Source organism: Triturus cristatus, chromosome 4_2 (genome assembly GCF_964204655.1).
Source record: "Triturus cristatus chromosome 4_2, aTriCri1.1, whole genome shotgun sequence".
Lineage (NCBI taxonomy): Eukaryota > Metazoa > Chordata > Amphibia > Caudata > Salamandridae > Triturus > Triturus cristatus.
Genome location: NC_140586.1, coordinates 153,626,670 through 154,780,102, shown reverse-complemented (window position 1 = coordinate 154,780,102; position 1,153,433 = coordinate 153,626,670). Strand labels below are relative to the sequence as shown.

Below are 1,153,433 nucleotides of genomic sequence, written 5' to 3'. Positions count from 1 at the left end.
TCCATCTGACCAGTATTCCCGCGGGAGATGGATTAACTCCTTGCATGCTCGATTGTGGCAGCCGCCGTAATCCGAGTCTTAAAAGGTGTCCATGTGTGATCTTCATAGACATTAAGGTGGCTCCAATTAAGGAGGATAAATTGCATATTAACAAAGTGGCACCTAGTGCCCTTTCACCACAGTTTGATTCATTTTTACATTAACTTGAATACAAAATTAAAGAAAGTTAGAATGTTGTGTTCCTCTGAAAAGTTCAGAGCCCCAATCTGTGGGTAGCTTTGAAAGTTAAGAAGACGTCTAAGCAGCTGGGTGTGGTAATGGTAGGTATGGACCAGAACTTCAAGAAAACACAAAGAAGTGTAAGCAACAAATTGGCTGAAGCTCCACCTGGATTCAAGACAGACTATTACCTTCCCTATAGTTCTGAGGTGTCATAGTTTGGAGCATCTTCTGGTGCATAAGTTATCAAAATACAATCCAGAATATGAGTCGGTGAGGGCATCTTGATATATATCCATGTTGTAAAAGTAGTGCTGAGAAGGCGCCAGGAAAATGAACTTGTGGTTCACTGAGACAAGTGCATTCCTAAAGTCCACTGAGACCAGTGCATTCCTAAAGTCCAGACTAGAATTCTTCAAACACAAATTTACAAAGACTTGGTTCAGGGGGGCTCGCGGAAAGGGGATGATATGAAAGTGGGGTTAGTACCTCAGACTATCTTTAAAGTCCTAAGGTTCCTCAACCTGACCAGCTACTGTGAGCAAATAAATTCTCAAGCTGATCACTCTTACAGCCGCCTTTAAGAATGTCTACGCGACAAGGCTGAAGTCAGTGATGCTTTCTTCACTGACTCTATCATGCTATATTTCACCTTCTCACAATTAAGTCTGCGGTGAATACTAGTTCTTTTTGACGCTATTGATTCAGGAACTTGGGTTTGGACAGTGCACACCAATCGCATATGCCAATCAGTCTCCCACACCTGCAGAGTAAAACTACTTACTAATTGAGAAGGAGATATATTGAGTTATCTTCAAGATTCAACATGTTCATTTGTATATTTGAGAACACATTGGTGTCATTATCCATTTCAAGATGCTCATACTGCCAATCTTGAGGGTCTGTGCCTCTTCCTGCATCCAGATTTGTACGATGGATTATCTGGCTTCAGGGGTACCCGTGCACTGTAGAATATAGGTCCGAAACGGACAATCCTGTTGGCTAGCTGTCATTGAAGCAAAGGCCTGTAACCTCCGAAGACGGCGATGAAGCTGAGGAGGCTAACAAGCTTGTGAGACTAGCAGTAAAGGTTTCAATGATCAAAACATTCTACAGTGATTCTTGCACAGCTCACTATGAATCTTTACAGGTAGTGATGGTTGCCTCCCAGAGAGAAAAAAGAGGATAAGTCTTGTAAAGAACAACCAGAATAGCGCGGTAGAGTCCATTAAAAGGCATGTCATTTTACTGAACGTCCGACAGTTGCTCTCTATACCCCTAAAGACGTCTCAATCAAAGGTTTCCTTATTGTGATACCAAAGTCACTTGCACAGAAAGCTTTCCAACTATTTGATATAGGCGACCAAGCATTATAAAATCTAAAAGGAGAATCTGAGGTGGCCTAGTAGTGGTTGCCATGTTGGAAGATTTGACGCTGTTGTGGAACCATTTAAGGAAACAGACCAGTATCCATTATTTCAAATAACAAAGCAGTGAGAGTTGTGAGGAAGCAACTGTCTTACTGGATGACTTCGCCAGGTATTCGGAACTAAGCATAGCAGTCTCCACTGTATCTGAGGTGCATCTTGCTGAGATGGAAAAGATTTGGCCACAGAAGTTTTCCTTCATGAGATAAAAATTAACAGTAGCCATCCTTCCATTGAAGGTAGTTTTATGACTATCAAAGTCCGAGATACTCCAAGTACGGCCCAGGGGGCGCATGGGGCCTTTCTGGCATTTTTATGCAGCCACCTGGTGAACATCTCTAGGATTCTGTTTACTTTACTTTACACTAACATTCAGAAAGCAAAGCTATTAAACGGGCAAGCATTAATTTACAGGTTAACTCTAAAAGTTAGACAGGACGGTAAAGAAGCTGTCCCACACAGCTTATCTTTAGGAACACCTTCATTTTTAAAGATATTTTGCCCTAAACCTGTTAGAGTATGATAAAAACTGTCTTCAAAATTCAAACACGTTTATTCCATTAACATATAGAAGCATTTCACCTTAGTACATGAAATGATATCACTGCACTGAGAGGCATTTATTAGAATTGGACATTTTCAGGGATGAACATAGAAATATTCATGTCTCCCCCTCAACCTGACAACAATGCCATTAGTGAACCATGAGGCAAGTAATTTATAAGGTGCGCCCTCTGTGTGGCCTAGATTGGATCATCACCATGGTTTATTAAATCAAACACAACCGAAGATTTTGCATAGCACACATCATGAACTCGTGTATTTTAAGGAGCTCTCATACGTGGTTTTGAAGGAAAAGGCGGCAAAGTGAAATGCAACAATTGCCAAGGGGCACACAATTTGGTTTGTCTGGAAGCAGAGTTTGAATCCAGGTTTTCTGGGTTTCACGTTGTGCAGTTCAGCCACTAGATGAGTATCTCTTTCCCTTCCATGTTGTTCGCCAAAAGTTAATGCTTTATCTTTAATTCTTGGAGGATGACGTTTGAGTAAGGGTGGAAGGCAGTATTCAGATGAAGGCTCGGTTTGTTGTTCACACTGTGTAGGAAAGTAGGATCTGCTTTTATGGTTACCCCTACTTTTTGCCTGGTGCTCTGTTGTTTCTGACTACTCTGACTGGGATCCTGCTAATCAGAACCCCAGTCTCTGTGTTTTCTCCCCTAAATTGGTATGGTAAGTCCCTAGTATATGATACTGAGGTACCCAGGGCATAGGTACACCAGGGATCCCCCATGGGCTGAACTGAAGCATGGATTATGCCACCCATGGGAGACCACTCAAACTGTAACTATAGGCCTGCCATTGCAGCCTGTGTAAGCTGGTGCTAGCACCACTTATAAAAGATATAGGTTTCCCTATATCTAAAGTCACTGCACTTAAAACCTATAAGTCACCTGTAAGGCAGGCCTTTCAATCCTGACGGCAGGATGCCTGGTTCTAAGTGTGAGGGTGCCCCTGCATGAGCAGGATACCCCTACAGCCTACGGTGTCCATTCTCCCAGGTTGTAAGTGAGACAGCCATATAATATATAGAGTGGCACCCTGTCATGGCGCGATGACCATCTTGAAACTGGCTGTAACAAAGCCCATCATGTTTGGTATCAAACATGTTGGAATCATACCCATGATTCCATGGCACTGTAAAGCTGCTCCGTGCTCCCGGTACCAGTCTTCTAGACCCGGCAGCACAACATGGCTGCTGCCGACCAGAGACACGATTCTGCCCTCCTGCTGCTGAGCCAAGCTTGAGCAAGGGAAGGCAGAAAAATAGGTATCCTGTCACAGGGAGGTGGGACCACCTCCCAGACAGGGTTTAGTTTATTGCTGCCGGGTGGGAACGCTTGCCAGCGCCACTCAATCTGCGTGAAGGGCACATTTGATGACCTCCTGGCATAGTCCAGTTCAAACTAGCTCAGGGAGCCGTTGGCTCCCGCTCTGGTGTGAAACTGGACAAAGTAAATGGGAGTATCCTCCCCACTGTCCGACCCCTCCCCTGGAAAGGAACTCTGAATCGTCCCAACCCTTTCCTTAGGGTACATAAGGGCTTACCTGAGGGTGGGTCCCTAGATTCGTCGTGGGACAAGATTCATTTCAAGACACCACTTGTTCGACCGTCTGGGCACTCTGGACTTCGCTCTGGGCGTCAAGGCTGCAACTGGGAAGACTGCTGCTGCTCCTGATCTCGTTGCTCTGCTCGTCTGCTGCAACGTCCGTGCCTGTGCTCCATACAGGAACCTTCCAAGGCCTGTGGACATCCAAGACACCTGAAGGAATCTCCCTTAAAGTGAAGGAGTCACTTCCCTGTATCTGCAGGCACCACAACTAAGCTAACCGGTCTGCTGATCCTTGGCTTTCACGGACTCTGAAAGGCTCAGCAACACAGGTGTAGTTCTTCACATCCTTCGAGGCCTGCCCTGTCCTCTCACCAAGTTGGAGGCCAGTATCCCTCTTTAGAGCCACAGAAACCGAACTCCTGTGCACCTCGTCGACTTGCAGTTGCAAAGGCTTGTTGGCTTCCTTCCACCAAAATCTTCGGGCTCCAAGTAGCCCTCACCTCAAGCATCTCCTGTGACCAAGATCTTCGTCCTCACTGCATCACTTGCATCGTGGGCCTGCATCTTTGTTGAGCTGCTCTAGGTCCTCTTGCCTCCAGCCTGTGGGTCCTCCTGAGGGTCTCCTTTGATTTCTGCAGGCTCCCCTGATTGCTCAGGGCCTGCCCTGACACTCCTGCTTGTCACTCCAGCACTCACTAGTCGCCTGCACCTTGCTGGTCCCGACACTTTACCTTCTTCACTTTCCACTTTGGTTGCAGTTGACAGTGACCCCTCAACTCTCGACATGGGACAGCTCGTGCTCGGCTCCTAGTCTTCCACAGTGTCGCCTGGTCTGTACAGCTGCAGTTTCAAGGTCACCGTCAGCACTCCTGCAACACTCAACTCTGGTGAGCATTTGTCTTCCGGGCCTCCTGGTCACTTCCAAGTGGCATAGACCCTGTTCCCCTCTGCTTGCAGATACTTCTCATCTTGAATCCACCTTTGGGTTCCACCGGACACTTTGACCTTCTCCAGCCGCGGCACCTTCCTGAAGTCCTCCATGGAGTTCAACAGCGCTTTCCGACGCCAGTTCACACCTATGCACCCGGCTTCCCTAGTTCCTAGGGTATCCATGGGTGGAGTGGCTCTCCAACCTTTTATCATCCACAGGGTTTTTCCAGGATCCACAGGGAAGGGTCCTTCTTCTTTAAAATTGCAACATTGACTTACCCGTTGACTTGTATTGATTCCGTGGTCGTGTTCCATCTTAGCACATTGGCCTCTGTGGGGTTTCTAGTTACTTACCTGGAGCAGTTCCTTGGGTCCTCGGCACTTCTACGACTTCTGGGTATAGTCTTGAATCGAGTCTTGGTTCGCATACCACTATTTTAGTATATGGTTTGGTCTCCCCCCTGGCGACCAATGTGTATTTGTGCTACTTATCTATTTCTATTGCAGAGTAGTGTGTGCATTGTGTATATCCCCGGATAGGAGATATCTGTATGTGTTAGTGAGTGTCTTCTAATAAATACATATTTTTATAAATGCACTGTGCGGTTCTTTTTCACTTCACCTATACCTATAAGATTATGCTCTGGTAAAACAAGCTGCTATACACTTCTGAACTAATCCTTAAGGCTGCTCTCCACTTGGAGAGCTTTCTAAGGTTGTTTAAGACCTCTAAAACCACCTTAAGGCTCGTCTGGATTGGTGCAGGGTGCCCACTTAGACAAGTGTGCACCATATACCAAGCCAGCTTCTCACACACCATGTACGCTCCCTTTACACCACCACGATTTTCAACCTCCCGGCATCAATGCAGCCCTCTGGCATGGCACAGACCCCATTTTTTGACCCCTGAGAAATGTTTGCGAGTACCAGTGATCTCGGGACACTCAGTACCCGCTATTACTGAATATTTGTGACTGATCACAGGCCAGTGGAGTGGTGGAACACTCCAAATTGCAGAAAAGAGATTTGTGGGCTTTGTTTCGGATTGGATATCTAAACAATATAGGTACACCCTGCATTCTTCAACAGGATGTTCAACGGTGACAGTATTATTGCTGTGGAGGTATCACGCCCTATCATCCAACATATGATTTTTATATTCATGAGGCATCGTAAGTGGAGAGGAGTTTGGAAAGGAATTGGAGTGGAGAGGAGAGGAAGAGAAAGAAGCACAATGAAACTCAGTAAAAAGATAACACCCCAAACATTATAAATTTGACCTGATTGTGTGGTACTCATCAGTGATGGAAAGGAAGGGCACCACGGGGATGGCTGCATGGGTTTCCACGATAGCCACTCTAAATATTGCATTTAAAGAGGTTCAGAGGAGGAAAACTACCCGATGATGAAATCCTGATCTTCTCACAAGCTACATATTATGGTGGTGGTTTCCTATTCAGCTTGTCCATTAGAGCTGCACCCCTAAGGGCCACCTCAACTCATTCTTTGGGTGAAAAGGGAGGATGGGGGGTGTTTGGAGAGAAAGTGGGAATTGCAGTGATCCTGAGAGTAGGATAACGATCTGCAGTCGTGCCTTTCAGTGATCCTTAGTATCACTGTCCAGTCCAAGAAGGAATTACCAAATACATTTATTGTGCTTGGCCTGCTTACGGGATGTACAGTTGGAGTGAAGATGGCTGTTGTGAATTAATGTATTAGGAGGCTGCCTGGTTATACTATGACTTGGGTGGAGTTCCAAGACGAGAGTTGGGTCCTGAAGGGGTTATGGAGTGATCAGTGGAAAGTTTCAGTGCTCTTCTGTTTATCTAGATGTCTTTTGTTTTTCAGGGAGCAGCAATGCCGTCTGCGAAACGCCTGGCAGACATTGGGTACAAGGCCTTCTCCGGCTCAATGATGCTACTGACACTCTACGGCGGGTACTTGTGCAGTGTGCGTGCATACCGCTATTTCCAGCGCAGAGAAATGCTCAAGGAGGCTGCTGAGAGCCAGACCAGTGAGATCCTGAAGGATTAGATGTGGCTCTGGCACCAACCATCCGCCTAGAAGGACAATCAAACTCTGATGTAGCCCGGCTCATACCATCATACCTGATGCTGCCTCAGCCCTGACGGAGCCACCTGCCCTCGGCCTTCATGTCTCATGCATGACGGGTGGTCTGTTGGTCCTGTGGAAGGCCTTTCTGGGACAATGGTGGCCTTCTTCCTAATCTTAGACTGTCTTCTGAGAAAATGTTCTTAAAAATCACATGTTGTGGTCATTAATGTGCGCAGATTAGTCGGTATTAATAATAAAGGGAGCTTCTTTGCCCTGATTTAATGGAAATTTGATGAACTTGCCTCTTTAATGAAAATAATACCCACATTCATACAAATATGCGTTACAAATTGTGTGTTAACTGAGCAGGCCCCACGTGAATGTACAGCCCTGAGTATGTTATTAAATGTCTCTTTACAAGCTTCTTCGTGGCCATCGTTGGTATAGATATTGTTTTTTTTCACTGTATGTAGCAAGACACATTAGTGAGTGCCTGCATAATGTCCAACACTTTTATAAAAACAAGGGAACTCAGAAGGTAGATAAGGACCTTGGGTAAAAGTTTAGTATTAGAACAGTGGTCCTTAAACGCAACAGTTGAGTAAATAGGATAATTATATACTTGAATCAGTACTATATTGTGAGTGTCCAGCCGGACAATCAATTTAATAAATCAAAAATGTCAAAGAACAAAAATACAAACGTAGCGATTACGTGGGACACAATCCTGCATCCTACATGAACACATGACAAATACATTTAGAACAAAAACATATCAGGCAAGACGGGGTAGCTTGTGGAATATTGAGCACAATTTCTAACAAGCTTAGAGAAACCGTAACTGCACTTTTTTTTATCATGTACAATTAACCCCTTCCATGCCCATGACGGAACGGTTCCGTCATGAGCATCGGTTGCGCTGTGCTCATGACGGAACCGTTCCGTCATGGCCCCGCCCGCGCTCGAACCCTTCAGCACCGCGGGGGAATTCCCGCCGCGCTGAAGGGGTTAACGTGCAAACTGTTTACATTTAGTCAACGTTTTGATCCTTTCAAAACAATAATAGGACAGTTAAGGTGCAAGCCTGAATGAATGAAAATAGCCTGTGGAAAATGAGGAAAAGGGAAGGAGATTAGGGAACATCTAAAACGGAGCCGTAAAACATTGTGCGAGCCGTGGGGCAGTCAAGGTGTGAAGCAGACGCAACATGCACGTGGTTGAGTGCACTCCGACCATGAAATGGCGAAAGGTTAGACTTAATGAAGTGCCTATATAAAGGATAAAATCACCGGAATGCTTGCAGCAAAGGATATACAACAAGCAAGTGGTACGTCTGCCAAGAATGTACGAGTAGCTGATGGACAGAGGGCTTGGTTGTGAGCGAGTGAACACCGCCCAGCGGGAAGCGTTACCTACCTAAGACGTAGGCAGTATGGAAAAGTGTTAATTTGATGCCTTATTAAAACAAATAGAAAAGAATCTGCTTCAGATTTTTAAATCGAAGTTCCATGAAAATCTATTGCAGACACTTAAGGCAACTGTATTGAAATAAATGGAAAGTTCTTTGTATGCAAATGAGAGTAAAATTGGCACTTTTCTTGAAGGCCCAATGTTCAGGCTCAATTCTGATTTGCTGGTGCAGGCACGTGGTTGGCCTCTAACTTCTTTTTTCTGGTGTGTTTTGGCCATCTTTCGAGGACTTTTAATGTACATATGTTTTTCTATTCATAGCCCTTTAGAGATTTGGCCTGGACTACATTCGTACGGGTGCCACACACTTCATGTCATCATGAACCAAAGAAAAAACAGGGTGCCAGAACCCGTGCTGATAATTAGGTCCAGGGCGGCAGACATTGTGCTTAATTGAAGCACTAATATAAGGGAGAAGGGTAGAAGCTGGTGACTATTCTAAAATATAATATTGGGGAGAAAACCGATGGCTCTGTAGGGTGACACATGAGTACTAGAGAGCTCCTCCCAGTATAAATTTTGTGGAGAATCTATCATGACGCGGTATCTCTGACCCTCATGAGTGTCGCATGTACGACTTGCACATCCCCCGATGCATGAACAGGAAAAAGTGGGTAGAGCTAAGAGACCAGTCCTGGTTGGATCTGGTCAGCTTGTGTTTCTGTTCAGAGGGCACATCGCCGAGCACTTCAAGCTGGACTATTAGTCTCTGTAATGGCCACAGAAGATTGTAAAATAATTGAATGTTCCCAGGGTAAGAAGTGGTTATGATTAATGCACAGTTTTCATTCATTACTTTACTCTTTGTGTGATTCATCTAAGATGCCTGCGAAAGTAGCCGAGCAGAATTGACCTATTTTGGAGACTTAACCTACTTTTGCGTAAGTGTTCTTGGATCTGCTCCTCGGAATTTTTACCACCTGGTCTGGTGATATGTCACCCCTGTTGGGGTCCTGCTGCTCCCATCTGCAGTAATTGTACCACTGTCGTTCTTAATTGGAGAAATCGGTGTCGCTGAATAAAGTAGCCACTTAATCATTAATTGAAAGAAAACACAAATTACCCCAAGAAATCTGTGCCTAAGTACAGATCCTCTGCAAAATACAATGCACCATCAAATAATTCTCGCGTGGAAGCCCAAGATCCTGGTTTTATTAACACTGTCATTTTACCTCCTTATGTAACTGTGGAAGAGACAAGATTAGAAATTTTTGCATAAGGTAATTTCGAGCCTGGTCTCTTCCATACCACTTAAACCAACTATCACATCAGAAAGATCCTCAGATGTCCCTGGCAATTACTAACCAAGCCTCTAAAATCATAAAAATGGGTACTAGATCTGTAGGTCTAGTGACTTTGATAATCTACTAGACCTAATTGTAATGCTCTTGACCTATAAACTGGTTTAAAATTGTGATCCTGGAAAAACGTTTTAATTCACTGAGTCACCATTTTCTTCATTATCACATATGAGAGCACCTCCAAATACGAGAGTTCAGCATGTCTGCTGTACAAAAAACTATTGTTTGATAATAGACTAAACTTTTGCTCCATATTTAATACAAATCTAGCCGCATATATGATACAGATGACCCCTGACTTGCCTCTTAGTTCATTAACAGCATTGTCATCAGGGCAGGGGCAGGAATGTTTCTCAAATCATGTTTAAAAACTATCAAATTTAATAAATACATAACTAAAGCATGAAGTGGTAGCACACTGTCATTTGCAATCAGCAGATTCGTAATTGAAATGCCCACAAAAATTTCCACTGACATGCGGTTTTATTGCACCTCTGTTGTAAAAACAATGTTTGGAAATGGAGCTCTGCAAATATTTGTCATTTGCACATCACCACGCAAAGTGTTCTGATTTGCTTTGCTCCTATTTAAATCTTTGTTTGCATCACACTGCTTAATTACAAAAAAAGCGTTTTCGTAATTCCGGATATATTTTGAAATATTTGTACTATTCATTTACAAGCTGTTTGAATGTTGCATCTTTCGGCCTTTTGTTCCACAACGACTGTCAGACAGCTCACTTGACAAAAACCTATAACAGCAGTAAGAGAAAGAAAAGTAATCATCATTTTTCAGGATAAGATAAGCAGCAATTAGTAAAAAGACAAAATGACATTTTCCGTCTGTCCAGACAGCAAATGTGTTAAGATAAAAACAAAATTTAAAGGCATCATGATTGCTTATTCACTTTCTGAATGAACAGAACACTTGTTCCTTTCAAGCTTAAGTTCACTCTCAGAACTGACAAGTAGGTACTGAAAATAGCTCGACCTGACAAGTTAACACTGACCATAGCTAGCAGATTTTTCCAGGCCTGATAATCCATTCATTAGTGAGACATTGGCACCAAATCCACAAATGGGTTTTCTGGGAACCAAAAATTTCATACAAATACTATGCCAGCTGGAATTTGTTAACTAAAGGACTAATACTTCCTTCAACAACGCTTGAACAAACCTACAGGAGTCTGTACGTGTTATAACTGCTTTATATGTAGGGCTACTGGAATCATGCGACCAGGGAGGACCAAATTATGTGACAGGCTTAACTAAATTTTGTGCCAAGAAAATGAAAATTATGCGGTGTAAGGTGGTACTAATTCTTAGTATTCATTATTTTGACATTTTTACACGTTAACACTTGTAATTTCTGATCCGTTTGAGCTACAAAAACTTTGTTGTTAAAATATGATAAAATAATGGCAAATTGATAATTAAGCAGAAAATGCTGCAGCTGCACAATCATATAATTCTAGTTGCCCAGCCCATATGCAAATTAGAACTAAACAAAGTGAAGCACATGACACTTCCGGCTGGAATCACAACCATCAAACAATGGATGAACTGCAACAGTACCTGGCTGTGCACTACGGGACATTGATGGAAACAACCGCAATAGAATGAAGGAGCCTTACTCTTTCTAACCTGTATCTTCGTATACATTTTCATATCGAAGTCTGAAAAGAAATCGAAGGATTGTGTGTATGTATATACACATATATATCTATATCTCCGGGAAAAATCCAAAGGTTACAGTGATGTTATAGGGAGGAAGTAGAAATTAAAAAAAGCTTAGAAATTCACAGAAAAAAAAGCTAAGGTTCTAAGGATGTTCTAGTTAGGAAATAGCATTTTTTTAAACTTAGACCTTCACTTAAAAACCAAAGGTTAAAGGAATGTTATAGTTGTGTTCAGATATTATGCACACAAAATCATAGAAATTCAGCAGTTATAGTTATCTCAAGCAATTATAACTCGTGCCCTGAGGTAACTATAACTCACGCCCAGGGGTAACTATACCTCGCGTCCCCGCCACGCACAGTTTTCTCCTCAATAATTGTACTGCAAATGCTGCAGTGACTGTTATCAATGATGGGATTGAAGATGTCATGACTGATATAATATGTGGGGTAATTAGCTGTGCAAGGTGAGGGTGCGAGTTATAGTTACCTTAGGCCAAGAGGTATAGACACTTGAGATAACTATAACTCCTGCATTTTTATGTGAAGCGAACTATAATGTCCCTGTAACCTTTGTTTTTTTTCTGTGAATTTCTAAGTTTTTCTAAATGCTTTTTCCCAACTATAACGTCCTTGTAACCTTTGTGTTGTTTTTAGTGAATTTCAAGGTTTTTTTTTAAACATAAAGAAATATTTAATTACCATACATTAATCCAATGTCCTCTGGCCGTATGCGATGGGAGTTGGCTGCAGTGCCTGACCTGCGGCCAACCTCCCACATACAGCCTTTGGCCATGCTCAGTGAGGGGTTGGCCCCAAGGCCTGGCCTGCGGCTAGACCCAAAGGCAAACCCCTTTCCCTGTACCGCTTTTGGCACTGGGGATCCCATCCCCCAGGGCCTTGTGCATTTTAGAGGCAGAGGAGGGCAAGGCCCTCCTGGCTGATTTTAGCAACTTGGACCACATCCCTGGGTGCCGGCAACATATTTCAAGAGAAGGGTCCCATGCCAGTCTTGGCCTTGAGGACCTCACCCCCTGGTGCCTGGCAACATATTTAATGGGGAGTTGTGCACACGCCCCTCTCCCTGGGCTGATTTCGGCCTTGGGGACCACATCCTCCACTGCCTGGACAAATAATGAAGAGGGATGGGGGCTGTGTGGTCCCCCCTCCCCTGGGGCCCAGTCAACAAAGGGTGGATGCCCTGCTGTCCATCCAGGGCATCCAGCACACTTTCGTTGGGGGCTGCAGGGGGAGCCCCTTTTTCATGCTCCCGCACACTGGGAGTGGACTTGACGTTTGCTGATGCTTGGCGGGAGATTTAAAATTGCTCCCACCAAGCGAGAGCAAACACAGGCTTCCCTGCCAGTGCTGGCAGAGAAATCGCTATGTCCCGGTTGTGGGCTTCACGGGACAAAGTGTGAGCCGGTCCTGGGATGCTCAGAGCCATTAATGGCTCGGCAGGGAGGGGGACATGCTACCCCCCACCTGAATGCACGGCCCGGCCCCGGTGGATGGAGTCCTCTGGGCCAAAATCAGTCCAGGGAGGGGGGGCTATGTGCCCCACTCCTTTTTTGGACAATCGGCTGGGCCCTGGCGAATGTGGCCTCTGGAGTGGAAATCGTACCGGAAGTGGGGGCTGCGTGTCCCCCACACATACATACATACATACATACATATATAAAAAAAATTATATTATTTAATTCCCTCCCCCTGGGACGTGGCCCAACGCACATATTTTTTTAAATTTCTTTTGCAGCTGATCCTCTGCGCATTCGCAGGACATTTAAAAAAAAAATGTTTTTGGCCCCAGGTGCGATGCCTGTGGGACCCCACCACCAGGCCTAGGGAGTCAGGGTATTCCTACCCTGTCCACATGTCTTTTTTTTTTTGTTTGTTTTTGTTTAGGACTGCATTCTAAAAAAGTCCAGATCAAGTCCTGAGTTTCAAGATGGCTGCCACCACTTTCTGGTTGAGGTGGTGGCAGCCAATCCGATCTGATTTTGAGATCTGTGAGATCAGCGGAGGACTCGCGTCTCTAGATATACATAAATTGTGTTTCTTTAATAACTCTAAAACTACTGGGGGGGCGTGGCTAGCAGCCGAAGATGGCGGACGTCTGTTAGACGAGCTCCAGGCCGGGGGCACCATTATCCTGCAATCTGCCGATTTTCCATGGGCTGGGGCAGTGTCTAAATCCCGGGCGCTGCTTCTGGAGGCCTGTGAGTTGGTCCGGTGTTCCCGCAACTGCTGCGCGGGTCGCCGCTGCCGGCTGCGGCTCTGTAACCATCTTCGCGCCAATCCAGGCCTGGCAAAGGGGTGGCGAGCTGCGGCCGCGGAGCTGGAGTGCGGCGGAGGCCCCCGGACGTGAGGCGGCGTGCGGCGGCGGCTCGCACTTGACCTCCCAGACTGCGGCCTGGTGAGTGACGGCCGGCGATCGGACCCGGGCGGCCCGGGTCCCCTGTGGAGTGCCTCCTCTGCGCCCGCCTGCTGATCCTCCGGGGTGGTTCTCTGGGTGCCGGCTGGAGTGTCCGGTGTGCCTGCGCCCGCCCTGGGGCCTCAGCCTGCGAGGGCGCACCGTGCAGCCTGTCCTGACCGCCTAGACCGTTATGCCCACGAGCGCACTGAGTGCCCTGACAGCGTGCTGAACCGGGATCCTGCGACGGCCCTGGTGGCGTTCTGGTCCTGGGGGCCTCTTCGCGCCACAGTTCGGTGGCGGTGGGCCGGAGGCCCTGTGGTGGCTGGGGGCTGCCTCCGGAGGACTGCTGTGTCTGGGTGGCCCGCGGGGGGCCCCCCGGACTCCGCTGCTCGCCCGCAGGCGGGTGCGACTGCTGGGTGTCCGCTGGCGGTGGGGGACCCCCCCGGGTGGTAATGGAGGTATCCAGGGTGAGACACCTGCCGGGTGGCGACTGGCTGCGGTGGGGGCTACCGTAGTGGCCCTGGGACCCGTGGGTGGACACCCACTTGGAGGACTATGCTGGTCTGAGTGGTGCTGCTGAGGGAGGAAACGCGTGAAGACGACACCGGCGGCGGCAGGCCTCGGACCAACGGCTTTCTTCGCGCCACGTACCGGTGGTGGGCTGACAGCCCTGTATTGGTGAGCTATGTGCTGGGGCGGTCGTCTGTGGTTGGCGCCTGGAGCCCTGCCTGCGGGAGGGCAGTGACTGGTGCCATAGTGGAGCCCTAATACCTGTACAACTTTGATGACACTTGATGGACTGGCTTTATGCTGAGCGGCTCTTTCCTTACATTTCCCTAAGTGCCAGAATACCGTATCTACTTGTTAGCCTGCTCGCCTTGCGGGGTCTTGTGCCTGATCCGGTGGCGGATACGGAGGTACGCATCGGAGCCCAGAGTGTTGTTCTTCCCTCTGCCTATCGCGAGGCATAGTTCCTGGGGCAGGAATCCTCAAGTATACGCCCGGCCTTTCCAGATTGTTGCTTCCCTCTTCACCTTGGAGACGAAATGGGATGGGTCAGGCCCAGGATACCTGTGCGGCCGACTGGTGAGAGCTCTGTGTCACACCCCCCGGACCGCGCTGACGGACGCCCGGGCCCATCAGCAAGTGTGGGGTCACCTACTCCGTCCCCGGACAAACTGGATGTGATCCTCAAAGAGATCAGAGACACACGTTCGGCGTTGGAAGGCCAGCTGGGAGTGATCTCCGTAGACCTGAACCTCCTGAAAGATGACCACAGGCAGCTGGCCTTTGATATCCCAGGTGGCGACCCATAGCGAACAGCTTACCCTCATGCGCCAGCAGATCGATGCCCTACAGGCGCGGGCTGACGATGCGGAAGGGCGCGCACGCCGCAACATTCTCCGGATAGTGGGATACCCGGAGGGCGTGGAGGGCCCGAACCCCACGACTCACATTGAAAACTGGCTGCAAATGGTGGTGGCCCCTACTGGTCTCTCCCCCCACTTTACTGTAGAAAGGGCGCATCGCGTCCCTGCGAGACGACCTCCGCCGGGAGCCAACCCCCGCCATATTCTAGCACGTATCCTCAATTATAGGGATCATGATCACCTACTACAGGCTGCCCGAGATAGTGGTCCACTACTTGTGGACAACGCCACCGTCCTCATCTTCCCGGACTATACGCAGGCAGTCCAGCGAAAGCGCTTCTCCTTCATGGAGGTGAAGGCACGGATCCGAGCTGCGGGCCTCCCCTTTGCGCTACTCTTCCCGGCCAAATTGAAGGTGGTCCATCAACAGCGGGCTATCTTTTTCGACACGCCAGACAGTGCATGGGACTGGCTGGACAGAAACTTCCCGGAGGTTCTCCCGGCTAGGCGGCTGGATTCTTCACTGCCGCAATCGTAGAGACCCCCACGAAGGCGGAAAAAGACTATGCTAACGCAGAGCACGACCTCCAGCGTTCCGCCGCAGCAACAAATCCGAGAGGGCCAACGCGAGGCACTGTGCTCGGCCTCATCCTTTTGCTTCACCCGGCCACCGATCAGCACTAGTCCGTCCTTAGGAAATTCCTTAGACTCTGACACGGATGGGAGCGTGGCACTATTTCCGTCGGATTCCACTCACATAAGCAAAGACCCACTAGAGTGCCTCCCGGACTGACATTCAGACTTCCTCTCTTTATTGCGGGGTTGTTTCTCCGGAGGCATGCTTTGGGAGTGAACACCCCCTCACTGCTTGTCTGAGGCATCTCCTATGCATTTTGCTCACCTCAGTGGGCCATTGGACCAGATTGTACAATCCGGTCATGTATGGGTAGTTCCCCGGCCTGCCCTGTCTTGGGCACTTCCACGATTTGTACACGCTACAGATAACTCAGTGTGAAGTTAACCTTTTCCCCCACTAGGCGATGGCACTAGTTCTGGTTCTGTAGTTATGATTCGTTTACAGTTTGGTCGGACGCGGTTGGGGCGTTGGACCCAGTATTGGGTAACAAGGTTGTTGTTTATAGGGTTGCCGCACGGTCTGAGAGGAGGGGCGATGGGGGTGGGGTGGGGGGGTGTTGCGGGGGGATGGGGGTGGGGCGGAGGGGTGGGGGGGGGCTGGGGGGAGGGGTGATTTTCTCCTGATACGATGACAGTCCCAAGGTCGTATGTCTTCATCTCCTGGAATGTGAGGGGCATGGGCTCCATTCAGAAATGCCACCGTGTAGTGGCCCAGTTGCACCGCCGTGAGGCTCAAATAGTATGTTTTCAAGAAACTCACCTGATCCAGGCAGAGTCCCTGAAATTGCAAAAACGTTGGAGGGGTCAATTCTATCCCACTGCATACTCCGCCTTTTCTAGAGGGGCTGCAATATGGCTCCGGGTAGGAGTCCCCTTTTCTTTGTTAGAGAGCCGGATTGATGATCTGGGGAGGTATGTGTTGCGGGGCCGATTAGATGGCTCGCCCGTAGTGCTGGGCTCTTTGTACGCCCCTAATGTAGATCATGTACAATTCCTCTCCCGGGTTTCCGTAGCCTTGTCTGATTGGGGTGATTGTCCATGGTTGCTTGGTGGAGATTTGAATGCTGTTTTTGATGTTGAGCTAGATCGATCTCACCCTCCATTGGCTGGTACTGCTGCGTGGACCCGTGCCGCGGCCTTCAGTCAGTGGGCACGGGGTTGGAATTTGCTAGATCTTTGGAGATCGCAACACCCGACTGCTAGGGAGTACTCCTTTTATTCTTACCCCCATCACTTGCATACACGCCTGGATTACTTCTTGGGCTCGCCGACTTTGTCCTGTGCTGTCTCCCACTGCACTTATTTGGGCAAAACCCTATCCGATCACAATCCTATCGAATTGTGCCTTCAGTGGGGCCGATCCACAGCGCCGATACCGACTTGGAGGATGCAACCCCTTCAATTAGAAGACCAGCTCTTCCGTGATACATTACAAAAGGCGATCACTACATACTTTACTGTTAACGAAGGCACTGCCTCGACACGTTCCCTAGAATGGAAGCTTTCAAGGTCTCTATACGGGGGGGTGTCCCTGAGCTCCTTGGTGGGGGCCCGTAGGGAAGTGATCCGGGACCTAACGGAGCTGGAGGCAGCGCTGCAGGAACATGAAGTAGCGGCCCAACTGAACGAGCAGCCCGAGGAATCCTTGCAGACGGCCAGAATTAAGTATGCGGAGGCTCTAGAGCATCTTCGCTTATTAGATTACAGGGCGTACACCCAGCGCACGCACGCGGAGGCTGACAGAGCGGGCACATTATTAGCGCGGCTAATTGCCCCCCCAACCTGCCCTACTCCCATCCTGGTTATTAATACCGCACAACACGGACTAGTCCAGACTCAATTGGGGATAAACTTGGCGTTTCGGACCCATTACGAGACACTCTATGGGGCGCCGATTCTGTGACTGAGCTTCTGGCGCAGGCGAACTTACCAGTGCTGTCTGCAGCAGAAATCCATGACTTAAAAGCGCCGATTACCCCGGCCGAGATCAGAGTAGCTATCAAGTCCTTAGCCCGTGGGATGACCCCTGGCTCTGACGGGCTACCCATCGAATTTTACTCCACTTTCTCTCCTCTATTAATCCCCAAACTACTTCAACTCTATATGACATCACTCTCAGAAGGGAGGTTGCCCCCTGCCACTCGGGAGGCGATCGTCACATCCCTCTTAAAGCCAGATAAAGATCCCTTAGATATGTCATCCTATCGGCCTCTATCGATCCTTAATACAGAATATAAAATTCTTAGTAAACTCCTTGCTAACCGCCTTCTCCCACTTCTTTCTCGGTTGATCCATACACACCAATGCGGCTTTGTCCCACGGCGGAGTACATCGCTGAATCTTCGGCACTTTCGCGTCCTCTTGCATGCCTCCAGGCTCCGACCACCGTGGGCAGGGTGTCTATCCTTGGACATATCGCAGGCCTTCGACACTCTAAGTTGGTCTTATATGCTGGGAGTGTTGGCTAAAATAGGCGTTCCCTCAGAACTATGTGCCTGGATTCAGCTGCTCTACACCGCCCCCACGGCCAGGGCGAAGACAGGTTCGATTATCTCCTCGGCCTACCCTATCTTTCGGGGTACGCGCCAGGGTTGCCCATTATCGCCTATATTGTTTGTTTTGGTGCTTGAGCCTTTGGCCCAGAACCGTAGGCGGGCCATGGTCCCCCATGGCATTCAGATGGAGGGTGTCCTGCATTCAGTCTCGCTTTACGCAGACTACATGCTACTGTACTTTCGTGATCTCCAGGCTGACATGAGGGAAGTGGCGGATCTTTTTCTTTACTTCGGGGAGGTTTCCGGGTTGCACCTCAATGCTTCTAAGTCCGCAGCCTATTCCTTCAGTGGCACGCTCACGGCTCCGGAGCTACGTTTTGAGCCTTTGTCCTTCAGGGTGGCACCAGTCACTTTTAAGTACTTGGGGATTAATATATTTCGGTCCGTGTCAGATGTCATAGCAGGCAACCTGGTACGCACAATCTCTTCCATACGTTCCCAAATTACATTTTGGAATACATTGCCTCTTACCATCGCGGGACGGGTAGCGATATCTAAGATGGTGATGCTGCCTCGCCTGCTTTACCATTTCATCAACATCCCGGTGTTATACCCCGCTTGGATCTTTCGAGAGTTGTATACCCTGCTGGTCTCGCTGATCTGGGGTCCAGGGAGACACAGGGTGGCATTAGCTAAGCTGCGGCTCCCGAGTGGCGCCGGTGGTATGGGAGCACCCGACTTTATGGCATATTGCATTGCTGGTCAGCTGCAGTGGTTGGCCTACTGGCTGGCCGGGAAAAACCTGTTTGAAATCGGCTACACCCCGACCCAACTAGCGTGTGGTACCTTGCAGTCGTTGTGCCCCGGTGCCCCTAGGCCATCGGATCCCCCGGCCCTACTGAAGATAGCGCTTCATTATTGGACAAGGGCATGTAAGTATGCCAAAATCCAAAATCCATATTCTCCCAATATACCGCTGTGTGGCCTCCCCACGAGGCAGGGAATTCTGAGTGCCGGGCGATTACGGAATCGGACGCAACAGCGGGTGGAGACAATAGGAGCCTTTTTTCAGAAAGGCAGTTTGATGCCCCACGTGGACTTTGTGAGGGTGAACGCGGTACCCGATACCCAGTTTCTGCTCCATGCGGCGATCTCCCGGTATATTCGGGCACAGTGGCAGGCGACACCTGTAGAACCCTCAACATTTCACCTCCTGCGCTCCCTCCACATAATGGGCCATGGACGTTTCCTGGTTCGTTGGCTTTACCGGGGCCTCCGGGAACACACACGGATCTCCTTGGCTCCTCTCAGGTTGCGGTGGGAAACAGATTTGTCCTGGGTATTTAGTGATAGAGAGTGGTCCTATATACTGGAATACCCTAAGAAAGTGTCCCGCAATTGTAGGTTGAAAACTATTCAATTGTTTGTCCTCCACAGGGCTTACCTTACACCCCATACACTAAGTAAGATGTACAATACAGCGGTTGCGGCCTGTCCTCGTTGCCCGGCACCGGATGCCGACCTGGTGCATATGCTGTGGCTCTGTCCGGCGCTACGGGGATACTGGGGTAGGATAAGTCTTAATTATAATCACCGAGCGCCCCTCCTGGGACGCATCAGAGGCTTGTTTATTGGGCCTTTTACCGCTCCCCCTTAAAGCGAAACTGTTGCGTCGTTTTGCCAAAGCGCCTGATACCACAGCGTTGGAAGTCTCGAGCCCCACCGCGTGTAGAGGCCTGGGGGGAGGAGGTGTTGCGCTGGTCGGTGGCGGAGCGAGAGGCCCTGCACCGTGAGGAGAGTCGGGGGCTGCGCAAGCGTCCTATATCCCTTGAATGGGCACACTTGACTGAGCTGTTTAAAAGTGAAATGGGGGAGGGGGCTGCAGGGACCAATCCCCAGAGTCCCCCTGTATGAGCCGGGGTACATGTCAGCGGATAAGATTGGTGATTGATGGAATCTGTCCCCTGGCACTGGGTGATGAAGTATCCCGAATGATTGAAGCCACTTCCCGGTGGGTGGTGGTTTACGCCTCCCCTCCTTACTCCACTTATTTTCATTCATCTAGTTCTCCCCTCTTACTGCACTGTTCTGCCTCCTCCCTTCCCCTGCTGCACGCTTAGGGTGTGGTCTCCTTGGGGAATGCTCTACGGCCCTCAGACTAAATTTGTTTGTGGCATGGTTTGGTTATGGTGGGTGGGATTGGGAGTTGGGGGGATGTTGGGTGGGCACCGCTCCCCGTGGGTAAAGTATCTTGAAGGATGGTTACGTAGTACATAGCAATGTGCATGGTTGGTGACCTTTCAGGCCGACCTGATACATTTTATGAATGTATTGATAAATATACTACACTATTTACAGGTTGGCACAAAACACCTGCGATGTCTCCTCTGCCCTATATGTACTTAATGTGATTAATGCAGTTTGTAACTCATTGCTCCTTCTCATGAAAAATCTTAATAAAGTTTGTTTAAAAAAAAAAAAAACTCTAAAACTACTGAACAGCTTTACACCAAATTACAACAAGCATTTGCAATGCAATAGGTCTCGCATTTATAAGAGTTTGAGCTATTGGCATTGTAAAATTACAATGCCTTTTATTTATGTTTTGGTTTTAAAACAAATAAAAGGCATTGTCATTTACAATGTCAGTAGCATAAACTCGCATAAAAGCAGTGTGTGGAGTGCAGCAGTGTGTGGCGTGCAGCAGTGTGTGGCGTGCAGCAGTGTGTGGCGTGCAGCAGTGTGTGGCGTGCAGCAGTGTGAGGCATGCAGCAGTGTTTCGTGCAGCAGTGTGAGGCGTGCAGCAGTGTGTAATGCAGAAGTGTGTAATGCAGCAGTGTGTGGCGTGCGGTAGTGTGCGGTGTGCAGCAGTGTGTGGCGTGCAGCAGTGTGTGGCGTGCAGCAGTGTGTGGCGTGGTTTGTAAACAACAAGAAAAGCGGACATCAAAGGAAGGGTGGGAGGGAACGAGCATATGGGGTGTGAGTTATAACGAAAGTTAATTGTTGTAAGAGGGGATGCAGGAAGTGAGGCCGAGCGCGCGCTGGCGAAAGCAGTCTGCTGCTATCAAGTCCGATGCCAGCTTCGCGCTTGAATGCCTCACATGCACTGGCCATATACCGCATTCATAAACACCTGGCACACTATGCATTTATTCAGATGGTACTCCTTATCCTGATAAAGGTAAGACCCAAAACGACACATCATACCATGAGTGCATGTAATGCAAGTTATATTAGGAAAAAGCACATGAATCACACAAAAAAACAGTTAAACACGAAAACTAGCGGAGAGGGTGGTGAACAAAGTGCGCACAGGTGTACGTTCTGGGATACTTGTTTTCAAGATTCTGATCACGCTCTACCTTATGTGGGCCCAACGCCACTGGGGCACAAACAAAAACTACAATCTATACAAAAGAAGCGTGTGATTCATCAATCCTTCAGTAATCATAAAAGTTCCAAGCAGTATACTCATGTATCGTCTATTCTTTATATTTCGCACAAAGAAAATACCTCGGGAGTCTTATTTATTTGGAAAGCCAATTCCGAATGTATTGTCCAATCCAATTTTTCACAATCGAGTCAATCCAGCCAACGTGTTTCGTCCTATGCGGACATCATCAGGGCTTCAAGTCTCTTGATATCCCAACGACTTTGAATTTCATGTAGTGCGCCCATCCTCCTTCTATTATCAATCTTTATTATTGAAAACGTCTAATGCATGCCATGCCCCCTTCTAGCGTGTCTCCAGCACTGCCATTCCTTCGTTTTCCGTTGTACACACAAAAAACATAGGGGACAGCTCTCTTTGAACGGTATGTTGTAATCTGGCACCAAACGTAGGGCACAGAAGTACCTGCACACCTACTACCTTCAAAATGGTAATCCAGAGACTTCCTAAGTAAGACCAGTTTCTAACGGCGGTTCCACACTGTGCTTAGGACCTCTTTCGAGGTTTAACCCCGCAATGCCAACAGAAGATCAAGTGCCCGTAAGGTATGTCCCACAGAGTAAGGGGGAGGCACAAACTCAAGGGTCATGCGGGGAGACCTCATTCAGTCCTCCGCATTTCGGATATCAAATGCAGCTACTTGCATGTGCGCGGTGCAGCAGCCAAAACACAGCATAGCCCCTTTCAGCACTGACGCAACCGAGGTCGGTTCTGACGGGGCATCAGCCGTGAAAGGGGCTCCTCGGTCATGGAATCTTTCTGTGTAGGAGAGATGATGGCAGGCATGCTGGCAGGCTTTGACTGCGATCTGCTGCTGACACAGTCTTCCCGAGCATGTCTCTCTGTGGCACCATGGCTCTCCATCAGGAGGGGTGTCGCAGGGGAATTCACTCAGGCTGCATGCAGGGAGCGGGTGCCTGGGTACGGCACCTCTCTCGGTCTGACTGCATGTTGTGATTTCCCTCCCAGGAGGGGCCGCATTCAAGCGCAATGCAAGACGCTCTCGCTAGAGGACAAGCGTTCACTGCACACTTCGCTGTAGAACCCACTGACAGGAGCCCATGCCTCATGTTCAAACAGGCAGCCAAAGCGCTCAGCAAGCGCTGCTCCACAGAGTGTGCACTCCAGCTGACCGGCACAGGGATTCTTGGACGCTGCACAGCACCAGTGCAAGTGAGTGAAATAAACACAAGGCTGCAGACAGTCTACTGAGGTTCGTCCTCGGTGAAATAAATCAAGCAGGGTAAGACCTGGAATTAGCGCCAAGAAACCGTTCGGTGCACGCTGCGCTTTATAAATGTTTTAAATTAGAAATTAGAAATTAGCAGAGTCCTGCAGCAAGTGTTATGTGCAATGTTCTATAGCCTTGAGATTGCAGAACAATGGGGCAACCCACCAAGCCCTTGGAGTACACTTGGGGCACAAAGGTCAAGTTGCAGAGTGGCAGACCCTCCAGCAGCCCAGCACAACAAAGCAGGTAGTCCAAATGGCGGTTAGGTCTGGATACACAGAAGTCCTCTGGCAATGTGCAGATTGTAGACCCATCAGTGTCTAGTTGCAAGTCCCACACAGTGTCTAAAAACATGGGGTCAGAGCCCCAGTACTTATACTCAAAAATGTCTTTGAAGGGGTGTCTTCAAAGGAACCATTAGAAGTTGCTCAACAATTCCTTTCAGCCCAGCCCTGGCTCCAGACCAACAGTGGGGGGTAAATCAGCCCTTTGTTTTAGGGCAGGACACAACCTATACAGATGTAAATTGTGAACCACCTTTTCCAGCTCAGGAAGACTATCAGTATGCAGATGTATCCCCTCTCACACCCAGTCCTTCCTGTGTTGTGGCTGTCTACAAAGTATGCACAAAGTGGAGCGGTCATCCAGCCTAGACGTGTATTGGAGTCAGGCTGCAAAGCACAAAGAGCCATTAGCACAGAGAAATGCCCACTTTCTAAAATTGGCATTTCTAAAATACTAATGTAAAATCCAACTACACTTGTAAGTATATATTTTTATTGGGTTTTCCAAAGTTACATTACCTACATTGACAAATTGCATACTAGCACAGTTTCAACATCAAGCGAAACATCTCTTATGGCCCTTCTCACCCCCTCAGGCTCTAACATCATCTCTGTATAATACATACAGACAGTGCAATAGTGATGTTTTCCCGTGGCAGAACAGGGGGCAACAGTTCAAGCATGACCTTTATAAAGCATAAATTAAAGGTCATAATAAAGCTTGTATTATAACCTTATCTAGCCCATTGCCTTAGCCACTCACTTTCCTATGGGGGCAACTCGTCTGGCGGTGTCAGCAGTTCAGACAGCATCGCCGCCCAGGCTTGCAAGTCATCTGGCAGTTTATCATCCTTGCGCATGTAGCTCTGTTCAGCGCTTGTCCACTCAGCCATATCCTTCAACCAATCCGCAACTTTCGGCACAGTCGGCGACAGCCATCCTATAGCATTTCTGCGTTTTGCCATTACCAGCCCCAGAATAAGAAATGTTCTACTTAATTTTTTCTTTGTCCTAATGGTGATGTTTTCCAACAGGCATGGACCTACTTTCCTGGGGAAAGCCCACCCCACGGCCGTGCTTAACTTCGCAAGCACTGTCTGCCAGTATTAGTCTCCAGATTATGTGTAGGAAATCTGCTGCCCGCCCTTTACATGCTGTAAACCCAGCACGCTCCTCTGGATGTCACCGATGCAGTCTACTGGGGCAACAGCAAACCTGATGTATCACACTGTATTGCTGCAGTTTAAACCGCACATTGGTAGATGCGGATTTTATTCCCTCATGTTTCCCCTCCCAATATTTCGTCGATAGGGGCACCTCTAGATTCTCTTGCCAATTATGCTGTACTGAAAGCTCAGACAGAGGAGCATCCTCCCTCAATGACCTGTATATATGAGAGAGCAACCTTCTATCTCAAACCATGATCAACAGGGTTGTCATGGTGTGGGAGGCCCGTGGGGCCTCAGGTAAAGACTGCCAAATCTCGCTTGCAGTAGCCGCAATTTTGGTGGATTGCAGAAATTGTCCTATTCCAATTTGGAACACTACTATGGCTTCCTCAAAGGTGATAAACCTGTTGTTGGGATATAGATCTTGTAGAGCATCACAACCGCACACCTGCCATTTTGGCAGCAACATAGAACCTCCTATAAGTTTAAACGGATGCAGTGCCCAAATGCTGATATCTGACGCAAAGGGAGCCCTCCTCAACACAGTCTTGATCGCCCGCTCTCATGCCCCACACACCTGCCTAACCACATGTGGTAGAGTTGTCGGGGCTCTCTCCATCATAAATTACTCCGGCAATGGAACGTCATTTCAGGTGCCCCTCAACAGTCTATGTTCCCAGTTCTTGTGGTCATCCAACCAGTGGACCGTGTACTATAGTTGTGCAGAAAGATAATATTCCCAACAGGGTAGCTCGATACCGCCCTTATGCCTTGGGTGCTTTGAAGTAGCCTAGCTAACTCTCTTTCTCCCATTGGCCCACAGTAACTCTATGATCAACCTGTCAGGTCCTGAAAGAACTTCTGGGAATGTCGAAAAGGTTCCCTTGGAAAATATAAAAGCAGGGATGAAGCACTATCCTCTTTACCAACGCTACCTTCCCCGTCAAGAAGAAACTAAGTGTATTCCAAAATTGTACTGTAGGTTTCAGCCCTTCAGTCGCTCTGCCTATGTTTGCTGCTTCAAATTCCTTAGCCCCATGCGTAATCCGTGTCCCCAGGGATCTTACAATCTGTTTCCCATCGGAGGTCTAGCTGGGGCAAGTCCTGTACTGGCCTCCCCACCAGCATCCCCAATGGAAATAATTTTGATTTAGTGCGGTTTACATGCAGACTGGTGAGTTCGACATATTCTGCCAGAACAGCTTGCATGATGGGGACTAAATAGGATGGGCTGCGAAGGTATATCAATGCATCATCCGCATATAGGAAGACCACGTGTGGTCTCTTCGATTTGTATTCCCTATCCTTGCAATGCCACCCGCAATCAGCAGGCCAAAGGTTCCATTGCCAAGGTGAAGAGCAGGGGCGATGGGGCACCTCTGACGGGTCCTGCAGCTCAGAGCAAAGCTCCAAGACACCATGCCTCCCACTCGCACCCTCGCCGAGGTTGCACCATATAGCAGCTGCACCCACTTTATATAGGTTCCTCCTATGCCAACCTTGCATAGCACCTCCCATAAAAACTCCCATGGCAGGGATTCAAAGGCTAGTTCAGTGTTCAGCAGCGCCAGCGTAAACTGGACATCCTTCAAAGTTGGTGAATGCATCACCATCTATAGCCTCCGCAGGTTAAAGAGGATGTTTCTGCGTGGGATGAACCCACACTGATCTTTTGCAATCAGTTGGGGCAGGTGTGCTTATATTCTTGTGGCCAATATTTTGCTAAGAATTTTCACATCCACATTAAGCATTAACAAAAGGCGATAGGAGGACACCACTTTGCTATCTCTGTTAGATTTGGGTAGTATAACTATAAGTGCCTCCCTCATGGATGCTGGGAGCATCCCCCTTTCATAGGATTCAGTGTAAACCTTTATTAGACTACCAGCAATTGCTTCCACCCTACTTTGGTAAAGTTCAGCTGGTAGGCCGTCCCCACCAGCAGCTTTGGCTGTCTTCAATCCCCTTATTCCTGCAATAATGTGTTCTTTAGTGAGGGGGTATCTCGACTGTCCCTCTCCTATTGGGACATTGTATAGCGCCAAATAAGTATTCCTATACTGATTGCAGACTGTCTACAGGAGGTGTATACAGTACCTCTAGCTGGGGGCAAACACCTCAGTGATGCCCCGTTTTGAATTCCCCATACGCACCTGCCTGTCCCGTACTCCCACTATTGGCAAGCATCAGGTTTGCCTCTAATAAGCATGGCAAGCATCCTGCTAGTTGTGTCCCCTTCCACCTGGAGATGCTTTCTATAACTGGATCGAACACATTCATTCGGCCTTTGCCAAGTGTCTGGCAGCTCTTGTTTACACTCCTTCAATGCAGGCGATCTAAGGAGTCGTTCAACTATCTCGCGTTCCAGGGTACCAAGCTGTTTTTCAAGCCCATCCAGAGACCTGGTTAGCTGTTGTATTTTTTCCATATGTGACTTTCACCACGCAGCACCACCTTCATTGCGTCCCATACCTAGGTTACCCCAGTTTTTAGCAAAAGAATGATCAATGACCTTCGACACTTCTCCCGCGAACACTTGATTCGACAATGCATCCACACTCATCCTCCATAACGAAACCCCAGGCACCTCTTTATGCATTCGGAAAGAGATTAACAAAGGCAAGGGGTCTGACAAGTAACGCGCTAAATAGGAAGCATTTTCCACACAGTGGAGTAAGGCATGCGATTATAAACAGTAGTCTATGCGGCTGTGAGTGACGGTAGCAGGTACATAGCCTGAATAGATTCTGTTTTGTGGATAATGCACACTGAATGGATCAAGCAGTCTTAGTCCTCCCGTCAGTTCCCAGAGAGCGCTTGTCATTGCAGGCTTAGTATCTACCTTTGGGGGTAGACGATCGATCTCGCCATTTAGGACACAATTTAGGTCGCCAGCTAGAATAATTGCTGGACACACATGCTCCATGGCTGAATGCAGCATTGCCCCCCCAAAATTCTGAATCATCTACATTGGGGGCGTACACATTCACCAGGTATACATTTGGAGCATCCAATACCCCAGAGACTATCACATAGCGACCCTCTGGGTCTAATTTCACCTCCTTTGCCACAAAGGGAATCTTAGGCGCCACCCAAATCAAAGTCCCCTAGCATAACTGGAGTATGATGTGGAGAATAGTTGCCACTCCTACCTGCGACACAGGTGCAGGATACAAGACCCCAATGTGTGGGTCTCTTGAAAGAAGGCTGCAGAGACCCATAGCCGCAGAGGTAGGAATGCACCCTTTGCTGTTTACTAGGTTTGTCCCAGTCCTCTGACATTCTAGGTCACAAATTTCTAGTCAGAAGTCATAGATAACTACAGCCTCCTGCACCAACGTCCCACTGTGCATTCCACACTTGACTTGCACCCCCACTCAAACTTGCACTGTAACCTATATACATAGACAACATCATAAAGCGTGATCCTCCTTATCCCCAAAAACAAGTACCTGAGCCCAGAACAACAGGCAACTCCTACCACCCGCAGGCTGGGAGTCCAGGCTTGAAGGACTACCCTAACACGGGCCACACTCTGGTCCCTCTGCCCCAACCCCCCCTCCCCGTTTACAAAGGTGATCTCTCTTGAACCCCTTATTTCTGCCAGGATCTTCGCCATCGTGGACGCTCCCTGCTCCCCAGGGGGAGCATGTTGTGCACTACCACCCGCCGTACCGTCCGTCTGCAGGGGCTAGGCATAATTATGGATTTTGCTGGTTTGACCTTTCTTTGATGTTATATCCTTGGTCATGCTGGATTTCTAATTTTCTAATGTTGTAACCTCAGTGCAAATTCTATCACCCACCAGTGCAATTGTCCACAGGGGCCTTGGTAGCCCCCAATTCGGATACTACAGGGGCCAAAGGCACAGCAAATGAGATGGCCCAGAGGCCCACACAACAGCCCCTTGTCTCAGAACTTAGGCTTCTCCATGGGGACCCCTCCAGCAGCCACCATGCACTGGGTCCTAGGGCCTGCAATTTGGCTGCAGCGCAGGCCTACTCTGTTCCACAATGAAGGTTTATGTCCCACTAGGCCGACTTAGGCAGTACGCTCTCACTCCCCCAGGCACAGCGCTGCTGTCATATAGATCCCTCATCCAGCCATGCTATCAGCCGCAGCTGTCTGTACTCACAGTTCTGCTGGGTTCAGGAAGCCTCCGACGGCCGCCTGGGGCTTCGTAAGCAGCGTGTCCAACAAGCGGAGCAACGTGACCAGAGGTACTCCTTCCCCAGTGGTCTCCATTCCTGCTAACTGCAAAACCTATCGGCCTCAGGCTCTACTGCTCTTTCCCATGAATTTCATGCAAAGGCCTCCCTCTCTATCAGCAGCCCTGTCCCGTGGAGAGCTCTCCTCTCAGGCCGGCAGGTTCTATGGTGCACACCGGCTCCGCCTCCTCCCTGGAGCCCCTGAGTCACGGGGATCCAGCAACCATTCAGCTACGCTGCCAGGTCGGGGCCGATCCGGGGGCCTTCCCAACCTCAATTCAGCGAACAGTTGAGGCGGCAATAAAGGACAGGGGCGGTGGGTGAGATTTGACAGTGGTGGAGCGCAAACGAATTAGCATACAGCACCGTAGCGATCGAGCGTAGCGAGCGAGCCCGAACCCCAAAAGGGGGGTTTCGGGGGGTTACCCCCCCATGAAAATTTTTAAAAAAGAGAAGAAAAATCGTGCATTTCCATGCAAATTTGAGAAAGCAGGAAAGTTAATAAAGCAATTGTGAAAGTGCAGTTATTACATTAATAGATGGCATAACATAGGTAGCTGCTTATTCAGTATTACCACAGAGCTTCATACATTCTGTCCTATTATGCTCAGGTGCTGAATTCCCTTTCCCTCGCTCGCTCCTCTTTTTGGTCTCCTTCAGTTCCCTTTCATCTCGCTGGGCCCCTGTAGGTCACTCTCAGTTCCTCTCGCTCACTCTTTTATCCTTTCCATCACTCAGATCTTGGCATTCTTATTTTTGTTTGCCTTCCCCGTAGGTGTTACCCGTCATTTCCAGTTCTTGTCTTTTACATGCAGCTCGCAACCTTTCCTTTTAGCCCCTGTCTCACTCTCACCCTCAGTAACTTGTCGTCTTACCCAGATGCCACTCTTGCTCCCCGCCTCCCCACTTTCAGTCCTTGCCTCTATCGGCAGCTACCCTTCACTTTCATCTCTTGCCCCTCACTCTCAGCTCTGTCACTCTCTCCAACTCTTATCTCCCACTTATCCCTCACTCTCACGGTTGTCACTCCTACTCGTGCCCCTCATTCTCTGCTCTGTCACTCTCTTCCGTCTCTTGCCCCTCACACTCAGCTCTGTCGCTCTTCTAACTCTTATCACTCACTCAAGCCTCACTCTCATCGTTGTCACTCTCTCCAACTCTTGCCCCTCATTCTCGGCTTCTGTGTTACTCACTGCCAGCTCTTGCCCCTCACTCTCAGCGCTGTCACTCTCTCTTCCGTCTCTCGCCCCCCTCTCTGCTCTGTCACTCTCTTCCAACTCCATCACTCTCTTGACTTCTATGACCCTCACTCTCAGCTCACGTCCCTCAATCTCAGCTCACGTCCTCGCTCTAGGCTAATGTCCATCACTCTCAGCTCACAGCCCTCACTCTCAGCTCACATCCGTCAGTTTCTGCTCACGTCCCTCACTCAGCTCACGGCCCTCACTCTCAGCTTACATCCTTCAGTTTCGGCTCACGTCCCTCACTCTCAGCCCACGTCCTTCAGTTCCGGCTCACGTTTCTCACTCTCAGCTCACGTCCTTGTAAAACCCTCAATTAGCATACCAATGGTGGCATTACCCGAAATTACACCTACTTGCTTGTTGGAGCAATCATACAGCTTTTGGAGAATGTGTAAATTACACCCCACCAAAGGCGAAACAAGCTGCCAAGAAAAGAAAATGATCCGCAACCTTCAGAATGCATCACAGGGCTTGGGAATGTAAGCAGAATGACCGGGGTTAGTGATTAACAACATCACACCACTTTGATAGGCTTGCGGGTGATTCGTGTCAATGAGATCAGTGTTGGCTCTGTTTTCAAAAGTCAATCTTTTATTCCTGGTAATATCATCTGGTCTAGATGGCCGTACTGATTCAAATTCCTGAGAAGTCATTTTGGGCCTACAATCCCATGGTGTAATTTCGGGTAATGCCACCATTGGTATGCTAATTGAGGGTTTTACAACCTGGAAATCCCACCTCTTTTAGTTAGAGAATATTTACAAGTATTGATAAACAGAAGGCGGGTACCCTCTTCAGAGCTTCGGGGTGACAACAGCTCCTTGTTCTTCGATGAATAAAATTTGCGGGGATGGGAACGGGGCAAGTTAATGAATTGCAATGATATTTTGTTTTTGAAATCAATAAAGTAAACCTAAAAAAAATTTTTTGGGAGCCACACCTCACTTGTAACAAATAGTTAACTTTTCGGAAAAAAATGAAAAAAACAGCACAATTTATTTACTTGATGAAAAAATAAGAGAAAGAAAATTAGCTGGGAATTAGCAATTATGTGTTGAAGTGCCAGGAAACCCTAGGTTTTTTGCGCTGGCGAACTGATGCCAAGTGTTGGGCTCTCACATTGAGGTGGCTGGTACACCCGGATCGGGCGTTCACCTCTGGTTTTTGAGTCTGCTCCAGGGTGCTGTTGGACCCGAGGGGTATATCCGGGAGAGACCTGGAGGAAACTCAGGAAGGGAAACAGGTTAGTAGCTAACCCTTGGGGTCAAGCACACGAGTCAGTCCACTCACTTCATTTGTGTATCTGATCCAAAGCACTCTTACACTAGAGAAATGTAGTTAAAGAAGCTCTAGCCCTAATTGATCAAGGGGTAGTAAAGAAAACATCATTAGCCACAGAGTTCTATTCCATGGTCAAGCCTAGGTTTCTTCTGTGTATTTATTTCAGCAGAAGGCCTCTCATAGGAAATACATGTATGCACAGGGATAGGAATTCAACCCTTCACTCGTAATGAGGGCCTTAGACTTTCCCTCAAATACAGGGTCCTACTTGCATCTGTTTCCTACCGGAAACAGGGCGGTCCTCGGAATTGGGGGCCACAGAGTATGCTAAAAGTGGGGCATTCTTCTAGGGAAATTAAAGAACAGGCAAAAGAGAACAGCAGGTTAAAAATGCTGTGGGCTTTTAGCTCCAAATTGTATTGTCTCAAAAAGCAGATTTGCGCTTATCCCATTTTTGTGAATTTGGATAATCACATTAAATGTTTCATTGTGCTTCACATCACTGCTACATGACCACATGATTCTCATTGACGTCTTCCCCAAAATCTGCAAGTGGCAGAACCAGTGGAAGCAGCGTGTTCTCATGTTGTGACCAGTGAAGGAAATTCAAAGTTTTGAGGACCCTGACACCATGACCACTGCACATACGGCTGGCTCAGCACTGCAATCTCTTTGTCAAAATACTATAAACTTCACAGATGGCTTTGTAATTTTTTAGACATTTTGCACAGCAGCACAAGGTGCTTTGTAACATGCCTAGACGCGGCCAGCACTGACCACGTCATAGCGCTTTGTATTCTCTTTATTTTAGGCCATGTTGCACAGCACCCTGCGCTGCTGTACAACAGGTCTAAAAAACAATAACAAAGCCACTCGATCTTGCATAGGCAACACCTATTGGCTTTGCCAAGGTTTGTCTTTCTTTAACTTTTAGTCATGCTGCACAGCATTTCGCCGATGTACATTGGCCTATACATAGACAAAAGGCACTGGCAAAGCGAATTGGCCCCTGGGGCGAGACATATTGTCTTTGCTAATGCTTGTCTTACATTGAGACAGTTGTTCTCACACAAGTTGATGAAGATTTGTAAAACAAAAAACAAACAAAAAATCTGTGAAAGGATACTTATCCTAGTATCACGGAGGCGGTGACCTCCATACAGATATAGGAACTCTTGGTGCGGGGCTCCTAAGAAGGGGGGCTGGACCTCATCTAAACCACTAGTGTGACGTCAGAGTCAGACCCCCCTGCACTTAACTTCTAAGATGCCACTGGTAGTTGTAGGCTGTTGTAGTATGTCCGCTGCTGTTGTATGTGGAATAGATCAGCGGTCGATATAAATATGTGAATCGCTGCCGGCAACAGTTCTGATGTTATGCATGCAGCGTATGCCCTGAATTACCAACATATGACTTCTTACCCAGTTTCCTCACGTTTGCAGGAAGTGTGCCTCTTACGGCTGGGTTCCATGAGGGGCACTGTTTCTGTAAGAGATCAGTGTTCGTATTTCATCATTGTGTTAGGCGCTTTGGTCCTGCACCGCCCCTTGCTCATGCTGCTTAAGGAGCATTGTAGAGCAGCAAACAGTTTTTAATGTATTCTCCACATTATGGAATTGGGTACCATTTGTGCCTGCTTATCTAGGAATCTAGTTACATATCCATTACATCGTGGACGACGGATATTTTCCACTCATATATTGGAGCAATTTCAGCGCGAGTCGTTTCGAATCACGCAAAATAAAATGGCGTTTGTTCTCGTGTCAAAGTCCCTGTATGTTTTTGTTCATCACACGTTTAATCAGGTTATCACCGACACTACAGAAGCTGACATTTGTTGTAAGACTGACTACTAATTCAATTAATAGAATAACTTACCAGGCGCATCTCCTCCGGTCCCGCGTCGCCTCACGTCCGCTCTGCAACGTGGTGGTGGAGGTAACTTCTCCCCGCTCTTTTCGTTTGCCAATTAGGAGACTGGGGGGCCGGGCAGCTCAACTCGGTCCTGACATTTGATAGGGCATGGGGCGACTTTGCGCAAAACACATCACCGCCCGAGCAGGACCCTATCTTTAAACTCCTACACTACACAGGGCATGCGCAGCAAACCTAATGGTTTGTGAATGTGAGTGAGGGGCAATGCTCCTCACTCACATGCGCAGACCATCTTCGGAACTCCTGCTGTCTCTGCCTGCGTGCGCTGGCTGTGCGTGACATGCGCACTATCACCAATGAAGCGCACAGGCAGGCCCGGAAATGGGAAATGTAAACAAAACATTTATTTTAATTACGGCAGCCGCGCGTCCAGGGCTGGTGGGGCTACGCCCCTACGCCCCAATGGACACACCGCGGCTGATAAAGGATAGTGTAGGATTAGGCGTGTGTCGCCGGGCGCTCCAGGGAAGCACGTCTAGACAGCCATCTTTCCTGGCCATGCCCCAACTACACCAGTTAGTAGGCTTTGTCACCACTGTTCTGAACATACCAAACATGGCAATGCCCCTTTTTTCTGATCAGAAATTACCACTTAAAAATATATGAGGGAATTCCCAATGCTAGCCTATGAGAGGACTAGGCCTCGCAGCAGTAAAACATAAAATATGCTGTTTGTCACTACCAGGACATGCCAAACATAAAGGCACATGTCCTACATTTTACTTACACAGCACACTTCCCATGAGCTACCTACGGCCTACCTTAGTGTGATAAGAGGGGAGTTTAAGGCTTGACAAGTAGTTTTGAATGCGAGGTCAAAGTGGCAGTAAACTGCGCACACCAGCCCTGCAGTGGCAGGCCTGAGACTGGCCGGACAGGCTAATTATGTGGGTGGCGCAAGCAGTGTTGCAGGCCCACTTATAGAATTTAATTTACAGGTCCTGGGTCATGGTATACCACTTTACAAGGGACTTACAAGGAAATCAAATATGCTAAACAGATGTAAACCAATGATACCTTGTTTCGGGGAGAGAGTACATGCACTTTGTGCACTTTACTATTGCTAACCAGTGCTATAGTTCTAAAGCCAACAAAAATGTCAGAAAAATAGGCAGAGGAAGGCAAAAAGTTTGGGGAGAACCCTCTAAAAAGGGCTATATATATATCACGAAGACCTCCTTTAAGGACCACGGACCTGAAAGATGTGGTGCGTTCCACGGCAGGGCGCGATGGTAATTAAATCCAATCACATGCAAACCAAAAAATGCACTCTCAGGACAGGGTAACGTAGCAGCATGTGTAGTTTATGCAACAATCTGACTACACGTTTCGACTGCTTAAACTACACGTACTACATTGTTGCCGTGTTCTGCGAATGCGTTTTTTGGTTCGATTGTGATTGGAAATATATATATTTTAAAAAGTGGGTACAGGGATTTAGCAATGATATATATATATATATATATATATATCATTGCTAAATCCCTGTACCCACTTTTTAGGTCTCGCCTGAGCCAGTGCGCATGCGCTGCTCTGCGAGGCATTAAGTAAGGGCTTTTGAGCTTTGAACACACGCTCGTGCGTGTGCTTTTTTTTCTTAGGCCGCAATTGGCCTGTGCATGTGTCTTTTTTGTAAAACACAGCACGCAATTGGTGCAAGGTGGGTGATTGCCCCGCCTTCTTTGTTCGATGGCCTAGGGTCCTCGGGCGCGAGCTTCAATCCCATCTGTCTCAAATTATCGCGTTTGCGGTAATTAGAAACAGATGGTGCTCGCTTTTTTTTTTGTTTTCCTTAACCTCGTGGTAGCTATAAACAGTGCCTCGGAGGGGGTGGTTTCTCTGCCGCTTCAGTGTGTCTATCACTGCGCTGTTACAAAACAGCCGTCACGCGTCTTTTCATAAACTTACACACAGTCAGGCACCTTGCTTTGCTTCTGGGCTGTGGTGGTAATTTACAAAAGACAAAGAAAGAAATAATGTGAGTTTGTCGTGCTCTTCGCCACCAATAGAGATGTCAGGCGATGGTTGGAGAGTGTTGTTCTTGTGACTCGCGGCACATTGCAGTCACTATCTATGGAGTGGGCTTTGCTCTTCACTGCCCGCGGGATGGGCAGTGCCAAGAGGCTTGCTTGGCACCTCCGTGTGCGCTCCCGCTGTGCCCCAAGTGCTGCTTGTGATCTCGGACAGGGGTGTATGGGGGCTCTCTTGGCTTATTGTTGCGCAGAAGGGGGCCATTGTGCCGGATGGCCCTTATCTCCCCTCTGCCTAAAGTGCCCAGAATGCCCCTTGCTGAGGCATGTGTGCTGCTGGCCTGCTGCTGCCGCTGCTGTAAGAAGCCAAAGTCGCCCCTCCTGGTCTCTGCCGGATGGTGTGACATGCAGAGGCTGCGGTTCCACTGCTTGTTCAGCCATGCTGCTCCTCATCCGCCCCCCTTTACAGAGGGCAGATGATGTTGGCCATTGTTGCGCATCATGCTCTGAGGATACAGGCTCCAACAATCACAGACTGTTCTTGCCTTTGCTGCGTCACCTCGGTGCAGCAGCGATGCGCGCTCCCTCTTAATGATCAGGGCCAATAGTGATGTTCCGCCGTAGCATTGCACTTGGTTTTGGAGCTGGGTGCTATATGGAGCATTGTGTGGGGGTGGTCATCTCCAATAGTGGCACATGTGCTGCAGGACTAGTATTAAAATTGGATTACTTGGTCCTGGATGCCTCCGGAGTGTAAAAAGTGCTGCACCACGCCCTCTCCTTAAATTTCGCTGGAGGTGTAGCGAAAGCGGACCTACCGCGCTGTTCATCCTAACGCTGAGGAGCCAGGCAATAAACACCGAGCAGGAAAGGAACTGGCAGCGTTGCATTTATGAAGCAGCTCTCTGCTGTTGATGGATGTTACTTTTTGCATGATTGTTCTGTTTTCAATACACTCGTGGCTGAGATTACAAGTGCATTGTAACTGCATTAAGATAGCGCTTTGAACTCCAATACAAGCACTGAAGCGCGTTTTGTAATGAGTGCTTAGCTGTACTTGACGTGAATCCACGAGAGAAGCGCTTTTGTGTCATGCGTGAGTGAACAGTGCGCCGTGCTGACCGTGGCTCGAGTCGCAGCGCTAAGCGGTGCGAGGCAGACAGAATAAGGAGACGGGGCGCTCAGTCAAGTTACATGGACTGTCACTATATTCTCTGCAGGCCCCCTACCGATCGCAAGGACACCAAAGGATTTTCAGTTGATCGCTTTGTCCAGCGCTCAAATAAATAATAATTCTCTCTCTTCTATAGATTAAACAATGACTGTCTAATGTTCACGTGCCGTGACTGGCGTTCTAGCACTTCCGGTGTAACATAGTGGTGGGTGGAGGTTCCCAACTGTCCTCTTGCGGGATGCCAGCACATCCCTATTTGGAATCATTTTGGTATCGCGGCGGGTTCCTCAAGCCAGGGCTTGATTTCTCGCTTTATGGGTGCTTCCTAATGAAGTTGCAAGCAACATATATTCCAGACTCCCAAGCAAGCATCCAGTCGTGCAAGACTCTCGGGGTATAGCATGGAGTATTGGATGTTGGCTTTGAGGAGGAGGAGTTTGACTGGCAGGAATTTCCTCCTCGGACAGCCGCAGTGAATTCCAGGTATAGCGAGCCATTATTGTAGTTGAATGTGAGTACACTACACATACCACTAAATACCACATAATTACAAGCCACATGATTACACTATACTCAAACAACTTAAATACACTCCACAAATTACCACTCAGTACCACATAATTACAAGGCACATAATTACAATCTACTCAATGCACCTTCAACACACTGCACATACCACTAAATAATACATAATTACAAGACACATATTTACACTCTAATCAATGCAACTTAAATACACTCCACATATTACCACTCACTGCCACATATTTACACAGCACATAATTACACTCTAATCAACACAACATAAACACACTCAATATAATAACACTCAGTGCCACATAATTACACACCACATATTTACACTCTACTCAATGCAACATACATACACTACACATAATACCACAAAGTACCATATCATTACACGCCACATACTTACACTCTACTCAATGCAAAATGAATACACACCACATAATACCACACACTGCCACATAATTAAATGCTACATAATTAAACTGCACTCAATGCAACATACACTCCAAACACTAAATGCCACATAATTACCCACCACATAATTAAACACTACTAAATACAACATACACCACACAATACTACTCAGTACCACATAATTATATACAACATAATTACACTACACTCAATGCAACATAAAATCCAACCAATACCACTCAGTGACACATAATTACGTGCTACATAAATACACTACATTCAATGCAACATACACTACAAATAATACCACGAAAAGTCACATAATTACACACCACATGGGGGGCGCTAGGTGGCGCACGAGTGGAATGGCCGCCTTTGAGTGAGGTTCCCACAGGCTAGCTGCAAAATCCGTTAATTATCCTGCTCCACCCGGAGATATTTCGCCAAGAAACCGCAGGTTGTGGTGGTGTAAGCCTGCAGCATCACCCGGTGCCTGGCGGGGGTGTCTGATGGTTAGTCTGTACCGGCTGATGCTCGCTTCCCCTTTCAGCGGAGGGCAGCAGTGACTCTTCTGGAGCCGGACGACGGCGGAGTGATTTACGTGAGCAGCGGGCGGCACATGTGGCTGCCAGGCCGTGCTGAGACAACAACTGGGAACCGCACCACGGTGTATACTGGGCCCTCCGCGGACGGCAACGATCGACTGTGGACAAAGTCGAGTCTCCCTGTGCAGATGACACAGGAGACGAGGTACGTGTACTGATCGGGGTGCACAGGGAGCGGCCATAGTGGATGCTGCCCGGCCGGAGACCAGTAGGGCGGGAGAGATCCTGGTGAGCAGCAATCGGAGGCGGGACTGGAGCAGTTTCGGTCTGTGGCGGACATCACGCACAGTGGGCATACCGGCGGTAGCGAGACGAGACGATCGATGGGAGCGCTAAGCTAAGCAGGTATTGACACACTTGGACAGGTCACCAGCACGCTTCTGGGGGAGAGACGCGGCGGCGTGAGCCCGATGTATGTGCGGTGGAAAGCCTGAGAACTGCATGCGGAGAGGCTGAGGGCATTACGGAGCTCCAGAGAGACTGTGGCTCAGTCGCTCCTCGACAGAGGTGAAAAAGTACATCAAAGTTAGCTCCCTGAACGAGTGGCAGTTGGTGGACTGAATTGAGACAACGGGCCTGCGCGTCTGGGGAGGGCGGTGCGCAGATTACATTCTCTTCACGAATTGCAGGGAACATACTGCCCTATGTGCACGACCAGTGATAGATGCTAACACAAGCTACCCTCTCTATAGGACGCTGCGCTGCCTTCCAGTGCTGGATGGTACATCACAAGACTGTGTAAAGGTAGCGCGAGGCCCGGAGACAAACCTACAGAGTCTGTAATATTTCAGCTGTGTGGAACTGGTGGGAAACTCTGTCGAACATTGTGACTAACAGCGGCATAAGTGGTGCGCTTTGAGCTCCTTGAGGAACTAGCATTGTCCTCCCTGGTCACTCCGGCTTGTGAGATCTGAAGGACGGGAGGAGCGCTGGTCCCAAAACTCTACTCATCAATACTACGATGGGGAAAACAGATGCTCGCCAACAGCGGCTAACCTTTGATGCCCGGAAGCCGGTAAAGCAGCCACAGATGGAGGTGGGCTCGGAGGCAGAACCTTCACAGCCGGAGCGGGCGACGGCCCCAGAGGAGGATCTGAAAACTATCTTAACAGAGATGCGGCAGGGGTTTGCGGCCATAGCAGGCAAAATGGATACAATGACCACTCGCATGGACGTGATAGCTCGGAAGCTGGAGGGCCACGAAACGCGCCTAACGGAAGCGGAACAACGCATCTCCACTGCCGAGAACACTACGGCCCAAGTGCAAAAAACCACAGAACAGCTTGAAAAGTTGCTTAAAGTGATCGCAGCAAAGAATGAGGACATTGAAGCGCGCAGCCGAAGAAATAACATACGCGTTTTAGGTATACCAGAAAGCACCAACATGGGTAAATTGGAAGATTATGTCGAAAAATTGCTAACGGCTGTGGTGGGGAAGGAGGTCCTCTCTTCGCAATTTATAGTAGAACGCGCTCACCGGTCCCTTGGGCCACGGCCTCCTCCTGGCGGCGTCCCCAGGCCAATCATTGCCCGCCTACTAAATTATAGAGACAGGGATGTAGCTTTGCGCGTGGCCAGGGAGAAGAAACAGCTGTCATATGACATTTACCATGTACCCGGATTTCACGATGCACGTGCAGGAGGAGCATCGTCGGTTCCTGGGGGTGAAGCAGAAGCTCAGACAGGCTGGGATTGACTATGCGCTAATGTATCCGGCCCGTCTCCGCATAACGCATCAGGGAACGCAAAAATTCTTCACTAACCCACATCAGGTGGAAGAATATCTGAAACAGATACGGCGACAAGATAAAGCGTCGACACCGCTGGACCGGTCAGAGAGATCTCCCTCACCAGAAATGGAGTGATCATTGTTGGAGATGAAGTTGGTAGGATGTGAGGGCATATATTGGGATTAGTATCAACAACAATGCCTGGGATGCTGCGGGGGAGGGATTGGCCAACTGCTGTTGCAGACGGTGGATATGACATTCACTAGATCATGCATCGCAAGAGGAGCTGAATATACTGTGTTAACCAGCCACCCTCGACGTCTGTCATGGGGCTAGCAGATGATGCTGCTGGACCTGGGCTGACCAGAGGTTTTCGTGCGCCACCCAGGCACATAGCCTCACAGGGGAATACCCTATGTTTGTTCATTGTTGTTTTTCTGTTTTCCCATTTGCCCTTCCTTAACTGGGAACGGGGAGAAGTTGTCCTGTTATTTGACATGGGAAAGCGGATGGGGGTTGGGATGGGGGGTGGGATCCTTTGTCCTGGCATGTTTGGGATGCTTCAGTGGGTGGGGGAGGTAAGGGGTGGGGGGTTAATGGGTATGATGGAGTGCGCGCAAAGATTGTTTATTATGTGCAGATAGGCCTTCGAGTGTATATAAATGGCGGCGCAGGTTTACAGAATATAAGGCATCTAGAGACGAAGAACCCTGATGGCACAGGAGGATAGGCATATGATTAGAGTGATGTCCTGGAATGTTAGAGGCCTTGGGCACCCGAGGAAAAGGAGACAGATCTTGGCATATCTGGATAGGCAGCAAATACAAGTGGCACTGCTACAGGAGACTCATTTAGATCCGAGGGCTGCTGCTCATTTTGCATGCAAATGGGCGGGTTGACGCCAGTTCTCATCCTACTTCTCCTATGCCCGAGGGACAGCAATACTCTTCAAAAAACAGGTTTGGTTTGAACAGGCAGGGGTGCTCACAGATACGTAAGGTAGATATGTTATTGTATGGGGCAGGTTAGGTAGGGACTCCGTGACAATAGCAAATTGTTATGGTCCTAATACAGATAGCCCCGACTTTTTCATAGACTTATGGAGCAAAATACTGACCATTGGCTCCACCCACATAATATGGGGGGGGGGGGATTTCAACGTGGCACTGCGGCCGCACCAGGACAGATCGAATGCTACGATGCACCATTATACCAAGTCCAGAGAAGTACTATGTGGCATTCTGGAGGAGGGAGGTCTCATTGACAGCTGGCGGCATCTGCACCCGCAGGAAAGGGAAGGCACACATTTTACCTCCCATAGGGGAACCTGGGCGAGGATAGACTACTGTTTCATGTCCAGAGGGCTGGGGCCCAGCATTCAGCAGGGGTCACATTTGGCCAGAACTTTTTCAGATAACTGTCCGGTAAAGGTATCGTTCATCCCGCTGGGATATACTAGTCCAAGGCTGCGATGGAGGTTACAACCCACGGCGTTGTTAGACACCGTTTTTCATGCAGAGCTGAAGGAGGAGATTCATGACTTTTTTGTTAGAAATAAAGGGTCAGTAGATAGTGTTGAGGTAATTTGGGAAGCCTTCAAGGTGACGGTCAGGGGGATCTGTATATCGAAAAGTTTTGGGGTGCTACGGGATATACGGCGTACACTCAGACGTCTGGAGGGGGAATTGAAGGAGTTGGAGAGGAAGATGGGGCAGGGTGAGGCAGGACAGGCACACAATGTATTTCGGGATATGCTGACGGAATATGAAGTTACAGCACAACGCGAACTGAACTTTCGCGGGCGATACTGAACGGCCCACAGATATGGCGAGGGGGAGCGCCCAGGGAGAGCATTGGCGGAGGTGACGCGACATCCTCGCTTCAGCACATATATACTGGAGGTGCAGGGCTCTGGGGGCACCACTCAAAGGGACACATTAGACATTCTAGAGACGTTTACTACACATTATGGCACACTATACACATCTCAGAGACGGGGGGCGCTTGGGCTGGAGGAATTCCTGGGGGAGGTCGCACTCGGATGGCTGGGGGATGCGCAGCGAGAGTTTTTATGCCATCCATTTGAATTGGACGAAATAAGGGAGGCAATCATGCAGCTAAAAAATGGGAAGGAGCCCGGGTCGGACGGTTTGCCGGCTGAGTTTTATAAAAGTTATATTGATGTTATGGCGCCAGTCCTAAAGGAGGTATATGAGGAATCCTTGGAGATGGGTGTGTTGCCGCCCTCGATGAGGGAGGCAACGGTCACGTCCTTGTTGAAACCGGGGAAACCCCCTGACTCCTGCGATTCATATAGGCCATTGTCACTCATAAATTGCGATGCCAAAATATTGGCCAAAGTACTGGCTAATCGTCTGTCCCTGCTGATGGAAAAACTTGTACTGCCGGATCAGTCAGGGTTTGTATCGGGTAGGTCGACCTCACACAATCTCAGGACACTGTTTTCACTAACACAAACCGTGGACTCTGACTTCCCCCTGGCTGCAGTTTTCCTTGATGCCACAAAGGCATTTGATTGATTCAGTGGAATGGGATTACCTGTTTGGAGTTTTGTGGAGAATGGGATTCCCACGTCTGTACATCTCATGGCTTCAACTATTATACCATCAGCCCAAGGCCCGAATATTGATAAATGGACATTTGTCCCCCCCAATTTCCATTTCCAGAGGCACCCATGAGGGATGCCCGTTGTCGCCCTTATTATTCGCTCTTGCTGTTGAGCCGCTGGCTGCCAGGCTGAGACAGGTCCATAATGATAAGGCATTCCGTTGTTGTAAGCGACAAATATTGATATCACTCTATGCAGACGATATAACATTATACATCAGAGACCCGCAGAACAACATAAATGCCATATTGCGGGAGTTCATACGATTTGGGCAGCTTTCTGGCGTGGGGATTAACTGGGGAAAGTCCCAGGTGTTCCCGCTCACACAGGCGGTGACCCCCTTCCCATTAGACTTCCCACTGGGGTGGTGCCAGGATGAATTGAGATATCTCGGCGTTCGTGTGGCTAGGGGCAGAGACGAAACTATACGGGCAAACTATGGCACAGCCATTGAACTCCTGAAGGGCAATATTACGCGCTGGGTGGCATTGACCTTGTCCATGGCGGGCCGAGTGTCGCTCATTAAAATGGTGATACTCCCACAATTTTTGTACTTCTTTCTCAATATCCCATATCACCCAGGACGTTTTTTTTTCGCCATGTTACGTTCTGAACTAATACGATTGGTGTGGGGGGGCAAACAGCCGCGGCTGAAATGGTCCATATTAACAAAGCCATATGAGCAAGGTGGGTTGGATGTTCCTGACTTTGGGATCTATTTCCTAAGCGCCCAAGCGCACTATGCATATTATTGGGTACACCCTCCACGGTATATGCCGCAGGAAGCAGTAGAAGACTGGCTTGCGGATCCGATACCCCTTAACGGCATCATATATGGTCCGATACATGCGCCGGCACCACCACCCACCACCGTCACAGGCACGGTTGCAGCATGGCACCGGATAAAGACCCTACTAAATATGTCCTTCCTTTACTCTCCTGGACTGCCACTTACATATCACCCGAATTTGACGCTATTGCAGGAGAAGGGGTTCCAGGACCTGTGTAGGAAAGCACAGATTAGTATGTGGGGGGATCTCTTTCAAGAGGGAACCTTCCTCACGTTAGATCAGTTCCTGCCGACAGAGGCACGCACGCCACTAGATGTTTTCTTATATGTGAGATTACGACAAGGTATGAGGTCACTTCTCCCGGATTTCCCTCGGGAACCTGTGAGATTGGAGCCACTGCATCAGATGTTACGAACTGCAGATGGCAAACATTTGGTGTCCGGGTTATACACCACGACACGGTTACTTAGGGTTGGAGCAGATAGTCAGTCCAGACTACGTTGGGGGAAGGATTTGGGAAGGGACATCACCGCTGAACAGTGGCAGTATTGCTGCCTACAGACTGCACAGATATCGGCTAGTAGCCGGCTCCGTGTGATCCAATACAAATTCTTACACCAATTGTATTATACACCGGTTAAGAAGCTGCGTTTTAAGTTAGCTGACAATGATCGCTGTGAGAGATGCAAACGACCGGGAGCAGGGTTCCTGCATCTAGCGTGGGAATGTGTGAAAATAGAAGAGTACTGGGAACAGGTGTTCGTGGCATTGGAAGACATGATAGACAGTCATCTAGCCAGGGGTCCAACATTTGCGCTCCTGGGTTACACGGCGCAGATACCCAAACATTGCAGAAAATTTGTTGCTATATCGCTATTGCTGGCAAAACGTAAAGTGGCCTGTCGATGTGGTAGAGGCAGGGCCCCGAAATTTAAGGAATGGCTGGCAGATTTAATATATTGTCAAGAACAGAATAACACTTACGCTGAGCTGCTACCACGGGTGTCTCAACCCAAAGACATATGGGCACCACTGGTGAGATACCTTCTCTCGAATGGTAGCGGGGAGACAGCAGCAGTGGGGAGTGATGTTGAAGGGGGGGTGGAATGAGATGGTGGTCTTGTCCGACTTAGAAGGTATGATTATGTGTGACCGGATGGATATGGGCGGCAAGCCAAATTGATGAGCTCTCGATGCATACCGACAGACCTGGAAATGTCATGAATGTCTTTATGTCTGTACAGCCTCTTAAAGCAGCATGCAAGATGTGTAGATTTTGTTATTCGCTCCTCAACACCTTGGATATTGCATAGACATTGCTACCGAACCTGTGATAATAACCACAAGATATGTACTGTAATCTGCATGCACTGGCTTGTAATTGATTTGCTGAATGTGTTAACCACGTGATATTGCACTACTATGTACCAGCTTAAAATTATAAATAAAGTCTAAAAACAAAAATTAAAAAAAAGACACACCACATACAAGTACAAAAAAAAAGACATTTTTCATTAAAATCTTTTTTAATAAAGATTTTGTTATGTATGTCATCTTCATTTCTAGAAAAATAAAAAATAAAATTAACACTTCTTATTATAACTTTTCAACATAATGCACAGCAGCAACACTACTTTACAACATAGCCAAAAATTCGGCCGAAACACATAAAGTCCCAAAGGAGAGACCTATTGGCTATGCCAATGCTTGTTTTAATAGTGGCCCCAGGGCAATCAGAGGCTGCTGGGCACCAGTTGTGACAATTTTAGTAGTTTAGCACCGGTGTCCAAGGCCAACCATACTAATGGACCCCAAAATGGCTTTCTAGGCATTACTCTCTAGCGCTTCGCCCTCTTGGGGTAGGAAAACACAAAGACCATAGCTCCCTCGAGGAAATGGAGATGGTTCTAGGCACCAAAATCTCCTAACAGCCCGTACTAAAAATAAATGGATGAGTAACAAAAAATGGAGCTCTCCGTCGCTTTCTAGACCTCAGGAGGAAGCCCAATTGCCTGCAATCCAAGCACTTTACAGTGGCCAGTGCACTTCCATGGACCGAGGACAAGTCCACGTTCACCGTGTACAAGTCACCAGTTGTTCAGTCGAGTGGTTTCCTGCGTGCTCGAAAGCACGGTCCCGGGAGTCAGAGGTACAGGGCCACATGGTATACAAAGGCTGCAGTAAATGTACACTCAGTGGCGGGCTGATAGTATCCACAGAATGCTAGTACATGTATTACCCTGCTGAGATTGCGGCAGCAACAGTTCCAAGGTTCAGCCCCTTGCAACAGAATTAAACGCACTTTGTGGCCGCGGATCAGTGGAGCCTCGCCTAGTGACGTCACTGGCTGCCCAATCATATCAAAGTGAAAGACACAGTTAATGGAGACTGGCAGAACCTTTTACACAGGGAAGTCCAGTAGAGACAACCCCCCGGCAAGAGGCAAGATAAAGAGACTATTGGTGGTGCTGCCAGCACCGTCTGCTCCGAGGGCAGCAGTCACTCTCTGACGGAGGAGGCACTTGGTCCCACCTCGGCTTCAGATCACTGCTCTGGGCGATTGTGGGACTCACTGAGGGAAGAACCACAGACTGCCAGGGAAGACGACAGGGAATGGCAACACGCCCTCCATGGCCAGGGAGGGGCTTTATGTCCCATAAGCAGCGTTTGTCAATTCCTTGTCTTCTTGGCACTTTACATTCTTGTAGGCATAATGAAGACAGCGAGTGGTGGCAGGGGGGGGGTGGGGGCAAGGGGTGTGTGTGTGTCTGTCTGTCTCGGGGGATGCTGGAGAGAGGCAGTAATGTAGCTTTCCTGGCTTCAGCCCTAATTGTGGATGATGTTTTTGTTGAAAGAAGTCGATCACTGCTGTGTTTTATTGATGTGAACGTGGTGGCACTTCCGAAACTACAGCCTAATCCCTACGTACCGATTTTTGCCCGTTGGGTGCTCTGCTGGGAGCGGCAGCGGGGTTGGATTTCACTGCCCTCCACCTAATCTATGCCAGCTACTGCAGTGCTGTCATCGACACTTAAATATCGTCTACTTTATACAGGCCCCTGGTTCCTATTGTGCCCTCTAGTTCTATGTAAAGCCATGACGTGCCTTATACTGTACAGTGTCATGGCTCGAGAGTGGGCGGAGCCCCTGCATACCGTCCGCGCATAGTGTTTTCTGCTCCGTGGGCGTGGTCAAGGAAGCCCTCCCGTGTGGAGATGTCAGGCGAGGTCGCACTCTCTTTTTAGCTGCCGAGCAGAGAGCGCTGACCCGGGCACTGTGCCCGCTATGTGTACAATGTGCTATGTCTTGTCTTGTGCAGGCGAGGTCGCGGCATTTTCGAAGCCACTGCAACAGGTCCTGCACTTAAGGGACTGAGGTAGACCTGCCGTGAAAGGTACCGAGTCTGGCATCTGGCATCGGCACTCACCCACCAAGAGGCTGGCCACTGCTTTTACCCGCAGTCTTTGAACACAAAGGGGCATATGTACAAGCCCCTATCGCCACCACAACGTCACTTTTTCTGACGTTCCTGTGGCAATAAGAGCTTAGTCTTATTTACAAGGCAGTGTTAAGCCACTTAACGTGGCGTAACGCGGCCTTGTAAATAAGGCCCCCTTTCACACTATGCTTAGCATAAAAGGAGTGAGCATTGGGGTTGCGGTGGGCATTCCTCTGCAACACCAATTCATTTTGACGCTGCCCCCTATGTACAAGGGCAGCGTACATAGGAGGCAGAGCCAAAATTAAGACCAGGGAAAACCTGGTCTTCACTTGGCTAAACAAGGAGAAATGCATTATTTCTCCTCGTTTTTGCATTTGCATGGAAAAAGCAAAATGCCATGGATTGTTTATGTACAGGAACGTCCCCCTTCCTGTACAGAAATAATCTTTAATTTAAAAAAAAAAAGGCATTTTGTGACTTTCATGTGTGCTGCGTTAAGCAGCACACATGAAAGTGACAAAATGGCATTTCAGGATTGTTTATGTGCAGGAAGGGTCACACAGAAACCCTTGCACTATGGAGCAAGGGTGCCTGCGTTGGCACTAGGCAACTAAATCTAGTGCCATCGCAGGGGAAAACGCAAGGCTGCACCATATTGTTGTAAATATGGTGCAGCCTCGCTTTTCAGAAGGGGCAGAGTGAGGCGTTAAGCCATGACGGCTAACACCTCACTCCGCCACTTTCTTGTACATATCCCCCAAAGTGTGGGCCCCTCCTCCATCTTGTTCACTATGTTTTCATGAAACGATTCAGTGCCTGTTTTCTTCACATTTTTCACAGTAACCGTTTTCACCATTTTGTGGTGTTTTTATTTCCCTTTATAGTATGTCTGAAGAACAGAATGTCGAACCTGCAGTAAGGAAAGCTCCCAGTATATTATTAATAGCATAAGGACGGCTCGCAGTGATCAGTGGCTCCCATTGCGATGTCACAACATTAATCAGCGGCTCTCATTGTCATGCTGCTGCATTGAGGCTGCTCCCCTCATGATGCTGCTACTGTAGATAAAGCGAAAGAAAGGGAACCCCCTATGAGAATTATTTAAGGTCAGGGAACAGGGGGAAAAAAGAGAACAACTTATAATATATAGTATCCCTCTAGACCTATATTGCTTTAGTTATCGTGGGTTCACATTGGAAAAACACAATACCTTACTACATGTATTATTTTTTTAGCTTTTTTATTTAATTTCTTTTGTTCATTATTTTACGTACATATAAAGTTCATCTTTTGTTTTCAGTAAGACCGTACAAACATTTGTTACTATTTTCATATATAAAACAGAGTTGGTATGAAATACAATTGGATATTATCTTATACAAGTCTACAAATGTTGGCGTTGCTTCAAAGAAGAAGAAGAAATCCCCACACCAAATTACACCTCTACACACTCCACATTCATGTCACTCTCATACATAGCATACACTCTAACTACCCCAGAGCCCGGCAACATGCACAGAAAGACCAAAAACAGGGGTGAGCTGCTCAACCCTCTGTTGTTGTGCTGTGCGCTGGGGTGTGTCATACACACTGGCCGACGCGCGTTTCGATGGCTTATTCTCCTTTGGTTGCCATCTTCTTCAAGACCTGTTACTAATCTGTTGGGTAACGGGCATGGATGGGGGAATAAAATTTCTTTGTACTATGTCAGGCTTGTCTCGGATATTTTTGGATCCTGAAATAGGGCGAGTCGTTTTTCACACTAAGTGTGATTAAAATGTTGTCTAAGGGAATGCGACTAGAAGTACCAGCCTTCCTGCATTCGCTTCATATTCTTATGGACATGACTTTGAGTTTTCCTTTTCGTCTTGTTTCTTTTGTTTTCGCTTTGTCCTTTTTGAAGGTGGGCCACGACGTTGTAAATAACGTTTCGTTAATCCCTGGTTCTCTTCTAACGTCGTGGCCCACCTTCAAAAAGGACAAAGCGAAAACAAAAGAAACAAGACGAAAAGGAAAACTCAAAGTCATGTCCATAAGAATATGAAGCGAATGCAGGAAGGCTGGTACTTCTAGTCGCATTCCCTTAGACAACATTTTAATCACACTTCGTGTGAAAAACGACTCGCCCTATTTCAGGATCCAAAAATATCAGAGACAAGCCTGACATAGTACAAAGAAATTTTATTCCCCCATCCATGCCCGTTACCCAACAGATTAGTAACAGGTCTTGAAGAAGATGGCAACCAAAGGAGAATAAGCCATCGAAACGCGCGTCGGCCAGTGTGTATGACACACCCCAGCGCACAGCACAACAACAGAGGGTTGAGCAGCTCACCCCTGTTTTTGGTCTTTCTGTGCATGTTGCCGGGCTCTGGGGTAGTTAGAGTGTATGCTATGTATGAGAGTGACATGAATGTGGAGTGTGTAGAGGTGTAATTTGGTGTGGGGATTTCTTCTTCTTCTTTGAAGCAACGCCAACATTTGTAGACTTGTATAAGATAATATCCAATTGTATTTCATACCAACTCTGTTTTATATATGAAAATAGTAACAAATGTTTGTACGGTCTTACTGAAAACAAAAGATGAACTTTATATGTACGTAAAATAATGAACAAAAGAAATTAAATAAAAAAGCTAAAAAAATAATACATATAGTAAGGTATTGTGTTTTTCCAATGTGAACCCACGATAACTAAAGCAATATAGGTCTAGAGGGATACTATATATTATAAGCTGCTACTGTAGATGGCAGTTCTAATGTAATACCACTGCACTGAAAGAGGCGTCCATTAAGCTGCCGTTGCATTAAGGCCATACCATTCTACCTGTTTAAGTCTTCAGGGAGGGTGAGATAAAGTGGTTATAGGGGATCCCTTTGAAGTCAATGGACATCACCTTTTTTGCATGGCTATGGTAGGTTCATTCAAGCCAATGGGTATCATTTTTAGGTCGAGCCTAGAACAGCGCGCATGCGCTGCTTGTGAGACTTTTAGTAAGGGGCTTCAGAAAGCTCACCAAGCTCACCACACGCTCGTGCGTGTTTTTTTTTTTTTTCACAGGCTATTGGGTTTTGCGTGCGTCTTTCTAAGAAAGACAGCATGCAATTGGGCAAAGACGGGTACATGTCCCGCCTTTGCGCCGCCCACGGCCTATTGCTTGCGGTTACCCGCACAGGCATCATCTGTTTTGAATTATCGTGTCCAGACGCGTGCGCGATAATTCAAAACAGATGTTTTGCACCACTCGCATGCTTGTCTGCACTTGGAACTGGCTTTCTGCAGTTTTACTGTGTAGGGCGCAGAAGACACAGATCTCTGCAAGCGATGTGTGCTGCTGATGGAGGGACTTCGGGTGTGAACGGAACGGCACTGTAAGGGGTAAATCTCCATTTCCGAAGGGGAATCGACTGTGACTGTTTTCCGCTGAATCAGTGTGTCCTTTTGAACGATGATGCATGCTGCAAGCCGAGCACGGCTCTGAAAGATGAGCCCTGTATCGCTCAGTGGAAACGCTTTTCAGATTCACAATCTGCTTTACATCAAGCCCCGACCTTGGATGTTTCCAGGGAGGTTGAAAGGCCATCCCCAGAAATACCATCTGTTCTCCTCCTGCGCTATTACGAGGGCGGTTATTGGTTGCAGCGAGTTCAGCATGGCACCCCTGAAAGTGTGTGGTTGTTTGTGATTGACATCAAATACTCGTCAATCTGAGGGTTCGCCCCCACTACCGCGCCATTACCGGTCTTAAAATGTGCATTACAACTCGCTTTTATTCCATGCCATCATCTACCTTAAAATGCACATTAAAGCCTCCGCTACACTAACTTGTGTGTCTTAAAAGGTGCATTACAGCTTACTCATGCCCCTCACCACTCAGTTTTAAATATGCCTGCAAACCCCTGGTCTAAGAGCTATCCTGACTTAAAAGGTGCACTAAAGGTCACCCGCACTTCCCAACATCCTGTCTGAAAATGTACATTGCCGCGAACGCCTACAGTGCCATCTTATGTGATTTCAAATATGCATTACAGCTCACCTTTACTTGTATGCCATAAAACGTGTATTACAATTCACCCTTACTTCGCGCATTCATCTGTGTTTTCAAATATGCATTTCAGTTCGCCCTTACTCAGTCCCATCCCCAGTCTTAAAACATGCATTACAGCCCACCCTTACCCAGTGCCGCCTTCTTTATCAAAAAATGTGCATTACCACCCACCCTTGCTCAGTGCATGATCTGTAGCTTAAAATATGCATTACAACTCATTGCTGCGCCACGCTTTCCGGTCTTACGATGTCCATTACAGCTGATTCTTACTATGCTCAATCCTCTGTACAGTACAGCTCACCCTTATCTCAGCCATCCTGTCTTTAAATTGTGCATTTCAACTTATCCTTACTACTCACTTAGGGGCATATTAACAAGGGCCGGCGATAAATATCGCAAAGCGCTTGCATATTTATCGTCGGCTATCTCTGGAATTTATCGCCCGGTTTGCGCGTTATTAACAACACGCATCGCCGAGGCAATAAAAATTCCAGAGATAGTTGGGATATCGCCGTTTTCCATGGTGGAAAACGACGATATCCTAGATGATAGGGCCTGTGGTCTTAGCCACAAAATCCACCCCCCATGTTAAGTATGCCTTAGTCAGGAATGTAACAGACGTTAAATTCCTGCGTTAAGGCACACTTAACGCGATTTTAAAAATCGCTACCCTCCCTTGTTAATATCGCGAAGCTGCCTTCGTGATATTTTCCCAAGGGAGTCTTGTCAGGCACGCCTCCTTTGCATCTCATTAGCGATGCGATCGGAGGCGTGCTGCAAACGGGCGCTAAGTCAGCAAGACACGCGATAGTGTGTCTTTGCTGATAAGGCAATGAAATTATCGCTGCTTTTCGCCCGAAAACGGACGCAAAAGCGGCGATAATTTCATTCCGCGTTTCTTAAAATGTGCATTACATCTCACACTTATTAAATGCCATCATGTGTCTTTCAATATGCATTATAACTCACACCCTTGCTCTTCTGTCATTAAATGCACATTACAGCTCACCCTTACTAAGCGCCTTCATTTCTTAAACCATGCATTACAACTCACCCTTACTAAGAGCCATCATGTGTCTTAAACGATGCTTTACAGCTCACACTTACTAAGTGCCATGTCTTAAACCATGCTTTACAGCTCACCCTTACTAAGTGCCATCATCTATCTTAAATCATGCATTACAGCTCACCCTTACTAAGTGACATCATGTCTGAAACCATGCTTTACAGCTCACCCTTACTAAGCGCCATCATCTGTCTTAAACCATGCTTTACAGCTCACCTTTACTAAGTGCCATCATCTATCTTAAATCATGCATTACAGCTCACCCTTACTAAGTGCCATCATCTATCTTAAATCATGCATTACAGCTCACCCTTACTAAGTGCCATCATGTCTTAAACCATGCTTTACAGCTCACCCTTACTAAGCGCCATCATCTGTCTTAAACCATGCTTTACAGCTCACCCTTACTAAGTGTCATCATCTGTCTTAAACCATGATTTACAGCTCACCCTTACTAAGTGTCATCATCTGTCTTAAACCATGATTTACAGCTCACCCTTACTAAGCGCCATCATCTGTCTTAAACCATGCTTTACAGCTCACCCTTACTAAGCGTCGTCATCTGTCTTAAACCATGCTTTACAGCTCACCCTTGCTAAGCGCCGTCATCTGTCTTAAACCATGCTTTACAGCTCACCCTTACTAAGCGTCATCATCTGTCTTAAACCATGCTTTACAGCTCACCCTTACTAAGCGCTATCATCTGTCTTAAACCATGCTTTACAGCTCACCTTTACTAAGCGCTATCATCTGTCTTAAACCATGCTTTACAGCTCACCCTTACTAAGCGCTATCATCTGTCTTAAACCATGCTTTACAGCTCACCTTTACTAAGCGCTATCATCTGTCTTAAACCATGCTTTACAGCTCACCTTTACTAAGCGCTATCATCTGTCTTAAACCATGCTTTACAGCTCACCCTTACTAAGCGCTATCATCTGTCTTAAACCATGCGTTACAGCTCACCTTTACTAAGCGCTATCATCTGTCTTAAACCATGCTTTACAGCTCACCCTTACTAAGCGCTATCATCTGTCTTAAACCATGCTTTACAGCTCACCTTTACTAAGCGCTATCATCTGTCTTAAACCATGCTTTACAGCTCACCTTTACTAAGCGCTATCATCTGTCTTAAACCATGCTTTACAGCTCACCCTTACTAAGCGCTATCATCTGTCTTAAACCATGCTTTACAGCTCACCTTTACTAAGCGCTATCATCTGTCATAAACCATGCTTTACAGCTCACCTTTACTAAGCGCTATCATCTGTCATAAACCATGCTTTACAGCTCACCCTTACTAAGCGCTATCATCTGTCTTAAACCATGCTTTACAGCTCACCCTTACTAAGCGCTATCATCTGTCTTAAACCATGCTTTACAGCTCACCTTTACTAAGCGCTATCATCTGTCTTAAACCATGCTTTACAGCTCACCCTTACTAAGCGCTATCATCTGTCTTAAACCATGCTTTACAGCTCACCTTTACTAAGCGCTATCATCTGTCTTAAACCATGCTTTACAGCTCACCTTTACTAAGCGCTATCATCTGTCTTAAACCATGCTTTACAGCTCACCCTTACTAAGCGCTATCATCTGTCTTAAACCATGCTTTACAGCTCACCTTTACTAAGCGCTATCATCTGTCATAAACCATGCTTTACAGCTCACCTTTACTAAGCGCTATCATCTGTCATAAACCATACTTTACAGCTCACCTTTACTAAGCGCTATCATCTGTCTTAAACCATGCTTTATAGCTCACCCTTACTAAGCGCCATCATCTGTCTGTGTGCTCTTGTACAATTAGGCATCTTAAAGTTAAACACGCATTGGCATAGCCAATAGGTCTCGCCTTTGGAACCTAATAAGTATTTAATTATGCAGCACAATATCATTGGTGCAACATCAACTGTTGCATGGCTAAACAATAATAAAGTCCCAAAGGCGAGACCTATTGGCCATGCCAATGCTTGTTCTTGTTTGGAGGGTGAAGATGAGTCAAAGGAGGGTGACACCACCAGAAGACAGTGAGTTGAGAGGTGTGTGAGGCCACTAAAGTGATTGCTGCCCCCAAATGATCATGGCACTAGTGAGCGCCGCTCCCACTTCAACATCGCTGCATTACGGGTGGTCCCCTGTGTGAGATAACTGCGGTAAGGCCTGCTACTTTCCAGTGCAAATCAATAGAAAAGGAAAGGAAATCCCATTTAAAGACTTTGTGGCAGTTTGCATCCCTCACTGTGACACTGCACCGGCGCAAACCCTTTAAGATGTGGCACGGTGTCTTTTATCAATGGCTACCTGACTTTTCACTGGCACTTGCCTTGAGGTCTGCAAGTCTGTGATGAGTTAAACATTTAAGTTGAGAATATGTATATTCTCACAGCTTCCAACTTATTATAAGTAATGTATATTTGCTCTAGAGCTCGCTGCCTTGTAAATAACTGGTCCTACTCAAATATCGGAGCTCTGAAGGACGAGAGACTGCGTCACTGGGATTCACGCCTGTCTCTTAACCCGTTGCACTTCTTCATGCTGGTGTTCCCTTGGGCACTCACTGAGCCCCAGAGATGCCCTCCAAGCAGCCTATGACCTTCTTCTCTGGACGGTCTGCAACCTAATTCCAAATGGCAAAGGGGACGGGCGCTTTTTATAGAACTGAGCAGAAAAGTTCTTCAAAGCAACAAGAGCCGGTGACACCTCCAGCCTCGGCGCCCGGGCTCACAGGAACAGCCTCTCCGTCCTCCTCACGCACTTATGTTCCATTTTTGGACAAAAGATGCACTATTTACCTTTTTCAACACATCTAGGTAGAGCTGGCAAAACGATACCAAAAGCGGCCGTGGCTTTACCTCCAGCCGTTCATTTTGTGTTCGCAAGAAAACTGAAACTGTGCCCACCACACATTCTGCGTGTGCATCTGCGATCACATCCCAGTGGTAAAGCATTCTGCTCTGTGTTCAGTTTTCAGGGCTGATGCATGATTGGTGGCCCTTAAAAAAGCACAGGCCTACCTTGGAAGAGAGCAGAAGGAATCATTCAGGGTTGTGTTGCACATATAGAAATAAGAACTTGGTATTTCACATAAGGTCTGACAGATGACGCTATGTTGCCTGTCCGTATAGTGTTTTATGTCACACAAAGGAAACGTCATAAATGTTGACCCCCCTCGGGCTCCGTGAGGCCTTTGTTTTACAAATAGAACATTCCGCCCATAGAGGGCAGATTGTTCCTAATAGCCTTAGAGCCCTCCATAGCGGGCTTTAACCGGCCATTAAAGGCCAGCTCCAGTGTTAAAGGCCCTCACCTTCCACTCGGGCCTTTAACGCTGGAGCGGGCCTTTAATGGTCAGTAGAACCCACTACGTTGGGCTCTAAGGCTATAATAGAACATTGGAATGTTGAGAGCTGCATTGAAGACAATGGAGCAGCAGCGGCCTATATGAACTGGTATAGGCCCGCGGCTCCCAACATTTCAAAGTTCTAATAAACAGCCTCTGCCTTTCTCTTTCCTTGCCTCTCCAAAATACATGAGTGGGCAGGAAAAAGCGAAAGGCAGAGGCCGTGCAGCAGGACACACCAGAGACTCCCCCTTCCCTAGCTCAGTCTCACCGGAGCATCGCAAGGAGGGAGGGGGAATGCTGCTCAGCTCCTAGGTCTCCCTGGTTTGGCTGAACTACAAAAAGCAGTTTAGCCAAGCTGGGGAGAACCAGAGGCTGACTTCAGCCCCTTTTCACGGCTCTTGCTGTGAATGGTCAAAAGCTAACAGCTGTGGCCGTGCGCGCGCTGTTAGCTGTAGAACATTCACACCAACAGCTGTGAACAAAGGCTTCGGAGCGGAGGGCTCCGTGAGGCCTTTGTTTTACTAATTAGAACATTCTGCCCTGATGGGGTGGAATGTTCTAATAGCTTTATAGCCCGCCGAGCTTGGCAATACTGGCCATTAAAGGTCGCCCCTTTGTTGAAGGCCCTCACCTTCCACTCGTGCCTTTAACGCAGGAGCGGGCCTTTATTGGCCAGTATAGCCCGCTACAGTGGGCTATATTATATATTTATATATAAAAACAATCCACAAACTCTCTTTCTCTGTTTTACTTAAAATTAGAGGATTAAAAATGTTTAAAAAAATTAACTTTCCTACAAAGTTAACACCTGCTTAGTGAGGGTCTTAAAACTTACCTCCAATGTCTCCATTCAAAGCCTGCGAAGCAACAGTAACATACCCCACATAACATTACGGCATGGGGCTGGTTCCAGGTGTCTTCTGGATGCAAGACAGGCAGGATATTTGACTAGTTCCTCTTCCTTTCTTTAACTTGTTTTTAATTATTTGCTCCTTGAACAGACGTGCTGTACACGACAATGCGTGGAACATACCACGTGCAGTGGGATAGCTACATAGAGGTAACTGATGTTAAAACAAAGCGGCTGAATGAAAGCACTACTGCTATTGTGTTGTATCAGGAACTGAAAGTTCTTTGATCCACAGCGTGTCACAATAGCCATCGATGAAAAGGGATTGTTAAGAAAAGGTCCTGAAGCCCAGGGAAAGCACCTTCCACAACAAGGGAAGATATATCGAATCATCCTCAGCCCAAAAAAGTATGACGAGTTATTGCCACACCACAGCCACTACAGACAGCCAGATTTTGCCACTGCAACTCAAACATGGTTTGTGAGCACTTGCAATCCTAGCCCTGTCCGTAGCTGCCACCACCCCAACCCAAGTAAGGTCGGCCCTACTGCAACATCCCAACCAAAGGTGAATACGGCAGTTCCCAATACAAAACCCCAAAGCAAGGAGTGAGATCTCATGGCTCGAACCCTCAAAGCAGGGCCTGCTACCTCCAGTCAATCAAGCAGGGATTGTCAGTTCCCATCGCACAAACACAAACGACTTTCTACACCCACCAAACAAACCAGGGACTGCCACCTCTCCGAACCCCAGCAGGAACTATCAGCTCTCACCAACAAAAGAGCGACTGCAGTTCCCACCATCACAGCCTCCTGCATGGATTACCACCCCATGAAGGGCCAGCCCTCAGCAACCCACACTCAAGTAACCCGGCTACATGTTCCAGCTCTCAACACCACTCTTATGTTCACCATCTGATAAGGAAACCTAAGCTTGCTGAAGAACGCCAAGGGTCAGAGGCCTATCTGTCGAAGCAACTAGATAAGATGAGCTCAAGTGGTGAAAGGTCTTGTGGACCATTAACGCGGCCCTAATCTGCACTCCAGCCTGCTCTACGCGGCCATGAGCACAACACCTTGGATCCTTCCCTTGCTGCTGCAGAGGTGGACACATCTGGGGTTGGGTATGTTTTCCGCTGTTTACCCCCACTGGATAACGTTATCTGTTGGCATGTAAGTCCAATACACATTCACTTAATTGTTGGCTGTTATGCTGACATCTCCCCCGCCCACTGCTTGGTTTATCATACCCTGCTCCCTCTTACATCAGACAGACCTAAGATTACCAGATAATTCCAGGTCATCGGGTACGCCACGCCCCCAGCCCTAGCCGTTCGTTTAACAACCTGATGCTTTCTGCTGGGACTTGCAGAGTTTATCGAACTCTATTTAACAAATCAGCTAAAATTCTATGTTACAATGGTTCGTTGATGGTAAAAGCTGCACAGGGAAATAGTGTCCTCAAAGACACCTAGGTGTGTAGTAGCCTTACATGTATCACTCAAAAGGGAATAGTGCTTTAGACATATAAAACTACACTTAAGTCCATATGCACTTAAACTTGCCTTTCTAACGATATACTAGTTGAATATGCAGAAGAGTCTCAATTTTAAACCTTGTGCAAACTCTTCCTCTTGTGAATTCAAGCTGTGCCCCAAGACAAAAAGCAGTGTGGTGGAGGAGAGGTATTTTCCCGATGGAAGGAGCCACCACAGCTAGTCTGTGGCCCGGCTCAAAAGCTGCGTCTACATGGACCGAGTCTCTGGCATCTTCCGAAGAAAAGAATCTTCCAGCTCCCTGGGCCTACTCGAGACTCATGCTAGAAGCTGTCACCTGCACCAGGGTGCCCCATTCATTACCTAGCACTGGTGGAACCCCACCACGCAAGCCCCCCTAGATTCGGTCAACTTTACCAACCCTTTCAGAAGGAAACCAGAGACTGCACTCTTCCCTCTTACTCAAATCTATGTTTCCTCTCCCTGCCAGAAGCAGAGGACCGTACGGCCATCCCTAAACATGCACCATGGCGTATGCTTAGTCTCTGAACCGTCTTCCCAAAGCCTTCCTCAAGTACTGGTGACTGCACCCCTCTATGTCAATACATCGCCTGGCCCTGTCAGATTCCCTTCATGACATTGACAAGCCTAACCCCACCACAAATCCATGGGTACGAGGAGCTGGTCACTGCACTACTCCACACTGAAATGGATTTCAACCTGAAAGCACCGCCTCAACATCTACCTACTCACGAATCGCCTGCCGCCGCCCTCCAGAGCTTCGGCACTTCAACCAGCTAGAACTAGGGCCCACCTGTGCAGTGTTAGAGCCTGTTGGTTAGGCTTGAAGGGAAGATGGAACTACAGACACCAATAAGCCCTCTTACCGTCTTCGTACCCGAGGATCAGACGAGATAGGGAGTGTGTCAAAGGTGGCACTTGTATTGAACAACAGGAGCAAAAACCCATAAACCACGTTGAGATTTGGGTGAGTATGTGGAATAAGCAACAATTTCTCAACTGGTATCATTAGAGAAGACTGTTAGGCAGGCATGTGCAAGACATTACATGAAAGAAGGGGAGACTCTCAGTAGGTTTTTTGAAAAATGTGCACATGGCATCATATATTTAGCAACAAGTTGTGATAAGTTGTGATTCGTTCAGCTACGGGCGGCGTCTGAATTGGCCGTATCCCGCACACGACCGTGGCGGGATACGACTGATTCAGACGCCGCCCGTAGCTGAACGAAGTTCTATTCACTAGACTTTCATCCATCTACTCTCGATCCTCGCCGATGTCCTCCCGGACGCGGCTTCTCCTCTCCATGAATTTCTAGACCTCAGAAGGAATAATTGCCAATTCATACTCTGATTCCCTGGCTACGCCGATGCAAAGACCGACACGGCTTTCTGCGCCCTTCCAGCACCGCCTTCACTATGTCAACCCGGACCTGAAGATGATCCAAAGTCACTGGTTCGAAACGCCGTCGACCTGTCAGCGCAATTGATGGCGCTTACTTCATGTGGTTCTCTAAATAACTGTTTATTGATTACCAAAGATTGCGAACTTTTGATCAGAACCACTGATTTCATTGTATATATTTTCACTTTATTTCACCTTGCGCCGTTCCTTGCTGATTTCACATTGTCACTTGCGTCGCCACACCGTTGTGTCACGAACACACTTGAGCACCAAGTACAATTCGGGTTGTTCACACAAATTTGTTTTGCCTGCAGTGCTGCCACAACTGTAATTTTCTCCTTTTATTTTTATCTTGTCTTTCCTTATCACAACTTGTTGCTAAATGTATGATGCCATGTGCACATTTTTCAAAAAACCTACTGAGAGTCTCATGTAATGTCTTGCACATGCCTGCCTAACTGTCTTCTCTAACTATACCAGATGAGAAATTGTTGCTTATTCCTCAAAGGTGGCACTGCATTGCAAAACTGCCATAAAGAAATAGTTCTCAACCAGCACCTTCCAAAGTCCAGACACTTGACAGATGATCACCCTCGGCTGCTTCAGGGCAGCTCACTTCAGACCTTTAATGCCACAGTTTATTAAACGCAAACATTACATTAGTGAAGGAGAACAACACCACTGTCTTGAGCCATTCTTTATGCTCAGTGTTACCAACACCATAAGAGCAGCAGCACTTCCTGAACCGCCCTCCTGTCCCAGGGTGCCATCTTCACTGGCTTGTAGAAGAGAAGGAAAGCAAGTTAAGAAAAATGAACTAGTTGGGCACAGAATTGCACGATTTTGCACCAGAGATACTCAAGAGGAAGTCGAGAGATGACCTTGGTGCTCAAATGGAGACAGTCAGGCCCAAGAGACAGACACAAATGTATATGAGAACTCTTGGTACCCATATATATTTAGAGAGTCCCCCAGGGAAGTAACTCCGCACAGCCAAACAGCATTGCTCCCATGAGGTGCACTTTGTCAGGTGTACGAACTTGGACAGAGAGGCCAGTCAATCGGGTTGCGAAGCATGTGCTCCAGCCACTGTGGGGCTGAGATATGATTGAGAGACCAGTGAGCTGATGATCCACTCACTTATAAGCCAATAAGTAGCTGCCAGAGGGCATTTAAATGTGCAAGAGAAAACAGGGCCTCTAGCAGAGGCAGGTGGACTAACGTTAGCAACCCTCAGAAGTGGGCATCTCTGGAAAGTGGCGACCCTAACCTTTACCAAGAGGGCCAGGCCGAAGGCTTTGGGCTAGGACGAGTAGAGTTCCCCTCTTTGCAAGCCATTTTGCTTTTGTCCATGAGTGCACCTTGCGGGTCCACTCTTCATCTATATGTGCTCTGGATGGTTCTGGAGGCACTTGATGAACTCTGTGACCGGTCGGCCCTCGTAGCAAATCTGGTGCACGGCGGTGAAGAGCGGGAATCTGCAGATGAACAAAGAGAGAAGTTGACATGAGCATTGGTAGATGTGCTGATCAGGGATCACATTCGTGCATGGCCTGGAGTCCTCTTCCGTAAGCGTAGGGACTTTACGGGCACCCAACAAGGCGAGCCTCATTGTCACTGCATACGTAAGTAAGAAAGCATGAAATTTAGCTGTAGGACATGCACGTAAGCCACGCCCTCCCACTTGCACACTGTGGGTGCGGATTGTTTTCAAGTCTGCCCTACTATCACGTCTTAGCTGTATGCGCCTGCATGTGTCTAATGAAAGTGTAAAATGTCACCACCCAATACATCCTGTGCATTGGTTAGGTATATGGTCTTGGATATAAAGTGTGCATAGAGAAGCCATGTGCTCTCACATGTGGATTCTACCTGGGCAAATTATGTGCCCTAAAAAACATAGTGCGCATGCGCAGGCAATGCGACTATCAAACTACAAAAGCAAGGTAGGTCTCTTCACAGAGTGCAACATTTGCAACCTATACGCTTTCATTTGCAGCCAACATACCTACAGTGTACCTACATGCCCAATGCACATGTGCACGCGGTGTGCCTTCACATGTAGGCTGAATAGTTACGAACTCCACACCCTCACACCAAGCCTGTACACGTGCAACCCAGCTGGCTCAGAAATGCAGCATGAGAATGTCTAAGCTCTGTAATTTGAAACATTAACGACTTGGGTTGCTACCTGATTGATTACAAATACCAGCCTTGTCATTAATACATTAAAGTCAGTTTAAAAATGGGGAAAATTAGCAAAAGTCTATCTAGGTCCCAGCCCACTGCATGTCTAAATCCTACAATCAGTGTGTGACTCCCCACCGCGTGTGCACAATGCCTGTAATAAGCATTTGACCGAATATGGTGTACACAAAGACTGGAGTTTCTGAGTGACAGCAAAGCCATTAATGAGTGTTTGACAACAATGTGTGCCTGCAACGAATGTGTGACTAAACACTATTTGCAAAGCCTGCAATGGGAGTATGTACACAATGCATGCATTGAGACTGTGGCCACACTGTACAAAGCCTGCAGTCAGTATGTGACTTCACAATGTGTGCACAAAGCTTACAATAAACGTTTGCCTACAATGTGTACACAAAGCCTGCAATGATCCTGTGAGTGAACACCCTGTGCACAGAAAGGGCTTCAGAGTTATCTGATAAAACAGTGTGAACACCAATAGCCGAACAGACAGTGAGTACCCAGGCAGCTAACAGGGGGCATAGAGAATGTGTGGTAGGGTGGCTGTGGGCAGGAAGGCGCAGGAAGACGAACACTCACTTGTCCACCAGGTTTTTGGCCTTCAGGATGTGGTTGAGCTCGGCCGATGTCTGCGGTCCCTGCAGCTTCTGCCCGTTCAGCATCTCCCGCTCTAGCTCCTCGATGGACTAGGGAGCACATGATGAGGTTACTCGTGAGCATACGATCATCAGTGGGCATACCACACAACACTACTGCTATAAACATTACTTCTCCCTTATCACAAAATGCATACCGGCCTCTTTGCCACAAAAAAAGGAAGATGTAGATGACCAAGCAATTATATAGGGCCCGGGGGGGGTGGAGGGGAAGATGTAGCGACAGGTGACCCAGGGAGGCAGAGTAGGACCAATCACATGCAGACAACACACAAACAAAGGCACCAATCACAAGGCATATGCTGACAGCCAATAAGGGCAAACAGATTAAGTCTCTGGTAGACAGGCAGACACCTTGGTAGAGCACAGAAAAACAGCCCCGGCGGAACAGTCACCAAATCAGGCAGCCAGAGATAAGAAGGCACAAAGAGTCAAAGTCATTCTCGATTATATATATATATATATATATATATATATATATATATATATATATATATATATATATATATATTCACTGAAAAAACCATAGGTTTCACACACGTTATAGTTAGGAATTAGCATTTAAAAAACCTTGCAAATTCACTTAAAAAACCATAGGTTACAAACATGTTATAGTTAGCTGTACATTTCACTCGTAAAAAACCAATGAAATTCCACGTTATAGTTAGATCAGGTAACTATAACTTGCGCGCCCACAATAAACTGCTGATGACGTCACATATTACATCACTCATGACATGGTCAGTGACATCACTCATCACATCAATGATGACATCTGAAATGACACATTGTGGATTGCGGTCGCGCAAGTTATAGTTACCTGATCTAACTATAACGTGGAATTTCATTGGTTTTTTACCATGTGTCATTTCAGATGTCATCATTGATGTGATGAGTGATGTCACTGACCATGTCATGAGTGATGTAATATGTGACGTCATCAGCAGTTTATTGTGGGCGCGCAAGTTATAGTTACCTGATCTAACTATAACGTGGAATTTCATTGGTTTTTTACGAGTGAAATGTACAGCTAACTATAACATGTTTGTAACCTATGGTTTTTTAAGTGAATTTGCAAGGTTTTTTAAGTGCTAATTCCTAACTATAACGTGTGTGAAACCTATGGTTTTTTCAGTGAATTTGTACGTTTTTTTAAATGCTAAGTTATGTATTTATTTTTTATTTTTTTTTCTGGTTTTTCACCGTGCGCACACCCTGCGCAGTTCATACCGTGCGCGCCTCGCCTTTTTTTACACAGTAACAATTTTTTTTTTCCCCTTGCGGGTCCTTCAATTTATTTAATAAATGTGATTGTTATTTCGTTTTTTTTTTGTTTTTTTTTTGCCGTGCGCGTACTGTAAGCTTACCGTACGCGCACTCCGCGATTTTTTACATTATTAAATGTATTTTTCGTACTTTTTGGTCCTTCGTGGACCCTCTGACAAACGCTAGGGGGTCTGCAACTCTCTCCGTTGCCCCCTTTTCACGTTATCCACCTTTGTTTTTCAGTGCGAGAGACAGAAAATGGCGGCCGACACTTTCTGATTTCGACCGATTCGAATGTTTACAGTCATGTAACCACCAATCAGAATTGAGCTCGCGCACGGCACGGCATCGTACGCGTACGGTAAGCTTACCGTAAGTGCACGGAGCGCGCTTACAGATATATATATTGATTTAAATGCTATTTTCTCAGGACCTACTGAACAGACTTACACCAGACCTGCAAAAGGCACATCTCTGACCTGAGGACTACCTCTCTGCCAAATTTCAAGTAATTCTGTTCAGCCGTTCGGGCTGTAGCTCGGACTAAAGGTCCTATGGGAAAATGCATGGGGAAAACGCGTTTTGGGACCCCCCTTTTTTCTCAGCCCCCGCTTGACGAATCCCCCCGAGACTTTCAGGGTAGGAGCGGAGCGCCCCACCTATTTTGAAAATTTTGCGAGGATTCGTCAACCGGCGCCAAAGTTATTCCAAATAGAATGTTGCGGATTTCCTATGGAAACACGGTCCTAACTATAACTATCTACTGGCGACCGCCAGTAGATAATATATATATATATATATATATATATATATATATACACACTCTCTCACAGTCAGGTACAATTAGATGCACACAGATACACAATCACACATTTAAAAGCAGACAGATGGGCATAAGTACAGAGTCATACGGGTGAGTACTAAGAGACAGGATATAGAGGTACAGCTATCCTTACACACAGGAACATATTGACAGAGACTGATACACGCATGCCTTCTCCAGCAATTATGTGTATAACACAGTGTTCACTGCTCACTTTTCCTGTTTTGGCAAACGCCTCAGCTACTTTACGGTTCCTGCCGCCATAGCACGTGGTAATGAGATCGGCCACTCCGCAGCTCTCCAGGAACGTGGCGGACGTGACGGGGCCCTTGCAGAAGAGCTTGGCAAAGGCGATCATCTCCATCAGGCCAAGCCGAATAACTGCTGCCTTGGTGTTGTCACCAAACCCCAGCCCGTCACAGAAACCGGCACCCACAGCAACAATGTTCTACAGAGGGGAAGATGGAAGACTCAAATGACATGACACATACATGTAGAAGAAACTAGATCGAATGCAAGGGTTATTCATATGTGCAGAATCATGACATGTAAGGAAATCGCAGAGAATTCATGTGACATTTATAAGTACTGGCTATTACGCTTATGGTCAATTTTACAAACTGGGTTCAACACAATCATACATGACCTGCCACCCCCCCCCCAAATTCACAGCATCTTATTTCTGAGGTGTGGCCACCGTGAGTGTTGGTGGCATCGAATGGTCCATGTAACATTCATAGGGTGTCATGAGATTTCTTCTGTTCTCCACAACCAGCCAGTTTCAATCCATTTACTGCATTTGTAACCCAATCATGGCATTCCTTCCTTTGCCCTCTAGTCTTCGTTATGCTGTCCCTCTGTATCTCTAGCCACAGCACAAACTGTATCCCGCTTCAACAACCATCAACCTTGTGGTGTTCGGTTCACTCCTTGAGCCCTGGTGTGAGGTCCTACTCGACTCCCCAGAGTGTGCTGTAAGCTGGTGGATGATACAAATGGATACAGTGAGGATGCATCAAGATACTACGTGGTGCATTAGCCACACTGGTATTGGAGCTGTTAAAACGCACACCGCAGTAACTACTTTATCTGTCTCTGTCCAAGTGGATCTCAGAGGATAATTTTAGGTTCTACCCGTTTTTTTAATTTCAGTTTTATCTTTAATTAAATGTCAGTGGGTCATGCCCACGAGAGACTAAATCCATCAGCACTTTATTGTTAATTAAAGGTTATTGTGGTGTAGAAAGGCAGTTTCAGAAGACAGGTACAATTTTTCTGCCATTGGCTGTCCCAAATAAACATAAGCAGCTTCACAGAAAAAAACAGACGAGTTAAAACAACAGTGTTCGTACTGCCATTGGTATGGCCTTGCAGTGCCAGTCTGATTCACTAACTTTTCCTTCTGATTTCGAGGTTTCCATTGCAGACTTTGGGTTGTGATGGTTAGCGAGCAGCATATCAATATTCGATTGACTGTTGTCGGCCTAACTTTCTACGGTAATAAAATGTGTTACGACGGCTAACTTTCGGAATAAATATGGACATAGAGTGTTTGCTGGAGGGATATATTCAATTAATGACTTACTTGCATTACTCCATGCCTTCAACACAACTGGTCTGAAAATTGGTATTTAAATTCATCACAATTTAATTCTAATTTTATTCTTCTGTTTTTTAAACATCGAAAAGTAAGGTTAAAATATTTCACGTTATATATTAACCAAGTCCTTGTTAATTATTTTTTAGAAAAGTTCCTTCATTTGGTGTTTTTGTCATTCGCGTTTCAAACTGGTTTTGATGAAGGAAAGTTGCTTCTTTTCATTTTTAGGTCTCGTTTAAAACAGAGCATGCACTGTCTGCTGCAATACATTGTTAGCTTATAGTGGGCTTAGAGCCTGCCCATTGCTTACCATTGGTTGGCTTCACTGTCACTCTGCGATTTGCTTGGTTCTTCTTCGTTAGCATTCGTGAGCTTTCCTTCCTCTTTTGTGTTATTCCCTCACCTGAAGCATAGATGCATTACTGTATCCTTTACCTGCTTGCTTCTTCAGGTGATGCTTTTTTCTTTGCGTTTAAGCAGTCTACATGAGTGCAGGTTTTTCAGCTCTGACCGTGTGCTTCTGTCTTTTGCTCCATATTCGTGTCACCCATGTGCTTCTCTCCCACTCCTCACGTAGTCTTCTCGCCCATGTGCTTTCCTTTCTCCCTGCCAGCTACATGTTGCTGTATTTCATTTGATCCCCCCGTGTGTTGCTCCTCCCCCACCTGAGCCCTTAGTTTTGCTTATCCCCCCACCTATGCCTTGGTTTTGCTTCCAGCCCTCACCCAGTGTTGTTCACCCATAATTTTGCTTTTGCATGTTGTTTTCCTTTTCAGTTAGCGATCCAACTCTGGTAACATCATAAAAGTCAGCGTTCAGAATAAAGATAGGCTTGCCTGACGGGATATCTTAATTAATTTTTCGCCTGTAAACAAAGGCAGGCAGATTTAATGATCCAGCAAGAAATTGTATGCTGGACACAGTGCAAACTCAATTATCGCCTGTTTGTAAATACAAGTCAGCACTGGCAGCTGGTCATACAAAAGACTGTCATGGAAACAGCACTACTTTCGTGAGTGCTAAAACCCTACACTTCTGTCTGCTAGCCCTTCATTTGCTAAAATCAGTGTTCGCTGCACAGATCAGTCATCTCTTGATTTTTGTATCCAGGCAGGGACATGAGAGAAAATAACCAGACTAGGCTGTGAGGGGGCATTAGATTGTATCTCACCTTCTACCAAAAAAGATGCATGAGAGATTGAATACTAGTGGTAAAAAACAACTTCTTTGATTCTGGACTGAGCAAAAAGACAGTAGTTAAGTGGTGAATTCCTTATATTCAGTCTTCAACTCACTGTATCTGTTTGTGTCATTGAGATTACAGTAGACACTATAGACCTTTTCTTAAACTTAAGATTTGTTCTATGAATATAGGGGGCCTAAATGATTGGAAAAAAAGAGGAAGATTAGAGGAATTTGTTAAATTTACTCATACAGATATCATATGTATCCAGGAGACCCATCTGCCATGGGGGAAAAGGCATTGGTTAAACATAAAGGGATTCGAGACTTTACACTGCTCCTCCCAAACTTCTACCATTAGGGGGGTTGCTATCATTGGTAAGATCGGTTTGGGGGGAGCTAAACGATTCAAGGCTGACACCATGGGGCGCTGGGCATTATGCGAAATGAATTCTGGTATTACTATCTGTAGCATATATGGGGCCAATAGTGACGACCCCGATATCTTCAATCATATTGAGAAGGAGCTAGCAACCTGGCCAGTACCTATAGTGGTTTGCGGGGATTTTAATATCGCTGCAGATTTCGAAGGGGGAATAGGCTATACCGGGCGTAAACCCCGGGTGTATCGGGAAGTACGCTCAATGATGGATTCACATGGTTTGAGGGATGTTTGGGGCAGCATAGAATCAGGGAACTCAGGTTTTACATATTTTTCCCACCCCTTTAAGAAATACTCCAAGCTGGACTATTTTATGATTACCGCCACTGAGATTAGCTCAGTAGAAATCAGCAAATTACCCAAAATAATCTCAGACCATAATCCACTGTTATTAACAATAGCTTTCAATAGACCAGCTAAACCATTGAGGCCATGGACTTTTGATAAGAAGCTCTTAATTGATAGTACATATATAGCATATATGAAGAATTGGTCACAGGCCTTTTTTGATGCTAACAGATATAGTGCATCGCGAAACTCTGTCTGGGACTGCTATAAAGCTGCCTTAAGGGGAGAAACCAGCAGCTACACCTCTCGTAACTGGAAACGACTTAACTTAGAAAGAGAGCAATTACTGAATAAATTAACAGCAGCGGAGGAACAGCATAGGAAAGATATATTGGATAGAAGGTCGGACATTATAAGCTTAGAAAGAGTGAGTACTATCAAAGCTGAGATACAAAAGCAATTAGCCGAAAAAGCTGCTGCTGAATACCAAACACAGAGAAGGAATATTTATGAGACGGGGGAGCAAGCTGGGAAAGCATTGGCATTACGTATTAGACAAGCGACGTCAAAAAATATTATCCCACGCATAGCAGAGCTCAGCAGGATTTATGAGCAGCCAAAGGACATTATAGATGTCTTCAAGAGATATTATCAAATACTGTATCGGGAAGATGTGGTGAGAGTGGAGCCATTGGTTGAGTGGACAGGATCAGGGATCAAGTGGCCCATAACGATAGAGAAAATCTAGAACAACCCATCACTATGGATGAACTTTCAGATGCCTTACAAGATCTAGCAGCAGGGAAGGCCGCAGGCCCCGATGGTCTACCAATCGAGCTTTACAAAAGCTTTTTTGAAGAAACATCAATACTTTTGCTAGACCTTTTTAATGGGGTTATAAATACAGGTTTAATCCCTGAGTCATGGATGAACACCAATATAGTGGTGTTCCATAAAAAAGGTAAGCCCACGGAAAATCCGGGCTCATACAGACCCATATCCTTAATAAATGCCGATAATAAATGATATGCTAAGATCTTGGCAACCCGCCTAGGACGGATCGTTGGGTCCCTGGTCTCCCCTTGGCAGCACGGTTTTATTCCTGGTAGGGGAACCACAGATCATATCAGACGAGCTATCACGCTGTTTGATATCCATGCTGCCGGGGAAGGAGGGGTCGCAATGATCCTCCTAGATGCGGAGAAAGCTTTCGACCGCGTCAGATGGGAATTCCTGTGGAGTGTGCTCGTCGAATTGGGGTTTGGACCAAGGTTTATGAACGCTATTCAAGCCATGTATGCCACCCCAGTGAAAATTCAAATGATGGGCGAGAGTTCAGATAAGATCTTTATCACGAGGGGGACAAGGCAGGGTTGTCCATGCTCACCCATATTATTCGCACTATACATCGACCCCCTAATACGCCAAATAATCAACAACACAGTAATTAAACCAGTAGTTACGAATGGATTTCAAACAAAAATTTTGGCATATGCCGATGATCTTGCTGTCATTACTACTGATCCCGAAACAGCTATGCGAGAAGTAGTGGGTACCACGAGTAAGTTTGGCGAACAATCTGGCTATCGTCTAAATGTGGGCAAGACACAGGTACTCTGCTCCAAGAACATAAACAAGCTAGACGCCAGATTTGTTGACTCTGTGGTTTACTTGGGGATAACGATCAACGCACAGCCGGAGCTAATAATTAGAGACAACTTCATCCCTCTCATGGAATCCATGAAGGAGAATCTGAAAAGAATGGACACCCTACAACTCTCAATAATCGGTCGCGCCAATGTAATCAAAATGACTATGCTCCCCAAGGTGTTATATAAATTCCGGTCGATCCCCTTTAAAATAGAGGGGAAAATCTTTAAGGAAATAGAATCCATCTTTATGAATTTCCTGTGGCAATATGGTACGGTCAGAAGATCTTTGAAACACATATTACTACCTCAGGAAAGGGGTGGTCTGGGAATGCCAAACGTTAGATACTATCATTGGTCTTGTCTTCTTACGCAGATGGCTATCTTATTTGAACCAGTGGGAAGAAGCTCAAACCTCCCGAGAAGGCAAGACACGATCCCATCTATCTTTGAATTACTACTTGGCAGTAAGGCTACTGGTGTTCTACTAAGGAGAACTGAAAGGAAATATTATAGTAAGTCGAGACTTAAGACACTCGAAGGAATATGGGGGGTCTGGGCAGCAGCTCAGAAAGTATTTTCAATCTCCAAATATAATTACCATACCCCACTCTGGAATTCTTTCCCAATCTAAGCAATGATGGGTCCTGGAGACACTGGGCAGGAAAAGGTATCCTGACACTGGGGCAAGTTATTCTTAGGGATGAGTGTAGAACTCTGGAAGAATTAAGACTAAGGCACTCGCTTCAGGGTATACAAGATTATAAATACGCTCAGGTGGTCAGTACTATCAGATCAATAAGGCCCCGAATCGTCTTAAGGGAGAGATGTAAGTTATTGGATTATCTGAAGGTCGGCAATCCTAGAATTACCGGTGTGTACAGGCTGTTTTTGCAGGAATCCCAGGACGATATCGGTAAAACCGAGGCAGCCTGGGCTGCAAAGTTGGAGGATCCGGATATTGACCTGGATAGAGCCCTTGAAATGGATAGAAGATTCCTACGCTCCTCCAATTTAAGAGCTCAACATTTCAAAACATTATTCAATCTCTATTACACCCCCTCTAAACTTCATGATTGGGGCAAGAGGGAGAATAGCAATTGTCCCAGAAGCTGTAAAGGCCCAGCCGACATTATTCATATGTTCTACAAGTGCGAGAAACTAGAATCAATTAAAATAGAGATCGAATCATTCTGGTCAGGACTGCTGGATGCTCAGATAACCTTGTCTCCGACACTCATGATTATCGGATGTCAAAGTCAATTGAAATTAAATATTGAGACTGAAGCCCTAATTTTTATCTCTACTGCTGTACTCAGAATCTTAATCTCAGCAGCTTGGAAAGATACACAGGTCCCAACCTTTCAAATGTGGCTATCCAGATTACTGGGTATACATAATGTGGAGGCGGCTCTGTATCAACTTAAGGGAAAAAAATTAAGAGAATTGGGGTTGAAGATTTGGGCACCAGTGGCCGTTTGGCGCACTAGTAGATTGTCGTAATCTTACTGATTTTCAGAATATGGCTACGTTTATACTCTAATACTTATACCTTCATTAGCTATACCTTCTTTCTCTCTCTCTTTCTTCCTCTGATTGTGGTAGCCGGCACTATGTTTATTATACGCATCTCAATTTCAATATCAATATTTACGCCACACCATTCCATGATTTACAACCTCCAATCTCAATCAGATACTAGAAATGTAATTCGTCAACCGACCTCTACATGCCTTGTTCTTGCTTTATCCATATTTCATTGCTATTTCTGTAATTTGCTTATATCTCATTTAGTTTTCTTATTTAGTCAAAATGTATTCATATTGTATTGCTATAATGTAACATGAATTCTCAATAAAAGAAAAAAAGAAAAAAAAAGAGACTATAGACCTTTTCGCTCAAACAATATTTGACCCTCCTCTAGGGTATCCCATGTGCCATCATTTTATGAAGCATTCTGTATGCTACAGAAGGATGTGAGAAAATGTGAAGGTTTTTTTTTGCGATCACAATAGTATTTGGAAAACTTTGCTAAAGTTGCAAACAAGTTTGCTTTGCACGATTTATATTGCGAATATCTTATTTCACACTAACACAATGGTTCTGAATAAGGATAAGGTATACTTTGCATTAGTGTTCCTCTCAAGTGCAGTACCATTCCGCGTAGAAACGTTCTTCAAACACAAAACCTGCAGAGAAAACCCCTGCACAGATTTCCCAGTTTGCCTGGGGTCAACTAGAATAAAAATGATCCCACAATCTGTGGAAAATGAACTTGCTATGCACGAAAATCCTTTGCATGGGTGAAGGCAAACCGTCAACTGTTGCAAACTTTTTGAAGGCCAAAAAATGCAAACTTCACAAACCTTCATCTGTGGATTAATGACTTTGCTCAATAAATTACATTCTCCTTTCCTCTCTTGGCGTAAGCACCAAGTTTTACTATAGGCAGGAAAGTTGCAATTTATTAAATCATAGAAGTCTATTTTTAATGCTAATGGAGCACGTTCAGCTTCATGTTTTGAGAATTTTTTTTTTTTTTTTTTAAACTTCTGTTTATTGTTTTTTGATTCAAACAAAGAACATTCCAACCGACATTGCGAGCATAGAGCATCATTACAGTAGCATAGTTATTTCACCACCACTGATAGAAGTAAGATATAGCAATACATCACATTATATTGGCATCACATTATGGAGTAAATAGTTCCCACCAAATTCCATGGACTCATTTCCTTTCCCTGCCAGCCACCCTTTCCCTCCAATGCTGGCAGGGCGGCCTTTTTAAATCCAGCACTCTGTATACCTTCGGTGTGATCTGTGCCTCTCGCACCATATTGAGAGGTATAGCAGAAGGACCTTCATTCAGACCTATGAATTCCGGCCCTACACCTCGTCTCCTCCCTACGCCCCGCAACCCAGCATCGTCTCTATCACATCCGTACACATCGCCAATTAGGAGCTCGCACCACCAATCCCAGGCACTCTCTCGGGAAAAGTCTGTCCGGTTAAGGGATAAGTGTCGCTTCGGGGAGCCCGCCTGTCCTTCCCAAATGTTTTGAGAAATTTTCTTTGTACTTACACACATGACTGAGTTTCTCAACGCAACGAAAAGACTGCTGCAGTCAGAAGTAAGGTGTTAAGTAGTTGATCACTCGACCCACCACACATGCAGCACATGCACAGAAGCAGTCAGAAAGGATCCAGCACTGCTACTATTTACTGGCAGAAGAACTTCATCACTTTTATTACGAAAACTGATTGGCGAAAGCACAGGGATGTAAGCACATAGGAATGAAAAGCGATCACTAGATAGAAGTGAGATTCATGTAAGAGACATAGGGAGAAAATAAGCCTTGAAAAAGCCACAGTGGAATAAAAACGTGTCATAACGATTGTTACTCATAAACCTCTTTAAAAACCTGTTTAGAGTTTAATCCTCAATTTTGAACACAACATCAGTAGGCAAGTTTCATTTGTCTGGCAATTAATTATATCAGCACTCATGTAAGGGGCAAAATACGGTGAAACTGGCTGACTTTAAAACGAAACGAAAAAAAACATATTACTCAGTTGATACAAGGCTGAGCAGGAACATGAGAGAAACCCCTAAACACAACAAAAAATCTGAATGTACTGTATGATGTAAAAACAGAATAAAAGCAAGGCACACTCTCCATCAAGCGAAGCCCAAGGCTCATAAGCACAACCAATAATCCATATTAGAGCTCCAGTTGGCTCGCTCACCTTCAGGGCGCCACATATTTCTACAGTGTCTGCCTCCTCCACTACAGTTATCCGAAAGTTCAGAGTTTGCAGCAGCTCTTTCAGGATTTTCCCATGTTCTTTGTTCTTAGAACCTGACAAAGCAAACAAAAAAGCTGCTCACGCTGCAAAAGGCCAAGCTGACGGCACCAGCCCCATTCTAAGCTGTCATTCATGTACACCAGCCCAAGTGGAATTCCCATACCCAACCACTCGTGTCATTTCCATTACTGTTTATGCCCTTCGGTTGCAACCACTGACCAAGTTTCTCCCCCCTCTGTATCCCTATGACCCTCATGTCAGTCCATAAGCACTCTTCTGGGATCATCGGGCCACCCTGCTTCTTACCAATTGTCGTTTCACAGAATTTCTCGTCTGCCACCTCGTTTGCGATGTTTGCACCCATCAAAACACTCATCTCTATGCCTAGTCGCTCACGAATGATGTCGGAGATCAGCTTCAAGCCTTCTGGACCCTCGTCCACCCCCTGGAAGAAAAGCCCTGCCATGGATTAATATACTACTAACGCCAACATATCCTTCATGCAAGAGCACAAAGCAACACCAAAGCATGCCTGCCTTTCAGATCACACAATAGGGAACAATTCTGACTGCCACACACAGGCGGACAGCATTGAAAGGAGAGTGGCCTGCCCATCTCTGTGTGAAGTATCTGCTTAATCAGGAACTGTGGTCAGTAGGCTTGGAGTAAGACAGCTTTTAGCACTGCTCCAAGCGATCGGCTGATCGGTGCCACATGCGCTACAAGCACAATTTAAATTCCCACCAACCCGAAGAACCTAACTCCAGGAGTACTCGAGCACCAGTCTGGCACACCTTCTGCTCCTATTCAAACCTCTTGACACCTATATCTAAACACAGTACAGCCTTGATGGGCCAGGCCTTCCCACTGAATCAACAGATCAAGAAAGAATCAAATTCTTGGCGGTGGAGGAGTGTGGAATGAGCAAGTAGCCAGCTTAGTGCACCCCAAGTTATAGAAATACTGGGCGAGTGATCTGCCTATTGTAATGGTGAAAACCTCCATGGAATGTCTAGGGAGAAAGCATCAAGCCCTCTTGACTCACTCCTCCATCTCTAACACCCACTGACAATGACTGCCCAGCACTAAGGAGCACTGTAACTTCACCCGGTGACCCACTTAAAAAAGCAGATATTCTATTCTTACGGAATGTCAATGTTAAATCGAGGTAAATGTACTTACTCAAAGGTGTCGCTGTAAAACGAGAGTTAGGTTAGTACGACCAGAGGCTCATTATGTCCCTTCGGTAACGTAGGCTGTCAGTTACATGGTCAAACAATAATATCTCATCTATAAAGCTCAAAACCCTCTGACTCCTGCTTCTAAGGCACCCTGTGACATGCATGATGCATTTAAAGTGGGAGTCCTTTGTTTCTTTTGTGGCCTCCAGGCACCTTTCTTCTTCAGTAAACTCAACAATGGGGAACAGACTCAATTACCCAGTGATTAGTCTCTATCCAGTCCCTCTTGCACTCTTCACTGGGGGAAAGACATGATCAACTCTTACTATATGGCCAGGTTATCCATACCATCCACCCTTATTTTAACTGAGTCGCATCCAGAGCTCTTATAGGGCAGTAGTCACCCATGCGACCGGACAGCAGGTGCCATTGCGCAATCTCTTCAAAGTTGCCCCGCGGCCTCTACCTTAATGAGTGAAACGCCTATGCAGTCCTTCTTCACATGGGCCTTCAGCTGGTCACACAGTTTGCCGATGAATTGATGCGGCACGACAAACACCAGAATATCTGCACCAGCTGCGGCCTCCAGCAGATCAGGAACTGCCATCTGAAAAAAAGGAAATAAATAGAAAACCCATATAAGGGGCTGTGATTGCAAGAACAGAGAGGAAGAGGCCATGTGAAGAGGGGGGATCGCAGAGGATGATGTGACCCTCCATATGAACAGGTATCCTCTCCAAGATTCACACAGGTAATAGGCAAACTCAGCAGTGAGGCATTCACACACCCTCACTAAAGCCCACTACAGGCCCGGCTCCAGGAATTTTTATTTGGTTGGGCCAAGGGTGCATTCGGGTGGGCCACTGTTGGCCTGATTTATCGCTTATATATCTAGCCAGGCCTGCTTCTGGGCCCTCCTTTATCTCTCCTTAGTCTTACAAGGCCCAGTAAAACGCACTCTTTTCCAAGTCTCTTTCTATATGTTATCACTCTCAAAAAGTGTTTTTTTCCATGTAATGTCCCTTTGATGGGAAGAGGAGGTTTCTTAGGTGGGAGTATCAGGCAAGTGACACTACTCGGGCTCCCTCTGTGCGAGCCTTCAGGGAGAAACCCTCTTCATTACTATCTCCACCTGACCCCTGATTCTGTAGCGCGCTCCCTTACAGGCTTGATTATCCACATTTCTACCACCCCTCTCCATTGCACCTTATCTCACAGCTGACCTTGGGCCCCAGCCCAATATCAGCCACCATTCAGTTCCTCTTCCATTATTCCCAGTAGAAAACAATAGTAAAATCACCTTCAAACTTAAAACACTGAATATAGCAGTGAATGTAATTAGCACACACTTTAAAGTATGCTCCCCGTTGTCCTAATCACCTGACTGTTAATTAAATAAACGAAAACAGAAAGGCCATGACAGGGCCAGCTTTAGTACTGGTGTGGAAGTCTTTTTTGGCGCCTCACCAATGACCTCTTTCTCCGTAGATAACTTAACTACCACCCTCCAACATTGCCCTTCATCTCTCCGTAGCCCCTCCCCCTCATGGCCTCCTCCTTAAGACTCCCTAACTACCACCCTCCACTAGTGCCCCTCATCTCTCCGTAGCTCCCCCCACCCCATGACCTCCTCCTCAGATTCCCTCACTGCCACCCTCCACTAGTGCCCTCATCTCTCCGTAGCTCCCCCACCCCATGACCTCTTCCTCAGATTCCCTCACTGCCACCCTCCACTAGTGCCCTCATCTCTCCTGTAGTTTCCCCATCCCATGACCTCCTCCTCAGATTCCCTCACTGCCACCCTCCACTAGTGCCCTCATCTCTCCTGTAGTTTCCCCATCCCATGACCTCCTCCTCAGATTCCCTCACTGCCACCCTCCACTAGTGCCCTCATCTCTCTGTAGTTTCCCCCTGCCCCATGACATCCTCCTCAGCTTCCCTCACTGCCACCCTCCACTGGTGCCCCTCATCTCTCTGTAGTTCCCCCCACCCTGTGACCTCCTGATCAGATTCCCTCACTGCCACCCTCCGCCAGGGCCCCTCATCTCTCTGTAGTTCCCCCACCCTGTGACCTCCTCCTCTGCTTCCCTCACTGCCACCCTCCACTGGTGCCCCTCATCTATCTGTAGTTCCCCCACCCTGTGACCTCTTCTGACTCCCTCACTGTCACCCTCCACTAATGCCCCTCATCTCTGCATAGCTCCACCCCCACCCGTGACCTCCTCCTTGGATTCCCTCACTGTCACCGTCCGACAGCACCCCTCATCTCGCCATAGCTCCACCCCCACCCAGTGACCGCCTCCTCGGATTCCCTCACTGTCACCCTCCACCAGTGCCCCTCATCTCTCTGTAGCTCCCCCCTCCCCTTGACCTCCTCCTCGGATTCCCTCACTACCACCCTCCACCAGTGCCCCGCATCTCTCCGTTGCCCCTCTCTCATATCCATTTCATTTGTTGTATCGCGCTACTCATAAAAGTGTAGGGTGTCACAGTACTTTACATCATGCACACATTATACAGAGACAATAAATCAGTCTACGGGGAATGTCACATAAGGCAATGGGGTTTACAAGGTGTAGAAATCACATGTCATCCATACAAGAGGGCAATATATCGTACAAGGGTTTGGTCTTGAGAAGCACAAACTCCGGATTTAAAGAGTACTCCAGAGGTTGGGGGTTGGCTTTACTGATAAAAATGTATAACTGCCCAAACAAACTCTTTTTAGCAAAATTAGAATAATGAAAGACTGGAGAAGTTCTAACTATATCACAACACAAAAAGTGAAGTTTGCATGCAGCTCTTTGATGACAGTTCATAGATCACTGTCCTGTGTTAGGATAGTAACTTCTGAACTGCAAGTAACACAAGGATATCTGTGACAAAGGCAGTAACCCACCGAGCTATTCCCATAAAATTCTGTTTATCAGCATTTAAAAACTACCAACAGACAAATGGTTGCTCTGCAGCGGATCATAAATCACCAGTTATCTGATTTTTTTTTTAATGTTGTTGTGCATCGGTGGCAGATTTACTGCGAGGGCCAAGGCTCATGTTTGGGTGGGCCAGGCTCATGTTTGGGTGGGCCTGGCCCACCCGGCCCACCCTCTAGAACCGGGCCTGGCCCACTAGTACACTATTGCGTGAGTAGGAGAAGAAAACGTGTTCCATCCAGAAACAAGCACTGGCATAGCCAATAGGTCTCACTTTTGGGACCTTATAAGTGTTTAGCCATGCAACAGTTGCATAACTAAATACTTATAAGGTCCCAAAAGCGAGACCTATTGGCTATGCAAAGCGGCCGTGAAAGTGAAAGTAATCGCGGTAAAGCGCGGCGCGCGCGCCCGCGCTCCTGCACTGTAGCTCTAGGCTGGCCTGGTAGCACTTTTTGGAGCCCTCTCAATAAGTCTCGCCAGACCAGCGCATGCGCTGGGTCAGGCGAGACCTAAAAAATGCTGCTGCAGCTCTGCTCTGGGGCCGTTTGATGTGCACCGAGCTTGTGTGCACTGAACTGTACATGTTCACAGAGTGTGCCTGTGTTATCTAGGAGCATTGCAAGTGTCTGCACTCGGAGTTGTGCATATGCATGGGGCATCTTTGTATTGGAAAATGTGTGAGTTGATGCACTGACTGCGCTGTGCATGTAGTGTATTAGGGTATGTCTGTGCACTATAGCTTTGCACTCGGAGGCACATTTATCTAAAACTCAAGCAGTGCAGCGCACCAAGTTCCCTTGCTCCAATGCCCTGCATGATAGGGCAAGAATGCACCGTATTTTACATTATATAGCGCATTCCTGTATTTTACCTGCGCTGGCGCACAATGTGCTGCCTAGCGCCAACGCAGGCACCCTTGCACCATGGTGTAAGGGTGCCTGTGTTGCAGGCTGGATTATTTTGAGCAAGAAGGGACACCCTTCTGCACAAAAACAATCCTCTATGGCATTTTCCTCTTTCCTTGTGTGTTGCTGAATGCAGCACACACATAGAAAGAGGAAATAACAAGGAGAAATAAAGATATTTCTCCTCCTTGCGCCTCACCTGGGGAGAGGTAGCATTTTGACGCATTCCCAGGTCTACCAGTAATGGTAAATCTTGGAATGTGCCAAAATCCATGGGTGGATGCGTGGGAACACCCACGCTCCACCCAAGGAATGCCTCCCTGGGGCAGAGTAACACAAACATCGATTTGTGCTGTGTTATGTTACTCTAGATGTATCAAGACTAGCAAGGTGGACTTATGTGGCTTGATAAATCTAATTTAGTAGTTGCATTGCCCTTGCACAACAATGCGTTGCACAGCTATTTGATAAATATGCCACAGGGTCTTTAAGCAGTCTATATGCATTGGGGGTGTCTGCAGAGTGAGCTGTGTATTTGCACCAAGTGTACCTGCACTCTGAGCTTTGTATGTACAGTGGGCCTGTTTACTTTGGGAGACAGGAGTGTGTAAGCATGCAATGAGTGTGCAAGTCCCATATGAGGTGCGTGTGCCTGCAGTGGCACTGGGAAGGTGCTGTGGCACCCCCATAAAACTTTAAATAGTTTAGGTTTCTCACTGGCAGCATCTGATGTGTTTTTTTTTTTCCAAAGAAACACTCCCACATATACTCTATGCCTTTTTTTTTGTTGCATATTTATATAGCGCGAATTCAACCCGAAGGTATTGGAGCGCTTTACATAGCACCGTATTTACATTACACATTCAGGCACGGGGAGATTACGTGATTTGCGAAGAATCACAGGGTGTGGACGCGACCTCGAGGCTCGAACCCTGGTTTCCAGCACCAAAGTCGGCATTTTAGCCGACAGACCACATCCTCTCCCCTGCCCTGCGGTGTCGTTACTACCCAGCACTCCATTCCGAAAATGGTTCCAGCGCCACAGGCAGGGTGCGCCTGCAAAGTGAGCTGTGTGAGTCTGGAGTGTGTCTGTGATATGTAAATACGCAGCGATCAGTACTCTATATAGGGCCTTAGCAGTTCAGCACCGTGCGTCTTTTAAGTGCGCCCAGCGCAGCGCGAGCTGTGCGGAAGCAGCACTCCGCTCTGCACCCCGAGCTGCGTCAGAGCGCGCACGCCTGGGTCGCCGCTGTGCACGTGCACTCCGCGTGACGGCTGGCACATGTTGCACACCGAGTTGCAAAGTCCACAGGTGGCCCGCAGGTCACTCCCCCCCCCCCCCCCCCCCCCCGAAGAAGTTAATGAGTGACCGACCTCCACATCTCAGGCGGGGGGGAAACACCGCAGTCCCTCGGGGTAACAAGGATACAGGCCAGGGTAGAGCTCAGGTGACAGCAAAGGCCGAATTGGTAAACAAATGACAGGTTAGCAGAAAATGGTACGGCACGCCTCGTGCTGTAAATCGTTGGCATGCGTTGCTACAGGACGCCTCAAACTTTCGACCAATGCTGCTCAACGGGACGGCCGGCAGGGCCGCGTTTTTGGCAGCCGACTTTGCGGCCAAAGTATGCAAACGTATTGTTAACCGCCTTAGTTACACGGCCCGTGTAACTAAGGCGGTTAACAATACCCAGACCCCGGTTAACAATACCCATACCCCAATTATAATATGAATAAATACCCAATGCACAGTAAACAGATTACCCCCTAACTTCTCCTTGTGAACTGCCAATGGGTAATATTCTTGCATTGCTTCAGACAGCAAGTTGCACTCTGACTGTTCGGTTTGGTTTGCAGAAATGCACATTTTTTTTGTGTTACAAATGTGATGATGATCTGCACCATTGAATATGATGTTGTACGTATTTTATTGAAATGCCAATTAAACACATTTAAAAAAAAAAGATGATACAAATCACCACCATCAAGCTATTATTAGGGAACATTTCACCTTTGTCTGTGGAGGGCGCCTGGACTGAGAAACTTCAATCAACTTCTGTATTCTACAAGATATATGCAGATACCACTGCTCTTCAACCAGAGCTGGAATTTGGAAAAACTTTACTCTAGAATCCCATAAATTGGGGATCAAGATATAGTAACAAAAAGGGGTGGAGTCATGAAAAGCAGTCTGAAAGTCAACTTCTACTTTTGTTTTTTAAAAGCTCTGCCACAAAGAAATTGGCAACAAGGAGAACTGTGACAGTAAATCTTTTCTGGCTTAATTGGTTGTAAAATATCTTATGATGTTAAGGCACCTGCTGAAGAGAGCTTTGTGCAACCAGTAAATATCAGGGAGAAATAATAAAGGTAAGAGAACTTTGGTAGCTAATGCACTTGCTGGAGGGATCTGTTTTGTTTAGTCACAGTCAAGGTCAGACTGAGACAGAAAATAGGCTTGGGCACCAAAATAAAAGTGGTCCTAGTAGAGAATCGGGTAGCAAAAAAAAAAAGTACACTTGCAAATTGGGGCAGTTTTGAACTTGCACAGACATGAAATATAGATGTTTTGCAAGGTATGGGGGAATGCATGAATATGTGCTTCCTGCGGGCAGTGCTTGTGATAATATCAGGGAAATCCACAGTAAAAAAAAACAACCCACCAGAGCACAAAACAGGCCCACATACAGCCAAAAAAACAGTACACACACTTGCCTGTCAGACAAACCCTTCAGGGAATTGCCAGTCTAACCCTGGTCACAGTTTTGACTTATAAAGTAGCATAGAGGGTCATCCTGTAACATGTAGATTACAGATTTTTTTTTTAGGTAGCGAGGTAAGGGGTTACTTTTTTTACACAGAAGCCCTTTTATTACTTGCAGTTCATAAATTACAATCCTTATAGCAGTGAGCTATGAACCGGCATCAAGGGCCTTTATGCAAACTGCAAAGCATGGGTTTAGAAACTTATTGGTTTTTCTCAAATTGTTGTTTTTATAAGGCTGCTAAAAAGGGTTGGTTTCTTTGGGTACAAATAAAGTCTCATTAGTTCAGACAAACCCAAGCACTGTGTTGCTTTTTAATTCCTGACTTTGTTTTTCTCCCAGCCATGCACTCTGTACATATAATACCTACTAGTAAAGATGAGGTGTGCGCCTTCCCAGTACATTGATTTACATACTTGAATTAATTATTGTCAATGTATAATGTGTGCCTTATGAATATGATTTAAACCACTCTGACACGCTACACTGGGAGGAGATGCACTATAAAAGAATTTTAAAAATTGCAAGTGATATTTAAATTGTTATTTGTATAAATCACTCATACACACTGATACAACTGACATTCCCACAGTGCATGCATATCTGTTATTTACAGCGATTAAACAAAGTCAAAAGCTTGCCTCTAAATTACAGTATCTCATAGGTACTTTGGAGGTGATAACAAGCTGTGCGCCTTTGTTTCCCTCCATTGCTTTGGCATCTGTTAGGCTCCAGACAGCTACCCGCCAGGATCACACTCAAAAAGAGGGCCGGTGGCCCTTGTTTTTGGCTCAGCTGGAATCTAAAAATAAGAAAGTCCCTTGCCTGCAGGTTGCTGCTCCGAACAGAAAGTAAACAATGTGTGGGCAGTGCTGAATTGTGTTCCAGTGTTGGCAAATTACGCCAGACAAATTCAGCATATTTTACTATGGTCAGACGAATTCTGGATCTGTGCCAATACTAGCTCCTGATCCAGCTGGATCGCCCTTCATTCCAGCACTGCTTTCAACTGGTTTAAAAAACACAACAAAACACACCGACCAATGCATTAACCCCTTCGGTGCTCATGACGGAACGGTTCCGTCATGAGCCACGGTTGAGCTGTGCTCATGACGGAACCGTTCCGTCATGACCACGCCCGCGCAAGAAACCGTCAGCACAGCGGCGGAATTTGCGCAGCATGGAAGGGGTTAATAAGTCCAACATTTGCATTTTGATGAAGTGCACCAATACCGCTTATTTAATTCTTTAAAGGAGACACTTCACAGAGTCCATATTCTTATCCTCATAACATTTCTTCTATTCAATTTGCATCGAAAAGCAAAGTCTTAAGGTTAAATCCAAAAACAGATTCATGTAAAGTGATAACGAGCTATCCTGTTCTGATTGTGTTTTCTTTCTTTTCAGCTTTCCCACCAGACATGCTACAGGAGCCTCCAGTGGTGGCTGGCATCAACTGAGAGCAGAGGGGCGGGCAAATAAACTAAAACAAAAGAAAAAAACCAATCGTGAGAGATGACATTCTCCTCACTCCAACGTCTTCTGCTTTAACTGCGATGCAGGCCCCATCAAACTCTCTCTACTAATCCAGGTATGCTCATGTGCTGGTAACCAGCATGTGACCAGTGCCCTGATTTTTGGGAGCGTCAACTGTCGCCGCTCCCGAGGGAAATGGGTGCCTGCACCTGCTGTCAACCTAGCTGTCTTAAGCCGGCGGGATTGAGAGGTTTAAAGTGGGCATTTGTGGCTGGCCGTCGCCGGCCAACCAAAGAGACGTGCAATTTAAACAAGTGCAAAGGCAGCCCTCTGCAGACCACTCTTCCCTGCTAACTCGGCAGGCCCCGCCCCGTCCTGGTGCTCGGTTTGGAACAGGACGATAACAAATAAAATGGTAATCAATTACAATTTTATTTGTTATCTCTGGGGCTTTGCGGGGCACGTAAGTGGGGCGACACTCCTCTGCTCCAATGGAGGACCTGCCCCTAGGAGCCTCCTGTCACTGATCCCCTGCCACATGTCTGCAATGATAAAATAAACTTTCTGTCCTGGTTTCTCTACGATTTCTAGTGATTTGAGCCTAACCGAAAAGATGTGTCTGCCTAACGAGTATGCACATGGAGTCCTGATGAAGAGGGTGTGTCCCTCAAAACGTGCTGGCTGTGTTTGGGCCATGGTTTTTTAATTTAACCTTAAGACTTTGCTTTTGGATGCAAATTGAATAAAAGAAATGTTATGAGGATAAGAATATGGACTCTTTGTGAAGTGCCTCCTTTGAAGGATTGAACAATTAGTAAACCAGTGGTGCCGGTTAGAGGTGACGGCGCCGAGCTGCAGATCCCTAACACCAACTTCTTTGCTATTAAAATACTGCTTGTTTACCTAACCTCTGTTTCAATTTAACATTTTGGTCCACGTGTTCCTTTCCTGTTAAGAAATTGCCGTTGTCATCCTATGACTGTGGGCACTCCTACTGGGCGTCCTGATAGGGTCCTGTGGCCTCACACTATAGTCTTTTGATGAGGAGAGGGCATGGCGGTTAAAATTCACAGTCCCTTGAAAGGTCTGGAGGTGTTTCTCTCAGACCCCTTTTGACGAGAGGGTTGAGGAAACAGCTTTCTTGATTCCCGCGGAACAAGTTTCACGTTGGAGAACACTGAGCCAGTTTAGAGGCCGTTGCACACCACTGTAGGTACTCAGGACCAGAGATGCTGCAGCATCTTAGAATCCACTGCTAGCTGCAGCAGAGCATAAGGGTAGGCAGCTTGATTTTTTTTTTGAAAACTCTTTTTATTGGCATTTGTAGTAAAAACATTGCATATATATTCACAGTCGGAGTTACAGTAAATATGAGCCCTTGAACCGGCGTATACATACGCTGCTATTATAGTCAGCGGAGCTTGCAGGCTGAGAGTGCTATGGTCCCTGTAGGCAGCTTGATTACATAAAGATTCTTCGGCAAGTCTTTTCCTTCTCATCTGTACCTTTGATGTAAATTCACCCAAAACAAATTTACAATGCTTTTTCGGGCGAGGCTCAGTGGTCAGATAGGGTGCGTACTAGGCACTCAGTCTGATGTATGCAGAATGTTTCCACAGGTAGAAGATATCACCACACAGTGATAGAACTTGCAGGTCTGAAATCATGCTTCAGTGCGCAAACATCTCATTAAAGAGCAGTAACCTAAGGAACTAGCTAGCTCTGTGTAGCCTCAGAAGTCTCCCTTTTTTGCCAATTATTTAATTGCCATAATTGAGGTGTTCAGCTTCTCCAAAAATCATTCCTTTTATCAAATCAGTCGAACCAGCAGTAACATTAATATGAAATTGCATCTCCTGCCTTTCTTTATTGTGCTGGCTCGCCTGGCTTGACAAACAGAACGATTTAGGAGAGGCTCAAAACATCTGTAGCTGCAATTAAATAATTAACAAAACAAATAGGTCTCAGAGCCTCCATAGTTTGCTCTTCAGCCTACAGTGATTCAAGGAGACAGGTGTTGTGCAGAGTGGCTTCAGCAAAACATGTTGTGTCTGTCACTGTTCTTTGTCCGCTTTAAACTGTTGGTGGGACTAGATAGGGGCAAGGCCAAGATGGCGACTGCAACAGACATCCTGAGCTGACCTGTGAGACCCAGTGGAGCAATCAATCGCCAGAGACATCAGCAGCGGCCCGTGCAGGTAGGAGCTGTGGGGGGGGGGATTTCCACTGACGCCGACGAGGGAAAATTAATTCTTTATTTAATTTTCCCTCGTGATCGTCTGTCAAATCCCCCCCACCAAACCCGGCGCCATCGCCCTTACCTGCAAGGGCCACTGCTGAGAGACGTGCCACCATTGTGGAGAGTCTGGTCATCTTGCCAAAGAATGTGAACTTCAGGAAGATGGTTAGTAGAGTTTAATTTTCCCAGTTGCAACTAAAGGCGTGGCTAGTGATTCAAGCATAACATACAGTCTTAACTGTGAAAGGCTAAACCAAACAGTGCTAATTTGAAGTAGCAGAATATTTATTTATACATATAAATAAAAGGAAAAGTCGGAGTAGGGAATTGGTGCCTGTAGGGCGCGGAGTAGAGGTGGAAGCATAGGGGGCAGTGGCAGATTTATGGGAACGCCAGTTGGGAAGGAGGATAGGTGTAGACTAGGGCCTCTAGTAGACTCGAAATTGTGATCTGAGAAATAAAAGTTAGACCAATTGAGAGGAGGTCTTAAAGGTGTAAAGCTAAATTTTGTGATGGAACCATTTAAATGGTGCAGAGAATCTCGAGAGGATGAGAAAATATTGTTGCAAGTACTAGAAGGAAGTTAGAAATCTGGAGAATGGCTGAAATATTAGACTGAATTTTGTTGGCATTTGAATGAAATTTTCCTACTTCTTACAAGGCCCAATGCACTTTGATTGGTCGAGTAAGATGCACAGTTTGACTTGCCTGGTTGGTCCAGCATGGGTTTGATGTGCTCAGTGGCAAATTATAGTGTTGCATATGAGATTCCCATGATGCTCTAGTCATGTCTCAGGGAACTTGTTGGAGTGCTTAACTTTGACGTGTAGCAAAGGTCTGTGTGATGGACAGAGGTGCTAGTGCAAATGCTTATAGCGGTTTTGAAGGTTTGAGCAGGCCAAGCACTTGGAAATCTAATATGACGGCATAACTAAGGTCACTTAATGTCTGTACTGATGAGGTTAGGAGTATCTAGACATTACTGAATCTGAAATTACGCTACCACTGTAAACAGTAGAGGTAGAACACAAGGAATACAACGCACCACAGTGGTTGGGTCTATAGGATTCCAAGGAGTTGTGAGGCCTGTTCCAAAGTGAATATGTTCACTTATGTCACTGGGAGCTCAATGTGTAGGCGTCAGTCCTTATTTGTAGAAGGGAGGCAGCTAGTTGACAGAGGTAAGCTGGGTGGCAGAATCGTGGGTGCAAGAAATCAGTAAGAAGTTCTGGCAAATGAACCCCTCATAGCCTTAGCATGCCTTAAGCCTGAAAGACACTTCCACAGTCATCTTGGTAGATGGTCTTTTGGGTCCGTCCAGGAGTGGTGAAGGTGCAATCCACTGATGCAAGTGAGATTGGACAAACCAATTAAAAGAGAGCTTTTACTCTAGCAAAGAGTCAACGGGCCAAACAACAAGCGTTATGGTAGTTGTCCCTTTCCATGTCTTAATGGAGCAAATAGGGGAAGGAACAAAGGAAGACACTCTTACCCTCTCCATCCTTTGCCCAGGACTTCTTGAGAGGAGAGGTTAATATGTTAGTGAGCATCAGTCAGCTGGAAGAGGTGAGGTGGGGACATTTGAGAATGCCTGGTGATGTGATCCCGTAAGGCCAATGGAGTCAGGCCAAGAGTTCAGGGTATGTGTAAAGAGCATAAAGAGAAACCTGAAAAAAAGCAGCAAGGGTAAATAAAGTATTTTGTGCACAAATGTTGAATAACTTAAAAAGCACATCAGATCTCTAGTTTTACTGTCCCTTTTCCCTCTCCCCGCTTGGAGAATGGAGTGTTGAGAATTAAATGTTTGCTAGGGAGCTGTTCATCAGAGGATGTGGTATAAAGGAGAGGGTTGCAGTTTTTATACATTTGGTTAAGATTGAAGTATATGGAGTCTGGAGTGACAGGAACTTTAAAATACAGTTCTACTATGGGATGTGACAGGTGGGCTGGTTATGACGTGTACCAGAGTGGCTAGGATGCGGGCTCAATAGTGGGTGTGAAATTTGATAGTGATTTGGAGAGGAGAGAAGTAGGTGGATCAGGAGGTTACCTTACCTAATGAGTGGCTAGAGAGAAGTGCTTATTGTATTTGAGGTCGCGGCACCAAGACTTTAATATAATGAGGCAGGTAAAGGGCTGATTGGAGAGTAGCGCCAAGGTTTGCAAAGAAGTATTTTATTGCACTGCGAGAGAAAAGTTGATAACAATTCTGTGAACTTTGGAAGGGGCAGTGATAATGTGTTCTCTAGTGAATTGTGTGTGGGTGGGGATTGGGTGAATGAGGCTGTTGTATAGGAGGATGCCGATGCTTAGACTATGCTGCAAAGTTTGTAGTGTATGTATGAATATGGCATGGTTGATGTTGGCGGGCATCTTTTGGGACATTGTCACTCTTGTTTATCCAAGTTTCGGATACAGTGATGAAGTAGAGAGGTGAATCAGAGTGAAATAGTCAGGGTAATGAATTTTTGCAGAAGACTGCATTTTGTAAGCAGCAGAAGCTAATCCGAATAGTCTGATATAGGCTTGTTTTTCGTGAAATGAAGTGCTATTTTTTTGTTTAGATGGGAGTGGGCGGGGTTGTGGATGTGTTTGTGGTTAACTGAAAAGGAGGTGGTAGTGTCATTTGTTTTGGGTTTTTGGATTGTCCGAAGAGGAGCCTGTATTGGCCAGTGATAGGTGATGTGTTTTGTAGGTAATGTAATGTGGACCTGGGCACGAGAGCTCCACATTATACAGCAGTGCAAAGTCGGCAAACCAGTATTGCGACTCAAAGATATAATGTTCGACCATCATTCATCCGAGCTAAAAGGTTGGAAGAATTGTTGTCCAAAGATGTTGATAGTAGTTTGTACTTCTTATGGTCTAGTCTCTGTTCATTTCGCTCCCTTTGTGATTTCAACTGCTTTGGGGAGCTATGGATTAGTTTTTCTCGGGAAGCATTCATTATGTCCATACGTCTAGCAACTAATGCCCTCTCTCCTAGGTTCAAACTAAAATCATATCTTGCTAGCTTAGGTACCCGGTAGAGGTCATGGAAATTAGCTAGCTAGCTACAGGGTGGGATAGCCGTAGCTCATAAATGGTCCTTTAACAGTAGACTGTCATTTACTAGCTGGCAAAGTTTGTCTTCTCCAGTATGGATTTCTGTTCCAAGTCGCATGATATCTGCATAACTGACTACATTATGGATAATTAGGCCCTCCGCACTATTTCACAGTCACTTTTTCGCTCATTGATCTTATGCTGACATTCAGTCATCACCGCTTTCTTACTGACCTCTTCAGTACACATCGGCTTTTAAGTCTGCTTTTGTGCTTTGTGCTAAATTTCTGAATGGGAAATGCGGGGTTAGAGGAGTTAAGTGGATTAGCTGAATAGTCAGTGTTTTTGGGGGACAAGACAACCAGATACAGGACAATAAAGTGCTGCAAAAAACACGAATGACCCAAAATGTCCACTTTTGGTGCCATAACATTTACAAATCAATATAGCAATATTCTGATGGGTCTGAATGGTATGGACTGTCATTGTATAGTATGATATGGCCTGTCAATGTATAGTATGGAAGAATAGCCAGTCACTGTATAGTATGGTATAGTATGGTCTGTCATTGTAATGGCATGGTCTGGCATTGTATGGCATGGCACATTATTGCCGGTCACTGTATGGTCTGGCATGTTATTGTATAGTATGGTCTGCCATTGTATGGTTATGGTATGATATGGCCTGTGATTGTACGGTATGGTACCTCTCTCAATATATCCTCTCCCTTCACTCTCTGACTCATCCCAAACCTCATTCTACTACTATGATATCGCCAAAATAACAATTTCTAGACACTTCCCTCCTCTATCCCTCCTTTGACTCACCCCAAAACTCATTTTACTACTATGATCTCCCTAATCCCTTTCTAGAGACTCTTACCTCCTCCATCTCTCCTTTTGATCATCCCAAACCTCATCTTACTACTATGATCTCTCAAATAACACTTCTAGACTCGTCCCTCTTCTATCCCACCATTATCCTATTCAATCCAACTAACAGTCTCACATGTCGGTCACATTAACTAATATTTCCCTATACTAATCCACCACTAATCCTTTTTGGGTTCTGGAGTAGTGTGCTTCTCGCCGAAAGCGCTTCGATGCCTTGTCAGGGGTAATAAGTGCTATATAAATACAATTACAATGGTGTGCGGAGGAGGTACACTGTGGGGGAAAGCATAAGTAGTGCTCATGTGGTCAGAGTGGGCGTGGCTGCAGGTTCTGGTGCACTGGAGTGAGGCGTTGCCTGCGGAATGTGGAACGAGTTTACCCGCGGCTGCCCTTTTTGTCCTGACCGCACTGAGGCTGTGCTGGGGGCCACCCCATGACGGAGAGACAGAGTTGTGGCTGTATAGAGGCACAACCGGCAGGGATGAGAAACGCAGTGTGGTACGCTGCAGCAGGCCTTTGGACTCAGCCGTGCCTGTGGCTCATCGGAGTGAGCGGGACGTGTGCTGCAATCCCAAGGTTTTTCAGCCTGACTGTGCTGGCAGATGAGTGGCAAGGATGCTGAGCACCAGTGAGCACTCCCGGGCTCAGGGATGGCAAAGGGCATATCGGGCGATATGTATCAGCACAACAAAATGGGAGCCCGTGGAGGGGCATGGGCCTTGTAAGTAATAAAGTCCACCAACCACTCTGGACGACACATAGGACCTGTGCATAACGCCCCACACGCCAAGTGGACTAACATGCAGCCCAAAATGGGAGCAGACGGAGTTTAACTTGACAGGCCACAGTGTTTTTGTTTCTTCCCTACTGAGTACTGCCTGCATCAGAGGCCTGGTGTACTGAGGTGACAACTGAGGCTGCCCCCTCACACTGGACAGTGTGAGGGAACCAAGGTGACTAAGACCCTATCCCTCACTAAGGACAGCTTGGAAGGGTCGACAGCACCACAACACTAGCAGGGTCCTCATACCCACCCCGAAGTTAAACTTGCAAAACACTCTGACCAATTTGAACAGATTTTGAAAGCAATACTGGAAACCAAGACCTCGCTGGAAGCCAAGATAGATGCGATGACTATCTGCTCCACGCAGATCAGAGGAAATTAATGGAACGTGTAGATGACACAGAATTGGCAATCACTGAGATGCGCCCAGGCTCATACTCTACAGGAAGGAATGAAACTGCCATAGTGACCCTACAACCTAAAGGAGAAGATGCAGAGATGCACTCTAGGCGCAACAACATAATTTTTTTAGGATTATCTGAGCGCTCCAAGGGCCCCAATACAGAGCTCTTCCTTGAACAATGGCTGATGTCCTCGGTGCTGGAGGGGAAAATGCTGTAATTATTTTCAATCGAACTGGCACATAGGACACCTGGGCACCCGTCCCCGCCGGGGGCCAGCCTATACCAGTGATTGCAAAGCTGATCAATTACAGAGACCCCTACTACAATTATTCCGGATGAAAGGCCTGTGACAGTTGGAGGGCACCATGATCACTGCATAAAAGGCAGAAGTCCAGCAACAATGTAACTCTTATTCAGCAGTTAAACACCATCTGCTCTCCTAGGCCTGAAATCTGCTCTCCTCTTCCCCACCAAACTACAGGTGGTAGAGGACAAAACTACACACTTCTTTCAGACACCTGAGCAAGCGTGTACATGGTTGCGCAGTAAAGGAATAAACAAGCCAGCTGACATGGAAAGCTAATTGTAGGGGCCATGGGAGGCCGCGCACCTGCCTCACATCCAAACAAGCAGCTAAAGAGATGGCACAAGTGAGAGCACAGGTACTACACTACAGCCAAAATCCATTTGCTCTCCTGAGGACAGACTACAAACCAGACACCAAGTCTGGCACTAAGAAGACTGATTCCTCCGGGGACGAGGAGTCCCGGGGACAGGCCCAGATGCCCCAGCTGACTGATGAACTGAGCTGAGCCACGTTGGAACATACAGAGCATGCTCCGAAGGCCCTTGTGGTAACCAGTAGTGGTAGAGGGTACACGCGGGGGAACTGGTTGCCAATTTGACTCACAGGGGGCTCACATGGTTGGAATCACCACACACCGGTCTTCACTTTAAGGGCCCTGAACAACTTGTTTGAGAAACATGCCACACATATTGTAACTTTGCACTTACGTGGCTGTGTACATCATAGGTGCCTAGCAGGGGAGGTGGGCACAATGTTTTAACCTGTTGTTGCACTGTTGGGGGCTTTCACAGTGACACGCCTGGGCTGAACTCGCATGCAGACAAAGGGGCCACTGTGGCTAGGGTTCTTCACGATACTTACCTTGAGGCTCTCACCAGACACTACGCCCTACTACACCTGATTGGAACCCCCGTAGCGGCTTTGACTCCCACTTACAACATCCTGACATGGAACATTAAGGGCATGGCCACTCCTAGCAAAAGACACATGCATACATACCTGAAACACGGCCAGACTCACATAGACTTCTTGCAAAAGATGCACCTATTGCAAGCTGAAGTGCAAAAAGTGTGCACCAGATGGGTAGGGTAGACATATAGCATGATCATCTCGGCCTAAGCCGAAGGGTCACTAATCTGGATTGCCCCGGGAGTATCATTCATACAGACGACACATAGGCTGGAACCTGAGGGTCAATACATGATAGTTGAAGGCCAGCTGGATGGTGCCCCACTGATGCTAATAGTGGTCTATGACCTGAACACTAACAATTCACAGTTCATAGACCAATTGACTCAAGCCCTGGCACGGGACCCATGAGCATCCTGCATCTGGGGGTAGACTTCAACTATGTCCCAGACGAGGCGGTGGATCAGCCCATCCCCCATTTATTGGGAGTGGCATGCCACAGAGTGATACTGTACTTCACACACTGGATGGAGAGGCGAAGAGTACGTGATATGTGGTGTTTGCAGCATCCCGATGGTAGGGAATAGTCATTTTAATCAGCGGTACATGCTATCCACACAAGACTGGATGTATTTCTCTGCAGCGACACTGTAGGCCCATGCATACTTCGGACCTATCTGACCACTGCCTCTTGCAGCTAGTGCTGCGCTGGAGTAGTGAGGTCTCTACCATCCCATCCTGGAGACTCCAAATCAAAGCACTAGACAACACACCTTTCTGGGACGCCATAACGAACATTTATTCACTATTTTGAGTTATATGAGAGCTCAGCCCAATCTAGGGCAGCAGAGTGGGAGGCGCTTAAAGTAGTTATACGTGGGCACTGCATCGTCACATCATGGCGGATCAAACAAACCTTGCGCAGGAAAATACTAAGCAGGAAAAGTGATATGAGATGGCTCGAAACTGAGCTGCCCCTCGTGGAGGGTAGGCAAGAAGAACTGCACACACTCAGGAAAACCCATGCGGAGCTGGAGACATGGCCAGGAAACCATGATTACAATCATTACCTAGAGTGACAGCACAAGGAAGAAGAACACTCGGGTAGATTGTTGGCGTGGCTGTTGCAGGGAGATCAGGCCCGGTCCTCCCATTGGAGCTTTTAAGACTGCTGATGGTACCACTCACAACACCCCATTGAGCATTAATGCTGCCTTTGTGGACTACTTACTATCACATTCTATATGCAGTCGACATTGCCTTCCATGAAACAAGAATATAGGAATACTTAAATGATATCCCCCTGCCCCAATGGAATCCACCGCAGCATGCACAGCTTGACAAATCCCTTCAAATTGAGGAAATTCGTGCAGCAACGGCCAAAATGGCAAGAAATAATACCCCGGGCACTTTTGGTCTCCCCATAGAGTATTACTCAGCTTATAATGCACTATTAACCCAGAAACTGACAGCAGTCTATAAAGAAGCGAGGGAGCAAGCCCCACTCCCAGAATCACTCGTAAAACTCTGATAGTAGTAATACCTAAGCTGGGACATGACCTACTTGATGTGAGCTCATACAGACCACTGTCACTTTTAAATCTTGATTACAAAATATTGGGAAAAAGTAGTGGCCAAAAAGGCTGTTTCCCATTATACACACACCCTGGTTCATGCAGATCAAAATCGCTTAATTCTAGGAAGAAATATGTTCCGAAACATCCGTCTGTAAATGGGCTTGATGCGCAGCTCTGACACCAGCAGCGGAGAAACTATACCAGTAGCGCTTGATATAGAAAAAGTGTTTGAAACGTTGGGGGGCCTTTCCTGCTGGCAATGCTAGATGTGATTGGTATGGGTCCGGGGTGCCTCCGCTGGATCCGCACACTCTACAGCCACCCAGTGGTGGGGGTCAAGACAGGCCGGACGATCTTGACACGCTTTGACATAAAAATAACTGCGGCAACAAATGATGGACGGAATGCTGAATGAATCAAACATTCACCCCCAGTCAAGAAATCTGGGTTAAATCTATCGTTCTTTTGTTCACTTCGCCACCCCAGTTTGGACCCAGCCATATGTAAATCAGTCTTGACCCTGTGCCTCATGGGACCAGCCCAGCCCAAACTGCCAAGCCGGGTCCTTCCTGGACCGGAAACAAGCATCCTGGGACCGGTTTCAGGGTAACACTGAATGGGGAACACTTATGCACGTGGCTCTCGAGGGGGGGAGGATATAGCTACCTCCTTCTGGGACCCACCAAATAAAGATGGCCCACACATGCTGGCATAAATATATATATAGAGGCAGCTCTTCTTTCCCATACTCGCCATTGACCACGCTGAGGTTCCTGCCAAATCTCCTCACAGTCGCCCGATTAAATGATGTGGAACTGATGAAAGACGCTGGTATTACACTGGCGAGAGATCTATACTCGGACTGAGTCTTCTCCACTTTCCAGGGGATCAGGAATACATATAGGATACCTGCAGGACAAATACTTATTTATAATGCTATACAACACGCAGCTACCAGGCAATGGGGCCATGGCCTCTCCGAACCACCAACCTCGGCCCTACTACACACCATACAATTCCACAAGGGTGCACGAAAGAACATCACAGCCTTGTACATTGCCCTCCTCGCACAGCACCACGACATAGGTGCATTGGTCAGAATATGTTGGGGAACAGACATACCAACCGACATCACTGACAAAGAATGGGAGCGCGCCACTCAACAAGTCAAAGGCGTGTCTTGAAATTCCAGATTCAGCTTTACACAACTTAGAAATATCTTACACCAAAACGTATCAAACTTATCTTTCCCGAGGTCATGGCGGATTGCCCCCATTATGATTCTTTCACATGGTGTAGGAATGTCCAGTGGTGTGACGTGCGTGGGAGGAGATTGTGGGTACACTGGTGGCTTTGGTGGAGCTCATAATACCGGCCACTCCGGAATCATGCCTATTAGGCAAGAGACCTGTAGCCAAAAGGGACAAATACTTCCACAGATTCCTGGACCTGGTCTTTGTGTTGTTCAAAAGACAGCGAGGTCTTGGAAGTCCTGTGGTGCCCAGCACGAAGTGGTGGCTTAAAGCATTGCTCAGGTGGGCGAAAGTCGGGTTGGATGCTAAAACAAAGGCACACACCCAGTGAGGCATGGGACAGGGGGAAATCAACTTAGGATATATATATTGAGAAACTGAAGTCAAGGAGCAACATGTACCCCCATTGAATCTGTCGACCTGCACATTCGTAACACAACACTTACTGCAGAACATGGGCCATACACTCTGATGTATGTACCACGAGACACAACCCGGGGACCGTCCAGATCCCCCCCCCCCCCCAGGTAACTCCTACCTGGCAGCTTAGAGACAGACACACACTAGTATGCATCCCGATCATGTGATCCCTGATGAATTGCATCTATACATTCAGTAGGCCCCCTCTTCGAAACGAGAGAGCAGGCGCAGCCAGCATAATGCCACGCTTGCTTGGGTTAATGAGTAGGCTAGGGTGGAAATTGTGGATCAGACCACTCGACTGGCACGCCCAATGGAACGCGGCCTGGAGGTTGCAGGAGCCTGGGGTACGGACCTGCCCATCTCACAATTAAAACTGTTGGTATATAAAGGCGCAGATGCATTAAGGAGCTCAAACTGGAACTCCACAGTATGTTTGTTTGGGCTTGTTTGTTAGCAAGTAACATTCTGCATCCATTATTCTATTTAAATGTTGCAAAACTCAATAAAGAAATTGAATGGAAATTCTTGGGGCGGGGGTTGGGGGCTGGCCTTGTCCAATGCATCCCCTAACTCCAAAATCTGGGGAGAGAGAGAACCTTATTTGTCCCCGGTACCTACTCCCATGTGGCAAGGCATTAAGCCACATTTGGAATAAGACTTCAAAAAGAAGTGTCATGCTACCATGAGCCATTCCTACTTCTCTTGTTTTTCTGATCTACCAACACAGAATGGTGAAAGCCTCTTCCCTGCTTGCATTAACCGGGGGTTTCACCAGCGCCAGAACCCCAGTGCTTGGGCATTACGTTTCCGATAAAGTGTGGAAGCATTGTCGGGACTTCAGCCATAAAAGTCCACTTTAGCTTAGTGTATTTCACATACACAGCTTTTGTTTTCCTACCATATCTTTTAAAAGCTCTATCTCTGTCAGATTGTATTGTGACCATGCACTATAATGCCAAGGTGCTTGGGCCAACTTTGGCACATATTTCAATATCAGCTGTTGCAGAGACTGAGCTCATCTTTGGGCCTCAGCGCTTTGCCATGCATAACTACCAATGGCAACTCCTAGACTGCTGGTATTTCAGTGGGCAAAGTTAACTTTAACGGGGTGCCCCAAAAAATGTCCTGTACATAAATACTAAATGTGTACATATAAACCAAGAACAAATGAAATAAAGTATGCATGCTATACATCAGCCATAATAAATGTGTTCAAACTTGAGTGCAGATTCCAAACAAAGGTGTAGTCAATTTATAGTGAGAGAGAGAGAGAGAGAGCGTGTACCAACTAAATGGCTTTGATGCTGTGCTGGGTGAGTGAGGCTGGCAGATGGTCTTTCTAACACATACTGTTGGGGTAGCGTGAATTATAAATATATCCAAACAGGAATAAATAGGTTGCATAGATGAATAGTCTTTATTTTTTTTTTAGTTTGGTGATTGCCGACCACTTGTCCTATTTTCACAGTGTTAGATTTGTGTGAGAAGGACTGCCAAGGTGTCGGGCAGGGCAAAGTTGCCCAAGCTGCATCAACGCCCAGGTTTGTCAGGCAGGGCAGCCTGAGCCAAGAGGATAGGAATTGAGCCTCTAATGTTAAGTGCAATATCCACACTGTCCGAGGGGGCAAAGGAAGAAAATCATGGAGGAAAAACCCCCCAGAGATATTGATGATACGTCTTGGGTCATAATGACGAAAAATAAATTCACATTATTTACGTGATGGATTTGTTTAAATCCTATTCAAACATTATAGGTTGTTTTTAAGGTGACAATAAGTGTGAGGGTAAGAGTTAGGGTCAGGGTAAGAATTAGATTAGGTTTGGTTTAGGGTAGGTCTTAGTAAAGGAGTTATGATGAATATCAAACTGCCAGAAATGCCCAAAAACTTTAACTCTATCTTAAATGGAAAGTCAAATGTGTTGTTCGTCGTGATAGATTCCTCCATTTGGGCTCCATAAGGTATGCTCCTGTCATGATTGCATCATTCATTTTCACAAAGATTCTTCCCACAGATCTCTGAAGGCTTTTGCTGCTACGTCAGGAAGACCCGTCAGTGGTGTGATGATCCTCACCTAACCTGTGAGCATCACAGGATGGGGCTAAAGATAAAGGGAGAGATGTCACAGATCCACTGTGGACTCTAAAAGCCTGTAGTGCTGGTCAGAGATTGACGCATCTCAATATATGTACAGAAACTCCCATCCTGAAGCTAAACTCTAGTACCACTGAGTTAGCTACGGGTAGCATTTACACTTAAAAGCACTACGAAACTGAAAAATCTGCAGTAGCAAGCACTAGACAAGACACACTTTGTTAACATATTGTCCAGAAATTGTGAGTTTACATACATAGCGCAAAAAACACAGCATCTTTCCCTATGAGTCAAGAATCCGAGCTCTCCGCTGGTTGAACTATGATGCAAATAGGTCCCAGTAGACACAGTAGGGTAGCAGGAGCACTCTATGGGCCCTCAGCCAAGCAAGAAAAAATGGGTCCGCATACCCCGGTAAGGTAGCAAAAGGCAGACATAAATGTGGTGGAGCGGGCCCCTCATACCCTTGGGCCCCAGTACCGCCGCACCTGCTATACCTTTGAGCAAACAATAACCTGGAATAGTGTTTTCACAAAAAGATAATTTGACATAAACTGCTGGTTAAATAAGATTTTAAATTAAACCACGGACTCTACCTTTGATAATTGTCACTAAACGATTTTTGCATTCACTTACTCTTGCAAAAAAGCATGCATTTATCATGAGTTTTGTTACACCTTCCTGAAAAACAGCCTTGCTTTTCCTTCCAACCCAACCTGCAAAATTAATTTTGGGTTAACACAATTTTGTACCAACTCCAGAAGTATCAGCTATGGAAGTTGTGGCGCGTATCGAAATTGCAACTTTGACCCTATACCCCAGTTGTGATGATGGAAGGTTCCAGAGCCCCGTTAGAATACCCCTGCTCACCACGTTGGGAGGCAGCTTGTGCCCTGGAAGGTACTTCACATTTTCATGTTCCGTGTTGATGATTTCTGTGAGTTTCCTTCCGTTCACCATCTCCTCAAACACCCACATCTTCACGGTTTTATCGAACTGGTCTAACTTGGCTGCATTCTCCCCAACGATCTTCGCAATTGCGGAACCCCTGGGAAATCAAAAATACATTTTAAAACTTACTCCAGGGTGGAAGAGGCAAAAACAGCACCACAGCGGTGGATTACAAGAAAGTCTTCAACAGCAAATACCCTTCATTGACCCCATCAGAAACACTCACCCTTCTGAGGGGGTAGGGACAGAAAGCATTTTCCTGCCAAGAAGGCTGTGCCTATAGGTGAAACGTCCCTTTTATCACCACCCTGCAAGGTTAGCTTTCTGGTTGTGAAAGACCTTTTGTGAATAGTACCAAAAATTCACAGTGGGCTTAGAGCCCGCCCATTGCTTCTATTGGTTGACTTATTTTGTCCCACTTATTTCTTTGCTTCCTAATCAATGGTTTTCCTTCCTCTTCTGGTATTTGTCCCTCCCCTGGAGCACAGCCTCTTTACCATCCTTTTGATTGGCTGACTTATACCCTTCCGCTCCTCACATTCAGGCAATTACATTTTCTTTGTCCTTCTCACTTCATTAGAGTGTGTGTTTCTATCTCCCTTGGGGGCTGCTTCTTCTCCCCTCAAACTCCCCCATACGCCGTATTGCTCCCTCCACTTCATCTCTCCTCCATGTGCTGCTTACCCCTCAGATGCCTACAGGTCACGCAGTGCTCTCCCACCCACTCTCCTTCGCTTGCCCGACCTTTCTCCTTCGTTGCCCTCGTAATCCTTAAAATTACTGGATTTTTTTCTGTTTTGGAGGACACGGCATCCAGTCCACTATGCTTTGAGGAATATGCTTTTGAACAACAAAAAATTTAGTTTTTTTGATTTTTAGTTACCACTCCAACAGGTACGCAACTGCGTGGTGGCCCATGCTCACATATACATCATCAAGCATACACACCCCCCTGAATATTATGGCCACATGAAATCATGACAGGGGTGCGCTCATGCATGCGGTTCTTTTGCTGATGCTGCACAACATCAGCAAAAATCATTGACATAACCAATAGGTCTAATAAAAGCGAAACCTACTGGCTTTACTAATGCTTGTTCTTATTATTTTCGAAATGTCAGAGTTACTCTTGCGGAATTCTAATGTGATAATTCATAACTACGAATAACTTGACAATTCTGGACTCATTGACATAGCAATTACGCTCGTAAATCAGGGTAAAATTGCAAATCGCAGGCTGCTAGACATTCAGAAGAGGTGACCCACCAGCCATAATCCATTTATCATTCCCCAAACTACGTAACTATATGCAGGGCCTTTGGAATTATGCAATTGTGCAGCAGCGGAGATTTTCGCATGATTATAGATTTGACGCATTTGCCACATAAACGCATCATCTGCTGCATAATCTGCAAATACTATTAAAAAAAGTTTGTTTCTAACTCAAATGTTTCAAAAGTTACTAAAAATGCAGAGACACGGTTTCCAGTGCAGTGGAAGGTCCTTTTCAAAACTTGACTGGTCAGCTTTCTGTTGCTTATTGCTATATTTGGGTGTTAAGCTGGAACTAATGAGGTGCAACCAATGCCAAGACAGTGTTACCAAGTTTAAAAGTGATAAAATAATGAAGTAATGTTATTAAAAAATTGTTGCATTATGCTGCATAATTTTCGTTTTCTTGCCACATAATTTACTCAACCCTGCCGCATAATTTGGCCCTCTCCTGCCACCTAATTCCAGTGGCCCTGACTATACGCCACAAATACAGACAATTCTGTAGTAGTAACTCCCATGCAAGAGGTGGGCAGGCATCCGCGCAATCTGTGGTTTGCCTTGTAAATTTATGAACACACATAAGCTTGTGAGTTTGCGAGCATTCACAATTTCTTATCAGACTCTTTCCCACCCTGGAAGCTTTTGGAGTTTTATTTCTCAAAAGGCTAGAGTAAATTCCCTTCCATAGTGGGAAGTAAAGGATCATGACCTTTATGGGGAGAAGGGGACAGACAGTGTTTCTTGACCGAATTTTTCTTTCCCCTGGAGGAATAGAAAAAGGAAAAAATGTGCAGTTGTACCTGGGACTGCCTTTCAACCGAGCGGAACTGTGCAATTTGTACAATTCCCTATTGGTGGAATTATCAGCCTTTAAATCAATCACTGGCAAAGCCAACAGGTCGCACCTGCAGCAGATATTGAGTTTGGAATGATGTTTGCCGATGCTGTTCAGCATAAGCAACAGAAGAAAGATAAATGTTTTGCCAAAGCTATGCAGAATCATCAGTATTTTAACTCATTGTTTTAAGATGGCGGATACCAATCTAGGAGGAGTACATTTTTGAAAAGTCCCTAAAAAGGAGGGCACCAGGCAGTAAATTGCGGCATCCGGGCCCTACAAAAAAAAAAGCATTTTCTTCAATGGGATGGTGACCAACAGAGGATAGGGTCAGGAAATCAGGAGCGAGGCAGGAGCAACAGGCAGATGTGAGGCAGACGAGGAACGGAGGAGCTTGAGATGGAGGAGATAAAACATTTAAAAAAGGAAAATCAAAGCTAGGAGTAGCGGGGAAAGCAACAGACGAGATGGGGAGGAGGGAGCAACACAGCTCTCATGGGGGGGGGGGGGGGGTGTTGCCAATATCTTCGTGAAGCTCTCGGCATCAATGATGAGTAATGCAATTGGCCTGTAAGAGGTGCACTCAACCAGATTTTTTCCTGGCGTGTATGTCCACCTTGCACACAGTGGGGGCATTGCCGGATGATTGGTTAGAGGAATTGAAGAGGGCTGCTAAAGTTTTTACTAATTTGAGCAGAAAAAGTTTATAAAAATAAAACTGAAAAACCATCTGGACCCTGTGTTTTGTTAGAATGCATTGACTTAACCACTTCGTAGATTTATGACACCTCCATGGGTCTCTCTATTACCCATCAAAGTAAGACTGGATGTCACTTGTGACTTCTAGCACGGTGTCATACAGGAAAAGAAAAAAGTTATGGAACACCTCTTGTTTACGCCCTCCTTTCACCGCCTACACTCCATTAGCTTTCCTGATCCGTGGTTTGTGTGTTATAGCCTTTTGGAAGCGTAGTCGTCTGGCCAGTAACATTACCCTATTTTGTTTCCTTTCTCATAAAAACTCTGCCCCTGTGTTAATGGAGTACCTTCTGCCCAGTTAGTCCTCAGTACGTTTAGATGCCCGAGGGCCCTTCACAATCTATGCCCAATAAAGGGAGAGGGATTTTGTTTGTCTGTTCACTCAAAAGCTTTTACCTCAGCTGTGAGAGTATTTTCACTGTTCCTTTGTTATCTCAGCTGACATGGCTATGGCCAAACCCCTTACCATCACGTTAAAAGTATCCCAATTAGTAGACGGTGAACTATCCACAATTTTACACTAAAGAACTCCTCAATTTCCCGAGCCATGGTTGCTCTGTTTACTGGGCTGCTAAACATGTCCCCCTCAAACTTCAAACTCAAGTTGCATCTCCCTGTGCTCACTCCCAAGAGACTTGAGAGATGCCAGCTGACTACAGTGTCAATGCAAGAGTAGGTGTTGTGGAATTGTGAAGAAAAAGGAATAGTCTTTCTCCACAGGGTGAATGTGGCGACACATATATCAGCTCAAAATCTGAAATTCTGCTATACAGCCCATTGGACATAGTACCTGTGGAGGAAGTACCAATCGATGTCCTGTCCATGGTATTAACACCTGCTAAATGTAACTCCCAGCCATGACTTCCAAGTCTACCTCACTTGACATAATGAAAAAGGCTTCTTTAGGGAATTACTTATGCAATGTGTTTGGAGTGTAGATGCTTACGAAAAAATAAGGCGTGGGACATGCTGTCAGCTGCACTCTAATTAAGTGACATCTCTTGTCTCTCTATATTTTGCTCCTTTCAGCCACCAAATTGCCTCTTACAAAGATTCACCACCCCTGCTATTTTGTGTTAGCTCAAGCCCAGAACCGATTTGCATACCATTTGTGGCATTTGAAACTGGTTTCTCTGAAGTATATATGTTTCTTGTAAGAACAAAATTTCAGTGTCATGCTTTCTCATGTAACTACACAACGTTTGCCTCTTGCTTCGAAAATGAGGCCTTTTATATTAAGTGAAAGTAACTTGAATGTTACTCAGATCATAAATACTGCAGGCCCCAACCCTAGTATCGTCCTTCCCATGAGTAATATTTCCTACTATGATCCCTGAGCTCAACAAAGAAACAAAGTAAGGTAAACAATGCCTTAAAATTACCCTCAACAAGGAAACCAACTCTATCCCTTCGAAGACTTGACAGAGGTTGCGCTCCCTTTGAGTGAAAAGTGTAATCGTTACCAGTAAACATTTTAACAATTCTGTATCAGTGTACTAGACAATGCGCTTACCAGGTCCACATCACCCGCCAGAGCCCCTGACGGGCCGCCCAGACTACAGCACAAAGTTCTTTATGATGCAAATAACCTGGTCACTTCATCACTAGTTTATCCTCCACTGAGAATACAAGAAGAGAGTGGAAGAACTCCCTGGTCACAAAGTTTCCCATTTAAAGTCCTATTCATAAGGATGAAGGAATCATCTTCCAGACCCTCTCTTTTCTTGCATGATTTGTCTCTTTGTCCCTTTGGAGGTTTCGCCTTTGGTGGTTTCTCAGATTCAACTGCATCGCCCTCTGGGTGCTTATATCTGCCCTTCCTGTCCAGTGAGATGATCTTCTCTACTTTTGAGCTCATCGATTAAACAGGAAGCCGTTGAGAAGAGCCATCTGTACCTTATCTATTTATCTTGTAGTTCCTTTACTCTAGGGCACATCTCTATTGAAAATTGGATTCTCAGAGATTATTATTATTATTTTTTAAATTTATATATAGGCGCAACAGCTACCCAAGAAGGGTTTCCCGGCGCCCGTCAGAGACAGCAGAAAAAGAGAATGGAACCTACTGATTAAAAAGCCAAGTTTTAAGTGACTTTACGAAAGAGTGTGAAGTTGGTCTGTGTGCGAAGAGACAAAGGAAGGGCATTCCACAGTACGGGGCCCAAATACGAGAAAGAACGGCCACCCATGCGGGATAGTCTAACCCTAGGCACCTGAAATTTGGCCTGGGTAATAGACCGAAGGATACGTGAAGGCAGGTAGGGGCGAGCTACGTTTTGCAAATAAAGGAGAGCTCTGTCATGCTCAATTCTGAACATATAGCTCAGAGCTTTAAACTTGACCCGGTTTTCAACCCTTAGCCAATGAAGGTCCCTCAATGTACCGGAGATAGAGGCTGTTTTAGGAACTCGGCAGAGCAATCTGGCAGCTTACGTATCACAGCTTTATTGGCTCCCAGATAAAGGATGTTACCGTAGTCCAGCCTTGACGTAACAAGGGCCTGGACTACGGTTCTCTGGGTAGGGCTGGGTAGCATCGAAACAATTTTCCTCAGCCTTTTCAAAATGGTGAAACATGTTGTAGCAACCTTCATGGCTTGTTGACGCATAGATAGTGAGTCGTCAATAATAAAGCCGAGGTTGCGAACATGATGGGAAGGTTGTGGCAACACACCCATTTCTGTAGGCCAGTGTTGCGGACCCCAGAGATCTTCATTTTTACCCAGTACCAAGACCTCTGTTTTCTCACCATTAAGCTTGAGGAAATTGACGTGCATCCATGATGCCACTTTGCTAAGCCCAGTCCGAAGAGCAGATTGCTCTGAAGTTTTTCCGGCAGAGAGAGAGAAAATAATCTGGGTGTCGTTGGTATATGAAAATAGCAACAACCCAGCCTTCTCAACGATCGTTGCCAGGGGTCTAACGTAAATGTTAAATAGCAGAGGACTAAGAATAGATCCCTGGGGAACTCCATAAGGAGAAGAGTAGGTCTTAGAATTAGCAATGGAAGAAAAGACCTGAAAAGTACGATTGGTGAGGAAGGAAGTTAGCCAGCTGAGTGCAGGGCCAGTAACCCCTATGGACTGTAAGGCCTTTATCAGCACGGCGTGGGACACCGTGTCAAAGGCCGCACTCAAATCTAATAAAACAAGAGCTACCGTGTCACCTGCATCCAAATTCTGGCGAAGCATTTCTGTGATGCCAAGAAGCACGGTCTCAGTGGAATAGCCAGTCCTGAAACCAGATTGAGATGAATGGAGAAACCTATGAGTTTCATTAAACTTGGTCAGTTGGCCGTTGATATGCCTCTCTTGGTCTTGGTAGATAGGCAGCTGACTGTTGCAGAAAGTAAAGGGCTCCAAACTTCCAGCCTGAGTCAGAATTCTTTCTTTCAGTCACGAGTCAGACATCTTGGTCAATGCACCTCTGAGCCCAGAGGGAGTTTTTGGGCTGACGCCCCACTCTCTGCACTCTTTGAAGTCCTACTGCATATTTAGGCTTTTTCTTAAGCACTCCTGTAAAAATCCCAGAAGGCATGCACAGGTATCACTTCCCTCTGAGTTATCTCTTACATTTTTTGAATGTTGATATTATATCTCCGGGAGTTGTTCTGCAAATGTGCACATTTAATCGAGAAGGACTAGATTTGCTACCGTAGTGTGGAGCAGCTGATCAGGGTCTGGGTTACCTTACAGTTGAGATTTAGTCGTATTAATTTTCTGATTTTAAGAGTGCATGTCAGATTTTACTTTGACGATGTATTTAACCAGATCTCCCTCACCACAGGCTAAGCTTTCTGCAAGAGTGTTCAAAGCTGATTTTGAGTTCTGCTAGACATACTTTAATTCAGGTCTTTTTTGGTTAGCGCATTTAGTTGCTTTGCAGCCATCAAGTGTTTTATAGTGTGGTGTCTCATCGTTTCCTCTAGGTTAAAAAAGCATGTGATGTTGCCCACTCGGATCTTTTTGGATGGCTGTGACATAAATCTAGCTCTTACTTACGTTATGCAACTTAGAAGCAGGCATATCTGTAGCCGTCTTGTCATCTCGCCAAATACAGGTTTCAGAGCCAAGGTCATAAAGTCTCTCTTTAACTCCATCCACCTGTGTTCAGCGTGGGCTGAGGCGATACTGTGTGATGACTAATGGACACCAGGCAGAATAACAGATCAGTGGCCAGACAACGTAAATTCCAGGCCGCCGACATGCGCACTAAGCACGCCCACTAAGAGAGTCTTGTTCTGCTTCTTATTCATCGAGTTTCAGGATGGGTAGGAAGCTGAAAGGAAAGTGGAGTTGGGGGGGGGGGGCTTTTTGTCTGTCCAACAATCTGCAGTGACGGGTGTGGGGAGTGCATTCCAAACGTTATTAACTATTGTATGGGCCCACTTTAGTTGCTAAGTGAAACTCAGAGTTCTCAGGTGTTCTATGTCTTTGCTCTTTTCTACACTTCCAGCCCTTAATCAATCGATTCTGCAGATTGGTAACTGAGAAAGGAAATTTAAACATTACCCCTAGCTCCAATTGGATGAGTGGCCCTCGCCAAAATGATAATAGTCCCCAGAATACTATATCACTTTACTAACCCTCCGGTTATGCTCCCGCACCCCTTCTTCCGGGAGCTAGATACGCTGCTCGTTCCGTGATCTGGGGAGTAGGTTGCCATAGGGTAGCCCTGGCTACTCTGTACCTGCCGACGGATCAAGGGGGACTGAGAGCACCATCCTTTGAGGCATACTTTTTGGCAGTGCAGCTGCAATGCTTATCGCACTGGTCAGCAAAGCGCCACATAGGAGAAACATTTGCTGACGAAGGACGGGTGCCTCTCCCATCAATCCGTCATATGTTAATGCCCGGCACCAAACCGATGTGTACTCATCCCATGCAGGTATCAATAGCCCGCACATACATGCTGAAGATACACTGCATGTCAAGAGAGAGGCCCCTATATTCCCCACTACTTCCACTGGTAGGGTTCCCTCGAAAGGACAAATACTATACTACTCGAGCCCTGCAGGTATGAACTGAGCACTCAATGCCCGAGATGGAATCATTATTCGAAGACGGACAGCTGCGGACATATAACCAATTAGTGGAAGAGTTTGACCTCCCTCCGGGTCAATTCCTCCTACATAGACAACTCTTGGACAGCAATCATCAATTCTGGGATTTGACCGAGGGGGAACCACCAACACATCCGGTAATACACACGATCCTGCATATGTGAGCAGGTAGACACCTAATTACTTGGCTTTATAAGGCCAGCTGGGAACTGATTCTTAAGCCTCTACACTCGTTAAGACAGACATGGGAGGACGAAGTGGGAAGGTCGTTCAATGATAAGGAATGGGAAAAAGCCTTGGAATATCCTAAAGAGGTGTCCAGAAACGCACGATTCAAAAACATACAATTCAACATTCTCCACAGAGCATATCTCACGCACAACGCCTCCATCGTTTCTATCCAGACACGCAATTTGCATGTCCCCGATGTCAGGCCCCTGAGGCAGGATTCAAACATATGTTCTGGGATTGCCCCACTATACAGCAGTACTGGGATAACATACACCAGACAATCTGAGCAACGACAAATATTACGGATGTATATACATGGTAGGCATGTGCATTCGGGGTATTCAGAAGGAGAAAGTCCGATAAAGTGCAGAGCCGTTTCACGTCGCTAGCTATTCTCCTGGCAAAGAGAGGTCTGGCTATGTACTGGAAGGCCCAGAAGGGACACCCAGAAGAGGCGATCAAGTGGCGATGAAGAAATGGGGCGCAGCAGCAGAAGAGATACTGAGAGACGAGGAAGTGAGGGGAATACGCAAACACCACATATCTATGGAATGGGCACAGCTACTACACCAATTCAAACAAGAAACCGCACATGCGGAACCACCCGAGACATCCCAGCCCCAGACGCCACATCTATCCCTGACAGGATTGTTAGACGAACACTATAGGATAAGCCAGACACACAGAAATAGACACAACGCAGTAGTCCTACACATCAGTTCCACGCCCCAATCTAGTGATGCCCGATGTGATCCCCCCACATGTACGCAACCAAACTCTGATGTCACAATATAAACAACCGCACGGCAGCCTATTACCGACACAAATCCCCGCCGTCCCCTAATAACTCCCCCAGTTCACCCCCAAAGTTAGCAGTTAGCAATATCAGCCTGCAGTTCCGAAGCCGGTGCTAGTTAAAAGGGAACACACCGACTCAACAAAGCATTGCATTGTTCCTACACACAAATATGGGGACAGCCATAACTCCGTAACCAAGGGAAGGTTAACCCAGCCTGTTACTGAAAGCGTAATGACAAAGTGAATGGACTTAACAAGAAGGTAGCAACCTGAATGTAATAATGACAAATGTTAATTATGCTTTGTATGAAATGCTATCACAAATCTGAAAACCTATAGTTGTTAACAAATACACACGGGTACTCTATATCAGAAATTTGCTAATATGTTTTGTGAAATGCTAAAACCCAATGAACAAATTTAAACAAAAAAAAACCGAGACGGGAAATTTGCTCTATCCTGTTTAGCCTACTCAAGTTGTCACATACCCTGTCGGCTGATCTCCTACTTCAAAAATACAGGGCTTTATTAGTGGGTTTCACAGCCTGTGCAGTGAAGCTGTAAACAGTGTCTGGGTGGTGGCATTTTTATGGTCTGGCCTAACAGGTGTCAACAGAATACCACTGGCCAGGGGCTTTAGCTCTGGCCACATGGTGGGAGGCAGGAGTACATCTTTGATTTAGCAGAAGGTATGTGGTTCCGTGGAAAAAGTGCTTTCCCTCTTCCAGCTTGTGATCACTTTGTTTATTTATACAGTTGGCTGAGCTTGAACTTTCAGAAGCACAGATGACATCGTAAAAGGTGTCTTAGATAACTACTTAATTTACGGTGTTTGACTTTCTCTGGCAGCAGCACAGATGGGAGGAGGGAGTCATTAACCTACAGGGAATTTTGGGTCTGGCTTGACAGTGCAACTGTCACCTGATCTTTTAACATACACCAATATTACTCTACAGTTCCTTGCTTCTATACAAATACACATGCTTTTACTTGTAATACTTTACATTACCATAAAACATTCCCTTTAAACCAGATCTATTGGCATTGCCAGTGCTTGCGGGAATTAGGGTTTGCAAACCTTTTCCTCGCCGTAATGTGCGAGGCTCTAAGGGAACCTAAGCGGAGTCGGATGGAGGCCTAGACAGAATGCAGGACCAGGGGAAGCACAGAGCACAACCATCTTAACCTGACGTCCACTCAAGAGAGTTTTTTTCAGTACAAAGGCTCCTGCAAACCCTTGATTTAAAATTGTAGTTTATTTTATACAGGAGTCATGAGCAATCAGAGGAATCCTTTCCCAAATTCATTATGTCTCTTCTGGTCCTGGAATTAACTAGAGGCGGGTGGCAGCTTCACAGTCCCCTGCATATCGTCCATGTACAGGCTAAGAGTTTTCTTGTTGGCTCCTGTAAGGAAAGGTCCACTCGAAGTGACGGTATGACCCGAAGACTTAGATGTGCTAAGGGTTGCATGGGTACATGTGCGATTGTGCGTAATTTTGCTTGGGGGCCTGTTTATTAATGGTAAGTCGACGCAATGCTTAGCTTTGCACAGTGTTTAATTTGTAAAAGAATGAGTGCAGGTGCCCAAAGCCCTGCTCCGGTGGCGATATAAAATAAATCGGCACACCGACGTCTTCGGTCCACTGCCAGACACTGCTGCCCCGTTATCTCTCTTGCTGGTTCCTGCTTTCTTCCTTCGTGCCGGTTTGCCCGTCTCTCTCTTCCTTCTCTCTCCCCTTTGTGTGTTTTCCTCTCTCTTGCTCTCGAAAACATCTGGTGAGTACAAATAAGCGCTGGACTCTCCAAAACTGAGTGCCAGTGGGCCCCACCGACAACCTCAAATTAAGCACTGGCGCCGCGCCACATAAAGCTTTAACTAATACAGGCTGCCATCCGGTATGTTCCCCATGGCTTGCCGGGATCTGAAATGGCCGCAGCCGGGGTGAGGTCCCCACTGACTCAGAGGCACGCGCCATAACGCGCCATCTGACCCGCACGTGCCATAACACGCCATCTGACCTGCACGTGCCATAACACGCCATCTGACGTGCTGAAAGGTACCATGAGTTTGACTGCTATTGTTTTCAACACGTCACAGCATTACCTTTGTCCGTCGAAGCACATTTGCTTTTTTTGGTGTGATACCTGAATAAAGAAGCTTCCCGTGCTGCTGTTGTGCGCTTTTCAGGACAAAACCTGCCTCTCTGTGCGCTGGGATTAGACGGGTCACTGCCGACCTATACTGGGCAGGGCTCTATCTATTCGGAAGAAGGTACGAAGAAATGCATGCATACATAAATCGCAAGTGATTCATGTTTGCCTCCCACAGTAAAAGTGCCATTATTAAGCCGTTTATTCAGTGAACACATATGTAATGGGTGCATTAAGAAGTAAATTAAAGGACACTAGGAGAGGTTTAGGACAGGTAATGCGCAAGCATTCACCCCTTCTCTCTGTGCGCACACATACAAGCCCTTTGGTGATGGCGACTAAGGCACGAGGTGGAGTAAAGAAGCACTGGAAAGCCAAAGGCCGGAGTTTTATGTGGTAAATGCATGTTGCATCAGCACATTTTAGGGAGTCACACGGGAGGGAGCCAAGAGGGGTGGCAAAGAGCAAGTAAGTGTTTTAAAATAGTTCAAAATCCAGTTCAATGCAAGCGATTGAGTGGTGGCGGAAGGATTACATCTATCAACCAATAGCATTATGTGGAAGACGATTGGTCCATTGGGCTGGGCCAAGACTTGAGAGGCAATGTATTGAGCAGTGGCTGAAAGAAGCTATTGACAGAAAGTCACTGGTTTAAAGGGCAGATCCAAATCCCACTCTATGTATAGTGCTACAAATAAGTCTGCCTGAGAGCTGCACAGTCAAAACACAGAAGAAAACATAGCCCCATGATTGTTATCCATGGAGATGTTTAATGTTGTATGCCACTAATGCTCAAATCCCCTGAAACAAAAACTAAAAATAAATGCAAAGCAGTCGAGCACCCAGCCACATTTCCAAAGTGCTCTTCTGAAACTAAAGAATAAAAATCTCACTTGTGACTATTAAATCTCGGTCTACGTTTTGGCTGATTAGCAAATTTGGACATTGGTTTCATAAATCCTGCAAGCAGATTGCGTCATTTGGGAGACTCAACATGGAATGTACAAACTGGAGAATTCTCAAGCAGCAGAACAAACCCCCACACTTCGGTGCCATCTGCGGCTTTTGCTTTGCATTTCTGAATCCCGACTATTGCGTGAACCTTAATATAAAAATAAATGATTAATACTTTTCTCAAACTGTTGAGAGAAACTTTAGCTTTCTGAGAGTTCATAATGTAAATGTTACTTGTTGTTGGAACAGCACTAATGAGACACCATAGTGCCCTTGTCCAGGCTAACAAACAGGCCGCTTACCTATGATAACTTTGGGTTGTGGTGGGAATCCAAGTTGCCCTTGAGGGAACCCTGAAGTTTTTGCTTTTTTGGTACCTGCATTAACTTCCTTTGAGGACAGAGGCCTCGTGTGTTTCCGATAAGTGCCCTAAACTCCCCAAACCACACAGATCAAGATGCGAGGATGAGGCCAATTGGCTCTAGCCCTATACAGTTGTGATTTAGAACATGATTCGTTAACGTTAAAAAAAGGATCTTCTTAAGCTGAGTAATATTTATACTAATTTTTCTAGCACTGTTATGGAAGGGCCAATAATGGATATGCCATGCTAAATATACTTATGTGGCTCTAAAAACACTTTACTATACAGGTACACTTTTGTTTTGATTAAAAGTGCCCATTAAAAAAGTGGTTGTGGGCATGTGAGCACAACTCCCCTGCCAACCACATTCGTACTCTACAATGGATATAGAGAGGAATGTGAATTTTCCCACAATGAGTACTGCCTGCTCTTCTGCTGCGTCCTGCCATCACTCGCCACATCTTGATGCCTATAATCAACTGTCCCTTAATCCCTACAGAATAAATACCAGTATAAATGCAAACCTTCCTATGCTAGCAGCCAGCTTTACTGAAATGCAAATGTATGTCATTTATGATGAAACTATTAAGGGCCCGATTACGATGCGGTTAGGAAAGCATTCCCACCTAGGGCCCGATTACGATGCGGTTTGGAAGGCCCCTAACGGCATTTTCTCATTCTGAATCGGAAGTGTGTTTTCCTGACCGAGGGCAAGGTTACAATGCGGTTAGGAACATAGGCTCCTATAAAGGTCAATGGGAGTCCAACCAAATCAAATCTGGAAGCATCCGGGTGCATCATACTCGGTCAGTCGGACGCTCCCGATCCGAGTCGGTCGGAAACCATTTCCAAACCGATTCAATCTGGAAAATTTCCTAACTGCATCGTAATCGGGTCCTTAGTTATACATTTCTCTGCAAACATTTTGATTCGGAAATATGCTTTTATGCCAGTTAAAAATTGCTCTCTTAACCTCAGTCCACCAGGAGGTGCCTTTATTAAAATCTTGGGTGTGTCTGAAATGAATAAAGCCAATAAAGTCAGTGAAGCTGCCCAGGAGCTCTGCACGGAATGTCACACGTGGGTTAACCACCATATGGATCACATATATCAGGCAAATTCAACATCAACTGCTAGACTGAACACGGTGTTCGAGGACTGGGTACTCAGACAAAATATTGAGTAAAAAATATCTATCGAGATGCAGAAATATACAATTTTATATATTGTGATCCACAATTATTGTGATGCAGGAATATCGATTTTCTAACATAAGTAAGTAACATTGATGTTAAAAATATCTATGTTATAAATATCATTTACAAAAACATGTATGTTGTTAATATCAATGATAAAAATATCTATGTTGTTAATATCATTTACACAACTATTGTTGTTAATAATATTGTTTAAAAAAAATTACTTTATATATTTTAGTATGTGTTTTAATTGTATGTGTCATAAACTGATAGCATAATTATTGTTAATGTTTGTTAATATAGCTTGTAAATGTTTAGTTGTTTTTAAATTCAATTTAATTGTTTATTGTAGTTTTCAGTGTTGTAGCAGGTTGAGGTTTGATGGGGTACAGGGTGGGAAGTAATTTAATTATAATTAAATATTAATTATTTTTTAATGATTATTAATTATTTAATGATAATTAAGTAAATTGTGTAAGTAGTAGTTAAGTTTTAGGTGCTGGTTGTGGGGTTTGTAGGGGTACAGGGTGGGAAGTAAATTATTGATGATGAATTTTTCATTATTAATTATTTAACTGACAATTAATTATGTAACTTGTGTAATTAGTTTATTTTTTAAGTTATGTTTTAGGTGCAGGTTGTGAGGTTTGTAGGGGTACTGGGTGGGTAGTAAATTGATTAGCATGAGCTAATAATGTTAAATAATAATAATTTAATTGATAAATATGTAAATTGTTTATTTATTTATTTATAAAGTTTTATATAGCGCAGACTAGACCTGATGAGGGTATCAGAGCGTTTAACATAAGTTACATCAACAGAAAAGTTGAGCGCTAATTAAGATATTTTTTAGGTTATATTTCAGTTGCGGCTTGTTGTGTGATTAGGGGTAAAGGATGGAAAGTTAATTAAAATAAATTAAATATGTGTTAATTAGAATTAATTTTTTGATTAATAATTATGTAAATTGTGCAATTATTGTAATTGTTAAGTTATATTTTGGGTGTGGTTTTTTTGGGTGTACAGGGTGGGACGTTAATTAAAAAATACTTTTTGATAATTAATTATTAATTTGTTATTAGTTAGTTGATTGATAATTATGTAAATTGTGAAATTATCATATTTGCTAAGTTATATTTAAGGTGTGTGTTGTTTAGTTGATAGAGGTATAGGGTGGGACCTTATTTAAGTAATAGTACATTTAAAATGATTTATTTATTTATGAAAATTGTGTTGTTTATTATTTAATGTGTTAATTGTGTTATTTTTTTTAATTTCAATTACATTTTAATTGTTGGCTGTTATGATTGTGAGCATATAGTGTGGTATTTTAATTAAATTAATATTATTTGTTTTAACCGATTATAATTATTTAAAAAGTTAATAATTATGTAATTTGTTGAATTTGTGTTAAAATTTAGACACGTAATTATACAACTAAAATATTTATATTTTTTGTTCTTTAATAGAGTTGTTAAAATATGCTATTTCTTAGAAGTGAACTACTTGCTCTCTTCTGTTGCACCGACTGGAGTGGGAATAGTACATTTTACCTCTCCTGAGCCTAACGCTTTCAATACAGTTGCACAGACTGGAGTGGGAACAGTAAATGGAACCCCTCCTGAGTCCAATGCTTTTTCTACTGTTGCACAGACTGGAGTGGGAATAGTAAATTTACCCCTCTTGAGTCCAACGCTTTTCCTACTGTTACACAGACTGGAGTGGGAATATTAAATGTAACCCGGCCTGAGTCCAACGCTTTCCCTACTGTTGCACTGACTGGAGTGGGAATAATACATTTTACCCCTCATGATTTTAATACTTTCGCTACTGTTGTATAAATTGGAGTGGGAATAGTATATTTATTATTTATATAGTTTAATTTTTTTGTAATTAATATTGTTTAAACGTATATTATTATTATGTATTTGGGTATTTAAATGTGTATTATATATAATATGCTTAAATAGAAAATGGAAATTGAGCACTATTGACATTGACGAAGGCCAGGAGGCTGAAACGCGTTTGTCAGCAGATCGTGTACAGATCGTGTTTGCAACGAATTACAATAAATTACTGAATTGCTTATTGACCAGAGTGCGCAGCAATCTTTGAAACTGTGGCTGAAATTAATTCGCGAGTTCCGCCCTCGCGGCTGGAGCACCCGCTGTGCTGAGAGCAGGATAATTGACGGAGTACGTGGAACATAGCAATTGGATTTCCCGCTCCGCTACCGCTTTGAAACACGCGACCAACATTTCTGAGGCTTCGTGAAAACAGCCTCGTTTGGAAGCGCCCAACGGATACCGAGGAACCCCTTCGAAGGACGAGAGAGCCGGAGTCTGGTGGCAGCTTCTCTGGAGTTTTCGTCCTCACGCGAGGGAGGTGTGGACAGAGAGACACGCCGAGACGCGAGAAACGCGCAGACGAGCGCTAACGGCTGTGCGGAGATCGCCCCGGTGAGTCCCTTCTGCCCTTGGCGTTTTGTATTCTTGTGATTGCGGTAGCAACAGCGTTTTGGTCAACAAACGGAAATAACACTGGTTCTTTAATACCTCATGCAAACACGATCATGTTCAGCGACGCTGAACGGCTAGAAGCGGCAGAGACTGTTTTTGAAGGGACAGCACATGGGCAGAGGAGAGAAGGGGAACAACAACCGAATACAACACCTAACAACCTACGAGGCTGGTTCACTAGATTGGAGAGAACCTACGAGAAAGAAATCAGGAAGTGGTGGGAGGCCACTTCCCTACAACGTTACTTGGATGTGGATAGGATCCCGAGGGGCCTGAGAATTTATACAATCCCCTCATATGAAAACCCAGACCCTAACCTCTTAAAGGAATGGTCGGACTACACGAGAGCCTCAGCAAAGGGGATGGTAGAAATCCTCGTTAAGTACGCCAAAAGCGATAGAGCAAAGCTATTGGACGAAATTCAAGAGATTGAAGGCAATATATCTAAAGATACAGATAAGGAACTTATTGACACCTTGAGGGCACGCATGAAAACTCGCCTAGTGGCCTATGAAAACGATATAAAGAGACGCAAACAGAATAAGTTTGCACGGGACCAACGAGACTACGAGAGCGGTAGGGTGCTGACCTTCGCTAAGAAGTACGACGCACCGAGGAAAGTCCTACAACAAGCAAGAGGTGACACAGTGGTAACTCAGAGGGATACATCGGAATCGGAAGCCGATCTCTCAGAAGCAGAAACACCTCGAGGCCCGGGGGAAACATCGTGCAATACGGATCAGCTTTTTCCCGAGGAATACCACCTAATCAAAGAGTCGTGGCGCAAATTTCCACAGAGGAGCCGCCCACCAGAACAGGACGGCGGAAAACAAGGAGAGGAGGGCAGAACAACAAAACAAAATTACGAACCCCGCGTAACGAGGAGCAGACGGGGCGGAAAGAGGAAGTAAACAAGCTCTCCATCATTAACCTTTCCTCTAGAACACTCACTCAAGTGGAGAGAACTGTATTACAGAAAGGGCTTACCTTTTGTCCCACAACACAATGGGACTATACAGCAATGCGAATTGACTTGTATCGATATATACGCAAACTCAAACTGCGTAAAATATTTGCCATGCACCCTGAATCCAAAACAAAACAACTGGACACAGGAGGAAGCACCACAGAGAACCTCGCAGGAAGTGACTTGGAAATCCTAACAGTGATGCGGGACTTACAAGAATCAGAAGAAATAGGAGAAGCTACAAATATTCAAGACACGACTCAACTCTTAATGGAGATAGGGGTTAATCAGAGCAGTGGCAGAAGTAAGTTTAAAACACAATCAAAATTCATACCACGAACCCCCTATGATGCCATTGATTGCTTCCATGAGGCCGTAATCAAAGATCTTGACAAACTAAGAACTGATGACAAGACTCCTGGAGGGAGAAGAAAATATAATCTGACAAAAGCACAATGGGAGGCTGTCAAATCCCTCAGAGATGACCCCTAACTGGTAATCAAACAGTCAGACAAAGGGGGAAATGTCGTAATAATGACAAAGGAGCAATACAAACGGGAGGCCTTACGCTTACTCAGCGACACACAAAGCTATGTGAAAATCAAGAGACAAGATTACAATAGTAGCGTATTGGCCTTCTACAGCCTATTGGAAGAATGGAACAACAAAGGAATTCTAGAAATCAATGAGCTCCAATACATGAAGGTCGAGTGTCCGGTGTTACCTACATTTTACCATCTTCCGAAGGTACACAAGGACATAAAGGAGCCTCCTGGACGTCCGATAGTTTCCTCACTGGGAAGTCTATTGGAAAAGGCTTCTATTTATGTAGACTCCTTTTTGTTCCCCATTGTTAAGGACCTGAGTTCTTTTATCCTGGACACAACAGACTTTGTCCGTCAGATTCAAGGGATCTCCTGGGATGATGAATTATTATTAATAACTCTTGATATAACTAGTTTATATACAAGCATCAGACACTCCCAGGGATTAGAAGCCCTTGAATATTTCCTGAAAAGCCGAGCCCTGAAGTTCCAGGAACATAACAAAATGCTATCACAAATTGTCTCATTTTGTCTGCATAATAACATTTTTTTATTTTCAGGAGAACTCTATTTGCAGACACAGGGTACCGCGATGGGCACGTGCTTCGCCCCCAGCTACGCGAATCTCTTCGTGGGCTGGTGGGAGAAGCACGTGGCCTGGGCGGGTGACAATGAGATCTGGCTTGATAAAATAGCCTTATGGACTAGGTACATTGACGACCTCTTCATAGTTTGGAGGGGCACACACACAGAGGCAGAGGAATATGTGAGGGCTTTAAATGAAAATGACTACAACCTCAAGTTCACGAGTAACATCAGTGGAAAGGAGGTAGCCTTCTTAGATCTCTTGGTCTTTGTGGCAGATAATAAGCTGTGCACAAAACTGTACCGAAAGCCAACAGCGGGCAACACTGTCCTGCACTCTTGGAGCCAGCATCCCCGGAATTTGATCAACAGCATTCCGTATGGGGAGCTTTTAAGGCTCAAGAGGAACTGCTCCCGTTCTGAAGACTTTCAAGAGGCAGCCGATGAGTCTCTATTGAGATTTAAAGATAGAGGGTACAAGAGCAAAGTGCTGCAGGAAGCAGTTGCAAAGGCAGGAGGCAGAAGCAGACAAGAGCTACTCACCAAGAAACAGGTCCATGAGAGCGCATTGGAAGAAGACCAATCTAAGGTCAGATTAATTATGACCTTTTCGGCAGAGGCTCACAAAATCAGGGGCTTAATTCAGAAAAATTGGGGAATCCTCCAAACTGATGGGGTCCTAGGAAAATTGATTTCTCCAAATCCTGACATTACTTTCAGGAAAAGTTCCTCACTGAAAGATATTTTGGTGCGCAGCCACTTTGAAGAAAGACCAAGAACCAAACCAACCATAACCGGGTTCTTTCCTTGCATGAGCTGCAAGGCGTGCAAAAACTGCAAGAAGGTGAAAGACTACGCAGTACCAGGCAAAAAGTGTAAAAGATTCATTGACAAACTTCTTAACTGTAATTCCAGTTTCGTAATATACTGCCTGGTTTGTCCGTGTGGACTGCAATACATTGGAAGCACCATACACCCAGCAAAGAAGCGCATCTTGGAACACAAAAGAGCCATAACTAATAGGGACAAAACGTACCCAGTGGCGAGGCACTTTGCTGGGTTGCATGGTGCTCAAAGTGACAAACTGACATACTATTGCATAGATCAGGTCCCAGCGGGAGAAAGAGGAGGGGACAGAGTCAGGTCACTGAGACAGCTAGAGGCAAAACTCATAGTGGAGCTACGCACCAAAACCCCAGGGGGGTTGAATCAGGAGGAGGAACTCTGGTCCTTTATTGGATAAAGGAACGAAAAACCAAACGCTGTCCCTTTGAAACACCTTGACAATGGGAAGGAATGGCATCTGACCACTCAGATAACTATGATTTAACAATGGAAGAAAGCCCATTCAGGGCGTGATTTTTGTTAAAAACTCGAGTAAAAAATAAACAGTAACAAACAAACAGTGAGATATAGTTACCCCAATTGGGTTATAATTAGCAGGGGACACAAATGAACACGTATATGATTAGTTTACATTGTGTTGTTATAAATTTAAAAGCAATATGCTTAGAATTCTGTTTACTCAATGGTGAATTGAAATGGATGAATTCGTTTATGATTTACAAATAATATGTTGTTATAATGTGAGAGTAACACGTAAAGAATTCTGTTTATTTATTTATGTATTATAACGTGGAACCCCCAGACTTGATGTCTTACTCGAGTACTGAGAATTGTGGCATGACAGTGTTAAAATGGCCGACAATCTTCCCACGTTGAATATCTGTATGCATGAAGTCCGCTTTTCATTTCCATTTTGCTATGATCATGACAACCAATCAAATGCTTAAATAGAAAATGGAAATTGAGCACTATTGACATTGACGAAGGCCAGGAGGCTGAAACGCGTTTGTCAGCAGATCGTGTACAGATCGTGTTTGCAACGAATTACAATAAATTACTGAATTGCTTATTGACCAGAGTGCGCAGCAATCTTTGAAACTGTGGCTGAAATTAATTCGCGAGTTCCGCCCTCGCGGCTGGAGCACCCGCTGTGCTGAGAGCAGGATAATTGACGGAGTACGTGGAACATATATATATATATAAATGTATATAATTTTCAACATATTTTTGGTAAAACTTATTTTTATATATTGTTTACTTTTTATGTATAATTAAAATTGAAATATTTTAAATTTGTTGCAGTTTATTTGCTTTGCTTTTCAATTTTTTATGTGTATGTAAATATCTATATGTATTTACATAATTGTTATATTGGTAAATTTAAAAACAATTATAAAATTATAATATAGATTACAATTAATATTTTTTTAATAGTTATATATTTGATGTATATATAAACATGCACACTTTGATATATATATGTGTTTAACTGAGTGCCAGTGGGCCCCACTGACAACCTCAAATTAAGCACTGGCGCCGCGCCACATAAAGCTTTAACTAATACAGGCTGCCAGCCGGTATGTTCCCCATGGCTTGCCGGGATCTGAAATGGCCGCAGCCGGGGTGAGGTCCTCACTGACTCAGAGGCACGCGCCATAACGCGCCATCTGACCTGCACGTGCCATAACGCGCCATCTGACCTGCACGTGCCATAACACGCCATCTGACGTGCTGAAAGGTACCATGAGTTTGACTGCTATTGTTTTCAACACGTCACAGCATTACCTTTGTCCGTCGAAGCACATTTGCTTTTTTTGGTGTGATACCTGAATAAAGAAGCTTCCCGTGCTGCTGTTGTGCGCTTTTCAGGACAAAACCTGCCTCTCTGTGCGCTGGGATTAGACGGGTCACTGCCGACCTATACTGGGCAGGGCTCTATCTATTCGGAAGAAGGTACGAAGAAATGCATGCATACATAAATCGCAAGTGATTCATGTTTGCCTCCCACAGTAAAAGTGCCATTATTAAGCCGTTTATTCAGTGAACACATATGTAATGGGTGCATTAAGAAGTAAATTAAAGGACACTAGGAGAGGTTTAGGACAGGTAATGCGCAAGCATTCACCCCTTCTCTCTGTGCGCACACATACAAGCCCTTTGGTGATGGCGACTAAGGCACGAGGTGGAGTAAAGAAGCACTGGAAAGCCAAAGGCCGGAGTTTTATGTGGTAAATGCATGTTGCATCAGCACATTTTAGGGAGTCACACGGGAGGGAGCCAAGAGGGGTGGCAAAGAGCAAGTAAGTGTTTTAAAATAGTTCAAAATCCAGTTCAATGCAAGCGATTGAGTGGTGGCGGAAGGATTACATCTATCAACCAATAGCATTATGTGGAAGACGATTGGTCCATTGGGCTGGGCCAAGACTTGAGAGGCAATGTATTGAGCAGTGGCTGAAAGAAGCTATTGACAGAAAGTCACTGGTTTAAAGGGCAGATCCAAATCCCACTCTATGTATAGTGCTACAAATAAGTCTGCCTGAGAGCTGCACAGTCAAAACACAGAAGAAAACATAGCCCCATGATTGTTATCCATGGAGATGTTTAATGTTGTATGCCACTAATGCTCAAATCCCCTGAAACAAAAACTAAAAATAAATGCAAAGCAGTCGAGCACCCAGCCACATTTCCAAAGTGCTCTTCTGAAACTAAAGAATAAAAATCTCACTTGTGACTATTAAATCTCGGTCTACGTTTTGGCTGATTAGCAAATTTGGACATTGGTTTCATAAATCCTGCAAGCAGATTGCGTCATTTGGGAGACTCAACATGGAATGTACAAACTGGAGAATTCTCAAGCAGCAGAACAAACCCCCACACTTCGGTGCCATCTGAGGCTTTTGCTTTGCATTTCTGAATCCCGACTATTGCGTGAACCTTAATATAAAAATAAATGATTAATACTTTTCTCAAACTGTTGAGAGAAACTTTAGCTTTCTGAGAGTTCATAATGTAAATGTTACTTGTTGTTGGAACAGCACTAATGAGACACCATAGTGCCCTTGTCCAGGCTAACAAACAGGCCGCTTACCTATGATAACTTTGGGTTGTGGTGGGAATCCAAGTTGCCCTTGAGGGAACCCTGAAGTTTTTGCTTTTTTGGTACCTGCATTAACTTCCTTTGAGGACAGAGGCCTCGTGTGTTTCCGATAAGTGCCCTAAACTCCCCAAACCACACAGATCAAGATGCGAGGATGAGGCCAATTGGCTCTAGCCCTATACAGTTGTGATTTAGAACATGATTCGTTAACGTTAAAAAAGGATCTTCTTAAGCTGAGTAATATTTATACTAATTTTTCTAGCACTGTTATGGAAGGGCCAATAATGGATATGCCATGCTAAATATACTTATGTGGCTCTAAAAACACTTTACTATACAGGTACACTTTTGTTTTGATTAAAAGTGCCCATTAAAAAAGTGGTTGTGGGCATGTGAGCACAACTCCCCTGCCAACCACATTCGTACTCTACAATGGATATAGAGAGGAATGTGAATTTTCCCACAATGAGTACTGCCTGCTCTTCTGCTGCGTCCTGCCATCACTCGCCACATCTTGATGCCTATAATCAACTGTCCCTTAATCCCTACAGAATAAATACCAGTATAAATGCAAACCTTCCTATGCTAGCAGCCAGCTTTACTGAAATGCAAATGTATGTCATTTATGATGAAACTATTAAGGGCCCGATTACGATGCGGTTAGGAAAGCATTCCCACCTAGGGCCCGATTACGATGCGGTTTGGAAGGCCCCTAACGGCATTTTCTCATTCTGAATCGGAAGTGTGTTTTCCTGACCGAGGGCAAGGTTACAATGCGGTTAGGAACATAGGCTCCTATAAAGGTCAATGGGAGTCCAACCAAATCAAATCTGGAAGCATCCGGGTGCATCATACTCGGTCAGTCGGACGCTCCCGATCCGAGTCGGTCGGAAACCATTTCCAAACCGATTCAATCTGGAAAATTTCCTAACTGCATCGTAATCGGGTCCTTAGTTATACATTTCTCTGCAAACATTTTGATTCGGAAATATGCTTTTATGCCAGTTAAAAATTGCTGTCTTAACCTCAGTCCACCAGGAGGTGCCTTTATTAAAATCTTGGGTGTGTCTGAAATGAATAAAGCCAATAAAGTCAGTGAAGCTGCCCAGGAGCTCTGCACGGAATGTCACACGTGGGTTAACCACCATATGGATCACATATATCAGGCAAATTCAACATCAACTGCTAGACTGAACACGGTGTTCGAGGACTGGGTACTCAGACAAAATATTGAGTAAAAAATATCTATCGAGATGCAGAAATATACAATTTTATATATTGTGATCCACAATTATTGTGATGCAGGAATATCGATTTTCTAACATAAGTAAGTAACATTGATGTTAAAAATATCTATGTTATAAATATCATTTACAAAAACATGTATGTTGTTAATATCAATGATAAAAATATCTATGTTGTTAATATCATTTACACAACTATTGTTGTTAATAATATTGTTTAAAAAAAATTACTTTATATATTTTAGTATGTGTTTTAATTGTATGTGTCATAAACTGATAGCATAATTATTGTTAATGTTTGTTAATATAGCTTGTAAATGTTTAGTTGTTTTTAAATTCAATTTAATTGTTTATTGTAATTTTCAGTGTTGTAGCAGGTTGAGGTTTGATGGGGTACAGGGTGGGAAGTAATTTAATTATAATTAAATATTAATTATTTTTTAATGATTATTAATTATTTAATGATAATTAAGTAAATTGTGTAAGTAGTAGTTAAGTTTTAGGTGCTGGTTGTGGGGTTTGTAGGGGTACAGGGTGGGAAGTAAATTATTGATGATGAATTTTTCATTATTAATTATTTAACTGACAATTAATTATGTAACTTGTGTAATTAGTTTATTTTTTAAGTTATGTTTTAGGTGCAGGTTGTGAGGTTTGTAGGGGTACTGGGTGGGTAGTAAATGGATTAGCATGAGCTAATAATGTTAAATAATAATAATTTAATTGATAAATATGTAAATTGTTTATTTATTTATTTATAAAGTTTTATATAGCGCAGACTAGACCTGATGAGGGTATCAGAGCGTTTAACATAAGTTACATCAACAGAAAAGTTGAGCGCTAATTAAGATATTTTTTAGGTTATATTTCAGTTGCGGCTTGTTGTGTGATTAGGGGTAAAGGATGGAAAGTTAATTAAAATAAATTAAATATGTGTTAATTAGAATTAATTTTTTGATTAATAATTATGTAAATTGTGCAATTATTGTAATTGTTAAGTTATATTTTGGGTGTGGTTTTTTTGGGTGTACAGGGTGGGACGTTAATTAAAAAATACTTTTTGATAATTAATTATTAATTTGTTATTAGTTAGTTGATTGATAATTATGTAAATTGTGAAATTATCATATTTGCTAAGTTATATTTAAGGTGTGTGTTGTTTAGTTGATAGAGGTATAGGGTGGGACCTTATTTAAGTAATAGTACATTTAAAATGATTTATTTATTTATGAAAATTGTGTTGTTTATTATTTAATGTGTTAATTGTGTTATTTTTTTTAATTTCAATTACATTTTAATTGTTGGCTGTTATGATTGTGAGCATATAGTGTGGTATTTTAATTAAATTAATATTATTTGTTTTAACTGATTATAATTATTTAAAAAGTTAATAATTATGTAATTTGTTGAATTTGTGTTAAAATTTAGACACGTAATTATACAACTAAAATATTTATATTTTTTGTTCTTTAATAGAGTTGTTAAAATATGCTATTTCTTAGAAGTGAACTACTTGCTCTCTTCTGTTGCACCGACTGGAGTGGGAATAGTACATTTTACCTCTCCTGAGCCTAACGCTTTCAATACAGTTGCACAGACTGGAGTGGGAACAGTAAATGGAACCCCTCCTGAGTCCAATGCTTTTTCTACTGTTGCACAGACTGGAGTGGGAATAGTAAATTTACCCCTCTTGAGTCCAATGCTTTTCCTACTGTTACACAGACTGGAGTGGGAATATTAAATGTAACCCGGCCTGAGTCCAACGCTTTCCCTACTGTTGCACTGACTGGAGTGGGAATAATACATTTTACCCCTCATGATTTTAATACTTTCGCTACTGTTGTATAAATTGGAGTGGGAATAGTATATTTATTATTTATATAGTTTAATTTTTTTGTAATTAATATTGTTTAAACGTATATTATTATTATGTATTTGGGTATTTAAATGTGTATTATATATAATATGCTTAAATAGAAAATGGAAATTGAGCACTATTGACATTGACGAAGGCCAGGAGGCTGAAACGCGTTTGTCAGCAGATCGTGTACAGATCGTGTTTGCAACGAATTACAATAAATTACTGAATTGCTTATTGACCAGAGTGCGCAGCAATCTTTGAAACTGTGGCTGAAATTAATTCGCGAGTTCCGCCCTCGCGGCTGGAGCACCCGCTGTGCTGAGAGCAGGATAATTGACGGAGTACGTGGAACATATATATATGTATAAATGTATATAATTTTCAACATATTTTTGGTAAAACTTATTTTTATATATTGTTTACTTTTTATGTATAATTAAAACTGAAATATTTTAAATTTGTTGCAGTTTATTTGCTTTGCTTTTCAATTTTTTATGTGTATGTAAATATCTATATGTATTTACATAATTGTTATATTGGTAAATTTAAAAACAATTATAAAATTATAATATAGATTACAATTAATATTTTTTTAATAGTTATATATTTGATGTATATATAAACATGCACACTTTGATATATATATGTTTAAATGAGTAAATATTTATATATATTTTTAAATATTTAAACATTTCATTTACATTATATTAATATTATATATTTAAATAGTTGCGTTTTATTTATTTAAACCACATATATAGTAAAAATGATATTTTTGTGTATATTTCTCAATATTAGTGCAAAATTTTATTTTTTCAATATTTTTGTACTTACCATTATATATGTAGAAAAACTACATTTTTGTGATCGATATTTGTGACACTATATTTTGGTATCACAATATTTATGGTTTCGATATCGAGCCAGTGGATCCGAGAACAGATTGTGACAATCGCCCCCTGCTCTCACTCCTTTCCTTTGGTGTTACAGGCAAGAGGAGGGGCAGAGAGGGTCACTGCTACAAAACACAGCCATCTGCCATCTTGAATTGAGTGGAACTAAAAATGCATTATTTGGGCAGTCCCAAACCAAATATCCCTGAATTTGGTGAAGCCAAAATTCTAATGAATTGGTGATATTACAACACTCTAAAGGAGGATTTAGTACAGCAGAGGAATGCTTATATGATTTGTATTTTTTGGGTTAAAATTTGCCCAAATGTGGTTAGAGCTTTCCTTATTAAAACTGCTGTGGTGGTCTAGCAATCCTTGTCGCAGCAATTTGCATTGAGACGCTATACCCTTATTCCATGCAACTAGAAGCAGGGACCTGCTCTTCCTTGCAACCAGATTGCCTGCTGAAATAGCCCTTCAGAACTGGAAGATCCTGCTTCCAGATTTACGTTGGTGTAGGAAAGTAGGATCTGCTTTCATGGTCACCCGCACTTTTTGCTGGTGTCATTATGTTTTACTGATTAGTCTGACTGGAATCCTGCTAATTAAGACCCCAGTCTCTCTGCATTTTCCCTAATTTGGACATGGTGAGTACTTAGGTACACTCCAGATTGGCTACTGGTGTGCTCTTCTAAGTCCCTAGTATATGGTTCGAAGGTACCCAGGGCTGAAGCATGCAGTATGTCACCCATGAGAAACCACTCAAATTGTGATTACAGGCCTGCCATTGCAGCCTGTGTACGCTGGTGCTAGCACCACTGACAACAGATAGAAGTTTCCTTATATCTGAGGTCACGGCACTTAAAACCTAAAAGTCACCCCTAAGGGAGGCCTTTAATACTTGAAGGCAGGGAGCTCGGTTCTAAGTGTGAGGGTGCCCCTGCATGAGCAGGGCATCCCTATAACCTTCAGAGTCCATTCTCCAAGGTTGAAAGTGCATCAGCCATTAAGATACGTAGAGTGATCATGCCTCATTACGCTATGGCTATCTCTAAACTGGCTGTAACAAACACGGTTGTGTTTGGTATCAAACATCTGGAATCATACCCCCTAAACAGTCTGGGAGATATGATTCCATGCACTGTAAAGCTCCTCCGGGAGGCCCTTAGTGCTCCTGGTACCAGTCTACTAGACACGGACAGCAAACTATAGCTGCTGCCGACCAGAGACATGATTCTGCCCTCCTGCTGCTGAGCCAAGCTTGAGCAGGGGAAGGCTAGACAATAGGTTTCCTGTCACAGGGAGGTGTGACCACCTCCCAGACAAGACTTATTGTATTGAGACAAGGTGGAGGTGCTTGCTAGTGCCACTAGACTGCTTAGAAGGGCACTTTAGGTGCTCTCCTTGTATACTCCAGTTGAAACCAGTTCAGGGAGCCGTTGTCTCCTGCTCTGGCACGAAACTGGACAAAGGATATGAGAGAATCCTCCCCACTGTCCAGCCCCTCGTCTGGGAGGGACCCCTGAATCGTCCCAACCTTTCCTTAGGGTACTTGAGGGCTTACCTGTGGGTGTGTCCCTAGATTTGTTGTGGGAAAAGATACAGATCCGAAACCACTTTTACTTCAACCGTCTGGACACTCCGAACTTCGCTGGACTGCGCTTTTAGAACCAAGACTCCTGCAGCTCCTGGTCTCGTCGTCCAGCGAGTCTGCTGCAAAGTCTGTGCCCGTGCTCCCTACAGGTTCTTCACAGGGCCTGTGGACATCCAAGACACCCACAGGAATCTCTCTTGGAGTGAAGGAGTCACTCCCCTGCATCTGCAGGCACCGCAACACAGCTCACTGGTCTGCTGATCCTGGGCTCCCACGGACTCCGAAAGGCTCAGCAACACAGGTGGTGCTTCTGCAACTCCCTCGAGGCCTGCACTGTCTTCTCTGCATCAACTTGCCGTTGCCAAGGCTCGTTGACTCTCTCCTCCAGAGATCTTCGGACTACAAGAAGCTCCAGCCTCAAGTATCTCCTACAGCCAAGATCTTTGCCTGCACCGCATCTTTTGCACCATGGGCCTGCATCCTTTTGGTGTGCTGCTCCAGGTCCTCTTGCGACTCATGTGTCTCCGGCCCGTGGGTTCTCTCAAAGGTCTTATTTAGCTCGGGCCTGCTCTGACTTACTTGCTCGTGGTGAGTCACTTGGAACTTGCTGGTTCTGACACTGCCTCTTTTTCTACAACTATGTTGGTTGCCGCTGCCAAGGCTTATTGGTGCCCCCGCTGGCAGGGCTTTAAGTGGGCCGGGTCCCACCGGGTCTGTGCATCGGCAGTTTTTTTATGGGGCCTCGAAACGGGTCTCTATAGGGCTCTGTTTTGTGCCCTGGCACAGGCGGTCCGCTTTTTGTTTCCGGACTGCAGTGACAGCAGGCACATCGATGTGTGAGTGGTGAGCTTTGTAGAGGAAGGGAAATCCTTTAAAGAGAGTTATTTTCTCTCTGGGTTTCCCTTCTCTTTTTGAAACTCAGGAGCAGCAACATTGTTGTGGTGTCACCAGGGCTTTAAGTGGAAGTTTTTTCAATATCATATATAGAAGCCATAGTTGCTGCTTATTTATCTTAAGCAACTAGCAACCATTGACAAAGCCAATAGTCCTGATTTGTAGGTATGATGTGACTTGTTGTATCATATATCTGGACGCAATGACAGGAACAGCAAAATACAAGTCGGGTGGCACACTGTGCTAATCACAGACTTTTAGCTTACATGTTTTTAAACCAAGCCCTTAATTACATTGATCAGGCCCCTTTTAGTGACCCCCCAGTTGTTTTATCTCACTTAAAGCCCTGGACACTGACCCCTTTGCTCTTGACATCTGACGTGGGACAGCCCGTGAACGGCTCCTGGTCTTCCCCAGCATTGCCTGGTCTGTACCGCTGCAACTTGAAGGGCACCATCAACTCTCCTGCATCGGTGGGCATTCATCTTCCGTGCCTCCTGGTCACTCCTGAGTGGTATAGCCTCTGTCCCCTCTGCTTGCAGGTACCTCTCATCTTGAATCCACCTTTGGGTTCCACCAGACTCTTTCGCCTTCTTCGCCAGCTGCATCTTCACTGAAGTCCTCCACTGTGGTCTATGGCAGTTTCCAACGTCACTTCATATCTATGCACCCGGCTTCCCTAGTGTAGGTATCCTGGTTCCTGGGGTATCCACTTGTGGGGTGACTATCCAACCTTCCGTCTTCCATGGGGTTTCTTCGGTGTCTGCTGGGAATGGTCCTTTTTCTTTAAAACTGCAACTATGACTTACATTGAGCATGCGGTCATGTTCCCACTCTGCTCACAACCTCCGTGGGGCTCCTAGATACTCATCTTGGGTGGTTCCTTGGGTCCTCGGCTCTTCTACGTTTTCTGGGTCGAATCTCGACTTAGGTCGTGGTTCGCATTCCACTATTTTAGTATATGGTTTGGTCTTCCCCTGGATACCACTGTGTATTTGTGCTAATTACGTATTCTATTTCCAAAGTATTGTATGTATTGTATTTATATATCCTGGTAGGAGATATTGCATGGTGTTAGTGAGTGTTAATAATAAATACATATTTGTATAACTAGACTGTGTGTTTCTTTTTCACTTAACCTACACTATATGATTAAGAACTGGTAAAACAAGGTGCTTTACACTCCTTCTGGGCCAAGCCTGAAGGCTGCTCTCCACAGCTACCACTTAGAGAGCTTTTTAAGTTTTCTGAAACAACTAAAATCACCATAAGGGTCGTCTGGATTAGTGCAGGGTGCTACACTTACATAAATGAGCAACATATACTAGACAGTCTTCTACAGTTGGTAACAGTACAGTACACTGCCTTCTCTTGGTGTCCTTATTGTCTGCCTGCTCTAAGAGTCCCAGAAGCCACAAGTCTGTCAGATGTGGAGTCCAGGACGAGTAGGGGCTCCTGGGACCTGCAATAGACTCTTACTTGAGCAGAGACCTTGCCTATCCTAAAGCCTCATGACAGGTGTGTACAAGAGGAACATGAGAGACTGTCCCCACTTCAGGGTTACTGTGATGGGTCATACGCTGACCAGACTGAAGATAATGCACTGGTTTGGTAACTGATTTTCAAACTCGGCAAAAGTTGTGTTTGTGAAATTCCAGCTCTCTTGAACTTCTTCTTGCATCTGAGCCAAGATTCTTGATCGATTGGTTGAACTTTCATACAATGCGGTGCTACTCAAACCAGGTGTCCTGGAGCTGGAATGCAGAAAGAGCAGCAGTAGAAAGAAAAAGGCAGACACTGAGATGGAAATTATAAGGTAAATAGGTATGCTTGTAGATGCTTCCTCCAAGAGTGCGAAGAAATGAAATCCAACGAGGATGCCAATTTGTTCCAAAGGCTACCATGAGATGGAAGAAATAACGGGCTCCAAACGAAGATTTCTTTACACAGGGGATGCAGACCAGATTCATGGATGCAGATCTGAGCCTTGATCATGTATAGCATTATGGCAGAGACAAGCGGCTTTATGACAAATCTCTTCTCCATGATAAACCAATCAAAGTCACACAGGTAGAGAGAGATAGAGTCCTCGAAAGAAGTATAGCTGCAGAGTTCTGAATAATCTGGAGACAGTGGATCTGCTTTTTGGGGAGTCCTAGAGATCGTATCTAGCTATAATGGGGCTTGAATAATGGTTTTCCAACTGTCTTGCGGAATAAAAGGGAGAACTTTTTTTTAGGACTATGAAGTTTAAAAAGCAGAAGCGTTTTTTGACATATGATCCTAAAAGGATTCAGCTTATGGATGACCCTACTGAAGAGAACTGACCTTAATGATAACCTATAGGTGTGATTGCCACTTTTTCCTATGGCCATAACTCCCATTTCCAGAACAGTCATGTCCTGTCAAAGCCTGGCCCGACTTATAGCCCTGGTTTTGCTAAAAAGACTAATAGTAACAAATTATTTTTCTTACTTAAGGAAAATAGAATAGTTTTTTTTTTATTTGCCACTGCTCCGCAGATTAAAATTTACTTTCTTAAGCATCCATGTTAGCATTTGGCCCTATAACTAATCTTGAAGTGGTTACCTCTATTTTTCTCCATTTTGGCTTTTTTGGTTTTCTCCAGCTGTTTAGTGGCAGTTAACCAGTAGGTTCTCCCATTTTATAAACTAGGTTTCACGCTTGTATTCATTAACCTTTTATCAGCATCTAGCTAGAGGCAGCTGTATGTGTGATGTGGCAAAGTGGATCTTTACCAAACACACAGTGAGCACAGATCAGTCAGCAGCAGAGGCGCCTCTCCAGTTTCTGGCTTGGGGCTTCAAAGTAGAGGCCCTGGGTGGCAGGTGCGGCTGGTGACATTTGAAAGTGGTGAGGCGTAAAATGATTGGCGTACTGCACCGTTGCGAGCGAGCATAGCGAGCGAGTCCAAACCCCCATAAGGGGGTTTGTTGCGATTCTCTTCCCGTGAAAATTTAGAAAAAAGAGAAGAAAAATGATGCATTTTCAAGCAAATTTGAGAAATCAGGAAGGTTAATAAAGCAATTGTGAAAGTGCCTCTATGAACTGTCACTTTTCTCTTTACATATCTCTCTCCCAGAATTCACCACCTTCACCTGTAAGTGGCTGCGAGCTGCTCTATCGGCGTCACTCTCTTCCAGTGACACTCTCACTTTCCCATCATCTAAGTATCCCTTCCTACCTTATCTCTTTCGCTATCTCAGCATCTCCCCATCTCTGTTACAGGCTGGGTGCTGCTGACACTGCTCGGTGACTGTCTCTTGCTGCCCCTTCCATTGTTTCGCAACCCCCCATGCTCTCCTCTCTCCCTATCTTGCTTCCTCTTTCTATCTTGCTATCTCTTCCTATCTTGTTGCTGTCACATCCATCTTGCTTGCTATCCCTACCTACATCTCAGTATCCCTTCCTCCCTCGTCTCTTTCTCTGTCTCCGCACCTCCATTCCCCCGTCATAGCAAATGACAAGTAGTTACGACAGAGCACATCTCACACAAGAATAGGATGAACTATCTCTAGACTCTACTATAGTGCCTAATGTGTACAGGTGATTGCAGGTCGTGGGCGCTTAGCGCTGCCACTCTTTTAAGGTCCGGGGCGTATTTTTCATCATCGGCCTTTACCCCCAGAGCAAGAGAGAAAAGTCAGTTAAACGGGGGAATAGAAAGAGATGGAAACAGTGACACAAGGGAACGAGGGTGCAGAAAGGAACGTGTGAGAGTAACGGAGCTGACCTAATGCCCATTGCTTATATCATTACAAAACGAAAGCAGAATGGTTTAAAAAGGCCACGTTTGTGAATACAGAGCCGCAGTATGCATTTTGTTTTCCAATGCACGCACCCAACAAGCAGGTATTTCAGTACCTCCAGGAATAGTGTGCTTTCCCACCCAGGGAAAACATGGTTGTGCAAAGAGCGAGGAGGCAACAAAAGTAGGGCTTCAATGGCAAACACTGTAATGTGTCGCTAATTTGTTTAGGTGTGAATAAATCAATATGGTCACCTTGCTTCAGTTAGTTAGTTATTTTCCATATTTTGAATGTTTTATTTCTCTATACCCTGAGGCTGCACTTAGAAATTGAAAAATGTCAGCAAAAGACTACGTTTCCAGCAAGTGTTTTTCTTTTTTGGATCCATTTTACAAGGGAGCAAATAAATGAAAGGAGGAAAGAGAAGGTAATACCTGTTTGACGTCTCAGACTGGTTTTTATTAATACATGAGGAGGAGCGAGACAGAGAGGGAAGAGGGGGAACAAAGGAGGGGGGGGGGGGCAGCTGCCAGCAGCGGGAGAACTGGACACTGTCCTTGTCTTCTTTGGGCACACAGAGGTTGTTCCTTCTCTGCCCGTTTCGCCCGTCCCCAAAGGCCGAGCCTTAACCATCGGCCTTGCCCCTTGGCGAATTCCGCCATTGGGGAGGCATGTTTAAGAAAGTAGGGGAACGGACTCAAGCAATGACTTACGACAGAGCACATCTCACACAAGAATCGGTTGAACATCATGAACTATCTATCTATAGCACCTAGTGAGTAACGTAGCTGACTTAATGCCCATTGCTTATATCATTACAAAACGAAAGCAGAATGGGTTAAAAAGACCACGTTTGTGAATACAGAGCCGCGCGCGCAGTATGCATTTTGTTTTCCAATGCATGCAAAAACATTCTTCAAAGAGCGAGGAGGCAGTCGTGAGGAAGGGGGGGTTGCGAGGGGGAGGGGTTGCGAGGGGGAGGGGTTGCGAGGGGGAGGGGTTGCGAGGGGGAAGGGTTGCGAGGGGGAAGGGTTGCGAGGGGGAGGGGTCGCGCGGGGGAGGGGTCGCGCGGGGGAGGGGTCGCGCGGGGGAGGGGTCGCGCGGGGGAGGGGTCGCGCGGGGGAGGGGTCGCGCGGGGGAGGGGTCGCGCGGGGGAATAAAATTAAAATTAAGACAAAAACTTACCTGACCGCCTCTGCTCCGCGTTGGCAATGGCGCCTCTTGAGTTGAAACAGGAACAGCACTGGAGTGGCAACCCCTCAGCCAATCCTGGTGCTGCTGCAGTGCCAGGATGGGCTGAGAGCACAGCTTACTCTTCGCCCGCCGCCTGCCCATTAGGAGACCGAGGGGCTCCTAATGGGCATGCGCAAGTCAGTGAAAACACAAGTGCGCATGACTGGGCGCGGGCGAAAAATGTGCTCACCTTCCCCACTCATGCGCACTTGTGCTGAGGTGCTGCCTGTCCCTGCCTGGTCTGACAATGCATGTCAGTCAACATGACGCCGGATGCTCACGGTCCGACGTCATGCTGACTGACATGCATTGTCAGTTCTCCCTCGGCATCTCTGAACTTAAGTAAACTAAGTTCAGAGACGCCGAGGGAGCTGCGGGCGCGGGCGGGGGGCAATGCCCCAACAGACGCACCGCACCTGCTGGGTGGTTCTCGTCAAAGTTCCTCAAACAGTGCAAACCACTGGCTTTATCAGAGTATATCAGTGTTGATTTGGTATTTTTATATCATTTCACCTCTTAGCATCTCCATAAGAGCAAGGACTCCATTGCACGTGCCCCATTTTCAGGAGGCAACATGACACCCAGTAAATACAGATCCGACAAGGAGGTGTATCTGTAAGCAGTGGTATTACCATTTGCAATTTTACTGCTTGGAATGAGGTATAAAAAGCAGAATCAAAGCTTTATGCACCAATTAGCACGTTTGTCTCTTTCTGAGCAGTTTTCCCTCTCCACATATAGCTAGTTCTTTCAGGCAAAATGCGAACATATAAAGGTACCAGAGGCTGGTCTTTTGCCTCACAACTTTACGGCCAAATTGGGATTACATTGGGACTAAATGCAACCCTAACTTTTAAGCTTGCACTTGTGGTTTTCGGAGGGTAACACAAGGATTCTTCAAGTAGTTATTTGGTTTGCCTCCGTGATATCCATATGGGATGGGTATAGTAGTATGTTTGTCTTAGCACAAACCAAAGACTTTGTTCAAAACGTACCCACCAGGTGTGCCTCTTGCAAGGTGGGTTTCCGAGCCCGCTGAGAAACACATAGCTTATTTCATGGCCCAGTACATGGTCACAGGTTGAGGTGAAGAACTGAGCAACTGTCACTAGCCTCAGAATGAAAGTGAAAACACTTTCTACGGAAGAAGAAGGTAGGAGCAGCTCTGCTCCCCTCACAATGAAAAAGAAAGAGGCACTACTGTGCCCTGACATTACTAAGAGGACAGGAAAAGCACTCTTCTCACTGAGGTAAAGGCACAAGAGCAGCACTGCTCCACAGAAGAGTAGGAAATGTCAGAACTGCTTGCAAAAGGGAAAGACAACAGGCATTGGCAAACCCAATTGGTTTCGCCTATGCAACTGATTTTGGCTTTGCCGTATGAGTTGCTTACCTTCGGTAACGATGTATCTGGTAGAGACGATTCTAGCCGCAGATTCCTTCACGTAGAATTATCCCCAGGCGTGAGACTGGATCCGGAATACCTTTTGCCCAGCATCCCTGGGCGCCGGGGGGACGGCATCACGCAGCTCCGCCCAGGCGTCATCCACGCACGTGACCTCAGCGAGGTCACATAAGTCCCACCCCAGCACACCTACGTCAGTTTCCTTCAGAGAACTTTTCCGCGCCACAACGCGGAGTCAGCAGACAAAACTGTGAGAGTATAGGACAGTGTGCGAAAGAGTAGCAAAAGAGAATGGTGAGGAACAACACCATAAAGAGCAGCACCCTGCACTGCATTACCCAAAGGCAGGAAAAGAATAAAGAACAGGGCAGCAACACTGCCAGTACAGAGACAGCCCCCCCGAGACAAGGGACATATGTAAAAATGTCACAACATGCAACAGGACTACAACCCCAACCAAAGACAAGGAAGGGGAACCAGTCGGGGACACACAGGGAACGATAAAACTCCAAGACATCCCCATCACAGAGTGTGACAACCCTCATCAGGAACAAGGGCAGAGGCACAGCCAAAAGACCCCAACCTCAAGGGTCGCAAAGAGCCAGAAGTCCCAACAACCCGATCCTCCCATGTGACAACGGTGAGGAAAAGGTGAACAGGTGAACAGCCCGACAGAAAGAGGGAAAGAATGTACTCATAGAAGACACAGCCACCCACAGGGAAGCGAGTGCAAAAGACCAAAAAACAAGCCCTCGCAGAACGGGGCGGAAGGGCGGGCCGTGAAGGAATCTGCGGTTTGAATCGTCTCTACCAGATACATCGTTACCGAAGGTAAATAACTCGTACATCTGATAGAGACTACTAGCTGTCAATTCCTTCACGTAGAATAGATACCCTAGCCATACCCAAGGGGAAGAAGGGTCAGCGAGAGGACCTCACCCACCGGGGCAGGACAGAGGACCGCCCGGGGGCCGAGTCCAAACAGGACAGGAGCCCCGCCCCCAGGCAAGGGGAAACAAAGTGAAGAGTATAGTCAGTCCCCACTCAGCAGAGGAAACAAGGCAAGATGCAAAGAGGCCAAACACCCCACGCCCACGTGAAGCAAGAAAACCTCCGCCCAAGGCCAAGGTAAGAAAAGGAGTACCGAAGGAGAAGAGCAACCTAGAGACTCCAAGGAGAAGAGGCAGAGCAAAGGCAATCCCAGACAGGACGGCACCGGCGGCAATGAGCAAGCAGAAGCCGAAAAGGGGAACTCAAGGTCAACCAGGAAGAATCGTCCAACACCCCGCAGGGGCATACTGCGCCTGCAAGAGGGCCCAGAAGTCGGGGACCATCCCGATCCACCGAGAGAAGAGGTAAAGCTGAGTGCAAGGCCCACTGGAAGCGGCAGAGAAGGCAGGATGACAATCCCACTAAAGCCCTAAAAAGGCACAACAGTGCAGAAAGACCAAGAGGGCGGCACTGGCAAGCTCCGGCTGACGCCAGGGACACCACAGAACGAACACTCAATGCAAAAAGGCGAAGAAGAAGGTTGCATTCGCAACATACCATAACGCCACGAAGAGCAGAAGCGCGCAGGCGACCACGACTCCCCAGCACATACCAGGGCTATATAACAGCCAACCCTGCCCTACATGGGGCATGTCAGATCCCAAGACATGGGAGCCTCTTAGGATGAAACTTCTGCAGCAGAGGACAACAAAAATGACCTGCGGCAAAAAAAAACGCAGGAGGCCTTTCAAGCAGCCAGAAGGGAATGCAGAAGGCCCAATCTCACGCCCAGCATGGTGTGAATAACCCAAAGGAAAAACACAGAGTCAAAAAGGGCTGGCCAGCAGCCAACAGAACCACAACCTCAGCCAGACAACCGGGGCAACCCCCCCCAACGGAAGAACAGCTCCAAGAACCAGAGCAACACGCAGGTCACTGAGGAGTAGAAGAAGGAGGGGGAGGAGGAGAAGGACGAAGCCCCGCCAAGAACCTCTGGATGGCAGAGTCCGCAGGGACATGGAACAAAAGAGCACCATCGAGGGGAAGGTCCACCAGCCGTTCACGAACATTCTCCGGGAACACACTGTCCCGAAGCCAGGCATGGCGACAAAGGGCAACCGAAGAAGCCATGGCACGACCCAACACCTCCGAGATGTCCAGAGCGGAGCGAAGGATAAACACCGCCAGCTCCCGACCATCCAAGACGTGATGTCTCAAATCCACACAAGCACCCTCCTGAGAAGCAGCAGACATAAGGGACTCTGCCGAGTCCCACAAGCAAGAAGTGGCCCTAGCCAAAACACACAGTGTGTTAAGGGCCCGCAGAGCTACACTGGTTGAGGCAAACATACTGCGCCCCCAAGAGTCCAGCCAGCGGGCCTCCCGGGATGGGGGAGACAACAGCAGCTGCAAAGCAGGAAAGGCAGACTGTAAAAGGGGGCCTCTGGTCGAAGGGTGAAGAGAAAGGCACACCGGATCACGGGATGCCGGATGGTGGCGATGCAGAAGGTGCTGGGGCACCGGGTCACCCGTGGCGGGACGGCCCCGAGTCCCCAAGAGAGAAGAGTGGAGTGAACCCTCGAAGGGAAGCAACAGTTCCCTACCACCAGAGCCCTGATGGAGAACCATCCATGCGCAAAATTCCCACAGCCGTGGAAACAGCGCGGGCGAAAGCCGCACCCGCCTCCGTAGGACCCTGCGGAGGGTCAAGCAGCTCCTCATTAGGTGACGGCTTCAAGCTAAGGCGGCCATCCCCCAAGCCAACCGGAGGAAGAAATGGCCTAGGCCGAAAGGAAGGAAGAGGAACCGAAGAGTGGGGGACTTGGGGCTCCTCTGGTGAAGACCGCGGTCGTGGAGACGGCGAGGAGCCGCCTTTAGACGATGTCGGGGAAAAAGCCATGACACAGCAGCCCGTCTCCAGCGAGGATGACACCAGCAACCGCCGAACCTCTGGGGAAGAGGAGGCGTCCGAAGACGAGTCAACGACCCGACATCGGCCCGGCGCCGAAGAGTTCGCAACCTGAGGCAGGACACCGTCACCGACCAGCGCAGGAGGAGACGCCAAGGCGACTTCCAACACAGCACACGGCGCAGGAGACCGGAGCCGGCGCCGACCTGACCTCCGACGAGGCAGCCGCCTGCGCAGAGGGAAGAGAAGGCCCCGGGGAAGGACGAGGAGACCCCCGCCAGCCGTGCCTCGTGACAGTGCGAGATGTGCGGTCCGACGACCCCTGTGGTCCCACAGCGCCAGTAGCTGCTGGCGCCGTAGCGGCGTCACCTCGGACAAGGGCGCCGCTTGTCCCGAGGACCCAGAGTGGCTCGGGCGAGAAGGGCCCTCCGCCGATCCCTGCGGCACCGCCAGGGCCAGCAGCCGCCGGCACCGTGGCAGCGTCACCTCGGCCTCGGACAAGGCCGCCGCCTGTCCCGAGGACCGAGAGGGGCTCGGGGGTGCGACCCAAGCCCCGGTGACCTCCCGCGACACCACAGGGACTACCGTAGGAGTTTGTGGCGAAGCAGAGGCGCCAGGGTCCGAAGGAGGGACCCCCGAAGGGCCGCACCCCAACAGCACCACATCCTCCGAGCCTGGATCCGAATCAGTCGGCGCCGGGGCTGGAGCCGCCAGCGATGCCGCGGAGGGCCCCGCACACTGCAAGGGATCCGCCGACGTCCCAGGAGGGGAAGGAGGAGGAGGAGAAGCTAGCGAGGCCTGCAAAGCCGGCGCATATGTCTCCATCTGGGCTCTGGTCGACCCCAAGCCAGGAAACGGCGGATAAGGGAACGACACGCGGGGCCGCACCACCCGCAGAGAGCCCACACCCCCGACAGGCCAGAACCTCACTCTCGGGGACAAACTGCAACACTTATCAAGAGGTGAGCGGCACACTTGCGACCTTGGAGAAGATCGAAGCAGGCAAGGAAAGCTGCGGGTCCGAGAACCCTCCTCAGGGGCCGGCCGAGACGACGACGCCGACCTCGACACCCGAGCTGACAGAAGTTTCATCCGGCGCTCACGCCGGGACTTCGGCTTCATCTGCTGGCACGCCTCACAATCATTGGAGTCGTGGTGCTTCCCCAAACACCACATAGAGATGGTGTGAGGATCCGTCACCAACATGAGGCGGCCACACGACAAACAAGTTTTAAAGCTCAAAGGCATTCGCACACTGTTCCCACACACGCAGCAATAGCAGAGGGGAAAAGCCTAAACAACACAAGCCGGATCCGCGTTGCATGCGGAAAAGGAAAAAACTGACGTAGGCGCGCTGGGCTGGGACTTATGTGACCCCGCTGATGTCACATGCGCGGACGATGCCTGGGCGGAGCCACGTGATGCCTTCCCCCCGGCGCGCAGGGATGCTGGGCAAAAAGTTTTCCGGATCCAGTCTCATGCCTGGGGATAATCCTACGTGAAGGAATCTGCGGCTAGTAGTCTCTATCAGATAATATGTTTTAGCCATGTTGTACACAAGCATGGCTGCTGTTCAGCATTGCTAAAAGTCAGTGGTGTAAAAAAAGTGGTGAGGAGTGTCGAAGAGTGAAATAGTGAAGAGTTGAGCAGAGTGTCGTAGAGTGAAGTGGCACAGAGGGTTGTGTACTGGAATGCTATAGATTGGAATCGATTAGAGTGGCACGGCATACAATAGAAGGACCGTTGTAGAGTGCATTGGCGTAGAGTATTGCCAAGTATTTGGACGTAAAATGCAGTGGCATAGAGCACAGTGGCGTGGAGTGCAGCGATGCAGAATAGAGTGGCACAGAGTACAGTGGCGTAGAGTGGTTTAGGGTAGAATGGGGTATAGTGGCTTAGTGTGGTGTAGAGTATAGTGGCGTAGAGTGCAGTGACAGAGTGCTGCAGAGTGCAGTGGGGTAGAGTGTAGTGATGCAGAGTAGAGTAGCGCAGAGTGCAGCGGCATAGAATGCAGTAGTGCAGAGTAGAGTGGCGTAGAGTGGTGCAGAGTAGAGACCATTGGGAAGTGGAGTAGAGTAGCATGGACTGCAGTAAAGTGCATGCCGTAGAGTGTTGCAGAGTATAGTGACTTAAGTACAGCAGCATAGAATTCAGTTGTGTACAATTCAGTATCATAGAATGCAGTGGTACAGCTCAGAGTGGTGTAGAGTGTAGTGGAGCAGAGTGGAATGGTTCAGAGTAGGTGTGGCATAGAGCGCAGTGGCATAGAATACAGTGGTGTAGAGTGCAGTGCGTAGTAGAGTGGCATAGAGTGCAGTGGCATAGATTGGTGCTAAGTAGAGTGGTGCAGAGTGCAGTGGCATAGAGTGCAGTAATGCAAAGTGGAGTGGTGTACAGTTTAGTGCGGGAGAGTGCTCTGTTGCAGAGTAGAGTGTTGTAGAGTGCACTGGCATATAGTGCATTGGCGTACAGTGCAGTGGCGTAGAGTAGAGTGCTGTAGAGAGCAGTGGCTTAGACTACAGTGGTGCAGAGTAAAGTGCCGTAGTGTATAGTGCATTGGCAAAGAGTTGATTGTTTCAGAGTAAAGTAAAGTGGCATAGAGTGAAGTGGTGCAGTGTAAAGTGAAGTGGAATATAGTAGAGTGGCGTAGAGTAATGATGTAAAGTGGTGAGGAGTGCAGTGGTGCAGAGTAGATTAGAGTGGCATACAGTGGAATGACAGAGTGCAGAAGCGTAATGTGGAGTTGTACAGAGTAGAGTGTATTGGCATAGAGTGTAATGGCATAGAGTGCAGTGTTGCAGAATGGCGTACAGTGGAATGGTGTAAAGTGGAGTTGTGCTGAGTAGCAAGGAGTGGCCTAAACTGGAATGGTGTAGAGTACAGTGGCATAGAGTGCACTGGCATAGAGAAGAGTGGTGCAGAGTAGAGTAGAGAGGCATACAGGGAAGTGGTGTATAGTGGAGTGGTGCAGAGTAGAGTGCAGTAGCATGGAGTGGTGCAAAGTAGAGTGGAGTGGCGTAGAGTGGAGTATGCATAGTGTGGTAGCACACTGCCATTACAGACTACACATTTTCAATTGAGATGACCATTACATTTGCACAGACATATCGTTTTGGTAATAAAACTATACAGCACACAAATGATAATGTGTGGAAATGGCTTCAACTAGTGTAGTGATTTGTTTTGATCATATTAAAGTATTTGTTTCCAACACACTTCAGAAGTAACAAAAAATGTGCTTCATTTGAGAGTTGCTAACTGATATGGAATACTTTAACAGTTCATTTAAATGTTGTGAGCTAGAAACCCCCTTTTCCTTCCCCCAGCATCCAGCAAGATGGTCACATAAATCTTCTCAATTTGAAGCAAGAGAAAGAAAAGTAAACATCAAGCTCACTCAGAAGACAGAGCCTGACATTTGACCTTTGTCTTTGAATGCACAGCAAATGTGACAAGATAAGAACAAGATTTACAAGCCTGTTTACAGAAAGGAGCGCTTGTGAAAGAATACAAGGAGAGGTAGTGTGAAAAGGCTTTGCTCCTTGGGAGGGAGGAGCTGAATCTGGACAGCCTAAAACAAATAAAGACAGCAAATAGAAAGCCAGAACATGTGAGTTACAAATCACAAAGCCAATGGTAAGCAACAAGCAGAATGCATTCCCAGGGAAGGTTTCTGAAAGTCCCAAGATGTCTTTAACAAACCAGACAGCTGCGCTGTCTGGTAGGCTTTGAACTGAAAATTAGCATGGCTCCCCAGATGTAGAGGTCAGAGCAGGACTCGCCTCAGAGTTGGAGGATAGTAGTAGCTCTCGCCAGAGGATTAGTGTTGCACTGGAGTAGCACTAATCTGTTGAGGAAAAGGAACAGGATCAGCACTACTCACCCTCCAGGAGAGGCATAGGAGCAGCACCGTTTCTTATATGGACATGAATAATTAGCAGTGGTTGACTAAGAAAAATACTAAAATCATTACTGCTCCCCCTGCAGACAGGAGCACAATGCCACACCCAAAGACAGAGAATATGACAGAGAGGGAGTCTTTCACTACCTCCAGACATGGCACCCGGTGTAGAAAGATCAGGGGCGTAGCAGGTCCTGTGGTGCAGGGTGGCGGTGCAGGGGCCACCCTTCAGGGAACCCTCAGGCCTTCAGGTCCATTTTTAGCCCCAAACCAATACATATTTATGAGATATGGGAGTGTAAGGGGCCCCTCCTCACATTCGGCAGGGGGGTTCATCATTTTGTGTTAAGCCACTGGGAGAGATATGCTTAGGCATCGGTTCCCGCCATGTGAGCCTGGAATTGGGCTGCCCCGCAGAACTGTCCCAGCCCCGCCATCAGCATCCATTCGTCTCTCCCAGTCAGTGAACAGAGCCTCGCTGTCAGTTCGTTTCCATAGAGACCCAGCACCGTCTTTGCCAAGGCCTATAAATGTGACTAGCAATTAGATTAAAGCTGGGCATTAAGCTGAACTTCACTCTCCTTGTTCGTCTCCACAGCCTGCCCATGCTATTCACCTCTCCCCGCCACTGCCCTGAGCCATGGGCTTTTTTGAGCGTTCCTTCTATAACAAAGAGATGCTGTCATTTTGGGGTACCTCAGATCTCGATCTATCGCGTTCACTTGTGTGCCCCCCTACATATCCAGGTCACCTACGTGTGCCCCGCCCCAGGCCTCCCCAGGAGGCACGACTCGCTGCCTGACCCCACAGGCATCTGAACAACTCCCCAGCATTTTTGGGGCCCTTTATTCACAGTTTGATTAATCTCTGTGAAAAAAAGCTCAGATTCCTATCATTTTCTTAAATTCTTCATAACAGATCTTTATTTTTTTTAAAGTTTTATTTTATTGAGGTTTTCGATGAATGACATAAACATGATTCACAGCATTACAGACATTCAGATATTATTACGCACTATCACATTACAACTTATAACCAGGTCAGAAGAAAGTGCATTTATAGACGCACCTAGAAAAAGCTGCCAGCAAAACCAGGTCATTCTAGGGTGGATATATTCTGTCGAACATGTGGATCGGATGAGGCAACATATGCAGATGTTCATTGTAGATAAGAACTGATGGGGCCCCAAAAATCTCTTGGGTGAGAATTTGGGTGCACTTCTGCGTTATATTGATCCATTACATCAGAACAATAAGCCACATCTTTGAGCCACAGCTCTGTCGCCGGTGACTTCCTCTGCTTACAGACCAATACCACCCTTGTCAAGGACCAGTGCCATTAACACCAAGCGCCAACTCTTGCGGGTGGATCCGAGCAGTGCTATCTGATGAGATAGGGGTACAAACATCTCCAGCGCAGCGCTCAACACTTCAAATAATCTTTGCCGATATATTAATAAACTTGGGCAATTCCAAGACACACACACACATATATATATATATATATATATAATTCATTAGTCCACATCGTTTACATCTTATCGGATCTAAAGCCCAGATTTTAAAATGTATCAGCGTATGATTGTAATTAAATGGCATGTCTTTCACTTGAGAATAACAGTACGCCCAGGCTTTGTATCTAAGTTGGTGTCCCAGGAAGTCCTCCCACCTGCATTTATCTACTTTACCTTTGAATAGAAGAAGGAGATGCAGTAGCTCATGTCGGCTTGCAGAATATAGGCAGACAACAGCGCCATCTTGGACGGCTTGTTAGGCAATCTTGCAATTGCAGCCTTATATACCGATCATAGCCTATAGTAAGTCAGTATTGCCAATGGTAAATCCGTACATATCGCAAAAGGACTGTAAAGACAGAAATAAGTCTTCTACAAAGAGGCTGTAATTCCCAGTGCATGTAACAATTTCTGTACAGGTTTTCTCTTGTTGAGAGCCGAGGGTTCTCTATTAGGGGTAGGGAGGGGTAGTATGGCATGTCAAGTGCCAAGAGCTTTGCAATGTTCCGTCAAGCAAGGCTAGTCGCAGCAACCATGTCCGCATTGTTTCTCGAAATGCACAGTTGGATGCTGACTTACCCCAGCATTGACATAGAGGGGACAATAGCCTGCTCAGCTTTAACATGTATTGCTGTCGTCTGAGGTATGACCCAGAATTGTAGGTGGTAGGCTTGCGCTACTAGATAATAGATACAGAAATCCGTGATGGCGAGCCCCCTCAGTCGTCATAGACTGTGTAAGTACTGCCTACTGAACCCTTGGTTGACCCCATATCAGTCAGAGATGCACCCCGCAAGTGTGTAAAAAATGGCAAAGGTAGACAAAACGTTATATTAGCAAATAAAAAAAGGCATGTTGAAAGCACTACCATCTTAATAAGGGATATCCACCCCAACAGGGAGACTGATAGCTTAATCCATTGTTCAATATTTGTGTTCAGAGGTTCAAGTGCCACAACAAAATTGCCCTTGATGAGCTCGTCGTGGTCTTGAGAGACAGTTGTGCCTAAATATCTAACACCGCCCGGGTTCGAATATGCCTCCTTTTCCTGCTTTCCCTCACCCCACATGTTGTAACATCGCAATACCATTATCCCGCAAGTCGTTACAACGACTTGCGGAGGGGGACGCTGGATGTTGGAATAGTATAATTTACTATTCCAACTCCAGTCTGTGCGGACAGTAGGGAAGGTGTTGGATTTTAAATCCAACGCCTTCTTCCCCCCTCCGCAAGTCGTGGTAACGACTTGCAGGGTAATGGTATTGCGTTGTTACAACGCGGTCGTTGTAACAACATGCGAGGTGACGGATGCGGGGTGACTGATGTTTACCCCCGGGCTCCATTGAAATGGGTAGTCTTCAGTAGGCACAGAGGAAAATTCTGTGAGAGTGAACAGTTCAGATTTAGTCCAATTAATGTTCGATCCTGAATAGCCCCCAAATTGTGTGACTTCCTGGACAATAGGAGACAGGTTAAATTTTGGTCTTTGAACATATAGAATCACTCCTCCACATACAATGAAATTGCTAGGGAGCTTGCCCTGAGCCGCAGACCACGCTGCGAGTGCAGGTCACGAAACAAAGCATGCCAGCGGTTTAATTGATAAAAGATTTGTGGCAATAAGCAACACCCCTGATGGGTCCCACTTCCTGTGCAAAAATGACTGGAGTGTAGTTTATTCACCAGACTCTGGCAGTTGGGGGAGTATACAAGAGATCGATGAGCCTCGGGATGTAGCCCCTAAGTCCTACTGATTGTTAGGACTTCCTGCATGAACGTCCACTTCAGTGAATCAAACACCTTTTGATCGTATAATAATACAAGGGCAACCGAAGGTTCCACCCATTCTGGAATATCACCATCAGCATTCTCAAATTTAAGGCAGTAGATCTCTGGGGTATGAGCCTGCTCCAGCAGCAACAAAAATTGCATAAGCAGTTGGAGGCATAGGCAAGTATTTTGGCCAATAATTTATTGCCAATATTTAAGAGGGAACGGGGGTTTAAGAAGCACATGGAGTGGGGTCTTTATTTGGTTTTAACAAGACCGTTATCAGCATCTCCATCACGGTAGAAGGTGGGCTTCCATTGATTATTGCCGCAATATAAATGTCTAACAGTCATGGCACTAGTAAGTCTATATATTCTTTATAAAACTCTACTGGTAGACCATCTCCCCAACCGGGTCCTTTTCACTGGAAAATTCTCATCAAGGCGTGCTTGATGTCCTCTATCGTAATTGGGGAATTGAATAGTTCTCCGATTTCACACTCTATCCAGACCAGCGCCACTCAGTCCAAATAGGCTGCCACCGCAGCACTCTGCATGGATAGACCAGTGGTGTATAACTGTTTGTACAATTGTCGAAATGCAGGCAATATATCAGCGAGTGCCAAAGAAACAGCTGTGACATCAGACTGAATACTACTTATCTCTGAAGGGGTGTGGTGCGCCTTGGTCACCAAGGTGAGCGCTCTGCCAGGTCGGTCTAACTCACCGTATTGACATGCACGAGTATGCTGTCCAAGGTAGAGGACCTCCTGCTGAGCACCCTCCCTAAATTAAGCAAGTGTCTCCTGAAATCTAGTCAGAGTGATTGTATTTTTGGAATTAGTATAGTCACTTTCTAAAAGTTTTAATTCAGTTTCTAGCTGATCAAGGCAATTGTGGATCGACTTGATAACACTTGTCCTGTTAGCTATGCACATTTCCACATGTATGCTTTGAAAGTTTCCCAAAGCGTTCCTACATCTGTAACTGAATGCTCATTCAGTTTATAATAATGCACTATAGCTTCTCAACAGATCTTTAACTTTACTAATATGTTTTTTTAAGATGTTCTTTTATTTTGGGGGAAAATCGAGATACTGATGATCTTTTCTTAGCCCTTTTTTTTTAAGGAGTTGGGGGAAACCCACCCTTACTACCCTAACCTAACCTTTTCTCCTTCTACTAGCTCACCCTAAAACTATCCCTTAAACCAGCCTCACCCCTCACCATAGCTGCAACTCTTTACTTTGCTCTAAAACTAACCCTAAAGGTAACCCTTGATTAACACTTAGCCTAACTCTATCTCTCACACCAACTATAATTAGAACATTGGAATGTGGAGCACTTCATTGAAGACAATAGAGTGCTCCGTGCTTCTACGGGCCGGAAAAGGCCTGCAAAGCAACATTCCAATGTTGTTTTCACAAAGGCCTCTTGGAGCCCGAGGAAATATAAACCCTCTTGTGCTCGGAGAGGAGTTTGTTTTATTTATTAAAACATTCTGCTCTCTAGTGGCAGGATGTTCTAATAGCCTTATAGCCTTTCGTAGCGGGGCTATACCAGCTATTAAAGTCCCGCTCCCTTGTTAAAGGCCCAATAGAGCAGCAGCTGCCTATTTGAACTGGTATAGGCCCGCTACACTCAACATTTAAAAGTTCTAATAATCAGACTCTTTCCCTGCCTCTCCAAAATGCATGGAGTGGTCAGGGGAAAGCGAAACGAAGAGGCTGTGCTGCAGGACACGCCAGAGACTTCCTTCTACCTCCTCTTTAGCTCACAGTCACCTGAGCATCGGAAGGAGGGATGGGGAATGCTGACTTCAGCCCCTGTTCACAGCTGTTGCTGTGAATGTTCATAAGCTAACAGCTGTGGCTCTGCACGCGCTCTTAGCTGTAGAACGTTCACAGCAAGAGCTGTGAAAAAAAGGCTTCAGAATCGAGGGCTCTGCGAGGCCTTTGTTTTACTAATTAGAACATTCTGCCCTGATGAGGTGGAATGTTTTTATAGCCCATCGTAGCTGGAAAATACCGGCCATTAAAGGCCCGCTTCATTGTTAAAGGTCCTCTCCTTCGGCTCGGGTCCTTAATGCTAGAGCGGGCGATTAATGGTCGGTACAGCGGGCTATAAAGCCATATCATAGCTCAGTCCCAAATGTTACCCTAATAGTCTCACAAATTCTATCACGTGAATCTGTACCTGTCTCCCAAGATTTTTTGTCTCTTGTTTCTGGAGTTCCAGTTTTATTGTCCTCAGATTTTTTGGCATTAGGGATTGTTAATAGACGCGAAAACAAATGCCATCCCTCGAAGATCTCGAGCTGTGTGTCCTTTGCAGTTACAAATGGTAAAGAGTCAGTGCCTCTACTCATCTGCACGAATTCAGAGAGAGAGTAAACGGTCAACGTCCCTGCCACCCCCACAGTACAGTACATGTACCTCCCTACTCCTTCGTGCCTCTCTGCTTCGAAAAAAACAATAGTGTCCTCTTGTCTACCTTGTCCACCTGGATGTGTTCCCTGCTTCTTTTTAAAATATCCTCTGTCAAAACCCTTGACATGCCCAAGCAGGTACCCGTGTTTACATCAGCCGTCCAAATTTTCCCTATATGGCTCCACTGTGAAAAGCAATTCCTTTCCAGGGGCCAATCCTCGCCTCTCTCGTTCTCCTGCAAGGCATCAGGTCTTTTCATGACATTTCCTTCTATCCCACAATCTCTTCCTGAGAATCCGTGACTCTCCATTGCTTGAATTTACCCCAAAAATGCAATGAAGTGACAGATGATATTTCTAAGACTGGATCCGAATAAAAGCAAATAACGGAACTTCCTCAATTATGAGAGCCTGTCTGACGGCTGAATTAACATTTTAATCTGCTGTGGTGTTTGAAGACAAAAAGGAAATCCTGGAATGGATCTGGTGATGGCTGCTCAGGAGGTAGTCAAACTTAGGTACAGATATTAGCGGATCACATGGAGACATTTTTTCTGTCAAGGACAGGACCAATGCGTCACCCAAAAGAGCAAAAACGTTGACAATGGAAGCAGCATAAAAAGTGCTATTTTAAAACAATAAGATGAGTAAAAATACCTGTCTTGGGCTCACCCCATTTAAGAAAAATCATCCCCATTACCTCTGAGCGGAGAGAACAATTGTTAAATCACAGTGTAATCTACTGCGCTTGAGTGCTGAGCCCACTCTCTCTACTGCCTCTAAACAATTTGTGCCTGTTTGCTGCATCACAGGGAGGCATATATCTTTACCCTAAGAATACAACCACAGCCCATTAGCACAGGGGTAGTGTGTACAACATAACCAGCTTTCCCCATATAGATTCATGCCAGGCTTTCAGTGGCCAGAAATAATTAACCTTCTGAGTATTCATCTCAACTTAAATATCCGTGAATCAATAGAATCACATCTGGATAGCAGAGGCAGAATGGGACATGCTATATGCTATGTGATTATGATTATTAAAAATATTATGATGTAAAACACATGTGCAGTCTAGTCCAGACATGACACAAGTCTGGCTCCTCTGATGGCCTCTGATGTAAAGCATCATCAGATGAGACCAAGCTTACGGGTGTTCTTTGGGACCTTCGTGTCGCGGCTGGGCTGCATTCTACGACGTGAGATATATTCTCTGACTGTTTTTACCCACAAGTTTCAGGCAGAAATTATTGAACTACAAACCAGTGCAAATACAAGTGTTCCCAATTATGTGTCTATTCTCAGCTTAAATGATCTGATTAAATAATACACACTTGTAAAAGCAAAACCGGTACGGTGCACCTGTATGTATGTAGTATTTATATAGCATGAACACAGCTGAAAGGCAATGGAGTGCTTTACATGGTCAAGGGCACAGTCAACGCATGACTGGAGGACTAGTTGGTTTCCAAGAGGGAAAGTGTGTATTTAGAGGATTATGATGTGTCACATGAACTCAACATGAGTGCATTATAGGATATAAAAATTGAGACGAAACAGCCAATTGTCAAAGTTTATGTGAAATATTTTGTGACTGTTTTAACAAACGTTGCTCAGGTGTCATACTTGTACTGTAAGGAAGTATGTATGTTTGACATTAAGGGCCTTATTTATGATGCCTTGCGACAGTTTTGCGCCACCGTGGCATCACTTTTTGTGGCGCATCGGCGGCGTAAAACATGTCCCGTGTTGCGCCCTATTTACAAAGTGACGCATCTAAGCAGATACATCACTTTGTAAATATATATTTTTTTTATATATATATATATATATATATTTATATAATCAACAAAACCCCTGCTCCCGAAGAAAAAGAGCAAGCACACGAGGAATGCAAGGAATAAGGCTTCTTTTAATAAGATGGGCCTCCCATGATCCAGCAACCAAGAGAGACATATATATCAACTTTTAAAAGGTATTTGACACTATTGAATACGAATTTTCTGTTCCGTCTCCATAAGAATAGCAACGGCTTTTCCGCACTGATGACGGCAAGAGCCAGAAACGTGTCTGCGAATGTTTTATAGCCGACACACACCCCGCAAGTGCCCCGGACCTTGGGAGTGCCATGAACTCCTTGTTTTTGCTGTTTTATAAGCGGTTTCCACTACCGCTTCCCAGCTGCACCCGCCGCGAGTTCGGCTGGCCCCAGGTGGAATGATGTACTTTGGATATATCAACAAAACCCCTGTTCCCAAAGGAAAAGAGCAAGCACACGAGGAATGCAAGGAATAAGGCTTCTTTTAATAAGATGGGCCTCCCATGACCCAGCAACCGAGAGAGACATATATATCAACTTTTAAAAGGTATTTGACACTATTGAATACGAATTTTCTGTTCCGTCTCCATAAGAATAGCAACTCCTATAGACTCCTAAACACAGACCCACAAAAAAAGTGGAGTGTGAACGGGAGCTTTATTCCCTATTGAATTTGGAACCTGGCAGGAATGCCCACTGCTCCCGCTTTGTTTTGCAGTGGCATGGATCTGATGTGATTGGTTGGTCCAGAGACTGAACTGGGGTAATGGTGCTGACGGCTGTGCCTCCCTTTATGTGGATAACATGTTATTATGTGTCAGACATCCCGATTGGCTGGATCAACATGTATAGGAGATTAGGCAAATCTGGAAAGGTATCCAGCTTAGCGGTTAATTGAGGTAGATCTTCTTTTCCGCTGCAGTGAGGTGGGCGTGATGTCAATTTGCAGACATGCTTCCAAGTTGCCTATAGTAGCTATAAATACTTGGCCCTTTATGTTGCCAAAGACTGCCAAAGATGCTGAGAGCTCAACCGACTGTCATTGCTAGAAAACGTAAATATATACCATAATGTTTGGAATAATCTCTATCTCAATCTAATCTGTAGAGCTACATTATACAAGATGGTGGATCTTCTCCATATGGTATATGTCCATCAAAATCGCCTCTTTGTGATACTCACTCAAACTGCTTCTTTGAGATCTTCAGTTTTCCAGAAGATCCACAAATATTCTTTCTATTTCTTGAGGGTGAATGGGGTGCCAATGGAATCTTTGAGAAATATGCTCATTCTGTATATAAGGGCGGCACCTCTATGACGGGAAACCGTCGGAACAATGTGGGCAGAGCCACGCGTTTTCCGACTATGCAAGCGCTACCACGCTTGCCTTAACCACGCATTTGCGTGGCAGTGCGCGGTCTAGCTGATGGCTGCAGCTCGGCGGAAGCAGGGTGACACCTGGGAGAGAGGACGTGGTGAGGTAAGTGGGGCTGGGGCTTGGGTGGGGTTTGGTGGGTGAGTTTGTATGGGTTGGAGGGGTAGTTTTCAGGGCTGGGGGTATTGGGGTTGTTTTCAGGGCTGGAGAATCAGGGTCGTTTTCAGGGGTCAGGGTTGTTTTCAGTGCTTGGGGGTCGGGGTTGTTTCGAGGGCTGGGGAAGTCGGGTCCTTTTCAGGGCTGGGGGTCGTTTTCAGAGGTAGCAGGGCTGGGGAAGTCGGGTCGTTTTCAGGGCTGGGAGGGGGGGTGGGTCGTTTTCAGGGCTGGGGGTCGGGGGCCTTTTGAGTGCTGAGATCAAAAATTGGATCTTTGGGCACCGTAAAGATGCTGCCTTTAGGTTCGAACTTCAGTAACTCACAAAGTTGGAAGTGTGGGCTTTGTAGTATGGGGAAATCTGCCACGGTCTCTACATAAAGCATCTAAATTGGGAATATTTGGCCCCATGATAACATCAAAACATTTGTTGCCCTCTGTGAGGAATTTCAGATGCACAAATTGCAATTCTACTTATATCTTCAAGTAAGGCAGCCACAAGAGGCTCAAACCAGAAGCTCCTGCCACTTCCCTAATTCAGCCCCCTCGATTCTAAGCTGGTGTTCGACTGGCTGATGGTCAAAGAAATTTCAAACGTTTACTGTACACATGTCATAAACAGCCCACACAGATTACCCGCCCTTAAACTTCGCTTGGAGTAATACATTGAGCAATGAAGAGTGGCAAGAGGCTACGATACCCCCAGGGAATTGGCCATATTGAAAAGCCCACGACTAATTCATAGGTTATACTACTCCCCAGTGACCTTGAGAAGGATGGGTAGGACTGAATATGCACAAAGTCTTAGATTATCTGACCACTGGGGACGTCTGCCATCCATTTTATGTGGCGATGCCAGGACATACAGGGCTACTTGCAGGGGACAGCCAAAAAGTATGGGCAGTGCTGGAGTGGAGGGTGGTTCCTTTCCCCCAAATGGTACTCCTTGGCCTAAAGGAGGGTGAAGGTTATATGAGATGGACTTGATGCTTAGTGGCCTGTGTTCCCCCTCGCAACACAACATGTGGCTAAGTGCTGGCACCCACTGACCCCCATTAACACGAGAATGGCTGAGGGGATCGGCAGGTGTTTCCCGGTTGCGGAAGTTATATACACCAAAAGATCTAGGGCCAATGGGTAGACTATGTTTACATCACCTTTGATGCAAATGGGTACAACGGATACATGTGTCATACCTTCAGGGCCCGATCGTTTGTTTACACTTAGGGAAGACTGTAACCTTGTTTTGATCTGTAAAGTAGCTGTGATTTCTACTAAATCTGAGTTAATGGCAATACAATGTTGTAAATAAAACAAGCATTTAAAATGCAAAAGGTCTAGCATTTGCGAAAGTTTAAGCTATTGGCACTGTAAATTGCAATGTCTTTTATTTATCTGTTTTGATAATTAACACATCAATAAAAGGCATTGTCATTTACAATGCCAATAGCTCAAACTCTTGTAAATGCGAGACCTAGTGCATTTCAAATAAGCAGCTGCCATTGTCCTAGGCTGCTTGGAAAGTGAAAGCGCACATGGCGCGCTGAATTTTGCAGGAAAGCATGTTGTGCCTGCAGTAGGAGAAACTCATTAAAGAAAATAGTGCTTACAGACTAAATACCACATACTGTGTAACAAACAGAAGTAAAAGGGCCTGTCCTCATTGGAGGTTACAAATGAAGACAAGGCGGTACTTAGGGACGAACAAGCCTATTAACGAATCAGAAGCCAGCATTTACAAAGGACAATGACACAAGCCGATGAAAAACATGGGTGTAGAGTGGTTGGAGCTTCAAGTCCATACTCCTATACAGCATGCCTCGCAGAGCTGTGCTGCCCAGACTCGATCTAAAAAGGAAATGATTCCAAACTGTCCAGGAGTTTCAGTGTGATGGAGTCTGGAAGAGGATATGATATTCTGAGCCTTTGCAGAGGACTTTTTGCTGGCACAAGGCACTGATGAAACAGTCTGAAACGCTCAGTAGTAATTGCTACACTGGTCTTTGGAATTATAGTACATTGACTTTGGCAGAGCTTCGGACAGATTTTGACTTGCGACGGCGGAGATGCCGAAAGAAATGCCACCGCAGTAAACAAGCCTTCAGTGCCGCATCTTCACTTGCAGGGACCACAGCAGTGCTTCAGACTGTCACTTTTGGAAGTGAACGCTCAAAAAAATACAGTTGGGAATGAGACACCAGATCCCAGGCATACATGCTGGCATGCTTGCCTATGACCAGTCCAGCGATATGTTTCCTGTTGATTCCGTCAATGTCAATTTAAGGGGAATAAAGACAACCCATAATGTATATGTCTTGATAGAAGCTTGACAGCCTACCAGACCACAGATGTAAGCGCGTCAGCACTTCACCCTCTACAAATGTGTTCAGTCCTACCAACAGGACCAACCTGAATCATGTTCACAAATAATGGAAGTGATTTGTAATGATGATCCCCACACAAACATGTAATAGACATCAACCCTGAGCTCGACAACCACATACATTTGGATACTTTACTCAAGCATGTTCGGCGCCGCAAAAGATGTTTCTGCTGTCTAAATCCCAAATACAAAAATGTAGGTGTGCTGGTGTTACGGATTCCCTCGGTATCCACAATGAATCCCCGGGGGCATAGCGCCTGGTGCCCTTTTAGTCTCCTGGAACATGTGTGGGTAAGACTCTGACAAGGATCTCGGAATGCCTCTTTCACTCAGCGTTCCTCGGCTCGTACCATTGCACAGGCCCAAGGGGCGGTGTCAGTGTAGCGGGAAAGTCAAAGGTTAGGGTTTTATTAGCCCAATAAAACAGGGCAGCCTCTTTCTTTGAGCAAATATGTGCTCACCTGAACAGGCCCGAGCCGTCTCAAGCCAGTGCTAAGAGTATAACGAGCGAACAATACACTTTGAAAGGTCATCTTACCCTTATCCCGCCATCGCTTGGTCTAGGACAAAACACAGCGGGAGGCTGACCCTCAGCGTGACCTTATCTATTCCTCTTGGCAACTACCTGCAAGGAAGAAGCCAGCGTCATTTCCCGCGCCGCTCTCCGTGCTTCTTGTGCGCATAGCATGAGCATGGACGCTGCACAGTCTGGAGGAAAATGCAGGATTATACATTGATTATGGTGTTTCTTAAGTGTTGCATGCTGCTTACCATCCACTGAGCAGAACTGAAGCGACGAGCAAGAAGGACAAGAAAGACCAGGGACATTCCAGTAGTTCCTGTTGATTAGACCAGTGAATGGGCACTCCCCAAGGAGACCCCTCTGTAAGAGTTTGTATAAGCTGGAGACAGTCTCTCTAAAGAAGAACAAAAGCGGTCTACTTGCCCGCTTAGATGCTGAAGTAGAGACCCCCGAGCAGTTAAGGAAAGAGACTGGTGGTTTCTTCATGCAGGGTTAAAGATTCCTGGCATTAAAGCCAAAGTAACGTATCATTCAAGCCCTGCATGATCTCAAAAAGTCATGTTCCACTGCAGAGCAAGAAGGCAAGAGACAGTTTGGCCTTGGACCAGGAACGACCATCTGCCAACCTACTAACATTTCGTCAAGTGAATAGAGAGGAGCTTGAGGGAAGCCAACTATAAACTTTGCGTTGGGTAAAAGGCTGGAAGACTCCGAGGTGGTAATCTGGAAAGCGGCCAAGCAGTGACTTACATACTAAGCAGAGTCAAGAACTGACATCTTTGTTTAAACTGCATCCAAAAGAGGACCCTTATTGCGGGTATGATTTAGTCGAAGTATCGTACACAAATGATATGCCTGTTGGCGTGGTTCTGTGCTCTTTGGATCTTGAAGCGCGTATTCAGACCTGGAGCAGTTTAAACACAGATGGAAATGGAGTAGTTTACACAAGACACTCCGACTGTGAGCAGTAAAAGTAATATTTTGAAGAGTCTGTTGCAAGGGAAGTGCCCAGCATAAAAGGCGTAAAAGACAGAATGCAATATACTGACTATATTTACTTCATTTGTGAAGAAGAGCATGCAGCCAATTTGGAACCTTAACTGTGATACCTTCTTTGCAGGTAAAGGGGCGGGGGAGCCCAGTGTAACTGGATAGTTGAAACAGAGGTTTTGGCTAGCTTGAAGTCTTTACTGAAATTCCGTTTTTGCTCAAAAGAGCAGCAGGTGGTGGTGCAGCTAGTACTGCAGGTAGATTATTACTAGTACCTCATCTGGGTTGAGGTAGTGCTGGTCGTCATCTGGACAGATGCAATAATCTATGCTGTATGTTTCACTGACACAGGCCCCTGGGGCCATGTGACCACTGAAAACGATTAGCAAAAAGGCAGATCCTGGAGGTAGGCTGCCAGAGATCGTAGAAGTGCGAGAAAGGATCTGGTGTGATCTGCACAGCTGCTATAACCTGTGCTGTAGGTCCCAGCAATCTGCGCCAGTGGGGTCAATGTGCCGTTAAAAAATGATCAGTGAGACAGCAGATCGACTGGGACGCTGCAATGCCACAGATATTGCTGACACCATGGAGGGGAACGGATTCATTTTCATTTAGTGTGTGCAGTGTTCCAAGAAGGTCAGTCAACTAATAGCCTCAACCTCCTCCCCCACCGCCGATCTCCTGCAGTCTTTACTGAGGCAAAGCCATGGTCTACTGTGTCAAAATTCACTTAGAAGTCCCATAATTTAAGCATGCACGTGTGGTGACCGGATGTTCTGGTGGGAGGTTTGTTAACAGTGAGGCTGGAAGCCTGACTGCCATCCGTACAGCATGCTGAAGTACTCTAACTGCGATGAAAGATGGGAGGTGGCCACTATTTCTAAAGCATGGTACAGTCAATATTGGCCTGTAGATGGACATGTTACCGTGGTCAATGTTCTGCAGCTTGAGACGGGTGCCAATTTTGTTTTTCAGTACCAAAGTGACTTCATCTCTTGAAAGAGAGCCATCTAATCCATTATGCGGTGATATCTCAAGGAGGTGTGGGGCCCTGGCAAGTTATATTTTTGGGCCCCCTGTTTGGAACAACTTTGAATGCATTGCCTCTTTTCGGCTCACTCAACCCCTGTGATGAAAAGCAATACTAAATTTTATGTTAAACCATATGCAACAGCACGGGCCAGCTAAAGAGAGTAGTAACGAAGAGAGAGAGGTGAAGGGTAGAAAGAGAAATCTAGTAATAGGAAGTTGAGAGAGGGATGTGAAAGAGGTGAGGTTTACACAAGAATAGAGAGTTATGGGAGGAAGAGATGGTGCGGTACAGAGACCTATAAAAAAGATGAGAGATACAGTTGAGATGGAGTGGTTGTGTTGAGAAGGAGGTTCAGCGATAGATATGTTTGTGTGTGTGAGAGAGAGATGGGAGTCGATGATAGAGAAAAGGAAGTAGAGGCACAGAAACAGACTTAGTCAAAAAGGAGTAAGATATTTAGTAAGGTAATGGAATGGAAACAGAGGTTGAACAGAGAAAGGGAAAGTGGAGAGGTGAGTGGTGATCTAATGGCGAGTTAAATTGGGAGTTTAGGTAGTGAGAGAAAGCAGTGGAGTCGAGAGAGGTGATGTAGTGAAGGAGATGTGAGGTAGGGAGAGAAATGAGATAGAAAGGCAAAAGGAGTGGTGAGGTGGAGAAACAATTGAGAGAGAGAGAGAGAGAGAGAGGTATGGTGGTAAAAACCCGGAGAATGGTGAGGTAAAGTTACAGATGTGGTTTTGTGAGAAGTGCAGTAGAAAGGAAGTAGACGGAAGGGAGATATGGGGACAGATAGAAAAAGAGCTAAACGTTAGAGAAGGCATCTCCAACGAGTAGCTTGTGAGATACTGGTAGCTAACCAGCTACTTGTAAGTAGCTCTCCTATGTACAGTCAATCATACTAAATTAGAAGTTATTGCTTGGATGAATTAACATATGTATTCCAGGATTAAAAATTGCTTAGTCAGGATGAAAAGGTGTGTATTTTCCGAGCTCATAAAATGATGTTTGGAGAAAAATGATTGAATTTCCAATTTATGTTTACATTTTAAGTTGATAAAACCTTTGTAGCATTACTACTGGCAATCCTGCCTAATGCACTGAGGAAATCACCAGAAGCAGTCTTCCATTCGGTGCCCACTAATGTAATGTTGTCTATTTAACGCTAATAATATTAGTAGCTCAACAATAATCTTATTAAACATGAGTAGCTCTTGTTGTAGAAAAGGTTGGAGACCCCGTCACCGAGTAGAGAGGTGGATCGAGAGTGATCAATATAGATGTAGACACAAGCAGTGATAAGGAGTGGGGCTAGGTCATGAGAGAGGTACAGAGAGATGGAGTGGAATGAGGTATACTGAGAGAGAGAGGAAGCAACCAAAGGTGACAGAGCTGAGAAAGAAAGACAGGATGAGGGTACATAGAGAAGTATATAGAGAGAGACAGGTTAAGAGAGAGGGTTAAGGTACAACAGGTGAAATAGAGATGGTTAAGGTACAACAGGTGAAGCAAGAAAAGAGAAATCACAAAAAGATCAGTTTTCAATTTTACTATCAACAACTCCCTGAGAGTGTGAGGGTTAAGGCTGGACAGGGCAGGCCAGACATGCAGACAAATGGGTAGATTTATTATTTTTTAGTGCAACGCAGCTGATCAGCCAAAGTTGCTGCACAGCATTGCACAAAGGGGAGAAAGCAGCGCAGAGACATATTTATTAAAAAATGGCCAGCGGCTGGTAAGTACCACTGCGATGGTGTACAAACAGGCTGCCTAGCGCAACACACAACCTTTGCACCATTGTGCAGTGGTGTAAGTGTGCTGTCTAGCATAGGATTGGTACTGGAAGCATACCTTCAAGAACCAAATCCTATGCCTGGACAAATTCTGAAACATTCCACACATTGCATACATGTTGTACAGTGTCACACACACTCGATTTTTTGAATGCTTAGAGAAATTAAAACATTACTTCATGTTAGTGCCTGCTTTAAAAAGGAGTTGTGTTTTAACACAAATTTGCGGGCTGGCTATCTTAGTATATCAGGCTTTGCGTAAAAAACTATGGGAGCTTAAGCTAAACTGCCAGTAACACCCAAGTGCCGTCTTGATGCAAAGTGGCGCAAACCAACGCATAGTGCTTTGTTGCTGAGAAAAAGGCGCCTTTCCAGTGTACAAAACCCTTTGCGCTTTAAAGTAAATACCCTTGCAGATGCCTGCACTGCTTTGTGTGATTTTGCCCCAATGCAAATCCTTAATAAAACTGGTCCTAAATTTCTGTTAAGCATAATAGGGTGCCAAACTAGAAGAAACTGAGGGGCAGATTTACAAGCCCCTTGAGTCACTTTTGCGACGCAGCAGCGACGTAAAAGTCTAGGGAGATGCGTCACGTTGTAAAGCCCTGCGTCACATTATACCTGCGTCATGTATAATGTATGCAGGGTGGGCGTTCCCATGCAAAAAGCCATGTAGAACTGACCCAGTGAAATTTACAACATTTCACTGCGTCACTCTACGCCTTCGCTGCGTCAAAATCCCTACGCCTGCTTAGACCAGGCATAAGGAATGACGCAGGGCTTTTTAAATGGGACTCACCTCTCTGTTGTGACGCATTGCTGGAGTTGCGCCACTTTCATGAGCAACTCCAGCAATGCGTCACTTTTGGGTCAACAGATGCGCCAGAATATCTGGCGCATCTATCAATCCTTGCACCATGGTGCGCCGTATTGTAAATACGGCCCATCCATGGTGACGCTAGGGTTTTGCACGGTGGCGCAGGGAAAGTAACGCATCTCTACAGATGCGTCACTTTCTTGTAAATCTGCCCCTATGTTTTTCTGAAGCAACGTCATGTTGGCAGGAATTTCAACTGTACCACTTACCTAACCAGGGGGAGGGTGGGAGGAGGGCTTTAGAGGGTTCGGGTCCTGGGCAATTGCCCACTTTGCCGTTGCCTTAAAACATATCTGATTACATGCAAGCCGTATGTGCCAACATGTTCTAACAGAGAAGAATAAGAAAAACAGATCCGGGGCAATTAACTCACCCGTACACTTGCATTTAAGTGGAGAAGTTTCTAAAAAAGTAAAAAGATGAAATGAAGCAATTTTCGAAAACTTGGCGTCTTTGGCATGTGTGATATTTTCATGAACTACTGCCAGCCAGCATCCATTAATCCACCTTTACCAGGATCCATAAATGCCCCTCTGCTGGCACCCGTTAACGCACCTTCGAACCAGTCACAATTAATACAATGCTTGAGTAGCAGCGCCCAACAAATCAGATATAGAAGCCACTCAAAGGCCCGGTACTAGCACCTGTCAGTGCAGCTCACGCGCAACCCGTTCAAACAGCCCTTCATTAAATCTCGTCTCCCCACTCACCAGTTTCCAGAGCCCACAATGCAGACTTTTCGGGGTGGTGACATCCTGGCTGTCACTTTCTCTCTGGTTCTCTGGGCAGTCTGTCACCTAGTCGTCTGCTCCAACAGTCCGTCTGCTGTTAGTGTGTACGTCTGTGGTGTCTCTCCCGCCTGTCACTCTGTCCTCCCTCGTCAGGCTGTTTTTCCCGTCTGTCCGCCCTCCCTGTCGCTATTCCCAGAGTTGGTGTGTCCCCCGGAGCTGTCTTCTGAGGACTCTGCCTCCCTAGCCAAAGTCACACGGTTCAGACTCCAGCAAGTGCTTTTCAGGTCTGTCCCGCCCCCTCCCCCCTCCTCTCGCAGGGCCCGCCTTCTGCTACTCCCACAGGGGCCGGTTAACCCCGTGCTGGCCGGCGCCATACAAAAGCGTGGACTATTCGGTCTTCTTGAGGCACGTCAACTCTACAACCAGAAGAGGACGCAACTTACTCGTGTGGCTACCTAGAAGACAACCTTACTAGGTCTCCGCACTCTAGTCGGGTCACAAAACCTTTCAGTCTCGCACACTCTTTCTCCCTCCATTTTAGGAATCCCGTGCGCTCATTACAAATGTCAGACAATAACATCCAGGGGCACCTGGCACGCGCCACCATCAGCTTGAAAAAGTTTATCTGCACCAGGCGACTGCATTGCAGCAAGAGGAACGCCTTTTTGACCTGGATGAAATTGCACGCAGGCTGACCAAGACTTTTCTTTAAAAATTAGAGGAATGCATACCTCATCTCAGGGGTAGGAATCTTCCATAGGAACCTAAATTCGAAGCTAGGGTGGTAAATCCATACATGCCAACATTTTAGAAGAGGAAAGTGGGAGATTCAAAATAAATAATCGGGAGAATGTATTTCTCTCATTGACTTCTGTTGAAGCATAGGCAATTTCAGGCGGGAGACAGCCAATATAAAGAAATGTTTTGCCTAAAAAATCGTGAGTCTCCCGTCTGAAAATGGTAAATTGTACCGCAGTAACATTAAGCCAAGTCTCGATTTAAGCTGGGAGAGCGAATCCTTCTCTAGACCCTCTCAAAAATAGCAAGTACGCATCTCGCCCTGGTGCAGAGGTTCCCTATAAGGGAAACAAAATATTACCAGAGGCCTACAAGGGGTGAAAATCTCACCCGTGTATCTAAGCCTTAACCAAGAGGTCCAAGAAGGGGCGGGCACAGTGGCATCAACCAAGCTGCTTCAACAAGAGCCTTCATAACCGCAGCACACCTTCACTTTTAAAAATGCTGATGTTGCCATGATGGTCCAGTCCAGTGCATTGGTACATTGGAACTGAAAAGATAGCTGCTGATGTGCAGAGAGCCTTGCACCAGTGGTTGATGAGCCGTTTAGACTGGCTGCAAGAGTGGCCTGGAGTGTGCAGCCTGCCTGGAACGAGTGCGGCAGAAGCTGAGGCCTACACTTCTAGAGGAACAGTGGGCTCCAGGCGTGAGGAGACACAGTTAACATCAGCAGACGGCATCCCAAGTGAGGACTGGGCCACTGCCCGAGCTGGAGCTCTGCTGTTGGCCCGAGAGGGTCCCGGTAGGAAACATGTGCAACGCAGAGTAGGTGCCTGGTGGTGGGGCTCCTCAGCGGGTGGAGAAAGACCTTGGGCCCAGTTGAAACCTGAAGTCAGCACTTGTTAGAGGAAGGTCCAGGAGCACAGGGGAGGAAGAATAAACAAAATCTTCTTAGGACTTTCACATAGCTGCCAAGGTTTCAGATTTGCTTATGTGTGACATTTTCATAATTTCAGTGTAATTATGAGTGAGTTTCAACGATTATGAGTGACACTTTCTCATGAGCAAAATCAAGCAATGACGACGAAGGAAACATCTAAATATCAGAAATTACACCCATTCGCGCAACGAGAAACTCTAGGAAGATCTTAAAAGTGCTGCAAAGCACCAGAAATAGAAGGGCACTCTGGGACTCAATTGTACCAAACAGGATGTGAGAGGCCCCAGTGCGGATGACAAACAACTTTTCACTCCGCAGAATGCAGAAACACAGCTAAGGACTTTCTTTGCTGCTACCGTGAAATGCCTGGAGCAACTTTTTTTGTGAGATTACTCAAGTGCATTAGGTGCATGATCTTAACTTCAACAGTGGAGGCACCACACCAGTAATTATGCCAGGGCACATAGTCCCAGTTTGTTCCAAGCGCACTCTGACTCAGCAGTCTGATCAGGACCATGCACCGGATTGCAGCCATTTCCCTCGAGGACCTACTCTTACTTTGCCCATGCACGAAGCAAAAATTTACTCATTTGCATGGCGCTATGCCCTGCAGGATGCCCCTGGCCCATTTTCATAACAAACAACAATGGGGCATTTCTAAATATAAAATGCAATACAGACAACATGTAGGATGAGGAGGGGTGATCTGTCACAAACCCTTACTGGCCGGATTTGATTGAGCAAGTATTAGTGATAGTGCTTGTCCTTGACAGGGGGAGGCCCCTAACCCCCTAATCCAGAAAGAAGTTCCAAGTGAGCGTCCGGACAAGCTTAGACAAATTTTCTTTTTCCATTGAAAAAATTCCAGTGTAAGATTTGCAGAGTAAATATTTTTTAATTATTAGTTTTTGTGTCTTGTTTTCAAGAATCAGAGTCAGTGTATAGGAGAGAAGTGACAGCCAACACGTGTTTCGCCCCCTTTACACAGCCATCCGGCCTGGGGCTTCCTCAGGGCGTGACGGTTTCTTGTCAGGACTTGGGTGGTCCTGTGTAGTCGGCTTAAGATAATAACCTCGGAATAGTATCTGGCATGGTGTCCTCGCCTCGGAAGTGTCAGTCTTACACTGGAATTTTTTCCGTGAAAAAAGAAAATTTGTCTAAGCTTGTCCGGCCGCTCACTTCGAATACAGACAACATGTCGCTGGCTGACAAACAAAAAGCATATTGGACAAGCATCTCACTTGTGCTCACATATTTGCTGAAATCACCTGCTGCCTCCTGTGTGTGAAACAACAGCACATCAGAGATTGGCGCTAAATGTCACATTTCTCCATTAATTGGCATCGGGAGAGCTCCAAAACAGACACACCTGCTTCCCACCCTCATAGAAGGAATTACGATTGTAGTAATAGTGCCTTTTTATTGACCTCTGAAGGATAAATAGCAGAGTAGGTCTTATCAGATTTTGAACCGGACACCTCCAGTTTATGAGCTACTCTGCAGAGCAAGCGATCACACCACTGCTCTAACTTCTTACAATTGGTCTTATGACAGCACACCACTCAATGAGTATACAATCACCCCAACCATCAATCAAGTGGCAAGAGTTACAAATATTCCTTAAACAAACATATTTATTGAGAAGATGAACGTGTGCAGGGTTGAACTACGATGTAAATTGCGTACCAGCCTTTAAAATTAGCTCCGTCTGTTTTTAGAATAATGTGAAATTAAATCTGCTTTTCCTGATCTGCTGCTCCCATGGCCAGAGCAACACCCACCAATCTTGACTTTATGGGCAGTGACACTTAGCATTATGGGTCAGGTCGTTTTACTTGTCCCGTTAACTGTATGTTGTACTTGTCCCAGCATGGAAATTGTTATTGGACTAAAGGGCCCCTATAAAAGTGGGTGTCGCACTTTAAAAATATGGAAATTCTCTTATTGACAAAAAGCGCGCAGCTCTTAGAAACAAAAAAAAAGAGATGTCAGATACTGAACAAGTTACAGGAAATAATACTGAACGTCTGTAACTGCAGACAAATACATATTTGTGCAAGCTAAAAAATGGAAAGGCATCCATTACAAAATGATCTTACCTCTGTGCTGCTTTTCAGTTCGGACCTCCTGACTGCATTTCCCTACTGCTGTGCTCACTGACTCTTATAGGCAGAAGTGCCATTGCTCGCATCATGTGCTGCAGTCAGAGCCATGCTGCGCATTTTAATGCGGTAATGCGGACCACCACATTACAATTCGTAAGTCTAACGCCTGATGTGTGGTAATTGGTAAGACTGCTCATAAACCTCAAAATGCAACTGGACTAATCACTAACCATTCTTTTTGCTGCAGGGTGTGTTTTTGTTTGAAAAACCAAATATTTCTTGAACCGTTCAGTGTGGAGAACAAATTGTTTTGCTACTGTCTGTATGTCAAATGATTTCATCATCGCTTTATATATGTTGCATATGCATGATTCAGTCTTTTGAGGGACATAATTGACCTCAAGAAAGTTTTCAATTGGTGGAGACCAATGAAGTTTCTCTCAGCCTCTAAGAATATACTGGAATAACTAAGATAATATGTTGTAGCTTCTCAACCTATGTAAAAAAAACTCTCTGTTGCAAGCATTTTTTCATAGTTTGTCTACAAATTCTGACTCTAAAGAGCACTTAAACATACTTGTAGTTTGTAATTTACATTTGTAACATGTATAAAACCATAAGGCATCAAAGCACTATAACCGGCAGGGGCATAAGGGAGGGGGCAACAAAGGCAATTATAGTTGTGAGAAAAACCAAGTCTTCACATTCTTGTGAAACACAGAATAATAAGTAATGCTAGTGAAGGGTACAGGGATAGTGTGCCATAAACCAGCAGCTACCTCAGAAAATGCATGCTTACCCCATCTCGCCTTTCTAAAATGGGGAACTGTCACTCTCCTTTGACTAGCCAATCTCAGCTGTGTTCTGGGAAGATACCAGTTGAAAACGGTTCTTAGATAGTAAGATCCCTGGTTGTCAAGCGCCTGTGAAACCTTAAAATCGAAATCTCTCGTTTTCTAATTTAGCTGTGCTTCATTCATGCTCACCTTTGACCTGTTTTCAGCCTGACTCTATCCTTGACACACTTGCATAAACATTAGGTCACGAATCTAAGTTGAGACATTGTAGGCTGCGTAAACATGCAAAGTCAGCACAAAAGAACAGCTGATGTCTACACTGTGGGTTTTGTGTGTATTTTAAACAATGATAAAGCCTTAGACAAAGTTTGTTCAGATAAGCCTATCTTGTTATGCAGCTTCAAGACGCGACAGTTACACAAGGCACCAAGGTTGTTGATTCTTACCGATGGTCTCATTTGTGTGTTCTTCCCAAAGCTCTATTTACCTCTCGGCGTTCCTAGTCTGTGATTTTCCCTATATAAACCCATGTAACCATTGTTCAGTGTGTTCTATCCTTGGGTATCTTGATGGTACTTGTTGGATGGAAACACATTCATGAATGATTGAATAAACTATCCACGGTCTGACTTTGCTCTCCTGTCGATTCCTCCTTACTTGATAAGAACCCGTGGCGAAGTTGTGATCCCTGCACCAGCAGGTTCTTAATTAATCTGCTCCACAGGCCTTAAAAGCGAAACACAGGGCTTTAAAAGCCAGCCTCTTCCTCACTGGAAGCCAGTGAAGAGTCCTCAACCCCTCCCTCATCCATAGATGTTTGGGAACACCCAAAACCAGACAGGTAGGCGCATTTTGGATAACCGGAGGTTTATTAAGGAAATACTGGTTGGTGTTAGCACAATGACCACCAACACTATTAGCTCCTCGGGAAGGAAGGGAAAGATCGTCTTTAGGGTTTTGATGATCCAAAAACAGGAACTCACTGTTCTATTAAGCTGGGGGTCAAATATCAGAGTGTTATTGAAGAGCAACCCCAGGTTTTAGCTGAGGTTATAAGAGCAGGGAGCGAGCCACAAGTCTCTGGCCACCAGTGGTCAGACCAAACAGAATTCTTTGCCCTGAAGACCACAAACCACTTATCGGCATTCATCTTGAGGCAGTTCTCTCGCATACAGGTACTGACATGCACAATGCACAACCTAAACGTGGCAGCTAATCTTGCCCAATCACCTGAAATTATTATTTGTGTATTGTCCGTATAGGACAGTACCTGGAAGCCGAAGGAGTGTACAAGTTTAGCCAGAGGGCCACATAGAGATTGAACAATGTGGGACTGAAGGAGGGCCCCTGTGGGACACCACAGGGTAGTTGAGAAGATGTAGCCCTGCAGTCCCCATAGTTCACTTTTTGGGTCCTATTGGCCATGAAGGATTCTAAAAGATTGAGGGCAGATACCCTCAGCCCACCCTGACACAGTCTTTGCACCAATCGCAGGGGAGAGAAGGTATAGAAGGCTACGGATAAATCTAACATAACTAGAAAGGCCGGAATCTGCTGCTGTGATCAGTGCAGATTCAATGCTGTGGTTCCTCCTAAAGCCATTCTGTGAGGAATGTCGAAGCTCAAACTCTTTTAAAAACTGTGCTAATTCCTGGTTTATGTGCCTCTCATTGATTTTTACCGGTGCGAACAACAGGGAGATAGGTCAAAGATTTTTCAAACCCATGCATCCCCTTTATCAGGGGAATAATGATTGCTTCTTTCCAGCGCTGGAGATACTCTCCTGACTCCAGCACCTGGGCATAAACTTTTTCCAGAAAAGCAACAATTAGATCTGGTGTGATTTGCAGCACCGTGGACGGACAAGGATCGTCAGGGGAACCTGATGTAATTTGTCACAGGAGAGTTTAAATTTTAGCTTCCGGCAAACTCACCATTAATGGGGTCAGCTCAAAGAAGTCATCTTCCATCTGTGTAGGTGTTGAACCATCCTCTGCAACTTGGAATTCAGAGAGAATCTTCATAATCTTATCCTCAAAAAATGAGGCAACCCTATTGGAAACTTCTTGAGAGTTTTCCAGCTCCAATTGAGCTGGCTGCGATGTAAGATCTCGTACCACGTTAAACAGTTCCCTAGATACATTAATCACAAATCTTATTTTAAGGGAAAAGTGTGAGGATTGTGTCTTTTTAATGGCACTCTTGTATTTTTTAATTGCCTCTGTGTTTATCCTTTTCTTCTGAATTACGCAACAATCTCCACCTCTGTTCTTGCTTACAGCATTGCCGTTTGAGGTCTTTCAAACTTTCTGAAAACCATGAGGCAGAAACCTTCCTCCTCCCCTTGATTTTGGTAATAATGGGGGGTACCCCATCAAAAGCTGACTGCACAAATCTGTTAAAATCCTCTGCTGTCTGTCCCTGACCACTAAAACCTTTTGCCTGAGAAGAATCAAGAGCTTCTTTCAGTTCATCTCTTGAGATTTTATTCCACCTTCTATAAGTGGTGCACATGTCCTGTCTAGTCTTTATTCCTTTTCACCCTGCACCACAAACCCTACCACATAATGATCCTTTCAGCTGAGGGACAGGCAGTCTTTAACTGACAGGTCCGTATAGTTGGTTTAAATACCGTCCAGTGTGTGACCAGCTGTATGGGTTGAAGAGGCCACTCGTCGGGAAAAATCAAAGCTATTCATCAAATCTGAAAGGGCCCTAGTGTCATTACAACTTTCTTCCGGATGAAAATTTAAATCCCCCAAGATGCGGAATTTAGCGCAGGAAATGAAGGGTTCTAGCACCTGATTCCAATTCTCAATGAACTATATTCTTGACCGGAGAGGGCAGTATACCAACAACTCTGCAAAAACATGTGTAAGGTTGCTTCTAATTCTAAAATAACCCACCTCACAACCCTCCAAAAATATGGTATTGACTGGTTCAAAGGAGCAACTCTACTGGTCCCTAAGAAAAATAGCTAGGCCCCCTCCTCTCCGTACGGCTCGATCAAATTTCACCATAATGTAGCCTGGAGCAGTGGCTGCTGCCAGGTCAGGCCCTGCATCTTCCCTTGCCCATGTCAAGCTTTGCAACTACGATCAATTCACAGATTTCAGTGCCATGTTTTATCGTGGAGCAGGAATTAACCAATGCGCAGAAGCGGGAGACCTTCTCCTCCATCCCCTTCTCTGCCCCCCTCCATTAGAGATCAGCTCTGTATTTCTCCCCTGGTTCTCCCAGTCCCAGTTACACTGCGAGCAGCACCATTTCATGGTATTCAATGGATCCAATGTGCCGCACACCTCTCTATTCCCCATATGGCAAAATTCCAGGAGCTCAGACCGTGAGTAAGATAAACACTTACCAGCCGTGTTAAAATGGGGCAGCATCCTTGGCCCCTGGTGCCAACCAGGTGTGGACGGGCGCAAATGAGCTTGCCTTCAGCGTGGTCGGCGCACTGCTGCACATTTGTGCATCGTCCTCTTTAATGCTAAGGCGGTGCACATGTGATCAGCCACATGTGATAATACAGTTAACTGAGGCGAGGGTAGCAAATGGCTAATTGCTTGGTATTGAGCACTGGTGAATTGCATGTGTCTCTGTGCCCATTTTGGGGGTTTCAGTCCACATCATCGTTCTCTGCAATAAGACCTCAGTATTTTTTGAAGACAAAACAGTATTCACTCATTGAATTTTAATGTGTATGATTAATGCATTATGCTGTAAGGAAGTCGTCCTCCCTCTAATGTCCCGACTATACCTGAACTGCCAACTGTTACTACTCTTTGAGAGTTAGGGTTTTAAATAATCCATTTCAATAAGCCTTTATAAAACTATTTAATGGTAAAGTTGGACAACTCATGAAAAAGCTCTTCTCAACAAAGGCATGTCCTTTGTTCCTACATATAACACCAACCCATTGGAAACTGAAGTTTCACTCTTTAAATTTATGCGGAAATTAAGATTATGCTGGTTCTTCCACCATATTGCACAAGATACAACTACTGACACCTCCACATCAACAAAAATCTTTAAACCAAAAAGCACGTTTATGTCTCCGGTCTCACATAAGACACTTGACCTTTTTAAACTATTAAGAAAGATCTTGTAGACATGCATCAGAAAAAGCACAAGCAGAGGAACTTGTCTAACAAGGCATTAACAACTTCACACAATTTGGCAAAGAACGAGAACCTAACATTCCAACCAGCTGACAAGGGCGGAGCGTTGGTGGTCATGGGCACTGCATACTATGAATCTAAAGTCGAACAGCATGTACGTGATACTGACACCTATATACTTCTAGAATCAGATCCTACAGTTGCCTTTCAGGCCACTCTACTACAGATTTGAACAAAGCTAAAGATCTTGGATGGATCAATGAAAACACCTATAGATTTTTAATATCAGATCATCCCAAAAGACCACATATTTATATGCTTCCCAAAATGCATTAAGATCCGGCCGACCCTCCATTCCGCCCCATTGTGGCGGGATGCGGGTCACTGTATGAACCTGTTGGGAAATTCCTAGACTATCACTTGCAACCTTGGGTTCAGCATTGGACCACATACGTTCAAGATACAACAGATTTGCTCAACAAATTGCAACATGTCAACATCCCAGAAGATGCAGAAAAATGGTTAAGCACCATTGATGTATCAGCATTGTATACATCGATCCCACATGGGCAAGGAATCGAAGCGGTTGAGTGGTTACTACTAAGACATGATTATGAAGAATCCCTTAATATTTTTTTATTGGAACTATTCCAGTTCAGTCTTTACCACAGTTATTTTTCTGTGAAAACAGCAATTTTATGTACAGAAAACAGGTACTTCAATGGGCTTTACTGGGGCACCAGCGTATGCAAATATTTTTATGGCAAAGTTCGAGGAAACACACATTCTACACAACGAAGCATGGTTGAATCACCTCATATTGTCACTCCCAAATCAAGTTTACCCATTCAATCAATTTCACCACCATTAATTTTCTGGAAGAAGGGCAACCGTTTGGTCATGAGGGTGTACAAAAAACCTACTGATAGAAATAATGCTTTGCATTACAATAGCTTTCACTCATTCACTCTCAAAAAACACTTACCATTATCTCAATTCATCAGGGTCAGAAGGATTTGTTCTGATGACATTCAGGGCAGAACAAGCATTGAGGAATTGGCACAACAATATCTAAAGAGAGTTTATCCGTCTGAAGTTGTAGAGGTGGCCAAACGCAGAGCTGTTAGCTTTGTTCAACTGACCTATTGAGTAAATCTATTAAACCTGAATCAACTAGAGACATTTGTGTTTTAAAATATTCCACAGCAGCCACAGCGATTAAATGCAGCATTCAAAAACGTTGGGAAATCATTGAACAGGAAGATGACTTTAAGGAAGTTTTAAGGGTCGCCCAATCATTGTTTACTCTAGATCTAAAAATATCAAGGAGCTGCTAAAAAAGCATGCACCAACAAGTACTTACACCACGACGTTGGGCATGTGGAAATGCCACAACTGCGGGCACTGTGGCAATGTGATCGTAGGTGACAAGTTTGCACACCCACACACAGGGCAGCAAATCAAACTAAAACATACATCAGAGTGCAACACGGGTATGGTCATATATGCCATTAACTGTCCATGTGATCTTGTATATGTAAAATTAGATTAACTGAACACAAAAGCATGATTCGCACGGCCAATTTCAAGTCAAGCTTAGCAGTACACTGGGCAGATAAAAAACACACCATGCCCCAATTACGCTTTACAGTACTTGAACAGGTGTCAGCCACAATGCATGTTGATGTTGCCAGACTCCTGGCTCAAAGAGAAACGTTTTGGATTCGGTTTTTAAATATCATGAGCCCTTGTGGGTTGAATGACAAAACTGAATTTACTTGTTTTTTATAAATGCAACTTTATTGTTCTATTTTTGTTAATATGTGGCATTAGCAGAATGTACTCAGATATTACGAGATTTTCTTGCACCTTTCCAATCTCTGTGATGATTGACCATTAACATTTAGTTTTCTTTAGGTTTGGAAACACGCAGAATGCTCAGCTGCACAATTTTGTATACAGGATTGTTAAAGGTTTTTGACCTTTATGTGCGGATCACGTTAACGTCCCGTTTCACTTGACCCCATCTACGTTTTATTCTAATTTTCTGGGTTCCGATATGATATATATTCAGTTGATTTATTTGAGACCTATTTTTACGGGACGGTATAATGCATATACACTTGAGTGTATTTAGACCTGGCACGCGTGGGACTAGGGATTTCACGTTGTATATCTATTTTTAGATGTCAACGTGTTATTTGCGCAATCGCATCATAGAGTTATTTATGCATTTTTACTTTTACTATGGTACTTCCTGGTTTCAACGTTGTCAATATTAATCTGTTTTCGATGTTTATTACTTCGTGACGTCATACGCTAAATTTTAAATCCAGACGCATAAGCACTATCGGGCACAGCGCGAATGTGGGAGAGAGGAGCATTTTTTCACTCTGAATTCGAACTTTAAGGTAGGAGTATGGGGGTGAACCAATTTGTAAGACTACCGAGCAATAGTGAGAGCCATTCTAACGAGGTTTCCCCTACGTTGCAGCACACCGCTTCCATTGACGTTTTTGAACCCGTTGCAGTGAGGAGAGCGCACGCACCTAACAATTCGAAGTATGTCAGAGTTTTGTTTGTTGTCGGGTTCTGATTCTCGTTGCACTAAGTCCCAATAATTATCATTATTACGTTTTACTGCTCATTTATATGTTTTTCCTCTGCCATTTTTCTTTAGTATTGGGCGCGCGTACAGTCTTCATACCGTAGTTGTATGGCATTTGAGTAGGTGAGTCCTTTTGGACTTAATTCAGGGGAATTAAAACCGCATGGTTTTCGGCTTCACGCACTGCGCTGAATTACGGACAGGGTTTCACTGGTGCATAGGGTATTGGTACACTGTTTATTCTGCGGGTTTACAAATACTTGAAACCTGTTGATTTTAAACACTCAAAACACAATTATTTGTGTTAGGCCAACCACCAGTTTCTTTCACTGCTTTCACTATTGTCACATACTTATCTACTGGCTTGGCCTGTTCATTCCTAGCATCTTTGTTGGAAAATGACATCACAATTGTTTAGAAGTAATATCGTTATTTAGTTTTTTTGTATATCATAAATACATTATACTGTACATATTGTTTCAGCATTCCCCTGACGACGGTGGTTACACCGAAATGCATTGGGAACTGTGTCTGATGCCATTTGATGCTATCAAGAAATGAGGATATGAAAAGGAAAATAAACAAAAACACAGTGCCTTAAACTGTGATCGTTGTACATTCACATTCATTGCTTTGTCCTTTTGTATATTTGCAGTTCTTCCTGGCAACAATTTTATTTGTATAACATTGTATGCATTACTATTGAATACATAGTTGAGGAACTTTGGATTATGTTGAGATTGGGATATAATATTGTTTACTTGTCATAATTTACCATGTGAATCTGCAAGCACCATTTTTTAGGCATGTGTAAAGTGCGTCCTCAGGTTCAGACAGGTTCTGTTTGACATTGGGAAAGTCGGATTTTAAGTCACAATTCTGCAAATGCTACTTTTAGAAAGTTGGCATTTTTTGTCCTAACCATATGGTGCCTGTGTCCTGGGTCACATGACTGGGTGTAGTTGGCAACTGTCCTTTGTGTATTCCTCCCAGACAGTAAGACAAACGAAGGATTAGGTGTTGGCAGGATGGGAGGAGCGGAGCAGTTCCACGGCCCAATTACATTTCAAAGGGGCTGTCTCAGCACACTCACAAAGAACTTGACATCAGTGTATTGTCACCCCAGACCCCTTGGAGCGTAGCAGGGGAAGGAAGGAAATGCCAGTACCAGATGTGGGGGGGAAGTCTAGAAATTTCTCCCACTTCAAAGGCTGGCACTAGTTATACATATTGGACTGCCTTGTACTTCAGGGTACTGCCCTGATGCGTGAGGCCTGTTTTGTTCTGCAGAAGACTGCCCTGCTTCTTGATGCCTGCTTTGTTACTTGAAAGAGAGAGAAACATCTTTTTGAAACCAGGACTAACAAAGTGACTCCAATGGGCAGGTGGCTCATCTCCTTTTATGAGCCGCAGGATCACAACAAGCTCCAGGGGGTTCACTGCACCTCCCCAGCTGACCTGCTGCAACTAGCCTGCTTGTCCCTGCAACTAGATCTGCCTAAGCCCTGCTGCCCTCTGTTGAAGTGAGTTTCTGATCCCCAAGAGGTGCCCCCATCAGGTCCTGGACCCTTGTCTGACATTAGTCGAGCTTCTCCTGTAAAATACTGAAGCTTTGAACTCTGCATGCAGGACTTTGAGAAGGTGACCTTCTTCAGAAGGACTAGCCTGGTCCCTGTATCCAGCCTGCACTCCATCGTTGTCAACCTAAATGTATGACCTTGCCCTGGTCTAGCGTCCAAATAGCCACTGTTAGAGCTTTCTGCTTCTTTCTGCTATCTTTACTTAACCCTTTATAATTGCATATCTCCAATTCTAGTGATTGGATTGTTGTCATTTTAGTCTCATTTAATTTATTACATTTTACTCTATGTTCTAAATCGGTGTGGGGTTTCTCTTGTGTTGTGTTTTCACTTTACTACAGTTTGATTGCTGCATAAATACTTAACACAGTGCCTATGAGTTACGCCTGACTCCTTTGGTGCCAAGCCACCAAAGGGTTAAGCGCAGGTTAATTTAGTTGCTTTTGCAGTTCACCCTGACCAAGATTGTGGTTGCTGCTTTAGGAGGACTTTAACCCCAGTTAATCAAGAATCCAATTTCTTACAGTGTCCATCATTCAGTAACTACCTACCACCCCACGCCTCTGGAAGAGGCTTAACAATCTGCTTGTCAAAGAATGAAAGTGCTTAGAAACAATGCCATTAAAAAACCCTTGACCAGACCTCCAGTTGGCAATTCACTGGCATTGCCAGACAGCCCCACTCCCCTAAATGTGGTCATGTCTAAGTTTTAGTCAAAGAACTATACTATGTCTAACCCCAGCTTCTCCTTTTTTAATAAAAGTAGGATGTAATAAGCACTGCATTAAAATCTGTAGAAGGCTCCCAACAGCTGCATTCATCCATGAGGGCAGTCTCTGGGCATTTTCACCAGAACCTACGCAAGCATAACTGCAGTGTTGTGGGGAATGTGGAAACAAATGATTATTCCCCGCCTCTCCTTTGAAAAACTGTGTGCTCATGGTCAATCATATTTTCAACATATAACTGTTGCCATTTGCTTTACCATTGCACAGTTAGGGGAGAGGGAGTGAGGGTGCTACCACAGACTGTTGAAGTGTTTTGTTTGCTCTCCGGTGGCTGGAAGGTGAAAGTCAAGGCACTGTATGTACTCAACGCAGCACAAAATATAAAACACAATAACAAAACTTTTAACTTTTGCTGTCTAATCTGCTGGAAGAATTGGTGCAGATGGACGCCATGAGTGTAGAATGCTTACAAACTGAATAGCTGAAGACGCAGACACACGTGACATGAAATATGCTTTCTGTATGAGATGCTCGCAAAATGAGATGCACAGTGTTTGTGTGTATCGGAGATAGATGCTTTACAAATGTGAAAAACCTGATGTGAAAGAAAGATACATAAAGTCTAGTATGTGAGATGCCTTCAAAAACAAGCTGCAGTGTGTGTGTGTGTGTTTACAGACAGAAGCCCCACTGTGTGGGCGATCTGACGCAAAGAAGTTTGTGGTTTAGCCAAAGTGCATTGCAATTTGAGTCTTATTTTTTTAATCTTCTGGGACGGGAGACAGAGTAGAGGTCGAGGAATGGACTGTAAACCCCAAAAATGTCATTGTCTGAGAGGTATCTCGAAGGGATTTCCCCTTGTTTATCATAAACCCTAAACTTTACATGAGGTCTATTGAAGTTTGCAAGTGGAGTGACAGCTGATGAGGCACTGGGTAATTAGGAGCATGTCATCCAGATGAGCAATGAGGCGGATACCGGGCTCTCGAAGGTGCTCCACCACCAGTCTGAGAACCTTTGTGAAGCAAACACAGAGCGCTGAACTTTTCAGACACTCACCTCCAGTCACTATTAGATCTAGGTTGAATCCATTATCATTCTTTAGCTCACTTCGCCACCCCAGTTCAGACTCAGCTCGCTATGGCACCGGTTTCAAGCTAGCCTTACTGATGAGGGGCGAGTCCTCAAAACAGGTCCCAGGATGCTTGGTTTCCGGTCCAGGGAGGACCTGACCTGGTGGTTCGGGCTGGACTGTTCCCATGGGGAACAGGGCCAAGGCTGGTTTGCATATGGCTGGGACCCAACTGGAATGGCGTGGCGAGCAAAATAACGATGGATTAAACCCAGATCTGTGACTGGGGGTGAATGTTTGACAATGTTCAACATTCCGTCCATCATCTTTTTGTGTTGTATTTTCACCCTAAGAGGGAGGGGTATGCCCAGATGTGGGTCCAGTGCTTGCTATGCCACCGGTTTCAAGCTAGCCTGGCTGATGCGGGGTGATGCCCTGAAACGGGTCCCTGGATGCTTGTTTTCCAGTTCAGGGTGGACCTGGCATGGCAGTTTGGGCTGGACTGTTCCCATTGGTAACAGGGTCAAGGCTGATTTGTATATGGCTGGGTCCAACCTAGAATGGCGTGTTGAGCAAAATAACAATGGATTAAAGCCAGATCTGTGACTGGGGGCGAATGTTTGACAATGTTCAACATTCTGTCCATCTTTTTGTGTTGCATGTTCAAGCTTGGTGAAGCACCAAGGAGCAGAGGACAGTCCGAAAAGAAGTCTTGAAAATTGGAACGCTTACTGGCGACAAAGAAACTGAAGGAAACACCGGTGTGGTGGAAATATGGGAATCACCCTATATATGCGTCCTTGAGGTCGAAGCGCACCCTCCAATCTGATGGTCGAAGAACCTCTCGCAGGAGGCAAACACCCTCCATTTTGAAATGTCGATACACCAGCCACTCCCGTAGGTTTATTACGGGGCGTTGATCCCCAATGGCCTTGTCTACTAGAAACACTTTTCTGACAAAACTGTGGGGGTGAATGGCAGCTTGCTGAATCGCTCGCTTATCCAGGAAAGTATGGACCTCTGCATCTATTAATGCTGAATCAGCTGATGAGAATTGGATCAATCATGTCTAGACCCATGGAAGGGAGTCCCATAAAACTTTATTTGGAAGCCTTAAATTGTTTGCAGGACCCAAGCATGCACGAAGAATGCCAGTCTGCATCCCACTGGTACCCTAGAGAAAGGGTGAACACTCACCGGAATTGGTGTTGGCGGTTTGTCCTCTGGGGCCTTTTCCTCGAAACCATTGAACCCTGGTGGGGTAAAAGTTTGCAAAGCGAGATTGGTCCTGATAACCATCGCCACACCTGGAGCCTTGCCCCCTTTAGTAGGGTTGGAAAGCAAAACCGCCGGTCGAGCAGCCCCTACCAAAGCCGGCCCTTGGAAAACCTGGGAGGGGAACACCTTGTTCATTGACGTCTGGGCCTTATCCAGGGAAGTGAACGTACTAACGAACTTCCAGAGTTCTTTGATTAAAGGTTCTCCGAAGAGTCCCCCTTGGGTCACTGCTCCTGCCTCTGAGACGGCCAGGTCCCCAAGCTTTGGGTTCACCTTGATCAGAAGAGACCATCTGCACTCTGTAGACAGGGCCCAGTTGGTGTTACCCAAAAAGATAACAGCCCTCTGCGCCCATCCCAAAATGGCCTCTGGAGAGACATTGGCACCCGAAGCCTTGGCGTCCTCCGCCATGTATCCTCTTTTTGGGATCTTTAATAAACTTGGCCAGGAACGTAGCCATTTTGGGGTCAATTTCAAGCATCTGGGCTACTTTTCCCTCTAAGCTAGGTCTAGGGCTCTCTGCCCTCAGACAACTACGCGCCTCTTTCTCTAATGGTCTGCGGTGGAGGTTAGCCACATATTGCACCACCTTGTCACAGGGAACCCATTCCACCGACCGTGGATAGAGGATCTGGTTGGGGTTCATCATATCGGACTGCAGTGTCCCCGATGGCACTTCACTGGGGGGGGGGGGGGGGGGTTAGGGGGATGGATGCCATGGTCTAGACGACCCTGCCTCTTCATCAGAAGGAGGCCCATCATCCTGGGGGTCTGGGGATGAAGGGGGCGGGATTTCCTGCTGGGGCTAAAGGGGGTCAGGCAGGTATAGTCTTTGCCATAAGGGAGTGTTTTAACCGTTCGCATGTGTCTCAGCCAATGCCCTCCTTTTGGGGACGCTTCACCGGTGTAGTATCAACATCCGGTGGGGCTGAGAGTGCAGGGGAAGGGTCTGGTGCATCCGGCACGGTCTGTGGTCTCTTGGCACACTCACGCGCAATGAGCTGCGCAAGGCGCTCTTTTATGGGGCTCAAGGCCTCCTCAACCGCTCGGTAGATAGAGGCGTCAACAGCGTTTTAGAAGTCATCATCCCAAGGGAGGTATTCTAAAGGGTAATGCATATTTATATATGCCTGTACAGGTGCTACTAACACAGCACACCCTTCTCCAGGGAAGTATGGGCAGACAAATGGGTGCGAACTGGGGACGGAGGGTACAGTCACAGGTTTAAATTGTGGGCAGAGCTGCACCAGAATGGGTCTAAGCCAGAGAAAACTCCCCCTGGTGCCAGTAGTATTTGAGGGGTTGAAGGCCTGGGAGTGTGTTCCCTTAACTGACCTTCATGGTCGCCAACACAATGCAGACCCCAGGGGGCGCCATAACAGCACAATACTGACCCTGAACAGGCGTCAGCCTTTGCAATAGAAGGCAAGGTATTTAGGCCAATACAGACCCCACAAGCGTGGCATCACTATCCAGGCTAGCAGGGCACAAGTCCTAAAAAAATAAGTGGGGGGACGCTGACCCCTTAGATGCGATTGCATCAGAGAAGCCAGCTTGTGAGCAGCATTCTGAATGAGCTCCGATCTCGCCCCAGAGAGGCCAAAGAGTGAATGTCTGGCTCCATTTGCTCCAGTTATCGAGCTCCCGGTAAAATAGGTGGGGGGGACGCCGTCCACCCGCGTGGTACCCAGACTCGAGCCCTGCAGGCTAGGCTCTCGGCAGGCTGTACACCGGATGCACGACTCCAATCCAGTCAGTATCATAACAGGAATTGCGCGTTGCGGGTGAAGAGCCGCCGGAGTCAAAAAGCCACCTTAGACATCGGCCGCGGAGGAGTGGAAAAGACGTGCCCGCGGCCGGGTAATGTTCAGCGGTATGCGCTGCAAGCATACAAAAGGTCACTCATGCAAACACGGTTAAATTACACGCTCGCTAAAATATACGCTCACACTCAAAGCTCATGTAAAGAGGTGAAAAATGACTTAACTTCAAGGCTGCGAGCAGCTAAGAAAGAGGGGGATCGGTCTGTGTCTTGTTTTCGTCTGTCAGATGCCTTCTGACAGTGGTGAGTTTTTGGATACCGAGGTGGTAGCCTCATTACTCCACATTCATTTTGAGTTTTTTAGTCGCTGTGTAGGTTGTCTTATTGATGTGTGACACTTTGTCACAGTTGAGGTTGGATCACAAGGTCAGCACTGTGATAGACCGTGGGTTGAGGTCAATTTGGTTTGCAGAAGTGTCAGCAAGTTTTATCGCAGTCTTGTTTTCGTCTGTCAAATGTCTTCTGACGGTGATGAGCTTTTGATGGCTGCCGCGGCGGGTGCCTTCTGACAATAATGAGTTTTGGGTGCCTGGCGGGGCGGTTTGCCCTCTGGCAGTGATGAGTCTTTGGATGCTGTGTTGCTGTTTCAGTTTCACATAGTCAGCTCTTTAATGGGCTGTCAAGGAAGGAATATTATAGGCACAGGAGGAACCGGATTGGTCACCATTATGGACTACTGCTATTTTATGATTGGTTGTTGTTGAAACACACTCCCAGAAACTCCTGGAACTGTTAGTTCTCCGTTTTTTCTTTTTGAAAAGAAAGTTTAAAGATATTTCTTTGCTTTTCATTTAAAAAAGAAAGTTTAAAGAAAATGTTTTTAAAACGCTGATATGGTAATAAAGCGAAGAGAGTATGGCATTATCCTCGCCTCTGGTCCCGACCTGGAATTTGTCAGCAGCCCGTTTAAACCTCATTCGTTTTTCAGTCCCCATGCTTATAATGCACTGAAAATGTTTGGAATTTAAACAGGGACGGTATCGCGGTCTCTTTTTAAACTTCGGGTTCGTTTGTACCCCTTGTCCCCTCCACTCTTGTCCCCTGTGTCACCCACCTCCAAACTCTGGGGGGGTCGGGGGTGAATTTCCCAGCATCCCCCACTGTTCCTATGCTCATGCAAACACAGGCAGCGGTGAAAATCTATAAAAACTTAAACGATCCCAACAGTAACAAATCCCTAATACCTGACATACAGAATAAATGGGTCTAATCTGGCCAAGCATCCACTTTCCCTATTTTCATGGATAAAACAATGGTCTGAGATATGGGAATCTTCAACCAAAGACAAACTCTCCTCAGTATTAACACAATGCAAATTTGGAAACAGCACAGAACATTCCGAACCCCAGGAAGACTCCAAAATTTGGACCTTATACAGTCTGACAAAAGCTGGAACTGTGGAATACAAACTAGTTCTCTGGATCACATGATCTTTAATTGTACAATGCTTAAATCCTTCTGGTTTCAAATTGACGTTACCATAAATGAGATATTTCAAACACAACTATCACTTATTAACAACACTGTAGAATTAGGCCCCTGGTCTATCATGCCTGCACCGAACATCAGTAGGCACAACTTTGACCTCCTAGACCTTTTTCTAACAATCGGAATCAAAAATATCCAGTGTGAATGGAAATCATTTAAGAACCTTTCTTACCATACATGGAGGGCTCTGGTGTCTTTCATTAGAATCGCTGATAACAATGCACTATAACATCTAAAGCTCGTGCAAGCTATGGAACAAACTAGACCAGTTCATGCAAAAATCCAAACTGCCATTGTTAGACCTGGCATCTTTTTGTGTATTTCCCCCGTCTTTTTGCTTTCGGACCTCCGGGTTTTGATGGTTTAGTATCTCTGCGCACTTTCTCACTGCTGTTCAGTGTTAAAGTGCAGGTGTTCCTATTGCACATTGCATTATGGATTGAAGTTTCCGTTATTGGCATATTTGATTTACTGATCAGTCCATAGTAAAGTGCACTGAGAGTGCCAGGGCCTGTAAATAAAATGGTGCTAGTGGGCCGGCAGCACTGATTGCGCCACTCACACGAGCAGCCTTTCAAAGGGTTCTCAGACCTGCTGTTGCAGTGTTTGCATGCAGTTTTTACTGTCATGTCGACTTGGCAAGTGCACCCACTTGCCAAGCCCTAATCTTCCCTTTTATTACATGTTAGTCAACCCTAAAGTAGGCCCAAGGTACCCCTACGGGCAGGGTGCGATGTATTTGAAAGGTAGGACATGTACTGGTGTGTGTGACATGTCCTGATAGTGAAACACAGTATATTTCATTTTTCACTATTGAAAGGCTATTTGTCTAATAGGATAGAATGGGAAGTACTGGGTAACATTTTACGAGTATATCTTCCCATTGGGACAAGATCGAGAAATTGCATTTAGTATCCCTGAACTAAGAATGTAGAAATGCATCTTTTAGTAAAGATGATTTTTGTTCTGTGTTTGAAACTACCCCTTTTAGAAAGTAGGTATTTTCTTGCTTAGCCATCCTATGTGCCTCTGATGGGTTGGGGATTGACTGTCTAGCCTTGGAGTGACAGGGGTTGGGGATGTGCATTCTCTTCAGACAGCCACTGGGGGGGGGGTTGAGGCGTGTCCTGGCTTTCCTGGATGAGTAAGGGCTGAGCTAAATAGACCTGGGCTGCATTTAGAGTACTGGGAGGAGATTTCCTTGCACCTCATTGGGCATGGTCTGCCTTGGACAATGCTGTCTCCACCTCTTGCCAGAAAGCTGGGCCAGAGAGGCCCAAACGGGTTGGACTTAGCACAGACACTCTCTGCCCAAGAGAACAAAGAGAAACTAAGTACAAATATTGGGGCCCTGACCCCAGAACTTTAGAACTCGCTTGGGTCAAGGAACCTGCCAAGAACAAGAGCTGGAAGAACTGCCAGGAGGAGTACTGCCCCTTTGCTGTGTTGTTGCTTTGCTGGGTTGGCCTGTAGTCGCTGCTTCTGCCTTGGGCAGTGAAAGGCCTGGACTGAACTTTCTTCACTTGTCACGGAGTATCTCCAAGGGCTTGAAATAGAGCTTGCCTCCTGTTCACAAAGTCTGAGGGACAGCAAAGACTTCACTTACCTCTGGGTACCGCCTCTAGAACCGTGGGTTTCAGTTGCCAAAGAAGGGGGAAAGCAGCCGACACCGTCACCGCTGCTGGCTGTGTGTCCTGAAGGCACCGCTGCGCTTCCCACCGCAACCCTGGTCGCACCGCCGCCGCCGACCGATGCTGCCACCGAGCCTCTGCTTGCACCGCGACCTGTGGGCACCACACTCCACACTGCCTCGCTTCACTCCACCGCCTTGGTCTCATTGATGATGTCGCTGTACGCTGACCTCGACACCCATGACTGCACCGTGGTCTGGGTGCACCACTCGTAAGTCACACAACATACCACCCTGTCCGATCGAAGCCAGCTCTTATCAACCAGCGCTGTTGCTTGCAACGAGCATCGCCGCGCTCTGCACCGCAGCCCTGGTCTCACCGACGCCACTGGACAACAGTCAGCGAGCCACTGCACCCCGACTTGATGGCACCGCACCCCGCACCGCTACGCTTCTCATCACAACTGCAACCAGCCCGCATCTATGCGATCGGCCTGAACCAAAGGTACTGTTTAAGAGTCTGCTGACACTGACGCCGGTCCGCACCAACGCGTAGGCTGGAACTGTTAGATTCTGTTGTTTTCAGCACTGCGGTAGCCCCGGACGGAGCTACTGACTTTAAGGAACTGCATTTGAAAGTCATTCTTGCAAAGTGCATATGTCTGATCACTGTATGTTGGTCTTCTGTTGTTTTGGTCTTGTTTGCACAGATAAATATTGTTTATTTTTCTAAAACTGGTGTCTTTTTGTAGTGTTTTCACCGTATTACTGTGTGTTATGTGCAAATACTTTTTACACATTACCTCCGAGATAATCCATGCCATGGTACCAAGGGGGTGAACAGGGGTTATTTTAGAAGTGTATCCCCCTTATCCTGACTAGAAGGAAGCTTCCCTATTTGGAAAAAGGTGCAAACCATTCGCAACTAGAGACCCCCATTCCTAACACTGGTTGTCAGCGCTGAGGATAGGACTTGCATTTGCACTTGACCTACAGTGATTGGTGTACACTACTACCATATCGCCCACCATTATATACCACATACTGTTTCTTTTTTTTATCTAATTTGGATCTTGCCATTTGTTGAGAACTTGAACTTTCTATTGCACCATGCCCGAGTCAAGAACATCATCTGTTACATTCTTGGAAGTGGCCTTTGAGGAGGAGGGGTTAGAAACCTACTACGTGAAGGAGCTGAAGGCTATTTGCAAGAACCTCAACGTCCAAGTCAGGGGCCTCACCAGGAAAGAGCAGCTACAAAAGGCGCTGAGGACCTGGGTGGTAGCCCGACATGCCAGTGGGCAGTCTGGAGATCCCAGTGTGGAGGCAGAGGAGCCTATTCCTAGGGTAGATATGCTTTTGGGAGGGGGAACCCTCCAGACCAGGCAGCAGTGGCTTGTCCCCAGAGGAACTGGAGGGCAGCAGGGAGGCAAGGAAGTTTGAACTAGCAAAACTCCGGCTGGAGAATGAGAGGGAAGACAAAAGAATATCCATGGAAGAAAGGAAGATGATCTTAGATCATGTGTGGTATTGTGGAGCTGGAGCTAAAAAGCAGGTCCAGCACAGATGGTGGCAGCAGTTCCTCAGTGCACGCCAAACTGTACACATCCCCAAGAATGTAGGAAAGGAATTCAAAAAAGGGGGGGGTGACATACAAAGGTGGTTTCAGGGTTATGAGGCATCTATCCACGTGAATGAGGTCCCTAAAAAGAATTGGGGAGAAAGATTGTGGCTTCTTTTCCCTGAAGAGGGAAGGGACACTTTAGTGACTTTGGGTAAGGGACAGAGCCTTACCTACACTGACATGAAGGAGGCCCTTCTCACCAGGTATGGTCTTACCCCTGACAAGTACTGGGATCAGTTTAGGTCCAGTAGGAAAACGGATGCAAACGGTTGAAATGTGTAGATTCTTTTTGTAGGTCACTGGATGGTTGGGTGAAGGGCAGTAATGTGACAGATTTTCAGGGGCTCCTCAATTTGATTGCATGGGAGCACTGGTCTAGTCTGTTTTGCAGAGCTGCGCCAGCACTAGTAAGCTGACTGACGCCAGGAAACTTGCTATGGAGGCGGACCTCTCGGTGAGTACCAGGGTCCACAAGAAGGTGTATGGCGAGACTCCCCAGCAGAAGAGTGGGGGGGGACATGGGTAAAGCACAGGAGTCCTCTAAAGGGCTCCAAACTAATACCCAGGGTAAAGGTTCCCATCCCCCAGGAGATAAGAAACAAGGGGTCTTTTCAGGGAAGCCTGCAGAGACCGTCCCCCGCAAGTGCTATGCCTGTGAGCAGGTGGGTCACTTGAAGGGGGACCCCAGGTGTCCCAAGAGGGCACAGATACCCACTGGTGGGCAGTCCAAGGTGTTGGCTAGTGTAGCGCTTGGGAAGGAGGGGTGCCCACAGGAGGGTGGGGACCCTGCAGAAATGACCCTTGTCTCACTAGGGGATAGTGAGATGCGCCCCGGAAACCAGGTGCCTGTGAAGCGCCTGGGTTACCATCAATGGGAGAAGGGTAGAGGCTCTCAGAGATACTGGAGCCAGTGTGACCTCAGACCGGTGTCATCTGGTCTCTGAGGAGCAAGGAGTCCCCGGGCCATTTCTCCAAGTAGTTGCTGTGGACAACTCAGAGCGCCAGTGTAAGGTGGTGCAGGTTCCCTTTAAATGGGAGGGTGGTCTCAGGTCCCTTGAGGGTGGCTGTGAGCCCTACTAGGCCTTTAGATTGTCCGCTAGGTAACAACCTGGAGCAGTCCTTGTGGAAGGATGTGTGAGTTCAGGTCTCACTTAGAGATTCTTGGGTTGCCAGAGTGGGCATGCATGATAGAGAAGTGGAGTTTAGTATGCCTGAACTCAGAATGTAGAAATGCATCTTTTAGTAAAGATGATTTTTATGTTCTGTGTTTGAAAATACACCTTTTAGAAAGTAGGTATTTTCTTGCTTAACCTTCCAGTGCGCCTCTGCTGGGTTGTTCGACTGACTGTCTGGCTTTGGAGTGACAGGGACTGGGAATGTGCATTCTCTTGAGACAGCCACTGGGGGGGGGGGGGGGGGGCGGGGTTGAGGTGTGTCCTACCTTTCCTGGATGAGTCTGGGCTGAGCTGAATAGACCTGGGCTAAATTTAGAGCAGTGAGAGATTTACTTGCACCTGAATAGGCCTGGTCGGCCTTGGACAATGCGGTCTCCACCTCCTGCCAGGAAGCTGGAACAGAGAGGACCAGACTTTTTTGGCCTGAGCACAGACACTCTCTGCCCAAGAGAACCAAGATAAACTAAGTATAAATATTGGGCCCCCAACCCCAGAACTTTCGCACTCATTTGGATTAAGAAACCTGCTAAGAAGAAAAGCTGGAAGAACTGCCAGGAGGAGTACTGCCCCTTTGCTGTGTTGTTGCTGTGCTGGGTTGGCCTGCAGTCACTGCTTCTGCCTTGGGCAGTGAAAGGACTGGACTGAACTTTCTTCACTTGTCACTGAGTATCTCAAAGGGTTTGAAATAGAGCTTGCCTCCTGTTCACGAAGTCTCAGCAACAGCAAAGACTGCACTTACCTCTGGGCATCACCTCTGGAACCGTGGGTTTCAGTTACCACAGAGGGGAAAAGCAGCCAACACCGTCACCGACATCGCTGCTGGCTTTGTATCCTAAAGGCACCGCTGTGCTTCGCACTTCAACCCTGGTCTCACAGACGACCACCACAACCACCGAGCCTCTACTTGCACAGTGACCTGTGGGCTCTGCCCTCTGCACCGCCTCACATCACTCCGCCGCCCTTGTCACCGACGACAACGCAGCATATGTTGACCTCGACACTCATGACTGCACCGTAGTTTGGGGGCACTACACGCAAGTCACACGACGCACCGCCCCGTCCCACACTGCAGTCTGGGCTGACCAATGCCAGCTCCCATCAACCGGCACTGTCGCTTGCACCGTGACCTGTCAGCACCACAATGAGCACTGCCCCGCAGCTCTGGTCTCACTGATGCCAGTAGACTACCGTCACCGAGCCGCTGCGTGCAACGCGACTTGAGGGCGCAGCACAGCTACGCTTCACATCACAGCCGCGACTGGCTCGCACAAACGCAGTCAGCCGGAACCAAAGGTACTGTTTACGAGTCTGCTGACAGGGACGCCGGACCGCACCAACACTGTCAGCCAGAACTCTTGGATTCCTTTGTTTTCAGCACTGTGGTAGCCCTGGACCGAACTACTGGTTTAAGGAACTGCATTTTAAAGTCATTCTTGCAAAGTGCATATTTTTGATTACTGTATGTTGGTTCTTCCATCGTTTTGGTCTTGTTTGCACAGATAAATATTGGTTATTTTTTTTAAACTGGTTTGGTGTCCTTTTGTAGTGTTTTCACTGTATTACTGTGCCACTGCCAACTAGATGCCCTCATTTCTAACAGCCATGCTTACCACTTTACTCATTACAGATAGTTCCTAGCATGTGTAATGACCAACACTATCGTTCCTGCTCCAAAATCCACACCACTGCTTTGCTAGTCCCCAACAAAATATAACCCAGATCTAGGACTCAAATGCTCATTTCCTCTCCCTTTCTCCCTCCTTATTTCAGAACTAGTCAATGACATGCAATGCATACTTTTCTTAGGGGAAACAAGCTTTACAATGCGGTTGTTACCCCACAATATCTTTGTTACGCATATGCCTTTACTACAAAAATGTAAGTATATGCCAGGAAAATGTGTCTATATTTATATTAAGGTATGGGTGTTTTTAGGGATTGGGGTGGGTGAGGGTATTGGGTAGCAAGGGTATTTTTAGGGTTTAGGGTGGGTGAGGATATTGGGTAACATTTTCGCTTTCACTCATTATAACAAGCATTTTACTTCATGATGCAGTGCATGCAACTTGTTATATTCTGAATGTTTTTATTTCAAACTTCAATAAAACATGTTTTAAACTGAAAAGTGGTAACCCTGGCATTCAGCCTCAGATCATTGCTAGACTTGAAAAGAACAGAAGGACTGCACCTGCTGAACCTGTGGACCCCAAAAAGAGGCTGTACAAAGGAAGACTGCACCTGCTACACCTACTGGACCAAGACAGGACTTCAGAAAGAGAAGGGTTGCTCCTTCTGTTGAAACTGATGGAAAAAGACCCCCAATGGCTGGACCTGCTCTCACTTGTGCCAAGGACCAATGACCAATGAGTGGACTCCAAGGGCTAGTTGGCTAGCCTCCTGGTAAAGTTCAGGAACACACAAGCTAGAGACACCCTGCACCTGCAAACTGCTCAGCTGACCAGTTTGCCCTAGATTCTGCTGGTATAGCTGAGAATTGAGTCTTAGACCCTCACAAAGAGATCCCTTCTCAGGTCCCGGACCCTGACTAGTGCTAAAGTGTACGCACTCGCCACTGAACTATAACTTGTGATCCAGAGAACCAGGAGTCTGAGGCTCAAAGACTACAGCTACATGCCTGTTTGTGGATAGTCTCAAATGGCATCAACAACGAAGGCTTTAACCGGATCCATGGACTCTGCCGATCTGGCAACATCACATCCACCCTGCCACCCCCCCAGTGATCTGATTAAGTCAGCGAGCACACGTGTCATCAGATGGTGCTGAGGACGCACTGGAAGTCATTTGCTTCCAGCGCTTTAGGAGAGTAGATGTTTCTTCTGTAAATCCTTCTCTGGCGATGCAGGAGATTTGTTAGACGAGCAGACGGAGTGCTAAAGGAAAATTTTTAGTTTCCCCCATGGCTATCTGTAGTGGATTCCTGCTCCACGATCACGGGTGAGGCTGCCAGACACCAGGGAAGTATGTTTTGAAGGGAAGCGACCCTTCAGGCAAGGCTCGCTCCCCTTGAGGGCCATACTTTTTGTTGTTGTTATTCTGCCTGCCCCATGGGCAGATTGATTGTTTTGAGGCTGATCTGCCTGGGGTGGGTGGGGGGGGGGGGGGGGGAAGCCCACTAGACACCAGGGGTTGTGTTTTGAAGGAGAGTGAACTTTGGGAACCATGCTTTTCTATCCCCCCCCCCCCCCGGCAGATTGAGCGTTTTTAGGCTGAGCAGTCCTCCGAGGGGTGATGGAAGCCCACTACTATACAGCAGGGATTTTGTATGGGAAAGTGTTGCTCTCCTTGGGGGCATATTACTGCATTCCATCCTACCCTTGAGGGCAGATGTTTATGGTCTTTTTTGAGTGGATTGGGCCTCAGGGTGGGTGGTAACACTTGAGTCACCTGGGAATAAGGTTATGTATGTGGTGGGGGATCTGCTTCTGGGGTAAGGTTTGCTTAGATCTTAGATCTGTAGCCTTTGTTACGCCTCCTTTCGAGGGAATATTGTCTTTTGATTGATATTTTATCATTTTTTGTTTTGATTTTCTTTCTTTTTTTTTTTTTAATTGCGGAACCAATCATTTCCTTTGTCTGGGTGGTGAATCCGGTTCGCAGGTGCAGCCTTGGCAGCTCTGTAGTTTGTAGAATTGGGGTTGGCAAACAACTCCTTTTTAGGTCTCGCCTGAGCCAGCGCATGTGCTGCTCTGCGAGACATTTAGTAGTGTGCTTTTAAAAGTGCTACCCCAGGCTTCTGCTGGCCTAGCGCTTGCAGTCACGCGCCAGCTTTCAAAGCCTGATCGGGCGGCATCTGGCTTTCCTCTCGCTTGCCCTCTCAACGCTCCTCCGCCCTTCCCCAGCCACATCTCGCGTTAATTATAAACATATGTGCAAACGCGCTACTTTCGCTCGCGCGCTCCACTTTTGAAGCCGGGCTTGTTACCATAGTAGCTATGCCGTGGAGTCTACAATTGTTGTGACACACTTTCTCCCCTGCATGAGTTTTGCGTTTACACAAAATACACGGGTGTACCCAAAACACACTTCAGTGAAAGGCACGCCAGATATCGGAACGCGTCGTTTGCTCATAATTCGTGCTCAGAGTCAATGATCTGTAAAATGGTTCGTCCTTCTTGCGGGAAGCCCTACCACAAGGAAAATGTGAGTTTGCGAAAAGCACGTGATTCGGTTTCCTTTTTGCAAACGGCCTATAGATACGCGGTCACACAAACAGACTTCGCCATTGTAATCTCGACGCATTCCAACAAATGGAATTCGCTGCATTGGTCGTTTTAAATGCATCAACGTGACAAACCTCGAGAAAGTTGCCTTATTATCAAGAAACAATCCGATCTTTGTTGTAGAATGAGTGGAAAAAATACTTCGGTGCGGGTTTCTCAGGTTACAGAGTCTCTCGCTCTCAGTTAGCCAGATGTGTTAGTGCGCTCAGAGATAAGCAGCCCTTTGAACAATAAACCTTTGTTTCCTGATAAACTTTGTATATCATGTTGTCAGGAGTGGTCGGGCTCAGGGCTGACTGCTACAGAAGGTGCAGCTCAGAGAGCCGCTTCTGCTTTTGTGCGTCCCACCATAGAGGCTGGAACCTAGCGGGCCTGGTGTGAAAGGAACTCTTTATCACACAACTACACAATCCTTGACAACCTAGCCTTATCTCTTGTGACAAGCACCGTGTAGTAATGGTGAGAGACAAATAACTAAGATCTGCTGTATCCTGGAAGCAGAGGGGACGGGAAATCAAATGGCTGCTGTAGGGTTGAAGGTCTCTTGGCACAGCGTCGCGTGACACCAGCTCCTCCTTTTAACATTCTTTAGGCCTGGTATATGTTCTGATGTGAGGAACCCATGTCCCGAATCTCTTGTTCAGCGCTCAATGTGACTGTGGGGTGCTGCTCTATAGAATGCTAGGCTCTACTGGGGGATGATAGAAGTATTTTGTGAATGAGCTTAAATGTATTACATTATTATTATTACTTTAATTGAGCCCTTTACTAGCCACAAACCACCTGAACCGAGACTCTGGCCAGGAAGTAAGACCAGAGTGCTGTTAAGCCACCCATGTCACGCACACCACAGTTATGACGTCATACAAACGGCAGATGTGCATCATACAAATAAGAGAAGATAATTTAAAGTATCACTGCATGTAAACGTCTCAAGTGACTCAGCGTTGGACACAGGGAGAGCCCTGTGTTAATACGTATTCCTTAACTCTAGCATAGGTTGCTCTAATCGTGGAATCTAACTGGATGAAAAGCAATCTGAAAGTAGGAGAACAAAGTAGGCTGCCATGGTTACAGGCATTACTCAGCACTGGGCTAGGCAGAAGTCACTGGTGGCCCGTGCATCTAGTTCCTTGCCTTATGTCTAAATTGTAACAGTCTCAAGTAAGTTACCGAAAGCTCACTGCTATCACCAGCATAAAAAGTACCTTACATTGGTATCGTGATACCAGAAAAAACCCGAAAACAACAGCACACAAAGGGGAAGAACATACAGGATTGGAAAACAGGAGCCAAACAGACATGAAAAACTTGCCAGCACCCGTTTCTTCTTCAGCAACGCGCTGTAAGAGGGAAAAGGGTCTCCGTGGCCTCAAGTCAGGGGCACTCGTGCCAGAGGTCAGGTACTGATGCTTGGAACAGCTAAAGCTGCGGACTTTGGAACTGGGGAGCCAGGTTCGAGTCTCAGCGTCCGCTCAACATCCGGTTATTCTGGGAAATCACTTCATCTCCTCGTGCCTTCCAAAAATGAATGTGTCCTTATTGAATGTAACTGGTGCTCATGTAAAGCGCTCCAATACCTTTGAGTCGAGTTCGCGCCATATAAAACTGCAAAAAATAAAATAATTTGAGGCATTCCCAAATAGAATAAGCAAACTAATACATGCAGAACCACCAAGCGAAAACCTGGGTGAAATACTCGAAGGCACAGAAGCACCTTTAAATGTAAAGTTTGGCTGTAACACAATCGGAATTCTGCAGCAATCACAGACCAGACACTTTTTTTTTATCTCATGGGGCTGCATATATGCGAGTATATTAATGGGTACTTGCTGGAGCCAACGAAGGCTGTTTATTGACTGGTTCACAGGATTGTCGGGAGGCGAGGAAGGCTTTCTGATTGTCCTCCAGTGCCTCATTGTCTGGGATTGTTAAACCAGGAAACAGCAAATGCTTCTTGTTTTCTACTATGCTGTCTTATCTCCACTCGGAGAGAAGATACTGCCTTTGATCCATCTCAGATTGTTGGCTTTTCAATGGTGGACACAAGCACTGCCCTCCCCAACACTTCAGAGCTGCTAGATGCACAGAGCTGTCTCTTCCCAGCGCTATCTAGGCTCCAACAAATGACCTGGCACAGAAGTATAAAGGACCACCGTACATGTTCATGTATCATTGCCACTACAGTTCTAGACTCTGGATCTGGAGAAGATCTGGACTATTTCCTGTCAACTTTAGCCTTTTTGATCTACCAACAATGCTTTGGTTTGTCCGTGCCATGGAGCTGGTGCAGAGAATTCTGTAAGTCTTCCCGAAGAAACCTCCTGAAAGGCATGCTCTTCCAAGAAGAGATCTCAGACATCTTAAAGAATCTACCCTGGGAAAGCATATTTACACAGACACTTAAACCACTCCAAGTCCTGGAGCTGGGATATTTGCATTCCCAAACATGAGTCTGCAGTTAGTGTCTGTTCCTTCTGAGTAGTTTCTAAGTATGTGGTGAGATAAGAGAAAACAAGCATTGGCATGGCCAATAGGTCTCGCATTTGGGACCGTATAAGTGTTTAGCCATGCAACAGTTGATGTTGTTGCACCAAGGATATTGTGCTGCATAGCTAAATACTTATAAGGTCCCATAAGCGAGACCTATTGGCTATGCCAATGCTTGTTTAATCTTTTCATCTAATGTACATCCTTGGCCTTTTTGTATAGCTTTTCCAACTGTTGGACTGTTTGAATCTTTAGCTTTGTGTGTAATTGTCTTTCAAAGTAAAGTATTGATTTGTGCATATTCTATACTGCCTTGTGAAATGTGTAATGTGTTCTAGTGGGACTTCTTTGGTGCCTGCTGTGTCTATGTAGAGTAGGAACAGTTGATCGTTGGTCTGCTGTCTCTTGCAAGGGAGTGATATCGTTTTTGAGGGTATAGGTCTTTGTGTGCTTTGAATTGATTGGCTTTTCCTTCTAGATTACTATATGCCAGTAGTTTGACTTTCTGTTTGATAGTTTATCACTTATTTAGTAAGAGTTATGGCTACCCGCAGGATTACCACTCAGCAGGTTGTTGGTTTGCTTTTTGTATCTTCCTCTGACCATGGTTCCGTGACTGAATCTGCATCTGAGACGAAGTCCAAGATTCTGGCAGTAATTTTCTTGTCCGAGAGAAGAGGAATCATGTGATGATAAAGCCACTATCAGTGCAGAGGAAGTGCCTCTTTTAGAGGAGGACACGGATATGCAGATAGTGCAGCAAGAGGAATCTGGATTGTAGCCTGGGGCTAAAAGGCTTCCCATTGTAAGTGCAGAACTCTAGGTTACCCCAAACACGGTGCAGCCTGTGTTGCCTACCTTTTGTGCTGTCGCAGGGTGTAGAGTCAATACTGAAAACTTTTTGCCTATAAATTTCTTTCAGTCGATTATGGACAATGTATTTTTTGGATGAGATTGCTGACCAGACTACTATGTATGCTGAACAGTATTTGAGGGACAACTGTGCCAGACTTACGTTTCACTATAGAGCTAGCCATTGGAGTCTCACAAATCTGTATGTGTTGAAGTAGTTCTGGGGTTTCACTTTTTTTGGGATTGATGAGGAAGTTGTTGCTGTCTTCTAGTCCCCTAGATGGCAACTGCTATATTTCAGGCAACCATGAGTTGTGATCAGTATTTGCTTCGGATGCTGAATTTTGTTGATAATGCTTCAGCATTGCCACAGGATTACCCCGATTGTGACCGTCCCAAAAGATTTGGCCTATCTTTGATTATTTTGTAGGTCATTTTTCAGAGATCTATATTCCAGGGCAATAAACAGCAGCGGCTGAATCTTTGGTCCTGTTCAAGGGCTGTTTGGTTTTTAGACAGTACATTCCTAGCAAGAGAGCATGTTATTGAATTAAGATGCATATGCTGTCTGAGAATAGTTCTGGATATGTATACAATTTCAGGGTGTACACTGGTAGGGATTTTTCTATCGACTCCTCTGGTTGTGCGTCCACTTTTGGAGTCAGTGAAAAAATTGTGAGAACTTGGTAGAGGACTTTTTAACAAATGTCACCCTTTATACATAGGTTACTTCAACACAGTTGTGTAATTGTTTAAAGTGGACACTGTTACATGTGGCACAATCCACTCTAACCGTAAAGATTACCATAAAGAGCTTACATTTGTACAAACAAACAAAAAACTGAGTGCTGTGCCATACGAAGTGACGAACTTCTAGATGTGACATTTTCAGACAGGAGAGATGTCCACATGCTGACAACCATTCATGATGAAAGTACTTCACCTGTAACAGTTTGAGTTCAGTTTGCTGAAGTATACAAACCTGTGGGCATTTTAGATGACAATACGCACATGGGTGCTGTAGACAGAGTAGATGAGATGTTGGAGTCTCGCAGTGCTGGTCAGAAGCCATACATTTGGTATAAGAAGTTGGCTGTTCATTTGGCAAACTTCAATGCTTTTGTTGTATTCAAGGAATATCCTCCAGAGTCACAGGTGACCTTTCTTCCGTTTCAGCAGTCTGTAGTAGGAAGCCTTGTAGTAGTGGAGCACGCAAGTGTTGTTGGAGTGGTGGAGGATGTGGCTAGATTGGAAGATCGCAACTTTCCTGATTACATTCCTCCCACACCCAAAAAGGAATATTTTACTTACCCTGTAAGCATCTATTTGTGACATGTAGTGCTGTAGATTCACATACTGTACATACTCCTGCCCTCTATTGTTGGGTCCAGATTTGCGCAAGTTGGTTTTCTTTCAAATCACAAGGTTTACTGACTCCTCTCTGTGATAATGCGCATGGGCTTCGACTCCATTGTTAGATTGTTTTCCCGCAGGCAGGTGAGAAAGGAGTATAAAGTGCGTGTAGGTAATGCAATGACCATGCTAAATGTATAAACAGTAAATGTAAAGAACTGCAACGAGCATGTGTCCAGGGAGAAGGGTCGGCTCATATGTATCTATAGCACTACATGCCACAAACCGATGCGTACAGGATAACATTTTGTTTGATGGCATGTGTGGCTGTAGATACACATGCTCTGCAGAGACTGCAGTCCCTCCAGATAAATGGTGGCTAACCTGTGGGTTTTGCAGCGGTTTGAAAAACAGCGCGTAGCACGGCCTGTCCTAAATTGGCTTGTTGGCATGCAAAACATCCACACAATAATGGTTAGTGAAAGTGTATAGACCATGTAGCTGCTTTACATATGTAAGCTGTGGGAATATTTCCTAAAAAAAGGCCATGGTTGCCCCCCTTTTTAAAGTAGTGTACGCTCTGGGAGGAACAGGTAAAGTTATTTTGGCCTTAGCATACAAAGTCTGAATACGCTGAACTATCCACCTGGCTATGCCCGCTTTGGATATAGGGTTGCCTTTGTGTGGTGGTGAAAAGGCGACAAAAAGTTGTTTAGACTTTCTGAAAGTTTTAGTTCTATCAATGTAGAACATAAGCGCTCTTTCTACATCTAATGAATGGAGAGCTTTTGCGCAACAGAATACTGTTGAGGGAAGAAAACTGGCAATTCGTGGGTTGGTTGATATGAAATTGTGGAACTACCCAAGGTAGGAAATTTAGGGTAAGTTCGAAGAACCACCTTGTCTTTGTGTATTTGGAAGAATGGTTCTTCTATGGTTAATGCCTAAAGCTCACCAACATGTGAGTTATAGCGACTAACATTGCCACCTTCCAAGAATGGAATTGAAGGGTGCATGATTGTAGCGAATCAAAAGGAGGTCTCGTGAGTCTTGTAAGTGTAATATTAAGGTTTCATGAAGGTGCTGGAGGAATCCTGGGTGGAACAACATGTTTAAATCCTTCCATTAATGCTTTAACAACAGGAATTTTGAAGAGGGAAAGGTGTTGTCTATTTTCAAGATAGGCAGCCTTTGCAGCAAGATGTAAGCATATTGAAGTATATGCCAAACCCACCTTTTGTAAGTGAAGTAGATAAAAGGGTCACTTTATTTTGAATGGCAGTAGCAAACAAAACGTTTCCATTTTGCTGCATAGCAGGTCCGAGTGGTAGGTTTACGTAAGCACTTCGGCACGGATTTTATTAGATCTCAGCGCCGCGTTCGACACGGTCTCCCACCAGATCCTGCTGCTACTGTTGAAGGAGGCTGGCATCGAGAGCCCGGCCCTGGAATGGTTAGTCTCTTTTCTGTCTGAGAGAACCTTCTAGGTGACGGCCCCCCCCCCTTTTGCCTCCCGGATACATACCATCAAACAAGGGGTGCCTCAGGGCTCAGCATCGAGCCCTACGCTATTCAACTTGTATGACCAACCATTAGCAGCTGTTGCCAGGAGCAGAGGACTAACGGTAGTATCATGTGCTGATGATACTCAGCTGGTAGTAGCACTCTCAGACTACTCCACTCAGGATGCTCTCAAGTTCCGGAGCAATCTTGCAGCTGTTGCAGAGTGGATGACTGCCGACTGCCTCCAGCTTAACGTCAGTAAACCGGAGGTTCTGCTGGTGGGGAGAGACTCAGATGTGGAGCGAGGCTGGTTGCCTGCAACCCTGGGTGGTGTACCCGCCCCCAAGCAGGTGGTTAAAAATCCAGGTGTCTGAGTAGACTCGGCCCTCAGTTTTCAGGTCCAAACCAAAAAAGTTGCTAGGACCTGCTTCGGCTACTGCGTGGCCTCAAGCCGCTGTTGGGTTTCTTTGGTCCTTCTATTCGCCAAGTTACAAAACTAATAACATAACGTGCTTCTTTAAGAATGTCCATACAATTCTATGACCTCAGGAGCCAGATTGCTAGGTTGAGGGATTTGAGATCGGTCCGTGATTGAGTGAGAAAGTCCACCTTTTATGGAGCATCTCGTGTGGAACCACTGAAAGGTCTAGTAATGTTATGAACCAAGGCTAACGAGCCCAAATGGCAGCTACTAGGATCATTGTTAGAGGCATCTGTCTGCGTTTCTGAACCAGAAATGGCGCAAGAGGTGGAAAAGCATAGGCAAATATTTTTGACCAACTCATCCATAGTGCATTGCCCTTGGATAGCGGGTGTGGGAACCATGGAGGCGAAGTTAAAGCATTTTGAGTTCCCTTCTGTGACAAAAAGGTCTATGAGGGAAACCCCACTTTTGGAAGTAGGGTAGAAGGACTTGTGGATGGAGTTTCCATTTGCGGACTTTATGCATTCTGCTGAGCGGGTCAGAAAAGTCGTCTGTTCCCAGAAGGTATTACAGTAACAGGTGAATGTGGTGATGTTCTGGATGGTCTGAGACAGGTATGAGAGTTGTGTAGACCATGGCCCCTTCCCTGTTTTTGAAGATGGTACATGGCTGTCATATTAGCCGTCCGGAGTAGGACACCCTTGTGGGTAAGGTGCGGTAGGAATGCTTTCAATGCTAGGTGAACAGCTAGAAGATCTAATTAGTTGATGTAGAGAGACTGGTGCTTGGTATCCCAAAGTCCCTGCACTGTTAGGTCTTGTAGGTGAGCACCCCATCCAATGTTTGATGCGTCCATTGTGAGTGTAATGTGGGGAACAAGGTCGAGAAAAGGCAGGCCTTTTAACAGGCTGGTGGTGTTCCATCATTACAGAGAACGGCGAGTGTGGTGGTCTATCAACACTAGAGCATTCAACCTCTGGGGGAGGCACCTTTTCCTCTACCCATGGTGTTATTGCCTCTAAATGAGCCACAGTAGTAGCTCTTGGTATATGAGCCTTGGGAATGCGTTTGCTGCGAGGTGGAAGCTTCTGAAGAGGTAGACTTGTAAGCCCCATGGTGGGTTGGGTGACGAAAATTATACCCTGGGAGCAGGTGTTTGTAATGCTCCCATGGCTAAAGTAGAGTCTACCTGGGGACTGAATATAATGCTCTGTCAAAAGGCATGTTCAAGACAGCCTGCTGAACTTTCGGTTTGAAGCCTGAGATCCTGAGCCAGGCTTGACATCTTCCAAGAATACTGGTGTTTACTCCACTTGCCAGGAAAGTAAAAGTGAACTGACTGGTCTGTATTGTTTTCTATTTTTTTGTCGAGTTTTGCAGTTGTTTGATGTATTTAGTTAGACCTTTTGGGTTTGTAGTCATATTGGTTTGTTTTCTTGTTTAATAATAAAGTAATAACAGTGTGTGGACTGGTGCTTGGCTGGTGGTGTGTGGGGACTGACACTTGGCTGGTGGTATGTGGGGGCTGGCACTTGGTTGGTGATGTGCATCAACTGTCACTTGGCAGGCTGAGCGCGCAGACTGGCACTTTGCTGGCCATGTGTGAGCTGGCGTTTGGCTGCCAGCGTGTGCTGTGACCAGCAGCAAGTCACTACACACACACAGCTCCACCGAGACACCAGTCCATACATTTCACCAGCCGCTAGGTGGTGAGATTGTTGTGTCTGAACTGGCATCTAGCTGGCAGTGTGTGTTGGATTTCCACTGGCGGTGTGAGTGCTGGCATTTGGCTGGTGGTGTGTGTAGTGACCAGCAGCAAGTCACAACACCCCCTCACCACCAACCAAAAGATAGTCCGCACACTCAGTCAACTGCCAGGCTGTGTGATTGTTGTTCCAGTCCTGTGGGCATATGAATGTGATGGGCTCTTGAATGACGCTGTTTGCTGATGTGAGCGTTGTAATGTGCTGGGGCCGTGGTTGTCGGTGTGAATTAATGGGGCGCATGACATGAACGGTGTGTAAAGCAGTTTGTGCCTTGTCGTGGCTTTACAGCTCACGAGCGGAGTCATTAGTTCAGTACTCTGAACTTTCAATTATATTAACAGTGAATTTCATTTATGTGAAACCTCTTGTTAATAAAATGTATATGTAACTTTACACTTACTCTCAAATCCAACCAGTGTGTGTGTACTTGAGCAGTAGATGGTTGTGCAGTAATATTTGTCTTTTCTTTCTCTGCTCGGGTGCACATTGTCTCTAGGAAAAATCTACCAACTCTATATATTTTCTTAAACTAGACACCAGGAGGAACTCCAGGGTGGCTCGCGTGGATCCCTCAAAGTACTGGAATTTGCTGGGAGCCCCAAATTTCCTGCCATTCAGAGATGCAACATATCTCCTGATGAAAATGGTACCTCAGCTGTGTGGGTGGGCTTCGTGCCTGTAAAAGAGCAATGAGGCAACATAAAATAAAAAGTGATAGCTGCAGTTTTTGGGCCTCGGTTTGGCAGCCACCCATTCTTTTACGGATCCCTCGCCGCCTTCTCAGCGTGGATTTTTTCAGGGTCTCCTTGTAGGATCTCGGCATCTGATCCCTTGTGTGTCGACTTCACTGATGCTCCATGTTCTTCCTCGTCGCTAGAGAAACCCAAGTCTCTCAGGGAAGTTTTGTTGTCTGCGACATTGTGGCGTAGTGGGCCTGTCTTTGATTTCGACGTGTCCAGCATCTTTGGCAGGAACGCTGAGCAGGCCTCACAGTCCTTGTCCTGATGATCTTCTGGCAGGCAAAGGTTCCAGACGTCGTGTGGGTCTCGTTGAGCGTAATTGTGGTGGCACTTAGGGCAGAACTTGAAGGGGGTATTCTAAATGACCCATACCTCGCCATTTGTGGATCGGAGTAGTCCTCTGGTGTTAAACCGAAGCAATGTCGATCGATACTTCTCTGCAATCTTCTTTATTTTCAAAGTTTTTGGGAAAAACCAAAACTTTCTTCAGAGCTTCCAGACCCAACAGCGGAAAAAGAATCCGAAGATGGCCACCACGCACGTCGACCTCCAGGATTTTTTTTGAAAATTCTTTTTATTGGCATTTTGAGGTTTAAACGTACATACAGCGTGTGTCGCAGAGAGAGTTGTGGTACATTGGTATTAGAGTAGACCTCCGTCAACATAAGGAGTACATCAATATCTTGTTCAGTGAGGATGTGGTCTGTGTTGTAGCAGAGCATTGCCATAGAGGGGAACTGGGGAAGAACTGAACTGGGGTATGCCATGGGGTGTGTAGTGTTAGAGTGGGCGTACGCGACGGGTCCATTATTGCCTACTCGACAGTGCAGTTGCTGCTCGCTCAGGGGGAGGCGGGTGTGTAGAGTGATGTGGGGGGCCGTTGAGACGTCGACCTCCAGGATACCGTCCTACGTCACACAGGGGACGTACCTGGCACCAAATGGTGGTCGACAGCGACCAAAACAAGAACAAAAAAAATCCGGACCCAACCACTAGATGGCGGAATAATGAACAGCATGTGAATCCACAAAAGGAGTCACGCTGCAAAACTTACCAAAACCAGCCATTTCTAAAAACTAGACACCCGGGGGAGTACAGAGTGGTGTGCATCTAGTGGATCCCACAACGTTTTCTTATCTAACATGCCCTGTAAACCTCAGAATTTTACTAAAATAACACATTTTCCTTGTATTTCTGTGACGTATTCTTACAGAATCAGAAATACGGAAAATTCCTACCACCCAGAGTTTCACCTGTCCCAATAAAACTACTGCCCCAGTAGTGTGGCTGGGCCTAGTGCCCGTGACAGGAACGGATCAAACTAAGATCAATGGGAGTCCTCGCAAAGGGACAGTCATTGACCTCAGTTTGATCTGTTTGTGTCGAAGGCACTAGGCCCAGCCACACAAGCAGGGCCACATTTTTATTGGAATAAGTGGGAGAATGCTGATGAAGGAATTTTGTGGATTCCTGTTAATTCCAGAAGCTTATGTCACAGAAATGTTAGAAAAATTTACAATATTAGTCAAAGTTTGAGGTTTGCAAGGACATCTGGGTGAGAAAACCTGGCGAGAGCCATTTAAGTCACCCCACCCTAGATTTCCCCAGGTGTCTAAAAATATGCAGGTATGCTAGGTTCCCCTAGGTGCAGCTGAGCTAGCCCCCCAAATCCACAGCTAGCCACACTGCAAAAAAGGGCCCGTATTCAGTGGAAAAATGTGATTTGTCCATGTTGCATTTTGGGTCCCTTATCGCGGGCACTAGGTCTACCCACACAATTGTGGTACCATTTTTACCAGGAGACTTGGGGGAACACAATAGTAGAACACGTGTTATTATCAATTGTATTTCTCTGCATTTGTGCCTTGCAAATGCAAGCCAGTGTGTAAAAAAGACATTTCAGAAACGCCCTCTAATTCACACACTAGTATGTATATCCACAAATTCAGAGGTGTGCAAATAACTACTACTTCTAAACTGCACATCTTGTGGCCATTTCAGAAATACACAGATTCCTTGATGCCTATTTTTCACTCTTTATATTTTACCATAGAATTGCTCTATACCCGGTACACAATGAAAAACCATTGAAAGATGAAACTCAGTTATTGGCTCTGGGTATCTCGAGTTCTTGGAAAACTCACGAACGCTATATATTCCGCAACCAGAAGGGTCTTGCCGATGTAATGGTATATTGAGTTGGTAAATCTGTCATTGTGACAAGTTACACATGAAAACGTCACAAATGGACGATTTCTTAATTTGGGAAACCTTGAAGGAGCTAGACAAATGGCTCCTTGCTGAATTCAGGAATGTACAGCTTTCCGCGATTCACCATCGGTTTCACACCATTTTCCACCACAATCTGGAAGGAGGTTGAAAATAAACAAATAGGAAAATTAGGCTATATCCCACAAAAATGCCAAAACTATGGTAAAAAAGGAATATGCTACTTACCAGTATGCATCTGTTCTTGGCATGTAGAGCTGCAGAGCCACACACTTAGGATAGTAGATCGCCATCTGGTGTTGGGCTCGGATGCTTGCAGGTTGTTGTTGTCTTCAGAAGAAGACTGTGGTCACGAGATAGGTGACTCCTCCCTTGGACGACAGTGCGTATGGGCATCAACTCCATTGTTAGATTGTTTTTCGCCATGATGGGAAATGATGGAGTTTGTAGAAAAGAGAGAGATGTCCATGTGTGATGTCTAAGTAAGACAATGCTGGAACAGATACAGGTCCCGGGGAGGTGGGTGGGCGTGTGTGGCTCTGCATCTCTACATGCCAAGAACAGATGCATACTGGTAAGTAGCATATTCCGTTCGAGGCATATGAGCTGCAGATCACACACTTAGGATAGACTATATAGCAGTATCTCCCCTAGCGGTGGTCACCTGTATCAGTTGCAGCAGTTTGAAATAAAGTTTTAAGGACAGCCTGACCCACAGAAGCTGGTTGCTTTGCTTGCACGTCAACACAATAGTGTTTAGTGAAGGTGTGTGTTGTAGACCATGTGGCTGCCTTACAAATATCTTCTAAGGGAATGTTTCCTAAGAATGCCATGGAAGCCCCTATTTTGCGTATGGAATGCGCTCTAGGGGGAACCGTTAGTGTGCGTTTAGCCTTGTGGTAGCATATTTGGATACATTTAACTATCCACCTAGCTACCCCAGACTTGGAAATGGGGTTGCCTTTATGTGGTGGAGAGATAGAAGGTTAGGGTGGGTAGGATGTAGACCAAAAGACATTAGAGGGGACATAGTCATAATAAATTTTAAGGACCGTAGGGCAACCAAACATATTGTTGACTGGTACTCTGAGAAAAGAGGGGAAGAAATTTCTACCCATGATCTTAACTACTTCTATCCACAATCCCTTCTGGCCCACCCCTCAAGATCCAGTGTCCTTTACGGGTGCAGGAGGGAAAACCTTTGTCTAGATGGCCTTGGCTTCGATGTTCCAACATTTAATCATTTCTCCTTGCTCTCAGGGCTGGAAGGAGTTGATTGACTGTCCAAACGAGATATCGGGGAGAATTAGGTTTTAAGATGCACAGAAACTCTACCAACTCTAAAAGTTAATTCAAACCCTGATAAACAGTCCGAAACCCCGAAATCTATCTTAAATAGATCGATTAGCCACAATGAAGTAAAAAAATCAATCTACCTTGGCAGTAAAGCCATTATTGGGCATTAACACGCATGGTTTAGAAGATGTTGTGGAATCAACTGAAGAGTTCTCAACGGAACAACCTTTGGAGTTAGTGGAAACTTCCCCACCCAAGATAGACTCCTCGATCGAATTCCTATTTTGGAATATTTCCGGATTACGCCAGAAATTAGAAAACGATACGGGGATAAGTCTCATGGAGAAAGTTAATATTATATCTCTCCAGGAGACCTGGTTAACAACCGAAATTCATCTGGTAGGTTTTAAAACCTTTTTTCCCCTGCAATACACTCAACTTCAGGTAGAGCAAAAGGTGGGTTGATAGTATTTATTTCAAATACCATAGACAGTTGTATTCCCAATTATCGACTTTGACTAGGGATTTTGCAAAAGGGGCCACTATCTTATGGGGGGGCGATTTTAAACAACATCCCTGTGAATTCTGTCACCACAACTTGTGTGGGCTAATGGACGAGAATGAAGAACCATTGGTCCATTTCTCCCACTCAAGTATTGGAAATTGCCTAAATGAATCCTTGCTCAATCTGGATTTAAAAATTGTAACTAAAACCACGCTCTGACTCAGAGGTTAGATCCAACTTACATTGGAAGAGGCTGCCAAACTACCATAGATTTTATTTTGATTTCTAATTTCTCAGGGAACCGAGCTACCAACTTTCAAACCCTCGTCACCACACAAAGTGACCATTGTGCCCTTACCATTAAAATTCATCTTTTGCGAGAGGATAGCACCCAAACTATACAAAGTGCACTGAGGCAAAATACTTTATACTTAGATAGAATTAATGGTTTCTCACTGAAATGGGGAAAAATTGATCCACAAACAATTATAAGAAAAGTCATTCAAATGGCTCACAGCTCGATCCTTAAATGCTTAGATCTGTCAGTAAACAGTAAAGAAGTAATAAGCAACTTTGAGGAGGTTACAAAAGCAATAAAAGCAGTACTGTTTTGTAAAAATACATAACACCCAAAAGAAGAAAGTGGGATGGTTTAACCACTGTTGTACTGTCGCGCATTCTAAATTGAAAATTGCCTTACAAAACCCAAATAGGGAGCCCCACGAAATAGTAAATTTAAGGCGGGAATATGACAAAGCTTTAAAGGATAGCAAGTTAGAACTCAAACAGGCCCTATGGGACCAATTGCACAAAAGCTGTTTACTCAAAGATAGCTCTGCGTTTTGAGCTGTGGTAAAATCCCCATTTCTGTTAGAACAAAAGAATCAACCATCCATTGAGGTGGCAATCAATGAATTGACCTGGGTAGATCACTTCTCAAAAATATTCGGAGAGGGCCGAGCAGACATAAGTGCAGACTCAACTGCTCTTTCATCCAATACCACCTACCCACTAGAGCCATTAAGACCAGTAAAAACGGCAAAGCCCCAGGCCCCGACTGCTTCCCGATAGACTTATTTAAGTCAAATGAAGATCTTTGGGCACCACTACTTACCAGGGTACTTAGGGCAGCCTGCGAGGTGGGATTACTGGACTCATGGTCAAAATCAATTTGTCCCAATTTTTAAAAAGGGGGATCGCCAGGAGGCATCTTGCTACCGCCCAATCTCCTTGTTGGATTCTCTGGGTAAAGTTGCAGGTATGATCATCTTGGAGCGTCTCCATCAGTGGGCGGAGGATGGTGGGATACTTTCGGATATCCAGTTTGGATTCCGTGAGGGTCGGGGGACAGTTGAACAGGATTCGAAGAAATTCGACTAACGAAAGAAGCCTTTAAACCATCTGTGCAACACTGTGTTGCTGTCCAAACAACCTTATCAATTCAGCCATACTTAACCTATGATCTTACCACTTGAGAGATTTCTCTTAATAAGATTTAGGTTGAATATTTTCCATCGTCTGGTTGCTTTTCCGGAAAGGAAGAAATGGGCTACAGTACCATCAATGTGCCCGTGTGATAAGACCTCAATTCAGACCACTATTCATACCTTTTTCTTTTGTAAATTCTACAGAGAGCATAGAAAGATCTGGCTAATCCCGCTATTAAAACATGTTGGAATAAGACAATGCCGTCCGGCTATGTTATTGTTACAATCATTGGGGGAGGAGTGGATGTCGAAGTGCATAGTTAAATTTCTGAAATGCATCTTCCGACATCGACTAAATTTGTAAATGTGTCCACTCTAGGGTAACCTATCTGAGCAAAGCGATAGTGTTATCTCGCTACTATATTGTACATATTAGTAATGAACTTTAGCTGACACTAGAAATATAACAGTGAAGCAATTAAGCGATTTTTACGGTTTTTTATATGGAAAATTGGAAATAGTACTTTTATATTTGTATTTTTATATAAATTGTCAGTATTTCGTTTTTAAAATTGTTATGAATTGTAACTGTTTTGTTGTGATTGCTTTTATGGTTTTCTATCTGTTAAAAACCGAATAAAGAAATACTTGACTTGACTGGTGGAGAGATCGCTACAAACAATTGTTTTGCGGAATGATTTGTTTCTGTCAATGTAGTAAAGAAGGGCTCTTTTAACGTCTACGGTATGAAGAGCTCTTTCAGCTACCGAACACTGATAACTCTACTGATTGGTTAAGATGGAACGGAGATATGACTTTTGGGAGGAATTTCGGATTTGTTCTAAGAACCACTTTGTTACGGTGTAATTGTAAGAATGGTTCTTGTATGGTTAAAGCCTGGATTTCACTTACCCTTCTGAGGGATGTGATAGCGATAAGGAAAGGTACTTTCCATGTGAGGAACTGTAGTTCGCATTTATGCAGAGGTTCAAATGGGGGTCCCATGAGCCTGGTAAGAACAATGTTCAGATTCCACACTGGAGAGGGTGGTAATCTGGGAGGAATAATCCTTTTAAGTCCTTCTATGAAGGCTTTGATCGCAGGTACTCTAAAGAGTGACAAGTGTTGTCGATTTTGTAAGTAGGCTGCTAATGCTGCTAGGTGGAGACGTATGGATGATTATGCCAAATTACATCTTTTCAAGTGCAGTAAGTAGCAAATGATGTCCTGGATGGATGCATCCAGTGGGTTTATATGACTGATAGTGCAGTAAATGGCAAATCTTTTCCTTTTTGCAGCATAGCAAGCTCTAGTGGTAGGTCTTCTGGCCTCCTTTATAATATTCATGCAGTCTGGTGGCAGGTTGAGGTAACCAAACTCTAGGGCTTCAGGAGCCAAATCGCCAGATTCAGTTGACCTGGATCTGGGTGTCTGATTGCTCCATAGTTCTGGGTTAATAAGGACGGGAAGAGATGTAGTTTTTGGTGTGGAACTAGCGAGAGTTCCAGTAGTGTTGGGAACCACGGCTGGTGTGCCCATGTGGGAGCTACTAGTATCAGTTTGAGAGACTGTTGCCTGAGCTAGCGTACCACTCATGGAATGAGTGGGAGAGGCGGAAAAGTGTACGCAAATCTGCCTGACCAGTTCATCCATATCACATTGCCCTTTGACTCCGGGTGGGGAAGCCTGGCGGCGAAGGTTGGGCATTTTGCGTTTTCGTGTGTGGCGAACAGATATATGTCTGGTTAGCCCCATTGTTGGAAAAAGGGCAGTAGGACTTGGGGATGTAGTTCCCATTCGTGGATCTGTTGAGTTTGTCGACTTAACAGATCGACAATTTGATTGTGAACCCCGGGAAGGTGTTCTGCAAGTAGGTGTGCGCGCTGAGGAATGGCCCATCTCCAAATATTCTGTGCGAGCTGAGACAGCTGGAGAGAATGTGTGCCTCCTTGTTTTTGTATGTAATACATGGCGGTCATGTTGTCTGTCCGGATGAGGACAGTTTTGTTCTGGAGATGTTGTTGGAATGATTTCAGTGCTAGGAACACTGCTAGCAGTTCCAGGTAACTGATATGGAGCACTTGCTGTTGAGTGGTCCATTTGCCCTGAGTGGTGTGTCCGAGAAGATGGGCTCCCCATCCTGTGAGTGATGCGTCCATTGTCAGCACTATCTGTGGAAGAGGCTCTAGGAACGGCTGCCCTTTGGACAGGTTTGTTATGTTCCACCATTTCAGAAAGCGATGTGTGTGGCTGTCCACCAACACCAGATCTGTAAGTTGTCCGTGAGCCTGTTTCCACTGACGTGCTAGACATTCTTGCAAGGGACACATTTGAAGTCTTGCATAAGGCACAATGAAGATACACAACGCCATCATGCCTATGAGTTGCATGAACACTCTTGCTGGAAGAGAGTGTTGGATTTGAAATGTTGTGCTAAGAGCTTGTATATTGGCTATCTTGGCTGGGCTGGGATATGCTAGGACTGTGGAGGTGTTTATGGTGGCTCCTAGATACTGATGTATGTGAGAGGGTTGGAGATGAGATTTGAGATAGTTTATTGTGAATCCCAAGTTGTGTAATATTTGGATGGTTTGGTGAGTAGAACACATTTGTTGAATGACTTGGCTTTTATTAGCCAGTTGTCTAGATACGGGAAGACATGAATTTGTTGTCTTCTGAGATGTGCTGCTACTACTGCCAGACATTTGGTGAATACTCTGCGTGCGGTTGTTACCCCGAATGGAAGGACTGTAAACTGGTAGTGTTGTCCGTCCACCACAAACCTTAGATACTTCCTGTGGGCTGGATGTATGGGAATGTGATAGTAGGCGTCCTTGAGATCTAGTGTGGCAAGGAAATCGTCTTGTTGCAGTAGTGGGAGCACTTGTTGAAGAGTGATCATATGGAAATGATCTGAGTTTATATACAGATTTAGGGGTCTGAGGTAGAGTATTGGTCTTAGAGTCCCGTCCTTCTTGGGGATTAGGAAGTAGAGTGAATATACCCCTGTACCCTGATGTTCTAAGGGAACTAGTTCTATTGAACAAGTTACTTACCTTCGGTAACGATGTATCTGTAAGAAACATTAGTTAGTTAGATTCCTCACCTAAGAATATCCCCAGGCGTCAGACTGGATCCGGAAGATTTTTCATCAGCAATACCCCTTGCGCGTCGCTAGGCGTTGTCTGCGGCTCCGCGTCCGTCGTCGGCGCCGTGCGCCGGAATGACGTCGGAGTACTTAGACGCCGCCCTCACGCGCTGACGTCAGTTCTTGTACATAGCTTTCCGCGCCAGGAGCGCAGAGCCATGCAAAGACCGACACTGGTGCCAAAAATAAAATCTAGGGGCCTGAAAAGGATAACCTTAACCCTAGATGTCAGTTCGCAGAACGGGGAGGATGGGTGGGTCGGTGAGGAATCTAACTAACTAATGTTTCTTACAGATACATCGTTACCGAAGGTAAGTAACTTGTTCATCTGAAAGAAACACGTTAGTTAGATTCCTCCCCTTAGAATAGATACCCAAGCAATACCATCCCCGGTGGTGGGTCTGCGAACAAAGATCACACCAGAAAGTCCTGGAGGACAGAACGGCCAAAGAAGCCATCCCTCCGGACTTGGCTGTCAAGGCAATAATGCCTGGCAAACGTGTGTAGCGAAGCCCACGTCGCCGCCTGACAGATGTCCTGCAAAGGGACACCCCGTCCCAAAGCAGTAGTAGCCGCTGTGGCCCGAGTAGAATGGGCGCGCAGCCCAACAGGAGGGTCCTTTTTCGCCAAGGAATAACAAATTTTGATGCACAAAACGACCCACCGAGAGATGGTCCGTTTGTGCACAGCTTTCCCCTTCTTAGCACCCACGTATCCAACGAAAAGCTGGTCGTCCACCCGGAACTGCTTTGTGCGGTCCAGATAAAAGGAGAGCGCACGTTTTGGGTCCAGACGGTGGAGCCTCTCTTCCTCTTTGGAAGGATGCGGAAAGAAGGTGGGCAAGGTGACAGACTGCCCAAGATGAAAGGGGGTCACCACTTTCGGAAGAAAGGAGGGACGAGGCCGAAGGACAACCTTGTCCGGATGAACAGAGAGAAAAGGAGGCTTTGAGGATAAAGCCTGGAGCTCACTCACCCGTCTAGCCGAGGTGATGGCTACCAGAAAAGCAGTCTTAAGCGTCAGCAGACGAAGAGGACAATTATGAAGAGGCTCAAAGGGAGCGCACATTAGAAATGTGAGAACAAGATTCAAGTCCCACTGAGGCATTACAAAAGGGACAGGAGGGAACGTGTGAGTAATGCCTTTTAGAAAGCGTGTAACTACAGGGGACTTGAAAAGAGAAGGCTGATCAGGAAGCCGCAAGAAGGCAGAGATGGCAGCAAGATAACCTTTCAAGGTGCCCAGGGCAGAGCCCTGCCGGGCCAAAGAAAGAAGAAAGAGCAGAACCTCAGAAAGAGGGGCGGAAAGGGGATCCACAGCCTTTGCTGTGCACCATGCCACAAATTTGTTCGACCGGCAGGCGTATACCGTCTTTGTGGAGGGACGCCTGGCTGCCAGAATGATATCACAGACTTCAGGAGGCAAGTCAAATGGCATCAACTGCCGCCGCTCAATCTCCACGCATGGAGGTGGAGGCTGGACAGGTTCGGGTGGAGGACCGTCCCCTGCTGCTGCGACAGAAGATCCTCCCGAAGGGGCAGACGTATGGGAGGATCGGTCAACAAACTGAGTAGCTCGGGATACCAGTACCTTCGTGCCCAATCCGGAGCCACCAAGATGACTTGGGCCCGGTCGTGCCTGATCTTCTTCAGCACTCTGGGCAGAAGTGGTATAGGCGAAAAGGCGTACAACAGACCGCAACTCCACTCGTGACGAAAAGCGTCGCCGAGCGAGTGCCGCCTTGGAAATTCCAACGCGCAGAACTGCTGACATTGCGCGTTCTCTTCGGTGGCGAATAGATCTAACCAAGGCTCTCCCCACTGCTGAAAGAGACCTTGCGCCACTTCGGAGTTCAGACGCCATTCGTGATCCATCATGCACCGGCGGCTGAGTTAGTCTGCTCTGGCGTTCAGAGAGCCCGCCAGATGTTGAACCACTAGGGTGACGCCCTGGTGTTCCAGCCATGTCCAGAGGCGCAGAGCCTCCTGACAAAGGGTCCACGACCCCACCCCGCCCTGTTTGTTGCAATACCACATGGTGGTGGTGTTGTCCGCGAACACCTGCACGACACTTCCCCTGACAGAGGGAAGGAAGGCTTTCAGTGCAAGTCGGATCGCTCTCAACTCCAACAGGTTGATGTGGAGACGAGACTCCGCCGGAGACCAGAGGCCTCTGATCTCCGCCTCTCCCATATGGCCACCCCATCCCAGGAGGGACGCATCCGTCACTACGACATGTTCCGGTTGGGGAAGGGAGAGGCTCTTGCCCGTGACCCAATCGCGGTCCGTGAGCCACCACTGCAACTGCTGTGCAGTGCCCTCCGAGATCAAGACATGGTCGGACAGGTTGCCGTGATGCTGGGCCCACTGAAACTTCAGGTCCCACTGCAGAGCCCGCATGCGCCGCCTGGCGTGATGCACTAGTAGGATGCAGGAGGCCATCAGCCCCAGAAGCCGCAAGACTAGCCTGACCGAAACCCAGGATAGAGGCCGAAAGATGGGAATCAGGGCCTGAATATCCCGGACCCGCTGTTCCGGCGGATAGACCCGGAACTGCGCCGAATCGAGAACCGCTCCGATGAAGAGGAGCTTCTGAGAGGGACTCCGGTGTGACTTCGGCACGTTGATGGAAAACCCCAGCAAATGCAGGAGATCCGCCGTAGTCTGGAGGTGGGAGACGACTGCCAGGGGCGAGCCCGCCTTCAACAATCAGTCGTCGAGATAGGGGAAGACTGGAACCCCTGATCTGCGCAGATGAGCTGCGACCACCGCCATCACTTTCGTGAACACCCGAGGGGCACTGGTAAGGCCGAAGGGGAGCACGGTAAACTGAAAGTGCTCTTGACCCACCGTGAACCGCAAGTAACGCCGGTGGCCCGGCAGGACGGGGATGTGGAAATATGCGTCCTGCAAGTCCAACGCTACCATCCAGTCTCCAGGGTCTAGGGCAGCTGGAACCTGAGCCAAAGTTAGCATCTTAAACCTCTCCTTCCGGAGGAAGGCATTGACGTCCCGGAGGTCCAAGATAGGGCGTAGGCCCCCTTTGCCCTTCTTGGGAACCAGAAAGTAGTGGGAATAACAACCACGACCTACTTCTGGGCTCGGAACGCGCTCGACGGCCCCCTTGGCCAAGAGGGCCGAAACTTCCTCGTGGAGAAGATTCAAATGATCCCCCGAGATACGGTGGTGCTGCGGTGGCATGGCTGGAGGGGTCGTCTCGAAGGGGAGGGAGTAGCCCCTTCGGACGATTTGCAGCACCCACCTGTCCGATGTGATGGACCGCCAGTGGAGCAGGTGATGGCGAACTCTGCCGCCCACTGGCGTGGAATGGGCCTGAAAGCTCGGACTAGGAAGGCTTTGAGGCGGATGCTGCCGGGGTGGATGTGGGCTGACCGAGTCGTCCTCCAGAATCGCCTCGGCGGAAACCGCGACCGCGCGCAGGTTGGTTCTGCGGCTGGTGGCTAGGCGTACGTGAGGAGGCACCCCTTCCTTGGCCACGAAAGGCGGAAGTTTGCGACCGCGGGGCCGAGAGGCCCAAGGACTTGGCCGTAGCCCGGGAGTCCTTAAAGCGATTCAGCGCACTGTCCGCTTTCTCACCAAAAAGGCGAGTGCCATCAAAGGGCATGTCCATGAGAGTGCTCTGGACATCACCCGAAAAGGACGTGGACCACAGCCAGGCGTGACGTCTAAGCGCCACCGTGATAGAAATCGCCCTACCCAGCGAGTCCGTAGTGTCAAGCCCACATCGGATAGCATGTCGTGCTGCATCCCTCCCATCGGCCAGAGCCTGGGTAAGTCGTGTCTGGACCTCCTGCAGACACGGGGGCAGCACGTCCTCCACCGTATCCCACAGAGAGTGGGAATAACGGTCCAAGAGACAGGCGGTGTTCAAGGACCGCAGGCCCAAACTAAGGGAGGAGAACAGCTTTTTGCCAAACTGTTCCAGTCTCTTGGAATCCCGGTCCGGCGGAGCGGTCGGGAAGGAGGATTGGGAGGTAGAAGCCTGGATAACCAGGCTCTCGGGGGTAGGGTGTTGGGACAGAAAACTGGGGTCGCCCGGAGCAGGGCGGTGGCGCCTGGCAACGTTCCTGTCCACAGGAGGAACTGTGGAGGGCTTGGACCAGGTGCCCTGCAGAACGTCAATGAGGGCCTCATTGAATTTCAGCAGAGGCTCAGTGGAGCTTGCGGCAGACTGAAGCACCTCAGTGAGGACGTTAGTCCTCACAGCCACGGCAGGTAGCTCGAGCCCAAGGGCTGTGGCCGCCTTGCGCAGCACCACAGAGAAAGCAGCACCCTCCTCCGAAGCCACAGTCGGAGGAGAGATGAATCCAGTGTCTGGAGAGGTATCCAGACCACTGGCCTCCCCCAGTTCATCTGCCCAGTCCTGCCTGAACGGCCATAGGCTCCTCGGACCCCTCCCATTCGCCCCCGTCATCCGAGTCCTGGTAAGCAGGAGGAAGGATCGGAGCCGGACGATAGACATAATGTGTCTCCAGCGGCGCCGAACGCGGCGTCCATCGACGCCGTAACGGCGCCGGGCCCGAAGCGGGGCTGAACTGGGGCTCGACGCCGAGCGGAGCTGGCGTCTGAGGTGGTACCGGTGTCGACGCCGGCGGAGGAGGCGTGACGAGGTCGACCGGCATCGGCGGGGACCCGGGAACGGGTCCCTCGGGCACTTGCGGCGTCGAGGCCGGAGCCGTCGACGGCGCCGCCGGCAGGCAAGGTTGCCCAGTCGGGTCCGCGGGGCCCGAAGGCGCGCCAGCGGGCGTCGACGGCGGAGCCAGGTTCCTCATGGCCGAGAGGAAGGCACTGACTTCCGCCGGCGTCGCGTCAGTCCCAGGGACCGGCGGGTATGGAGCCGCGGGGGTGGAACCACCCTGACCCTCGGCCGAGTCGCGCGACCGGCGAGGGGAGTCCGAAGAGCGGTGTCGCCTCTTGGACTTCTTGGAGTGCTTCGACTTACCCGAAGACTTGGAGCCAGACGATCGATGATGACGTCGGCTGCGGCTCCGCGACCGATCCTTGGACCTCCTCCTGGACCGGAATAGAGAGGGGCGCGGAGCCGAGCGGCGAAGCTCGAGAAGCTTACGGGACCGCTCCCGTCTAGCCTTCGAGGTCAGGGCCTTGCAGTCCGAACACGACTCCGCGTCGTGGTCGAGGCCCAAACAGTAAAGGCACCGGCGGTGATGGTCCGTAACCGACATCAAGCGGTTGCAGTCAGCACAGGCTTTAAAACCAGGCATCCTACCGGCACCAGAGTCGAGACAAGATCAAAAAGGATCAAAAAACTTAGTCAAAAAAGACTAAAAGGGGTAGCTCTCCCGGATCTGCGCTTACTGGCGCGGAAAAAAGAAGAACTGACGTCAGCGCGCGAGGGCGGCGTCTAAGTACTCTGACGACGTCATTCCGGCGCACGACGCAGACGACGGACGCGGAGCCGCAGACAACTCCTAGCGACGCGCAAGGGGTATTGCTGACGAAAAATCTTCCGGATCCAGTCTGACGCCTGGGGATATTCTAAGGTGAGGAATCTAACGTGTTTCTTTCAGATGCGTGTTTTTGAAGCAATGAGTTGCTTGGTTCGATGGGATCTGGATGAAAAAGCTTTTGTTCCTCAGGAACAGTCTTTGGTGCCGATTGTTTCGGTTCCGATCGAGGTTTTGGTTGATCGGTGGAGTGTTTGGCTTTAGGAGGTGTATGAGAGTCCTTAGCCGTTGGTTTCGGAGCCAAACTTGTATCTGTAGGCTTGGGAACCTTCGGTGCCAGTTTATCTATTGGCCTTGGTGTTTTCGGGGCCGAAGGCGTTGAAGCCGATTTCGGTGCCGAGTGGTCTTTTGTCTTCGGTACCGAAGGTGCAGGTTGGACAATGACATGCGGTTTGCTTGGTCCCGAGCTACTGGAAGGCTTATATTTCTTTGGAGCCGAGCCTGGAGGCGGGGCTTCTGAAGGATGTTTTCGGTCTCGACTGGGGCCAGCAGGCGAAGTCTTGACCAATGCCTTTGGTTTTGGAGGGGTTGGGGCAGGGGCAGTAGTACTCGCACGTTGCCCAGGAGTGATGGGGTCGTCTGAGTCGTCTGCTTCGGAGATGATTTGTAGATCTTCGGAATCTTCTTCTGGGACATCAGGGCCTTCATCAAAGATGTCCTCTGGTTCCGGAGCGGTTCTCTGTGCAATGAGGAGTCTTCGAGCCCTTCGATCTCGAATGGTCTTTTTGGATCGAAAGGATGCGCAGGCTGGACAGCTGGACTCGTCGTGTTCAGGTGATAGGCACAGGTTGCAGACTTTGTGATGGTCACTGTGCGGAAATTTTGCTCCACTTTGGGGGCATTTTTTGAAAGGCATCCTTTCCATGAGCCGTAGGCCTCACGGCGTGGATAGGCCCAGCGGCCCGCGTCGACGTTCGGAATCGAGCCAATGAAATCGATGTCGAGAATGAAGGTGCTTCGATGTTTTGTGTGAAGTTTTGTGCTTCGAAAAGCTTGGAATTGATGTTTCCAACCGGAGCGGAAAAGTTGCATCCGAACCCAATGGCGGAAAAAAACAATCTAACGATGGAGTTGATGCCCATGCGCACTGTCGTCCAAGGGAGGAGTCACCTATCTCGTGACCACAAAGGCTTCTTCCGAAGACAACAACCTGCAAGCATCCGAGCTCAACACCAGATGGCGATCTACTATCCTAAGTGTGTGATCTGCAGCTCATATGCCTCGAACAGGTTGTTTTCTGAATCAAATCTGCCTGAACCTCAAAGCTGGCGATTTTAGCACCGCAAACCTTTTATTGATGCCATTTTCAGGAAAAGCAAGATAAGGGACAGAAAAGATACATGCACAGCCTTAGTACTTGCAAAAAGTGCTACAAACACACAATTGTACTGACAGAAGATGGCTTGCTTACAGCTGTAGACACACAGACTCCCATTTTTGATACAAAGACTAAAAGTTGCCCCCCGAGGCGGGAAAAAACAACAAAAAGGCTTGATTTAAGATATTTTTATTAAAACGGGTGTGTCTAGCAGGGAAACGTACAAAATAAATTTGGTCCATCAAAAAACGTTAAGTTAATAAAAAACATGAAATCTGCCAGGATCCCACTTTAAATGGAACCGAGGCACAAATGACAGGACAGGCAGGGAGAGCCGATGGGGCGCCAGGTATGCATCCAACCTCAGAAATACCAGCTGTGGGGGCCAGCAGCACACTTACTTTGCCAATGTAGACCAAAGGAATCCATTCACCTGGGTAACTCTACAGCACCATCAAGATCTGAAGCAGGGGTTAGAGAATCTGAGGTATTCCAAGCGAGGAAAAGTAATGGTTGCTTGAATTAAGGCAGGCACCCAGGAATCTCGTGGACAGGGTCCAAGACAGAAAGGAGTGTGCTGGCATCAAAAAGGTCAGCACACTTTCCAATGGGGCTCTTCTATTTCAAAAGTCAGAGGCAGCTTGGTCCAAAAGATCATCACCAGGTGTGGTCTTGCTAGATTGTCTATACTTCCCATGTCTGTGGCAAATTAATTCACTGCGGCCTTCAACCATAAACCTATAGGGAGGTAATTTCAGCAAACGACTGGTGCATGCTTGTGTCCGAGAACTGAAGCCTGGAGTAAAAGCAAATCAAGCCTTGCTCCCAAGGATTATTGTGACTGATAAACCTGTGATGTGTCAAGTTAAAGCATTTGTGTTGTAAATACAAGCAATGAAAAAAATGTAAAGAAAATCTCCCTTACTTTTACAAAAGATAGACCTGGAAATAAGTATTTCTACACAACTCTACCAGCCAACTACTGACTAGTAGGTTGGTCGGGATTTTTTGAGAAATTTAAATTTACTCGTAAACATCATAGAATGGGCATCCATTAGGATAGGATGCTCACTAGCTAGCTCCTAAGAAGATCAAATACATTTGGACCAACATTCACTTACTGCCCCTAGATCCTCCTCACCTTTGTTCCATTTTCAATAGCTTGCAAGGCTTGACTAAGCTCATTCAGATTCAATTCACTATAGATGCAAACATCCAACTTTCTCACTCACTAAACGACGAGTCTCAAAGGAAAATCAACCTAACACGACTAACATGGGTCAAATAATTAAATCTTTGCGGAATGGATAAAATGCAGTTCACACACCCTAACAGCTTCATTTAACTGTGCCCCATCCCCACCACTCAGCCTGCACTACAGACCTTAATGTTGCGTCGAGAAGGATGCCACCACTCTGTTAGGCAAGGTGATAGGCTGACCAGGGAAGTACTCTGAACCAAGTAACGAGGCAGAAGGCAGTTCTAGTGAATATAAGTCGTGCCTGCCTGTCCGCCCTTCTATCTATCCAAATGTGGAAATGTGTCAGGAGAGAAATACAAGGCTTTGTTCCAGAGTGAGCAGTCTAAAGACATGTCTTGGTCAGGGCCCCAAAAAGCAGCGTCCTTCCTGAAACAATCTGAGTGTGAAGAAAATAATAATTAGCTCACAAGAGTGGAAGCCACTCTTGTACTAGGTGAAAGCTTCAAAACGCCAGTAACACCAACTGTCCAGTATGGAGACAAAGTCACAAAATGTGACGGCTTCCGCCAGTGTCCTGGTGAGTCGAGGTATGTATGTCTTGTGATCGCATGTGTGCGCATCCAGTGCTGGAGTCAGGAGGCATCCATGCTGAATCCAAGGCGATAAACTGTAGGCTCTTACAGCCCGGCAGCTCAATGCAGCACTAACAACCTGGCCCTAATTTTAGGTGTTGCGAATCCCCAGTGCTTGCTCAAGCTCCTGTCGCCTCTGTTGCACCTGTGGGGAAAAGATTCATAACAGTTAGCAACGCATGAAACAGTTATTCTGAACATCGTGTTTTCATCAACCCCATGTGCTTTCTCTGCATTCTCTGTGCCATGTGAGACAACCCAGTCAAAAAATACCTCAACATTAGTGCAGCATACTGAAAACAGTTTAAAATCTGTGATAACACCCAGCGAAAGAAATTAAACATGACATATATACTCGCTGCAGTCCAAGATTTATCAGCGTTCTTGCTTCCACAGCTTCAGACACTCCCCCTAACATCAGGCACCCCAACTCTGTCCTTCCAAGACATCAAGTTATGTCCAGACACTGGAGTTTCCACGTATGTCAAGTAATATCAGGGCAGCGTAGTTCTCAGATGCAAGTCCACTTCGCTTTCATCTAAAAATTCACAAAGTTAAGTAGCACACACTTACCAGTTCTACGAGCTGCAGCAACTGCACACATACACAATCCTACATAGGGTGCAAAGATGTTTCACATCTGCTAGCAACATAGAACGTCTGACAACCAACAGAAACGGACGAAAACCTTTCCTCTAAATAGCCTTCCAAATGGTCAATCTAACAAAAACAAATAGGCAAGTTTTCAGATCGTCCTTCATTGTGTGCTAATTTACAAACATCTTTGTTCTTATTATCCTTAACGATACATTAACAGAATTTACACTTTTTTAACCAATGCCAATTTACAAAGTAACATTTGTTATATTTCATGTCCTCTAAAGATATTAAAACCTACATCTCAACCTCTTGGGTGCTATGGACGAGCTCCAGCACCAGTGCTCAGGACAGTTCCAGCACGTCCTGCACCAGAGGAATTTCCTTTAATTTAATTTAGCCTTGGGAGCTGGGTAAGAGCTTCCCCAGCAGCCGTGGCAATTTTCTTCCTCTGAAGAACAAGTTACTTACCTTCGGTAACGATGTATCTGTAAGAAACATTAGTTAGATTCCTCACCTTAGAATATCCCCAGGCGTCAGGCTGGATCCGGAAAGATTTTTCGTCTGCAATACCCCTAGCGTGTCGCTAGGCGTCGTCTGCGGCTCCGCGTCAGTCGTCGTACTTAGACGCCGCCCTCGCGCGCTGACGTCAGTTCTTGTACATAGCTTTCCGCGCCAGGAACGCAGAGCCATGCAAGAGACTGACACTGGTGCCAAAAAAGTCTAGGGCCCTGAAAAGGATAACCTTAACCCTAGATGTCGGTTCGCATAACGGGGAGGATGGGTGGGTCGGTGAGGAATCTAATGTTTCTTACAGATACATCATTACCGAGGGTAAGTAATTTTTTCGTCTGAAAGAAACACGTTAGTTAGATTCCTCACCTTAGAATAGATACCCCAGCAATACCAACCCCGGTGGTGGGCCTGCGAACCAAGATCACACCAGAAAGTCCTGGGGAACAGAACGGCCAAAGAAGCCGTTTCTCCAGACTTGGCTGTCCAGGCAATAATGCTTGGTAAACGTGTGTAGCGAGGCCCACGTTGCTGCCTGACAGATGTCCTGCAAGGGGACTCCCCGACCCAGGGCAGTCGTCGCCGCCATGGCCCGAGTGGAATGGGCCCTCAGCCCAACAGGAGGTTCCTTTTTAGCTAAGGAGTAACAAGCTTTGATGCACAAAACGACTCACTGAGAGATGGTCCGATTGTGCACCGCCCGCCCCTTCTTAGCACCCACGTAGCCAACGAAGAGTTGGTCGTCCACCCGGAACCGTTTTGTGCGGTCCAGATAGAAGGAGAGCGCACGTTTTGGGTCCAGGCGGTGGAGCCTCTCTTCCTCTTTCGAGGGATGTGGAGGCGGAAAGAAGGTGGGCAGCGTAACAGACTGCCCGATGTGAAAGGCAGTCACAACCTTAGGAAGGAAGGGCGCGTGCAGAGCACAACCTTGTCCGGATGGATAGAAAGGAAAGGAGGCTTAGAAGAGAGCCTGGAGCTCACTCACCCTTCTAGCAGAGGTGATGGCTACCAGGAAAGCAGTCTTAAGCGTCAACAGACGAAGAGGACAATTATGAAGTGGCTCAAAGGGAGCGCACATCAGATATGTCAAAACAAGATTCAAATCCCACTGAGGCATTATGAAAGGGACAGGAGGAAACATGTGAGTAATGCCCTTAAGGAATCGAGAAACAGGGGATTTGAAAAGAGAAGGCTGATCAGGAAGCCGGAGGAAGGCAGAGATAGCAGAAAGATAACCTTTAAGAGTGCCCAGGGCAGAGCCCTGCTGGGCCGAAGGAAGAGAAGAACCTCAGAAAGAGGGGCGGAAAGGGGATCCACAGCCTTTGCTGTGCACCATGCCACAAATTTGATCCACCTACAGGCGTATACCATTTTAGTGGAGGGACGCCTGGCTGCCAGAATCACATTGCACACTTCAGGAGGCAAGCCAAATGGCATCAACTGTCGCCGCTCAATCCCCACGCATGGAGGTGGAGACTGGACAGGTTCAGGTGGAGGACCGTCCCCTGCTGCTGGGACAGAAGGTCCTCCTGAAGAGGCAGTCGTATCGGGGGATCGATTGACAGACTGAGTAGCGCGGGATACCAGTACCTTCGTGCCCAATCCGGAGCCACCAAGATGACTTGGGCCCAGTCGCGCCTGATCTTCCTCAGAACTCTGGGCAGAAGTGATATAGGCGGAAAGGCGTACAACAGACTGCAACTCCACTCGCGACGAAAAGCATCCAGAGCGAGTGCCGCCTTGGAAACTCCAACGCGCAGAACTGCTGACATTGCACGTTCTCTTCGGTGGCGAATAGATCTAACCAAGGCTCTCCCCACTGCCAAAAGAGGCCTTGCGCCACGTCCAAGTTGAGACGCCATTCGTGATCCATCATGCACCGGCAGCTGAGTTAGTCTGCTCTGGCGTTCAGAGAGCCCGCCAGATGCTGAACCACCAGGGTGATGCCCTGATGTTCCAGCCATGTCCAGAGGCACAGAGCCTCCTGACAAAGGGTCCACGACCCCACCCCACCCTGTTTGTTGCAATACCACATGGCGGTGGTGTTGTCCGTGAACACCTGCACACACATCCGGACAACGGGAAGGAATGCCTTCAGTGCAAGTCGGATCGCTCTCAGCTCCAAAAGGTCGATATGGAGCCGAGACTCCGCCGGAGACCAGAGTCCTCTGATCTCCGCCTCCCCCACGTGGCACCCCCATCCCAGGAGGGACGCATCCGTCACCACTACGTGCTTCGTGTGGGGTAGGGAGAGGGATCTGCCGCTGACCCAATCGCGGTTCGTGAGCCACCACTGCAACTGTTTTGCAGTGCCCTCCGAGATCAAGACATGGTCGGACAGGTTGCCCCGATGCTGGGCCCACTGAAACTTCAGGTCCCACTGCAGAGCCCGCATTCGCCACCTGGTGTGATGCACTACCAGGATGCAGGAGGCCATCAGACCCAGAAGCCGCAGCACCAACCTGACCGAAACCCAGGATAGAGGCTGAAAGATGTGAATCAGAGCCTGAATATCCCGGACCCGCTGCTCCGGAGGATAAGCCCGGAATTGCGCCGAGTCCAGAACCGCCCCGATGAAAAGGAGCTTCTGGGAGGGACTCAGATGCGACTTCAGCACGTTGATGGAGAACCCAGCAAATGCAGGAGGTCGACCGTAGTCTGGAGGTGGGAGTCGACTTGCTGGGGCGAGCACGCCTTCAACAGCCAGTCGTTGAGATAGGGGAAGACTGGAACCCCTCATCTGCGCAGATGAGCTGCGACCACCGCCATCACTTTCGTGAACACCAGAGGGGCACTGGTGAGGCCGAAGGGGAGCACCGTGAACTGAAAATGCTCCTGACCGACCGTGAACCGCAGGTAACACCGCCAGGACGGGAATGTGAAAATAAGCGTCCTGCAAGTCCAACGCTACCATCCAGTCTCCTGGATCCAGGGCAGCCAGAACCTGAGCTAGGGTAAGCATCTTGAACCTCTCCTTCCGGAGGAAGGCGTTGACGCTCCTGAGGTCCAAGATAGGGCGTAGGCCCCCTTTGCCCTTCTTGGGAACCAGAAAGTAGTGGGAATAGCAACCACAACCTACTTCTGGACCAGGAACGCTCTCGACGGCCCCCTTGGCCAAGAGGGCTGCAACTTCCTCCCGTAGAAGATTCAAGTGATCCCCCGACATGCGGTGGCATGGCTGGAGGGGTCGTCTTGAAGGGGAGGGAGTAGCCCCTTCGGACGATTTGCAGCACCCACTTGTCCGACGTGATGGAACGCCAGTGGAGTAGGTGATGACGAACTGCCTCCCACTGGCGTGGAATGGGCCTGAAAGCACGGACTAGGAGGGCTTTGAGGCGGTTGATGTGGACTGACCGGCACGTTGACCCCCAGTACCGCCTCGGCGGAATCCACGTCCAGGTTGGTTCTGCGGCCGGTGGCTAGGCGGACGTGAGGGGGCGCCCCTTCCTTGGCCACGAAAGGGACGAAAAGAAGTTTGCGGTCGCGGCCCCGAGAGGCCCGAGGACTTGGCCGTAGCCCGGGAGTCTTTGAAGCGCACCAGCCGCCTTTTCGCCAAAAAGGAGAGTGCCATCAGAGGGCATATCCATGAGGGTGCTCTGGACATCCCCTGAGAAAGACGTGGACCGCAGGCAGGCGTGGCGGCGGAGCGCCACTGTGGTTGACATCGCCCTACCCAGCGAGTCCGTAGTGTCCAGTCCACATCGAATAGCATGTCGCGCTGCAACCCGCCAGTCGGCAAGAGCCTCGGCGAGCCGCGTCCGGGCCTCCTCCGGACACTGGGGCAGCACGTCCTCCACCGTATCCCACAGAGAGTGAGAATAACGGTCCAAGAGGCAAGCGGTGTTCAAGGACCGCAGTCCCAAACTAAGGGAAGAGAACAGCTTCTTACCGAACGGTTCCAGCCTCTTGGATTCCCGATCCGGGGGAGCAGATGGGAATGGATAACCAGGCTCTCGGGCGTGGGGTGTTGGGACAGAAAACTGGGGTCGCCCGGAGCAAGGCGGTGGCGCCGGGCCACGTTCCGATCCACAATAGGTACTGTTGAGGGCTTGGACCAGGTGCCCATCAGAACGTCCACTAGTGCCTCATTGAACTGCAGCAGAGGCTCCGAGGAGCTTGCTGATGGTTGAAGCACTTCAGTGAGGAGGTTAGTCCTCAGGGCCACAGCAGGCAGCTCCAGCCCAAGGGCTTTGGCTGCCTTGCGTAGCACCACGGAAAATGCAGCACCTTCCTCCGAAGCCACAGTCGGAGGAGAGATGAAACCAGTGTCTGGGGAGGTGTCCAGACCACTGGCATCCCCCAGCTCATCTGCCCAGTCTTGAGATAAGTCGGCCTGCATGGCCAGAGGGTCCTCAGACCCCTCCCAGTCGCCCCGTCATCCGATTCCTGATAAACAGGGGGAATAATCGGAGCCGGACGGTAAATGAAATTGTCATCCATCGGCTGCGGTGCCGGACCGGGGCGGAACCGGGGAATGGCGTCGCCCGGAGACAGTGCCGGGGGTGGAACTGGTGTTGGCGCTGGCGAAGGAGGCGTCGTGAGGTCGACCGGCACCGACTGAGATTCAGGCCTGGGGACCTGCGGCGTCAGGACCGAAGTCGACGACAGGGCCGGAGCCGCCAGCTCGCTAGGCCGCCCAGTCGAGCCCGCGGGGCCCAGAGGCGCGCCGGCAGGCGCCGACGGCGGAGCCAGGCCCCTCATGGCCGAGAGGAAGGCACTGCTCTCCGCCAGAGTCGCGTCAGTCCCAGGGACCGGAGGGCATGGGGACGGACGCGGCTCTGGTGGAGCCGCAGGGGTGGTACCACCCGGACCCTCGACAGAGTCGCGCGACCGGCGAGGGGAGTCCGAAGAGCGGTGTCGTCTCTTGGACTTCCTACCATGCTGCGACTTACCCGAAGACTTGGAACCAGACGAGCGGTGATGGTGGCTGCGGCTCTGCGACCGGTCCTTCGACCTCCTCCTGGACCGGGACCTTGAATGAGCAGAGTGTGGGAGCTCGAGAAGCTTGCGGGACCGCTCCCGCCTAGCCTTCGAGGTCAAGGCCTGGCAGTCGAGGCACGACTCCGCATCATGGTCGGCCCCCAGGCAGTTAAGGCACCGGCGGTGGTGGTCCGTCACCGACATCAGTCGGTGACAGGAGTCACAGGCTTTAACCAGGCATCCTACCGGCACCAGTTCGAGTCGAGTAGACAAAAGAGTCCAAAAAGTTTTTGTCAAAAAGTGATTAAAAGGGGTAAGCTCTTCCCGGATCGGCGCTGTCTGGGGCAGAAAAAAGAACCGACGTCAGCGCGCGAGGGCGGTGTCTAAGTACTCAGACGACGTCATTCCGGCGCACAACGACGTATGCGGAGCCGCAGACGCCTAGCGACGCGCAAGGGGTATTGCTGATGAAAAATCTTTCCGGATCCAGCCGGACGCCTGGGGATATTCTAAGGTGAGGAATCTAACTAACGTGTTTCTTTCAGATAGGATTATCACCACGCATGTCGTGTTATGACAATTTCAGAGAAAGTGAAATGAGTGGATTGGCTCATTTCACTTTCACTGCATTGGTGCTCAGGAGCAGATCTCAGCCCTCCAAGCAGCAATGCAGACGATTGTCAGAAAGGGGAATATCTCCCCTTTCCAATGGTATCTTTCCCTAGTGGATCCCTGCTTGGGGATCACTGCAAGAGGGTGATCCCTAAGCAGGGATCCAACCACTAGACGCTAGGGACAATTTTTTAAGTGGAGGAGTTTCCCCCTCACAATGAGATTGTGCTCTCCCCCCCCACCCTCAAGCATCTTGCTACCCCCCCCCCCGCGAGTTGATTGGAGGTTTTTATCTTTTACCTCAAGTCTGCCCACCCGGGGGGAATGGGTCGTGGACAGAAAACCCAACAGACACAAGGGATTGTTTTTTGGGTACAAATTGTGGGGGTGGCCCTCCCAGGGTTCAGGCCTAACCCCCACCCAAATAACACCCAGCATTTTGCAGCCACAATTTTGTTTAGCAGCCAAAGAATACGACAAATATGTCTGCGACATCCTGGGGGGTGTGATGGATATATCCGGTGCCCAACACACACCCACACACCTGTTTCCAATTCAAGGCACACAACCCAATCTATTTCACTCGTTTCCCTAGACCCCAGATGAACAAGTTACTTACCTTCGGAAACTATGTATCTGTAAGAAACATTAGTTAGATTCCTCACCTTAGAATATCCCCAGGCGTCAGACTGGATCCGGAAGATTTTTCGTCAGCAATACCCCTTGCGCGTCGCTAGGCGTAGTCTGCGGCTCCGCGTCAGTCGTCGGCGTCGTGCGCCGGGATGACGTCGGAGTACTTAGACGCCGCCCTCGCGCGCTGACGTCAGTTCTTGTACATAGCCTTCCGCGCCAGGAACGCAGAGCCATGCCAAGACCGACACTGGTGCCAAAAAATAAAATCTAGGGGCCTGAAAAGGATAACCTTAACCCTAGATGTCAGTTCGCAGAACGGGGAGGATGGGTGGGTCGGTGAGGAATCTAACTAATGTTTCTTACAGATACATCGTTACCGAAGGTAAGTAACTTGTTCATCTGAAAGAAACACGTTAGTTAGATTCCTCACCTTAGAATAGATACCCAAGCAATACCATCCCCGGTGGTGGGTCTGCGAACAAAGATCACACCAGAAAGTCCTGGAGGACAGAACGGCCAAAGAAGCCATCCCTCCGGACTTGGCTGTCAAGGCAGTAATGCCTGGCAAACGTGTGTAGCGAAGCCCACGTTGCCGCCTGACAGATGTCCTGCAAAGGGACACCCCGTCCCAAAGCAGTAGTAGCCGCTGTGGCCCGAGTAGAATGGGCGCGCAGCCCAACAGGAGGGTCCTTTTTTACCAAGGAGTAACAAATTTTGATGCACAAAACGACCCACCGAGAGATGGTCCGTTTGTGCACAGCTTTCCCCTTCTTAGCACCCACGTATCCAACGAAAAGTTGGTCGTCCACCCGGAACTGCTTTGTGCGGTCCAGATAAAAGGAGAGCGCACGTTTTGGGTCCAGACGGTGGAGCCTCTCTTCCTCTTTGGAAGGATGCGGAGGCGGAAAGAAGGTGGGCAAGGTGACAGACTGCCCAAGATGAAATGGAGTCACCACTTTCGGAAGAAAGGAGGGACGAGGCCGAAGGACAACCTTGTCCGGATGAACAGAGAAAAAAGGAGGTTTTGAAGATAAAGCCTGGAGCTCACTCACCCGTCTAGCCGAGGTGATGGCTACCAGAAAAGCAGTCTTGAGCGTCAGCAGACGAAGAGGACAATTATGAAGAGGCTCAAAGGGAGCACACATTAAAAATGTGAGAACAAGATTCAAGTCCCACTGAGGCATTACAAAAGGGACAGGAGGGAACGTGTGAGTAATGCCCTTTAGAAAGCGTGTAACTACAGGGGACTTGAAAAGAGAAGGCTGATCAGGAAGCCGCAAGAAAGCAGAGATGGCAGCAAGATAACCTTTCAGGGTGCCCAGGGCAGAGCCCTGCCGGGCCAAAGAAAGAAGAAAGAGGAGAACCTCAGAAAGAGGGGCGGAAAGGGGATCCACAGCCTTTGCTGTGCACCATGCCACAAATTTGTTCCACCGGCAGGCGTATACCGTCTTTGTGGAGGGACGCCTGGCTGCCAGAATGATATCACAGACTTCAGGAGGCAAGTCAAATGGCATCAACTGCCGCCGCTCAATCTCCACGCATGGAGGTGGAGGCTGGACAGGTTCGGGTGGAGGACCGTCCCCTGCTGCTGCGACAGAAGATCCTCCCGAAGGGGCAGACGTATCGGAGGATCGGTCAACATACTGAGTAGCTCGGGATACCAGTACCTTCGTGACCAATCCGGAGCCACCAAGATGACTTGGGCCCGGTCGTGCCTGACCTTCTTCAGCACTCTGGGCAGAAGTGGTATAGGCGGAAAGGCGTACAACAGACCGCAACTCCACTCGTGACGAAAAGCGTCGCCGAGCGAGCGCCGCCTTGGAAATTCCAACGTGCAGAACTGCTGACATTGCGCGTTCTCTTCGGTGGCGAATAGATCTAACCAAGGCTCTCCCCACTGCTGAAAGAGACCTTGTGCCACTTCCGAGTTCAGACGCCATTCGTGATCCATCATGCACCAGCGGCTGAGTTAGTCTGCTCTGGCGTTCAGAGAGCCCGCCAGATGTTGAACCACCAGGGTGACGCCCTGGTGTTCCAGCCATGTCCAGAGGCGCAGAGCCTCCTGACAAAGGGTCCACGACCCCACCCCGCCCTGTTTGTTGCAATACCACATGGCGGTGGTGTTGTCCGTGAACACCTGCACGACACTTCCCCGGACAGAAGGAAGGAAGGCTTTCAGTGCAAGTCGGATCGCTCTCAACTCCAACAGGTTGATGTGGAGACGAGACTCCTCCGGAGACCAGAGGCCTCTGATCTCCGCCTCTCCCATATGGCCACCCCATCCCAGGAGGGACGCATCCGTCACTACGACATGCTCCGGTTGGGGAGGGGAGAGGCTTCTGCCCATGACCCAAACGCGGTCCGTGAGCCACCACTGCAACTGCTGTGCAGTGCCCTCCGAGATCAAGACGTGGTCGGACAGGTTGCCGTGATGCTGGGCCCACTGAAACTTCAGGTCCCACTGCAGAGCCCGCATGCGCCACCTGGCGTGATGCACTAGTAGGATGCAGGAGGCCATCAGCCCCAGAAGCCGCAACACTAGCCTGACCGAAACCCAGGATAGAGGCCGAAAGATGGGAATCAGGGCCTGTATATCACGGACCCGCTGTTCCGGTGGATAGACCCGGAACTGCGCCGAATCGAGAACCGCTCCGACGAAAAGGAGCTTCTGAGAGGGACTCAGGTGTGACTTCGGCACGTTGATGGAAAACCCCAGCAAATGCAGGAGATCCGCCGTAGTCTGGAGGTGGGAGACGACTGCCTGGGGCGAGCCCGCCTTCAACAACCAGTCGTCGAGATAGGGGAAGTCTGGAACCCCTGATCTGCGCAGATGAGCTGCGACCACCGCCATCACTTTCGTGAACACCCGAGGGGCACTGGTGAGGCCGAAGGGGAGCACGGTAAACTGAAAGTGCTCTTGGCCCACCGTGAACCGCAGGTAACGCCAGTGGGCCGGCAGGACGGGGATGTGGAAATATGCGTCCTGCAAGTCCAACGCTACCATCCAGTCTCCGGGGTCTAGGGCAGCTAGAACCTGAGCCAAAGTCAACATTTTGAACCTTTCCTTCCGGAGGAAGGCATTGACGTTCCGGAGGTCCAAGATAGGGCGTAGACCTCCTTTGCCCTTCTTGGGAACCAGAAAGTAGTGGGAATAACAACCACGACCTACTTCTGGACTCGGAACGCGCTCATCGGCCAAGAGGGCCGAAACTTCCTCGTGGAGAAGATTCAAATGATCCCCCGAGATACGGTGGTGCTGCGGTGGCATGGCTGGAGGGGTCGCCTCGAAGGGGAGGGAGTAGCCCCTTCGGACGATTTGCAGCACCCACCTGTCCGATGTGACGGACCGCCAGTGGATCAGGTGATGGCGAACTCTGCCGCCCACTGGCGTGGAATGGGCCTGAAAGCTCGGACTAGGAAGGCTTTGAGGCGGATGCTGCCGGGGTGGATGTGGGCTGACCTAGTCGTCCTCCAGAACCGCCTTGGCGGAAACCACGTCCGCGCGCAGGTTGGTTCTGCGGCTGGTGGCTAGGCGCACGTGAGGAGGCACCCCTTCCTTGGCCACGAAAGGAGCGAAAGGCGGAAGATTGCGACCGCGGGGCCGAGAGGCCCAAGGACTTGGCCGTAGCCCGGGAGTCCTTAAAGCGGTTCAGCGCACTGTCCGCCTTCTCGCCAAACAGGCGAGTGCCATCAAACGGCTTGTCCATGAGAGTGCTCTGGACATCGCTCGAAAATGACGTGGACCGCAGCCAGGCGTGACGTCTAAGCGCCACTGTGGTAGAAATCGCCCTACCCAGCGAGTCCGTGGTGTCAAGCCCACAACGTATAGCATGTCGCGCGGCATCCCTCCCATCGGCCAGAGCCTGGGTGAGTCGTGTCCGGACCTCCTCCGGACACAGGGGCAGCGCGTCCTCCACCGCATCCCACAGAGAGTGGGAATAACGGTCCAAGAGACAAGCGGTGTTCAAAGACCGCAGGCCCAAACTAAGGGAAGAGAACAGCTTCTTGCCAAACTGTTCTAGTCTCTTGGAATCCCGGTCCGGCGGGGCGGTCGGGAAAGAGGAGTGGGAGGTGGAGGCCTGGATAACCAGGCTCTCAGGGGTAGGGTGTTGGGACAGAAAACTGGGGTCGCCCGGAGCAGGGCGGTGGCGCCTGGCGACGTTCCTGTCCACAGGTGGAACTGTGGAGGGCTTGGACCAGGTGCCCTGCAGAACGTCAATGAGGGCCTCATTGAATTGCAGCAGAGGCTCAGTGGAGCTTGCTGCAGACTGAAGCACCTCAGTAAGGACGTTAGTCCTCACAGCCACGGCAGGCAGCTCGAGCCCAAGGGCTGTGGCCGCCTTGCGCAGCACCACAGAGAAAGCAGCGCCCTCCTCCGAAGCCACAGTCGGAGGAGAGACAAATCCAGTGTCTGGAGAGGTATCCAGGCCACTGGCCTCCCCCAGTTCATCTGCCCAGTCCTGGGACAGTTGAGCCTGAGCGGCCATAGGATCCTCGGATCCCTCCCAGTTGTCCCCATCATCCGACTCCTGGTATAGAGGAGAAAGTAACGGAGCCGGGCGGTAGACATAATGTGTCTCTAGCGGCGCCGATCTCGGCGTCCATCGACGCCGGACCGATGCCGGGCCCGGAGTGGGACTGAACTGGGGCACGACGTCGAGCGGAGTCGACGTCGGCGGTGGTACCGGTGTCGACGCCGGCGGAGGAGGCGTGACGAGGTTGACCGGCGTCGACGGGGACTCGAGAACGGGTCCCTCGGGCGCTTGCGGCGTCGAGGCCGGAGCCGTCAACGGCGCCGGGGCCGGAGCCACCGGCAGGCAAGGCAGCCCAGTCGGGTCCGGGGGGCCCGAAGGCGCACCAGCGGGCGCCGACGGCGGAGCCAGGTTCCTCATGGCCGAGAGGAAGGCGCTGACTTCCGCCGGCGTCGCGTTAGTCCCAGGGACCGAAGGGTATGGGGACGGGCGCGGTGCCTGCGGCTCCGCCGGAGCCGCGGGGGTGGAACCACCCTGACCCTCGGCCGAGTTGCGCGACCGGCGAGGGGAGTCCGAAGAGCGATGTCGCCTCTTGGACTTCTTGGAATGCTTCGACTTACCCGAAGACTTGGATCCCGACGACCGATGGAGCCGAGTGGCGAATCTCGAGGAGCTTACGGGACCGCTCCCGTCTAGCCTTCGAGGTCAGGGCCTTGCAGTCCGAACATGACTCCGCGTCGTGATCGAGGCCCAAGCAGTAAAGGCACCGGCGGTGATGGTCCGTAACCGACATCAATCGGTTACAGTCCGTACAGGCTTTAAACCCAGGCATCCTACCGGCACCGGTGTCGAGACACGATCAAAAAGGATCAAAAAAGTTAGTAAAAAATTGACTAAAGGGGTAGCTCTCCCGGATCTGCGCTTACAGGCGCGGAAAAAAGAAGAACGGACGTCAGCGGCGTCTAAGTACTCCGACGACGTCATCCCGGGGCACGACGCCGACGACGGACGCGGAGCCGCATACGACGCCTAGCGACGCGCAAGGGGTATTGCTGACGAAAAATCTTCCGGATCCAGTTTGACGCCTGGGGATATTCTAAGGTGAGGAATCGAACTAACGTGTTTCTTTCAGATATGCCAAGCATTAACATGCGAGTGGCATCTAACTCCCCTGAGTGGAAAAAAGGCAACTTCGCACAGCGTGCATCTTGCTCCTGGTTGGACTTCATATACCATTGCTGCTGGCTGACATTGCTTAGCACAGTTTGGATTTTGTTGCTCCTAAGTGGGCTCAGTATAGCATTTACTAGTCTCTATTGTTGCATCAGGTACACTTTTGGCTCACCTGTGTGGAACCATACAATTTTAACTGTCGGCTGAACAGAGCTCCCAGGAGTTTAGCTTCTGTCGCTCCTTGATGGACCCAAAGAAATTTTACTAGTAACTCAACATTGCCTCCGGTTCTTGACTACTATTGCACCATATTGGATTCCACAAAAATTCACAATACACACTGCTGTCCGGATTTGCAAGCCCAGGAACACATTCACAGGAGTTTAATGATCAAAATACACTGCAGAGTACACAACAGCAATTAAGACTTGGCTGCTACCAAAACTCAACTGACTCTCAGACTAGGAGTCCACGTGGGTTGCAAATGCACCCTGTAAACCTACTGTGACATTCCTTTTACAATCTGTTCCACATGTATGATACTACACGCCACTGAACCTAGTCTGTGGTTTATCTTCAGGCTTCACAATACACCAAGATGAACTATTCTAATAAGACGCTGATTCCAACACCCTTGTTTGCCCATGCACAAACGGAGTGGTTACTTACTCAACCAAGCAGAATAGGCTTTTGGTCCTTGTCAAAGGGTAAAAAAGTGCTTTATAAATAATATTCATATCCACTAGCATCCACCTGATGCTTGGGAATAAGTGGTCACCAGAAATGAACATCTGAAATAAACCTTACTTTCAGAGCACCCCAAAAACAGGTCAACTGTAGTGATCACACAATCATTGCAAAGTATCTCCAAAAGCACTTGCAATTATGCTAAATCAAGTACTACCATTTAGAACAGTGAGTCAAGATGTTTAGAATTGCAGTGTCAGTCATGATAAAGTATAGCAATACATAGCACTTGATTCATCACCACTATCTAATCCCTTTGCCAAATTTTGGATTTTTTGATAGAGGCAGACATTAAGGCATACGGCATCACAAGACTGGAATGTAAACATCTAATAAGTAAAATCTTAAAGGAAATACTACTGCCACTTCTATTCTATCCACCCCATAAAAGTGGTCTGCTCATGTTTGTCCGACAGATACATGACCCAAAACTTCTGCACAGTACACTTGGAATAGATGGAATCTTGGTGCAGGTAAACTCTGCTGAATATTTGTCAGTGTTGTGTTGAATGATTGCTCTCAACTGCACTGAGAGGTGTACAATGAAAGCGTATAATATATCTATCTATATATATATATAGAGAGAGAGATAGAGATACACACATACAAGTTACCCTGTAAGCATCTGTTCTTGGCATGTAGTAGTGCTGTAGATTTACATGCTTTGCATAAGTCCGCCATCTAGTGTTGGGCTCGGATGATTACAAGTTGTTTTTGTTCCAAGAAGTTTTCTTCGAGTCACGAGGCTTTCTGTAGATAGGCAAGACTGGAGTCGTAGTATAGATCAGTGATGTATATCCATGTGAGTAATGTGATGTAAGTATGTAAAGTATATAAACTAACTTACCCAGGGTTTTTGGGGAGAAGGGACAGCGCATGTGCATCTACAGCACTACATGCCAAAATCAGATGCTTACAGGGTAAGAAACATAATCCGTTCAAAGCATGTGGGCTGTTGATACACATGCTTAACATAGACTGTAAAGCAGTCGCTCTCCCTAGGTAGTGGTTAACCTGTGGGGGTTTCAGCTGTTTGAAAAAGTTCTTAGAACCGCTTGACCAACACTGGCTTGTTGACGTGCAAAAGCATCCACACAATGTTTTGCGTGTGTGTGCATGGAGTGGACCATGTTGCTGCTGTGTAATTATCATAAATTGGTATGTTCCCTTGAAAAAAAGCCATAGAAGTCCCTGCTTTCCTAGTGGAGTGAGCTTTAGATAGAACTGGTAAAAGCCTTTTAGCTTTAGCATAGCAAGTTTGACTATCCATCTTGAAATTCCAGATTTAGAAATTGCCTTTTCTATGTGAGGAGGTGTAAAGGCAATAAATAATTGCTTAGTCTTTCTGAATGTTTTGGTGCTGTCAATATAATACATTAGAGCTCTTTGAACATCTGAAGTATATAAAGCTCTCTCTGCAACTGAATGTGGTTCCGGAAAGAAATCAGGTAATTCTATTGATTGATTATTATGAAAGTTGGAACTCACTTTTGGAAGGAATTTAGGGTTTGTTATAAGTACTAACTTGTCCTTATGAAGTTGGAAGGGGGGTTCCTCAAGGGTTAGTGCTTGAATTTCACTAAGTTAAGCAATAGCAATTAAAGTACAAGTTACTTACCTTCCGGTAAGAATGTATCTGGTAGAGACGATTCTAGGCGCAGATTCCTCAACGTAGAATCATCCCCAGATGTGAGACTGGACCCGGAACTTTCTTGCCCAGCATCTCTGCGCGCCGGGGGGCGGTACCACTCTACTCCACCCCGACATCCTTCACGGGCGTGACGTCAGCGAGGTCACATAAGCTCCACCCCGGCACGCTGACGTCAGTTTGCTTCGGAGAACTTTTCCGCACCACAACGCGGAGCCATCACAACAAAACTGAGGAGAGCATGGGAACAGTGTGCGAAAAAACCAGAGAAACAAAATAGAGATCAACAGCACCAGAAGGCGACAACAGCAGGAAAATAGCAGAGCACCACTCTGAGGAACAACTGCGCAAGCCAAGGCGAAAGCACCAGGTGGCAGTAAAGCACCAGAAGGCCAGAGCAGCGAAGCCATAGCAAGAAAAGCGCTAAGCACCACTCCGTGGAACCACCATGCAAACCAAGGCAAGAGCCCTCCTGGAGGCACAAGCATGTGAAAGCACCGTGACAGAAAGAGCGAGAGAGAGAGAGCCTGCGACCACAACCACAAGGGGAAGGGCCACAAGCCCGGAACAGAGGAGCAACAGCAATCCATCCCCAGACTACACTGCCAGGGATGGTCATACCTCCTGAAAAGAGTAGGAGGGCAAAGGACAGGTAACCCATCTGCAGACTACAGTGCCAAGGAGGGCCATAACCTCTGAAAGGAGTAGAAGTCAAAGGACAGGTAAAAGAACCCCTAACAAAGAAGACCAGGTGGGGATCAGAAACTCCGACAACAGAGGGAAAGAGCAAAAGTAGGCCCTCAAGCTGGAGAGAAACCAGCTGGAGGGATGCCTGACCGGAAGAAAATAAAGAGGACACCCACAGAAGACAAGTCACCCAGAGGGAGGCGACCGCAGAAACCCAAGCAGAGGGTCCTCGCAGAACGGGGAGGAAGGGTGGGTCGTGAAAGAATCTGCGCTAGAATCGTCTCTACCAGATACATCGTTACCGAAGGTAAGTAACTTGTACATCTGAGAGACAACTAGCCGCAGATTCCTTAACGTAGAATAGATACCCTAGCCATACCCAGAAGGGAGGAGGGCCTGCGAGAGAGCCTCCCCACCAGGAGAGACACAGGGCGCCAGCAGGAGACATGTCACAGGGACAAGAAGGGAAAGGCAAGGAAATCATAAGCCCAACCAAGAGAGAACTGCCCAACAACCCACAGGGGCAGACAGCGCCCAAAAAGCCTCAAGGAACACAAGGACCACCTTAACCCCTAGGGAGAAGAGGTAGAACCGGAGGCAGGGCCCACCTGAAGAAACAGACACAGTGACAGAAAGAGCTGTACACACCCCAGCCGCAAGCAGCGGACAAGGCAGGGACGGTTGCACAGCCAGCAGCAGACGGAAGAAGAAAGGCACAAGAGAATGCACCGAAGGCCACAATGGTGTAGTAGAACACACAGGCCTCCACTGGCATGCACAGCCAGCAGCAGACAACACCATGGAATGGTGCACCCAGGACAAGCTAGGCGCCAGCCAAAGGCAGAGGTCAGAAAGGGCCAGGTCACGCCCCAAGGGAGGGGCCGATACACACTGACCCACGAATGAAGTGGAACCAGGCAGATAGAAAGAGATGGGGACGGACCAAGCCGTCCACCAGAACGCAAAAAGCAGGGAAACCAGTCCCCCCCCGGAACACCAGACCGAGGACCAAGGCGGAGAGAAGCGCAAACCGCTACAACGCAATGCTGCAGACAGCAGGCCAGACTAGGCTAGCGACAGCGATCCAGGAGAAGGACGGACCGGGGCGCAACGCAAGCCACTCCAAAACCATCAGCAAGAAGATCGCACCTGCGACATACCGTGACGCCACGGAGAGCAGAAGCCAGAAGGGCGACTACACCTCCCCATCACATGATAGAGCTACATATTAGCTACTATTACCCCACATAGGGCATGTTACGTCCCAGAACATGGGAACCCTCTTAGTAAAAAGTTTCAGCAGCAAAGGACAAACAGAAAGACCTGCGGAGAAAACCGCAGACGGCTTGCCAATCAGCCAATAAATACACAGAAGGCCTAATCTCAGGGCCTACACGGCTTACCAACAGCCAAAACCTCAAGGCAAAAAAGGGCCGGACCAGCAGCCAACAGCACCAAAGTCCTAACAAAAGGACAAGAAGGCACAGCAACCACACAGAACACACAACCGGGGCTACTTGCTACAAGGCCCCAGGAAAACAACGGAAGAACACCTCCCAAAACACAGACCGACTTACAGGTCACTGAGGGGGAGGGGGAGGACGACGAAGCCCCGCAAGAAACCTCTGAATGGCGGAATCCGCAGGGGTGTGAAACAAAAGAGTGCCATCAAAGGGAAGGTCCACCAGCGTTTCCCTAACGTTCTCCGGGAACACACTATCCCGTAGCCAGACATGTGTCTATGAAGGGCCACTGAAGAAGCCATGGTACGACCAAGCAAATCCAAAATGTCCAGAGCCGAGCGAAGAATAAATGCCGCCAGCTCCCGGCCATCCAAAACATGGTGCCTCAGATCAACACAGGCACCCTCCTGAGAAGCGGTAGACATAAGGGACTCCGCCAAATCCCACAAGCAAGAAGTGGCCCTCGCCAATACACAAAGAGTGTTTAGGGCCCGCAAAGCTGCACTAGTGGAGGCAGAGATATTGCGCCCCCAGGAATCTAACCAGCGGGCCTCCCGTGACGGGGAAGACAACACTGATGGCAGGGAGAGAAAGGCAGTCTGTAAAAGAGGGCCCCTGGTAGAAGGGTGGAGGGAAAGACAGACAGGATCATGCGGCGCAGGACGGTGGCGGTGCAGAAGTTGCTGGGGCACCGGGTCCCCCGTAGAGGGCCGCCCCCAAAAGAGAAGTGTGGAGCGAAGCCTTGAAGGGAAGAAGCAGCTCCCGACCACCAGAACCCTGATGGAGGACCTCCAGAAGATGATCCGTGGGAAATTGAATCGCCCATGCGCAAAATTCCCGCAGCCGCTGAAACAGCCCGAGTGAAGGCAGCACTCGCCTCCGTCGGGCCCCGCGGCGGGGAACGCAGTTCCACTGTGGGCGACGGCTGCAAGCTAACGCGGCCGTCCCCCAGTCCAACCGGAGGAAGGAAAGGCCAAGCCCGGAAAGGGGGAAGGTGGACCGAGGAATGTGGAACCTGAGGTGCCTCCGGCGAAAACTGCGGGCGCGGCGACGAGCAGTCTTTAGAAGACGCCGGGGAAAAAGCCATGACGCTGCGACCAGTCTCCGGAGAAAATGAAACCAACAACCGCCGAACCTCTGGAGAAAAGGGGGCGTCCAAAGACGAATCAATGACCTGACTCTGTAGAGTCCGCAACCGGCATCAGGTCAACGTCTACCAGCGCTGAAGGCGACGCCGGAACCACCAGCACAACGTGCGGCGCAGGAGACAGAGGCTGGGTCGGGGGCTGCTAAAGAACGGTGCCGAAAAGGCGTCGACTCGACCTCCGACGCGGCAGCCGCCGGTGTGGAGGGACGAGGGGGGCCTGGGGACACGCCCTGACCCCTGCGGAGCCGCCAGGGCCAGCAGCCACCAGCGCCTGAGCGGAGTTACCTCGGCCAAGGCAGCCGCCTGCTCAGAGGACCGAGGGGGACTTGAGGACACGCCCGAGCACCGGCAACCTCCCGAAACACCACTGGGAACCCCACGGGTGTTTGCGGCGAGGCAGAGGTGCCATGGTCCGAAGGAGGGACCCCCGAAGGGCCGCACCCCGACAGCACCACCACTTCAGAACCTGGAGCCAGACCTGTCAGAGTCGCTGCATAGGCCTCCACCTGGGCTCTGGTCGCCCCCGTGCCGGGGAACGGCGGATAGGGTGGCGACGCGCGGGGCCGCACCACTCGCGAAGAACCCGCACCCCCAACAGGCCGGGGACCGGGCCTCGGGGACAAACTGCGACACTTACCAACAGGTGAGCGACGCCCTTGCAACCTGGGAGAGGGACGATGTCAGGGACGGAAGCGGTGGGACTTGAAGCCTTCCGCGGGGGACGGGTGTGGCGCTGCCACCGACCGGGACATGCGCACCAAAAGGAGTTTCATCTGGAGCTCCCACCGGGACTTCGGCTTCATTTGCTGACACGCCTCGCAGTACGTGGAGTCGGGGTGCTCCCCCAAACACCACATGCAGACGGGGTGAGGATCCGTCACTGCCATCTGGCGCGCGCAAGACGAGCACGTCTCAAAGCCCGAAGGCATTTGCACACTGTTCTCAAGAAAAGCGCCTAAAAGCGGAAAAAGAAGGCCTGAAACAGGCCAGGGACCCAATTCGGATCTGCGTTGCACGCGGAAAAGAAGAAAAATGGACGTCAGCGCGCCAGGGTGGGGCTTATGTGACCTCGCTGACAACACGCCTGCGGAGGACGTGGGGGCGGAGTCGCGTGGTACCGTCCCCCCGGCGCGCAGAGATGCCGGGCAAGAAAGTTTTCCGGGTCCAGTCTCACGCCTGGGGATAATTCTACGCTAAGGAATCTGCGGCTAGTAGTCTATCAGATAGGCGAGTTTCCAGGATAAATGTTGCAATTGACAAGAGTGGAGTGGTTCAAATAGAGGCCCCATAAGTCTTGTTAGTATGATGTTTAAGTTCCATGCTGGTGCAGGTGGAAGTCTGGGAGGAATGATTCTTTTAAGTCCCTCCATAAAAGCTTTGATAACAGGTATTTTAAATAAATGACAAATGTTGTCTATTTTGCAAATTGGCTGCAATAGCTACGAGGTGTAATCATATTGAAGTATAGGCCAACCCTATGGTTTGCAAATGCAATAAGTAATTATTGTTTGAACTTTTGCATGGAGTGGGTTGATGTTTTGTTTTGGACAGTATAAAACAATTATTTTTCATTTAGCCGCATAACATTGCCTTGTGGTAGGTTTGTGAGCTTCTGTGAGAAAGTGGCTCTGTATATACTGTTCCCAAAAAGGTACAGGGTGTACAGAGTCCACAGTCCCAAGAGGCTTGGCAGAGGCTAAAGTTAGATATAACCTTACTCTCTAAAGTGGTGGGTTGGTCGAGCAGTAAGGCAGTATCAGAGGACAGTGTAAAGCATTTGTTGTACACACTCAGTCAGCAAATGGTCTCACACACTCAATAACTGAACTCTAGGCCAATGGTTTATATATAAAAAAATATATGCTTGTTTTATTTTAGAACCAACAGTTACAAGTGGTTGCAATAGGCAACACTCTTTTAAAACACAATAATGCATTGAGTTCAATGGAAGTTTCATGTTATTTGCCACAGATTACTTTTAGGTTTACCTTTGGAATTCCAGGACTGGATCCTAGATTCAGTCCTGGGTCAGTTCTTGGAATCAAGTGATAAAAGTCAACTTAATTACTGTGATTATTTTTAGACAATATTTTGCCATTTTAAAAGTTGACACTTAGAAAATATTTCATAGAAAACAGTCAATGATTCCCAAAGGCAGAAAATACAAATTGCAGGTATAGTATGTTCTCGTTACTTTTGTAATCCAGTACTGGGTGCCTAGACTCAGTACTGGGACCTTTATCCAAAGCAGGTAAGTAATTACGTTTTCAGATATAATACGATTTTTTTTTTTTTTTTTTGCTTTGATTAAAAAATGACTAAACTTTATTGACAAAACTGGCAGACATTTTGACATAAGTTTAGCTACCTATTTAGGCAGTCTTCACACATTCGTTAAGTAATTATCCTACGCGCACACTGAAAGGACGGTGTACAAACCCACAGGATTGATAACTATGTACAAAAAGGAAGCTTTTCATGGTTTGCTCCTTCCCCTAACTGCAGTGTTTTAAGTACCAATGTGTTGAGATCAGAATGAGAGGAGTGGTCACCTAGTGAACGCAGCGTGGAGCAGCACTCCTAGGGCCATTGCTGTTGGGCAGGAAAGGGTGGTGGTCCCTACTGAACAAGGCCAGATTGGTCCACTGCATTTCCAAGCACTCAAGTTACTCCCGCATCCAGGGGGACGTTGCCTGTTCAGCAAGTTCATGCCCCTCCCACAGAAGGCTACTTAAATCGTATTGAACATATCAGGAATCCGATCAAGAACTACCAGTCTCGAGCCAGAAAAGTAAAGGGAATAAAAGACTACAACTAAAGTACAAAAGGGGGCGGGAAGGATCCAGCTTCCGATAGCATGCAGGCACAGGGCACACAAGACGGTGGCCAATAAATGCCAAACCTACAAGATCAGTTATAGCGTTTCAACCTACCCCACCAATAATGTAGTTACTTAGTTACGAATTCAATTGGTGGGGAAGGGGTGGAGGGGCAGCGTCCCAATTTTATGACCAATATTTCCCTCTGTTATAGTTTTTGTATTAAAACGTGAAACACGATTTATTTGCCAATCTGCTTTTTGACTGCCAATCAGCTAAGATTTTTTTTAAACAATTTACGCATTGCTTTTAAAGCCGAACGGAAAATTAAAAAGGAAAAATATTTTTAAATGTAACCTATGTTTGGAGTTCTGTAGCTACAACTTTTAATATTTGAACGAAAAAGTAAAAAAATAAATACTTTGGTTTCTTGAACCAACTGACTTCACAACAAAGCCGTAATTAGTTTGAAATGAACTTTTGAAACGAACAGCAGAACACCGTTTAGAAAGAACGTCTCGGCTACACTACACATAAAATTAGATGTTTGTACAACTATTTGAACGCCATTAAAATACTCCTTGGTACAAAAGCTGGTATGAAGAAGAGCACGAAAGAATAGTTAGACAATTACTTGTCTGCCTGAAAAGCAACAGGATGAGTCTGGAAACCAGTATCTGGGAACGTGCACAATGCCGTCGTAATAACTGTTTAATAGCGTCCGTAGGGGTGATCCCTGTATGAGCCTTTCACAGGCCGGGTTGGTGGAGCCTTCAATGCACGCGAACTGTTCCAGTCATCTTGCCCTTCCGGCCTACCGTAGCTGTCGTAGGATTCTGGTGTCTCACCGTGAGCGTAGTCATAGTATTCTGCTGTATCTCCTTGACCCTGGCTGTAGTAGCCTTCGTACCCCTCGTAACTCTGCTCAGCATAGGTATCCTCATAGCCATAATCGTTGTAGGGTTCTGCGGCTGGAGGTGGTGGGAGCGGTATCCTCTGGATTCCTGGGGGTCTGGAACGGGTTGAAGGCATGCCTCTTCCAGAAGGCGAAGGAGGGACACCCCGACCCGCACTACCGCCTCTTGGGAGTGGACCTCCTCTACCTGGTGGCGCCCCGCGGGGCCCCATAGCTCCACGCGGTGGTGGCACACCACGGCCCCTCGCAACTGGAGCAGGAGGTGGGGGAGGGAGGGCTCCTCTTCCGCGGGTAGGTGGACCACCACGACCACGCGAAGCCTCTGGTGGGGCTCCATTCAGGTAAGACAACTCCAAAAACTGGTCCTGGCAGATGTCATCCATCATATCCGGCACTAGGAACTTCTTAACCTCTTCCATTGCGTGCGACATGCGCGTGTACGCCTCACATGGGGGTCCGAAGACCTCGATGAACACGTGCAGATCCATGTTCAGATGGGCATATTTTGGATCGCCGCCTTTTCGCAAATCCTCCTCCTTTCCTTTGTCCCTCATGGAACCCTTTCCCAGCACGGAAATTTTGGCTCCCGTCTCTTATTGTAGTCTCTTAATAGTATTGCCCTGTGGCCCCAGGATTTTCCCAACAAAATTAAACTTTGGGTACTGTTTAACTGGAATAAGAATGCGCTCCTTCAGCTTCATATTCTTGTGCGAAAACAAGTCAAGGTATGTGTCTGCCTCATCATCGTCCTTTTTATCTCCCTTTTGGACCTTTTCAATTTCAGTGCTCAGCAGTTTCATAGCGTGTGTGAAGCTCGGATCCAGACTGTCCTTTTCGGCCAGCAGCTGAGGCAGGTACTTGCTTTCGGGCTCTTGGGTTGGGGGGGCGGAAGGCGGCTCAGACCGACCTCCGCGGGAGCCTTTGAAACCACCGCGGCGAGAACCTCGACCGAGCATGCTCCTTGGGGCCTGCATAGTTGCAGCGTGTGAGAAGGAAAGGCCGAAGAAAACGGGCCAGCAGGGATTGCGCAGTCACGAAAGGCGAACTGTGGGTGGAAGACCGAGAAAGCTATAATACGATTTTTAAAGAATATTTAAAGATTGCAGAAATCGACACGTAGAAGAAATTTCACAGAAAAACAGTCAATGATTTCCTATGGAAGAAAATTGGGTTACTGGTAAGTACAGTTAGTTGTAAGTAGTTTTCAAAGTCAGTGCTGGGCACCAAGATCCAGCACCGGGAGCTCACCTAAGAGCAGGTGAGTATTTTTGTTTTCGTTACTCGGCTGATTTTTGGTTAATATTTTAGGTCTTGAAAAGTCCACACTTAGAAGAAATTTTAGAAAAAGCCAGTCAATGTTACCCTATGGAGAAAATTGGGTTATCGGTTTAAAGGGAAGTACTAGACTGGAAGAGTTAAGGTTCTGGGCATAGACTCAGGGGTCTCCCAGGGTCATGTAGGTACAGTTAGTTCACCCCCAGTGGCACATGGGCGACCGGATGCAGAGAGATTTAGGCCCAATGTTATCCTCTGAGAGGTAGGGGGGCCTTGGCTTGGTGGCTGCTGACTAGCAGGCGACGCGGATGTGGGAGCTGGGCTTCTGGTCACTTACTCAGGGCAAGTGGGGAAGTAGATAGGTGTAGAGGTTGCACTGCCAGGGCCACTCGGGCGGCTGGGTGCAGGGTGCTTTTGAGCCTTCGGGCGCTCAATTATTTTCAATGGGAATTCTCAGGTTTAGAAAAAGACTGCAAGCTCGTGGACGAGGATTCTTCAGGTGCCACCACCACTTCGAGAGGTAAGTTGGGTAGTTGGAGGATAGGTAGGTACCCCGGGATTGGGCACAGGGGGCCGCAGGGCGCCGGGTGCAGGGGTGCCTTTTGGTGTCGGGAAATCTTACCCTCTGTTGATTGCGGTTGGGGGCACCTTGTTCTGAGGCTGCAGGCTTCTTCAGGAGTGTCGAGGGAGGTCCTTGGGTGCCGGACTCGGGGTCACAGTTGCCGTGGGGTCGTCCTCGTGGTCTTTGTTCACTCCGGCACAGGCCAGGCTTGGCTGGTGCAGAGTGTGCTGGGTTCGCGGTTCCGGGCTGCTGCCAGGGATTAGAAGTAGATTTTGAGTAGAGCCTCTACTCATGGGAGTCCCAGGGGCTTAGAGTCAAAAGGTAGCCAGGTCCTCCGGGGTTGGTGAGGTTGCTGGCCACAAGAGATGCCGGGTTGGAGCAGGTGGGTAGGGAGCAGGAGCAGGTTCGAGGGTCGACAGGCCGGTAGGGCTGGGGCCAAAGCAGTTTGTATCTACCTCTTCTTAGCAGCTGCAGGGCAGGTCTTCTTTCTTCTAGCTCTTCTTCGGATTTTGGAATCTGGAGAAGGAAGGTTCAGGGTGCCCCTAAATACTAGATTTAGGGGTGTTACAGGTAGGTGAAGGGCAGGGACCAATGGGTCCCTGTCCTGGGGGTGGGTACACCTCCTATCCTGCCTCTCTCCTGTGGGAGGGGGGCAGTAGCCTAGGCCTGATAGGGTAGGGCTCCCCATCTTCAAGATGGCGAGAGCCCGGAGATGTGCTTCACCTCGCCTCCCCCCACCTGAGGGGTGGGGTTGGCAGGCTGGCACATCCCCTGTCCTTATTTGGGGTTTCCGGTCAAGCTTCCCACCAGAGTGGGGGGTTGCAGTGGCCTGGGGAAGCTCACAGAGGCGGCATGCCTTTGAAGCTTCCCCCTGCCCATCCTGGGGGAAGAGATTTAGCACCTCGCCCAGGATGTGCATTGTTGCAGGCCCAGGAGAGCAGGGGCTCTCCTACCCAGGGGTCCAGCAACATGTCTGCTGTGTGGCAGCATAGGCAGCCTCAGAACAGACGTGGATTGTAGGTTAGGTTTTAGGGGGCATCTCTAAGATGCCCTCTGGGGTGCTTGGTACATTAAATCCCACACTGGCATCAGTGTGGGTTTAATGTGCTGAGAAGTTTGATACCAAACTTCTCAGTCTTCAGTGTTGCTATTATGGTGCTGTGGAGTTTGTGTTTGACGAGCTCTCAGCACCATGTACTCTTAAATGGCAGCACTGCACTTACAGTGCCCCGGAATGGACCTGGGTACTGTAGGGGCACAGGGCTCCTGCGCCCACACCATTGGCATAGGGCACCCAGCTAGAGGGGTGGCTGATATATGCCATGGCAGTGTAGGTGATGGGCATGGCACACAGGGATGTGTGCCATGTCGACTCTTTGTTTTGTCTTGCACCCAGACACCCAGCCTGCAAGGGCAGTGTGTGTGTGTGTGTGTGTAAGGGTACAGGGCCTCTAAGGGTGGCACAATGAGTGCTGCAGCCCTTAGAGGCCTTCCCTGGTTACAAGGCCCTGGGTACCTAGGGTACCATTTACCAGGGGCTGACATGTGGCCAGGTTTTGCCAATTTGGGTTTTGTGTGTTTAGGGAAGGAACATAGGCCCTGGGCAACGGATTGGCAGGAGTCCAGGGCACACTTAGTCAAAGTACATTCAGCAAAAAGTGGGGGCATACCATGCAAGAAAGATGGCACTTTCTCACAGCTTCTTTAAGAATGTCCATACAGTACTGTGGTAAGTTTAAGTACCCAAATTCTAAGACTTCAGGAGACATATTTCAAGGTTCACGAGTGCATTGTGGAGTCTTAGTGTTCCTTTGTTCTGTGTGAGAAGGACCGGGTTGAGGTGAAGCTTCCTGTGTGGGACCAGGGAGAGCTCCAACAGTGTTGAAAACCTTGGTTGGCGAGCCCATGTTGGTGCTCCAAGTTTCATTGTAAGAAATGGTTGAGTCTCCTGACCACTAATGGAAGTAGTGGGAGAAGCGGAAAAGCATATGTAAATATCCCCGACCAGTTCATCCATAGAGAGTTGCCCTTGGACTGTTGGTGTGGGTACCTGCTTGCAAAGTTTTGGCATTTTGTATTTTCTGGGGTTGCGAAAAGATTTATTTTTGGAAAGCCCCATCTTTGAAAGTATGGTGGGTGGAGTTCCTATTCGTGGACGTATGGCTGAGTCCTGCTTAGAAAGTATGCAACTTGATTGCTTGTTCCTGGGACATGTTCTGCTAGGAGGTGTTAAATGGCCTGGGGGAATGGTAAGGAAGTCATTGTTTGGTACTACTGTTTGAGGTATGGGTATTATTCCCTTAAAAATTGTTCATTCAAAATGGTTTCCTCTGTAGGAACCCCTGTAGAATGTTTTAGGAGTAGAGGTTTGCCCCTGGCTTTTATATGCGGACCCTGTGTTGTCTGAGGAGGCAGATCTTGCACCTTGCTTATAGTTAGGGCTATGAATTAACCACGTTAAGTGGTTGTTTGGAGAGCCCCCATTGATTTTGCAACCTCTGTGTCCTTTTTAGGCCTCGCCTGACCCAGCGCTTGCGCTGGTCTGGCGAGACTTTTTGAGAGGGCTCCAAAAAGTGCTACCAGGCCAGCCTAGAGCTACAGTGCATGTGCGCGGGCGCGCGCTTTTCCGCGATTACTTTCACGGCCGCTTTGATGTTTGGTCACGATCACTTTCGTGGCCACACGGCCGCTTGTTTTAATATTTTGGAAGAATCATACTTACCTTTTCCATTAGAATTCACACCAAAGTGAAGATATGCAGCTACGACTTAAAATAAATGTATATGTATCTCTTACCGAGCATTTTAACATCTTTCAGAAGCTTGAGAACAGTTGAAGGTACAGTAAGTACAAAACGGATAACAGAAGTTGTGAAAATTACTCCATTTTCTAAGCAACAGATCAAGGTTCAGCAGGGATGCCAGTGGATTAAAATGCATTTCTAGTTAATAACATTTTATGGAAGGTGAGAAACAAACCGGTCTGGATTGGAGACTTGGCAGAAAAGGTTCCTGTTTATCAACATGGTATTCACTGCCCATCATGTAGGAGTCGAGGATAAATAGATATGGTTGCTAAACCAATAATTTCTGTTCCCAGTTAGATTAATTAAAAACTCTGTACCACCAGTAATTTGTGCTGGAGCCAATCTATTTAGATTTTGGCTTAATTTTCCTTTGCTGCAAGATGAGGTAAGGAAACAGACTCTAGAATGTTCTTATTGAGATTCCGAAATTTGTTTTTCAGATTTCCTGAATCTTTTCTTACCTATTGGTGCACACATGTTTTTGTTTTAGGCATTCTTTTTATACAGCGCAGCATTTCCTAATGTTCTCAGCCTTTTGGTATACAAACTGGCATCTACAGGTAGAGACTCTTCTCTTTGTAGAGAACTATGTTCTGTAGTGTACGGGGGCAGAATCGCCTGGTTTTGTTTTATTTCACCTTAGACCTGATTGTTTGAGTCACGTAGTTGATTGTAGTAAATGAGATGTTACTTTTATCATATGTAATGAGCAATTTTATTGTAATGGCTCTTTGCACTTGCACTTTCATAACGTTTTGTTATATCCGATGTTTTCTTTTTAATGATTTCTTTTAACGTATTTGTAATATTGTATTATTTTAATCTTTTTACTATGGCTCTTTTACGTCAGCTAATGTATAATAAAGTGAGTATTTCATGTATTTTGTATGCTGTTGAAATATAGCAGAAATGAATCACTGACTGTTGTAGTAAGCGTGCTAATGTTTCCAGTCTCTGAAATTTAAATTGGTTTGTAAAACTGGAAGTCATATACCACATCTAGCATGGAGTCTCCATTCTAGAAACACTCAGTCTAACTTGTGTTTATGACCAACTGCTACATGGCTAATAAGAGTTCTCAGATAGGGGCTGTCCAAAAGGTGTTCTGACATACCTTATGTAGCTGTGAACACATACTTCCTCTATCAAAAAGATGTAAAAGCGGAGATAACGGGATAAATCGCCCTATCCGTGGCTTAATTAATCATCTACATAGAAATCCAAAGTTTCAAAGGAGTTTTACCCCCATTCTGGCACTACAAGTAAACTCTCAAGCCGGACAAGTAGTGTGCACACAAACTGTTAATCCAAATGAACATCACAAAAGAAAACGCAGAAAAATGCAGTTGTGCCCAAGACTTCTTGGCCAAACATATGGGTTATTACTCCTGGTAGCAAGCTAGCTATCATGATTTTATTGACCTTTCAGATTGATTAGCTGCCATAGGCTATAAAGCTCGATGTGACCAGCATCTCTGAAAACCATGTTACGGAATGAAGAGGCCCTTGATTTCTGCCGAACTCCAGTCCTCTTCATGGACATTGATAGAAGTACATGCCCAATGTGAAATACAGGGAGGCTTGATATCCGATAAAGGACAAGAGGAATATAATGGTAAAAAGTTTCCTAAAATCACTGGCATTGGGAGGCCCTGTGAATCAAATGTTAGTCTGGCTGATTAAAACATGGGCTCTGGAGGGATCAGAGCTTGTGGCCAAAAAGGACTAAAGCAGGCTTCACGTGGAATGGGAAACAACACAAGCTTGTATGATACTTAGAAAAAGTCAACTTCTCATAGATGTTGTGGTTCGCCAAAGTACTCAAAAACATAGTATTTTTTGAGGTAGAGTAATGTTGGAGTTAAAGATCCAGTGTTCGGCAGTTGTAGCCCTGTTCACTCACCAGTCATTTATGGTTTTCAGTTATTAGGTGGCCTTAGGTGGCATTCGCTGCTTGCTCTGCGAGACTTCTGTAGTAGAGTATGGGAGCGAAGCCTCTCCCACTATCCTCCCATATTTTTTTATTGGCTTGTGTCATGTTCTTTTATAAATGCTGCCTTTGGATTTGTTAATAGGCTTGTTTGTCCCTCCGTAGTATGGCCTTGTCTTCATTTGTACCCTCTCATGGAGACTGGCACTTACTTCAGTTGTTACACGGGACCGGGTATTTAGTCTGTAAGCACTATTTACTTTGAGTTTCTCTTACTGCGGGCCGTACATACGCTGCTTCAGCTGAAACAGCTTGTGTTTTTTTAAGCAGCACGACAGCCCACATAACACGGGCGCCTGCTTTCAGTCTCTTGAACTCAGCATTATCTTGTCTGTTTCAACCCCCTGAGTAAAATGAATTTAGAAATGATTAGCGAAGTCATGTGAATTCCAGGTAGCACATAATCCTGTGGGCTGAAGCTGAAAAAAGCACATCTGTGTTACATGTCATCTGCACTAAAGGACGGGTTGTTTTCAAAAGCCTGTTTTATTAACACCACCACCAATACCACCAGTGCCCCAAATACCAACACTACCACTACCACCACCAATACCTCCACCAACGCCACCACCACCAATACCACCACCTCAGCGCCTCTCACTCACTAGTAATAGCAGGGGCACTGTACGAGGCTGGAACTGCACCAGAGACCATCCCTCCCTCCATGCTGCCATAAAGCACAGCCCGCCCTGCACCGGGTAGTGAAGCCAAGGCCCTACTATAGCTGGAGTGTTTATTAGGCCAAAGATAGAAATTATGTTACTCAATGCCACACTGCACACTCAAATCACGGAGAGGGCAGGAAATAGCCCCTCCCTCCTGCTCCTCCTCCTGAGACGCAACAGTGTAATCACCGAGCGAAAGGTGTTGGAACGCTTTGTTAGTGTTTAAAGCTCAGATCATATGTAACTCACTTCACACTTTTTGTCTGTGTAATTTACAAAACTTACACATCTTCACTGCACTATTTATCACTACTTTGAAGATGTTGCATGCCGGTCTCTTCCTCTGATATTTACAATCTAATAAGCGGCCGAGAAGGCCCTTTATTGCAATGCTATAGGTCTCGCATTTGCAAGAGTTTAAGCTATTAGTATTGTAAATGACAAAGCCTTTTATTTATGTTCTAAAACCCAAAACATAAATACAAGACATTGTCATTTAGAATGCCAATAGCTCAAACTAACATGAATGCGAGACCTATTGCATTGCAAATGCTTGTTCATTTTCTCAAGGGCTGTTTCCACTTGAGGGCCAAAAAGATGTTTACCAAATGGGAGGCTTGAAATGGTCTGTTACTCAGGCTTAAATCCTGAGACATGAAGCCAAGCATGCCTATGTAATAGGAGGCTAGTATTTATACCTCTAGCAGCGATGTCAGCTGCGTCAAGTGCACTTTTACTAGAATTGTTGGTAACGAATAGTTTCTTACCTGTCGGTGTAGTTTTGCAGCTTGAAGATCTTTCTTGATTCACTATGCTGTGCATTATTCCGCGGTCTGGTGGTTGGGTCTGGAATCGTAATCTTTCTTTTGTCTTTTTTTTTTGTAGCCCAGGTGGGCGTCGACGTCCCACCATTTGGTGTACTTCTCGTGACGTCGGCATGCTTCCTGCGGAAGTCCCACCTTGGGGCGCCATCTTCGGGTTCTTTTTTCCCTTTTTTTTTTTTAAACCCTAGGCGTTCTTTAGTATTTTCCTTTTTCAATGTATCCACTTTCAGTATTCTTTTGTTCTTTTACTCTGTCCTTCCACCTTCCTCTCCTGCCTCATCTTTCTGGCGGAGGTGGGTGGGTTCGCTAGTGAATCCAGAAAGATCTTCAAGCTGCAAAACTACACCGACAGGTAAGAAACTATTTGTTTTGCAGCGTGAATCTTTCTGGATTCACTATGCTGTGCTTTGACTTTGTAGCGGTTTGTCATCTTTGTGGCGGCTGGGTGGAAGATGAGCGTTGGTCGTTGAATATATGTTGAAGCACCCTTTGCCCTACTTGTGCTTCCTTGTTCATTTGTATATCCACGCAGTAGGGCTTAGTGAACGTATGCATTGAAGCCCATGTTGCCGCCAGGCATATGTCTTGAATGGGTGTGTTTGCCAGAAAGGCAATCGTTGCTCCCTTCTTTCTTGTGGAGTGGGCCCGTGCCCCCTCCGTTAGCTCTTGCCCTGCCTGTTTGTGGCAGAATTGTATCGTTAGTGCGATCCATCGCTAGATGGTGCTTTTCGTTACTGGTCTACCCAGGAAGCTGGTTGCGAAGGACACAAAAAACTGCTTGGTTTTCCTGTGCTCCTTTGTTCTCTCGATGTAGTGCATCACCGCTCTTCTAGCATCTAGAGTGTGTAGTGCCCTCTCTGCGCTTGTGACTGGGTTTTGAAAGAAACTAGGTATTTGTATAGTTTGGTTCATATGGAATGCTGACACGACCTTAGGCACGAAGTGTGGGTCAGTCCTCATTCCGACTCGGTCCTTGTGTATTTGGATGTAGGGCTCTTGCAGCGTTAACGCTTGCAGTTCGCTCACTCTGCGCAGCAAGGTTATTGCAACCAGAAAGGCTGTTTTCATTGTCAGCATTTGTATCCTTTTTGCCCCTTCCAGGAATCTCTTTACTACTCGTGACGTAAAGAAACTTTCTCCCGTCTCACCTCGTGTGTAGGCCACAAATCGCCGCTAGGTGGACTCTTAGCGAAGACTGACATAGTTTGGCTTTTAGTAGATGCGTGAGGTATCTAAGCACCGTTGATTCCCTTGTCAACTTATTTTGTAGTTTATTTTTTCTGCACCACAGTGTGAACCTCTTCCATTTTTCCCCATAGCATTTCCGTGTGGTCGGTCTCCTTGCCTCCCAGAGCACTTGCATGGTGCTTTGAGGTAGCTTAAGGTGTGCGAACTCTATGTCTTCAGGAGCCATGCCGCTAGGCAGAGGCTCTCTGGCTCTGGGTGTAGAACTTCTCCGTTCTGCATGGAGAGTAAGTCTTTTCTTTTGGTGAACTTGTGTGGTGGCCCCTGTGCCATTTCCACTATTTGCAAGTACCATGTCTGTCTTGCCCACAGTGGTGCCACTAGGATCAGCGTCATGTTGCTGGTCCTGCATTTGTTGAGTACCCTGTGTATCAGTGGTATCGGTGGAAAAGCGTAGGCAAATGTTCTTGACCAACTTATCCATAGGGCATTCCCCTGGGATAGTTTTCCTGGTTGTCTGGATGCAAAGTTTTGGCATTTTGCATTCATGTGTGTTGCAAACAGGTCTATTGTCGGTGTGCCCCACCTCTAGAATAGTTTTTGCGTTTCCTGCCCATTGAGTTCCCACTCGTGGGATGCTGAAGTCTGCCTGCTGAGCCAGTCTGCTTCTACATTGTCCTTCCCCGGTAGGTGTATGGCCAGCAGGTCTATTTTGAGCGTGATGGCGCGTCTCCAAATCTCCTGTGCCAGGTTGGACAGGGGGAACGATTGTGTCCCTCCCTGCTTGTTTATGTAGAACATAGTTGTAGTATTGTCCGTTTGTATCAACACCCTTTGGTTGTACAGTTTTTTCTGGAAGGCCTTCAGTGCTAGCAGTACGGTCTTTAATTCCAGATAGTTGATGTATCTGACCGCATCTGCTGGAGTCCACAGACACCTCACTCTGAGCTTGTTCATATGTGCTCCCCATCCTATCTGGGATGCGTCTGTGGTGATGGTCACTGTTGGGCTTGGTGGTGTTAAGGGCTTCCCTATTGTTATGTTCTCCCTGTTCCACCATGCTATCTCTTCTTGCAGTGTGTGCGTTACAACCACTAGATCCTCACAACTTCCGTTTGCTTGTGACCATTGCTGTTGCAGCCATTCCTGGAATGGTCTCATGTGTAGGCGTACATTGGGAACTAGGCGAATGCATGACGCATTCATCCCCATGATCTTGCTCGCTGTTCTCACTGTCAGAGCTCGCCCCTTGTGGTAGAGGCGCGTCTCCTTCAGCAGGGCTAGTGTCCTTTTCTCGCTGGGCATCACCGTTCTCTTTACGGTGTTGATCTGCGCCCCCAGGAAGATCTTCACTTGTTCTGGTTCCATTGATGATTTCCCCCAGTGTATTGAGAACCCCAGCTTTGTTAGTGTTCTTGTGACACGCTGTGCGTGTTCCTCGCATTTTTCACGTGAACTTGCCTTTATTAGCCAGTCGTCGAGGTAAGGATACACATGAATCCCTTCCCTCCGCAGGTACGCTGCTACTGCTGCAAGGCATTTGGTGAAAACCCTTGGTGCGGACTTTAGACCGAATGCCAAGGTTGTGAATTGGTAGTGATCCTTGTTGATGGTGAACCTTAACAGATTCTTGTGCTGCCTGTTCATTGGGATGTGCAGGTAGGCATCTTTGAGATCCACGGTGGACATGAAGTCTCGGTCTCTCATTTGTGGGAGTAATTCTTGTAGGGATGTCATTTTGAATTTTTGCGTCCTTACGTACTTGTTTAGGAATCGTAGATCCAGGATGGGTCTTAGTATCTCGTCCACCTTTGGTACCAGGAAGTAGTTTGAGTACACTCCCTTGTTCCTTTCTTTGAATGGTACTGGTTCTAGTTCTATGGCCTCCTTTTGGAGTAGCTGTAGTGCTTCCTCTACGAGTTGTGCTAGCTCTTGTCCTGAGTGTTCCCTTCTCTTTGGTTTTTTGTTTGGAGGTCTCCTTTCCAGCTCTATGCAGTATCCGTACTGTATGACGTGGAGTATCCATTTGTCTATTATTTTTCTCCATTCTTGGAGGAAAAATCTGAGTCTGCCGCCCACCGGTGTTGCATGCTCGTAGGCGTTTGGTCCGTGTAACCCTCTTTTGTTGGTTCCTTTGTGCTCTACCCTTGGAGGGATGTTGTGGGTGAGCACTCTCCTCCGTGCGAAGTCACTTTGAGGCGGGTTGGTCTCCCCCTCTTCTTCTTTGGCCTCGTCCGTTTCCCCTACTGCGAAAGGACTGGCCCCGTGGCTGGTACTGCCAGTTCTGTTTCTGCTGCCCCTGTTGTCCGTGACCCTCGCCTTGCTGGAATGTTTGATGTGACGTTCCCGACTGGTTTCCTCCCCTTCCGTAAGGTCTCCGTGTCGGGTACCTCATCTCATCCCTCTGAATTGCAGGGCCCCCATGGACCTCGCCGTCTCATTCTCTTTTTTGAGTTGGGTGAGTTTCTCATCGACTGGTGCCCCGAACAGTGTTTCTCCGTTGAAAGGGGTGTTCAGGATGTTGTTGTGTACCTCTTGCTTGAATCCTGAAATTCTGAGCCAGGCCTGTCCCCTTTCAGTGATTCCTATTGCCATCAGTCTGCTTGATGTCTCTGCCCCGTCCAACGCTGTTTTTAAGGCATGAATTTGCTATATTCTTCCCCTCTTCCACTAGATGCGAAGCTCTTTGCTGGTATTGCTCGGGGAGATGCTTGATGAGGTCCTCCATTTCGTCCCAATGTTGGTACTGGTGCCTGTTCAGTAGTGCATTGGAGTTCGCCATGCGCCACTGCTTTGCCGCGTTTCTCTCTATTTTTCTGCCAGTGAGGTCCATCCTGCTCTCCTCGTCAGGAGGTGGTCCAGAGGTTGCCGGAACATTGGCCCTTTTTCTGGCTGTAGATGCGATAATGGAGTCTGCTGTGACAGATCCCTTGATGTATGGAGGGTCCTGAGAGGAATGTTTATATTTTTTTCTCTTCTGGGTGTGATGGATCTGCATGTTAGAGGGTCCTTGAACGCCTCCTTCCCCTGGTTCATGAAACTCTGAAGCATGGGGAGGAACTGGCTCCTAGTTTGGATGGGGAGCAGTGTCTCGAGTAAAAAGTCCGCTTTCGGTTTTTCCTCCTCTAGATTCACGCCAAAAGCTGCAGCCGCGCTTTTTACGACCATGTTGTAAGCCCCAATATCATCTGGCGGCGAAGGCCTCGAAGGATAAGTCTCCACGGGCTCTTCTGGATTTTCGGCGTCGAGGTCCTGCCATTCCAGGTCTTGAGTCGACAGCGCCGAGCCGTAGTTCGATTGCTGTTCCTCCTCTTCTTCTCCCTCACAGTAGAGATCATCTTCCTCTTCTTCGGGAGTTTTCGACTGCTCTTCGACGTCGAACTCGTCCTGCTCTTCGACCTCGACGATAACCGTCGGTGGTTTCGTTGGGATTGTGAATTTCTTCATCTTCTCGTCGAACTCCTTCCTTTGAAGGATGCTCTCCATCTCCGCCTCGAGCCTTCTCTTTTTCTTCTCCATTTCGGAGGCATGTTCGGCTTCGAGCGCTGGCCTTTTCGACGGAGCTTGCGTCGACGCGACCTTGTCCTTCGTCGTCGAACGCCCAACCTCGTGGGACTGTTTTGACGAACTTTGTTATTCGGCGGCCTTCGGCACCTGGGAGTCCTTCTCGAAGGATCCGCTGGACCTTTCGTCCTTGGATCCACTAACGGTCTACGAAATTTTCGGCGCCGGTGTTCCTTTCAAGGACTTAGACTCTGGTTTTCGAGAGTCAGTCTCTAGTTTTCAGGGCCCTTTCGGGGTTTTTGTGCTCGACGTCTCTCCTACCTTGTCAGACATCTTCTTATCGGTCTCTGCGACCTTGAAGTCATCAGGTCCCTCGGTGACGTGGTCTTAATCGTCGGTGGAGAGGCCCAGGTCGTACAGAGACGGGGCCTTACCCTTGCCTTCCATATTGTAGTTGGCTCTCCTCTGCGTCTCTCTCACCCAGAGTGTCTTCGGTGTGAAGACGGAGCAGGCGTTGCAGTCTTTGCTCTCGTGGTCGACTGGCAGGCAAAGGTTGCAGACCTGATGTTGGTCCTTCTGCGCGTATTTGTGGTGGCAGTTACGGCAGAATTTAAAAGCCCTTTTGTCCATTCCTGCGCTCAGTGTCCCTGAGTGCGCATTCTACGTTGAACGTCGAAGATCTCGAGGTTTTCCTCCTTCTTCGTCGTCCCGGCTCGATGTTCTTCCTGTCTGTTGTCTCCTTTAATTTTCCTTCGATGAAACTCGTGCTCTTCTTTCTTCGTTAAAAAACTCTGGAGCTTCTCGGTGACGATCCAGACCCAACGGTGGAAAAAAGAATCTGAAGATGGCGCCCCAAGGTGGCAATTCCGCAGGAAGCATGCCGACGTCACGAGAAGTACACCAAATGGTGGGACGTCGACGCCCACCTGGGCAAAATAAATAAATTAAAGAAAAGGGAGAGAGACTACGATTCCGGACCCAACCACCAGACCGCGGAATAATGCACAGCATAGTGAATCTAGAAAGATTCACGCTGCAAAATGAGATTTCCCTCATTAAAAAGTTCCAACCTCCTTTTTCTGTGTTCCTCTGGGAGGTGTTGGAGGAGCCCCTCCATTTCGTCCCAATGACCTCTATCACATCTAGCTAATAGAGCCTGGCTGTTGGCTATATGCCAGTGGTTAGCAGATTGTGCAGCTACACTTTTTCTGAAACATCTATGCATTTAGATTCTCTCTCTGGGGGTGGTGCATCTTCTGATATTTGGAATTTGTTTTTTATTATTCTTTTTATTAACTTTGTTCATGGTCACAAACAGAATACAGCCATCGGCAGAATGCATAGTGACTAATTCCCGTGCACGATACCCATACAATTCTACATAATAAACCAAGGACATGCTCAGAATGGACCCCCCTCCGCTGATATTTGGAATTTTGAGCTTTTTCTTGCATTAGACACTACTAGAGAGTCTGTGACTAACTGACCTACCTCTAATATATATTGGATCTGAGGATGCAGCTTTATACTTGGTCAATGTTATGATTCTAGCCATGACAATCTTTACAAATGTCCTCTGCGAGGCGTACCATGCCTTTAAGGAGTGGTAGATAATGTGCCCACTTCGAGCATTAGATAAGGTTTCAAATAGGAAATGCTCCTTTGTGTCCTTATGTAAAGGTACTTGCTACTAAATCCTGATACGCAGAGGCATCATCAGGTGGCGAGGGTCGTATAGAGATCAGGGTCTGTATCCCCTTGTGGTTCAATATGATAGTCATACCAAGCATCCCCAGGGTATATGTTCTGTGGTATATCACCATCCTCTACTATGGGTGAATGAGGCAATATGTCACCTGCCTCAGATAGTTCTGGTGAGTGAGGTGGTGGAGTGGATGGTATGGGTGGCGGATGTGGGTTAGGTGAAGGTGGAATATGGATGTGCAAACACTTTCTGGACAGACCCGCGGAGGATTAGTTCCACTCGAAGTGCCAGATCAACATATTAATAATCCTTTTGTTTTCACACATTGTACTGCCCACATTCTTCCCCAATTGCCCAGACCTCAGCCGAATGAAGGCACCCAGTTCTATCACCTCTCATATAATTTTTGATCTCATGTCTGTGTGGCTATAAGGTTTATAAGGTCCCAAAGGCGAGACCTATTGGCTATGCCAATGCTTGTTCTTCTTTGGAAGCTGTAGAGGAATGTCCAAGTCCTCTTGGAAAGTTACCCATTTCTTAGAAGAGTGAGGTTTTGCTGGCTGAACAACTATTTTCTTTGTTCCAGGTTGAATTTGGAGTGATTTCTGCCTTGGATCGAGCCTTTCATGCATTACATCGAGGATTGGCTCTAGTGGAGATTTCCATACAAGACTGAAACACTTCAGTGAAGGAAGTTTCGATTTAGGTGCAGCTGTGTTCGGATCCGAAATAGGTTTTGTTTCGGAGCCGAAACTAATGGTAGAGACATTGCAGATCCAGAGGTCGAGGAGGTGGAGGCCCCTGCTGTAGGCAGGACTTCCAGAGCTGAGCCAATGGTGGGTCTTCAGAGTCAGGCTTTTTTGTAGTGGCAGACCGTAAGCAGTCTTTTCAGATGGAGTCGATGTTTTTGGGCTTTGGATCAGGTACTCACTGTCCGATATTTTAGTGCTGGCTGGAGGGTGGCTAAGTCCTGGTCAGAATCGGACTGGGAATTGTAATCATGTATTGATAAGGATTCCTCTTGATGTGGATGCTTCCCAGTCTTCCTCCTGTTGTCGACTGAAAATGTCTGGTATATCACCCGTTTGTCTACGCTGCATCTCTTGGCATTGAACACATTGATCTCGAAGAGTCTTTTTTGATCTAAATGACTTGCATGCCTCACAGCTTTTCTCTTGATGATCCGGCGAGAAGTATAGGTTGCAAACGGAGTGTTGGTCGGTATGGGGCTACTTCGAGTGAAGTTTCAGACAGAAGCAGAACGGAGTTAGTTCCATTAGCACGTCATTCTCTAAAGGACCGTGGAAATGAAGGAAAGGCCATGCCAGGTGTGGCCCAATGGCCGTGGAAGTAGAAGACCTGCTACGCAGAAGGATACTTGCCCAGAACTCAATAAAACTGCGATCAAGACAATACTGTCGAGTGGCTATCTACTAGAGAACCGAAGGGAGCCCGAAAGAGTCTCGAACTGGAGCCTGAGAGATTACATCCGAAACAGTTGGCAGGAAAAAAAAACAATCTAGAAATGGAGTTGATGACCATGCGCAGTATTATCAAGGAGTCGTCGCCGCCTTTGGACGCAAAGAAAACGTCTTGGAACAAAAACCTAACACTAGATGGTGGACCTATGCAAAGCATGTGCAGCTACAGCACACATGACTTGAACATACATACACACATATCTATCTATATATATAACGACCAAGGCTCCCCTCACGGAAAGACCAGGCACACACAAAGGCTTGCTTGGAACGGCAGTTTTATTGGAACGGCATAATGCATTTCGGAGCGTTCCTTCTTCAGATGCCTTCCCCCAACAAACAGTGCTGTCAGTTTCCAAACTTAAAAGGTGCCTGCTTTGCTATGATAGGCGAAAATCACATGGTGGGCGTGGCAGGAGTATGAGCACCTCTGGTAAGTACCTCCTCCCCTTGTGGGTGGCGCTCACGTTCCAGCCAATAACACTAATGTTCCAAGCACCATACTACCGTTCCCACAAGCCAACATCCGGCCGCTTCTGTACTCTTCGGGAAATCCCGATCTGGCATCTTGGACTGGAGTCAGTCCCAACACTTGTTGCTGGATGTTTCAGGCAGCGGCGGTACGGCAGTTCTCCAAGCACATTGAAAGTCACCACAAGTTGCCACTAAATCCTGCCATACTTCTTGTGGATAGGGTGCCCAAGGTGCTTAGTGGCCACGCACCAAAATACAACGACCAAGGCTCCCCTCACGGAAAGACCGGGCACACACAAAGGCTTGCTTGGAACGGCAATTTTATTGGAACGGCATAATGCATTTCGGAGAGTTCCTTCTTCAGATGCCTACCCCAACAAACAGTGCTGTCAGTTTCCAAACTTAAAAGGTGCCTGCTTTGCTATATATATATATATATATAAAAAATATCTGTGCTGGTCAAACACGGACTTCAGGGTCACGCAGAACCTGTCGGTAAAAGTCAATTTTCTACTCCATGAGTCAGGGCACGCTTATGTGGGAAAGTTAGCAGAGGCAAACATTCCATAGAAGCTCAGAAAAAATGCTCCGATTGCCACTTTATAGTCATCATGATTAATCGATAAAATGGAGTGGAACTTCTAAACTAAAAGCATAATCAATTATACATAGCATATGAAAGGACAGGTGTGTATATTATCGTGGGTTGGGACAGCACACCATGAAACCAAGTAGTTTTCACCACCAAAAGTAAGAAGTCTGTTAACTGTGCAGTTTGTAATGCTAGTGGCCCCTTTGAAAATGTCCTCAGATAGTGGATCCAGTGCAGGACTGCTCTTCCGAAAAAAAACCGATGTACATGAAAATGTGTAGATGCAAAAAAAAAAAAAAAAAAAAAAAAAAAAAAAAAAAGAGGAGAAACAAAGCAACGTTCACCCAGAGGAGTATGCAGCAAAGCGAAAACAGCATCCTAGATGAGAAGACACAATTTTGCCTCACTTTCCCAAAGCAGGTACAAATAAAAAGTGAGCAAAGTGCCCCTGAAAAGGGTTTAAAATCAACCTGCAGAAGAAATTCATCATAGTTGCCGCAGTATCAAACAACAGCAAAGATTCACAACTGAAGTGCTAAGTATAACGGCCATAGAGGATAAAACGGGCACGAATTATCACTCTTACACAAATCTACAACCATTCTTCCATCTTCAAGTACAGTTGTGCTTCTATGGAAAGGGGGTGGGACAGAGTCTCAAGAAGTCATTCCCCCGCCCTGCTGCTCATTCACAAAGCAGGGCGGGGGACATAATGTAAATTCAATAATAAAACAAAACACAACACTAACCACAAGCTCAAAAATGTGGGGGCGGGGAGGACTGCAATCACAGTATTTCCAAAAGCTTTAAATGTTTCACACTTATATTGCCTCACTTAACAGTAAAGCTACCCACAACCAGCAAACTCACCTTTGAATAGAAATATCTACACACGGCTTCTTGGGCCCAAGGCTGAAAGTAAAACTCAGCTCGGCGCTCCTCCTCAGGATTTCCCACCACATCAGTCATTGTCTGAATTTAACAACAAAAAAAAACATTCAGAACTTGGCTCCGAAGGAGATTTTCAACAAACATGTGCTTAGGGGGACAGTCATGGGGACGAAAAAGTTCTGTGTATAACACAATCAAGCAAGGTTATTACCAATGTAAAACATGTTGCAGCTCAAGTGTTTGCTGAAAACTTTTACCTTGAGATCTCGGCACTGGGACTGCAGCCAGTCATTGATGAAGCCCTGTGGGTCTCGAGCAAAGCTCAGCATGAACTCCCTCTGAGTCTTCAGGTGGTTAATTGTTTCTATGGTCTCATGAATCTAGTCAAGGCAGAACAATTGCTTTTTAGGTCTACAGCAGTCAGTGGGTGAAACTGGTACGATTGAAAGGGTCAATTTGGTTAGCATCTCACTGTGAAACAAACAGTAAAACTCATGACTATGTACGACAAGAATAGGCGAATTAAAAGACAACTAACCATTCTGCAAGAAACAAAGAAAATGTCAATAACTAGGAAGGTGGAGCGAGGGAGGGGTGAGAGTGAGGAGACAATTTACTGTGGCTAAACTAGGGCCTAATGGCTAGGGTTACAGTGACCAGATGTCCTGCATCTACCAGAACAGTTCAAATTTTCAGGGATTGTACCGGTAGCTCCACAATTTTTAGAACACCAGTTTAAAATTCATTGTAGCTATACTGAGCGTGAAGCAAGAGGCCTGAATGTTGCTTCCATCTGAAATAAAGTGCAAATGATCAAGATCACAGGTTTAGCTATCCTACTGAGTTTCTCCCTCCCTGATGAACAGATTTCTTCTGCCCTTCGTTTCTATTAAATAGCCTTTGAATTTCACAATGGTTGGCCATTTCAAACCCATGCTGCACCAAAGGCAGTTATAGCAGCAAAGCCATCCACAGAACCCAAATATACCCAATGACAGTACTCCATACCTTGCTTACAATCCAGGTGTGGCTACCACCACTCTTCCCGAATCCTACATTAGTTACATAGTATTCTCAGAGCTCTCAAATTGTTTCATATCAGGCATAACATGGATATAGCTTTTCATGATTTCATGCTATGCATTCAGATACTTCTAAATTTTGATTTTAACATGATAAAGGCTTTACGCTTACAGTGCCCCACTTTACAGTAAAGGCACCCGCATCCAGTAATCACCGTTAAAAAAATGCCTTCAAGTTTCAAATAAACAAAACCTGGACTTAACCCTTTCGATGCGCATGACGGAGCGGTTCCGTCAAGCGCATCGGTCGCGCTGTGCGTATGACGGAACCGCTCCGTCACGGCCCCGCCCGCACAACGAACCTTCAGCACGGCGCGGTAATCCGCGCCGCGCTGAAGGGGTTAACGATAGGGGACAATAAACAACTTGAGATCTTGCAACTAATACACATTGTAGAGCTCTCATGCTTACGTCAGGTGAGTAACTCATCCAACAGTATCTTTACCTGTGTGTTCTTGTAACTATAGGCCAATCACTAGAATATCGTAAAATTAAGCTCCAGAGTCTATGTAGAGTAGGCCTGTGCGGTAAATTCCGTTCCGCTTGCGGAATTTGGGTAATTTCGCGTTCCGCGGAGAACGCGGAATTGCCAAAAATTCCACGATTCGCAGCTTCGTGGAATTTATTGCTCGTTTGCGCTTTCAAAATGAGTGTTTGCGAGATATTTCCCCCCGAGCACGCAAACTGTGTTCGCGAACAGGAAAAAAAGCATCGCAAACGGGCGAAACAAGCAATTCTGCATGTTCGCTGAATTTCTGCGTGCTCACGGAGATTTACTGTTTCGCGGAGCTTTGCATAGCGCGACTACGCAATTCCGTCCACCCCTAATGTAGAGGCATCCACCTTTGCAAGTGATTGTTTACAGCCATCATAAAACACCACAATTCTTAATGCCCTGTACGTAAAATAGGGGACTGGTATCTATTATCTTCCCCCTAACGATATTGCCACATTTTGGAAAAGGGATGGGATTAGGAAACAATATAATTTAGCAAGCGGAATCCTCCATCAATAGTAAATACACAAATGCAATACCCCGTAAGTGCAACTCCTACATCACTTGGGAAACCTTGGTGAATTACACTAGAAACCCCTTAAATATAGGTGAGGTTAAAATGAAAACTGACTGTTGCAGCGCTGTGACAGGTAGAGAGAAAGGTTGATGTGAAAAAAAGGACTGGGAAGGAAGAGGACAAGTGGAGAAAAATATGCACTTAAAGCCAGTAGGTTTAGGTTTATTTAGTATACGCACGGACAAGACATACATGCACATATTCACACCTACGGAGAGACATACACACTTTCAAGAGTAATAACTCCTACCCTACAAGCCAGCTGCGACATCAAGAACACCTCAGAACCTCACGACACCCAGTTTCTATAAATATGGCACATCATAAACTCATACTACCAACCATACATAACAAAAAGAGCAGAAACCTACTTGCCCCTTCAGAAAGCACTTTGTGGACTTACTAGGGTTATGCAGCATTAGACAAATGCTTATAATGCCAGCACATAGACCAATGTTTCAGGACCCGAATGCACTCGGACAGCACAGAGGAATGCATGTGTGGACTGATGAGGTTAACACCTACAGATAAACAGACCTGCCTGCACCCAAAGGCACAATTAACAGACAAAAATGCATACAGACAAAGAAACAAACCTCCATTCATGTATACAGACCAACACTAACAGGGGGTACATATTTGCACACCATTTTTGCTGCTCTAATAATAAAGTCTATTATTCCACTTTGGGCTGCCAAGTTCCCCTACAGCCACATCTACAAAGGACTGAGCATCAAAGCCAAAAGCAGCCTGCCATCTAAATAAAGGAAAGGTGTTACAACAGTCTAATTCGAAAGAGGGTGAGGGGCTTTGGGGGGTGGTTAGGAGTGGAGGGAGTTGGAAAAAATGAGAATTTATGTAATGGCCGTTAATTACTGAGCTGGAAAAGTGAGCCGTAGTTAAACAAAATGGGAATTCTTGGACACTATTGCACGGCGAAATGACTTAATACAGCATGAAATCTAAGGGATGCCAGCACCAAAAGACTGGACTTGGCTCAAGAAGTGGCTGAGTCTTGGAAGATGAGCACCAACGAATGCAGCAGGAAATGAAGCATGGAACACTGCTTTTTTTTTTTAGATCCATCAAATTTTAAAGAAAAGTAAGAAACAAAACATATATTTAGAGCAGGGCTAACAAATATGGAACCAGTTTCTCAGGAAAACCTCTAACTAGGTCTCCATATACGGTTTAAATAGCAGCCACAAAAGGGAAAACATAATTATTGTAAATAGGCTTCCAAAGTTTAAAGGTGCGAGAAGCAACAACTAAGGTGCAGAGAAAGCGGAAGTGCGCATTACCTTATTATCTAAAGCAGCGATTTCCTGCTGGCTGGCCGTAGAGAGAAGGAAAGAATTCATCTGGGTCTTCAGCGTGTCATCCACTTCCACATCAATGTCATAGCAGGCAGTTTTCTTCTGGTCATTGGGGTCAACGCTGGGAAACAGAATATAGAAGACGAGTTATGGCACAACCAGCATAGGGATGTGTGGGAAGGTCTCTGGGACGGGAATACAACGGTGTACGGTAGGTCAGGGTTTGGGTTCCTACCAATGCAATAGCAGAGGGTGCTGCATGTCGCAAATGATGCGCAATGGAGGCATTGGGTGTGTGGCCGAGTATCTGAAATTTCACTTCATTCAAAACAAACCTCTTTTCTCTTGCTCCTTCCACATTGCTGATGCTCTGCTCGTACATAACACAGCAAAGAACAAGCATTTGCAATGCAATAGGTTTCGCATTTATAAGAGTTTGAGCTATTGGCATTGTAAAATTACAATGCCTTTTATTTATGTTTTGGTTTTAAATCAAATAAAAGGCACTGTCATTTACAATGTCAGTAGCATAAACTCGAATAAAAGCAGTGTGCGGCGTGCAGCAGTGTGTGTGGCGTGCAGCAGTGTGTGTGGCGTGCAGCAGTGTGTGTGGCGTGCAGCAGTGTTTCTTGTAGCAGTGTGAGGCATGCAGCACTGTGGCGTGCAGCGGCGTGCAGCAGTGTGCGGCGCGCAGCAGTGAGTAATGCAGCAGTGAGTAATGCAGCAGTGTGCAGCAGTGTGCGGCGTGCAGCAGTGTGCGGCGTGCAGCAGTGTGTGCCGGGCATCATTGTTTCGTGTAGCATTGTGCGGCGTGCAGCAGTGTGCGGCGTGCAGCAGTGTTTCGTGTAGCATTGTGCGGCGTGCAGCAGTGTGGCGTGCAGCAGTGTGTAATGCAGCAGTGTGTGGCGTGCGGTAGTGTGTGTGGCGTGCAGCAGTGTGTGTGGCATGCAGCAGTGTGTGTGGCATGCAGCAGTGTGTGTGGCATGCAGCAGTGTGTGTGGCATGCAGCAGTGTGTGTGGCATGCAGCAGTGTGTGTGGCATGCAGCAGTGTGTGTGGCATGCAGCAGTGTGTGTGGCATGCAGCAGTGTGTGTGGCATGCAGCAGTGTGTGTGGCATGCAGCAGTGTGTGTGGCATGCAGCAGTGTGTGTGGCATGCAGCAGTGTGTGTGGCATGCAGCAGTGTTTCTTGTAGCAGTGTGAGGCATGCAGCACTGTGGCGTGCAGCGGCGTGCAGCAGTGTGCGGCGTGCAGCAGTGAGTAATGCAGCAGTGAGTTGTGCAGCAGTGTGTGGCGTGCAGCAGTGTGCGGCGTGCAGCAGTGTTTCGTGTAGCATTGTGCGGCGTGCAGCAGTGTGCGGCATGCAGCAGTGTGCGGCGTGCAGCAGTGTTTCGTGTAGCATTGTGCGGCGTGCAGCAGTGTGTGGCGTGCAGCAGTGTGTAATGCAGCAGTGTGCGGCGTGCGGTAGTGTGCGGCGTGCAGCAGTGTGTGGCGTGCAGGAGTGTGTGGCGTGGTGTGTAAACAACAAGAAAAGCAGACATCAAAGGAAGGGTGGAAGGGAACGAGCATATGGGGTGTGAGTTATAACGAAAGGTCTGGCGAAAGCTGCTTTCAAGTCCAATGCCAGATGCCAGCTTCGCGCTTGAATGCCTCACATGCACTGGCCATAAACCGCATTCCTAAGGTCTTGTGCCCCTTACTAAATCTCTGAATGCGTGAGGCGGCGCACGCGCAGGAAGTAGCTGGTGGCAAATGGAATGCGCGTGGATGTGCGTGTAACCGCCACCCGATCCGCCTGGGAAGCCTTTGGGAGCATTTTCGGAAGCCCCTACACAAGTCTCGCTGAGCGATCGCTTACGCGATAGCCAGGCGAGACCTAAAAAGGGCTACAAAGATGGAAGGGTAAGTTCTTTACTACCACAGGATACTGCAAAGGTTCATAGTACAGCAATCCACCCATGGAGTGTGGGCAGCCCTCCGATGCATTCAATTTTATGATTAAACACGGGACAGGTTTAGCCCAAAGATATCCAACATTCTGCCCAACCCCAACTTCCATGCCGAGTGTGGTATGTATGTATATACTGGACCCACCTGATTACATGATTTATGATGATCGGCTCCGGAGGCATCAGCAATGCATGCAGGCGCTGAGGAATCTCAGAGAATTTCATTCGCTGAGATTCAAAGATCTGCAAGAGATGGAAATGGAGAACTTACAAAATCAGAAAAGGCATCATCAGAGAACACCACATAAATCATAGGTAGAGTGATGGCTGGCCGAGAACTAAGCAAGTGACAAGAATGAACCAAGGCTTAAGCTATGGAGGAACAAAAAATCTTTACTAAAATAGCTAGTCACATAAGAGACAGGAGAAGAAGTGTAAAATCGAAAAGGATGAGCACCAAACTGAGGAACACCCACTGAGTTCAAGCAATCCTAACCTGCTGCAGGTACTTGTCACAGATCACAAACTCCCTCTCATGGGGGTCCTGAAGCTTGTGGGTTTTGATGTACTGCCAGAGAGCTTGGATAATTACAGGGCGAGTCTGGGTATGGATCCCCAGGAGGCGAGCAAGGCGTGGGTCCAGCTTGAACTGTGGAGGCTGCAAAGAAACAGACAGTAAAGAAAAATTAGACATGGCGAGTCTGTATAACTTGTGGCCACTGCTACCCTGCAATCAATTCCATCATCAGCATTGTGAACATGTTTTGGGATTGTGTGGAGTCAGATTTATAGTTGAATGAGGCATTTGCAAAGAAGGATGCCAGAATTATTTTTTTCCTTCTTGCAGAGAGTTCAGGGTCACACAGAACAGCTACTATAGGATTAAGCACATTTTAGCAATCTGCCTACCTACCTGATAGTCCAGCATTAGAAGCACGGTACATCGCACATTGACGTCACCTGGCCGTTTCACCTGGAAGCCGTCTGTCTCCTGTGTGGTGGCAGTCCTATGCCACTGAAAAACAAGATACACTAATCATAGGGCATCAGGCAGGTAAAGAACAGTCGCAAACAAAAGAGAAACTGAAAATCTGGACATCTGTCGTCTCGCCACTCTTGTTTGGTGTAGGAGAGCTTTGAAAATGCAGTACAACATCAATGCTTATCGACTCATTACAAACGGCAGCGTACTCTCAATGTACCCATTCTGTCCCACATAGGATGCCTACCTCCACAAGATGGTTGTCTGGCCCATACAGATCCTTGTCCAGCTCGATCACTAGAGATTTAAAGAACGATGAAAATTTCCTTTTCTGTTTTGTTGCATCGTATTTGGACAAAGCAGACTGCACAGAAAAACAAAGACATCTGATGACAGAAGGTATTCAGGAAACAACATTGCTCATTCACTTGAAAGTCTTTTGAGTGCTTCCAGGAAAATTAGTCATATAGCAATTTAAAATAAAGATTCACTATGGAGATTAGTGTGTAAAATGCAGATTATTTTCTTTAGGTTAAATGGTCCATTGAGTGAAGATTTTTCCAGGGAGTATGGGGTAAGGCCTCATATCTATTTCGGTGTTGAAATGAGGACCAGTGGTGAATTTTGGAGCAAACTCTGCCCTAGAGCATTGGGGCATGTTCCACGAGCACCAGATTACATTACACATGGCCAGGATAATTTTATTATAAGTACAGGGGAGTAAGTGATTTGTCCAGAATCAAAGGATGTTGAGCTAACTCTGGGACTCAAACCTGGTTCCCGAGATCCAAAGTGGGAACTCTGGCCATATCTTTATTCCTTAATTTACGGTGTGAAGGTCATATAAAAGTGGGATGGTTGTGTATGATCATACAGTGAGAACAACATCTCTGTTGAAATAGCTTTGTGGAGTAAAAAAGATAGCAGCAATAAATGCTGGAAGGTTAACCGGAGTAGTGCTTGAGAATAAGTTGAAGGGTTTGTTTTAGAACTGGATTTAAGGACATTGTGCACCAGTGCAAATGTGCTGAACTAATGGGGCTAATCATTTTAAATATTACATGCATATAGAGCAGGGCTTTCACAACCCACCCAAAATCAGCTTCCGAGCCACAGTTTGGGAAACAGTACTCTACCGCCTCCTAGAATAAGCCCTGACTGCTCACCATCGCTACCACTGGAGAGTAAAGTTTACAAATGAAGTGACATGGATATTTAACTGGAATGCAATGGCATACAAGGTCAGGGTATACCAGTGGTAAAAAAACGAAGCCCCCAAATACAGCAGAGCAACTAACCACCACCCTGGGACTGCAGTCTTTAAGATAAGAATTTCATTAGGGTTATTCATTTGACAGTAATATGCATAGTCTATTATAGCTAACAACTTGTAAGATGCAGATAGCTATACAGCCTTGAACTTGCAAGGTGAACACTTAGGTTAAACAGTTTAGTTTTGTTATGGTGGTATACTCTGTCAAATTTATTGGGAATGGAAGGTATGGTAAAACAGGAATTTATGAATCATTAATAAGACTATAGTCACAGACTTTGCAGTAAGTAAGGTGGTCTTGGTTCCACAAATTAGCTATATGCACAGCACTTTTCCAGAGACAAAAACCTCTTAATGCTGACTTCACTCACAGCTAAAGCCAAGAATGTTCAAATTCCAGCTACCTGAACTTTACTATCACCCCCTATCCATCACTATTTCCTGCTAGAAATCAAAGCTCACAACTCACATCCTCCAAGAGTCGTCCCTCGACGCGCAGCTCCCACGATGCCACAGTGCCTTCGCCATCCTCCACATCAGATTTGGCTGGGTTGAAGGTATTGGAGATAAAAATGCGAAGCTTCCGCTTTTGCTAATGAAAAAGCACAATCCTTATCGAAGAGGTTCATTAGTAATAAAAGCACAATGCTATTATAGTAGCCCAACATGACTTCACACAGCATAAGTCCAAACATTCCCGCCAAGCTTAGTAATGGCAAAAGAGGGGCCAGCAAAGTGTCTCAGGTGTACTTTCTTCAATGCAGATAGGACGAATTTCAACTCCATTCAATTTAGGAATTTTTGCCAAGGTTTTTTAAGCAGACTACCAAAATATTGAACGAGGCTATAAATGTGGATTCTCAAATCAAATTATAGGGATATTCACGTATCCTGCAAAATAATTTGCCATGACTGCCTATTTTTCGAAAAAGGAAATGCAAAGATGGTTCTAACTTAGTGAACTCGTGGAGAGAATTACAGGAAACTTTTTTAATGCTTCTAAAAATAGAGATGTTCCTACGGCACCTTGGTTCTCTGAGTCACTTAGAGTTGAAAAACAACGATGCAGGAACCTAGAGACACGCTGGCGTAGAGACTATAATATGACTGAAAAACACTATTTACAAGGAAGCTCTATCCAAGTACAAACAGCTTTTTATCAGGGAGAAAAGCAAATACTATCTTAGTCAGATAGAATACGCCCAAGACTCCACCAAGCAGCTGCTTCAGGTAGTCACAAAACTATCGGGACGAACTCCCCAATAGCACCCACCCAAGATCTTTGCAATTCACTGGCCAGTTTCTTTCAAGCGAAGGTCAGAAATAAATATGACAAATTCACTGCACTACACAAAGCCAACCCTTTGACTGATGTCCTCAGTAATGAAGAAAGTTCCCCTTCTTTTCCAAAATTCAATCAAGTCTCACCAAAACAGATCTCGGATTTAATCGCTACCATCAAATCAGGCTCCCCACTGACCCCTGCCCCCCTTCAGTTCTAAAACTGATCCCGGAACATATAGCACCCAACCTTACAGAATCTGTAATGCCAAACAGGCATCTACCCCCCTATTTGGAAAAAGGCTATCATCAAGCCGCTGCTGAAGAAGCAGAACCTTGACCCAACAGAAACAAAAAACTATCGTTCTATCGCAAACCTTCCATTTCCAACAAAAATCTTTGAGAAATTAATGAACTCACAGCTGGCCCAATACAATGAGGATAACAACCTTCTGGACGATACGCAATTCGGCTTCAGAAGGGGCCACGGTACAGAAACTGCCCTAATTAAAGCCTCAGACGAAATCAGGACAGTACTAGACCAAGGTGGTGCTGCTGTTCTGGTGCTGTTGGACCCATCGGCAGTCTTCGACACGGTTGATCATGCTACACTGATAGACTGTGTCTCAACCATTGGCATTAAACACAAGGCTAAAGAAATATTAGCCTAGTGTCTCTCTAACCGCACACAATTAGTAAGTCTTGGTGACTGAGTCCTCCCCATTTACCCTCCCGTGCGGTGTGCCACAAGGATCATCCTCGAGTCTGACCTTATTTATTATCTACGTGTCGGACTTGGCTAGGGTCATCAAAACCCATGGGATGGGTGTGACATCTTACGCAGATGACACACAATTGGTGCTCGCAATCCATAACGACGGAGGAGCAATTGCAGCCAGCCTCCAAGACGGAATGTTGGCTATTAGTACTTGGATGGCCAACAACTGCCTAAAGTTGAACTCTGATAAAACGGAGGTATTGATTTTTGGTAAACTTTCCCCTGCATGGTCCCATACTTGGTGGCCAGCCAATCTGGGACCTCCACCCCCTCCTGTCTCGAAAGTCAGAAATCTAGGTGTCTTATTCGACAAGTTATCCTTTTCAGCTCATGCCAATGCAGTGGTCTCCCCTTCTTTCTATACCCTTAGGATGATTACAAATCTTCTACCATTCGTTCCACCCAGTGCCGGAAAAACCCTTATTAGCACACTGGTAATGTCAAAAATAGACTATTGTAATGTCGTCCTCCTCAATGCCCAGAAGAAGGTCATAAACAGATTACAGATGGTGCAGAACTCCGCCACCAGAATGCTAACCAGCACCCCTAAATATCAATCAATCTCAAACGGGATCCGAAAACTCCACTGGCTACCGATAAGAAGCCGAATTAAATTTAAAGCACTCTGAATCGCATTCAAAGCCATTCATAACACTGGACCTGAGTTTCTTAAGAGGGCTCTGTGTGTCTACAGGCCCAACACACCCCTGCGATCAACATGAGCCAACCTCCTTAACGTCCCTCGAACAAAAAAAGTCTCCTGGGGCGACAGAAGATTCACAGTGGCCACAGCCAAGTTGTGGAACACACTTCCCCATCACTTTAAATCCTGCCCCACTTTGCTCGCCTTCAGGAAACTAGTAAAGACTTGGATTTTCAATCAATAACCATCTGCTTCCGGCTCAGTCCTCCACAGAGTCAGCAGCGCCGAGACACCCAAGGGTATTTGTGCGCTCTATAAATCGCTTAAATAAATAAAATAAATAAATTATTGATAACATCTACTTTTGGCGGAATTGTAATCAGTGGGGGCTGAATTAACACCGCATACAGACATTCAACGGCAACTTAAAAGTTGTGCTACATTTTAGGTTTCATGTTCTTTTTAGTATTATTACATATCAACCTTATGTATATATAAACAAAGCACTCAAGCCATGCAGCACAGGGGAAGAAGATCACAGATACGAGACAAAAGCATGTAAAGACACCACACTATTAAACCAACATGAACAAAGCTTCTGAATCCACGGCTCATCTCAATGCACCTTATAGACTGGTGTGTATTTAGCAGACTTGCCACACTGGGCTATAAATAGTGAGAAAGAACGGAAAGTCCTCTCTACTCATTTTATGCTTCAAAGCCTCTTCCCTCGCTTATGTAGCACTTTGAAGAAGAACCCAATAATTCTTATTCACCTTTCAATACATGTGTCTTCATTTCCCACCCATGCAGGGCCCTCAAGCGATGCCTTAGTGATGCACAGACCCTTCCCTCTCATGTTCATTAATGAGCCGCTTCCACGGTGTGCACCCATTTACAATAACTACTAGGGGGATAGTGCTGGCTCATGATGAACTCAAACAAATTAAGGAAGCAAACAGGACCTCAAGATGGCCTCGTAATAGCACGTGTGATTTTTTTTTTTTTTAAATAACTAGGTCCTGGGATAAGATGCGGTCTGGTAGCTATGTTGCAGATTGTGGACCCCCAGAGATTTGAGTTTCAATCTCTGCTTTGACCAGGGACCAAACTCGCTGCTTTTTTGTTTATTTGCATCTGTAAATAAAAACAAAAATGTGATGGACCGAGGGGGGGATTCAAAACTTTTGAGACGCTGCAGGCGGAGTTTCAGCTGCAGGGCAGCGAGTACTTTCGGTACCTACAGGTCCGCCATGCGCTGGGCTCCGTCTTCCCGGATGTTGCATCCATTCCGGAGTCTTCCCCCCTGGAGGACAGAGTGCTAGATGGCCATGTCCCGGACAGCACGATCTCCCTCATATACAAAAAAATTGATTAACGATAGATCGTGTCTGCTGACTAGTCTCCGCGAGGCTTGGGTTGCCGACGGGCTGGAGCTGGACGACGAGGATTGGATCTCCGCGGTGGCCTCTCCGAAAGAGGTGGCCATCCCGGCTCGCCTTCGTTTCGTCCAGCTCAAGATCCTTCACCGGGTCTACGTGACGGGGCCAAGGCTTTTACGTATGGGTTTTGCCGGTGATGGAATGTGTAAGCGTGGCTGTGGTGCGTTGGCGACTTTCATGCATATACTGTGGGAGTGCCCGAAGGTGGAGCGATTCTGGCGTGGTGTGCATGAGGTTCTACGAATGGTTACGCGTGTCGCGCTGCTGCCTGAAGCGAGGAGATGCTTGCTGAATGTCTGGGAACCAAATGACTACTCGGTCCCGCAGGCGCGGTGGGTGACTCTGGGATACATGATAGCCAAGCGTGATATTGCCCAATTGTGGGGATCCCAGAGGCCCCCTGCGGTGTCGGCCTGGAAAGAGCATATGGATTGGTGTATGTTTCGTGAAAAGGTGGTGTATGTGGCGAGGGGTAAGCCTGGGGCGTGGATGAAACTCTGGGGCCCCTGGAACGCCTACCGCGGGGGTATTTGTGAGCCGCCGCTGCTACCGGCGGCCTCGCCGGCTCCGTCTCCCTAGATGGCGCCCCTCCCGTGGCCGCGGGCGCGCGGTCCCCCAGTCCCTGATCTACTCCCGTCCCCCTCTTCAGAATTTTGCTGCTGGTTTGGATCCCCCACTTATGGAGCACGTGTTGTCACTTTGGATCGAGGGTTGCCTTGCGGTTGTGGTTTGTTTACGTTGTTTTGCGTTAAGAAAATGGAACCGTACTGTGGGCATGGAGCTGTGAGGCCTGCACCATTGATCACTCCTGTCTTCCTACTGTGCACCGCTGAGAAAGCTTTTTGCTGTATGTATGTAATATGCTTTTGATGCTCTAGCGGCCGGCCGTGTGGTTGTAGGCCCATACCTGTAACTTCTATAAACTGCAATAAACGGTTTCAAAAAAAAAAAAATAAAAAAAAAAAAAAAAAAAATGTGATGGACAAAAGTTTGCTTTGATTAACCCTAGCGTCTGATGATTACTAGGGGCAGCATTCCAGTCCATACATTTTTTCCCTCTATAACCCACTGGTAATGTGTAACATAATATTAATATAGAAAAGCAAAGCATTCACTGCGCCATCTAATGCTTTCCCAATTAAGTTACCAATGCACTCGCCATCACATTCTAAGTTCGGAAATGTGGTCTCAACTGGGTCACAAACACTTCCTCCGATTTGTACAAGACATCGATTCGATGCCTTTCACAAACATCTTCCCTAAAGCACCTGATCAATATCAGAGATATGCATAAATATATTAAAGACAAATAAATATATCAAAAAGGATCCAGAGTGTTCCCTGAAAAGTCTAAATCCCACCATTCCAGTCTTTCCCTTAGTGGTTCAATCACGTAATCTGTTACTCTCGCCATGTGTATGCTCCTTAACAGGGGATGCTTAAGAGTCTATTATTTCTCCTTTCCTAATGCTAAGCCTAAACAAGCAGATCAAGAATTCCAGACAGTGTGTGGTTCTCAACTGGAGTAATCCTTGCCCGCTCTACAGAGATCAACAGCTCTCAGTGATCCCTCCCATCGCATACACGTTACCTTGATGGGTCGCTTCAAAGCTTCCTGGATATCTAGCCTTTTTCTCATGATTGTCTGGTCCAGCTTCCTTTCAAATGCCAATAAATCCATGTAGGCCTGAGACTCCGGAACCAGCTCCCGGATCTGCAGCCAAGATGAAAATTGGTCAGGCACAGACAGCAACAGCCATCGGCCGTCAGATACATGGTCTTTCTCAAACTGGAAACTGATGAAATAACATGCAATCTGGCCTAACAGCATCACAATCTCATATATGCCACCGTTATCATACTTTCTGCTAAAGCAATGCTGACAAACAATATGTAATTAAATAAGTCTACGTTAAGTTCACCTTTCAATCTTTAGTTGGTTAAAAAACATAAAAGCACAAATATAAAATACATTTCATTCTTAGAAAACCCAATGATGTATAATAGAATCGCCATGCTCAAAATTGCTCCTTATCCCTACATGTTTGCAAGTAATGTTAAAAAGAATCACATATTAAAACCAGTAAAATACATTTCAAATGGGAAATCTTGTCATAGGTCCTTAACATACCATGCTATACACAAAGTGGCTAAGTGCATGTAATGCTAAAAACATACCATAAATAGTGCTAAAAATATAAAGACAGCGGGCAGTAATAAAAGCTAGTACCTAATCGACTTTCCTACTTATGCACATAATACTAGGACCATATCCCCGTTCATTTCCCAACTAGCCTGCGCTTATGAATACAGCAGTTATAAATCTATAAATTGTATGACAGACCACATCAGTTTGAAGCAACTGAAGATATTCCAGTGCCACCTTGCACTCTCTGATGTTGAGATGCCTCAATAAGGGTCGAGTCCATATATAATTTTCAAAAGAAGAACAGGTGCAACTGGAAAGTGATTAAGTTGCATGGTATCAATTCTTGGTATATACACCTGAGGGATAGGATACCACATAGTGGACCATTCAGAGTCTGAATCTTGTCAAATAAAACCTATGAGAGCATGGCACCTTGGCTAGATATGCTTCAATACGGGTGAGTGTGCACAGCGGAAGATATGCTTCAACTGTCTTTTTTCACAGTTCCGTTTTCACCCTTTTCCCAACTACAAAATGTAGTATTTCACTTTTCCGAGAAGTTTGGATTGACTGGTTGATGCTCTGCGTGTTTTCATAGAAATACGTCTCACCGATAGCCCGCAGATCTTCTTTTGCATACATCAGCCATTTAATGTCATGAACTCTTGATATTTTTAAGCAGTCAGCAATCACCATTTGCCTAAGTACGGCTTCAGGCCTGAAACAGACTGAAAGCCACTGCTTATTTGGTGCTAATCCTGTGATCGCTCCTTAATATTGGAGCACAAGTTCCTTATGACTTATGGCTGGGACACTGTTGGGAGCGATAGTCTTCACAGAAAACTGTTTTCGCTAAATTGGAGGAGTCAGTGTACTCCCATACCCCTGTACCATAGGAGGCTATTGATCTAGATCTGGCTTTATACATGTTAATAACATCATGTGGCATGGACTCCAGTTTTCCAGCAAATTTGAACGGTGATGGTATGGTCGCTTTGAATTGCATTGTCCTCACAAAATGCTTACAGGAACTCATATTATCGAAGGGGACCCCCAGGTAAGTTAAGTCCACATTATTTAGCAGAACAGTTAATTGCGCAGGGTACATAGAGTGCTCTTTAAAAAAATTGACTTCATACGTGTACATTAGCAACCTTTCTCTAACAAATAATCAAGACAGTTGTAGGGTGCAGAGAACTGGATGCATAGCCATTCATGACCATTTGCTCAGCTTTAAACATGAATTCATAGCAGGGCAGCTACCACAGAGTGTAGTCAAGAGAGCAACGTTAAAAAAACGATTTTACATTAAGGGAAAGGGTAGTAAAAACACATGTAATTGGTGCATGCAAAAAGGGATTGAGAAGGGTACTTTCCATAAGCAAAACTTTCTGGACCGTGGAGCACTGATGACAGTGCTATATACTGCAGTTGCTAAGCTGGTTTATGTATACATTCAGGCTCACACAAAAGACTTGGATTGTAGGGCATGGATGCTAGGAGGGGGTTCTTGTGAGCTTATAGCTAGATTACATCCAAATATTAGCACTAGTAAATAATTTGCATAAAAATACTGCAGGTCTCTGATCCAGTCTAAAAACAAAGCACAGAGAAGCCAAACGTGTAACAGTTGCTAGATGCAGAATAAAAAGGAGCCCCAGGATCTAATGTTTATTCTACTGAGGTAAAAGGTTCAGTGCAGGGATATCTAGTACTAAATAGCTCTATGATAATCAAAATCTAACCAAGCACTTGAGTTGGTAAACAAAATATATCTAATCTCAAATGGGGGCGAAGCTCTAGGTGGTACTCCGTGCCACATGGCTGAGAAAGAGCGCAGGTGGCAAATATGCAAGTGAAAGAGAACATGGTATGGCTGAACAAGAGGCACCTTAGAGTCAACATTGCAAGTGAAAGGAAGTACAGGGCATACACCCCAGCAAGAGTGTTCAATACACAAACCACTGGTACTCCCCAACATTTTTGCACAAAAATTGGAAATGTCTTTAGAAAAATAGTTCAAACAACCACACCAACCCTTTCGCATAAACTCAATCAAAAGTTACTTGAACATTGAAATCTTTGGCAGTGTCTCACCCTCTGAGGTAGAATCTTGTCTGCCATCTTCTTCTTCTTTGTATTGCTTAAAAAAAATACAATTAAAATCCTTAAACTGCAGGTCAACAGCAGTGCAATTATGTATTCTTTACAATAAATCCTTCCAACACTAACCCAAACTGGAATAAACAGATCTATTTGAAGGAATGTCATTTCTGCCAAACCAGCGAGCAACTATTCTCTGAAACGTTTGTGGTCAACATTTGAGCAATGTCCTGACAGCCTCCAGACTTGGTGCAAATTAGCACCATGACCAAGGCATGCTCATTCACTGGCAGTACTTTCAGAGTTTTCCAACAGACTAAATACGCCTGCATGAGCCTTTACCAAGCACCACTTCAGAGAGGTCCAGCTGGTGAATTTGCTTTAACAGGGACATTTCGGGTGTCCATTTTCAGCTAGAACGTACCCTCTGCAGCTCATAGATCAAGGTGACCCTAAATTTGCAGCGTTCAGCATGTATAACTGTAGGCTGACAGAAAACATGAAAGCCTAGAAAGTGCCCATCACAAGTTTTTTATGCTACGGTCAGGTGATTGCAAAGAATCAAAAGATTTTGCTCTCCTATCACCCCACAGCATTCCAAAGGTGGTAGTTTTCCTCAACTTTCAGACATATGCTTTTATTGCTATTCTTTACTGCCTCAGCCATGAAATATGTGCGTAGAAACCTCTTTCACCCAAATGTGAGGCTCTAAGCTGCCATTCTTGCTATGGTCCTTAGAGCAAAATGACATGTCTGCTATTACCTGTGGTTACGGTTCTGTGCTGCTTGCACCTGCTGCTGTTGCTGCTGCTGCTGAATCTGCTGGGAAGCTGGCCTCTTGCGGGCTGGATCCATCCCGGACTGTGCACCACCAGTCCTTGCCCCTGGACTCCCACCATACCCTGGTGGTCCCATGGGGGGTCCCTGAGGGGTCATTCGGCTTCCAGGAAGCATACCAGGACGCTGTGGAGAAAAACAAATTAACATCAGCAAAACATTTTCAAAGTCGGTACGGCAGGACAAGTATTGCTAAAACCAATGCAACAGAATGTGAGCATTTATGAATCACATTCACCTTCCCAACCACATTTCAACACTTCATTGACAACACACAAAACTCCACGGAGTGTGTCCATGTATGGCACAACATTTTTAGATCGAACCTTACAAGACAGCGCAGCAGTCTGGTTTGCTAAAGACATCTTGGGGACATTCAGAAAGTTTCCCTGGGAATACATTCTGCTTGTTGTATCCCATTGGCTTTGTGGTTTGTAACTCACATTTTCCGGCTTTCTATTTGCTGGCTATGTTTTAGGCTGCTCAGTGTGAGTTTGACCCTCCCAGTGAGTAAAGTCTATTCACTACCTTTCCTTGTATCCTCTCATGAGTGTGCTTTCGGTAAACAGGCCTGTAAATCTTGTTCTTATTTTGTCACATTTGCTGTGTATTCAAAGACACCGGTCACTTGGTCCATGCCCCAGACGAGAGAAGAGGAAGTGAAGCTGGCACATGCTTCCTAATTAAGTAGGAGGCAGCAAATAGGAGTGATAATTAAGCCCAAAATTGGTAAGCAATGGGCAGACTCCAAACCTTTGCTGAGAATATCTATAGCAAGCAGCGCTATCACAGACGAGACCTAATAACAAACATTTCCAATGCAATAGGGCTCGCATTCACGAGAGTTTGAGCTATTGGCATTGTAAATGACAAGGTCTTATTAATGTTTAAAACCAATAAAAGGCAATTTCCTGCCCTCTCCATAATTTGAGTGTGCAGTGTGGCATTGCGTAATGTATTTGCTATTTTTGGCCTAATAAAAAAAACACTCCAGCTGTAGTAGGGCCCTGGTGCAGGGCGGGCTGTGTTTTCTGGCAGGAGGGAGGGATGGTCTCGACTGCAGCTCCGGCCTCGTAAAGTGCCCCTGCTATTATTAGTGAGAGGCGCTGAGGTGGTGGTATTGGTGGTGATGTTGGTGGTGGTATTGGTGGTGGCGGCAGTATTGGTGGTGGTGGCGGTATTGGTAGTGGTATTGGTGGTGGTATTGTTATGGGGGGTATTGGCGATGGTATTGGTGGTGTTTGTATTGGTGGCGGTGGTGGTACTGGTATTATTGGTGGTATTGGTGTTGCTGATAGTGGTGGTGGTACTGGTGGTTGTATTGTTATTGGTGGTATTGGTATTGGCAGTGTTATTGGTGGTGGTGGTGGTGTTTGTATTGGTGGTGGTATTGGAGGTGGTGGTAGTTATTGGTGGTGTTTGTATTGTTGGCGGTATTGATGGTGTATTTACTGGTGGTGGTGGTATTGGTGATGGTATTGTTGGTGGTATTGTTATTGGTGGTGGTTGTATTGGTGGTGGGGATAGTGTTGTGGATGATAAAACAGGCTTTTGAAAACAACCCGTCAGGTGGCTTTAGTACAGATGACATGCAACACAGATGTGCTGTTGTCAGATTCAGCCCATTAGGATTGGTACCTGAAATTCACACGACATAAATCGCTAATCATTTCTAAATCCGTTTTACTTGGGGGAGGGAGACAAGATAATGCTGAGGTTAAGGTGATTGAAAGCAGGCGCCCTTGTTACAGGGCGGCTGTGCTGCTTAACAAAACACATGCGGTTTCAGCTGAAGCAGCGCATTTCAAGCTGCAGTAAGAGAAACTCAAAGTAAATAGTGCTTATAGACTAAATAACAGGTCCCGTGTAAAAACTGAAGTAAAAGGGCCAGTCGCCCTGGGAGGGTACAATTGAAGACAAGGCTGTACTAAGGAGGGACTAACAAGCCTATTAACGAATCCGAAGGCAGCATTTACAAAAGACAATGACGCAAGCCAATGAGCAACTTCTCTCCCATACTCACGCACGCGCGCTGCCACTAGGCTCGACCTAAAAAAGGTTAAGGCAGACGCTTTCTTTTTTATTTTAATTCATGAATGCAGAGCTGGACCGCGGAGCCATAGTGCATTTCTTTGGGTTCAAACAGTTCATTCTACCCTTTAACTGGTAACATTCTACAATTTATTCTGTACATTAAGTGATGTTGTTTCCTTTACTAAGGAAGAGGGACAAACTTTCACACAAATTGAAAAATGCGCTTTACAAGTTTGTTACAAAGGATATTTAACAATCCCTGGTTTCTCAGAATACGCTAATTACCAGGACTGTATTTTGCCTGCGGATGATCTCTGTTGTATGCAGATGAAAATACCAAGAGAAGATACCAGGTGTACGTCAATCTCCAAGTGACTTGATTGCAATTTCCCAAGAGTCAGTCACAATAACCAAGGAGGAAAAGCAATCCCTTAAATCTTTGGGGACACTGAGCAGAGAACACTACATTTGGCTCTGCAAACGAGAGGCAGCCATGTAGCTGAAGGCTCTACTAACAAATAATATGTACATTGTAGATAGGAGTCGATGAGTTTTGGGAATTCACATTATTATAAGGTCCTGTATAGCGCATAGCTACCCAAAAGGGTATCCCAGCGCTTTAGCAGAGGCATAGGAGCTTGCAAAATAAGAATTGATCAGAACAACCAGGTTTTCAGATTTTTGCAGAAGGTGGTCAGTGAGGGACAGTTTCTCAGAGACTCTGGCAGGGTGTTCCACAACTTAGGACCTGTGTGAGTCAGTTCAACCCCAGGAACCATACAGAGATACTGGTTGCTTGATTGATGGGAGCGAGTTGGCTGGTATGGTACCCTTAGTTCTTTTAGGTAACGTGGACCAGAACTCTACCTACCTTGATGAACATGGCATAGGGCTTTCCACTGTATGCGTTTGTCCACCGTTTGCTAGTGAATTTCAAACAGAAGACCCAACACACAGACATGTTTTGGAAGATGATATAGTAGCCTGGCGACAGAGTTCTGAATGACTTGAAGGTGCCCAATAGAAGTCTTGCCTGCTCCTAAGTAGAGGATGTTTCCATAATTCAGTATTGATAGAATCAAGGCCTGGATGACCGTCCTTTGGGCTGAAAGCAGGAGCATTCAGATTATATTTCTCAGCAATTTCAGGACTGCAAAACAGGTAAAGCTATCTTAGCAATTTGAGATTTCTTCTTTAGATTGGCATCTAGCCAAAAAACAAGGTTCTTTACTTTAGAGACCGGGTCTGGGAGAGTGTCTAAGGCCACTTCTGGGGTCATAACAGGGTTCTTAACTATCACCATCACCTCGATCTTATCGCCATTGATCTTTAATGAGTTGGTGTTCATCCAGGTAAGATCCTGCCCAAACAAGAATTCAAGTCATCGGAACTATGGCCCTGAGCAGATGACAAAGAGAGGATGATTTGAGTGTCATCTGCGTAGGAAAACAGGGTAAGGCCACAGCTTTCTACAAAATCTGCCAAGAGCCAAACAGATATTGAATTGCATCAGGCTTAATGCCGACCCATGAGGAACTCCAGAAGTAAGGGTGAGAGTCTGACGTAGAGCCGGAGGAAAAGATTTGGAAGTTGCAGTCTCACAGAAAGGAGGTAATCCAAGATAGAGCTGTCCCTTGGAGACCCAGGTTCGCCATCCTTTCTAATAGAATGGTATGTGACTAAGTATCGAGGGTCGTGCTAAGGTGGGGTAAAATCAGTGCAGCCGTTTCACCATTATCCAGGAGCTTTCGCAGACGTTCCTAACAGAAAAGCAAGCACACACTGATCCATGTAATTAAAAGTCCAACTCTTATTGAGTAAATCGATTGTTTCGTAAAAAATCAATCCAATCCACTGATGTTTTATGCTCTTATTTGACTTCACAATAACAGTCACAGGTATAGAAATCCAAAACACTGCAGCCAACACGTGTTTCGTCTCCCCAGACATTTTCAAGGCTGCAAATGCATATTACATAGGCATTATACATGTTGTTAAGATAGTGAGAGGATACCCAAATGGGTATCTATCAAAAACCCTCACCATGTGATAAAGCCAGCAGCATACTAGTGGAAATTTGTGAAGGGCAATGGAACTCATGAGGCTCCACATTTAAGAAATATAAACTTTGTGAGTGACAATCCAATGCAGACCAAAAGAGTGCAAAGAGAAGGGAAGAAGGCAGTAACCGTGTGAGAATGATGACACCATATTTTATATGCGCAAGAAGATTGGGTCATCCATATTGTTACACGGATCATCAACCACCACCAAAGAAAGATGGAGAACGAGTGACAGACCAAAAGCTGTCCTACCTAGAGGACAATGCAAAAATTCCTGTGAGAAGTGGGCTCGTCTCACAGACTCTGAAATAGTATCCAAATGCATGTAAAAACCTTTCCAAAATGTACCTGTCGAAGACAGTGTAGACAACAATCTAAAATACAAGAAGAGCCAGTATCCACAATTGAGTCAGGCACACAGTCTATTAGCCAGTAGAAAACATTCACCGAATGAGGGATGAGCAATCAGACCAGTACTATAGAAAGAGAGTGCTTACCCTCTACTCCTGTTTCCCTTAGTATCAGGAAACATGATGTCCAGTTGGGACCTTGAGAAGTCCACTAAAGACAAAAAGAATGGCACCATTATAAGACCAGTTGCCCAGTCACAGAAAAGAGAAGTGTGTCAAAAAAGCAGACGACAGACACTTATTGTAAAAAGCCTAGATCCTTTGTTGGCTAGTATACAGAACTCCAAAGTTACCCCTACTGGTTACTGCCAACGTGTTGCACAACCAGATTCATATGCGCTGACCAGAAAGAATAGTATGTAGGGAGATATCACATCCAGGACACCAATAAAGTGTTGTAGGATCCAATATAGAATACGAATCATGAGTATATATAAAACCTCATTAAAAACATGGAAAAACTGGCAGTCAAATTACACCGCCAGTAACCTGTATTGTTGATCACAGAAACCCAATGTATCTAAATACGTATCGGTGAATTTACATTTGTCTGACATGGAGATTTAAATTGTACATTGGAGCAACACAATCCCAAACATACCAATAATCCAGGTGAAAACACAAGTCAGATAAAATATAGCCGTTTCCCACCCGTATCCCAATTGAGGGAAACTGAGAAATACCTACACATAACATTGCAGGCATAAAGCCGAAACACAACCTTACGGTAGGAAACTCAATCTGCAAAAGGCATGTGCACTTTAAAGTAACTGGCCCGAGAGCTCGTACGCAACACACTGAGCTTAAAAGTCAAGAGATTCAGCAAACTCCTGCATCGACTGTGTCAAGGGGCGACTAGGTCCCTTGTTCTCCCAGGTGTAGCTGGGCCTGATGGAGTGCCGATTTCAGACCCATTGGCCATCGCTGAGAGCTTCGCAGATTATTATGCGGACCTCTATGTGCCCCGAGAATGTTTGCCGGCAGAGGTGATTGACCGATTCCTGAATGACCTTCCGCCTAAGACGCTGACTGATGAAGTGAGGGCAGACCTTGATCATCCCTTCACGGTAGATGAACTGAATTCCGCTCTTCAGGAGCTGCGCCGGGTCCCAATGGATTCCCGAACGACTTTAAGCGCTATTCTCAGCAGCTCGGCCCTCACTATTGCAGAGTGGTGGAGGAGGCCAGGGAGGCGGGTAGCCTGCCCAGAGACTGGTATTTCATAAACCCGGCCGGCCCCCTGAGCACCACGCATCCTATCGCCCCATTTCTCTTCTCAACATGGAGGCTAAGGTCTTGGCGAACGCGCTTGCTAATCTCCTCCGTCCCCACATTTCGTCTCTTGTGCATCCCGACCAGGCCGGGTTTATGCCCCAGCGGGCGACCCGCCATAATATACGCAGGGCACATGCGGCAATTGCGGCTGCTGGAAAGCTGGGGGTACATGCGGCGTTATTACTTGCAGATATGGATCGGGCCTTCGATTCCCTGAGCTGGGAATAGCTATTTGCTCTCTTGCGCCGCTTGAATCTCGGACCTCGCTTTCTCTCTTATCTGACCTTGCTTTACACTGACATTACAGCGTCTGTGCGAGTGGCGGGCTTCGTCTCATCGGTCTTCCCCATTGGTCGTGGCACCAGGCAGGGGTGCCCTCTGTCGCCCTACTTGTTCGCCCTGGCAATGGAGCCCCTTGCTGCGTGGGTGCGTGTCGACGCGCAAGTGTCGGGGTTTGAATGGGCCACTGGCCTGTCCGACCGAATTGCCTTATACGCAGACGATGTGCTATTCTTTCTTACGCAACTGGATAGAACTGGCCCGCGGCTGTTGCGCATTATGCAGGTATTTGGGGAGACTACGGGCTTGTATATGAACGAGCGTAAGTCTACCATTTGGGTCCTGGGAAATGGGGCAGATCCTGGTGCTTGGGCCTCTGCGGTGTAGGTGGCAAGTTGAAATATTTGGGGTGTTCCTGTCGGACGCTCGGTCGACCTCGTGGGAAAAGAACCTGGTGCCGGTGTGGAACAGGGTGCGGATGATATTCGGACTTGGTCTCACATGCCCCTATCCATATATGGCTGCTTGGCCATCTTCAAGATGGTTGCCCTTCCTCGAATGCTATATCAGCTGCAAAATCATCCATATCCTATTCCCTCGGGTTGGTTTCGCCAAGTCAATGCAATACTGGGCCAGTTTCTCTGGGACGGAGGGGTGGTGAGGGTGGCTCTTCGTACAGGTTTTAAATCCACGTATTGCGGGGGACTCGCCACCTCCGATATTCTCTCCTACTATATGGCCTCCCACCTGCTGGTCCTGAATGAATGGTGGTACGGCGACAGGGCGGATCCGGCGTATAACCTTGTGCGCCGCTTAATGGGAGATCATTCACTGCATACACTCCTCTATTCTGCGCCTTTGCGGCATTCTTTACCGAGCGTGACACAAGTGGTCTTTCAGATTTGGCGACAGGCACTGCGGAGGATGGGTTGGTGGAATCGCCTAACTGGGGAGACGCCGTTATGGAGAAATGGTGGCCTGCCGCAATTGGCGACCTTGCTAGGCTTCCAGGACTGGGATGCGATAGGGATCTCCACGTTGGGGGATGTCATGAGGGGGGCCTATTTTATAATCCTTCCAGGAGCTACAGGCAGACTTTCACATGTCGCGCACCCAATTCTTTAAATACTTGCAGTTCCGACATGCCCTCTCTCCCAGTCTGGTGGGTCTGGAGGAGCTGGACGATTTTAGTCCAATTGAGGCGAAGGTGTTCATGGGGGACTTACGAGACCATAAAATTTTGCGAATATACCAATCCCTGGTGACTCACTGCTCCCCGTCTCTGCAGCGTCTCCGTAGAGTATGGGAGGAAGATGTAGGTCAGCTGGAGGAGGAGGACTGGACGGAGACCCTGGCCTCTCCGCGTGGGGCGGCTATCGCCGTGAGCCTTCGACTCATCCAGTTTAAATACCTCCACAGAGTTTATTTTACCAGAGTCCGATTGTATAAGGCGGGCCTAGTGGCTTCTCCGAATTGCATCCGCTGCCTGCGTGAAGAAGGGACGCCGCTACACACTGTATGGGACTGCTCTGCATTAACTAGGTTCTGGCGGGGGGTATTGTCATGCCTTTCGGAGGTTCTGGGTTGGGATCTTCCACGGTCCCCTAAATTGGTGCTCCTACATGTGATGGATGATATAGGGGGCAATGTCTATAAGCGCCATCTGATGCTCCTGGGTTTTACTCTTGCCAAGCGGGATGTAGCGAAGGCCTGGAAGGCGACGGCCGCACCCTCAATATCTGTTTGGAAAGCCGGGCTGGATTTCTGTATGGGCCTAGAGGCCCCCATTTATGTGGCGCGGGGATGCCCACGAAAACATAAAATCTGGAAGCGATGGGCAGACTACAGGGGGCTGGAATTGGAACCCATTTCAGTGGAATAATTGCGTGGGTAGCAGACCATCCCCTCCCTGTTGGTGGGGGACATATGACACTTGAGTGCTGGGCGCAGCAGGACTTTGGGGACATGGTGTATAGTAAAGACAGAATTGTAGTTGTGAATAGATTTGCTGCCTTGACTAGATGGGCGGTGCAATGGGTGGGGGTGGGGATGGTTTTATGTTCCGTTAAGTGGGGGGAATGCCTTTGTTATGCATGTCTCCTCTGTATTTTTCATTAGCTATCTCATGAGAAACATGTCAAAGACGGTATGTGGACTCTTGATGCTGCGGAAGTCTCTGGGTCATAGAGCTTCGCTAAATGTGTATTTGACGAATAAAATTTGTTTACAAAAAAAAAGTCCAGAGATTCCTATTAGTTACACCCCGGTCTTTCCACATACCTAGTAACTTGATTCCCGGCACTGTCCTGACGTCGTGTTAACAGACCCGGAAAAAACGCCAGCTTTTAAATAGACAAAACAAGAAACCAAAAGTAAAAACAAAAGACGGTTCGAATAAGAGCCACATCGTAGCCCCTGAATGGGCGCCATATTGGAGTGTTGATTTTAACATAACAAGAAGTCCAAGATGACTGAAATGTTACGAATTGAAGTGCACAAAACCATTACACCGAAAACATATAATCCATTCTGCAACAATAGTTTAAAATGACACAAATGCTGAATGACCAGGTTGTCATTTTAGCTTCTGCAAAAAGTCAATTATGGATAGAACGTTCGACATATCTTGTTCCTGCAAACCTGTACGATCCCAAACATCGTATTGATATATGCGACAGTTTACCGATTCCGCACAGTTGGAAAACTTGAAGGCGACTCATACAAGCGGACAGCTAAGATCATATTACACAATCACATGGCAAAACGTTTGGAACGTGGGCACCACGACAAGCTGGTTCAAAGAACGATTACTGATATTGCAAGTGGTCGGTAGCCAATACCCATGGCCCCTATTAAGGCTAACATCCAAAGTACTACTGCATAATATGTCCATGCACAGGCTCAAGGTCAGATACTTCAAATCTCTCAGATTGACACACTCACGTCATGTACAATGCATAATGGATGTGCTATGTGCAGGCGCTTGCAAGAAGTGTGGATGCTCTACAGATGGCTCGACAAAGCAAATTGTAGCACATCATAACCACATGTTACATATTTAGGTAGATAGTGGAAGCCTGCCGCAGACATTAGTAAATGGAAAGTGTGGCATCATCAGTGCTAAAATATAGTGATGTTAGTGGTTCCAGAGAAAGGCGAGTCAAAGGATAAAGATACAGGATCCCAATGTTTCTCAGAGGCATTCCAATCCATTGACCATTTTACAGCCTTGATACACAAATTGGTCAGTCATGTAGTCCCGTTATAAAAGTTCTTGAACATACGCTTTAAGAAAAACATGCAATTCTTTATCCATATTTAACCCCTGTTCTACTGCACTTAACTTAAAAATCAAATGGCTTTCACGCTGCCTCAATCTGAGTGTTCTGTCCCCCCTCTAGGAAGATGTTTAACTTGTTCAATGCCAGAGAAGTTGATATTTAGCATTTTATTGCCCTTGTGTTCCTCATGAAAATGCTGAGCAATAGGATGGTTCGGAGGGTTATTACGTATTGCTCTAACATGTTCTTGGATTCTCTCTTTCAGAGGCCCGACTGTGCTACCCACATATATGAAGTCACAAATGCATTTTATACAATAAATCACAAATTTGGTGTTGCAATTGATGAAAGAACAGATCTTAAATTCTTGACATGTATTGTACTTAAAACTGGTGATCTTATCAATTGCAGAACACACAACATGATCCACATTTGTGAAAACCCATGGGAGGTGCGGGTAACCAAGAAACCATCCTGGGGGCTGGTAAGAAACTTGGTCACAGATGCGGTCTTAATGTTCTTCCTCTACCATGTGTCAACAGTGGCTTACTATCAATCACCTCTTTCAGTGTGTCATCCTGAGCAAGTAGGTACCGGTGTCACCTGCAAATTTTATAAATCTCTATACTCAATGCAGAGTAGGGAGTGAACAGTGCGATCTTCCTCCTATTCTTGATCTTATTCTCACTCTTTTATAGGGACACTCGTTTGACTTTGTTGACGGAGCCATACTTGTGTCCATACCTTCCTGCTGTATCCTCTAAGAATCTATTTTCAAACTTATCCAGTTCCTGATCCAAGACCTTCGCTTTGCTACAATTTCTTTTGATTCTGAGCATCTCTCCATAAGGGATTGCCTTAATCTTTGACGGTGGATGGGCACTGGTCGCGTGCAAGACTGAATTGCAGGCTGTGGGCTTCCTACAGGGCAACGTGACGAGCTTGTTGTTTCGCACCTCTATACTTAGATCTAAGTAATCAATTTTGGATGCACTCTGTTCCTTGGTGAAAGCGATGTTAATTGTGTTATTGTTGAGGTACTGGTAAAAAGTTTCCAGTGCCTCTGTCATGCCAGACCACAGCAGAATGACATCAATATATCGCCCCCAAAATAGCATATTCCCTAGCCATTCTGAGGCGTTCTCTCTCCAAATGTGTTGAAGTTAAAACCAACCCATGCAGAGATTGGCATTTAGGGTGAGCATTTTGCTCCCATAGCCACACCCTGAATTTGATGGAACCAGATGCCATCTGGAGTAAAAGTTATTGTCAAGAACCAGTAGAATCATCTCTAATACCATATTGGTATATTCATATTATTCCACAGGACGGGAGTCCAAGAAATGTTGTACTGCCCCCATGCCTAAAGTGGTTGGAATACATGTATAGAGAGAACACACATCTAACGTCACAAGTAAATGTCCTGGTACCCATTCTACATATGCTAGTTTGCTCAACAAGTCACGAGTGTCCTGTAAGCATGATGGTATGTTCTTCACTAGCAGTTGGAGAAAAAAAAAAAAATCAATATACTGTGATATTCTCTCAGTGGGAGATCCCATTCTTGAAATAATCAGTCTACCGGGAGGAAACTGCTCCTTCGTATGAACCTTGGGCATGGTGTAAATGCATGGGCAAACCGGGCATCATTGAACAAGTATTTAAATTCCTCATCAGTAATGAGCCCTCTAGAATTTGTGTGTTCTCTTTCAGATTGATGCAAGTCAAGAGATTACCTGACAGCTTGATATATGCATTTGAATCTGATAGTTGTCTGTTGATTTCACCAAGACGTTGCTTTCTCAGATGTTCAATGACTACCGGAAGGGCGTATTCACTACTGTGACCTGCTCTAAAGCCAGACTCTGTAGACTCCCAAAACTTTCTTCAACCCTCAAACACAAAGATGCACATTAACATGTTTCTCCAAGATTTTGGCGAACAGGGGAAGCATCGAAATTGGTCCAAAAGTAGACCAATTGGACAGATCCAAATCGGGCTTTTTTAGGGGGGGCAGGACTGCGGCGTGCTTCCATGCCAGAGGAATGCTCCCTCTTGTAAGGAGAATTTGAGAAGAACTGTCAGTAATTGTATTAGAACTGGCTCCAGTGTACAAAGTTTGCCCAGGGGAAAAGGGTCTCAAGGAGAACCAGGCTTTATGGAATGTAAGAGTATGGAAGAGAGGTATCTAGAGGGGCAAAAGAGTTCAGACTTTGAGTGGCTTGCGAAAAGCTGAAGTCATCTGCTTCGCAGGTTGAGCATTCCATCCGTGAGCTGGTGCTAGACACATTATCATCCCTCCGAGATTCGCTCGCCGAAACAGTGTTGGATATCGGTCCCTGTTTTTTTAAATTTTACAAAAAGTGTGTCCTAGAGCCTCACGTTGTGACTGACAGCAAGGGGAAGGGCGTTACATTACTAGGATCTGAAAGTTCTTTACCTACTTTAAAAAGACTTTTGGAACAGTTTTGAGCACCAGGGATTTTATCGGAGTAAAAAGTCACTCTTGTGGCTCAGCATAGTCTTTGCCAGAAGCTTACACCTATTTTTCTTCTGACAAACAGCCTCACTGAATCAGGGGGCAGGAGGGTGGAGTGTGACTGAGGAGCCCGATTTAGCTGGCAAGATTGCATCCAGGGAATCTGGATCCAATCATCAACCATAGGTTGGTCTAGCTCGACAGCCTTGACTAGATATGGTATCTAGGAGTCAAACGTTTAAGAGAGGCGAGGTCTAGTTTGGACCAATTTCTGGACTTAGCCGGAGGTCTAGCCACAGCTGTTGCGGGCAGTGAAAGAGTCAGAATGGAAAAGAGCACTGCGAAGTGGTCAGAGTAGTAGCTGGGGCAGTAGTAAAACCCTTGATGTTCGAAAAAATAGGATCCAATAGATGTCCAGCCTTGTGTGTAGGTGCAGAATTCATTAAACTGAGGTTCAAGGCACGAAGGTCTTCTATAAGGACAGAGCTAAAGCTACAAGTAAGATCCTCCAGATGCAAGTTTAAATCTCCAAGCAGTGTAAAATTGGCAGAAGAATGTAAGGAGGCAGCAGGCTAGAAACCATAGCGCACCAATTGCCAGCGTAGAAGCGGGCGGTAATCAGAGTGCTGGATACCCTGAGGTTATGGGAGAGGCAAAGAGAACAAAAACATGGCTTCACAGGCAAGGATAAGTATCTCCTGTGTTGTACAATGGTATTTCTCTTTAAAATTATGGCTATCCCACCTCCTGTCTTATTGCGATCTCGCTTAACAATGCAATAGTTCAGGTTAAAGCGGCTACAACATCAGGCAATGAGGCCTAATGGAGCGATGTTTCAATAAGGAACAGGGCATCGCTCATTAAAACAAAATTGTATCGATGCGGTTGGTGTCTTGGCAAGGAGTGATCATTAATGCTGTAAAAGAAAAAAATACCACTCAACACATTACAAGGGCCAGCAGCCTCATTTCTAGATGCCTCAGGAGAGTAATTTTCAACTTTATAAGGAGAGTTAAAGGAATTGCAATCTGAGATGAACCAAAAGTTGCAGTAGGTACAGCTCTTAAACTCACTAGAGGGGTTCAGGAGGCCAAACAGACCTCTGGGCAAGCCTAAGCTGGTCTACAGAGAAGACCATTCTATTTGGGTGGATAGATGCATGGTTTAAAGGCCCCTGGGCCCGCTCGTGCCCAGCCGGGCTTGCCTTTACAGCAGAGTGGGCCTCTGAAAATGGCTACTATGCCTTAATGTGAAAGAGCAGGACACTTAGACACGTGCACCGTGCTGAAAACGCCAAACACAAGTGATAAAGCTAAAACGATTTCAAAAGGCCCCAGTCTCCTCAACAGAATTCCAATCACTCACAAAGCAAGTAGTATTTTTTACAATAAGGAGCGTAGCGGTGCCGCACGACACCCTACCCGAGCCACAGCTGCTCCTAAGTAGAGGCCATACACAGAAACTAAAGCGCTGACCTTTGAAGCAAAGAAGTGTATACAGTAGAAAATTCCGCTTTTCTTCCTCTTCTTTACAGGTACTGTGCCTGGAGAGAGTTTAAGTTGCAATTTTGTATTGTACTGTAATATTTATACATCTCAAATATCCTGGGCCCTAAGAATTATGCCATTCTGAGGCTGCAATGTTTTCAGCATAACCATGGTGCTACCACACTTGCGGCACAATCCACCTTTTGCTGCATCACTTGTGGATTTAAACAAAAAAAATTGTTCCTAGTTCCAACGGATCAAAATGTATCAACAAAAAAAAGCAAAACACGTGGTGCTGCTCATGACAGGCACTTTGTAACGGTGCTACTGAAGTAAAACTTTTGCATAGACAGTATGTGGTTAAAATGATAAATTAGGAAAATATTACTGCCACAGTATGTGCTGCATAATTTAGTTCCCCTCCACAAGCCTTGCATTAACCCTTCAAATACACTACAAAAGGTGCTTTATAAAAGCAGCGTACACAGCGAGCCCCGTTATCTGCTTACAAAGTGAAAAGGCAAAGAGACCTTGCTAAATAATCAAAATAATTCCTGCAAGCACTCCATGGGTGTGGAACTCCTGAAGCCCAACACCCATAACAGTGTTTGGGGTCAAGGGCAAGTTTCATGTTTAGTTTGTCCTTGGGACAAGTAGGCCCAAGCCGCTGCAGCACCAACCCTTTGGCTTCCAGAGTACAGTACCACATTATGGATAAGGGAAGCACATTGTCTGCACTTAAGGTAATATTTGTGTCTGTTAATGCTGTTTGAACTTGTATTTATGGTTCATTAATAGAAAGCCCTGACAGTTAGGGTGAGCGCTCTAAGGAAATATGAGTTCAGACTGCACTGCCGAAAGTGGTTCCAGTATAAAAATGTGTACGCAAGTTGGCAACGTTTAACAATATGAGGCTACATATAATGCTTCTAGGATGCTCTCCGATTGGATGCAAAAGCTTGAAAGCACAATTGGGGATTCTTTGCTTTCAAAATAAAATCTCCATTAAAAAAAAGCAACTAGAAACAAGCATGATGTTATGCTAAACTACTGTGAAATTTTAGGAACAATTTCTTTGAAGCATCATTTGATAAACTATGATGATGCATGCCTGTATTTCCCCAAAAATAGCCATAATAGAAAATCAGCATAATCAGTTTCAACAAAATTATAGGAAACATAACAATAAACAAGCATTGGCAAAGCCAATAAGTATGACATTGATGGTCGGCCTTTTGGTTTTGTCAATGCGTGTCTTGTTTGGACATGATTTTTGTACAACTTTATTGTTGTGGGAGCTGCTGGGCCCTCATCATTATAACAACCATTGGCAAAAGAAAAAAAATCTTGGTCTCAAAAATTGCCACAGTCATTTCTGGCACTGAACAGAACTACTTTGTGTGCCGGTATGCTCCTTGTGAAACAGCAGAATACTGTCACTCACAGTGAGGCTAGTCGGTAGATAGATAGAGACAGAATTGCAATAAAACCAAAAGGTCTTGGTTAACACAAGACCTAAATAGGGGCCCAATTCTTCATGAAAGTCACAAAAGTGCAGCCACAGCATATGTCCTTACATTCGTGCAGATTTATGAATTCTGTTGAGCAGTAACAAGTTCTCTTTCCCACCAACCACTTTTTCGCCCAACCCTGGAAGAAGTTTAACTTTTGCCCTTGTCAGGAGTACATTTTCAGCCTCTCTGTATGGTAAAATATTAGAGATGAGGTGATGAAAATCTATAAAACATGCTAGTAGGTTTGCACAGACTCAAAAGGGCATTCCAGCAATGGGAACTATTGCTTACTGCTACCTCTAGCATGCAGATCAGTAGAAAGCGGGCAAAATAAGTGAATTGCATCACTGAGCCACTCTCAACTTGGAGGAGAAACGCTGCCATCCATCACCTGCCTGCCTACCTGCTATCAGCAAGCGGAGCCCTGCAGTCGTGGTCGCACCCGCCGCCGTGCCTTTACACCGCGCGGTCGCGGAGCGGTGCGGACCACATTTCCCAGCTTGCCCTGCGACTCCGCCCATTGCCTGATTCCCGCGCCGGAGGAGCTGAAAAGAGGGCAGCTCCCACTGGGGAGCGGGGAAGCATCACTGAGCCACTCTCAACTTGGAGGAGAAACGCTGCCATCCATCACCTGCCTGCCTACCTGCTATCAGCAAGCGGAGCCCTGCAGTCGTGGTCGCACCCGCCGCCGTGCCTTTACACCGCGCGGTCGCGGAGCGGTGCGGACCACATTTCCCAGCTTGCCCTGCGACTCCGCCCATTGCCTGATTCCCGCGCCGGAGGAGCTGAAAAGAGGGCAGCTTCCTCCGCCTCGCGGACGCGCGTGGGCGGTGCAGGGCTGAGCCCGGGCAGAGGGCGGGCCGTCTGTGGCCGTCCGGGGCTGGCCGAGGCTGGGCTGGGGCCCCCCTCTAAGCTGTGAGTGCGGGTAAGTGGTTACTTACTGTAGAATGATTGAACACGCGACCTCCCGCCTAGCTCCGATACCATCGTTCCTATACGTGGAAATCTCGTCACACTTACCACCTCATTTGAGCATATGTTGGAGGATGCTGTAAACAGAGTTAATAAGGAAATCGAGATCACTGAGAGGAGGCTCTCTATGGGCTATATACCCCCATATCAACAACAGCAAGAGGGCTCCAGCGAAAACGAAACTGAGACTGCGACTGTGATGTCTGTACCATTAATCCCTACTGTAATTATTAATAAGCCAGCACACTCTGGAACTACCAGCGAGGGCCACATAATGACTGATGCTGTAATCACCATTTCTGATTCCCAGCAAAGTCCTAGAACCACAAGTGATAATAATTCCATCGCAACATCAGTAAAAACCGTGGGAGAGAAAAGGAAGAGGGGCCCTGGTAAAACCACCAAAAGCAAGAGGAAACAGCCCCCTTGCAACAAACTTCAACCGACGCCTATGAGTATGTGGTCACGAAGCTCGGATGACCCTGGTAGGGCCCCTATTGATTCCATCGTGCACCCAGTAATAAGCACCCCTGATCTTACAACTTTGACAGCAGGCCGTACCTCTACTCTTACACAAACCGAGCCCGTGCCAAGGAATTCCCCACTTGTAAACCCGAATGGGAATCTAATTGACACTATAGTGGACTCCACCTTTAACCGATTGAAGGACCTAATGGTAAACCAGTTCAATGTTATTTTTAAAAGACTAGACAGACTGGAAAGCATTATAAAAAATGAGGAAACCAAGAGAAAAGGGTCCATGACCATTGATCTAACCAGAGGCGAAAAGCATCTAAAGGATCTCGACGCTCTCCATAACAGACTTTTAGAGGGCTTGAGCAACAGTGCTCCGCCTGGTCCAACTAGCGTGTGCAACGAATGTACTGGGAGGGTTAATCTAAATCTACCATCAATTAATCCTACACACAAGGCACACACTCTGAACAACCCACCCGGTATCTTGCCCCCCCCCCTATTGTACCAACCGTTATAGCCACATCCGGACCTGTAAATCTAGTCCCTAACACAACCAACAGACCTTTAGCCACCCAACAGGTACATAAAAGTACGGAAGTTACCCTTCAGCTGCCTCCAGAAGCCTGTCCCTATGTAACAATATTAGCTGGCGTACCCCCGCTTAGACCAAACCAGACCGAGTCGTGGGATGAGCTTAAAAACAAATGCCTGGACTGGATACGTAAATACAAGGGCGTCGGGTGGGAGATCGCCAATGACATCCTAATGGTTCGTAGGGTGGCCTGGGTGGGACCTTCCACCAAACACATCATGGGAGACTGTATAGTTATATCCTTAAGGTCTCCTTCATTGGCCAAATGGCTGTTGAACGCCCCATGTGATTCATTTACCAGACCCACTAATATTATTCTTGTACCATTGGGTTTCTTTTACAGACCCCGAGCAACACCATATAATAACACTAATCTGGCACCTCAGTTATTTAATAGGTTTAGCACTTTATCTGACTTGGATAACCAGGATTGACCAATACATAACCCTATTATTACAGAAACATCAATATTGAGCCCCAGGTGTGACAACCCTGATATAGTCGAACATAGTCCCACTGATAATCCGTTGGGATCACGGACGGTCGAACCTGCATTAGTCACTTTCTCTACGACCACTGTTCCCAAACCTTATGATCAAAATCTGAATATACTTAGCTGGAACATTGCAGGCCTGAAAGCGAAGTTGAATACAAATGATTGGGTCAATATGGCCAATCGATTCGATATCCTGATGTTCCAAGAAACCTGGTGCACTAGTAACCTATTACTTGAGGGCTTTTCATGCTATAACAAACTTGCATCTATCCCTAACTCTGGTAGGCCAAGCGGGGGTTTATCGATATGGATAAAAATTACTGAAGGTAATAGTATCAAACTTATAGATACTAACAATGATAATGTCCAGGCCTTGATTTACACGCATGGAATTACGGTCTGTCTAATTAATTTTTATAACAACGACTTTACATCTGTGCCTAACAAAAACTTTATCGGGTTATTTGAATTCATCGATACCCTGACGCAGGATGGAAAATATGGTAAATTAGATGGCATTTGTCTGGGGGGTGACTTCAATGCCCATCTGTATAACAGTACACACACATTTGCTACAATTAGCACTGGGAAAACTCCTTGCAGCAGAGGCAATGAATTGTATAACTATTTATCTACCTATGATTTAGTCGATGTAATGGCAAAAGTCGGCCTCGACCCAGTTTACCCCCCACTGCCGACTTACAGAGGACGTGGCTGCTCATCTACCATCGACTATATCTTTATTTCAGCTTCACTCGAAAAATTTTTAGTTAAGGCCGAAGTTTTAGGTACTAGCTATAGTGATCATAATCCAATTTTTACCACTATCAGATTTTTTAACAAATTCAGAAAACGTAAAGAAATAGGGGCCAAAGACCTGACACTATCCACTGACAAGTTGAAAGTCATGTGGAGAGGGATAGACAATAATGCATTACTGGCCCGTATTATAAAATCCCACCGCCCATCTATAGAGACATGTTTGTCTAGTACTTGCCCCGGTGCAGACATCATTAAGGCTTTTACTACGTTGTGTGCTGGTATAAAATCAGAAATCTCGAAGCCAGTGACGACCCAGAGCATGAGCCCTAGATGGTTCGACGACACTTGCTCTAGTGCAAATAGGTCCTTACGTGACGCTCTAAAAACCGAACCCAGGGACGTGGCATTAGTTAAGCTCCTGAGAGCGCGTTATAAGTCCGCAATTAAAATCCGCGCTGAGATGGTGTTAAAGGAACGGTGGGATTCCCTCGCCCGCGCTGCAGCTCTCAAAGACGTAACGGGGTTCTGGAGAGAGGTGAAAGCATTCAGATCCTCAGGTTCAAACATCACCCCCATAGGCTGCAATATACCTAGCAACGTATGGGAAGAGCACTTCTCAAAAATTTATTTGGCTAATCAAATAAGCTCTGATTATCTCCCCTTACCCCCACACGTATCTATATTATTGTCTGAAGTTGAAGATGCCATACACGATAGCGCAGGGAATAAAGCACCCGGCCCAGACGGGCTGTCTATCGACCTCATTAAATCTCAACCAGATCTCTGGTCCCCTCTTTTATGTAATGTTTTTAATAATCTGATAAACTCTCCCATCCCAGAAACATGGACCACAAGCATAATAGTACCCATTTTTAAGAAAGGGGACAGATCCAACCCTTGCTGCTATCGCCCTATATCCCTGATCGACAACACCCTGAAGATCTTGGGGCGAGTCGTTTTTAATAAAATCCGGAATTGGGCTGAAGAAGAACAAATCCTAAACTGTTGCCAGCTGGGCTTTAGGAGCCACGTTGGCACGGTTGAACAGTGTCTAAATCTAAATCTCATACTGGGGAAATATACAGTAGCAAAAAAAGTACCCTTATATTTGGGTTTCATGGACCTAACTTCAGCGTTCGATTTTGTCAATCGTTCACGCCTATGGGAGATCCTTTTAAACTATGGATTGGACAATGCACTTGTACACTTTCTGGCATATCTTCATAGAGACTTGAAAGCACGGGTGAGGATTAATAACGATGGCGAGGTTTCTAGGGATATTTTAATCGGCAGAGGGGTCAGACAAGGGTGTGTCCTGGCCCCTCTGCTTTTTATTCTTTATATTAACGAATTGAACAACTCTCTGATCAAATTATCTAGCGATGTACCTAAAATTAACGGCGAATTGTACCCTGCACTTTTATATGCAGACGATGCGGTCCTCATGGGCCGCACACCTAAAGTTTTACGTATTTTAATCTCTGGCTTTGTATCTTTCATGGGAGATCTGGGACTATGTACCAATTTTAACAAATCATTTATAATGTCTTGCGGACCTAAAAAATACCGTACAAAGAATATAAGGATCGGAACAGATCTTTTAAAAAGCACGAGCACTTTTCCCTACCTTGGTTTAGTCTTTTCTGACACAGGCTCATGGAAATCGCATGTAGCCAGAGGAAGAAATAAATTAGGTTTGGCAATCAACTCTATAATGAGTCTGGGACAACCAAAAAAGGCCGATGTTGTGACCCCTCTACTGCAGATCTATAGAACCCAATGCCTGCCTACTGCGACTTATGGCTCTGAAGTATGGGGGTTCACGGACTGCAGCGGGATACAATTAGAGGAAAATAGATTCTGCAGAAGGTTACTTGGGGCACAAATCTCATCACCTACCTTTTTGTGTCATAAAGAATTGAATCTACATTATGTAGAAGATTTTATCAAATCCCGCCCCGCCTTATTTTGGCTGAAGATATGGCGTAATCCTGCAGCCATTTTAACACAACGAATTATAATGGACTGCTTGAGTTGCGATAGGGGCAAATATATACCCTGGCTTAATGCCGTTCACAAAAGCTTGTCTAGTATACATCTAGAACATAGCTTTTCCCTCCCCCTTGCTGCCGAAAATATAATCTTAAAATCAGCAAGGGACGCACTATATGCCCTATATCGTACTGACAGAGCAAAGGCAGAGTCTAGTAAACCTTCTATCATTAGATATATGTCCATCCCGAGCATAGTCGACACTAACTATTCAAAACCACAGGAATATTTAAGGAAAAATATTGGGAGATGGAATAGGCGTCTGCTTTTTCGCCTTAGGGACAACAGTGTAAAATATCTTTTATGTTTCCCTATCGGCTTCAACAAAAATCTGGAGGCTACAGCCTGCCCATGTAGCAATGGCTGCAAACAAACCTTACTACATTTTTTGTTTTTCTGCGGATTTTATGTAAGGTATACTAAGCATTACCTCATCCCCCACTTTAAAACTCATGGGACGACTAATTATATCTCTGCATATGAAGAAATACTACAATTGGGCAGTGATGATATGATTTTTCGTGTTAGCTCCTTTTTATTAGCAGCCATAAAATCTAGAGCCTCTATGCTTTCCTGATGATAAATGTTATTAACTATTAAAAGGTGCTGACTATGGCCAACCAAGATACGTTTATTCTGTTTAAACAGGTTATTGTAATTATTCATCTGTACTATAACTATGTCTACATGCTTGCTATTTTGCACAGTAATGATGAGGTTTTCTTTACAACTCATTTTAGATACATTATCGCCTATTTTTTATTCAATAAGACTATAGTATACAGGGTCTACAATGACAAAATTCTGATTCTATCGTTGGATGTTTACAATTTGCTTATTTGCACAGAGTCTAAAAGTTTACATTTTGCGTCTTTGCACAGCCTGATTGATGGACATTGTACATATTACTGGTTAAACCCATTTCTCCCTTTTAAAAAATCGTCTTTTTTCTTTTTCGTTATGTATTTGCTTCATGACATCTATTTTTATTCTTTATGTTTTATTTTTCTCGAGTGAAGAATGTATGTCATATGTTTATAATGATGTTGTACTTTTATGGATCTTTACTGAATCCGAATAAAGTTAAACTGAAAGTGAATTGCTAGTATTTAAACTCTACTATGGTGTGAGCTCTGGCATAATCAGAGAGGCTATTATTAGAGCTCTTCTATAATGAGATTGCTGTCGTACTACATGGCACCAAAGAACAAGTGGATTTTTTTTTTCAGGGCAAATAGATTCATGAAGCAACATGTCCCATGGACAGGTAGATATTTTATTAAATTCCACAACCCTGATAACGATAGCATGTTTGTTTGGACGAATTATAGACAACGGAGAAAGTGTTATGTATCAATGCGAGCATCAGCAGGAAAACGTGTACAAATGTACATAGTGAAGGACCAATACAGGACCAGACTTGCTACAATAGCAGAATGAAAAGCAGCACAAATAGGGTTAAAATTTGGCGGGAAGAAAGCAGATGCATATTTTCATAGAGTAGAGAATTATATTTATGCAACCACTGTAGCAGTAAGGGCCACAGGCCAGCTTTGTAAGAAACTTGTGTTTAATAAAATAGGTTGGTAAGAGTAGAATAGCTGTGCAGGACAGCCAGGATGTTGGGTTTCACAGAACTGTCGGCAGACATGTAGGAGTAGTGCCTTACGCTTCAGAACCAGACAGGCCAAGGACATCAAGCTAGATTAGAAATGTATCAGCCCCCAGGTGTAGACTTTCATAGTCATGTGATTAGTTACTTTTGTAGAATAGTATTGCCTTTTGTTGACAATGATGCCTGCTATAAGTTTCTATCGATAATTATGCATGTGACGTATTCACCTTTGAAAAGGTATATATTTTGCGGCGTGCTTATGTACAATGAGAAGTTTAGTCCACACTTCAGCAGGTGTCTATGCCCCCCCCCCCCCGCCTCGATCGAGGGAATTCTGTGCTTTGCTGGCAAATTAAATTCGTATTTTCTTTTCTTTCATTCAGAGAACAGAAGGTATGGCAAAATGACCTTCGGACAAAACTGCAGTGGTCTGTGACCAAAGGTGATAATATGCAAGTAAAGAGGGGGCCAGAGAAAAGAATTCACGTTTTTAGAGTCTGCCAAAAAATACAGAAAAACATCGGCAGAGAAAGTGGGTGGGTAACAAAATAAGGTCCATGAGCTATAATAAACAAGAATTGGCAAAGCCAATAGGTTACGTCTGTGCGAAATCTATTGGCTTTGTCAATGTTTTTTACATGCTGCATTGCAGTTGAGCTGCTATGAACATATCTTTAAGTAAAAAGGCTTAAGGTGGGAGAACAGCAGCAATGGAAGAAATCAGTTGAAATTCCAGCATAACTGTGATATCTGAAAGCATGAGATAAAATGTAACAAGAGCTCTTCAGCAACACTAGAAATCCAGAGATTCATGAGCAATCTGTTTTAGCGAGTTAATAGACGATTGCAATTACAAGCATCAGCCAGGTCCAGTGTCACTGCTTTTTTACTTTTACAGCATATTAGTTTATATACTCTGAGAGGTTAACACTTGGCCGAGTTTCACATACAACGCGATTTCAGTGCATAACATTTAAAGTAGGTCTTATTACCTCTGTTTTAGAGTGACCATTCTTTCTTTCTAACATTATTCATGTTCACGTCAGCTACAGGCCATGCAGCCCCCTATGAGCAGATTCCCCATCTCTTGAAGGCCAGCAAGTCAAGTACCCTTGAAGCAGGGTTGTGACAAGACAGGTGCCCGAATACCTCACCATGAACAGTTTAAAAGAGAAAGGCGCTATAACTGTAACCTAAAATATGCCCCTTCACCCTTGTATGCTGCAGTGAGGCTGGAACGGCCCCGGATTAAAGAGACAAGGGGGATGGGGAATCTGGGAAACAACCGAACTGAGAGGGTGGGAGGTTAGGAGATAACAGACAGCGCTGGGGGGTGGGCAAAACTTAAAGAGTGGGAGGAGGGCGTAAGTCCAGATGGAATTCTCATCCGTAACATTTTTTTAAAGTGCCTGCTGAGGGAGTAGCCAGTGGCTAGAAGTTGTACTTGGTCCAGGCTACACGGCATGGACAGCAACGCAGAGCAGGAAGTCAAAGCAGACGATTTGCTGACCAATGAGAAGCAGGTAAATTGGAGCGATGTTGGAATCAACAAATGTTAAGTTCAGGTAAGTATTGGGCAGTTTAAGCCCCTTTTCAAGTTTTTTTCTCCTGAATATAAGAGACTTCGCATGCAAAACCTAAAAAGACTGGAACACTGCCTGCCATCTCCTGATTGCATGACAGGAGCGTGCATGCATGTTGCACTCCTCGCTGAACACCAGACTTGTGTACTTCTCTGACTGAACTTTTTGTGTTCGTTTTTAAGTAACTGAAGAGGCAAATGGATGCATCAGTTGTTCTGCTCCTCCTCAACAAGTTTTCTACTGTCTGGTGCTTACAGGCAGGCAGCGGCCACAATTAGTCTTCGCGGTTTTCTGAGCATGCTGTCCCTTCAACACCTGCTGGATATATTTTTATCCAAATTGATCGGCACTTATGAGATGTTCTTTACCCATGCAGCAAACAATACTAAAACGCTACAGTGACTGCTGGGAAGTAGTTTGTTACAGATTAGGTGAAAAAAAGCTAAGAGGTAAACATAACCTTCACCACATACTTGCAATCAGGGACAGGGGGGGAAGCAACACGAACAGGCCAGTGAGTGAAATAAAGCAACACGAACAGAAATAGTACCTGAATCACAGCGCGGTCAGACACTAATTAAACTAAATCACTTACTTGGTCCATGCTCCACACAAAACAACAGAAAGGGACATTGGTAAGCACTGGCCAATTTGACGCTAGCAAATACAAGTGACAATGAAGTCAATGAATAATAAGCAATGGGTGGGCTGCAAGCACGTTATAGTATACAAGACCCTTTCCAGCAGATGGCGCATACGTTTTCAGCAGGCAAGACTTGCACTGCCCGAACCCCTACCTACCAACGTATTCTCCTCCAACGTTCAACCAAACCTACTACCCCAACCATAGGCCCCTTTGATCAACAGACACAGGCAACTTTTTATTATCCTCTACTACTCCTTCACCGAAATCCTCACTGCACCAAAATCCAAGTAAACAAGCTACCTTGTGAAGGGTCTACAACAAAGCACATCCATAATCCCCTTCCTTCCTTAAGTTCAAACCAGTGCAATGCGCAACAAATCACATTCACTGGGTCAGTGCTATCACCCAAAGAGACACAAGCAACACCTGACATTAGCAAGCATTGGCATAGCCAATAGGTCTTGCCTTTGGGACCTTATAAGTGTTTAGCCATGCAACAGTTGATGTTGTTGCACCAAGGATATTGTGCTGCATAACTACAAGGTCCCAAAAGCGAGACCTATTTGCTATGCCAATGCTTGTTTGGCTTGCTGTGATGCAGTTTGCTGGTTGCCTGCCTCAGATGCAGTTTGATTATCATCAAGTAATTAGGTAACTTCAACTCTCCCCAAATTAGGTGAACATAATGTGTACCCTGAAGTGTCTCCTTCATACATGGTAGGAGCATCGCCTCTACGTCATGCTATAGATGCTTTTGATGCATTTGAAATTCCACATTCCGAAGACGTAACTTCCATGGACTAAAATCCTTATTTTGTGAGCATTCGATGAAAATATCACTCGATCTTTACATGCAAAATATATACAGAATCCCTGAAAATATTGCCTTTCCTATGAAATAGAAAATACAGTAAGTAATCCTGCAGAACCTCTAGATACACACTATTATCCAGAGAATGAAAACCCTTTGTTTCAGAACAATAGACAATGGAATGCTGTGGTAAAAGGGTTTTGTTGTGTGTTGAACCATTTGTGGCGTGTTGGATTTCCAGGTGTTATACATAAATCTTCCTATGCAACATTCTGTGAAACCATTGATGAAAAATATTTTCATTCTGATGGTTTGGTTCTGGGACGTAGTTCAAAATCCTTGATCTTAATAATCCATGTTATCAGAAGCAAAGGTCTTCGCAGAACGGAAGCGGAAAGAAACTGCGTGAATGTAAGAACTGTTCTCATGACGATGTTTTAATGTTCAGTAAACGTCTTGTTTATGGGTCACAGTCGACATTGAATCAATTTTCTAGCACATAAGTTACTCGTCTCATGCTTGGTTTATTGCTGTTTGCACTTGATCTGTTCTGTGTACACCTGTGTATGTAGCTATACATGTAATGCACGCTTGTATTTGTAAAAATACATGTAATGTACGCCTGCTTCATCAGAATAGGTCAAGAGGGGACCTGGAAGGGGATGCGTCACTTCCGTTAAACCGGGGGTCTTGGGGGTAACCTGTGTGATTAAAAATGCAATTTATTCCTAAAAATAAGAGGGCGGAGTAGATCACAATGTAAGCTGATGTTTAACTCCCTCCCCCCCTCCTCCGATTGGCAGATGGTACATTCCCTTGGGTCTGCCTGGCCACCTGGGCTGCTTTGATATGACGGGAATCATGTTACTTTACTTCAGAAACCTTTAATAGTGCATCACCCACAGAGCTTCTAGGAGGCTGGGTGAAATGTAAGTCATGTTAAAGTCACACAAGTAATCACTTTAGGGAAGGAAGGGCAGGAGATGTGGTAACATCCTGGGCCCCAGGGGGCAGAGAGTGAACAGGTTCGGCCTCGGAGGTGTAAAACTTGGCACTCCCGGGAGATTCCTCGATCGTGGTTTGCCCTCCAAGCGCAGGGCCTTAAGGTTTGTGCCAGGCCGGGTGAAAGAAACTGCGTGAATGTAAGATAGAGTGACAGCCAGGAACGAGAGAGAGAAATGGTGGAGAAAGAAGCAAGAGCAGCAGTGCGTGGAAGAAAAAGTTTTGTGAGAACGTCGAGGAAAGCAGGACAGCAAAAGAGAATACAAAGCGGAGATAGTGGGGTAGCAAGAAGCAAGTATTGGGGCTGGGGAAGAAAACGAGGGCATGAAAGACTGCGAGAAAGAAGGACAGGGGAGAGTAGACAGAGTGTAAGACATTCGGGAGATAGATGAGCCAGAGTATGGAGGGAGGATCGGCAATGCTGGAAGCCTGAGCCAGACGGGGGAGGCAACCCAGAATAACCGGAGACGGCGAGCTGGCGAGAGGGGAGCCACACGACAGGAGATTCACTAATGTTGATATTTCTTTCACGGGAGTGGTGCGTGCGTGTATGCGCGCGCAGTCTGCTCTTTTTCAAAGCACACACTCGTGCTTGTGGCGTACCGCTGCGCCCTCGCGCAAGCTGTATGCCGCAACGAGTATGTGCTTGGAAAAAGAGCTGTTCGACGGCTAAAGGTCCGCAGCGCATGCGCGCTGCGTAGGCGAGACCTAAAAAGCAACATGTCCTGACCAACAATCAACTACATCCTACCTTTCTAAGAAAAAGAAATAATTGACAAAGCCAACACGTTTTCCCCATCACAGCCACTGGCTTGGCAATGTTTTGTAGTCATGCTGCTTAGCAGAGAGGATGCTTTGTAGTGAGGCTAAATCGAATATATAAAGTGGTAAGAGGCCGTCGGGGCTAATGCACTTTAAAAAAAAAAAAATCTAAGTGCAGTAGCGTTGGATGCATCGTAGTCCTTTTTAGGTCGAGCCTAGAACAGCACATGTGCTGTTGCTCGACTTTTAGTAAGGGGATTTTCAAAGTGCTGCCAGCCGCTGGCCTCAAGCTTATGTGCACGTGAACGCGCGCAGCCGCCATCTGTCTTTTCTCTGTCACGGGTAATGCTTTTCGTTTTTTTTTTTTTACTTCACACATCCTTACTAAAGAACTAACTTGCATTCCCTTTCTATTTGATCGCTTTACCTTTTCAGGCCAGCAGAGAGCGCTATCAGCCCGGCTCCTCAAGAACGCAAGCATGCCTAATGTTTAGAAGCACCACTTGTTTTTGTTTCCATCTTATTTTCAGTTATGAGGACTGGCTGTATTACGCTGTTCTCTGTTATGCTGCAAATACCTCTTTGCGTGTCATTGGTGCCGAAATGGTATTCTTAAACTAATCATTTAGGACAGGCCAAGATCTATGCTAATAGGTTTAAGAAAGTGCGAGCTCTCTGTCATATTGATTGCTTCCTTCTCATTTTTGGCGGCCATAAATAACTGCTTCTATTGCACAATACCCTTATATTACAGTTTATGTTCAGGGTCAGGGGAACGACTCATTGAATACTGAGATACAAAGATTTTTCAACTCCCCAAGTAAAATAATTTGCTGGCAATAAGATACATATTGTAAGAGAAATGTGAAAATTGGCATTTTATTATTCCCATCTAAAAAAAGTGCCCTAATTGTTGCCAGTTTTATAACACTGGCAAAGCTAGCTTTTTAAAATTTGCAAAACACCCGAGGTCACTTTTTGCAGAAGGAAAATAAATGAATGCCCAAAACTGTAACTTCCAGTTCATCTTTGTAATAATTTTGCAAAAAAATCTCTGCAGAAATCTGTATTTTCTGAGCTTTAGCTACTAAACACATCCTGTAGCTCACACTTACAACAAAAAAATATCTGAAATGGTATGTTTTTGCAGGAGTTTATACTACCAAAACAAATACAGAGGGCAACTTCGTCGTTGGAATGATTGACTAATAACTATTACGAATTCGGAACTGCATTTAAAAAGCATATTTCACACCCAAATATAAATTTGGCGGGGGAAAAACGCTCTTTGAAAATGTAAATGTGCAACTGTGGGTCCGAATACAAAAAAAGCGTAGGAAAATTTGAAAACTGCTTCCACTTTTCAAGCAAATTTCTAACTTTCTAATTTTTTTAGGCTTCACAAAAGCACCCAAAAGCTTGTCCTGAAATGTAAGACTGCCACAGGCTTTCTGTAGTATTGCGGAGCATAATTTTAATCCTGGAAAATTGCCACTATGTGTAAATATTTGCATCTGAAAATCTAACGCAAATGCACCTGTGCACATGTCTTTTTTGGGGGGTTTGTTTCTCTCACAGGGAACATATTTGTTTGCTGAACAGAAACTCATTGCATATGTCCACGAGAAATATTTTCTTTTGACAGGAAATTTCTAAGGTGGGAAACAATCAGTAAGATGTGTGTGACTACCCACAAACTCACATCTAGGTACGATTTTTTAACCAACTTTTGAAGTGTAGCCTTCTAAAATGCCCAAAACCCAGCCCTTATCGATTAGCTAGTGATTGTGGCTATACAGTCATTTTGTAGAATTGCATATTCACAATGGTACTTTGTGAATGTAAAGTTCACCATTCTGGATTGTTTGAATCGTGATTTAGAATTTAGAATTTCAAAATATTTCATTTTCTGCCCTGAGGTTATACTTAGGTGCTGCGGGTGCCGAGTGGTCCTGTGTTTGTGTCACACCGTTAGAGTGTTCTGGATTTTTGGCCAATAGCACTGTGCATTATGGAACATGGAGCTGGATTTTTTACTTTATACCTATGGGCTATAAACTCCCAGCTTGCAAAATATAATTGGCTTAAAAATCAGCACTAGCTGAGGGTGTCACACTTGTCATTGTGCCACTTGGCAGCGATGTGATGTGCACAACGCTATGTGAGTTGGTCCTTTTGTGAATTGAACCATTTTTGGTATCTTAAAATGAAAAAGGACTAATTTTACAAAATTCCATCTCTATAAATGAAATTCCTACAAGGTGTACATATTTTGGAAGCATATTTTCTAAAATGTTCCCAAGGAAATTAAAAGACAATGCATGCAAAAGTACAGAGATTATAGAGACAGCTCAACCCACTCACTGTGGTGGTGCCTGTGCTGTGGAGCAAAGTAATCGCACTCCGACACATGCATGAACTTGGGGAGGAGGCAGCGGGTAGGTTTAGGCATCTAAGTGACCCACCTACCAGTATAGTAAAGTACCTTCTGATTGTCCACTATATACATTTCCTTGTGAAGTTTGTGTTTGTCCATCACATGCATTTCCTTATGAAGTTTGTGTTTGTCCACCATATGCATTTCCTTGTGAAGTTCATTGCCGCTGGATTGATAATCTTGAATGTCCAGATGGACATGGACCTTACCTAACGCTCATGGTGCCCATCGGCATGATTATGAGGGAACGTCTTATCACTAATTGCTGTCAAAAACAGGAGGTCAAGGGGATTGGAAAAATATACGCCTAATGATTACTTAAATTGGTAACACATAAGGAGTGAAGAGAAAATGTTCTGTATTGTGTCCTAAACATGTCCAATGATCCCCCCCGCACCTGAAAGAGAGCATGGATTTAACAGAGGGAGCTGCTGACCAGTTTGAGATTTCTCAGTTGACCAGCAAACTCATATGAAGGCTGCGGATGTGTGTTAATTGTGGGGAGCTTTTGGAACGCCTTCCATGTGGATTGGGTTCACCACGATGAGTCTGCATCGATCCACCTTAAAATGTCTTTTAGAAAAACACACTGGAAAAATCCTCCAACATTATCCAGAGAGGAAAATTGCGCATCAATCCAACTGTTGACTTTACCCTACCCCGCCAGCCTCTGTGAGGGCTGATGCTCACCAGTGAATCCACTTGGAGCACTGCTGCCTTTTAATGGCTACTTTTTTACCTGACCATTCTGATTGTTGGCTTTCGACATTTTTTATATTTTTAATTCAAATCTTATTTACGATTTCCATTTTTCTTCATTTGGTCTTATTTCCACAATGAAGATATTAGCGAACCACTTAAACCTGGTTTGGACCTTAAATCATTAATTTCTTTAGCTGTCTTGTTGGTTGGTGAGAAATCAAGGGGCATATTAACAATGCGGCGATAACAAATTATCGCCGCTTTTGCGGCCGTTTTCGGCCGAAAAGCAGCGATAATTTTATCGCCTTATCAGCAAAGACACGCTATCGCGCGTTTTGCTGATTTTGCTCCCGTTTCCAGCACGCCTAACTTTGCATCGCTAATGAGATGCAAAGTAGGCGTGTCTCTGGAAACAACATGGGTAAATATCACGAAGGCAGCTTCGTGATATTTACAATGCGGGGAAGAGATTATTTAAATCGCGCTAAGTATGCCTTAACGCAGGAATTTAACATCTGTTAAATTCCTGACTAAGGCATACTTAACATGGGGGTGGATTGTGTAGCTAAGACCACAGGCCCCTATTATCAAGGGTATCGCCGTTTTCCAAGGAACATCGCTGGAAAACCAGCGATGTTCCATGGAAAACATCGCCATTGCTAGGATAATTATCGCCATTGCGCTGAGCGTTGTTAATACAGCGCTAGCATGGTGATAATTATCTGCGATAGCCGGCGTTAAACATTTTAACGCTAAGAGCGGCCAGCGATAATTATCGCTGGCCGTTGATGATATGCCCCCAAATCTCTCACGTTTTCTGGGGAACACCTTGCAAGTTGGGCTGATGCTCCAATTAGTGAAACTAGCTATGTTGCTCCTTCCATTTATGCAGTACGGGAGCTCAGTCAGAGCTCTTATCTGGACTGTGACCTCTGTCTTGCTAAACTGAAGTTTCATTCTCTACACTTATACTGATTTTTCTTTTATGTACATTAAATAGAACATTTTATTTTCACCCAATAAGCGAGCTCATAACTTTTATTATTGTTTGTCTGAATGAACAGTGTTACCAATATTAGCCTTCTCTAATGGCCTATAATACGGATCGCGGTCCTAACAACATATGAATCCCATTCTTGGCAGAGCTACATCTGCTAGATACGTTCCTAAAAGAATGCATATTTCCATTTACTATTGCCCACAGTGGGTGCCCCCATTATTGCATGTGCAAGGCTTTTAAGACCTGTACCCAAACACAAACACAGCACATAAATGTGACATTCTAGAGTATTTCTGGTTGGCTTGAAATCAAGAATTACTAGTGGAAAGTGTGTTTAAAGATTTAGAAACACTTAACTCATGTCATCCAAAGAATGGTATTTTATAACTAAAAGCTGTGTAATCTTATGGACATGTCATTAGTTAAATTCTAGTAAATGTCGAACTGATGGTTCCAATCATAATGTGTTGAGTTTAGACATCCTGGGCTTTCAAAACATGCAAATAGTACAGAACCTAAAAAGTTTGCCTCACTACAGTGACTTCCAGAAGCTAAAGTTTGTTTTTTGAATTTCATGGCTACCATCAAAAGTATTACAATTATATGGCCACAGAATGTGCACCCCTGTGCCAATGTTAAACAAGCATTGGTATAGCCAATAGGTCTCACCTTTGGGACCTTATAAGTATTTAGTTATGCAGCACAATATCCTTACTGCAACAACATTAACTGTTGCATGGCTAAACACTTATAAGGTCCCAAAGACGAGACCTATTGGCTATGCCAATGCTCGTTTATAAATATTTTTAGACAGCATGGCTACAAATCAATCCTAAAGTTGGCAACACCCATGCTGTACCGCAAGAACAAAAGGCAATGGCAAGGTAAAAATTCTCAAAGTCAAGATATACTGGCGTTGTCAATGCTTTTTAAGAGTTGTCAAAACAACCATGTGATTCTGAGCAAATTCGTTAATCTTCTCATGCTTGAAAAAGATAAATATGACATTTGGCAAAAAAAATCCCATCACACAAAAAATGCAATTGTGCAAATGTCCTTGCCTTAGTGAAGATACATTTAGGAGGGGATACTATCTGTTGTCACAATTAAAATCCATTTAAAGGAGAAAGGACATTTCTAGTGCATGTGGCAGAGTAAAACGGCACCAAATGCCAAAAAGTTGAACAAGGACAACAGTATAGTAAAACATTTAATAAAAGTAGTACCTCAATCACAGCACGCTCAGCGGAAGGACAGCAACGGAAGGACAGCAATCAAGCTTAAACAATCAGTACTTGATCCACATGCTCCAGTGACAATGAAACAATGAATGTTAAGCAATGGATCGGTTACAAGACCCTTGATTACAATATCTTGAGCATGCGTTGTTGCAGGCGAGACCCAATAATGAAAAAGCAAAGCTACAACTGCGCCATTAGCATGCATTTGCCAACAATATTCCGAACAACTCAATTTGATGTTCGTCAGAGTACATAAACTATGCCACTAGCTGTAACGGCCCGCCTAATCTTAATCAGGCCTGCAGAGGGGAACGCAGTTCTCAAACTCAGCCATATTTCATATCAACATTATGCTCCAAACACGCAATGACAGAAAAAGATAGCAAGGGCTGTACTAGATATAGTCAACTCTTCAATGAGTGGTTTCTGAACTTCACCAAACAACGTCCTATTAGGTGCCGTCCTTTTATCCTTTCGACTTGAAGCGATTTAAACTCAACTTTTAGATGATGACCTCTCCAAATAAGTCTCCTCTAGATCACTGGTATATGTCCAAATGCCTCAACTGCGTCCCTAATACCTTCAGAGCACAAAACCAACAACATCATGCTCCTCTCTCTAGTCTTCTCCACTTAAATTCTGTACTCCTATGCAAATCACTTTCTTTTATGTGCTTTTCACAACTTCTCACAAAAACGATACTCAGAAGTAAGCCAAAGAGAAGTATTAGGAGGTATGCAAAGCCTGGACATTTGCTTTTCTTATGTTGGTCACAATAAAAGTCACAGGACCACCCTTCAGGATTTTAACATCTTTGAAAAACCCGAAGGTGCTTCTACTTGACCAACAAAATCTCAAATCACACAGCATAGTACAATCACAATCCCTAATCGGCAAGTCACTACTAATGATCATATGTGAATGACACCTCTAGCCAATATGGCAAGCCCACAGCACATATTACAGTTTGTCTTTAGGTAGGGCTTCATACTGAACTTGTCATTGCTAAGAAATGTAAATAAAAGGTGTCACTATCACCCAAGTGTACTAGTATTATATTTGGTTTACAAAACAATTAAAAATACACAATAGTCATTGCTCCTAAACAGTCCAATTTTTTTTTATTTTACAGATTTGTATAAGGTCTTCAATCATCCTTTAGCTGTACGATAACTAAACTCAGCTAGCTGTACCTTACACTCATTGGAATCAACCTCTTTCTGCATTAAAGTAATGCATAATCTGCAATAACTGCTTGCAGACAAATAAATATGATCCAATGCACTGGTGAAGCAGTAGCAGAGTCTGCATAGGATTCTGAATATTTTCAGTACAAGTATGTTAACATCACAGCCCTAAAGATTAATGGAAACAAACATTGGCAAAGCCAGTAAATCTGGATTTCATTTCTGGGCACATGGGCAGATGTGCATGCACAAACTGCATACATGCATGTCACTATAGTTTTTAGGTCTCGCCTGACCCAGCGCATGCGCTGGTCTGGCGAGACTTATTGAGAGGGCTCCAAAAAGTGCTACCAGGCCAGCCTAGAGCTACAGTGCATGTGCGCACGCGCCGCTTTTACCGTGATTACTTTCACTTTGATGTTTGAGCAGGGCCGCTTGGCATGGCCAATAGGTCTCGCTTTTGGGACCTTATAAGTATTTAGCTACACAACTGTTGCATGGCTAAACACTTATAAGGTCCCAAAGGCGAGACCTATTGGCTATGCCAATGCTTGTTCTAAAGTGTGACTGGATGGTTGGGAGCAGCGTGCAGTTAAGCAATGTCAGGGGGAGCAGCCAGGAAGGGACAGAAAAAATGGAAGGAGAAACAAAGAGCAGGGAAGCAAAGATGTGTGAGAGGACATTTGGGAGGATAGTTGTAGGGAAGCGAGCTCAGAGGTAGAGACAGGGGAGCAATAAATGGCTATGTGGGCAGGAGGAAAGACTAGAGGGAAACAATGCTGGGGAAGATGAAGCAATATAGCAGAAAGGGGGAGTAGGAGAAGCTGAAGAGATAATGGGCAAAGGTGAGTGGACAGTACCAGAGAAGAAGCAATGTCATTGGACAGAGTGCAGAAGGGTCATCTGGAAAGAGAATGGAAACCAAGTAGGGGCAGTCACCCATTGCACTGTTGGAATTCCTTCTGTTTTACCCACTGCTGCTCTGGAATAGAATGCCTATTTCACTGGGAAAAGGAACAGGACAGCTACATTTCAGTGAGTATGTTTTCAGCATGTGGCCATATTAGATGGGTTTAAACAGATTACTTCATAATGGAAATGCACTGTCCTTGGGTGTAGCAGCATGAAGCAATTTCCCAGGGATGATTAGGCAATGGTGGGGATGGTGGAGAACAAAAAAAGGGATGGCACAAGGAATGATAGAGGAGGAAACATCAGGAACCTCCACAATATTTGTGCTGTATGTTAATGGTGCCCCTGACAATTCAGCTGTGCCACAAAAGCACAAATAAATTCTAATTAGACGCAGTGGGTCAGTATGGGGTGCATCTCTGTGCAGCCATGAATATTTTATTAGTGTCCTTGTCACTTTTTTTTTTGTTTTTGCTTCGTCGCAATGCTGGTTTGGTTTTTCCTTTTTATTTTTCTTTCACAGCAAGTGCCCTGGTCCCACCTGGGGTACCCAGCAGCCTTATTTTTCATTGGGAACCGTAAGAACAGCCCCAAGGATCCCGCAACCCCAACTGGTTCCCCAATGCAAACACCTCTTGCCCCCCTCAGACAAGGGGGGGGAGCAACGCACCAGGAAAAAAGTTCTTCTTACAGGTCTCATTCAATAATGACCAACCCTGGAGAGATGGGGGCACCCCGGAGGGACAATAAAAGGTACCGAGAGGGGGTGCCACGTACGCCCCCACCACAAAAGGGACCTACACTTGTGCCAACCCCCGGGCCCTGACCGACGAGGATATATTTTTTTTTTATAGAAATTACAGTGGAGCTCAACACGCTCTTTTTTGTTGTTTAAAGTCAGCATCTTTGAGGATGCATCTCTCAGGCCCTGTTGGGCCAGTTTTCTTCATCTTGGGCTTATTTTGATCCTGGTTGCCAGGCCTAGTCACAGGAGCATTTCCATCAGGCCTCCTTGCCTCTCAAAGGGCGCACTTGCAGGGAGCTGGATTTTATGGCTCTCTGTGCCAGCCTTTTAATTAAACTTTTAACTGATCTGCTATTATTTGATGTGGTGGCTGGTCTCGATTGTTCTTTAGTTTCTTTAAAAATATGTACTTTTTCTTTATGAAATCCATGTATTATGTTTTGCTTTTTATAATTGATGTGTTATGTTTGCAAAACATCAAAGCAACCTTATTTACCACATTGGTGGATTTTCAGCGGCAGGCGTGGAGGCGACTGGCCATGTAAAACTAAAATAAAATACACATACATTCCACATGCCTTTCCATAAAGTTAGATAAATTATAATTTAACCATCATGCTTGCACTCAATAGACTTTCACGGCAGGCCTAATCCTACATATCAATATATACATACACATGCAGTCAACTTGTAAGCTTACATACTTCGTTTGTATAGTATATTCTGCCACAGTTCTGCCCGCAGGTATGTCATCGACCCACCACCCTTGGATGGTCAAGGGGTGGTGGATTTAAGTTGCAAATCAGTCTGTGAGACAAACTGCGAGGGTATGTTAGATATATCCGTCACCCCTAGGCTGAACATGAGCTCCCAGCAAGTACATTTCCAGTCTATCCCGGTCTTATGCCATCTCAATACTGCAGTGTGGAGCTGAAGGTAAGGGTGCAGGTGTTGCCTGCAGGTGGGACTTACATAACTTAGTGCCTAGCAAGTTGGTGGGGTCAGGTAATCCTAATTGGGTAGTTTACGCTTGCCTCTTCACCGATGCACCCTCGCTGGATAAAAGGATCAGTCCCTCACACCACGTCATTGCCTGCCTCCTTGCTCACCAACTGTCTCTACTGCTTCATTACTAGATGTCAGTTAGCCGGTCGGCTAATGCCTAATTTGCTGGCATAGAACGGTACAGAAACCCAATAGATGGGGTTTACGGGAACGCATGTTGGTTTAGTACCTCATTAGCAACATAGGGGGGCTGGGGTGCTTCCACAGTGATGCATGACAGGGGATATCCACCATACATTGCAAGAGTCAGTTAAAGTACATTTAGTTGTTAGTCTGTACCTGAAAGACTGTTCATGCAGGTCTGCTTTGTAACAGAAACATTTAGGGGCATATGTACAAAGTAGTGGTGAGGCGTTAGCAGTCATGGCTTAACGGGTCACTCTGCCACTTCAGGAATGCATGGCTGCACTACATTTACAAGAATATGGTGCAGCCTTGCGTTTCCCCCTGCACAGGAGCTACACTTAGCTGCCTAGCACCAACGCAGGCACCCTTGCACCACTGTACAAGGGTGTCTGTGTGCAGGGGAAGATTGTTCAAGTGTAGGAAGCTGTCCCTAAATGCTGTTTTGTCCCTTCTGTGTGCTGCTTAATGCAGCACACATGGAAGTTACAAAATATCTTTTTTTTTTTTAAAGATTGTTTATGTGCAGGAAGGAACACCTTCCTACACAAACAATCCAAGGCGTTTTGCTTTTTCCATGTGTGCTTCACAAGGCAGCACACATAGAAAAAGCAAAAGTGAGGCGAAAAAGCATTTCTCCTTGTTTCGCCAAGTTAAGATCAGGTTTTCCCTGGTCTTGATTTTGACTTAGTCTCCTATTTATGTCACCCTAGTAAATAAGGGGCAGCGTCAAATTCACAATGGGTGTTGCGGTGGAACACCCACTGCAACACCCATTGCCCTCCCCTTTCATGCTAAGCATAGCGTGAAAGGGGGTCTTTCACACTTTCACCGTGCTAAGCCACATCAAGTGGCTAAACGCTGCCTTGCAATACCAATCACCACAGGAACATCCTAAAATGTGACATTCCCATGGCGATGGGGGCTTGTACATATACCCCTTAGTTTGCTGCATGACACAAAGCCACCAAAGTGAGAACAATTTAATTGTAAGGGATGGTTGTGGAAATTAAATTCAAGTTGGACACAAGCATATATTGCACTGAAAAATGTATGATACACAGGAGGAATTGCTGGAGAGAACATACAAATCCGGTATCAACACTTGAAACCTTATAGCAATACATGTTGGTAGTGTAAGTGAACCACGGTTCTTGAGCGGAGGATGTATGATGAGGCACACCTATTTTTATAGACACAACACAATCACCACCGCTGAGCATCAACCAAGACGAACGCCCTCACACACACCTCTTTTATACAGAAACCCGTTTCCATGACACTGACTCAAAGGCGTCACTTTACACGTGTATTTAAACACGTATTTTATCTATCACATCCACATCTGTGAATGTATCATTCCCTCTCCTCTTCAAAGCCAAACATCCAGCTCACAGCGCCCATTCCACTGCATGCAACGATTTAAATATTCCCCGTCTCTCCACACGACATCGCTTCTATACAATTATGACAAGTGTGTCAGCTTGAGGGTACGAGTGACACCGGCAGCCCTTGGACCTCTCCGTTAGCAGAAGAGAGAACAAAAGTGACTACTTTTTACAAATCCGAAAACTTCCCATGTGTAATGTTTTTTGATTCCTCACCATTTCCCCCATCATTCACACCGAAATTATGGCCCTTGTGCATAACTCCCAACCACCAATGACCACACTCGAAGGACAGCCACCTTTATTTGACTCCTAAGTGGCCTACCCCCTCCCACCAAGCGTTGGCTGCTCTTCGCTCCCCTCCTCACCGGGTAGGCGGTGCCGGGCATGGGGGATCGGTACATGCCCTGTCCTGGAGCGGGGCCCATGCGCACTGGGGCCCCAGCGGTCCCTGACCCCAAGGCCGCGCCAGCACCTCCACTTGGAGGCGCCGCCTGGAAGCCAGCTCGAGCCGCCATCTTCTCGGTCGGCAGCACAATGAAGCGGAACCGGAAGTGACGTGTAGGGCCGCCTTGTCAGGTCGACGGAGAGAGGCAGAAACGAGAGAAGAACCATAGAGAAAGAGACGGAGGCTAATAGAACAGCTGCAGAGTTCCTGGTTCCTAGTTGCCGTCATAGACGTCTTACAGAATAACAATTGGCTGTCGTCTAGAAAAGGCGTTTGCGTGTGGGAAACTATGGAAAAACTAAAAATTGCTTTTTAAAGTCAATATTTTTTATCGCTTAAGCAAGAGAGGTATATTAGGACATATTGAAAAATAATATTTCAAATATATACATATGTTTCATGTGCCTAACATAAAGAGTGATGAAAATCCATTCATTTTTCATTTTTATACCACGAGTGATTTTTCATTTATGAGGACAATTTCATTACAAGATGGGTGCGAATTTCTCAACTCCACTCCTCAGTTATTCGTTGTCTTCACGGGTTAAGATTTGATCTGACGATGGGATTTGGAATACCAGGACTTGAAAGTCATCACTACATATTCTTGTTTAATGTAAAACTTCCTTGCTATTGAGAGGAAAGGTTAAATTCAATCAAGGGCATAGAAGCTAGGATAATTTTTTTTCTAGCTAACGCGGCAAGAATTTTCAATTCTATTAAGGACATGGAGGCGAGGATTATGCTTCTCTTATCTTTACTGACATAAACAGCAGCCAATAAACTTTAAATTAGCATAACCCCAGAAGGACAACTCCCTCCAGTATGCACCAATCCCATAACATCATCTGATGTCATACAACTTCGTCTTTCTTTACGAAAAACCTTCAAACACAGAACTCGCCGATCCGTCATCGACCTGAAACAGAACTTATTCACAGGAAACTCTCCTCTTGGTCCATATTGAAATACCTCTCGACTCCTTATGCCGGTTTATTCTGCTCTCCTGAAAAGAGAATATAGGTCATAATAACCGTTCATTGAATGTAATTCCAACAAGAATACGGGTGGGCAGAAACACAACATCATAAAACATAATGTTTGTATAGAATCACATTTGTCAATCAGAACAAATCAACCCTTAATATATATCAATAGTTTCTAGGGTGGAATATTCCTCACCTTCATGTCCTTAATAGAATTGAAAATTCTTGACGCGTTAGCTAGAAATTTTTTATTCTGATGTCAGTCCACAGAAGCTTTAGATTATGCTAGTTTACAGTTGATCCATCACCATAGTTGCTACATCTACAATTGGTTTATGATAAAACGTCTTGAAAGTAGAATCAGAAGACCAATCCGCTGCAGTCATAATATCTTCCAAACGTGAACCTGTAGCAAAAGCTTTAGAAGCCATAGCTCCTCTTACAGAATGGGCTCCAAAGGCAGACATATCAATACCTGCCAAATTCAACAACCACGTGACCCACCTGGCCAACATTGCGACAGTGACTGGGCGGAAAGGTTTCTGTAAGGAAATCAACAATTGACCTGCAACGTCATTTCTAAACTCTCAAGTATAATCCTCATAGGATTTCAAACATTGTACAACACACAATTTACTGTGATGCGGAAACACAGGGTAAGAAACACATTTAGAATTTGTTTTAGTTCTTTTTGAAATGTTAAATGAAACCCCAGACGGATTGAATACCCTACCTGCTAAGTCCAGTGCTCGTACGTCAGACACTCGTCTACATGAAATTAAAGATAAGAAAATTGTTAGTTTCACAGATAACTGCTTACGGGATAAGCCCTCATTAGCTGGCCAATTCCTGAGAAAACGTAGAACTACATCCACATCCCACAATTGTGAATATTGAAGTTTTGGAGGGTTCACCAATCTGATGCCGCACACCACCTTGCATACCAAGGGATGTTCCCCCACCAGTTTTCCATCCACGTGGGGATGACCTGCCGAAATTGCCGATCGGCAATTCTTAACTGTCCTATAGGCCAAACCTTTACTTGCCATATCCAACAGGAAATTAACTATAGAATGAATTCTGGATCCCACGGGATCCCCTGCCATTCAGCATACCAACTAACCCACTTACGCCAAGCTGACTCATATCACTTATGTGTAGTGGGGGCCCATGATTGAGACATGAAAAACATTGTGTTCTCCGAAACTCCTGGCATTTGCCAACGTCTCAGGAAAGTCTCCATGCCATGAGGGACAACTGCTCCTGAAGAACCAACGGATGCGGTTGACCCCACATGTCTTTCAGTTGAGAGAATACTCTGGGGTGAAGATGCTAATCGCTGGAGTCTCGAAGGAAACATGAGTTCCAATCTGCCACCACATTGGTGCTGCCAGGAATGTACTCCGCTGTCACCGAAATGTGGTGGAGGAGGCAATAATGCCAGAAATCTTTGGCTATTTCCACTAACAGCCAGGATCTCGTGCCGCCCAGACGAGTGATATATCTCACTGCCGAGACATTGTCCATCCTCAGGAGTAAACAACAACTCACTTTCTGTGGCGAAAGTGTCCTGATCGCAAATGAGCCCGCCAGAGGCTCCAGACAATTTATGTGGAGTTTCAGCTCCTCCGGGGACCATCTGCCCCCCATCTCCCCGGATCCGCAACAGTCTCCCCAGCCCCATCTGCTGGCATCCGATTTGATCACTACTTCTGCGACTGACGCAAAAAAGGCCTTGGCATTCCATGCATTCATGTGTTCCAACCACCAACAAATTTCTGTCCTGGCCTCCTGAATTAACAAATTCTGTTCTGTGTAACGCAGACCCTTGCGTAAATGCATAATTTTTAACCTCTGGAGTGCCCTGTAATGATGGGGACCCGGGAAGATGGCTTGAATCGACGAGGCTAACAGGCCCGCTAACCTGGCCAATGTCCGTAAGGATATAGTCTGAGAGGGAAGCTCTCTCCTCAACTCCTTCTTGATGGCAATTCTCTTCTTCAATGGAAGTAATAACTGTGCCGCTACCGAGTTCACTTGGAACCCCGAAAACTCCATAGACTATGCCGGATTCATTATCGACTTGTCCGAATTGATAACAAACCCCAACTCCTGTAAGTTGCGTCTTCCACGTTAGATGTTGAAGAACTGTAGCCGCATTCTGAGCCATTATCAGGATGTCGTCCAAATAGATTATGAGTCTGACCCCTCTCTCCTTCAAAAACTGCACTACCGGTTTGAGGAGTTTGGTGAAACACCAAGGGGTGGACGAGAGTCCGTATGGCATTGCAGAGAATTCATAATTTTTGGTCCCCCATTGGAACTGAAGGAACCTTCGGTGGGGCGGGAAAATAGGTACCACTAGATATGTGTCTTATAAATCAAGCCGCACCATTCAATCCCTTTCTAAGAGCAAGTCTTGTAGTAAGTGTGTGCCCTCCATCTTGAAGTGGTGATACACTACCCAAGAGTTGGACTCCCTGAAATTTAGCACTAGCCGGAAGCCTTGATCCTTTTTCGAAACTAGAAACACTGTGCCGATAAAGCCGTGATTGTGAGGTTCTGTCTCTACAATAGCTCCTTTTTGCAACAGGGATGCCACTTCGTTGTCTATAAAAGACCTCTCTACATGGGAAAAATGTAGTGGTTGTGGTCTGAAAGTTTGTCGTGGTGTTGCGTAAAAATCTATCTGAAAACCTTGTACTGTCTGAAGTACCCAAGGGTCGCTCGTCAGGGTCTCCCACTTGTGTAAAAACCAAGCAATTCGACCCGACCTTTACATCCCCACACTGAATCAGGTTTACTTAACTAGGAGGCATCTCTGTAATTACTCTGTCCAAGATAGCCTCCTTCTGATGTGTGCCTCTACCACCACGATTTCTGGTGGGATAGAAATTGGACCGCTGGGCTCCCCCACGTTCTCTCTTGTCGAAGCCTCTGGTTTAAACCACGGCCGGTCGCTCGACCCCTGAAGCGTCCGGCCCTGGTAAAGAGGCCAGTGTGGAAAACCTTTTTGATATTACTCAGGGCCTTGTCCAGTGCCGAGAATGTCACCACATATTTCCCCAACTCCTTCATAAACTTATCACCGAACAGTAACCCGTTCGCCAGGGTTCCAGCTTCGGTCGTGGCCATGTCTGCCAGTTGCGGGTCAATCAGCATGAGGAACGATCTTCTCCTCTCGGTCGATAATGCACAATTTGCATTGCCCAGGAAACAGAGGGCCTTCTGCACCCATTCCAATATCTCTGTCACGTCTAATGGAGTGTTGGAATCTTTGGCCTGCACAGCCGCATTGAGGATATTCGTGAGAGGACCAGATACGTCAAGTATTTTATCCTGGCACCCTCTCCATGCCCTGTCTAACCCTTTTTTAGGATCTTTTGAAAATTTCTTTAGGAATGTGACCATGTTAGGGTCCAACTCTGGTGTGTCCGCCGCCTTGCCCAGTAAGGCCCGTCTAGGGCATTCAGACCGTAGGGTAGCACGCACATCGCGCTTGAAGCTTTGGCGGAGATTCTCCTCTACGTAGTGTAGAACTTCCACACATGACACCCACTCACTGGACCTCGGGTGCACAATATTTCTGGGGTCAAAGATCAGATTTGTATTAGTGGAGACACTGCTCACGTTATGCGTGTTGCGCTTCTTCTTAGCTGCTTTTTTTATGTTCTTATGGTTCCTGCTCAGAGTCAGAGGTGTCTTTAGCGGCTGGAGAAGACTCCTCCTCCTCCCCTGGATTAAAAAAGGATGAATTCCCAGCAGAGAGAGAGCCGCCGTAACCATGGTCTTTCATGACGTTGGATGCCACCTGAGAAAGGACTTCCGCTGAGGAGCGTAGGGACAACTAACCCAGTGATGCCTTAAATTTGTGCTTTCCATAATTCTGCAGGGGCTTCGTAAATGGCTGTAGAGCCTTGATTAACGCCATGTTCACAGAACCCTGGATGTGGGTATACAGGGCTTCCACCAGCTGCTCCTCCATCTGGTGCTCATAGGGCACCTCTCCAAACTCTGCATAATCATTGTAGTCGGCCCACTGGTCCACCTCCTCGGCGTAATACACCATCGCGCTAAGTATGAAGACGTTGAGGAGCTTCAGGGGGAAGAAACTCAGGGGTGTCACTGATGTCACAGGTATACCCTGGAGGTTGACTGACCAGCCCCAAGGTGCCCTAACTTCCCTGTCCCTACGTGAAGAAGAAATCAGGCACTCATCCTATCACTAACTTGGTTCCAAACTGGGTTCCAAACTTTCCCAAATCAGATATATATACACTGTGGAGGGAGCCATCCCTCAATCTCCCCTCAGGCAGTGCCTTTCAGCGTTTATACGCCCCGTCGGGCGTTCGTAGGGACTGAGGAGATGTGCAGTGAGGCTCGCGTATGCGTGGGAAGCCAATCGGTAAAAAAAACTCAGATTCGGGTGCCCGCGCATGCGTGAGCCGTGTGGCAATAAAAAGAGGACTGCTCCTCAAGCTCGCACAGCGCGTCTGTCCCGCTCCCGCTCCACACACTGAACTGCCACAATGCACGCCGGGGTGCAATCCTTAATTAAAGTAGGCACGAGCCAACGCGGCTATTAAAACCCGATCGCTAAGCAAAATACACCATACGATTATTCATGAAATAATATTAGCGTGTACAAGCGTATTAATTAATTCAAAGCACAAAAACAGTCATCATGCAAGAAATTAAAAGACACTTTACTTGCTGCTGCAGCAGCAGCAAAGAAAGAGGAAGTTGTATGACATCTGAGACATTTATACTGATGGATGTTATGGGATTGGTGCATACTGGAGGGGGTTGTCCTTCGGGGGTTTTGCTAATCTAAAGTTTACTGGCTGCGGTTTATGTCAGTAAAGATAAGAGAGGCATAATCTGAAGCCTCCGTGGACCAACATAGAATTGTGTATGACTTTCTTCACTTCATAACTGGCAAGTGCCCAAGTACGTGCGGGATGTGCTGAGCCAGTCCACGTTTTCTTTTCTTTTAATTGTGTGATTTCTAATCCAGTTTAAAATAAGACTCATCGACCAGCGCTGGGCGAGGCAACAGTGTTTCTTCTGTTGTCTCTTCTCTTCCTGTTCCTGCTAAGGAAACTGGGTCTATATTCAGCAATCCTTTATCAATTAATGCTGAGATTTTACCTGCTGAAAAAGTTGAAATGCTGGCACTATCCTTGTGGGTTGAGTGTTCCATGGACCTGGTAACAGAAACTACCATACTTAACCACAGCAGTGAGGATATGCACAATGGGGCAGTCTACAACACCTCTCTGCTCTCTTTGAAGATGAAAACATGGATTACGCTAATCTGAACCCAAATGTTGACCAACACCCCCTCCTAGGGAATGGAATTAGCACTGTATATATTATGCCCAAGAGATGAACACTCATGACAATAATGGTGTGGCAGCGTTGAAGTTGATTAATTCTGTCATAATGAGCACGAAGGACTGGATAGGTAGAAGTTACAATTGAACATTAATATTTCAGAATTTTCCCTGCCTTCAGATGTTAAGAATGGCATCAATAGTAAGCTGACTGTAGTTCGACCTAAAGAAAACCTGATGTGACAATGGGTCATAATGAAAAAGAAGAAATCCACTGCTACTCATGTGGGGATGCCAGTTAGTGTGGTCAGCAGCTGGTTGCTTGTGATATTCTAAGAGGAATGCTATCCTGTCTAGTACCAATACAGTCATCTCTAACTGTACTGGAATTCACTGTTTCTGAGCTGACATTAATAGCTCTGATGCCTGCAGTGGCCAAGATACTACTGGGTGCCCTACTGCCATTGATCCAAAAAAACAGAGGAACCTTTACAATCTAATACCGATGTCGAGTGGGCTTCCTCAGCTACCAACGCAATTAGTGATACTCCTGGGCCATCACTTGCAACTATTGCTCAACTTATACAGGCACATCTGTCTGAGGCACTGTAGAATTACGCCCAGGTTAGGTCTGATAATATGCAGTTGCTGCGAACAGTTTCAGAAATAACAGGGAAGGCGACGACATTGACTTCTCGGATAATTGGGCTTCAGCGAAAGGTGGTGGACACTAAAGAAGTTGTAATGGTTACATCAAAGGCAATCAGAGAGCATGAAGACAGACGTGGAACAAGTGCAGTCCTAGATTGAGGATTTGGAGAATCTCCAATGTTGCAACAACCTTAGGGTCCTGGGGACCCAGGGGGAAATAATGGGACAATCTTCAACAGTATATTATAGTATTGTTCCAGAGAGCTTTTATTGATCTATCGGTCTGGGATCTGGACTGTCAGATACAACAAGCACATCAGCTTCTGCTTTCTCATGTTGATTGCACTTCTAAAATGAATAGTGCCTGTCCTCGGTCAAGCTTTATATACGTATGAAACTTTCTATTGAGAAAGGCTATATATCTGAAGGCACGACCATCAACATCCTTTACTTGTGTCTCAATTTCTTACAAAGTGCAGTCAGATTTGTGTAACTAAACAATGGAACATCAGTGTAAGTGCTGCAGATCGGCGCATATAAATTCTCCTTGCTTCCACGGACAGAGTAAACCTACAGTCACACGCACAAACACACATCATACGCTAGGGCCCATCACACTAAATTCACACTATTACTCTATCCACACTGAATATAGGAGAACCAATCTGCATCTACAATGAGGTCAATGCGACCTGAATGATATTGCCCTGAGTCATGATTTTAAACATAGGAAATACATTTGAAACTCAATAAATGACAAGAAATGAACACCCAACACCGTAATTCAAACAAATGCTTATTTATCTCAATTAATTCAGAATGAAAATCAATCATCAGCAAAATCATTATTCTCGTAGTTACCTATTCTAGCTAAAAGGGTCAGGACAGGTCTCTCAGTAAAGTCTCTCGAGATGCCGTCCTCAGCATAGGTTCAGGAAGAAGTCCAAAACGCGAAGAACGCACTGAACGCGATGGAACCAAAGAACTCAATGAACGAACACAGACCCTCTCTAGTCTAACATATTTATAGGAAAAATAACAAATAAAAAGTAACAAACAAATGTTGAATATCCGTTGAGCCGCTGAGCAGAGCGAACAGGAAAGGATGCCATTCAGTTACATTTAGGAAACCTCCGCTCAGGAAAAATCACAAAAATAAAAAGACGGAAGAAGGAAACTCGAGTTTGCAAATGTATCTTTCGTAAATGTTCTTCCTTGATATCTTAGCAGAGCCACCGCAGACTAGTCATTGTTCATTGTGGCTTTATCCTTGTCCAAGGGCAGCTGGAAACGTTCCCAGAGCTACTGTCCTCACGGAAAACTTTCTAACCAGGCAAAGGCTGCGGTCAGGTGACTCTCGACCATGTTCAGCAAGGCCTCTCATCAAAATTCAATCACTCGAGTGCAGGCTGTAAAAGGCAGCCATCTTGTTTTAGGCCAAAACGGACCATCTTAATTAAAAGAAACACAAAACAACGTTACCACAGCATAATGATTAAACAGTGTTAATCCCCACTAATACCCATATCTGTATGTAATTATCTAGCCTTCTGCAACACAATAAAGCATTAGTACACGTTATTTTAAAAGCATAAACATGAAACAAATAGCACTTTTACAACACTCATTTAATTAAACCGCACATTATTATTAAGCAACATATATGCGTCCCACGTGTAATCGTTTCTTCTCATTAGTAATGTTGGTTAATTCAGACTTTAACGAAACAAACTAGTAATTAGTATTTTCAAATTAATATTTTTAATCATAACATATAAACAAAACTGGAGCTTAAAACACGATAAATTTTCAACAGAAAACTCTGCCCCAGCAATCCCCCCTTTGATGATATCTTATCACCACAAAAACCACCCCAAAAAAAAATGTAGTCCCAATTTTTAGGAGAAATCGAAAATGTCTTTTATAACACAACATTAAACACCAGACTCCCTCACATCATCTCTCTTTGACTCCAAATAAACACTCTCCCTCAATTCTTCTAATTCTATTTCTTGCTGATCTCTCCTTGATCTCTTTTGTTTCTTGTCAATATTTCCTCTAATTATTCTCTTTTTCCCTCCCCTGTTTTTACAACACAAACACCCCAATCTTAGAATCAGTAAAGCAACAATTACACATGTCAAAGGAAATAATATTTTACCAATAAAGGTACTACCTATCTTAGCAATAAAACTCTTAACAGCAACTATCTTATTAGCTATTTTAGTCCAAATACTTTCAGCTTCCAGGGGTACTAATTCTTCATGCAAATCAGTAATATTTTTGATATAGACCTTTAGGTCTTTGCTTTCGTCAGGAATGTAAGTGCAACAATGTTGAACTTTCAGCATTCCGCAGACCCCACCCTCCTTGGCCAATAGAATATCAAGGGCAAGTCGATTTTGCATAGACAAAACACGTACGGCAATCATCTCCGTATTCACCAAAAGAAACCCTCCAGCGGTACTTGTCGATAAGCGATCCACCACTGTTGACAGTTTCCGAATCCCATATGCATTTAAAGAAATTCCCACTGCTGGAATTAAAGCACCAAAAATATCACCCACTATCTCCGACCAAGTTTCTCTCTTAAAACGTGTTAGTAAATTAATGTGTTCTACATCTTCTATCCTATCTATATAAAAAATCTTTGGAAAGACCAGGCCCACATAACACGTGCCATACCAATGGTCAGGCAACTTGTAATAAGCCTTGTTCCCACAAACATAATACACTCCTGGGAAAACTGGATCTTCTCCACCTTTAAAACCCCATCCTGTTGCAATGAAGTATGTATCATGACACTCACTAGTCCCAACAAAATATGTATCATATTGAGACTTCTTTCTGGTAATGCATAGTTTACCCTTCTGTGGTACATCTAAAGCTAAAGTTGGACTAGCCCCATTCTTCAACTCCTTTCCCATTTCAATGTCCCAAATTGTCTCACTCACTTTATATTTCCCTGCCTTCTCATGCATGCTTATTCTCCTTTCCTCTACCATGTTTAGGAAAGCCTTCTCCTCTTCTTTCAAAATGCAAGTTAAATTGTTTCTAAAGATGTAATCTAATGTTAATTCTTCTTTCTCAATAAAAATCTCACCAAAAATGTTAGCTTCTTTAGCTGGATTCAGCTTTTTATTCATAGGCAATTGCCCAAAAATGTTATCTTTGTTAGACATCTCATAATCTATTTTCCCTAACAAATAAAAAATACTACTTTACACACTACAGGAAATTCCATACGTAGCTGGTAAATGGTGATAAGTAACACCTTCACAAACGGATGCAGGTAATTGCATGCAAACGTAGCAATCCCTAACTTCCATTGTCTTTACGTATTCGTACAATAACTTTGAAAAAACATTACTAGAAAAATCATTAATTGACCTATCTTTATGTATGTAAATGTTACTAATTCTAGTTGGAACTACTTTTTGTGAACTTTTCTCTACATTAGTCACATTCTCGGTATGTATTCCAAAAGTATCTATTGTAACTCTAAAAGTAACTAGTAAAGCTAGTACACCCCATAATAGCATTAATAATCCAGTATAGCAGCAGCACATCCTACACCATCTTTTCAAGAAGGCACATCTACTTTGATTATTTTCTGTGTTAGCCATTTTACTACTTTGGCAGTGTCTTTTGACTTAGCCTCTTCCACTCCACTACTGAAACACTTAGAACTCTAGATTATTTCACACAGCTAATTTCAGATTTTCTCTTTTCACTTTTTCCAAGTGACTCCTTTAGTTTACTCAATTTGGATTTTCATCACTTTTCACTTCTTCTTCAGCAACATCAAATTGTATCAGATCATCAACAACATCCTGTGCATCCGACTCTTCTCCAATGTCAGTCAAGATTACTTTCAGGATTCCAACAGTTTTCTCCTCAACCACTTCTCGTACGGTCCCCTCTGGATTTCCTTGACCTTCAGTCTCTTCACCTTCAGACAGTGCCACATACGTCCATTCCGGTGACCTATACTTCTGGTTAGGTTTTCTTATTCTCTTGATCTCCTCTGGTTCTTTTGTGATCTTTTGTTTTCCACCTTTTGCTTGATTCTGACTCGACACTTCGTTCACCTGTTCAGCTTTTGATGAATTTGCTCGTGTCAGTCTGTATCTCAGCCTCTTTATCCTGTTAGGCCAAAGATCTCCTCTTACAACCCTCTTTGGTCTAACTTCTTTATTATTTCTTTCTCCAATCCAAGTTCTCTTTCTCAGAACTCGACCCTCTGATTTCTCATTCTCACTCTCATCTGATTCTGTCTCATTTGCCTCTTGTTCTTCAGCAGTTTTCTTTTGCTCCACAGTCTTTACCACCACTGATTGAGACTTCCCTATTTCTTTCCCTTCTCGGGTCTCCGACACGCAATCTTCTTGCTGTCTACTTGTCCCTTCACCTAGCTTATCAGGAATGTTCCCTACACCTCCTCGGGGGTCTTCCGCAATCTGTCCCTCTCTATCTTCTTCTGACCCTGCTTCTTCAGGTGTAATCTCAAGTGGATTTTCAACCTCCTCATCTGATTCAGGAGTAGTCTCTGTGAAATTGCTCTTTTCTCTTCTGTTTTCTCCACTGCTTGTTGGAACTTCAGGCACTCTTACAGAATCTGATCTTTCCCCTGAAACTCTCAATGTTCCTCTTGAAGCCTCGCTTGGAAAGAAAAAATCCCCTGACTCTCTTTCTCCTTCAGCTCTTTCAGGATTCTTCCTTCTTCTCACTGACTCAGTTTCTCCATCATCACTCGAATCTGACTCTTCAAAATACTCTTTACCAGTCCCATCCTTTGGATTTGGAACTCTCAGAGTATGACTCGCATGCACCCAGTTTTTCACACCGGCACACTTTACTGCAGTTGTCGTAGTCAGAATGACTTGTCTCGGCCTTCCCCACCTTGGAACCAAGCAATTTCTTCTTCTGTGTACCTTAATCCTCACCCAGTCCCCTGGACTCAGATCATGGGCTTGCTTCTTCTCAAGTGTGGTAGCGTCTCCTCCAACCTGGTGAAACACAGAATGAACTGCGTCAGCCAGGCCTTTACAGTAATCCAAAATCATGTCATCAGTTATTGTCATCAACTTGTTGACAGGCACAAATGCATGTCTCATCGCACGTCCCATTAAAATTTCGTGCGGACTCAAACCTGTGGTTCTATCTGGAGTAGACCTAATGGTCATCAGCACTAGAGGCAAGACATCAGGCCATTTCATTCCAGTGGCTAAGCACATCTTACCAATTCGGTTTTTTATTGTGCCATTCATCTGCTCAACGACGCCAGAAGCCTCTGGCCTGTATGCACAATGTAGCTTCTGCTGTATGCTCAATGCTTCACAAATCAAACCCATGAGCTCATTGTAGAAGTGTCCACCTCTATCAGACTCAATTGTCACTGGGAACCCGTACCTAGGAATCAACTCTCTCAACAGTAATTTTGCAACTGTTATTCCATCATTTCTCCTAGTCGGATAGGCCTCCACCCATCTTGAGAACAAACAGACTACCACTAGAACATACCTCAATTTGTTCACTTGGGGCATTTCAATGAAATCTATTTGCATCCTGGTAAAAGGACCTCCTTCTCTGCCTATTGTTCCTAGACTCACCACTGTCTTATTCCCAGTATTGAACTGTTGACAAATCAAACATCTCTGACAGATGCTCTCTGCAATCAACCTGAACTTTGCATTGTACCAGGTCTGCTTGAATGACCTAATCATCGCGTCCCTTCCCAGATGTCCCTGACCATGATACATTCTTGCCATTGTCGACAGCATGCTATTTGGCATTACTGGTCTACCATCTCTATAGATCCAAACATGATCTGTCTCTCTTGGGGCACAACCTGCCTTGATCCAATCTCTCATTTCCTCATCTCCTGCCTCATCCTGCAACTGTTTCACTTCATCCCACGTTTCTAGGACATTAGTAAACATCACAGAACAAAAAGACATTTCCTTTTCTCGTGCCCTATTAATCGAATTATTATTTTTCGCACAATACTGCGCTATGTCATTGGCAAATCTATTACCAAGAGTAACAAAATCATCTCCTTGTCCATGAGCAGCACACTTCACAACTGCTAATTCTTTAGGCAGCTGTATCGCCTCAAGCAATTTTCCAATCACCTCAGCATTCTTTATTGGAGTCCCACTCGACGTCAAGAAACCTCTCTGTAGCCAAAGCTGGCCAAAGTGATGAACGACTCCAAATCCGTACTGACTATCAGTCATCACAGTCACTCTCAGATTCTTCCCAATCTTGCAAGCTTTCGTCAATGCCACCAATTCCGCCACTTGAGCAGATCTCACTCCTTTCAAAGGCGAAGCTTCCATGACTTCTGAAACCTTGCACACTGCATATGCTGCACTTAGCACACCATCATCAGTCCTCAGACATGATCCATCAACAAACAACACATGATCACTCTCAGGCAATGGTAAATCTCTTATGTCTGGTCTGGGTTTTGTGCAGTAATCAAGCACATCCAAACAATCATGATGAACATCATCTCCCACATTCACATTTTCAGCATCTGGTAGAAGTGTCGCTGGATTCACATTCACACATCTCTCAAGAGTCACATTTGATGCTCCCAGAATGATTTTCTCATATTTAGTCAATCGACTATGTGACATGTACTGAGTCCTGCTTCTTGTCAAAAGAATAGCCACATCATGAGGTACGAATACCCTTACAGGATATCCCATTATTATACCCTCACTCTGTTCCAAGCTCCTGCATGAAGCAGCTACTGCTTTCAGACAACCTGGCAAACCCACAGCTACGGGATCAAGTGTCGATGAGAAGTACGCAATCGGCCTTCTCAGTTGTCCATGCTTCTGAATTAACACTGAAAGTGCACACCCATTTCTCTCACTACAGTACAACTCAAACTCTTTTTCATAGTCTGGCATTCCCAAAGCAGGGGCTTCACACATTCTGCTCTTTAACTCCTCAAATGCTGCCATTTGTTCTCCATCCAGTTCCAATGGGTCTCTCACCTCACTTTTTGTCAGCTTAATCAGTGGCTTTGCTATCAGAGAGAAATTACTTATCCACTGACGACAATAACCCACCACCCCCAGAAACATCCTCACTTCCCTCTGGGTCATTGGGGCTCTCATTCCTCTGATAATTTTGATCCTATCATCAGTCACCTTTCTCAGACCCTTTTCAATATTGTGTCCAAGATAATGCACCTCTTTCTTGCAAAACTGTAATTTGGCTGGAGATACCTTTAACCCTCCATCTGCCAGATGATTCAGTAAAGCTATGGTATCTACTTCACAAGCTTCACGTGTCTTCGATGCCACAAGTAAGTCATCGATATACTGCACCAGTACTGAGCTTTCAGGCATGACCAAACTCTCCAATGATCTCTTCAATAACTGATTGAATATCGAAGGACTCTCTGCATACCCCTGTGGGATACGACACCATGCTAAAATACGCTGGCCAAACCGAAATGCAAAAATTGGCTGGCTGTCATGATGCAATGGAATTGAAAAGAAAGCATGACACAAATCAATCACCGTGTACCACTCAGCATCATGAGGAATCTGATACAAAATCACTGAAGGATTTGGCACAATGGGACAACATGCCACCACAATCTTGTTAACTTTTCTCAAATCTTGTACAATCCTAAACTTTCCATTAGGTTTCTTCAGCCCCATTATCGGTGAATTACACCGGCTACTCAGTATCTCTCTCAAAACACCCTGTTGAATCATCTTGTCAATTATAGGTGTTATTCCCTCAATTATCTCTGGTGTCAATCTGTACTGAGGAATATTAGGATAAACAATCCCCTCTTTCACTGAAATCTTCACTGGATCTACATTATTCATCAATCCCACATCTTCGCCAGTAAAATCCCAAACTGCTGTTTTCACTGTGTGTCTCAACTCCTGAGGCAAATCATCTGGATTAAACACAGCATATGTACCAACAATTTCACTCTCTCTATTATCTAGAGTCATCCGGTACAAAACATCCTCATCTGGTGTCTCAAAAGCTATTCCATCAGGAGTACAGAAAATTGTACAATTCATCTTGCACAATAGGTCCCTACCTAATAAGTTCACTGGACTAGTGTCACAGACAACAAATCTGTGCATGTCTGAAAATTTCCCTATACTCACCCTTACTGGTTCAGTAAGACGAGTCTTAATCTGTGTATTGGCTACACCAACTACTTGGATTGCTTCGTCCGAGAGAGGAAGATTTCTAATATCTGCTGACCTGACAGTTGATCTCGTCGCTCCTGTGTCTACCAAAAAAGTAACACTCTCCCCATTTATTTTCCCATCTACAAATGGTCCTGCCTGGTCTATTTCTAGAGTTGCACCAAGTATGCACTCTTCCTCCTCTCTTCGGCACCGTCAATAGTCCCCTTCAGACTCACTCCCCTCATTCTTTAACCAGTACTGTTGTACCAGATTAGAACGTCTCGGTTTGTTTACCTGCTCATCATTGTAGAATCCTGAGTCCTGGTTATACTTTTGGGACCCTCTATTCTGCGGCAAGGGCGGTTTTGGCTCTTGACTCTGCTGTCTGACAACCTTCTGTTGTTGCTGCTGTTGATTACACCCCTCGTTCTGCACCTGTTGATTTAAGGGTTTATTTTCATTACTCACTAATGGTGGATTGGTACACTCTGATCTCCAATGCCCCAATTGTCCACAGTTGTGACAAGGGAACTTCTTTTTGGCCTCCTCTAAATTCCCTTTTCCTTTCCCTGCATATCTAGGTCTAATTCCTGGATTATTTGCCTATTCCATCAACTGTGCTTCTTGTCTCTCAGCAACTTTCACTTGTGCCCACATTGCCTTTTCTTTCAACTTTCTCTGTTTTGCTTCAATCTCATCACTGAAGTATGTCTCAAGATTTCATCAATCTTTTTACTCTGCCAATCAACTGTGTGTTCACGTATTCTCTCACTTATTTCAGGTCTCAGGCCATATACAAATCTGTATACAAAATGACTCAAATCCTTGTCACCCAGGTGTTCATCTCCACTGAACTGTTTAAAAGCCAGTATCAGCCTTTCGTAAAAAGCATGAACTGATTCTTTCGCTTCTTGATGTGTTCGATCTATCTTAACCCAGTCTGTCTCTTTCGGGGGTACTTTATTTTTCAGGAACACTATAACCTGATCATACTTCTTCATAACCTCTGGATCTGGTGCTCCTGTCTTCGGATCTCTTGGATACTCTTTTGCAGGCCAATCTATAACTATTTTACACTCAGCCCACAAGTCTGCTGGAACAATTATATCAAACAGACTATTCAGGTCAATCCATAGCACTTTTGACAATTTCACAAACCTGTCTACCTGCCTATACCACTCGACGGGCTTCTCTCTCAGTCGAGGGAAATCATTCGTAAATGATAAAATATCCTGTCTAGTCCATGGGACATGTACATATCCTCCTCCAGGAATCTCTCTCATAGGATAAGCATCCACTGTTTTCTCTTTTTCTCTCACAGGAAAAGCTGAATAAGTCCTATCCACTGAATCTTCCCCTTTTCTTGTACCATCTATCCTTCCACTTTCATTTCCTTAATCTGTCCTGTTCTGCCAGCACCATTTAGATTTTCAATATCTTTGTCAGAGAAATTCATCCTGTAAGACTTCTGCAAAGCTTTCACCTTATGCATGTCAACTCCTTGTTCACTCGCTATTGCTCTTAACCTGTCATGTGTACTCTTAGCCCTCCAGGTGATACTTTTACACATGAATAACAACTCTCCATCATGATGGTTTTTGAGTATATCCGTAGGAATTGTCCCTGCAATCAGCTCTTCCAATTCTATGCGTAACCTGGCTACATCAATTGCCTGTGAATCTTTATCCTTCTTTTGAAGAACTTTCAACCAATCATTCAAATCCTCAGCTGTTATTTCAGTAGACTTTTTCACTGCACCCACTTGTCCTGTCACCCTCTGTGGTTCCAGAATTGTTCCTCCCAAACAACCAGTATTCAATCCTGAATTAGGCTGCACATCTAATCCCCCACTACATATGTCATGTCTCGACTGTCTCAAATTATTTCCTCCTGTTCTCGTTCCTGATTCCTCCAAAGTACAAGTACCAACCAAACCATTTCCAACATAGGGAACTGTCAAACCATTTTCACCCATTCTTTGCTTATCAAAAATAGGCACAACCGGACCAATAGTTACAGGCACCGTAACAGCTTCAAGATTTTTCGTTAGCTCTCTAATTTTCTCAGTCAGCTCAGATGTGGTTCTGGCTAATTCTCTTGTTTTCTCGTCACTGACTCGATTCTCTCTCTCTCGCTCTTTCTCTCTTTCCCTTTCCGTGAAAGAGCTATCACTTTTCAGATCAGGTGTCACAACTTCAGTTTTAATAATTCGCAAAGTATCTCTTATTGGAGTAGCAACTGGCGTGCTCTCTTCTGGTTCTGGTCTATACGGAGGTGGTCTCTTGTAAATCATGTCATCCAAGACCTAATCCTCATAATCATTAGCTCCATATCTTCTCACTTCTGCATCAGGCACCTTCGCTGCACCTTTCCTCCCTTCCGCTTCTTCAACTGTCCTCATAGGATATAATCCCTCTGACATACTAGCATCTCGCCATCTCCTCATTCGATCATGATGAGTTTCACGATCATATTTCCTCCCAAAAAAGTACCTATAATTGCCTCCACTCCTCTGCTTTTCTCGCTCATGCACCTCATCTTCCCATTCCACCAATGCCTCGAACTGTGTCGGCCTTGGTCTAGGCTCTAGACACATCATTTTCTCTCGTAAATTTCTCAACACGGCCAAATTAAATGAACCATGTTCCGGGAATGCTAAGACACCATCGTCCTTAGTATACTTAGCCCAGTTATCTAACCAAATACAGGTATGATACCCATATTTCACAACCATGAAGGATGCAGGAGTTCTGGTTGGAGGTAGCAATTCACCCTCTCTAGTTATTATGTTCTTATCCTTGTCAAACCACCTCTTTATTTTACCGAACAAGGATTTCTTCTTCTTCTTTTCCTCTGGTTGGTAATACATTTTAATGTTTACCAATATTCTCTAATCCCTTCCGCAACTGTGCGATCTTTTGTCCAATAACAGCGCGACTCACACCAACGCACCAATCCTGGAGCGACTACGTCACTCTGTACTCCTTCCAATCCCTGCGCGGCTCACACCAACGCACCAATCCTAGCGCGAGCACTGTTCTGATTCACTACCCAATCAGAGCGCGGTCTGTATGACTCCCTGACGTCAATAGTCGCTGCAGTCGCTTCTGCTCTGTCTCCTGTCACTCGTCTACCCCTCCTTTACAAAGCCTTCTTGGTAGACTTCGTTTCAGATTCCACAAAATCTATTAGTTACAACATATAAACATCTCCATTGTCTGTTTCGCTAACCATAGAATAGTAAAGAAAATCTTTTTCACAAGAATCCCGCTTTTCTCTAGAACAGCGCTTACCTCTGCTCCACTACGGAATAATTACTCTCGTTGACACAGTAGCACATCCCTCTACTCTGCCCTTCTAACATGCATCCATTAACTGTTTCCTCTAGGACTGCTCCAAAGAGTCTTACAATCAATTAAATGCTCATACATTCACGCACTTTCACACCAGAAAATATAGCACATGCACACAGAATCCTGCCTTTCCCGAGAACAGCGAACAGTCTGTCCCACTACAGAATTATTACACGCGTTAACCAAGCAGCGCTTACCTCTACCCAGTCCTTCGGACAAGCTCAGTGAATACCTATTACTTCTCCCGCGATAAGCTTTAACGGCGAACCTTAAGGATCCCTGGGACTTATGACCAGAGTTTCACAGATAACCTTCGCTACCATACGCACTCCTTTTATACCGAAATATCTCTAGTAGTAACACACGACGATGTCACTAATTCCGAACCCAGACAATGTGACGCGCAACTTCAATTGTCACACGTTTTTCCTGCATACATACAGGTAATTCCAACAATCCCGTTTTTCCCGAGAGCAGCACACACTTCCCTCTGCCCTACTACGGAACCGTCACCAGCTCCCAAGTTCCAGAAGCACTACATAAAACTCAATACGACGACTTCAACATATAGTATTAGTACATATACCAACATCAATCAATAATTAATAAATCAAATGCCAATGTACAAGCAATCTAATCAGATCAAGACAATAATCAAACCATCATACTGCTACCAGGAAACTGCTGCAGATCGGCGCATATAAATTCTCCTTGCTTCCACGGACAGAGTAAACCTACAGTCACACGCACAAACACACATCATACGCTAGGGCCCATCACACTAAATTCACACTATTACTCTATCCACACTGAATATAGGAGAACCAATCTGCATCTACAATGAGGTCAATGCGACCTGAATGATATTGCCCTGAGTCATGATTTTAAACATAGGAAATACATTTGAAACTCAATAAATGACAAGAAATGAACACCCAACACCGTAATTCAAACAAATGCTTATTTATCTCAATTAATTCAGAATGAAAATCAATCATCAGCAAAATCATTATTCTCATAGTTACCTATTCTAGCTAAAAGGGTCAGGACAGGTCTCTCAGTAAAGTCTCTCGAGATGCCGTCCTCAGCATAGGTTCAGGAAGAAGTCCAAAACGCGAAGAACGCACTGAACGCGATGGAACCAAAGAACTCAATGAACGAACACAGACCCTCTCTAGTCTAACATATTTATAGGAAAAATAACAAATAAAAAGTAACAAACAAATGTTGAATATCCGTTGAGCCGCTGAGCAGAGCGAACAGGAAAGGATGCCATTCAGTTACATTTAGGAAACCTCCGCTCAGGAAAAATCACAAAAATAAAAAGACGGAAGAAGGAAACTCGAGTTTGCAAATGTATCTTTCGTAAATGTTCTTCCTTGATATCTTAGCAGAGCCACCGCAGACTAGTCATTGTTCATTGTGGCTTTATCCTTGTCCAAGGGCAGCTGGAAACGTTCCCAGAGCTACTGTCCTCACGGAAAACTTTCTAACCAGGCAAAGGCTGCGGTCAGGTGACTCTCGACCATGTTCAGCAAGGCCTCTCATCAAAATTCAATCACTCGAGTGCAGGCTGTAAAAGGCAGCCATCTTGTTTTAGGCCAAAACGGACCATCTTAATTAAAAGAAACACAAAACAACGTTACCACAGCATAATGATTAAACAGTGTTAATCCCCACTAATACCCATATGTGTATGTAATTATCTAGCCTTCTGCAACACAATAAAGCATTAGTACACGTTATTTTAAAAGCATAAACATGAAACAAATAGCACTTTTACAACACTCATTTAATTAAACCGCACATTATTATTAAGCAACATATATGCGTCCCACGTGTAATCGTTTCTTCTCATTAGTAATGTTGGTTAATTCAGACTTTAACGAAACAAACTAGTAATTAGTATTTTCAAATTAATATTTTTAATCATAACATATAAACAAAACTGGAGCTTAAAACACGATAAATTTTCAACAGAAAACTCTGCTCCAGCATAAGTTCTGACAAATGATTGACCCACTGAAAGCAGTTTGGGCTCAAGTCTTCCTCCAAGAGCTTGCTCGTTTGAAATTGTACTAGATGGTGAAACACGGATCTGTTTCACAGAAACTGATGTCGCTAGAGTCGTTAAACAGTAGCAAGGGTAGATGTTCAACTTATTAAACAGCTTACTAATGTGACTATTGTGATTACTGTGATTATAAAAAGAAGCCTCTGTAGTGAAATGCTCAGGCCCTTCAATGTTTTGTTGAAAAATAAGAGCAGGGGTGGGGGGTTTTGTGTTACACCAAGGGCTGTCTTTACGGTCTGACATTTGAAGGGTTGGGATGTTTTTTTTCTCTGTGGACCAGGGTGGGCTTTGCATCTGAGAGGGGTTTTTATGTGATACAATTGAGGCACTTTATTTTGGTTTCATTAGGGGATGGGCTTTGGTGGACGTGGAGGGGGCAGCAGGATAAAATGATTTGGAATAGTCACATGTTACATTTTGTGGCTAGATTAATTTTGTGGTTGAAATTTCCTGGAATGTGTCGCGAGGGAAATCATTTATTCTGTTTCAGCTTGAGTTAATGTGTTGCAATGTGGTTCGCCCAAACAGCCCCTTAAAACGCTGCTTGGTTAGAGAGGAAAATCTGTTTGCAAACTACAGATTCTTTGTCTAACAGAGACTGATCTTGCATATTAAGATAGGGCACTGTTTAATCAGCTCGGGTATGACATAATTGTATGTACCAGACAATCGATTTCTGTACGATGAATTACTAAACTTGGCTCCCAGCAGTTTGAATATAAAACCCTTAAAACTGCTACAGACTCTAAGGGGAGATGGGTGATTGCTCAGGTCATGGTTATGTGTAAGATGTATACTATCTGCATGGTGTATGACCCATGTATCGATGACCCAAGCCTTTTTGATTGGTTGAACTTAGAGCTTTTCGATTGGTCTGGGTATTTAACAATCCAGGGTGATTTTAATTATATTATGAACTAGAAAATTGATACGACATATCAAGCTGCTCTTCCTCGTATGGTCAGAACCAGATCATCCATTTTTAGGTCTTAGAAAAACGGATCCAGCGGACGACCGGGAAGAAATGGGGAAAAACACCTTACCAATACCCTCCCTGCGTCGCAGACCTGACGTCACACCAGCTCATTCACACACGCAGTCATTGGTGGGGCCCATAACACCAACACTCACGCTTCTCTTTCATCGAGTCTGCACACACAGGAGGGATGGGTAATTTTAGGCGCTGGATATGTGGGGGAAACACCTTATAACCTAAAGGGAGAGAAAGTTATTTACAAAAATACATTAACATTCGCCGCCTCTAGATCCCTAATCCTAAACATCAAGGCACTCTTCCCACTTGGTCGACGGACTAATTAGTTGGATTGGTTGATGGTGATTTAGAACCAGCTAAAACACATTTATGACTCAGAATCCTTATTTTCCTTAATAAAATAAAACCACAAACTCATTTTTCTTATTAATCAATATTGGTTTATCTAAATTTTCTTAATGATTTATGTTTGCATTTGTCTCGTCAAAAGTTCAGAATTTCTATATCAATTCAAGTAAATCTCAGAACATCATATTTACCTAATCTGGCTATTTAAGATCCTCTAATTCATTGGCTCTGCATAACCGAGTCTGTCGCAAATTGTCCGAATAAAGCAGGCCAAAGTCCCAAGTTCTCTGCTCAGCACGTTACAGTCCCCAATTTCATCAAAGGACCAGAAATTGTGCAAGCATCTATCATAGCCCGTGGATTTTGGAAAGGTTTGCAGTCTTAAAGCGGTCGGGCAGCATCTAGATCATCAGGAAAGGCGTCGCGAACAAACGAACATGCGAGCGAACAAAATGATGATTGCGAATGTCTCTAATGATGACTAAACTCTCTATTCTACCATCTTTTATAATAAAAACCCAGGTTAACATGATACATTTTATGCCAAGAACAGTGGTGATTGGCTGGTTGGGATCGTCTGATTCTTATTTCCAGATTCACAGGGGTGAGGTCACTTGTTGGCCAAAGCGTTGGATTGTTCCGGTTTACTGTAAGGTTGATTGTTCCCCTATCCTGGCGACCCTCCAACTTTATATCCTTGACCGGAACATGATGTAGAGGTCGCTAGGAGATTCAGGATATTGTCTGCACTTGCGCAGTTCACTCCGCGCCTCACGAGGCAGTGACCACTTCTGCATGCGATGTCAGCGGCCATTTTAAATTTAGGCCTAGATGTCAACTGAAGCGAAACAAACACAAAAGAGTAATTAATACATAAAAATGGTAATTCTAATGTTAACCCCTTGCTAATCCCTCTATGTGCTTGTATTTATCTAGCGTATAGCGACATTCAAAAGCCATTATATTCACCTTTTTCGATCCTTCTTGATGATGCAACGTAACAAAGCAACACATATCATGCAATATTCTATTACCACATGTATTACTCATTAATATGCGTACAGATTTTAATTATACAAATTATTTTAGCCATGCAAATAGCAAATCCCATGTGTAGTTTGAGGTTTTTTTTTTCTATAGTTTAAAAAGCATTATTGAAAATGATAATCCAAGTAGAACCTCATTACAAATAGAAAATCAGCAGGCAATAAGATAAGGCAGGAAGAATGAATTCTTGCAAAATTTAAAGAATGCCGAATAGGAAATAGGGAATATACTTAGGGGAAAAGCTTTTAAAGGTATTTATATTTAGTGGGGAGGGAGGAGCAGGAAAAAGAAAAGGAGAAGAGGGGGGGGAGAAAGAGGGGTGAAAGGTAAGCAATATATAGAGGATATATCATATAATAAACAGAAACTTAATAATTTCATTAACATCTAAGTGAATCATGGAACATTTCTAGAAAGAAAATTAGTTAAAGGCAACCATAACAAGTCTTTTTTGATCAAAAGGGGTACTGTGGTAGCAAAAGCACGATCAAGCCTATGATGATGACATAGTAGGTTCCACCAGGCATTATATGAAATCTTTGAAGTATCTTTCCAATTAGATGTGATTGTCCGTAAGGAAATGGCTAAATATAAATCTATAAATTTGCGTACATTACATTGAACATTCCATATAGGAGAAGCACCGCCCAGAAAGATATGAACAATCTCAAGGGAGTGGTCAGTGGCTAATATTTCGTTTAATTTTGACCAAATGCGAGACCACAAAGACTTAACCAATGGGCAGTTATAGAACATATGGAAAAAATCGCTATCAGCATGGGAGCAAGACCAGCATTTTTTGGAGTCAGTTAACTTAAAATTATGTAAATCATGGGGGGTATAAAAAAGTCTGTTATAAAAAAAGTATAAAGTCTGTGTGGTGCTGGCGGAACGGGAAACGGTATGTAACTTGGACCATAAAGAATTCCAAACCTGAAGGGGAAATTGTTGAGCTAAATCTTTTTCCCATGAGAGTTCAAGTTTAGATTTGGGTCTGTCAGTGAAGGGACGGGATAGTAATATATAAATTGCAGAAGCTTTGAGGGGAATAGAAAAGTCTGGTAGAGGGGGGAGGACTGCGTCTGTGGTGGGCTGGGAAGCGTTATGAGAGATAATGGAGGCTAAGGAGTTTTTAAGCAGGGGATACTGGGAAGAATGTGTGTTAGAGAGGTTGAAAGAGGCACGAAGATCTGAAAAGTGTCTCAAGGAATTGTTACTAAGTAAGTGATCATAAGAGATGATTCCTTTGTCAATCCATTCTTTCCAAAAGAGCGCTCTGTGGTTAATCTTTAAAGATTTATTATACCATATTGGAGTTAAAGAGTGAAACTCTGACTGTGAGAGGGAGGAACGAAACAATGAGAGAGCAAGTGCTTTGGAATGTTTAAAGATAGGGGAGAGAAAGCGCTGCGGAGGTTGAGAGAGACGAGTGGCCGTAAGAAATGAGAAAGGCGAAAGTTGCGAAAATTCAATTGAGCTCCAAGCCGTTTGGGGAGGGTCGGACGAAACCGAAAGAAAAGGCTAGATTTGTTTTAAAGTAAAGGCAGAATGGAATCGAGTGAGGTTTGGAAAGTTAACATCACCCAGATCTTTGGGTTGTTGAAGACGAGAGAGAGAGATCCTGGCTTTGCGATTGTTCCACAAGAACGTTGTAAATATGCGATATATTGATTTAAAGAAGTAGAGAGGAAGGGAGATTGGAAGCATTGAGAGATAAAAATTAACAATGGGGAGAAGCATCATCTTAATGGTTGCAAGCCTCCCCCACCAGGAAAGAAAAAGGGGAGACAAACTATCAACAAGAGAGGAAATCTTTTTGAGTATCTCTTTTTGATTAAGATTGATGGTTTCTCTAATAGTATTAGCATAGAGAATACCTAGACATTTAATATTGGAGGAATTCCATTCAAAGCCTGAACCATGAAACATGTGAGGAAGGCAGCATTTGTTAAGGGGTAAAACCTCAGATTTGTCTATATTAAGTTTATAGCCAGAAACCAGGGAATATTCTTGTAACAATGAAAAGAGGGAAGGTAAAAAGGTGGATGGATTAGAAATATAGAGTAAAATATCATCCGCATAAGCAGTAAACTTAATATCAGTATTCTGGAATATAAAGCCAGTATATGTTGGCGAGCGGCTAATTTTTTCTAAGAAGGGTTCTAATGCGAGAATAAAAAGAAGAGGGGAGAGAGGACAAACTTGTCTGGTACCTCTATGTAAGGGAAAATATTGAGATTGAGAGCCATTAACCCAGATAGAGGTAGAGGGGGCAGAATATAGTAATTTAATATATCGGATAATGGGAGGGCTGAAGCCATGCCACCTCAACGCACCAAACATGAAATCCCAACTAACTCTGTTAAATGCCTTCTCAGCGTCTAAAGTAATAGCGGCAATTGGGAAGTCTACCTTTGAGGCAAGGTGAATGATGTTGAGGAGGGTCCTCGAATTATCAGTAATGGACCTACCTTTAACAAACCCAGATTGATAAATATTAACAAGGTTAGGGATGACCTTATTAATACGAGATGCCAAAACTTTTGCAAAAATGTTACAGTCAGTATTGATTAAGGAAATAGGTCGATAATTTTTACAAAGGGAGGGATCTTTATCTTTTTGGGGAATTACACATAGCATGGCCTCTGTGAAAGAACCTTTGGATTCTCCTTGGGCGAGAAAGTGATTAATCAAAGAAAGTAAATGTGGAATTAGAATATCCTTAAAGTGAAGATAGAAGCGAACTGTAAAGCCATCTGGGCCAGGTGCCTTATCTTTCGGTAAAAGAGTGATAGCAATGAGAATCTCCTTATCAGAAATAGGAACATCTAGAGAAGAAAGATCAGTAAAGTTATCAGAAGATTTAGGAATTGATCGAAAGAAAGAGTCGAGTTGTGCGGGAGGGGGGGACAAATTCCGGAGTATAAAGGGAGGAATAATATTGAACAAAACAATCAAGTATTTTATCATCAGTAAAATGATGATTACCTTGCGGATCAATGATGGAAATTATTTTGGATTTTTGCTTTTTAATTTTGAGGTAATTAGCAAGAGTTTTGCCCGCCTTATTACGTCCCCCGTACATTTTAGCATGAAATGTAAGAAGATTATTACATGCAGAGTCCATAGAATGTTTGTTATATTGCATTTTCGCCTTAATGAGAGAGGATAGTATGTCTGAAGAGTTCTTGGTGAAGTAAAGATGCTCTAGGTCTTCAATCTGCTTAAGTATTTGGGAGGACTGTGAGAGGGCTGTTTTCCTCTTATGGGATACAAAGTCAATAATAAATCCTCTGGCAGCAGCCTTGAAAGCATCCCAAATAAAATGAAAATGGGAGATAGAATGAAGAGCGTAAATTGTTCAATGAATTGTGTGTTGAGAAGGAGAGAATTATTAAAACGCCAGCGCCGAGAGGTGGGGTTAGGATAGGGATAATCCAGGTCTAGTATTACAGGGGCATGATCGGATATTAGAATTGAGCCTAATTCTGAGTTAGTCTTAAATTGGAGAGTATGCTGGGTAAGGAAAATATAGTCGATGCGGGAGTGATATGAGTGCACAGGAGAAAAAAAGGAGTATTCTAAAGTGTCAGGGTAGGAAGTCTCCATGAATCAATGAGACCTCTAGAAGAGATGGCCTTTAGAAAGGACTTCTGCATCTTATTGGGGACATATTTTGTGAGTGATTTGCGATCTAGAAAGGGATCCATAAGTTGGTTACAATCACCTCCCACAATTAAATCATCAGTCGCGTGGGAAAAAAGGAGCAAGGAGAAGTCGTTACAGAAGGTTAAATCTACACCATTAGGGCCATAAACATTGCAGAAGGAAAATTTTGTATTGTTAATAGTAACATCTAAAAACAACCATCTACCACAGCTATCATGAAACTCATTATGTAACTGAACAGTCAACGATTTATGAAACAAGATGATAACACCATTTTTGTTGTTCACTGCCGGAGAGCAGAATGCCTCTCCAACCCATTGTTTACGTAGTGAAGACAAATCCTGTGAATTAAGGTGAGTTTCCTGTAACATTGCTACATGGCATTTCAGTCTCGTTAAGTGAGATAAAACACGTTGCTTTTTAACTGGGTTTCGAATACCTTTGACATTCCAAGAAATGACACGCAAACCATTCATCTCTGGAAGAAAAATAGGATTAAGCAAAAGGAAGTAAAGAATTCAAAGCAGAACGGGAGAAGAGAGAGAAAAAGAAAAAAGAAGTTGAATAAAGATGAATGAAAAGGGGGAACTTGATACAAGGTGGCTAGAGCATTTGACCACCACAGAAGTTGAGACGGAGACAGAATAGGAAAACAATAGAATATCTTAAGCGGAAATGTGAAAAAGGAGAATATAGATAAAAATAGATAGTGTAAAGGTTGCCAAAAAAGTAGAGGTGAAGGGGAAAAAAAAGGAAGGGAAAGTGGTATAGGAAAGGAGAGAGAAGGAAGGAAAAAGGAAAATAATGAGGAGGAGGGTGAGGGGGAACAGCTTCCCCCAGAAAACATCCACAAAAAGAGGATGGCAGAAAGCCAAGGGGCTTTAGCCACGAAGGACAATAAATCGAAGGACATTAATGTGGGAGGGGGGCGACGAAAAGCAAGGCAGCCGCACAAGAAGAGACACCGGAGAGAAAGGGTCACCATATATCACAAAAAAAGACGATGAAAAGGAAAATCTAAGACTAAAGGCAACCAAATGGAACAAGTGAAGGGAACTTACCAAACATTAAGAGAAAGAAAACAGCAGCGGGAGGGGAAGCACAAAATGAACACTAAAAGATATGAAAGGTGACCTTTTGACGACACCACTACATGGGGGAGACCTGCGAAACATAAAAGGAGATGAGCGTAAGAAGCAAGAGAGCAATGCTCTGCATATTAGAGTAAAATAAAAACAAGACTCAATAATAGGACATTAATATAACATTAGGGTTTGCTCAGTTCCATAAGTTCTCCTTTGTGAGTATGGATGAATTTCCGTAGGTCTGCAGGATCTTCAAAACTAAATGTTCTTTCTTTATAGGTCACTTTGAAAAAACAAGGATGAAATAAACCATAACGTGCATTCATGGCTCGCAATGCAGGTCTGAGGTCCAAAAATTCCTTCCGACGAGACGCAGTAAGTTTAGAAACGTCTTGAGAAAAAAAGACTTTCTGCCCAGACCAAATCATCTGCTTATGTTGTTTAGCAGCTTGGAGAATCGTCATAAGCTCTGAGTATAGAAGGAAATATGCAATGATACCTCTAGGTTTGAATGCAGGGGATGTGATTTTTGGCCCCAGGCGATAAGCACGCTGTATGTTGAAGTCCGAAGATTTAGAAAGGCCAACAATTTGGAGAACTTGCGTCTTCAGGAATTGAATCATATCGGACCCTTCGGAACCTTCCGGAATGCCGTAAATACGAAGGTTGTTACGCCTATTACGATTTTCTAAATCCTCCGTAACCCTGTGGAGCTGGTTGACTTCCTTGGTTAGTGTGTCAACTCTAGCAACGACATCTTGAGCATCACTGATCCTTTGCTCTACATCTGTCAATCGTGTGTCCAGGCTAGACCATTTGTCATCCAACCGCTGAAGTGTGGCAACAGTGTCTGTCATGAAAGGACGAATAAGACGTAGCTCTTCCATGATGTCCTCGAGCGTAAGAGGTAGCGGTGACTTAGTTGGAGAAGGTGGATCTTTTTTGGTGCGCTTGACAGAAGATGCATTAGTGTCCTTCCTATCACCAGAGGAGCTTCCATGAGGTTTATTTGAGTGAGTGGAGTCCATGTTAAAAATAATATGGCAGGTGAATTGCGAATGAAAGCAAAAGAAGACAGCAAGAGGAACAGTTGTGATGCACGTGGAACAGGGTGAAGGATGATGTGGCGCAAAAACTGGCACTCCGTGAGGTAAAAAGGTGATACTTAAACACAACTCAGCAATGAAGAGCGTTGGATTATGAAGTGGCCGAAGCAGGCGTCAAAAGAAGAGTGAGCTAACAGTGAAAGCGGGAAAAAAAAACAGACCCGCAGCGCCAGTGATACCTGAGTGGCAAAATGATGGGAGGTTAGATCTTACCATCAGAGTATACTGGGAGCATTACGTGAGGACTGTACATGAAACTCTTCTGGCCACCTCAATATGAGAACTTGGTGTCGGAAAAAAAAAACAGCGCGCTGAATGGGGCATAAAATCATCAGTAAAAGTTGAAGGAAAAAGAAGGAAAGCTTCCCCGTGGCATTAAATCATGGCCAAGATTGAACAAAAGGCATCACCACTCCACAAAGAAAGTCAAAAGCAAAAGTATGGGAGAAAAAAACGCTGCATTGAAATATAGAAAAAACAAAATGGCGGCCGTTGTCTGAGGGGGGGCAGAAATCAGCGTATAAAATGATGAAAAGACCAAATTTCGGTTTAGAAACTTGCCATGGTGCACTCTGTCATTTCCGACGTCCAAATCCGCCGAAACCGCCAAGAAGCACAAAGAAATGAAGGTCCCATGATCTTAAAGCCGGCTCGACCGAGCAGAGGTCCTCACTCGGCGGCCATCTTGCGTCGTCGCGCCGCGCGCCTCCGTAGTTTGAGTTTTTAATAATGTTGATTAGTATACATGCAACACTCGTTTAATAATATAGTTAATAGATTATATAATTATTATTTTCATGCAAGAATAGAGGAGGTATACAAAATTTTGCATCACCTGCTCCATCAATCCCCCCTTTGGTGATTTTATCACCACAATACCTAACATTTTGTAAATTTATTATAAAAGAAAATGAATTCATTTTTTATTAGTTCACATTTCTGTTTCCCCAATTTCTTCTTCTCTTGCTTTTCTATATATGCTATCTTTCATTTCTTCTAATTTTACTTCTTCAAATTCTCTTTCTCGTCTTTTATTTTCTCTCTTTTTCAAAGTCTCTCTGTTTAAATTTTTCTGTATTTTCTTTTTTTTGTAACATAAACATGCTAATCTTAAAATTAATACTAGAAAAATCACACAGGTTAATGGAAATAGGATCTTACCTATAAATGTACTACCTAATTTTAATAGGAAATCTTTAATAGAGAATAATTTCTTTCTAATCTTTTCCCAAACACTTTCAACCTCCAGTGGTGCAATTTCCTCATGCAAATCAGTTATATTTTTAATGTATGTCTTTAGATCTTGACTTTTGTCAGGAATATACGTACAACAATGTTGAATTTTCAGCATTCCACAGACTCCACCTTCTTTTGCTAAGATTATATCAAGGGCAAGTTGATTTTGCATTACCATGGCACGCATGGCAACCATTTCTGTATTTACTAATAAAAATCCTCCAGCGGTGCTTGTTGACAAACGATCTACTACAGTTGATAATTTTCTAATATTATGTGCATTCAGAGATATTCCCACTGCTGGTATTAATGCTCCAAAAATATCTCCTACAATTTCTGACCAAGATTCTCTTTTTCTATGTTTTAGTTGACTACCTAACTCATGTACACCATCTCTTCCTATCTTTGGGAAAACCAGGCCTACATAACATGTGCCATACCAATGGTCTGGTAACCGATAATATGCTTTGTTCTCACAAATAAAATATAATCCAGGAAAAACTGGATCATTCCCTCCTTGAAATCCCCATCCACCCATGATTCGATATGTATCATGACAATCACTTGCACCTACAAAATAATTATCATATGCAGTTTGATTCCTTCTCATGCACAACTTTCCTTTCTGGGGCCAATCTAAAGCTATTGTTGGACTAGCTTCTCCTTTTAAATGTTTTTCCTTTTCAACGTCCCAAACTGTCTTTTCTACCTTTTCCTCAGGTACTTTCTTTTGCATTTTCAATCTCCTGTCTTCAACCATATCCAAGAACATTTTCTCCTCCTTCTTTAAGCTGCAGGTTAAATTATTTCTAAATATGGACTCTAATGTTAATTTCTTTGTTTCTAAGAAAAATTCACCTAACACCTTTGCAGGTTTTACTTTATTTAATTTGTTAATTACAGGTACTTGTGAAAACACGTTATCTACATCTGAAAAATAATATTCTAATTTCCCTATTTTATAAAACAAACTTGCTATCACACTACATGTTATTCCATATGTTACTGGGAGGTGATGATAGGTCACTCCCTCAGACACAGATGCAGGTAACTGCATGCAGACGTAGCAGTCCCTCACGTCCATCGTCTTTACATATTCGTGTAGTAATTTTGAAAATACATTGTTAGAAAAATCACTTATAGACCTGTCTATATGTAAGTAATTCCTATCTATTTTAGTCGGATATACTTTCTGAATCTTTTCTACATTAGTTTTATTCTCACTATGTCCTTCTATCGCTTCTAGTGTAACCTTAAATGAAATCATCAAAGCCAAAGCACTCCATAGAAGCATTAGTAATCCTGTACAACAACAACATGTTTTAAACCATCTTCTAAGAAATACACATTTAGTTTTTCTACTTTCTGTGTTTGCCATTTCGGAAAATGATCGGTGTCTTTTGACTTAGCCTCTTCTACTTCACAACTAGTTTTTTCTAACCCAAGGCTCTAAGTACCTACTTGGTTCTATCAGTTATGTCTTTTCCAGTAATTTATTGTCTTTCCATTGGTATCACTTTTGGTCTTTTCAGTTTGGCATTTGATCATCTTTCACTTTTCTTTCATAATCTTGATATAGAATTTCCTGAATATCCGTTTCTTCTCCAATGTCAGACAAGATAACTTTCAGGATTTCCGATTCTTCGTCTTCCTCAACCACTTTTGGTGCAGTCACATCTGGATTTGCATGGCTATTCGCCTCTTCTTTTATTTCAGGCAGTGCCACATATGACCATTCCGGTGACTTATACTTCTGGTTAGGTTTTCTCGTCCTCTTATTTTCTTCTGCTGTCGTTTTTCCCTCGTCTTTCAATTTTTTTTGGCTAGATACTTCATTCACTTGTTCAGCTTTAGATTAATTCACTCGTGTCAATCGGTAGCTCAATCTTTTTATTTTGTTTGGACAAATTTCATCTTTTGCTGATCTTTTCAATTTATTTCCCTTATCATTTTTCTCAGCTCTCCATGCTCTCTTTCTCAGGACTCGACCTTCTGGTACTTCTTCATCACTGCTCTCTGATTCTGTTGCTACTTGACTTTTGCTTTCAACTGTTTTTCTTTCCACCACTTCTTTTATTTTCCCTACTTCTGTCCCTCCTCGTGTTTCTTCCAAAAATCTTCCTGCTGACTAACCGTCCCTTCCTCTAACTGGATGTTTGAATTCCCTACACCTCCTCGGGGGTCTTCCGCAAAAATCTTTCCCTCACTTTCTGTATCTGTCACCTGACCATCTGCTCTTGATATTTCAGGTGGAATTTCTCTCAACTTTCCATCAGGAACATCCCTATCGAAAAATTCCTTTAATTGTCTCTTCTCTGTTTCTCCCTTCTCCAGTATGTACCTGTTTTTGTTTGGTCTCTGAGTCTGAGCTGGTATCAGAAATCTGCAACTTCCTCCTCAAGGGAATGTTTTCTGGGGCAAAGATCAAATTTGGTTCTGACTCCCCCCTTTCAGGATTTTGTCCTGTTCTGGTGTCCTCAGCATCAGATTCAGAACTAGTTTCTGATTCTTCAAAGTACTCTCCTTCCTTGTTATTCACTGGGTTTGGAGTTCGCAGGGTATGACTAGCGTGAATCCAGTTCTTTACTCCTGCACACTTCACAGCGGTTGTCGTGGTTTTCCCCAACGTGGGACCAAACAGTTCCTTCTTCTGTGCACTTTAATTCTCACCCAGTTACCTGGGCTTAGATCATGAGCTGGCTTCTTTTCAAGGGTGGTGGCATCCGATCCAACCTGATGAAACACAGAATGAAGGATTCAGCCAACCCCTTACAGTAATCCAACACCAAGTCATCAGATATAGGCAACAGCTTGTTGACTGGTATGAATACATGTCTCATTGCTCTCCCCATCACAATTTCGTGGGGACTCAGACCTGTGTTCCTATCTGGAATTGATCTAATAGTCATGAGTACCAGAGGCAAGACATCAGGCCATTTCAAACCTGTGGCTAAACACATCTTTCCCAATCTGTTTTTAATGGTGCCATTTACTTGTTCCACCACACCAGAAGCTTCTGGGCGATAGGCACAATGTAACGTTTGTTGTACATTCAATGCTTCACAAATTAGCTTCATGATTTCATTATGGAAATGTTTTCCTCTATCTGACTCAATTGTGACTGGAAACCCAAATCTAGGGATGAATTCTCTCAATAGTAGTTTGGCTACTGTAATTCCATCACTTCTTCTTGTAGGATATGCTTCTACAAGACTCACATTTGTTGCACCTAATATGACCTTCTCATATTTAGTCAGCCGACTATGCGTCATGAATTGAGTGCGGCTCCTTGTTAAAAGGATTGCCACATCATGAGGTACAAACACTCGCACAGGATATCCCATCACAATTCCTTCACTCTGTTCCAGACTCTTACAAGTGGCTGCTACAGCTTTCAGACAACCAGACAATGCTACAGCTACAGGGTTGAGTATAGCTGAGAAATAGGCAATTGGTGTTCTTAGTTTTCCATGTTTCTGTATTAATACAGAAAGTGCACATCCATTCCTTTCGCTGCAGTATAGTTCGAACTCCTTCTCATAGTCAGGCATACCAAGTGCTGGTGCCTCACACAAACCGTCTCTCAATTGTTTAAAGGCTGTTAATTGTTCCCTATTTAATTCAATGGGGTCTTTTCCATCACTTCTTGTCAAGCGTACCAAAGGTTTTGCTATCAGGGAAAAGTTACTTATCCAATGACGACAATATCCAACCATTCCCAGAAACATTCTCACTTCTCTTTGGGTGACTGGGGCTCTCATTCCTTTTATTATCTTGATTCTCTCTGCAGTTATTTTTCTCAGTCCTTTTCCAATTTTGTGACATAGATATTGTGCTTCTTTTTGACAGAATTGTAATTTCGACGGAGATACTTTAAGTCCTCCATCTGCCAAATGATTTAGCAATACTATGGTATCCACCTCACAAGCTTCCCGAGTTTCTGACGCCACCAGTAGGTTGTCAATATATTGCACCAGTACTGAACTCTCGGGCATCTTTAGATCTTCTAAGGACTTTTTCAAAATTTGATTAAATATTGAGGGGCTCTCTATATATCCCTGTGGGATTCGGCACCATGCCAAAATACGTTCGCCAAACTGGAATGCAAACATTTGTTGACTGTCATGATGCAATGGGATGCAAAAGAAAGCATGACACAGGTCAATTACTGTGAACCATTCTGCATCATGAGGAATTTGATACAAAATCACAGATGGATTTGGTACAATAGGACAACATGACACAACAATTTTGTTTATTTTTCTCAAGTCTTGCACTATTCTAAACGTTCCATTAGGCTTTTTCAGGCCCATAATTGGTGAATTACATGGACTACTCATTATTTCTCTCAATATACCTTGTTTAATCATTTTTTCTATTATAGGAGTAATTTCTTCAATTATTTCAGGTGTCAATTTATACTGAGGAATATTTGGGTAACTTATTCCTTCCGTTATAGTCACTTTTACAGGATCTACATTTTTCATTAATCCCACACCTTCTCCTGTGAAATCCCAGAATTCTGTTTTTACTGTCTCTTTCAGTTCTTTTGGTAGTTCTTCAGGGTTGAATACAACAAATGCCTCAGCAATCTCAGGTTCCATATTAGCCATAGTCATTTTATACAGTACATCTTCATCAGGGGTCTCGAATGCTATACCATCGGGAGTGCAAAATATAGTGCAATTCATTTTGCACAGTAAATCTCTTCCTAACAAATTTACAGGGCTGGAATCGCACACAACAAAGCGGTGCATTTCAGAAAATTTCCCTATATTAACTTTTACTGGTTCAGTGAGATACGTTTTAATCTGTTTATTGGATACTCCAACTACTTGGATTGTCTCATCTGAGAGAGGAATATTTTTAACATCAGCTGACCTAAGAGTTGAACGAGTAGCACCAGTATCTACTAGGAAAGTAATATTTTTATCATTTACCTTTCCATCCACAAAACAACCTGTCTGGTCTACTTCTAGAGTTGCGCCAAGTACGCACTCTTCTTCCTCCTTCGGCACCGTCAATAACTTTCTTCTCACTCACTCTCATCGCGTTGTAGCCAATACTGCGAAACAGCAGTAGCACGCGGCAGCTTAGTTACCTGTTCTTCGTTGTAGAATCCTGTTTCATTACTGTATTTCTGAGGATTTACACTCTGTGGAAAAGGCGGTTTTGGCGCCTGATTCTGTTGGGTAACAACCTGCTGCTGTCGCTGTGGTTGACAACTCACCCCTTTCTGCACCTGTGAATTCAATGATGCATTATCACCATTAGTATTCGGGGGAAATTTACACTCGGACTTCCAGTGCCCTATTCTTCCGCAATTATGACATGTACACTTCTTTTTAGCCTCTTCTATATTAAATTGTCCCTTTCCTTTCCCAATATTAAATTTTGGTTTCAAACCTGCACCATTTGCTTGTTCAATCAATTGAGCTTCCTGTCTTTCTGCCACTTTTACCTGTGCCCACATAGCCTTTTCTTTTAATTTACGCTGTTTGGCTTCAATTTCATTACTAAAATATTTTGCATGCCTCAGTACTTCATCTATTTTCTTATTTTGCCAGTCCACTGTATGCTGTTTGATCATTTCGCTTAATTCTGGACGCAGCCCATATACAAATCGGTATACAAAGTGACTTAAATCCTTTTCACTCAAGTTCTCATCACCACTAAACTGTTTAAAGGCGAGAATTAACCTCTCATAATAAGCGTGTACTGATTCCTTAGCTTCCTGATGAGTTCTGTCAATTTTTACCCAATCAGTCTCCTTGGGAGGTACTTTGTTTTTCAGGTAAGTAATTACCTGTTCATATTTTTTCGTAACTTCCGGATCAGGGGCACCCGTTTTTGGGTCTCTTGGGTACTCTTGTGTAGGCCAGTCTATCATAATCTTGCATTCTGTCTATAAATCTGCTGGTACTATTATGTCAAATAGACTATTTAAATCAATCTATAGAACTTTTGATAATTTCACAAACCTATCTACCTGCCTATACCACTCAACTGGCTTTTCGCGTAGTCGGGGAAAATCATTGGTAAATGACAAAATATCTTGTCTAGTTCAAGGGACATGAACATATCCTCCTCCTGGAATTTCTCTCATGGGACATTCTGTTACTACTTTCTCCTTTTCTCTCACTGGGAAAGCTGCAAACGTTTTGTTTGAGACACCGTCTCGTTTTCAAAACCACCTACTTTTCCATTTATCTACATCTCCCTATTTCATTCACAAAATGATTATGTCTTTAATCTGAGTTGTTCTTCCTGTGGTATTCAGATTTTCAATATCCTTTTCAGAAAAATCTACTCGGTATGGTTTTTGTAAAGCCTTTACCTTTTCAAAGTCTATACCCATTTCATTTGCCACTTCTTCTAGTCTTTCGTGTAGATTCCTAGCTCTCAGGGTTATACTTTTACACAAAAATAATAATTCTTCATCCTGATAGGTTTTTAGCTTTTCTGTGGGGATAGTTCCTACTATTAATTCTTCCAAAACAATCTTTAGCTTGGCCACATCTATAGATTGGGATTCTGTATTTTTCTACTGTAAACTTCTCAGCCATTCACTTAATTCTTCTGAAGTAGACCCTACACTACTTTTCTCAATATTTTGTTGTGTTAAACTCTGCGGTGATCCTGAGACTGATTCTGTTGTCATTATTATTCTATCCACTAAATTTTGATTTACTGTCAAATTTTTAGGCGTACTTTGTTCTAAAATACCTGGTGTTTGTCTCCATGGGTTCTTATCTGCAATTTTTTCTGGTCTCTCAATCTGTTTATTACTGTTATAAGGAATCGTCAGACAATACTCACTATCCTTCTGTTTATCAAAAATAGGCATTACAGGTCCTATAGTTACTGGAACGGTTACGGCTTCCAAGTTTTTAGTCAATTCTCTAATCTTTTCAGTTAATTCTAAAGTGGTTTTCGCTAGTTCTGTTGAATTTTCATTACCTATTTTACCACAGGGTTCTTTCTCTATTTCTCTAAAAGGATTATCTCTTCCTACCTCTTGTGATATTGATCCAAATTTTATATTTCGTGGTTTCTCTCTCATTGGGGCACTTGGTGTCAATAAGTTGGTATCTGATTGATATGGGGGTGGATTTTTATAAAACATGTCGTCAAGAACATCATCCTCCGATTCATGCACACCATACCCTCTTGACTCGATATTATTCCTTTTTCCCCTACATTTTCTACTGCTAATTTCTTCAGCATCTCTCACAGGAAACAAACCCTCAGTCATATTTGCGCTTCGCCATCTCCTCATTCTATCATCATGATTCTCCTGTCCATATGACCTACCAAACATATATTTGTACCTTCCGCCACTCCTCTGCCATTCTCTGTCATACATCTCATCTTCCAATTCCGTCAATGCTTCAAACTGTGTTGGTTTAGGTCTCGGCTCTAGATTCATCATTCTCTCGCTCAAATTTCTGAAAACTGCTAAATTAAATGAACCATGTTCCGGAAATACCAACACTCCATCGTCTTTTGTATACTTTGGCCAATTATACAACCAAATACATGTATGATATCCGTATTTCGCAACCATAAAGGATGCAGGCGATTTTGGTGGGGGAAGCAACTGTCCCTCTCTAGTCACAATCGGTTTGTCCTTTTTAAATAAACTCTTAATCTTTCCAAACCAGGACTTTTTCTCTTTTTCTGGTGGATCGTAATACATCATTTTCTCTTCCGTGTATCGCTAGATTTCCCTACGACTATTCTGTTGTTTTAACCAATCGTAGCGCGACTCACATTAATGCACCAATCCGGAGCGTCTACGTCACTTTTGTATTTCTCCACTCCTAGCGCGGCGCACACCCACGCACCAATCAGGAGCGTCTACGCTTCTTACTGACTGGCCAATTCCAGCGCGGTCTTTCTGACGTCAGCTTTTGTCGCTACTCCTGCTGACCCCTCCTTTACAAAATTTATCGGCAAACTTTCTTTCGTTCTTTCTGACTTACTAATCTGTTAGTAATTACATAAAAACGCCACCATTATCTGTTTCGCTAACAAAAGAATAATTAATGACCTTTCTTACAAGAATTCCGTCTTTCCCGAGAGCAGCGCTTACCTCTGCCCTACTACGGAATCGTTACTTCCGTTGATAAAGTAGCACATCCCTCTACCTTACCCTTCTAACAAGCATTAGCTAACCATTTCTCCAGAATTAAGACACCTAGTTGGAGACGCTCTGCTCCTGAGAACTAAAACCAGAGTTTCACAATTAACCTGAATGCTATTTCATTCACTCACTTTCATACGGAAAATGTTGTTCATTCACACAGAATTCTGCCTTTCCTGAGAACAGCGAACAGTCTGTCCTACTATAGAATTATTACATTTGTTAATAAAGTAGCACTTCCCTCTACTTTATCCTTCTAGCAAGCTTAGGGAACACCTATTACCTTTCCAGTGATAAGCGTAATCAGAGTGCCTTTTGGACTCCTGGTACCTAAGACCAAACTTTCACAGGTTACCTTCGCTACCATACATTTCTTTCATACAGAAAATGTCCCTAATGGCAACACACGACGATGTTACCGAATCAAACCCAGACAATGCGTTGTGCAACTCCAATCGTCACACGTTTTCCCCGTGTACTTACAGGGCAACAAAAATTCCGTCTTTCCCGAGAACAGCGCTTACCTCTGCTCTACTAAGGAACCGTTACAAACTTCCGACTTCCTACATCCCAGAAGCCATCAAACAACATAGAACTCGACGCAACTCATCATAGAGTGTTAATACATAAACCAATACTTTCCCACAATCAATAATCATTAAGCAATTTACAAGCAATAATCACCAAAACAATAAAAACCATCATCTTGCTACCAGAAAAACTGATCCAGCGGAAGACCGGGAAGAAATGGGGAAAAACACCTTACCAATACCCTCCCTGCGTCGCAGACCTGACGTCACACCAGCTCATTTACACACGCAGTCAGTGGTGGGGCCCATAACACCAACACTCACGCTTCTCTTTCATCGAGTCTTCACACACAGAAGGGATGGGTAATTTTAAGAGCTGGATATGTGGGGGAAACACCTTATAACCTAAAGGGAGAGAAAGTTATTTACAAATATACATTAATATTCGCCGCCTCTAGATCCCTAATCCTAAACATCAAGGCACTCCTCCCACTTGGTCGACGGACCAATTAGTTGGATTGGTTGATGGTGATTTAGAACCAGCTAAAACACATTTAAGACTCAGAATCCTTATTTTCCTTAATAAAATAAAACCACAAACTAATTTTTCTTATTAATAAATGTTGGTTTATCTAAATTTTCTTAATGATTTATGTTTGCATTTGTCTCGTCAAAAGTTCAGAATTTCTATATCAATTCAAGTAAATCTCAGAACATCATATTTACCTAATCTGGCTTTTTGAGATCCTCTAATTCATTGGCTCTGCATAACCGAGTCTATCGCAAATTGTCCGAATAAAGCAGGCCAAAGTCGCAAGTTCTCTGCTCAGCACGTTACAGTCCCCAATTTCATCAAAGGACCAGAAATCGTGCAAGCATCTATCATAGCCCGTGGATTTTGGAAAGGTTTGCAGTCATCAAGCGGTCGGGCAGCATCTAGATCACCAGGAAAGGCGTCGCGGACAAACGAACAGGCGAGCGAACAAAATGATGATGTTGAATGTCTCTAATGATGACTAAACTCTCCATTCTACCATCTTTTATAATAAAAACCCAGGTTAACATGATACATTTCATGCCAAGAACAGTGGTGATTGGCTGGTTGGGATCGTCCGATTCTTATTTCCAGATTCACATTACAGTTCGAGGGGTGAGGTCACTTGTTGATTGTTCCCCTATCCTGGCGACCCACCAACTTTATATCCTTGACCGGAACATGATGTAGAGGTCGCTAGGAGATTCAGGATATTGTCTGCACTTGCGCAGTTCACTCCGCGCCCCATGAGGCAGTGACCACTTCTGCATGCGATGTCAGCGGCCATTTTAAATTTAGGCCCAGATGTCAACTTAAGCGAAACAAACACAAAAAAGTAATTAATACATAAAAATGGTAATTCTAATGTTAACCCCTTGCTAATCCCTCTATGTGCTTGTATTTATCTAGCGCATAGCGACATTCAAAAGCCATTATATTCACCTTTTTCGATCCTTCTCGATGATGCAACGTCACAATGCAACACATATCATGCAATATTCTATTACCACATGTACTACTCATTAATATGCGTACAGATTTTAATTATACAAATTATTTTAGCCATGCAAATAGCAAATCCCATGTGTAGTTTGAGTTTTTAATAATGTTGATTAGTATACATGCAACACTCGTTTAAGAATATTATAGTTGAGGAGGAGCCTAGCGCGCAACCAAGATGGCCGCGTAGGTGCGAGGCTCCCGAGGACCTCCGCAACCTCCTACGTTTATCCTGACTTCATCCTGCATCGGTTGAGGGAACTGTGTCGGTGAGCCTGAGCCGAGGTGGTACCCGTTTCCCGTTTTCGAATCGGACCTCGGGTGCCGGAGTGAGCACCGATTGAAGTTTGCGGCCTACCTCTCTCCTGACCCCGGATTCGCGTTTGGGGGCGACCCGGTGACAAAGTGAACAACAACGGCGGGCTGGGCCTGGCGAGTCGCGTACCCCACACTTTCACTTTCGCGCCCCCTTGCTGTCTTCGCAAGTGGGATCGCGGCGCTCTTGGTGTTGGGGTGGCCTCGCTGGGAGACCCTGCCTGCCTGCCTACTGTGGCCCGCTCCGCAGTCCTGGGGTGGCCCCCCGGAGCTCGTGGCCTTGATTGCTCGCTTTCTACTGCGTGGCTGGTGAGGGTGTGAGACCCGCGACGAAGGCCACTAAACAAGATGGAGATCGGTTGAAGGCCAAGTCGACCCGGCGTGGCGCCGCACATCAGGCCAACATCATGGACCGCTACACCCTCCCGAAGGGATCTCCCGGTGGACCGCACAAGTCCTCTGAGTGCCCCCCGGATGCCCCGGACTTGCCCACAGATCTGACTCTGCAAGACGTCATGGGCGCCATTGCTGAGATGAAGGCCACGGTGGGCCAGCGGTTTGACACGTTAGCGTATAAAATCGACGCGGTTCTCGTTGATGTCAACCTGGTGAGAGCTGATCTCTCGAAGACCAACGACCGGGTCGATTCTTTGGCCCACACCGCGTCGGGCCTCACGACTGAGGTGGCGGCCCTTCAGACGGAGGTACACCGGCTTCGTCAGGCGAGTGCGCTCATGGATCGGCGCCTGGAGGATTCCGAAAGCCGGGCCCGGAGGAATAATATCCGCATCATCGGACTACCTGAGGGACGGGAGGAGTCGGCGGCGGATCTTTTTGTGGAGGACCTGATCACTACCCATCTCCAGCCTCGGGGACTGAGTACATTTTTTGCTTTGGAGAGGGCTCATAGAGTTACCGGGGGACGGCCGAAGGTCGGAGCCCCTCCGCGGCCTCTTATTGCCCGTATCTTTAATTTTCGGGACAGGGATGCACTTCTGCAAGCCTCCAGACTGCAAGGGCCGATTAAGTTGGAGAACATGGAGGTGAACTTTTATCCTGACTTCACCCAAGCGGTCCAGAAGCAGAGACTGAGCTTCTTGGGCGTCAAGCGGCGGCTTCGGGACATGAACTTAAAATACGCCATGCTCTTCCCAGCCAGGCTGCGGGTGGAGGTGGATGGTCGCACTCACTTTTTTGACCGTCCTGAAGCGGCCGGTGACTGGCTGGACACTTTGTCTGGGGGTCGGGATCGGGATGGCGGGGGGGGGCTGCGGGAGGAGAAGGCCCACTGGACCGGGACTGAGGTGCTGATACTGGGACTCACTCTGGACGCAGATGCTGCCGCTTTCGGCCAAGCTTAGAGTCTCTCGTTTTTTGTATTCGTTCTCCCTCTTTTGTAGGTGGTGCGGGGTCTCGAAGGGGTACTCTTTCCTCCTCTAGGGGGTTTACCTAGTTTCAACTATATAGGGGCGACAGGCACACTGCAAGTTGGGGGGGCTGTTTGGGCTCATGCAGGGGTGCAGGGAGGGGGGAGTTTTGTTGGGGCGGTTGGGTTGGGGTGGGGTGTTGTTCATTTGTACCACAAGGCAAAAGTATTGTTGTGCTATTCCCAAAGTGCCCTCGGGGGGACGAGTGATTGCTTTCGTTTATGATGGGGGGTAGGGGACTGAGTCTTTTGTCCTGGAACGTGAATGGACTGGGGGACAGGATAAAACGAGGTGTGGTCCTGCAGTTCCTGACACGAATTTCACCTGACATAGTTTTTCTGCAGGAGACGCACCTCATTGGCAACTCCTTTCGTGCTATGAACCGGCGGGGCTACCGCCTTCTGGCCCATTCGGGCTTCACGTCGGGTTCCAGGGGTGTGGGCATCATGGCCAAGACCTCGCTCCCGTTGGAAGTTGATGAGTTACTCCATGATGACAGGGGACGTTACACGGTTCTGGTGGGTAGAATGGAGGGCAGAGTGATTATTTTTGTTTCTGTCTATGTCCCGCCAGGGTTGCAGACGACCACCTTTGCGGATCTGGGGCGCCTCCTCCTTGGCCTTCTGGAGGGGATCCTGGTGGTTGGGGGGGATTTTAACGCTGTGGTTTCCGGAATTGAGGACCGTCACCCCCCTAGGGATCTCCCCCGTGCCCAAGCGTGGTTGTCTGGCCTATTGGATGCCTTGGTGCTGGTGGATTGTTGGCGTTTGAAACATCCTACGCAGAAACAGTACACTTTTCATTCCGGGGCCCATGGCAGTCTATCAAGACTAGACTATGTCCTGGTGCCGGCGGCGCATGCGGGGAGGATCGGGGAGGTGCGCCATTTGGCGCGGGGTATTTCAGACCATTCCCCGCTCTTATTGCACTTCGATATTCTCCCGAGGGGAGAGGGTAGGGTGGCCCCGATTAATCCCTGGTACCTGCGTGACCCCACCATTCGCGCAGAGTTGGTTAAGTCCCTTAAGCGATATTTTGATGGGAATGTGGGGTCGGTGTCATCTGCGGTCTCGCTATGGGAGGCATTTAAGACGGTGATTCGGGGGGATGCCCTGTCCCTTATTTCCCATTCCCGGAGGCACGAGCGGGAGGAGGTGATCCGTGTTGAAACTGAAATAACTGAGTTGGAGGGTGACCTCGAATGTGGGGTGACGGATGACAAATTACATGTCCTCCGACTCAAGCAGGCGGCCTATAAGGCCCTCGTCACGGAGGCGGCCAGGGGCCTCAGTAGAGAGCAACAGGGGAGACTGTATGATGTGGGTGATAAGGCTGGGAAATTGATTGCGTGGCTGGATAAAAAGGAGAGGGCGAGTCGAGTTGTCCCGTTGATTGAGAAACTGGATGGTGTGTGTGTCACGGAACCGGAAGAAATAGTCGATTGCTTTGCAGAATATCTCCGTGGGGTCTATTCCCCGGTGTCCTCCCGCTCGGAAGAGGATTCCCATGCCCTGCTCAGGGATATAGCGCTGCCTTCCCTTTCGGAGGAGGATAGAGTGTCGTTGGACGCCGCCCCAACCTCTGAAGAAATTGCTCTCGCCATACGCTCGGTCGCTTCGGGCAAGGCCATGGGTCCCAATGGTCTTCCCATTGAATTGTACAAGCTGCGACCGGACACGCTGGCGCCGCATCTCCGTGCGATGTTCCTCGCGGCCCGTTTGGTGGGTTCCCTCCCGCTAGACCAGCGTCTGGCTACTATCGTGGTCATTCACAAGGAGGGGAGGCCGCGGGACCGGGTCACGTCCTACCGGCCTATTTCGCTGCTGAATGCGGAGCCCAAAATTCTCGCCAAGGTGTTGGCCAATCGGCTGGTTGGCGTGGTGTGCGATTTGATTCACCAGGATCAGTCCGGCTTTATCCCCCATCGCAACACTGCGCTTAACCTGCGGCGCTTGCATGGGGTGCTCGCGCGTGTCCCGTTTATACGGGAACCGGCCATTTTGGCATCCCTGGACGCCACTATGGCGTTTGACACACTTGAGTGGCCATATATTTGGGCGACACTGGCGAAGTTTGGGTTTGGCCCGGGATTCATTGGTTGGGTGAAATTGTTGTACTCGGGACCGCTAGCGCAGGTGGTTGTGAATGGTAGAGTGTCGGCTCCGTTTGAGCTGGGCAGGGGCACGCGGCAGGGCTGCCCATTATCACCGCTCCTCTTCGCGCTTGCCCTGGAGCCCCTGGCGGAGTGGCTGCGGTGGGAACCTTCTATTCGTGGTCTCCGCTGGACCCCCGAGTATGAAGACCGCGTATCTCTTTACGCTGATGATATTCTTCTGTACCTGGCCTCCCCACGTAAATCACTGATAGTACTGGTTGATGTATTGCACTCATTTGGCCTCAACTCCGGCCTGGTCATCAACTGGGCTAAATCGTGTGTATATGTCCTCTCTGGGGAGGATCCTATCCTTCCGCGGGGTTGTCCTATTCAGATCGCCCCGCGGGGATTTAGGTACCTGGGTATCTTCATTACCCTGGACGCGGAGGCCCGATATAGCCAGAACTTGCTTCCCCCCCTCCAGCGCCTGAAGGAGGACGTCGCGCGTTGGAAGCGCTTGCCGCTCTCGCCGCTCGGCCGGGTGGTATTGTTTAAGATGATGTCGCTGCCACGTTTCCTGTATGCTTTGCAGAATACAATGGACGTTGTCCCGGCGCGCTACTTCCGCGAGGTGGAGAGTTTGCAGCGCCGACTGTTTTGGGAGGGTCGGCCGCGTATCGCCCTGGCGAAGCTGACGCTCCCGTGGTACGACGGGGGGGTTGCCCTCCCAGATATCAAGCGATATTACTGGGCCTCCCAGCTGGCTGCGATCAATCACGGCCTTTACGGGCCCGCCCTAAACCCGGCCTTTGAGATGGATAAAATGTTACTGCCGGGCGGTGACTATAATCGGGCGCTTTATTCTAGCTCGCATGACGCGCGGATGACGGGCCCCACGGGGGTCATGGTACGGGTGTGGCACACGGCTAACGTGGCGATGGGGTGGAAGGACCGGTTGACCCGGGCGACGCCACTATACGCATCTGAGCGGCTGGGCTCCCTGTGGACCTCGAAGGGCTTTGAGAAGTGGGACATGATAGGCATCAGCAGGGTGGGCGATCTCTGGACGAGGGGGGGATTTAAAACATTCGACGTGCTGCGGACAGAATTCCAGCTGCAGGACAGGGAGTACTTTCGTTATATGCAGATCCGTCATGCGTTGTGCTCCGTATTTCCGGACGTTGCCTCCATCCCGGAGTGCTCCCCTCTGGAGGATAGAGTTCTAGATGGGCATGTCCCAGACGGCACGATTTCATTGATTTACAAAAAGCTCATCAATGACCGTTCGGGACTGCTGACCGGCCTTCGTGAGGCGTGGGGGGCTGATGGATTGGAGCTGGATGACGAGGACTGGGTGTCTGCAGTGGCCTCCCCGAAAGAGGTGGCCATACCGTCTCGCCTTCGCTTCGTCCAGCTCAAGATACTCCACAGGGTCTATGTTACGGGGCCGAGTCTGATGCGTATGGGCTATGCTGTGGACGGGTTGTGTAAGCGTGGGTGTGGTTCTTTGGGGACCTTTCTCCATATTCTGTGGGAATGCCCAGAGGTGGTGCGATTCTGGCGTGGTGTGCATGAGGTTCTGCAGGTAGTTACGCATGTGCCACTGTTGCCTGAGGCGAGGAGATGTCTTTTGAATGTATGGGAGCCAACCGATTACTCAGTGCCGCAGACGTGGTGGGCGACTCTGGGATATATGGTGGCCAAACGTGATATTGCGCAACTGTGGGGTTCCCAGAGGTCGCCGACTGTCTCGGCGTGGAAGGACAACATGGATTGGTGTATGTTTCGGGAAAAGGTGGTGTATGTTGCGAGAGGTAAGCCTGGGACGTGGGTGAAAGTATGGGGCCCCTGGAACGCTTACCGTGGGGGAATCTGTACCCCGCCGCTACTGCCGGATCCGTCACCGGCTCCGTCTCCTTAGCCTGTTTGTCTTCCCGGTTCTGGGAAATGAGTTTACTTAGTCCCCGTCCTGACCTATTCCCCCCCTCGATATTCCTATGAATCAGTGGGGTCCCCACCTCTAGGGGAGCACATGCTGTTGTTTCCGACTGTGGGTTGCCTTGTGGACTTGTCTTTTTTGTTGTTATTTATATAAAAATGAAACCGTCATGTGGGGTCCGGAAGGTGTGGCTGCCAACGCTTCTTTCAACTCCTGTGAATTCCCTTGTGCCGCAGCGTGCATTCTATTGTCTGTATTACATGCTCCTTCTGTTTGCTAGCGGCCGGCCTAAAGGTTGTAGGCCCATCTTTGTATATTTTTTGGATTCTGTAATAAACGGTTTAAAAAAAAAAAAAAAAAAAAAGAATATTATAGTTAATAGATTATATAATTAGTATTTTCATGCAAGAATAGAGGAGCTATACAAAATTTTGCATCACCTGCTCTATCAGTCTCGCCTAGCAGAGTGTATGGGTTGCTCTGCGAGACTTATTGTAAGGGGGATTCAAAAAGCTCACCAAATGCTTGTGCGTGTATGGCCTATTGCTTGTGGTTACCCGCACGGGCGCCATATGTTTTGAATTATCGTGCACAGACACGGGTGCGATAATTCAAAACATATTGCCTGGCGCTCGCTCTCGTGCGCACTACACGCGGGACGCTGCAGCTGCTTTCACTTTTGCCGCCGCGCGTGCACGCTGCTTTTACTTTTGCCGCCGCTCATGCGCGCACCACTCGCAGGCTTCTTTGTCAAGTTGAAAAAAAAAAGCTTGTTTGAAGTACCTGGCAGCCCGGCCGATTTCAGGACGTCCATCAAGCGAGGGAAGTGAGCTGGGGCCATTTATCAGGCCCGAATTTCACCTTCGTGCAGAACCCTTCCAAATGGAAGCTTTAATTACCTAAATGGCTAAGCTCCTCTGCAAATGCAGGCCGGAATACCACCGAAGACGGATTGTCATTCCGCAGCCGTCCGCCCCCTCTGCGCGCGTGTCAGGCGACGTAATCGCTCTCCTACGTGCCTCAGTTATAGGTTGACCTACCCGGCTGAAAATATTACGGCACTGACGTTTCTCTGACAAAAGGTTAATTGGCTTCAAAATAAATGTATTGTCTAATGACTCCATTCGAATGCGGCGGCGTCTCCGTCTAAAAGGCCCGCTGATGTTATTTGTAAAAACCTGCCAAATCCTCCAGCAGACCAGAGCGAGTTTTAAAATTTAATTTGAAAAACTGAAGCTGATCTTTAAACTCCTCCCGCAATATTATTTTTGCTGTTGTCCAAGGACACGTTCCCTCCCCCGCCTGTGATTTGTCAGTCAGGGACTACATGTTCTGGGAACATACAAATATTGTGATGGATGTAAATACAAATGGTGTGCAGTAATGAAGGCGGCGGATTGAGACCCAGGCAGCAACTGGAATTGCTATCTCTGTGAATGTATGGGTGGTGTGAATTCAGGGTGTGCAGGTGTGCTTGAAAGTTCATAGTTACCCAGTGTATGCTATTTACCAGAGCCACTGGAATTACACAGCATAATGCGGCACTTGTTGTGATGGTATTACTTCCTTTTTTGTAAATTTACACTGGTAAACACTGACTGGGCAAAGTTTTGCTCATCACTACCAATTTAACACCCAAATTGGGCAATAAGGAACAATAAAACAGAAGACTGGGCAACCTTTGCAAAGGGCCTTCTTATACCGTGTGGCAACACTTTTCGCCTTATTTTTAGTAACTTTTCATTCACTTGAACTAGAAACATGTTTTTGTTTAAATCTGGAGATTATGTGGCATATGATGAATTATGTGGCATATGAAGCAAGTCCATAGTTATGAGAACAAGCATTGGCATAGCCAATAGATCTCGCCTTTGGGACCTTATAAGTGTTGAGCCATGCAACAGTTGATGTTGTTACACCAAGGATATTGTGCTGAATAACTAAACACTTATAAGGTCCCAAAGGCGAGACCTATTGGCTATGCCAATGCTTGTTGAGATAGCAAGAGTGCATGGTCTAATCGATGAATGGACGACTTTGAACCCAAAGAGACCAGGAAATATCCTCTTTTCCCCACTGCATAAACATTACTTCTAGAATTGATATGGGTTTCATTGCACAGGACCTGATTTAACATGTAAATATGGAGTTATCCCCTAAGGTTACCTTGGATCACAACCCTGTACTTGTAATATTACAGCTGTCTAATATTAGCAGGGAATGGCACTGTATCACTTTTCCTAGATCAATTCTATCAAAGCAGAGCTAACTATGACTTGCACCCCACAATGCACTGCTTAAGACATCACATATTACGTCTCTCATGACATGATCTATGACATCATCCAATGAGTGTGTTAGTTACATAGTGGCAGGTAACTACCATATTACATCTCTACCTAATTTTGCACAGCCTGTGTCCAACTAATAGATGTGTTTACATAACACATGTGCTCCTAATACATCATAGGTGTATAGAGGTACTGAACACAATGTTTTTGTCGCAATCCCGCAGGATCATGGCCAAATTTGCAGATTTCTTTTTTATTTTACCCTGGGTTGGGGAGGCTGGAGCGTGGCCCTCTGGGTCCCTCGCATAGGGACAAGTGTGCAGGGTATCCCTTCCCTTCCCCCTCATATTATTATTTAGTTTAAACTTCAGGACAGGAGACTAGGGACCTGATTTAGACCTTGGCAGATATCCTGTTCGCCGAAAGATAAATCCCATTATATCCTATGTGATTTATATTTCAGCGGACAGGATATCCATCACCATTGTGACGTACTAATACGTCCGCCAAGATCTAAATCAGTCCCTAAGTCCCTGAGTACTGTAATGGCTGCCAGCAATATTTTTCTCCTGTTGTGGCAGGCAATCAGTGCACTTGCTTGAGCAGGAGTGAATTGGCCTAAAGAAAAAAGAGCTCCCTGAGCCAATCAAAACGCTCTGTTTCTGAATTGGAGCTCTGGCAGGACTCTCACGGGTCTCCCTCAGGGCCAACTATCCAGCTATACAAATCTTTGTAAACCATAATTTCTCAAAAGCTACTGAATGGATTTACACCACATCACAAAGAGCATAATCTGTTAACCAAGATCGAACTTCCTGCCAAATCTGGTGTAATTTCATTTAGCAGTTTTTGCGAAAACGCTTCTAACAAAGTATATGGAGAATGCATGGGGAAATTTGCATTTGAGATCCGCTTTTTCTCGGCCCCCCTTAACGTATCAGCCTGAAACTTTCCAGGAAGGAGAAGAGGTGAATTGGCTTTTTTAGGGTGGGAGAGGGAGTGTGAAGATTCGTCAAACAGCTCCAAAGTTATTAGCCAACCAAAAAATGCCTTGCCTATGGAAAAGTTTACCTAACTATAACTATCCAGTGGCGACCGTCACCTGGTAATATATACATACACATATAAGCAGAATGCTTATTGATATTGATGTACATGGAAAAAATTCCTATGCATCTGCATCCATATTTACATTCATGTAATACTAGTCAAATGTTCAGACCTACCCATATATGTTGTACTTATACGTAGACTGTATATTACATTCATTTTTTAATCAAACTATATTGCAGTTTCTTTTCCCTCCAATCATATCTACATACTGTAGCTTATATGTATTATCCTAGAAGGAGCAGAAGCCTATATGCAAACACTTATCTACCTACATATTGCACATATTTTGCCATATTTTGCAGATATGGAACATTTTCCTTTCTCACTTTGGTGCAAGGCAGCACAGCAACGTTGGTGCAGCCTTGCGTCAAAGAACAGTAAGTCTGGACCACAATGGGGAGAATTTAATTTCCTCTCTCGATTGTTGCACTTTCCCTTTGATGAGTCCTATTTTTCACGAGGACTCTATTGTTGTGCCAGTATCAAAATATAACCCAGTTTGCAGAATAACTATCTCAGCTGGGAACATTGTGGGACAGATTTAGCAAGACTTTGCACCAGTGCAAAGTCACGAAAGTGATGAAAATCAGCACAAAGTCTTATTAAACTATTTACTTTCCAGTGCAAAAATTATTTTGTGCTAGAAAGTGGTCAAAAAGTAACGCTACTATGTGCTAAGGAGGTGTTTTATGCATGGTACATGTATATTCCCAAGCAACCAGGCGCACAACGCCCATTGGGCTCAAAGGGCTTCAGCCCCCCCCACCGTCGTGTGTGTCAGCCCTGGCTGAGACAGCTTCCCAGGCACACACACAGCCGCACCTGAGTACTTCACAGGTCTTTAAAAGACCATTTACTTGTTAATGAGGCTTTGTTGTTTTTCACCACTTCTTAGAGCTCCTGCATCTCCACTCTGCCTTTTAATGGGAGAATCAGCCCCCCCCTCCCCGAAATTCTAAGAAGCCCCCCCCCCCCGGAATTTGGCTCTAGTAGGCGCCCCCGCATGCAATCACCATTGGATTTTGACGCCAAGCGGTATCTACAAAACAAGGTAGACAGGCGCAACTGGTTTTTGTCGGCGTGATGAACGAGGTACCCACCATTCATGGGAAGTGAGAAGAAAAGGGGTGGGAAGGCTTGATCAGCTCAGGAAAATGCTGGCTGTTGCACATTAAAAGGGATTGGACGTTTATTCTTTGGATGGGATTACTGCGGAGACTCGGGTAACGGCTCCCCTCACCCTCAGTGCCGGAGCCAGGGCAAATACATCAGCCTAGGGGTGTGACCTTCTTTCAGGTCTGCTGAGTTTTTCTGCCCTGGGACGCTGATTTCCATGGCTCGGTAGAGTTAACAGAGCACATGAGGACCATAGAAAGCTGCGATGACGGCAGTAAGCAGAGTCATGGTTGGAATAGGTGGCCTCTGTGGGCTAGGTATGGGTGCTAGGATCCCCCCATTATTGTTTATTACTGGTTGAATTTGCGAAGGGCTTGGGAGGAGTCACTGCATGTATGCACTCTTTAGATTTTTGCACTGCACATGTGCCTCATCTTTCATTCTAGACACTGGCTGGTAAACACCTGATGGTGAGCTCTTTGAGCAGAAGGTGAGCACCTCTTATGTGACTGCTGTTTTTTTAGGTCTCGCCTGACCCAGCGCATGCGCTGGTCTGGTGAGAGTTTTTGTGAGGGCTTAAGAAAATGCTACCATGGCCGGCCTAGAGCCACAGTGCATGATGTGGCTTTGATGTTCTCCGTGAGCCAATGCTTGCTTCTGAATGTTGTGTTTCTAAACACACTCAGCTGTAGGCCTTTACTGTTTTCAATCGCATCCCAATACATCCACACAATGGGAGATACGGTGCCCCCACATCCCCCAGCAAGGCTTTCTCGTGTTCATGTCATTTATGTGTTTTGTTCTTTTATAATAATTAACATAGCGTGAACTCCACCTCAAGGTATCAGAGCACTTTACAAGAGCACCACTTGCATTTGTTTACCGCGGTCTAGTGTTTGCATTATTATTGCAGACTAAAACATTCTGCATCATGTAGATTTGTTGTTAAGGTGAACGTAGTCACTGAACAACGATCCAGTGTTTGCTGGTAGAAATAGTTCACTTTATTGTGCAACCCTTTCACCAGGGTGGTGTTGGCCATTCCTCTGTGTCTCAAGCTGAGGGCGGAGAGTTTCTCGTGCATTGTTGTCAAGAGCCGAGCCATAGAGGTTCTGACTGCCATAATTGCCACCATGTGCAGCCCACTGGAGAAGCTGGAGATCATCTGCCACATTCAGAAGTCACTTAAATACACTGTTTTTGAATGCAAGTGGCTACCACGCAGTGCTCGTTTTGTTTGTTTGGGCAACTACCCGTGGGGCACCAGCGTACTACAGATCTACGAAATCCAACATGGAGAGGTGCAGCTGCTAGGTGAGGTCAGAACTATGGGCAGGGGAGGTGGGACACTGTGCAGCACAGCTATTAGCTGACCTACTGTTAAGATGGGGGCTTTAAGCTAGTTTTGTTTTTTGTTGTTCACACCACCTGTCATGCTTGCTGTTAAATGCCTTCACCTGACTTGTTTTCCAGAGCAGTCACCCTCCCTCTGTGCCTGGTCGAGCAAATCCTTCTCAGATCCATGCCCCTCCAGCAGGTCTCCCTTTCCCCACCACTCCTGCTGCAAATATAAACAAGCATTGGCATAGCCAATAGGTCTCGCCTTTGAGACCTTATAAGTGTTTACCATGCAACCAATCAATCAATTAATCATTGGCATTTGTATAGCGCACTACTCACCCGGAGGGTCTCAAGGCGCTGGGGGGGAAGGGGGGGGGGGGGAAACGCTACTGCTCGAACAGCCAGGTCTTGAGTTGCTTCCTGAAGGCGAGATGGTCTTGCGTTGTCCGGAGGTGGATGGGGAGGGAGTTCCATGTCTTGGCTGCCAGGTAGGAGAAGCATCTTCCTCCGGCGGTGGCTCTGCGGATGCGGGGGACGGTGGCAAGAGCGAGGCTGGCGGAGCGGAGCTGGCGGGTGGGCTTGTGGAAGGTCAGGCGGCTGTTGAGGAACTTGGGGCCCAGGTCGTGGAGGGCCTTGTGTGCGTGGGTGAGGAGTCGGAACGTGATTCTTTTGTTGACGGGGAGCCAGTGCAGGTCTCTCAGGTGTCCGGAGATGTGGCTGTGTCGGGGGATGTCCAGGATGAGTCGTGCTGAGGCGTTCTGGATCCGTTGGAGTTTCTTCTGGAGTTTGGCGGCGGTGCCGGCGTTGAGGGCGTTCCCGTAGTCCAGCCGACTGGTGACGAGGGCCTGGGTGACCGTCTTCCTGGTCTCAGTGGGGATCCACCGGAAGATCTTTCGAAGCATGCGCAGGGTGTTGAAGCATGAAGACGAGACGGCGTTGACTTGTCTGGTCATCGAGAGGGAGGAGTCCAGGATGAAGCCTAGGTTGCGTGCGTGGTCCGTTGGCTTGGGGGTGGCTCCCAGGGCGGGTGGCCACCAGGAGTCGTCCCAGGCGGAGGGTGATGATCCCAGGATGAGGACCTCCGTCTTGTCTGAGCTCAGTTTCAGGCGGCTGTTCTTCATCCATTCGGCGACGTCTTTCATCCCTTCGTGTAGGCTGGCTCTGGCGGCGTCCGGGCCGCTGGCGAGGGAGAGGATCAGCTGGGTGTCGTCGGCGTAGGTGATGATCTTGAGGTTGTGTTGACGTGCGATGGTTGCGAGGGGGCTCATGTAGACGTTGAAAAGGGTGGGGCTGAGCGATGACCCTTGTGGAACGCCGCAGATGACTTTGGTGGCCGCTGACCGGAACGGGGGGAGGCGGACTCTCTGGGTTCTTCCGGCGAGGAATGAGGTGATCCACTCCAGGGCCTTCTCCTGGATGCCGGTGTTGTTCAGGCGCTGTACCAGGGTGCGGTGGCAGACAGTGTCGAACGCTGCGGAGAGGTCCAGGAGGATGAGGGCCGCAGTTTCCCCGTTGTCCATTAGGGATCTGATGTCGTCTGTGGCTGCGATGAGGGCGGTCTCCGTGCTGTGGTTGGCTCGGAAGCCGGATTGCGAGTGGTCGAGGGATCCGTTGGTCTTGAGGAAGGCGGCAAGCTGTCTGTTGACGGTCTTCTCGATGACTTTGGCAGGAAACGGGAGGAGCGAGATGGGGTGGTAGTTCTTGAGGTCGGAGGGGTCTGCAGTTGGTTTCTTCAGCAGGGCACTGATCTCGGCGTGTTTCCAGCACTCCGGGAAGGTGGCGGTGTTGAAGGAGGCATTGATGATGTCGCGGAGGTGGGGTGCGATGATGTGGTCGGCCATGTTGAAGATGTGGTGTGGGCAGGGGTCCGTAGGGGATCCGGAGTGGATGGTGTTCATTGTGCGTGTTGTGTCTTCGGTGCTGACTGGGGTCCAGGTGCGGAGGGTGGCGGTGGGGGGCATCGGTTTGGTGGTGGGGTTCGTGGTTGGTGGGCCGAAGCTGTTGTGAATGTTGGCGATCTTGTCGTGGAAGAAGGCTGCGAGGGAGTTGCAGAGGTCGTGCGAGGGAGTGATGTCATTGTTTCCGGCGTCGGGGTTGGAGAGCTCTTTGACGATGCTGAAGAGTTCCTTGCTGTTGTGGGTGTTGTTGTCCAGTCGTTCCTTGAAGGCTGTCTTCTTTGTCGCGCGGATCAGTTGGTGGTGTTTGCGGGTGGCGTGTTTGAGGGCCGTCATGTTGTCTGTGGTCTGGTTGGTGCGTCAGGTGTTCTCCAGGGAATGGCAGTTCTTCTTGGAGGTGATGAGCTCGTCGGTGAACCAGGAGGCTTTCTTGCTGCCGCGTCTGCTGGGGGGGTTCTTCTTCAGTGGTGCGAGGGCGTCTGCGCAGTTGGTGATCCACTGTGTGAGGTTGTTGGCGGCTTCGTTGGGGTCCGTTGAGCTGGTGGGGGGGTTCTGGCTGAGGAAGGTGGTGAGCTGGTCGCCGGTGATCTTGTTCCAGCTCCTGCGGGGGGCTTGTTGAGGGTGGTGGTGGGTCGTCGTTTTACTGAAGCTGAAGTGGACGCAGCTGTGGTCAGTCCACTGGAGATTGGTGGAGTGGCTGAAGGTGACGTATTTGCTGGATGAGAAGACTGGGTCAAGCATGTGGCCGGCGTAGTGGGTGGGGGTGGTTACCAGTTGCTTGAGTCCGAGGTTGGCCAGGTTGTCCAGTAGAGCAGTGGTGTTGCGGTCCTTGTTGTCCTCCAGGTGGAAGTTGAGGTCCCCCAGGAGGATGTAGTCGGTGGAATTGATGGCGTGCGGGCTGACGAAGTCTGTGATGTCTTCGCTGAACTGTGTGCGTGGTCCCGGTGGTCTGTAGACGAGGGTGCCTCTGAGCGTGGTCTTGGGGTGGGTGTGTATCTGGAAGTGGAGGTGTTCGGCGGAGGTGAAGGTGTCATCGGAGTTGGTCGTGATGCGGATGGTGTTCTTGTGGATGATGGCGATGCCTCCTCCTGTATGGTTGACGCGGTCCTTCCTGGTGATTTTGTAGCCTTCCGGGACGGCGATGGCGACGTCGGGCGCTGAGGAGGCGTTCATCCAGGTTTCCGTCAGGAAGGCGATGTCTAGTGCTGTCGAGTCGAGGAGGTTCCAGAGTTCGACGGCATGCCTGTGAACAGAGCGGGTGTTGAGCAGGATGCACATCAGGTGTTTGTTGCTGGGGCTCAGTTTAGCAGGTGCCTTGTTGGGTCGGAGGCCGGTGAAGCGGCAGGTCAGGCAGGTGAAGGGTCCGTGGGTGCGTCTCGGGGTGGCTCGGTAGCAGGCGGTGTTTCGGCCGGCGTTGAGTGCGTGGAGGGTTTTGGCGTTGTAGATGTGCAGGGTGTGCTGGCGAGGGCGAGGACCAGGGGGTCTGGTGCTGGGCGCAGTCCAGGCGCGGACGGGCGCAGACGGGCTTACCTTTGGCGCACCTTCGGCGCTCCCGCTGCGCGCGTCCGCTGCGCCGTCGCTCTGGGGGCGTCATAAGTAAGGAGCCGGGAGGGAGGAGCAGCTGGGTGGCGGGAACGGGGCGGCGAATGGAATCACAGGGGGGCGGGGCCGCAGGGAGGCAGCGGCGGGAAATTCCAAGAAGCAGCCGGAAATTCCCAGGAGCAGCGGGAAATTCCCAGGAGCAGCGGGCAGCGAGCGAAGGAATCTGCAGGCAGGAGGCGGCAGAGGCAGGCAGGAGCGGCAGCAGTGAGTGGGGCGACCAAGCCCTGTGGAGGGCTGAGCGGTGCAGTTGATGTTGTTGCACCAAGGATATTGTGCTGGATAACTAAACACGTATAAGGTACCAAAGGCGAGACCTATTGGCTATGCCAATGCTTGTTTTATCCATGGCATGGGATTTACACAGAAAATTAACAACAGGTTAAAGATAACTACCTGGGCTCTAGGCAAAGGATATCCTTGCCATTCAGCCCTCTATTACTCGGCTGCATGGCAAGGCTTTCTTCCCTTTGACTACAGCACGGCGGGGCACAACACCAGGGTTCACACTGCTGTTGCATACAGTGGTTAAAACACCAGTTCACGCCTGGAGTCTTGCTCTGTGCTGCAGTCAGTTAGGAGAGAAGTGCCTAACTGTGCGAGCGAGTGTGTGTGTAAGTCAGACTCTCCCTGTGTGTATGGCTGTTGATGGGCTGTTTGACCTGAGAAGATGACCTAACTGAAGTGTCACTAAATATATTCAAATGTTACAAAAGGGAAATTACATTCCTACTTCAAAGTAGACCATACTGCAGGACAATCAACTGTAGATTGAATCACCCAGCCCCATATATAACCTCCCCAGAGTTAGCATTAAACAAGCATTTGCAATGCAATTGGTCTTGCATGTGTTAAAGTTAGAGTTTTTGGGTTTGTAAATGATTTTTTTTTAGTTATGTTTAGTTGTTTGTAGTGTAGTGGATGTATGTTGTTTGTAGTGGAATTATGTGGTGTTTGAATTGGAATTATTACTTGTTTGAATTGTGTGGTGTGTAGTGTATTTGATTATTGTAAAGATGTGATGTGATGAACAGTTAGGGGTGATAGATGTATAAAATAAATAGAAAGTAAGAACGTGAGGTATAGAGGGATCGGTAGTTTGTGTATGAAGTGATGAATGAATAGTAGATAAAGTAGTGTAAATAGTGTGTGAGAATAAGAGATAGGAAGGGAGATAGTTATGAAGTGGATTAATATTATAATTGGTGGGTTAGTGTGAGATAGTGAGATAGTGGTATGAATGAGTATGAGGGAGAGAGGGAGTTGTGGGGTATTTTGGGGGGTGAGGTGGAGTTGTACCTAATATGAGGATGTAAAGGTAGGTAGTATGTGTTAGTAGGAAGTTTATATATGTGATAGGGAGTGTGAGGTAGGGATGTGAGAGGGCAGTGTAATTGAGAATGAGAGGGGGAGTGGTTGTATGGTGGATAGATGATAGTGGCAGTGTGTGTGTGTTGGAGAGATGATAGCGTTTTTTGTTGTGTGCTCATTGAAGCTTTTTTCTTCATTCTTAATAAAGCGTGTGAACTGGTGTAAGACTTATTTGATTATTTGCTTTAAATACAGATGTGCAACCTATGTAGAAAATAGTGCAAATGGCACAGCAAAAGTTTAATACTGCACTAATCTGCTGTATAAAGTAATTTAAAAACACGTAAATTGGATAGTTTTTTTAAAAGTCTTCCTCGTCTAAGTTTACACATCCATACTGTTATAATAGAAAAGAACAAGGAAATAATATTAATGAGATGGTGACCAGCCTAAAAAAGCAGATCTTTTGTTTTTTTTTCTTGAAAGCTGACGAATACAAGTATCTACATTTTACACAACTTTCCAATATAGTATCAACACAGTGTGTGTACTAATTTAAAAAGTATCTGCTTTCGGACACAAAAGGGAGACGCAAAGTACATTGAGTGGAAATATTGCTGGTGCCACATTTAAATAAAATTACATTTTAAGCATACTTCAGCTGGTTCTTCCATTGCAGCATAACAGCTGCTTTTCACAATAAAAGTAATAAAAATGCTAGCATCCCAGCACAGTGTTAGAAGCTGTCTGTCTTTTCAGTGGGAAGAGATCTTAACTTTTAGTTCTTTAGTCAATAGTGAATGTGGTTTAAATAGTGTGAATTGCCCACCATCACAATATGGTAGGGTACCGCAAGACTTAAATAACAATGTCATTGAACCCAAAATTCCGGAAATGTGCTTAATGCAATGTTTATGATCTACTATAGTGGCAGCGTGCCCTTTCTAATTAAGGCACTTATAAAGCAAAGCAGACACCTTCAAAAAGAATGGTTCTGTATCACTGCATAGATGACTACATCCTTTTGGCGCCTGGCACCCAAAAATTGTGAGCACTTTGAAACAAAGGCGATTTATTTTGGTGAAAGGAAGTAGAAACATCCTATATTTGGTAGAAAAAACAACTCATGCAACTACTCTGAAACAAAATAAACCCAAACGCCTATTAAATGTATAAGGGCGGGGTGGGTGGATACATGCTGGTATGGTACCGAGGTACTTCCACTGTGCACGGTGGTGAAGGAAGGGTTATTAGTTGTACAAACTCAAATAAATTGTTTACTTATTTAATAAGCCACTGTGCCTCAAATGTAGTGCATATTTGAAAACACACTACTTGTAACACTTTTTTTGCATGCTTTAAACAGAAATTTAGAGACTGGGAACTGCCCATGTTCATATTAATGTTTTAAATATTAACTGTATGCTGCCATTTGATATGAACATTGCACAACAAAAAACCTTAGTGGTGTAGGGGAAGCTGGATTTCTCGGCACTTGGGCGCCAACCAGATTGAAGGCCCTTCTAATACTGTTTAACAACTGTCTCCCACCGGTTCTGGCCCCCACTTTGGGTGGTAGAATCGGTGGGAAAACAAGCTAGGAAGAGAGGTGTGCCCACCTTTGCCAGCCCCACCCCTCAGGTGAGGGAGGCGAGGTAAGGGCACACATTTCAGTCCCCTCCATCTTGAAGATGGGGGGACTCAGCCAATTAGGGAGAGGCTCATGCCACCTCCCACTGGAGGGTGGCATAAAAGGGGTGTACCCACCCGAAGGAAGGGAACCATTGGGCCCAACCTGCATACCCCTTTAGCACCCATAAATGTAGTATTTAGGGGCAACCTTGAACATTGCCTTCTCAGATTCGATGAAGAAAGAAAGACTGAAGAGCCGTACTGACCCAGGAAGAAGAGGACACCTACTGCTTTGGCCCCAGCCCTACCGGCCTGTTCCAGCTCCGACCTGCCTACAGCAAAGCAACCGGTGTGTCAAGCAGCCCCCAAAGCCCGGAGTACCTGCCCTCCCCTGGACCAGGGAAGCTGGTTCGCTAACACCCCCTGAGGACTAGTTAAGGAAAAGACTGGACTTCTGTGTCAAGGAGGAGAGAAGCTCCAGAAGAGACAAAGAAAGGCTGGTGCAGGGAGCCGGTGGAGTCCGCTCCCTGCAAAGTTAGCCACCTGCCAGGAGGCCTGAGGAGAGTGCTCCAGGTGGCTAGGACTTGTCACTGGAAGCAAAAGGAGCCCAAAAGCATGTAAAATGGTACAAAGGTGCCTGAGATATCAGCAGGAGAAAGATTTGACCTTTAACCCCCTGCCAGCGAGGCCCAGTGCGCGTAGGCTCTGCTGCTGGTGTGTTTCATGCCTCCCTGGGTGGGCCAATGCCTGGGGGTTTCCACAAGGAAATTTTGCCAGAATTAGCTCTGGGAGGGGGCGTGTGTGTGCCCCCCTCCTCAGAGATCCAAAGGCCCCATAATGTCCTACGCTACTTTGTTTTGCCCAAAGGATTCTGCAGTATGGTGGCCAGCAGGATGACAGGGCTGCCACCAACGATGCCAGGGGAGTGTGGGGGTGGCTGCAGGAGCGCAAAATCTCTCCCAAGTGAGTTTTACAAAAAATACTGACCCTAAGTTTGCAGGGTCCCAAATTGGAAGGACCAACCCAGGATTCCCTTCAGTTTCTAAGCACTCCCTAAGCTGGAGCTTGAGCTCTACAGCTGGGAGTGCAGCTTCCACTTGGAGCTAAGTTCATGGTTGCTAGGTTTGGGGCCTAAAGATTGTCGAAGAAGATTCAGAGACATGGTGGTTTGAAAAAATGCTTTATTTAAGGATTTGTCACAAGGATTTGAATAATTATTTTTTGACAAGTGCTTTTCATGACAGCTTGACAGTGCTTTCCCTAAATGTATTATTCAACATCAGTTTAAGCAATGCTTTATTCAAAGGGTTGTTAATCCTGACAGTAGCTCATATTCCTGAGAGGATGCAATGTTTCATTATTGATGGTGCAAGTATCTTATTGTAATGTCTAATTACTCATCACTAGTGCAGAAGAGAATGTCCTGCTTTATTACTGATAATGTGGACACGTGATTGCAAGTCTTGACTATTCTTGATAAGGGCAAAGGAATGATGGTTACTAGAGTCAGTGATAGAATGAAGTATTACTGTGACCTGTGATTCTAAGCTTTAACTGTGACAACGTTGACCTAATGCCACTGGAACCCCCTTATATGGTTATGTGTCATATTGTACATGAATGGGGGTGTACTGTGAACTTTGGGGTTTTGACCCTTTAGGAGCCAAACGTAAGGTTGCCACGGGTATTTCCACGAACCTTATGTATATTTGTAAATTATTGTGTAATATTGAATAGTGTGTGTGTAATAAATGTACGTTTCCCTTTTTTAAAGAAAAACACAGACTGGACAATTATTTATCGAGTGTTATTATTGTGTGCCCGCAAATGGTGATTACTAGCCTTCACCATCTCCCTTGAGTAGACTTGGGACTACTTTGCTCCGCTACCCTAAGAGAGTTTGTTTGGTTCCCAGTGGAGGGAGACTGTGGACACATTACTTGTTCAGGCCACACAACTAATGGCCAATTTCTGCACAATGAGGATCACTTCCTATTCCAAAAATCTCATAGGTTGGGGATGGGAGGTCTTAATTGGGTTACCATAATCTTTTGTGTGGAATCCCAGATCTGTTTCCAAAACCCAAAGGTTTTTCATCAATGTCTCCCCCTTGTTGCTGAACCATTTCAACTGCCCCCTAACTCTAGGAGAGAAACATGGCAATCCTTAACCGAGAGCCCCCACGGGGCATTGACTCCTCTGAAGGGCCCTCTTCTTACCCTGCATCTTGAGTAGCCTCGCAAATGGAAGAATGTTTCTTATTGGGAACTACTGTGCCAACCATTATTTCTTTTGCTCTGCCCTCTATAGGAGCCTTGGTTAAATGGGTGGCTGGAGGAGTAGCCTCTGCTTCTTCTGGCCCTGAGAAAACCTGACCCGGGAAAATCTTTTGATAGACAATTGGGTCTTGGTTGTGGCAAACTTCCGCAATTCTCTGTCAAAAGGATCTCCAAAGAGATACCCTTTGCAGACGGACCCAGCCTCAGACGTGGACAGATTGGCAAGTTTAGGAACAGTTTTGATAAGTAGGGATCTACGTCTTTCCACTGACAGTGCACAGTTGGCATTCTCCAGCATGCACACTACCCGCTGGGCCCAGCTAGAAACCACCTCAGCAGGCATAAGAGTATCCAAGGTCTTGGCTTCCTCTGCCAGCTTCACAATCTTGGTGAGAGAACACACATCTAGTAGGTTATCCTGACAGGCACTCCAGGGGCGGCCAATTCCCTTTTTTGGGTCCTTGACATACTTGGAGAAAGAGTGCACATCCTGATATCAGGCTCCTGAGTCTCAGTCACCTTGCCCTCCAAAGGGGCTCTAGAGTTTACCCCCTTGTCCAGTGGCTGTCGGAATTTTTCTAGTGACATAGTCTTCCACTTTTGCGATTGGAATCTATTCTGTCGAGCTAGGGTGATGAATCGGATCGGGTTCAAACAAGTCCAGCATGGTTGGTTGGTTTTCCCACTCACCTCCTTCCCCTTAGGCAGCCGTGGGCACCAGGGTCTGCTACGCCCTGGCCCATCAACTGACTTGTCTATCTTGCCTCCCTCTGCCCTTTTGTATGGGACCCAGTATTGGTGTCAAATTCAGCAGTGAGATCGTCACAATTGTCCCCTGCAAATACGGCTTCCGAGAAGGATGGTGCGTGTGTCGGCAGGCGCTCACTCTCGCGGAAGGGGTCCCTTAGTTTGTTGAATCCTTCCAGGTGCCCCCTGTCATACTTTTCAGCAGCCTTGGCATGTTGTTGAGTGCCACTACATCCAGGTTTCTCCTGTTTATGCCCCCGAGTGTCACTATCACTCCAAAAGGGTTCCCAGAGCCTTGCTGCCTGCAGTAAGAGTTATTAAGCTTCAGAGCCTCTGACACCACTTGAGAGGGTTTTTTTACCAAAATCATCAGGGAAGCCACTCTGCCCCCGATGGGGGTCAATTCTCTCCCCTGTAGTAATCGGAGTACTCATGATCATAATAGGCTTTATGCTCAAAAACTGTTTTGAAAAGCTTAATAACTGTGCACAAATAATTGGATGAGGGAGGTTGCACTTGACAAAATTGACCCTTACAGTTGAATGGGCTGCCCTGCTACTGCTGCAGCCTAGAACCTTTTAAGGAGAAATTGACAGGCGGACATCTCACTCAAGCCTGAGTTCTCCTCGAGAGACTGACTCACGCCCGATGTACCACAAGGCACACACTCTGTCACAGAGGGAATAGGGTGACCACCTGGCATGGAGGCAAATTCAGGACAGGACTATAAAAAATTCAGGACAAATGGTCCAAATTCAGGACAAAAGGTCAATTTTAAGGACACATCCGAGGTGCGGCCATACCCCACTACTTTATCAATGCATTAATTTACTATTTTTATATTGCACTTATTTACTATTTTTATTCACTGTGCTATATGAGATTGCCTCTAGGTATGCTACATTCAGATGGTGCATTATGTCCTTGTTCAACATGTAAATTGATGCTCTTAATCATGGTGTCAAAGGCATCACCCCTACCCAAATCTACCCAATCGTTCCTGGAGAGAAAGCAGCAGCAACATTTTGATTATGTTTTGAAACATTTCAATACCCATGGCAAACAGTTTGGGAAACTTTAAGGTGAGTGACTTTTTCTCGCTCTGCTCACATCTCCCTCCACTAGATGTCAAACCTGGAAAAATTAATGAGGCAGAGCACATGGTGTCAGTGACAGTCTCCCACCTAATGTCAGGATGTGAGGTTCTCACAACTTGTTTGTACTCTCACAGCACCAAGAAGACCCGACTGATGCATTAGAGTGTGCGCCAGGACCTCTACATTTATGATGATTCATTATGATAAGTCAAGATTAGATGGGAGATCCATAGCAACTGATTCAAAGGATCGTTACTAAGAACTGGACGATAAGGGAAAGAAGAACAAAACAGAACAATTGCTAAAATCAGATGGGACCTCCATGAGTATCGGAAAGTAGTGCGTACATAGAGAGTAATTTCAGAAAAGCGTCCAGAAACAGAAGAGGCACTGTCAAGAGGTAGAATAAGCAGCTCCTACCCACCCCTGTAAACACTGCCTGTGCGATGGCCCATTGGTGGTGCTTCTAGAGGACACGCAGGGGCCGGGCCCCTGGAAAAAGTGGGCCCTGAGCAATTGTCCACTCTGTCCATGTCTTAATCTTGCTCATTCCCTAAGTGCCAAAGAACATGAGAATCTTCAGAATATTTAGGATGCAAATTAATCAACACACAAAATATAAGAGCATGATAAAGACTTTAAAATGTATAACGTGTTTCTTTAACACATGGAAGTGTTTCAATTAGACCACAACAATGCATTAATATTTATTTGAAGTGGATGTTTCTAAACATGAAGTTTAAAATATTTATTAACCCTCCCTAATGACAAAGCAATGAGTGAACAAAGTGAACCAAATGCCTGGCGTCCCTTGTATCATGGCGAATAATATTTGTATGGCTGGTGGAACGTTACAGACCATTAAAGTATGTACAAGTGAGATTTTCGTATAGAATCCATCTTGAACTGAATTACTTGAAGGTGCTCTCAAATGTAGTAAGTTGATATGATTAAAATGACACGATTTAGTCATGTGGTTGCGCTGGGATTTGAAACCAGGTTTCCTGGTCACACATAGAGGCATATTCATCATTGTATTGCGTCGCCCTTTTGCCTTGCAAGGGCGATGCAACACTAAACTTTGATTTATCAATCATGCACGGCCACTTTGCGCAGCCTGCATGGCTTGATAAATCTGGAGTAACGCAAGGCAGTGCAAACCGCTGCCTTGCGTTTCTCTGCCTCAGAGAGGCATTCCATGGGTGGAGTTTGGTTGTTCCCACGCATCCACCCATGGATTATGGTGTATTCCCAGATTTACCAGTAGTGTTAGACCAGGGAATGTGTCAAAATGCTATGCCTCGTCTGGGGAAGGGGGAGGGGTTGGGTTGGGGGTGTAATGAAGACAAATATGTTTATTTCTCCTCGTTTTTTCCTCTCATTCTGCTGCACACGTAGAAACAGGAAAAGGCCTCTTAGGATTGTTCCTGTGCAGGAACCTTCTTGCACAAAAACAATTCTGCTTACAATGCTGGCACCCTTGTACCAGAGTGCGAGGGTGCCTGCGCTAGGCAGCCAAAAGTGCACCAGCGCACGGAAATTACAGTATGATGTTAAATACGGCGCATTCCTGCTCTTTCCCTTTCATTCAGCGCGGCAAGGTGGCTTGCCGCGTTGCGCTGCGTGAAACTGTGATGAAGATGCCCCATAGTCTATTTAAACAACTGACTAAATTACTTTCTTTTTCTCAAGCTCCTTTAGCACCCAAGGACAGTGGCTTTGTACAAATCTGTCAGATGAATAGTAGACTGTGCTAAGTAAATACAGATCACAGGTTAATCTGACACAATATCTATAAAAATAAAGGTACATAGTGAAGTTGAGGGACTACAGGAAACCATACACTAACATCACTGTCTTTCTCAGACTTTACATAGCTTGTCGACGCAGCAGACGAAGTGCATTAAAAATAAGTATGGATACAGTGATCCTGAGTGCAATTGGAACGGGGTCAGTGAGTTTGGAGGCGGAATCATAGGTGTGGCTAAAAAGAACAAAATATTTAGTGACTTTTATCAATTTTTCGCCATCAGCTAACTGCATATAAAATAATTCACAACTTAAATGAAAAATAAATGCAAGTTAAACTAATCCCTGACTCTGAAAGGGGCCTCAGTGGCAACTGTGAATCCACTCCCTGTTTCAGGTTTATGTTGGCTCCTGCCTGGCAGAATCCAATTGAAAAGTAACAATTAGCAGACTGAGTGACTAGTTTATGGCTACTAGTACAACTAACATGACACAAAAGGGCCTGCTACTGCTCTGGAAGAAATATACAAACTTTTTTCCACCCTTCGCATATTGATGATGCCAATAATGAAGGCAATGCGGTGGCTGAACTAGAGGCTTGCTGTTACCCCAAACATGGACTACAAATGCTTCATACTGTGGCAGGCACAACAATGAGAAGCAACATCATTAGACGATTACTATACCCACCTCACAGAATTCATCAGCTGGTCAGAAGGATAAGGGCTCAGTTCTTCTAGGGCTGTAGATCCCACATTTTGCATAGACTTGTTATATGGAGTTAGGTAGGTTTTCAGTGTATAGTACAAATGATCCTGCCTTGTACATTAACCCCTCTAGTTTCTGTACAGGAGTGCAGTGACCAATGGATCAATGCCTCTTTTATTGTATGAGTTTATTAATTAATCTGACAATACACAATTTATAAGGTCAGCAAGAACTACCTATGAAACTAAAAGTCATTCTCAGGCTGGGCAGGTTGCATAAATTATCTTGTGCATATGCCAACAGATGACCATGGTCTAATGAAGTTCAGGAATGAGCCGACAGTGGTCTCTATTCCCACATCGCGAATATGAACAAGCACAGTTATTGAGCCATGTGACGCCACATATCCAAAGATGAAGCCAGGTGGAAATGAGGCTCACCCTCCCCACATGCCCCTCCTGAAAGCCAAACTTATTCTGCCAGCAAAAGACTAATCACTTCGCCAAAGCATGCCGGAGCACCTGCAGCAGTTAGACAGGACTCAGGAGTTTTTATCCCAACACAAAAAGCGCACAGTGAAAATTGAAGATGAAGAGATGATCCAAGCAACAGAATCTGTGCATCCACCAGAAAAAAAGAGGACAATGAAGAGATCTTTCTCATCTCATTTATTAATAAAATCACAAGACGCATGAGGTTCCATTTAAAATGCACGTTGAGAATCCAAGCCCTGAACATCATCACCTCGTAGATGCAGCGGTACAAAAGGGGGTGGTGATGGACGGAGCATCAGAACCAATCAAACGCTCACACCCAGTCATCAGATCTGGGTTTGATCCATCACCGTTCTTTAGCCCACTCTGGCACCCCAGTTCAGACATGGCCATATGTAAATCAGTCTGACCCTGTGCCTCATGGGAACAGTCCAGCCCGAACTGCCAAGCCATGCCTACCCTGGACCAGAAACAAGCATCCTGGGACCGGTTTCTGTCATTTCAGCCGTCTTCAGCCAGGCTTGCTTGAATCCAGTGGCAAACTGAGCAAGGGACTCACGTCTGAGCATACCCTGCCAACTTATGGCGAACAAAGCGGTACAAAAGGGGGTGGTGATGGCAGCATCAGTAAATGTGATGGACCAGCAACATTTTCTGCAGCTGAAACCATACCCAGAGTTTATGAACTCTTATGAATAACTGCATCTACACATAAGGGGGGGCATGAGAACAATGTGGCAAGTACAATGATCATAGTGGTGGGCAGTGCCACCGCCTTCTTTATAAGCTGCAGAACTGCTGAGGCTCTTCCCCTAATATAATTTTCACTGAGTATCCATGCAAGCAAACTTGATGCCATCCTTCATGAGTTTTTACACCTCTTCACAGACTTTGGATGCCTCAGCGTTTGCCTAGCATCTCCTCATTGAATGAATCATCAGTGTATCTGGGGCACTCCGACATTGCAGGACTCCACTCCATATTTGCACTCAAGTGGAAGCTGACAGAGCGATTGTAAAAGAAGATGGACTCTCCCCAAAGCTTATCTTGATGGTCATCAGCAACACCCCATGCATGCTGGTGCACTGAGGATTTGTGTGTGTAGTTGACTGTTGACAATGGCCATCAAGTGAGAGCACCATAATATGACCTCTAGTAGACCTCAATGGAGCCAAAAGTATTCCAGATTACACCTAAATGCTGATACATTACTACTTTTTCTAGTGGTGTGTGGTTGAGGTGATTGGACATTGATATGGATTCAGGAACAACCACAATACAGAGACCGCCCTCATAACTGCCACAGACAACATCTGGATGATCATGGGCTGAGGTGCCACCATGGCATTCATTCAACTGGACCTTTGCTAACCTTCAACACTATCTCCCACCCCATCCTTATACAACAACTGCGCAAAGCTGGCATTAGAGAACCCACACTTTGCTGAATTTGCTCCTTGCTAACAGGCCACACCCTGTAAATCAGCCTGGTCTCCTTCTCCTTGAACGGCATCAACTTCATCTGCACATTTTCACAAGGATCCTCATTTAGCCCCACCCTGTTTAATGCCTACATGACGCCACTCGCAACTATCATCTGTGCCCAGAGAATCAACATTAAAAACCTACGCTGATGACACCCAGCTCATCCTCTTCTCTCCAACAAGATGATAAATACCCAAACCAATTTCTTCACTTGCATAACTGAAGTCACTAGATGGATGAAAACAAACTACCTCAAGCTCAACACAGGCAAGATGGAAGTAGTAATTTTTGGCAAAGACTGCTCGCTCTGGGACTCCACCTGGTGGCCTGCTGAACTTGACCCACACCCATCCCTGCAACCTAGGCAGAGAACTTCGGAATAGTAATCGACAACCAACTCACCATGACCGGCCAAGTGAATGCCTTCTCCATTTTTTGCTTCCACACACACAAGATACTTAAGAAGATCTTCAAATGTCTCCCCGCCAACACTCGCAGAACCGTCAACCAAGCCCTGATCACCAGCAAGCTGGACTATGGCAACTCACTCTATGCTGGAACAGGGCCGGCTCTAGGGCGGTGCGATTGGTGCCACCGCACTGTGCATCGACTTGGGGTGGAGGCATCATTTTTGCTAGTATATTAAAATTTTCAAAGCATCTGCTGCTCCGTTGCTGGTCTCCAGCAATTTTCAGGCATCAATTAAAATGTCAAGATAACTCCGGTGATTAATCGTCTTCCTGGAAAGAGACCTTTGTCTAGTGGAAGTTTTGACTCATTTTAAGGTAGCGCAGAGGGTTAAAATGCCTGCTGCTAAAAACGTTTACCATGCAGTTCACAAATTGCATATAATGTAAATAGGTCAGTTGGTTACTGCTTCTGTAAGAGAGATTATTTTGTAACTTGCAGTTTATAAGACAAAATCCTAATATAGAACATTGAACTATTAACTGTCATCAAAGAGCTGCATGCAAACTGCAAGGTATTTGTTAGAGCTGTATGTTTTTTACCCAGTCTTTCATTTTCCTAATCTTCCCAAAAGGGTTCATTTGGGTAGAAAACAATTCTTATTATTAAAGAGAACCCCTAACAGTGGTGTTATGTTTTAAATTCAGAATTTGTGCTTTTCCAGAATAAGGACTCTTAAACTATACTGCCCACCTGTATCGATCACGTCACTCCTACACTACACCTTGTATTCCTGTCTGATGTATCATTTCCTATACACTGATTTACACACATATGATTGTCTCTGAGCAATGTGTGTGTTATGTAAAGTGCTCTGACACCTTACACTGGTATGAGTGGTGCTATAAAACTAAATTAAGACACAGTGGTTGGGGGCGCTAGAGGGCGCCAGACCGACATGGCCGCACATCCGTGAGGCTCTCGCCAGCCGGGCGCTTCGCCGCTTCATCAGCCCATCCTGCATCATGGAACCACGTATTCAACCGGCACCGATCGATGAGCTGCAGCCAGAGAGCACCTGTAGCGAATCTTGAGCCATTCTGCCCGGTGGTTCGGTAGAAACGATAGCCGATACTTCCTGCGGCCGCTGCTGGAGCCCGCCTGGAGCGAGGAGGCTGGCGTGCGGGTGCACGCAACACCGTGGTTTCAACGTGTGTGACGGGCCGCGGGACGCGGCCGCTGTCGGAGGAGTCGGACGGTGCCCGACACTAATGCGGAGACCTCCATTGACCACCGTGGACCATCCGGAGCACCGGTAGGGCGGAAGCGGGCTGCGGCGACGCTGAGGGTCTTGGGCTGTGGAACTGCTGCCGTGTGACTGACTTCGGCCTCTGGGGCCGGAGGGGGGAGAGCTTGTCCCGATCTGAACGGCACTGGAGGAGGCGGGGGTGTGGATTCTTGATTGCTGGTACCCCACCCCCCCCCCGGCTCACACCATTTGTCCCGCATCATATCGGCCCCGGCGGGGAGCCACCGGGAGCGGCGATCTCACGGAGGGCGGGTGCCGCTGCCATTGTTGGGCGCTCTGGGGGGTGCTGCGGGCCCGGGCAGGGCGACGTAGCTGGCCCCCACACGCTGCAATCACTAACCCTGCATACCCCGAGGATTGGGAGGCACGGGACTGACCAGGGTGGAGCTACCACCCGAGCTGGAATGAACATTGCAACTGGGCTCCTGCTAGCCTCGTGGGGTGAACACTGATGTGACTGCTGCCGCGGGTCGAAATCTTTCCCTAGTGGAGGCCATTGCTTGTGGCGCTTTGTGGGGGGCGAATCCCCCCTTCCTGATTGTCTGGGGGCCTTTCGCCTTGCTGATAACAAGTGAGACTCCCGTGGAGGTGGATCCGAGGTGCAGGCCAGTTTCCATATTGTAACACACGTCCAGGCTCTGGCTGTCTCGGTGGGACTGCCCCGGGCTGGTGTTCCTACGTGGTGGTCTGGTCTTTATACGCCATAATGGGGAAGACAGACACTAAGCAGTCCCGGCTCCCCTTCGAATCCCAAAGGAAAAAGCCCCATGCCCCGCCGCCGGGGGACGGCGATTCTGACGGAGGGGACACCGAAGAGGTGGATTGGAAGGCGCTCCTACTTAATATGCAGATTAGCCTCACCTCCATTGACTCCAAGATAGACGGCATGTCTCGCCGCCTGGACTCCGTAGTGCATAGACTGGACCAACAAGAGGAGCGAGTTAAAGAAGCGGAGCAGCGGATTTCTGGACTAGACGATGGGGCGTCGGCTACCACGTCCAAGGTTTCGCAGATGGAGAGATTGCTGAAGGTGATCGCCGACAAGAGCGAAGACTTAGAAGCGAGATCACGTCGCAATAACGTACGCCTTATTGGTCTGGCAGAGACTACTTCGGTGGGCAAAATGGAACTTTTTATTGAAAAGCTCCTGTCTGACCTTTTTGGCGCGGATGCCTTCTCTCCACAGCTGGTGGTGGAGCGGGCGCATCGCACCCTGGGCCCTCGCCCCGTGCCCGGAGCGCCCCCGAGGCCTGTCGTCATCCGCTTCCTGAATTATAGAGATCGTGATACCCTGCTCCGCCTCGCCCGGGAGAAACAACCTGTCCACTTTGAATACACCACGCTCTCCTTCTTTCCGGATTTTACGCAGTCAGTGCAAGATGCGCGCCGGAAATTTGGGCAGGTCAAGAAACGACTGATTCAAAATGAGATTCAATACTCCATGCTGTACCCGGCTCATTTGCGGGTGGTTCACCATGGCAAGCCTCATATATTTCAGGATCCATCCCAGGTTGAACTATTTCTGAAGGACCATAAAAGATCTCCTGAGGCTGCCCGATCCCCGTTGGAGAGGGTGGGCTCCCGATCGCCCACTTCTGCTATTGACTGATTGGGAACTATACGGTTGCTGGTCATACCCCCCTTTTTTTGACTCTCTAATGGTGTGGCCTTGCTCTGCCCCCGCATTCTGCGAGGCTCAAGTGCTTGTTAAGTACTCCGCTCTGTGCTTCAGCCCTATATTGAGGAGCCACCACTAGTTGGGCTCTGCCGCTCTCAGAGGTTCCTTGATGTTGTTTAAATTTGACTTCGCCCTGGCACCTACCTCCCCCTCCCGCGCCTTCCGCTGGCTACTGGTTCCAGGGGATAGCGGGTGCAATATCGGGGGTGTTGGAAGGCGGGTCTGGACCCCTGGTGTCCCCCACTTGGGTGTTCCCCAGTAAGGTAATGATAGGACATTGTGGGTTTGTACGTGGTGGGGGAGATGCCCGACATGTTTGGGATGTCGGAGTGGGTGGGAGGGTTGGTTCTAAAGGGTTTGTTTTTGTTTCGTTCCTATTCAGTATGGACACTGGCGAAATACGTAGTGATGTTGCACAGTCTGACACCTTTGATATACAATTGCACTTGTGGAGACATTGCTTGGTGGACTCCTTGACCTATGATTCCCCTATCTGCAGACCTGAACCACGCCACACACCTTGATCCTGGTGGGGGGGGACTGCTCACCGCTATTACCTGGAATGTCAGAGGACTGGGGGACCCGAGGAAGCGGCGGCAAATCCTAGGTGCATTGGATAGACTAAATATCCAGGTTGTATTCTTGCAGGAGACCCATATGGACCCCCACCGCAGAGGCGCCTTTGCTTCCAGATGGGCAGCGCACTCGATTCTAGCACCATACTCGTCTTATGCGAGAGGCACTGCTATTCTAATAAAAAGAAGTGTTCCCTATACTCCCCTGGGCGACGCCGCAGATCGAGAGGGACGGTATTGTATAGCTTGGGGCAGGATAGGTGTCGAAACCATCACCCTGGCCTGCTCCTATGGCCCTAATTGCGATGACCCGAGCAGCTTCATTGCTCTTTGGAACAAGATCAGGGACGTAGGCTCGACACATCTCATCTGGGGAGGAGACTTTAACGCTGTGCTTGACCCTGCTTTAGACAGATCCAACCCCTCTGCACAACACTACACTAACACTCACAAATACTTGAGGGACATTTGCGACACTCAGGATGTCGAGGATACCTGGCGTCACTTACACCCGACTTTAACGGAAGGCACACACTGGAATAATGCTCATGCCACGTGGGCCAGACTGGACTACATTTTGGTGAATAGGGCAATGGCCCCCTCCCTGGTTGCGGTGCAACATGTGGGCCGCACCTTCTCTGACCATTCCCAGGTGCTGGCCAAGTTCCGCTTACCGGACGTAGTGGGTAGGCCCCCGACATGGCGACTCCAACCCAACATTTTACTCGACGAACTTCTCCGTGCCGAACTATGTCAAGAACTTGAAGACTTCCTCTCCCGTAACAAGGGATCGGTGGACCAGGTGGCCACCCTGTGGGAAGCGCTACAAGTCACAATACGTGGGATCTGTATCTCTAAAAGCTCGGGCGTGCTGAAAGCCTTACGCGCTACAATACATAAATTGGAGAACACATTGCACACACTAGAAACTAGACCAGACTATGCCGTCAACTCAGATGCACAGGCGCAGTACCGCGAGGCGCTGTCTGAATACACTTCCACCGCTGAACGGGAGGTTAACTTCCGGGGCAAACACTTCAGGGCTCGGGCGTACGGGGAGGGAGAACGACCCGGTAGGTTTCTGGCGGGAGTGGTTCGCCCACCACGCGGCTCGAGTTTCGTGTTGGAACTGGAGGGGGACGGCGGGGTTCCTATACGCGACACACACTCGCTCCTGGCTGCCTTCACTACACACTATTCTGCACTCTACTCTACTACTAGAGTGGGTGACCTAAACATAGACGACTACCTGAGGGAGCTCACCCTGGGCTGGCTTTCAGACCATCAGAGGGAGTTTTTGGCGGAACCTATAGGCCTGGATGAAATTCGAGACGCAATCAGTCAGATGGCACCCGGGAAGGCCCCAGGCCTGGACGGTCTTCCCATGGACTTCTACAAGGCTTATGTGGATATTCTGGCACCGGTACTGCGAGAGGTTTTTATGGAGGCACATGAGTCTGGCACACTCCCCCCATCTATGCAGGAGGCGCTGATTAACTCCTTACTAAAACCTGGGAAACCGCCTCAATATTGCGACTCTTACCGTCCTCTCTCATTAATTAACTGTGATGCCAAAATTTTGACCAAAGTGTTGGCCAATCGTTTGCAGTTGTTGCTAGGGGGCTTGGTGCTGTCGGATCAGGCGGGATTCGTCCCTGGCAGGGCTACCTCCCATAATCTTCGGACACTCTTTTCCATATTGCACAATGTAGACCCTGACTTGCCGCTGGTGGCAGTCTTTCTGGACGCCACCAAAGCCTTTGACTCCTTAGAGTGGGACTATCTTCAATGTATTTTGCGAAATATGGGAATGCCACTGGGATTCACGCAGTGGATCGATCTCCTTTATCGTCGGCCGGTCGCTAGGGTGGGGGTGAACAGTCGGATGTCGAGGGGAACTCGTCAGGGATGCCCCCTATCTCCATTGCTGTTTGCCATAGTGATGGAACCGCTGGCTGCCCGGCTCCGACAGCACCACCGGGACAAGGCTCTGCGCTGTCTTCAGCGGGAGGTGCTCATATCCCTGTACGCGGATGACATCACGCTATACATCCGCGACCCCGCTACTAACTTCAACCCCATCCTGAGGGAGTTCATTCGCTTTGCTGGCATGTCTGGTATTCATATTAACTGGGGTAAATCCACTATTTTTCCGCTCACTGCGGCTGCTCAGCCGTTCCACCTGGACTACCCTCTACGATGGGGCGAGGATGAGGTTCGATACCTGGGCATACTTCTCTCTCGTGATCGGGAAGAGTTGTTGCGGATGAACTATGGCCGCACATTTGACCAGGTTCAAACCTGCGTGACTAGATGGATCACGCTGCCCCTCTCTTTTGCGGGCCGCGCATCTCTCATTAAGATGGTGGTTCTTCCTAAGCTCCTCTACCTCTTCCTAAATATCCCATATTATCCAGGCAAGTCTTTTTTTCAACTCCTATGATCTGAGCTTATTCGACTGGTCTGGGGAGGGAAGAGGCCACGTCTGAGTTGGGAAATACTGACCCGTCCTTTCGCGCAGGGTGGCTTTGGCTTACCGGACTTTGAAATGTACTATTACAGCGCTCAGGCCCACTACGTTCATCACTGGATACACCCCACTCCCTTTCTACCGCAGATAGCGGTGGAACACTGGTTGGCAGATCCTATCCCATTGGAAGGGGCAATATTTAGTGCGCCGGAGACACGGGCAGCGCACCATGCCACGATTTCCAGCTCCATTCTCGCATGGCGGCATATCGCAAAAAAAACCCGCACGGCACTGCTGTATTCTCCACTGCTTCCCTTGGCATACCACCCCCTACTATCCCTTCTGCAGGAACAATTGTTTAAGAAATTCATGGCCAAACTCAACATTAAGACATGGGGGATCTCTATCAGGACGGGCGCTTCCGCTCGCAGACACACATGTTCGTCGACCTCACACCTACTCCCAAGGACACATTTCTTTACGTTCGACTTCGTAGTGGTGTTCGGGCATTGACGGGGGAGTTCCCTGACGAACCACCCGCTTTAGAACCCCTACATCAGTTACTCAAGGCTGCTACTCCGGCGCACGCGGTCTCTAACCTATATCACTCACTACGCACTACACCGGACCCAGTACCTTGCAAAGCGCGCGCCAAATGGCAGGTGGAGTTGGGTCTGTCCCTTGACGATGAGCTCTGGAGCTATTGCTGTTCGCAAACCGAACAGATCTCATCCAGCAGTAGATTCAGGGTCATTCATTATAAGTTCCTACATAGGCTCTACTGTACTCCAGCTCACATGTATAGGGTAGGCCTCCGGGAGGATGATCTCTGTTGGCGTTGTCGCGCGCCGGCGGCAGACTTTCTACACATGGCCTGGGGATGCCGGGAGATAACCGAATATTGGCAACAGGTGTACTCTGGCATTTCGGAGATGATAGACGTCCCATTGTCGCCCTCTCCAACGCAGGCACTTCTGGGCTACACGAAGGCCATTAGGAGACCGGTGCGCAGATTTGCCACAGTCGCTTTTCTCATGGCGAAGAGACTAATAGCCTGTAGATGGGGGAGGGGCAGGGCTCCTAAATTCAAGGATTGGATCAGAGACATGGTACAATGTTGTTCTGCTTGGGTTCTCAGATCGGGTGGAACCCGCTCAACAGAGCCCTTCTAACCCAACCCAGAACGTTACCCCCTCCCTAGGGCCTTTTTACACCTAAATAACCACATATATATGTACCACCTAAGGACAGGGAATTCCTATTATATGTATATATCAAGACCTCACAGCCTCGCGGTCTCAGGCAGACCCAGAATCACCTACCCAGACGGCAGCAACACACAGTCTCGCGGTCTCAGGTAGACCCAGAATCTCCTACCCTGACGGCAGCAACACACAGTCTCGCGGTCTCAGGTAGACCCAGAATCTCCTACCCAGACGGCAGCAATACACAGTCTCGCGGTCTCAGGTAGACCCAGAATCTCCTACCCAGACGGCAGCAACACACAGTCTCGCGGTCTCAGGTAGACCCAGAATCTCCTACCCAGACGGCAGCAACACACAGTCTCGCGGTCTCAGGCAGACCCAGAATCTCCTACCCAGACGGCAGCAACACACAGTCTCGCGGTCTCAGGCAGACCCAGAATCTCCTACCCAGACGGCAGCAACACACAGTCTCGCGGTCTCAGGCAGACCCAGAATCTCCTACCCAGACGGCAGCCTTAGCACGAGCTCATCCTATTATTACCGTAGTACACGACAGGGGAATCGGGATTACTATATATTCAGATCACACAAAGACTATTAGTTGAGCACAACCTGTTCTTTAGTTCGAGGGGCTCCTCTCTCCCTCATTCAGTTACCACTTACCTGATCAGGATTAACATCTGTTCACGTCAAGCTATATCTGACTAGAAGAATAGGCTATCCTCCTATACAAGGATACACAACACATGCTAACTCACGACAAGCTAAATACTTTATTTAAATGCCACATGCACATTCACAGAATACATCATATATACAACCTGTAAGGAAAGTAGAAGGTTAGATTACACACTTCAATAGAAAGGGGTCGACATCACCTTAGTCGTATGTAGCCTGTGCTCAATGGTCATCTAGGTTCCCTTCTCGTCTGTGCCTCGGCTTCGCCTGGAAGTCACACCTCCGCAGTCGCGGATCTACTCCCTTCTCCCTCTCCGAGTCACTGGAACCTCTTCCTCATCGGCTACTCTCTCCTCCTCCTTAAATTCAAGTTCGTCATCTGTCTTCCCTGGAATAAGTAGTAGCTTTTCTGCTAACGGCCAGATGCCGCCTATGGTCTAGAAGCAAGTGCCCATATCTAACTCAGACTTTCACTAATATAGAGGTGCATTCTCTCATGGAAATTTCCAGCTCGAAACCTGCCGCCCACCAAATTCCTGTACCTCCCCGTGCCAAGGACACGTTCCCAGCCGGCCGGCCTGATGTAGTGTCTTCAGCAGGGGAAAAAATACACTCCTTCGATAAGGGCCAGCCTGAACCGGTTCTCTCCGAGCGAATAACACCTCATAACTAAAACATCACCCTTCGCCTAGAAATGTCCCAAGCTGCCGGAGCAGAAAGAAAGATGGAGTCTCTCCTGTCTGAGGCCTACCAGGCCTGAATTCAGCACGACTCCATGAAATACCCTCACTATAGGGCAGGTTATCCTTAATGCTAACGAATCTATCCCCTAGGCTATGTATGTAGGCCCTGATCTATGGGTAGGAGCACGGGATCGTGTCAAAGTGTCTAATAAATAGGCCCTATTCACTACTCTAGTCCTTAGACTTGGATGGAAAGAGACTGAAGTCATATTGATCGCTCTACAACACAAGAAGGCCGGGAAAATCAAGCAGTACATTTCACCCTTGACTTCAGTCTATTATACATCCATTAAACAGAACTAACATCGGTGGAAGAATAATATGAAACAAAATTAACTGATCTATGTCTAATGCCAGGTGTGCAGAATTGAAGCAGTGAGGGGATACACTGAATAAAGCAACAAATAGAAATCAAAACAGCGATAGCAATCAAAATGCCACCTAATGTGTGGCGTAACCTATGCACGTCCGGTAACCAATTAAAGAGCCAGTCAAACCAGCCCTGATCAATGTGTTTTCTAACTTCATCAGTTAAGTCATGCAACTTATCTATGTGTGCACGAATGGATTGTGTATGATCAGATAAGTTAAAACAGCAGAGGCCTTCAAAATCCGAGCAACCATGTCCATGTTTAAGCAAAAGATAATCAATGGCTGCTCTATTTTGCAAAATGGCCCTACGTTCACCCTGGGCGTCTAATAGCAAGTCAGACAAGACTGTAGAAGTATGATTAATAGATTTCACCATCCAGCAAGCCATTTTCCCAATGGATTTGGCATTATAAACCGCCAAAGCAGGAACACCAATAATTGAAACAGCTAGGCTAAGATATTCAGACTTGGAATATAAATGCAAAGATGAGTCACAATCCTCTTGTAACATCATAGTATCTCGAAGCACACGAGAGTTGGCATTTGGATGGGATGAAAACATGAGTAAACTCAGTCTAGTGATGGCACACGGGCCTCCGGAAATGTTTGCAGGGACATATGGCCAGGAAGTATTACCACATGAGAAAAGCCATCCGGCAGGTAGCAACATCGCACGATAGTGACTGGGAGTAACTACAAAACTATTGCAAGTCATATTGTTCTGGACTGAGACACATGTGGTCGGTGTCCTCTGAAAACACAAAGTCCGTTCATGAGGTGTGAATGAAGTGGCGCCTCTTAACTTGAGAAGTAGGCATTCAGAAATTGCATTAGGATTACATGTAAGAAAGAAGCATAGATCACCTTGTGTGATATTATACGTAATTATTTGGGACTGGATGGGGAGTTGGTCATTCGGTAGTTCAATACACAAAGGACAATATACATGGGTAGCAAAATCACCCAGGATAATATTCGGACAAGCCTTCGAAATGTTAAAGATACTGATTAAAGTCTCCAGTGAGGCGGGGACAGCAACTAGGCAAGTCGCAAGAATATCATGCACAGATCTCATCGGTGTCAAGCAGAAGTGAGGGGCATCAGTCACTCTCTTGGCCAGTAATGTCCAAAAGTTCGATGACGAATCCCACGCATTGAAGGAGCGCAACACTTGGGTTCTCGGTTCATCCCGGGTTGACGGGATCCCTTCTCTCTCGCCGAACCAGTCCGAAAGGAGTCCAATTCCGACACATCCTGCAGCAACAATCCAAAGAATGATCTGAAAAAGAACCAAATACAGGCATTAATCATTCTCGTAAATAACATTTATCAGCTGGGACAGCTTCCCAGCTATCTTTCCCTGGCCTCATAACCAAAATGGTATTATCCTGACCGGTGGCGATAACCTCTGCTTGTTCAGGGGGATTCTTAGGCGATTGCACCCAAACCCTGGCCCCAGGGTTATCCGTAGAGCCAAAGCCTTTCTGGCCACGTACAGTTAGCAAAGTTGGGGCAGTGCCTTTCATTATTTCACCACTGAAAACAGGCAGAATGAGTAATTGAGCCACTCGGTCAGTGCGGTGTATCAGTAAGTCAACCTCGCTGCTATTTAGCAGGAGTACCTTAATCTCTCCCTGATAGTCACTGTCAATAACCCCTCCAAGTACCTGGATGCCTTTTACAGCCAGCCCCGATCTAGGGGCGATCAATCCAAAATTCCCAGGTGGTATATGAATACCAACACCAGTAGCAATGATGACCCGATTCTTACTTTCTAGAACGGTGTCATCCATGGCGTGCAAGTCTAAACCTGCCGACCCTGGGGTCGCTCTGCATGGAGCCAGAGCTCCGGGGGTAATTTCCCAATACATCACAGTTTCACTGATTACATTAGGCATAGTCTCAACATTTGGGGGAAACAAACGCATAAGTGGAGATTCAGCATTTAAAAAAGGACGATTATTCAGAATCAATAGTGCTTGGGGTAAAAAGTCTCGCCAATTTTTATACTTGTCACCTGTTAACTTACGCAGCTGATCCTTTAGCAGGCCATTCAACCTCTCCACAAGGCCCGAGGCCTGTGGGTAGTAGGGTATATGGAATATCCATTTAATATTGTTTTCCACACAGAATTCCTGTACCAATCTTCCACGAAAATGGGATGCATTATCAGATTGAATTTGGAATGGCACACCATAATACATCATAATCAATTCTAATGTTTTTATGGTATTCAATTGGGTGGCTTGCTTACATGGAAGAGCTACCAGCAAGCCACTATATGTATCGACAATTGTGCAAACATATTGACAATTCCTACTCATGGGAAGGGGTCCGATGTAATCAATCTGCCAAATTTGAGCGGGCAGTCTCCCGCGATGTAAATGGCCTCTAACAATTTGGGGTACCTTACGCTGTCTGATATGTTGACAGACGGGACAATGTAAAATAACATTTTTGATTAGATCCAGGGGAATATAAATTCCTCTATCAGCAGCCCACCTGCTAGTGGCCTTCTCTCCAAAGTGTCCTGCCTTCTGGTGTGCCCATTTCGCCAATCCCGCAATATCAGGATCTTGTCTGTCCACCACTGCCTCAGCAATTTTAGATTTTTCATCTGCAATGTTATGAAAAAATTTGTCAAGGGAGTCTATTGGGGTGTGAGCATCCACATGGAAGATTGTAACAGTACTCTGTGGGAGCATCTCCCAAATCTCTTGCCATAACTCTTTTCCCCACAATTCTTTGGAATGTAACTTCCAATTATGGGAATGCCAAGTCGGCAACCAAACAGCCAGTCCATTGGCAGTTGACCAAGAATCGGTGAAAATATGACATGTACCAGGTAGTTCTTGTTTCAAAACTTGGTAAACAGCGTAAAGCTCGGCAAATTGGCTACTCTTCCCTTCACCAGTTGTGCTCAACAGTTTCTGTGTGACCGGATTATAAGACACCGCCTTCCAGTGCCGTGTCGTCCCAATAAACTTCGCTGACCCATCTGTGAACCAAACATGGTTTCTGTCCTCAGCGGACAAATCATCAAAAGGTCTACCCCACTTGACAGGAGACTCCTGTTCTAAAGGTACGGAACACTCACTCTCAGTCTCAGTCGACGGTGCTTGCGCCACTTGCTCATGTAAAAACGCAACTCCTTTCGGTCCCACACGTGCCCTGTCTTGTATGTACCATTTCCATTTAATCACACTCGCCTCCTGAGCATGCCCAATTCGATGAGTTTTCGGTGAACTCAAAACCCACTGCATAATAGGAATTTCAGGACGCAAGAATATATCATGTCCCAAAGTCAATTGCTCGGTATCCACCAAAGCCCAATAACAAGCAAGTAGCTGTTTCTCAAAGGGTGTATAACGCTCACCAGCATCGGGTAGCTTTTTGGTCCAAAACCCTAACGGTACCTTACTCCTGCCTTGTTTCTGCCATAGACTCCAATTTGCATAAGGGCCTTGCACAGACACATTCAAATCCACATCACCATCACGTACAGGCCATAGATCCATAGCATGTTGAATTGCCTCTTTCGCCAGACTAAATGCATCTTGCTGTTGCTTATCCCATTCAAATGCATTCTTTTTACGTGTAATTCGGTACAAAGGGGCCAATATTTGACTCAAATGAGGAATATGCTGGCGCCAAAAACCAAATAAACCAATGAAGCTCTGGGCTTCCTTCCTATTCCTCGGAACCGAAAAATCAAGAATCTTCTGTTTAACTTGAGGGATCACCTCGCGGTGTCCCTCATGCCAATTAATACCTAAAAATTTTACAGCTTGGGACGGACCTTGTAATTTATCCGGATTGATCTCCCAACCTTTCTCACGCAGACACTCAATGACTCTATCTAATTGTGTCTGAACATCCTCTTGTGTTTCGCCTTGGATCAAAACGTCATCAATATAATGACATATCTGGATTTTGGGAGGAACTGGTACCTCAGCCAAGTGTTCTGCCACCAGCCGGTGACAAATCGTAGGACTATGCACATAGCCCTGAGGAAGACTTCTGAACGTCATCTGACGCCCGTTCCACGTAAAACTGAACTGTTCCTGACACTCAGGGGCAATCGGAATAGAAAAGAAAGCATTAGCAATATCGATGGACGCATACCATGTACCTGGATGTGTTTGGATTCTTTCAATCAGGGTGATAACATCCGGTACTGCAACAGTCAAAGAGGGCGTGTGTTTGTTCAATTCTCGATAATCAACAGTCATGCGCCAAGAATTATCACTCTTACGCACCGGCCAAACAGGATTATTCCAAGCAGAAGTAACTGGAGTTATAACGCCTGCATCAACCAACTCCTGAATGGTGGTACTAATCTCTTCATGACCACCCGGAATACGATACTGCTTCTGACAAACCACTTTGGTCACCTGGGGAACTTGTATGGGGGGCATCCTTAAACGACCAACCCGTATAGGTCTGGACGAGATATAATGCGTCGTTCCAAATTGATAACACCCATCATCAAGATGCAACGTCATTCCCTTCAAAATATCAATTCCAATTATGAATTCTAAGAGTGGCACCACTAATACAGAATATTCCTTTCTAGGGATTCTACCTATTCTCATTTCAAGCAAAGTTTGAACTGCAGGGGTTTCTTTTCCTCCTAATCCGGTAATAGTAAAAGGCTGCCCTGTAAACTTCTTTGATTTTCCATGAATAAGAGTGGCCTCCGCTCCTGTATCAACTAATGCTCGGGCCCTTTGGATATTACGATGTCTCCAATAAATATCAATATCTACATAGGGTCTATTATCTCTATGAGCCCATCTGTGTACCGGAGCTTGACCTATTTCCTAGTCATTCTTACTGCATTCTGTGTACCAAGACAAATCAGGATAAAGACTCTCACGTTTCTTAGGTATCGGTACCTCCTGTTCATATCCATTCCCCGTACGGAACGGATTCAAGTCTTCCGTATTATACCGTGGGTTACGATCAACCAAGCTGTGACGATTCTCTCTCCTCCTCAACTCAGGAGATTGATCCCTATCATCTCTACGCCTGCTGTAAGCATGATCATTTCTCCCCCTTTCCTTTTCCCCCTCTCTCTCCCTGTCCCGCTCTTGACGGGGGGACAGATCACGTACAGGACGCCGATCATCACGACGATCAGAGCGCCCACGGCGATCGTCATCACCGCTACCATCAGAACAACCACGATCACACTCAGTCGTTCGAACACGTCGGGCACCCTCCTTCCGATCCAAGCCCCGTTTGCGAAACAACTCCCACAAACGAGCAGTAGTCTCACCATCAATGTCCTCCCGACGTACACCATCAGCCAAAAGACCAGTAAAGATATCACGTCTAGTAAATTTATATTCACCAGGAGTACGAGTGTCAGACCGGGACTGACGTTCAGGTTTAAACCACTCACCCAACTCACCGAGTTGGCGCACCGATTCCAACACCGTAGATAACACATTACCAGTCTGATTAATCAACAAAGTCATCATGACCTGCTTGTAGGCAACAGGAGAAGAGCGAATGATACGATTCCGCACAGAAGAAGTCAACATCCCATCAAGCAATCTGTCAGCAGTGCCCAGAAAAATAGCCGTTTTCATCACTTCCTCCTTAAGACGTTGCGCAGCATCACGCAAGGTATACCACGGCTTGTCATTGACAGGCCAGTCAGATTCAGTAGGATATTTTAGATTACAACCCTCAGTCGCCAATTGGAGCAAAGAAATTTGACCACCACCATTATAGTTACGAAAATGATCTTGCACAGTAGAATCCAAACTCAAAGAACAAAATTTCAAACAGTCGCCAGTATCCAGCATAATACCAGCAGCGCCTAGTTCATAAAGGCGCACCATCCATGTGAGCAAGGCCTCACCAGTCCGCTGCCGAAAGCGCTGCAAAATATCACTAATTTCTTGTTGAGTAAAATCTTCTAAACAGTCCAAAGAAACACCCTGCGGAGCATTAGGAGATTGCTGCAACTTCCGACGAAAAACCGGATGCGCAGAGACCACGGGACGAGCATCACGAGGAGCCCGAGCAGTACTAGTAGAGGGACAATCAGTGTAAGAAGCATCGATCCCGCCCGAGGAACGAGCATAATCACGGGGTGCACCATCAGAGGTGCGAGAAGCAGACTTACATTCATGACGGGAACGAGAAAACTCGTGCGAACCAGACTCCTCACCTGAGGAACAAGATGTACTCGAGTCCCAGATATTTCCATCCCATTCATCAGGGTTCCAATCTAGTCCAGCTTTCGCCACGACCAGACGCACCTTACGCGTCGAAACTCGACCACGCCTGTTCTTGTACTTATAACGAGCAATCCGCACAGCCGCCCTTTCGGCAACCGTTTGGTAAGTGTCAAGTTTGTCAGAAAGCAATTTATTTTGACACCGAAATAAAGTATTAGAATTCTGAATCTCAACAAAGTGTGCCTCCACATCCTTAAGAGAGATCTGTAATTTCAACAATCTCTCATGCAGAATTCGATACGCAGACAGAATAACCCAACCCCTGCGCCCCAAAGCGGGAACCTCCTCACCCTTCAGTACGGGTGCCGTCTGCAAACAAGTAATCACGTCAGCCGGTTCCGCCGACTCCAAAGAAGAGTTCCAATTTTCACTCAGACCAGTAGAGTCAGCCCACTCACGGGCTAAAGCTCCATAAGGCGTTGAATCCCATCCGGGAATATCAACGGACAATTTAAGAGTAGATTTAGATTTCTTAGAAAACATCGCGAAAAAGAAAGAAAAAGAAACGCAGAGAAAAGAAAGGAAGAGAAAGAGAGAGAGAGAAAAAAAACTATACACGCAAATATATAAAAGAGGATGCAAAGAAAACCACGCACACACCGAAAGCAAACATAAGACAAACAAAATGCACACAGGTTTCGTAAACAGTTCGTGACGCCAAATGTTCTGCTTGGGTTCTCAGATCGGGTGGAACCCGCTCAACAGAGCCCTTCTAACCCAACCCAGAACGTTACCCCCTCCCTAGGGCCTTTTTACACCTAAATAACCACATATATATGTACCACCTAAGGACAGGGAATTCCTATTATATGTATATATCAAGACCTCACAGCCTCGCGGTCTCAGGCAGACCCAGAATCTCCTACCCAGACGGCAGCAACACACAGTCTCGCGGTCTCAGGTAGACCCAGAATCTCCTACCCAGACGGCAGCAACACACAGTCTCGCGGTCTCAGGTAGACCCAGAATCTCCTACCCAGACGGCAGCAATACACAGTCTCGCGGTCTCAGGTAGACCCAGAATCTCCTACCCAGACGGCAGCAACACACAGTCTCGCGGTCTCAGGTAGACCCAGAATCTCCTACCCAGACGGCAGCAACACACAGTCTCGCGGTCTCAGGCAGACCCAGAATCTCCTACCCAGACGGCAGCAACACACAGTCTCGCGGTCTCAGGCAGACCCAGAATCTCCTACCCAGACGGCAGCAACACACAGTCTCGCGGTCTCAGGCAGACCCAGAATCTCCTACCCAGACGGCAGCCTTAGCACGAGCTCATCCTATTATTACCGTAGTACACGACAGGGGAATCGGGATTACTATATATTCAGATCACACAAAGACTATTAGTTGAGCACAACCTGTTCTTTAGTTCGAGGGGCTCCTCTCTCCCTCATTCAGTTACCACTTACCTGATCAGGATTAACATCTGTTCACGTCAAGCTATATCTGACTAGAAGAATAGGCTATCCTCCTATACAAGGATACACAACACATGCTAACTCACGACAAGCTAAATACTTTATTTAAATGCCACATGCACATTCACAGAATACATCATATATACAACCTGTAAGGAAAGTAGAAGGTTAGATTACACACTTCAATAGAAAGGGGTCGACATCACCTTAGTCGTATGTAGCCTGTGCTCAATGGTCATCTAGGTTCCCTTCTCGTCTGTGCCTCGGCTTCGCCTGGAAGTCACACCTCCGCAGTCGCGGATCTACTCCCTTCTCCCTCTCCGAGTCACTGGAACCTCTTCCTCATCGGCTACTCTCTCCTCCTCCTTAAATTCAAGTTCGTCATCTGTCTTCCCTGGAATAAGTAGTAGCTTTTCTGCTAACGGCCAGATGCCGCCTATGGTCTAGAAGCAAGTGCCAGTGTCTGCCTCAGACTTTCAGTAATATAGATGTGCATTTTCTCATGGAAGATTCCAGCTCGAAACCTGCCGCCCACCAAATTCCTGTACCTCCCCGTGCCAAGGACACGTTCCCAGCCGGCCGGCCTGATGTAGTGTCTTCAGCAGGGGAAAAAATACACTCCTTCGATAAGGGCCAGCCTGAACCGGTTCTCTCCGAGCGAATAACACCTCATAACTAAAACATCACCCTTCGCCTAGAAATGTCCCAAGCTGCCGGAGCAGAAAGAAAGATGGAGTCTCTCCTGTCTGAGGCCTACCAGGCCTGAATTCAGCACGACTCCATGAAATACCCTCACTATAGGGCAGGTTATCCTTAATGCTAACGAATCTATCCCCTAGGCTATGTATGTAGGCCCTGATCTATGGGTAGGAGCACGGGATCGTGTCAAAGTGTCTAATAAATAGGCCCTATTCACTACTCTAGTCCTTAGACTTGGATGGAAAGAGACTGAAGTCATATTGATCGCTCTACAACACAAGAAGGCCGGGAAAATCAAGCAGTACAAATGTCAAGACACTTTGCTCAGATATGCAGAACTCCTGCCTATTGCATCCAGGCCAGTTGATATCTGGTGTCCTCTTACGACGTATCTGTTGTCGCATCCGCAGTTATAACAAGCCTTCACTGTCCATCCTTCCCCAGATTCTACAACACTGTTTCCACTGGGGCAACCTGATTGAGAGGGCGAGTGTGGTGATGTTGTCGCCGGGAGGCGGGATTGGGGTCTCCCTTCACTTTTTTCCTCCGACATCGATGGGTTACACAGGGTGCCTCTGATGTACTGTATAGTTGGGATATGGGGTGGGGGTGCCATTGCACATGACTGTGTTCACCTATGTACAACTTGGATATGTTGATATCGAACAATTGTTAAATGCAAGTTACGAAACCCTAGACATGATATGGCCAATTATAATATCATTATACCCATCGGTGATTATTGTGTCGCGGCCGGCCCCTGGTGGGTTGTAGGCGGACAGCTGTGTACAACACTAAATCTACTTTTCACACCACGCTGCCGGCCACTCGGTGGTTGTAGGCATGGGGCCGTGTATTATGTGTTCATGCTGAATAAAGGTTTTTGAAAAAAAAAAATAAAAAAAAATAAAAAAAAAAATAAGACACAGTGGTTATGGAGACTTGAGGGGCACTGTTAAAGGGTGCTAGTGAGGGAATCTGTGGCAGAGGTATTCATGGGGGGGGCACCAACAAACATTGTCGCACAGGGTGCCACCAGTATTAAAGCCGGCCCTGTGCTGGAATCAACAATCTACTGTCCTAAAGACCTCAGACCATAAATAACTCAGTGACCAGGCTCACCCTCAACCTCCTACCCGAAACGCACATCACCCCTCACCTCAAGGAGCTCCACTGCCTCCCATTCCACAAACAGGCTCTCTTCAAACTCCTCATACACATATACAAAGTCTTACACAACATTGGCCCTACGTACCTCAAGGACCTCATAAACTTCAAACCTACCAGACACCCCCATTCAGCCGAATTCCTACTTACACACCCCTCGCAAATGCAGAACCAGTTTGGGCAGTAGTGGCTTTTCCTACCTCGCTCCTAAAGTCTGGAACGAGACCATGTAAATCAGAGCTGCCTCCTCAGATCTTGAATGCTGCAAGAAACTGAAGCCCTAGCACTTCCCCTAGGCCCAGCCCTGGCTCTGCTCATAGAGATCCTGCGTCAGTGCTTTGATATTCTCCTGGATGAGGTGTGCACTATACAAATACACATAACATAAACCTGTACGGGTGCCACACAAATAAGAAGTCTTTGAGCTAGTGTAATTTACTGCCCCAGCTCCTTTCCGGGTGCAATTTGTGCAAGGCCCAATTTGCAAAGGAGCCGAACATCTCAACATATGCACAGGACACAGTGTAACCCATAGGCATGCACTTATCAAAATACATTTCATCCTTAAGCTAGAAACCCCACAAATAGAAACTGCAGGGATGCACAAGTAGGAATCTGAAAGGGGAATCAATATTGCCCACAGCTTTAGTTCTTACATCGTCAAAACCTTCATCAGTGGCTATACAGGACAACAAGCACTAGTACTGGTCCATCCAGTTGTTGATTGAGAGACCCTTAAGGTAAGGGAGATGTTGGTTAAGGCAATACTAGTTCTGCTCATTTATTGGTATCCCACTCAATGGGGAAATAATAGGATTGAGGAATGAGAGTTCTCCGAAGAGGCCCTGAGCTCTCCCTTTCTGCGACTTCGTTAGTCAGGGAACGAGGGGTTCTAACAGGACATCTGACTCCTTTTAAGATGAGTCTCTCTCTGCCACTGACTGGCTGGCTCATCACCATGCTAGGATGCAAACCTAAACTGCCCAATCAGTGGTTGGCATTTTCACAGGCCTGATTGCGTAAATGGGAAATATTGTCTTGTAGGTGGGGGTTTGCGCCCATGAGGGGGGCTAATCTGCCGCTGAATGCCCTCTACTTGTGACAAGTCCCTGGGACAGGCCACAGGCACAGAAATAGCATTCAATGCTCCACCGACTATGAAAACAAAAGGACCACATAGATAGTGACTATGCGCGTAAACAAATGCTACAGTGCATATCCCACAGAGCCATAAGACAGAACAGATGTGCAAAAGCAAACAAATACAAAATTGTGCACTTTGCTTCATTTTAGAACGTTTTAATTTGCCCTTGGAAGACATAAGTCAGATTTCGTGTTGGTCCATGTCACACATGAGTACCTCACTCACACAGCCTGGAGAGATGAAATGAAATGAAATGAAAAATTATATTTATATAGCGCATAGACTACCCGGAGGCCTCGCAGCGCTTTAATTGATCACTGTGGCGGGCCGCAGGGTGAGACTAGCACGTTTTTGCAAACAGGTGGGTTTTCAAAGCCTTCCTAAAAGCCAGCCGGTTATTATTTTCTCTGAGGGCTAAGGGGAGGGAGTTCCAAAGTCTCGCAACAGTATGGGAGAAGGAACGGCCGCCCCAACGTGCTTTGTTGATTTTAGAAGTGGTAACTAGGTGCAATGATCCCGAGCGAAGGGCTCTGGAAGGAGCGTAGGGCACAACTAAGGGGGACAGGATGGCAGGGCCTGTTCGATGGAAAGATTTGTGCACAATGCACATAGCCTTAAACTGTGCTCTAGCAGCCATCGGGAGCCAGTGCAATTCTTTTAGAGCTTTCTTGGCTGACTGCCAGCGGGGGATGTTGAATAATAATCGGGCGGCGCAGTTTTGCGTGACTTGGAGCCTGTTGGTCACTGAAGCCGGGGCACCCAGATATAGCGCGTTTCCATAGTCCAGGCGGGAGAGTATCAGGGCCTGAACCATGATTCTCCTCGCCTGGAAAGGAAGCAGAGGGAGTACTTTGCGGAACATTTTCATTAGGCCGACACACGTGGAGGCAGTTTTGGTAGCCTGGACCGAGAAGTCCAGCGCTTTATCGAGCCAGATTCCCAGACTCTTTATCTGCGGTTTGGGAGGGGGGGGGAGCACCAAGGCAGGTGGGCCAAATTGATGTCAAAATGGTCGGAGACGGGTTACCCAATAGCATAATCTCTGTCTTCTCCCCGTTAAGTTTGAGACAGGACGATTGCATCCACTTAGCAACGGCCTCTAGACAGAGGCCCAGGGTGTTGGACGGCTCCTCAGTGTGGTTCAGAGAGACCACCAACTGGGTGTCGTCCGCGTAGGTGACAATACGCACGCCAAAGGGCTGGACTATCTCCGCTAGAGGTCGCATATAGACATTAAAAAGTGTGGGGCTCATGGAGGAGCCATGAGGAACCCCACATCTAAGTGGTTGCTTAGGGGAGACTGCTTTGCCCTCAAACACCTGGAAGAAGCGCTCGTCCAGGAAGGAGGTCAGCCACTCCAGGGCCGCGCCCGACACGCCCATGCCTTTCAGACGGTGTAGCAGTGTGGCATGGTTGACAGTGTCGAATGCGGCACTGAGGTCGAGTAGTATGATGGCTGCTTTTCCTCCCCGGTCCAGCACCAATCTAGTTTCTTCCGTCACTGCTAGGAGAGCAGTTTAAGTTCCATGATGCGGGCGGAAACCCGTCTGAGAGGCGCATAGCAGACTATTTGATTCTAATTAGTCCACTAAGATATTATTGATGTGCCTTTCAAGCAGTTTGCTCATCCAGGGAAGTAGGGAAATGGGGCGGAAATTGGCCAAGTTGTTCTGGTCCAAGGTGGGTTTTTTCAAAAGGGCCCTAACCATCGCACATTTCCATGGTGCTGGGACGGAGTTAGAGGAGATGGAAGCATTAAGGACATCCAGACTGACAGGGCGGATGATGTCCATCACCTTATTGAGAGTTTGCGGGGGTGCTGGGTCATTGGGGGATCCCGAGATGACTTTAAGAAGTATTCTGTCTAAAGTGTCGGAATCTAGGAGGGGGAATTCATCCAGTGAGCTGGGGGCTAAGAAGTCAGAATCTGTAGTGGTGGTGTGGTCCATGTCATCACTGCCAGTAGAAAATGAAGAATAGATGGCCTGGATCTTCTGGGAGAAGAAAGTGGCTAAATTATTGCAACGGGTTTGTGCGCCGTCAGGTGACAGACGCTCGGGGGGAGGGGGAGAAATTAAAGATTTGGCTATTTTAAAAATTTCTTTGGGGGAGTTTGCAGCTAGATTGATTTTGGCTTCATAAAAATGGGCTTGCGCAGATTTTATTTGATTTTTATAGATCTCTAACTTCGTTTGACATTGATATCACGGATGTGGATCAAGTCATGAAAGGCATTAGGCGTGGTTCTCCTGAGGATTCGGGTCCTCATCATATTATGGCATCCAACTTTACTGTCTGCTGCAATCCCTTGACAGATCTCTTCAACGTGTCCCTCCAATCTGCTGGGTACCCTGCGGCATGGAAACTTTTGAATGCGGTTCCTCTGTTCAAAAAACCTTCTGCAGATCTCACAGTCTAACTTTTGCTCCATTTCCTGGCCTCCCTATATGACAAATATTTTTTTAAAGGCTCTTTAATCTACAGCTATCTGCCTTTTTGGAGGAAAATAAGTCGTATGATCCCTCTCAATTGGGATTCAGGGTGGCACAGAAACCACCTTATTGGCTGCCACTGATTCCATCAGGCTGAAGTTGGATGAGGGGAGACCTGCTACCCTCATCCTCAGCGGCGTTTAATACGATTGCCCATGCGATTATGATCAGAAGCCTGCATGAGACAGGTCTTTTCTCTAAGGCCCTAAGAATGACTCCAGCCTTTCTTCCTAGACAGATCCCCGTCAGTCTTCCTTCCTCCATTTAAATCCAGTTCTGCGGCTGTTCCCTGTGGTGTTCCCCAGGGCTCATCTCTCAGTCCAACAACATTTAACATCTATAGGGATCCCCTTGCGGGAATTGTCTGAGAAAGTAAATTTGAAATCACACCCCGTCCCCTGCAGCCATGGAGCAGTTCACTGGTGTATTTTTGGTTTGATTTCATTAAGCTCAACCTGTGAGGTGTGTCTAGTTGTGTCCGCATTACATATTGTGTTTGCATTATTATTTTTGTCTATTTGTGCTGCCACTCAGAGCAGAGACTGCGCCCACTTAGGCAGGATTGCCAGCACGTGTTACAATAAGACCAATGGTGCCACTGAATGCATATAATAATTTCCTTTGAACGAGATGTGAACTGAATTTGCACAGACTGAGGTATGTACATGGGTGAATGAATTATTTATTATATAGCAATGCAATGCCCGTTTAGGCTCAAATATCACTTGAAGTTTGCTAAATTGTGGTAAAAGTCATGAGAAAATGAAATAATGCTTCCAAATAGTAGGTGTATCTCTTCCCTATTATATTTTTATTGTGAGGCACTCTTTCTAACGGAATGCATAGTATTTCTTTTATATTGAGCACGTCGGTAAGTGGGATCATAAATAATCCAAACAAAATAGTGCTCGCTATGGGGCATATTAACAAGCCAGGCGATAAAATTATCGCCGCTTTAGCGGCAGAAAACTGCAGCTAAAACGGCGATAATGGGCTTGATAATATAATTCCAATTGAAGCCCATGTTAGATGTCCTTCACATCTAACATGGGTTTCAATTGGAATTCCATAGAGCATATTATCAAGCCCATTATCGCCGTTTTAGCGGCAGTTTTCTGCCGCTAAAGCGGCGCTAATTTTATCGCCTGGCTTGTTAATATGCCTCTATGTGAGCAAGGCCGTGTGAACGGCCAAAACGCGTTATGGCAGCTATGCAATACATGAACTGTTGATCACATATACCTCGCTGCGTCTGAGCCCTTTTTTTCGGAAATCGGCATTGGAATATATATATATGTGTGTGTATGTATATATATATATTTATATAGCAATATATAGAAAGATGTACAGATGCACGAAGTATAATATGATATCCATTACCAATGTTAAGTGTGGAGAGGGTACATGGCTGACAAGAGGGTGCACGTTAAAAAATAAATAAAAATGCAAATGTCGACAACAAAAGGTGCACTTGGCATCTTATTGTTCTCCCCAAGCCAGGACCCCCATCTCCCATGCTCTGCAGCCTGAAGCCATCATCTCCACACCCCTGACCCCCTTAAGGCACCAAGCAGTCTTAATGCTCAGAGTCAGGTACCATAGTAACATAACTTTTCGGAAGATCCTGTCCATCGCTGTCTCTGTCTCCCCCCCCACCCCCCCCACCCCTTAGAGGGATTGTCCTCCGTGTACAAAGAAAAATCTATATCATAACGTTAGTAATAAATCGATCAAATCTACGTTTAAACATTCATGTGCACAATTCATTATTTGAAGTTTTTAGATTCAACGTTCTTGATACAAAATGTCATGTTGAATGGCTACCATTGGTGCCAATACAATACCAAACACGTTTTGTGAGACCATTGTGAAACGCTGGGTTCTTGAAGCACTGTTGCGCATTCCATCCTTTTGAAGTCTTTCGAAACATTCATTCCTTTGGAAGGCTGAGCTGCAATTGTAGTTTTCTCCAGTAGATGGAGCTCGTAGTCTCTGCAATGGGGTACTGGCCAGCTGCGGGGTTCAGACAGGAAAGGCAGTATTTCAGCAGCCACTCTATAACTTTATTTCTGGAGTTTTACATTGCGCGAATTCGAGCCTACGGATTGGGACGCTTTACATGTGTACCAGTTACATTACAAAAGGAACCATTATTTTATTCAGGCACGGGGAGATTAAGTGATTTGTACAGAATCAAAGAATGTTGAGCCGACCCCAAGACTCCAACCTGGTTCTCCAGTTCCAAGGTTGGCAGCTCTCACCCGTACGCCACATCCTCTTCTGGTGCGGCAACTGAAGCATTCTGAAAAGAAAGGCTGTATGTAGCAGTACACGGTACATACGTACCTATGCAGTGAGCAGGTTGTGGGAGCAAATCTTAGGTTATGAAATCAATAAGTGGTGGATGTTCAGTTGTTACACTGGTAGATTTATTGTGGAAGTAAGGCCAGGGTCAGGCGCGCAACAACCATTGGACTCAAAGGGCTTCAGCCCCCCCCCCCCCTCGTGTGTGGCAGCCCGGGCTGAGACAGCTTTCCGGGGACACACACAGCCGCACCCGAGCACTTCACAGGTCTTTAAAAGACCACTTGCATGTTAATGAGGCCTCGCTGTTGTTTCACCCCTTCTAAGAGCCCCTGCAGCTCCACTCTGCCTATTGCTTAAAGTTCAGCCCCCCCCCCGAAATTTTTGCTCAGCCCCCCCCCCCCCCCCCCCGAAATTTGGCTCTAGTTGCGCCTCTGGCCAGGGTGAAGGTAAATTAGTCTGTAGAGCAGAGGTCTTCAAACTTCTTTGTTTTGAGCCCCGCTAAGGAACATGTTTTAAAGTTGGGCCCCTTCTGAAACTAAATGGCAAGGATTTTGGGAGTGGACGGGGGATGATTACTGCGGGGGGACGGCTGGGGGGAGGTGGGGGGGATTATGAGATCATTTCAGGGGTGCTTCATTGTAGCTTGCAATCCACACTAAATGTGGGACTTATAAAAAAGGGACAGCATCCAACCAGAAACACTACTGCCCATAATTGGACTGCTGTGGGCCCCAACACATTCCACCTTCTGCACTAATGATGGCTGTAGTGCTGAGAAGCAGGCTACCTCCACTCTTTTACTCTTTCCCCACCATGTCTGACCATCACTTCAATCTCGAAACAAGTCCAGTCTCTTTCTGAAAGAAAATGAGTTGCTGCATGCTGCCCCCCTTTTTTGCACCAAGGACACCATCTGCCAAAATGCTAGCAAGGAAAATGAGATATGTCCAGCAAGACATATGTATGTCTGGCCTTAGTCCACTACATATTTACCCATCAGAAAACAAATGGTACTCCGGGGCCTGTATGCAGGGCCACTGGAATTATGTGATTGTGTGGCCGCAGCAATTTGTCTGCATAATTTAGAATTTGCAGCATTTGCCACAAAGTCCACCATCTGCAGCATAATCTGCAGATTTGAAAAAAAACCGAATTTTCTTTCTAGCATAAACGTTCCAAAAGTTACTAAAAACGCAGTGATGTGTTGCTGTCCCCTTTGAAAAGGTTGACTGGTCAACTTTCTGTAGCTTATTGGTATATTTAGGTGTTAAACTGATACTAATGAAGTGCAACTAATGTCCAGACAGTGTTAAAAAAGTTAAAAACAAAAGACAAAATAATGAAGTGATACTATCACAAAATGTGCCACATAATGCCGCATAATTTGCATTTTCTTGCTGCATAATTTACTTAACCCTGCCATGTAATTTGGCTCTCCCCTGCTACATAATTCCAGTGGCTCTGCCTGTTTGGAAAGAGAACGAAGGAGGAGTGCAGATGCCTTTGGAGATCCGGTCGTCTTTCTACCATATCCATGTATATTTGAATGGGTGTATTGTCGTGATGGTTTTGAGGGGTGCTTGCTCCCTATCTCTTCCTTGTGATCTCAGCCCTTCAGTCCCTCAGCTTTCTCTAGTCTGCTTCTCTCTAAAGAGCCTGCGTTACGCAAGTGGGGTGGAGGAAGTTGCAGCAGGCTGGGAGGGTGGGCAATGGATCAGGTTAGGTCTTATGTGACATTACAGCCTACTGAACTACTGGCCTGATTTACAAACTGCATTTAGTAGGAAGTAAAGTATTACTACTTATTTATTGCAAAATTCAATTTACAAACCAGCATGTGTAAATCTCCACCTCCACCTCTCCTATCTTTTGATGGGGTGATCCACACACATGTAAGTGTACTTATTAGTAGTAAATGTGGGAGGGACCGGGGGTGTGGCTGGAAAAAGATGAATACTTACTACTGGATGGAAGGGATAAGGTCTCATCTATGAGAGCTATTAGCTTTGGCAAGGTTTTGTAGCCAAGCTGTACAGCAGCGCAGATGCTTCGTAGTGTGGCTAAAATGAATTGTAAAAAGTGCTATGATACAGCCAGGACTAATGCGTTGTTTTTTTTAAAGTGCATTAGTGCTAGATGAATTGTAGTCCCTTTTTTATTTTTACTATTTTTAGCCATGCTATACAGCAGCCGCACAGCTATACAGCATAGCTACAAATCATTGCCAAACTTGGCAATGCCCATGATGTACAGCATGAACAAAATGCAGTGGCAGAACCAATATTCTCAAAGGAGAGACCTTTTGACTTTACCAATGCTTGCTATGTCTAGGCACACCATCCGTGTAATGCTGAGCAAATCAGTTAACCTAAAAGAAAAAAATATGACATTTGCAAAACAAAATCCTATCACATAAAGAAAGCATTTGTGCCCATTTCCATGTCTTAGTGAAAATAAATTTGGAAGCTGACAGGAGAAAAGGGCTTCTTTAAAGTGCTTGTGGCATAGTAAAAGATAGCAAAAAATTGCAAGAGGTTCAACAAGGATGACAGGGAAGAAGAAAAAATAAAAGGTACCTCATTCACAGTGCAATCTGTGGCAGGACAAGCCTAAAACTCAGCCACCCCTCGCCCCCCCTCCTCCAAGTGGCCGGTCACTGTTATCGTAGAGCCCTATTTATTACCTGATCAACCATACCGTATGCCCCAGCATTATGTGGACATGTATACACCACCACTCAGGAATTGGCACAATGGCACGAGGTAGGATTACACACCATTGGTGACTTATATGGGGCCGGTTCTCTCCTTCCATTAGACAAATTAATGACCAACACTGTGCTCCCACCTGGCCAGTTCTTATGTTATGCCTCCTTCATCAACACATTAACTCGATCCTGGGGGGGGAGGGGATGCAGCAGTAACCTACAAAACACCTGGTCATACAATAGTTACATATACTATGCAAGGGGAGACATCAAACTTGTTGTTTGGCTAGCATCATGTGCACACATACACACCACTTCTTGCCACACTATAAGGACGCTGGGACGTAGATCTTGGTCGTGCCTGTACGGGCTGAGACTGGCAGACCATCCTACTGTATCCTTCCTTAGTGTCCTGAAATGCCCAATTTAAACTAATTCAGCGACACCTTTTACATCGGTCCTATCTAACTCCTAGTACATTCAGTGGCTATCTCCACTGTACTGATGCGGCTAGTCCCCATTGCCAGACTCTAGACGCAGACATGGTACATATGCTGTGGTTCTGTCCCACACTGTCCATATGTTGGGGAGATGTTACGACACGCCTAGCATTATGTGCAGGGACTGTCCTCTCCTACACTTGGGAAGTATGCATCTTAGGGCTCTACAAGTCGCCAAAAAACGCAGGGCTGCAACGAGATTTGCAGACCTGGCTCTCCTCGCGGCAAAATGAATGACTTCCCAAAGACGGAAGGCAGCGAATCTTCCAGTGGCCTCTGCATGGATGCTTTCCATACAGGCATGAGCACAGATTGAAAGTGCACAACTGCACAGGGAAGAAATAAAAGGTCTCAGCAAATATCCCATTGTGGGTCTTTGGGATATACTGCTAGGTAAATTCCGTGATGGAACCCAAGACGTACAGCATACTTTATGAATGCTTATGTGATCCACAAATCTCCCGCCCCCCCCTTCACTGGTCCACGCACTATCGGATAAAAGCTTTACTACCACCCACAAGCCCTTTCCGATTCAGAGCCACTTATGCTGTAATACCCTTCATTATGAAAGAGTGCACCCACTGTTCTTTACCTAACTCCTTTCCTCTCCCCCTTTCTCTTTCCCAATTTCTTAGATAAGTTGTGATAAGGGTAGTTTTTATTCCTGGTATAGTTTGCTGACATCTTTGTTGGTATATAGCGTCACCAACCTAAATACTTTACACAGGAGTAAACCATCTCCTTCATCGCTGATGTGCCTGAATCTATCTCCTTATCATCCTCCGTATTGTCTGTTACATTCATAATATTGTATCACTGCTACTCTTCTGTCTCTGTTTACTCCTTGTTCCCTAGATCACAGGTATGGTGACACATTGTTTACAATATACTGAACATGTACTTATATTACAAAATGCCAATCAAAATTATGGGGCAAAAAATCAGGGGAAGGACAGCAATCATGCTGAAGCAATACTTGGTCCATGCTCCAGCCAAAGGGAGAGGAAGTGAAGCTGGCACACGCTTGCAATAAGAAGACAGCAAATAAGAGTGACAATGAAGCCAACAAATCTTAAGCAATGGGGAGGCTGCAAGCCCTTTGTTGTAAACAATATCTCTTGTAAGCGAGAGCTCATGTAGCGAATGTGCTGTCACAGGCGAGATCTAAAAAGGACCCAAAATAGTAGCAAATGGTGATTAATTTGAGCCGGTGGTTTCTGGTTAACCACACCGACACTTAATTGTCAACACTGGCACTTATGACGTTCTGCTACATGGTGGCGCTGTTTGTCTAATTTAGAAATGAACCCAACAATAGTAATTTATTGATTCATTATACATTAAAAAGGACTAATACCCCCCCAAGCCGTTCTTCTAGTGTTGGGCACCTGGTAGGGTCTGAATAGTCACACTTGTAAGGGGTGACTTGTGTGATGGTTAGCAGTTGTGTTGGTACTGTCATTAGCAGCACTGACAGCAGCAATGAGTGGTGCAAGCGGCAGTGGCCTCCCGGCACTTATTTTTTCCAAATTATGCACTGGCGGTAAATGTACTCCAGCTCAGAATAGGGGTAAGTTCAGTGCCACACATGGCCAACACTTGTACTGCAAAACTCTCCTAAAAAAAACTAAATGGAGGCTGGGACCCTTGCACGAACATGCACTTTAGATATACACGTTATGTTATGTCAACTGGTGAATTGCAGTATGTTTTAAATGACAATTTCACCTCTCTATAACGGCCCTTAAACCTTTGTTTTTTTCAGTAAATGTATGTGTGTGTGTTTTGGAGAGGTTTGAACAGATCCACATGGATTATTTACTATTAATAAACTTCCAGTCCCATAATCCTTAGCAACGGCGTGTGTATTCTGCCGGCCCACATGGGCGTGACTTCCATTTAAATTTGGGGGATGTACTGGAAGTTGTGTTTGACCCACCAATTGACAGTTTTGCCATGGAAGAAGGGCGAGGATGGCCCGAAACGCATCGCAAGAGACTGTCATATGTTTGAGGCGCTAGCAGCTCCTGAGTGGAACTGCATCTCCAGCGAGTGCTTCCCGCAAAAGGCAAACCCTCTTTTTTCATGTAATTCGGCCCGCCAGGTCGAGGGAGAGCACCACCGCGATACCCTTGCGGGTCCGGTGCTGTTTATTTTTTTGATAAACAAGTTTTTATTGTTTTAGACAATACAACAAAATAAACTTTCGGGCCTGTCGAACCACCTCTGCACAGTAATACAGTAGAAAGTGCACCACACTCCCGCCCTCCCCTGAAAACCTTCCCCCGTCTTCTAAACCACCCTATTACGGTACGTTGCCCAGCCATTTCCCCCAGACTTTTCGGTATTTCTTGGGGCAGCCCCGTGCCCGGTAAAGAGTCCGCTCCTGCGCCGCACACCAGTCCACTCCGGCGCCCCATTTAGCTAAGCTAGGCGACTGCGGTTGCTTCCACGCCGCTGCAATGTCCCGCTTGGCCACCATGAAGGCTGTCATGAGGAATAGCCGCTCTGGGCGTGTGCCATCCAAGCCATCAGTGATACCCAGTAGGGAAAGTCTAGGCTCATGCGCACCTCCCACCCCAGGACCTCCGTGAGTTCGGACTCAATGCCCCTCCAGAACCCCTCCAGCTCCGTGCAAGACCACACCATGTGAAAGAAGTCGGCCGGCTCAGAGCCACAGCGGGAGCATGCCGCGTCAGTGGTGAGGCCCGCGCGGTGGAGGCGCGCCGGTGTGAGATAAGCGGTGTGCAGGTAGTAAATTTGAATAAGCCGCAGTTTGGCAGAGGCCGTCACCAAGCGGGGGGCCATAAGGGCATCCCGCCAGTCGGCCTCATCCAGGGGACCCACCCAACTCTCCCAACGTTCCTTAAGGCCCTCCAGGGATGTAGGGGTGCAGTTGACGAGGGAGCGATAAATCCTGGAAATGCCCCCCTCCCCGCATTGCCCATCATGACATGAGCCTCCGGGGGGCTGTGGTCCGGCAGTCGGACATCCAGTGGGGTATAGGTGCGTATGGCATGGCGCAGCTGAAGGTATCTATAGAATTGGGAGAAGTGGAGGGAGAAGCGCGCCTGCAGCTCAGAATAGGAACACATTCGCCCTCCCCGCCAAACGTCCCCCAGCTGGGAAATGCCTAGTAGATCCCATGACTGAAAGCCCTCCAGTTCCGCGACCTCCCGCAACCACGTCCCATGCCACAGAGGAGTAACACGGGTCAACCACCCAGTCCATCGGGTGTGACGGAGCGCCGCTCGCCAGGCCAGAAATATAGCTTTGGTGATATCCGGGCAGGAGGCGGGGATGGAGGCGCCATACAGGCGGTCCTGGATACCGGCGAAACCCAGAGCTCCAAGTTCCACCCTGTAGGCCGGGTCAGACCATCCCCCCCCCAAACCAGTCATGAATGACCAGGAGGCGGGTGGCCAGATAATAGAGGTAGAGATTAGACATGCCCAGGCCCCCATCAAAGGTGGGCAGGCGGCATGTCGACAGGGCCAACCGGGGCCTCCCACCACCCCAGAGAAATCTCGTCGCCATCCCATCCAGCTCACAAAACCAAGGTCGTGGAAAGGAGAGAGGGGTATTTTGCATCACGTACAAAAATGGGGGGAGAATCATCATTTTGTAGAGGGCCACCCTCCCCAGCAGATTGAGGGGTAGCTGGTGCCATCTTGCCAAGTCTGCCTTGGCTTTCTTGACCAGGGGGGTCATGTTCAGCGCCCAGCTCAGCTCCGGGAGGAGGGATACCCAGATGCCCAAGTATTTAAAGGACAACCGGCGGAGGGGTATGGTCGCTTGCCAATCAAAACATTCCCGGGAGGGGTGTAAAGGAACTAGAACCGACTTCCGCGAGTTTAGGGACAGACCGGATGCCCGGCCAAAGCGGACCAGGATGGATAACGCACGGGGTCCGGATCGCGCCGGGTTTCCAAGATACAGCAGGACGTCGTCCGCGTAGAGGGCGATTTTGTCAGCCTCCAGGCCAGGCCATTCCCAGCCCTGAAGGAGAGGGTCATTTCTAATCAGGGCCGCAAGGGGCTCCATCGCGAGCGCGAAGAGAAGGGGTGACAGTGGGCATCCCTGCCGCATCCCCCAGTCAATCGGAATGGCCTCGACAGCGCTCCATTAACCAATACCCGGGCACGGGGATGGGCATAGAGGACCCGCACCATTCCCATGAACTTAGGGCCAAAACCCATGTGGGCCAGGACGTCGAACAGGTAGGCCCAACCCACCGAGTCGAAAGCCTTCTCGAAATCGGCAAGGAGAAGGGCGAGGTATGGAGTCAGTCTGTGGCGGTCAGCCAGAGCCACATGGAGGCGGCGAAGACAGTGGCGGTTGCCCCGAGCGGGCATGAAGCCACACTGATCCGGGTGGACCAGGGTCGACAAAAAGGGCCGAAGCCGTTGGGCCAAGACCGCCGCATAGAGCTTCACGTCAGTATTAATGAGCGAGATCGGTCGGTAATCCGCTCTGTCGGTGGACGGTGGTGTGGATTTAGGCAAAACCACAATTGTGGCCAAGTCAGCTTTGAGGGGGAAGGAGCCCTTCTCAATCGCCTCCGCGTAGTGGTCCCGCAGCTGCGGGACCAGGCTATCCCTATAGGCGGCATAGAATTCTTGGGGGAAGCCGTCGGGTCCCGGGGTCTTCCCCGCGGACGTACGCCCTATTGCTTCCCCAATTTCCTCAAGGGAAATGGGGGCTTCCAGGCTCTCCCACTTGTCCGGCCGGAGCTGGTCGAGGTGCACGTTACCAGAAGCAAGCAGAGTGGCCAGAGAAAGATCCGGTGCCCGAGCCCGGTAGAGCTGGGAATAGAATTGGGCGAAAGCTGTCGCTATCGCCACGGAGGAGGACTGGAGCACGCCATCGGAGTCGGTAATCGCCGGAATGATGCGTGACGTCCTGGGATAGGTGGCCAGGCGATGTAACAACGCGCCGTTCTTATCACCCCAACCATACACCCTCGCCAGCGAAGACTGCCAGAGGAGCTTGGCCGCCTCGAGGGATCGTTGACGAATCTCTTCATGAAGGAGCCGCAGCTGCCGGTTCACGGCCGGGTCGTCGGACTCAGAGAGAGACTGCTCCAACCGCAGCGCCCTGGCCTCACAGGCAGTGAGCTGCTGCAGCTGCGTCTGGCGGCGCCGCACCACATGCGCCTTAGCCGCGCCTCTAATGGTCACCTTGCAGGCCTCCCAAAGGGTGCCCGCCGAGGAGACCGAACCCTCATTGGTACAGTAGTACTGGGTAAGTTCACCGCCCACCGCCCTACGAAGTGTCCTGTCTTGGAGGAACCAGGCGTTAAAGCGCCACATCGGCCGGGCCGTGTGAGGCGGAGGGCCCAGGCCCAGAAGGACCGGAGAGTGGTCCGAAATCCCCCTGGGGAGGATACGGACATCTTGGATGCCCCCGCAATTGGCGGGGGGGACAAAAATCATGTCAATACGCGCGTGAGAGTGGCGAGCGGCCGAGGTGTGGGTGTACTGACGAGTGTGAGGATGCCAAATCCTCCAGGCATCGCATAGGCCCTGGGGCTCGGCCCAACCCGCCAGCTGCCTCGCCCACGCAGCGCGGGAGGCTGAAATCGGTCCCGATGAGTCCAGTTGAGGGGCCGAGATGGCGTTAAAATCCCCCCCAAGCACAACAGTCCCCAGCGGGAAGGTCTCCAGCAGAGAGGCGGCGAGAGTTAAAGCCTGCGGCAACCCGGAGGGTGGCGCATAAAGCGACAGAAAGCTAATCGGCCTACCGTCGAGTGTGCCACAAACAGCAATCCCGGTTCCTTGAGGGTCGTGGGTCACCTGTGTAAGGACAAAGGGGAGGGAGCGGCTCCAGCAGGACGGCCACCCCGCGGGAGCCACGGGAAAACCCCGAATGCCACACCCGGTCATACCCGTAGCGTGCCAGAAAGGGACATCTTTCACCGAGAAGATGGGTTTCCTGAAGCATGCCGGTGCTGTTTATTGGGACAGCTGATTCCGTGAGCTGGAGATTGCCTGGTAATGGGGAGCTGTGATACACTTGGGCACTGAAAAACTAAAAAAGAACTTATTTTTTACATTTTGGAGAGGTTTGAACAGATCCACATGGATTATTTACTATTAATAAACTTCCAGTCCCATAATCCTTAGCAACGGCGTGTGTATTCTGCCGGCCCACATGGGCGTGACTTCCATTTAAATTTGGGGGATGTACTGGAAGTTGTGTTTGACCCACCAATTGACAGTTTTGCCATGGAAGAAGGGCGAGGATGGCCCGAAACGCGTCGCAAGAGACTGTCATATGTTTGAGGCGCTAGCAGCTCCTGAGTGGAACCGCATCTCCAGCGAGTGCTTCCCGCAAAAGGCACAGGTCAGTTTTAAAGTTGCTCATTTCATTTTTATTTGCTTTTTTCCCCTTTTCTTAAGTTTCAAAATGCAAAGTGTAAAGTGCATCAGGTAACAACAACGACCATATATATATCTCAAATCAAATCAAAAACAACTTTATTCAGTTTCACGTATTGAAAACCATAAAAGTTTCATAACATCCAAATCTCATTTAAAACATGATACAAATAAAATTACATACAGAATACAATTCATATTAATAAAAAAGGAAAAGGACGACCCATTTGTGTCACTCATATACTAAACATTAAAACAGAGAGTGCCTTCTACCAAGTAGGGTTGCTAATTTCCCAGACAGGTCCTGGTTCCCGCCGTAGATTTCAAATAACCCACGATAAAAAAGATACTGTCAGGCTTCATAAGTTGCAAATACAGAAGTGCTGGGCGAACCTGGTTAAAATTAAGCTTCTTTAAAAGGGGGAATAAAAAATATCCCCGGGGTACCTCATAAAATTTACAAAAGAGCATGAAGTATAGCAGATCCTGTGGAGACAAACCGTCGCAGCCACAGGGTGCTAACACCTGTCCTCTACTGCACCCTTTTGGAACAGCGAGTAACAAATGAAAAAGATCCAGACGAAACCTGGCCAATAAAAACTGCTCATATGTAGACAGTGACCCCAGGAGATAAGGCTCCGTGGATGGATTTGTTTTTAGCAACAGGAATTTGCGGACACTAGGTTTTCGCACTTCTAGCTCGTCTCTTTCAAGTTTCCTTAAACTGCTAAAAACTTTCTTGACAAACTCCACATCCTTTTGTACGATAGAATCAGGCTTTAAGAAAAGTTCAGGGCGCCCCAACTCTTCAAAACAACTTTTAATATATTTCAGCCATGGTATACGGGACATGTGGTCAAGGCTCATACATTCGGATATAATCTGCTGGCTGAGGGCTAAATCCTTATTCAGCCAACACTTTAGCCAGAACACTAGGGGGCGCAAAGCCAAGGTGTCACATAGAAAAGGCACCCCCAATGCCTCATGAGCCACCAAGTTCGATAAACCGCTTGGCACGCCCAGCAAGCGCTTTAAAAAAGTGTTCTCAACCACCTGCAACTCGTCTGTGGCGATGTGCCCCCAAATTTCACTACCATAGCAAGCTGTGGCTACACTTTTAGCCTGATAGACTTTCAACATGGCTGCATCTTTGCAGCAAAGTTGAAAATAGCAGCATTTACCCTTGTAAGCGCCCCGTTTTTCTTCTGAATAAGGGGCCCCCACTTCAAACGGTCATCCAATAAGACCCCCAGGTATGCAAAGACAGTCGTCAGAGGGACCTTCTTGGGACCTACTGTGAAGAGAAACTTTTTCTTGGGCTGCATCCCTACCTGCAATATATAGGATTTAGCGTTATTTATTGCTAAATCTCGGGCCCCCATGAAATTTAAGAAAGTGTCAAGCAGGGATTGAAGGCCCCTAGCGGTTCTGGCTATAAGGACCGCATCGAAAGACGGGGAGACCCGTCGCCCTACATACGGAAAATCTGTCCCTGTGTTAGCCAAAACTCTGTCCAGATCGTTTATATAGAGGTTGAACAAAAAAGGGGCCAAAACGCAGCCTTGCCGTACCTTCCTCCCGATGTTAAAATCCCTAGAGACACAAAGATCCTGAGCGTATCTAACGTTGGCCTTAGTGGCCCTGTGCATATCCTCTAGGAAGTTAACGATGTTGCCCTCCACCCCCATGGCCCTCATGGACTACCACAGCTTGTCCCGGTTGACACAGTCCAACGCGGATGAAAGGTCCATGAAGGCCAAGTAGATCGTACCTGGGCGGGCAATCGTGTACTTACCAAGGATCATATAAAGATTGAGGCATTGGGCCACAGTTGACCGCCCTGGGCGAAACCCATATTGAATATCAGAAATGATCTTGTGCTCCTCTGCCCAGGAAGATAATCTTTCCAAGATCACCCCTCCCACGACCTTTACCACTGAGTCAAGAAGGGAGATTGGTCTATAGCAAAAAGTGCTATTGCAGTCCCCCTTCTAAAACACTGGCACGATAGTTGAGGTGGCCCAGGAATCAGGGCAGCCGTCCCTGGCTGCAGCATTAAGCACAGCCACAAGAACCGGTTCCCAAAAAAGTGGATCCGATTTAAAGAGATCCGGTGGGATGCCATCCAGGCCTGGTGCCCTTTTACATGTCAGGCCGGCAATCCCAGCCTCAACCTCTTTCTGGTTGAAAACCACGGCGGCGATGTTAATGACCCTATCTGTCTGAAGAGATTGATCGGTGGGGCCCTTAAACATAGATTGGAAATGGGACACCCATTCTTCCTCAGTGATGTGGGAGCCTAAGTCACCCCCTGTATCTTTCTCAAACAGCGGTCTATTGACAATACCCTAGAACCTCGAACTCTTCCCAAGGGTGCTCATCTCTAACAACTCCCTCCAAGCCTCCTCCTTCAAGGCGCCCTTACGTTTGGCCAGTACCTGTTTATATTAGTTACGACAGGCACGTATCTGTAGTTGGTTTCTCGGGGTAACATTCAAAGCCTCCTTCAGCTTCCGTGCCGCCTGAGAGCAAGATGAATCAAACCATCTGGGAGTTGGAGTGACTGCCTTACGTGCAGTTACACTTAAAAGTTCCCCAACCTTAGTGGTGATAACATTAAAAGCGCTAAGGACGTCCCTCGACGAGGTACCCGGCGAGATACAAAGTGCTAATTCAACAGCACAAGAATCTCTTACCACGCTATAAAAGGCATCAGGGGAGACCTGTGACCACTTAAGACGGTGCCTCCCGTCCGTTGGTCTTAGCGTGCCCGGTAACACCACCCTGGATTTTTTAAATAAAAGTGGGTCATTCAGTTGCACACAAAGAGGATTATGGTCGCTGTAAACACTTTCCTTAATAGTAAACCCACAAAATAAAGACTGAAGGGTAGATGAAATTAAAATGTAATCTATAAAAGATCCGCTACCTCTCCCTTTAAAAGAAGGAACAAGGGCTTTACTATGTGGGGCAGAGAGAGACATTAGTGACATTAAATCAAATTCATTGAGTAAATTATTTAATAATTCCCCCTGAGTAGAGTGCTCGAAATGAAACCCCCGCATTCGGAGGCAACCTAGATCAGCCATGCTTGTGTACCTTGGGTCGCCACAAGGGTGGATATTAAAGTCACCCAAAACCATTAGATTATGTGATATAAAACCACAAGACTGCCTTATGTAGGAACCCAGCTGAGTGATATTATATTCCCCCTGGGTGCTTGTCGTCGCCTTGTACAAGTTGATCAGGCCCAGACTGGAAGTGCCCATCTTCAGTACCATAGCTTGAAGACCCACTCTTGGCGATGGGAGGATCTGGATAGGGCAGTCCACTGCCAAAGATATATAAATAACCAGACCACCCTTAGCTCTGCCACATGCAGACGGGGAAGCTGGGACAAAGAAGGCCTTGAATCCCTCCAAAAATAAATTGCAGTTCACCAACCAAGTCTCCTGGAAACAAATCACAGAGAATTGTTTGACAAACTGCTGCCACATGGGATCCTGGAACTTATCTGCCAGGCCTGCAATGTTCCACAGCAAAACATTGTAGTTGGATACGCGGGGGGCCATCACACTTTGCACAATTGGAGCCTCCTGCTGGAACTTTGTCTCTACAGCGGACTCTGCAGGATTATGCAGTCAGTCGCACTCCTCCAACCTTGATAGTGTGGAATATCTGTTAGATAGCTCTAGGGTAGGGCAGGGTAGTGCCCAACTGACTGGTGTAAACTGCGTGCTGCTTGTGTACACCATTGATCTTTAACCGCAGAAGGTTTTTGAATCCACCTATCTTGGGGAGCATCCATATTGCTAGTCTCTGGAATGTAACTTTGTGTATCAGCTTTATAAAAAACAACTAAATGTAGTGCCTATACTACAGACCCATGATTTAGGAGACCAGAATAAAAGTCCCTGGACAGAATTATTTCAGCTAGATATGATCTGTTAAAATTCACAATAACACAGTCACCCCCTCCGAATTTCCGCGAGCTGCCAATCCAGCTAACTCGGCGCACCATGATAATATTTCGTTCCACCCTTAAACCCACGGTCGTATTGTTAGATAACCAGTGAAGTACTTTGTTTTTAAGCTGGCTAAAGTCCTCATTTGTACCCGGTGGGAGCGGTGGCACGTTCCCCAGGATCACTACACAGGCCGTAGATTCTGGTGGGAGATGAATAACTGGTAAGGGCTGTGCTTCCTCCACTGACTGCCCCTGCAGGCCCGCTAGCCGACCACCGATAAAATGAGGATCCAGCTCATGCGGATGTACGGGCAGATCCCTATTGGTTACATGACTTTCACTTGGTCCGTCTGCCTCCCCATAGTTGCGTGATTCGTCGGACACTGAGTACGTGGCTATTCCCTGTTGGTAATCTGTGGGTGTGTAGATAAACCTGAATCATTTACAGTGCGGGGTCTTAAATTATCACTAGGCACGCCTGAGCTCACCAGTTGATCAGACCGATTACGCACTGCTAAGCATTTCTCGATCATGGTTAACCTCTCAAGGATGGGACCCAGCTTAGTGTCCAACAGGCTAGTCATTATAGCTTGGAAGGCTTTTGATAACACCGAGGGATCTAAATTTGTAGCTGTCAGCACAGATGCCATGGGCTTAGTGTTTGGCTTAGTGGCCAGCTTAGTGACTGGGTTAGGTTTGGGTTTCTTGGCTTTGCCCCCGATAGAATGGAGTTTCCTTTTGGTGCCCACACCAGGCCTAGGAGGCCCCTTTACGGGCAGTTGAAGACTCTCACTGCAAGGAGCTAGATGGGTACCCACCTGTTTTATTGTAAAGTTACCATCTTTCCCTTGTAAAGAATGAGGAACACTACTCTCCCTGTTTTCTATTATGCTAACGGGAGAAAGAGGCCTGTGCATAGCCTTAAGAGGGACTTCATGCAAAGAAAGTAACCCATCATTAACCAGAGATCTGTGTTGCGACCCAGAACAGATGGATAAATTCAGGGGTTCAGTGATAGCCTCCGCTGGGGGCATGCTAGGGCTGACAGATGTTGGATACAAGCTGTTGGATGGCAACCTAGAAAGGCGTCTGTTCACTATCTCAGTCTCATTGACAATTACAGCTGCCGCCCTCAGTAGAAAAGAATCCATAGTCGTAATAGTAGTATTAGAGCTAACCTTTGCCCCTGCAGAGGCCGTTTGTAGCTTCTGCTTCCCCATGACTTTTTTTTTAAACTAATGTGGAGCCAAATCAGTGTCACAAATAAATTTGTGCAACCCCGGATGTGAGGATGCTCGTGGTATTAGTCCAGACGCGATCCCCACAAAGTGTCTGTATGAGGATTATTCTGGCCAAAATAGTATGCTACACAGCAATAATAGTCAATCCTACCTCCTTCAGTGACCACAAGTCCTGAATGTCCGGGTGGCCATGGGCGGTAGATGCTGTGGACCAAGAGGGATGGCCCAGCCCAGCCTTTTCCAGTCACAGACGGGCGCAGACGGGCCAGCCCTTGGTCTGGGCATGCCCCCGCGCGTCCCGCGCAGCAGCAGCCCGCGGCCGCTTTAGAAGCATCTCCTGGTGCTTCGCGGTGATGTCAGTGGCCGGGCGCCGGGAGCCGTGAAGAATCCTGGTTGCTGATGTCCCCCTCAGCGGGTACATGAACTGCGGAGCACAATTGCGGCAAACAAAAGAGTAAGCGAGTCCCATCGACCATCTACATCTTTCTCTTCCTTCTCAAACAATGAAAAAACTGTACACAGTATGGACAACATGGGAAGGTGAGGGGGAGGAAAACATCAAAGGAATGAATCTGTACGGTAAGGAGAGCATCTAATCTAGATCCACTGCCTGACAAGTGTAGATCCACTTTCCAATCTGAAGCTGTGGAGTGTACTATGCCTGCTAGCGCGTAATCGGGTCTCCGCATATATATATATACATAACATTTATAATAAATATTTCAATAATCTTTCTTTAATTGAAAAATAAATGTAACTTTATTTAAAAAAACGAATTGTCATTATTTACTATATTTTTATTACTTAATAAATTAACTCAAAATTAAGGGCCTCAAGCATTTACTAATTTTAGCAACACATTATATAGAGCTCCATTGTTTTTTCCTTTTTTTTAAACATGTATTTATTGTAATAAATGTGTAATTATTGATTGGGGCGCCGCTCGGAGCCACATCTTTGCCCACGGACCTTGGGAGCTGTATTGCGGAGCCATTTGGCGGTGATTGCTGCTTGTTGAAACTACTGGGAGTACTGGGGACGACCTGCAAGGAGCCGGGACTGCGAGTACCAGCGGGCTCTCTCCTCACGGTCATTGGCCGCAGCTGCTGACTCTTCCCGGCCCCTCCCCCATCACTACATAGCGCCTCGCGGCCCCCGCTTTGCGGGGGCCGCTCGGAGCCACATCTTTGCCCACGGACCTTGGGAGCTGTATTGCGGAGCCATTTGGCGGTGATTGCTGCTTGTTGAAACTACTGGGAGTACTGGGGACGACCTGCAAGGAGCCGGGACTGCGAGTACCAGCGGCCTCTCTGCTCACGGTCATTGGCCGCAGCTGCTGACTCTTCCCGGCCCCTCCCCCATCACTACATAGCGCCTCGCGGGAGCCGCTCAGAGCCACATCTTTGGCCACGGACCTTGGGAGCTGTCTTGCGGAGCCATTTGGCGGTGATTGCTGCTTGTTGAAACTACTGGGAGTACTGGGGACGACCTGCAAGGAGCCGGGACTGCGAGTACCAGCGGCCTCTCTGCTCACGGTCATTGGCCGCAGCTGCTGACTCTTCCCAGCCCCTCCCCTCTTTCCCACTATAACTGATTCCACAGCCACGCGTACGCGGGACGCGTCCGGGGCGTGTCCCGGGCGAAGCCCGGGCCAAGGGCGGGCTCGTTTAAGCCCGTTCAAGCACGGACAAGACCGGACCGGGCCACACCTCTGTCATCCCAAATATCCCCTGCCATACCGAGGAGAATTGTAAGTACTGCTATTCTTGTAGCCTGTTTTACATATCATGACTGCATCACAAACCAGAAGCAGGACTGCATTAACGGGAACTCTGGACAACTTTATCACAACAGCAAATTCCGTAATTGACCAGGGGATAACACTAATGGAAAGAAGAGTCTCACAAGACTTAGCGTTTGCGAAAAGATCCTCTATGGGTCATATAGCCAATGCTCGCACTCCGGATCCTATTAGGAGGGAAACGTCAGCTACTGGCCCCCCAAGCAGTGATAATGCACATTGCAGCATAGATCCACTACAGTCTCCTCCACCTGAACAAGTTTTAGATTCCACTGTAGCTTCAACAATGCCAAGTTCACCCGAGAGATTGAGTCTCCCCCAGCTGCGAGGAAAACGAGAGGGAGCTATGCCAAAAAGGAAGAGGAATATGGCCCCTAGAGCTGGGGGCAAAAAAGCTAAACTTGCTAAAGGTCATACTGGTAGTCAGACGACAATCAATCCATCCACAACAGCCCCATCTATTGTTGCCCTAGTTCATGCCCCACCTATATCCTCAGAAATCCATTTAGGAACCTCCATTAGTAGCGACACCCTAGCAGAGACACATTCCACCGTAAGCGCCCTATTGAGTGCTATCATCAAGCCCCTGGAATTGAGATTGTCTCGTATTGAGCAACAGCTTTTGCGGATGGAACAGGTCGCATTGGATATACAGAGTAAACTAAAGGTAGATACTTTAAATCCATGTTCTGCTCCATCTGAAACTAGGCACTCTCAGCCCGAGTTAGCTATAATTAATAATTCCACGCCTGTCCCACCAATAATACCAACTACAACGCCAATCACTCCACTGAGGAGGGGGGTTGCCAACTTAGATAAAGGGAAGGGTGGTCAGATGGAGAACAAGGGTCACCCTCCCAAGGAACGTATTATAGATCTGCCACCCGAATACAGCCCTTATGTGGCAATTTTGGTTGGAGTTCCCGAGCTTCCAAATTCAACTATAGAATCATACCCCTCTCTAAAAAACAAAGCCATAGATTGGCTTAATAAAAATCGACCATTACCCCCCCATATCACTAGTGAAATCCTTATGGCACGTAGAGTTTTGTGGGTGGGCCATGGTCCTAAAACTATTAGGGGTGATTGTATCCTAGTAAATTTCAAAAATCCCCGAACTGTTGAACATATCTGCAACTGGAGGCATTATGACCAGGGAGCAACGATACAAACATACCCTCTGTCTCACTTTTACCCACCGACTCGTTGGAACACTATGGAGAATGGATGGTCTTTAGTACAACATAGAGGAGGAGATAGGTCTCCAAGGGCTCCATATGATCATCTGTTAGCAGCTCCCAAAATACCAATCCAAAATAGATACAGCTGTTTGGACCAAGTGGACTGACTTGGCCAGGCAATGGGTGATACTCTAATCCAGAATAATAATAAGGGCAAGGCTATCGGTGAGGCTGAGTGCTCGCTAAGCATGGGTGGGATATCAATTACTGACATAGAGAATCATACCCCCAATGTCGAACTCCCTCTAGAACTCCACAAGGTCATATCTGTTGGCAGGTGCCCTGAAGCCCCAACGGTCATAGAGCAGCACCTGTGTGAAACTACCATCACCAACAGGAATGATTGCAACTCCAGGGCAACCACGAATATCGAACCTTTGGTGATTGCGTCCTGGAATGTTGCGGGTCTACATAGTAAAACAGTATGTGATGACTGGGGCATTTTTATTGATGGAATGGACATATGTCTATTTCAAGAGACGTGGGCTAGGACAGAGGAAAGGAGAGTGGGATTTGCGGGCTTTCACATACCTGCGCGATGGGGGGGCAAGGGACGACCGTCAGGGGGTCTTACCACATGGGTGGCAACTCATCTGGGTTGCACAGCTGAGTCCGTCTGCACGCACTCGGATGATATACAGTGCGTGATCCTGAAATGGCCTAACAGCTTCAAGCTGGCTGCTGTGAATGTTTACTCAAGACCTGCTAGTTTAGCTAGCGAGTCCACTACGGTTGACGAGTTCTCAAATTTTCTGTATTCTATTCCATCGGACACGTTCCTACTAGTAGCAGGAGATTTGAATTGTCACTATGAACCCTTATCGGGGATGGATTATGGTGCACTTGCAACTGAGGATGACTATTGGTCTATCCCGCAAACCCAATCTCCACATACTAGGTCATGGTCCCCTTTAGCAGTCCAAATAACGGCCCTTACATTAACTCATTCAATTAGGGCCTGTAACGGACGTACCCACTCAGATACACCCTCTAGGTGCACATATAATAAAAAGGGCCATGAATCACATTTAGATTATATCATGGTTGGGACAAAGTTGTGGTCAAAGGTTATTGACCTTGAGGTCATTGCAGGGGACGACAGTGACCACAATCTCTTGAGGCTGGAGCTGGTTTTTCCGGCCCCACATGCGAAGGAACTAGGATGCAGAGATCTTCTAGCAGATAGGGCAGTCCTAACGAATGATCGGCGCAGGGTCAAGTGGGATAAGGTGGAGGCGTCTTCCGAGGACCTGGCAAAATTATATAACTCAATTTTGCCTTGGTTTATTGAACTAGATGCTTTAACATCTCAGCAACCTTTTCCTGACTTCAATATGAAATTGCAGGCTCTGCATATGAATCTAGTTAGTACCCTATTTGATGTGTTTAACCCATTGGTAACCAAGAGAAAGAATAGGACTCCCCTCTCGTCTTGGTTTAACGACGCATGTCGCGTGGCAAAAAAAGAGCTGATTCGGGCAGTAAAACATGGCAATGACAAGATTCTTATCTCCGCCAAGAGAACACATTATAAAGCTACGCTGAAGCTGGCCAAACAGGACTGGGATTATGCAAAATGGACAGATTTGTTCTGTGCCCTAGAACAGAATGACGCCCGTAAATTCTGGGCTATAATTAACACAGGAAGCGGTGATCCCAAACGGGCAACCGAACCTAATATAGAGGCAAACATCTGGGAAGACCATTTTAGAGCCCTGTACGCTGTCAAAGCTGATATGGATTTACATCCGGTTTTACCAACTTCGAATGATTCCTATGATTCTATAGAGTTTTCGGTTGGGGAAGTTGTTAATGCCATTTCCAAAATTGCATCCAGCAAGGCCCCAGGGCTAGACAAACTGCCGGGAGATCTTTTTAAACATCAAACGGGGATTTGGGGACCATATCTATGTATTTTATTCAATGCAATTTTGAGAGGAATGAACGTGCCCTGCACTTGGTTGGGTGCAGAAATCGTTCCTATCTTTAAGAAGGGTTCCCCTCTGTTACCGGTAAATTATAGGCCCATCAGCCTCATAGACGTCCCGCAAAAAATCTTCGAGCGGCTCATCCTTGATCGACTCCAGGACTGGATGGAGGAACACACCATACTGAGCCAATACCAAGCGGCGTTTAGGAGGAACACCTCTACCATGGACCAAATCTTTCGCTTGTTATTACTATTCTGGAAGACAGCAAAGATTGAGGGTGGCAGCCTCTACATGGTATTCGTGGACCTCTGCTCCGCTTTTGATCTAGTACCCCGAGGAAAACTTTGGACTGTGCTGGACAGTTTGGGTGTCCCACCACCAATCCTGGCAATGTTGATGAAGTTGCATGAGGGTAATTTCGCCCAGGTGCGTCATGGGAAGAATGGGGCTTTAACATCTAAGTTCCCCATTGGCAGAGGGGTGAGGCAGGGGTGCGTTTTAGCACCTACCCTGTTTTGCCTATACGTCAATGGTGTGATTTCCCATCTCAATAGTGCCCCCAACAATGACGCCCCAATTCTGGCAGGTAGCAGGGTGCCAGCGATTATGTTCGCGGATGACACTCTGCTACTTTCTAAATCACCAATGGGAATCCAGCGTGTGCTCGACAGCTTTGAGGACTTCTGTAGAGATCGTGGCCTAGAAATCAATGTGAATAAAACAAAGTATATGGTTTTTAATCCCTCACCTTCCACACAGCCGAACCCTAAACTAGATTCATTACATTTGGAAAGGGTAAAAACCTTTGAATACCTAGGAGTAACTCTTAGTGAAAATCTTTCATGGGCTCCACAAATAGCTAAAGCGCAGCTGAAACTATCCCAGTATGCAGGGGGTATCTTCAGGCTTTCCAACACGTCTACATATAAACCTATCAAACCCCCGCTTGAAGTCTATAAGAGCCAGGCTAGGGCAGCAATCTTATATGGAGCGGAACTCTGGGGGCATTCAATAGGGACGGAACTCCCTAAAATAGAAAATAAGTTTATCAGGCAATTACTGTCACTCCCACAAAGTACCCCGCTGCATCCCTTAAGGATGGATCTGGGCCTGAGGGCGATCGATGATGAACTATCCCTGAAACCCCTTAGGTACTGGCATAGGTTGTGGACTACGCCAGAGCTATTGCACTATAGAGCAGAGCTGAAGGAAATTTTGGCTAGTAATGGCTTACCAAAAATCCCTTGGTTTATGTTCTTAAAATCTCAGTTTACCAAACTTGGGTTAGACGACATGTGGTATGAACCTGAAATAAGTTGTAAGGCGATCTCGCGGAAGCTGCTTACTAAGATCTACGTGGCTGAGCAACTTAACAGAGTACAGACTGCCCCCAATAATGGAGTTTTAACCAAATCATTTTTAAGTGTTTAGGATTTTTACCAATTTGAGAATTTTTTGGACATTATTTATCCCATTGCATCAAGAAAATTATATCTTCAATGGAGATATGGCACCTTACCCCTGAGAGCTTTTACCAGTAGATGGGCACATACCTCTACTGAGGCTTGTCCTGGCTGTAGCTGTGATAAAGAGGATGAGCTTCATGTATTGTTTTTTTGCCCTGCATACACCAAAGCAAGGAAACATTGGATAGTGCCTATCTGCAAAAACATGGGTTTTCGGCAATGTAGCTATGCTTTTAGAATCCTTAAGACAGACACATCTGAATGTATAGTTTTCACAGTCTCCAAATTTCTATTATCAATGTGGAACAGAAGAAGGGGTCTGACCATCACCAATGTATTGTTATGACATATTTTATCCTGTGTAAGGTCTGTCTGTGTATATATTTATTTTTGTACTTTTTAAGGCAAATCGCCGAAATAAAGATATCTTGATGATGATGATAATTGTATACATAAGGGTTATGTGTGCTTCAGTTTCTTTTCTTTTCTTTTCTTTTCTTTCTTTCTTCATTTTTGTGATGACTATTAATATGTTATTTGTTTATAAAGTGTAAATGTATTCTATATGTTCTTGAACTATTGTTTGGATTAATTGTAGATTGCCCCTGGTTCAGGAGCTTTTGGGCCACCGCTGTGGACGGTAATATGGTTTTTTAAAGGGGGCCTGAAAACGGGTCTCTATTGGGCTCTGTTTTGTGCCCTGGCACAGGCGGTACAGGTTTCCGCGCAAATTGATGTGCGCGTGCTCACACTGCTTACTAGTGGAGAAGTTACGGCATGAGGTCATGCCAGGTGAGCGTTGTAGGGGGGGGGGAAATCCTTTAAAGAGTCATTGTCTCTCTGGATTTCCCTTCTCCTTTTGAAACTCAGGCGCAGCAACATTGTCCTGGTGTCACCAGGGCTTTAAGTGGAAGCGTTTTCTATTGTATACCATCGTTGCTGCTTATTTATCTTATGCAACTAACAACCATTAACAAAGCCAATAGTCCTGACTTGTTCGAGGTATGATGTTACTTGTTGTATCATAAATCTGGATGCAATGACAGAAACAGCAAAATACAAGTCGGGTGGCACACTACGCTAAGCACAGATTTTTAGCTTATGTGTTTTAAAGCCACGCCCTTAATTACACTGGCCACGCACCTTTGAGAGAAATTACCCCCGCCCAGTTCTTTCATCTCGCTTAAAGCCCTGCCTGCAGCTGGGTGGTGCTCTATAAGTTACATGCCTACACACGTAAATATATTCATACAAACGTAGGTACTTAGGCCTTGCGCTGGGCCTCCTACTCCCAGCAGGCTGGACCCTGAGGTGGAGGCCGCCGCTATGGGTCCAGGCCAGGAATGACGCACCATCTTCCTGCTAATGAATTCCCACCGATCAATCGGCCGAAGTAATGTTAGCAGCTAATGGTGCCGGGAGGAGGGAGGGAGGCTGCAGCCTGCTAATGGAAGCACTCTGCAGCGACTGCAGTTAGTGAGCAGGCCCCAGGGGGGCTCTTGTGCAAATGAAATGATGCCATCCTGGAGATTAGCGCCTGATGTCGTCGCGTGCCGCCATGTTTGGGCCTAAATGTCCGTACAGCTCAATGCAACGATAGTGGGAAGTGGCAGAACTGGTTCTGAAGGCCAGGCAGCGGTGCAGCTTCCCTCACACATGAGACATGTCCCTATTTTACTATCATTGAAACAACACACCCCGTACTGATATGGGCATAACGTCACTGATTGGCGCACATTTGGGTTGGTTCTATCTGTAACCACCTTTACTTTCTTGCTACTGTCCAATGAGATGCATCTTTAAACAATAGGAGAAACGCAACCAATCACATGGCGAGCCGACCACTTAGTACCCCGTACACTGACGGAGAAGGTCACAGCGGTCTCATGCTAGTACTCTTCAACCTCTTATCAGAGAATTGCATGTAAGCACTGGAATCAGCCAACTCAACTAGGTCACACCCCAATAAACAAACAATGTCACAGTTTACGATCAGGGCTGGCACTGCTTTATAGCGTCACCGCTAGAGGCCACAAGAGAGCGGTAGAGTGCACCAAATACATTTAACCCCTTCAGTGCCCATGACGAGCTGGACTCGTCATGGGCTGCGGTGGCGCTGTGCCCATGACGAGTCCAGCTCGTCATGAACTCCGCCCGCTAATGCAAGGCGCGGCACTGGGCGGGGAAAGGGGCGGGCATGCAAGGGGTTAAGGAGGAGGAGGCACAGCCAAGTGGCCAATGGCCGTTTTGCTAGACTCTGAAACAGAGTGTCTGGCAAAACAGAGGGGCATTCTTATCAAGGGCCTATCACCGCTTTAGCGGCACTTTTTCTGCCGCTAAAGTTGCGATAATTTTATCTCACTATTAGCAAGCTGCAGCAAACGGGCCTTAGCGTGAGTTTTTGGGCGATAGCGGGCCGTTTTTTTTAATCTCAGAGCATGTTAGCAATATTTATCGCTAATTACATGCAAAGTAGGTGTTCCAGTGCAAAAAGGCACGCAAACACCACTACTCCATATTATCAAGGGGCTTCTTGAAAATCTGAAGTGCCAAAAAACTGGCTCTAACAGCAGTTAGAGCAAGTTACTTAAGACCGGAAAATAGCTGGTTTTAAACATGGTGATAACATTTGGGCCTATATCTCTGCAGGTTTTGGCTCTGGCCAGCGCTGCAAGTAATGTTGCAGCGCTGCCCTGCGACAAAGCTACAGTGCAGGAATGCGCACAATCAATAAAATAGTGCGCATACCTGTGCCCCAGTCATGAAAAGTGTTGCTGCTCTGCGACAAGACAGCGTTGCAACACTTCTCACTAAGCCCTTCTTGCGCCAGCATGGATGCGCTGTAATCACTGGACAGCGATCCATGGCGCAAGTAATGACAGATACGTCAGGAATCCTGACGTATCTGCTAGCGCTAATGTCAAGCATTTCTGCAGTCGTGTCACAACCATGACTCAACTCCAGCAATGTATGGGGCCAGCCTATCCCTGTGGCACTGCCTCTCCCTCACGCCACCATTAGGCAGGCGGAAGGTACTGACGCAGTGCTGTTCAGGAGGGGTGCCCTGATGTCGATGCTGTTGGAGATCCATCGGTGCTGGTTGCGTGCTGCGGTGTCATCGTTTGGAAGCATTGGAGGAGTGTTGGTGCAGAGGGAGTTGACGAGATGTTCTTCGCTGGCCTTGATCCAGCTGGGAGGGGTTGCGATGATGGCTGTGGCGTCCGGTGAGCTAGGTGAATACGTGATGTTACCAATGATGGTCGGTCCAGGAGAGTCCGGTGTTGTGGCTGTAATTGAAGTACCCGCTGGCAGAGGTGACGTGTTAGACCATGTGTCCTGCTGTGGCCTGTTGAGGTGACTTGCTGCTTGAGGTGACCCTCCCCAAGACGGGGTGGTGTTCTGGTCACTGGGGTTGTCGGTGGATCCGAGTCGGATGTCGTTCGTCGATGGGAGACCCTGGGGTGCAATGAGGTCTACAATGGCATTGGAGAATGAGGGGCCATGGCCTGGGGGGCCTGTGCATGAGGGTGCCACAGAGGATGTTCTTGGGCTTGGTCCGGAACTGGGAGTTGACGTGGTCCATGGTCACCCTTGGTACATTAGAGTGTGTTGTCAGTCGGAGTCTGCCTCTGTAGGTGACGGCAATGACTCCTCCTTGACGGTCGAGGTGCTCCTTGCGGGTGATACAGCAGACGTCAGTGATAGTGAAGGTGATGTCCGGCATGGAGCAGAGGTTGGTCCTGGCATCGTAGCGGTGGAGTATCCAAGAGGAATGCTCCTTGGTGCTGAGTGCGGTCCAGGGGCAGACGGACGCAAACAGCGTAGCCTATGGGTTGCCTTTGGCATGGGAGACGATCATTACAATGCAGGCAGTACATCGTTAACAACGCAACTCCGACAACGCGGGTGCCTTAACATCGCATTTGATCACAACGCATTGTGAGGTCAGTAATGGGGTAAATTAAAGTTTCTCATGTGTGTATGGGTTTTGGGGTAAAATGTGAAAATGTATTTTTTCTTGGTGGTAAAATATAAAAAATGGGGTGAATTTTGGGGTAAAATATGAACAATTGGGTGAATTTTGGGGTAAAATATGAAAAATAGGGTGATTTGGGGGGCAAAATATGAAAAATGGGGTGAAGTTTGGGGTAAAATATGAAGAATCGGGTGTTTTTTGGGGTAAAATATGAAAAATGTGATGAATTTTGGGGTAAAATATGAAAAATGGTGTGTGCATTTGTCTCAAATGTGATTTTGTGTGTGTTTTGGGGACTCAAAAAAGGTTGGGTTTGTGGTGCAAAGGTTAGTTTTGAGTTGCACTCACTGAAGTGGGAACAGTGATCTTCATGTCTCCGCTATGCAACACCCACTCTACTGTTGGAATGTGCCTAGTATCAGTATACATTGGAATGGAATGCGAGGTGATGACATGCGTCACAACAACGTATGTGCCTTTGGCACACAAGTGGTACTCCTGCATGGGGGCACAGCGGCCAACATTGAGAAGTGCGGGGGGCTGGACAGCTGTGAGGTGGGAAACGCCGGAAATAACACTGGTTGGTGCGTGGGCGCAGGGATGTGTGTGTGAGTGCGTGTTGTTAAAAATGTATTGAGGAAAGTCTTACCTCGAAGCTGTGTCCTGTGTCTTTGGAGCTCCTGCTCTCCTGCGTCGGCTTCCAGGAAAAGGAAGTAGGCAGCCAGGCTCCCTCCCCTGAGACAATCACAACGCTGTGATGCGGCGGTGGGATTGGTAATCGGCAGCGGGACAAGTCATGCAGCCAAGGGCCGGAGGGGTGGCCATATTCTCCATGCAGACTGTAATGCAGCCTGCATTGTGAACAGGGAAGTGCACATGACTGCTTTGGGTGGCCTGAGTGGGCCGACCAAACAGTCACTGTGCACTTGAGTGGGCATGCTAATCCGCCCATGCCCTTCTCTGTGTTTGGAGCAGTCCTACCCACCCTCTCACCCCCTGAGGATACATAGCATGATTACATCAGTTAGTTATCCCTTGTTTTTAACTTTTGATGTTTTTTGTTTGGCTTCTCGGAGCCCGCACTTCCCGCTTCCCGCCGCTGCTGCCCCTGTGGCCCCGCACCCCTGTCCTCGCCCATCGCCGCCTCCCATCTGATCGTTCCCCCCCCCCTGCTCAACTAAATGGCGAACACTGAGCGGATGCGCAGCGAACGTGCGCTGCTGGCGCGCAGAAGGCACGCCTAAGCCAAGCCTGTCTGCGCCCATCCGCGACCCGACCGCATACAGCGCCAGGAACCCTGGATCACGGGCCCCCCACTGCTACAGCCCAGCCAACTTCCACGCACTCAACCCCGGAAGTCAGAGACTGCCACCAGGCCTCACCAAACACAACCCACGGCCAGTTCTCCCGCCTCCACTGCTGCCAGACCTTAACCACCACCCGGACTCCAACACAGCTGACACCAGCACCAGTTACACCCTAAGATGCATCCTCCTCAACGTGCGCTCCGTGCACAAACATGCCGTGGAAATCTGTAACCTACTCAAGTCTCTCTCGCCCGACAACAACTTCTTCACAAAGACCTGGATCAACGCCTTCTCTGCCCCCAACATCAACACCACCATCCCGGAACAGATACAAGATCCAGAGGAAGGACTGCCCCAACCACCCGGGAGGGGGCCTCGCCATCTCCCACAAGCGCACCCCCCGCCTCAACACCTCCAGCGAAACCTTACCCTCTGCCGAACACCTGCACTTCCAGATCCAGCCAGCCATAACACCACACTCAGAGGAACCCTCGTCTACAGACCCCCGGCCCCCGGACACCCTTCGCCACCACCATCACCGACTTCATCACACCCCATGCCATCACCTCAATGAACGATATTCTCATTGGAGACCTGAACTGCCACCTCGACAACCCCAGCGACCCCTACTCCAACATCCTTTGTGACAACCTCGCCAACATCTGACTTAAACAACTCGTCACCACACAGACCCACAGAGCAGGCAACACCCTCGACGCCATCTTTGAGGTAGGAAATAGCGTTCACTACAGCCACACAATGCAAACGCCATGGACCGACCTACAATGCGTACACTTCACCGTCGAAGAAGACAAGGTACCCAAACCAGCCCCACGCACACCATGGAGGAACTGGAGCAAGGTTACCAACGAGCAACTCAACTCCACCCTCACCCGAGACAACCACACCTGGGCACCCGACACTTGGATTTCCAACTGCGCATACAAGCTCGCCCGCTGCGGAACCCCGACAAACAGCACCCCAGGAAAGCCGCCTGGTTCACCACCAATCTCCAAGAAGCAAAACGCACCTGCAGATGCCTGGAGAAGAACTTGAGAAACACCAAGGCACCCAAAATCTACACCACCTACAAGGACGCCATGATAGACTACCACAACCAAATCAGGACCACCAAGAAGGATTTCATCCACAACACACTCCTCGAAAACTCCTCCAACTCCAAGCAACTCTTCAGTGTCATTCATGAATTCAGCAACCCATGCAGTAAAGCCACAGACATCACCCCGTCCCAAGACCTCTGTGATAAGCGTGGAACCTTCTTCCTCCTCAAGATCAAAATACTCTAGGACAACTTCGCAGAACATCCAGAAGATGCCACAGCCGGCCTACCGCCCCCCAGACACACCAGCCAGTCCACCATCTCCACCTGGACGCCGGTCACAGCCGAAGACACCGCCTCGACCATGGAAAGGCATCCAATCAGGGACCCTTACGACCCCTACCCTCCTCACATCTACCACAGAGCCGCGTCTGCCATTGCACATGAACTACAATGCACCATCAACACCACCTTCAAAACAGGCACCTACCCAGATGACTGGAAGCGTGCAGAAGTCAGGCCCCCTGCTCAAAAAGCCAACAGCTGACCCTACCGACCTCAAGAACAACCGGTCCATCTGGCTCCTCCCCTTCGCAGCCAAAGTTGCAGAGTAAACAGTCAACAGGGAACTGACACGATTCATTGAAGACAATGCCATCCTTGACCCGTCCCAATCCGGATTGCAAAGCAACCACAGCAACGAGGCCACCCTACTTGCCATCACAGACGACATCCACAACCTCCTGGACCAAGGCCACTCCGCAGCCCTCATCCTACTTGACCTGTCAGCGGCCTCCCAACACACACTAGTCGCCAGACTACATGACGCCGGCATACAAGGAAGAGCCCTAGACTGGATCTGATCATTCCTCACCGGAAGAAGCCAAAGGATCAGACTGCCACCCTTCCTCTCCGATCCCACGTAAATCACCAGCGGAGTCCTACAGGTGTCATCTCTGAGCCCAACCCTCTTCAACATCTACATGGCCCCCTCGCCGCCATCGTCCAACAACACGACCTCAACATCGTATCCTACGCTGAAGACACCCAGCTCATCCTCTCACCACCACCGCCAGACTCAACTTCCAGAAAGGAATGCATGACGTCGAAGTCTGGATGAGCAACAGCTGCCTGAAGCTCAATGCCAAGAAGACAGAAGTCCTCGTCCTTTGAACCACCCCTCCAGCATGGGAGAACACCTGGTGGCCGCCACCCTCGGAAGCCCACCTACATCCTCGGACCACGCCAAAAACCTCAGCATCGTACTCGACTCATCTGTCACCATGAACCGACAGGTCTACGCCGTCACTTCCAGCTGCTTCAACACCCTCCGGATCCTCCGCAGGACCTTCAAATGGATCCCCCCGGAGTCAAGGAAGACACTCCCCCATGCACTTATCACCAGTAGACTGGACTAATGAAACACACTCTATGCCTGCATTTACAAGTCCCTACTCCGCAAACTCCAGACATTACAGAACACAGCCGCCAGACTTGTCCTCTGCACCCCCGGGCAGAAACACATCAGCCAACACCTACGTAGACTCCACTGGCTCCCCGTGGAAAAAAGAGTCACCTTCAAAATCCTCACTCATGCCGACAAATGCCTACACAACAACGTAACCAAATACCTCAACGACATAATCAACTTCCACGTACACAAAAGAACCATCTGATCTTCCAAACTCGCACTGGCCAAAACCCTGCGAATCCACAGAGCCAGAGCAGGCGGAAGATCCTTCTCCCACATTGCATCCAAGACCTGGAACAGATATCAGGGGTGCCCCCTCCCTGAACACCTTTAGGAAGACCCTCAAGACCTGGCTCTTCTGCTAACAGTTCTGCGCCTCTCCCTCAGCGCCTTGATACCCTCACGGGAGAGTAGCGTGCTTACAATTCCCCTGATTGATTCATTGATTGAGTTATCATCATGTAATGATTGTTCCTCTTCTGCACTGCTTGAGGCGGTGGGGCAATGCTCTTCCGCCATAGCGGAACGGCTGCCACTGGGGGTGGGTCATCTACGTGTGTTAGGCCTGAGCGACTCACCCCCGGCCCTCCTGTGCTATGCATCCCACCTTTTCCTTACCTGGACATTGACACCGTGGCGCAATCCACTGCACTCTCTCCAAATCTGTGACTCAGCCAGTAGGAGCCTCAGCCAGGTGTGATTTCACTCGGCTGGGTACAGCAGTCGCCGCCTGGTACACTGGTGGACCTCCCGATGCAGTTAATGCTGCAGGGCCCCCTTAGCCGTGAAGGCGCAGCACTCATGCCACACAAGTTCGCTGCAGCACAGGGGCCTCAGCCTCCACAGCGTACGGCCAGCCCAACATCATCCGGCCTGTGATGCAGGGAGATGGCACACACCGTTGGTAATCCCCTCTGTGCACCCTGGTGTAGTGATGGATCGTAGTATGCGATGTGGACCTCACTACATTGGTGCCCAGGAGCGCCATTAACAGCTCCAAGGGTCGCAAGGCGGTCTTCTCACACAGGTCAGCAACGTGTCTCAATGCAACATGCCAGACTTCACCACCAGGTACGGGCGATCGGCGCGCATCAATGTCTCCCGCCGCGGCTAATCGACTCCACAGCTCCTCCACATCCCACTACAGGCTCCAAACACAGGTCCAACGAGGCATCCAGGTTCCAGACACAAGTCCAGCGAGGCATCCAGGCTCTCATCTGGTCATCTTGGATGTTGGGTGGCTTGAGGGGGTTGTTGATGTGTGCTGCACTTGGCCCTGTCTGCTACAATCTGCATTAAACTTTTATTTGGGCATCTTTTCTACGGGAGGTGGACTGATAGGCTATTTTTTCCAAGTCCTCACTTGCTGTCTAGCGTGCGTTTTTTTATCGCCTATGGGCTTATCGCTAGAATTTGCCGGCTAACGCAGGAATTTTTCTCGCCGTCCCCCTAATTTTATCACCGGACATTTTAGCCGGTGAGGGAAGCGATCGCCTGTTAGCAGCGTGTTGGTAATACACAGATAACACGGCGATAGTTTTCCACGGTAGACGGAGATAAGAAAAGGTGCGCTAACTGCGGTTTGCAATAATTATTGCCTTTTCTTGACAACCTTTAAAGAAAGCTATCCTAGTGGTAGCTGTGGAGAGCAGCCTTCAGGCTAAGTCTTGAAGGAGTGTTAAGCTTATTGTTTTACCATAGATAACCTCTTGAACGAAGAAATAAAAGAGTAGTCCACACAGGTATATATATAAATTATATGTATTTATTCTAAACAGAATCCCACAAGTCTCTTTATGAGGCTAGAGGTAAAGTTACAATTCAAACAAGCATTTATAGATACAATAAATAGCACTGGAATCACAGGGCCCCAGGGGGGGACCAAACCATATATTAAAAAAGTGGTATAAGAACCACGACAATTCTACAGACAATGCCTAGGGCATTTAGGATCGCTGGCCCCTTAAAAACCCACCCCAGGTTATGAGGAAGGGGACCCACGGGAGGCGCGTGCAGTGGAAATAGCTGCTATCGGGATCTCTATTAAAGCCTATGGAGAATGTTGCGCTTTGATTTAAACAGATTAAAGACACTTCTAGCAGGAGTTCAAAGTTAAAAACTTAGAGTTAAACTTTTGAGGAGCCCACTACCACGGGAGTACCGAGGTACCACTGTTACCTGCCCCAGGGAAGCCGGGTGCATAGGTCGTTTTCGATGTCGGGTCGCGGGCTGATTTTCAATGGGAAAATGTACAAAACTGCTGCTAGCCAAAAGCCTCGATGATACCGTGAAGATTGAAGTTGTAGATCTTGTAGAGAAGAACCTGAAAGCAGAGGGGACAGAGTCTGGGTCACGGCACAGTGACCAGGGAGCTCAAGCAAAAGAGCCCTTCAATGTCGGGTGCTTCAAGTGGAAAAGGTGTAGCTTGGATCTGCAGTCACGGGCTCTGGGAGGCTTCAAGGAAGGCTAGCTTCTGGAGGGCAACTGTCCCATGTTGGATGAGGGTTGCTGCAGTGTTAGTTTCTGGATTGGATCCACTAAGCCTTGGCAACCGCAACCCAAGCAAGATGAACAAATCAGCTACTGGTGCAGACCCACGAGATCTGTGACTTCAAGGAGACTGTAGAGCGGGCCTGGAGCAATCAGGGAAACTCTTAAAAGTAAGGATTGTCCTCCGCCAGGGCCCACAAGCCGAGAGACAAGGGACCATGGAAGGCAGCAATTTGGAGTGTGTAAAAGGGTGCCCATGGGCCACCGGAGTGAGCTAGGGCGCTGATCTTTGGCACAGTTACTGCTGAGAGGTTGAGTCACTATTGAGCCAAAGCACAACTTCCCCACTAGTCAGGGTCGTGTGCTACGCAAGAGATGGCTAGTGTCCTGGGGTATCAGGGATCTCGGCACCCACGTGGTCCACGGTGCTCAGACTTGCTGGGCACGCTCACTGGCCTCTGGGATGCTAGGAAACCCACCTCAAGGTTGAGAAGAGTCATCGATGTCCGAAGGAGCAGCAAAGTTCCAACCAGGTCACTTGCAGTGTTTCAGGTGCCTGCCAAGCAGGGGGGTAACTCCTTTACCCCAAGGGAGATTTCTTCAGTCAGCTGGGCAGCAGCTCGTCGAAGGTCAAGTCTGTGAAGTCCAAGATTAATCTGACTCTCCGGGGACACGTTATTCACCTTTATCCATAAGATTAGGGGAGTGTCCAGATCAGTGTCCACCAATGGTAGTTAAGGCGGGAAAGGGTGGCTACACCCTCTCCCCTTTGTGTGTTTCCCGCCTGGGCGAGGGGCAGGATGCCCCTGAACCGGTTCCAGGCGGTGTATGCAGAATGTAGGCGCTGTGGCAGCCTACGTGCAACTCTGAAAGGTATCCTATGGTGCACCCACCCAGTTCCAATCCACATAGCCTGTCTGGGAAGGTGCTGGCACCTCCCTGCAACAGGATCCCTATTGTCCAGCTGTCGAGGATGGGATTTTCCCCAGCAACAGGCAACCAGAGTCGCGTGGGTGGCGAGTAGCATCCATTTTGTGATACGTGTGCACTTTTAAATTGGTGTCTAAATTCTGCCGCTTTTCCCATATCTCCCCTCTAGCAGGGGGGAATCATGCCCTCATGCCCATGACTGGACTGGGGGTATGATTCCTACATGTTTGACACCAAACACGATATGGTTCTGTGTAGCCATTCTCAAGTTATCACGCTATCGCGATATACTTATAATGCGGTTAAGAGTATATGGTATGGCTACACTACAAACAACCCAGCAATGGTTTTACGAGGGTTGCAGAGGGGCCTCACTCAGGTAGGGGTCCCCACTCACACATATCTCAGCACCCTGCCTTGTAGGATTAGCAAGGCCTGCTTGAGGGGTGACCAATGAGAATACATGTGTTGTACATAGGTGGGATACAGGGTACCTGTATCCCTGTAAGTGGGTGCAAGCACCACCTTACCCAGACTAAAGTAGTGGTCTGGTGGTGTCATTTGGTATGGCTGTCCCAGGGTGGCACAATAAGTGCTGCAGCCCTGGTAGGCCTCTGAGGGACCCAGGCCCTGGGTACCTAGGGTACCATCTACAAGGGGCTGGTAGGGTGTCCTCAGTATCCAATTGGAATGTACCTAGGGTACTCACATCAGTTTTAGGGAGGAAGCAGATAGGCTAGGGGTCCTGGATAGCAGGCCCCCAGCCAGACTAGTCAAAAACCATCCAAATACCAAAATAAAAGTTGGGGGCAACCATTAGTCAGGGACCCCTTTGTTTTTGAGAATTGGATACCACCACAACTTGGATTCAGTAGCTTTTCAATGGTTTACGACTGGTATTTCATTCCTAAGCTATTAATACATTGATTGATTGATTGATTGAAGCTTTATTTCGATATAAAAACATATCATAAAAGCAATACATTATATCAATAGAAAAAAAAACAGTTTAACAAAGCACAGTATAAAAGCCTACAGAATCAACAGTGGCATTTAAAAAAAAAAAGTAAAATGGTAGCCAAATTTTAAGAGCCAGTACAGGCCGAAGCACATTACTGTATCAACTGTTTCTTTGCAGTTCTTATCCTCCAAGCCCAGCCCAGAAATTTAGCCATACAGCAGGCAAAAAAGGGACGGGCATCTGAACGCAATATGCGTAAGGCTTCCAAATGTGATCTTGTGCCCAGACTCCTACATAGGGGCTTCAACCATCTCAACCTAGACACAGCATAAGCATGGCACTCAAACAACAGATGAGCTATGGACTCAACCCTTGAGTCACAGAAGGGGCAATAAGGTATAGTTTGAAATGGAGGTTTCCAGGTGGAAGTTAACAATCCTAAGGGAAGTACACCCACCCTAAATTTAAAGTACAATGCTCTGTCGCCCGAGTTATGGATTAAAACCAGATAAGGTTCTCTAAGGGGGAGCTCCTTAACTAGCAGGAACTGGGCAACAGATTTACAATGTTTAGGGTTGCACAATCTCTCGTTATCCACCCAAAACCAATAAGCCTTCTTTAGCATTTGTTTTGAAGGTGTTGTTCTATTGACCCAAGCGTCTCCTAAACCCACCTCATAAAGAAGTCGCTTAACCTCCCTGAGCCAGGTTACCTTATGCCAGCCTGATAGGGATAAAAGTTCGCTTAGGGCATCTGCATAGCTACTCAGTTCAGGGACGTTCCATATCCTGGCCCATAATAAAAGGGGGCGTAGCCTAGCTTGCTTGCAAATTGGGCGTGTACCTGCATCTAGCAAGAGGGGGATTGTAGGGGTACTGTGGGGTAGCTTCATAAGATCTTTATGGAAGTTGTTTTCGAGGTGGGTTAAGATGTCGACTCTCTGTATGCCCCACAATTCCGCGCCATACAATGCTGCACTCACCACCCTTGCCCTGTAAATGTCTAGTAGTGCCCCAATAGGTTTTAAGGATGAGGCACGATGTTCTTTAAGCAGTGCCCCTGCAACCCTCTTATGGGTCAGAAACACCTTTTGGTGGTGCCCCTTCCAACTCATATTGTCACAGAGTCGAATGCCTAGGTAGTCAAATTCTTTGACTTTTTCGAGTGGAACAGAGTCTAAAACAGGAGGGACAACAGATTTCCTGGGGGGGTTAAGAACAAGGAATTTGGTCTTGCTTATATTTATGGACAGGCCCTTGATGTCACAGAAGGCCTTGAAACTAGAAAGCAACTTTTGGATACCTGCTGGTGATTTTGAAATTAGGAGGGTATCATCCGCAAATAGGAGCGTAGGAACTTTCCTGCCAGCCAGGGATGGTGCATCTGACGGATGTTGAAGCAGATGCTCCACCACTCCGTTAACATAGAGAGAAAACAGAGTGGGGGCAAGCACACACCCCTGGCGGACGCCCCTATCTACGGGAATACGAGATGTTTTTTCCCCCTGGGTACCCCATCTAATCTGAGCAAAGTTGCTTTCATGAAACTTTATGAGCAAAGCCAACAAGTAAGGGGGTATGCCCAACCTATCGAGGACATTCCACAATTGGGCTCGTGGGACCAGGTCGAAGGTAGTTCGCAAGTCTATAAAGACTAGATACAAGCTGCCCCCACCCAGCACAACCACTTTCCAATATATCATTAGAAGGCGAAATGTCTGCTCTATGGTGCCTATCCCTGTTCTAAAACCTGCCTGGAAATCTGACAGAACCTGGTTTTCTTCGGCCCACTGCAAGATCCTACCTAGTACCACTTTGCCCTCAACCTTTTGTGTTGAGTCAAGCAGACTAATAGGGCGATAGTTAGCTGGGTCGTCCCGGCAGCCTTTCTTAAAAATAGGGACGACCTCACCGCCCCTCCATGAGTCAGGGAGAGAACCTCCCAGCAGAGCCTCATTCAAGAGTGAGGCAATTAGTCTACTCCACAGTGATGGGTATTTCTTCAACAGGTCACCCGGAATTCCATCAGGACCTGCAGCCTTATTAGATGCAATACAGCTGATTGCCCTTTCAACTTCCTCAGTGCTGAAGGGGCAGTCGTTAAATGAAATCTCGGCTGGAAAACTGGCAAGAAGACCCATGCTAAGTTGGGGAGCCCCCCGTGGAACAGAATACAGTTTGGAAAAGTGGGCAAACCAGACATCACCAGGGATATTACAGGTAAACTGAAGATCAAGAGGTTTGTCCCTGGCTCTCAACAGATCCCAAAACCCCTTGGAATCTTTCCTGGTACTTGCCTCCACTAGATCCCGCCAAAAACTGTATTCATGAGCCTCCTTAGCCTCAGCTACAACTTTTTTGTAAAGTTTCCTCGCAAGTCTGATATTGCCTGGATCCTTGTTTTTCACTGCGGAAATGAGTTCCCCCTTAGCAACCCGACATTTGGAGGAATACCACTTATCTCTTGCCCATGAAGCACCTTTCACAGCAACCCTCGCGCTGGTTTGGGATATAATAAACAGATCGCTTAATGCCACAATGGTTTCTGTGAATATCGGTAAAACAATTTGGCTGGTGACATCTAAGGCATCGAGGCGCGACCCCACCGCTACCATAATGGTCCCTGCCTGAGCCATCCTTTCCTCATCCGCCGCTGCTTTAGCCCACTTTAGGCGCCTGCCACAGTTTGAAGGTACAAGTTCATGGGAGGTTTTCCACTTGTGGGGAAACTTGGCTAGGTTCCCGACCTGCCAAGGCGGAGTCAGGGTTAGAGAGAGAGGATTGTGGTCACTATCACAAGACGCTATAACCTCCATGTCATAGTGGAATGACCACAGATTGTAATTCAGCATGATATAGTCTATTCTGGAGGTATGTCCCATCCTGTTGTAGGTATGCGCACCCATAGGATCCGATTTGGATCGTCCATTAGTTGGTCTTAGGTCGTGTTCCAAGCAGAGTGCATTGATGTCTATCGCACTCTGCGTCCATTTAGGAATCGGGTCTAGGGTCAGGGTGGGGATACCTCTCCTTGTGTCCTCATCCCAAGTGTCCAGAATGTCCTCCCTAGCCAATGGTTCAAAGCAGCAGTTGAAGTCGCCTGCAAGAAGAACGTAAGAATCAATGCTGCAGGCGGCTAGATCACTGTTTAAACCTGTAGAGGATAGAGATGATGCCCCACCCCTGGCCCCCCTTAGATAGAGGTTAAAAACTTCTAACTTCCTTCCCCCTGGGCATAGTATAGTTATCCTCTGAAGGTCAGGAGAATGAGTGGACTTTTGGCTTACACTTAAACCTAGTGCGATATTGACCCATATAAGTAGGCCACCAGACGGGCGACCTTTGCATCCATGTTGTTGGGAAGCTGGGACGAAGTAGGTCGTGAAGCCTACTCTGTGCCTGGGTTCTAGGCACCAGGTTTCCTGCAAGAGACAGATGTTATAAGGGTCCAAAAAGGCGTTCCATTCGGGAATTTCAAAGTTGCGGGCAAGCCCTGCCACATTCCAACTTATGATCTTTAACAAGGGTTCGGCTGGGGTAATCTGCCTTGAAGGGTTAACATGTATAGCCAGATTGAGCACAGGTCCTGCTACCCCCGCAGCTGTTCTATTTAACCTATGCAGTGGCTCAATCTGGTAATGGTAGGGAGCCATTGCTGCATCGGTCAACTTCCTATCTGTTGGGACATTCTGAGAAGGTGGCAAGGGAATCATACGAGGAGAGTCCAGTCGTTCCACTACGACTTGGGAGCCTAAAGTGCATGACGTGTTCAATCCCCCCTCTGTAGGTAAAGCAAATGGCATTCCCTCTGGGCCTAGGGAGCTAACAGCAGAAGGTTCAATCAACACAGGAAAAGATTCTGTGAGCCCTAGGACCTGTGGTGAAGGTGCTTGGAGAGCAGATTGCCTTGGGAGTCAATCTACCTCCTCAAGACCACCAAACCTATTCGAGGTTGGGAGGCCATTCCAGTTTAAGGGGAAATCTTGGTGGATATTAAGATGACTCCTCCAAGTGTGATGGTGTACTAATGACCAGTCCTCTTCCCGTGTATGTCTAGGGCGTGGTGGATAAAAGAAGGACAGTGGCCTAGGTATAACAAGAGAACCTTCACCAATGGGCCAAGAACAGATGTGGTGTGCCATGTGAGGGTCCTCAAAGGTCACCACTATACAGTCCCCGGAACTGGTTTTCCTTGTGGGACCCACCCAGGGGATTCTACGTACCATCAGGACTCTACTTCTCCGGCCATTGGGAATTGGTCTATTCACATTAAGCCAATGCATTATCTTATTCTTCAGAGACCAGTGGTTCTCGTATTGTCCGTTTCCAATCTGGGGGACACCCGTCAACACAACCACATAATCATTGGCCTCTGGAGGGAGATCGATATAGCCCCCTCTAAAATTGTTCTTAACAGGAGGGCCCTGGGTTGGTTGGTACGCCACTTCACTGGGAGGGGGTCTATGTGGGACGCCTACATTAGGTTTGACTGATGGTTGAGGGGTGGGGCGCTTGGGAGCCTTAAGTTTGGGGGTGGTGGTAATATGATCCACACCCACGGTCCGCGGTTTGGGAACCGGCCGTACAAAAGCTGGTACTGGAGGGGGGGGGGTTGCGGGGCTTGTGAAATTAGGACTTGAGGTGGTGGGTCAATTACAGGAAAGCCCTGATTTTCTAGACTTGTCAGGCCGAGAGTGGCCAGGGCAATAATGCTCTTTTCCATCTCAAGCAAGTTATTCTCAATGCGTGAGAGTCTAAGATCAAGGGGGGAGAGAAGTTTCTTGAGAGTTTCCCAAACTAAACCTATAAATTCCCCTTCATTCCTTTCCAGACCCTCTACGTGTAAGCCCTCATCCTCTGCCATGATGGTGGAAGAATCAGTGGCTGTCCCCTCTTTGGCTCCCTCACATTGTGGTTGTTCCCTGGAAACACACCCTCCTATAGCATTGGATACCGGTACACTAATCAATTTCAGCTGTTGTGCAACCGCAATTTTAGCCTTCTTACGACAGTAAGCAGACCAAGAATTGCATTTTCTTTTAGGTTGTTTATCTTTACTAGTGATACACCTAGGTGAAAACATTACAGGGGTGGGGGAATTAAAACTAACATCCTGCTTGAGAGAAATGGTAGGTAGGTTCACTACACTTTCCTGAGTCGGTGGCTCTAAAGTAGGGGGAAATGGGGGAAGAGTCGGGGTGTGGTGAACATCAACCTGCGTGACTACACAATAGGGAATGGCTGGACGCTCCGGGGTAACCGCGGTGGCTATGTGGCCCAGGGAGGATTTTTTTGAGAGTTCGATTACCTGGGACAGTCTTCTGGCAGCTGCCAATTCCAGGGAGACACGAGTCTGAAGTTTAGAAATTTCATGGTCTATGGCTATATTGGTACGGGTGATGAAATCATCCATGGGGCCATTGATTGGAGGGCCACCCTTGGCGGCCTTGCTCCGTGTTAACCTGGTGCACATAACTTAACAACAACAACAAGGGCAACCCCCTGGCTTAACAGTGGGGATGAAATGATAGAATGGTTTGTCAATTTAGGCTCAGACGAGGAAATGTTGGGAAAAGAACGAAAGAGGGTGGCCCAGTCCAGTCCTCGCAGACCTCGAACGGCCTCAAATGGCCCGCTCTTAGCCCGGTCTTCGCCCCGGTCGCTCCCGCTCGCTCCCGCGCAGCGGTGACTCCAGCTGGTTATCTAGGGGTAGGGCAGGGCTGGGGGCGTGGCCGGCAGGGAGAGCGGCCACAGGTGTGACACGCAGGGACTCCTGGGCAATGGAGTCCCTGCTGGGCTGCTCGCAGCCCTGCCGGTTCACGAGGGCTCTGTTCTTTTTCAGCTCGCCTCCCCACAGTGACTCCTAGCGCAGCGGGACCCGCGCAGCGGGTCCGGCAAGATGCAAGTTCCTCCCCTCAGCACGGGGCACAATCCAACGACGGCAGGCAAAGACTCCAGATCGTCCGGGCAGCAACAGCAAGCAGCAAGGTTTCCCGCAGTGTTTCTAACACAGGCTGCTTTTACGGTGTCGGGGGGCGTGGCCGGCAGGGAGAGCGGCCACAGGTGTGACACGCAGGGACTCCTGGGCAATGGAGTCCCTGCTGGGCTGCTCGCAGCCCTGCCGGTTCACGAGGGCTCAGTTCTTTTTCAGCTCGCCTCCCCACAGTGACTCCTAGCGCAGCGGGACCCGCGCAGCGGGTCCGGCAAGATGCAAGTTCCTCCCCTCAGCACGGGGCACAATCCAACGACGGCAGGCAAAGACTCCAGATCGTCCGGGCAGCAACAGCAAGCAGCAAGGTTTTTTTAATACATAAAGATAGGAAGGGCTATTTGGAAAGGACGCCTAAAACATGCCCCTTTCAAATAGTGATTCATTATCCATTTCTAAACCCATGTTAGGAGACAGGAAAAAGTTACAGACTCTTATGATGGGGTTAATACACTTCTAACAGCAGTTTTTCTGTCACAATATCCAAATCTGTGTGTTTGCGACCAAAAAATAGCGTTGTACATCTGGCCCCTAGTGCGGTAAAATTGTGATTACACATATAACTTATATTGTGTGGTATCAGTATTAACCTATTGGTGATGCCTTAGGGAGATGGGTTTGTTCTGCACTCTCCCCCCACCCCCCCACTGCCCTGGCACTTTGAGAGCATGGGGGCATATTTTCAAGGGCGGCATTAAAATTATCGCCGGTAAGCGGCGATAATGGGCTTGATAATATGCCCTGGAGAATTCTAATAGAAGCCCATGTTCACACCAGAACATGGACTTCTATTGGAATTCTCAAGGGCATATTATCAAGCCCATTATCGCCGCTTTAGCGGCAGTTTTCTGCTGCTAAGCCGGCAATAATTTTTAACACCGTCCTTGATAATATGCCCCTTAGTGCGGGCAGCAGAGAGCAACGGAGCCCATTAGCTGTGTAAAGACAATGGGGAGTTAGAGAGGTTTTTGGGTGTGTGCAGCTAAGGGTTCCTCCTCTTGCCATCCCCTGCGCACCCTGTAACTATCGCTGCATTCAGTTAGTATTAGGATTGTTAACTATGCCAGTAGTTTGAAGGTGTGAGGCAAGCGTGCAACACCCCTTGGGCTAAAATGGCAATATCCCCCTCCCCTCCCCCAATCGAGTGTCTTAGCCGGGCTGCTGCAGCTGCAGGGGCACACACAATTCTTCATCTGTTGTGCACTAAGCTATGCAAGAGATAAGGCTCAATGACAGCCCCTCACAAAGTATTCACTGGTCACCCAGCGGCTGAAGTGCATAAAACAATTATGGGAATTGTGGTCCTGGGTGCAAAGGGGACCGGGCCAGAGACGTAGCTAAAAAAAAAAAGAACAAAATACCATAAATATTTTGTTGGCCTTTCACCTTCATGTAAATAATTTTAACGCACACAAACCTTAAATAAAAAATAAATGCAAGTTAAAGTAACCAGTGCGAATGCATTCTTTTATGTTATGAAAACTCAATCAATTGATGTGATCATTGCAAATGTCTATGCCCTGATTCACTAAGGTAAACATATATTTTGTGTAAGTTTACTATTTTTGTGATATTCAAAAACTGTGAGTTTAATTTTACTAATAGTAATTTTACGGCTGCTGTAACTGCACATAAAAAGATAGACCTGCCCTATCCACTGCCTTCAATGTGGAGACAGGAGAGGAAATTAGAATAGCCACGTCATTGGCATAAGCAAGGATTTTCAGGTCTAAGAGATGAATTCGCAAAGGGGAAATTATATCCGAAAGTTGTAAAGCCTGAATATACAGATCGAGATAGACAGCAAAGAGTTAGCGATAAAGAGGACACCCCTGCCGGGTCCCTCTAGTGATGTAACTAGGATCAGATAGGGCCCCGGCACATGAGACTCTAGCCGTTAATCCACAGTACATCAACTTGACCAATGATATGAACCCTGGACCAAAATCTGAAATTCTCATGACAGCCCAGAAAATTGCTAGGAGACACAGTTGAATGCCTTTCAGCATTCAGCAGGATCATCCCAGCAGGGGCCTCTTCCACTGATGCCACATCCAACTTATAGCTGTGCTCACATGCAAGGTCATATTCCGACCCAGGATAAAACCATGGGGATTTGGATCCGAGATGACTGTGGATAACCTATTGGCCAACATCCTAGTAAAAATCTTTGAATTTATACTAATCAAGGATACTGGCCGGTAGTAGCCACAAAGAGAGAAGCCTTTCCCCTTATCCCAGGAACAAGGGACTCTATCCAGAAATTTGGAGGTATTAAACAGGTCATGAAGGACAGGTACAAGCAAACTTGAGAAGGTCTTATAGAATTCCAAGAGGATTTGGTCCAACCCAGAGGCTTTACTTCTCGCCAGTTGCCCAATGGCCATCCCGACCTCTGCAAGTGTAATCGTCTCTTCCAACCGTTCACAGTGTTGATGCCTCAATTTCCGAAAAATTAATGGAGTGTGGAGAGGCTAGACAATTCTCCCACTAGAGATCTTGATAGTATTTCCTGAACTTAGTAGCCAACCCATCGCCTCATTATTTTCAAAGCATGACATATGGCTAGGCCAAAGCTTCTTTTTGACCCTGTCCCAAATTTTTTACTCTTTGTTGCTTGTACAGTCGCCTGGTGTTCAAAGAGCTCAGCAGCTCTTCCCCATTCCTCACTAGATATACTCTGTGATAATCTTCACTTGATTTAACTAAGCGAGACCCACATACACAACATGACTAATTTAGGCAACTTCTGTTGATAAATTGAAAAACCCAGCCTTTGACCTCTGCAGAGAGCATTGAGTGTATCCCAGACAGAGCTTGTTAAAACAGTGTCCATGTTAATGTCTTGATATTCCTTAATCATATCAGTCATTATACAAATATACTCGTCGTCCAGCAACAGCTTCTGATTAAAGGCCCATTGTCATGGCGTAGGAGGTAGCCCAGACCACTCTGAGGGAATGAACAAAGATAATGATTTATGGTCAGATATTACTCTTGTGTTTGAAACAAATTGGTGAAGTAAATGACTAACGAAAAACCATGTCCATCAGGGGGAACATCCTTAACATCGCGGTTAGTACACCGCGATGCAGTTACATCGCAATCGTTACAACGACTGCATGTTACCACGTCATGCCATTACAACGCAAGTCTTTACATCGACTTGCGCTAGATGGCGTGCTAACATTACAAATAGTGTAGTTTACTATCCCAACACCTTCCCTACTGTTAAGTGGACTGGAGTTGGAATAGTAAATTACGCTTTTCTAATGTTAGCACGCTATCTAGTGCAAGTCGATGTAAAGACTTGCGTTGTAAAGGCATGGCGTGGTAACATCGCAGTCATTGTAACGACCGCGATGTAACGGTACGCGTTGTAAAAACTCACGTTGTAACATCGTACATCCGTCAATCAGAGACAGAGATTTGTGAGGTGCCAAATAAAAAGTAAACAAAGGGTTCTGTGTTCTACAACTGTGCCAAACATCCACTAATGCCTAGGAAACCACAATTTAACTCAGGGCATCCCTGAGATTTTTCCCACTTTTTCCCATTTTTCCAACGTCCCCCTGATGCAGAATCCATCCATAAACAGGGTGCAACACTGAAGTCCCCACATAATATTGAGGGCTCTGGCCATTGATGCAGTTCGGCCAATAGATAGTTAAACATAGATGGGTCATCTTGATTAAGCCCAAACACATTAGAGAGTAAATTGAATACCCCCCTTTAGAATCATAGCTTTTAGCCACCGTCCTCCGTATCCAGTTTAGTCTGCAGTACCAGCTAATTTGTCCCCCAGGCTAGTAACACCACCCCTTGTCGGGAGGAATTGTGACCAGAGGCACTAAGAACCCTATTATTCAACTTTCGCAGCCGGGGGTTTACTCTAAAGACAAATGTCTTTCCTGGAGACAAATAAGATGTGGCTTAGGTGTATCAAGCTCCTCATTCATTTTCATTGCTATTCCAAGAAAGAATATGAAGATACTGGCCATGACCCACAATGCTAATATCTGTCATCATCTCCCAGAGCGAAAATTACATCACATGCACCATCTTTTCTGCTTTCGGCGAAGTTCCAACCTTCCATTCACCCAACCTAGACCTTCCAACTTTTCCCCCCATGTTTCCCAAATATACCTCCACACCCTTGTGAAACATGCAACAACTACTAAAAGCTACATCCCAAACCCATCCCTCAGTTCCACCTTTATAAGACCTCCCACAACACTACTACCCCCCAACTTCTGTGCCCAAATGCCAGGCTATCATCCCAACTATCCCTTATGCACTAACCCTTCCCAACGGATTAGACCCCTAAAACCCTCCGAGATTCACCAAGGTCATCACTTCATTATTTTCGCCAAGCTGACTTGACCCATCATTTGGAGGTGAAGAAAAAAAACAGAGAAGGGGAAAAATACAATAGATAGATAGATAAAATCATCCAAGACCAGAGCAGAGCCTACCTCTAATCAGGAGATACAAGAATGTCTACTTCATAGAGGAGAAGAGTTAGAAAGAGGTGAAAAGAGAGGGCAGTTCCAAAACAGGACATGGAAGTATTTTAGTCCCCAGGTCACAATAGGGGTTTCCTGACTAGAAGTTAATTATTTTGCCTATTGCCATTTCTTTAACAGTTTAACAACTTAGAATACAGACTGGCAAAAATATATATGGCCTTCAAATTTGATTCTCAGGTTAGCAGGCTCCATCAGTGAAACAATAACCACAATTTTTTGGATTGCCTGGATTTTCTCGCTGGGCTGCCAACAGCACACAGCTGTCTCATGGCACAATCTGACAGAATGAAAAATTCCACACTACAACCTCACATCCAGAGATCGGGTCGGGCATCCTGGAAAATAAAATGCCGCAGAATAAAGTTCCCAACATAGATTCGAATTGCCTGAGCATATCAAGCAGCTTTCCCCTTACTAGGTGGCCGAAATGAGAAGTGATGTGCCTTCTGAATCATGGAGTTTATATTCCAGTCACTTAATGTTGGAAAAGCCACTCTAAAAGACGAGCAATATAACCCCTTGGATCGTCTCCTTAGCTACCCTCAGGTATCCCCAGGACTTAGATATTGTTCCTTTGAGATCTGTTTTCTGAATCTTCTAGTTTGGAGAGCCTTTCCTGCTCAGTTTAGTGTTGTTGGACAGCCGTTTTGTTCACTCTAACAGTCTCTTGGTGGGCAGCCTGACGTGTCTCTAAGTCTCCCAAGTGGGTGTTCAAAATATACATGTTCCTAGAAAGCTTTCGCAACACCACCTGTGTCTACAAATGCCCCGTTTTTAAAATGAGAGAGTCCATCCTATACTCCCCCCATGAAGCTGCACTAGATCATAAATAGAAAATAATGTGGGGGTAGTTGTAGAGACAGAGGGACAACCATCATCAATTTCTTGAGGGTCGAACATTTTCTGATGAACTATGCCCGGAGTTTTCCTTAGGGTCAGCTGATGCAAGAAGTCTAGTTTAGGGAGAAAATAATGTTGCCTCCAACCCAGGGGATGAAGGGGGGTTTGCTGGTGTAAGCTCCAAACGCTCAGGAGGCCATAGTAGTCCTTCCTCCTGCTTGGATAAAGCAGAGTCCAGGTCTCCCTGAACAAAAACTTTAGATACTAAATTTTCCAACTCTGTTGTTGTTAGTGGTGGGCCCACCATTTCTTTAGGATTACTGCTGGCAAAATCTTTCCCAGCCACGTCATCTACACTGCTATGCAGTGGCTATAATCTGCTTCAACATTGTCAGCTGATCTAGTCTGAATCATCATCATCTGATAGACTATCATCCTCAGAGAGAGATTAAAAAGCCTCTGCAGTTTCCAATAAGTTATGGCCAGGCTGCTGACTTATTCCGGTGCTCGTGTCCTGTCCCCCATCCTCTTTATAGCAGTCCACACCCCACTGAATAGTGTGCCCCTTCCACCCCTCAAATCCTCAAGGGTGGGCCTGGCTGTTTTTGGAGGAAGCAAGATGGTATCACGGGGTTACCAGTGGGAGAGATGCTGGGTGACCTTGGGCTGTATCATTGAAGTCTCTCTTCGACCCTGGGTGTGGGAGGATGTTTCCTCTCGCTATCTGACTCTAGTGTGTCTGGGGCCAACGGTGCAGTGGTACGGAGAGCAGCAGGTGGCTGTTTATGTTCAGGTGGTAGAGGCAGCCACACAATGATCTGGCATGTTACAGCTCTGTGGGAGGATTCATCTACCACTAGGAGCAGAGCAGGTCTCAACGGGCAGACACAGCACAAGTCAGCACATCAGTGCCTGGTGCGTTGGCACTCAGTTACCGGAAGCAAGGAGAAACCTGCACCCATTGTCAGGGTTCATGGCCGGACTGGGAATAGAAACCAACCCTCGCAAATTCGACCGGCTCCGGGGGTGAGGGGTGCCACTGAGAAGCGCCAGACCGGGGGGGGGAGGGATGCTAGTGCCAAGCAGCGATGACGCTTTTGTTCCAGGTTGCCAAAATTGCAGCACTGCTGCTAAATCGACCCCCAGTAACAAAACCACTCCCCATGGGTCAAATACCAGCTCCCACCCTTCCGGCCCATCAGGAACAAGCCAGATTCCCTCTACGGCAAGTCTGGCCCTGTCAGGGTTACGATCTGGGAGTTCTGTACCCTCCAGGTATGAAACCTGCTGGTGGCTCCACTGATGAAGCACCCCTGTTTGGAAAAGCAAGAGCCTCCGGTCCAGTCATTCACTGTTCGGAGCGAGGCTGCCTCAAAACAATGCCTGCCAAGCAATTACCCTCTCAAATGATGGCTGCGCCAAGTGGTCATCACTCATAAGTCTCTCGCAGCATATATGCATGGTGGCAACTAAGAGACCAGCTGTGCCTGCTGGGGGAAATGCTGCTAGTAAAGCAGGGAAAATGGGCAAGGCAAGCAGATTTACACTTCCAGTGAGGCCAGTGAGCCTGGTTCTGGTCCCATCTGCACACCAATTGGAGACAGCGGGAGGAAGGCGGTAAGGCACAATGTGTAAAAATGAAGTCATTGCAGGGGCTTGGAGTACCTGGTGCACTTCTGTTGTCCTAGGTATAAGTGGCAGGTACCCCAGTAGTCATGTCTCGGACAACTATTGATCAGTATATACACCCTAAAAGCTTTCTGCTAGGAGTAAATTTGGATAGGATTGTGAATCAAACAAAATGTGGCTAATCAACCTAACAGGATGGGCAGTAGTGAAAGCATGGTCTCTAATTCCACCTTGGCTCCTATCCCTGTACCAATGGATATACCAGGAGCTAATATTGCGCTCATCTCTGTATCACTGGAGTCGGCGTCCAGTACAGTAGCTTTCGGATTCTAGGGCTTCGAAGATCCCTATGAAGAGTGAGGGAGCCTTAATGATGGAAATAGGCCGGGCCGGTCTTTGGAGGAAGAGGTGCGGGTCGATGGTCCCCACACAGTAGCTGGGCGAGCGACCAGCCCCACCCTGGAGAACAACCATTTGTCACCATAAAGACTTATATGATTCCATCAATTAAATACTGGCTCCTAAGCAGCCTTTTGAGGTTAACCAATTGCACACATTTACATTTATTTCAGGTAGCAGAAACCCTGTTAAAAAGATCTATTTACTTCTATGCTGTCTGTCTCTACCTTGGCTTTAGATGACAGGAGACCACGCCCCTCCCTTTTCAGTCAGAGGCACCTGAAAGCCAGCATTAGACATTTTTTAAGTATGTAAACTGTTATTTCAATAATTAAAAAAGATTGGGAATGTCGTTCTTAATAAATCATGCCCACTTCAATCACTGAGGTCACACAAATTCCATTTACAGGTAGAGGAGGCCTTGTTTTCATTTCATCGTCTCATGTTGTTGTGCTCTCTCTGCCCAATCAGCCCACACATAAAGTGCCCATGGGCTCCCAGTGGGAGCTGTGCAGAGTGAAATTCCTGTATCCAGTTTTCCTGCTTTGGGATTTACTTGCTGCAGAAACAACAAACCAGATTTTACTGTGCAGTAAACTCTGCAGGTAAAATCACTGCAACCTATCTCTCACTTTCTTCAAATTCACAAAGAGGCATAGCAGCAAGAGTATGAAGCACATTATAAATACAAGGAAAATACAATAAAACATACTCAAACCTTACAGCACTGTGAACCCCTAATATTTGCAATACAGAGCTAGGCAAATCACTGTTGAAATGACCTATCCCTGTCTTTAATAAACACACATATTTTTACTTAACCCTGATTTGATGTTGTGTTTTAAATTCTGATCCAGGCACAGATGAATGTTTGTGCAAAGGTCGCAGGTCTGAGTCATGCATCAGATACCACATTCTGCAATCTTCTCCTGACAGATTTCTCCAGAAAAATGCTGAGGAAATATATGAGGATAAAATGTTAAGACATAAATGCAAAACATGCAGACATCGGTGTTGTAAGCACCGATTCTATTTGTTAGGTTTCATTCTGAGATGTTGAACTCAGGAGAACTTAATTATGTTACCCATTACATATCCCACACTAGGTTAGCGGTAATTACCATGTGCACTAATTATAGCCCGAATACTACATAATTTGAATTCATCTCCTTGGGCTCCAAATCTAAGTTTGTGCTTCTATCATAATGATATCCATACAGGTACATAGGATTCAGTATAAGGCACTCTGCTTTGCCCACAGAGCCTTCTCCATGCTGCTTATGTGTTTCCTTCTGAGTCTAAACAATCTCTTCATTGTGACTCTTCCATCCTGTTATCAGTCCTCTGATTAGTGCTCCGTGGGGGCAAAAGGGGGATGTTCCTTCTCTTTTGTCGCTTCCTCTGTTTGGAATGTACTCGATCCTGGTCAGCGTTAAATACTGGACCATTCTATGTTTAGGAAGGCTCTTAAAATGAATCGGTTTCATTGATTATCATCCTATCTCTCTGGATGTTAGTCAGTCCAGTGCCAAGATGCCTTAGGGTGTATGTTCAGCTGCATAGGTAACTTAGGCCCTGAACACAGATCTGGTGGTGACTTCAGATGAAATTGGGCAGAACGGATAGGTTACGGCTCTTGTCCTTTGGTGATGGGCACTGTCACCTGAGGGATAGCTCAGATGTCTGACGCCTGGCTTGTAGGTAGACTGAGAGATAGCTCAACCATGTGATGCTTAAAAAATAGCCAGAGGCATTCCTCTTCCGTCTTAAGCGAACACCTCTATGTTCAGGTCCACAGAGTGCATTGTTAGAATGAGCTAGAATTTGCTTTAACTCGTTCCGTGCTCATGACGGAACCACGCCGTCGTGAGCCACGGTTGCCGTGTGCTCATGACGGAGTGGTTCCGTCATGCTGCGGCCGTTGGCGGCCGCGGCGCCCACGCGGCGCTAATTCCCCGCCTGTGCGGGCGATTAGCGCTGTGGGCGGAGTCATGACGGAACCACTCCGTCATGAGCACAGCCCAACCGTGGCTCATGACGGAGTGGCTCCGTCATGAGCACCGCACCACCGCGCTGCCCCCCCGCACCCCCCAGCGCTGCGGCGGAATTTCCGCCGCAGCGAAGGGGTTAATGTATGGCTTGTGTTTTGTTGTTGTTGCCAAAATGGTGTCTATGCAGATGCAGCACACCCACACTCCCCTTGTGCAGGTATTGTATCCCTGCATTCCTCCTCTTCAAACACATGTAGTTGGTCAGCAAAATACTTGTAAACCCATATTCTGTTGTCAAACTTAGCATATGTCTTAGCATATGTCTATCAAAAGCAGCATAATTCTGATACTGCGTATAATAGGTTCCAATTCAAAGAAAGGCACAATGAAAGCAGTACTTTGTTCACTACTTGTTCCAGTATTACAATGACAAACCGGTGACCATTTTCTCTCCCTGTATGTCTCTTGTGCCCCATTCAAGGTTGTCTTTTCTTTTCTTGCCCCAGGCCAGGCAAAATTGCTATAATTACTATAGATAGTGGCGGCTCCTCTGTTAAGGCGGAGGAGCGTTGCCCAACTGCTCGGACAGCAAGGAGAAGATGAAAAATACAATGATACTAACCGCAGGTTATTATAATTTTATTTTTTTCCGCTTACTTCAGTTGTACCGAGGGCAGGGCGGGGCCATTCTTTCTGATGACACATCGGCACCAGGCAGCTGCAGGAAGGAGGAGGAAGGTGGCGCTGCTGTAAGTGTGCATGATGGTTTAACCGGCCATCCCATCATGCGCACTTAGATCACCCCACCCGAGCTCTGCTGTACAGGTGGGTGGAGACAAGGCAGAGGCTCATAGTCCCTTATTGAGCGCAGAAACAGGGCACTCAAATCAATCCTGGCGCTGCTCTCATGCTGGCTAACACCAGCATGAGAGCAGCGTCTGGATTGGCGTAGGGGAACCTGTGGAATGATGGGAGTCGAGGAGCAGAGATGCAGAAGATCACCGAGGCTCCAGATGGCAGATAAGCACTATTTAAAACAAATTCTCACACACGCTGCCCTTGCGCTGCCACACTACTTTAATAGCACAGCAGCCGCCGCTAACTATAGACATTCATGAAGAACAATTATAGAGCCTATGGTCGTTCTACCCAAATGAATTCTGTAGAAAGCTTTAACAAATGTTTTATTTTATAATGCACATTGTCCCTGCAGTATTTAAAAAAAGACAACATTTATATGTGAGTGCATTTCACCACTGGGGGCTTTAGAACAGAATTGAAAGCATGGTTGTTGTTATTATGCCATATGCTTAAGAGGCACTCTTTCTTTCGAGAACATGTCCATCAGCCACACATTCTACGTGTTTTGGATCTTGGCTGAATATTTATATCCTTTGCTTGCTAGAAACAACATTTGCTGCAGAGTTATTTCAAGGCAACTAGGTTTTCTGCCAGTTCTTTGGGCCTGATGGCTTCCTGAATCGATTTAGCCCAGTCAGCTTCTGTGAAAACTGCTCAATGTGGGGTGCTAGCAACAAAGATTTTATTTTGATTTAGAATAGGGACATTCCTGGCAGAGTAATTAACAGGCAGTAATATTGCAAACTGACTGGTACTCACATATTCAGTCTCAGGAGGAATGGAAATCATGTCTGTTAACCCACTAAGATACATATTCTGGGAACTGCAGATGTGTTTGGCCTCAAATGAGAAGACTGAAAATGCCCCATTGGACAACAGTCACACAGTAAAGTCTTTCTGAAGATGGAATTGAAAATATTTTATGGGCTCATTGTCATTTCACAGAAGGAAGTTTTGGAAAATCAGCAAAAAGGGGCCTCGTTTTGAAATAAGTTTGTGAAACTGATTCTAACGTGCTTTGTATTGATATCTGTAGAAGCTGATTTTTAGCTGTCAAATCACTAATTCCCCCTTTTTAAAGATCTGTCAGTGCCCTATAAATATTGTCACATCCACTGACACATGTTGGTTGTAATCATATAGGATTTAACCAATGTTTAACATAGATAATGTATCACTCTATTTTCTTGACTTGGCTCTAAGGATAGCTCTGCTCCATTTCTTGAAGTGTTAGCACCGCCTCTATTGAGTGACCTATTCGCCCCCTCCCGAAGTTTGGGTCTTGTTGTCTGGTGTGAGGGTAGTTTAGCTGAGGTGGTGTAGTTTTAGGTCGGCTTTGGAAGCTAAATTTATGGCAGCACTGAGGCTGGTGTATGAGCCAGGTAGGGGCCACTTTCCGCCTTAAGAGGTGCAGCCAGTGGTTAGGGAGAAGGAAAGAAGGGGAGGGGTGGAGGGCAGTGAGGAGCCCAAGGTGTTGATAGGAGGGGGAACCCAAGAAAGGAAGCTGTCAAGTTGAAAACTGAGGAAGGTATGAAGTAGAGGTTGGTAGGGAGAGGTGCATTAAAGAAGGGGAAGTGGTAGATGGTGGAGGAGGAGGAGGAGGAGGGTATAGATAGATAAGTGTGGGTGGAACAGGATGTAGAGTGGAGAGAAAAGAGGAATAGTGTGTCTGTAATGGGCCGGGGGGTTTGGGGCACTTGGATCAGGAATGCAAGCGCAGATGAGTTGAAGGAGCAGCAGAGGAAAGCCTGCAGAACCTGGGATGACTTAGTGGTGCCAGCCCACCGGCCAGCGACATTAGGACATCTCCAGGCTTCAGATGGTGGTGGTGTGGCAGGTGAGAGTGTGGTGCTTTCCAGTCTCCAGTGAGTAGTGGGAGCCCAATAGGGCTCTGAAGAGCGACAATTGATTGCACAGACACGGTGACGAATGGGAAGGTAGACCTTCTGGATGGAAGGATGGGTCCCCTTCAGCACGGTAAGAGAGCTTGGTGGAGCACATTGCAGCAGGAGCATGGGAGTGATGGCAAGGCAGTAGGGAGTTTTGGTGTGGGGGGAGGCAATGACAGCAGAGCAGTGAGTGACAAAGTTAAGGTGGACAATGATGTTAAGATGGAGCCAAAATAGGGGAGAGTGGTTCAGACTTGGAAATTGAACGACAACGATGGTCTTGGGGAGCAAAGGGTGCAGCAGAGGCTGGGGAAAGGCTGCTTGTGACAAAGGGTGGAGAAGCAATAAAGGGGGTGGAGAGGAAGTCAATCAGCATAGAGAAATAAACAACGCAAGATGGGCGTCACAAAGCTGTTCAAAGAATACATATTGGCAGTTATAAAGGAAAAACATTAGAAAGAAAAGTAGCTAGATGTTTTCAATCTTCAACATGAGACATTAGAGTGAAGGACAAGGAATGAGAGTTGACAAGGTGGTCCAAATTGTCTGAAAACCCTGTGATTATTTTTGCAGTCAGGGGGTAAGGTGGTGCAGCATTAAAAGGTTTGATGACCATTGCTCTAAAATCACCCACAGCCTGAAATCGGGCGAAGGCCTTAGGGACAAGGACAAATCGAGAATTTCACGAGTTAACTTGGTTCCAGGCTCGTCTGCAAAAGTAGAAAGGCAAATGACCATGCACACAGTAATATTCAGCACATGTTTCCATTTTACCTCGGTCATAAAGATTGCCAGAGACAATGGTCAGAGTCCAGTGCAAAGAAGATAAACATAAACAAAGAAACTGATATTTAGCATCATCATTTAACAAAAATAGGTTTTAGATCTCAAAATCAAAAGTATGGGAGGAAATTGACAGAATTACCTTTCCTCCCTCTGCTGCAGGCTCCCCTCATGAGTGTTGGTGTTATGGGAAAATTGAATGACCTGGAAGAAAATGAGTCCCCTCCCGCACTCTCCAATATTCACATGGTTAGAGTAATCACAGCTACAGGTGGTGTCTATACCTTAGATCCAGAGTACCGCCGTGAGACTCTTTCTGGTGTTGGGACCGTACATGGCCTCCCAGGTGGAATTTGATCGATTGATTGATAGAATTGATACCATTTTTCATACAATTATGTTGGGCCTTTCTGGACCTGTAGCAGGTTCCTAGTGTGAATGTGGTATTGGAAGGATGTTGTCTTCATTGTGAGCCTATGTGGAAAGCATTTTAGTGTGGCACATGAGTAACATGGAATGCGCTCTAACTGGGATGCAGTGCTTAGCGGTGTGATGAGGAGCATGTCAGAGGTAGACACACAGATTTAGACTTGGGTTTTTTGGTGGAACTGATTAGCTCTGCAGATCCCCGGGTTTCCTACTATGCGGGCTACATCATTGGGTGTCTCTTTGTAGTATGGAGGCTAGGAAGGGTGTGTTGAGATTGAAAAGCGGGAGGTTGGAGATCTGCCTGGATGCCGTGTGTTACTGACATCCTACATTTAGGGTAGAACAGGGATTATTTAGCATGTCTCACTATCTGTAGGGATGGGCTGTGATTACAGTCCTTCCTTTCTCCAGCTAGGCAGTGAATCTCGTCTACTATGAATAGCCACCCATCTAGTTCTGTGTGCTAATAAAGAGGACACTTAGTAGACTAGGATGGAAGAGGTATATCTATTTTAGAGTTGGTACAATTGAAATATTCAACCCCTATGGGTGAAATCACCATGAAGCCATAAAGGATTCAAATTAGCTTAGTTGCATGCTACTCTGAGAGCGACAGGGGCTTTTGGACCAGATGGAAAGCCCGTGCTTGTCTTGCTAATGTGGGAAGATGTTTGGTGGAGAGTCGGATTATAATGGGCCATATAGAGGCTGTCAGTAGATAGTTGCTCTCAACTCTGTAGAAGGACCAATATCCTAGGCATTATTTTGAAAACAGCCAGGTTTTCACCTATCTTCTGAATTTCAGATGCTATTGTATACTGTGTATTTTGACTGCCAAGGAGTTCCAGATTTTCACAGATCTAACTTGGAGCGCAGTGTCCTTTTTTGGGAGAACTGGTTAAACTTTAGTTGTAGGTATGAAGGTGCCTTTTCGTGGAAGTCTCTGTGGATGATGCCTAATCCCTTGACTATTGATTGTCTAGCTAAGGTAGTTAGTGAAGAACTTGCAGGATGGATGTAATGTGTTTCTAAGGGTTTAGATGAAGGAGAAGCCTGGCTGCAGCATCTGGATTCATTGGACTTAACATATAAGGAAGCAAGAGGCGTCTAGGTATAGGCTTTTGGCGTAGTCACCCTCAGACATCACAAGAGTGAAGATGACTTGTAGAGTTTAACAAGTTTCTCCCGATGACTTATCAACTGACTTTGTCTCAAGGCTAATGTTTCCTCTGTGCCAATGAAAGGAAGTACACATATTCTGCCCCTCTTCAGATGCTTTTACCTGGTGGTTAGTGTTTTTTAATGTCTAGCAAGGAATCATGTTAAGCGATCCTTTGTACCGTTCAAAACTAAAATCTTAATCTAATACCACACTTGTTTCCATTCATGCCCAAACCAGGCCTCAAGTATAGACCCTGACTGAATAAATCTCAGCATCGTTCTGGACATGTTGACCAAGGCTGGAGGGATGGAGACTGGGTCAGAGGAGCATAAGAGCTACCGTCCCACATGCTCACTCAAATAGCCAATATATTATGAGTGGCCTATTAATTCTGATGTGGCCAATAATAGCCGCTAACGGATCAGAACTATGAATTCTTTACTTTCAGCCGGAGGTTTTGGCTCCTGAAAGCTGCTGAAAACTCAAGTGAAAATATGGCATAAAAAGAGGGATTACTGGGTCATTGGGCCCGAAATGACTGATTCCCCCAGTCATTCTTCATTTCTCAATAGACCCTCACAGTCCAACTAATAATAGGCCGGATTTTCCTCACCCTCGGAGTTACCAGTAACCCTGGAACTGACATCTCTTGGGGAGGGGAAAATCTAGCCCATTTACTGGGCCACCTGTGATGATGGCTAGTAAGATCCACAAAGGGGATTCCACAACTGTTTACTTGGCGTGTTCCTCTTAAACTTAGTGAGTGATGCTGCATGGTTGTTGGTTGCAACATTGGGCAAGCAGCAAGCAATTTCTTCTGATAGTCATGTCGCAAGTAGATGTAAAACAGCAAATTCTGTGTTAGGTTATGAACCCCAAACAAATAAGAGGTGATGAGAGGAATGCTTGCAAGTATTTTAACCACTGTCAATTGCTCAGGGTTAAATTTCAAACCATTAATGTTTTTTGCCACCATGCCTCGCTGCAAATCTTCCTTCTGCTCTGATTGGAACGGTCCAGCGCAACTTCCAAGCCAAGGACGGTGGCTCTTCTGAAGGCACTGAAAGTTTGGTGAAATGTGCCATACTTTAGGTGGCCACTCATCAAGCTTTTCTTGATTTCCAACAATAAACTCCTACTGTGGGAGCTTGTTTAAAAAAAAAACAAATAGTAAATGGCACTGGGACCCTGTGAGTGTTTTCAGGGTGAGGGGTTCATTTTTCTATTTTATCAGTTTGAGATCACCAGGGTTGCACTGGGGGCCCTGAACTGAAAATAATGCATCAGAATATCTGCTCTAAATAGGGCAGAGGGATGGATGCCCCTACAGCCCCAACACCATCTGTGGCACTGCCGTCAAATACATGAAAGTCCACACAACTCTAGAATTGGTTGCCGTCAGTTTCACAGAGAGGGTACTCTGCCATATTTGTTGCAAACTCTTAGCCCTTGGCCAAGGAGACACTGATTTTTGGCACAAAAGGAAATTAGTTTGCGGATCGGCAATCCCATAAAGACATGAGACTCATAAAACCTTATCATATTTATGTGAGTAACAGGTTGTATTTTTCCCCTAAAGGATCACCAGAAGTCTGATTGCATGAATTCAATAGATAAACTTGAATTTATTTCTGGACACTCTGGGACAGATGTATCATTCTTTCACACAGCACAACGCAGCAAGCCACCTTGCTGTACTGCACTGCATTAAAGGGAAAGGGCAGAAATGCACCATATAAACCCTTATACAGCGCATTCCTGTTCTTTCCTAGCACTGGCGTACTTTTGGCTGCCTAGCGCCAATGCAGGCACCCTTGAGTCATGGTACAAGGGTGGCTGAATTTTAGGCAGGATTGTTTTTGTGCAGGAATGGACACCTTCCTGAATGAAAACAATCCTGAGAGGCATTTTCCTCTTTTTACCTGTTTACTGCCTACTCACGTCGCAAGAGGAAAAAACAAAGAGAAATGAATAGGAAAACACAAGGAGAATTAAAGATATTTCTCCTTGTTACACCTCACCAGTAGCATTTTGACACATTTCCAGGTCTACCACTAATGGTAAATCTGGGAATGCACAAAAATCTATGGGGGCATGCGTGGGAAGAACCAAGCTCCACCCACGGAACGCCGAGTAATGCAAGGCAGTGATTTGCGCTGTGTTGCGTTACTCTAGATTTATCAAGCCACAGGTGGCCTTGCGTGGCTTAATAAAACTCACTTAGGTTTTGTAAGTGTCATTTAGGTTTTGCGTCGCCCTTGCGCCCTCTTGCATGGTGCAGGGGCGACATAAAACCTTGATAAATCTGGGCTAAATATACTAAGGTGTGTGTATAATCCAGTAATCCAGAAGGGTTTGTGAGAGATCATTTAGGACTCAGCTTGATGTAGGAATATAGTGGGGCATATTTGCTTTATCTTCATAGGGTGCCCTGGACCCACCTCGTTGCAAACTATACACTAGCTACTACCCTGGGGGTGTATTTTGTGATACCATATCTTCTAAATTGACCCAGTGAAGAAGACACAAACAGGTAGGAGTGAACTAACTCCCCTTAATAGAAATGTTTACAGAAGGGAGTCTTGGAACTCCACCTCCAGTGACCGGATTCATCTTCTCTTCGACAGAGTCTACTCCGCCGTGACACCTTTTCTAACTCCATGCCCCACATTTTGCTGCATACTGTTGTGGTAGCCCATATTCCAACAGTTCCATCAAGGTGCAGTGATGAGGGTACATTCTGCTCCTGTGTAAGTATTCTGGGCCCTGACATTTACAACTACAGCTCTCTGTCGGCTCCTTCTCAAGTGTCCCACTCTAAGGTGCTAACGCTTCATGTGTGAGAGCATTAAGACCAGGTCCTAGCGGCTTTGCCAGTGCCTGTTGTTGTTATCAGAATGTGCAGATATCAGTGCAAAGCAACTCTAGCACTGATTCAGTCTATATTCAGCGGCCTATGGCCTCTTCCAGGGATAAAGGCATAATCCGCTGAGGAGCTCACAAACACCCTCAGTCCTCCTCTCCACATCAACTATATTTAAAGAGCTCACTCATTTTACCTGGAGGAGGGAATTGTAGCTGCCTTGTCCCTGCTTTGACTCTCATTTGGAGGGCATTAGCCTCACTTTAACCTCAATTTCCAGTTAATGATCACCAGCTTTCTGCTTTGACCCTCCATATCATTTTTCCATTCTAATGCATCCCAGTGGAAAATTAGACTTGACACAGATTTTAATTTAAAATGAACCTCATTACAGCTTTGAAAAGTTGGCAGCCATGTTCTCTGTTTTGACCTCTCCATTTCTTGTTTTATTTCCATTATTTATCTCTGCTGGCACCCGAGCACAGTGTAGGTCCTTCCCCTACCTTTCCTGGCTCATTCCAAGCTAGGATGTGAGCTTTCTTTCACAGGATGATTAGATCCAAGGGGCAGCCGGAGCATTCACCAGACTGGAGACTCTGTAATGAGGTGCTGGCACAGCATCCTACATGCTCAGGGACATCCTAAGGAATTTGGGGGACCTGGCCCAAAAGTATTTTGGAGACCCCTGTTCGAAACAGCTTTGAATTTATGATCCAATTTTGAGCTCTTTCATTGCCCTCTTTGGCCAGGTCACTGACATTGCACAGGTTCATTGGTCCAAATTCTAAATTTGTTTATATCTAACAGCAACGTCTGTTTTCAATACTGTAACACAGCAGCAGGTCACTAGTATTGTTGCAAATAATCCTGTTTCTCAGGTCCTGTTTTTATCTAAATTAAACTTTTTTATGGAGGTTGCATGAAACATCAACACAACATTTCTCTGCACAATGTAAATAATCCACTCTCATACATGACCCACATTACAAATAAATAAAAGGAAAATGCTATTTAAAACAATCTGTTTAAGAATTATTCAAGGTCATCAGGGTAAGCCTCTCTGCAGAACAGAGTGGCTCTATCAGGGCCCCCCTGAAAGGCCAGAGCCCACTTTGCCCATGCCTGTCTCTGTGCATGTGATGGAGTGGGTACTGCAACATTTTGTAATACCTCCTCTATTCTGCATGAAAATACAAATTAAATAATCTATTAACTATAATATTATTAAATGAGTTTGCATGTTTATTAACCAACATTATTAATATCGAAATTACACGTGGGATTTGCATTTGCATGGCTAAAATAACCTATATAACTAAAATCTGTACGCATATTAACAGTAGTATATGTAGTAAATAGAATACTGCATGATATATGTTGCTTTTGTAATGTTGCCCAAGAGGAGGACCGAAAGGGTGAATATAATGGCTTCAAATGTTGCTATACGCTAGATAAATACAAGCACATAGAGGGATTAGTAAGGGGTTAACATTAGATTCATTATTTCTATGTATTAATTACTATTTTGTGTTTGTTTTGCTTAAATTAGCATTTGGGCCTAAATCCAAGATGGCCGCTGACACCACACGACGAAGTGGCCACTGTCCCACGAGGCATGGAGTAAGCTGCACATGCGCGAGAAATCTCCTAAACCTCATCACAAGCTTTGTGCACCATGTACCCGAACAAGGACAGAGTGGGACACCAGCCAAAAACCAGAGAACAATCAACCTTACAATAAACCGGAACAAGCCAACTTTTGGAGTTACTCATGACCTCACCCCTCGAACTGTACTGAAAAATTTAAACTGACATCGTACGATCTCAACCAGCCAATCACGACTGTCCTAAATTATTAAATTGTATCATCTTTACTTATTTCTATTATAAAAGGGGGTAGTAGAATAGAGAAAAAACCCACGTTGTCGCATCGCCTTTTGCTTCCTATTTTCCGCGTTTTCCTAAATCCTTGAAGGTCTGCATGCTGCCCGATGATCTGATGACTGCAAACTTTTCCTAAATCTACGGGCAATGATAGATGCTTGCACGTCTCTGGTCCTTTGCTGATATTTGGGACTGTAGCGTGCTGAGCGGAGAACTTTGAGCTCTGGCTTGCTTTCGGACGATTCATGACAAATGTATGCAGAGCCAATGAATTAGAGGACTCCAAATAGCCAGATTAGGTAAATATGATGTTCTGCGACTTACTAAAACTTTGATATAAAACTTTCTAAAACTTTGACGAGACAAATGCGAATTAATAACATTATGAAAATTTTGATAAACAATTATTGATCAACAAGAATTCAGGAGTTGTGAGTTTCATTCAAGAGATAGATTCTGAGGTCTTAAAAATGTGTTTTAGCTGGTTCTAAATCACCATCAACCAATCCAACAAATTTGGTCCATTAGACCGAAGTGGGAGGAGTGCCTTGATGTTTTAGGATTAAGGATCTGTAGGCGAAAGGACGGTAATGTATATTTTGTAAATGACTTTTCCTTCCCTATAGGTTATAAGGTGTTTCCCCACATGTCCGGCGCTTGAATCATTCATCCCTCCTGTGTGTGCAGACCGGTATGGAAGTAACGTGTGAGTGTTGGTGTTATGGGCCCCACCAATGACTGCATGTGTGAATGAGTTAGTGTGATGTCGGGTCTGTGACGCAGGGAGGATATCGGTGCAGGTTGTTTCCCTGTTACTAGGGTTTTTTGCGCTGGATCACATTCTACCTACACTGGAATGTGGCACTCTGTCCCAACAGTACATGCTTTTTTTCCAAAGAAAACAGTTTTGGTCATTTTTATGTGTCAATAGATTTTTTATTGAATTTTCAACAGATATTGCAAACACCAGGTCACTTTTCTTTCAGCCCTTCCTCCCCCTTTCCCACCAGTGTCTCTTCTTATATATGTCTTGGTTGTGAAGTTCAGTCATATTCCCAGAGTCTTAGAGAGTCTTCTTCTCTCATTTACTTCAGTACTGAGCCAACTTTAGGGCCCTTACGATCCTGGGGCTAGTGAGTTCCCTCAGTCCCAAGAAAGACTTGCACGCAACACCACATTTTCTCAAAGCCTCTATGGCAGTCATGAAACACATGTATTAACTTTACTTGCCCTAGGACGAACCCTACTTTCCCATACCAATCGTTGTGCGTGGGTATCAAAGGTATTCTCCATTAGGTAGCCGGAATAGCGATTTTTTCATCTAACAACAAGGCAAATCGTACATTATTAGGATTTGCTAACCAGCCCTAATTCGTCTTTGGCATACACCCTAGTATGCTACTAACCGTGTCTGTCTGAGTGGCAGTGAGAGCTCAGCTTCGGGCAGTCCCAGAGTACATTTGTGATGACAGTCTCTTCAGCAGTGACTGCTTGAAATTGGTTCCTTTGGTGGTGTGTAGGTGGCTTGGTGTGCTGTGCCAGTGGTGTAGTTAGAATCTTACAGGCTGTGTCTCTTCCCTATAAATAACAAATGCCCCTCTATTTGATGCGGACTAACATCGCCCATTGTTCCTTATACAGATTGATGCCTAGTTCCCTTTCCCAGCTAAGCTAAGTTCTTGGTGTCGGTCTTCCCCTCAATGAGATGCTTCTAGATTTGTTTATATCCATTGTGTTTCATACCTCACACTCTGGAGTAGTTTTTCAAAGTCAGAGTGTGTTTGAGTTTCTTATTTGTTTTGCATTACCCAGTGCCAGATTTGAAAGCGTCTAAACCTTTCTAATTCACCCAGGACGTAGTCATCTTTAATTAGCTCAAATTATTTCATGTCCCCATTTGTGAACATGTATCCTGCCTTCATAAAACTTTACTTCTTGCCATAGTCTGAAGACCTCCCTATCTCCCCCGGTCCAAAATCTGGACTCTCAAATAATGGGGTGAAAGGTGATAAGTGTTTGGGCAGGCCTAATGGTTCTCCAATGGCGTCCCGCATTTGGATGGTCGCCCTAGTGCTGGGAGGGGGGCAAGTAGGTGTGGGTGTCTATGTTTCAGTTGCTTCCACAGCGTTTTCCAAAGGGAGCCTCCTGCAAGAAAGTGCTCACTGAAGCTCCAGTGGTACTTTCTCTCAGGTTTTAATCACTATAGGAATTAGCTCAGGTGTGCAGCCTGGTTGTTAGCCCTGAGATTTGGGATTCATTGACTTCCTTTATTTATAAGCTGGGATACTATTTTGAAGATGATTCTGGTTTTCTTCCCTCCCTCTAGGTAGTCATGCCATGTTGTTTGTAACTGTGTCAGGATGTGAGGGTCTATTTGAATCCGTAATGTCTGGAAGAGAAATACAACTTTCAGTAATATTGCCTACTTTGTAAAGGCAATAAGTGTGTGCCATGATAGCAAGTAGTTGTGCCAGCTTTGGAGTTCCTTCTGAACTTCCCCTAGTTGCGGACAAAAATTAGCATCATGTATGCACTTAATGAAAGGTCAAAGGTATAGGCCTAGATATTGTCTAGTTTTTTTGGCTCCAAATAAACTTCAAATTGGCTTTAAGCCACGTTTGCGGGTATGTAACATACAGATATCCCAGCACTCCAAAGTAATATCCTATTCCAACTTGTATATAGCCATTATAAGCAAGCTGTATTTCATTTTGTCAATGTATCACTGGCAACACACAAAGATGGATTTGTACAAAACATATTCTTTTTAATGTAAGGAATGCATTTTATAAAAATCACAGTTTTTCAAAGTAAGACCATAAAGACCCATTGTCTCTAAACAAACATAATAATGATGGAACTGTTTATGAGCGATGTCCGTGGCTTTATGGTCTTGATCCACATGCGCAACAGCCGACACGTGTTTCGTCACTCCAGGTGACTTTCTCAAGGCTTTTAAAAAACAATATTCCTTTCTGTGATTGTATTGTTCCTATTCCTGAGTGATAGTTTATCTTGCACGATCCCAATCCGACCAATAGTTTCCTAGTTTTTCAACAATGTCCATATGCCCATGTATTGGGATATCAGAAATTCACCTAAGATGGTGGTCACGAAATTGTGTCCCATATGACTCTGAAAACCCAACAGCGTAGACTTCACGACGATTGTCGGCGATTATCGTTGTTTTTGGGTAGGTTAATTCCTTGGAGTTCTGATTTTGACAGTCTGTCACCATACTGAGCTACTGTAGTTCCTCCACAAGAACACACCCTGAATAGAGGTGTTGTTCTGTATTTGTTGTGCTAGCGGCTCTAGGTAAAGTGTAAAGAGCAATGGAGATAGGGAGCACCCTTGTCTGGTCCCCTGCTCTATGCAAACCTGTGATGACTCCTGGCCATTTACCAATATTTTGGCAGATGCATGGTGATAGGCTGACAATGGCTTGAAGATAAAATACTCTCTCAGGCCCCTGTATCCCAGGATTATCTCAGGAAGGACCAAGCTACTCGGTTGAATGTTTTTTTGGCATCCAACAAGAGCAGGACAGTCAGCCTCTTTTTTTGTTAGCTCCATTTACCAGCAGGATCACCCTCTAAGTGCTGTCTCCCACTCGACTTTTGGTGATGAATCCCGCTGGGTGGAGATGGATCAGCCCTGACATTTTCTCTTGTAACAGATTTGCAGGCCCGCCCCCAGGACCTACTTAATAGCTGTCACAGCCTGGACATGCATCAAATGTGCTCAGCGTCGCACCACTGATGCGCCAAAGGCAAGCCCATCTGCGCCTGTCTGGGCCTGGCCCACACCTAGACCATGCCCAGCGGCAGAAATCCTGGTCCTCCCACCACTACCATGCTGCGACCCTCCGCACCCTCAATCCCGGTCGCTACTACATACACTGCTGTCTTGCTGGACAACTCAGAGGGAGAATACTCCTGCACTTCCTGCAAGTTTTCATGCACTTACCCACACCAAACACTCTCCACAGCAACAGTACCCAGCACCGCACTCTCTGATACTTACAAAGCCCTGCACCTACCCACACAACAATTCACACTCACATGCATACTGAATACCCACTCACTCACCAAACACGTCATAGAGATCTGGCACCTGCTGCATGACAATGCCCCTGACCTACTTTTTCTCACAGAAACCTGGCTGAACCCATCAACGGCACCTGACATCACCACAGCCATCCCCCAGGCTACAAGATTATCAGGCAAGACAAACTTCACCACATCCAAGGACACGTTATCCTCTAAAATGGAACATCTATCATTCAAGCTCCATGTCACAGCCAACTTCACCCTAAGTGGCACTCTCATCTACAGACCGCCAGGACTGCACACCAATGTTACCAACACCATCACAGACTTCATTGCACTACTTGCCCTCGATACTAGCAATTACATCCAATTCCGAGACCTGAACTTCCACCTGGAAGAACAGGCCGACCCCAACTCAAGAGCATTGATCAAAGGCCTTGGAAGCCTGAGGCTTGCCCTACGAATAAAGGGACCTGGCCACATCACTAGACACCTCCTGGATCCTATTTTCATCAACTTCTGCAACATTTGTGTGAACGAACCCGCACCAGTTCCTTGGACAGACCACACCCTCGTCAAGTTCTGCATACCCGTCCTGGTACAATGCAGGTGCACCATCGCCAGACCAGCCTGCTGAGACTGGATCAGCAAACCTGACAAGGACTGGAACACCACTCTCAACACCCACTGACCCGAACACAGCAACAGCCTCACCAAAGCCATCAAGAAATTCAACAATTGGATCACCTCCTGCACCGACTCTCTGGCCCCCCTCAAACACAACACTACAACAAGATCCAGACCCCAGGCCACTTGGTACACAGAATAACTCAGACTGATCAAAAGCCACTGAAACAAACTAACAAATCTTTGCCATTGCGAAAGATTTTACCTCACCATCATCTGCGTCCAACATGATCTCTCTCTTGCAGGGCCACTGCAACAATCCCTCTTAATTCTTCAGCAACAAAATCTCCACCATTTACAGCAACTTCAGCCCACAACCGGACCCGACAGACCTCGCCAAACTTCTACCGATGTTATCAAAAGACCCATTGCTAACCACATGGGCAGTCATCACGTCAGAAGAAACTGCTGCCACCATGAAGTTCCTCCACTTAGGGGCTACTCAGTCTGGTTTCAGACCAAAGGATAGCATGGAAACTGCCCTCATTGCTGCCACAGATGACATCTGGACAGAGGAGACACAACAGCCCTCATCCTCTTGGACCTCTCCACGGCATTTGACACAGTCTCCCACTCTTTCCTCATCCAACTACTACTCATCATCAGAATCCAAGGACACACACTCCGATGGACCTGCTCCTTTCTGATTGGAAGGATCCCGTCTGTCAGCCTGGCACCGTACACCTCATCTGCAGAGTTCCGCAAGGATCCTACCTGGGCCCGACCCTGTTCACCGCATACATGATCCCTCTAGCCAGGATCATCCACTCTCACAAGATTTATGTCCTCACCTATGCCGACGACACACATCTCATTCTTTCCCTTACCTACAAGACGCTCGGTACCCGCATCAAGTTCAATGCCTGCATGACTGAAATCGCCTAAGAGATGAAGACCAACTGTCTAAAGCTGAACACCAACAAAACCGATCTTCGGGAAGAGCACATCACAGTGGGATTCTACCTGGTGGCCAACAGAGCTAGGACTGACACCCACCCCACCACCCACTCCAAGAAACCAGGGATCCTCATCAACAGTAAGCTTGACGTGACTGCCTAAGTCATTGCTGTCACCGCTTCTGCTTCCAAACCCTGAAGATGCTGAGGAAGATTTTCAAATGGCTCCCAGTCAGCACCAACAAAACAGTCATGCATGCCCTGATCACAAGCAAGATGGATTACGGTAATACCCTCTAGGCAGGGTTCAACAAAAAACTCACCAGAAGGTGGCAGACCATTCAAAACTCGGTGACCAGAATCACTCTGAATCTCCCATGCCGCATTCATATCACACCACACCTGAAGGAGCTCCACTGGCTCCCCATTCCCAAATGAGCACAATTCATACTCCTCACCCACACTTTCAAGGCACTATATAACACTGGAGCAGCATACCTCAACAATCGTATCTGCTTTCACAAACCTTCCAGACACATCCACGCATCCGGACTCCTCCTTGCACAAATCCCATGCACATGGAAAACCAGATATGGAGGTTGAGCCTTCTCCTGCATCGCTCCTGAAGTGTGGAATGACCTGTCGCTACATATGAGCCTCCTCCTCACTTCTTGAATACCATAAGAAGTTGAAGATCTGGCTTTTAGAGTGGTCCCACTAGGCCCTAGGTGTGCCTAAACTCACACCTGCTCAGAGTGAGGTGATATTGCGCTCTACAAATCTGCATAACCTAACTTCACTTTGGTATATATCGTTACATCTACATTTGACAGGAATATCGGCTGGTATGATCACATTCTTCTTCCAGTTTTCCCTTTTGTTTAGAAGAACCAATAACCTTGCTACTCCTATGGTCACACAAACTCTTCGCGTGTCTGCAGCCACGTTATATACCTTTGACGTTATCCTAATCAGTTGTGGCTAGAATGTTTTGAAGAATGCCAAACTTAACACCTCTAGGCGCGGGGCCATCCCAGCCTGAAGACCTCCAATTGCTTTGATGATTTCCTCTTTGGCTATGGGGTGGTTTAGGGAATCTATCTGTTCTGGTATAAGATTAGATGAGCTGACCCCTTTGTGGTATCTGATCGCTTCTGGCCTTATTGCTTGTTCGGCTGTACAGAGGGCTTGATAGTACAGTGTAAAGGCCTCTCTCTGATTTTGTTTCCATTAATCCATCATTCCATCCTCTTTAAATGGACATGATCTGGGACATGAGTTTGGAGGCCAGTAATGTCCCTGCTTAAGGAATTTTTGTAAAATCTTATTCAGGGTGTAGTGTTCGTTGTTTAATTTTAGGAGGCGGCCTGCTTCCTCTGACGTTCACAATCTGTATCCATGTCGTTTGAGGCATTGTTTTCTGGTGAAGACTTCTATTTTTGGGTGTTTCTTCTTCTATTCCAGTAATACGCTTTCTCAGATTTTGTTCAGCCTAGCCCCTTCACCCCCACAGTATGCAGTTGCCTCTGATTATGGATTTTAAGTTTGGCCCATACTATCAGGAGTAGGCATTCACCAATAATATTATTCAATGCAAATTTCTACATTTGGGATTGGATCACCTCTCTGGCAACTGTATCTTTCAATAAATGAGTGTTGAAGTTCCCTTTTCAGGTGTGCCTAAGAGTCCTATGCATGATTGGATAGTGACTTGACTACATTTTCTACCTTGATTACGCCTTGTTTGAGTTATAAACCTAGTATTGATTACTTGTCTATTCTCATATAAGATGTCTGTGAAGCAGAGTAATATGAGAAGTCTAATTCCTGCAATGTCTGGCCCACCAACTGTTCAGTACACCCATCTCTGTTATCCACTCATTCCCTGCATCAAAAAGAACTCCAGTTTCCACATCTCTGTGGATGGATTGGTCATGCTTAACATGTTGTATCAGGTTCCATTCTCCTCCCATTATAAAAGGACCTGTGGCCACAGCAAACATCTCCTGAATGGATTATTTTAGGAATGATTCTTGCCCCTGGTCTGGGTTGTAGACTGACTCCAAAGGCAACATTTTCCCTCTCAAGGTTCCATTAAGACATGTCCATCGTTCCTTCTCGTCTTCATGTAATTTTAAGGCAGCCAACCTCCCATGGTGTCCTCTACGAATTCCTGCCCCTTTATCTTATTCTTTGCTAAAATCAAGTATTTCTGTAGGAATGTCCGTGATCTAATTCTCCACATGTATTTTTCTTCTGTGAAGTGATCTCTTAAGTTAATATTCCCTTTTGATCAATGCAGTGTTTATAATATGTTGATTCTTTGTGCAGGATTGTTTAGCCTCTCAAGTTGACGTATACTATTGTGAGATGTCTCCCCATCTATAAAAAAAATATTTTTGCTAGTTTGGGTTTAAATTCTTTAATATTGGTGCGTACTCTGTACATTTGACCTCCCAGGTCTATTCCTTCCTTATTTTGCTTATCATGGGTGAACACTGGTGTTATCCCTCTCCTCAATAGAATTTGTGGCTAACTGGAACATCTTTTGGACTAACCTTACCTTTGTTGGGAGAATTAAGGGGCATATCAGCAAGGGCCGGCAATAATTATCGCTCAGCGCTCTTAGCGTGAGGATAATTATCGCTGGCTAACTCTGAATTTTATCGCGGAGCAACGCTGTAGGAAGGTGGATATCTGACTATGGTTACCCCCAACTTTTTGCCTAGTGTCTAGCTGGTTTTTCGACTTAGTTGGCCTGAGATCCTGCCATTCAGGGTCTCAGGCTGTCTGCTCTCTCTTTAAAATGGACTCCATGTACCCTAGGTACATTCCCAATTGGTAAGGATCACCTTATTGGACCCTGTACAGTGTACCCTAGGTACCCAGGGCATAGGTGTACCCTAGGCCTCCCAGGGGCTGCAGCATGTATTATGCCACCCCTGGTCTGGCCTTCCAATCAGACACAACTGGCTGATCACTCAGCTGGGGCAAGGTCGTGTAATCACCCCTTGCTTAGATATAGTATGCCTATATCTGCCCTTATATATAGACACATGTGTACCTATCAGTCACTCCTATGGCAGGCCTTAACAATCCTGGAGGCAGAGTGCTTGGTAACATGTGAGATGGTGCTCTAGCATGAGCTGAGCCTGTCTGCAGCTTTCGGAACCATGTCCTTATAGCTGTTCTATGATATAGCCTACCATATACTCTTAAAGTGCCTTATAATCTTAAACGGTTATGGTAACTATGGTTTGGCTTTATCAAAACATATCGTGTAAGGTGTCTAACACTTTGGAATAATACCCCCATACCATTTCTGGTGATGAGGATATTATTCCTCCCTTCTAGAGGGAGAGACATGTTAAAGTCCTACTTCAACTGTTAGCCTCTGACCAAAGCCTCAGCATCACAAAATGGATGCTGCTGCCACGACACCAGTCTGACCTCCTGCAGCTGGGAGTGATCCCAGCCAGGGAGGCCTGGACAATAGGTTTCCTGCTTGGGGAGGTGCTAGCACCTCCCCAGACAGCCTTTAGTGTATTGGGGCAGGGTGGGCTGAAAGGAATGAGACATGCCTGGGGCACACAAGGTGTTCCTTGCATAGTCCAGTTCAAACCGGCGCTGGGGCACTCCAGCCCCAGCTCTGGCGCGAAACTGGACAAAGGGAAGTGGGTGTAACCACCCCCTCCCAGGTCCCACCCATAAGGCGTGACCTAGCAGGTATCCCAGCCCCCCAGATTAGTATAAGAGTGGGAGTTGGGCCTCAAGACTTTAGATTATCCTGAACCTGCAAAACTGAACAGAAACTCTGGACCTTCGACATTCGACGAAAGAAGAAGACTGAAGAATCTCCCTTGTAGCCAAGGAGTGGCTACCCTGTGCAAACAGGCACCATCAAGAGACTACCCTTTGCTTTGCCCACGTTCTACGAGGAACCGACTGCAGAGCCTGACCAGAGCCTTGACTTCCAGACTTCTCCGACCCTGATCCACATCTACAGCAGAGCTGAGATCCGTGGAGGCGACGAGCGACGTGGGACCGGCTACCTGGGAAAAGTGGCTAGTAACTTAAAGCGCAGCTTCTGAGGTACCCTCGAAGTTGTGCACCGGGGATTGAGAAGCCCCAACCCCAAGCACCATCTGCACCGAAGATCAGCCCCCCACACTCCACGAGTCCTGCGTGGGGCCCTTCAGCATTTTCCTGCTTGCCGCGTCTGTCCGGTTGCTTGCCCGCTGGCTAGTGGCCTTTGTGACGACGCACCCTGAAATCTTCTGCGCTGGTTTGGCTCCTCCAGACTGGCTCCCGCTTCTCTGCAAAGAAGAAGCACCCCAGACCTTCCTGGTCTGCACCAGAAGCAAGTCCTTCGTTCTTCGTGGGTTCCGCTTGCCAAGGCTTGGTGAGTCCTAGTCCAACTTCGACGCCGCCGACAGCAAGAGCCTTCGTGGGACAGCTCGCCTCCTGGTCCTGGTCATCCTCGATGCTTCCTGGTCCTCCTGGCTGCAGCGACAAGCTTCACCTTCACCTGCAATCTTCACGACATCGCCTGGTTCCTTCCTGGTTCCACGTGGTCACTGGCTAGTGACCTTGACTCTGTCCCTTCTGCTTGCAGGTTTCTTCTCTTCTTGATCCCAGCCTTGGGATCCACCGGACACTCTTCACTGACTGCCTGTCAGCATCTTTCTTCAGGCATCCATAGGAGTCGACGACGAAAACGACGCATCTTCACCCCTATGCACCCGCAGCCTGTGGGCTAGGTAACTTGGGTACTCCGGTGCTCATCAGGATAGTGACTATCCTAGTGTCTAGTTTTCAAGTCTCAACTTCCTAGCTACTCCGGAAGTGTCCTAAATCTACCGTTTTCTAAACTGTACTATTGCTATTGACTTTTACGCATTACGCGTGAGTGTTTCCACTCTGCACACGAATCCCGTGGGCCTCCCACTTCCTAACTAACGCTAGTGTAGTGTAGCCCCAGCGATTCCCTAGGCCTAGGCCTATTCTATTTCCGTGACAGTGGTTCTTATACCACTTACTTAGTATATGGTTTGCGTGGCCCCTAGGGCCTAACTGTATTACTTACCTGTGTGACTTAATGTATGCTTAAATAAGACTGTGTTGTACTTACCTCTAATCTCATAAAGAGTGCTGAGGGTTTGACTAGAATAAATACACTTTATTTTATATATATATCTGTTGTGGTGTCCTTTCATTTGGTATTCAAGGGATTATATATGGTATCACAGCTGGCTTCACATGCCATTCAGAGTTTAGCCTAAGACTGCTCTTGTCCATGCTACCACTAGGATAGCTGGTCTATAAGGTTGACTTTACAACCAATCACCATAAGGGTATTTGGACTGATATAAGGTGTACACTAGAACTAGTGACATCATACATCAGGCCAACTTCTCACATTGGTGAGCAGCGGTTGGGATCTGAGCTTGCTGTTGTAATACCATTGTAATCTTGAGATACTAAATTGAAAGATCACACAGATATTGTCTAGGTACATATAACATAGATTATAATACTTAAATCCTACTGGACTTTGTAGTTGTAGGTTGAAGGGAGTAACACACCCTGACTACAACTACTAGAGAGGTTTAGTAGATACAACTAGTGTAGGTAGGTGCACACACCACACCCTCACTAGATCATGTCTCTGAGAGGAGATCAAGTAGATGCTCTCTCAGGAGGATCAGGTCTGCAAAAGACCCCCTCTAGATATGATACCTTAACATTCCAGGAGATGAGACACTTGTGTACCTCCAGAGGAATAAAACAGGGTGCAAACCCTACCCTCCTTCAGTTAAGACAACTCCTAGAGGAGTATGACATTATTAGGGCATCTCAGGCAGGTACCCTAGGTACAGAGGAGGGTCTACCCACCACAGAGGAGTCAGAGGAGACTTCAGATGAAGAGGTAGACAGCCAGGGCCAAGTAGGAAGACTTAGCCAGGCTAACCTAAGCTTACATGGGAGTTTGCATGGGGTCCCCCCTTACAGACCCCCAAGTAGGCTTACACAGAGAAGCAGGAGGGACAGATCCCCTTCAAGGGAATCCATCCACTCCCATGTCTCTAACATCTCTAATGCTTCCTCTCACAGGGGAATGACTTCCCATGAGAGAAAGGAGCATGAAGCCAGAATGAGGGAAGCTAATCTGAGGATTCAGAGGGAAGAACTTGCCCTTGCCAAAGAGAAGCTTGCTCTGGCTAGAGAACAAAAGTTAAGTGGGTTAGAACCCACTGGTGGCAGCAACATTCCTAGAGATAGGGATAGGTCCTATGACCATAGAAACCTAAGCAAGATAGTCCCCCCATATCAGAATGGGGATGACATCCACAAATGGATGACTGCTTTGGAGAGGGCCTGCAAAGTACAGCAGGTTCCCCAGAGTCAGTGGGCAGCTATCTTGTGGCTCTCCTTTTCTGACAAAGGTAGAGACAAGCTCCTCACAGTCAGTGATGAGGATGCAAACAATTACAAAGTCCTGAAGAGTGCTCTGATAGATGGGTTTGGCTTAACCACTGAGCAATATAGGTTGTTGTTCAGAGACACCCAGAAGACACAGACACAGGACTGGTCTGATTTTGTGGATTGTGCCACTAAGGCTTTGGAAGGTTGGTTAACTGGCAGCAAGGTGCAGGACTATACAGGATTGTACAACTTGATTATGAGGGAGCAGATCCTTAGTAATTATCAGAACCAGCTTCTCCATCAACACCTGGTAGACTCAGATTTGACCTCTCCCCAAGAATTGGGAAAGAGGGCAGATAAATGGGTCAGGACCAGGATTAGGCCTAAAAATCAGGGTGGTGACCAAAAGAAAGATACCACCAAGCCTCAAGAGAAGGGTGGGGATAAAACAAAAGAGAAATCTTCCTCAGGGCCCTAAAACTCCACACAGGGTGGTGGGTCCCAAGCTCCCTCCTCTACCACAGTTAAAAAGCCTTACTGCCATGTGTGTAAAACACCTGGGCATTGGAAAACTGACAGCAGTTGCCCACAGGCTAAAAACAAAACTGTTCCTCCAACTACTCCTGTCACACCACCTATTACTGTCAGCAGTAATTCCCCAGGTGGTGGGAGTGCCCCCAAAAATTTGGTTGGGTTTTCTTGGGGAACACAGGGGGACTCTGGCTTAGCCAATTCCCCTACAGCAGCTACTCTTGTCTGTGATGGTGGCATGGGGTTTGCCAACTTCACTGCCTGTCCCAACACTTTGGGTAGGTACAGACAGGAACCCTACATCAATGGTAGAAAAGCTGAGGCCTACAGAGACACTGGAGCTAGCATCACTATGGTGGCCCATAGGCTAGTTCCCTCTGAGCAGCTTTTGCCTGGTTTCTCATACCAGGTAACTAACATTGATGGCAAACAGAACAGTCATCCCATGGCAGAGGTATGTCTCAGCTGGGGAGGTGTCACTGGCCCTAAAAGGGTGGCAGTGTCTCCAACCTTGCCTGTGGACTGCTTACTGGGGAATGACTTAGAACTCTCAGCTTGGGCTGGAGTTGAACAAGACACCCATTCTAAAATGGTAGGCCTTTCACAAAAGGGTAGTGGGGTTGTGCCAGTCACAACCCCTGTCCAAGTAGATGTCCTCCCTGAAAAGGTTGGAAGGGCAGTGGTAGCCACAGCCCAGGCAAAGACAGACTTCCCTGTAGAGATTGGCAGAGCTGTGACAGTCACAGCTCAAACCCAAACTGAGTGCCTCCCTGAAAAGGTTGGCAAGGCTGTAATGGTCTCAGCCCATACTCAGACTGACCTAGGTGTAGTGAAGCCTGAAACTATGGATCACTCCACACAAACAGAGAGTAGTGGGGAGGAAGAAAAGTCTCCCTCTCCCCAGACATTAGGAAAAGGTCAGCCTCCTCAGGGATCTGACCTCACCCCTTGTGAAGGAACTGCCCCAGAGGTAGCCAGGCCTGGCCTGGCAGAGCCTCTGATGTCAGTGGCCCCTTCCAAGGTGGGACCCAGTCTGGTGCAGGTAGCCTGCCTCTCTCTACCCTGCCTCAGTCAGCCCAGGGCTGCAGAGGTCAGGGAGGCCAGTGGACCCCAAGAGGGCCCCTGTCCACAAGAACCCCCCCATCAAAAGAATGAGGATTGCCTGGCTAGTAGCCCTAGCCAGGTGATGGGTAAAAACATTCCTGAGGGATCCCCTTTACAGGTAGTTAGGGACCTCCCCCAGAGGGATTCTGTTGGGCACAGGCAAACCTGGGACCTTAGGGCCCCAAACCTGACCTGTCCCTCCAGTAAGCCCACAAAAGGGACCCAGCCTCCAGCTTTAGGTAGCCAGAGGCTGACCCTGAGAGCACAGTGCAACTCAGTGAAAGAAAGAAAGGCATCCATGGTGGAGGATGATTGGAGGAAGCTGAGGCCTCACTTTGAGGACACTCACTTCAGTACTCCATCTCAACACCAGCCTTTTACTTTGCAAAGACACACCAAAGGTAGTGATTCCCTATGGTGGAGACCCTATGATACCTTTAGGGTGAGGGATTGCTTAGTGGACCATGAGACAGGGGGTAACCATGCCAGTGCTGGTTCTTCCTTATATGGCCACTTAGGCAATAGAGGCTTACCTTGTCAAGGCCAGCCTTATCTCTTTTCGTTTGGGGGGGGGGGGTTGTGTAGGAAGGTGGATATCTGACTATGGTTACCCCCAACTTTTTGCCTAGTGTCTAGCTGGTTTTTCGACTTAGTTGGCCTGAGATCCTGCCATTCAGGGTCTCAGGCTGTCTGCTCTCTCTTTAAAATGGACTCCATGTACCCTAGGTACATTCCCAATTGGTAAGGATCACCTTATTGGACCCTGTACAGTGTACCCTAGGTACCCAGGGCATAGGTGTACCCTAGGCCTCCCAGGGGCTGCAGCATGTATTATGCAACCCCTGGTCTGGCCTTCCAATCAGACACAACTGGCTGATCACTCAGCTGGGGAAAGGTCGTGTAATCACCCCTTGCTTAGATATAGTATGCCTATATCTGCCCTTATATATAGACACATGTGTACCTATCAGTCACTCCTATGGCAGGCCTTAACAATCCTGGAAGCAGAGTGCTTGGTAACATGTGAGATGGTGCTCTAGCATGAGCTGAGCCTGTCTGCAGCTTTCGGAACCATGTCCTTATAGCTGTTCTATGATATAGCCTACCATATACTCTTAAAGTGCCTTATAATCTTAAACGGTTATGGTAACTATGGTTTGGCTTTATCAAAACATGTCGTGTAAGGTGTCTAACACTTTGGAATAATACCCCCATACCATTTCTGGTGATGAGGATATTATTCCTCCCTTCTAGAGGGAGAGACATGTTAAAGTCCTACTTCAACTGTTAGCCTCTGACCAAAGCCTCAGCATCACAAAATGGATGCTGCTGCCACGACACCAGTCTGACCTCCTGAAGCTGGGAGTGATCCCAGCCAGGGAGGCCTGGACAATAGGTTTCCTGCTTGGGGAGGTGCTAGCACCTCCCCAGACAGCCTTTAGTGTATTGGGGCAGGGTGGGCTGAAAGGAATGAGACATGCCTGGGGCACACAAGGTGTTCCTTGCATAGTCCAGTTCAAACCGGCGCTGGGGCACTCCAGCCCCAGCTCTGGCGCAAAACTGGACAAAGGGAAGTGGGTGTAACCACCCCCTCCCAGGTCCCACCCATAAGGCGTGACCTAGCAGGTATCCCAGCCCCCCAGATTAGTATAAGAGTGGGAGTTGGGCCTCAAGACTTTAGATTATCCTGAACCTGCAAAACTGAACAGAAACTCTGGACCTTCGACATTCGACGAAAGAAGAAGACTGAAGAATCTCCCTTGTAGCCAAGGAGTGGCTACCCTGTGCAAACAGGCACCATCAAGAGACTACCCTTTGCTTTGCCCACGTTCTACGAGGAACCGACTGCAGAGCCTGACCAGAGCCTTGACTTCCAGACTTCTCCGACCCTGATCCACATCTACAGCAGAGCTGAGATCCGTGGAGGCGACGAGCGACGTGGGACCGGCTACCTGGGAAAAGTGGCTAGTAACTTAAAGCGCAGCTTCTGAGGTACCCTCGAAGTTGTGCACCGGGGATTGAGAAGCCCCAACCCCAAGCACCATCTGCACCGAAGATCAGCCCCCCACACTCCACGAGTCCTGCGTGGGGCCCTTCAGCATTTTCCTGCTTGCCGCGTCTGTCCGGTTGCTTGCCCGCTGGCTAGTGGCCTTTGTGACGACGCACCCTGAAATCTTCTGCGCTGGTTTGGCTCCTCCAGACTGGCTCCCGCTTCTCTGCAAAGAAGAAGCACCCCAGACCTTCCTGGTCTGCACCAGAAGCAAGTCCTTCGTTCTTCGTGGGTTCCGCTTGCCAAGGCTTGGTGAGTCCTAGTCCAACTTCGACGCCGCCGACAGCAAGAGCCTTCGTGGGACAGCTCGCCTCCTGGTCCTGGTCGTCCTCGATGCTTCCTGGTCCTCCTGGCTGCAGCGACAAGCTTCACCTTCACCTGCAATCTTCACGACATCGCCTGGTTCCTTCCTGGTTCCACGTGGTCACTGGCTAGTGACCTTGACTCTGTCCCTTCTGCTTGCAGGTTTCTTCTCTTCTTGATCCCAGCCTTGGGATCCACCGGACACTCTTCACTGACTGCCTGTCAGCATCTTTCTTCAGGCATCCATAGGAGTCGACGACGAAAACGACGCATCTTCACCCCTATGCACCCGCAGCCTGTGGGCTAGGTAACTTGGGTACTCCGGTGCTCATCAGGATAGTGACTATCCTAGTGTCTAGTTTTCAAGTCTCAACTTCCTAGCTACTCCGGAAGTGTCCTAAATCTACCGTTTTCTAAACTGTACTATTGCTATTGACTTTTACGCATTACGCGTGAGTGTTTCCACTCTGCACACGAATCCCGTGGGCCTCCCACTTCCTAACTAACGCTAGTGTAGTGTAGCCCCAGCGATTCCCTAGGCCTAGGCCTATTCTATTTCCGTGACAGTGGTTCTTATACCACTTACTTAGTATATGGTTTGCGTGGCCCCTAGGGCCTAACTGTATTACTTACCTGTGTGACTTAATGTATCCTTAAATAAGACTGTGTTGTACTTACCTCTAATCTCATAAAGAGTGCTGAGGGTTTGACTAGAATAAATACACTTTATTTTATATATATATCTGTTGTGGTGTCCTTTCATTTGGTATTCAAGGGATTATATATGGTATCACAGCTGGCTTCACATGCCATTCAGAGTTTAGCCTAAGACTGCTCTTGTCCATGCTACCACTAGGATAGCTGGTCTATAAGGTTGACTTTACAACCAATCACCATAAGGGTATTTGGACTGATATAAGGTGTACACTAGAACTAGTGACATCATACATCAGGCCAACTTCTCACAAACGCTTATCTCCAAAGCGGTTAAATTCAGAGCGCAAGCTGCCAATTGTGAGATTATCGCTGGAAATACAGTGATAATCCCACAAGGTTTGGCGATAGCTTGCTGATAGGGATAGACATACTTAGCCATGATATCCACCTTACATAGGATATCATGGCTAAGTCAGAAAAATACCAGACGTAAAAAAGCAGTGTTAACCGCGGTTAGCACTGCTTTTTTTTTATCTCTAATAGGGTTAGCGATATCCTTGATAATAGGAGAAATGTCACTTAGCGACATTTGCCCTATTATTTTACTCTGGAACGCCCCCTTTGCATCTCATTAGGGATGCAAGGGGAAGCGTAGAGTAAAAGGGTGCTAACATGCGAATTTGCGTGTTAGCACCCTGTTGCTGATAGGGCGCTAGTTTTATCTCTGCTTTTTGGCTTTTAAAGCCAGAAGAGCAGAGATAAAGCCCTTGTTGCTATGCCCCTAACTCGCTTGGGTCTCCCCTGGCCTGTAGCTTTCACACACACAGGTAGATTGGTCATCTCCTTTCCCCTCCTCTCTCACCCCCATCGCCCCACTGGGCCAATGCCTGGTGTCATCCGCAGCATCTCTGGGTTCTCTTGATGCCTCCTTGATCCCTCACATTATCCGGTTCCTTACTTTGGGTGGCTTACTACTGGGTCATACAATCTGCTGAGACAAGTTTATATCTTGGCAGCAGCCCATCAGCTTGCCAGGCCCCAAATGACCCTAGGAAACCAGTGCTGCTAGGCAGGTAGCGGTATGCTAATGTGAAAGTGGCCCAGGTTCTCATCTTTTTCTGTGATCACTTGCTCAGCGGGGCTGCCAAAGTCTGGCCTGATTGTCGTTTGCGCCCAGACCAGGAGCGGTCTGTGCAGGTAAGAGCGGTGGGGTGGGGGTTGGAAGGGAGTCGACAGAAGAGGAGGAGGGAAAATTAAATATTTATTTAACTTTCCCTCTCTGTCGCCTGTCGAGTTCCCCCATCCCCCCACTCCACCCCACCGCTCTTGCCTGCATGGGCCGCTCCTGGCCCAGCCCCACCTTCTTGGAGCTGGAGACACACCAGCATCAGCCTGGTGCTCCCACTGGACCGGAACAATGTCTCCCAGGCCTGGGGGGCCGCCTCTGTATTCTCTTAATGCAAGCCTCCCCAGAAGGTCAGGGTACCACCATTTGCATTGGAACATCCGGCACCTTGTCAGTCACCATTTCCTACTTCTGGGATCTTCCTTACTGAGTTCTGGTATATGGTACTGCTACTGTTTCGAGACTGTTGGAGCCCTGGGTAGATCCTGGGTGGTCAGGGGAAAGAGGTCCCCCCAGAGCCAGTCTCTTCTAGCAAGTTGGTGATCCACCCTCTCCTCGTTGCCCCACTGGGTCTCACCGTCACCGTACCACGATTTTAGTGCTGCGGGCTCAGTGCTGTGCACAATAATAAATACTTCATTTCCACATGTTCCTTGCCAAAAGTTTGTCTTGCTCTGTTCCTCTGTATTGTGTTTTCAAGGAGAAGTTGTTGAGTGCCTTTTGAAGGCTGTAGGTGCCAGAACTTCTGTAGATTTCATCAGTCCCAGCTGGCAGACAGGGGAGAAGTGTCTTGCCTCTCTGCCATCCTCCATCTTGGTCATGCGGCACTTAGCATATATTTTTCACCACAAATTCCCATCCCAAACATGATTGTGGGGTGACTATAGAAATATATGTATGAGTGGGAGCAGGACCGATCTCTTAAAATTCGGTGTCTACATGAAGCTCAGCTTTCACAATATTGCAAGTTTCAGTTCTGGATTTTGACAGTGCAGTTGTCATACATGCCTATTGCTAACAGCATGCTTAAAGTGGGCTTTGAGTCTGCTCCTTTCAACCATTGGCTTTCTTTGAACAATAGCTTTAAGCCAATAGCTTGAGTCTTCGGCAATCATGTCTTGGCTCAGCCTAATGGAATATTCACCTCTCACCAAATGCAGTTGGTTGTTTGGTGGTATCCTTCCGCCTCTACTTAAGTGCTGGCATTGAACTGCATGAGGCATGTCTTTACAACTATAGGCCTCTCTGTCCGGTTCTGCTGTGTCTTACTCTAATGTGCTAATGCTGCCTGCCTTAGCACATTAAACCCAAACCTATTGGATTTGCAATGCTTTTTTTACATACAGCTTGTTATTTACTTGGTCTTCTTTGTCTAACTACTGAATATGAAATTTTTAGGACAGCCTTTCTTTGCCCGTGAGGTACAATAGGCAGATAATTACAAAACGCCCAGCACGAGATGAAAGTTTAAAGCCACATAGTTTTGATGGTCCAAGTGTTAATGACAAGTAACCAGAATTCAGCCTTTCTAAGGCATGGGCTATGTGCACAAATCCCCCTTTCTATGACAAATTTGCACAATCTATGGCTATTGACATTTAAAGAACATCTGAGCTTAAATAGTGCAAGTAGTGGGCACTGGCATTCATTTTTGGGCACTGGAGCTCATTTTTTTATCATCAAACTCAGAGCAAGAGAGAAAAGTCAGAAAATGATAAAAAGAAGGGGGGAAATATGGGAAAATAGTGACAAAAAATGAAAGCAGCAATTTAAAAGACCCTGAGTGAAATAAAGAGAAAGAAAGTGTTAGGTGGTGTAAGAAAGAGACAAGAGTTGGTATTCAAGACTTGATAGCCTTAGTATATGACAAACCCTGAATTCACTATGCAGTACAGAATGTCATTGCCAGAATATTGTCTGACATAAATATTGTGTCTTAAATATCATCTATTAGAATATTTTCCCACTGGAGTTGATATTACAAAATCCACACACATTGGGGCGTTATTTTTGTATACAATATTATTGTCACACAATAGTTCTGCAAACAACATTTTGACTTACAATCACATTGGCTACTACCGGGCTCCTAAAAAAAGCTTTGGGACCCTACATTTATATTTGATTGTAATTATTTATTAACACGATAAGCACTGCCTTTCACCAGGCCCAGATCATCTCTGGCGCCTCACATTGTGAAGCCTGGCCCACAGCTGGACCTGCGGTTTTCGTGGTCAGCAAGTGTCCTTCAACCAAGGCGATATCATGCAACGTGAGATAGGAGTTTGATGCATATAATGATAGGAATGAACCTCATTCTTTAGGCAGGGCATTCGAACAGTAATGACCTGCACTGTAAGGAACATCAGTTCCTCTCAATGCTGTGGTGCAAGATTTATGTATTTATTTTTTATATTGTAAGTGCCAACCTGTTAATTTCTTTTTTTTGATAAACAGATTTTATTGAGTTTCAGACAAGAGGTAAAGTTTACAAAAAGCAAGAGAGGACAGAAACAATAGTAAAGGTGCTTGGAGCCCACATTTCCAATCACCCCACATCCCACTACCCCTCACCCACCCTCCCTCGAAAATCAGCTGACTGGACTCACCAGTGATCCTAGTGTTGAAGACAAACCATAGTGGTCCCATCATTTACCTCAAATTTTGGAGAATTTAGCAGGGCAACCCCTGGCAATGTAAATAGGTTCTTCTAGTTTAGTACACCAGTCCATGCCAGTGCGCCATTGTTTAAGGGTCGGTGGGGACGGTTGCTTCCAAGTGTGGGCAATGTCCTTCTTCGCTACCAGAGTCGCTAAACCAATCAGTGTTCGGTCTCCGCGGGATCCCTCCAACCCGCCAAGTATCCCCAACAATGCTACTTTATGTGACAGCTGTATGGGAAGGACCAAGTCTATTGGGAGGGTGGTGCTCACACAGGACCAGTATGGGGCAATCTGGGGGCATATCCATGTCATGTGAAAGAAGTCGGCGTCCTGGGAGTGACATAGAGTGCAAGTGGTATCAGTAAGGATTTGAGTGCGGCCCAACCTCTGAGGGGTCATATAGGTGTGGCGGAAATAACGGAATTGAATGAACCTGAGTCAGGAGGATATCGCCCGCTTTCTGGGAGCCATACAAGCCTCACACCACTCAACCGTATCTAACTCTCCAACCCAGCCCTTCCACTTCTAATGCAATCGGTCCAACCACCCAGGTGCATTACCTACTAGGGCACAATACAGTTGGGAAATGCCACTCTTACTCAACCTCCCCAGGAGCAATCTGACCTCGAGGGTATTCTTGCAGATCCTCACTTTAAGGGGCAAGAGCATGCATTATTTGTAGGCAGTGTTGGGTCTGGGTGGTGGAAAGGGAGAACTGTATCTGGAGGTCACTAAAAGTATACATTTGTGACCCGTGCCAAACATCGGCCAGTGTGGTGTTATCGGTCAGGTCCCAAAGGAATAAACCATCAAGTCTTGTTAGGTGTGTTAACCAGCGGCCTCCCCATAGTGGGGCCATCCCTGTCAGATACCCGTTCCACCCAGCAAAATGAAGGGCCACTCTCCACACCAAAAAAAACCCACCATGGTGACCTCTGGATGTGAAAGGGGAAGCAGGCACCCATACATATAGTCCATTACGCCATTGAGGCCCAATTCACTAAGTTTCATCTGATAGACAGGGTCACTTCAACTGCCCCACAGATAATAATTTATGATCAGAAGCTGGGAGGCCCAATAATATAGACGAATGTCTACTGCCCCAATTCCACCCTTGTGGGCCAAGTGACGGCATGTGTCATTGGCTACACGTGGAGACGCCCGGGCCAGAGGAAGGAATGAAACATCGATGACACATCCGTGAACAATGCGTTCGGGATATGAAGCAGAAAGTTTTGGAACATATAGCGAAAGCGGGGTAATATCATCATTTTTATCAGTGCTATTGTGCCTAGGAGGTTCAATGGGAGGTTTTGCCACATATTTAGACTAGCCTGAGTATCGCTCATGAGGGTGTCAAGTTAAGGGCACAAGTGAGTTCTGGCACAGTTGCCACATGCATTCACAGGTACTTAAAGCTAAGCGAGCGTATCGGAATTTCCGCTCTCCAGACAGTCAAAGCTGTATCACCCCTCAGGGGACATGGAGGGATTTCGCCCTGTTAAGGCATAGGCCCGATGCCCCTTCAAAGAGTGAGAGGAGCTCCAGGGTGCGAGGGCCTGCGACCGCTGGGTTTGCAAGGTAAAGCAGAACATCATCCACATATTATGTGATTTTTCACTCGACATTAGACGTCCAGCACTAGCCCTCGATCTGCACATCAGATTAGCCTCGCCAAGGACTCTATGGAGAAGGCGAAGAGCAATGAGGAGAGGGGACACTCCTGTTGAGTTCCCTGTTTGATTGGGAACGCATCGGATAGTGTACTACTAATTCGGACCTGGGCCATTGGATGTGAGTAAAGCACAGACACCATTGTGCCGAAACCGGGTCCGTAGCCCATATGGAGCAACACTGCCACCAAATATGTCCAGTTGATGGTGTTGAAGACTTTTTTGAAATCACCAGACAATTCCTCCCTATGAGCTAGGGCACATTGCAGGCACCGGATGCAGTTCCCGGTGCTGTGATTCAGCATAAAGCCACATCAGTGAGGGTGAATTATGGAAGTAAGGACAGGGCAGCTTCAATGCTGAGATCTTGGTGTATATTTTAATATCCATGTTCATTAAGGAGATGGGGTGATAAGATCCTCGTTTTAGTAATGGCGGGTTGGTTTTAGGAATCACGACAATGGTCGCAAGGTCGAGATCTCTGGGAAATTAACCTTTTTTGACGGCCTTCCTGTAGAGCTGTAGGAAATGTGGGATCATTGTAGCTCGAAATTTAGATAGTACTCCAGAAGAAAGCCATCTGGGCCAGGAGTCCTCCCAGACTTCCGGTCTCGGATTTCGGCTGGTATTTCATCATCAGAGATTGGTTCCTTTAGTGCTCTGCATTTGGTCGGAATCAGAGCGGTAATGGAGATATTGTTAAGCAGTGGCTGAGTGCCTTCTGTTGGGGGGCTGTGGGTTGCAAGCATATAGTCGCGTGTAACACATTGCTCATGCCTCAGCGATCACAGAGGTAGCAGTAACTACAGACCCTGAGTCATCTGCAATCTCAGGGATAAACCAGGAGGCAATATCACAGGTTATTAGACAATATAAAAGCGGCCCATTTTGGTCACAGGGTTTTTTAATCTGAGTGGTTGCCCTCCAGCAACAGCGTGCTTCACATTGGAGCAGTTGCCGTAACGCAGTTGTATCTATGTCAAGCTGTCGGCGGGGCATCTCCGTGGGCTCACGGGTCAACCATGACTCATTGTTGAGTATGCAGGTCTCTAGGTCTGCAGTGTCTTGTTGTCTGTCACTCTCTCGCTGTTTGGGGTAGCTCCTCATTTGTCCCCGAATCATTGGTTTACTGGCTGGCTAGAGCGTACCAGGGCTTTGTACAGACCAGGTATTGGTGTCAAAAGAAGAGGCGAGCTCACCATCTAGGTGTTCCGTCAGTTCCTCATCCATCAAAAACATGCATTGAGATGCCACATCTGGCGAGTAGCGGAGGAAGGCATGGACAAGCGTAGCAACCTGTTAACGTTTAGCACTCTGCTACCAAAATCTCACAAGGTAACTCTGCCCTCCCCATCACATTGTGCATATGACTGTATTCTTAACTTGTTTTTTAAATCAATTAGACTGAAAAATGGGCCTTGCAAACAAAAGAAAAAGTTACTTACCTGCAGTAAAGATCTTCTATCATCTACTGTGGTGCCAAGAAAGGTAAGGCAGTGCAGAATAAAACTCTATCTTGATCGATTATCCTCTGCATCAAGACCTGCTATGCCTTAGCCAAGAAGGAGCCTCCTGAAGGGATCAGAGCCCATTCCACCAGGGGTAAATCAACCACTTCTGCACTTGCTCGAAGTGTCCCAATCGCAGACATCCGTAAGGCGGCAACGTGGGCTTCCTTGCACACCTTTGTGAAGCATTATTGCCTGGATGCTGAGGTGCATTGGGATGGACGCTTTGTCAGGTCTGTTCTGCAAGATTTTGTGGTCCCATCATCCATAAACCCTCATCCTGGTCAGGGTTTTGCTGTGAAATCTATTCTACATGTGAGGAATCTGCAGGAGGAATTATCCACCAGAAGAAAAAGTTACTTACCTGCGGTAACGATCTTTCTGGTGGATACCTGCAGATTTCTCACCGACCCGCCCGCCATGACTCATAGGGAAAGTTAGTAAGATCCCATTGTACATTATTTTGTTACTGCAATCATTCATTGATGCCAATCTGCTTTCTCACCTAGAAGGCTTCTTCCTTGATTTTGTTTTTCATCTTTCATCAAAAAAGGGGTGTGGTGTGTGCTTGATGTTTAGAGGAACTATCTAATGTTGACTTTGCACTGATCAACCTGCAATAAGACAAAGTGTGCTGCACGCACAACCTTATGCATACATGCATGTGCAAGCATGTCCGTCCACACATGAACATACACACAGACAAATATGGTATTTATATAAATGCTCTTGCTAGAAACCGTGAAAATAATGCTAACATTATTATATCACGTTATATTATTATTAGTAGTACTATGTACGCGTACACACATACAAACACACGCAGACACACACACACATATATGCCCACTTGAGCAGCAGTAAACATGCTTGCAAGCAGCACAGGAAATAATATATCAACAAAACTATTATATTACATACCGTATATTATAATATTATGATATATACATACACATACATAACCATGTCGGCAGCGGTGAATATGCTTGCGAAGAGTCCTGAGAATGGCCCAGCGCATACAGATGTCGCAGACAATGCACATCACTTATCCCATATAGATGGCACTGCTTAGAAAGAAACCACTCCAGTACCATGGGACGTTCCCTCTTTATATCAACTTCACCAGCTGCAAATATTGATATACAATGCTTCTGTTTTCTTGTGCTTCAGATGAAACCATATGTACATAGTACAGATACCGGAGAGAGGGCAACACTTGAATATACTCGTCGCTCACGAGAAGGACGATGGCACAGGAACAACGGAACCCTAATATCTATTGGATGCCTATGTACACTGAGGCATGATCCTTGAATATGTATATATTTATATATTTATATATATGTTTATATAAAATGATATGTGGAAATATACAAATGGTTAATGTCGAAACAGAGGTCAACAGTCTAATCCAGTCAAGGGAAACCTCTTCGGTGCAGCCACAGAATGGGTGCACCCCAAGCATGTGGGATAAGGGGTTAAAACTTGCAAGGTTTTTCCTCTGCAAACTTTGTGACTTATTTTTGAAATCTTCCCACCCCTCACAAAAGTTGCAAAGTTTATATCACAAGAAAGAAATACGCAAAAGTAGTTTCTATGGAAGAAATCTTAGTAAAACCTAATCGATTCTCTTTCACAAAAACATTTTTACGAGAAAGTTCTTCTGCAAAAAACAGTTTTAAAAGATGTTTTACACTCAGGGGAACCTTAAGAAACATTGTAATCATCGCATAGTAAATACTGTGGGGTTGATTTTGAATTTGGCAGAGCAAAACTCAAGGTCTGCCTGACCGAGTTAGAGGCAGGCGGACACAGGTATGTCAACGCCAGATCCTACTCCGGCTTCGTCATACTCCTCTGATAACCCCACGGAGTACAGGCCGTTGGAGGGCAACACATAACACCGTCCACCCTATGTAGTTTTATGTGTTTTTTTGCTGTCGATCTCTGCCAAGGGGCAGTAAAAAAAAAATGACTCACACCATTGAAGAAAACTCCTACGATGTGGGGGCCATACGTTTTTCACTTTTTTTAAAAAACCTCCAGCTTTGGGAGTTTGTTTCTGAAAAATTAAAAGTCTTTTAAAAGTTTGATGGGCAGCTGCCATTTTTGACAGAAAGCTTTTACAAGTTTTACAGCACAGACAGGAACTGCCATCACAACGGTTCCTGTCAATGTTTAGAGGTGCCCGCTTCCTGGTGGACAACTCTAGAATTGGCGCGGGGAGGTCCCTCGGGAAGGCGATGCCAATGTCCTATTAATCCCATTGGAATACCATCCACCAGCCAAACTCAAAATCAGCACCTGAGTGAACTTCACAAAACTTAAATTTAACTACCTTTTATTTTGCGAGAAGTACTTCTGCAAAAACTCTTTTGAAAGAAGTTTCGCCAGCAGTGGAAGCTTAAAAACCTTTAATCTTTGCAAAATGCAAAGGTTGTAAACATTGCAAAACTCTGCTGTTGAAATTTAAACTTAACCCTTCTCTGATAAGGGACCCGACAGAGCGGATAGGTGGAGGACACTGGTGGCACTGCCGTATTGTGAATATGTGAAGACCCCAGGCTTCCCACACAGAATTAAAATAGGGTTATTGGCACTGCACTTATTTGGAAAAATCGAAATACTTTTAATGGGACAGTATCAGCACCTCTTTGTAGTATTACAGCACTTTGTTTTGTGTCACAGTCCTACGAATGGGACAGAATTAACCTGGCCCTATAGAACTGCAGTTTAAATGTAAATGTAGTGCATTTATATAGCGCTCCGCACACCCCGGAAAGGGTCTCTCAGGCGCTGTGCACATACCGCTGTGGAACCCTTCCTGGGCTTTCCCTGTGAAGTGCCCACTCCTGGGCACCCCCAAGGTGAAGCCATGCATCCTAGAACTTTTGGGGCCGTTGTGGAGATTAAGCAAGCTATTGCCCAGAGTTGCAGAGTGGGACCCATGATTAGAATAGGCACTGAGGTGAGAATTATCGGGTCCGGGGAAATTGAGCCCAAGACCCGCCGGGGCAGGAATTGAACCCTGATCCAGGCCAGATCTCTGCATCAGGGTCTGCCGCTCTAACCATTGAGCCACACTTCTCCAGTATCTCTCAAGGGAATGCACCTGGCATTCTTTATAGTGCTGCAATAGTTTTAAAGGGACAATATCAGATGTTCTCTGAAGTACAGCTATTCTTGTAATAGTTCCATCACTGTTCTGCAGTACTGCAATACTACTAATTAACTGTATCAGCACTCCTATGTGGTATTTGATTGCCTTTAAAGGGAAAGCACCTGCACTTCTCTATATTGCTGTAATACTTTTAAAGGAATATTAGAACACTGGAATGTTGGGAGCTCCACTGAAAACAATGAAGTGCGCCGGGCTTCTCGTGGTTGGTAGAAGCCCGGAGAGCAACATTCTAATATTTGCTCACAGCTGTTGCTGTTAACAAAAGCCCTCACAGAGCCAGAGGGGATTTCAATCCCCTCGGACTCCGTGAGGCCTTTGTTTAACAAATTAAAACATTCTGCCTTCTAGGAGTGGAATGTTCTAACAGCCTCAGAGCCCTTCGTAGTGGGCTTTACCGGCAATTATAGGCCCTCTCCCTTGTTAAAGGCCCTCGCCTTTGGCTCGAGCCTTGAACGCTGGCTCTAAGGCTATAGTAGTGGTTCTTCTTTGTAGAATGCCCATACCTCTAATTGGACAAAACTATCACGGTTCTGTATTTCTGCAATACTTGAAATTGGACTGTAATTTGCACTCCTCTTTGATACTCGATTGCCTTTATTGGAACAGTACTGACTTCTGTAGTACTGTTATACTATAGGGTATAACCAAAACAGAAGTTACTGCACATATTGCAGTTAACCGTGCCACTGGTAATCAGGCACTGAGTATTAAGTAAGGTAATCTTTTTAACTGGTCCTGTACTTCCCTGAAGAGTACTGCAACATTCATAGTGGCACCATGGTTAGACCTTTTTGTGTAATTCATGTATCTTGAAATTGGGCAGGGCCTGTATTTTTAAGCAGCACTGCACTACTTCTAAATTAACAATACCCTCAGTTATTAGAAGGTTTGGTATCCTTTTAGAGAGCATGTGAGATCACATGACTTGTTCTACACAAGAAACATTTACTCAGATCACCTCATTAGTGTAGATTGTGGGCTTTAAAAATCAATCTTATATGCACTTCTTAAACTCCTGCCTACTTTGTTGATAGAAAAAAAATACCTTTAGGCATACCTGCCATCTTGTAGAACAATCTCACAGTGTGAGGAGGGGGCAGGGCCTTGAAGGGGGCGGGGCCTCGTGCCAAGAATTACCTAGGAGGGACTTTTGAACCTTACCCCTCCCAAAGCCCCCTCCTCCTCCCAAAACAAAAGCTTACAGAGGCTGGTGCTGATGTCTTTGGGTTGTTTCACACCCCTTAATGGATGTCGGCAGTTCAAAGTCTCTTGAAAGCGAGCTAGAAAAACCACTATTTATAGTGGTTTTCAGCTCGTTTTCCCTGCCACAGTGTGATATTGGCTGCTCACCGGGTGACCATGTGATGGGAGCCGATATCGTGTATCACACAGTGGCACCATGTGAGTTGGCAGGTATGCTTTAGGAATTTTAAACATAAAAATGTTTCAGGGGGCCACAGTTTTCTGCATCTCCATTTTCAAAGTGGTAACGTTTTTTGACGCTGTTATGTTATCTGTCTTCTGCCAAGTGATTGTGAATTGTGTATTGGGTTGTAATAACAGCCTATGCTGTTGGTTGTAACATTCATTTTAGATTTTTTAAGGAAAGGCACAAACTTAGCAAATGACAGGCTGCTTACTTCCAGTATTGTAACATTATTTTACTTACTAGGGGCCTTAAAATATGTTATGTAAATTAATTTTGTAATATTAAGATTTTACCTGTTGTTTTATTGAGATGGTTATGAATTTCGTTCAATAAAGACTTTGCAGTTCTTTTATTGAGGATATACTGGCAATTCTGTGCATTAAATATACATTCTATGCAGTGTGTATGGACTGTACTGACAGTAGCTGGCAGGTCTGTGAACTTTCATGGCTCACTGCCTTGGCTCCATAGAGGGCTCTTGCAGTGGTATTTTCCTGGCACCAATACAACTTTCACAATGGATCAGTGATGGCACTTCTCAGAAGGGGGCAGTGCTTCGCACAGGGGAAGGCACTGGTCATTTCTTTTCATCCTTTAATCAATAGCCATGTCTGCACTTGTGTGTACTTTGGCACCACTCCCCTGCAAAGTTGCAGTACCTGTGGGGGCGTGAGCGCCACTACAACCCTTTTAGGTCTGGGTTTTGACAATGTAGCAGTCAAACAGACCTACATGTTACAATGTACATAAAGCGGCTTTAGATATGCCCCTTTTAACCATTGGCTTTCTTCACCCAGCCACTTTCAGCCACTTGCTAATCACTGCTTGGCTCAGCCCAGTGGATTATTCATTTCGCACCTAATGTTATTGTTTTTTGGTTGTAACCTTCAACCTCCACTTTATTGCAAAAGCACTGAACTGCATCAGGGAGTACCTTACTACTATGCCTCACTCTGTCCTGCCTTGCTAGTTCCCGCCTGTACGTCTTGCTCTAAAGTGCTTATGCTGCCTGTGTTAGCACATTCATCTCTGGCTTTTTAGCTTTGCCAATGCTTGTGTATCTCTATAAAGAGCTCAAAACTGTATGGCCATAGCCTTTCTGCAGGTATATTGCTATGGCTTCACTATCTGAGTAACATTTGCTCACAAGTATGGCCCTAAGGTACAGGGCCACAGTATTCTAGTAACCCTCATGCCCTGCCATGCTTGATTACGGCATTGGGAACTACACCAATACTTGTGAAGAAAAAGTGATTGCACAGGCAGGGCTGGGCTGGTGTTATAGGACCATCGATTGGAACAGATACAGGCTAGGTACCTTCTAGGAGATCAATGCTGAGCTACCAAACAAAGCAAAATATCTTGGAGTTTAAGGCTTGTATATTGATCACACACCTGGTCTCACTATATCGGTTTGGTCCTAGGCGCAGTCATCACGGTCCAGGAGAATGAAGGAAAATGTTCATAAAGAGACAGGAAGTGGATATGCCACTACTCTTGTGGGGCCTAAAAAGATTTTTTGGGTCCCTATACACTGGCCCCTACACACTTGTATACGAGTCAAGACACTCAACACACTGTTCAAGACTTCAAACAAACACATTGACCAGATTTCTAACATATTGAACAAGACTCTCGACACACTAACTGAGGCCCTGAAAGGACTGAATCTACGTTGTCTCAGATTCATAACGCATCATCCCGGATTCCTACCAAACTGTCCCTGACATCCAACACTACCACCAACGACTATTACCAACACAGGGATTCAGACTCTCAAAACATTGACCCATATTCCTAACACATTGGCAGATAACCCAAACACATTGACTTGCTCTTACTACATTGATTCACACTCAAAACATTCCACCATACTACCAACACACTAGCAGAGAACACACAATGAGTGACCTACTCTAGTCCCATTGGCCCAACTCATTTCAGACTCACATCATATTGTCCGGGATTCCCAACAATCTAGCTCAGAAGCCCTGCACATTGACCTACTCCCAACACATTGATTTAGACTCACCACCACAATGATCTGGATAGCCAACAAAATAGCCCGAGACTTGACACACTGTCTCGCCCCCAACACATTGATTTAGACCCTCAAAATAAAGACCCGCACTCACCACAGAGTAGCAAAGAACCCAAATAAATGATCCTACTCCCATCAGAGTGACTCATATGCCCACAATATTAACCCTCACTACTGACACATTGACCAAGACTGCTAACACTTTGGCCCAGAACACCAAGTCATTGACCTCCTTAGAACCCATTTAGCATGGCTTTCAATGCTTTGACCGACTTCTGGCAAATTGATTGGAAGTATAAAAAAAAACTGCCCAACCCAAAACACAAAGTACTCAACCATTTGACCCACACCTGTCGAAATGATCCAGATGCTCAGAATATTGGCCCCGGCTTCCAACATAATGGCCTACTCCAAACACATTTACCAAGACTCTCAGCACACTTGTGACAGATTGGCCCAGATTATTAAAACATTAGCCAAGGCTTCCAACACATTGCCCTAGTTTCTGGCCTATCATCTTGGATTTCCAAATTATTGGCACAGACTCTCAACACATTGACCAATACTCCAAAAACATTGGCTCAGTCTCCCATCACACTGACTCAGACCGCTGGCAGATTGACTCAGACTTGCAAAACATTGGCTCCACAACCATCAATATTAATCTTGATAAAGCTACAGCATTTCTTTAGTAGAGGGTGATAACTTTTCAAGATTATTTATGCATGTAATTGGACTACAGGGCTTCTGCTGTAGGTACACAAAGGAAAATGTATCATTATTACCTCATTATTTCTTCTTAAACAAGTGTTTGGTCTCCCCTTCCACTTGTGAATGCATTGTTGCTTGTCAGTAGTGGGCGGCCTCGTCCCTGCTTCCACATCTGTGCAGTGAGACCACACCTGCCTTCCTTCAGCCCTCCAAAACCTTACTAGCCAACGAATAAGAGGTGGCCACAGTGACTACACCTCTACATACTAGGTTCCGCTCATCTTCAGATGTGAGATTTGAGGGGTTTCGACCAAAATAATGATTATACAGAAATAAATATGATTTGGAAGTGACAATTGCCAATGGGTTGACTGTGGTCCCCAATGTGACTTAATGCGACTACCAGCTCTTTCACACTTCACAGGAGCCTCTTGGTCCCAAAACTCCTCTCATCACAGATTGCTGTCACTTTTAAATGCATCCTAAACCTTTTCCGTAATCTCCTCCTGTCTGTGAGTGACACACTTCTGTCTTTCCGCGACCACTTGCAGTCTTCCTGTTAACTCCATCTATCGTTGTGTGACAGGCACTCCTTCCTGTGCCCGTCTTTATGCGGCCTCCTGCTTTCAATGACCCCTCGTTTTTTTGCTAAGACTGCTGGCTGTCTTCATGTTACTTTTGCTTTCTTTCCATACTCTCCTGCTATCTTCTCATGACCTCTTGCAATCTTTCTATGAACTCTTGCTGTATTCTTCTGATGATAATCAATGGCCTTCCTGTACATCTGGTACTTTCTTCTCATGATCTTTTGCTGTCTTTTGTGATCATTTGCCTTTTTTCTGTGTTTCTGCGATTATTTTCTTTTTTTTCTGCCCACTTACCATCTCCATGTGATCTTCTATCGTCTTGTTGGATCTCCTGCTCTCTTCCACTGACCTCTGTTCCTGAGACCACTCACTGACTTCCTGTGACCACTTGTTGTCTTCTTGTGACCACTTATTGTCTTCATATGACCTCATGCCGACTGCCTGAAGCCACTTCTTGACTTTTTGTGGTCTTATAATGTTCTCAAACTATATTCTTTGACTAATGACTATCTTATTGTGACCCCCTGCAGACCTATGACATCCCATAACATCTGTTGTCTTCCCCAGATTTTCTGCAGCCGTTCTGTGATCTGTTTCGAGTCGTCCTGTGATCTCTTTGTTTCTGCTTCTTAATCCTTTCTAAGACCTCCTGCTGTCTTCTCATTACCTCTTGTTGCATTTCCATGATCTCTTCTTGCCTTCCTTTGTTTGCCCTCTTTCCATGGCCACCTGCTATCTCCCAGCACCCTTTTGTTGTTTGTTTGTGACATTTTATTAGCTTGCTCAAAATGTTGTTGTTCTCCTATGGGCTCTTTCCTTTCTTATGAATCCTTGTCTTCTTCATGTGACCCTTTGCTCTCTTGCTTCAACATTCTACTACCGTCAATTGACCCAACTGCTGTCTTCCTATGATCTATTGTTCTTCCAGAGATCTCTAGCCGGCTTCATACCACCAGCTGCTGAGTGTCCATGGCCCAATGCTGTCTTCCAATGTTCTCTTAGGTCTCCCATATCCCCTCACTGTCTTTGTATGATCTGCCGCTGGCCTTCTGTTGTTTCTGGCTGTCATCTTAAGATCTACTGTTGTCTTCCTGTGATCTCTAGCTATCAACTCACAGTCAACATTTGCAGCCTCTCTGCAAGCTTTTGTCATCCTCCCCTATCCTTAGACTGCCTTCCTGAGCTGATCTGCCTTTCTCTGACATCTCTCGATCTTCTCCTGGCCTCCTGCTATTTTTCCTGACTTGTAAATCACTAATTCTGTGGTGTAGTGAGCGAGAGTGTTAAGGGCACTTTTAATCAGGACAGGTTAGAAGGTAGTAAAAGTGTTAATGTTGGGAAAATGAAAGGGTGGTATAAGCTCCTAGAGACCTGGCAGGAGTTTGGAAAGACTTGATTTTGGGGATAAATGCCTACGGTTGTGCTGTCCCTTTTTCTGAAGTCGCTGATCTTTGTTTATAAACACGAGAGGGAGTTATAAGAATACTGAATATGGATTGAAAAATTGAAAGGATTTAGCAAGCAGCTCATATTGCAGGGTATATATTAGCAATGTTGCCACCGTATACCTCTAATAAGAACCATAATCGTAGACAAACATTTGACTGGGAATGATAAGAGGGACAAATGTGTGACAGAAATCTTGTGAGGAGTGGTAAAACTCATAAACATTGAGGGGAATACATTCGAGATGGCGCTATATGGACTCTAGTCATCAGATATAAATTTGGTAGGCTGTTTTAGGAGCACGCATCCCTGAGCATAGACTTGAGATGGTGCATTAAGAGTCCTGAACGTGGAGCGCAGACTTGCTATAGTAGGCTAAAAGCACAGATTCTCGTGCGCAGACTTGATAACGTGTATTTATAAGTCATTTTGCCAGATAGACTTGATATGGTGTGTCAAGAGCGCTCAATCTAGATCCTAGACGTGCGATAAGAGCACTTATCTCAGGCCCAGATTTGGTGAGGTGTGTTAAGAGTACTGACCCTTGAACATAGCCTTGATAGAGTGTGTTAAGAGCACTCATCTGAGAGGATGGGCCTGGGGCATAGACTTAAGAGGCTATAGGAGCAATGTGAATACTATAGCATCCATTTTAGACCGCACAGGAAGAGTGCTGATCATGGGTTGCACGTTTTAGAATATAAGGAAAGAATGCAGTATCTCTTGTATATGTTTCATTGGGTATGGTAAAAGTTCAGATCTTGGTAGGGTGGCATGGAAATAGCGCTGACCATGATGTTCACATTTTTGAGAGAGCCCTAAGGAAGCTAATGCTGGGGTTATGAACTGATGGTGTTTGGAAGGCAATGATCATGGGCTGTATCACAACAAGAGCGTAGAATGAGAGAGCAGTGCAACAAGACCTGCAACAAGCGAGTGTAGACAATGGTGAATGTCTGAAGCTTCTGTACAGCACAGGAGGACCCGAGATTAGAAAAGTCATAAAAAAGGGATATCCAATGAATCCAGCCAGTCTATTGTCTGAGAATGGTCAAATACTGAAGATGGAAGTGATGGCCGCACAAGGGTCCCAGGCCTGTTTCTGGACGGCCCCAACCAGAGACTGGTTCACATTGGACTTTAGTGGTTTGGATGGTATGTAGTCTTCCGGCCGCCATTTAGCAAGTGAAATCCTCAAAGGTTCCCCGGCCAGGGTGGTGAGGTAGGATGTTGGTAGCATACGACATGCCAGCTGGGTGACCTCTGCCACCTTCACATGGATTCTGAGGGAACAAAAGCAGAGAGTCAGTGAAGGGCCTGGACAAGTGTCCCCAGGCATCATCTCTTACAGTCTCCTTTGGGACCTTACTAGAGTTTGATCTTTCCATAAGCATGCAAGTGGAGGCTAAAGACTAAGCCCCGTCTCTAAATGTGCGAGTGCAGATATGGATTGCCTTCAGCTGAATGAGCAAATGGAGACTACAGAGTGTGCATCGTTCCTAAGTGTGCAGGTGGAGAATGAAGAGTACGTCTCAGTTCAGAGTGAGCAAGGGGAAGTTACAATTGTACCCCATCTTCCACCGTGCAAGGCACGACTTATGGCGCGTCCTCTGATGCATGCGCAAAGGCCGATTTAAGATTATACCCATCTCTTAATATGTAAGGATATGACCCATCTGTGAAGCTAAAACAGCGCCTACAGCTTAGTGAGCATGTGACGATCAAAGAGTGCACCTCACCCATGAGTGCAGAAGGAGATGATACAATTGTTGCCCATTATTGAGTGAGCAAGGTAAGAGTAAGGGTGTGCCCATCCCTGATTATGGAAGACCAGACTAATGTTTGTACCTGTTTCAATGTGTGAATCTGGCATGCGAAAGGGCTGTGGCTCTCCCTTGGTGTAGATGTATAATGGAAGACTAAAGAGTGCGGTGATCACTGAATGTGCATGGAGAGACGTGAGACTTTGTCCCCATCCCTTTGCAAGCAAACACTGCTGAAGAGTTGTGCATATCTCAGAGTGCACAGGCGGAGACCAAAGAATGTGCCCATTCCAGACTGCATCCATGTAAGATTTTTCACAGAGGTGTGGGTGTGCTAACTTGTGTGCCCATTACAGAGTGTGCTTGTTTTAGACTAAAAGTGTCATTCACTGCAAAATAGGCGCGATCAGCTTCTGTAGTCTGTCCTTTCTGTGATGACCAAACTGAGTAGGTACCGCATGTGTTATTTGCATGCCTGGCATACACCCACTTTCGCTCCTCATGGCAAGCACTTCTTTGTAGGCAACTGGGTACTTCTAGTCATCGGGTTGCCCTGAGGATAATGAGAGCTGATTTTTGTCCATTATATACCTGAGAAGTCACTAATAATCTGGATTTGATGTGGGCAAAAATAAGGATTGCCATTGCATGACTATGATTTTACTGTCGCGATATACAGGAATGTGGCCTTAATTTTATACCAGTAGGAATCCATATTATTGGCTGCTTAAATGTGAGAAACCTTTGCAAAACTTGTGACTGTAACAGATGTTATGCTGCTATTTCAGATTTCTTTAAGTGCTGTACTTTTATTCTATTTATTGTATACTTTTATGGCTTTTCGGCTAAATAAAGTTATATTTGACTTTGACTAAAAAGTGTCCTCCATTCATGAGTGTTAGGAAAAGTGGACAGACCACCGATGAAAGAGTACCAGGATGCTAAAGAGTGAGCCCAACCATGAGCATGCGAGGTGAGGCTGAGGAGTGTACTCGTCCAAACGAGCAAGAAGAGACCAAAGAGCGTGTCCTCATCCCTCAGCATGCAAGAGGAGATTAGAGATGTTACTCCTTCCAGGGTGTGAAAGGGGAGAGTCCAACATATGACCCATTCTTGAGGATGCAGAAGGCTAAGCGATTGAAACATCCCTGGGTGTGGAGAGGGAGACTGAGTATGCTTTTATCCTGGAGTGTGCAAGAGGAGATTAATGAAGGTGCTCCATTCATCAGTGTTCAAGGTCAGACTGTGCAGAAGGCACCAATGCATGGGTGGACTAAGGAGTTGGCCCATCTATGAGTGTGACTAAAGAGTGTGTACATACCTGGGTGTGCAAGAAGAGACAACGGGGAGTCCATTCATCCCTGAACGTGTAGGAGGAGACTAAAGATTATGACCAATTCTGGGTGTGCAAGGGGAGACTATAGGGTATGCCTTTATTTGTGCTTGTGAAAGAATCTAAAGAGTATGCTCCATCGAGTATTCAAGGTCGAGAGGGACTAAAGAGCAAATTACTTACCTTCAGTAATGCCTTTTAAGGTAGAGCCTCTATCTAATCACAGATAGCAAAGTGATCGAGACAAGGTTCTCCCGATTTGTGGAAAAGACCCTGCACCACTTTCAGAAGTAAACGCGATTCCTGATCCACAAGGCGTCGACAGCTGAGTTTGACTTTCCTGGTGTTCAGAGATCCCACCATATGTTGGATGACCAGGAAGGTGTCATGACCTTCCAGCCATTTCCAGAAGCGCAAATCCTCTTGGCACAGGGTTGACTACCCCACCGCGCCCAGCTTCTTGCAGTACCATATTGCAGTGGTGTTGTCTGTGAACACTTGAATCAGCCTGCCTTTGATGGATAGCAGGAATTCAAACAAGTTGATGTGGGCTTTTACCAGAGGCCAGAGTCCTCTGATCTCTACCTTTCCCAGGTTGCCACTTCACTGTCAAGTGTGGAAGGGTAAAGTAGTGGGGTCTGGCGCTGACCAGTTTGTGGTTCAATAGCCACCACTGTAGATCCCTTCCAGTCTCTTCCAAAATCTGGACCCGGTCAGAGAGAGTCCCCATATGTTGTGCACACTAGAACTTCACATCTCACTGCAGTGACCACATATGCCATCTGGTGTGCTTCACCAGCAGGATGCAGGAGGCCATCAGACCAAGTTGTCTCAGAGTAAGCCTCACTGAAATCAAGAGTTGAGGGTTAAATATCGGAATCCTACCCTAAATGTCCAGGACTCTCTGCGTCTGAGGTTAGGCACAAAAATGTACTGTGTCCAGAATAGCTCTGATAAAAGGGAGCTTTTAGTCAGGAGTCAGGTGCAACTTTGTTATGTTGGTAGTGAACTCCAATGAATAAAAATTGTTCACTGTAGTCTGGAGGTGGGTGACGACTGCCTGGGGCTAGTCCGCCTTCAACAACCAATCATCAAGGTAGGGGAAGAATGAAATCCCCAACTGTTTAAGGTGATCTGCAACCACTGTTATCACTTTTGTGAATACTGGAGAAGCATTGGTGAGGCTGAAAGAGAGCACAGAAAACTGAAAGTGCTTAGAGCCCACTGTAAACCACAGGTAATGTCTGTGGTTCAGCAAGAGGGGTTTTTAAAAATAAGCGTCTTGCAGGTATGAAGCTACCATCCAGTTTCCAGTGCCCAGGGCAGACAGGACCTGGAAAGGGTGAGCAACTTGAATCTGTTCTAAATTAGAAAGGCGATGACAGGTCGAAGATCCAGAATAGGACGAAGAGCTCCATCCTTTTTCTACACCAGAAAGTAGCTTAAGTATAACCATCAACTTCTTCTGGTGTCAGAACCCTCTTGATGGCTCCTTTGGCCAAAAGAGCCAGCACTTCCTTGTGCAACACGGATAGATGATCCTCCAACAAGTGTTGTACAGATGGAGGCACTGGTGGGGATGTCTATAGAACTGAAAGTGTCTACCACAATCTGGAACACCCGCTTGTCTGAGGTGACCGCTTGACATGGTGGTAGAAAGAGCTATATCCTGCCTCCTCCCAGATAGATGTGCCCCATGGAGTGTGCACTAAAGAGGTTTGCTGGGGCCAATAGAGGGAGGGGTGGAGGAGTAGGCAGAACAGTTCCCTTGATGTCAACACAGCCTTTGGGAGGCTCTACGTCAGGCCTGAAGAGGCTGGGGAGCCTGCTGGCCTTGTCGATATGGGTGGTACTGGCAAGGGTGAAATCCCCTACTGTTACCACCGGAGGGACAAAAGGAGAAATGCTGGTGGCACGGGGCTGCAGCCAATCCTAAGGAGTGGGCCATGACCCTACTGTCCTTGAAGTGCTCCAGCACTGCATTTGCTTCATCATCAACCAGGCAGGAGCCATTGAAGGACATGTCCATAAGGCTTGGTTGGCCATCTCCCAAAAAGTCAGTCAACCTCAGTCAAGCATGTCATCTGAGAGTCACTGCAGAACCCAATGCCCTGCCAATGGTGTTAGTGGTGGCCACTCCAAACCATATTGTGAATTTTTCTGCATTCCAGCCATCAGTGATGGCTTGGCTAAGAGTCGCTTGGGCTTTTTCAGGGACTATAAGGGGGCACTTGCGCCAAAGGATACTACAACGTGTGTGAGCAGGGGCCCATAAGACAAATGGCATTGACCGACCAAAGTTGGTGGAGAAAAACATCTTTTTTTTTCAAATGTATCCAGTCTCCTGGACTCTCTGTCCTGTGTGACAGTGTAAAAACCATTGGATTGACCCTCACTGAGGAGGCTTGTACAACTAAACTCTCTGGAGTGGATACTGGGTCAAGAATATGAACTCACCTGGAACTGGGCGATGCAGTAGGTCATTTAACGGTTTACTGGAATCCCTGAACACAGCTTGGATCAGGTCCCCATTAGGACATCTGTAAGGGCCTCATTAAAAGGATGCATGGGTTCTGAGCTTGTGTGTCTCAGCTGAAGGACCTCTATCAATAAGTTAATTTACACTTCCACCACTGGAAGCTGGTGGTCAATGGTGTCATACCCCCGTATGATCACCATCGCAAAAGATGCACGCTCTTCTGTAGTAGACCCAGGAGGAGTAACTAAACCAGTGTGAGGAAAGTCGTCTAGCCCACTGTCATTGCCCAACTCCTCATACCGGTTCCCTTCAAGGAAACCCTGGGCAATATCATTGGCGGGGTCAAAGACCCTGTACTCTTTCTTGGAGCCATTGCCCGACCCAATGGAACAAGAAGGCCAAGTGGGGATCAGTCATGAATATCTGTCTGTGGCATTCCCCACAAGGTTTGAAACCCATAGGTTTCTGAGGGGACATAATTCCATGCACACTGGAACTGGTAGAAAAAGAGTTCGACAAAAGTCGAGAAAACGTTGTCCAAAGAACAACTGAGATATCTCTCCAGATCTGTAACTGTTGGCGCGGAAAGAAAAGAACTGATGTCAGAATGCCTGGGTGGCACCAATATAGGCACTGTGCACTTCACATCTGACATGGATGACGACGACATGGAGCCTACGCACCATTTTCCGGCACAGAGGTACTACTCAAAATTTCTGAATCCGGTCTGATGCCTACGGAATATTCCAAGGTAAGGAATCTGCAGGAAGAAGTCTCTTTCAGAACTGTACACCAGTCCTGAATGTGCAAGGAGAGAGTAGGATGGGTGTCCATCCATAAATGTGGGATGCAAGACTAAAGAGTGCATGGTTCCAGATGAGTGCAAATGAAGACAGAAGAGTGTGTAAAATCCAAAGGTATGTAAGGACATCTAAGGAGAACATCCCATTCCTGACTGTGCAAGAGGAGGCTAAAGAGCCTGCAACAGCAATGGGTGACTAAGGGGAGGCAAAATATTACATAGGTGTGCAAAAGATTTCTAAAGAGAGAATTCATCCACACAATACAGTCTCTAGAATAAGGAGCTACACCCTCCCCCATGGCTGCTATCTCCGCTAAGGGAAATGGGGGTGCCCAAGACTACACTTGTGGATCACCATGTGGATTTGTTTGGAGCACGTGCTGGATGACCTTACGTGGCGTTTCACGTCATCCATGCTGAGAGTCACTCCCTGGTCATTGTTGTTACGTTTCTGGTCCTTTGGACACTTGGTTCTCCGGCACATCTTGTATTTCAACACCTAAAGGGGGCACAAAAGAACATATTTAGGTCTTTGAGATGCCCTAGTGGTCAACCCATCTGCTGCAGCGCAACCCTCAGCGCCCTCGACAAACAGATCCTTGTTGTCTCTACACTACTGATTTTTCCTAGATTTTCATAGCAATATCAAATGGTTTCTACAGGATGTAAATGTGGTATGCAGAGTTTTGGACATTGTAAGTATGCATCCTGTGGAAAAGCAACAGATGTTCTACTTGTTAAATTAAACAGGAACTAAAGCCCCAGATAACATTATATGCCATTAACAGTCATACCTCTTGCTGAGCAGTGTTGGTAGAGGATGATGTCTGGTGTGTAGGAAATGACCATCTTTTGCCCTAACTGTTGTTGCTGGCTTTAGAACTCTGTGCACTTTACCCCTGCTAACCAGTAGAAAAAGAAACTTGGGCTCCTCCTTTAGACATGGTTGAATTGGCATATTTAACTCACTTATACGTCCCAAGTAAATGGTACAATGTATGCCCACACCTGTAAGATAAATGTCACTAGTGGTCTGCAGCACCTATTGTGACATCCACTACAGTGGCAGCGCAAACGTCTTCAGTCCTACCAGTGTAGCCTCACTGTTGCTGTGTGAGGCTACACTGGTAATTCAACCTGTCAAAATAAAACATTTTGACAGGTAAAAATCTTTTAAGTATTAATAAGTCACCCCTAAGTAGGCATTGCAGTCCAGGAGGCAGGGTGCGTGGTATTTAATAGCAGGCCAAGAAGAAATAAAAAATGTACAGGTCCTTACAGTGACTAGTGCCCAAAAGCTATTTGTACTGTGGCAGGCCTAGCTGTCCTGTGTAGAAAACCAAAATATAGATTGAAATCCTAATAGAGAATCAGAATACAGATTAAAATCCTAATACTGTATCTAGGAATGGGACTAGCTAGGAAAATAATTAAACAACAATTGTAATAGTTCTTAAAATCCAATTCAATGGTGAAGTCAGATTTTTAATAAATATTAAGGAAAAGTAACTGTTATAAAGTTACCTTTACCATGCCTGAAGTTCTTTGTGACTAATTTGCATTGGCTCTCTAGCTTCCTCCAGTCAGTAATTAGCTCTCAATAGGTGTGGAATTCCCTCAAGAACCAAACAACAGGTTAACCTGTATCTTGGGACTTGGGCCAGCTAGAAAATAAATTAAACAACTATTATGAATAGTTATTAAAATCCAATTTAATGGTGAAGTCGATTTTTGTAATAAATATCATGGAAATATAACTTTTAAAAAGTTACCTTTTCCCTACCTGAAGTTCCTGGATCCTAATTTGCACTGGCTGTCTAGCTTCTCCAAGTCCGTAATTAGTCTTGAATAGGTGTGAAATGCCCCGAGATGCAGACAATAGGCTGGCCTGAATGGGCAAAGATGACTCTTCTGGATATGCAGGGTGGGGGATGTAGCCATCCTTTTAGACACTACAGTGGCAAATCCTGCTTGTGTGTCAAAACCTGCTTGGCCACACTGTGGGGGCCACATATAACACTTTGGGCAGACTAGAAAGGGGAGAGTACTGGATGCCAGAACAAATCTTGTGGATCCACTCTCTGGTTGCTGAAGGACTCTGTATTTATCCATCCAGCCTACTGTCTCTGGGTTTGTTATGGGTATAGTACCTGCTCCAACCTATATTTTAGTGTCAGATGTGGGAAGGCACTAGGATTACCATAGTACATTCCACACACATAGCCCCAGCCCTAAGAACCCAAGTTTAGTGAGGGACAAAGACTTTAGCCATCTTGAAAATGCCTAAAGTGGATGGGATTAACCCGAAAACATTTACACCACTAGTTAGAGCATGCCAAGGAGTCATTCCCACCCACTAGCTCATGCCAGACAGAGATGTGTCCCCTTAGGACATTCACCTCAGAATAGTTCCTGGGCCTGTGGAAGATCAGAAGTGAACTGGATCTGCTGTCTGTGACCTGAGAGGAGCCCTGAAGGACTGGACCTGCTTCCTCTTGTATACAGGACAAAGAAGTGGACTCTAAAGGTCATAAGGCTGACCTTTGTTTAAGCTACAGGAATACAACATGCAGCAAAATACCTTTTCCTGAAAGCACCCAGCTGACCAATTGCAACAGTAACCAGCCTGGACTCGGCTGTTGGCCTCTGCCTGACAACTTATGAGTCTCTTAGTGTCTCTTCTGAGGTCCGGGGGGGGGGGGGGGGGGGAGAGGGTGGTAGGAAGTGTACTCCTGTGACTTGAAGGACCAAGTTAGAAGGTGAAATCTTTGACCATGATAAATCTCACTGGTGTATCCGACCATGCTCCATCACGATCAGCCTCAAATTGCACCTAAGTCCTGGTTTCCCGCGACCATTGACTATCATTGTGCTTTTTTGCTGCTATTTCTACCTAAAATTGTAGCATTTCATATCTCCAGTTTCCCTGGTGTCATTTTGTTTATAAATTTGTTTTGGATTTTTATTGTTTTGCATTTTGAATTTATTACTGTTTTAGTCCTGCATAATTACTTTACACATTGTGCTAATTTAAGCCTGTCTGCTCCGTGCCATTGCTACCAGAGGGTTGAGCTCAGGTTAATTTATTGACTGTGAATGTTCATTAAGGGAGGTAGTTACCCACGCCAAATAATAATCCAATTTCTGGTGTTTATGGTGTGCAATTCTGTTGAGGTCACTGGAAGGGAACAATTTTTTGCAATGTAGGCAAGGTTTGAGGGTGGCTGAGCAGATTGAAGTGAAAATGTAGCATTTAGCATGCTGCGATGGTGAAAATAATTCCAAGGCAGGTGTTGAGATGTATAAACCAGGTCAAGAGGCCACTGGAATATACTCCATCGGTGTTCATTGGGCGTTCAATGCCCATAAGCATGCAAGTAGACCCAGTAGACACCATTTGTAACCAGTCAATGGAATTTCGAACTGCTTCCTTTCATTGGCACTACAATCTTTCCCTAGGACTCATACCCGAGTGTCCCTCCCCACACCATCCTAAGAGAAGTGGACATTTTTTCATTCGAGTTTTAGCATCAATCCGTAATCCAGCGAAGTGCGCAGGTGATGTTACCTCATACATGTAGTCAAAAAGCTCCAGCACTGTCAGGATACTGGCTCCAATGAACAGCCCCATCTGGCCGCCGATGTCACCTGCAGAAGAAGAGAGGAACCGTTGTAACGGGGATGACTGACCTTTTTACTTTAAACCAGGGGCGGCTCCTCTGTTGGAGTGGAGGAGCGTCGCTCCACTTAAATGTCCCCAAAAGCCCCTCAAGATCAAAATAAAATAGTAATTCATTACCATTTTATTTTTTATCGTTCTGTCCTGAACTGAACATCAAGACGGAGCGGGGCCTGCTGAGTGACAGCAGGGAGGAGTGGTGGTGGGCAGAGGGCACTTTGCGCTGTTTAAAGTGCGCATGTCCGTTTGGCCGTCTGTCTTGGGACGGCCACCCAGACATGCGCAATTTAAACCTCTCAGAGTAAGTGCAGGCCTCTAGTGCGCTGTGGAGCGCCGATTGAGGCTGCTTCCTCCAATCAGGGCGCTGCTATCATGCTGCGTGTGAGCAGCATCAGGACTGGGCAAGGGAGATTGCTCGTGCCCGCAGCCCCGCACTCCTGAAAGAAGAGTTCGGGAGCATAGGACGTGCAATGGAAGTGCTTTTCTTTGTTTTTAAATGTAATTGCTGGTGTCTGCCCACCCCAACCCCCGCTGCCTCCCTGTGCCTCCCTTTCCTCGTAGATGCCAGCTGCCACTGCTACTGAGGCACCTTTTTCTTCAGTTTCTGTGCCCTCCAGTTCTCGATTTATGTTTCCTGGTTGTTGATTTAAAATTTCTTAACACTATGTACTTTTGAACACTGAAAACTATTTTATTTCATGGTACTGTAGGTAAGGGTGCAGTACCAGAATAATGTAGTCAGAATATCATCTGACATAAATATTGTGTTTTTAATATAATCTATAAAATTATTGCCCCATTGGAATTAATAATAGAAAATGTACACCCAAGGGATGTTTTGTAAAAGATATATAGGAAATTAGTGTTGGACATTATTTTTGTACATGATATTCTGACATACAACCGCAGGTAAAAAGAAGACATTTTGATCCTTAGACAGAATCACTTAGCAATTTCCCTGGCTAAATTCTCCTGAATGAAAGTAGAAAACACCTTTCTGTTACAGGGAGGTTAACTGAAACCCCTGGCCAGTGTTCCTTCCAGTCTGACGTGTGTGTGTTGTGATCCAGAAGTGTACTGGAAGGCGCTGCCACACAGGAGTTTCAGGGCGCGTGCTCTGGGAGGGCGATGGTCAGGAATTCTTAAAATAGCTCTGGACTGGAAAGAGTTAACACCTATTTCCCTCTGGGGCGTTATAAATGGGGAAAACAGCAAATGCCACGACCGCCGAACAACGGGTTGCCTTTGCAACGCGGGCGGAACAAGTAATGCGTCTGAACCACGCATTCCATTTACAATACAAGTTGTTACAAAGACTCGCGTTAGGTAGAGCAGCCTTGGACTTTAACCCCTTGGCTGTGGCAGGAATTCCGCCGCAGCGCTGGGGGGGGGGGGTTTGGGGGCAGCGCGGTGGCACTGTGCTCATGACGGAGCCACTCCATCAGGAGTCACGGTTGAGCTGTGCTCATGACGGAGTGGTTCCGTCACGACTCCGCCCACTGCGCTAATCGCCCGCACAGGCGGGGAATTAGCGCCGCGTGGGCGGAGCGGCGGCCAACGGCCGCAGCATGACGGAACCACTCCGTCATGAGCACAGCGCAACCGTGGCTCTTGACGGAGTGGTTCCGTCATGAGCGTGGAAGGGGTTAACGGCCAACGCTTTCCCTACCGTTGCGGGGACTGGAGTTGGTATGGTAAATTATATTATTCCAAAGTCCAGTGTCCCCCTAAGGCAAGCCGTTGTAAGGACCTGCGTTGTAAATGGAATGCGTGGTTCAGACGCATTCATTGTTCCACCCACGTTGTTAAGGAACGCGTGCGTGGCAAAGGAAAGCGTGGTTGTGTCATACAACCTATAAATGGCCACCTTACCTTACTCTGTCATGATTCTGGTGTATCTGGATTACTAGGAGAGCTCAGTGGGGGCTAGCTGTCCATAGTACAGCTGGTGCGGTGCCACCAGGGTCCCATTGTACACGATGACCAGATTTAGAACTCAAAAAGCCAACATGGACTACAGGCCTAAAAGTAAAGCTACAGTTCGGTGAGGAGCCCCATGCACAGAATGACTGAACATCTCGAATCAAGGTAGAAAAGGGATATTAAGAAAATTACAACTTTCACACACAGTATGAGCCCTGTCAAAACACACGGCGCCACCGTGCGCCACACGATATTGGCAATCTTCACACGGTCACCCGGTGGGCAGCTGATTCAGGTGGTGGATCAAAGGTGGGCTGGAAACCCCTGCATATAGAGGGTTTCCAGCTCGTGTTTGGAGCCTCTGCACAGTTGATGTTCATTATGGTTTGTGAAACCAACCCAGGAAATCGGTTGCAGAATGAATAGCTTTTATTTATTATTTATTTTGGAAGGGTTTTGTGTGTGGGGGGTAGCACAAAGCCCTGCTCACTAAGTCCACGCCCCCTCCTCTTACACAATGAACAATGTTTAGAATTTGACTGTTCTGCAGTAGGGTTCACTGGTGTTACTTATATTGCTTTATTATGAGTTCTACTAACCAGGTCTATGTGGCTTAATCTGAAGTATTGTGTCCCCTTGGTATTTGTCGACTCTTTCAAAACCAGGCCATAGCATAGTTAAGTAAATTATACCGGGACGGGCCATGAAAAAAAATGGTCTGTCCCAACAAATCCGGGAGGCCTGGTTACCCTACCTCTGTACCTTAGTTACGGCTTCATTTTAATACTTATCTGGTCTGGAGGGGCATTTTCCTGTTTTTTGCATTAGTGTTCATGGCACCCCTACTACACATCTGGAGCTGCCACTTTTATGAGGGTAAATGGGTGCGTGTTTTACGGTTCTGGAAGTGCTTGGTGTGGTGCCTGAAAAATCATTTTGTAACATCCCTGATATTCTTTTTTACTACATACATACAGCTTCTGTTTGCTTTAAAAATTATTTAGGAATTTAGGGATTTCAAATTATTTTTTGCACTTTTCCAATACGAATTATAATGGTTTCCTGAATTTTTTATACCTGTTGTGGCATGAAAACACAACCCATACCCGTAAACTGCAGGTCAAGTGGCAACCCTGTACTCCTTGGTGAGAGCGTGGGCCCAGCCCTACAAACACTGTGCTTAAAGATGCTTTTTTATGCAGTGCACACCCACCCCAGCCTGGCGGGAGAACTGCCCCATGGATTTATCATTTAAGAGCTTTCAGTTATTTCTCTGCACTGTATTCTGGCCTCCATTTTGGAAGAAAAAGTCCCCCTACTCTTGTACAAAATGGAGGTCAGACTGGCCGTTGGCCTGGGCCAGATCCTTGTGACGCTGTGTTTTTTGTCTTGCTCCCAGGATAGCTGCATATCCTTACCTTTTCCTGCCAACAGGTAGAGCTCCTATGACCAGTCGCGACTGACCTCTTAATTCTAAAATGTTCTGATTTGGAGCCTATGAAAGTCTGCATTGAAGATAGTTTTTGGAGATCTGGGATCTACATCTTTCTTTGTTTCAACTAGATTAGAGTTAGATGAAAATATGGGCATTGTTCCTCTCTCCTTAAAAAATAATAGGATTGTTGAACCCTGTGCAATTCTGTTTAAAAGACTGACGAGCTGTCATTATACTATCCCAATTTAAATTCTGTTTCGTCCTGATGAAGGAGGTAGTTAAATGTGGAGTCTCGCCACCGAAATGTATGTCGATGCTGTTTAACGTGCCCAATGTGGTTGACCATACAAGGAGGAAATAATATGTTGTGTCTCCTTGACACTTGGACTTGGGGTCTACAGCAGAATCCTTGTTTTTAATCCGATGGGACTTTATAGGTGTCTTGAGTAATTTTGTGATGGTGATTGAGGGATTATTTAATTATGTTCAGTTTAAAAAATATTTTTTTTCTGTATTTGATTAAAAAAACAATTTAAATAGTGAGGCGCACGTTCAATAATGAATTGTTTACGAATAAAGGTATACATATAATAACAATGTTTTGAAATGTAATTCTTCTGTAGGGGCTTAGAAGAGGTATGTGTGTCTGACGCAGGCAGGCCGTTGGTGCAGTTACTGGAACGAGAATGCTCAAAGTCAGACGAGACTTTCTGGCCTTGACTATCCACTCTATGCTCTAGCGATGAGAAGTGGGCCCAGGGAGCATCTGTTTTCTTCACCTATGAGACCCCTCTTATATGAGCCCTCTTATCACAAATTTACCCAGCTACCCCCGTGCCTATAATGCAGAAAGTATGGGCAGCACCAGCTGCACCATGGGTTACCTGCTCCTGAGGAAGCTAGTTCTGGAAAGGGGTTGATGATGGGGGGGAGGGGGGGGGGGTGCTGGAGTATATGGGAACATTATTGACTGCGCATGCCAGCTAGCTGGGCATAGCAAGAGAATCATATGCATGCGAATCAGGGTGATGACCCTTCCCTGGCACCCTCTGCTCTCCCATCACTCCCTCCTACAAATAGGGTGTGAGTCATCCGAGCAGCCCCGCCCCAATCAGTCCCACTCTGCTCCCGGCCTTAGGACGCCCTGCAAATGATCAGAGAGCAACTGTAGGTCGAGGGAAAACATCACCACCATTCAAGACGATTAAAAACAAATTTAATTGCATATGCTAATAAAACACATTTGCATTTTCTAATTAGGATATTCAAATTCAGTGGAGTGCTCTTCCTGTCACGTAGAATGGAGATCAGGGGGGACTGGGCTGCCTGCTATGGGAAGCGTCAATTTCTCAAACTGGGGAAAGCAGGCCGGAAAGAACCGGTTGATGGAGAGGCCCGGGGGCCAATGAGGGGACACTGCTGGAGCAGCCACAATGCCATGCTTTCTATAATGCAAGGACTTTATTGGACACCTGACTTAAGATGCAATGTTTTATCTAATGCAACATTTTTATCAGGCTACTAGCCTTTAAAGGGATGTTTCCTGGGGAAACTAACATAAAAAATATTACGTTTTCTAGAACGGCTAACCTACAATGCAGTGTTTTCTGGAGCACCTAGCCATTGGTCCAGTGTGTTCTGGAGCACCAACCCATGTGATATTCGCGGAGGCACTCAACCTAAAATACAGTTTTCTGAAGCACCTAACCATCAGCGGGTTGTTATCAAACGATGCAATATTTTCTGAGACACAGAAGGAAAAATACAATATTTTCTCGATCACCTATCCAAGTGTTTCTGGGGCAAGTATCCCATAATACAACTTTTCTGGCTCACTGACCTACAAGTTCATATTTTCTGGAGCTTCTTCTAACCCATAAAGAAATGTTGTCTGGAAGACCTAACCTCCAACACAACGCTCTTCTGGAGCTTCCACCCTGGAATGCAATATCTGTCTTGAGCACCAGGGGTTCAGAGTTCCTGATTGACCCATAATGCAGTATTGATGATCTGTGCTGGTGTACCGTGTTCCTGTGACCTCGCTTGACCTCTTCGATATAGAATCTCTGGGGCCACTAATTCTTTTTTTTTGTAGTGTCTTGTATTATGAAGCATGTTTGTGCACTCAATGGCACTGTGTCCCCGGAGAAGCTCCTGATGCAGTGTTTCAGTTTTCCCTTGTTTGGAACTGTTTCGACGGGCTCAATGCTACGCGTCTTTTGAGACTTTTACACTGGAACATTTATATCATCTTTTATTATGAAGCGCGTTTGTTGCTTCCTATGCACACTGTCCAAGCTCAACCCTTGGTTAATGCTAGGTGGGAACCAATTGTCTACAGCAATTCACTTACCCAGAAGCCCCGCTACCTCATAGGCCTTCTTCTGCTCGATTGTCTCATAGTTGAGGGCTTCGAAGAAAATATCCAAAACCAGGATGTTCTCACTGTGCGAGAGGCCAGGAAAGAAAAAACAAAACACCCATAAGTGCGCTCTTACTTAAGCCGTCTTCACATACACGCTTCCATTGGCTGCACCACCACACACACAAACACAAACCTCTCCAACTCATCCACTCATGTGTTCTCTCTCTGTCTACACCTACAAGCTCTGTTAAGTCCTCGCTTCCGGTGCAACTGCCCCTAGAGTTTATCTAGATTGTCCTAGGCGGTTTGTTTCTAGTTTAAAGTGAAGATATAACTAGTTTTTATGACTAGTCGCCTCATTTAAGACCCATGGGTTGGTTAATGCACAGTCTTTGCTCCTTGTTCTAAATTTTGAAGGCTGAATGGGGAATGGTATGCACTTCCGGTTTTTACCAGTTGGTAAAGCTTTATCTTTTCACCCTTTCTGGCCCCATGAAAAACCCTCCTGGTAACGTGGAAGAATCTGCACTGAGGATTCCAGATCAAGCACATTTTACAGTGAGTTCCTCAACTGAAATTGGCGCAAACGTAGATTGCATCATTTTGAGGTTTTGTGGGAACACGCACCTCTGTCTTTCATGAAACCCTCAGATTTGTTAGCAGATTATAGGTTTTGTGGAAGGTTCATATTTGTCATGACATATCTGACATCAATACACTAGTCACGCCGCCTCTGTCGATTCATAAAATCCGCCCTCCCGCTCAAGGGCCAAGAGATGATATTATACCAAAATACCATAACCAAAATATCGTCTGGCTGAAATATTGAGTCCTAAAGGTTGTCCACAAAATTATCGCCCCCTTTAGGAGTTATTAATAGGAAATCTACACCCAATGGGGTGATATTTTGTAGATGAAATTGGGACACAAAACTTCTATCAAGTGATATTTTTGCTAATGCTATTCTTACATATCCGTGTAGATGAGGTCTGCCAGTTTTGGGGCTCTTGACGGTTGAGTAGTCGACTTGCATAAGGAACCTATGCTGTGGCTTACATGCTTCTATCTGCCCCGTCTCACCCCCCCATCTTTTCTACACCCTTCTCACTTACATAGATGGCTTTACTGCCACCTTTTCAGGGGCTTACCAAGCCTGTTCTTTGCACTGCGCCTAAGCTCCTTCAACACCCTTCTTCGTTGTTTATACCTCTGCGCGTACGTTCTCCCTGTACCCTGTGCACCACTATGCAGGCTTGTTATCTGCTAGCTCTTCCATCCCTGTGAACTTCTCCAGCGATCTTTTCTCACATGCATAAAGAGTACCTATGGTTTAAGCTTATGGTTTAAAGGCTAGCGTGCTTTGGACTACATACGTCTGGTCCACTACGCCCTTCTCTCTTAGCTGCTACCTCAATGTGAAGTTTGAAAATGGCTGCTGAATTTGGGATTAGAATTAAATCCTGGCTGCACATTCTATACTTCTAAGCACAGCGTAGCTTCTCTTGGGCAGCGCTCTGACACCATTCTGGGCCTGGCCCGTGCTATACAAAACTGTATAAGTTAATAAAATAATGAATCCCGCAAGTAAGGATGTGATGGTCCATGAAGAGAGAGGCTGGACGTCCATCCACTGTGCAGAAGAAACTAGACCGCTTCTAAGAGCCACACTTACGCAATATACTGTTCGGACTTGTTGTATTTTTTGGCCAGGTACTTGGCGGAGGCCTTGCTAGGGATCTTCACCATCGACAGCTCCTTCCCATACCGCGTCATGTTGCAAGGCGTCTCGCACACACAGTACGAGTTGTCCCTTTCCACCAGGAAATCTGTAAAACAAGAAGTATAGGAGCATCCTAATGCATGTGGTCGGGAAAAAGCCTTTACAACTCATCAATTTCAATGCCCTTACCACGCATATGCCTTTACAACGAAATGGTAAGCTAAATACACAGTAAGTGTGTGTCTATCTATCTATCTATCTATCTATCTATCTATCTATCTATCTATCTATCTATCTATCTATCTATCTATCTATCTATCTATCTATCCCTCTATCTATATGATTAAAGTGTGTTTTAGTGGTAAGGGGTGGGTAAGGGTATAGGGTAGTAATGATGATTATGTACTTTAGAGGTAGGTATGGGAATTGAGCCCCCCCCCCCATAAAAAGGTTTATTATAAATATATATATATTTTTTATATATATATTTGTATATATTTTATATATTTATTTTTTTTCACACACATTTATATGGGTTTCACTTACCTTGGATGTATGACGTAACAACGCGAGTCATTACAACGCGTGCAGTTACATCGCGGTCGTTACAACGACTGCGATGTTACTACGCTATGCCATTACAACGCAAGTCTTTACATCGGCTTGCGCTAGATGGCGTGCTAACATTAGAAAAGCGTAATTTACTATTCCAACTCCAGTCTACTTAACAGTAGGGAAGGTGTTGGGATAGTAAACTACACTATTTGTAATGTTAGCACGCCATCTAGCGCAAGTCGATGTAAAGACTTGCGTTGTAATGGCATCGCGTGGTTACATGCGTTCGTTGTAACGACCGCGATGTAACAGCATCGCGTTGTACTGAATGCGATGTAAACGATGTTTCCCCATACATCCTACATGGTTGCGACTAGGCACGGACAGTTGAAGGAAGATCAATGAAGAAAGACTAGGCTTACCCAATGCGGAGTCTGCACATTCCTTGTACTGCTCAGGTGTGCAGTAAGGAGAGTCACCTACAAGAAGGAACAGAACAGACACAGATGACACAATATCACGGAGACAGGTGTAAAAGTAAAGACAGAGACCTACAGCTCCACGTGCATATTATTTTATGTTTTCTTTATTTTCGTAAATATTCCCAGAAGCATGCCTTGGAGAAAACATTTGTTCTCGTGGAGAAAGCCCTTCTTCGACCTCCCCATCCTGGAAATGGTGACTGGTGTCACTTGTCAACCTTTTCCAGGGTGGAAAGAGATCAGATTTTAATTTGTGAATGTTCGCTTGTTTGCTGGTGTTCACAAACTTACAGATGCCACATGCAATGTGATGCCATTTCGCGTCCCTTGAGAAGATTTTCTAGTACAGATTTCTCTCCCATTTGTGGAGGAGAAATCCACAGTAGTAAATGCATTGACATCTGTTAGGAATAATTTTGTGGATTCCTGGCAGGCATAAATACATTATTTTTGTACACAAAGTTATATTTATCGCCCAAGAATCCCTTGTGACAGGGGCCCAAGTCTTCCTGATCCCATTTTTGGGGGTCGCAGACATCTAAACTTTAAATAAAGTGCAGGGTCTCCAGTATAGCCAATGGATAACCTGCCATTGACACCATCTGAAACAATTCTGTACTTGATGAATGACCTGTGGTAACCTCTCCCCTACCATGACAACCTTCTGTGCCAGTTCTTTACCTGGAATGTAAATCATCTGCTCCAATACCCTAACTGGCATCTGAGCCACCTGTGCCAGTGCCATCTATTGCACACACAATCTGTATCAATGCATTACCTGGCATATGAACCATCCGGCAGTTACAGTTTTCCATCAGATATCGTGTCTCGCAGTCGATGCGACACGCAGTGATGCTGTAGGTGTCGAAGAAGTCTGAGTCGATAGGGCTTGATTTGCAGTCCCCCCATGGAGGTGGAAGGTAGATCAGCTGTATTGAGAAAAGGAAGTTTAAGACTGAAACTCCATCAGGACAAACACTGCCAGTACAGTATGGCGCAACCTATATAATTGCGGTGGCACAACTGCCAGCGCACAGATAACATATATCCCCCGTTACACCAATCACTGTGAGTGCCATTCTGCATGTTGTGGGTAGCAACAGCATGTGGTATGGTTAAGGCAGACATTTCTTAGCTCTGGCCCTCTTGCTTCTGGAAGTATCTGTTTTGCGTTCCATAAAACACCAAAGCAACCACATCAATCAATATTTTGTCCTAAATATTGTTTACAAAAATATCATCCAATATTCTGTCATACAACCGTCATTCCAGTCATGGTATTTATCTGCAAAACAGGTCCAGCGCTCCATGATGGGCCTCATCTGTGGCTTCTGGGATTTGGCATCCATGATGGACATGTCATGAATGTCGGCCATGAATGTCAAGGGACAGCCTTTTGCTTTAGAACACAGTTGGGCTAGAATAGGAAATTGGATCCAGACTGCATCAGAGGACATCGCACAGCCGAGACTTCATGGCCTAGTTTGATGCGATCAAGTCATATACCAAGTGAAAGAGTTGAATTCTCAGTCCACAACTGAATTTTAGCAAGTCCTCCTCATATCTCAAGCATAGGGTGTTCCAGAGAGTCAACAGGGGCCCTATTACATATAGGGCGCACTTTCCCTGTTTGGGCCATGGTGCATTTTCAAATAGGTGGGCCGTGTGCAAACAGGGAAAGTGCACCCTATTATGTTGAAAGCGCTGCCCTCAGGGCAGCCGCGAACTTGTGCTTTCAAGCAGCCGCTCCGTGTTTCACTGTGCAGGCGGCACTTTTAAGAGAGGAGAGAGATCCCATTGCAAGAGGGTGCAGTGAGTGACTGCACCTGCCTGCAAGGAGATGTGGGGAGGATCCATAGGACCCCCTTTAGAGGGCTACCATCAGGGGCCGCACTGACAGCATGCCACCTTTTTGTAGCACACTGTCAATGCGCCTCCTGACAGCTTCTTTTCCGTTGCGCCTGCATCCATAATATGGCGTGGGCGCAGAGGCAAAGAGATTTCTTCATTTGCATGGGGCCATGCCCCCATGCAAATGAGATAATGCCCTCTCTCGATAGCACTAGCACTACATGTGTGTCAGTACTATCGGTATTACAAAAAGGGCCGCATAAGCGTCTGCGGCCCCTTCTGTAATAGCAAGTTGCCCCAGGGCCATACAAACTCCTATTGCGCCACCGGGCAACTTCTGTAATATTGGCCCTGGTGTTCCTACAGTGACACATTTACTGACAGACTATCTGGTAGTAGCTTTAGAGAGGCCAGTCTCAGTTGCTCAGGGATATGGTAGACTTGCAAGAAGTTAGTTCGGTAGGATGTGGCACAACTTGTGGACTGTACACAGGCCCTTAAATTGATTTTTTTCCTCTTTGTCACTACCAGTGAAGGACAGGCACGATATGGTATGTCCCAGGCCAAATAATAGTTAAGGGGTGTGATCATTTACAGTTTGTAAATTACTGTACAAAGATGTAACAGCAGCTGAGATTGTGGGACTGCGGAAGTTCCTTCTTCACGGATATGGTTTAAACCAATGCTAGGATGTATGACGTTACAACGCACACTTTTACAACGCATGCACTTACAACGCATTTTTTACAACGCAAAATCCATTACAACGCACTACACTTACAACGCATGACACTACAACGCATTTTTAAAAAACTACCTTTACAACGCATACCATTACAACGCATAATATTAAATTGCATTTAAGGTAAGTATTAGATAGTATATGGGTAAAAATTACTTTTCTAACTCCAGGGGGTGCAACAGTAGGGTAAGTGTTGGATAGTATAGGGGAAAAAATTACTATTCTAACTCCAGGGGGTGCAACAGTAGGGTAAGTGTTGGATAGTATAGGGGTAAAAATTACTATTCTAACTCCAGGGGGTGCAACAGTAGGGTAAGTGTTGGATAGTATAGGGGTACAAATTACTATTCTAACTCCAGGGGGTGCAACAGTAGGGTAAGTGTTGGATAGTATAGGGGTAAAAATTGCTTATCTAACTCCAGGGGCTGCAACAGTAGGGTAAGTGTTGGATAGTATAGGGGTAAAAATTGCTATTCTAACTCCAGGGGGTGCAACAGTAGGGTAAGTGTTGGATAGTATAGGGGTAAAAAGGACTATTCTAACTCCAGGGGGTGCAACAGTAGGGTAAGTGTTGGATAGTGTAGTGTAATATTATGCGTTGTAATGGTAGGCGTTGTAATGGAATGCGTTGTAAAGGTAGTTTTTAAAAATGCGTTGTAGTGTCATGCGTTGTAAGTGTAGTGCGTTGTAATGGATTTTGCGTTGTAAAAAATGCATTGTAAGTGTAGTGCGTTGTAAAAGTTGCGTTGTAAAGGTTGTTCCCCCCAATGCTACATCACATGATCAGGAAGATCATCTTTTTTAAGCAGTCATTCTATCCATTGATACAACATAGAAAATAGCTTTCTGGTATAGTAGGGGTGGAAGGGGTTTGTGTGCCTGAATTTTGATGTTGCTTTTGGTCCTATTGCGCCCTTTCTCCTAAGTCACAAGAGGGCACCAGTGTGGTCTTGAAAACTCACATACTACACCTTCTTTGACATTATTTTGGTGGTCAAGCAAAAGGCATCGCTGCATATAACATGCATAAGTCATTCTTGCAACTACACAGCAACAAACAACCTCGTTAAGCAGGGTGCACATACATTTATCGAGTTTTTTATTTCGACCTACAGAAATATTGAGTTGGAAATATCTAAGGGACAGAATATCGACATCAAGAATATCGATGACCAGAATATCGACCTGAAGGTAAGAAATATTGTTTTTGTTAATATCGAAGTCTGTAATATCATTTGCAAAAATATCGTTGTTAATAATATCGATGTTTATATTAGTGTTATGTATTTTAGTATGTATTTTATATGTATGTGTTCTATATTTTTGTTAAGTAGTGTATTTTTGTTTAAATATATGTATTACATTTTTAGAAGTTAGTAATTTTTTTTAAAGTAAATTTTGCGTTTTAGTACCGTAGTGGGTTGTGGGTTATAGGAGAATAAGGTGAGAAGTAATTTAATTATAGTGAATTTAATACTATTTTTTAGGAATTAATAATTATTTTTAATACATTTTTGCATTTTAGTTCTGTAGCGGGTTGTGGGTTTATAGGGGAATAGGGTGGGAAGTAATTTAATTATATTAAAGTAATTATGAATTTGTATTTATTGGTATTGATAATTAATGTATTGTTAATTAATTATTAATTGGTAAAAAATGTTTATTAATTGATAATTGATAATTATATTAATTGTGTTAATTTATTTTAGGAGCGGGTTGTGGGTTTATAGGGGAATCGGGCGGGAAGTAATTATTAATATGTATTTATTGGTATTCATTATTAATTTATTGTTAATTATTAAATTGTTATTTAATTTAAATAATTCTTTATTTGATAAGCATGTTAATTTTAACCCTCTGCTATCCAACACTTTCCCTACAGTTACCCAACACTTTCCCTACTGTTGCACTCTTTGGAGTCGGAATAGTAATTTTTACCCCTACGCTATCCAACACTTTCCCTACTGTTACACTCTCTGGAGTGGGAATAGTAATTTTAACCCCTTCGCTATCAAACACTTTCCCTACTGCTGAACTCTCTGGCGTGGGAATAGTAATTTTTACCCCTACGCTATCCAACACTTTCCCTACTGTTGCACTCATTGGACTGGGAATAGTAATTTTTACCCCTTCGCTATCCAACACTTTCCCTACTGTTGCACTCTCTGGAGTGGTATTAGTAATTTTAACCCCTCCGCTATCCAACACTTTCCCTACTGTTGCACTCTCTGGAGTGGGAACAGTATTTTTAACCCCTTCGCTATCCAACACTTTCCCGACTGTTGCACTCTCTGGAGTGGGAATAGTAATTTTTACCCCTACGCTATCCAACACTTTCTCTACTGTTTTACTCATTGGAGTGGGAATAGTAATTTTTACCCCTACGCTGTCCAACACTTTCCCTACTGTTTCACTCTCTGGAGTGGGAATAGTAATTTTTACCCCTATGCTATCCAACACTTTCCCAACTGTTGCACTCAGTGGAGGGGTAATAGTAATTTTTACCCCTACGCTATCCAACACTTTCCCTACTATTGTAGTCTCTGGATTGGGGATAGTCATTTTTAACCCTACGCTATCCAACACTTTCCCTACTGTTGCACTGACTGGAGTGGGAGTGGTAATTTTTACCCCTACGCTATCTAACATTTTCCCTACTGTTACCCACTCTGGAGTGAGAATAGTAATTTTATCCCCTCCGCTATCCAATATTTTCTCTAATGTTTTAGTTAATGTAGTGTATAATTTATTTTAAAAAGATTAAAAATATTGAAATTTTTTAATTTGTTATATATATTTTTATTTATATTATTGGTGTATGTGTATATATATATATATGTATTCATAATTTTTTTAAGGTTTTTTAACAATGTATAAGTTATTAAAATATTTTATTTTTACATTATATGTATTAGTTAGAATTGTAAACATTTTAAAATAATTGTAACTATGTTTCTTTTAATTATATGCAATATTTACTTTTTTTACATTATTTTTTAAACATTAAAAAAAAACGATATTTTTAACAACGATATTTTTGACAACGATATTTTTTCCCTCAATATTTTTGTACTTACCATTATGTACATAGAACTTTGATATTCTTGACATTGATATTTTTGTAGCTCGATATTCTGTCTGTCGATATTCTCTCAGTGATTCGTTAAGCAGTGGGTAATTTGTAAAAAAATAAGTGCTGGGGCTCTCGTCAGGATGCAGCATGCACCAGCCATTACTTCTGTTAGTGCCGCCTAAATTAGAACCAACTACTAACCATAAAAGTGGGGAGAGGATGTGGCACAATGGCCAGAGCTGCCGACTTCGGAACTGGGGAACATCCTGTGATTCTAGGCAAATCACTTAAACTCCTTGTGCCTACCATAAATGAATGTGTCCTTAACTGGTGCTCTTGAAAAGCGCCGTTGTTGTTGATTAATTGCTGGTGCTAAGCACTCAAAACAACCAGCTCAAATTAAGCACTGTCGTTAAGTAGGAGAAACCTCAAACACACCAGAGCGATGCAGGACTCTTGACTTGTGTGGACACACTGACAGAGAAGGTTACGGAACATTGGGCAGGGTGGTTACAACTTACTAGTAACAGAAAACTGAAGGCCATAAAGGTGAATGACATAGCAGGACTTGGAAACAAGGTTTTTTTTCTCCCTGCTTGCTTTGGGAGTAGGGATACCCATGCATTTCACACCTAGGCACAGCCCCCTTAGCACCATACCCTCTGCTCCTGGCAGGATACAAAGGTCTGGAATCCTGGCGCCACTCCGAATCCCAGCTGATCAATGAAGGGCGGCTCGTCCTGACTGTGAATCTGAACCTTAATGCCGGCTTCGAAGGAGGTCTCATCTGTAAAACAGCAAAATATATCATGTAAACAGGACCTGCCCACCTCATGAGTTTATAGTCCCAGAAGAAGGCAAAACAGCCAAAGAGTGGCCACATATTCAACCACACTTCAGAAGGGCGGGAGAAGAGAGAGAGAGAGACAGAGAGAGAGAGGGAGGGAGAGAGAGAGAGAGAGAGAGAGAGAGAGGCACAGAGAGGGGAGAGAGGGGGGGAGAGGGGGAGAGAGAGAGAGAGACAATTTCCATAGTGTCATGGCCCAACCTACTGTGTAAGGCGCTGGTACAGATGACAGTGGTATCACACAGGTGCCTGCAACCAGCATTACATGGAAACAGTTTCAGCTTTTACCTGTCTGCAGTTTTGACAAAAGCGGGAGAATGAGGAGCTGTCTGAGCATGAAATTCATGGACATCAATTCATCGAAATGCCAGAGGTAGTGGGAGTGACATCACATGCCCTCTGATCTCCACTTTTACTTCCACACACATACTTACACATACACACAAATTCACACATATACACCCTCTCACTCATAAACACACGCTCACCTGCAATCACACACACACATACATTTAAAAGCATTTTTTACTTACCTCAGTTGCCATGGAAGGGCATATTCCAGCTTATTGTACTCCATTTTTATGACACTAGTAGTGAATAATATATTTTGGGGCAGATTTATGTTTCCTGGCGCATCCCTGCAAATCAGCAAGGATGCGCCAGGAATGATGCGTCACGCAAGTTTACCCTTGCGCCACACATGATGCGCCGCATTTACAATGCGGCGCATCATGGCGCAGGAATAAACAGATGCGTGACGCATCCGATGGCGTAAGGTTGGCGCAGTGCTTCAGTTGCGTCGCAAGCGCGACGCAACTCCAGCACTGTTCCAACCTACCCTATCCCTAACATGGTGCGTCAAGCCTTACGCCTGCTTCAAGCAGGCGCAGGGTTTTGGCGCATTAGCGTTGGGAAAGTGACTCAGTCAAATCTTATAGATTTGACTGAGTCACTTTTCAGGGGCGTTCCTGCGACGGAACGCCCCCCCCTCTGACGACACGCCCACGTGAAACCTGACGCAGGTTTTACGTGGCGCAGGGCTTTACATCGTGACGCATCTCCATAGATGCGTCACGATGTAAATATGGCGCAACGTGGCGCAGGGTTTACACCGCCGCTGCGTCACAAAAGTGACGCAACGGCGGCGTAAAAGTGGCGCATCTCCAATATAGATCTGCCCCTTTATTTATTCACTATTAGTGTAATAAGAAATCGTCAGAAAATAAAGAGAGCAGAGCCCCAGCTGCCCCTGTGTTCCTGGCTCTGAATTTACCACCTCTGAGGCCAGGGGTCGCAAAGTCAGTGCTAGGGGCAGCAAATGGCAAGCCAGGGCTGCGACCTCTGGTGACCCCTAAATGACTTCCATGGTGGAATTCGAGGTTGAAGCAATTCTTAACTTGTTTTGCTTAAGCTTGCCTGTTTGCTATTTTACTTTAGGATGGCGGGAATGGCTGCCACCTGATGGCTTCAGGGGTCACCTCTGGTGATAAAAACGATAGAAAAGTAGGAGCTTGAACATGTGGATGAAGTTCTAGCCGCCACTGAATCCAAGACCAGGACAACAAAAGTCTCCCGCCATTTGGTGTCCATTTTAAAGTAATAATCAAAGATTTCCAATTAGTGTTATCCATCAGCCCACATCCTGAACTCTGATTGGTCATCTTCACCATATTTCCTACCACTACATCATCATGGTGAATACGTTATTATAATTTTGACCTGTACTTTGTCGGCCTATCCCTTTGAACTATTATATTCAAGCCACTATATTTACCCTGATGAATATAAAGAATTAATATAAGCATCACGCATTAGAATGCATGCAATGCAGGAGCAATATACCTCGTGGCAGTGTTTTCCAACCAACATTGATCGGCCGACTCCTGGGCTCTGGTTGACCTCCTCTCCATCATGTCCATGTTTTCCAGTTATCTGAGTTCTAACTGTTCCTGAGCTTTGGGTGGTCTCCCCGCCGTCATGCCCACCTTCTCCATCCAGGCAGGGTCTGACTACTGCTGGAGCCTGGTTGGTCTCCTACCCCTCATGGCCTGCTCTCCCAGCTCTCTAAGCTCTGACCGTTCTTGGGCTCTACATGCTTCTCTTGGTTGGTCATCTTACGACCAGCCAATCCCATGCCTGTCCTCATGCTCTCTATGGCTCTCTGCCTTGATAATGTAAAGGGGGTCCTCAAAGGTCTGAAAGGATCATCGAATGGTACATTTGGGGCATTTAAAAGAAGGCCGACGGTGGCATCTTCTGAAGCGGGGAAGAAGATTGGTCTTTACCTGTCTCTCCCCAAACTGGCATGTATTCGTCCTGCTGGATGTCCAACATTAATTCCAGGCCATTTCCTGTCCCACCCTTCAGGGTGACCAAAGGCGACTTCCCGTTCTGACCCGAATTGAAGGTGTAGCACTTCCCGTATCGTGTGAAAACCTGCATGAAAAGAGAACGAGAGTTAGTTGAGCGCTAGAGTAGACCCATGTGGTCAACCATATGAGATCCATCGGCCAGCACAAGCAAGAACATCTCCATGGAACGCAGCGTGCCACTGCTCTCTTCAGAGGAACGCTCAGCTGCCTGATACGCCTGCTGCTGCTATCACCACACATTGCTAAATGACTGCACTGGAAGTAGATCTTAATAATATTTATATTATATATTTATGCCATGGCAGTGGAGATCAATCTGGTCCAATAACATGTTATCCAGTGCAACTGTACTAATAAATGCTTACCGACTGCATGCGTAAATTACTTTACACAGAGAAACAACTCCTAATAGGCACGAGGTCTCCTCAATATGATTTTACCTTACCGCACAAATTTAACCCTTGCATGCTGGCTTCGGTTAGAACAAGTACACATGAAAAATTAGCATGGAAAAATAAATAAATATATATATATATATACACACACACACACATATATATATATATATATATATATATATATATATATTCACTGAAAAAACCATAGGTTTCAGGGGCGTTATAGTTAGCTGGACATTTCCCTCGTACAAAACCCTAGAAATTCCCCTGTTATAGTTAGTTCAGCTAACTATAACTCGCGCCCCCGCAATGCACTGCTGATGACATAACATATTACATCACTCATGACATGGTCAGTGACATCACTGATGACATCCCTGATGACATCTCAAATGACATCACTATTGACATCACTGATGACGTCATCCATATGATAAATTAGTGCATCTTCTCACACCCTAATATAACCTTTGATACACCGACTCAAAATTTCAGACGGCCATTCTCAAAACCATAGATACTCCAATACCAATAACTACATACCTACTCATTGACTCTTAGGTCTACATACACCTCCACTCACTCACCTGTACAGTCACTCATACTTAGTTACTCTGTACAGGACTATCATATGCATTTATACACCTATATAGACACTCACACACTGCCAATCATCCATTGAGGTACTGACACACCTAGTCAGTTGTGCAAACAATTCAACACAGTCTAATTTACTCACCTATACAGTTAAACACACTCAAGTTCACTTACTCATAAAAATACTAACAAATTCTGACACTCTTATACAATTACTAATACAAGCACACACTCATCCATACAGGCAGTCTCACAATCACACACTCTCACATATACCCACTTATATACTCTTACACACATATATACTGCCTTTCACATATGTAGTTACTGACACATGTGCAACTGAGATGTACATTCAATCACTAACACACTCATACATACACTCACCCAACCATACAGTCCATCACAGTTGCACTCTTAAAACCATGCACCATAGAATCACCCACTCACACATCTATGCACAGAGTCACACACACCCTACCCACACAAAAACTCAGGCACCCGTACAGATACTCAGACAACCAATCAATAACCCATATAGACACTCATATAAATATTCACAAAACCATGCAGCCACTTATACACCAACACAGACACATACAGACATTCACACAGTTTAGTCACTAGTCTGCAGTAAGATACATTTAATGACTCACTTATAGAGTCAGTTACGCACCTAGAAAATCACCCATTCACACACTTATACACCCACTCATTCTTCCATAGGCCTTTCACTATAAATATATAAAACATAATAACTTTTAAGAAAAACACACATTCACTGGATGACGTCATCAGTGATGTCATCAGTGATGTCATCAGTGATGTCACTGACCATGTCATGAGTGATGTAATATGTGATGTCATCAGCAGTGCATTGCGGGGGTGCGAGCTATAGTTAGCTGAACTAACTATAACAGGGGAATTTCTAGGGTTTTGTACGAGGGAAATGTCCAGCTAACTAGAACGCCCCTGAAACCTATGGTTTTTTCAGTGAATATATATATGGACTGAATGCATTACAACATTTCTTGGGCAAAAGCCCTATAAATATGTTTCAGCACACTATGATGATTGTGCATATGGCTGAGATGTGTCTGGATAATAATGTTTTCATCTTTGATGGCTTAACATACAAACAACTGCAAGGCACTGCCATGGGTACTTGTTTCGCCCCCTGCTATGCTAATTTGCATATGGGCTGGTGGGAGGAGCAGGTACTCATGGCAGCGCATAGTGTCACGTTTTCAGAACAAGTAAAGATGTATGTCAGATATATCGACGACATTTTTATAATATGGAAAGGATCCACAGAGAGTGCTAAAATCTTTTCTGAAGTAATTAACAACAACTCTCTAAATCTCAGCTTTACCTGTAACATGAGTAGAACGAGCATACACTTTCTAGACGTAGAGGTATATGTTGAGGGAGAAAAGGTACAGTCCAAAACTTCCAGAAAGCCTACTGCTGGAAACGCTATACTACATGCACATAGTTTCCACCCAACCTTTCTAAAAGAAAGTATACCTTACGCCGAATGCCTCCGCATGAAGCGTAATTGTAGCACCAATAACAGCTGTAATAAAGCAACAGGAGAGCTATGCAACAGATTAGCCCTTAGGGGATACAGCAAAAAAACACTTACAAAAGCTATAACCAAAGCAGCGAGTAAAACCCGTAGAGAGCTTTTGGCCTCTGAGACAGACACCACAACAAAAGTTTCTGAATGTTCTACTATGAATACTCCCCGTCTGATAACAGGCTTTAATGTGTATCACGCTCATTTGAGAAAAATAGTATACAGACACTGGAACTCAGTCAGGAATGACCCTGTTATTGGAACTATCTCAAGAAAAAACCCTCAAATCACCTTCAGGAGAGCCAAATCTATGAGGCAAGAGATAGTAAAAAACGCCCCCTGTAGAACTAAGAAAGAGGGCTCCTGGCTCAAATCACCCAGAGGCTTCTACAAATGCACGAAGTGCAAGGCATGCAGGCACGGCATCAATACTAAGGAGGTCATGTTACCATTTAGGCAATCCCCCTATACTATCAGAGGTCACTATACATGCAAATCTGATTTCGCTGTGTATGTTTTATCTTGCACGTGTGGGAAAATCTACATGGGCAGCACCATCCACCCAGTGCACATACGCATTCTACAACACTTAAGAGCTATTACTAACAATGACCCCGCCTACCCTGTTGCTCGACATATTAACACGGCCCACAGCGGTAAGGCACAAGATCTTTCCTTCTATGTGGTAGACACCATCCCCAAAAATCCCAGGGGAGGCAATAGACAACTTGCCCTCAGAAGACTTGAATCACGCTACATCATCCTTTACAATTCCAAAATCCCCAATGGAATGAATGCGGATGAAGCATTAACTGTACATCTTTATTAGGTCCCTCGCTGCTTGTCCCGTCCTCTTTTCCAATACCCTGTTAGGTTTAGGACACTTCAAGTTTGGCTTAGCCTATATTAGTTCTTTTTGTATTTTTATATTCTCTTAAGCAACCTTTTTTCTTTTTTACTGAATGTCCGTCTCTTACCGTGATGACAACGCCCTCTGAGGCCCCCCCTTTTTTTGAAGCATGTCACATACACTGTCTAGATTTCTAGGTACGGTTATTACACCGTGAGCCCACTTGGGTTTAACTCTCAGTTTGCAGACTTGAAATCCATTGCCATTACTTAAGGATACCTCTGTTCCTCCCCCCCAGTTCCCTTTAAGCTTTACGACCAGCCGACCTTAGTAGCACGTTACCTTTTCACTATTAACATGAGGATTATTTAATCCTTTCATGAGCTACTTTGTTACTATGCTATTCCTCACTCCAAATAGCACTAGCGGTCATAGTTTACACATCTTTGGGTTTGAACTCGGGCGAGAATTACCGTTTCAGTCTATATACCTTTTTCACGGCATTTGCAACTTTATCCTATATACTAGCTTCATCCCTTTACTCAGGTGTCATTACTACATCAGGGTCTTGCAGGTGCGTTCATGTTTTCTTCTATGTCTACGCAAGAGAACAGGACACAATCATATACAGGCATTTGCCTGCTTCTACCTTCAGTTTCCCTATTTTATTTATTCTCTCTATCTTTCTTACATTCTACATGTATGCCATTAATATATGTACATTTTGTCTGTGTTTTAATGTAATTTGTATTCGAGAAAAGTTTTTATTTTGGCACACGCTTTCTCGCCCTCCTCATAGGTTTTTGCATTGTCATGTTGAAACTGAATGAGTGATCTTCTATGTCTATGATCACTTCTGTGAGGTTGCCTTGACGACTAACTAAAGTGTATTTATTTGTCAAATCTTTGTGTACTAGTCGTAGTGACCAAGGCGGTACGCCGCCAAAACGCGTCTAACCTTTGTTGGATGAAATTTTCACTTTTTGCCACAATTTCACGGAGTCTGTGCCTGACTGTTCGCCGCCGCCAGGATTGGAATTCATATATATATATATATTCACTGAAAAAACCATAGGTTTCACACATGTTATAGTTAGCTGGACATTTTACTGATAAAAAACCAATGAAATTCCCCCGTTATAGTTACTGTAGGCAACTATAACTCACGCGACCGCAATCCTCTGCTGATGCTAATACTGTATTTAGACACTTATTTGCCCATATCTTCTTCCATTAAATTTTAGCTATACATATATTACAAATATTTTTTTTTCATAAAGACACATATGTCATCAGCAGAGGATTACGGTCGCGTGAGTTATAGTTGCCTACAGTAACTATAACGGGGGAATTTCATTGGTTTTTTATCAGTAAAATGTCCAGCTAACTATAACATGTGTGAAACCTATGGTTTTTTCAGTGAATTAGCAAGGTTTTTTAAATGCTATTTCCTAACTATAACGTGTGTGAAACCTATGGTTTTTTCAGTGAATTTGTACGGTTTTTTAAATGCTAAGTTACTTTACGCCATTTGTGGCGTGCGCGCCCACTTAACGCAGTTCGTTCCGTGCACGGTTTTTATCAACTTTAATAAGCCCTGTACATTTGGTGGCCTTCGGCCACCAAAAGCACAGGGGGTGAGGTCAATGTGGATAGTGTTTTTTTTATTTCGATTTTATAATTTCATGTTGCCAAAATTACGTTTTTTTTCTCTATTAATAAGCCCTGCACATTTGGTGGCCTGCGGCCACCAAAAGCACAGGGGGTGGGGTAAGTGTGGATAGTGTTTTTTTTATTTTTATTTTTTTACCGTAAGCGTACGGTAAGCTTACGGTAAGCGTACGGTAAGCGTACGGTAAGCGTACCCCGCGAAATTGCCGAAAAAAAAATAAAACCGTTTTTGCTCTTGGGGGATGTTTGGGGACTCCCTCAACATGACTATGTGGGAGGGAGTTGTCAAAACAGCCCCGTAACATGTTTTTGGCCATCATGTTTGATAAACAACACTCAGTGCGAGAGACAAAATGGCGGACGCCGCTTCCTGGTTTCGGCCGATTCGAATGTTTACTAAGATCTAAGAGCCAATCAGAATCGCGCTCGCGCACGCCACCGTAAGCTTACGGTAAGCGTACGGTAAGCGTACCGTAAGCGGGCTCAGATATATATATTGATTTAAAGGCTATTTTCTCAGAATCTACTGAACAGATTTACACCAAACCTACAAAAGGCACTTCCTTGACCTAGGGACTACCTCTCTGCCAAATTTCTAGTAATTCTGTTCAGCCGTTCGGGCTGTAGCTCGTTCTAAAGGTCCTATGGAAAAATGCATGGGAAAAACGCGTTTTGGGACCCCCCTTTTATCTCAGGCCCCGCTTGACGAATCCCCCCGAGACTTTCAGGGTAGGAGCGGAGCGTAGCGCCCCACCTATTTTGAGAAATTCGCGAGGATTCGTCGACCGGCGCCAAAGTTATTCAAAATAGAATGTTGAGGTTTTCCTATGGAAACGTGGTCCTAACTATAACTACCTACTGGCGACCGCCAGTAGGTAATATATATATATATATATATATATATATCACAGTGCTGATACTTTAAGAAGCCCTATGAGCCACCCAAGAGATGGTGATTCAGATATTTTGATGGCTGAGGAAATCGGTGATGATACGCTGCTGGCTTTCTGATGACCCGTTACAAGCCCTGTTCCCGTAGTATATAAACAGTTACTGAGCAGGGTTTTAGGTGGGCCAGGTCTGTTGGGACTTAGATCCAGCAGTAATTGAAAATCAACTTTGAAGTGGGTCCCTATGGGGCTCTATATTCATCTCCTTAACAATGACTATAAAACCCCTTACGGTACTGCTTATCAACGATGCAATCCCTGTTTACATTTCACAATTCATTTTACTTTCCCTAAGTTTATTTTATTCCAAGGAGTTGTGTTTCTGTAGTTTTGTATGCAGCATATGTCTCTTCTATAGAGCATAGTTTGAACTGAGTTGCCTCCAGGTGCCTGAGTGAGTTCAGGTTGAGTGTGGGTGTTTATGAAGGAGCATGATTGAGAGCTGGGTCCTAGAGGTGTGCAGGATATATGCACAGGGGCGTAACACAGGCTCCGCAAGCTCCAGGGGGCCCCCTCAGTACAGCACTTCCGCCGGAGAGCTTCTGATTGAGTCCGGAGGGGACCCATCCGCGTACCTTGCAGGGGGGCCCCCTCAAGTTTCGTTACGCCACTGTATATGCACATCCAATCATTGGCTTCTCTGCAGTGTTCACAATCTCACAAATGTGTCAACTGTAATTGTAGGAAAGTGTGAAATATACAGATGCAGAATTTGAGAAAGGGGTGACGGGAAAGGGCATAAGTGTTTAAGGGAGAGACTGCAGAAGAAGGTGATGTGAAGGGGAGGACGAGAGTGTCTGAGACACTCAGAAGGCCACCACCACTTCCACAGACCTTAGGATTGTCTTTAATTCAGTCTCACATTTTTAGAATTGAAACATTTTAATTTCAACTTATTCACAACAAAATCATTGTTATTCATCTATCCGATATAGCTAACAAGCATTGGTAAGGCACACTGGTCTGGATTGTTTTAGGCATATTTGTTTGTTGTTGTGTGACTTGCCTGGATGCAGAGGCACCCAAATACTGTCCAAGGTGCACACTGTGTGATGCACAGAATTTTAATCCGTGCTCTTAATTACATTGACCACGCCTCTTTAAATGGATTCTGAGTTACCTTCTTTAGTCAAGTTCCTTTCAGAGACCCATCCCACCCTTCCCATCCTATTTATAGCACTGTTGATAAGTATTATGTACAAAACACACACATACAACCAAATGTGCTTTGGATGTATGTGGGCTTACATCACTATCTAAAGATACATGCATAGATATGTATGCAGACATACATACAAACTCGGGTTTAAACATTTTAGAAATACCCACTTTTAAATATGGCTCAATGTGTCCCCCCCCCCCCAAAAAAAATCACTTATTTAAATGTCACTGGATCCAGCCCTGTAAGGTCTACAATGGACCATCAAGTAATCAACATTTGACATGAGTGTGTCTCACAACTGTGGCTCCATAGATTTCTAACAATAAAATGCTGGCATATTTAAAATAAAATGTACTGTAGTAGTACTACTTCATACATTTCAATGACATATTATAGTCTAGTCAGCTGAGTTATGTATATTCACGTTATGAATACCGCTGTGCATATGCGAAGTTGGGGGAATGGCCATTAGGGCACCGCCTCGAATGCCACTCCCACCGGTGTGCGTCCTGTCCAGGACAACCAGGGCAGTCCTGGACAGAAATGGCCCCAGGCTGTGGGAAATAACTCCTAGTGCATCAAGAACATAAATTACATTATTTCCACAGATGTCCATGGCAAAAGCATAAATGACAGTAGGTCCGTGTTATGATGCTACAAATAATTTCAACTTATCAAACTCACCTAAGCATTTTTGAAGTTGTTATCCAGCGCGGCGAAATATCGTGAAGTAACGTGGATGAAATTCTCCTCAGACCCAGGGCGTTCAGTATAGAACGTCGTGACGTCAAGGCAAGCGGAAGTGAGTATGCAAACCACGGTTTAGTTTTCACGCACAGGAAACCGGCGTGCCGCCATTTTAACAAAGAAGTGAAACGCTGGCAACGGGTTGACGAGGAAATTGACTACAATAACAGTACGATCAGCTGTATAGTTGGAATAACAACGTTTTTTTTGTGACTATCTCCAGCGGAAAGCGTACTAAGCACACTAGTTAATGGTGTGCGTGAAAAGAAAGGGCTTTACTCAAAATTTGTTGTAAAAGAAAAAAAAAAAGGTTTAAGCAAGAAAATATATTAAATAAACATAAAGAGAGCTTACCATGGCATCTAGTAATGTATACAATCTACAGCCACCAGAGGCGTTTCTAAAAGGTACAGGTGCACCTAGTATAAAATGGGAGAATTGGAAGGAGTATTTTTGCAACTATATATCCACTTTTGACAAGGAGGATGAACCACTAAAACAGGAAGAGAAGAAAAAAATCTTATTACATTGTTTAGGTGCGGGTGGTTTGACAGTTTATAATAATATCACAAAGAAAACAAGAACTGAGGGTGATAGGAAAGTGTACGATGAGGCAATGGAGGATTTGGATAGTTACTACAAGCCTACAGTGTGTGTTGCTGTACACAGGTACAAATTCTATAGAAGGAAACAAGGGAAAGATGAAAGCATTGATGACTATGTGTCGGCACTTAAGAACTTAGCACTATCTTGCAAATTTGAAAATATGCATGACGATTTAATAAGAGACCAGATTGTCATGTGTGCTGCAAATTCGAACATACAAGACGCACTGTGGGCTAAAGGAGAAAAACCCCTCCTCCAAGTAATTGAAATAGTAAAGAAAGCTGAATTAACAGGTAGATGTGCTAAGGAGGTGATTAATGAAGGTAAGGGTAAGGTAGAAGAAACCAACGTTGTGGCTAAGATAAGTAGTAGAAAAACGTATGCTAAGAGTAAAATGAAGGACATACTCAGATACAGAGGAAATGGTGACCAGTTTGAACGATTGAAGTGTTACCGTTGTGGTAGCGGAAAACATCTAGCCAACGATTGGAAATGCCCAGCAAGAAACAATAAATGTTCCCAATGTGGTATCATAGGCCATTTCCAAAAGTCATGCAATAGGAAAGTGAAAGAGAAGGTGAAATTTGTGGAGGACGTAGAAGAGGAAGAATCCGAGCAAGAATCCTCTGATGAATCTGTGTACAATTTGTGCGTGCTGGAGATTAATGAAGAAACCAATACAGCAGAAGAGGAAATGTGCAAGAAAAAGAAAAAACCAACCTGTTTGGTTGAAATAGGAGGTGTGAGTATTAATATTGTAGCGGATTCTGGGTCACCGTGTACAATAATAAACCGTGAAGTATGGAAAGAGAAGTTTAAGGATAAAGTAGGAAAACAATTAATGGAACCAGATATCAGCCTCAAGACATTCACAGGAGAGCCTATAGATCTTATGGGGTTTAAGGAACTAAAATTTGCATTCAAAGAAAGAGAAACCAAAAGCAAGCTATATGTAGCGATCAATGGTCCTTCAGTTCTTGGATGGAGAGATCAAGGAAAACTGGGAATAACTCTCAATCCGAATTGTGCTGAACCTGTCCTAATAACAATACAGGAAGACTGTGATCTTATTGAAAGGTTTCCTAAAATATTTAATGGAAAAATAGGAAAACTAAAAGGATTCCAACACATAATAAGACTAAAAGAAGGCGCAGAACCTTGTCTACACAAAGTTAGACAAATACCTTTGTCTTTAAGAGAAGAAGTTGAAACAGAATTAAACAAACTGTTAGATGCTGAAATAATTGAGACTACGGAATCATCAGAATGGGTCGCACCATTGGTAGTCGCTAGAAGGGCAAACAAAAAGTTAAGATTATGCATTGATTTGCGTGACTTAAACAAAAACATTCTAATCGACCAGTACCCTTTACCAAAAATAAACGAGTTGTTATCCCTTACCAAGGGAATGACTGTATTTTCAACCGTTGATTTGGCTAATGCATACCATCAGGTGCCTTTACATCCAGAGAGCAGACACCTCACTACGTTTATAACGCCTTTCGGGTGTTATAGATTCAAAAGGGTACCATTTGGGCTAGCGTCTGCAGCTGCGCTATTCCAAAGACTGATGCACGAAATATTCAAAGGCATAAAGAACATACTCATTTTTCAGGATGATATCCTCATAATGGGAAAGGACAAGAAAGAACATGACAAACGTTTGGAACAAGTTCTTAAAATCATAGAGAAGGAAGGTTTAACAGCAGAATACAGGAAGTGTAAGTTTAGTAAGAACTCCGTTACTTACTTAGGTCATGAAATCACCAAGGATGGAGTGAAACCCAAGAAGGAATTGATCAAAGCCATAAAAGATGCTCCTATACCACAAAATAAAGAGGAGTTAAGAGCGTTCCTAGGTCTAGTGGAATACTATTCAAAGTTTGTTGAAAATTTCTCGATGAAAACACATGGTATCAGAAACCTTCTTAAATACAAAGTCAAATTTGAGTGGTCACTAGACTGTGAGAACAGTTTCAAAAACCTAAAAAAAGAAATATGTGATGCTCCACCCCTTCAGGGTTTTGATAACGAATTACAGTGTGTAGTCACTACAGATGCAAGTGGGAAGGGGATAGGAGCAGTATTATCCCAAGTGGAATCTAATGGCAAGGAAGTAACAATTGCCTTCGCATCCCGGGCTCTAACTCAAACGGAAGAGAGGTATTCCGTAATCGAGCGAGAGGCACTGGCGTGTGCTTGGGGATTGGACCATTACAGACAATATATATGGGGGAAAAGAATAATTTTAAGGAGTGACCACAAACCCCTGACGAAAGTGCTCACAGCAAAAGGATTATTCAACGCATCTCCAAGATTGGCTAGGTTGTCAATCAAATTGATGGATTACAATTATGATGTGCAATACTTGCCAGGAACTAAGAATGTAGTAGCAGATTTTCTAAGTCGTTTACCATTGCAAGACATGGAAAAAACTGAGATGGAAGAAGAACTATGTGTTGCCAGCATTAGTGAGGAATTCCCAAGTATAACCAAAGAAACATGGAAGGAAGAATATGAAAAAGACAAAACATTAGAAGAAGTAAAGACACACATTGTGGCAGGATGGCCAAAGAAGCGTTACATGTCAAAGGAAATGCGAGCCTATTGGGAATTAAGGAATGAGCTATCGATAGAAAAAGAAATGGCATTAAGACAAGGTAAAGTGATACCACCCACAGCCTTGAGGGAAAGACTTATTGAGTTATGCCATGAGGGACATCTCGGCATAAGTAAAACAAAACAGAGAGTAAAAAACTGGTATTGGTGGCCAGGGTGTGATATTCAGATTGAGAGAGCCGTGAGGAATTGTGTACCCTGTGAGAATTCGGATAAAACCCAACATGTTTTAAAACCAACGTTACAACCATTAGACTGCCCTAACATGGCATGGGAAAGAGTTGGCGTAGACGTAATGGGTCCAGTTAAATGGCAGGAAGAACAAAAGTATGTTTTGGTATTAATAGATCATTTCTCAAAATGGCCTGAAATTAAGATCTGCAGGAAAGTTGAAGCAACAGATGTTGTTAAGTTTTTGGACAAGATATTCAGTAGAGAAGGCATACCTAAGGTTATTGTCAGTGACAATGGTAGTCAGTTCACTTCTGACATTTTCAAAAAGTTTGTAAAAGGAAAAGGAATGGAACATAAAACCACCAGCATTTACCATCCAGCAGGTAACGGTGCCGTAGAAAGGTTTAACAGAGTGATAAAAGGCATCATCCAGTTAGCCAACAATAACGGGAAATGCTGGAGAAAGGAAGTGGAAAAAATGGTATGGAGTTACAGGATAACACCTGGAGAAAAAACCACGGTAAGCCCTTTTGAGATGCTAAGAGGTAGAACTCCAATTTCCAAAGACAATATTGGTTGGCTAAAAAGTGCAAGGAAATCAGACTGGTCTGTTGAAGGTGTAAGGAGGAAGATACAAGAGTCAAAGGAACAGAGTAAAGTACGTTATGACAAGAAACACAACTGCAAGGAAGTCAACCTGAAAGTTGGGGACGTAGTGAGAGTAAGGAAAAGCGGTATTGTAACCAAAGGCCAAAACAGGTTCTCCAACCCTTTAGAAGTAAAGGAAGTATTTTGCAATTCGGCACGCCTCGGGGACGGAAAAGTATGGCATGCTTCTGCAATATCAGTTTGTAAAAGAGTGGAAAAAGCTCCTAAAGAAGCACAGAGTGAAGTAAACATGGAAAGGATAGAAAAGTGTAAAGAGACTAGTGGAATGGGGCGAGTTGATTTTGATTTTATGGATTCAGAGGAAGATGGTGACGACATGCCACAGCAACAAACGGGAGAAAACGGCACCAAGGGACAGGGAAAAGAGGTTGTTGAGACCATAGGTGCTAGCTGTGATGATACCACGGATGAATCGTGCACTTCAGTTAGTCATGGAAGTGACATGGAGTTAGAAGGCGAACTAGAAGATTGTGGAATAAGTGGTGTTCCTGTTGCCTCCACACCTGGTGGTCGAACTGGTTTAGATGAAACACTAGAATCCATACTGGAACCTGAGTCGGAGACGGAAGATAAGGAAGAGGAAGCAACAACGAGTAGATGTGGTCGCGTTGTGATTAAACCCAGCAAATACAAGGATTTTGTGTGTGAATAGCTGGGTGTCGCCTCACTTCTCCAAGTTGTACCCTTGTTTCCTTCCCACCCACATTCTTTTCCTTGAGGGGGGAGATGTGTTATGATGCTACATAGTATGTGTCACCATGCTTACGTCCCCGCGCGCCCCTCCCTTCTGCGCGTGGCACTTCCCGGCTGGAATGTTGACAGCCGGAGATTCTAGTGACAGTTTACAGTTTAAGTGGACAGTTGGCACCAACGCTTTGTATGTACCAGTCGCACTCTGCCTCCGGCTGAGTGTGTCGTTGTTTTGAGTAATAAACTACTTCTAGTTTAACCTCCAGACTTTGCGTCTTTACAGTCCGCCATGCCACCATGGTATAGTGGACCAGCTGTTAATGTTTTTCCGCCGGAGTGGCTCCCACCCTGAAGGCGGGAGCAGCGTCATGGAAAAAATGCACTTCAGCCGGGTGGAAAGTGCTGGCCCGCCAAACTTAAAATTACGTAATTAAACCGAAGTTTTGAGTTCTGAAGTTTCAGCTCCGATGCACCCACTCAGTGTCGCCTTTAATAGTTCACTCTGCCTCAGTTTCTGCCCTCAGGTAGGAGACAAAATGTCCTCTTTTTCACTTTCTACATGTACAGCTCCAACATCTTCCACATGAGACTCCAGCTGTTTGATGCCTTGAGACATACTCTGACAGGTTAACAATCTCTATTGTCATGTCTAGTGTGAAATCTTTAGTTTCCAACACTTTTTTGAGTCTTTTTGTGTACTGAGGATCATTTTGTAAATACCTGCCCGTGCAGGTTGTAGCCAAGCTTCTCAACACAGCCATACAATCCTCCCATCTATTTCACCACAGATGAGATCCAGATGCAGGTGATAATTTACACAAATAGTCTATCAGAGATACAACGAAGATCCTTCGCAGTAAGAGGACCATTCTACAACTGCTGCTGGACAAACACACCAAACTCTGTTCACAAATGCTGTCCCAGGCAAATAGCCAGAACACTAGACCACAAACCTGCTAGGTTATATGACACAGCACTACAGATCCCTCACTGACTTGGCCTAAATAGACCAAAACTGGTCTGCGGTTTCTTGTGATCCTGTCTGGAGGACACCTGGCCTGGCAGTTTGGGCCGGACTGTTCCTATTGGAGCAGGACCAAAACTAATTTGAATATGGTTGGGCTCTACTAGAGTGGCATGGTGGGCAAAGAAATGATAGACTGATTGGTCCGAGCAATCGCCAGTGGCAGAGATTAATTTGAGCATTCCTTTCATCAACTCGGGCTTAATTTAGAGTTTGGCAGATAGGAAACTCAGTCAAAACATGGATGATATCCTTTCCACCGTATTTCGAGTGTCATGGGCCACAACACACTTGTAATTTAGAGGAAAGGACGCCCGCCATGTTTGTAGTTTGTTTCAGTAGGCCACACAAGCAGAAGCTTCTTTCATTTCACCAGGGTCCTTGATACATAATGTGTGCTTTGCTTACAAGTTTGTTCCTGGGTCGTCAGAATTTCTAATCCTTCTGTTTCAGAACATGGTGAGTTAAGATCTCAGTGTTCTATTTGTGCTGGTTCTCAGCTCCCATTACAGATCTAGTGATATTCTATATCCTGCTGGCTCTAGTAAATTTTATAGATCCTCTCGCACATTTATGCACTCAGATCCACACATGTCGCACCCGTTTAATGATCCCTTCCTTTCTCCCAATTGCCGCCACACTGTAATGGCTCCAAATGGCTTCAATCTCAATGTTTGCATTATCAGTCTAATGAGCAGGCTGTCTTCCCACAGGCCTTTTTCCTTCCTTCTGGCTCAGTTACAAGTACAGCTAATTGAAGATTTTTTCAGACTGTAAGATAAACACTTCCCAGTAGGGCAGATCAATCATTGCTTTCAATAAAACACCCTTCACTTCTGAAGGCTGTAAACCTAGAACAGTTATGGGAAGATTGAGTAGCGGAGGAAAGACGGAAGTTTCAGTGCTAATGAGGGTGGGGTTGCCAGGTCTGAAATGCAAAACAAGCACAATCCCCCTTGAAAAGAAGTTCAAACCAAGTACAAGTCTCACAATAAAGATGCTCAGAACAAGATAAAAGGGAGCAAATACCGGAAGTAAGCTTGAAATGTTCACCTGTAGGAAGCAAATACCGAAAGTAAGCTTGAAATGTTCACCTGTAGGAAGCAGAGTAGACACTCGTAGTAGAGAAGAGCTGCTTCTCCCTCTATAGTGTAAACTGCCTGATAGCGACAAACCGCTGGCTTGCCCCTGCTTCTCTTCAGCAGTGTGACTCTGTCCCCACTGGATTTCATCTTTGCTCATGACTACCTGTCTCCCTTCCTTCAAGGATGTGAGAGCCAGGGACTTTGTGTCCAGCTCACTGCAGGGTAGTAACCATCACTGTGTCGACTTTAAGGCTGTGCTTGTCTTGTGATACCTAGAGGCAATGGGTGTCACTCACCTCAGCCCTTATGCCCCATCTATCTATCTATCTATCTATCTATCTATCTATCTATCTATCTATCTATCTATCTATCTATCTATCTATCTATCTATCTATCTATCTATCTATCTATCTATCCATCATCCATCCATCCATCCATCCATCCATCTAGTATATTTATGCCAGTGAATATAAATATGGCAAATTAAAATGTTATTTGGAACAAATGCTTTAATAAACACAGACTCACGGTGCTGTCAGGTGGCATCACAGGTATCCAGGGCACAGTCATATTCGTCCCTCGGGCACACTCTTCTGAATGGTAACTTCCTAAAATGTATTGGCCCTTTCTATATAGATATACCTTTGAGTAATAGGCAACTCACACCACAGCTTCAAAGCAAACCGCCAGGCAGCACATGCTTGGTGAGCTTCAACTCTGCACTTCTCAGCGGACTCCTGTGGTATGTGCTGTGTCGGTACTGGGTAGCGACAAGGACTATGTCCCCTTATACTCAGAGGTCGAAAGGACACCATCATGTCCATCACACATTCATCTTTCCACCACAATTGAACGCAAAGCACATTGTAAGCCTATCTTTCAATCTACCATCTACAGGCTCCCACGGTGGGTCTCACAGTGCTTCATGCCAGTGTATTTCCGCACACATTTATTAGAAGGTGCAAAGGTCAAATTCTATGTTATTACTTTAGTACATCTTAAATGCCTTGAGAAAACAGTTTATTGTCTCGAAGACTCAATTCTCAGATTAGTTAATAGAACAAATCAACTGGAGATCATGCCCTCGAGGCCTAATTCTTGTGATTCAAAAAATATCACGGTCTAAAGCCTACACGCAGATGCAGTGAGTATAATGCACTTTCTATTAGGTCAAGCATAGGCAGCGCACGCGCTGTCTCTAGACATACTGTATTCACTCAGGGGGCTTACAGCTTGCCTCTAGCTTCTGAATGGTTTTTGTCAGTGTCCTTTAAAAAACATTGCTTCTAATTAGATAATGGTTCCTGCTTGTCATACCTTTTTTCTCAAATGTTGACTGCCATGGATCGTCCCAGGACTTGTCCTCTTCCACTTGTTTCTATATTATTTTCTGTTCAGAGCTCTTTTTTCGAAGCAAGCATTTCCTTGGCTCAGCTCGGCGCCTGCTTCATGGACGTTGTGCAGCGCTTCACGGATGCCGCACCGCGCTTCCTCTGCTTTTCCCCGTGCTCAGAGTGGTTCCTTTTGTGACAAGTGTTTCCCTGGCTCTATGCTTTCTGCTCTATCTACCTTGCTCAGCGCTGTTCCTTTTGTTTTGTGTTTGTTTCTTACTAATCTCCTGGGTTGCAGGCCGCAGCACGGTCCACCGGTGTTAGTTGCCGTGGACTGTTTCAACGTCACTTAACTCCAGCTCCAAACAACACAGCCACCATTCATCGGACACTTAGAGCACCTTCTCCGCACAAACCAACCTCCATTCGGAGCATTGCCTACTTTCCCAGCCCCAGTGGCGCCCTCTACCCCCAAAAGCACTAATCTCCTCCTTTTAAGCATCACAGGGGCCCAGGATGTGATCGTGAAAAAAGATTGTGGCGACTGGGTTTCTAAACCTGTTCTAAGTGTAAATTATATGCAGTGATTAATCATTTTTTATGTAAAATCTTTTGTTGCAAACATATGGCCACCACTTTAAGTTGCCAGCAATAACACGGAAAGTTTGGTCTACCGGTTTTGGTCGCAGTGGACCATTTCAACGTCTGCTAACTCTGGCTCCAAACAGCACAGACGCCATTCATTGGGCACGTAGAGCACCTTCTCCCCACTCCCTACTAGTTCGGCATCTGAGGAGTCCTTGATAAAAGTATTTTGAAGTATTAACGCGGAAGTACTGCAAGTGGTTTTTAAAAGTCACACAAACTCCATGATTAGTTTGCTGACTCTAATACAAGTGTGTGGGTCATTGTTTTTTATATTTCAAGCAGTTTCACTGGAGTGAAAAATCATAATCCTGAGATGCAGGTGGACTGAAGCAAAATCGACTGATGTATTCCAATAAGCAGTGTAAGCGAACACACACACATACGTAAAAGAACGACTAATGAAAGGTTGAACAGTGTGAGCAAAACATGCCTATGACTGGTGGTTGTGTGACTTAGTCACTGATAAAGGTGGTAATCCCTGGTGCTTTCAGTACCAGACTGTTTGGACCAGACAGCACTGTACACAGGTCGATCCGATGGCAATTTTGCATTTCCAGTGCCCCAGCACTCCCACTCCTTGTCCAGCAACAAGGCCGACAACACTGAACTTCGGCTGTATGTGTTTCAGAAGGAAGCCCCAGCCAACAGCAGCGGGTGCAATACTTAATAATAGCTCCTTGCTGCCCGGGTCCGTATTGAAGTTCGGCCAGTTGGTAACTGACGCACATGGGTTGCCTGCGGCACCCAGCAGATTGCTGCACTCATGTACTTAACATACATTATCTATATATACAAAACTGTGGAGTGGGAAGGGTGCAGAGTTGCTCCATTCTCATCCTCAGGCCCTCTTTCTCTTGCAATTGTTAACCTGTCTTCTTGGTGTTGATAATTTGCATGTGTATAAACAGAAGCAATGTTGAAACGCATAAGGAATGCTTATATTTGCTAGTTTACGTATTACAGCAGAGCCCTCACGTTTCTCAACTCAATATGTGAGGCGCTCAACTAGACCAAGATTTTTCTTCACTTTCAGGGACTTGTTTTTCACTGTGGTCTTGTCTCATGCCACATTTCATGTTGCTCAACACTCTGTGTCCTTATTTATCTTCACACTCTAGCACCATCAGTGGCGCACTAGTACCACGGCAACATACTTACTTAAGACGCAGGGATTTGACCCAGAACCAAGACATACTTACACAATGAAGACATGAGTGGATTAGCTATTTTCTGAGCCTTGGGAAAGTCCCAGGCATATCAGCCCTAGGGGGCAAAACACGTGTTGGCTGTCTGCACTCATCGTACTGTACATAAAACGACATATTTCACCCCTACTTGAACATGGAATTACTTAACTCTAAATAAAGAAACAACTGTCAAGCAATGAATGGATGTCATCTTGACTCATTTTGAAAGGGAGGACACCCCTATTCTGGTTTGAAATACTTCATGATTGGGGTAAATAGGGTCCAAGCCCTATTGAAGCGTTCTCCCACAACAAACATTGGGTATTTTGATCAACAGAAAGAGGGTGCAGGACCCTACATATCACCTACATCAATGGTTTCCACCATGACCATTTACATTTGCTTGCTGGGTAAGCATGAGGCTGTTCGGCGGGTGGCTGCATTAGTAGAACATAGCACTATGAAAGTGAAATTCCTCATTAGCTTAGATCCACAAGCAACCAGAGAAAGCTGCACAGCGCTACGGCTGAAGGATCGCAAGATGATGGCTGTCTTCATTGTCTTCCTGGAAGTACCAACTGCAGGCATAGATATGACAAGTACAGAATATATATAGCCCCTCTGACACATACATTTCATTTGTTTTCTAACGCTGAGAAAGCCTGGTTTTACTAATCCACTCAGCTATCATCAAAAATGCAGATCTGTTCTTTGCAGCAGGCATATTCACCCTTTGTGCAACTTTATGCCGAGTCAAAACTGCCATTGGACAAAACTCAATTTCTCTCACTCTAGCAGGAACAATAATCACAAGAGCTAACATGACATTTTTATTACTGCCTGAAAGCCGGGCCGCACATGGAACTCTGCAGCAAGTGCCTTTCAATTGTAAGTTATTGCTCAACACAGTGCCCCCCCAGAGGTCAATGCACCCATCTAGGTCAGCACCCCGAGCAGACACACCAGCCACACTGCCCTAAAGCCAGCCCTGCAGACAGGGGTGTGTTGACATAGGGGTTTGACTCTGTTGTCCCCTGAGCATCGGCTGTGTGTTGTCCACCACTTCACGTCTCCCATTCCGCTCCAGCCAACTCAGGCCTGTCTTACCTATTGGCAACTCAGAGTGGCAGAGCACTGTGAGAAGTGCCTGGCAATGCCCCACTGCCATAGCTTCCAACTTTTGTCAGTACGTAGTTGAGTCAAATAAAATATGCCGAATTTGCAGGACACTGCTGCCTGTTGTCCGTCCATGTTAAAACAAGCATTTACAATGCAATAGGTCTCACAGTCACAAGCCTTTGAGCCATTGGCACTGTAAATGGCAATGCATTTATAACAAATTTAATGGCATTGTAATTTACAATGCCAACAGTCTAAAGCCTTGCAAATGCAATACCCATTGCAGAGCGCGGTGTCCGTGAAGCGGGCACCAAGCTTGTTATTAAAGTGTGGTCCCTGAAGCGCTGGAGCCCGCTCTCAGTAGTAAAGTAAAAATAATAATAATAATCATAAAACCAAGCGCGGTGTCCTAGAAGTGGGTGTCGCGCTCAGTAGTAAAGTTAAAATTAAAAATAAACATCAAACTTTAAAAAATTACATTTAAACTGAGCGTGGTGTCCCTAAAGCGGGCACCACACTCAGCATGCAAATACAACAAAGCAGTCCCCATTGTCCCTATTAGTGTCAATAAATAAAATAGTGCTTACCTACTAGATAAAGCAGACTGTGTAACGAGCCGAGTAAAAGGTCCAGTCCTTATGGGCGGTAACAAACGGCGACAATGAGGTAACCAGGAGGGACTAAAAAGCTTCATAATGAATCGGAAGCCAGCGTTTACGAAAGACAATGACGCAAGCCAAGTAAAAATATGGGAGGAGAGTGGGTGGGGCTCTCACTCCATACTCTATTACAGTATGCCTCGCTGCCGCTAGGCTCGACCTAAAAAAATGCGGCCTAACCCCGTGACCACAAAGCACATCGAAACACTTGCAAGTAAGTATCAAGTTTGCAGATCGAATTTCTGTGCTGTACATTGTAAGCTCGCAGATAAGGTCAGTGCGGCAGGAGTAAGCTTAGTATTGCATTCGAGCTCAAGGAACAAATCAACGAGTGCCTTGCTGTTATTCCACTTAGAATAAAAGGAAAAAAGTAGCTAGAAAATCAGCTTATTTTATAATTTGTTTAGAAGTTGCTTCACACTCCCAGTTCCGCGTGCCCTGCTCTACGTGCCATGTAGGGTGACCAACTGGCATTGGTGCAAATTCAGGACGGTGAGTGTAAAAATTTAGGACAAAGGGTCAAAATTCAGGACACAAATTCAGGACAGGAGGTCAAAATTCAGGACAAAACTTCAGGACAATAGGTAAGTTGTACAGACACATCAGAGGAGGTCGCGCAATAGTATATAAGTAAGCCCAGCCATATCCAAACATATTCAACCATTTGCATCATGTATCCTTCCATCTATCATTTCACTCATCCATCCTTTCACTCATCTATCCATTATCCATCCATCCACCCTTTCACCCTATCCATCTGTACACTCATCCATCCACTCTTCTACACATCCATCCATTCACTCATCCATCCAGCCATTTACCCTTTCACCCATCCAGCCATCCTTTCACTTACTCATCCATCCATCCACCAAGTCACTCACCCTTCCACCCATCCACTCTTTCAGTCATCCATCCATCCTCCCTTTCTCTCTCCATCGACCCTTTCACTTAGCCATCCGTCCTTCCATCCACCCATCCATCCATCTACTCATCCACTCATGAATCCATCCATTGACCCTATCACTCATCCATCCTTTCTCTCATCCATTTATCCTTTCACTCCTTCACTCATCTATTCATCCTTTTGTCCATCTACCCTCCCTTTCACTCACTCATCCATCCTTACATCCACCCTTTCACTCATCCGTCCATCCATTCACCCTTGCACTCATCCGTCCATCCATTCACCCTTGCACTTAACAATTCATCAATCCATCCATTTCACTCATCCATCCACCCACTCACTCACTCATCATCCACCTTTTCACTCATCCATCCACCCTTTTACCCATCCAGCTACACTTCCTCCCATACATCCAGCTATTTACCTTTTCTCTCATCCATCCTTCCACTCACTCATCAATCCATCCATCCTCTCTCATTATCCATCTATTCAATCTTTCATTCATCCATTCACCCTTTCACTAACTCATCCAGCCATCCACCCATCCCTTCACTTACTCACTCACCCACCTTTTCATATTTATTTTGAGCTGAGCCTTTTTGAGAAGAGGCCCATCAAGAACTTCACCCTCGCTGCAGGAGCCATTCCAGGACTGGGACAGAAGCCACCCAGGGCGGAGACAGGATCCACCACAGGGGGGACAGGAGCCATCACAGGCGGGGGGGGGCATGGGGGAACAGGAGCCATCACTGGGGGGGGGGCAGGAGCCATCACAGGAGGGGGAACAGGATCCACCAGGGTGGGCACAGGGGTGGGCATGCAGTATTCTAGTATCATCTTGGTCTCTTCCAGGGTGGGGTAGGGCTCCTCACCCCCTCCTGGACAAGACAACGAGAAGACAGGCTCTCTTTCCAAAATGTTAGTTTTGCCATCCCCCACTGTGATGTACAGTACTTAAAGGTGATACTCCAAGAGAACTGATTTAACTGATTGTCCTCCATACTTTGTTAATCAGTGTGGGTGCGATTGTGCCATTTCTTTATTTTATTACATTATAGACTGCATGTTTGAAGAACCGAGGTTTGCTTACAAAAGCTCTGTGAAGAGAACCACGTGCTGCCTTGGTGTAATCAGGGCCGGTTCTACAATTTTTGGGGCCCTGGGCAGAAAGGGGATGTGTGAGGCCCCTCTAAATTGCAGAGACATGAAGCATTCAGGGCTGTTTGCATCTGAATAGATGCCCCTGTTCCTGAAGCTGCGGCCCCTCCCTCTCAGTCACCTTCAAGCACCTCTTAACAGCTCATCCAGGGCTGAAGGTGTGAGGGTTGCCATCCTGCTGTGCCTCTCCAATGCTGCCAGGTATCTGAGCTTTGGTACTGCATCGGAGTCTGTTGCACCCGACCTCAACAGCATCGGAGTCAAGCAGGGAGGTGGGTGGAAGCTGTGCCAGCTTTAGGGTGGTGCGATCGGTGCCCGGTTAAAATTACGGACAAATGGTGTCCGTTAAAGAATCCTTTACGGACAACGGACACACGGCCGAAATTATGGACTGTCCGTGAAATTTACAGACGGTTGGTCACCCTAGTGCCATGTGTGCCCAACAGTGCGTGCGCAGCTCTGCGTCCAGCGGCGCGTGCCCATGGGCGAACTCTCTAGAGGCGCTCTGTCCCACTGTTCCCAGAGTACTTCAAATACTAATTAGCCGCCCTTGTGATAGTTTTCTGTTGTAGGTAAGAAATGCAGGATACTTCTAGTTGAGTTACATGTAGGTTTATTCAAGACACAGCTGAGCGCACACCTCGCCAGCTGACCAGACCATCAACTGACAAGGATAGAACACTCTGGGACAAGTTAGAACACTAATAGGTATTCTGGGAATCTTAGATGGTAAGTACACTAAAGAAGGGCTAATGACCAGTGTCAGACATATTACATGAAGAATCAATATACAACATATCTTCCTCCTTTACAGAGAAAAATAAATAAATAAATAAATCATAAAAATGAAGCTTAAAACATAGGAGAAAACAACAATAATCATTAAGAAAGATAGGTCTACGACGTCTTGAACTATTTTAGTTCGAAGGCAAAGATTGTAAAAGTGAAGTGTGAAGAGAGACACAACACTCAAACAACTAATGTAGGTTTATACAATACACAGCCGAGCGCAAACCTCGCCAGCTAACCAGACCATCAACTGACAAGGATAGAACACTCTGGGACAAGTTAGAACACTAATAGGTATTCTGGGAATCTTAGATGGTAAGTACACTAAAGAAGGGCTAATGACCAGTGTCAGACATATTACATGAAGAATCAATATACAACATTTTCAAAAGCCCCTCACGCTAATACATTAAAGTAACTGGATGTAATCGCACATGTGGACTTTGATGCTGCAGTTTTGTTGCGTCATTTTACATAAATGTAAGTCTACTTCTCTTAACCTTTCGATGTTCTCTACGGTCAGGACCACTCGCAGTAGCACAGGATCATGAGAGGTGCACTGGGGCAAGAACTGTGAACAGGAGGCAAAGAAAGAAAGTAAGGAAGGCGAGAGAAACGACTGAGAAAAGCGTTCAGAGGGAGGAGGAAGACGCACTCGTTTGGGCGAGATGGGAGGAGAAAGAAAAAGTGATGTGGAAGGAGGGAGGAGAATGAGAGACATATGCAGCATTGTGAGAGGCAAGGAGAGGAAGATTAAGATTGGAGGAAGTGCGTGGGGGGTGCGACAAAGTTAAACGTGCTGCATCATTTATTCACAACACTGATATTTTCTTAAAGGAGCTGACAACAATTCCCTATCTGTCAATTTATTTTCCTGGGAATTCACATAAAGCCTGTGGTTAATTTGTAAACAAATAAGTACCTGGGCTCTCCTCAGGAGGCAGCTTGCACCGCCCAGTTCTCCTGTTACCCCCACCTAAAACAAAACAAAACAGAACCAACTACTAACCATAAAGTGGGGAGAGGATGTGGCGAAATGCCCAGAGCTGCCGACTTTGGAGCTGAGGAACCAGGTTTGAGTCTTGGCATCAGTTCAACATCCTGTGGTTCTGGGCAAATCACTTAATCACCCTGTAAATGAATATGTCCTTAACTGGTGCTTATGAAAAGCGCCGGTGTTGATTATTAAGTGCTGGTGCTAACCACCGGCTCAAATTAAGCGCTGCATAGGCACCTTTACTGTGACTTCCTCCATGCATCAACAGATTTACTGGAGTCTTATATATAGCACCTTTATACTGACCTACAGATGTAGCACTATTAAAGCAAATTGCTTTTTAAGTTTTCAACCTGCAGGTAGATTCTGGCACATTCTACTTCTTGAATTTGGTCTAATTTCTTGTCACTCTTTCTTCCTTTCTATCTCTTCAAATGACTTTTTCTCTTTCTCAGGGTTTATCTGCTCATCGCTCCCTTGTACTACTCTGTCAAATTCAAGCACACCAAACTGGTTCATAGATCTTACTTTCTTTTGTCAACAGATGTCAGAAGCTAGAAGGATTCACCAACATCGTAAGTCAATGCACAGAGACTACTACTCCAGAAGCAGTGTCCTGAAAAAAATCCCTATTAATTGTAAAAATGAAGAGCCACAACACTGGTCCTTGACGGTTATTGTTTACATGCATGATGGGAATAGGGGCTTGGTAACTCTCAGCTGGCTCATGCTATACTTAGAACAAGAAAGGGAACTACAAACCCCAGAATGCAAAGCATTTCCAGTTAAAATCTAGAACTGTTTGAAAGTGTCAGACATTCCTTAGAGTTTCCTGTCACATTTAGATCAGGGCTGGTTTTCCATTTGAAACAAGAAGTTGCTGTTTTTTTTAAATACACTAGACCAGTCAGTAAAACATTTTTTTTTAATTTGTTTTCCTTTTTATGTTTTTTTTTCTTGGAGGTTAATCAGGAAATTGGTGGAGAGGGCAGGGATTTATTTTCCCAAGCAAAAACGTTTAATTCAAATTGCTGATGGGCAACTGCAGGAAAGTAGGATCTGCTTTTATGGTTACCACCACTTTTTGCCAGTGTTATGCTGTTTCTGACTAGTCTGACTGGATCCTGCTAATCAGGGCCCCAGTCTCTGTGCTTTCTCCCCTAAATTGGTATGGGCAGTACTTAGGTACATCCTAGATAGGACACTGGTGTATCCTTATCGGTCCCTAGTATATGGTACTGAAGTACTAAGGGCATAGGTACATCAGGGGACACACATGGGCTGAAACAGGTATTATGCCACACATGAGGGACCACTCAAACTGTAGCTACATACCTGCCATTGTAGCCTGTGTAAGCTGGTGCTAGCACCACTTAAGAAAGATATAGGTTTCTCTATTTCTAAGGTCACTGCATTTAAATCCTATTAGTCACCCCTAAAGCAGGCTTTCAATCCTGAAGGCAGGGTGCTCGTTTTTAAGTGTTAGGGTGTACCTGCATGAGCAGGACACCCCTACAGCCTTCGGAGTCCATTCTTCCGGGCTGTAAGTGCATTAGCCATTACAATACATAGAGTGGCCATGCGTCATTACACGATGACCATCTCTAAACTGGCTGTAACTAACCCTATCATGTTTGGTATCAAACATGTTGGATGATTCCATGCACCGTAAAGCTCCTCCGGGAGGTCCTCAGTGCTCCCGGTACCAGTCTTCTAGACCTGGACAGCACAACATGGCTGCTGCCGACCGGAGACACGATTCTGCCCTCCTGCTGCTGAGCCGAGCTTGAGCAGGGGTAAGCTAGGTATCCTGTCAAAAGGGAGGAGACAGGGTTTAGTGAATTGGGGCCGGGTGGGAGCACTTGCCAGCACCACTCAGTCTGCTTGAGGGACACACTTGGTGCCCTCCTTGCATAGTTCAGTTCAAACCAGCTCAGGGAGCCGTTGGATCCCACTCTGGCGCAAAACTGGACAAAGGACATTGGAGTATCATCCCCACTGTCCGACTCCTCCCCTGGGAGGTAAGCCTGAATCACTGCAGCCCTTTCCTTAGGGTACTTAAGGGTGTACCTGAGGGTGGGTCCCTAGATTAGTCGTGGGACAAGATTCATTTCTAAACACCACGTCTTCTTCGACCGTCTTAGCACTCTGGACTTCACTGAACTTTGCTCTGGGCATCAAGGCTGCAACTGAGAAGACTCCTGCTGCTCCTGATCTTGTCGCCCTGCTCGTCTGCTGCAGCGTCCATACCTGTGCTCCATACAGGAACCTTCTGAGGCCTGTGGGCATCCAAGACACCTGAAGGAATCTCCCTTGAAATGAAGTAGTCACTTCCCTGCATCTGCAGGCACCACAACTAAGCTGCCCGGTCTTCTGATCCTGGGCTCCCATGGACTCCGATAGGCTCAGTAACACAGGTGGTGATTCTTCACATCCTTCGAAGCCTTCCATGTCCTCTCACCAAGTTTGAGGCCAGTATCCCTCGTCGGAGCCGCAGGAACTGAACCTCTGTGCACTTGCAAAGGCTTCTTGGCTTCCTTCCACCAAGATCTCCAGGCTGTAAGTAGCTTTCACCTCAAGCATCTCCTGTGACGAAGATCTTTGTCCTCACCACATCACTTGTATCGTGGGCCTGCATCTTTGGTGAGCTGCTCAAGGTCCTCTTGCGACTCCTGTGCCTCTGGCCTGTGGGTTCCCCTGAGGGTCTCCTTTGATTTCTGTGGCCTCCCCTGATTGCTCGGGCCTGTCCTGACTCCCCTGCTTGTGGTGAGTCACCTAGACCTTGCTGGTCCCGACACTGTACCTTCTTCACTTTCGACGTTGGTTGCAGTTGCTATGGCTTGTTGGTGCTTCCGACAAACACCAACCCCTCAGCTCTCGACATGCGGCGTGGAACAGCTCGTGCATGACTCCTGGTCTTCCACAGCGTTGTCTGGTCCACACAGCTGCAGTTTCAAGGTCACAGTCAGCTCTCCTGCAACACTCGACTTCGGTGGGCTTTCGTCTTCCGGGCCTCCTGTTTACTTCCAAGTGGCATAGACTCTGTCCCCTCTGCTTGCAGGCACTTCTCGACTTGAATCCACCTTTGGGTTCCACCAAACACTTTCAATTTCTCCAGCAGCGGCATCTTCCAGAAGTCCTCCATTGAGTTCGACTTCGGTTTCTGACACCACTTCACACTTATGCACCCGGCTTCCCTGGTGTAGGTATCCTGGTTCCTAGGGTATAAACGGGTAGGGTGGCTTTCCAACCTTCTTTCCTCCACTGGGTTTCTTCGCGGTCCTCTGGAAAGGGTCATTCTTCTTTAAAATTGCAACCGCAACTTACCAGTTGACTTGCATTGACCCCACTCTTCACACGGCCTCCGTGGGGCTCCTGGTTACTTACCTTGGGTGGTTCCTTGGGTCTCTGGCACTTCTATGTCTTTTGGATGTAGTCTTGACTCAAGTCTTGGTTCGCATACCACTATTTTAGTTTAGTTTATGGTTTTCTCTCCCCTTGGTGGCCACTGTGTATTACGTGCTACTTACCTTTTTCTATTGAAAAGTATTGTGTGCATTGTGTATATCTCCGGCTAGGAGATATCTGTATGTGTTAGTGAGTGTCTTATAATAAATACATATTTTTATAAATACAGTGTGTGGTTCTTTTTCACTTAATCTATACTATAGGATTGCATTCTGGTAAAACAAGCTGCTTTACCCTCCTTCTGAACTAAGCCTGGAGGCTGCTCTCCACAGCTACCACTTAGAGAGCGTTCTAAGGTGTCTAAGACCACTAAAATCATCATAAGGGTTGTCTGGATTGGTGCAAGGTGCCCACTTAAGTGTACAGCACATACCGAGCCAGCTTCTCACAGCGAGGATTTCCAGTCACTTTTAAAAAATGGGCATGCTAAAAACCTGTACTGCACAGAACACTGTGTCCCATTCCCCCGCCTCTTAGGCTTTACAGCCACTTCTATAATTTTGCTGTGTAAGGTCTAAGGAAACAACCTGCAGCCACACGCCTCATAAAGTTTTTTTATTATTATTGGAGCACTTTACAATAGCGCCAGCTGCATTACGCAAACTCACATTCCTTTTTTTTCAATCGCTTGGTGAAAGGTTGCACAGAAGACTCCAAGACTCGAACCTAGCTCCCTATTATCAAAACCGGCAGCTCTTGTCATAATGCCTCATGCTGTCACAGAAGATCGGTGTGTCCTGGGGACAAGAGCTGCTGCTCATGCTCTCTTGTACTACTGTAGCCTTCCATCGTGTTTGAGAGGCATGCATGAACCAGTACACAGGGAATGCCGAAAGAGTTGCCGTACGGGTTGATATGTGCAGCACCACCTGCACCAAATCCAGCCCTCTATGAGTACCGGTATTCTTGTCCGAGGAGAAGTTTCGGTACTGAAGGTGAGAAAATTAAAAAGTGCCGGTGCTCGGTACCGGTGGGCACCGGCCCATTTAAAGCATTGACTGTGAGAAGCTGGCCTGGTATATGATGTCCACTAGTGTAAGTGGGCACCTTGCACCAGTCCAGACAACCCTTATGGTGATTTAAGAGGTCTTAGACAATCTTAGAAAGCTCTCTAAGTGGTAGCTGTGGAGAGCAGCTTTCTGGCTCAGTCCAGAAGGAGTGTAAAGCAGCTTGTTTTACCAGAATGCAATCTTATAGTATAGATTAAGTGAAAAAGAACCACACAAAGTATTTATAACAATATGTATTTATTATATAATACTCTCTAACACATACCCGGAGATATGCACAATGTACACAATACTTTGCAAAGAAACACAGTAAATAGCTTGTAATGCACAGTGGACCCCAGGGGGGACCAAACCATATAGTAAGAAAGTGGTATAAGAACCATGACTCTGGTCAAGACAAGGTCGAGAGGACGTAAAAATGCTGGGGACCCAAGGAACCGGCCAAGGTGAATAGATGGGGACCCCATGGATAGTGTGTGCAGTGTGGGAACACGACCAAGTGCTCCGTACAACTCTATGTGTAAGTCGCGGCTGGTCTTTTAAAGATTAAGGACCCTTCCCAGTGGACCCTGAAGAAACCCCATGGAAGACAGCAGGTTGGAGAGCCACCCCATCCGTGGATACCCTAGTACCCCTGTTACCTACACCAGGAAAGCCGGGTGCATACGTGTGAAGTGGTGTCGGAAATAGCCGTCGAACCCAATGGAGGACTTCAGAAAAGTGCCGATGCTGAAGAAGGAGAAAGTGTCCGGTGGTATCCGAAGGTGGATTCTAGATGAGAGGTACTTGCAAGCAGAGGGGACACAGTCTATGTCAAACAGGAGTGACCAGGAGACTTGAAAGAAGAATGTCGTGACTTTGACTCTGCAGCTGTGAGGAACAGGTGACGCTGAGTAATTCCAGGAGCAGTGCACAAGCTGTCCCACGAAGGATGTCGAGTGCTGAGGGGTCGGTGTCCGGCAGGAGCACCAACAAGCCTTGTCAAATGCAACCAATACAGGAGCTGAAGAAGGAGCAACGTTGGGACCAGCAAGGTCCAGGGCACGCCCGAGCAATCAGGGGAGCCCAAAAGAAAGAAAGGTTACCCTCAAATGGACCCACAGACCGGAGGCACCGGAGTCACGAGAGGACCTCAAGCAGCTCACCAAAAGATGCAGGCTACGATGCACACGATGCGGTGTGGCTGAAGATTCTGGTCACTGGAGTTGCTTGAGGTTGGGGCTACTTGGAGCCCGAAGATCTTCTTGGAAGGAGGCCAACAAGCCTTTGCAACTGTAAGTTGACGCGGTGCACAGGGGTTCAGTTATTGCAACCCCCACGAGGGATACTGGCCTCAAACATGGTGAGAGGGCCAGGCAGTCCTCTGGAGCTGTGGAAAACTACCACCTGTGTTGAAGAACCTTACGGAGTCCTGAGGAGCTCAGGATCAGCAGACAGTTTAACTTAGATGTGATGCCTGCGAATGCAGGGGAGTGACTCCTGCGTCATTTAAAAGGTGGCGCCTCCTGAGAGCTGCCCTCTGCAGGAGGTAAAGGGGGTCCCATGGATCCCCCAGACATCCCCTTGCAGGCGGATGCAGTCACTGACTGCACCCACCTGCAAAGGGATCTCTATTACTCTGTAAAAGTGCAGGCGGGTGCCGCCTGCACTGTGAAAACACATGTATCTGCTGCCCTGGGGGCAGTGCGAGTTGCTGCTGCCCTGGGTGCAGCGCATACATCATAATAGGGTGCAATGTGATTGTTTGCGCCCGGCGCACCTTTTAAAAGGTGATCCGGGTGGAAACAATCACAATGCATAATACGGCCCCAGTTGTCTTTGATGCCCACAGGCCTCGGAAGGTTCCTATATGGTGCACAGGCACAGACGATGCAGGAGACTGGAAGGGAGACGAAGTCAAGCCCAAACGAATTCCAGAGTGCCCAAACGGTAGAAGTAGAAGTGGTGTCCGATCTGAATCTTGTCCCACGATGAATCTAGGGACCCGCCCACAGGTAAATCCTTATGTACCCTTAGGTAAGGGTTGGGATGAATAAGGGGACCCTCCCAGAGGAGGGTCTGGACAGGGGGGAGGTTACTCCCATGTCCTTTGTCCAGGTTCACACCAGAGCAGAAGCCAACGGCTCCCACGACTGGTTTGAACTGGACCATGCACAGGGACACCAATTGTGCCCCTCATGCAGACTTAGTGGTGCTGGCAAGCGCACCCACACGGTCTCAATACCCGAAATCCTGTCTGGGAGGTAGTCGCACCTCCCTGTGGCCTATTGTTCTGCCTTCCCCTGCTCAAGCTTGGCTCAGCAGCAGGAGGGCAGAAATGTGTCTCTGGTCGGCAGCCACCATTTTGTGCTGTCCAGGTCTAGAAGGTTGGCCACGGGAACACTAAGAGCCTAACGGAGGGCTCTTCCAGTGCTTGAAATCATACCTCCCACACACCATTTATGGTGTGGAGGTTCGATTCCAACATGTTTGATACCAAACATGATAGGATTAGTTGCAGCCAGTTTCGAGATGGTCATCGAGTAATTACGCGGTGCCCCTCTATATACTATATGGCTGCTTCACTGACAACCCGGGAGAATGGACTCCATAGGCTGTAGGGGTGTCCAGCTCATGCAGGGGCACCCTCTCACTAAGAACCAAGCACCCTACCTTCAGGATTGCAAAGGCCTGCTATAGGGATGACTTATCGGTATTAAGTGCAGTGACCCTAGATATAGGAAACCTATATCTTTAGTAAGTGGTGCTAGAACCAGCTTACACAGGCCTGTAGTGCCATTTTGAATAGTCTCCCATGGGTGGCATAATGCATGCTTCAATCCATGGGGGAACTCTGGGGTACCCATGCCCTGGGTGCCTTAGTACCATATAAGACGACTTATAAGGGTACCTCAGTATCCAATCTGGGATGTACCTAAGTACTAACCACAACAATTTAAGGGAGAAAGAAGATAGACTTGATTAGCAGGATCCCAGTCAGACTAGTCAATAACAGCTTAGCACCAGGCAAAAAGTGGGGGCAACCATGCAGAAGGATCCTACCTTCCCACATTGACTACGTAAGATTGCCAATCCTCCAAGAATTCAACACAAAACACTGCCCTTTGGAGTTAATCGGAAGAGGGAAGGAGACACCCATTCTGTGCCTCAATTTCAGAGTGAGGTAACAGGAAATCTGGGATCAACCCAGCTTTTCTGCTTCACCAAATTATGTGATGGTAGGCAATTATTTTATAATACTCTGCCCCTTTTCCGGAATCATCACTTTGAGAGAACTTTGAAATGGATGGATAACCGCAGCAATATTTTGCTTTGACCGACCCTGTGACCAGAAGTAACTTCTCTATTTGAGTTTAAGACTCAGAATCCTTGCGGCCTGTAAAAGGTCCTGCAGGCTAGATGGATCAGTGAACACACTGGCCCGATTCTTAAGAGATTGACATATTTCAACCTAAGGACTGTTCCATACCCGTCTAACCATTTTCTTATGCCTTGAGAAAGACCAGCCCTGCACGCCGAGAGGCGGTGAAACACGTGTTGGCTGTTTTCTTTGTTTTGCTCTGGAAGAACTACGCTGGGTTATTAGAACAATAATAGCAATAAAGAATATTTTGGTTACCTTGGTCCTACTTATCCATTTCTGAAATATAATAATTAAGACTACTTAGTTACCCAGCTCTGTCCTTCACCAAACTCATGTACTTTGTTTCAATGGTTTAGGGGTTTCTCATTTTGGACATCTGGATCCCATGGGATAGTGCCCTGTGAACTATGACGGACCAATCCTGGGATAGTTTATCCCTCTTTACTGCTCACATACAGTAAATGTAGCTGGAGGCTACAGAGAACATCAGAGATGAAAGGTTAAACATGGAGTCGTGGAGGTGTGGGCTCGATTATAAGAAACCAGAAATGTAAAGATCAAGAGACGCACTCCAGAAACCATGACCAGAGACACTCCGGCCTTTACCTGCAGAAACAAGGAGGAGTAACACCAAAGGAAGCTTGTCGAAATCAGCAGAAACTAAACCAAGGAGCTCACCTACACAAATGAGGACTACTAAGACGAAGGGACTGACCTGCAAAACCAGCAGAGAGGTGCAAAAGGCTCATTGGAAAAGACATGATTTGAGTGAGTAAGTAACCGATACCACCTCGTCTAAGGCAGTGATGGCAAAGATCTGCTTAGTTGGATATGCAGTGGCATTTGGCAATTTCATTGCATCTGTATAGTGAGGGGTCATCTCCTATGGCCTCAGTGCAACTACTCCACTCTGCCCAGGACTACCTCTGCCTCTGTGCTTTACCACCGCCTCGATCTTCCACTGCTTCTTCCCTAGCATTGAGAGTATTACATTACACCTTCATTAAAATTTCAGAAGCTGTCATGACTTCCTCATCGTTTCTGAAAGTGTCCATTACTTACTAGTCAAGAGTTTCAGCAGAGTAGGCACAGTGAGGGAGAGCCAGCACGTGAAATGACTTTGGAGGTGTTACTTGTGCGTAATGTCACCCTGTCTCAAGGAGAATTTCGCCGTACTGTCTCGGTAACCCTCCGCCCTTCATGCCTCCATGAATAACCCCTGAATGCATACATTGCTGCAGCGACTCCATGTGTGTTCATCACTAAATTTCTATGGATACCCAATAGTCAATGTCTCAAAAAGTAATGTGCAGTTCCCAAAAGCTCTTCTGTGTTTATCCAGTACTATCCAAGCCGGCATTGGTGACCCCAAAATGCACCGGACCCAGTAGCATCATATTTCTTACCCATTATCCATGTTCCTATGTAAGATCCCAGTTCCTTGCACATATGTGTAGTTAACTACTTATGCAAGTTGCCTAAGCAGATTAAAGCGGGCCAGGTTCACTCTATGAGGTATTAATGGGGACACTGACTTATACATGCACTTCTACCATTGATGGTTCAACCATTCATTTTTTGCAAAGGCATCAACCATGCTTTTACCACACAGGAATATGTGCACTCACATCATCAACCAGGCTTTTACCACACAGGAATTATGTGCACTCACATCATCAACCATGTTACCACACAGGAATATGTGCACTCACATCATCAACCAGGCTTTTACCACACAGGAATATGTGCACTCTCATCATCAACCATGTTACCACACAGGAATATGTGCACTCACATCATCAACCATGTTACCACACAGGAATGTGTGCACTCTCATCATCAACCATGCGTTTATCACACAGGAATATGTGCACTCTCATCATCAACCATGTTACCACACAGGAATATGTGCCCTCTCATCATCAACCATCCTTTTACCACACAGGAATATGTGCACTCACATCATCAACCATCCTTTTACCACACAGGAATATGTGCACTCACATCATCAACCATGTTACCACACAGGAATATGTGCACTCACATCATCAACCATGTTACCACACAGGAATATGTGCACTCACATCATCAACCAGGCTTTTACCACACAGGAATATGTGCACTCTCATCATCAACCATGTTACCACACAGGAATATGTGCACTCACATCATCAACCATGTTACCACACAGGAATGTGTGCACTCTCATCATCAACCATGCGTTTATCACACAGGAATATGTGCACTCTCATCATCAACCATGTTACCACACAGGAATATGTGCCCTCTCATCATCAACCATCCTTTTACCACACAGGAATATGTGCACTCACATCATCAACCATCCTTTTACCACACAGGAATATGTGCACTCACATCATCAACCATGTTACCACACAGGAATATGTGCACTCTCATCATCAACCATTCTTTTACCACACAGGAATATGTGCACTCACATCATCAACCATGTTACCACACAGGAATATGTGCACTCTCATCATCAACCATCCTTTTACCACACAGGAATATGTGCACTCTCATCATCAACCATGTTACCACACAGGAATATGTGCACTCTCATCATCAACCATCCTTTTACCACACAGGAATGTGTGCACTCTCATCATCAACCATGCGTTTATCACACAGGAATATGTGCACTCTCATCATCAACCATGTTACCACACAGGAATATGTGCACTCTCATCATCAACCATCCTTTTACCACACAGGAATGTGTGCACTCTCATCATCAACCATCCTTTTACCACACAGGAATATGTGCACTCTCATCATCAACCATGTTACCACACAGGAATATGTGCACTCTCATCATCAACCATCCTTTTACCACACAGGAATGTGTGCACTCTCATCATCAACCATGCGTTTATCACACAGGAATATGTGCACTCTCATCATCAACCATGTTACCACACAGGAATATGTGCACTCTCATCATCAACCATCCTTTTACCACACAGGAATGTGTGCACTCTCATCATCAACCATGCGTTTATCACACAGGAATATGTGCACTCACATCATCAACCATGCGTTTATCACACTGGTCAAAGGAGTCAGCGGCATCATGAATTTCGAATGGAAAGCTTTGTAAGTTTACGAAAAGTGCAAAATTTCTGCTTTGCCACTTCAGCATGAATATCTTGAATTTTGTGAAAATCTTTGTTGCATACATCCTAACTCAACACTTACGAAAAGGCTCACCACAACCTATCCTTTGCAGAAAACTATTAGGAACTCATTCCAACTTGTCCGCAACCAGGCTGGTTATTTTGAACCCAGTGAATTCTGATTCTGCCAGGCATGGTATTCTGAGTTTACTCTTCTGATTTGCCTGTATTTTGCCACTTTTCAAGCAATTTTTTTCACTTTAACATTGCACAGGCGCTTTCCTGTTGTAATCTGAAATGGAAGCTTTTCGCATACGTAGTAATTACCTGAAAACTGCACACGGGCTAGCCGTAGTGAAGCACTTAGGCCTCAGTTCCGTCTATACATGTATAACTCCCATTATTCCCCACACCCCGCCTAAATGAACGGCACCCAGTGAGCAACGGGGATTGGGTGCGAGGCGTGCTCCTGCCTTTGTTGGGATATGCCATCCATCCTCTCTGATGTGCAAATTGAACTGAACGAAAGTAAAAATGCGACCAAAAGCAATGATCTAGGCAGAGGGAGATTAGTGAACGGGGAACCCCGGAAGGGATCATTTTGCCTAACAAAAATGAATGTGTTCTTGTGTAAAGCGCTCTGTTACCCGATACCTCCCGGTCAAGTTCGCGCTATATAAATCTCCGGGGGCAAAAAACAGGAAATAACAGGGATTTTTACAGGCTAGGCTGGGCACGGCATAGAATAACTTAGTAAATACGTAACATGTTGAGAAAAAAATGGCAAACATTTGCCTTGGTGCAAGAAAAACCTTCAGAAAAGATGGACTTGCAGAGAAATATCCCGCATAGCTTCTCCAGCTTGGCTGGCTTTGGCTACTGTGAAACCTATCTCCCAATGTAGAAAAAGCTTTGTTTGTAAACAGTTAAACTTGGAACTTTGAATCTTCACGAAGGATGAATATCAGGGTCTTTAAAAAACTTCGCCAGGAAACAAAAAGTATTTGTACACACCCGCATTCTCTCTTTATAAAGAGGAGAGGTTGGGTCCATGGGGATTCAGCAACCCCGCGCCATTCGCGTGCATCCCTCCCTCTTCCCTGCACCCACGAACCCCCTTCTTTCGCCATCTCACATTGGTTCGTTCTCTCTTCTCAATTTAACGATTCCCTCTGTCACACATGAAGGTGAGGATCGCACTCTAACTTCCTATTCTGAGATTCAGTGACATCTTTGGAAGTTAATTTTAACCGGGGCACACACCAAGCCAGTGAGGTCACAGATAAAACTTCTGGGGCGCGCGCGCGGTTTATATGAGTGCTAAAAATGCTTACTCCTGAGTTTGTATGTGACTATATATCTACATCGTTATATATAGATATATATACACACGCATACAAAGTCAAATTTATACTGCTTCACAGTAAAACGTATTTTGACAAAGTAATTTGTGGCACGATGCGGTATTTGTTTGTTTTTCTGTACCCCTTCTTGGTTGGCAGGGCAAACAGCGGTGGGGCATGCACCCCCCCCCCCCCCCTCAAGAAACGGCAGTGCGCAGCCTCCTGATGCTGTGTCCCCTGCAGCCTGACACCTGTACTCGACAATCCCCGCCTGTCGCCCATCAGAACTTGCAGGCAGAGCGCGCGCGCAATCAGCCAGGAGAGCTTAGCATAATTAGCTGACAGGGGGATTCCGCGGCTGCGCAGTAGTGCTCGGGGGCACAGCAGCTGATGCCAGAGTAGAGCCGTTTGAAATCTGTCTATGCTAAGCTGTCGTGCGTGAAGGGATGCTACAATAATAGTATGGCCTCTTGCCAATCAGAAAGAGCACACATCACAAATCCTGTGCGTGAAGAAACGATACTGTTAGGAGGGGCCTGAAGACGCGTTCTAACACTTGGCTGCCGTCTCAAAATCTGTCCTATTGACTTGTATTTGGTAGTACTTTTACGTTTAGTTAAACATTTTGATTTTACTGTAATGATATAGCTAATATACTTGCAACCAGCGCAGCCTGTCCAGGTAAGGGCGATGGGGCCAGGGAGTGGGGGTAGGGGGGGGGGGGGGGGATTTAGGGGGAATTCGACAGATGACAACGAGGGAAAATTAAATAAATAATTAATTTTCACTTGTCGTCTGTCGAAATCCACAGCCCCACCTAGCCCCACTCCCCCATCCCTCTTACCTGCACGGGCCGGGGCTGCTTACAACAGTGTCAGCCAGTCTCTATTTAACCATTGGTCAGTTGGGCCATTTGCATTTTCCCTCCATCTTTGACATACAGCATAGGGCTACAAGTCAGCGAACTTCAACCATTGGCTAACTTCAGGGTCACAGACAACACTCTGCTCTGGCATAAAGAGCACATACACTCAAAGTAGCTCCCCTCATTACCAGAGACTGCTATGACAAAGAGTGTGTTGAGAGGCCCCAAAAATATTTTGCTTGGAGCCAATGTTTTTTGCTTATATTGTCGCGGTCCCACCGCTCCTCAAAAACAAAGTTTTACAAAAACCATAACAAAATAAAACAAGGATTGACAAAGCCAAAAGATTAGCTGCCAGTGCCAATCTATTTACTTTGCAAATGTTTGTTGTTTACTGGGAGAACACAGCAGTAAAAACTGCCATAGACAGCAATGCATTTGCTACATAAGGGTACGTCAAGAGATGATAAAAACTCATGATGGGTAATAAATGGTATCAGAAAGCAAAGGCATCTTATTTTATTGCCTTGTGAAATCTACAACAAACCCTTTCACATAATAAGAAAATGCAGACATTGAACAAAGCTATATTTGGCTTACTTACCCCCCTGAAAAACTGGCTACGCTTGGTATATAACATATCATGTGTATTTTTAAAGCGTACATTCACTGTATAGGGTATGTTGGTGTTGAATAACAGAGGATTATTGTTACTCAACCTCTTGGCAGCCTCAAACACCATATCCCACCACACACTGATCGAAAGACTCCACCACTCCGACATCCAAGGGGACGTGCTCTGATAGATCACCTCCTTCGTCACCAGAAGAGTCCAGAGGATCCACCTCCCACCTATTACCTCTGAACCCAAGGAGATCACCTGCGGTGTCCCCCAGTGCTCATCCCCACACTCTTCAACACATATATGAGCTTGCTAGCCAACATCGTCAAATCCCACGGTCTCAACATAATTTCCTACGCAGATGACACCCAACTCATCCCCTCACTCACCGACAACCCCACAACCACCAGAACCAGCTTCCACAGATGCATGACAAAAGGCACTGACTGGATGAAGAACAACTGCCTGCAGCTGAACACAGACAAGACGGAAGTACTGATCTTCGCCAACAGCAACAACACATGGAATGACTACTGGTGGCCATGAGACCTAGAACCAGCACCCACTCCCTCCAACCATGCCAAAAGCCTCGGAATCATCATTGACAACAAGCTCACCATGAAATCATAGACCAACGCCGTCTCCTCCGCCTGCTTCCTTACTCTGCGCATGCTACATAAGATCTTCAATTGGCTACCCTTACTCACAAGCCCTCAACACCAGCTGACTGGATCACGGCAATACCCTTTACGTAGGGATTGTCACACACCTTCTACAGAGACTTCAGATCATACAGAACAACGCAGCCACACTCATTCTCGGTCCTCCCCGATGAACTCACATCACACCTCACTTCAGGAAACTCCACTGGCTCCCTGCACAGAGAGATGCCAATTTAAGCTGCGGACTCACACATACAAGGCTCGACACAACCCAGGACCCACCTTCATTAACCACTGCCTGAACTTTCACCAACCATCGAGAAGACTACACTCTGCCTCCATTCAGTTGCCCATGCTCTCCATATCTATGGAAGCAGAAGTGGAGGACGCTCTTTCTCCGACATCGCAGCAAAGACCTGGAACAGCCTCCCCACGCACCTCCGGACCATCACTTCACTTCTGGAATTCAGAATGGCCCTCAAGACCTCGCTGTTTGAATAAACCTCTGGGGCCTGCAAGCAACTGGATACCCTATTGGGTGATTAGCCGTGCTTTATAAATCCTGATTGATTGAACTTAATGGCATTCATTACAGCTATATTCTGCACAACTACGTTAATTAAACAGCACCAATTTCTCTTCAATAGAAAAAAACACAAAATACCGAATCCACCAGTCTTGGTCCCCTGAAAGTTCATTGAAACCCCTATGATGGAACGCAGACCGCAACTTGGGAGTGGGATGCAGACCTGCAAACCTACGGTACTAAGTTGTAAAAGCTAGAATCTTTGGATATCAAGGACAGGTCAACGTTAATAAACTTCATGAAGGCTGTTAAAGAGTAGAGTTAAAAAAGCAGTTCTCGTCACCAAGTTCTGCGTCTTTAGCAATCACCAACAATAGTTATTATAAAATGTTGTTTTGTTTAATGATGTGAGCTTTGATTATGACATACATTGTGCCATCAATCACTGGAGGAACCCTCAAAAACCTTTATTTTCAGTTGATTGAGTCTTCCTATGCTGCTACAAGAGGTGCTCTCTTGTTCTGCTGTTTTAAAATGTTGGTCTAATTTTACTTTCGTTTTTATTTTAGGTCCTGGCACTTTGATACAATTTTGTTTGCATTGGGCACCTGACAAACAAATATATAAATAAATAAAATGCTCATGTACATGTTTCTCTTAGTGACACAAAACAGAAGCAAATTCTAACCCTAACATCAGTTCTAACTATCAACCTTATCTTGGCCCCCAACTCAATGCAATTCCTAACCTTAAACTTAACACAATCAAAACACAAATCCTGTCTCTAAATATAACCTTAATTCCAATCCAACCCCTCACTCCAAATTTCATACCTAGCCTAACCTTACCTGTAACTTTAATGTTAACCCCAAACTTAACTACAAACTCTACTTCCCTGATTATGAGTGGGTTGTTCTTTTCTGACCCCTATGCAAACCCCTGTTTGCACACAAGTGGAATTCGGAGTTGGGTGGTATTTAACGCACCCGGTAATTACCCGGTGTGTTGAATAACTCACCCTTTGCTAAATTTCATCAGGTCAAACCTGCCAACATTTAATGGGGAAAACTGTACGGTATTTATTGTATCGTGGAATGTGGTGTAAGTAGAAACTCCATGTTATTGCCCAAAATGTAATAATAGTTGCTATTTATCACACCCTACAAATAACATACCCTTTGGTATTGTTTTTTATCAGGGGCAAAAAAAGCACCTATGATCGTAATGAGGCCTGTATGTATAATCAAAACCGCATTTCACATAGAACACAACTTAATCTAGATCTTTTTCTGTACACATATCTATTGGAATTTAAAATAACATCAGAAAAGAAAAACTGTGCAGAGCCGAAAAAAAAATTCCCAATCTTGGGTACTCACTCCTTGAGCGTGTATATCAACACCCAAATAACATCCATGAGCAGCAGATGCGGTCATTTTAATGATCCAATCATATCTAACAGTGGTCAGCACATATTGCTAAATTTACTAGGAGCACCTGTAAGAACTGCAAAATTGAAAAGGGGTATTTTGTACTTATCACTATGCTAAATAATACATCAGTTCACATTATAGTCCATCTTTGTACGAGGTTTGTTGTCTGGTAGGTACCAGTGGCGGCTACTCCGCTAAGGCGGAGGAGCTTCGCCCCACTGTTCAAAAGGAAAAATAAATGATAATAACGTAACGTTATTATAATTTTATTTTACTTATTGTAGTCAGTGTTGGGGTGGGGTGGGGCGGGGCTGGCCAGAGCAGGGAGAGGAGTGGTTTGCACTCCCTAAGTGCTCATGACTGTTTGGCCAATCCTCTTGGGACGGCCAAACAGTCATGCCCACTTTGAATGTCCCTACCAGGCTGCATTACACAGCCGGGTGGGAAACATGCACAGGCTCCCTATCCCCATCTGAGCGCTGAATCACCGCACTCAGACCAATCATATAGCTGCATTGCAGCGTTGTGATTGGCCCAGGGGAGTCTGTGTGCCCGGGGTGCTTCCTGCTGCTGGCCCAGGACTGGAGACAGGAAGAAGGAAGATGACAGAGGAGAGGCAATGGACGGCCTTTTCAGGGAAGTCCATTTTTTTTCTTTTTCATTCCCTCGATCAACACCCCCCGCCCCACCTCCCCTGTCCGGTAACAGCCGCTACTGGTAGGTACAGTAAGGAAGTCTCATATGTCCAGCTCATGTCTTTCATCATGTGTATGTTGTAGCAAGAGTTCTCACCTCACATTTTTCTTGGGTCCATTTATCAATTCTATAACCCACATATTCAGCAAAGGAACCCTAGCACTTTTCCCACATAATTTACTTTATCTCCTGGCCAGCGCTAGTCCCAATACAGTACATTTCATAGCAGTGGCGGCTTCTGTTTGCTGGAAGTGGGCACGTGTAATCAGCCGCGGCCTGTGGTGGGAGTTCCGTGGGGCAGAAAGGCGGGGCGGGGGAGGGGCAGGGTGAGGGGTACTAAAAACCGGAATATGGATAATTGGAGGTAAGTAAACAATTAAATAAATAAAAACGAATTTCGTAGCGCGCGCTTCATCGCATTTTGAAAGAGATCTTTATCCTGAAGAAGGCCAGCAACCTATAGGGGCAATTTTTTGCAGCTTATACATGTCGATACCAGCAGTTAGGGTAACAGGGATATAAATTAGCTGGTATACCCCATATTTACGATTTTAATCCTGCCAAGGGGTACCCAGAAAAAAATTGAGGGGGTACCCTCCTAGGCAGTTTTAAATATTTGTTTGCTGCTTATTGGATCCCGATAATACCTATATAAAATACAGCCCTCCACCCTGAGAGTTGGTGTGCGCCAGGGTGTGTCAGCGGTCTTATGATGAAGCATTCAACTATCTAGTGGGCGAGGGCAATTAAAAAAAACCAATAGGGTTCCTCAGGGAATAATGGTTGTCCTAGGTGTCTGTTAAAAGTTGTGTAGTCCTTCACTCTTCGTGTGAGTTTAACCCACAAATACACACACTTACTCACTCATGCATGCTTACATTTCCCTCATTCTTACTCACACACTCCTGCTCACTCTCACAGATTCTCACACATGACCCCTCACAATCATTCTTCCTAAATTACGCTCCTTCTCACTCTCACAGTCCCTAACACTAATTCACAACTAATTCACTCTTTCAGTCTCTGTCACACTCAACCTCATTTACACTCACACACACCAATTCGCTCTCACTCACCTTCCCTTACTCTCACACCCTCACACTGATTCTCACTCATTCATTCATTCATTCATGTGCACTCATTTTCACTCATGCTCACTCATGCTCACTCACACTCATTCTCACTTTCATACTCATTCAGGCTTGCTCACACTCACTGCCACTCTCACTCACACTGACGTGCACTTGCCCACTTTCATGGTTTTAGCTTCATTTTCTTATTCTCAGTCTAGTCTCACTTATTGTCACTCATTCTAAGTCACAATTACAATCACTATCACTCACCCTTACGCATTCTCAATCACTCGCCTGCCACTCACTCACTCGCTCGTTCACTCGCTCATTCACTCACTTCTACTCTCACACTGATGCTTACCTGTACACATGTTTAAGTACATGCACACAACTGAGAGATGTAATGTACTTACTTTCAGCTGGATTGATTCAGCATAGACACAGTGCCCTCTCACCTCTATCACTGAAGCAGGAAGGTGAAGGTGAACGTTTGATGCCTCTTGCTAGTCACCTCGCCCTCTCTCAACAAGTGATAGGGTTCGGTCAGGCATCTGATTTTACTCCACCCTGAGGTGAAATGGGAGAGGATGAGATGAGAGCCTGACTGATGAGTAGCCCTGGGCACTACAGGACTGAGGCTACTTTCACAGGTGATGCTGCCGTCACACATGGGGATGCTCTGATGCATGTGAGGCTCCTGAGGCCAGGGCTGACTTCTCCTGCCTTGGAAGATCTGCCTGATGGCTGGTGAATTGCCCTCTATGCGCATGCACCAGCCACTAGAGAGACTCACTGCCTCAGACTGCTGCTTGACTCTCATTTGCAGCAAGGGTCAGCATTTTATTATTTTACTAATAGTGAAAACAAATTTATTATTCACAATTAGCATAGTAAAAAGAAAGGGAAGAAAACAAGGCGGGAGCAGCCTCAATGGCCACTAGGGTGAGCCGCCATAGCTTCATAATCTGTTACCTTTTGCTTTCTAGGTGGAATATCACCTAACAGATAGAGATGAAGTGTCACTGTAGTATCCCAACCTTCAGTATCCCTACACCAGTCCTCTAGAGTTCCAAATACATGCCTTTTTCCATCTTCATATTTCGGACTTTTGTCGCCCTTCCCTTGATCAGTCTTACGATTAATCCACAGGGTGAAGTAAGCGTGGTGTACTCATTTATGGTGCACAAATGTAATACTGACATTAAGTGTCACTGATCAGTAGAAACTATAAATACTGTACTATATCACACAAAAAGAGAGATTGTAGGGCGTTATAGGGCTCATGCCTGCCCTTAATTATATACATAAACAGAAGAATTGGCGCGGTACCCTCAGGGCTCTGCTATCTGCCTACATGGCTAATATGCTAGTCGTTGCGTAGGACCTGGAAAGGTCCCTATCTGTTGCTACCTATACTATAAATACAATATCCCTTTTTTATTCTAACTGGTGTTTTTATAGCTTTTATGACACGAGCTGTCGAAATAAAGTGTATACAGTGCTATATAAATACAGTGCCAGCCCCTGGCATCATGGGTGATCCCCAAACCTCACTACCATTTCTCCTCAGTGGATGCCAGGTACATAGATTCTGATGGCATGCAGGGTCGGTACAGATATGCATTCCCCATCTGCCAGTCTCAAAATCTTTTGGTGAGCATATGTGGGTCAAGTTCCTAGCAGCTCATCTAGTACATACCAGGAACCCGACATCATTCACACCCCAATGATATCTGAGGATTGCACTCATGTCATATTTATTTTCCAGTTAAGGTGCCACACTTCAACAAAACCCCTACTTGAAGGTTTTCCTACTCAGCTCAGGCTAGCAAGCATTGGATCTACCTCATCAGATCCAGAAATGTTAAAACCATTCACATACGCGAAACGAAGATATTGGGTATCAGAGCGCTTTACATAAGCCCAAGTTTCTGTTACACACAGACACATTCATTTTTGGTAGGCACGGGGAGATTAAGTGATTTGCCCAGAACCACAGGATGTTGAGCATCGTTGCCAAGACTCGAACCCCGTTCCCCAGCTTCGAGGTCCACCGCTCTAGCCGTAAGGCTACAGTTTGCCTTCTGAAAGACCAACAAACATGGCCCTTAATGCCCCAGACCTCAGTGTTTCTTAATCTCTCTATAAAATAATACCTGTCATCAGTGTTTTAAATGGAAACATAGATGTGCTGATACTCACTATCCAAAGTACCTGTTTGCTCCTGGGAAGTGCCAGTATCTCCACAGTAAAAAACAGGGTAACACACCCACCATCCAACGGTGCACTGATCAGGTATGTTGAATACATCTTTTTTGCAGCATGCTCTTTATCTTCATGTACATGCACTATACATCGGCACACATGCCAACAGCAGTGCTTAATTTGTAAAAAAAATAAGTGCAGGGGCCCTCATCAGGAGGCCACCGAAGTTTGCACCTCACATTGCCACTGTACTTACACAACTATTAAACATCAAGTCAGACTGTTCGGTGTCGCCACAGCTTTAAGAATGGCTTGGGTGGCAGGTATTAGTTGCCTTTAATGTATATTAAATTATCAAATAACTGTTTCTCTGCTCTTACACAAGCAGCGCAACCATGTGGCAGCTGTCATAATTGCAGGTACCAGCAATTAAGTGCTGGTGCCAGAAATTAAGTGCCGGTGACGAGCACATGAAACCACCGGCTCAAATTAAGCACTGGTCAACAGCAATAAGTTCGCTATGACACGTCCCCATGAAAACCTCATGCACTAACACCCAGTTCTTCACTTGTAGAACTTACTGAAACTGCACACATTTGAAACACAAGTACAAGCCCACCTCTGAAAGTGTCAGGCAGTTTGGGAGCCATGAAGGCACGGTTGTGGTAGTTGCATGCTTTACAAATGCTAGATATCTTAGCATGAACATAATGCTGATTGCGCACTCCTTGAAAACAAAAAATAGAATCAAAATTTAGCATGATCAGTGTGCTGCACTCTTGTAATTATTGCCTAAATAATTCTGAGTTATCAATGAACATCCAGATCCATAGATCGTAAGTGGGTAGTATCACCAAACCGGCACTTTAGAGTGTTACTGCATGAAGTCACAGACCACATTCTGAGTAACCAGATGACAGGCATGCGACTGTCTATTTTCACTCGGGGGGGAAGAGTGTCAGGCGTAATAGTTTGTTTTAACGAAACTAACAGCACCACTTATTCAACCTAGATCACAGGGTTGCGGGACAGTCGTTTGCGAGCGCTTGATGCTCATTTCTAGCAATACATTGATTTCAAATGTATGGTATAATGGGATCACTTGCCCAATCTGCATATCAGCATTTAACACAGATTCTAGTTTGCTCGTATCTTTCATTGGATTTGGTCTATTCTTTTATCTTCACCTTAATTCTCTATTATGTCTGGAATGAATTAAGAACCTGATAGGATTAAGTAAATTTTCCACATCTGTACATTGGAGTTTTATTTTATGTTTTTTCTAGAGGCCCCTGATGAAGGGACAGAGCGTCCCGAACTGCATTAGGCATCCGTCACTGCAGGCGGACTGACCGTGTTTGTTATATAACCTTGATTTTGTTAAGATGCTTAAATTTGATATCGATGTATAATATTGGATATCATGACATCCCAGATCATTCAACTAATTCATATAAATATACTTTGGTATAACTATGTCATATTCATGTGTTGCTAAGCAACTTAATGTGTAACAAAATATTTCACTAGAGTGATGCACACCCTGTCCGAGTCACCTTTGGGACTTTGCCGCTTTCATACATTTCTTAGCATGGCATTACTGTTCTGAAGCTGTCTCTTGAATGTGTGGGCTCATGGAAAAAAACACAAATAAAATCATTATTAGACACAGAAATGTGAAGAGAACATTTAAATGTCTTTTGCACATGAATATGAGCACTATGCTAAATATTGAGTAAAGGGGAAAACATTTTAAAAGAAAGGTAATAAAAGGCGGGGTGCTACAATTAAAAGGGCTCACTTCACAGAGTACTACGTGTATTTTTTAAAGTAATATTGGTTTTGTGCTGATGCTTGGATATAAAAGATTGCTTTCTACTTCGCCCATGTAAGTGCCTCTCCTAGAGGTTTTAGGTTTGAAATGGTTCTTGTTTTTAGTTCTCATCTACTAGACAGCACACGCGATGTCTGTTGCGAGATGTATTGTTAGCTTACAGCCTTCTGCTCATTGACTAATACTGGGTTGCTTCAATGTCATGTTCTTATTGGTTAGTTTGTTTTGGCTTACCTTCCTTTTCTTGTGTTTGTCCCTCCCCTGAAGCATAAGTGCATTACTTGTGTGCTTCCACTGCTCATTTTTCAGGTGCCAATTTTTTTCTTTTTGTTTACGCACTCCACAAGATTGCATGTGGTTTCCAGTTAGTGTGCTTCTCTTATCCCATACAAACCCCAGGTTGAGCTGTCTCTCTTACCTTTGAGCTTCTCCCCTGCCCACTCCCATTGCTCTCTCAACTGTTTACTTTTCCTCCCCCACCCTGCGCTCAACGTCGCTCTCTCTCCCTGCTAGTTTGCTTTCCTTACCTGGGCTCCATCTTGCTGGCAGGGCCGGACTGGCCATAGCGGCACCGGGCAATCCCCTGGTGCGCCGCACGGGTGAGGGCCGGTTTTGGGACCCAGGGGGCCGTTTTTGTTACAGGGCAGTTTCGGCCCTGTAACAAAATCGGAGGAAAACCGGCCCTGGCAGAGAGCTCGGCGGCACCCCCAAGCCCTGGGGGGGAGGGGAGGGGGCGGCAGAGCACTTTGCCAGGGCCGGTTTTGGTTCCCTGTCCAGCCCTGCTTGCTTGCTCTCACCCACATCCCGTGTTGCTGCCACCATGACCCGTGTTTCTTACCCCACCCTTATGTTGTGCGATTCCCCCCCCTGATGTCCATATTGCTTCCACCCCACCCAGCCCCGGACTTCACATTCCTGTCTCTCGCCTGTGTTTCTCTCTTTGCACTTGTCTCCCAGAGAAGCTGATGCCATTTGGATCTGTGTCAGCAGGGAGCAAATGACCTGCACAGCTGCCCTGGATCAACTCTGCTGGGGAGCAAATAACAAAGCTCCAGTTCAAAAAGGCAGCAGTGCCACCAAGAGTCCTGAGACCTACAATCATGGCCTGGGATGTTGCTGTCAGGCCCCCTTGAAGTGGGCAATACCCCTGACGCCCAGCACCAGCCGTGCCCCTGTCCTCCTAGAGATGCTGCTGAATGAGTGTCGCAGAAGAGCAAAGAAGTTGCCCCTTCTTTCTGCTTCGCAAGTTTTAGATTTGACTTCAAGGTCCCCACAGTTTAACATCACAATTTTTAGGTCCCTCCTACGAGACAGCTTTTAGCTGTCTGTAGGCAAAAGCCTACTGTGGGCCACAGTGCTGTCAGTGCGATGAAAAAGGTATGAGGAGTCTCTAAAAGGGGCTTTGCCAAAGTAATTAGGGATGGTTTAGAATATGTAAACTACAATCCTGTGCTTTACACAGCAGAATGCCTGACCAGCATTTAGGTGCCTTGCTGTGAGTTTCCTGTTACTGTATCCAGACATATCACACAACAACAAACATGCCTAAGACAAGCCAGACATATTAGCTTTGTGAGTGCTTGTTAGCAGTTTGATATAAATGAGTACCAACAAAGATTTTAAATAATTAGAATTGGTCATTACAAATGGTACACATATGCTATCATCACTATGTGCACTGGTGAGAGATCAAAGTTTGTATAAACATGCCATTTGATCACTGGTATGGCCCACTAACTCACACTGCCTTCAGCTCCGCTCCAAAGCGTTTAATCACGCTCCATTATGAACACTGTCCCACAACCAGAACTTACCCGGCACCTAAATATGACTTGGCTCACATGTACCATACAAGCATTGGAAAAATCTATTGCCCAGCCTTTCGGAGCTGAGACAGCTTGGCTGTGCCAATACTTAGAGTTTACAAATGTTAGCAAATTAAAGTCTTTACTTCCATAAAATATGCAATGTATATACTGTAAAATATTATTAAAACCATGGGCAAAGCCAATAAGTACCAACGGTGAACAGAAACGGGTTTGCCAATGCTTGTTTCTTCAGCTATCCAATCCTTTACTCTCAGCTCACACAAGAGGGCACCACATGCCCTACCTTTAGTCAGGAACATTTTGTAAAAGAATAGCTCTTATAAATGAAAATGTTCCTTTGCCGTTTGAACACTGGTAACACTACATCTATTGATCAATAAGTTATAGACAGTTCTAAAGTGTTTGTGTTGAGTCAGGGATGTAGGTTGAAGAACATCTGCGTTTTGTCAGCATAACTGTGAAATATGATGCTGTAAGTAAATCCATTGGAGGCTGGTGACATTTGAAAGTGGTGCGGCGTAAAAGGTTGAGATGATTACGTTGCGGTGAGCAGGTGTAGCAAGCAAGCCTGACCGGCATATGGGGGGTATGGGGGTTCTCCCGCCGAGAAAATTTTGAAAAAAGAGTGGGCAAATGATCCATTTTCAAGCAAGTTTGGGCAAGCAAGAAGATTAACAAAGCGATTGTGAAGGTGTAGCTATGACATCAATAAGGAACTTTCTTATGATAATGACGTAGGTAACTGTCTGTTCAGTATAACCACAGAACGTCATAACAGGCTTTGAGATAACAATGCTGTGAGTACCTCACAGATTTATTTATTTATTGATATACCTTTAGAAATGAAATCTACTGACGATATACAAGTTATTGTGATTTGTCAGACTGGATACAGTGAGACAGAAAGGCATAAACATTAAAAGGCAGTAGGGCGCCATACAAGGCACAGTACTTCTCATTCAGGGGATGAATAAATATGATCACATCGCCCCTATCCTGATGTGTCTCGATTAGCTCCCTTTGCTGGTTCACTATTTATTTATGTGTTTTATAGAGCGCGAACTTGACCCGTTAGGGTATCAGAGCGCTTTACCGGAGAGCAAAGCAATATGTAGACAGACTTAAAATCAACCAGTAGCAGCTCAAGTAGTGAGGGGGAAAGAAGAGCACGTATTTACAGTTAACATAATCAGTTACTCAAGACGAGATACCATATTTACAGTTTTCGTTTACAATTATTCAAGACAGGCCTCAAGTTTCCGATGGGGTGACAAGGTAGTCCGAGGGAGGTAGTGGATGGCCATAGGGCGGGCCATAGTGGTGGTTGAGGCAATAATTAGCCGAGAAATTTGCCCATAAGGAAGGTTTTGGCATCCTTTTCACTACATCAGCAAAACCAGCTGCATCATTTACAAACATTGCAAATGATGCAGCGGTTGTTTATGAAGTAGTGGCCCAGCAAAGCCATCATGCCCTGCTGCAGCACCCCCTTATCTTGACAGGCAGAACAATATTACCAATATACTGCAGCTAGAGCCAGCTAGCACTGTATACTGTGTCTTGCTCCCATAATCATGTCTTTGCAGTAGCGCAAACGTTTTAAGGCTGCTTGACACAGTAGCAGTAGTGGATGTAGGGTGGCGCTGTACAGTAAGACACACCTTGAAAGAGCACTTCAGTTTACCCTCAGACTGTTGGGTCTGCTGGGTTTGGCTTGTGACAGGCTTCATTGCTACTACCTGTGAGCTCACAGTACTGTGCAGCTGATGGTTATCCAACACTGGGCTGATATGGATAGAAAGAGGTAGACAGAGCAGCTGAAAGCTCACTGCCCACAATCTTGACCAAAGTTTTCAACCATTTATATGTGGCGCAAAACCTGATTAAAAGATACTATCTCAGAATCCAGAAAAGCAGTTTCAGAATGAATGAAGTGCATGCTGCACTTAGCAGGGCAAATTAATTTGGAATAAGACTATGTGCTGTAAATATGTAAACTGATGGTACCTCTCTTTTCTGAATAGCCTATTGCCCAAGGCGTTGGCTGGTGACAAAAACATCAAATGCAGTGCAAACATATATTGGTGGAGCCTAGATACCTAGGCGCTGTTTACATGCAGTCTGGGAATTGGTGAGGCATTGACCACGCTTAGTGAGAAAGGACTGGGAGTAATAAGTACCTCCTATTGTTAGTTTTCTTCTGGGGAATGAGGGATTGCATGTTAAATGTATGGTTTTTTTCACCCTAAATTCCAAATGTATCAGGTTTTAGCACAGGCTCTCCTTCAATAAATATCAGCGGGTTTGGCCTTCAGAAATTAACAAGGGGAAAATTACGGGGGTGCAGTGTTTAAGACAATACCCAGAATTCCAATACATGCAAGAAGAGAGGTTTGCTTAGGGCCGCCGAGCTCTTTACCAGGGCCGGTTTTCGGCCGATTTTGTTACAGGGCCGATTTTGCAGCAATGCTGCAAAAAAGGCCCTGTAACAAAAACGGCCCCCAGGGGCCCAAGACCGGCCACCGCCCGTGCGGCCCACCGGGGGATTTCCCGGTGCCCGCTCCAGCCAGTCCGGCCCTGATGGTCGGTTTATTTTTAAAAGCCAACTCTTGTATTGTGCCCCAACTACACCCCATTGCACCACCTGCCTGCGTCTCCTGAGCCAACACGGACGCTGCGTCCTTGCTTTTTAAGTTATCAAATCGTATGGGAGCAGCTCCAGGATTGGCAGGAGCAGGTAAACCCAGCGCTCCTCAGAAGACTGAGGGGGTGAAGCTGCAACTCCCCGGCTCACCAACAATGCACATACGAGAAGCCTCAAGTACACATGTCAGGTTGGAAACAGAAACGCACCCATCCAACCCGACATGCGCACTTTAGTTTTAACCAAGCCTGCAGCGAAGCCCCACCCATGTCTGCCCATCCAGCACTCCCACTCATTTTGTTGACAGTGACACCAGCCCTAAAATGAAAATATCGTGGGCGCCCGGCCAGGAAAAACCAACCTCAAATAAATCAATCTTAGATTGATTTACTATTACTACTAGAGCCGAGGGGGCAACTAATGTAGGGGGCGATGCACCAGCGCTCTAATGGGGCAGCCGTCCATGAGTAAATCCGTTTAGCCAGTGGGAGCATACAAGCTGTGAAAATCAGTGGGAGTAAAATAGCTCCCTGGGCTACTTCACAAGTGGGAGTAGGAGAGAAGACTGAAAGGCAGTGATGGCAAAGACCTATGATATGTCTGTCTAACAAGGCTTTATCCAATCGAACACCATCATTCTAAGTACCAGGTCTCAGAATAGCAGATGAGGTCAGCACTCATCGGCAACGGCTGGCCACGCTCTAAGGATATTAGAAGATCAGGAAATGTACATTCAACGGGTCTAAATGGCAATCATTTACATAGCCAATGATTATCCTGAAAATCTGCCATGGAACCTGCTCTTGTGGTCTTTTCTGCTCTAAAGTGAAGAGAATGTAGTGGTCGATGTTGTTGAAAGCTGGCAATAAAATATAGTACCACTTGGACTCTCCCAGGGTTGCTGCTCACCTCAGCGCACGATCGTTCAAGATGGTGGGTATGTATATGACATTTCAATGGGAAAAAACAATCTCGGGTTGTGGCTTGAATGGCAGCAAGGCCTAGCCTAATAACATCAAATACCAAAAATATGCCAATACTGCACTTTTTTCAGAACATAGCTTTTCACAGTGTGTAATGACTTAAACAATAACACTGGTGACTACTTTTTCTGTCAGATTTAATCAAAAAGTTCACTCAAATTACATTGAATATTTTACGAAAATGGTGCCACAAACCTAAAAACTCATCTCATAGTGATGTCCACATTGTTTTAAGAACATATATTTACTTTTATATATTTTGGACACCTCCTAACAAATTACAACAATGGCAAAATACAAAACAAACACTTATTGATCATTCATACCCATTCAACCGATTCTTATCACTTTGGCACATTGAAACAAACACAAATGGCATTACATACAAAAACAGAGACCATCAACATAAATAATATTGGTGATTCTTTTGAAAAACTTGAACTCTGTTTTTTAATTGTGACTGATAGATTGGCCTCGGAAAATAAGGTCTACGGGTTTCGAATCCCTTTTCTTGCTGGGACCCTCGTCAGGACCAGTGTTCACTGCATCTCAATGCAGTGGAAATCAGGGGTGTCAGACATCCAACCTCTACTTGAGGTGCCCGTGAAGGATGCAGACACGAGTAGTATATGGTACCAAAGACCTTATGCTGGATCTTGGTCTGACAGAAAAAGTAGTCACCAGTGTTATTGTTTAAGTCATTACATGCTGTGAAAAGCTATGTTCTGAAAAAAGTGCAGTATTGGCATATTTTTGGTATATTATGACATTTCAATAGCGCAAATCTAGCCACATGGCAGCAGAGCGCTGTACATGTTCAAAGGCAAGTTTAAAATTGGCGAGTAATAGGAGAGGAAGCTGAGTTTTGGACGGTTCAGGCATTGCGATTAATGGCTTACCACCTCCTGCTGGCCTGAAACATGGCTGTACCGGGTGGGTAAAGTGTCGCATCCCTGTGCACTCAAGAAGCCCAGTGGGACCATGGCAGATTCAGACATGCTGTACAAGTGTGACTACAGCCTTTTTGATCATGCAGTGGTTTGCCCCTGGTGCAAGTGAATAATACATATCCTTTCCCAGAGTACCTGAAATGCCCCACCTGGGAGCAAGCCCTTTACAAACACATGTGAGACACACATCATTGAGAGATCCTTAGGGGTCTATTAATGGTCACAAGTCAGAGTTTATGGAAAATAAATTGTTAAAGAGTCATAGTAGGTGTGAATGCTGGCTTTTTGGGGGGATGACTGAATGGTGGTGTATCTTTACTGACCAAGGTATTGAGCATTAGTCTCGTCTGGATTTACCACTAGGTGAAATGGACTGGATGCAATAGTTGAAACAATGGCTCCACCTCCCAGAGACATGCACCAAACACAATAGCTAAGAGGGCTGCTCCAATCCCCCACTGAAATGTATTTTGCACAATGGAAGACAGAACTACTACCTCCTCCATTAAACCAGAGAGGAAACAAAACCAGTAACCAATCAGAGCAAACGTACTGCTTGTCATTGGGAGTTGGAGCACCTCTTTCATCTGCTTTGCCCTTGGCACAGGGAGAGGTATGGCGCAGCGGCCAGAGCGACAGACTCTGGAGCACGGGGCTCATGGTTCGATCACCGGCGGCCACTCAGCTCAGCACCATGTGACTCTGGGCAATAGCTCACTCCACATTGAAACGCATTGCACATATTAGATTAATGGGTACTGCAACTAAAACTCTCAGTGAGCTGCACGGGGTGCAAACGGTAAGAGACCAACAGAGGACAGACCTGGTCCACCCTAGTCACATGTACAGTACACAAGAGACAGTGGACCTACCTTAACTCCCCACTGAAAGCAATAAATAAATCCAGATTTGTTAAGCGTGACTTATCACCCCTAAGGGTATCCAGGCGCCAGGGGCCGTCAGGGAGATGAAATCCGGACCTAAGCCCAGTTCCTAGTTCAAACTAGACTACACTATTGAACTTCCCTTCTTCAGTGCTTAATTTGTAATAGAAGAAGTGGCGAGGCCCACAGTTCTGCACAGAAGACCGCCAGCAGACATTCTCGAATGTTAAGGGTGCTGAATACCAATGCTGCAGAGCCTTGGTTCCATCTCATGCCTCTTTCTTCCACCACCAGACAATTCCTGTGCCTTTATCTCACTCTTTCGGATTCGTTTTCCTCCGTGCTTTCTTTCCTTGTCACTGTTTTCCATCGTTCTCCTTCTTTCTCCCTTATGTGTTTTTCTCTCTCTCTTGCCCTGGGACAAAGTCTAATGAGGAAAAATAAGTGCCAGTCCACAAAAATGAGTGCCCATGGGTCCCCACCAGCTCAAAATAAGCACTCAGGGCCGGCTCTAGGGCGGTGCGATCGGTGCCACCGCACCGGGCGTTGACTTGGGGTGGGGCATCATTTTTGAAAATGTATATGATCATTTTAGAAGCACCTGCTGCTGCGTTCCTGGCTTCTAGCAATTTTCAGACATCAATTAAAATGTCAAGATAACTCTGGTGATTAATCGTCTTTCTGGAAAGAGACCAGAGGTTTATCTTGGGGAAGTTTTGACTCATACTAAGGTAGGGCAGAGTGTTAAAATGCCTGCTGCTAAGAACGTGTCTTATGCAGAAAACAAAGTGCATATCATGTAAATAGATCACTGTGTTACTGCTTCTGTAAGAGAACTCCTTTTGTAACTTGTAGTTTATAAGTAAAAATCCTAATATTGAACACTAAGTTATTAACTGTCATCAAAGAGCTGCATGCAAACTGCAAGGTATATATCAGAGCTACATGTTTTTTGCCCAGTCTTTCATCATCCTAATCTTGTGAAAAGGGTTCATTTGGGTAGAAAACAGTTCTTTTTGTAAAAGAGAACCCCTAACAATGATGTTACGTTTTAAATTCTGCTTTTGTGCTTTTCCAGAATAGAGGATTCAAACTATATTGCCTACCAGTATAGATGACATGTCACTCCTACACTACACCTTGTAGTCCTGACTGATGTAACATTTCTTATACACTAATTTACACATGTATGATTGTCTCTGTGCAATGTGTTGTGTGGTATAAAGTGCTCTGACACCTTACACTGGTATGAGTGGTGCTATAAAAGTAAATAAACCTGAGAGACAGTGGTTATGGAGACTTGAGGGGCACTGTTAAAGGGTGCTAGTGAGAGAATCTGTGGCAGAGGTGGTCATGGGGGGCGCCAAAAGACATTGACGCACCGGGCACCACCAGCACTAAAGCCGGCCCTGTAAGCACTACCCTTCTTGCAGGCTTCACCAAAATCTAGCCATTCTCTCCTAAAGCCAGCCCAAAACACAGCAACAAGTCTGATTTAAAGTTCCTAAGAGCAGAATGCATCTCACCCAGTTCTTAATCACTAAACTGGTTTTGGTTCCTGTTTTTTCACGGTTCTCTTTTTCAGAACTACATGTATCACTTACAACGTCATGCAGGAGAGCTCTCCAACGTTATACGAACTAGGAGAAACAGAACGTCAAGGAGAAAAGTTATGCTTGCTCAAGAAATGTTAAAATTCAAGAGACATCTCAGCCCACCCTGCTCTGGTGCAGCACCAAGACTCAGGAGGGGCCTTCCCAGCAACACTCAGAGCAACTACCTCATGCCTGCAAGACAGGGCTGAAAGGATTTCTGTTAAAAGTCCACTCCATTTAGCAAGAAATAACGCTTGAGCTAAAGTTGAGCCGATTGTAACGTTAGCAACCAAAACAACAGAGAAACGGGAAGTCAAACCCCCTTTCTTCCTCCTGTAATCACAGATATCCAGGAGGCCAAGAACATCCATGAAGAAGCCTGCTGTTCAAAGGCCACTGGTGATGGCTTCCTGTTTACTTGCACATACTGTTGCTTGGAAACTGTTGTCTACAAAACATGATCATGTTTGCAAATGCGTAAAGCGCTCTGATGTCTATTGGAAAAGGTCAATTAAATAAATAAGTAAACAGCCTGGTAATCAATGTGTATCGTGCACATATTAGGCCAGGCTGCATGAAACTACAACAGCCAGACAATCCTACAGAAACCCACTACCCTCAGACCCAGACCAAAAAAAGGCTGCTTGGGTGATTAGCATCCATCAACTGATTATTAACTGATCCTTCTAATGTGAACCTGAGCTGGTTTCTACATTTAATGTAATTTAAATTCGCTAGGCTTTGATTTTTAAGCGCAGGCTCTTAAGTACCCTTAAGAGCCATGTCTGTGTCTGATCTTTACTCAACATGTCTCAGTTTTGTATTGGTAAAAATTATGGGGTTGATTTAAAGCTCCGTGCTCACTGAAAATCCTACTTTTTCTGGAGGAGAATCCAGGGCTAAATTTCCTCCTTTTTAGGGAGGCATTGTCAGGGGGAATTAACCTGCTGGATTCTGCTCCATAGTCAGAATTTGCTCTGGAAACTGGAAGAATGTCAGTTGCCACTAACCCCTGAAAGAGTTCTTGTCCCTTCAATGAAACATTTTAAACTTAAACGTGCACGAGACTCAACGGTTTTATGAGAGGGGACAGTATAAGCATATCATTGCTTAGTTTGTAAAATAATAAATGCCGGTGCGCAAAATTATTCTCAGAAGACCACGGCTGAAGCTGCTGAATGTTGGAGTTGCTGAACACCAAGGTTAGCTAATCCTGATACCACCTCATGCCTCTTCCATCCACTACCATCCACTCTCTGCCCCTTAATCTCACTCTTGTAGGGTTCCTTTTCATCCCTTCTTTCTCCCTTTGTCACTGTTTTTTTCCATCATCCTCTTCTCCCCTTTTTCTGCCTTTGTCTCTTCTTCTCGGTCAAAGTCTAAAGATGGAAAAATAATGACTGGTCCCCACAAAAGAGTGCCTGTCGGCCCCATCTGCAACACACCTGCTCAAATTAAGCTCTGGAGCATACATGACCCAGGGTTTGTATGCAAACAAATCATTTTTTACTGGCATTTGCCAGATATCGAAAATGTAGACATGTGACTCTGTTTCTTAAAGTCACAGGGGCAAATTATCAAGCCAGGCGATAAAATTATCAAGCCAGGCGATAAAATTATCGCCGCTTTAGCGGCGGAAAACTGCCGCTAAAACGGCGATAATGGGCTTGATAATATGCTCTATGGAATTCCAATTGAAGCCCATGGTAGATGTGAAGGACGTCTAACATGGGCTTCAATTGGAATTCCATAGAGCATAATATCAAGCCCATTATCGCCGTTTTAGCGGCAGTTTTCCGCCTGGCTTGATAATATGCCCCACAGTCTGCTCTTGGAGGGCGATGTTTCTAGATTCACTCCAGCAGATTGACGAATTAGTTCTCAATTCTGTTTTAATCTCGGTTTTGTTCATCCCAGGCTGTTTTTATCCAGATTGTTGGTCATTAATATCCCAAACCTGATAACTGTATATATCTTATTTGTGTGTTTTAATAACTTGTATATATCCAAATGCTCTTTTGCACATATTGCATGCTTTTAAGAGAATTCTGTTTCTGATTCTCAACTAGGGTCCCTTTCAAATGCCGAAAGATGGTATTTTACACGAATGGAGGCTCTTTGTAAAACTAGTGGTATGTTGGCTTCAAGTTTCTTCAACGCGCTTTTAGATGTGAGGAGAAGTGGACAAAATACACTGGGGCATATTAACAAGGGCCGGCGATAAATATCGCAAAGCGCACTTAGCGCTTGCATATTTATCGCCGGCTATCTCTGGAATTCATCGCCCGGTTAGCGCATTATCAACAACGGGCATCGCCGAGGCGATAAAATTCCAGAGATAGGTGGGATTTCGCCGTTTTCCATGGTGGAAAACGGCGATATCCTAGATAATAGGGCCTGTGGTCTTAGCCACACAATCCACCCCCCATGTTAGGTATGCCTTAGTCAGGAATTTAACAGACGTTAAATTCCTGAGTAAAGGCATACTTAACGCGATTTTATTTATCGCTAACCCTCCTTGATAATATCGCGAAGCTTCCTTCGCGATATTATCCCATGTTGCTTTTCACAGCCACGCCTCTTTTGCATCTCATTATCGATGCGAGGCGAGGCGTGTGAAAAAGGGGCGATACATCAAGGAATCACGCGCTAGCGTGTTCTTGATGATAATGCGATAATATTATCGCCGCTTTGCGCCTGAAAACAGGCTCTAAAGTGGCGATATTATTATCGTCGCCCCTTGATAATATGCCCCACTGTACCTACAATTCCAGTAAAAGGGACCTTCATGATGTGTGACGCAAACTCTACCCCCCCCCCCCCCCCCCCCCCAAACCCAGGAAGTCTCGGGCCGAGACATTTACTCCTGTGTCACTCGACACCATGGCCTCGTCTCCGGTCTAGCGGCCCTGCCACCTGGGACAGGAAAGGGACGCATTAATTTGTAATACGAGTCCTAGACATCGAACTGAAATGCAGGATTGCCAGTAAGATAGCTCAGTAGACACAAGTGCCAGCTGCAGAGATCTGTGTGAAACCAGCGAGTCATGGGTTCCTATCTCGGCGGGTTCGACGCGGCCGCCTGCTCTGTCGTGAATGAGAAAACAAGCACCGTTGTGACTGGTTAAGACAACGCATCCTATATGAGGAGGTACACAGCGGCAGGAAATACTATATAGAAAACATAATAATATTATTAGTTTTATTATTAATTATTAACTGACCCTTTTCAGTGGAACGTTGTTCCATTTTAGGGGCATATCAACAACAACTGGCGATAATTATCACTGAGCGCACTTAGCGCTCGGATAATTATCGCCGGCTAGCGCCGATTTTTATCGCTGGGATAGCGTGCTATTAGCAACGCTTATCTCATCAGCGATAAAAATCCTAGCGCTAACTGGCTAACGTGATATTATCGCTGGAAAACCAGCGATAATCTCACGTTAGCTAGTTGATAGGGACTCACAAACTTAGCCATGATATCCACCTTCCATAGGATATCATGGCTAAATCAGTCCTGAAGCAGGTGTTAGGAAAGTAGCGATAACAGGTGTTATCGCTACTTTTCCTGACGCTATGCTTCATAGCGTGGGGCTTGATGATAGGAGAAATGTCGCTTAGCGACATTTCTCCTATCATGTCAGGTCAGGAACGCCCACTTTGCATCTCATTATAGATGCAAAGCTGAGCGTTAGAAATCCCCACGCTAAAGCAAGGTTTCACGCGTTAGCGTGGCCTTGCCAATATAGCGATGGAATTATCGCCGCTTTTCGGCCGCTAAAGCGGCGATAATGTTTTATCGCCTCGTTGTAAATATGCCCCTTGGTCCGGAAACTGGTGCTGCGTAGGGGGGTGACGTCACGTGAATCTTTTCAGGAGGATGTTCCATGGCCTCCACGCTGCACCTGATGCAGTACTGCTTGGTGGGTGTCCTTCCGCAAAATCAGCGTTTTCACCAGAGGACAAAGAGTCCCTGGAAGGGGAGTTAGAGGAGCAGGGTCAGTAAAGCTCTCGGCAGTGAACAAGAACCCCTCAACCAATGGTCTATGTGTACCTACCGCCCCAACCACGTTTCCTCAAGGCACCTTTAGTATAAAAAGGGTGTTAATTGAACATCTTCAATTTAACCCCTTCGACGCTCATGACGGAACGGTTCCGTCATGAGCGTCGGTTGAGCTGTGCTCATGACGGAACCGTTCCGTCATGGCCCCGCCCGCGCTCAGAACCTTCAGCGTGGCGCGGAAATCCGCGCCGCGCTGAAGGGGTTAAAAACCATCGGCCCATAACCAGGGTGACCAGGCGTCCCGGATCTGGCAGGACGGTCCCGGGTTTTCACCAGCTGTCCCGGCAGATTTCAGGATATTTAGCTCATGTCCCTGTTTTTAGAGAGCTGAAAACGGCGGGAGGTGCCATTTTATGTTTAACAAGCAGGGAGAGTTAGCAGTTGTTTCAAGAAAACAATTTAATTAACAGGGAAGCTACTGGGTTTAAAAATTGCATTTTATGTACGTTCTAACCGCCTGTTCTGTAGTTCTCTGGTGAGGAGCTCTGTCCTTCGCTTGAAGTAAAATTGTAGTACTTCTATTTTTGTGAAATGTCCCAGTTTTTGGCTTTAAAATTCTGGTCATCCTACCCATAACACACCCCTAGTTCACATAGCACCCCCCAATAAAAAGAAAACCTAATCCAGAAAGAAGATCTGGAAAAAAAATATATTTTATGTACAATTCTATTATTCAATGCAAGCAATCATATAGAATCGCTTTAATTCTAATTTTCGAACAGTGACAATGATTTCATTTGAAAGCCCAAACCCGACTAGCAGAATGTCTCCGAGGAAGGTATGACATCCCATTTTTTGCACCAATCAGTCACTCTTGAATGTACATGTTCAATTTTTGGGTCCAGTGGTGGTGCACGACAGCCTTTTGCGTTGGAGCGAAAGCATTCTGAAATTACTTCTTGATGCCGCCTGGCGCAAGCCCCCTTCAGTACCTGGTACAGGGGTTATTTTTATTCTTGTTCATTTACCTAACCTAACAGTGAACATATTTGATCTTTCGTGCCCTGTAAATCTTCCAATAAGAATAACAGATGGAATCACTTTCTCTGTATCTTCTAAATATTTCACAATGGCTTTTGAATGTCTTGGTAAATCAAATATATATATTTTTTTTAAAAAGCAATAGTACATAGAAATATAGGGTTCACTGATGTCATCTGCCATATTTTGTCCAATGTTACTTCCTCCAACATCCCCAAATTCCCAAATTTGCTTGACATTTTGGCTAGAGAACCTCATTTTTTCACGTGTGCACCGCTGAAAGTAGGTCGGAAATGGTAACATTTTGGAAGGAAAAATGTGCCTATTTTTGTAAAAATTAGTATATCAAATAACCTGTTCCATAGGATGTTGAAAAGGAATCTACACAACTGCCCTATGTCTATCAAAGGTAGACAGGCCAGGGGGAAGTTTGGTGATTACTTTAAAGGGGTTGCCAGTGAAAGGCAAGAGTGACCGGGGCAGGGTCAGTCACAAGCCTCTGACTCTGCCTTGGCACTGTTGCTTTTTTGAGGATCCGGCCTGTCAAGAAATCTCTAAATGTCAACCTCTGATCCACACCTAATGCTATTGGCCCAGCTGACTATGTCAATAATTCATAGTAATATGAATTTTATTGCTACTTATCGTTTATATAGCACACTTCATAAAATGCATTGCCACCTGGAGTGTACAGGGAGGCATCCACCTCTCCCCATCTCAGTGGCATGTATTTTAATGTTCTCAGAAGGATGAACGGCTAAGGCGCCCCTGCCACCATTAGAGTTCATTGCTTCATGTAAAAGAGAGCTCTCTGCATCTGGATGACAACCGTCTAAACTAACTTTGACGTGAGCCAAACTATGATATGGGTCACATCTAGTCTCTTCAATTGGCCATTCTTGTTCCTGCCTCCCAATCCAACCCCTTTACCAAAAACATAACATGCAAAGGTCTTCACACACTCATCCTCTGGGTCGAAAAAAGAACTGAAGGGGCTGCCTCTAGTTTGTTTTTATACAATATTGCCTCGCTACAGTTGGGACTCATGGGTAGGTCCCAGGAGGGACTGGGCGATTCATTTGATCTCAGAGTTTCTGTTGCCCAAGATGGCAGAAAACGCAGCCTCTATGATCAAGAGCCCAAAAGACCTCTAACGTCCCATAACTTTCCGTTTTTCCTGGTTCTTCCTGCTTGCCATACTGCGCACCGTAATGTCTGATGCTCTTTCATGCCTTACCGTAATGAAGTCCTCCTCCATGCTGCATTTCTTGCCCCTGTACTTGCAGTCCAGCAGCATGTCCTCCAGCCGGTGGCCGGTGCGGTTGTACATCGCATATAGATCGTACACTTTGTCAAACTGATCCTGCTTTGTGGCCGGGGAGAAGCCGGTATCTGTGTCGTCCATTGAGTTCTCATTGTAGTCCAAGAGGGGCGCCAGGAAGAGGAGGTCGGCGTAGTCGATCTGGGATACCCGGAAGCGGTTGAAGTTGCAGAAGGTGATGGCAGGGAAGACCATTACAGAGCTGTCCTGCTCGTCCAGCAGAGTGACGTGGTGATATTCTGTGTAGAAGTTCACCCTGTCCCCCACCTGAAAAAGGAACATGGAGAGAGAGAACAGGAAGGCGCAGGCCCACAACCCCTGGCGAACACCAAAGCCCTCTTCTACAAAAATGTGGTTCGCCCCATGCAATGTACAACTGCTAGCAAAGGCAGCAATATCTGCTGCCTCTTCTTCTTCCTCCTCCTCGTCGTCTTCCTCCACCTCACCTCGCTCGTACGGAAACTCATCCATGCTCTCCTCACTCTTCCCAGTTCCAGCCTCATCCAATGAGTCTTCATTGGAGGTGAAGGAAACAGTGCAAAATATCTGAATGGGCATTTCTCACTCGGCGAGCCAGATGGTGTCAGGGAATAACTCCTCACTGCCCCTTTAGTCCTGGCACATTTGTAGCAGCCCAAGATCCCGAACAAAACTTGTCGTCTGCCAGAAGGCTGTTGAAAGTGTTCAGAACTCCCCACAGCTCCAATTTGTTTTTCCACTTCCAGTCCTCCAGATCCCTGGTGGGTTTCTGCGATGCTCAAGCACACGCTGGACTGAACTTTAACCAGGTGAGTGGACAGTGCTGTCTGGATGCCACCCCATTGCTCAGCACAGCGGTGTGCCTGCCTGCACTGAGCCTTTCCCCACAGCCAGAGTCAGGAGAGCACTGGAGGGCCAAGTGAATAATTGATGAAGCCCCGCTGCCTGCCTCCTTGGGCGGGCTCTCTGGGTGGAGCCAGGGCAGGAACATCTGGCCAAATGACGCGTGCACTGCCACAGGCCCAGATGTAGCAGAGACTTCCAGAGTGCTGAGACATGATAAGGCGGTTCCTGAATCTGAGATCTGAGCACTCCTTTTAAACCTTCGATGCAAGAGGGGTCAATGCGTCATTCGGCATCTTCTCCAGTTTCATCCCTTCCTCCTTTGCGTTACCGGTCCTTGGACACATCCGTCCCACTCTCCATCTCAGCTTACTTAACACCTTCCTAATATTTCCTTCCTTTCTCATGTTCCACGCAGCCACTTTCCCGATTTTTTCTCCAATGCTTCTTTGGTCGTTTCCGCTCCCTTTACCGAATTCCCTCCTACATTCCCTACCTCATTGCCCCAACTTTCCTTTTGTTTCTCTTTCTTCACTGCTGTTTTCTGTTTATATTTCTATACATTGCACCTTCCTCCGATTTTCAAACACAATTAAGTACATCAGTGATTTCTACAGGACAGTGAGATGACAAACTGAGAAGGGGAGGGTATTTTTAAAGCTAAAAGGCAGTTATGTGTAGGGAAGGACAACATATATTATTAGACTAACCGGAGGCGGAACAGTAAGCCATTGGTTTCTGCCCTGATTTAGTTCTGAAGCCTTCCTTTCGGCTGGGAATTCTGAGCTTCTAGTTGTGTTGGTGTTTGATACTGGCATTCTGATGCTCGTATTGGTTGGTGCAAGCATTTCTGAAATTTTGCTTCGTTCGTTGGCTGGTGGTTGTTTTCAAAAACAGAATTTTGGCACCTTCCCTGTCTTGTGAGTGTTAGCATTTATTTGGTTTTGTGCCTCTTATATAATGGAGAATGTTGACATTGAAGGTATTTTGAATTTTGAGCCTCGTGAGATTTTGATTGTCTTATTGATTGTCTGGAGTGACTCTTGATTGTGTTTTTGCTGTATTTCCGATTGTGTTTTTGCTGTATTTTCGAGGCTAGTGGGTGTTAGGACTCATGTTGGCTGGTGGGTGTTACTGCTGATTGGATTTTGAGCCTCTCATTGGCTGGTTGGTGTGAGGACTGATTGTATTCCACGACTCCTATTGGCAAGTGTTTCAGTCTGATGGTCATGTGAATATTCTTTTGGGTAGTCATTGGGTGGTGGTGTTAATAGGTATTTGATGCTTCCAGTGACTCCTGGGTGTTAGCACTGATTAAATGTGGAGCATCCTATTCACTATTGAGTCTTATCTCCTATAGAATGTATGCACTTTCATTGGCTGTTGAGTATTAGCAATTGAGTATCGATTTGGCTGTTGGGTTTTAGTGCTGATAAGATTATGAAGTATCTTATTGGCTGGTGATGTTAATGTTGAAGGAGGTTTGAGGCCTTTCATTGGCAGTGAGGGTCATGGGCTCTTACTGCTGGTTCGCTGTAAAAATTATTTTGAATCGAGTCATTGGATTGGTGGGTCTAACAATTTTGAGGCCTCTTGTTATCTCGTGGTTGTTAGCTCTGAAGGGGTTTGTACACCTCTTACTTTCTGGTGGATGTTAATACTGATGGAACGTTGAGGACTCCAATTGAATGGTCGCCGGTGAGGCCAACGTCTACCTCAGGAGGGTTAGCACTGATGGAATCTGTTGTTCTTGCCTAGAGGCCAACACGGCACTGAAAAACTAGCCACCTTAGGTAGCATTAAGTGTTTGCCCATTTTTAGGTCGAGCATTCAAGACCTTTTGTATATACTTTAGTATATACTTATATACTTCAGTATATACTTATATGTGTATGTACTTTGTGGGCTTTGGAGATCAGCCCTAGGACTTGTCTGCTTCCGCTTAGGGACTTTTTTTTTCTGTTCAGCTGCCTCTATTTAACTGTCTTGATAGAAAACGACCAGCAGAGGTCAGTAAAATACCAGAATTGCTTTCTGCTGAGGGACTTTATTTTTAAAATTTTTCTGGCAACTGCCTCTATTTAACTTTCTTGATAGAAAACAACCAGCAGAGGTCAGTAAAATACCAGAATCACTTTAGCATTCTCTAGATCCCAGTCCATAGAAAGTGTCTCCCACGAGCACCTATAGACAACAATAGTTTTCTAAATCTTGTATTTTCGGTAATATGACCACCGAAGGCCCTGATTTTATATTAAAAACAGAGCTTTGGACTATACCATTTTCTGCTGAAAGGCAATATTTCTCTCCATGTGATCCCATACCTGGCGTGTCACGCAGTCTGGTGCTTACTTTCCCCCCATGTTAAAGAACAGTAGATGTTTCAACACCCAGGCTAATGTGCTGCATAGCTAAATACATATAAGGTCCCAAAGGCGAGACCGATTGCATTGCAAATGCTTGTTAAAAACGGCATGCACCGAAACGCTGGGAACATTTCGCTGCAAGCACTTCGTGTGTTTGGTTCATCTTTTACACCATGGGGGCACTGGAGTGCTGCACACGGGTTATCCTGTTAACCACATGGGTGTTAGGATACGTGCACGCACAGTGCATTACCAGAGTGATCTCAGCTGCACTCTGCCGAAGACCTGCTTGCATTAGAGGCTGACCCCTGCTTTCCCAAAGTCTCCCCTGGCTGCACTTCTGCGGTCCCGTCCTCTCCGTCTGGCTCCATCTAAAGAGACATTAGAGGTAGCCACAATGTAACATTTAGCTGGTAAAAATCAGCGTATTCTAACCAGGAGCACTGGCAGATGGGAAATGGGCGGTCTGCCCAGGAAGTGGTCTTGCGACAGGAGATGGGCCTGGCCTAGTACCCGTAGGGGTGTAGGGGGAGGGAGAGCAGTCTCTTCCAGGCACCCCTGAGCACTCTGTCTTCTCAGAGAGGCAGGCATTGTTCATGAGAATCGTGACTGCCCCAGATGCAGTCTCTTGTTTACCTATGAGGAAAGGCGCAGTCACAGTGTGCCCAAAAACAAAAATGCTGGATAGCATAAACAGCGGTGGTTTTTAGAGGGCACAGACATCCCAACCAACGTTTCTAGGCGCTGCCGCTGGTGACCGTTGACAGATGTTTATGGTTACCCAACTCACTGCCACTACTTTATCAAGATCAGAAGGATGAAGGGTTAACGGCTAGAGCACTGACTTTAAAGGTGGGGAACTAGGTTTGATTTTGGCGCTTCGGCTCAAACGTCCTGTGATTCTGGGCAAATCACTTGATCTCCCTGTGCCGGCAAAAGTGAACGTGTCCGTCTGTAATGCAACTGGTGCTCATGTAAAGCACTCTGATAGTTTCGGGTAGACTTTGCTCTATATAAAACTGCAAAAAAAAAAAAAATGGGTTGAACAGATCTGCTGGGATTCGGACCAGTGACCAAGCGGCCAGATACAGAATCCTGGAGAGACACCAGACTGGGGTGTAATAATAAAGGTTGAAACTTTTGTAGGGAGATAGTTAAGAAATGTGGAGTTGTTGCTACTTCCTGTTAGAGTCTGCTTTTTAACAAAAAATGTTCTGAGGTTCATACGGAAAAAGCTAGGAAGGGGGGGTGCAGTAGGGAATGGAGGTGTGTAGCTGGTGCACACATCTACGTCCAAGACTCCAGATGTGCAAATGGCAGGAAATCAAAAGAGTTTGGGCCACGAGTATCATTATTTCAAACAGCGATTACCTAATTGTGATTTTCGGTGATTCGCAATTAGGTAATTCCTAAGCGATTCCTAATGGGTCACAAATCAACCTACCTCATTAATATTAATGAGACAGGTCGGAATTTGCGATCCATTAGGAATGCTAAAATCATAGAGATGGAGGCTTACTGGGGTCAGTAGACCACCATGTCTGTGATCACTTTTAAATAAAGCAATTTTTTTTTATAAATGCAGTTCGTTTTCCTTAAATGAAAACGGGTTGTGTTTAAAAAAGAAAAATGAAAAGCTTTCTTTTCATTTTTCGAGAGCAGGCAGTCCTGATCTTAAAATTTTTATGAACATTCACAAAGAGGATGGGTTACCACCTACTAGAAGTAGGTGGTAAAATTAGAATGTTTTGCGACTGCATTTTGGTCACAAAACATTCCTACATACTGCTGAGATTCGGTATTTGGAAGGGACGCCCTTAACACGCCCTTTCCTAATACCGAATCGGTATGTATTCGCAATTCCAAATTGCGATTCGGTAACATGTTACTGAATTGCAAATTGGAGTTCATACATACCAAAATGCATTTTACAAACGGCCCGTTTGTGACCAGTAAAATGCATGATACATGTGGCCCTTTGTTTGTTTTGAAGGGTAGAAAAACAGGATAATCACACGCCTCCCTTTCGTGTGAGAAGGCAGGGGTGATAAATACATACAGCATGAGGGATATGGAATTGTAGTTGTTGTAGTACTTAAGGGTAGAACTACAAAGTAACAAAATACAAACATCTACTTAATGACCATAGTAGATCAAAAGTGCTTGATTTAATCTCAGCTACTGATAATTACGAATTAGAGTCCATACATTTTAGTTCACTGTTCAATTATATAAATAGGACTCCCCATGCAAATCAGCCTTGGTCCTTCTCAATGAGTGACAGTCCAGCTATAACTGCTAAACCCTATCCCCCCTGGACAGGAGGACAAGCAACACAAGTACAGTCCTGCCTGTATTGAGGTACAGCGTACGTTCTACGGCAGTGTGGGAACCTATGTTTGGGTATACCCTTTGTGCTTCTAAATGAGAAAAGCAAACAAGACCTGGCAAAGGCAATAGGTCCAGCTTGGGAAACATCCATTACAACACGCTGTATCCACGCATCCTATTACAAGAAAGCATTACAACGCATGTGTCATTACAAAGCATAGACTTTACTGCACATTTGTTTACTATGCATAGGCTTTTACCACGCAAGCCCTTACAACAAATTTCACTGTAAAGGTATGTATGTTAAAGGCATATGTGTAGTAAAAAAATGTACGGGACTGTTGGCAACCATGTGTGTGGAAATAGCCATGTTGGTAGGCAATCCACATCATTAGAGGAAATGGAGAGACTCTTCTACACAACGACACGCACTGTAAGGGGGATTGGGCCTGAGGGTTACTATTTTATGCGGGTGAGGGCAGGGGAGGTTGTGTAGGGGTAGTTTTTTAGGGTTTAGGGTAGGGAAAGGGCTGAGGGCCAGGGGGGTTGCACAGGTGTAGTGTTTCAGGGTTTAGGGTAGGGAAAGGTTTGGGGTCCAGGGAGGTGGGGGTTGCACAGGGGTAGTGTTTTAGGTTTTAGGGCAGGGAAAGGGCTGGGGCGGGGGGGGGGGTCGCACAGGGGTAGGCTTTTAGGCTTTAGGGCATGGGATGGGAAGGGCAGGGGCCAGGGGGAGTCGCATTGTGGGAGGGTTTTAGGGTTTAGGGTAGGGGAAAGGTATTTTTAGAAGGTTTGGGGCACGGGGTAGGGTGCGCCAGGGACCGGGATTAGGGTTTATGGCCGGGAAACCTGTACCACGCATGTGCTTTTATCATACATGCTTTTACAATGAACTTCGTTGTAAAGGCATAGTCGTTGAAAAAATATGCGTGGTATAGGTTTGCATTGTAATGGCATTTGCGTTGTAACACATGCGTGGTAAAGGCATGCATTACAACGGAATGTGGTGTAACATCATACAACTGTCCAGCTTTAATGTGCTGACATATCTAAGACTCAGGTATGCAGAAATGTGCACAGACTATTTGTGTCTCTTCTCTGTGCAACCGACCTATTTCTGGGCCTCACATGTTTGTGCCCTATTTTTTATTCCCTAAGTTTGCATTACTATGCAACAGATTACACAGTGACCTGTGCACATTTGTGTATTCATGTGTTTGCATGCATTGGCACATCAACGTTAGACCTGTTGGCTGTACTAGTGCTTGTGGATGATGCATTGAATCTAAAGAAGGAAGTTGCGAAGTTCAAAGAGACCTGAGTCAACGAAATGCTCTATTAGCCACACCCAGCTTATGAATATGGATTATTTATTCACTTGGTGGTAGCACAAAATAGCATGGCCTGGCCGACAAAACAATTTCTAAGACACTCACAGCCAAGAAACCAAAAAGTACACTTACAGGCCTTCTGAGAGCCATGGTAAATCAAAAACCTGGGACAAATAATGTCTGCAACTCAGTCGAGTACAAACATCACATTGGAGCCATTGACTGCCTTCTCTGTTGTTAAGTAGTTTATCGCCTCTTCTGAAAAACACACGGTTGTGACTTTTCTTTTTACACTAAATTATGTGATGCTGTACTTTCCCCATAAAATGACTGGTGAGCTCAAACACCAACAAATATTATTAACTTCTATGTAGACTGGTGACTGCCATGGTTCTAAACACTTGTGAGTGATGTGTAGAATTAATCAAAATAAATGTTATTTTATTGGAATAAAAGTTAATGTTCCATTCATTTATATGTTTTTGAAAGGTATTAAATATTTTATAATTAAATCATTATTGTGCTTTATTTTTAGATTTTTTATATATCCTATGTTTATTTATATATTTTAACTATTTGAAATAATTACATTTAATGTATTGTTATTTCTTATGGGGTTTTATTTTAAGTCCCTAAATCCATTACTTTCTACAGGAGGGTGTTGCAGTACCATTGGTTGGCCATGTGTGTACTACTGTTTCTTTTTCGACAGCAGCAACTTGCACTTGTCTCCACCCCCTTTTTCATGCGATGGACACATGTAAGTCTACACTTTTGAGTAACTTTACACTCGAAGTTTGTAAATAGACAAAAGTAGTAAAGTTAGTCAAATGTGTAAGAGTAAATATATATAGTGTTCTTCCTGAAGAGAGACCAGAGTTTTGTTTAATTGGGGTTTTAACCCACTATAAAGTAGTGCAGAGGGTTAATATGCTTGTTGCAGAAAACAAGTGCAGAGCAGATGATAAAAGTGCACAGAATGTAAATAGGTCAGTGGGTTACTCGTTTTAAAAGAGAAATAATTTTGTTACTTGCAATTTATAGGTTAAAATCCTAATATAGGAAATTAATTTATATATTGCAAGAAACAAAATAATGTCTCTTTTAAAAGCAGTAACCCATTGACCTATTTACATTCTATGCACTTTGTAATTGTACTGAACTATTAACTTTTATCAAAGAACTGCATGCACCCTGCAAAGTAAATATTTGAGCAAAGATTAGTGTTGCAAAAAGGATAACTTTAGGCAGAAATCTATTCTCCTTAATAAAGATAAGCCCCAACTATGTTGTTCCTTTTTAAATTCTGAGTTTGTGCTTCTCCAGACCAAGCACTATTAAACTATTCTGCCTAGCAGTATTGATGACGTGGCTCCTACACCTTGCAGTCCTGTTTTATGTAGCATTTCCTATATGCTGAGTAACACAAGTATGATTGATTGTCTTTGTGTAATGTGTGTGTGATGCAAAGTGCTCTAACACCCTTCACTGGTATGAGTGGCGCTATATATGTATCTGAGAGAGTGTGCTACATATGCATCTGAGAGAGAGTGGTTATAGAGACTTGGGCACTGTTAAAGGGTGGTGCTGCGGGAATCCATGTTGGAGGTTGTCACTATGGGGCACCAACAAACATTGTCGCACCGGGCGCCACCAGCTGTAAAGCCGGCCCTGGTTCCCCCAGAGTAAGTGATTGCTGCTCCCAAACCTAGCCTAAGTGGAAGCTACATAAAATAGCCACGTACAGGTAGCAACCATGTTAAGAAAGAAGATGGATTCTTCCATAGTGCGCAGAAGGGTACGGGGCAAGATCATCTGATGGGATCTTCTACGAAGTGTACAGAGAGGGTGGGGGGGAGTCGTTCGGGGGTTTCCAAGAGGTGCAAAGGTGGGGGAGGGGAGAAGTAAAATCAGCTCTTCCATGAAAAGTAAAGAAGGAGCGCGCAGAAGATGATGAGGAAGGATGTCTGACGGTATCTTCCATGAGGTGATATGAAAGGTCGGGATGAAGTGAGGAGTTATTTTCCATGAGATGCAGGGAGATGGAAGGGGGTGAGATTGGATTGACCATGAAGTAAAAGTGGAAAAGGAAGTGTAAATGGATCTTCAGTGTTAGAGGGCAGAAAGGTACCACAAATTTAGCATTTTCTGGCAGGCTTTGAAACAGGAGACCCACAACCTGATACGGCAAAAATATTTAAGTGAAAGTAGTCCTTCCTTAGTGCCTCCTAGTCTCATCTTGTAACCTCCCATAAGGACTGGCACTCTTACATGTGTTGTTACACGAAAGGTTTTAAATCAGCCTCTGAGCACTGTTTAGTTTAAATTGTTTTCACCTGCCTGCTGTCCACAGTGGTGGCCGTGCCTTTGGTTTATTTGTCCCGCCGAAAGCGTACGCATGTTTTAAAAAAAATATTTATTCACCTTTTTTTGGGTTGTTTCCAAGTGCCCCATGCCACGCTTTTATGCTAATAGAGGCCACGCCTCTTTCTTTAGAGAAGCCACGTCTAAAGAAAGGGGAATAGGCCCCATTAAAATGAAAGCGCTATTAGGGGCGCTTTTACAAAAAAAGCGTTTGTTTTTCAAGCAAATGTTTTTTTGGCCTCTATTAACATGCAAGCTCCGCATGGGGCGCTTGAAAACAAAAAATATTTGCAATGCAATAGGTGTTGCATTTGCGAGAATGTAAGCTATTGTCATTTACAATGCCAATAGCTCAAACTCTCGTAAATGCGAGACCTATTGCATTGCAAATGCTTGTTCAGTCAGAGATGGACCAGCCAGGCCTCCATCCCTCTGGTGCATGTTCTCTCCCTTTGTCCCATCCACTCTCCTCTTCTCCCAGCCTTAGCTGACAGGACAGTCCGGCTCAGGTTCCCCCAGCTGCAGAAGTGCTGAGACTGGAGCCACATCCGATAGCACTGCAGCTCCTCTGGGGGCGCCTTGGAAGGTGACCCTGGGAGAACCTGCCCCCACTCCCCATTCCCCGCCACGATAAAGAGCCCACATTTGCAGTCTGGCAAGTAAGCATTGCTTGTGAAATTCAGCAAATCTGGTCTATGCCAGGAGAAGAGGTGGTAGGGGTGGGAACAGACACCAGCATTATTATCTGTGACCAATAGTGAAAGACAGGTCACAAGCACTGCCACTTTCACAAGGCGAAGCAGTATGTGATGCCCTTTCAGCAGAATTTTCACGCACACTGTATATCTCACAGACAGTAATCTTACCACCACACACTCACTAGAGCTAACTGTGGAGCAATCTCAGAGTCACCCTATGAAATAATCACACCTGGGCTCTCACTGCCGCATATTTGATATGACCTCACTCTGGAAGACTCATGCTGTCACACAGTCAACATATTTCACACTAGAAAACTCTCAAGGCCATAGAATTTATAAATCTCACAATGAAGAAATCACACTGTCACTCTTGCCGTCACGCAGTTAAAATATCTTATACTTCAGTACTCTCACCCAGTTACTGTATCTCACACTGGAGGACTCTCATTGCCACACAATGAGGGGCTTATTTACAAGACCCTTGCGCCGCCGGTGCGTCACGTTGGGTGTCGCTCCACCAGCGCAACCTGCTGTGTTACATTTACAAGCACACGTAAAGCCACCCTGCGTGGCTTTACATGTGCCTGTAAATATCGCCCCTTTTCCCGCCACACTTTTGATATGGGTGTTGCTGTGGGTGTTCCCACACAACACCCATGTCCACTGATGCATTTCCAGATTTACGAGCCATCGTAAACCTGGAAATGCGTCAGAATGCTACGCCACCCCAGGGGTGGCGTAGCGAGGCACAACGTTTTTTTCCTCTTTCAATGCATGCTGCATTCTACCCCATGCATTGGAAGAGGAAATCACCTCAATTGATTGTTTTTGTGCAGGAAGGTGCCCCTTTCTGCACAAAAACAATCTCCCCGCAATGAAAGGGTGTCTGTGCCGGCGCATGGCAGCAGTTTGTGTGCCAGCTCAGGTAAAGGAAGGACCTTCGCAAAGGGAGACTGGTTAACTTTGTGTTACTTATTGGTGTATGTGGGTGTTAAATTAGTGTTAATGAGGTGAAACACTTGCCCATACAGAGTTAACATGCCCTACAATCATTAGCAAAGCCAAAATGTCTCGCCAATGCAAAGGCCATTGGCTTTGTCGATTTCTTTGAGCGGTGTAGCACAGCAATGTGGCTGGTGTGCAGCATGGCTAAATGTTAGGAGGAAAAAAAGTGGTATGAGGCAGCTAGTACTGACCACAAGGGGCAGTGATCCTTTTTTAGGTCTCGCCTGCATTGCAGCGCATGCGCTGCTCGCTTGCGAGATTTATTGTTGTAGGTTTTCTGTCGGGTTTTTTTGGAAGTGGGATTGGTGACCACCCTGTCTCCCTTAGGCCCCGCCCACCCGGACTGGACTCCGCGCTGCATCTCTTCACTTCTCCCAGCTTTTATTTAAAACAGCATCCACTTCCTAAGTATGTATACCTGTCTCTCTCCTAACCGCTAACCCCCTTTCTATATATACAGTGCCTTCACAAGCGAAAGCGCCCATTCACCACTGAAGGCAATAGTGTTCTATTGCAACCTGCTTTCAGAGTACTATTACCAAAAGCTAATATTGTCCTTCTCGCCATACGGCCACACGCGCGAAGCAGAAATGGACAGCCCTGAAGATTGTGTGTGATCGCCTTGTAGCAGAAATGTGAGAGATTTTTAGATCAACCTTGTGATGCATATTTATACAGCGTTGGCATTTCCCGAAGGTGTCAGAGAGCATCGTGCAAGACAAATATTTAGTTACATGGAAGTTACAGATGGTAAGAGATGAAAGTATACAACTATAAATAATTATAAAGGTTGAAAATATAATATGGTAGATCATTACATAAAGCAGAATGTACAAGAGGTATATACAGCCGTAAAAAAGGTTGTGGCAGTGTAGGTTTCTGCGCCAAGAGTTGATTACAGCATCTTGGCTAATATATCATTGGAGGAGAAGAACTTTCAGGTCTGTTTTGTCTGGAAATACTAACTAAATTGCAACTTGGCAGTGCCTAAACTCTGAACTGGTTTTAGGTGCGAAATCGTCACCACCAATGGATGCCTGTTAAACTCTTGTCCGAAAAGTCTGCCAACCAGTGAGGAGTTCCATTTATGTTGCCTATTTACATTACTCTCACAACGGCATTAGTTTCAATAGGAAGGGCTATTCTATGGAAAAGTGTGACATCATGGGGAGTAACCATAGTATTATGCCGAATAATAATCTAATTTCATAGTATGCCATGGTCCGTAATATCGACACATGGGAACAATCATTTGCAATGCAATAGGTCTCGCAATTACGCGAGTTTGAGCTATTGCCATTGTAAATGACATTACCTTTTATTTTTATTTTTGTTTTTGTTTTTAAAACATAAGTAAAAGGCATTGTTATTTACAATGGCAATAGCTTAAACTCGCGTAAATGCGAGACCTATTGCATTGCAAATGCTTGTTTAAGTATGGGATTATTCGGGGCAGTGATCCGTTTTTTTCAGTATGGGATTATTCTCTGCCTTCGCCCAAAAAATAATTTCGAAAATAAATGACAATAACACCTTGTCAGCAAATGTAAACCAACAAGAACCTCAAACACACATTTATGCATCAATCTATTTTAATATCGGCAGGAAATATGGGCCAAAGGCTGAGGGTGCCGGGCGAAACACCATTTAGGCAAATTGTGACATAAATGAGTGATAACCATCATCCATAAATAGCTGGGAGGGCTGCAATTTACATAAGCAGTCTGAAGTTGTCTTGGCTGCGATGTATGGAACTCAGAAATAGATCAAAAGCTGTCAGGGAAAGCAAACACTTCTTTAATTATTGTACCGCCTAGCTGAAGTTTGCTGTGTTGGTCTTGCATGCAGACAGTGGCAAAAAGACCATGTAAACCAGGGGGGACAGTACTGGCTGCATCTTTGTAGCATATTAAAAACCATCAGCACGGCCTTTTGGTGCTTTTTTTCTGGTTGCATGGTGGTGGCCGCAGGGTGAACTGAAAAACCAACATGCAGGAGAGGCATGGGGAAGGCCAGGCAAGCAACAATGCAAGAAGGTGGATGGTGGAAGGGGGTGCAAGAAAAAGGAAAAAAGTACCTCTGAAAGTAATGAGCAGTGGAAGGAAATGGCGCAAGGGAAGCAGTGCTTGGGCCATGCTCCTGAGAAGGGATAAACACACGCAGAGAAAGTGAAGCTGGCACTCGCTGAACAAAGAGAAGTAAGGAAATGAAAATGATGATGAAGCCAACCAATGGTAAGCAGTGGGTGGGCTCTAAGCCCCTTGTAAGTATAAAAAAATGTTTCACAAGCGACAGTGCATGTGCTGTCTCAGTAGAGACCTAAGGTGTAGGGCATGGGCGGGGGGGGTAGAGGGAACGAACTGTAAAAGAGGCAAACGTGTCACCCAACATACAGAAGGGCATAAAACGAACAACAGTGCTCCTTAAACATTTAGCAGTGCTAGGGTGAAGACAGGAGAGTGTTTAAGGAGGGTGCATGGATGTGTCCTGTCACAGGGGGAGCAGCCTTTACCACACAGTCTTTACCACATAGGACCTTTACCACGCAAGTAAGTGCCACGCAGGTACCTATTTGTACCTTTAACATGCAATACTTTACAGCGCAGATAAGTATTTCTTTGTAAATTACATAATTTTTATGCCATTTAAAAAGGGATCTCAGAGTTCAGGGATGGGCAGAGCTAAGGGTGATTTTACTGATAAGAGGTGGGTAGAGGTAAAGGGAGGTAAGGATGATTTTAGGTTTCGCAGGAGGGTAGCGTTAGAGGGGGTGAGGGTGATTTTAGGGTTCACGGGTGAGTAGAGATTAAGAACTCAAAGGTGATTTTAGGGTCAGGGATGGGTAGATGTAAAGGAGGGAAGGGTGATTTTAGGGTTTTGGCATGGGTAGCGGTAAAGAGAGGTAGAGGTAAAACATAAACCTTTTGAAAATACTGTGTTTAATGATGAATAAAACATCCTTTAAATTATAAAACAGGTAACTAACAACAAATAAATAAGTAGATATGCCACAGTGGCAAACATTAATATCTAAAAACACATGCTCTCTTTCAACAGTCTTAAAAGAAGGGAGTATGTTTATAACTTCATATTCAGTATAAAGTGTCAGCGGTACAAAATGTATGTTTCTGGTTTACCTGTTTTATAATTTAGAGGATGTTTTATTATTTTTCATTTAACACAAAGGGGCCGATTCCAATCCAGGTCGGAAGGGCACCGAACGCGATCCGGCCGGAAAAACTACGAGCCGTACGCATGTTTTCTGCCCGACTCGTACAGCTGTACGAGCGAGCAAGTACGATGCGAGCTACATGAAATTCACCGACCGAGTCGTTTCCGGGTCCGGACCGCTCCGTACATCTCAGTCGTAAGCTAACCGTGGCGTGCAATGGATGCGATTCATGACCGAGCCAGTACGATGTACGTGTCGGACAGCCTATGCGAGCGGGAGTGTCCGGCTCGCAAATCGTCCGGGTGGTTGCCTTTAGGGGTCCGCGTCGGACCCCCTGTCACCTGCAGCCCTACGACTCGGACACAGGGGAGACCTAAGGGTCCCCCCAACACAGGCATGTACGGTGCAGATGGCACTGATGCGTACCCACTGTAGGGGCGCCCTTGCGCGAGATGTACCCATTCAGTCAATGGGAGCCCGTGTGCGCGTTGTACGACCGGCTCCCATTGACTTCTATGGGAGTCCGACCGAACCGAGTCCGGCAGCATACGGCCGCATCGCTCGGTCGGACTGCAGGACTCTGGCTCGGTCGGAAAACACTCCGGATCCGGCTTGGTCGGAGTGCTTTCCGACCCGGATCGGAATCGGCACCATAGTGTTTGCAAAAGGTTAATGTTTCCGGACTAACAGCTCAGAGATTACACTGTAGCGCGAAAATTACTTTATATCCCTAAAGTGATTTATTACTTGCTTGCACGCTTTGCAAAAATAGCTTTACAATATAAAGTAATATGCATGCTAAAATGTTCTCAACAACCTGTAATCAAGTTGTCTTGCAGGAAAATATTTTTTTAAAGTACCACAATCCCAGTGCACGCAACACGTAAGAACACTAATGAAGCAATCAATGAGTACTTGGTCCATGCTCCATGAAAGAAACACACATGAAAAGAAACTGAAGCAGACACATATGCACATGCACTCAACAATGAGAAGCAAGAAAATAACAGTGGCAATGAAGCCATCCAATGGTAAGTAATGGGTGAGCCAAAGCCCCTTTTTTTTAAATAACAAAAGATCTTCGCAAGCAACAGTGCACGTGAACTCTCAGAGGCGACCTAAAAATGCTAAAATAATATAATCACAAAATGTGCAGCATTAGGCCACATAATTTGCCTTATAGCTCACACTGAAGCACCCTCACTGCCACACGGTCAATATACCTCACATTGAGCACGCTTGCTGTCAGACAGTCAATATATCTCACACTGGAGTACTTATGCTGTCACTCAGTTCATATATTTCACACTACAGAACTCTCAAGGTTAGGCCGTCAACATATCTCACAATGCGGCACTTCTGCTGTCATACAGTTAATCTCACATTAGAGCACTCTCATTGTCACACGGTTAAAATATCTCACACTGAAACACCCTGACTGTCACACAGTCAATATATCTCACACTGGTGCACTCTCATTGTCACACAATCAACATATCCCACACAAGAGCATAACACAGTCCACGTATCTTGCGGTAGAGAGCTCCCAATGTCACACAGTCAATATATCTCACACTGCGGCACACTCGCTGTCACACAGTCACTATATTTCACACTAGAGGACTCTCAACGTCACGCACTTACGTCACATGGTTAATATAGCTCAGTCTGGAGAACTGTCGCTGTCACCCAGTTAATATATCTCACAATGCAGCATCTTTACTGTTACACAGATATCATATATCACACTGGGCACTCTCACTGTTACCCAGTTCAATTATCTCTTGCTGGAGCACTCACACTCTCACACAGTGAATATATCTCACACTAGAGCAGTGCTTAATTTGAGCTGGTGGTTTCCAACACCCGATACCGGCACTTAATTGTCAGCACTGGCACTTATAACAGTCTGTTACATCGTGCGCTGTTTGTCTAATTAGCAGTTGAGCACAACAACAGCTATTTAATAATTCATCCTACATTTACAAAGGCTAATACCTGCCTCCCGTGCCATTCTCAAAGCTTTGAGGACCTGTCATAGTCTGATTTGTCATGCTTGTAGAAGTGTGATGGTTAGTAGTTGTGTTGGTATCGTCATTGGCAGCACTGGCGAGGGCATTGGGTGGGGCAAGCGGCAGTGGCCTCCCAGCGAGGGCCCTGGCTCTTATGTTTTTTAGAAATTAAGCACTGCACTGGAACACCATCCCCTTCAGTCAGTTTCTAGGTCTAACGTAGGGACGCTGTCAACGCCAGACAGTCAATATCTAAACACACTTGAGAGCTACCGCTGGAGAAATCTCGCTGTTTCCCAGTCAAATGCTCAGACCGGGGCTCTCGCTGCCACGCAGCCGATAGATCCATCACACTGCACTTCTCTCACTGTCGCTGTTCACGATGAATGTTCCTTCCTCCACCGCTACCTTGAGGCGAGTCTAGCGCGCTGCCCATCTCCTTCCTCCATGTTGCTTTCGGCCTCCTAGCTAGCACCATGGCCATCCTTCCAACATTTGTGCTGATTTTGGTTACACTTTCATCCAGCACACCAGTCTCCACTTGTAGTGAATTTTGACATTAAAAGGCCCGCTTTGGTACACATACACGGGTAAGTCTCGTCGCATTGGATAGCCAAGAAGCTCGCCGCCAACCTTTTCAAAGAGTCTGCGGTTTTGCGAATGGAGTGCATCACAAGCCTTCTGAAGAGCCATTTTAGGATTCTCCCTCCCCCTGACAGTGGTGGCAAGGATCCAAGGCTGTGAAAGTAACCAATCATCTTCATTCAAAATAAATAAAGAAACGGTGCAGAGCCGAAACACAGGATCATTAGGAGTTAGAGTGCCTTGTTCTAGGACCAGAGTGACTGACGGAACGAGCCCACGGGCAGAAATCTGATGGGTTTTCGTCGGCCGGGACAGGTCATCGAAGACCTTATCCCACGACACAGATCCCCGCTAAGAAGCAGCTTCATGTCCTGGACTGGAGCCAGCGGGCCTGGGCTTGTGAATAATCCCTGGATTAGGCCCAGATAAAGGCATCCATCCATTAGAGGCATGCATCTGACAGCGGAGGCTACCACCAGTACACGCGGGGGTAGTCGACTGCCGCACTGCCTCGTCAGCAGATATCAGAGTGAGGCGAATGCAGAAGTTCTCAGGCAGCCAATGACAGTGCATTAAAGTACAAAAGACAAAATGAGCGACAAATGGAGCGTCCTGAAGGAGACTCACTGGCTGTCTGCCGAAGAGTTTAGGTCGTTCATGGCTCCAACACTGCTTCTCAAGTCTACAACAAACCTGGGCACCTGATCTCTCCAGAAGAACTGGATTGGAGAACAGCCTGGCTGCTCAGGGGTCACATGTGATCATATGCAGCTTTACGCGCTCATGCGTTCTTCTTGCGAACTTGAAACCTTGTAAGGTGCACATATGACTTTAAAAGCATGGCTTACCAAGATGCAACAGGTTGTATATTTTTTTCCTAAACCGCACGGGTGCACAGACTTCTCCTCTAAAACACTGCGCGGGCAAGTAGATCATAAACCTGGTACTAGATAAATTGCAATCTGATAAATGCTGTAGATGGCACAAAAGAAGACAGATGGAGCAAACAAAATAAAATGTCATAAATGCAGTGTGCAATGAGTGCCATGCAATTAAATGACTGTAGGTGATACAACACACAATAGATATGGTAAACAGCACACAGGCCACACGTGGAGGATGATAAGGCCCATTGGTACACAATGCTTGGACAATCCTTTACATCACAGATGCAGTAAACAACAGAAAAGATCCAGATCATACATGCAGCAGAAAATCAGTTCTATACGTTACAAATTATTGTCGGTGATACAATAGATGGCAGATGCATTAAACAACAAAAAAGATCACAGATGCTCTACACGACCATCAGCAAACAGCAAAAATACTGCAGATGATATAAAAGGAGACACTTGCACGAGAAAATAGGTCATAAAGGCAGTAGATGATACCTGTCATAAACGTTAAATATCACAGGCAAACCTAAAGGATGACAGGTGCAGTAAAACACACAAAGCATCACGAATACGCCGGCGATAAGTGCTACAGGTGGTAAATAGTGTCGTTAAATCTGCAAATAGCAAATATCACACACGGCGAATGACCACAAGGACAACACAGGAGACGGTGAAGGAAATAATGAATACCTTAAATGACAGCGATAACAGTATATACTGCCCGCGACAGTGTGATCGATACACACCGTAGACGATATACACCGAAGGCATTAAAGTAGAAAATAAATAGTGTAGACACAAGTGGCGGCACTAAAACCTGTAGACGATGAGTACCATAAACGACAAATAAAGCTATGTGATTAGCTGGCTAACAGCCAAACTCACTATACACTATAAAAATGTTCAGCTTCATGTGCAGAGGCCATCTAAACAAATATTCTTCTTATATATTATTAGTGGGCATGTGTTCAAGATTTAGGAAGGCGCCTTGGGCTTGTACTGTTGCCAATAACGTGGAAGGATTTTAAAATCTTTTTTATAGGCTGATTTGGGGGTTGTCTTGAGGATATGTCTCAGCATAATAGAACCCAAATGGTGCATTATAAATCCTATTAAGGCGATCGCACGTAGCAGATTTAAAGACTATTTTGTAGAGTGGTAAGGGGCATTTCATAATCAATTTTTGGGACAAGTAGTGACAGGCAGTGCATTTGTAAACACCCATGACCTATTCACAATAACATTTTGGAGAATGTTAATTAGTACTCCTGCAGTACTGTTTTACGTACTCATGTGCCCTTGAAATTGGCTCAAAACATCTAAAATATGAACGTACAGGCAATATTCATATTCAGTTAGGACAAGTAGGACTGTGCCCTTTTTGTAATTTTGCTAATATGGAGTTGGGCGTTTTGGGGCTGATTCACAAAGACGTGTAAAAGAATACACCTGTAATACCACCGACTCATAAATACTTTAGTGAATTGCCCCCATGAGACTCTGACAATAGTAAAAAATTAAAGAATTGTCCATTTGTAAAGCACTACATTATGCCGCAAGGGTATCCTGCTGCTGATCAGGTATGTGTACCTAGCCCTGCCTATGGTAGGTTGGTTAATTGAAAACCCCGTCGGTCTTTAGCTTCTTTCTGAACTCAAGAAGAGAGGAGGGGGCTCAGAGGTGGAGTGGGTGGTCATTCTATGCTTTAGGAGCAATGCAAGAGAGCGCTGGTCCTGCTGATCTGGTTCTGTGTATGCCTGGGATGTGTGCGCGAGTAGGAGTCCTGCGGAGTGGAGGTTTCTGGATGGTTGGTGGAAGGAGAAGCGACTGTTCAGGTAAGTTGGGCCTGAGTTGTGTAGTTCCTTGAATGTGTATGTGAAGAGTTTGAATTCATTGTGTTTGTGTATCAGAAGCCAGTGTAGGTACATGAGGTGTGCTGTGATGTGAGTTCTGTTTGAGAGTTTGAGGATGTGTCTGGCTGCTGAGTTCTAGATAGTTTGTAGTCTTCTAGTGAGTTGCTTGGTGATCCCAGTGTAGATGGTGTTTCTATAATCTAACTTACTGGTGATGGCGGTGTGAATGAAAGTTTTTTTTATGTTGCTTGGGAGCCATTTGAGGATCTTACTCAGCATCTTCAGGGTGTGGAAGCAGGATGAAGTGGCGGAGTTGACTTGAGCAGTCATATCCAATTTGCTGTCGATTATTATTCAGAGGTTCCTGGTGTGGGTTCTGGGTATGGATATGGGTCCATGTTTGGACGACCACCCGTTGGGAGTCTCATGGTGAGGTGTTCTTGTGGAAGATTACTACTTCTGTCTTGTCAGGGTTGAGTTTTGGACAGTTGGCTTTCGTCCAGTTAGTGACTTAGGTCATGCAGGCGGTGAACTTGTTTCTTGTGCTGAGGGTCTTGTCTGAGAGGAAAAGTATGAGTTGCGTATCATCTGTGTGGGAGAGGATGCTGATGTTGTGTGTGTGGATGATGATGGCCAGAGGGATCATGCATACGTTGAAGAGGGTGAGGCTGAGCAGTGAACCTTCAGGCACACCGCAGATGAGTTTGCCGGCGTCCAAGGAGTAAGGTGCCAGGATGACAGCTTGTACTCTATCTGTTAAGAAGGAGCAGATCCAGCAGAGAGATGCTGCTTGGATGCCAATCTCGTGCAGGGGTCTGATGCGGATGGTGTGTGAGACAGTGTCAAATGCTGCAGATGCATCCTGGAGAATAAGGGTTGCTGTGTCTTCTCTGTCAAGGATCATGCGTATGTCATCGGTGGGAGCAATGAATGCTATTTATGTACTGTGGTTGGGCGTGAATCCAGACGGCATGTCTTCGAGGAGCTGATGGTTGCTGAGGTTGAGGCGTTGGTTGATGAGCATGATGGTGGCATGTTTCAAGGTGTTTTGGAATGTGGATGAGTCAATGAGATATTGAGGGTGGGTGTTATTGCTACACTGATGGGTAGAAGCAGTGCTTAATTTGTAAAATATGAAGTGCAGGTGCTCACATTTTTTTAGGAGGCCACACCCACTTCCTGCAGCCCCACCCTCTTCTAGCAGTGGCTTCACCCACTCACTCTAGTTGCTCCACCCACATCCTCAACTGGCACTGCTGATTCTCGTACCATAAAACTAGCACATGGTGGCAAAGGTTAATTTAGTCGACCTTGGACAGTTGCAATGTGGTAGCTTCCATGCAAGATGGTTGCTGAAGTGAAGCAGCATGACAGTAGCAAGTATTGGGTGTTCTACAGTCCCTATCCCAAAGGAATGTAAGAGAGCCAATGTTCAAAAGGAGATGTCTTATTACTTTTTTAGGTCAGGATTGCATGCCATCCCCACTTCGAAGGTCTATCTTATTGTTTCACAGAATGTCAGCACTTCATGTGGATCTCCGTTGAGCAGCTCGCTGCTCAATAAACACTATGGTTCCCCACGGGTTTGCACCTCAATTTAAGACCATTCTAGTCAGCTGGTCTTTTGTCCTATATGATGTGGAAAGTCCAGTATGTTGCAGTTAACTGAATGAAGTCAAGTGGAGTATTGGTGTTCTCAGCTTTGTGGGCAGCATGCGGTCTATAATTGCAAGCACGAGCAGGGTTCAACCAATCAACATGCACATCTGAATTGCTTAGAAAATTAAAGAGATGGAAGAACCAAAAAATTAATTAAATACAGATTTTTAAAGCGTTCGATTAACAAAAAGTGTGCGTCCGTCCACGCGCTAGAGACGGAGGAGGAAGGAAGTGGAAAGTGATTGAACAAGAACATTAGAAAAAGGAATGAGAGCAGTGCAAATCCAAATTCAAATAATTAAACAAACATATGCCATTTAGTTTGACTATTAGTGTTATTATCAGTCTATAATATAGCTTTAAAAAAGAGACATTGCACTTAGTAACATCGTGCTTGGAGGCCCTGAGCTCCCTTACCTCCCCTCTACTGTGAGGCACTCTCTTTTCACAGCGTCTTTCGGTCATCATTTTGAAAGACATATGTGTTGGGGGAGGCAGCCATATAGCATGTGGTTCGGAGCTCTGCATGTGTTCAATGCATGAAGCTGCTGTTCACTGGTCTGCGAGAGGTGCACGTACCTGAGAGCATTTTGCATGTGGGTGAGAGATGTTAATCTGTTTTAGCGACTGTAGCTCAGAGCTTTGACCAGGAACACGCACAGTGCAGGCCTGTGGTGGTTTCACGCTCCCGCTCATAGTGCAGACATGCTCTGCTTCCTGCAGCTGCCGGCGTGACACACACCTCCTGCAGAGCAACAATATAAACTCATCCGGACCACACGCCTGACGGCACTGATGCTGTCGGTCTAGTCAGCTCCCCAGGGCGGAACACGTCTCACAGACACAGCAACTCCTAGTCACAGCCTCGCCCACCGACGCCCCACTACTGGGCGCGCAAAAGTGATACGTGATGCAATTTGCCGCAGTGATTAATTTGTAAAACAGTAATTGCTGGTGCACAAAGTTTCGCTCTAATCCTGTAGGTGGCAGTATACATATTGGGGATGCCGCATAGCAATGTTACGTATTCTTGATTACACATCATGCCTAATTCATCCAGCACCGGTCACCCCTTTCCCTTAACTCATACACGTTCTTTTTTTGTTACTGCTTTCTTCCTGTGTCACTGTTGTTCCATATTTCTCTTCCTCTTTCTTTCCTCTTTTTATGTTTTTGTCTCTCTGCTTTGGGTGAAAGTCCTGATTAAGAAAAATGGGTAACAGTCCCAAAAAATAGGTGCTGGTGGGCCCCACCTGCACCAGCCAGTTCAAATTAAGCGCTGAGAAAGCATATGTAATATACTTTTCCGTCGCGGTCATGGGCACCAACTTCCCAACTAGGTTTAGGCTCCACACTCCCCAATACTTATAGTCATACATACCCAGAATGTGCCAGCGCTCATAGGGTTAGCACATGTAAACTCAGTAACAGTCCGCTTTGGTGAAATGGAGAAGCATATGAAAAGCCAAACATTGCCATACAGTAGATATGGCAGTAATTGTAGGCACTAGAAAGAGTAGCTGCACTGTCTGAAATTAAAGACGGTAGCAATTTCAGGAACTCACTAGTATGGCTGCACTTCCAGGTATATTAGTAGTGGTGCACAAAGGTGCCAGAGCTAAGTGCAGTCTCACTTAACAAACTGGCTGCACTTGTAGGCGCTAGAGCACTTCTCAATCACAAGCGAACGGAACGCACCCAGACACTGCATATGGCAGTGCGTTAATAATTGTTGGAATCCATCCACTAATGTCAGATCACAAACGACAAAAAGACGCTTCGATTTAAAAGCACTATCAGGCTGTGTATTAATCTGCACTTCAGGCAGAGCAGAGAAATGTACTCTCAAGCATTATGAGCTAATCACAAGCCTTGCTAATGTTTTTGTTCTTTTTACAGACTACCTTTCTCCACATAACATCACAGATGCACAGAATATGCCATTCACTAAGGGCGCGATGCCTTGTATTTATGTTTATACGTCACACGCAAACATCGAAACAGTACACAGAAGTAAAGAGAGAACTCGGAGGCCCTGACTCGACTTTTTTTATCAGATGATGGTTAATAAAGGCTATGTCCTGTAGGAGTTGGGAAGGAGGAAAAACGTCTGGACGATGAGTTTCAAATAATTCATACAATTAGCTTACCTTTAGAAACAGCCAAACTAAATGAGACCAGCTAAAATGAGGGGCGAATGTCTGGGTGAAGCGGCGGCATATGGAGCTCATGGGGATGAAGCCCAATCCCCGCAATGGCTCCGGAGATCACCTGCACCAGTCCAGATCAATACCAGCGCCGAAATTCCAAAAGTCCATAGCGAGGGCGAAAAAGGCAAAGCTGCTGGAGCACATGTGGGAGGGAATCAAAAGTGTCCTGTAAACATGCTCTGGTTCAAAACACACTTTTTCAAACGAGTCACAGAAAACTGCAACAGGTTTATTCTGAACAGGACTGAACTTGGTGGGAGACCCAGGCCACGCGCATAGAAAAAAAGGTCGAATTAATTATGTATGGCCGCCGGCTTCACCTGAATTCACTTCAGTGCGTGCAAGCTGTTTAAAAAGTATGGCACGCACTTTTAATTTACTCCGACCTCACATTGACTTTGTGCGGAGATATGGACTTTCCCAGCCTGCCTCACCCCCCAACCCGCCCCTTAACTGAAATTATCCAACCGGAATAACATGCCCCTTAGTAAAAAGCAGGCGTGCACTGCTGACATCATTTGCGTGATGCAGTCATGCCTGGAGATGGGTTGGCCATCCTCTGGAGACATGCCTGGCAGACATCGGAACGGACGGAGATCAAGATCAAGACAGGTGCATTTACTTTTAATAATTACTGCCCCCATTCCCGCCCAAGGGGATAATACAATAGACCCGGCCCTGTTGAAAAAGTGCCGGTGCTAAGCTCCGGAAAGCACCGGCACAAATTAAGCACTGGGTAGAAGTCCCCTGGTGAAGGCATGGTGGGTGCAAGGGTCATATGGAGCCCCCGAGTGGCTGACTTCATGGTAGGAGCGATTTTGACAGTAGTGATGGCAGGCCACAAGGTAAGGGCTTGTTCATTGCCCATGATGGGAAGTTGACTTTTTGACAGAAAAGGTGTCCGGTCGAGGGTCGAAGTTGCTGCATATGGAGGTGATTTTTGTTACAGAAGAGTTCTGAGAACTTGTTGCAAAGGTCTTAGAAGAGGATAATGTTGCTGGAAGCAGCAGGAGGTGCAGTGAAATATTTGATGACAGCAAAGATTTCCTTTCTGCTGCTAGTGCCTGGCGTTGATACGATCTACAAGAGCTGTGTGCTTGGCGCTCCGTGTCTACCCAGGGGGAAGTTGGCTGTGATGTTTATCTTGAACATGAGGTATAGGTGGTGCAGCTGATGGTATATTTGAATATGATGGCGACTCCACCTCTGGGCTTGTGCTGACTGTCTTGTCTAACGATCTTGTAGCCAGTGGGGATGGCTGTAGTGATGTTCAATGTCAAGGTTGGGTTTAGCCATGATTCTGTGGGAAAAAAACGGTCCAGAGCATGGTCATGCTGTAGGTCCCATATCTCTGTTACATATCTGGTGAGCGAGAAGGTTTTGAGTAGCATGAATGCTATTGTGACCTGTTGCTTGGGTGTTTGGTCTGTGTGAGAGTAAACGGGGTGCTGGTTTGTGTGAGTGTGAGTGAGTGGGGTGCTGTGTGTTGTTGGTACAAGAGTGATGGGTATAGGGTGTGGATTGGGTGTGGGGAAGTGCATGAGAACTTGCAGGAGGCGCATGTGAACACTCCTTCAATGTTGTGTGATGCGGTGTGCCAGCAGGGCAGTGGCTGGGGGTAGAGGAGGAAGGAGCACGGTAGGGTATCAGTAGGTATGGGGTGAACAAGGGCTCCTGGTACTGGGCGCGGTACAGGCATGGTCAGGCGCAGACATGCTTGCCTTTGGTGCACCGTTGGCTTATCCGCGCGGCAGCTGCCATTAAATAGATCCTGCAAGGAGGGAGGAGTGCCGTGTACTGGGAGTTGGAAACGAGTGATGTCATTTCTTGAGCAGAATGATGATAGGTAATGCAGTGATGTCACTTCTGTTCAGATGGATAATGGGAAATCCAGTGATGTTACTTCCTTTGCAAATGGGGAATGGGAAAGAAATCTTCACAGGGCTGTTTGGGGTTCCTCTTGCAAAATACTTTAAAAAATAAATAGCACTTCTGAAGCACATCAATGCAAATTTGTAAAACATTAGCATTAATATATCCCAATTCCTATGTGGTTTGAGGTTCTCTCTCAAGGAATTTGGAAAAAATGCAGCCAAACAGTGCATTTTAAAGAACTTTCGGCCAGCAACACGAATAAAACTTTGGTGGAAATTAAAAGCAATGTACATAGGGTATAATGTGCATCCCAAAGAATAGCCGTTTAAAGCAGTTGTAAAATTTGGCATTTTTAAGCACACTGTACAAATAACATAAGAGACAACGGACAAGATGTAAAGATAATTTTACTGGGATGATTGACGAGTATCCCCATTTCTAACGGAGAGCTGATATCGCAAAAGCCCGCAGGCCTCCCAAAATTTATGTCAATCTCCACATGTCCAACATCTCTTCGGCTATTTACCAGCAACGCTTCCCCAATTACACATCATTTCCCCCCAGACCAGCTACTCTGCCCTCCCTTGCACCACTTCCAGAATCTCTCGCCCCTTGGGAGGAAAGGTTCCTTTTACCAGGCAGTCCTAGTGCACAACAGGTGGTGAGGCGGCTCCGCGCGCCCTCGTTGTGCAACTCCTTGGAGAGGAGGCTCGTGGCAGGAGCTCCGTTACAGAGATTGCCCAGCCGCCTGCCTTCCACTCCATCAAATTATTTTCCTCGGTGTGGTTCAGTGGAATCTTGATGAGGGCACTTTTCTACGCCATATGCAATGCAACGTGATGAGATAATCCAGTTTTAGGTGTGTATGTTGCGAAGAAGCTACGGCTCTAGCTTCAGCCGTACCGGACTATTAAAAAGAAATGCAAAATGGTGCACTGTGTGCGATAATGCATGCTATCCTCGGATCCCCGTATGATTAAGGAATAGATTTAGTGAAGGCATCCCAGAATAAATCTCCAAGTCTATTACTCAGCTTGTACAATATGCTACTGCGGTGCTGAGATGTAATTTACATGTTTTAAGTAGGCACTGCAGTCTTTCATGCATATATTAATTTTGTGCATTCTGCCCAAAGAGAAAAAAAGATGCAGTACACGATCCTGTTACTAGAGGGCGCCCGCCTACAACAAAAAAGCAGGCCAAACTGATTCTGAAGTAAAGTATGCTAGGCTTTTGTTTTTCAGCACTAAAATTAGATAGATACTACTTCCAAGTGTTTTGTAGTTCGTGTACTAATGTGTGTATATATTATTCACATCGTTTAAAGCGTGTACGGAAACACAAACCAGTCCAGGTGGGAACAGAGGGACAGTACTCTGAGTCGTTGCCAGACAGGTCTCGATTACAAGCGGGCTGAACGTGGGGAGTTATAGATGGCGCCTGGTACATACATTTACCCCGCGGCAAGTGGCATTTTCCCGGTGGTCTGTAAGTCAGAACCTAACGTACTCCCATGATGCCCTTCTAATTGAGGCCTCCGGTAGTGTTTGGGAAGCATTTCAGCATTTTTGCCTGGGGTTATTATGCTTTGTAATAAATCGCGTCTACTGCAAAAATCTGAAGTGGGATTATAAAATAGATAGATAGATAGATAGATAGATAGATAGATAGATAGATAGATAGATAGATAGATAGATAGATAGATAGATAGATAGGTAGGTAGATAGATAGATAGATAGATAGATAGATAGATAGATAGATAGATAGATAGATAGATAGATAGATAGATAGATAGATAGATAGATAGATAGATAGATAGATAGATAGATAGATAGATAGATAGATAGATAGATAGATAGATAGATAGATAGATAGATAGATAGACAGACAGACAGAGAGACAGAGACAGAGACAGACAGACAGACAGACAGACAGACAGACAGATTTTCATCCAGAAGGGTTTGGCTGTTTGCTCCAGCAGTACAAAAGATTTTTTTTTTTACAAAAGATGACTTGCTCCGATGTTACCTTTAGATGGCACCAGTCACCGGGTTATGACCAGAACTATCTAAAGAATGAAAGTTAAGTCCAAAGATTCAGCAAATTGTTCCAAAAGCGTGAACCTCACAAGCATCAAAACAGTGCCTCACTCAATCACTGTTGTGGAGTCAGGTCCAAAAACAGACATTAAAATGATAATTAGCTTTTCGTGAGGTTTTCCCGTCCCAGTCCATCCCAGAAAAGTGACAGGTAACTCCCCCCAGTCCATTTCTCTAGTTCACACATAGGTATTGCGTGAATTCCTGACTACAGACCACAAAGTCAAGCTGCTGCTTTCACCCAAACTGTTCTTATTTTTATGCCGAGACCAGAAACTCATATTATGCGCAACTCCTTCCATTACTGTACTCAAAGCAGGGACATCTTAAGGATTTTGGGGGCCTTGAGTTAAACATATTTTGGAGGCCCCTGTTCGGAACCGCTGTGAAGGTATGATCCAATTTCATCTGGTTCATGCCCTCTTTGGACAGGTCACTGACCGTGCCGCGGCACAGGCTAAGATTCAGGGATAGTGACTTGAGTTTTCAATATTGTAACACAGCAGCAGCTCACAAATATTACTGCAATAATCTCTGTGACTCCCTCCCATTTCTCATATGTGCAGTCTTGTTTGGATCCAGAAGAAACTTTTTTATGGATGTTGCTTGAAACATATACACAACATTTACTTGTAAAATGTCTGTAATAGGCCCTCACACATCAGCCACATAAAAAATAAATGAAAGGAAAACGGATTTAAAAACAATCGGTTTAAGAATTATTCAAGGTCATGACTCTGCAGAATAGAGCTGGCTCATTCAGGGCCCCCCCCCCCCCGCAGTGGCGTAGCTAGAGCATGTGGCGCCCGGGGCTATCCCTCAGATTGCCGCCCCCCCCCCCCCCTCCCCGAGGCATGCACTTCAAAGAGGTCCGAGAGACACGAAGTATCGCCGCTAATAGTTACCTTGATCATGCAACTTACATGCACATACATGACACGGTCCAAGGCTACACAGTTGAATACAGCGTGACTGGCAGTACAAAAGAGAACACACAGACTGCATGATCTGTCTGGGGACTCACAAAAACCGCATGTGACATCCATCAGAGAGCTGCGTGAACAATTACCTGGTAATCCCCTCAACACAATGCAAACATGCACACACATGACACTGTTCATGTAACCTTCATCTACAGCTGACATTAAATGACCATACATCTTTTCTTAGTCTTATAAGGACCAGTAAAACTCACTCTTTTCCAAATCTCTTTCTAAATATTACCACTTTCCATGTAATGTTCCTTTGATGGGAAGAGGAGGTTTCTGAGGTGGGAGTATAAGGCAAGTGATACTACTCAGGCTCCATCTGTTCGAGCCTTCATGGAGGATCCCTCTTCATTACTACCTCCACCTGACCCCGGACTCTGCAACGCACTCCCTTACAGGCTCCCTCTGTGCGAGCCTTCAGGGAGAATCCCTCTTCATTACTACCTCTACCTGACTCCGGACTCTGCAACGCACTCCCTTACAGGCTCCCTCTGTACGAGCCTTCAGGGAGAATCCCTCTTCATTACTACCTCCACCTGACCCCGGACTCGGCAATGCTCTCCCTTACAGGCTTGATTATCCACTACTCCTCTCTCCAGTGCACCTTATCTCACATCTGACCTTGGGCCCCAGCCCCATATCAGGCACCATCGGGCTCCACTTTGCTTTTTCCCAGTAAAAACATTAGTAAAATCACCTTCAAACTTAAAACATTGAATATAGCAGTAAATATAATTAGCATGCACTTTAAAGTGTGTTCCACAGTAGCCCTTATGACCCGACTGCTAATTAAATAAACAAAAACAGAAAGGCCATGACAGGGCCGGCTTTAGCGCTGATGCGAAAGTCTTTTTTGGCGCCACACTAATAACCTCTTTCTCCGTAAATACCTTTACTACCACCTTCCAACAGTGCCCCTCATCCCTCCATGGCCCCCCTAGTGACCTCCTCCTCAGATTGCCTCACGCCACAAGTGCCCCTCATCACCCCATAGCCCCTCCCCCTCATGACCTCCTCCTTGGACTCCCTCACTGCCACCATCCACCAGTGCCCCTTCTCTCTCTGTAGCCTCTCCCACTCATGACCTCCTCCTCAGACTCCCTCACTACCACCCTCCACCAGTGCTCCTCATCTCACCCTAGCTCCCCCTCCACACCATGACCTCTTCCTCGGATTCCCTCACTGTCACCCAGGGCACAAGTCCTAAAAAAAGAAGTGGGGGGACGCTGACATCACAACGGCAAGTGATGTCACGAAAGGTGGCTTGCACCATCAGACTCATTGCCTCCCCTCGCTCACCCCTTAGATGCCATTGCATCAGGGAAGCCAGCGCGTGAGCAGCGTTCTGAATGAGCTCCGATCTCGCCCCAGAGAGGCCAAAGAGTGAATGTGTGGCTCCATTTGCTCCAGTAATCGAGCTCCCATTAAAATAAGTGAGGGGACGCCATCCACCCGCCTGGTACCCCGACTCGAGCCCTGCAGTCACCCTCCACCAGTGCCCCTCATCGCTCCACAGCCCCTCCAACTACCTCCTCCTCAGATTCCCTCACTGCCACCCTCCACCAGTGCCCCTCATCGCTCAGTAGCCCCTCTCTCATATGCATTTGTTGTTTAGCGCTACTCATATCAGTGTAGTGTGTCAGCACTTTACACCACGAACACATTATACAGAGACAATGAATCATACAAGTATGTAAATCAGTCTACAGGGAATGTCACATAAGCTAATGAGGATTACAAGGTGTAGGAATCACATGTCATCCATACTGGTGGGCAGTATATTTTGAGAGGGTTTGGTCTGAGGAAACAAAAATGTATCTCTGCCCAAACATACTAATTTTAGCAACATTAGAATGATGAAAGACTGAGGAAGTTCTAACTATATCACAAAACAAATCTATACCATTCATGTTTGTATGCAGCTCTTTGGTGACAGTTCATTGGTCACTGCCCTATGTTAGGATTGTAACTTCTGAACTGCAAGTAACACAAGGATATCTGTGGCAAAGGCAGCAACCCACTGAGCTTCCACACAAAATACAGTCCATCTGCATTTAAAAAAGAAACACATTCTCTTACCTACTACTGCACTGAATTATCCACGGACGCAGCAGAGCAGACTACCCCAGGCCAGGTCCTCACGAGAGTGCGTAGTGGTGACGCGCGTGACGCGTCACCGCTACGTTCTCATCGCGAGGGCCGGGCAAAAATGTAGCCCAGGGCCGTCATTGGTAGCGCTGGCGCGCTCTCCAAGATTGACGGCCCTGGAGCGGGATGGGAACAGTATACGCGGGCGGCGCCGCGCGGGCAGATTAACGGTCATCAACGCGCTGCTTGCACTAAAGTGGGCCGCCCGGCCGCGCGTTGCGGCCGCGGCGGACTTTATAATTTATTTAGTGACACTGTGTCCCTAAATAAATTATAAAGACCGCCGCCCTAAATATAGTGCCGCCTGGGGCGGTCCGCCCCCACCGCCCCCCCTAGCTACGCGCCTGCCCCCCTGGAAGGCTGGGGCCCTGGGCTGGAGTCCACTTTGCCCATGCCTTAAAACGTCTATGACTGAAAAGCAAAGAAACAGAGCATTCTTAGAAGCAAAGCAAAGTTAGTCTTCGTTGCCGAACACTAATGACGCCAACACCACTCTCCACCAACCTCCCTCCCGCTCTACATTGAACAAACAGCAAAACCCATCATGTTAAAGGGCTCTTGGCCCATGAATAACTCAATGGACCAAGGATTTGCGTACCTTGGCAGCACCGCTAATTTCCTGTGGGCACGCTTCCTTCCAACTCATTTAAAAAACAAAGTCACAACACTGGTGCTCAAAATCCACTGCTTGACTTCCTCCGACTTCAACCACCATCCTCTAGTGTCCACCCTTTACCTCCTACCAAAAACCTGCAGTAACAAGCCACCCAACAAAACACTCTAAACAAATGGAGGAGGTAGTGTCAACTGAGCACAAGCAGAGCCAATCCAGGGAATTGCAAATCCGTATAAACCAAAATACCCCCTCCCCAAAGATGACATGTAAAATATCACATGCCTCTTTACATTAAAAAAACTTATGGCCAGATTAAGAGTTTTGCTGACATTTTACTCTGTCGCAAATGTGACAAGTACACTGCCAACCAAGCCCTCAGTCTGCCTGATTCATTTAGAGACGGGTGGCACTTAAGTAGAGCATCGTTGGAGCCCCCATGGGCTCCCTTGACGCAATAATTCCTCTGAAAGTCTGATAGAGTAGAGCTCGTTGGAGGAAGGACATTACACTATTTTCCTATTCAATGTTGACAATATATGCCTTTTTTCCTGTCCATCACCACCAGGAAAAACCTGGTTGTTCGGTACAGGAAATAAACAATAATGATCCCCAGACCCAAGCAAAAATCCCCAGGGGGTGGGGGTCATTAGGTTTTGCTTTTCATGTACACACTACCACTTTGGGAGGTTTTTTGTGAAAATCAAAAAAAAAATCAATCGTTTGGTATATGGCGTCAAAGCCAAAGGGGGCCGTACACCAAACGTTTAACACATTAAAAGGAATTACTGTCATAGTGGTCCCTTTCAATGTACAGAGATGGCCACAGGGCCGGCGGTCCCCTCTAAACTTGGTGGGCAGCGTATCCTGGGGATGGCAGAGGTAATGTCCCCTGGCTTCCCCGTGGACGATACTCCGTCTGCGAAACTTTAAATCAGACCCTAAGTAATTCTCTGTTTGTCACTGTGAATATTCGAACTCGTTATATTATAAGTGAGGATTATTTAAGATTGTTTAGAGTTCATAACATCTCAAGATAATCATTTAAGAAAAAAAACCACTGATGTCATTGCCTTGAGTGAGCCAAGTGCTTTTTTATGTGCACTAATTAAAAAGTCAAGTAGTACAGATGGAGAAAAATAATCTTTTTAACTGTTTATAACTTTATTTATTTTGCAAGCACGGCCCTTAAACGAAATCACTTTGATATGGACCAAAGGTTGCTAGGTACGTATAATGACAGTGATTTACTGAGGATCACACGATATGTACATTCAGGGCAGCCGTGCTTTGCGGCTAACATTCCCAATCACACACCACGTGCTATTCGCTAAAACAGACTGGAAAAGTCTTTAATATTGAGTGATAAATAAACCAGATTCTACACAAAAATGTGTTCTAGAAGCAAGTTAAGCAAAAGAGGGAGCTTTAATCACAAAAAGTGCAAGAGCACAAAAGGGACAGAATACCTGCTAAATGAGTTTAAAGGCGGCCAGTAAACTACTGGCCATATTTAGAACCCGGTATGCATCGCTCTTGCACCACACAACACGGTGCAACACAAACCATAAGTCATATTTTTTAACCCACGCAGAGGCATTTGTTTGTGGTTTTGAGTGGTTCCAAAATATGTAGTAACGCAAGGCGGAAGAAATCACTGTGTTGCATTACTCTGCCCTGGGTAGGCATTCCATGGGTGTTGCGTAGGTGTTATCACGCAACTCCCATAGTTTTTGACGTATTCCCAGATTTGCAAGACCTTGTAAACCTGCCAAAAAGATATGCCTACCCATGGGAGGAGTAACAAGAAGAAATATGTTAATTTCTCCTCGTTTTCTCCACTTTCTATGTGTGCTGCATTGTGCAGCACACATAGAAAGAGGAAAACGCCGCTCAGGATTGTTTTTATGCAGGAAGGTACCCCTTCCTGCATTAAAACAATCCTGCCTAAAACACAGGCACCCTTGCTCTGTGGTGCAAGGGTGCCTGCATTGGCGTTAGGCTGCCAAAACGACGTCAGTGCTAGGAAAAAGGACAGAAATGACCCGTATTGGATAAATATTACGCATTCCTGCTCTTTCCCTGCGACACAGGGCAGCACACCAAGATGACTTGCTGTGCTGCCCTGTGCCACTAAAGTTGGAGATATGGCCCTGCATTTTTTTTTAAGTGAATCTGAGTTTTGTCTCCACAAAGTTAAATGAAAGAAGCAGAAAACTATCTTCTCTTAGCAGAGCAGGTTCTCTGACCTGTCACACACATACATTTGTCTTTCCTCCAAGGAAACTATTTCACCACAATTTGATTGCCTTATTACCAGGGTGTCTATTTCACAAAGGCAGGTAATTGTGATTAGCATTGGTATTGAGACGTGCGTGTGTCGCACAGCAGCCTTCAGCCTGCTGCCACTAAGTGATTAAATTGCGCTGCTTGCATTTTTAATGCAAATTGTTTTGTTTATCACCACTTGCGTATAACACACAATAACATTACCTGTAAAAGGAAAAATAAAAAAACAAGCACCACAGTTTATTTAGTCAGGGGCAGAGAAAGTGAAACGTGCATGTTTTAAATGCAGTAACCAAGGTAACATGCCATTTGTGTTTTTCTTTTTTTTTTATGTTAAAGGAAGTTTAAAATTAAATTATTATTTGAAGTTATTTCCAGTAAGTCCCACACAGTAGGATTGCTGAGAGGTCTTCAGAGGCCACGCCCCTTTCTCCACTACTCTGCAAATGCACATTCTGGAGCATTACTTGTTGAGGGATGAAAACCCTTTGCCTCCTGAGAGATCTTGGGGGCCAGAAACCCCTCCTGTTACCTCCAGTAAGTCCGACACAGCAGAATTGCTGAAAGGTGGCCGGAGGCCAGGCCCCCTTTTCCCACCACTCTGCAAACACGCCTTCTGGCGCTCAACTAGTTGGGGGATGGATGAAGTCCCATTGAATGCTGAGGGTCCTTGGGAGCCAACAAGCCCTCCTGTCACATCCAGTAAGTCCCAGACAGCGGGATTCCTGAGAGGTCGTCAGAGGCCACACACCCTTTCTCCACCAGTCTGCAAACACACCTCTTGGCGCACTACTGACTGGGGAGTGACATCTCCTTGGCTGCTGAGGGTCCGTGGGGGCCAACAAGCCCTCCTGTTACCTCAAATAAATCCCACACAGCGGGAGTGCTGAAAGGTCTTCGGAGGCCACGCCCCCTTTCTCTACCACTCTGCAAATGTACCTCCTGGCACACTACTGGTTGAGAGATGAAGTCCTCATGGAAATTGAGGGTCATTGGGGGCCAAGAAGCCCTCCTGTTACCTCTAGTAAGTATGACACAGCTGGATTCACGAGAGCTGGTCTGGGGCCCTGTCTCCTTTCTTCACCACTCTACAAACATGACTACTAGTTTAAAAAACCATTGATATTCATTGAAAAAAACAAAGGTTACATGGACGTTATAGTTAGGCTGACATTTGACTCATACAAAACTAGAGAAATTCAACAGTGATAGTTGGCTGAGCTAACTATAACTTACGCACCTGCAATGCACTGTTTATGACCTCACATATTACATCATTCATGAAATGGTCAGTGACATCACCGATGACATCTCAAATGACATCACTGATGACATCTCAAATGACATCACTGATGACACCATCCACACTCACACTCCTACTCACTGATTCATAGGACCACTCAAACATCAACTCACCCATACAGCCACTAATGCAACCACTAACTCACATATACAGCCACTCATGCATCTACTCTTTGACCAATACACCCACTTGACACATCCAGTCATACAGATATACATACATTTACACACCCACTCATAAACTCATGCAGCCATTCTCATACTCAGTCACCTATACAAATAATCATATACCTACTCACTCAACCATACAGGCACTCATACATCCACTCACTCAGCCATACAGTTACTCACACATCCACTAACTTACTCATATATATGCTAACACATCTACTCACTCATCTATACAGTCACTGAGACAAGTACATACTCTCCCATACAACTTTTTTCACACTCAATTACTCACCAATAAAGCCACTCACACATCCATTCACTCACCAATACAACTACTCACACACCCACTCACTCACCCATACACACCCATCCATGCACCCAGACAGTCAATAATGTACCCTGTCACTAACCCATACAGAAATGTATGTACCTGCTCAGTCACCCATTCAGCCACTCATGCACTCTCTAATACACCATTTACAGCTATTGACACGCCCTCAACCATACAGCCACTTATTCATCCTCTTATTCACCATCACAGTCACTTACACACCAACTCACTCACTCATACAGATACTCACACAGCCACTCACTTACTCACACACCCACTCGCTCACCCACACAAAAATTTGCACACCCACTCACTCATGTATATAGTCTCTCACATACCCACTCCGTTTGTATACACCACTTACACACCCACTCACTCACCTATATAGGAACTCCCTGAGCTACTTTCCTTAGTATATATGTGTAACACTCAGTAACTTTTAGAAAACACTTACAATCACTGGATGATGTCATCAGTGATGTCATTAGTGATGTCATCAGTGATGCCATTAGAGATTACATCAGTGATCTAATTTGAGATTTTGTCAGCGATGTCATCTGTGATGTCACTGACCATGTCATGAGTGATGTAAAATGTGAGGTCATAAGCAGTGCATTGGGGGCGTAAGTTACAGTTAGCTTAGCTAACTATAACTGCTGAATTTCTCTGGTTTTGTACAAGTCAAAAGTCAACCTAACTATAACGTCCCATTAACCTTTGTTTTTTTCAGTAAATTTCTACGTTTTTTTTACATTCTATTTCCTAACTATAACGTTTCTATAACCTTTGGGTTTTTCAGTGAATATATATACATATCTATCCACATACACACTCATACTTGTTCATTTGCATATTGTGTGTGTGTATGTGCACTTGTTCCAGAACATGGAGATATAATATGGCTTCTTTGGGCATTTTTGCCTCCTGTACAAAAACTCCAGGGCTGGTCCTGTTCCTCTGGTCTTTCATCTCTCAGACCAAACTTAAGGTGGTAGCTGCCTCCTACCATCAGCCCCCAGACAGAGTTTAACGTATGGTTGCAAGTTGTGGTGGGTAACCCTATATACAGGTACACATTTTGATAAGGAGCATTTGTCTCAGTGCATATTGCGGTAAGTTGACCTTTTCTGTCAGAGCATTGCGAGTGCATTCAGGCCGCCCTGCCATTTCCGTACATTTGTATTTTACATTTACTGTAATAGTTTGAGAATGCATTTCATAAAAAGGAATATAAAGTATGGTTGCCAAAAGAAAAATGACAGCCATGTGTTGTTTAAGTAGCCTGTCTTGACACTAAATAGGGTTATAAATAAAAAAAAGAATGTATTCATTTGTAATGTGACTTGTATGTCTTTGTTCCCTTTAATTATCAGTCATGGATCATTCAGGCAGCCCTGCAACACAATTAAAAGTGCTTTCTATTTATATTTGCTGTTCAAAGTATGCACAGATAAGTGCTGAAAATAGGCTTTAGGTGACTGTTTATTTTTGTACCATCTGGGACATCAAAATAATGAGCTGGCAACCCTAATCATAAAACTGGAAGTGTGTTGCAGGATCAGCACATTATTTATTTCCTCCCGTCGATCCCTGATTAATGCCATAATAGAAATAGTTTAACTTTTATCTAAAACCCTATGCCACCGTCAATAACATGCTGAGTTACTTCAAGTGTCTGGGAATACACCCTGCATTCAGACAACTCACTCCTCAGTCTTGCCTTTCACTTTCACGCTTATCCTGCACTCACAGCGATCACAATGCACTCACACTGATCACCATGCACTCACACCATTTACCCGCTCACCCTGCACTCACAGTGATCACTCTGCACTCACAATGCACTTGCACTGTTCACCCTGTACTTCACCCTGCAGTCACACGAGCACAATACTCACCCTGCACTCATGTGACACTTCACTCACCTGTCCCCCTCACTGCTCAATCTGCAGTCTCACTCAAACAAGATCATCACTAACCATGCATTCATTTGTCCAACTCTGCACTTACATCTGCACCTGAATTCACATGGTCACCTCACTCACCCTGCAGTCACTCCTCTCACCCTACTATCACAATGTTGCATCGCTCACTGTGCACTCACATGGGCACTCCTGCAACCCACACAGCACAGAGGGTTAATGTGCCTGCTATTAGAATGTGTACCATGCAGATCACAGAACTAAGTGTGAGTAAACTATGAGTAGCGCTATTAAAAAATGAAATGTTTGTCAGAAACGTGCTATAGAGAGATGAGGAGCATTGTTGATGAGTGGTAGTGAGGGAATTCATGGAGGAGGAGCAAATGGGGGAGGGGCGCCTAACAAGACTGTTGCACAGTGTGCGACCAGTGCTAGGGCCAGTCCTGGCTGGGAGTGTTAGCCCCCCCCCCCCCCCCGAAGTTCGGGTCTAGTTGCGCCACCCCTGCCTGTGGTGCACATACTTTGCTCGTCCTATGCCTGGGTACATAGTTAGGTAGGCAGCTCTGACGCAGCTGGCACCGCGTCTCAGTGCACGTTGTGGTAAGGGAGTTCGGTGTTGGCCCCTTCAGCTGCTGCACGCTCCTCGCCGCTCTCCACCTCCCGCTCCCCGTCAGATCCATATCCACCATCTGGAGTCATTTCATTAGTCTGACAAAGCGTTTACCAGAGCAGTGAAATATGCCAATCAAAGCTCGCTCTTCATATCCCAGTCCCGGATCTCTGCTAACCGTCCGTGCTGTAGCAGCAGCATTACTCACACAGCTCCAGCGGCCTCCCCGTGCCTTTATATGCACTTCTCTGGGCTCATGAAAGTCCATGCAGAGCAGCTATGGGACAACAGGCGCGCTGGAGGAGGGTCTCTCAGGACAGGACTTCAGGCCCAGGCGCGTTAAATTGGGGGACCCACTGGCAGTGGCAGCACTGTCATGTTAAGACCTAATTTAAGAAACTAACCTCACAAGCTCCGCTTCTGATCGTTAAATAGCAAAAAAGTGAGCAGAATTTATGAAATCGTTTCACTTAGATCACACATTAGTGTGCACATGTTTACATAAACGTTAAAACAGGGGTCTAAATAAACCTAGCCACAATAGCAACTCGGCAAACCCTTGCCTTGGAACCAGTGCTTAATTTGTAAAATATAAAGTGCCAGGGCCCTGACCAGGAGGCCACTGCAGCTTGTATCACCCATCGCCCCTGTCATTGCTGTCAAAACAGCTACTAACCATCTCTCTTGCATGTAAATGCAACAGTTCAGATTATTCCAGGTCCCCAAAGCTAAAGGAATGGCTGGAAAGGCAGGCATTAGCAATTGTTTTAATGTATATTGTTTTCCTAAACAACTTTTATACTGCCCATCTCTAAATTACATGAGCAGCGCCACCGTGTGGCAGACTGCCCTAAGTGCAGTGTTGACAATTAGGTGCTGGTGCTGAGCACCGGAAACCAATTAAGTGCGGGTGCTCAACACCGGAAAGCACCGGCTCAAATTAAGCACTGCTTGGAACCCACAAGCATGTCTCTCATTGAGTTAGACCACCATAGCAAGATTTAGAGGGATTCACTAGGATGGTGCATTCACCAAGAGACAGCCAAGATGGTCACATGGAGGGTCTGCCACCAAGGAAGTTGGGTAAATGGTCACAAACTTGGTGCCATCGCCCGACCAGGTGGGCAAATGCGCACGTGTGGATCGTCATCTGGGGAGGTACGCAGAAGAGTACACATCTGCAGTTAGAGGCCATGGATCGGTCAATCAGGCAAATGTTTCCTCTCATTAGTACCAGTTTAACACCTGATTATTGCAATGACTTGAAAGTGACAAGTTAACCTTTGCAAAAGTCTGCAACTGCTTTGCACCTCATGTGGCACATTTCTTTAATTAACTTTTTTTCCGTTTGAGCGATAAATAATTTTTATATTGAAATATAAAAAAGTATGCTGCTGACGCAGGAATATGTGAAAAATGTGCTAAATATATAATTACATGGAAAACGCAATGGTTGTACAAGGGTGTTTTGCCAATAGTCCTACGCAGTGGCGTACCTACGGGGGCAGGGTCGGCTGTCTGCCCTGGACGGCACTGTTTTTGGGGGCGGCAGCAAGCACAAGGTAAGTTTTCTTGTTTTTTTATTTGTATTTTACCTCGTCGTCTGCCACCAGCACCCCCCCCCCCCGCCCCCTGCTCATTGTTGCCTGTTGCCAGCAACCCCCACCCAGCTCGTTGTTGTTTGTTGCCAGCACACCCCCCTTTACCTGCTCCAGCCGTCACTGGGCTGTAAACACGGGTATCGCCCTGGGCGGTAAAAGGTCTAGCTATGCCACTGGTCCTGCATATATTACTTAGCCCCCCACTTCCCCAATCCAAAAGACACTACCTATCCTGAGCTAAGTCACAACAAGCCTATTAACATGCCCAATGCCTAAAGCAAGCCTAGGGGTTTGCAGATGAAAATGACATTTGGTGTCCTGTCCCCAATAAACTAAAAGACACTTGTGCCCTGCCCCTAACCCCTTAATGTAAAACATGTCTGATGTCATAAACAAAATGCGTACCTGGTCTTTATATCCAAAGGAAACGTGTTTCCTTCTCTCAGACCAAGACAGGCCAGATGTCCTATCACCCAAATCCAGAACTCGTGTTGTGTTCAGCAAATCTTCAACACGCCTCATGACAGACCCCCAACATAAAATATGCCTATTGGCCTACGCACCCAACTAGAATACCATGGGTGCTGTGCCTACCAGAAATTGCATCTACCACACAAACATAACAATGATGCATATCCCCCAGCCAAAATACCACTGATGGCCCAATCAACAAAACACACTGGTCTGATGTTAGGAGCCCCCGCGTCCAAAACCATACCTGATGGCATGCCTTCAAATTCAAAATGCCCCTTCTATCCTGTCCCCTAAACCAAAACATGCCTGGCGCCATAGCCTACTAGCAACAGCATGCCTGCTTTCCTCCCCCAAACAAAAACATGCAATCAAAACATGCTTGGTACTAGGCGCGGCACTCACAACCACAGGTACCAGGATATAAGGTCTCTTGGAGGATAAGCCCCACTAATAATGTATGATCCCTGACAGGACCTTTCACGTTGTTCTTCCTCAAACAGGCCAACATTTTAGAAAAGGAAAGTGAGAGATTTTAAAAAAAAAATCGGGGTGATGTACTTTCCACATTGGCATATTGAAGTAGCATTCATTTTAGACACGAGACAGCTTAAATAAACCTTTTTTGGCTTCAAAAATTGTGAATCTCTTGCCTGAATTGGGCCTGTTGGCGTGTGCGCATCGTGGCTATACCCAGCGGAGGGGGAAAGGACAGAGAGCAGAGGCAAGAGTGAGGCAGTGGCAAAAGACATGAGAGCTCCAGGTCGATGTATTGCATGGTGTCTGCTTTCTATAGACATGGTGTTAGAGAGTAACATATCTAAAGGATGCTGCGGGGAGCTGGAGAGAAACGAGCAAGCCATCTCTCACTGTAGGGAGCGTGATCACCAAAGTGTTTGCTGTTTCTGGGTAGCACTGGCAGTCAAGAGGCTGCTTCAGTGACCCAATAAAAACATAACAGGATCAAAAACCCGAGATCTGAGTTTGTGAAACTGCACTCATGTCATGTCCCACAGCTTCCTTCCCATAATGTTATCATGCATAAGTGCATTTGACATATGTCATCACTGATAATAACCTGTTGATTTGCACAATTCAACTGAATTATTATCCGCGATGGTCTTAAATAAAACTTTGCATTCCTTCGGGGTTTTTCGCAAAGAAGGCATTATGTGGTCGCTACAGACTTTCCAATGATGAAGTGATGTTACTGCTTGGGTTAGTGCACCACCTATTTTTCTAGAAGTTTCTAGAGCCATTCTAGCCTGCAGCTTGGGTGGCCAGCGCTGGTTGGTTATAGCGATACAAAATGAATAGGCAATTGATCGCCTTGGAGTCTGAGACATACACGCTAAATTAGGGGTCTTTATCATGAGTCATCATGACCGTGGTTAACCTGCAGGCCATGCGCAACATTTCGTGAGGACAGACAGACCCGCCCATTCCGAAGTGAGCTGGGCCTCAACTGTGTGGTGAACCTACCTCTGATACCTCAACATTAGGTGCCTTTGCCATCGCTCAGGTAACCTCTTGTACCCTGCAGGTCCGTGGAATCGCCCGTGTGCCTTCTCAGCATGTGAGTCTAACTAGAGTCCCTGCCGGCTTTGGCGGTGGATGCGAACTTTCCCGCGCTCCTGTCTTAGGGCCAGATAAGCCGCCTCGCGCATCCCATCTTGGCGTGCGCTATGCTGGTGGGAAATTGGGGGGTTGGAGGGGATGGGGTGTGGGGTAGGAGGGAGGAGAAGAGAGCGGCAGAGCAATAGGCGCTGAACGTGGCCTGCCGAGGAGCTCGGCAATTAGAGAGCCTCCCTCCATCGCCGGTGGCCCCGCCGCCCGCTGCGGAGGGTCGGCGCCGCCGCCGGCGCGCGCTCATTATTCACAGCGCGTGCTGCGGGCAGGGACGTCCCACGGGGCCGCGGGAGGGGGCGCGCGAGCCGGGGATTAATGGGACAGAGGAACCGCCGGCCACGGAGCACAGCTCCTACCGGGAGGGGTCAATGGCAGCCGCGGTGAGAAGAGGTGGCGCAACCCGCGTAGCGCTTCTGAGATAGCCGCATTGGCTGAGCCCACATTCTGTCTGTATCAGGACGCGTGTCCTAAAGCAGTAAGAGCAATATGCATATGTAATCAATGTTCATGTGACGCGTAATGCGATGAGGCGACACAACCTTACCACTGACATTAATGGAGCAAAATTCAGCTTTAAAACTATGTAGGCCTCTTCTCAGTTGAATGCAAAATAAGACACAAATGTTTTTTAACCCAGTGTCCCCATTAACAAGATGGGCAACGCCTTTTCGCCATTTTCAGTTGGGCAGTTACCAGCAGGTCAAGTTTGGAGGAAATTGTGAAGGGTAAACTGTAGAGGAAATAATATGAGCAAAATTGGGCTGAGAAACCGCACATTATTTCTCACTGATATTCAGGTGCAAAGAGAGAAACGATGGCAACTTAAATGGTTCGTGTACTGATGTGTTTTTGCACCCATTATTTCAGTCCAGCGTAAGAAGAGGTTTACGCTCGCAACCAGGGAACATTAGGTCTTGCCAACAACAGAAATGAGTTTATTATACATCAAGTAATCTGTTCTATCCCCTTGCTTCTGATAGGCCAAAAATATTTTTTTGTTTTGCTAAACAGATAAATGAAAAAATGCGCAAAATTGCTTTTATCCTCTTCTGCAAAATGCCGGTCACAGTCCTTAATTTGAGCTGGTAGTTTACGGTGCTCCGCATCAGCATTTTAGTGTTAACACCAGCGCTTGTGACAGTCTGCCACAAGGTGGCGCTCGCTGTCTGGCTAATTTAGAGATGAGAACACCATCAGTTAATTATTAAATCAGTACACTTTAAAAATGACTATTCCCTGCCACCCAAGCCATTCTTATATCTTTGGGGGCTTGAAATAGTCTGAATTATCACACTTGTAGAAGTGTGATGGTTAGCATTTGTGTTGTTTTTTTTAAACCAGATTTTATTGGCATTTAAAATTCGGCACAGTACATACAAACCAATCTGTGTGGTACATATATATATCTTAATGCATTGCTGGCACTGTATACTCAAACTTCCAACTAGTGTCCCCTTCCTTCCCCCACCCTCCCTCCCTCTTGAGTTGCTTCCACGTGTTGCCCTCTCTTCTTAGGCTAGCATTTGTGTTGTTACTGTCATTGGCAGGATGGCTGGGCAATGAATGGTGGAAGCTGCAGTGGCATCCTGACAAGAGCCCTGACACTTTTTTATTTTTTACAAATCAAGCACTGGAGGATCCGCGAGTGGCATGAGGTGAGAGTGTAGGGGGAAAGGGTGTGTGTGTGTTTGGGGGGGGGGGTGTTTGGAAAGCCCACAAATTCTTTGAAAAGAGCAACATTGAAAAAAAACAGACAGTGGAATGTTTTCAGGGGAAAAGGGGCATCTTTGTTCTGCTCATGAAATTTCTTTGCATTGCTAGCTACTGATATGCTTAATTCTAGGATCAACCTCACACCCTAAACCAAACCACACCTTCTAGTCCCTTAAGTTACTAGCCTAGATTGGTTTCTTAAAACAAACTCTTGGGCACCAGTTATGAGTCCCACTAATGCGGGTAAGACATTTACCACAATCTGTAAATACTACGAGTGAGGTATGTCTCACATGCAGGAAATATCTCATATTTCGACTTTTCTGTTGAAAAATGGGTAAAACATGCGGAAATCAGTGCTTACAGCTATGAATTCCACGTGTCAGTATTCACACGGCATTTTCTCCTGGTAAATTTTGCAGGTTGGACATGCTGCAGTTTCCTGGCATAAAATAGCGGCGAGAGCTGCAATAGCAGTAAGCCTGGGAACTCCAATACGCTCAGTGACATCAGTTGAAGGCCCACTTGTAATTGGGACTTTAATGGCTGGGCTGGACAGCAGGCAGACCATATCCACAGAGGGATTAATGGGACAGAATACAATGCAACATGACAGTCCAACACTTAAACATCAAAACACAAATGTGCAGCAACAAACTGTTAGAAATAAAATGACCTTTTCATTCTTAAGCACATATACATTTTAATTTAATAATGTATATCTGATATAGTGCTTGTGTGTCTCGAAGAAGCCTAAAGGCGCTTCACGGAGTGAGAGGCGGAGGTCAGGTTGTGAGGATGAGCCACTGTTTCAAGTCTTCATGCATTAAGGTTGTCAGAAAAAGGTGGGCTTTTAGGCCTTTTTGGACAGCTTGAAGTTGTCTTTAGTCTGCTGTGAGAGCGCCTAGAACAGCCTGATGCCTTTCCATGCAGAACTCTATGCATTGGATGCAGGGACTGGAAGTGTTCATTTTCCCTGATGTAGAGTTGTGTGACACAATCAGGACACGAATAACGTGGCTGGCCATTGTAAACCAACGACAGTGAGGCCTCAATGGTCCAAACTCTTTGGAGTTATCCATTTGTGCCAGGCGGATTGTGTAGATGGCACTGTGGCAATCTAAAAGTGAATTTACTCCTGCGAAGATAAGGGGATCATACAGGACGGGGAAAGAATGAGGCAGACCCTCACTCTACCCAGAGAGTCTGCCACAGATTGTGGAAAAAAATGACACATTTGTCGTGGAAAATGAAGCCCACCTAATACTGAAAAATGAATCCAACATTTTATCCGTACTCCATTGGCTAAACATGGGAGTTCAGGATGGAGACTGTATTCATGGAAGGGGGGAGTGTCTGTTGAGACTAGAAAAAAGATGTATGTCTTACATTTGTTAATGTAAATCTTGTTGAATGTAGGACAGTCAGGCTCTGATTTGCTTCCACACTTTCTGTCAACCCTCTAGTAGTTTCAGGTGTAGCTGAGTCATGTCAGCAGACTTGTGACAGCCCGGAGATTTAAACCGAGGTGTTACTATGGAAATGGTGAAACGAGCTGGAGTGATGCAAGATTCTTGAGGTACTCTCCAGAATGCAGATTATCCTAAAAGTTTTGGAAAAAGATAGTGAACATGGAAAATAAAGGGTTATATTTATAGAGACGATCTGGGAATCCCAAAATAAATTTTGGAGGGATACAATCAAGGGCAAGATAGTTTTGGAGGGTTAATTATCCAAACCTGCCAACTTGAAGAGCAATCTCACAGTGTGAGGAGGGGGTGGGGCCTTGAAGGGGCAGGACCTCATGCCGAGAAGTACCTAGGAGGCACTTTTGAACACCACCCCACCCTGCCCCAAGCCCCCTCCTCCCAAAAACGAAAAAAAAAGCTTGCTAAGGATGGTGCCGATGTCCTAGGGTGTTTTCACATCCCTTAATGGACGTTGGCAGGTCAAAGCCTCGGAAAACGAGCTGAAAACCACTGTTTACAGTGGTTTTGTGCTCCTTTTCCCTGCCACCGTGTGATAGCTGTTCCTCATCGGGAGACTGTGTGATGGGAGTCGATATTGTGTGTCACACGGTGGCACCGTGTGAGTTGGCAGGTATGAATTATCCCTTACACAGTCTGGTTACAAACAGGTTAAGTATACAAGAGTACCACAAACCAACCACAAAAAATAAGTCTTGGATAAACCCCTTTACCATATAGTAAGCAGTAAAAAAGTTAAGGAGTGGAAAACTGCACAGAATTTGTGTATAAGCAGAAATGTCTAGTAGCAATTTGGTTCTTCATTTAGGCCCACATTACTGGGACAGAAGTTTGCTACTTTGATAGGATTCACTTGTTTTCTCTGTGATGAGGATCATATATTTTCCTTAATACTCAGCTTTCAATGCCCACCTTAGGCCTGCTGGGGTACATACGTGTGCAGACTTTCAGATCGACACACAAGTACTTTAACCTAAGCACATGGACCTCTGTAACTTTCAAAAAAGAGTTGCGCTCTCTTGCAGTAGAGGTGTTCCTGTGCCCATAAAGCCATAGTGGAAGACAAGACCATGGCCCTGCTTGGGTTGGCTTGGGGGTGAAGGCTCATGGCAGGTACTGGGGGTGAGTGGTTGAAAAGTTTCAGCACTCTGTCCATCATCTTATTGTGTTTGCGAGGTCCTGGAGGTCCAGAGATGGAGCACCCACCATTTGTAATGAGATTCTCATAAGACCATTTGTTATCCTCAGCCTCTCCCTTCAGCACCCACTCACTCTTGCAAGCAGAAAACCTACTCTAATATTTTATTTCATGGAGGCTTCAAGCAGTTGTATCAGGATTAATGCTTTTTTTGTAACTTCAGAATTATTTCTTGTGTCACTATCTGCTTTATATGAGGTATGTGGTAGATGCACACCTTGTTGTAGAATATATAGTCCGTAAACAACTAGTAACAAAATTCTGCATGCAGCCGGGGTTTTGTTGGCTGATCCCCAACGTGAGACAATGACATATAAGGAGTTGTTATCCAAACAGGTAACGTGCTCCAGTTGCACAGCGTGCCTCCAAGTGAGGTGATTGATCCAATAAACCAAAGTAAGATCACTTAGGTATGGGTACATTTTAATTTTCTATGTGACTTCATAGTCGGAGTTTCCGATTCATATCAAAGGAAACGTATCCAAGCTTTATCACACCGCTGCGGCATACCCCACAGACGGATTTGTCCACTCGTTCACAACGATTAAATTCTCCTGATGAAGGGCTTCGGCCGAAATGCATTGGGCTTGTTCCTACTGATGTGCATACATGGAATTTACTCATCTACCATGTTGTAAATGATACGTTTCCTTTGATATGAATTGGAAACTCCGACAATCAAGTCACATTGAAAATTAAAATGTACCCATACCTAAGTGATCTTACTTTGGCTTATTGGGTTAATCACCTCACTTGGAGGCACGCTGTGCAACTGGGGGACGTTACATGTTTGGATAACGACTATCTGCTTTATCCCACCATTGGCACCTGGTAGGAAGATTACTAACACAGGTAAGCTGCTCATGTGCTGTTTACGTGATGCGTATCTCAGCCAAAAGGTGACTATCTAGCCCCCTTCAAACTAGCACATATATGCACAAAAGGGGAATTTTTTAAAAGAAAGCTCTTTGCATGGCTTTGGGGCACCCTTCGCCCTGCTGGTAGCTTTTAGCTTCTTCACCAGTGAGCCTCATTATCATGTAAGCTAACTGTGTGTCCTCCAATTCACTGGGCGGAAATCCCAGAGTTCTGCTCCTACATCAAGGGGGCACCCAAAGTGCACCCCTCCTTAAGAGAATGGCTGCTGCCCCTCTTTACGAAGGCTTTGTGGAACTAGCGGAAGTGGCCGGGTGATCTGTTGTGAAAGGAAATGCCCTTCAGAGCAAGATGCCCACCCACCTCCCTGCCAGTCTTCCTTAATTGTGAACCTGTCCGTCAATATGTGTGGGTTACATGTGAAGGTATTGGCACACCAGGTGTGGAGTGTGACACATAGACATAGTGTGCATGTTTCTCAGTGTGCCTGTTAAAATCCTTTTTGGGTTTCATGTGCAAGTGACAAACTAATATATTCAATGACTTTCCGCACGGCTCCTTAGGTCGCTGCTGACCATGGAACCCGCTCTTTGAGTGTTTATTTCCTTCTGCCCCATGTGGACTAGTACAGAGTCAGTGTGGACTGTGACAGTGTCTGTGCTGACTGGTAGAGTGTCTTCGAGTGAGGAATCAGAGCCCCCTCTCTTTCAAGCTTGTTTCTATGCATCTGCCAGAGCTCCCCATCTCCTCCTCCTCTCTTCCTGCCTGATTTTCAAGAGATGAACCTATAGTCCAGGGCCCAATAAACATTTCACCTGAGCTGGTTGCAATCAGCACAGGGCAGGCTTCTGTCCGTGTCCGTAGCATGAGATGATCATGCAGTGGGAATACAACCTTCGAGTGAAGGAGCCCCCAGAATATGAGCATTGCCGGAGAGCTGTTTGGTGAGGTATGTGGTTCAATAATGTCTCAAGGAATGAACTGTACAGCAGTACAGTTGAAAAGGACTGAGATCTAGGCTAGAGGCTGCATGACTGCTAGCTCCCTAAGGCTAAGGATGGATCAAGAATGCTGACTGAAAGGTTTATAGACTGCTCTGCAAGGAGTGAGCACCACCTGATGTGGATGCCTGGCAGCATCATATAGAGGAGAGCTTGTCTGCTGGGTAAAGTTCTACAGTGCAACTGCATCTGAGGACCTGTGGGAGTCATCGTGAGATCTGCGCTGCTCCAGGACAAGAGGTTCCAAGTCTTTGTGTAGGAAACAAGCCAAATTTCATCAATCTGCTTCATTTGGGGCCGAGGGGAAAGAGTTGTCACCTGCAGCATCTGTTGCTTAACCTGGTTTGTCACCGACCTCGCCCGGTTGTGTTGAACGGAAACTTGTGTGCATCCCCAGTTGTCTCCCGGAGCCTGGAAGATCCCCTCAGATCATTCACCTGTGCCAGGCATTCAGAAAGGAGGATGAGCAAAGCCACCTGGTTCCAGAACTGTTGACTACCAATAAATCCATCAAAGGCTCCCAGAGAGATCAGACTTTGAGCTCTCTGTCCATAGTCTCCAACTTTGTTTTGGCAGGAAGTGGCTGTCGGACTCCATGCGCCCAGACATTTAAAAACTCCTTGCTGCACAAAGCTCCTACCACTAGACATCTCTTCCCTTGCCATTGGGATTTGAATTTCTTGTGTCCTGTTATGGGTATTCCGGTGTGCAGGCACCAGAAACATATGTGGCCCCCAACTTACCTCTTGGATTAAGGAATCCCATGGACTTTGCCGAACATAGGGTATCAATGCACTGGATGTTGCTCTGCAGCCTTCCTCTTGTGATTGTTGTCATGTCAGGCTCTTGGGTGTGCACTACACAGCATTTTGGCATTTTGACCCCTGCATAGTTCCTTTGAGCCTGCTGAGGTTCCTGGCAGGTGCAGTGGAGCCTTGTAAAACACTCAACAGCTGTAATTGAAACACCTACCAGGTTGGTAATCACCAAGAGACACACTACCATCTGTCGAGGCTAGAGGTCACCAGTTGGCTTATTTAAAGAAGAATCACTCACGAACTGCAGAACCGCATTAGTAGCTGAGTGCCGGTGCTGACTGTGAAATTTGATGCTTGTGACCCATCCCCATTGAAGTAAATGGTCATCAATCTACAAACCTTGGTCCAATTGTCACAAAGGTGGGCCGATGTTCAAGAACACCTTCTGTAGGTAAAGGCCCCTTTTTGACAAGGTCACCCCCATTTTGTGCCTGGTATTTGATGCAACTTTAACTGAAGTGCACTGGGTTCCTGCTAACCAGGTCCACACTGCCAGTGTTCTTTCCCAAAAACAAGGTAGCTGTTCAATTGTTCCACAGTTGGCAAGACCATTAGCACCCCTGTACGATCCTAGGTTATGGTGCCCCTGGTAAATAGGGTATGGGCACATGAAAAGGGCCCTTATGGGCTGCAGCATGTATTGTGCCACCCTAAGGGACCCACCACCAAACTCATGCAGACTGCAATTGCAGGCTGCTTGAAATGGCACAGACAAAAATGAAAACACAACATGGCACACACCCTGTGTGCCATGTCCCCAGACACTGCATGATAAAAATGTAGGTAACCCCTACAGCAGGCTGGGTGAATTATATCACATGTGTGGTCAAATCTGCATGAGCAGATATGCCCCTGTGCTTTCTAGCTAAATTCATAGGTAGTGCAAGTGAACAGGGAAACCATCTTAAGTATATGTACTGAGCATTGGTCATTACGAGTTCCCCAGCTACATGATGGCTTCATTGAAACCTGTGGTGTTTGGTATCAAACACCTTGTCTTAATAAATCCATACTGATGCCAGTACTAGATTCACTATAACATGTACCCAGAGGGCACCTTAGAGGTGCCCCCTGAAAACCTACCAATCTCTAGTGTGCTGGCTGACTGGTAGTGACCAGCTTGCCACCACAGGCCTGTTTCTGACCCCCCTGGATGTGAGAGCCCACGCTCTCTGAGGTCAGAAACAATGCCTATTCAGGCCAAAGGTGTTGTCACCTCCTCCAAGCAGGATGGCTAGTAATCAGCATATCAAGGCAGGAAGATTTAAAGGCTTTCCGCCTTTGATATGCAACCGCAGTTTCCCCCAGACAGGGGAAAGGCCACCCCCAGCCAGGGCCCATTTCGGCACAAGGACAGGCGGGAAAATTAGCTAGTCAGGAGGCGTGTTCACTATCAGACTAGTTATTCCCCTAAGGTGGGCTACCAGAAGAGAAGACGAAAAGTAGACTTTCATCATCTTGGTTTTTGGGGAAATTAAATACACTGGGTCAGGGTTTTGCCTACTCACCACAGGAAATTGTCATATAGGGGTGTAGGCACCCCGTTGGCTACTACCTTTCACTCCCCTTATTGCCCCTAAATTTAGGATTTCGGTGGCACCCATGACACCAAGAACTCAGATTCGATGGACACAAGAAGAAGAGGACAAAGAAGAGCGAATAAGCGAGAACTGAGGACCAGCTGCGGACTTTATGACGCCAAAACCTTGCCTACCTCCACCTGCCCCGACAATTGCAATAAACTGATTTGTCCTGCTGCTGTGCATCTGTCAAGAACTCTGGTGGAGTGCCAGCACATCGTCTTGTTGACCTCTGAGGCGGAAGCCGGAGGTGTGTTATCTGTACCCTGTGCCATTTTAAACTGCCATTCTAGACTCTGCATTGTTTTTAAATTGCACTCACCTTCACTGTAACGCTCACTTTTGGCGCCTTGCAGGATCACGGAGTTCCCCCTGACACAGCCGATTGAACGCTGATACAGGGAAACTCCCCTCCACCCGCCGACGCTAGAAGGGCAGACACGCCCACTTCGAGGCCACGCCCCCTCGCCGTATTTAAACGCTGAGCACTAGCGCGGCTTAATCGTCTTGTTGACCTCTGAGGCGGAAGCCGGAGGTGTGTTATCTGTACCCTGTGCCATTTTAAACTGCCATTCTAGACTCTGCATTGTTTTGAAATTGCACTCACCTTCACTGTAACGCTCACTTTTGGCGCCTTGCAGGATCACGGAGTTCCCCCTGACACAGCCGATTGAACGCTGATACAGGGAAACTCCCCTCCACCCGCCGACGCTAGAAGGGCAGACACGCCCACTTCGAGGCCACGCCCCCTCGCCGTATTTAAACGCTGAGCACTAGCGCGGCTTAATCGTCTTGTTGACCTCTGAGGCGGAAGCCGGAGGTGTGTTATCTGTACCCTGTGCCATCTTAAACTGCCATTCTAGACTCTGCATTGTTTTTAAATTGCACTCACCTTCACTGTAACGCTCACTTTTGGCGCCTTGCAGGATCACGGAGTTCCCCCTGACACAGCCGATTGAACGCTGATACAGGGAAACTCCCCTCCACCCGCCGACGCTAGAAGGGCAGACACGCCCACTTCGAGGCCACGCCCCCTCGCCGTATTTAAACGCTGAGCACTAGCGCGGCTTAATCGTCTTGTTGACCTCTGAGGCGGAAGCCGGAGGTGTGTTATCTGTACCCTGTGCCATTTTAAACTGCCATTCTAGACTCTGCATTGTTTTTAAATTGCACTCACCTTCACTGTAACGCTCACTTTTGGCGCCTTGCAGGATCACGGAGTTCCCCCTGACACAGCCGATTGAACGCTGATACAGGGAAACCCCCCTCCACCCGCCGACGCTAGAAGGGCAGACACGCCCACTTCGAGGCCACGCCCCCTCGCCGTATTTAAACGCTGAGCACTAGCGCGGCTTAATCGTCTTGTTGACCTCTGAGGCGGAAGCCGGAGGTGTGTTATCTGTACCCTGTGCCATTTTAAAATGCCATTCTAGACTCTGCATTGTTTTTAAATTGCACTCACCTTCACTGTAACGCTCACTTTTGGCGCCTTGCAGGATCACGGAGTTCCCCCTGACACAGCCGATTGAACGCTGATACAGGGAAACTCCCCTCCACCCGCCGACGCTAGAAGGGCAGACACGCCCACTTCGAGGCCACGCCCATCTCCCTCTTCCTTAAATGTGCCGGCCATACCAGCGCAGCGGACGAGCGCAGCGGGCGCGCCTAAGGCAAGCCCGTCTGCGCCCGTCCGCGCACGACCGGGCCCAGGGCCAGAACCCCTGCCTGTAACACCCTACCCTATCATAAGCTACTCACGTAGAGAACTACTTAGCCTTAGACCCCCCACCCCTTCCTGTGATTACATCCATGACTTTAATGGACCTTTCACTCGCTGCTCTCTATGCAAGCCAGCCCAGCTCACGCTCCACACAAAACCTATCAAACCCGCCACCTTTAAACTTGCCTCACTGAACTGTCGCTCACTTCCGAAACATGCAACACAGATTGCCCATCTCCTAGAAGATCAGGAGATAGATATACTCTTCCTCACGGAAACATGGCTCGGTCCACACTCTCAATCAGACATGGTTCTAGCAACACCACGGGGCTACTGTATTCAGTCCCTACCCCGCCCTCTGGGCAGAGGTGGCGGTGTTGCCATCATCCACCGAGAACATCTCCTCTGCAAAACCCACGATGCGCAGATTATCGACGCAGAAAGTATGCATTTCACCTTTAAACTCAACCCAACCAATTCACTAACAGGACTTCTTGTTTACCGCCCTCCCGGCTTCCCAGGTCCCTTCACCTATTCCCTCCTAGACTTAGTTACAACCCAGGCCCATTCCCTATCAAACTTTATGATAGTCGGGGACCTGAACATCCACCTAGAAGACCCGACAAACCCGGCAGCCATTGATCTGATCCAAGACCTAGCGGCTCTCGACATCCGCCTACTAAACTCCGGAACCACCCACATCAAGGGCCATCTTTTGGACCCGGTGTTTACCAGCTCTCCCTCGATGCTAGCGAAGGAGGCCCTTCCCCTCCCTTGGACAGACCACTTCCTTGTCCCCTTCCAATTACCTGGAATCTTCAGGAAACACCGAATACCCCCCACCTATAGTAAGGACAGGACCTGGTCCAGACTCCCCACGGAAGATTGGGCTAAGACCCTTGAAAGAACCACCCCTGCACACGCAGAAGACCCGGACACGGCAGACAGAAGATTCAGGGACTGGATCACCTCCTCCCTAGACTTAGTACTACCACTTAGAACTAGGGAAGACAAAAACGGCAAACCTGGCTCAGCTCCATGGTATACAGCGGATCTCAGAATACACCGTAAAAATTGTAAAAAAGCCGAACGCCTCTGGAGAAAAAACTGGCAACACGCCAACAAAGAGGCCTACCAGTCTACGGTCAAACTCTATAAAGAGGCCATCAAACTAGCCAAAGCCTCTTACTATGATACGCGGATTCAAGAAGCATCTAACTCAGCCCGAGAATCCTTTTTAATTGTAAAGGAACTGACCAAGGTCCCCATCACTTCCCCCTCTAACACCCCTAAAGTTGATAGAAGCAATGAGCTAGCGAACTTCTTCAACGATAAAATCACCCGCATCCTGGTATCCCTCCCACCCCCTGGACCCCTCAGCCATACGGAAAGCCGTATACTCCTCGACCAGGCTGAAAGTAACCTACGCCCCACTCTACTAACATTCCGACCAGTCACCCCCCTAGAGGTTGAGCGAACCCTAACGAAAATGAAAAGTGGGTCTCCCTTGGACCCAGCACCAATCAGGTTCCTCAAGACCATTGCCTCAGTAATCATACCCACTGTTACCGATCTCATCAACAGCTCGCTCGCCCACGGAACCGTTCCCGACAGCTGGAAGAGTGCTGTGGTTAAAGCACTCTTAAAAAAACCTCAGCTAGACCCATCGGACCTGTCTAACTACAGACCAATATCTCTACTCCCTGGTATCAGCAAAGTCACTGAGAAACTGGTAAATACCCAATTATCCCAGTTCCTTGAAACCAACAACCTGCTTCGACAATCCCAAACCGGATTTCGCCCGGGCCATGGAACAGACACTGCACTCCTCTCAGTCATCGAGGAGGCAAGGGGCATACTGGATTCAGGAGGATCAGTGGCAGTGATCCTCCTGGATCTGAGCGCAGCCTTTGACACGGTCAACCACCGTATCCTTCTGCATAGACTGGCCGATGCAGGACTGACCGGGACAGCAATTAAATGGATTGAGTCCTTCCTTTCAGGACGCACTTTCCAAGTGTGGGATGATAATCATCATTCATCTACCCTCCCACTCACAAGCGGCGTCCCCCAGGGCTCCTCCCTGAGCCCGACGCTTTTTAACGTCTATATGGCCCCACTCGAGGACGTGGTAACACCATTTAACATAAAAATGGTGAGCTACGCTGACGATACCCAACTAGTCGTCTCCTTGTCCCAGCTGACTGACCATCCAGAAAACCTGACTAACTGCCTCATAGGAATTCATAACTGGATGAATAACTCATCACTAAAACTGAATGGGACAAAGACGGAAGTGATGCTACTAGGAAAGCAATGGACGACCATTCCTCCAACACTCTGGCCCGCTGTGTTCGGAGAAATCCCCCCCCCAAAAAGTGAAATCAAGACACTCGGGGTGTGGCTCGAACCACAGCTCACGATGATAACTCAAGCTACTAAAACCTCTGGCACCTGTTTCGGGCTCATGCGCACGACTCGCAAAATCCTGCCCTTACTGCCACCTACTTCAAGGAAGCTAATCATCCAGGGACTAGTGCTGTCCCGCCTGGACTACAGCAACCTGGTTTATCTGGGAGCCCCCGAGTCCACCATCACGAAACTCCAGCGGACACAAAACGCGGCGGCACGCATGCTTACTAACACCCCCTCCAGAACGTCCGCCAAGCCGGCCCTCAAAGCCCTGCACTGGCTCCCGGTGCGCCAAAGGGTGCAATTCAAAGCGATGTGTACAACACACAAGCTGTTCAACGGATCTGGTCCAGCGATCCTTAGCAAAATGATCACTCCCTACACAGCAACCAGATCCCTACGATCGCAGAATGAGAATCTTGTCAGCACCCCCAGATTCAAAAGAACCCGTACAGGAGGTCGACAATTTTCCGTTCAAGCAGCTAAGGGCTGGAACGCACTCCCTCGCTCCCTCAGACTAGAACCCAACTATCTGGTTTTCCGCAAGAAACTAAAGACTCATCTGTTTCCTAAATAAATTCCTTCTGTTGCTCTCCCCTCCCTCTCTTCCCCTCAGCAGGATTTCAGGTCACATAGCGCGGGGATGCCCTTGGGTCACCAGGCGCTCTAGAAATCGCTAAAATAAAAAAATAAAAATAAAATAAAAAAATATTACCAGCAATCTACCTTGGAGTAGAGGAGCTACTCCCTTGCAGCTTTCAGGCACCAAGCAGGAAAGTCTGTTTTACTGTTCTGCTGCCCCCTCGAATTCCACAGATGCACCAGATGCCCAGGAATAGGTGTACGTGCTCCAGAAGGTTAGATCTGTCTCCCCACCAAAAGAGAAGATGGCAGGACAGACCGGAGCCGCACAGCACCAATACCTGGGGTACCGGACCCCTTGTAGCAACCAAAGCCTGTTTGAGTCCAATCCGTACTCCAACAACTCTAAGACCGAACAGCCATCGAGGAATGTCGGCACGGCACCACAGAGACTTACTTTGTGAGTGGCCCAGCCATCTTGGTTTTGTAGCATAACCAGCGAGGCTGACAACTGTGAGTGCCTGCGTCACACAAATCTAGCCGACCTAACCACTCGGCACCGGAGCACTCCAGCCGGTGTTCCCAAGAACTGACAGTGTTTCCTTACTCCCAGGACCCTCACAAACTGATCCCTCCGTTAGAAGCTCTCAGGCTTGTCCCTAAGTCCCCTACTGCAGCCTGTTTCTAGGTGCCCATCTCTTTAGGTATAGCGCTCAAAGCTACCAATCCAACTAGCACCTCTGCACCTGGATGCTCGAGGGCAGGTAAAGCCTAACTGCTTGTGGTTCTTTGGACCTTGGCCCCCTACCACATTAGGTCCTGAAGGGGACCCTCGGAAACCTATTGCAAGTAACTGTGTGCAGTATATGCCTTTTTCCCCTTAGGAAAGCATTAGCAAGTAAAGACGCATTTAAGTGAACATTTTAGTTAACTGTAAAAATCAATACCTTGAAAAGTACTTACGTGATCACGAAGTTCTTGTTGTTGAAATGTATATAAAAATATGTGTTATCGGCTAAATTGGTCTTGGATTTATTTTTGAGTGTGTGTTTCATTTATTGCCTCTGTGAGTGCAACAAATGCTTAACACTACCCACTGATAAGCCTAAACTGCCCGCCCACACTACCATAAAAGAGAGCGTTTGGGATTATTACTTGTGCCTCTGTAAACCAATAAGAGTTCGCCTGGACTCTCTGCACAGTGTACCTCGTTTTCGTGCACTATATAGAGAGAAGAGCTTTCTACACCTCCCATGGACTTGACATCGGCCACAGACTCCAATGTTCTTAGACAGTTTAGAACATTGGGGCACATGCATCAAAGTAAGGAATTGCGAGTCCTTAATAGCGATTACTAAGGAATCGCTATTAAGGAGTCGCAATTCCCTATGCATGTAGGTTTCGCAAAGTCAATTGCGATTCCTACATATTCCTCAATAGTGAATCGCAAATTGTGATTCGCTATTGAGGAATGCCTTCCCATTCATTCCTATGGGTCGAGAGGCCCATAGGAATGAATGGGAAGACATTCACAATTTGCGATTACCAAAGAGGTACTCGCAAATTTCGAATACAATTTCAAGGGTGATAGGGGGCCAAAAGGCCACACTGATGCACCCGCCAAAAAGGTAAGTGTGTACATGTGGTGCACGTACATTCCATAAGGGCTTGTGTGTGCACCACATGGCACTTAGAAAAATGCAAAAACGTGCATTTTTCTAAGGATTTGCAAATTAACACCAACTTAAAGTTGGTGGTAATGGTAATTTGTGATTCCTTAAAGCAGGGTCACAATTTGTCTGTGCTTCCTGCATTGCAACTGCTTGGTAGGTGGTACTGTAGGGTATTGGCGCTCCTGGGCAATACGCAGATAAGTATGTACTAGTAGTGAGTGAGGATTGCGGTGCATTAGCTTAGGGAGAGCCACCCTCCTCCCCAACATGTGGATATCCACTTGTAGAACAAAATAACAATCCCCTACACACGCTAACAGTATACAGATTATATCAATAACAGTGTAAAAAAAGAGAAAACTTGACTCCTTGCTGGAACATTCGCTCAGTTTATTCTCAAAAACCTTAGCCAACACATGTTTCATCGTGCTTTACGGTTGTGCGCAGTGACTTCTTCAGGGCTATACTCTATTCGTGCAGATCCTTAATTTCGGTTGCATTGCCATCCCGAAAGAGATTCAAGAGGTCCAATGTATGACACACAGTTAAGACTAAGGTATCCTGTGTCCAGTATTTAGTCACTTCTATTCAGTGAATGTGTATCCTTGCTGTGATTTCAATTTAAGAGTCCCTTAAGGAAAATTTCATGGTTGTACAAGTCTAATCAGGCGTAAAGAAGTGTGAACCCTGGTGCAGTGCACCTACTCGGTAAGGGTTGTCTAAACCAAATCACCGGAAGCCATATCCCTGTTGGTATCTGTGCAAAACATCCGTAAAGAACAGAGCTCACTCCGGCGTGCGCGCAGGATATGGCTGCCAGTGAACAGCCCATGATAGCTCAGATCTGTTACCACTCAGAGTCAAGTACTTGGGAGTACTTGGTAATCTACTTTTGGGTGAAGCAGTGCTCTGGGCACAGGACAGCAGTTGCACATGACTCCCAAGTGGACCCTATTGACTTCGCCTCGCCCAGGGGCCCCGCGAAACGAGGACGCGGAGCGGACATTTTACCTCTGCGTTGATTACAAGCTCAGATCGTACAACACTTTGGCTCCAAGATACCGGTTTGAGAGCCCCTCAAGAGGAGTAGTTTACCACAGTAGCACCTGGGCGCACATTACAGTAAACCTACTCACCCTGTGTGACAAGGGCTTATGAGGCCGGATCCCACCAATAATAGATGTCAGGAGCCCATGAGTCAGACCTGGACCCTTCACATTGTGTATCATGGCCAGACCCACCGGGGGTCCATGTGCTGCCGGGTGCCTTCTGTCTCAAAGACCAGAAATAAAACAGAGGAATTCACTTATCTACAGGTAGCTGGGTGAATTAGAGACCACAGACAATAGCAATTTCTAGCCATCGCTTACTTATCTCAGTGTAGGCATCAAATCATACAATACTGAACACAGTACGTGTGGTTTAGTCCTTAAAAACGACCTTTTTTTAAAAAGAACTAATCAAGGTCTACTTTAAAAAAAAAAAAGTTGTCACTTTGAGTTATGTAAAAGGTCAAATTACCCGTTAATATTTGGAAAAGATGCAACGGATGTAGAATAACTAATAAACGTTTTACATAATGCGTTTCCCTTTGTTGTAATATCTAGTTTATTGTTGTGTTTGAGTAATGTTCACACAGTCAGAAGACAACTTCCGAGCCCAATAAAAACACACCACGATCACAAGCTTGTGAGACCCCTGCAGGTGAAACTGCACCGCACATATCTCTTGGGGCGCACTTTACATAATAGGTCACACATAATGGCATCTGGCATAATATGTCACCTGTGGTATTAATTTAAGGCGTTCCCAAATACGAAGGACAAAAGCAGTGCCTAGCTTCTTAAATGAACACATTGCATACTTTAGTTTGTGTTTTGTTGAATGTATGGCAGGTATGAATGAATGATTATTGTTGCATGCATTATTTTTTAAATACAGGGTCCAGTATTGTTCAAAGCATTGACTGCTTGGCAGTGACAAACAGATGGGCATGGATGTGTTTTTTATATATGAAAACATGGATACTATATTATATATTATTTTTATGTGTATTTAATATACATTGCAAAACTGGTACCTTAGCTATGGACGCCACCATTTCCTGCCCACGGGCCTGGACAGGAAGTGTGGAGAGGGGCAGGACATTCCAGCGCATGGAAGGATGGGAACAGCATGGGGAGAGGTGAGCTCCCCAGGAATGGAAGAATGAGGGCCACACAGGGCACACTCAAAATAAAGAATGGAATAACACTATACCTGTGTCCACGTGCCTGTTCATACTCCACCGTACCACTACACCATGGTACTGCCACACCTGGGGGCGGTAAATGTATCTGCTTGGTGGCAATGCTTTCCTTCACGTAAGTGCCCAGTGGACCATTTTCCCTTTGTCTGACTGCGGGGAGGTAACATCTGGGGTTACCTCCTTGGAGATGGCTGAGGTCCCGTAAGACTACCACTATAAATTATTGGGTTACCCGCCAGTGCCACCCGTATACATTGTCTATCACGAGGCCAGCAAAAACAGTGCTTAATTTGAGCCGGCACTAAATTGTCAGTGCCGGTGTTTGGGACAGCCTGACACAAGGTGGTGCTGTTTAAGTAAGTTAGAGATGACCAAAACAACAGTTAAGTATTAATGCTATATTCATTTAAAATGACTATTAGGTTTCGCCCAAGCCATTCTTATGGCATTGGGGGCCTGAAATAGTCCGAATTGTCACACTTGTAGGAGTGTAATGGTTAGTAGTTGTGTTGTTACTGTCGTTGGCAGAATAGCAGGACAACGTGTGGTGGAAGCTGCAGTAGCTGCCAGACGAGAGCGCTGGCACTTATTTTTGACAAATTAGGCCCTGAGCAAAAGGTTAGGCTAATCACAGGTGGTGCCTGCTTGCCCACACTCAGTACATAGTCTCAGCCCCACCTTGCAGATTAAGCCCAGCCTGCACGTATTGGTGGTGGTGGCTGGTGTGATTTACCGACTGCAGTCTCCAGACATCAACATTGAGTGTACTGGCAGTGTTTGCTGGCCGGTGTTAGGTAAACACCACAGCAGGGTTGGATTGGGATCAAAAATAGGCTGGGGCACGCAAAAAAAAAGTGGCCCATATTTGCATATTACCTTTCTGCAAAACACTGCTTCCGCAAGCACAGGCATGTTTTCTTAACTTCACTCAGATAAACAAAAAAATGCATGGATTTATTCACACTGGTGAAACACACCTGAATACAAGTGAGGCCACTTCTGTGCAGGCCGCCTCCCCCGCAATCTGCATACATTAATGGGCCGGCCCAGTGAGAGAAAGGGAGTGACTCCTCTGCCACCTTGGTAAAAGGGGGGTAATGGAGGCCCAACTGCCTCCAGAAAGGCCACTCGGGCACCCACTGGATCGCTATCGGCATCTGAACAACACATACACCGCCCAAATCCCCCCCCCCCCCCACTTCGGCTGCCCAAAGAAGCAGCCCACAGCTGTAACTGGGGATACCAGCCCCTCGGCCATTGCCCCAGTGCCAGCCTTACCAATCCGACCCTGCACCACAGCAGTAGGTCTATGTACTGATGGGCTGTACAGGCGACCCATCTGAGATCAAAATTTGGAATATTTAAGATTAGACAAGTCACTTTAGGGTTAGAGTGCTTACCTATGAGGCCGGTAAATGTGCTGTAATGAAGGCCAAGATATCACTGTGAGTAACAGTGCCTCTGCTAGGGTTCTCCAACCCTTCCTCGTGAGTCATTTTTACTTCGCTCTGCGAGTTATAAGCCTCAAATGTAGCCACAACTAAACAATGCACCTTGTCTGAATGTGTGCGGGTCTGACGGGAACCAGCCAGAGAGAAGAGATTAGTCATCTGTTGTGCAGTTGTGGCGCAGTGTAATCTGCTGACTAAGACGCGTCACTCCAATCTAGCTCCCGTGGTGCTTTGGAAAGCAGTTCGGAGCGCCAGACAACATTATATTTTGCTATGTGGGAATTCACATTTCCAGAGGCTATTTTGTACAATCTGGTGCCCTCTTGTGGCTGCATCAAAAGGCCAGAGCATGCAATGGGCTTTATAGACCGCAGGCCCTGTCAGAGTCTTACCCACCCCAAGTCTCAGCGATCCTGCTGTCTGATGTGTGGACGCAGACTTGGCGAGTGCTGTTTAGCAACAGATGCACACTGCAAGGCTAAAAATCTAATACACATATTAAATAGATTTTTGGCTCTAGCTTCCCCTTTTCTATTTCTCATGTGTTTTTGGGATGTTTATCCCCTATTTGGGCGAGTCATTTTCTAATGTCAAGATCATTGATTTGCTTTTGGCAGTTGCCTTTCAACAAATCACCAGAAATTGGAAAGATTCTACCAAAATCTCATATCAAGCATGGTGGTATGCTGTCTGCCATAATCACAGACTGGATACCTCTTTTGTTTATCCCATTCAGTTGGTTACGAAACGTTTAAACCTTTGGTCACCTGTTACGCTATTTATTGATGCTAGCGCTAAAAGGTCTTATACGCTGAGCCCTGACCAACAGGAAGTTCTTCAACCCCCATGACCTCCCTAATTGTTCCTTTGCATTCTTTTGTATGAAGTGTATTTTATCTTTTTTTTTTCCTTTTTTCTTTCCTTTTTCCTGTTTACCAATCCAAGCATTTCTGTTTTTGAGAGTTACTCTGTATTAGCTGACTATTTATTGTTTTACTGTATTATAATTTGACACCTTTTGTTCTTTCAATAAACATACTTCTGAACTTAAAAAAATCTAATACAAATGCTGTGCGGGTGAGGTCAGGAGCTGGTGAGTGCATAGAGAGTGCATTGTAAACAGTGGCATAGCTAGATGTACTGCCACTCGGGCGGTCCCTAAGTTTGCCGCCCAGACTCATGTAAGAGTGGTGGGGCGTGTTCACGGGGGGCTGGCGGCCGGCTTGTTCCAGGGGAGGAAGGAGTGGTTTCGGACAACTTGTTCTCGGGCTGGGAGGATGGTGGTAGTCGACAGACACAACTCCCGCCGCCCCCAAACACAGTGCCGCCTGGGGCAGACCACCCCTCCCTAGCTACATCTCTGATTGTGCGCGCATAGCAAAGAGTGGCTGGTGTGTGCATTGACAATTCAGAGACAGAGGTTTGCAAGTAGCAGGGAGTAAGGGCATGGAGTTTCACCCCATAGTAGTAGGCACATAGGATTTATAAACACCAGGAGTGACCAGGGCCCATATTACAGATCAACTAGTCCTGATCTTCAGAGGGGCTAATAATTAAAAGTGGTGGTGGGCAACAATTTTGCACGCTGGGAACTGGACAAGTTTAGAAGGCCAATAGGTCGGGGTTTAATATACTAATGCATGGAAAAGGCATATGTGCATGCCTGTTCTTTCATGCATTAACACATAAAGCCAGATCTTTTATCCGCACCAATGCATTCCCCTGAGATGCCAAGCACCACTGAAGCTCAGAGTGTGTAAATTTGACCTGCCGGCATCAGATTTCTGCAAGATGGTTGGCACCAAGCGAGTCCTATACATGTCTGAGGAAATAGCATAGCAATGCTGCCATGGACTCTACTGCAAGCTGGGGAAATGGCTACTATGAACACTGGTGTGGTAGTAATTACAGTAATTATCAGGGTTCAACAGGGTTCAAAAGGCCCCTCAGCAATCTGGTGCCACTGCAACAATGATAGCTACGCCCCTGTTCTGATGCAGAGAAAAGAAAAGTGTCTTATCTGATTAAAAGTAGCATGAACTGTATAATAATAAAATGCTTCCAAGGAACAAGATAATGTGTGTGGGAGGAATCTCCCAATGTGCTCAAGAAAATGCTCCCACATACATAGAGTAGCAGACTTGAGGTGAAAAGTATAAGCTAGAATAAAGAAATCTGCGGGGATCTGTAGTATAAGTTCTTTGTTCGATCATGTTTGGAATATTGGAGTGTTCTGTTAGGGGGGTCCAAAATTCCAAAACACAACTCATGTTCTAGGGATTATTGTTATGTTTTGTTTTATTTCAATGTGGGTTCTGGATTCGGGGAGAAATTCTGGGACAGTTACTTCTTGGTGCTGGTTGCGGGTGAATGCTCCAATAAAAGCACTTAATGAGATCTTATTGTAGTGTAATTATTACTGCAGGAGCTTCTATCTGGCTGCCACAAAATGAGGGGGCCTCACCAACAGCTCAAAAGGAAGGAGTATCCACGGAGAATAATAAGCTGGATACCTGTTCACAATGTAAAAGCATGCGCGTGTTGATATTTCTATAGCATAAACCTAGCCCGCGAGCATCAGAGCGTTTCACATTATGGGAGGGGATGGAAAATGATACAAGCGTGTATTCATCAAGTGGTAGCTTACATTTTTTTGTTACACACACTTGCAGTAGTATCTCACACATTTACATGTTAGGTAAATTTTGATTATGTGATTACCCACAACTGCACATTCTTCAGTCAATGCCAAGCTGGATTCCAACCAAGGTCCTTAGATCAGCAGCCTCGCAACCAGACCTCCCCTCCTTCCTTAGTTGATGTATTAGAACTTTCAAAAAAAGCTTCAAATATTTGATTTCACCACTCCTTGTGGAAGCACATGTTCTGCTGATGTTTTAAAATAGCAATTGGGCCGTACTCGTGCTGTCTAGTGAGTCGCGTGAATGCTAATTATTTTGGTATTTATGTGTTATAAATGGGTAACAACTAAATGAGTTGTCTCTTGTTTAAAGTTGAGTTTTATCTGTGTGCATCTACCCAATGTTTAAAGTTGAGTCTATACAGAGGATACTTAACGGGTAACTGTGTAATCCGGTCCAGTATTATCATTGAGGGGTTCCAGTGATATCTTTGGCTCTGTGGTTTATAAATGTCATGGAAAGTCTGAGATGGAAATGACATGGTACAAATTATGTATATTTTATATTACAAGCAGTTTTATTTAAAGTGCAGCTAACAATGGGCACTGACTGGAGTTAAATTGTTGAAGCTTTGTTTGCTTGTCATAAATAGATTCTTGCTAAAACCATGGGCAGTGGTGAGATCAGTGGTTTCACGTGAAGCTGTGACTGCAGAGTTTATAACGTAATTAAGGATTTACTGATTTTGCCACAATTTCCAAAATACCACATTTCACCAAAATAGTTTCTAGTTCAAACTGATGGGAATAATACTACCAGACAATGTGCAACATAATTTGCATATTCTTAGAAGCCTGGACAATGTAAATCATCTACACAGTGGTTTGGGGACTACCATTAAGATGACATTTGTATTTGACATGTAACTGTGAAATATTTTCAATTTTTCACGGTTCCTTGTACTACATGAGTTTTATACCACTGCTTTTTGTGCAAAGCAGGTACCAAAACTTGAAATACATGCATTTTTCTTCGAAGATGTTGTGACTTCTCAATAAACTTAAAATGGCTATGCACTGCTGTGAGAAGAGTGAGGCAATATCGTAAATTACACCTATACAGCCAGTTCCCTTTTTGTTAGCTCTGGGTCCATTTTCCTATACAAACTACACACTTACGCCTAAGTCAAACTTGTTTCTTTCTCTCCAAATGAAATAAGGTTGGACAAAGACGCACGCTGCTACAGAAATTCATAATGGGAATTAATTTTGGCAGCCACCTTAGTGAAGGAGCTGACATCATGGAAAAATTACATTTATTCTTGCTATGGCGAGCACTCCGTCCATCCAGAGCGACCTCTGACCCTGTTTACCAGGCAGGTCGCTCCCCTCACCGCCACGCAGCCCCCTGTGTGACCGCCATCCGCTGCTGTTTTGTTCTGCCTGCATTTGAGTGCCAGTGTCCTCCTTCTCTTCTGTTCCCTCGAGTGAGTGCCTGCATCGCCCCCATTGCACCTGTGCCTTGTTGCTGCCTGGATTTGTTCCCCCTTCTCTTCTGTTCCCACGAGTGAGTGCCTGTAATTGCCCCCATTGTACCCGTGTCCTTGCTGCCTTGTATTACTCCCCTCTCCCGTTTTTGCCCAGATTGTGATCCTTTTTGCCTTCTGTTCCCCTGCACACCGCGTCTCCCCCTCGCCGCCCGTTTCCCGCCACCGCGTCCCGTAGCTCCGCCCCCCTTGCACCCCATTGGCCGCCCCGCTCCCACCTCCCAGCTGCTCCTCCCTCCCTCTCCCACTCATATGGGGGCCGCGCAGCGGTAGAGAAAGCGACCTCTGACCCTGTTTACCAGGCAGGTCGCTCCCCTCACCGCCACGCAGCCCCCTGTGTGACCGCCATCCGCTGCTGCTTTGTTCTGCCTGCATTTGAGTGCCAGTGTCCCCCTTCTCTTCTGTTCCCTCGAGTGAGTGCCTGCATCGCCCCCATTGCACCTGTGCCTTGTTGCTGCCTGGATTTGTTCCCCCTTCTCTTCTGTTCCCACGAGTGAGTGCCTGTAATTGCCCCCATTGTACCCGTGTCCTTGCTGCCTTGTATTGCTCCCCTCTCCCGTTTTTGCCCAGATTGTGATCCTTTTTGCCTCCTGTTCCCCTGCACACCGCGTCTCCCCCTCGCCGCCCGTTTCCCGCCACCGCGTCCCGTAGCTCCGCCCCCCTCGCACCCCATTGGCCGCCCCGCTCCCACCTCCCAGCTGCTCCTCCCTCCCTCTCCCACTCATATGGAGGCCTAAGGCAAGCCCGTCTGCGCCCGTCCGTGCCTGGCCCGCGCCCAGCGCCAGACCCCCTGACCCCCGCAGATGCCAGCCCACCCGCAAGTCCTACAACGCCGCCACTCTCATCGCACTCAACCCCGGCCGGATCCCCGGCTGCTGCAGAGCCACCCCAAGACGCACCCACGGACCATTCAGCTGCCATTCCTGCAAGTTCTCCTGCATCCGGCCCTGTACCGCACCCGCCAAGCCGAGCACCAGCAGCAACCACCTGAAGTGCATCCTGCTCAACACCCGCTCCGTCCACAGACACGCCGTGGAACTGTGGAACCTGCTCGACACCACATCTCCAGACGTCGCCTTCCTCACGGAAACATGGATGAACGCCTCCTCAGCACCCGACATCGCCATCGCCATCCCGGACGGATACAAGATCACCCGGAGGGACCGCGTCAACCAGACAGGAGGAGGCCTCGCCATCGTCCACAAGAACACCATCCGCATCACGACCAACTCCGACGACACCCTCACAGCTGCCGAACACCTTCACTTCCATATACACACCGACCCCAAGACCACACTCAGAGGCACCCTCATCTACAGACCCCCAGGACCCCGCACTCAATTCAGCGAAGACATCGCAGACTTCATCAGCCCACACGCCCTCCCCTCCGCTGACTACATCCTCCTAGGGGACCTCAACTTCCACCTGGAGAACAACAACGACAACAACACCACCACCCTGCTGGACAACCTCGCCAACCTCGGACTCAAGCAACTGGTGAACTCCCCCACCCACTACGCCGGACACACGCTTGATCCAGTCTTCTCCTCCAGCAAGTACATCTCCTTCAGCCACGCCACCGGACTCCATTGGACAGACCACAGCTGCGTCCACTTCAGCTTCAGAAGAACCACGACTCACCACCACCCGCAACAGGCTCCCCGCAGGAACTGGAACAAGATCACCACCGACCAGCTCACCACATCACTGAGCCAGAACCCTCCCGCCAGTTCAACGGACCCCAACCAAGCAGCCAACAACCTCACACAGTGGATCACCAACTGCGTTGACGACCTCGCACCTCTGAAAAACCACCCCAGCAGGCCCGGCAGCAAGAAAGCCTCCTGGTTCAACGACGACCTCAAAAACTCCAAAAAGAACTGCCGTACCCTCGAGAAAGCCTGGCGAAAAAACCCGACTACAGACAACATGACCGCCCTCAAGCACGCCTCCCACAAACACCACCAGCTGATCCACACCACCAAGAGGACAGCATTCAAGGAACGACTAGACAACAACGCACACAACAGCAAGGAACTCTTCAGCATCGTCAAAGAGCTCTCCAACCCCAGCGCCGGAAACAACGACATCACTCCCTCACAAGACCTCTGCGACTCCCTCGCCTCGTTCTTTCACCGCAAGATCGCCGATATACACAACAGCTTCGGCGCACAGACCACGCACCCAACCACCGAAACTACAACCCCCACCACCACCCTCCGCGCCTAGACCCCGGTCAGCACCGAAGACACCATCCACACGATGAACACCATCCACTCCGGATCACCAACCGACCCATGCCCCCACCAAGTCTTCAACAAGGCCTACTCCGTCATCGCACCCCAACTCCGAGACATCATCAACTGCTCCTTCAACACCGCCACCTTCCCGGAGAGCTGGAAGCACGCCGAACTCAGCGCCCTCCTGAAGAAGCCATCAGCAGACCCCTCCGACCTCAAGAACTACCGCCCCATCTCGCTCCTGCCTTTTCCTGCCAAAGTCATCGAGAAGACCATCAACAGACAGCTTGCTGCCTTCCTTCGAGACAACCGATCCCTCGACCACTCGCACTCCGGCTTCCGAGCCAACCACAGCACCGAGACCGCCCTCATCGCAGCCACTGACGACATCCGAGCCCTGCTCGACAACGGGGAAACAGCGGCCCTCATCCTCCTGGACCTTTCCGCAGCGTTTGACACTGTCTGCCACCGCACCCTAGTACAGCGCCTCAGCAACATCGGAATCCAAGAGAGGGCTCTAGATTGGATCATCTCGTTCCTCGCCGGAAGAACCAAGAGAGTCCGCCTCCCCCCGTTCAGATCCGAGGCCACCGAAGTCATCTGCGGCGTCCCGCAAGGATCATCACTCAGCCCCACCCTCTTCAACGTCTACATGAGCCCCCTCGCAGCCATCACACGCCAACACAACCTCAACATCATCTCCTACACCGACGACACTCAGCTGATTCTCTCCCTCACCAACGACCCAGCCACCGCCAGAACCAACCTACACGAAGGGATGAAAGACGTAGCCGAGTGGATGATGAACAGCCGCCTGAAACTGAACTCAGACAAGATGGAAGTCCTCATCCTGGGATCATCACCCTCCGCCTGGGATGACTCCTGGTGACCCCCGCCCTAGGCAGCGCACCCAAACCTACGGACCACGCTGGGCTTCATCCTGGACTTATCCCTCTCGATGACCAGACAAGTCAACGCCGTCTCATCATCATGTTTCAACATCCTACGCATGCTCCGAAAGATCTTCCGATGGATCCCCACCGAAACCAGAAAGACGGTCACCCAGGCTCTCGTCACCAGCCGACTGGACTACGGAAACACCCTCTACACCGGAACCACAGCCAAACTACAGAAAAGACTCCAACGCATCCAGAACGCCTCCACACGACTCATCCTTGACATCCCCCGACACAGCCACATCTCCGGTCACCTGAGAGACCTGCACTGGCTCCCCGTCAGCAAGAGAATCACGTTCCGACTCCTCACCCACGCACACAAGGCCCTCCACGACCTGTGCCCCAGATACCTCAACAACCGCCTGACCTTCTACACTCCCACACGCCAGCTACGATCGACCAGCCACGCCCTCGCCACCGTTCCACGCATACGAAGAGCCATCATGGGAGGAAGATCCTTCTCCTACCTGGCAGCCAAGACTTGGAACTCCCTCCCCATCCACCTCCGCCTGACCCAAGACCACCTCTCCGTCAGGAAGCAACTCAAAACCTGGCTGTTCGAGCAGTAGCTGACCCCCCTCCCCCTAGCGCCTTGAGACCCTCCGGGTGAGTAGCGCGCTTTACAAATGTCTTGATTGATTGATTGATTGATTGATCATCCCCTTTGGTTTTGCTTTGTTCGCCCTAAGTTGGCAGGGTATGCCCAGACGTGGGGCCCTTGCTCACTTTGCCTCTGGAGGCTGATTAGCCAGAAACCGGTCCCAGGATTCTTGTTTCCGGTCCAGGGAAGACATGGCTTGGCAGTTCGGGCTGGACTGTTCCCATGAGGCACAGGGTCAGACTGATGTGCATATGGCCATGTCTGAACTGGGGTGGCGGAGTGAGCTAAAGAATGATGATCGATTAAACCCAGATCAGTTGACTGGGGGTGAGTGCTTGCATTGTTCAACACTCCGTCCATCATCCCCTTTGGTTTTGCTTTGTTCGCCCTAAGTTGGCAGGGTATGCCCAGACGTGGGTCCCTTGCTCACTTTGCCACTTGATTCAAGCTTGCCTGGCTGATGACGGCTGATTAGCCAGAAACTGGTCCCAGGATGCTTGTTTCTGGTCCAGGGAAGACATGGCTTGGCAGTTCGGGCTGGACTGTTCCCATGAGGCACAGGGTCAGACTGATTTGCATATGGCCATGTCTGAACTGGGGTGGCGGAGTGAGCTAAAGAATGATGATGGATTAAATCCAGATCAGTTGACTGGGGGTGAGTGCTTGCATTGTTCAAGACTCCGTCCATCATCCCCTTTGGTTTTGCTTTGTTCGCCCTAAGTTGGCAGGGTATGCCCAGACGTGGGTCCCTTGCTCAATTTGCCACTGGATTCAAGCTAGCCTGGCTGATGATGGCTGATTAGCCAGAAACCGGTCCCAGGATTCTTGTTTCTGGTCCAGTTAAGACATGGCTTGGCAGTTCGGGCTAGACTGTTCCCATGAGGCACAGGGTCAGAATGATTTGCATATGGCCATGTCTGAACTGGGGTGGCAGAGTGAGCTAAAGAATGATGATGGATTAAACCCAGATCAGTTGACTGGGGGTGAGTGCTTGCATTGTTCAACACTCCGTCCATCATCCCCTTTGGTTTTGCTTTGTTCGCCCTAAGTTGGCAGGGTATGCCCAGACGTGGGTCCCTTGCTCACTCTGCCACTGGATTCAAGCTAGCCTGGCTGATGACGGCTGATTAGCCAGAAACCGGTCCCAGGATGATTGTTTCCGGTGCAGGAAAGACATGGCTTGGCAGTTCGGGCTGGACTGTTCCCATGAGGCACAGGGTCAGACTGAGGTGCATATGGCCATGTCTGAACTGGGGTGGCGGAGTGAGCTAAAGAATGATGATGGATTAAACCCAGATCAGTTGACTGGGGGTGAGTGCTTTCATTGTTCAACACTCCGTCCATTATCCCCTTTGGTTTTGCCATGGTGAGCATTGGCAGCATAAGACACTTCTTCATTATTAGACTGGAGAGCTGTGAGTAGGCCCATGCGTGTGGGAAAGTGTGCACATGCCCATAACCCTGCTGCACCCCTTTAAATGGGCTCCAGTAGCTCCGGTCGGTGCACAACACCTGTACCCTCAGCCAGTGCGGAGCTCATGTTCCTTCCTCTGAACAGATGCCTGGTGCTTGCTCGCAGGAAGATGGAAAGTATAGCTAACAGTATAGGGGAGTATGCAGAGCTGTTGTCCACTGAGGGGGCCATGATTTAAGGGCATTATGATAAGAGCTCCTCCCTTTGTTTGTGGTGACACCAAACCATATATTAATGGTTAGCGCACATGCACTAACAGAGGATCCTGCAGAAAATCCCTTCTATTGCACCCTTGAAGATTAGCTGCTCTCTTATGCTTTACTCCTCCTTCCACTCACTTTGGAGTTTGCCTGCTTCAACAAAGCCAGGGCAGTGAATATATAAAACGTCAAACTCCTTCAGTATGTGAAGGGTTTACGTTTGATGTTCCACGTGAAACACAATTTCGAATTGGACTAGATCGCCTTTTACAATTCTAAAACAAGGCTGCCAACTGGATCTGTCACATGTGCAACCACTTCACTCTAACCCAGTGCTTAATTTGCATTTTAAAAAGTGTGCAGGTGACCAAAATGATTCTTTGGAGATTGGTATCGGCACCATCCACACCAGCACTGCCCAGTTACACAGTGAAAGGCAGACGTCTGATGAAGGGTGCAAAAGAATGGGAGAAATGTGCTGTAAAGTTTACTTTAGTCAGTGTAGTCACACCTTCTGCTTCCACACCCTCAAAATACTCAGAGAAGTCTTCAAATGGCTCCCAGTGAACACATGTAGAATGGTCTCCCAGCCCTTCATCACTAGCAAGCTGGACTAGGGCAACACACTCTGTCGGAATCTCTGTCTTACTGCTAGAAGACTTCAGACCATACAAAGTGCAGCCGTCAGACACACACTCAGGCTTTCCCCAGCGTTCACCTCATTTCACACCTCAAAGACCTCCACTGCCTCCCTATTCACTAACCCACACTCTTAAAACTGCACACAAACATACAAAGTCCTGTACAACCCCTACGCCACCTACCTTGATGATCCCATAAACTTCAACACACCCACCAGACACCTCTGCTCAGCCAGACTCCTGCTCGCACACACCTCCTGCATTCACAAAACCAAAATCAGCCTTCTTCTTTCTCCTACCTCGTGCCCAAAGCCTGGAACAACCTTCTCCTACACATTAGAGTTGCCTTTTCATACTTGAGCTCCACAAGAAACTGAAAACTTGGCTGTTCAAGCGTCTCTGTGGTGTCTCCCATTTCCCACTTAGTCTCTGTTCTTTTCCATCTCGGTCACACTCTCCCCTCATTTCTTCCTCTCTTTTCTGTCCATATTCTCACACATGCTTAATTTTCTTTCATTACTGTCTACCTTGTCTCTCTCTTTCTCTCTTCAGTTGCTTCTCTCAATCCCTTCTCTCTCACTGTCATCCTCGCTCACAGCTTCTCCTCCTCACTCCCCATCAGAAACAGGCCATTTGCAAGATTAACCCAGGTGAGAGGCGGGCAATACTCCCACAGAATATTAGTTGGTCCTCGTTTCGCAGTCCCCACAGAACCTTGGGTTTTACAGTATAGGAATGAATGCTGCAAGTGACCGGGCTCACCTCAGTCTATTTCTGCGCAGGGGGCTCAGCACTGTCTGCCTTAAAGCTTAGTTTCATACTCTGAAGAGCTCCGCTCTGTCTGCCCAGGGCTGCAGCATCATGTATGCAGGAACTCATCTCCAGCTCATTTAAAAAGAAATTACCCATGGGTTCACGGTCTCTGCTCTAGCCGTTCATGGGTTCAGCACTATATATGCAGAGACTTGGCTGGAGCTCAGCTCTATCTGCGGAAGAGTGAGTTCAGCTCAACAAGGTGATGAGGTCTGATTGTGGATGAGCGCCACTGTCTCTGTATGCACAAGAACCTCATTTCCTTGAGAGTGAAAGTGAGAATCTGTGTTTGAGAGTGTGTATGAATAAGTGAAAGTGAGTATGAGGGAGTGATTGAAGGGGAATGAGTTTGTTAGAACGAGTGATTGATTGGAGGTGGTGAGAGGGAGGGGAAGCGAGTTGTGGGTGTAGCTATCAGTGGTGGTGCAGTTGCACCAGGGTCCAGAGTGAGGGAGTGTGTGTAAGTGTTGGCAAGTGAGAATGAGAACCAGTGAGTATGAGTACGTTTGCGTATGAGTTACAGTGAGTGGGAATAAATATGAGTGGGAATAAATATGAATGGGAATGGGCAAGTGAGAGCATGTGAGTTAGAGCGAGTGTGGGGAAAGAGACTAAGGCCCAGATTATCAAAACTTTCACACAACGCAGAATGGCACCCTAAGTTGTTGTGTTGCATGAAGAGAGAGAGAGAGACAGGAAGTTACTCATCTACAAAGATATGGTACTATCCTGCCCTCTTCGTATCGCTGACACACAATTAGGCTACCAAGCGCTACACAGACACCTTTGCACCATAGTGCAGAGATGTCTGTTTGAGTCTTAGCATAGGTGTTGTACTGGAAGGGTGTCCTTCCAGCACAAAATACTATGTTTTGTCTTACTTTAAAACATTTCCTACTTCGGATGATGTCTAAAAGTGGCAAAGTGGGAAAGGTTAGGAGGAATAAAAGCATTTCTTCTTTGCAACATCTGTTTTCAAGTGGCGTTTATTTTTTTGGGGGGGCAAAACCCTGTCTACTGTTGTTAGTAGATAGGTTTTGCATCAAAAACCACGGGTGGTTGCATGGGAACGCCCATGTACCACCCATAGACATGGGAACGCCCATGTACCACCCATAGACATGGGAACGCCCATGTACCACCCATAGACACCCCTTGACACAGCGTAAAGCAAAGCAGCACTTTGCACTGCTCTCCATTATTTTCAGGAAACTTCCCAGTTCAAAGCAGGTTTTGCGCTGGAAAATACATTTAAAACACATTTTGCGCAGCACAAAATGTTTGTTAATTTGGACCTAAATGTGAGAGAGGGAGTATGTATGAGTGAGGCAAATTTTGAAAAAAATGGGGTGAACCCCTGGAGGTATTACCCCCATCACTTTCAAAGATCACCAGCAACCACTGATGTCTACACTAATTGACAAAAGGTGGCCTAATAGCCTGAGTGCCAACTTTGGAACTGGGGAGTGTGAATCCCAGCGTCAGCATAATATCCTGTGATTCTGGGCAAATCACTTAATCTCCCTGCGCCTAAAAACACATACACCTGATTTTGTGTTATGTATTCTGGTGCTCGTGTAAAGCGCCCTGATGCCTTCGAGCCCCCCCCCCCCCCTCATGAAAGATGCTATTGGCAGAAAAGTCTGGGCACTTCATTAAAAAAAACAAAATTTCTTTTTTTACCTTTTTAGCATTTATGTAATGCTTATTACCCACCACAAGGGTAGAAAGCGCTTTATAAATGCAATTGCAAATCAAGACAATTTTCTATTTCTGCCTTGTTTTCTTGAAAGCACAGGAAGACTGCAGAGATGACCTTTGGAGTGCAGACGCAGTCTCTTATACCAGCATTGATGGGCACGCATTGTCTCTCTTTTAAACAATGGTGATCAGTGAAGCACACTGCCTTGCACAATTAGAACCCCCACTTTGAAGTATTTGTCCAGGATGTTGTGATTCATCTGTGACTCAGAGTGCTGGATGCTGATGGGGTCAGGGTGCCCCAACACAATGAACAAAAGGAGAAGAACTATGAAAGCAGCGGCTCTCTCCCCTCGGAAAGTGGTGGGTTGCTTGTCACTGCAAGCGCAAGGATCAGAGAAAAAGCATGACAGACTCTAAAGTTGCTGCTGAGACATTCGCAAAGGGAAATACTGACATTGAGGGAAACACTGACATTAAGAGAGGAAGACAACATCTGGTTAAAGGGCCTCCATAGTGCTTAGTTTGTAGAAGATTAGGTGCCGGGGCCCAAACTTTTGCTCAGAAGCCCCAGTCAGCGCTATATATTGTTGGCATGCCGAATACCAAGGCTGTTAGTCTTGGTTTTACCTCATTGCCTCGTTCATCCACCGCCAGACACACTCTGCCTCTTTATCTCGCTTTTGAGGGGCTTTTTAAATCCCTGCTTTCTCCCTTTGTCACACTTTTGAAGTCTGTTTCTTTCACACTTTGTGTTTTTCTCTAGGTCTAAGTCTAGTGACAAAAATAAGTGCAAAAAATGAGTTCAGGTAGGCCACCCGACAACCACCGGCTCAAATTAAGTACTGGCTCAGGAATTCATATCCCCAGAGAAAAAAAACACCTCCCCTCCCTCCCCACACACACAGAAAGTCCACAGTGTAAGCAGCAGCCATTAAACCCATGGCAGAAGTGTTATACACAATGTCATAAGACACAACTTAACATAGCAAAACACAATCCAACGTGACATACCAGAACACAATGTCACATAATGTGACACAACGTAGTATAACAAAACACAGTATAGCAATAGCAAACTACGTAGGACAACATAACATTACATAGCATAAATGACCTTTCCCATCTCCCACTGGGCTGTTTTCCCTCTGAAGTGATTGGTGAGCTGGCTGCCTTGCATGTAAAGCTCTTCACAGGAAAAGCCCTGCCTTTGTGTCTTCGCGAATTCAGGGCTGCACCCCAAATCGCCATCTTAGATCAGCTCAGCTGAATTTACTAACTGTTCCAATAAGTAAAAGGAAGGAGCTAGGAGGGTCAGGGTTTCTGTAAAGGCTCCCAACATCTGGAATACCCTTCCCCCTGACATTAGATCATCAGCCAATGATGTGGGTTTTAGGAAACTCTGAAAAACCTGGCTGTTCAGACAAGCTTACGACTAACCTCGCTGCTGTCGCTGCTTCCACTACCTCAGCGCCAAGAGGCCTTATGATGAATGTGCGCTTTATAAATTCCCGATAACTCAACATGTGACCCGGGTTGTGGTGCTGTCGAGTTGTGGCTGCTTCTGCTGCATGGGGGTGAATACCAATGAATAACCTCCCCTCTCTCGCTGTCATCCACCCACACTCTTGTTCTCCCTTTCATGACTTTTCGTGGCATTTACACAATATCCCTGACCTTTTAAGCATCAAATATATTTGAACTTTTCATGCTTCAGAGGAGAAAGTAATCCTGTCTGCGTTGCCTGACAGTGTGGCAGTTTGGACTGTTTGATGCAATGTACTGTGTGTCTGCGAGCGCCACGCACTGTCAAGCCGTTGTGTCTTGTGAACTGTTGTGACTGCTTCTCTGATGGCTCCCAGCAGTCGCTGGAAAAAGGAACTGGTTGTATTAGGTTATGCTTTTTGTCAGGCAGCGTTTTGTTCACGATTTTCAACAGCCTCCTGGTGCGCTGTGGTGTTTCAAATCATGGGGGCATATTTTCAAGGGGATATCGCCACCCGAGTGTCACTTTTAACGACGTTCTGGTGGTGATATACCCTTCTCCTTATTTATAAAGCGGCATTAAGCCACTTAATGCCGCCTTGAAATAAGGCCCCTTTTCACGCTTCACTTAGCGTGAAAGGGGCGTGCAACGGGTGTTGCAGAATGCAGCACACATAGAAAAAGCAAATCGCCTTTCAAGATTGTTTATGTGCAGGAAGGCGTGCCTGCGCTGGCGCTAGGCAGCGTTATTAGCACCAGCACTAGGGGAAATGCAGGGTGTGCCGTATTTTTGTAAGTATGGTGCAATCCTGTGCTTTAAAAATGTCGGAGCTTGGCGTTATCAATCTTGGGGTAACACAGCACTCCAACATTTTGTTGTTTATATCCCCCATGCTTTGTTATCTGATGACCTTGACAGGCGACACTAACTCTGTAGCCTCCCCCTCTCTGGTGGAATTACAAATGTTTAAGTTACATATTAATAGTTACAAATGGTTTCTACTGAATCCAGGGGTAGGTTATAGGATTTTGGACATCTGTGCTGCTGTGGAAATAATTCAGTTGATTCTAGTTCGATCTTGGAACTGGTTATTGGTGCATGATGGGGTCATTACGTTTTAGTTGTTATTCTTCTATAAAATAACATAGCCCATAAAAGTTCCCTTGTTTATTCAACTTGAAATAAGTTGTCCTCTGCCGCAGCTGGATTCTAAAAAAAGAATTTGAAGCTGGTAAACTGGGATTTCCATCAGTATTGTGTGGGTGCTGTAGGGACCCTAATCTGCTGCAAAAGGGACATATTTCTTCTAAGAGCTGTGCCAACAATCGGTGAAGACCTCACGGGGGCCTCCAACCAGTAGCTCGTGAGCTACTGTAGCTCTCCAGCTACCTCTGAGTAGTTGACCTGTGTGCAGTCCACCCTATCAAATGAAAAAGCTTTTCCTTCATTGAATTATTATACATATAAAAAAATTGAAATTATACAACACTTATAATATTAGCGGCTCTTAATGCGTTTCATTGAACATAAGTAGCTCTCAGTACAGAAAAGGTTGGAGACCCCATTCTGACCAGTGTCATGTGGCCGCAGCTGAATGATTTGAAATCACCTTCAAGCGATCCAACAGGCATGGGACCACAGGTGTGACTGTCCATGTCAATTGACTGGTCAACACAACAGCAAGGAAACAGCACCATCCAGTGGCGTACATGGACAGAACAGCCTGAATAAATCATAACAGGAATTTTCAGACACCTAGCAATTATGGTAACATTGGAATGGCATGAGTGGTACACCAACAACTGACCGTGCTAAGAGGCTACACTAATGTCAGACTGGGCGTTATGCTAAATCCAATAGCGTAGCACATGCTCCTTCTGGCAGTGCCCTGTCTGTTTTGTAGCACATCAGCATGGCAAGGTGTATCCACCCAACAAATAGCGCCAATAGAAGCATAACTTGGTCAGTAAGACTGGGTGGTGGCGAGCTTCAGATTTCTCAACAATCACACTGGTTAAAATACATTATAAGAGAAGCAAGGCAGGAGGGGGGCCTTACGAAGCAGTAGGAAGGGAGAGGTGTGTGGATTGTGAGGGGTACTTATAATTCAATATTTTCTAAAATAAACATTTTTCAAAAATTTAAAAGAGAGAGTGTGACCGTGTGTGTGTCAGTGTGTATGTTTCAATGTGTGTGTGCGTTTCTCTGCAAGTATATGTAAAAATCCCAAGTGAAATCCGACAAAAATCTCACTATACTCGACTTAAAGTTCCTGTACCCAACTATTTACTACAGAATACATTTACTAGGGTGGTGTAACACCCCAAACACCCCCTGAAGCTACGCCCCTGAGCCCCAATGAGACACCGTTTCTAGCAGATCTACTGCCCATCATGAAAACGGTGCCAATAAAAATATGCCTTATCGACAAACTGTAATTGGAGAGGAAATTCTAAGCACACTTGCTGTTCTGCAAGAAATAATGCACATAGTAAAAACTGTACCTGCAGATTGTAGGACCCATCAGACAAAACGGGCCAGAAAAAACAAGGCTCGCGATAAATAATGCGCTAGAAGACACACCACCCTTCATAAATTATGAGCCAGAGAAAATAACATCCATCAAATATACATTGACAGGAGAAATAATGCCCATTATAAATACTGCTCCAGGTGAAAAATGCCTCCATGAGCTGTGAGCTGGCAGGAGCGGCACGTATCACAACTTACTGTGGCTTCAGACTAATGCAATCGTGACTGCAGTGCGAGGAGAAATAATGCCTAACATAGATGTTGTGCAGAAATAGCACCCGCCATTAAAACAGTACCACAAAAATTTGTGTCTCGAGAAACGTGGATTTATTATATGTAAGAAAGCTGCCTAATGCCCGCCGTAAGTACTGTGCCAGGAAAAATAATGAAGACATGTTTGAATCTTGTTCCTCTCTTCTAGTCCCTTAGCCTCTGGGTTCTAACAGCAGTGCTTAATTTGAGATGGTGGTTTCCAGTGCTCAGCACCAGCACTTAATTGTCAACACCACCACTTATTACAGTCTGCCACCTGGTGGCGCTTTTAATCTAATTTAGAGATGAGCATAACAACAGTTGTTTATTAATTCAATATATATTAAAAATGACTAATGCCTTCCTAACAAGCCTTTCTTACAGCTTTAGGGGCCTGGAATTGTCGGAATTGTCACACTTGTAGGAGTGTGATGGTTAGTAGTTGTGTTATTACTATCATTGGCGGCATGGCAGGTGCAATGGATGGTGCAAGCTGCAGTGGCTTCCTGACAAGAGCCTTGGCACTTATTTATTTACAAACTAAGCACTGTCTAACAGGCTTTTTGAACGCTTCATAAGTTGGTGATCCAGCTGCTTCAGTGATACGCCTGCACATCTGTTAAGCCTGAGACCATGTTGCTGTGTCCAGAGAGTTAAAGTACCTACAAATACTGTGCCAGAAAAAAATAATGGTCTTTTGAAATACTATGCGAACAGTGCTGGACAGTAGGGAGAATCTACTGGATCCTGGTTCTGACAGCTATTTCTAGGCCAGATCTGGGTGCAGTCAATTCAGGGAAACATGATAAATTTGTACTGGAGTCATTTTCGGACACCTGGTCATAATTCACCAACGCCCACACGTTGTCGGCATTCCGTTCAGAGCAGCGACCTACAAGCAGAGAGGGGGTTTCTTATTTTAATATCCAGCTGGGCCCTGAACAAAGGTCTGATTTAAAGGGCCATCAGCCCTCATTTTGTTCAGTATCATCCTAGCTGTGAGCTATCTGGAGCCTGACACATAGATGCCAATGCTTCTGAAGGAAACAAAGGCACGCAGCTTATCACTTCACAAGTGTATACGAGAAACTATCGGCAGCATGGTTTTAACTTTATTGAAACTCCCAATGTAAGACATGAGCTTGCACTGTAAGAAAGCGAGATTGATCTGTCTGTATGAGTAATTAAACCAATATTTTGATCTGAATTGCATATATTATTTTTTTTTATTTCATTATTTTACAGCACTACTCATCCCAGTGTAGGGTGTCGGAGCACTTTACATCATACACACAGAGGCACAAAAAATCACACATATGTGTAAATCAATGTTCAAGAAATGTTCCAAGAAGGGTCATAAGGTGTAGGAATCACTATCGCTCGTACTTGTAGACATTATAATTTAGGAGTGAATGGTTGAGAGAAACACAAAGCCGGGATATAAAACATGAAGCAGTGATTGTGGTTGTCTGTACTAACAAGACTTTATTACTTCCCCAAGGAGCCCTTCTTTGCAATCTTAGACTAACAGATTGAGAAAAAAACCATACGGATCAAAATCTCGCTCAGTTTGCATGCCGCACCTCGATGCCGGTAACACTGTGCTGTGTTAGAAAGGTTTGCAGCTTATGAACTGGAAGGGACAAAATGGCCTCAGTGTCAAAAGTAGGAGCTCATTCACTAATATAAATAAATCAGTGGTCTGCATGTTACACGTTGTGCTTTGCAGCTGGCACATTAACCCTCTATGCTTTTTTAAGAATCAAAACTCTGACTTGAGAAAACACAGAACGCTCCCAGAACTATGTTAATCATTAGAGTTATCTTAAGTAGCGGCTGGTGTCTGATAAAAATGGTTCGGCAGCGTGGGGGGCAGTAACAAACAAAGATACCCACCTACCTGACACCCTGCGCTCTTCTCCCCTCTGCTCTTCTGCTCCTTTGGGCACAGGGTCCCAGACTCCCTTGTGGCCAATCCCGACGCTTCTCTCACCATGAGCAGCGTCAGATTGGGCGGAGCGCACTGGTTTTGCGCTCCATCGGGAGCTGGGAGTCAGTGCCTTCTGTTGTCTCCACCCAGCAAGGCAGCTGGGTTGGGGAGAAGTCAGTGCGCATGACGGTTTCACCGTCCTAAGACGGCTGAACAAACCGTCATGCGCACTGACAGCAATGCCCACCACTCCCCTTCGCCCACAGGACTCGGATGGACGAAAAATAAAATGATAATCATTTTATTTTTCGTCTGCCTATGCGCGCAGGGGGGGGCGACGGTCCCCTGCCATATTGGAGGAGCCGCTGCTGGTTATTTCATGCTATTATAATCCTCTCAGAATTGCTGGGCACACAGAGATCTCTGCAGCAAATGTGTTACTCATGTAAAATATTTTAAAATGCAGCCTCTTTGTGACCAATTAAGTAAACTATAACAAATGTGCTGTCACAATTGTCCTTGTTGCCAATTTATTTGCAGCAGGTTTAAAAAAAAATGTATAGGTTGACTGTCAGGTCTGCTTTTCAAGCTCCGCCCCTCGTGACCCCACTCCCATTTCTCTGCATTGCATGACCCCCAATTTATGGGCTCCTGGAGTACATTTTTTCCAATTCCAGCACAGTTGGGGAATCGTAAATCAGCAGGGCTCCTGCTGGGCCAAACCTGCAGTCCACCCACCTCATTTAAAGGCGTAGGAACCGCTGGATTTCTGAAGCCAGAGTTTCAGCGAGCTCTGGCAACCAAAGCTTATGACCTGCGCTCATCCGCCACAAGGCCGCTGGGTCAATTCATCAGTAGCCTGCCCTATTTAGGGCAGGCCTTCTGACACACATTGCCTTCCTCATGATGGCAATGCGCGGCATAAGCATCCTGGGCAGAAAAAAATCCAAAAGCAGGGAGAAAATCCCCTAGGTCAGGGCCACTGATTTTTGCCTTTTGCAGAAATAACCCCGGCTTTGGAGGTTTATTTCTGTGAAACATAAATAGGTAGAATGGTTTGCCATGATAGGATAAGCCTGCCTGGCATTACAGTCTTAAGAACGCTGTGCTGATGGGAACACTTTCACCAGAACTATCCCTGTTGACCTGGCGGGAACCTCTAGTGATGACCAGGGCCGGACGGGGAATGCAAACCGGCCCTAGCAATTGAGTCGGACCTGCCGCTGGGGGGGTGCACGTGGAAAACACTGCAGCTGCTTTTGTTACAGGGGGCCGATATAGCAGCTATGTTTCAAAACTGGCCCTGGTAACAAAAACTTTCCCCCAGGGGTCCAAACCAGCCCCCACTGTGGCGCCCCCCCGGGAAACGCCTAGTGCCCGCTACGACCAGTCCAGCTTTGGTTATGACAGGTAGGCTTCCATAAGGTTGCCAGAACCAAGGCCCTCATAACATTGTTGGGCACCTGCCATGGTGTGAATAATCCGGTATGTCCATCAGAATTGCGGCTCGAGTTTACAGGTTTATCTGCATAATTGTAACCGCTAATGTGTTTGTGCCTCTGAGTGGGCCCAGAGTGCCAAATATGTACCGAGAATACAACTCGAGCAACGGAAGTGCTCAGCACAACCTCTCCTCTGATTTACTTTGGATGTGAGTGCCTATGGCAGAAGCAGGGCTTTAAGTGGGATGAAAAAACTGGGGGGGTCTCTCAAAGCGGCGTGGTCAATGTAACTAATGGCGTGGCTTAAAAACACGTAAGCTAAAAATCTGTGCTTAGCATAGTGTGCCGCCCAACTTGTATTTTGCTGTTCCTGTCATTGCATCCAGATATATGATACCTCAAGTCACATCATACCTACAAGTCAAGACTATTGGCTTTGTCAGTGGTTGCTAGTTGCGTAAGATAAATAAGCAGCAGCTATGGCTTGTATATAATATTGAAAAAACTTCCACTTAAAGCCCTGGTGACACCTCGACAAGTTGCTGCTCCTGAGTTTCAAAAAGAGAAGGGAAATCCAGAGAGAAAATGACTCTCTTCAAAATATTTCCCTTTTCCTACAACGCTTACCACGCGCACATCGATGAACCTGCTGTCACTGCAGTCTGGAAACAAGCATTTACAATGCAACGGTCTCTGCATTGTTAAAGTTGGAGCTATTGGCATTGCTCATGACATTATTTTTGTTTATGTTTTTGTTTTTAAAACATTTAAAGAAACGGCATTGTTATTTACAATGTCAATAGCTTAATCTCTCTCAAATGCGAGACCTATTGCATTTGCACCCACACACAGAGCCACACACAAAGCCACCCACACACATAGAGCCACCTACACACACAGAGCCACTCACATAGAGCAACCTACACACAGTTACCCCCACACAGAGCCACCCACACAGAGCCACCCACACACAGAGCCTCCCACCCACACACACAGAGCCTCCCACCCACACACACACAGAGCCAGTTATGGGGCTCTTTGTGCTATTATTGCAAGCTCTTCAATAAAAAGAATACAAAAAAAAAAGATATCTACTATCATTAGCATACAGGGCAACGATATATGAGGAGGTTTTTGGGGTGCAAGGTAGCTCCACAAGGGGATGTCTCCTTATATGAAATAAGTCCAGAGGGCATCAATTGCAGAAATATGCAGGGCAGCCACCTTGTATACGCCATGTAGCTTTATTAACATGTACAGGATAATACAGGATTTGGAACTTAAAGATGTTTTTGGTCCCAATGTTCTTGCCTCTACCAAGTATTAAGGACAGTCTTATTTTTATTGTGTGGCATCCAATAAGTGTAACGATCTTAAACAACTGAATCAATAAAGTTGTTCACCCAGTCATGCTTTGTAATAAAGAATTTCAACATGCAACCTTAAGCTTCCTGGATTCTTGCTTTCCTCTATCTCATTTTGTCATGGAGGGAAGCACGAGGTGGTAATGCCTTAATTACTTACTGGTAATTTATTTACTCCGAGCCCTGCTTCCTCACTTTCATCCATTTCCCTTCTTCCCACCCAGTCCATTCTGGGGCAACTGGTAAAGTGGCATCTTATGCCTTGGTATTAACAGGACAAGATAAGGGGGTGACTTTATTATGCCAAACTATGCTGGGATTGTGTCTATGGAGGCATACCTGCCTCATTCTGTAATAGATGGGAGCAAGACAGAATAATACATTTAGCCAAGGCTTTAAGTGAGATGAAAAACCTGACTTGTGATGATGCCAGAATGCAAGTGGCGCAGAGATGAGAACAAGTCTTTAAATTCCAATTATTCACATTGGTCACTTGACAACACCCCCAATCAACAACACATAATGCTGACTACGGATCTCTGCAACAGATACAGTTGTTTTGCCCACTAAAAACTGAGCATTCCACTCTAAATAATTACATCTGGGCCTAAAAAAGTCCACCTTCTTTCTAGCTGGTGACAGAACTTTTACATCTGAATAGCCTTTCTGTGAGCAGATTTTTCTCTCACTACTAGGAAAACATGGCCGCCAGTTTTCAGGGTGGCGCCAACGGGACAAGCGTGCTACTCCAAGCATCTTACTCGCAAGAACAACATCGTATGACATGATTGACAAAAACACGAGTTGTGGAAGGCGCCGGTTGTGCCTTTCGGACACTTCAAACCACCTGCGTCATTTGTACAAGAACAATGAAGCTGATGAAATTCAAGCAGGTCACCAGCCTGTAAAGCTGAGCCACCATTGCAGTGCCAGGAAATGATGCATTACGTCTGTGACAGGTCGCAAGGCATTGTCATTTCTATTGGCATTAGCTTTTTTTTGCATATGTGATACCTATTGCATTAGCAGAGAGAGAGTGAGGTAGTGAGATAGAGAGAGAGAGAGTGAGGTATTGAAATAGAGAGTGAGGTAGTGAGAGAGAGTGAGGTAGATAGAGAGTGAGGTAGTGAGATAGAGAGAGTGAGTTAGTGAAAGAGTGAGGTAGTGAGGGAGAGGGATGTTGTGAGGTACTGATATATAAGCATAGAGTGATGTTGTGATGTAGTGAGATAGAGAGAGGTAGTGAAAGAGAGAGTGAAAGTGAGCTAGTGAGATAGAAAGAGTGAGGTAGAGAGATAGAGAGTGAGTGATGTAGTGAGTTAGAGAGAGAGTGAAGTTGTGATCTAGAGAGTGAGGTAGTGAGAGAGTGAGGTAGTGATCTTTTTAGAGAGAGAAGTAGTGAGATAGTGAGGTAGTGATATAGATAGAGGGGAGTAGTGATGTATAGAGAGTTATGTAGTGAGAGAGAGTGAGGTAGAGAGATAGAGAGTGAGTGATGTAGTGAGTTAGAGAGAGAGTGAAGTTGTGATCTAGAGAGTGAGGTAGTGAGAGAGTGAGGTAGTGATCTTTTTAGAGAGAGAAGTAGTGAGATAGTGAGGTAGTGATATAGATAGAGGGGAGTAGTGATGTATAGAGAGTTATGTAGTGAGAGAGAGTGAGGTAGATAGAGAGTGAGGTAGTGAAAGAGTGAGTTAGTGAGTGAGAGGTATTTTCTGACGTAGTGAGATAGAAACAGTGAGTGATGTTGTGAGGTACTGAGGTTGGAGAGTCCCGATCATCATCTTTGAAGCCAAAAATATCTTCATTTGGGTGGTCTCACGCCTGAAATTGCCTTTCTTTCAATATATGTAAATGGGAAAAATATAGAGTCCTGATTACTTTTAAAATTCGCCCACTTGACTATGAGCCCAGACTTGGGTATGCGAGAAACGGTACTAACATATGGGGCTGGATCCGGGTATTTGAGCCTGGACCAGGAATCAAGTCTACGCCTGGCCCTGCACTGTGGAATCTGGCCTAGGACATCTGTACCTGAGCATATGGGCTGTATTTGGATTTGTGAAGGTGTGCCTTGGTATAATAGGCTACATTGGGCTATATGAGACTGAAACTCGTAATTTGAGTCTACCCAGGGACATATATACGTGAGACACTGAGAAATGGTTGCAGAATCACGCTTTATAAGGCTGTACCAGGCAAATGATAGCTGGATCCCTGGCATAAGGAGATTACACAATGGTTGGCACTTAAAACAACATTTATGCAATTCAGTAGTGAGTTTCAGCTATTGATTTGTTTTACGAGTTTCGATATTTTTTCCTTTGAAACAATGCCTTTCCTTGCGATTTCAGCTGTAATGTGGGCAATGTCCATTATACCAATCAATACAAGACACATAAATATCGCCTGCATAATGTGCATTCAGAGTGGAGGTTTATGTTCAGTGCAAGTTTCCGCAACCGGTTTTTAAAAATGTTATCTTTGAAACAGGTTTTGCTCATTTTCCACTTACTTTCCGCTCTCCTGTCTGCAAATATTACTTAAATATTTTAACTATCTTTCTTCACACCGCCTCGACGAAGTGTGGCACTAGTCGTCAGAAAAAAAGGGGTAGGTTGCGCTGTAAATTGTGGGATACATTCATTCCATAAATGTGGAATTTACCAAACTGTTATGTATCTTTTTTGTAATGAGCATTTTCCTACACTAGTAGCTCGTTTGCGAACGCAGTGTGAATCTAAAACATGGCCCCACGTTACCTTCCCACCTGGGAGCATGTATATGAAAAGCTATGTGGTTCCTGCGTCTGCCCTGAGCCCTGGCACGGCGCCCTCGCCCCCAGGAATATCATATGCGCCGAGACATTCTTGTACATATCACCCGCTGTGATGTTCCAAGTCCGTTCTTGCACGAGCCTCTCGTGTTACCAGCGACACACGGGGCGCATGCCTGGGCTGACGTGTGTCCCACGTTTTAGTGCACCATATCAAAGAGTCCGCCCGTGGCTTGTGTAAACATAAGTATAAACGCAGATTAAACAAGTCCTCGGTGTGGTAATTCAATCTAGAGGGGAGACCGGAGGGTGGCGAGAGGACACGAGGAGGAGACAGATGCAGGGAGAGGGGAGAGGATGAGAGAGAGGGGGTGCGAATTGATAGAGGGAGGCGGCAAGAAAGCGAGATAGCAACTCGGGTTAGAGCAGGCAGTCCTTGAAGTCAGTACACAAGACATCTTCACCTCTTGAGCCACAAGTACAGCGCGACTGCCCTACGGAGCCCCTTGATCTTCACCGGACAGAGTCTGTGACCAGCAGGGCTCATTGTTGTTACCGTAAGCGGACCTACTAAGTTCTCCCGGAAGGACAAAACAACCCATGAACCCCTTATTTCAGCAATGCATGCCATCGAAACAGAACTGACCACTGCACTGGCAAAAGAGAAAACAAAAAATCAATATATGCCCGAACCGAACCAAGAACGTGTCTCCCAGGGGTCCATTACTAAGAGCAAGCAACTGAACAGGGCACAACTACAGAGACTTTGTGGAGTGCAACCTAACGCCGCTGCCTTTCTCCGAGGCAGAGCAGAAATGCCTCGGAGAAAGGCAGCGGTATTTTCGGATTCGGGGGCGTGTTTGTCTTTTCTCTCCTCCAGCCATTGGCTGGAGGAGATAATTAGACTTCTTGCAAAAAACACGCCCCCCGATCCGAAAAGGACGGGGCCTAATCGGAATGACTGACCTCTTCTCCAATGGCTGGCCAGCATTCAAGAGGCCAGCCAATGGAGAACAGGGGAGAAGAGGGGCGGGTTCAAGCCCCTCTTCTCCAAGTCATTAAATCTCCGACTTCCGGTTCTGCCTTCGGCAGACCGGCGGTCCTCGACCTAAAAACGGACCTCCTGTGCCAGGGCACAAAACAGAGCCCGATAGAGACCCGTTTCGAGGCCCCTTTTAAAAAACTGCCGGTGCTCAGACCCGGTGAGACCCGGCCCACTTAAAGCCCTGGGCAGAAGCATATTTCTTCACAGTATTCCTGGAGAGTACATGTAATTTGTGAGGAGATAAGACAAAAAAATGAAGGAAAGGGGGTGCAAGATTGAACGAGTAAGGAGAAAGGGTTGAAAGGAGGAGAGGAGAAGAGAACAAGAGAGATGCAAGAGTACTAAGGGAAGGAAAGACGAGTCTATCAAAGACAGAAAAGAGAATGAAATGGACGTTTTCTGCCACCACTCGGTATGCCAGGCTAAATTTGCTCGTTACGTTTTTTCCTATCCTCCAACTTCTTTGCTGTTCTGAAGGAAAATGTTTAGAAATAAAAACACCCCACCATCCAGTTTTGAGAGCAAACACAGCTTCCTATCTAGACTCTTGCTGCACCCGTCATCCCCTTCCTCGGCCAGCCACTCCACACATCCTCCATGTGCTCCCACACAGTCATTCCTTTGACTCTAAAGCTATGCTTAATTTGAGCCGGTAGTTTCCGGTGCTCGGCACTGGCACCTAACTCTCACCCCTGCTGAAATGACAGTTTGCCACATGATAGTGCTGTTGTCTAATTTTCAGATAAGTACAACAGTTGTTCAATCATTCAGAGTACAATAAAAATAATTATTACCTGCTGCCGACACCATTCTTATACCTTTAGGTGACCGGAATAAGCCGAATTGTCACACTTGTAGGCAGTAACGGCCCGTGGTGGGAGTGCTGCCGGGCGCTGACGTGGGGCAGGGTGGGGGGTAGTAAACTACGGATTACGGACGATTAGAGGTAAGTAAACATAAAAATAAATAAAACAAATTTTGTTGCGCGCTGCATCGCCAAATGCGATGCAGCACGCACAACACATTTTTATTTATTTATTTATATGTTTACTTACCTCTAATTGACCGTAATCCGTAGTTTACTACCTCCCCGCCCCACGTCAGCCCCCGGCAGCACTCCCACCACGGTCCGCTACTGCCATATTTACAAGGAAGTAACGCAGTGCTGTGCCGCAACAATATGGCGTATCCTTGAGTGCTCCCCTGCGCTTGCCCACAATTGAATGCCATGCACCAATGCCAACACCAATGCAGACAGCGTGCAAGGTGCCAACGTCGCGGGGATGTTTTTTTTTTCAGGCAGAGACACCTTCCTGCATAAAAACCATCACAAGAGGTGCTTCTGCAGCACGCATAGAAAGAGGAAAAAAACTAGAAATAAAAGTATTTCTCATCGTTGCACCTCCTTACGTCTTCCTTGGGAGGCGTATGATACTGACGCATTCCCAGGTTTCCAAAACGTTAAAAATCTAGGAATGCAGCAGAATCCATGGGTGTTGCGTGGGAACACCCATAGCAACACCCATGGAATGCCCCTTTCATGCAAAGTGCTGCGTGAAAAGGGGCCACCTTTACAAGGACACTAAAAGCCACGCAGGGTTTCTTTACATGTCCTTGTTAATATAGAGCACCACACTGCTCTGCCAGTGCCGCACAAAAAGTGACGCTCCGGCAGCACAAGGGGCTTGTAACTATGCCTCTTGGTGTCCATCTCCTACTATGCTCTCCAAATCACTTTACCTTTACCTTAATACTAGGACAACCCAAATCTGCCTGTTACTTGGTGTGTATGAACAGACTGCTCTGCCCAGTACGCCCAGCTTTATTTGCTGTTTTTCTTCATTCATATGGCCTTATGATTTTCCTGTTCAAGACCACGTCAATATTTCTCCTCCTAGTGTTTTAATTCTGTTTTCTATTATTCCCACAGAAAGACATATGTTGAGAAAGTTTTGGTGCAAGATTCCACGTGACGTCTTTTGACTCTTCTCCTTGGACCGTCGAGACATTGCAATGCCTTGAAAAAGCGATAAGCGTCACCGAAACACGTGTTGGCTGCATCGCTATCTTTAAGTTGACCGTATTGTTACCTTTATTTCTGTTCCTTCTGTGCATTTCTTCTACAAAAACATTTTGATTGCAAAGTTGTTTAGGTATTCTTATTTGTCACTTTGTCCTCATCACTTCATGTAAGTGTTACAGTAACTTTTGAACTGTTTGTGAGCGATTGGTCCATGGCAGTGCAATAATAAAAGCATTTTTCGATCTGTATTGGAATATATAACTGAGTATGAAAATAAACCTGCAACCCTCACTAAGAGCTGCATTCTAGACTGCTTTGGTTTGGGTGCCGTTCCCATTTGCTCATTAATCCTTATTTGGTTCAGTGACAGAGAGGTAACGGACACTTTGGGAAGCTACCAGGATTGGACTCCTAACATCCTAATCAGGGATTTAAGTGGGATGAAAAAACTTGGGTTCTCTCAGAGGGGCGTGGCCTCAGTAATAAGGGGCGTGGCTTAAACCACGGTAGCTAAAAATCTGCTCTTAGTATAGTGTGCCGCCTGACTTGTATTTTGCTGCTTCTGTCATTGCATCCAGATATATAATACAACAAGTAACATCATACCTACAACAAGCCAGGACTATTGGCTTGATCAATGGTTGCTAGTTGGATAAGATAAATAAGCAACAACTATCGCTTTGTTGTATATAATATTGAATATGCTTCAGCTCTGAAATGATGAGACTATGAAACAACTATAACGAGTCTCTTTGAAGTTACATCACAGGCAGTGAAGGGTGGCTCTGCTGCAGAGTTAAGATTTTTTTTCACCCTGAGGATGAGGGCAAAAATGGAGAGCCCAACAGGGGTGGCTCCTCCATCAGGGCGGAGGAGCTTTGCCCCAATGCTTTCTTGTAGTGCGAGAAGCAGAAACATAAAATAGTATTTTAAATACCATTTTATGTTTCTGCTTCTCGTGCTGCGAGAGAGCAGAAGGGTATGCCTGGTTGGGGGTGGGCGAGTCGGGGAGGAGTGGCTTGCCCAATGTTATGGGCCCTGGCTGGTTGGTCGGCCCTCTGGGGCCAACCAAACCAGTCATGCGCATTCTGGATTTTTTTAGCCTACATAGAGAAAATAGAGAGAAAATATCCTCCCTACATGGGCCCGGCTGGGCATCGTCCGCACCAATCACAACACTGCCATTGCAGCATTGTGTTTGGCTTAGGGGAGAGGAGGGAGGCTGCCTGCTTCCTGTTCCTGCAGGAGGCAGGTGAGCAGGAAAGCAGCAGGAAAATGTGGCGGGCGCAGGACCCGGCCAGGAGCGGCAGCGACGCGGGACCCGGTAAGGTACTTTTTTTTTAACCCCCCCATGCGAACCCTTGCGCAACCCCCCACCCGCGAGTCATGCGAGCCACGACTGGAGCCCAATAGGGACCCGGCAGGACCCGGCCCACTTAAAGCCCTGATCCTAAAGTATATTCATCTATTTATTACAAGAGTGCAAAGGGCATATTGCATATTACAATAGTGTAGCTCAGCTAACTTGAGATATTACTGAATAATGCCCAGATTCAAATGTTACCATGACTTTTCACAGGAAAACCACCGGCCAACCCCCACCAGGCCCATTTAATCTGTTTGTACTTAATTGCACGGTTCTAAGTCCTTCCCCTGAGGGTTCTGGTCAAATGAATTTGTTTACCAATAGGACATGTGAAAAAGCAGCATGGCATGAACCACACTGGGCCGATCCACAGATATGTTCTGGTCTTTATTACACGTTTTGATAGAGGGGAGGTGCATCAAGGCCCACTGGAGGCTTTCCCTATCGAGAATTAAGCCCCGCCCACCCTCATCAATGTTAATAAATGGCATACTCTAATCTGCACAGATAGCGCACATCTCTCTCGCTCGCTCCCTTTGGCCCAAACCCCTTCGTCAGCCAGTGCCGCGCTGCCTCCGGCAGTGGGGCTAATGATATTCATTGCAGATTTGATACATGTCTCCAATTTTCCGACTCACACCTGCGGCGGCAGCGCGAGGCTTCTCTTGTGATTGGGGGAAATTACAAACCATTCATCACCGTCCAAAGGGAACTCTCTGGACACGTCACTGGCAGGGAGAGATATGGCAACAGCAAGACAACCGCGACGAGACAATCATAAGGCTGGCACCAGTGGAAAGAGACAGCCTTGGAGGGGCAGCTCCAACAAGAGACCCTTGCAGAGAGACCACCCTAGGAGGCCAGCCACTGAAAAGAGTCACTAGAAGAGGGAGACTGCAAGGAGAGGCCTGCGCCAAGATCCAATCACAGAGAAATAGCTGGAAAGAGGCAGGGAGACCTCACTGCAAGAGGCCTCCCTAGGTTGAGAGCGCAACAAAGAGACCACCTTCAAAGGAAGTAAGTGCAAGAGAGACGTCAGCAAGAGACCATTACAGAGACACCGCACTTAGAGTGAAACCACTGCAAAGACCGTCTGTAGACGGATAGAGCACAGAAGAGACCTTTGCCACCAGACCATCTTGAAGAAGGTCCTGTGAAGAGACCGCTGTAGGAGTGACATCACTGTGGCAAGCTTGCACTCGGATTTAGAGAGCAAAAAGACACCTCTGTAAAGAGGTCATCACAAAGCGACCGCCCTTAGAGTAAAATAACGGAAAATAAACCATCCTCATAGGGTTGGAGTAGCATTGGGAGATCTCTATGAGGCCGTCAGAAATAAGTGTCTCAAGATGAAGAGAACATACAAGAGACTGCTACTGAAAGAACTACTACAAAGCAATTGTTCTGAGAGGGATAAAGCATAGGAGACATCGCTAACAAGTGACCATCACAAAGACATTACCGTTTAGAGACCATTCTAAAAAGAAGTCAGCAGAAGAGAGACTTCTAGCAAGACACCACTGCAAAGATGCTTCTGCAAGAGTGAGACCGCTACAAAGAGACCTGTGCAAGGCAGACCTCTGCAATGAGACCAACACAAATAGACTGCTCTTGGTGGGAAGCTCTTGCGAAGAAGCCGTCCTGAGAGGGAAGGAACCTTGGGGAGACAGCTACCGAAAGATCAACTCAACTTTGATGCTGTATAGGGTTGTATGACGTTACAACGCATGCCGTTACAATCCATACCTTTACCCTGACTTGCTTTTGGGGGTGCGCTGGAAGTTGAAATAGTAACATTTACTATTCCAACTCCAGTGTGTGCAACAGTAGGGAAGGTGTTGGAGTTAACTCCAACACCGTGTACCCCCTGCAATAAGCCTTTCACATTGTAATGACATGCGTTGTAATGGCTTGCGTTGTAACACTTCCATTGTAAAGGCGGTATAGTTACCGTCCTAAGAGGCAGGGGCATAATGCAGGCCCCTGAGGCGCAGGAGGGACCCCAACCCTATAGAGGGTCCCCATCGCTTCAAGGGGGGCCCCATTCAGCCCAAGGCCATATGTCAGATATGGGAAACCCAGGGGCCCCCTCATTACATTCTGCAGGGGGACACCATTCTTTTGCCTTACCTCCCTGCTAAGAGGAAGCGGGTGTGGTAGTAACTTCTTCTGAGAGACTGGTGCAAAGAGATCATCCAATGAGAAAGATAGCACAGGAGAGACTTTTAACAAGTGGCCATCACAGAAAGTTCTCTGTTTACAGCCAGTACTAAGAGGAAGACAGAATAGAAGAGACCTCTACCTAAAGACTAAACCAAGAAGACAATGATACAAACACCGTCCTCAGAGGGAGAGATTAGATGACACAAAGCAATGGAGGGATCTCTGGAGAAAGATCATTCTATGAAGAAGAGAGTGTGCAGAGGTCTATCAAGAGATCACTATAAGGAGGCTGCTGCAGAAAGACCACTGTCATTTGAACACTCCTGCAAAGAGAGTGCTCAAATAGGAGGACACAGAATAGACTTCCAGCAAGAAACAGCTGAAAAGAGACCACCCTCTGATGCAAATGGTGCAGGAAAGATCTCATCTAAGATATGTTTCACAAAAAGGTTACAGTAACAAGACTATTCATGAAGCAAAGGAGCATGGAAAATACCTCTAGCGAGAAGCCAATGCAAAGTGAGCACTGCAAAGAAACTGTCCTAAGAACGAGAGAACATAGGAAAGACATCTACCAATAGACCATCACTAATGGTTGCTGCCAAGATACCACCCTCAACCTGATCTGCAGGTGCCCTCAACTCAACAAGGACTTCTCAAAGAACAACTGTGCCATGAAGAACCACTTGGGATCCGACTCAATGCACTACTCAAAACACTATCCTCCGAAACCAAACTGTGAGCCGCATCATACTCGGGTAACCTCTTGTGAGCAAAAAGTCCATCTGGAAACAAAACAATTCTTCAACCTTTATGTGAAATCCCTCGGAATCCTACTTACCAACTCTGCACCAAGATCCATCAACATGCCAATGATACTAAACACTACTGGAAAATCACAACTTCCATTAACTTAAAACCCTGCCTCTTTCTCGTCCACCACTGGATGTTTACCTGAAACCAGTGGCGTAGCAAAGGGGGTGGTGGGTGATACGAGTTTTGGGGGAGGCGGCCTTCACCCCCGCTCTTACCTGCGACACCACCCCGCTCTTCCATTCTCCTGCCGCGGGTGTCAAACGCAGGCACCGCCACGTGCGCTATAAGGCCTAGCTATGCCACTGCCTGATACTCACCCTGACCAAGACAGAATTCCTTCTGTTCGCCAATAGTTACAAGCTATTACAACTGCTAGCCTGTCTCTCTGAAATGAACTTGGATGGATGCATCTCCAAGCTGAAAAGCGTCCTCCAACAAGGAAAGAACGAACTCAAGTAGCACTCCTTTCGATGAACGTCGCTTCAAAAAATTGTAATCCACTTAATGATTTTCAAATAGATTTATTCATCATGTATACTGAATTTTGTATTTCATCCACTTCATTGTTCATATGATTCTTCTCATATATACATAGCTGTAACAATAATCATCTTGCTTTACAGGAACCCCAATGCATTTCGGGCTCTGCCCTTCATCAGGGGGTAATTCCTGTACCAACACGGTGAAACCGCCGTAGTCACTTTCAAAGAAACTTCTCCAAGCTGACACAGAACACAATATCACTTGGTTTCTGTCTTGACATTGACCTCCCCTTCAAAAAACTCATTGCCAAGAAAACCAAGACAGCACAGTATCAACTTTGCCTTCTAAAGAAAGTGAAATGGTGATGCCAATTCCTTGGAACAAACTCCAGGACAAAAGTCCCGACCACAGCCATCTTGCATCTAGAATGAGGCAATGTGCTGCTGTGCAGCTGTGAGGTAATGTGCTGTTTGAGCATATAACCCCAACCCTGATGGAACTACAATGACTTCAAGCCTGCATCAGCGACAAAATAAGCAGAATGACATACAAGGACGCTAGACCCTTAGGAGGACAGCAGCGCATCAAAGGCCAAGACATTCCCAGAATAAAAACAAAATGGAACAAACAGAAAACTGTAAAACTGAAATCCACCTATGATCTGAAGTCAGAAATCTGGTGAAGACCGGGAAACATCTTTTACCACGATGGCGTTACAATGAGGAACGTTTACCACGCAACACTTACCTCGTAGACGTCTTCACCACGCGTTCTTCTTCAACGAACATCTTTACCACGCAAGTCTTCTTCCGCCTTCTGCTACGTCCTGCGTTAACGTCATTAGTATAGTCCTTTTTTACTGTCTAAGGTGTTGAAGACGCGAGTTAAAGGAAAAAATTAGAAAGAAAAGGGGGCTTGGGGGGTCTCCCCCCAAAAAATAAAAAGTAAAAAATAAGAAAGAAAGGGGGGTGGGGGGGGGCCCAAATAAATAAATAAAAATAACGTGGGGAAGGACAGGAAATCGACGTCGTTTTATGAGAAAGGAAATGACGCGTAACGTAAATCAGGAAGGAAGAACGAAGAGACGACGTGAAGAGGTAAGGGAAATACAAATTTAAAAAACATATATATATATATTGAGGGTAACGGGAAGGGATAATTTAAAAAAGTATTGGGGGAAGGGGGATCACGTAAGGGTACGGGGAGGGGTATAACCTTTACCAAGAGTATTCCATTACCATGCAAGTATGCGTGGTAAAGGAATATTAGTGGTAAAGATTATGCGAGGAAAAATCATTCCGTTGTAACGCATGCGTGGTAAAGGCATGCGTTGCAACGGAATTCGTTGTAACGACATATATTCGTGACGACCACCTAGTGAGAAAACACCACACCCCCAAACATAGGATTTCCACCCACAAAAATCCATCTTCGCTGTAAAGAATCATGAAACATAACTCACTGCTCCTGCCCTTGTTCAGGTCTCACTGCCTCACTAGTCAGACCTGCTCCCTACAGATACCTATCCATACATACACAGGGCAGAGCTATGAAAGAGAACACTTCAGAAGGACTACCCTCATAGAGACAGAGCATATGCAGGCATTCTACAAGAGATAATTGTAGTTAGGGGGCTATAAAGAGACTTCCCAAAAAGAGAGAGGGCATAGATTAGGCATTTACCAAGAGATCACTGCAACTGCAGAGAAGATGTGGTGTAACTGCCCGAACTGCTAACCTTGGAGCTGGGGAACCAGGTTCAAGTCTCGGTGTCGCCTTAACATCCTGTGATTCTGGGCAAATCACTTAATCTCCCTGTGCCTACCAAAAATGAATGTGTCCTTGTGTAATGTAACTGGTGCTCATGTAAAGTGCTCCAATGCCTTTGGGTCGAGTTTGCGTTATATAAGACCATAACTTTTTTTTTTTATTTATTTTTTAAACTGGACCACACTGAGGGACAGCACTGCAACGAGAGCACCTTAAGGAGACAGCACAAATAAGATGAAATACCATCACAAACAATTTGCTGTAAAGAGAGAGAATAAGACCTCTACCAAGAGACCGTCGCAACGAGGGTGCTCTAACAAGGATGACGTAAGAGGGAAAGAGTGTAGTGTAGGGGTCTTCCAAGAGATTGTTTCAAAGAAAGTAATGCAAAGAGACCGCCCTTTAAGAGACAGAGCATAGGATAAACCTCTTCAAAGAGACAATGGTAAAAAGATACTGTAGATGGCCTGCCCTAAGGGTGAAACCACAGCAGCATGAGAGCCCTCGGATGGAAAAAGTGCCAGTGAGGGCTCAGGCAAGAGACTGCTACAGAGAGAATTTTTCACTGCAAAGAAACTGCCCTCAAAGAGAGAGAGGAGGCAAGAGAGATCTCAGCAAAGAGCCCACCACAAAGAGTTCTACATGGAGAACTATTACAGAAGATACTACCACCAAGAAGTTATCGCGAAAACGTCACTCAACAGATAACGACCACAAGAGGAAGGAACGTCGGAGAGATCTCTACCAAAAGACTTCTGCAAAGAGACTGTCCATTATGGAGATCACAGTGAAGAGACCACTCTCAGCGGAAGAGAGCGCAGAAGTATGAGCAAGAGACCTCAGCAACGAGGTCATCTTATGAGGAAGAGAAGGGAAGGTAGGCAAGACCTCTACAAAGGAACTAATGCACAAATACTGCTCCAAAGACTGCTTCCTAGCCGGGAGAAGAATGCAGAGAGACAGTCCTCAGGAGGATAGATCATAGAGTACACCGCTTTCCAGAAACCACCGTCAAGAGACCAACCTCAGACAGGGATGTTGCAGGAGAGACATCTGCAAAGACAGTAGCTCTGCTGCAAAGAGATTGTCCTAAGAGTGAGGAGACCACTGTCCGGTGATCGCTGAGAGGTGCTGTGAGCAAGGGACAGGCCTCTATAGAGCAACCATCACTAAGAGACCACAACAAGACAACTCTGCAAGGAGACATCTGCATGGACACCGCTCTAAAGATACCAGTGTTAGATGAAGAGAGCGCAGGAGAGAAGGGGAAGAAAGAGTGGAGCAGGGAGAGAGATGTGGGAGGGTGGAGATGGGGACAGGGAAGTGGTGGAGACAAGATTAGAAGAAACAATGGCAGAAAAGATGGGGAGAAGGGAAAGTAAGGGAGAGAAAGGAGGAAACAGCGAAGAAGGAATGGGGGGGGTTCCATCAGCACGAGAAACAAGAGGTGGTGAGGGGAAGAGGGAATGAGACGTGATAGGGGCGAAAGAAGGAAGAGGAGACATGGTGTGGAGATGTTAGAGGGACGGAAAAGAGACACTAATGAGAAGAAGGGGTGAGGCAGGGAGAAGGGAGGGATAGAAGGTGGAAGGAGAGCGCCTGGGGAAGGGTAATTTATGGAGGAAAAAAATAAATAAGTGGTAGAGAGGTGGAGAAGAGAGTATGAGGGACTTAGATAAAGAGATAGAAGAGGAGAGGAGAGTAGGGAAGAAAACTGGAGTACGGATCAGCCGACGGAAGAAAAAGAACTACCAGGGGTAGAGGAAGGAAGAGAGATGAAAGTGACTGGAGAGGGATGAAAGTGCGACAAGGTAGCCGGGGAGCAGCGCCGCCAGGCTGAGGGGATTAGGGGAGATGCGCTCCAGTGATGGAGGGAGCACAGACAGCTGTGAATGTCAGAGCCGCAGATACGAGCCCGCTATCTCCGCCGCCATCGGGAGCCATCAAAAGCCCAGGTGTCCTTCTAGTCGAGCCTGGCGCTGGCGGGCACGAGACAGAGTTTAGGGACTCGTGACGGGGCGGAGAGAGGGGGGAAGTGACGGCCATGGAGAGACAGAGGCTGACAGAGGCAAAGATACCCAGACAGAGCCCTAAACTGAAAGAACCAAGAGACAGAGGCAGGCGGAGACAGGAAGGCTGTAACGGAGGAAGACAGAGTCAGAGAGTGACAAACATGCAGAAACGGAGGCAAAGATAGGCAGAGCGGCAAGAGGTGATTTGCAGAGAGATGACGACAGACAGAGGTAAAGAAAGAGCCAGACAAAGACCAACAGAGATGTGCAGTCAGCCAAATGCAACAGAGACAGAAACTAACAGACATCCATAGAAAGACCCCCAACAGCAACAGAGAGTGGCAGGAACAGAGGCCGACAGAGATAGGCAGAGAGCGCCAGGCAGTGGCTAGAGAGGGATACAGAAGCATAGACAGAGACAGGAAGCAACAGATTTGCAGATACAGAGTTGACAGAGACCTACGGAGTCAGACAAAGAAAGAGACAGGCAGGGGCATGGAGGCAGAGTTAGAAGGAGGTAGACAAAAACAGGAACTGATGAACATGCAAAGACAGACACACACAGACATAGGCAAGGAGAGACAGAGGCCGACAGGATAATAGATAATTAGAGTGAGACAGAAATGGCCAGAAAGAGGAAAAATAAGCAAGCAGAAACAGAGCTTTTTTGCAGTTTTATATAGTGCGAACTCAGCTCAAGGGCATTGGAGCACTTTACACGAGCACCAGATTACATTATACATGGGCAGATTCATGTTCGCCTTTTAGGTTGAAGCCTACCACACAGCACAGCTGTCTGGTTTGCTAAAGACATCTTGGGGATGTTCAGAAAGCTGACTAGGGAATGCATTCTGCCAGTTGCTTAGCATTGGCTTTGTGGTTTGTAGCTCACAATTTCTGGCTTTCTATTTGCTGCCTTTATTGTGTGAGGCTGTCCAGCTTGAATTTTTCCCTGTCATCGCCAAAACCTTGTTTACAGTATTCTTCCATAAGCTTGCTTTCTGTAAACTGTCCTTTAAATCTTGTTCTTATCTTGTCACATTTGCTGCACATTCAAAGATAGAGGTCAAATGTCAGGCTTTCTCTTCCAGGTAGCTTGGTGTTTATTTTTCCTTCTCTTACTTCTAAGTGAGAGAATGTATGTGACAATTCTGCAGAGTACCCATGTAAGAGGAGAGGGTGCAAGGTGTTTTATTTTCTAGCACAAAAAAAACTGTGCTAATGTTTCAGAATATATCAGAATTAGTACAAATCATTCACTTTCCCAAAAAATTCTGAAGTGTGGTGGAAACAAATATTTGAATACGATCTAAACACATCAATACACTAGGCGATGACATTTGCATACATTAGCGTTCATGTACAGTAAAACAGTATTTTGGTGCAAATGTAATGGTCATTTCAATTAAAAATATGTTGTCTGTAATGGTAGTGTGCTACCACACCATGCATGCCCCACACTTTGCCACTTCACTCCACTCACTCCATGCCCTTGCACTCTATGCCACACCACTCTATTCTATGACATTCCACTCCACTCTACCACATGCCAATGTACCCTACGACCAGCCGCGCCCTGTGCTGGTAAAAGCAGTGGGGCCGGGTTGGGGGGGAATTCGACAGACGACCACGAGGGGAAATTAAATAAATAATTAATTTGCCCTCGTCATCGTCTGTTGAAATCCCCCCCATCTGGCCCCACCGCTCTTTCAGGAATGTGTCCACTTACTAGGGTTTTTGTACTATGGTCTGTCTGAAGTACCACTCAGTGGTTTAAAAACAGGCACTCTGCTGGTTTTCCAACTGGGTCCTGTCATTACGTCATTGCCAGAGGTATTTATAGCAAGAGACAAGGCACTATTGTAGCTGCCATCAATGGCCTAGGATGGAGACATATTGGCTTTTAAACCAGTGCTTCAAATGGGAAAATAGAAGTGCAGGTACCCTGTACCAGAGTACCTGCTTGTTTCTGAGAAGTGTCAGTACTCTCCAATTAAAAGTATTACATCTCTCTTGAGAAATGCTGGTACTCTCCCTTTCAAAATAAACAAGCATTTACAATGCAATAGGTCTCGCAATGACATTGTTTTGAGCTATTGGCATTGAAAATGTTATTGTTTCCCCCCCCCCCCCTTCGTGAATCATTAATCAAGTAATGGCATTGTAAATGACAATGTCTTCTACCTCCTGTTGAACCCCGCATACAGACATACATAGAAACCGCACTACAAACAGGCACACATGCATACACACGCTGAGAAACATACGCACCCCGTGAGACAGACACACTAATACATAGAGGCACACGGGTGCACCGAAGCACGTGATCACACACACGCAGGCACACTGAGTCACAGGCACACTGAAGCTGTGGGTCTGGCAGACTAGCCGACACACCAGACACTGTCACACTGAGTAGAGGCGCACACATGCTGAGATACGGATCACACGAACACCCGAGGCAGAAGCTCTCTGAGAGACTCGGGCACGCGGGATCAGTAACATGGAGACACAGGGTTCTAATAATCTGCAGAGGGCCACATAATTCCCCATTCCTTGATGCAAAAGTTGGAGCCAGATACAAACTAGTAAGACTTTTGATTCTTGGGATAATCGTACCAAAGGGGCTGTTACTTCTACAATTAGGAAAACATCCAATGCATGTGGCGGACCACTATAAAATAAAATAACCATTGTTGCTTTTCTCAGCAAATTGTACAACAGTCTGTTCGATTTTCAATGTATTTCATAGTTCCTGTGTGTCACTAAACGTTTGAAACTCGTGGTTTTATTCTATAAGGCCACTAGTGTCAAAATAAATATTAAGCCACAAGTGAAGGCAATGTCACCACACGAGGTCCAATGACTAGAACTAAAAATTCAGCACGGTTATGAGCGACACATCAAACGGGACAGGACAGTGAAAATCGGTTCCTCGCTAAATTAGACACCTAAATTCATTGACCATGTCGGCAAATGTGAAACATTTAAGCTGCTGAGTAAGATGTTGAATGTGGCCCTGTTTAGGTAAAGGCATCACGGGCCTTCCTGGACATTAAAAAAAGAGTAAGCTTAACATACATGTGACGCTAAGCATTGTCTGATTTATTGGCTTGGTAATATAAATGTAACGTGAAGTTAGCATGTATTTTGCAGGTCTTCAACAAGTGCCTCCAATTCAAATCATCAATTCAATATGACGGGCACCCCTGAACACTGCAATTAGCGGATACGGGGGAAGTTGTGTAAGCTGAGCTTAAATAGGGCAGATATGCCACACAGAATGTACGAGAAAAGATAAACCAGTAACTATAAAAATATCAGTTGTTTACTCAAGAGTGACGTATTCAGCCTAATGAACAACACAGCGGCGAAAATAACAGAGCTTGTTTGCGCAGTGTTAAATTGTGATTTTTTTTAACTCCTGTTTTTGAATGTCAGTTATTACTTCTGTGCAATACAGTATATAACCAGCACATTAATTACATTTAGCAAATTGCTCCAGTTGCTGTTTAAAAACGTAACAATTTAATTAATACACGTGCGTTCATGCTGCTAATCGCAAACATTCAATTCTGCTACCGGCTGTCTGCCATTACCTACACATCAATACCACAATACAAAACCAGGCGTCACCTACGCTCGACACATTGAGCGTTCACACCACATATTCCACAAACTGCGCTGCTGACTTGCACGCTTCTGTAACAGGTGTGACTATCACCGGACAGTTCCGTGGTCCTCATCTTGCCGACTCCAGAAGGTCGAGAGGCTGGGTCGGCCCCAATGATGTTCATGCCTGTGACGTGCAGCCTTCCCAGAGATGTGTGTGCAGCAGAACGAGCTCTCAATAATCTACAGGAACTCTGCTACGGCTCTCGGGAGGGGCGGGGGCGAGCTTGTCTGTGCTGCTGCTTGCTCCTGTTCACCCTCCCTCCATAAACAAGAGCCGGGAAGTGCTTCGAGCGCGCGTGCGCATTTAAAAAAAAATATTAAATAGCATGAGGCTGCCTAGGAGGTGCGTGTTGACGAAAGTGAAACTGCATGCTGGCTTGCGAGGGAAGGGGGACAGGAGATGTGCACGCCGCGTGGCTGTAGGCGCGTACACCAACTCAAATCCGCCAAAAGCCTGCGCGTGCACATCTCCTGTCCCACTTCCGAGGCAAGTCAGCAACAATAGATCTCGCTTGCTCACAGCGCTTCGCGCTGCGTTCGCAGGCGAGACCTAAAAAGTAACGGTATTCAGTACCGGGCAGTACTGGCCTATTTAAAGCACTGTTTTAAACCATGGCTGATTATGACAAGTACACGCTTCTCTGACTGTGTCCTCTGTGTACCAATAGCTCAGTCTTTGTCAGCTTCCCACTCCATAAAATGAAGCTACCAGCATCTCATGCTCCTCACAGGCAAAAGCAGTAGACTCCGGTTGTCGTAAGTGCACAGTACTGTAAGTACCCTGTAATTTAATTTCTTCTCAAGTCTATATTTTATCACCGTATATTAATTTTAAAACAATACCCACGATTTTCTGAGAATCATTTGCAACAGCAGTAAAGAAATAATGGCATAAATTCCCAATTCCAGACCAAAAATATAGCAGTTTGCATTATCAGCCGCGACCCGTGCAGGTAAGAGCAGTGGGGATTTCAACAGGCAACGACGAGGGAAATTAATTATAAATTTAATTTTCCCTCATAGTCGTCTGTTGAATCCCCCCAACCCGACCCCACCTCTCTTACCTGCACGGGCCGCGGCAGCCTACGACCCTCCATTCTAAGACGCTCTGTTACACGCCATGCTACTAGAACCCATGCCACTCCAATTGACGCCAGTCACTTCAGGACTCAACACGCTACTCCAATCTATGCCCCTCCACTCTACACCACTTACCTAACTCCACTCTATACCTCCTCAATCTACCCCGCTCCACTCCAATCTATCCCACTTCATTCTACACCAATTTACCCCTATAAACCCCTTCCCCACTTCACTTCGCTATAATCTACCCCAATCTACTTCACTCCCCTCTACCCCACTCCACTTCACCCAATCCACCCTACTCCACTCTAATCTACCCCACTCCACTCCAATCTACCCCAACCCAATTTACCCATCCCACTCCAATCTACCCCACACCACCCTAATCTACTCCACACCACTCCAATCTACCCCACTCTAACCCAATCTATCCCACTCCACTCCAATCGACCCAAATCCACTTCACTACAGTCCAATCTACCCCACTCCACTCTAATCTACCCCACTCTACTTAATCTAACCCAATCAACACCACCCCACTCCAATCTACTCCTCTCAACCCCACTCAACACCAAAGTACCACTCTCCACTCAAATCTACCCCACTCTGCTCAAATCTACCCCACTCCAATCTATCCAACTCCGAACAATCCCAACCCAACCCACCCCATTATATTCTAACCCAATACAACCCACTCCACTCTACCCAACTCCACTCCAATCTACCCCACTCCACTCTACTCCACTCCAATCTACCCCAGTCCAATTTATTTAATTCCATTCCAATCTACCCCCTCCACTCCAAACTCCACTGTAATCTATCCAACTCCACTCCACTGTAATCTAACCACTCCAATCTACCCTACTCCACTCCAATCTATCACACTCTGATCCACCCAATCCACTCTGATCCACCCAATCCACTCTATTCTATCCCACTCCACTTCAATTTACCCACATCTACCTCACTCCACTTCACTCTAATCTCCCCCTCTGCAGTCTACCACACTCCTTTCAAATCAACGCCACGCCAATCTAACACACTCCACTCTACCACACTCCACTCTACCCAAATTTACCCCACTTCACTTAACTTCAATCCACCCGCCTCACTGCACTCCAATTTACCCTACTCCAATCTACCCCACTCCAATTTACCACATCTACTCCACTCCAATCTACTCCACTCCAATCTACCAACTCTACCCCAATCTACCCCACATCATACCACTCCACCCCATTACAATCTACCTCACCCCACCCCACCCCACTTCACTCCAATCCACCTTACTCCAGTCATCCCCCTTCAATCTACCACACTCCAATCTAACTCAATCTACCCTACTCCATTCCAATCTACTCTACTCTAATCCACCCAATCTACCTCGTTTCACTCCACCCTAACCTACCCCACTAAACTCCTCTCCAATCTATCCCACCTCACTCTTCCCCAAACTATCTTACTCCACACCAATCTCAACTCAAATATTTCCAACTCCACTCCGCTTAACTCTACTCCACTACAATCTACCTCACTTAAATCTACCTATTCCAATCCACCAATCTAACCCACTCCACTCTTCCCCAATATACCATAATCCATCCAATATATCCCACGCCAATCTACCCCACTCCAGTTTACCCTATTCCACCCTCATCTATCCCACGTCACTCCAATCTAACCCAATATATCCCACTCCAATCTACCCTACCCCATCCCACTCTACCCTAAACCACTCCAATCTACCCCACTCCCCCAATCTACTTGCTCCAATTCACCCCAGTCCAAACGACCTCAATCTATCCCCACTTCATTCCATTCTATCCTACTATAAACCACCCAATCCACCTCACTGTAATCTACCCACTCCACTTCAATCTTTCTGACCCAGCTCCAGTCTGCCCCACTCCACTCCATTCAACCCAAATATCTCCCCCTCCACTCATCTCCCAGTCTACCCCTATCTACCCCATTCCTGTCTGCCCCAAGCTACTAAACTCCAATATACCCCACTCTCCCCCACTCTACTCTATGCCAATCTACGCCACTCCACTCTAGCCCAATCTACCCCATTCCACTGTACCCCAATAAACTCCACTCCACTTTTACCCCAATCCACCCCACTCCACCTCAATCTATCCCACTTCAACCCACTGCATTCTAATCCAGCCCACTCCAATCTACCCCAGACCACTCCAATCTACCCCACTCCCCCAATGGATCTCACTCCACTCTATTCCAATCTACCCCACTCCAAACTACCCTGATCCACCCCACTCCATTCGATTCTACCCTTCTATAATCCAACCAATCTACCTCACTCCAATTTACATGATTCCACTCCAATCTACCCGACTCCACTCCAATCTACCCAATTCCACTCCAAACTACTCAATCCACCTCACTCCACTCTTCCCCAATCTATCCCACACCAATCTACCCTAATATAGCGCACTGCACTCTACCCCAGTCTACCCCAATCTACCCTACTCCTATCTACCCCACTCTAATCTAACCCAATCTACTCTACTCCACCCCAATCTACCCCACTCCTCCCCAATCTACCACACCAATCCACCCAACTCACCCACTCCAATCTTACCCACTCCAATCTACCCCAATCCACCCTACTCCATTCTACACCACTCTATACCACTCTACCTCACTCCACTCTACACTAATCCACCCCACTCCATTCTACCTCAATCTACCCCATTCCACTTTACCCTAATCAACCCCACTACAATCTACACCACCCCACTCCACCTCACTCCACGCCGCGATCAGTTAGCCATGTTGAGCAGCAGCCACACTGGTGTACAACAGGGGTAAAATACATTGCCAAAGCCAATAGCTCTTGCAGAGGCAAGGCCTATTGGATTTGCCAATGCTTGTTTGTTTTAAGGCACAGGAAGATCAAATGATCTGTGCAGAATCACAGGATATTAAACTTGAACCTGGTTCCCCAGTTCCAAAGTCTGCAGCTTGTGCCATTATACCACAGCTCCTCCCACAGGCTATGATAAACAAGCAAAGACAACGTGAGACCTTCACAGATGCGAGAGGACGACAGGAAGCGATAAGCAATCAGAGACAGCGGCAGGCAGACACAGACAGGAGCAATTCAAGATTGATAGTGGCGAGAGAGACAGACAATGAAGCAGGAGAGACAAGAAGAGACAGACATGCAAAGGCTGAGACAAGCAGAGCCACAGAGAGAGAAACACAGGGGCAGATTTATGAGCCCCTTGCGCCACTTTTGCGTCACTTTTAACATGGGAAAAGTGACGCAAAAGTGGCGCAAGGGGCTCATAAATCTGCCCCCACAGAAGGGCAAATACAGACGGACAGGGAAGAGGCTGAACATGGCATAAAGAGGAAGCCAGAGACAGGAAGTGATGTTCATGCAGGGACCGAGGCAGGCAGAGTCAGGCAGAGAAAGAGAGACGACAGAGAGGCAGGGAGAAACCGACGTTATAGACATGCAGAGTCTGAGGCAGAGAGACACCGGCAGAGACAGTGAGAGGCAAACAGCTGTGAGACAGACAGGGCAACAGAGATAACAAGCATTGGCATAGCCAATAGGTCTCGCCTTTGGGACCTTATAAGTGTTTAGGTATCCAGCACAATATTCTTGGTGCAACAACATCAACTGTTGCATGACTAAACACTTATAAGGTCCTTATAGAGACCTATTGGCTATGCCAATGCTTGTTTTAAATGCAGCCTGTTTGTGACCAAATAAGTAATGTATAACATATTTACAGTCACATATTTCCTTGTTGACATTTCCTAGCAGATGTTTTAAAAATAATTATATAAATCGATTGTCAAGACTGTTTCTCAAGCTCTGCCCTTCGTGACTCCACCCAACATCCCCCCTTTTCTCCCCTGCCACACCATGGCCCCCAATTTATGGATTACGGGAATACATTTTTTCCCAAATTCCAGCACTGCCTATCATACAACAGAAATTTGGTGTCTTGCAGTAAACATACCCTCTCGGCTAAATCATATCATTAGTACTAATACAATTAATACATACATGTCTGTATCATATCAAAATATACTGGGCAGTAAAGATAAACAAATTAACATAGCATATATATATATATATTTCAGTTTAATACAGCGCGAATTCGACTTGAAGGTGTTGGATCGCTTTACACGAGCACCAGTTCCATTTCACAAGCACACATACATGTTTTTAAGGCACCAAGAGATTAAGCGATTTGCCTAGAATCACAGACTGTTGAGCTGACGCCGAGACTCAAACCTATTTCCTTAATTCCGAACTCGGCAGATCTGAGTGTTACCTAATTTACACATGGCACGCTGTGTGTTCCAAAAGTTCTTATCTTATGTATTCTTTTTGTTCTGTCTCTTTTTAGGTTGACAGTGTGCAAAAACAAGCAAAGGAATTACCTGATAAAGTTTTCTTTCCCTGGCCTAAAGCGCCACTTCGATTCTGAAACCGAAAGTAAGGAAGCTCATTAAACTAAAAATAAACAAGGTGACTTTAAAACTAGACTTGCACCATGGCAATATTCCGACTAAAACAAGTGTCCTTCCAACTTAAAGCTGTGTATTAACGATCAACCTAACTTCCAACTACTTGATTGCTTTATGATTACCAAAAAGGTATTTGACTTTACTAATCCTAATTTAAGGAGTAAATTGTGGCTAACACCAGCTCTTAAGACGTTTTATGCCTAATGACAACACATTACAGGGTCTACTCCGAGAAGTGAACATTGACTCGGCCGGCCCAAAAATATATAAGCTTCCTGCTTTGGGCACGAGCCGTCCGCTTTCTGAGCCGTAAAGGTCTAGCGGGATTTGCGAAGCACTGGACTTAATGCGGACAGGACTATTTTCGTATCAATCACCGATCTATTAAATTGGGTAATAGAAAAAGGTGAAATGCACAGCTTAGAAATAACAAGTGCGGCAGGGATATATACATTGTTTTAAACTGTAAGCGCTAAACTATGGCAAGAGTGGGGAGACTGAAGAGATGTCAACGGGCTATATAGTAAAAATATAATTAGAACAGAACGCCCCAAACCCCATTTCCTTGTCTCTGCACTACATGAAATATGTATGTGTCCTCGTTACTTAACTTACCTTTTTCAGTACGGGGCTTATTGAGGGGGTCTTTGGTTGGGAGGGCAGTTATGAAGTCAATAAGTGGCCACAGATAGTGGGTGTATGTAAACGCGCTATAGAATTTATGTGTACTTGGGAGACTTTTTCGCTAGCTGCAAGATATATTTTCCTCGTTCTTGCTGTCACGCACATAAATGCACAAACCCGCTTTTCAGAACTGTGTCAATGATTTCAAAGGTTGATTACATCATGCCTGGCACGATGGTTGAGATCTGACAGAAAAGTGCATTGGTGTTTACATGCCATGGCGCTTTAAACCCGTCCTGTTTTCCAAATAAACGTGGAAGATGCTCGCTTGTCTCGTGGCAAGTTTTGGACAGTCATTGCATTCATTTTTCTTGGATTTGTTCTCCAAAATGTTGCAAAACGTGCCAAAGCAAACCAGACACCTCTGTGAGCATTACATGCACGCTTTAAATAGCTTGAGGTTCACATACCAATATTCATGATGTGAATTACTGCATACTGGAAACGTGAGATTAAGTGGTTGGGTTTTTCCCTGTGAGACCTTTTTGGGTGCACATTAAATCCATATGCTGATTTAAATATCATTTGAGAAGTCGCTTGGAGTGCAAGTAAGAGCAGAAAGGAAACGAAACAAGCGTGGCCACAAGGCCGCGAAAGAAATGTGAAGTATGCAGCTGGCACCCGGCCACGCTGCTGCTCGCTGTGCGTCTGGGCATAATAATTTAAAACAGATGGTGCCCATGCGCATAACCGCACGCCTTAGGCCGTGGGCGGTTACATTAGCTGGGAAAGGCGGGACATGCGCCCGCCTTTACCCAATTGCGTGCTGTCTTTTTACAAAGACGCACGCAAACGCCAATTAAAATATTGCAGGAAAAATAGCCACAAGCACGAGCTTGTGAAAAGTGCTAGTCAGCTCCAGGAGGCCCTCTGCTAGAACAGCGCATGCACGCTGCGGTAGGCTCGACCTAAAAAGGGGCGACAAACATGAAGAAAGTGAAACAGGGAAAGCAGGGCTTAGTTTGTAAAAAAAACATAAGAGCCAGAGTCCTCGTCATGAGGCCACTGCAGCTTGCTCCACCCATTACCCCAGCCAAAGCTTCCGATGACAATTCAGACTATTCCAGGCCCCCAAAACTATAAAAATGGCTTGTGAAGCAGCTATTACTAATTTTTAATATATAGCTTATATTAATAATAAACTGTTGCTTATCTCCAAATTAGACAGACAGCACCACCATGTGGCAGCTGTCATAAGTGCCTATGTTAACAATTAAGTGCCAGTGCCGAGCACCGGAAACTACCGGCTCAAATTAAGCCCATAGGGATAGTGACACAGGTAAACAGAGATAGACAGGGATAAACAGAGAGGCAGAGACAGGCAGACCTGACAGGGTCAATTAACACTCTAAAGAACTGAGATTAGTCTGCTACATTCATAGCGCTAAAACCGGCCTGCCATGGGCATAGGTTTCCCAGCTAGACTGCTCACCATAGGAGGGTGAGGGCACAGTGGCATAACACCACCATTGCACATTCACCCTTCTACTGGAGGGTGATCAAATTGTATGGAGTAGTCAAACTACAAAGAAAACCCCGCTAGACCGCCCTGGAACCGCTATGACAGCTCAGAAGCAGTATGTCCTACACTGCTATGGCTTTCATTTTGCAGAACGTTTTGCCTTTCTTGGCTCACCTATTATCTACTGAACACACCCTCTGAGATCCCAGCTCGTGTTTTTAAAGCTGTTCTAAAGTGAATATGTTTCACTTCGCAGGTAGACCTGGGTCTGGCATGGCAGAAGGATGTCTCTTGTCATGCGAAAGTCTTTATCTTTCTAAGGCTGATACAATGACTACCATTGATTCCTAAGAAAAAAAGTGGTGGGACTAACCAAGTTGGACAGTATGCAAGTGACATCATGGCACGTGCCATTCAGAGAGCATCGCATCGCACATGGCATCAGGGATGTGACATTGCAGGAAGTGGCATAACAACCCATGACCTCACAAGAAGTGACATCAGATCTTAAAACCTCACTGTTGGACTTGGCCCTTCTGGCAGGTTCACCCCTGAACTTTTTTGCTTCTATTGGTGACTTGGTGATAGTGGATTTTGGTTTCTGCGCACTTTCCCTGTGTCCCAGGGTAAAGCGCGTGCGCACTCTGAGTGCATGTGGTGAGATAGGCCCGCCCTCCCATAGGAATGCATGGGGAATGTATGTGTCCCTAGTAGTTCCTGATGCATGGGGTGTGCATGGTCGAGCCTGGTATGTGCGGACTCGTGTGATCGAATGCTTCGCAATGATGTATGATGCGTGATTATGTCATGTGCGGAAGTGCCACTTTTAGGAGTTGGCATATTAGTGTAAAAGGTGTCTGGCGTGTGATTGGCTGGAGCTGGCTGGTGAGCCTGGCTCCAGGAGTCTGGTTGGGTCTGCCCCAGTGGTGAGTGTGAGATTAGCATGCTGATGGCTGGGGAGGAGTGCACCTTGGACCTGAATAGGGCAGGGCTTTCCCCACACAATGCTGGCTCCACCCCCTGTGGTGCGACTGACGACCCTAGCCCTGCCAGTGAATAGAGTGAGGGGCTGAGCACATCAAGGGTGCTCCCCAACCAGCTGCGACTGGTTTTCCCCCTCACCCTGAACCCAGAACAAAGGGTTTTACTGTATAAAAATGGGGCTGTGCTGCTGCTGGAGGCCAGGAGGAACCGCCACTTGGGATTGCCTCCCTGCCCTGGAGGGCCCAGTGAGCTGGCCCCTGGCCCAGCCTTGCCCCCTGCCTACCTTCCTCAAGACTTTGGTTCTGGACATTGTTGTACTCCCTAAGCGCCTGGGAGCGCTTTTTGGCTTTATAGCGCTAGGAGCGCTTTGCTTTTGCTGGCGGGTGCCCACCCCGCATTCTGGCGCTCGAGCGGGAGCCTACCCCGCTTTATTGGAAACTTAATATCCCCAGCGGGTGCCCACCCCGCCGGGGACCTTGCTGCTTTCTGTTTCGTCCCCCTAGCGGGTGCCCACCCCGCATCACAGTAATAGAAAATCACCGCCGCAGCCGGGCTTCAGCAGGAAGTCAGGCAGCCCTTGCGGGACGTGGGCGGGACAACGAGCAGGAAGCGACGGGAGCCTACCCCGCGCTCCTATACTGGAAGGAGGAAGCCGGAGTCCGGACGAAGGGCGGGAGCCTACCCCGTGCTCCGTCGGTGAAGAAGTGCCCCACGCGGAACTGAAGCAGGGAGCTGCCAGGAGCCCACCCCGCGCTCCTGGGACCTCAGACCCGGAAAGAAGCCGCCGACCAGGTGAGGAGGGGCCCGGGGGTGGGAGAGAGCCAAAGCACGTTGCCTGTGCCTGCCCCCACCCACGGGGCCCCAGGGAAAGCTGCCGGTGCGCCCCCAGGGAGTGATAAGAGGCTGCATACCCCGCAGTGTTGGTGCCACTCGGGGCACCTCTCCGTTGCTGGTGACGTCTTCCCAGCTGCGCCGCCGAAGCGGGCAGCTGCAACGTGTGGGGGCAAGTCCTTGCTGAGTCCCAGAGGGGACTCCAACATACGGGGGCGTTTCTTTGGTGGTTAGAGCGGCCCCGGAAGGCAGCGGGTCGCTCCAACGTGACTGGGGCAGATTTGAGTCCTAAAGCCCCCGAGGCTCCAACGCTGTTTTGGGGGCATTGTTCTGTAAGAGCCCAGAGAGGCTCCCACGTGATTTCAAAGGCGCAGTGGTGCCTACGCTCAGTCCCCACAGCTGCCCAGCACTTAGTGGGCAGCTGCAACGTTTAGGTTGGGATCTTTACGCTTGTGGCTTGCGCAGCTGGCGCAGCCTTATTGGGACATAGGGCGTCTTGCCCCTTCAAGACCAGTTGGCCTAGGGACTGCCACAGGTGGTGGCGACTGTGAGTTTTGCGCTATAGTGTTTTCCGGCACCTCTGAATGTATTTTATGCATCATGTGTTTTCCTTCCCTACACCTCTGAATGTGATGCATCATGTGTAATGTGCGTTTACCCCTACAGGTATTGTGATACTTAGGTGGTTGTTTTCTCCTAGTACAGGTGGTGCTAGTGAGGTCCTGGTTCCCTGCGCGATATTCTCCTAAGGTGGTTAGGGTTGCGTAGGTGGTACTTACCAGATACCAGTAGTTACTGGTTGTGTGCTACATGTTCTATTTTTGTGCTACAGTAATTTTATTCCTACGTTCTAAGTGCTATTTCTACAAAGTGCTAATTCCTGACAGTGGTCCATGTGGCCCTGTCCCCTGTATATATAATCCTTTGTAAATTCTGCCCGTGCCTGTTGGCACATTGTAGAGTGTGTGTTCTTATCTAATGTGTTTTGGTATAATACAAAGGTTATTTTCATATAATACCTTGTGTGGAGTTTCCTTTGTGGTGGGCCTTGGGTCTTGTTGCTGGGTGCATGCGCAAACGCTTTACACATTGCCTCCGGGATAAGCCTGACTGCTCGTGCCAAGCTACCAAGGGGGTGAACAGGGGTTATCTTTGGCGTGTAACTTCCTGGCCCTGACTAGAGTGGTGGTTTCTGCCTGGCTTTGGCGCAAGCCCTAGCCAACCAGAAATCGCCATTTCTAACACTCACATATATGTTTAGCAGGTCTGTCATGAGTACATTATAATGCATTATGAGATTTAACAAAATCTGTGCCTCAATTTATACATTTTGTTAAAAAAAACTCGCCCGCAAAGAAATTGGCAACAAGGAGAAATGTGTCAGTAAATCTGTTCTGCATTATTGATGGCAAAGGCTGCATTTTAAAATATCTTACGGGGTTAAGGCACCTGCTGCAGAGATCTTTGTGTGCCCAGTAAATCTCAGGCAATATTAATAAGGGTGAGATAACTCTGGAGGTTAATTAATTTAATGAGAGATCTGTGTTTCGTCTAGTCCCAGTTTTAAATCAAAGTAGCATAGAGGGTTAATGTGTCTCCTGCAAAGCACATCATGTAACATGCAATCATGTGTATTTATTTTATGAAGATAGGTAAGTGGGTTACTGCTTTAAACACAGAGATCCTTTTGTTACTTGCAGTTCTTATATTTGAAATCCTTCTAATATAGTGGAGTGAGCTATGACGGACATGCGAATCCTACACCTTGTAACCCTCACTGTCTTATTTAACACATCATGTACATTGATTTATACACTTATATGATTTATTGTCAATGTATAATGTGTACGTGCGATGTAAAGTGCTCTGACACCCTGCATTGGGATGAGTAGCTCTATGTAAGAAATAAAACAAAATAGTGTTTTGTTTTTTTAAAAAACATTTTATTTGTCAAATAACACATATAGCGCAGAGCACTGTACCCCAGCAACTTCTGCATACGAAATGTAGATCCGACTGACTTTGACAATTTTGAGGAGCAACATAGGACAAATTGAAAGCAATACAAATGAAATATCAACAAAAAGGAAAAACAGTAACCCCACGAACCCATCGCACTAGCACCTACCCCAGAACAGCACCACAAAACAAAATAGTGGTATTTAAATAGTTTTTTTTTTTTAAATACTGGGACAGACCAACACATCTGACATTGTTACAGTGCATGCATATCTCTCATATGAAGGGACTGAACAAAGTCAAAGCCATGCCTTTTGTAGGTACTTGGGAAGTAATAACAAGCCCTGTGCCTTTGTTTCCCCTCCATTGCATTTGCATCTAAATGTTAGGGTCCAGATAGCTCCCAACCAGGATACTCCAACAAGAGGAGGCCTGATGGCCCCTCAAATTATACCTTTGTTTTGGGCCCAGCTGGAATTTAAAATACCAAAACGTCTCGCTGCCTGCATGTTGCTGCTGAAATCAGACTGACATGTGCGGGGGCCGCTTGCTGAATGTGTCCAAGTGTCTGAAAATGACACTGGACGAGTTCAGCATAATTCTGTGGGGCCGAACTTCTTAGCAGGATAGATGGTATCCACCCTGTGAAAATAGTGGGCGGACGCTGTCTACCAGTGTGTACCCCCAACTTGTGCCCTGGATGTGGTTCAAATGGACATCAGTTATTTGGCAGTGCTATAAATCTGCAAAAGTTTGGCAGCAGGCCTTGTTTGGAAAGAAAAGGCTAACAAGACTTCTGCAGGCACGGGTTTTCATGCAGAGCCAATGGGCGGTGGGAATGAGTAACAAATGTATGATGTTACAACGCATACATTTACAATGCATACCTTTACAACAATTTTTTTTAAATACATTTACAACGCATTCAATTACATCGCATTATACCTTTTCAACGCATACCATTACAACGCATACCATTACATTGCATTTAAGGTAAGTGTTGGATAGTGTAGGGGTAAACATTACTATTCTAACTCCAGGGGGTGCAACAGTAGGGTAAGTGTTGGATAGTGTAGGGGTGAAAATTACTATTCTAACTCCAGGGGGTGCAACAGTAGGGTAAGTGTTGGATAGTGTTGGGGCCCGGCTCCAAGCAAAAGGCCAAAACAAGCAAGTGCAATTTTCGCACAGACCTTGCAATAATCCTTCCCAACCAAATACACAGGGCAGCTGATATGTAAATAAAGTCGTTGCATAGGAGCCACAAGCCCTGTGTTAACAGATACTGGTCAGAATATGCATGGTGACAAGCGTTCCTGTCACAGGTCGCTCTCCGTGCTTTCATGCCCACTAGGGGTCATGCCTGAGGGACTTTCCAATTGTGGCCCAGGCTCCATGACATTGTGCTAGATACCCATACTGACTTCTAGCTTCTTTGACAATATCCAGGACCGATCTTTAATTTCAGATCCATGTCAGGTTTTGCGACAGTCAGAATGCATTTACTCCAAAAGCTCCCATTTCCAAGAACTCCTGCCATTGTGGAACATCCCAATATTGATTTCCAGCTTCTTGAAAACACTCAAGACATGACTTACATTACAGATCCATTATAGGTTTTGTGGTTTCTTTATATTGCTTTTCATGCCAAAGAATGCATTTCCTACAACCCACTGCTCACGTCTTTGTCTTCACCCTTTCTGGCTAAGCATGGGGGAGGAATCAGCACATCTGTGGCTGGCAGGTGCTAGCTTGATCACATCTGGGGCATGTGCTCCTAAGTGAACTCTCTAAAAGCTTCTATTAGCTTCAATCCAGCATTGGTCCTTCAAGCGGTGTCGCTGTTTGCTGACCCTCTGGCTACAGGGATTTCTGTACAACATCAATCCCTGGTTTCCTGTACTCAGTGCTTTAAATGGGCCGGTACTGTCTGGTACTTAGTACCTGCACTCTTTTATTTTGAGAGGGAGAGTACCTGCAATTCTCAAGAACAATGTAATACTTTTAATTGGAGAGTACTAGCACTTCTCAGAAACAAGCAGGTACCCTGATACAGAGAACCTGCACTTCTATTTTTCCATTTCAAGCACTGTCTGTACTAGCACTGTTTAGCTGGGCATCTTTGCTTCGTCACTCGCACTGTCTTGCAGCGTGTCCATGTTTTCTGACTCACATTTTGTGTAAGGCATCTTTGTTTCCAGGTTTAGTGCTATTCAGCAGGGTTTGTGAGCTGGCGCTATTTTAGTGCAGCTTTATTCTGTCACCTTCCACCACTACTTTTAGTGGCTACCCTTTTCCAGCCATTCCTTTGCTTTCCCTGCTTCCCTAGTTTTCAGTTATCAGGGCACCTGTCCAATCCCTTCTGGCATAGTCCCCAGTATTCTTGTGTGAATTGTTTGTTTGCTCTCTGAACATTGTTATCCATGTCTTCCCTTCTATTCTGTTAATTGTCTGTCATGCCTGTGTATTAAATGTTCTACTCATGCTGTTACCGATTCGCATGTTCCTGTGTGATCGAGGGTTTGTGGGAACAGCTGAAAACCTCAGTAGTATTTATTATGTTCACTTTTATGATATCATTAAAGTTAGCTCCACAGACCCTGTTCTTGCAACTATGACCTACATGTGGACATTCTGCAGACAGTATCTATAACAGAAAGTGTGTTGTGGGTGTTAGCAATTGGGAAACTATGTGGCCAGCATGTAAGTCCTGCACAGTCACTAAATCCACAATTGTCTCCTTGTCGGGAACCAAGTACCCCGTTGTAGTACTTGACCATCTCAGGGTAGTGAAGCAGAGCAGTCCAAGGGCTACTCTGGGGAGATGGTATGGGCTAGTAATCTTCACCCACTGGCACACAACAACAGCGCTCAATAAATGATTGTGCAGTCAGGGGAAAGTTACAATTATTACACACACACACACACACTACTAAACATCATGTATTAATTTACAAATATATTCATCAGGCAGATGGACCTACATTTGAGAGTCAGGGGAAAGTTACAAATATTACACACACACACGCACTACTAAATATCATGTATTAATTTACAAATATATTCATCAGGCAGATGGACCTACATTTGATACATTCTGAAATTACATTAGACCTCTAATGGGTCATGCTGGGGATGTTATCGCTGCCGACAAGTGCCAAGACCTGTGTGCATTTTGACGGCGATCCAGTTTGCCAGAAGGGACCGCTGTGGTATAGACTGCCATACCGAGGAGACTGGCGCCTCGTTTGTAGATAATGTGGCAAATCCATTTGCCAGGAGGGGCTACCGGTACCGTGTGATCTGCGAAGTTCGGGCTGCCCCTCCGAAAATTGAGAAGACGCGACCCGTGGGTTGAAACAAGCTTCCCCTATACCAGATACAACATCACAATATATGAGGGGTATCATTTTAAATAAAACAAGCCTATTGGCTTTTTCAGGAGAGTTACCACATCAGTATATAAGGCAAGCTTATTGGTATTGTCTAGGGGTACCACATTATAGGAACAGATACCACATGTTAAAAAACACAGACAATAAGCATTGCTATGTTTACCAAAAATCATTGTTGGCAATAGACTTTTGTTGAAATGGAAAAGTCCTCTGCATGATAATGGACGTGTACTCCTGCCCCAAGTACCCAACTGTACTGTTGTCTGGACCCTAATGCTGATTTTTCTAGCCCTAGGCAAACCCAGATCATGTGTGTGCGCCATGACATAGGCCTGACTCACGGACTGAGAACAACATACCGTGTAGTGATCAGTGGGAGGTAACAGGTCCTTTTTAACCCATGTCACTGAAGTGAGGTCTATGGCTCACTCACATTTTTAAAATTCCGCTACTGTGTGCCTAACTCACCCTTGGCCTACATCAGTTAGACGTAGAGTGCTGCGCAGCACAGGGGTAGTGACTCTGCGCTGGATGTATGTGTGACTGGAACGGGTACAGTGCAGGTATAGAGCAGTGCTCTGTAGTACATGCATGGTGAATGCGTGTACTGGGAGTATGTAGACCAGAGAGGAATACATTGCATGAGAGATTTAGTGCTGTGCAGCACGTGCACAGGTAAAGCGTGTGCTGTGTTTGTGTGCTTGCAAGAAGTACAATACATGAAGGATGAAGAGTTGTGCAGTGCCCATATGGGGAATGTGTGTACTAGCAGTGGGTGTGTTTGCATGTAGCACACCAAGGCACAATACAAAAAGGATACAGTATTGAGCAGTGCGCACAGAGTGATTGTATGTGGTGAAGATATGTGCACATGGGGTGTCACAATGCATGGAGGTGACAGTACTGAACAGTATGTGTATTGTGTATGTACACTGAGAGCGAGTGTGCCTGCAATGGTACTTTATATGGAGGACACAGAGTTCTATTTTGGGAGACCCTGAACTGCATGGTGAAGACATGAGGAGTGGAAGAATCCCCCCAGACAGATATGTGTATTGCGGCATTACTGTAAACTGGGTGGGACACAGTGCAGAAGGGAGACAGACTCCCCCTGTACACCGTAGGGTGCTCTTTTATTGCAGATCACGAGGAAATGACCTGGACATATCTCAAGAAGTAGATAGTGCTGATAACAGAATGATAAAGAGTAGAGCTGGGAGCCCAGAATTAACCTTTTACTGTGGCTTACATCCAGGTGTAAACCCTGGTCACTCCCATAGCCTGTGTTGTGGGACTATCCGCTTCGGAGTCTCTCCTGCAGTGACAGACAACCTTTCAAGAGGAAGAAGGAGAAGCAGAACCCCAACACAAAACTTCAAAGAGCCAGACCCTAAATCACATTTAGTGTCTAGAAATGAACAACAAACAGGGGAGACCTAAATAAATTTGTCATCTGCCAATGTGGCTGTGTGAGGAGGGGAAGCTCTGCAAGACTTTTGCCTGTGACCAGGACTGGGGCCAATACCTGCTAGTCTCCCTGCTTGGTGAGTGGACATCACCCAGGGAAACCTAGACCACCTGCTAAATTGGAAGCAATTGACAAGCGGCCAGAGGTGGAGGCGAGCTGTGCTGAGCTGAATCGGAGATTGAGTCTGAGCGTCAGAGCATGGTGCTTAGGGGGCGGGGCGGAGTTTCTTGCAGCAGTGACCGTAGCACTGACCTTCTGGTTGGTTGTTCGGCGTTGTTTGGTGAGTAGTGTGCAGTTTGGTGGTTTGGCTGTTTTGGCGGCTGGCGTTGGCAGCGGGGGTCTGTGTGGATCAGCGAGGGTGTGGAGGAGAGGCAGAGGAGAGGCATGGAGACAGTGGAGACAGAGGTTGGATGCGCTGCAGGGTTCCCTGCGAAGCTTGCAGAGGTGAGTCCCTTGCTTTCCGCAATTCTAGCACCCCTTAGCAGTACCCTAGCTCGGGCTGCTCTCTCCCGGTGATCTCCTGGTTACTACCGCCATAGTGACCTACAGTGTTTAAGTCCTCAACTGCCACCCACCCACCACCCACCCATTGTAACACTGGTACAGCAGCGTGTTTGCTACGCTGTGTTTGTTTGTTGCCTTGCTGCCCTGCCCTGCTGCCTCTCCTCCCCCCTGCGACTGCCTAGTACTGTCTAGTACTGCTGCGAGCCACCCTGCAGCCGCAATAAAATCAGCCAAACCTACTTTGTTTGGTTGGTTCCCCCACCCCCACTCCGTGCACTCTCAGTCTCCGCGCCGTCTAGCTCGGCCCAGCGTAGCCTGGTCTGGTTTCGCTCCCCCCAGCCCCATCGCCCATCCGATATCCCAGCCCACATCTATACCTTGGCCCTGCTGGCCTCTTGCTGGGGCCTTTGTTCACCCTGTTTGCCCCTTCGCACCCCCTTGCCCACCCGCCACATATGCAATATACCACACCACCTCAGTTCTATTCCTTGTAGAACTGTTTGAGGGGTGCGGGGGGTGTGCAGGGGCAACAGGGGTCGTAGGGTAGGTTGGTGTGGGCAGGGAGAAGGAGGGGGACGGAAGAAAGGGGGGGTGTCCAAGAGGCAGCGCTCGTACTACCAGTTACGTGAGATCCACGCGAGTTCATCGCAAATTCGGCAGAGGAGGATCCGGCTTCAACTGACTTTATATTGGCAATACAGTTAAATTAAACAAAACAGAGTGATGAGATCCGGGAGAAATAGGAAGGTGGTCTCATCACCGAAACGTAAAAAAACTAAAACAGCTGGCGGTAGAGGGTGCAGCAGTGAACGTCTCCAACCAACTAATGTCTTCGCCCTCACTAGATTCGCCAGCTCCACTCCCCTGTGGGCGAGAGCCAGTTGGCAACAGGGACCATATTTTTTCACCGTGTCACAAGTCTAAACAATCCTTCTCGATTTTGGAGTATTTTAAAAAAACATCTGGAGCGGCTAGATCTTTTCCCCCCCCCCACAAACTTTGGTGGTGCCAAGGACTAGCAATTTCCAACAAACATTTGAGGCAGTTATCCACATGTCTCCGATCAGCAAAACCGCATCATCAACTATCACCCCTACCGCCAACTATAGCGTCAGTACAGTTGAGGATGACTCAAAAATGCCCCCTGCACTTTCTCCGGCCATTCAGCAGTCTTTATCCTGTCACTTCTCTGCATCTCAGGAAAGTTACACGCCACCTGTTTCAAGAAATCCTCCTTGGGCCGAAACAATTGAAATAATTGAACGATTACCTAGCGTCGTGCCACAGCATTCAGGTCTCTTTATGCCCATATCAACTGCACAACTGTTAGCAAGTCCCCTACCTGCACAAAACCACCACTCCCCAAGCTTTGGAGCACCCAGTTCCAATGTAATCCAACTGGAAAGTGTCCCGAAGGAGGATATTATACTGCTACCGTCGCAAACCTTGTCAAGTGTAACAGCTGCCGCGATTACAGCCACGGCCACTACTACAAGTGCAGTCACAGTCCCCATAAATTTTGGACAAGGAACCGATACAAAAGATTTTAAAGATCAGCTATCATTGGATTTATCCTTCTTTCTCAAAGACTCGGATAACGCACCCGTTATGAAACAGGAACCTGACTCACAGGCCGCCTCTTTGTCATCATTGCCCAATATTTGGCCGCAATTGTTGCAGACCTTTCAATCTATAGACACGGCACTAAATTATCACTCTGACAAATTGGATACGCAAGTCGATCTTTTGAATACCTTAGCCGTGTTTACAGCAGGTATCAACAACAAGTTAGATCATTTAAATAACCTAATAATAAGGGCTCAATCGTCTGCATACCTGGTTCAATCAGTCTGCTGCTGCTCTCCCATTATTGACAGTCTTTCAGCACTTCCTGCTTTTTTAACTGGTGTTTTAGATGAAGTCAAACAACTGTCAGGTGGCAGCGTCAGCAAGGGCTAGGTTCAGGAGCCCGTACAGTTCGCAACCTCCGTTAAAATAAATGATAAGATAATAACTGCCGACATCTGCGAGATGAAAGACAGCGAAGAGGGGAAACCTCTTGCGGCACCAAAGCCGTCTCACATAGTTCAAGTGTTGCCAACACCAGCTAAGTTGACTCCATCCTTGTTGTTGAGCCCTCAAACTATGAACAATATCACAAACGTACTTGATCCCCCTATTGTAGTCCTTGACTCTGAGCCACTCATTTTAGTTCCATCTAGCTCCACGTCAATTTCACAATTACTCCATCCTCTCAGCAAAAGAGAGAAAAAACGTCAACGTAAACAAAGAAACAAACTTACAACAAAATCTGCGGCAGCTCCCTCTAAACTGTTTCCATTGTTTAAGACCCTGGCCAACGAACAAGTCTCGAATCCTATTTCCTCAAATCAGGATCATCAGACTGTAACAGCTCCTCTGTCATCAAGTTTACAAGTTTAAGTTTATTATGTTTTGGCTCTCAAAGAGGGCCACATAAAATAAAGACACAATTATACAACAATACTTACAATAAAATCACAGACAAACAGATGAGAAGAAGATACATCATATACACTGGTCTGACAATTGACAGATATTTCTCTATATTTCATTCAATAAATATTTAAAAAACCTTTAAAAAAGTTAAAAACTTTAAAACAGAACATTTCATTTGGAGGACAGTAAAGTGCATGAAAAAAAGTGTTTACATTTAAAATTCCTAATTGTAAACAGATAGGTTTCAACCATTTGTAACGCAATGGGCGTAAAACAGGACAGATAAACAGAACGTGATTACGATCCTGTACAGCATTATGACAAAGATTACATATAGGAGATACACCATACCATTTAGCTAAAAGTGGATTTAGTGGAAGCAAATCTTGTCTTAACAGGTACCAAAACCTACGGACTCTGTGGGGGATATTCCATGTGAGGTATTGTTGTGGCAGCTTTAATGTATATGTGTTTAAAAGAAGTTGCCTTTCCGATTTTCCTTGTTGGGCAATCATATCCAATTTATAACTGAGCTCCCAAGATGCACTTTTTAATTTAGATTTTAGTTCGGAGGGAGTGAGTAGGAACAGAGTACTTACATCCAGCTCTAACAGAATTACTGCTTCTCTAAAGTTTTTTACTAACAGGGAAAACTCATTGAAATTGCCCAGAAGCTCATTTTTTATGGCTTCCCGTAAGGAATCCTTTTTACCTCTAGCTATGCAAGCTACCCACCTTACCAGAGCTATCAGCCCCTGTACCCAACAACTTCTGAGTCCGAACTCCAATCTACATGAGGATACAGAACAAGCTGTATTAATGGAAGTAATTCTTCTTAATATCTTTCCTTCCATTCTATGTAAAAATCCCCAGTGTTTTAACTCTACTAATTCTAACCCATACAATAAAGTTGCAGGGATCTTTGCCCTAAATACCTCCATAAATAGTGTAAGGTGTCTCTTCCCTGTAGCCTTGTACAAGGAGCATAATCCCATACCATGGGCTAATGCTTTACGCGAGTTATGATCTGTATGGAGTTTCTCACTTAAGTTTGCCGATATTATTTTACCCAAAAAGGTGTAGGTTTTTACCACCTCTAGCTTATGTCCGCCTATGGCCCATCCGTAATTTACAGACCTACATTTTTTCTTTCCAAAAATACACATGATTTTACTTTTCGAAGCATTAATCTTCATGAAATTTGCTTCTGCAAATTGATTTAATGCACATAAGCGGTTAGACAAGCCCTTCGGAGTTAAATCTAATATGAGGATATCATCTGCATACATTAGAATTGATACAGGAGATCCTCCAATTATCGGGGCTATCCCACCGCACACTGAAATGGAAGAAGGAAGGTCTGCCGTATAGAGAGAAAACAATATAGGGGCCAATATGCACCCTTGTTTTAGCCCATTAGGTGAGGGGATAGATTGAGACAAACCTCTTTCTCCACCTTGTAATACCTTACACCACGTGTTCGAGTGGAGGGCTTTTACAAGTTCGAGCAAATATAACGGCATCCCTAGAATAGTGAGTTTTCTCCACAGGGTTGGTCGGTCGACCTTATCAAACGCTGTGGAGAAATCAATGAATGCCGCATATATTCCACCACCGCGAACACGTACATATTTATCGACAATCACCTGTAATGCTGTTAAGTTATCAAGTGTACCATGCTCTTTACGAAATCCAGTTTGTTCCAAAGGTAGGATGTCATTCGCTTCCATCCATTCGGAGATTAAAATCAAAAGACATTTTGCAAAAATGTTCCCTATCGAATCTAAAAGAGCAATTAAACGATAGTTCCCAGGGCTATCCCGCTCTCCTTTTTTGAATATCGGGATTAATATACTTCCCCTCCACGAATTAGGGACTGATCTCAGTAAAAAGCACGCACGGAATACTGGAAGGAGAATCCTACTCCAGGATGTAACGTCTTGCTTTATTATAGACATGGGCAGCTCATCCGGGCCCATAGCTCCGGACGCACTCATACTCTTTATCACCGAAGCGATCGTTTTCTCAGATGGGAGCTCTATAATAGGCTGACTATTTAGGGCTAAATCCCAGCTATCCCCCTCTACATTATTAGAAGCATACAAACTGGATATAAATGATATCCAGACATTTTCGGCAATAGAGATAGGGATAGGGGAAGTTCTTACCCCACATCCCTTCCCTATTAGGGTCCAGAATTCTCTAGATTTATTAAAGGCCGATGCCTCTCTTAACCTGATCCAGAGAGAATCTTCTTTTTCTCTTTTTAATTTGATTCTAAGTCTAGCTCGCCTTCTTCTTAATAAGGCTATCTTATACTCATTTTCCTTAGTTCTACTAATGAACTGTTGCCTTACGAGTTTATTTATTTCCTTATTTAGGGGTAATAATAAACTAGGAGGGAGATATGGCTTTTTAGGTTTACTTAATTTCCTAGCTCTCATGGTAAGGGTTTCCTTAAGAGTTTCAAAACATGAAAATTCCCTACCCTGCCAATCATCTAGATCAAGTAAGGTTTGGGCAAGAATATTTTGTACGTCTTTCATAGTTGAAGGGTCCCAGAAACACCTTCCAGACTTGCAATGAATTGAAACACCTTTATTAATTATAGACCATGATTCAGTATCTGGGGTTTGTAATGAAACTATTATATTAATCACATTATGATCGCTCAAACAAGATTGAGAGACCATCATGTCCTGAACATAAGAAAATGAATCATAATCCGTAATTACATAGTCCAAAATAGATTCACCCCTACAGGAATTATGTGTAAACTTAGCCGGAGTGTCAGAGGGCATCCTACCATTTACAATTAACCCCTCTACATAGCTAAGTTCTTCAAGTAATATCTTTCCTCTTTTGTTAGTTTTCATTTTCCTAGGAAAGATTGCTTGGGGTATATTGTATGCTTCTTCCTTAAATTTACTTCTAAACAAGTCTATACTCGAAGTGGACACTTTACTATTTAGGTCACCCGTAAGTAATATATATGGGGGGTGATCGAGCTCCAGTAGTTGTTTGACATAAGAAAACATTCGCTTCAGAACGGTATTAAAAATCTCTTCAGGTGGGATATATGCATTAAGAATTACAAGAGAGGACCGTCTACCTGTGGACACTAAATTATTAATAGTAATTGATTGAAAAAGATTACTAGTGTCCTTATAATGGGAAAATTGCCATTGTAATGAGTTTGATAAAAAACAGGCTATTCCTCCTTTCGCGTGCCCTTTTCTTGAGGGTGTGGCTGGGGCCTCGAATACAAAATAATTTTTCCCCCTATAAAGAGAATCTTTGCACCATGTTTCCTGAATACATAGCACATCTGCATTCAGAGAGAACAGATAATCAAACTTCTGAGGACAATTATGTAATCCTGCAGCATTCCAGGATATGATTTTTAATTGACTGTTAAAGATGTAGAAACGGTCTTAAGTTGTTCGATGTGTTACTGGATAAAACTCCAGGAAGCCAATTCCAGTGTTGATTATCTTCTGTCATGGAAATAAGAAGATTTTCAGGGGGAGAAGGTACCTGAGAGACCATACGCTTTCCTCTAGAAACCCGTATCTTTAGATCTTTATTTTGAATAATTGGGTCTTCTTGCCCAAGTCCCAGCTCAGAAGCTCCTTTTCTAAAGAACATATGATTTCCATTATTAATAAAGGGCAGCACATCAATCCCTCTACGTTGAAATGATTCCGCTTGTTGGAGGACAAGATTCGCAATTATTTTTGAACAGAATTTTACCCTTACGCGCGGACCATTTTCAAACCCCATTATTGAAACCAAATCAATGTCGCTTGACAAAATAAGTTTTAAGCATTCAATGTCCTTGAAGGAATTCAGCAACCATGATCTATTCATATTAAGGTCTAAATCGAATAAGGGGAGAAAATCCAGTGACAAAGTATCCACACATGGGTTGGAAGTTTTTAGTGTTACAGTAGATGAATTAGTGGTCACATGCGCTAAAGGCCAAAAAGTAGATGCCGATGGATTAAGTACTATTTTTTCAATAGGCCTATTACTTGTAACTTCATCCTTTGGTTCAAGAGGTTCTATCCCACCAGCCTCAGAACAAAGGGGTCCTCCATCCAAGGTGCTGACACCGGGGGGGCCTTCAGCTAGAGGATCGGTGAGGCCACCAGCAACCTCAATAGATGAAGTCTCCTGTATTAAACTATCTAGAGTTTCTATAACATCAGTTACTTCTGTATTTACATGCTCTTGAAAGATCATTTTCCTCTGTCTTTTCTTCTTATATTTGCGAACAGGTTTCCTATTTTTCCCTTTAATCTTTCTGCTTTTTTCTATTACTGTCCCAGTAGTCACCACAATACCTTCAGGTTCTTTTTTATCCTGAATAAAAATAGGAAAAAATTTGCTTCCAGCGGTTGGGTTAACCACTGCCGATTGTTCTTCCTTCAAAATCGGTTCTAATTCTTTCCTCAAAGATGCAGAGATTGGTAAAGAAGAGGTTGAGGGCTCATGAATATCTACTTTTAATACCAACCCCGCAGATACATTTTTTCTTAATGCAATGTTACTATCAATAACGTTCTGAGCAATAGGTTCGATAGGAAAAATAGACCTGTTCACAGCATTTTTGGCAGTTAATACTTTCAATATTTCAGTAACTGAATCCATAATACAGTCAGTGCTCCCAACGAATTTATTCAATAAACCTAATATGGAGGTCAGCAGATGCTCAAGTGCTATCAGAGACTCAGAAATTGGTTTTTCATTTTTTATATATTCAGGTGCAGTAAGAGAGCAGATACCTGATAGGTTAAGTTGAGGAGATTTCAAATCGCTCTGCAGTGAAAAAATATCATTAGATGTCATAGAGGGGGTGCTACTATATAGCCGTAATCCTGAAGGCGTTGCTCCGTTTAAGGAAATACAAGGATCAGGCTGTTTCACAACCCTCTCACCCATATAACGACCACACAATTCTAGATCAATACTAGACGGAATAGAGATTTCTTTTATATCCTCCACCTTCTCTTCTGTAACCTTAGGAGTATTATACTGAAAACCTTTCAAATCTGCCTTCAGTAAGACTGAATTATCTCCTTTGGGAGGACATGCTAGGATGTCTACATCTTTAGTCAGGAGTAAGGTGGGAGAAACTTTTTCCGTAGCTGACCTAGAGTTAGTGTCGAAGGCTGCTTCTATCTGCGGTTCCGTCGTAGTTATTGTCTCATTGTCAGTAGTGACTGGAACTTCCATATATTTATTCTCTGGTTTTTCCCATAGTTTAAACAACTGCATCTGTCCCTTCAATTGTAGACTATGTTCAAAATTATTCCTCAGGGGGTTGGACCTAGTTTTAATACATGATCTCCCCCCTAAGACTCTTCCAGAGCGTAGTTTTTTGGCTGTCATTTTGTATCAAGTAAAAGGATAAAAGCAAAAACTAATACACAATAAATTAACCAATGATATACTAAGAATCAACTGTCAATGTATAGTTTATATATGCGACCAGTCAATAGTTGTATAGTTGTATCACCCTCACCGTTTTATCGCCTTCAATAGCTGTAGAGAATGTACATGCTGTGAGCAGCAATATGGAAATAACGGGGCCCTGCCCGGCCAACCTCGGCCACTGAGGGCCACAGAGGGCCCGCCCTTTGCCCGGGCTTAGCCCGGCGTCCGCCCGCGCGCGTCCCGCGACGCGTGCTTGTTTTTATGGGACCTCCGGGCGCGTGATTAGCGTCACCTGCTCCTGGGGCTGGGGATTCTGGGGGCTGAAGTTTTTCTCCTCTCGGCGGCCGCGTAGTCAGCAAAGCGGCGGCGGGAGAAATGAGAGCCAGCAGCAACCACAGGACAAGCAGGGAGAGCAGGTAACTATCTGCAGGGTTCCAATGTTCGTGATCAGCTCAGGGCAACACCCGCTCCCCCGGAGGTGTGCTTGTTTTTATAAGACCTCCGAGCGCGTGATTAGCGTCACCTGCTCCTGGGGCTGGGGATTCTGGGGGCTGAAGTTTTTCTCCTCTCGGCGGCCGCGTAGTCAGCAAAGCGGCGGCGGGAGAAATGAGAGCCAGCAGCAACCACAGGACAAGCAGGGAGAGCAGGTAACTATCTGCAGGGTTCCAATGTTCGTAATCAGCTCAGGGCAACACCCGCTCCCCCGGAGGTGTGCTTGTTTTTATAAGACCTCCGGGCGCGTGATTAGCGTCACCTGCTCCTGGGGCTGGGGATTCTGGGGGCTGAAGTTTTTCTCCTCTCGGCGGCCGCGTAGTCAGCAAAGCGGCGGCGGGAGAAATGAGAGCCAGCAGCAACCACAGGACAAGCAGGGAGAGCAGGTAACTATCTGCAGGGTTCCAATGTTCGTAATCAGCTCAGGGCAACACCCGCTCCCCCGGAGGTGTGCTTGTTTTTATAAGACCTCCGGGCGCGTGATTAGCGTCACCTGCTCCTGGGGCTGGGGATTCTGGGGGCTGAAGTTTTTCTCCTCTCGGCGGCCGCGTAGTCAGCAAAGCGGCGGCGGGAGAAATGAGAGCCAGCAGCAACCACAGGACAAGCAGGGAGAGCAGGTAACTATCTGCAGGGTTCCAATGTTCGTAATCAGCTCAGGGCAACACCCGCTCCCCCGGAGGTGTGCTTGTTTTTATAAGACCTCCGGGCGCGTGATTAGCGTCACCTGCTCCTGGGGCTGGGGATTCTGGGGGCTGAAGTTTTTCTCCTCTCGGCGGCCGCGTAGTCAGCAAAGCGGCGGCGGGAGAAATGAGAGCCAGCAGCAACCACAGGACAAGCAGGGAGAGCAGGTAACTATCTGCAGGGTTCCAATGTTCGTAATCAGCTCAGGGCAACACCTCTGTCATCAAATCTCGAGCAGGCCACCCTTGCATGTCGACAGGTCCAACAGGATCCCATCCCCGGCCGCAGAAGCCCCACTCAAGTCTTCCAGGCTGAAAACCTAAAAGACTCTGTAAATGGCATGGAATTAGCAACAGGTCAAACACAAGCTGTAAATAAAAATTTGCTTATCAAAATAATCACTCATACCCAACCCATTCAATCCTCTGGTACCCAAATTGATCCATTAGGTACTGGAGGTCATCACCCAAAAGTCTTTTTTAAGAACACATTAAAGTCACCAGAGGATTGTCTGACAACTTCAGACGGGTTTCGAGGTGATCTGATATCACTTCTTGGTATAACTACCGACCCTGCAATGGAAAAAAAGACTCTAAATGAAAAGGACCATTTGCAATCAAGCGCCGTCTGTGACCACCGGTGTTCCAAAATTCTTTTTGTACCTAAATATAAATCAAAAGGTCATCATGACGTCCTCAATAGAGCAAATATTATTAAAGTACTGAAAGGAGCCTCGGGTCTCGAAACATGGGTATCAGATGATATTGAATATATAGAATTTCTTCCACCAAGAGGGTCGCAACCCTCTGAAGTAACTTTTGTGACATTTAAATCAGCAGCCCGGGCACAAGCTCTTCTAGCCTGCAAAGATATTCTTCGGTCATGGGGTATTAAAATCTTTCCTTACCTTAACCCAGGCTATCCAATGATATTAGCCAACCAATCTGCAACACAGGCGAGTGTGCGTCAGCCCTTGAACTGCGACAATAATAAATCATATTCAATCTTAAAAAACGCAGTAGGTGATGCATCTCAATCAGGAAGCTTACGGTCTGCACTCTCGAACTGCAATGAAATCTATGACTGGGGGTGGCTACCAGCAGCTTTGTCCCGTAAGAATCTACCTTGACCGCATGGACAAACCTCGTTAGAATCGATCTCCATGCAGGCTGTTAATCACAGCACTCCCCATTCTAAATCAGTAAATTCTACAATTCTTCAGTTACAGACCCGCGTATCCCTGTGCTCATGGAATATTAGCGGCCTTCAACATAAAATGGCCTTATTAGAGACCCGAAATTTCACCTTTGGTCACGACCTAATCGCCCTACAAGAAACATGGACCACCTGCAATTGCCCCATTGATGGATTTATTGAATACTGGAAACCAGCTGTTAGAGCCTGTAAATATGGCCGCCCCAAGGGAGGATTGACAATCTACATTTCATGCAGCCTAAAGGGCCCAATATAGCCACTAAACTTCGAGGAGGACTGGTTGCTTGGAGTTAAAGTCAGCTCGTGGAGACGACAGCGCCCTCTGTTGCTGCTTAATGTTTACATCAATCCAAGCGCACGGACTAAAAGGGCCCATTTAAACCGCCTGCTCAAAATTCTGTGCGACTTAGCAATGGCCTATCCTCATGCCGACTGTTTGCTCACTGGGGATTTTAATACCAACTTGTTTCAGGGAAACTCCTCGGATTTCGGTAAATGTTCCCTATGGTCACTGTCAGCACTGAAGTCTTAGTTTAAACCCCCAAATCAACCATATTGTGCTTTGGGAGAGCTTTGTGTGCTGCAACTGTCTAGCACAGGTTTCATTGTAATGAATGGTAGGTTTACACAGGACATTCCGCCAAACTGGTCATGGACAAACGGCCGAAAGTGCTCTTTTTTAGACTATACCATTTGTAACCTAGCCCTGTTCTCCCATTTGGAAAATTACAGCATTGAGGCCCGACAAGAGAGTGACCACCGTCCACAAGTTGTTATTATCAACACCAATCCAGCCATTCATAACCTAGCTTCAGCAACTCACAAGGGAGTCCATTCTGAAAATCTAAAACGCCTAAGATGGAACGATGAATTTAGCACCAACGTCCTGAAGGAATGCCTCTCCTTCACATTTGGTGATCCACCTCCCACAGCATCTCATATTGGTGAATGGTCACTTCTGTAACCACTTGCTGAATTTGTTTCCAGCTCATTCACACGCTAAGTCGACCATCTGTTGCCCCCAGCTCCCCACCTCGAGTCAAACAGTAAAATTAAAGAAGATTAGAAATGCGACCCTGCGGGCAACCAGGAAGTACCCAGAATCTAATGAACGCCTGAACGATTATAAAATAGCTCAAAAAAATTACAGACAGGCATATCAAAAAGACAAACAACTCCATCTTGATCAATTTTGGTTTAAACTTCTCTGGGAAAGGAACAATCGCAACTCAAGAAAATGTTGGGCATTACTGAACAGACAAATCAACGGAACAACCGACAGGGGAGTGCAAACATCGCGGAGGCAGAATGGGCCTTATTCTTGACTGATCATTTCAAGGCCAATGGAGGTGTAGACCCCTTAACAGTGAACACTCCAGTAGTGATTAAAAATGGGTTCTCTGGGTGTAAGGACAGCCTCTACGAGCCGATGCAGCCCCAATGTGAGACGATTTCTATCACTAAAGTATGGTTGACTAAAATTTTATCAAAAGCAAGACCGGATGGAGCGCCGGGTCCAAATGGCCTGCCGCAGGCCCTATTTAAGGCAAATATTCCCTTCTGGGCGCAACAATTAGCCATCCTTTTCAGTTCCATACTGAGTTGTTCAGCAATACCGGACTCATGGCGAGGTGCAGTAATCCATCCAATATATAAGACTGGTGCTCATTCGTCCCCAAACAACTACAGGCTGATAGCCTTATTGGACAATGAGGCACAGTATTTTGCGAGTGTCCTACTCGAAGAACTAAGCTCTTGGGCTGATCAGAAAGACTTGATTCCAAAAAATCAAACCGGCTTCACAGCAAAGTCGGGCACAACCTCCATTTTATTGGCATTATCTATACTGATTGACAAATCGCTGATCTCATCGAAGGTGTTTTATTGTTTCTTTGTTTATTTTTACGCCGCCTTCGATCGGGTCCCTATGGCAGCACTCTGGGCAAAATTAACAAAATGGGGAATCACGATCAAATTGTTGGAGGCTATTGTCCATCTGTACACCAACACCTGGATACAAGTCAAGCTTAGCACCGGCACACACCTGTCTCGAAAAATCTTAACAACGAGAGGAGTGAAACAGGGGTGTGTGCTTGCCCCATTGCTCTTTAACTTGTTTATTGCAGATCTATCAGCTGAACTGGATGAGATAAATAGCCACCCCCCAAAGATTGGTGGTGTGCAGCTGAGTAATCTTTTGTATGCCGACGATCTCATTCTCTTCAGTCAAACCCGAATAGGGCTGCAACGATTGTTAAATAAACGATATAGCTACACTGTTACAAACAGCCTAGAGGTCAACCTAAAGAAAACACAAGTAGTTATATTTGGTCGAAAATATTATGGAGGTGGCGGCTGGACGTATAATGACTCCACCCTTGCCAATTTTGACTCCAGGGGCACTTTCACCAACCATTGTAGGGACATTTCAATGAAAGCCACAGCCCTCCGACTGAACTTTTCAAAACTTTCCAAAAAATTGATGGGTCCGAGCCTAACCCCAATGATGGAAGTTATGAAAGCCAAAGTCGGCCCCACGTTGTCATACGGCATCGAAATCTTTAGAGGTAAAATTAGTACAATACTAAATCAGCATGTGACCAAGATTTATAAAAGTGTTTTTCGTATGCCAAAGTCTGCCTCTACCGCACAGATTCGATTAGAACTGGGCCTCCTAAATTATGAAATCTCCAGCTCTGGTGCCTATTTAAATCTGTGCCACAAACTAAGGCAGGCTGAAGGTGGGTCCCTCGAGTCAATGTTGTGGTCGGACATCAGTTCTAATAATCCCAGCGGGACCTACAGCAAGCTTTTCCGTGATTGTGTACAGCAACTCTCAGCAGGGGACCTTTGGACCCTAAACCCCAGTCATATGGCTTTTAAAATCAGTATTAAGAAGCGTACTCGCATGCTGTCCTGTTCCACAGACAAAGCTGTCCTTGCTAAATGTAAGCATGCATGGGCAGTAATTAATTCCTACCAGCTGGCTACTCCATCATCATACCTGCCCTGCACATATTTTTTGTATTTAAAATTGCGATTTATGGCAGTACGACTGGGGGAATGGCACTTGCTGAAACACATACCCACCTGGCGTCGTACGTCAGACAATCAACAGTGCAGGGGTTGCGGAGACTCCGTGGAATCTATTGAGCATGTTGGATGCCTCTGCCCTGTACTGCTGACCCAGCGCAGATTAAAACTGAGGCCGGAGTGGAACAGATTAGGAGTTCGGTCTTGCAGACAGGCAATCATCGCGGCTCTGAATCCGGAGAACACAGTACTAAATATAAGTTTTACTAACTTTATTTATTTTGCATACCGTAAATTCAATCAGCAAATTGTAGACCAAACTGTAGGGGCTAAACCAAAACTGTAGATTTATAAAGTCCTACTAAGGCCTTTCTGTGTTCTCCATGCCTGTAACATCAGGGTATGCGAAATCGACATTAACATTTGACTTTTGTTCCAATGAACTGGTTATATTCCCGGCGTCCACTTGTAACTCTCTGGCCTCTTTATTTTTTAATTTCACATGTATTGCCTACTCTTTTTCTGCTTTTTTATATTATTAACTCTCTTAAAAAACAGTTTGTTCCTGCCTAGTTTTAAAATTTTGTATTTTCTCGTTCATTTTAATTATCCTTTTTTATATGTATCGTTTGTATTCTCAACTTTTATGATTATATTTTTAATCAAATAAAGTAATATATATGTAAGACCACCTGCTCTTAAAACTGGAGCACCAGCGCCTGCCTGCCTGCCAAGACCAGTAAGCCCTGTAAGGCAGAGGATAGCGATGGAGGTAGCAAGGTTCAGTGAGGAACCCTGTCGAGAGGACTCCTGATGCGATGTATGTGGAGATGGCTGCTACACCTAACAGTTTGTTGCTCATGTGCAGAATAAAGTTGGTGACCCCGGTATGCCAAGAGAGGGCTGCCGCCAAAATAGCCATGAGCTGTAAGCCATGCTGGGAGAGCGAAACCCGTACCCATCGTTGCTGTATGCCAGGAGGGGCCGCTGTGGCAGTTATAGCTGTTGACAAGTGCCAAGACCTGTGTGAGTCTAAGAGGCGAACCCGTGTGCCAGAAGAGACCACCATGGTATAGACCCCCATACTGAGGAGACCGGCAAACCCGTATGTCAGGGGTGAAATTCAGGCTGCAGCTCGGAGAACCGAGAAGCCACGACCCATGGGTTGGAAGAAGCATCAAGGACTGGCCTCACCTGCCCTGAGGACTGAGGTGGACACCAAGTGTGCATTGCCACAATGCTGCGACCAGATCGGGAGAACCAAAATCAACCCCTCTCCCCTGTTGAGGAGTGCTGAACTTACCTTGCCGTCGGAAGCTCAGACACACCTCTAATCGTTGCCAGAGTCGGCAGCGCAAGCTCAGGGAGATCCTGTGCCTGCCGGGTGCTGCTTGCGTCCTACAGGCAGCTCAACGTGACTGAACAGGACTGGAGAATTGTGGGTGCCCCGACCAGGGGCTCCTGCTGAGACGCTGAACGCTTCCTCGCTATGGAGCAGGTAGACTCATTACAGGCCTACCAGGCCCCAGGGACTCCCTACTAGAGGCGCTGTGGCACCAAAGAAACTTTGACTACTTACCAGGAGTCGGATTGGACTCTTGAGTAAGGCCTATTAGTGAGCATTCCATGGATGCGGCCACCAGTGAATGGTGAATAAGCCCAAACACATTACATGAAGTGGGTGGGACAGGGATTTGGCAATGAAACGCTAGAACCCTGACCGTAAGGGGATTGTGTTATTGCTTATGAATGCCCTGATACTTCTTCGAATGTGTAGAGTAAGAAGTAAAATACTTATTTTTGATATAAGAAAGGTATTTGACTGGACATTGATTTACTGACTTTGATGTGCGCTTTTTAAGTAATGAGTCATGTTCACTAAACTGTATCTACACTTCAGCCCTCAAGGGAGCCATGGACTGCTCAACCATAGTTACTGCTGAGAGATTGCAGTCAAGTGAAGAAGGGGTACTTCGCCCAACTGCTCAGGATCCATAGTAGATCAGGCCCTACAATCACCTCCGTTGGGCACAGTAACCCCTCCGTGCTCCTTGTCACTCTCAAAGGGGTTCTGACATCTTTAAATAAAGCATTCGAGATCATTATAATGTGTGCTTGAGTCTTTCATTTAAGCACTCGCACCACATAAAAAGCAACCATAGAACCAAACACTAGAGGTACATGCACTCCTAAACGATCAAGCAAACGTTCCTGTTCTAGAGTGTTTTGGAAGCCATGAAAAACTCTCCTGGGGTCATGAATTCAATGACCCAGGAGTCTTAGGGGTAGTTCTTGGATTGCTTCTAGGGCACAGCTGAATTCACCACAACCCCAAAACACTGTAAATTATGATGGGGCACCACAAGACCAAAAAAACCTTCAAGTTAGGCCTGCGGGACATTAAGGGATGTTCCGAGCTGGGAGCGGTGAATATATATATTAGTGGCTGTGCTTCCCTTTTCTTTACCTTTTTGTCCTTTCAGTTCAGGTGCCCTGGTCTCACCTAAGGCACCTGCAGCCTCCAATAACATTGGGGAGCGCAGGGCCAGCCCCAGGGCCCGAGCACTCCCACCGGCTCCCAGTACCTTAGTCTGGTGCAGTGCAAGAGCTGGCAACAGTTGTCCTGCTTCCCTGCCTGCTCTGGCTTCCATCGGGCAGGGAGAGCACAAGAGTATTTCTGCCCTCAGCCCGAGAGCTGCATGGCTGGGAGGTGGTATAGTACCTCCTAGTCCCCTCTGCTCATTGAGATTCTGTACCTTGGGTCCCAGTGATGGTCCCGGGACCTCTTACTACCGTGCTGGCACGGGGGATGGGCCAGGCTAGAATGAGTCTGGAAGGGGGCCCCATGCATGCCTCCTCCTGGGTAAATGAAATAATTCACCCTGCGTCGACCCTCGAGCACTGGTCCACCCCCAGGGGTATAACTTTAAAAGTATAGCTGAACCCTATGTGCTCCATGTATTGAGCAGGTGTCAAAGGTCAAATCCTTTAGAGTGGCAAAACTCAAGCCCGAAGGTCAGATTTCAATTACTGTGCAATCATTTTGCTCCTGGTGGTGAGCTCTAGCTTCAAGGAGCAGTTTCCACAGGTCTTTTGATTGGTCCCTAAAGGGTGCCCCCTGCCGGGAGCTGGATCCATTGGCTTCCTGCACCAGCCTTCTCCTCTGCTGTTCCCTCCACAGCCCCATGGCTTCCTGGTCATCTTGCAGGGCATCTGGGGGAGGCTGTGGGGTTAAAGCCTTCCCCTTACAGGTCCTCAGGAGGTGTTAGAGGGCCAGTGCCACTGGCCCTGAAGAGACTAATCTAGTCCTGGGGTCAGCTGCAGGCCAAGTCCTCAGCCCAATAGGGCATCAGGGGGATTCTCCTTCCATGGTGTTCCTGCCATTGCATCCATGTCCAGGGTCTTACTCTACCCGTCTCGCCATCATGCAGAGGTTTATGAGTGTGGGTAGAAGGTTCTAGATGCCAGGGACCCTGACTAATCTTAGCATGCCACATCACCCATCCACCCGTGTCCCAACCCTCCTGCACAGCATTCTGGGACAATCCAATATGGCAGAACCTTTCTGACCCTGGTCAGAGCTCTGTGACCACCCAGAGGTGTAGCTATGATAATGCCAAACCATCCCTTGTGGTTACTCCAATCCTGTTCTGTGGCAGCCCCCACCGCTTTTCTACAGTGAAAACGTTTTGGGGGGATATTTCACTGTAAGGACATGTTCAACTTTAATTTCTACAGACTCTTCTTTTAAATATTATGCATCCTGTCTTTATGAGTAATGAGGCCTACCTATGGATGATTTATTGATATTTAAATGGAAACATTAGGCCTGTCAAAATTTTGACAGGTCGAATTTGAAGTTTAAAACTACCACAGGCATGTAACCTGAGTGTAGGTACCAGGCTGTGTACAACAGTAGTCTCTCATGTGAAGCCCGCACATGTATGCACACGCATGTACACACATGTTCACGTGTAACCAGTCCAGTGGCCCTTATCCGAGTTGTGTCACAGTGGCCTCATCTCAAAAGGCAGACACTGGCAGAAAACCTTGCAGTCCAATTACCATGAATTTGCAGTGAATGAGACACACCCACAGTACAAGTCCAAAAACCAGCTGATCAAAAAGCAAAAAAATCCTGATGTACTAAATGGGCAGAACTCATCTGCAACAGCAGGTGAAGAACCTACTGAATTTCACTCTTACTATGTGGTGCTCTATATGCTTTACCATGCATCCACTTCAGAATTACTGCTGCTATCTTTCTGTGTGGTATGCCATGGATATTAGTTATTCTGAAAGCTGAATTGCCTGAGTGCCTGTTGTTTGTGAACTTCAGTTTTCTTTGATACCTTGTGCAGGGCTTTCTCGGTGGATCCCTTCTTCCCCTGGCTCCAAGTGGGATTTTAGGCAGTTCTGCTACCAATATTATTTTCCTTTTGTCTTCCTTGTCACAAGTTCATGACCAGTCCCTCACACCAGTCTGTTCAGAAGATACAAGTTGACATACCTTGATGATTCAAAGTGTAAAATGTGACCCGGCGCTCGGATCCCCGGGTACTTTGTGGGTTATTAGACTCTAGTAGTAACAGTCATTCTTGGGTCCCTTTACTGTAGGACCCAAACTGAACACCATGTACACCCTTTCAGCACCGACTCTCAGAATGGTGAAACAAGTAGTGGAGGGCTTACTCGAGTTGGTGGTGTCAGCTAGAAAGGTAGAACTCAGCAGCCACAGCAAAAGCATTCAATAATCACTACCACTTCACTCAGTGCTGTACTTTTAAAAATAAAAGTTATTTCACTCACACAAAAATAAATACCAGATATAAAATATTGATGCACTCATCCAACTGAAAACCAGAGCCTCCTGGGGGCATGTGTAGAACGTCTGTATCAATATTAGATATAATGTCAATAGGCTAGACTTCTGCATGGTTCTAAACACAGAGCTAGATACCTAATGCTTGTGAATCTGAGCTCCAGTCCCCAGACTGATCAGCCATGTGCTTGTGTGTGCACAGTGCTCTGTAGTTGTGCCTCAGCAGCCACATAGAGCAGCCAACTCTCAGTAGAAGGGCGACTTTCTCTGTGCGCTGCAGTTAGCAGGGCTATCACTCACCACTGTGAAGCTTCGGGATGATTTCATGTCAAGACAGGAGGCTAGTATTATGTAATTAACTTTTAATAACTCCTTCTGAACAGCAAACCACTAAAAGCTTTCAGATAGAACTTTAAAAACATCACAATGAAAATGAGAATGCTCAGACCTATATACTGCTTGACCTCCATCTTCCTCCTCTTTTGTTTGCTGCTTCTGAGCAGATATGTATATTTGGATTTTTTTCCTAATATTAATTTGGTTTATGAAATGTTTATTGTTATGATTTGTATTAGGTGGTTTGTTCAAATTACCCAATTTATGGGTAGAGGTATTTCTGTCAGATTTAGTATATTTAAAGATAGATATTTCTAATTAGAAAGGAGGAAACATAAGTTAATTTAATATGTTGATTTTAATATCTGTATGCCCGTTTGTAATAGTAGAACGTCTTCTGCCTTTGGGGTGAGTATCGTCAATAAGAATTAAAATGGGAAGTTTTCCTTGTGTAGTGAATGCGCGGAATGGTTGAATTTTATTACAGGACCGAAGGCTTCGTATTATGCTTCTCTTTCTATTTATTGCCACTCACAGCAGCCAATGAAAAACTTGTATCATGTAAATAAAACTACATTTCCCATGATGCACATGTTACATTACATCCTGTAATGCCCCATAAGAGCCACCATCACCGGAACACGCCCTTTTTCTTTGCTGCTCACGCAGGCAGTTAAGTGTAATTTACGTTTCTTTGACGCTCATGCTTGATTTATTTTATCTCGGCTCGCGCCACTCTTGATTTGCTTGTGCGCGACTATCGCGCTTGTTGGTATTTGATTTGCTGTATGCCTTTCATCTTGGCGCTTCTGATTGTTAGCGCATCTATTGCTGTCCTCTGATTGCGTGGCGCTTCTGATTAACAGCGCGAGCCTCGCGCCTGGTCTCGTGGGTCCGCGACGCTCCCGCTGTCATCAGATAAGCATATTGGTAATGCCGCTGTGTTCCACGTCGCCAGAAACAATGTTTGAATTTCCCGCTGTGTGGGATGGTGTTTAGCGCTCCGATCGCTTACATACTTAATCCCTTTCCCCGCTCTCTGGTACCGGCCGCCTACGGCCGGTACCAGAGAGCGGAATACGGTGAGTTTATTTATTAAATATAAGAGCAGAGGCTTCCCTAATCAGCCGAGTGTGCTAGGAGCCTTCCCCTTTCATTTTTATTTCAGGTTTCGACGTGCCTAGCCCAATTGGGCTATATTTGGTAGGATTGGGCTACACACGTCGCTACTGCCCGTTTTATTTTCATTTTTCTGTCGTTTCTGCTCATTTTTCAATGGCATTCCCACTGAGCATCACCCCTACGCCTGGCTGGCTGCAATAAACAATCTGGGCCTGGAGGGAGCACACCTCCTATGTACAATATTGCTCTTAGGCTCCACTACGCCCTGAAGGCTAAAAGAACTGTGCTACAGCTTTGCTGAGGAGCTAGGTACCTTTTTGTTATCTGTGCTGTGGGTTGGCTCCCCCCTTTACTCCTCTCTGTTTCCTTGCCTTATGAGCAAATATATTTACAAATTTGGGTCCACAATGGAGGACTGGGTCCATTACGAAGAGGATGATACCTTATATGAGGAGGAAGTGGAAAACCCTTCCATCGAGGACAACATTGTTGAGGCCCTGGATTCCTCTGTCCAGGAGTCGATCAACAAGGCCCTGGAGAAAGCAGTTCCGGCAACTGTACAGCAGGCACTAGCTACTGCCTTAAAAGCCATAACTAAACAACTTGAAAAATGTGCGAAACACCATGGTTTCACGGCTCCGCCAATCACCCCCCAGAAGATTCCCAACCTAAGCCCTGGCCTCATTCTGCCTCATACTCTTCGCTTCCTCGTCCTGATGCTGATAAAGCTAAGGCTCCGGACACTGACACAGACCCCGATACTCCGGACTCTGACACCCCGGATGAGTCTCCTCCTAAGAAAGCAAAGAAATCAAAGAACGTGGAAACACCTCAGACCATTCCCACTCCTTTTACTTTTAACCCCACCAATATTGTTCATCCCAGATCATCGGATTGGTTACCCGCTCCTGAGGTTGCTGCATATCTGCATGAAAACTTACGCAAAAGTTTTGATAAAGAGGTACGCAACAGGCTACGCTCTGAGTGCCCTAGACCAGTTATTTCCGATAAGGTGGCCGAAACCCCAGATATAGACCCCAGCCTCTTGACCTTTCTAAAGAAGTTCACAAAAGACCCCAAGAAGGGTATCGACCGCGCCTGGCGTGGGTGCCAGGATAAGCTCTTGGATGTGGTCGGTCCTCTGGCCAAGATCCTGGAAATGGCCCTAGAAGCACAGGAATCAGGGACTGCAGTAGATCCCCATGTCCTGGCAGGATGGACTCAACGAGCTATTTGTCTCTTGGGTAATGCTAACTGTGCCATCTCTACTGAGCGGCGCAAATCAATACTCTTGCGCATGGACTCTAATCTAACGGAATTGGCGGCGGCAGAACCTGGTCCCTTGGCAGATGGAAACCTTTTCTGGGACCGTTTCGTCAAAGACGTAGCCAAGTATGTGGGCACCTTCATGACCTTGGATAAGGCGCAGTCAGGCATTAAAAGGGTTTTTCAAGCTGGTGTTTTCAACAGGGCCGGACGAGGACGAGGACGCTCGTTTGGCCACCAGTTCTCACAAGGTCCTCAGAGAGGAGACTTCGGTCGAGGCAGGAGAGAGTGGGACTCCAACCGTGGGGGAACTTTTTACCCCACCAGACAGCACTTCAACAAAAGGCGTTTCAATAGAGTATCCTACCGGGGAGGTTTACAGAATCCTGACTCTTCAGGTAAGAGCTCCGGACGTATTTGTACTACCTTTGGGGAGACGTATTCAGTTTTTCTATCACAATTGTGTTCAACTATCTCAAGATGCATCGATATTACAGACGGTTCAGGGTTTCCAGCTCGATTTCTTCCAGAACCCTTATCAGGCCAGACAGCCCAGACAGCTTTCTTTTTCCCAAATAGAGTGCGATTTTATAGATTCAGAAATTGAAGGATTGCTGCAGAACTACGCAGGAAACAACCTTTACAATGCAACTATTACATCGCACTACACTTACAACGTAGGCATTACAACGCAACATCCTTTACAACGCATGACACTACAACGCATACCATTACAACACATACCATTACAACGCAGACACTACATCGCATGTCACTACAACGCAGGCATTACAACGCATACCATTACAACGCATACCATCCAACACTTACCCTACTGTTGCACCCCCTGGAGTTAGAATAGTAATTTTTACCCCTATACTATCCAACACTTACCCTACTGTTGCACCCCCTGGAGTTAGAATAGTAATTTTTACCCCTATACTATCCAACACTTACCCTACTGTTGCACCCCCTGGAGTTAGAATAGTAATTTTTACCCCTATACTATCCAACACTTACCCTACTGTTGCACCCCCTGGAGTTAGAATAGTAATTTTTACCCCTATACTATCCAACACTTACCCTACTGTTGCACCCCCTGAAGTTAGAATAGTACTTTTGACCCCTATACTATCCAACACTTACCCTACTGTTGCACCCCCTGGAGTTAGAATAGTAATTTTTACCCCTATACTATCCAACACTTACCCTACTGTTGCACCCCCTGGAGTAAGAATAGTACTTTTTACCCCTATACTATCCAATACTTACCTTAAATGCAATTTAACATTATGCATTGTAATGGTATGCGTTGTAAAGGTAGTATGCGATGTAATGGAATGCGTTGTAAAGGTAGTTTTTAAAAATGCGTTGTAGTGTCATGCGATGTAATGGAATGCATTGTAGTGGATGTTGCGTTGTAAAAATTGCGTTGTAAGTGCATGCGTTGTAAAAGTATGCATTGTAACGTCATACATCCAACTACGCGATAGCCTCTTGCGACGAGGGCTCTCGCGGTTTCGGCAACAATATTTTTCTGGTGCAGAAGAAGGGCGGAGGTTACAGGTTGGTATTAATTTAAAAGATTTCAATCATTACATGATCTACAAACACTTTAAGATGGAGGGTATCCATCTTTTGGCGGATCTCCTGAAACAAGGGGACTGACTGGTCCGCTTGGACCTGAAGGACGCCTATCTGTCTATTCCCATCTTTCCTCCCCATCGCAGATTCCTGCAATTTCAATGGCGGAACCAATGGTACGAATATTTGGTCCTTCCTTTCGGGCTTTCCTCGGCACCGTGGTGCTTCGCCAAGGTACTGAAGCCAGTGATAGCTTATCTCAGGGAACAGGGAGTGCGCATGATAGTTTATCTAGACGACATCCTCATCAATATCCAACCCTAGCAGTTCAGCAGTTGCGCATGACCATTGTTACCTTACAAAACCTGGGTTTCGTGATCAACGAGTCCAAGTCAGTTCTGTGTCCTACCCAGACGATAGATTTCCTGGGGTTTGTCATAAATTCTCAAACGGCTCAGCTGAGTCTTCCACGCTCCAAACTGCGGGATATCAAGAAGGAGCTATGCTCCCTGTTATCCAAACAGATGGTCTCACTCAGAGTGATTGCCAGGATAGTGGGTCTTCTGGCGTCTTCCATTCAAGCAATTATTCCAGGGCTCCTACATTACCGGGCCCTTCAGAGGCTCAAGATTCAACACTTGCAGAAAGGTCTCTCTTACACAGACCTAGTACCTCTTTACCAAGAGGTACGGGAGGAGATCCAGTGGTGGCTTGCCCATGTAGAGGCGTGGAACGGCATGTCCATTTTCGTCTCTCTGCCAGAGGTCGTCATAGAGTCCGACACCAGTCATTGGGGCTGGGGAGCTTGCTGCGGAAATATTTCCACAGGAGGGCATTGGTCCCTTCGTGAGCTAAATCTCCACATCAATTACCTAGAACTCCTTGCAGGGTCGTTCGCGATCAGGACTCTCTCACCCAAACAAGTCTCGTGTTGCATCCTACTGCAGATGGACAACATCTCAGCGGTTCAATACATCAACAAGCTGGGGGGCACGAGGTCCTCAATGTTGGTAGAAATAGCAAAGGACTTTTTGCACTATTGCCTGAGTCATCAGATTTCGGTCATAGCCGAATACATTCCGGGCCAGTTGAATGCAGTGGCAGACTGGAACTCACGCCATCTCAAGGATTACAGCGATTGGCAGCTCCAACCCCAGATAGTGCAGTGGTTGCAGGCAATCTGGGGACTTTGCGAGATCGACCTGTTTGCCTCCAGACTGAATTGTCAAATGACCACGTTTTTCAGCTGGAGGCCTGATCCGCTAGCTCTGGCGACGGATGCCATTTCACAGGATTGGACACCGAATCTGAATTATGCGTTTCCTCCCTTCATTCTAATTCCCGAGTGTTCACACAGGTGATGCGCCAGAAGGCGAAGGTGATTTTAGTAACTCCCTTGTGGAAGTCGCAGCCTTGGTTCCCGATACTGCTGGAGGCGAGTTGCGACTTCCCCAGGAGGATCCCATGGTCCTCAACGATGCTCCAGGGCCCTCAACGAAAGATGCACCCGATGGTAATATCGGGGCAATTGTCCCTGATGGCCTGGAGACTTTCCGGCAACGTTGGCAAATGCCAGGATTTTCGGAACAAGCTTCAGACTTTATCGACCAAGCTTGGGCCCCCTCTACCAAGAAGAGGTATTCTTCAGCCTGAAAGTGTTGGGTTCGTTGGTGCGTGGAACAGCACGTGGATCCCGTGGGGGCAGACTTACCCTTTGTTGTAAATGTTTTGTCCAAAAAGGCTTCTGAGGGTTTGGTATATCGTTCCATCAACAATTTCCGTTCAGCCATTTTGGCGGGTCACTCTCAACTTGAGCGCAAACCAGTAGGGATGCATCCACTAATTTGTAAACTCTTGAAAGGTATTAGAGTAGCTAATACGACCAAGCCAAAGTATTCTTCCTTGTGGGATGTCTCGCTAGTTCTTTCCTTATTCAATCAATGGCCCAGCAACGATATGTTGACAAGGAAACAATTATCATCCAAATTGACCATGCTGTTATGCCTGGCGGCCTGTAGACGTTCATCAGGCGTTAAAGCTCTAGATATTACAGGTAGAGTATTTACTCCTGAAGGAGTTTCTTTTAATATCACTTCCAGGACTAAAACTATGTCACGCAATGTGGACTATCATGCTTTTCCTGATAATACCAAGCTCTGTGTGGTTCAATGTCTCAAGGCCTATGAAGAATGTACCAGGTCTATTCGGCCTGATGGTGTGGTGCAATTATTAATTGCTTTGCAGAAACCTTACAAGCCTGTCACTGGGGCTACTATAGCCAGATGGTTAAAATATGTTATGCAGGAAGCAGGTATTAATACTCAAGTGTTTGGGACACATTCTGTCCGAGGCGCCATGGCCTCTAAGACGTTCATGTTGGGTTCTACTGTTCAGGATATCATGCATTCTGCAGATTGGTCTTCTGAGTCGACATTTAAACAGTTTTATTATAAACCGGTGGGTGATAAATCCTCTGTGGTTTTTAATCAGCGTTAAACTAGCGTAATACGAAGCCTCCGGTCCTGTAATAGAATAAAAAATTAGCTAGCATTCGCGCCAAGAATTTTCAATTCTATTAAGGACACGGAGGCGAGGATCATCCCACCCGGTTACATTACAGTATTGTAATTGTTACCCACCCGTTTTGTATTTATATTCTGATTACGCAGAAGTTACGAGTTGTTCTAGCTCTCATTCTTTCAGGGTCTGAGAAGAAGATGGATTAGGTGTAATTCTGGTTGAGACGACGTACTTCCCAGCTGGTCTGGTTCTTCCACGTTGGAAGCTATTGTTTGGACTTCAGTTATATTGTTGGACTTTTACTGTTCGAAGCAAAGAAAGAGGACGTGTTCTGGTGATGGTGGCTCTTATGGGGCATTACAGGATGTGATGTAACATGTGCATCATGGGAAATGTAGTTTTTTGGTTACATGATACAAGTTTTTCATTGGCTGCTGTGAGTGGCAATAAATAGAAAGAGAAGCATAATCCTCGCCTCCGTGTCCTTAATAGAATTGAAAATTCTTGGCGCGAATGCTAGCTAATTTTTTATTCATCCTCGCGGTCGGGCCCCTTGAAGTGTGGTGATTTTTGCTGCGCTCGAGGAGTCTAGCGAGCGCCAGGAAGCCTGTCAGTCTTTGGTGAGACACTTATGCAGTGAGCGCAAGCATCTGTTTCTGAAGGAATCTGGGCGTGTTTTGAAGCGACGGACAGTTTGTCCAAAGCCATTGGGCCTTGTTTTTTCAACATGAAGCCTTATTTTGAAGGAAATTAGGCATGCGAAGCTCGTTGCTTAGCAACGGAAAGCTCGAGGCACATCGATGACAGAAATATTGGTGGTTGAAGCCATTTTTGTACATTTGAGGTGTGAGTGTTGAGAAATTAGGTGTTATTGGAAGTAAAAATAATTTTAAAGGATATTTGAATTAAACCATAGTTTATCTGGTGAAGTAATTAGAGGCAATATGGAGCCTTAAGAGAGTGTGGCTGTTCAGAAGAGTAGTATATGAAAAATTGTTGCTCAAGAATTGGACAGTGATCTACAGGAGTCTGTTACCAGCTTTACAAAAGGGATAGGAACAGTCTGAGTTGAAGACGATCAATATTTTTTGGTCTCTGATGAGGATGATGTACATCCTACTCTCCTGATGTCCTGGCAGCAACTGACATACGGTCACTTCCAGAACCTCAAGAACGTTCCGATCATACATTCCAATTCCTATTGTACTACTCATTCTAATCCCTTCTGTACTATTCTATATAGCATCATACCACTCCTCCCTCCTTATAGCAAAACAAATAATTCTCTTAATACAACACATAATCTTTAAACTTACTTGGTATTTATACCACCCGCGAACAATATTAACTCATATTGCAGGAGATATCTTTGGTATCTATCACTGGTAACTGAACATCAATATCTCGATTGCCCGCTTCTATGCTTAGTTGCAACCAAGTTTGCTAATCAGATTCATTTTCTACATTTAATAATGTTAACTTGTACAGGGGAAATTTTGATCAGTTTCCTTCTATTCCACCAACCTTTACCCTCTAATAAAATGGAGCCTTTGGTGACTCTTATGACTTGCACTGGTAAGGAAAATGTTTAATCACCTTTCTTGGATTTTTAATCATGACCCAATCTCCTATACTCAAATCTTTGCCATGAACATGATGTTTCTGATCAAAGTGCTCCTTCATCTCAACTTGTTTTAATGCAACTGAACGTGAAATGTTTTCAGCAGATTGTACATTTCTTCCTTTCTTTCTTCATTTCACTTTCTAACCAACTCATAAATACATTTGTATGGACTTTGCATCACCTCAGTAAAGTCAATGGAGCTTCATCGGTAGTGCCATGGGGAGTGATATTATAACTCCACACTTTGTTTTTCAAACATTTGCTCACATCCTGCCCTGAGGTTACCGCTGTTTGCATTCCCTCTTTCATAATCCCATTTGCTCTCTCCACTAAGCCAGTTGAACTTAGAGAATACAAAGCAACCTTGTGATGTTTTATGTCAAGATGTTTGAAAAATGACTTTATATTCTCAGACACCAGGTGAGTACCATTATTAGCAACAATCTCCTTTGGGAGCCTTCCAAGGTAAAAACATTCTCCAAAATGTGATGGCAGCATTGGTAGTGGGAGATTCAGTAAATGAAAAATAAATCCATTTTGAATAATAGTCTATTAAGACAATTAAATATCTCATATCTGAAGGAAGTAAGGAAAATGGACCCAGAAAATCCAAACCCAATTTCTTCCATGCAGTGGCAGGAAATGGCACTGGTTGCAATGGTGTCTGCTTCATTTTCCAATGTTTGTCTGAGATCAAACAATCAGGACACTTTTCGATCATATTTGTCACATTGCAATCTAAAGGCGGATGTCCTTGATGAGCTAATTCAACTAATTCATACCTTAAATTCTCAGGTGGTACAAATACTTCTCCACGCATAATCATTCCATTAACCGCTGAAAACTCATCTGAAATCTTAGCAAATGTCTTAAGTTCAGTAGGCAAACTTCTGACTTAGGGCTAACCCTACATAATATACTGAATGTCTTTTCTCACGTTTGCATCCAACTGTCTCGCCTCCAACCCCCTGTCCTCGGATATTTTGGCCTTATATTCATTAACTAGATTCATAATTGCAACCACAAACTCCGTATCCTTAAGTATTTCATCTTCATCCTCATCCAAAGACATTCTTGATAAGCAATCAGCCTAGAAATTGTTGCTCCCAGAAAGATGTTTGAGCTCAAAAGTATACTCTTGAAGTTTGGACATTAATCTCGTCAATCTTGCAGAAGTATTGTTAGAACCTTTACCTTTAAGTATATGCACAAGCTGCTAATGATCTATAAACAAATCAAATTTACAATCCCTAATACATGCTCAAAATGTTTGCACTGGCCAAATGCAAGCCAGTGCTTCATGTCCTATGGTGCTGTGGTACTTTTCACATTGTTTGAGTGTTAGTGATGCAAATCCAATTATTTGCTCCTTACCACTAACCCACTGGCTGAGAACTGTACCAAGTCCAGTTAAGCTAGCATCAACAGTAATCATGCACTTGCATTCACCTCAATCGCACTAGGTTGTGGTTGAGAGGAGATCCCATATGATGAAGCATGCCACTTCGGTGGGTGATGGGATTAGGTCCTCTATATGAGGACTCTTGTATTTAGACAGTAGTCTTAGTGTTTATCCACACAGTTTTCCATAGCCTTTTCACTTTGTTCTTTCTCCTTTTTTGGACCCGTGGACTCATATGTTTGCATAGATTGAGTAGGGGGACTTGTCCACGTGGCCCTTTAGCTTTCCCTCAGACCCCATCTTTTACCTGTTTTTCATTGTAAATTAGCACATAGCCTCAACTCTCCTAATTTGTTCTTGGCTACGAATATGGGTGAAACACACGAAGATGACTCAGTCAACTTGATTATACCTTGTGACCACAAATCTTGTAATGTTTTCTTAAATCCTCCCTTACACTAAGGGGAACATTGTGTACTTCATGGACAACAGGGCCAGCATCAGGTTTGAGTTTAATGTGGTGCTCAACCCCCATAACAAAACCAACCTTGTCCTGAAAAACATCTGCAATTGTTTGCAAAATGTTTTCAATGTCATGGGATTCTGTATCAACACTAACCACTTGAGACTGATGATTGGTTAATTCTCGATTGCTACAAGCCATGGGCACCCTGAAGATTGAAACAACAAACTTGGCCAACCAGAGCATCTCCCTACCAACTTGAAAAAGGCAATAAATGCACAAATTACTCATGTTTCATTTGAAAGGGACATTGAAAGGCTTCAACATAAGCCCCTCTTCACAGCCTTGGATGATTCTTACATAAAGGGGAAAGCTCAACCATATTTTAAATATCCCCTCTGCCCTCCCTCCTGAAATAAAATCACACATATGAGTCTGCTGGTCCTTCCAATTGCCGATTTCAACCCGCTTTGTTAAAGTTTAAATTCATCAACTTCATCCTCAATCCATTCACCTATTCTCGTGGGTTCTCCAGATCCGGGAACCAAATACATACCCATCCTTGCCAAATCCTTCCACCCAATGATGTTCTTCACTTTAACAGCAAACATATACCTTAGTGAAGGTAACCATATTTAAGCATTCCACTTTAGCCTTAAAGTGGCCAACCATTTCAATATCCTTTTCTGCGAAGGCTTTTAGATTCACATTGGTCGGTGTACGTTTTACATCATAACTCCAAACATCATAATATGTAGAATCACTCAAGATTATTATGGGAGCCCCAAGTCCGCCACGACTTGTAGAGAAGTACCATCAATTTTGGCTCCTACAAAAGGTCTGTTTATAACCTCTAAACCTGTAATGGAATTGCATTCTAGTGTTAAAACTATATTGTTAGATTTTTTTTAAGCTGTTGCCTCAACAAATTCTATACTGTTCACCTTGACTGGTTACTTTTGCACACCACCTGGAGACGCCCCATTTTTTATAGGACATACCATGTTTTCCAAGTGCATTACAACTAGGATTGTTACTGATGTGACATTTTGACGTACACCTGTAACAATAAATAGTTTGTCTCCTTAATGAATTTTGAATATCCTTTACCACGTACACTAACTGCACATAAAGCTTCCCTGCATTCTTCAACATACTCATCATTAATACTCAAAAGAGTCACAGGAATGCCAGCAGCCAAAGCCTTCGATGAAATCATGGAATGTTCTATCCCCTTTGACAAATCTATGACTTCATTAAGAGTCAGGTTTCTACACGCCAATAATCTTTCCTGGATTTTGCATGAGTAAAAATTGAACACGAATTGGTCACGTATGCATACGTCAATTTTCACCCTAAACTGGTTGTCGCAGCAAATTTTCTCAATGGAGACACATGCTCCTCTGCACTCTCCTCCACATGCGGCTTCCGTTTAACAAACCTGTGTCTCTCAAGTAAAATACTGGGTTCTTCGGAATAATGTTTCCGTAATCTCTCTACAGCCTCCTCATATTGATCAGTCTCACCATCGCTATCCCCTGCCTGAGCTCGCGCTGAAGCTGCAACTGGCAGATTATCAAATGCATCCTGTGCAGCATGTCCAAGGCTACCATTTAATAATGCCAGTTTTCCCGCTGAAGGGTATTTGATGGCACCCACTGTGACTAAATCGTGCTGGTATATCTTAAACCACGGCTTTCCACTTAAGCGGTTGTTTGCCAGGGTGCTGCAGAAAGGATGGTGGCTGAACAAATTGGTGTGGTGATACCGCTGTAGCCATACTGTGAAAAATAAATCCATAAGGGACTACCAGAATTACTCTTTGTTTTCCTTTTTACCACTTAAAGGTAATTAGCACATAAATATTGTTCTAAAAGAAAAGTACTGTGTTAATGAATCTCTGGTGTGTCCATTGCCGTGTATCTGAAATGACAGGCAAAAGATAAGAAGAGACGTCTTACTTTCTGTAGCTTTTGTGGTGTGCCTGTCACCGTGATTACTATGCCCACAAGTCTCATAATTGTAGGTGTGCCTGTCACCACATGTACAAGCCGATGGAGCAAAATGTTCTGATCAAGAAGTAATATTTGCAGAAACTGGCACAATAAACAGTTACAAAATGTGGGCCTACTAAACTGCGCAATCCAAGATGGCAGCAGGATGCTGACTCAGCTTACAAAGACTTCTGGGACACTGCAACAGGCACTGGGGCCTGCACAAGCCGGACAGTGCATACTGTACATAGGGGCCTGCGCGAGATGGACAATGCACATTGCTGTGTGGAAACGGCGCACGCTGCTCAATACCAATCACAAGCGTATGCATCAAACAGCAACGGTACACGCTGGGCAGTGTTACCCGCTCAAGGGTGAAAAATGCCCAAATTTCACCTCAAAACAGCCCAGCATGGAAGCGCTCAATCCACAAAGTACTCATGTCAGCCCAAGGTTAATGTGCTGAGAACGCCCAACGTTCCACAGTTCCGACCGCTGATGTCCGAGGGTGGCAACTATTGCCGGATGCTCTTCAGCTTGGTGGATGTGCGCATGTATTACCACTCCAGCGCGTCACCAATATGTAGTAAAGGGATTTGCAAACAAAGTGGGTAAAGAAAGAATACTTTATTTCATCATGTAGCGCCCACAACACAGCATGTCCTATTCTCCTGATGTCCTGGAAGCAACTGACATAGCGGTCACTGCCAGAACCTTAAGACTGTTCCTAACATACATTCCAGTTCCTACTGTACTACTCATTCTAATCCCAACTGTACTATTCTACATAGCATCTTGCCACACCACTAGAAAAAGAATAGCGTAATATAATGAAGACAAAGTGTTCTTGGCCGGTAATTGATGATAAAGTGACATTGACTCCAAATTTAGGTCTGGAGATGATCACTTAATTGTCAAATTGGGGAGAGATCCTAGAAAACGTTTGGAGCGATCTGTCAACAATGTCAAGACGGGCATCTAGATATTCTGGGGCCCTTAGCAAGAATGTTTGACTTGGTGGAAGACACTTGGAAAAGATCTGAATATTGGTTTGTTGAGGGGATGGTGCCAACGCGCATTATGTTTTTTAGGCAACGCTAATGAAGACCTACTAGCAGAGCGTCGGTAAACAGTATTGAAGCGCATTAACCCAAAATTGGGTGATTTGGCCAAAAGAGAGACAACTGAGGATGCCAAACATGACTGGATGGTGAAATTGGATCTCAAGGATGCCTATTTCACAGTTCCAATAGGGAAAGAGAGCAGGAAGTATCTGCAATTCAGATGGAAAGGGGTTTTAGACCAGTTTCAGCGTCTACCATTTGGGTTATGGGCAGCTCCTTAGTGTTTGACAAAAATGTTGAAGACAGTAGTAGGTTATTTGTGAAAAAGAGGTGTTTGGATGATAATATACCTAGATAATATCCTGTTGATGGGACAGGATTTGGGGGAGCAAAATGGCCCGCTGGTTCTAGTGAAGGATTTTTGGGAGAATTTGGGATTCATTGTGAATGTGACAAAATTGATTTTGACTCCAACACGGCGTGTGCAGTTTTTGGGGTTTGTAGTGGACACAGTGTCTTGTCAGTTGCAGGTACCGGAGAAAAAAGTAAGAAAGATAAGACAAGAAGTGAAAGCTTTGTTGAAGAAAGGCAAGATGATGCTGAGGGAGTTAACTTGAGTGATTGGCCTGTTGTCTTCATCAATTCAAGCGATTTTTCCAGGACTATTACATTACTGGGCATTGCAACGGTTGAAGATGTTGGGTTTGTCCTGAGGTCTATGGTATGGAGACAGAGTAGTTTTGAGTCAGGATGCAAAGATAGAGTTACAATGGTGAAAGGAGAATTTGGGCTTATGGAATAGAAAGGAGATATTTGGAGTAAAACCAGATTTAATTTTGGAATTGGTTGCGAGCCAGTTTGGATGGGAACTTGTTGCTCAGGTCAAGAAACAGGGGCTGTATGGAATACATGAGAGAAGGAGAGTCACATAAATTGTTTGGAAATTAAAGCAGGATTATTTGCCCAAAAGACAGTCAGTAGGTCATTATGTTCTTTTTAGGAAGGACAGAGTATCTGCAAAGTATCGGCAGTGACATATATCAACAAATTGGAAGGAATTGAAGAGGTTGTCGGATATAACCCAGGACATGTGGGAGTTTTGTTTGGAACACAAAATTATTCAGAAGGCAGAATATTCACCTGGTGTTTGCAATGTCATAGCCGATTGGAATTCAAGGAATGCAGTAGATTACAGCGATTGGAAGCTGAGGGAGAATTTATTTTGGAAAATTCAGGAGGATTTAGGACCCTTTGGGGATCTTTTTGTATCCAGGTTGATAATTCAGTTACAGAATTATGTGAGTTGGATACCAGATCCAGGAGTGATAGCAGTGGATGCATTCAATCTGAATTGGAAGGGGATGAAAGGTTATACTTTCCCTCCATTTGCAATGAGAAAGAGAGTGTTGGTTCAGGTGAGGAAAAGGATGTGTCAGGTAGAGTTGTTGACCCCAGTTTGGAAAACACAAGTTTGTTTTCCAACTTTGTTGGAAATGCAGTTCAGATTCCATATTTAATTCAGTCATGCAAAGGACTTTTGAAGGGAGTAGAACAGGAGGAACATCCTTTGGTATCTGCGGGTTTGCTCAACCTTCTAGTATGGAAGGTGTCAGTAATTTGGGTGAATTGTCAGGTCGTTCGGGAGCAACTTCTGAACTGCTTGATGAGTCTTGGACACCTGGTCCAAGGGAGAAATACAGAGGAGCCTGGCCAGTTTGGGTACATTGTTGCATGGGAAAGGATTTGTATCCCATTCAAGCGTATATGGTAGAAGTGCTGAAGTTTTTAGCAGGATTGTTTGGTAAAGGTTTTTCATAGAGAATGGGTAATTGATAGAGGTTGGCTATAGTGGCAGGTCATTCTTTGGTACAGGGTATATCTATTGGTAGAAGTCCCTTGGTGTGCAGAGTAATGAAAGGAGTTAGGTTGAAAAGACGGCTGAGAGCTAAGTATCAGACGTTATGGGATGTGGATGTAGAACTCAAGTTATTTGAAGGTTTGCCAGGAAACAAATATTTAGGAGTACATGAATTGATGCGAAAGTTGGCAGCGTTGTTATGTTTGATTTCTTTTAGGAGGTTGTCTGACATTAGGGCTTTGAACTTATCTAATAGGATTTATCAACCACATGTTGTGCTTTTTGAAGTATGGAAGAGGACAACGACTATGTCTGGTTCAATTTTTGTATCCATGTTTTGATACTATTCTGAAGTCATGTGTGGCGAGATATTTAAGACAGTATAAGTGTAAAGTGCTGGAGAAAAGATATGTAGCAGATCAGTTGTTGATCTGATATGTAAAACATTTAAAGGTGCAGCAAATGCTACAATTGCAAGATGGGTAAAATCGGAGACGAAAAAAGCATGTGTGGATTTGTCAAGATTTACAGCTCCTTCGGTTAGAGGAGATATTGCGGGCAAAGTGTAGGTAGGTGGGTCGCTCCCCCTCCGCACAGCACCGCCTGTGTGTCCCTGCCCCAGCTGCCGCTGCCGAAGAAGTTCGAGGCCCTCCTCCACCCGCAGGCTACCACCTGCGCCTCATCCCTGGTGGCCAGTGGTAGGCCGTAAGTTTGTTCACCTTCTGCTTTATTGTTTCTATTGTTTTTATTGGGTTGCCTGTATTCTCATTGTTGTGTCTGCGACTGCTGTTGTCTGTCTTCCCCCGCTGCCTGTACGTGGTCCATGCCTGCTTTCTCCCTCTGTTCCCCTTACTGCCCCGTGTCTCTCTGCCCTGTTTCTCCCTCTGTTCCCCTCGTTGCCCCCGTGCCACTCTGCCCGTTTTTGCCTTCTGTCTCTTAGCTGCCCCTGCATTTCTGTGCCCTCTTGCCTTTTGTTCCACTCGTTTCCCCATCGATATTTGTGACTTTGTGCCCTTTTGCCTTCTGTGCCACTCGTTTTCCCCCTCGATTTTTGGGCCCTTTTGCCTTTTGTGACACCTGTTTCCCTGACTTTTGTGCCCTTTTGCCTTCTGTGCCACTCGTTTTCCCCCTCGATTTTGTGCCCTTTTGCCTTTTGTGACACCTGTTTCCCTGACTTTTGTGCCCTTTTGCCTTCTGTGCCACTCATTTTCCCCCTCGATTTTTGTGCCCTTTTACCTTTTGTGACACCTGTTTCCCTGATTTTTGTGCCCTTTTGCCTTCTGTGACACCCGTTTTCCCCTCGATCTTGTGCCCTTCCCTCTGTTCCCTTCGTCACCCCTCCCCTCCCCCGCAGCTGCGTCCCCTGCGGCCCCGCCCCCCTGACTGCCCATTCGCTGCCCCCGCCTCCCGCCTCTCAGCTACTCCTCCCTCCCACCTCCCCATATATACCGGCCACTGAGCGGTGAGGAAAGCGACCCTTGACCCTACCAGGTAGGTCGCTCCCCCTCCCTGCCCCAGCTGCCGCTGCCGAAGAAGTTCAAGGCCCTCCTGCACCGGCAGGCTACCACCTGCGCCTCATCCTTGGTGGCCAGTGGTAGGCCCTAAATTTGTTCACCTTCCGCTTTATTGTTTCTATTGTTTTTATTGGATTGCCTGTATTCTCATTGTTGTGTCTGCGACTGCTGTTGTCTGTCTTCCCCCGCTGTTTTTGCGTGGTCCATGCCCGCTTTCTCCCTCTGTTTCCCTTGCTGCCCCGTGTCTCTCTGCCCGGTTTCTCCCTCTGTTCCCCTCGCTGCCCCCGTGCCTCTCTGCCCGTTTTTGCCTTCTGTCTCTTAGCTGCCCCTGCATTTCTGTGCCCTCTTGCCTTTTGTTCCACTCATTTCCCCCTCGATTTTTGTGCCCTTTTTGCCTTTTGTGACACCTGTTTCCCTGACTTTGTGCCCGTTTGCCTTCTGTGCCACTCGTTTTCCCCCTCGATTTTTGTGCCCTTTTGTGACACCCGTTTCCCCGATTTTTATGCCCTTTTGCCTTCTGTGACACCCGTTTTCCCCTCGATCTTATGCCCTTCCCTCTGTTCCCTTTGTCATCCCTCCCCTCCCCCGCCACTGCGGCCCCGCCCCCCTGACTGCCCATTCGCTGCCCCCGCCTCCCATCTCCCAGCTACTTCCCCCTCCCACTTCCCCATATATGCCAGCCGCTGGGCAGCCGCGCACAGTGGGTGCGCGGCTGGAGCGCCAAAGGCATGCCTAAGGCAAGCCCATCTGCGGCCGTCCGCACCTGGAGCACGCCCAGCGCCAGAACCCCTGGCCCCCGCCACGATGACCGCCGCTGCTACGATGCCAGCACACTCCACGCTCTCAACCCCGGACAGACCCACACCTGCTTCAAGGCCGCCCCGAAACGCACACACAGTCCCTTCACCTGCCGGAACTGCAGCTACACCAGCCTCAGAGCCGACGAACCACCCGCCAAAAAAGACCGCACCCACCTGCGATGCATCCTACTGAACACCCGCTCCGCGTACAAACACGCCGTCGAGCTCTGGGACTTGCTCGACACAACATCCCCGGACGTCGCCTTTCTGACAGAGACCTGGTTGAACGACTCCTCCGCGCCGGACATCGCCATAGCTATCCCAGACGGCTACAAGATCACCTGCAGAGACCGCACCAACGGAGTCGGAGGAGGAATCGCCATCGTCCACAAGAACAGCATCAGGGTCTCGACTAGCACTGATGACGCGCTCAGCAACGCCGAACACATGCACTTCCAGATCCACCCAGAACCCAACTCCACCCTCAGAGGCACCCTCGTCTACCGACCCCCCAGACCCCGCCCCCATTTCAGTGACCCCATCGCCGACTTCATCAGCACGCACGCCCTGACCTCCACTGACTACATCCTCCTCGGACACCTGAACTTTCACCTTGAGAACAACAACGACAACAACTCCACAACCCTGATCGATAACCTTGCCAACCTTGGACTGAGCAAGCAACTCGTCACAACGCCCACCCACTCCGCCGGCCACACGCTCGACCCCGTCTTCTCCTCAAGCCCGCACGTCTTCGTCAGCCACACCACCAAACTCCTCTGGACCGACCACCGCTGCATCCACTTCACCTTCCAGAAACCCACCACACACCACCGCACCCAACAGATCCCCAGCCGCTGCTGGAACAAAATCACCGAAGACCAACTACATGCAAACCTCGCTCTCAGCCCACCCACCGAACCCTCCAACACCGACGACACTGCCCACAGCCTTAGACGCTGGATCGAGGACTGCGCCAACACCCTCGCCCCGCTGAAGAAACCCCCCCACAGAGACACCAGCAAGAGGGCCAGCTGGTTCATCCCAGAACTCCTAGCCTCCAAGCAAGCCTGCCGGAAACTAGAGAAGAAATGGCACAGCGAAAAAACTTCGGACAACCGCGCAGCACACAAGGACGCCATCCGCAACCACCACCACCTCATCAGGGCTGCCAAGAGAACCTCGTTCAAAGAACGCCTCGACAACAACGCACACAGTAGCAAGGAGCTCTTCAACATCGTGAAGGAACTCTCCAACCCCAGCTCCAACACCAACGACATCCCGCCGTCGCAAGCCCTGTGCGACTCCCTTGCCACCTTCTTCCACTGCAAGATAGCAGACATCCACGACAGTTTCAACAACCAGACAGCCCCAACAGACTGCAACAAAACAGACCCTCCGCACACCATCGACGATGGCTCCATGCTAGCCTGAGCCAGCGTGAGCATCGATGACACCATCAAGACCATGAGCACAATCCACTCCGGCTCTCTGTCAGACCCATTCCCACACCACGTCTTCAACAAAGCAAGCAGCTCCATCGCACCCCACCTGCGCAACATCATCAATCTCTCCCTCGAGACCGCGACCTTCCCAGACAGCTGGAAACACGCCGAGATCAACGCCCTACTGAAAAAACCCAAGGCAGACCCAAGAGACCTCAAGAACTTCCGGCCCATCTCTCTGCTCCCCTTCCTGGCCAAAGTCATCTTGAAAATCGTCAACAGACAGCTAACCCGATACCTCGAAGAAAACAGAATCCTGGACCCTTCCCAGTCAGGGTTCCGCAGCAACCACTGCACCGAGACTGCCCTCATCGCCACCACCGATGACATCAGGACCCTGCTGGACAACGGTGAGACCGCATCACTCATCCTCCTAGACCTCCATGCCGCCTTCGACACCGTCTGCCGCCGCACACTACGCACACACCTCCACACCTCAGGGATCCGAGACAAGGCTCTGGAATGGACCACCTCCTTCCTCTCCGGCAGAACCCAGAGCGTCCGCCTCCCCCATTCCGGTCCAAAGCCTCCAAAATCATCTGTGGCGTACCCCAGGGATCCTCCCTCAGCCCGACACTGTTCAACATTTACATGGCCCCGCTCGCACACGTCGCCCAACAGCACGACCTCAACATAATCTCCTACGCCGACGACACTCAACTGATCCTGTCCGCCACTAAGGACCCCATCACCGCCAAAGCCGACTGGATGAAGACCAGCTGTCTGAAGCTGAACTCGGACAAGACGGAGGTCCTCGTCCTCGGCTCCAACCCTTCAGCCTGGGACGACTCCTGGTGGCCGACGGCACTGGGAGCAGCCCCGACACCCACCGACCACACATGCAACCTGGGAATCATCCTCGACTCAACGCTCTCAATGACCAAGCAGGTCAACGCCGTCTCCTCCTCCTGCTTCAACACCCTCTGCATGCTCCGCAAGATCTACAGATGGATCCCGACAGATACAAGAAAGACAGTCACCCAGGCCCTCGTCAGCAGCAGACTCGACTACGGAAACGCTCTCTACGCAGGAGCCCCAACCAAGCTCAGCAAACGACTACAACGTATCCAAAACGCCTCGGCACGACTGATCCTCGACGTACCATGCCACGGCCACATCACCCCCCATTTGAGGGACCTGCACTGGCTCCCCGTCAGCAAGAGGATATCCTTCAAGCTCCTCATCCACGCACACAAGACAAGACACTCCACAAGACTGGCCCAGCCTACCTCAACAGACGGCTCTCCTTCTACATCCCCAACCGCTAGCTGCGCTCTTCCGACCTCTCACTCGCCACCATCCCGCGCATCCGAAGAACAACCACCGGGGAAGATCCTTCTCCCACCTCGCCGCCAAGGCATGGAACACCCTCCCACTGAGCCTACCACAGACCCAAGACCTACTGACCTTCAGGAGGATGCTCAAGACCTGGCTGTTTGATCAGTAGCGCCCCCCCCCCCCCCAGCGCCTTGAGACCCTCGCGGGTATGTAGTGCGCTTCACAAATGACTGCTTGATTGATTGATTGAAGTGTGTATGTCTGTAGGATGGTTAGAAGACATATTGAAAACAGCTAATTGGTCTAAAGCAGATAAGTTTAGGAGATTTTATTTTAAAGCTGTCGAGCATGTTTCAGGTTACTCCTTGAGAAGCTTTGAACATGCTTAATGCTAGTTTCTAGTCTTTACATAAAATGACGATTCGTATAGGTTGACTGAATAATGAATCACAATTTTATTAAAGACGAGGAGACTGGCATTATCGCACCCACCCTTCCCTTGAGGAGGGGCTAAGAGGTGAGGAGTGAAATGTTTATGTAAGGGTGATATTGCAGTTGTTTTTCAAGATGCATTCTTTTTTTCTTATACTGTTGTTAAGAGTATATGAATTGGTTTCCCATTGTGGTTTATTTCACAGATAATTAAACGGGGATAGATTCTATGCAGAAGGGATGTTTTTAAAGTTCTATTTGAAAGCTTTTAATGGTTTGCTGCTCAGAAGGGGTGAATAAAAGTTAATTGCATAATGCTAGCCTCCTTGTCTTTAATAAAATTGTGATTCTTTATTCAGTCATCCTATAAAAATCGTCATTCTAGAGGCTCTGCGCGTCTTTGCAGGGGGTTTTACTGCTTCAAACAAAAGCCCCTCCGCCTCCTGAAATGGAACCAAAGATCCTACCCAATTGGTGTGCTGATCTACCGGACTGAAGGGGCGGTCAAGAGGACAATGGGGCAACATTCTCAGGAGTCCATGAGCATAGGGGGACTACTGCTAGTGCCCGGGCAGCGTGATTCTGCTATCTAGAGATTATTAACTGTAGCTGCAATATCTTGATAACTGCAAACTGCGACTAAGGGGTTTGTGTGCTGAGGGGGTTATCAATTGAAATGAAAAAGACACATATTCTCACAACCACCTATCCTGGTTGACTCTTTCCCATGCTCTCAGGTGCCCACAGCTCCAGGGAAAGAGGTAGGGGATACAAACACGAGGCTGCTTTTTAAGGACTTTTATGTAGTAAAACATTTCATGGATTTTGACAGAGCTTGTGGTTCTCAGCATTTGCTCTCCTAGCTTCCTCTTCAACACTCTCCAGGTCAGGAGAGAGGACCATGCTAATCCTCAAGCCCTCTGGGTGTAACTAGGGGCACACTCGTGGGGTCAAGGACAAAGGGGGCTCATCACAAGTCTATGTGGGTGCTGATCTTTCCCTAGGGCCCCGGTCTTGATGGATGATAATGGTGGTCCTTCCTGCACCGCTCTCACACTCTTCAGTCTACTGACGGGATGACCTCCAAAAGGTAGGCCCCTTTATGTGAGGATGGAGCCCAGCCATCCTTACTGTTCAGGAGCAGTGGTGTAACGCCAAATGAAGGGGCTCCCTGGGGAAATGTTAAGGGGGGCCTCTGGGTCTCCATATCTCACAGATATTCATTGGTGTTTGGCTAAAGAGAGGCTCCCTGGTGGGCTAGGGGGATCCAGCCTTTCAGAGGCCCCCTAACCCGTCAGAGGTTACAGGGGTCAGCGTAATGCCCCAGCTCAGTAGGCTGGGCACTAATTCTCTTGGCAGTCCAATACCAGCAGGAATCTGGTCCCAGGCCCTGTCTTCTGCCTGAGGGAAGAAGAGCAATCTAAGACCATGGTCATGGGAGGCAACAGTTTTCTAACTACACTAGTGTATAAGTCCTCGGTGAGTGAATTCTGGAGCCTTGAACTGAGAAAACGGCCCAATATGTATAGCCAATGCTGATCAACTTGCTTTGGTGCATAGTCTAAGCTTTGAGCAGCTCTTCCAGTCAAATCAAGTCCCAGGCATGATCAGGGCATGGGAGGGGGAGGGGAAGGATGGTTCCACTGGAGCCTTCCTGAGCTGGTTCCAACTATTTCAATTCATATATAAATTGGACTTAGACAGCCAGCCAAACCCGTTGTGACTGAGGAGAGGCAAGAAGGGAGAACAGAGCTAAGAGCAGTCTGCCAAGAGCAGGAGGCAAACTGCAAAAGAGCACCGGACACCCCCTTCATCAGAATACAGCAGCCCTCTGGAGTAAAACTCTGGCAGAAAGCAGGAAAGTCAAAGTGCAGGCTCCCTGAGCAAAAAAACTGGGAAGCCTCACCCAAGGGCCACTTCTGTGCTGTATTGCTGTGCACTCAGCCCATGTATATCTTACACCGGCAGAAGTGAATGGCTTGGGTAAGTGTGTCTGGCTGATTCTTTCAAATGAGGGAGACCTGTAGCATCTCTGCCAGAAGGAGACAGGAAAAGAGCCTGTCCCTTTCATCACAAAGCATGCTTCCACCTTTGCCACTGTCACAAAGCCTGGGTAGAGTCTCTGTGTGGACCCTCAGTCTCACAACTGCAGTTTGAGGTCATATTCCACATAAACAGGGGATTCCTTAGCAGTAGCGGCTGCTGTGCAGGCATAGTGGAGGAGCGGATAGGGGGCGATGGATGACGGGGAGGTGGGGGGAGGGAAGGGAAATGATAACAAACATTAAAAAAATAAAATAAAAATAACTTATCTTTCGCCTGCCGCCCGACTCTCTGCTCCGTGTCCTCTCCTCGTTTGCTGCAGCGCAGGCTGCCAGCCTCCCTTGCGGCCAACCCTGATACTGCTTTAATGTTAGAAAGCAACATCAGGATTGGCCAGAACGCTTGGAATGTGGGCCCCCAGAGACTAAGAGCATGTGCTTTGCTGTCTCCAACTCAGCAATGCAGCTAGAGTTGGAGACAGCTCAGTGCGCATGTGCGTTTGGCCATCCTGAGAGGGACGGCCAAACCTTCATGCGCACTGATAGCAATGCTGCCCACCACTTCCTCTCCTGACTGCCACACGGTGGCCCCACCCCCAGGGCGCAGCACGTACCAGTTAAAAAATAAAACAATAATAACTTGTTTTATTATCATTTTCACTGAGTTAAAATCAAAACCCATACAGTGACCTTGTTGTAAGTTGCAAGGAGATCAACGCAGGAGAAGGTGCACATTCTCAACAGAACAATTTCTTCCCAACACTGCTGTTCAGTGTGTAAAAGTGGACATACCCTGTCTATTGAGAAAGTACAGGGCTGGAAATTATGGCCTACCTGCCCAGGACCCTGGTGAGACAGGGTCTTCCCGTTTGGGACCTCAATGTGCCTGCTCTTCCTGTGCAGGATCATCCCTTTTCCCTGGGGTAGCACGCCCTGCCTTTTCAGAGCCCTGTGGACAACACGCTGTCTCTGGACAGGACCATCGTCCAAGCTGGTACCAGCTCTGCCGGTCTCGGATGCTGGCTAGCATGTTTTGGCCTGTGCAGCATCCTGGCCTGGGCCTCGGGTAACATGCATGCTTGTTAAAGACCCGTGTCTTGCTTTGTCCAGTAAGGACCTCGTGGGGTAAATTGCCATACATTCTGTGTTGCGATCCAGACCCGCACCTACACTTCCAATATCACAATATTCCTTCCACACATGTGCCCAGAGCATGCAACCCCCCCCCCCCCCCCCCGCCTTCTGACTCAGTGCTTTCCGCCAAGCGAGATGGGTGATGTCACCCGAGGGTACAGAAATCCCTCCCGCCAAATGAGAAGTGTCTGGCTTCTAAAACGAGCTGGGCCTTGCTTGCACTGGAGGGCGCCCGAGCCAGGGATCGATAGGCAAGGATTATCGATCACTTCGAAGTTCAGCCTCGGGCCTGCGCCATGCACCAAGAGGAAGCGGCTTCAAAGGATGCGGCGCATTAGGAAGTAAAAGGAAGGTGTGTGTAGTTTAGAGCAACAAAACCTTCGCTTCCCCTTTGACCCTCTTCCCTGGCTGACGTGGGCAGCAAATCCTCTGCTGGTGTTCGTAGCAATAGAAGTAACGAACAACAGTACGGTGGCTTAAGGAAACTTGAGGGAGGGGGGCTCGCGCAAGGTACATGGAGCCACCCCCTCACGCTCTGAACCCAGTCAGGGGCTCTCAGCCGCGGCCGTGCACGTGCCGGAGGGGCCCCCTGGAGCTCGGGGTCTCCCTCACCTCTGGCGCTTTTGTTACGCCACTGAGTACGGTTCGTAATCACAGCCAGAGGCGCAACTAGAGCTAAGAAAAAATTTCGGGGGGGGGGGGGGGCTGAATCTTTTAAGCCATAGGCAGAGTGGAGCTGCAGGGGCTTTTTAGAAGGGGTGAAACAACAGCGAGGCCGCATTAACATGCAAATTGTCTTTTAAAGACCTGTGAAGTGCTCGGGTGCGGCTGTGTGTGCGCCGCGAGGCTGTCTCATCCCGGGCTGCCACACACGAGGGGGGGGGGGGGGGGGGGCTGAAGCCCTGTGAGTCCAATGGGTGTTGCGCGCCTGAATTCACAGCCATCAACGGGTGAGGTGCATTGTGGGACAACTTCGTATTGGGGCGACCCTTAGGTGATACAGAAAACATCTAGATAAGTAGAATTAAACTCAAAAACATTGATTGCATCGGCTGACACAGCCCTGCAAAGATCGAACTCTCGCGAGGAATAACAAGAAATCCCTCGGCTACGGCTGAAGAATGCATTCCTTGTCCAGTGCGTAAACCCTTTCAGGAGCAATCCATTTCACAGTAAAAGATAACTATTTATTAACATCCTTTGAGCAGTGTTCCTAATGCTGCATGAAAAGGCTGTTAAGCTTTCAGTTAACATGAAGTGTCCAAAAGGGATTGATAATTGCTAAGAAAGCAATTTCCGCAAACATCGTAAAATATTTATGTACTCGCTTTTGACAGATAATTTCACAAACCAATGCGCTCGTAGTCACCACAACCTTTACAACTGCAGTCAGGGTCTAAAGTAATCAAACATTCTCACTGCACTTTTATGCCATCAAGTGCTGCTGAATGAATGCCCATTAGATAGGGAAACTTGAGCAGTAGGGTTAAAATCCGTGCAGTGATATAACATCTTAGTACAGAATTGTGTTGTAAGCACGTTAAATTACACCCTCTACATGACAGGTCACGTGTTGCCACACCTTATAATTTTTTTTATTAGTATTGAATGATTCCCTTTACATGTGTTCTTTGCATATTCACAAAATACTTTAAATATGTAAAAAGCTACCTTCAGTATCAAAAGATAGACAGGATATACAAATGTACACACAGTGATACAGACGCACACATGCGCAGAAGCGCACATGCACACTCGCAGAAAGCCTACACTGCAGCACCATTCAAGGAAAAGGAGGGTGCCACCTACTAACCCAGGGACCCTGGTAGAGCAATTATTAATAACACAAATGGTCCTCGTGGCGGAAGTGTAGCATTTGACCTCCACGGCAATAGTCAATTAAGGTACGCTTCTTACAAATAAGGTTTCTTTGTGCAATGAATGCATTTATTTTCATTTAAAAAAGATTATTATCTCAAATAAAGATACCATTTTTGGTAACTTCAAATACCAGACTAAGGTGCTCCTATTGAAGTAATGGCACAGTGAACAGGTGATAAGGTAAATAAACAGTGCGCTAGTGCTATATACAATATCATGTGCAAGTGACTGATAGGGACATCATAATGTCACTTACGACATTCGTATTATGAGTGTCCCAATCCACAACAAATTTAACAACAGTCAACATTTAGAAATTGTCGATGTTTCGACCCGCTATACCAAATGAATCAGAAAAGGGTCATCATCAGGACAGACGTTTGAAGGAGATGCCTGAGGAGTTGTAGAAATAGTCATTCTATCCTGGTAAGTGTCTAAGTCAGTGAGTAGCTCATCGAGGCTTGTATAGGATAAAATGACAAGCAAAAGGGTAGGAATCTTTTTGAAAAGGTCAGTGGTTGGTGATGGGGTGAATTCGCAATGTTCTATACTGTTGATTCACGGGCGTATGAAAGTTTTCTGAATAAGAATCTCTTTTTTAATGTGATGGCATTACTAGACCTTTGATTTTCCTGGTTTACAGCCTCTCGGTTCGGGGGCGATTACTGATGGGCAACAATGAAAGAAGGCGAATGACCTTTACAACGCGGTCGTTACACCGCGATACATTTACATCGTGGTCATTACAGCGCAAGTCGTAACGACGACTTGCGCTGGATGGCGCTATACACTAAGGAATGGTATGATTTACTATTTCAACACCTTCCCTACTGTTACGTAGGCTGGAGTTGGAATAGTAAATCATACTATTCCTGAGTCTAGCGCCTCAAGCGCAAGTCGTTGTAATGACTTTCGCAGTAATAACTGCGATATAACGTACCGGGATTGATTGATCGCGTTGTAAAGTCACATATTCATGAAAGAATAGCATTGTTTTGCATCACTTTAAAAGGAGATTCTTTTTCAGCAAACTTTCATATGACAGTGCATCAGCAGTATAGCGCATTGTGAATTCGCCCCTTTACCAACCAGTGGTCTTTACTAATATCAATCATAACCTTATTTTGGCAGTTGACATAAAAGCAAAATCAATAAGTTACAACTATAAAGTTCATGAAATAAAACATCTAAAAACATAGCATGTAAAATATAAAATAGTTAAGATGTTTATAATACCCGCAATTAGAACTAGCAGCATATTGGGGAACATGACATGTAAGTACCAAAATAATTAAAATATTTAAAATACCCACAATTAAAACTAGCAGTGTATAGGGGGAACATCACAACAATTTTAAGAAGCAACAATGAATTCCATCCAACAATTCCTATACTGATTATCTACTGTTAACCTCTTCTATGCCCATGACGAGATAGTCTCGTCATGGAGCGCGGTTGCGCTGTGCCCATGACGAGACTATCTCGTCATGGACCCCGCCCGCTAATGAAAGGCCCGGCACAGGAGGGGGAAAGGGCGGGGCACTCAAGGGGTTAAACAGTCTATGTGCTATGTACTGGGCGTCAATGGGGCAGTCTTTTTGTGTCTGTGTCTCCACATGAATAAAAGAAACATGGAGGCAGCATAGACAATTGGTTGAGCTGTGTCTGACCTGAATACCATAGTTGCAATTTTGTAGTCCCTGATGTCCAAGTTACGGCATAACAGCAGGATCCATTTCCCCTTTGTGCATGATACTGCAGGCAAAAGTACAGGACATGTTCTACAGTTTCTTTAACCTCTGAGCAAAACGGGCACCTTAGGTCAGGTTCAGCATCAGTGAGGGCGTGCCGCCACTTTGCAGTAAATGATCGAAGTGACAAAGTCTCCAATCTGAATTTGATGAAGTGTCTTAGCACCCAGAGGCTTGATTGTGTCCATATACCTTTCCAGAAGATATGTATCTTTAAATTCTAAAAAGGAAGAGGTTAACATGCCAGTCCCCCCATGCTGGAACAATCTACCGTCTATATGTCTCTAATATCGCTCCTTGAGCGTAGATTTGGAAGTGTCACTGGACGTTTCTGAATGAGCCCACATGTCGCCGCACCCGATCTCCTTGAGTGACTTCTTAATATAACCCAGCCATCAAATTCTAATGGCCTCGGAAAGTTTCATAATCTCTTCCAAGCCCAGCCAATAGGTCAATAGATCTGCTGAGGATCAGATCCTCCTTCAGTACATCAAGGGACTAAGTTTTACTTTATGGGTAAGTGAGCGAATGCCGATATCTAAACAAAGTGGTACCAATGGAGTACTGGAGGGAAAATTTGGTGAGGAGTCGGAGAAAAGGATTTTCAGTCAACTCCATATCGTGGACATTAACATGCCCCCAAAGGTCCCACCATATAGAGTCCCCACGCCCACGAAGCCTTGTAGGTTGTAAATTTACAGTGCAGGTGTCATCGGATGAAAGCTGGATCCCTTCAAGGCTCTCGCAGGGGGCAATCTGTGGTACAAGCTGCAGCAAGCCACCTGACGAGATCCATGGCACTTATTTTCTTTTTTACAAATTAAGCACTGGAGGAAATATAGACCCAGTATTCCTTGCAAGTCATTTCTAGGTTCCCATGAAGCTGTTTAGGTGCAGACGTCATCCGTCCTGAGGGCTTATTTACAAGCCCCTTGCTCCACTTTTGCGTCATTTTTACCATGGGAAAAGTGACGTACAGGTGGCGCAAGGGGCTTGTAAATAAGCCCCTGAGTATCTGAAGACTTTTTGTTCCGCCATCTTGGCGGCTGGTCCTAGTCACTGGCTCCTCCGAGCTCGCGCTGCGCTTGGCCGGTGGCAGCGGGGCTCTCTACACTGCATCAGGTTAGTGCGCCTGCTCATGGACCCCTCCTGGTTCCGACCACCGGCCCGGTCTTGGCTGGATGACCGCATGGCAGGTATCACAGAAGATAGCGGCTGTGGCAGGCTGTCGGGAGCGGCCATGCTCTGACCCGCGGCGTGCCCTCCCGCAGGGTGCGGGGATGGCTCACTGACTTCTCTGATTTTATGCAGTGCTTCATCACATCTTGGCGTCTCTTCTTCCAAAGCCCTCGGGCCTGGGAACCTGCATTCTGCTATTAAACTCATAAAAGCAAAGGGCTGTAGCCCTCTCTGGTACAGAAGGACATCAGCAGAGGAAAGAATGTGAGAGAAAAGAGAGAACCGCAACCAAGGACATCCGGATACTACTACGTCAGATGGAGTACTCACTGTTACTATGCTAAGATCTACCGCTTCAGTGGTGCAGACCCCCCAGGGTTTCAAGTTTATTTTACTTTGCATAGTTATTTAAAACCATTGCAACATTTTCTTAAAGAGAATATGCTAAAATTGTTATTGTACAATAGTAAAACAGGGACCACAATTACTAGAGTACTGGCACTTCTCAAGAGAACTGTAATACTTTTAATTGGAGAGTACCTGCACTTCTCAGAAGCAAGCAGGGACTCTGGTACAGAGTACCTGCACTTCTATTTTTCCATTTCAAGCACTGCCTGTGTGCTGGTGCATTAGAAACAGCACATTTTATACTTCATAATGGCTATCCAGCCCGACGTAGGCAAACCCCAGGCGGAAGCAGGACGCCAGACACTACATCGGGCTGGATAGCCATTATGAAGTATAACATGTGCTGTTTCTAATGCACCAGCACATTGTCTATATCATTGTGACTAATATATCATGCTAATCTACAGATGCTATTTACCATCCCATTCTTGATTGGAATCCTATGGGTTTAAGACCTGATCCCTATTCTGGATCTACGTCCTAATACACAGATGAGATTGCTGCTATTATTGTCTGGAAATAATTAGTGTTACAAGGCTACTACCAACCTCTTCTCACCGATTGCGATTTACGAATGCCCCGAAGAAGTCCTGCGTGACAGGATGAAACGCGTTGGCTGTGGCTTTTTATGAACAAAATAATAAAGAAGAAATTCTCTCGACTTGAGGCTCATTGACCGATAACTATTTGTATTGACCTGTTTTCTTTGAAGTGGTGCAGCACTGATTTAGTTTATTTGTACATTTGCCCTAGGGTAAGAAATAGGGGGGTGCTCTTGGACAGGGGGCACTTTTAGGAGCATGCACACAGGATAGTTCATAATTTTGATTTCATTGGCATAATTGTTTGTGATTGGTGCCATACATTGCTCTGTCGGTCCCCTGTACGAGATGTGATAATCAAGTACAATGCATATCGCCAATCTGCAGAATGAAAAGGGGATTCTGGGGCTAAGTTGAAATTTGATTTTTAAAATGTCAGCTCTCTCCCCAGAAGGCGGATTTGGTTGATACAAAGTACACTGTTGGCATGGGCTTAGCTTGGTCAGTTTGATGGGGCTAGGGGGGGGGGGGGTAGTTGAGGGTGAGCTTCAGATATCTCAACAATCACAGTGGGACATCTTGTTAAAACAAATTATATGAGGGGCCAGACATGAGGTGGAAAGAGAGAGGAGTGAGTTTGTTTGGGGTAATTAAAAAGCAATATTTTACTAACCACAAGTCCTCGCCGTGCAGTGAACACACTGGCGCTGGGACCAGGGGTGCGGAGGGGCTGCAGCACCCCCAGAAACCCTAGATGGAGGTCACTGCTTGCATATTTGTCTCGTAACACGTAATATTTTTCAGAAATAGACCGTCAAATGTCACCTTCTTCTCAACAGCTGCTGATAGTTCTTTTAACATAGATTTTACTTTTTCTTTCTATGGCTCAAAGGTGGCGGCATTTTCAACTTCTCCGTGCTGACTGTATTGCTGGGTTACTAAAGAGCGTGAAAGGAAAAGTCTTCCGTAAGCCAATGTTTTATAGCACACCTAAAGAAAAACATCTGCTCGGTTTAGAAACTAAAATGTTCAAGCATTTAGAATCAATCTTTTTTATTGCGTGGTTGCAAGATCACTTGTACACGGCTTAGCTGCCTACATCAGGTTGCTGGCAGAGCGATAAGTGATGAAAATGACACAGCGTTTAGGTCTATATCCCGGAGGACGACCCCGCGTTAAGCTCAAGCAATTGTAAAGCGTGAAGACACCTAGCAAAGAATCCACTTTTATAAAACACGAAAACAAAGAAACAACCCCACCTCCCCCACAACCCACCCTTCCTCCGCATCAGTTCGAGCATGGCCCACCCGTCACACCACAGCCTCCAAGCAATGGTCCATCATCTAGCCACTCCAGCACTGGATACTCCAGGTGGTTCTAAGGGTATGAGCTGCAAGATTTGCAAATATTTCGGGCATGTTACTTCCCTCATGTCTTTGGTAAGAATCTGCAAGAAAGGAGCCCACAGTTTAGCGAATTCCTTGCCTTTCCCATCTGCACTAAGCGATAGACGTCCCATTGCTAATAGCTGCCAGAGTCTAAGGATCCAATCGCGTGGGTCCGGAGTTACCAGGGACCCCCATTGCGCTAAGAGCACCTGCCTTGTTGCAAGTAATGCCATGGCTATCTGCTTGCCCCGCAATGATTTCAGTGGGAAGAACTTGGAATGGGGAAGACCCAGTAGCGTGTATTCAGGAGCGCGTGGTAATGTAATCTGAAATGCTGCATCAACATCATCAATGATTGCTGTCCAATAGCGCACCAGCTTCAGGCAGTGCCATAGCAAATGCACCAGGGTACCAGGAAGACCACACCCCTGCCAGCAGAGGTCTGATCTGGATCTGTCCCAACTCTTAATGCGTACTGGGGTATGATAACAATAAGTAACCACTTTATATGCAGATTCTGCCCCTGCCGTGTTGGAAGCAGTGTGATGTGCCCGGTAAAAAAATGTGTTCCCACTCTTTGTGTGTTAAGGGCCTCCCCAGTTCAGTTTCCCATCTGATTTGAGCTTTCGTGCGATGTGTCTTCGAGTGCATGTTAATCATGGAATAAAGTTCAGATATGAGCTTACGGTCCCCCTTTTTACACACCAGCCACTTCTCAAAGGTCGTGAGGGAGCGAGACATGAGAGCAAAATTATCCGCACGCGTAACCTAATGTGCAACCTGCGAGTAGTGGAAGGCATCCGAAGCTGGTAGGTCAAAATATTCGCGCAGTTGGGAAAAGGGGACCACGCCCTTAAGTTCGAAAAGGGAACCTACTCGTTTGCAACCCTCCTCCCTCCAACGATGGAAAATCGGGGAAGCACAGCCTGGCTGGAAATCGGGATTATCCACGATGGGGGACATAGGGGAAGGAAATGTGGTCCAACCTCTCGGACCTGCCAGTCGGTCCCACACCCTGAGGGTCGGGAAGGTAACCGGCGAGGAGTACAGCCCCCACGCTCTATTTCTGCACGGCAGCCACAGTTCCCACCATATATTTCGACCGGCCACTGTTTGGTCCATAAAATTCCAGTGTTTGCTGGATAGAGGTAGGTTCCATTCTATGATGTAGGGGAGGCCCGCCGCTTGGTAGTAAGCGCCCACCAGTTGGAAGCCTAACCTTCCCTGCGCCTTCGGGGAGGTTACAAGCGCAAATGCGAGACGTGGCTTCTTATTATCCCATAAGAACCTATTCAAGGAGAGCATTTGGAAGATGTACAAGATGCGTGGAAGCACCGTCATCTTCACTGCCGCCATCCTTCCGTACCACGCCAGCTTGAGCTGTGACCAGGCCGCCAGTGCCTTGGCCGTCTGCTCCATTAATGAGGCATAATTGAGAGCGGCTGTCTTAGCTATGGACGCAGTCAGATGAATGCCCAGGTACATGATGTCCGTGTGCATCCATTGGGAAGCAAAGTCCTGTTGTTGATTCTGCACCTCAGTTGCCGGCATGAAAATATTAAGGATTTGCGATTTTGTAAAGTTGACTTTAAACCCCGCCACATTCCCAAAGGCAGTTAGCACCTTGGTCAGATACCGTAGAGTTGACATGGTAATTTTGTGTGTGTCAGCACCGAATTTAAGGCCCACAATGTCAGGGTTTGACCAAATACGCTGGGCAAAAGGCTCCATATAGAGCGCAAATAAGAGTGGGGATAGGGGACAGCCTTGCCTCGTGCCCCGGTCAATGGGGAAAAGGGATGACTTACAACCATTTACCCGCACCGCCGCTGTGGGGGAGGCATATAAGCCACGGACCCACCGAATAAAGTTATTTCCAAACCCGAAGGTGCGCAATACCGCAAATAAGTACTCCCAATCAACGCGGTCAAAAGCCTTCTCTGCGTCGATCGAGAGCAGGAAGGTCTACGTGCGCGATCGGTGTACAAGATCAATGAGGTGCAGTATGCGCTTAGTATTATCCCCTCCTTGCCGCGTCGGAATAAACCCGGACTGATCCGGATCTATAATATCATCCATCAGGGGGCTAAGTAGAGCGGCCAAAACTCCCGCGAAGAGCTTTGCATCAATGTTAAGGAGCGAGATTGGCCGGTACGACCCACACTCTGCAGGTTCTTTCCCAGGTTTGAGGATTACAGAGATCGCCGCCTCAGACATGGAGGGCGTCACTTCCCCGGAGTTTATGAAGGAGTTAAAAAGCCTTGTTAAAAGGGGAGCCAGCTCCACGCAAAACGTTTCATAAAACAAGGCTGGGAAGCCATCCGGGCCCGGCGATTTGGCAGTTTTTAGTCGCGTTATCGCAGAGCCGACCTCTTCTACGCGAATGGCAGAGTCCAGCTTGGCTGCCGACGATTCAATTAAAGGAGTAATATCGCAAGCACGCAAGTGTTCCTTTGGGTCTTGCATGAGAGCATCGTTTTTCGCATAAAGGCGCTGGTAAAACTGTCGAAAGGTCTCGACAATAAGGGCATCTTTGGTATGCTCTACCGCATTCTGGTCTCGGATGGAGTGGATTGCAGACATCTGCGCTTGCGACCGCAGCCTATGTGCAAGCATCCTCCCACATTTATCCCTACTGAGGTAGAATTTGTGGCGTAGTCGCAGGAGAGCATGCTCAGCCCTATCCAGGTCCAGATGCTTTGGCATGCGCCGCCGCGTCTCCAACTCCCTCCACACTCTTAGCGCTCCGGTCCGTTTATGAACTGCTTCTAATTCTCCCACCTCCCTCTCCAGCTCTGTGCGCTTCTCTTTGCGTAGCTTCGTATAGGACGCTGCAATCGCAATGAATTCCCCCCGCACCACTAGTTTCAAAGTTTCCCACACCGACGCTAGGGGTGTACCCTCCGGGTCATTCTCAGATAGATAATGCACAACAGTATCTCGGACGCGCTTAGTGACATCATTAGAGTGAAGAAGGGAATCGCCGAGTCGCCAGCCTGGGGGAGTTGAACGCGCGCATCGGTCAGGGAGTAGGACTGAAATAAGAGCATGATCTGAGAGGGAGCGGGGGGTAATATCCGCCGTGCGCAGAAGAGGGAGGGAGAAGAGACAGGGAGGCTAAAAAATGATCGAGATGTGCATCTGTTTTGTGTGCCGCCGAGAAGTAAGTGTAATCACGCACATTAAGGTGCTGAACTCGCCACACATCACATAGCCCACAGTCAGACAACCACCGCTTCCCAGCCTGCGACAGTGCCTCAGTCTGATTAGACCTCTGCTCCGAACTATCTAATACTGGATCCATTACCACATTGAGATCCCCTCCGATCAAAAGTTCTTTATCCGGGGAATCAAGCACCTCGGACAAGGGAAGGTGTAGAAAGGACTCTTGACGCTCATTCGGCGCATATAAGGACCCCACTGTCAAACATGCATCCCCCCATTGTATCCTGACAGCCAACAGCCTGCCCCTTACGTCCGCCACCGTGGAAATTATTTTGTATTACGACTGCACTAAAGAGAATCGCCACCCTGCTTACTTTAGACGGTCCCGAGGACCATAACTGCTGCGGGAAGCGTCTATCCCTCATGCGCTTAGTATCCTTAGCTAGCAGGTGGGTTTCTTGGAGCAAACAGACATTACCCCCAGCATTCTCTAAAAGGGAGTGGATTGCAGATCGCTTTACAGGATTATTCAGCCCCCGTACATTCAAGGTAACAATTTTCAGGTCCTTACCCATTGCTGTAGTGGGAGTCGCAGGGCTATTCATTCGCTCCAGACCGCCCGCCTCAGAGGTAGTGAGGACCAACTTACTCAAACCAGTGACCTGCCACTCTAGCCCGTGAACTGATGCGGAGTCCCAAAATAATACCGAAGAAGACCCTGTACTGAACCCAGAAAACCCCCCTGAAAAAAACAAAACAGTGAGCAAACAAGGAAACATGACAAAAGTTTGTCTCAGTGGTCAGCATCCGGGGGAACGTGGCACAGGCCCAGTCCGCAACAGGATGTACGCAGCTGCCAACTCGATGACCAGGTCGCAGGCAAACCGCACACAGTCAAAACGTCTCCCCCCTCTGGCCCCAGATAAAGCACCCAAGTGGCCGCCATGGTTAGTACCTCAAGGTGTCGCTGGGCTTTCTGTTGCTTGGGTTACCGAGGAGAGTAAGCAATTTCCCCACTTGCCGCCACCCCAAGGAGCGACGGCGCCTGCGAGGGGGTGACCCCCCCAGCCCCCGCCCCATCTGGAGGCTTCTCAATGCGCAACAAGTCATACGCTTCCTCCAGAGACCGGAGCTGATGCAACGTGCCTTTGTGCTTGAAGATGAAACGGAACAGGTGGCCCCAGGAGTAAGGGATCTTTTGGTCGCAGAGGTGGTTAGTAATGGGCTTAAAGTCTCTGCGCTTGCTCAGAGTGGAAGCGGCCAAATCCTGGAAAAGCATGGGCTGGTGATCACGGAACTGCACTGGGTTCATGTCTCGCGCCCTACGCAGGATGCGTTCCTTCAATTGAAAGTCATGGATGCAGACAAGGATATCAGTGGGGGGAGCTTTGGCACCACGCGGCAGGCCCACTAGATGAACACGGTCCAGCTGAATCTCCGTTATCTCCTCATCCCCGAGGATCTGCAGGAATAAAGCACTGACGTAGGCCCGGAGATCGTCACCTTCACCCTTCCAAGGAACCGCACGGATCCGAATGTTATTACGTCTGTAGAGGTTCTCCAAATCTTCCACATGCCCCTGCAGGTCCAAATTCTGATCTCGCAGACGTAGCATCTCCTGCTGGAGCTGATGGAATTAGTCCTCCCTGCTCAGATCGTGTTCCTCCAGCGTCGCCACCCTTTCCCCAATGCCATCCACATCGCACCACACCTCGCGCAAGTCTGCAGAGAGTTGCAACTGTAGGTCCTGGAAGTCCTCCTTGATAGCAGAGAAGAGTTTGTGCATGAAGGCTTTAGTCGCTGGCGCGTCCTCCGCGTCCACCGGCGGTGCCCCGGCTGCAGGCTGTGAGGCCGAGTGACCAGACGTCTTCTGCAGAAGGTCCTTCAGAGATTTTTCTCTTCGCCCTCTGGACGTCGACATCTTAGCTCCGGGCGAGCTCCTCTGCCTCTTTTCGTGCGGTTGCTCACAAAACCTTCGCAGTTCGCCTGACCTCCCAACAACGCCTGGACCTTACTGTCAGGGCCGGTCAAGCAAGCCAACATCCCGCCGGGACGAAGGGAGAACAGCACTGTCCGCTCCCACCGTCGCTTCCTTTCAGCCTTATATCCACCTACGTATCAGCTGAGGCTCACCTCCGACCTCATCGGGTACCAGCAGGGCAGCGGGCTCCAGAGCACAATAAAACTAGCAGGCCCAGGGAAAGCCAGGTCAACACACGTGGCAACCCCTTTCCAGCTCACAGCAGAGCTCAGCACCGGTAGGATATCAGGGCACCTCAGACCTCACACTCCCGTGGCCTGCCCCACATCCGCTTGTTCGAGGAGGGATCTTTGTCTGTAGACCCCGTCTGTCTTCAGCACACGATCTGGCAGGTCAGCGACAGTCACGCATGCAGCCCCAGACACACGAGCCACTGCTCAATGGGCTAACCACTCAGGCCGCAGCAGGCAAGGCCTTGCAGTCACTGTCAGATAGGCTCTTCCTCCAGGTCACAACGCGGGCCTTCCAATCAGCGGACTGTGTCACGTTGCTGCCACGCGCACCTGCGGTCTTCCCCGTCGGGCGCAGCTCCGTCCGCCGATCAGCGGACCGTGTCACGTTGGTACCAGCAGCGACCCTCGCTCCCCGGCCGATCCTCCTCACCTGCGGGTCTTCAGGGGTAAATCCGTGCAGCAGGCACCACCGGAGCACAGCTGCATCGCCACCGCTCAAGGACCCCACACCACTGCCAGGGGTCCAATCAGGGAGCACGGCCATAGCTACACCCCGGCTCCATCACAGTTCCGCAACTTTGGCTGCCATCCTCCGTGGGCCTCGACTAAGCCGCCACAGCCGCACTCAAGATGGCGCCAGCCACAGACCGCCCAGGGACGCGGCCGCGCCAGGCTCATTCCGGCTCCGCCGCCAGACAATCAGGGCTCCAGACAGCGAGGTGCTTGTTCCCACCACCAAGCCCCCCCGACGCCGGTCACACCAGGAATGCAGATCAGCTACTCAACCGCTCACCTCCCACTGGGCTGCAGCGATGCTGGGGCCAGGAGGGACTCACACCGTGGAAGCAGTCACCGGTACTGTAGAACGGGACGGGAGTGGCCACCAGCTCCAGGACAGCTACAGTCTACCAAGGCACCCTCCGGTAAGCATGGATGGGTGCCGAAAGGGAAGATATTTCAAGGCTAAGAAACGACGGTGCCGGAGGGATAGAGACTCACGCCCTATCTCGCCGCCATCTTGGCCACGCCCCCCTATTCAAGCATTTAAAAGATATAACAGCAGCAATGAAACACGGTGGGGTTCATTGTGATGCTCTTGGTATGTCAGAGGTAATACTGCACGCAGTAAGTACAGTCGTTACGGTATTAACCTGGTCTGACATTACCCACCCCTTCTGAGTTTCACCAGTGACGTAGCAAGGTCAGGTGGTACCCGATGCAGAAAATTTCTTGTCACCCCTGGCTTGACACAATAGCAAAAATATGTGTTTTAAAACACAAATCTTTGCCATTTTTTCACCCCCCTCAGGGTGACACCTGGGGCGGCCCACCGCACCCCCCTTCCTAAGCCACTGAGTTTCACGCCTTGGAATGAGGGACAACATGGGAATAACACACGTTTCTCCATGTTCCAAACTACATAACTCAGAATATTGCGGTAATTCCACCCACACGTTCTGCCAGGTTTTACCTGACCTAGGAGCATATGTACGAGGAAGTGGCAGAGTGAGGAGTTAGCCGTCATGGCTTTATGCCGCCATTTCAGAAACGCAAGGCTGCACCATATTGACAAGATTATGGTGCAGCCTTGCGTTTCCCCCTGTGCTGGCGTTACACTTAGCAGTGTAGCACCAACGCAGGCACCCTTCCACCATAGTGCAAGGGTATCTCTGTGCAGGGAAGGATTGGTCCCCCTTCCTGCACATACAAAATCCTGATATGCCATTTTGTCACTTCTATGTGTGCTGCTTAATGAAGCACAAATGGAAGTTGCAAAATTTCATTTTTTTAAGGATTGTTTCTGTGCAGGAAGGGTCACCTTCTTACACATAAACAATCCAAGGCATTTTGCTTTTTGCATGTGTGATGCGCAAGGCAGCACACATGGAAACAGCAAAAACTAGGAGAAATTAAGAATTTCTCCTCGTTTCGCCAAGTTAAGACCAGGTTTTCCCTGGTCTTAATTTTGGCGCTGCCTCCTATTTACGCTGCCCTTGTAAAAAGGGGGCAACATCAAAATCAATGGGTTTTGAGTTGGAATGCCCACTGCAACATCCACTGCCCACCCCTTTCACGCTAAGCATAGCGTGAAAGGGGGCCTTATTTACAAGGCAGCGTTAAGCCACGTTAAGTGGCTTAAAGCTGACTTGTAAATGAGACAACGCCCCTATCGCCACATGAACATCGGAAAAAGTGACGTACCCGTGGCGATAGGGGCTTGTACATATGCCCCTTAGTTTGAGTAGAAACATTTACAGTATTTTTACACACTTCGGAATCTCAATTCAAGCGCAATTATCAAGACATTGATCTGCCCTCCAAATGTTAGCCCTATTTATGGTAACGAACATCAAAATACACCATTGGACCTCTCACTCCCCCCCTCCAACCTCCAGCACAAATAGGGAATCCTTCATTAAGTACTCTTGCTCAATGAGTAGAATTTTGATTTCTCACAATCCTATTCCTTTAATGACTTAAAGTCCCTGGCCAGCACCCCAGCTCTCAAAAGTTTTCTAGCACCAATAGTGTTTAGCACCTGAGCGTGTAGAGATTAGATATAAACTCTTGGGGGCATATTTATGAAACAATCGTACAGAGCAGCAATATCTTGCTTCCTTTCGCCATAGTGAAAAGGCAGGAATGCACTGTATTTAAAGGGAACGCCGCGCATGCCTGTCTTTTCCCCCGTGCTGGCACACCTTAGGCGAATGTATGACGTTACAACGCATACATTTACATCGCGGTACATTACATCGCGGTTTTTACAACGCAAGTCGTTACAACGACTTGCGTTGGAGGGCGCTGGACTTAGGAGTAGTATAATTTACTATTCCAACTCCAGTCTACGTACAGTAGGGAAGGTGTTGGATAGTAAATTATACTATTCCTTGTCCTAGAGCGCCATCTAGAGCAAGTCGTTGTAACGACTTGCGTTGTAAAAACCGCGATGTAATGGCATCGCGATGTAATCCCCGCGTTGTAAGCGATGTACACATTGCAAGGATGGATGCCTGTGTTGTAGGCAGGATTGTTTTTGTGCAGTAAGGGACAACCTTCCAGCACAAAAAACAATCACAGGAGGCAAGTTCCTCTATCTATGTGTGCTGCACACATAGAAAGAGGAAGTAGCGAGGATAAATAAAGGAATTTCTCCACATTACTCCAAGGAAGGCATAACGTTTTGGTGTACTCCCAGGTTTACAAGTTCTTGTAAATCTGGGAATGCATCAAAATCCACCTGAGTTGCATGGAAATACCCATGCAACGCCCATGGAACACCTATCCAGAGCAGAGTAGCAAAATACAGCAATTTTTGCTCCGTAGCGCTACTTCAGATTTATGAAGCCACTCCTAGCCATGTAAAGCAGCTTTGCGTGGCTTCACAAGTTTTTCTTAGAAGCTTGAGTTGTGCATGTACCACATTGCATGGTGCAAAGGTGACTCAACCCTCTTATAAATGTGCCCCATTGGTCTCTGTTTCTCTATTTCTTAGGATCTTATTCTTGACTCTTGCCTCCTACAGTGATGAAATTTACAGTCGTGTGACCCTATTTCCGAAGCAGCCAATGTTTGCTATAAATGTGAGCTTCTGTACCTCAGGATGCTCGTCTCTAAAGAGGCTGCCAGGGAGATCCTTACCTGATTTTTCTGTTGTGACAGCTATTTTGTTAATAAATACTTTTGTGGACTCATTCCAAACGCAGAGCACTGAAGTTTTCTTAAACATGCTGCCCTACAGTATCTTTAGGACACTTTTCCAGAATATCGGTGCAGCATGATATCCAAAAATAAAAGTATAGGAAACAAATGTGATAATGCGGAGCTCCTGCAGATCTGGCGCTGTGGTCCTAAGGCAGAGTCAATTGGGAGTTCTTCAGACACAGTTGCTCTGAGATGGAGGCCCAGTACTGTGATGGGAGCTACTAGCAAGGCGTAGGTGTACCCATAGCTTGTCTCTGGAGATGATTGGAGGAATTTGAATGGCAGCTAGGAGCAGGCTACTCAGCTAATAATAATAATAATAATTTGATATCGCTCATGAATCACCCCAACAAGGATATCTCGGCTCTTGGTCAACCCAAAAACTGAGAGTAGCATCTAGAAGAACAGTGGAGCCTAGAACAGTTCTGTTTTCTTTACTGAAATTGCTGTAGTCAGGGCAAGTTCGGACAGAAAAAAGGCAATTTATTTCACAAGGTGAGAGCCAAATAGGAAAAGGCTCTACCACCACATCTAGACTGTCAAAGATCAATAGAAACTTCTTATCACTGGAAGAAAATTCCTAGTGGGACTAATGCGTCTCAACTCAGGGTAATTTGCTGTAGTCTGCCTAAAGCATATCAAAAAGATTATGCCTAGGCAGAGAGATCTAAAACTCATACAGAAGCAGGGCCCCATGAGGTAATGTGGCGGGAGCTGAGGTGGGCAGCATAGTCCTATTGTTCTGTTGTTCTTGTGATGTCCTGGTGGGAAGCCACTGGTTGATGCCATTGCAGGAATCCAGGAACAGCATTACCGCTACGAGTGCCTGAGGAATCAGATGTGTTGGGGAAGCAGAGGGAGAGTCCCATAGACTTACAGCAATATTCAGCTGGGAAATGAGTAATAGGATGATGTGATGAGGGATATCCAAGTCGGAGTCTTTGTAAAGGGAAAGGAATTTGTCATCTAGATGGTGTATCTGCTCTTCTGCTAGTTAATGTACTCTCAATCTCTTTCTTGTTCATTATCCCACGTCTCCGTCTTGCTCATGATTCCATCTCCCTGTCTCATTCTTTATTATTATTTTTTTTTTAACGAAGAATTATATAGCGCGAACTTGACCGAACGTATCGGGTATCAGAGCGCTTTACATAGCACCAGTTGCGTTACATGAGGACACATTAATTTTTGTTAGCCACGGGGAGATTAAGTGATTTGCCCAGAATCACAGGATGTTCAGCGCCATTGCCGAGACTCGAACCCGGTTCCCCAGATTCGAGGTCGACCGCCCTAGCCATTAGGCCAACTCAAAATAAAAAAATTAAGAAAACCACTTACCATTGCCCTCGATGCGGTGAGTGCAAGGTAAGTGGTTTGATTTTGTTTCCCTATTCCATCATCTGTCAACTTACTCCCACTGCTCTTACCTGCCCTGGCCGTGCCTGCTTGCTCTTTATTCCTTCTTTCTGTCGTTATTCCCATTTCTTTACCTTGGCTTCCTCTTTCTTTGTCTCACTCTATCATTTGCTCCTTCCATCTTGCAATCACCACTTTCTCACTCTTTCATTCCTTTATATCATACTTTAATACTTCGTCTCACCCTTTTATTTCCCACCTTGTTCTATCATTTTGTATTTCTCAACCTCGCTTCATCATTCTCTCTTTCCAACCATGTTTTGTTGTCTTTAATCCTTCATCCAATGTCTTAATCTTTTGCTGTCTCACTCTATCATCACCTCATTCTCTTTCACTCTTTATCCATTCATCTACCACTCCTTCACTTTTTTGTTCTAGTCCTCTATTTTCCTTTTTGTCTCATGCTTTCTTTACCTGCATTGCTCTATATTTGACTCTTGTCGACCTCACTTCATTGTAACCTCTTTCGCTTTTGCTGTATATTCTTGTCCTTCACTCTCTCCAAGCTTCTGCATTTCTTTCTTTCTTTCTTTCTTTCTTTCTTTCTTTCTTTCTTTCTTTCTTTCTTTCTTTCTTTCTTTCTTTCTTTCTTTCTCTCTTTTCCTCCACTCTGCCCTGAGCAGTTCTTGGGACAGATGCTTGCTGGATGGTAATCAGACAGTGAAGACCAGAGGCAGCACTAAGCCTACTGCCGCGCCTGCTGTGGCTGTGCCAGTTCTGCTGCATCCAATTCTCACAATGTGTTAAGCACTCCACGAGTTGCTGGCAACCAGCAGCACTGTCCTCTAGTTTGAGCTAGAGCAGGGAGATACTGGCATACATATGCACCCCTGTTGGCACCCACCAAAGAGTGTAGTGGCTAGGTACATGCAGGGCCAGCACTAGGCATGGGCAGCATAGGAAGCTGCCCAGGGCCCTCCCCCGCGCCTGTTAACATGCAAGAGGGGCCGAGCAGCAGTGCCTTTTAAGAGACTCTCTTATGATGGTGGTGCAGTGCTGTGAGGCCCACAGGAGGGGGTCCCCTCCCCTGGGCCTCGCAGCCATTAGCCAAAAGGGCTTCAGTAATCTAATTGCTACTTCTGTACGAGAACAGCGATTAGATGGGTATTAAAAATGTCCTTAGGTGTAAAAGTGAGCCCTTCCCCTGAATGAACGAAAAGCAGGGTAACCTGCATCGCTCACAATAAAATACAGAAACACACTGCATCACAATGCAGATTGCCCACCTTAGGTTTGCCAGCAGAGCCTACAAAGACACAGAAATTTTGCTAATCAGGTCATTAAAATGATAGTACTTATTCATTTGTAAAATGACTTTTCTGCCTTTCTTTACTTTGAGTCAGGTACAGTTGATGCATCTCTAAAACACATTTAAAAGTACTATTTATACCTGCCTGTTGAAGTATGTACAGGTAAGGGTTAGAAATACCCAGGACATTAAAATAATGGTGGTGCCAGTAGAAAACTGGCCAGGTGGCAACCCTTTTCACCCAGGATTTAAAAAAAGGGACAAAGAAGCAGAGAAAATGGAGGGGCTGTGGGTTAAGACAAAGGAAAGGACTAAGATAAGAGGTGGGGTAGGGATGGCAGAGTAAAAGTACAACAGAGAGGTGACAGATGAACATAATGGGGGCAGAACGGCAACACAGAGCAAGAGGCTTGAGGAAAGAGGAAGAGGAGCAGTGTATGTGATGGGCGGAATCAGTGAGAGGAGGGCAGAGTCTGGGCAGGGCCGGTGCTAAGCATGGGCAATGTAGGCAGCTGCCCAGGGCCCCACGCTCAAGTTAAAAACATGGGGCCCTGCTTCTGCGTGAAATGCCACACTATCAATCAGCCCAGATGCTCCTCCAGTGCCCCCTCCTCAATCCGATCCCATCACAGGTGTATTTTTCAAGGGAGGTGTCTTGACCTCCCTGGTCCAAGGCCATTGTGGCATTCCTTGGTGTGCAGGGGCAGGGAAAGGAAAACAGTGGGTGGGGAAGTGGGCAGCAGTAAAGCCAACAATTGTGTTGGCCCACAACGTCAGGAGCAGCGCAGCACCTCACTTAAAAACCTGCCCTGAAGCCTGGCCTGCCTTCTCTGTTTTGCCAGACAACTAAAGCCCTCCTTTATTCCAAGGACCAGCGGGGCATTATCGTCCCCACCTGGGCCTTGCAGCACATGGAATAGTATAATGAAAGTGGGGAATCAGGTACAGGTTCTGGTGTGGCTCTAAATCATGTTATTCTGGGAAATCATTAAACCTCCCTATGCCTAAAAAATCATGTCACCTTTTGTAATGGGATTGGTACTTTTGTAAAGCACTCCCAAGGCCATGGGCTGAGTTTGTGCTATATAAAAGTGCAAAAAAACAGAAACCACAACTCATTGTCACAGTCACCGCACATCCTGGCACTATGCATCACAAATGACTCATGAACCCTCTGCTGAATGGATGGGTAGGATGGTGGGTGGATAGAAGAGTGAAAGGAATGATGGATGGAGTGAAAGAGTAGATGGATGGATGGGTGAAATAATGGATGGGTGGATGGATAGATGGATGAGTGAATGGATGGATGGATGGATGGATGGATGGAGTGAAAAGGTGGATAGACAGATTAGCGAAAGGGTAGGTAAATGTGTGAAAGGATGGGTGGAAGGCTAGATGGGTGAAAGAATGGAAAGATGAGTGAAAGTGAGGGTGGAGGTATGAAAGAAAGGATGGATGGATGAGTGAAAGTGTAGGTGGATGGACGGAGGGGTGAATAGATGGATGCATGAATAAATGAGAAGATGGGCGAAAGGGTAAATGAGAAAAAGGGTGGAGTAAAGTGAGGCTGAATGGATGAGCGATTGGATGGAGGATCAAAAGGATGGGTGGACGGATGAGTGAAAGAATGCATGGATAAATGGATAGATTTGTATATGGATGGGAACACGGATGGACGGACATACATAATGGTTAAAGACTGTATGATGGATGAAAGAATTAATGGATGAAAGAATGTAAAGGGAAAGTGGCAGATAGCAGCAGGTGGATGGGAGGATGAAAGGATGAATGGATAGATTTTTAGATGGAAGAGACAAGAGAGCTCTTCTGGGGGAGGGTTACAAAGACTTGCTTGGTGCCATGAATGCCTTGGTTCAAAGTGGGGGGAATTTACTTATTCTGGCTATCCCTTACCTATGTGTGCCATTTTTGGATTCACCCTGTGATTACGTATGGCATTTCTATATCATATGTATGACAATTTGAGGACCACCAAACTGCTACCTGAATTTTACACTATTAATTATAAATTGTAGCATGTTTTGTTTTAAGTGTAATGTTCTAAGGAGAACCTCATAGTGCCATAGGTGTATATTGTGCTTGTAGCAATAGGCAAGGTGTCCAAAATAAACAGTATATTGTAGCAGGACAAACTGTTGTGGTATACAATCGCCGCACACTGTTATTCCAGAGTATTTCACAGTGCTCACTCTTCAGGTCAACCGTTTCAAAAGAATCCCAAATTAACAAAATGCAAAACACAGGGTAGAGGAGCACAGTTACTAAACGAAATATTTGTATTTGATAAGAACCTTTATCTTACAAAGCACAAAGCACATTTGAGGAAACAAAAGAGGGACTTATTTTATTTAAAAAAAAAGACAACACAGCAATTTCTTTCTTTTGAACAGTCTGTATCCTTATTCTTTTCTTTTATTCATGAATTTTCATAACAATGTACATGTATAAAAAGGTACAGCATACGCGTTTCGTACCAACCTCAAGGGACCTCTTCAGAGCAAAATTCAAGTATTAACTAATCCAATTCCTCGAAAAGAAGAGACAGTGGTCACTCCAAATTCAATCAAATACATGTACTAAGAATATTTAGCTCATATCCGAGGACGCATCCACAGAAACTGTGTACGCCACAGCGTTTCAATCGTGTCCACAACTCTAATGTCCAATATACCTTAATTTTCGGTTTTCGTAAACCCACCGCCTCAACAACCCCTCTCGTAGGCGCTGTCAAAACATGATTGATTCACCCGTTTTTAGAATTCTTTGTATGCACCCATTATGTCGCTCGCAGAGGCAGAGTTAACACCTATTCAGGCGTTAGACATTGTCTGATTGAAGCAAGAAGTGGCGTCCAGTTTGAAGAGCTTGAAATGGGTGCATACAAATAATTCTAAAGACAGGTGAAACAATCAAGTTTTGACAGCGCATAAGAGAAGGTTTGTGGAGGCGGTGGGTTTACGAAAACAAGAAATTAAAGTATACTGGACACATTCTCAGATATGAGCTAAATAGTTATAGTACATAGATTTGATTGAATTTGGAGTGACCAATGTCTCTTCGTTTCAAGGAATTGGATTAATGAATTCTTAGATTTTGCCCTGAAGAAGTCCCTTGAGGTTAGGACGAAATGCGTAGGCCGTACCTGGTTATACATGTACATTGTTATGAAGATTCATGAATAAAAGAAAAGAATAAGGATACAGACTTTTTAAAAGAAAGAAGATGCTGTGTTGTTTTTCATAAAGGAAGTCTCTATTTTGTTTCCTCAAATGTGCTTTGTGCCTTATAAGATAAAGTTTCTTGTCAAATACAAGTATTACGTATAGTTACTGTGCTCCTCTACCCTTGTTTTTTTCAAAATAATCAGTGTAATCGTGCTTTCTCTGTTCCTTCTTCAGGAATGCAGCAAAGTAAAGCACCTTTGTGACCCCTGTCAGCCAGTTTTAACCTCCCGGTATGGCAAACGTATTGCAGCTCTATGCATTGTTTCATAAAGAAAGTCTGGCTCCCTATTTTAATTCCCACTTGTTCATACACTTTTAATGCACCCCCTATAGTGGGTCCTCCGCAGCAGTCACCCTATTTGTTCACCACCACAGCAAGATCTCTTTAGTAACATCCCCTCAGCAATGCATTACAAGAACTTCTTAATGACTCCAAGAGAATATAAGACCAATTCTCTGGGGATAAGTAAGGCATCAGATTCCAGTTTCAAGCTATGAAATTGAGCTGTTCTTCAATAGTCTTGAGGCAAAAACTAATGGCTGATATTGTTTCTCTGTCCAGATGATACAAAGCCCTAAACTCTCATCTCATAGCAGCAGCAGGACGAAACAGTACTGGTATACCGGTGCAACAAACATATACAATTGCGTGAACACAGTCACAGCAAAGTGGTCCACTGCTGTATCCTCACAACTTGCTTCACTAACGGTTCCAAAATAAGTGCACCAGTCAACCTTTTTTCCAGTCACAATGCCACAGATTTATACGAAAACTTTAATTCTCATTAGCAAAGACTTCCACCACAGGAGGTCTCAAGTTGCTTCTTTAAACCACAGATAAGTAGTTCTGATGTTATTTTCTTGCTTTCTGGAATTTGATTTTCACCCTTCCATCATAAGTGCAGCAGTACAAGATCCACATGAAAGGAATAAAACAAATTATGTATAAGTTTGGGAACTGTAAAAACTCACATTGTAAACAGCCTTTTCAGTACCTGGGTGATTGTAACCCTTCACTGATGTAGCCTCACATGGAGGCACAGTGCTTGTCTACAATACATGCTGAGCTTTGTTTCTACAGAACTCTGCTACCCTTTTAGTTCTAACCTATGATATTTTAAGCTTTCAAATAAAAATGAAAAGATACATGTATTTGAACTCAACTTTATTTTGCTCTATCTGGTTGCTTCATTTTTGCCCTAGTGATACTTTTCAAATAATATTCTGCAGTGCTGTGGACCTTTTATCTTTTACTAATCTTGAGACGATCAGTTAACACTGAGTAAGGAAGTCCATCTTTGTGAGACCTGTGCCCAGCTTTTCCGTTCAATGTGACTGATGTAATCCACTTTCTGTGATGTCACTTCTTGTTATGTCACATGTAAATTAGAGGGGCCTCAGATCTTTCTATTCGCCCAGGCTCCAAAAACCCTAGGACAGCCCTGGGAACATGTACAGTGTGCACTGGACACTATCTGTGAGAGGGCTGAACCCTGTGGCACGCTGCGTGCAATGTTTGCGATGTACTGTTTTGTACACCCGTATAGTACATTCTACCATTTGTATAGCCCTGTAGCACTTTCAGAATCTGGGTGCTATGTATAGTTCTGGGATTACCATTGATTGGAGTCCCAAAAGAAAGGTAGACACTTCCACCAGGTGAGTGTGAAACGTTAGAAAGGGCTAGGCCTGAACGCTGTGCCAGTAGTACTTTTAGCACTATCAATGAGAAGCAGCAGATCTTGGGGGTCTATGGTGTTGAAGACTGCGGAGAGGACGAATAGAATGGATGGATGTGTAAGCATATATCCATCAGGGTAGTTTGCATTTGATCCCTGAGGACAGAAGTGTCTGGCCTTAGGTAGGATAAGACCTTGCAGGTCCCTAATATCTTCAGAACCTTTGCCACAAAGAGAGCACTAAGCGAGCCTTCCCACACAACTCATACACATACACACAATACACCATATAAAAACACTGACCTACGCTTAGACAGATATGCATGTAACAACGTGCAAAAATTCACACCTAAACTATTATATTCACGGGAGCACACCAAAACATTTACACAGAGTTCCACAAACACATACATACACTCTTACAAATAAACAAAAGCGCAGATACCGACATGTACATCCATGACAACATTGTGTGCAGTAATACACAACTACTAGGCACAGAAATACAAACACCCCCATACATGCACAGAGACTGCCATAAACACACACATACTCGTCTACAAATAAAAAAAGAGGCAGGAACGCATGTGCACATCCATAAACAAAAGCACCACGTGCCGTGAAGCACAGCTGTCACAGACACACTGGTAAGAAAGTGCATGCTTGTTACCACTGCCTCACAGCATCACATTTACAAATCTGGTTCAGTCCAGTTTAAAATATATCAGAACTTTCTGCTCTGATTCCACGGAGCAGGAACACTCTTGTAATCACTCAAATGTCTACCAATATGGAAAAAATCTAGAATCAACTCTTTCACAATCATATTTCCTTCTAATCTCTCCAAAACCTCAGCAAAAAGTTTTAAACTCAACACCCTGGAAGATTTTCAAAACACATTGTTTGCCGACCAAGACCTCATCTTCTTCCCTCGTAACAGTACATCCTGGTCCAACGTCGTTCACAACAAGCTCGATGTGACGTTGTCTACTACGATTCCTCATGAGTGCAAGCTCCAAATTTCCTCCTCATCACTATTCAGTGGAACCACCACTATCTCCATCTACAGTAATGGTAAGATCCTGATTATGTTCCCAGATCTACACCTTTCACCATTTGACCATATCTTCCCAGTCCAGCGCAATCCCCTACAGCATGCTTTCTTTAACACTTCATTCCCCACGTCATCTAACTCCACACAACCAACTCAACCTCTACCTCCCACCAATCCGCAACCAGTGGTCTTGATACCTGTCCCTAACAGGGTACCCTTACCTGCCCAACCATACCTCTGAATGTTCACTATAACCTCCAAAATTTCCCCATCTCCTACTGCCCCCTCTTTCCACAATCATTCACGTCCCCTCAATCCGTCACAACTAGCAACCTCCAAACTGGACCCAACTGGCATAATCCCAGGACCACACACTGGCAAGCGCATCCCACCATACCTCACCCTCTCATGCCAATCCTCTCCCTACTAGTCCTACGTTCACACACACACAACAACCGTCCTCACAATAACAACCTTCCAACTACATCCCACTCACCTCCCACACTCAACCCTGATCCAACTCGGGCCAGTCCTCCCTCCCCAATGAACATCATCACATGCCTCATGCACACTGGCTACAATCCCTCTGTTGTGTCACCTCATCTGATGACTCCTAATCTCAACACCCTACCCCCCACATGTCCTATTACTGCACAAGAACTCTCCTCCCTTATTGAACCTACTCATTTACCACCACACCCCCCGTATCTCATCACTGTCGCCAGCTAACCGGAATAATCAACATCACCTAAATCTACCTCTTACTATCTATGCACACATTCCCTTCACTCACTCTGGATACACACCTCCTTCACTACACTCCTTCCCCTCTTATTACATGTACACACAGTACCTTTTAACTAGTCCCACCTTACTTAATTACCACTACTAAGACCACCGATCACAATCCCGTTGAGACCGCAAAACATACCTCACAACACAGTGTTCTGTCTCTTTGCACCTTACTATCTTCTCAACCTTGATCACCTACACAATGTATTCTCCTCCCACACACCAACACTATGAGCCACACTCCCTCACACCCATCTGTCAAACCCTCTCCCTCCTTTCCATGTCTCCGGAAACCTAGCACACAAACTAGACCTCCTCAGCTCAAATCTTTCTCAGCTTGATGAAGCTGTATTCCAGATAAACTCCAGATTATCACCCCCTTAGGATAACTCACCCCCAGCTGAAGACACACTACCCTAGGTGCTCAATACCCAGGAGTAGTCGTTTACCTCTCCCCACAAGATTCCCACTCACTCTCTCACAAGCTGACATTGCAGACATACTTTCAAGCTAAAGCACCCAACTACCCCAATCTCTTCAACTCCATTTCCTCCTATGACAACCTCTACCCTAGACAACTCCGAAAAGCACAGCATCCCAACTATGTCCCTCACCCGATTCAAGCACAAGTCTTGTCCAAAGCAGACGACTGCTATCAGGAAAAATATCTCTATAACAACCAAAACCCCTGACACCTATCACACCAAATCCATTTCCTCATCTCTATGCGCCATGCTTCACAACTGTAGATCTGCTATGAAATGCAAACTGGAAATCTCTAACACCATCACTCAAAACAATCTTGACATTTTAATCCTGACTGAGACCTGGTTCAACGACACACCCCACAACACCTTTGATCTTCTACTTCCTCAAAACTACCACATCATCAGAAAGGACTGAGTAAGCAGAATCAGGGGCTGTATCACAGTCATATACAGAGATTTACTGCAATGCAAGGAGATACCAAATGGCCCCTTCTCCACGTTGCAATGCCATACTCTAGACCTACACACTCAACACAGCCCTCTCTTCTTAATAAATGCAATCTACCACCCACCAGGAAATAATATGGCTTTTCTTGAGGAATACACTGACTTCATAACTGGCCAAACAACTTTGTAGACCCAATCTCTGGTGACATTGCAAAAGACCTTTATACTCACATGCTTACCCACTGGACAAAACTAGTAAATCGCTCTCTCAGCCAAGGAATATTTCCCGACTGCCTCAAAACTGGGCAAGCTACCCCTCTTCCAAAACAAAAACCTCTGCAGGCACCAACAACCTCAACAACTATCACCCGATTTCCAACCTGCCTTTCCTTTAAAAAATCATTTAAAGATGTGTAGTGGAGCAACTCACCCAACACATCAAAAACAAGGGCCTCCTAGTCAAATTCCAAACTGGTTTCAATCAGGGCTTTTGCACAAAAAATGCTCTATTACAGGTGGTTGACAATGCTCTTCGAATTCTAGACACAGACAACCCTTGTCTCCTGATTCTTCTTGACCTATCATCAGCCTTTGACACTGTCAACCACCTCACGCTCCTACACATACAAAAAACGGAATGGGCATTGATGGCATGGTCCTTGAAATGGTTTGCTACATTTTTCATGGGCAGGTCACAGAGAGTTAAAATTAATGACCATCGCTCCTCACCGAATGCAGTGGGCCAAAGGGTCCCTCAGGGGTCCATCCTTTCCCCAACCTCATTCAACATACACATCAAGCCACTCAGAGTCCTTCTTAAGAGTTCAGGGAATCTTGTATCACCAATAGGCAGATAACTCACAGCTCTATCTAAAGGTCTGTTCACAAAATGATCTTGCTGCTCGCTACCACCCTAAACTCAGTTCATGACTGGATGACCTCTTGTCACCTACAGTTAAACCCTTCTAAAACGGAATTTCTCCTTATAGCCCCTTTGAAATCAACATCTTTGGTGCAATCCTGGATGGACTCACACAACAACCTCAACAGTAAAACCAACACTGTTGACAGTGCCAAGTCTCTGGGAGTCATCCTAGACAAAAGACTCAACCTACACTCTCAAATCAGCACCACGGCCAAAAGCACTCACTATTAACCGCATCTTCTGTGGGGAATCTTCCATTATATCCCAGAGCAAGATCTTACATCTCTTGCTCATGCACTGGTGCTCTCCAGAATAGACTATTGTACCTCTCTCCTGAATGGCCTCCCCAAAACCCATCTCGTCCCACTGAAATCGATTCTACACTCAGCAACACGGTTCGTCTACAGGGCCAAAAGAAATGACTACATCACCCCCATGCGGATCACTCCCAATGGCTGCCAATTGAAGCAAGGGCTAGCTAAAAAAAACTGCCTGCATCACACATAAAGTCCTGCACATATCCACTCCTCGTTACCTGGCAAACAAACTAAAGCAATGCTCTTTGAACAGTCGTCCTGTAAAAAGGAATGAGCAATCGCACAATCATTCTTGGGGCGCGCAGCCAGAACCTGGAATTCATTACCTCCAAAACTGCGCACAAATACCTCGCTGACGACTTTCAAAACGGGCCTGAAAGCCCTTCTATTCCAGTGGTATTTTAGCTAAAACACTAACTGACTTTTGGTACAGACCTCTATAATACCTCAACCTTTTTATGGCCATACACACCTTTTGTACACTCTGTATACTACCTCAGAATTTTTATGGCCTGTACACTCTAATGTAATGAACTACCATATTGTATTTCTAACCTCTGTATTATCTATCATTAAACAAAACATTTCTCCTGTAAAGTGCTCTAGCACCTTTGGGTAATGGCCACACTAAATTAATAAATAAGCAGATACACACATGCACGTTCATTACATTATCATGTACATAATACACATCGCCCACATACACATACACAAACCCTCCTTTCCCTCCAGGGGCGTAGCTTGGTCAGCAGTGACGGCCCGTGTAGGGCGTTTTACCGGGGAGGTGACTTGGTGCAGAGGAGGGGCAGCGTGGGGGGTTGCAAAATGCGGCAAACGGGCGATTACAGGTAAGTTACGAAAAAAATTAATAAAACGAATTTCGTTGCGTGCGCTGCATCGCATTTGGCAATGCAGCACACGCAACGAAATTCGTTTTATTAATTTTTTTCGTAACTTACCTGAACTCGGCCATATGCCTCATTTTGCAACCCCCCACCCTGCCCCTCCTCTGCACCACGTCACCGCCCCGGTAAAACACCCTACACGGGCCGTCACTGTTGGTCAGTAAGACTGATATGGGGTGGGTGTGAGCTTCAGATTTTCCAACAGTCACGTTGGCATATCATATTAATTATTAAATAAGAAGCACAACATGAGTGTGGCTTAAGGACCAGTGGAAAGGTAAAGGAGTGCGATTGTGAGGGGTTCTTGGAACACAGTATTTGGTATATAACCATGTTCTAAGACCTTCCAAACGGACGAGAGTGTACGTGTGCGTTTTGATCAGACTGAGGGGCTTATTTACAAGCCCCTTGTGCCACGTTTGTGTCATTTTTAACATGGGAAAAGTGATGTAATGGTGGCTCAAGTCGCTTGTAAATAAGCAACTGGGTATTTAAAATTTCCAGGTGAAATCCAACAGACACCTTATACCCGACTGAAAGCTCCTGTACCCAACTATCTAATAAATAATACATTTATTAGAGGGGGGTGTAACACCCCCCCCCCCCCCCCCGCCAAAGCTGCACACCTGCTTCCCCTTCCCCATTTCTCTCTCTCTCTCTCTCTCACCCACACACACACACTCTCTTTCTCACACACACTCTCTCTCTCTCACACACACACTCTTTCTCTCTCTGCAATATAAGCAGAGCAGATAGGCACATCCGAATAAACATCATATGTAGACATAGTTGCAGAAGACAGGGAACAGACATAGCCCAGCTAGCAACCCCCCGCCCCTCTCCCCCCTCCACACACACACACAGACAGAAGCGCCTGGTGGAACCAGCGAGGGCGCCCCTCTGGCTATAACCGTGGCTTAGAGGCTGCAGCAGTTTATGAAGCCTTAATTCGCTGACCCTTCTCTGCAGCAGGCTCAGGCCTGCCTGTGGTCCTAGCTGTCTGATTATCTCTTAACATTTCCCCCCAGAGAGGCCCTGGGCAGAGCCTGGCTGCAGGAGACGGGGCTGCAGCAGCCTCGCCTGTGGGGGCAGGAAGGACATGCTGGAAGAGAGGCAGGGAGAGGGAAAGGAGACAAGAAGGCAACAGGAGATGGAGAAAGAAGGCAAAAAGAGCGAGAGGGAAAGAGAGAGCGACAGAATAAGACTCAGATAGAGGGAATGAAAGAACAACGCTGAGAGGGGATGATACAACTAGAAAGAGCGAATGAAAGTGAAACTAGCAAAGACGGAAGGCTCGAGTGAAACAGAATGAAAGCCAAAGATGGAATGGAAGAAAGACACACTAAGAGGGAATGATTGAGCGTGACACAGGCAGGGAATGATCTGAGTCAGATCATGGGTGATACCGAGCAAGAGGCAGAAGGAATACAAATGTGAGGGGAAAGAGGGAACGAAGAACAAAAGAGAAAAAAAATGGAGCATAGATGGAAAACACAGACAGATGGAATACAAGAGTGAAACAGATAAAAAGAGAATTATACAGCAAGACACAAGGGTGCTGTAGATTGACTTAGGGCCATATGTATCAAGTCTTTTTCCCGTTTGCAAACGGGCAGATTCTCAGAATCGGCCTGTTTGCGAATTGGTAAAAGCCTTTTGGGATGTATCTTCCCAAAAGGCCATCGCACAATAGAGAATTGCAAAATTTGCGATTCTCTATTTTGCGAATGCAATTAAGGAATTGCAAATTGCGATTCCTTTAATGCAATTCTGGAAGCACCAGAAATTTGCTATTTGGCTTTAAGGAATTGCAAATTACCACCGACTTCAAGTTGGTGGTAATTTGCGATTTTCTTTAAACAAGCACTTTTCTCATTTGTTAAAAGTGCCATAAGTCGCACTTACATGCCCTTAGGGCATGTATGTGCGCAAAATGTGCACACATGCATATTTCAGGGGTGCAACAGGGTGTCCTTTTGGCACCCTTGCACCCTTGAAATTGCATTCTCAATTTGCAATTCTCTAATTGGTAATAGCAAATTGAGAATGTCTTCCCATTCATTACTATGGGCCTTCTAGCCCATAGGAATGAATGGGAAGGTATTCCTTTATTGAGGATGTCAATTTGCGATTTGCAAATCAGGAAAATGTAGGATTCGCAAAATTTTTAGCAAATCCCACATACATTGCATTTTGCGATTCTCTAATTGCGATTCGCTAGAAATCGCAATTTGAGAATCACAAAACTCTTTTCTGATACATATGGCCCTAAGGCCATCATCATGAGCGCCTCTTTAAATGGTGTGCTATTTATCATACATGATAAAATCCGATTCTGCCGAGTATAACATTTTGTGGGTGCAATAAACACTACCAGGTTTTGAGTTTTTTTGGAAATAACATGCGGATTTTGGTGTGTACCACACAAAAAATTTGAATATTCTGGTCAATCCTGGGCCTTTTCCCCCGATTAACATTCGCGTGTTTGATCTGCTGATATGTATCACTGAACTCATAATTGCAGTGTCTGCGGTTGCCAAAGTTAGCAGAAAGAAATGCTAGCATGAAACAGAGTAAGAGGAAAAGAAAAAGATAAAGCAAAACAGAGAGATAATAAAAGAGCAGTGCAGAGAAAGAGAAAATGATAGACCGAGACATGAAATGATTATAGAGCGAGAGGGAAAGAGAGAATGAAAAATCGAGACACATTAAGAGGGAATGATTCAGTAAAAAACAGAAAGAGAGAGGGAACAGTTGAGAAACAGATAGATTGCTTTAGTGGTTGAAGATAAGAGGAACATTAGACTCAGATTAACTAAGATTTTGCATTGACAATTTTTTTTTAACACAGACCGACGCAAAATCCATTTTGGTATTCACAAAGCAACGAAAATGTCGCTTTACATTACTTTGTAAAAACTTTGTAAAAAAAAAAAGTATTGCAAGGCAGCACATAGCGCTGCCTTACTTTACTGTGTGTCAGTGAGGCCTTCTATGGGTGATGCATGGGCATTTCCGTGCATCCACCCATGGGTTTTGAAGCAAACTCATATTTACAACGACTTAGGTTTGCGCCATAATGGTGCGCCTGCCTGAGAATGGCGTAGCTAGGAGAAATATTTGTATTTCTCCTCATTTTATCCTCTTTGCATGTATGCTAGGTTCTGCAGCACAAATACAAAGAGGAACAATCCTCCAAGGTTATTTTTTGTGTGGAAAGGTTCTCTTTCCTGCACCAAAACAATCCTGACCATAAACAGGCATCATTACACTATGGCACATGGGTGCCTCCATTGGTGCCAGGCAGCCCAAAGTGCACCGGTGCAGGGAGGGAGCAGAACCGTGCGTTTATTTGAAAATATGGCAAAGTTCTGCATTTCCCTTCCACGCAACGCAGCGCAGCAACTTCCCTTGCTATGCTGTGTGAAATAATTGGCCTTAGGGTCCTGTTCACAAACTGCGTTTTTTAGTAAGATAGCAGCACTATAATAGTACTACTGATGTACTACAAAATGCTATTCACTAATTTACATGCAACGATAAGCCTCTGCTTCTGCTGTTTATATGAGGAGATACCCGGTGGGACAGCAGAGAGCTCCGCACAGGTAGGTATATGTTTTATTAGTAAATGTGGGAGGGATACCGGGAGTGACTGGAAAATGGGGAATATTTATGATTAAATTGGAAAGGTTTAGGGAGGTTTATAGGAAGTTAAGGGAGGGACATGGACAACCATAAAAGAGGAAGCCCATTGCTAGTCACAAACTGCACCTTTATAGTTAACATAGCCGAAAAATGACGCTAAATAGTCATAAATGTACTCCATCTCAGAGTTAAAATAAGTCTAGCAACACATATGATCAACCACTGGTATTGCATAACCCTAATATATAAATCATTGGAGGCAGGCCCTTAACACAAAAAACCTATAGGAACTAATAGCACATTTAAAATAATGTATTTTAACTTTTTAAAAGTATTAATTAATCTCATTTAGTATTAAAGAAAATATATAAATAAAACTATTAGTGTATTCTGAAATATGTTACTAACCTTTTTTACTACATAATAAATAAATATAACTTTTAAACTTTTTTAATCAAATCTTAAAACAAATAATTTTAATTAAACGCAATACATTACAAATAATAATTTAATAAAAAACTTAAGTTCATGGTTTAACATTTTTGTATTTTGTTCTACATATAAAAATTAATTTAAAATAATTGTCATTATTACTTAACAATTCAATATTTAACTTTTCAAAGTTTAATCAGCTTTTACATTTTTCACTATACATTATCATAGGGCGAGCTCTGCCCCGGTAGCGACCTCTGCCTACGTGTGTAATGTTGCAAGTAGCAGCTTTGAACTCATATATTACGCTCTACCACATGAATTAATGGGGTGGGGGCATGTACGTCTACTCGTTTAAATAACTTTACAGTTGTCTATGGCGAATAGTTAAATGCAGTAAAGTTACTCAAAAGTATGAGAATAAAGTGTAGATTTACACATGTGGACATTTATCTAGCTCCTCTTAAGCATAATGGAATGAAAGAGGGAGATAAACGAAGAGAGAATGACAGAGCAAGACCTAGAGAAGGGGAATGAAAAAAGCAAAACAGAAAAAGACAAAATAATAGAGTGAAAATATGCAAGGGGACAACAGAGTGAGCGCAATAGATAAAATACGAAAAGGGAATAAAGTGTGTTACTTCTAACATAAGATTGAGAAAGAAGGAATGTTACAGCGATGTACAGAAAGAAGAAATAATGAATCAGGATGAGCCAGAGAGACCAGTGGAGTGAGATGGAGTAGAGACATGCATAGAGGGGATAACAGAATGTTGGGGAGGAGAGAAAGAGGAAATGCCTCAGAGCGACAGAGAAGTGAGACTGATGGAGTAAAGCACTCAGGAGGAAAAAGAGACAGAGAAAGAGGGAATAATTAGCCAGCCCCAGAAAGATGATTCTAGAGTGACACAGAGAAAGAAGGAATGATTGAGTGTGTCACAGAAAGAAGTACTATAGAAAAACAATGAAAAGAGATGCGAAAACACAATAACAGTACAATATATGACCTTCTCTTGCATGACTTACCACCCATCACTAGACCTGGCATGGCTATGTAGGGCGCGGGTGAAAAAACATTAGGTGAGCTCTCTGTCTGCAGACAATCTCCCCTCAAAGTACCACTCCTACCTGCGACCACCACTAAAAAACAAATTGTCAGCATTAATCACTGTATACAATTAGGGAGTGTGCTGAGCAACCTCTACCAAACTATCCAGTTCCTTCCAGACAATTTACAGGTACCAGAACACCTCAAGCTTTCTTAAGAGTCACTTTAATAACCTTACAGAGGTGCCTGATGCATTTACCACTCTTATTCTTTCAGTCTGTTACACCTGCTAGTTGAGGAATGTAACTGCTTAGTCTTACTGCTGGAAATTCTCCTAGCATGGTTAGATGAGATTACAGGTTTATGGGACTATGCTAGTAAAATGATACACCACAAATGTATTTAGGTATGAGGAGAGAATAGTGAATAGTGGCAGTCTCAGGCCTTTGAAACCTTTTATATGCTAAGGCCCCACTCAAAGATCTGATGTAGCATTGCAGCTAGGATTTTTGCTTTAGCTACTGCTTTGAGACAGAGCAGAGGATTATACATCCAATGATTAAGCATCTCTTACCTCATGTTATTGGCTGGTTGGTGTATCCATTGCAATTCCATTGCAATGCATGAAAGGCTGTTTTACATCTGAAAAGAGACACTCAATCTCCACACTTTTTGTCATAATCTATTCTTTATCGCATATATATATTGCATACAAACATAAGATTTTTTTTTTTTTACTGCAAAACACAACAGTGTACTTTATGGCAAAACAAATAAATGGCAGGATGTCCAAATGTCTTTCCTTTAATGTTTTCTTTAACCTCTTCAGTGCCCATGACGAGATAGTCTCGTCATGGAGCACGGTCGCGCTGTGCCCATGACGAGACTATCTCGTCATGAACCCCACCCACTAATAAAACGCCCGGCACAGGAGGGGGAAAGGGCGTGGCACAGAAGGGGTAAAAAGGATGCTATGGCATCCCTATCAACCACATTTAGTAACTGGGCTACTGATAAGACACCGGGCACCTGGTAGTTTCCCTTCTACCGCTGGAACAGTTGACAAACAAATTCAGAGCACACATTGGCTTTGGCAAAGCCAATACGCCTGGGGGCAGATTTATGAATCTTTCACGCAACGCAGCAAGCCACCTTGCTGCACTGCATGCAAGGAAAAGGACAGGAATGTGTTGTATTTAACATTATAAGGTGCATTCCTGTCCCCTCATGGCATTTGCGCAATTTTGGCTGCCTAGCGCGAACGCAGGCATCCTTGCGTCATGGTGCAAGGGTGTCTGCCATAGAAAGGGAAAAAGTGTGGAGAAATAAAGACATTTCACATAGGAACGCCTCATCTGGGGAAGCGTAGTATTTAGATGCATTCCCAGGTCTACCACTAATGGTAAATATAGGAACGTGCCAAAATCCATGGGAACATTCATGCTTCATCCATGGAATTCCTCCCTGAAGCGCTGCCTTGCGTTACTCTAGATTTATCAAGCCATGCAGGGCCACACAAAGTGGCCTTGTGTGGCCTGATAAATCTCACTTATGTTTTGCGATGCCCTTGAACCTCCTAGCATATCACAAGCGCAACGCAAAACCCTGATAAATAAAGGCCCTGGTTTATAACTAAAAATGCAAGTCAGACCTATGGGCTTGTTTGTACAGTGTACACAAAGTGAACCGAGCCTCCCATAGCACTTAATGCATTAGCTGAAACACGGCAATGTAAAAGATTGCAGGGGGTTGTTTAATGTGACTGCTACTGAGGAAATCACACCTGGCTCCTGGGGTACTTTAACAGCTATTAATTAGCAAAAAAAAAGCAGTTTTTATGCAGGGATATTATCCCATCCTTTTTCAGCATTCTCAACAGATCATTTCTTGAAAATCAAAGTAACAGCCTTCATGAAGAAAAGCTGAAAAACCACTTAGCTGCACGTGCTTTGAATCATTCAAATTGGATTATTTTAGTATGTTTTGTCTTAAAGACTGAAACACCTTAGTTTCCTAGTGAGTTTAGGACTCACTAAAGGGGTGTTATTTCACTCTTACACTGGAGCTCATCTCTGCCTGGTGGCATGTAATCCTATGCCTTTCAGTACTCCGAATAAAACAGTCATGTACCAAAAAAAGCTCTCTTTTGATTCCAAATAAAGGCTATTTGATTGGTTTTGTTTAGTAATTTGGCACCACCACTAAATGGTGCCTCACCCCACCTTAAGGAAGCGCAAAGCCTGGCTCTAAAGCCCTTCTAGTATGCCTCATGGCCTGGTGATCTCCACAGATCAGACTCCCTGGAGCTGGGGGCACACTGCAATCTGCACTGCATTCCCCTCATGTTGGCACTGCCATCATACACTGTGCCCTTCTCAGATCTCAAATCTTCCCATCTTGTACCAGCCTTTTCCCTGTCCTATTCGATGAATCTTCTCATCTCACATTGCATGCCTTTCCCTACTTCACCTCGTGCCTTCCCATCATGCAACACGTTACTTCCCATAATGTGCTACTTGCCTTCCCATAATGCACCACATGCCTCTCCATAGTGCACCACTTGCCTTTCCAGTATATGCCGTGTACATTTCTGTCATACCTTTTTTTGCATTCCGTGGAATTAGCAGGGAATTTTTCAGGAATACGAGGCAGTATGGAACAGCAACTACAACACAATACAATACAATCCCACTTACACCTGAAGTTGACAGCCCTTTCTTCTGAGGCCCATGATATTCTCCCAAAGCCCCTATTGCCTCCCCAACCTTAATTAGTCTAACACAAGCACGTGACTTTGGTCATGTGTCTCTCTCAATGAATTTGGGCAATACCCCAGGGAGCGAGTCACAGCATGGGGTGTCACTGCAATGACCCAAAATTTAAAGGGTCTCTACCGTATGGCCTTGAAGAACCAGCTCCAGAACCTTCTACTGCGCCATCTAGACAAGCAGTGGCGGCTCCTCTGATAGGGTGGAGGAGCGTCGCCCCACTGCATTGAAGCAGTGTCACAAAGGAAAAATAAAATGGTAATAACTTAATGTTATTATCATTTTATTTGTTCCAGCTGCTCTATGGCCGGGGCTGCTCTGCTCTCAGAGCAGGGCAGAAGAGGAGTGGTTTGCCAACTCAAAGTGCGCATTAATTAATGGCTGGACCTCCGGGGCCAGCCAAATAGTCTTACACACTTTGCATTTTCTGCACCCATGCTGCATTACAGCCTGGGTGGAGAACATGCTCAGGCCCCCAGTCCCCATCTAAGTGGCAAACCACGGCGCTCAGACCAATCACAACACTGCATTGCACTGTTGTGATTGGTCAGGGGAGCCTGGGTGTGCCTTCTGGTTCCTGTTCCAACCCGGAGCAGAGACGCAGGATGCAGCGATAAGGTAAGTGTTTTTTGTACAATTTTTTTTTTTACCTTCACTTTCCTCCTCCCCGCCAACCCCGATCCATGCTGGCCGCCCCTGTAGACAAATCACATTTCTACCACAAATACATTGCCAGCTCACACATCCTCAAAACTCACAAGCCACTAAAACACCCTCCACATCACACAATCTCACAAATCTCGCTCTCATTTGAATATACCATAGATACACTAGATTTTAAAACCACCAACAAACGCAGTGTTCCTTGTCATAGAAACATGGCTCACACTCACCTTATCTCTCGTCCTTAAAGAGCTCAGCTCAGACTGCCACTCAAACCTCTTAGAAACAGGCCCCTTTAAAGCCAATAGTGGCTTTGCTCTTATCTACAGAACCTTACGGCTGTTAGGAGCACTCATGACCCACCACACACAGACTTTGGCATAACATTCCCTGAGAGGACACCTCCACCAAGACCACAAAGAAACCAATCACTTAGTTCATTGAATCCATGTATCTCACTTCTAGGGGGACCACCTCACACCATGTCATTACAAATATTTTCTGAATCTGTTTTTGCGTCACTAAAATGCATTAAGGGTATGTAGTCTTGGTTTGCATATATTGACTTAATGAGATTGACACACCTGACAGCAAATATTGCTGAAAAGTACAGGACTGGAAACAGTGGCCATAATGGCATGCAGTGAGCTGATCGCCTTACAAACCACGGCGCTCAGACCAATCACAACACTGCATTGCACTGTTGTGATTGGTCAGGGGAGCCTGGGTGTGCCTTCTGGTTCCTGTTCCAACCCGGAGCAGAGACGCAGGATGCAGCGATAAGGTAAGTGTTTTTTGTACAATTTTTTTTTTTACCTTCACTTTCCTCCTCCCCGCCAACCCCGATCCATGCTGGCCGCCCCTGTAGACAAATCACATTTCTACCACAAATACATTGCCAGCTCACACATCCTCAAAACTCACAAGCCACTAAAACACCCTCCACATCACACAATCTCACAAATCTCGCTCTCATTTGAATATACCATAGATACACTAGATTTTAAAACCACCAACAAACGCAGTGTTCCTTGTCATAGAAACATGGCTCACACTCACCTTATCTCTCGTCCTTAAAGAGCTCAGCTCAGACTGCCACTCAAACCTCTTAGAAACAGGCCCCTTTAAAGCCAATAGTGGCTTTGCTCTTATCTACAGAACCTTACGGCTGTTAGGAGCACTCATGACCCACCACACACAGACTTTGGCATAACATTCCCTGAGAGGACACCTCCACCAAGACCACAAAGAAACCAATCACTTAGTTCATTGAATCCATGTATCTCACTTCTAGGGGGACCACCTCACACCATGTCATTACAAATATTTTCTGAATCTGTTTTTGCGTCACTAAAATGCATTAAGGGTATGTAGTCTTGGTTTGCATATATTGACTTAATGAGATTGACACACCTGACAGCAAATATTGCTGAAAAGTACAGGACTGGAAACAGTGGCCATAATGGCATGCAGTGAGCTGATCGCCTTACACACTTCCACTATAAGCACACTAGGACATTTTAAAGACAACAGAGCAGACCACATCAACAATCTTTTCCTTGTACTGGTTATTTCCATTTCTGTGATTGGCAGACCATCAAGCATCCCATGTCACTTGATAATTAAGACAGTATCACAAAGTTCAGCCCAAATAACACAACACCTTACAACAGACCCTAACCAGAATTGCCTCCATACTCACCGTCGACACTATCAACTTTACACAAAACACCATCATTAACCTTCAACTGGTTGGGTACCAGAATGTCCTATTACTTACCGGTAATCTTCATTACTCCGGGTCCCGTAGTCCTCGACACCGTCATGGACTAGTGAGATGTAACTATCTCGCTGACAGAAAAAGAACGAAGGAATGCTGGACCTACCCTTCCCCCTCCCACTGGGAGTACATAAGGAGTACCGTCCCAGCATTCCTCCTGAAATACCAAGCCATAATGAAGGCCGGCAGACAGGGAGGGAGGGAGGGAAGTCATGACGGTGTCGAGGACTACGGGACCCGGAGTAATGAAGATTACCGGTAAGTAATAGGACATTACCCCCAGGTCCCTCCGTCCTCGACACCGTCATGGACTAGTGAGAAATACCAAAGCAAACCCCGGCATTCATACTAGAAAACACAACAAACCACCAGGACAGCAAACAAACCCAGAGATTTATTGGAAATAAAGCAGAAAAACAATCAGGAGCGAACAGAGCTCAACACCCCCAATGCAAAACCTCCATCATCCCCCAACAGATTGAGAAGGCGATAATGCCTGATGAAAGTATTGGAAGAGGCCCACGTGGCAGCCCTACAAATCTCAGAGAGAGGAACACCCTGAACCTCCGCCCAAGAAGCAGCCACCCCTCTCGTAGAACGACCCTGAACCCCCAGAGGAGGAGGAGAACCAGACAGAGAGTAGGCCAAGGAAATGACTTGCTTCAGCCAACGGCCGATGGACACAGAAGAAGCCTTACTCCCAAGGGAAGCCGCACCAAAGGAGACAAAAAGGGAGTCCGATTTGCGAAAAACCGCCGTACGGTCCAGATAAATGCGCAAAGCCCTGCACACATCCAACAAAGACCACTGGGGACCACCAGGAGAATCCAAAACAGAGCCCAGGGCAGGTAAAACCAACTCCTGACACTTGTGAAATTGCGAAGCAACCTTCGGCACAAAAGAAGAATCCAGTCGGAGCACCACACCCTCCTCCGTGAAGGAAAGAAAAGGAGGCCGAGCCATCAAGGCTCCCAACTCCCCAAGACGACGAGCAGAGGTGACCGCCACCAGAAAAACCACCTTGAGAGTCAGAAATTTTAAGTCCACCACATCCAAAGGTTCAAAAGGAGGACTGATTAAAACTCGCAGGACCAAAGGCAAATCCCACAGGGGAAAAGAAGGACGAGGAACAGGCCGAGAAACCGTAAAACTGCGAAGAAGACGAGAAACCAAGTCCTCAATATCCGAAAGGTTCCCCCACGGGGAACGAAAAGCCCGAACAGCGGCCCACTGGGCCCGCAGAGTAGACACAGCCAAACCCTTCTCGAAACCTTCCCACAAAAACTGAAGGACAACCTGCAAGGAACAGAACAAAGGGGAGACCCCCAACGTCGAACACCAACGGTCAAAATTACCCCAATGCCTATCATAAGCCTTAAGGGTGGAAGGCCGCCGGGAACGCTGAAGAGCCACCGCTAAATGTTCCGGGAAACCGCGCCGTCTCCAACCCTGCCTTTCAACTTCCACACCGACAACCGCAACCGGAGAAGCGACAGGGACGGGGAAGACCGAAGTGGAGACGGAGACAGGGGAAGAAACCAGGGACCCTGCACCGCCAAAAGACGCACCGTCGGAAACCAAGACCTCCGAGGCCGAAACGGCAGGACCGCCACCACCTCCCGATCCTCCTGACACAAACGGGCCAGAAACCTGGGAACCAGAGCCAGGGGGGGGAAGGCATAGAGGAGACGCGACGGCCACGGGAGAGACAGAGCGTCCACCCCCCAGCAACCCTCCTGCAGAAACCGGGAGCAAAACCGAGGGAGCTGAGCATTGTGCCGGGAGGCAAAGAGGTCCAGAAAGGGACGCCCAAACCTCCCGCACACAAGCCGAAACGCAACCGGGGTGAGAGACAACTCCAGAGAGTCCGGAAAGCACCGACTCAGGGCATCCGCCACAAAGTTGTCCACTCCCCGAAGATGAACCGCCGTCAGAGACAGCAGATGGCCCTCCGCCCAACAAAACAGGGGCACCACTATCGCATTCAAGGAAGCCGAACGAATCCCCCCTTGATGATTCAGATAAGCCACCGTCACCATGTTGTCGGACCGCACCAACACGTTCCGACCGAGCAACAGAGCCCGAAAACCCATCACAGCTCGGGACACCGCCGTGAGTTCTCTCCAGTTGGACGACCGGCGGCTCTCCAGGAGGGACCAACGACCCTGAAGAGAGAGAGATTCCAAGGTCGCCCCCCAACCCAAGGCGCTGGCATCCGATGTCAAGACCAGAGAAGGAGAAGACTGCAGGGGCAGACCCAAAGACAGATGATCCCTCACAGACCACCAAAGAAGAACCGGGAGGACCACCGGAGACACAGGAATAAGAACGTCCATGTCGCGGGACAGGGGATCCCAGAGAGACAGGAGGTACACCCAAAGGGGGCGCAGATGAAAACGAGCCCAGGCCACCGTGAAAACTGTCGCCGCCATCAGACCCATAAGACGCAACCAAAGGCGCACCGGAAAGGCACCCCCCACCCGGAAACGACGAGCAAGGGACACCAATGTCAAAACCCGAGGCTCGGGGAGGAACACACGGTTCAGATCCGAACGGAAGCGGGCCCCAATGAAAACCATGTCCTGCGACGGCGTCAGCTGACATTTGGGCAAGTTGATCAGAAACCCATGGGCCCGCAACGCCGAGCACACCACCTCCCTGGCCTCCAGCAACAGGACCCGAGATGGAGCATGGATCAACCAGTCGTCTAAATAGGGGTACACCATCACCCCTTGGAGATGAAGCCACGCGACCAAAGGTGCCACCACCTTTGTAAACACCCTTGGCGCCGACCGGAGACCGAAAGGCAACACCATGAACTGGTAATGACGCCCCTGAACACAAAACCGTAGAAACCTGCGGGATCGAGGATGGACCGCGACATGGTAATACGCATCCTGAAGATCGAGGGTACACATGAAGTGACCCGGCAGCACTAATGGAATCACCCTCTGCAAGGTCTCCATGCGGAAAGGAATCCTGGCCACCCATTTGTTCATGACCCGCAGATCCAAAATCAAGCGGAAACCCCCCGTGTTCTTTGGAACCAGAAAGACCAGGGAATAGAAACCCAACCCCATCTCCAACGGAGGAACCTCCTGAATGGCACCCTTCCGAAGAAGGTCCAGAATCCCGAGAGAAAGATGGGACCGCTTCACACGACTCGAAGGCCAAGGAGTCGGCCGAACACCCGAGTCTGGTGGAGGTGCCGTAAATTCCAGGACATAACCCTGGCGAATGATGTCCAACACCCAGACGTCGGAACACGACTGAACCCAGGCATCCAGGAAGAAGTGCAGCCGCCCTCCTACCAACAACCCGGGAACCACCGCCAAAGAGTCAGGAACGCGGCTTGGCAGGAGGAGGGGACTTAGCCTTACGGTCCCGACCACGGCCAGAAGCAAACCTACCCTGGCCTCTCACAAACTGCCTACGAGAAGCAGGGCGAAAGAAAGATTTGGGTTTAGAAGGGACAGGAGCAGTAGTAGAGACTTTAAAAGAGGAAGAATGTTTCTTTTCTTTAAACAACTTGTGCAATTTCGTCTCCAACTCCCCTCCAAACAACATCGTACCCTGAAAGGGCAACCTCAAAGCGCATGCCTTCTGCGCAGAGTCAGTCTTCCAGTCCTTGAGGACAAGACTGCGACGAGCAGCCACACAAGCCCCCCCGGACAGAGCAGAAGCACGCACAACGTCAAAGGAGACATCAGACAGAAGCTCCACCTGACGCTCAATTTGCTCCAGCAAGCCAGAACAGTCCGTGGCATTATCCATAGACTGATAGAGAGACTTCAGGTCAGACAATAGGGACTGCGACACATAAGTCCCGTAGATGCCTGCCCTCAAGGCCAGGTGGGAGCCAGAATACACCTTACGGAGCGCCACATCCGCCTTCTTGTCAACCGGATCCTTCAGAACAGCATCTTCAGCAAGGGAAGTACGCCCCACCAAACTAGCCACAAACGAGTCAATAGGAATTGAATCAGGCAGTTCAGTGGCCATATCCTGCAGAGGATAGAGTTTCGTCATGAATCGAGGAATCAAAATGCGATCAGGATCAGCCCACTCGCGCTTCAAAACATCTTTGATGAAGGGATGGACAGGCACATCGACAGTGGCAGCACTCTGAAATTGACGCAACAAAGGGCCCCTAGAGGTACTAGGCGCGTCCCCGTCAGGAAACCCCATGTTCTCTTTAACATGCTGCACAATAACAGTCATAGTATCCTTGTCCACATATTTGCCCTTCAACTCTTCATCCCCCAAACCAGCAGACTCATCGCCACTAGAGGCCGAAGAAACAGGAGCAGGACACCTGCGACGGGAACCAACATCACCCATCTCAGTCAAGGTTTCCCTGATTAAGCGCTTAATATGCGCATCAGCACCAGCATCACGGCGCCTGGACCTGGCAGGAGAGGGAGACCTGGAAGCACTAGAAGAAGAGGAAGACCTCTCCCGGTGATGTCTTTTCCTGGAATGCTTTCCCATCGTAAAGAATACACCAAACACAGCAAAAACGCCAGAGATAACAACCGCTATGCGGTACTCACCCCAAACGCTCGTTATAACGAGTCTCCCAAGCCGGTAACCTCGAGGCGCCTGACTTCCGTCCCCACGATCAAAAACCGGAAGTCAGGCATGACGACTTCCGGCCGGGGAAGGAGCTCCAACCTATCCAGAGGAGCATCACGGCCGCGCCCCCTAGCAAGCCCAGCAGGCCAGGAGAGGCGGCCATCGGGCCAAGAAGAAACCAACGCGGTATTACACCGCCGCGTGGGACCAGGAAATGGAGAGGCCCGCGCCACTCCCCCCAAGCCCAGCAGGGAGGGAGAGGCCAACAACGAAGGGCCGCCGGCACCAGGTAAGAACCAGCGGCCACAACGATAAATCCAGAAAGAAGGCAGGAGCGCCCCCGCTCCTGCCGCGTCCTCTTACACCGTCAGGATGACAGAAAAAGAACAGGAGGAATGCTGGGACGGTACTCCTTATGTACTCCCAGTGGGAGGGGGAAGGGTAGGTCCAGCATTCCTTCGTTCTTTTTCTGTCAGCGAGATAGTTACATCTCACTAGTCCATGACGGTGTCGAGGACGGAGGGACCTGGGGGTAATACTGAATGCTAAATATCATCTGACAAACATATTATGTCCTAAATATTGCATTTAAAGATACTGCGCCACTGGAGTTAATAAAATAAAATCTACACCTAATGGGTCAATATTTTGTAACAATATTTAGAGTACAATACTTGAGCTAGACAACATTTTTGTCAAGAATATTCTGACAGACATCCCCTTCAGCTATGTACTGTACCACACACATTTAACTGAAAACCCGGTCATAAGTAAAACCTACATTTCAGCAAAAGAGAAACTTAAAGGTGGCATGTCTGTTGTTGTTTGAGTTGTTTGTGTGATGTATATTTTGTCTGGTGGGTTTGATGTGATGATTATTGTCCTCCGCTGACGCTTAAATGAGAGTGAGCAAGAGGTAGGGCAGTGGATTGCTGCATTTTTTCATAGATTTGAATGGTCAAGTGTGTCCGGCCGCCTCTTGTCACACATCTCTCGCCAACTCTCTGGGAATGGTTGTATCTCTCTGGGATATCTGGGCTTCCACTTTCACCTTTACTCTGTTTATTTATTTATTAAAAATCTAATAAAGCACAACAGCTACCCACATAGGGTTTGCCTGCGCTGATCAAGTAGGTAAGGTGACATAGCCGCTGTTTAAAATAACATTCAAATTGTATCGTTTTTGATTGGATCCATGGCCTGCATCAAGGAGGCGGCCAGAGAATCATCTGTGTCCCTCCTGGCTCAGCAAGGGCGCAGCTATGGGCAGGGGCAAGGCAGTGATGCAGTCCTCCTTCCAGGCGCAGGTCCCAGAGTGATGACTTGGCACCTTTGAAGAGCTTTTGGCAGCAGTAGCTGGGTCTGATCACATGTGTTGAGAGTTAGCATCACAGGCAGCCAACCAGTGCTTTGGCACGCGCAGCTAGCCAGCAGTCAGTCTGCTCAAGCTACCCTGGGGCGGGGCTCAGGGGTTCACAGTGTTCTTCAGCAGCGTAGACTGCTCAGGCACAACTCAATAAGTCCCACAGTTATGTCAATAATAGTCACTTTGGAGGCATGAACCAGTGCGCAGGTCAATGCCGATACCTTCTTCAGCGCTGCAGGCTCATCAGGCACACTCGGGCTAGTGCCAAGGCAGCGACGATAGGGATGTCGACGGGATTTGCTCAGGCACACTTCAGCAGTGCAGCGGATCCTCTGCTTGAGTTCAGTGATCGTCCCAGAGTCGGAAGCAAGCCCTTCTTTAGTCTCATGTGGATGGGACACAGCATTGGGGCATTCAGGCAGGCCTCTTCAAGTATTCCAGGAAAGAGACATGAGTTCTTCCTTCAGATCAGACTCCAGGTGATGTCCCCCATATCTACGGGAAAGCTGGCTACCACGCAGACACCAGCTGTGACCGCACAGAAGTCCTCTGGGTACTGTGCGGAGCAGCCCTTCCTTTCTCAGAGAGAAACTGGAAATGGAAGAAAAAGTGGGTTGACAATTCCCACTCTTATACAGGGACGGCAGAGAGGAGATGTGTACTCCTACTTTGAAAAATGGCTTGGGTTAGTTATCTTTTCATGTGTCCGTCTTAAGCTGTCTTCCAGACTCACCGTTTGTCTTGAGTGTTGCCCTTTGGAGCAGCATCGTCTCCAATATTGAGCACTCATAACAGAGGCACAGAGCAGTGTGAGCAGTCTGCACCTGACATTCATAGTCATGTTTGACAGTCACCAAGAAAAGAAACAAAAGGCAGGACCTTTTCAAAAGATACTTTACAGCCCAAGAACAGGAATTGCAGCCCTTAACTCCTACTATCTGCCAAATGGCAGTCTCCAGGAAGGCCAATCAGCAGCGCTCTGCATCAAAAGACCTCATCGATTTTCTAGGAAGTTGCCTGTATCCTCTTCCTCACTTCAGTGTATGGGCTCCCCCTCTAGTCTGAGGAGTGTCAGCAATACATTTCCACTGTCTAGGAAAGTAACTTCAGCTCTAAAATGTGCACAGTAACAGGCCAGGACTCTCAAAATGGAATCTGCAGACCAGTGCCACTCTGGATCACTCAAATTATTGTACAGCTATACTCGCTCATCATACACCACATGCATACATCCATGTGATCCGGACCTCAGCGCTTGGACCAAGGTTAATTGCTAGCAGTGGGAATTTATATGACTCCGCTCCCACTCTCGTGACACAGATAAAAAGGTCTGGTGGTGGTATAATCCATACGTGACACAGTATGCTGCCACCATTGCGCACCATGGATAAACCTGTAACAGGGTCCTCTGTCACTGTAGAGGACTCGCTTGATGCAACTCTCCAGGTCCAGAATAAATTCAGGACCAGACTCTTGTAAAGACTGACCCAGGCTTTCGTGCACATGCTAGATTAAAGGGAGACTCGGGCGAAATCCAAAAATCAGGATACCAAATACTCAGCCTGGAAAACAGGGGTAAAAAAGGTACACCATGCAGGAGACATTTCCGTCCTGACAACCACTATGCTCAATATCATCAACTCCTTTCATGAGACAGGCCTCTCACCTTTCTCACAAAAAATGGTTCAGATACTCCAATGCCTGAAAAGGCAACCAGGTCCCCTCCAACTGCTGCCACTCGCCTACCTCAACTTCATTAACTAAAACGATCTGTTCCAAACATACCGTTTGATTTTCAGCCCCACTGAAGTGAAATGGCCACAGTTCAAATGGAGATGAATGGCTTCAGGATAGCAAACAAAATATACTACCAGCTACTGGTGCTCTTAAATCTGTTGGGCACGTTTGACACCCAGGGACATACCTTGGTCAGTAAGATAGGAGTGGTGTGAGTTTGAGATTTTCCAACAATCTCCAGTCATATCTTGTTATAAAACATTAGATGACAAGCAGGGCGTGGGAATTCTTGATGGGCAGTGGAAAGAGAGAGGAGTATGGATTCTTAGAAGCGCCAAGTGGGAAGAAACACTGTGCTTCGTAAAATAATCAGCATTCTTGAAGAATCAGTTCTGAAATTAGAAAATTAAAATACTCTAGTAATGCATATATTGGGGGTCAGAGTGAGGCAGCAGAAAGGGGGTATGAAAACTAAGGTATAATGGTCATGGAGGCGATGGGTAATACTGCAGCTGCACTCTGATTGGCTGAAATGTAGGTCTTTCTGAAACAATGTGACTTGGTTAACAATTTCACCTCTTCAAGCTTTACCGTTTAATGCTTTGCTTTTCACTACTTATTAGAACTAATGTGGGACTCCCACTTTGATGATGAGAAAGATAGAAGTATGTGAATCTATGAAAGATTCAATACTGTAGAGCGTATGTAATAGGGCAAGGAAAGAAGAACTGCAGCAATGAAGATTACTGGCAGGTTATGCAAACATTACATTACATCATCATCTTGTTAGTCCCATTTCTTTCTAAAATGAGGATATACCCAAGCGGTATGCCTTCATCACGATCTGTGGATGCCAAGATAACAAGTTACACACAGAGACAAAAATTCTGCTTACCAAAAACTTCAAACTTTAATAGGAATACTCCTACATATATAAAGAAAATTGCAGTTGAATAAGAAGTTACTCACATACACACCCCAAGCACAACCTGCTTTTCATTTAACACTTGTACCAAATGATAACCCATTCTCCGAATCCAGATTCTATTTGTAATAGGAAACAGAAATCAAAGGGGAAGGGGAAGGGCGAGTCACTACCCTACAGATGTTAACTAATGATAAACTAGCCCGGGGAGGAAGACATTCCACTAGTTAACAGAGCCTGAACTGCTTCTGGAAAAACCACACCTGATTATTGGTGATCTCATAAAATCTCTGTTTTAATCCAGCAAGCCGGTGAAGTTTTGGAAGCCATGGATCCCCTCCTTGCCAAACCAAAGTTTACAAAGAAACTGTCAAATTGCTTATAGATTGCCTAAAGTTAGTGGATGAGGGTATATCTTCACTACTCTTACAACATCTAAAAGATGCAATCTAGATTTCACCTCGTTATCTGGATTGGGAGAAAAAGCAGGGTACGCTACCTCCCGATTCCTATGGACGATTTTAGGAATGAAACTTGAATCCCAATTTAATCTTCAAAACCTCCTAAAGAAGGATATTGACAGAGATGAGTGCGAAGTTCTCTGACCCTTCTAGCCGTGGGGATCACTACCACAAGGAAAACCTTTAGAGAAAGAAACTTTTCATCCACCTCCACAAACGGTTGAAGAGAGGCCAAAAATGGAGGGCGATCCAAAAGAGGAAACAACTCCCTTCCCTGAGTTCCAACAAATCAAGGGGCATATTAACAAGCCAGGCGATACAATTATCGCCGCTTTAGCGGCAGAAAACTGCCGCTAAAACGGCGATAATGGGCTTGATAATATGCTCTAAGGAATTCCAATTGAAGGCCATGTTAGACGTCCTTCACATTTAACATGGGCTTCAATTGGAATTCCATAGAGCATATTATCAAGCCCATTATCGCCGTTTTAGCGGCAGTTTTCTGCCGCTAAAGCGGCGATAATTTTATCGCCTGGCTTGATAATATGCCCCTAAAATACTTAAACAAATGAGATGCCGGATACTCCATAGCAGATAAATCACTGCATGCCAATTAAAAATCGAAACAACCTACCACTGTGGCATTAAAGTAGCCACTACAAGGTTTTTCTCAAATCCCTCCTGTAAAAACTACAAAATGCTTTCTCAGACAACTGAGAGGGAAAAGGTTATTAAGCCAACAACATTTGTTAAATGAACCAACGATCATTATATGAGTTTCTTGAAAAATCTCTTCTAAATACCTGAATGGATATGGAAACAGGCAGAGACAAATCAAGGTCAACCCACACCTACTGTCTGAGATAATGATAGTGGAAATAGAGGCCAAAGTAGAGGGAAAGGAGTCCGGAAAATGAATTATTCCTTTTCTACAGCCATAAGACGTAGGTGGGGAAAACAGATTTCCATGGCCAATAAGGTAGAACAAAAATTACCACTGCCCTATCTCTGAATCTTGGCTAACATCCTGGTAATGGGAGGAATCAGAGGAAAGGCGAACAGCAGAGTTTCTGGCCAAGGGCAGGGCAGGATTGGTCCCAAATGCTTGAGGATCTAGTAACCTTGAGAAGAATTGGGGCGGAAGAGTATTCTGGTGATTCACACATAGGTCCATCCCTGGAACTCCAAACCAATAACATGCAGGAAAACTGAGAGAATTTTCCCCTCAGACTGCTTGCCAACTATTGAAGAGCTAACTAAACCGCCTTCAATTCTCTCCAGGTGGAGAAGGAAGGAATGTATTCTTTGGACCAATACCACTTCATTGAATTGGAATGTAGATTTGCACCCCAACACAGACTGCTGGCATCTGTTGTAAAGATTACATGGTCTGAAAAAGAAATCCTTGTTCTGGTTCTCAATATTTATAGAATCGACCATTAATGGAAACAGTTTTCAATTATGCTTTTTCTGCAAATGCTTCCCCACGCCTCCATTAAAGAGCAGGAGCAAAGTGAGAAAGAACCTGAAAACAGCCAGAATAAATAGGACCAAAAGGTCTTATAGAGTGAGGGAACCAATAATGCCTGTTCCCTTAACATCTCTACAAAACAAAATGTGATGAAAATATATATGTAAAAATACAAACATCTGCCATATTTGGACGTTCATTCTACTTATAAGAATATTCTCCATATCTTTTAAATTAAATATGACAACACAGATTGACAGCGAAACAAACATTCAAGGAGAGTGGGGAGTACACGGCTGGTTAAACATTTTAGCAGTGGCACTTTTAATTCCCAGTTGGGCCCGGCAAGCATTCCTTGCCATCCCAGCATATACCTCCTGCTTAGTGCTTGATTTGTAAAACAATAAGTGCTGGTTCGTGACCTTTGCTACCTAATGTGGTGAATATCACACCTGCCTAGTTGGACTCCACCTTATGCCTCCTTAATCCACAACCAGACGCTCCCTACCCCTCTACTTCACTCTTGAGGGTTCTGTTTCGTCCCAGTTTTCTCCATTTCTCTCTATTTTTACGTATTTCTTTTCCTTTTTGTGTTTTTCCTCTCTCTTGCTCAAAATCTGATGAAGAGAAATATATGCCAGTTCCCAAAGATGACTGTCTGCCGGTAGGCCCTACTGCATTCGCCGGCTCAAATTAATCGAGTTCTGCAACCCCTAGCTATCCCATCTTTCTCACAAGGCAGTGAGGCGCGATACATCCCAGGGCACTTCAATATGAAACAGCCCTCCGACAAGGAACCCGACCATTTGAGGCGACGCACCGACAGCCGCTCTAGGCTCACGACGCCGCCGGCAGCGCGGGGAGCAGGTGTCCTGGAGCCGGTGCAGCACGCGCCGTGGTGCGCTGCGCACGCGCCGTGGTGCGCTGCGCGCGCGGGGAGGTGTCCTGGAACGAGGAGTCGGTGCAGTACGCCGTACGCGCAAGGTTTCCTGAAGCGAGGAGCCGGTGCAGTACGCGCCGCGTGGTGTCCTGGAGCGAGGAGCCAGTGCAGCACGCGCCGCGGTGCGCTGCGCGCGCGGGGTGGCGTCCTAGTGCGAGGAGCCGGTGCAGCACGCTCTGCGCGCGGGAAGGTGAGAGCATCCCCCGGAATCCGATCTGCGTCTCCACCCACCCCGAAACAGGACTTTTTAATAACATCTAATGTTGTTATCTGCTGATACTCGCAGTCGAGTGAAGGAATCCTATTTATAAACGAGACGATGGGGACTGCAAACAGACTTAACAACATCAGCGTCTGCCTCGTGACAAGGCATGTGTAAGGCCTCTGCGGAATCCTGGTGCCTATCATAATAATTGCTTGTTTTTTTATGCAGCTTCCCACCCCAGTACTGCTGTTTGTAAGCCTGATGATAAAAGTATAAATATTACTCAGTTAATTGGCACTCTGCCTTCCAACCTGGAAGGATTGAAGGCCGGCCTTGGAAACCTTCAAACGTGGGACCTGCCAATCACTGTATTTCTCAGCGGTGAGCCCTCAACTCACTCAGCCGCCAGTTCTGCTGGGTAGGTGGGTGGTGCCTATGTGTGCCTTTGGTACTAAAGCAGTTTTCCCAGGCCGTTAAATAATGTAGCTATGTTTTGCTATTTCAAGGATAAGATTGGGCAGTCGGAGGGTTTAAGGATACTGGCAGAATGTACGAAATCTTCAAAGTTGCATGTGTTTGCTGGCAGCCTTTAGTGATTATTGTGATGCCTACTTGGTATTCATTTTAATCAACTACAAGGAAACTGGAGTAAGCACATGGATTTTTTTCTCCCTTTTTGAGAACACTTGACTAATCTCAATAACCAACACCACCACTGGATTAGCCACTAACCTTGGGTATTGGAATAGGGTGCAACTCTCCGTAAAGCGCTGCAATGCCTCATCAGGGGAAGTAAGTGCTATATGAATAAAATTACAATACAGATAACAATAATGAAGTCTTACAATAGTACCGTCAATGTCGTAACACAGTTCCAGTGGCATAACGAAAGTCGAGGGGGCCCCCTGCAAAGTACATGGAGGGGCTCCCCTCTGGAGTCAGTCAGGAGCTATCAGGCCAGGGTACTATGCTGAGGGGGCCCCTGCAGCTCAGGCTGCGGGGGTTTATCTTACGCCAATGCGCAGTTCCCAGGAACACATTGTATTTGTAGCATGTATGGTCAGTGGCTATTTCGGGCACCTCTTTTACTGTAAAACCACTACAGCGTGATGTTTTTCACATAATAATATAAAGGGCTACCGGTTATATGGTATTTGTTTTTTAGATATTTCCATCTGTATTTATCCATATTTATTTTTTGATAATTTTATCTGTATTTATCCATATTTATTTTGGGTTTTGTGGAAAAATTAAGCTGAAATTAGTATATTTCCACATTTATTTAACCGCTAAAAATATACACTCATGCTTGAATGCCTACCAGGTTTGAGTGCTGTGAACACCCGCAGAAGATAAACCAGTGCACATAGATGAAAATATGCAAATTCCAGTATCAACCTTGAGAACATCTACTGCTGTTAAAGCCTCTTTACTAAAATTACTTTTTGTATACCGTACTTATCTATCAATCCACACATCTATTGGCCTGGCAGTCATGGTAGACAGTATTTAGAATTACTCAAAAATCAGCCCAATTTCCGTTTTTATCTACATTTAAAAATAAATACAGACAAGAAAATGAATGTTTTCTGTCTGTATTTATCTGTAAAAATCAGTAAAAATGGAAAACAGGGAGCCTTGATAATATATTGCGGTAGTTATTTATTTAAATATCGATTAACAGTACGTTTCTGATTATTTTAATAATATATGTACCATTCATGTAATAAACATTAGGTGGTTGAATGTAAAATGTGAAGAATTGAAACGCATGCATGTTTTAGAATTTTTAAAATAGGTGCTGAAAATGAAATAGTGTAAAAGTGACATTACCTGTCAACGATGTAATTTTTTTCAGGCTCCAGTCATAGGAGCGAAAACGTTTTTAATAACTGAGTGATGCGAATTTGCTAAGATTATTGATGCAGTCAAGAAATGCTCTGTCTTGGTCTACTCTTCATGAGTTTTAAATCTCACGGCATCATAATCATTCTGTTCTTAATTACAAACTTATTTTTAAACAGGCTCTTCTGTCTTTGTTTACTTTAATTATCAGTCAGGTGCCATTAAGGCAGTGCTGGGACACATTTTAAAGTGGTTGCTTTTTACATGAACTGTTTTTAGTATGTACTGATAGGCTGTAGGTGATTTTCCAATTTTTTGTGTTGGCTGAGATATTAAAATACTGGTCATGTCAATAAAAAAACCACAGACAGATGGCAATCCTAGACAGAGGTCCACAGAGTTGTTGGAAACTTGTCTAGCTTTGGTGCAACTCTGTTGGCTACATATGGGTCCAAATTCACTAAGATTTTGCGTCAGGGTTGTTGTTCTTTTTTGACGCAGAACCAACTAAAAAATTATTTGGTATTTACTAATTCACACAAAGCCTTATATGTGTAACTTTTTAAACAGTGCATAGTGCAGACTTTTGTTACCTGGCGTCAGGTACGTGGAGCCCGGGTGGAGCATGGGCATTCCTGTACATCCACCAATGTATTCTGACGCGAATCCATATTTACGTCAGACTTGTAAACATGGGTTTGTGCCAAAATGTTGTGCCTTCCCGAGCAGGCATAACAAGGAGAAATATCTTTATTTCTCCTCACTACTTTAGCCTACTTGCAAAGAGGAATAGACCTCAAAGGATAGTTTGTGTGTGGGAAGCTGCTACTGCCATCCAAGGCTGACGACAGCCATCCTATGTGTGAAAGTCAGGCGGGCAACTAGAGCCAAATTTCGGAGGGGGGGGGGGACTGAAAAAGATTTCGGGAGGGCTAATTCTTCCAGCTATAGGCTCTAAGAAGGGGTGAACACACAACAAAAGTCATATTAAAAGTAAATGGTCTTTTAAAGACCTGTGAAGTACTCGGGTGCGGCCGCAATAAGAGGGTCACCAGCCCGCGAAGCTGTCTCAGCCCGGGCTGACACACATGACGGGGGGGTGGGGGGAGCTGAAGCCCGGTGAGCCCAATGGGTGTTGGACGCCTGGTGAAAGTCACAGTAAGATGCTGCCCGAGAGGAGGGAAAATCCAGATGCAGGGACTTGGTGGCCAAATCTTTCCTTGGGGACGCCAGAAAACTTCTCCTGCCTTAACACAGGGTGAAGTACTCCAACTTTGTGCCTCATAATTTTCACAGCTGTACTGTCTTCTTTTCCGCGTGACTGGATCAGATCTATGTGCAATTGCTCTTCCGAAAGGGTCAGAAAGGAGAATGGGGGACGCTGCTGTACGTGGACAAGGATGTCCTTTTATGGCCCACAACCCCTCTCACTGTCCCAATAAAACTAATGGTGCGAGCCACCAGAGAGCAAGACCTGCTTCTTCTCCCCCATACCAGCCCTGTAGTGTGCATTTTTATATCATGCAGCCTGCAGCACACTCGGATAGAATCGATTAAGAATATTAAAAATGGGCTTTGTTTCGAGAACTGCAGGCGAAGCAATCACGCGCATCTGTCTTATCCAAGAACCCATGTGGGAAATTAAATTCTACCATAGTTTGTCTTATAAATTTGTACTTATCACCTTCATGTAACAACGTCATGATGCAGAGAGCGGAGTTCTCCTCACACACTGTCTGGTGGGCCACCAAGCAAAGATTAATGATTCAGATCTCTCACTCAACTGATGACCAGTGCTTTAAATGGAAATGTAGAAGTGCTGATACTCATTACCCAGACTACCTGCTTGCTTTTGAAAAGTGCTGGTACTCCTCCCTTAAATGTGTTGTAGCAGTGTTGAGGAGTGTAGACACTTTCCTGTACATATTAAAAACGAACAGGTACTCTGTACCAGAAATGAAGCAAGATGGAGCGGTCCGCCCTGGGTGGCGTGAGTTTTGGGGGTGGCGGATCTCCCCCACGCACTTACCTACGGCCGTCACGGGGTGGCAAACACTGGCCCCGTCATCACCCCCCTCACCCACCTCTTACCTGCAGCCAGTCGTGGGGCGGCAAATGGCCTGATCGCTACGGGCGGCAATAGGTCTAGCCTCACTACAGCTCCTTACCTGACAGTACCTGCCCATTTAAAACACTGCTAATTCCAGACTGAGCTCTCCCAGCACTGTAGAGTCGTGGCTTGAATCCATTACCCACGGATGCCAGGCTGAGCCCTCCTAACACAACAGATTTATGCACTGAGCTCTTCTCCAGTGCTACTCAATCACAGCACCCACAAGTTCAGCTTGCCTTCATTTTACACACCCATGGGTCTCACATTCACACACACCAGGCCAGATACACCTCAGTATTAAAGACTCATGGCTCACACTGATATCACCTGAACGCTCATTAGTTCCACAATCTCATGGGCTGAGTTCTCATTGCTGCAGCCACATGGGACCCTCACTCACACACTGACACAACACTGAGCTCTCAAGGTTGCAGTATCTTTCACCGACGCGACACTGAGCTCTCCTCTGCTCTCCAGCCTCATGTGCCTCACGCTCACTGATGCAGAATTGCCCTTTCTTCAGCACTATATTCACTGACCGAGCACTACAGCCTCATGGGAGCCGCGCGAAGCTGAATGTAACATTTGGATACAAAAGCAACAAACCATGGCGGGAGTCCAAATGATCCTGCAGAGGTCCCCTTCTCATAGAACCCCACCTATTGTTAATGTTTTTTTTTAGAGAAATACACGAAGATAACATGAAAAATTCACACCGATGTAGTCAGTAGGCCCTTTTCATGTGCTGGAAGAATCAATTCTTCCTAATTCCCAGCTGCCATAACTCCTGAACTACCGTTTATTGATGCATCTTCCATCTAATACCTCTCCCTGTAGTACACAAAGGTGATCAATACTTGTAAAGACGCAGTCCAACCCGCGGCCAGTTGGACAGGCAGCTTCTAAGTATACTGAGTTGAATTCTCTGTCTTTTCCTCCACGAGCGACCATTTGTGGAGTACTGCTTCACTTGGCTGATGTGTGAGCTCCAAGGCTCCCGTCTGGTCTTGAATATGTGTTACACGTATTGTGAAGTGTTGTGATCTGGGGAAACATAGAAACTCTGGGTGGTGAATGGGGGATAGGAAATCGTTCTCTTGTCTTCTCTGAATGCTCATCATTGGTGAGGACTGGGCAGCTGGTGACAGCGCAGCATCTATGGTGTGAGGTGCTGTTGGTCGCTGGTCGGTGGTTGCTCGTCTGCTAACGTGGAGGAGCACAGCCTCACTGCTCGTTGAGCAGTGGAAAAAGGAAAAATAAGCAGATAATAACGCAACATTATTATCATTTTATTTTCTGTATTAAGGCAGGTTTATGGGGTGGGGCAGTCGCCACAGGCAACAGGGGAGGAGGGGTTGAGGCACTTAAGTGAGCATGACAGTTTTGCCGGCCAGTCATGTGCACTTTGCATGTTCTCTACCGTGCTGTAAAGCACGGCCTGGGTGGAGAACATGCACAGGCTCATAGTCCTCGCCTGAGCGCTAAACCACGGAGCTCAGACCAATCACAACGTTGCTCTTATGGTGACAGCAGCATCGTGATTGGCTTAGGGGAGGCTGTGTGTGCTTCCTGCTTCTGGCAGGAACAGAAAAGGATCGAAGTGAGGCGTGGGCCGGCAGCCAGGTAAGTTAATTTTATTTATTTTTCCACCCCCCCACACCCCACCCTTACTACTCGGTGGAAGCCTCTACTGTCCCTGGTTTTCCAGGGCCACCAATATGTAGAAACTCTAATCAGACAATCGTGCTATCTCTTTGGTCACATTACTGACGTGGGAGTGTAATGAAGTCAGCCTCGCAGGCTTCACAAGTCCCAACTGCTAACTGGAAATAAGGGTCTGGGTACAACTGTGGCTTTAAATGGGGCACCTCTGGCCCTGGGTGAGAGTCAGGGTGACAGGCCTGCAAGCAACAGACTACACTAGATGTGGGAGAGAAGAGAAGTGTCACCCTGCAAATGGGTGGGGTCGTGTGTCTCATGAGTGTGTGGACAAATCCGGGAAGAGAGGGCGGACTGTACAGTGCATTTGTTGAAGAGCCTATCTAGGTGTGTAAGCTAAGATCTGTTGCCTCTTAATTCAGATTAACTGAGCTACAGGGTACATGTTGTACTATTCCCTCACTTTATTGGATGAATGTTGAGGTCAAGCAGCTCAGACTGATCAAGGTGCTGAAATTCCTTGAGCCATAATGCCCTGATTGTGAGGGGAAACAGCCTGCCTGGCAGTACCATTCTTCTTACAATCTAAAGTCAAACTGTACGGTCAAAGGAGAAACCTCAGATTGAGAATGGCTCATCTCTCGATAATTCCCATTTCAAAATAATTTGCAACCATATGAGATCTTTCCCCATACAGATATGAAGACGATGGAACATGTTCCCCAAGAGAATAAGGATCAACAGCTCTCTAGTGCCGAGAAAACAATACAGACCTGGCTGCTTCTAAAACCATGATGGAAGCCAGGGCCGGGCTTAGCACTGGTGGTGCCCAGTGCAACGTCTTTCCTGGCGCCCCTGTGAATGACCTCCTTCTCCATGGATTCCCTCGCTATCACCCGCAAACAGTTCCCCTCATCACTCCATAGCCCCTATCTGACATACATTTCAATTTTTCATAGCGCTACTCATAGTTCAGGACACTCAGTTCTGTGACTAGACAAACGGATCTCCCTCTAGCAGGAACATAATTCACCAGAGTTATTTTGACATTTTTATTGTTGCATGAAAACTGCTGGACACACAAGGAACTCTACAGCATGTGCTTTTAAGCCCATAAGTTATTTTTAGACACAGCACCCCCTGACCTCCTCCCCCCCCCGCCGCCAGGTCAGCGCCTGGTGCAATCCAACTCACACCGCCCTAAAGCTGGCCCTAATTGAAACCACTCTGTTTATAATAGACACTGCGAAAATGTAAGTTATCCCCGTCCAATGTGACATAATTTTACAAGTTTTCAATTATGTTTGTTCCCTGAAATTATGCCATGTGGCAACATTTTAGCAGAGGAATCAAAGTAGTAGCTAGGAAATTAAAATACCCCCCACCTCAATCCATGCCTCGATTGTCATCGGGTGAGTGAAGCAAATAAGTCCTACCCACCCTTCACCCCTTTATCATCCATCTAGCTCTCCGTCCTTTAAGTCTTTCATCAGTTACTCTATCCATTTATCCATCTTTTCATAATTCTACCCATTCTTTCACCATTCCATACATCCTTCCTTTACCATTCTATTCATTCATCTTTTCATCATTTTTCTTGCATCCATCCTTCCGACCATTCATGTATCCCTTTACCCTCCCACCCATCCCTTCTTTTTCACCCATCCATGTGTTATTTCATCCTCCTTTTATCATCCACACACCCATCCTTTAACCCTTCAATAAAGATTTCCATCCATCCACGCATTCATCATGCCCTTCATCAATCCTTCCATTCTTTTTTTTGTCCACCCAAGCAAATGTTCTTTAAGCCATCCATTTGTCAATCCTTTCCCCCTTGCACTCATCCTTTCAGCCATTCCTTCTTGTAACAGTTTCTTCCTTCTTTTTGTATGTCCTTCCTTTCTCTCTTACTTCCTGCCTTCTCTCTCTCTCTCTCTCTCTTTCTTTCCCGCTCTTCGTATCTTCATTTCTCCATTTGTGTCTTCTTTACTGTGATTGACTTTGCATCCCTTACCTCTGTTATGAGTTTCCCTGACATTGTGTTTAACAGCTTTTGTTTGCAGAGCTGCAGACAGAACTGACTCATAAATAATCTATTTCCAGTAACAGCACCACCTGCTAAAGCGGAGTCATGACACAACTGACAGGAGCATTGGAACAACTTTAAGGACCAGAACGCAAGAAGCTGTTGTTTGTGCCATTTATGTTTTTGTTCCAAAATGCGTACTGGCGTCCAAAAATGGACAGAAGGACATGTGTACCCCTAGAGCTGGGTCTTGTAGCTTAGTGGACTAATGCGGCAACTGTATTGGCTTGTGTTCACCTCATGGTCACAGGTTTGAATCGCGGCAGGTCCACTCAGCATTTCATCCTTCCGAGGTTGAAAAAATGAGTACCGTTGGGTAACAATAAACATCTTTTATTTAGTGCCAAGATACCCTTGGGTGAACATGTGCTTTACAAATATACTTTATGTTAAAATATAGTAGTAAATGCCGGTTTTGCATTTTGAGTAACTTCGCATTATTTTGGAAAAATTTCAAGCGATTTCACAAAAGCAAATTATGCAAATTTCCCACACCAAGTCAGCCTGTTTGGTGGTGCACCAAGCCTGAGGACATTCTCCACATATCTCCAAAACACTACTAGATGACACTTTAAGTAGCACCATCTCCAACCACGTGCCACAGACTCGTTTCTTACTCGATCACCTTGAAAGTCCTCTGGGGCTCATCAAGGGGTAGGAAAGTGCCTCAGTAATGCTACAGTACCACTCTCCACATTGACACAGCCTCTGGGGCCCCACAGTCACCTGACTTCACTCTGAGATCTCAGTGCTGCAGCCTATGGGGTGCCACACTCAAATCAAATCAAATCAAATAATCTTTATTCGGTGTGAAAAATCTCACCATAAAAGAATACACTCACAGAATATTTACACATGTGCAAATATATCAAAAATACATGAGGATACGTTAAAAATTATAAGAGTACATAAAAAGATAAAATAGGGTAGTCATAAAGTACCATGTTGACACAAAATGCGATATAGGGTATAAGGTTTGTCCCGGGAGCAATACATTTTTCTTTGAGGGGGAAAGTGCTAGTGCTTGAATGTGCAGAGTTGGATCAAAGTAGTGCCACACTCACCGACAGTAAACCAAGGGCTTCATTTACTATATTATGGCGCACAGCAGCGCTGCAAGCCTTCCTGCTGCATTACCATGCGTCGATAGAAAAGGCATTTCTACAAGATATGGCGCATTTCTGCCTTTTTCGCCTACACTGCCGCACAATGGGCTGCCATGCGCCAACGCAGGCACCCTTGAGCCAGGGTGCAAGGGTGTTTGCCTTGAAAGGGTGATTCTTTTTGTGAAGGAAGGGACATCTTCTTGCACAAAAGCAATCACAGGAGATGTTCTCTTTCTGTGTGTGCTGTAGAATGCAGCACACATAGAAAAAGGAAAGACAAGGAAAAATAAAGGTCTTTTTCCTGGTTGCGCCTCCATTACGCCTCCCCTGAGGAGGCGTAGGAATCTGACGCATTCCAAGTTTTACAAAACCTTGTAAATCTGGGAACGCGCAGGTTCCATGGATGTTATGTGGGAACAGCCACAGCAACACCCTTGGAACGCCCCTTTCACACAGGGTAATGGGTGAAAGGGAGGCATATTTACAAGGCCATGAAAAGCCACTCAGGGTGACTTTGCGTGGATTTGTAAATATGGGCAGGCACATTGCTGGGCCGCCAGTGCGTCCACAAAAGTGACACGATGGGCTTGTAAATAAGTCCCCAAGTTTTCTTGAGTTCTGCAGACTCATGAGCCCTACACGTAGTGGGACCAAGCTGAGTCCTCCTACTACTATAGCCCCATAGCATGTGGTGTCCTCATTCCCACAGATTCACACTCCCACCATGAGTTTTTAGGTCTCGCCTGACCCAGCGCATGCGCTGGTCTGGCGACACTTATTGAGAGGGCTCCAAAAAGTGCTACCAGGCCAGCCTAGAGCTACAGTGCATGTGCACGGGCACGCGCTTTACCGCGATTACTTTCACTTTCGCGGCCACACGGTCGCTTTGATGTTTGATCGCAATCGCGATCATTTTCACAGCCGCTTTGCATAGCCAATAGGTCTCGCTTTTGGGACCTTATAAGTATTTAGTTATGCAACTGTTGCATGGCTAAACACTTATAAGGTCCCAAAGGCGAGACCTATTGGCTATGCCAATGCTTGTTCTCTTTGCTTGCCCACTTCCACTACCCATGTTGAAACCAAGGTCCGCAATTTCAGATTGCTCTATTTGTTTGTACAGAGACGATGGCCATGTTCATCTATTGAAAATGCGTTTGCCAGAAGAAGAAATACTGGCAGGGCCGGCTCTAGGGTGGTGCGACCGGTGCCACCGCACCGGGTGCTGGCTTCAGGGGGAGTCGAGTTTCCAAGTTTATTTTGCTGTTAAAAGCACCTGCTGCTGTGTTCTTTGACCTCCAGCAATTAAACTTCTTCCTGAAGAGAGTTCGAAATGTTGCGGTTTTAACTGATAATAAAATAGCACAGAGGGTTAATATCCTGCAATGGCAATGAACGTGTACCATTCAGACCACAAAGTGAATGTAATGTAAAAAGGTCAGTGGGTTACTCCTTTTCTAAGAGACATAGGGGCATATTAACAAGCCAGGCGATAAAAACTGCCGCTAAAACGGCGATAATGGGCTTGAAAATATGCTCTATGGAATTCCAATTGAAGCCCATGTTAGACGTCCTTCACATTTAACATGGGCATCAATTGGAATTCCATAGAGCATATCATCAAGCCCATTATCGCCGTTTTAGCAGCAGTTTTCTGCCGCTAAAGCGGCGATAATTTTATCGCCTGGCTTGTTAATATGCCCCATACTTTTGTAAATTAGCTAAAATCCTAACGCAGAACAGTGAACTATTAACTGTCCTCAAAGAACTACATGCACCCTGCAACGTATAGATTAGACCATAGGTTAATGTTGTAAAAAGGGTTAATTTCTTATTATAAATGAGAACGTCCAACTTTGGTGTTCCGTGTGTAATGCAAAGTGCTCTGCACCCTACACTGGTAAGAGTGATGCTATATAAATAATTAAATGCATCTGAAAGAGAGTGAGAGCGGTTATGAGACTTGAGGGGCACTGTTTAAAGGTGGTAGTGAGAGAATCTATGGTGGAGGTGGTCACCACCTCCACCATGGGGTGGGGGCACCAACAAACATTGTTGCGCCGGGCGCCACCAGTGCTAAAGCCGGTCCTGAATACTGGGTTAGTCGAGGTTCCTCTTAAGTCTGGTGGAGAGGAGGGCCCCTCAGCAATGGTGTTGGGTCCTCTTCCTGTTCCGGGGGCACATAAAGTGTACATCCATTGCAGGTGTCCACTGGGATGCATCGCCACTGGTAGATTTCAAGATGCGCCCATCTCCTGGAGAGATGTGATGCTTTTTAATGGAAGTGTCCCGAGTTCTCAGTAGACGGGGTGATGGAGAAAGCAGGTGTTTACCGGTCAGTAAGATGGGGCAGGCTCTGAAAGAAGGGCCAGCAGTGGAGTGGCCTCTCCCTGACCTTAATCCCCGCCTTCTCGTGCTCACCCCCTCCCGGCGCTCTCCAGTCGTGCTCACTTCTTGGCAGGTGTTTAGTTACGTTTGATAAGTAAAAGCTATCGTTCAAGACATAAATAATACAGCAGAAGCTTGGCTCGACTCGCCCTCCCAGCTCATGAATAATCCTCCTGTTATAGATCCGGGCTACGGAGGCCGGAGAGCGCCATCGGCGATATGAAAGAGGAGCGCCATGACGCCGTGACACAAGCAGAGGGAGAGAGAGGGACACATGGAGGGCGCAGGGGAGGCCCACGCATGGGGCGCTGTACACATGCATACGTGGCACTGGCAGACAGTCACTGTGTCACACGAGGGCGAGAGGGCCATGCAGAGGGCACAGGGAAGTCCACGCATGGCGTGCTCTACACATGCATACGTGACACAGGCAGGCAGTCACTGTGTCACACGAGGGACAGAGAGGGCCACACGGAGGACACAGGGAAGTCCACGCATGGCGTGCTCTACACATGCATACGTGACACAGGCAGGCAGTCACTGTGTCACACGAGAGACAGAGAGGGCCACACGGGGGACACAGGGAAGTCCACGCATGGTGTGCTCTACACATGCATACGTGACACAGGCAGTCAGTCACTGTTTCACACGAGGGAGAGAGAGGGGCACACGGAGGGGGCACAGGGAAGTCCACGCATAGCGTGCTCTACACGTGCATGCCTAACACAGACAGTCAGTCACTGTCACACGAGGGAGAGAGAGGGTCACACGGAGGGCACAGGGAAGTCTACGCATGGCGTGCTCTACACATGCATGCGTGACACAGGCAGTCAGTAACTGTGTCACACGAGGAAGAGAGAGGGCCACACGGAGGACACAGAGAAGTCCACACATAGGGCGCTCTTCACATGCATGTGTGACACAGGCAGGCAGTCACTGTGCCACACCAGGGATAAAGAGGGCCACATGGAGGGCACAGGGGAGTCCACGCATGTCGTGCTCTACACATGCATGTATGACGCAGTCAGTTACTGTGTCACACGAGGGAGAGAGAGGGCCACACGGAGGGCACAGGGAAGTCCACGCATGGCGTGCTGTACACATGCATGCGTAACACAGGCAGTCAGTCACTGTCACACGAGGGAGAGAGAGGGCCACACGGAGGGCACAGGGAAGTCCACGCATGGAGGGCACGGGGAAGTCCACGCATGGCGTGCTGTACACATGCATGCGTGACACAGGCAGTCAGTCACTGTGTCACACGAGAGAGCGAGAGGGCCACACGGAGGGCACAGGGAAGCCCACCCATGGCGTGCTGTACACATGCATGTGTGACACAGGCAGTCAGTCACTGTGTTACACGAGGGAGGGAGAGGGCCAACGGGGGACACAGGGAAGTCCACGCATGGCGTGCTCTACACATGCATGCGTGACACAGGCAGTCAGTCACTGTGTCACACGAGGGAGAGAGAGGGCCACACGGAGGGCACAGGGAAGCCCACGCATGTCATGCTCTACACATGCATGCGTAACACAGGCAGTCAGTCACTGTCACACGAGGGAGAGAGAGGGCCACACGGAGGGCACGGGGAAGTCCACGCATGGAGGGCACGGGGAAGTCCACGCATGGCGTGCTCTACACATGGATGCGTGACACAGGCAGCCGGGACACGTGAAGAGAGAGGCAGTGTTGTCGGCCTAGGAGGTAGGATACAAGCATTGTGCACCATACAGAAAAGTCCACAGGAGGTTAACAGACTGATCCCAACATTTGGAAAATCCCCAATCAAGACAAAACAGTTACGTGTCAACTGAAACATAGAACTACGGCCACACACTCTACACAGATTCGTGGCATGTGCTTTGTCAGCACAATGGTGGATCCGCTGCACTTGCCAGTAACCCCAGGGCTGCTCGATAATTTGCACGCTTCATTGAAATCATGTTCTTTTAAGGCGAATGGACGATGCACGGAAAGTCAACTTAACTTCGTCTCTTTGTAAATGTTACCTGCTCACCCTTCGACTACTGATTGGAGGTGCAGATTTTGCCCAGATGGTGTTAAACGCCGTGAATCAAAGCTTGGGAACTGGTGGTGGGGCTTTCTTAGCAGCCTAAAAATATATGTATTAAAATGTATTTCAACTAGTGAGGCAGAATGATTCCTTGTGTTTCATAAAACATGTTGTTTCACTAGCGCTGCAAATTTAGTTCACAGTGTGTTCCTCAAAGCAGCAGTCATTACTAGAAGCCACTGAGAGTTTAGTAGAACCACACGTATTTTGCATTTCTTGGTAGAATCCAGTGGTCGAAGTGGGGGAAAAAAAGTAGGGGAACTGTGGGCGGAGAATCAGAGGGCGGGAAGAACCCAAGGATTGGCTCAGTGGGCGGAGCCAGAGGTGTGGCCAGAATGCGCAAACATCCCAATTTTTTAGCATTTGTTTGACATTTCTCTGCCCAGTTTAATCAACCAATGGATACATATGATTATTTAAGGTTATAAGGAGTTATTGACATTAAAACACATTCACAAAGTGGGATATGCTTCTAATCACAGAATGTCCCAAATATGATAAAATGTGGAAGCACAAGCCATTTGTCGCCGAGCCATGGAGTTTGTCATCAGCACTTCTCCCGTTTTCCACAACAGCAGTTCAAACATGAATGGCAAAATATCCTAGTTTGCAAATGTTTTCTATATAACTCTGGCTCTGCCATATTTGCCTCCTAATGCAAGATCTGCTGCATGATCTGACCATTTCAACTAATAAACGGTTTATAGCTCAAACGTATTAAAAGTTAACACAAAATGTGACTTGTTTTGCTGCGGAGTGGATGGCTTATTGCAAAGGTTGACTGATCACCTTTCTCACTGCTACATTTGTATGCTACACTGGTACTAATAAGGCAAAATCTTTCCAAAGACTGTTAGCATGTGTACACGTGTCAAAATAATAAAATATCAGAAAATATACTGCATTACGATGCAGCCTTTTTTTAAATGCATAATTTAGTCAACACTGCGGCATAATTGTGTCCTCTTTTGCTGCATATTTAATTCCAGTGGCCCCACAGCAAGCAGCACATGTTAAAAGTGCTTGTGAATGAAGCAGAGAGACTGTGAAGTTTGCGTACTTAGTTTGGTGTGCGTGCAAATCCTGCATTGCCAATCCCTGGTGAGTTGCAACTACTACTTCTGAAACCTATGTGGCAGGCTGGCCTTAGCACTGTTGATGCCCTGTGCATTAATGTTTGTTATTGCCCCCCCAAAGACCACCTCTACCATGGATTCCCTCACTACCACCCTTTAACATGCCCCTCAAGTCTCCATAACCACACTCTCTCTCAGATGGATTTAATTTGATTTACAGCGCCACTCATACCAGTGTAGGGTGTCAGAGCACTTTACATCACACACATTACTCAGAGACAATCAATATGTGTGTAAATCACTGTATAGAAAATGTTACATAAGAGTAAGGACTACAACGTGTAGGAGTCACATGATAACAATACTAGTAGGCTGTCTAGTTTAATAGTGATTGGTCTGGAGAAACATAAACTCAGAATTTAAAAAGTAATACCATGGTTGGGGGTTCTTTTTAATAATCAGAATTGATTTCTGACCAAAAGAACACTTTTTGCAACATAAGGATAATCAAAGACTGGGGTAAAAAAACATAACGCTCTAATTTATACCTTGCAGTTTGTATGCAGCTCTTAGATGAAAGTTAATAGCTCACTGATCTATTTTAGGATTTTAACTTATAAACTGCAAGTAACAAAAGGATCTCTCTGACAAAAGCAGTAGCCCACTGACCTATTTACATTATGTGCACTTTGTGATCTGCATGGTACATGTTCTTTGCAGCAGGCACATTAACCCGCTGAGCTACCTTTCCTTGAATCAAAACTGCCACTAGACAAAATGATCTCTCTCTAGGAAGAACATTAAACACCAGAGTCATCATGACATTTTTATTGTTGTCGAAAGTAGCTGGAGGCCAGGAAGGAGGCAGCAAGCGCTTTTAAAACCTTAATATACTTGCAAACATAATGCCTCCACCCAAAGTCAGCACCCGGTGCGGTCACACCGGTTGCACTGCCATAGAGCTGGCCCTTCTCAAGGTTCCTGTGACCACAGTGACAGAGTCACTGTTGTTCTAGGCTGTGCTGCTTCATAGGCCTGCCCGCAAGACTGGAGGTGAACTTCAGTATGGATTGTGGTGGACAAACCTTGAAGGTTAACCCACACTTGCCACTGCTAGGGGTCCACCTGCTGGTGCTAAGACACCAGGGCTTCTAAGGTCTTGCGAAGCCTTCTAAGGTCTAGCATGGGATTGTGCTCTCTCAGGAGAGTGGTCTGGTGGACTGGTTATTAAGGCTGAACCTGGTTCCCCCGCCCAAATTCAGCAGCTCTGGCCATAGTGCCACATCCTCTCCCCCACTGAACACCATGCTGCCCCACTGAGAAAAACTCACTCTCGCTTCAACTACAACCCAATTGCTGCTGGCTATAATCACCTGGCACTAGACAAGAGCAATATGCGGCCTCCAAAAAAAAAGTAACAACATCCTGGAAAAAGCAAACACTCATAGGGAATGCAAAATTTAGCAAACCATGTGAAATGTAAGCAGGAACAACATGGTACCTTAACGCTTTTACACTCACCATTCAGAAATCAGTGAGTGCTTTTGCCTGAAAAGTTAAGGACATGACTACAGGGCCCTGAATAGACCCATTTCAATGTCCATTGTTTATATCCTTACAAAATGTAAGCAGTATGGTAAAATGACCACATCCCTGGACGTAGAGCCGCAGTACACATTTTGTTTTCAAATCCACACTTTGCAGTACCTCCAGGATTGGTGCACTAGTTGCAAGCCCAGGAAAAACAAAGACAAGAAAACAAAAATAGCGCTTCACTGGCAAACTCTGTAAAAGTGGCGCTAATGTGTTTGGGTGTGAATAAAATCAATTTGGCCATTTTGCTACCACTCTGTCTTACTTTATTTAGTTTTTTTTCATATGTTTAACCTTTTATTCCAGATGCTGCACTTTGGAATTGAAATACAACATTTCCAGCAAAGATGTTTTTCTTTTTTGGATCCATTTCACAGGGGAGCAAATAATCTTGAAGCAGGGTCGGGGGCGACATTCATTTTGGGCGTCCACACACACCATGAGCACCTCCTCGGAATCTCTCCTTACCACCAGGCAAAAGTGCTTCTCATCTCACCAATCATATGTTATTGCTAAACACATAGCACCCCCTCCCCCCCTCCCCCCGGTCGGCGTCACCTCCACAGGTCAGCGCCCAGTGCAGCCGCACCAGTCGGCACTGCCCTAAAGCCGGCCCTGTCTTGAAGTCACAGTTTTCAGTAAGAGAAGAACTACTAGACAGAAAGAGAGGGAAGAAGGAAAGAGTGGGGGGAGGAGGGCAGCTGAAGCGGCAGAGCAGAAGTGGACACTGTATTTTTCTTCTCTGGACAAGAAGGCAAAGACCGAGTCCTGTTACTTCTCTGCTGCCGGTCCTCGAACGCCAGGATTGCCGAGCTTTACTTATAGGCGATGGTGATTTCTTGCGTCCTGGGGCGCATTTTCAAAATAAAAAAGTGGGGGAACGGAATCCTTGGAATTGAAGAAGTAGGGGCACGTCGTGCCCTGCCGATCCCGCCCACTTCGACCACTGGTAAAATCTGATGTCTCTGTCTGGTTTGAAGAGTCTTATTGGCTCCAAAGATCTTTCTATGTCTACCAAGTTGACTGGGGATGGGAAAACATGTTTCTATCACCTTTTTGTGGCATTGAAGGCTTCTTTTATTTCTATGCCTTTCCCTTAAGACTCTGGTAAGTAATGCCTTCACCCAGATCACTACTGTCATGTGCATTGCTACCTACTTGAGTCTTCCCTAGAAATCAATGGCTAAATTGCAAGCAGTATAAAACCCTGAGGCACACACTATCTTTGGCATCAACACATTTCGACAACATTTCTCGCAAAATTAAAGAACTGAATTGGCTTCCAATCATCAAGATAATTCTTTTTAAGTATCTATGCTTAGGGCACCTACTTTTTAATTCGACTTCCCGGTTTTCCTTGCAAATGGGATTTGCAAAATATTCAACAAGAATGAGGCTTCGCTCCTCATCTCAGAATGTGCTTTTGTTCCCACATACAACCCCACCGCTTTGGGTGGAACAGCTTTTAGAAAAACAGGGCCTTCCCATCTGGAAAGTCCTTCCCATTGGATTTACAAAACTTCTTTACATGTTTTAAACTCTCATGCTCTTGGGTCAGGTTTGCACTACAAAACAGTGAACCCCATCTTCTGAAGTTCAGGTGTAAGGTGAGAACTTGGCTTTTCGACTGCCTGGAGTGATCCTTCTTGCAGAACCCTCAGTTACTGCTCTCTATAGAGCACCAAGAGACTCTTTTTAGGATGAATACTGCTTTCTTTAAATAACTGTATAGAAATAGAAACAGAGTCTTAAAGTACCTCCCAGGGAGACACTTACATCACCAGTATGTAATCTAAAATGCTGCTCTGCATGGCTGCTTCCTGTGGGAAAGAGATGCATTTAGGGGTCTTAAATTGTGAACATAAAGAATAAAAGAGGCTTGTGAGATTTTTGCTGAGTTTAATATTGTATTTTACTCGACAGGACAGTGCGAATAAAGGGGGTTTCTGCGTCCTCCACTGTACGTGGATATAGTGGCAGTGGCCCTGTCCTAGATCCGCAGATTCACTCACCTGGCTCAGTGAAATGTTGCAAGATTTGACCCTCGATTGGTACCCTTGCCTTGGAAAACCTACAACCGTGATGAACTCCTCAAGGAAGGCGGAGCTGTAGCCAGGCAACCTGAGCCTGTCAGGATGAATGAGGCATTCCAGCTGAGCTGCAGTGAGCTCCCAGTTACCTGGAGGTGGGTGTGGCTGTGCTTCAGCTCTCGGTGTATAAAAGGGCAAGAACCCGATAGGCCATTCTGCCACTCTGGCATTTCCCCAGGGGGCTGCAGGCTAGAGAGCTGCTTACAAATCTGCCATGAGTCAGCCATGCTCCTGCAGTGACTAGCTCAATCCCCTGCCATGACTCAGCTGTGCCCCTGCAGTGACTATCTCAAGCCCCTGCCATGACTCAGCCAGGCCCCTGACGTGACTAGCTCAAACCCCTGCCATGACTCAGCCAGACCCCTTCCGTGACTGGCTTAAGACCCTGCCATGACTCCGCCAGGCCCTTGCCATGACTAGCTCAACCCCCTGCCATGACTAGCTCAAGGCCCTGCTATGACTCAGCCAGGCCCCTGACGTGACTAGCTCAAACCCCTGCCATGACTAGCTCAAGGCCCTGCTATGACTCGGCCAGGCCCCTGACGTGATTGGCTCAAGCCCATCTCATGACTGAGGCAGGCCCCTTTTATGACTCAGCCAGACCCCTGCCATGACTAGCTCAAGCCCCTGTCATGACTCAGCCAGGTCTCTGCCATGACTAGCTCAAGCCCCTGTCATGACTCAGCCAGCCCCCTGCCAGGGCTGGCTTTAGCGCTGGTGCTGCCCAGTGCGACAATCATTTTCGCAAACCCCCCCCCCATGACCTCCTCCTCAGATTCCCTCACTAACATCGAGCAAAAGTGCCCCTCACTCACATACATTTCAAGGACTATATTTATGTAAAAATCACGCAGCGCTGCATGGTAGGGTAAGGGCAGGAATGCGCCGTATGTAAAATAATACAGAGCATTCCTGCCTTTTCCCAGCACTGGTGCAGAATGTGCTGCCTAGTGCCAATGCAGACACTTTTCCTTCTTTCCACAAGGGTGCCTGTATTGTAAACAAGATTGTTTTGGTGCAGGAAGGGGCACCTTCCTGCAAAAACACAATCCCATGAGGCATTTTCCTCTTTTTTTGTGTGCTGCAGAATACAGCACTCATAGAAAGAGGAAAAACAAGAAATAATTTCTTCTCATTAAGCCTCATCTGGGGAGGTGTAGCACTATTGACACATGTCCAGGTCCACCACTTATGGTAAATCTGGGAATGCATCAGAATGCTTGGGAGTTGCGTGGAAACACCCATGCAAAGCCCAGGGAACGCCTACCTAGGGTAGAGTAACGCAACAGCGGTTTGCGCTGCGTTCCGTTACTCTGGATTTATCAACCCACTCAAGGTCATGCAAGATAGCCTTAGGTGGCTTGAAAAATCACATTTAGTAGTTGCGTTGCGCTTGCCCTAGTTTGTAGTGCAAAAGCGACGCAGCTGCTTTATAAATATGGCCCTTCATTTGTTTTAAACCACAGGTAAAGGTTGGCTTTACTAATAAGAGTGTATAATTACCCAAACAAACCCTTTTTAGCAACATTAGCATAGACAATGAAAAACTGAGGGGGGAAAACATGCTGTCCTAACCTATTTTACGCAGTTTGCATGCAGCTCTTTGATGACAGTGCATAACAGTCACTGTTCTATATTAGGGTTGTATCTTATGAACTGCAGTAAGAAAGGAATCTCTGTGACAAAAGCAGTAATCCACTCAGCTATACATATAAAATGCAGTTCTGTGATACGCACGGTATGCGTTCTTTGTAGCAGGCATAGTAACCTTCTGCGCTACTTTATAGAAAGTCACAACTACCACTAGACAAACTCCGATTTCTCTCTCTAGCAGGAACATAAGAGTTGTCTTAAATTTTTTATTGCTGCCTGAAAGCTGGACGCCCAAGGAACTCTGCCGCAGGTGTTTTTACATCCTAAGCTATTGATAAACACAGGGACCCCACTGAGGTCAGCGATCCCTCTCCAGCTCATCGCCTAGTGCGGCTGCACCAGTCGCACCGCCTTAAAGCCGGCTCTGGCCCCTGCCATGATTCTGCCAGGCCCCTGCTGTGACTAGCTCAAGCCCCTGCCATGACTCCGCCCGGCCCCTACCATCACTCAGTTAGACCCTTGCTTTGACTAGCTGCCCCTGCCATGACTCAGCTAGGCCCCTGCCATGACTCAGCCAAGCTCCTGCCGTGACTAGCTCAAGCCCTTGTCATGGTTCAGCCAAGCCCCTGCTGTGACTAGCTCAAGCCCCTGCCATGACTCAGCCAGGCCCCTGCCCTGACTACCTCAAGCCCTTGCCATGACACAGCCAGGCCCCTGCCATGACTAGCTCAAGCCCCTGCCATGACTCAGCCATGCCCCTGCCATGACTCAGCCAGGCCCCTGCCATGACTAGCTCAAGCCCCTGCCATGACTCAGCCATGCCCCTGCCATGACTCAGCCAGGTCCCTGCCGTGACTAGCTCAAGCCCCTGCCATGACTCAGCCAGGCCCCTGCCCTGACTACCTCAAGCCCTTGCCATGACACAGCCAGGCCCCTGCCATGACTAGCTCAAGCCCCTGCCATGACTCAGCCATGCCCCTGCCATGACTCAGCCAGGCCCCTGGCATGACTAGCTCAAGCCCCTGCCATGACTCAGCCATGCCCCTGCCATGACTCAGCCAGGCCCCTGCCATGACTAGCTCAAGCCCCTGCCATGACTCAGCCAGGCCCCTGCCATGACTCAGCCAGGCCCCTATAGCCCCATTCTACCACGGCCTCCTGCGGCTGCTTTGAGCATGTTTTGCCAGGGCAGATTTTGGATTCAAGACTTGCGATGACTATTGTGGAGGGACAGAGGGTCGAAGAAAGTACAGGATGAATATGATATGATTCCAGTACCCATTACGATCAATTCTAACAAGACTCTTGATTCATGCATAGGCCGTCCACTTCGCAGCAACACAAGTTACGTTTTTTTTAAACTTTTCATCCGTTTGAGCTACAAACAATTTTTTTGTTAAAATCGTCAGATTATGCAGCAGAAGATGTATTATGTGTCAAATATGGCAGAGCATAATTATGCAGAAACATTTGCAAACTTGGATATTTTGCCATTCATGTTTGAACTGCTCTTGTGGAAAAAGGAAGGAGTAGTGCTGATGACAGAAAGGGCATGGCTTGGAGACAAATGGCTTGTGATCCCACTTTGGGAATGTATATTAATGTCAATAACACACATTAAACCTTAAATAAACATGTATCCAGTGGTTGGATTTAATAACGTGATAAACGTTAACCGGTCAGTGAAATGCCAAACAAATACTAAAAATTGGGATGTTTTGCTCGTTCTGGCAGCTCTCCTAACTCCGCCCAGTGACCCCATCCTCAGGTTATTCCCACCCTCCCATTCCCCGCCCACAGTTCCCCTACTTCCCCCCCCCCCCCACTTCGACCACTGTAACCCCACCCTTGTCTCTATGTATGATGCGGATGGGGTAGAATGAAAAAGGGCAGCAGGTGGGTCTGGGCACCTACTCCACCGAGGGTAACAGGAGGATCCCCCTGAATTCTTGAGGGAGCTCAGATGGGCCGGACTGGGAACCAAAACCGGCCCTGGCAAAGTGCTCGGCCGGCCCCCTGGGGGGTTGGGGGTGCCGCTGAGCTCTTTGCCAGGGCCGGTTTTCGGCCGATTGTGTTACAGGGCCGATTTTGAAGCTATGCTGCAAAAACGGCCCAGTAACAAAAACGTCCCCCACCCGTGCGGCGCACCGGGGGATTGCCCGGTGCCCGCTACGGCCAGTCCGGCCCTGCTCAGAGAGCAGGTCCTTTTCCACAGACCGAGGGATAATCGAATGTGTTAAATTGTAGCGCCTGGAAAGAGTGCCTCGGCTCCTGGAAAGATTTTCTCATCCCCCCAGAGGGGCAGGCACAGATTGCGTTTTTTAACTGACGCTCTCTTTCCAATTACAACCCACCGCAAACCCCCTCCTCATTCACGAATTCTTCCTAAAGGCAGATCCCAAAGTTGGATAGCTTTAAGTGGATGGATAGAAAAGCCGCTGTCTCCATGGCAACCAAAGCTGGTTTGTAGTATATGGGCATCACTGCCAACACCTGCCTCAGCGCTAGGAGGAAAGGGGGGCGAGAACGAGGGGGGCGGGATGGAGAGGGCGGGGTGCGGGGGGAAAGGTGAGGCAGGAACAGGATCAGGAAAGAGATGGGCCGAGCACTAGGGCGTGGACGAGGGGGGTGGTCAGACTGGGGAAAGACCCAAGGCAAGGGAAGATGTAGGAACAGGATGAATAGAGCACGGTGTTGGGAGAGGGCCAAGATGGGAACGAAGGGATAAGGTGAGGGGGGGGGGGGGGGTAGATGAAATAAGGAGGAGAGGCACGAAGTGAGGAAAACGGAGGGACCAGGTGGAGAGAGGTAGAGGTGAGTTGTGAAGGGGCAGGAAGGGCGCGAGGAAGAGACGTGCGTCTGGCTAGAATCTGGCAGGTTTGGAAGCGCCCTGGCAGGACAACAAAAAGACAAGCAGCAGAGAGAGCAACATAATAGAGTGGTGGGACAGAGCAAGAGGCAGTATATGGGAAAGGCAGGATGTGTCGAAGGAGCAGGAGTAGAGGGGTAAAGCGCCAGGGTGGAGAAGGATGTGGAGGAGGCGGTGCGGAGAGGGTGGGCAGGATGAGGGAATGGGACAGGCTGCTGGACTGTGGAAAAAGGATGGGGGGGGGGGCTGAGCCTGGCCAGAGGAGGCGGGAAAAGGGAGTTGTGCTAGCATCGAGAAGGGGACAGGATGGCAAAGGGACAGAAATGAAGACAGGGACAGCAAGGAGCAAAGGGACAGGAATGAAGACAGGGACAGCAAGGAGGAAAGGGACAGGATGCAAAGGGACAGGAATGAAGACAGGGACAGCAAGGAGGAAAGGGACAGGCTGCAAAGGGTCAGGAATGAAGACAGGGACAGCAAGGAGGAAAGGGACAGGATGCAAAGGGACAGGAATGAGGATAGGGACAGCAAGGAGGAAAGGGACAGGAATGAAGACATGGCTAGAAAGAAGTAAACGTTCAAGAGGGGAGAGAGACAGGATAGAAAAGGGGACCAGGTAGGAGACAAGAGTATGAGGAGAGGGAGAAGATGGAGGAGTGAAAAGAACGTGGCAGGTGCGGAGAGCATGCGAGAAGTGAGAAAGGAGAGGAGAGAGGACAAACGAGTCCTCAGGGGAAGAACACATAAATGAGTGGAAATGTTATGATTGTGCTGGACAACGTCGGATTTTTTTTTTAAACATAAAAAAATAGGTGTGCATGATGCCCGCTCATGAAAAGCAGAATCTGTGATGGTGAAATGAAGAGGTGATCTGCCGTTGAAAGGAAGGAGTAAATGCGATCTGCTGATGAAATGTAGAGCCACGGTTTTGTTGGTGAAATGAAGCGTCCATCGTTCTGACTGGCAAAAGAAAGAGTCGAGGGGCCCAGAGGAGTTCACGAGGCTTACTGTGTGACATCAGCGTCTATGGGGCCTCTCGATGAAAAGGAGAGCCACCGGGGCCTGTCTATGAAAAGTGGAGTCAATAAGGCCCGCCTATGAAAGGGAGAGCCCACAAGGCTCACTGATAAAATGAACCATCCTTTGGGCCTGCCTGATAAAAGGAACATTCGATTGGGTAATCGATGAAAGTGAGAGGCTAATGATTGAATGAAAACTAAGTCTCTGGCATTTCACTTTAAGTCGGGCTCTGTCAAGGGTATGTCATTCAGGTGAAGTGATACTCGATTTGATTGGTTTACAGCGTACCACCCACAACCTGGTTCACACTTTCAGTTTCAGACTACATTTCCCATCAGCTACTACTGTCGATCCATGACGTCACAGGACCTATCGTCAGAAGCTTGGATACAGTGCCTTGTCACACTGATTTCAGTGATCCACAACGCTTCTGTTTCTGGTGCTGACCTCTCAAGTTCTCGACCCATATTTCATTTCCCACCTATTCTATGATCTGATTTTCTACTTCTGCTGTGACGTCTGGTATGGATTGTCCAATGCAGTTTCAGCTCTGCCTCCTTTCTGACTTGCCTTTGCGTTCTCTTTAAGCAGGCATGTGCTCACATGCAGAGGCATGGCAAGAACAGGTGGTTCCCGGTGCGGAAAATTTCTTGTCACCCCCGGCTTGAGATAATGGCAAAAATATGTGTTTAAAACACATATTTTTGCCATTTTGTCACCCCCCTCAGTGGTGACACCAGGGGCGGCCTGCACCCACTGCACCCCCTTTCCGACGCCACTGCTCACATGCACACGGGTATGAAAGCAAGCAAAGGCGGGCCCATACCCCTTCTTCCCTTAGCTGCCAAAGTAGCAGCATGAAAGGTTAATTTCCAACCGGAATATCGCTGGGCTTAAATACTGGACCCTAACTATTGTTTACGACAGTATCCCCCATTGGACCAGAAGTTCCTTGTAGATGCTACAGAGGTCACCAACAGATGGACACCAGGGGGCACCAGTGGTCCCTGACTGATGAAGGGCAACAGAGGCAACTTGAAGAGGTTGCTGTACACCAAATATCCTTAATAGATGCTTTTGGACACCCGAGGCAGCTGGCAGTTGCCCCTGTCAGGTGTTGTAGGGAGCCAGCGGTCCATGCTGGATGTTCGCGAATATCTGGGGTCCATACCATATGTTTTAGTACACCTCCGTTCAGTGCCGCTAAGGTGGAGGAGCGTCGCCCCACTGCCTTGAAGCAGTAAAAGAAAGGAAAAAATAAAATGGAAATAACGCAGTGCTATTATCATTTTATTGCGTCCTCCTGCTGCGGCAGCTTTGCGTGAGGGGGCGGGTTTGCATAGCAGTGGAGACGTGGTAGAACCCTCCTAAGTGCTCAATGACTGTTTGGCCGGCCCTCTCGGGCCGCTCAAAACAGTCATGCACACTTTCCCTGTTCTCCATGCAGGCGGCATTAAAGCCTGCATGGAGAACATGCCCAGGCTCCCAGTTAGAGTCTGAGGGCCGAAACGCGGCACTCAGACCGATCACAACGCTGTTTAGGCAGTGTTATGATTGGTTGACTGGGAGCCTGGGTGTGCTTCCTGTTTCTAGAGTCTGACGTAGGAGAACATGAGCAGAGAGGCGGGACCCGGCAGCAAGGTAAGTGTTTATTAATTTTTTTACATTGCAACCTGCACCCTGTTGCTCCTCCCGTGCCCGGCCTGCCACCCACGAGCTGTGCCGGCAGCCACTGCCAACGTTCACAGGTAGATGTAACAAAGCAGAGGTACACGCCCAGCAAAAACCATAGATCTAGCGCTGCGTATATAGTCATGGTCCCAATAAATAAAAGAGTAAACTGGGGCGGTAGAACGCTTGCCTACTTGGGGGGAAAGCTATGGAATTCTCTTCCTCTTGCAGTCTGCTCACAACCTACCCTGCAGCTATTCAGAAAGCAGTTAAAGACCTGGTTGTTTCCACTTTAAACAACAGAGTCACCTAGGCCATCCGCTCAACTTGCCGCACCTTTTTCACCTCTTGATCTGCTCAGCGCTAAGACACCCTTGGGTAATGCGGGCTCTACAAAACTTTTTCATTCATTCATTCATTCATTCACTGCCCAACATTGATGGCCACCAGAGGTGTTGGAAGAATAACATTAAGCTGAGGTGGTGATGACAAAACCAGTAAATGATTTTGAAAAGGCTTTGGGCAGAGGGGATGCACAACACTGATGAGCAAGTAAGGGTAAAGCCGAAGACAAAACAAATCCTGTGAAGGAAAAGCTGAAAGCAAACCGGCAAAGGGGATTGGCATGGCCACGCTCGTCAAATGTCTCTTCCTGCTTCCATATTAAATTTCATTTGTATTTAACGGCCTGGAACCCTTTGGACCCACAGAACAATAATGCCACTTTATGGGTGGACGAGAGGGCTGAGCTGGTTGATTGCTTCAATAATGTTGCATCTGGAGCACTGAGGCCTTTCCGCCTTTGGAGGGGGATCCACAGGGGACCATAAATGTGGATTTGTTATTTTTAATCACATCTATTGAACCACTGCTGCCTGCCCCAAGCAGCGACTGCTGGTACCCTGCTCTTTTAACATGTGGTGGCAATGTCTGCTTGGTTGTTCGAAAGGCACTGGCACACGGTCAGTTTTTCCATGTACATTACACGGTGGCACTCACGGAGTAGTTATGGTTCAGCCACACTTTCTATTACAAAGCCATTTTATGATTTGTCTATATCTTTAAATGCCATGGATGGATCACCAAGAAATATAGCAATTGCTTGATGCAGTCAGCTAAAGCCCAAAATGCCAGTTTTTGTGCAGATCCATGTAGGGCAAACATAGCTAAGGAGGGGAGGGAAAATGACGTTTTCCCCTTTTTTACTCTGATAGGACATTTTCCTTACAACTATAACCAAACCTGTCCGACTTTTACTCATAAAACTTGCTTTTGCTGGTTTGGCATAAATCCATTCAGTAATTTTTTAGATGTAAGCATTTAAAAAAGATACTGGGTGGGCATGGAAGGGTTAGTGATGGAGCAGCGGAGAAAACATTTTGTACCCCCTTCGAAGTTAATGACCTCATAACCTTAAAATTACTAATTGTTTGAATGAATGTACTAATCAATCAATGCACTTTTAATTAGACACTACACGCGGGAAAACTAACTGGCATATCCAAAATCTAATTTACTTACAGATATGAAATTAAATTAGCATAGGTTTGTGTTTTATGTAGAAAATAGAAGTAAGATTGCATGTATTGCATTTTGTAGTTAATTATTGTGGCAAAAGAATGCAGATGGTAAGTAAAACGGCTTTAAATGTTGCTTAAATGCTAGGTAACACCTAACACGGGTCATTAGAATGGTGGATGGTAAACAGAAGGGCTAATTTGCTATATCTAATTTCTGCTATGTTGTTTTCACATTAGTTCTGTTCAGGCCTGCTAGGCCTCGCTGAGAAAATGGCCGCTGCCAAGAGATGCGATCACGTATTACCAAGATGGCCCCTGCGCATGAGCAGGATGAAAGTTACAGTCACGAGTGATGGCCTATGCCTGGAGTGAGAGATGTCAAGGCCGCACTTGCCTAGGACAAGAGTGGATGCCAAGATTCTCTGTACAAAAGCCTGGGAAACGGATGCAAGAATTTGGACTACAGCATTTATGAATAATACAGTTGTTACAAATGGTGGAACATGAAAAGTCACAAGGATGAGTATGAATATGAAATTTACGGAACCGGTTTAGGCAAGGAGTACAATGAAGTGACCATCACCACCCCTCCAATGAACCAATAGTAATAAATACAGCCCCTAAAAAGTTTCATTTCTGGATATAGCAAGTTGGTGAAAGGGTATAAAAATTGGTGCTTATGATGACGTTGTGGGCACTTGCTTATTTTTCTATTCAGCACGACACGCTGTCTGTTGAAACGATTTCCCCCAGATGCTGAAAAGACTTTGACAGATTCTGAATTTTGAACTTTGAGGGAGAAAAGGAATGAGACCGTCGTAGGATTCTATCCTGGGAGGGAATACGTCCGAGGAGGTTAGAGGGACAGTCAGTCAGTTTGGGAACCTATTCTGTGATCTGCGGTTCATGCTCTGGTGAACCATTCTCGTCATTGCCCTAAGACCAAGGGTAATGAGTATTTTCCGTTTCTATTTGAATCTTTACTTGGAACACTTATGAAATTAATGATTATAATCTTGTCTAATACATTTTACTTATTCAATTTATTCAATGAATCTAGATAAAAGTGTCATGCTAACTAAAACTGAGTCTGTGGTTATTAGAATTAAAAGTTATGGTCTATAAAAGTTAAAGGTCAAATTGTGATTGAGCTAGAGTTAATCGCTTTCAACTGTTTCCTACTAGTTGGTCCATCGACCCAGGAATTTAACGCAGTATCTTGATGTTTAATTCAGAAAACTCTTGAGTTAAATGTATATAATGTATATAGTTGATATTTAGGAAAAACTTAATAATAAGGTACCCCGGGTGTCTTGCAGCTCGCCAGCTTGTCACTTATCCGGAAAACTGAGTGAATGTGTGTTTTCGGTGTTATGGGCCCCACCGATGAATAAGTGGTGTGAGAGTTTTCTCCTGGGTAAGGTGACGTTTTGTAATGGGTTTGCTTTAGTCGCGCTGCATCATTAACACTTTTGTGCATCTTGCCAGTTTTAAGTGGAGTATTCCCTGATCCGATCTGTGGCCATGTGAAAATCCAAGATGTTTAAAAATAAAGGAATCCGCTTGGATGAGGGTGCCTTTTCTCTTGTCATCCATTTTAGATCTGAAGTTCCAAAGTTGGCATCACAGAACTGAGCGCTCTGAAAAATGTGTCTTCGATGCCACCATGTCATGCCATGGGGCACAGTCCCCTTGGCTTTGAAAAAAAAATTCAAAGGGCACATAAGAGGGCAGTGGGAGCCTACTGTGACTCCAGGCCTTAGTGGAGGGACCCTCAATGGACCCGCAGGGTTTAAATGAGAGAAAATGTTTAAGTGAGTCACAGTGTTTTTGGGATACATGACCATAAAATGCCATCTATGGTCCGCCGTACCAGACTCCTTACTGCGGACCATGGGCTCCGCTTTATAAATCAAGGTACCCAAAATCACCAAAATGATACAGAGAAAGAGCAAGCTTCATGCCTGAGTAATGTGAACTCAGAGAAGCTTCACCAAGCCATGCCTCACCATTTGAAGGTTTGCGATCATGGGCTTGGAAACGTGGACCCCGCAGGTGGGTCATGGGCAATAGAAGCTGGGTTCAGGGTTTGTAGAACTCATCAGTGGTAAAGGAGCCACAAACCCAGTCCTAGAATCCTTGAATCCTAAAAGGATTTTTATAAAAGCAGCACCCCGCAATGTGGGACAACCCCCAATGCCCTGTGGGGGTTGGCTGCCCGTGACAGATTGAGTTCAGGTCCTGGGCACAGGCCAAGCCCGGCTGCCAATCCCAACTTTGCACGGCCAAAGGCCTGCAGCAGCCAACCACCCAAATCAGAACTGATTAGGAATTCCTACATGGTAACACTTTATCAAGCATTGACAGATTCCCAATCAATGCTCATATATCACAACCTCACACGTGATGCGGTACTATATTTATTTTGAATGAACAATACATCCATTTGCCTGTTAGGGTTTCATGGTTTTGGGTAGTTGCCAGCAACATCTGCCAATCTGCAGATGTTTTGTTACAGCAGGGAATAATTATACACATGCATTTCCAATAATGAACTTTGACTATAGAGGCAGTGCACAAGAGCAGAGAGTGAAAAGCTGCATAGGACATATAGGAAAGACATACTTTCTTTTTGACATCAGACCCGATAACTCATCAGACTGGGTTACGCTGAGACACCACGTTGTAGTGGTGAGGTTGACTGAACTATGAACATTTACTGGACCAATATATCCATTTAAGCAGAAACAATCACCATCCCAAGATAGCGCCTCGTATGCAAAAACGGTGGTTGCATTAGTCTGTCTTTTAGGTTTTACACTTTGCACAAGATTGCTCTTGTTGTCTGCAATCAAGCCCTGAGAGCAGAAATGCGCCAGCAAGTTGTCATGATGTATTAGCACTGAGTAGTTGACTTTACCGGCAACCTAGAATAAGCATGCACATTGATATCTGTCTGTATATATATGTATATATATATATATATATTCACTTAAAAAACCATAGGTTTCACACATGTTATAGTTAGCTGGACATTTCACTCATAAAAAAACAATGAAATTCCCCCGTTATAGTTAGTGCAGGCAACTATAACTCACGCGACCGCAATCCTCTGCTGATGACGTCAGATATTACATCACTGTATTTAGACACCTATTTACCCATGTCTTCTTCCATTAATCTTTAGCTGTACATATATTACAAATATATATTTTTCAGAAAGACACATATGTAATCAGTGATGTAATATCTGACGTCATCAGCAGAGGATTGCGGTCGCGTGAGTTATAGTTGCCTGCACTAACTAACGGGGGAATTTCATTGGTTTTTTACGAGTGAAATGTCCAGCTAACTATAACATGTGTGAAACCTATGGTTTTTTAAGTGAATTTGCAAGGTTTTTTAAATGCTAATTCGTAACTATAACGTGTGTGAAACCTATGTTTTTTTCAGTGAATTTGTACGGTTTTTTAAATGATAAGTTATGTATTTATTATTTTTTTTTTTCAGGTTTTTCACCGTGAAATGTTTTTTAAGAAAAAAAATCGCGAGGTGCGCGCATGTCCCTCCCAAACCTCTCCTCAATTTTCTCTTAACACAGCCCATTTTTTAATAAGTATTCCCAGGCCAGGCCTTGTCCCCCACCTTCTCTGTTAAAAGTCTAGTGTCATGCGCAGTCATGCGCAGTGGGTATCGGCCGCCCATGGTGGGTGAGGCACACGGCCTGCCCATGAAAATAATCTCCCTTCATATACATATATAGAATCACTGAAAAAAACAGACACATTGAGTCATGGTTCTGGCTCAAATGCATAAGAACCTCTAAAACTCACCAGCTGTCGTTAGCAGCAGACACAAAACAAGCCATAACTAAAGCCATGCGCAGCACAGAAAACACAAACTAACACATCCATTTAAAAATGACACAGTAAAGAACACACCACCACCAAGAGCAAAACATGAGGGATCGTGTGCGCTATGGCTTGCGTTGCTTACCACAACTTGTGAATTTTAGTGGTTTTGTTGGCACAGAGCCAAAACTCGGTTTTTAACAGTGATTGTTAAAGGCAGACAGGCAGGCAGATAGACAGATAGCCAGACAGACAGACAGACAGACAGACAGACAGACAGACAGATAGCCAGACAGACAGATAGCCAGACAGACAGACAGACAGACAGACAGACAGACAGACAGACAGGCAGGCAGGCAGGCAGGCAGGCAGGCAGGCAGGCAGGCAGGCAGGCAGGCAGGCAGGCAGGCAGGCAGACAGACAGACAGACAGACAGACAGACAGACAGACAGACAGACAGACAGACAGACAGACAGACAGATAGATAGATAGATAGATAGATAGATAGATAGATAGATAGATAGATAGATAGATAGATAGATAGATAGATAGATAGATAGATAGATTGATTGATTGATTTAACCAGTCTGGACCGGGGTGCTGGAGCAGAAGTAAGTGGCGGAACAAAAGCAAGGCATTCATGTCTGGCGCTGAAAACGTGCTTGCGTGGCTGCCTCCGTTTGATGAGTGTGAGGCAATGCCAGGCACCATCCGTAGAGACGGGGCTTGCCGTGGCAGGCAGAGAAAGCAAGGTGGAAGGAAATGTGAAGCAGAAAAGAATGGGGAGAGAGGTGGCTGGTGGACGGTCGTGATAGAGGACAGAGAGATGGGAGAATGAAGGGAAACAGAGGTGGACAAGAGCGGAATGAGAAATTGACAGCGACTGAGAGCAGCGGAAAGGCTTGGGAGAGAGGGGGAAAAGAGAGTGTATGGCGAGTGGTTTTTAAGAGACAGACAATGAGGGGTGTTGGGCAGACAGAGAAAAAGTACAGAGTGTAAAGAGAGTGAGGGGAACAGTTGGGGATTAGATGTTGTAATGTAGCGAGAGAGAGAGAAGAGAGAAAATGTTTTTTTAAGATGGAGGGTAGGAAAGAGGGAAGGCAGAATATGTAAGGAAGAATGGCGAACAGATGTTTTTAAAGAATGAGGCGTGGAGATAAGGAATGGCTCGGGAGAGAAGAAATTAAGACTTGGAGAGAAACATTGCCGATGAATCAGTTGTGGATTGGACTATGGGAAAATTGGGGTTCACGTTACAGAAATGTTGGTGAACAGTCAGTCATGCCAGGTGTTACCTGCTGCACCTACCTTTCCGACTATGCCAGTCAAATGCTTCTGCTGGACAATTTCCCAATTTTCCAAACAATCTTTTTTTTTTTTATACAGCCCATTGACTTCACCCTTGGTACCCCAAAAATGAATGTAACCTGTGCACTGATTACACCCCTCTCCATGGGGCAACCAGGCTAGCACACACCTGTACCTGTGGCAAGCACATTTTAGTCACAACCTAAAGCACTTCCATAGAATGGCCAATGAGACACTAGTAATGAACTAGTAACGAGAGTGGACCAATGTCGAAAAATGTGTTAAGATGACCCACTGGGCTTCTGCACATGTCCACTGTTCCTGCTCTAGTGATATCAATGTCATAACCATCCATGATTTGCATATAGCAGGTCCCTTCCCATAGTGGCACAATCAACAGAGAAAAGGGGATGACAATGCAACTCAGAGTAGCCACCACTGACTGACATTAACTCACTCATTAACCCATCACATTTCAGTTGTTCTCTCTGAAATGCTGCAAGCGTAGCAGGCATGGCCATGCATAGGTCCCTAGATCACTGTGCCTTGGATCTCTGATGAGACCCAAGAGGGCTGAAACGTGTTGAGAGTTGTTCGTGTTCCCAGCATGTAGTCTCGTTGTTTGGGATGGACATGTACTTTTAGTATTGTGGCAGTGCCAAGACTGTTTTGCATAAGGTTGGTCCCAGTCTGCATTTGGACAGTCAACAAAGAAAGAGTGGACTGCGTGTTGGTGCATAGTCATCACCAGTGCTTGAGGTGAGGATGTGTGTGGCCCAACGCCCCTGGTAACTGTATTGAGTAGGTCATGGTATTGTGTGTCCTGCTACAACAGGCGCTACCTAATGGTTACAAAACACTTAAACATCTTGTTCTCTCCATACTTTTATTTTCTTGCAGTTTTTATATAGCACGAACTCAACCCAATGGTATTGGAGCGCTTTACATGAGCACCAGTTATCTTACACAAAGACACATTCATTTTTTGGTAGGCGCAGTGAGATTAAGCGTTTTGCCCAGAATCACAGGATGTTGAGCCGACACTGAGACTCGAACCTGGTTCCCCAGCTCCAAAGTCGGCAGCTCTGGCCGTAAGGCCACTAGGGTCCCTCTCTTGTTTCTCTGGCTATATCCAGGCCATTCGTGGACTACCACCCTCCACTGCCACTCATTCACTAATGACGGTAGGAAGGCCTGCATGGCGGGTGGGCTAAATTAGCATAAGCAGTCATGCCATTTCATAAGTTTACATGCCCTCCTTTGCACTCACTGCAGAGGTACGGACTATGCAATGTAGATTATATATGCACGCAGACACATGATCTACAATGTATGTTTTCACATGTAAAGCAGACACTCATGTCTTTGTACCTGCCACCGCAAGCAGTGAACGCTTGAGGCAACGCACGAGCTTGCTTTTAAAAATAATGCAGGCATCTATAAACATTCAATCACAGCCGCCTACGCAATGCAAATGTTGCTTTAAGAACCCATGCAAATGCTGTTAGCTTTTCTATTTGGAGCTCTTTAGTGAGTATCTGCGATGATGTGCCATGTGACATGCGTTTATTTATAATGCGTCATAGAAAGCGTGCCACAAGATTGGGCGCAGATTTTACACGCAGAGATCTCGGAGGTTTGGGGAGATGCGATGTTTTTTAACAGTGCCCCGAAGCGGGCTCTTGACTGTGTGAGCACTACACAAATAAATCCATGAACTACGTATTTACTCAAATGGAAATGTGAAAAAGTTACATTTGTTTTACCTACTGCAAACCGCATCATTTCCACCTCCTAAGGAGTAGTGAACCGTAGAAGTGTCTCACAGCCTCAGCATTATAAAATGCAGGGGGGGGGGGAGATTTACCATAATCTAACTCAGCGCGGTGCAGCCAGTCATTTTGCTGCGCCACGCTGCGTTAGTTTGGAAGCACAGGGATGCGACATATTTACAACAATATGTCGCATCTATGTGCTTCCCCCTGCGCTGGTGCACAAACTGCTGCCATGCGCCGACGCAGGCACCCTTGCACCATGGTGCAAGGATGCCTGCGTCGTGGGGAGATTGTTTATGTGCAGGAAGGGTTCCCTTCCTGCACATAAACAATCATAAATGGCGTTTCACAACTTCTATGTGTGCTGCATTAGCACATATGGAACTTGTAAAGCATCTTTATTTAAAGGATTGTTTATGTGCACATCAACAATCACCAGAGGTGATTTTCTCTTTATACACATGCTGCAGAATGCAGCATGCATAAAAAGAGGGGAAGAAATGCGGAGAAATGAATACATTTCTCCTCGTTGCACCTCCCTATGGCTCCCCTGGGGAGGCGTAGCATTCAGACGCATTGCCAGATTCACGATTTCTTGTAAATCTGGAAATGTGTCTGGTTCCATGGGTGTTGCGTAGGAACACCCACAGCAACCCCCATGGAACTCCCCTTTCATGCAAAGTGCTGCGTGTAATGGGGCCGTATTTACAAGGACAGGAAAAGACATGCAGGGTAGCCTTTCCTGTCCTTGTAAATATGGGGCAGAAAAATGTGCTGCCGATGCGTCACATAAAGTGATGCCCTGGCAGCGCAAGGGGCTTGTAAATCTTAAATCTGCCTCATGGTACGTAATCTCTGTTGGTGCGTTTAAAAGTAGATGTATTTCAGGAGTAAAACACTTGCTGTGCTTAATGTACGGATGCGTTAGCGTTAATGCTCTAAGATACAGATGGCTTGCAACTGTAGCCTTATTTGCCTTTAGCACCCCCACGCCCTGAGGGCCTTATTTATGAGAAGTGACTCATCACTACGTGAAAACAGCGATGCGTCACTTCTCAGTGCGCACGCCTTGTGACATGATGGATGCATTATATTTACTGTATGACGCATCATGTTGCAAGTATCTGTTGGCGGAAAACTGACGCATTGATGGGGTGTGTCTGAAAACAGACGCAACTCCAGCAATGTGTCCTTTCACATGGGGCAAGCACCATGTGAAAGGGCATGCGCCAGTCTTGCATCTGCAGTGAGGCAGGCGTAAGATATTGAGGCAGTAGTGTCCTAGAAGTGGCACAGTGAAATCTGATAGATTTCACTGCGCCACTTCTACGAGGCTTGGATGTGGGGGAACGCTCACCCTGCATACATTATACCTGACGCAGGTATAATGTATGGCAGGGGATTACAAAGTGACGCATCTGCCTCGATACGTCACTTTGTAGATAGTGCGCAACATGGTGCATGTTTTACGCCTCCGGAGCATCACAAAAAGTGACGTTACAGCGTCAATATCTTATGCCTGCCAAGTTGCGTCGGTTTTCAGACACACCCCAGAAATGCGTCAGTTTTGCACCAACAGATACATCAGTAATACTGACGTATCTGTCATTCCATGTGACATGATGCGTCATACAGTAAATATGATGCATCCATCATGTCGCAAGGAGGGCGCACTGAGAAGTGACACAGTGCTGTTTTCACGCAGCGATGCGTCACTGCTCATAAATAATGCCCAATATCTCTTGCCCATAAACTGCATCCCGCTCATAGGCAGGACCCCAAAGCTCACTTTGGGAAACAGTTTGGACCCAAAGCCTCAGAAAGGTTGCAGTGAAGGTTCCTCGGTGGGACAAAGCAGTGCATTTCCCTAACCACCAACACTACTCTGCTACAGCACCTTCGATTTCTGTGCTGAAAGTGTGTCCCGGCTATATTGGCCATGGCCATCGCTGCATTAAGAGAGGCTTCTGAGGATAGAAGCTTGACTGCCCTCTGTAACTGGTGACTTCCTCTGAGAAAGGCGTTTTGGTTCCAGGACCATCGTCGCATTACCCCATGCAGGAGCTGCAAACATCTGTATTGTCCTACTCCCCATGCAGGAGCTGCAAACATCTGTATTGTCCTACTCAAGAGTGAGCTACTGGACCTCCCCACCTGCTTCTAGGAGAGCTCGCCACTGAGTGGGTATGGTTAGAAGATCACAAAGAGACTACCTGCCCTTCCATAGCACCTTGAGGCCATGGCGCATGAGCAAGCGCTAGTCATCCTGTGGGGAGGTGTCTCATGCCAAGTGGGTTAGGCCGCGGCTGTTGCAGGCTTGGAAACCTATGACAGCAGTTGATGTCCCCCAGTTCTGCTGTGGGTTCAGACCTTTATTTCAGCACCTTGGATAGAGCTTCACGTTCCCGCCAAAGCTATCCGCAGACAGATTTCTGCACCCTGGGCGGAACAGACAGGTCCTGTCTGTGATAGAACCGGGTGTTACAGGTCCATATTGGATCCCATTAGTTTCCACCCTTTAATCTGGTCCGGACTTTGCCCATTTGACTCCTAAACCAGAAGGGGGTCATGACTTTTGGAAAGTTAGTAGGACCAATCTATTGCTTTTACCTTCTTATATCATATATTATTATTTTTTATTTTAGATTACTCTAAGTTCTTTAAAACAACCTTCTTTTTATGATTCTTATGGCCGGACAATCCTTGACTTCAGAGTTTGAGGGCTAGCATCTCAGTGGCAACACCCCTAGGCTTCTCGGTCTACCCTGTAATTGTCCCTGTGTGTAATTCTAGGCTGGTTGTGAAGGGCGTTTTCCCATGAGTGGGTGGGATGAGATGCTTTAGGTGGCATTGACCCCTCTGGATGCTTGGAACCGTCACATGACTCCATGGCTGGAAGCACTGGGCAGGCCAGGCTCCTTCTATGACTGCCTAAAACAGCGGGCGAGACTCTATATCTGCTTGCCAAGGGCTGGTGCTATGAAGTCATCTCTGACTGCCTTTGGCAGGGGTTCAGCTACATCGCTGGTTGCTTATTGTTGAGAAATTAACAGGGGCTGAGATTAATTCAAGAATCCCGTTCATTTCTCTCATCTGAGATACCTTAAGAGTCCTGGTGTGGGTCTGATCGCTCACTGTGCCATATGTGTTAGCTGCACCTGCTTTAGACTTTTGGCCTCAAGGTGTGGCATGTTTCCATCTCTGGGAGCCTTTGGTAGGTGTTGTGGTGCCAGCAATCGCTGCACTGGCAACAGATCACGGCTTTGCCTAACTCTGGTTGCCTTGTCTGTGCTGTGACTCCATTTCATGCTGCTTTGGACAGGAGGCATGGATCCCTTTGTTGCTGCCTTGGACAAGAGGCATGGATTCCTTTGTTGCTGCTTTGGACAGGAGGCATGGATTCCTTTGTTGCTGCTTTGGACAGGAGACATGGATTCCTTTGCTGCTGCTTTGGACAGGAGGCATGGATTCCTTTGTTGCTGCCTTGGACAGGAGGCATGGATTCCTTTGCTGCTGCTTTGGACAGGAGGCATGGATCCCTTTGTTGCTGCCTTGGACAGGAGGCATGGATTCCTTTGTTGCTGCTTTGCACAGGAGGCATGGATTCCTTTGTTGCTGCCTTGGACAGGAGGCATGGATCCCCTTGTTGCTTCTTTGGACAGGAGGCATGGATTCCTTTGTTGCTGCCTTGGACAGGAGGCATGGATTCCTTTGCTGCTGCCTTGGACAGGAGGCATGGATTCCTTTGCTGCTGCTTTGGACAGGAGGCATGGATTCCTTTGTTGCTGCTTTGGACAGGAGACATGGATTCCTTTGCTGCTGCTTTGGACAGGAGGCATGGATCCCTTTGTTGCTGCTTTGGACAGGAGGCATGGATTCCTTTGCTGCTGCTTTGGACAGGAGGCATGGATTCCTTTGCTGCTGCTTTGGACAGGAGGCATGGCTTCCTTTGTTGCTGCCTTGGACAGGAGGCATGGATTCCTTTGTTGCTGCCTTGGACAGGAGGCATGGATTCCTTTGCTGCTGCTTTGGACAGGAGGCATGGATTCCTTTGTTGCTGCTTTGGACAGGAGGCATGGATTCCTTTGTTGCTGCTTTGGACAGGAGGCATGGATTCCTTTGTTGCTGCCTTGGACAGGAGGCATGGATTCCTTTGCTGCTGCTTTGGACAGGAGGCATGGATTCCTTTGCTGCTGCTTTGGACAGGAGGCATGGATTCCTTTGTTGTTGCCTTGGACAGGAGGCATGGATTCCTTTGTGGCTGCTTTGGACAGGAGGCATGGATTCCTTTGCTGCTGCTTTGGACAGGAGACATGGATTCCTTTGCTGCTGCTTTGGACAGGAGGCATGGATTCCTTTGTTGCTGCTTTGGACAGGAGGCATGGATTCCTTTGTTGCTGCTTTGGACAGGAGGCATGGATTCCTTTGTTGCTGCCTTGGACAGGAGGCATGGATTCCTTTGCTGCTGCTTTGGACAGGAGGCATGGCTTCCTTTGTTGCTGCCTTGGACAGAAGGCATGGCTTCCTTTGTTGCTGCTTTGGACAGGAGGCATGGATCCCTTTGTTGCTGCTTTGGACAGGAGGCATGGCTTCCTTTGTTGCTGCCTTGGACAGAAGGCATGGCTTCCTTTGTTGCTGCTTTGGACAGGAGGCATGGATCCCTTTGTTGCTGCTTTGGACAGGAGGCATGGATTCCTTTGCTGCTGCTTTGGACAGGAGGCATGGATTCCTTTGTTGCTGCTTTGGACAGGAGGCATGGATTCCTTTGTTGCTGCCTTGGACAGGAGGCATGGATTCCTTTGTTGCTGCCTTGGACAGGAGGCATGGATTCCTTTGTTGCTGCTTTGGACAGGAGGCATGGATCCCTTTGTTGCTGCTTTGGACAGGAGGCATGGATTCCTTTGTTGCTGCTTTGTACAGGAGGCATGGATTCCTTTGTTGCTGCTTTGGACAGGAGGCATGGATTCCTTTGTTGCTGCCTTGGACAGGAGGCATGGATCCCTTTGTTGCTGCTTTGGACAGGAGGCATGGATCCCTTTGTTGCTGCTTTGGACAGGAGGCATGGATTCCTTTGTTGCTGCCTTGGACAGGAGGCATGGATTCCTTTGTTGCTGCTTCGGGCAGGAGGCATGGATCCCTTTGTTGCTGCTTCGGACAGGAGGCATGGATCCCTTTGTTGCTGCTTCGGGCAGGAGGCATGGATCCCTTTGTTGCTGCTTTGGACAGGAGGCATGGATTCCTTTGTTGCTGCTTTGGACAGGAGGCATGGATCCCTTTGTTGCTGCTTTGGACAGGAGGCATGGATTCCTTTGTTGCTGCTTTGGACAGGAGACATGGATTCCTTTGTTGCTGCTTTGGACAGGAGACATGGATTCCTTTGCTGCTGCTTTGGACGGCATGGATTCCTTTGTTGCTGCTTTGGACAGGAGGCATGGATTCCTTTGTTGCTGCCTTGGACAGGAGGCATGGATTCCTTTGCTGCTGCTTTGGACAGGAGGCATGGATTCCTTTGCTGCTGCTTTGGACAGGAGGCATGGATTCCTTTGTTGCTGCTTTGGACAGGAGACATGGATTCCTTTGTTGCTGCTTTGGACAGGAGACATGGATTCCTTTGCTGCTGCTTTGGACAGGAGGCATGGATTCCTTTGTTGTTGCCTTGGACAGGAGGCATGGATTCCTTTGTGGCTGCTTTGGACAGGAGGCATGGATTCCTTTGCTGCTGCTTTGGACAGGAGGCATGGATTCCTTTGTTGCTGCTTTGGACAGGAGGCATGGATCCCTTTGCTGCTGCTTTGGACAGGAGGCATGGATTCCTTTGTTGCTGCCTTGGACAGGAGGCATGGATTCCTTTGCTGCTGCTTTGGACAGGAGGCATGGATTCCTTTGTTGCTGCTTTGGACAGGAGGCATGGATTCCTTTGTTGCTGCTTTGGACAGGAGGCATGGATTCCTTTGTTGCTGCCTTGGACAGGAGGCATGGATTCCTTTGCTGCTGCTTTGGACAGGAGGCATGGCTTCCTTTGTTGCTGCCTTGGACAGAAGGCATGGCTTCCTTTGTTGCTGCTTTGGACAGGAGGCATGGATCCCTTTGTTGCTGCTTTGGACAGGAGGCATGGATCCCTTTGTTGCTGCTTTGGACAGGAGGCATGGATCCCTTTGTTGCTGCCTTGGACAGGAGGCATGGATTCCTTTGTTGCTGCTTTGGACAGGAGGCATGGATCCCTTTGTTGCTGCCTTGGACAGGAGGCATGGATTCCTTTGTTGCTGCTTTGGACAGGAGGCATGGATTCCTTTGTTGCTGCTTTGGACAGGAGGCATGGATCCCTTTGTTGCTGCTTTGGACAGGAGGCATGGATCCCTTTGTTGCTGCTTTGGACAGGAGGCATGGATCCCTTTGTTGCTGCTTTGGACAGGAAGCATGGATCCCTTTGTTGCTGCTTCGGACAGGAGGCATGGATCCCTTTGTTGCTGCCTTGGACAGGAGGCATGGATTCCTTTGTGGCTGCTTTGGACAGGAGGCATGGATTCCTTTGCTGCTGCTTTGGACAGGAGACATGGATTCCTTTGCTGCTGCTTTGGACAGGAGGCATGGATTCCTTTGCTGCTGCCTTGGACAGGAGGCATGGATTCCTTTGTTGCTGCCTTGGACAGGAGGCATGGATTCCTTTGTTGCTGCCTTGGACAGAAGGCATGGCTTCCTTTGTTGCTGCTTTGGACAGGAGGCATGGATCCCTTTGTTGCTGCCTTGGACAGGAGGCATGGATTCCTTTGTTGCTGCCTTGGACAGGAGGCATGGATCCCTTTGTTGCTGCTTTGGACAGGAGGCATGGATTCCTTTGTTGCTGCTTTGGACAGGAGGCATGGATCCCTTTGTTGCTGCCTTGGACAGGAGGCATGGATTCCTTTGTTGCTGCCTTGGACAGGTGGCATGGATCCCTTTGTTGCTGCTTTGGACAGGAGGCATGGATTCCTTTGTTGCTGCTTTGGACAGGAGGCATGGATCCCTTTGTTGCTGCTTTGGACAGGAGGCATGGATTCCTTTGTTGCTGCTTTGGACAGGAGGCATGGATTCCTTTGTTGCTGCCTTGGACAGGAGGCATGGATTCCTTTGCTGCTGCTTTGGACAGGAGGCATGGATTCCTTTGCTGCTGCTTTGGACAGGAGGCATGGATTCCTTTGTTGCTGCTTTGGACAGGAGACATGGATTCCTTTGTTGCTGCTTTGGACAGGAGACATGGATTCCTTTGCTGCTGCTTTGGACAGGAGGCATGGATTCCTTTGTTGTTGCCTTGGACAGGAGGCATGGATTCCTTTGTGGCTGCTTTGGACAGGAGGCATGGATTCCTTTGCTGCTGCTTTGGACAGGAGGCATGGATCCCTTTGCTGCTGCTTTGGACAGGAGGCATGGATTCCTTTGTTGCTGCCTTGGACAGGAGGCATGGATTCCTTTGCTGCTGCTTTGGACAGGAGGCATGGATTCCTTTGCTGCTGCCTTGGACAGGAGGCATGGATCCCTTTGTTGCTGCTTTGGACAGGAGGCATGGATCCCTTTGTTGCTGCCTTGGACAGGAGGCATGGATTCCTTTGTTGCTGCTTTGGACAGGAGGCATGGATCCCTTTGTTGCTGCCTTGGACAGGAGGCATGGATTCCTTTGTTGCTGCTTTGGACAGGAGGCATGGATCCCTTTGTTGCTGCTTTGGACAGGAGGCATGGATCCCTTTGTTGCTGCTTTGGACAGGAAGCATGGATCCCTTTGTTGCTGCTTCGGACAGGAGGCATGGATCCCTTTGTTGCTGCCTTGGACAGGAGGCATGGATTCCTTTGTTGCTGCTTTGGACAGGAGGCATGGATCCCTTTGTTGCTGCCTTGGACAGGAGGCATGGATTCCTTTGTTGCTGCTTTGGACAGGAGGCATGGATCCCTTTGTTGCTGCTTTGGACAGGAGGCATGGATTCCTTTGTTGCTGCCTTGGACAGGAGGCATGGATTCCTTTGCTGCTGCTTTGGACAGGAGGCATGGATTCCTTTGTTGCTGCTTTGGACAGGAGGCATGGATTCCTTTGCTGCTGCTTTGGACAGGAGGCATGGATTCCTTTGTTGCTGCTTTGGACAGGAGGCATGGATCCCTTTGTTGCTGCCTTGGACAGGAGGCATGGATTCCTTCGTTGCTGCTTTGGACAGGAGGCATGGATTCCTTTGTTGCTGCTTTGGACAGGAGGCATGGATTCCTTTGTTGCTGCCTTGGACAGGAGGCATGGATTCCTTGTTGCTTCTTTGGACAGGAGGCATGGATTCCTTTGTTGCTGCCTTGGACAGGAGACATGGATTCCTTTGCTGCTGCTTTGGACAGGAGGCATGGATTCCTTTGTTGCTGCCTTGGACAGGAGACATGGATTCCTTTGCTGCTGCTTTGGACAGGAGGCATGGATTCCTTGTTGCTTCTTTGGACAGGAGGCATGGATTCCTTTGTTGCTGCTTTGGACAGGAGGCATGGATTCCTTTGTTGCTGCTTTGGACAGGAGGCATGGATCCCTTTGTTGCTGCCTTGGACAGGAGGCATGGATTCCTTTGTTGCTGCCTTGGACAGGAGGCATGGATCCCTTTGTTGCTGCTTTGGACAGGAGGCATGGATTCCTTTGTTGCTGCTTTGTACAGGAGGCATGGATTCCTTTGTTGCTGCTTTGGACAGGAGGCATGGATTCCTTTGTTGCTGCTTTGGACAGGAGGCATGGATTCCTTTGTTGCTGCTTTGGACAGGAGGCATGGATTCCTTTGTTGCTGCTTTGGACAGGAGGCATGGATCCCTTTGTTGCTGCCTTGGACAGGAGGCATGGATTCCTTTGTTGCTGCCTTGGACAGGAGGCATGGATCCCTTTGTTGCTGCTTTGGACAGGAGGCATGGATTCCTTTGTTGCTGCTTTGTACAGGAGGCATGGATTCCTTTGTTGCTGCCTTGGACAGGAGGCATGGATCCCTTTGTTGCTGCTTTGGACAGGAGGCATGGATTCCTTTGTTGCTGCTTTGGACAGGAGGCATGGATTCCTTTGTTGCTGCTTTGGACAGGAGGCATGGATCCCTTTGTTGCTGCCTTGGACAGGAGGCATGGATTCCTTTGTTGCTGCCTTGGACAGGAGGCATGGATCCCTTTGTTGCTGCTTTGGACAGGAGGCATGGATTCCTTTGTTGCTGCTTTGTACAGGAGGCATGGATTCCTTTGTTGCTGCCTTGGACAGGAGGCATGGATCCCTTTGTTGCTGCTTTGGACAGGAGGCATGGATTCCTTCGTTGCTGCTTTGGACAGGAGGCATGGATTCCTTTGTTGCTGCTTTGGACAGGAGGCATGGATTCCTTTGTTGCTGCCTTGGACAGGAGGCATGGATTCCTTGTTGCTTCTTTGGACAGGAGGCATGGATTCCTTTGTTGCTGCCTTGGACAGGAGGCATGGATTCCTTTGCTGCTGCTTTGGACAGGAGGCATGGATTCCTTTGTTGCTTCTTTGGACAGGAGGCATGGATTCCTTTGCTGCTGCTTTGGACAGGAGGCATGGATCCCTTTGTTGCTGCCTTGGACAGGTGGCATGGACCCATCTTTGACGGCCATGTGCAAGGGACCGTGTCTGCATGCATGGATGCCTACTGCAGGATGTGCACCAGCACAGGGCAGTGAGCATGACTCATCTATTGGTGCACTTGGCAGTGGCTAACGCTGCATTGGTAGCCGCCATTGGCAAGTGCCATGGTCCTGTCTTTGCGTACCTTCACAGGTGCAATGGCTCCCCATCTGCTTGTCTTGGCGAGTGACGTAGCCCTGCCCTTGGCTTCCTGTACCGTGGGGCAGGGCTCTGCCTCTTGTGACCTTGGGTAGCTCCCTCTATTCGTGGCATGGCCCGTGCTTGGCTTCCTTTGCCAGGCGGCAAGGCTACATCTCCAGTGGCCATCAGTCAGCACCCAGACTCCATTACTAGCGCCCTCCGGTAGGTGGCGTGGTCCCGTCCTGGCTTCCATTTAGAAGGGCGCAAGGCTTCGCCTGTGTTGGCCTTCCGTCAGCACCATGGGTCCATCGCTGGCTCCCCTAGACCGGTGCCACAGCCATGCGTTCATGCTGCCTGAAGAAGGACCCATAGCACCGGGCCAAGGCAGCTGCTCTTCCGATGTTTAGGGGGATTATGAAAACATACCTTTCCCCTTGAGGTCCTCCTCAGCGGCCCCGTAGAGTGCACGCTATCGTTCCGAAGCGCCAAGAAACGCCTGTGCTCGAAGTCTGCGCATTTGGACGAGCCCGTAATGTAAAATGTTTGAGACTAAGTAAGAGAGCTTGAAGCCCCGCCACACACGGCGGTGCCTGCCCTGCGGGTCTGCAGCGCCGCGTCCCCCGCGGGCCTGTAGCGCCTCCACGAGCTGCCGGCTCTGGTCTTTATTCCCTCGAGCCCGCGAGGCAAATTGGGCTCTGGCTTTGATCAGCGCGTGGCGGTTCACCTGAACACTCTCCGGCTGTTTGTTCCTTTTATTTATACAGTTTTTTTTAATCCACGCTGGTTTGTAGTGTCGCCTACGCATTCTCATCACGGCGCCTCTCCTCGTCGCTTACTCCTCAAACCTACTGAGACACAAAACAAGGGGAACAAGCCCTAAACCACTTGCTCGTCCTTATGTATTTATTTGAGGTTTTATATAGCACACACCAGGCGCGCAACACCCATTGGACTCACAGGGCTCCAGCCCCCCCCCCCCCCGTCGCGTGTGGCAGCCCGGGATGAGACAGCCTCGCGGCGCACACACAGCCGCATCCGGGCACTTCACAGGTCTTTAAAAGACCATTTGCATGTTAATGAGGCCTCGCTGTTGTTTCACCCCTTCTAAGAGCCCCTGCAGCTCCAATCTGCCTATGGCTTAAAAGACTCAGCCCCCCCCGAAATTTTTTCTTAGCCCCCCCCGAAATGTGGCTATAGTTGCGCCTCTGGCACACACCACTGCATGTACGTCATTGGGAGTAGTCAGGGGTCGCAGCTCCGACCTCTAACTTACTCCCTTCTACTCCTGGCACTTCCGGGGAGCAATTTAGAGGTCGGAGCTGCGACCCCTGGCTCCCAAAGGACATCCATGCATATCAGGCAAGGATGGATGGCATACTACGTACGATGGCGACAGAAGCGAGCAGCGGCATCAGGTGCAAACATATATTTAGAGCCACTGGAATTATGCGGTAGGGAAGGGGCAATAATTCGGTAGGGTTGACTAAATTATACAGCAGAAAAAGCAAATTATGCGGCCCATGCGGCACATTTTGTTATAGCATAACTTCATTCTTTTGTTATTTCAACACTTGTTGACAGTGTCTGGACATATGTTGCAGCTCATGAGAACCAGTTTAACACCCACATTCAGTAATATGCAACAGAAACGTGACCAGTCAACCGTCACAAATGGCCTTCTACTGCACAGCAACACGGTGCTGCATATTAGTATACTTTGAACCGTTTAAGATAGAACTAAATATTTTTATGAAAATCAGCAGATTATGCAGTCAGTGATGGATTGTGTGGCAAATGCGGCAAATCTATAAAATGTGAAAATCGTCGCACAATCGCATAATTCCAGTGGCCCTGAATATATTGTATCACTTCTTTAGCACTTTCTAACCTTTTATTGGGGCCACCAGTAGCCTTTAGTGCGGTCGGATGAGCAGATACTGCTTCAGTTATGTTTGGATTTGAGAAGAGTGTTTTTGTAGTGACATTTATCAGTGTTGACATTTTGTGTCATGGGTTAGGGCTGGACACTGTGCCCCACACTTGTTGGAGAAGCTTGCAAGCACGTCTTACATGTGATTGAATGTGACACATTGTCAGGATATGCCTGCAGGCAGCATACACAAACTAGTCACACAGTCACAGAGTCAGGGGGGTCCTGTATTCGTGAACATGTGAGTATCATTATGACATGTCAGCAATGAGCAGGAAACAAGATTGATCGAGTATCAACTCATTGGTCTGAGGCCTGTCATACATATTTCTCTTTTTACAAGGAAATATTTCTCTTTTTACAAGGAATATATTTTAAGTTGTATATTTTCCCTAACCACCTAAGGTTGTTGTAGCACTTTTACTTGAACTGATTTTTATTTTATTTATACTCTTTTTTCTGTAATGATTTATGCTGTTCTATGATCGAATTCTTTTATAGCGCAATGCAGAAATAAAGAAAATATACTGCTACATTTCTCTTTTTACTTTTCAAAATGACGTGGAAAAGTTATAGCAATGATTTTATAAATAGCATTTCATACCACACTTCTGAAAATTCTAAGGACTGCACATATCAAGTGTTACTGCTAATAGCTCTCAATTTACAGACCTTGGATGGAGAGAATGCTGAGTCTGTGTTCTTTGCTTTCGACCTGGAAATCACAGCAGATATCAATGGCAAGTGTTTAACTCACTGAGCCTCATTGCCAGCATTGTTGAGGCGTCAGTTGTGTCAGGAGTGTCCAATGTTGGCTCAGAGGGGCCAGATCTGCTCCAGGGTTTCAAGATAACCACTGACTATGCAATCGACTCCTATTCTGATTCACTACATTTAAGGTTGTCTGGAGTCAAGATCCCCAAAATATGTCATGGCTATTGTGGTCCAGCTCTGGATTTCTCGCCTGGTCTTACTTATGCCCCCATGGAGGCGGCTGCAAAAGGTTAAGGCCCGTTCTGACAGCGAGACTACAACAGTCAGTTGGCAGCGTTCTTTTGTTGTGTTGCATTGGGATTTGTATTTGTATGTCTATTAACTTATTATTATTATTTATGAGAATTATAACGTGCTATCAGTCACCTAGGCCACTTCAAGGTGCTTAGGGGCAGATTTATGTTTCCTGGCGCATCCCTGCAAATCAGCAGGGATGCGCCAGGAAAGATGCGTCACGAAAGTTTACCCTTGCGCAACAATAGATGCGCCGCATTTACAATGCAGCGCATCGTGGCGCAAGGATAAACAGATGCGTGACGCATCTGATGGCGGAAGGTTGGCGCATTGCTGGAGTTGCGTCGCAAGCGCGACGCAGCTCCAGCAAGGCTCGGGGGTGCCCTATCGTTACAATGCTGCGTCAATCCTTACGCCTGCTTCAAGCAGGCGCAGGGTTTTGACGCAGCATGGCCGGAAAAGTGACTGAGTGAAATCTTGTAGATTTCACTCAGCCACTTTTCAGAGGCATTCCTGCGCCGGAACGCCCCCCCCCCCCTGTGCAGGTACGCCCACATGTGGCGCAAGCTTTACAACGTGACGCATCTCCCTAGATGCGTCACGTTGTAAATGGGGCGCAACATGGCGCAGGGTTTACGCCGCCGCTACGTCACAAAAGTGACGCAACGGCGGCGTAAAAGTGGCGCAAGTCCAATATGAATCTGCCCCTTAGTATGCATTGAGGCACGTTCAGGGTGCAGCATGGTCATACTATCATTCTCTGAGTCCCATTGAGTAGGGTAAGGGTGGGGCCAGACAGGCTATTGCGGCAGTCTGCTGATCTTCCATCTAGCCAGACTCAGGAGAAGGCAGTGGAGCCTCCCCTGCTCCTTACCTCACCAACAAAGGTCCACAGGCGGCTAGTTCCTATAGGGAGTGTCATTGTATGGGAGTAAGGGCACCCCGGAGTATCCCCGGGGTTGGCTGAAAGCCATTCTCGTGAGATAGGGCTGAAATCTACAATGAACGCAGGCAGACAAAGCAACACCCAAACCTGGATACACACTCAGAAAAAATATATAGAACCAATACACAAACCCAGAACCGCGCTACAGTGTGTAAAGAGCAACTCTACACAGAACCAAAGCTTGAGTCCAGAACCAGGATAAAGTGTACCATGAATTTGGACATAAAGATCCACCACCCAAGCTCAGTTGACCCTAAAAGGCAACGATACACTGATCCAAGACCGAACCTGGAACCAGTCCTCAGTTCAGAACCAGTGGTCAAACCCCAAACCAGCCCACGTGAAATAACGAGCAAAGGTACTCAGTATTAACAACCGAGCCCACAACCAAGCCATACATAGTGAACTGAATTACGCAATACTGAATAAAGGTGTAAAAACATACAATATATTGAAGAAAGGTATCTTTAACATATGATGCATTGAAGAAACATAGAAATGTATGTAAAACTTGACAGTTCATTGACTAAAGTTACATAGAACCAGGTCATCTATTGGAAAAAATATGAAGTTACAAGGTACATTTCAGAAAGGCATATAGAACCAGATTCCATATTGACGAATGGCACAAAAGAAGGGATACACTGAGGAAGGTATACAGAACCGGATGAAACATTGATAAATAGTCTTCAAAGCCAAGGTATTTAGAACCAGACAATACATTGAAGAAAGGCATACAAACACCGGGCAGTACCTTGAACAAATGTATATAGAAGCAGATAATATATTAAATAAAGTAAACTGTACTCCACCAATAAATTGAAGAAAGGCACTTAGAATCAGAAAATACACTGAACAAAAGGTATACAGAAACACACTGTATATTGAATAAATGTAGATTATATATTTAAGATATACAGGATATACAGAACCAAGCCATAAATAGAGGAAAATGTACCCCTGGGATTATAAATGTATCACTCTTGGCCATGGCCCACACATACATTCTCAGGGTGGGGTACTTAATCCTGGGATACGGATTATCTCTCATGGGCACACCTTACACTCTCAGAGTGGTGGCAGTTTTAGGATCACAGGCGTATCGCGCATGTGGACAGCCCACCCATACATTTTCAGGGTGAGAATAGTTACTTCTGAGAGTACTGGATAATCTTTCCTGGGTACAACCCACCTATATACACACATGGTGGGATAGCGGTTTGCTGTCTTTAGGGATTATCACTCCCGGCTCCAGGGTACCTTTACATCCGCGAGACAGATAGCCACTTCGAGGAACAACTCCCCTCCGGCTCCACATAAGAAGACCATCACCCATGAAACACCATCAGCAGCTCCCATTCGAACCCACTACCAGCACCACAGCTTGGGAATAATCGCCTTTAGGTCTACCGTCCATGACCTCGCCAGAGGCTGAAGCCCAGAAAAGGACATCTCAGGCCGCCGGTCAAAATACACCAAGTTGCCCATGATTGAATATAATGGAAACAAAGCAGTTTACTTAAAAGCAGTCCACACACAGGAAGAGTTCAACTTATAATGTCGCTTGTCAGGAAAAAGATGAAAATTAGAACAAGGTGGCAGTGCATAATTGCCAGGTTCCCAGCCGTACCTTCCCCATCACCACCCTTCCACTGATGTCACCCTACAGACCTGCAACCATGGGACAGCCATCCCGTATAAAGACTCCACAGGTATATCCATCAGTCTCACTATCTCACAAACCTCCATAGTTCCCTAACCATCCAGCCTGCCTTTGAATTGTACCTCAAGCCACAGCAACCACGCATTGTCCCCCACCCATATTCCACATAACTCCTCTCCTTGCCCTACACAAGACCCCACCTCCGTGTGGCATCATCATGACAAGAAGACAGAGGCTCACCAGCTAAAATGTCTGCTCTTTAATGCAAGATCCTTGAACAAGAACCATTTAAACTTATTTGGTCTTCTGCTCTTGGAAACGGCACCGGACCTCACCTTCACCTCAGAAGCACGGCTCAACGACGATTCCTTAACCAGTGATACTCAATGTACGGCCCGGGGGGCGCATGCGGCCCTCCTGACCTTTACATGTGGCCCCCTGATGAACAGCACAGTAGCACTGGGCTGCTGTTCACTTGAAGCAGCACTAACATTGAAATGATGTTAAATATACCAGCAAGCCTTTATTTAAAGGTTACTTGAAGTTAAAGACAGAAAGTAACCAGGTTGTCCTGCACCACTTAACTTTAAGAACACCTTAATTTTCAAAGCCATCTTGCAGCAAAAGTGTAAAAATATGATGAGGTGTCTTCAAAAGTTCAAAAAGTGTATTTCATTGACATGCAGAACCATTTCACCTTAGTATTTCAGATAAGAGTACATTGAGAAATATTTTTTAAATGATAGTTTTCAAATCCGAATTTTGAAACATGCATTCTTCCCCCACACATGCATTCTTCCCCCACACTGACAACAATGCCAATAGTGAACTAAGAGGTAAGTCAGTTGTTATGTACACTCTTAGGGTAGCTTCCTAGTATACATGAACAACATTATTGTTTATTAAATCATACACAGTAGGTGATTTTGTACAGCGCACATCCTGAAGTCATGGATTTTGAGGTCCGCATATATATGATAATAATAGAAAAAGGAGGGAAAGTGAAATGAAACAATTGCTCAGGATCACACAATTTGGTAAAGTGGTGAAGCTGGAATCAATCCCAGGTTTTCTGGTTTCACATTGTGCAATTCAGCCATTAGACGCATGTGCTTCTCTTCCCCTATATCCACCTTACCGCATGCCTCACCGTGCCCCCCCTCCTTCCCCGGACAGCCAACATGCTCGCATTAATGCAGCCTTCGTCACATCACAAACCAAACTTTGCGGCCTTTGGGTAAATGTTTGCGAGTACACATGATGTAACCCCATGCCTTGAAGCTATTCCATCTTGATATGTTATTGTCAACGAAAATCATACTGGCAATATCAGAGGAGGCTCAGCAGTCATCCATAAGTAATCATTAAAAATGTCTTGCATCAAAACTACACCATGGCTGTGAGAAGCTGTCTTGGTATATGATGCACACTTGTGTAAGTGGGCACCCTGAACTAATCCAGACAAACCTTATGGGGATTTTGGTGGTCTTAGACAACATTAGAAAGCTCTCTAAGTGGTTGCTGTGGAGAGCAGCCTTCAGGCTTAGTCCAGAAGGAGTGAAGAAGCTTGTTTCACTTGAACCTAATCTTATAAGTGTAGATTAAGTGAAAAAGAACCACACAGTGTATTTATAAAAAATATGTATTTATTTTAAGACACTCACTAACACATACAGATATCTCCTAGCTGGAGATATACACACTGCACATAATATTTTTCGATAGAAACCGGTAAGTACCACGTAATACACAGTGGTTACCAGGGGGAGACCAAACCATATACTAAAATAGTGCAACTCGAGTCAAGACTATACCCAGAAGACGTAGAAGTGCTGGGGACCCAGGGAACCACCCAAGGTAAGTAACCAGGAGACCCACGGAGGTCGTGTGCAGAGTGGGAACATGCCCGTGGGTTCAATGCAAGTCAATGGGTAAGTCGCTGTTGCAATCTTAAAGAACAAGGAACTTTCCCAGTGGATCCTGAAGAAACCCCGTGAAAGACAGAAGGTTGTAATGCCACCCTACCCGTGGATACCCTAGGAACCAGGATACCTACACCAGGAAAACTGGGTGCATAGGTGTGAATTGGCTTCGGAAACAGCAGTCGAACCCCATGAAGGACTTCAGGAAGATGCCGCTGTTGGTGAAGTTGAAAGTGTCCAGTGAAACCCAAAGGTAGATTCAGGAAGAGAAGTACCTGCAAGCAGAGGGGACAGAGTCTATTCCACTCAGGAGTGACGAAGAGGCACAGAAGAAGAATGCCCACCGATGTCGAGTGTTGCAGGGAAGCTGACGATGACTTTGAAACTGCAGCTGTGCGTACCAGGCGATGCTGTGGACAACCAGGAGCCGAATGTGAGCTGTCCCACATCGTAGGGCAAGAGTTGAGGGGTCGGTGTCCGTCAGAAGCACCAACAAGCCTTGGTAACTGCAACCAGTGTGGAAGTCGAAGAAGGTACAATGTCGGGACCAGCAAGGTCCTGGAGACTCACCAACAACAGGAGAGTTAGGGCAGCCCCCGAGCAACTTTGGGAGCCCAATGAATTCAAAGATGACCCGCAAGAGGACCCACAGGCCAGAGGCACTGGAATTGCAAGAGGACCTCGAGCAGCTCACAGATATGCAAGCCTAAGGTGCAAGTGATGCGGAGAGGACAAAGATCTTGGTCACAGGATATGCTTGAGGCTGGGGCTACTTGGAGCCCAAAGATCTTGGTGGAAACAAGCTAACAAGCCTTTGCAACTGCAAGTCAATGCAGTACACAAGGGTTAAGTTCCTGCGGCTCCAACAAAGGATACTGGCCTCAAACTTGGTGAGAGGACAGGGCAGGCCTCGACGGATGTGAAGCACCACCACCTGTGTTGTTGAGTTTTTCAGAGTCTGTGATAGCCCAGGATCAGCAGACCGGCCTGCTCAGTTGCGGTGCCTGCAGATGCAAGGAAGGGACTCCTTCACCTTAAGGGAAATTCCTTCAGGTGTCTTGGAGGCCCACACGCCTTGGAAGGTTCCTGTATGGTGCACAGGCATGGGCATTGCAGCAAACAAGTAGGGCAACAAAGTCAAGAGCAGTAGGAGTCCTCCCAGTTGCAGTCTTGATGCCCAGAGGGAAGTCCAGCAAAGTCCAGAGTGCCCAGACGGTTGAAGAAGGAGGGGTGTCTGAAATTAATCTTGTCCCATGATCATTCTAGAGACCCACCCACAGGTAAGCCCTTAAATACCCTAAGGAAAGGGTTGGGACGATTCAGGGGTCCCTCCCTAAGGAGGGGCTGGACAAGGGGATGGATACTTCACTGTCCTTTGTCCAGTTTTGCACTAGAGCGGGAGCCAACGGCTCCCTGAACTGGTTTGGACAGGTCTATGCATGAAGGGCACCATGTGTGCTCTGCACACAGACTATGTGGCACTGAAAAGCGCCCACACCTGCCCCAATACACTAAACCCTGACTGGTAGGTGGTCACACTTCCCTGTGACAAGATACCTATTGTTCTGCTTTCCCCTACCGAGCTTGGCTCAGCAGTAGGAGGGCAGAAACGTGTCTCTGGCCGGCAGCAGCCCTAGCTTTTTGTCCGGGTCTGGAAGACTGGTACCAGGAGCAGCAAGGGCCTCCCAAAGGAGCTTTATGGTGTATGGAATCATACCTCCCACACCGTTTATGGTGTGGGAGGTATGATTCCAACATGTTGAAACCAAACATGATAGGATTTGGTACAGCCACCTTTGAGATGGGCATCATGTAATGACGCGTGGCCCTCTATATGTTATATGGCTGTCTGACTTACAACCCAGGAGAATGGACTCCGTAGGTTGTAGGGATGCCCTTCTCATGCAGGGGTACCCTCACACTTAGAACCTTGCACCCTGCCTTCAAGATTAAAAGGCCTGCTGTAGAGGTGACTTATAGGTTTTAAGTGCATTGACCCTAGATATAGGTAAACCTATATCTTTCGTAAGTGGTGCTAGCACCAGCTTACACAGGCTGCAATGGCAGGCCTATAGTTACAAATTGAGTGGTCTCCCATGGGTGGCATAATACATGCTTCAGCCCTTGGGGGACCCCTGGTGTACCTATGCCCCGGGTATCTCAGTACCATATACTAGGGACTGCTAAGTGTACACCAGTGTCCAATCTGGGATGTACCTAAGAACTTACCATAACAATTTAGGGGAGGAAGCACAGGGACTGGGGCCCTGATTAGCAGGATCCCAGTCAGACTAGTCAGGAACAGCATTACATCAAGCACAAAGTAGGGGTAACCATAAAAGCAGATTCATTCTATCCTACAAGGGCTGATTGCAGATCCTTGCTGGTAAGAAATGATCTCAATCCAACCTTCGTCTGCTCCTTCATCCTGATCGACAGACCGCCTCCCAATGATGGAGAATGTAAGGAAGCCTCACAATGCACAGGAACAAGACTCACTAAATCTCTTCAAAGTAGACATTTTAGGGGCCCTAATCATTTGGTATCACATGAAGGAGTAAACTAAACTGAAGTCGTCTTGTCCAACGGTCTTTATCCTCTGACAGTTCTTACCTGGTCACACATTAGATCATGTCCCCTCACCATGACGTACCTTGGTTACTGACCACTTACCGGTCATCTGGAGTGTTCACCATGTCATTACAAGATCAACATACAGCTCCATACAAACAACCCAAAAACAACACCAACACTCAACAACTCCACATACAAAATAATGAAAACATTGGACTTCCCAACACGTAACTCCCAAAGAACTCCAGGCAATATGAAACCACAGGATATATTTGCCTTCTACCACTTCATTTCCACTGGTCTGGACAACCAGACACTGATAAAGACCCCATCTCGTGTTAACCTGCAGATAAAGACCACATGGATCTATAAGATCAAAAAGGAAAATAGGCCTTAGCATCCTGCAATGGAAGTGGAGGAAATCAAGGGATGGAAAAGGCAAAATCATACTGCAAAGCCTACAAAGCAGCCATTAGACCACCAGAGGTGCAAAAAGCCATTACAACTCCATATGCATAGTTGTTGGAGACTGCCAATCAAAAGAACTTGACAAGATTTGAGCAGAATTCCACAATCCAGAGTGCCAAAACTCAAAGGCTCTACAATCTGGCTCATCCATGTGAGCCTCCCATGTCACACAGATATTTCTTGAACTTGGGCTTAACTGAGGCCCCTTGAAGAATTGGGGGCTGTAGGGGCTTGTGTTCCACCCCTGGACAGAACTTGAATATGCGGAAAAGATACATGTGATGTATATAAAAAATAAAAAACTGAAAAGTTTCTTTTATCATTTGTTTGTAATTATGTCAATTTGTTGTTTTTGTGAAATAGGCCCTTTTACCTTGTTGTAAGTGAGAATTATTATATGGGCATGACATCACTTCTTGGCAGGGCTTTGAGTGGGCCGGGTCTCACCGGTGCTTTTGAAAGGAGGGGCCCTGGCACAGGCGCTCCGTTTTTTTCCGGACTGCAGTGACAGCAGGCACATCGATGTGCGCATGCTCACACTGCTCACTTCTCACTGGTGGAGAAGTTACGGCATGACGGGCATGACGTCATGCCAGGTGAGTGTAGTAGGGGGAAGGGGAATCCTTTACAGACAGTAATTTTTTATCTGGATTTCGCTTTCTCTTTTTGAAACTCAGGAGCAGCAACATTGTCGAGGTGTCACCAGGGCTTTAAGTGGAAGCTTTTTAATATTATATACAAGCCATAGTTGCTTCTTATTTATCTTATGCAACTAACAACCATTGACAAAGCCAATAGTCCTGACTTGTTCTAGGTATGATGTTACTTGTATCATATATCTGGATGCAATAACAGAAACAGCAAAATACAAGTAGGGCGGCACACTAGGCATTTGTGTTTTCAAGCCACGCCCTTAATTACATTGGCCACGCCCCAGTTTTTTCATCCCACATAAAGCCCTTCTTCTTGGAACCTTACGTCCTCCGGCGTAATTGTGATTTACATATAATAATTCCCCCTCCTCCACACACACATTATTTTCCTTAGGCCTTCCGCCTTGGAGACGGGTGGGGGCGGGCAGACAGGGGGAGCTCCGGGGATGTCTCCTTCCTGCAGCACGCTACAATTAGAACGACAGGCCGAGCTTGAAAGGAACAGTCAAGGCTTGGAAGAGGGAAGGATCGATACAAACAAGACATTTTGGCAGGAACCGGACCACCCGTCGATCCTGTGCAATCGACTTTCTAAAGAAAAACCCCACAAGAAAGCGAAATATAGCCGCCTTGTTGTGTGTGTGAAGTGCTCTCCGTGTCGCCCGGGGCTCCAGAGCGCTTCACAAACAGCACCCCAGTATAGGGGACCCCAAAGATGTCACTGGGTACATGTTCCGAAAAATGACGGGCAAGGGGAGGGACACAGAGAAGTGTCGTCGAGGCGTCGCCTCTAGCCTCCCCACTACCCACCGCATGGCAGGAAGGTTCCAGAAAGAAAGTTCTTTAGGTTTATATACTTGCTGCAGAGACGTGTGTGCGTCCTGATGGCCATGGGTTATAATCAGTGCTTGAAATGGAAAAATAGAAGTGTGCTCTCCAATTAAAAGTATCACGTCCCTCTTGAGAAGTACATGCACCCTCCCTCCATCTCCAGATAATTAAGTACCGGTACTCAGTTCCGGACAGTACCGGTACATTTAAAGCACTGGTTATAATTCCAGAAAGAGACCATAGTGGGTTAACTTGCCTGCTGCAGGGGACACTATACCAACAGGTAGTCGCAACTTCCAAGCCAAACGAGACTGCACAGTGGATCAATGCACCTACTGCAGAGACCTCCGTGATTCCGCAAGATCAATCCCAGAACTACTCAACCTTTTGTTCCTTCAAGGTCGATACATTGGTGCCCTGATTGAGTTGAATCGTAGGTAATCTGTCTGAGAGCCCAAAGCCAGGGCTATGATGCCATATTGATGGAAGAAAGTCTGCAGGACTTTCAGCCACTAGTGTATTCTTTTACCCAATGAGCCTTCTCTATGTTGGGACTTGTAGGAGACACTAAGGATCGCGAAGCCTAAACTACAAGCCCACAGTGGCGTAGGAAGGTGTGTGTGGCGGGTGTGGGCAGCCCCGGGTGTCATCACTGAGGGAGGTGACAAAATGGCAAAAATATGTGTTTTAAACACATCTTTTTGCCATTTTGTCAAGCCGGGGGTGCCAAGAAATGTTCCGCACCGGGCACCACCTGACATTGCTACGGCACTGCAAGCCCAGAATCCATTTTGTTGATTATAAAACAGGGCCGCCTGGGACTGAGCCTCATGAAATGGGGCCTGTTGGCAGCCTTGTACATACAGTAAGCAATGGTAATACGGATATGTGGCAGATTTCAGGGCCTCAGCTGGATGGGACCCCCGGGCACAGCTCCCCCCCACCTCTGATAGTGGGTTCAGCTGTGTAATGGCCCCGCCTGAGCAGTCGAAGCCTTTCAGTCTGGTTTTAGCTGTAATTTGCATTTTGATGCGCTTGGATTGGAGCACAGCGCGGGACATTGTTGGCTATAATGGAACAACCTTTGCAGAGAAAATGAAGACATTCATTTGATTCAGGCCTGCTGTGCACACTCACAAATGTGTGTATTTACCTTTTACAAATGTCAGAACGGCGTCTCTTTGCCCACCCTTCACCTTTGTAGCAATCTGTTCTTTTTCTCAGCCTTGCCTCCTCCTCTCAGCTATTTCTAGAACCCCTGCTGGTAAAGAGTCTCTCCTGCATGTCTCGCCAAATGCCCTCCACCACCACAAACCTCTCCCTCTCTACACTCCCATAATCAAGCTCTCAGTCTCAGAATCACGTTTCTGCCTTCACAACCTTCCACCTCTCCCCTTCCTGAGCTCACTCAGCAGTAGCGGCTCGCATAGGGAAGAGCGGTGAGGCAGGGCGGGGTAGTGGAAGTCGACAGACGACCGATAAATTAATATTAAATAAATAAAACCACTTACCTTGCGCTCGACGATGCGGCGAGCGCAAGTTAAGTGGTTTTATTTATTTAATATTACTTAACCTGTCGTCTGTCGACTTCTACCACCCCCACCCTTCCCTGCCCCGTCTTATCACTCTTAACTGTGCGATCCGCTACTGTCACTCAGACAGAACCCCCTCCCCATGTTTCATTCTATTTTGTTTTGCAGTCTTCGATTCTTGATCGTGACAGATGTTGTGTTTAACATAGGTTTGCACCAGCACTTTTGAAAATCCACTACCTCCTACAATAACCTGAACCAGATTCAAATCTTGCTCTTCCTCTTTAGCACTTTTGATGAGTTAGTCAGAGGCAAAGAGTCAGCCATCATATCCATTTGGGATGGCCTAAGAGTCACAGTGGACAAGAACGGAGTGGACGCCCCATTACTTCTGTATTTATCAGCTTCATTTGCCACTGCCCACTCCTACACCCTACTACAAAGACTCCATCAATATGTGAAAGTGCTCTACAATGGATTGCTTCTTACCTTTGAGACAAACAAAGTGTGGCCTACTTACCACCTTTCAGGTGAGCTTCTCACACTCAACGCTGTGACTGACATACCTCAGGGGTCCATCATATCTCGTCTGTTATTCAACATCTACTGACCCCCATCAACGGACCTGATTACATCATTCAACCTCAGCTGTTACAACTATTCAGATGACACACACATCATTCTAAAAAAGTATGGCCTGGAAGACCTCTACAGCTCAAAACCTGATGACTGCCTTCACGATGAAACACATTAGTATGAGCAACATCTGAAGCTCAAAACACTTAGACAGACGTCTTGACCTGTGGGCGAAGACACAAATACCAACCTACCTCCATATGGCCCAACGAATTTGGGGCCCTGCAAACATCAAAAGAAGACAGTAATGCAGGGTAACCATGGATTCAGACCTAGCCTCCATGCCACATGTCAACAATATCACCAAGACCACCTTCTACACAATGAAAACACTGAGTCGCAACTTCCCATACCCCGGATACCAACAAAAATTGCAAGATATCCACACACTTGTCTTCCCCAAGCATGATTATGAGAACAGCCTATACCTTGGCGCACCCAGGTTCATATTACCCAAAATACAATTTCTCTGCTTGCACCCAAGAGAACACATAACACCTGTCACACAATGACAAATTGGCTACATAGAAGGGCAACATTCAAGGCTCTCTGCATTGTCTACAGAGCCTCTCATGGATAGGAACTGCTATACCTACAAGTTAAATTCAAGTAATGCAAAACAAACAGGACACCGGGCATCATGGATCATCATACCACCTCAAAATCAGAAACCAAAAGGAGGGGCTACTTTCTCAGTACAAGCCACCAAGTTCTGTAACTCACTACCAGGATAAATTTGAAACCTTCATAAAAATGTGAAACCTTCATGGGCATATATACTTTAGAAGACAGTTGAAAACATGGGTATAGCCAAGATAACTACATCATCCCACAACCGTGACATAGAACCCAGAAAGCTAGTCATATCTTCAAGTGTAATCTATGGTTTCAGCAACAAAGCCTGAAGCACAGGCAAGATATATACACAACTGTGAAATTATTCTTCAGATGTCGAAGTTCATTGTTAACAAAAGTGTAACCTTTATTGGTCCTTCGCCCACTGCCTACACGTGTTTCGTCGTTTGAGCGTCTTGCCCCAGGACTTCATCAGGGCTAAAACAAAACAAAGCCTCTGTTTTACATAGACCGACATACGTCCTCAGCGTGAAAACAATCACTCTCTGACATAATATATGTTCTTTTCACGACAAACTCAAATTGACTGTTTGGTTCCAACATCGGAGAACACCCGTTGTTTGAAAGAAAACCGAATAAATAAAAATATAACAGTGTTCCATATACAGTATAGGTCTCAGATGTGTCTCAACCACCATCAATAGTAATTCACATAAGATATATCTGCTACAGACCTTGCCAATGACCCCGTACAGTACCAGCCAAAAAACCAGCCATGATCAACTGAGCAGACATGGAATAACTGAATTGATCTGTCACACACTACTGGCCAGTTCGAGACTCTGATCTAGTCGAACACTGCAGGGCCCAACCAGCTACACATTATGACAGTTTCTTTAGGTCTTACAATGCAATTCAGATATGGGATAATAGTCACAAATTCTATTCCAGTGGATCTCCCCACTACTTCTCTATCCAACTGTGCCCGCTCAGTACCAACAACTTTAAATAAAATATCAGGCTGTACAACTCAGTGCTGTAACTATCTAAGCAGAATAAGATCATACAAAATACCATTAAAGAACTTACAGAGCTGCGTAAAGCTGTCAGCTTCCGAAAACCATACACTGTATGTCTGTCTCTCACACCTCAGCATTCAGACCACTGCTAAGTGTTGCGTCCCATAACACAATAGCCGCACCTTGGTGGTCATCACGCATGACAAGGAAAGACCTCTTACATAAGATCACAAAACAAAGACGACACACTCCCAACCACACACCATACACAGTATAGTATACTGCCCATGTAGACAGGTGCTTTCGCGCCACACATTAGTGAAGTAAGTGCAAAATAAATGATGCAGTACAATACAATATAAGAGTAAGTCACACCTGCTCATTGTGACAAGGTCCCTCTGTCTGCCTGAGCCCCTCCTACAACACAATGATTTTCCAGCACACCCCGGGTACTGAGGAAATATCACTCGTGGCATGGGACCCGTGCCCCAAAAGATCTCTGTCCCTTTTGTATTAAAACATTTTTCCCACCTCTTATTCATCCACTGGTTTGTAATCTTTCATTTCTCAAAGGCAGCTGCTGCCAGTTACTAGTAAGACCCAAATATCTTATGTATGTGAACGTGTATATATATTATTGGGATTCAGTGGATCACTGGAGAGTTTGCTATTCGGTCTCTGCCACCGACTGCTGACGTTGCCCACTGCACCAGCTGATAGTGCAACTCCTATTGGCCTATGAATTTCCCTGTATAAGTAAGTATGTTATAGTGGAAGCTACCCCTCGTCCACTTACTACTACATATGAGCTTCTACCACTACTAAAACTAGATCAACCAGGTAAATATTAAATGTAATTTGTAATTCACCCTACATCAACAGTACATCTACAATAATCATAACCCGTTAATAAAGATAAATCGATTAAACTAAATGATATTCAAATAAACTATTCAATTAACCTTAATGTTACCCTGATGACTAACCTAACCCTAAATCAAATAAAATGTAATTACTACTAATGGCCTAAAAATTATGTTAACCCTGACCTTATCCTTATATTATTATTTAAATACATTCAATAGAAATTAACCTAAGCTTGATGCCAATCGAAACCCAGCCATTCGATTAATTTCAATTAAATTACATAAAATTAAATAATGTAATCATCAAGCTAGCCTTCAGCTTAAATTATTTTATATTTTCATTAAATTAAATGAAAATAAATTTTAATGTAGCCAAACAATTAATTTACTTTGAACAACATTAATTTAAACATAGCTTCCTTACCCATATTAAATTACTTAGAAATTAATTAAATCCTATTGAATTTGTCATACTTAATGTAGTGGCATCCTCAGTGGGTGATATTTAGGATGTAATGGCAACTCATGGATGTCATGTATCTTAGGCACTGTGGGCGTAGCGCACTTGTATCAGTCCCCATATCAGCCCCACTGCTGTGTATTGTGCCATATTGATCCCAAGTAGATTTGTGCACAATAGACACATTGTAATTTCCATTTATTTCAACCGAGCATAATTCCCACATTTATGGAAAGATGGGGTCTGTGAAAGGCCTTGTGAGCCATTGGTGCACGGCCTATGAGCCATGGTAGCAGTCCCAGTCTACTCAAGTTGAGCCCCTTATCATAAGAGAAAAACTGCCTTTTTAGGAAAATCAAAAGCTTTCCCAATGATAAGGCCAGTGGATGTTAAATGTCAGAAGGGTTTGGGAAGAGTCAGTCCAGTGTTTCATGCTGCTAGGCATGTAAGTTAGTCTCGTCTCTAACACCTAGGACTTTGAGACACCTTCAGACAGCTTTTTTTCCCTCCTCGGTGAAATGTTTTTTCCCATGGAGAAACCATTTTCTCTACACAAACACCAATTTTGGTGGTTGGCTCTTCCCCGTGTCTCCCTGAAAAAGGATTTACTCTTTTTTTCAGAAGAAAATTTACAACCTTTTCTAGCGAAATTTGCCATTTCTTGGTGCATAATTTAGTCAACCCGGCCTAATAATTTGTTCATCCACTGGCACATAATTCATTGGACCTGGCCATACCAAACCATAAAAAATAAGTTTAATATTATTTCTGCTGAAGGATCCCCTTTCTGGAAGGGGAGGTGATCGAATGCAGTAATACCGCTCTCAATCAGCAGGGCAGCAACCCTGGGCGCTTTGATGCAGACAGTTGACCAGGCATTTACCCAAAGAGGTTAGTAACCTTCCTACTCATGGTAACCATTCACTGGTCATTTAGCTTCTTAGAGATTTATTTAGGGCAAACAGATCACAGCCAACTATCTCTCTACAAAACAAATGAAGAACAAAGATCCACAGTTTGGTACTCACAACTTTGAAGTCTTCAGGGGTGCATGATGTGCCCTGAAAGCGGCAATCAAGCAGCATGTCCCGGATGTCGTGGCCCGCCCGGCTGTAGAACTCAAACATGCTGAAGGGTTTGGGCTTGAAATTTCGGAAGTTGGCCTTCTCCTGAAGGACATTCAGAAGGTTCTCATCACCCATCTGGGTGTCGGGGATTTCATACCTGTGGAATAGAAGAAGGTCAGAGAGCTACCTGTCAGTCAATTAGAGTCCACATCAGACACCTACCCAATTGTCCTTGAGGAGGCCACTTGAGCCATCTACCCATCAGCCCTTGAGAAGTCTATGTTAGCCACCCAACTGGCATTCAAGAGGGAGCCCATCTCAGTTATCCATTCTTCATTCCTTGGGGAGATCACATCCACCCCTTACCCATCAGCAAAATATGAGCCTACTCTAGACACTCACCCATCAACCCTTGGGGAGTCTACATCAACCAGCCACCCATCAGCCAAATCAGCCAAGGGGGTGGCAACAATAGACGCCCACCCATAAGCTCTTGCAAATTCCAACATGTCAGCCACTAGGGAGTCCACATCAGTCAACCACCCATCAGGCCATGTAACCAGCCAACAAGAGCGGGTACATTGGATCATGACGGCGAGAGCAGACAAAGTTTATGCAGATGTAAGAATGTGCAGTACAATTAGCAGGGCAACGTCACGGCAAACACCAGGAGATGGTATAGAGCACTAGGAGATGGTATAAAATGCCAGGCAATGCTATACTATGATTGGTGAAGTTATACCATGTTTTTTAGTGTTTTGAAATGCCTTTAGACATGAATTGCTAGAGATCCTTTGCAAGGATAGGAAATGTTTTTAAATGCTGTGTGAAATGTTTAAATGTCAGGAGGTATTATAAAATTCTGTGGCATGTTGTAAAATTCCCGGGAATAAGGTGAACATGCTGGGAGGTCTTATAAAGTGCCAGGCATTGTTATAAAAAGACTGAGCGTGTTAAATGCCAGAGAGGGTATTAAAATAAATGGGTGCTATAAAACACTAGGGGGCAATATGAAATGGAAGAGATGTTATGCCAGGAAAGCAGATGTTTTTAAATCTTATGGAATGGTATGAAATGGCAGGGGATGTTACAGCATATAAGGGATATTGTGAAATAGCAGACAATGTGAAATGTCAGGCTATTGCATAATATTTTATCATGTGTTAGAGAATTCTGTGCCTTGATAAACACAATGCCAGCAGATGTTATTAAACGACCAGAAATGTTCTACAGTGCAGGAGGGAAGTAATAAATACCAGGTGTTAGACTTGGCAACCATTCTGTGTTTTCTCCCTAACCTTTTGCCTTCAGACCTCCTGGTTTTGCTAACTTCGTTTTTGCTGGTCTTAGGACTCTGCACACTTTACCACTGCTAACCAGTGCTAAATATGCTTGTGCTCTCCACTTGAAACATATATATTGACTTATACCCAATTGGCATATTTAATTTACTTGTAAGTCCCCAGTAAGGTGGCACTACCTATGCCCAGGGTCTGTGAATTAAATGCTACTAGTGGGCTGCAGCACTAATTGTGCCACCCACTTAATTAGCACTTAAACATCTCTCAGGCCTGCCAATGCAGCCCGTATGTGCAGTTTTTGAACTGCCAGTACGACCTGGCAAAAGCAACCTTTTACCAGGCTCAAACCTTCCTTTTTAATACATATAAACCACCCCTAGGGTAGGCCCTGGACAGCCCAGAGGGCAGGGTGCTATGTATTTAAAAAGTAGAATATGTACTTTTAAGTATTACGTGTCCTGGTAGTAAAAAACTCAAATACATTTTTCACTACTGCAAGGCCTACCTCTCCCACAGGACAATATTGGAATTACCATATTACATTTAATAATGTCCAAATGAGACCAGGTCACCAGTTCCTAATTGGGGTTTCTGGGAATGTAATGAAACATTCTAACTTATGGTGGAATCAGATTTTAAAGTACAATTTTGAAAATGGCTCTTTTAAAAACTTGCCATTTTCATGTCTTAGCCATTTGGTGCCTTCAGCCTGTCTCTGGGTCTCATGACTAGGCGTGGGTGAAGTTAGGCTTTGTGTATTCCTCCTAGACAACCATCCACAATGGGGAGCTTAGGTGTGACTGGATGGGCCATCACTGACAGGATGTGAGAGAGGAGCTGGACCCAACCCTACTTACACTTGAATAGCCTGTGTCCTATCTCCACACAAAGGACTGTGTACCTCCTATGGTTAGTCTGGAGTCAGGGCCAGGAATGCAGGGCAGCTGTGCACGTAAAAGGCATGCCTCTAGAACCTTCTCCCCACTTCAAAGGCACAACTGGGTATACATACTGGACCTCAGACACCACCATTCAGAATACATCTGGACTTGTGAATACTCTGCCAAGAAGGACTGTAGTGCTGCTGAAAGGACTGTCACTCTGCTCGACTGCGGCTCTGAAGGACTGCTGCCCTGCTGCCCTGATCTGCTGCCTGCTGCATTCTTCTCAGGGTGAGAAGGACTGGACCTGCATCTCTTGAACCCAGAACATAGAATGACTCCAAGGACTAGTTGACTGGCCTCCTGATCTGAAGCCTCAGGGACACAGCAGACTTCCAACAACCTTGCACCTGCACCTGGACTCTGCCATTTGTGAATCTACCCTGCCAAGTGGTGCCACCCAAGTCCTGGACCCTTGAAGTGGTCTTAAGGTACTCTACCAGCCTCTGTGGATCCAGTGGAACATATGCATCCCCTCTTCTGTGCGGCACAAACCCGAACAGAACAGGGATATCGCTTCTGCTTCATGGATTGGGCCCGTTGCAAACACCTGCATCACATAGTAGCCCATCGGAACCACCGATGCACGACCAATTCTCAGCGCAGGCCCTCACATCCCTCATTGACGCCAGCCTAGTTGACGAATGCTGGACTCAGCATTGCAGCCTCGCAGCTCTTAGGAACAGACGCATCACCTCGATTGCGTGCCACATCCTAGACACCAGACTTCACATCAAAAACCTTGGCAATGACACAGGCCCTAGTATTGCAGCCTTACCGCACCTCGTAACTGGGGCACTGCGTCAGCTGCTCAAAGCATCTTTGACTAGGATCCTTGCAGCGCTCCGCTAAACAGGATTTAAGGTACTTTGTTCAGCGGGTCTAGCTGGGCACATGTAGCTAGCCCGCTCTCAATTACCATCGGCCTGAACTTGTGACTTTGTCCTGATCTGGTGCTGCCAGACATCCATGGTTTGTGCTTTGTGCTTTTGGTGCGATTTTCTCACATATCTTTAAAACTGCATATCTCCGGTTCTTCTGATTGGATTTTTGAAATTGTGGTCTTGTTCTATTTAATTAAAGTACTATTTTTCGTACTTCATGTGGGATCCCTTTTGTGTGGTGTTTTTTCTTTATTACTGGGTGAAGTGTTGCACAAATACTCAGAGGCGCTAAGGCGGAGGAGTGTCGCCCCACTGCTCTGAAGGAAAAAACCAATGATCATAACTATCGTTATCATTGTATTTTTCCTTTGGCACTCAGTGGCTCGCAGGGTGGGCCAGCACGGGGGGGGAGGCTGGTTTGCACTCCCTAAGTGCGCATGACTGCTTAAGAGTTGACTTGTGTTTCACCCTGACAAGGATCGTGGTTGCTGCTTGACCAGTGCCAACACCCCAGTCAAACAACAACCCAATTTCTTACATTGGTGATCAGCTGTGAGGATTAAGACTTGCGTTTGTGCAGTGCCATACAGTGACTGTGTGTATGCTACCATCTCATATCTGACACCAATTTTAATTTTAATTATCAGTGATTGGCATTTTTGCTTTTTATACATTCTTTCTCTGACTGTTGTGTCTGAAACCAAACCTGTAAGAATGGAGTTTGAGCTGGCAAACATGGATGCCTACATTATGGCCTAGTTTGAGGAGTTCTACAAAGAGAAGGGCCTTCCAGTAGGGAGCACCACCAGGAAGTTGGAGCTCCAAAAGGCACTGAGGGCTTGGGTGGAAAGCCATCATTCATTGGTTGAAGCCACAGAAGGGGATAACGGTTTTGAAAGGCAAAAAGATGGCCTGCCTGAGGTACATTCTTCAGTTTAGGGGGATGACATGACCTCCGAGTTGGAACTCCCTGCCAGAGTAGAGAGCAATGTGTTTTCTAGAGGTCAGGAAGGTGGAGAGGAGTTTAGGCTGCAGATGGCCCAGTTGAAAATAGAGGAGGAGAAACTGGCCAGGGGGGCAGAGCACAAGAAATTGCCCAAGGAGGCGGAGCAAAAGAAACTGACCATGGAAGCAGAGGAAAGAAAAATGGCTCACGAGAAGAGCCTCAGAGAGCTGGACATAAGGGCTAGGCAATCAGAGTACAGCAATCTTGGAGGCAGCATATCTGCTGTGCCCTCAGGAGATAAGAGGGTCCATATCCCAAAAGGACTGGTGCCTGACTTTGTTGTTGGGGATGACATTGACAAGTAGTTCAAAGCTTATGAGATTGCTTTACAGATGCACAGGATCACTGGGGAAAACTGAGGAGGGGGGTAGTCTGTGATAGCACATCCCTAGTGAGGGGAGGGACACCCTAATGCCTCTAGAGAGGGGATAGGATGCGGTATCCCCCCCCATAAGCCAAGCGCTTGTAGGAAGCATGGCCTTACCCCGGGGAAGATTAGGCAAAAGCTTAGGGACAGCCAGAAGCTGCCCCAGCAGACCTGGGTGGATTGTGTGGACTCCTTTTGCAAGTCACTGGCTGGCTGGGTGAATGGCATGAAGTGAACGATTGTTTTGCAGATTTGCTCCAACATCTGATTGAAAGTAAGCTCACTGATCCCAGGGGACTTGCTAAGTAGGTGGACCACTGGGTGGACAGGGTTCCCACTAGAAGAAGGAGGGGGAGACAAAAATAAAACTAAGGAGTTCTCTAAATACCCCCAAAATAGTTCCAAGGGTCAGGATTCCAACCCCAACTGAGAAGAAGTGATTTACTGACAGTAAATCATCAGGGAAAGCACCCCTCAGGTGCTATGAGTACCAACAGGAATGGCACTTCCAATGGGATGCCAAGTGTCCCAAGTGGGCCCAGCCCCCAACTGGTGGGTAGTCAGTGGGGCTGCCGAGTGTAGTGATTGGGGAGCTGATTGTCCCAGTTAGTGGGGGTAGTGTAGAGATCACTCTAGTGTCCCTGGATGACAGAGAGATGGTGCAGAGAACTGACATGCCTAGTACAACCAGGAAATCCAGCCAGTGGGTCACCATCAATGGGCAGAGGTTGGAGGCTCAGAGAGACCCTGGAGCCAGTATGACAACCACCAGATGTCATCTGGCGATCTCAGAGCGGGTAGTAACTTATGTATTCCACCAAGTTGTTGCAGCTGACAACCGTGAGAGTCACCACCCAATGACTCTGGTTCCCTTTGAATGGTAGCGTCTCAGGTTCTTTGAGGATAGCTGGGGGTCTACTTGGCAATGACCTGGAGCACACTATTTGAAAGGAGTTGAAGCTCTGGTCGTACTTGGAGATGTTAGGGTTACCTGAGTGGGTGTGCATGACCACATGGTCCATGGCTGCCAGAGAGAGTAGTCAGGAGGACCAGGAGCCTGGCAGAATGGCCCAGGTGCCTGCCAAAATGAGGAGGGGCAAGGGACATGGGAAACTCGCTCCTGAAACTTCCACAGTCCAGGAGGAGGCTGAACCTGAGGGGGACGCCCCAGAGTCTACAGGGCAGGATGTTGCCGCCCTGGAGAACCGACCTGAGCTGGCCAACTTTTACTAGGAAGGGAGTTCCACCAGAGATGAGTTCTACAAGGTGAAGATCAAGTTCCTTAACTCTTGATGGCCTACGGTGGCAGGCCAAAGCCCAGGCAGCTGGTGACACCTCTGGTGATCTCCTGGGACAATGGTCTCCTGTATAGCGAGCTTAAGGTTCCTTAGCCTGGTGCAACACATGTGTTGGTGGTTCCCCAGGGCTAAAGGGCCTACCTACGTGAACTAGCTCACAGTGAACCCCTGGCAAGTCATCTGGGGCAGGCCAAGACCTTTGACAGGCTTGTCACCCACTTTTACTGGCCCCAGATAAGGAGGACCCAAGATGCTTTTTGCAGGTAATGTCCTACCTACCAGGCCATTGGAAATTCAGGAGGGAAGCGCAAGGCTCCCCTGAAACCTTTTCCTTGGTTAGCACCCACCTTTGAAAGGGTGTGCATCTACATTGTTGGGCCTCCTGACCCAAGACAGCCATGGACAACTGGTTCATCCTGGTCTTGGTGGACCTTGCCACTTGGTATCCAGAGACTATCCCTCTGAGGACAGTGACTTCACCACAATGCACTGTGCACTAATAGAGACATTTACCTATGTGGGGTTCCCCACAGAGGTGGTGTGAGACTGTGGTACAAACTTCACGTCAGCGTACATGGAGGCTCTGTGGAAGGAGTGTGGGGTAACCTACAAGTTCTTCACTCCGTACCACCCCCAAACCAATGGGCTTGTTGAGAGGTCCAATAAGTCCCTTAAAGGCATGATCATGGGCCTGCCAGAGACCTTGACGTGAAAGTGGGACATACTTTTGCCATGCCTTTTGTTTGCGTACCAGGAGAAACCCCAAAAGGGGATTGACTTCAGCCTCTTTGAGCTTCTGTATGGGCACCCGGTGTGAGGACCTCTCAGTCTGGTAAAGGGGGACAGGTATGCAGGAAGGTCCCTCAGGATGTGGTCAGCTACATGCTGGGACTTCGTACCCAGATTAAGCGTTCCTGGAAACAAGTCAAGACAAATCTGGAAGCAGGCCAAGGCAAATCTAGCAGCCATCCAGGAGGTCATGATTCATGAAACAGTGGTACGACCAGAAGGCCGCTCTGATCGAATTTAAGCCTGACCTAAAAGTGTGGTGTTGCAGCCTATGCAGCCCAGGGCCCTACAAGACCATTAGTCAGGGCCCCATGAGGTGAAAGAGCACAAGAGGAGGTCACCTACCTGATGGACCTCAAAACTCCCAGGAACCCTCTAAGGATTTTGCACGTCAATCACCTCAAACCTCACTTCGAGAGGTCTAAGTAAACCATGCTCCTGGTCATGGATGAAGGTGTGGAAGAGGAGAGGTAACCTCTCCCTGACCTCCTTTCTTCCAAGCTGCAGGATGGGTGAGTGGGGGTATCAGCCTCTCTAATACACTGACCGAGAACAACAGAGAGACTGCTGCCAGTTGTTCGGGCAGTTTACCTTTTTATTTTCTCTTACCCCAGGACCCACTACATGGTGTACCCATGCTATTGACATTGGGGACAGCACACCTTTGAAAAGTAAAATGTATAGGTTGTCTGATACGGTGAGACCCTGCATCAAGATGGAGTTCTCCAAGATGCTGGAGATAGGGGTTATTGAGCCCTCAAACAGCACTTGGTCAGCTCAGTGGTGTTGGTCCCCAAGGCTGTTCCTCCAGGTACCATCCCAGAATTTAGGTTCTATGTGGATCACTGGGGCTCAATGCAGTCACCAAGACTGATGCGCACCCCATCCCCAGAGCTGATGACCTCATAGATCAGCTGGGAGCTTCCAAGTTCCTCAGCACGTTTGACTTAACATCAGGGTACTGTCAGATTGCCTTGACTGAGGGGGCTAAAAAGAGGTCCACATTCTCTACCCCAGAAGGGCACTTCCACTTCTGGGTCAAGCCCTTTGAGTTGAAGAATGGCCCTGCCACCTTCTGGAGGGAGGTCAACCAGGTCCTGGCTGGGTTGGAGAACTTCAATGCCGCCTATCTTGACAACATTGTAGCCTTCAGCTCCAGCTGGAATGACTATTTGTGCCACCTCCGGGAAGTGCTTCAGGCTCTGCAGATGGTAGGCCTGACTATCAAGGCCACTAACTGCCAGATAGGGCAGGAATTGGTGGTCTCCTTGGGACACCAAGTGGGAAGAGGCAAGGTGCAGCCCCTCCGGGCCAAGTTTGAGACCATTCTGGCTTGGGAATCACCGGGATGCCGCGCATAGAGACAGAACAAGTCACTGACTTGTGAGAATCGAATTAGGTTCTTTTACCACTCTCTGGCACCCTGAGGAAGCCAGAAAACGGCACCAATAAGTTTCAGATACGAAAGATCTGACTACAAAAAACAAGAGTGGTAAGTTAACCACTTCATTAGGAGCCCCAATGAGCTCTTAAGAACTCCCGGTCCTGACGAAAGCCTTAAGAATATACAAGAAGGCTGAAACATGTTGACCTACTAGTGCGGTAGACTAGTAACTGGGTCTACAAACGCACCACTTTAATATTTTTCATTTCTCACATCACTGCTTTTTAAAATAAATTCTTGTTACAAAGTGATGTAGGGAATTTTAACTTCACTGCACCTGAGCACACACACGCCCTCTTTTTAATCTCTGGACACTACTGACAAATCAGTTGGTCTACCTCCAGGTGGAGGACAGCATGTATACTATCTAAAAACCCTGTGATGATGCTGTAACGGTACACCTAGGCAGAGAACCAAGATATACCGTCAATTGCCTGTGTACGTGTATGAGGGTTTTTATACGGTTCCAATACGACTAAGACCCTGATTTCACAGGACTAGTGATCCATTCGCCCCCCACCCCCTTGATTTCCTGAACAGGGGTGTGCCAGAACATTTTTGCCACCTTGAAGGAGGCCATGTACAGCACCCGTTCACAAGCCCCCTGACTTCTCCAAAGAGTTCATTGTACAGACAGATGCCTCAGAGCATGGCATGGGGTTGTGCTCTCACAGCTATACAACAGGTCCTGGATTAACCTGTAGCCTTTATAATTAGGAGGTTATTTCCTTTGGAACAGCCACCTAATTCTGAAGCAATGGCTACTAGACATAGGTGTCAATGGTACAGCTTTCCAACCACAATGCTCCCTTCTGGATGGAAGAAAACAGTCTGTTAGCTTAAGAGATTTCAGGTCAGAATATTTTTCCTGCCTTGTGGTGTCCCACAGGGTTTTTCTATAAGCCCCACCTTGTTTAACATTTATGTGCCTCCTCTGATGAGCCTGATTAGATCTTTTGGCTTTTTCACAATATCGTATGCGGATGACTCCCAGAGTGCTGTAGTTCATTGGTTGGGGATACATTGCCTGAAATTGAATGCAGCAAAGACCGAAGTCCTTTTCTTCGGATCGGATCTCTCTTTTTGGAACCAATCCTGGTGGCCTGAGGACTTGGGTGTTGTACCTAGCCCAGTGGCTAAATCAAAATATCTTGGAACGATATTTGACACCAAGTTGTCTTTTAGAGATCATGTCAATCATCTTACATAATCCTGTTTCTACACACTTAAAATTCTGCTGAAAATTATTCCTTTTCTACCTGTGGAGCTACAAAAAACGGTAGCCTCCTCCTTGGTCCTATCAATACTGGACTATTTTAATGCCCTTTTGGTAGGTGCCCAGCAAGGCACTATAAATACACTTCAGAGAATACAAAATGCAGCTGTTGGAGTTTTGACAAACATCAAAAAATCTGAGTCAGTGTCTAAAACCAGAAATGAGCTTCACTGGCTGCCAATAAAAAAAAAATAGCTTTTTAAGCTCTGTGTATAGCGTATAAAGCTGCGCACTTTCATAGTCCCAAACTTCTCAGAAAAAACTGACCTGGTATACTCCAAACAGAATATTGCGGTCCATAAATTCCATGACCGCTTTAATAAAGTTAATTGACGAGGGAGAAGTTTTGCGTTCTCGACAACTTGGCTTTGGAACACCATGCCCATCTCTTTGAGAAATTCTTGTAATTTCCTGGCTTTTAGAAAGCGTCTTAAAACCTGGCTTTTCAATCTCCCGTTCTAATCTTGTTCTTATCTTTACCTTTCCTGCAAGCAGTGACAAGACGCCTTTGGGCATACACCGCGCTTTATAAATCAAGAATCAAATCAAATCAAAATCAGAGGTGGAGTGCAATAGAGAGGGAAGCCTTTACAGTGGTCTAGGCACTGAAGCAGTTGAGACTATACCTATTTGGTGCTTACTTTGGACTTCAGACAGACCACAGACCCCTCAGATGATTAATGCGAATGAGGGATGAGAATCTTAAACTGTTGAGGTGGTCCATCTCCCTACAGGGAATGGACTTTACGGTGAAACACCGTCCTGGAACAGACCACGCAAATGCTGATCGTCTTTCCAGGTTCTTCCACCTTAGTAAAGAAAACTCCAAAAGGGTTGGATAGTTCTCCCCACTTTCAGCTGGAGGGACAGGTGTTAGACCCGGCATCCTTGGCATGGTTTCTCCCTAACCTTTTGCCTTCAGACCTCCTGTTTTTGCTGACTTCGTTTTTGCTGGCCTTAGGACTCTGCACACTTTACCACTGCTTACCAGTGTTAAAGTGCTTGTGCTCTCCCCTTAAAACAAGTATATTGGCTTATACTCAATTGGCATATTCAATGTACTTGGGAGAGGTGTGGCGCAGCGGCCACAGCGGCTGACTCTGGAGTGCGGGGTCACGGTTGGATCCCAGGTGCCGGCGGCAGCTCAGCTCAGTATCATGTGACTCTGGGCAATAGCTCACTTAATCTCCCTGGCGGCCCTCTGCGTCTTGAAACCTTAAGGGGTGATATGTTTGCACCTTACAAATAGGAATTATTATTATTATTATTATTATTGTAAGTCCCTAGTAAGGTGGTAGCACTTGTGCCCAGGGCCTGTAAATTAAATGCTACTAGTGGGCCTGCAGCACTGATTTTGCCACCCAATTAAGGAGCATGTTAAACATGCCATTGCAGCCTGTGTGTGCAGTTTTTGAACTGCCATTTTGACCTGGCAAAATAAACCTTTTCCAAGCCCATAACTTTCTTTTTTTACTATATAAGTCATCCCTAGGGTAGGCCTTGGACAACCCAAAGGGTAGGGTACTATGCATTTAAAAAGTAGGACACGTACTTTTAAGTTTTACATGTCCTGGTAGTGAAAAACTCTTACATTTATTTTTCACTACCTCTTCCACAGGATAACATTTGAGTTACCTTATTGCATTTTATAAGTGTAACTTCCAAATGGGAACAGGTAACCGTGTTTGGTGTTTCTGGAATTGTAATGAAAAATCCTAACTTATGACAAAGTTGGATTTTAAATTGCAATATTGAAAATGCCACTTTTAGAAACTTACTGTAAACACAGAATATCTAGCTGACTGTTTGTAATGCTGTCAATTATTTAAACAGACTAAGACCAAATTCTATGAATGTCTTGGTCAATATCAAAACAGACTAAAAAGGAAAATCAAAAACATTTTCAAACAACAAAGAACAATTAAAAGCAAGTGTTAGCCAGTCAGAATCCACAAGGTAACCCACATTTCATTTCATCAAAATGTTAGTGCAACATGCTGGGGTTACTAACCAATGTGTACAAAGCATTAAGGACAACAAAGGGTTTGTACATTTGAGACACAATATTTCCCTTTGTTGCGAATCTTATTCATGAGAAAAACTATTCCCCCGGTGGTAAAGCGTGCCAACGCGTTTCAAATCCCACTTCATTTAAAGGGATTCTCTTCAGGACTAAGACTAGAAAGGCTCTAAAAAAATCAATAAAAAGAAAGACAAATTAGTGTCTTAGAACTGCCCCTCTTGTCTGACTATTTCGTTAAGCTCTTTGAAAAGGGGGTCAGTACCTGTTAGCTGGATTTACTAGTGGATACGCTGTAGATTTATTAGACTTGAGTCGCTCGTGTTACTGACCATTGGTGGCCTAAAACATGAACAGATGTACAGAGTTAAAAACAAATCTTTTCTGAAGGAACTGTTCAACACAGCATGAGGAGGCTGTTTCACTTACTTATTGGATCATTGTGGTTGAACAACAAGCTATATATTTCCAGGACTATTAGAACGAGACAGTTGTTCGTGTCACATGCAGGGCAAATGACGCGTGTACGTATTCCTGAAACAACAAATGTGTGATGTTATTATTTAAAAGTTTGTGGTTTTGGAATTATTTAACTGTGATTGTCACTTTGAGGCAGTGCTGTGAATGTTCTGACTTACTTATAAGTACTTTAGTGCAGCCATTTGTGTAAACCAAGCAGCTTCTACGTGTAGCGCAGAGTTCTGTATGCTCTGCGATGCTCGTCCTTTAATGAAGAGGCATGGAATGTTCAAAATTGAAAGCGCGTGTCAATTTCCCTAAAAAAGAGAACCGCGTGTGGTTATTTCAGGGTTCGTGCTCAAGGCTTTGTAAGCTTTTCACAAAGCAACATTGTTGCAGGAGTTCGGACTTACTTTCAGAAGAGGTTCATGCTAGGCCTGGGTGAAAATTTCGTTCCGTTCGCGGAAATTGCGATAATTTGACATTTTTGCGTTCCGCGGAGAGCGCGAAAATGTCAAAATTTCCGGTTTCCGCAGCTTGGCGATAATTTGTTTCTTGCTCGCGCTGTAAAATAATACATTCTCGCGCATGCGCGATCGCCTTACCTGAATCCCTGCGTTCGCCGACAAGTTTTCTTGATCCGGTCGCGTTCTCCATGAGATGTTGTATTGTTTTTAGGCATTTGCGCTGTCTCGAGACAGTTCGCGCCCGCAGTGACGTCATGCGTCGCGCGATCACGTCTTTCTTCTCGCGATCATGCACCGCGAGACAACTCAAAACAAGATGGCCGCGCCCGCAAGCAACCACATGGGTAAGTTGGCGACCCGCAACCATGCAGAAAATCTCGCGAACATGCGGGAAAAAAACTTCTGCATTTTCGCGATATTTCTGCTTGTTTGCGATAATTGTAAACATTTTCGCGATAATTTGCGAAAGTTCATTTCGCAAATTCCGCCCACCCCTAGTTCATGCTGCCGTTAGTTACATCAATGTAGCTTGGGTGTGCAGCGCGGAGTTCTATCCTTCGTGCCTGGATGTCAGATGGCTAAATCTCCGGCATGGGGTTTCCGGTTTGCCAGAACGAGGCTCATTAATCTCGAGCATTGTTCTAATGGATACTGTGATTGGTAGTACATCCTTGTAGTACGAATTGTTCAGCATTGTCCCGAATTTGAGCGAAGGTGATGAATGCTCCGATGGTCAGTCACTTTACACTGGCCAAAGCATAGTGAAAAAGATATAAGATGGACAGTACTAAACGACGTTAAACAGATGCCCAGAGGTGGAGATATGTAAGCAACATTATTACAAAAGGAAGCCTACCTAATACTAAAGTTTAACAGCACCATATCAGGCCTAAATGAAATGTCTGAAATATCGAGAACGTGAAACCCAAAAAATCACCAAGAAACACAACATAACCAATCCCATTGAAAAAGAAGATAGGACACGTTCAACAGGCTGTACTACCAATCCCAGAATCCATTAGAACAATGCTCGAGACTAATGAGCCTCGTTCTGTCACGGATAGAACTCCGCGCTGCACGCCCAAGCTGCATTGATGTAGCTAACGGCTGCACGCGGTTGTCTTTTTTAGGGAAATTGATACGCGCTTTCAATTTTGATCGTTCCATGCCTCTTCATTGAAGGACTAGCATCGTAGAGCAGACAGAACTCTGCACTACACGTAGAAGCTGATTGGTTTACACGAATGGCTTCACAAAAGTACTTATAGGTAAGACTGAACTTTCGCAGCACTGCCTCAAAGTGAAAATCTCAATTAAATAATTCCAAAGCCACAAACTTTTAAATAATACCATCACGTGTTTGTCATTTCAGGAATACGTACACGCGTCATTTGCCCTGCTTGTGACACAAACAACTGTTTTGTTCTATTAGTCCTGGAAATATACAGCTTGTTGTTCAATCAAAATGATCCAATAAGTAATTCAAACAGCCTTCTCCTGCTGTGTTGAACAGCTCCTCCGAAAAGATTTGTTTTTAACTCTGTACATCTGTTCATATTTTAAGCCACCAATGGTCAGCAACACGATCAACTCAAGTCTAATAAATATACGGAGTATCCGCTAGTAAATCCAGCTAACAGGTACTAACCCCCTTTTCAAAGAGCTCAACGAAATAGTCAGACAAGAGGGACAGTTCTAAGACATGAATTTTTCTTTCTTTTTATTGATTTTTTTAGAGCCTTTCGAGTCTTAGCCCTGAAGAGAATCCCTTCAAATGAAGTGGAATTTGAAACACGTTGGCACGCTTTACCACAGAGGAATTAGTTTTTCTCATAAATAAGATTTGCAACGAAGGGAAATATTGTGTCTCATATGTACAAACCCTTTCTTGTCCTTAATGCTTTGTCCCCATTGATTGGTAACCCCAGCATGTTGCACTAATATTGTGATGAAATGAATGTGGGTTACCTTGTTGATTCTGACTGGCTAACACTTTCATTTAATTGTTCTTTGTTGTTTGAAAATGTTTTTGATTTTCCTTGTTAGTCTGTTTTGATGTTATATAATTTTGATGTGTAGTCCAAATCTGTTACGCAAACTCGAAAAATTAGCCTTTATGAAATGCATCTAACATAATTAAATGAGGTAGACCAAGACATTCATATAATTTGGTCTTAGTCTGTTTAAATAATTGACAGAATTACAAACAGTCAGCTAGATATTGTGTGTTTATAGTATTTATCGGCCCAATCGAGCTGAGGGTAATAGGCTCAACTCCTCTTTATCCAACTTTTAGAAACTTTGCATTTCCTGCCTTAACCATTTGGTGTTTACAGTCTGTCTCGGTCACATGACTGAGTGTGGATGACAGTTGGGCTTTGTGTATTCCTCCTAGACAGCCACACACAATGGGGAGCGTAGGTGTGACTGGATGAACCATCACTGGCAGGATGGGAGGGAGGTGTTGGCCCTAGCCCCTCTTAGACTTGAATAGGCTGTGTCCTGTCTCGACAGAAAGGGCTGCATACTCCCTGTTGTTAGTCTGAAGCCAGGGCCAGGAAGGCAGGACACCTATGCACTTCAAACGCATGCCTCTAGAAGCTTCTCCCCACTGCAAAACACAATTGGGTATAAATACTGGACCTCAGACCCCACCACTTCAGTACACTTCTGGACCTATGGATACTCTGCCAGGAGAAAGGACTACTGTGCTGCTGAAAGGACTGCCATTCTGGTAGACCACTGCACAGAAGGACTGCTGTACTGACCTTCTGCCTTCTGCCCTCTTCTCTGGGTAAGGCGGACTGAACCGGATTCTCTTGCACCCAGAACCCAGAGTGACTCCAAGGGCTAGTTGGCTGGCCTCCTGATTTGAAGCCTCCGGGACACAACAGGCTCTCAACAACTTTGCGCCTGCACAGAGACTCTGCCATCTGTGAGTCTACCCTGCCAAATGGTGCTGCCCCAGTCCTGGACCCTTGGAAGCCAACTTAAGGTGCTCTTCTAGCCTCTGTGGATTGAGCGGAACCGACAAATCTCCTCTCGCATCGCAAGCCCCAAGTCGTGATTCTCAGTGATGATGCAGGTCCTCGCATCGAAACCTTGCCACACCTCAGAACAGACGCATCACTTCGGCTGCAGGACGTATCTTTGACGCAGACCTTTGCAGAGCTGCACAAACCTTGATTGAATGTACTTTGATCAGCAGGCTTAACTGGTCCTAGCAGCCATCCTGCACTCCATTGCAGTCAGCCTGAACTTGTGACTTTCAGTTCGGCATGACCAGATATCCACAGCTAGTGCTTTGTTCTTTTTGGAGCTATTTTCACTAAAATGTTTAAAGTTACATATCTCCGGTTCTACTGATTGGATTTTTGTCATTTTGGTCTTGTGTATTTATTAAAAGAAGTTCTATTTCTCTTCCTTGGTGCGGGATCCCTTTTTTGTGGTGTTTGTAATTTATTACTGTTTGAAGTATTGCACAAATACTTATAATTGCCTCAAAGTTAAGCCTTACTGCTCTGTGCCAACCCACCAGAGGGCTGAGCACAGGTTAATGTGGAGTTGGCTTGTGCCTCACTTTGACAAGGATTGTGGTTGTTGCTTGACAAGAGCTCACATCCCAGTCAAGCAACAACCTCATTTCTTACACCAAGTAATGTTATAAAATGGTTGAGTGCATCATAACGTATTTGGGGGAAGGAGCTAGAAATTGGGGAATTAACCCCTTCAGTGCCACACCCTTTCCCCCTCCTGTGCCGGGCGTTGCACTAGTGGGTGGGGTTCATGACGAGATAGTCTCGTCATGGGCACAGCGCAACCGTGCTCCATGACGAGACTATCTCGTCATGGGCACTGAAGAGGTTAAGAATGGGTATTGTGAAATGCCTATGATGTTATGGAAGACCATATGTTTGTGATTTTACGAAAGGCCAGGTATAATAACTTGTCTGGAATGTTATGGAATGCCAGAAGATAGAAATAATTGCTAAAGATGCCATGAAGGTCCAGGGGACACAAGGAAATGCCTTTATTGATGCATAAGCCACGTGTGTATAAAGGAATGCCTTCATTGTTATGAGAGGCCATTCAATGTATTGAATGTTATGAAAGGGCTATCTATCTATCTATCTATCTATCTATCTATCTATCTATCTATCTATCTATCTATCTATCTATCTATCTATCTATCTATCTATCTATCTATCTATCTATCTATCTATCTATCTATCTATCTATCTATCTATCTATCTATCTATCTATCTATCTATCTATCTATCTATCTGAATAATATATATAAGAGAGAGAGAGAGAGGCACACAATGCATAATGGGTATCTCTATGATATGGTCCAGTATTACCACCAAGGCATTCCAATTAAACCAAAAATTACGAGGCCTAGAGCAGAGTGGTTTGTAAATATTAGCAGAAACCATTCTAGGGCCAGATTACATGCTAACTCCTATGTATCTTTTACATTACATGTTTGTTTCAGGTCTAGCTTGAAAGCGTTCATTGAAAATAGCAACTGAGGGGGTGCGTGACCTTGACTGCGATGCAGCCGGACGTGCCTGCCTGTGCTTGAAAGGCGCGGCACGTGTGCCAAGTAATTCGGTATCATCAGACCCCCTGATGTCAGCCTGGGGGCATGTAGTGACGCATTCCTGACGGAACAGAGCTCTGCGAAGCTGGGTGTTCACTGGGGACCAGAGAACATGGATGCAGCCTGGGAATGCCAGAGGAGGCTGTAACATGGCAGCACATGATCACTGCGTTGTAGGGCTCCTCTCCTGCTGCCACTGCTCTGGGTGGTCAGTCCTCGGGTCCTTGGAAGACATGCCTCGGCGGCAGAGTGGGGGCTGTTGCTGCTGGCCCCGTCCGCACCTCGCAACTTTGTGGATTGTTGGGTGTCCACACCACAGAGAGTACCCTATCTCTGCCGGACCTTCACCATGGGGAAACCAAGGGCTGACAGACCCACGTCACCTGCTGGGACCAAGCGCCCCTCACAGTCTGCAGATTCCCCTTGCAGAGCCTACCCTCTGGTCACAGACAAGCCGAGCAGTTTGGCAAAGTTCTAGGTGTGATCTCAGAGCTGAAAGGGACTCTTGAAGCCAAGACTGACAGGGCGGCAGCGTATATGGGTCTTCTTTGGATGGATCATAGAGAACTGGTGGACCGGGTGACCACGACAGAGGTGAGGATGGAGCATATGGATCCAACCATGGAGTTGGTAAGGCACTTACATGACCGAGAGGAAGATGCAGAGGGCTATTCCCGGCAAAATAATATCAGCATCACAGACCTGCTGGAACATGCGGTGGGCCGCAGTGCGGAGCTCTATATGGAGCAATGGCTCATTTAGAACATCTATGATTGTAAGCTTCTGGCCTCCTTCACGGTGAAGAGGGCCCATGGGATCCCAGGCCGGCCCCTGGACCCAGGGGCTCCGTCTTAGGCCCTGGTTGCGCAGCTCTTGAATTACAGGGACCACATGCTTCAGACCGCCCAGGCACATGGCTCATGGACAGTGGATGTCCACAAGTGAACCTGTTCTCAGACTTTACAATCCTGGTCCAGAGAAAGAGGAACTCCTTCCTCCAGGTTAAGTCGAAACTCCACCAGATGGGCTTCAGCTACGCTCTTCTCTTTCCTGCAAAGTTAATCATGAAAAAGACAATACCATTATCTATTTTATGAATCCAGAGGAGGTCTGACAGTGGCTAGAGTGGGACGGCATTCCTTGAATTGAGCTGGGCGAGTAGAAGGTGGACGGGCCTGGAAGACGCAAGAGGGTTGCTTGTCGGAAGGACAGAATGCTAGGGAAATCCACAAAGCACCAGGCAGAATCAGCAACGGTGCAGCTGGTGGCAGAGATTGCGACCTATAGGGATTCACAGGGAGCAGACTCATGGGACAGCCCTGAGCATGATCAGGATGACGTTGACTCATTGGACACAGATACGGAGCGGTTCCTAAGACAGGGACCAATGGTTACACCAATGACTGTGGATATGATGGGTCAAGGCGGTGCCTACCTCCACATGCAAGCATGTGGTTTGAGCCAACCCTGGGGCCCAGGTGCGTGGCGTCGATGCTGGCTCTGAGCCACTGTGGACTGCACACCATGGCAGTTGGGTCCTTCCACCTCCCGTGGGGGCACATTTTTATTCCTATTACAGGACTTTCTAGGTCATGGTAGTCAGGTCTAAACCTTTAGGAGTTATAGACTGATTTCTTCTTGCATTGTTGTTTAATATTTATTGTTAGGGGGGCTGAGGGGGGTCAGGTAACAGACTCTGCATTAGTTAGCGGGTAGGCATAGTTGGCTTATGTCTAGGAAATGTGGGGAGGGGATGGGCTTGACAGGGCAAGGGTATTGTTTTTAGTGAGCAAGGGCATACAGCATATGATGGGTGCACAAGGAGGGGAGGTGATCACTGGGGCCGGGGAGGGAACTAGGAGACGGCCTGCAAAATGTTTCTGGACCATGCCTGATTGTGGGGAGCATGGTCTCTAAATCCTCACACGGAATGTGAACAGGTTGGGGCACAAAATCAAGCGAGGAGTGGTGGCACAATGCATTAAACACATGACCCCTGATACCGTCTTCTTGTAGGAAATCCACATGCTGGGGACAGAATATGGGTTTCTTGGGTGGAGGCAGTACATTTCCCTTGATCACTCAGGGTTTACACTGGGATCCCGAGGTGTGGCCATTTTGGCGAGGTAGACCCCCCCCATTAAAGATCACCTGGAGGTGGGCCAACACAGCTGGGACTGTCCTTGTGATCCAGGGAACAAGAGGCACGCAGGGATATATTCTCATGAACATCTATGCACCTCTGCGATTACAGTGGCATACCCTATACAAAATAGGTGTAATACTCTTGGAGGTGGGTGGTACGTTGCCGAAATTGGGTGGGGACTTTAATGACACCATTGCCCCAGACTTGGATAGGTCACATGCGACGATAGACCAGACCCCAAGCATACCCCACTGTCATAGTTTGTTCAGGTCGGGGGGCTTGTTGATTTCCGGAGACTTTGACACCCTACACCGAGTATGTTCTCCTTCTATTCTGGGGCTCGAGGGACGTTCTCAAGGCTAGACTACATGTTTGCACCCGTGGGTGACCATCCAGCTGTACATGGGGCTGAGTATCGCACCAGGTGTATCTCGGACCCCTCGCCACTACTGGTCACTCCGGCAAAAGGGGTCGGCCTGGGATGGGGCCCTGGAGATTTAATACCTGGGACCTGCATGACTCAGAGACCGTCAGGCAACTCAGATTGGATTCTGAGATTTACTTTGGAGAAAACAAGGATTTGGTCGGCTCCTCTGCCATCGAGTGGGAAGCATATAAAACTGTTCTATGCGACACAATACAAACGTTGGTCACAATCAAGAAGCGTGCCATGACAGAATGCTGGCTCTTGAGCGCTGTAGTCTGGACCTCGAGTATAGGGCTACTACGTTGGCCGACGTGGCTGCCCTCCAGCAGCTGAATGATGTCAGGGAGGAATATCACAATGTGGCGGATTCGGCCGCTCATGACCAGTATCTGGCAATTCGGAGGAAGCTTTATGATGTAGGGGATGGGCTGGCTGCCTACTGGCCTGGCGAGAAGAGGCGAGATTGGTGGGTGAAATCGTCACATTGACAGGAGAGATGATGACCACCAGCAGGGACATTGCCTGATAATTTGCCGGGCATTACTGTGCATTGTACGCCGCACGCTCACAGGTGTCCGACCAGGACGCGGAACGATTCCTGGCTACGTTACTGCCCGTGACCCTGCTGCAGGAGGATGTGGAGATGTTGGAGCCCTATTTCGAGTTGGAGGAGCTGTCTGGTACACTTACGACACTGCAGAGCAGCAAGGTCCCTGGGCCCAATGGGATAGCCATGAAATTGTTTAAAGACTGACTAGGCTTGGTAGGTTCGCATTTATTGCAATGCAGGGGTCGAGTACATCTTGACTCCGGAATGCCATTATCGCAGTTATATATAAAGATGGTATGCCCAGGAAGGAGTGTGGGTCTCACTGTCCTATCTCGCTCTTTAATGTCGAGACTAAACTGATGGTGGCTATGTGAGTCCACAGGCTCAACAATCTCATCAGTTTGCTCCTTCAACCGGATCAAAACGTGTTTATGCCTCATAAGTCTACCCGTCTAAACTTACCCAGGCTAATGAATTGACTCGATGCGGTGCAGGGGATTGTGCCCCCCATGGCCATTGTTTCTATGGATGCAGAGAAAGCATTCGACTCCATCCTCTGTCCCTATATGAACTTGAGGTGCCTTGGGATCATACCTTGCTTTTGTAGCTGGGTGGCCCTACTGTATAAGGACCCCACGGTGACAGTGCGAGTTAATGGAGAGATTTCCAAGACCATTCCGCTGGCAAGAGGAACGAGGCAGGGGTGTCCCCTATCCCCTCTTCTCTTTGCCATTTGCTTCGGACCCCTGGCAGTCTGGGTTAGAATGGACCACGCTCCTGAGTGAGGTGACGTCCGAGCGGAATAGAAGAGGAATATAATTTTCTTGTACGCCCATGATGTCCTAATATACATATTGGACCATGTGATACATTTTAGTCCTCTTTTGAGGACCTTTGAGGCCTTTGGTGACTATTCTGGTTACAGAATCAACTGGCATAAATCAACTCTATACTTCCTGAGCCATTGGGATCCTCGTCCAATGGTGGAAGCCCCTCTGCTGACAGTGAAGGATGTTTTTTTTCTAAATGGGAATGTATGGTACCATGAATAAATACTTGTTCATGGGGACTAATTTGGAGAGGCCTCTGGTTGAATTTCAGAATGACGTGTCTAGATGGTGCTGGCTGCAATTAATTCTTCTTGGCAGAGCAGCCATCTATAAAAGGATGTCCCTCCCAAAGTTACTGTATGTTCTGCAAAACACTCCCTGTGTGGGACCCCAGTCCTACTTACTGCGGATATGCAGAGAAGTGAGGCTGTCACTCTCGGACGGCTCGGCTCCCCATATTCTACTGAAGAGCTTATATCGATCTGCCTATAATGAAGGGATTGATCTGCCTCACATCCAAGCCTATTGCTGGGCGGTCCAGTGACAAATCATTAGTGATTAGGCCTACGCCTCAGCTGGTGATCCCACGGTCCACCTCGACAGGTGCGCAATGGCGTCCCCTATATGGGTGCACTATTCCCACGACAGACAAGACATAAGGACCCTACCCGCCGCAACTCTGGCAGTTCTGACGGCTGTGGACAAGATGTGGGCCCATATAGGTTGGAAAGGAAGGGTCACAAAAGAAACACCGCTTTGGGTGGGGGTGACGCTCAAGGGAGAACCCCGGCTTCAGGGTTGAGCCAGATGGAATTGTTACTGTGTGGGATATCATAGAAGATGGGGCGTTTAAATACAATGATAGTTTACAAGTAGAATATTACCTCTCACTCATGCAATTTTTCAAATATGCGCAACTCCGACACGCACTTTACCTTGAGGGGGTTGACTGGACGGACTTGCCCGACTTGGCACCACGGGAGAGCCTCTTACTCAGCGACCCATTGGGCAGAGGGCGATTTCTTCACTCTATAAGGCCATCATAAGTAATATTCAGGATAACTCAGACCCTTGCAGCAGTGCTGGGAGCAAGACTTGGCGGGAGATGGAGGGATTCGATTGGGAGGCAGCCCTGATGCATCCCCAGGAGGTTGCCATTTGGGCCCACTTCTGGTTGATCCAGTTGAAGAGCCTACATAGAGTGTCTGGACTGGGTTAAGTTGCATAAATTGGGGCAGATACCCCTGCCTGGTTATCTTAGATGCAGTGCTACTGAGGGCTCGTTCTAGTATACTCTCGGGTGGAGGGTGGGGGGGGGTGGCTCCGGGAACCCAGAGCAGTGATCGGGGAGGAGAGACCACATAATCCCCAGTTTGTACTCCTGGGTGTCCCCGGGAACGTTGACCTGCCGAGGAAGAAGCTGATATTCTGCACACTTGGGCTGATAGTAGCAAAGAGAGATATTGTACAGAGTTGGGGGTCACCCGCACTGCCAACTAGAGCCCAGTGGATCGCAGGGATGGATGTCTGTAGGGGTGTGGAGCAAGTCATAAATGAAGCTAGGGGTTGTCCACGAAAATGTGATCAGGTCTGGGGAATGTGGCGGAACTATCATCGCCTCACACCGCATACCCCACTCACGGAGGCTCTGCAACGGAGCCCCAATCCTAACCATCGGTTATCCTCTGAGTGGAACTAGCGGGATGGTGCAGGGGATGGGGTGGTCCTACTCCATGTTCGCTGGATAGGTGGGACGCACCGGGGTTTATGGGAAGTCCCCGTGACCTGGGCTGGTTCCCCAGGCCCACTGTCTGACATGTTCTCATGTTGTAGGATATCTTACCATTGCTGTAAGGGCCATGTTCAAGAGTCACACTGTTTGTAATACAACTGAAAATGTTAATAAAAACATATTTTCTTTCAAAAAGAAAGAAAATAGCACTAAAATCTAGAGTTATACTGTTTTGCTGTGTGCAGTAAAAAAGAAGAGCGTGATATTTAACAATGTGGTTACAAATATAGAATTTTAGAAAAAAACACCCTTTGTTTTAAGAAACTCATTCTGTCTGAAAAAGGGAGAGATTGTTGAAGCTGTTCTCTTTGAATTAGAAGTTTAGGTTTTATTTGCCTTTCATGAATAGATTGTTAATAAAGTAACTGGTAAGGGCTGATGGAATTATGCAAATCTTTGGCTGCTTTATTTACAGCATAATTATGGAATTACTTCACTTGCTACATAATTTGCAGCATTATTTGATGATTTGTAGCTCAAATGGATTAAACTATTCTGCAGGAGAAAATACCACATAATGCAGCACGATTTGACGCTTTCTACCTCTTAATTTAGATAGACCTGTTGCATTATGTGCTTTTCCACGGCTGCAGTGGTTAATTTTTTAAACAATAAGTGCTGGGGTTCTTCAGGAGGGCACTGCAGCTTTCACTACACATTGCCCCTGTCATGCTGCTAATGATAGTAACAACACAACTACTAACCATCACACTCCTACAAGTGTGACAATTCGGACTATTACAGGCCCCCAAAGATTTAAGAATGGCTTGGGTGGCATTTATAATGTATATTGAATTAATAATTAACTGTTGTCGTGGTCGTCTCTAAATGAGCCAGACAGCTCCAACTTGTGGCACACTGTCACAGGCGCTGGTGTTGACAAGTAAGTGCCAGTGCCGAGCACCGGATACCACCTTCTCAAATTTAGCACTGTACAAATAACAGGGTATGCAGTTCCTGCGGTAGAAAAATGAGGGAGAGATCCCAGAGAAGAAATAGTAGGCTGCCCTCTCGAAAGGAAGGGAAAGGGAGGGAATCCCTCCTTTCTGAATTAGGGCCCTCACACACCCGGCCCGCTGGGTGTCATGCTTCATCATAGGTCATGCTCCTCGTCTGGTCGGCGCTGCAATACCTCACGGGCACCCTATGAAGGGGCTCTTTAGCGGAGATCTTTTATTCCTTGCCGTTTGGTGCAGTGGGTGTGAGGGACCTACAGAGTGTAGACGTGTAGATGTGAGGGCCGATAGAGCAAGTGAATTAAAACAGGAAAGGAAGAATCAGGCAGAACAATTTTAATGACCCTGACTTCCAACCTGATTAAAATAATGGAGTGGCGACTACCTGCAGTAATGCTACAGGATGCTGTGCTCAATCTCATGAGGTCGACATGTTTCTTGCCTTATAGTCGGGAAGATCTGGCGGCAATTCCTCAGGGCCTAGTATGAGTTATTCATTCTACACTAAAAACTATGGTATTGTGGTGTCCTAACCTGAATATACCATGTGTGGCACCTAAAGGTGAAGTACCCGTCGATGCGGTGGCCAACTTGTAAGGAAATAGACAAAATTGTCAAACAACAATAAACAATCTTTCTTGTGGTATTAGAACGTCATTCTCCCCTGTGTATCACCAACATAACATGACCTCACGAGATTGAGCGCAACATCATGTAGCATTATTGCAGGTAGTCACCACTCCATTATTTTAATCAGGTTTGAAGTCAGGGTCATTAAAATTGTTCTGCCTGATTCTTCCTTTTCTGTTTTAATTCACTTGCTCTATCGACCCTCACATCTACACGTCTACACTGTGTAGGTCCCTCACACCCACTTCACCAAACGGCAAGGAATAAAAGATCTCCGCTAAAGAGCCCCTTCATAGGGTGCCCGTCAGGTATTGCACCGCAGATTCCAGGAGATATAAAGAAATGCTTCGATTGTCATGAAAGACCAGGGGATGTGAATAAACGCTTGAGATGTTATGAAAGGCCACAGGATATAAAGAAATGTCCAGAACATTATACAAGTCTAGGGCATATAGAGATGTGTAGCATGTTATGAAAGTCCAGGGGAAAAATATGAAATGCTTAGAATGTTATGAATGTCCAAGGGATATGCATAAATGTTCAGAATTTTCCCGGAAGATATAAAAATGTTTAGGGCCTCTTGAAAGGGGGATATCAAGAGATACCTGATAGTTTATTAAGGGTGACTAGAACACTACAACAGGTACGTGCAGCCGTGTGACCCAGGCACAGGCACTCGTCAATGGTATTGTTGGGCCTTCGACTGGTAGTATCCAGTGGGAACCAAAAGCAACCATTGCAAAATGTTCATCCTATATTCACAGAGCACCAAGCTAGAGAGAGAGCTCAACTCAGCCCAAAAGGATTTGTTGGGCAAGTATCTTCCCAAAACGCTTTGGATAAATTGAGGCCCAATGTCGCTTTATACAGCATGACTTTTTTCAATGTTTGATAAAAATCTGTAGGATTTACAGACATTTCCAAAGAGAAACTAAGAAAATATTCCAAAACGTTCGAGCCCACCCAAGACCCCAGAGCTATATGTGCCTAGGAGAAAATTGAGCGCCTGATGCCTAGCGCTTTGCTAGGCGAACAGTAGGCAATTCCTATCTGATAAGCAGTGCTCCTTTGGAAAGCAGGAGAATCAGAAGCCACATGCAAACAAAAAAAACCTATCAGTTTTAAATACTGTACCTGGACATTTAACACATAATTGTCCACGTGACAGTTAATAGCCCGTCAATATTTTGTGGAAAATGCAACACCACCAAAAATAAAGCTGGTATATACTGCAATGTGTGTGGGGACGAGTTACATTTAGGTGTATGTTCAAATATTTTGTGATGCTCCTAATAGTATTATACCCAACACACCAGGCTACCAAGGATGCTGTTGTAATTATCATCAAAAGACAGACAAATGATGGACGGAACACTGAATAAATTAAACATTCACCCCCAGTCTAGAGATCTGGGGTAAATTCATCTTTGTTTGCTCACTATGCCACCCCAGTTTCGACTCAGCCAAATGCAAATCAGTCTAGACCCTGTGCCTCATGAGAACAGTCTAAGCTGAACTGCCAAGCCATGCCTTCCCTGGACCGGAAACAAGCTTCCTAGGACCGGTTTCTGGCATTTCAGCCGTCTTCAGCCAGGATTGCTTGAATCCAGTGGCAAAGTGAGCAAGAGACTCATGTCTGAGCATACCCTGCCAACTTATGGCGAACAAAGCGGTACAAAAGGGGGTGGTGATGATGGACGGAGCATCAGAACCAATCAAACACTCACACCCAGTCAACAGATCTGGGTTTGAGCCAACTCTGCCACACCAGTTCAGACATGGCCATATGCAAAACAGTCTGACCCTGTGCCTCATGGGAACAGTCTAAGCTGAACTGCCAAGCCATGCCTTCCCTGGACCGGAAACAAGCATCCTGGGACCGGTTTCAGCCTGGCTAGCTTGAATCCAGTGGCACATTAACCCTGGGATCCCTATCTGGGCATACACAGCGCACTTAGGGTGAGTAACAAAAATGACACACACATGATGGATGGAATATGGAACAAATCAAACATTCACCCCTGTCAAGAGATCTAGGTTAAATCTATCTTTCTTTTACTTACCATGCCACCCTAGTTTAGACCAGCCATATGGCTGAGTCCAAACTGGGGTGGCATAGTAAGCAAAAGAAAGATGATGGATTAAACCCAGATCTGTGATTAGGGGTGAGTGGTTGAAATGTTTCAGCGCTCCGCTAATCATCTTGTTGTGTTTGTGTTGTAATTATCGCCATCATTCCTTTCATCGCTTAGTTGTTTGCTACTTCTCAAATATGCTAGAGTTTTGCTCTGCATGCCTTCATGTTACGGTCAATTGCCGACGCTCAAATAACCTGGGTTGCCCATTGTGTCAGGTATCAGCTCAATGTGTTTATAAAGCATGCTTTGATTGACAGTAAACTGCATGGCAATGTATGCTTCACATACCGTAGCACTCTGCACCTCCAGCTCAGGGCCTGCTTGCCTGCCAGTGTGGCAAGGCACATCATATAATGAATAGCTCTTGAACTTGCAAGGGTCTACTAGTGTTTGAGGGCTCCAAGGTGGCCACGTTCCGAGGTTGTTATTTCTGAACACAAGGCTTCTAATGTGTAATATACATGTACATCAATTTAAAATGTTTATTCTCAGATTAGAAATAATAAAATACAATTTTGCAGAAAGTCAAGTCATCAAATCAATTGAATACTAAATGATAAAAATAAGATAACTATATTAATTCAATCTATAAATATTATTTTTAAACATTTTTTTTTTAAATACTCACCCTTACTAAGGATTTTGTTTTTATTTATTGTTTATTAAACTTGGTTAAAAGTTATGTTGTTAAATGAATTTAAACACCTTTCACCTTTTTAGCAAAGTTTAAAGATTTTGGTTATTTTTAAAATAAAGTGTATTATATAATTAAAAAGGCAATAATTATGTACTATAACTGGGGTTATCGTAATTAGCTGGTCCCTCCCAGGCTTCCTCTTCAATTTTCCTAAACGCCTTCTTTTTATTAGTAATTATTCTACGTGGATGGGTGTGCTACACAGAATTGTAGGCATTTTCGCTAGAACATCAAAAATAAAGTTTTGCAAGTGTACTGCATGACACTAAATGTTGCTGCTGTATCGCTCTAATGAGGCATGCAATGCTTTCATCGGTTTTGATGTAAATAAGTAGTTCAGCCTTCAAAGAATCTATTTTAGGGCTGTATATTTTCTTTAATAACCTTGTGTATATCCCTGTATTGCCTATCTGAAATAAGACATCAGTTTTTAAGTTGTTTAGCGGTTTTATCTCGTTCATGTCCCATTCGAATGATTTATTGCATAGGCCCCCAGCACACAAAGTGAAATATCTGCATGGAATTTCGCTCTGCCTGATTAAGTGCGGCTAGGGTTTTTCACACCTTTTTTAGGTTGAGCCTGGGCAGCGCGTGCGCTGCTCTGCGAGGCATGCTGTATTAAGGTAGGGACTTGAAACTCCGCCCATATTTTTAATTGGCTTGTGTCATTGTCCACTGTAAACTGTGGCTATTCATTGGTCAAAAGGCTTAGTAGCTCCTCCTTAGTATTGCCTTGTCTCATTTTGTAACCTCCATGGCGACACCCCCTGTTACGTGTGTCATTACTCGGAAGGCTTTAATTACAGCCTCTGAGCACTATTTTCTCAAATAGCTATGTCCTGCCTGCTGTTGCAGACAGGACACGCTCTCTCCTAACGATTTTAAAAAAACTGATAGCACACATTTGCAATGCAATTGGTCTCGCATTTGCGAGAGTTTAAGCTATTGGCATTGTAAATGACAATGCCTTTTATTTATCTGTTTTAAAAACAACATGTATATAAAAAGCATTGTCATTTAAAATGGCAATAGCTAAAAATGTCATAAATGAGAGACCTATTCCATTGCAAATGCTTGTTTTAGGGTGTGACAGAATCAGACCCGATTATTCCGACAAAGCAATCCGGATAGAAAAATTGCCCGACTCTTTGGCAGCAGCTAAGCTTAATTTCCAGTTTTTCTTCTGACAGGTATGCTTCTCCTTTTAGAGAAAACGTTCCTCTTTCCACACTGTTCCCTCCACTCCACACCCCTTCATTCACACCAAACCCACCCAAAACTCCATGTATACATTTGCCGTCTTCTCAGAGCAGGTGATAAATGTATGTGTTACAATTCCATGAAATTGTGAATTCCCTGGGATTTTACAACATGATAAATCGGCCCCACACAGCAATTCCCCATTCCAAGGGTTTGTTACTCTTAAATGGATGGCGCTAGCGCAGATTTATCTCATGACAGCGGTAAAATCGCACGCAATGGCACCATTAATCCAGCACAGTGCAACTTTTAACGGGGCCATTTGTGCCTAATGTAGGATGTTTCAAAAACGCCAATCAGAAACCCAAGTAATTCTTTTGAAAGTAAGAAATAGAAAAACCTGAAATTGCCTACAGGATAAGCACCAGGAGCCCTATTATGTAAAGGACGCGCTTTCCCTGTTTGCGCTCAGAGCACCTTAAAATAGATGCGGCAGCTGCAAACATAGAAAGTGCGCCCCATTACATTGAATGCGCTGCCCCCAGAGCAGCCGCAAACTGGCACTGCCCTGTGGTCAGTTCCTTCAGGTGGAAAACGGAAGGGCTGCTTTAAAGCCGCTCCGTGTTTTCACAGTGCAGGTGGCTACCCGCCTGTACTTTTAAAGGGGATTAGAGATCAACCTGCAGGCGAGAGCAGTCAGTGACTACCTTCCTGCAAGGGGATGTCTGGGGGGGTCCATGGGACCCCCTTTCTCCCCGCCAGAGGGCTGCTCCCAGGGGGCGCACTGGCAGTGCGCCACCTTTTGGGTGGTGCACTGTCAGTGCGCCTCCTGAGAGCTTCTTTTCCTCTGCTCCTGCACCTGTAATAAGGCCAGGGAGCAGAGGCAAAGCGATTCTCTCATTTGCATGGGGCACGCCCCCATGCAAATGAGGGAACACCCTTTGAAGATAGCGCTGGCGCTTTATGTGTGCTAGCGCTATAGGTATTACAGAAGGGGCCGCACAAGTGTCTATGGACCCATCTGTAATACCAAAGTGCACCAAAGTGTCTGTAATACGACCCCTGGCCGGCAAACCTTAAATGAGACCTTTTGTCCTGTAGTTCCTTTTTGTGTTTTCTAGAATCTTAATGGGAAATGGTGCAGTACAGGATTGGTATTTCAGGCCTACAACAGGGTGGTCATCAGGGTGTGTTTATGGGCAGGAGGAACCAACCTTTGCTGGCTGAAGATGCCGAGTAGTTTTCAAAGTAGGACCGAAGGCATTCATATAAGTCTTTAGGGAAATGCTGCTAGACACTATAAGACTTAATATATGTTCAGGAGCTTGTAGAAGGCCAGTGCTTAATTTGAGCTGGTTGTTGCCGGTGGGGCCCAATGGCATTCATTTTTGGAGACCGGCACTTACTTTTCCTCATCAGATATTGACCGAGAGCAAGAAAGAGAGAAATGGGAACCTGCAAGAGGGAGATGAAGGGGCAGGGGGTGTCTGGTACTGGATTGAAAATGCATGAGGTGGATGGAGACTACATTTGGCTCGCTGACATTTAATAGCCCGGCCGCCAGCTTCTGGGAAGAACTTGGAGCTCTGGCATTCATGCTTTAATAAATTAAGCACTGGACTAGAACCTGCAAAACACTCATAGGTAAGAATGAAGTCAACAAAAAAAGGTTCACAGGTATGATAATAGTGGAGCAGGTTATAGCAAAAGATCAGCTTTTACAACAGATGATGTCACATAATCTTTAATACATCGGTCTTGAAAGAGTTGAGTAGCTCTTTGCAGACTTTCTGGAAAGGCCATGTTTAGGGTTTGAGCAATTTTGACTCAATGACCTTGCATTCAATTTTGAAAAGATTCTTCACTGAGTTAGAAACTTTCCTGATTCAGTATGCGAACTAAGACTGTGTTGCCAAGTTTTGCACTTTGTGACAGCTTGGAAAAGTAGCTACTATAGAGGTCTCAATTTTCCTCAGTCTTAGGCATTGATTATGAATGCCTCAGAGTAAATTTCGTAACTCTTTTTACTGTACATATCAGAATTATGAGAGACACGAATTTTATTACACCTATAAATAATGGTGTGATAAAATCCACGTCCAACAGGAACATGCTGGCAGGTCTTATATTTTCTGCCGAAAATTGTCCTGTAAATACCGGTGCATGTGGAAGATGGCAGGTGAGCGCCATAATCCTCATGTTATGCACCATTTCTTTGACAAAACTCAGACTAGGCGAGATTTATCACACCCCAGAAATTCCAAACACATCAGTGTTGGATTTTAGAAGGTGCAATACCTACCATATAGGATCACGGGACACTCGTATTCGAGGCCTAAGGCTTTCTCCATTGGTGCAGCATTTGGAGCAACCTTCTTGAGATCTGCTAGCTCCAAGTTGAACCTCATGTTGACCACCTTCGATCTGGTGGTTGATCCTCTCGAACACATCGAGAGCTCTGGCTGCGTTAGAATGCTTGTTGGTATCTAGCAATATAATCAGGCTTCAAGCATCACTGAAACTGAGGCCTTCAACGCCTTGTAGATGTTATAGAAGAAAGATTGGTTTTCTTTCTTGTATGACATGATCACATGGATCCCGGTGAGGGGACACGGGCTCTCAGGCTTGCTCAAGGCTAAGTCAAGAGTTTCAAGAGTGATCATGTGTGATCTAGGAGTGGTTTGTCCCCAACAATGGTTTGACGATAGCTGCTGAGAATGCCATGGCTTGAGTTATACACAGGCCAAGGCAGTATCTAAGCATAGAGTAACTAAGGAAACCATCACCGACTAGAACCTGCGCTACAAGGCTGTTTCCTTAGTTATCCAGCCAGAGTTTGAGGGTCGACATAAACATAACCCTCTAAAGCAGGGACTGGAAGGAAAGGGCAAATGCAAATGGCTCCATGTATATCCCTACAACCCGGAGGAAAAGGCTCGCTGAATGGTATGTGTGGTGCACCAAGGGCTCTAAAATATACCACAAGACATTATGACATGCAAGGGGTGTTATAGTCCACTGAGAAGGTAGGCCGCGTCAGGGAAGTCTGTGTCATACCAGGGGGCGTCATGATATGCCAGGCCTTTAAAATATACTGGGGGTGTTGTCACATACATGGGGACAATGCTACATACTAGAGGGTGTAATAGACAAAGAGAAGAGGTTCTGCAACACCTGGGATGCGATTATGTACCAGGGGATGCTAATCATCCATATAACACCAATCAATTATAAAAAGACATCACCTGGAATGGGTTTACTACAAGAAATGTCACGTGCCACAAGTATAGTGTAGAAAATGCATTTATGACTGGTATTAGGTGGAGCCTCTTACTTGATAGAGACAACTATTCATCTGCTAATAAGGGCAGTTGATGAGCTGGTGAGCAATTGCTGAACATGTCAGTGTGAATAATGGCTTGAAATGGGCAATTAATAAATGGCTGTCTGTTGCCATTAATGAGTTGTGAGCACAGGCATTTATTAAGCGGGGGACATTGGCGATTGATCAGCTAATGACAGGAGTGATTAATAGGAGGATGACAGAGGTGATTAATGAGCTGGCACTGAACAATTAATCAGCTGATGAATGAAACAATCAATGAGCGGGTAAGAAGAATAAATATCAGGATGATGTTAATGGACATTAACCAACCAGAGATATAGGTCATTGATGAGCTGCTGGTAGGTGGAATTAATGAGTGGATTGCATGGCTGTTATTAAGTTATTGGCAGGGGTCATTAATGAGCTAGAGTTAGATATTATCAGTAAACTGATGAGATAGCAATAATGAGATTAGAAAACCGGTCATTAATGAAATGATGACAGAGGCAACTAATGTCAATGATGACAATAACTAATTTAATCTGCAATTACTACGCTAGTGATAGGGTGACTGGTGAGATAATGACAAGTAAATTACATAAACTGATAATAGGAACTATTAGGCAGCCCGCGCTTTACAAATCAGGCTAACATAACATAACATAATGAGGTAATGACGAATAAAATTAATTAACTACTTACACGGGCGAATCAATGGCAAATGACTAATGGAAATAATCACCTGGTAGCAAGGGAAACTCATGGTCTAACAATTGGGCTTGAGTTGAGGATATCACGTTGACTATCAATGGCTGAAGGCAGCAGCAAATAATGAGATGATGAAGGGGCAATTAATGACGTCATAGGGGCAATTAATGAACTGATGACTAAGAAGCTAATTTCAGTCAGTGAAGGGGCTGTGCATCTAAAGCAGCTCCCAGGGCAGGTTGTCGCAAAGGCCTTATGACCAATGTCAGAAGCAAGGAGATCAGGCCAACTGCGAATAGATACTTAAAGCAGTGCACAAGGAGTTGTTTTCACATATGTAAGAAAAAAACTTTCCCCAACTCTGCCCTTCCTCAGCCTCGATTGACATTTCCCAACTCTGGCTGCTTTCACAGCCGCGGTCCATGTAGGTAACAGCGGTGGGGGGATTTGGAGGGACGATGCAGATGGAAAATGAATTATTTATTTAATTTCACCTCAGCATCGTCCCTCGAAAGCCCCCTTTGTCCGGCCCCACCACTGTTACCTGCACGGACCGCAGCTCTGATTTTATGTGCCACAGCTGGGTTTATCTTCTAAAGCAGTCTTCACACCCCTAGATTGCAGAGCTCCAGGGGCCCCAGTATATATCTTTATCCCTCATGGAACTGGCCGTCATCTCAACTGTCCATTCACTGGTTCCTTAGCACCCACATCTGAAGACACTGCATACCTCCATCACCAGTCCATTAATCACCCGGTCATCACTTCGCGGACTGACTTCAGCTTCTTAGTCATCACTACATTGACTGGCCCCTATGAACTCATTCCCGGTTGGGGCGGGTCTTCCTGTGTCTAGGTTGGGTAGTCAAGTGATTGCCATTGATCTGTACTGGATTGTAACCTTTGTATACTGCAGTCCTACCTCTTGTTGAGGCCCCAACACACATGGTCGAGTCATGTATTGCGACAAGCTAGCACCTGGGTGGGAGGATGGTGTTTGCTGTTATCATATTTATCAGTGTTGAGATTTGGAATTTTTTGTGAGTCCTGGTGGTATTTGGACAAAATATAGTGTGGACTGAAGATCGTGTCAAGAATATGGAGGACAACAATATTGTGAAGGTAAGTTTCAATAGGTAAGCAAAGTTTTAGTATATATAATTATACATATATACCCTAACAATATATATATATATATATCTTCAAGGTACGTAGATGTGGAGTTAAGAATAGTAAATCTATACTTACGTATCTGCACTAACCTTAACTATATTTTGGTGCTCGTTATTTTTGACACGATATTCTTCTGTCCACACGATATTTCTGTTACTCAGATTCTGTAAGTGATCCAGCGAGCTCTACAGACTTGCACAGTGGTGTGAACACCTCTAACAAAGTTGCTCTGAAGCTTAAGGACGCACTCGAACTGCAGTTTGACAAAGTCTTTTTTCTCTTAAAACAGCATATGCAAATCGATAACTCATACGGTCCGACGCGTTTCGGAGACATTCCTCCTTCCTCATAGGCACAGCTCAAAGGTTTACAGCAATACAGCCATATTTGATTTTAATTGGTTTTCCTCCAATGGGCTGTGTGAACACACAGCTTATGCTTGCTGCTGTGAGCAAAGTAATGTGAGGATAGGATTGCAAGCAGCATATCTGAAACCCGTCTAAAGTGGTAATAGTGGTATCGGTTCGTCGTTTTCTGGTACGTAAAGTAGTGCTACAGTAGTGCTACTCATGTATTGCAAAATGCTATTCATAAACCTATGCATTGAAACCTTCACCTCACCTATCTTCTCTGTGCGCAGATCTCTCCCAAGGTGACAGAGATATCCGCACATGTAGGTATACATTTCAGTGTTCATATAGGAGGGACAAGAAGGAGTGGCTAGGAAATGGGAAACATTTAATCCTAAATGGGAAGGGTTTACGGAAATTTAAGAAGGGGTTTAAAGAAGGCCATGCTAACACAAACACGCACCCACAAAAGAGTAAGACCACTGCTATTTACAAACCACACACATAAAACTACTACAGACGTAAAGGTTTCAAAATAGATTTAATCGTGCTTCAGCCCATTTTTCCAGTCAGTCAATAACCACACATGACCACTGACAGGTACTGCAATACAGTCCCATTGAAAATATTATAGGTAGAGAAAAAAAGAATTGTAATTAATGTTTAAAATTTCATATTAGAAAATCTGTACATTAATAAAATTATAAATTAAAATTGTTAATTATATATATATATATACACATATATAAATATATATATCGCTAAGCAATATGTATATATAACTATTTCATTATTTTAATAACGTTAATTTCAAATAATTAAAATAACCAACTAAGAAAATTCCTTTCAGTTAATGAAACAAAATGTTTAACAGAATGTACTACATATTAAATACAAATAACTACATTAATGAGTTTGGGATTTTTGAAAAATGATTGTTTAAAAATATTATGTATAAATGAAATTCATATATTTACACTAATAGATTAATACAAATATCATTTATTGAGCTTGTCTGCTGCAAAAAATTATTTGATTAGTTCTAGGCTAAAAATAAAAACTTATAATTAATTTACATTTATATTTTACACTAAAATATATTCATTCTTTTTTTAATAATAATAAATGTTATCAATTTTTGCAATACTTTCCCGTAGAGAGATCTTCACTTTGGTGGTGGAGATATCTACCTACATGTGAAAAGTTACCAGTAGTAACTTTACACTCATAAATACAGTTGTAGGTGGCCAAATATATATATGAGTAAATACACAAATTTATATTTCTCATTCTGAATAGGCCCCAGGTCTTTGTTTCTTTTCTGAAATCTCTATAATGTCAATGTTTCTTAACCTCTTTTTGCATTTCCGATTGTGCATGTCTGTACTGAGAATGAGCTCCTACCTAATTGACTTTTAGGAGAAGGGGTATTATTATCAATGGAGCAATACTTGAGCTAAGGTTTCTATTTCAGTTGTATGACCTAACTTTCGATTGCAGGAAGTTTGATCACAGAGTGCTTTATGTTCAAATCAAAAGGGCTTTGAAGTATATTCTTCTTACCACTGGTAGCCAGGGAAGAGCCTTCCGAGTGGAACTAATGTGGTCTTGTCTGTTTAGGTTATGGACTTATTTGGCAACAGTGTTCAGAATTATTTGTGGCTCAACCATTAGTTTTCTGGAAAGTCCAATATAGAGTCAATTTGCATAGTCCAGACTGATATCACTAAGGCCATAGATATCTGTACCCTAGGTTGTAGGAGTTTTAAGTATTGTCATTGTTTATAACTTTGTGAGTTGTGATTCAAGGGAGAGCTACGAGTCCATATCCAAACCAAGGTTTTGATTTCACTTATCGTTATCATCTGTCCCAATTGGAGCTTATGATTTTGCTAGGATCCACAGTTGAGTATTTCTATTTTGAGGTGCTAAGTTTGAGGTAATTCTCTAGCATCCAGTGGCCATTGGACGTTTGCAGAGTTTGGATGTTTTGACTTCAGTTTTACAGCATAGCTGTAACATATTACATCAAATGATTTCACAAGGTCAGGAAAAGGAACTTTATAAAACATGAAAAATGCAACTGTTGATTCCTGTGTAGCCTCATCATCTCATAACACAATAACCACACCTCAGTGGTCATCATGATTTACATGGAAACACTTTCCTCATTGGTTCAAAACAAAGACCACACTACGGACTACAAACCCTGCACAGTGCTACCCATGGAGGAAATCCCTTCTGAGCCCCACCTAGGGCTAGTAATCACTGTATAAATGTTGCAATGCTAAAAACACAAGGCATATCTATAGAGTAGGGTGGGGTCTTGAAGGTGGCAGTGAAACAATTTGGATCTATATATGAGGTAGGACTTTATCCATTCCAGCACAGTGCCCTGTGTCATAAAGTCTTTGTCTAATATTTGGTAGTTAACTGGGTCAAAAGCTGACTGTTGGTCAAGTAAGAGTAGAGCAGTTACTCAATTTTGATGGAGATCTTGAGGTCTCTTAGGTGGAGATAGGTGCGGATTCCATGATTCTCCAAGGTTAGAAACCACTCCATCTAGGTGTTGTTCAATGAACAACACATTTTGAACAACATACTCAAGATGGGCCCTTTTGATAATGGTCTATAATTTGTTGGGTAAGCCTGGTCAAGACCAGTTTATTTAGTGTAGATTTAAGGAAAAATGGCTTCAATTCACTTTGGAATACACCAGTTGATATAGAGGAGTTGGTAATCTCTCTCGTAGGAATAGAAACTGCAGAATCTAGGAGACTAATTTAAGATGTTTGGAGTGCAGGGTTCCTCTGGGGACCCTGCCATATATAATTCTTTAATGAGGTAAATAGATTCCTTTACAATCAGTATGTTGAAGGAGCATAGTATAAGGTATTTTCTTTTACGATACTAGTCATCTGCAAGGGACCCTAGACCAGTCTTGTTCATTCATATGCCACAGAATAAGCAATTTGCAGAATGTGCTGCCCTTTTGTGGAACCAACTAACTTCCACAGTTGAAACGTACCAAACTAAGGTTTATCTGCATCATTTTAAACATATTTTGGGACAGATTTTCAAATTTTTTATGCAACTCAGCGAAGTAACAATTTTGCTGGGGTGCGTTGTGAAGGAGGAAAACCCAGCACAGTGTAAGGAGGAAAACACAGCACAGTGCAAGGAGGAAACACAGCACAGTACCATATCTCCTAAGACTGTCTGGCTGCTGGTATCATTACCTGTGCTGGTGCTCTAATTAGGCTGCCATGCACGATGCCCAGCCTCGCACCATGCTGCAAAAGTGAGTGTGTGCCGTCTAGCCTAGGATTTATGCAAGAAGCAAACCCTTTCAATGCAAAGTATCGTATGCCTAGACACGTTTCAGAAGGATCCCATGCCAACCATGTATGTTGTACACTTCAGCATACATGCATAGCTTCAGGTTTTAGGAGAAAGTAGAACATTGCCCCTTTTTAACACCTGTTTCAAAGAGGAAGCTCAGCCTAGTTATGTTAGTATATCGGGCTCTGCATCAGAACCTAGGGAGGTTTGCGCTGGTCAGCCTAAGAAATACCCCAGTAACGCCCCTTTCACGCAAAGTGACACAAAGCCGGGCAAAGTGCTTTCAGTGCTGAGAGAAGGGCACCTTGCCAGCCTTGAAGTGTTGTAGTATCTTACATGTGTGCAAGTCTTGTGTCAGTCCGGAATGGCCTCAAAAGGAGGACAGACTGAATATGAACTGGGTTCTAGCTCCAATAGGGCCGCTCAGCAAGCAGCCTTTGACAGAGTCAGTCGCAAAAACACACGCTGACAAAATGGCTCAGTGGATTAAACACTTGACTGTGACAGGTAGTGACCTATATGTCACACGTTCACATCCTGAGAAGGTCAACTCACCCTTCCATCATTCCCTGATGCTAAACTGACTATCACTGAATTGTGCGAGTCACTATATAAAACACATTCTTATTATTATCAGATTACTCACGATACTTGGGTATTCACCATTGCCCTATACTGGACCACATTTCCCTCTAGACAACAAATAGTATCCATGTCACTTTTATCTCAAAGCCCTTCCCCTACTGTTCACACAATGTCCTGACTCTTGACCTAAATAATTCTCTCCTTGATTCTCACCTTCTCCAGCTGCATAAACAAAATCCACAGACCACTTTAAAATGGACCGAACACCAGCCTTATTTATTTGAAGATTTGAGACACGACTGGCCTACCTTTGTTGGAGATTGCTTTCAACCTGGGGAACCAACTGGAGATATTTTCTCAGGTTTAATTAATGGGCTTTCTTTCACCGAGTTGATTCACTGAATATGTCCATAAGCTAAGGCACCTTTGATTCTAGGCAGTAAGGGAGGTCGGGATTTTGTAATTTAATGAGGGGCATGCGAGGAGCTCCTCTGACCAGATTAAAATTTAGCATCACAAGTGAATACCAGGTAGCCATAACTTGTATGAATCTCGATAAAACCCGAATCTCCTTGCACATGGTGTTGCAGGATATCGACCGAGGTCTGCGTTCCGGCTTCTGCAACTCCATCGCAGACTTCATTGCGCCCCTAGCCTTAGACTCCAAGGACTACATCTTCCTCAGTGCCCTAAATTTGCACATCAACAACCCAAACGACAAAAACACTGCACACCTCCTCGACAGTATGAGCAACCTCGGATTGATCCAGATTGTACACGACCCTGCACACACTGCAGGACACAGGCTGGACTCAATTTTCACCTCCAGTAATCGTGTCAAATAGAACCATGTCACAGAATTCACATGGACCGATCACTCTATCGTCCACTTAAGCATCTCCAACCCCCCCACCACCACCCCCAAATGGCCAACGCCCCTCACCATAGGTGGAACAAAATCTCAGAGACAAGCTGGGTGTGGCAATTCCGCCCTTTTCCAGCACCTCTACCCCTCTCATGGAATGATAACCCGGTCATCAGGTGAGTGTATTTAATTTTCTTTATTCCACATTTTGTTTTCATTTTTTTTTGTTTATTTACTCAAAGGATCAAGCTAGAGTCTGAAAACTATGCAATAGGGGCAAACAGAAATTCAAAGTTGTTTATTCTTCTGTGTTGGTCTTCCCATCCATTTGGGCTGTGAACAGGATCTGGGGTGCTCCTTGAGAAAGGTCAGAAAAGAATTAAAGAGGCCAGTCTTCAAACTAAGGACCTAATCCTACTGTACCCTTCACCAAACTAGTGGGGGTTTGAGTACACCACACACTTCCGTGAACCATGTGGTTTGCGTTTAGTTATCACAGAGTGCAACGTGTACTCCCACCCACCACCGTGCTAGGCACTTGCCTGAGGCCACGACCCTCCTGGGCCACTATGTTGATAGATTCAGCGTCCGTTTCCCCTTTGGGACTGCTGGACTCAGTCGCGTTGCTCCCAGCACGGACCTCACTCTCTACAGCAGTGATGTCTTTTGTCCGGGTCAGCTTTTGGAACGGTGTAGCGAGTTCAGACCTCTCTTCCTGGTTCGCTTCACCTCCCGCAACCTTTCCCTCATTGGCTGTGGCGATACCCTGCTTTGTTTCCTCATTCTGGCTTCTTTCTTTATCGTCCTCATTTCTGTTAGAAACGTACGTTGCACTGCCTCTCCTGACTCCGCCCCTTAAATGCTCGCATTCTAGTGTCAACCTCCGGGACTCTCCTGTGCGTCTAGAGCGGGATAATTACATTGTGCGTGGAAGGAGGTGGAGGCCATGTTGGATGTATTGGGATCCATCCTGGACTGATCACACTAGATGAATGCCCTCCACACCTCCAACCTTGCTACATCCACCAACCTCAAACAGGGAGAGAAAAACTTCAACGGCTGGATTACCTATTTAGCAGAAAGCATCGTTCCCATCAAGAGCAACATCCAGAGAAAGTCCTTCAAAAAGGCCAGCTGTACCACCAAAAATTCAAAACAGTGAAACAAGATAACAAAGTTGGAGAGGAGATTGCGCACCAGCAGGGATACCTCTGACAGGACAGCCTTCAAGACCTCCCTCAACTTCTATCACTGACTGCTGAGGGCAACAAAGAAGACAGTCCTTGCTGCATGCATCGAAACCAGTGTCAACAACACCAAGGAACTTTTTAACATAAGTTCAGAATTTTACAACCCGGCTGTCAGCAAAAACAACATCACACCATCACAGGAGCTGTGAGACATTCTCACCCACTACTTCCACAACAAGATCGCAACCATATACAGAAACTTCAAACCCCAACCCACACCTACAGATTTCTCTGACAGATACGCCACCACCATAACCGACACAAACCACACCACACTGACCACCTGGGATATCCTGTCCACCAAGGGCACAACCTCCACCATGAAATCCATCCACTCGGGAGCTCCCACAGACCCATGCCCGCACCACATCTTCAACCTCAGAAACCAAAGGATCGTCTAGGAACACACCTCCCTACTCAACACCTCTATCACCACTGCAACATTTTCCGACACCTGGAAACATGCTGAAGTCAGACCACTACTCAAAAAACCCTCCGCTGACCCAAGAGAACTTAAAAACTACCAAGCAATCTCCTTGCTCCCATTTCCAGAGAAGCTACTGGAAAAGATCATCAACAATCAACTCATGACACACCTGGAGTAGAACCAGCTACTCAACACCTCCCTAACCGGCTTCTGCAGCAATCACAGCACCAAAATCATGCTGATCACAGCCACGGATTACATACAAACCTTCCTCGACCAAGGAGAAAGAGCAGCTTCAATCCTCCTCGACCTCTCGGCAGCTTTCGACACTGTATCCCACCACACACTGATCAAAAGACTGCACCTCATTTGCATTCAAGAGAACGTGCTCAGATGGATCACCTGCTTCTTAACAGGAAGAACCCAGAGGATCCACCTCCCACCTTTCACCTTTGAACCCAAGGAGATCACCTGTGGTGTCCCCAGGGCTCATCCCTCAGCCCTCCGCTCTTCAATGCATTTATGATCCTGCTGGCCAACTTCGCCAGAACCCAATGTCCCAATATAATTTCCTACACTAACGGCACCAAACTCATCCTGTCACTCACAGATGACCCCACCACCACCAGATCCAACTTCCACAGATGCATGACAAACATCACAGACTGGATAAAGAACAACTGCCTGCAGCTGAACACAGACAAGACAGAAGTACTGATTTTTGGCAACAGCAGCACATGACTCCTGGTGGCCATCAGACCTAAGACCCACACCCACTCCCTCCAACCACGCCAGAAACCTCTGAATCATCATTGACAACAAGCTCACCATGAAATCACAGATCAACGCCGTCTCCTCCGCCTGCTTCCTCACTCTGCACATGCTACATAAGATTTTCAAGTGCATACCGCTACAAACGAGACGCACCATGACACACGCCTTCATCACCAGCCGACTGGCCTATGGCAATGCCCTCTACGTAGGAATTGCCGTACACCTCCTACAGAGACTTTAGACCATACAGAAAGCCACAGCCAGATTCATCCTCGGCCTTCCCTGAGAACATCACACCTGATCTCGGGAAACGCTACTGGCTCCCCATACAGAAGAGATGCCAATTCAAACTGCTGACCCACGCACACAAGGTTCTACACCACCAAGAACCTGCCAACATTAACCACCGCCTTAACTTCCTCTAACTGCCTCCCTTTCACTTGCCCCTACTGCCCGCATCTACGGAAGCAGAAGTGGAGGACGCTCTTTGTCCCACATCACAGCACAGACCTAGAACATCCTCCCAACTCACCTCCAGACCATCACCTGCCTTTCAGAATTCTGAATGATGCTCAAGACCTGGCTGTTCCAATAAGCCTCTGGAACCTGATTGATTGATTTATCTAATCAAACTCTCCATGTAAAAAACAATACTGCATAAATTCAATTCAGCTAAACTTCTGTTACAGTTCCGAGATTGTACCAAAGCAAAAGATATTTGGCGATTCATACTTCACCCAAGTCATTCTTTCTTGTGTAATTAAACTATCCTGATTTTCATTGTCCACAGTTTAATAACCCCTTTTCTTTGGTAGGACGAGTGAACATAATTAAAATATCACTACCCGTGCAATGCTTCTTTAACTTTTAGCTGCATCGGGGTCATGTACCACAGCATTTGTTCAATAAATTGAATAAAACATGAATGTGTTGCATTTGGATTGAAAGCATGCAACAGAGCAGCTGTGGGGAGGTATTTAGTCCAATTGCTGAAATTGGCCACGCTTTACCATTTTGGGCAGCAGCAGGGACTAGTCAACATCATTTAATACAATGCCAGTGAAATATGTCTAGGGACATGACAGCACATTTTACATTATCCCATGTAAAATAAGTAAATAAATACATTTGGGTGAACAGCAAGGGGGCGTAGCCCGCCAAGCTGTCCTGCACGTACCAGCATCGCATTACAGGGGCTGGACTGACGTGCGGCATTCATCCACCCAAATTATTGCGGGCCCTCCTCCCCTCAGTGCAGCAGACAAGAAAATTTAGTAGTACTAGTAGTATACTTTTTAAATTCTAAACAGTTTGGACTGGGGGAATTAACACGAGGCCTTAACAGTTAGTTTAAACAATTTAGAAAAAACATGAATTCGAAAAAAGATTTTTTTTAAAGTAAAGAAAAGTTTGGATTCTTGAGTGGAATCACCTATTAACAGAGTGGTACAGCAAATGCCAAATGTTGTATCCCTTTGCTGTACCACCAATGTAGGATGGTGGCTCTTTACATAGTATACCAAAAAGAGGCATGCTGTGTAAAGAATCCAGGAATCTCTTATACGTGGGCAGGGGGTTCCTTTAACAATCCCTAGGTGCTTTATTTGTGGTAGAGTGGTCTACCAGCATTAGGCTTATCAGAGGGGAGTGTTAGGCATTTGTTGCATACACCAAGTCAATAAATGATACACACACCCAAGAAGGAGATCCACACCAATTTAGAAAAATAACACATATTTTTATAAATATTTTAACACCAAGAACTTTGTGATTGGGTAAGTACTTTTCCAATTATCACTTTTTTACATTTATTTGCAATGTTAGAAAACTGTACGTGTTCTACGTGGTAATGCTTTCCTATGGAGAGAACCTTTACTGCATACAGGTATTCGGAATAGGATTTTGAGGGTCCCCTATAGGTCGTGGGCTGCTCGTAGGCCAAGGTCCCAAGTTCCACCAGCAGTTCGGTTTTACCTGCCCTGGTGTGTCTGGGTGCAGAGGTGCTGGACGGGTTGGTAGCCTTGTGCGCTACGCCGTAGGCAAAGAGGGGAGCCATCTAGAAATAGGCTTCAAAGGGGGACTTGGGGACAAGTCTGGGACCTCGCAATTGGGGCTCAGTTCATCAGGGTCCTGGGAGTAAGGGGGAGCAGTAAGAGTTTGTGGAAATGGGCAGGGAAGCTCAAGTGCAGAGTGCTTTGGTCGACTGTCCCTTGTGCATTGAAGGCGGTCACGGTTCTTGGCATGGACCTGCAAAGGGGGACAAAACAGGACAGCTGAGCCTCTCTCGGTGCTGGCATCTCTAGAGCTGATGTCCCTTATTGGCTGGTCGGTCTTCGGATTGTTAGAGTCTGGATTGGACTCTAAACAAGTGTTGGTCACAGCAAGGGGTACGGAACCCCAGGTATTGGTGTAGGGAAGCTCATAGGGATCCTGGTGTCACCAAACTTGGTAAGGAGACGCATCTGACCACTTTGAGTATGCTGAACTCCTACTGTGCAGCTACTACATCGGGGGACATGGTAGTCAGCAGCGTCTTGGAACTGGATGTCGTGATCGGCACTTGCAGGATGTAGGGGAGTGGCTTCTCCACTCCAAGGGGGTGCTGGCTAGTTTTCAAGGTACTGGCAACCCTCCAAAGATCTTAGAGGATGCACAGCTGCAGGAGGAGTCGGGTCTTTGCAATTGTCTAGTCTCGACTGGGCAGGCAGGGTTTGGCGCAAAAAGTCCACAGGAGTCCTCAGTTCCACGTTGATCAGCTCTTCAGTGTCCTCTTCTTCTTTAGTCACTTGACTCTGAAGTTCTGGTGACAAGGAGGCCACCTAAAAACTCAATTTAGGGGCGTTAGGAGAGTGGAGAGTAGTAGCCAATGGGCTACTTACCCTTGGGTTCACTGCGCTTCCTATATGACCACTTCCTGTGGGAAGGGAGCATAACACAGTCCCAGTGTTCCTAATTCTGCAATCACCAAGATTTTTCCTAGAGTGGGGCACATCCGGCAGCTCACCTTAGGAGTGTGTTTGATCTAGGTGTGCTTCACGCCTCCTTCGCATAACAAACTCCCCGTCTATCCTGGTGCCAATTGGGCCTCAGGGCAGGAGATGGCATCTCCTAGGTCTGGGTGGATGCCGGGGTCGCATAGCAAAGGCAGCAGAGACTTTGAAGACTCTGGCCTTATTATGCTCATTTACTAGCCATCCTGCTGTAGGAGGCGTGAACACTAATCCCGGGCAGGTAACTCCGCTCCGCCAGCGGAGTTTATGGAGTTTTGCCTACTCCGTGCTCCGTTGCGAACGTGGTGTTTAGACAAAACTCCGACACCGTGGCGGAGCGGTGCGGAGTTAGCCGGCCCCTCCACCCTCCCTAATTAATCATAATTTGTTTTAGAAGGCACTTACCTGTTGTGCCTGCCTCTTCCTCGCCATGGCCGCTCTCCTTCCTCGTCTCTTCACCGCCATTCTCCATTGGAAACCCCTATGTTGGACATCATGCACGTGTGCATGCGCGCACGCAAGACGTACAATGTAGGGGTTTCCAATGGAAAACGACGGCGAGGACGAGGATGGAGAGCAGCCATGGTGAGGAGGAGGCAGCCACAGCAAGTGCCTTTAAAAAAATATATATAATTAATTAGGGAGGGAGCGGAGTTCCACAGCGTTTTTTCCCAACTCTGTGGAACTCTGTGTAGAGACACTACGCCAGCTCCGCCCGGGCTTAGTAAACACCTCCTGCCAAAGCATTGTTCCTGACCTCTGAGAGAGGGGCTCCCACCTCCTAGGGGGTCAGAAGCACATCTGTGGTTGTAGGACGGACTGTTCCAGTCAGTTAGCACACTGGAGGACTAGCAGGGTTTGGGGGTACCTCTAAGGTACCCTCTGGGTGCATGTATTAATAATGATTATTAATATGACGTGTTTGATACCAAACATCTTTTTGGTTGCAGTGAAGCCATCATGTAGCTGGGGAACTTGTAATCACCAGTGCCCAGTACATGTACGTAAGATGGCTTACCTGTTCACTTGCAATGTCTAAGAATCGATTTAGATATCACAGGGGCATATCTGCTCATGTAAATATGTCCACTCATGTAATATAATGCATCCTGCCTTAGGGCTGTAAGGCCTGCTGTAAGGGTGACTTATGTATATTGCATCCAGTGTCTGCAGGCATGGCACACAGGATGTGTGCTTGTGTGCCATGTCATGTTTTTTCTTTTGTCTGCACCATTTCACGCAGTCTGCAATGGCAGTCTGCATGAGTGTGGTGAGAGGTTCCTTAGAGTGGCACAAAACATGCTGCAGCCCTTAGGGACCCTCTTTAGTACCCATGCTCTAGGTACCAGGAGTGTCATTTTCTAGGGGCGTGCAGAGGTGCTAAATGTCATGCCAAATGGGGAACTATTGTACAATTTTAGGGATAGAAATCTGGCACTGAGGACTTGGATAGCAGGAACCCAGTGCACTTCTGTCAAAATTGCATCAGATACCAGGCAAAAAGTGGGGGTGACCATGTCAAAAAGGGTCACTTTCCTACAGACATACAGTAAGAATTGGAGATTTATGGGGTCGTCAAAGCACAAACTGAGTTTTCACTTGCTCAAAGCAGAATTCTGGAATGGGGTTTCATAATAATGAGCAAGACTGTGAAGACCTCAAACCAAATGCTGCTAACCCACCGATGGGCCAGTCTTCGTGATCAAAAGACTGAACCAGGCAACTCTATACAACATAAGTTAAGGTTTGGCTCGCTGAAAGGTCTTCCTTAGGCCGCTTTTTGGAACTGAGAGGAGGTGCCATCTGCCGTACAATGTAGAAATAAAATGCTGTATATGAAGCAGTAGGGGAGAATTATTTTCAGAGAAGGCAAATGCAATTTGACCACTTTGCAAAAATGTTGGTCCCATTATATAGTTTCTTGGGATTCAATTTAGATTTTTGCAATGTGAACGACAATGATTTCTTTCTTATGCATCCTTCTGTCTTTATGTTTGAACTAGCAATGTAAATGTAACATTTATGAGATCTCTTCATTAATATACCATATAGACATTGCAATAAAAGTATATAATTAAGGAATATAAATGAACTTTGCATGTAAATATATTTTTTCATCCTGCAAGACTGAAATCACCTACCCCCCCAAAAAGACACAGACTGAGCAAATCCCTAACCAGGGTAGAATTTGGCAGTATTCGATCTCTGGATGGCCCGCAAGCATTTAAAACACAATGCGGGCTGAATGAAATGAAATAATCCTCTTTGGCAACTGCTTCACAATCACGTATACTTTCATGCGAGCCTACTAAGACAAATGTAGGCCTGCACAGTAGGACATATTAACTAAGTAGCAATAACCTGCCTTTACCACCCGGGAAGACTCTTCCAATCTCTCTCCAGAACTTCCTAGAGATCATTGCCTTGTTTTATGTCACCAATTCTACTTTAATAGCCACTATCCCAGTGTGGTATCTCTCCTCAAGAAATGCCCACTTTTCTACTCACTTAGAACTCTGTTGAACCACCCCCTCTTAGCACACAACTCAAAAAGGTTAGAATGTAGGCTCAGACTCCAGTTCAGATCCCTAAAACCTACACTGTCCAAATCTATGGACCATCACTGGCCACCTCATTTTTAGAAAATATGGAAAACTGGATTGTCTCTAAGACCCCCACAAACACACACCAGAGGGTGAAGAAGGCAATCACTGTTTTTACCCTATGGCCAAGAACTCCGCACCTCAACGATCCCAAACCATTGCCCAACTGGCTCGTACCCTGACTCTGCGACCACAACCACCATGCCATCCCCTTCCAAATATCCTGAGAGATCCCACTCATGGCTCAGAAATTACAGAAGGCATGACCATTCACAGCCCTCAGTGCCAAGCAAATGTGAAACTGGCATCTGTTCCACCGTATACAAAATACTAGTGAATTGTATTCAGTTGGGGCTCTCAGCCTCATTGCTTAGCAAACAGGCGGATGTTGCCATCCAGCACCTCATACATTACAGTTCACTTTCAATAGGTGTGATTCAGACTAACAATATTTCACACACCACCATCCATTGACGGATTATTAGCACCTCACACCCCACCGGTGCCTCGTAGATCGCCAGCCTCTCACATATTGTCAAAAGTTCACACATCTGCAGTACTGCACACATCACTGTACCTCAGACAGACCCAGCAGCACATATATCTCAGGAGACTCACAAACCACCAGTGCTTAACACACCGCAAGTGTATTATGCCTCAAACTTCCTCACACACTACCAGGGCCTCTTACACCAAAGGACACCCCATACATCGCAATCCATCATACTGCTCCAGCACCTCTCACAGCAACTGTGCCTACCACATTCACTTCCTCTAACACATGCTTAATACCTCACACAACACTAGAGCCCCACGTAGAGCTGACAACGTACAGACTACCGCAGCCTCACATAGCATCAGCACATTCCACCAGCTCCACACCCAGCAACTGCTACCAATGCCTCATAGAGAGTCAGGGCCTTGCACACGGACAGGGCCTCTTGCGGCACCCATGCCACCAGCTCCACACACAGCAACTACTACCAATGCCTCATAAAGAGTCAGTGCCTTGCACAAAGGCAGCACTTCTCACGGCACCTATACCACCAGCTCCACACCCAACTACTACCAATGCCTCATACAGAGTCAGTGCCTTGCACACGGGCAGCGCCTCTCACGGTACCCATGCCACCAGCTCCACACCCAGCAACTACTACCAACTCTTCATACAGAGTCAGTGCCTTGCACACCGGCAGCGCCTCTCACGGCACCCATGCCACCAGCTCCACACCCAGCAACTACTACCAACACCTCATACAGAGTCAGTGTCTTGCACACCGGCAGTGCCTCTCACGGCACCCATGCCACCAGCTCCACACTCAGCAACTACTACCAACGCCTCATACAGAGTGAGAGCCTTGCACACCGGCAGTGCCTCTCACGGCACCCATGCCACCAGCTCCACACCCAGCAACTACTACCAATGCCTAATACAGAATCAGTGCCTTGCACACCGGCAGTGCCTCTCACGGCACCCATGCCACCAGCTCCACGCCCAGAAACTACTACCAATGCCTCATACAGAGTCAGTGCCTTGCACACGGGCAGCGCCTCTCACGGCACCCATGCCACCAGCTCCACACCCAGCAACTACTACCAACGCCTCATACAGAGTCAGTGCCTTGCACACCGGCAGTGCCTCTCACGGCACCCATGCCACCAGCTCCACGCCCAGCAACTGCTACCAACGCATCATACAGAGTCAGTGCCTTGCACACCGGCAGTGCCTTTCACGGCACCCATGCCACCAGCTCCACACTCAGGAACTACTACCAATGCCTCACACAGAGTCAGTGCCTTGCACACCGGCAGCGCCTCTCACGGCTCCCATGCCACCAGCTCCACACCCAGCAACTACTACCAACACCTCATACAGAGTCAGTGCCTTGCACACCGGCAGTGCCTCTCACGGCACCCATGCCATCAGCTCCACACCCATCAGCTACTACCAATGCCTCATACAGAGTCAGTGCCTTGCACACAGGCAGCGCCTCTCGCGGCACCCATGCCACCAGCTCCTCACCCAATAACTACTACCAACGCCTCATACAGAGTTAGTGCCTTGCACATGGGCAGGGCCTCTCGCGGCACCCATGCCACCAGCTCCACACCCAGCAACTACTATCAATGCCTCATAAAGAGTCAGTGCCTTGCACATGGGCAGCACCTCTCACGGTACCCATGCCACCAGCTCCGCACCCAGCAACTACTACCAATGCCTCATACAGAGTCAGTGCCTTGCACACGGGCAGCACCTCTCAAGGCACCCATGCCACCTGCTCCACACCCAGCAACTACTACCAATGCCTCATAGAGAGTCAGTGCCTTGCACACCGGCAGTGCCTCTCACGGCACCCATGCCACCAGCTCCACACCCAGCAACTACTACCAACTCCTCATACAGAGTCAGTGCCTTGCACACCGGCAGTGCCTCTCACGGCACCCATGCTTCTTTGCAGAGACAACTCTCACCTATTGTTGAGCAGCATCAGGAGCTCGCCCGCGTGGTACAGGTCATTCTTGGTCAGCTGGCTGAAGCGGAACTCATTAAGGTTGCAGAAGGTAACTGCGGGGAAAGTCATGCGCGGTGCCATAACCTCATCCAGCTTGGTTACGTGCGGATACTGGAAGTAGTACTGGATCCGCTCAGTACAGACAAAGAGCAGCAGCGCCAGGGAGCCCAGGAAGCAGAGCACCCAGATGAACCTCTTGAAAGAGAGTCGCTCATAGGAAAAAATGTGTGCCAGGCCGTGGAGCGTGGAGCCACTGGCAAAGGCCTGGAGGCTCATGGGCCCCTCGGTGTCCACCTCTGGCTCATCCGCTTTCAGGTCCATCATGTCCACCTTCGGACCCAAGACCGAGTAATCTGTGGAGAGGAAGAAGAGGGTGGGTAGGTAAAGAAAACAAATAGGGCTTTCAAAAAACATCTGGAGCTATTGTGGCACCAAAGCCTAGTCTGGTTGCCAACTGACACAGACTATAAACCATATCACACTGCTTATATCTCACATAGTGGCTCAGGAGTTGTTCTTCACAGTTTCTGATCATAAAAGCTTGAAATAATTAAGCAAAATATAGTGCCCTATTGTAACCTCAACTACATTTGGAGCAAATGCAAGGGCGCCGCCTCTGAAGCATAGAGCAAATACCCACCAAAGGGGGCATACCCACCAAAATCCATTACAGGTCCTGAGAGATCAATAGCTGCATAAAATAGATTGTCTAAAAAAAAAAATGACCTGTGCAATTGTAACTAGTATCGATTTAATAACACAGGTCTTTTCAACAGCAACCACATACACTATATTAGTTCAGTTTAAAGTGACATATGCAATTATAGCTTCACACACACACCTCTTGGTCAGACTATATATAAGGACCGAACTAGACATTAACCACATACAATAAATTTGAGTCAAGATAAAATAGCCCATATAATTTCAGCTTAATTAACTAAGTGCACTGGGTAGGAAAACAGTAGGACTAATAAAAACGGAAAAAAAGAATAAAAACAAGCATTAAAATTATCTCGCGGCGGAATGATCATACAGTTGCATCATTAGCGCTGGGCAGAGTATTGCATCCATCCTACTCATTGGATAAAAAAAGGCACATACCTGACAGTATTACTTCAAAACTAAAAAGGGCAATATCAGCCTACATTAGGTTTTCTCTATTTAAGGTGGCCCAAGCTAGTGCAGCGTAGAACAGTTAATAAGCTAAGAAGGTGGACTAATACATTCACAGTACCCACATCAATTATTCACTTTCTTAGAATACACTTAGGAGCCTAATCTATACAGCCATCAGATATTTAGCCAAACCAAAAACCACTACTCTACTTGTATAAGCCCTAAGTAATCTGTAGTCTTCTAAGTGTCGCCTAGTGTCAATGTTCCTGCAAAGGGGGTAATCCACTTTGCCTGAAGGTTGTGATAACAAGGTAAAACAAGCATCAATGCAATAGGACTTGCATTTACGGGAGACCTATTGCATTGCATCACGGACAACGGGAGGGGGGAAGCACGGACAACGGGAGTGCAGAAGTAGAGCTCACAGTCTAAATAACACGTACCATACTGTGTAACACTTGAAGTAAAGGGACCAGTAGCCATGGGAGGGCACATATGACGACATGGCCATAATAAAGAAGGACTAACAAGCCTCATAATCAATCAGACGGCAGCATTTACCAAAGACAATGACACAAAACAATTAAACATGGGCGGAGAGTGGGCAGAGCTTCCATTCCATACTCCATTACTACATTACTCGCAAAGCGAGCAGCGCATGCGCGCTGCGGCTATAGGCTCGACCTAAAAAATAGGATATGGATTAGTGTTTTAGGCCCTACTAGACATGCTGGACACAGGTCATCTGGTGAATCCTTCACTTGCCATTTGCTACAGACCTTTTTAGTGGGTAAGCTTCTATATCTAAATTGAAAATACAATTTCTGTGCCAGGGCAGGAGCAATTTTATCAATGGTTGGTTCATACTGTACGCAAGGTTTAATATCTATAAATTCTAATGAAAGCAATCTCTTGCACCCTGCCACAGTTTCCACTGCTACCAACTCCCAGTAGGTTTCTTTTACCCTAGCTCTAGGGATCAATCACATCATCTGGGATGAGGTCCAATAGTTTGCCAATGCCAGTTTCCATAAAGGTGCCTTAAGGATCTCAACAAAGATATTCTTCTCACCCATAAGATCTCTTAGGCCCACCCGGTAAGGTTCAAGAGACTGGGTAGACCACAACCGATGCCAAAACGTTAAGAGTCTACATTCAAATTTTGGGGGAATCCACATTTGGATCAAGTCCAAATAAACAGGGGTCAGAGGAGTACCCAAGGGGAGATTCAATAGAGATCTAATAAACTTATGCTCGACTGTTAACAAGCTGTTAGTGTTTGTACATTCCCATAGTTGTGCTCTACCAAGGCCTTGGTGTTATAAATCTCTGAAGCTGGGGCCACCCGTCTAGACGATGTTCATCAATGGATCTTGGCTATACCTGCAGTCTGCTGGATTAATGACAGGTGTCTTTTCACGTTGTGGGGCGCCCATTTCCGGTTGGGGGTACATCTTACCCCTAAGTAGACCAAGGTTGACACCAAATCAGTGGGGGTTTAGCCACTAGCATAGAGGGTTAATATGTCTCCTGCAAAGCACATTATGTAACACGCAGATGACAGATTAAATTTTATGTAAATGGGTAAGTGGGTTACTGCTTTTAACACAGAGATCCTTTTGTTACTTGCAGTTCATACAATTGTAATCCTTCTAATATAGAACAGTGAGCTATGAAGGTATGTGGCTCCTACACCTTGTAACCCTCACTGTCTTATATAATACATCCTGCACTTTGATTCACACGCATACGATTCATTGTGAATGTATAGTGTGCGTGTGATGTAAATCACTCTGACACCCTGCATTGGGATGAGTAGTGCTAAAGCGCTATAAAAGAAATAAAACAAAACAGTGGTATTTACATTGTAATTTGGGTAGATACTGGGACAGACCAACACATCTGACATTCTTACTGCACATGCATGTCTCTCATATGCAGGGACTGAAGAAAGTCTCAAGCATGCCTCTCTGGAGTACCTGTGAAGAGATTACAAGCTGTGAGCCCTTGTTTACCATCCATTGCATCTAGGTGGGAGGCTACTGATAGCTCACAGACTGGATACTCCAACAAAAGGAAGCCTGATGGCCCCTTAACTTTGGCTTTTGTTATGGACGAGCTGGAATCTGATAAGCCGCTCCCCTCCCAGCACATTGCTGCTGGGAAGAAACACAGACAACCTAAAAGCACTGCTGAAATTGCCCCGGTGTCTGAAAATTACACCAGGACAAGTTCCGCATATTCCTGTAGGACCCAACCACCCAAAATAGTGATCGACGTCTGCCCTGCAAACACCCACTAAGCATGGTAGATGCACTCCCATCCTGAAACAGATCAGGGAATTAGACAAAAGAATTCCATGACTGGATCAGTTATAGGGGCATATTATCAAGCGAGTTAGTTTAGCGGCACTTCCCGGTGATAAAGCGGCGATTTTTATATCGCCCCATTAACAAGGACGCGCTAACAAGCTTTAGCACTTGTTTTCCGAGGGGCATATTATCAACGATTTGCGATAATTATCGCAAAGCGCGCTTAGTGCTGTTTTTTGTATCGCCGTATTTCCTCGCCGTGATAGCGTGAGAATTCCAGCGATAAATCAACTGCGCTAATGAAAAGCTTGCTAATAGGCAAGTGTGTACTTAACCTAACAATCCACCTCCCATTGACAAGATGGTGAAGTCAAGTTTTTTTCAGGTGTTAAATTTCAGCGATAAGCTCGAGTTTTCTTATCGCTTCGCGGGCATTGATAATAGAGGGAAGTTGTGTTTGCGACTGTTTCAATGGAGTTTAAGTAAGGAACGCCTACTTTGCATGTCATTAGCGATATATATCGCTGACATGCAAAGCGAAAAGGAAAACGGCTAATATCGTCGGAAAACAAGCGCTAAAGCTTGTTACCGCGTCCTTGTTAATGGTGCGATATAAAAATCGCTGCTTTATCACCAGGAAGTGCCGCTAAACATGTGAAACCTCGCTTGATAATATGCCCCATAGTCTTTCCAGCCAGCACAAATTTGCTACGTTCAACCCATACTCAGGTGACTAAAATGCATTTTAGTGGTGCGTGGGTTGTTTTTACTGTGACACTTTCAACCAAGGAGTAACCACTCGCGTATGATTAATTTGATTGTTTATTTGTAAATATTTTCAAACGCTGTCCTACATTGTCTATCATACGATAGTAAAGTCATTTGACAAAAGTGGATTCTATAGTTTCAAGCAGTAAACAACATTTTACCGCATGTAACGCGCATCTTTTAGTCCACTTGTAAATCATCTTGGGGCATATCAACAAGGGGTGGCATAATATTATCGCCGCTTTAGAGACCGTTTTCGGTTGAAAAGCGGCGATAATATTATCGCATTATCAACAAGAACACGCTATCATGTGTTTCCTTGCAATAGCGCCCCTTGTCAGCACGCCTCCCATCGCATCGCTAATGAGATGCAAAGGAGGCGTGCCTGACAAGACTCCCTTGGGAAAATATCGCTAACCCAGCTTCGTCTTATTGACAACGAGGGTTAGTGATATTTAAAATCACGTTTAGTATGCCTTAACGCAGGAATTTAATGTCTGTTAAATTCCTGACTAAGCCATACCTAACATGGGGGGTGGATTGTGTGGCTAAGACCACAGGCCCTATCATCTAGGATATCGCCGTTTTCCACCATGGAAACGGCGATATCCACACTATCTCTGGAATTTTTATCGCCTCAGCAATGCGCTTTCTTGATAACGCGCTAACCGGGCGATAAATTCCAGAGATAGCTGGCGATAAATATGCAAGCGCTAAGCGCGCTTTGTGATATTTATTGCCGGCCCTTGATAATATGCCCCCTTGACGTTTACTGGCATTCCATACCTTCATTTCTTCACCTATGTTTACCCTACTGTGGAAAATCTCTACCCGCCTTTCACTCCTAACATATTCAGTTACTCCTACCCTACTCTCACAAGAACACAGGCCATACTCACTCTCCCAATGAGGGCCACTAGCATAGAAACTACTCAAGATTTTATGCTGAAAAATAAACTTGCAATTAAAGAAGCAGTGGCAAAGACAATGGCCTTGGCACAATGGTTAAGGTTTTTCTTTCTGTTTTTTACATTTTGTTTTGGGAGCGTATGCCCACAAAAAGAAAAGACAATCCCCACATAAATGTGGCCACCATACGCTTGGGATCAAATGTTAAGTTTAGAGAACATTCACTGATGTTGCTATTTATCCAGTGATTAAAAAACAAGTCTTTAAGTTGTACCATGCATTGTAACATTACTTTTTATGAAGACAGCAAGAAGCCATCACCCACGCAAGCACTCAAATTGCAGATAGCTACAATGTCCCATGATTTATTATTTATTTATGATAGCATGTTTAAAAGCAGTAATGAATTAATCATCCTCTAAGTAGGCACCTGAATAACAAGCAACAGATGTGTCTGTTTTTAAAGATAATGTACACACATAAAAGACACACTTTGTAAGAGCTCTGTCACTGAAGAGAAAGGGGCTATTTTTAAGTGGATGTTGCACACGCTTGTCTAGACACTCAGAGGGAAATAAGCCAATGACTAAAGTGGGCTGACCCATTGCCCCATGTTGTATGCTGTGGTGCTCAGAATCAAAAGGTGAATGACATTCACCAGACTAACAGGGTGTGTGTGTGTGTGTGTGTGCACGTGTGTGGGTGTGTGTATGCGCGCATGTGTGTGTGTGGGTGTGTGTGAGTGTGTATGTGTCTGTGCATTATGTATGAGCTTTTTAGGAAACTATAATGTGGTTAACAGAAAATGGCTTGGTGGATAGATTTTGTATTTTTACAAAAAGTATGTGGGTGGACGTGGAACAGTAAACTGCCAACTCTCCACAAAACACCTGCCCCTAAAACACATAGATTTGAAGTTATTATACAGGACAATATTAGGCTTGACTAGCCGCTGTGTGGGATTATATTTCAAGAAATTGCTGGATTACATTTTGTTATATCAAATGACATGCTGTGCAGAGCAACGATTTGGAGGCAACGCCTTGTAACTGCTTGGCGTTTGCAGGGGCCAAAGTGACCACAAGTTAATGTTCCAGTATCTGAGAAGCATGCTCTGGACCATGGAAAGTGCTAGGAGCACCTACACTGGGTGTGGGTAAAGGGGTAGACCAGGTAGAGGGGTAATCAGAGGTGAGTGGATGTCCTGGTTCCTTCTCTTCTCTGGCCAGAGGAACACGCTGGAAGCGTTGTCATTGCTGCTAACCCAGAGCAGGTATAACGCTGAGGGCACTGGAATGGGAGTTTCCTGGTTCATTGATGGGAAGAGGGTGGGGGAGCCTTTCCCAGGTGGGTATCATGGCACCGAGGCCTAGAGTGCACTGGGGCCATCCTGAGAGGAAGCGGTGAGTGCTGAGGGACGTGCAAGTGCATTCCATGCCCGGGTGCATAGTGGTCACCCCTGACCTGCCCTGAGCTGAGGAGGTGGAGGGTGGTAAATGCAAGGAAAAAATACTCCTGCTGAGTCCCCAGACATTTCCACGTTTTCTTTCTTGGTGTTCATCCATACGTCAGTTCCTGAAGAAAGACACCCATAACCACACTCCTACCCCAGGGGACCTATCGCAAACAGCCGCCTAGTATGCAGAGTCCTCATAAATGACTCACAAAGACCTTGTACTGAAGGAGACGTCGCTCAAGGGTTCAAGCCTACATCAGGGGGCACCGACTAGCTGAGCTCCCTCTTAATTCAGATTCAGTCCAATATTTGGAACAGAAGAAATCCTAGTTCACACTTAGAGGATTTCAATCCTTCCGGATCATTCCCAAATGCTTACACAGCTGCGTGTAGTCTGTGGTCACACCCTTGAGTCTGTGATTGGCATAGAAGGGTGTTTGCATCCACCCAAGGATGCTCTTCAGTCAATGACTGTGTAAACCTTTTTAACTATCATTATATGGAAGCTTAATTATATATTTAGTCTACTTCGGACCCAGTGTCCCCAGTAGCCTAAAACTGTTGAATATTACCAAAAAACTCAACAGTATCTTTTTACGTTATGTTATCTGCACTTATAGCGCATGGCTGCCCTAGAAACGGGGCGTCCCAGCGCTAAATCTGATAGAAGGCAGTTAGGGTAAAGGTTGGAGAAGAGCCACGTCTTAATCATTTTTCTGAACCCCCAGTGGTCTTGCATGCCACGGGCAGCAAGTGGAATGGAATTCCAAAGGGTAGGTGCTAGTGCCGTGAATGAGGGCCCTCCTGCTCTTGTCCTACGCACCCACGGGACACAGGCCAGGTGAAGGTCCATGGAGCACAAGGCTCGGGCCGGAGCATACATCGAGCACAGCTCGCTCAGAATTTGCAGACCTAGGCCATGCAAGATCTTGTGTGTAGTGCATAGTGTCTTAAAGTGGACACTCTGCACTATAGGCAGCCAGTGAAGCTGTCGAAGAAGGTCAGGGGCATGGTAATACTTAGGTAGTGCAAAGAGCGTGTGGGCAGCCGCGTTCTGTTCCCGTTGAAGTCTTTTGGTCGCAGCTTTGTTGGCGCCAAGTAGTACCCCATTACAGTAGTCTAGTCATGACAGCACGGTGGATTGGACGATCATCTGTCGGGTGGGTGCATCAAAGAATCCCAAAATGAGTTTCAGGCCACGTAAAAGACCAAAGCAAGTGCCCGCCACATTCTTAGCATGCCCCTCAAATGAAAGGGTGCTGTCCACCAGAAACCCCAAATTCTTAACCACACTTTTCGGCTGGGGAGGGGTTCCAAGGGCCATAGGCCACCATTAATTTCCCCATAGATGGGTATCTCGACCCACCAAAAGCACTTCTGACTTGGTAGAATTCAATTGCAAGTAGTTGTCGGCCATTCATTCAGAGATGACTGTAAGGTGGCCTTGGAATTTCGCCTGATCTTGCTTAGAGAGTTTATATCTGCCTGAGGTTGGACCTGTTGCTTAGTTTCAAGGTGTTATTTGGCATCTCCTACTAATGTAATCACCTTGTTAGTGCGCTACCTTTAGGCTCAACAACTCAAAACACTATACTAAGGAAGTTACAAATATGTGTTTCTCATTGTGGGGAGCAGTACTTTTAATTGAAGCCCAGGTGGCAGAAACACAGAGCTATGAGCCATCACAGGACCACCACAGTTTAGTTGGGTTCATGAACTTCTAGTGGGTGGAAGCAAGAACATCACCTGTGGCTTTTCATGGTGGGGTGGAAGGGTTTTAAAGCCAGCATCTGGCATTGCCAAACCCCTCCTCTTTCCACTGCAGCTCTGGATCGCACTCTCCCCTCTGTCGCTGTCACTCGTTGTTGGTTTCCTGGGTGTCAACAGTGCCACCTCCCTCCCTTGCTGCAGATCAGCATGGAAGCGGATCTTAAGGAAGTGCTCCTCTCTGTCCAGCGTACATGCTTGTTTTCTTAAAATTAGCTTTTTATGTGATGTCTTGCTTGGTACCTGGAATATACATCCTGGTCTTGCTCAAGCTAGTTCCCTCACTATTCCAAAGATTAAATTTGCAGTCTCTCGTGGTTGGCTGACTGGCAGAGAACATTTTAAACTAAGCTCCTGTGCTAACTGAAGTGTGACTACCAGCAGCGGCTGCTGCCAATCCGGCTTTGGGGGGCAGCGCAGGGAATATTTTATTTTATTTATTAGTTTACACCCTTACCTTTTGCTGCTGGCCGGCGTGATCATCTGCTTCCTCGCCGTGACGCGCATCGCTGCTCTTGGCACTAACATCCCCAGGAGTACAGGCTCCCAGACACTATCCCACTGCTTTTCTCATGCAATTACTCCCAGTATGAGAGACGCGCTGGGATTGGGCGTAGAAGGCCAGTTTCACACTCCAGCAGTGACTGGGAGCCTTTGCCCCTGAGCACTGCTGATGCATCCGAGGAACAGCCTGGAGAAATCAAAGTGTGCATGTCGGTTTGGCCGGCTGCGGACCAAGGTGCCATGTGCACTTTCTGTGCCATTCACCACTCCCCCCTGCTTGACTATAAGACATGGCTCGCCCCGCCCCAGACTCACAGACTGTAAGTGAAAAATAAAATGTCAGTAAAATAGTTTTGTCATTTTATTATTCTTCTGTCTGCTGTCAAAAACACTAGTGGGGTGACGCTCCTCCGCCATAGCGGAGGAGCCGCCCCTGGTGGCTGCTGCCCAGTTGAACCATTCTCCGTCTGAGAGTAGACTCAATACTGTACGGAGAGGAGTTGGCCTAACGGCTAGGATGGTCGACCTTGAATCTGGGGAACTGGATTCGAGTCTCAGCAATGACGCCTGTGATTCGGGGCAAATTATTTAATCTCTCCGTGCCTAAAAAAAAAAAAAAAGAATTTGTCCTCATGTAACACAACTGGTGCTATGTAAAGCGCTCTGATACCCGATACCTTCGGATCAAGTTCGCGCTATATATATAACTCCGTAAAATAAATAAATCTAGGGCTAGTCAAGTTTCATAGCCTGCATCCTGAAGACCTGTGTGAACATGCAGAGTCAGTGTGCATCCAAGATAGTGGAGGTAGGAGCTGCCCATTCCCTCAACAGCAGGAACCAAGCTTTGTCTGGACACTTGCCTGACATTGTTGCCTCCCTGCTGCAGAGCTTGTGTGTGGCCCAGACATGTTGCTTGCATGAGAAAGATGAGAGTGCCAAGCCCCAGGACCACCTGCCTTGCATGCCCGAAAGACTGTGTGTGAGGACCAGCGCAGGATCCCGTGTACAAGCGTATCCAGCAGACCGGGATGATGATGAAGTGGGTCTAGTAGTGATGGTCTGCTTGCTCGTCTGCACCAGACATTTTTGGCCTTTTTGTTTCCCCCATGCACTGTACACTTCCTCTGTGCTATGTGTCCCCCCTCGGATGAACCCACCCGTTTCCTACCTAGCAAGCACCATCTCGACTTCAAAGCGGCCAATTGGAAACCCTCCATTTACCTCCAGAAGGTACACGGTATACAGTTACCCTAGAGGGAGTTACCCTCTTAGAAGATGGCGCACACCAGGACTGCCAAAGCCTTCTAAATAAAGCAGCATAGTGGTGCAGGAAGAATGCAGGGCGTCCCTTTTCCCTGGTAGACAAAATCATCAGAGCCCACAGGGTTCACTGGAAAGGTCCGGCAACAAAAAATTCAAGGGGTGACTGTGTGGCCATGAACTTCAGAGGTCCAGGTTGTGTTTGATTTTTGCTGTCCCGCTTGCTGTTCACTCCTTACTCACAAGCACAAATTTGGAATCCTCCTTTAGGTTTTTCTACCGCCCATATATTATAAATGACACCAGTGCACAACCCTTTTTAACCCACAGTGGTGCCCTACGCCAAACCTCCTTGGTCTCCCTACCCCTTTCTCATCTTTTCGAGATCTTGGCCAATCTCACTGAAAATGATTGACAACCCAAGGAAATTGGACAAAAGTGTTGAACCAAGTACTCAAATGCCAGTATGCCAACCTCCCACAGTGCCCAGTCGATTTTAAGCTTCGATATGGCTCAAAGCGTAAAGAACTCCAGCTGGAATCTTAGACTGTTATCCTGGAATATTGCAGGAACACACCAGAAGCTGGTTAATGAAGACTGGCTATCTTTTATCCGGACCTTTGATGTACTATTTTGCCCGAAAACCTGGCCCATGGACCCTATTCACATTGATTAATCTCCTCTTTTACCGCCTTAAAAAAAAGCGAAAATGTTTCTAATTAACAAATTAACATCCTAAATCTTTAACACTCTGAGGCCTATTTGCCACCGATTATATCCAAATACCAATGTCTACCTCTTTTGTATTATATGCGATTTCCGATTGTATGTATAATATGTGATAATTATGTACTGTAAAGCGCTCGATACCCCCGTGGGTCATGTTTGCGCTATATACAACTTTATAAATAAATAAATAAACATCTTTTTGTTCACCGGCAATTCCATCCCCGATAGGGCGGGGTGAGGGTGGCTTGGCCGTTTTTGTATCTGTCAATATTAGGGATGTGAGGATAAAAGTAATAGAAGATATACCATGTTTCCAGATTTTAAAGATCTCTCTTCCTAAACTGTCTGACATTATATTGGGGATTTTAATTTTAATTTCTTTTCAGCACGGCCGGTGGGCATAATCGAAGAACTAGTGGATTTTTTAACATACTAATTATACAGTAAGGGTAAATATGTATAGATTATATGGGCCTGGGATTTCGATATAGAGCAGTGTTGATACAGTGGCAATCGTATTTGCGGGGTCTCAGATGGGGAAAGGGAACATGCTAGCCACTTTTTACATTCTGCATACCCAGTGGTGTAACGAAAGTTGAGGAGGACCCCCTGCAAGGTACATAGAGGGCCCCCCTCCGGACTCAACCCGAATCTCTCAGGCCTGGGTACTGTGCTGAGGGGGGCTCCTGGAGCTCGGGACCCTCCAGCAGTGGGGACCTACGTCACGCCATTGTGCATACGGGGAAGCCCTAAACAAAAACATATTTTTGAATAACCTGTTTTTTTTAATCTCACATCCCAAGTCCAAATTGTGTTAAACCCCCCACTTTTGTGGGAAGAGGCAAAGACAGTGCAATAGACTTTGTGTTACTCTCTGAGGGGCAGATTTACAAGCAAGTGCCGCAGCGTGGCAATGCAAGCCCTTTGGCTGCGCCACGCTGCGGCACTTCTGAAGAACAGGAATGCGACATATTTAAAATAATATGTCACATTCCTGTGCTCTCTCCTGCGCTGGCGCACAAACTGCAGCCATGCGCCAGCGCAGACACTCTTGCACCATGGTGTAAGGATGCCTGCTTCATGGGGAGATTGTTTTTGTGCAGGAAGGGGCACCTTCCTGCACAAAAACAATCACTACAGGCATTTTCCTCTTTCAATGCGTGTTGTAGAATGCAGCACGCATTGAAAGAGGGAAAAAACGAGGAGAAATGAAAACATTTCTCCTCATTGCGCCTCGCTACACCTCCCCACTACGCATCCCCTGGGGAGGTGTAGCATTGACACACATTTCCAGAATTACGATTCCTCGTAAATCTGGAAATGTGTCTGGTTCCATGGTTGTTGCGTGGGAACACCCACAGCAACACCCATGGAACGCCCCTTTCACGCAAAGTGCTGGGTATGAAGTGGTCATATTTACAAGGAGAGGAAAAGTCACGCAGGGTGGCTTTTCCTCTCCTTGTAAATATGGAGAAGTGAAATGCGCCGAGCAGGGCGCTTGTAAATCTGCCCCTGAGTGTTTGGGCCGGAGACTAGTTCAATATGGGTGAGACCTCTCCTCTATAGTGACCACAATCCAATAATCATTGGTTTTGACATAGCACTAAACACTGGCCCTTTTACCTATCCTAATCTTCCTGTAAGTGTTTCTGCACCATACGGGTGTCCGAATAAAGTGGGATCGTATTGATCGACACATTTTTCACAAAGACCTTATATTTGACGCTGGTCTGGATGTTTTCTGCTGCCTCTCTCCCAGCGCCCAGCCTAATGTGATTCGAGAAAGCTTTAGAGCCATCTGTGGCACCACTGCCCATTTGCTAACAAGCAACAAGCCATCTACTGTTTGCTTATCGCATTCCTGGTTTAATTCAGAATGTACATTGGCACTTACATCTCTCAAGAAGGCCACTAACACCATCCCACAAAATATACAGGAAATTAGGTCATCGAGGAAAATCTATAAATAGGCACTAGAAACAAGGAAACAGGACATTCAAGCTAAAGCCTGGGAAGATGTTGATACTGCAGCCAACCTGAGAGACAGCAGGTTGTTTTGGGAAGTTATAAACCATCCCTTGTTCTCAGATGGCATAGATTGACACATTTTAGAACAAGGCTGTATCAGTCATTTTACTGAAATTTGTAACCCTCGTAATTTGATGGCTGAACCCTCTTTAGAACCAGCAATCGACTCACTCTTTTTTAAATGTATCAATATAGCAAAATTTGCTATGTCCATACAGAGTGCAGCACCAGGAAAGGCTCCTGGCACTGATGGCATACCAATAGACATGTTTAAGAGTAATTCAGAACCCTGGATGCCATTAGTCACAAATGTACTCAGAGAAGCCCCGATTGATTCGTGGTGAGCTTCCACCACTGTATCGATATACAAAGAAGGGGACAGGAACCTCATGGTATGCTATCACGCAATTTCATTGTTAGACGCTACAGCAAAAGTATTAGGGCATGTCCTACTGGGAAAACTTGAAATATGGGAAGAAGCAAACTCGTTTTTTCCAAGGTTCAATGTGATTTTTGCGGGGTCTAGGGACCACCGAGCAAGCACTAAACCTATCCCTCACCATGGGAAAGTACGTCATGGCCTTGAGATATGCCCTACACATCACTTTTATGGACCTCTCCTGTGCCTTTGGCTTGGTAGACAGGGGGAAACCATGGGAATTGATGGAGCTTGCAGGAGTGGAACCCCCCTCGTTGAACCTTATTAGGATCCTGCACTGGGGTACGACTACCAGTGTCGCTATACACAGCACAAAGAGCGTACACGTCCCATAATGGTGCCAAGAGGGGTGAGGCAGGGATGCATTTTAGCCCCATCTTTGTGTTTATTTTATATTAATGCTTTGGATACAGCCCTGGGCTCCTGTAGTAATGACACCCCTAGAATCGGCTCTAATCCAGTCCTGGTTTTATTCTATGCGGATGACGTGGTTTTCATTGCACAAACAAAGAATGGTTTGCAAAAGCATTTAATGATTTTTAATTTTTTATTACTAATTTAAACCTTGAAGTGAACCATCACAAATCTTTCATTGTAACTAGTGGTCCCAAAAATGATTTCTTATAGGGGAAACTCCAATTACCAAGATCTCCCATTTTAACTACTTAGGTATTTTATTTGAAGCCCATTTGACCTGGGGAAGACTCATAAATCAAATAACTCAGAAAATGGGGAGAGTCTGTGACTGGATTTTTAAATCTGCAAGAAAGCTGGGCCACAAGCCTCTAAAGGAGATGACTCAACTTTATAAGAGTTAAAGCTTTGCTGTGGGAACCTAAGGAGCAGGTGTGTGGGATCACGAATCCCTGGAAAGACTGGAGGCAACTGAGAATACATTTCGGGGTAGGCTCTTCTCTCTCCCCAAATCCATCTCTAGCTTCATTTCGGGCTTTGAACTGGGTATGGGGTTTTCAGAAGATCTCATTAAAATGGCTCCACTATTACTGTGGGTTAAGATATGGGCACCCCTGAAGCCGGCTTCTCTAGGTGTGCTTTGAAGGGCTGTTTACAGTTAAGTAGCAATAGCTCCATTCCATGGCTCGCCTATGTTAGGAATACTCTTTCTAACTTGGAATTAAGAAAAAAAAATGATTCTCCAGATAGTATTGGACAGCAAACAAAAGTCTTAGTAAAGCGAAAATTCTTCTTGTAGAGAGGAGGCTTGAATGGTGAGAGCTTTAGATATGCGTCAGGAGTGAATTATATATCAATTTCTACCATTTATGTAACAACGCCTATTTAAAATGGATTGTAAATCCAGAACACAGATTTTACTTCAAGTTAAGATTAAACACAATCCATTTTCTAGTTGCTTTTCCTTGTCCTGGATCTTGATTTGCATCTTTACCAAGTGGTTCATGTAATGCTTCTTCATTCAAACTACTGCGCACTTTATGCTGTTTTGCGCTTTATACCGCACTTTGAGCGTCTGCTTTTTATGCCTAATATTAAAGCCTGAGCATTTTATATTTTACCAAGAAGAGATGGATTTTTAAAAATATTTATCTTCTCTGGAAAGTTTTCTGACTGTTCTTACTTACATTCTGCTGCTGTCAAAATACATTTTTCTTACGCCTGATGACTGTAAGTATTTTATCCTGTGCTTTTATGGCCATTTTTATGACTAAATAAAGATTATTGAAACAAAACACTCTCTCTGTCTTACTCTGGTGGAGCTGTGTTCTGTGAATCACCACTGGATGTGGTGCATGTGTGTTCGATGATGGTTGGGGGTCACCCTTTGACCCCCTTCTGATGTGGCGTTGAGGTCCAGCAATGTGCATCAGCAGATCAAATCCAAATCACAAACTTCTTTGATCCTGCTAAGAAGAACTCAAGATGTCCTCTACACTTGAATCCCCAAATCGTATCTCAGAAGGTACCTCAAGAAATAATTTTAGGTCCCATGATAGGGAAATTATAAGGTCTAGCCATCAGATGCTCCTCCTCTATCATTTAGATTCGTGGTACTCCTGGAGCCCTGGGGTACAGAGAAACCTTGACGTTGGCCATATAAGATGGCATGGAATCTCTGTCCTGAACCCGAGGTTCAAGCACTCCGGATGAAACAGAAAAACTTGTCTGGAACCAGCTAGTTGCGAATAATTGCAGATTTTTGTCTGTTGAGTAGTCTACTCGAAAACTTCATAGATGGATATTGCAAACTTTGAACTGCAACAGCATATCAGTCCCTGGTATCAAACAAAGAAACAACTCTTGCTGTTTATTTCAACTTCAATAGGTATTTGGCAGAAACCACCACAAGAGCTAACAATCCAGGGACTGCCGTGATAGACATGACTGCTACTTCTCTAAATATTTAGCCGGTTGAATGTCTGATTTTTTGTCAACAAAGTATGACATTCTCACAGCCTCAGAGCTTTGCATCGACTGTCCTGGGCGCTTTCAAGTAATTGCGAAGCCTGCTGATGGCCCAACATAGGCACTATACTGTGTAAAACTTGTTCATGGTAATACGCCAGGCACCAATTTATTTGGCTACCCATTTCTGGTTTGTATTTCTGCAATACATTTTTACTCTTCTTCTAAATGTACTTTGGACATATTCCTGTTTAAATATACAGCTCTGGCTGGACATTGATCTCTACAAAGTAGGATAACTTTTGTATAGAATTGTGTCAGAGCCCAATTCTCACACCGCTTGTCTCAGTAAGCCTTGACTGAAGGACCACAGCTACAATACTGGTGAGTCAAGCAAACAAAGGAAGTCTTGGTTTAACATTATAAGCAAAAATATCCATGATTCTGGGACAACAGGTAGGATAAGGCAGTGCGATCGCAAACCTGCCCAATGTTTTCGACCAACCATGGGATTTAGAGGAGAAGCCGTGCATGCACGTCCATCTGCAAACAGGTGCTTGAGTGTACTTTGAGCACCCAGGAGCAGAAATGTTTAATGCACACCATCTTCGTAATGGAAGGACAGCATTTTGCTGTGACATACAATTTATTCAATAGGAATGCAAAACTCTCCATTTTTATATTCCATATTTCTGTAAACAGTGTTTTTTATGCAGTGTGTAATCATGTAACCCGTTTAGCTTTGTACATAGCAACTGTTATTGGCCTTTTAATCTCGCGGGCACACATCTTGATAGGTTTCGGGCCCGAGACTGGGCTGATGGGCTACGAGAAGACAAAGATAATGGCAGAACAAGATTTCTGTCCATACGGTCTTATTTCAGATCCGAAACGGCAGACAGTGATGCCATGCTGCAGAGGCCCTTGAGTGACTGTAGTCTTGTGGAGAGGTGAGTGAGTGAAGGAACTGCAGGCTGGTATGAGTGCTATAAGAAACAGGCCTCATGTCTCTCCACCACAGGTGTGTCTATAGGAGGAAGCTGAGTTTTTGAAGAACAGTGTAATGACACTTCCCAGCAACCAGAGGAACACCTCATTCATGTGTGGTGAAGGGGTGTGATGGGACTAAAGCCCACACGCAGCCAGGAAGACTGTGAACCTTCCTTTTTTTGCTTTTGTGGCCTCTTCGTTGTGTTACCTCAGCAGACATGAGCTCACTATAGGTGTCCCATGCATTGTTTCATCTTCCTCAGCATAGCACGAGCGTTTGCCCAACACTGGCCGTGCCCAAAGTGTACCTCATAGAATGGAGGGTGACTACAGTTCCCTGAGCAGCCAGTGGGTAGAACAGCTGGTCTATGGTCCTAAACACCTATAATCCTGAAAGAGGGGCTTCTTACCCTTTCTCATAAAAATCACTCAGTCCTTCATAACATTGATCCTCCAGGTCCTCTTACTGTGTATTGTGCGATTTGAGGCATGTGAGATATATGCTGTTTGCGTGGCACCGACAGGCGCGTCCATGTGCTCTGCGAGTGGCGTGTTCTGAGAGGCCATACTAATTGCAGCTAAATATGATGATTTCCTTTCCGCCTTCATGTAGATGACAACTTGCGCATTGCTTCGCCTTAAGCAAGAACCATCTGGAGAGGTGGAGGAATACACGTCTTGTGAGTCCAGAGCGCTGCTCGACAACGAAGAATTCACCAACACCCTTTTAGCTACCCGGGCAGCTGTACCCTCAAATCTGCCCATATCCAACCCACCCATGCTCAGGGTGTCTGGCCTGTGCCCACCAATATGCACAACTGCCCATCTTCTTACATGTTGCTATCCTCTTTCTGCTGTGCCTAGAGCTGTCTGAAAACAGAAGATATCCCCTTCAGGAATGCACTGCTTCTCTTTAAACAATATTTATTCCCTTTGATCATTTGGTGCCGCCATCCCACCACCAGTGAGGAAAATGGGCCCTTCGTTTGTTGGCTGGGATTGTGGAATTTAAACATTGAACTGTTTGACTTTCTTTCAGTGGCTGCTAACCTGATAGAGAGCTAGCCCTCCAGAGCCCGTCCCTTGTGTCCATCTGGACTATTGACAACAATCTAATCCATCACTTAGGAGAGATATATGATCAGAAACAGGTCTCAGCAAGTTGGCATTCCCAGGCGGGCTGGGGCTCGAACTAAAACAATAGAACATCGAAGTTGGGAAAAATCCTTGTTGCTACGTCATCCCTTGGCGACTTGCTATTGGACCACTCAAAAGAGACAAGGAAGGGCCGTTGCTTAGAGGAGTTTCCCAACAGTAGACAAATCCCTTGTAACTTCCTAAGAAAATGGGATGTACAAGTTTTGTACATCAAAAATTCAGAAGAGGAATATTCCAGAATGTTGTGGGTTCTAAAAAGAGTCACCATCAGCTGCAAGAGGTTTCCATCTTCAAGTTAATGGAGATATTGAACCCCAAAGGTGGAAATGGGAAATTATTGGGGTATTTGTGTACGCTGCCACACGGTGGACAGTAAAAGCGAAAACTTTGGTCAACTCTCGAGGTGAAAACTTTGGAAAATGTAAGATAAGACTGAGTGAAGTGCAGCCAAATCCCTCAACTGATAAAAGACACAGGAGGACATCTCGAAATACAGAGTTAAACAAAGATACGTGAGCAACAAGCAAAGGACAAACTCTGTGTAGGAAGAGACCTATCAAGATACTGTAATAAGCCTGCCTTGAATTGTTAGTTCCGGTCCTTGTTGTTTGTTCAGTGGAGGCCTAAAGATTACAATCAGGCCGAAACATGTCAACATGAGATGTGGCATTTAAATTTTTAAGCCGAGTAAGGAAATAAGATTCTTTTGTATAGATGAAGCAGAGATAAATGAATGTTTCTTGAACAATGCCTCTTCTTGTTTTAATGTATACACTCTACAAAATATTGTATTGTGTCTTAAAGAGCAACCAGGACCATTAAACATGTTTTTGTTTAAAATATAAGGAATTAGGTATATGTTTTGCTCAAAATTTCCGACTGAAATAAAACATTGGATAGAGGACCTATTTGTGCCACAAAAGTAGATTTCATCAGGAACAGCAATGAGTGCTGCATATTAAAGATATTATGAGGAGGCCTTGCCTAATACACTCCCAATTATATAGAATAGGAAGTGGCGCCTAGTTGGAACATCTCTATGTATAAAGATTACCTGGAGTAGAAGTCTGTATGGGTGCCTCAAGGACGGGACCCAACCCAGGTGAAACAATGAAAAATGCAGCGCAATGGGCCACACCAGGACTGGGCGTGTTTACATCACAGGGCGTTCCCTGACAAGTCAGGATCATTGAAAGACAGCAGGCAAATTCACAAGAAAATGTCGGTCTGCGCAGCTGTGCCAAATTTGGCAGCACCATGCTCCGACATTTTTAAAATGCAGGCATGTGCCATATTCACAAGCATCCCTGTGTTTCCCCTTGTTCTGTCACAAAAAAAGCTGCTTAGCGCCAGCGCAGGCACCCTGCCGCCATGCTGCAAGGGACACCTTCCTGCACATCAACAAGTAATAATGGCGATTTCCACCTTCTATGTTTGCTGCAGAATGCAGCACACCTGGAAAGAATAAAAAACAAGGGCAAATTATAAATTTCTCCTTGTTGCGCCATTCTAACGCCTGGTATTCCATGGCGTTCGTTTTTGGCACTGCCTCACCCTTGTAAATCTGGATCAGCTTCAAAAAGCAATGGGTGTTGCAGTGGAACGCCCACAGCAACACCCATTGGCCGCACCTTTGCCACAGAGGATTGCAGCGGAAAGGGGCATATTACAAGGTGGCATTAAGCCATGCAAAGTGGCTTAGCACCGCCTTGTAAATATGGAAAATGGTGCTGCGCCACCGGAGCATCAAAAAAAGGGATGCTCCGTGGTGCTGAGGGCTTGTAAATATGCCCCTTGATGTGTTGGATAGTTTGCACTGACCTCTTAGTGATAAACCGCTTGACATTCACCTCAGTAGGAGAGGGACACAAGAGTTTTTCCTTTTCACAGTGGATCTTTGGTGTCTATTTCACTGGCCATCATAGGTTGGCCTGATTTCAAAACAATTTGGAGCAATTTTATTAACCTTAAGGTTCAGAAGATTAGGAAGTTTAAAGGGCTGGGAGACCATATATCCAAAAAGTCAAGTCAACAATTTCCCTTTGGAATGTTTTGAAGCACACTATCTATAACTCATACCACAACCATACCAAACACACCACTATTCACCATGGGGTGTAACACAATCTCCACAGCTGATATAGAAATGTTTTATTCAATGAATTCCATTAAAAAGACCATAAAAATGAATTAAAAACAAGTCAAATATTGCACCATAAATTGACTACCAATATGGAAAATCACATACACAGAATCATACATATAAATTCAATAAGGGAGAATGTAATAGACATTAAACTTTTGATATTTAGGGCACTAATCCAACAATAATTTCTTGATCAAAACATCATTAAGTATTTCTCCTCGTTGTGCCATTCTAACGCCTTCTATTGCATGGCTTTAGTTTTTGCCACAGCCTCGGATTTACACCTCCTTGTTAATCTGGATCACCGTCAAAAAGCAATGGGTGTTGTGGTGGAATGCCCACAGCAACACCCCTCACACGCCCCTATCACGCAGATACCTGCACGAAAGAGCACCATATTGACAAAGCAGCGTCAAGCCACAAAAATTGGCTTATAGCCACTTTGTAAATATGGTGCAGGGCATTGTGCCACCGAACGTCAAACAAAGTGACACTCCAGTTGCACAATCCCCTTGTAAATATGCCCCTGAGTGCTGCAGAGTGTACATGTCAAACATGGCACCCACTTGGCAACGATCAGCATCTTCCTGACTGGACGGGATCTCCAAATATGGGGGGCGCCGCTGACCCGGTTGGCTGCCTGCCAGATTCTAAATGAGCCTCTCAGGGCCTGATTACAAATGGTGCGTTAAATTGCCATCCCTACACAAACATCTTTTTACATAGGAATCGCAATTACAAGTGGTGTGAAGCCTATTGCACCCGCTACTCACCAGGTGTGACAAAGATGGAAAACTTTGTTAAATGGCTGGTATTTCCTGGGACATGCAGATTTTGGCACATTAAGCACAGAAATGCATGTTATTCCTCAAAAGGTCGAAATATGCTTTGATTATTGCCTCCAATATGCCCTGAACACCTCAGTGATGCATTTCATCCCATGCAATAATATATTATATTACCATACACATGCCACCTGCGAACAGGCTCTAAGTTCATTCCGTACAGCAATGACCCCAGAAGGTAAACAGCCCATACAATGAATCCATCACCCCGCATGCAAATACATCGCAGTCGTTCCAACAACCGCGTTGTAACAACGCATACCATTGCCCACAAGTCGTAACAACGCCTTGTGGAGTGGGGAGAATCCAACACCTTCCCTACTGTCCGCCCAGACTGGAGTTGGAATAGTAAATTATACTATTCCAACATCCAGAGCCCCCCTCCGCAAGTCGTTGTTACGACTTGCGGGGTAATGGTATGGGTAGTTACTATTGTGGTCGTTGTAATGACTGCATTGTAATTGCATGCGGAGTGAAGGCATGCGTAATAAGGAGGCATATTTACCCCAGATTATTGGCTTGTGACAACTTTGAGGTAGGATTCGCACCTGAAATTGCGGCGAGTATTCCTCTTCTACTGACTACAGAACTTCCTGTAGTTCCATTACCCGGACTGCTCTATTGAACCGTTTTTCACTTGCCACCCGGAAATCGTCACTAAAAGCCTTGGGGATCCCAGTTCACTTCCGGTTGTTTTTATTTAATGCTATCAAAGCAGCTTGTACTCAAACACTCTGAGCTAACTTTGCATCCATAGCACCCAAGAAACTAGACCAGAGAGCTAACATATCATAGCACCGCGGATACTAAGCTCTTCGATGCCTCGTCAAGGGTAGTAAGCGCTATATAAATGCAATTACAATACAATACGGTACTCTGTAACATCTATCTTGCACTCAGATTCAGGGGAAGCTCTGTCATAAAAGAAACGGAGACCGAAGGATCTTCAGAGATGAGCGAGGGTCCACAGGAGGACACTGCCCATGGGGGGGGGGGGTCCTCTAGCAGCGGTTTATTGCGGCCACATGGTAAATCTGCTATGACGCGTCTCTCTACTGCAGAAGGAGATATACTCGTCTGGTTTTATTGAGAGATCATTATTTTTAATTGCCATACTTTAGCCTTTTATGTTTATTAATAAGGACCTGTTTATTTTAAAACTAATATATCTGACTAAACATTGAGGGGGATATGTACTAGGAAGTGGAGGAGAGAGGCGTTAGCCTTCCTGGCTTTACGCCTTTCTCTGCCACTTCTGAAACTCAAGGCTGCACCATGTTTACAAGAATATGGTGCAGTCTGGCGTTTCCAGCTGTGATAGCGCTAAGGTGTCAGCATGCAGGAGAGGATTGTTTATGTGTAGGAAGGTGTCCTAGAAATGCCATTCTGTCACTTTCAAGCGTGCTGCTTCATGCAGCACACAGGAAAGTCACAAAATTGCATTTTTTTAAAAAGTTTGTTCATGTGCAGGAAAGGACACCTTCCTATACATAAACAAACAATGGCATTTTGCTTTTTCTATGGGTGTTGCACAAGGCAGCACACATGGAAACAGCAAAAATGAGGAGAAATAATGCATTTTTCCTCGTTTCGCCATCTTAAGACCAGTTTTTACCTGGTCTTAATTTTGGCGCTGTCTCCAAAGTATGCCACCCTTGTACATAGGGGGCAGGTCAAAATGAATGGGTGTTGGGGTGGAACGCCCACCACAACACCCACTGCCCACCCCTTTCACGCTAACCATGGCGTGAAAGGGGGCCTTATGTACAAGGCAACGTTAAGCCACGTTAAGTGGTCTTGTACATAAGGTGCAGCACCCATCGCCACCACAACGTCACTATAGGTGAAGTTGACGTCACTATAGGTGACATTGTGGTGGCGATAGGGGCTTGTACATATGCCCCTGAGTGTGTTATTACTGGGTTAAAATATATCGGAATTCCAAACCTATCACTACTCTATGGAGTAGTGATGGGGTTGATCTACCTAACGTCACTTGGAAAGGAGACTCCACAAAAGGGTTAACTCTGTTATCCAATGGAATGTCACGGTTGTATGTCAGAATGTTGATAACAAAAATGTCGTCTGACAGAAATATTGCTCCACTGGGTGTAGATTTTCTATTATTGACCCCAATGAGGCAATATGTCCTACAAACAATACTTAGGGTACTATCATTTTGTCGTGTGATACTTAGGCCATGACCAGTTGGCAGCATGCGAGTGCGATAGTGCTTGAGGCTCGGGTATACCAGTGGTAAACAACTGCCTTTGCCACACATACATCCTAGTGAGGAAGGCTCACGTGCTGCTGAGAGCTGGGGCGCACCTCAAATAACCATACAGAAGAGGACGGTCAGTGAGGAGGGCAGGTAGGTGGCACGTCCTCCGACCTGGGCGGTCTTCAGCCTTGCATGGAAAAGTAAACCAGGTGAATGGCGACCAGTTCAGTGCCACGACTTTGAGGCTCGGGTCGTACTTTGACCGGGCCTCAGATCGCTTAGAATCAGGATTCATGTCAAAAGACACCCAACAGACTCCCCAGGGTATTGCCATTGTCATAAGTGTAATGAGTCAGTTAAAGTTGTGCAGCGCCATTGCGACACGTGCAGTGCTTGAAATGGAAGAATAGAAGTGCAGGCACTCTGCATCAGAGTACCTGCTTGTTTCTGAGAAGTGCCGGTACTCTCCATTTAAACGTATTGCATTTCTCTTGAGAAGTGCCGGTGCTCTCCTCCTCAACATAAAAAAGTGCTGGTACTCCGTACCGGACAGTACCGGCCCATTTAAAGCACTGAACATCATGTCAACTGCTGGGTGGTGCCCACCTGGAAAGAAACACTTGCAAAGCTTCTTGTCTGAGAGAAACCATCCTGTGACTTTTTGCTCCCTCCAGGGATGTTCCCCTTGTTGCAATGTTCTTCCACAAGTGGCTGTAAATACCACCCAAGTGTAGCTACTGTGCGCACAAAGCTTGCACCACCTAGTTCGGTAGCACAAAAATAACTCCTCCTTTCATCTTCTTCTGAGTCTAGCCTCACTGATGGACTGAGATTGACTGATCGGTTGGTAGCAGTCTATATGAAAATTGAATCGAGTGCATGTGTACCCCTATGGTGAAGTCTACAAATCGGCCTGCATCTAATTCAATGTGAACACCCAGGCAGAAGCCATTCTCATTACCACTGGTTGTAGATATAACACTATTTCCCACTGCAGAAACAAGGCTGCCCTTCGAGTTGTGTCTCCGTGTTATGGCTGAGATGGGACGGTTCATGTCCTGTCACACATGATCCTCCTGTTATCGTCTGCATAGGTTTGTCTCTGGGACTTCCTACTGGCTGGCTCAGAGCTGGGACCAGCAGCCTTGCCCAGCTCTGGCCAGTGTCCGTCTGCCATCCTCATGAAGAGCCTTACCAACTACTATTGCCTTGAACTTCGGCCGCCAAGATCTTAATCGAAGTATCTTTGCACACTGGATCTGGACACTCGCCCAGCACCCCTAATCGATGATGAAAATTGGACCGTAAGCTTCGGTTATCTGAAGAGCTGTCTGCCAGAAGGGATGTCTCTGCCTCTATGTGTGATGGGCTCAATGAGAGGAATGACCCACCCTCATCATGAATAACCAGTGCCCAGCCCTGGACTGCCACCCCGCTCTGCGACGGAGACGGATGCTGCTGGAGCAAGGGAGAATTGAGAAAGGTGGGGCAGATCGAGCGGTCCAAGCTAAAATTAGGATAACAGTCGACTTAGGGCAGGTGAAAAGCTCTGAACAACTGTACCTGATATACTTGCACTCCTGCACCCAGGAAGAACTGTTAGAACTGTAAATGTCAAGGTACTTATAGAGCACACTGTCACCAGACGGCCACCTTGCGGTGTCACCTTTGCGGTTTCCTGGCGCTGATACTCATACCACTGTGGAACCCCTCCTGGCTTTCCCTGTGAAGAGTCCACTCCTGGGCACCCCCAGGGTGAAGCCAGGCATCCTTAGCGCTGTTGGGGCTGGTGTGGAGGCTAAGCAAGCTATTGCCCAGAGTTGCAGCGTGGGGCCCATGATTAGAATAGGCACCGAGGCGAGAATAGACAGGTCCGAGGAAATTGAGCCCGAGCCCCGCCAAGGCGGGAATCGAACCCTGGTCCCTGGCCAGAACTCTGCTTCAGGGTCTGCCGCTCTAACCATTGAGCCACACTCCTCCACTATCTGTCTATGACTCTGGGCCTGGGATTGAGTGTCTGCCTCATGCGCTGGGTGGGTGTCAAGGGGCTTCTAATGCTTCCTGAGGCCCGATGAGGCATCAGAGATCCAGAAATAATGATCTCACAGATCCTAACCCGGAAGCCATCCTCTTCCCAGAGAAACCTCAACGTTTACTGGCCCCTGAAGCACCCCATGCTGCAGGCCTCGAAGCACAGAACAGTAAACTGTCCACTGCAACCCACCTTCTCAATCTGTTGAGCCTTGTTTTTTCTCAGTAGACCCAACCTAAAGTAAAAGAGCCACAGTGACCAAAAGACCAGGGATGGGCCACAATATTTAGCTTCTGGCCAGCTTGTTCTGAGATAGACACAAAGACCTTGTGCCCTAGTGCCCCAGTGCCCCACAAAAGAAATCAACCAGGACTGTCCAGTTTTGGGCTAATGACTCATTTAGCTCATCGGGTAGCTCAATTCATTATATGTGAGTAAAGGGGATCTATGGGGCACCAGTAGACATTAAAAAAGTTACTATTTATTTTGAACATGTGAACAGACCAACAGCTAGCCCAGATGTACCAGGGAGTGTACATTAAAGTAAAACATAGTTAAACAATTAGGACAACGAGGTACAAATTAAGTTAAAAGCTCAATATTGGGGAGTGGTACTGAAAACTTTAGAAAGTAGCATAAAAAACATATAGAGACAGGAAATCGGGGGAAGCCAGAAGAGCAACTATGGAAGAACAGAGAAAGGGTGGGCTTACTACAAAATGAAGAGCCCTAAAGGCTTGTGAAAGAGAATCAGGGGCGGCCAAGCCTGGCCTAGCAGGCGTGGAGTCCCAGTGGTAGCCGAGGCTTCAAGGAAGGCCTGATAACACGAGTCAGCATCAGGAAATGTCAGGCTATCCAGGAGCCCAATGTTCTTGCTTCTGATCTGACCTCTCTCCTGCAACTTCCCAGCCAGTGAAACTCTGGGCCAGGACAAGTGTCAGAGGGGCGAATGTGAGAGGGTAAAAAGTGAAGAGAACATATACTACAGACTAGTGAGAGCTGGATGAGCAGGCTGATACATGACCTATACATGATCTCAATAGTGGCACTGGGGCCTTGGAGCCTGAGTGGCCAGCTTCATCTCAATTAAAGCTGTGTTTTACTACCAAACAAAGGGGATAGGGCCCCACAATCTTTGCTTGCATTAGGGCCCACGTCACACCTGCTCCACCACTAAGCTGAGTCCCGGACCCCAAGCCAATCCCAGAGGTTAACCTAGAGTGCTTGCGGCAGGCGCCACTGGAGAGCCAATAAAATGTAAGAGAGGCTCGGCCTAACAGTGCAAGGAACACCATCTATGGGGATGGGCCAGGAAGAAGAAATGGCGGGAGCAAGCCCTGACGCTGCCTGGTGCCCCAGACTGGGGAAGAGGCCTGCCCGCTCCGCTCCCTGCGCATCCATCTTTCCAGCTCCTGCTGCTGGGCCAGCAGAAAGTGCGGAATCCGAACTCCAACAGCACCACAAAGTGGCACACATGGCCACCTGCACTGGAACCCAGCAGGAGTCAAGGAGGCGCATAGAGCTACCGACGCAGCGCTACAGCGATGTGCACATGATGATCTACACACACCTATACACGGAAGTGCATACAGCAATATGCAGGGCCATGCATGACGTCCGACACAAAACAGATGTGCACAAAGTGAAACGCCCAAGAGCACACCGGGGCGGGAGGACTACCAGAAAGAGCTCCAATCCTCAGCCCCGTGACCTCTCTGCTCCTCGTGTTACTCGCCACACACAAACAAGCGTGGTGCCAGAAAAAGCCACACAGAGTGACATGCGGCTCCTCATTTCCCGGGGTACCCAAAGGATTTGAATCTCCCTCCTGCCCCGTACCCCGCCAATCTCTGTGCGTGTTACAGCAAGAGGGCCATTCCCACCTGCTGCCAGGACTACCTGCCTGACTCCCGTCATGCAACGACCAATCACACATCACACCAGCAAGATACCGAAGAGAGGCAGGTAAACACTAAAGCACGCTGATACACAGAGTGAAACACAGGCTGCTCAGAGTGCTGGACAGCTCCTGCTGCCAGGACTACGTGCCTGACTCCCGTCATGCAACGACCAATCACACCTCACACCAGCAAGACACCGAAGACAGGCAGGTAAACACTAACGCACGCTGATACACAGAGTGAAACACGGGCTGTTTAGAGTGCTGGACAGCTCCTGCTGCCAGGACTACCTGCCTGACTCCCGTCATGCAACGACCAATCACACCTCACACCAGCAAGACACCGAAGACAGGCAGGTAAACACTAAAGCACGCTGATACACAGAGTGAAACACAGGCTGCTCAGAGTGCTGGACAGCTCCTGCTGCCAGGACTACGTGCCTGACTCCCGTCATGCAACGACCAATCACACCTCACACCAGCAAGACACCGAAGACAGGCAGGTAAACACTAACGCACGCTGATACACAGAGTGAAACACGGGCTGTTTAGAGTTCTGGACAGCTCCTGCTGCCAGGACTACCTGCCTGACTCCCGTCATGCAACGACCAATCACACCTCACACCAGCAAGACACCGAAGACAGGCAGGTAAACACTAAAGCACGCTGATACACAGAGTGAAACACAGGCTGCTTAGCGCGCTAGACGGCTACACCTACGTAATAATTCACACGTACATATCACCACACACATGGAGACAAACATAGCAAGTCACAGGCACACTGAAACGTGCACATACGATGCCCCACAGATAAACGTGCCACACACAAGGATGAATGGAGACATACAGAGAAGCGCACGCAAATACAGCGAGAATGGCACAGAGATATATGCAGACAGATATAATCCTTTGGAAAATACTCACACATAAAACCCCACACACAGCTTCCTAGAAAAAAACTCACTTTACGTCCACACTAACCTTTACAAAACATTCTCTACTCTACCACTGTACCTGCTCTCCAGCAACCACACACAGTAGCAGACACACACACATACACAGTGAGACATACAGATACAGGCGTGTAGTGGCACAGAGAAAAACATACACAGTGACTTAGGGAACGCAGCCAGTGACACAGAGACGCGCACACACATATCGTGACGGAAACTGACACATGGAGCCACACAGAGAAGCAACCGCACAGGGAAACACACAGTGACCCTTACACTTATACACATATATATTGTGACTTAAAAATTGTCATCCAGTGACACACAGAGAAACGCAAATAATGGCACACAAATACACTTACAGTGACACAGCCAACGATATTGAGGCATAGCTACAAGCAATGTCACGGAGAAATACACACAAGCAGGAAGATAAATAAAATAGCGCATAAGATGAAACTGTAATACACAAATGCAATGTATTCACACAGAGAAACGCGCACAGAAACAAACACATTAAGTAGCACATAAAAACACTCACAAATATATGTGTTTTTGTCATTTTAGACTTGTACAGCATAAACACAAACACGTTGCGACAATCACAAACAGATACACATTGTGACACGTAGAGGAAAACACAAAGTGACACAACAATGAGATAAACACATACAGTCACACAGATACATCCACAATAATGCAGATGCACACGACCCCCCCCCCACACACACACCAACCGACACAGTCATTCTAAGACACACACATAGTGACACACGGAGATACACACTCAGTGAGAAAGAGATGCACACACAGTGACATTATATATGTCACTATGGGTGCGTGTCACCATGTGTGTTTACCAAGTAAGGTGTGTGTGTCTACCTGTCTCACTGTGTGTGTCTCTGTGTCTAAGTCAGGCACTGTGTGTGTATATAGATATATTTATATATGTTTATATATATATGTATGTTTGGATACACACACACAGTGACACACGTAGAAAATGGTAAAACACACACCTTACTTGTTACACACACGTGGTGACACACACCCATAGTGATACAGTGAGATCATTCAAACACACGGTGCACGCTGAACCACACACGAGATGTCACCAAGGCACACGCACACGCAGCGGCACCCACAGATCCACTCCATGTGGGCTCACCTGAGGGAAAGGCCGAAGCAGGGCTCCCCGCTCTCTGGGCGCCGGCGGCTGGCGCCCCACTAGCACCCTAGTGCCGCAGATGTTCAGCCCTCGCAGGCGGCGGATTGGACGGCGAGCCACGGAGACGGCTGTCGGCGCAGTGTGGGCGACGCAGCCGGCACAATCCTGGACCCAGTCTCCCGCCGCTGAGACATCGAATCACGGGGGCGCGTGGAAATAGGCGCCCCAGTCGGTGCGCCCGCTCTGTGGCTGGGAAGAAGGTCTAGGCAGGTAGCGCCGGACGGGGCTGCTAGCCCTGCCGCTCCTCCACGATGCAGCCCATGAGGCCCTTGTTCACACACCCGTGCGTCCTCTGTAGTGCCGACATCTGAGGGGTTTCATACGGGCGCCGGGGTTGTAATGGTGTAGGGAAGACAGATCTTCAGCAGTGATGTCCGGTGCACAGAAGGCGCGCTACGGCAAGGATGTCAGATGCCGGAGGGATAACTGCGAGGATGCTGAGAGGGACCCGTGGAAAGATGCCGAGAGTCTGCCGCTGCGGCTGCGAGGATGCTGGGAGGCACCCGGGGCGAGCGAGGCTGAAGGGAAGAAGACCCTTGGAACCGATCAGAAAGGGCCAGTGAAGGGGCTCGAGGGTGCTGCGATTCTGGGGGTACGTGTGCGAAGGATGCAGAGGGGGCCCGTGGCAGGGTGCCCTGACGCCCCAGGTACCAGTGCAACGATGCTGAGACGCTGGATGGAACCGTGGAAGGGTGCCGTGACGCTGGAGGTGCGCGTGGAAGGATGGTGGGATGCTACAGGCACGGATGCGAAGATGCTGAGATGCAGGTGGGACCAGTGGAAGGATGCTGTGACGCTGGATGCACAACAGCGACAATGCTGAGACGCTGTATGCGAGGCTAAGGAGATGCTGGGGTGCAGGAGGACGCCGCGGACGCGGAAACTCTGGAGATCCTGTGTGTCAGTTTGTTCTTATCTCATCGATTGATTATTATGCGCTGCGCGCCGCCGAGCCGGCTTCAGAGCGCTGCTTCTTAGAGGTCAGAATTCTCCTCCGATCCCGGCCATCCGTGGCCATTGATGCAATTGCTGGATGAGGCGGGAGGTACCGCTGCCTGGATGCGGCGGCGCTGGAGGTGCCGCTGGCCGGATGCGGAGCTGTGAGGCTGAGGCTCTGTACTTGTGGATGGTGTGTGCGCCTCGCCCCCTCCTCCCTGCCTCGGCTCAGCTGCCTGTGGTGACCAAAGCGGTCTCCCCTGCTGCACCTGCCGCCTCCCGGCACTGCCGGCTATAGCATGATGGGCATGGAAGACGGGGGGAAGGAGAGGGTCTGGAGGGATCCTGTGGAGGGCGCCGAGGCACTGGCGGTACTGCTGCAGGTGTGAAGGACTGACAGAGACAGCTCGAAGGGTCCAGGCAATATCTCTAAAGGATACTGGAGGGGCCGCTGGAAGGGTTCAGGAGGTACCGCTGGAGGAATGCAGAAGGTAGCGCTCATAGGATGTAGGAGGTAGAGCTGGATACAGCTGAGAGGATGCTGTAGGCACCAATGAAAGGATGCTGGAGTTAGAGCTCTAGGGATGCTCGAGGGTAAGTTAAAGGAGGATGCAAGTGCCACTAAAAGGCTTCAGGAGGTACCGCCCAGACGATGCTGAGTTACAGCTGGAAGAAAGCTTTAAGTACCTTTGAAAGGAAGCCCGAGGTAGCATTACAAGGATTCTGGCGGTACAGCTGAAAGAAGGCTCGATATACTAACTAAGCAAAAACCAAAGGAAATGATGGACGGAGTGTTGAACATTGCAAGCACTCACCCCCAGTCAACTGATCTGGGTTTAATCCATCACCGTTCTTTAGCCCACTCTGCCACCCCAGTTCAGACATGGCCATATGCAAATCAGTCTGACCCTGTGCCTCATGGGAACAGTCCAGCCCGAACTGCCAAGCCATGTCTTCCCTGGACCGGAAACAAGCTTCCTAGGACAGGTTTCTGGCATTTCAGCCGTCTTCAGCCAGGCTTGCTTGAATCCAGTGGCAAAGTGAGCAAGGGACTCACGTCTGAGCATACCCTGCCAACTTATGGCGAACAAAGCAAAAACCAAAGGAAATGATGGACAGAGTGTTGAACATTGCAAGCACTCACCCCCAGTCAACTGATCTGGGTTTAATCCATCACCGTTCTTTAGCCCACTCTGCCACCCCAGTTCAGACATGGCCATATGCAAATCAGTCTGACCCTGTGCCTCATGGGAACCGTCCAGCCGGAACTGCCAAGCCATGTCTTCCCTGGACCGGAAACAAGTTTCCTAGGAAAGGTTTCTGGCATTTCAGCCGTCTTCAGCCAGGCATGCTTGAATCCAGTGGCAAAGTGAGCAAGGGACTCCCGTCTGAGCAGACCCTGCCAACTTATGGCAAACAAAGCAAAAACGAAAGGAAATGATGGACGGAGTGTTGAACATTGCAAGCACTCACCCCCAGTCAACTGATCTGGGTTTAATCCATCACCGTTCTTTAGCCCACTCTGCCACCCCAGTTCAGACATGGCCATATGCAAATCAGTCTGAACCTGTGCCTCATGGGAACAGTCCAGCCCGAACTGCCAAGCCATGTCTTCCCTGGACCGTAAACAAGCTTCCTAGGACAGGTTTCTGGCATTTCAGCCATCTTCAGCCAGGCTTGCTTGAATCCAGTGGCAAAGTGAGCAAGGGACTCACGTCTGAGCATACCCTGCCAACTTATGGCGAACAAAGCAAAAACCAAAGGACATGATGGACGGAGTGTTGAACATTGCAAGCACTCACCCCCAGTCAATTGATCTGGGTTTAATCCATCACCGTTCTTTAGCTCACTCTGCCACCCCAGTTCAGATATGGCCATATGCAAATCAGTCTGACCCTGTGCCTCATGGGAACAGTCCAGCCGAACTGCCAAGCCATGTCTTCCCTGGAACGGAAACAAGCTTTCTAGGACAGGTTTCTGGCATTTCAGCCGTCTTCAGCCAGGCTTGCTTGAATCCAGAGGCAAAGTGAGCAAGGGACTCACATCTGAGCATACCCTGCCAACTTATGGCGAACAAAGCAAAAACCAAAGGAAATGATGGACGGAGTGTTGAACATTGCAAGCACTCACCCCCAGTCAACTGATCTGGGTTTAATCCATCACCGTTCTTTAGCCCACTCTGCCACCCCGGTTCAGACATGGCCATATGCAAATCAGTCTGACCCTGTGCCTCATGGGAACAGTCCAGCCCGAACTGCCAAGCCATGTCTTCCCTGGACCAGAAAAAAGCTTCCTAGGTCAGGTTTCTGGCATTTCAGCCGTCTTCAGCCAGGCTTGCTTGAATCCAGTGGCAAAGTGAGCAAGGGACTCACGTCTGAGCATACCCTGCCAACTTATGGCGAACAAAGCAAAAACCAAAGGAAATGATGGACGGAGTGTTGAACATTACAAGCACTCACCCCCAGTCAACTGATCTGAGTTTAATCCATCACGTTCTTTAGCCCACTCTGCCACCCCAGTTCAGACATGGCCATATGCAAATCAGTCTGACCCTGCGCCTCATGGGAACAGTCCAGCCCGAACTGCCAAGCCATGTCTTCCCTGGACCGGAAACAATCTACCTAGGACAGGTTTCTGTCATTTCAGCTGTCTTCAGCCAGGCTTGCTTGAATCCAGTGGCAAAGTGAGCAAGGGACTCACGTCTGAGCATACCCTGCCAACTTATGGCGAACAAAGCAAAAACCAAAGGAAATGATGAACGGAGTGTTGAACATTGCAAGCACTCACCCCCAGTCAACTGATCTGGGTTTAATCCATCACCCTTCTTTAGCTCACTCTGCCACCCCAGTTCAGACATGGCCATATGCAAATCAGTCTGACCCTGTGCCTCATGGGAACAGTCCAGCCCGAACTGCCAAGCCATGTCTTCCCTGGACCGGAAACAAGCTTCCTAGGACAGGTTTCTGGCATTTCAGCCATCTTCAGCCAGGCTTGCTTGAATCCAGTGGCAAAGTGAGCAAGGGACTCACGTCTGAGCATACCCTGCCAACTTATGGCGAACAAAGCAAAAACCAAAGGACATGATGGACGGAGTGTTGAATATTGCAAGCACTCACCCCCAGTCAACTGATCTGGGTTTAATCCATCACCGTTCTTTAGCCCACTCTGCCACCCCAGTTCAGACATGGCCATATGCAAATCAGTCTGACCCTGTGCCTCATGGGAACAGTTCAGCCTGAACTGCCAAGCCATGTCTTTCCTGGACCGAAAACAAGCTTCCCAAGACAGGTTTCTGGCATTTCAGCCGTCTTAGGCCAGGCTTGCTTGAATCCAGTGGCAAAGTGAGCAAGGGACTCACGTCTGAGCATACCCTGCCAACTTATGGAGAACAAAGCAAAAACCATAGGAAATGATGGACGGAGTGTTGAACATTGCAAGCACTCACCCCCAGTCAATTGATCTGGGTTTAATCCATCACCGTTCTTTAGCCCACTCTGCCACCCCAGTTCAGATATGGCCATATGCAAATCAGTCTGACCCTGTGCCTCATGGGAACAGTCCAGCCCGAATTGCCAAGCCATGTCTTCCCTGGAACGGAAACAAGCTTTCTAGGACAGGTTTCTGGCATTTCAGCCGTCTTCAGCCAGGCTTGCTTGAATCCAGTGGCAAAGTGAGCAAGGGACTCCCGTCTGAGCAGACCCTGCCAACTTATGGCAAACAAAGCAAAAACCAAAGGAAATGATGGACGGAGTGTTGAACATTGCAAGCACTCACCCCCAGTCAACTGATCTGGGTTTAATCCATCACCGTTCTTTAGCCCACTCTGCCACCCCAGTTCAGACATGGCCATATGCAAATCAGTCTGAACCTGTGCCTCATGGGAACAGTCCAGCCCGAACTGCCAAGCCATGTCTTCCCTGGACCGTAAACAAGCTACCTAGGACAGGTTTCTGGCATTTCAGCCATCTTCAGCCAGGCTTGCTTGAATCCAGTGGCAAAGTGAGCAAGGGACTCACGTCTGAGCATACCCTGCCAACTTATGGCGAACAAAGCAAAAACCAAAGGACATGATGGACGGAGTGTTGAATATTGCAAGCACTCACCCCCAGTCAACTGATCTGGGTTTAATCCATCACCGTTCTTTAACCCACTCTGCCACCCCAGTTCAGACATGGCCATATGCAAATCAGTCTGACCCTGTGCCTCATGGGAACAGTTCAGCCCGAACTGCCAAGCCATGTCTTTCCTGGACCGAAAACAAGCTTCCCAGGACAGGTTTCTGGCATTTCAGCCGTCTTCGGCCAGGCTTGCTTGAATCCAGTGGCAAAGTGAGCAAGGGACTCACATCTGAGCATACCCTGCCAACTTATGGCCAACAAAGCAAAAACCATAGGAAATGATGGACGGAGTGTTAAACATTGCAAGCACTCACCCCCAGTCAATTGATCTGGGTTTAATCCATCACCGTTCTTTAGCTCACTCTGCCACCCCAGTTCAGATATGGCCATATGCAAATCAGTCTGACCCTGTGCCTCATGGGAACAGTCCAGCCGAACTGCCAAGCCATGTCTTCCCTGGAACGGAAACAAGCTTTCTAGGACAGGTTTCTGGCATTTCAGCCGTCTTCAGCCAGGCTTGCTTGAATCCAGAGGCAAAGTGAGCAAGGGACTCACATCTGAGCATACCCTGCCAACTTATGGCGAACAAAGCAAAAACCAAAGGAAATGATGGACGGAGTGTTGAACATTGCAAGCACTCACCCCCAGTCAACTGATCTGGGTTTAATCCATCACCGTTCTTTAGCCCACTCTGCCACCCCGGTTCAGACATGGCCATATGCAAATCAGTCTGACCCTGTGCCTCATGGGAACAGTCCAGCCCGAACTGCCAAGCCATGTCTTCCCTGGACCAGAAAAAAGCTTCCTAGGTCAGGTTTCTGGCATTTCAGCCGTCTTCAGCCAGGCTTGCTTGAATCCAGTGGCAAAGTGAGCAAGGGACTCACGTCTGAGCATACCCTGCCAACTTATGGCGAACAAAGCAAAAACCAAAGGAAATGATGGACGGAGTGTTGAACATTACAAGCACTCACCCCCAGTCAACTGATCTGGGTTTAATCCATCACGTTCTTTAGCCCACTCTGCCACCCCAGTTCAGACATGGCCATATGCAAATCAGTCTGACCCTGCGCCTCATGGGAACAGTCCAGCCCGAACTGCCAAGCCATGTCTTCCCTGGACCGGAAACAATCTACCTAGGACAGGTTTCTGTCATTTCAGCTGTCTTCAGCCAGGCTTGCTTGAATCCAGTGGCAAAGTGAGCAAGGGACTCACGTCTGAGCATACCCTGCCAACTTATGGCGAACAAAGCAAAAACCAAAGGAAATGATGAACGGAGTGTTGAACATTGCAAGCACTCACCCCCAGTCAACTGATCTGGGTTTAATCCATCACCCTTCTTTAGCTCACTCTGCCACCCCAGTTCAGACATGGCCATATGCAAATCAGTCTGACCCTGTGCCTCATGGGAACAGTCCAGCCCGAACTGCCAAGCCATGTCTTCCCTGGACCGGAAACAAGCTTCCTAGGACAGGTTTCTGGCATTTCAGCCATCTTCAGCCAGGCTTGCTTGAATCCAGTGGCAAAGTGAGCAAGGGACTCACGTCTGAGCATACCCTGCCAACTTATGGCGAACAAAGCAAAAACCAAAGGACATGATGGACGGAGTGTTGAATATTGCAAGCACTCACCCCCAGTCAACTGATCTGGGTTTAATCCATCACCGTTCTTTAGCCCACTCTGCCACCCCAGTTCAGACATGGCCATATGCAAATCAGTCTGACCCTGTGCCTCATGGGAACAGTTCAGCCTGAACTGCCAAGCCATGTCTTTCCTGGACCGAAAACAAGCTTCCCAAGACAGGTTTCTGGCATTTCAGCCGTCTTAGGCCAGGCTTGCTTGAATCCAGTGGCAAAGTGAGCAAGGGACTCACGTCTGAGCATACCCTGCCAACTTATGGAGAACAAAGCAAAAACCATAGGAAATGATGGACGGAGTGTTGAACATTGCAAGCACTCACCCCCAGTCAATTGATCTGGGTTTAATCCATCACCGTTCTTTAGCCCACTCTGCCACCCCAGTTCAGATATGGCCATATGCAAATCAGTCTGACCCTGTGCCTCATGGGAACAGTCCAGCCCGAACTGCCAAGCCATGTCTTCCCTGGAACGGAAACAAGCTTTCTAGGACAGGTTTCTGGCATTTCAGCCGTCTTCAGCCAGGCTTGCTTGAATCCAGTGGCAAAGTGAGCAAGGGACTCACATCTGAGCATACCCTGCCAACTTATGGCGAACAAAGCAAAAACCAAAGGAAATGATGGACGGAGTGTTGAACATTGCAAGCACTCACCCCCAGTCAACTGATCTGGGTTTAATCCATCACCGTTCTTTAGCCCACTCTGCCACCCCAGTTCAGACATGGCCATATGCAAATCAGTCTGACCCTGTGCCTCATGGGAACAGTCCAGCCCGAACTGCCAAGCCATGTCTTCCCTGGACCGGAAACAAGCTTCCTAGGACAGGTTTCTGGCATTTCAGCCGTCTTCAGCCAGGCTTGCTTGAATCCAGTGGCAAAGTGAGCAAGCGACTCACGTCTGAGCATACCCTGCCAACTTATGGCGAACAAAGCAAAAACCAAAGGAAATGATGGACGGAGTGTTGAACATTGCAAGCACTCACCCCCAGTCAACTGATCTGGGTTTAATCCATCACCGTTCTTTAGCCCACTCTGCCACCCCAGTTCAGACATGGCCATATGCAAATCAGTCTGACCCTGTGCCTCATGGGAACAGTCCAGCCCGAACTGCCAAGCCATGTCTTCCCTGGACCAGAAAAAAGCTTCCTAGGACAGGTTTCTGGCATTTCAGCCGTCTTCAGCCAGGCTTGCTTGAATCCAGTGGCAAAGTGAGCAAGGGACTCACATCTGAGCATACCCTGCCAACTTATGGCAAACAAAGCAAAAACCAAAGGAAATGATGGACGGAGTGTTGAACATTGCAAGCACTCACCCCCAGTCAACTGATCTGGGTTTAATCCATCACCGTTCTTTAGCCCACTCTGCCACCCCAGTTCAGACATGGCCATATGCAAATCAGTCTGACCCTGTGCCTCATGGGAACAGTCCAGCCCGAACTGCCAAGCCATGTCTTCCCTGGACCAGAGAAAAGCTTCCTAGGACAGGTTTCTGGCATTTCAGCCGTCTTCAGCCAGGCTTGCTTGAATCCAGTGGCAAAGTGAGCAAGGGACTCACGTCTGAGCAGACCCTGCCAACTTATGGCGAACAAAGCAAAAACCAAAGGAAATGATGGACGGAGTGTTGAACATTGCAAGCACTCACCCCCAGTCAACTGATCTGGGTTTAATCCATCACGTTCTTTAGCCCACTCTGCCACCCCAGTTCAGACATGGCCATATGCAAATCAGTCTGACCCTGCGCCTCATGGGAACAGTCCAGCCCGAACTGCCAAGCCATGTCTTCCCTGGACCGGAAACAATCTACCTAGGACAGGTTTCTGTCATTTCAGCTGTCTTCAGCCAGGCTTGCTTGAATCCAGTGGCAAAGTGAGCAAGGGACTCACGTCTGAGCATACCCTGCCAACTTATGGCGAACAAAGCAAAAACCAAAGGAAATGATGAACGGAGTGTTGAACATTGCAAGCACTCACCCCCAGTCAACTGATCTGGGTTTAATCCATCACCCTTCTTTAGCTCACTCTGCCACCCCAGTTCAGACATGGCCATATGCAAATCAGTCTGACCCTGTGCCTCATGGGAACAGTCCAGCCCGAACTGCCAAGCCATGTCTTCCCTGGACCGGAAACAAGCTTCCTAGGACAGACTGATTTGCATATGGCCATGTCTGAACTAGGGTGGCAGAGTGAGCTAAAGAACGATGATGGATTAAACCCAGATCAGTTGACTGGGGGTGAGTGCTTGCAATGTTCAACACTCCGTCCATCATCCCCTTTGGTTTTGCTTTGTTCGCCCTAAGTTGGCATGGTATGCCAAGACGTGGGTCCCTTGCTCACTTTGCCACTGGATTCAAGCTAGCCTGGCTGATGATGGCTGATTAGCCAGAAAGCAGTCCCAGGATGCTTGTTTCCGGTCCAGGGAAGACATGGCTTGGCAGTTTGGGCTGGACTGTTCCCATGAGACACAGGGTCAGACTGATTTGCATATGGCCATGTCTGATCTGGGGTGGTAGAGTGGGCTAACGAACGGTGATGGATTAAACCCAGATCAGTTGACTGGGGGTGAGTGCTTGCAATGTTCAACACTCCGTCCATCATTTCCTTTGGTTTCTGCTTTGTTCGCCATAAGTTGGCAGGGTATGCTCAGACGTGAGTCCCTTGCTCACTTTGCCACTGGATTCAAGAAAGCCTGGCTGAAGACGGCTGAAATGCCAGAAACCGGTCCTAGGAAGTTTGTTTCCGGTCCACGGAAGACATGGCTTGGCAGTTCGGGCTGGACTGTTCCCATGAGGCACAGGGTCAGACTGATTTGCATATGGCCATGTCTGAACTGGGGTGGCAGAGAGGGCTAAAGAACGGTGATGGATTAAACCCAGATCAGTTGACTGGGGGTGAGTGCTTGCAATGTTCAACACTCCGTCCATCATTTCCTTTGTTTTTTTTTTCTTTTTTTTTTTTTTTCCCGATGTACTAACTATCAGGATGCTTTAGGTATTCCTGAAGGATTTCTAGAGGTACCCCTACATGGATACTGAAGGGACCAGTGCACGGATGCTGAGTTACAGCTGAAAGGATGTTGGAAGGGTCTCTGAAAGGATCCCAGATGTGGCACTGGAGATAGCACTGCACGGCGGCTGAGTTACAGCTGAAAGAATGACGGTAGCACCTCTGAAAGGATCTCAGATGTACCACTGGAGGTAGCACTGCACGGCGGCTGAGTAACAGCTGAAAGAATGACGGTAGTACCTCTGAAAGGATCCCAGATGTAGCACTGGAGGTAGCACTGCACGGCGGCTGAGTTACAGCTGAAAGAATGACGGTAGTACCTCTGAAAGGATCCCAGATGTACCACTGGAGGTAGCACTGCACGGCTGCTGAGTTACAGCTGAAAGAATGTCAGAAGGGCCTCTGAAAGGATTCCAGATGTACCACTGGAGGTAGCACTGCACGGCTGCTGAGTTACAGCTGAAAGAATGTTGAAGAGCCTCTGAAAGGATCCCAGATGTACCACTGGAGGTAGCACTGCACAGATGCTGAGTTAAAGCTGAAAGAACGACGGTAGTACCTCTGAAAGGATCCCTGATGTGCCACTGGAAGTAGCACTGCAAGGATGCTGAGTTAAAGCTGAAAGAATGTTGAAGGACCTCTAAAAGGATCCCAGATGTACCACTGGAGGTAGCACTGCACAGCTGCTGAGTTACAGCTGAAAGAATGTCAGAAGGGCCTCTGAAAGGATTCCAGATGTACCACTGGAGGTAGCACTGCACGGCTGCTGAGTTACAGCTGAATGAATGTTGAAGGGCCTCTGAAAGGATCCCAGATGTGCCACTGGAAGTAGCACTGCAAGGATGCTGAGTTACAGCTGAAAGAATGTTGAAGGACCTCTGAAAGGATCCCAGATGTACCACTGGAGGTAGCACTGCACAGATGCTGAGTTGCGGCTGAATGAATGTTGGAAGGGCCTCTGAAAGGAAACTAGACATACCAGTGGAGGAAGAACTGTACGGGTGATGAGTTACAGCTGAAAGAATGACGGTACTACCTCTGAAAGGATCTCAGATGTACCACTGGAGGTAGCACTGCAAGGATGCTGAGTTACAGCTGAAAGAATGTTGGGAGGGCCTCTGAAAGGATACTAGATGTACACTGGAGGAAGAACTGCACGGCTGCTGAGTTACAGCTGAAAGAACGATGGTAGTACCTCTGAAAGGATCCCAGATGTGCCACTGGAGGTAGCACTGGACGGCTGTTGCAGTTAAAGTTGGAAGGGTGCCTCATAAACAGCATAAAATAGGCTACAAGAACCTGCCAAAGGCTGCTAGATGCACCACTCCGAGGAAGATGAAGGTACATCCGAAATGATGCTGAAGTACCTCGGAAAGGATGCTAAATGTACCAGTACACCGGTGACTGAGGTACCACTGTAAGGAATGTTGGGATGGAAGTGTCCCTCGCCTGGTGAACAAGCATGCACTGCTCCCATGAGAGTCTGACTGCCGGTCAGACATGTAGCCTGACTTTCCTTTAGGCTCTGGCATTCCAATAATATAACATTAGAGCAGAGGCCCAGGCCTGTCACTGACAATTTCAGTCCAGGACCTGTCCTGTGACCTACAGGGGTGCACTAAGTGTGCCTGCAAAATAGGCAATTGGCTATTGTCCCTATGATGGGTGCACCACGCACAGCCTACCATGTTTTATCATTAGGATGCCACTGAGCTTTTTGTACTGTGCCGGTGGGAGTGTGGTCCACTAACACTTCTTGTGTAAAGACCAAGAACCTTGTGCTGACGTCCCGTGTGCTGTCGGGTGCATGTGGATGAACAGTGAGCCTGTGATACCTGTAACACAGCTGTGTGTGTGTGGGTATGTGTGTGTGTGTGTGGGTATGACCACTACAGCCAGTGAGATACTTTTTGGATGCTCCTCGTTTGGCTGGAGCAAGGTGAAGGATTAAGACAGCTTCCCTTGGTATTGAAAATGTAGTGCCTGAATTCCTGTGGCTGGAGGGTGGAGACCGAGACACTGAAGGGAAGGGGTGGAAGTGTCGGAATGCAGTTTCTGTTGTTTCAAGATGAGGACGTTTTGCGCCAAGCCTACCCTTTTTGTCTGTGTCTGATGACTTCTTCATGAAGGTTGATGACAGCCAGATGCAGAGATTTCACACTTTATTGGGCTCATGTTTTGGGTAGTCCTGCTTGGAGTCCGCCCTTCTACCTGCAGTGAAAAGCTTCACAGTACACAAAGGCTGAGTCTGAGAGAAGCATAAGAAGGACACTTGGAAAAGAACCACCAAGAACTGGTTCTGAAGTTTCAGTTCGTGGATCCACATCCCCTATCTGGAAAATATACATAAAAGTGTGATCCAGACTATCCTACTTTGTTCCATTCTTAAGTTCTTCTTGACCAAGGAAGAGAGTGCTCTGCAAAGTACTAGACAAGTGACTCTGCAACTAGGGCTCGTGTCTGCCTAACAGCCAGTCTCCCAGAGGTGAGGGGATGTTGCCTACAATCGGCACTTTCCGCTGGAGGAGTCAATGGTCTTCCTAACGCCTAGAAGGCTGCCTGCATTTTGAAAGAGGAGAGGAATGAGACTGTCCCTGCAGGAGGAGAAACTGTCCATGCAGAGAAATGCATTACGTTCCCAGCTACAGGAAACAGAGAAAAAAGACTGCATTCAAGAGCAAAGGTAGTCCATAAGGTGATCAAAAGTCTTCATCAAATCATGTGTGGCCTTGTCTGCTGACCGCCGCTGTGGGCTGTTAGCTGCTTCTGCTGCTATCGACAACAGGAAAAAAGACACATCGATGCTAAGTGGATGTCGGTTGGCCGGGGAGTCTGCAACTGCATGTCACCTCTGATTGAAGCCCAGTGTGCTTGTGATGATGCACCGGCCAAAGAAGCCATACCATGACGCTCAGCCCCACCATGCTGTACGTTTCCTTTGACTTTGGCAATGTGGAGAGGCTGCCACGAAGATGGAAGGCGATGTCTGCACCTGTCATATCACCCGATCTGCCAGATCATTGTTCAGGCGCTGCAAGGCTACACCTGCTGTGGCCATAGCAAGAGACTGAGACACAATCTCTGAAAAACAAGAGCATAAAGAACTATTGAACTGCGTTACACACCTAAACCTGTGGGGGCAGCAGAGACACAAGCTTCATCTGTGCCTCACTCATGCCTTTGCCAAAGCATAATGGAGATTGTAGCTACTAGGGTCACCTGGGTGCGAGAGAATACTGGAATCGGGGTGGGGTGGGTTGGGGTGTAGCACTTATTGCGATCGCCACCAGTGATCCGATCCTGTATTAGCTGATCTGATTGAATTGCGTAGTATTTAATTCTACTGTGTGATTAAATGACATGCGTTTACAAAAAACAACAAAAACAACAAGGTGATGGAAGGAATGCTTGAATTAATCTCAGCCACTGGCAATCACTCAGGGCTGCTTTCAAGACCACTGTTTTCCACCCACTGTGCCATTCTAGACAGAGACCCGCCTGATGCAAATCAGTCAAGCTACACCACACTGATGAGCCCCAAGTAGGGCGAAACAGGTCTGGGGTTGCTTGTGTTTCTTTCTGGAGGAGACTTTTCCTGGCAGTTTGGGACAGACTGTTTCTCTGAGGAGCATGGTTTGTACAGATTTGCATATTGTGGGCCTTTGACTAGAGTTTCCCAATGGCTGAAAAATGATGGACTGGAATGCAGCCAGAGCACTTGGCAGTAGCTGAGATTAATTCAAGCATCCCCTCCTTCACCACGCTGTTATTGCAGTTGACTCTCTATGTGGGATGGGAATACCCAGACGTAGGCCACCTACTCACTGTTCCCCAAGGACACAAGCTACACCCTACTGGTGAGTCCTTAGTAGGATGAAACTGGCCTGGGGTTGCCTGTGTTCTTTTGTGGAAGGGCCCTCACCTGTCACTTTGGGACAGACTGTTGACATAAGGAGCAGGGTTGGTACCGATGTGCATAATGCAGGACATTGTCTAGAGTGGCAACATGGGTGAAAAATGATGGACTGGAATGCGGCAAGAGGGATTGCCAGTGTATGAGATTCATTTGTGCTTTCCATCTATCAGCTTGTTGTCGTTTCAGATTACAGAAGACAAGCACTGCTCTGGACACCAAGTTATTGTGTTTGATGGTTAACCATTGAGTTCTGAACTCTTTCCCCACCACTTTTCCTCCCACAGAAGCATGTGACTGATCGGTCACGCGACCCAGATAGTCACATGCTGAAAGGGTAGTATTTGGCCCAGTTTTCAGTGCCATGGTATGATGGACCCTAGCACATCAGTAGCAAATGACTTCAACCACGATGGTTGGAGCCCAGTTGCTCCTACCTGCCATGTGGCCCCCGGAAATGGATCTGACAAGGTGAACCAAGGTGCAGCTGCCAAAATACAGGAGTACAGCTAAAAGGATGCTGGAAGTATATGTGGAAGGATGATGGAGGTACCCTTGCACAGATGCCACATACTTGGAATGATGTTTGAGGCACCCTTGAAAGGGTTCTTGACGTACCACTTCCAGGATGTTTTAGGTACCGCTTGATGGATGCTGGACGTACCACTGGAAGGATGCCTGCGGTACCTCTAAAAGAATTGCCAGAATGCTTTTTGTACCACTCAATGTATACATGCCGAATTTCAAGGGGGATGCATGCTTGAAGTAAAGCTTAAAGAATGCTGAAAGTACCTCTGAAAGTATACTACATGTATATTCAAGGTACCACTGGTCGGATGCTAGCATATTTGCTACTTTCAGACCAGCGGTACCTTGAATGTACCATTGAAAAGATGCTCGATGTACTCCTACAAGGATGCTGGAGCGGAATATATAGGAGCAATGTTTACAGCTTAAAGGATGTTGGAAGTACTACTAGAAGGATGAAGAGGATGCCACTGGAAGGATGAAGATGGTGCCACTGGATGGATGTAGATGGTGCCACTGGAAGGATGAAGAGGATGCCACTGGAAGGGTGAAGATGGTGCCACTGGATGGATGAAGATGGTGCCATTGGATGGATGAAGATGGTGCCACTGGAAGGATGAAGAGGATGCCACTGGAAGGGTGTAGATGGTGCCACTGGATGGATGAAGATGGTGCCATTGGATGAAGATGGTGCCACTGGAAGGATGAAGAGGATGCCACTGGAAGGGTGTAGATGGTGCCACTGGATGGATGAAGAGGGTGCCACTGGAAGGATGAAGAGGATGCCACTGGATGGATGAAGATGGTGCCACTGGATGGATGAAGATGGTGCCACTGGATGGATGAAGATGGTGCCACTGGAAGGATGAAGAGGATGCCACTGGAAGGATGAAGATGGTGCCACTGGAAGGATGAAGAGGATGCCACTGGATGGGTGAAGATGGTGCCACTGGATGGATGAAGATGGTGCCACTGGAAGGATGAAGAGGATGCCACTGGATGGGTGGAGATGGTGCCACTGGATGGATGAAGATGGTGCCACTGGATGAAGATGGTGCCACTGGATGGATGAAGATGGTGCCACTGGATGGATGAAGATGGTGCCACTGGATGGATGAAGAGGGTGACACTGGATGGATGAAGAGGGTGCCACTGGATGGATGAAGAGGGTGCCACTGGATGGATGAAGATGGTGCCACTGGATGGATGAAGAGAGTGCCACTGGAAGGATGAGGACAGTGCAGGTCAAATGATGCTGAAGGGCCCTGTGATAGGTTGCTAGGTGAATCACTAGTCAAATGATGGAGGCACCAATGAATGCTGTTTGAGGTGCAAATGAAATAATATTGATGGCACAGCTGCAAAGATGCAGGAGTACCATACAAGGATGGTGAAGGTAGTAAAGTAAGGACACTGGAGGTACCGCTGGACGGTGGCTGGAGCTACAGCTGAAAGAATACTGGAGTGGTTCTGAGAGGATGCTAGATACAGCACCACAAGGATGCTGGAGGTATCACCACACACAACCTAGTAGTACATCTTGAGACACAGTTTAGAGGATACAGAAAGTAACTGTTACTGCGGATGCAGTTGAAACGACTCTAGGGCACACCGTAAAGGAAGCAATGTGGCACTATAGTGAACAAAGGATTCTGGGGGTTCCACTGGGCATCGCATACACAGTCAGAGGCACGCGTCGGCACGCACACACTTCCTGGATTGAGAACGTTGCACCCCAAACTGTCAGGAAATGGACAAAGGTAACTCCATACATCACAGGTGTAAACAAGGTCGCCCGAAGAATCTGTGAAATTGACAGTTACTCTCAAGTGTCAATTGGAAGGGAGGAGGCTCCTCCCCCCCCTGCCCCCCAAAACGTCTTTGTTAATTACCCACGGTATCCAAGTCCTGTCGTTTCACTAAAATGAATGGACAAAATGTGTCCAAAAATGTTGCATCTTCATGAGGACTACACTGTGTGCACCTGATACACACTAGAGTTTTCGTGAAAACATAAGTGGTCAAGCACCCGGCGATTTACGGCCGGTCACTTTCATGCAGACATGGATGTCCATACATGACCCCATGCACTATTCAGGGAAAGGGGCCACAGGCACCAGCCGCGCGTGCCACCGTGGGGATTTGCAGCAGGGATCGAGCGGCACACAGGACAAAGTCATAGGACTGACCCAATGCCCCTCCGTAGACATACATTGTATGCGTTTTTATTTTGTAATTAGTTTGACAACACATGACTAGTGAAACAGCTTTCGTTAGACAGTCCTAAAATAAATGGGTAGCAAAGGCTATGACCTAGAGTGCATGGAGTGCAGGGGATCAAAGAGGAAACAAGCACTGGCAATGAAAAAAAGGATGAAATACCAGGCACAAATTGAGTTGAGATATAGGATATAATAAATAAATAAATAAGTAAATAAGTAAGTAAGTAAGTAAGTAAATAAATAAATAGGCGGGCGGACCGTGCAGGTAGAGGTGGTTTCGTGAGCAGCCAATGGACAATATTAGAAAAGGTGAAGGTTCTGGAACAAGTGGCAGTGGAGTGTGCACAAGTATGCCAAAACACAAGGCAACGGTCAGCAGCATAACACTGAAACGTGATTCGGTATGAATTAAACTTTTCTACCAGAACCCTGCACAAAGTACCAGGGCAAGGTGAGGAAAGAGGCTGCTGCTGAGAGGGCGACACATGAACCGCACATATATTTTTTAGGAGCTTTACATGAGCACCAGTTGCGTTACAGAAGGATGCATACATTTTGTTGTCAGGCACGGGAAGATTAAGTAATTTGCCCGGAATCACAGGATGTTGAGAGTCGTTGCTGAGACTCGAACCCGGCTCCCCAGATTTTAGGTTCACCGCCCTAGCCATTAGGCCATATCCCCTCTTACTATGTTGTGTATCATGGCCCACTGCAGGTAGATAAGGTGCCTAAGTCATCGGCTCAGCAAACAGTTGTCTGGGTGGGCACAACCACTTGACACCAGGCTTTCGGTTTGTGGAAGATGTGCGAGACAGTGATGATGCAGAGGAGCCAGTCACATTGGGTGTGTCTGCTGCAGGCACCTTGTGTTGAGACACACGACCAAATGTGGAAATAATGTCATTCTGCTTCCTCAGCGCAACGTTTCCATGGCAAGGCCGCAAGGAAACAGGATCCTGAAAGTAACCCCCACCACCAGCTCTCAGAAGGTTACTCTTAAAACTGGACCAGGCATCCCACTGGAACCATAATTAATATCAGCTGAGGATCAATGTACAAGTCAGGTTCCAATATCTGTTCTTTGTATTACAGATGACCTATGCACATGTTATAATATCAACAGTTTGAGTTACTGCATATAAACACACAATTATAACAGTGGTCAAATGGCGTTTTCTTTCTTTGTGGTTTTAATCGATGATCAGATGCCCAGCCAACACGTGTTTCGTCAGGGTATGAACCCACGACTTCTTCAGGGCTAATGGACAAAAGGTCTGAAAAGGAGATCTCTCCGCCGGTTGTAATTCCGTCCCGGCGGCAATGGGGTGACTTAAACCAGGAAGGGCAACGAGTAGAAAAGGTAAGTACCAGACTAAAAGCACTATGATAGTGTCCGGATTAGTGCTTTTAGTCGGGTACTTACCTTTTCTACTCGTTGCCCTTCCTGGTAGATACTGATGTCCACACGTGGAGGCGCCATCGCATACCGCATCACTTTAAGCCCCTTGCGAGATTTTATCTGTTCTTTGTAACCATACCCTAGGCCTGACCAGGTACTGAAGGGTGCTACGATGAAAAGAGTTCCACAGTTCCTTGGCGGATGTATAGAAAGGAATTGTGGAACACGAGATGGATCTCAAGGAGTGGTGTCATGGATGTTGACTTCACAATGCATGCAAATCAAAAACATCCGTGATAAAGCGAAGCAAGTTTGTCCCTCTGGGAATTAGGATGAGAGACACATTTAGCACTTGCTGGTACCTGTGATCTGGGAAGTTCCTGCATACATTTTGTTTAAACCTGTTTATTGGTTTTTGGAAACACAGGACAGAATACAGGTACAAGGTATCAGTTGACATTACTGCAGTGATACTTGTCATGCATATATCACCAATATATTAGAAAGAGCATTTGATACTTATGCGGATGATGCAAGGTGTGGCCAGAAAGGGGGCAGCATGCAACATAATAAGCTTATATAGGCATGTTTACACTGCCCGCTTGGCAAAGATCATAGAGCATTGGGGCCCATAGTAGCGCATGCGCTGTTGTAAGCGCTGGGCCTAAATCATGCATTGCCCTTGGAGGGAGATCCGGCAATGGGGGTTACAGGCAATAGCAAGCGACTGCGGGTTCCTGCATACATTTGTTGCTTCTATTACAGTATTGGAGAGCTGAACTTGTATCAGATAGGTTATTCAAGTGTAGTTGGTAGCACCCAGTGTGTTAAAGAAGCGAGGATGAGGGATTTAGGTGCAGCAGAAGAGGTTTCTTTTACCAGTAATGTGTAGATGCTCTAAACATAGACAAAGCCTCCACTTACCAGGAGATTAGCATAACATAGTAAGTCCTTTTTTAACTTCTAATTAAGACTTTTCATTTGCCCTTCTGTTTGTGGGCGGTGAGCCCATGAAACTCTCCTTTCTTCTTATACCTGGTGTCCTGGGTGTGGCACCCCATCACAAACACATTTTTTCTTGATCTGTGGCAAAGGCCGGTGGGCAGAAGATAAGAAGCACCTGACCCTTGCTTACAAACTGGTAGCTGTATTTTTAGGGGGGATGTAATTGAACATTCTGTATTCTGCGTTGTTCAACCTCTCCCCCATTCATACCAGATCTCTCAAGGCAGTATTTACAGCTTTGAGCATCTTGTTATTCTCCCAGGCTTGTGAGACAGCCAGCCTTTCTTGGGCTGCCTCCATTGGAGATGCTCGGGGCGACAGACTGCCTTTCACAGTCTCTGAAGGCAGTGGTGCCAGAATGACTCATCCAATGGCACATTCCGGATCACTATGGAGTGAAACTTAGCTGGAAAAGGCACCATCTCTGAAGCAGGTGGGTAGCTGCCTGTGCTAATAGAAGTAATGTAACATGGCAAATCGTTTCAGTATTGAATATCGGGTAAAGTCTCTGAAACCATTATGAAATAGCGCAGTCGCAATCACGTTGAAAGTCTGAAAAATATACATAGAAATCAGCGATGAAGTTCCAGGGGCAGAAAAGGGTATAAAGGCAGGAGTCAGTTTTAACACCAACTTTCAGAAGACCCATCTACTTGTGCACAGAGGATGTGCCAGGTAGAGATGCCACTGGTGGTAGGGTGGGCCACATTCGGTTGGGCCATATATAGTCAAGATGCATCCAGAAGCATACTCGACGTATCAACCAGTATCTGCCACTCTCTGGCCATCCTGCCAGCCAATGGGGCCTGGATCCTAATCAGGGAGGAACTGGCCATAGGAGACCGAGGGAAATCCCCTACTAGTCTGAAGGACAGGGCTGCATTCTGGGCTGGCTTGCCTTACAATGACTTAGTCTATCCAGTAATGAGAGCAAAACAGGCGGAGTGCCACATCATTCACAGATCAGCACAATCGTATATTTGATTGGCGCCTGTGGAAAAAAAATAACACCCCTGGTTTCTGTGCCCGATGCTTATGTATTCCGATATTTGACAAGTTTCTCTTCAGAACTACCTGGGAAACCAACATCTTTTATGCCAACTTTTTTTTTTTTTTGTAAATTCTTTTTATTGGCATTTATTATTACAGTTGTTACACATATGTATTTTTTATGCATTAACATTGTACATGTGCATACAATATCTTTTATGCCAATTTATCTGAAAAATTGTGCTGTTAAATATTTATTTACTTTTGCAGTCTTACATAACGCAAACTCGATCCGAAGGTTTGGAGCGCTTTACATGAGCACCAGTTATGTTATACAAGATCACATAGATTTACTATTTTTTTGTTGGCACGGGGAGATAAAGTGATTTGCCCAGAGTCATAGGATGCTGAGCCAACGCCGAGACTCAAACCTGGTTCCCCAATTCCAAAGTCGACACCTCTGCCCATATTAAAATGATGAAATACATATTTTCACAAATATTTGCCCAGTAGTACGACAATATTCTTCAAAAATATTTTATCTGACAGAAACATTGTTTCTTAAATATCGCTTGCAAAAATATCGACCCATTAGGTGTAGATGTTTCATTAACGCCAGTGGGGCAATATTTTTGTAAGCGATGTGTAGGTCACAGCATTTGTCAGGTGATAAACTGAAACCTATCCCACCTACTCTCAAACTCTTCTGGAGCAAATTGTGCTCACTTTGTGAATGCAATATAAGGTTTGGTTTAGAAATATTTCATATATATATGATCAAGGGCCTTTGGGCTCGAAACGCGTCATGGCTGTGGTTTGTTTGAGCAGACAATAAAATAACACTTACAGCACTAAATTGCGGTCCGAGCTCCTGTCTTCGGCGGTGAAGCGAGTGTGAGAGAGGAGTTGCTAACCTATATATATATATACACACAAACACGCACGCACACTCACTCTCTCTTTCTCGCTCACTATGGAGATTTCTCCTTGGTAAGACCGTGGGTGGTCTTCGATCCGTGTAGTTTGACTGTATAATAGTAATGAAGCTGATACCCGGTTGGACACCACGAGGCGAACTTCACTGGGGAGCAGCACACAAGCTACAGGATTTTAAACCTGATTTATTTTTAGCATTGAACACCAGTCATAGGGAAAGGATGCACAAACCGCTACAGCCCACCCAACCCTACTTAACTTTCCACCAGAAAACCATCCTAGGTTACATCTTTACACCTGTTGATCTTTGGTGATGGTTTATATCAATCAATAAGATTTGGAAAGTGGGACAAACCTTAAAAAGTTGTATTGTATTTACCAACTTTGTGTGAAAGTGAAAATGTATATGTATATATAACAGCAACACGTGCACGCAAGTCAGACATATAGCCTTCTTAGGCCCTCTTTATATGTGGGCTTGTAATCCAGATGAGATCCAAGAGTCGTTGCACCATCGGGATCACAAGTCCTATGGGATCACCAGAGATCCGATGTGTTATATATAACAGCAACACGTGCACGCAAGTCCTACATATAGCCTTCTTGGGCCCTCTTTATATGTGGGCTTGTAATCCAGATGAGATCCAAGAGTCGCTGGCACCATCGGGATCACAAGTCCTATGGGATCACCAGGGATCCGATGTGTTATATATAACAGCAACACGTGCACGCAAGTCATACATATAGCCTTCTTAGGCCCTCTTTATATGTGGGCTTGTAATCCAGATGAGATCCAAGAGTCGCTGGCACCATCGGGATCACAAATCCTGTGGGATCACCAGAGATCCAATGTGTTTCACCTGGAAACCCCACACAAGATGTCCTCCCGTCCAAATTGGCTTATTTGCTGTCCACTGAGAAGACAGGCAGCAGGATCCCCTGCCACGCTGACCATCCACGGGGGGAGACAGCATCGCATGCCGCTGTGTTACAGAGCTCAAACCAGTCTTCATGGAGCCTGGCACCACCTCACCATGAGGACCAGGTATGTATGCTATGAGGGGAATACCCTGTGGTTCACACACAGCCCTTCTTCTTGAACTTAGAAGCAGAGCAGCCGTGGCCTGTGCAGGTAAAAGCAGTGGGGCCGGGTTTCGACAGACAACGACGAGGGTAAATTACTTATTTATTTAATTTTCCCTCGTGTTTGTCTGTCGAAGCCCCCCACCCCGCCTCCTCCCCATAACCAGGCCCCACCGCTCTTACCTGCACGTGCCGCGCCTGAAGCAGAGTGTAGTAGCTCTAGAGGTGAGCAAGCCTCTGAGGGCTCAAGCCAGATGTTGGGCTCTGGCTCAGCTCAAGGTGCTCTTGAAACCTTGAGCCCAAAACGAGCAGGCCTTAATGTTGCTCTGTGTGCTACCTGCACTCTCACCTCATGCTTCAAGAATTAAAGACAAAACATTAACGGCTGATGTAAAACAGGAGAGAGGAAGAGGTACAAATTTAAAAGCTAAATTGCTCAAAGTGAAACCAGAAAACGCAGGATAAATCCGGGCTTCATGGCTTGACCATATTGTGATCACAGGGAAAATGTTTATTTCACAATGCATCCCTTTTCTTCATTCTTGCATTTGACAGCACCTTTAAATACATGAGTTCAAGTATGCGCTGTACAAAAACCTATCTTTTACTTGTTTTAAAAGGCTTTAATGTTTCTTCATGTATAACCAGAATCTCTAAGGCCTCGGCTGGGAAGAGTTTTGAGGCCTGGGAGCTTATGGTCTAGGATACCTGGCGTTGAGGCCTGACCTCTGAGGAGTCTGAGGCCTGAATTATTATCAAGAACGGCGTTAAAATGATGGTCCTTCACACCAGAACCTGGGCTTCTATTGGAATTCTCAAGAGCATATTATCAAGCCCATTATCGCTGCTTTAGCGGCAGTTTCCTGCCACTAAAGCGGCGTTAATTTTAACGCTGTTCTTGATAATATGCCCCTAGGAGTTTAGTGGATTCTGAGGCCTGACTTTCAGGCCTCTGGTTAGTTTGAGGCCTGCTCTCTGAGGGGTTTGAGGCCTAAGATATGCGATTCAGTCTATGAAGCCTAACTCTTATTGCTTAGATGAGTTTGAGGCCTGTATCCTGAGGGGTCTGAGGCCTACAACTTGGAGTTTAGTAGATTGTGAGACTTAACTCCTGTGTCCCTCAAAAGTCTGGACCCTGAGGCCTACTTTCTGAGGGGCTCTATGAGGTTTGAGGCCTGGACTTTCAACCTGGTTTTAGAGAGACTTTGGGCCTTTTTTGAGTTTGGTGGTCCGATGGACCGCCAAACCCACGGTGGTGGTGTGGCTACTGCTACACCAGTGGTCCAGCCGCCGTAAAATAAGTTGGGCGGTTGGACCGCTATGTGACTGCTGCTGCCGCCAGGGATCTGCGATCCCTGAACGTCTTGCAGCGGTCCGAGGCCTGTAATATGCTGGAGGTGTTGCTGCGGCATCGCCAAGCATATTAGGAGTTTCCTCACCGCCACAGTTTTTATGATGGTTAGCGATGGTTAGCCCGCCATGGAAAGTGTGGCAGTGAGGACACAAAGGGGGCCCTACAGGGCCCCTCCGTTCCCCTGCGCTAGAGAATGCATGCATGGGAGCACATGGTGTGCCCCTTTGTCTGCATGCACCCCCAGTTCCTGTAGGGCATGGACTTGACAGTCACTGTGCTGCAGGAAAGTGCAAAGGCGTACCCATTGCAGTGCCTTGCTAAGGCTCACATATGAACCTTAGCACTGCACGGCTGTGGGCCAGGCCCCTCAGGACAGCCCGACCTGGACTCCTGTCGGAATCCAGCAGACGGTTGCATTGTGGCTTTGGCGGTGTGGCAGCGGTGCGCTGCCGTGGGAGCCCGCTGCTACACAGTTAAAGCCATAATAAGGCCCTTTGTGGAATCTGTGCGATGGGCTCTGTGGTGCTCCGAGGACTAACCTCAAATGGGTCGCAGTGCTCATCAGGGAGCCCTCATTTGTAAGCGAGCCCTCAGGGTTGTTTGAGGCCAACTCTCTGAGGTCTAGATTAATAATGGTTCCCGATTCTCTTGTAAGTGTCTCACCTTCAAGCAAGTGGACGAATTTGCTCATCACTTGCACCATGAATCTCATCTCGCCTCCTCCTAACTCCCCACGTCCTCCCTCCTTTCTCCCTCCATGCAACCCCCACCAATCAAATCACCACATCCGGGCTGAGGATGATGCACTCGAGGAAATGTGACAGAATATGATTCATTATGGAAAAGTAATCATTTATGCACGCCTCTGCCGTCCTTCTCACGTCTGATTAATGACTGTATGTACAGGAAAGTCTCCCGTGCGGGGAATGTGCGTATGGGGAGTCTCTTCTGCAGCAACTCTGTAAATAAAGGAACCGGGGGCGTAGAGAAGGCCCCTGCAGCCTATGCTGCGAATGGGGGCTCCAACCCTTCAAGGCCCCTAAGCCTTCCAAGGGGCCCCTATTCAACTGAAGGATAATGAAAAGCTGTATCTGTGAGATATGGAAAACTCAGGGCCCCTCATCACTGTCTGCGAGCGGGACATCCAACAACTATCATGAACATCCAACACCTATCATGAACATCCAACACCTATCATGAACATTTATCACCTATCATGAACATCCATCACCTATCATGCGTTCAGATCAGCTGAGACTTGGGGGCAGATTTACAAGAACTGACACATCTCTGCATATTAGAAGAGATGCACCAGTTAATTGGCGTCACACAAAAAAACCCTTGCGCCACCATGGATGCTTTGCATTTACAATGCGGCACACTGTGTCGCAAGGATCGACAGATGTCTGACGCATCTGTTGGCGTAAAGGCAACTCATTGCTGGAGTTGTGTCGCAAGCACGATGCAACTCCAGCAATGCTCAGGAATGCCTATTCCGATTATGCTATGTCACTACTTACGCCTGCTTCAAGCAGGCGTCAGGTTTTGACGCAGTGACATCGTAAAAGTGACGCAGTGAAATCTTATAGATTTCACTGCGTCAGTTTTAGAAGGCTTTCTTGCGTCGGAACACCCACCCTGCATACATTATACCTGACACAGGTATAATGTGACTCAGGGCTTTACAACGTGGCGCATCTCCCTGAATGCTTCACGTTGTAAATGTGTAGCAACGTGGCGCATTGTTTACTATGCCGCTGCGCCACAAAAGTGACGCAGCAGCGGCGTAAACGTGGCGCAAGGGGCTTGTAAATATGCCCCCGAGTATTCAGTGCTTTCATCGCCACTGACTGTATGGTATCCCCCGCACTGACTGTCTATATTAGGGCCTCCTGTTCTAATTGTGTTTACAGCAGACACCAGCTATGAGAGCTGTGTATTTCGCAGTCTCCGGCACAAATTTTGTTTATATTAAAGTCTCTGCAGTCTTTGTGTGCACTACAGTCTCTAGTACTGACTGTGTATAAGTTGGAGTCTTTTGAGGCTGTGGGCCCAATTCACAAAGGTAAACTTAGACATGAAGTTTAAGTTTAGACCTAAAGTCTAACTTTAGACTTGAAGTGTAACTTTAGACCTCAAGGGATCGAATCAGAAAGAGACTTACGACTCGTAAAGTTACGAGTGCCAAATCTTCATACTAGGGGCGGAGTCTCTGCACTTGTGGAGAAATCTCCGCACCCTGGACGGAATCTTCATATGGTGCACTCTCTGCAGTGCTCCGTACGGATATTCCGCCATGAGTGGGGAGACCCGTCCCGAGTGCAGCGTCTCCACACTTGTATCCTTAAGAGCCGTAAGTGCCTTTGTGACTTGGGCCCTTAAGGTCTAAAGTTAGACTTCAGGTCTAAATTTAGGCTTCAGGTCTAAGTTTACCTTTTTGAATTGAGCCCTCTATGTGCACCATAACATTCGATGGTGGTTGAGCCCTTTTACCACTGATAGTCTGGGGCACGACTAATGGGTCACAACAAACTGGGCTCTTAGCAAAGTCTTTCGACACTTGATTCTAAAGGAAGCGAGGGCAGGATTTCAAAGGCTTCTCAGGGAGGTAGTGTGGAGGTAAAGACTCAGAACTTGAACAGCTTTGTAATATAGACAATAAATGTTGTCCAGGCCAGTACTTTTCTTTATAGAATGAGGAAGCTAGTTTTATTACACACCAAAATATTAGACCGCAAGAAGTAAGGTCAACCAGGTAAAGGGCACTCATACAGGAACTATGGAATGATAATCACACAGACTGGAAGAGATTATGCCACAGGTTCGGGACCCTGCAGATCAGCTCAACCTTGTCCATCAATGCCTCGCTCCAGCAGGTGGGGCAGACGCGTCATGCGGACTGTTTGCCTGCTGCATTTCTCCCAGCATGATGCCAGGTTTAATATGCGCATTACTCGAATGGCAGCTCAATTGATCATGAGACGTCCAAGAGCCCATGAGTATTCTCGTGAGACCGACAGTTGCTTAGAAACTGAAAGAAGTTTTGGTCAGTGTCGAAGCTTTGGCGGCACCCAGCTTTGGCTTGGCGTTGGTGGTGTAACTCCAGCTTCTGAATACAATGGAGGAGGCACCAGATCCCTCATCAGGTTTCCCAGTGGTGGCTGCAATCCAGTTGATGATTGAACAAGCCATGGAGGCCGCATGTAGGGCCAGAGAGGGTGCTTCACCACCCAAGGTGCCTCATTTACAAGCAATGGTTGACCCTGATGGTTGTACAGAGGATGAACAAAAAAGAGGCTGTTTTATTCAAGGGGCTAGACTTTGTGACTTATTGCTGGAGATAACATTGGCCTTCCTGCTTCTGAGCTTGTGGTTGGAGAAGAGGATTTTCCTTCTCAGTATATGTGCCCTGAACCAGAGTCACTTCCAATGCATGCAGCTAACAGGTGTGTAATAGAGCAGGAATGGGGAGATGTGGATTGATCCTCTTTTCCGCGCTTCGAAACCCAGTGGATAAGTTTGCTGAAGAGTTTCCAGCTGTTGTTAAGGTGGACGACCTAATGGCACGTCTGGCCTCACAAGGGAATATTGCCGCAGAAGATGCCTCTCCTCGGGCTCCAGTTGATAAGAAGGTGGCGGGATCGGCTAAACGAGCATATGGGGCCTCCACTTTTGCCGTCAGTGTAAATATATACACTACTTATGTGGTGCAGTCCTTCCTGAAGAACTTTCATTAATTGGCTGACCAAATGTCTGAGAGAGCAGACTGTTCCTCTCTCTTGAGGGGTACGGAAAAGCACGTCTTTCAATCATTTTTGTGCTTCAGCGCTGGCCTCAAGGGCAGCAGTGCAAGCATGCCGTCACCTATGGATGCGGACATGAAATGCTGATTCTTCTCAAAAATCCATTTTGATCAAATTATTGCTTCTTGGTTCTTCTCTTTTTGGCCATCAATTAAAGTGCAATATAAAAAAACTGGTTACTCCAGCTAAGTCCTTTTCTAAGAGGGCTTTCGCTTCAACCGCTGCGACAGGGAGCGCTGGTTGGGAGACCCAAAATCACGACATGTCCCTATCGCAATATGCTGTTTCCTGTGTCAGGTCTGCAGCTTCTGCAAAACAATGACAATCAAAGGGATCGCCCAGTGGGCAGGATATATCTCTTGTTTAAGAGACATGTGGATGCAAACAATGTCGGCGCGATGGGCAGTCAGTTTGGAAGTATTGGTCTTAATACTGCAAAACATGTATCAATTCTAACCTGAGTTTCCACAGGAGGGAAACAAAAAGCAAGATGTGAGATCCCAACTTCCCTGCAACACCAAGACTGCCCAAAAATGTCAAAGCATGTCGTGGTGAAAGGGGAAAGAGGGGAACATGGAATAAAGAAACCATTGGTCCCACAGAGGCAACTCAGAGAGTGAGTAAGGTCCCAGGTATCTCTATGTACTCCCTGTGTATAAAGAAGAGAGAAAGGACACCAGTAGGTTGGAATCATCCTACTTGTAGGCAAGACCAGTATACTCTACTATATCTTTACTCTTTAATGCATTAGCTACCTGTATAATTCCCCTCTTCTGAAATTAAAGGAATGACTGCATACACAGGGTTTGCACACAATCTATGGAAACAAAAAACAGGGAAGACAAGGGCATTTGGAACGTATGAATATTCAAATAACTCTAATGGGAAATGGATGTATAAACACTCAACATACATAAAAGCATTCTGTGCTATGCTTAAAAGGAAGCCCAAAAAAGATAACAATCTCCCAAATAGGAATATAAGAAGCAAGTGTGTTGTGCCCTACACCAGTAGAGACAGGTAGCCATGTTAAGTTTCCAAGTCTTCTTTATTGGTTCCATGTCCAGTTAACACATTCCGTAGTCCAGCCAGCTCTGGTCAAGTACCAACCCCACCAGGAGCAGCCTGCTTAGCTGCCCAGCCCATCTCTAACTGTCACCACTCAGGCACCCAGGCACCCAGGCATTCCACGCATCACAGTCACACAAACATTCCGTATCCAACTCACACTCTGGATGAGCAGCTAGAAGGACCTAGGCTTGTTTACATATAAATGCAATACTGAGGATATAACATTAACAAAGTGTATCCCTATTAGAGAACCAACACAAAATTGAGCCCAAAAATTGGTGCAAGGCTGAAAAACAGAAGAAAAAGCAATATCAAAAGAACCTCTCAAGAAATTCTCTTTCTTTCTATTTTAGGTCATGAGAAAGGCTGGCACAATAAAAACGGAACCTCCAGTATGCAGAGAACAATATAGAGATAAGTATAATTAGAACATTGGAATGTTGGGAGCTCCATTGAAAACAATGGAGTGCTCCGGGCTTATAATGGCTGGTATAAGCCCGGAGCTCCAACATTCCAATGTGTCTTTGTTCACAGCTCTGGCTGTGAACAAAGACTTCAGGGAGCCTGAGGGGATTTGAATCCCCTCGCGCTCCCAGAAGGCTTCTTTTTGTAAGAACATTCTGCCCTCTAGTGGCAGAATGTTCTAATAGCCTTATAGCCCTTCATAGCAGGGCTATACCGCTATTAAACTCCCGCTGCGTTAGTTAAAGTCCCTCGCCTTCGGCTCGGGCCTTTAACGCTGCAGCGGGCCTTTAATAGCCGGTATAGCCCGCTACGGCGGGCTATAAGGCTATAGTAATTGTCTTTACAGACAGCGCAGAGAGCGTTACCACCTGATTAAGTGGAGAAGCTGAGAGTGTCTTCCTTGTTTCTTTCCTTATTGTTACAGGCGAAATTAGGAAGGAGGAGGTCCAGTGCAAGGAAAGAAGCAGCTGAAATCCTGATGAGGAAGGTGGCTGCGACGACAGTATGACCTGGAAGCAAATGTCAGTGAGTACAGGGCAAAAGAGACGCATTGAGGCAACTAAAAGGCAAACTGTCATTCCGGCCCTGACAGCCAGCTTTATTCTGGTGCTTATCCACCCATGTCGCACACTCGACCGGGCGCGGATCTTTCCTGACAATTTGTGTGCCAAAAAGTGGAATGCAATGTTGATGTGATAACGGCACCATAATTTGGATTGCAATAACTATAGAGTTGAAGTATGTGAGTTGAAACGCACATGAGGGTGAGCTTGTATGCCCCACATAAATACACCTTTGCACTTATGTATTTCACTGCCTCTGCATGCCTATAATTTATTGTGCATACCAAAACGAAAATATTTCCGAGAACAGAAACGTCAAGTGGGGAGTATTAGAAAAGCAAACCCTCCCTGATGAATGCCCAGGACCTTGTACGGTCAGTAGTTTAGGGCAGAAACATGTTGGCACTGTAACGGTCATAGGACCGTTGCATCCTTGCTGCCCCTTTTACAGCTTATTTTAATCCTTCCATCCCACCCCTCTAATAAAGGGATACCTTGGGAGTGGATAAGGAATTTTTATTTACACGTCATTTCCCCTGACACATTAATATACCAAGAGCTCCCTGGAACACGGTTGTGCCCACCCTGACTTGTAGGAGTCAGTGTGAGCTTGATGATGAAGCATGTCACTACTAGAGTGGGTGAGGGTTCTTTATAAAAAAGGATCGCTTTTTAGGTCTCGCTGAGCCAGCGCATGCGCTGCTCGGAGAGACATTTAGTATACGGGTTTCCAAAGTGCTACCAGACCTCGCAGCCTAACGCTTGCGTTCACGCGAGCGTGCACGCGCGCAGCTGCCAATCACAGCTGCGCGCGCACCACTCGCGTGCTTACCACACAGTGCATCCCGTCCTTGTGATCGCGATCACTTTTGCTTTCTCGGCCGCGCGGCCAATGCTTGTTGGCTTTAAAAATCGGGATTCTCCCGACTGCATCGGGTCTATTGGCATGTATGCCTGCCTGACAAATATCAGTCCTGAACGTACTACTACCTGGGTCTGACCTGCTAACCCACACTACTCCCCTCAAAAGCACAGCCAGCATCACCCTAGCTAAATCTCGCCCAGCACACTTTAACACACTGCCAGCCACTAATCCGCAACACAAAACTGAGCGGTACCCTCCAGATTAAACCCTAGGCAAAAGCACGTGTAGACTCTGCAGCCAATCAGCACTTAGAATTCTGTGCGGCGGACTAAGATTGGGTAAAGTTACTCTAAACCTCCAATCCTGGGTTACGTTACACATTAGCACTACCCCTACCTAAACCGTGGGATTGGTTGTTGTGCTACCCAGAAGTGCTAAAGTTATTTCCAAATGACATCCGCTTAGAGCTCGAATACGTACAGTGGCCGGGCTGCATTCTCGTATGCATGTAAGTAGTTGTCAAGTGGGTACATTAGTTACAGTGGAAGGAAGTAGAGTGCATAAGGAAGAATGTATTGTTGTATTGGGTTTATAAATCTTATTACTACATGTATATAGGTGGTTTTTATGTCACGCGAACGTATCCAAAAGGTAACCGAGAGCTCTATAGGGTCAATTTAAAGTCAATATGTGATAGAATGGATAGTTTGTTTGTGGCAGAGGTGTGTAGGGCAGTGGGTAGGTCCGCTGGGAGGGAGGGGGGAGTGGTGATGCACCAGCGCCTTTATTGTGGTAACACTAGACCAGGGTTCTCCAATCTTTTGTGAAATAAGAGCTACTTCTGTTCAATGAAAATCACCCCGAGCTACTAATACTAGTGTTGCGTAGCGAGCACATCAGACAAGATTACATCAGGGGGCATCAAATGCAAAGTTACAAGCAGTGATCGCCTAAGTTAATCAGGAATGGCTACCAGCAGTAATGTGAAAATGGCTTTTTCAATATGGAATGCCTCTACGTAGGTGAAATGCCCCTGCACCAAGGTAATAATAGTGATGTCTCCCCAGTGCCGCATGATTTATCACTCAAATATCAGCTTTAGATTTAATTTGGAAATGACTCCATGTTCTCCAAATATCAACTTATGAGTTATGAAAATATAAGTTTTCATCTCGAACCCACGCTTTTCAATTTTGGTACACATATATTAAATTACAAAGCAATAGCTTCTAATTTAACAGGCATGGCTGCACACAGGAGAGCTACTTATAGGCAGTGTTGGCTCTCCCATTGGGGCGTGGGGGAGTTGCCCCACTGCTTTCTCGCTGTGCGAGAAGGCAGAAACATAAATGGTAGTAACTACCATTGTATGTTTCTGCCGTCTCGCACCGCGAGAAAGCAGAAGTGCCTGATTGGGGGTGGGCAGTCCTGCTCGAGGGCAAGGGGGGAGTGGCTTGCCCACTGTTGTGCATACAAACTGTTTGGTCGGCCTCACTGGAGTCTGTCAGCACCCTTCAATGACTGATAACATGAAGACGTTTGATCTTGCACACTTGTTACAGTTTGGCGTGGCAGTTTACGCCCACTACTTTAAAAGTACACCAACCGCCACTGCTTATAGGTAGCTGGTGAGCTACTCGTTGGAGAAGCCTGCACTCGACATAGCGCTCCAGACGCTCCCACAACGAACAATGCAGTGCGTGTGTGTTTAGGGCCGGATGCTAGGTTGCACCAGACACGGAGAGAAGGTGCAACTGGCATGGGCTCGAGTGTCCTGCGCTTGAAGGATGAACAGGTGCATTGCCCTGCTCCCGTGTGCCAGTAAGTACCTTGGTGCGGGATAAAACTTCTATATGTGGCTTCTACACAGGCCAGCTTGTCAGTATGGAGGCGAGGGCTGGCTGGACACCTCCTTCGGCTCGGTGCCACGGGGCCTGCTGTACTTTGGGAAGATGAGTCCTCGCCTCTTCCCGTGCCCCTACCCCTAGCTCCTGAGATGGAGGGAAGTGTGTGGTTGGCTGCCACATCAGTGTTTACTGGCTGCCAACGCAGCTAATAGGCAGGCTTTGAGGTCGGTGTCACGGAGCCTCCTATACTTAGGGAAGGTGCTTGCTGCACTGTTTGAATATCTTCCCTTCATATTGCGCTGGAGCCAGGCTAAGTGGTTGTAGGGGGTAGTGCTGGCAGCTTGGGGAGTTGGTGAGCAGGGATGGATCGGCTCCTGGAGGGGCGGCTGCTACGAGGGCCCAAGCTGCAGGCACTAGAGATGTCCCCACTTTTATTTGGGGGGAGGGGGGCGAAAGGGGGGTTGGGGCAAAAGTGGAGCAAATGTACTACCCATAAAAATGTATTTACATCTACGTTTCTTTTGTATTGGTTGTTTTACTTTCTCGGTTTTACTTTCATAATTACTAAATACAGTTTACCTTTATGATGTCACAGCGCACTACAAGCTATTTCAACGGGCATTATGCAAATGGATTGGGGGAAATTATTCTGTGCCACCTTTAATTATGAAGTTCATCGCCGTTGACTGTTAGGCGATAACAAATTATGTAATTCCTCGAGGAGACACATCCCGAGGGATGGGATCGCTGTGGCCGTAATAGGACCTGGGAGGGGTGGCGCATGTGCCCCCCTTCCCTAACTATATAAAATGCATTCCCTCCGGGCAAGGAAAACACAAGCACAGGAAAATGCACTTGTGTGTGTTTTTCATTATCATTTGATTTAAAGTTGATTCTTGGGACTCGGCCAAGTCCCTAGTTGGCTGCTAACATTTCGTGGTTGAAGTATTGGCAGCCAATCAGATCTCAGCATGAGATCTGTCGGATGTACGTTGGATTCGTGTCCCTAGATATCTATAAATCTTTTTTCTTTAATAACTCCAAAACTACTGAACTGATTTTGATATCCCCCCACCCCCCTTTTCCCCTTTTCTAGGCTTCTGCTTGACGAATCAATCTGAAAATTTAAAGATAGCAGCTTAAGTGAGTGGCAAACTAGTTTTGAAAGTTACAACGGGCTATTAGCAGGTTACGAATCTATGAAGGAGGGAGGCAGAAGTAGAAGTTCATCCAACTTCCTGTTTATATAGAACCAAAAATCGAAAGGGAGGGGTGAACCACATGAATCTTTGTCTTGCCAGGGTCGCCGAAATAAAATGTTCTTGAGACCCTCAACAATGCTGTCACGACCTGCAGTGTGTTTTACCTCTGTTTGCATGATTTGGTGGCTAGCGTCATCATCAGGTCACTATCACTTGAGTGTTCCGTTCGCCAAGTGATACTACATCCTCCACCAGGAGGGAGACTGTCGGGGTAACAGTGGCTCTTGCTTAAAATGATCTCTTATCCAGTGCGATTGATTTTAATGAAAACTGGATGAGGATAAGATCAAAAATTAGTTTGGTGTTGCAATGGGCAATTTAGTAGTCCATTACACCTGTTAGTCAGGTCGACTTGTTTCTGCCAAAAGGAGGACATGCGGCTCTCGTGGCTTTCATCAGGACACTAAATGTTGAATACCTATAGTCTAGGTTATTTCAGTAATGTGCATAAATGTACGCGAGGTGAATCACTCACCCATCTTCTTCCTAGAGCACACTTTAAACTTGATACGAAAATAGTTATCGGCTACACATTTGACCTGCAACTAAAAAGGGATTACAAAGAGAAGACATATATGCAATTTATCATTTGTGACTTCTGGGATTAATTGTGATCCCTTTTGCACCCGGCGCGACTTGTGAGATTTTTGTTTGGCTTTGTGTAAACCCGTTCACTTGTTTAGAGAAATTAGCATTACAAAAATGTATTAATCGGCTGATGGGGTTAAAAGTAGTACATGGGCAGTCCTCTTACCCATATTCACAGACCTGAATGCATAAAAATAAATGCAATTCCACTGTATAAGGCAGCTTTGTGCTCCCGTCGTGCATTTTGGATCTGCAGTACCAAAGTTGGGACCCAAAACAGGGTTCGCAAATCCCTGAAAGAATATAGGGGGGAAAAAAACAGACCAGGCCCTATGGTCACACCCTGGTATGCATGGCCTTTGGGTCTCTAAGGGCCCCACAGGGCCTGGCCATCTCCCTCCAAGCATGGTGCAAGTCTGTGCATAGCAGGACTTGGAAAGGGCCATGGGTTGGTTGCAGGGCTTGGCAAAAGACCTGGCCCTACGATCAATCCCAGCTGCCCGTGGCTGATAGCTGTGTGCAGCGGGGTTTGGGTGCCCTTGACCTACTGTTGGATGTAGCATATGATAAATAAAAAAATAAAAAAACTGAAATTTGCTGAGAAAAACAAAACAAGGTCAAAATGAAGTTATGCTTAAATTGGTTTATAACTCCTTACTGTATGCTTAAAATAACCTCAGAAATTCAACAAAAAAGCAGTTACAGTGCTGATTTGAAAAATTGGGTAAAAACCGAAGAAAACACCAAAACTGGCCAGATAGGAATATATTAATCAACTCTAGCTTGCACCCCTGCCAAGCACTGATGAAGACCTTACATTTGATAGCACTGATGACATCCTAGATGATATCATTGGTGACATCATCTTGTTTTAGCTTTAGTGTTAAATGTACACATTTCACCCTGTCCCTATGCACTCTTTAGTGACTGTGACCCTTTCATCCTGGGAGATTTTGCAGATTGTTTGTTGTATTAATCATTGCTTTTTATGGATAGAATTATCATGCGGTAGACTAAGATCTAAAAAAAACCCGGAGATAAATCCCCAATGGTTTTTAGACGCTGTATGAATCGCGAGTCATGTCATAGCACACACACCATTTACTACATCAACAAGCATTGGCATAGCCAATAGGTCTCACTTTTGGGACCTGCTAAGTATTTATTTATGCAGCACAATATCCTTGGTGCAACAATATCAACTGTTGCATAGCTAAACACTTATAAGGTCCCAAAGGCGAGACCTATTGGCTATGCCAATGCTTGTTCTTTTTCCCTCCTCTCACTGAGGTGGTGCATAGTTGTGGTATGCATGCACCCCTCCTCCTTGTTCCTCTAACTTATGACACAAAGGGTGTTTTTTTGGGAAGCCATTTGTTTGGGCGTGGAGCGGGAGAATTGGGAGTCTTGCTTCCAGTCTCCCCTTTCATTCATTTTTTGTACAGATAGGGTGGATCTTTGTCCTAGTTTGTTCTTTTTTACCAAAAGTCCCATCTGCATTTGCTGCTCTCATGATGCTCTCCTCACAGCTTTCTTTCTTGAGCCCTCCTCAGATGAGGAGGAGACACTTCATCCTTTAGGTTTCCATAGAGCCTTGCCTATTTATTTGCACAGAACTGCTGCATGTTCCACAAGCAGAAGAGGCATTATTTGTTATGTATAGTTTGCCGAATAAAGGCTCCCGTCCCTCAACATCCACTCTTTCTAGATGGATTAAATCCACTATCATCATGTGCTATGAGTTTGTTTGAGTTCCTCTTCCTGAAGCTGTGGAGGGTAGGTCCACCAGAGGATTGTCAGCCTCTTGTGCCTCTTTTAGGAGAGCCTCTTTGCAGGACATTTGTTGTGCTGTCACATAGCAATCTCCACATACTTTCCTTTCCGATTATCGAGTTTAGTTGGGGCAGGGGTTTTCCACTTATTTCGGAGATTGTGTATTGTCTGGGGTGTCAGATTCATAATTTGCATGTTGTGCTCTTTTGTAGAAATGTTATCTTGTATTAAAATAGAATTTTGCATCCATCAGGTATTGGCGTGGCTGTTTGCTGTATGAAATTAATCACCAGCTGCTTTGATATTATCTTGGTGTAAGGACAGGATCTGGAAGATGGACGAGGAAGTAATGTCCCAGTTACTTTCTGGTAATCTTCATTACTCCGATTCCAAGTCTTCCCCAATGCAGTCCTATACTGGGGGCAGGGGGGGCGGTGGTAGGATTGATTATATTATGGAGGTGGATTATTGTAAGGAAGCTTGTGAAATGGTCAGAAAGTGATCTCGGTGATCCTCCCTTTTCTACTGACTGCTAGGTAATAGCAGTCATATTGGGAGGATTTTCAGATCAGCTAGGAAACAGGTTCTGTGTTGGAATCTTGCAGGTAAGGACTGTATGGTGGAAGACCTGGACTTGGAGTAATGAAGAATACCGTTAAGTAACCGATTCAGTTTAGTGGTAGAGGCATAGTCAATGTTGGAGTTCACTTGTTTGGTTTACCTGAAGTAACACGAGCGCAGTTATCTTGATCATGAGGCTCACACACAGCAAGAGTGTGAGCGGTCCTGCACGCAGTTCACATCAATGAATGGGCAGGGAAGCTCGCCCACCTTCTTTTGCCGGTGTCCAACGAGGAATGTGGTATTTCCTGCAGAGCAGCAGTTCAGGCCCAGGTGGTCCTACCACCCAAACAGCAAGAAGACTCTCCAGTACAGTTATCAATATAGCTACAAAGATGGAAACGTGAAGAGAAGCGAGGATTTGCATCAGTCCTACAGACGAACCAGACCATGCAACAAAGTGATGATTCCTGAGCCATGATAGAGTGAACAGAACATGAGGCAGAAGCGACTTGTGAATGCAAAACTCCAGAGGACTCCAGGTGCACCTGAAGTTGTGGGGACCTGGGGAAAGACCCTAGTGTGGAGTGAATCAACCGTTCAGATTGGATGTATGATCGGAATAAGGAACGGGTACTTCGAAGGGCCCAGCACCCCTTTCCCTGATCACGCACCAGTGCAGAGACCCAAGAAGCACCTGTGCAGTAGAAAGTGCCAGGTGAAAAGTACACACCATGACCTGGGCACAACTCCCGAAGGCCAAAGAAGGTAGGTCCACAAGGATGAGGCAAATGCTTCGAGAGATGCCGGCTTAAGACCATGTTGCAAGTGACCAGGAAGACATGGAGGAAAAAAGTGCCAGTCATAAAACTGGGCCAGGCCGGGGAACAGGACTTAGTTGAAGCAACACAATCTCCCACCAAATAAAATGACAAATGATTGGGAGTAAGGAAGTTCATGTAGCCTTGGGGAATTGTATCTAATACCGAGATGACTCAGGACATTGCGGGACCACTGCAGAGGACACAGCAACTGATTTCAGACAGAACTCCACCAGGTCTGAACTGAGGAGGGGGTATACACTTGAGAACATGATGAGCACCAGAAAGGGAAAGAAACTGATAGAAGCTCATTGATCCAATTCATAACTGACTGTGGAGGTAAGAAATTAACCAGCACCAGTGCTTTTATTTGTAATGAGGAAAGACACCTTGCATGCTAGTGGGCTGCATATCCCACTTTAGACTTGAGCTTACTCAGTGATGATGAAAGAAAAATGGCAGAAGAAGTGAGCAAAACTGAAGTAGCCCTGGCTAAGATAAACCCAGTCACCGAAGATCTTGTGAGAGGTCTGATTGAAAGAGTCCGCTATCTTGAATATAGAGCTGAGGACTCGGAGGGGTGGGCTAGAAGAAACAATATTAGGGTAGTGGGGCTACTAGTAAAACTTGAAGGAAGTTGTATGGATTCATACCTTGAGGCATAGATTAAATAGTTAATAGCGCTCACAGATTATCAGTGAGCCTGCCCTCTGCAAGACCAATGGTGGTCGGCTGCACACGGGAGAGACCACGCCGTTGCAGCAGAGGTCAGTTTGAGAAACGGCTTGCAAGCAGCGGACCTAATGGTATCTACAGGAGAAGAAATTAACTGGAACTCGGACAGGGAACAATCTAACCACTATGGAGCTGACCAATGAAAAACCCAAAGCAATCCCAAGCACGCCTGATGAACCAAAACAATGACAGATGAGCGTCAGATGACCATGAACACAGAGTGAAGCCGCAGTGCAACAAGTGGGCTATAATTTCTTCATTAACTGTGCCTACAAGTATCACATGCACGAGTCACAGGGGCAGCTGGGATGATGCCTATGATTAGGTCTCACCCGCCTCCCCGAACAGATCTACGTGCCAGAACCTATAGGTCAGTGTACTTGCTTGTGATGATGTCTTTAGATAGAGGGCTGTTGCCCTTCAGTCCAGGATGGGGAAAGTTGGGGAAGTTAATAGTTTTGTTGTTGAGAAGGTCTCCAGCCGGGGTACAAGCAAAGACAAGCATTGGCATAGCCAATAGGTCTCTCCTTTGGGACCTTATAAGTGTTTAGCCATGCAACAGTTCCATAACTAAATACATATAAGGTCCCAAAAGTGAGACCTATTGGCTATGCCAAGCGGCCGTGAAAGTGATCACGATCAAACATAAAAGTGGCCGCGAAAGTGAAAGTAATCGCAGTCAAGCGCGGCACGCGCGCCCGCGCACATGCACTGTAGCTCTAGGCTGGCCTGGTAGCACTTTTTGGAGCCCTCTCAAAAAGTCTAGCCAGACCAGCGCATGCGCTGGGTCAGGCGAGACCTAAAAAGGGAGGGGAAGAGGAATGATTGAAAAGAGGGAGGAAGGAAAGAAGAGAGGGAAAGTGATGACAGAAAGGCACAGAAGGGGCTTATGAGAAAGGAAGTGAATAAAGAGATGGACACGGGGTTTAGGAGAGAAGAGATGGAGGAAAAGGAGGGGAAGGGGAAAGAAGAAGTGAAGAGAAGAAGGAAAATTAATAGAAGTGAGGGGGAATAGGGTGAGAGAAAATAAGGAATTAATGGGAGTGGGTGGAAGAAGGGAAGGAAGAATGAACGAAATAAGGGAAAGGAGGGAGAGTGGGAGTGAAGAAGAGAGTATTGTACAAGGAAAGAATAAGTGAAAAAGCAAGAAAGAGAAGGGCGAAGGCAGGAATAAGGTAAGACAGCGCCCGTCCACGTCACAGCACTGAGCAGTGCCTGCAGTAACACTCCTCACAACCGGACTGAAGCAGTAAAACCATGCTGCATAACGTATGTGCCGCAAAACCTCCTCACGCTTATGCGGCATAATCACCGCATCCACACAACATACAACAACATATCACTCCATCCATACAAGAAACACTACAACACAACCTCCCTGTGCACACAATACAGCACAACCTCGCTGTGGCGTACAGTAAAGAGCTGCAGCTAAGCAGCACGCAGTAAGGCACCGTGATTATTGTTTAAGGAGGGTTTGTGAAGCCCAACATTGACTTTCGTAGAGTTTCTTGGCGCTGTAGGAAATACTGCTTTGAAAGTTCGTTAACAAGATTGTCTGCTGAGGATGTGGAAAGATTTTTATTTTTTCCCTGAGTTTGATGTGATCTAATATCACGCCCTCGTCGCCACATCTTTTTGGACCTTGTTTTAGGAACTTCAAACAGGAGACAAGTTGCAGGACATACACAACAGTGCTGTCTGTACCACATACAGCACAGCACCTACGCCATACAAAATATAGTACATCACTGTAGCTATACGACATACAGCCCGCCACCTTTCTGCTGCGCGTGCCGGGGTGCCCCACGTAAGTACCCGCCAGTGGCAGAAGTTGAAAAAAGCTTTAAACTCACATTTTGGGAATCACTGGTTAAAGGCAATAATGTTCGCGTCCAGACTCCAGAGGCTGTTTAGCTAGACATGTGGCACGAGCTGCAAAGTTGTCCCTAGGGTCAAATGGGGGAAGAAGAGGCTGAATTCGACAGGGGGTGGAGGGTGTGGGGGTTACTAGATTGCAGGGAGAGGTCCAGTTTATTGCACATAGGCCCTGATGACGACTCCAGTGTGCATCCGAAATTAAATTCTAAGGTGTGTGGCCTTACCCCTTGTTCTAATTTCACAGGATCTATTTACCCAAGTGCAAATGGCGTACATTGTGCTATTTACTTGCCATGGGGTTGTCGGCAGGTAAAACATCACAAGACACTTACTAGCAAATAGCACATAAATGCAATTTGCGCATCGTAGTACACAAGTTAGAATTGCTGACCTGGAATTCATTCTGGGGTGTGGGAATCAGAATTTTAAAGTATTTTCCAATAAGATGCTCACCAGGTTTTACCTGTGGTAAACTTGTGCACAAATATTGCAGGATACACCGTTCACGCATGAGTAAATAGCATATGTGCAATTAGCACATGAGCAAAATCATGTAACGTGAAATTACTTTCAGGCCCAAACTAGCATTTTCACTCGATCAGGGGGTAGCCCTGAATTTGGAATTAGGGCCAAAATAATTTAGGGAGAAGAGAGCGGAGGCATTGACCAATTATGATCTTGGAGACGTTGGCATGAATAAGTGCAGACTCATTTTATCAGGTTGGCTTTTACCTGATAGCTCTATTTGTATAAAGAGATATTCACACTGTAACATCAGCAAGACAAGGAATAATGTTGAAACAAGCGGCCGCGAAAGAGATCACGATCGCGATCAAACATTAAAGCATCAAAGTGAAAGTAATCGCGGCAAGCGCGGCGCGCGCGCCCGAGCACATGCATTGTAGCTCTAGGCTGGCCTGGTAGCACTTTTTGGAGCCCTCTCAATAAGTCTCGCCAGACCAGCGCATGCACTGGGTCAGGCGAGACCTAAAAAATGAGATCACATGCACCCTGGAAAGCGGGAAGAGGCTCGTACATTGGAAACCCTTTTGATGCATGGGGCGCACTGAAATCCACACAGACACTACAAGTCCAAGATGAGTTAATACCAAGAGAAAATAAAGACATTTATTTACAGAGAATGTAAGGGGGCTCAATAGAAAGTTAAAGAGACTTAACATACATACATACGTTTAAAGTAGAGGGGAGCAAAGAGCATTTTTAAATGAATGAGACCTGACATGGACCAAAGGACTTGCACTGCAGAAACCTTAAAGGAGGCAAATTTATTGCACTCACTTCTTGGTGTACACCAGGGAAATGCTGATATGGCCCGGACCAGCGGTATTTTTTCCATCTGACAACAGAAATCACAGACAAGGAAGGTATGATATTTAAGAGCAGCAACAGGTTTACTGAAAGGGGAATCACAGTGGTGCCCCAATGATAGATCTGCCTTCTTTCCTACATGAGGCAATCTAAACAAATGGCTAACATGGATCATTATTTAGTGATAGTAGACAACACCTCTAACTGCATCCCCAACATAGATCTAGAGTGACCTGAACCCCTCCCCCAACGTTTGCAATGACCCGAACAACAAAGACTGTGCACATTTGGCTTTTACAACGGAACTTAGTAGACGCTTTGAGAGCACACCTTCCACATGTCAGGGGTTACGCCTAATGTTTGGCATGCAGGATCTGCCTGCACGTCCAGAATGATTCATGAGCACACCCAGGTAAGTGGAGAGGTGCGCCCTACTGAATACCTCACTAGAACCATCTCTGACCATAACCCACTGCTATTGACAATGAGATGTGGTGAACTGAGAACAGTGATCCTAACTGGAAATTGAAGGCCATGGAATAAGAAGATCAAGTGTTTAGACAATAGGGGAGAAGATTCAAAATTGCTTTCAGGACAAAGGTGTATGGCCTTATCTTTGTTAGTAAAATGGGAAACCTTTAAGGCAGTGATTAGGGAACACTGCATCAAGTATAAATGTATAGCAGGGATGAAGACTTTATTGATCAGGCAGGGAAATAGATAAGCAGAAACTAGCTCTGAGGTATATAGAAGACCTGGCCACCTAAGTTGGGGAGAGAAAAAATCGAAAATAGAGTCTAACGAGCTTGACTGTAAGCAGGGTCACAGGAATTTTGTTATTTTATGGCCACTGCATTTTCTGTATATATATGGAATGTCAATTTTGAAAGGAAAAAAAAATTCTAGTTCAAACGGATAAAATTTACTAAAAACTCTGCAACAAGGGCCCTTCTCAAAGATTCATTGGGTGCCTTTCTGTTGCTTATTTCTGGGTTTCTGTGTTAAACTAGTACTAACGAGATGAAATATAAAACAAAAGCACAGGTGCACCACACGTTAGTTACAAAATACACAAATAGATAGGATAATCAGTATCCGAAAATCAGCCACCATCCGATCTGCCCAACGTCACGGCAGGTGTCTTTTCCTGCCGTGACGTTGGGCGGATCGGATGTTGGCTGATTTTCGGATACTGATTATCGGTTACTGTTCCGGCATATATATATTGCAGTGGAACTGAATCTATTGCCATTTACATCCTTCCATCGTTTAGAATATGTCTTGTGTTAGACGGACCGGGAGGGTCGGCCGAGGACAAGGGGAGAGGTCTCCGGGGAGAGCCGTCTCCAGCGATCGTACAGACGAGTAACTTCCCCCCCACAGATGTACACCACACAAAGATAGGTTTTAACGTTATTTATAAGCAATCTTAAGGTACGATAGAATGGTACAAGGAGGTCAGGACTCAGGGGTCCCCTCGATTCTAGTCTCTTGGTTGGGAAAGGGGGTAGCGGGACAGTCTTGTTACCAATCTGGTAGATGCGATGAAATGATGGATAGCTCACAATCCTCGAGCTCGGTGTTCTAGTTGGACGGGCCGCGGCAGCGCCAGCAGGTCCCGGTGAAGGTGGTCGTTACCCGGTCCGCGGCAGCGCCAGCAGGTCCCGATGAAGGTGGAGGTTACAACGGGACGCGGCAGCGCCAGCAGGTCCCAACGAAGGTGGTAGTTACAACGGTCCGCGGCAGCGCCAGCAGGTCCCAATGAAGGTGGTAGGTACAACGGTCCGCGGCAGCGCCAGCAGGTCCCGACGAGGATGGAGGATGCAGAAGGCCGCGGCAGCGCCAGCAGGCAGAGTGATAGTTCACAAGGCAGGGCTACGGCAGCACCGGTAGTCCGTCAAGGATGAGTTCTTCTCGGTGTCTCTCGACTCCAGGATACAACTGCCTTCCTGCTCTGGAGCTGCCCCAGTTATAGGTCTGGCGCCCTTTGATGTCCGGACCCTCGCACTTGGAGGTGGGGAGGTCCGGGATGAGGGAGTCCAGACACCCAGCAGGGGGGTGGAGCCAGCGCCCGGGGGAGCTGGGGGGCGATCGGCACCTGGCGGGGGAGAGCCATCGACACTTCTTTCTCCCATCGACCTGCCAAGTGGTCCGTTCACCTCCTGGGTGGATGGTGGTGCCGGGATGTCGGGGCCTGGCCAGGCCCAGGGTTAGGGTCGAGCTGAGGCCACGCGGCCTCGTGGTGCAGTGTAAAAGATGGCGGCCGGGCCGGGCGAGGAAGCCGGTAGTGGTTCGGCCCCATGATACAGAGATGTCCGGGGGCAGGAGTCCCGTATGACACGGGGTGCGGGTTGTTTCTGTGGATAACACCTGGGGGGCCGGGGCTCGGGCCCTGTCATGCGGGGAGGGAGCAAGCCCTTCATGTGGCCTGTCCAACATGCGTCCCCCCCAGCTGAAGGCGGGGAGAGTCACCCATCCTCTTGGGGACTCTCCTCGTCGAGGCGGAAAAAGCGTGACAGGCCATCTGCGTTGGCGTGGTCTTGGCCCGGGCGATGTTCCACAGTGAAGTCCATCCCCTGCAGGGAGATGGACCAACGCAATAGTTTGGGGTTTTCCCCCCGCATCTGCATTAGCCACTGCAGGGGTCGATGATCTGTTTGCACCCGGAAGTGGGTACCGAAGAGATAGGGCTGGAGCTTTTTGAGGGCCCACACCACTGCGAAGGCCTCCCTCTCGATGGTGCTCCATCGCTGTTCTCGGGCCAGGAGGCATCTGCTGATGAAGGCCACCGGTTGGTCAAGTCCCTCGGAGTTCAGCTGGGAGAGGACCGCCCCGATGCCATGGTCGGAGGCATCTGTCTGTACGATGAATTCCCGACTGTAGTCGGGGGCCTGGAGCACCGGGGCAGTGCACATGGCGGCTTTCAGCTTCTCGAAGGCCGCTTGACAGTCGGGGGTCCAGTTGATCTTCTTCGGGTGGTTTTTGGATGTGAGTCCCGTGAGGGGCCCCACAATGCTGCCATAGTCCCTCACGAACCGCCGGTAGTAGCCGGTGAGCCCCAAGAAGGCTCGGACCTCGGTCTGCATGACTGGGGGCTGCCAGGACTGGATGGCAGCGATTTTGAGTTGCAGAGGGGCCACCAGACCGCTTCCCACCTGGTGTCCGAGATAGGTCACGGACCCCTGACCAATTTGGCACTTGCTGGCCTTGATTGTGAGGCCGGCCCGTTGGAGGGCCTGCAGGACCTCTTGGAGGTGGTGGAGGTGGTCGGACCAGTGGCGGCTGTACACAGCGATATCGTCCAGGTTGGCAGCGCTGAACTCCTCGAGCCCCGCCAAGACCTGGTTCACTAGTCGCTGAAAAGTAGCTGGGGCATTCTTCATGCCGAAGGGCATAACTTTGAAGTGGTAGTGGCCATCGGGGGTAGAAAATGCGGATCGTTCTTGGGCCCGGGGTGTGAGACCGATCTGCCAGTAGCCCGCTGTCAGGTCGAAGATGCTGAGGTAGCGGGCAGCCCCCATGCGGTCGATTAGTTCATCCGCTCGGGGGATGGGATGAGCGTCGGTTCTGGTAACAGCATTCAAGCCCCGATAGTCGACGCAGAATCGGAGCTCAGGAGTGGTGCCGGGGGCAGCAGCTTTGGGGACCAGCACGACCGGGCTGGCCCAGGGGCTGTCCGAGGGCTCGATGACCCCGAGCGTGAGCATCTTTGATACCTCCTCTTGGATGCAGGCCCGTACCCGATCTGGTACGCGGTACGCCCGGTGTCTGATAGGGGGACTGTCCCCAGTGTCCACGTCGTGCAATCACCAGGGGGTGACCCCTGGGGTGAGGGAAAACAAGGTAGCAAACTGCAGCAGGAGGTCCCGGCAGCCTTGGCGCTGTTCCGGGGTGAGGGCATCGGAGAGCCGGACCCCGTCCACGGAACCATCTTTTTCACGAGTCTTCAGGAGATCAGGGAGAGGCTCGGAGTCTTCTTCCGCTCCACTGTCTGTAGCCATCAGGAGGCTGAGCTCCGAGCGCACAAAGTGGGGTTTGAGTCTGTTGGTGTGGAGGACCCGGAGGGGGTTCCGTGGAGATTCCATATCGATGAGATAGGTGACGGGGCTCTTGCGTTCGACCACTTTGAAGGGCCCCGTCCACTTGTCCTGCAAGGCACATGGTTCGGTGGGGGACATCACCCACACTTGTTGGCCAGGTTCGAATTCGATGGAGGAGGCATTTTGATCGTACCATTTTTTCATGTCCTCCTGACTGGCCTCAAGGTTCGCTTTCGCCATCTCTCGGAATCGCCTGGTCTGATTGCGTAGGGTCAGGAGGTACTTGAAGACGTCTGGAGGGGTCTTTAGGGGGGCCATCTCCCAACCTTCTTTGACTAGGCTGAGGGGCCCTCGCACCGGGTGCCCGTACAAGAGTTCGAAAGGGCTAAAGCCGAGGGACTTCTGGGGAACTTCTCGATAGGCGAAGAGGAGGCACGGAAGTAGTACATCCCACTGGCGACGGAGGGGTTCTTCCAACCCCCCAATCATTCCCTTGAGCGTGCGGTTGAACCGCTCGACTAGTCCGTTTCCTTGAGGGTGATAGGGGGTCGTGAATCGGTAGGTGACCCCGCACTGTTGCTAGAGGGACTTCATGTACTTCGAAATAAAGTTTGTGCCTCTGTCGCTGACGACTTCTCGGGGGAAGCCCACCCGGGCGAAGATCCCCATTAAGGCCCGGCCGACCACCGGGGCTGTTACAGTTCGCAGGGGTACAGCCTCGGGGTAGCGGGTGGCGTGGTCCACCAGTACCAGGATGAACCGATGTCCTTGTGCTGTACGGGGGTCCAGGGGCCCCACAATGTCTATCCCCACCCTCTCGAATGGGGTGGTGACAACTGGGAAGGGCTGCAGAGGTGCTTTGAGTTTGCGGCCGCTCTTCCCGCTGGCCTGGCACGTGGGGCAGGACCGGCAGTGGTTGAGGACGTCGTTTCTCATCTTTGGCCAGAAAAAGTGGGTCACCAGGCGACTGTAGGTTTTGTCCTGGCCCAGGTGTCCAGCCAGAGGGACATCGTGGGCCAAATTTAACAGGAAGTCTCTAAAACGGAGGGGCACCACCAGCACTCGACTGGCCCCTAACTCCGCGATTCTCTGTTCACTGTACAATAGTTCGTTGTCCCAATAGATCCAATGGGCTCCGGTGGTGTCCCCTGCGCTCTGGGCGAGGGCTTGCTGGCGGAGTCCCTCGAGGGAGGGACAGGTCTTCTGTTCTTGACGGAACTGTTCCTGGGTGGGCCCCCCTTCTTGACGCCACTGAGCCAGGTTGGGAAGGTCCTGGGGCTGAGCGAGCCCTTCGGGGGTTTGCTCTGGGGGGTCGGTATGGTCGGTGTCCTCTACTGGAGCGATCGGGGGAGGAGGTGCTGGCCATTCTGGTTCTTCTGGTCGGGGGATGGCACGGGCGGCCATGGACCGGGTGGTTACGCACGCCCAGTCCGGGAGGCCCAACATCCCTAGGTGCTCTCTTCTTTCTACGGCGGCCCACGGGGAACTCTCAAGATCATTCCCCAGGAGACAGTCCACGGGGGCATCATCTCGGACCGTCACCTTCAACATGCCGGAGACTCCTCCCCATTCGAAGGGGACGCAGGCCATCCGACATAGACTCTCCGAATTGTCGGCTGAACGGACGGGGCAGAGAATGTTCGGCAGGATCTGCTCTGGTTTTACCAGGTGACAGCGGATGGCCGTCACACTGGCCCCCGTGTCACGTAGTGCCTCGGCCCGGCGTCCATTAATGTTCACCCACTGACTATATTTCCTGGTGTTGGCGGGTAGGGGAGCCCGCGGGACCATGTCTCTTCCCCCTAGGCACGCTAGAACCATGGCGGCCTGTTCCCACTCTTGTTGACCCTGCTCGTATTCTTCCTGTTCTTCGGAGATTTGTTCTCCCCCCAGGGCGGCGGGAGCTACCTGGCGGGGTCTCGGGGTTTGGTTCTGTGGACAGTTCGGGTCATTGGCGTAGTGGCCGACTCGCTGGCATCGGTGGCACGTGACATTGGCTCGGAGCCCCGCGCGCATTGGGGGGTTGCCCCGGCTGGCCGGGGGCGGGGTGCTGGCAGCGGGAGCGGCCGGGACGGTGTCTCTTCCTCGTCCCTGGCCTCCTCCTCCTCCTCGGGGACGGTGCTGACCTTGGTTGTTCCGGTTCTGTTCGTGCGGCCCTCTCCGGCCCACTCGGGTGCTTTCCCAACGGTCAGCTTCGGCGGCGAGTTGCCGTGGGTCAGTCAATTTACTGTCGAGGAGGTGCTGCCTGAGCTCGACGAAGCAGTTGTTAGAGAGGTGCTCCCACACCATGAGATTAGAAAGTTGCTCGTAGGTCGTTACGTGGCTTCCCTTGATCCAACCCTCGAAGGCTCGGCTGAAATAGTTGACATATTCCACCCAAGTTGTACCCGGGATCCGGGTGCAGTCTCGGAACCTCTGGCGGTACATTTCGGGTGTGAGCCCATATCGGGTGAGGAGGGCAGCCTTCATGTGGTCATAGGATGACATCAGGTGGTCTGGGAGCTGTAACAGGGCATCGCGGCCTTCATTGACGAACCTCCCCCATAGACCGGCTCCCCAGTCACTTCGATCGATCCGGTGGGAGGTCATGGCGATCTCGTAGGCCTTGAACCACTGTTGTATGTCGTCTTCTTGGACATACTCTCGAACGACATCCTTGGGGATGTGGACTTTCTTTTCTGTCGCTCCCGGGGTGCGTGGTCGCTCGGGCACCTCCAGTTCTTTGTTCTGCTTCCGTAGGTCTATCTCTGCCAGTTTGCGCTCGTGTTCGTATGCTAATCTCTTTTCTTCGAGCTCTCTCTGCCTCTGTTTTTCTTCCCGTTCTTCTCGGAGCCGCAGATGCTCTAGGTTCAGTTTTTGTTCGGCTAATTTTAGTTCACCGTCCATTTTGAGCCGTGCCATTTCTAACTCATGTAGTCTGTTTTTTTCTCTCTCTTGGATCTCTTCCTGCGAGAGGCCCGTTCTTCGCTCTTCGGGAGCCGTGGTGTTCCTCTCTGATGCTGTAATGTTTTGGTCCGGGGATCTGGCGGCCCCGGTTTCTGCCCACGACTCAATGGCGTGCTTGAAATCGTCTTTGGTACTCAGGCCGGTGGTAGCAATGCCTAGTTCAATGCAGAATTGTTTCAATTCACGATGGCTGTACTCTTCCAATTTCTCCATCTGGAATTTCTCGGTGGATCCGCTCTCTTTGGTTGACATCGTGGTTTTGTCGTGGGGTGAGCTACTCTCTGTACGATTACGCGTTGATTCGGATCGCGCCGCTGGCCACCAATGTTAGACGGACCGGGAGGGTCGGCCGAGGACAAGGGGAGAGGTCTCCGGGGAGAGCCGTCTCCAGCGATCGTACAGACGAGTAACTTCCCCCCCACAGATGTACACCACACAAAGATAGGTTTTAACGTTATTTATAAGCAATCTTTAGGTACGATAGAATGGTACAAGGAGGTCAGGACTCAGGGGTCCCCTCGATTCTAGTCTCTTGGTTGGGAAAGGGGGTAGCGGGACAGTCTTGTTACCAATCTGGTAGATGCGATGAAATGATGGATAGCTCACAATCCTCGAGCTCGGTGTTCTAGTTGGACGGGCCGCGGCAGCGCCAGCAGGTCCCGGTGAAGGTGGTCGTTACCCGGTCCGCGGCAGCGCCAGCAGGTCCCGATGAAGGTGGAGGTTACAACGGGCCGCGGCAGCGCCAGCAGGTCTTAACGAAGGTGGTAGTTACAACGGTCCGCGGCAGCGCCAGCAGGTCCCAATGAAGGTGGTAGGTACAACGGTCCGCGGCAGCGCCAGCAGGTCCCGACGAGGATGGAGGATGCAGAAGGCCGCGGCAGCGCCAGCAGGCAGAGTGATAGTTTACAAGGCAGGGCTACGGCAGCACCGGTAGTCCGTCAAGGATGAGTTCTTCTCGGTGTCTCTCGACTCCAGGATACAACTGCCTTCCTGCTCTAGAGCTGCCCGAGTTATAGGTCTGGCGCCCTTTGATGTCCGGACCCTCGCACTTGGAGGTCGGGAGGTCCGGGATGAGGGAGTCCAGACACCCAGCAGGGGGGTGGAGCCAGCGCCCGGGGGAGCTGGGGGGCAATCGGCACCTGGCGGGGGAGAGCCATCGACACTTCTTTCTCCCATCGACCTGCCAAGTGGTCCGTTCACCTCCTGGGTGGATGGTGGTGCCGGGATGTCGGGGCCTGGCCAGGCCCAGGGTTAGGGTCGAGCTGAGGCCACGCGGCCTCGTGGTGCAGTGTCAAAGATGGCGGCCGGGCCGGGCGAGGAAGCCGGTAGTGGTTCGGCCCCATGATACAGAGATGTCCGGGGGCAGGAGTCCCGTATGACACGGGGTGCGGGTTGTTTCTGTGGGTAACACCTGGGGGGCCGGGGCTCGGGCCCTGTCATGCGGGGAGGGAGCAAGCCCTTCATGTGGCCTGTCCAACATCTTGAATAAGATATTCCCCTATTTTGCTTTTAACCCTGAAGAAGTCCTCCAGTAGGATGAAACGCGTCGGCTGTATCAATGTGGAAACTTTCATGTATATGACTATGTTTTAAGAAAAATACATTTGGAATGAAAAGGAAACTTTTTGTACAAGAACTAGATTGTATACAAAATTCTATTTGTGTATTTTGTAACTAATGTGTGGTGCTCCTGTGCTTTTGTTTTATATGATTTTGGTCCTATTAGGACTTGCATTCATTGTGACAGAGGGTGCGTTTTCAGTGTGCACACGTACCCCAATAGGAATAGAGGGGTGAGAATATTAGAGGGATAGTAGTTCAGGTGCTGTAGTGTTTGAGGGTTCCTCTGTCAGAGTTGTGATATTTACTAACGAGATGAACCATTTTCTCATACAGTATTAATATGTGTGAAAATGACAAAACAACCAAATAATCCTCGCACATAATGAGCTGCTTTACACCGTATAGTTTGTCTTTTCCTATCTCATAATGTAGTCAACCCTGCTACATAATTTGATCCTTCCCTGCCGCATAATTCCACTGGACCTAACTGTAAGCAATCCCTAGCAAAGCCTCATAATGAGCATGGCACTGCAAATAGGATTCTGATCGTGTTGGCTAACCCTGTAAAAGGAGGAGCCCCCATCTTTGGAATTCAGACAGCTGAAGGGGAAATGGTACACTTGCTAAAAGAGATAAACAGAGCCTTTGTAGAGTGTTATGAAATACTTTATACAACCCCAGAATTAGCTAATGTTCAGCTAATACAAAATTGTATAGAAGAAGCCAGTTTGAATGCAATGCATTAGGCTGAGGCAGAGTTCCTGGGGGAAGAAATAAAGAGAAGCAGAAGTGAATATGGCAATAAAAGGTCTTGCAAGGGGGAAAATGTCGGGGTCAGATGGTCTACCCATGGAGTTTTACGCAACATATGTGAACCCAGGGCCGGCAATGCGCCAATGCAACCGCACCAGGTGCTCACTTCGGGTGCAGGCGTACATTATGGTTTTAAAAGCACCTGCTGTCCCGTTCGTGGCCTCCAGCAATTTTCAGGCAGCAATAAAAATCTCAAGATAACCCAGATGACTAATGTTATTCCATGAGAGAGATTGGAGGTTTGTCTATTGCAAGTTTGACTCATGGTAAGGTAGTGCAGAGGGTTAATATGCCTGCTGCAAAGAACGTGTATCATTAAGATCACAAAGTGCATATAATGTAAACGGATCAGTGGGTTACTGCTTTTGTCTGAGAGATACTTTTGTTACTTTCAGTTTTTAAGTTGCAATGCTAACATAGAACAGTGAGCTATTAGCTGTCACCAAAAAGCTGTATGCAAACTGCAAGGTATAGGTAAGAGTCGTATGCGTTTTCCCCCAGTCTTTCCTTATCCGAATGTTGGAAAAAGGGTTTATTCGGATAGAAATCAATTCTTATTAGTCAGTCAGTCAGTCAGTCATGAAACTTTATTATCGGCCCAGAGGCCATTAAAGCAATATAAAACTCAATAAAAGACAGTTCTCAAAATTATGTGACCAACAAGAATAAAACGACATTAGTTCCAAAAATATCACAATTAAATCTCAAACGAATTATTTGTAAGATTATAAAACCATTGAATAAAATATGCTAAAAATAGGTTAGAACCCTACAAAACAGTGCATATAAGAAGTCGGGAGTTTACAATGTGAACAACTTTAGAGAATAACCATTAATACAGCAGAAAACAAACAAACAAAAAAAAAAACATCCCAAGATTCAAGTGTACCAGCAGGGAGGAGATTCAACACATTTCCCTTTTCCTAGTTTTTTTTAACAATCTTTGCGCACCTGGTACACCACATGGAGTATAGAAACCTGGAAGTTGCGAATGTCGTCAAAAAGGATGTATCATATTTTAAAAGTCTAAACACCTCGAGGTAATTCCTGTAGCCAAAGTTCTTACATAATTGAACAATCCATTTCACTCTGGCCATTTTGTATAAGGGACAGAATAGCAAAACATGCAAATCAGCCTCTACAGTGGCGTGGCACCCTGGACAGCCCTGGAATGGAGTTAATGCGCCTTTCCACTTATTAGAGTAAGCCCTGAGAGGAAGTGTTCCGTATCTGAATTGCAGATATAGTTTCTTGGCTTGAAGAGGCTGGATTTGATTGAGGAACTGCTCAAAGTGATAGACAGATTTTACCTCCAGGAATCTAAAACTCAGTGCATCTAATGAACTATTTCGTAATAGGCCAGCCAAACAGTGTTCCTTAAGGGCAAGTGCAAGGGATTTTTTTGAAATAGTAGGACAAGACTGTTCTGGTAGGAGCCAGATATCTAGCCTCCCTAATGCATAGCAGAGATTTCTAACATGCATGGTCCAGGGGATCTTCCCCACCCCATTAATAGAAAGCAGATCCTTAAGTTCTTCTCTATAACTGGAGAGCTCAGGCGTACTCCAGAGCCGTCTCCAGAAGAGGAGGGGGCGATTGGCAATAATGTCCGAAATAGGGACCGTGCCCAAATCAAGTCGCAGGGGAAGGATGGGGGTGCTCTGTGGGAGTCTTAAGAGACGTCTAAGGAACTCATTCTCAATCAGGACAAGAGAGTTAGTACTTGCATGACCCCAGAGTTCAACCCCGTAAAGTGCTCCTCGTCTGGCTCGGGTTTTATAGATTTCTACTGGGGGGCATAGGGTTTTATGGGAGCAATCGTTGTATACCTTCAGAATACCCCCCACATCTTGGGCCAGCTTTAAATTGGCTTTGGCCACGTGAGTCCCCCAATTCATCCGATCATTCATAGTAACCCCGAGGTATTCAAATATTGAAGTTCTCTCAAGGGCTATTCCATCTATATGGGGGTGAGGGCAGTTAGCTGCTGTAGGTCCAAAGACCATGTATTTAGTTTTAGAACAATTGATCTCCAAATTTCTATTTATGCAAAATTGGGAAAACGCTTCCAATGTTCACTGGATGCCCATTGGTGTTTTAGACAAAAGAAGCGTGTCATCCGCGAACATGAGAGCGGGTATTTTGCGATCTGCCAAGCGTGGAGAATCTAAATCTTTCTTGCCCTGGAGGTCAGCAATCAGGCCATTCAAAAAGAGAGAAAAAAGTGTGGGGGCCAGGACACACCCTTGCCTGACCCCCCTATCCACTGGGAAAGGCGCTGAAAGTTCCCCCTTTTTCCCATACTGTACCCTTGCAAAGGTGTCTTGGTGCAGTCGTTGTAGAAGGAAGCGGATATATAGGGGAATACCCATATCTTTCAATAGGGCCCAGAGCTTGTCTCTCTGGACCAGGTCGAATGCGGCTCGTAAGTCTACGAATATCAGATACAAGCTACCCCCCTTCCCCAAGACCACGGTTTTCCAGAATAATAATTGAAGTCTAAATAATTGGTCGATGGTGGAGACCTTAGCACGGAAACCAGCCTGTAGGGGGGTTAGTATCTGAAATTCGTCCATCCAAGTCTGGAGCCGTACTAATAAGAAACGGGCAAACAGTTTTTGGAGGACATCAATTAGACTAATCGGGCGGTAATTCGCCAGGTCCAAAGGGGAGCCCTTTTTGAATATGGGTATGATTTCTGCCCCTAACCACGTGTGTGGGACCTCCATACCCTGGGGGATAGCATTAAACAAAATCCAGATATAGGGAGCCCATACCTTCGGTTCACTACGGAATAGATCTCCCGGGATTCTATCCAAGCCCGGGGCTTTTCCTGATGGTATATTCTTCAGAACCGCTACTACTTCTTGCAAGGTACAGGGCGGAACAATCATATTAGGACTACCGGGTCTGAGGGGAGAATTGTCTCATTGGATATAAGGTTGGGGACAGCGGCTAGTGGCCTGTTATTATAAGAATACAGGTTTTTAAAATGTGTAATCCAGACCTCTTCGCTCAAATTGGGCACTATAGCATCGGAGCCCTCAACCTTACCCATTTTAACTAGATTCCAAAAGGCCCTAAAGTCTCGGCTATCAAGTGCGGTCTTAATGGAAGCCCATCTATCGTCCTCCCACTCTTGCTTAGCATAAGCAATTAAATTCTTATAAAAGCTCCTAGCTAGTCTAATATTAATATGTGTTCCACTTTTTATCTGTTTTAAAAGGGCACTTTTCGCCTTTCTGCAAGAAGAATTATACCAGGGATTGGAGCGAATTGGTCGTGCCTTAAAGTTCCCAGTTGTATAAAAGAAGGTTGCTATTTTACTGAGAAGATCTTGGTTGATATTTTTTATAGCGAGTTGATGTATAGGATCAAGATTTTCCACTGGGAATCTAGAAGCAGTCTCTAGGAGAGGGATAACTTGTGAATACAATGCAGCTACCTTGTCACCTGATTGAATAAGTTTACCCCATCTGACTCGTCTACCACCAGCTATACTGATCAGATTTGGTGGAAACGAGAGCTCTTCAGAGAGGGGCGTTTGACTATTACCCACCAGGAGAATTAATTCCAGCACTAAGAGGTTATGATCACTGTCGTGTCTAGTAATTACATTAAAATCCTTAATGTAGGTCCAAAATTCAACGTCTACCATTATATAATCTATAGTTGTACCTCTACCCGGTCTATTAAATGTAGGTTTGCCTGGTGTATCAGATGGAAATCTTCCATTGCAGGCCCTAAGAGAGTGGGAAATTGTGAGCTTATTTAGCTGAAGAGCTAGTGGGGTCCAGCCTTTTGTTGGATACATGGTGCATTCTGGAATGGACCATGCCGAATCCTCATCCAGGGTGACTGTGTTGACACCATCTAGGGGTTCATAGTGGCAGTTAAAGTCACCCCCTACAAGTTTATATGATGAGGCTGGAAGAGTAGAAAGAAACTGGTCTAGGTCGTTTAGAGTGGGGGATGGGAAGGAAGAAGATGTTGGTCGGGAATAGACATTAACCACTGCCACTTTTAGGCCAACTGTAAAAGAGAGAAGGATACAGACGATATCTAAGGAATGGGTATAGATCATTTTGACTGTGCAACCCAGGTGGGAACCCACCCATGTGCACAATCCCCCAGATGGACGTCCCCTTAACCCCTGAGTTGCAGGAATAGAATAGGAAGCAAAACCAGTTCTGTGTGGAGGTGTCAAGGCCCAGGTTTCTTGGAATAAACAAAGGTCGTACTGATCAATTAGCACCCCCCACTCTGGATGGTCTAGTTTGGAAGTAATGCCTGCTAAATTCCAAGAGATGAACGCAGTCCTGTTAACCTCCTCTACAGGAACAACAGTCAATGTAAGTGGGCTCCTAGCCATGTTAAAACTGGTATAAGTTTGGCCAGGACAGACATTGGGGCTAAGAGGGCATTCTGTATCAGTATGTATGGTCTGTGCCCTCCGCCCAATGTGTTCGTCATTTTCTAAGGGGATGGTCTCCGACTTATACCCCCACAACTCCCTATCACTGTCAACTATATTGCATGATGTTTCCCTCCATGTTTTAAAAATTGATGCTGGTCAATCACCATAATTCAAAGGACTGTACCTATTCTCGAGGGAGATAATGTTAGCTCTAGCCTGCTCATGAAATCGAGATTGGAAGTAGTCATTACGTCCATGTGACGATTCGGGGGGATAAAAGTATCCCAGAGGAAGTGGATAAATAGTACCAGAATCATTGTTGGTACCCCTATTAAGTATATTGTGTACTAGGCCACGATCTCTAAAATTAATCACCACACAGTCCCTGTCTATGTCCTTACTTTTTGCTCCCAGCCAACTAACCCTTCTGACAAAGAGGATTTCTCCCTGAGCAGATTCTGGGATTGGTCTATTCCTATTTAGCCAGTAGATGGTCTTGTTTTTGAGCTCTGCGTAGGGTTCTCTTCGTTCAGATTTTAACGGTGGTACCCGTACTAGTACCACTACATAAGGAGAAGCAGCGGGAGGTAGGTCCAAACAGGGCAATTGGTGGTGAGTTTCAGTAAAGCCTTGATGGTGCAAATCGCCCTGTGGAACTGATGGAAGTTCGGAGGGGTTCCGGATAAAGCCATGTGGGGGATTTAAGGAGTTTATACGAGTCACCTCATTAGAGTTGGTCTTGCAAGCTTGGGAAGGGGTAGGGTGTGGGATGCACAATGTGACTACCTTATCTATCCGACTCAACAGGATTTTAAACTGAGTCTTGATAAGTTGTTCAAGATGCAACTGTAAATCGGTTAGTAGGTGGGTTGCCCAAACAGGAGGTGTAAATGTAGGGTTCAAAGGAACTGTGCCCTCCTGGGGACCCTCTGGTACTTTATTGTCTGCAACTAAGGTTTTGCTAGGGTGCTTGCCTTTCTTAGGTTTTAGTTTGCGCTTATAGCTCTTAACATTAGCTTTAGGAGCCTTTACAGTAGACGGCACAGGTGTTGATGATAGATCAATTTGAACCCGTGCACACAGGACTTCACTATTAACTGATTCGTAAGTAGTGCCCGATAGTTTAGGGGGTGATAAAAGTGCAAGACCTTCTCCTTGCAGCTTTGCAGCCTCTTTTCACCTCCTCACGGGTCACGTGATGTCTGCTCACCAGCAGACTCCCACCAAACAGGGGCAGAAGCAGCACTTTTAGGCGCGATGTGAGCGCCTCCCCCTGAGTCTCCACAGGTGAGTGTGCAGGGATGCTCCCTGGCGGCTGTAGTTCTTGCCCGGTTGCCCGGTTGAGTACGGTCAGGAGGTCGTGCTTCTAGGCGACGGCTGCCCTCCTCTTCTCCTCGCAGCTTCGCAGCCTCTTTTCACCTCCTCACGGGTCACACGATGTCGGCTCACCATAATTCTTATTAGTATAGCCAAGCCCCAACTGTGGTGTTACTTTTTAAATTCTTAGTTTGTGCTTCTCCAGACCAAGCACTCTTAAACTATCCTGCCTACCAGTATGGATGCATGTGACTCCTACACCCTGTACTCCTCTGTCTTATGTAACATTTCCTACACACTTATTTATACTCCTATGATTGATTGTCTCCGTGTAGTGTGTGTGCTGTCAAGTGCTCTGACACCCTACACTGGCATGAGTGGTGGCAGCGCTATAAAACGAATTAAATGCATCTGAGAGAGAGTGATTATGGAGACTTGAGGGGCACTGTTAAAGGGTGGTAGTGAGGGAATCCGTGGCGGATGTGGTCATTGGGGGTACCAACAAATATTGTCACACAAGGTGCCACCAGCTCTAAAACCAGCCCTGTGTGAACCTGCTAGTACCAGTGCTAGCTGACATGTCTAACACGGGAAGGAGAGAATGCAGCAGGCCCGGTTCTAGCGGGTGGGCCGCGTGGGCCAGGACCACCCAAATATGAGCCTGGCCCACCCAAACAGGAGCCGTGGACCTCGCAGTGAGGGCTTGAAGGCAGGCGCGCAAGGGCATTGGGCTCAAATGGCTGTCTGTGTGTGTGTGCGCCCAGGCTGAGACACACACAGACAGTTTTTGAGATTATCGCCGCCGCACCCGAGTACCTCAAAAGACCATTTACATGTTAACAAGGCTTTGTTTATTTTTTCACCCCTTCATTTCCACATGGCGAAAGGCGACAAATCCTTTCTTTGACAACGGTAACCTTTGCCTACTGTCCTGCTGCGTGGATATTTCTTTTTCTATGCAGTGCAGGAGAAAAGAAGTTTGTTTATTCCTATGCACCTTTCCTGACTCCTGCAGCTGCTTATCACATCAGGCTGTGACACAAAGTTTGACTAATGGAGTAGGTAAGAGAATGTGTTACTATTTGTTTTTCTTTTTAAAATATGCACAGGCCCAGCAGGACACATACTTCGTGAGTGCTTCATTTAAACAGTTTTTATCATTATCATGGCCGATGCAGGACAACAATAAGACAATACAAAATGCCCAGATAACGCTGGTGATTAATGATCCTGCTGGAGAGCAACCATTTGTCTGTTACTAGTTTTTAAATGCAGATGAACTGTATTTTATGTGGAAGCTCAGTGGGTTTCTGCCTTTGTCACAGAGATCCTTGTGTTACTTGCAGTTCAGAAGTTACAATCCTAACATAGGACAGTGACCAATGAACTGTCACCAAAGAGCTGCATACAAACATGAATGGTAAAGTTAGAATTTCGCTTTCTTTTTTTGTGATATAGTAAGAACTTCCTCAGTCTTTCATTATTCTAATGCTGCTAAAATGAGTATGTTTGGGCATATATATATTTTTATCATTAGCATCTTTATTCGATTCACAGAATCATAAAAGCATAAATACAAAAACATAAAAATGGAAAATCTATTTACATGTGCAAAACTTTAGTCCATCCATTAATAATTTACAATACAGGGGATACCACCTTATTCTATCATTAGCAGCAACATAAACATTTCCCTAGAATTCAAAGTGCATAGTGCGCAGATACTTTATCATTAGTGGTACTATAACAGACATGCTCTAAACTCGTTCCATTCAGTTTTATGTCATTCTTAAAACACTTGTGGGGTCTTATCGACATATATTTAGTTTCTGCAGGATTAATTTCCAGGCCCTTTAATTTGCAATATTCATGGAGTGAGTTTAGAAGGCATTGCAGACCCTTCGGTGTTTGAGACAACAATATTGTGTCATCGGCAAAGGTTAATGCTCAAACATGATTCCCACCCAATTTCTGGAAATCATGATTGGATTTTTGCAAGAACTCATTTCATTGACATATAAAAGGAAGAGGGTTGGCGCCAGGACACAGCCCTGGCGCACACCTCTATTGACTGGTATCTCTTCAGTGAGTTCTCCCCCTTGGCCCCAACGCACTGTTGCAAAATTATTCTCGTGTAACCTGACCAACTGCACTAAAATATTTTTAGGTACCCCCTGTTGTAATAAATTTAGCCATAAAAGGTCTCTAGGAATTGAATCGAATGCGGGCTTTAAATCAATAAAGGCCACGTATAAATGGCCAGATCTTAGCCTTGTGTATTTCCAGGCTGTTACCAATCTAAACACCTGGTCTATGGTACTTGTCCGTCTTCTAAAACCTGCTTGGCATGGAGAGAGTACATCATTTGCAGTCATCTAATCATTCAGCCTATCCAAAATCTGTTTAGCATAGACCTTTTGCAATATATCTAACAAGCTAATGGGTCTATAATTAGCGGGGTCGTCCCTACTACCCTTTTTATATATGGGGATCATCTCCGTCCCCTTCCAAGATTCGGGTATGGGCTGCCCTCCTGCAATTGTGTTACATAGCAAACTAATATATGGTGCCCACACCTCCGGAGCATGTTTAAAAAGATCACCCGGTATCTTGTCAGGACCAGGCGCTTTTGATGGCTTAATAGCAGCCAAGGCCAATCTAGTATCTTCTATAATAAAAAACAGCGGGAAAATCTCATCTGATGACATGAGGTTTTCAATACTGCAATGATGGTCACTCATCGTAGGAGCCAAAGGAGCATATAGATGAGCAAAGTGCCTATGCCATGTACCAGGATCCAAGTTGTAATCTTGAGCTAGATTACTCGATTTGTTACCATTTGCAATAATCCGCCAGAATGAAAATTGGTCACCCGATTTTGATGCTATTATCAATTCTTCCCAGCTTGCATCTTCCCAGTTTCTACGGGCTGCATTCAAAACTTTATTATATGTCTTCCTTGCTTCCCTAATAACAATTAGGTCCTTAACATGCAAAGCCTTCATTAGGCATTGTTTCATTGCAGCACATTCTTTATTAAACCAAGGGTTAGTTGGTCTTATCTTAATAGTGTGTTTGGGCTTTGCAGTCCCCGATTTAGTTAGATATGGTCTTATTTTTTCTACCAGTTTTAGATGGATCTGTGTTATAGGTGTGATCCCAGGGCATTCATTTAAGTAGGACGATACTAGGTCACTAAAAATATTATAAATGCAAGTAAGTGGTTCTATCTTTCCCATTATGGAAGGCCATTTTACTGCCCTCCTATTATTGCTCACTGTAGGCTGTATAACTTCCATCCCTGCTCCAAAATGAATCAATGGGTGGATTTGAAAATATTCCACTGAGAGATCTAAACATAAGGGGAAGTGATCACTTTCTCTTCTGTCATCTACTTTGAAATCTTTCACATAGGCCCAGTAGGCAGCACTTATCATGATGTATCCAATACGAGATGAAGAGAGGCCTCTCGAAAAGGTGTTAGAGCAACCGAGATCAGACGGGGTTCTACCATTGCATGACCTTAGTCCTTTTGCTACAGTGAAGTTGAGTAGTTGTAATGCAGAGGCAGAGCATCTGGGGGCTTTTTCCGTCCTTAAAGATGGAATACCCAAAGCTATATCTTCATCCTCAAAGATTTCATTTATACCTGACAACGGTTCGTAACAACAATTAAAATCACCACCAATTATAGTAGGCCCATTAAGTGATATAGAATCTAAGGCTTCTTCCAAAAGCTGTAGTATTATTGATTCTTTTCAGCTTACTCTTGGACTTATATATACATTAAATAGATATAACCATGATTTATTTGTAAATTTAAAACTTAAGCCCAGGATATCCTCTGTCTCAGTAGGTATAATTCCTATGGAGGCATTTATATTATTCCTTACCCAGATTAGGAGTCCTCCTGATGGTCTTCCTCTAGTTGGTTGTTGGGCCTCTACACTAAATGTTCTATAGCCCACTCTATGCAGAGGTTCCCTAGCCCACGTTTCTTGAAAGAGGCAAAGGTCAAATGCGTCAATGTACTCCTGCCAATCTGGTTCCTGGAACTTTTTTGTAAGACCAGCTATGTTCCAGGACACCATCTTCACACAATTTGGGGTTGGACAGGTGGGTTTGGTAGTGGGACCATTGCAGCCTTCTATTTTGTGTGTTGGTTGAATAATATGGTGACTATCGCCATTAATACATTCAGAACCTTCAGACTCCACAATATTAATACTTTGTCTTTCCTCAGGGCATAATATCTCATGAGGTATATCCACCTCAGATGGTACAACAATTACACTTCGGGCCTCAGGGGCTATAGAGAACATCCCTTCCCCAGGGGGATACTGGATCCACAATTGACTCAGTCAATCTATAGCTTCAAGATTCCTTTGCCCTCCACAAATGTATGGCTCAGTATCCGTGCTATATATACAAGTTCTTTTTTGCCTAATACCGATTCTAGAATTGAAAAGAGAATGAGATCTTAAGTTCATAGTTATTAAATTATCAGCAATGATTTTGGAATAGAATGTTGCCCTTATATCATCTAGATCTCCCTCATTTTGCTGAATCCGTTCCACATTTTTTATATCTGATCTAATTATGGAGAGGCACTGGCGTTCCTTTCTAATCCAATGTATGACTTTATTTACAAGGGAGTCCTTATCCTCCCTATTACCCAACTTTAATCTTGGGACATTTGTAAGGAACACACTACAAAAATCCGAATCCTCCCTAATTGAGGGATTAGGAGCCCGATCTAAGCCATGTTTCCGCTCTAATCCCCCGGACCCCCTCCAGGAATCCTGGCAGTTTGTAATAATCCATTTGTACGTGAAAGATATAGCTCTCCTGAGGCGCAGCCGGGAGATAGATCGCTCGACAACGTTATTTTAATTTTAATATTGTGTGTTCTGTTGTACATTTAACTACCTTGCTCCCCTGGGCACTTTTGAATTTGCAATTGTTTTAAAATTTGGTTCCCGCCTAGCGGTGTTCTCGCTACCGGGACTCACCAACTCCGTTGTGACGACACGGACGGGGACTCCCTAGGCCACGCACACTACGGTCGGCCACGCCCCCCACCTACACCTTACCTTCCTATAAGACATGTGCAGTCACCGGACGCGCAGCGGACGAGCGCAGTGGGCACGCCGTTTGCGCGCCGAAGGCGCCACTAAGGCAAGCCTGTCTGCGCCCGTCCGCGCCGGATCCGCGCCGAGTGCCAAAAACCCTGCCTGTTTTGCTGGCCTTCGATACTCTAACCTTGAGCTACGTAGCTTTGACCGCCGCTGCTGCAAACACCCGACTAAAATTGATCTTGGGGAAACCGATGTTACCCCCACTTGTCCCTCCTGCGGCTTTCATGTGCCAATCATCCCACGGACTGTCACACCTAACTTGGCCAACTTACCTTCAGACAAAAAGGCGCAGCCTGCCTCAACTAACCAACCTCAGGCTACCGCCCCAGACAACCGCTTTCATACAGTGCCACATAGGAATAGATCTCTCAAATGTTTACTTCTTAATGTAAGATCCATGCCGAAACATAAACATGAGATTGAAGCTCTACTCTTTGATCATAGCACCGATCTCATGTTCCTCACAGAAACCTGGGCATCTTCTGCCTCTGGTCCTGACTGGAACTTCGCTACGCCTGCAGGTTATTCTGTCGAATGCATGAACCGTACAGGCTTCCCAGGTGGAGGTATTGGGATAATTTTGCAGATCACATCTTAAAGTAATTGCCTGCCCTCAACCATACCTAGAGGCCGAAGCTATGACCTTTAAGATCAAAGAGAACAACCATTTGATCTTCGAGGGACTATTAGTCTATCGTCCCCCTGGCCCTAGAAGTCCCTTCACCAAGGCTTTACTCACTTTTTTAGAAACAACGTTTGACGCACCCACCTACACTATCCTAGGTGATTTTAATTATCACTTAGAATTAAACAACGATCCTGATTCAGCTACCCTTCTTGACAATCTCCTTAGCTTCGATATGAAGCAGCTGATTGACAAACCTACTCACTCAGCAGGGCATACTCTTGATGGGATCTTTTCCAACAGCAACTCCATCACAATTAGGTCTATAACCCTGGTACCTTGGTCGGACCATAATGCCATCTTTTTTAATCTACAAATAAAAAATCCCACATCCCAGCGTAGAAGCTACCTACCCCCTGAAAAAACCCGCCCCTGGAAAAAACTTGAATCCAATCTACTTGCTGAGACACTGCATAGAAATCAGCCCGACTTTGAATGTGGTAACAGCGAGGATTGGGCCCTCAATTTTAATAAATGGATCACCGAGGCTATCAATAAATTGGCTCCAACTGAATCAAAGAAATCCAGGAAACGGCTTGCTACCGCTCAATGGTATACAGCCGAGGTGAAGGCAGCTAAGATTAAATGCCGACGCGTAGAGCGGATCTGGCGCTCTGACTATAGCCATGGAAAAAAATTGGAATATATAAAAACTCTACAGGAGTATAAAAATACAATAGTTCAAGCAAAATCTGCCTACTTTACAGAAAAAATTCTAAACTCCGCAAACTCCTCCAGGGAACTTTTCAAAACCGTTGCCCACTTAACTAAAACTCTTTGAGATACTGTCTTTAGACCTGATCAATGTTTTGTCGATGGAATGGCCACTTTCTTTCAAAAGAAAGTGCAAACAGTATACGATGATCTTCGCACTATGGTATCTCCCATACCCATGAACGAAACTGAACATGTCACTATAACCCCTCCCCATTTCTCCAGCTTCTCCGCACTCGAGAAGCAAAAAGTGCACGATCTTATCATTCAGATGAAATCTGGCTCTCCGCTAGACCCCTGCCCCCCCTATGTACTGCATCTAATCCCTGAGACCATTGCTAATATCTTGACCCCCCTGCTCAATAAAATTATTGCTGAAGGAGAATTCCCAAAAAATTGGAAAATGGCATGTATCAGACCCATTCTTAAAAAGGACACCCTCGACCCCTCTGAGCACAAACACTATCGTCCCATTTCCTGTCTGCCGCTACCCGCAAAAATCTTAGAAAAAGCCATGAACCAGGAAATAATGGGGCATGTGGAGGAAAAGAAGCTACTGGATTCATCACAACACGGCTTCAGACCCCTACACTCCACTGAATCAGCCCTTATCACGGCTACCGAAAAAATTCGTAAAACCATGGACGAAGGCGGGAGATCGGCCCTGATACTGTTAGATCTTACAGCGGCTTTCGACACCGTAAATCACTCTGTCCTACCTACAAGACTTACCTCCCTAGGCTTCACCGGTCCTGCCCTGGCCCTTATCACCTCTTTTCTTACTACCCGCACTAACCAAGTGATTTGGAATGGACTTCAATCTGCTGAATTCTCCCTTCCAGGTGGGGTCCCACAAGGCTCGGCACTGTCCCCGACACTTTTCAATCTATAAGTCACCCCCCTGGCTGCCCTGATTAGATCCCATGGCCTACAACTGGTGTCTTACGCCGATGACACACAAGTTATTGTGTCCGTCTCACAAGCTATTGATGCTACGGCGGAGTGTTTTAGGAGCTGCCTTACTCAGATTAAGAACTGGATGAGTAGTAACTTTCTCAGACTGAACACAGATAAAACTGAAGTCATCGAGTTCGGTCATAAACCTTCCATCTGGAATGAACTATGGTGGCCCCCGGAAGCAGGAGCCTGCCCTCTCCCCGTAGACAAGGTCAGAAACCTTGGCTTCTTGTTAGACAAAGAACTCTCTTGCAAAGCCCAGGTGAATCAGGTAACCTCCGCCTGTTTCCATAACATCAAGATACTTAGGAAAATCCTACCCTACATCCCGGACATGTTAAGGAAGACGGTGATGGGAGCCCTTGTAATGTCCTGAATAGACTATTGTAACTCCCTCTATTTAGGAGCAGGAGAAAAACAACTGTCCAAACTACAGGCAATCCAGAATGCGGCGGCCAGAGCTTTATTGAACCTCCCCAGACATCACCCTACGTCCAAAGTCATCCGGGAGCTGCACTGGCTCCCGGTCAGATGCCGCATTCAGTTCAAAGCTCTTTGCCTGGTACATAGATCGGTACATGGCAAGGGACCCGACGACTTCAACAATCTACTACCGCGATATGTTCCCTCACGCACACTGAGGTCAGCCTCCCACGACCTAGTGTGCCAACCCATAATAAAAAGAGCTCGTTGGGGGGGAAAATCCTTTTCCTACCAGGCAGCTAAAATTTGGAACCTGCTACCCCCAGCACTTCGTGCACAAAAATGCAAAGCCAGCTTTAGGAAAGCCCTAAAGACCTGGCTTTTTACCTAGATCGATTTGCCTCTCGCCTTCCCCTCCGTTCTATATCTTCAGCGCCAAGACGCCGCGGCATTCGAGCGCTTTATAAATATTTCAGTCAGTCAGTCAGTCAGGTTCCTGGGTTAACATGAGTATGTTGTACGTGGTGTTGCAAAATAGGTTTGTTAGAATGTTCGTATCTATTAACCAAATTTCTTCCAGGAATGGATGGAGAATATGACTTTGGAGCTATATTTCTACTCAAAATTGGATTCTGATTCGTGGGATGATTTGGGATCACTTCAGGTAATAGTTTGATCAGATGACTCTCCATATTACTGCAATGGGATTTCTTCTCTATTTGGATATTCTCCTCCAATGCAGTAATTAGGCCTCCCAGGTATCTTGCCAAGTGGGAAGTTAAAACCTCTAGCATTCTTCTAATTGTCCTTACCTCCTCTTGAACTACATTGAGTTTGTTATGAAGATCTACCACAAGAGTATGGGTATCATACGACTGTACCTGGTTGTCATCCTCAATTATACCAGAGTTTGATGGACCAATTTCATCCTCCCTGCTCGTGTTATCCATATGGACAACCTCTGGGTTAACATCCAAGAGTGAGTATCTATTCGAGCAATCTACATTAATCACCTCTCTACTGGTGGTTCTTTCTGGGATCCTATCTAGCTTTTCAGTATTGTCTGGCCTGGAGGGACATGTCGTATCAGTACTCAAATTCAACTTCAGGGGTGATGTAGTTTGCAATTGTGGCTGAACTTTAGTGTGAATTTGATGGACTATGACAGTTGGACAAGTAGGCTTTGCTGGTACCACCTTTTCTCTTCTACCATAGTAAGATTACATTTTATTTTTCGATTTGTATTAGTCTCTTTACCACATGTCAACATGTTTTCAACTTATTCAATCAAATCATCAATGGCAGCCAAAGTACAATTATTTGCAGCGGATTTAGCCAATTTTTGCGTCTTTGCTATCTTTTTTTCCCCTGTCATTGGTTCTGCTGCTTTCCTCTTCCCCATTGTTACCCTGGGGGTACTATGCGCAATTCACAAATATAGCTATTATAGCTCCTTAACTATGGCCAAATGCCACAGGCCAGAAGCCAATAAGGTGCCTTTCCTAATAGTATAAACAAGGTGGGACCCACAGTTAGCACAACGGCCACGTTTTTTGGCCTCGGTTAAAGTATTTGCGCCTAGATACAGCATGTATATCCCGATGCTAAATCAATATACAATTTTCTTTAAAAAGATGCTAAAATAAAACAACAACAACAGTCACTCAATCAATTATTGCGCAAGACTAATAAAATGCACATTAGATCATGTCCCGCATATATGTGTAGATAATCTTACCACTATATTAACAGTAAGTCTTACTTTAATGTCAAGGACAGTGGACCAGCCCAGTCTTGCCCAGTCTTATCCGGTCTTTGACGGGCGCTGATGGGCCCGCCCTTGGCCCGGGCTTTGCCCGGGCACGCCCGCGCGCGTCCCGTGCTCCGGATGCGTGCGCGGTTTAAATAGCGCTTCGCTGCCGCGTCACCGCTGCAGGGCTGCTGGGATCAGTAGTCCAATGTTAAAATGTTGGCCATTCCCCTCACGGTGTGGAGCAGTAGCTTGGCCGTTCCCCTCACGGCATCTGGCGGAAGCAATCAAGCACAGGTGAGCCGTTCCCCTCACGGCGTTCGCGGGGCCCGCGCTGCGGGATGCGTGCGTGGTTTAAATAGCGCTTCGCTGCCGCGTCACTGCTGCAGGGCTGCTGGGATCAGTAGTCCAATGTTAAAATGTTGGCCGTTCCCCTCACAGTGTGGAGCAGTAGCTTGGCCGTTCCCCTCACGGCGTCTGGCGGAAGCAAACAAGCACAGGTGAGCCGTTCCCCTCACGGCTTTCGTGGGACCCGCGCTGCGGGATGCGTGCGTGGTTTAAATAGCGCTTCGCTGCCGCGTCGCCGCAGCAGAGCTGCTGGGATCAGTAGTCCAATGTTAAAATGTTGGCCGTTCCCCACACGGCGTGGAGCAGTAGCTTGGCCGTTCCCCTCACGGCGTCTGGCGGAAGCAATCAAGCACAGGTGAACCGTTCCCATCACGGCGTTCGCGGGACCCGCGCTGCGGGATGCGGGTGCGGTTTAAATAGCGCTTCGCTGCCGCGTCACCGCTGCAGGGCTGCTGGGATCAGTAGTCCAATGTTAAAATGTTGGCCGTTCCCCTCACGGCGTGGAGCAGTAGCTTGGCCGTTCCCCTCACGGCATCTGGCGGAAGCAATCAAGCACAGGTGAGCCGTTCCCCTCACGGCGTTCACGGGGCCCGCGCTGCGGGATGCGTGCGCGGTTTAAATAGCGCTTCGCTGCCGCGTCACCGCTGCAGGGCTGCTGGGATCAGTAGTCCAATGTTAAAATGTTGGCTGTTCCCCTCACGGCGTGGAGCAGTAGCTTGGCCGTTCCCCTCACGGCGTCTGGCAGAAGCAAACAAGCACAGGTGAGCCGTTCCCCTCACGGCGTTCGCAGTAAAGCTGACCCCCATGGAATACTCTTTAAATCCTAAGGTTGTGTTTCCCCAGACCAAACCCTCTTAAAATATACTGCCCACCAGTATGAATGACATGTGATTCATACACCTTGTAATCCTCATTGGCTTATGTGACATTCCCTGTAGACTGATTTACATACTTGTATGATTCATTGTCTCTGTATAATGTGTGAGTGGTGTAAAGTACTGACACACACTACACTGATATGAGCAGCGCTATACAACAAATGAAATGCATATGAGAGAGGGGCTACGTAAATATGAGGGGCACTGTTGGAGGGTGGCAGTGAGGGAATCCGAGGAGGAGGTAGTGGGAGGGGCTATGGAGCGATGAGGGGCACTGCTGGAGGGTGACAATGAGGGAATCCGAGAAAGAGGTCATGGGGTTGAGGGGGAGCTAGGGAGAGATGAGGGGCACTGGTGGAGGGTGGTAATGAGGGAGTCTGAGGAAGAGGTCATGAGGGGGAGGGGCTACAGAGAGATAAGGGGCACTGGTGGAGGGTGGCAGTGAGGGAATCCGAGGAGGAGGTCACTAGGGTGGGCCATGGAGGGATGAGGGGCACTGTTGGAAGGTGGTAGTAAAGGTATTTACGGAGAAAGAGATTATTGGTGTGGTGCCAAAAAAGCCTTTTGCGTCAGCGCTAAAGCCGGCCCTGTCATGGCCTTTCTGTTTTTGTTTATTTAATTAGCAGTCGGGTCATAAGGGCTACTGTGGAACATACTTTAAAGTGTGTGCTAATTATATTTACTGCTATATTCAATGTTTTAAGTTTGAAGGTGATTTTACTAATGTTTTTACCGATAAAAATGAAAGTGGAGCCCGATGGTGCCTGATATGGGGCTGGGGCCCAAGGTCAGCTGTGGGATAAGGTGCACAGGAGAGGAGTAGTGGATAATCAAGCCTGTAAGGGAGTGCGTTGCAGAGACCGGGGTCAGGTGGAGGTAGTAATGAAGAGGGATTCTCCCTGAAGGCTCGCACTGAGGGAGCCCGAGAAGTTTCACTTGCCTGATACTCCCACCTCAGAAACCTACTCTTCCCATCAAAGGAACATTACCTGGAAAAAACACTTTTTGAGAGTGTTAATATTTAGAAAGAGATTTGGAAAAGAGTGTGTTTTACTGGGCCTTGTAAGACTAAGAAGAGATAAAGGAGGACCCTGAAGCAGGCCTGCCTAGACATATATGCGACAAATCGAGCCCGCAGTGGCCCACCCAAATGCACCCTTGGCCCACCCAAATAAAAATTCCTGGGGCTGGGCCTGGAATGCAGACCCTCCAACCAATAAAGAGGCGATTATGGTGTCACTCCTGAAACAGGGTATGGATATTTCTTCGGGGACTTTTCTGAGATGGCATCATACAGGCCCCTCTCATTGCTCAGCACTGATTACAAGGTGGTGAGCAAAACATTTAGTAGCAAGACTGTTACCACATATGTCTGGACTAATACACCCTGACCATAATGGGTTCATCCTGGTGCATAACACAGCAATAAACATAAGTAGGCTATTGCAAATAATAGATCACCTCTCAGACTCACACCAAATGCATTGATCCTCTAAATTGATATTCAGAAAAAGTTTGATACCTTACAGGGGAAATTTCTGCACTAAATAATGTAAGACGTGGGATACAGGGCAGACTTCAGAACCTGGACTGAATTGTTATATACAAACACTATAGCGAAAGACTAAACAGGTCAAATAATATCTAGGTCATAAGCAATATGGCGAGGAACGCAACAGGACTGACCCCTATCCCTGCTGCAGCTCGCCCGAAAAGTCGAGCCACTGGCAGGTTTCATTCGACAGGGTGGACATTCAGAGATGTCACCATTATAGGCGTAACACATTATATTTCACTAGGTGCATATGACATGCTGCTGTATTTGAATGATAGACAGGGGGGTGCATGGGAGACAATGAGGGCTCTGAAAAGTTTCATGAAAGATATCAGGGCCTAAGGAAATTGGAGTAAATCCAATATACAATATGTCAAAGCCCAGTTATTCAGGAGATACCTAGCTCAGTGACCAGATTTCAATTGGAGCTATCCACTGTGAGGTATCTGGGGGTGCACATTATAGGACTGAAACAGATCTGCCAGAGGGAAGTATAAAACCGGTGACAGTGGCAATAAGGGGAAGCATAGCATTTTGGAAGACCCTATAAGGAGAATAGACCTGTCAAAATTGGTGGCTCTACCCCAATTGTTATATTATTTCACCACTCTTCTATCAAGATTATGAAAGACTAGTATTGAGAAATGGATACCATTCTGTCAGATTTGATACGGGCACTCACAGACGCAGAGTAGCGTTAGCGAAACTGCACCTCCCAGTGCTGGACAAAGTGATGGCAGTCTCCGATTTTGAGTTGTATCATCTGGTGGTGCAACTGCAGTGGGTTATAAAATGGGTAAACAAGAGATCACTGCACCCAGGGAATGTGATACCTACCAAAACCACTTTCCTCCCAATATTGAAAATATCATTAAAGTCTAAAGGATGGGCTGGGAGGAGGACAGGCATTGGTGTTCTGACTTAATTGAATGAGAACATTATTTAAAACACATACTCAGGTGCTGTCCGTCTCACATTGTGGAAAAGAGGCAGCAAGGAACCACCCATGCATCGGTGCTATAAGGTGGTATGCCCCAGCAATGGTAAGCGGAGGGGAATATATGATGTAACAACGCATGTAATTAAAATGCATTGTTTTACAACACAGACTTTTCATCACAACTACCATTACATTGCATGATTTTACAACGCATTTTAAAAAACTACCATTACAACGCATTCCATTACAACGCATACCAATACAACGCATAATACTTTTAGGGCAATAGTTGGGTAAGTGTTGGATAGTGTAGGGGTAACAATTACTATTCCCACTCCAGTGAGTGCAACAGTAGGGTAAGTGTTGGATAGTGTAGGGGTAAACATTCCTATTCCCACTCCAGTGAGTGCTACAGTAGGGTAAGTTTTGGATAGTGTAGGGGTAAAAATTACTAAGTGTTAGATAGTGTAGGGGCAAAAATTACTATTCCTGCTCCAGTGAGTTCAACAGTAGGGAAAGTGTTGGATAGTGTAGGGGTAAAATTTACTATTCCCATGTAACCCAAAACCCGTACCCATCCTAGTACTAAAAAAATCTCCATTACTTAGCTTATAAAACGTTGTAATGGCAGATGTTGTAATGGTATGCGTTGTAATGGCATGCGTTGTAGTGACATGCGTTGTAATGGCATGCAGTGTAATGCCATGTGATGTAAAGGCAGTTGCGTTGTAACAGTTGCATTTTAAAGGTAGGTCGTTGTAATGACTGTGTTGTAATGGATGTTTCCCGCACAGGGAGGCCACATTTATGCATCAAGCGCTTCTGAGTCAAGCTTAGTGTTCAGTGGACACTATGAGGGAAACATCGGTGGTAGATGTCAGCATATCCATTAGGGAAAAGACTAGGAAAGGGTGTTCAAGAAATGCATAATTTCAATGCATAAACATTTATCACATGCATAGGGTGTGCCTCACACCTAAAGACTTAAGAGGAGTTACCTTCAAGCTCAATCTACATAACATAACATGTGTATCTATAAAGCGCACTTTCACCCATGGGCATCTTGGTGCTGAATAGCAGATGTTTATTGTTACCCAACGGTACTCATTTTATTGACCTCAGAAGGATGAAAGGCTGAGTGGACCCACCAGTATTTGAACCTGTGACTATGAGGTCAAACACAGTCCCTTACAGTGGACACAATAGTCCACTAAGCCATCAGTCCCGGCAATCTATGTGTCCCAGGTGCAGAGAGGTGGGTTCAGATTTCTCCCAATGTCCTGGAACTGCCCTGAACTGTTGACTTTCTGGGGTAAAGAGGATGAATTGATCAATGTGTCAACAAACAGGGATATCACACAAATACAAAGGTTTGCATTGTAAGATTACATATACAAGAGAAGGCCAAGAGAGCAATGAATAAATGTACAGACCTCATGCTTGCCCTATCAAAGTGAATAGCGGAAGTGAGCTGGAAGATCCCTAAAGGCTCTAATCAATGAACCAGGCATTGGGAGACACAGAAATGGCTGAATCTGAAGGCACAGTATTGCACAGGGAGATGAAACGAGGGAACAGGAAGCCATAGTTTACAAGAGTTTGGGAATAGTGTCCTTTATACAGGACATGGAAGCAACACAGGGACGTGTATCCCCACAGACTACCCAAGCAGGGCCGGACTGGCCGTAGCAGGAATCAGGCATTTGCCCGGGAGGCTGGGGGGCTGGTTCTGGAGTGGTGGGAGCCAGTTTTGTAGTGGTGGGGGGCGGTTTTATTACTGGGGGACAGTTTTGAAACGATACTGCAATATCAGCCCCCAATAACAAAAGCAGCAGTGCTTGGGGCCGGTTTTATTAAGCAGCAGTGCTTCACGCTTGCACCCCCTGGGGTGGGGGTCTGTCCGACAAAGTTGCCAGGGCTGCTTTGGGTTTCCTTTCCAGCCCTGAACCCAAGAAAGTGAGTCTGCATCGTGAGATATTGAAAGAATGGACTTCCGCAGAGGGCTCAAAGTTTTTTAATAGTATACTTAATTTGTTGAGGAGCAAATGCACATGATTCTTGGAGTTGTCTGACAAGTGAGATAAGCCAATGAGAACTGAAAATAGTGTTTGACCGTGATACTATTCGCTGAGGCTGTTGTGATACGAGTGCCAATGCTCTGCGCTGTTTTACAATAAAAAGCAATGAAATATGGGACAGCACGTTTTCATGCATACCTAGATGTTTATAATAAGATTTGTGAATTCGTTTTTTACCTGCTTAAAGCCATACTAGAGTCTTAGCATTATTGCACATTAACACACATTTTAAATGCACTCTAATCTTGTTGTCCCGTGTGGTACATTGCACATTTCACTTGACTTTAAGTAAGCATACCCAGTGGCAGCTGGCATGTACCGTGGGTGGTAGGGCGGGTGATACCAAATTAAAAAATAAATAAAATACACTTACCTTCCTGCGATACGCGACATCTTCCTCCTTTGATCTGCTCTCTTCAAGAGCCAGCCAACTCCCCTAACCAATCCTGACGCTGCTCTCACCAGCACGAAAGAAGCACCAGGATTGGAGGGAGTGGCCTCACTCAGAACTTTCAAGAGCACTGAAAGCCTGAGCTTTCTCTGACCAGACAGCTGGGTTATAGAGGTTTAAAATGTACATTTCTGGCTGGCCGCGGCAAGGTGGGGGCCAAAGAGACATGCACATTGTAAACTTGAGCCACCCGGCAGCACAGTCCCCCCCCCCGTTATAGTTAGTTCAGCTAACTATAACTCGCGCGCCCGCAATGCACTGCTGATGACGTCACATATTACATCACTCATGACATGGTCAGTGACATCACTCATGACATCACTGATGACATCTCAAATGACATCACTGATGACATCACTGATGACATCATCCAGTGAATGTGTGTTTTTCTGAAAATTAAATATGTTTTATATATGTATATCTCAAGGTCGATGGAAGAATAAATGGGTATATAAGTGTCTAAATGGATGATTTGTTTTTGAAAAATTGATTGTGTAACTGACTGATTAACTGTATCATAGTGAATACATGGCTTAGTGAGTAATGTTTAAATATGTAAATATCTGTATCAGTCTCTCACTTTGTGTATAAGTGGCTGCATGGGTTGGTGAGTAGCTACATGGGTGTCTATATAGGTTATTAGTTGGTTTTTTGAGTATCAGTCTGAGTGTCTGCATGGTTCGGTGGGGGGTATTACGTAGTGCATAGGTGCATGAATGAGTGACTCACTGTTTGTATGTGTTGAAGACAGCATGTGTGCAGGACTGTATGGGTGGATGAGTGTGTGTATGGGTGTGTTAGTGAGTGAATGACTGTCTCAATAGTGTCTTTATGAGTAACTACATATGTTTTAAACTAGTATATGTGACTATTGGTGTATATAAGTGAGTATATGTGAGAGTGAGAGATTGAAAGAGTTCCTGTATGAATAAGTATGTGTTTCTATAAGTGATTGTTTAAAAGACTAAGTATGTGTAAGTTTCCTTAGAAGTAAGTGTGGTGGTGTGTGTATAACTGTAGATGCAAGTAAATGTATGATTGATTCTTTATTAGCATGAGTGATTATGTGTGTGAGTAACTCTATGGATGAGTGGCATTGTGTAACAGGATGTATAGGTGTATGAGTACATATGATGAGTGAATACATGTATGAGTGACTGTATAGGACTGTTGGTGAATGAGTGGATGTGTATGTGGATCTTAGAATTACTGAAGAGGTTGTTGTAACTGGTATTGGTATGTCCATTGTTTTGAAAATGTTAGTCTCTATTTTTGAATGTGTGTATCAAAGGTTATATTAGGGTGAGAGGAGGTCTGCCACTCTATCACAAGGATGATGTCATCAGTGATGTCATCAGTGATGTCATTTGAGATGTCATGAGTGATGTCATGAGTGATGTCACTGACCATGTCATGAGTGATGTAATATGTGACGTCATCAGCAGTGCATTGCGGGCGCGCGAGTTATAGTTAGCTGAACTAACTATAACGGGGGAATTTCAATGGTTTTGTACAAGTGAAAAGTCCAGCTAACTATAACACCCCTGAAACCTATGGTTTTTTCAGTGAACTTCTGAGGTTTTTTAAATGCTAATTCCTAACTATAACGTGCCTGAAACCTATGGTTTTTTCTGTGAATATATATATATATATATATATATATATACAGCATAAAATTACATCAAGCAATTGCCATTAAACAATCAAAGTCCAGCATCAGGATAATACTGAAGTAGAATCAGTTAAAAGAGTACAGTCCTAAAGCGGTCAGGAGCCAACTAGAGAGATGAATGGAAGAGTGCAGTTAATGTAGTCTTGGCTACAGTGAATCATCAGAGGTGTACACAAGTTGGTTTGCGTGCCCAGGCAGTAAAGTGCAGGAGCGTGCTGTGGGGTAAGAAGCATTATGGGCACCCAATCTCTGGCGACAGGGGGACAGTGTTAAGTGAGCACATTTTAAGCCTAATCCTCATCATTACTAGCAAATATCATGACACTGCGAAGACAATATTTTGCCTCGTATCATATTTTAGTATTCGGAGTGCTTCAGAATATCTCCCGACTTACACATTCCGGCGCTAGCCCCTTTCTTCGCTCTTTCATGTAGAGTGGGCAGAAGAACAGGGCGTGCTCCTCCATTTCCTTGGGCCACCACAGCAGGGACAGGCCTTCTTGGTTGGGGCACCTGTCCGAACCCACCTCATGGTGAAGGAAAAAAGGGAAAGTGTGCCCTGGCAAAATTGGAGGTAAAGCTTCTGGACTGCCGTAAGTTCAACCAGAAGATATCCTTCACCAAGAGAAAAGCATCAGTCAAGGATCCATGAGAGGGTTATGCGTGCATAAGGGCTCTCTCTATACTGGCTATAGTTTCCTTTGATGGGTAACTTGTTGATGAACAGTGCTGACAAGAGCTTGTCCCATAGAATCCCATGACCTGACTTTGCGTGGTTTTCTAAGACATACCGAATTCAAGGAATATTACTGGAGGCCCAGAATATCCGTCAACCCTTGGCGATAGGAGAGGTGTTTGGGGGTAGCCAAGATCCGCCTCCAATATAGACTATGTTGCATACCTATCGCTTCAGAGATTGGCCTAAGGCCCGAATCAGGTCTGAGGGGGAGAAGAGGGGTGCTGTGGGAGGCTCAGCAGTTGACGCAGGAACCAACTTTCTGCTACAGATAGGGCGGCAGGGTCCTTGTGGTCCCCATTTCCTCACCATATAGAGCAGCACCTTGAGCCTGCTGTCTATACATTTGTAGCACTGGTAGAATTGGGCAAAATTGGGATCTTCGGTGCATTTTGGCCAATCCTCCTATGTGCTGCTCTAATTTGACTCTACACCTGTCAATGTGTTGACACCAGTCCAGCTGGTTGGTGCGGATCAGACCCAGTTATTCAAAAGTATGTACTTACTCCAAAGGAGGCCCCTTGAGCTTGGGGTTGGGTCTGGTGGAACGGTAGGAATTGAAAATTATGGTTTTTTTCCCGCTACATTAATTTCCTACCCGCTCTGTCTGCAAAAGATTTCAAAACTGTCCAGAATCATCTGAAACCTCATAGGATATTTCGAGAGTAGTAGAGTGTCACCCGCAAACATCAGAGTGGGAACCCTGATGCCTGCTAGACTGGGAACATCTGCCCCACATTGGTTTAGGTGTACTACTAGCCCGTTAACATAAAGGGTAAACAAATGGGGGCAAGAACACAACCCTGCCTAACCCCTCGGGTGATGGGGAATTTATCAGTCACCTCCCCTAGAAGGCCACACCACACCTGCACATAGTTGTATTAATGCAGCCAGATTATAATGGGCTGGAGATAGATGGGGACACCCAAATCAGCCAGCACTAGCCATAACTTAGACCTGGGGACTGAAAGTCTACAAAAACAACTTATAGCTGTTCACCATATAGAGTCACTGTTTTTCAGAAGAGGAGTGGGAGCAGTGCTTAATTTGAGCAGGTGCTTTCCGGTGCTCAGCACCGGCACTTAATTAGTTTCTGGTGCTCGGCACCGGCACCTAATTGTCAACACCATACTTAGAACAGTCCAACACATGGTGGCGCTGCTCATCTAATTTAGAGATGAGCAGAACAACGGTAGTTAAGGTCTACAATATATATTAAAATTGCTAATACCTGCCTCCCCAGTCATTCCTTTAGCTTTAGGGACCTGGAATAATCGGACCTGTCGCATTTACATGCAAGAGAGATGGTTAGTAGTTGTTTTGGCAGCGATGACAAGGGTGTTGGGTGGTGCAAGCTGCAGTGGCCTCCTGGTCAGAGCCCAGGCACTTAAAATTTTACAAATGAAGCACTGAGTGGGAGGCGGAAAACCTGGTCCACAGTGCTAGTGTGTTCACGAAAGCCTGCTTGTAAGGGGGCAAGAATCTCCTCTGCATGTACCTTTTTCCAAGAAAATCCTGCTGAACAGCTTTTGCGAGCTGTTCAGCAGGCTTATTGGTCTATAGTTGGACGGCAAGGTAGGAGGACCTTTTTGTGTATTGAGATAATGTCACCCCCTGCCATGTTAGGGGAAGGGGCGCCCCCTTGAAGATCGCATTTAAAAGCAAAGAGAAGTATGGACATCTTCCTCACTGAGGATGAGGTCACCCCAGATTTTGACAGGCCTTAGTGCTTTATTAAGGATGATCTTAAGGATTACTGATCTTACCTCTAGGGGATTTGCCACATTTGCCACATAACCCATCATCTGCTACATAATCTGCAGATTGTCACAAAAATATCATTTCTAGCTCAAACGGATCAAAAGTTACTAAAAATAGCAAGACTGGTTCCTGTGCAGAAAAAGGCTTTTTGCAAAGGTTGACTGGTCACCTTTCAGTTGCTTATTGCTATATTTGGGTCATAAATTGGTACTAATTAAGTTGAACTCTTTTTTCAGGCAATGTTAAAAGGTGTAAAAATTACAAAATAATGACGTAATAGGATCCTAAATTTTGCTGCACTATGCTGCATAATCTGCTTTTTTTGCCACATAATTTAGTCAAACCTGCTGCATAATATGGTTCTCCTCTGCCGCACAATTCCAGTGGCCTTGCTGAGGATACTGTCCCCAAACTGGAGCACCCAAACAAAAGCACAAGAAAGTGTGAAAACCCTTCACCTGGTTGCTCTCATCATCTGGTGTATGACTCTGGGACGAGACAAAGGGGCAGGTCCACCTTAGAAGTTTCCCTCTACACAAAAAAATGGGAGTACCCTTCTCAGCTAACCACACTGATCAGCCAAATGGCAGTGTTCAAGAAGGCGGAATCAAAGAAAAAGGCAACAGGAGCTTCTGTGTAAACCTTCATGAAATTGGGGCAATCTCTTGTAGTAGCAACAATGTTTCATTGAGGTTCGATTTTTTTGAGAAACATATTTTTTCAGCATTTATAGAAAAAGGCAACATCGATGTAGAAGCATAGATACATCCTGCAGTATAGGTATTGGTTTAAAAAAATATTTTAAAATAATTATATTCAAGTTATTTTAATATTTTTATTTTTGAACTTCATACGCTTAAGCTCAAAATTGAGCTTTAGTCACAATAAACTGAGGAAAAGGTATTCAGTGTAAATTGTGATTACACTGTGGGAGAAAAATGAGAAAAGGCATTCCTTATCTACTTATGTGTATATCAAAAACACAGCACCCATGTGTATATATCATATAAACAATCCCAGAACTTTGTCAACTAAAATCCCCACGAAGCAGGCACGGACTCAAAGATAATTTAGGGTGCAAACAATGTATTTATTCATTGATGTCCATGACGCGTTTCGGCCACTGCATGTGGCCTTGATCACATATATATATTTCTTATGATGGTTTCCCTGTTTGCAAACAATGTGGTACAGAGTAAACTCTCTCCATATAGTAAACACTGTTTACAGTACCCAGTTCTCTACTGATATCAACTTCATTTCTCAATGTAGATTTGGTGATTTTCAGGGGTCTGATACAGATAAAAGCTAACTAAAGTAACTCATTTGTTTTGGAACTGACATTCACTATTTTTAGGAACTTGGCTTTCTGTGAACAGTTGTATACAGATTGAAAAGTGTACACAATTAGGGTTTCCTATATATTTGTGGTTGATTGTTAATGTGAACTATGCTACCTGTAAAGTGCATGGCATTGAGTCAATGTTGCACATAAAGCTTGCTTCCGACACCTAAGGGAGTTGTATGTGTGATGGCAGTAATGATGGGTGATATTCTCCTGAGCTATTTTCTACTTACTGTTAGACCTCCAATGAGATAGTAATTTATAGAGAAATATGCGGGAAAACAAAGCTTGGATAATATAATCAGTGATTTTATCAATTATGTCATTTGAAATGTCATCAGAGATATCATAAATTATGTCATAGTACATGTCATGAGTGATGTCATGAGCAGGGCATGGTGGGGCGCAAATTATAGTTAGTGCTCCTAACTACAACTGGTGAAGTTCTGTGTTATGTTTTTAATTCAAAACATCAATGTGTAGATAGATAGATAGATAGATAGATAGATAGATAGATAGATAGATAGATAGATAGATAGATAGATAGATAGATAGATATTGTTGTAGTTTTACATAGCACACCCCTTGCCCGTGGCATTTGTGTGCCTTGCATGGGAACCAGATGTAATACTTTTTTAAGAATTGTGAGATTAATTGAATTGCACAGAATCACAGGATGTTGAGCCATGGCTGGTACTCAAGCAGGGTTCTCCAGTTCCAAGGTCGGCAGCTCTAGCTGTAAGCTGCACGTCCTCCCCAACAGGAGGTTTGACAAGAGACAGTTCTTAAATCAACCATGTGTTAGCCAAACACATTTCTAGGTAGGCCACCAGAGTTAGGGACAAAGCCCTGAACATCCAGGAATGAGAAATATTAGTGCACATGGGGAGTGTGCTTTTTCCCATCTTTGAGCTGAAGTCTGGAATGCACATACAGTGTTTTGTGTAAACTGAAGTGGGCAACAGGAATTACACATCTGCACTAGTTTTTCCCTCTCATTTGCCACAGTCCCATTGAGCCGAGGAGTCCTTGTTCTGGGGCCTAGAAGGGCTAATAAAATATTTTGGTGGAATTTTCACATCAAGCGCCATTGGTAGATTTTCCTCCGGATTTCTTGTTCTGGGGCCTAGAAGGGCTAATGAAATATTTTGGTGGATTTTCCTCCGGATTTAGCATTATCTGAAGAAATCAGATGATTTTCCGCTACCACCCAACCCTAAATCAGGCCGCTAGTGCCTTTGTGTTTTGCGTGTGTGTGGGGGGGTATATCCTTACCATAAGATGTGGTGGCCCTTCATGTCCTGTTTGGGGGTGGGGTGTTTTCTCCTACAGGAAAAACTGAACTCAGCACCTCGGCTGACAGTATCACGTCTTCCCGTGTGTAAACACTCACCCATCTAACCTTCACCCCTCCTCCAAGTTCCATTTTTCGCAGCCAAAGAGCAAATTAGATACCCCTTTAACATTTCTGATAAAAACAAGAAAGATTGCCTCATTACCATTTAATTTGAGTGACATGTAAAATGTCTCACTGGAGCCTGATTGCAGCTAATGGTGTGCAAATTGCATCAATCGGGCCTCACACTGCAGATCAACGCTTCTTAAGAGCTCACCATGGAAGATATGCACTTTACGCCCAGAGCGAAACAAGTAGCATTAGATTTAGGGCGCTTAATGGAAAGTGGATGCAGATGGGGCTGGAGGAACTTAAAGAGGGCTACTGCTGGCCAGGGCCCAGGGAGAGCAGTCTTCACTTGCTCCCACAGCGGGTTGCAAGAGTATTAACCGAGGCAGATGTGGAGCCTTTCTATATGAAGACACAGAAAAAGGGCCAGGGGAGATTTTAGGATTTCAGTGTGGTTCTGCCTTTCTATATAGCCTTTTTAAGTCGAAGTCTACCAAATTTGCTAACGACATCTTGGGGACATTCGAAAAGCCTCCCTGGGAATGCATTCTGCCCATTGCTTACTATTGGCTTTGTGGTTTGTAACTCACATTTGCTTACTTTCTATTTGCTGGCTTTATTTGTTAAGGCTGTCAAGTTTGAGTTCATCCCTTCTATTGCACAAGGTTTATTTGCTGTATTCTTCCACCATAACTGAATTTCTGTCAACTGGCCTTTAAATCTTGTTCTTATCTTGTCACATTTGCTGTGCATTCAAAGACAGAGGTCAAATATCATGCTGAGTCTTTCAGGATGCTTTGTGTTTACTTTTCTTTCTCTGACTTCAAAGTGAGAGGATATATAGGGCAATCATGCTGACTACTCGGCTGTGCTGTAGGATGTTATTTTTTTCTAGCACAAAGCAAAATGTAATTGTCTGTAAATGAACTGTGCAGATATTTCAGAATATGAAGAGAACAAATGAAGCAAATTTTTTGGTAATTCTGAAGTGTGGTGGAAAATATTTTAATACGATGAAAACAAATCAATACACTAGGTGATGACATTTCCACACATTATTTTTTGTGTGCTGTATACTTTTATTAGTAAAATTGTTTGTCTGTGCAATTGTAATGGTCATTTCAATTGAAGATGTGTTGTCTGTAATGAGAGTGTACTAACACACCATGCATACTCCACTTTACCCCACTCCACTCTGCTCTGCACCACTCCAGGCCACTGCACTCTACTCTGCACCACTCCACACTGCGTCACTGCACTCTACTCTACCCCTCTCTACTCTACACCACTTCACTTGACGCCTCTGTACTCTACACCACTCAACTCTATGCCAATGCACTCTACCCCACACTACTCTACTATGCAGCACTGCACTCTTCGCCACTGCACTTTACGCCAATTCACTCTAAGTGACTCTAATCTACTTTGTACCTCTGCACTCTACAACACTCTACTGTATGCCACTGCGCTCTAAGCCACTTCACTCTACTCTGAAACAAATTACTTAACGCCTCTGTACTCTGTGCCACTCTATTCCACTCTGTGCCATTCCACTCTACGCCACTGCAATGTACCCCGCACCACTCCACTCTACCCCACTGCACTCCACGCCACACTTTTCTACACCTGCACTCTACACTTTACTCAAAATCAATACACTTTATGCCACTGCACTCTACGCCAATCTGCTGTGCACCACTGCACTATACGCCACTGTACTCTACACTCTAAACAACTCTACTCTGCAACACTGCACTCTCAGCTACTGAATCCTATGCCACTCTACTCTGCACCACTTTACTCTGCACCACACTGCTTTGCGCCACTGCACACTATGCCACTGCACTCTACTCTAGACCACACTACTCTACACCACTGTACTGCACTGTACACCAGTCTATGCCAATTCACTCTCCACTACTCCACTCTATGCCACTCTAGTCAACTGTGCACCACTGCACTCTATGACAGTGTACTCTATGCAACTTTGTCTATGCTGCATCACTCTACTCTATGCCAGTGCACTCTACTCCACAAAAGTGGTGGCTGCCAACTATAGGGAGTGGTGGGATGGGCAAAATTGCCGACATGCATTACATTATTATTTTATGGTTTAAGGGTCTTATTTACTGGAAAGTGACTCAGTGCAGTGGCACAAGCCATTTTACTGCGCCGCACTGAGTTACTTTCAAAGCACAGGAATGCGTCATATCTACAATAATATGATGGATCCCTGTGCTCCCCCCTGTGCTGGTGCACAATTGGCTGCCATATGCCGACGCAGGCACCCTTGCACCATGGTGAAAGGATGCCTGTGCTGCAGGGAGATTGTTTTTTTGCAGGAAGGGATACCTTCCTGCACAAAAACAATCAGAAGGGTTGTTTTCCTTTTATAATGCAGCATGCATAGGAAGAGGAAAAACAACGAGAAATGAAAACATTTCTCCTCGTTGCGCCTCCATACTCCTCCCTTGGCGAGGCGTAGCATTCTGAAGCATTCCCAGGTTTACAATTTCTCATAAATCTGGGAATATGTCAGGTCCCATGTGTGTTGTGTGGGAACACCCACAGCAACACCCATGGAATGCCCCTTTCACACAAAGTGCTGCGTGAAAAGGGACCGTATTTACAAGGCCACGAAAAGCCAAGCAGGGTGGTTTTATGTGTCCTTGTAAATATGGGGAAGCAAAATGCGCCACAGGTGCGTCAAGTGACGCACCAGCAGCACAAGAGGCTTGTAAATATGTCCCAAAATGTTTAACTTGAAAATGGTAATGTAGTGCGTCTGATGATTTAGTACACATTAGCATACAGACATTATATACTTTAAAAAAAAAAAGGGAAATAAAAGTCACTTATCTTGCTGCACATCCTGGCTCCGATCCCGGTGTTCTTCTCACATCCAGCGTGGGCCCCAGCCAACTCCTAACCAATCCTGGCACCGCTCTCATGCTGTTAACCAATATGAGAGAAGTGCCAGATTTGGAAGGAGTGGGCTCTCACAGCGTTCCCAAGGACACTGGAGGCCTGTGCTTGCTATCAACCCAGCTGTCTAAGAAAGCTGTGTTCAGAGGTTTAAAGTGTGCATGTCTTGCTGGCCAGTGGAAGACAGACAGCCAAAAAGACATGCACATTTTAAACTTAAAGTGTCCAGCCCACTACTCTTCCCTGCTGCCGGTCAGCAGTGGCCCACCCCATCCTGACACTCGGCTCGGACGTGGGTAGTGAAAAATAAAATGGTAATGAATTAACTTAATTACAAGGTATTTTTCATCTCTGGGACATTTTGATTAGTGAGGCGACGCTCCTCTACTCTAATGGAGGAGCCGCTCCTGCCCCAGACTACGATGCACCTCTACACTACTGTACTCTACACCACTCTACTTTGCATTTCTCTGCTATGCACCACTCTACTCCACACCAATGCCCTCTACATCACTGCACTCTACTCTGTGCCACTCCTCTCTAACACCACTCTATAGCACTCTATGCCAATGCACTGTATGCCACTCCATTCTACACCACACTAATCTATTCTGCACCACAGCAGTTTATGCTGCTCTACTCTACACCTCTTTACTCTACCCTGCACCACTCCACTCTATGCATCTCTACACCGCTGCACTCTACCCTGCACCACTCCACTCTATGCATCTCTACACCGCTGCACTCTACCCTGCACCACTCCAGACTACGACACTCCAGTCTACGATACTCCAATCCACGACACTCCATTCTGACACTACTACACTCTCCTCCACTCTATGCCACTCCACTGTACAACACTCTACTCCACAGTATGTCACTCTATGACACTGCTCCACTCTACAATGCTCTACACAACTCCATGCCACTTTAATCCACTCTATTCCACGACACACTACTCCACTCTACTCCGCTGCTATACTCTATGCCATTCTACTCCACTCTACAACACTCTACTCCACTCTATGCCATCTCACTCTCCTACTCTACTCCAGTCTACATCAATCTACTCGGCTCTACATCACTATACTCCACTCTTCTCACCACCCTTTATGCGACTCCTCTTTGCTCTACACAACTCCACAACACTCTATGCCACTCCACTCTACAGCACTCTACTCCACTCTGACACTCTACTCCATTCTACACCCTTCCACTCTACAATTTTAGATTTAAAAAAGCGGAGCACAGGTAGTGGGGCTTTACGACCCACGGATGGAGGGAAATGGCTCAAATGGGCACAGATCTCACCAAACTCCCTGTTTGAGTCCCTCCTGGAGAAGTGCCAGAGCGAGTTTCAGATCTGTCACAATGCGGAGGCAGAGTCGGATGAGTCCATCATCCGTGCTTTCGTATCCCTCTCCAGCTCAGTTGCAGAGATACTAACTGTGAGAAGTTGGCCTGGTATATACTGTCCACTAGTTATAGTGGGCACCTTGCCCCAGTCCAAACAACCCTTATTGATGATTAGGTTTAAGACAACAGGCTGCTGTAGCAGACCTGTTGTGTCATTTTAAATGGCTTCCCAGGGGTGGCACAATACATGCTTTAGCCCCTGGTAGGCCTCTGGGGTACCTATGCCCTGGGTACATAGTATACCATATACTAGGGACTTTATAAGGGTACCCCAGAATGCAATCTATTTAAAGTGGAAAGCAGATAGGCTGGGGTCCTGAATAACAAGATCCCAGCCAACTAAGTCGAAAACCAGCAAAACACCAGGAAAAAAGTGGGGACAACCATGCAGTCAGATTCCACCTTCCTACACTAACAGTCCCTGCCCATGGAGCACAACAAGAAAGGGCCCCCAGATGGTTTACCTGGAATGCTCCATTGCTGCTAGGAGGCTTAGACTAGCCCTGTGCGTTACCCCTATAAACACTGTGTTAGTCAAAACTCGTAGGAAATAGTATAAACTAGCCCTTAGGAATCATAAAGAGGCTTTGAAGGAGGAAGCCTGGGTAAACATATGGAAGTAACAACCTACAAGTGCAGTGCCAAGTTTTGGAATATTGTAAATAGCCCCTTCCTAGGTGTGGAGGCCGCAAATGCCCTTGACACTCACATCTCAGAGAACGACTGGGTCAGTCACTTTGAGGGTATGTTTAAGGGAGCTTCAGCCCTGTCCCCTTTACGAGATTATGGCGGCAAATCCACAGTTCTATCCGTTTTGGAGGAGGAAGTGAGGCAAGGTATCATTGGCATGACATGCAATAAGGCCGCTGGACCTGATGGAATTCCCCCCAATCTCTATTTGTCGGATGTGGCGTTCTGGGCCCCATTGCTCACCTCCGTAATTAACGCAGTGGCCAGGTCTGGTATCCCCACTTCTTGGGCCACCTCCATCATTGTGCCGGTCTTTAAAAAGGGGAACAGAGACAGCACCCTGTGCTATAGACCTATCTCCCTGTTAGACTCTGTGGTGAAAGTGGTCGAGCGCATATTGTTGGGAAGGTTATCGGCTTGGGCTCTTGATAATAAAATCTTGTTGGAGGCTCAATATAGCTTCCACTACAACTGACCAATGTCTTAACCTCTCCCTGATAATGAATGAACACACGGTAGCCGCCCGGGGGGTATTTTCCTAGCTTTTATGGATTTGTCATCCGCATTTGACTGTGTGAATAGAGGCAAATTGTGGCAGATTCTTTCTACCCAAGGGATGGATAGTGCAATAGTCTCCTTTTTATACGATCTCCATCGAGACACCAAGGAGGCAGTGTGCTTTTCGGCAGACCTGCATGTATCACGCTCGTTCCCAGTTAGGGGTGGTGTCCACCAGGGTTGCATCTTGGCTCCGTTTCTATTCAATCTTTATATTAATAATTTAGAGAAAATAATCTTGGAGACCAAGGCAGATTTCCTATATGCAGACGACGCTGTCTTGATGGCAAGGACCGAGCAGGGCCTACAAACCCTTCTATCTACATTGACACAGTTTATGGGGGATCTGGATTTGATGATTAACAACTCAAAATCATACATCATGAAAGTGGGGGCACGGCCGAGTAGACCATACACCTTTAAGGTAGGGCTTACCCCGATCCCTAAGACGTCTGTGTTTTCCTACCTGGGGGTTCTCCTGGATGATAAAATGAAATGGGGACCCCCAAATTACACGTAAGAGTAATGACCTCAAGAGGGAGACTGCAATAATTTTGAATTTTGCCTCTAGATTGAGGAAAAGACCAGAGAGGGCCCCTCTTGAGCTCTAGAGGGCTAAGTATACGTCAAAGGCCCTCTACAGCAGTAAAATCTGGGGATATGCTGACACAAATGATATTCAAATTGCGGAAAACAAATTCATGCGACAACTGCTATCAGTTCCTCAGGGTACCCCTTCTTTTATCGCCCACGAGGAGCTAGGAATGCCTTACATTACTGATCTGATAGCGTTTCGCGCGCTGTCCCTCTGGTTACAAATTTGGGTTAAGGAGGGGATTTCGTTAAATAAAGTAATTCTTAAAGATTGCCTGGCTCTGGACTATGCTTCCAGGGTAGCATGGCTCAAATATATAGAAAGGAGTCTCATGAGCCTGGGAAGAGGAGATCTTTTTTCATACCCTGAGGCCACACAAAAGGAAGACTTAGCCCTCCTTAAGAAGGCGTTTATTGCATGTCAGTCCATGGCTAGGGAGGAGAGGGAGCTTGCGAAGCCCGTACCTATTGGTGTTTGCAAACTCTTACGACCGTTTCCTCCTGACCAGTTTCCGGTTTGATCTTTTCTATCTTATCCTCGCCCAGCCTAGGGGCATGAACAAAGGGCAAACTATTTAGTCCTGCGGTTGTGATGGTACATCTCCGCAGGACATGGTTCACGTCATGTTTGTTTGCCCAGAAAATCCTTCTTAATCCCCATCTTGAAACAGGCAAATTTTAGACAAGTTCGGCCCGCCTTTTTATTTCTCCAGATGTTGACGTGTAATAATATCTTTCATGTGTTAATTTTTTTTTAATTCCGGCATTAGGTTTAGGGCGAGCTGTGACTAACTCGCTTGTATCATGTCTCTATGTCCCGTTTTATGCACTTTTTTATGCCAACTGTCTATTGAATCAATTAGGTTTTTAACGTATTATTCTGTTTTTATTTATCCTTTTTTTTGTGGGAATATATGTCTGTTTTAGGTGATCAGATTATTCGTTGCAATAAGTATGTTCAAAATCATTTATCGAGATGCCATAATCGGGTTTGATCTGGTCGGGTTTGCACATATTGTACTACATTTTAACCTGTCTTTGTTGTGCTTTTATGGGTTTTTTTTTCACGAAACCGAATAAAGATATTTGATTCCCTGATGCTGTCTGTGAGGTACGTGAATGATGCTGTCTGTGGGGTATTGGAATGATGCTGTCTGTGGGGTGCAGGACAGAGAGTCAGTAGACTCCTCTTCCACAGGTACAGGTGACATATCCAGTGACCCTCACTAGAATCTCAACTGTCACCCACCATCAATTTCACCATAGACTGGTCGCGAGGGAGACTGCGACTCTCCGCCCTGTAGGGGAGGGGGCATTGGCCTACCCCACTCACGAGCAAACACAAAAAACAAGGAGCACCTACAGTGGCTTTGCAGATTGTCGAGTAAACTGAGGACAAACCACTGTGCAGACGAAAAGAAGCAGAGCCGGGGCTTCACGATGGAAGGATGCTCATCCCTGCAAGGAGAGGTTATCCCTACAGTGCGAGCTGACTGGAAGCCCCTCATGCGAAGTAGAACCCGTCCAGCCTGGATCTGTGAGGGTCGGCTTCCCTACTGAGGTGTGCCTGAAATCCTGCCTGGTGAAGGAGAGGTGGAAATCTTGGCTGAGGGTGAAGGATTGAGGAGGAAAGAATTGTTGTGGGAGAGACTGACTCATCACAGAAACCTAAGCAGAGCTTGAGGTGCAGAAACCTACCAAGGAAAAAGCCAGCTCAAGCACCACCTTTCCTAGTCCTTCCAAACTTATGTACAGCGAAGGACCCGGAAAATCCACATGAAAGGAAGCACACTCAGAAGGTAAACCCGTTTGTGTCCTTTTTGAAACAGATGCTCCACAAATTGTTCACAGGGAAGAGAGTCTTGGGTGGTTTCTGTATTGTAACCTCCAGCCTTGAACAAAACAAGACAATATTTACACAGACAAACTGTAACCCAAGAAAATGGCAAGACAAACAAGCAGAGGCTCTGAATGGGGCTACGTGAGGAAAGCAAAGCAATAAACCTCTATTGAAACCGGAAGATGCAGCAAAGATGCTGAAGCTAGCAATGCTCTGTTGATACAGAAACAGGAAGTGCGTGTTGTTGGCAGGATTGTTTTTGTGCAGGAAGGGGCACCTTCCTGCACAAAAACAATCGAAAGAGGCATTTTCCTCGTTCCGTGCACACATGGAAAGAGGAAGTAACGAGGAGAAATGAAAACATTTCTCCTCAGTACGCCTGCTCTGGGAGGCATAAGGTTTTGGATCTGCCCCAGGTTTATGTGATTTTGTAAATCTGGGACAGCGTCAAAATCCATGGGTGTTGCGTGGGAACACACACTGCAACGCCCTTAGAATGCCTTCTTGACGCAGAGTAAGGCAACACAGCTCTTTGCACTGCCTTGTCTTACTCCATATCTATGAGGCCATGCAAAGCCACGCAGGGTGGCTTTGCGTCACCTTACAGATAAGATGGAGAGGCCTGCGCCACCGGAGCGTAAAAAAAAATGATGCTCCGGCAGTGCAGGACTCTTGTGGATAAGGACCCTGGTTTTCATTCACACTGCTGCGCCAGCGCTAATAGCTCTCACATCCCATCCGTGAAGTCATTGAAGATTGATTTTTTTCCAACCAGGGGATTTTGATGGTAGAAATATGTGTTTTTCTGAGTGGAACACCCATAAATGTCTAATGATGAGCCTGGCTCATCCCAACAGAGAACTAACCTCGTGCTACGCAGTTTCTAAATTCTGCTTCAATATTGAACAACCATACGTTGATCAGTTTTTGCTTTTAAAAGTAAAATATTATTTAACATTTTACAAATGCGGCACTTGGAATGGCTATTGAGATGACAAACTGGAAAGCTCGCAGTCACCGGTTCAATAGAACTTCCGCCTTTCATAAATAGAAGCACCAAATCTCATTCCTTCTCAAGTTTTACCCCTCAAATCTGGAATTTTGTCCCTTCCTCTCTCCGACAAACAACTTCTGTTCTGCTTCCAAAAACGGCACTAACTGCCTTCTCGTTCAACGACGTTTCCTAGTCTGGCGCGTGCCCTCAGACATGGCTTTCTTGTGACGCACTTACTCTTTCTTTGAGCTTTGGCGGTCTTGCTTTCTAATTTCTCGATACTGTCAGGTCCTGGCATTCCTCCTGTATTGATATTTTCCCCCTCAAATCTACCAGGCTGAAGGCAGCGCCAGCACAGCAAGAGATTTGCAACCAACGGCTAAGCCCATTTTATTGAACACTTCCTTAGTCTCTGAATAGCCTGAAGTCCTGCAGTGCACTGTCAAGCAAACTACAATCCATTTACTTAATGTTCGGATGAACAGCGACTGCTTTCGAATGGCCAAGTGATGTTCTGGATAATTACACTGCAGCGTGAGCCGCTGTAATCCAAGCAACAGTGAAATGAATGCGTCACTTGTTGACTCTCCCTTTTTTTAAGTGGCTCCCTCTCTCTTTTACGGAAACGCTATTCCACACTTTTTTCAAGATATTCTTCCTAATACTCTCATTTATTTATTTATGCGTTTTTATACAGTGCGTACTTTACCCAGAGGTGTCAAAGCGCTTTACAATAAATAGAGAGAAGTAAATTACATTGGGAAAAAGAGTAACATGGTAATAGTATCGCTACTTATATTTACAACAGTTACTCGTGGTGTGAGTTACAGATTAACAAGTTACATATTCACTCAAGATTACATATTGAGAAAAGGTGCATTGATTAGAGTTACACAAATACATAGTACATAAGTACATAATTGAGACAGAGGTTTGTAGTAGCTCTTGTGAGTGTCATGTAACAATCAGGGTCATGACCTCGGATGAGGGGGCGTGTGGCTGGAGGGGAGCTTGGCGAGGAGAATTATTGATCGAAGACCCCAGGCCCATTATTTATATTACCAGATTGCTCCTCTCGCTTAACCCGTAGCACTCAGGGCTCCGCCACCGTTCCTTTAGGTCTTTGAGGTAAACCTGGGATACTATAAATAGAGGGCCTTATTTACGAGAAAGTGACTCAAGCCATTTTGCTGCGCCGCACTGAGTCACATTCAAAGCACAGGGATGCATCATATCCACAATGATATGACGGATCCCTGTGCAACCCCCTGCGCTGGCGCACAAGCTGCCATGCGCCTGTTAGAATTGAAATGTGTTGCGGTCACATAACTCATGCTTTACATTGTATTATGTTAGCATTTATGTAGCTATTTCATAATACATTTTATTGCATACATATTTAACCAATCCCTGAAAATACTGTGAGATTAAGTTAGCATCTGTGCCACCATTTTCTCATACAGCCTCCATTTCGCCCTATAATTGAAACTAAGCTTTTGTCTCATGCTGCTTGCCTCAGCAGAAAGCTGCTGGGATGCATTTGCATCTCCAAGGTTAGGCCTCACTGAAGCATGAGAAAGTTGCTTGTTAACGCATACCTTTCCCTGAGATAGAGGGTGCTCCCACTATTCCAGCTGCAAGCTCAGACTGTATGACCTCGCCAGAGAGATAGTGTGTGCCCCGTCTCAGACTCTTAGCTCGTCCTTCTGTGCCATCCTTTTGTTCAGTGTTCGTCCAAGGTGTATTTTTCCATAATGGGCGGGTCTTTGTGTGCTCTGCAACATACATAATGTAACTTTATGCTTGTTAGAGTCAGTCCCTCATCAGCCATCATAGGAGGCTGGTCAGACTGGACTCCACTGCAGTGTACTTTGTGAATAAACCAGTTAGATTGCATTCTCTACTGCATCATCGACCCTTCGTTTTCTTGGAAGGCTAGTGGAAGTCAAGAGTGACCCGGGTGACCCTAGTTGGGTCACTTCCTTCACGCCGACACAGGCACGGGTGCCTGCATTATGGGGAGATTGTTTTTGTGCAGGAAGGGACACCTTCCTGCACACAAACAATCACAAGGGGTGTTTTCCTCTTTCTATGCGTGCTGCATAATGCAGCACACATAGAAAGAGGAACAAACAAGGAGAAACATTTCTCCTTTGTTGCATTCTGATGAATTCGCAGGTTTATGATTTCTCATAAATCTGGGAATGTGCCAGGTTCCATGGGTGTTGTGTGGAAACACCCACAGCAACACACATGAAACACCCTTTTCACGAAAAGCTACGCCGGGTGGCTTTACGCGTCCTTGTTAATATGGGGCAGCACACTGCGCCGCCAGTGTGTCACAAAAAGTGACATATCGGCAGCGCAAGGGGCTTGTAAATTAGCCACAGCGCATTTATAAGCAAATAATGACATCATGTGAGACACTAAAGCTAGTATTCTGACAAGTGGTAACCAGCACAGACACCAGGAAAGGGACACTTGGGCACCAAACCATAACACTTGGACACCCACAAGGGAAAACCAGTGCTGTCACAGGCACACTACCACAGGAGCACCAACAGTGTCATAAGGACTCCGACATGGGCACAGTGACAAACTCTAAATGGGGCCCTACTTTTCTGATGCTTGGACATAAAACCAGGAGAGTGACTCAGCACAAGGGCACCAATAAAAGAGCATGTACAGGGGGAACAGCACCGGGGTACTTACTTGTGGTTACGGACAGGGGGGCTTTAACCCAGGATAGTGACACTGACATAGGGGCCCAACCATTGTTACTGGCACATTAATATAGACATTCGGAGCTGCCAAGGGTTATTGTGACAGTGACACTGCCTTGAGCACAGACACTGGGCTACTGACACAGAGACACTGAAACTAACATGGGGACATTGACATTGTGGAGCTAACATTGTCACATGAACAACAACACAGAAGAACTGGGAAATGGACATTGATACTGGGACATTGATACTGGGTTACTGACAATAGAACATGGATAGACGAGGAAATAGAAACACTGACATTGACACAGGAGCACTGACAAGGGGAAGCAAACAAAGTGAGACTCACATGTATGCACTAACACTCACATGGGGACACTGACCCTAAAACACCGACGACTTCAAACACTACTGCAGAGTCACTGATGCAAAGGCACCAGGATTCAGACAACGGCATAGGAATGCTGCGACACATAGATGTGTCCACTACGACACATGGATACTTCTACTACTGGAGGAAGTGACATAACACCAGGGCACTAGCATGCTGGCACTGACACAGGGTCAATGACAATGGAGCACCAACATTAACTCTGGGAAACTGCCAGGGTGGACTTGAAACTGGGGCACCAACACTTATATATAAATACTGGTAGGAGGAACGCTGACACTGGTACACTGACACAAGAGCACTGATATGGACAAAACTTGAGATGCTCACACCGGAAGACTAGCACGGGTATTCAGAAGTCCATCACTAGCACTGGACACAGCCACAGATACAAAAGGCAAGATTCTGGGACAGTTCCACTTACATAGGAACACTGCAGCTAGCAAAGGGGTAAATGTGGGCACGGGGCACTGATACTGGGACAATAGCATTTGGGCACTGATACGGGGTCTCTGCTGGTCAAGGCGCTAGAGAAGCAGGGCCATTTTCCCTGCTTGAGTCTTCTTAAACTGGACTGCTCGCGGCCTGCTCAGTCAAATTGGAAGCCCTGTGCAGGCAGCAACAGACTTAGAAAGAGACCAAGAAAGAGTCAACGTTTCGACACAGAATGCATCATCGCTGCTCATATTTTCTTACAAGCAGTGCTTGAATTGTAGTTTCTGCATGAACCCTACGTTCATCTTAGGAGTCTGCCACTGGCGCCACTTAACCCTGGAGTTGGTCAATGCGAAGAATGCCTGGTTTTGATTCCACCTTATGCCTCCATTTTCTCCACCACCCTACACTTCATGTTTCTTTACATCATTTTTCCAGGTTATCTTTCATCTCTGTTGCTTTTCCCATCTATTCCTCCTTCTTTCTCCCTTTTTGGTCTTTCTCTGTTTTTGTCTGGGTAAAAGGCTGATGATAAGAAGTAAGTTTGGTTTCCCAAAATGAGTGACAGTTCCCACCACCTGCACAAAATAAGCACTAGGTTCAAGGCCCTGGAATGGTGGAAGGGTGGCTGCCTAGATAGTTTGTGCGTCTTTGACAAGTGGAAGCGGGCTCTTTCCAACATTCACTCCCCGAGCTGTGCCTGTTGTCTCTAAACACGCTAAGCCTACTTTGTCGACCTGTGCTGAAGCCTGGTACCATTACCTACTAATTATAACGAATTGTAGAAGTATAGTAATCATAAGATATGTCACATTCTTTAAAATCGTATCATATTATGCCATTTTTTAGGTCAGGCATCTGAGAAATCTTTGGCAGTCTCTACGGAGTATTGTTTTTCCAAAAACTAATGCATAATATACATGAATAGAGAGGCTTTGGTCAACAGGCTTTATCTATTGGTTGATTAAACTGTCACTCACATTTGGCTTTCGCCTACCACAGTATACATTATACAAAGGTCAATGAGTCAGCCCACTTTGCCCATTGGATCCTTTCACTTTAAGGTACTGCACAAATGTGTGCACTTTGGCTGTATCTGTCTAAAAAAGCTCCTTTCTGCTTCAAAGTGCTCTTTTTTTATTTATTTTTTTTAATATCTGATACTGGCTACTCATTTTGCTAGCACCTTGGCGGACTAGTTAGAAGGGGATTTATTTTCCGTCTGCTTTTTGAGCTGCTGTTATAAAGTGTTTTAGTGACATTGTAACATTGTAGACTACCTGTGCTTTCAGTCTTTGGTTAGAATGTGATTTAGTCTTGTCTCTGTCACAAACAATACTAAAAAATACAAGGAATAGCTGGAAGGTTTGTTGTTTAAAAACATCACTAGTAGTTTAATAATCTTTATTTGATCTTAAAAAGATCATAAAAGCACAAGAATAAAACAGTGCAATAAAACGTATAAATAAAAACCAAATGTAAATAATGACAAACATCACTAGTAAAACAGTCACATCACTAAATGATTTTTAAATTATTTTTTTTTTATTGAAGGCATATGACGGCCATGTTCTGCTGGCGGCATATTTTCTTTGTTTTTTTTTTCGTTTTGTTGCATGTGCTTTTTAAAAAATAATAAAAATAAAATAATAATAAAGTAAACATTGCACCAACCTGCTAAGACTAGACCTTTTGGGTTCGCCAATACTTGCTTGAAATATATCTGGAGGGTGGGGGTGGATGCACATTCTTCTCAATCCAGAATCCCCTTTTTGTGCTGTAGATGTTTCGCAGGTTTATGATTTCTCATAAATCTGGGAATGTGCCAGGTTCCATGGGTGTTGTGTGGAAACACCCACAGCAACACACATGAAACACCCTTTTCACGAAAAGCTACGCCGGGTGGCTTTACGCGTCCTTGTTAATATGGGGCAGCACACTGCGCCGCCAGTGTGTCACAAAAAGTGACATATCGGCAGCGCAAGGGGCTTGTAAATTAGCCACAGCGCATTTATAAGCAAATAATGACATCATGTGAGACACTAAAGCTAGTATTCTGACAAGTGGTAACCAGCACAGACACCAGGAAAGGGACACTTGGGCACCAAACCATAACACTTGGACACCCACAAGGGAAAACCAGTGCTGTCACAGGCACACTACCACAGGAGCACCAACAATGTCATAAGGACTCTGACATGGGCACAGTGACAAACTCTAAATGGGGCCCTACTTTTCTGATGCTTGGACATAAAACCAGGAGAGTGACTCAGCACAAGGGCACCAATAAAAGAGCATGTACAGGGGGAACAGCACCGGGGTACTTACTTGTGGTTACGGACAGGGGGGCTTTAACCCAGGATAGTGACACAAGGACACTGACATAGGGGCCCAACCATTGTTAATGGCACATTAATATAGACATTCGGAGCTGCCAAGGGTTATTGTGACAGTGACACTGCCTTGAGCACAGACACTGGGCTACTGACACAGAGACACTGAAACTAACATGGGGACAATGACATTGTGGAGCTAACATTGTCACAGGAACAACAACACAGAAGAACTGGGAAATGGACATTGATACTGGGACACTGATACTGGGTTACTGACAATAGAACATGGATAGACGAGGAAATAGAAACACTGACATTGACACAGGACCACTGACAAGGGGAAGCAAACAAAGTGAGACTCACATGTATGCACTAACACTCACATGGGGACACTGACCCAAAAACACCGACGACTTCAAACACTACTGCAGAGTCAGTGATGCAAAGGCACCAGGATTCAGACACTGGCATAGGAATGCTGCGACACATAGATGTGTCCACTACGACACATGGATACTTCTACTACTGGAGGAAGTGACATAACACCAGGGCACTAGCATGCTGGCACTGACACGGGGTCAATGACAATGGAGCACCAACATTAACTCTGGGAAACTGCCAGGGTGGACTTGAAACTGGGGCACCAACACTTATATATAAATACTGGTAGGAGGAACGCTGACACTGGTACACTGACACAAGAGCACTGATATGGACAAAACTTGAGATGCTCACACCGGAAGACTAGCACAGGTATTCAGAAGTCCATCACTAGCACTGGACACAGCCACAGATACAAAAGGCAAGATTCTGGGACAGTTCCACTTACATAGGAACACTGCAGCTAGCAAAGGGGTAAATGTGGGCACGGGGCACTGATACTGGGACAATAGCATTTGGGCACTGATACGGGGTCTCTGCTGGTCAAGGCGCTAGAGAAGCAGGGCCATTTGCCCTGCTTGAGTCTTCTTAAACTGGACTGCTCGCGGCCTGCTCAGTCAAATTGGAAGCCCTGTGCAGGCAGCAACAGACTTAGAAAGAGACCAAGAAAGAGTCAACGTTTCGACACAGAATGCATCATCACTGCTCATATTTTCTTACAAGCAGTGCTTGAACTGTAGTTTCTGCATGAACCCTATGTTCATCTTAGGAGTCTGCCACTGGCGCCACTTAACCCTGGAGTTGGTCAATGCGAAGAATGCCTGGTTTTGATTCCACCTTATGCCTCCATTTTCTCCACCACCCTACACTTCATGTTTCTTTATATCATCATCATCATAGTCTTTATTCGAAATTTAAAATTCATAAAAGACACAAACAACAAAAAGGAAAAAAAACACAAGATAAGACAACTATTAAAGCGCCCTAGAAAATACATAAATCCATAAAATCCGTCTGATCATAAATACTTAAAAAATGTAGGTTAAAAAAGCATTAAACAAGTCGGTCGACTAGATGGTAAGATAACATATAAAATACTACAGTATAAAAACATGAATAGAAATAACCATTAAGCGATTAGACAGGGGTCATATCACAATGCAAAAAGAAAAAGAAAAAGATCCATAACCCAGCCCTACAAAACCTCAGTTGGGGACTATCAGAGTGTGCGTGGGGACTTTGTTCCTTAGATACCATGCCCAACCCAAGTATTTAGCAAGAGCGATAGAAATAATCGGTAGGGTGTTAGTACGTAGAATCCTTAAAGCAACAATACTACTCCTTGTGCCTAAAGCTTTGCACAATGGGGACAGCCAGACTCGTCTTGGGATAACATATGCAGGACAGACAAACAAAAAGTGGGCAGTTGATTCAGCTTGCAAGCCACAAGCAGGACATGTTTCCACACCCAAACTTGTCCACCTGCTTGTGAGGGACCTAAGTGGTAGAGAACCGGCTCTTAGCTGGAAGTAGAGTTTCCTGTCACCAGGTTTGGTGATCAGATCCCAGTAGGGTTCCAAAGCTGGTGTTACTTTCGCCTCCAAATACCAGCTAGTCATCCAAGAGCGATTCGCTCTGCTCCAAGTTTGGTAGTCAATATGTTCCCAATAGATCGTTCTCAGGGAACTCTTAGAAGGGAACAGGACAGTTGCCGGGTCGCTCCACAGCCCCTCCAGACCCAGATCAATCAAGGACGCTCGAAGGTTCCTCAACCAACCGATCTTATGGAATGTGTCAGATTTTATAACATCCATAAGCCCGTTGGCATAAAAAGAGAGCTCCGGGGTGGTCCAAAGCCTCTGCCAGTATAAAACCGGATGGAGTTTGGCTAAATCCAGGATGGCCTTCCTGCCTAGATCATATCTCAGGGGAACCAAAGGAGTACTCTGAGGGAGGCCAGTTATGCTACAGAAAAATTTGTTTTTGACTGCTGTTAAAGAAGTTAACACGTCAAAACCCCATAGCTCAGCCCCGTACAACACAGAGCTTAAAGCCTTTGCCTCATAAACTTGGAGCACTGGTTTAATCGGCTTTGTGAGGGATGTTTTATACTCCCTAAATAGAGCTCCTGATATCTGCCTAAATTTCAAGGCGGTCATCATGATATGCTTACTCCACTTATTATCATTAGTTTCATTCATTTAAATCTTTATTTCGACGCATTAGCATCATAAAAGATACAATAAAAAAAACATTTGTTATTTTAACAATTTAACATTTGCTAGCTCAAAAAGGAAAAAAGTAAGAGGATCAATTAAACTAACCTATTCATATATATCCGTTGCATCCGAGTACATAATATCTAATTACATAATTCTTTATCAAACACATTTGGCCCGGGCGAAGAATTTTACAATAGTTAAAAATACAGTTAATAATAAATATAATTTAAAAACTATTAAAATAGTATTAAATCACTAACCGCTAGGACATTTTTGTAAAAAATTCATAAAAAACAACAGCAACATCCTCCTGGTTGGGTAATAAAACATACAATTTGAATGTTTGATTGTCGTGGTCTTTTTGGAGATATCTAGTGAACAATAGTTGTGCATTTTTATATATGTTTTCCCTTTTTTTTCTTTTTCTTTAAAAATGTAGGCCCAACTTTGTTCTAATAAAATTAGCAGCGAGAAGAAATCTACTAACTCCAAAAACTATCACCTGGCTGGTATCAGTTTTTAAAATTCTGCCAGCCTCCTTGTAGGATCTTGAACCAATTTTATGACAAAGCGGCACTATCCACTTTTTCCTTGGTATTGCATAGCTGGAGCAAAATAGAAGTATATGTAAATCATCTTCCTTAGTACCATGAGTACATGAAATACAAAGATCACTTCCTGATTTCGCCCAGCTTTTTTCAAGCGCCTTCGTTCTAAGTGTACCATATCTAAATTTTAGGTACAAAGTTTTTGATAATGGCGGATGAATCTCGTCTAAAAAGGGTTCGAAAGATGCTACATCCTTAAACGATAAAAAGTTTTCAGTTAGTGGTCCATGGATTCTTATATACACTGACTCGTAGCTCACATATGACCAAAAGGATAGTTTAACAATTTTCCTAGAGCACGAGTTCATAGCCTCAGGATCATTCCAAAAGTGGGCTAATCCAATCATGCCTAACCAATTTCTAACATGCTTGAACCAATAAACTTTGTTACAACTATCGAGATCCATAACTTCTTTCAGGCCTTTCCTGTAGTCAAGTAATTCTGGAGTCGTCCACAATCTAACCCACAGCAATAATGGTCTTAATATTGCATGTTGATCTGTTCGTTTCAAGTTTAGATCCAGAAGGAGGGGTGTCAATGGGGTATTAGTAGATATTTTTATCAACCCCCTAAGAAACTTGTTCTCAAGGCTTTCAAATGTATTTCTACATGCGGGTCCCCATAGTTCTGCCCCATATAATACCGCTAGTTGAACTTTATACTTGAAGATCTCTAGGGCAGGGGTCACTGCCTTGTTCAAGCATTCTTTATGTCTCTTGAGAATTGGGAGACAGTTTTGTTTGAAGACAATCTTATTCTTTTCTAGCTGTGATCTCCATGCTAAAGAAGAGTCTATAGAGACACCTAAATAAATAAAATTCTGCACATAATCAAGGTTCTGTCCATTTAACATTAGATTTTTCTTAAAATTCCTATGTGGGCTCAGTGCCATATATTTCGTTTTTTTAGTATTAATTTCTAAGCCCTTCGAGGAACAATACGACTGAAACCTGTTTAATAAATTTTGAAGGCCCCGTGGTGTTTGGGAAATAAGAATGGTGTCATCTGCGAACAAAAGGGAAGAAACCCGTTCGCCCCCTAGTCTTGGTGAATCATTGTCACTGCACTCCATGTAAGATGGAATATCATTAACAAACAGGGAGAATAGGGTCGGTGCCAGTACACACCCCTGGCGTACTCCTCTTTTTATTGGAATAGCTTTTGTAAGTTCCCCAGTAGGACCCCACCTAACCTTGGCATAATTATCCATATGTAATCCAATAACCAATTTTAATAGGTCTAGTGGGAGTCCCTGGGATTTCAGTGATTCCCACAAAAGTTCTCGTGGTATAAGGTCAAATGCGGCCCGTAAATCTACAAATGCCACATACAAGTGGCCTTTGCGGAGGGTGACATATTTCCAATACAAGCAACAGAGCCTTAGGACTTGATCAGTTGTTCCTGTTTTTACTCTGAACCCTGCTTGATATTTCGTTAAAATTGATTTTTCTTCCAACCAGGTATTAATACGATTTAATATATGCCTAGCATAGATTTTTTGGGTAATATCTAAAAGGCTTATAGGGCGATAGTTAGCAGGATTGCTTCTATCGCCCTTTTTAAAAATAGTAATAATTTCCGCTCCGTTCCATGTGTCCGGAATTGCTTCCCCAGCAGCAACAGTGTTGCACAAATGATTAAGGTATGGTACCCAGACATCTAATTCATGCTTGAACAGGTCACCTGGTACTTTGTCCAGCCCCGGAGCTTTCCCATATTTGACAGAGTTAATAGCTAGTTCTGTTTCCTCTAGATCAAAAACTATATGTGTAAGTTCGGCCTCTACGGGCAACAGAGCATGATCTTCCTGCACTGCACTATCAGCCCCTTGAGCGGCGTACAAATTTGTAAAATGGTCTATCCAAGTTGCTTCATCAAGAAAAACCTCTCTTGAGCCTCATGCATACCTAAATAGATAAAGTTATTAACCTCCTCAAGTGGCTGGCCAGTCATAAAAAACTTCCTCGCTCTGTAGCTTGGGTGCGGATTAAAAACCATGAGTTTAGTCTTCGCCACATTTACCTCCAAACCATGTCCGAGGCAAAAGTCGTCGAAGACAGACAAAGCTCTTTGCAGACCACTCGGGGTTTTTGATACAATGAGGGTGTCGTCCGCAAACATCAATATCGGAGTAACTACCTCTGCCAACTTAGGAGCATCAGTGGTAACACTAAGCATACGTTCTACTATCCCATTAATGTACAGGGAGAAGAGCGTGGGGGCCATGGTACAACCTTGGCGCACACCATGCTCTACCGGGAACTCTGAGGTAACTTCGCCGGGACCTCCCCACTGGATTTTAGCAAAGTTAGACTCGTGTAACCTCATAACCAAGGTCAAAACTTCCACAGGAAGCCCCAGCTTTTCGAGGACGAGCCACAACCTCGAGCGGGGCACTAGGTCAAAGGCAGCTCTTAAGTCTACAAAAGCGACATAGAGACTACCTTTCCCCAGAGTAACTACCTTCCAGTGTAATTGGACAAAACGAAAGACCTGGTCAACTGTGCTAATTGATTTGTGGAAACCAGCTTGAAATGGGGATAAAATCCCGTTGTCCTCTACCCAATCCAATATTAAGTTCAGGACCATCCTCCCAATGATCTTCTGGATTGTATCTATCAGACTAATGGGTCTGTAGTTACATGGAAGTGCCTTGTCTCCTTTTTTGAAAACTGGGATGATGACAGCACCCCCCCATGATTTAGGTACAGGGGCGCCTTCAGCCACGGCGTTAGCCACTAATACGATGTACTCGCTCCAACAGGTTTTGTTATGGAGAAAGACATCGGATGGAACCCCATCTGGTCCCGGTGCACGCCCAGTAGCTACAGAACCCAGGGCTATTAATACATCTTTGGTGCTAAAAGGGCCTTTGCAATAGAAAACATAAGATATCGCTTCTGGGGGATTATATATGAGGCTGCATGCATATTGAGGCTTAAAGTACTTAAACCACTCCTCTTGGGTAACATGGTTTGATGGTCTGTCAGGCAGGCCACCCCTATTCCACTTGATAATGTTCCAGAACAATCTGGAGTCCCTAGCATGGCTTGCTCCCTTCAAGTCTTGCCAGTAGAGTTCGTCCCAATTCTTTTTTGCCTGGCCAAGGCATTTTTTATATAGCTGCCTGGCCAACTGGACACAAGTCCTATGGCCACTAGAGAGGGCTGCAGCCAAATTTGCTCTTGCTCTTCTACAGTCCCCGTCATACCAACGAAGCCGCTTAGGATAGAGCTTTTTGCCTTTATTAACTGGTTTTAAGAAATACCTACATAATCCCTCAAAAAAAGACTCATGAAGCCCGGTAACTTGGGTGACACCTTCTTCAGTAGCCATTACACCCTCTAGTTGCAGTGTTACTCTGGCCAACTCGACATCAATATTGGCAACGACCTTATCGTTAATCTTCACCTCCTGCCACTTGAGTCTACGCATATCGTTAGAGGGGACGACTTCGGGAGGTTCAAATTGCGTCGCTTCAGCTACGACACAGGTACCCCCCCACCACTGATGAGTAACACAGATAGGATTGTGGTCGCTCTCTACTCTTGGTTCAACCACCATATCGTTGATGGATTGCCATAACCTCATACAGCAAAGGACGTAATCAATCCTGCTTTTAGAGCGGCCATTGTCAAAGGTGTTAACACCCTTCTTGTCCCCCAGAGTTCTACCATTCAATGCCCTAAAACCTTTCTCGTAACAAAGGGATTTTATCTGCACTAACACCTCAGTCCATCTTTTAATTGGGACAAGGCCCAAGCCAGGAATACCCCACAAACGGTCCTCCTCAGGGTCAAGGCCCCATTCAGAGTTCAAATCTAAGAGAGGTTCAAACGTAACATTGAGATCTCCCGCAATGATCACGCCCCTCTTGCTCGAATGGGCATCTATAAGGGTATCCAAAATGTCCAACACTTGCGACCTTTGACCCTTGGTCCCTCTAAGATAGAGGTTATAAATGTCCAGATCACCCTTAAGGCCCAGAGTCAGCCTAACTAGTTGTATGTCGGGAGACCCAGTTGGCATCACACTAGCCTTAGGGAATAAGTCCTGACGAACCCAGGTGGTTAGGCCACCCATAGGACGGCCTTTGGGGCCCTTGGATGCTGGGACATGATAATTCAAATATCCCTGCAGGAACAGGAGCTCGACAGACCATGTCTCCTGGAGAAGACAAACATCGAAGTTACCTATGAATTCAACCCATTCGGGAGAATCCATCTTCGCCTTAAGGCCAGCTATATTCCAAGAAATCAATGAACCTGACCTTGGTCCCAACGATCTGCCCTGGGTGGCAAAGCTGGATATTACTTCATGTGGCCTCTCGGTCTCCCTGAGCGAATTTAAGGTTAGGTCCCTATGGGGGAAAGACATACTGAGCGGGGCCTGATAAACTACATCTGAGCCGCCCAGGGGCTCATCTCCAATTGCCCAAACACCCCTGGAGGCAGTTAAACTCGGCCCTCTTGACTCCGGTCAATCCAAATCGTCCAAGTTTCTCACACCTTTATTGTAGTCGGGGGGCAAGGTAGAGGACCCAGGGTTCATTAGTCTCCCAGCCCAGACCTGTCCCTTCCTACCCTCGCGACTAAGGGGCTGAATATAAAAGTGGTGTAGGTCATGCACCTCAATCCCCGACTGGGGCCCAAAAGGTGCGCGGTCACAGATAAAACTCGCTATACACCTATCTTTAAAGTTAATGATTATGGAGTCGCCCGAAACATCTTTAGGTCTTGATCCTACCCAGCTGACCCTTCTAACAAATAAAATCTTCCCATTCATATTGTATGGAATAGGTCTGTTCTTGTTTAGCCAGAAGGTCACTTTGTTTTTAAGTTCTTCGTAGGATTCCGATTTGGCACTTTTTAGCTCGGGGACGCCAGTTAATACTGCCACATAAGGAAGGGACTCTGGTGGAAGATAGATGTGGGCCAGGGAGGATTCAATAGGGTTTTCACGGGGCTCTAGATTTACAGCTTCTCTCGTTTTCCTGTCTTCCTTAGTATGGTTATCCCAGATACAGTAGTTTTCCGACCAACCTCCTTGGTTGACTTATAGTTTTTAGCCCGGGGCTTCTGGAAACCAGAGCCTGTACTAGCAGTAGTTAACACAAGAGGGTTGTCGATAGAAGCAGGAACAATGGACAAGGAATTATCTAGGGATGGAGAGTTAGGTTTATCACAGGCTTTTGAGGAGAGTTTAACTACGTTTTTTAGTGAGCAAAAGTTGTCAAGAATTATTTTTTCCAGACGTTCAATTTTTTCACTAACTAATTTTACCCTTTCTAGAAGGGGCAGTATTAGAGATCGGACCACCTGCTCGATCTGGGGGATCATATCGCCATCTTGTGGCCGACCAGGGGGACTTTTAAGGGCTTCGCCCACAGCCAGACAGTCGTCGTGTGAGGATGTGCCAGGCTTAGTTACGTTTTTTGTGATTTTAGGAATTTTCGTCTGCCTGGCACCTTGGGCATCCCCACCTCGTTTCCTCTTAGGGTTAGCTGGTCTAAATGCTTTATTACTAGCCCTAGTCTGAGGGAAAGTTACTTCAGGGTTTAAAGAACCCTCAGTTACCAGGGCAGGGACGTCATTGACTTTCATTGTCCTAACACTGGTCAATACCACAGTAGGACTAGCCTCAGGGATTCCATGATGGGACAGATCGTCACTGATGTGCCCTTCTGGCCTGTTTGGAGATTTAACCAGAGCCAATGTGCCAATGGATGAACGTCTGGCATACATTGGCTCTACTGAGAGGCCCCGCTCGGTAATGGCGATTTCATGTTCAAGAACGGAAACAGCTCTGGTAATAAACTGATCAAGAGTACCAGTCACTGTTGCAGCCCCCGTTGTGCGCTTCGCTTTCCCTGCCATTTAACAGCATGCACAGGAATAAACAATAGATCAAGTACCAAAATGTAATGCGCAACAACAAGCACGACAATCACAAAACGCCACAAGTCTTACTTATGAGTCTCAGGAGCTTAGGGAGGTGGCCCAGCCCGGCCCTTGTCGGCCTCTGACAGCCACAGACGGCCCGCCCTTTGCCTGGGCTTAGCCCGGCGCCCGCGCGCGTCCCGCGTTGCCTGAGGCGCAAGCTTATTTGAATGTCCGGTGCGGGAGGGAGGGGCCACAGGTCACAACGCTGCCCCTCTACCTCCTGGGTTCTGAAGTCCACAGCCCTCCGGTGTAGTCTCAGCAATGTCCGCCTGCTAATTCCAACGATGCGCGTCCCGCGAAGCAGGAGGCGCGAGCCTATTTGAATGTCCGGTGCGGGAGGGAGGGGCCACAGGTCACAACGCTGCCCCTCTACCTCCTGGGTTCTGAAGTCCACAGCCCTCCGGTGTAGTCTCAGCAATGTCCGCCTGCTAGTTCCAACGATGCGCGTTCCGCGAACCGGGAGGCGCGAGCATATTTGAATGTCCGGTGCGGGAGGGAGGGGCCACAGGTCACAACGCTGCCACTCTACCTCCTGGGTTCTGAAGTCCACAGCCCTCCGGTGTAGTCTCAGCAATGTCCGCCTGCTAGTTCCAACGATGCGCGTATATCATTTTTCCAGGTTATCTTTCATCTCTGTTGCTTTTCCCATCTATTCCTCCTTCTTTCTCCCTTTTTGGTCTTTTTCTGTTTTTGTCTGGGTAAAAGGCTGATGATAAGAAGTAAGTTTGGTTTCCCAAAATGAGTGACAGTTCCCACCACCTGCACAAAATAAGCACTAGGTTCAAGGCCCTGGAATGGTGGAAGGGTGGCTGCCTAGATAGTTTGTGCGTCTTTGACAAGTGTAAGCGGGCTCTTTCCAACATTTACTCCCCAAGCTGTGCCTGTTGTCTCTAAACACGCTAAGCCTACTTTGTCGACCTGTGCTGAAGCCTGGTACCATTACCTACTAATTATAACGAATTGTAGAAGTATAGTAATCATAAGATATGTCACATTCTTTAAAATCGTATCATATTATGCCATTTTTTAGATCAGGCATCTGAGAAATCTTTAGCAGTCTCTACAGACTATTGTTTTTCCAAAAACTAATGCATAATATACATAAATAGAGAGGCTTTGGTCAACAGGCTTTATCTATTGGTTGATTAAACTGTCACTCACATTTGGCTTTCGCCTACCACAGTATACATTATACAAGGGTCAATGAGTCAGCCCACTTTGCCCATTGGATCCTTTCACTTTAAGGTACTGCACAAAGTGTGTGCACTTTGGCTGTATCTGTCTAAAAAGCTGCTTTCTGGTTCAAAGTGCTCTTTTTTTTATTTATTTTTTTAATATCTGATACTGGCTACTCATTTTGCCTGCACCTTGGCGGACTAGTTAGAAGGGGATTTATTTTCCGTCTGCTTTTTGAGCTGCTGGTATAAAGTGTTTTAGTGACATTGTAACATTGTAGACTACCTGTGCTTTGAGTCTTTGGTTAGAATGTGATTTAGTCTTGTCTCTGTCACAAACAATACTAAAAAATACAAGGAATAGCTGGAAGGTTTGTTGGTTAAAAACATCACTAGTAGTTCAATAATCTTTATTTCATCTTAAAAAGATCATAAAAGCACAATAATAAAACAGTGCAATAAAACGTATAAATAAAAACCAAATGTAAATAATGACAAACATCACTAGTAAAACAGTCACATCACTAAATGATTTTTAAATTAATTTTTTTTTATTGAAGGCATATGACGGCCATGTTCTGCTGGCGGCATATTTTCTTTGTTTTTTTTTTCGTTTTGTTGCATGTGCTTTTTAAAAAATAATAAAAATAAAATAATAATAAAGTAAACATTGCACCAACCTGCTAAGACTAGACCTTTTGGGTTCGCCAATACTTGCTTGAAATATATCTGGAAGGTGGGGGTGGAAGCACATTCTTCTCAATCCAGAATCCCCTTTTTGTGCTGTAGATGTTTCTTGTGGCCAGCCTCGCACATACACCTAACCTCGGCTACAGGTGCGGATACTGCCAGGCATGTTGGTTATTGTATATTAGGTATCTATGTGATAGCTATGACTTTTATTGTTAATATATTTGTAAATTTTTTTTTGTATAGAAATCTCTAGCTTTATTTGATTGATTTCTCCATTTGCTTTTTATGAAACTCATTAACACCCGAAGTCTTTAAGCTCCTACTTATGCTATGTAATGCGCTAAAATGGTCCCCATGGTCGTCATTTAGTGGCACCCAGGGGGTACAGCTGCAAACCCGACTCACCCCTTGTGACCCCTGGCAATGCCTTTGCGAACCCTGTCCTCTGAAAGTGGCAAAATCAGTGCCAGGAACACAGGGGACATTGGTTGTGGCTTCATTTTCTTTGTTTTTCTTGTCAATATATTTTATTTCACAAATCGTGAATTATATTATATTATTCAGGATTAGTGTCATATAAAATGGAGTACAGTTAGTTGGAATCTAACCCTCCCTGGCAGCCGAAGTAAGTAAGAAATGCCTTTAAGTGTAAGTTGTGTGCGTGCTTGCAGGTGAGAGTATGTTTATGTGCAAGATGGTGTGTGTATGCGTGAATGTGTGTGCCTGTGTGAGCATGTGTGTTGGAGTGAAAGTAAAAGTGAAATGCTGTGTGATGTCACTTCCGCTACCTGACCTTTTGCTGAACTGACGTTCATGATGTCTCCTGGGATTTGTATGAGCTGTATTAAACTCCAAAAATACAATAAATCAGGTATAACGCCTACCTTTCAAGCACAGCACTGTAAGACACAAGGGGGCACATGCATCAAGCTTTTTACCGGTCGCAAGCGGGCCGCTTCACAGAATCGGACTGTTTGCGACTGGTAAAAAGCCTTTTGGGATGCATCAACCCAAAATGCATTCGCAAAATAGGTAATCGCAATATTTGCGATTACCTATTTTGCAAATTCAGTTAGGGAATCGCAATTTGCGATTTGCTATTAGGAAATGTGTAGGAATCGGTAATATTTTAGCAAAACCTACATGCATAAAGAATTGCGATTCCTTAATAGCGATTCCTTAAACATGCTATTAGGAAATTGCAATTCCTTAGCTTGATGCATGTGCCCAAAGGTCATTTTGAAAGGTACAAAACACACAACTCTGCCTAGCAAGATTTCAGATCATACTTCACACAACCCTTCTTTATCGAAGACTGCTCCGAATGGTCGAACAACAAAAAAAACTGTGTGCGGTATCCTTCTGCCTGACCCCTCCTAAAAATTCATGTAGCCTCGTGGCAAAAGCCATATTTCTCACATTATTATTTGGGTCAATCATTGATTTTTTCCTTCATTTCTATTTTCTTCTTAATTGTTGCAGTGCTGTTGTAAATCACCCATGCCCTGGGGGGCTGAATGGAGCAGCTATTTGATTTGACAGATTGAGCATTAGTTGGGGTGCTGTAGAGCAAAGGGATTTCTCATTCCAAAAGAAATACCGACATCAACCACCTACAGCAAGGAAGGGTTTGTGCAACACAGGGCAAAGCTAAAAGTCACCATTGCCATGATAAACTGCATTTGTTCTGACTAGGAACCTATTTTATGGTGCCACTGCATGCTGCAGCGGACAGGCAGGGGTTATACAAGTGTGTACACAGCTGGATGGGCTCTGTGGAGATGGTCCCCAGTGCCCAAATAATACATTCAGACTCCTCCAGTGCAAGTAAAGGTGCATTTAATTTCATCGTGGAACATGGACATCCAGCACAGACATTGACGACGAGTGGCAATTGACTCTGGTACTTCGCCATTCCATCAGTATATTCCATTGAACCACTGAAGAACCAATGAACATTCAGTAAGTCTGTGTACACCCTGTAATACTCTGAATGTAAAATATCCCCTTTCAATTAAATTGAAAAAAACAAACCCTGAAAAATGTAACTCAACAACTGGGCCTGTGTGCCGGTGTTGGTACGCAAGGCACGCTAAAACGTAGGGCTTCATTTATGAAATTTTTCCGTAGGGCAGTACCGCCGGCCTTCCTGCGGCGCTGCCCTATGGCAAAACAAAGGTCAGGAATGTTCTGTATCTGTCATATACGGTGAATTCCTTTCCTTTTCCCCTGCGCTGGTGCACAATGAGCTGCAGTGTGCTAAGGCAGGCACCTTAGCACCATGGTGCAAGGGTGCCTGTGTTGCGGGGATGATTATTTTTTTGCGGGAATGGAAACCTTCCTGCAGAAAAACAATCACAAGAGGCTTTTTTTCTCTTTCTATGTCTGATGCAGAATGCAGCACACATAGAAACATGAAAAACAAGGAGAAATAAAGATATTTCTCCTCCTTATGCCTCCTTTAAGACTCCCCTGGGGAGGCGTACATTTTTAGCGCTGCATAAGAGTTACTATTTCTTGTAAATCTGGGGCAGTGTCAAAAAGCCATGGATGTTGCTGGGAACGCCCCCAGCAACACCCATTGCATGTCCCTGTAAAGGAGAAAACTGTGTTAAAGGGAACAATATTTACAAGGCAGCTTTAAGCCCAAAAAAATGGCTTAGTGCTGCCTGGTAAATATGAAGGAGGCTCCTTCGCCACCGAAGGGTCACAAAAAATGACGCACCGGCGGCGCAAGGAGCTTATAAGTAAGGCCCGTGATGTCAGGGTCATCCTCTAATGCATCTGAAGAAGAATGAACAACAACCCTACACAGATGCGCCAACCACTGCTTTGATTTTGTAAATGTTCCGATGATTGGTCGGCAATTTTGAATGTATGCAAAGGCTGTAGTTTATAACTGTCTACAGTAAATGTGCAATGTTCACTTATTATTGTATGCCATACTGCTGTGTAAACAACAATAACTAAAGTGTTAAAAAAATAAACAAGCATAAAACAAAAATAAACCTATGTACAAATACACTTGAATAAACAGCACATAATCATAAAGGATCCCAGTTTTCCATTTTTACTGGTTTTTACAGATAAATACAGACAGAAAACCATTTATTTTCCTGTCTGTATTTATTTTTAAATGAGAATAAAAACGGAAATTGGGTTGTTTTTGAGTGATTCTAAATGCTGTCAATCATGACAGCCAGACGAATAGCTGTGCAGATTGACAGGCAAGGGGACTAAACAAATATGGGGATTTTAGTAAAGAGCCTTAAACAGCAGTAGATTTGCACCTCCTTGATACTGAAATGTACATATTTTCTTACAAGTGCATATTTTACCATCTGAGTGTGTATATATCATTGAAACCTGTCAGGCGTTCAGGCACGAGTGCACATTAACTGGTTAAATAAATGCAGAAATATATGCATTTTAGCTTCATTTTTTCCCAAAACCTAAAATAGATATGGATAAATACAGGTAAATTAGCAAAAAATAAATATGGATAAATACAGATGGAAATAGCAAAAATATAAATACCATAAAACCGGGAGCCCTGATAATAATCCATCATCGATATATGTTCTGGTGTTCTTTACACATCTTCGTCTCACACCTGTAATTTTTCCAGCACCGCTACCATTCGTCATATTTCCTATCTCACTAGTCCCATTCGTGCCTGCTCAATCCTCCAACCTCCCTTCATTTCACAACCGGATATTCTTCTCATATTCCATATTGCTGCTCCATCCAATACCACCCTATTACCATACACGCCAAATACATGCTTTTGGGCAGAACATTTTATTTTGTCTCTTTCTTCCTTTTCTACCCATTTTTATGCGCACCCGATCCCTTATACTAACTGTTCTAAGCTTTGACTCATACTTCTCGAGTTTCAACCAATACTTTACTTGAGCGCCTCTCTATTTTTTCACACACACCGTTTGACTTCTCTCCTTCCCACCTATGATGGACATGACCTCTGAACAGAAAAATAGAGATTATTTAGTAACAGACTGTGATGTGCACCTGTAGTTCCATATCAGGTTGTCTTAAGTTCTGCCTGGCAATTCAGGTTATTTTGCACCACCATCTATATCAATTCATTTAATACTCAATTGAATCACTCTACTTGCACTTTTCTTCTCGAGTGGTAATAAGCAGTGTGATGATGTTTGAATGTTGGACATTCTGGCTTTTTAAAATGTCTTCCATTTCCATAGACACAAATTGTAGTCCATTGCCAGTTATCATCTCCCAAAGACTTCCCTTTCTTGGGAACCCTTCCAATCGGAATTTTATGACATCAGGTGTCTTACCTCTCTCACCAACTTTACCTCCAGACAGTTAGAATAATAATTCAATAACACTGATGTGTACATTCTTCTTTACCCAGGGTAGTTATTGGGACCAGTAACATCCACACCAATTCTTTGCCACACCCTTTGTGGATACTCTGTAAGCACAATGGACATCTCCCTTATCAGCTGAGATTTGTGAGTACCCGAACTAGGGACGGACTGGCCTATAGGGCAATCAGGCAGTGCCTGACAGGCCAGTCTGCAAAGACGCTATGTGGGCTTGTTTATTGGCTGTTTATGGGCAGCCGCGTTCCGCGCAGGTAGGAGCGGTGGGGGAGGGGGGGTATTTCAACATACGACTGCGAGGGAAAATTAAATAAATTATTAATTTCCTCTCATGGTCGTATTTCGAAATCCCCACCCACCGGGCCCCACCGCCCCACTACTCTTACCTGCATGGACCGCGGCTGCTTATGGGACTCTTTTATAGTCTGCTGGACCATTCTTTACTGTTGATTTCCCTGGTATTAGAACAAATGTGGCCTGCAGCAAGCACAGATGTATGCTGCCTCCTATACCTTACAAAACAGCTATTAAGCGTGTCTTCACAAAATAAAACTGTTTCGATTTCCAAATCTGGGCCACTTTCTTAGCTATCTGATTCGCTAATGGCCCACTTTTATTTTGGTGCCCGGGCCTATTTTCTGTCCCAATCTGATCCTGACCCGAACAAGTAATGCACCCTCTCACAAATGTATCAATGTGCCTGCTTGCCACCAAAAATCAGATCTAGCCCTTCCTTTTTTCCAGGCATGCCTCCATGACATTCATGCAACAACCTCACCAACTTCCTTCTCATGGTAGACAACACCACCAGTCTATCCACGCTTCTTACAATAACATCAACATATGACAATGGTGACCGCATTAACATATAATTACTGATGCGGCTATACTTACCCACAGTTCTTGGTCATTCTTTTGAAACATACTTTCTAACTTCCTGCAACTCGTCACCCATATCAGATAACTCTTCCACCTTACTGATCGTGCCACAACAACTCACTTCTACGCAAGCCGCTTCCCACTCATCATCTACTGACACCGGTTCTCCATGATTTTGCAATCTAGGAAGGCAATCAGCTTTACATTGTCCAATCCTGGCACATATCTGATTTTGAAATTGTATTCCTGTATTGAACATATCCATTTTGCAATGCATGGACTTGCTTTACTGAGTCGCTTAGTGGAACACAAATCCACTAAAGGCCTTGGTAAGTCTGAGTTTCGAACTACATTCCTCGCTGATAAGTGCATAAATGTTGGATCCTCACCAACAGGCAATCACCCCATTCTCAATTATCAAATCATTTATTTATGCATCAATATGTGTCCTTGATGCAAATGCTACCACCCTCTCAATGTTGTCTTCACTCTAACACAGTGCACATTCCATACACGCTTATATCAGTTACTATCCACGTTTTATGCCCTGAATCAACTGACTTGAACACCACTGCACTCAATGTGGCACCTTTGATGTCTCCAAGAGCATGGTCACATTCTTCAGTCCATTCAAAATGTACTGCCTTCTTCTGAAATGCCGTCATCATTTGTGTTTGTTCTGAGCAATGCTCCATGCATTTTGAAAAATATTCAGCAAGCCTTAGAAGAAACTTCAATTGTTCGTTGCCTCCTGCAGCAGATATTCATCTTGCGCTACCTCAGATTTACACTACTTTACACCCTGAGTTAAATCTGCTCCCTTCAAATTTCTCAACAAATCATCATGCTCTGTATTGTGTGCTCCACAAATTTAAATGTCATCCAGAGAGAATTTCTCCTAGGGCAGTGGTTTTCAAACTTTTGACTCCCAAGGACCCTCACTGAGTTACTACTGGAAGTCGTAGACCTCCAAGCAATTTGTACTATTTACATTTCAAACATTAAAACAGTAATTCGCAAAAAATACACAAACAAGTGCACACCAAACAAATACTTGAATTACTAAAATATTTATTATTTTATATTGAAAAAATGTGCTTAAATCAAAACATTTTAGTGGGAAGGTTGGTGCTGCATCCCGGCAACTAACTTTTCAATGTTTGGTTTTACTTAAACGAAAAAGGCTACTGCGCCTGCTAGGGCGGTACTGGAAACCAAAGCACCCAGGCAAATGTTGTCAGACCTGTTCCCGTATGGTACACACCACGTGCAGCGAGCGAGCCTGACCCCTTCAAAGGGGGCTCCCCAAGAATATTAGGTACAAAATGGTGCATTCTACAACACATTTGTTATTATATATGGAATTGTATTCGCTTTTAAAGCATAGTAAAGGATGACCTTGATGTGCACCAGGATACAACCTTTGTTGAGGCTCTTCTATGATTCCCTCACTATCACCTTCCAACAGAGCCTCTTATTTCTCCATAGCTCCTCTGTCACATGTATTTCATTTGTTTTATAGAACCTCTCATACCAATGTAGGGAGTCAGAGCACTTTACATCACACACATACAGAGACAATGAATCGTACGTGTGTAAATCAGTGTATAGAAAGAAAGAAACTTTATTGCATGATTTGTTAAAACCCTTGCAAACAATCCAAATAAAAAATGTTACAATATGTCAAATTAATAATAAATCCCAAGTTCCTGTAGATAAAAACACCCGACATCCTAACATATAAAACTCTATTATAAGTGCACTACCCAGAACTCTTATAGTAGTGTTCCCATAAGGAGACGGCAGTCATAGTTTAAAATAGCATTTGAGACCCGGGTCAGCTAGCCTATGGGCTACTCCCCTTCTGATGACAATTTTATTTTATTTTTGTCCAAAAACTGTCCGTGTGCCAGTCTGCTCCACTAAAGGAGTTAGTTCAGTAGCTGAATACAGGTAAGCAAGGGTTCTAGGTCTCAGGCCGAGGAAGCGTTGAGCATCTCACCTCCGCTAGTTTTTTTGCTAAGCAATCCATGAACCTAACCAAGGCACAATTTAAGATGTTATTCCGGGGATCAAAGCAGGCCAACACTGCACCTCTACATGATCTGGCCTCCTTGTTGATCCAACCCCTTCGTAGTAGAGCCCTTCTTTCCTTCAGGAGGTAAGGACACAAACACAGTACACACAAAAGATCTTCCCTGTGTTGGCTGCAAAGCCGGCATGTTTCCAGGGCACAATCTCTTTTCCATTTGGGAAGATGACAAATCATTGGAATCACTCCCATTCTCAGTTTTAAGAAACGGAGCTTGGTGCGTGCACTGAAGGTGAGAGTTAGACAACTCTAAGGTTTCAACTGTGCGTAAGTGCTGAGAGTCATCCATCCGTGACTTCTGGCAGAGAGGCTAGCCCTGTCTTCTGCTGAGGAAAGTCTTTTCGCGCTAGCCTTTTGAATTCATTTTGACTTGCATGTAAGTCCCAGAACTCGCTCAGGCCGAGAATGCTAAGCCGACAGGAAAAATAGCCGTGCCCTGCTTGCCAACGTCTTGTGTTCAGCTGCGCCCATAAGTGGTGAGCCAGACTACCCTCCTTTGACGCCCTCAGCTTGTGACAGCTCGTTAGGAAAGTCGCCATTCGGCCCATTTACTGTCTGCAGATGCCGAATTCCAGCCTGATTTGTGCCGGTGAGGTGTGGGAAGGTAGCTGGAAGGTCGTTCTAAAACGTTTTGCGACTAATTTGTCTAGTTGGCCACTGTCTAGCCCTTTTAGCCTGAAGGGTTGGAGCGAAAGTTGGGCCAAATAATTTCTTGTGAATGTACCTAAGTGCAAATGCTAACGCAGTTCCTTTCTTTTTTTGTTCACCCAATTGGCTCTTGTATCTGCCATTGTTATTAAAGAAGACTCCTAAAAACTTGTGACAGCTGGTTTCTTCTATTCTTTCCAAGTTTAAAACCCATGCCAGCTTCTTGGGCCTTCCTAAGTGAACCACCAGGATTTTAGTTTTCTTGTTATTAATCTGAAGCCCATTCCTGTTTGAATATGCGGCGGTTGCATCCAGGAGCCGTTGTAGTCCTATCTTTGTGTGGCTCAAAAGAACCACGTCTTCGGCATACAATAGGTTTGCCAGGTGGAGACTACCTATTTTGGGTGGGTGAGCGTTAGCTAGATTCAGGGCTTCCGGGAGATCAGATAAAACTAAATTAAAAAGTGTGGGAGCCAGAACGCACCTTGCTTGAGGCCTTGCGTTGTTGAAATTGGTCGTGACAATCTTGAGATTCTCCAATCTTGATCCTGAACCATGTGTCCTGATGCAAAAGCTGCACAGCTCTCAATAAGCTGTTTGGAATGTTCAATAAGGAAAGCTTCTGCCACAGCTTTGACCTGTTGGCCTTGTCAAAAGCCGATTTATAGTCAATAAACCCCATATAGATGGGGCTAGTGCTGATCTCAACCTGGTTGATTAAAAGGGAAAGTGCCATAAGATTGACCGTAGTACCAGTATTGCTTGTGAATCCGGTTTGGTTTGGTGGGATTATTGAGCATGCTTCGGACCATGCCCGAAGGGATTTTAGCAGTATCCCTGCGAAGTACTTCGCTTCGTTATCTATTAAGGCGACCAACCGATAGTTGCCTGGGGATTTTTTATCTCCCCCTTTAAAGATTGGGGCGAGGATCGATCCTTGCCATGAGGGCGGAATAATGTTCTTTTCTAAGATGGTAGAATAGAGCGGAGCTAGCTGAGTTAGCCCAGAAAGCAAGGTCCTCCTTAAGCATGGCTGAAGGAATGCCTCCTGTGCCTGGGGCCCCATCTTTTCGTCCCTTTTCAATCTGCTTTTGGATTGTTGGCTCTGTATGGAAGTGCTCAAGAGGTGAGTTGCCCTCAATCCAAGTTTGAACTTCCTGAAATTTACTGCCCTCTGTGCCAGTAACCTGATTGTAAATTTCAATCTGTTTTTGTATTATTGATGCTGTATGGAAGTACTCAAGAGGTAAGTTGCCCTCAATCCAAGGTTGAACCTCCGGAGCTTTGCTGCCCTCTGTACCAGTAATCTGATTGTAGTTATGTTCTTGTAGGTCATTGAAATCACTATACATGACGAGGTACCACTCAGATTCCAGTATGTTAGACGAGGCATCTTTGGAGGCTCTGCCCCCTAAACTATTTAAAGTGCGCCAAAACCTCTCAGAGTTGTTTGACCTTATATTATGGTATAGTCTGGCCCAGAAGGAATTCCAGTGAGTCCTTTGTTGTTCCCGTTTGGCAGCCTTCAAATAGCTTCGGGCCGCTCTTAATTTGGTTATAGTTAGTGGGTCCATTGGCTTCCTTTTAAGTTCCCTCCATAGCCGATTCATGCTACGTTTGGCAGACTGTATCACAGTACCCCCAGGGAGTCGGTCGTTGGGGCCCAGTCACTTGTGTGTACTTTATCGGTTTTGCGAGTCTGGCTATCAAGTTTTGCGTGATTGGCTATCAGTGTATAGAAATTGTTGCAAAGGGCACTATAAGGTGTTGGATTAACTGGTAGGCATTTTTTGAGAGTGCTTGGTCTAGAGAAGCACAAACTCAGGATTCAGAACATAACACAGTGGATAGCTTTGACTTTAATAATAATAATTTATTTCTACCCAAACAAACCATTGTTAGCAGTATTAGGCTAATGTAAGACGGGAAAAAAACAAACCTACTAACATTTAACACACAATTTGCCTGCATCTCTTTGATTGCAGTTCATAGCTCACTGTGCTAGATTATGATTTAACTTATGAACTGCACAGTAACAATAGAATCTGAGAAGAAAGCAGTAACCCAGTGAGCTATGCATATAAAATATTGGTTTTTGAAATGCATGGTACACGTTTTTTGCAGCAGGCATATTAACCCTCAGCGCTACCTTAGATGAGTAGTCAAAGCTACCACTGGACAAAAATACCATCTCTATCCAGCAGGTACATTAATCACTTGATTTTTCATGACACTCTTATTGCTGCCTGAAAACTGCTGATTATACAAAGAACTTTGCAGTGCTTTCAAAACTGCTGACTTCAAACCCCCTGGGAATGTGTCATGGACCGCTGGGGGTCCGTGGACCACTGTTTGGGAACCATTGACCTAGGGAATACCTTCAAATAATATATGCATCATGCTAGTACACAGCAAATGTGGATGCCAACCCGAATGTCATACTCAGGAACTAACATGTTGCTATTCGTGTTATAAATTATGTCACATATCTTTTTCTTGATTTGGTGATACGCTTTGGACAGATCCAGAGTTGGCAAAAAAAACTTTCCCTTGACCAAAGTTGCCAATATCTTGTTTATGTTGGGTAGGGGACGCAGGTCTACAAACATTAACTCACTGTGATCTCTAGAATCAATACACATTCTAATTTTGCCATTATGCCTTTGTACAATCACAATCAGGGTGAACCCCTAAAAAGGCTTCACTGGGCTCATTTATACCTTCTTCATACAGAAGTCCAAGCTTCCTTCAAGGCGCAAAAGGAACATTTCTGACCTTGTAAACCATGGATTTTGTTCCCTCGGTCAACCAGATCTTGTGAATTAACCTCTGTAGACCCCCCAACTCTTCACAAAACACGTCTGGAAATGTCCATTTCCTTTCAACATCCTGCATTACCAAACTAAGTTTTGAGTCATTTAGTTTTAAATCTATCTCTAAACTCATTTGCTCATAGAAAGGCTTTCCCCTCTCTTCCTCATATAAATCATTCCATAAGTTTCTAATCCCTTGAATTTCAATTCGGCCCTAAAACAACCCACAACTGGTAACGTCACTCCAAAATATCCAACTGGACATATATTTGATATTTCCAAGGGATCTTTGCTTAACTTATTAAAATGTACTCCTATCAATTAGTGTATTCAGTGAACACAAATCCGTCTACATTTCTACCTCTTGTCCTTCAAGTTCCACACTACACATTGGTAGAATATGATTGTTGTAAAACTCACATACTGTTTCATCTTTGATAATTGTATTAGCAACCACTAATACTTATTTTTCCCCTCCATCTTCATCTGTATTATTTTCACATACTTGCACATCATTCACACTTTTATTAATGCTCTCAGACTCATTTCAGCACATATGTGCTTTTGTTTAAACTTGTAACACTTAATTTTCAAAGTAGGACAATTTCTTAATGCTACCAAAGGTCTGGCATTGCCACACAATAGCTTCATAACTTTCCACTCATCTCATTAATCTTTGCACTCACACCACCACCTTTCCTCTCCTTTACTCCCAGCTCTTGGACACAACACTGACCATTTCTACTCTCTCCTTCAATTCATTTTCCCTCCGCTTTCATATGGATTTTATTCTCTGGGATATTTCGAATATTCCCAACCTTTTAATGCTCACAGCTTTCTCTATCATTGGTTCATTGAAGCTCATCTCATCTTCTCCTGAAATGTTATAGTGTTAGACCAATTCACGAATTAACCCTTAAATGTACAAGTTATAGACAGTATGTACCACTGCTACATATTGTTCAACACTCTAACCAGGTTTTTGGCCCTCAAAAAGATTTCCTTTCAACAACAGTATTTATCTGTTTGCTATAATTCTCAGTGAAAACACCTATGATCGCTCTATCAAACACATCATCCTCTCTTTCCTCCAGATTAATATAATCACCCCTTTCATTGATTCATGTCTCTAGAATTTGTACATGCTTCAGTTTATTTCCGTCCTGCCACCCCAAGGTTGTCCTTAAGCATGGCTAACGTCCTTTTAGCAACAACATTTTTGCTTCCTACAGATTCTAGGGATGTTTTAAATGCCGTCTTCCAGTCTTCCCTCAGCAGAGCAGTTTCAGGTGGATTTTTTGAGAACATAAGAGGAGGTACTACTGATCCCATTATCGTATATGAATAGTAACTCTAATGATTAGCTGCCCTGAGATGGCCAGCCAAACCGTCATGCACACTGAGAGCAGTGCCCACCACTCCCCCTAGTGCATGTCATCTCCTGGCCCCGCCCCCAAGCCTTCGCTCCGAGAGCAAAAATAAAACAAATATAAACAAGAGGTTATTATAATTCGATTTTGAATTCTTTTGATGACTGGCAGAGGGAGCAATGCTCCTCTGCCATAGCAGAGGAGTCGTCGCTGCTATTAAGTGTGAGAAAGCACATTATATTGTGACATAACCAACAATTTTTAAGTCTTTCCAAACAAAGAGAGGGAGAGTGTGTATGTGTTTTTGTCCGTTTGTGTAAAAAGTCCTGGTGAAATCCGACAGAGACTTCACCATATCCGATTGAAAGCACCTGCACCCAACTATTTATAAATTTATTAGGGGGGTGTAACACCCGAAACACCCCCCTGAAGCTACGCCCCTGGATGCTGCAGCACTCACTGCCATATGTGCTCTCTAGGCTCAAAGAGTGCTCGCTCACTGTCACGTGCTCAATCAGTGGAGACTGGCATCCTGAGGCTGACGACACTGATGATGCAGAGTTCACGGTATGCACAATAGGGTCTCAAGAGAGCTACCTGCCGTGCTCTAACAGTGGAGCTTCACAGACTGAAGTTGCTCAATCAACCCAAAATGACAGGTTCGTGCACTTCAATTGCAAACAAAGGTGTGTTTAACTTCAGAATGGAAAGATACGTCCAAGTGCAGCCATAGTAGGACAGCTGCTATCTCATCATAACATCTACACATTCCATGGAACCATTACAGAACCAATGAACATTAACTCAGCATTGCTCTGGCATGTATCAATACCGGAGAATGAAACATGCTTGTCTTAGGGCAAATAATGGTTACAACGCATGCTTTTACCCCGCATGCCATTACAACAAAAATGGCTTGTTGTAGGGGGTGTAAGGTGTTGGGTTTAACTTCAACACCTTCCCTACTGTTGCAAAGACTGGAGTTGGAATAGTAAATTATACTATTCCAAACTCCAGCACACCCCGGACAGCAAGTCGGGGTAAAACATTGCGCTGCAATGGCATGCGTGGTATAAGCATGTGTTGTAATGTCATACAACCTCTTCTTAGTAGCACGTAGGGGGACTGAAGATTTTTACAGATGACAAGTGAGATGTCCTTTGTAGAAACATGTATTCAGCTCTTTTCTTAATTGGTGAAAATTTACAAACCAAATATGTTAATTATTATATCTTAAGAGTATGCTTGAGACGGGGAAGGGAATTGATTCCACACAGATAACTGATGAGATGTCCCTTGATGAGACTTATATTCAGTTCTTTTATGAAATGGAGGAATGCAGTGGCGGCTTGTGACATTTGAAAATGGTGAGGCATAAAAGTTCGGCATGAGTGCTCTGTGGTGAGGAAGGACGACTGTCGGCACAGACCAGTGGACGCTTCTCTAGCTAGGAGCTATAGGATACATGAAAGACTGACAGGTGGCACCACCCATTGTAACATTTAACAGTGTACCCAACACCACCCATAACAAGTGGCAGCACCCACAGAAATGTTTAACTGTGGAGGGGGTGATCTTGGCACTCACGACCACTGCACAACAGGCGTTTTCTCCCTGATGGATCACATATTTAGTCTTGTGCTAAGGCCAGTTTATCAGAGTGCACGCAGGATGGGAGTGGGAAGGGAAACTGGTGGTACCTGGTTAAGAAATACAGTGAATAGGCCAGCCACCTCAATTTCTGAAACTTAAGCCGTTGCTACTGTTCTGCGCCTGGACATCCCTGGAAGAAGAGGATACCCCAGCTCCTGGATCAGAAGCAGCTGGTGCCTCATCTGTAAAGCAGGCTGAGGACCAAGGTGCAATTCTTGCGGTGAGTACCACTTGATTTTTAACATAGAAATTATTCAACAATATTTGTGCTTGGTTCATACTGCAGATGAGCACCACAGGTTCAGGTCTTGAAAAGCCAGGTGTGAAAAGATTTCTTCTTTAATCGACAGTTTAGGACTAAACGACAGGCACCTATTTGTGAGCCATGTTTGAAGACAGCACAAACAAGCCGGAGAATGGGGCCAGCAGTAGGGGCTCGCACAGATAAGAGTGGTGGAGGGGGGGGGGGATGGAGGAATTCCACAGATGATGGGCTAAATAATATGAAATAAATAAATAAAACCACTTACTTTGCGCTTGCCGCATTGCGGCATGAACTGTTCTTAACACGTCATTTCTCTGCCCATAGACTCATATTCAATGAGCTCCTATTCTCAGTTGTAAATGGATTTCCACTTCTTCATCCCACCAGTGTGGGATTTCATTTTATAGGTGAGACCACCCCAAGCATCCCCCTGTTCCTGCCCTTGCTGACGCACACTCTTCCCTTTCCAGTGACGACACTCAGTGCCCGACTCCATGCCCGGCCTAAACATGTCCAACTCAAAACGTCTCTCCCTCTTACTTCTTTTTCATACTCGTTTCACAGCAGTACCACTGACTAAATTGTGTACTACAAAGCCAGCGGCTGGTGTCCAGCACACTTTCCGTTCGTGTACCCGGGGTCCTTTTTGAGAGAGATCATGACCCCAAGAGAAGGAAGCCCTGTGGTCGGTGCTTTCCTTTACAGCCATATCCCCGGGGCTCTCTCGGCTCCAGTGCTGCTTCTAGGGCTGCACAGCTGCCTTGAAGCGCTGCCTTTGTAAAAGACACTGCTACTCTGTTTTCTTACATGCTGTTTTTGCGCAAATTAAATCAAAGCACTAAAAAACAGCTCTGTCTCCTGGCGGGTGAGGAGCTGCTGGCCAATCACAATGCAGCTCCCTTGCTGAGAGCAGCGCCATGATTGGATCCGGCAGGTGAACCCTGCGCTCATTATGAGTGCAGGGGAATGCAGCTGCCCCCCCCCCCTTTCACTATGCACAGACATTCACAGATTGTGATCAGCCTCTAGTGCGCATGTCAGGCTGGTCACAGAACGGCCAGTCGGCCAACCTGACATGCGCACTTTGAAGTGCAAGTGTGCTGATGTGAGCCTCTATTTTATTTTTATGCCCCACCCATTCACCACCAGCAACATTGCTCGTGTCGTGACCAAAAAAAATAAATAATGCACAGCACCCGCGGCCGGCAAAAAAATTCCAACTATATTTACATTCAAAACGGGGTCTGGTAGGGCAAATATAGGGGGGCAACACCCCCAACGCTCTAATAAACGAGCCACTGCTGGAGGAAAGGTATAAAGCAGACATGTTTCTCCTAAGTATACACTTTATATGGCATAACAATAAATAATGCATTTCAACTATCAGTAAGTTCATGAAAGAGTCTGCCTAATTTGCCTTGCTTTGTGTTATATATCCAGGGCATAACCTTACACTGTCAGTGTTTCAGCTCACACATACAAGATATTGCAAGCCATCATCTGAACAAGAAGAGGGCTAATGCCTTATTTTTTATATCAATGTCACTGGGTTATAGGTAGTCCTTGAGATATATTGTAATCACTGCTTCAAACTTGGTTACTGGGGCACACCCATATTGATTGCTATTTGACCAACAGAATGTGTCTTGTCTACTTACATTTTGTTCCCGGTACTAAAGTTGAGAATAAATTGTTTGTTTGTGAATAAATCATAAGCACAACCACAGGATACTGTCCTTAGGTTCTTAATGTTGTTTTATAATTAATGAACATTTTGACTTTTTAGCATGCCTTTGCGTATTTCGTACCTGCAGCTCAACACCACTAAGACAGATTTCCTGTTATTTACTAAGAACATAACTAAAATATTCATTAGCAAAGTCAATAGGTCTCGCCTTTGCGACCTACTGGCGTTGCCGAAGGTTTTAAGCCATGCTGTACAGTATCCCAGATGCTCTGCAGCATTGCTAAAGAAATCAAACTAAAAACAAAGGCGCTATGATGGGGAGGTCACGTTGTTTTGTAGGAGCACACATCACTCATGTGCATGCCTACAAAATGACAGAAGTAAAATATTTTTTTACCTAATTGGAAAGGTAAATATAAAAATAAATAAGGAGCTCAAAGGCATTTTTTTTTGCAAGAGCAGGTGCTGGAAGCAACTGTTGCATCTTTCCTCCTTCTTCCCTCGTGCCCTGTCTCATGCATGGAACATGGAACCATGTACCTGCGTTGTACAACTGCAGTTCCATGTTCCAGAGCCACTTTACGGCAGTTACAGCTACTGCCTTTCTTGATCTAGATGCATTGTGCCGCTCTACAAATAAACTCAATTTTAACCTACTTTGCTGCCACATCTCGTCTTTACAAGTGGCGACGAGTTGAAGAAGACTTTGCCTGCTACATCTTCAATGCGGGACAGGTGCAGCGACGTTTTCTGAACCTTCTTCGTTTTTCTTCCACGTTGTTCCTGTCATATCCTGCTTGTCGGAACACCCCAAACTTCATCCTTTCATCTCTCCGGGTCTGCCTTTGAAGACCCAGTGTCTTTGACTCTTTTGGTGCCGCCCTTGTGAATTTTCGTCCAATTTGGCTTTTCTCCGCCGTTCTTTGGCCTGGACTGAATGCCATCCCTCTGCGGGCCCACTGTGACATTAACGCCTTTCCTGAACGCTGCTTTCCTTGGAGCCTGGCAACAGTTGATAGGATATTGCCTTCCTGGACAACGCTAACGCCTAGCAACGAACTACTACAACAAACAATGGTCCTGACTCAATACTTCACAATTCAGTAATGTGTCATCTCATTACATTTGGAGCTGAATTTCATTTATCATAGCTCAAGAAACTAAATTTTGAAGCGATACAACATCCTCCATTTGATTAAGCGATATTTATTTATTTGCAACAATTCGTATAAAAGTTCGGCGCATGGTTGCTCCAGAGGGAACGTGCATAGAGTAAGGGTGCTGAGAAGTGAGTGTGTGAAGAGAAAATTCTCAGAGAGCAATAGAAGAATTAAGATAAGTAACAAATTAAACGGTTTACAATTCACCGTACAAGGTGTCCTGGTCACGTATGAATAAATAAAGTCACAATTTTCAGTACAGAATCCAATTCATATTTTGGCACGTTGGGTAAGGGACGTGTACCAGGCTCATTCGTAAGGGGGTGTCGACGTTTCGACCCGTCTTAGGGTACTGCGGTAATTTGATGCCTTGACCATGCGGGTCTTCTTCAGGACAACAAGGAAGGAGGGGCAACCTGACGGAGTCCTCAACTTGACTTGGGGGTCTAAAAAAGGGGGGGGGGAGTGTAAGTTAGATGATCAGGATGTTGTATAGCTAATTAGATAAACACCTGCCAGAGCGGGTGTATGCTTACCTAGCGTGAATCCAGGAAAGGTTCAACCATGAATCAATAGTGGCAATAATTCAAAAACCATGTGTGTGGTCCACAGACACTGGAACTGAAATTAAACAGAATTGGACAGTGTCAGGGCCAAGTCGGCGATCTATTCGCTCAGATTGCGCATGTGGGGGCATAAGATGGTTTAAAATTCACAATACCTGCAACGCGGACTCAATCCGTTCAGCAGTGTAACACAGGGAAACGTCGACACCCCCTTACGAATGAGCCTGGTACACGTCCCTTACCCAACATGCCAAAATATGAATTGGATTCTGTACTGAAAATTGTGACTTTATTTATTCATACGTGACCAGGACACCTTGTACGGTGAATTGTAAACCGTTTAATTTGTTACTTATCTTAATTCTTCTATTGCTCTCTGAGAATTTTCTCTTCACACACTCACTTCTCAGCACCCTTACTCTATGCACGTTCCCTCTGGAGCAACCATGCGCCGAACTTTTATACGAATTGTTGCAAATAAATAAATATCGCTTAATCAAATGGAGGATGTTGTATCGCTTCAAACTTTAGTTTCTTGAGCTATGATAAATGAAATTCAGCTCCAAATGTAATGAGATGACACATTACTGAATTGTGAAGTATTGAGTCAGGACCATTGTTTGTTGTACTAATTCGATTCCCAGGTCCCTGCCTTTTGGGAAAACCCCATTTTTTGCAATAGCAACGAACTACAGCCGGCGGATTTCTTCGACCTCACATCCTTCGTCATCTCGCGACTTACGCAAGTCACGCTGTGCGTAGTCACGCCTGTGGCCATTTTGGATCGAGCTTCCTTTGATTCTCTGCAGCGTCCTTTTTGGATACACATCACGCTACGTGCCCTCACAAGCACTTGTGAAGGTATTCCGACATCCGGAACTTTACAGATCCTCGTATCTGCTGTGTTCCAGATACTCATCGGATTACTGCAGCTCCATACACAGTGATGAGCACACCTTCTGCCAATTGTCCAGGTAGTTAAAGCCTGCTCATTCTCTGTGACAGGCACACCTTGACTTATTTCCATCTGCAGTACTCAGCCTGTTCATCCGCGGTGACAGGCACACCTTAACTGTTTTACGCACTATGCTTCCTAGTGGCCTGTTTAAGTGCCAGAAACCGGTCCTAGGAAGCTTGTTTCCGGTCCAGGGAAGGCATGGCTTGGCAGTTCGGGCTGGACTGTTCCCATGAGGCACAGGGTCAGACTGATTTGCATATGGCCATGTCTGAACTGGGGTGGCAGAGTGGGCTAAAGAACGGTGATGGATCAAACCCGGATCTGTTGACTGGGTGTGAGTGTTTGATTGGTTCTGATGCTCCGTCCATCACCACCCCCTTTTGTACCGCTTTGTTCGCCATAAGTTGGCAGGGTATGCTCAGACGTGAGTCCCTTGCTCACTTTGCCACTGGATCCAAGCAAGCCTGGCTGAAGACGGCTGAAATGCCAGAAACTGGTCCTAGGAAGCTTGTTTCCGGTCCAGGGAAGGCATGGCTTGGCAGTTCGGGCTGGACTGTTCCCATGAGGCACAGGGTCAGACTGATTTGCATATGGCCATGTCTGAACTGGGGTGGCAGAGTGGGCTAAAGAACGGTGATGGATCAAACCCGGATCTGTTGACTGGGTGTGAGTGTTTGATTGGTTCTGATGCTCCGTCCATCACCACCCCCTTTTGTACCGCTTTGTTCGCCATAAGTTGGCAGGGTATGCTCAGACGTGAGTCCCTTGCTCACTTTGCCACTGGATCCAAGCAAGCCTGGCTGAAGACGGCTGAAATGCCAGAAACCGGTCCTAGGAAGCTTGTTTCCGGTCCAGGGAAGGCATGGCTTGGCAGTTCTGGCTGGACTGTTCCCATGAGGCACAGGGTCAGACTGATTTGCATATGGCCATGTCTGAACTGGGGTGGCAGAGTGGGCTAAAGAACGGTGATGGATCAAACCCGGATCTGTTGACTGGGTGTGAGTGTTTGATTGGTTCTGATGCTCCGTCCATCACCACCCCCTTTTGTACCGCTTTGTTCGCCATAAGTTGGCAGGGTATGCTCAGACGTGAGTCCCTTGCTCACTTTGCCACTGGATCCAAGCAAGCCTGGCTGAAGACGGCTGAAATGCCAGAAACCGGTCCTAGGAAGCTTGTTTCCGGTCCAGGGAAGGCATGGCTTGGCAGTTCGGGCTGGACTGTTCCCATGAGGCACAGGGTCAGACTGATTTGCATATGGCCATGTCTGAACTGGGGTGGCAGAGTGGGCTAAAGAACGGTGATGGATCAAACCCGGATCTGTTGACTGGGTGTGAGTGTTTGATTGGTTCTGATGCTCCGTCCATCACCACCCCCTTTTGTACCGCTTTGTTCGCCATAAGTTGGCAGGGTATGCTCAGACGTGAGTCCCTTGCTCACTTTGCCACTGGATCCAAGCAAGCCTGGCTGAAGACGGCTGAAATGCCAGAAACCGGTCCTAGGAAGCTTGTTTCCGGTCCAGGGAAGGCATGGCTTGGCAGTTCGGGCTGGACTGTTCCCATGAGGCACAGGGTCAGACTGATTTGCATATGGCCATGTCTGAACTGGGGTGGCAGAGTGGGCTAAAGAACGGTGATGGATCAAACCCGGATCTGTTGACTGGGTGTGAGTGTTTGATTGGTTCTGATGCTCCGTCCATCACCACCCCCTTTTGTACCGCTTTGTTCGCCATAAGTTGGCAGGGTATGCTCAGACGTGAGTCCCTTGCTCACTTTGCCACTGGATCCAAGCAAGCCTGGCTGAAGACGGCTGAAATGCCAGAAACCGGTCCTAGGAAGCTTGTTTCCGGTCCAGGGAAGGCATGGCTTGGCAGTTCGGGCTGGACTGTTCCCATGAGGCACAGGGTCAGACTGATTTGCATATGGCCATGTCTGAACTGGGGTGGCAGAGTGGGCTAAAGAACGGTGATGGATCAAACCCGGATCTGTTGACTGGGTGTGAGTGTTTGATTGGTTCTGATGCTCCGTCCATCACCACCCCCTTTTGTACCGCTTTGTTTAAGTGACAGGCACACCTCTTCATTTATTTTAACTGTATAGGAATTTTGTATGCCTACCTGACTACCTTTTATTTCTCCTCAAGTGTACCTATATCCTCTTACTTACCTAAATTGTATTTGAGTTTAGTTGTAGTTTCTACTACCTATACCTAATACTTCCACTTATACTGTCAGGACCATTTTGCTATCATGAAATTTGATCCACCCTGTAAATTTTTGCAAAACAAAGGGGAACCTCGCATTCCATGCACCAGATGGAAGGAGAAGTTCATTACCTATTTAAAGGGTATTGATGGCGAACGCATGTCAGCTGAGATAAAAAAAACATTTTCCACCTTTGTTTAGGTTCTGATGGTCAAGTGGTTTACAGACCTTTACCTCCTGTTAGATACGGGGGTGATCACAACGTATATGATGAGGCCATTTTGTGCATCGAGAACCGTTTTAAACCCACTACCAGTGTTGCCCTCAATAGATTTAAATTTTACACTAGGGTCCAGGAAGAGGGAGAGAGTTTTGATGAATTTCTTACGGCTCTCTGTGTTTTGTCTTTGCATTGCAACTTTGGTTTGATCACAGATTAAATGATCAGGGACCAAATCATAGTCCATGTCAGAAGTAAAAAGGTACAGGAACAATTGTGGATAATGGGTGATCCTAACTTAGAGGCTGCCATTAGTGCAGCTAAAGCCTTAGAACAGTCAGAAAAATGGATGAAGTCCCTCAAGAAAGAGGTAAAGTCTCCCACTACTGGCGACATTAGCAGTGTAACCCTGGTACCTCTAAGTGTGTGTCTAATTCTAACTACAAGAATAATTCCAAAACTTTTTATTGTTACAGATGTGGGAGTCCAGGACATATAGCTTCTTTTCCACGTTGTCCTGCCACTGGAAAAGAATGCAGTAAGTGTGGACACTTGGGACATTTCTCTAAAATGTGTAAATATATGAAGAAAAGTACTCCTGCCAATTATTCCAAAGGGAAATAATCTTGTGTCTCCTGTGATCCTCTTTATTATGACTATACCCAAAATGACTTAGAAACTGGTATTGTGGTCTCTATTCGTGATTTATTTGATGATTCCATCACCAAAAAGATTGACCCCCAAACGTCTGGTGTATATTTTGGGCAAGAAGCTTGAGTTAATGGCAGGCTCTTGGTCACCTTGGACCATAATCAGTGGGGAGTACTGTCTAAAGTCCTTTGATGATTTGATGGACCTGAGCACCCTGTGTAAACTTGACATTGTTGCACAACATTTTTATGGATCTAATATTGATTTTATAAATTTTAAAGAGGTACACATTGAATTCAAACAAAGAACAGTGGTCAATAAGCTTCATGTGGCCGTTAAAGGGGTAAATGTTTTGGGATGGCGTGACCAAGCTAAACTTGGTATTATTTTGAATCCTAGGAATAAGGAACCTGTGTCCATCCTTGCCATAACTCCTACCAGTGCCTGACTTTACTGAGCTCTTCCCTGATGCTTTTTCTGAGAAACTCGGAAAACTCATTGGATTCAGCCTCAAGATTAAACTTAAAGAAGGCTCAGTACCTGTTAAGCAGAAACTTAGAGGGGTCCCTATTAGTGTGAGAAGCGAATTAAATGAAATGCTGGATGACATGATTGAAGGTGACATCATCGAAGAGATCGAGTTGTCTCAATGGGTTTCCCCAATTGTTTTGGCCCAAAAACCTGATGAAAGTTTGAGGCTCTGTGTTGATATGAGAGCATTAAATGCTAATTTAGTTACTGACTGCCATCCCCTACCCAACATCAACGAAATGGTGTGCATGTTGGGTGGTGTTTGCATTTTCTCCACTGTCGACCTTCGTTCTGCGTACCACCAAATTGAACTCACTGGAGATTCAAAACATTTTACTGCCTTTATTACACCCCATGGCTTGTTCCAATTTAAAAGAATGCCTTTTGGCCTGGCATCAGCTGCGTTCGTTTTTCAAAGGGCCATGTACCATATTTTTAAAGATGTCAGCAATTTTGTGAAATGTTTCCAGGATGACATCCCCATCTTTTCTAAGAACGATGAAGATCATTTCCGTCATGTCAAGGAAGTTTGTGAGAGATTGAGGAAGTGTGGTTTGACACTTAAAACAGGAAAGTGTAAATTCTTTTGTAAATCTGTTGAATATCTCGGTCACACCCTCTCTGGTGATGGCATTGTACCAAAGAAATCTCTGGTTGATGCCATTATCAATGCACCCTCACCTGACAATAGAGAGAAGCCTCTCTCTTTTGCTGACTTATGTGAGTACTATAGCAAATTCATACAGAATTTTGCTACTAAGAAGGAGCTTCTCAGAGAGTTGACCAGGAAATCCACTGAGTTTGCCTGGTCGGATAAACAAGAAACAGCTTTTCAACAAATTAAGAACGAGATAGTGAACGCTCCCACTCTTAAATCCTTTTGCTTGAACAAGAAGTGCATCATTACTGTTGATGCAAGTTTGTACAGGTTGGGAGGCATGCTTAGTCAATGCTGTGGCAAGGAATAATGGTGTGTAGCTTTTGCGTCTAGAACTCTCTAAGCAACGGAGAGAAGGTATTCTGTAATGGAAAGAGAGTTATTAGCATGCATTTGGGCCATCGAACATTTCCGCAACTATGTATGGGGCAATATGTTTTTGCTCAGAACCGATCGTAAGCCCCTCAATGGCATTCTATCTCCGGGGGGGGGGGGGGGGGGGGGGAATTCCACAGCTCGCATTTCCAGAATCACATCTAGGCTACAAGAATATGATTTCGAAGTTGTGTATGTCCCCGGTAAAAACAACATTACTGCCGGCTTTTTGTCTAGGTTGCCCTGCTCTGATGACTGTGATCCTCACGATGAACAAGATGTAGACGTGGTTGCCACCATCACGGATTTTGTTTCCAATGAGTTTCTGGGTTTGTCTGAATGTGAGTGGAAGACTGAGATGAATAATGATGCAGTATGTCAACTTGTAAGTGAATGTTTGAAGAATGACTGGCCTAAAGAAAAGTCCGCCACCGCTGAGATATCCCCTTTTTGTTAAGTCTTGGATGAAATTGAAGAAGATGGCAGTCTTCTCTTCAAAGGGGGGAAGACCATCCCTCCCACGTCTATGCAAAGCAAGATTTTACTATTTGCTCATGAGGGACATTTAGGTATGTCCTCAATGAAACGTCTCATTAGACCTAACTTTTGGTGGCCTGGCCTCGACAAAATGGTTGACAGAACTGTTAGAGAATGCCCTGACTGCATCTGTAGTGACAAAATGCTCAAAGTCTTTTCTGCCCCCCTCAAGCCTTTATCCTGGCCTGAGTCCCTTTGGCAAAAGGTGGCCCCTGATATTTCTGGTCCTTTCAATCGTCTACCCTCTGATACCCATTTTGCACTTGTGATGGTGCACTACCATTCTAAGTGGCCGGAAGTAAAGTTTGTAGCCAATGCCACTTCTCAAGTTATCATCACATTTTTCAAAGAGATTTTTGCGCGTGAGGGGTCCTCCGAAGTTCTTATAATGGACAGTGGGGCACAACTCACTTCACAGGAGATGGAGGATTTCCTCCGTAAGTGTAGCATCAGGCATGTGACCACTTCCCTATACGAACCAAGGGAGAATGGGCAAGTAGAACGGTTCAACCGTGTCCTTAAGGAAGGTATTGAATTGGCCAGCAAGCCCAGTGAACCTTGGAGGGATGTGCTAAGGAAATAATTATGGATGTACCGCATCACTCCCCACACCGTTACAGGGTTGAGCCCTTTTAGGCTCTTTAAGGGTAGGGAACCTGTCTCTGACATCTGCCCATGGTGGATCAAGAAGTTTAACAAAATTGTTGATAACGTTGAGTTGGATCTTGTCGCTAGGCGTGCGAAAGTTAAGCAGGACAAGATGAAAGAACTGTTCGACACTAATAAAAGTGTGAGAGTTTGATTTTGTTGTAGGAGAGTGGGTTAAGATTAAAAAACTTGGTTTCAAGGTGAAGGGAGATTCCAAGTTCGGTCATCCTATCAAAGTTGTTCAAGTTTGCAAGAACAGCATTGTCACACAGGATGGTAAAGTGTGGAATGTAAGAAGAGTTGCTAAATGCAGGGTTTCAGGACCAAGCATGAACAGTGACAACGGATTTCCGTTGTGCAACTGTCCCAATTCCAAAGATGGCCTACCTCAACCTGCTCAAACCGTAGCATCCAGAGTTAGGAACCAGGTCTTTACCTGCAAGGTACTTGTCTTGACCTCTTGTTTTTTTTTCTCCTCTTATTTCCTTTCTTCTTTCCTTTTTATTAGGGGTGAGATGTGTTTAATCTTTCCTCCTGCTTCCCTCGTGCCCTGTCTCATGCATGGAACATGGAACCATGTACCTTCGTTGTACAACTGCGGTTCCATGTTCCAGAGCCACTTTACGGCAGTTACAGCTACTGCCTTTCTTGATCTAGGTGTACTGTGCCGCTCTACAAATAAACTCAATTTTAACCTACTTTGCTGCCACATCTCGTCTTTACAGCAACACAGTGGGCATGGCTGGAGTAGCAACATGGACGGCAGTGGTGGAAGGAAGCAAAATGGATGATGTGGTTGGGGAAAAGCGACATGGGAGGGATATTCGTAAAACGGAGGGTGGGGTGGGGTGGGGAGGAGAAGCAATGGGAAAGAGAGAAGGGAGTGTGGGTGTAGGGAAGCAAAATGGTGTTGGGGAGAAGAAGCAATGGGTGAAAGAGATGGAAGGTGTGAATGACGGTCAGAAATACAGAGAGTAGCATAGGAAAGGGCCTCTCCTCTTATTCATTGACTTTATGCTTGTCTTTGTCCATGTACAGTGCTCCACTGCCTTTTGGCTAGATTTGCACTAGGGAAATGCCAGATACATACATACAGACAAGGAGGGCCCAGGTATGGGAATCAACATGAAGAGCAGAGGTGGGGATGAGAAGCAATGGGCGAGAAAGGAACGTGGAAAGGGCAGAAGAGACGCAGGTGGGTGAGATAGCAATTGCGGGAAGTACACAAAGGTGAGTGCAACATTGACGGGATGGGCAGAAGCACATGGGTGACAAAGAACAACAAAGAGTGCAGGACAGACAACTACATAAGAGAGGCCACACGAAAACACATGCGCTCTCATAGAATGTTTAACCCAGAAGAATAAAGTAGTGCTTGAAAAGCACAAGGTGGAAATATAGAGCCAGTCAATCAAGCAAGAAGGTAAAGAAACTATGCTCCATGGGAGGAAAAAACACAAGCTTGACCACAAGAGACACAAATAAGAAGCATGAAAATGAGAGTGGCAGGAAAGCCAACCAATTGTAAGCTATCGGTCAGCTTCAAACCCTGTATGTTCTTGTTAAGCCCGCAATATGTCTTCACAATGAGATAGCTGTGCTGTTCTGGCAGCTCACCTAAACAACTAGTACAAACCTGATTCAGTCACATGAATATTGACATCTTTGAACCAATTTTTCACCCAATGTGAGGTAACTTGTTTTCATTCGGGATACAAACCTCACCCTGAAGGAACACATTGCCATGGAAACAAAGATGGCCTGGCACCAACTGTATCCCTCTCTCTACTAAAGAAAGTGAAACTGTTCTTCCCAGAAATCGAATTCAGAACTGTTGCATAAGCTCTCATGTTCTTGCACCTGGATTCCAGAATCAACAGCGACCCAAATTAAGCATATTGTGTAAGGCACAGCATATCTCATCCATGGTCTGATAATATTACCACATCACCTGTACCTGAGGAAATCAACTGGCTCCCCTTCAAAGCCCACACTATCTTCAAAACCAGCTGGCTGCTTCTTTACAAGCCTTCACGACCAGAACCTCGCCTGTCCAGCTCACAAGCTCGCTGATTCTGGTGGCTCTTGGCCACCCTTAGCCAGGACACCATCAGGCAATAGACAAAGAAGTGTAAAAACGAAAAGGTCGTGCAACATGACTTTTCCATCTATGCACCCAGGATCTGGAACAACATCCATACTTTCTTCAGGGAGGTCCAAGTCCGGCTCCAACACAGAAAAGAGATGAAGATACATCTCTTTAAAAAACATAACATCACATAATGCAGTAACAGTTTACTTATGCTCCCAGAACCGAGGGACCTCTTCAGTTATTTATTGACTGCACCTTTTGACATCAATCCTGTACAGTGCTCCGCAACATTTTGGCTAGGTTCGTCCTACACAATTACCAAATACATACATACATACACAGATGTATACACACATACATACATACAATCATACTGTGATTTCTGATTAAATTACAAAATTTATCAATTTTACAAAGGTCCTAGATGAAAGGGAAGTACCTAGAAAGTATGTTTTTTTGGAAGGGCACTTTTAATTGTTTTAGATCAATACTATCTCAAGGGACACAGACAGAGAGCCATGAGCTGGTCAAGGTATCACACATGACGTGAGGCCTCTTTGCAGACATAGTACACATTTGTGAACACTGTCACCTATGAACCACTTCATGCACCCACTGTACGAACTTTGACAGGACTTGTTTTACTTATGATGACAATAAAGTATTTTACGCTGGACAGCACATGTATTTACATTGATCATTTTTGTGAGGAAAGCATGACAAGTGTCCATGGACAGTAGGTAATACCATTTACCAGCCATTGGTTGCATTTTTCCAACTCTAATTTAGATTATTGGACTTGACGATCAATATCTCCCCTTGCACCCCCACTGCCAGCGCTGTGGAGACCCAGATTGCACGTTTCTCCACTTCGTCCGAGACTGTCCGGGTAGAAGGATTCACTTGCAGTCTATTCAAATAGAGATGGCTACAACAGTGGGCCATCAGTTGTTACTTGACCCCAAGGCTGTGATTCTTGGAGTAATGGATCAATGGGAAGGTAATAACAGCACCAAGAAACTGGTGGGCATAGGTTTTATGTTAGCTAACCATGACACTGCAGGTACTTGAGGAGCAATGACAACCTCCCCCCCTTCCCCTGGTGCCCCCCCTGCTATTGGTTGCAGAGTGCCATAGGGGTATGGATTCCTGTGCATCAACAGAGAAAACAGTCTACCGGGCACAGGGGTGCCTGCCAGGGGACTCATGAGAGAGAGAGAAAGAGAGACAGAGAGAAAGAGAGAGAGAGAGAGAGAGAGAGAGAGAGAGAGAGAGAGAGAGAGAGAGGGGGGGGGGGGGAGAGAGCGGGAGAGAGAGAGAGATTAGTTTTCATCTGTGTGTGTAAAAAATCCTGGTGAAATCAGGCACACAGACACCTCACCATACCCGACTATTCATCACAAAATACTTTTATTAGAGGGGTGTAACACCCCAAACAACCTCCTGAAACTACGCCCCTGGTGCCCTCAGAATTATTATAATATATGTAACATATGGACCGGGTTAAACTATTCACGTACTGGGTGGGGTGACGTCTAGTCAGTTTCCTAACTGTGCGGTTGCTGTTGTGTCTCGACTGCTCGTGTGGATTTTTGCTTTGTTTTACTGTGGAAATGATGATTGCTCTATGTTTTATGTCTGACTCATAGGTACTGTCTGTACTAATGATGGTGTTGTTGATTCCTTTTGCTTTGTAAAATATAATAAACACATCTTATAAAGAAAACATTTCCCATTACAGGCTGAGCCTACACGCCCAGCATGGAAAGTGCTGTGGCTGTAACAGCCAGGATTGCCTGGAAGCTATGGGCCCTGTGCGGTATTCACCAAGAGGGATTTTTGATGGTAAAGAGATCACAATATACCTCATATCAAGCTATGTTACGTGAATTTGTCTTGCGGAGTAGGGTTTGCTGCCCTGCCTTGGGCCTAGTGGATTTACCAGGTTTTTAGGTTTTTTGTAAAAGAACTGAGATTGCGGCTCTGACGTACACAGGGAGGTTGTGCCAGGCTTTGGGACCCAGGTATGACAAGGCTGGTTCACCGGCTCTTCCTCTTTGGATGAGGCGGACGTGCGCGAGAAGGAGGTTGAAGAGTGGACATGTCTGATGAGCACGTGGGAACGGATGCGGCTGTTGAGGTATGAGGGCAGTGCTTTGTATGTGTGTGTGAGGAGTTTGAAACGGGTGCATTTATGAATGGAAAGTCAGTGGAGGTCTTTGAGTTGACTGGATAGGTGAGGCGTGGCGGGTGTCAGGCGCGCAATGCCCATTGGGCTCAACGAGCTTCACCCCCCCCCCCTGTCGTGTGTGGCAGCCCGGGCTGAGACAGCTTCCCGGGCACACACACAGCCAGTTTTTGAGCTGCCAGTCGCACCCGAGTACTTCACAGGTCTTTAAAAGACCATTCACTTGTTAACAAGGCTTTTTTGTTTTTTTTCACCCCCCTCTAGAGCCCCTGCATCTGCACTCTGCCTATGGCTGGAAGAATTAGTCCCCCCCCCAACTTTTTATCAGCCCTGCCCAAAATTTGGCTCTAGTTGCGCCTCTGGTTGGTGTTTGCTTGTGAGTCTGACTGCTGAGTTCTGGATGACCTGGCACCTCTTGGAGGGCATATAGACAATTTCCATAATCCAGCCTCCCGGTGGTCAGTGCTTGGGCAATTGGGCGTGGGTGTAGATTGGGAACCATTTGAGAATTTTCCTGAGGAGTTTGAGGGTGTGGAAGCAGGAAGAGGGATGCGAAGGCTCAACTATTAATATTCTCGCTTGTTCACAAAGTCTAGTGAGGAATGATTATCAACACACATCTCTTTTCCTGATGAATGCATTTTTGAAGATGTCAGGATTGTTAGTAACACCAAACAATACTAAGAAATGCCACCAGGAAGTTAAGGGACCCTGTTCCCAAAAGCCCCAGTTGCCACATAAACAACACTGAACCTCTGGATAGTGGGCTTGTTTTTTACCCCAAACACCATGGTATCAGCAAAAGCAACCGAGCTGCTTGGAAATTCCGACCAGACAGCCAGGAACTGTTATGATGGACATTAAGGAAAGCATTTGGCCTGATGTACTAATAGGTAGGTCCAAAATACAACACTTCTACAAAGTGAGCACCATTTTATGAGTTGTTGCATGGGGTCCCAGAATGACTATTAAAGGGAAGGTTATCCCCGGTTATTTGCAGGTCCAAGAGGGGGGAAAAAAACAAGTATAAAGTAGTAACCTCTTAACTGACCTATATTTCTTTTAGTGTCAATAAATGCTAGACAGAAAATCTTAATGTGAATACATCAATGGCTCCCCATAGGCAAAAGACTCATTATCTACAAAACCATTTTACTTTTTGTTTTTTATTTTTATTTATAAAAAGTATCAAAATACATTATTATTTCATTTCTATGTTTTCTCTGTCTTTCTTTTATCAAAAATATCAAAATACATTATTGTTTCATTTCTATGTTTTTTCTCTTGTAGTTTGCAGTAAATCCTAAAACAAATATGTACATACAGTCATTGATATGAACATAATACTCATAGATATCAGGTCACAGTTATTTAAACAAACCAGAAAACCCCAAATAGCATTGTGAATTCTCTATTCTCACCTCACAAACATTCTAGCATTCTAACAGTCATACCGCACAATAGAGAGAGAAAAAAGAAAAGAAAAAAAAATCTAAATTGTCAAACAGTTTTGTGTATAATAAAAGTGGTTCAATTGGGATATAGTTATTTTTGTTTGTTTCCCAGGATCAAGTATGACAAATAGTGAATCAAACATGTATTTCTTCCTTTGTTCTTGTTTTGGTCGATCCTTATCGGATGGGGTCCCAGAATGACCTTTCTAACAGATATTAATTAGGAAGGCCGATATCTGTTACTGGTTACAGTAACTGGTTAGTAACACTGGGATGGTGGTCTGCAAAGGGGCTTTTTATTCCCAAATGAGAAGAATGTTTTTTAAAGCAGCCCATATTCCTTAAAGGAACTGGTGCTGCTTTAAAACTAACGGGGAGCGTGACTTATGCTAATGTACTTAAAAAAAATTAATGAATAAAATAATTTGAAATAAAAAAAAACATTTGATATTGCACCTAGTGCCTCTTTTTTCCATCCCCCACACTTCCTATATCTTAATCTCACGCTTGCACATTCTGTTTCATTCCTGCTTTTCCTTTGTCACTGTTTCCTTTCTTTCTTTTCCTACTCCTTTCTCCTTTTTTTGCCCCTCTCGCTCTTGTTATGGGTCAAATTCCGAGAACGAAAAATATGTCCCTATTGCCCCACCCTGCAAAAACTAAGCACTGGTTGAAATGAAACTCAACATTAAACATTAAAAAGCAGAAGTGTCATGTACTTACAATTGTTAAGGTATAACCCCCACACACCATTACATTTTACATACTACAGTAGGACAAAAAGAAGGTGGTTGCTAGAGTTTTTGGATTGCTCTTCAACTGTGCAGGTGTTTGGAAGCCAAAAGTCTGTTTACAACACCCTGGGGCAGATTTACAAGCCTCTTGCGCCACTTTTGCGTCACGTTTCCCATGTTAAAAGTGACGCAAACGTGGCGCAAGGGGCTTGTAAATCTGCCCTCCAGTCAAAGAATGTGCCAAAGTATTTTGCGGTTGTAAACCCTGGAGCTTATTTACAAGCCCTTTTTTGCCGCTGGTGCGTCACTTTTAATATGGTGAAAAAGTGACACAGCAGCGGCGCAGGGGCTTGTAAATAAGCCCCTGTGTGATCCGGAAAATCACAGTGTTTGGGACCGCAAAATGATATTCTAAAATGTACGAAACCACAATTGGCATTCGGAAAAGCCTTTTCGAATTTCAAAAAGGAATTTGCAATTCAGTCTGAACTGCAATTTGGTGGAGGCGTGAAAGGGGTGTCCCCCTCCTAATTTTGATTTGCAGTGGGGTGCATCAATGGTTTGTGACCACAACTGCTGTTGCAAACTATTGAAAAGTTCCTGATAACTCAAAGGAGGTGGAAACTCATTCGCAAAAGAGCAGATGTCCCCATTGGAAAGCTTCACCTTTAAGAACTGCATCTTCCCAAACTGGAAAAGTTTTTTTTATGCGGTACCAGTTCATTTACGGAAAAAACAAGCATTTGCAAAGCCAATAGGTCTTGCTTATAACAGAGCTATTGGGTTTGTCAATGAGTTTTTAAGCCATGTGATACAGCGGTGTGTCTCCTGTGCAGTCTACTTAAAATTAAAAATGCTCTATGATGCGGCCAGTGCTGGCTGAACCATAGCACTTTTTTATTATTGGTGGCAGGCGGGGGGGCTTGTGGAGGCAACACTATCAAAGGAGGGGGTGGGCACACTGGCGCAGTCCGTGCTAGCCACAGTATCTGAAGCAGTTATCAGAGCCTCTTTGACTTACACATTTGTAAGCAAGCTGTATTATGGTGACTCAACTCAGTGCAGCAGATGCAGTGACACTGGGGCCCACTTACCCTCATTTGTGGCTATTTTTTTAAGCCAAAATGGGTGAGGTGGGGTGAAGCCAACATTCCTACTTTGCGTTAGGTCCCATGGCACCCTTGCCACAGCATTGGCACCTGCACTACCATTGGGACTCAGCTGTTCATCCCTGGCGCAAAGTTCTGCTGTAAAACGCCCCGTTCATGTCTGCTCCAATATGCCCTTCTTCTGTATTTTAAACATAGTTTGTCTTCCTAAACTATGCTAGTTGAACTACAGCAAACTCCAGTAGAATGGGCTGCACTCGACCAGGGGCGTAGTATAGAAAGTGTCTAGGGAGCGCAATGGGCATGTGCGCCCACTTTATGCGCTCCTGGGGCTCTTTAGTATTACAGAAATGGCTGCTAATGCTTGTTCGGCCCCTTCTGCAATACATGTGCACCAGCACTATCTCTAGAGTGTGTTCTTTCATTTGCATGGAGGCGTGGCCCGTGGAAATTAGGGAATCTCTTTCCCTCTGTGTACGTGATGTATAATGGACACGGGCGGCAAAGGCACAGAAACTGTCAGGAGGTGTGATGCAAAAAGGTGGTGCACTGTCAGTGCACCCCATGATGGCAGCCCTCTGGAGGGGTCCTATGCCCCCCAGACATCCCCTTGCAGGAGGGTACAGTCACTCACTGCGCCCATCTCCAAAGTGACTGCACAATGAAACACGAAGCGGCTTTGAAACAGCTATTCCGTATTTCACTTGAATACATTGCCCCCAGGGCAGCATGAGTTTGTGGCTACCCTGAGGGCGGAGCATTTTTCATAATATGGTGCACGTTCCCTGTTTGCGCACAGCAAGCATATTTAAATATGCGCTGCAATGCATACAGGAAAAGCGCACCCTATCTGCAATAGGGCCCCTGATGTCTTATGAGTGGGATGGTTTCAAGTTGGAAGCGCAGAGACACGAGCACAGCGCTGGAGTGAAAAACTGCGTAAGAAGCGGCTTCTGCCGCTTCGCCCTGAAAGCCTTGGTCCGGTCCAAATCTGCAAACTCCAGCACAGCCACAGGCTAGGATGGTATAGACTACTGCTCGGGTCTCGTGGTCCGTCATGACGTAGGTGCAGTCTGCCACACATCAGTATTAGCCCTACAGAGAAGATGAACTGCCTGGTTGTTTGCATTCAGCTTGTCTAGTTTATAAAATAAAGAAAAAACAGAGGCTGTTTTCGGAACACCAGATCTGCTTAGATCAAAAGGTAAAAAGGAAGCACCAATTATCTGTTTTTAAATTGCTTTCCTGACATCACTAGGGATGAATTTAAATACTATAACTATCATAGGGCAGTATTCATTCTATAGTGTAAACAAAAACGATGACACGAACACAGGATGGGTACTTGTCTTTACTAGTAAATTCCAAAAACATCTTTACAAATAACAATCCTTTAAAATTTGCATCAGCACAACCAAATACGCAGGTGATTAAAGGTGGGTAAGTGAAATATATCCTGCTAAAAGTCCAATCAGTCTTTCATGATTTTGGATTTAGAGAGTAGCCCAAGGCCACACATTGAGCTTTGACTTACTGTATGCCGGTACATGCGGTGAAAATGAAGGCTCACTCGTGAGTAGACACTGAACTCCCCAACTAGAAACTGATTTTGTCTGGCTAATCCCCTTCTCTGAGAGTCGCCCAATGGGAAACAAATTGACTTTCCGAGTCCAAGACCCACCAGGAATAAGTGCTGTGACACAGGCAATAGAGGGAGGGAGGAGATGGGAGCAAACACACGGTACAGACATCATGGGAGGAAGGGTTGTGCAAGCAACACGGTGTAGGGAAGGACACAGAAGGGGGAGAAGTACACACGGGGGGCATCTGAAAAGCTGCACTCTGCTGCATTGTACCAGAGTGCTTAAACCCAAAGAAAAACACCTGAAAGAATAAGCACTGGAAGGGCACAAGTAATGCATCCATGCTCCAGAGGAGGGACAAACACATGAACAGGAAAGACAGCTGATCAATAAGAAGCAAGCAAATGAGAGTGACAATGAAGTCAACCAATGGTAGGTAATGGATGGGCTCCAAACACACCGGTAGGAAACAAAATGTCTTGACGAGACAGTGCATGAGCTGTCTAGGCAAGACATAAAAAGTATCCCATTTGGGAAAGCAGTAATGGTGCTCTGCTGTTCCTTCCTCACCCAAATCATAGTCAGTTACAAGGGAGAACAAACAGCGAGCTGCTTACTTGATATTGATTAGATACTCATGTAAGCCACATTTTTTTAAAAACCAATAAACTGCACGTAGAAAAGCATGACAGATGGTCTGTGAGGTTTAGATGCAGTAACAGGATCCGGATGTCCTCATGCTTACCAAAGCCACACTACAGACGCCTACTCGCACAGAGACTGACCATCTCCCGCCGGCAGCTCTTGCTTTGGATTATTGATTAAATTTTGTAGCACCAACAGGAAGGACCTGATGGAGACTCTCCACCCTTTCAGCGTACAGAAGTCCCTTTCACCATCCTCTCTAGCCTTGTGAAGAGGGCATAAATATAAAAGAATAGACTAAGAGGCTTATTTACAAGCCCCTTGCGCTGCCAGTGAATCACAATGGGTGTCGCACCAGTGTTGCAACCTGCGTGGCTTTTCATGTCCATGTAAATATGGCCCCTTTACACGCAACACTTTGCGTGAAAGGGGCGTGCCATGGGTGTTGCTGTGGGTATTTCCACCTAGCACCCATGCCTTCTGCCACATTTCCAGATTTACAAGAAATCGTAAACCTGGAAATGCGTCAGATTGCTAGGCATCCCCAGGGGAGGTGTAGGAAGGCACAACAAGGATAAATGTTTTCATTTCTGGGGGGCCAGGGAGCCGATGAGGAAGGTCGCGTGAGCTGAGAGCTCTGCGCCGACCCCATGTATTATCCTGCATAACTGAGCCGCAGAATATTGCCGGAGCCCAGGGATTGTGCCGACTGACCTGGAGAGCAGTGAGAGACGCTGCAGGTGGAAATCGGAACATCGCCAGCAACGGGGGACCGAACGGCACGACGAACCCGGGCCGGGCGCTCCCAAGATGGCGCTGGAGACGGCGGCCCGGGGCCTGTAAGGACTCTGGAGACCGAGGCAGAGCGGAGCGCCAGAGGTCGGGAGGGCGCGGCGGAGCGGGAGCGACTGAACCTGTATCGCGGCTGAAGTAATTACAGCAGGGAGCTCCGAGAGGGGATCGGCATATGCAAGTGACCGCGAGGGCCTGTCTGGCTGCAGCGGTGATTAATTGGGCGGTGGAAGGAGGTATGGAGTGACGGAGGCAGACGGGCGGCCAGAGGCACCCCCCAGCTGAGTGGAGTCTCATGGGGGAACCAGAGGGGGCCTCCTCCGTCGAAGATCCGCTGAGTTGGTGTGGCCGGGGGCAGAATAAATGTTTTCATTTCTCCCTGTTTTTTTCCTCTTTCTATGCGTGCTGCATTCTGCAGCACACATAGAACGAGGAAATAACGTCTTGTTCACTTCCTGCACGTAAACAATCATTTAAATATTAAGCAGCACACATAGAAGTTGAAAAATACAATTTCAGATTGTTCATGTGCAGGAAGGTGTCCCTTCCTGCACATAGACAATCATTCCCCTCAATGCAGGCACCCTTGCACTATGCTGCAAGGGTGCCTGCTTTGGCGCATGGCAGCAAATTGTGCACCAGCACAGGGGAAAGCAAAGGGATCCGTCATATTGTTATGGATATGACGCATCCCTTTGCTTTGGAATTAACGGAGAACTGTGCAGCCAAATGGCTCACAGCACTGCGCTGCGTTAATTCCTTGTAAATGAGGCCCTAAATACACAGCGGCAGGCAAGGCATAGACGTCAAGAACAGAAGATCTCAGCCCGTCTGATACGTTTCCATATTATCAAGGGTCTCCCCTTGCACATGCCATGGCATCATTGAACCTGGAGAATATCCTAGGCAATAGCAAACCTCTCAAGAATCAACAGGAGTGCAACACGCACTTTTGTTCGGAAGCCGCACATAACAGTTGTCCAATCAAATGCTGCACTCAAGGTAAACAACATGTGTGCTGAGCCAATGTCCCTCTCTAAGTAGTGTTTCTAAAAGCTCTTTTTCTGTTGATTACACATTGTCTGGCGACAGATGTGCTGTCAAGCCGGACCTAAAAACTTGATTATACCAGTTTGCCCAATAAAAACATTGGCTGTACTTATATTTATAGATCCTGAAGTACCAGCAAAAAAGACAAACAAGAAAAAAGTGCCATACCAAGTTGCCCATTCCAAGACATGAAGGAAATGTATAATACCGCAACTGAGGTTTTAATTGCACGACAATGCATTGCTCAGCCCTACGTACTGGCACAGCTTGTTGCAATAGAAAAAAACACCTTCCCCATGTAGACAGCCGCAGGTAAAAATCACAACCAAAAGTAGAAGTCAGGGGCACTGGGAGCACATCAACAAGGATAGTGAAAACCTTCAGCCACTTACTAAGGTTTAAACAGTAGAAACTGGAAATAATGATAAGGAATAAAATGGCCTCAGGGTCAGCTATCACACCAGAAAAGATGTACTAGTACACTGAGCATGGCTGAGGGTGAGTGTCACAAGGCTTCATCCAACCATCGGTGAAAACCCAGTGCTTACTTTGTAAAAGAATAAGTGCCAGGGCCCTAGTCAGGAGGACACTGTAGCTTGCCCCATCCATTGCCTCTGCTAGTGACAGTACCTTCACAACTAGCAACTGTCACACTCACACAAATGAGACAATTCATATTATTCCAGGTCCCCAAAGCTATGAGAATGGCTTGAGTGGCAGGTATCTGTCATTGTTATGTATATTAAATTAATAAACAGCTGTTGTTGCGCTAATACCTAAATTAGACAGACAGCGCCTCCATGTGGCAGACTGCAATAAGCGGTGCTGACAATTAAGTGCCGGTGCTGACAATTACGCGCTGATGCCGAGCACTGGAAACCCCCGGCTCAAATTAAGCACTGTGAAAAACTTGAGTCTTGGTCAACATCAGGCTTTTAAAATCCTAATAATACATAGATGCCTTTGGAGACAGTGAACGATATGCTATAATAAACATTTAACATGCCAATGTTTGGATCAATAACAGATTCTTTCTGCTAACAAAGCCCGGTGATGAACAAAGAGCTACAGGAGGTGGAGACGGCATCATTTGCAAAAAGGCTATATGATCTCAACCAATCTACATGGCAACCTTAAAAGCCTTCCAAGTATAGGCCTCTATCTGTGACCACCAACACAACCTGAACAGTCACACTCAACAACTTCCATCACACCAGAGAGAACCCCAACCAGCCTGCAATCCCAGGACACAACATTAGCAGTCTTCTCCATGTACGTCCCAAACCTGCCTCTGCTGCAGATAAGCGGCTACAATCAATCTCCAAAATAAAATGGGTTGTAGATTAAATCAAAATCGACCAAAAAAAAATAATAGTGTTGCGTTGCGTATTAGTTCTCATGCAACGGGTGTCAAAAACTAGAAATTGAAAATGCTGCTACCAGAGTCTGGGAATGTTCCAACTCATGCATACAAGCCCGCAAATGTTAGAAGCATTGACAAAGCCAACAGGTCTCATCTTTGAAAGGTTTTACCTGACCATTTTGGTTTGTAAAGGCTTGCTGTTTATACTGACCAGCAAAGGCAACATTATTAAAAACATCAAAAATTGGCAGCTCCAACAGCATGAAGCTTACGCGTGTGTGCACCGTACATGCGTCACCACACATACGCAGGTATGTGTTATGATGCTATGATGGATTTTTTTCACTTTTAATTTACCGTTCCAAGATGGCAGGCGTCCATTTTGTAGCAGTGAATTAAAGAAACAAAAGTGTATCATTGTTTAGAAAGGAGATGCCCAATAGCAAATTCCAGCTGCCCAGCTCTCCAAAAAACTAAAATAAAAAAGGAACAGGAATAGTAAGGCATTGGAGGTGGGGCCGGAGGGGGGGGAGGTAAACGAGGAATAGAGGGTGTATGGGGAAAGCACCTTAACTCCACTAAGCAGATTGTAGAACTGTGAGAGTGGAGGGGCAGGAGAGCAACGACAGAAGAGCAGGAGCTGAAAAACAAAAAAAGTGAAACCAGTTTGGTGAGAGGGGCAAGGGAAGCAAAGGAAGAGCTGGGGAGAAAAAACAACACAGAGGGAGCAAAAAGACATGCACTTCCATGGAGTGCTTAAAGCAAAAGTAAAAAGGAGTTCCCTGAATGTTACTCGTGGAAGGATACCTTTCATCCAATCAAAACAAGCTATTCTCCAGAGGATGGAAAATCACAAAAAGAAGAGGAAGGCAAGCCATCGAATTAGAAACAAAGCAAATGACAATTACAGGAAAGCAGCCCAATGATAAGCAATAGGCTGCCCCACAGAACACTGTAACTATTGGTATTGTACACAAATGGTTTTTCGACAACACACAACAAAAACTGCCTGTAAGGGGGACCTGAAAAGTGAACTGCATTGGACAGAGGCTGGAAATGTGGTATTCATACACAATATTATACATGCTCTGCAAACAGATACATCTGTGAAAATCTGAAGACATTCACCACTCAAACACAATCGAACCTGGTTCCACCTCAGCATAGAAACTTTGAAAGGCATCCATAGTCATTATCAGACATCCTTCAGGTTTAACCAAAATTAATCACCTCCACAGCATTCAAACAAAAAAATCCCTAAGCACACAATCAAAGCAAACGACACCAATGAGAACAGGCAACAAAAACACATCAGCAGAATTAACCCGTACAATCATTCAAAAAGATACAGATCCCTCTAAACGTCAGGGCTTTGATATTTTTGCTGTAGTTAATACTTCAGAGACCTAACAAACACAGGGTTCATGTGTTCCTGTTTGCTAAGAAAGGCTCCTGTGACCCCAGGATTTTATTTCCTGGTTCGTGTCCATAATTTAGGGTACCTGCAGTCTTTATCTTAGCCTTGGTGACGTCCTTCCTTTGGATTCGTGGCGGCATCCTGGAAACTTCCAAATCCCACGCAGAGTTTGCAAAGTCTGCAGCACTGCTACAAAGTGGATTCTGCAACTGAGAAACTGATACAAAACGAAGGCAGGCGTTGGCTAGGAAGGGGAAACGTCTGGTTTCAAGTACAGAAGGGAGCTTTGTAGTGGTTTGTTGTTCCAGGAATCACTTGGAATCGGGCCAGAGAAGGAAGGAAGAAACGAGGGATGGATCCCTTTCTTTTTAGATGAAAACAAGGCGTCAGTGATCCACAGACCAAAATTCCTCAAAAAGGAATACAGTGTTTTTTTGTGCTTGTGGAATGACCTTCGACTCAGCGTACTATGGGGCATCCGCGATTAAGCTGGAGTTTTGCACGTGTGGTAGCGTTACTCCTGGTAGAATTTCCTCCTATGTCCCTGTAGAGGCAAGTGTCTTGCACACATGTGGTAGAATTACCCACAAAACAGTTTACTCCTGGATGTTCCTCTTGTGGCTGGCATCTCGCTTGAATTGCAAAATTACTCCAGCAAAATTGATTGAAGGATGCCCCTACTGAGCCTGGCGTTTTGTGTGTTCATGTTGTAGAATTACTCCTGGCACAATTTACTCCAGGATGATCCAGAAGAGACCATCTTGTGTGGTAAAATAACTCCAGCAGTGGTGATTGAAGGATGTCTCTTTAGAGCAGTGATACTCAAAGTACGGCCCGGGGCCCAATGGCGGCCCTCTTGACCTTTACATGCGGCCCCCCTGGTGAACAGCAGTATGAGCTGCTGTTTAGTTTCTGAGCACTAATATTCAGAATTATTTTTTTAAATAAACAGGCAAGCTTTTATCAACCTGCAAATAAATGTTTACCCGTTTATTTAACATTTTCTTTAAACCTTCTTACACAATCCCTGACCCACCCAGACCCCCTACCGCCGTCAGTGCGGCCCTTGGTAACACCACAGACCATACTTTGTGGCCCCTGGGCAAATGTTTGCGAGTACCCATGCGTTAGAGGCTGGCGTCTTCGGTGTCTCTGTCATAGGATTACCCTGGGCACAGTCTTCTCTTGGATGTATCCCTGTAGAGGTTATCCTCTTGTGAACATGTGGCAGAATTACCCCTGGCACAGTTTACTCCAGGGTGTGCCTGTGAAGGATGGCGTCATACCTGTGTTGTAGAAGTATTCCTAGCACAATCTACTTCAGGATGCCCCTGCAGAGGCTGGTATCTTGCATGACAGTGTGTAGCATTACTCCTGCCACAATGTTTGCCAGGACATCCCTGTAGGAGGCTGGTATCTTGCGTGTGTGTGGTGTGAAATTACTCCTGGCAAAATATTATTCAGGGTGTGCCAGTAGAGACTTATGACTTGCTTTGTTGTGTTGTAGAATTGCTTCTAGCACAATCTACTGCACGCTGTCTCTGTAGAGGCTGGCATCCTGAGTGACTGTGTTGTAAAGTTACACCTTGCACAATCTACTGAAGGATGTCCATGAAGACTCTAATGTTTTCCGGCTCTATGTTTCAGGATTACTCCTGGCACTATCTACCAGAGGATGTCCCTCTACACTTTGGAGTCTTGTTTGTATGTGTGTGTTGTAGAATTACTCCTGGCACAATCCACTGCTACATGTCCGTATAGAGGTTTGTGTCTTGTGTCTGTATTGTGTTTCTGCAGAGGCTGGCGTCTTGCGTGTCTGTGTTGGAGAATTACTCCTGGCACAATCTACTGCAGGATGTCCCTGTAGAGGCTGATGCCTCTGTGTATGGTGCTAGGTAATAGAAAGTATAAATATGGAAGGGGTTGGTTTAGGTAGAATGTAGAATGTATGATGCAAGCAGGGGAATGTGGAATGCATAATGCAAGTGCTGGAATGTGGAAGGGTGGTGGATGAGTTTGAATTGTGATCAGTTGGAAGAGGGGCTAAAAGGAGAAGGATGTCAACACCATTGACGTTTGCTATTCCTACCTGCGTGTAACTAAACTACATTTTGACATACTGAAAACAGACTACTCATCTTTCCCACAATACCGACGAGCAGACAGTACAACCAACTAATCAGCCAGTAGCTTCTTGATCATTAATGCTACTGTGAGGGTGTCATTGCGGCAGTGAAGAACAAGTTACTATTCCAGGCAACACTTTCGTTGGTAGGGATACTATCTAGCCACAGATTCCTTACCTCAGAATATTCCAAGGCATCAGACTGGATTCGGAATTTTTTTTAGCAATCCCCCTTGCGTGCCAGCAAGTGGCATCATTCGACTAAGCATGGCAAAAATGGTGTCGCCCACGCCAGATTTGATGAGCACGGTGTCTTTATAGGCACCACCCCACCTCAGTTCTTGACCATTTTTTTCTGCAGCAGAAGCACAAAGCTAAGCTGTGGAGGAATGACTAGTGTGACTGAAGTTGAGAAGAGAAGGTTGGTAAGGAATCTGTGGATGAATAGACTCTCTACCAGATAAAGCGTTACTGAAGGTAAGTAACTTGTTCATCTGATAGAGACTTTTTAGTTGCAGATTCCTTACCTTAGAATAGATACCAAAGCAAATCTCTCCTTGGAGGTGGGTTTTGCAGATTGTTTCAGACTAAGAAGTGGAAGACCGATCAGGCAAAGTGTGCATCTTGTCGGACATGACTGTCAAGGCCATAGAGTTTGGCAAACGTGTGCAGCGATGCCTATTTGGCTGCCTGACAGATATCCAAGACTGGGACACCTCTAGTTAATGCAGTGACCACAGCTGTAGCTCTGGTGGAGTGAACTCTAAAGCTCTTGGGGATATTTTTGGCTATTGCATAGCAGATCTTAATAAAGAGGATGATCTATCGAGAAATTGTTCCCTTTTGAATTCCCTTCCCTTTATTTGCCCTGCAAATCCAACAAAGAGTTGTCATCCACTCGAAATTCTTTGGTACAATCAACATAGAACTACAACACTCTTTTGGATCCAGGTGGTGGAGTCTCTCCTCTTTTTTTAGAAGAATGAGGAGGGGAAAAAAGGTAGGCAGAGCCACCACCTTTGGTAAAAAGGATACCGAAATCCTTAGAACCAGTTTGTTTAGGAAATATGAAGTGTAGAGAGGGTTATTGGAAAGTGCTTGCAACTCGCTAACTCTCCTGGCAGATGTTATCACCACAAGGAAGACAGTTTTTTAGAGTTAACAGCCATAAAGGGCAGCTATGCATCTGCTCAAAAGGGGAACACATGAGGAAGATAAGAACTCAATTTAAGTCCCATTGCGGCATAATGAAGGGAGTAGGAGAAAATATATGCTGCAAGCCTTCAAGGAATCTAATCACAGCAGGTGAACTTGAGCAGGGAAGATTGATCTGGCAACTGTAGAAAAGCTGAAATGGCAGACAGATATCCATTGACCAAGCCCAGAGGAAAGCCTTTCCGGGCCAGGGATAAAACAAAAAGGAGGACCTCAGACAAGTGTGCAGACAGAGGTTCTACTGACTTAGATGCACACCATGCCACAAAATTATCCCACCAGCAGGCGTAGATGCTTTTGGTAGAAGAATGCTTGGCTGCAAGGATTTTGGGATACCATATTCTTCGTACTAGTCCGGAGACACTATGATGACCTAGGCTCAGTCATTCTTGATCCTTTTGAGAACTCTGGACAGGAGTGGCATAGTCAGATAGGTGTACAGGAGTCCTGCGCTGCACTTGAGATTAAATGCTTCGCTAATCAAGAACTGCCTTTGAAACTCCGGTGCGCAAAAGTGCTGACATTGAGAGTTCTCGGCGGTGGAAAATAGATCCAACCAAGGCTCTTCTCAATCTCAGAAAAGACCTTGCACCACCTCCGAATGAAGAGGCCATTCGTGATCCGGTAGGTATCGATGTATGAGATAGTCTGCTTTGGTGTTCTGAGAGCCCACAAGCTTGTGAATCACCAGGGAAATACCCTGACGTCCAACCATGTGCAGAGACTCAAGACCACTTAACAGAGGGTCCACAACTTCACTCCGCCCTGTTTGTTGCAGTAGCACATGACAGTGGTGCTGTCTGTGAACACCTGAGCTAGCACTCCTGTGATCGAAGAAAAAAGGCTTTCAATGCCAGTCGGATTGCTTTCAGTTCCAACAGATTGATGCAGAGCTGAGATTCTGCTGGAGACCCGAGTCCTCCGATCTTTGCCTCTCCCATGTGGCAGCTCAAACCCAGGAGTGATGCATCTGTGACCATCGTGAGCTCTGGGTGGGGAAGAGAGACGTTGGCCCAATCACAGTCCATGAGCCACCACTGCAGGTCTTTTGAAGTTCCCTTCGATATCTAGAGTGAGTCGGAGAGATTTCCCTGACACTGTCCCCTACTAGGTCTTCAAGTCCCACTGCAGAGCCCACATATGCCAATGGGCAAGCTTTACCAACAGGATGCAGGAGGCGTTGAGACCCAGAAACCTTAGTGTCAGTCTAAAAAAAATGCAGGATAGAGGCTGAAACATCAGTATCATGGCCCAAATATCTCAGACTCGCTGTTCAAGAGGTTAGGTTAAGCCTAAAATTGCAGTATCCATAACAGCTCTGATGAAAGGGAGGATCTTAGAAGGACTCAAGTGTGACTTTGGCATGTTGATAGTAAACCCCAGCGAATGCAGGAGGTCTGCCATAGTCTGGAGGTGGAAGACGACTGCCTGGGGCGAGCCTGCCTTCTCTAGCCAATCTTCAAGGTAGGGTAAGACTGGAACCCCTGACCTCCGCAGATGTGCTACAACTACTGCTATCTCCTTGATGAACACCCCAGTGACACTGGCAACGCCAAAGGGGAGCACAGTGAACTGATAATGTTCCTGACCCACCGTAAACCGCAGATAGCATCTGTAGGCAGGTACAACAGGAATGTGGAAGTAAGAATCCTCCAAGTCCAATGCTAGGGAAGCGGCGTTTACTTCGCATTTGTTTCTTCGCATGCCGTTAGTACGCGGTCGTTAGTACGACCGCGTTGTTAGTTAGCATACCGTTTGTACGCAATTCGGAAATACGAATTGCAGTAAGGGGAGAAGGTGTTGGATTTAAAATCCAACACCTTCCCTAGTGTCCGCATAGACTGGAGTTGGAATAGTAAATTATACTATTCCAACATCCAGCACCCCCTTACTGCAATTCGTAGTTCCGAATTGCGTACAAACGGTATGCTAACTAATAACGCGGTCGTACTAACGACCGCGTAGCAACGGCATGCGAAGTAAACGGATGCGAATAAAAGTTATATATTCCCAATGCTACCATTGAGTCTCCAGGTAGATAAGAATTGAGCCAGGGTTAGTATCTTGAACTTTTCTTTTTACAAGAAGTAGTTGAGAGGATGTATTGTATATCTAGAATAGGGAGGAGGCCTCCATCCTTCTTAAGGATTGGAAAGTAGAGGGACTAGGAACCACGACCTACTTCTGATGCTGGCACCCTCTCGATGACTCCTTTGGCCAGAAGAGCCAGTACTTCTAGTTGTATGAGTGCAAGGGGGTCCTCTGTCAGCCGATCTGGGGATATATGTAATGGTGGTGGGGTTTGTTGGAACAGGAGGGCATAACTTTGTTGGACAATCTGGAGCACCCATTTGTGGGATGTTATATCCCTCCATTGGTGTAGATGGTATAGGATTCTGCCACCAACCGGATGCCCATGCAAAACTGAGGGCAAACTAGAAGCTTTGACTGTGCAGCTGCTGGGGGGAAGCGGTTTGGGTGGACTACTGACTTCGGGCCTCACAAGGCTTGCTGGAGCCACGTCCGCAGTCATGAAAGGACTGGGCCTGCTGGCCATGGTGGTTAGGAGAGAAAGGACATGCCTGATAGCCCCTACCGTAGTCATGGAAGGGGTGTAAAGCAGAATGCGGCTGTTGTGGGTATTCAGAGAGTCCCAATGCACTAGCAGTGGCCATGCTATCTTTAAATCTTCCCAATGCTGAGTCCACCTTGTCTCCAAAGAAATGGGTTTCATCGAAGGACATGTCCATGAGTGAGGTTTGGACATCCCATAAAAAGCCAGTATTCTTCAACCAGGTATGATGTCTCAGCGCCACTAACGAAGCAATAGCTCTGCCCAGTGGGTCAATCGTATTCAATCCACATCTTATTGTGAACTTTGTTGCATCTCATCCATCTGCAATAGATTGTGAAAATATGACCCGGGCCTCATCTAGGACCATAGGCAGCACTTGCACAACTGAACTCCATTCAGTATAAGAATAACAGTCCAATAAGCATGCAGTGTTCATGGACTGAAGTGAAAAGCTGGAAGAAGAGAAAATCCTCTATCTGAAAGTACCAGACTCTTGAATTCTCTATCTTGCGGTTTGGTAGGCAACCCCCCGTGATTAATTTGGAAAATTGAGGCTCAGGGGTCGGGTGATGTGAGAGGAAGCCTGGGTCTCTGGGAGTGGGATGATGGTGGCGAGCAATGCTCTTGTGCCCAGGAGATCCTGGGCCAAGCTTGGCCCAGGCCCGAGCAGGACATCAGTGAGGGCTTTGATGAAGCACCTCTGTCAAAACCTTTGTTTTGAGTTGTACCATGGACAGCTGTAGGTCCAGGAGCTCAGCCACTCTCCAGACCACCATTGAAAAAAGCCCCTTCCTTCATAGGCACTGTGGGAGGAGAGAGGAGGTCAGTGTCTGGTGAGTTGTCCAGACCACAGGCATAAGCCAGTTCCTCATACCAGTTGTCATTGGCCATGGACTCTGCTAGGGGGTCAGTGTATGAACAGGGATTCTCAGATCCCCTCCATTTGTGTTCCTCAGTAAGCCTTTCAGTGAAATAGGGCTCTGTCTCCAATTCAGGCCATCAGGACCTGCTCGGCACCAGAACTGACATTGCATGACACCGTTCCAGCTCTGGATTGGAGTCGGGAATCACAATGCGTTTGGTGCCGCCAATGTGTGTCGGTTGCACTAGGAATGGTGCCACTGGAACGGTCTGCGGAGGAGGTCGTGAAGTTACAGACGGAACCTATCCGGATGCACTGATGGTTCCTAATGAGTCAACTGGCGCAGAAGGAGAACCTGCCGTTGGGGTTCTAGTTGAAGGCCGTCCTGAACCCATGTGACCCAAAGGTATTCCAGAGGGGCTTAACCATGCAAAAATTGGGCTCATGGCCTCATAAAACTCACAGAGTTGGCTGGAAGTTACTCCTGCTCTGGGAAATTCGGGGGAGCACGGATGGACCCAGTTTTCAATGTCGTCTGCACAGGGACCACCTGCGAGTGAGGTCGGGATTTGTGACGTCATTCCCTTGCATTGTCCAAAGAATGAGAGCAATGCGGATAAATAGAAGAGCACTTCAACTTCTTGAATTTCTTCTTGTGAGACTTACCAGAAAGGATGGAGTGAGACGAAAGCAGATGTGAGTGACTCCGGGAGCAGTCATGAGACCTCTCATGCAAACGGGACCTGGAGCAACACGGAATAATGTGAAGTGAGGCCAAACAAAAACTTCATGTCCTGCTCTTGAATGGCCTCAGATTCATGATTCTGCACTTCACACATGACACGGAGTTGTGGTGTTTTTTCAAGATACCACAAACAGATCAAGTATGGGTCTGTCACCGACATCTGACAATGATAGGGACCACAAGGCTTGAGCCCAGTGGTTTTCTTCGGAGACATAGTGAAAAAATTTGGAAAAGGCACACCAGTCGTCCACAACAAGGTCGAAGTCAGTCAAAAAATGACTGAGTGAAGCTTGATCAGGATCGGCGCTGATATCGCAGAAAAGAAGGAACTGAGGTCAGCGTGCTGGGGTGGAGCCTATATAGATACTGTCACCATCGATGCCACGCGGGGAGCAAAGGGGATTGCTCAAAAACATTCCGGATCCAGTCTGACGCCTGCCAATATTCAATCTAAGGTAAGGAATCTGCAGCTAGATGTCTCTATCAGATGTATCTTTCTTGTCAACATAGAACTTCTTTAAGGCTGTGGTGGCAGATGGGCAAGATTTTGACAGTAACCTGAGGTAGGGGTTGGTATGAGCTGCCTTTGGGCTCATGTTTCAGCTATCCTGTGCTCCACAAGCTATGAAAAGTAGTATCAGACATGGTGTTCTACCATCATCACTTCAAACATGGAGGCCATATTGAGTGAGTGACAGCCGGTATGGATTTGTTATGACCGATCCATTTAGCGTACAATCTTTTGCCCTACCAGCTTTGAAAAGAAAGCTTACACAAAGAGTTCTGACTTTTTGGTGTCATATGTGACCACCATTTTGAGTGAGTGACGGCTTCAATGGTGTTAATTCCGTGAACATTATGATTTGATAGGAACCGGTGCCTTCTCAAGTGGTATAATTAAAAGGTGCAAGCTATTCTGCACATTCAGATCCAGCCACATGGAAGACTTCAGCTGCCTGCCTAAATCAGTGATGGTCACACAAGTACTGACAATAACACAGTAAAGAGTGAACCAGGAAAGTGGGTTGCTCATTTACAGTTTTATCAGCAGTGATTTTTATCTACCTTGGTGGCCTGCGTCCTTCAGTGATCAGCACAATAAGAACCCTAACTATGCCTGGGTACTTTATTATTCCTATGTTTTGCAACGGTCACCTGAAAACTGTGGTATTTGTGTGATTTTTTATGGGCATTTTTAAGTTGAATACTTCCTGATGTACTTAGGAGATACTGTTGGTGTGGTTACCTATATTGTGTTTACTCTATGTCAAATGTTCAACCTCCTCTGTGTTTTTTGCGGAGCGATTCACTGATTGAGTGGGATATGTGGGTAGACTGGTTCCCGGTATATGTAAATATGTTGGAGGATGGTGAATGCCCCCTTTTTAGACAGACTTGATAAGGTTATGCCTGGGTGCAGTGGGACTATAAGAATTCAAACCCTTGACTTCAGATCTACCCCAAATACCAGTTAAATAACTTCAAGAAAGATATGGGAAAATGCCAAAGTGGTCCTAGAAAGATTCACATTTTATTCGAGGAGTCAGAGGGAGGAAAAAGGCATTGATTAGTCTGTGTCAGCATTAAGAGCTTTAGCAGTGTCTTGTGATTTTGAACATATTGCATACCCCCCAGTCTTAGAGGTTCAAATTTTAATGAAAATAAAATCTATGAACAGCACAGGAAAGATTGTGAGAGGAATGGATATTGCAACCCTAAAGGTAGGGATTAGTGATGCCAAAACAATTGAGTTGTCAGAGACATATGTGCAAGTGGTATGTAAGGACGGTGGGTGTTGGACGTGAATGTTGTAACAAAATGTGCAGGTATCAACAAGAAAGATTGAGGTGAAATGGAGCACTAAAGAAGGGTATGGTGCAAATGTTGCAAATAGTGCGAACCGTAAGAGGAAACGAGCTAGCTACTATAAGTGTGGACATTTTCCCCATTTAGCAAGCACTAAGCATTGTCCTACTATTGTCAGAAAAAATAATCAATGCAGAAAAGAGGGTGTTTTGTCTGGTTGTGCAAGGAGTAAGTGCATGGTATAAATTGTGACACTGATGAAGAGTATGGCAACTGGAAAAATGCATGAGGGAATGAAGGAGTAGTGTTGCGTTGTGAGAAGCAGAAACGGCTAGGGCTTACCCAAGTGTGAAGTGTCAATGGATGGGTTGCCAGTGGAGGTGATAGTGGATCCTCGTCTGGTGCACCACCATCAGTAATGATATTTCAGTAAATTGTTAAGGAAAATGTGTTTGTAGGCAAACAGTGTGCAGCTGCCGAGCTATTCAGGACTCAAGATTGATCTGAGTGGTTACAGTGGGCAGATGTGGCATTCAAGGAGAGGAGGACATTGGGTAAGGTTTCATAGCTGACAAAGGTGTTTCGATTTTGGGTTGACTACATCAAGAAGAACTGGGTATGCATCTTGATCTGAGAGCAAATCCATCTGTGTATGCAAGTTTGGGTCTTGGGGTAAAAATTGGCACGTTGTTACAGGAGTACAAGGATGTGTTCTGGCAGGAATTGGGAATGTTTTGTGGTTTTACCCACAAGATAATCTGGTGCCTCTGGTTTTCCTGTGTGCAAAGATCATGGGTTTGCCACATGAGGGGAATTGTGGGATGTTTGGAACCAAGAGTAAAGTAACAAAACTTTGCTGGTGTCCAGATTGAATGTAAGGATAACTAGTTGGGTGAGAGGGTGCCACGCATGCAACAAAAGTAATAAACAAGCATGTGCATTAGCTGCTGGAGTGTGCTTGGTTGCTTCGTCAGATGGACTTTGGAGAAAAGTGGAAGTGGATACGAAAGGTCCTTTTATGTTCTTGCCTCAAAATGAGTCTTATGCTTTGGTTCTAGGTGATTACTTTTCTAAATGGCCAGAGGTGAGTATCTGGATAGCGTAACCACAGATATTGTCATTGAATTACTGGAGGATGTGTTCTGCCAAAAGGGTATTCCAGAATTGGTCACGGACAATGGTGTTAAATATTTAATCTGAAATGATGCAGCAGTTTTAGCCATCTACATTACATGTGTATTTGTAAAGCTCACGTTCACTCAAGTGTATCTTGGTGCTGAAAAACAGACTTTTATTGTTACCCAACTTAATGGTACTCATTTTATCGACCTCAGAAGGATGAAAGGCTGAGTGGACCCACTGGAATTTAAACCTGTGACCATAAGGTCGAACACAGCCCCCTATAGTGGATGCAGTAGTCCACAAAGCCACCACCCCTGGCTAGTGGGATCAAACACAATAATGGTTTTGTACCACCCAGAGACAAATGGTCAGGTGGACCAATATAACAGGTTGGTGCAGGAAGCAATTCAGTGGGCCCTCAAGTCAGGTTTATGTTGGTGGAAAACATTACAAGCCACACTCTTATATTACTTCTAAAGACAGTGGTCCCTAGACAAGGATTAATGAGAGCAAACATTAAATATAGACCCAATCAGTACTATATTTTACAGTTGTCCAGCCGGACAGGTGGTTTAATATATAGTTGATTAAATATACACAAAATTCAGCAAGAAACAAATAAAGTGGGACACAAGCCTGTATCCAACTTAGTGGGAAGGACGTACAACATGAAACAAAAAGGCTCTGGCAGAGTACATTGTTTGTATGAGACCCATTTTGGTAGGACAAACAAATTATAGTAGAGACACAATTACACATAATAAGTATTAAATAAAGAGGTGTATATAGCGTACAACAAGTCGACGGTGTTTCGATCCTTACAAAAGATATAGGATCATCATCAGGACAGTAACAATGGTATGCCTGTATGCATTGTGCCTAGATCCAGGCTATAGTGAATTGGAGGAGATTGATTCAGGCAAAGGCCGAGAGGAAGTCCAGGCCAAGTACATGGAGAGTAAAGGATGCAGAAAGCCGTGACCGCGGTCTGTGCAGTTGGATGCTGGGTCAGAGTCGACCTAATAAAGGCTGTAACAGCTTAAAGGAGGCGTTTGAAATGTTCGCGCAGTGGAGCGGTCTCGAAATCAGAGTGGCCTATTGCATTGACTGGAGTATATCAGGGACGGCAAGCCAGTAACCTGTGAGCCGCGTCTGCGGTCTCTAGTGACAAGGAATGGGCTCGAGGCCAATCTGTGAACAGCATGTCTTGCAAAGACATGCTGTAACAGAGGTTGTTCACAGATTACCCAAGGTCCCTGACCAACCTTATTTGGGTTCCCTTGTTTTTCATAACACACTCTTATATTACAGCATCTCTCCAGGTGCAGCCACTGGCAAATCACCAATTGAGTTGCTGCGGGGACAGAAACCAATAAAGAGGTTGGTGCAATGGTGGTTGATGCAAGGTCAAAAAACCAAGTAAAAGTTTGGAGGATACGTGGATATGAGAGAGAGTGTAAAGATGTATCAAGGAAGACTGAGATGCCAAATGGAGTATTTCATGTGGGTAGAGGTTTTGATTCTCCTGTGGTTGAAGTAGGTATTTGGGACGGAATCAGAAAACTAGGATTGATTCCCAGCAGCCATTCATTGTGGTCTGTTCTTCAAAAGGTTATTGCAGTTATGAGAACTGCTGTGAGGGTTCATGATGGAAGTGTGAGGAATTTAGGAAGAGAGACCGTGTGCAAGGGGATTTGAGATCAGGAGGATTTTGAGAGCTCACATTGAAATGGTTCTGAGGATAATGTGTTTTTGGGCTTTAGTAACAAAGATGTTGGGTTAAATTTGAGGACGGAGATGTCAAGGGATGGAGTTTGCGTGTTGGGTTTCCTTAGCTTTTGGTGAGTACAGGAGGTGGTAGTTCCCCAAGGTTAAATAGGATGCCTGCCCGGTATCAGGATTTTGTGTTAGGTAAATGTGAGCTTCTGGTTATGAATTCATGTTCATGAATTCCTTATTTGTGTTCATCGGGTGTGTGTGGGTGTGTGTGTGCGTATGTGTGTAAGGAAGGAGCTAGGTAGTGGAATCTATGAGAGCGAAGGTATGGGTTTGGTGGAATGTAGGATGCATGATGCGAACGATGGAGTATGGAATGTTTGATGTGAGCAGTAGAATGAGGAACGTTTTGGAGAACTTTCAATTGGGGGAAGTTGGGAGAGGACCTTGAAAAAGAAGGACTTTTACTCCATTGGTATTTGTTGCTCCTACCTGCATGTGAATGAAATACGCCTTGAAGTGCCAAAAACTGGCTACTTATCTTTTCCACAATCTTGTATGTCTGTGGTGTAGAATTTCTCCTGGAACGACCTACTTCCGAATGTGGTAGAGGCTGGCATCTCAGTCTGTGTTGAGGAATGACTCCTCCTGGCCCAAGCTTCTGCAGGATGTCACTGTAGAGGATGGGATGTTCCTTGAAGGATAGCTGAAGGATGTCCCTGAAGCATCTGGTGTCATGCGAGGCTCTGTTGTGGGATTTGCCTGGGCATAGATTTCTTCAGGATGTCCCTGTAGAAGCTAGAGCCTTAGGACCATGTGGAAGAATTATCCCTGGTACAGCATACTGCAGAATGACCCTGTAGAGGTCAGTGTCTTGTATGTGTGAGTTAGAACTACCCCTGGCAGAGTTTACTGTGGGATGACCCCCATAGAGGATGCCGCCTCTCGTTTGTGGTAGATTTATCTTAGCACAGTTTATAGCAGGAAGCCTGTGGAGAGGTCGGTGATGGGGTATTCACGAAACGCCATCTGGTTGTGAAGAAGGCACATTCCCTACATATGGGACACAACACCTGTGCAGTAGTATTTCCAAGTAAATGCCCATGCCAGACATCCTTTGATACCCGGCATCTGTCATGAAGTGATGAATCCCTCTGATAACATTTGCTAGCTCTAAACACGGTGGTCGAAAGCTTTTGTAACGTTGGTTGGTTTTATATCCTGATGCCGCCACTGAGTGACTATGACATATCTCAGACCTTGTTATTTGAATGTATCAATGTGAACAATTCCAATTGAGTCAAACTTGCTTACATTCTAGATGAAAATGCATAGCCCGGTGAGCCCAATGGGTGCTGCGCGCCTGCCCAGACTGGCTTATGAAAAGTTATGATTTTTGCAGTTCTCCTCCTGATCCGCAAAATTTTGGAGGCTGAATAAAACAAATAAGAATGCTTCAAATTTCCTCGAATTTGCAAATGTGTGTAATCTCCACAGAAATTGGCTGGTTTGTTGCAGCCCATATTTGTTGGCCAGTTAAACAGTCTGATCCCACCCAAGTCCACCAGATCTTTCGTAGTCATTGTCCTCGGAGGACATGTACACGCCCCTGGGTGACACTAGTCCCCGCCTTGCCCTCGGGGGCGGAAGTTCACGTCATGACAGCACAGTGGCCCATCCTTTCAGGACTGGGTGAGCTGCTCAGCTGTGGAGCGCCCTGAAGCACCATTATGGCGTAAAAGATGAGCTAATCAGGCAAAGAGACATGAAACAAATGAATGTGTGGCCGCTTGATGGCGCCTGTGACACCTATAAATACACAAATAAGTAATGCCTTCTAAGCAGGCGCCATCAGTCACTGATTGGATGAATTTACGCTGTCACTGCCAATGGGTGTCCAAATGTTATTTTTTTCCTCTCCTTATGAAAATATGTCTCGAACACTTCTCTTGACATTTGTGCCACATAATCATGATGTATATACGCACACATATGAGCTTGTGAGTACAGACTCTTGAAGTATATGTGTATGAGCGTGGTAGAATAGCGAAGGGGTTAAAGAATGCTACGTGCCCCCTGATAGAACAAAACAGATGAAGCTAAGCATGTCTTTCTTCGAATTATTGGTGTAAGGCCTTCGCTCCATCTACGGCTGGGCCCTCCTCTTCTTCCTCAACTGCTTCCGCCGGCTTCACAAGGGGTGATAAATTACTCGGGAGACTAGAAAAGGAAATAAGACGCCAGCAGCAAGAAAACTGTTTGCAAAAGAGATCAATAAAATCTACTAATATCGATCGCGGGAGGGAACTCTTCCGCTCTTGCTGGCGCGAGCTCACAGAACAGCGCCATGATTGCACTGCTCCAGCCATGCGTGACGCATGCGCTCATTGCTCCATTCGGGGGCTCCGCCTTACAGACGTTAAGGGGTGACCAATCAAAAGAGGTCACTAGAAATACACCATCAATAGATTTAAAAAAAAAAAGAATAGTGCCTTTTCTCTTATTTTTTTCCTTTAGAAATATTTGTGGTCGATTAACTGCACTTTTCACGAGTACATTTCGTGTGTCTATGCCTCTATTTAATTGATCAGTGTTTGCAATCCCTTTAGTTGCGTTGCGCACAACATGACCTCACGATGATGTAATATTCCTTACAGGTAATTATAATTGTAAACAGTATAACTGTAAATTGTACTTATATAGCGCTTACTACCCTTGATGAGGCGTTGAAGCGCTTTGCTGTGAGTAGCATGCTAATCTGGAACCCTAGATTAGAGTTAAATAATTAGTAGAAAAGTAATATGTTCTTGTATTTTTTCCTTGTGGATTAGTTGTGGTAAGTGTGTGCTCTTAAATTCTTGTGTGTTTAATAGTGTTTTGAGTAGGGATAGAATGATGGGAATGGATTTGAAAAGCAGAAGCTGTAAATTATTATTGGAACAATTGGACATGTGCACCTGTTAGTTGAGTGAATTTGCAAAAAATAATGGGGAAGTTTAAAAAGGACCCCTGGGAGATCATAGTAGTCAGAACGTTTCAGGGTGGGTCTGAGAGAAGAGGGATGGAACAAAGAATGACAGGAGTAGATTGTTTTTTAAACAAATAACCAATATTAACTTATACCTCTATACATAAACCTGTATGTACATAGACGCATCAGTATTTAAATATTCTGATAAAAAAATTATCTTCTGGCTAAGTATACAAAGTTTGTTTTTCTTCCTTTTAAATTAATACATCTGCTTATAACAGGTATGTTATATATATATATTACATATTGGCCGTGGCCCGTAGGTAGCTATAGTTAGGACCCTAGTTTCCATAGGAAAAGCGTTTTTTGACTTGCCTATATCACTGGCGTTGTTTGATGAATCTTCACAAAATTTCCTCCAAAAAATGAGCTGGTGATTCTTGTTGCACAAAGAAAGTTTCTGGGTGATCCGTCAAGCGGGGCCGAGAAAAAGGAGGATAAAACAACATATGTTTCCAATGTTATTTCCCGTAAGACCTTTAGACACGGCTACCGCCCGAACTGCTGAATGGAATTACACCAAATTGTCAGAAAGGTAGGTTTTGGTCCAGGGAAGTACTGTTTTGTGATCCGTGACCCTCTCGATCTCATACTGAGAGCTGATTTGTTGCCTACACTTCAAGCCAGGAAGTGTTGGCAGCCATCTTGAGACTCAGCCAAGTCCGAATCCCAGAGAAAATGTAAAATACAAGGAAAGGGGGTAGGGTAGGAATACCCTGATCACCTAGGCCTCTTGGGAGGGGGAGGTGTGTTCCACAGGACACTGCAGGACCATAAAGGCATTTTGTTTGTTTAATTTTCATCAGGAGGTGCGTTAAATCTGTGACTCCCACCAATTGTTTTTTTTTTAAATAAGAAGCATGGGATCCTGCGTTTCTTTAGTAATCGGCCCCCAGGTTGACCAGGTCCTGGGGGCATTTTCAAAATATAGGAGGGGGCACATGCCCCCCCTCCTGGGGCTTATTAATGCCAAGGTATCAACACCTCCCCAGTTTCCGGGGACCACCACCTCCCTGGGGCTAATGCATTGTTATGGGGGGGGCTTCTTGGACCCCCTCTAGGCCCCGGGGTCCACCACCAACCCGGGGCAGGCCCTACAGGAAGAAAGGGGGGGCGTGGCTCCCCTCTTGGAGCCCTAGATGGCCCTGGGGACTACCACCCCACAGGGCCAGCTCCTGTTTATGTTATGTCCAGGGGTGCCCACCCCCAGGACATAGCTGTTTGCAGTGGCTTGGCAGGAGCTTTACTGCTCCCACTAAGCCACAGCAAATGCTCCGCTTTCAGCAAACAAGAGCATTAAAAATGCCCTTGCTTGCTAGAAGCGTAACAGAGTTGCACACACAGGGAGCTGCCTTTCCAGCAAGCTTCCTGTGTGTGAGAGCAATGCCGGCTCCAGCGGGGGCATTCAGGCTCCCATTGCAGTCCCAGTTGAGACTGGGTGCTTTGGGGGCACCCAGCAGACATGGCCAGGCCCTGGGGGATGGGGTCCTAGGGCCAAAATCGGCCCATGGAAGGTGGCATTGCAATGCAGTCCTTTGAAGATATGGCAGCATGATCTAGTGGCTGGTGCTATCAAGGAAATCCGGCGAGCCTTCCAAATTCATTGCAATAAAAGGACGATCAATGATCTGCTGCACTCTAGGAACTTAAGATAATTTTACTGCAGCATAATACGGCAACACTGATGCGTTTCGACTCTCCCAGTCTTTCTCATAGTGGTAAGTCCATTGTCTCTTTCCATTTTAAAGTGTTTGGCCTGTCCTGTCTCCAGTGCAGCATTTTAGGTCTTGTAGTTCAAACTTAATTCTCAGTTAGATTATAACAAGGCATAAAAGCAAACTTAAAAATATACTACCAAAATATTGTCAGCAACAATTTACAATTAGGTCATCATCATTGTTGTAATATCATTCACAGGACAGTTGATTAGTTATCAATCAAAAATCGATTATATCAATTGTTCACTAAGTAAAGGTTACGTTTGATCTGTAGCTAAACCAATTATTTCCAGGACCAAAACATTCCCTGCCTATTGTGTTATTGATGCATTAGTGGCCAAATTACGTTCCCATAAAATCGTTCTAACTTATCATTATTGTCTTGTGAATAATTTGCACATCAGTGTTGTTGCCAGAGTCTTTAACGGTGAGCACATTGGTTTGATGTAAAAAATTATTTGAGTTCATTTCTCCACCACTCTGCAAACGCGCCTCCTGGCGCACAACTATTAGAGGGATGAAGTCCCCTTTGCTATTGAGGCGCCTTGGGGGCCAACTGCCCCTATTTTTACCTCCAGCAAGTCCCACACAATGGCTTTGCTAAGAGGTTTTCAGTGACCACGCCTTCTTTCTCCACCACTCTGCAAATGCTCCTCCTGGCACACTACTAGTTGTGGGATGAAGTCTTCATGGCTCTTGAGGGTCCTTGGGGGCCAACTAGCCCTCCTGTTACCTCCTGTAAGACCCACACTGGTAGATTGCTGAGAGGTCATGAGAGGCCACAAACCCTTTTCTCCACCAATCTGCAAACGCGCCTCCTGGTGCACTATTCAGTGGGAAAATAAGTCCTCTTAAGTCCCGAGGCCTTCAGGAGGCAAGGGGAACTCATCCCCCCACCATCAGTGGTGTGCTGAGAGGCCTCCTTTGTTCCAATTTGCCCAAAGGAGGTGGTGGTCCCGGGAGCTCTGCAACCGAGCCCCTTAATTATTACATTGTGCCCCGGGGAGGCGGCAGTACCTGGGGCAGGGGGTCCACGAGACCCTCCCACTTAATTGGAATTAGCCCCGGGAAGGTGGCGGTCCCCAGGCTGCGGGCGGACCCAGTGGGCCTGCCCGCATTCATGAATGAAAGAGCCCCAGGGAGGTGGGGGTCCCCGGGGCTTAAATACGCCCTAGGAGGGGGGCCCTGTGCGCCCCGCTCCTATATTCACCATATGCCCCCAGGACCTGGCCCACAGACTTGTTAGTCTAAAGCAAGCGTGGGAGCCTGCGCCTGCTTTAAAAAAAATGTTGCAGTAGATTTGCGGATCCACCCACGAGCCCACGGCACAATTAAACCCTGCCCCCTTTTCTTTTTTTTTAAACTTTTTTTTCTGGGACTCCCAAGATGGCTGCCAACACTTCCTGCTGAAGTGTTGATAGCCAATCAAATTTTAGTGGGATTTGCGAGTCCACTGCAAGGACTCGCGTTTCCAGATATCTATATATTTTTGAGTTAAATATCTGAAAAACTACTGAACAGATTTACACCAAATCACAAAAAACACGCTTTCTGGACCAACATCTAGCTTTCTGCCAAACTTGGTGTCATTTTGTTCAGCAGTTCGGGTTGTAGTCGTGTTCAAATAATGAAAAACCCCTTTGACTTAACATGGACAAAATGCGTTTTGGGCCCGACCCCCGCTTGATGGATCACCCCAAAACTTTCGACACAGCATCTGAAGCAAAAAGGGGAAGTTTTGTGAAAATGTTGTGGAGATTCGTCAAGCAGTGGCAAAGTTATTGGCAAAACAAAAAATGCTTTTCCTATGGGAACTTTGGTCCTACTGGATATCGCCATATATATATATGCAATCCCCGTTCCGGGGAGCTGCTGCAGTGATTACTGATCAGCAGCGGTGCTCGTGATGCAGTGCTCCGCCACACACTGCAAAGTTAATCAATTAACATGTTTCCACTCTTATCAAGAGAAACCACGGTACTCCAGTGCTGTTATATCCAGTTATGCTTTATTCGAAAGATGCTTCTTCCGGATAAAGTATAACTGGATATAACAGCACTGGAGTGCCGTGGTTTCTCTTGATATAAGTGGGAACCTGTTAATTGATATATATATATATATATATATTACCTACTGGCGGTCGCCAGTAGGTAGTTATAGTTAGGACCCCTTTTCCATAGGAAATCCGCAACATTCTATTTTGAATAACTTTGGCGCCGGTCGATGAATCCTCGCGAATTTCTCAAAATAGGTGGGGCGCTATGCTCCGCTCCTACCCTGAAAGTCTCGGGGGGATTCGTCAAGCGGGGGCTGAGATAAAAGGGGGGTCCCAAAACGCGTTTTTCCCATGCATTTTTCCATAGGACCTTTAGAACGAGCTACAGCCCGAACGGCTGAACAGAATTACTAGAAATTTGGCAGAGAGGTAGCCATAAGGTCAAGGAAGTGCCTTTTGCAGGTCTGGTGTAAATCTGTTCAGTATTTCCTGAGTAAATAGCATTTAAAAGCATATATATATGTGGGCGGAGCCTAACCACACATCTCATCCTGAGATCTGATTGGCTGTCAGCACTTCATCCAAGAAGTGTTGGCAGCCATCTTGGGACAAATATACATGATAGCACCTCATTAAAAAGCATTGCAGTTAATAGAAGGTTTTAAGACTTTAGTTACATTATAAATCATTTGTTGATGGTACCATACTCATTTTAGGAATTGTGGTATGTTCTAAGGTGATTTCACCATGTGAAAAAGCCTTCTGCTGGGATATCATGATTGAGAGAAAAATATTTTCTCATGCTTTTACCACAGAGGTTTGGAAGGTGATCTATAGGCTAAACTGAGAGCTTATTTTCTGTAAATTCACATTATCTTTCTCAGTCATGTGAGAATGAAGTCTGATATTCTCAGTAAAACATGTACATCCAACAAGGGCAGAGACTGTCAGTTGATTCCTTTGTGTTCTACTGCAGCTTCCCAGAGTGTTCCAAAGAACTACTAGAGCGCTAACAGTCCTACTTATGATAAACGTATGGCACACCTGAAGCCATCTTGCTTGGATTAAAGTGGTAACTCTTAAAACATTTAATTTAAAAAGGAACAAAATGAGGGGGTTCATTTTTCCATAAAAAGTATGATTAGTGCTGCAGAAAGAAAAATTAGGGCACATTTTGAGTGACTTCTCAAATCCTCTTCTATTTCATTAAAAAATTCTGACATGCAGACTGAAACATGCCCTTTCAATACCAGCAGCAGTTTTCCCTGGTGAGCAGTAGCTTTACTACAGTGATCTAATGAGCAAAAAGAGTGCTATCATTCTGAATTTATGGCAAATGTGTGACACATCTGAATGCCTTCTTGATGGAATCAAAGTAAAAAACTGAAAGTATTTCCTACTGAGGAGACTGCAGTAAATGAGGAAATTAGGAAACTTCATAACAAATAAGTCTCCCAAGATGGCCACCAGAGACAAAAGAGCCCAAATGTAGCCTAAATATCACCCAGATGTAGCCCAAGTATAGCCCAATGACAGAATGTCCCAGAATGTTCTTAAAAACAACTAGAGCGCTTACTGTCTTCATTATGACAAAAGTATGGCACACCTGAAGCCATCTTGATTGGAATAAACTGGTAACACTTAAAACATTTAATTTAAAAAGGAACACAATGAGGAGGTTCATTTTGCCATAGAAATTATGATTAATACTGAAGAAAGAAAATGAAGGCACATTTTGAGTGACTTCTCAAATCCTCTTCTATTTCATTAAAAAATTCTGACATGCAGACTGAAACATGCACTTTTAATACCAGGAGCAGACTTCCATGGTGGAGTAGTTTTACTACAGTGATCTAATGAGCAACTAGAGTGCTAACATTCAGAATTTATGGCAAATGTGTGACATATCTGAATACCTTCATGATGGAATCAAAGTAAAAAACTGAAAGCATTTCCTACTGAGGAGACTGCAGTACATGAGGAAATTAGGAAACTTCATAACAAATAAATCTCCCAAGATGGCCACCGGAGACAAAAGAGCCCAAATGTAGCCCAAAATCAACCAGATGTAGCCCAAATATAGCCCAATGACAGAAGTGTGCAAAACACGTATTATTTTGTGTTTTTGCAGTGTTATATAGTGCAGACTTGTCAGGTATTGGAGTGCTTTACATGAGCATTGGTTACATCACACAAGAACAAATTCATTTTGGTTGTAGACATGGGGAGACTAAGTGATTTGACCAGAATCACAGAATGTCGAGCTGAAGCAGAAACTTCAACCTGGTTCCCCAGTTGCAAAGTCTGCAGTTCTGGAAGTAACACCACATCCTCTCCCCTAAGTGCAACATTTAATCAAGTGGTCAACTGGATAAAAAAACATAAAGATAACAAATAATTTAAAAGTGCTTTGTCGCTATTTGAAAACTCAGAAAATATGTCCTTATTTTAGTCTTTTAGAGCACTAACCATAATTTTGATGCCAATAAGACCCTCTCATATATGTAATTTCTAAAGGAAATGCTCTAGGTATTACAGTTTTGATTACATCAAGATGATGTCAGGCGTTCCACACTTTTGTAATAAATATAGAATGTTAGCAATCTAGTTGTTCATTAGGATACTGTTGAGAGGAAGAGGCCAGGGGCACGGACTCTGAAAATTGAAGGCAGGTAGGAGGGTGCAAAGGCAACAATTTAACCACACTGAGCAGGCAGAAAGGGCCGTGGAAGCACAACAGACTATGGAGGGCAGTGGAAAGGGGGGCAGGGGCAACAAACCAACAATACAGGACTTGCAAGAGAGGCTGTTGGAGGGAAGATCTATTACGGGTCAAGGAAGCTAGGGGCGGTCCCCAGATCCCCGGGAGCCACCACAGAACTGAGCAGGAGAGTGAGTCAGGGACAAAAGGGGCACCTTAATTTGAGCCGGGGTGCCTAGGAACGCTTGCTCCAAAAATGAAGAAAACAGACATATGAGACATGGAATTGGAGGCAGAATACAATGGCAGTTTAATGAGAAAATGCAACTTCAAAGAAACCGCAGAATAGAGACATAAAGTACAAAAAACAGAATCCAGATAATCATACAGCTGTCATAATATTCTCTGTATCTCAATTAATGTACTGACAGAGAGAGAGAGAAAACACATCTATAAATGCATCATGAGAAACAAGTTACACCAAGGAAAATGTTACCTAGGAACACTCACGTTTACTCTTAGAGCAAGCATTCCTGCAATTACAATACAAAATCTTTTAAATGCAAAAGTAAAGAGAACAATGGTTAAACATAACATGACATTTCATATAGGTAAAATAGAATAAGATACTTCAAGCAAAGCAGAGCAAGACATTTTAAGCAAAGGAAGACAAGAGCTCCCAGCTCTTGGGGAAAACCTGCACTGCCTGTTAACCTACATACAGACGGCGAGGTAGTCCGTCGATATCTGTGGGTGCTCCCTTTTTATATCATTTTGTGGGCTCCTTTGCACGCTACATCTACCTACGTATGCTACCCAAAAGCTTCGACTGCAGATTTTACCAGACATTTCGTCATTTACCCACTTAATGCTGACAATGGACTGGGTGAAAAGGTCAGTCTCTCAGGCCAATCGCTTATCGTAAGTTCCATAGAGCAAGCAGAAAATAATGGGTATTGTACGGGAATTCAATATATTCATGTATAAAATCTCCTCAGTTCTCCTAACTTGACGCTCTGCGGTTGCCACTTCCTTAAAAGCGGGAAACCTGCCCAGGAAGCAAGTACCAGTCCAGGATGCAGCCTACTGTATGTCGACAGCTTCAGGGGGATGTTGAACTTTGATACCGAGCACGGAGCACTCGGGTAGGGTGGGGGCTACTAGTTTGGATAAGAAGGCCTTGCAGACCTGCCTTCAGACTGCTATACACTAAAATTGCAGAGCTATGGTCAATTTAACAAAGAGGCCTACATATTGAACAGAAGGGCCTACACAGGGGTTTTATGCTGGCTGAGTGGTAAGGATGTCTCAGGATAATTATATAGCAATACAGGACCCGCTGGTCAATTTAATACGGCCTACAAATGCAGCTGGCAGGGCAAGGACAAGGGTCTCATACTTCAGGTGTGGACAGAACGGGCCAGGGGCCCCCTGTGATACAAAATCTACCCTCCTTCAAGGCTGTGGCAATGTAATAGACCATTGTGGGCAGAAGGAAGAGGCAATGGTAGTACAACCATACATGCCAACAGACCCGATTCAGCCAGGAAACGTCCAATGTTTTTAAGCTCAAATGGGCTTTATTTGATCTGTCTCCTGTCTACAATATCCTCTTTTTCAATGTAACTCAAAGGGGAAAATCAATACCCCAGTTTTTTTTCAAAATCTCCCTCTTACCAAGTTCAAAATGTTCGCAAGTATGGTACATTGGATCATGGAAGGAAATGGGATAGGGACATGGACTTGGATAACAGAGGACAGGAGGGACATGGAGAGGTGCACCAAACTGACCCTGCAGGGCAGGCATCAGGGTTTTCAGCAGCACAATACACCACACAGGGCATGCAGGACGGGAGTGCAGCACAACAATCCATAGAAAGCAAGAGGGAGGGGACAGGACCATGCACATGGACAACAGAGAACAGAGGGGCAAGAGGCAATGGTAGCTAGCTGACCATAATGGACAGACAGGAGAGAAAGCTGCAGCATAACAGACCATAAAGGGCAGGAGGGACGGATCAGGGGCATTACAATGGAACAGACAAGCCAGGAGGGAGGGAGTAGGGCTGGGGGCAAGGGGGCAGGGCAGGAGCAGCAAGATAGCCATGGAGGTCAGGCAGGATGGGCACTAGAAGCAAGACACACCATGAAGAGCAACAGTGAGACTGTGATGGCATACACACAGACCATGGAGGGAAGGTGGGAGGGGGTCAGGGGCAGCTAACTGACCACACAGGGAAGGTGGGAGGGGCCATGGCAGCACAGAAGACCATGCATGGCAAGTGGGAGGGTTAGTGGCAGCACAATGGCTATGATGGGCAAGAAGGAGGGTGGAGGGGCATGCACAAAGGACAATGGAGGATAGAAGGGAGGGTCAGGACCTGTGCACAGACAAGAAAGTTCAGGGGAAGGGACCTCACAACAGACCACACGGGGCAGGCAGGAGGAGCAGTTGCAGCACAACAGACCAGGGAGGGCAGAAGGGTGTGGCAGTACAATGGACCATGTAGGACAGGAGGAAGAGGATAGGGGCATGGCATGTGGACAGGCAGGGTGGAGGTGGCAGGGACAGGTTACAGTCATCTGACAATGCTAGGCAGGTGGGAGGGGAGTGGCAGCTCAACAGAACACTCAGAGTAGATAGGAGTGGCAGGTCCATGGGACATGGTGGGCAAAAAGGATGGAGCAGGGGCATGCACAAAGACATCGGAGGGCAGGGGGAAGGAGAATAGGGGCAGCAAGCTAAGCACAGAGTTTAAGCAGGAGGTCAATGATGGGGCATAGAATTGGGCAATGGAGGGCAGGAGGACTGGACTGGTACATCATACTAAATTGAGGGCAGTGGCAGCACATCAGACCATGCATGGCAGGAGGGAGGAGGCTAGTCCATGGATTCACACAACAGAGGATAGGGAGGAAGGGGATGGGGCAGCAAGCTAACTGTTCAGAGAAGGCGGGTATTAGGAACTTTATTGTTTTTAAAACATTGTGTCTGTGCGAACTACTTAAAATATGAACAAGTATGCAGCATAATCTCACTTTTATTCAGGAAGAAGAGGACGTTTGTGACTGTGACTCCGGGCTCACTTGGCAGAAACACCCCCTGACCCTCCACCCCCTATCGCAAAATGTAATGCCCGTGAAAAGGGTAGGTGAACACAGTGTTATATAGAACATAGTCCTGAGAGCACGATTGAAAATGAAAACTAGATATAGTGTATGGTATAAACTATGCACCAAAAAGTGTGATATAAGATGAACCGGGCGTGAAATATAATTTGCAATACATTGTGCGCAATGACAGATTCATTGGAGAGCGCGAGATAGCACAGGCACTAGCGCGTGCTATGCGATATGCGCCTTGGAGTGTAATATGCACAGGGCAGTGTTGTGTAACCTAACTAGTCTCTAAAGTTGTAATATAAAATATGTGCTGGGGAGTGTAACGTTGCATATGCACTGTGACAAATATATGGATCCCAGATTGTAATATGTATGGCATAGCACTGTGCGTTATAACATAGGCATCGAGAAAGGTACGTTAGATGGGGCAATATAACCCGTGCGAAGACAAGTGTGGCATGACATATTCACGGGGTGGTGTTACAGTGCACATGGGCTAGAGAGTGTCATAGCATATGCACTAGCTAGTGGAATACAACACAGAGGTGTGTGGCACTCGGCAGGCAATGGTGGGTGTAACACAGCATTGGGCTCTGTCAGGAGCACGCTGTGACTCTCAAGTGATGTTCGTCCCCTTTCCAGAGAGTAAAATAAAAAGTATTACACATCCGGCAGTGGATGTGTGTTTTATTAACCGTGAGGGGGGTTTCTTGCATAGTTTTGGTCGAATTTTTGTCGAATCCCCTTTGAATGGCTTGGTGTGCATGTGTATTAAATGTGCCCGTCAATAGCTACCCATGTTTGTATAAATAAACGACAAGGGTGTCTACCAGGATTAGGCACGGTAGGGCATCAGACATGTCAGAGCTTCACTAGTGGTGTAAATACATTCCACGTGGATTCATTGCATGCATAGTCGCCTTTTAATGAATATCACGCAAATCGTCATGGTGATAGGTACGTACGGTTTGTCCAGCATGTCCTAGGTGTGTCTATAAATATATATTTTTTAAAAATAATAAAAAACAGTGGCCGGCCCTGGGGATTGGGGTCAAAAAAATATAATTAGGAGACTGGCCCTGGGGGATGGGGTCATCAGGGCCAATAAATTAGAATAAGAAGGGGAACCAAACAGCCCCCCTTCTTAAAAAACTAAAATAAATAAAAGACTGGCATCGTGCCGGAGGCCATGCCCCCTCCGTGCAGCACTCTGCAAACGCGCCCCCAACAGGCATCTCCAGTATGCGCCAGGGAGCTGCGCTGCAGCCAGGTGTTCTGAGGCCAAGCCCCTTTTTACACCTCTCTGCAACGCAGCTCTGTGGCGCTTACTGGAGGTACCTAGTGGTCTAGTTTGACCCTAGGGACCCTTAGGATTCAGGGGGACTCTCAACTTAGAACAGCCACAGGGCGCGTTTACACAGTGGTGAAGGGAGGGGACGGGGCCTGAGGTGACGTGTGCAAACACGCACTATGGCATGTTTTAAATTGGGGATATAATTTCCCTTCAATACTGAGGGCCCCTGGGGGCTAACTAGCCCACCAAGTGCTTCCAGTAAGCGCCACTGAGCTGCATTGCAGAGAGGTGGTCCAGGCCGTGCCACTTTTTACACCTCTCTGCAACGCAGCTCTGTGGCACTTACTGGAGGTACCTAGTGGGCTAGTTGGACCCTAGGGACCCTCAGGATTCAAATGAACTTAATCTCCCAACTAAAAATGGACACAGGGCGTGTTTACACAGTGGTGAAGGGAGGGGACGGGGCCTGAGTTAATGTGTGCAAAAACGCCCTGTGGCCTGTTTTAAGAGGTAGTTTTAATCCCCATGCCCTATTATACACTAGGGGCTTACAGAGGAGGTCATGCTAATCACAGGGGGACCCCAACGCATAATGTTCCCTAGTGTATGTAGGTGTTTTCACTGTATTCTAAGTGTCTTTTAACATAGCACTGGCTCTAGGACTGGTTAGTCAGACTCAGTTACCACCAGTATCCGTCTGAAAAAGTTGAGGGTACAGGATGATTTTGCAACAAGGCTTCTTTCTGCTCTTCTTTTTGTTCTTTCTGCACGTTATCCTTCTTCCTGCACTTATCTTCGTATTTGAGGACTTCTGTTGCTTCTTTCTGCACTTCTTTTGTTTCTTTCTGTGCATTTTTTCTTCTTTCTTCACATGTCCTATCTCTGTAGGCATAGTTAGAAATTAGCATTTAAAAAACCTTTGAAATTCACTGAAAAAACCAAAGGTTTCACACATGTTATAGTTAGCTGGACATTTCACTCGTAAAAAACCATTGAAATTCCCCCGTTATAGTTAGTTCAGCTAACTATAACTCGCGCGCCCGCAATGCACTACTGATGACGTCACATATTACATCACTCATGACATGGTCACTGACATCACTCATGACATCACTGATGACATCTCAAATGACATCACTGATGACATCACTGATGACATCATCCAGTGATTGTGTGTTTTTATGAAAATTATATATTTTTTATATTTATGTATATCTCAAGGTCAAAGGAAGAATAAATGGGTATATAAGTGTCTAAATGGATACTTTTTTTGGGAATTTTTTTTGTGTAACTGACTGTTTAAGTGTATCATAGTGAATACATGGCTTACTGAGTAATCTTTAAATATTTAAATATCTGTATCAGTTTCTTACTTTGTGTATAAGTGGCTGCATGGGTTGGTGAGTAGCTACACGAGTGTCTATATAGGTTATTAGTTGGTTTTTTATCACTATGAGTGTCTGAGTTTCTGTATGGTTCGGTGGGGGGTATTACTTAGTGCATAGGTGCATGAATGAGTGACTCACTGTTTGTATGTGTTGAATACAGCATGTGTGCAGGACTGTATGGGTGGATGAGTGTGTGCATGGGTGTGTTAGTGAGTGAATGACTGTCTCAATAGTGTCTTTATGAGTAACTACATATGTTTTAAACTAGTATATGTGACTATTGGTGTATATAAGTGAGTATATGTGAGAGTGAGAGATTGGAAGAGTTCCTGTATGAATAAGTATGTGTTTCTATAAGTGATTGTTTAAAAGAGTAAGTATATGTAAGTTTCTGTAGAAGTAAGTGTGGTGGTGTGTGTATAACTGTATATGCAAGTAAATGGATGATTGATTCTTTATTAGCATGAGTGACTATGTGTGTGAGTTACTCTATGGATGAGTGGCATTGTGTAACGGGATGTACAGGTGTATGAGTACATATGATGAGTGAGTACATGTATGAGTGACTGTAGAGGACTGTTGGTGAATTACTGTATGTGTATGTGGTTCTTAGAATTACTGAATAGGTTGTTGTAACTGATATTGATATGTTCATTATTTTGAACATTTTAGTTTCTATTTTTGAATGTGTGTTTCAATGGTTATATTAGGGGGAGAGGAGGTCTGCCACTCTATCACAAGGATGATGTCATCAGTGATGTCATCAGTGATGTCATTTGAGATGTCATCAGTGATGTCATGAGTGATGTCAGTGACCATGTCATGAGTGATGTAATATGTGACGTCATCAGTAGTGCATTGCGGGCGCGCGAGTTATAGTTAGCTGAACTAACTATAACGGGGGAATTTCAATGGTTTTTTACGAGTGAAATGTCCAGCTAACTATAACATGTGTGAAACCTTTGGTTTTTTCAGTGAATATATATATATATGCGGTGCGGGGCAACAAATAAATTCACCTATGCACCAACCTTGGGTCCGTGTTCGTCTTTTTCTGGGTGAAACCTGGATGATTGTGGAGACGAAGCCAGCAAAAAAATTAAATATATATATATATAATGGTGGAGAGTGGCTTGTGAATAAAATCTATCAAGCACCTATTTGGGTCCTATCTCGCTTTGTTCCAGCGGAGTGGTATGGAGTCATAGAGCGAGCAGTCTATGATATATATATATATGTATATATATAAAAGCAAAATCATCAAATGAAGATGAAGAACGTCAAAACAAACAAAAAAATCAAACAAACAAAGAAAAAACACAAAAGAAAACGAAAGCGGCGGAAGCATCCATAGTGGAAATTTCACAAACATCGGAAGATCTTCTTCTTGAAACTTTACTAGATTTACAGAATGACAATCACACGATGAGGACGGCAACAAACATTATCCAAGTTTCAAATTCGGTTGAATCAAGTCAAATTATGGGTTCCCCGGAACTTGCGGCATTATCAGTGGACAGAAAAGATACAACTTTCAAACGAAAATCTCCGTTTAATCCCATAATGCCAAGAGACAGTATTGACATTTTTAATGACCAAGTTATCAATGAAATTAAAAAACTTAATTACAAGGTGATGCTAAGTAAATCCAAATGGCACCCTAAAGACAGACAGCTCAAAACATTATTGTCAAAACTACAAAGTAACAAAAATGTGATCATCAGAAGTGCAGACAAAGGGGGCAACATTGTTTTATGGGACAGAACACAATATATGAAAGAGGCATCATCCCATTTAAATGACAGAACCTGCTACAAAATCAGCAATTGGGTTACAGTCAAGGCAATTCAAAATGATTTCTATGGCAAACTATTGGCTTGGAAGTGTGCAGGAACTTTAACCATGGACGAATATAAATTCATCCACAAAGACAACCCTATGCTGCCCAATATCTATTTTATCCCTAAAATACACAAAGATGTCAAGAATCCCCCGGGTCGACCTATCATCTCGGCCCAAAACAGCTTATTAGAAAATGCCAGCCAATACATTGACTTTTTTCTTCAGGAACTAGTACAAGCATTACCCACGTACATAAGGGACACCAGTGACTTCCTGCAGAAAATAAACAATTTCGAATGGCAGAACAGTTATTTATTAATGACTTTGGACATAGTGTCCCTGTACACAAGTATAAGACACAGAGATGGCATAAGAGCTTTGGAACATTTTCTAGGGAAAGGAAAACCAAGACTTTCTGCACACAATATGATGATAAGCGATCTGACCCAATTCTGTCTGCACAATAATGTCTTCTTATTTGACAAAACTGTCTACCAGCAGACACGGGGCGTGGCGATGGGGGCCAGCTTCTCCCCCAGCTATGCATGTCTTCACATGGGCTGGTGGGAGGAGCTGGTCCTCGGTGTAGAGCACCGTTCTGTGGTAGAAAACCATGTCAAACTATTATATAGATATATAGATGACATTTTTCTGGTTTGGGATGGACCGCTACAAGATGCTCACAATTTTGTTAATAGCCTAAACATGAATGAAATTAATTTAAGTTTTACGGCTACAATTGACAATCACAACATTCATTTTTTGGATATGGAGGTTTATGTGAAAAATGGCAAACTAGAAACTAAGCTTTTCAGAAAACTGACGGCAGGGAATTCATTATTACATTCGTCTAGTTTCCATCCACGACATTTGATTAATAGTATCCCCTATGGGGAAATGTTAAGAATCAAACGCATCTGTAGCTGCATGTCCGATTTACAAAAAACACAAGAAGATTGCAAAAAAAGATTTCTAGACAGAGGCTACAATATAAAAACCTTAAATTCGGCCATTGCAAAAACGAGAAAATTGGAAAGGGAGGAACTGTTGGTCACCAAACCTAAAAAGGATTCTAATAATGAATTGCGACTGATCACTACCTACAACTTACAACATAAAACCATCAGAAATATAATTCAGCGTAACTGGCCAATAGTATTAGATGATCCAATAATAGGATCACTGGTACCAAAAAGTTTAGGATTAACTTTCAGAAAAGCCCCTTCGGTGAGCAATAGTCTAGTTACAAACTGCCCTGAGGTAACAGAACCTACTAATTGGCTCGCGCAGAGAAAGGGTTTTGTGCCATGTAAGAATTGTAAAGCATGCATTTATGGTACTAGTAGAAAAACTTTCAAAACTCCCTTCAGTGAAAAAGAGATAGAAATAAAACAATCTCTACATTGCAAATCGGATTACGCCGTATATGTTTTAGAGTGCACCTGCAATCTTAAATATGTAAGTAGCACAAAACTCCCGTCTAACAAAAGAATACTACAGCACATAAGAGCGATTAATAATAAAGACCCCTCTTACCCAGTCGCTAGACATTTTCAAGAAAAACATAATAGTGACCCCAAATACCTGTCATATTATCTGATTGACGCGGTACCTAAAAATAGAAGAGGAGGAGACAGGGAAAATACATTACGGAAACTAGAAACCCGGTACATTTTAAATCTAGATAGCAAGATACCGGGAGGTCTCAATGCCACTGAGGACCTTTACACCTGCATTTAGATGGGTCAATGATACAATACCTGCGGTGCCAACTTTGAGCAACATATTTTGCCTATAAACTATATGAATCGGGCAACAGTTATTCTTAACTACTTTTCCCCTCCTCAATACAATATGTATATAAATGTTTTTAATTATTTACATATTTATATATATTTATATATTTATATAGTTTTATATTTGGTACATATTTATATACAGTCGAACCAAGTCTGTAATATAACCAAGACAATTCCTGCCATCTGCTGTCACTTGATGGCCCCCCCCTTGTTCTGATCAATTTTTAAATCATAGAATTCTTTTTACTATTTTTACACATTTATTAAGCACGATAAGTCACACCATATTTTATTAACAGCAACGGATGGTTAAGCGACAGTATAGTATTTTTTCGATTTCATATGTCATTTTAACATACAAGGATGTTATTTTGCATTTATGCTGTTACGTTTCAAAAATGACACTTTTAACACCACAATGGAATTTGCAGATGAATATTGTTATATGTTTGTTTTTATGAAATTTTAGAGCTATATTGAGAACACTTAAGAAAAAAGTTTTATGCATTACGATGCGATTAGTTATTAATATGTTTTTCAAAGCTTTCTAAATTGTAATAACTGTAAGCATTTAAGCTTCCAAAAACAATTTCTAACCTGGTACTAGATTGATTTTTTCTATGTCCAGTGTAAAACAAAGCGTTATAGCTATATTCTCACGTTACCATTATTCCGACTTGTAATGAATCAGAAGTATTTTGTTGCTTTCCATGCTGTACTTTGCACTTTGCACTTTGCACTTTCTGTAACTACAAAATGGCGGTTGAAGCCTAGTAGCGTTGTCATGTGATCAAGGTCCAGGAGGGACCGAAACGCGTCATGGCCGACTGAGCAAGCAATAAACGAATTTGCACTGAATCGTGGTCCGTGCCTGCTTTTGTATCCCGGAGACTGGGGAGAGGAGTAAGCAGCAGAATCGCATATTAAGGCTGCAGCAGCTTCAGGCAGCCTTGAACGGATCCCCACTCATTTGGAAGCGACGGAATACTAGAAGCTTGTTTACCTCCGTGCCTTCAGCCGGAGGTAATTGGATTGTTTTCCCCGGAAGGATCTATACCGTCGGCCCCCCCGCAGCCAGAACAGAACAACCAGCCTGAGGTGCTCTCGTCGGCAAGCAGTGTCGGAGGACGCGCCAGCCGAAGATTGAACATTTCAAGGTAGGAAGTTCCACGGAAGTGCGGGGAGAGTGGTTTGTGCGAGTGACGACAATAGCGGGCTGCATTTGCAAATTAGCCCGTTACGTCTAAACTCCTTATTTTACTAAGAGAATTGCAGTATGTCGGCGGACACGCTCAAGGACCGAGAGGCGGCGGCCTCGGAAATTTTTAGCAACATACCACCAAGTAACATGGGCAGTCATCAAGGGGCAGAAATCTCACCTAACGTCCACATAAAAGATAAGTTCAGGTTGTTAGAAAAACTGTCAAAATCGGAGCAAGGAAAATGGTGGGAAAATAAATCATTACAACGCTATTTGGATGTCAATAGAATTCCAAGAGGTCTGAGAATTCTAATAGCTCCCAGTTACGATCAACCCAATCCAAATATGATGAGGGACTGGACCCAAAGCAACTTGGATTCATCAAGAAAACTTGTTGAAATTTTGGTAAAGTACGCAGAAATTGACCGAATTGCGCTACAAGAAAAGATAGAGACTCTGAATGATGAAATCAAACAAATGAACAAAGGCGATGAGGAGAAAAAATTAAGAGAGGAAATGAAAGCACGTTTAAAACGGGAAGAAGACATAATCAAAGAACGAAAAGCTTTCAAATTTCATCGCGACAGAGTAGACTATGAATCAGGCCGCATTTTAACTTTTTCCAAAAAATATGATATAATGAAAACAAAGAAAATGACCCAACAAAATGTTACAGGAAATGAAACATCTATGCACAGAGCCACTCATATATCCGTATCTACTTCGGATCTTAGTTCCAATCTGGAAAGTGAGGCTGAATTAGATGGTCAACCCCCAGTCCCAAAATTAGTGGCACCTAATTTATCACCAGGGGAGGAAATGAATTTTTTAGTGGAAGAACGGAGAGCCACCCTGCGCCCCAGGACTCAAGAGAATGCCAGAGGAAGAGGCGGAACCACAAACGGAGACAGAGGAGAAAGGCCAACAGAACGGCCAACAAACAGCAAGCAAATGAGAGGGAGAGGGAGAGGCTGGTGGAAACGCAACTAAATGATGATACAGTCAAAACTATCATAAACCTTACAGATATCTCCCTTTCCAGAGCAGAAGAACAAATCTTGTCTTTGGGTCTCTCCTTCTGTCCCGAATCTAATTTCAACTACGCCAATACCAGAATGGATGTATACAAATTTATAAGAAAATTAAAATTAAAAAAATACCACGAACTAAAAGCAAAATCATCAAATGAAGATGAAGAACGTCAAAACAAACAAAAAAATCAAACAAACAAAGAAAAAAACACAAAAGAAAACGAAAGCGGCGGAAGCATCCATAGTGGAAATTTCACAAACATCGGAAGATCTTCTTCTTGAAAGAATGACAATCACACGATGAGGACGGCAACAAACATTATCCAAGTTTCAAATTCGGTTGAATCAAGTCAAATTATGGGTTCCCCGGAACTTGCGGCATTATCAGTGGACAGAAAAGATACAACTTTCAAACGAAAATCTACGTTTAATCCCATAATGCCAAGAGACAGAATTGACATTTTTAATGACCAAGTTATCAATGAAATTAAAAAACTTAATTACAAGGTGATGCAAAGTAAATCCAAATGGCACCCTAAAGACAGACAGCTCAAAACATTATTGTCAAAACTACAAAGTAACAAAAATGTGATCGTCAGAAGTGCAGACAAAGGGGGCAACATTGTTTTATGGGACAGAACACAATATATGAAAGAGGCATCATCCCATTTAAATGACAGAACCTGCTACAAAATCAGCAATTGGGTTACAGTCAAGGCAATTCAAAATGATTTCTATGGCAAACTATTGGCTTGGAAGTGTGCAGGAACTTTAACCATGGACGAATATAAATTCATCCACAAAGACAACCCTATGCTGCCCAATATCTATTTTATCCCTAAAATACACAAAGATGTCAAGAATCCCCCGGGTCGACCTAAAATCTCGGCCCAAAACAGCTTATTAGAAAATGCCAGCCAATACATTGACTTTTTTCTTCAGGAACTAGTACAAGCATTACCCACGTACATAAGGGACACCAGTGACTTCCTGCAGAAAATAAACAATTTCGAATGGCAGAACAGTTATTTATTAATGACTTTGGACATAGTGTCCCTGTACACAAGTATAAGACACAGAGATGGCATAAGAGCTTTGGAACATTTTCTAGGGAAAGGAAAACCAAGACTTTCTGCACACAATATGATGATAAGCGATCTGACCCAATTCTGTCTGCACAATAATGTCTTCTTATTTGACAAAACTGTCTACCAGCAGACACGGGGCGTGGCGATGGGGGCCAGCTTCTCCCCCAGCTATGCATGTCTTCACATGGGCTGGTGGGAGGAGCTGGTCCTCGGTGTAGAGCACCGTTCTGTGGTAGAAAACCATGTCAAACTATTATATAGATATATAGATGACATTTTTCTGGTTTGGGATGGACCGCTACAAGATGCTCACAATTTTGTTAATAGCCTAAACATGAATGAAATTAATTTAAGTTTTACGGCTACAATTGACAATCACAACATTCATTTTTTGGATGTGGAGGTTTATGTGAAAAATGGCAAACTAGAAACTAAGCTTTTCAGAAAACTGACGGCAGGGAATTCATTATTACATTCGTCTAGTTTCCATCCACGACATTTGATTAATAGTATCCCCTATGGGGAAATGTTAAGAATCAAACGCATCTGTAGCTGCATGTCCGATTTACAAAAAGCACAAGAAGATTGCAAAAAAAGATTTCTAGACAGAGGCTACAATATAAAAACCTTAAATTCGGCCATTGCAAAAACTAGAAAATTGGAAAGGGAGGAACTGTTGGTCACCAAACCTAAAAAGGATTCTAATAATGAATTGCGACTGATCACTACCTACAACTTACAACATAAAACCATCAGAAATATAATTCAGCGTAACTGGCCAATAGTATTAGATGATCCAATAATAGGATCACTGGTACCAAAAAGCTTAGGATTAACTTTCAGAAAAGCCCCTTCGGTGAGCAATAGTCTAGTTACAAACTGCCCTGAGGTAACAGAACCTACTAATTGGCTCGCTCAGAGAAAGGGTTTTGTGCCATGTAAGAATTGTAAAGCATGCATTTATGGTACTAGTAGAAAAACTTTCAAAACTCCCTTCAGTGAAAAAGAGATAGAAATAAAACAATCTCTACATTGCAAATCGGATTACGCCGTATATGTTTTAGAGTGCACCTGCAATCTTAAATATGTAGGTAGCACAAAACTCCCGGCTAACAAAAGAATACTACAGCACATAAGAGCGATTAATAATAAAGACCCCTCTTACCCAGTCGCTAGACATTTTCAAGAAAAACATAATAGTGACCCCAAATACCTGTCATATTATCTGATTGACGCGGTACCTAACAATAGAAGAGGAGGAGACAGGGAAAATACATTACGGAAACTAGAAACCCGGTACATTTTAAATCTAGATAGCAAGATACCGGGAGGTCTCAATGCCACTGAGGACCTTTACACCTGCATTTAGATGGGTCAATGATACAATACCTGCGGTGCCAACTTTGAGCAACATATTTTGCCTATAAACTATATGAATCGGGCAACAGTTATTCTTAACTACTTTTCCCCTCCTCAATACAATATGTATATAAATGTTTTTAATTATTTACATATTTATATATATTTATATATTTATATAGTTTTATATTTGGTACATATTTATATACAGTCGAACCGAGTCTGTAATATAACCAAGACAATTCCTGCCATCTGCTGTCACTTGATGCCCCCCCCCCCTTGTTCTGATCAATTTTTAAATCATAGAATTCTTTTTACTATTTTTACACATTTATTAAGCACGATAAGTCACTCCATATTTTATTAACAGCAACGGATGGTTAAGCGACAGTATAGTATTTTTTCGATTTCATATGTCATTTTAACATACAAGGATGTTATTTTGCATTTATGCTGTTACGTTTCAAAAATGACACTTTTAACACCACAATGGAATTTGCAGATGAATATTGTTATATGTTTGTTTTTATGAAATTTTAGAGCTATATTGAGAACACTTAAGAAAAAAGTTTTATGCATTACGATGCGATTAGTTATTAATATGTTTTTCAAAGCTTTCTAAATTGTAATAACTGTAAGCATTTAAGCTTCCAAAAACAATTTCTAACCTGGTACTAGATTGATTTTTTCTATGTCCAGTGTAAAACAAAGCGTTATAGCTATATTCTCACGTTACCATTATTCCGACTTGTAATGAATCAGAAGTATTTTGTTGCTTTCCATGCTGTACTTTGCACTTTGCACTTTGCACTTTCTGTAACTACAAAATGGCGGTTGAAGCCTAGTAGCGTTGTCATGTGATCAAGGTCCAGGAGGGACCGAAACGCGTCATGGCCGACTGAGCAAGCAATAAACGAATTTGCACTGAATCGTGGTCCGTGCCTGCTTTTGTATCCCGGAGACTGGGGAGAGGAGTAAGCAGCAGAATCGCATATATATATATATATATATATATATATATGAGTTCTTCTGTTTCAAGAATGATTACCCCAAACTTCCCCAACTGTATTCACTCCCCAAAATTTACAAAGACAAAGAAAACTCTTTGGCAAGACCTACAGTATCTGCGAGAGGAAGTGCTTTGGAAAATATATCCAAATACGTAGACCACTTCCTCAGAGATTTTGTCACTTCATTACCCTCGCATGTCAGGGACACTAAAGATTTTTTGCGCAAAATTGGAGAGGGTGACATGGGAAGAGGATTTCCTTCTCATTACCATGGACGTGAACTTTCTTTACACCATCAGTGACCACAATTTGGGAATTAGGGCATGCTATATTTTCCTCAAAAATAGGACTGTTGTGTTTTTTACAGCATACCAATATGCTGCTGGAAATGATTAAACACTGCTTGAGCAACAACATCTTATTTTTTTTTTTTAGGTCAAACATTTTTTATTAAAGAGAAAGAAAAAGAGGTGGCAAGAAATGATACAAAGTTTCAAGCAAAAAACATCACAATATAGGAGTATCGAGCATAAATTCATAAATAAGAATATAAAACAAGAATACAGCAGAATAAAATTAGGAGAGATACAGCATACAGTTGTAAGAAAATAGAGAAGCAGCAATAAAAATCATGGAGGTTTAAGAACTTCTTGCTGAGATGGGAGTGGTAAAACATGTTTCAAAGCACATTTGTCAAAAAAGGCAGTAACGGGTGACCATAACTGAAGTCTTTTCGTAGCCATATGGAAAGGAAAAAGCAAAAATGTATCCAGTTTATGATGGTGGCAAATATCGTACCACCAAGCTTTGTAAGAAATTTTTGCAGAGTCTTTCCAATTTCTCGTAATCTGCTGAAAGCAACTGCTATTAACAAATCCACAATTTTAACATTAATTTCACAATCGTCCCATACTGGTGAGATGCTGCCCAAGAAAATGTCCTGTGCAAGAAACGGGGAATTAGAGTCAAAAATTAAGTTAATTTGAGACCAAACCTGGATCCATAACTTACGCACTGGAGGGCAGGAAAAAAGCATATGAAAAAGAGTGGCATCAGGAGATGTACAAGACCAACAAGTAGTTTGTACTGTGGGGAACCTTTTGTTTAAAGAATGTGGAGAGAGCAAAATCCTATTATATATGTAAAACAATGTTTGTGTCAAACTTGCCGTTCGGGAAGTTTTACGTATTTTAATCCAGATCTTGTTCCAGGTTGATAGGGGCCAAACTACATTAAGGTCTATTTCCCAATCAGATTCAATCTTGGATTTTTGTCTTGATGTGCCTGTGGATTGGATGAAAGTGTATAAAGTGGAGGCTCTAGGCTTGGTACGTAGGATAGTAGATAATCCAGTGGATGGGGCGTTAGTCGAGGAATCAGCAGAATTATTGGCGAGTTGAGTATAAATTTCAAGTATTGTGGTACGGAGTGCATGATATTTAGGCAAAAAGGAGTCAGGCAAATTGTGAGACTGCTAAAGCGAAGAAAATGAGATGAAGCCAGCTTCTGAAAACAATTGATGAACCCATAATAAACCATGTTGTCTCCACGTTTTCCAATAAAAGGGCTTATTATGTATTAGCAAGATTTTATTATGCCAGATAGTGGAGGCTAAAAAAGAATCAAGAGAGTCATGAGTTAAAGGGTATAGAGGGCAAAGAAGTTTGGAAGTGAAATTAAATAGGGGAGTGGATAGTGTTTGGGGTTTACGAGAAAAAGAAAGATATTCGTTGAACGAAAATGGAGATAAGAGCGAACGTTCAACTGATGTCCACAAAGGACAATCAACTGTGGAATCAAGTAGCCAGTGTGATGCCTGTCGTAATAAGAATGCTTTGTGATAAGAAGGAAAGTTAGGAAAATTAACTCCTCCTTCAGTTTTAGGGCGTGTTAATTTGTAAACCGATAAGCGGGGTTTTTTATTGTTCCACAGAAAAGCGGATAGTACTGAATTGATAGATTTAAATAGCTTAGTTGGAATTGGGACCTTGTGTTTGGTTTTCAGGTAGCTAGCTAATATTTTTCCCGCTTTATTTTTCCCACCATAATATTTTGCACTAGATTTCAATAAATATAGTGAAGCATTTTCAGTTGATTCCTTATTAAAGAGTAGTTTAGCTTTTATAAGGGTATCAAGAACAACTTTCGAATTGGATTGTATAAAAAGAATGCTCCAGTCTCTTGATGTGTTGTAGTAAAGAACACGAGCGTTTGCGCGCAATATTGCACTTACGGGCCACAAACCGTAAAATAAAATCTCTTGCTGAAGCCTTAAAGGCATCCCATATTATGGAGAAAGGTAAAGAGTCAGTATCATTCATGGAAAAATATTCCTCAACAAAGGCAACGAAAGTAGAAGAAAATGTCGGATCCAATAAGAGGGAGTTATTCAATCTCCATCTTTTAGGGGTATTAGCTTTAGGGAAAAAGTCTAAATCAATTAAAATAGGTGCATGATCCGATAATAATATAGGTCCTATCTTTGCCTTTGTGAGTGCTTGTGATAAGTTATGAGAGATAAAAAAGTAATCAATACGAGATTGAGAGTGATGCACAGGGGAATAAAAAGTATATTCTCTCGTGGTAGGATTGCATAGTCTCCAGGCATCTAACAATTTATGCTGAGTAATAGCATGAACAAAGGAATTATGTGGCTTGTTGGGAACAAATGAGACTTTGGAATTCCTGTCCACAAAAGAATCAAAAGTCTGATTGCAGTCACCTACCAGTATGAAATAATCCTCCATACAGAGATTAAGCTGTTGGGCAATTGAGAGCCAAAAAGAAGAGTCGCCACCAGTAGGACCATAAACATTAAAGAAAGAGACGGGAACATCCTTGAACATTAATTTGACATTGAGCCAACGACCATTAACATCAGACTCCTGTGAAAGAACCGTGAAATTAAGCGACTTGCAACATAATATCATGACTCCATTACGCTTGCCATCACCTGTGGAATAAAATACTTCCCCCACCCAACCTTTTTTTAGTTTTAACGACTCATTCTCCGTAAGATGAGTCTCTTGCAGGAAAATTATATCTGCATTTAGTTTCGCTAAATGAGATAAAACTCTTTGCCTTTTTATGGGGGAATTCAATCCTCTAACATTCCATGATATTAATTTTAGCGGCATAACAGAATATGAGTATTGACAAATAAAAAATACAAAAAAGAGCTTTGAAGGAAAGTAAAGAAGTCATGAAAGAGATTAAGAAAGAATGAAACAAGCAAAGGTCTATTCATGAGGAGTCATGTACGGGAGCATAATACAGAGAAGAAATAGTAAGAGAAGATATCAAAAGTCCGAAGTAGGAAAAGGAAAGCTGAAAGAAGTAGAGCTGATTCTGTAAGGAAATACAAAAGCAAACAAAAAGTAAGAGAAGTAAGTAATACCGGAAACTGTGAACAAACCACCTCAAAAACAGAATTGAATGAAGTACAAAAGGAGGTAAAACGTAGAATACGATTTGAGAAAAAAGGAAAACAATACAGAAAGTAAGAGGGAAAGGGGAATATGAAGAAAATGGAGCAGGTGAAGCTAAAATGTGAGAACAATAGAAACAGTGGGATGATGACATACCTACACGGGGAAAAACCAAGTAGAAACAAGGGAGGGGGTGGGACCACATGGAATGGACGACACATCCGGGGATCAGCTAAACGGAAAACCGGAAGGACATTATGAGATATGAGCGAAATATCTGCAGAGGCGAAACAAAAAAGAAAGCGAAAAACATTAGAGTAAGCACAACAAAACATATTAATAACATCATTGAGGAAAAGGAGAACAAGAGATATGATCAATAATTAAGATCTAAAAACGGTCAACAATGGTAGAACCTAAAAACCTGGGAATAGTTCATTTTAAGATACGAAAAAGCCTGTTATGGGTAACAGCAACTTAAATAGCAGGCACAACAAAGAGTTACATCAGGCATTGAAAGAGGAAGCATGCCCTGAGGAGTCCATAGCCATCGGTTTACAAGAATTAATGTAACTTTGTAGCCGTAGAGGGTCATCATAAGCAATTGTTTTGTTATTATGTGTAACTTTAAATAAGCAAGGGTGAAAAAGACAGTATCTGGCATGTTGAGCAACTTTGGAAGGAATGATTTGAAGAAGGAAATAGAATCTGCACCCTCAAGACGTTTTCCCAGGCCATAAATGCGCAGGTTATTCCGTCTGTTACGGTTTTCCAAGTCCTCGACTTGTTTCTGAAGTACAGTGACTTGAGAGTGAAGATGAGAAACGATGGGGCATGTTTCTTTGAAGGAGGAGATGTTTTGTTCAACAGAAGAAACTCTTGTCTCAAGTTGAGACCAATTATCTGTCAAAGTTTGTAATTTAGTGTTAGTTTCCTCCATGAAAGGGCGAAGAGCTCTTATTTCCTCCAAAATTAGCTCCATCGACACAGGCGAAGCCGACTTAGGTGGTGACGGAGGGTCTTTTTTTAAGCGCTTGGTGTTGGACTTCCCTGGGGCAGTAGATAGGGGGTTCCATTGCAATGTCCAAGTTTTGAGAAGCGGAGGCTGAAGAGTCTATTAGTTTAGAGAATTCAGAGAAGACTTCGAATTCTTGACAAAGATGTGTTTTGACTTGGAACATAAGGAGTGGGTTAACTTCGTTCTGCCCATAAAGCACACTCCATGCACTCCGCACTGATTCAGGCCAGTTGGGAAACAAACGCAGCGAAATGAAGTTATCACAAGGGAAGGTAAAATCACCAAGAAGCGATGGGAGGTGCCAAAAAATGAAGAGCACCAATCAGGAAATGACAAAAGCGTTCTTCCCACTGAGGGTGAGAAATTCCAGTCACATTCTAAACAGGCTGCGTGTCCACCAAGAAGCCAGGAGGCAGGGGCAGTGAAAATACCCAAGGAAAAAACAAAACAAAAAAAACTCTCAGAAAGGTACAGTAGAGAGCATAGCACCAACTATAGGATTAAAAAGGCACTGCAGTAACGGCTCCTCAAGGCAGCTAGTATAAAAAATAATAGTAGTAATAACTCATGCTCAGAGTGAGAGCATAAAATGGCTGCCAGATGAAAAACATAGGATTTGCTGAAGAAGGCAGTCAAATAAGGATGCAGCATCGAAGGAATGAGTATCCAGACAAAAATGCAGCCAGACAGCAATTAAAAGCGTTCCCAGGGGAGCATATGGGCGTGGAAAAGACCCCCAAAAAACTAATGGCATAATATTCTGTCAGGGAGTGCGCGTTCGCGCGTTAGAACAAAATGGCGGCCGCTCACTCACATCCTGAATCTTCTTGAAGGCGCGAGATACGGAGGTCCGCATACATTCTTCGACACGCTGCAGACCTTTGGATAGCTTTTCCCGCCTCCAGCCAAGCGGCGTGGTCGCCGCGGAGCGTCAAATCCTACCGGTGAGCCGGGAGCTTCACCCACTCGCCACCGTTCGGCTTGGGCGCCAAGCCACGCCCCCCTCGCAACAACATCTTTATGTTCAATGGTACCATCTATAAGCAAGTACTGGGGACAGCGATGGGCACATGCTTTGCCCCCAGCTTTGCCAATCTGTTCCTGGGGGTGTGGGAGGAGGAGCTACATGTGTTACATCCTGAATTGGCGGAGGATGGGGAGGTGACCCTTTGGCTACGAGATATATTGACAACCTCTTCATTATATGGAGAGGCAGTGAGGACAGTGCCAGAATCTTTGTGAACAAATTGAACTGTAATGATTACAATCTCTATTTGACATATAACATAAGTAGAGAGAACATTGAATTCCTTGATGTAGGCATTAACAACGTGAACAACACGATATACACACTGATCTATTTCGCAAACCCACAGCAGGTAACAGTCTCTTTCATGCTCTGAGCAGTCACCCAGAAAATTTGAAATGGAGTATTCCATATGGAGAACTACTCAGAGTAAGGAGAAACTGCAATACGGATGAAGCTTATGACGCAGAAAAGAACAACATGGTGAAAAGATTTCAGGAACTTGGCTATCCCAAATGGGTTCTTACTAAGGCAATAACCAAAGCCAGTAAGGTTTCAAGGGACTATACCCTTACGGACAACACCAGTAAAGAACTGAATGTATGTTCCAACAACAAGAATCATTCTCACATACAACAGTAACTCACAAGCAATACAGAAAATACTTACCCAGAATTGGAACAGTGAACCCATTATTGGCACCACCATGCATGAAAGACCTAGGGTCACCTACAGAAGGGGTTGCAACATACGTGATATCCTTGTTCATGGCGACATTATGGCCAAACTGCAAGGCTTGCTGCAGTAGCTACATGAAAAAGGAATACACCACGCCTAGGAACAATAGAAAAATAGCACAATTTCTTACCTGTGGTTCCAATTTTGTTGTCCATGTACGCTATGTGGGCAGTACCACCTTTATGGTGAAGAAAATAATTTTGGAACAAATGCGGGCAATCAATAACAGAGATTCCCATTACCCCATTGTTAGACATTTTGAACAATACCACTTTTCTGACAGTTCCCTCCTGCCATTGAGCAGCTATTGGGTGATCACAAGAAGGGAAATAGAGTACTCAAATTATGCAAAAAGGTGTCCAAATACATTATTGAATTGGAAACCAAAAGCTCGGGTGGAAAATAACCAAGATGAGGAATTAATGAACACGCTCCAATTATACACAACATAATTTCTTTAACTTAATAAGTGCGCACAGATATATTGCGCCACATTGGAACGACAAGTGGGCTTTCATTTGAAATAACTTTGGCGAAAGCACTTATTAAGTTAAAGAAATTATGTTGTGTATAATTGGAGCGTGTTCATTATTTTCCGACCCACATGGGTAATAATATGGGACTCCAACTCCCGAGATGCTTAGCAGTGAGAGGCCCACCTGGGCTTAATGTGATTTAATGGGTTATTTAGTTGGAGGCACCACGGAAAGAACACTGCTATACATGCTGCCTCTGAAGAAAGATATTGAATCTGAAACGCGTCAGGCAAAGACATGTTGTTATTTGAATTTCACCGAGGCTGTTCCTGGTTATTTTACTTGCCGTGAGTGCTCTCTGAAAAAGGCATCTTGTGAAACTTTATCTATACGGCCTGCCAGGTCGGGGAGAAGCACCATTGCAGGATTCATGGCAAATCCTGTGGCGCGCAGATATATTGCGCCACATTGAAATGACAAGTGGGCTTTCATTTGGAATAACTTTGGCGAAAGCACTTATTAAGTTAAAGAAATTATGTTGTGTATAATTGGAGCGTGTTCATTATTTTCCGACCCACGTGGGTAATAATATGGGACTCCAACTCCCGAGATGCTTAGCAGTGAGAGGCCCACCTGGGCTTAATGTGATTTAATGGGTTATTTAGTTGGAGGCACCACGGAAAGAACACTGCTATACTTGCTGCCTCTGAAGAAAGATATTGAATCTGAAACGCGTCAGGCAAAGACATGTTGTTAGTTGAATTTCACCGAGGCTGTTCCTGGTTATTTTACTTGCCGTGAGTGCTCTCTGAAAAAGGCATCTTGTGAAACTTTATCTATACGGCCTGCCAGGTCACGGAGAAGCACCATTGCAGGATTCATGGCAAATCCTGTGGCGCGCAGATATATTGCGTCACATTGGAACGACAAGTGGGCTTTCATGTGGAATAACTTTGGCGAAAGCACTTATTAAGTTAAAGAAATTATGTTGTGTATAATTGGAGCGTGTTCATTATTTTCCGACCCACATGGGTAATAATATGGGACTCCAACTCCCGAGATGCTTAGCAGTGAGAGGCCCACCTGGGCTTAATGTGATTTAATGGGTTATTTAGTTGGAGGCACCACGGAAAGAACATTGCTATACATGCTGCCTCTGAAGAAAGATATTGAATCTGAAACGCGTCAGGCAAAGACATGTTGTTATTTGAATTTCACCGAGGCTGTTCCTGGTTATTTTACTTGCCGTGAGTGCTCTCTGAAAAAGGCATCTTGTGAAACTTTATCTGTACGGCCTGCCAGGTCGGGGAGAAGCACCATTGCAGGATTCATGGCAAATCCAGTGGCGCGCAGATATATTGCGCCACATTGGAACGACAAGTGGGCTTTCATTTGGAATAACTTTGGCGAAAGCACTTATTAAGTTAAAGAAATTATGTTGTGTATAATTGGAGCGTGTTCATTATTTTCCGACCCACATGGGTAATAATATGGGACTCCAACTCCCGAGATGCTTAGCAGTGAGAGGCCCACCTGGGCTTAATGTGATTTAATGGGTTATTTAGTTGGAGGCACCACGGAAAGAACACTGCTATACATGCTGCCTCTGAAGAAAGATATTGAATCTGAAACGCGTCAGGCAAAGACATGTTGTTATTTGAATTTCACCGAGGCTGTTCCTGGTTATTTTACTTGCCGTGAGTGCTCTCTGAAAAAGGCATCTTGTGAAACTTTATCTATACGGCCTGCCAGGTCGGGGAGAAGCACCATTGCAGGATTCATGGCAAATCCTGTGGTGCGCAGAAATATTGCGCCACATTGGAACGACAAGTGGGCTTTCATTTGGAATAACTTTGGCGAAAGCACTTATTAAGTTAAAGAAATTATGTTGTGAATAATTGGAGCGTGTTCATTATTTTCTGACCCACATGGGTAATAATATGGGATTCCAACTCCCGAGATGCTTAGCAGTGAGAGGCCCACCTGGACTTAATGTGATTTAATGGGTTATTTAGTTGGAGGCACCACGGAAAGAACACTGCTATACATGCTGCCTCTGAAGAAAGATATTGAATCTGAAACGCGTCAGGCAAAGACATGTTGTTATTTGAATTTCACCGAGGCTGTTCCTGGTTATTTTACTTGCCGTGAGTGCTCTCTGAAAAAGGCATCTTGTGAAACTTTATCTATCTATATATATATATGTGCGGCGAAGCAAATCTAAAAAGCTTGCGGAGAAAGAGATATATTATCTACTGGCGGTCGCCAGTAGATAGTTATAGTTAGGACCTATTTTCCATAGGAAATCCGCAACATTCTTTTCCCAATAAGTCTGGCGCCGATTGACGAATCTATAGATATATATATACATAGATATATATATATATATATCAACAACGGAAGAAAAAGTTTTAAGTCTTGGCCTATCTTTCTGCAAACCCACGAACTTTGACTACACACAGACCAGGATAGACCTTTACCATTTCACGAGAAATTTGAAATTACGGAAACATTTCTTCATTATGAAGAACAAAAAGGATGCACAAGTAGAAGACAATCTATTTCCAATGGCATTAGACGTGGCTGACATGACAACCTTGAGAGATATGGTAGAGTTGGAATATAATGAAGGAATTGATCAAGTGAGCGTGAGCCAAGCGGCAGACAGAGCGGAGTTAGACATTTCTACAACTCTCCGAACGCCATTCAAACCTAAATCGGTTTGTAACCCCATAATGCCAAGAGACAATATTGACATTTTCTCTGATAGAGTGATTACTGATTTAAAGAAACTGGCAATCAGTAGTAGTAATGAATTCCAACAGAACTTAAACAAACAGGCTATACAATATACAACGGTTATGCAAAAAATTAAAGAACGGACTGACATTGTCATACGTTGGTCAGACAAAGGAGGGAACGTGGTGTTGTGGCCCATTGAAATGTACAATCGAGAAGCTTTGTCACAACTCTTGGACAAAAATTGTTATACTCGAATAACAGCCACAAATATAATCAGTATCAAGGAAAGATACCATGGCTGTTTATATGACTGGAGAGGCAAAGGTCTAATTTCAAAATCAGAACTCGATTACTTAAAGAATGATTATCCCATCACTCCGCAACTTTACCTACTTCCCAAAGTCCACAAGAATGCAGAATGCCCACCGGGCAGGCCCATCATTTCTGCCATTGGAAGCCTTTTCGAAAACACCAGCAAATACATAGATTATTTTCTTCAACCGTTTGTGCAAACATTACCTGCATACTTAAAGGACACTGGGGACTTTTTGAGGAAGATTTTCGATTGCAATTGGCAAAATGAGTTTGTGTTCATGACATTAGACGTTCAAAGTCTTTATACAAGCATTAGACACAGAGACGGCTTGAATGCAGTGAAATACTACCTTAGCACGAGAAACATCGGTCTCCATCAACACACTTACATGTTGTTAAATATGATTGAATGGTGTCTAGAAAATAACATTTTTTTGTTTGACAGACTTCTGTACAAACAACTGCAAGGCACTGCGATGGGTACTTGCTTCGCCCCCAGCTATGCTAATTTGCATATGGGCTGGTGGGAGGAGCAAGTACTCATGCAAGAATTTTCTACAGTAATGTCACAAAATGTAGTGCTATACCAGCGCTACATAGATGACATTTTTATTTTATGGAGAGGTGCTGAACAGGAAGCTATTGATTTTGCCACTAGACTTAATGTAAATGATTTGAACTTGAAATTTACGTGTACTACTAGTACTACATCCATAGTATTCCTTGATCTAGAGCTCTACATCAGTGCAAACAAAGTTCAGTCTCGCACATTCAGAAAAGCTACTTCGGGGAATGCGATTTTACACGCCCAGAGTTTTCATCCAACTAAACTAATAGAAAGCATTCCCTATGCTGAATGTCTACGAATGAAACGAAATTGTAGTACCACAGAGAGCCTACACGTTTCTACACATAACTTATGCACGCGACTCAGTAAGAGAGGCTACAAAGCACAAACCTTGAACAAAGCCAAACAAAAGTGTACAAATACCACTAGAGAAAATTTGATCTTCAAAAAGTCAGAAGCAAAGATGGTTCAGGAAGTTCAAACCCCTAGATTAGTCACAGGGTACAACATGTATCATCACAATCTAAGAAGAATCTTGTATAGACACTGGCCGTTAGTTCAATGTGACCCCGTCATAGGCTCCTCATGTACCAAGCTCCCTCAATTAACATTCAGGCGGGCTAAGTCTATGAAAAGTGAATTGGTTGTCAATGCCCCTGTAAGTGAGAAAGGTAGCAGTTGGCTAAAAGCACAAAAGGGATTTTTTAAGTGTACAAAATGCAAAGCCTGTAAACACGGGGAAAACACTACATCAGTCCCCACCCCCCTTAGGAAATCTCAGTTTGTAATTCGTGAGCACTACACTTGCAAGACAGAGTTTGCGGTGTATGTGCTACGATGTACATGCAACAAAATGTACGTGGGTAGCACAATTCACCCCGTGAATGTAAGGATACTACAACACCTGAGGGCAATTAATAACGATGACCCGTCATATCCAGTGGCCCGACATATAAACACAATACACGGGGGTAGATCAGAAGATCTTAAATACTTTGTCATTGACAGTGTGAAAAAGAACGTCAGGGGAGGAAACAGGCAGATGTTGTTGCGGAAATTAGAATCCAGATACATAATTTCATTGGATTGTAAAATTCCAAATGGCATGAACGCAGATGAAGCATTGAGTACACATTTGTAATCCCCTAGTGCAGCACAAATATATACTTGTCTTATTAATCGCTTTATGATGTAAAGTTGCTGTTCGCTTTGAAACCCCTGTGAGAATTCTCAGGAAATGTAATGAGTTTCATTTGTTCCAAACCTCCCCCCCTTTTTCTTTATTCCGCTGACTAGAGCCTTTGAGTCTAGTTTCAGTTTTCTGTAATTTTTTCGTTTGTTAGATTCACGTAATCAGGCCAACTGTTCTCATTTTATTACTGGTAATATTTTGTTCCAATTAATTCTATTGATCACTGCCCACTTGGGCTCAACGGTTAGAAATGTTTTGAAGGTAATACACCAAATTTAATTATTTTCTTGAAAACAATATAACAATTATTCACAGTTGACCGTGTTTAACACATGTTAGTAATGTGTATCTAATTTTTTATTTTATGTCTGTTTTTTACGTGAGTCAACCATTAATGTTTCACTTACCTTAAAAACTCTTCTATGTCCTTTACTAACCTTATGTCACCAAGGCAACCACTTGAGTTTGATATAAATGTTGAAAACTGAGATAGGACTGTAATTGAGAGAAAAAATTGGGATAGTGAGCAAGGCGGACTCGTCCGCCGAAACGTGTCTTGGTTTTGGATCGTTGTTGATGGAATAAACATCTTTGGAATCATCCCACGGTGTCAGTGCCTGTTCGTAATGTGTTAAGCGGGATTGGACTTAATATATATATATATATATATATTCACTTAAAAACCATAGGTTTCACACATGTTATAGTTAGGTGGATATTTCACTCGTAAAAAACCAATGAAATTCCCCTGTTATAGTTAGTTCAGATAACTATAACTCGCGCGCCCGCAATCCACTGCTCATGACGTCACATATTACATCACTCATGAAATGGTCAGTGGCATCACTCATGACATCACTGATGACATCATCCTTGTGATAGAGTGGCGGTCGCGCGAGTTATAGTTATCTGAACTAACTATAACGGGGGAATTTCATTGGTTTTTTACGAGTGAAATATCCACCTAACTATAACATGTGTGAAACCTATGGTTTTTTAAGTGAATTTGCAAGGTTTTTTAAATGCTAATTCCTAACTATAATGTGTGTGAAACCTATGGTTTTTTCAGTGAATTTGTACGTTTTTTTAAATGCTAATTTTTTTATGTATTATTATGTTTTTTTATATGTTTATTTTACAATAAAATATGCACCCCCTCGATTTAAAAAAAAATAAATTTAAAAAAATGTTTCTGCCTTCGGGGTCCTTCAGGGACCCCCTGACAAAGGCTAGGGGGTCAGGAGCTCTCTACCCTGCTCCCTTTTCACGTTCGCCACCTTCCTTTTTCACTCTCGCACTGAAAACAAACAAAATGGCGGCCGACACTTCCTGATTTCAACCGATTCGAACGTTGACTAACATGTAACCACCAATCAGAATTACGCTCGCGCACGTTAGGGTGCTCGCACGGTGCGCGCACGGTGCGCGCACGGTGCGCGCTTATAGATATTTATATGCTTTTAAATGCTATTTTCTCAGGAACTACTGAACAGATTGGCACAAGACCTGCAAAAGGCACTTCCCAGACCTGAGGACTACCTCTCTGCCAAATTTCAAGTAATTCTGTTCAGCCGTTCGGGCTGTACCTTCGACTAAAGGTCCTCTGGAAAAATGCATGGGGAAAACGTGTTTTGGGACCCCCCTTTTTTCTCAGCCCCCGCTTGACGAATCACCCCGAGACTTTCAGGGTAGGAGCTGAACGGAGCGCCCCATTAGTTTAGAAAATTTCGCGAGGATTCGTCAACCGGCGCCAAAGTTATTCAAAATAGAATTTTCAGATTTCCTATGGAAACTCGGTCCTAACTATAACTATCTACTGGCGACAGCCAGTAGATAATATATATTTATATATATATATATATATCATTTTGTCTCCTTTTGCTATACCTCAAATAACACTATCTATCTACATGTATTCTGGCAAGTCCAGACTTCTAGATCGAACTATGTGTATAGTAATATATATAAAATGAACACATATATGCATTATACTATACTATTATGCATCCATTCCCTATGTACATGCTTGTAATGATAGCAACATGTTCAGACATACCTATGTATGTTGTCTGCATACATAGACTGTATTGTTTTTTTTTTCCATTGGGTGGAGCAAGAACCTTCCAGGGTGGACTTTCCTTCTAATGTTTGGTAAGGGGAATGGAGCACCACTAACACTGATATGGGTGTATGAAAAGATGTTTCTGTATGAGGAAAATAGTTTCCCTGGAGAAAAAAAGAATACAATGCCACTGCACCATTGTGATAGCATTTCCCCATATGCAATTGTGCACTGTGTCTTCTTTATTGCAACTGGAAATTCACAAAAGTATTCCATGAGTCTGCATCAAAATCTTTGGTGGTCACATGTTTCTAACCCTAAGCTGACAAACCATTGTGAGTTAGGAAAGTGAGCAATACTACACACATGAAAGGCAACAAATCATCAGGTGCAGATTCATTATTTGTTTTTTCAGAATTGACCCCTTAGTCCTTCCTTCTGTTGGCCTAGATAGCATATATATCTTGCAATTGCTTACTATCTTGTTGATTCTTTATCTGATGTCTAAACACTTAGTTCTTGACATTCATGAATTTATATTGTTGTTCTTTGTGCTACCTTTTTGGAATCCATCAATAAAAAAACTCCATCAGTCGTTAAAAAAAACACGTTGCATCTTATACATTTTTAGCCCTATCCTGGTCAGAGAATACTTGTTGTGCTAGGGGAAGACCGCTACAAATACAATTAAAGCATTCTGGACCCAAGCACGGAACATCATGCCTATATATGTCCAAAAGTAATGGAAAAACTGTCCTCTTGCGGTAAACCATGTGACAGAACTACAGGTCCAGCATATCTGAACCACCGCTGCGCATTCTACACAACCGCCAGACGCCTTTGCTCCACCCAGCTGGCCCTGGTCACCGTCCCACGGATCCAAAAGACCGGGGGAATATCCTTCTCCTACCTCACCGCCAAGACCTGGGACACCCTGCCTCTCCACCTCAGGCAATCCCTGTCACTGACCCAACTCAGGAAGGATCTCAAGACCTGGCTCTTCGACTGAACCCCAGCACCGAGACAGATCAGCAGCCCTCCCCCTCCCCCCCCCACTCAGTGCCTTAAGACGCTCACGGGTGAGTAGCTGTGCTCCATAAACCCCTGATTGATTGATTGCTGTTGAGCCATTCTAAGAAGACAAAAAAGCATGTTGCTTTCTTGAGTCTAGGTTAACATAACTGAAACATTCTCACATGCAGGGTCTGTAAATAATGACTATTATTATGAACAGACTGCATTCCTTTATCCTGATGTTAGTCTATGACCCTCACAAATGGATTCTTCACACCAGGAGTCCGCCACCAACTTTAGGTTTACTGAAGGTGGTCTGTGCTCCCAACAGAGAGGCAAGCTCCAAAGGGACACAGACGTGCTCTATGGTAGTCAGTCTCCTGGAACACTAGAGAGAGAACACAGGTCCAGATGACCAAGTTACTTACCATCTGTAAAGCTATATCTGGTGGGTACTTTATTTAACCGCAGACCCTTCACCTTGTGAATACCCCCAGGTACCAGGCTGGATCCAGAGAATGTTCTTGTGCAATTCCCTACTGCTTCGGTACCTGTCAACATGAGGCTCTGCACGGGATGAGTCCCGCTCCCGGATTTGACGTCAGAACCTCTATATAGTTGCCACCTCTGTGCGCTGACATGAGTTTCTTTTTTATATCTGTCAGCGCCATCGGACACAGAGCCTTAGTAATCAAATTGTGCCAGTGTGAAGATCTATAAAATGGAATCTTATTAACATGGAGTAGAAAAGTCAATTTCACAGAATGTGGAGGTTGGTGAGTTGGTGAGGAATCTGTGGTTAAAGTATCCACCGGAAAGAAATCGAAGACCGGAGGTAAGTAACTTGTTCTTCTAATGGATACTTCTATCTGCAGATTCCTCACCTTGTAAGTAGCTACCAAGGAAGTACCTCTCCAGAGAGCTGATTGCCCACCCCAGGGACCTTGGTACTATCCATACAAAAACTCAGAGGCCTCTTTGGGTCTAGGTGATGAAGTATCTTTTCCACCTTGAATACATGAGGTGAGTCAAATACAGGTGGCAGGGTAATGGACTGTCCTATGTGAAAAGACATGACAACTTTCAGGAGGACTGGCGCTTTAATCTTGGGCACTAGTTTGTAGGAAAAGAAGGTGGTATATGATTGCTGGACAGAAAATACTGGTAGTTTAAAAAGAATCCTGCAATATCCGGACTCCCAATCACCAAGGAAGCCCCAGACAATGTACGATGGAGAGTACAGAGTAGAGGAAGATCTGCGTCCTGAGCCCTATTCTGATAACTGAGGGTCTCTTAGGGGCTGAACACAGCATACACGCCTAGATATGCAGGCTTTGGGGTAGAAGTGCGCCTGCAACTGAGCGGGGACAAAGGAGCTGGCAGGACACAAGAAAGAGATTGCCCAGACCTCAGCTGTAGCATGCAAGTGCAGGACTACATCATGGGTCCATGTGGATAAAAAAATAGGTCGTCGAATGGGACTAGAGAGGAAAAATAGGACCCAAGTGGAGGGAGAACTGGCCGGGCAGGAAGACATCTGCAAACATTGCATCCTGCACCTGGCTGGGATATCTTGCAGAGCGGGACTGAATCTCAAGCAGTGGCAGTCCAGTCCTGCAGGCAGAAAGGCAGGGCACAATGGCTTCAGAGGACAAAGGGTTAATGCCACCTTTAAGGAATACCAGGAATTCACCAAACCCCTCAGCGAAGCCACGGACATCACCCCCTCTCAGGACCTCTGCGACAAATTCGGATCCTACTTCCACCTGAAGATAAAGAACCTCTACGACAACTTCAACAACCACACGCCTGACCCCGCAGTTAGCCCGCCCGGCGGCATCGCCAGCTTCCCCCCAGCTCCGCCTGGACACCGATCACGACAGAGGAGACTGCTGCGACCATGAAAGGCATCCACTCCGAGGCCCCCACAGACCCCTGCCCACCCCACAAATACCATAGAGCCGCCACCACCAACACACCCGGGTTGCAACGCACCATCAACACCACCTTCGAGACCGGCTCTTTTCCCAACGACTGGAAACCCGCAGAAGTCAGGTTCCTGCTCATGAAGCACTCAGCAGACTCAACGGACCTCAAGAACTACCGACTCATCTCACTCCTCCCTTTTGCAGCTAAAGTCGCAGACAAGACAGTCAACGCAGGACTGACAAGGTTCATAGAAGACAACGCCATCCTCGACCCTTCCCAATCCGGATTCCAAAGCAGCCACAGCACCGAGACCGCCCTACTTGCCACCACCGATGACATCCGCACCCTCCTCGACCAATACCACTCTGCAGCCCTGATTCTACTCGAACTATCAGCAGTTTTCGACACCATCTCCTACCGCACACTCGCAGCTAGACTACATGACGCCGGCATACAAGGCAGCGCCCTTGACTGGATCACATTGTTCCTCACCGGCAGGAGCCAAAGGATCAGACTGCCCCCCTTCCTCTCCGAACCCACGGAACTCATCTGCGGAGTCCCACAGGGATCATCACTCAGCCCAACCCTTATCAACATCTACATGGCTCCCCTCGCTGCCATTGTCCGACAGCACGGCCTCAACATAGTCTCCTACGGTGACGACACCCAGCTCATCCTCTCCCTCACCAAGGCCCCCACCCCCACCAGACTCAACTTCCAGGAAGGAATGCAGGAAGTCGCAGCCTGGTTGAGCAACAGCTGGCCTAAAACTCAACTCGGAGGAGACGGAAGTCCTCGTCCTCGGAACCACCCCTTTGGCATGGAACAACTCCTGGTAGCCCACCGCCCTCGGTCCCCCCTACCCCCACGGACTACGCGAAGAACCTCTGCATCATACTCGACTCCTCCCTCTCCATGAATCGACAGGTCAACGCCGTCACCTCCAGCTGTTTAAACACCCTCCGCATCCTCCGTAGGACCTTCAAATATATCCCCCCCGAGGTAAGGAAAACGGTCACCCACGCACTCATTACCAGCAGGTTGGACTACGGAAACACCCGGCATCAGCAAGTCTCTACTCCGCAAGCTCCAGACAATACAGAACACCGCCGCTATACTCGTTCTCGTGGTCCCTCGACACAAACACATCGGCCAACACCTACGTAAGCTCTACTGGCTCCCCGTCAAGAAAAGAGGCACCTTCAAGATACTCACCTACGCCTACAAATGCCTACACAACGCTGGGCCCTAATACCTCAATGACAGAATCACCCTCCACGTACCCAAACATAACCTCTGCTCCACCAACCTCCTCCTTGCCGAAACCTCGCACATCCGCAGAGCCAGAGCAGGGGGAAGATCCTTTCCCTACATTGTGGCCAAGACCTGGAACTAGCTCCCCACCGACATCAGACATGCCCCCTCCCTAAACACCTTCAGGAAGGCTCTGAAGACCTGGCTCTTCGACTGATACGGAACTGCTGACCCCCCCCCCCCCCCCCCCCTTCTCCCCTCAGCGCCTTGAGACCTTCACAGGTGAGTAGTGCACTTATAATTCCCTTGATTGATTGATTGATTGATTGAAAGTGCACAGATTGTAATTGTATATATATATATATATATATATATATATATATATATATATATATCTTATGCTTCCTACCCGTGGCAAGGCATCAAAGCACTTTTCAGCGAATAGCATGCTAGTCCGGAACCCAAAAGAATTTGTTATGGATTAATATAGGCAAGTATGAGTATAGTAATAGTATAGGGAGGTACGAGTTCATTTGAGCAGAGGATATGTGAGTCTGTTAGTTCGATAGAATAGAGTAATGGAGGGAAGAGGGAAGTAAACAAGAAGTGTTAATTGGGAGATCCTTGTAGGAAGTTGGGATCTAGGATGGGTAAAAGATGGATGGAGGAGGGAAGAGCCTGTAGAAAGGTATTAGGGAGAAAGAGAATCAGAGTAGAAAAATAAGGATTGGGATGAGTCAAAAGAGAGATAACATGAGGGAGAATTTAGTAGGGTTGTTAGGAGATTATAGTAGTAAACTGATGTTTGGGGTGAGCCAGAAGGTGTAGAGGAGGGCCGAGTCTAGGAAGGATTATTTCGGAGATCATAGTAGTGGAAAGGGTTTGAAGTGAGAGAGAATGAAGATAGAGGATAAATTGATAGAGGTGTAGGGTTATGGTAGGACAGAATAAAACTTCGCAGAGTAATATCATTTTTCTTGTATATTAGGATTAAAATAATAAATATATACATACATGATTACATATTAAGGGAATATATGTGTAAGGAATATAATATACTGAGGTTTGTGTGTTTTGTTTTTACGAAGTAGTGAGAGGAGATATTGATGTAGTGGTTTTCTGTGAAAGATTTGTATGTGCAGTTCTGCTGGTGAGTGGTATTTGAATAGCACAGGGGTGGTGATGTGTTTTGGAGAAGAGTAGGTGTGTGTAAGAGGGGACGGACAAGAGTTATGAGTGTATGTGTTAGATTTGATCACTAGACTAGGTAATAGGTGTGGTGGAATGGTGTGTAATGATTGTATGGTTGTGTGCAATTGGTCAAAAGAGTAGGCGGGTGTTGGTGGATGGTGTGGTGGAAGGCTGAGTATAGGTTTTGTCATGATAAAAGGGCATCTGTTAAGAGCAATGTGGACATTCCCAAAATCGGATCCAACCTCTTCCAACCCTAGAAATGGCTGGATATTTGCTGCAGCCGAGGGCGGGAGTAACTTCACTCCCAGGATGGAGAGAAGAATGACCACCCTCACGTTTGATGGGGTGTAAGGAAAGGGCTTTCTCTGGGGGAAAAGTATTTCCTCAGAGAAGAAATTGCATTATGCAGAGGAATGCATTTCCTGCAGAGAAAAAATGCATTTCCACAAGATGCTCCAATTTTTTAAATAGGGCAAACTCAAGGAGCTAGGACAGAATTGACTAACATCTTTTTGCATTCTGAACGAAGAGGAATGTAACCATTTGTAAACAGAAAGGTCTTGTGTAAACTCTTGGTCACACGAGTTACCACACTGACCCTGCCCCTTGTCTGCCATCTACTTATGGCATCACAAAATATCTATATTTTGTACATTGCGCTTCATGCCACACTGCTGACTATCTAGGCTTTCTATGCCAGTACCCATTTAAAGGCACCCACTTAGCCAGCCGTGGAAGGATGTGAGCCTGAGTTGGCCTTGCTGAGATACTGTCTTGTTACATACAGTTCATGTCAAATGTCAGCGGTGAGTGCTAACTCAGTCAGTCATCTTCTCCTAGCTGACGGCCAGAGCTTGTGCTAATAAAGAGGGCAGGAGAGTGCCGAGCAGGAAGAAACTGGAGGGCAAGCAAACGGGTTTAAGAGGCAATGGCCAAAAAAGAAGATCATTGTAAAGCAAAGAAGGAAAGGAAGCGGGTAAAAGATAGATTGACAGTGAAGGGATGATGTGAAGAAGTTATTTGCAAGTGGACGCACACACTCTCCCGTGTACTACAATTTTTGGACTCTGGCATTACCACCGGTGCCAGGGTGATGCTGGCGTGGGACCCGTGCTCACTACGCCACTGGAGTCAAGCTATCCTGGCTGATGACGGCTGATAGCCAGAAACCGGTCCTAGGATGCTTGATTCCGGTCCAGGGAAGACATGGCTTGGCAGTTCGGGCTGGACTGTTCCCATGAGGCACAGGGTCAAGACTGATTTGCATATGGCCATGTCTGAACTGGGGTGGCGTAGTGGGCAAAAGAACGATGGATTTAACCCAGATCTCTTGACTGGGGGAGAATGTCTGCATTGTCAGCATTCCGTCCATCATTTGTTTGTTGTAACGCTTTTCGCCCTAAGTGGGATGGGTATTCCCAGACGTGGGACCCGTGCTCACTACGCCACTGGAGTCAAGCTATCCTGGCTGATGACGGCTGATAGCCAGAAACCGGTCCTAGGATGCTTGATTCCGGTCCAGGGAAGACATGGCTTGGCAGTTCGGGCTGGACTGTTCCCATGAGGCACAGGGTCAAGACTGATTTGCATATGGCCATGTCTAAACTGGGGTGGTGTAGTGGGCAAAAGAACAATGGATTTAACCCAGATCTCTTGACTGGGGGAGAATGTCTGCATTGTCAGCATTCCGTCCATCATTTGTTTGTTGTAACGCTTTTCGCCCTAAGTGGGATGGGTATTCCCAGACGTGGGACCCGTGCTCACTACGCCACTGGAGTCAAGCTATCCTGGCTGATGACGGCTGATAGCCAGAAACCGGTCCTAGGATGCTTGATTCCGGTCCAGGGAAGATATGGCTAGGCAGTTCGGGCTGGACTGTTCCCATGAGGCACAGGGTCAAGACTGATTTGCATATGGCCATGTCTAAACTGGGGTGGTGTAGTGGGCAAAAGAACGATGGATTTGTTTGTTGTAACGCTTTTCGCCCTAAGTGGGATGGGTATTCCCAGACGTGGGACCCGTGCTCACTCCTCCAATCTACCCCACTTCAATCCACCCCAACCTGCCCCACCCCAATCCACCCCAACCTGCCCCACCCCAATCTACCTCACCCCAATCTCTCTCAACCCACTCTGCCCACCCAGATCTACTCCACTGCAATCTACCCTAATCTGCCCTGCCAAAATCTTCCCCACCACAATCTGCTCCAATCTACTCCCCAATGTACCCAATCTACCCAACCCTGTCTAGCACACTCCAATCTACCCTAGCCCAATCAATCCTTATCTATCCCAGCCCATCCTACTCCACTCACTTTAAGACATGCTGAACAGCAGCCACACTGGTGTACAACATAGCTAAAACACATTAACAAAGCCAATAGATCTCGCATAGGTGAGACCAGTTGGCTTTGCTAATGCTTGTTATTTTGTTGCCTAAGCCTATTTTTTGTCCCAGTCTGACCCTGGCTCGACCTTCAGACATTTCAGGCCAGCAGCAGAATATGGGCCACAGTTTCAGATTTATAATCACAGCCTGCACATGAAAGTAAGACAAGTGCTTTGTCACTTCTATTCTATGTCACCAAAGTCAAACTGGGCCAAACGGAGTCTGGCATAACCTCTTTTGAAAATCAGTGACAGAGCTGTAGTGTGGCGCAGGCAGGCCTACTCACAAGTGTAAACAGACACTGGGGTGATTAGTATGGTTGCTCTTTATTATTAACACGCCTGCCTCTCGGGATCCAATTTTTTAACATTCTGACGCAGAGAATCAGGATAAACCATGTGGCAACACGCTCCCAGGGGGATCTCTAAAATCCCCTTTCACATGGGCGAACGTCATGGGGGATTCGGCCATGGCGCAACACTACATCCCTCCCTTAATACAGGAACAAAAACCATATGAGCAACAAACTGGGCATCACTGACACTCAGTCACATGAACTTGTAGACCAGGTATAACAAAACATAAAATATTCACTCGACGCTTGGGGCGGTGGTACTGCCTAACTCTCTCTCAGTCCATCAAGAGGTCTGCATGCCATCAGGATGGATCTGGGTTGGAGCGTAGATGATACCTGCTACTGCCGCTCCTCTGGGTGGACATCTGGGTACTTTCTTTGGTCTCGAGCAGTCTGGATGCACCCAGGCTTGGGCTGCTTGGAGGCAGTGCTATAAGTGGTAGTGTCGGGGCAGGAAAACCTCATCCATCTGGGTTGTCATTGGTAGCCCTATCAGTGATTTTGTTAGGGCTGGGTGGGCTGTTTTCCCATGGTCAATCCACAATGTTACAGTCTGATAAGGTAACCCCCGGCATAGGGGGGCGCCCTTTTGAACTGGGAGATATTCCGGGTGATGGTCTCAGTTCCTCTTTCGGCTGGCGCCATGGTGCCTAGATTTTGGTGACTGTCCAGGATTCTACTCCAAAAGGCAGGTGGAACTTCCCTCCTGGGTGACGGTCTCTAATCAGGACTCAACTTCCTATCCGCAAGTTGCGAGAGCTAGCACGCTGCCGGTGCGAGTCACACTCGTTGCAGGCTCTTTGGGATATGGAGCGGTTTGGTGGATTAGGCTGATCTGCCCAGAGAGGATGGTGGGGAATGGTGTCTCTCAAGGTCTGACCAAAACACAGCCCGCTCGGGGCAATGCCAGTGGTGAAGTGAGGCATCAGCTGGTATTCCTGCAGGAAAGTATATATGGAGCTCTTCACATTCTTGGACTCTGACATGGCGATTCAAATGGCTTTCATTAATGTCCCTACAAACCTCTCTGCCTATTCATTGGCTTGAGGCCACCTGGGTGTAATTCGGCGGTGTTTGGCGGTCCGAGACTGGAGATACTCTGCCCACTCAAGGCCATGGAAAGGCAGGCCATTGTTGGTGCGGATTTCTCAGAATAGTCCATTGGTGGGAATCATTTTTTCCACTTTTGGAATGACCTTGGCTGCCAAAGGGGTTGGCCCAATTTACTCTCTGGGGTATCATGAAAAGTCATCTATGAGGATAAGCAAGTCTGCACTGACCCATTGGCAGGGGGCAGTCGACTCCCTTTTTGTGATGATGGGAGCAGGAGGTTCTGGATGGCTAGTCGCTTGGCAAGTGAAACAATCTCTGACAATTTTCTCTATGCGCTGATCCTGGCCAAGGAACCAGAGATTGCTCTCAGCCTATTATTGGATTTCACAACACCCTTGTGTGCTCCATGAGCCAGGAGGACAGCCCTGTGTCTCAGGTTGCTAGGGAGAACAAGTTGTGGTCCTCGCATGAGGCAGCCTTCAAATGCTACTAAGAGTTCTTGTCAGATGTTGTGTAATGATTGAAGAGATACCTTTGCATCTTCAGTACAGTGAGTGCTGTGACCATGGAGAATCCACCAATCGCCCATTAATCCTGCTCGGATGGGGATTTACAGACTTTCATTTTGCCCCGTGGCTTCAACTACCTCTTTCAGAGACATGGGGATTGGCTTGGAGCGCTCGACTGGAGTCACTGCTTGGGCATGGCATGATAGAAAATCAACAGAGTTCCACGTGCCTGGTCAGTACTTGACCGTGAAGTTGACCAACTGCAACTGTAGGATCCATTTCTCAATTCTCAGGTGTGGCTTGGACATGAACCCCCAAGAACAAAGGGATCAGTGGCTTGTGATCTGTAAATATGGTGAAAGGGTGTCCATACAGGTAGATATAGAAATGTCAGCATCCCTAATGAACTCCGATAGCGTCACGCTCTATTTGAGAGTACCTTTGTTCGGTCAATATGAGGGTCCAGCTCGCATAGTAAACTAGAGCCCACTCCCACATTCCTGGTATTGAGCCAGTACAGCAGCTAATCCTGGGGGACTAGCATCCACTACTAACTGGGATATGTTTTTGGGGTCAAAGACCAGCTTGGTGACAGCTGATAAGGTCTCTTTTGGTGTTGCAGAACGTTTTGTTCCTGTTCCTCACCCCACACTTACGGGCTGGTAGCCCTGGTAAGTTTACGGAAAGGTCCTGTGATGTCCAACAGCTTCTTCATCTTCTTCATGAACCGTATGCAGTTAGTCACCATCCCCAGGAAGCTGCAGACCCCTGACACAGAAGTGGGTGCAGGGGCGTTTCGAATGTCCTTCACTTTTTGGGAGTCTGGACCAATTCCTTGATCAGAGAATTGGTAGCCGAAGAAACGTATGTTCTTCCTCAGGAATTCGCACATTGCTCTGTGGAGGGTCAGGCCGTGGTCTTTAAGTCTTGCAAATGCCACTCAGAGGCAAGTGAAGTGACTGTCCAGAGTTGAGGCGTGCACCAGAATGTCAACACTCACATCTGTCAGAGGCCGACCAATACCTCCTTGATTATGTGCTCAAAGACTTTGGCTGCGCTCAATATGCTGAAATTTAGCCTGGTGTATTACTACAGGCCCACATGTGTGGTAAAAGTGGTCAATGGGATCCATATAGATCATGAGAGCTCCCTGATGATATAATCGTTAGTTGGTTTCAGATGGCATTCTCATTTGCTAGCCAGGTTGGGCAATCTCATGCCGGCGCAGATCCGCACCACATCGGGCTGTTTGGGCTTCTTCGTGACCACAATGGGGGAACACATGGGGTTGTACCCATAACCTTCTAAATGATGACGGCCTCCTTGAAGAGTTTCAGCTCCTTCTCTCTGTCGGAACACCACTGGCACAATGGATTCATCGATATGCAGGTGGGTGCCTCTGTGCTTTACTATTCCATCAAAAAGTGGGGTGAACTCTAGCGTCAGCCTATCAGTGTCGTTGGCAAACATGCTGAATGCGAACGGCACCAGCTTCAGATCTTGGGCGGTCCAGCAGCTTAGGAGAAGCCCAGCCCCTTCTCGAGTTAGGTAGACCTTGGCCCTCGTGGAGGCGACATTCTGGGAGACTTCCATGTGAAAAACTCTAGGCAGTTGTAGAGGTGAACTGTTGCCGAACACGTACACCTTTACTTTGGTTGTGAGCAGAATGGGCGGGTTCGGTAGGTTGTGGTGCAAATCTGTGGCCATAAGGTTAATAGAGGCTCCAGTGTCATTAAGAGCAGGGATTGGGTGACCATGGACCCAGAGGAGGCACATGAGGGCCGTCTTAGTTTCAACGCCATGAGGCTCAACTGTGTGGACCACCTGGATCACCCCCAGCTTTCCATCATCAATGTTACTCTTTGCCAGCGTGGAGGGGTGTTTGTCAACGGTGCTGACATTTTTCTTTGGCCGGGTTGCTGATTGCCTCTGTGAGGAGAGACACACCTTGGAGAAATGGTTCAATTTGCCACAAGGGCCACATGTCTTTCCCCGCACTGGGCACTTGCTTGTATGCCAGCCGCTGCACCACCTGTATGGCCGTTTGGGTGCCCTGGATTTGGATATTTCTGGTTTGGAATTCCAGGTATCCTTGCGGATGGCGTTGATGGGTTTTTCCTTGATGGACGATAGTTATGCCGGGTCCATGTGGGCCACTTGGGCTTTGGAGAGTTCATTGGACTGCCCCAGGGTTAGAATGTCCCTCATGGACATGTTGGGTTCTTGTAGAATGTGTTCGTGGAACTTCAGAAAACGTGCCTACTAGTTTGAACTGCACTCTCACTTCTTCCTCCTCATTGGGCAGTGTGTAGGTGCTCGCTAACTCTTTCAGGCAGCTGTGAAACATGTCTACTGACACGTCCAGTCATTGCTGCGCTTGCCGGAGGAGGAAACATTCATAGCCAGGATTTGCGCAGGGCTCAAAATGCATAGTCATGGTGTTCTTAAGTGTCGTGTACGTGTGCGCTGGGTCAGCCTCTGCCACCAATTTGGAGATTTTGTGCTGTTCAGCTCTGCCCAGATGGAGGGGCATAGGCCTCTTTATTTTTATTTTTTTTAAGAGTTTTATATAGAGCGAACTAGACCAGAAGATATCAGATATCAGAGCGCTATACATGAGCACCAGTTTGGTTACACAAGGACACATTCATTTTTTTTTTGTTTTTTGTTGGAGATTAAGTGATTTGCCCAGAATCACAGGATGTTAAGCGTCGTTGACGAGATTCGAACCTGGTTCCCCAGCTTCGAGGTCGACCGCTCTAGCCGTAAGGCTACATCAATGTCCACAGCCTCAAAGTAACATTCAAAGCGCTCTATACCATGCTTTCCATCAGGCGGTCTGCGTCGGAGGGGGCCCGGTGACAACAAATGGTTTCAAAGCTGAGACAGAGGACTTGGCAGGTCACTGCAGCACTCAGGGCTAGGCGTGGAGCACCCCCACCCGGAGGAAGGTTAGAACAAGTGGGTAGAGTTGGTGACATCAGAGGGCCACAGGTACTCACAGGCATAGGTGCGGGCACCTGCCACAGATGTCAGCATCCGGTAATGGTCTCTCGAGACGCAGACTGCAGGGATCAGCTGGTGATGGGTGGGCGGAGCTGGTGTGGTCTGCTGGAATCATGCATGACTCTATTCTCCTGAGTCTCTTTGCAACCAATGGAGGGTATGCTCTGCTGCATCTCAAACTGGGCCCTAGCTGGGCACCAGTGGCTGCTCCTCTGCAATGGTGGAGGAGCGTTGTCCCTCTGCTTTTAGGCAGTGCAAAGTAGAAACATAGAATGATAAGAACTTTGAGTTATTATCATTTTATGCTTCGTGCTGCTTTGCGTGTGGGTGGGTTGCATTGGGGCTGCTCTGCCCTCGGAGCAGGCCGGGGGGGGGGGGGAGTGGTTTTGCCCACTCCTATGTGTGCAATGACAGATTGTTCGGTCCTCTCTGGCTGCCCAAAGCAGTCATGTGCACTTTCCTTGTTCTCCATGCAGGATGAATTACAGCCTGCGTGGAGAAGACTCCCAGGCCCCCATTCCCTGGTTGAGCTTTGAACGTAGGCTCCCAGGGGAACCTGGGTGCCTACCAATCACAACGCTGATTGGTCAGGGGAGCCTGGCTGTGTTTCCTGGGGTCCGGAAGTGGGGCAGGAGCCGAGACATGGGACAGTGCGGCAAAGTAATTTTTTTATTTTTTACATTTGTTTTACATTGTGCAACCCCCACGTGACTTACCCCGCCCGCCACCCGTGAGCCTTGCCGGCTGCCGCTGCTGGGCACATGGAAGAGCAAAGCGTCTCGGGGAAGGCATAGTGGGCGGGGCCTCTGCTTCTGGTATGCAGCCCTCACAATGCAGTACGCACAGGAGAGCCCTCCCCTGAGGTGAAGGTAGCTTTGGGCCCCACCAGTCTTTGGAGCAGGGCCGCGTGAGCAGAGGCTTACGCTGATGGGGGGACTGACTTCCAGCCCAGCTGACAATTTCCGTAGCAGGCCTCCATGTGACCGGAGCAGCCTGCCGCGGAGGTGAGGAAGGCGGTGGGTCACAGGCAGTCGCTGTGGGGTGGGGCTACGCCAGGAACAGGTACCAGGTTGTGAGGAGGGTCAGTGTGGCCTCCTTGTTGCTAATGCCATGGCGTAGGCAGGCCAAATCAAAGGGCACACAGACGCTGCGGTGATAAGTATGGTTGGTCTTCATTCTACCCACGCCCACTTCTCGGGCTCCAATTTATTACCATTCTGATGCGAAGCATCAGGATAAACCATGTGGCAACAAGCTCCCGGGGGAATCTCTAAAGAAAACCTCCCACGAGTGAAATCCTTGGTTAGATATGGTTGGAGGCGGTCTTGTACACAGGGGTTTAAATAAAATATCATAATGGTTGACTGTTTTACAAATCTTTAGATACTGCTCATAAGTGGGGTCTGTCTCTTTCAGGTGGCTTTGAAATGCTACAGAGAAAGCGCTGATACCCAAAGACCACGCAATTCCGAAGAGTCTAGTAAGCTGGTGGGAATGGAAGAGCGCCTTGGCTTGCTTGTCACATCTTTTTAAACTCCAATCAGAACAGTGTTTTAGAAGAGTCCTGTTTTACAATTTTACATCTATATAAAACATTCACAGTACAAAACTCTTGTACTGTTGATTTTGATGAAGCGCCTTATTACAAGGCGCTGGAAATTGGCGCAACCGCCAACGTTGATGGCCTGCAGGGAGGAGGTAGAGCACTGGGGACTTGCTGAAAGTGGGGTGCTATGAAGGGAAGAACGTCAAGGGTTACGTAAAATACCTATAGCCATGTCCTGGGATCTGCTAATCGAGTCTTTTAAAGCCCTGGGCACAGATGAACTTCACATACAAGCAGATGACACACACGGAGCAGCATGCGGAAATTACCATTACCCTGAGATGCACATACAACCATGCGGTGAACCTGGTATGGGGAGGAGGATAGGAGAAGGCAGGGTTATCATTCCATATCCGTCCATCTCTCGAATTTTAGGTGCCACAGATTTTATGCCTAACCAATTACTTTGCCTGAAAGTTGGGGATGGGCAGAGGTCTCCCTGCAAACCCTTATATTACTGGTTATTGTTGGGGCTGCACCCGTTAGTTAGTGAAGGGGGAGGGTTTTTTTCTTTTATTAATGTTGCAAACCAACTGATTTGCATGATACTCGATTCAGGCTCTACTGGTATTGTACATGACAACTTTTGAGGAAATATAACATTTAAAGATAGGTCACCGACTGCATGTCCATGACTATGCATCGATCTTAGCATTGCAAGCAGCTAAATACTGTATACTATACTGTAACTGGAAAGGCGGGCTGAAATGTAAAATGACTTAATATATATGCTTAGGGGCAGATCTATATTGGAGATGCGCCACTTTTACGCCGCCGTTGCATCACTTTTGTGACGCAGCGGCGGTGTAAACCCTGCGCCACGTTGCGCCATATTTACATTGTGACGCATCTATGGAGATGCGTCACGATGTAAAGCCCTGCGCCACGTAAAACCTGCGTCAGGTTTCACGTGGGCGTGTCGACAGAGGGGGGGGCGTTCCGTCGCAGGAACGCCCCTGAAAAGTGACTCAGTCAAATCTATAAGATTTGACTGAGTCACTTTCCCAACGCTGATGCGCCAAAACCCTGCGCCTGCTTGAAGCAGGCGTAAGGCTTGGTGCACCATGTCAGGGATAGGGTAGGTTGGAACAGTGCTGGAGTTGCATCGCGCTTGCGACGCAACTGAAGCACTGCGCCAACCTTACGCCATCGGATGCGTCACGCATCTGTTTATTCCTGCGCCATGATGCGCCGCATTGTAAATGCGGCGCATCATGTGTGGCGCAAGGGTAAACTTGCGTGACGCATCTTTCCTGGCGCATCCTTGCTGATTTGCAGGGATGCGCCAGGAAACATAAATCTGCCCCATAGTGTTGAAATTGCTGCATACAAATAAATAAAATATGTTTTAAAAAAATGGTTGTAGATTAAATTCCAGACGAACCAGAAAATAAGAGGTGGAAGAGTGAAAAGCTTCCTAAATAAAATGCATGGCACTTTGTAGTGTTCTACTTCTCTTCTGGAACACAGCTTTCTGTTTCCAGGTGATGATCTCCGGAAAGTGGAACCTGGGGGTTGGTTAGTAGTGTTGCCTGACTTGTCAGTTGACAGTTGTAAGGCGAGGATGTTGGATGGGGTTTCTGTTAATGGTAAACTCAATAAAGCCCTCTTCAAGCTCATCTTGGACTCCTGACTACTTCTTCACAGCAAGACCTGGGTCTCACATTTGGCAACGATCGGAAATTGGAAGAAACCCTCGTTAAAGATTCGGATTCAACGGAGACCCCAACACATCAAAGTTACCTGTCTCACCGAAGTCTGCCTGTTGGAGGTTGCGGTGGGTAGATAAGGTAAGCGACGGCTACTGCACAGTGTTGGGGAGGGTTCTGGCTGCTCCACTGGACTGGTGCCCAATTAATACCACGGATCCTCCGGTGTTGAGACACGCGCGTGCCCAGGCGCGTGGTCAGCTTTGGCGAAGGGAAGTCGGCGGCGTGTGAAGGCCGCTACAACGGAGGGCTGTGAATCATCACAAGTGAAGGTGACACGCGTGCCTCATACGCACTCTGGCAAGATAAGTACTGTCCATATGAGAAGTGTTCACCAGCGTGTGATGCTTTCATACATATGGCGTAGCGGTGACCATCTTGGATCGGCCCCAGTAATCCTTTGGAAGTGCGCTGATGCGCACAGCCTTTTGAATAATATTTCACAGCAGCTGTGTGTGTGGTGTGATATGTACGGTGATCTGTACTGCGAGCAGAGGTGCAGCTTATTTTGTCATCACCCCATGCGCTGACTTGCACAGCTCTACAAACACAGCTTGTGAAAACAATATCAGCTGAGCAAGCTGTGTACTGGCGGTGCGAGCAGCGTTAAGGCTTTTGGAAACAAGTTGATGCGCACAGCTTATACGGTACTTATACAAACAATACGGGTGTGCTCAAGCTCTTGACAAATTTGCTTGTCGAAACACATGTCTGTAGCCAACCGGACAGTGTGTGGTGCTCAAGGTGGGTACATCCAGCAGAGCATTGTGCTGTACTTCTCTGTTGAGTGTCCGACTCATTTGATACAAATATATTTGATACATTTGAAGGTACAAGTTCTGTTATCCCACAAGTTTCAACCATGCAAAATGGTCATGCGCCACCGTTTATTCTGTCCTCACCTGGTGAACCGACTTTACCCTAGGTGAAGTGGAAAAACGTATTTACCCATTATGCTCGAGTATGCGGGACATCTCTTAGTACTGAGAGAAAAATATCCTTATTAATGCACTGTTTAGGTTCGGAGGGACAAGAGGTGTTTGAACATCTTCCCGAACTTTCAGATGGTGATTCTTCAAATCTGAATGAATTTCAAATCTAAATGAATTTCAGATTTGTATAAAAAAAATTGACCTACAGTGTTTGCCGAAGGTGAGCACAGTTCTAGAAAGATATCACTTCTCCAGGAGAATGCAAAGGCAAGATGAGTCAGTAGAGCTATACATCACTGAGATGCGTAAATTGACTTCAACGTATAACTTTGGGGCATCATTAGAGGAGAGACTCCGAGACCAGCTAATGTTGGGTTGCAGTATTGATAAAACCAGAGACAGTTTATAGCAAAAGGATAATCCCTCTTTGCATGAGGTGCTCACTATTGCAAATACTCATGAACATCAAAAGCATGTATAGAAACCATTCGTAAGAATGTTCCCCCAGAAAAGAGTGATGGTAGTGTTATGAAAGTAGAGAAAGGTAAGGTGGCCAGAAACAAAACACTCATGAAGACAGATAACAAATCTGTTATCTCGAAGAACTTCAAGGGGAAATGTTTCAGATGTGGAAACTCTGGCCACATGGCAAGCTTTAAGGAATGCCCTGGCTGGAAGGTCACGTGCAGTGCTTGTGGGCGCAAGGGTCATTTTGCAAAATGCTGTAGGTCCAGTAGAGATTTAAAAAAATCAGAGAAGTGGCCCTTTACGAAGATGTGGTGGAAGAGTCCAACATCTGTCAAATCAAGGGGTCTGGTGCGAGGGACCCAAGGAAGTAGTATTGGTTAATGATGCACCAGTAAAAATGCTGTTTGACTCAGGTGCCAAGATAACATTAATTCCCAAGCTTTTCTTTGAACAGCATCTGGTAGAGAAAGTCAAGTTAGTGAAGCCAGATATAAAGCCAAGGGGGTATGGAGGAGAAATTATTGACCTCCTAGGTTACTTTTGGGGCACAATTGACTTTAAGGGGAGGATCAACCTGGGGAAAGTGTATGTTTCCATGAAGGAGGTACTCTCTGATAAGCTGGTTCCACCAACGTCATGTTATGTTATGTTAGCCGGATTTATATAGCGCACATGTGCCCCAGCAAAGGGGCGTCCCGGCGCTCCTTGAACAGGAAACCGGCACACAAGCAAACCAATGGACAAGCCATGACAGTGCTAGGCATCCAGGGGAAAAAGGAAGGTTTTAACGGCCTTCCTAAAAATCAGAAGTTCATCAATGGCGCAAATATGGGCAGGGAGTGAATTCCAGAGCTTGGCAGCAAGCACACTGAAAGAGCGGCCACCGACCCTAACCCTCTTAAAGCGAGGAACTGTAGCCAGATGAAGCCCTGAAGATCTTAAGGACCGCGATGGTACATGTGGCGAAATAAGATGTTCCAGAATCTGAGGGGAAGGGTGCTTGAGAATTTTAAACGAAAGGCAGAGAGACTTAAACTTAATCCTCTGAGAAACAGGGAGCCAGTGAAGTCCGTAGATGGTTTTTTTGGCCGAGCAAAATCTCGGCAGGCCCACCAGAGCCCTGGTGGCAGAGTTTTGAACGCGTTGGAGTCTAGAAAGTTCGGCCTGATTAGCTCCGAGCAAAAGAGAACTCGCATAATCCAACCGAGACAAGATAGTAGCTTGTACAATAAGCTGTCTGGTTGGGGCATCAAAGAATTTGAAAATAGGTCTAAGCCTACGAAGAATCCCAAAGCACATGGCAGCGATTTTCTTAGTATGAGAGACAAAGCTAAGTTTGGAGTCTAGCCAAATCCCTAGGTTTTTCACCTCGGTGGCAGGAAGAGGGGTAGGGCCAAGCTCAGGTGGCCACCAATGATCACACCACAAATGGCTCTGCTTGCCAACAATAAGCACCTCGTTTTTTTTTGCATTCAGTTGCAAGCAATTATCTGTCATCCAACAGGCCACTGACCTGATTCCCTCACGGAACTTGGTGGCCTCTAGGGCAGACGCCCCACTTATTGCAACCGCCAGCTGCGTGTCGTCAGCATAAGACACCATAGTCAGATTACAGCGCTTGGCGACAGCAGCCAGCGGCTGCACATAGATATTGAAAAGTGTGGGTCTGAGAGTCGACCCCTGTGGAACACCCTGTGTGATAGAATAGGGTTTGGACTGGAAGGGAGGGGTGACAACCCTAAATGTACGGCCAGATAGGAACGATCGAAACCATTCGAGTGCCACGTGATCGACACCAGCCTCACCCAAACGCTGTAGTAAAATTGCGTGTGAGACGGTGTCGAACGCGGCACTGAGATCTAGAAGCACTAAAGCCGCCGTTTGACCAGAGTCCACCAAAGTTCGTAGGTACTCAACCATAGAAAGAAGCGCGGTCTCAGTGCTATGGCCAGGTCGAAAACCATTCTGAGAAGGATCTAAAATATTGGCAGAGTGGAGATGGTTACAAAGAATGGTATTAACATGGGCCTCGGTCAGTTTTGCCACCCAAGGAAGGAGGGAGATGGGACGATAGTTCTCAAATCTTAAAGGATCCAAAGCAGGTTTTTTTAAGATAGACATCACCTGCGCTTGTTTCCACCTGTCAGGAACAGAGCCTGACATCAGAGATAAATTGACAAGATTGCATAAAGGAGGAAAACAAAGTGTCGCAGATACTCTGAATTGGGCAGGTCGTAGAGGATCCATAGGAGAACCTGATTTAACTTTCGCCGCGATTTTATTAAATTCTTCCATCGAAAGCTCAGGAAAAAAGCGCAAAGACATGATTTGCGCATGTTTTTGGATCCCAAGGAGAGCCCCACAGTGTTTGTAAAGGAGATGCCTTCTGTCAGGCAACTGGGTGAAGAGTGGAAATTCTGGGTCAAGGAATTTCCTGAACTGTTCGAGAGTAAATAGGGGTTCCTCAAGAACTGTATGCATTGTATCAAAATTAAAACTGGTTCAGTACCGAAGGTAGCAAAAGTTCAGGGTGTTCCGCTTTTGGTGAAAGAAAGCATGAGAGTTGAGTTGGACAAATTGATTGCCAATGGAAGAATACAAGAAGTTGAGGCCACATAGTGTTTCAGAGGGTTATGGAAAGTATCTTGAAGAGAGTTGACGGTGTCAAAGTATACCAGGATTATGTACTGGTGTTTGGGGTTGATTCTGAAGGACACAATGGGAGATTGGGAAGGGTCCTGAGAAAATTGTGTGATGCTGGTCTAACCCTGAGAGCTGACAAATGTAAGTTTGATATTGCAGAAATTGAGTACTTGGGACACTTGGTGTTGGAGAGTGGCATTAAGCCCAAAGCTTCCTTAGTCAGCACTATTTGCAAACTTAGGGACATATTCTCAAGAACGTGTGATAATCATTGCAAATGTATCCTAATGCATCTTTGCATAATGCAGTCTATCGCAGGAAAACAACGCCGTGTTAATCTAGTATTCTCAACCCGGCAGCAGCATGCGATAGTCCCACGATAACACGTCAAATGATCGCGTTAAAATCAATGCGATGCCACAAAAATGCAAAACACGAACGCGATGAGGCCATTCGCGATACAAAAATCATCGAAACCATCCACAGGCCGGCAATTCCCACGCGTCATGCGGGAAAATGCACTATAAAAGTAGGAAAAAAACACACAAAAAAGCCAAGAAACAGCAAAGCACAATGGAGGTAGCCGGAGCAAGTACAGCGGACAACCAGAACCCCACAAGCCCCCCGGAGGACCAGCCTGGGACCTCGGGGTCAGGGAAGGGCAAGGACAAGAAGAGTAGGAAGAAGTAGTACAGTCCGTAGGAAAACAGGATCCTGATAACGGAGGTGGTGGAACACCATCAACTACTGTTCGTCACCTCCACTGTGTCACTGGCAACTAAAAATGGAATAAGGCAGACCATCGTTGACAAGGTAAATGCAGTCGGAGTGCTGAAGAGGTCAATGGAAGAGGTCAAGAGGCGCTGGAATGATGTGAAGCGCAAAACCAAGCAGAAACTCGCAAACAACCGGAAGGCAGCAATGCAGACTGGTGGTGAGAGTCCTGCACCACAGGAGGAGCTGGACGAGATGGAGGAAATGGTGTCCACAGTCATCATTGGGGAGACGGTGGTAGGAGTTGAGGCCCGGACACTACTCAACATGACCGGACACAACAGCAACAGGGTGAGTAACGACCAGGGCCTGGGGGGACGGGGGGAGATTGGCACAATGGCACACATGCACAATTAAGCATGGCACATCTGCGGACAAACCATGCCCCAGACCCCCAACTCCCATCATGAGACCAATGCACCCAAGTATGCAACATCCCAGCACTGTATAAGCACAGAAGCCAGAGGCACACCGCATGTAAGGGATGTGGGGCAGCCAAATCAGAGCTGCAGGGGCTACTCTCCCAAAATGTAGCACACACACATTACATGCAAAGCACATCAACATTGACAACGATGTGGTACAAACCGCAACACGTCCACAACAGAACAGAGGACACAACTTGTGCTGGCATGTGCGTAGAAACTGGCCAATCACATTTGGCATTGCAGGGATATGTGAGTTGACAATGTACAAGTACAAACACACATCCGTGATGTCGGAATATTGACTGTCCCGCATCAAATAGGCAGCTCCACTCAAACAGTCACAATGTACACTGTCATGCAGTCTGAATGTAAACATGTACAATGCATCAACATACATGTGAACACAATGTTAACCCGCATCTCCCCTTCACATTGCAGGGGGAAATCCAACACCTCCTGCAGAGCAGTCCGAATCTCTCTTCTCTGATGAAGAGGACCACCACACCTTCGACGCCCTCCAACAGCTCGTGGAGAGCCTCCGCAGCCCACTTCCAAGAGCAGGGCAGTGCAGCTGCTACGAGGAGAACGTACCCCCTGCAGAGAACACACAGCAGGCAGCACCCACCACCACGGCTGCCTCCCAGGACCTCCACGATGAACACATGGCCTTCCAACGCTGTGTGTTGGGGTGCCAGGAGAAGCTGGCTGAACAGGCAGCCAAACTAGATGCCATACCTGGGTGTCTGAATCCCATCAGGGACCCCTTACAGTCCCTAACGGACACCCACAGTCTGCTCCATGCTCTCCAACGAACCATGACTGACATCGCTAGAGTCCTGACTCTGCGACAAGAACGACTGTCTAGTCAGAGTGCCTCCAGCAAGCTCGCCCGGGAGTAGTGACACATGCGGAGGATCATGGAGAACATGGAGCGGACGCGGGCGGAAAGAGCTGCTGCCACGGCTGCACACCAGCGAGATGTAGGTGGGTCCCTCAATGCCCTAAAGACTTTCCTCATGGCATTGTTGCCACAAGTCCTGGCGCTGATGCATGCTGCTGCTACCACCCCATCCACATCTCCGGCCCCTGATGTGTCAGTGCCACACAGTGCAGCAGACATTCCACCTCTGGTCCCTGAGGTGTCACTGCCACACAGTGCTGGAGACATAACACCACCACCCACATGTGAGGCACAGGCAACAGCAGAGGACGAAGATGCGGATGAATCTGCCTTCGTGGTCAGAAGGACGCTGTAGCATTCATCTCCGCCATGTGGCCTGTTTCTGCTTGGTTCTGCCCTCTACATCATCACCTTTCACTGTCCCCTGATGCACTCTGCGACACTTACCTTGGACCTCGACATTGACTGACATATTCTGTTTGATCACCAATGACACAGCTATCAGACTGTGGACTAAACTCCTCCTCTTCTGAATTACCTGTCATTTCCTGAAGACTGTGGCTGGCCCTCCACGGGCCAACACTGTAAAGTGGGGTTTGTATGGCCCTGTACTGCTCCAGCTGCAACACTCCACTGAATGTGCAATAAACATTCATATTAAGACAGATGTGTCATGTCTATGATCTTTCAAGTGTGGAAGTATCGATGAATGTAGGGTCAGTGATTTCCCCTTACGTCCATGTTGCTCATGTTGTGGGACTTGGGGCACAGGGTGACACATTGCTGTTTGCGGTCCGGGTGGCGCCGACACTACTACAAAAACACATGCATTAGTTACTTCCTTGTCCAGCCCAGGACAGGACCACGTCCAGAGCCTCGGGGTCATTGTTCACACCCTTACACTGGACTGGCATACGCCAGGACAGCCCACTCCGTTTACGCTCCCAGGGGGGAACGACAACGCTACATGTCCCAAGTCTTCCCTGTCGGGATCTGCTGCCCACAGGTCTAGTTGTCAGCATGCCACAGCCACTTCCTCATGGCTGGTTTGTACCCAAACCACACCCATCCAGCACAGGTGTCACAGGACATGTGACCCTGCCAATAAGAAGGGCCTGGCGCACATGCTGGACCCCATTTCAACTCTCTAACTGGGTGTGTCTGTGTGGTTATCATTTATGTATGAGGGCTTAGGGCCCTGCCACCTCACATTGCCCAGTGTCGGGGGTGACATGATGGCATACGTATCACAAGACCCAATCATAAAGGGTCCATGGCTTGCGGTGCACAGACTTGGTGGCAACGGATACACTGCGGCAGGCACAGGCACACCGCCACTGGACGGTGTCTTGCGGTGCACTGAGGAAAGGGCACCTAAAGTGCTCAGCCGGTGTGCTGCCTGCGATGATGCGCAGTCCTGACAGTCAGGACTGGTTCGGATTTGTATGAGCCCTGCTGGACCCCAGTGTAGGCCTGAGCCAGCGGGCAGTGCGGGCCGCCCTCCACTCCATTCCCTTCAATAAGCCAATATCTCTGTTGTATATGAACGTTAAAACTCTGGTAGAAATGCTGGCCAACAGAATATACAAGGTGGTGTACAGTTGAGTCTACCTGGACCAATTGGGTTTATGTTCCCGAGTTCAACAAGATTTAACCTCCATAGGTCATAGTGCTGCCTCTACAATGGCATTGCCTCGCGGTTCACAGAGTTAGTGGCACCTCGAGCTGAGCGGGTGTGCAGCCTGCGATGATGCCGTGTGCACTGATATGGTCTCTGCCATAGTGAAATCAAGACCCAGAATCAAGTGTGTGACCTGGTGGCCCGGGCTCCATGATGTGGAGGGTGCCATGGTCGCGGGCACCGGTTTTGGAGCTCACACAGGCACGTGGTGGGCCCTCTTGGAGACATGTCTCTGGAAACTGTTTCAGATGAGGGACCTGGGGGACTGCAGTGTGTACCGGCACATGGTTTGAGACACACCGGTGGCAGCAGGTTAGCAGTGAGGCCTGGTTCCGCAGTGTCGGCACTCTCTCTCTCTCTCTCTCTCTCTCTCTCTCTCTCTCACTCTCTGTCTTTCCTTCTCTCTCCCTCACTCTCTTTCTCCCTCTCTCTCTTTCTCTCTCCCTCTCTTTCTCTCTCCCTCTCTCCCTCTGTCTCTCCCTCTCTCTCTTTATCTCTCCCTTTCTCCCTCTCTCACTCTCTCTCCCTCTCTCTCTTTCCCTTCCTCCCTCTCTCTCCCTCTCTCTCTCTTTCTCTCTCTCTCCCTCTCTTTCTCTCTTAATCTCTATCTCTATCTCTCTTTCGCTCTCTCTCTCTGTACTTTGATGAGTGCATGACACACCTTCTTATCTAGGTTTTTGTCTTGCAGGCTGTGGCTTACAGAATGTCCTGAGAAGACCCGCCATGACTCTTTAGAATTATTGTTTTGGGTTTATTCTGTAATAAACAGATTATTTGGTTATTCTAAGATGAATGTGTGATTCTCCTTTTTCTGTCCTCACATGTATGTTAGGTGCTTTGTTTGTGCGACTTCAGGCGAATTGTTTGGTTCATGATTTCGTAGAGTTGATGTGCAATGTCTTTGTCCGGGGGGGGGGGGGGGGAGGCGGGGGGGCACAAGGGGGGTCCTGGGGGTGGTGACGGTGGGTGTTGTTGTCCTATTGGGGCTCCGGGCTGCATGTTCAGTTGGTCCAGGGCATCTGTTGTTCTTCATGTGTGGCTCTGGGCTGTGCTCCCTTGTCTGGTGCCGGTTGTCGTCCGACTTTTCACCAGGTAAGAGCAGTTGTTAATTTCCTGCTGCTAACATGCCTTATCGCATGTTTTGTGACCTTATCGCCGATCTGGCTGGTCGTTGAGAATGTTGAGGTGTGGTGTTGTCGCGGCTTTTTGCTTGGGAACGCCTACTCTGCATCTCATTAACGATAGTTGCCGGGGTCATCTGTGGCGATGTTTTTTGCTGCCGCTATCGCGGATAAACTGGTGATATATGCTGTTAGCACCTGCTTGTGAATGGGGCGATACATTTATCATGACTTTGGCTGCAATAAAGTGCTGATAACTCGGCGATAAGTCCTTGAGAATATGCCCCTTAGTGTACCTCAGAACAAGGATGAGCTCGTAAAGTTCTTAGGGATGACAGAATTATTTCACAAATTTTTACCCAACTTTGCTGGAAAGACCTGTCATTTGAGAAATCTTCTGAAAAAGGGTAGTGAGTTTGTGTGGTTGAAAGCCTGTGATGATGAGTTTGAGAATTTTAAAAGGTGTTTGAGCAAGGCGCAGGATCTGTGGAGTTTTGCCCCAAAGAAAGAGTTTTAATTGATGACAGATGCCAGTTCAAAGGGATTGGGAGTTCTGCTACTTCAGAAGTCTGAAGGGGAAGATAAAATTATTTTGTTCATGCCTAGAACCTTGAGGGGTGCGGAGTGTAATTACTACGTTGTGGAGAGAGAAGCTCTTGCCATCTTTTGGTCCATCCGTAAATTGCAGAAGTTTTTGTGGGGAAGTAAGTTTGAAGTTTTGATGGATCATAAACCGTTGAAGGAGGTGTTTTCCAAAAAAGGGATTTACTTTGTTTCCTATCGCATATAGAAGAGGGTGGTGGCTTTGCAGGAATTTGATTTTGTTGTCTCTTAGTTGCCTGGGGCCAGTAACACTCTGGCTGACTGTTTGTCCAGGCTGGGTGGTGCGCATGATGAGGTGCCTGAGGAGGGTGAATGGTTTGGTGGAGAAGAGTTTGATGAGGATGTCAATGTGTGTTTGATCAGTGATGGTATTGCTTCTGAAGCTGAATGGAGAGAGCATTTGGCAAAGGATGAAACCTTACAGAAGGTGGTGGCGATGATTCTGGAAGGATGGTGTGAGAAGAGGGATTGTAGTCAGGATTTGAGCTTTTTGGCAAATTAGAGGAGAACTAGCGGCTGTTGATGTCCTCCTGATGAGGGGCAGCAAGTTGGTTTCCCCTCATGTTTTGTGCAACGGTTGTTAAAGAGTGCTCATGCTAGCCATATGGGAATTATCAAAAGGAAAGGATTAGAGAAACATATTGGTGGCCAGCCATGGATGTCTGTGTCAAGAGGGAGGTTAGGAATTGTGCAGAGTGTGAGTGCAGCAATACATTTTAAAAAGAAGGATGCAACCCATGGTGCTGAGGAAACAGTCCAAAGATCCTTGGTCAGACATTGCCATTGATATTTTGGGTCCTGTGAAACTGAGAACTCGAGATCGGTATGTCCTGGTCTGTATGGATAGGTACTCACGGTGGCCAGAAATTAAGGTTGTAAACTCTGTTGAGTCTGACGGGGTCATTTAATTTTTGGATGATCTCTTTGAGAGGAAGGGTTTTCCATTGTCCCTACTCTTGGATAATGGGGTACAATTGACCTCAGGTGTGGTTGAGGAGTTCTTGAGTAGCAGGGGGATCAAATACAAGAAGGCAGCACTTTACCATCCAGAGAGCAATGGTGTAGTTGAGAGATTCATGAAAGTGTTGAAGGAGACCCTGCAACAGGCTGTTGCAACGGGGGCAGATTGGGGGGTAGCCATGAGAAAGAAAGTGAGGGAGTGCAGGTTTACTCCGCATTCTTCTACAGGTTTGTTTCAGTTTCGCTTGTTCAAGAAAAGGGTGGCCAAAACAGAAGTCTATCCTTCATGGGTCACTGCTAAAAGATTTTTGATTGACAGTAATATTGATTGTGCAGAAGATTGGAGAGAAAGAGAGAGAGTGATCATGCAGAAGAGAAAGAGATGGTTTGATGAAAGAAGAGCTGTGAACAACACTGCAGTGTCAGTGGGTGATTGGGTAAAGATCAGATCTCCTTGAATGTGTAAAGGGAGCTTGAAGTTCAGCAAACAATTCAAGGTGATAAAGGTTTCCAGGAATGCAATTAAAAGAAGTGACCACAGAAGGTGGAATAGAAACAGAGAGTGGCAAAGTGTCAACCCCATGATGTGAATGAGAGAACTGATGCAGTTGCACAAGAGGAGGTCTCTAGACCTCGCAGGGTGGTCCGACGTCCTGTTAGATTGCACGATTATGTCTAGCGAGAAATGTGTTTCCTTGCAAATATTTAGCCTCCTTATTAATTCTTTCGCGACACTGGTGCTGCATAAGTTTTTTGTATGTTTCATTTATATTATCTTATTTCTCAAAGTTCTTCTGTTTTCATGTTCTTGGTTATTACTGGAGGGGAGGTGATGTAGTGTTCTACATCTCTTCTGGAACACAGCTTTTTGTTTCCAGGTGATATTCCCTGGAATGTGGAAACTGGGAGTTGCTTAGTAGTGTTGCCTGACTTGTCAGTTGACAGTTGTAAGGCGAGGATGTTGGATGGGGTCTCTGTTAATGGTAAACTCAATAAAGCCCTCTTCAAGCTCATCTTGGACTCCTGACAACTTTTTCACAGCAAGACCTGGGTCTCAAACTCTCTATCCAACTGCCTATCAACTGGAACTGGAAACCCTTCAGAGCCATAAGACAGTGGCGGCATTCACCTTGATGACCTTTAACAGTGGTTTTATTGATGGTCCACTCAGGTTGCATGCTAATTTAAACAAAGCAAACGATAAAGAAGATGCCTTTAAACTCATTCTGTTTGCTGCTGTGCAAGATTTCCTATGCTTTGGAACCAAACCCTTCCGTACTTACAAGATGGCAATTTGCTCCTTGCTCACTTGCCAGCTGTGCCTTGAGGATTTCTGTTTACTGAAAATTAATGTATTTGATTTCTCATGATTTATTATTATGTCATAACATAGAAACAGTGAATTAAATAAATAACTAATTCCAGATTTGTAAAGCGCAACTTATCACCCCTAAGGGTGGCCAGGCTCTGGGGGCCATCGAGGAGATGAAGTGAGCCATTGTCCGGAGTCACAGAACGCTAAGCTGAGGTGCCATCGATCGAACCGTGAGCCCCGTGCTCTGGAGTCAGCCGCTCTGGTCGCTGCGCCACACCTTCAATCTTAATGCAGACCTTAACAAAATCAATAATCGGTTGTCAAATTGGAAACTAATTTGAGTTGGCCAAGGATACTACTTTCCCAAACTTCACGCAAGCAGTACAGCAAAAAAGACTCACGTTTGAAGAAGTGAAGCTGCTCAAACCAGACATTAAATAATAATGCTATTTGCGGCCAGGCTCCTGGTGGAGGGAAAGGTATGGGATTTCTATCGCCAGATGATATTTTTGACATTTTCAGTTTCCAAATCAAGGAGATTGGGCAGTAAGGTGGGGAAATCAAGGACACAGGACGTACGGAGTTGGACATGGCAAGGCGCTGACCAGTGCTTCATTTGAGCCAGTGGTTTCCAGTGCTCGGCACCGGTATTTAATTGTCAGCACCGGTGCTTATGACAGTCTGCCACATGGTAGCGCTGTATGCTTAATTTAGGTATGAGCACAACAACAGTTGTTTAATAACTGAAAATACATTAACAATGACTAATACATGTCACCAAAGATATTCTTATAGCTTTTGGTGGCCTGGAATAGTCTGAATTGTCACACTTGTTTGAGTGTGATGGTTAGTAGTTGTGTAGGTACTGTCATTACCAGAGCTGACAGGGCCAATGGATGGTGCAAGCCTCAGTGTCCCCCTGTCGAGGGCCCTGTCACTTATTTTTTAAAATAAATTAAGTACTGGTGCTGACCCAAATGAAGATGCAGAAAATTCCAGCAGGAGAAAGTACAAGACGAGAGGCTAGAAACACAGCTAGCCTTCAGACACAGACAGTGGCAGAGACTGGCAATGAAGTGGCGGGGCAGACTCCCAGACAGGGAGGTTGGGCCCTTGCGGTGACATTGAATGTCTGAAGGTGATGAGACTTGGGAGTGGTAGGAGAGCCAGTTCCCAATGGGGTGTCATATGCGGTTAGAGCTCAGAAGAGTAAGAGCCCACAATATTAGACACAATCTAAGAGATACAAGGGTGCATAGCTGTTAAAAAAAGAATAGTGGGATGGAATAGCAGTAGCAGACCCTGCTCTGTTGCTTTTATTGACTAACAAAGCTCAACCACCATTGCGATGTGGTAGAGCCCCCAGTATAAATAATGCGGCATCACGTTAACTTGGAGATTGAGGCTCCAGACATCTCATGAGTTGGGAAGTTCCTCACACATAGATATGGGGTGGGATGATTGAGGAAGTGACTGTAGTTAGGGGTAATAGCTGCATTGTTAGGAAGTTCTGGCCGGGGGTTATTGAGGCATAAGGAAGAGATAACTGCAGTGATCCTTGTGTAAAATAGTGCACGCAAGGGGCTGGATGAAATCCATATCCTGCATTCTATATGGCTCAGCAGCAAGGCTAAAAGTTGGGTGGCACTGCAGGTGAAGGCTAGACACGAGTCAAACTCAGGGGTACTAAATGTAGTCTTATAGGTACAGGTAAATTAGGGGGATGTGCAGGGTTCATAACAAGGTCTAGGGGTGTGGCAATCCTGTAGAAGAAATCAAGCCCCTTTCTGCCAACGTGGGGTGGAGAAGAGATAGCAATACTGTCAGCATACATGCCACCTCGTTCACATTAGAGAGGGTGGACAATAACGTGGTGAACATACCAACAGCAATACTAACCATAGGCGGAGACTTCAACATGCTGATGTACCACAACTTAGATCGGTCCCCAAGAAGGAAGTGACGTGAAACATGCCAGCACAGCAGGCTGGGATTGTGGAGTCAATATTCGCTCTATTTAAATGCTGCCCACGGCTCTTACTCAAGTATATATTGCCAATTTTTGCAATGTCTATGTAGTGCTAGATTGGGGACACCAGGTTTCTAGCTAGGGACATATTGGACCACTCCCCATTTGTAAAAACACTGAAGCCCGGGTATTCACAACATCAGGGTGGAAGATGAATGTTTGGGAATTGTAGAAGAAAAATGTAAGAGGTGGTGTCCAGAGGCATTTATTTCAAAGAAAGTGACATTGTCAATATCCATTTGGGAAGCATTCAAGACAGGGCTGAGGGAACACACCATAAGTGGATAGCAGGGGAGAAGAAGGAAAAGACGCCAAAAAAGTGGAGATGGAGACACAACTTAACTGACCAGAAAGTGAGTATCTGAGAAGCCAGGAATCACAATTGCTATGGCACTTAGCACTCTTGATGGAATAGTACAGAATACTAGTGTGGGAGGAAGCCAGGGCACACTTCTGCAGTGTTCAGCAAAGTCCATATGAGGTATGGAATAAGGCCAGCAAGTTAATGGCATGCCTGAGTAGGTGTGATGAGAGCAATATAGGGATACTGCAGGTGGGAATCTTCACACACTTTTACTGCATCTTTTATGGACATAGAGAGGTGGCCCAAGGAAAGGAGATAGAGGCATTTTTTTCAGAATTGCTGCTCCCAACACTGAGCTCTGAGAAGAAGGTGTCTATAAATATAGAACTGATGGGGGATTCAGTTGGCAGTCAGAAAGCTGTGAAGACTTTGAGCTTAAATGAGTACCCTACAGAATTATAGAAGCACTTCTCTAGCAAGTTGACAGAGCACATGCTGCTTAAGTTTGAAGAGACAAGATCAATGGGCTGCCAGATATTTGGTTTTCCATGATAGGTCTGATCCACAAGAAAGGGAATCCACCTCAAGAATGTACTTCAATAAGCCAATGTCTCTGTTGTATATGAACGTTAAAACTCTGGTAGAAATGCTGGCCAACAGAATATACAAGGTGGTGTACAGTTGAGTCTACCTGGACCAATTGGTTTTATGTTCCCGAGTTACACAATATTGAACCTCCATAGGTTATAGTGCTGCCTCTACCATGACAAGAGAATTGCTAACCCCATAGTCGTATTCTCACTAGATGCTGAAAAGGCATTTGACTTGATCAAATGGCCAGTCATGCTGGCAGTCCTGAGACATAAGTATCTGGCCCTAAGGGATTGTGGGGCGATAACCTTTTTGTATACACAGTGGGATTACCCTCGATTTGCAAAGTTTTAGGGTAGAATTAAGAACTGCCCCTCAGAAGCACCAAAGATCACAACCAAACTGACACCCAAGATGGTGTTACTGTGGACAGGTTGAAAACCCCACGAATATAAAGAAAAACAGCATACGGCATGATACTGGTGTATGCATAGAAATATTGCCAGGTTATAGGGGGTACCTAGCGTGGCCGATTATAAAGCATGAAAAGACAACCTGTATTGGTGTATGATGGCTGAGGCAGTGTTGTATGAAGGTAGAAGAAGTACAAGGAGTTTGTGCTGAGACGATACAAGGCAGATGGGAAGGTAACATGGGAGGTAAGCCAGAGTCGTAAGCGTATATGTTCCCTCTGTTAGAGTAGCACGTAGGACACAATAGTGGAAACCCCGAAAAAAGAAGTGCGCCCCAGTGTAAAAAAAGGGACGTCAAAAGTAGGGGCAGAAAAGGTGCCAACAATGTTTGTTTTGGATTGTAAGGAGTGACCTACCACTCGTTTCCTGCATGCTTCTTGCACACCATTGTGATGGTATGATCACGTGCAAGTTCCATGAGAGTTGAGGCGGGGCGGTTGGCTGGTGAGCGCCTCACTGTGGCTGGCATATAAAGATAGATGAGAAGATTGCTGTGTTGTCTTAATTCCAAGTCAATCAAAGTCATGCGGAGAAGCGAGACCTGACTTTCCGTAGAAGCCTGGCACCAAACTAAAAAAGACCCAAAAAACAAGCAAAGGTGAACCACATGGCATTGCATGCCTAATACATGTAACTTTCATGGAACTACACATATCACATGGTTGTGGTTATATAGATGTCTGCACGAGGACAGTGGTACAAGTAGGAATGCCTTAGGTACAACACTCATCAAGGCACTGCTTGTTTTCCTTTGCCCATCGCTCAAGGATAAATCCTGTTTAGTATTTTACGGCCATGATGCAGAGGGCCTCATTTATGAGGCCCTTTACGCCGCTGGAACGTTACTTTTTGTGACACTTCGGTGGCGTAGGAGCCTGCTCCATATTTACGAGGCAGCACTAAGCCACTTTTTGGCTTAATGCTGCCTCGTAAATATTGTTCCCTTCAACACAGTTTTCTGTGTTAAAGGGGAGTGCAATGGATGATGGTGGGTTGCGTTCCCAGCAACATCCACGGCATTTTGACAATGCCCAGATTTATGAGAAATCGTAACTCTGAGGCAGAGCCCAAAAAATACGCCTCCCCAGAGGAGGTGTAAGGGAGGCACAACAAGGAGTACTATCTTTATTTCTCCTCGTTTTTACTTTATGTGTGCTGAATTCTGCAGCACACATAGAAAGAGGAAAATGCCTCACGTGGTTGTTTTTGTGAAGGAACTTTTCCCTTCCTGCACAAAAACAATCATCCCCTCAACGCAGGCACCCTTGCACCATGGTGCAAAGGAGTCTGCGTTGGTGCAGGGCAGCCCATTGTGCGTCAGCGCAGGTGGAAAGGACAGGAATGTGCCATATCTGATAGATACAGTACATGCCTGCCCTTTTCTGTTGCCGCAGGGCAGCGCTGCAGGAAGTCTATATAAGAAAATGTACCCCCTATGCAAGCTATAAGGTTCAAGAGTAAGGAGGAATTAACAACTACTATAAAGAAAGACTCTTGTCTGACCTGTATCTCTTTGTAAACGTCCTACAGTAGGCTCATACTCAAGGCAGATCCACAGCACAAAGCTTAACCAAAACAATTATTCAAAAATAAATGTATTTTTTAAAATACAAATTATTTTCCAATCACTTTCAATTGTATTTATATAACCTTTTTGTGCATGTCAATTTGGTTAAGGCAGAATTGTACACTTATTTCACAGTTTTAGTAAAAGATAAACAACATGTAATACTTCACAACCACAACACCCACATTATCTACTTCACAGTTTTACCTACAGAGAAGGA

At 46.0% G+C, this 1,153,433-nt stretch overlaps 4 protein-coding genes and 1 pseudogene across 8 annotated transcripts in view; 1 reads left to right on the top strand and 4 right to left on the bottom strand.

Annotated features, from left to right (window-relative positions):
• COX14 (cytochrome c oxidase assembly factor COX14) overlaps positions 1-7,166 on the top strand; it is a 25,941-nt gene extending 18,775 nt beyond the window's left edge. For both annotated transcript variants that reach the window (XM_085600882.1, XM_085600881.1), the window contains exon 2: positions 6,536-7,166. In XM_085600882.1, coding sequence (XP_085457008.1) covers positions 6,545-6,721 — 177 coding nt within the window. In that variant the 5' untranslated portion in view covers positions 6,536-6,544 and the 3' untranslated portion in view covers positions 6,722-7,166. The remainder of the gene's footprint in view (positions 1-6,535) is intronic.
• Positions 7,167-59,018: 51,852 nt separating this feature from the next.
• Positions 59,019-156,413, bottom strand: GPD1 (glycerol-3-phosphate dehydrogenase 1). Its single transcript, XM_085600880.1, has 8 exons — positions 155,738-156,413; positions 96,409-96,586; positions 73,996-74,136; positions 72,655-72,793; positions 72,289-72,401; positions 63,595-63,828; positions 61,215-61,321; positions 59,019-59,905 (listed from the first exon to the last, which is right to left on the bottom strand). Exons 1-8 carry the CDS (start codon positions 155,779-155,781, stop codon positions 59,809-59,811), a joined length of 1,053 nt encoding a protein of 350 aa, XP_085457006.1. The 5' UTR covers positions 155,782-156,413; the 3' UTR covers positions 59,019-59,808.
• A 52,001-nt stretch (positions 156,414-208,414) lies between these two features.
• SMARCD1 (SWI/SNF related BAF chromatin remodeling complex subunit D1) lies at positions 208,415-305,262 on the bottom strand. Its single transcript, XM_085600878.1, has 13 exons — positions 305,043-305,262; positions 267,209-267,408; positions 266,440-266,485; positions 263,785-263,907; positions 258,519-258,641; positions 257,024-257,140; positions 256,708-256,809; positions 256,291-256,452; positions 255,940-256,037; positions 253,832-253,967; positions 250,633-250,755; positions 250,355-250,456; positions 208,415-210,219 (listed from the first exon to the last, which is right to left on the bottom strand). Exons 1-13 carry the CDS (start codon positions 305,190-305,192, stop codon positions 210,166-210,168), a joined length of 1,536 nt encoding a protein of 511 aa, XP_085457004.1. The 5' UTR covers positions 305,193-305,262; the 3' UTR covers positions 208,415-210,165.
• Positions 230,974-233,483, bottom strand: LOC146833225 (KH domain-containing, RNA-binding, signal transduction-associated protein 1 pseudogene; annotated as a pseudogene). The gene has a single exon (XR_014960544.1). The product of XR_014960544.1 is annotated as a KH domain-containing, RNA-binding, signal transduction-associated protein 1 pseudogene (transcript).
• A 174,967-nt stretch (positions 305,263-480,229) lies between the features above and the next one.
• Positions 480,230-1,070,287, bottom strand: ASIC1 (acid sensing ion channel subunit 1). Of its 3 annotated transcripts, none has more exons than XM_085600875.1 (12): positions 1,070,179-1,070,287; positions 897,657-898,050; positions 848,533-848,728; positions 516,034-516,184; positions 513,561-513,688; positions 508,014-508,164; positions 507,176-507,232; positions 506,151-506,304; positions 504,467-504,558; positions 498,645-498,724; positions 495,471-495,575; positions 480,230-489,982 (listed from the first exon to the last, which is right to left on the bottom strand). In XM_085600875.1, the coding sequence occupies exons 1-12, from the start codon at positions 1,070,231-1,070,233 to the stop codon at positions 489,878-489,880; spliced, it is 1,668 nt and encodes a 555-aa protein (XP_085457001.1). In that variant the 5' UTR covers positions 1,070,234-1,070,287; the 3' UTR covers positions 480,230-489,877. The 3 variants fall into 3 exon arrangements, with proteins under 3 accessions (XP_085457001.1, XP_085457003.1, XP_085457002.1); XM_085600877.1 differs by lacking the exon at positions 1,070,179-1,070,287 and adding an exon at positions 926,789-928,246; XM_085600876.1 differs by lacking the exons at positions 848,533-848,728; positions 897,657-898,050; positions 1,070,179-1,070,287 and adding an exon at positions 577,141-578,069.
• Positions 1,070,288-1,153,433: the final 83,146 nt, after the last annotated feature.

Bases quoted from the DNA above. Each gene is read 5' to 3' on its own strand.
- GPD1 (XM_085600880.1), bottom strand. From the start codon at position 155,781: ATGTCACCACCCCGAAAAGTCTGCATTGTGGGCTCTGGAAACTG. The intron at 72,402-72,654 runs GTAAGAAGCAGG...TTGCTTTGTCAG, and splicing joins ATTCTGTGAAACGACAATTG to GTTCTAAGAACAAAGAACAT. The intron at 59,906-61,214 runs GTGAGTGTTCGT...GTTCATCTGCAG, and splicing joins GCCAAAAACCTGGTGGACAA to ATTCCCGCTCTTCACCGCCG.
- SMARCD1 (XM_085600878.1), bottom strand. From the start codon at position 305,192: ATGGCGGCTCGAGCTGGCTTCCAGGCGGCGCCTCCAAGTGGAGGTGCT. The intron at 256,453-256,707 runs GTAGGTAGGCAG...GTTTCTTTGCAG, and splicing joins TTCTAATGCTGGACTATCAG to CCTCCACAGTTCAAGCTGGA. The intron at 256,038-256,290 runs GTTAGGATTGCT...CATCTCTTGCAG, and splicing joins GTGACAAGTACCTGCAGCAG to ATCTTTGAATCTCAGCGAAT.
- ASIC1 (XM_085600875.1), bottom strand. From the start codon at position 1,070,233: ATGCCGCCACGAATCCAAAGGAAGGACGTCACCAAGGCTAAGATAAAG. The intron at 898,051-1,070,178 runs GTACCCTAAATT...TCCTCTCCACAG, and splicing joins GGCTAAGATAAAGACTGCAG to ATTACTCGGTCTTGGGTCCG. The intron at 507,233-508,013 runs GTAATGCATTGA...TCCTTCTTGTAG, and splicing joins CCGGATGGTTCATATGCCAG to GTGACTCTCCTTACTGCACA.